The 1,153,433-nt window shown below is 46.8% G+C and overlaps 3 protein-coding genes across 7 annotated transcripts; 1 reads left to right on the top strand and 2 right to left on the bottom strand.

Annotated features, from left to right (window-relative positions):
• Positions 1–9,886: 9,886 nt before the first annotated feature.
• On the bottom strand, positions 9,887–190,549 carry LOC143768224 (lens fiber membrane intrinsic protein-like). Its single transcript, XM_077256920.1, has 5 exons — positions 190,305–190,549; positions 122,678–122,884; positions 119,801–119,941; positions 10,810–10,944; positions 9,887–10,229 (listed from the first exon to the last, which is right to left on the bottom strand). The coding sequence occupies exons 2-5, from the start codon at positions 122,850–122,852 to the stop codon at positions 10,162–10,164; spliced, it is 519 nt and encodes a 172-aa protein (XP_077113035.1). The 5' UTR covers positions 122,853–122,884; positions 190,305–190,549; the 3' UTR covers positions 9,887–10,161.
• Positions 190,550–256,343: 65,794 nt separating this feature from the next.
• Positions 256,344–821,464, bottom strand: LOC143768235 (V-type proton ATPase catalytic subunit A-like). Of its 4 annotated transcripts, XM_077256931.1 has the most exons (20): positions 821,449–821,464; positions 815,952–816,018; positions 708,990–709,134; positions 673,957–674,041; positions 651,167–651,316; positions 600,264–600,490; positions 406,876–406,967; positions 363,327–363,455; positions 362,110–362,324; positions 360,532–360,669; positions 360,300–360,451; positions 359,367–359,529; positions 309,803–309,911; positions 307,437–307,559; positions 293,361–293,475; positions 292,298–292,361; positions 286,370–286,573; positions 285,275–285,369; positions 273,492–273,663; positions 256,465–256,700 (listed from the first exon to the last, which is right to left on the bottom strand). In XM_077256931.1, the coding sequence occupies exons 2-20, from the start codon at positions 816,001–816,003 to the stop codon at positions 256,608–256,610; spliced, it is 2,523 nt and encodes an 840-aa protein (XP_077113046.1). In that variant the 5' UTR covers positions 816,004–816,018; positions 821,449–821,464; the 3' UTR covers positions 256,465–256,607. The 4 variants fall into 4 exon arrangements, with proteins under 4 accessions (XP_077113053.1, XP_077113046.1, XP_077113058.1 ...); XM_077256938.1 differs by lacking the exons at positions 600,264–600,490; positions 651,167–651,316; positions 673,957–674,041; ... (1 more) ...; positions 815,952–816,018; positions 821,449–821,464 and adding an exon at positions 425,326–425,402 and having other exon boundaries at positions 256,344–256,700; XM_077256943.1 differs by lacking the exons at positions 600,264–600,490; positions 651,167–651,316; positions 673,957–674,041; ... (1 more) ...; positions 815,952–816,018; positions 821,449–821,464 and adding an exon at positions 524,966–524,988.
• Positions 821,465–1,085,773: 264,309 nt separating this feature from the next.
• LOC143804650 (C-X-C chemokine receptor type 6-like) lies at positions 1,085,774–1,149,248 on the top strand. 2 transcript variants are annotated; one of them, XM_077282984.1, is made up of 2 exons: positions 1,085,774–1,086,099; positions 1,148,100–1,149,248. In XM_077282984.1, the coding sequence occupies exon 2, from the start codon at positions 1,148,100–1,148,102 to the stop codon at positions 1,149,114–1,149,116; it is 1,017 nt and encodes a 338-aa protein (XP_077139099.1). In that variant the 5' UTR covers positions 1,085,774–1,086,099; the 3' UTR covers positions 1,149,117–1,149,248. The 2 variants fall into 2 exon arrangements, with proteins under 2 accessions (XP_077139099.1, XP_077139183.1); XM_077283068.1 differs by lacking the exon at positions 1,085,774–1,086,099 and adding an exon at positions 1,141,730–1,141,799.
• Positions 1,149,249–1,153,433: the final 4,185 nt, after the last annotated feature.

Here is a 1,153,433-nt window from a genome sequence, read left to right on the forward strand (position 1 = left end):
ACAAGGGCGGCACGTTGAAGGCTGGTAAGATTATCACGACCCCATGTTTCAGATATGTGTCTGAAGTCCTCCATTACCAGCCTTGTGAAAATATCAACCGCTGGGCAGGCTGACAAAGGGGGAAATCGGGTGGAGCGCGGGTAGACTGACTGAGGGAACATACCTGTGCATGTGGGCTCTTGTTCGTTTAGTAATTCCTCAAGGGCGCGGAGAGCCTCCTCTTCTGCCCTATCATCCACAGACTGCTCTCCCCTCCCCTTTGTATGCAGTTTCTTAAGGATCAACTTTCTTGAGAATAGAAAGAGATCCTTTATGGCTGTGAACGAATTATAATTATTAGCAGGGGAAAATGTCAAACCCTTTGAGAGAACCTCAATTTGCGGCTGTGTAAGTATGTGAGTGGACAGGTTAATTACCTGCAAGTGAGTATTCCTATTCCGCTTATCCTGTTGATTGGGTTGCGTGATTTTTCGTTTGGTCACTGAGGCCTCTCTATTAGGGATCATATTGTGGGAATCCAACATAGGTTTTTGTGATTTAGAGGATTCCTCACTCGACACACAAGATGTCGCAGACATCGATGCTATTGACCTTCTCCTCTGCCCACGCATTGGCCGGCGTGATTTACGATTCCACTTATACACCGTATTGGTCTGTCTGTCTCCCACATCCCTCTGGAATTTTGTAGTTTTTGTCGTACATATTTCTTTCTCCCATTTTTGAAAGTCATTATCTATTTCCCGATTCAATGCCTAAAGTTCAGCATCAGACAAATCCTGCTTGAGATTATTTTGAGCTATTTCAATTTCTTTGTCCAGCTGATCTATGGTGTCCTTATTGAGTTGGGCCAATAGTTCCATATATCCTTTAGAGCATAAGTTTGCACATTCTTCCCATTTTTGCCGGAAGACTAGATCATCTATTTCGAATGAAGGGAACACCTGAACCCTTAGGCCCCTAGGTATCAGGCCTGTTTCTATATATTTAGATAGAAATGCTCTATTCCACCAAATTCTGGTGCGTCTATGTAGTAGATCTTTAAGTTTTTTAGTTGCCATGTGTGTGTCCCTGCCACCGCCTGCCACCGGTAACTTGGGCTTGTCACAAAAAACCTCATCAATACGTGTAAGCCACGACTGCTCACGTGCTTTATAGTCCATGGTTATTTTGGAGCCAGAAACTGTGAAAAACACAGATAACAGGAATAATATATAACCTCTCCAAGTCATCATTATAGATATGTAATACGATGTACAGATCTACATCTATATGCTAATTGCATATTATAGGTTAGCGACTCAACATTAACAATATATAGAAAAAGAGAACTGAGTCATAGCTAGTTATAGAAAATACAAATATATTTTTATTTATACCAAATAGTACATAGAACAGACAAATATAAAACGAGGCACATGTAGAGCAGTCAAATGGACTTAAAATAAACACTGGGTTAGTGAACTGGTCCCGGCTCCATTGCTCTACATCATGACGGGTAATGTACTTTGACTTAGATTTTTCACATTTTTGTCTTTTTGTGCCACCAATATCTACTGGTTTACTGGAACTATGAAGGCAGTGCAAGCGCTGGGATTCACCCAGGGGTAGCATTATGCACCTATAGTAATATACTGCTTTCCTGGTATCCAGTAATACCCGTCTTTTCTGACTACTACTCATATGGTGACACATCTAAACCGTTATATACCCATGATGCATAGCTCTGTAGCCGGCACCTTAGTAGCTTGGGATCTTTTATATCACTAACCCAGTGTTTATTTTAAGTCCATTTGACTGCTCTACATGTGCCTCGTTTTATATTTGTCTGTTCTATGTACTATTTGGTATAAATAAAAATATATTTGTATTTTCTATAACTAGCTATGACTCAGTTCTCTTTTTCTATATATTGTTAATGTTGAGTCGCTAACCTATAATATGCAATTAGCATATAGATGTAGATCTGTACATCGTATTACATATCTATAATGATGACTTGGAGAGGTTATATATTATTTATGAAATGGTTTGGTGTAGTCTGGTAGCCCTAACGCTGGAGCTGAAACAAGGGCATCTTTTAATTGTTGGAACGAAATCTGACCTTCTTTTGTCAACAAATAAGGTTCACTTTTTACACAGTCATACAGTGGTTGCATTAGTTGACTGGCATGTATAATCCATTGTCTACAATGAGACACTATTCCTAAAAATGCTCGTAGCTGTTTATGATTTTTAGGCTCATTCATCTGTCTTATTGCTTCAGTTCTTTGAGGTGTAAGATGCTTTTTACCTTGAGAAATGCAATGACCTAGAAAGACCACTTTGGTCTGACAAACTTGTAGCTTTTGTCTATTCACTTTACACCCTTCTTTTTCTAGAAAACATAGTAAACTCACAGTGGACCTTTCTGCAGTTTCTAGGTCTGGGCAGCAAAGTAGTATGTCATCCACATACTGTAAAATTACTACCTGTGGTTCAGGTTCAAACCTCTGAAGAACTGTTTGTAGAGCATTTGAATAAAGAGTAGGGGAGTGTATCATTCCCTGTGGAAGGCGTGTCCACGCCAACTGTTTGCCCTTAAATGTAAATGCAAACAAATGCCAACTATCTTGGTGTAAAGGAACCGAGAAAAATGCATTTGAAAGATCTATTACAGTAAACACTTGAGAACTGGCTGGTATCTGTGATAGTAACGTATGAGGATTGGGTACAACTGGGGTGATTGGATCTAGAACTTTGTTTATTTCTCTTAGATCATGTACCATACGATATTTGGGCATAGAACTCTTATCAAGAGTTCTCTTCTTGACTGGATACAGAGGAGTGTTAGCAGGTGATTGTATCTCTACCAAAACTCCTTTCTCTCTGTATTCCTCTATCTGTTTTGTAATTGCTAGTTCCTGCTGGGCACTCACAGGGTATTGTCTGAGCTGTGGGAGAACAGTTCCTGGTTGCACAGATAATTTTACAGGAGAAATATGCAATAATCCCACATCAGTGTCACCCTGTGCCCACAGTGTTTCTGGGATCATTGAGAGGTCTAGATCTGTGGTGTACTCTTTTTCTTCAGTATAATCCTCAAAAGCCTGAATTCTGACATATTGTTCTAATGATTCTGCATCATCAGGAATAGTCAACATAACTGTGCCATCTTCCCTAAAATTGATGTTAGCTTCTAATTTCTTTAGGACATCAGTTCCCAACAAACATGTTGGGGCACCTCTGGCATACAAAAATCTGGATGCAAAACATTTAGGTCCTAATGAGACCTCTAGGGGCACAGTATATGGCAATATTCGAATTACCCCATCATAACCCTCAGCAAAAGTTGTTTGTTGTGAAATATCTTCCGGATTCGGAAGAAAATCTTGATTCAAAATTGAGGAAGTTGCACCTGTATCTATCAAAAATGGAATCTCTCTCCCCCCCACATTCACCTGTATCATAGGTCTTCTAGCTGGTAGGGAGGTTTGTAACACATCGAGTCAATCTGAATCTGGTATGGGACCATCTACGATGGTAGATTTCTGCTGGTTGTCCATTTGGGGAGGTTATTTCTGGGAACAAATTTTCCTGACTTTATATCTGCCAACTTTTTCCTGCACTCTTTTTGGAAATGACCTGGCTTTTTGCAGTAATGACAAGGAAAATTGTGTCTTGCTCTCCCTCCTGTTGTGTTTGCTTGCGCTATTCTGACAGGCTTATGATTTTCTCTTAAATCTAACTCTATCCCTACGGCTTTTTGCCTAGCTAAGTGTGGGTCTTCCAAGGTTCTCCAATCAGGAGTTGCGGCCTTAAGTTTCTCCTTCACTTTTGGAGACAATCCATCTATGAAGGTTTTTGTAATTAACCTCATCATTCCTGGAGTGGTCAGATCTATTCCTTCATCTCTAAAGCTATTTTCTACCCCTAGATAATACTCATCTACTGATTGACCAGGTTTCTGAGCCACCACTCCCGTTGTTCCTCTCTGCCTCTGTTTCTGTCTCATGAAAATTATTAAGTGGTCTACAAACTGATTGCCTGATTCTACCGTTTGTAGGGCACCTTCTCCTGCTTGTCCTACTTGTCCTACCTGTCCTGCCTGTGGCCTATGTCCCTGTAGATATGCCAGTAATTCCTGGAAGAGACCAGGAGTCATTTTCATTCTACATAATTCCTCTCCATCCGCCCAGACTCCTGCGTGAGTCTGCATAATTTGCTGTATATATTGTGCAAATCTGACTGGAAACTGAGTGGGGTCTGGCGCGTTATGCAAGAGAGACATACCTTCAGCAGGGGACCAAGGGAAATATTGCCGAGTTTGATGATACCTAGTTCCCATTACCCCGTCAGCATTTGTTTCCCTAAAAGGTCTTGGTACTACCCTAACAGGAGCAAGTACAGTGTCATGTCTAAGCGCACCACAGGCTAGGCAATCATTCCTCCAATCTGGATTTTGTTGTCCACAGTGTGAACATACCCATCCTCCTACCCCACCAAGATTGGGATACAAGGCTGGAAATTGTTTTCCTCCCTCTGCTCCTCCAGATGGTACAAATGATTGGGCATTTGGATCTAGGTAAGAAGGTGGAATACATCCTTTCCTTCCTATAGACCATTTGAAAGTGTCTGGATCATATCTCCAATTTTCTTCTCTTGCTGTTTTTGAGACTTTTATCATGCAGTGCACAATATCTTCCCACCCATTATCTTTAACTATTCCTCCTCTTTCTTTATTTACTCTTTCCCATTCTGTGCTGAACATAAGTGCTTCTGAAATTCCCAATTTTTCTCTTACCCTTCTAATCTGCTTTCTGACTGTCTTTCCACATCTTTCCTGTATGATATCTGCTGCTTCCACTTGTCCTAAGACGGTTTTTGTCTGTTTATTTCCCATTTTTCTTTTCAATACTAGCTATGACTACCCTAGGTGACGTTTGGACAACCACTTCCTCTGTTGGTGGCGTCTCGTTGCCTTCTCTCCTAGGGAGCTAAAATATTGAAAGGCTCGTCTGCTCCGTTTCTTCTAATATGCAGGACGTACTTAAGTGCTATTATGCACGCAAACAGACTCAGCAACACCATACAGATCACAGAACTTTCTGTCTCAGTTAGCATACTTGTCCCAGGCTCATGAAACCGCGTCCTGGGCTCATTCTATCAAACCTTATCCAGAAATGAAGGAGGTTAAGCACTTATTGAGAGTCAAGCATGGGCGGAGGTCTCCTCGAAAGGACGCTACCACATGACCCAGTTAGGCTGACTTCCGTGTATAAGGCTTATACCCCAACTATTTCGGCTTATTTTCTACGTACTTTTGCTCTTCTTTCACAACATGCCACAACCTTCACACTGTTCACACACTGCCAGGGACAGGACTCATAAATCTATACAATATGGTAACCCGAGTTTTATAGGTATCTACTCACTACTAGACTAACCCAGCGTGACACGGCTCGTAGAGATCTTTCGGATAATACAGGGCAGATAAAAGAGAACTAATAATGTCTCTTACCTGGCCAGGTTTTTTTTTTCATTTGCCGTCCATTATCCCAGATCTCCGTTGTCCGTATCCGCAGGTGAATCTCGAGCAGATACTCTCGCCTCGGGTCCCTGTTCGGGCGGCCAAGAAATGTTGAGTCCTTCTCCGTCCCTGGCTTCCTGGATGGGATCCAAATAAATAACACGCAGCACAAAGGTTGTGTGTTCATAGACAGGGATAGCCCTGGAGCCCGCGCCTCTCCTCACTGGGCGCTCCCCCTTCTTTATATAGATAAAAAGTTTAGACATTTTACAGACATGCGCACAAGCGCTCATATTTCACAATCACTTACAAAGCAAATCTTATTCTAGTGAAAAAGTTACAATTATTTGGCATGTAGATAAAAAGCTACAATATCAAGGAGGAATGTGCGCGTGATTACTAACAAAACAAAGAAAATGTCAAGTTTGCAGAAATATTTCTTGTTGTATACCAGATTTCTCAGGAAGAACACAAAATGGATTCCCCGGTTCAGTCTGATCTCCACAATTTCAACCGCTACGGGTCTAGGGGACACTCGTTTAGGTGCGGCGGATGACACTCAGGAGACACATTTCCTTAAAAGTTCACAGGGTTTATTGTTCCATAAACCATATTGCAACAGGAACAACAGGTAAACAGTCTTACGTCAGACAGGTGATTCCCCAATGTCCATAGTAGAGCTCCGCTCTCTCACGTCTGTGGGCTCACAGACTGTGCTATGTCCAGCACGTAGGCTCTCCAGCCTAAAGATGGTCTCTGTGTGTTGTTCAGGACGTCTGTCCCCACGTGGAACCGTCCAACACACAGGCCACTCTGCAGTGTCCAGCCAAGACACCTGGAAGTATGTCCACCCTGACACACACCCACACACTCACTCCATGTGCTACACACACCTCTTTACATAAGTGTAACCACACCCAGGTACCTGTCACATGGCTAGTCAGGTGAGCGTGACATCACCACAGGTCCTTACACACCAAACCATCTTACGTGTTCAGACACGCCTCTTTGGGTGGGTTTGTAGGTGACTGAACCCACCCATCTCTCCAATCACCTGGAAGCCCTCCCAATGTAAACAAATCCCTCAGCAGTAGATCTGCTTGAGCAAAACATACCCAGGCTTCCTTCACAGGGCCCCCCACCTCTGCGATACCTACCGTCCATCAATCACATGACCAGTCGCTATGCCACACTGTGGACGTAAGTCTTGATGAGGCTGTGCAGGGTGTAGATGTGATCGGTGGTTCAGTATGAACCCATCTTGGCTTCTGCTGATGATGTCATGTTGGGTGAGGAAGGTGGTGACCCCTTTATTAATGATTCTGTTGAACAGTTTTAGAGGATTTTGGAAGTTCTTAATCATCTTTTCTCTAAGTTTTGTGCTTAGATGCTCCTGTTCTGGGGTAAGGTCCTCTTCTGGTATGTTCCTGTTGAGACCCTCAAAGTAGATGTGCCAGATTTTACAATTCTGGATGTCGAGGGTGCTCTGCTTGGGCTTTGTGCTGACATGACTCCAGGTCTCCCAGAATGAGTTGTTCTGGAGGGAGTTTTCAAGCTGCTGTAGTTTGTGGGAGATGTGCTTCTGTTTTTTCTCCTTGAGGATGCACTTGTATTGCTTCTGTAGGATATCCTTGGCCACGCTAAGGTCCCTGTTGGGGTCTCTGTGCTTTTGGTTTGAGGCTACCCTTAGGGAGGCGCGTTGCCTTGCATTCTTTGTCGTACCATTTTTGGCACTGTTTATTTGTAGGTCTCTTGGGGATGGTCCTCCTGAGGCCTGCTAGTTCTGCCATAGTATAAAGAGTGTTATTAAAGTTGTTCACTGCCCGGTTAACTCCTTGCTGGTTTGGTGTAAAGGGACTTGTGTTAAAGTTTACAAGTAGCTCTTAAATATCAGTTCTTTTGGTCATTGTGAAAACATGGGGGTCAGTGGGTGCTCTAGTTTGCTAGCTGAAACCGCATGAACCAGGGCACATCCCACTGAATGCCCACTCTCCTTTAACCATGGGCTTAATACTACTCAGACAACACAGGGTGAGGGTTAAACAGTGTGGCAATACTTTATCGAACAACAAAACAGGCAAATAATGCATAGAACAGTCCCAGCATAATACCCATGATGGTTCACATTACAGAGTCTCACCCTTCAGGTGACTTGCCGGGATAAAAGAAGCTGTGACTTCAGAGCTTCCAGGGCCAACTATCCCCAACTGTGGCATGCACAGAGAGGAAGTAACAAAAAGCTTGGGAAGGTGACATTCCATTGAGGTACTAGGCCATCTTGGCTTCTCCGAACATCTCCATGGAGCCAGGTGACCTGTGCGTGTCAATCTTGGCTTTCCCAAATGTATCCATGGAGCTCCGGTGATGGGTGCGTCAAAGTCCTGACTACTCCAAATGTATCCATCGTTCAGTGATGGTCAATGGATCAGGTCTGTATTCTCTCAGCCGGGGCTGTGGTCCCCTAAGCTAGCATCCTGTAGAATGTCAAATCTGTGTCCCTCGTGATGGAGCCTTGATCTGGCAGCTGTCCTGTAGAGTGTTCCTGGTAGTGGTTTTGTAAAGAGTCTCTGGTTCTTTAGATCTCTGGATCTCTTGGCTGTCTGGATGCATACTGTTAGAGACATATCCCACTAGTATAGCTCACAACTGTTGTCCTTCAAACCAGCATCCAGAGGTCAAAAGGAAGATGTGATGAGATTAACTCACATGGACTATTTAATCAATTTCCATAGATTTTACTCCTCTGTTTTGCAAGTCAACAAGTTAGCTGGCCTGGACAATGTGTCTTTGCCTGTACTGGTTGCTTTCTCTGCCTGTACAGGTTGCTTTCTCTTCCTGTACTGCTGCCTTTCTCTGCCTGTACTGGTGTACTGATGGCTTTCTCTGCCTGTACTAATGACTTTCTCTGCCTGTACTGGTGGCTCTCTCTACCTGTACTGGTGGCTTTATCTGACTGTGCTGGTGTCATGAACCGGGGGTGTTTAGTTGCCCCAGTTCTTTCTTCAGGGATTTATTTATATCCCACTTCCCAGTTCCGGTTTGGAACTTGCAGCCCTCAGGTCAGTCAGGGAACTACACCTAGGATAAGTAGTCGCCAGAAAGGTAGCCAGGTCGTGTATTGGCTATTAGGCACACTGCAACGAGGGCGATATAACTAATTCCGCACAAGCAGGAATTATAATTATCAAACGCTGTCTGTCACTGCCAGCTATACCCAACAAGCTCAGTACGATCTGCTGTCACCAGCTCCTATTCCTATGATTCCAATCACTAGCGTTGACTTAGGTCAAAGGACTTTGGGTACGTTTAGAGCAAGGAAAACGAAGCTAGTAAACATTATAATTTTTACTCCAAAAAGATTAGGCAGTGTTTGCAAAAGTATATAAAAAGATATTACCAAAATGAGACAATCATAGTATGTACAAGGCAATTACAAATAAAAAGGGATTAAAAGAAGAAAAAACACAGTTCTCTCATATCATGGCTGACCATGCGGCGTGGGGGAGGGGTGACATCAAAATGCATCCCAGAGCCTCTCTTAGCTGGCTCCCTGGGCAAAAAAAAATAAAAAATCTAGTGCAAAATGAGGTCCCACTATCTTATACCCCCTGCTTGTGACATCACTGAGTGGGTGGAGCTATGGGTGCAGTCTCCTCTTCCAAAGAGACTCAAAACTTTATTAAGACCTCATAATTGTCATAACTTGAGCTGGAAACCTCGTAGCAGGATGCCAAAACTATCATTCTCCCGAGCAGGAGATGGGTGTTAATTTGAGCCCAAACATGAAGTATCTGTATGACTCGGTTAAGTAGAAATCTATTTCTCGGCTTCCGCTTAAGCTCGAGTCTAGAAAACTAGAGGGTGGGTAGCTCTATTAATGCACATCCCAAATATGTAACTTTCACACCTATATCACTATTTGGGGTTGCGTTATTTCATCTTTAATATCTCTAGGATAGAACAAAGAGCACATGGCTAGTAGAACTGCTTTCAGACAGTTTCATAGCTGCCCAGAGGGAGGGGGGGATGAGTGGTTTAGAATTACACAGCCAGAGTGTGTAGTGAGAAGGAGCGGGGGGGGGGGGGGGGGTCAAAAAGCCCATAGCGTGTGTCTTACACAGACCTAATGGATGTAGCAGTGCTCAGTGTGCGTGATAATATAGAATCAAATACATCATATTTCCTGACAGCTGGTTGCTTTCTTTGACTGCTGGTTGCTTTCTCTGTCTGTGCTGGTTCCTTTCTCTGCCTATACTGGTGGCTTTCCCTACTTGTACTGGTTTCTTTCTCTACCTGTACTGTGGACTATGTTGTTTACATACAGTAACTGTGTTTATTGTGTTGAATGTTACAAACAGCAGAAATTCTGTTTTTATTTTTGCAGATAGTTTATTAGCAAAACTTAAATTACAGAGCATTAATAAGTATTGCCAGTTCCAGGAGAGGAAGTCAACAGTCAGTCACCAAGGGGGGAGGAGGGCACCGTTGCTCACATGAGGGGTCCGCCATCAGTCTCCGGGGGGAAGGTCCACCATCAGTCAGCGAGGCAGGTGACTCTTTCTAGAGGTGGCGCACTCTGGGTCACTGGAATACCTACGGACACTTAGGACAGATGTGAAGGGTCCTATGGACATGATTGGGGGATCATGACGACATCATCCACTGGAGACATTTCCGACATCCCGGGAACTGTTCCTGGCAAAAGCACAAATGTGGAAAATTCCTGAAAAGGAAGGAGAGATGTGGATAAGACTGACTGCTGAGAGAAATCACTACTCCCATCATCCCTGACCCCGGAGCTCACAATCTAATCTCCTATCACACAATGTATCACTACTCCCATCATCCCTGACCCTGGAGCTCACAATCTAATCTCCTATCACACAGTGTATCACTACTCCCATCATCCCTAACCCCGGAGCTCACAATCTAATCTATCAAACAGTGTATCACTACTCCCATCATCCCTGACCCCGGAACTCACAATCTAATCTCCTATCATACAGTGTATCACTACTCCCATCATCCCTGACCCCCCGAGCTCACTATCTAATCTCCTATCACAGTGTATCACTACTCCCATCATCCCTGACCCCAGAGCTCACACTCTAATCTCCTATCATACAGTGTATCACTACTCCCATCATCCCTCTCCATCAATATACTTTTACACACTGAGTACAACAGAAGAATTTCATGTCGTTCAGGAGGAGAGAACATGGCGGCATTGAGTGGGATGTGGGATCTGGGTACAGCATCCCTTTATGTACGGGTACGGATGATGAGAGTGATGAGCATGTTACCTGCAGACACCGTGAGGATGATTCCTATCCATCCTAGGATGTAGGACCACGAAAACCTCCAGTCCACATAGCGCTTCCCAAAAAAGTTCACCGTCACCCCAGTGTATACGGACAGGGCCAAGAGGGCGAAGAATCCTGTGCAAAACATACACAGCCTTGATACATCCACAGACCCCACCGCAACACATGATACCCCTTCTGCACCTAGCGGGGATGGATGGACGGACACGGGTCCAGGCATACTGGGGGTGGCACATACAGTCAGTTACAGAAATCTTTGGCCAGTGACGAATTCTTGTGATTTCAGCTATACAGTCCACTATATGCAATTGAAGTGGACACTTTGAGGGTTAATTAAAGGGGTTGTACAGAAATCTCCTGTATACACATTATTAATTGTAGCCATTTTCCTTTTGGTAGATATGCAACAGATACAGACTTATTTGTGTGCAGGAGGAGTTTATACTTTTCTGACTGTACATGGCAATGTTGTTAATGTTATCTGCTTAGTTGAATGTAATGCATATAGTTGTTGTACTTTCTGTCTAGATAAAAGTTGAATTACCCTATATAATCTACTATCACAAGTTTCTTCTGCGACCAAACTATGCAACAGGTTATGGGCCCAGCATAGAAGACAAAAAGGACTTGGTGAATGGAAAAGAATACTTCAGAGCAATTCTCTGTAAACAAGTAAGACAAATAAGTTAAAGATGAGCAGCAGTTCAGAACTGAGACTCACAGTAGCTAAGCTGAACAATGAGAACTATCAGTTATGGAAGTTCAAAGTGAAGATGCAATTGTCTAAAGATGATATATGGGAGGTAATCACTACAGACAGACCCAATGATAATAATCAGACATGGGATAAGAAAAACAGACAAGCAAGAGCTACTATCAGCTTATTAGTGGAGGATGATCAGTTAATCCACATAAGGAATGAGAATACAGCAAAGGGAATGTGGGAAGCATTGAGAAAGCTACATGAAAGATCCATCTTAAATCACAAACTATTCTTGCTAAGAAAACTGTACAAGATGAGATTAAGTGCAAGGAAAGACATGCAGGAGCATATAAAGTCCATGATGGAGGTGGTAACACAGCTGAGGTCAGTCGGTGAAGACATTAAGGAAAGCCATATAGCAGCAATAGGAATTACTGTAAAATTCAAAGATGATAATTGTACAATCCTAGAGGGAGATAAGGTAATAATTAATGTCAAAGCAGGTTAACAATTATATCATCTAGACACATTAACCCTTTTACCCCCAAGGGTGGTTTGCACGTTAATGACCGGGCCAATTTTAAAATTTCTGACCACTGTCCCTTTATGAGGTTATAACTCTGAAACGCTTCAACGGATCCTGGTGATTCTGACATAGTTGTCTCGTGACATATTATTCTTCATGATAATGGTAAAATTTCTTTGATATTACCTGCGTTTATTTGTGAAAAAAACAGAAATTTGGCGAATAATTTGAAAATTTAGCAATTTTCCAAATTTGAATTTTTATGCCCTTAAATCACAGCGATATGTCACACAAAATACTTAATAAGTAACATTACCCACATGTCTACTTTACATCAGCACAATTTTGGAACTGAAATTTTTTTTTGTTAGGGAGTTATAAGGGTTAAAAGTTGACCAGCAATTTCTCATTTTTACAGCACCATTTTATTTATTTATTTTTTTTTAGGGACCACATCACATTTGAAGTCACTTTGAGGGGTCTATATGATAGAAAATACCCAAGTGTGACACCATACTAAAAACTGCACCCCTCAAGGTGCTCAAAACCACATTCAAGAAGTTTATTAACCCTTCAGGTGTTTCACAGGAATTTTTGGAATGTTAAAAAAAAAAATGAACATTTTACTTTTTTTCACAAAAAATTTATTTCAAGTCCAATTTGTTTTATTTTACCAAGGGTAACAGGAGAAAATGGACCCCAAAAGTTGTTGTACAATTTGTCCTGAGTACGCTGATACCCCATATGTGGGGCAAACTACTGTTTGGGTGCATGGCAGAGCTCGGAAGGGAAGGAGCGCCATTTGACTTTTTCAATGCAAAATTGACTGGAATTGAGATGGGACGCCATGTTGCGTTTGGAGAGCCCCTGATGTGCCTAAACATTGAAACCCCCCACCAGTGACACCATTTTGGAAAGTAGACCCCTAAGGAACTTATCTAGGTGTGTGGTGAGCACTTTGACCCACCAAGTGCTTCACAGAAGTTTATAATGCAGAGCCGTAAAAATAAAAAATCATTTTTTCACAAAAATGATCTTTTCTCCCCAATTTTTTTTTCACAAGGGTAAGAGAAGAAAGTGGACCCTGAAAGTTGTTGTGCAATTTGTCCTGAGTACGCTGATACCCCATATGTGGGGGTAAGCCACTGTTTGGGCGCATGGCAGAGCTCGGAAGGGAAGGAGCGCCGCTTGACTTTTCAATGCAAAATTGACTGGAATTGAGATGGGACACCATGTTGCGTTTGGAGAGCCCCTGATGTGCCTAAACAGTGGAAACCCCCAATTCTAACTGAAACCCTAACCCAAACACACCCCTCACCCTAATCCCAACCACACCCCTAACCCCAACCCTAACCACACCCCTAACCCTAATCCCAACCATAGCCCTAACCACACCCCTAACCCCGACACACCCCTAACCCTAATTCCAAATTTAAATGTAATCCAAACCCTAAACCTAACCCTAGCCCCAACCCTAACCCTAGCCCGAACCATAACCATAGCCCTAGCCTAACCCTAACCGGAAAATGGAAATAAATAAATTTTTTTAAGTTTAATTTTTCCCTAACTAAAGGGGTGATGAAGGGGGGTTTGATTTACTATTTATAGCAGGTTTTCTAGTGGATTTTAATGATTGGCAGCCGTCACACCCTAAAAGACGCTTTTTATTGCAAAAAATATTTTTTGCATTACCACATTTTGAGAGCTATAATTTTTCCATATTTTGGTCCACAGAGTCATGTGAGGTCTTGTTTTTTGCGGGACGAGTTGACGTTTTTATTGGTAACATTTTCGGGCACGTGACATTTTTTGATCGCTTTTTATTCCAATTTTTGTGAGGCAGAATGACCAAAACCAGCTATTCATGAATTTCTTTTGGGGGGGAGTTTATACCGTTCCGCGTTTGGTAAAATGGATAAAGCAGTTTTATTATTCAGGTCAGTACATTTTTTCACTGATGATGATGCTATATGGCGGCTCGTTTTTTGCGGGACAAGATGACGTTTTCAGCGGTGCCATGGTTATTTATATCCGTCTTTTTGATCGCGTGTTATTCCACTTTTTGTTCGGCGTTATGATAATATAGCGTTGTTTTTTGCCTCTTTTTTTTTTTTTTTTTTACGGTGTTCACTGAATGGGTTAACTAGTGGGACAGTGTTATAAGTCGGGTCGTTACGGACGCAGCGATACTAAATATGTGTACTTTTATTTTGCTATATTTAGATACAGAAATGTATTTAAGGGACCAATTATATATATATATATATATATATATATATATATATATATATATATATATATATATATATATATATATATATATACTCACCGGCCACTTTATTAGGTACACCATGCTAGTAACGGGTTGGACCCCCTTTTGCCTTCAGAACTGCCTCAATTCTTCGTGGCATAGATTCAACAAGGTGCTGGAAGCATTCCTCAGAGATTTTGGTCCATATTGACATGATGGCATCACACAGTTGCCGCAGATTTGTCGGCTGCACATCCCAAAGATGCTCCATACAAGGCAGGATGGATCCATGCTTTCATGTTGTTTACGCCAAATTCTGACCCTACCATCCGAATGTCGCAGCAGAAATCGAGACTCATCAGACCAAGCAACGTTTTTCCAATCTTCTACTGTCCAATTTCGATGAGCTTGTACAAATTGTAGCCTCAGTTTCCTGTTCTTAGCTGAAAGGAGTGGTACCCGGTGTGGTCTTCTGCTGCTGTAGCCCATCTGCCTCAAAGTTCGACACACTGTGCGTTCAGAGATGCTCTTAGGCCTACCTTGGTTGTAACGGGTGGTGATTTGAGTCACTGTTGCCTTTCTATCAGCTCGAACCAGTCTGCCCATTCTCCTCTGACCTCTGGCATCAACAAGGCATTTCCGCCCACAGAACTGCCGCTCACTGGATTTTTTTTCTTTTTCGGACCATTCTCTGTAAACCCTAGAGATGGTTGTGCGTGAAAATCCCAGTAGATCAGCAGTTTCTGAAATACTCAGACCAGCCCTTCTGGCACCAACAACCATGCCACGTTCAAAGGCACTCAAATCACCTTTCTTCCCCATACTGATGCTCGGTTTGAACTGCAGGAGATTGTCTTGACCATGTCTACATGCCTAAATGCACTGAGTTGCCGCCATGTGATTGGCTGATTAGAAATTAAGTGTTAACAAGAAGTTGGACAGGTGTACCTAATGAAGTGGCCGGTGAGTGTATATAATATATATATATATATATATATATATATATATATATACACACACACACACACACACACACACACACACACACACACACACACACACACACACACACATATACACACACTTTTTTTATTTAGGAATTTTTTTTACATTTTTTTCTACACATCTGAGAATATATATATATATATATATATATATATATATATATATATATTTTTTTTACACTATAACATTGCCCCGGGGTGGGGGGGGGGGGAAGGGGAATCCTGTTATAGTATGAGATCGCTGATCTGACACTTTGCAGAGCACTGTGTCTGATCAGCGATCTGCCGTGTACTGCAGAGAGGCTTCCCGGCGCCTGCTCTGAGCAGGCGCTGGTAAGCCACCTCCCTGCAGGACCAGGATGCAGCCTCGCGGCCATTTTGGTTCTTGGGCCTGCAGGGAGGAGAGGGTCTCAGGGAAGCCCGCAGGAAGCCCCCTCCCTGCGCGATGCTTCCCTATGCCCCCAGAACACTGCGATCATGTTTGGTCGCAGTGTTTCGGGGGTTAATGGGCCAGGAGGGTCCGTGACCTCTCCTGGCACATAGTGCCGGATGTCAGCTGCGATAGTCAGCTGACACCTGGCCGTGTTCGGCCGCGCTCCCCCCGTGAACGCGGCAGATCGCTATGACATACTATCCCGTCGGTGGGCATACGGGCCCACCCCACCTCGACGGGATAGTACGTCACATGTCAGAAAGGGGTTAAAGGAACAGATGAAGTTATGTACACATGATCACAAGTATTCACATTTGGCATAGACATCTAGTACACAGACATCCTGAGAGTATAATGGTGTTGCAAAAGAAGAATTGGACAAAAGACCTATTGCTATCTGATTGCTCAATTACCGTAAAATGTGAATGTTGTATAAAATCTAAAGCTACCAGAGTATCTACATCTAAAGAGATTGAGACAAAAAGCACAAGACCACTTGACTTGGTTCACACTGATGTATGAGGACCCATGAAAGTGACCACATCAGGAGGTAATAGATATATGGGGACCTTCATAGATGTCAAATCAAGATACACAGTCACGTACTTGATAAAGAACAAAAGTTAAGTTTTTGAAAAATTAGAAGACTATGTGACGAAGTCAAACAACAAGTTTCAGAGGAAGCCAATCATCAGAAGTGATAATGGAGGTGAATTTACAGGACACTAAATAGAAAACTACTTGAGACAGAATGGAATAGAGCATCAAAAGACTGTTCCATACACACTTGAACAGAACGGGGTAGCACAAAGGAAAAACAGAACTCTGACTGAAATTATAAGATGTATGCTAAGGCTACTTTCACACTAGCGTCGTGTGACGTATGTCGCAATGTGTAGTTTTGGAGAAAAAACGCATACTGCAAAGTTGCCCGCAGGATACGTTTTTTGTCCATAGACTTGCATTAGCGACGCATTGCCACACGTCGCATCAGCCGTGCGACGGATGCGTCGTGTTTTGGGCGGACCGTCGGCACAAAAAAGTTCCATGTAACTTTTTTTTGTGTGTCGCGCCCGCCATTTTCGACTGCAGAATGGGCAGCGGATGTGTTGTAAAACTGCATCTGCTGCCCACGTCTTGCAGTTATTTCACAGCATCCGTCGGTATGTCGGCCCGATGCATTGCGACGGGCCCGTACCGACGGATTTCTGAAAGTAGCCGAACAGACTCCAAGCTACCAGAGAAATACTGGGGTGAAGCAACAATGACAGCTACTTATCTGCAAAACAGACTTTTTTCAAGAAAACTGAAAAAAAAAATATATGAACTGTGGCAAGGTAAGAATCCAAGTGTGAATCATTTAAGAGTTTTTGGTTGCTAAGTTTTTGTGTTTATTCCAGAAGAAAAATGCTCCAAACTTCAAAACAGAGCCATTGAAGGAATATTTGTCAGATATAGTGACAGTTGCAAAGGATACAGAATCCTAGATCCCAAGACAGACAGAATCACAGTGACTAACAGTGTAACATTCATTGAAGATCTAAATGACAACATAATGACAATGACAACATAATGACAATACTGGAAACGAAAGCTGAGAGAAACGACAGTGATATAACTGCAGGAACATCTGATGAGAAAGAAATGGAAATCGATGAAATTCAAAATACTGGAAGTCAAGAAATACAGCTCTATACAGTCACAGAACCAAGATTCTCAATAAGAGAAAACAAGGGAAGACCACCTCAATGTCTTTCATACAAGGCAAGTACAAATAAAATGTATGAACCAACATCTTGGGAGGACATCTCAACTTTCAGAAGAAGAGGCCAAGAAATGGATAAAGGCTGCAGAAACAGAAATAAAATCCATGCATGATTCAAAGATATGTTATTCCCCAGCCAGGGTGCCGGGGTGCTGTGTCCTCCAGGTCAGTTGTCCAGCCAGCTCTCAGGTAGTTTGGGGTGCACTCCACCAGAATCCCATTATTATGTTCCTTCCCTGGCCGTTTCTCTGCGCTGACTTCCACCTCTCCCGCCCTGCAACTTCATACAGTGTCCCAAGCCAGCAACCTCGGATCCTGTCGGGCGACATCCTTCTGGTCCTCTTGATCCAATGTGGCTGCCCTTTCAGCGAGTGTGTGTGGTTGTGGCTGTGGCACGTACAGATACCACAGCCTCGGGTTGGCTAGCTGAGCATTGTAGTTCTCCACTAGTCTGGGGGCCGGTTCCCACACTGTGACCTGGTCCCTCCACCCAACTACAGTTGGCATGGATACGGGCCCCACGGGTGGATTCCTCACTACCCATGCTCATAGGACTCCTTCTCTCTCTTCTTTCTGTCAGGAGTTTCTCTCTATCTTCATTCGTCTCTCTTTCTGTCCTCTTGTGCTGGGACGAGCTCCTCACTGCTCAAGTCCCCAGCTCCAACCCTCTCTCACATCTGCTCTGCTCTCTTCCTCCCCACAGACTGACTAACTTTCTAGACCTTTCCTGACTCCTACTGTTTCCATGACAACTCTTCTAACTGTCACTCTCTACACTTTTTCCACCCACACCCTCTACCTAGCTCCTCCCGGGCGGCCCTGAGCGGTCTGGTGTTGGATGTAAGTTTGTAGGTTTTGGATTATGCTCCCTCCTTACCCGAGAGCGGAGCACCACACCTCATCTGAGGTTCAGTATCTCTGTGGCGAATGGACCTCAGGAGTGCCACACTAGCTCACTAGGGCGCTTTGAATTTTTTGCAGAATGCAACAAACTGTAGGTTTGGCCACTCCTAACATTTCTGCTCTCTCTGATGGATTTCTTCTTTTCTCAAGCCTGATGATCTGTTTCTCTTCCATTGAGAGCTCCTTTGTCCACATGTAGGTTCACAGCATCACCTTCCAAATGCAAATGGTGAACCTGGAAACAGCTCCAGACCTTTTACCTGCTTAACTGATGCAGCCCATTGCAGAACATCTGAGATAATTGTCCAACTACCTTTTGGTTCTGTAATAAACCCTTCCTCCAATTAGGATGTGAATCCTCAAACTAAACCTGAGAGTTGGGACTTTACGCCTATATTGGTTATATTGTAGAACTGGATCGAAATATGTTTCGGTAAACGGCTAAAATGCCAAAACCTGTTTCGTTGTCCAAAGATTACTGGACCTAACTGTATATCTATAGAGGAACATACCGGTCACTATAACATATCAAGCTTCATATACTGTATATCTATACAGGTCCTTCTCAAAAAATTAGCATATAGTGTTAAATTTCATTATTTACCATAATGTAATGATTACAATTAAACTTTCATATACTATAGATTCATTATCCACCAACTGAAATTTGTCAGGTCTTTTATTGTTTTAATACTGATGATTTTGGCATACAACTCCTGATAACCCAAAAAACCTGTCTCAATAAATTAGCATATCAAGAAAAGGTTCTCTAAATGACCTATTACCCTAATCTTCTGAATCAACTAATTAACTCTAAACACATGCAAAAGATACCTGAGGCTTTTAAAAACTCCCTGCCTGGTTCATTACTCAAAACCCCATCATGGGTAAGACTAGCGACCTGACAGATGTCAAGAAGGCCATCATTGACACCCTCAAGCAAGAGGGTAAGACCCAGAAAGAAATTTCTCAACAAATAGGCTGTTCCCAGAGTGCTGTATCAAGGCACCTCAATGGTAAGTCTGTTGGAAGGAAACAATGTGGCAGAAAACGCTGTACAACGAGAAGAGGTGACCGGACCCTGAGGAAGATTGTGGAGAAGGACCGATTCCAGACCTTGGGGAACCTGAGGAAGCAGTGGACTGAGTCTGGTGTGGAAACATCCAGAGCCACCGTGCACAGGCGTGTGCAGGAAATGGGCTACAGGTGCCGCATTCCCCAGGTAAAGCCACTTTTGAACCATAAACAGCGGCAGAAGCGCCTGACCTGGGCTACAGAGAAGCAGCACTGGACTGTTGCTAAGTGGTCCCAAGTGCCAGAGTCTGGAGGAAGACTGGGGAGAAGGAAATGCCAAAATGCCTGATGTCCAGTGTCAAGTACCCACAGTCAGTGATGGTGTGGGGTGCCATGTCAGCTGCTGGTGTTGGTCCACTGTGTTTCATCAAGGGCAGGGTCAATGCAGCTAGCTATCAGGAGATTTTGGAGCACTTCATGCTTCCATCGGCTGAAATGCTTTATGGAGATGAAGATTTCATTTTTCAGCACGACCTGGCACCTGCTCACAGTGCCAAAACCACTGGTAAATGGTTTACTGACCATGGTATTACTGTGCTCAATTGGCCTGCCAACTCTCCTGACCTGAACCCCATAGAGAATCTGTGGGATATTGTGAAGAGAAAGTTGAGAGACGCAAGACCCAACACTCTGGATGAGCTTAAGGCCGCTATTGAAGCATCCTGGGCCTCCATAACATCTCAGCAGTGTCACAGGCTGATTGCCTCCATGCCACGCCGCATTGAAGCAGTCATTTCTGCCAAAGGATTCCCGACCAAGTATTGAGTGCATAACTGAACATTATTATTTGATGGTTTTTTTGTTTGGTATTAAAAACACTTTTATTTGATTGGTCGGGTGAAATATGCTAATTTATTGAGACAGGTTTTTTGGGTTATCAGGAGTTGTAGGCCAAAATCATCAGTATTAAAACAATAAAAGACCTGACAAATTTCAGTTGGTGGATAATGAATCTATAGTATATGAAAGTTTAATTGTAATCATTACATTATGGTAAATAATGAAATTTAACACTATATGCTAATTTTTTGAGAAGGACCTGTAGGTGAGCAGATCAGTCACTATTACATATCAAGATACATATATATCTGTAGGTGACCAGACCAGTCACTGAGATATTGGGATAGATATAGCCCTTCATTGTGAGCGGTCACGCCGAGACACGGCTTATTACAGCTGCCTCGGACTCTGAGAAGCCCTACTCTTTCCCCTGATGAACCCTGGTGTATTGCCCTAGGGGGAAACGCGTCAGGATGGGCGACAATATATGGATGAGTACATCCTATTTTTTCTGACCATTTTTAGGATGCTATAGTTACTATCTGCATTTATGCTTGTATAAAACAATGGAGGTGCATTTGTATGGCAGTGTTAACACTACCTTGTTGACGTATTGATATCCTGATACCATTCCCATATATGATTAAGGTAATTAGGTATACCATAGGTGTTTTGTCCTGTTATCATTGGTAGGACTTTTGTTGCTGATTATTGCAAAGGTTTAAGATTTATTTTGTCTTGAATATCAGACACCTATTGCACCTCCTATATACATGTATAAGGGTAACAACTCTTAGACCTTTTTTGTTGTGGAAATTGATCCACAAAAGATTTCAAAAGCTTTTATATTGCACCTTATAAGCACTATTGCACTTTAGATAAGGATTGGTGTGGTGGTAGTTTCATATGTTAAGTTCCTTTGAGGGTTACAAGGTAGAGCCGTCGATGAGTGGGGGCGCCATGTCGAACTTAGGGTGCCAACCTCCGCTGTGAGGTAGGGTGAGGAAGGGTAAGATCATCACCCCCCCACCATCTTAGTTTCTATCCTTTCTTATTAATGTTATGATAGATTAAGGTGTTACTGTCTCCTGACCTTTGTGTATGGGTAATTTTTACTCAAAATATTAAAAGTTATATTTTAGGGGTTTTTTAGTGCTCTTTTTGGTTATATTTAAATTTATACCCTACGTTTATTGGTGACTGATAGATATAGGTCAATAGGGGAGCATGCGGGTCACTGCTAGATATCAGTGTACATATAAAAATATAGGGGAGCAAATCAGTCACTGTTACATATTGGGATACATATAGATCCATAGGGGAGCAGACAGGTCACTGTTACATATTGGGGTACATATATGTCTATAGGAGCAGGCTGGTCACTATTGCACGCCAGGATACATATAGGTCTATAGGGGAACAGACTGGTCACCATGACATACTGAGATATGTATAAATCTATAGGGGAGCAGATCAGTCAGTATGACACATTGTGATACATACTGTATATGTTTTTAGGGGAGCAGGCCTGTTACTGTTACATGTCAGTGTACATAAAAATCTATAGGGGAGCAGATCAGTCACTATTACATATTAGGATACAAATACTGTACAACACAAAAGTGAGTACGCCCCTCACATTTTTGTATGTTATTCTATCTTCTCATGGGACAAACACTGAAAATTTGATCCTGTGATATAATGTACAGTAGTTAGTGCGCAGCTTGTATAACAGTGTAAATTTTGTGCACCCTCTAAATAGCTCAGCACACAGCCATTATTGTCTAAACTGCTGGCAACAAAAGTGAGTACACCCCTAAGTAAAAGTGGCCAAATTGTAAATATTTTGTGTGGCCACCATTATTTTATGCCTCATCTCTCTTGGACATGGAAGTCACTATAGCTTCTCAGGTTACCGCTGGAATCCTCTTTCACTCCTCTATGACGACATCAGAGAGCTGGTGGATGTTGGAGACCTTGTGCTCCTCCAGCTTCCGTTGGCCAAGTTTCTGAAGGAAGGGGGATCATGCTCTGATTCAGTATGTCACAGTGCATGTTGGCATTCATGGTTCCCTTAATGACATATAGCCTCCCACAGCCAGCAGCACTCACAGAGCCCCAAATCACGACACTCCCACCACCACTTCTCACTTGGTTGCCACCACACACATGTGATACCATCTGTACCAAATAAGTTTATCTTGGTCTCATCAAACCACAGGATGCGGTTCTAGTCATCCATGTCCTTAGTCTGCGTGTCTCCAGCACAGTGTTTGTGAATCACCTCTAGAAGAGGCTTATTCTGGGACAAAAGCCACAGAGACCAATGTGAGGTTGTGTGCGGCGTATGATCTGAACATTGACAGACGGACCCCCCACCCCTGTAACCTCAGCAGAAAGCTGTATGGTCTGAGCACTGACAGGCGGGCCTCCCACCCCTGTAACCTCTGCAGCAATGTGTATGGTCTGAGCACTGACAGGTGGAACACCCACCCTGTAACCTCTGCAGATATGTGTATGGGTAGAGCGCTGAAAGGCGCACCCCTCTCTTGTAAACTCTGTAGCAACGTGTATGGTCTGAGAGCTTACAGGCGGATCCCCCACCCCTGTAACCTCAGCAGAAAGGTGAATGGTCTGAGCACTGACAGGTGGACCCCACCCCTGTAACCTCAGGAGAAAGATGTATGGTCTGTATGTAGTACTGACAGGTGGACCCCTCACCCCTGTGACCTCAGCAGAAAGGTGTATGGTCTGACCTCTGGTGGGCAAACCCCCCACCCCTGTAACCTCTGCAGCAATGTGTATGGTTTGAGTACTGACAAGTGGAACCCCCACCACTGTAAACTCGGCAGCAATGTGTATGGTCTGAGCGCTGACAGGTGGACCCCCAACCCATGTAACCTCTGCAGCAATGTGTATGGTCTGAACACTGACAGGCTGACCCCCAACCCATGTAACCTCTGCAGCAATGTGTATGGTCTGAGCACTGACAGGCTGACCCCCAACCCATGTAACCTTTGCAGCAATGTGTATGGTCTGAGCACTGACAGGTGGAGGAGGTGTGAGGTACCCCTGTAACCTCATCATCTATCTAATCGTCTAAGGTCCACTTCCGTCTGTTTTGTCTGTCTGTCTGTCTGTCACGGAAATCCCGAGTCGCTGATTGGTCGCTGCCGGCTGGGCGCGACCAATCAGTGACAGGCACAGTCTGCCTGCGAATTGGCCCCTACCTACTCCCCTCCAGTCAGTTTCCCCTCCATACTCCCCTTCAGTCAGCACCCACATAGCGTTTTAAACGGACTGCGTTACACCGCGGCATAACGCAGTGTAACGCAGTCCGTTAACACTGCCTGTGTGACCAACTTTTTACTATTGATGCTGCCTATACAGCATCAATAGTAAAAACATATAATGTTAAAAATAATTAAAAAAAGAAAATCATTAGATTCTCACCTTCCAGCCTCCGCGGCAGCCTTTCCCGCTCCTCGCGACGCTCCGGTCCCAAGAATGCATTGCAGTAACAACCTGTGATGACATAGCTGTCTCGGGAGATGATCACGGGTTATTGCCGCAAGGCATTACTGGGAACAGAGCGTCGCGAGGAGCATCGCTAAAGGCCTGGGCTGGATCCGTGGCTGTGCAATATACTACGTGGGCTGTGCTATATACTATGTGGGCTGTGCTATAGACTATGTGGCTGTGCTATACACTACGTGGCTGTGCTATACACTACATGGGCTGTGCTATACACTACATGGGCTGTGCTATACACTACATGGGCTGTGCTATATACCATGTGGCTGTGTTATATACTATGTGGGCTGTGTTATATACTGCGTGGGCTGTACTATATACTACGTGGCTGGGCTATATACTACGTGGGCTGTGAGACTTTCGCCCGGGGCCCGCAAAACCTGCAGCTGGCCCTGGCTTCACTGATTGGTCGCGGCTGGCCGAATCCTGAGTATTCATTGCATTATTCGGAAATCTTCATAAATAAACTACATACATATTCTAGAATACCCGATGCGTTAGAATCGGGCCACCATCTAGTAGTAACATAGTTATTAAGGTTGAAGGAAGACTTTAAGTCCATCTAATTCAACCCATAGCCTAACCTAACATGCCTAACATGTTGATCCAGAGGAAGGCAAAATAAACCCATGTGGCAAACAGTAAGCTCCACATGGGGGAAAAAATTATTTCCCGACTCCACATACGGCAATCAGACTAGTTCCCTGGATCAACACCCTATCAAGGAAACTAGTGTATATAACCTGTAACATTATACTTTTCAAGAAAGGCATCCTCTGTATTGATTACCCTGCAGAGTTTAGTGTCATCTGCAAATATTGAAATTCTAGTCTGTATGCCCCTTACAAGGTCATTCATAAATATGTTAAAAAGAAGAGGGCCCAATACTGACCCCTGTGGTCAGAGGTGGATTAAGGGTAGCCAGAGCCCCGAGCTGTTCAGACACTGTGGGCCCCCCGGTCATGTGAAGGGGTCATGTGATGGGGTCATCATATACCTGAACCAGATTATTCCAGAAAAATAGTTGCTGTGTGAAACTATAACCTGTCAAATATCCATTGATCTAGTCAATTTACCCTTCAGTTCAGTATACAGTGTACAGTGTATAGTGTCAGTGTATAGGTAACACTGACTCACCAGTGACGTCTCTAGGTGAAGTCCTTCATCTTTCATCCAGCACAGACCGCCATCACTTCATCCAGCCAGGACTTGTCTCTGCAGGAAATAACAGTTATCTCGAGCTCCGCTTGCAGAACACATTACTTAATTTTTCCCCAACTTCTACATTACACCACATGAAGAAAAAGAGGCAACATAGTGTCACTCTACACAGTAACAGGACCGCCCCCCCACCCCCATTTAAAACAGTGTCCTCAAAAAATAAAATAAATACATCACTGCAGTAATAATATCTCTTAATTAGCCCCTATGGTAACAATAATATCCCCCATCCTGGCCCCATGTATCTCATTCCTTGCTCCAGTCATATGTTCTCCCATCCTGCCCTCATGAGTATCCATCCTGCCCCTTCAGTCTCCATCGTATCCATCCTGCCCCATCTGTCTTCAATCATGCCCCCAGTGTGCCCAGCGTTCCTGCCCCCAGTGTGCCCAGCGTCCCTGCCCCCAATGTATCCAGCATATTGCCCCAGTGTGCCCAGCATATTGCCCCAGTGTGCCCAGCATATTGCCCCAGTGTGCCCAGCATATTGCCCCAGTGTGCCCAGCATATTGCCCCAGTGTGCCCAGCATATTGCCCCAGTGTGCCCAGCATATTGCCCCAGTGTCTGACTCCAGCATATTGCCCCCAGTGTGTCCAGCAATCTGTCCCAGTGTCTCCAGCATTGCCCCCAGTGTGTCCAGCAATCTGTCCCAGTGTCTGACTCCAGCATGTTGCCCCCAGTGTGTCCAGCAATCTGTCCCAGTGTCTCCAGCATTGCCCCCAGTGTGTCCAGCAATCTGTCCCAGTGTGTCCAGCATATTACCCCCAGTGTGTCCAGCAATCTGCCCCAGTATGTCCAGCATATTGCCCCAGTGTGTCCAGCATCCTGGCCCGGGCCCCCAGGATCGCTGTTCGCAAAAAAAAATAAAGACGAGTTCTCCTCACCTGACCTGTGCTCCAGCGGCGAAGCTCCCTCCAGAAGCGCAGACTCGCCGGCGACTGACAATGACGTCAGACGCCGGCGATGTGTGCGCTGCGCCTGCAGCCGACTTCAGCTGCGAGCCTCCAATTGGCTGGCGGCTGTTGTTAACTATTGACGTGCGGGCGCGCGCCCGCACGTCAATAGGTGAAACTGCCGCAGCGCCGGTAGGGGCCCGGTGAGCAGATGAGACGGGCCCGATGCGGACCCCCTCTGCCCACCGGGCCCATACGCCTGTCAGGGCAATAATGCCCTGATGGCGGCAGGCAATCTGAGCGGTAGCCCAGGGCCCCCCCACACCACTGGGCCCTGGGCTACCGCCCAGATTGACCCTATTATAATCCGCCCCTGCCTCTGGTACCCCACTGCTAACTGTGACCCAGTCCGAGTGTGCTCCATTAATTACCACCCTTTGTTTCCTATCCCTGAGCCAGCTCTTTTTCCCCTATCCCCATTGTTCTCATTTTATGTATCGACTAGTGTTGAGCATTCCGATACCGCAAGTATCGGGTATCGGCCGATACTTGCGGTATCGGAATTCCGATACCGGGATTCCGATACTTGCCGCGTATCGGATACCGGAATCGGAAGTTCTAAGATTCAAAAAGCAGAAATTCAGCCAATGAGATTGATTCCAAGTGTGGGCACATCCTGTTTAGCATGGAGGGCATGAAACTACTGGCAAGGCTGTGATTGGCTGGTGTAATGATGTCATGATGCAGTTTAAAAGTCGCTGGCGCCATTTTGCGATCACTCTGCTGTGAATTCAGTTAGTGACAGGACGCTGTTTGCTGACTGAGGGACAGTTTAGAGATAGCGATTTGCTTCTTTGTGCTTTCCAAAGGCTAATTTAGCAACCGCTGTGTTCACCTACTATTCACCTTGCTTTTGCCTTGTAGCGCTGTTTTCACAGCGATCTGCAGGGTCTGTGTGTGTGTGTGTGTGAGTGCAGCCCAGTCTCCAGTCTGAGTGCAGCCACATAGGCCATCCATAGTTGGTTGTATTCAGTTCAGGGAGGGTGGTTCATTGCCTCATACTGTTCCTTTTTTTTTTTTTTTTCCCAAGTTGTGTAGTCTGCTGCTAATTTATTCAAAAAAATCCTATTAGTGTCTTTCCACCCGTCTCCAGCTAATTTGTGGAAAAACACTACATAGGATAAAGTAGAGGAGGGTTTTTGGGCCTTGCAGCGCCGTTTACGGCTGTCTGCACGGTCTCCGTGTGACTGCAGCTCGCCCTGTAATCTGTGAGCAGCTGTAGCCTGGTTGTCTCCAGCTCAGGGTTTTTCACTGCGTCATACCGCCAAATCAATTTTCTTTTTTTTCAAAGTAGTGTAGTCTGCTGCTAATTAATTTAAAAAAATCCTATTAGTGTCTTTCCACCCGTCTCCAGCTAATTTGTGGAAAAACACTACATAGGATAAAGTAGAGGAGGGTTTTTGGGCCTTGCAGCGCCGTTTACGGCTGTCTGCACGGTCTCCGTGTGACTGCAGCTCGCCCTGTAATCTGTGAGCAGCTGTAGCCTGGTTGTCTCCAGCTCAGGGTTTTTCACTGCGTCATACCGCCAAATCAATTTTCTTTTTTTTCAAAGTAGTGTAGTCTGCTGCTAATTAATTTAAAAAAATCCTGTTAGTGTCTTTCCACCCGTCTCCAGCTAATTTGTGGAAAAACACTACATAGGATAAAGTAGAGGAGGGTTTTTGGGCCTTGCAGCGCCGTTTACGGCTGTCTGCACGGTCTCCGTGTGACTGCAGCTCGCCCTGTAATCTGTGAGCAGCTATAGCCTGGTTGTCTCCAGCTCAGGGTTTTTCACTGCGTCATACCGCCAAATCAATTTTCTTTTTTTTCAAAGTAGTGTAGTCTGCTGCTAATTAATTTAAAAAAATCCTATTAGTGTCTTTCCACCCGTCTCCAGCTAATTTGTGGAAAAACACTACATAGGATAAAGTAGAGGAGGGTTTTTGGGCCTTGCAGCGCCGTTTACGGCTGTCTGCACGGTCTCCGTGTGACTGCAGCTCGCCCTGTAATCTGTGAGCAGCTATAGCCTGGTTGTCTCCAGCTCAGGGTTTTTCACTGCGTCATACCGCCAAATCAATTTTCTTTTTTTTCAAAATAGTGTAGTCTGCTGCTAATTTATTCAAAAAAATCCTATTAGTGTCTTTCCACCCGTCTCCAGCTAATTTGTGGAAAAACACTACATAGGATAAAGTAGAGGAGGGTTTTTGGGCCTTGTAGCGCCGTTTACGTCTGTCTGCACGGTCTCCGTGTGACTGCAGCTCTATCTGTTGTCAGTTCAGCCCCCAAAAAATAAATAAATAATAAAGTTCACCAAACACACCAGTTACACCACTTTACATTTCTGTAGGCCACATTAGCTCATATTTGTGTCTAGTCCACACTTTAGATAATTAGTGCTTCTTATACCTGTTAGGAGGAGTTGCTCAGGAATAAGCACACAAATCCGTTAGTACTTTTCTGCTTATCTTTATCAGTCAACCAAGATGAAGAAGGCAGTGAGTAAGGCACGGGGGCGTGGGAGCCGTCGCGGAGCAGGGAGGGGACGTGGGGATTCTGTGCCTGCTGCGGGCACCGGTGACTCATCAGCACCCACTTTCACCAGGCAACAGTCGTTCATGCGAAGCTTTGTGTCCGAGCGCCGTACACCGCTGCTGCGTGAAGAACAAATTGAAGCTGTTGTCGGATGGATGGCAGCTAATGCATCAACTTCCATTAGTGCCACATCCTCTCAGACACAGAGCACTGGAGAGCAGCCATCTGTCTCTTCACCACCTGCCAAATTGCCCAGGCAGACAGAGAGCCCAGGACAGGAGCCGTCTCTACTTCTGTTCTCTGAATCTCTTGGCTTGGAAACAGGGGGCCAGCCAAGCAGCATTGGAGAAATGGAAGAAGAGGCAGGGTGCAGTGATGCCCAACAGCTTTTTCTGTCTTCCTCTGAAGAGGCGGGTGGGCCAGTGGCTCCGGTCACCACATCGCAGGCCGCATCAGCTGATGATGACACTCAGGTGCCACTTACTGGTGCGTGCTCTGCTGCTGAGACTACCCAGGAGGAGCAGTTGGGGGCAGAGGGTAGTGTAGATGATGAGGTCCTCGACCCATCTTGGCGTGAGGGACAGGAAGGTGGTGGGAGCAGCTCTGAGGAAGAGATTCCCCGTACGGCCCAAAGAGGGAGAGGGAGGGGGAAGACTGCGGATCCTGCAGCCTCCGCTTTGGCACCCGTTAGGAGCATGTCTCTTCCAAAAGCCAAAAAGGGCGCTCCCAAGACTTGCAGTGCCTGGTCCTTTTTTGACACAGTTGCAGATGACATTTGCTATGTCAGATGCAACGTGTGTCATCAAAAAGTCAAAAGAGGTCGAAATGTCAGCAACCTCAATACCTCCAACATGTGGAAACATGTGCGCAACAGGCACCCGGCGGAGTTAGAAAAACACACTGAAGAGGTAGGCCAACCAACAGCGGCAGCTACCACCTCTTCAGCTCGTGTTGCCTCTTCCTCTACCTCACACGCAGCTGGTTCGGCGTCCTCCCAGGATCGCCGTGGAAGAACCTCTGCCCCTGTTGTCCAGAGACCCGCTGTAATTCCACCCGCAGCGCCACTTTCCCAGTCATCCACACACTCCCAGCCCAGTCTACAGCCATCGGTAGTACAGGCATGGGAGAAAAGGCGGCCTTTCTCGTCAAACCACCCACGAGCACAGGCTCTGACTGCAGGCATTGCCAAACTTCTGTCACTGGAAATGCTGTCATTCAGGCTGGTGGAGACTGACAGCTTCCGTGACTTCATGTCATTGGCAGTCCCACAGTACAAAGTGCCCAGCCGCTTTTACTTCAGCAGGCAAGCCGTCCCTGCCCTGCAGAAGCATGTGGAGGGACACATAAAACACGCGCTACTGAACGCCGTCAGTAGCAAGGTCCACCTCACCACCGATGCGTGGACCAGTCAACATGGACAGGGGCGATACCTTTCCCTCACTGCCCATTGGGTTAATGTCGTTGAGCCGGGTACAGACCGTGCGAGTGGCGCAGGACGTGTCCTGCCCACTCCAAGGATTGCAGGAATCCATTCTGTACGCATTGACTCCTCCTCTTACACCAGTTCCTCAGAATCATCGCTGCAGGAGCCGTCACAGTCCACCTCCACATGGACCCGTGATGAACGTGTACCTGTTACGACCGACATGAGCACAGCCGTGGCCAAACGTCAACAGGCCGTCTTGAAATTAATTTTCTTGGGGAATCGTAGCCACACAGCGCAGGAGCTCTGGAATGCCATCAAGCAGGAGAGCGATGTGTGGTTTGTGCCAGCGAATCTCCAGCCAGGCATGGTAGTGTGTGATAATGGCCGAAATCTGGTGGCAGCTCTGGGCCTCGGCAACCTCACTCACATCCCATGTCTGGCACATGTGCTCAATTTGGTCGTGCAGAGCTTTTTGAGGGACTATCCGGATCTTGATGCACTGCTGCACAAGGTCCGCCTAGAGTGTGCTCACTTGCGGCGTTCCAGCACGGCAAAAGCGCGCATTGCGGCTCTGCAGCGCCGACACCGCCTGCCGGAACATCGCATCATATGTGACCTACCTACCAGGTGGAATTCCACGTTACATATGTTGGAGCGGTTGTGTGAGCAGCAGCAAGCTGTAATGGAGTACCAGCTGCTTCAGGCGCAAAAAAGTCGCAGTCAGCGCCGTACAGACTTCACAACCACAGAGTGGGCCACTATGAATGACGTCTGCCAGGTTTTGCGTCCCTTTGATTATTCCACGCGGATGGCGAGTGCAGATGATGCACTAGTCAGCATGACTGTCCCCCTTATCTGCCTGCTTGAAAAATCACTGCAAGCGCTAAGGGATGATGTTGTGGAAGAGGTGGAGGATGAGGATTCACCATTTCCATCATCTTCTGGACAGTCAGCGCCACGTGGTTCCTCACAAACGCGTAGGCAGGGGACCGTTTGTGAGGAGGATGAGGAGGAGTCAATGGAGGAGGAAGACATCCGTCCAGAGGAGGGAGTTACACAATTGTCCAGTACTCAGTGTGTACAGCGAGGGTGGGGTGATGACGAGCGGGCAGAGATCACGCCTCCAGCAGGGGACAGCGTTTCTTGGGCAGTTGGCAGTCTGCAGCACATGGTGGATTACATGCTGCAGTGCCTGAGAAACGACCGCCGCATCGCCCACATTCTCAACATGTCTGATTATTGGGTGTTCACCCTCCTCGATCCTCGCTACCGGGACAACGTAGAAAGCCTCATCACACCGTTGAACCGGGAGCGAAAAATGCGGGAGTACCAAGACACACTGGTCAATTCCATCATCTTCTCCATTCCAACTGAGAGAAGTGCTGCTAGTGCATTCCAAAGCAGCTCAGTGCGTCCAGGCCGTGGTGGAGGCTCTGCACAAAGAGGGAGCAGAAGCAGTGCCTCTGCCCAAGGCAAGACCAGTATGGCCGAACTGTGGCACAGTTTTCTGTGCCCGCCACAAAAGTCTACACCATCACAGACGGCTCCAGTCAGCAGGAGGCAACGGTTCCGTCAGATGGTGACAGACTACATGTCTTGCCCTCTTGCTGTACTCCCAGACGGCTCTTCCCCTTTCAAGTTTTGGGTCTCAAAGCTGGATACATGGCCAGAGCTAAGCCAGTATGCATTGGAGGTGCTGTCTTGCCCTGCGGCCAGTGTATTATCGGAACGTGTCTTTAGTGCTGCAGGTGGTGTACTAACTGACCGTCGCATGCGACTATCCTCCGATAACGTTGACCGGCTTACTTTCCTGAAAATGAACAAGGCCTGGATCTCGCCGGAATTTGCCACTCCTCCTCCTGATTGAATAATTAGGTCACTGTATACGTTATCCAGGTCTCCTGTTGTGTTCATCTTTCTACCACCTGAACTTAAATTCCTGGGCTCCAACACCGCCAGTTGAGGCTCAGACGTGCCGTCTGCACAGTCAAAACATACGACCCAGTGTTATTGGGTTTCAGTAATGTCAGCTGATCCCCAGCTGTGTAGCCGGCAATGTGTCATGCGACCGCCACGCTGACACAACAACTGAAATGTAAGGGAATCTGTCCCCCCCCCCCCAAGGCGTTTGTTACTGAAAGAGCCACCTTGTGCAGCAGTAATGCTGCCCAAGGAAAAGGTAGCTATTTTTGTTTAGCTCCTTGCACACGCAGAACTTAACACTTATAAAATGTGTCCACTGATACCGTAAAACCGTCCCGGAGGTGGGACTTTACTTCGTAATGTGACGCAGCCCAGCCGTCATTCCTACCCCCCCGGCGCCGCGCACCGGCTCCTCAGCGTTGTTTTATTCCGTCCTGGAGCCTGCGCTGTTATGTTATCCCGTGGCCAGGCACACTTAGCGCTGCCCGTCTTCTGGCATCATTTGGTGTCTGGATGGCTGCGCCTGTGCGGCCGCGCTGGCAGAGAGCCCGCCTCGCAGTGTCTTCTGATTTAATCCCACTGGGGGCCTGGGATCCATGGACATGCGCAGTGCATATCTGAACCTCCACCTCTCACTCATTTCCCTATGGCTTCTTCAGACTGTTCGGTGTCAGCTGGTCCCTAACAGCATGCCACGGCCGTGACACCGCACAGTCTGAAGAAGCCATAGGGAGATGAGTGAGAGGTGGAGGTTCAGATATGCAGTGCGCATGTCCATGGATCCCAGGCCCCCAGTGGGATTAAATCAGAAGACACTGCGAGGCGGGCTCTCTGCCAGCGCGGCCGCACAGGCGCAGCCATCCAGACACCAAATGATGCCAGAAGACGGGCAGCGCTAAGTGTGCCTGGCCACGGGATAACATAACAGCGCAGGCTCCTTGACGGAATAAAACAACGCTGAGGAGCCGGTGCGCGGCGCCGGGGGGGTAGGAATGACGGCTGGGCTGCGTCACATTACGAAGGAAAGTCCCACCTCCGGGACGGTTTTACGGTTGCAGGGGACACATTTTATAAGTGTTTAGTTCTGTGTTTGCAAGGAGCATGATGAAAAGAGCCACCTTTTCCTTTTGCATCTTTTGTGCTGCACAAGCTGGCTCTTTCAGCTACAAACGCCTTGGGGGGGGGTTAAAGGTTCCCTTTCGACTTTCTCAGGCTTCGGCCTACATTGTGTTCCTCTGCTTTTCCACCTGTCCCTGGGCTCCAACACCGCCAGTTGCCGTCCAGAAGTGCTGTACGCACAGTCAACAGTCCCTCCTCTGTTATTGGGGTTCAGTAACGTCAGCTGTTCCCCTGCTGTGTGTGTGGCAATCCCTCCTACCTCCTCCAACCTCCTCCTCCTCCACCCGTCCCTGGGCTTCAACACCGCCAGTTGCCGTCCAGAAGTGCTGTACGCACAGTCAACAGTCCCTCCTCTGTTATTGGGGTTCAGTAACGTCAGCTGTTCCCCTGCTGTGTGTGTGGCAATCCCTCCTACCTCCTCCAACCTCCTCCAACCTCCTCCTCCTCCACCTGTCCCTGGGCTCCAACACCGCCAGTTGCCGTCCAGAAGTGCTGTACGCACAGTCAACAGTCCCTCCTCTGTTATTGGGGTTCAGTAACGTCAGCTGTTCCCCTGCTGTGTGTGTGGCAATCCCTCCTACCTCCTCCTACCTCCTCCAACCTCCTCCTCCTCCACCTGCCCCTGGGCTCCAACACCGCCAGTTGCCGTCCAGAAGTGCTGTACGCACAGAGCCAAACACCTCGCCAATGTGTTAGTGGGGTTCAGCACCGCCAGCTGTTCCCCTGCTGTGTATACGGCAACGTGTACTGCGACCGCCACGCAGGCACAACAAGTTAAATGTAAGGGAACCTGACCCCCCCCCCCCCCCAGGCGTTTGTTACTGAAGGAGCCACCTTGTGCAGCAGTAATGATGCAAAGGGAAAAAGTGCCTCTTTTCGTGATGCTCCTTGCACATGCTGAACCAAACACTTATGAAATGTGTCCCCACACAGCGTTAAACCGTCCGGTAGGTGGAACTTTCCTTTGTCGTGTGACGCAGCACAGCCATCATTTTTACCCCCTTGGCGCCGTGCGCCGCCTCCTCAGCGTTGTTTTAATCTGTCCCGGAGCCTGCGCTGTTAGGTTAGCCCTTGGCCATGCACACATGTTGCGCTGCCCGTCTTCTGACCTCATTTGGTGTCAGGCTGGCTGCGCCTGTGCGGGTGCGCTGGCCGAGATCCCGCCTCGCAGTGTCGTCTAATGTAATCCCACCGCGGGCCTGTGATCCGTGCCCGTGCGCAGTGCATATCCTCTCCTCTCACTCCCCTCCCTACGGCTTCTTCAGACTGTGCGATGTCAGCTGGTCCCTAATAGCATGCCACGGCCGTGACACCGCACAGTCTGAAAAAGCCGTAGGGAGGGGAGTGAGAGGAGAGGATATGCACTGCGCACGGGCACGGATCACAGGCCCGCGGTGGGATTACATTAGACGACACTGCGAGGCGGGATCTCGGCCAGCGCACCCGCACAGGCGCAGCCAGCCTGACACCAAATGATGTCAGAAGACGGGCAGCGCAAAATGTGTGCATGGCCAAGGGCTAACCTAACAGCGCAGGCTCCGGGACAGATTAAAACAACGCTGAGGAGGCGGCGCACGGCGCCAAGGGGGTAAAAATGATGGCTGTGCTGCGTCACACGACAAAGGAAAGTTCCACCTACCGGACGGTTTAACGCTGTGAGGGGACACATTTCATAACTGTTAGGTTCCGCATGTGCAAGGACCATAATTAAAAGAGCTAAGTTTACCTTTTCCAGCATTAGTGCTGTACACAATGGCTCTTTCAGCTACAAACGCCTGGGGGGGGGGGGGTTAAAGGTTTCCTTTCAACTTGCTCGAGTGCAGGCTTCGGCCTACACTCCGCTCCCCCTGCTCCTCCTGCTGACCCTGGGCTCCAACACCGCCAGTTGGGGCCCGGTACTGCTAGCTGCACAGAGAAAAACACCTCGCCAATGTGTCAGTGGGGTCCAGCACCGCCAGCTGTTCCCCTGCTGTGTAGCCGGCAACGTGTCCTGCAAAAGTCACGCAGACACAACACACCCAAAGCTGCCGCCTGTGCAGGCTTCGGCCTACACTCCCCTCCCCCTGCTCCTCCTCCTCCTGCTCCTCCTCCTGCTGTCCCTGGGCTCTAACACACCGCCAGTTTTTGCCCAGATGTGCTAGCTGCACAGAGAAAAACACCAGCCAATGTGTCAGTGGGGTCCAGCACCGCCAGCTGTTCCCCTGCTGTGCAGCCGGCAACGTGTCCTGCAAAAGCCACGCAGACACAAGAACTGAAATTGAAGGGAACCTGTCCCCCCTCCCCCAGGCGTTTTTACGTTATCCAGCCACCTTGTACAGCGGTAATGCTGCATGTGTGCAAGGTGGCTCAGAAACGTATTCTCCTCGCACATGTGGAACTGAAAACACGTCTGCAATGTGTCCTCTGTGTGACCATTTAACCGTCCCGGTGGTGTGACTTTCCTTTGTAATGACACGCTGCAACCCCCTTGGTAGCGCTGCCCATCTTCTGGCATCATGGTTTGGCTGCCTGCGCCTCTGCGGCCGCCCTGACCCACACAACGCCCCTCGGTGTCTTATTTATTGGGACTGCGAGGGTGTGATTGATGGGCAGGATCAGTGCATCAGTTCGCCTGTCCCTCCTCTCCTTCCGCCTTCTTCGGACTGTGCGGCTTCATGGCCGTGGCATGCGATAAGGGATCAGATGACGCCGCACAGTCTGAAGCGGGTGTAAGGACCCGAGTGTGAGAGGCGAACATATGTGCTGCGCCAGGCCCTGAATCCCAGCCCCGCAGTGTTTTAACAATGTTAAGACACTGCGGGGCTGGGATTCATGGGCATCGCGAACCGCACCGGCCGACATTACATGATGCCAGAAGATGGGCAGCGCTAACGGCGCTAGGCCAGGGGATAACACGACAGCGCAGACTCCTGTACAGCAAATAACAACGCTCGGGAGGCTGCACCCAGCACCAAGGTGGGATTCTTGACACCTGTGCTGCGTCTCATTACAAAGGGAACTCTCGCCTCCATTACACAGTTTGACTGTCTAAAGGGCTGAATGTTATACGTGTTCCATTCAGCGTGTGCAAGGAGAAAAATTACAAGAGCAACCTTTGACTTGCGCAGCACTGCTGCTGCATAAGCTGTGGCTCTTCTACTTTGTAACCCCTGAGGGGGGGTTAAAGGTGACTTTTGAAATCGGTTCAATTAGGCTTCGGCCTACACTCTGCTCCACCTGCAGAGCCCGGGCTCCAACAACGCTAGTTGCTGTCCGGAAGTGCTGGCTGCACAGAGCCAAACACCTCGCCAATGTGTCAGTGGGGTCCAGCACCGCCAGCTGTTCCCCTGCTGTGTAGCCGGCAACGTGTCCTGCAAAAGTCACGCAGACACAACACACCCAAAGCTGCCGCCTGTGCAGGCTTCGGCCTACACTCCCCTCCCCCTGCTCCTCCTCCTCCTGCTCCTCCTCCTGCTGTCCCTGGGCTCTAACACACCGCCAGTTTTTGCCCAGATGTGCTAGCTGCACAGAGAAAAACACCAGCCAATGTGTCAGTGGGGTCCAGCACCGCCAGCTGTTCCCCTGCTGTGCAGCCGGCAACGTGTCCTGCAAAAGCCACGCAGACACAAGAACTGAAATTGAAGGGAACCTGTCCCCCCTCCCCCAGGCGTTTTTACGTTATCCAGCCACCTTGTACAGCGGTAATGCTGCATGTGTGCAAGGTGGCTCAGAAACGTATTCTCCTCGCACATGTGGAACTGAAAACACGTCTGCAATGTGTCCTCTGTGTGACCATTTAACCGTCCCGGTGGTGTGACTTTCCTTTGTAATGACACGCTGCAACCCCCTTGGTAGCGCTGCCCGTCTTCTGGCATCATGGTTTGGCTGCCTGCGCCTCTACGGCCGCCCTGACCCACACAACGCCCCTCGGTGTCTTATTTATTGGGACTGCGAGGGTGTGATTGATGGGCAGGATCAGTGCATCAGTTCGCCTGTCCCTCCTCTCCTTCCGCCTTCTTCGGACTGTGCGGCTTCATGGCCGTGGCATGCGATAAGGGATCAGATGACGCCGCACAGTCTGAAGCGGGTGTAAGGACCCGAGTGTGAGAGGCGAACATATGTGCTGCGCCAGGCCCTGAATCCCAGCCCCGCAGTGTTTTAACAATGTTAAGACACTGCGGGGCTGGGATTCATGGGCATCGCGAACCGCACCGGCCGACATTACATGATGCCAGAAGATGGGCAGCGCTAACGGCGCTAGGCCAGGGGATAACACGACAGCGCAGACTCCTGTACAGCAAATAACAACGCTCAGGAGGCTGCACCCAGCACCAAGGTGGGATTCTTGACATCTGTGCTGCGTCTCATTACAAAGGGAACTCGCGCCTCCAACACAGTTTGACTGTATAAAGGGCTAAATGTTATACGTGTTTCATTCAGCGTGTGCAAGGAGCGAAATTAAAAGAGCAACCTTTGACTTGTGCAGCACTACTGCTGCATAAGCTGTGGCTCTTCTACTTTCTAACCCCTGAGGGGGGGTTAAAGGTTACCTTTGAAATTGGTTCAAGTAGGCTTCGGCCTACACTCTGCTCCCCCTGCAGAGCCCGGGCTACAACACCGCTCGTTGCTGTCCGGAAGTGCTGGCTGCACAGAGCCAAACACCTCGCCAATGTGTCAGTGGGGTCCAGCACCGCCAGCTGTTCCCCTGCTGTGCAGCCGGCAACGTGTCCTGCAAAAGCCACGCAGACACTTGCTCTTGTACCTTCTGCTCCACATCCTGGTTCCAGTACCGTCAGCTGGTTCCGGGCAGAGCCTTTGGCTTAGGTGCCTCCCTCTGGGTATCCGAGTTCCACCAACGTCAGGTGGTCCTTGGTAGTGCTTTCAGGCACGGGTACCTCCTGCTTAGTAACCGGGTTCCAGTAACGTCAGCTGGTCCTCGGTAGTTCCATTGGCTCTTGGACCTTCGGCTACCCATCCGGGTTCCAGCACCGTCAGCTGGTTCTCGGCAGTGTCTTTTGCTCTTGTACCTTCTGCTCCCCATCCTGGTTCCAGTACCGTCAGCTGGTTCCGGGCAGAGCCTTTGGCTTAGGTGCCTCCCTCTGGGTATCCGAGTTCCACCAACGTCAGGTGGTCCTTGGTAGTGCTTTCAGGCACGGGTACCTCCTGCTTAGTAACCGGGTTCCAGTAACGTCAGCTGGTCCTCGGTAGTTCCATTGGCTCTTGGACCTTCGGGTAGCCATCCGAGTTCCAGTTCCATCAGCTGGTTCTCGGCATTTTCTCAGCCTTCTTGTACCTTCTGCTACATTTCCAAGTTCAAGAGACTAAACACGATGACCCGGAAGAACACCCCTAAGATGACGACGACACCAGAGACGACAACCACCGTGATGACGACGACCCTGGAGACGATGACCCTGAAGACCACCCCGATGACGACGACCCCGGAGACCACCCCGATGACGACGACCCCGGAGACGACGACCCTGGAGACGACGACGACCTGGAAGACCGAGAAGCAGAAGAACAAGAGGCTGCAGAACAAAGAGCAGAAGGACATTAAGCATAACACAAAATATCAGAGCAAAAAAATATTATGTAAATTATAAGCAGAAGAAGACTAAGCAGTGTATGGGGGTGAGTCCGTTCCTCCTCGTGGTGCCCCTGGATAAAGCCTGATGCTGCAGGCCAAACTGAACGCGGACAAATGTAACTGGTTTGTGACAGGCAGAACGGAAGGTGTAATCTTCAAACTTTTATAGATAACAACTACGGGAATGCCTGTCACAAATAAGAATATGATGAAGAAGTTGAATATGATGAAGATAATAGTAAAATAAAAAGAATATGAACAATGTAACCCAAAAAATAATAGGTAGAAGATGAAGAAGAAGATGAATAAGGTGAAGAAGTTGATGTCAAAGAAGCTGATGATGAGGATAATTAAGAAGAAAGCGTGGGAGAAGTAAAAAAGAAGGTGAAGGGCGTGGAAGTAGTGAAACATCAATATCTGACATAAAAAAAAAAAAAAATAACATAGTCAAATTCTTTCTAACGCCGAACTTCATAAAAAAAAATTAAAAATCCTGCTATTCTATTACATTGGGCTAAACCTCTGTCCCTTTAATATCTCCGCCACGTCCCCCAATACATCCTACATTATTCTTAGTTGTTTTCCTTCATGTAGAATGAACCTACAAGTTTATAAAGGGTTTATTTTAATTCCGATATTTTCGTCCCATTGACTTGCATTGGGATCGGGTATCGGTATCGGATTGGATCCGATATTTTGACGGTATCGGCCGATACTTTCCGATACCGATACTTTCCGATATCGGAAAGTATCGCTCAACACTAGTATCGACCTTTTGTGTGGCAGCGTATCAAAAGCTTTTGAAAAGTCCATATACACTACGTCCACTGAGTTCCCTTAGTCCAGTCCGGAACTTACCTCTTCATAGAAACTGATCAGATTAGTCTGACAGGAACGGTCCCTAGTAAACCCATGCTGATATTGGGTCATGAGGTTATTCCTCTTCAGATACCCCAGCATAGCATCTCTTAGAAAACCCTCCAGGATTTTACCCACATTAGAGGTTAAGCTTACTGGCCTATAATTTCCGAGTTCAGTTTTTGTCCCCTTTTTGAATATTGGCACCACATTTGCTATACGCCAGTCCTGTGGTACAGACCCTGTTATTATAGAATCTTTAAAGATTAAAAATAATAGTATATCAATGACTGTACTTAATTCCTGCAGTACTTGGGGGTGCATCCCATCCAGGCCCGGAGATTTGTCAGTTTTAGTGATTTTTAGACACCGCCGTACTTCCTGCTCGGTTAAGCGAGTGACATTTAATGGGGAATTTTTGTTATCAATGATCATATTGTCTGCCATGGGATTTCATTGTGTAAATATTGTTGAAAAAAAGTCATTTAGCAGATTGGCTTTTTCCTCATCCTCATCCTCATCCACTCATCAACCTCTGCAGCAATGTGTATGGTCTGAGCACTGACAGGCGGACCCCCCACCTCTAACCTCCGCAGAAAGGTGTATGGTCTGAGCACTGACAGGCGGACCCCCCACTTCTAACCTCAGCAGAAAGGTGTATGGTCTGAGCACTGACAGGCGGACCCCCCACTTCTAACCTCAGCAGAAAGGTGTATGGTCTGAGCACTGACAAGTGGAACTCCCACCCCTGTAACCTCTGCAGTAATGTGCATGGTCTGAGCACTGACAGGTGTACCCCCACCATTGTAACCTCTGCAGCAGTGTGTATGGTCTGAGGACTGACAGGCAGACCTCCACCCGGGTAACTTTTTCAGCAATGTGTATGGTCTGACAACTGACTGGCGGACCCCCACCCCTGTAACCTCTGTAGCAGTGTTTATGGTCTGAGCGCTGACAGGCGGACCCCCCACCTGTCACAGGGCAGAAATAGGAAAGCAGGAGATGAGGAATCTGGGCCCCTGAACTGCCCATCAGGCTAGGGGAAGCCCTGTCTTTCCTTAACTTGGGGTACCCTTGAAGGTAGGGAGGCCCAAGTCACCGACCTGTCCCTGTCTCCTGTTAAACCCTGAACTAAAGCCCCACCCCAGGAGGTAAACAGTGTAAACAGCACCACAAAGCAAATAAACAGGAATAAACAATATGAGAGTGAGGGGAACACGATACCAAAAGGTGAATGCACAAACTACAAAGTAACAAAACTCAGAACTTAGCTTGTGCATGCCGCTGCAGACTCTACAACACAGATAGTACAGCAACTGAGCTCCAAACACCAGACTTGGCTGACACCAGGGAGCTGCTAGTGCAAGGTTAGTCTCCTAAAAGGAACTGTATAACCAACAGTCAGCTGATGCACCAGGTGACCTTATAAAGGATGGTGGGAGTGGTCACAAACATCAGCTGACCCAGCAGCAATGCAATAACACCAGCGGCCACCGGGGGGGGGGGGAACTGCATTAACCCCCAATGACCAGAAAGGAAAAAAAGGTTTAAATCAGAGAGAAACCAGATCTGCCACAAATCCAAACATGGATCGTGACAGTAACCCCCTTTCAGTGAGTGGCCTCTGGTCACTCAACATCAGACCTCACCAGACCTACCTACGGTGAGGACGCCTGAATCCACCAGAGTTCACCTCGTCAGGCACCTGACTCAGGTTTATGGCAAACGCGACCTGATGAAAATGCCAGCAACGTAGGCTCCGGAGGAGCCACAAATCTCCAGATCGCCGACCTGGGGAATAAGTTGTGTACATGCATAACTGGGGGTAACTCCAACTGAAAAGTCCCCGGGCTGAGAATGGCCGACACCCGATATGGCCCAATCACCCTGGAACTCCAGGTCCCAGTTGCACACTTCCACCTGATGTTTTTGGTGGATACCCATACATACTCATTCACACACAGGTCCGGACCTGAACGTTTATTGCCATGCAAACATTTGCCACAGGACGGAGAATTCTTTGAGGAATTGACAACAGAGGCGTCCCCCTGTGTCACTACACTCACACCCCCACAATGCTCCGAGGGAACCACCACCCTCATCTGACCCCTCCTCCTAAGAGGTCTCTGACCCACCGGGTTAACCTGTAGTGAGGGTAAAGTCTTGCCCCTAGTCCCTGGCAGCACCTCTGCTGCCCCCACTGAAGGGGAAGGGGTAGGTTTTAGAAGAGCAGCAGAGATTGTAGCTCCCGGGCAGCAGTCCTTACACGACTGACCCCAGCTGACTACTTCCCTGGACCACCAGTCTATGACCGGGTTATGTCTTTTCAACCAAGGGAGTCCTAAAACCATGGGAGTTGGTATGCCCTCCAAGACATAGCATGATAAAGGCTCTTCATGACAAGCCCCTATACGCAGATGTATATTGTCTACTACTTGTGTAATGCTCCCCTGGCTGAGCGAAGCAGAGTCAATGGCCTGGACGCTTAAGGGTTTCGCTAGCATCCTACTCATCAGGCCATTGGTCTGGACAAAATGAGCATCCACCAAATTGACTCCTGCTCCACTGTCCACAAGCACCGGAATATTCTCAGTTACCCCACCAATAACCACCTCAGCAGGTAAGGTACACTGAGATGAAAAAAATGGAGGAAATATACACACTCTGGTCGCCTCCCTCCACACGACCAGGAGGACGCGACTCTTTAGATGGTGCAGGTACTTTGGCACGTGCTGGGCAGACATTGATAAAATGACCGGTCTGCCCACAGTAGAAACATGCCCCCACTCCACGGCGAACCACAGGCAACCCAGTTTGGGAACCAACTCCTCCCACCTGCATGGGTTCGTCCGCCTGCCCAGGTGTGTCCTCCTCCCTAGCAAGGACTATAGGGGGCACATTTGGTGTATGCCTCTCCCTCAAGCATCTATCCACCCAGATGGCAAGGGACATGGCGGCCTCCAACGACCTGGGGGCTGCGTACTGCACCAGAGTATCTAGCAACCTAGGGGACAGATCCTGCACAAAATGGCTCCTAAGGGCAGGGTCATTCCACTGTGTGTCTGTGGCCCACCTCCTGAACTCTGAACAGTACTCCTCAGCCGGCCGACCCCCTGCTTGATTTTACGGAGTCGGGATTCCGCCAGGGAGACGCCATCTGGATCACCATACACCAGAGCCAGAGCCGTAAAAAACTCATCCACCGACCGTAGGTATGGTGAAACGGTCAGCAGGGAAAAGGCCCAGTATTGGGGATCAACCTTAAGAAGGGAAACGATGATACCCACCCGTTGTTCCTCACTCCCTGATGAACGAGGGCAGAGCCTGAGGTACAACTTGCAGGCCTCCTTAAAAACCAAAAATGTATCTCTCTCCAGAGAACTTGTCTGGGAGAGATATCTTGGGTTCTGGTTGAGCCTGTACCTGAGCCGAGGCCCAAAACCCCCAACAATTGCTGCAGCTGCTGCACCACCTCACCACGCAGCACCTTACACTCCTCGGTGAGAGTCTGTAGCAATTGGGCAAAGGCCTGCATTTGGGCCATGGCTCACCAGAAAAAAAAAAGGAACGGTTGGTTATAATGTCACGGGGCAGAAATAGGAAAGCAGGAGATGAGGAATCTGGGCCCCTGCACTGCCCATCAGGCTAGGGGAAGCCCTGTCTTTCCTTAACTTGGGGGTACCCTTGAAGGTAGGGAGGCCCAAGTCACCGACCTGTCCCTGTCTCCTGTTAAACCCTGAACTAAAGCCCCAACCCCCACCCAAGGAGGTGAACAGTGTAAACAGCACCACAAAGCAAATAAACAGGAATAAACAATATGAGAGTGAGGGGAACACAATACCAAAAGGTGAATGCACAAACTACAAAGTAACAAAACTCAGAACTTAAGGTACCTTCACACTAAACGATATCGCTAGCGATCCGTGACGTTGCAGCGTCCTGGCTAGCGATATCGTTGTGTTTGACACGCAGCAGCGATCAGGATCCTGCTGTGATATCGCTGGTCGTTTAGGAAAGTTCAGAACTTTATTTGGTCGTCAGATCGGCGTGTATAGTCGTGTTTGACACCAAAAGCAACGATACCAGCGATGTTTTACAATGGTAACCAGGGTAAATATCGGGTTACTAAGCGCAGGGCCGCTGGTTACCATCGTAAAAGTAAAAAAAACAAACAGTACATACTCACCCTCTGATGTCTGTCACGTCCCTCACCGTCCGCTTCCTGCACTGACTGAGGGCCGGCCGTAAAGTGAAAGCACAGCGGTGACGTCACCGCTCTGCTGTTAGGGCCGGCACTCAGTCCGTGCAGGAAGCAGACGCCGGGGGACGCGAATGTAAGTATGTACTGTTTGTTTTTTTACATTTTACACTGGTAACCAGGGTAAACATCGGGTTACTAAGCGCGGCCCTGCGCTTAGCAACCCGATGTTTACCCTGGTTACCCGGGGACCTCGGCATCGTTGGTCGCTGGAGAGCTGTCTGTGTGACAGCTCTCCAGCGACCACACAGTGACGCTGCAGCGATCGGCATCGTTGTCTGTATCGCTGCAGCGTCGCTAAATGTGAAGGTACCTTAAGCTTGTGCATGCCGCTGCAGACTCCACAACACAGATAGTACAACAACTGAGCTCCAAACACCAGACTTGTCTGATACTAGGGAGCTGCTTGTACGAGGTTGGTCTCCTAAAAGGAACTGTATAACCAACAGTCAGCTGATGCACCAGGTGACCTTATAAAGGATGGTGGGAGTGGTCACAAACATCAGCTGACCCAGCAGCAATGCAATGCAATAACACCAGCGGCCACCAGGGGGGGAACTGCATTAACCCCCAATGACCAGAAAGGAAAAAAGGTTTAAATCAGAGGGAAACCAGATCTGCCACAGATCCAAACATGGATCGTGCCACCACCTCTGTAACCTATGCTGCAATGTGTATTGTCTGAGCACTGACAGGTGGACCCCCCACCCCTGTAACTTCTGCAGCAATGTGTATGGTCTGAGCACTGACAGGCGGACCCCTCAACCCTGTAACCTCTGCCGCAATGTGTATGGTCTGAGCACTGACAGGTGGACCCCCACACCCCTGTAACCTCTGCAGCAATGTGTATGGTTTGAGCGCTGACAGGTGGACCCCCACCCCCATAACCTCTGCAGCAATGCATATGGTCTGAGCGCTAAAGGCAGACCCTCAACCACTGTAACCTCTGCAGTAATGTGTATGGTCCGAGCACTGAAAGGTGTTCCCCCCACCACTGTTAGATCTGCAGCAATCTGTATGGTCTAAGCACTGACAGGTGGACTCCCCCCTGTAACCTATGCAGAAATGTGTATGGTCTGAGCACTGACAGGTAGACCTCCACCCCTGTAACCTCTGTATCATGGACGTGATTTGTGGAACCACTGTGCCACGGACCGTGGAGAACCTGGTGGGGCGTGACTAAGCGAGCACTGAACTGTTCACTAGAGACTCTGATGGTGAGGATAGGCTTAGCTTCTGATGAATGCCAGGTGCCACTCCAGGACAGACCAACAGACGCGCAGCAGTTGGACCCAGTAGGACAGAGTGGATGGTGCAGCAGGCAGAGTTGGTATCAGAGTGCAGCAGGCAGAGCTTGAGTCACAGTGCAGCAGGCAGAGTTCGTATCAGAGTGAAGCAGGCAGGATCTGCACCAGAGTGCAGCAGACAGGATCTGCACCAGAGTGCAGCAGACAGGATCTGCACCAGAGTGAAGCAAGCAGGATCTGCACCAGAGTGCAGCAGGAACTGGTGCACCACCTTACGCAACTTAGATTGCAGAACAGGAAGGCACCTCCCCAGTGAGGAGGAAGCAATATATACATAATCCCCCAAAGCCATTGGATGGGGAGGAAATAGCAAGTGCACCCGCTGGCCTTTTTAGAGAGTGGGAACATACGTGTGTGAGCCCTAAGGACAGGGCTGGGAGCCCGGCTGGAAGCTCTGCTGGATCCATGCAGAGCATGGGTAAGGAAGGAACCGACCATAGCACGGGTGAGTGAAGTCACATACCTGAGACCCTGCCTGTCAGAGCAGGGATCCAGCATGGTGCTTACAGTGCCCCCCCTTTACGCCCTCTCCTCTTCAAGCCATCAAGGACGTTTTGGAGGAGAATCGGAGCATGAATGTTCTCCTACGGCTCCCATGTTCTCTTCGGGACCGAATTCTTTAATCCTTTCCAGTTGACAAGGAAGAAGGTCTTGCCTCTCACCTTCTTCATGGCCAAGATGTTCTCCAACTCAGACATCATCTGATGCAGTTGGCACAGGCGTGGTACTGGGATCCTTGAAGAAAGGGCTCAAAATGACTGGCTTCAGCAGAGACACTCGGAAAGAATTCAGAATCCGTAACGAAGGAGGCAACCTCAGTTTATAGGAGATCTCGCTGATCCAATTCAGCACTTCGAAAGGCCAGATAAAACGAGGACCCAACTTGTAAGAGGGAACCTTCAACAGGACGTACCTGGATAAGAGCAATACCTTGTCACTGGGGCGGAAGCACGGAGAGTCTAGGCACCTTTTGTCTGCATTTCTCTTCATACAGGTGGAGGATACTTCTAAAGTGGCTTTGCTGTCCTCCCACAATTTCACAAAATCCTTGGATAGGACATCTGTTGCAGGGACATCAGAAGGAACAGTAACTGGGAGGTGAACCTCGGGTTGCCGACCGAACACAATGTAGAAAGGAGACTCTCCCGAGGATTGTTGTAAGAGAACTCAGGCCAGGAAAGTAATTTCACCCAATCATTGTGGTGGACATTGACAAAGTGTCGCAGGTAGTTGCTCAGGACCTGGTTGACACGCTCCACTAGCCCATTGGACCGAGGGTGATAGGCCGAGGAGAAATCCAAGACAATATCCAGATGTTTACAGAGCACTCACCAGAATCTGGAAGTAAACTGTGAACCTCGATCGGACACAATGTGACGAGGAAATCTGTGCAGGTGGAAAATATGTTTGATGAAGCTGTCAGCCAGTTCAGGAGCAGATGGGAGAGGAGACCATGGGATAATATGCGCCATTTTGGAGAAGCGATCCACGACTTCCCAGGTGATGGTGCGACCCTCAGATACTGGAAAATCTGTAATGAAGTCCATTGTTATGTGCTGCAATGGACCAGATGGCACGGGTAACGGTAGAAAAGAACTGGTAGGAACTCGTCTGGGGACTTTATTTCGGGCACAAATCGGATAGGCAGCCATGTAAGCATAGATCTCCCTCCTCATGGATGGCCACCAGTAGTGGCGAGAAATTAATTGTAGTGTCTTCCTTTGTCCCGCGTGACTAGCCACCTTGGGCAAGTGGTCCCATGACAAAACTCGCTCCCTCTCGGATTCAGCCACAAGGGTTTTTCCTGGGGGAATTCGCCACAGGCTGACTCGAGCAACAGTAACCATCTTGGACGGTTCGATGATAAATTGAGAGTCCTCCTCTTGGTCTCCGGACAGAAATGAGCGAGAGAGGGCATCAGCTCTGACATTCTTGTCACTGGACCTGAAATGTAATAGAAAGTTAAAGCGGGCAAAAAACAAAGACCACCTAGCTTGGCATGGATTAAGTCTCTGGGCGGACTAGAGATATGCCAGGTTCTTATGGTCCATGTAGATGACCACCGGATAGACTGCTCCCTCCAGCAGATATCACCACTCCTCCAAAGCCATCTTAATGGTGAGTAACTCCTGGTCCCTGATGGAGTAGTTACGCTCTGGAGCGGAGAAGGCCTTAGAGAAGAAACTGCAGGACTCGCAGAGACCAGAGGATGATTTCTGAGTGCGCACAGCTCCAGCCCCGAATGAGGATGCATCCACCTCTAGGAAGAACTGTTTGTTCAAATCCAGATGATGCAGAATGGGAGTGGTGGAGAAGGACCGTTTAAGAGAGTGGAAGGCCTCTTCAGCCTCGGAGGACCAGTTCTTTGGATTGGCTCCCTTTCAGGTTATAGCAGAGATGGAAGCAGTCAGAGTGGATAAGTGAGAAATGAATTGTCAATAAGAGTTAGCAAAGCCAAGGAATCGCTGTATTGCTTTGACTCCCAAGGGCAGTGGCCATTTAAGGATGAAAGAGACTTTCTCAGGATCCATCCTGAGTCTGGTGTCTGAGATAATGTAACCCAAAAATGGAAGGGCAGACTGTTCAAAAACGCATTTCTCATACTTGGCGTAGAGTCGATTCTCCGTAAGACGCTGAAGAAGTTGCTAAACTGCTCATCTGTGGGAGGACAGATTCGGGGAAAATACCAAAATATCATCCAGATACACAACAACGCAGGAATAAAGCAGGTCCTGGAAGATATCATTGACAAACTCTTGAATAACTGCTGGTGCATTACTGAGACGGAATGGCATTACTCGGTATTCATAATGTCCATCCCTACTGTTGAAAGCCATTAGTCTCCCCGGCGAATGTGGATTAGATTGTAGGCACCTCTTAAATATAATTTAGTGAAGATCCTGGCACCTCTTAATCAGTCAAACAACTCAGGGATCAGTGGGATAGGGTATTTATTTTTACCGTGATCTGGTTGAGACTCCGATAGTCTATAAAGGGTCGGAGTGCTCAGTCTTTCTTTTTAACGAAGAAAAACCCGGCCCCAGCAGGAGAGGAGGACTTCTGAATGAACCCCCTGGCCAAATTCTCCTGAATGTAGTCCAACATAGCTTGAGTCTCAGCTGGGGACAGAGGGTAAATTCGGCCTCTAGGGGGTGTAGATCCCATAATCAAGTCGATGGGTCAGGCATACGGCCTGTGGGGTGGCAAAGTCTCTGCTTCCTTTTTGTCAAATACATCGGCAAAGGACCAATAGGCAGACGGCAAACCGGGCAGCGATGCCGGAGAAGATGGGGCCTTAGCCGGAAGTACTAGAGCCAGACACTTCTCAGGAGCACCTCTCCAGTTCTCCTGTCCAACACAGGTTCGTGCTTTCATAGCCATGGTAGGCCTAAGAGAAAGGCGTGAGACATGTGGGAAAGAACAAAGGCAACTATCCTCTCAGTATGAAGCATCCCAATATGGACTTCAAGCGGCTCAGTAGCCAGACGAACCATCTCCTTAAGAGTTCTCCCATCAACAGATGTTGTTGCCAGGGGGTTCTGGAGCAGATGAACTGGGATTTGGAACCGATCCACTACAGCCTGGAGGATAAAATTTCCGGCTGCCCCAGAATCCAAATACGCTGACTCATTAAACTGGGATTGACCGGTTGTCACTGCCACAGTAAGGGTCAGGGGTAGAGAGATTTTCCATCTAGGGAGGCCTCTTCTACCCACCCTAGAGCTTCTCCAGCTTCACCAGACAGACAAGAATGAAGTGACCCATGTCTTCACAATACAGGCACTGGCCTTAAGCGCAGCAATCCCTCTGTGGCTGTCTGGTCAATCTGCATGGGTTCAGGTGAGTCCTCGACAGGGGAGGGCAAAGGAACAAGCGGCATTTGAAAAGATGGAGCGAGACGCCAGGGTCTTCTTTCACGTGCCACCTCACAGGCATGCTCACGAAAACGAAGGTCTATACGGATAGTGAGGGAGATCAGGTTGTCAAAGGTAGTTGGTAGGTCTTGACTGGCTAGCTCATCCTTAATGTCTCCGGAAAGCCCTTCCCAGAATGTCGCCAACAATGCTTCATCATTCCATCGGAGTTCGGATGGCAGAATGTAGAAGCGCACCACATATTGTCCCACAAATGAGTTGGACTGACATAAATGGATAAAAGCGGAAGCTGAAGAGGTAGTTCATCCGGATTCATGGAACGCCTTGTGAAAAGCCTCCAAGAATGCAGGCAAATTGGAGATAATTGGGTCCTCTCTCTCCCATAATGGGTTCAACCAAGACAGGGCCTTGCCTCAAAGGTGCGACATAAGGAATGCCACCTTTGCTCGGTCCAACAGGAAGTGGTGAGGAAGGAGTTCAAAATGTAACTGGCACTGATTGATGAACCATTCAAAGCGTCGTGGTTCAGCAGGGTCCATGGCCTGAGAAAACTGTCACGGACGTGGTTTGTGGAACCATTGTGCCATGGACTGCAGAGAGCATGGAGGGGCATGACTAAGCGAGCACCGATCTGTTCACTAGAGCCTCTGATGGTGAGGCTAGGCTTCGCTCCCGATGAACACCAGGTGCCACTCCAGGACAGACGAATGGATGCGCAGCAGCTGGACCCAGTAGGACAGAGTGGATGGTGCAGCAGTCAGAGTTGGTATCAGAGTGCAGCAGGCAGAGTTCGTCTCAGAGTAATGCAGGCAGAACTTGAATCAGAGTGCAGCAGGTAGAGTTTGTATCAGAGGGCAGCAGGCAGGATCTGCACCTGAGTGCTGCAGGCAGGAACTGCACCAGAGTGCAGCAGGCAGAATCTGCACCAGAGTGCAGCAGGCAGGATCTGCACCAGAGTGCAGCAGGCAAGATCTGCACCAAAGTGCAGCAGGAACTGGAACGCAACCTTGCACAACTTAGACTGCAGAACAGGAAGGTTGCTCAGGCACCTCCCCAGTGAGGAGATATACATAATGCCCCACAGCCATTGGCTGGGGAGGAAATAGCAAGTGCAAGTGCTGGCCCTTCAAGAGGGCGGGAGCGTGCCTGCATGTGCCCTAAGGTCATGGCTGGTAGGCCAGCTGGAAGCTCTGATGGACACATGCAGATCATGGGGAAGGAAGGAAGCAGGGATCTGGCATGGTGCTAACACTCTGCAGCAATGTGTATGGTCTTAGCACTGACAGGCGGAGCCCCCACCCCTGTGACCTCTGTAGCAATGTGTATGGTCTGAATGATGACAGGAGGACCCCCCACCCCTGTAACATCTGAAGTAATGTGTATTGTCTGAGCGCTGACAGGTGGACCCCCCACCTCTGTAACCTCTGCATTAATGTGTATGGTCTGAGTACTGACAGGCGGACCCCCCACCCCTGTAACCTCAGCAGCAATGTGTATTGTCTGAGCACTGACAGGTGGACCCTCCACCCCTGTAACCTCTGCAGCAATTTGTATGGTCTGAGCACTGACAGGCGGACCCCCCAACCCTGTAACCTCTGCAGAAATGCGTATGGTCTCAGCACTAACAGGCAAACCCACCACCCCTGTAACTGTCAGAACTCTGAACATTTTTTACCTTTTGTGCATTATTGCCCTTTTCCAAGATGGCGTCTTTGGTCTCATGTGCACTGTGTCTTCCTGCTATAAAACACCACCAAAGCCTTCAGTCTGTGCTAGAGTATTCTGCCTTGCATCCAGCTCCTGACCTCTGATTACTCCCTGGCTATATACCTGCTCCTGTGAACCTGTGTGGTGATCCTGCTACTCTGCTCTGAGTTCTGCTGCATACACCAGTTCCAGTAATCCTCCTTCATCTGCTGCTCGTATTTACTTCCATCTGCATTTGCTGGACATGTAAGCGTTTGCTGCTCTGCAAAAACCTGAGACTATTAACCAGGCCTCCCTGGTTGAGCTAAGATATTATTTGAACTGCCTTATAAGCTTATCTATCTGTGTTTGGACTAAGACAAGGATTTATTTGTGTCAAGTATCCTCAAGAATAACTGTGCTTCATAGACTTTCTGCTTGATTGCATTTTCCTCTGAAGTTTCCTATATACTGCTAAGCTGCGTTTAATATTTACACCAAGTGTTGTGGACTTGAGTTTCTCTCTGCACCTGTTTGAATCACCATGTGATAATATAAACTTTACCACTTATAAAACTGTGTCCTGTAGTTGTCTTGTTCCATGCAAAGAGTCTCCTGAGTTATCCCCTATAATTATTACAGTAACCTTTGTAGCAATGTATATAGTCTGAGTGATGACAGGCCCGACCCCACCCCTGTAACATCTGCAGCAATGTGTATGATCTGAGCACTGACATTTGGATCCCCCACCCCTGTAACCTCTGCAGCAATGTGTATGGTTTGGGAGCTAACAGGTAGACCCCCCACCCCTGTAACCTCTGCAGCAATGTGTATAGTCTGAGTGCTGATAGGTGGACCCCCCACCACTGTAACCTCTGCAGCAATGTGTATGGTCTGAGCGCTGACAGGAGGACCCCCACCACTGTAACCTCTGCAGCAATGTGTATGGTCTTGACCCCCGTGCTGTGGCTCAGTGTCAGGGTGTCAGCGGTTTTCTTATAGTCTCGGCCATCTTCATCCAGAGTAACAATTCTTTCTGGCAGATCCACAGTGACCAGTGTGAGAGAGATGACCCTGAATGTTATACCCCCTCACCCGTTCACACCTGACACACTAATGAGTCACATGACACCGGGGAGGCAAGAGGGTTAATTAGGCACAATTTGGCCATTATCACTTAGGGGTGTACTCACATTTGTTGCCAGTGGTGTAGACATTAATGGCTGTGTGTTGCTATTTAAAGGCTGCACATTTACACTGTTATACAGGCTGTACACTGACTACTGTACATTGTATCACAGGGTCAGATCTCCAGTGTGGTGCCATGTGAAGATAGAATAACACATTCACAAAAATCTCAGGTGTGTACTCACTTGTGTGATATACTGTGTATCTACAGGGGAGCAGATCAGTCACTGTTAGGGTATGTGCACACGTTGCAGATTTGCCTGTGGAATTTTCTGATTAGATTCTGCATCTCTTGGCAGAAAACGCCGGTAAAAATCAGCGCAATTCTGGCACTTAGCCTCTCTGCTCCCACTGCCCTGTAGCGGTGGCATATGGGGTAATAATTTTGGGGGTTGATGCCAACTTTGAATTGTAAGGTGACATCAAGCTGGCTTAGTAATGGAGAGGCTTCAATAACACACCTATCCATTACTAACCCTATAGTTGTAAAAGGGTTAAATAAAGACACAGCCAGAATAAAGTATTTTAATGAAATAAAACACAACACAGTTTTGCCATCTTTATTGTTCAGCCAATCCATGCGACGTCCTCGATCTACTGCAAAAAAGAATAATAAACCAATACAATTACTCCCTGGTCTGACGCAGTCCATTTAATAACAAGTGTCCCACGACGATCTCTCCTATAGAGTTGTCACATCAAGAGATGATGCAATTCTGTGCGTCCAAAAACGCTGCGAATCCGCATCTAAATTCGCAACGTGTGCTTATAGCCTTACAAATTAGGTTACAAATGAGCAGATCAGCTTGTGATCCTCATTGAGATGGTTCTACTTCATTGGAGTCCAGCTGTGTTTAATTAAACTGATAGGACTTGATTTGGAAGTCACACACACCTTTCCATATAAGACCTCACAGCTCACAGTTATAAAGTATTCTAATTTACTGAAATAATGATTTTTGGGTTTTCATTGGCTGTAAGCCATAATCATCAACATTAACAGAAATAAACACCTGAAATAGATCACTCTGTTTGACTCTATATAATATATAAGTTTCACTTTTTGTATTGAAGTACTGAAATAAATTAGCTTTTTGATGATATTCTAATTTTATGAGAATCACCTGTACATATCGGGATACATATAAGTCTATAGGGGAGCAGATCAGTCACTATTACATATTGGGATACATATAAATCCATAGTGGAGCAGGCCGATCACTATTACATATTGGGATACATATAAATCTATAGGGGAGCAGGCCGATCACTATTACATTTCGAGATACATATAGATCTATAGGGGGCAGATCAGTCACTATTATATATTAAGATGCATATAGATCTATAGGGGAGCAGATCAGTCACTATTACATGTTGGGATACATATACAGGTCCTTCTCAAAAAATTAGCATATAGTGTTAAATTTCATTATTTACCATAATGTAATGATTACAATTAAACTTTCATATATTATAGATTCATTATCCACCAACTGAAATTTGTCAGGTCTTTTATTGTTTTAATACTGATGATTTTGGCCTACAACTCCTGATAACCCAAAAAACCTGTCTCAATAAATTAGCATATCAAGAAAAGGTTCTCTAAACGACCTATTACCCTAATCTTCTGAATCAACTAATTAACTCTAAACACATGCAAAAGATACCTGAGGCTTTTAAAAACTCCCTGCCTGGTTCATTACTCAAAACCCCCATCATGGGTAAGACTAGCGACCTGACAGATGTCAAGAAGGCCATCATTGACACCCTCAAGCAAGAGGGTAAGACCCAGAAAGAAATTTCTCAACAAATAGGCTGTTCCCAGAGTGCTGTATCAAGGCACCTCAATGGTAAGTCTGTTGGAAGGAAACAATGTGGCAGAAAATGCTGTACAACGAGAAGAGGTGACCGGACCCTGAGGAAGATTGTGGAGAAGGACCGATTCCAGACCTTGGGGAACCTGAGGAAGCAGTGGACTGAGTCTGGTGTGGAAACATCCAGAGCCACCGTGCACAGGCGTGTGCAGGAAATGGGCTACAGGTGCCGCATTCCCCAGGTAAAGCCACTTTTGAACCATAAACAGCGGCAGAAGCGCCTGACCTGGGCTACAGAGAAGCAGCACTGGACTGTTGCTAAGTGGTCCCAAGTACTTTTTTCTGATGAAAGCAAATTTTGCATGTCATTCGGAAATCAAGGTGCCAGAGTCTGGAGGAAGACTGGGGAGAAGGAAATGCCAAAATGCCTGAAGTCCAGTGTCAAGTACCCACAGTCAGTGATGGTGTGGGGTGCCATGTCAGCTGCTGGTGTTGGTCCACTGTGTTTCATCAAGGGCAGGGTCAATGCAGCTAGCTATCAGGAGATTTTGGAGCACTTCATGCTTCCATCGGCTGAAATGCTTTATGGAGATGAAGATTTCATTTTTCAGCACGACCTGGCACCTGCTCACAGTGCCAAAACCACTGGTAAATGGTTTACTGACCATGGTATTACTGTGCTCAATTGGCCTGCCAACTCTCCTGACCTGAACCCCATAGAGAATCTGTGGGATATTGTGAAGAGAAAGTTGAGAGACGCAAGACCCAACACTCTGGATGAGCTTAAGGCCGCTATTGAAGCATCCTGGGCCTCCATAACATCTCAGCAGTGTCACAGGCTGATTGCCTCCATGCCACGCCGCATTGAAGCAGTCATTTCTGCCAAAGGATTCCCGACCAAGTATTGAGTGCATAACTGAACATTATTATTTGATGGTTTTTTTGTTTGTTATTAAAAAACACTTTTATTTGATTGGACGGGTGAAATATGCTAATTTATTGAGACAGGTTTTTTGGGTTATCAGGAGTTGTAGGCCAAAATCATCAGTATTAAAACAATAAAAGACCTGACAAATTTCAGTTGGTGGATAATGAATCTATAATATATGAAAGTTTAATTGTAATCATTACATTATGGTAAATAATGAAATTTAACACTATATGCTAATTTTTTGAGAAGGACCTGTAGATCTATAGGGGAGCAGATCAGTCACTATTACATATTGAGATACATGTAGATGTATAGGGGAGCAGATCAGTCACTATTACATATAGGGAAACATATAGGTCTATAGGGGAGCAGGCCAATCTCTATTACATATCGGGATACATACAGTGCCTTGCGAAAGTATTCGGCCCCCTTGAACTTTTCAACCTTTTCCCACATATCATGCTTCAAACATAAAGATACCAAATGTAAATTTTTGGTGAAGACTCAACAAGTGGAACACAATTGTGAAATTGAACAAAATTTATTGGTTATTTTAAATTTTTGTGGAAAACTGAAAAGTGGGGCGTGCAATATTATTCGGCCCCTTTACTTTCAGAGCAGCAAACTCACTCTAGAAGTTCACTGTGGATCTCTAAATGATCCAATGTTGTCCTAAATGCCTAATGATGATAAATATAATACACATGTGTGTTATCAAGTCTCCGTATAAATGCACCTGCTCTGTGATAGTCTCAGGGTTCTGTTTGAAGCACAGAGAGCATCATGAAGACCAAGGAACACACCTGGCAAGGCCATGATACTATTGTGGAGAAGTTTAAAGCCGGATTTGGATACAAAATGATTTCCAAAACTTTAAACATCCCAAGGAGCACTGTGCAAGCGATCATATTGAAATGGAAGGAGTATCATACCACTGCAAATCTACCAAGATCCAGCCGTTCTTCTAAACTTTCATCTCAAGCAAGGAGAAGACTGATCAGAGATGCAGCCAAGAGGCCCATGATCACTCTGGATGAACTGCATAGATCTACAGCTGAGGTGGGACAGTCTGTCCATAGGACAACAATCAGTCGTACACTGCACAAATCTGGCCTTTATGGAAGAGTGGCAAGAAGAAAACCATTTCTCAAAGATTTCTATAAAAAGTGTTTAAAGTTTGCAAAAAGCCACCTGGGAGACACACCAAACATGTGGAAGAAGGTGCTCTGGACAGATGAAACCAAAATCGAACTTTTTGGCAACAATGCCAACCGATATGTTTGGCATAAAGGCAAAACAGCTCATCACCCTGAACTCACCATGCCCACTGTCAAACATGGTGGTGGCAGCATCATGGTTTGGGCCTGCTTTTCTTCAGCAGGGACAGGGAAGATGGTTAAAATTGATGGGGAGATGTATGGAGCCAAATACAGGACCATTCTTGTAGGAAACCTGAGGGAGTCTGCAAGAGACCTGAGACTGGGACAGAGATTTGTCTTCCAACAAGACAATGATCCCAAATATAAAGCAATATCTACAATGGAATAGTTCACAAATAAATGTATCCCGGTGTTAGAATGGCCAAGTCAAAGTCCAGACCTCAATCCAATCAAGAATCTGTGGAAAGAGCTGAAAACTGCTGTTCACTAACAATCTCCATCAAACCTCACTGAGCTCGAGCTGTTTGCCAAGGAAGAATGGGAAGAATTTCAGTCTCTCGATGTACAAAACTGATAGAGACATACCCCAACCGACTTGCAGCTGTAATCACAGCAAAAGGTGGCGCAACAAAGTATTAAGTTAAAGGGGCTGAATAATATTGTACGCCACACTTTTCAGTTTTTGAATTTCCACAACAATTTAAAATAACCAATAAATTTTGTTCAACTTCACAATTGTCTTCCACTTGTTGTTGAGAAAGGGAAGTTCCCCAACCACCCAGTGAGGTCAGCACAGTGGGAGTGCCTTAATTTAAGCACAGGTATAACACACGGAGGTGGGACTAGCGCTCTTTCTCTGTCTCTCTAGGCCTGGGAAGTCACCTAGCAGACATGGTGCCTGATGCATTGGGACATCTGCTCCTCCTCCTCCCTGCCGCATGGCTTAACATGGAATGACATAAGACAAATGTAAGTTTATTTTCCTCTTTAATCCCTTTTGTTTTGTAATCATTCTGTAATACTATAATTGTCTCATCTTGTAATATGTTTTTTTATACCTTTTGTAAACACTGCCTATTTCTTGTTGGAGTAAAACTTATAATATTTTCTAGCTTTGTTTTCCTTGCAGTCCAAAAAATTTGAGGCAGCACACAGTTATGGATAAAGTTTGTTTTCCTTGCTCTAAAACATACCCCCAATGTCCTCTGAAGTAAATTACACTACTGATTGGGTTGGCTCCTGACCCACTATTAATCTTAGGAATAGGAGCTGGTGGCAGCAGATCATACTGAGCTTGTTGAGTATAGCTGGCAGTTACAGGCGGTGTTTGTTAATTATAATTCCTGGCTATAAGGAAGTTATATCGCCCTCGCTGCAGCGTGCCCAATAGCCAGTACACGACCGGGCAGCCTTTCTGGTGACTACTTACCCTAGGTGTAGTTCCCTGACTGACTTGAGTGTAAGGGAGGCACGAGAGAACTACAAGTTCCAAACCAGAACTGGGAAGTGGGATATAAATAAATCCCTGAAGAAAGAACTGGGGCAACCAAACACACCCGGTTCATGACATATTGGTGGCAGCACGGTGGGATAATAGAGCATTATTGATCTGGTTTGAGCAATCATTTCTCTCACTAAAATCTTGCACGGTTCTTGCGAGGACCCTGTGCAAAAAGTTTTGGAGAATGAGCTCAATGTTTACTAGTCCTGAGACAATACAGTGTGTATAAGCGATTACCCCCTCCCTTTCTCTTTGTTTGTCTATCCTATCTTTTATTTGGCAATGATGGCCACAAAAGGAGAGCACTAGTACACCCAGCAGAATAAGGACACTCTTGTTGGAATATGCACATACCACGAACTGGACCCCCATGGAAAAACCAAGGCCCAAATGGTCACGGAAATGGCGCAATTTGAAGTGGACCAAGCCAGCCCTCAGAGCCCAGCGGATGCAGAAGCCAGCACCAGCACAGGTGCTGCTGCCAAGGTCCAGCCACTGAATGTCGGCCCTACTTGCAACCATGGTAGTGCGGACCTCCGCCTGCAGCTGGCTCTGCAACAATGCTCCGCAGATGACCCAGAGAGATGTCTGCTGCTGGTCCTGCAATTCCAAGAGGCGGAGAGAGCTGAGCGAGAGGCCGAGAGACAGTACCAGCTGGAGTTAGCCAGGGGCAGAGGTCTTCACAGCCCAGCAGTGACAGAGCAATGCTCCGTCCTCTAAACCCGGCCAGAGCACTTTCATGTGAAGGAAAATGACAGGGACTTGGACACATTTCTGAAGGCCTTTGAGAAAGCCTGCCGACAGTACTGGCTGCCTGTGGAAGAATGGGTTCGATACCTAACCCCCGGGCTCAAAAGCAAAGCTCTGGAGGCATTTGCTTCTCTCCTGTCAGATCAAGATGGAGACTATTAGGCCATCAAGCAGGCCCTGATAAAGAAGTACCAGCTCACTCCTGAGGTTTACCGCACAAAGTTCTGGAACCTATAGTGATGTGGTGCATGGAATCAGGACCCACTTTGACCAGTGGATCCAAGAACTGTCAGCGACCACCTTTGAGCAGCTGCAAGACCTGATCAAAGACCAGTTTCTACATGTTTGCCCAGCTGAGGTGATGGATGGACGTGATGGACCGACAGCCCAAAGACGCAGATAAAGCAGCGCAGAATGCCGACACCTATAAGGCCAACCATAAATCGGAATTGCGGAAGCCAGTCACTGCCAGCTGGAGAGGGGGTAAGCCTGGAACCAACCCCAGTGCCCCTGCCAGCTGAATCACCGGAGGCCCTGTACCCGTTGCCAGCACCAGACCTACCATCGACCTTCGCAAGTGTTTTGCCTGCAATAAGACTGATCATATCAGCGCCAACTGTCCGGAGAAGAAGAACCCCACAGCCAGGGCCCCAGGGCCTAATGCGGCAGTTCTTTTGGTGGGTGGGGTGGTTGGGAGGGTCTATGACAAGGTGCAGCATGTCACCTTGGGGGGCAATGTCGCTAGAGGCCTCAAGGACACCAGGGCTGAACGAACCCTCATCCGACTCAATCCGGCGACCCCTGAAGAGATTATTCCGGGGAAAGCCCTGACTGTCATCAGGATTGGGGACATCCACTGTCCCTTGCCCATGGCCTGGGTGTTTATAGATTGGGGTGCCGGGAGAGGGGTGAAGGAAGTGGGGTTGTCCGATAACTTGCCCACCGATGTTTTATTGGGGACAGATTTGGGGAGAATGCTTGCATATTACGTCCCTGATCCCCCTACTCAATCTGATGCTAAGGTTGATACTAATGCGGATGATAATGATGGGAAATTGCATGCGTCCCCTGAGAGTGAAATACCGGATAATGCTTTATCTCATACTGATGATGATGATGATGATGATGAAAATGTGCTACCTGCTAACCATTTATTTCCTAAGGATATGTGTCTACAGGTGCAGGAGTGCTCAGCCACATCTCTCTGCAGGGTGGGATGGCTGAGGAACGCCTAACAGGAGCAAGCGATGGTGCTAAGGGAAATGGGGAGATGCATGGGAACCGTGAGGAAGGTGATGCCGTGCAACTGACCAGTGCCACAGAGGAAGCTAACTGCCAAATATATAGCACTGCCCCTGAGGTAATGGGGTTGGATGGGGAGGTAGAACCCATAGCAGAGTCGGCTGATGGGTCTGTGAAAATCCCCAGGTAGACAGCCTACGTAGCTGCTGTCACCCGCAGTCAGAGTGCCTGGAACACAGATAACGTTCTGCCTTTCTGACCCTCCTCAATCACAAGGGTGACTGAACCAGAGATGAGCTCAGAGCAGGTCCCAGAAGGTTCCCGTGGGGAAGGGACCCTGACATCACTTCTGGCTGTCTCGAGCCAGGAATTCCATGCTGCTCTGCACTCAGATGCGAGCCTGGAGAATTTGAGACACCTCGCTGAGACACCCACCTCCATGACTGATAAAGAGAGGGTGTTCTGGGAACAAGGGAGCTTATACCGGGAGACAGTCCCCGGTCAATACCAAAAGGAATGGTTGAGGGAAAGACAGGTGGTCGTCCTGCACCAATTCAGGAGTGAGTTGTTGCGGATTGCCCATGAGATCCCACTCGCGGGACGCTTGGGGATCAGCAAATTTAAGGCCCAGTTGTCTCAACACTTCTATTGGCCAAAGATGGGGACAGATGTGACAAAATACTGCCGCTCCTTTTTCTCTTGCCAAAGAGTGGGGAAGTCAGGGCCTACTCTTAAGACTCCCCTGGTCCCTTTGCCAGTGATATAGGAGCCTTTACAAAGGATCATAGTGGACATTGTGGGCCTGCTGGCCATCCCCAGCAGCTCTGGAAAGCAATACGTCCTCACTGTGGTAGACTACGCTACCTGGCACCCAGAGGCAGAGGCTCTGTCCTCAACTAGGAACTAGGGTGGATAAGGTGGCGGATGCACTGTTGGCCATCTTTTCATGGGTAGGATTTCCAAAGGAGATGCTTACCGACCAAGGGACCCAAATCATGTCTCACCTAATTGAGGCTCTCTGTAAGAAAATGCAGGTGAAGCGTCTGGTATCGAATGCGTATAACCCCCAGACCAATGGTTTGTGTGAGCACTTCAACAGTACCCTCAAACAGATGCTATGTATGCTGGTTGAGACCCAAGGATGCGACTGGGAGCGGCACCCCCCACACCTGCTATTCGTTACCAAGAAGTTCCAAAGGCCTTGACAGGGTTTTCCCCCTTCGAGCTCCTGCATGGCAGGCAAGTCCAGGGACCCCTTCGGTTGGTAAGGGAATCCTGGGAAGAAGAGCCAAACCCTTCTGAAGTGTCCATAGTGGAGTATGTCATGCGCTTCCGTGACAAAATGCAGACCTTGTCACAGTTGGTGCATGACAACATGGTGCAGGTCCAGGCTGATCAGAAGCACTGGTACGACTAGAACGCCCGGGAATGGACCTACCAGGTGGGTGAGAAGGTGTGGGTGCTGGTCCCCTTCCCAGAGGATAAGCTTCAGGCAGCCTGGGAAGGCCCGTACGTCATCTACCAACAGCTCAATCCAGTCACCTACGTGGTCACGCTTGACCACACTCGGGGTAGATGAAAGGCCTTTCACGTCAATATGATGAAAGGTCATCACAAATGTGAAGCCTGCATCCTACCGGTCTGCAACCTGCCTGAAGACTGGGAGGAAGACCCCCTCCTGGACATGCTGGCCCAAGCCAAGACCAGTGGGTCCATCGAGGATGTGGAGGTAAGCACCTTGCTAGCCGAACCCCAGCGGTCACAGTTACAGACCACACTGGAACCCTTCTGGGTCATGTTCACCAATAGACCTGGAAGGACTGAGTTAGCGGTCCACGAGGTGGACACCGGGAATCATGCCCCACTACGACGAACACCCTAACGGATCTCCAACGTGGTGCCGCAGGCTATGCGCCCGGAGATTGATGGGATGTTACAGCTAGGGGTGATTCAACGGTCCACAAGTGCGTGGGCCTCACCTGTAGTCCTCGTGCCAAAGAAGGATTTGACCACCCGGTTCTGAGTGGACTGCAGGGGGCTCAACGCCATCACAGCCTTGGACGCGCATCCAATGCTGCGCATCGAGGAGCTGCTTGAACGGTTAGCTGGCACAAAATATCTGTCCAAATGGAAATGAGTCAGAGATATTGGCAGATTCCCCTGAGCCCAGAGGCGCAGGAGAAGTCTGCCTTTATCACCCTCTTCGGACTGTACGAGTCCACGGTCATGCCATTCGGCATGAAGAATGCCCCTGCCATTTTCCAGCAGATGGTCAACCACCTGCTTCAGGGACTGGAGAAGTACTTGGTGGCGTACCTGGATGACATGTTCAGTTCCTCCTGGGAGGAACACCTGCAGCATCTCCAGGGGGTGCTCAGGCGAATTCACCAAGCAGGCCTGACCATCAAGCCGGGAAAGTGCCAGATGGGCATGAGCGAGGTCCACTACCTGGGGCACCGGGTAGGCAGGGGCTCCATGAGGCTAGAGCCCAGGAAAGTGGATGCAATCGCATCCTGGCCCACCCACAGGACTAAGAAACAGGTGATGTCCTTCCTAGGCACTGCAGGGTACTATAGCCGATTCGTACAGAACTATAGCAGCCTTAAAAAACCCTTGACGGACCTCACCAGGAAGAAGCTACCCCAAACAGTCGACTGGACAGATGGCTGTGAGGTGGCTTTTCAGGCTTTGAAAGCAGCCCTGAGCAGTTCTCCGGTGCTAAAAGCCGTCGACAGTAGTCGTCCATTCCTGGTACAGACCGACGCCAGCTAATTTGGCCTCAGTGCTGTGCTCAGACAGGTGGACTCGGCGAACAAAGGGCACCCCATTTTGTACCTGAGCCAGAAGCTTCTGCCAAGGGAAGTGGCCTATTCCACCATCGAGAAGGAGTGTCTGGCCATGGTTTGGGCCCTGAAATGTTTGCAGCCCTACCTGTACGGACGCACCTTCACCATGGTGACCGACCACAACCCCCTGAGCTGGCTGCACACTGTGTCTGGTACCAATGGAAGGTTGCTACACTGGCGCCTTGTCCTCCAACAGTATGACTTTACCGTGAAACACAAAAAGGGCAGCAAGCATGGCAATGCAGATGGGTTGTCCTGCCGGGGCGAACCTGCCGAGGTGCACATGGAGGAGTACTGAGAGGTCCTGCCTCCATAGCACAGTCCAAAAGGGGGAGGTGTCACAATAATATAAATATGCCATATTCTGAGTATACTTCTGGAATGTTCCACAGCTTTACAGACACATGCTGTGGGCTTTTTGACCCTCCCTCCCAGCTCATTCTCACTACACACTCTGTGCAACGTGATACCAGTGTGCTTGCAGCCCCCACTGAGTAGTTTATGGCCCTAAGCTGGCTGAAGGCAGTTGTGGAAACATGTGCTCTTTTGTTCATTTAAAAACTTAATAGTAGGCAATAACTTAACCCCAATTAGTGATAGAGATATAAAAATTACATATTCCGAATCTCCACCAAGAGATCTATAACCCAGTGAAATCTCTAGGATCCAGGCCTAATGAAATCCAAGGATTGGATTTCTCCTTAAGCAGGTCATGTATCCACTTCGTGTTTATACTTAAATGAACCCCCATGTCATGCTGAGCATAATGATAATTTTGTCTTTCTTCTGCGAAGTTCACCCTAAGAGATAAGGGTAATAGAGTATTTCATAATTGTTCAGAAAGGGGAGTTCCCCAACCACCCAGTGAGGTCAGCACAGTGGGAGTGCCTTAAGTTTGAGCACAGGTATAAGACAGGGAGGCGGCACTAGAGCTCTCCCTCTGTCTCTCTTGGCCTGGAAGTCAACTAGCAGACACGGTGCCTGATGCATTGGGACATATGCTCCTCCTCCCTGTCGCATGGCTTACCATGGAATGACATAAGACAAATGTAAGTTTATTTTCATCTTTAATCCCTTTTGTTTTGTAATCATTTCATCTTTAATCCCTTTTGTTTTGTAATCGTGCTGTAATACTATAATTGTCTCATCTTGTAATATCATTTTTTATATCTTTTATAAACACTGCCAATTTCTTTTTGAAGTAAAAGTTATAATATTTACTAGCTTTGTTTTCCTTGCTCTAAAACATACCCCCAATGTCCTCTGAAGTAAATTATGCTACTGATGGGGTTGGCTCCTGACCCGCTATTAATCATAGGAATAGGAGCTGGTGGCAGATCGTACTGAGCTTGTTGGGTATAGCTGGCAGTGGCAGATGGTGTTTGATAATTATAATTTCTGCCTGTGCGAGAGTAGTTATATCGCCCTCGCTGCAGCGTGCCCAATAGCCAGTACACGACCGTGCAGCCTTTCTGGCGACTACTTATCCTAGGTGTAGTTCACTCACTGACCTGAGGGTAAGGGGAGCTGCAAATTCCAAACCGTAACTGGGAAGTGGGATATAAATAAATCCCTGAAGAAAGAATTGGGACAACAAAATACCCCTGGTTCATGACAGAAGGTTTTATCCCCAGTCCGTCTGCGGTATGGGAATGTATGTCCTACAGCCGGCCAGGGTGAGGGAAAAGTGTGTCTGTCTTTCAGGAGGATGGGAAAAAGGTACCAATAGCCTGTCAGACGGTGGAAAAATTGTACCCAGAGTTGGTCAAAGTGGTGGGCAGGTATTTCTCCAGCCTCTTGGACAAATGGAAAAGTGTTATTCCCCGGGAAGACAGCCTGTCCAGGCACTGTCACTTGCGGCCTGAGAGCCCAGAATGCAGGAAACGTCATGTCTTCTGGACTCTCATCATCAAGTGTAATAACATCACCAGTGATTGACCCAGAACAGATCCCAGAGGGTTCCTGTAAGTTTGGGGCCTTAGCGTCACTTTTGTCTACCCCTAGCCAGGAGTCCCAGACCTGTCGGAAGATGCTGAGTAACCCTCCAGAGAAGCCTATTTCCAAATCCCCAACGGAGATTGTATTATGGGATCCAGAAACGGTGGGCCGTAAGGTAGGCTTAAGGGGCAATCTGTTAATCGGCCCCTATGCTAACTCAAAAAGGGGGAGGTGTCATAGAAAATATTAAAAATCCTTGAGGTCCCCTCCCTTTTTTTTCTTTCATCTACCATTTGTCTTGAGAAGACAAATGGTGGATGCCTTTGTGTAAAATGGCAGTGACAGAGATCTGAAGCAGATTAATTAAAATGCAAGGATTCCTCTTTATGTCCAGGTGACTAAAGAGGAAGTGTATTGTCCACAGAAAGAGACAGGAAAACTCTTATTAGGGTATGTGCACACGTCAGGATTTCTTGCAGAAATTTCCTGAAGAAAACCGGAAATTTTCTGCAAGAAATCTGCATTTTTTTTTTTGCGTTTTTTCCCCATTTTTTTCGCGTTTTTTTAGCATTTTGCAAGCGTAATTAGCTTGCAGAATGCTAAAGTTTTCCAAGCGATCTGTAGCATCGCTTGGAAAACTGATTGATAGTGTTTGACAAGTGTGACCAACTTTTTACTATAGATGCAGCCTATGCAGCATCAATAGTAAAAGACAGAATGTTTAAAAATAATAATAAAAAAAAAAAAAATGGTTATACTCACCTGCAGACAGCCGATCTCCTCAGCGGCTTCCGTTCCTATAGCTGGTGTGTGTGTGCAGGACCTTCGATGACGTCGCGATCACGTGACCGCGACGTCATCGCGGTCATGTGACCGCGACGTCATCGCAGGTCCTTCACACACACCAGCTATAACGGAAGCGGCAGCGTGTACCTGAGAGGCGGGAAGACTACGGGGGCCATCGAAGGTGAGTATATCACTATTTTTTATTTTAATTATTTTTTATACCAATTATATGGTGCCCAGTCCGTGGAGGAGAGTCTCCTCTCCTCCACCCTGGGTACCAACCGCACATGATCTGCTTACTTCCCGCATGGTGGGCACAGCCACATGCGGAAAGTAAGTAGATCAATGCTTTCCTAGGTGTGCGGAATCCCCGCAATTCCGCAAATGTAATGAACATGTTGCTTTTTTTTTCACGGAAAAAAATGCAACATTTGCACAAGAAATGCTGAATACACTGAAAATAATGGGAGGCATATGTAAGCGGGTTTTTTTGTGTTTTTTTCGCGTTTTTATCACGTTTTTATAGCGAAAAAAACGCGAAAAATACTGAACGTGTACACATGGCCTTAGGGTCTGAAGTGAATTTGCAAATTGCCATGGTCACGGCAGTATAATGAGAGAGCAGACAGTATGTATATGGGAGAAAATATGGAATATTGGCATTTCTACACATGCAATATTAATGAGACGAACATTGTTGGCAATGGGATAACTAGGCAAAAAAACTCATATTTTTCTCAATTCTAACCCCCACCAAAAAACCTTAAATCCATAGAGGCCATATAACCACCAGCAGCTAGGCCATGTTTGGTCTCTACGAGTAGATAAAATCCCGATACATAAGATAACATCAGTCTTGACCTTCTGTTTTTGCACTATGAGGAGTTACTGCATAAAATGGGATTGCCTAAAATCATAAAGGGCCCTTATGAGGTCATCACAGAGGGGTGTGTGAGTGGGACTCAGGGTCTAATAAAAGATCAATCCCAATTATCATCAGCATTCATGGAGAGAGCTACATATCCTGTATGCAGGGGTCCTGCTTATCGACAGCAAATTGAAGCACTCTCCTTCAGCTAAACTGAATCGTCTCTGCGATCGGTGTAGTAAGTTCTCCAGTTAATTCCGTTTAATTTCTGTAACTGTTTATGCTGTATTGCTTTGTCCCCCTTTTAAAATCTTTTGTAAATTTTTCATAAACACTGCTTCAATTTCCCCTTCAAGTCGCGGCCCTTTTTCGTTTTTGCGTTTTCGTTTTTCACTCCCCTCCTTCCCAGAGCCATAACTTTTTTATTTTTCCGTCAATATGGCCATGTGAGGGCTTATTTTTTGCGGGACGAGTTGTACTTTTGAACGACACCATTGGTTTTACCATGTCTTTTACTAGAAAACGGGAAAAAAATTCCAAGTGCGGTGAAATTGCAAAAAAAGTGCAATCCCACACTTGTTTTTTGTTTGGCTTTTTTGCTAGGTTCACTAAATGCTAAAACTGACCTGCCACTGTGATTCTCTAGGTCATTACGAGTTCATAGACACCTAACATGACTAGGTTATTTTTTATCCAAGTGGTGAAAAAAAATTCAAAACTTTGCTTAAAAAAAAAAAAAAAAGTGCCATTTTCCGATACTCGTAGCGTCTCCATTTTTCATGATCTGGGGTCGGTTGAGGGCTTATTTTTTGCGTGCCGAGCTGACGTTTTTAATAATATCACTTTTGTGCAGATACGTTCTTTTGATCGCCCGTTATTGCATTTTAATGCAATGTTGCGGCGACCAAAAAAACGTAATTCTGGCGTTTTGAATTTTTTTCTCTCTACGCTGTTTAGCGATCAGGTTAATGCTTTTTTTTTCTATTGATAGATCGGGCGATTCTGAACGCGTCGATACCAAATACGTGTAGGTTTGATTTTTGTTTTATTGTTTTATTTAGGATGGGGCGAAAGGGGGGTGATTTAAACTTTTATGTTTTTTAAATTTTTTTCATATTTTTAAAAACATTTTTTTTTACCTGTGCCATTCTTCAATAGCCTCCATGGGAGGCTAGAAGCTGGCACAACTCGATTGGCTCAGCTACATAGCAGCGATCATCAGATCGCTGCTATGTAGCTGAAATGCAGGTGTGCTGTGAGTGCCGACCACAGGGTGGCGCTCACAGCAGGCCGGCATCAGTAACCATAGAGGTCTCAAGGACCTCGATGGTTACTGTCCTGTCGCATCACCGACAGCGGCATTTAACAGGTTAATAGCGGCAGGTGAATAGCGATTTCACCCGCCGCTATTGCGCGCACATGTCAGCTGTACAAAACAGCTGACATGTCGCGACTTTGATGTGGGCTCACTGCGGAGCCCACATCAAAGGGGGAGACACGGCATGCGCAGTACATGTACGGCGCATGTCGTGAAAGGGTTAAATATAAAATTTAATAGTTCTGTTCCTTCTGTTCTGTAAACTACATCTCAAAGCCATAAGCTACCGTACGGTGTCTATTCGACCAAAACAGAGTGGTGGTGGCGGCGGCGAGTAGTCTGGGGTTATCGGAAAGTTAGCTGTGACTGTACCGGGGTGTGTACACATATTCCATGTGTTGGAATCCGGAGGTATATATGCCGTACGCTCACCATACCGTGACATTCCTGGCCTGTGATATCAGGGATTTGTGGGATTAAGAAAGTCCTGACAAACATACTGTATCCCTGACAGAGAGCAGACCAGTCACTATTACATATTGGGATATATATATAAATCTATAGGCGAGCAGATCAGTCACTATTACATATTGGGACACATATAAATCTATAGGGGAGCAGGCCAAACACTATTACATATTGGAATACATATGAATCTATGGGGGAGAAGGCCAATCGCTATTATATATTGAGAATCATATAGATCTATAGGGGAGCAGATCAGTTATTATTGCATATTTGGATACATATAAATCTATAGGGGAGCAGAGTGATCACTATTACATATCAGGATACATATAAAGTATTAGGGGAGCAAACCGGTCACTATTACATATCGGCATACAGATAGGTCTATAGGGGAGCAAACAGATCACTATTACATATCAGGACACATATAGATCTATGGGTGAGCAAATCAGCCTCTATTAAACATAAGCATACATACTTTATCAATCTATAGTTGAGCAGACCGGTCATTATTACATATCAAGATGCATATACAGGTCCTTCTCAAAAAATTAGCATATAGTGTAAAATTTCATTATTTACCATAATGTAATGATTACAATTAAACTTTCATATATTATAGATTCATTATCCACCAACTGAAATTTGTCAGGTCTTTTATTGTTTTAATACTGATGATTTTGGCATACAACTCCTGATAACCCAAAAAACCTGTCTCAATAAATTAGCATATTTCACCCGTCCAATCAAATAAAAGTGTTTTTTAATAACAAACAAAAAAACCATCAAATAATAATGTTCAGTTATGCACTCAATACTTGGTCGGGAATCCTTTGGCAGAAATGACTGCTTCAATGCGGCGTGGCATGGAGGCAATCAGCCTGTGACACTGCTGAGATGTTATGGAGACCCAGGATGCTTCAATAGCGGCCTTAAGCTCATCCAGAGTGTTGGGTCTTGCGTCTCTCAACTTTCTCTTCACAATATCCCACAGATTCTCTATGGGGTTTAGGTCAGGAGAGTTGGCAGGCCAATTGAGCACAGTAATACCATGGTCAGTAAACCATTTACCAGTGGTTTTGGCACTGTGAGCAGGTGCCAGGTCGTGCTGAAAAATGAAATCTTCATCTCCATAAAGCATTTCAGCCGATGGAAGCATGAAGTGCTCCAAAATCTCCTGATAGCTAGCTGCATTGACCCTGCCCTTGATGAAACACAGTGCACCAACACCAGCAGCTGACATGGCACCCCACACCATCACTGACTGTGGGTACTTGACACTGGACTTCAGGCATTTTGGCATTTCCTTCTCCCCAGTCTTCCTCCAGACTCTGGCACCTTGATTTCCGAATGACATGCAAAATTTGCTTTCATCAGAAAAAAGTACTTGGGACCACTTAGCAACAGTCCAGTGCTGCTTCTCTGTAGCCCAGGTCAGGCGCTTCTGCCGCTGTTTATGGTTCAAAAGTGGCTTTACCTGGGGAATGCGGCACCTGTAGCCCATTTCCTGCACAAGTCCACTGCTTCCTCAGGTTCCCCAAGGTCTGGAATCGGTCCTTCTCCACAATCTTCCTCAGGGTCCGGTCACCTCTTCTCGTTGTACAGCGTTTTCTGCCACATTGTTTCCTTCCAACAGACTTACCATTGAGGTGCCTTGATACAGCACTCTGGGAACAGCCTATTTGTTGAGAAATTTCTTTCTGGGTCTTACCCTCTTGCTTGAGGGTGTCAATGATGGCCTTCTTGACATCTGTCAGGTCGCTAGTCTTACCTATGATGGGGGTTTTGAGTAATGAACCAGGCAGGGAGTTTTTAAAAGCCTCAGGTATCTTTTGCATGTGTTTAGAGTTAATTAGTTGATTCAGAAGATTAGGGTAATAGGTCGTTTAGAGAACCTTTTCTTGATATGCTAATTTATTGAGACAGGTTTTTTGGGTTATCAGGAGTTGTAGGCCAAAATCATCAGTATTAAAACAATAAAAGACCTGACAAATTTCAGTTGGTGGATAATGAATCTATAATATATGAAAGTTTAATTGTAATCATTACATTATGGTAAATAATGAAATTTAACACTATATGCTAATTTTTTGAGAAGGACCTGTAGATGTATAGGTGAGAACACAGGTCACTATTACATATTGGGATACATATAGATCTAAAGGTGAGCATACAGGTCACTACTACATTATGGAACAAGAAAAGGAACCATGCATATAAAGTGCACACTCTAATCATAGAAAAATTGTATATGTATAATAGGTACAAAATTCATTAATTGACAAAAATCCACAATAAAACCGTATTAAAAGAACAAACCACATCACCACTAGTCCCATGACATTATAATATACGGTATACAAAAAAAGTCACAATGGCACTATTAGTGCCTGAAATGACATTACACATAAACACAATAATTTGCTGATGACATGCAAATAACCAAGGCTAAAAAAACTCCACATAAATTCTGGGCGTCCCCAGACTTAATGGAAGATATATATATGCCTATATAAGTGTAGGTGCTGATGTTCCCAAGAGAGCTCCAATAAGCCCCATAGAGATTGCAAAGAAGCTAGTGAAGGCATTCCATTATAATGGAAAGTAGTATGGAGGGAAATCAGAGCCAGAAGTTAGAACTAAAAGGCGACCAACAGTGGTAATATCACCGTATGGACTTCCCCTGACGAAGCTGTGCTGAGCAGCAATACACGTGGGACTTCCCCCATACTCCTCTGGTCCCGGGACTATTCTCCCCCTGACGCTTTGACTGCTGACTCTACATGCTGGGCTGCCCCATATAGGCATATATATATCTTCCATTAAGTCTGGGGACGCCCAGAATTTATGTGGAGTTTTTTTTGCCTTGCTTATTTGCATGTCATCAGCAAATTAATGTCATGGGACTAGTGGTGATGTGGTTTGTTCTTTTAATACGGTTTTATTGTGTATTTTTGTCAATTAATAAATTTTGTACCTATTTTACATATACAATTTTTCTATTATTTGGTTGTGCGCTTTATATGCATGGTTCCTTTTCTCTTTTTTGATGCATTGTTCCCCCCTATGCAATAAGCTGCACCTCTATATGTCACTGATTGACCTTATGCCCATTAGTAGTGCTCCCCGGCCTTATTTTTTCTACATTATGGAATACATATAGATCTATAAGTGACCAGACCAGTCACTATTACATATTGGGATACATATATCTATAGGTGAGCAGATTAGCCTCTATTAAACATAGGTATATCTGTAGTATTGGCATCTCTGCCCTCTGTCCCTCTTCCCTAGCAGAGATGACAATTTACTCACCGCTGCAGCCTCCATTCCTCGCTTCCTGCTGTGGCTGCTGATGCCCGAGTTGCAAACATTGCACGCAGATCCCCAGGCACTGTGCTTAGGGCGCATTGTCCCGACCTCTTAAAGGGACAGCATGCGCCATCGTAAAGTATCCACAGCCAATGACTGGTAGACACTCATTATTTAAGGCACCTGCACCTGAAAGGGGGTGCCTGTACAATGTTGTAAGTTTGTTCATAAACACTCTTGTTAGTCCCTTTATACCTGCCTGTATACCAGCCATGCCCACCTTCCTGTCTACCAACTGTGCCCACCTGCCTGTCTATCAGCTGTGCCGGCCTGCCTGTATTTTAGCCGTCCAGCCAGCAGTGGCTAATTCTCATCTCTATGTCAACCGGTCCAGCTGCACCTGCCAGTGCTCATCTCTAATATAACAAAACCAGAACACGTTTGAAAAAAGGGGGCTGTTAACACTAAATAGTGAAAAGAGACCCAAAGCCTGAAACAAAGGCAACCCACTCCATACTAACAATTGTACAAAGAGAAAAAGGAGTATATCGGGTTTAAAAAGGTAATATTTTATTTAAATATACAAGAAATTCATTATTAATATCAATAAGTACAAAACATACAAAAAGATATAAGGTGCATAAAGATGATTTAAAGAAGCAGGTATCCCCCGGTGTGCAATGCATTGTCTATAAACCTGTCTGACAATGATCAGCTCCTGGTAGTAAATGACCGCTAGTAGCTACTGCAGATAGTAACCTAAAGTCCTAACACGAGATGTAAAGTATTATCAAAGTATTGAGCAGCGCTTACCGCTAGAGTGACGGGCAGAGAGACACACCGGGCTGAAACTGTAGCAAAAAGGGAAACCCCCGACGCGCGTTTTGCTTCTGGTGTTTGTGCTTTCTCCCCTTGAGGAGGTATCCATCCCCCGTGTGGATGGATACCATGTTTTGGCATAGGTGGTTTTCCTTTCTTGGATGCTGCCCTTCACGTGGTTGTTCCTTCCCGGTGAAAGACCTGGCTATTCATTGCTTGTGTTGAGAAACATGTGATGGTGTCTCTGCTGCTTTTCTACATGCATTTGCATATTTCCCTTTAGGGATTGGGGCAGTGTTCTGGATCACTGCGTTGAGAAACACGTGATGGTGTCTCCGCGGTGTTGGATGTTTTGATCTCCCCGAGGTCATTCATCCTTATGTTTATAGTCCTTTCACTAGGCACTGCTCCTAATAGCCAGTTTCCTACTCCACACTGATGAGGGGCAAATTCCCCCGAAACAGCTGTCTGTGGATGGATACCATGTTTTGGCATAGGTGGTTTTCCTTTCTTGGATGCTGCCCTTCCCGTGGTTGTTCCTTCCCGGTGAAAGACCTGGCTGTTCATTGCTTGCGTTGAGAAACACGTGATGGTGTCTCCGCGGCTTTTCTACATGCATTTGCATATTTCCCTTTAGGGATGGGGCAGTGTCCTGGATCACTGCGTTGAGAAACACGTGATGGTGTCTCCGCGGTGTTGGATGTTTTGATCTCCCCGAGGTCATTCATCCTTATGTTTATAGTCCTTTCACTAGGCACTGCTCCTAATAGCCAGTTTCCTACTCCACACTGATGAGGGGCAAATACCCCGAAACAGCTGTCTGTGGATGGATACCATGTTTTGGCATAGGTGGTTTTCCTTTCTTGGATGCTGCCCTTCCCATGGTTGTTCCTTCCCGGTGAAAGACCTGGCTATTCATTGCTTGCGTTGAGAAACACGTGATGGTGTCTCCGTGGCTTTTCTACATGCATTTGCATATTTCCCTTTAGGGATGGGGGCAGTGTTCTGGATCACTGCGTTGAGAAACACGTGATGGTGTCTCCGCGGTGTTGGATGTTTTGATCTCCCCGAGGTCATTCATCCTTATGTTTATAGTCCTTTCACTAGGCACTGCTCCTAATAGCCAGTTTCCTACTCCACACTGATGAGGGGCAAATACCCCGAAACAGCTGTCTGTGGATGGATACCATGTTTTGGCATAGGTGGTTTTCCTTTCTTGGATGCTGCCCTTCCTGGTGTTGTTCCTTCCCGGTGAAAGCCCTGGCTATTCATTGCTTGCGTTGAGAAACACGTGATGGTGTCTCCGTGGCTTTTCTACATGCATTTGCATATTTCCCTTTAGAGATGGGGGCAGTGTTCTGGATCACTGCGTTGAGAAACAAGTGATGGTGTCTCCGCGGTGTTGGATGTTTTGATCTCCCTGAGGTCATTCATCCTTATGTTTATAGTCCTTTCACTAGGCACTGCTCCTAATAGCCAGTTTCCTACTCCACACTGATGAGGGGCAAATACCCCGAAACAGCTGTCTGTGGATGGATACCATGTTTTGGCATAGGTGGTTTTCCTTTCTTGGATGCTGCCCTTCCCATGGTTGTTCCTTCCTGGTGAAAGACCTGGCTATTCATTGCTTGCGTTGAGAAACACGTGATGGTGTCTCCGCGGCTTTTCTACATGCATTTGCATATTTCCCTTTAGGGATGGGGCAGTGTTCTGGATCACTGCGCTGAGAAAAACGTGATGATGTCTCCGCGGTGTTGGATGTTTTGATCTCCCCGAGGTCATTCATCCTTATGTTTATAGTCCTTTCACTAGGCACTGCTCCTAAGAGCCAGTTTCCTACTCCACACTGATGAGGGGCAAATACCCCGAAACAGCTGTCTGTGGATGGATACCATGTTTTGGCATAGGTGGTTTTCCTTTCTTGGATGCTGCCCTTCCCGTGGTTGTTCCTTCCCGGTGAAAGACCTGGCTATTCATTGCTTGCGTTGAGAAACACGTGATGGTGTCTCCGCGGCTTTTCTACATGCATCTGCTCTAATGACTCGACATTTCATAAGCAAGCCAAAGATTTACATCATAGATTAAAAAATAGGGGTTACCCAAATAAAGATATAGTGAGAGGTTACTCTCATGCCCTATATGAAGACAGATCCACTCTTCTGTCAAAATCTAGTCAAAAGAAAACTGCACTTACGGATGCATCCCCTAGATTTATCACCAAATTTAACTCAAACTGGGCGGAGATTAATCAGATGTTCAAAAAACACTGGTCAGTACTGTTAACAGACAAAGACCTACAACGGCAGTTACACCTTACCCTTTCATCACTTGGCGTAAATTCCAGACCTTGGGTGATATGCTCTGTCAGAGTCATTATATACCTCCTAAAAGTAACCCTTTTTCGATAATTAGCAAATGCCCCCTGGGGATGCTTCCCTTGTGGAAATTGCTCGGCTTGTCTTCACATTATTAGAATAAAGGAATTTTCTCATTCAAAGGGAGTTAAAGTTTACAAAATTGTTCATTATATTACATGTAACACAGAGGCAGTTGTCTATCATGCTAGCTGCCCCTGTGGTTACATATACATTGGTATGACAACCAATTTAAAATCCTCGTACAGGAGCATATTAGGGATATCAAAAATGCAGCAGATTGTCTGGAACCACACCTTTTAAAAACCATCCTGAAACACTTCCTCGAGGTCCATCAATGTAACCCAATGGGATTTATTGTTCGGTGCATAGACCATGTCTATATGAGTATTCGTGGTGGTAATCTTAAACAAAAACTTCTGCAGAAAGAAACGCATAGGATGGTTACACTGGATACCCTAACACCTAACGGCCTCAATGAAGCCATCAGTTTCAAGTCTTTTCTCTAACTTCCATAAGTGCGCCATTTTTATATGGGTCATGGGTTTTAGTTTTTAGTTGTCTTTTTGTGTGATTAAATGATTTTTTTAAAATTTTCTAGCTATGCCCTATCTAACTATTTCCATGATGAACCATCATCGTACTGTAATTTGGGATCAATCATCAAAGCTAACCACAAACAATGAATAAATTCCAGGAAAACTGTCTGGGACCTCAATATTGCAACATATGCTGTGCTGACCTATGACAGATCTTGATATGTTCTCTGAACTGTAGAGTTATAATTAATATCATTATATTCATTTTTATTGTTTATAATTCTTATATATTAAGAGTTATATAATATTTGATATATGCATGCTGACTTTTGTCTATTTGTACATCGGAGGTACATTTTAAGAACAAACGGATCAATATTAATGTGTCTGCAACATTTCTGTTACTGGAATAACATTATAATATTTATCCTATGTACAAACCGACTGGCATTGATGCTTACACAATGTTTATCTGATACAGTAACATCATAATGATATTTATTTACTATGCACTTATTTATTGTGTTGCTGAAGGTTTATTTGATTATAATTATTTTTAATTTTTTTATTTTCTGTTATGATCATAATTTTTGTCGACTGATTTATATCTTATGCTGCTTTAGATGTCATTACTTTATTTCTTTTGGGTATTTATTATTATCTGTATTCTATTATCTAGAGTACATCTATCAGGAACCTATTGGCTATTGTATAGCCTTTTTGACAGTCTTAGGTACTCATCTATAAGCCTTTATAACCTATCTTAATATGACAGGCAACTTGATTTACTGCCATGGTAAACTGAGACACGTCTTCTCCCTCTGTGATATCAAGTACTCACTGGCAGGGCTGGTTTTAGACAAAGTGGGGCACTAGGCAAAAGTTTAAAGTGGGTCCCCAAATGCTAACATTGTAAAATCACACAAACATTTAGGTTACATTACATGAGCATGTGGATACAGTTGGTAGAGGGGCCTGGAGCCAGTGCTCGCACTGTGACCCCCATATTTAGGGGCCTTACATCGGCCAACGGGTCTGCCACTATTAGCTGTACGCAGGGGTGTTGCTAGGGTCAGAAAAGATTGGTGGCCCAAGCCCCAAGAGAAAGAGTTGCCCCCAATCCCCTCTTTTTTAAAAAACTGCAGAAAACACAGTGATAACTCTCTGAGTACAGATAATGTAGTAGCTGTCACCTGCAGTCCTATGTAACACCACATATATCACAGTGATAACTCTCTGAGTACAGATAATGTAGTAGATGTCGCCTGCAGTCCTATGTAACACCACAGATAACACAGTGATAACTCTCTGAGTACAGATAATGTTGTAGATGTCACCTGCAGTCCTAGGTAACACCAGCGATAACACAGTGATAACTCTCTGAGAACAGATAATGTAGTAGATGTCACCTGCAGTCCTATGTAACACCACAGATAACACAGGGATAAGGGTACTGTCACACAGTGCCATTTTGATCGCTACGACGGCACGATCCGTGACGTCGCAGCGTCGTATGATTATCGCTCCAGCGTCGTAGACTGCGGTCACACGTTGCAATCACGGCGCTGGAGCGATGCCGAAGTCCCCGGGTAACCAGGGTAAACATCGGGTTACTAAGCGCAGGGCCGCGCTTAGTAACCCGATGTTTACCCTGGTTACCAGCGTAAACGTAAAAAAACCAAACACTACATACTTACATTCCGGTGTCTGTCCCCCGGCGTCTCAGCTTCTCTGCACTGTGTAAGCGCAGCGGCCGGAAAGCACAGCGGTGACGTCAGACGTCACCGCTGTGCTCGCTTTCTGGCTGGCCGGCGCTCACAGTGCAGAGAAGCTGAGACGCCGGAGGACAGACACCGGAATGTAAGTATGTAGTGTTTGTTTTTTTTACGTTTACGCTGGTAACCAGGGTAAACATCGGGTTACTAAGCGCGGCCCTGCGCTTAGTTACCCGATGTTTACCCTGGTTACAAGCGAACACATCGCTGGATCGCTGTCACACACACCGATCCATCGATGTCAGCGGGTGATCAAGCGACGAAAGAAAGTTCCAAACGATCTGCTACGACGTACGATTCTCAGCAGGGTCCCTGATCGCTGCTGCGTGTCAGACACTGCGATATCGTAACGATATCGCTAGAACGTCACGAATCGTACCGTCGTAGCAATGAAAATTGCACTGTGTGACAGTACCCTTACTCTCTGAGAACAGATAATGTAGTAGATGTCACCTGCAGTCCTATGTAACACCAGAGATAACACAGTGATAACTCTCTGAGAGCAGATAATCTAGTAGATGTCACCTGCAGTCCTATGTAACACCACAGATAGCCATAGTGTTTCAGCGTAAGACTATGTTCACATGCAGCATTTTTTTTCAGTAGCCAAAACCTTTTCTATTGGCAGTAAAAATGTTGCGTTCATAGCCCCTGTTTTTCAGCTTGCTTTGTGGTGTTCTTCACACTTTTTTCAGCTATTTTTTAGAGTGAGGATGTTTGCTTTGTCTACAGTATGTTTAAGGCCACGTTCACACGTTGAGTATTTGGTCAGTATTTCACATCAGTATTTGTAGCCAAAACCAGGAGTGTGATAAATACCGAAGTGGTGACTTGTTTCTCATTACAAATACTGATGTGAAATACTGAACATGTGAACGAGACCTAATAGTTTAATTCACCAAAACCACTTAAAAAATTGCAGCAAAAAATGCCGTTGCAATATCTGCAGCTTTTTTATTCTTTCATTGCTTTCTACGGGTGAAAACACACTGAAAGAAGTGGCACGCTACAGATTTAAAAAGCGCTACAGTTCTGAAATCTAGTCAGAAAAAAACAAGCGCCTGCAGGAGATTTCGGAAATCTCCTATGTTGTTTTGCTGGCACTTTATAATGCAGCTTTTCGCCATGTTCATATGCAGAATTTTTGCAGCTTTTTCTTCTGCAAATAAGAAGTTTACAGCATTTTACAGCACAAGCAAAAACTGAGATTTTCAGAAATCTCCTGCACACCCTTTTATTTTCTCCTGACTGATTTTCACAACTGCAGCGTTTTTTAAATCTGTAGCGTGTCACTTCTTTCAGCAATTTTTTCCACCCGTAGAAAGCAATGAAAAAGTTTAAAAAATGCTGCAAATGTCGCAACATTGTTTTTCGCTGCGTTTTTGGTGACTAAAACTAACTTTATTAAACATGTACTGTAGACAGTAACTGTAAAACTGTAAAAAACAAACAAACAGCAAACGCTCTAAGGTTGTGTGTCCACACTCAGTAAAAGCTGCGGGTCGACTGCTGTTGTGCAGCGTCCAACCCGCAGCGGCCAGATGTTACAGTATAGTGGATGGGATTTCAAGAAATTCCATCTCTACTATGCGTGCACTGACACCCGCACCTCACCTGCGGAGACGGACATGCGCCGCGTTTCTCCAGACCGCAGCATGTCAATTAATCTTGCGTAGACGCTCAGTCTCCTCAAGAGAAATCTGACCCGTGTAATATATAGGATGCAGTGATTCCGCACGGTTTAATGAACACATGCGGAATCACCTGTGTTCAAAACATGGCAGCACTTTGGACACCACACATGTCCGCTGCATCCAAAGTGCTGCCATTTCCGGGTTGTCTGCACATACCCTAAAAAATGGGTGTTGTGAAAGCAATGTTTTTACTGCCAAGAGAGCAGGCTTTGGCTGCAAAAAAAATGCACCAAAAATGCTGATTCCTATGCATGCCGGTACTATGTATGTATGGTTTACCCTTATTATTTCACATGGGAATTCATTTATTTCTATATAATAAATACCCTGATTCAGCAGACAAAATTCCTGTCTTGTGTCATCCAGACAGTAGTGACAGGAGGTCGCCGTGTCAGAATAAAAGCAGTGATTTAATGACTGTGGTCAGAGCTCATGCTGATCCCTGCTGTATGTGACTGTAAAACCTGATCCTACAGCAATCAGCACAGTGCTCTGGGACCACAGTCAAGGGGGGTTGGCGAGAGACGCTCCGGGACTACAGAGCAATACACAGCATTATTCACTGCTGTACACCCTTTTCATAAAGGGGCTGCAAACGCAGGAGGCCCCCTTTATAGGTGGGGGCCCCAGACATCTGCCTGATCTGCCTGCCCCAAACACCGGTCCTTCTCACCGGCCCACTGCAGTTTAAAATGAAAGTATCAATCAATGCGCAGACACGCCTGACGCGTGAGCTGCACTCTCCCCGTGGTGTTGTGGACATGGACCCATTGCCATGGCAATGTGAAGTGATGACACACGTCCTCCTTCCCATCGTACATGTCGCATGTTGGCCTGCTTCACCGTGGGCCGGAGCATCACGTGAGGCTGCATGCCGATTCGCTGATTGACCCTCACCGTCCTATACATATACCCCTGACCTTTACCTTTTAACTACGCCTCCTGATAAAGCCGAAGGCAGTGAAACGCGCGTCGAGGCTCCTGCATGTCTTACTGGCACCCCAGCACACGGTGGTTACCATGTCTCAAGGTAAAAAACTTTATATGTGAACTTCATTTTCATCCCCTTACCATGGACAGATCAGCTCACCAACCATACATTGCTCATTGGGTCATGATTGAGCGCAATCAGGAACTATAGGTGCAGACTATATTTACTCGGCACACAGGCTCTCCAGTATTTAGATGTAGAATTATTCCAGGTACAGCTTCTACAGTATACCATCTTCTAACCTGACCTAGTGACTTGGCTAAAATGGTGCAATAGATCTACCTACTGTTTATTACTACCTTGTGTTGTAGTGCCATTTCAGACACGATTGTTTTTCTAATTGGTATCATACCTACCAACTTATCATGCTACCGATGATCTTTTAGCTGCTTCTTACATATGAATGCCTTTGTCTTTTTTATCTATGCAATAAAATTTATATTTTTCCCTTAAATTCTTTATTGAAATCTCTAGTTCACGTACTTACTTAAGGCATGGTCCGTTGATATAGTGCGATAATCATATAATAGAGACTCAAGTCTTTGTTTTTTGGTGGAACCTAGTCATAACCTTCCAGGCTTTCCTTGATCCACGGCACAGTGGTTCCACCACCCAGCCCTTTACAATTTGCACAGGTCATGAAATACGCTGGCTCCCAAACTCCCCATCTCTCTGATCTGTATCTGAAGGTCTCCCGAAAGAAGGAGCAGCAGGATAAAATGCTCTCCTACCTACAGACTGTAACCACCCATCTGGATCCATTGATAACTCCGGCTGCACCTGTACCCACCTTGGCCGTGATCCAACAACCTGCCAGCTGTGTGGCTGGTTCTGTTCCCTGCCTGTCTGTGCCCCCTGCACTATTGGGGAGATCCTGCCTTATGTCAGAGTTTATTAATCAGTGCACACTGCACTTTGAATTCCTGGCTCATCAGTTTGTCTCTGACTGATCCAAAGTAGCCTTCATCATCTCTCAGGTGAGGTTATGGCTTGGTTCAATCCTCTATGGGAGAAAGGGGATCCCCTTGTATCGAATTTCCAGTCCTTCCTAGAGGCCTTCGGGAAGGTTTTCGATGAGCCCACACATGGGTCTTCAGCGGCCTCTTCTTTCCTCCATCCGCGTCAGGGAAACCTCACAGTGGGCCAGTACGCTGTAAGTTTCCACACACTCTCGTCTGAACTCGCCTGGAATAACAAGGCTCTGGTGGCTACCTTCTGCAAGGACCTTTCTTGGCAGATCAAAGACAAAGCTGGCCGGTCGTGATATACCTTCATCATTGGATGACCTGTTGACTCTTGCTACATGGATCAACAACAGGTTCAAGGAACGGCGTTGAACACCCGCGGCGGCACTGTCCAGATGTTCTTAAGGCTATCCAGTGGTTTGTCGGGTTTGTGAATTACGATCACCAATTTATTCTGCATTTTTTGGACAGCTCCTATTTCAGTCCTGACCCTCAAGGGGGCCAATCCTAAGGAGTTGACTCCAGAAGCAGAAGACGCCTTTGTATTCCTCAAGCAGGCTTTCTCCTCGGCCCTGTGCTACATCATCCCAACCATAACAAACAATTCTTTCTGGAGGTGGATGCTTGTTCCTCAGGGGCCAGTGCCATTCTAAGGCTATGTGCACACATTGCGGATTGGTGTGCAGATTTTTCCGCACCGTTTTTGCAAAATCCACAGGTAAAAGGCACTGCGTTTTACCTGCAGATTTACCGTGGATTTCCTGTGGTTTTTGTGCGGATTCCACCTGTGGTTTTACACTTGCGGATTCCTATTGAGGAGCATGTGTAAACCGCTGCAGAATCCACACAAAGAATTGACATGCTGCGGAAAATACAACGCAGCGTTTCCGCGTGGTATTTTCAGCAGAATGTGCACTGCAGATTTGGTTTTCCATAGGTTTACATGGTACTGTAAACCGCATGGAAAACAGCTGCGAATCCGCAGCGGCTAATCCGCTGTGGATCCGCAGCCAAATCCACAACGTGTGCACATAGCCTTACTCAAAAGTCTTCATCTGGTCACATGGCTGCTTCTTCTCTAAGATCTTTTCTACACAGGAACGCAATTACTCTATTGGCGATAGAGAATTGCTTGTGATCAAGCTGGCTCTGGAGGAGTGGCGATACTTGTTTGAAGGAGTGATGTACCCTGTGGTTATATACACTGATCACAAGAATCTTGCCTATCTGCAATCCACACAGAGACTTAACCGTCTAGAAGCCAGGTAGTCTTTATTCTTTGCTCGCTTCCATATCACTCTCCATTTTCGGTTGGGTGATAATAATGTGAAGGAGGACGCTCTCTCCAGATCCTTCCAGGCCTCTGACCATGAGGAGCTTAAACACATCCATCCCTCCAAAATAATTGCAGTCGCTCCATTGGACATGTCTCGTCTTTCCTCCAGTAAGACTTTCATAGCTGAACCTGATAGGAAGTGAGTTCTTCTCTGGGGGCTACTCTTCTAAACTAGCTGGCCATGCCGGATAGGAGAAGATGGCTCTCCTCATTTCTCGACACTATTGCCGGCTGACCCTGCGCAATGACATTGCGGATTTCATATCTGCCTGTCCCTCGTGTGCCCAAAATGAAACCCCCAGGCAGCTTCCGAGTGGTTGGCTGTTTCCATTTCCCATGCCATTTGCTCCCTGGCCGGATATTCCTATGAATTTTATTACTGATCTGCCAGGAGCGGCTGGGAGTACTGTCATCTGGGTGGTTGTGGATCGCTTCTTCAAGATGGCCCACTTCATTCCGCTATCCGGTCTTCGATCTGCGCCAGTGCTGGCAAAATAATTAATTCTTCATATTTTCCGCATCCATGGTCTATCATTCGACATTGTCTCTGATAGAGACGTCCAGTTTACCTCTCGTTTCTGGAGGGCCACCTGTAAGCTACTGAATGTTACCTTAAATTTCTCATCTTCTTACCAGCCTCAGTCCAATGGTCAGTTGGAGCAGATAAATCAGATCCTGACCCATTTCCTCCGGCACTTTGTCAATGCTCACCAGAATAATTGGGCCGAACTCCTTGGGCCAAGTACTCGTACAATAACCATGTGAGCGAATCTTCTGCCAAATCTTTGTTTTTTGTGGTCTATAGTCAACATCCCAAAATTCTGTTTCCATTGTGTACACCACCTCTGATATTCCGGCTGCTGATTCCCTTGTCAAGAGTTTTTCAGAGATCAGGTAGAAAACCAAATAATCATTAATAAAATCCTCAGAGCAGATGAAGAGACATGCGCACAAGAGACGTCTGGATTCACCTATTTCATCCTGGACATAATATCTGGCTATAATCTAAGTACCGTATGTCTGTCTCAAGTGGGACTAACTACAAAAGTTAAAAAAAAAGTTTAAAAAATTTGTAAAATATTTTTTTTAAAAAAAATCACAAAATAATAATAAAATATATATATATATATATATATATATATATATATATATATATATATATATATTGTACTCATAAATAAATATTTTTCTGAAACAAAAATAAACAAAGTACTCATGTTTGCTAATGCCATGTCCGGAATGACCCGACTTTTAAAACTGTCCCACCAGTTAGCCCCTTCACTGAATACCGCAAAAAAAAAAACGAGGCAAAAAATGCTTAGAAGCGCATTTGCGCGAAACGGCCGTTGTCCTGTCCTCACTCCCCGGACCCCCTCTTTCGCCTGCCACCTCTCCACAAATGTCCACCTTTGTATGAAGATGAATAAAGGACATTGAATGCAGCATACTTTGGGTGAGTGCCACGTCTGCTTTCTCCAAAAAAATTGCTTTATCATCATGCCGCCGAACAAAAAGTGTAATGTAATGTAAATAAAAATGGTATTTCAGAAAACATCATCTGCAAAAACAAACCATCATACAACTCTGTCAGCGGAAAAATAAAAAAGAAATAGCTCTCAGAATAAACCGATGTAAAAATAACTTTTTTCTATAAAATCGTTTGTATTGTGTAAAAGCGCCAAAACACATAAAAAATGTGATATAAATGTGGTATCGCTGTAATCGTACTGACTAGTGATCAGCGAACTTGCTCGTCACTACACAGTACTCACCCGAGTATCACTATGCTCGGTGTACTCGGCGAGCACTGAGCATTTCCGGGATTATTCGGCTGGAGCTTGGGTCTCCTCCTTTTAATTTTGGCCCTTTTTAAAGCGCCAATCAACATGCAGAGATTGTCTCCCATGCACTGTAATACAACAGCCATCTTTGTTGTGGTATTACAGTGATTGGCTGGCTTGACCTGGCACCACCCTGCTCGCTGCATTCTGCTCAGGACTCAGCTAGTGTAGGGAGAGCTGCTGCTGAGATAGGGTCAGATTCGTTTTTGATCAGTTAGTGTGGGTCTACTAGTGTTCAATCCACAAATCCTGATAAACCAACAGTCCTTTTTGGTCCCCATACTCACTTGCGCGAAACTCGGATGAGTCTCGCATGGCACTACTCGGCACTGCACCTGGCACAGAGGAGCAGAGCGTGCAGCTGCATGTATTGCTATGTGGTCGCACACTCCGCTCCTGAGTGCCGGCAGCAGCGCCGGGTATTAACATGCGAGACTCATCTGAGTTTTGCGCAAGTGAGTATCAGCCCTTAGGGCTAATTTGGGGGTACATAGATTGCAGTGCTAGGTAGGCAGGGGAGTCTATGTGCGCATATCCACATCAGTGCAAGGCCTACATGCACTGTGAGTATATAGATCTCACTGCATACTGTCTGCTGCTGCGTATTTTATATATTTTTAGCCAGGGCCGGCTCCAGGTTTTTGAGGGCCCCGGGCGAAAGAGTCTCAGTGGGCCCCCCCCCCCTTTAACACATACCACGATTCATGATGCACAGATACAGCAGAGAAATATAGCACAGCCAAGTAGCGTATAACACAGCCCACGTAGTATATAACACAGGCCACGTAGTATATAGCAGCCACGTAGTATATTGCCCAGCCACATAGTATATTGCCCAGCCACGTAGTATATTGCCCAGCCACGTAGTATATTGCCCAGCCACGTAGTATATAGCACAGCCACGTAGTATATTGCCCAGCCACGTAGTATATTGAGAGCCACGTAGTATATAGCACAGAGACGTAGTATATAACACTGCCTATGCAGTATATAACACAGGCCATGTAGTATATTGCCCAGATACGTAATATATACCACAGCCACGTAGTATATAGCACAGTCCACATAGTATATAGCAATGTGGGCACCATATCCCTGTTAAAAAAAAGAATTAAAATAAAAAATAGTTATATACTCACCCTCCGTCGGCCCCTGGATCCAGCCCAGGCGTTTACCGATGCTCCTCGCTACGCTCCTGTCCAAAGAGTGCATTGCGGTCCCACGAGATGATGACATAGCGGTCTCGCGAGACCGCAATGCATAGACCGGTCACCGGAGCGTCGCGAGGAGCGGGAAAGGCCTGGGCTGGATCTGGGGGCCGACGAAGGGTGAGTATATAATGATTTTTTATTTTTTTTATTATTTTTAACATTAGATCTTTTTACTATTGATGCTATTGATAGGCAGCATCAATAGTAAAAAGTTGTTTACACAGGTGTTATGAAATTGGATTTTGGGCTCCCCCGGTGGCCACTGGTGGAATTGAACTTGTGTGCATCATCCCCTCTGTTCACCTGTTCCCATCAGGATGTGGGAGTCGCTATTTAATCTTGCTCCTCTGTCACTTCCATGCCGGTCAACATTGTAATCAGAAGCCTTTCTGTGCATGTTCCTGCTACCAGACAACTTCCAGCTAAGTCGGACTTTTGTCCTTGTTTGTTTTTTGCATTTTGTTCCAGTTCACAGCTGCAGTTTCGTTTCTGTGTCTGGAAAGCTCTTGTGATCTGAAATTGCCACTCTGATGTTATGAGTTAATACTAGAGTCTTAAAGTAATTTCAGGATGGTGTATTGATAGGGTTTTCAGCTGACCATGAAAGTACCCTTTCTGTCTTCCTGCTATCTAGTAAGCGGACCTCGATTTTGCTAAACCTATTTTCATACTACGTTTGTCATTTTCATCTTAAATCACCGCCAATATATGTGGGGGCCTCTGTCTGCCTTTCGGGGAAATTTCTCTAGAGGTGAGCCAGGACTATATTTTCCTCTGCCAGGATTAGTTAGTCCTCCGGCCGGCGCTGGGCGTCTAGGGATAAAACGCAGGCTACGCTACCCGGCTACTGTTAGTTGTGCGGCAGGTTTAGTTCATGGTCAGTTTAAGTTTCCATCCTTCCAAGAGCTAGTTCCTATGGATGCTGGGCTATGTTCTCTTGCCATTGAGAACCATAACAGTTTGACCGGACCACAAAGGGTTAAATTAATTGGCAGAGAAAGGAGAGAAAAAAGAAGTCTGCTGAAAAATTTTTTTTTTTTTTTTTTTTTTCCTTCAGTTCTGAGTGTGCTTTCAATTGAATCACTTGCAAGTCTGCCTATATTGCAGCCTTCCTCTCTCTCTCTCCTTCTAATCCTGGAATGGCTCTGTGTTCACCTGTTTAAAATGGATATTCAGAGTTTAGCTGCAGGTTTGAATAATCTCACCACGAAAGTTCAAAATTTACAAGATTTTGTTGTTCATGTTCCTATATCTGAACCTAGAATTCCTTTGCCTGAATTTTTCTCGGGGAATAGATCTTGCTTTCAAAATTTCAAAAATAATTGCAAGTTGTTTTTGTCCCTGAAATCTCGCTCTGCTGGAGATCCTGCTCAGCAGGTCAGGATTGTGATTTCCTTGCTCCGGGGCGACCCTCAAGATTGGGCTTTTGCATTGGCTCCAGGGGATCCTGCGTTGCTCAATGTGGATGCGTTTTTTCTGGCCTTGGGGTTGCTTTATGAGGAACCTCATTTAGAGCTTCAGGCGGAAAAAGCCTTGATGTCCCTATCTCAGGGGCAAGATGAAGTTGAAATATACTGCCAAAAATTCCGTAAATGGTCTGTGCTTACTCAGTGGAATGAGTGCGCCCTGGCGGCGAATTTCAGAGAGGGTCTCTCTGATGCCGTTAAGGATGTTATGGTGGGGTTCCCTGTGCCTGCGGGTCTGAATGAGGCCATGACAATGGCTATCCAGATCGATAGACGTCTGCGGGAGCGCAAACCTGTGCACCATTTGGCGGTGTCTACTGAGAAGACGCCAGAGAATATGCAATGTGATAGAATTCTGTCCAGAAGCGAACGGCAGAATTTTAGACGAAAAAATGGGTTGTGCTTTTATTGTGGTGATTCAACTCATGTTATATCAGCATGCTCTAAGCGTAATAAGAAGCTTGATAAGTCAGTTTCAATTGGCACTTTTCAGTCTAAGTTTATTCTATCTGTGACCCTGATTTGTTCTTTATCATCTATTACCGCGGATGCCTATGTCGACTCTGGCGCCGCTTTGAGTCTTATGGATTGGTCCTTTGCCAAACGCTGTGGGTATGATTTAGAGCCTCTTGAAACTCCTATACCTCTGAAGGGGATTGACTCCACCCCATTGGCTAGTAATAAACCACAATACTGGACACAAGTAACTATGCGAATTAATCCGGATCATCAGGAGATTATTCGCTTTCTTGTGCTGTATAATCTACATGATGTGTTGGTGCTTGGATTGCCATGGCTGCAATCTCATAACCCAGTCCTCGACTGGAACGCTATGTCTGTGTTAAGCTGGGGATGTAAGGGGATGCATGGGGACGTACCTTTGGTTTCCATTTCGTCATCTATTCCCTCTGAGATTCCTGAATTCTTGTCTGACTATCGTGACGTTTTTGAAGAACCTAAGCTTGGTTCATTACCTCCGCACCGGGAGTGCGATTGTGCCATAGATTTGATTCCGGGTAGTAAATACCCTAAGGGTCGTTTATTTAATCTGTCTGTGCCTGAACATGCTGCTATGCGAGAATATATAAAGGAGTCCTTGGAAAAGGGACATATTCGTCCTTCGTCATCTCCCTTAGGAGCCGGTTTTTTCTTTGTGTCTAAGAAAGATGGCTCTTTGAGGCCGTGTATTGATTATCGGCTTTTGAATAAAATCACGGTTAAATATCAATATCCGTTAGTGCAGCACCCCAGAGTCCTGGTTGTTGCAGTACTGCGGCTCCGCCACTATGGGGAGCTATGGTACGTCTGATTGCACTAAGGAGTTTCTCTGACCAGGTACATTCTCACGACACTTCACACTCCGGCCACCAGGGGGGGTGGTCCTATCTAGTAGGCCACTCCTCACAACTCTGGTAAAACTGGGGGTTGGACAGGAAGACAGGGAGAAGTAGCTGGGAAGAGCTAGTGAGAGGACCTGTCAGGGATGTGGATCCTGGCAGACTCCTCAGAGCAGAACTAACCAGCAAACAACGGGAATACAGAAAAGGAGAATACCAGCAGGGGTTTTGTTGAAAGAGGCAGCACCTTGCTGAGGCGCAAACAATCGGTGGCCGGAACGCCGAGCAAGTAAGAGACTTTAAGTACATTGCAAACCACGGCAGGACAGCTAATTACAGGTTGGCTGTCTCACTTAACACCTAAGCAGACAACGGAGGCAGCTGTGGGAGAGGGGCGACTCTAGAGTCCCGGAAGAACTCCAGGCCTACCCCGTCATACGGGTGCGTCCTACCATATCACCTGGAGGACGGAGAACGAACAGTAGAGACAGAAAGAAACAGTTGTGAGGACTATCCCGGGAGCTCAGCAGGGAAGAACTACAACACACAGCGCTAGAAGGTAGATACTGATTCCCACCTGTGAGGAGAACTCCTGATGTGTCGTTGGACCGGCCGGTCTCTGAAAACCCAGTTAACAGCGCTCTGGACTGAGGTCTCCAACATCTTCAGTAAAGAGGTAAAGAGACTGCAAACTGGTGTCCTCGTTATTTACCGCGACCTGCACCGTTACCACACCACTTATTGCACCGGACGTCCCCCATTGACAGACAGGGCCACGGACCGGGTCTAGCCACCGTGACAACCCCAGGACTGAGACCTAGAGGCCCGGCTCCGGGTACCCCTCGGCCCTGCGGCGGTGTGGGGGCGCTCCAACTTGGCGTCACGAACAGGATTTACTTAAGCCTGAAGAATCAGGTCATGTGTGCCTTGGAACTGTGAGTTATTGTGCTTGGACTGTACTTTATTGAAAAGACTGTGCTGTGCCATTTGCCGCCAAAATTCGCCATTGCCGCGCGCGGAGGGAGGAGCCTTAGCTACGTGGGCGGGATCAGCCAAAAGAAGCGCGGAACGGAAAGCGCGGTGAGGCGCCAATCCCGGAAGAGGAACTCCAACCTCCAGCAGGTTAGTGGGAGGAAGGGACGGCCATGTCCGAGTCGGGAGGAGAGGAGGTGGCGGTCGCAGCCGCGGACGCAGGGGCAGCTCCGGTCCCCGCAGCGGGCGAAGCCGCGGCCCTAATACCACCACTGACTGCCGCAGAACCCGCTGCCCCCATCAGCCAGTCGGACACTGCCGCTAATGCAAAAGCCATAATGCCCTTCTCCATGCCCTACCTGCCCGGAGCGGCCTGGCTCCCACGATACTCTGGGGAGGCGCATACGTTCACTGACTTTAAAGAAGGGCTCTGCAGCCTGCTCGAGTTCTATCCCCTAACCGAGCCCCAGAAGGTCCATATGATAACCGGCCAACTCTTTGGGGCGGCTCTGAGGGAATTGAAATCCTGGCCCGCTGAGGATAAAGGAACTGCACAACAGATTTTTGCCAAGCTTAAAGCCACCTTTGACACTCGCACTGCTACAGAGATTAAACTGACTTTTTATGGATGCAAACAAAAGTCACAGGATAGCTTGCGGGACTATGCCCTTAATCTCCAGGAAGCGATGCGGGCCATTAAGCAGAGTGACCCCGGCAGCATGCAGGATGAAGATAAAATCCTGAAGGAGCGGTTCATTGAGGGGCTCCTGTGCAGTCACCAGCGGGGCCAATTGCACTTTCTGGCCATGCAAAATCCAGACTTGACTTTTGCGCAGTTTAAAGATAAAGCTATCCAGGCATTGCAGGAGCGACAGCCCAGCCGCGCAGTACCACCCAGGCGCCCCGCTCTCACATACCACCAGGAGGTGGCATCGGATACCCCAGTTGCCGCGGAGGCCGACGCCCAGAGCTTCGAGGACGACTCCCCTGCAGGACTTCGTCTCCAGATGCAAGAGCTAACCAAGAGCGTTGCTGCCCTGGCCCGGACGGTGCAGTCCCTACAGGAGGCCCCCAAAGAGAAGATCCAGTTGGCTTCCAGCCCGGAGGATGTCCCTTGGATGCGACAGAGGAGGACTCCGCCGACCAGGAGCCGGCCCGACGATCGCTTCCACCAGGATGGACGACCCATCTGCCGCCGCTGTCACCAGGTGGGCCATCTTGCAAGGTACTGTCCTTTAAACGAGCAACCCCTGGGGCAAAGGGCCAACCCCCAGGAGTAGGACGGTCAGGCCCGCAGCATTGGAGAACCAAGTATATTGGAGGACGACCAGTTCTCCCTGTAGTGATTGATGGAATCCCCTTGAATGCTTTGCTGGACACCGGTTCTCAGGTGACGACTATACCTTACGTGCTCTACAAACGGTATTGGGAGGACGCTGATATTACTCGTGGCCCTGATGATGATTTCACCATAATCGCCAGTAATGGTCAGCCATTGCCACAAGTGGGGTATAAGGAGGTCACCATCAAAGTGGGGCGGGTGGAATTGAAAGCCCAAGGGATTGTGATTGTTGATATTGATCGTCGAGAATGTAATCCCATGATGACTCTTGGTACTAATGTTATAGAAAATTGTCTTGCAGAAGTGATTGTTTTGTTGCAACAGGTGGCAGAAAACGCTGGCCACAGTGAGCAACGTGCCCTGCAGAAGGAAATCAGAGCTCTGATGCAGAGACAGCAGGTAGAGCTGACTGGTGGTGAGATTGGTCGTGTCACTGTAAGTGATTCAAACCCCATCGCGATACCTCCCAAGAGTGAAATGTTAATATGGTGTCGAGCAGCCATAGGCCTCAGGGGTAAGGACTACCAGGCCTTGGTAGAACCTGTATATTCAGACAATAGGCCTACTGTTCTGACAGCCCGGGGGGTGGTAGACGTCCGACAGGGGAGAGTGCCTGTACGTGTCCTCAATTGTGGGGAGGAAGAGGTCCACCTAACCAAGTATACTACGCTCGCCAAACTGTTCACTGTCAATAATAGTGTAATACAGACACCTGAACCTTTGGGCCCGTCAAACGTGGCGGAGAACAAAGGTTCTGCAGAGCACTCGAAAGATTGGTGTCGGGAATTGCATGTGGGCACTGACTCTACCCCATCTCATCAAATACAGGGGGCTTACAGGGTGGTACACGAGTACGAACAGGTATTCAGCAAACACCCCTCAGATTTTGGACAGGTGAAAGGGATCCAACATCACATCCCCACGGGAGATCATCGACCCATAAAAGAGAGATATCGCCCTGTACCCCCAGCTCATTACCAGTGTGCCAAGGACATGTTGCGGGAAATGAAGGAGGCTGGGGTGGTGAGAGACAGCTGTAGCCCCTGGGCGGCTCCGTTAGTCCTTGTTAAAAAGAAAGATGGTACAATGAGGATGTGTGTTGATTACAGACAGTTGAATCGCATTACACATAAGGACGCATACCCACTGCCCAGGATAGAGGAGTCTCTGGCTGCTTTAAAATCTGCTAACTATTTCTCTACCTTAGATCTCACCAGTGGGTACTGGCAGGTTCCTGTGGCGGAGGCGGACAAGGAAAAGACGGCCTTCACGACGCCAATGGGCCTCTGTGAGTTCAACTACATGCCCTTCGGATTGTGCAATGCTCCCGGAACGTTCCAGAGGATGATGGAGAGCTGCCTGGGACACCTGAACTTTGAAACCGTGCTGCTATATCTGGATGACGTCATAGTCTTCTCTAAAACCTACGAAGACCATCTGAAGCACCTGGCCGAGGTGTTTGAAGCCTTGTCCAAATTCGGCCTAAAAGTGAAACCGTCCAAGTGTCATCTGCTGAAACCTAAAGTGCAGTACCTGGGCCATGTGGTGAGCGCTGAAGGAGTGGCCCCAGACCCCGACAAGGTCACAGTGATCCAGGACTGGCCAAAGCCTAGTGACCTCCACGAAGTCCGGCAGTTCCTCGGGTTGGTAGGTTACTACCGGAGATTCATTAAGGATTTCACCAAGAAGGCCGCACCCTTGCAAAATCTGCTGGTGGGCCAACCAAAGAAGACCAAGGGGAGGAAAACCCCCTTTGATTGGAACGAAGAGCTGGAGGAATCCTTCACCTGCTTGAAGTCGGCGCTGACGGGGGAAGAGGTACTGGCTTACCCCGAATACGACCAACCGTTTGTGCTGTACACAGATGCCAGTAATGTGGGACTAGGAGCCGTGCTGTCTCAGGTCCAGAACGGCAAGGAAAGAGTGATCGCTTACGCCAGCAGGAAACTCAAACTTCAAACTGGAATTCCTTGCCCTTGTCTGGGCAGTGACGGAGAGGTTTAAACACTACCTGGCTTCCGCGAAATTCACCGTCTTCACGGACAACAATCCGCTAACGCATCTGGATACCGCCAAACTCGGGGCCTTGGAACAGCGGTGGATGGCCCGGCTGTCCAACTATGATTTCACCATCAAATATCGGGCAGGGCACCAGAATGCCAATGCCGATGCTTTGTCCCGAATGCCCAATTTACCAGAAGTGGGAGAAGACCCGGAGGCACTTGAAGAGGTGGAGCTGCCTGCCTTCCATCGCCCCAAGGCCCCTCAGAGCTCTCACCATGTGAAGAACAGGCACAAGAACCAACCGGATGCCACGCTGAATCCCCTGCCCCACCACGGATGGGCAGAAACCCAGGATAGTGACCCCGCGGTCCGTCAGGTGAAGGAGCTCTTGACGCAGGCTGGGTTGCACCCTGGCCCAGATGATCCACAAGAAACCCAACAGCTGTGGAAGGGAAGAAGCAAGCTGTTTATCCATGATGGCAAGCTGTGCAGGAGGAGCATCGACCCACGTACTCATGAATTGGTGTGGCAGATAGTGGTGCCAAGGCGAGATGCGCCCATGGTTCTGGGAGCCTACCATGATGGAGCCGGACACTTCGGATGGAAGAAGCTGGAGAAGCTACTCCGAGGGAGGTTCTATTGGATTGGCATGAAGAGAACCATTGAGAAGTGGTGTCGGGAGTGTGGTCCATGTAGTCTGCGCAGAAAGGACCGTGACAGCCAACGGGCCCCCCTGCGGCCGATCATCACCAAACGGCCGCTTGAACTGGTCGCGCTGGATCATGTGAAGCTGACACCTAGCCGGTCGGGCTATATCTACGCCCTTACCATCGTGGACCACTACTCCAGGTTTCTGGTGGTTGTGCCTGTTAAAGATCTAACGGCCAGGACTGCCGCCAGGGCCTTCCAGCAGCACTTTTGTAGGCCCCATGGCTACCCAGAGAAGGTACTGACCGACCAGGGACCTGCCTTTGAAGCAGAAGTATTCCAAGAATTCTGCCAGTTGTACGGGTGTAAGAAGATCAGAACTACACCGTACCACCCTCAAACCAACGGGATGTGCGAGAAGATGAACCAGGTAGTAATCGATTTATTGAAGACCTTGCCTGTGGAGGAACGGAATCTGTGGCCGACAAAGTTGCCTGACTTGGTGGATATGTACAACCACATCCCAGTAAGTTCCACCAACTGTACTCCAGCGTACCTGATGCGAGGAAGGTCTAGTCGGTTACCCGTTGATCTGGACATGGGGGTCCTATTACCCGAAGATACCTCGCCGGATGCGGATTGGGATGCAGAAAGGCAGCGAAGGTACCGCGAAGTGCAAGAGTGTGTGGAGAGAAGTCTCGCCCAGGCTAGGCAGAGGCAAGAAAGGGACTACAACCAACACGCTCCTGCGATTCCCCTGTCACCTGGTGAGCAAGTGCTTAAACGAAAGAGGAGGTTACACAAGCTCGATGACCAATGGGAAGCGGAACCGTATACCATCTTGCCATCCGACTTCGACAACACTAAGGTCTGTCTCATCAGCAAGGACAAAGGGGAGACCTCGACAGCGGTATCCAGGGATCACCTTAAGGTCTGCCCCGATAAATTGAAAGAGAGGGGCACGGCCCCAGAAATCTCCCCGCCGGTGGAAAAGGAGAAAATGTTCCATACTGTCCTTGGTGACTTTCCCCAGTCCTGGACTCTGATAAACCAAGCCGTTGCGGTACCTGTTGTAATGTTTGAACAGCCGGACCCGCCAGAAACAATGGTGGAACCAGATCATCCGGCCCCGCAACCTCAACAAGCCTTGCCTGAAGAAGCCATGCCAACCGTTGAACCGGCAAATCCTCCCTCTGCTATCAGTGAGCCTGCCGTACCCACTGTTGATAGCAGCAGCTCTGAGAGCCCCAACCTGCCAGTGCTACCCAGACTCACTAGAAGTGTAGTTAGAAGACAGCGCACTACACCAGCGGTAGCAAGCATAGCGGGCCCTGTTAGGCCAATAGCAACCCCTGCGCTGCGAAGGTCCACACGCAGCACACAGAACCAAACTCCCCTCCGCTACAAAATGTGGAGGTATTGATAAGGGCTGCTATTTCATTAAAAATGTTTGTATGCATATCTTTTTGTTACAGGTTGTTAAAATGGACAATAGAGTAATGGACAGTGAATTGCTCAAAAACTTTCATAAGGGGGACCCCTTTGTTTACCCGGGGTCCCCGCTGTTTCAACCACTGAACTGAGAGTCATAAACTGTGCATGACCTAACTTTTGCAACGTTCAAGAATCCTCACCTCCCGTAAAGGGAAGCATTGTTATGTTCAATTGTTATGCTATTTCAAAAGTTTGTGTGTTTCCTGTTAACATGTATTATTGTTCTTGTTTTCCCAGTCCCGGAGTACTGGATTTAACCGGGGGGGAGTGCAGCACCCCAGAGTCCTGGTTGTTGCAGTACTGCGGCTCCGCCACTATGGGGAGCTATGGTACGTCTGATTGCACTAAGGAGTTTCTCTGACCAGGTACATTCTCACCACACTTCACACTCTGGCCACCAGGGGGGGTGGTCCTATCTAGTAGGCCACTCCTCACAACTCTGGTAAAACTGGGGGTTGGACAGGAAGACAGGGAGAAGTAGCTGGGAAGAGCTAGTGAGCGGACCTGTCAGGGATGGGGATCCTGGCAGACTCCTCAGAGCAGAACTAACCAGCAAACAACGGGAATACAGAAAAGGAGAATACCAGCAGGGGTTTTGTTGAAAGAGGCAGCACCTTGCTGAGGCGCAAACAATCGGTGGCCGGAACGCCGAGCAAGTAAGAGACTTTAAGTACATTGCAAACCACGGCAGGACAGCTAATTACAGGTTGGCTGTCTCACTTAACACCTAAGCAGACAACGGAGGCAGCTGTGGGAGAGGGGCGACTCTAGAGTCCCGGAAGAACTCCAGGCCTACCCCGTCATACGGGTGCGTCCTACCATATCACCTGGAGGACGGAGAACGAACAGTAGAGACAGAAAGAAACAGTTGTGAGGACTATCCCGGGAGCTCAGCAGGGAAGAACTACAACACACAGCGCTAGAAGGTAGATACTGATTCCCACCTGTGAGGAGAACTCCTGATGTGTCGTTGGACCGGCCGGTCTCTGAAAACCCAGTTAACAGCGCTCTGGACTGAGGTCTCCAACATCTTCAGTAAAGAGGTAAAGAGACTGCAAACTGGTGTCCTCGTTATTTACCGCGACCTGCACCGTTACCACACCACTTATTGCACCGGACGTCCCCCATTGACAGACAGGGCCACGGACCGGGTCTAGCCACCGTGACAACCCCAGGACTGAGACCTAGAGGCCCGGCTCCGGGTACCCCTCGGCCCTGCGGCGGTGTGGGGGCGCTCCATTGCCACTGCTGACTGATTTGTTTGCTCGCATAAAGGGGGCCAAGTGGTTCTCTAAGATAGATCTCCGTGGGGCGTATAATTTGGTGCGAATTAAGCAGGGGGATGAGTGGAAAACCGCATTTAATACGCCCGAGGGCCACTTTGAGTATTTGGTGATGCCTTTTGGCCTTTCAAATGCCCCTTCAGTCTTTCAGTCCTTTATGCATGACATTTTCCGTGATTATTTGGATAAATTTATGATCGTGTATCTGGATGATATTCTGATTTTTTCGGATGACTGGGACTCTCATGTCCAGCAGGTCAGGAGGGTTTTTCAGGTTTTGCGGTCTAATTCCTTGTGTGTGAAGGGTTCTAAGTTCGTTTTTGGGGTTCAAAAGATTTCCTTCTTGGGATACATTTTTTCCCCCTCTTCCATCGAGATGGATCCTGTCAAGGTTCAGGCTATTTGTGATTGGACGCAACCCTCTTCTCTTAAGAGTCTTCAGAAATTTTTGGGCTTTGCTAACTTTTATCGTCGATTTATTGCTGGTTTTTCTGATGTTGTTAAACCATTGACTGATTTGACTAAGAAGGGTGCTGATGTTGCTGATTGGTCCCCTGCTGCTGTGGAGGCCTTTCGGGAGCTTAAGCGCCGCTTTTCTTCCGCCCCTGTGTTGCGTCAGCCTGATGTTGCTCTTCCTTTTCAGGTTGAGGTCGACGCTTCTGAAATCGGAGCTGGGGCGGTTTTGTCGCAAAGAAGTTCCGACTGCTCCGTGATGAAACCTTGTGCTTTTTTTTCTCGTAAATTTTCGCCCGCCGAGCGGAATTATGATATTGGGAATCGGGAGCTTTTGGCCATGAAGTGGGCTTTTGAGGAGTGGCGTCATTGGCTTGAGGGGGCTAGACATCAGGTGGTGGTATTGACCGACCACAAAAATTTAATTTATCTTGAGTCCGCCAGACGCCTGAATCCTAGACAGGCGCGCTGGTCGTTGTTTTTCTCTCGGTTTAATTTTGTGGTGTCATACCTACCGGGTTCTAAGAATGTTAAGGCGGATGCCCTTTCTAGGAGTTTTGAGCCTGACTCCCCTGGTAATTCTGAACCTACAGGTATCCTTAAGGATGGAGTGATATTGTCTGCCGTTTCTCCAGACCTGCGGCGGGCCTTGCAGGATTTTCAGGCGGATAGACCTGATCGTTGCCCACCTGGTAGACTGTTTGTTCCTGATGATTGGACCAGTAAAGTCATTTCTGAGGTTCATTCTTCTGCGTTGGCAGGTCATCCTGGAATCTTTGGTACCAGGGATTTGGTGGCAAGGTCCTTCTGGTGGCCTTCCCTGTCACGAGATGTACGAGGCTTTGTGCAGTCTTGTGACGTTTGTGCTCGGGCCAAGCCTTGTTGTTCTCGGGCTAGTGGATTGTTGTTGCCCTTGCCTATCCCGAAGAGGCCTTGGACGCACATCTCGATGGATTTTATTTCGGATCTTCCTGTTTCTCAGAAGATGTCTGTCATCTGGGTGGTGTGTGACCGTTTCTCTAAGATGGTCCATTTGGTTCCCCTGCCTAAGTTGCCTTCTTCTTCCGAGTTGGTTCCTCTGTTTTTTCAAAATGTGGTTCGTTTGCATGGTATTCCGGAGAATATCGTTTCTGACAGAGGAACCCAATTCGTGTCTAGATTTTGGCGGGCATTCTGTGCTAGGATGGGCATAGATTTGTCTTTCTCGTCTGCTTTCCATCCTCAGACTAATGGCCAGACCGAGCGGACGAATCAGACTTTGGAGACATATTTGAGGTGTTTTGTGTCTGCAGATCAGGATGATTGGGTTGCTTTTTTGCCTTTAGCGGAGTTTGCCCTCAATAATCGGGCCAGCTCTGCCACCTTGGTGTCTCCTTTTTTCTGTAATTCGGGGTTTCATCCTCGATTTTCCTCCGGTCAGGTGGAATCTTCGGATTGTCCTGGAGTGGATGCTGTGGTGGAGAGGTTGCATCAGATTTGGGGGCAGGTGGTGGACAATTTGAAGTTGTCCCAGGAGAAGACTCAGCTTTTTGCCAACCGCCGGCGTCGGGTTGGTCCTCGGCTTTGTGTCGGGGACTTGGTGTGGTTGTCTTCTCGTTTTGTCCCTATGAGGGTTTCTTCTCCTAAGTTTAAGCCTCGGTTCATCGGCCCGTACAAGATATTGGAGATTCTTAACCCTGTGTCCTTCCGTTTGGACCTCCCTGCATCTTTTTCTATTCATAATGTTTTTCATCGGTCATTGTTGCGCAGGTATGAGGTACCGGTTGTGCCTTCCGTTGAGCCTCCTGCTCCGGTGTTGGTTGAGGGCGAGTTGGAGTACGTTGTGGGAAAAATCTTGGACTCCCGTGTTTCCAGACGGAAACTCCAGTATCTGGTCAAATGGAAGGGATACGGTCAGGAGGATAATTCTTGGGTGACTGCCTCTGATGTTCATGCCTCCGATCTGGTCCGTGCCTTTCATAGGGCTCATCCTGATCGCCCTGGTGGTTCTGGTGAGGGTTCGGTGCCCCCTCCTTGAGGGGGGGGTACTGTTGTGAAATTGGATTTTGGGCTCCCCCGGTGGCCACTGGTGGAATTGAACTTGTGTGCATCATCCCCTCTGTTCACCTGTTCCCATCAGGATGTGGGAGTCGCTATTTAATCTTGCTCCTCTGTCACTTCCATGCCGGTCAACATTGTAATCAGAAGCCTTTCTGTGCATGTTCCTGCTACCAGACAACTTCCAGCTAAGTCGGACTTTTGTCCTTGTTTGTTTTTTGCATTTTGTTCCAGTTCACAGCTGCAGTTTCGTTTCTGTGTCTGGAAAGCTCTTGTGATCTGAAATTGCCACTCTGATGTTATGAGTTAATACTAGAGTCTTAAAGTAATTTCAGGATGGTGTATTGATAGGGTTTTCAGCTGACCATGAAAGTACCCTTTCTGTCTTCCTGCTATCTAGTAAGCGGACCTCGATTTTGCTAAACCTATTTTCATACTACGTTTGTCATTTTCATCTTAAATCACCGCCAATATATGTGGGGGCCTCTGTCTGCCTTTCGGGGAAATTTCTCTAGAGGTGAGCCAGGACTATATTTTCCTCTGCCAGGATTAGTTAGTCCTCCGGCCGGCGCTGGGCGTCTAGGGATAAAACGCAGGCTACGCTACCCGGCTACTGTTAGTTGTGCGGCAGGTTTAGTTCATGGTCAGTTTAAGTTTCCATCCTTCCAAGAGCTAGTTCCTATGGATGCTGGGCTATGTTCTCTTGCCATTGAGAACCATAACACACAGGGTTAATAGCAGCGTTAACGGAGTGCGTTACACCGCGGCATAACGCGGTCTGTTACCGCTGCCATTAACCCTGTGTGAGCGCTGACTGGAGGGGAATATGGAGGGGGCACTGATGGCAGGGGAGTATGGAGCGGCCATTTCGCCACCGGACTGTGCCCATCGCTGATTGGTCGTGGCCGTTTTGCCGCGACCAATCAGCGACTTGGGATTTCCGTGACAGACAGATGGAAGTGACCCTTAGACAATTATATAGTAGATACAGTTAGGTCCATATATATTTGGACAGAGACAACATTTTTCTAATTTTGGTTATAGACATTACCACAATGAATTTTAAACAAAACAATTCAGATGCAGTTGAAGTTCAGACTTTCAGCTTTCATTTGAGGGTATCCACATTAAAATCGGATGAAGGGTTTAAGAGTTTCAGCTCCTTAACATGTGCGACCCTGTTTTTAAAGGGACCAAAAGTAATTGGACAATTGACTCCAAGGCTATTTCATGGACACGTGTGGGCAATCCCTTCGTTATGTCATTCTCAATTAAGCAGATAAAAGGCCTGGAGTTGATTTGAGATGTGGTGCTTGCATTTGGAAGGTTTTGCTGTGAAGTAAACATGCGGTCAAAGGAGCTCTCCATGCAAGTGAAACAAGCCATCCTTAAGCTGCGAAAACAGAAAAAAACAAGCCGAGAAATTGCTACAATATTAGGAGTGGCAAAATCTACAGTTTGGTACATCCTGAGAAAGAAAGAAAGCACTGGTGAACTCATCAATGCAAAAAGACCTGGGCGTCCACGGAAGACAACAGTGGTGGAGGATAGAAGAATAATCTCCATGGTGAAGAGAAACCCCTTCACAACAGCCAACCAAGTGAACAACACTCTCCAGGAGGTCGGCGTATCAATATCCAAATCTACCATAAAGAGAAGACTGCATGAAAGTAAATACAGAGGGTTCACTGCACGGTGCAAGCCACTCATAAGCATCAAGAATAAAAAGGCTAGACTGAACTTTGCTAAAAAACATCTAAAAAAGCCAGCACAGTTCTGGAAGAACATTCTTTGGACAGATGAAACCATGATCAACCTCTACCAGAATGATGGAAAGAGAAATGTATGGCGAAGGCGTGGTACAGCTCATGATCCAAAGCATACCACATCATCTGTAAAACACGGCGGAGGCAGTGTGATGGCTTGGGCATGCATGGCTGCCAGTGGCACTGGGTCACTAGTGTTTATTGATGATGTGACACAGGACAGAAGCCGAATGAATTCTGAGGTATTCAGAGCCACACTGTGTGCTCAGATCCAGCCAAATGCAGCCAAACTGATTGGTCGTCGTTTCATCCTACAGATGGACAATGACCCAAAACATGAAGCCAAAGCAACCCAGGAGTTAATTAAATCAAAGAAGTGGAATATTCTTGAATGGCCAAGTCAGTCACCTGATCTCAACCAGATTGAGCATGCATTTCACTTGTTAAAGACTAAACTTCAGACAGAAAGGCCCACAAACAAACAGCAACTGAAAACCACCGCAGTGAAGGCCTGACGGAGCATCAAAAAGGAGGAAACACAGCGTCTGGTGATGTCCATGAGTTCAAGACTTCAGGCAGTCATTGCCAGCCAAGGGTTTTCAACCAAGTACTAAAAATGAACATTTTATTTAAAATTATTGAATCTGTCCAATTACTTTTGGTCCTTTTAAAAACAGGGTGGCACATGTTAAGGAGCTGAAACTCTTAAACCCTTCATCCGATTTTAATGTGGATACCCTCAAATGAAAGCTGAAAGTCTGAACTTCAACTGCATCTGAATTGTTTTGTTTAAAATTCATTGTGGTATTGTCTATAACCAAAACTAGAAAAATGTTGTCTCTGTCCAAATATATATGGACCTAACTGTATATATATGTGTGTGTGGACATGTAATGTTACATAACATCTCTAGATGAGCCTGTTCAGCAGCTATAAATCCTGATGAGCCCCCTCCAGAGAACAGAGAAGGATAAGGCTTCTGTGCCCCATCTGCCCCCTGGCAGGACACCACAGCTCCATTCTGAAGACTGAGGTTTGGAGAAGTAAATGCAGGGAATCCTGAGAGGGGGCTGCTGCGTCCTGTCAGGGGGCAGGTTGGGCTCAGCACTCATGCTTCTCTGCAGGAGGTGAAGGGGGAAGGGGCACTCAGCTCTGCTCTTTTGAAGATACAGACGGGTCAGAGTGACTCAGGACATAGCAGCTGCTGTGCTGACTGACGCTGTCAATGAGCACAGTAGCGGACTCAGTGAGGATGGTCAACTGCAGGGACTGGACTAGAGCCTGTCAGGACACCATCCATACACCTAAACACAGGCTCAGACAACACTCACCGGGGGAGGGGGGGACTTCTCTGCTCCGTGACTCACTCCTGACTGTGACGGGAGAATACTGTAGTAAGGCGCTCAGCCGGGATTGGATGCTGGAAAGTCCCGCCCTCCTGTTGCTCAGCACTGGCTTCCTCTCCCAGCTGTCTGTCACAGTGACTCCTGCTGCTCCCTCCACACACACAGCGCTCTAGTTTATGAAAATTCTGACCGCACGCCCCTTACACCAGTGTGTGCGCTGTATCCCAGACAGCGTGAGTGGGCCCCCCGTCTTGCCAGGGCCCCGGCACTTGCCTGGGTGCACCGGGTGCTGACGCCGGCCCTGTACCTAGCTGCAGCCATGGCCGTGGCTAGGATTTTTTTGTTTTTGCACCTTATACCTACTAATATTATTACAAAGCAATACATAGCCCCATTTTTTCTACATTTACTTGCTTGGTTACACTGCAGACTATAGCCAGGTCATTTCAATAAAAGAGTGTTAAAATCTAACAATTTAAAAAGTTTTTTTTTGTCCCAGGCATCAGAGGCCTTTCTTTCTGGTACTATAGTATTTTTTTGAGTGTCTTACAACATTTTTGGACACCATTTTGCTGACCAAAAAATCTGTAGTTGGCCCAAAAATATATAGCTACAGTTCTTATTTTTATCACTGTGATTTGTACGCCACACGCATCACATATAATTGCGCTAAATATTTTAGTGTCATAGCCTAATTATTGATACAATTTTGGTGGACCAAAAAAAATCCAGGACATATATTGAAACTGTCTATTATCTCAGTCAGATGCCTGGTCTATCTGTGGTCTCCAAATACTCACTTTTCAGGCATACATTCCAATTTTTTGTCTCTCTGCTACCCTTGTTGTATCCAGTTTTTTGTGGTTAGTTTTTTTTTACAAAATCCAGGCCACATATTGAAACAGTCTGTTATCTCAGTCAGACGCCTGGTCTATCTGTGGTCTCCAAATACTTGCTTTTCAGGCATGCATTCCACTTTTTGGTCTGCTACCCTTGGTGTAGACAGTATTTTGTGGTTAATAAATTTTATTTATAAAATCCAGGCTACATATTGAAACAGACTGTTATCTCAGTCAGATGCCTGGTCTATCTGTGGTCTCCAAATACTTGCTTTTGAGGCATGCATTCCACTTTTTGGTCTGCTACCCTTGGTCTACACAGCATATTGTGGTTACAAAAATTTAACAACATCCAGGCCTACAGTATTTTGTGGTTAATAAATTTTATTTATAAAATCCAGGCTACATATTGAAACAGACTGCTATCTCAGTCAGATGCCTGGTCTATCTGTGGTCTCCAAATACTTGCTTTTCAGGCATACATTCCAGTTTTTGGTCTGTCTGCTACCCTTGTTCTATATAGTATTTAGTTGTTAAAAAAATGTAAATATATCCAGGCCACATATTGAAACAGTCTGTTATCTCAGTCAGATGCCTGGTCTATCTGTCTTCTCTGTTATGATCCGGTGACCTTGGAGCCGCATGAAACTTTCTCTGGAGTAGGTGGAAACTATACTGACCGCAGATCCTGAACTAACACCGCAACTAGAAGTAGCCGTGGGGTGTGCCTAAAAAACCCTAGACACCTCGACACAGCCGGAGGACTAAATACCCCTGTAGATGGAAATAGGAATACTACCTTGCCTCAGAGCTGAACCCCAAAGGATAGGCAGCCCCCACGAATATTGACTGTGAGTAGGAGAAGAAAAGACACACGCAGGCAGAAAACAAGATTTAGCAAAAGAGGCCACTCTAGCTAAATAGGAAAGGATAGGACAGAATAGTAGGCGGTCAGTATTAAAACCCTTCAAAAAATATCCACAGCAGATAATACAAAAAATTCCACAATCTAACTAAAGACGTGGAATGAATATCTGCAACTCCAGAGAATCCAACAAGACTTAGAAAATACTGACACAATCTAAGCTGGACAAGAAAACACAAAAGAATAGCACTGAATCATGAAGCACACAGCATGAGTGCCACAGAAAAAAAACCAGACACTTATCTTTGCTGATTTGGCAGAAAGGCAGGAGGAACCAGGCAGAGGTCCAACACCTCCCAACAACAATTGACAACTGGCAAGGACTAATGGATCCTGCACACCTAAATACCCCAGTCAGAACTGCAATCAGCAGAAACACCTGACTAGGACTGCAACTCAGGGACAACTGCATTACCACCTACCACCACCGGAGGGAACCCAAAAGCAGAATTCACAACAGTACCCCCCCCCCCTTGAGGAGGGGTCACCGAACCCTCACCAGCGCCCCCAGGCCGATCAGGACGAGCCAGATGAAAGGCACGGACCAAATCAGCAGCATGGACATCAGAAGCAAAAACCCAAGAATTATCCTCCTGGCCATAACCCTTCCATTTGACAAGGTACTGAAGCCTCCGCCTCGAAAAACGAGAATCCAAAATCTTCTCAACCACATACTCCAACTCCCCATCAACCAACACAGGGGCCGGAGGATCAACAAAGGGAACAATGGGCACCACATATTTCCGCAAAAAAGATCTATGGAAGACATTATGGATAGCAAAAGAGGCCGGAAGCGCCAATCGAAAAGACACCGGATTAATAATCCCAGAAATCCTATAAGGACCAATAAACCGAGGCTTAAACTTAGGGGAAGAAACCTTCATAGGAACATGACGGGAAGACAACCAAACCAGATCCCCAACCCGAAGCCGGGAACCAACACACCGACGACGGTTAGCAAAACGTTGAGCCTCCTCCTGAGACAACACCAAATTGTCCACCACATGAGCCCAAATCTGCTGCAACCTGTCAACCACAGAATCCACACCAGGACAGTCAGAAGGCTCAACCTGCCCAGAAGAAAAACGAGGATGAAAACCAAAATTACAAAAGAAAGGCGGAACCAAAGTAGCTGAACTAGCCCGATTATTAAGGGCAAACTCGGCCAATGGCAAAAAGGCCACCCAATCATCCTGATCAGCAGACACAAAGCATCTCAAATAGGTCTCCAAGGTCTGATTAGTTCGCTCGGTCTGGCCATTTGTCTGAGGATGAAATGCAGAAGAAAAAGACAAATCAATGCCCAGCCTAGCACAAAAGGCCCGCCAAAACCTAGAAACAAACTGGGAACCTCTGTCGGACACAATATTCTCCGGAATACCATGCAAACGAACCACATGCTGAAAAAACAACGGAACCAAATCTGAAGAGGAAGGCAATTTAGGCAAAGGCACCAAATGAACCATCTTAGAAAACCGGTCACAAACAACCCAGATAACCGACATCCTCTGGGAAACCGGAAGATCAGAAATAAAATCCATAGAAATATGCGTCCAGGGCCTCTCAGGGACCGGCAATGGCAAAAGTAACCCATTAGCACGGGAACAACAAGGCTTGGCCCGCGCACAAGTCCCACAGGACTGCACAAAAGAACGCACATCACGCGACAAGGACGGCCACCAAAAGGACCTACCAACCAAATCTCTGGTACCAAAAATACCAGGATGACCCGCCAACACGGAACAGTGAACCTCAGAAATCACTCTACTAGTCCATCTGTCAGGAACAAACAATTTCCCCACAGGACAGCGGTCAGGTCTGTCAGCCTGAAATTCCTGAAGAACCCGCCGTAAATCAGGGGAAATGGCAGAAAGGACAACCCCTTCTTTCAGAATGCCGACCGGTTCAAGGACCTCAGGAGAATCAGGCAAAAAACTCCTAGAAAGGGCATCAGCCTTAATATTCTTAGAACCCGGAAGATACAAAACCACGAAATCAAAACGGGGAAAAAAACAAGGACCATCGAGCCTGTCTAGGACTCAGCCGTTTGGCAGACTCGATGTAAATCAGATTCTTATGATCAGTCAGGACCACAATACGATGCTTAGCTCCCTCAAGCCAATGTCGCCACTCCTCAAATGCCCACTTCATAGCCAACAACTCCCGATTGCCGACATCATAATTGCGTTCAGCAAGCGAAAACTTGCGGGAGAAGAAGGCACACGGTTTCATCAAGGAACCCACAGAATCCCTCTGAGACAAAACGGCCCCTGCCCCAATCTCAGAGGCGTCAATCTCAACCTGAAACGGAAGGGAAACATCCGGTTGGCGCAACACCGGAGCAGAAGTAAATCGGCGTTTAAGCTCCTGAAAGGCAGAGACAGCCGCAGAGGACCAATTTGCCACATCAGCACCTTTCTTCGTCAAATCGGTCAAGGGTTTAACCACGCAGGAGAAATTAGCAATGAAACGGCGATAAAAATTTGCAAAACCCAAACATTTCTGAAGGCTCTTCACGGATGTGGGTTGAATCCAATCATAAATGGCCTGAACCTTAACCGGATCCATCTCCATAGATGAGGGAGAAAAAATGAAGCCCAAAAAAGAAACCTTCTGCACCCCAAAGAGGCACTTAGACCCCTTCAAAAACAAAGCATTGTCACGAAGGATCTGAAATACCATCCTGACCTGTTCCACATGAGACTCCCAATCATCGGAAAAAATCAAAATATCGTCCAAATATACAATCAAGAATTTATCAATATAAGTCCGGAAGATATCATGCATGAAGGATTGAAAAACCGATGGTGCATTAGTGAGCCCGAATGGCATCACAAGGTATTCAAAATGGCCTTCGGGCGTATTAAACTCAGTTTTCCATTCATCACCCTGTTTAATACGAACAAGATTATATGCCCCCCGAAGGTCAATCTTAGTAAACCAACTAGCCCCCTTAATCCTAGCAAACAAATCAGAAAGCAAAGGTAAAGGGTATTGAAACTTGACCGTGATCTTATTCAAGAGGCGATAATCAATACAAGGTCTCAAGGAGCCATCCTTCTTAGCAACAAAAAAAATCCCGCTCCCAACGGTGAAGAAGATGGCCGAATATGCCCTTTCTCCAAAGACTCCTTATCATAACTCCGCATGGCGGTATGTTCAGGCACAGACAGGTTGAAAAGTCGGCCCTTAGGAAACTTACTGCCTGGAATCAAGTCAATAGCACAATCACAGTCCCTGTGCGGTGGAAGGGAACTGGACTTGGGCTCATCGAATACATCCTGAAAATCAGACAAAAACTCTGGAATTTCAGAAGAGGAAGAAGAGGAGATTGACATCAAAGGAACATCATTATGAACCCCCTGACAACCCCAACTAGGCACAGACATAGACTTCCAATCCAACACAGGATTATGTACCTGCAACCACGGAAAACCCAGCACGATAACATCATGCAAATTATGCAACACCAGAAATCGACAATCTTCCTGATGGGCTGGCGCCATGTGCATGGTCACCTGTGTCCAAAACTGAGGCTTATTTTTAGCCAAAGGTGTAGCATCAATCCCCCTTAAAGGAATAGGGTTCTGCAAAGGCTGCAAGGGAAAACCACAACACCTGGCAAACTCAAAATCCATTAAGTTCAAGGCGGCGCCTGAATCCACAAACGCCATGACAGAAAATGATGACAATGAGCAGATCAAGGACACCGATAACAGAAATTTAGGTTGTACAGTACTGATGGTAAATGAACTAGCGATCCTTTTTGTCCGCTTAGGGCAGACTGAAATGACATGAGAAGCGTCGCCACAATAATAACACAACCTATTCTGACGTCTGAGTCCTTGTCGTTCTGTCCTAGACAGATTCCTATCACACTGCATTGGCTCAGGAATTGGCTCTGAGGACGACACCACAGCGCGCACAGTTCTACGCTCCCGCAAACGCCGATCAATCTGAATGGCCAGAGACATAGAATCACTCAGACCGGAAGGCGTGGGAAACCCCACCATAACATCTTTAACGGATTCAGAAAGACCCTTTCTGAAAATAGCCGCCAAAGCATCATCATTCCATTTAGTCAACACAGACCATTTTCTGAATTTCTGACAATACAATTCTGCCGCCTCTTGACCCTGAGACAGGGCCAACAAGGTCTTCTCCGCTTGATCCACAGAATTCGGTTCATCATATAATAAACCTAAAGCCTGAAAAAAGGAGTCTACATTAAGCAAAGCAGGATTCCCAGATTCCAGGGAAAATGCCCAATCCTGTGGATCACCACGCAGCAGGGAGATGACGATTTTAACCTGCTGAATGGAATCACCGGAGGATCGAGGTCTCAAAGCAAAAAACAGTTTACAATTGTTTTTAAAACTCAAAAATTTGGACCTGTCACCAAAAAACAAATCAGGAATAGGAATCTTCGGTTCTAAAACAGGAGTCTGAACAATATAATCAGAAATACCCTGTACCCTAGCAGCAAGCTGGTCTACACAAGAAGCTAATTCCTGAACATCCATGCTAGCACAAGACTCCTCAGCCACCCATAAATAAAGAGGGAAAAAAAGACAAAACAGACTGCAGAAAAAAAAATGGCTCAACACCTTTCTTCCCTTCTTCTGAGATGCATTTAGCTCATTATTGGCCAGTTGTACTGTTATGATCCGGTGACCTTGGAGCCGCATGAAACTTTCTCTGGAGTAGGTGGAAACTATACTGACCGCAGATCCTGAACTAACACCGCAACTAGAAGTAGCCGTGGGGTGTGCCTAAAAAACCCTAGACACCTCGACACAGCCGGAGGACTAAATACCCCTATAGATGGAAATAGGAATACTACCTTGCCTCAGAGCAGAACCTCAAAGGATAGGCAGCCCCCACGAATATTGACTGTGAGTAGGAGAAGAAAAGACACACGCAGGCAGAAAACAAGATTTAGCAAAAGAGGCCACTCTAGCTAAATTGGAAAGGATAGGAGAGAATACTAGGCGGTCAGTATTAAAACCCTTCAAAAAATATCCACAGCAGATAATACAAAAAATTCCACAATCTAACTAAAGACGTGGAATGAATATCTGCAACCCCAGAGAATCCAACAAGACTGAGAAAATACTGACACAATCTAAGCTGGACAAGAAAACACAAAAGAATAGCACTGAATCATGAAGCACACAGCATGTGTGCCACAGAAAAAAAACCAGACACTTATCTTTGCTGATTTGGCAGAAAGGCAGGAGGAACCAGGCAGAGGTCCAACACCTCCCAACAACAATTGACAACTGGCAAGGACTAATGGATCCTGCACACCTAAATACCCCAGTCAGAACGAACTGCAATCAGCAGAAACACCTGACCAGGACTGCAACTCAGGGACAACTGCATTACCACCTACCACCACCGGAGGGAACCCAAAAGCAGAATTCACAACACTTCTCCAAATACTTGCTTTTCAGGCATACATTCCACTTTTTTGTCTGCTACTCTTGATGTATACAGTATTTTGTGGTTAAATTTTTTTTACAAAATCTAGGCCACATATTGAAACAGTCTGTGATCTCAGTCAGACACCTGGTCTATTTGTGGTCTCCAAATACTTGCTTTTCAGGCATACATTCCACTTTTTTGTCTGCTACCCTTTGTCTATACAGTATTTTGTGATTACAAAAATTGAAATAAAATCCAGGTCACATATTGACATATTGGCGTTGTGTTTGCCTACTTCGTGACAGTAATTTTCTTTTCAAAAAATGAAAAAGCTATATATTGAACATTGTGTTTTTTCTGTCAAACGCCTCCTCTATCTGGGTTTTAAAAATTGCTGTATTTGAGTAATCCTTAGAACTGGTTTTGGTGTGTCCTACCCTAGTTATTAATACAATTTGTTAAAAACAAAATAAAAAAATTACCAACATTCCATTGAATTAAAAGTGTGTTTTTTCGGCACACTGATCACATAAAGGTTTTCTCAAAATGAATACATTTGTATTAAACTTTTTAAATATTTCAGAAGTCCATTTAAAATGGGCAAGGCAAGGGGAAAGGGACGGGGAAGTGGACGTGATGCTGATGGTGCATGCAGAGGACGAGGCCGTGGCCAAGCTGAAAGTGGGCCACAACAAAGACCCACATCTTCTCACTCGACCTTCCTGTTCCAGTTTCTAGGGGACCGCAGCACACCACTATTGAAGCCAGAGCAGTGTGAAATGGTTGTTGGTTGGATAGCGGATAATGCTTCCAGTCACTTAGCCACCACCAACACCTTGTCTTCCACACGGTCAAGTCTGAGTAGCCGTGAGTCGTCTGGATTGCATATTACTGACCCTGATCCTCCTTCCTCCCACCATGCCGAGTGCCCTGAGACAACTGATCCCACATTTGGACACTCCAAAGAGCTGTTTAGTTTTCCCTTTAAAGATACTGGACTCTCGGCCGGTCAACTTGAAGTGGGGCAAGATGAGATCGCATGTAGTGATGTCAAAAGATTTGAGCAGCCACGGTCACAAGAAGGCGATGGTGGGAAAGTTTCACAAGAAGTGGACGATGATGAGACACAATTGCCAGAGAGTCAAGAGATGGAGCAGGGTGCGAATGTGGAAGACGAGGTGGTGGATGACATAGTAACTGACCCAACTTGGCCGGAGGACATGCAGAGCGAGGACAGCAGCACAGATGGGGAATGAGGCATAGTACCCCAACAGGCAGGAAGAAGCAGTGTGGTGGCCACAGACAGAAGGTGTGCATCCGTTCCCCGTAACACCAACAGGACAGAAGTTGCCATTCCAACTGTTAGATCTTCCGCAGTCTGGTTATTTTTTAAAGACTCTGACGATAACCCCAAACAGGCCATTTGCAGCATCTGCCATGCCCGCATCATCAGGGGAAGCAAAACTACCAGCCTGATCACCCACAGCAAGATCAGGCACAAGGCAGCAAAGCACCCGACTTTGTGGGCCGAACGCCAGGCTCCAGGAACACTGTGTGCAGGTGACACCACAGTTTCTTCCACTGTTTTGCATAGAAGCCAATCCCCAGTCCACGGTACAAGCGAAGATGCCTCGTGCCCTGCACCTGTTGTTGCCCACAGTCAACCACCACCATCATCAAGCCCATCTGCATCCTTGTCCCAGCGCAGCCTTCAGTTGTCTATACCCCGGCATTGGAACGCAAGCGAAAATAGCCAGCCAACGCCCCACAGGCCACAGTACTAAATTCTCACATTTCTAGTCTGCTTGAGCTCGAAATGTTGCCTTCTAGTCTTGTTGAGACGGAAACTTTCCGTAACCTGATGGTGGCAGCGGCCGTCCCAAGGTACTCGGTTCCCAGTCGCCACTATTTCTCCCGATGTGCCTTACCGGCATTACATCAGCATGTGTCCCACATTACCAGTGCCCTCAACAATGCTGTTACTGGGAAAGTCCACCTTTGACAAGTGCTTGTGGGCAGGGAGGGTACATCTCACTGACAGCACACTGGGCTTACATAGTGGAAGCCGGGACCTAGTTGGACCTTGGGATGGAACACATCTTCCTGACTCCGAGGATTGCAGGCCCTAAGTCAATCAGGGTTGCCCCCACAGTCTACAGTTCCGGCACCTCCTCCTCTTTAGACTCCATCTCTGAAATGAGCACATCAGTCAGAAGCTGGAAACACTGCATCACTGCCTCAGCCAAGTGGCAACAGGCTGTGCTGAAGCTAATCTGCTTAGGTGACAAACCGCACAATGCTGAAGAGTTGTGGACAGCGCTGAAAGAGCAGTCAGATATTTGGATGACACCGCTGAATCTACAGCCAGGCATGGTCGTGTGTGACAATGACCAGAACCTGGTGGCGGCTCTGAGGCAAGGTGAGCTCACACAAGTACCTTGCCTGGCCCATGTGCTTAACCTCATCAAACAACATTTTCTCAAAAGCTACCCAGAGCTACCGGATCTGTTAGTGAAAGTATGCCGCCTGTCTGCCCATTTTAGAAAGTCAGCTACAGCTTCAGCCACGCTTGTCGTGCTTAAGCAGCGTTTGCAGCTTCCGGCTCACCGACTGGTGTGTGAACTTTACACTGCATATGTTGGAAAGGATTTGTGAGCAGAAGAGGGCAGTTGTTGACTATCAGCATCAAGAAGGCCGTCGCTATTCAGTTCAGACTACACACATAAGACCTCATGAGTGGACATGGATGTCAGACATATGTACCATCCTCAAAAACTTTGAGGACTGCACCAAGATGGTGAGCGGCAATAACGCCATAATTAGCGTCACTATCCCGCTTCTCTGCATTCTGAAAACCTCTCTGCTCACAATTAAAGAGGATGCATTGCAGGCAGAGCACAAGGACATGGAGCAGGGAACCATACAGGGTGATTACACTCAGACCAGCCTCATGTCATCCCAAAGTGGTTTTGTAGACAATGAAGAAGAGGAGGAGGAGGAAGAACAGGAGCTACTTTCATGTGCTATAGACGGTACTACAAGCACAGCTGTCATACTGTCTGTTCAGTGTGGATGGCCTGAGGACAGGGAGGAAGAGGAGGAGGATGAGTAGGAGGAGGACAGCATGGTCAGTTGTCCTGTTGGTGAGGACATGGAAGTCTTGCCTGTTAGCAGTCTGGCACGCATGGCTGACTTTATGTTGCGCTGCATTTCCCGTGACCCTCGCATTATTAAAATTTTCAGTGACACTCATTACTGGTTGGTGACACTTCTAGACCCACGCTACAAGAAGAACTTTCAATCTTTTTCCAGAGGCAGACAGGTGTACTAAAATAGTGCAGCACCAGAGGGCCCTTGTAGCAGAATTACTAAAAAAATTTCCATCTGAGAACGCTGGCAGCAGACGTCAGTTTGTTGTACAACCAAGGAGTACAAGCGAGAGAGACAGAAGTACAATACAGCACAGGCAGGAGAACAATGGAAAAGTTCTGGGACAGTTTTCTCAGACCCTCCCATCGTGCACAGAGGCAAGGGGTGCTGTCACAAGAAATGCAATGTTTGGGAAGATGCTGAGTGAGTACCTTGCTGATCGTACAAACATCCTCCGGGATTCCTCTGTGCCTTTTAATTATTGGGTATCCAAGCTGGACACGTGGCTTTCTGTTGTGAATTCCGCTCTTGGGCTCCCTCCGGTGGTTATAAGTAGCATTTTTGTGAGTTCTGCTCTTGGGCTCCCTCCTGTGGTTTTGAGTGGTATGGCTGCTTCTTGGATTTAGCATCAGCAGCTGTTTTCACTGATCGTCTTTCTGGCTCTGCTATATTAGTCTGGCCTTTTCCCTAATTCAATGCCAGTTGTCAATTGTTGAGCTTGGAGTCATGGCTCTCTGAGGATTTCCCTGTCACTCTGACCATTTCAGCAAAGCTAAGTCCTTGCTTGTCTTTTTGCAGTTCACTTGTTGTGGACTTTGTTGTTTAGCACTTTCTATGTTTTGCTCATTTGTCCAGCTTATCAGTATATATCTAGTCAGCTAAGCTGGAAGCTCTGGGCAGCAGAGTTTGCCCTCCACACCTTTAGTCAGGTGTGGAGATTTTTGCATTTCTCTGCGGTGGACTTTTTTCTAGTTTTTATTACTGACCGCACAGTGTTCTGCCCTGTACTAATTCTTTCTAGCTAGTAGTGGCCTCCTTTGCTAAATCTTGTTTCATACTACGTATGTCATTTCCTTCTCCTCTCACAGTCATTATTTGTGGGGGGCTGTCCTATCCTTTGGGGATTTTCTCTGAGGCAAGATAGCTTTCCTGCTTCTACCTTTAGGGGTAGCTAGATCTCCGGCTGTGACGAGGTGTCCAGGGAGTGACAGGAACATCCCACGGCTACTGCTAGTGTTTGTGTTAAGATCAGGAATTGCGGTCGGTATAGTTACCACCTGCTCAGAGCTAGTCGCATGTCGCTCCTTAATCACCAGACCATAACAGCTTTCTATGCCTTGGAGGTCCTGGCCTGCCCAGCTTCTAGCGTTCTGTCAGAGCGGGTTTTTAGTTCCGCTGGTGGAATTATAACTGATAAGCGCATCCGCCTGTCAACTGAAAATGCTGACAGGCTGACTCTTATAAAAATGAACAAGGGCTGGATTGGGCAAGACTTCTGTACACCACCGAATGAAAACAGCGAAACATAACTTCAAATACACTGTCTTCTTTGTGGAGGTGTATTCTAATGCACCTCTTCACAACCACACATGGGTATACGCTTCCTGATTTTGTCTATTTGGTGTTATCCTCTTCCTTATCCTCATCATCATCATCGACAACCACTAGAACACCAGGGTAAATGTATTCTGTGATGCAAAAGTCTCTCAATTTTTGTGCAAGGGCGTTTTTATGGTGCCTGTTACTAATTTGAAACCAGGGGGAAATGTTTGTCAGTCCATGCACTTAGTGTATGGGCATTACGAGTCTAGGAGACCCGCTCCATTAAATTGGGCCTAGTTTTTAATGAGACCTTTCTCCACGTCTCATCATTTTCCGCCACAAGATCACCAGGGTTAACGTGTTCCAAGCTGCTACAGCCAGTCAATTTGTTGGCAAGGGTGTCTATGATCCCCATAAAAAATTTCAAAAAAATCTACCTCATGGGGAAATGTTTGTCAGCCTATGCAATTAGTGTATGGGCTTTACGAGTCTAGGAGACCCGCTCCTTCAAATTGGGCCTAGTTTTTAATGAGGCCTTCTTCCACGTCTCATCATTCTCCACCACTGGAACACCAGGGTGAAGGTGTTCTTTGCTGCTACAGCCAGTCAATTTTTTGGCAAGCGTGTCTATGATCCCCATAAAGAAATAAAAAAAATGTACCCCCTATGGGTAAATGTTTGCCAGCCCATGCACTTAGTCTATGGGCATTACAAGTCTAGGAAATCCGCTCCTTCAAATTCAGCCTAGTTTTTAATGAGGCCATCCTCCACGTCTCATCATTCTCCACCACTAGATCATCAGGGTTAACGTGTTCCGTGCTGCTACAGCCAGTCAATTTTTTGGCAAGGGTGTCTATGATCCCCATAAAGAAATAAAAAAAATGTACCCCCCATGGGGAAATCTTTGTCAGCCCATGCACATAGTGAATGGGCATTACGAGTCTAGGATTCCCACTCCTTCAAATTGGGCCTAGTTTTTAATGAGGCCTTCCTCCATGTCTCATCATTCTCCGCCACTATATCACCAGGGTTAACGTGTTCCATGCTGCTACAGTCAGTCAATTTTTTGGCAAGGGTGTCTATGATCCAAATTAAAAAATTAACAAAAATATACCCTCCATGGGGAAATGTTTGTCAGCCCATGCACTTAGTGTATGGGCATTTCGAGTCTAAGAGACCCGCTCCTTCAAATTGGGCCTAGTTATTAATGAGACCTTCTTCCACGTCTCATCATTCTCCACCACTAGAACACCAGGGTTAATGTGTTCTGTGCTGCTACTGTAGCGCCCCCACTGCCGCAGAGCCGAGGGGTACCCGGTACCGGGCCTCTGAGTCTCTGCTCTGGGGTTGTCACGGTGGCTAGGCCCGGTCCGTGACCCTGCTGAGGGGCGTACAGTGATAGATATGATGGATCTGTATGGTGGTGGTGGTGCGGTGCAATAAATAACGAGGACACCAGGTTGCAGTCTCTTTACCTCTTTACTGAAGGTCTCTGGGTCCTCAGTCCGGAATACGGTTCACCAGGCTGCGCAAGTCCGGCCGGTCCAATGGCACCTCCAGAGTTCTCTTTGCAGGTGGAAATCTGTGCCTTCCTGCTAGCGCTATGTGTTGTGGTCCTCCCCTGCTGTGCTTACGGGATAGTCCCCACAACTGTTGTGTCTGTTTCTCGTGTTCCCTCACAACAACTCGATTAGATGATGTTCTGCTAATCCTCCGTCCCTCCCGGTGTTATGGTTGGGACGCACCCGTATGACGGGTAGGCTCGGAGCTCTTCCGGGACCCTAGAGTCGCCCCTCTCCACAGGTTGCCCCCCAAGTCTGCATAGGTGATTTAGGTGAGACAGCCCGCCTGTGACTGACTGTCCTGCCGTTGGTTTGAAGTATTGCTTGGAGCTAGATATATGAATACTTCCTCGGCGTTCCGGCCGCCGGTAGTGCGCCTCAGTAGGATGTTGCCTCGATCTTACAGCACGACTCCTACTGGTAATCTCCTTCTTGCTTTGATCTCGTTTCTCACTCAGCACAATATATCTCGCTTCTGATCCTTTCTTAGGGCACCGCCGCTATGCTGAGCAGGCACGGTCCCGTGACGTTCTTTCTTGTTGCCAGGCCTCTGTCAGGGTCCCAAACCTGACAGGGACCCTACCGAATCTTCCCCACAACACCCTCTGCCACAAGGTGTTGCCTGGTTCCAACCCAGTCAGCTTTCTGCCTAACTTCCTGCCTGACCCCCAGTTTACCCACACGGTGAGGAGTGGCCTAATAAATAGCACCCTTAGCTCCCCCTGGAGGCCCGACTGTGAAATGTATTGGTGTATGTGATACCTGGTCAGATGAACTCCTTCAGTGCCATCAGACGTACCATAGCCCCCCTTAGCGGCGGAGCCACAGTACTGCAACGACCAGGACTCTGGGGCGCTGCACTACAGTCAGTCAATTTTTTGGCAAGGGTGTCTATGATCCCCATAACATTTTTTTTAGAAATGTACCCCCCATGGGGAAATGTTTGTCAGCCCATGCACCTAGTGAATGGGCATTACGAGTCTAGGAGACCCGCTCCTTTAAATTGGGCCTAGTTTTTAATGATGCCTTCCTCCACGTGTCATCATTCTCCACCACTAGATCATCACAGTTAATGTGTTCCATGCTGCTACAGCCAGTCAATTTTTTGGCAAAGGTATCTATGATCCCCATAAAAAATGTTCAAAAAATGTACCCCCCATGGGGAAATGTTTGTCAGCCCATGCACTTAATGTATAGGTTTTACAAGTCTCAGAGACCTGCTCCTTTAAATTGGGCCTAGTCTTTAATGAGGCCTTCCACCACAACTCATCATCCATCACCACTAGATCACCAGGGTTAACGTGTTCCATGCTGCTATAGCCAGTCATTTTTTTTGGCAAGGGTGTCTATGATCCCCATAAAAAAAATTTAAAAATATGTACCCCCCATGGGGAAATGTTTGTCAGCCCATGCACTTAGTTTATGGGCATTACGAGTCTAGGAGACCCACTCCATTGTAATCGGACAGTTTTTTTTAGGAGGCCCTCTTCTATTTTTCTTCCAAAGGGGGTTTGGGGTGCGTGCAAATTTGGGTCAAGGCGGCCCTTGCATTCAATGCATAAGGAAACAGTATGGCAGGACCAACTGAAGAATGTGAAGTGGGTTTTCCTGTGGCCATCCAGTACCTGGGTTCAAAGGATTCTTGGGGTGCATATGACTTGATAGCAGGGCAAGCCTTGCATTCAATGCAACATTTTTTCAGGAAGCCTTCCTGTACCTCTTGTGAAAGGGGTATTGGGGTGCGTCGTAATTCTTGGCAGCCAAGCCACTCACTGCATAGGCAATAATAGCATTGGAGACCCTCTGTTTAATAATAGCCCTTTAAGAATATTAATGCCGCCTGTTGCCCCTCTAAAAATAGGCTTTGAGACTTTAAGACTAAGTCCCTCTTTCATAAATGAAACAAGATGTGTCTCCTTATGTGTCACGCACCACATGGCCAGCTAGGGTTGTTAAGGGAACCTGTCACCCCCCTCAGGCGTTTGTAACTAAAAGAGCCACCTTGTGCAGCACTAATGCTGCATTCTGACAAGGTGGTTCTTTTAGTTATGCTCACTGCACACGCTGAAATAAACGCTTATAAAATGGGCCCCCTCATACCGTGAAATGGTCCCGGGAGCGGGTCTTTCCCTCCTAATAAGACGCAGCACAGCCGTCACTCCGGGCCTGTGCCGCCTCCTCTTGCTTCATTAGCGTCCCTGGCGCCTGCACTGTAAGTTCGAAGGGCAGCGCAACTGCACATGCCCGGAAAAAATACTTACAGCGCAGGCGCCGGGAACGCTAGTGAAGCAAGAGGAGGCGGCGCCCGGCGCGCACAGGCCCGGAGTCACGGCTGTGCTGCGCCTGATTAGGGGGGAAAGACCCGCCCCCGGGACCATTTCACGGTATGAGTTGGCACATTTTATAAGTGTTTATTTCAGCGTGTGCAGGGAGCATAACTAAAAGAGCCACCTTGTCAGAATGCAGCACAAGGTGGCTCTTTTAGTTACAAACGCCTGAAGGGAGTGACAGGTTCCCTTTAAATGTTACAATGACATTTCCCAGTGAATGCATTTGTATTGGTTGAAAGCAATGCTAAAGTTGAAAAATGCATCAAAAACGCTGTGTGTGAACATAGCACAAGAGGTGGAGGAACATTTGTGTCTGGGGTTAATTATTTTGCCTTATATACAAGTCATTACCTTGGAAAGGATGTTCCTTAACATATTTCCCAGCTAAATCCATTTTGGTTTTGTTTTTGTATGTTTTTGGTGCACCTGTGAAAATGGCGTGAAACTCTGACAACATTGCTTACAGCTGTGACCTAGGAGTCAGAAATGCTTCCAGGGGCGATCCCCATGATGTTCACCTGTCATTTGAGCAGTGTTTCCATCATTTTCAGATGTTTTAGACCTTAAAAGCAGCCTCGGGGGTGATCGCGGTAAAAATACTCTGATCTCCCATAGACTTACATTGGGCATGTTGCTCTGGTTGAGTACCCAAGTATTCCAATTTGCTCGACCCAAGCAGCGAGCACCCAAGCATTTTAGTGCCCGCCCATCATTAGTACTCACCCGAAGAAAAAATGCTGCCTTATCAATTTTACCACAAAATACAAAAAAATTAATTGCTCGTTCTTGTTCATACTGCCTCACAAAAATCACAATAGAAATCAATCAAAAAATGTCATGTGCCGAAAAATGGTGTCAATAAAACACTCGTTCCACAAAAAACAAGCACTCATATGACTCTGTGGGCAAAAATATAGAAAAATTATAGCTGTCTTTGGCGATGTTAAAACTTTTTTTTTGCGTAAAATATTGTCTTTAAGTGTGTGACAGCATAAAAACCCGATGTAAATCTGGAATTGCTGTAATCGCACCGACCCAAAGAATAAAAGGCGCCTTATCACTTATACCACATGAGAAACGAAAAATGAATAAAACCAATTCTTCATCTGCTGTTGATTTGTTAATTCTGCCTCCCAAAGATCGCACTAAGGCTCGGCGCACATTTATCTTGCGCTCTACACTGAGCGCTTATACCGGGTTTTCCATGTAAATCACTGAAATACATGATTCAGAAGGAACCCCCTGACAGAAGATTTTTGCCCCCCGAAGAAGGAACCCCCTGACAGAAGATTGTTGCCTCCCGAAGAAGCAGGCCAAAACACGCCAGTTGGGGCCAGGAGGAAGATGCTTTCCACAATTTTCCCACACTGTAGATAACTCATAGGTATAGTATACAACTCTTTTCCCTTACATGGCTTAACACAGACATATACAATTCTACTAGAAAAATGTCTGGATAATAGTGGCCAGTTGTTCAACACATTTCTACACACTTCAGGCAGGGTGCTTTTCCCTATGCGCATGCATTTTAAGTATTATGGTATGTTGTAGCCATCTAGTGGCCACACACCCAATAACATACAGGGATATTATTGGATTATTTTTTGGCAGATTAATTTTGTAATTTATGAATAATAATTTTTGTTTTGAGTCTGAGAGGCACTAGCACTTTAACTTTGATTGTTGGATTTTCAAATTACTACATAATCATGTTATTGTGATCTTGATATTAGTGTAAAAAATCTTTATCTTACACCTTGTAAAATTTTGGAAGTAAAAATGTAGTTATTTTTTTCTCCACAGCCTAATGGTATAAAATTCTGTGACACACCTATGGTGTCAATATGATCATTGGGGTCTCCTATGGGGGGGTGGTTCTGCTGTTCTGGCACCTCAGGGGCTCTGCCAGTCAGTGCAACAAAATCTGAACTCCAATATGGAGATTTGCATTGCGCCTCAAAAGTAGTTTTTGACCACATCTGGGGTATCGGCGTACTCAGGAGAAATTGCACAACAAATTTTGGGGTCCATTTTCTCCTGCTATGCTTGTGAAAATGAAAAAAAATGGGGCTAAAACAACAATTTGGGGTGAAAAATATTTATTTTTTTCATTTTCACACATCAACGTTAAATTCTGTTAAGCACCTGTGGATTCAACGTGCTCACCACATGTCTATATAAATTCCTTGAAGGGTGTAGTTTTCTAAATGGGGTCCCTTGTAGGGGTTTCCAATGTTTAGGCACATCAGAAGCACAACAAATTTTGGGTCCTATTTTCTCCTATTATCATTGTGAAAATAAAAAATTTGGGGGTAAAAGAACATTTTTGTGGGAAAATTGTGAGTTATATATTTATACGACTCTATGATAAACTTCTATGAAGTACCTGGGTTTCAAGGTGCTCACCTTAAATCTAGATACATTCCTGGAGGGGTCTAGTATCCAAAACGCGGTCACTTGTGTTTTTTTTCACTGTTTAGGCACGCGAGGGGCTTTACAAACGTGACATGACACTCGCAGACCATTCCATCAAAATCTGCTGCCCAAAACGTCACTCCTTCCTTTCAGAGCCGTGCCGTGTGCCCAAACATTAGAATTCCCCCACATATGGGGTATTGGTGACTCAGGAGAAATTGCTCAACTAATTGTATGGTGCAATTTCTCCTTTTACCCTTAGAAAAATGCAAGGTTTGAAGCTAAAAAACATTTTTGTGGGAAAAATGTGTTGTTTTTTTTTAAATTTTCACAGCTCAACGTTATAAACTTCTATAAAGCACTTGGGGGCTCAAGGTGTTCACCATACATGTATATACATTCCTTGAGGGGTCTTGTTTCCAAAATAGTGTCACTTGTGTGGGTTTTCTACTATTTAGGCACACCAGCAGCAAAATGGCGTCCGCTAATTCTTCCAGCAAAGTTTGCTTCCAAAAAGTTAAATGGCGCTCCTTCCCTTCAAAGCCCTGCCGTGCACCCAAACAGTAGTTTTCCTCCACATATTGGATATCGGCGTACTCAGAAGAAATTGCACAACAAATTGTATGGTGCAATTTGTAACACTGTTGCAAGCTCCTCTGCATGGTTTCCCCTCTCCCTCCATGCAGCGACACTGGGATGCTCACTGCTCCAGGCCCGAAATGTGGTTCCCTCCTGCTGGCATGTCTGACGCACGCAGCACTTCCTGGCAGCGCACCTAGTGTTCGCGCAAGTGCACTTTCCCCCTTCTTATATGGGCAGTGCACATATAGTGATATGCCCTCAGCCTGCTGTTGAGAGACATTTAGTATAATTAGTTCATCTATAGGTGAGAAGATCAGTCACTACTACATATTGGCATACCTATACATATAGAGGAGCAGATCAGTCACTATTACACATCAGTATACACATAAATCTATAGGGGAGCAGATCGTTCACTATCTATAGTGGAGCAGACCGGTCGCCATTGCTTATCTGGGTTAGATATAGATCTATACAGGAGTGGAAAATTATATTTTATCCTCCACTTCTCTTGTCTGATGGCAGGGGCAATGGCCTCAATTCCTAATGACATATGGTGGTATGCTCTGAACCAATGCCATATGGCAGCCTCTCCCTCTGATCTCACACTATATACGGGAGACATGAGTGCAGAAATCGGAACCCTTTCCTAAATGACCAGTTTTGTATATGAGTCGTCCTTGCACACATGACACTTACCTGCAACTAAGAGTGTGATCCCAGCGGAACGCGTTCTGGCTGATTTTGCCCCACTGGAAAAGGCCGTAAGGCCCAAAATAATGCCAGCAAAGCACGAAAGGATGGAAAGCAGCATGAAGGCTCGAGTGGCGTCCCAGAAAGCTGAAAAATGAGGAGAAAGGCCAGTGAGCAGAGGGTGCCAGGCACGGTCGCACCATGCAAGGAAGGAACTGTATCGCTGTGTTTTCTGGTCACTGTGTGGCAGTTATCTTATCACTGTATGACAGTGTTATGCAGTCACAGTATGGTGGTATTATCTGGTCACTATATGTTGGTGTTATTTGTTCAGTGTATGGCAGTAATATATAATGATGGATGGATGGATGGCGCCATCCAGGAAACCGAGTGTGCAGTAATCTTTGTAAGTATTATTTTATTGTGGCCTTATATTTGCACTTTTGTTTTAGTTCCTCTCAGTTTTACCATATGTATGTTACACTGACACCTTGTGGTGTCTTAAGCACTTAGCACTTTACTTTTTGTACATACACTTTGTGCACAAATGGGCTTACCATTTTTTGACACTATTTATGCTCTTACTGACACCTTGTGGTGTCCCAAGCACTAAGCACTTTTATAAAACATAGTTTGTGCCCATAGTCATTACAATCACCTGATATAATAATACTTCTGGCTTGAGTGCCCCCCTTTTTTCATGGATATTTCTTCATGGATATTTTTAATTTTATATTGCATTGTCCTTTTGATTCTGTTGTAATGTACCTGATCTACTAATAAAATTGTGTATTATTTCACACGTATTTGTGTGGACTTCTGGCCGTTTTTTTTCTGGGAGTTCTTAGTCTTTGCTTTGTCTTTCCGACTGTCCACAGTAATTATTTAGTCCTCCTTTGGTTGGCAGATATATATTATATTAATATTTTTTCTTATTTTATTTGATGCACATTAGTATAATTTACCTTCTATTATATGTGATCTTTTATTATATGTAATCTACTACCATCAGGAATCCTTGGGGTGGTTTTTATACTGCAAGTCAGGGTTATAACATCATGGTATGGCTGTGTTATCTGGTCGGGGTCTAGTGGTGCTTTCCAATTATTTTATGGCAGTGTTATCCGGACATTGTAAGGTTGTATTATCTGGATAGGGTATAGCGGTATTAGCTGGTCAGAGTATAGTGGTGTTAAGCACAGTATAGCAATGTTATCTAGTTACATTTGGCAGCATCTTTCTAGCTCTCTAAGGTAATTCTAATCCTTAAACTGATATACCTACTAGCAGTCACCCTACTAGCGCTTACTATGCTATGTCTCTCCCAACTAGCGCTTACCCTGCTATCACTCACCCTGTTATCTCTCACCCTACTAGCGCTCACCCTGCTATCTCTCACCCTACTAGCACTTACCTTACTATCTCTAACCCTGCTAGCACTCACCCTACTAGCGCTTACCCTGCTATCTCTCTCCCTACTAGCGCTTACCCTGCTATCTCTCTCCCTACTATCTCTCTTCCTACTAGCACTTACCCTGCTATGTCTCTCCCAACTAGCGCTTACCCTGCTAGCACTCACCCTGTTATGTCTCACCCTACTAGCGCTCAACCTGCTGTCTCTCACCCTATTAGCATTCACACTGCTGTCTCTCACCCTACTAACGCTCACCCTGCTATCTCTCTGCCTACTAACACTTACCTTACTATCTCTAACCCTGCTAGCACTCACCCTACTAGCGCTTACCCTATCTCTCACCTTACTAGCACTTACCTTACTATCTCTAACCCTGCTAGCACTCACCCTACTAGCGCTCACCCGGCTATCTCTCTCCCTACTAGCACTTACCTTACTATCTCTAACCCTGCTAGCACTCACCCTACTAGCGCTTACCCTGCTATCTCTCACCCTACTAGCACTTACCTTACTATCTCTAACCCTGCTAGCGCTCACCCTACTAGCGCTTACCCTGCTATCTCTCACCTTACTAGCACTTACCTTACTATCTCTAACCCTGCTAGCACTCACCCTACTAGCGCTCACCCGGCTATCTCTCTCCCTACTAGCACTTACCTTACTATCTCTAACCCTGCTAGCACTCACCCTACTAGCGCTTACCCTGCTATCTCTCACCCTACTAGCACTTACCTTACTATCTCTAACCCTGCTAGCGCTCACCCTACTAGCGCTTACCCTGCTATCTCTCACCTTACTAGCACTTACCTTACTATCTCTAACCCTGCTAGCACTCACCCTACTAGCGCTCACCCGGCTATCTCTCTCCCTACTAGCACTTACCTTACTATCTCTAACCCTGCTAGCACTCACCCTACTAGCGCTCACCCGGCTATCTCTCTCCCTACTAGCACTTACCTTACTATCTCTAACCCTGCTAGCACTCACCCTACTAGCGCTTACCCTGCTATCTCTCACCCTACTAGCACTTACGTTACTATCTCTAACCCTGCTAGCACTCACCCTACTAGCGCTTACCCTGCTATCTCTCACCCTACTAGCGCACACCCTACTATCTCTCTTCCTACTAGCGCTTACCCTGCTATGTCTCTCCCAACTAGCGCTTACCCTGCTAGCACTCACCCTGTTATCTCTCACCCTACTAGCGCTCACTCTGCTGTCTCTCACCCTATTAGCACTCACACTGCTGTCTCTCACCCTACTAATGCTCACCCTGCTATCTCTCTGCCTACTATCGCTCACCCTGCTATCTCTCACCCTACTAGCGCTCACACTGCTGTATCTCACCCTATTGATCTAATATTTTACTTCTAGTAATCCTGATACTGCTACCAATAATGTTGAGAATCAGTTTTCTCATGTCGCCATTCTCTGACCTTTCCTCATGGTAGGCAAACACTTGCTCTTACCAACAGTAATGGTGTGAGCGTGACACTTTCCTGCCACACAGAATCGCCACAGCCCCTGATTGCTCAAATTCCCCGAGTAGCGATATTGCATCCAGAAGTCGGTCGCTGTGGCCACGATGAGAAGCACCAGTCCAGAGACTGCGCAGAGCAGACCTCCGCCCATCAGCGTGTACATCTCTGGTAGATGGCGGTCTCCAGATACCCCACCTGCGAGAGAAAAGAGAGAAGAGGTTAGGAGCCACTTTATGGGCAAAGGTGGGCAGCACCCACCAAACAATGAGGTCATTTTACTACTAATCACAATGTAACATATCGGAGGTGCCATAGCAAGCCACATCAGGGAGGGGGGAAGGCATAGTGAACCATATCGAGAGGCCACAGTGAGATTTATCAGGGGGAGGGCACACTAAGCCATATCGGGGTGGAAGCATAGTGAGCCATATTGAGAGGCCACAGTGAGCAATATCAGGGATGAGGCCACAGTGAGCCATATCGGGGGGAAGCATAGGGAGCCATATCGAGAGGCCACAGTGAGCCATATCAGGGGGGAGAGCATAATAAGCCATATTAGGGGCATAGTGAGCCATAGCGAGAGCCACAGTTAGCCATAGAGGGAGGGAGAGGGCTATATCGGGGGGGCACAGTGAGACATATCGAGGGGAGACTCTCTCTGTGATGCATTGGGACATATGCTCCCCTCCCCCCAGCCGCATGGTCAGCCATGATATGAGAGAACTGTAAGTCTATTTTCTTCCTTTAATCCCTTTTTATTTTGTAATTGTCTGTATCTACTATATAATTGTATAAGGGTCACTTCCGTCTTTCTGTCCTTCTGTCTGTCTGTCACGGATATTCATTGGTCGCGGCCTCTGTCTGTCATTGAAATCCAAGTCGCTGATTGGTCGCGTCAAAACGGCCACGACCAATCAGCGACAGTCCGGTGGCAAATGGCCGCTCCTTCCTCCCCGCAGTCAGTGCCCGCTCCATAATCCCCTCCAGTCAGCGCTCACGCAGGGTTAATGGCAGCGGTAACAGACCGCGTTATGCCGCGGGTAACGCACTCCGTTACCGCTGCCATTAACCCTGTGTGACCAACTTTTTACTATTGATGCTGCCTATGCGGCATCAATAGTTAAAAGATCTAATGTTAAAAATAATAAAAAAATAAAAAATTGTTATATACTCACCGTCCGTCGGCCTCTCGGATCCAGAACCGGCGTTCCACGCTCAGGTGACCGCTCCATGCATTGCGATCTCGCGAGATGATGACGTAGTGGTCTCGCGAGACTGCTACGTCATCATCTCGTGAAACCGCAATACACTCTTGGGACCGGTGCGCGCGAGGAGCTTCGGTAACCGCTTCGCCTGGATCCGGTGCGTATGTAACTATTTTTTATTTTAATTCTTTTTTTTTTTTAACAGGGATATGATGCCCACATTGCTATATACTGCGTGGGCAGTGCAATATACTACATGGGCTGTGCAATGTACTACGTGGGCTGTGCAAGGTACTACGTGGGCTGTGCAATATACTACATGGCTGTGCAATATACTATGTGGGCTGTGCAATATAATACGTGGGCTGTCCAATATAATATGTGGGCTGTGCTATATACTGCATGGGCTGTGCAATATACTATGTGGGCTGTGCAACATAATATGTGGGCTGTGCAATATAATATGTGGGCTGCGCTATATACTGTGTGGGCTGTGCAATATACTATATGGGCTGTGCAATATAATACGTGAGCTGTGCTATATAATACGTGGGCTGTGCAATATACTACGTGGGCTGTGCAATATAATACATGGGCTGTGCAATATACTAGGTGAGCTGTGCAATATACTACGTGGGCTGTGCAATAAACTACGTGGGCTGCGCAATATACTATGTGGGCTGTGCAATATAATACGTGGGCTGTGCAATATTTTACGTGGGCTGTGCAATATACTACGTGGGCTGTGCAATATACTACGTGGGCTGTGCAATATACTACGTGGGCTGTGCAGTATAATACTTGGGCTGTGCAGCATAATACGTGGGCTGTGCAATGTACTACATGGGCTGTGCAATATACTGCGTGGGCTGTGCAATATACTACATGGGCTGTGCAATATAATACGTGGACTGTGCAATATGATACGTGGGCTGTTCAATATATTACGTGGGCTGTGCAATATACTACTTGGGCTGTGCAATATACTACGTGGGCAGTGCAATATACTAAGTGGGCTGTGCAATATAAAATGTGGGCTGTGCAGTATACTACGTGGGCTGTGCAGTATAATACGTGGGTTGTGCAATGTACTACATGGGCTGTGCATTATAATATGTGGGCTGTGCAATATAATACGTGGGCTGTGCAATATAACACGTGGGCTGTGCAATGTACTACATGGGCTGTGCATTATAATACGTGGGCTGTGCAATATAATACGTGGGCTGTGCAATATAACACATGGGCTGTGCAATATAATATGTGGGCTGTGCAATATAATACGTGGGCTGTGCAATATACTACTTGGGCTGTGCAATATACTACGTGGGCAGTGCAATATACTAAGTGGGCTGTGCAATATAAAACGTGGGCTGTGCAGTATACTACGTGGGCTGTGCAGTATAATACGTGGGCTGTGCAATGTACTACATGGGCTGTGCATTATAATATGTGGGCTGTGCAATATAATACGTGGGCTGTGCAATATAACACGTGGGCTGTGCAATGTACTACATGGGCTGTGCATTATAATACGTGGGCTGTGCAATATAATACGTGGGCTGTGTAATATAACACATGGGCTGTGCAATATAATATGTGGGCTGTGCAATATAATACGTGGGCTGTGCAATATACTATGTGGGCTGTGCAATATAATACGTGGGCTGTGCAATGTACTACGTGGGCTGTGCAATGTACTACGTGGGCTGTGCAATGTACTACATGGGCTTTGCAATATACTACATGGCTGTGCAATATACTACATGCGCTGTGCAATATACTACGTGGGCTGTGCAATATAATACATGAGCTGTGCTATATACTGCATGGGCTGTGCAATATAATATGTGGGCTGTGCTATATACTGCTTGGGCTGTGCAATATAATACGTGAGCTGTGCTATATAATACATGGGCTGTGCAATATACTATGTGGGCTGTGCAATATAATACGTTGGCTGTGCAATATACTATGTGGGCTGTGCAATATACTACATGGGCTGCGCAATATACAACGTGGGCTGTGCAATATAATACATGGGCTGTGCAATATATTACATGGGCTGTGCAATATACTACATGGGCTGTGCAATATACTACGTGGGCTGTGCAATATACTACGTGGGCTGTGCAGTATAATATGTGGCTTGTGCAATGAACTACGTGGGCGGTGCAATATACTGCGTGGGCAGTGCAATATACTACGTGGGCAGTGCAATATACTACATGGGCAGTGCAATATACTACATGGGCTGTGCAATATAATACGTGGGCTGTGCAATATATTACGTGGGCTGTGCAATATACTATGTGGGCTGTGCAATATACTACGTGGGCTGTGCAATATAACACGTGGGCTGTGCAATATAACACGTGGGCTGTGCAATGTTCTACTTGGGCTGTGCAATATACTACATGGGCTGTGCAATATACTACGTGGGCTGTTCAGTAAAATACGTGGGCTGTTCAGTATAATACGTGGGCTGTGTAATGTACTACATGGGCTGTGCAATATAATAAGTGGGCTGTGCAATATAATATGTGGGCTGTGCAATATACTACGTGGGCTGTGCTTTATAATATGTGGGATGTGCAATGTACTACATGGGCTGTGCAATATAATACGTGGGCTGTGCAATATACTACGTGGGCTGTGCAATATACTACGTGGGCTGTGCAATATAATACGTGGGCTGTGAAATATACTATGTGGACTGTGCAATAAACTTTGTGGACTGTGCAATATAACATGTGGGCTGTGCAGTATACTACGTGGGCTATGCAGTATAATACGTGGGCTGTGCAATTCACTACGTGGGCTGTGCAATATACTATGTGGGCTGTGCAATATAATACATGGGCTGTGCAATATAATACGTGTGCTGTGCAATGTACTACATGGGTTGTGCAATATAATACGTGGGCTGTGCAACATACTACGTGGGCTGTGTTATACACTACGTGGGCTGTGTTATACACTAAGTGGGCTGTGTTATACACTATGTGGGCTGTGTTATACACTACGTGAGCTGTGTTATATGCTAATTGGGCTGTTATAAACTAGGTGGCTGTGTTATATGCTATGTGCGCTGTTATACACTCTGTGGGCTGTGCTATATACTACGTGGCTGTGCTATATACTCCGTGGGCTGTGTTATATACTATGTGGGCTGTTGTGAATTTGGATTCTGGGCTCCCCCGGTGGCCGCTTGTGGAATTGGACTTGTCATCCTCTTTCCTGTTTCACCTGGTTCCATCAGTAGTGGGTGTCGCTATTTAAGCTCATTTCTCTGGTGGTTTCTTGCCGGTCAACAATGTTATCTGATGCCTCTCAGTGCTTGTTCCTGCTTCTAGACTACTACTAGATAAGTTGGACTTTTGTCCATGTTTTGTTTTGCCTATTTGTTCCAGTTCACAGCTGAAGTTTTGTTACTGTGTCTGGAAAGCTCTCGTTGATCAGGGATTGCTACTCTGGCGTTATGAGTTAATGCCAGAGTTTAAGGTAATCTCTGGATGGTGTTTTGTTAGTGTTTTTCTGCTGACCATGAAAGTATACTATCTGTCTTCTGCTATCTAGTAAGCGGACCTCAAATTTGCTAAGACTATTTTCCTGCTGCGTTTGTTGTTTCATCTGAACTCACCGTCATTATATGTGGGGGGCTACTGTCTTCTTTGGAATATTTCTCTAGAGGTGAGCCAGGTCTTATATTTCCCTCTGCTAGCTATTTAGGTCTTAGGCCAGAGCTGGGCATCTAGCGATAATTAGGAAATGCTACCTGGCTATTTCTAGTTGCGCGGCAGGCTTAGTTCATGGTCAGTATAGTTCCATCTTCCGAGAGCTTGTCCCTCTATAGGCTTGCTATGATCTCTGCCTGCAGAGATCATGACAGTTTGACCGGCCCATAAAGTGTTAAAGACCCAGGTTGAGAAAGGAGAGTTATAAGAAGTCTGCTGGAATTTTTTTTTTTTTTTCCTCCAGTCTGCCTTGATGCAGTCTTTTTTCTCTCTCTCCTCCTAATCTCTGTATGGCTCTGTGTGCACCTGACAATAATGGATCTCCAGAGTGTAACTGCGGGTTTGAATAATCTCATCACGAAAGTACAAAATTTACAAGATTTTGTGGTACATGCTCCGGTATCTGAGCCGAGAATTCCTTTGCCGGAGTTCTTCACAGGGAATAGAGCTAGCTTCCAGAATTTCCGAAATAATTGTAAGCTTTATTTGTCCCTGAAGTCTCGTTCAGCTGGAGACCCTGCTCAGCAGGTTAGGATTGTGATTTCCTTGCTCAGGGGTGACCCTCAAGATTGGGCCTTCTCATTGCCAGCAGGGGATCCTGCGTTACGCGATGTGGATGCGTTTTTTCTGGCCTTGGGCTTGCTTTATGAGGAACCTCATTTGGAACTTCAGGCAGAAAAAACTTTGATGGCACTATCTCAGGGGCAAGACGAAGCTGAAGTTTTCTGCCAAAAATTCCGTAAATGGTCTGTGCTTACTCAGTGGAATGAGTGCGCCTTGGCGGCAACTTTCAGAGAAGGTCTCTCTGATGCCGTTAAGGATGTTATGGTGGGGTTCCCTGTGCCTGCAGGTCTGAATGAGTCCATGACAATGGCTATTCAGATTGATAGGCGTCTGCGGGAGCGCAAACCGGTGCACCATCTGGCGGTGTCTATGGAAAAGACGCCAGAAAGTATACAGTGTGATAGAATTCTGTCCAGGAGCGAGCGACAGAATTTTAGACGGAAGAATGGATTGTGTTTCTATTGTGGGGATTCTACTCATGTTATATCAGCATGCTCTAGGCGTACAAAGAAGCTTGATAAGTCTGTTTCCATTGGCACCATTCAGTCTAAGTTTATTTTGTCTGTAACCCTGATTTGCTCTTTGTCATCCATTGCCACGGACGCCTATGTTGACTCTGGCGCCGCTCTGAGTCTTATGGATTGGTCCTTTGCCAATCGTTGTGGTTTTGATTTAGAGCCTTTGGAGACTCTTATTCCTCTGAAGGGGATTGACTCCACCCCATTGGCTAATAATAAACCACAATACTGGACACAAGTAACCATGCGTATCAATCCGGATCACCAGGAGATTATTCGTTTCCTGGTGCTGTATAATTTACATGACGATTTGGTACTGGGATTGCCATGGTTGCAGTCTCACAACCCAGTCTTGGACTGGAGAGCAATGTCTGTGTTGAGCTGGGGATGTAAGGGTATTCATGGGGACTTACCTTTGGTTTCTATTTCGTCGTCCATTCCCTCTGAAGTCCCTGAGTTCCTCTCTGATTATCAAGATGTCTTTGACGAACCCAAGCTTGGGTCGTTACCTCCGCACCGTGAGTGCGATTGTGCCATAGATTTGATACCGGGTTGTAAATATCCCAAGGGTCGTTTGTTTAATCTGTCTGTGCCGGAACATGCTGCTATGCGGGAATATATAAAGGAGTCTTTGGAAAAGGGACATATTCGTCCATCTTCTTCTCCCTTGGGAGCTGGGTTTTTCTTTGTCTCAAAAAAAGACGGCTCTTTGAGACCATGTATTGATTATCGGCTTCTGAATAAGATCACTGTTAAGTATCAATACCCATTGCCATTGCTTACTGATTTGTTTGCTCGTATAGAGGGTGCTAAGTGGTTCTCTAAAATTGATCTTCGTGGGGCGTATAATTTGGTGCGGATCAGGCAGGGGGATGAGTGGAAGACCGCATTTAATACGCCCGAGGGCCACTTTGAGTATTTGGTCATGCCTTTTGGTCTTTCTAATGCCCCTTCAGTTTTCCAGTCTTTTATGCATGATATTTTCCGCGATTTTCTGGATAAATTTATGATAATATATCTGGATAATATTCTGATTTTTTCTGATGACTGGGACTCTCATGTCCAGCAGGTCAGGAGGGTTTTTCAGGTTCTGCGGTCTAATTCTTTATGTGTGAAGGGGTCTAAGTGCGTTTTTGGGGTCCAGAAAATTTCCTTTTTGGGGTATATTTTTTCTCCCTCTTCCATTGAGATGGATCCCGTCAAGGTGCAAGCTATTTGTGACTGGACTCAGCCCTCCTCTCTTAAGGGTCTTCAGAGATTTTTGGGCTTTGCCAACTTTTACCGCCGATTTATTGCTGGTTTTTCGGATGTCGTTAAACCACTGACTGATTTGACCAGACAAGGCGCTGATGTTGCTAATTGGTCCCCTCATGCTGTAGAGGCCTTTCAGGAGCTTAAGCGCCGTTTTGCCTCTGCCCCTGTGTTGCGTCAGCCTGATGTGAATCTGCCTTTTCAGGTTGAGGTTGACGCTTCGGAGATCGGAGCTGGGGCAGTGTTGTCGCAGAAAGGTTCCGACTGCTCCGTCATTAGGCCTTGTGCCTTCTTTTCTCGCAAATTTTCGCCCGCAGAGCGGAATTATGATGTTGGGAATCGGGAGCTTTTGGCCATGAAGTGGGCGTTTGAGGAGTGGCGCCATTGGCTCGAGGGGGCTAGGCATCAGGTGGTGGTATTGACTGACCACAAAAATTTGATTTATCTTGAGACTGCCAGACGCCTGAATCCTAGACAGGCGCGCTGGTCTTTATTTTTTTCTCGCTTTAATTTTGTGGTGTCATACCTACCGGGTTCTAAGAATGTTAAGGCAGATGCTCTTTCTAGGAGTTTTGACCCGGACTCTCCTGGTAATTCTGAACCCACAGGTATCCTTAGGGAGGGAGTAATTTTGTCGGCCGTTTCTCCTGATCTGCGGCGGTCCTTGCAAGAGTTTCAGGCGGATAGACCGGATCGTTGTCCGCCTGATAGACTGTTTGTTCCGGATGATTGGACCAGCAGAGTCATCTCTGAGGTACATTCTTCTGCATTGGCAGGTCATCCCGGAATTTTTGGTACCAGGGATTTGGTGGCAAGATCCTTCTGGTGGCCTTCCCTGTCACGAGATGTGCGAGTCTTTGTGCAGTCATGTGACGTTTGTGCTCGGGCCAAGTCTTGTAGTTCTCGGGCTAGCGGACTGCTGTTGCCCTTGCCTATTCCTAAGAGGCCTTGGACACACATCTCGATGGATTTTATTTCAGATCTGCCCGTTTCCCAGAAGATGTCTGTCATCTGGGTGGTCTGTGACCGTTTCTCTAAAATGGTCCATTTGGTTCCTCTGCCCAAGTTGCCTTCTTCTTCTGAGTTGGTTCCTCTGTTTTTTCAGAATGTTGTCCGATTGCACGGTATTCCTGAGAATATTGTTTCTGACAGAGGTACCCAATTTGTGTCTAGATTTTGGCGGGCATTCTGTGCTAGGATGGGCATAGATTTGTCTTTTTCATCTGCTTTTCACCCTCAGACTAATGGCCAGACCGAGCGGACTAATCAGACCCTGGAGACATATCTGAGGTGTTTTGTCTCTGCTGACCAGGATGATTGGGTTGCTTTTTTGCCATTGGCAGAGTTCGCCCTCAATAATCGGGCCAGCTCTTCCACCTTGGTGTCCCCGTTTTTCTGTAATTCGGGGTTTCACCCTCGATTTTCCTCCGGTCAGGTGGAATCCTCGGATTGTCCTGGAGTGGATGCGGTGGTGGAGAGATTGCATCACATCTGGGGGCAGGTTATGGACAATTTGAAGTTGTCCCAGGAGAAGACTCAGCGTTTTGCCAACCGTCATCGTCGTGTTGGTTCTCGGCTTTGTGTTGGAGATTTGGTGTGGTTGTCTTCTCGTTTTGTCCCTATGAGGGTCTCTTCTCCTAAGTTTAAACCTCGGTTCATCGGCCCTTATAGAATATTGGAGATTCTTAATCCTGTTTCTTTCCGTTTGGACCTCCCTGCGTCCTTTTCCATTCATAACGTTTTTCATCGGTCGTTATTGCGCAGGTATGAGGTACCTGTGGTACCTTCAGTTGAGCCTCCTGCTCCGGTGTTGGTTGAGGGTGAGTTGGAGTACGTTGTGGAGAAAATTTTGGACTCTCGTGTTTCCAGACGGAGACTCCAGTATCTGGTCAACTGGAAGGGTTACGGCCAGGAGGATAATTCTTGGGTCAATGCATCTGATGTTCATGCTTCTGATCTTGTTCGTGCCTTCCATAGGGCTCATCCTGGTCGCCCTGGTGGATCTGGTGAGGGTTCGGTGCCCCCTCCTTGAGGGGGGGGTACTGTTGTGAATTTGGATTCTGGGCTCCCCCGGTGGCCGCTTGTGGAATTGGACTTGTCATCCTCTTTCCTGTTTCACCTGGTTCCATCAGTAGTGGGTGTCGCTATTTAAGCTCATTTCTCTGGTGGTTTCTTGCCGGTCAACAATGTTATCTGATGCCTCTCAGTGCTTGTTCCTGCTTCTAGACTACTACTAGATAAGTTGGACTTTTGTCCATGTTTTGTTTTGCCTATTTGTTCCAGTTCACAGCTGAAGTTTTGTTACTGTGTCTGGAAAGCTCTCGTTGATCAGGGATTGCTACTCTGGCGTTATGAGTTAATGCCAGAGTTTAAGGTAATCTCTGGATGGTGTTTTGTTAGTGTTTTTCTGCTGACCATGAAAGTATACTATCTGTCTTCTGCTATCTAGTAAGCGGACCTCAAATTTGCTAAGACTATTTTCCTGCTGCGTTTGTTGTTTCATCTGAACTCACCGTCATTATATGTGGGGGGCTACTGTCTTCTTTGGAATATTTCTCTAGAGGTGAGCCAGGTCTTATATTTCCCTCTGCTAGCTATTTAGGTCTTAGGCCAGAGCTGGGCATCTAGCGATAATTAGGAAATGCTACCTGGCTATTTCTAGTTGCGCGGCAGGCTTAGTTCATGGTCAGTATAGTTCCATCTTCCGAGAGCTTGTCCCTCTATAGGCTTGCTATGATCTCTGCCTGCAGAGATCATGACAGTGGGCTGTGCAACATAACACATGGGCTGTGCAATATAATACGTGGGCTGTGCAATATAACACATGGGCTGTGCAATATAATACGTGGGCTGTGCAATGTACTATGTGGGCTGTGCAATGTACTACGTGGGCTGTGCAATATACTACATGGCTGTGCAATATACTACGTGGGCTGTGCAATATACTACGTGGGCTGTGCAATATAATACATGATCTGTGCTATATACTGCACGGGCTGTGCAATATACTACGTGGGCTGTGCAATATAATACGTTGGCTGTGCAATATAATGCGTGTGCTGTGCAATATAATTTGTGGGCTGTGCAATATAATTTGTGGGCTGTGCAATATAATACAAGGGCTGTGCAATATAATACGTGGGATGTGCAATGTACTACATGGGCTGTGCAATATAATACGTGGGCTGTGCAATATACTACGCGGGCTGTGCAATATACTCTGTGGACTGTGCAATAAACTATGTGGGCTGTGCAATATAACACGTGGGCTGTGCAGTATACTACGTGGGCTGTGCAGTATAATACGTGGGCTGTGCAATGTACTACATGAGCTGTGCAATATAATACATGGGCTGTACAATATAATACATGGGCTGTGCAATATAATACGTGGGCTGTGCAATATACTATGTGGGCTGTGCAATATAATACATGGGCTGTGTAATATACTACGTGGGCTGTGCAATATACTACGTGGGCTGTGCAATATAATACGTGGGCTGTGCAATGTACTACATGGGTTGTGCAATATAGTACGTGGGCTGTGCAACATACTACGTCGGCTGTGTTATTCGCTACGTGGACTGTGTTATACACTACGTGGGCTGTGCAATATACTACGTGGGCTGTGCAATGAACTACCAGGGTTGTGCAATATTATACGTGGGCTGTGCAACATACTACGTGGTCTGTGTTATACACTATGTGGCCTGTGCTATACACTATGTGGGCTGTGTTATACACGACGTAGCCTGTGTTATGCACTACATGGGCTGTGTTATACACTACGTGAGCTGCGTTATATGCTACGTGGGCTGTTATAAACTAGGTGGCTGTGTTATATGCTATGTGCGCTGTTATACACTCTGTGGGCTGTGCTATATACTACGTGGCTGTGCAATATACTCCGTGGGCTGTGTTATATACTACGTGGGCTGTGCAATATAACACATGGGCTGTGCAATATAATACGTGGGCTGTGAAATATAATACGTTGGCTGTGCAATATGCTAGGTGGGCTGTGCAATATAATACGTGGGCTGAGCAATGTACTACATGGGCTGTGCAATGTACTACATGGGCTGTGCAATATACTACATGGCTGTGCAATATACTACGTGGGCTGTGCAATATAATACATGAGCTGTGCTATATACTGCATGGGCTGTGCTATATACTGCATGGGCTGTGCAATATACTACGTGGGCTGAGCAATATAATACGTAGGCTGTGCAATATAATACGTGGGCTGTGCAATATAATATGTGGGCTGTGCAATATACTACGTGGGCTGTGCAATATAATATGTGGGCTGTGCAATATACTACGTGGGCTGTGCTTTATAATACGTGGGATGTGCAATGTACTACATGGGCTGTGCAATATAATACGTGGGCTGTGCAATATACTACGTGGGCTGTGCAATATACTACGTGGGCTGTGCAATATAATACGTGGGCTGTGAAATATACTACGTGGACTGTGCAATAAACTTTGTGGGCTGTGCAATATAACATGTGGGCTGTGCAGTATACTACGTGGGCTATGCAGTATAATACGTGGGCTGTGCAATATACTACGTGGGATGTGTAATATACTATGTGGGCTGTGCAATATAATACATGGGCTGTGCAATATACTACGTGGGCTGTGCAATATACTACGTGGGCTGTGCAATATACTACGTGGGCTGTGCAATATAATACGTGTGCTGTGCAATGTACTACATGGGTTGTGCAATATAATACGTGGGCTGTGCAACATACTACGTGGGCTGTGTTATACACTACGTGGGCTGTGTTATACACTAAGTGGGCTGTGTTATACACTATGTGGGCTGTGTTATACACTACGTGAGCTGTGTTATATGCTAAGTGGGCTGTTATAAACTAGGTGGCTGTGTTATATGCTATGTGCGCTGTTATACACTCTGTGGGCTGTGCTATATACTACGTGGCTGTGCTATATACTCCGTGGGCTGTGTTATATACTATGTGGGCTGTGCAATATAACACATGGGCTGTGCAATATAATACGTGGGCTGTGCAATATAACACGTAGGCTGTGCAATATACTACGTTGGCTGTGCAATATAATACGTGGGCTGTGCAATGTACTATGTGGGCTGTGCAATGTACTACGTGGGCTGTGCAATATACTACATGGCTGTGCAATATACTACGTGGGCTGTGCAATATTCTACGTGGGCTGTGCAATATAATACATGATCTGTGCTATATACTGCATGGGCTGTGCAATATACTACGTGGGCTGTGCAATATAATACGTGGGCTGTGCAATATAATACGGCGTGGCCTCCTTCCCGTGTAATATAGGATAGGCCCAATTCCTGTGTAATGTAGGAGAAGCCTCCTTTCATAGAGGCAACATTACATTGGGATCACAGGATTTTATCTCTTACTATACATCCTAAAATCTGCAATATAATACATGGGCTGTGCAATATACTACGTGGGCTGTGCAATATACTACGTGGGCTGTGCAATATAATACGTGTGCTGTGCAATGTACTACATGGGTTGTGCAATATAATACGTGGGCTGTGCAACATACTACGTGGGCTGTGTTATACACTACGTGGGCTGTGTTATACACTATGTGGGCTGTGTTATACACTATGTGGGCTGTGTTATATGCTATGTGCGCTGTTATACACTCTGTGGGCTGTGCTATATACTACGTGGCTGTGCTATATACTCCATGGGCTGTGTTATATACTACGGGGGCTGTGCAATATAACACATGGGCTGTGCAATATAATACGTGGGCTGTGCAATATAATACGTGTGCTGTGCAATATACTACATGGGCTGTGCAATATAATACATGGGCTGTGCAATATACTATATATTGCTAAGTGGGCTGTTATAAACTAGGTGGGCTGTGCAGTATAATACGTGGGCTGTGCAATGTACTACATGGGCTGTGCAATATACTGCTTGTGCTGTGCAATATAATACGTGGGCTGTGCAATATAATATGTGGGCTGTGCAAGATATTACGTGGGCTGTGCAGTATAATACGTGGGCTGTGCAATGTACTACATGAGCTGTGCAATATAATACATGGGCTGTACAATATAATACATGGGCTGTGCAATATAATACGTGGGCTGTGCAATTTACTATGTGGGCTGTGCAATATAATACATGGGCTGTGTAATATACTACGTGGGCTGTGCAATATACTACGTGGGCTGTGCAATATAATACGTGGGCTGTGCAATGTACTACATGGGTTGTGCAATATAGTACGTGGGCTGTGCAACATACTACGTCGGCTGTGTTATTCGCTACGTGGACTGTGTTATACACTACGTGGGCTGTGCAATATACTACGTGGGCTGTGCAATGAACTACCAGGGTTGTGCAATATAATACGTGGGCTGTGCAACATACTACGTGGTCTGTGTTATACACTATGTGGCCTGTGCTATACACTACGTGGGCTGTGTTATACACGACGTAGCCTGTGTTATGCACTACATGGGCTGTGTTATACACTACGTGAGCTGCGTTATATGCTACGTGGGCTGTTATAAACTAGGTGGCTGTGTTATATGCTATGTGCGCTGTTATACACTCTGTGGGCTGTGCTATATACTACGTGGCTGTGCTATATACTCCGTGGGCTGTGTTATATACTACGTGGGCTGTGCAATATAACACATGGGCTGTGCAATATAATACGTGGGCTGTGAAATATAATACGTTGGCTGTGCAATATGCTAGGTGGGCTGTGCAATATAATACGTGGGCTGTGCAATGTACTACATGGGCTGTGCAATGTACTACATGGGCTGTGCAATATACTACATGGCTGTGCAATATACTACGTGGGCTGTGCAATATACTACGTGGGCTGTGCAATATAATACATGAGCTGTGCTATATACTGCATGGGCTGTGCTATATACTGCATGGGCTGTGCAATATACTACGTGGGCTGAGCAATATAATACGTAGGCTGTGCAATATAATACGTGGGCTGTGCAATATAATATGTGGGCTGTGCAATATACTACGTGGGCTGTGCAATATAATATGTGGGCTGTGCAATATACTACGTGGGCTGTGCTTTATAATACGTGGGATGTGCAATGTACTACATGGGCTGTGCAATATAATACGTGGGCTGTGCAATATACTACGTGGGCTGTGCAATATACTACGTGGGCTGTGCAATATAATACGTGGGCTGTGAAATATACTACGTGGACTGTGCAATAAACTTTGTGGGCTGTGCAATATAACATGTGGGCTGTGCAGTATACTACGTGGGCTATGCAGTATAATACGTGGGCTGTGCAATATACTACGTGGGATGTGCAATATACTATGTGGGCTGTGCAATATAATACATGGGCTGTGCAATATACTACGTGGGCTGTGCAATATACTACATGGGCTGTGCAATATAATACGTGTGCTGTGCAATGTACTACATGGGTTGTGCAATATAATACGTGGGCTGTGCAACATACTACGTGGGCTGTGTTATACACTACGTGGGCTGTGTTATACACTAAGTGGGCTGTGTTATACACTATGTGGGCTGTGTTATACACTACGTGAGCTGTGTTTTATGCTAAGTGGGCTGTTATAAACTAGGTGGCTGTGTTATATGCTATGTGCGCTGTTATACACTCTGTGGGCTGTGCTATATACTACGTGGCTGTGCTATATACTCCGTGGGCTGTGTTATATACTATGTGGGCTGTGCAATATAACACATGGGCTGTGCAATATAATACGTGGGCTGTGCAATATAACACGTAGGCTGTGCAATATACTACGTTGGCTGTGCAATATAATACGTGGGCTGTGCAATGTACTATGTGGGCTGTGCAATGTACTACGTGGGCTGTGCAATTTACTACATGGCTGTGCAATATACTACGTGGGCTGTGCAATATACTACGTGGGCTGTGCAATATAATACATGATCTGTGCTATATACTGCATGGGCTGTGCAATATACTACGTGGGCTGTGCAATATAATACGTGGGCTGTGCAATATAATACGGCGTGGCCTCCTTCCCGTGTAATATAGGATAGGCCCAATTCCTGTGTAATGTAGGAGAAGCCTCCTTTCATGGAGGCAACATTACATTGGGATCACAGGATTTTATCTCTTACTATACATCCTAAAATCTGCAATATAATACATGGGCTGTGCAATATACTACGTGGGCTGTGCAATATACTACGTGGGCTGTGCAATATAATACGTGTGCTGTGCAATGTACTACATGGGTTGTGCAATATAATACGTGGGCTGTGCAACATACTACGTGGGCTGTGTTATACACTACGTGGGCTGTGTTATACACTACGTGGGCTGTGTTATACACTATGTGGGCTGTGTTATATGCTATGTGCGCTGTTATACACTCTGTGGGCTGTGCTATATACTACGTGGCTGTGCTATATACTCCATGGGCTGTGTTATATACTACGGGGGCTGTGCAATATAACACATGGGCTGTGCAATATAATACGTGGGCTGTGCAATATAATACGTGTGCTGTGCAATATACTACATGGGCTGTGCAATATAATACATGGGCTGTGCAATATACTATATATTGCTAAGTGGGCTGTTATAAACTAGGTGGGCTGTGCAGTATAATACGTGGGCTGTGCAATGTACTACATGGGCTGTGCAATATACTGCTTGTGCTGTGCAATATAATACGTGGGCTGTGCAATATAATATGTGGGCTGTGCAAGATATTACGTGGGCTGTGCAATATACTACATGGGCTGTGCAATACACTACGTGGGCTGTGCAATATACTACGTGGGCTGTTCAGTATAATACGTGGGCTGTGCAATGTACTCCATGGGCTGTACAATATAATAAGTGGGCTGTGCAATATAATACATGGGCTGTGCAATATAATATGTGGGCTGTGCAATATACTACGTGGGCTGTGCAATATGTTACATGGGATGTGCAATGTACTACATGGGCTGTGCAATATAATACATGGGCTGTGCAATATACTACGTGGGCTGTGCAATATAATACGTGGGCTGTGCAATATACTACGTGGACTGTGCAATAAACTATGTGGGCTGTTGCATATAACACGTGGGCTGTGCAGTATACTACGTGGGCTGTGCAGTATAATATGTGGGCTGTGCAATGTACTACATGGGCTGTGCAATATATTACGTGGGCTGTGCAATATAATACGTGGGCTGTCAATATAATACGTGGGCTGTGCAATATACTATGTGGGCTGTGCAATATAATACGTGGGCTGTGCAATATACTCCGTGGGCTGTGCAATATACTACGTGGGCTGTGCAATATAATACGTGGGCTGTGCAATGTACAACATGGGCTGTGCAATATAATTTGTGGGCTGTGCAATGTACTACGTGGGCTGTGTTATACACTACGTGGTCTGTGTTATACACTACGTGGGCTGTGCAATATACTACGTGGGCTGTGCAATGTACTATGTGGGCTGTGCAATATACTGGGTGGGCTGTGCTATATACTACATGGGCTGTGCAATATACTACGTGGGCTGTGCAATATACTACGTGGGCTGTGCAATGTACTACGTGAGCTGTGCTATACACTACGTGGACTGTGTTATACACCACGTGGGCTGTGCAATATACTACGTGGGCTGTGCAATGTACTACGTGGGCTGTGCAATATACTGGGTGGGCTGTGCAATATACTGCGTGGGCTGTGCAATATACTACGTGGGCTGTGTTATACACTATGTGGCCTGTGTTATACACTACGTGGGCTGTGTTATACACTACGTAGCCTGTGTTATACACTACGTGGGCTGTGTTATACACTACGTGGACTCTGTTGTACACTACTTGTGCTGTGTTATAGACTACGTGAGCTGTGTTATATGCTACGTGGGCTGGTATAAACTACGTGGCTGTGTTATATGCTATGTGCGCTGTTTTACACTCTGTGGGCTGTGCTATATACTACGTGGCTGTGCTATATACTCCGTGGGCTGTGTTATATACTATGTGGCTGTGCTATATACTCCGTGGGCTGTGCAATGTACTATGTGGGCTGTGCTTTATACTATGTGGCTGTGCTATATACTACATGGGCTGTGCAATATAATACGTGGGCTGTGCAATATGCTATGTGGGCTGTGCAATATACTACGTGGGCTGCGCAATATGCTACGTGGGCTGTGCAATATAATACATGGGCTGTGCAATATATTACATGGGCTGTGCAGTATACTACCTGGGCAGTGCAATATACTACGTGGGCTGTGCAATATACTATGTGGGCTGTGCAGTATAATATGTGGGCTGTGCAATGAACTACGTGGGTGGTGCAATATACTGCGTGGGCTGTGCAATATACTACATGGGCTGTGCAATATACTACATGGGCTGTGCAATATAATACGTGGGCTGTGCAATATATTACGTGGGCTGTGCAATATACTACATGGGTTGTGCAATATACTACGTGGGCTGTGCAATATAACACGTGGGCTGTGCAATGTACTACATGGGCTGTGCAATATACTACGTGGGCTGTGCAAGATACTACGTGGGCTGCGCAATATAATACGTAGGCTGTGCAATATAATATGTGGGCTGTGCAATATAATATGTGGGCTGTGCAAAATACTACGTGGGCTGTGCAATATAATTGTGGGCTGTGCAATATAATACATGGGCTGTGCAATATAATATGTGAGCTGTGCAATATTTTACGTGGGCTGTGCAATATACTACGTGGGCTGTGCAGTATAATACGTGGGCTGTGCAATGTACTACATGGGCTGGGCAATATACTACATGGGCTGTGCAATATACTATGTGGGCTGTGCAGTATAATATGTGGGCTGTGCAATGAACTATGTGGGCGGTGCAATATACTGCGTGGGCTGTGCAATATACTACGTGGGCTGTGCAATATACTACATGGGCTGTGCAATATAATACGTGGGCTGTGCAATATATTACGTGGGCTGTGCAATATACTACATGGGTTATGCAATATACTACGTGGGCTGTGCAATATAACACGTGGGCTGTGCAATGTACTACATGGGCTGTGCAATATACTACGTGGGCTGTGCAAGATACTACGTGGGCTGCGCAATATAATACGTGGGCTGTGCAATATAATATGTGGGCTGTGCAATATAATATGTGGGCTGTGCAATATACTACGTGGGCTGTGCAATATAATTGTGGGCTGTGCAATATAATACATGGGCTGTGCAATATAATACGTTAGCTGTGCAATATATTACGTGGGCTGTGCAATATACTACATGGGCTGTGCAGTATAATACGTGGGCTGTGCAATGTACTACATGGGCTATGCAATATAATACGTGGGCTGGGCAATATAATATGTGGGCTGTGCAAGATATTATGTGGGCTGTGCAATATACAACATGGGCTGTGCAATACACTACGTGGGCTGTGCAATATACTACGTGGGCTGTTCAGTATAATACGTGGGCTGTGCAATGTACTACATGGGCTGTACAATATAATAAGTGGGCTGTGCAATATAATACATGGGCTGTGCAATATAATACGTGGGATGTGCAGTGTAGTACATGGGCTGTGCAATATAATACGTGGGCTGTGCAATATACTACGTGAGCTGTGCAATATACTACGTGGGCTGTGCAATATACTACGTGGACTGTGCAATAAACTATGTGGGCTGTTGCATATAACACGTGGGCTGTGCATTATACTACGTGGGCTGTGCAGTATAATACGTGGGCTGTGCAGTATAATACGTGGGCTGTGCATTGTACTACAGGGGCTGTGCAATATATTACATGGGCTGTGCAATATAATACGTGGGCTGTGCAATATAATACATGAGCTGAGCAATATACTATGTGGGCTGTGCAATATAATACGTGGGCTGTGCAATATACTACGTGGGCTGTGCAATATACTATGTGGGCTAAGCAATATAATACGTGGGCTGTGCAATGTACTATATGGGCTGTGCAATATAATTTGTGGGCTGTGCAATATACTACGTGGGCTGTGTTATACACTACGTGGTCTGTGTTATACACTACGTGGGCTGTGTTATACACTACGTGGGCTGTGCAATATACTACGTGGGCTGTGCAATGTACTACATGGGCTGTGCAATATACTGGGTGGGCTGTGCTATATACTACATGGGCTGTGCAATATACTACGTGGGCTGTGTTATACACTATGTGGCCTGTGTTATACACTTCGTGGGCTGTGTTATACACTACGTGGCCTGTGTTATACACTACGTGGGCTGTGCAATATACTACGTGGGCTGTGCAATATGCTACGTGGGCTGTGCAATATACTGCGTGGGCTGTGCAATATACTACATGGGCTGTGTTATACACTATGTGGCCTGTGTTATACACTACGTGGGCTGTGTTATACATTACGTAGCTTGTGTTATACACTACGTGGGCTGTGTTATACACTACGTGGGCTCTGTTATACACTACTTGTGCTGTGTTATACACTATGTGAGCTGTGTTATATGCTACGTTTTCTGTTATAAACTACGTGGCTGTGTTATATGCTATGTGCGCTGTTATACACTCTGTGGGCTGTGCTATATACTCCGTGGCTGTGCTATATACTCTGTGGGCTGTGTTATATACTACGTGGCTGTGCTATATGCTCCGTGGGCTGTGCAATGTACTACGTGGGCTGTGCTATATACTACGTGGCTGTGCTATATACTACATGGGCTGTGCAATGTACTACGTGGGCTGTGCAATATACTGCGTGGGCTGTGCTATATACTACATGGGCTGTGCAATATGCTATGTGGGCTGTGCAATGTACTATGTGGGCTGTGCAATGTACTATGTGGGCTGTGCAATATACTGCGTGGGCTGTGCTATATACTACATGGGCTGTGCAATATACTACGTGGGCTGTGTTATACACTACGTGGCCTGTGTTATACCCTACGTGGGCTGTGTTATACACTACGTGGCCTGTGTTATACACTACGTGGGCTGTGCAATATACTACGTGTGCTGTGCAATGTACTACGTGGGCTGTGCAATATACTACGTGGGCTGTGCAATATACTACGTGGGCTGTGTTATACACTATGTGGCCTGTGTTATACACTACGTGGGCTGTGTTATACACTACGTGGGCTGTGTTATACACTACGTGGTCTATGTTATACACTATGTAGCATGTGTTATACACTACGTAGCATGTGTTATACACTACGTGGGCTGTGTTATACACTACGTGAGCTGTGCTATATGCTACATGGGCTGTTATAAACTACGTGGCTGTGTTATATGCTATGTGCGCTGTTATACACTCCGTGGGCTGTGCTATATACTACATGGCTGTGCTATATATTCCGTGGGCTGTGTAATGTACTACGTGGGCTGTGCTATATACTACGTGGCTGTGCTATATACTACGTGGCTGTACTATTTACTACGTGGGCTGTTATATACTACATGGCCGGCCGCAAACAATCAGGCAGCGAATTGGTGCGGGATTTGAACCACGCTTCGCTAATTGGTCGCGGCCGGCCGAATCCTGTGTATTCAATGTATTATTCTAAAATCTTCATAAATAAACTACATACATATTCTATAATACCCGATGCGTTAGAATCGGGCTACCATCTAGTATATTATACTTGTCTCATTTTATAATATCTTTTTACATTTTGGCAAACACTGCCTACCTTTTGGAGTAAAATATAAAAAAATACTAGCTTAGCTTCTCCTTGCTGTATAGTAAATTACGTTACTAATTGGGTTGGCTCCTGACCTATTATTAATTAAGGAACAGGAGCTGGTAGCCGCGGAAGTGCCCTGCGCTGGTGGGTAATGCTGGCAGTGACGGAACGAGGTTTATATAGTGCAGGGCTGGACTGGGACTAAAATTCAGCCCTGGCATTTGAAGGTACACAGGCCCACTTGTCACATGGTGACTGTATAATATCTTTGTACACTTGTAGGTTACAAGAAGTCAGGGGAGTGTAACACGACTATATCTATAATATAACGCTGGGAGCATCACTCTGTCCGAAGCCTTTAGAGACTGCGCAAGCGCAAGCGCCGGCGCAGTCTGGACCCCACAGAGTGACGCTCCCAGGAGATCGCGGTATGTGTAAGCACTGAACGCACACCGCGATCTCCAACGGAGAAGCAGGGACGAGCCAGGAGGGTGAGTATGCAATATTTACCTGTCCCCCGTTCCATCGATGCGCACTGCTCCATCCTCCACATCCTCTGCCTGTGACGTTCAGTTCAGAGGGCACAATGACACGCTTAATGCGCGTCGCCCTCTGACTGAACAGTCACAGCCAGAGGATGGAGCAGCGCGCATCGATGTAACGGGGGACAGGTAAATATAGCAAGTGCCGGGGGCCTGAGCTAGCGGCGACTCCGGCACCTGACCCCCACAGCACGCCGGTGTCCCCGCCTGCTCAGGCCCCCAGCACTCGGCGCCCAGCACAGCCGCCCGCACTCACCACAGCCACGCACATCCGTCCGCACTCACTACAGCCACGCACAGCCGTCCGCACTCACCACAGCCACGCACAGCCGTCCGCACTCACCACAGCCACGCACAGCCGCCCGCACTCACCACAGCCACGCAAAGCCGCCCGCACTCACTACAGCCACACACAGCCGCCCGCACTCAGCACCGCCACGCACAGCCGCCCGCACTCAGCACAGCTGCCCGCACTCATCACCGCCACGCACAGCCGCCCGCACTCAGCACAGCCGCCCGCACTCAGCACCGCCACACACAGCCGCCGCACTCACCACCGCCACGCACAGCCGCCGCACTCACCACAGCTGCCCGCACTCACCACAGCTGCCCGCACTCAGCACCGCCACGCACAGCCGCCCGCATTCAGCACCGCCACACACAGCCGCCCGCACTCAGCACAGTCACGCACAGGCGCCCGCACTCAGCACAGCCACGTACAGCCGCCCGCACTCAGCACAGCCACGCACAGCCGCCCGCACTCAGCACAGCCACGCACAGCCGCCTGCACTCAGCACAGCCACGTACAGCCATCCGCACTCAGCACAGCCACGCACAGCCGCCTGCACTCAGCACAGCCACGTACAGCTGCCCACACTCAGCACAGCCACGCACAGCCGCCCGCACTCAGCACAGCCACGCACAGCCTCCGCACTCACGACAGACACGCACAGCCGCCCGCACTCAGCACAGCCACGTACAGCTGCCCACACTCAGCACCGCAACGCACAGCTGCCGGCACTCAGCACCGCCATGCACAGCCGCCGGCACTCAGCATCGCCACGCACAGCCGCCCGCACTCAGCACCGCCACGCACAGCCGCCCGCACTCAGCACCACCATGCACAGCCGCCGGCTCTCAGCACCGCCACGCACAGCTGCCGGCACTCAGCACCGCCACGCACAGCCGCCGGCACTCAGCACCGCCACGCACAGCCGCCGGCACTCAGCACCGCCACGCACAGCCGCCGGCACTCAGCACCGCCACGCACAGCCTCCTGCACTCAGCACCGCCACGCACAGCCGCCTGCACTCAGCACCGCCACGCACAGCCGCCTGCACTCAGCACCGCCACGAACAGCCGCCCGCACTCACCACAGCCACGCACGGCCGCCCGCACTCAGCACCGCCCGCACTTAGCACAGCCGCCCGCACTCACCACAGCCACGCACAGCCGCCCGCACTCAGCACCGCCACGCACAGCCGCCTGCACTCAGCACCGCCACGCACAGCCGCCCGCATTCAGCACCGCCACGCACAGCCGCTCGCACTCAGCACCGCCACGCACAGCTGCCCGCACTGAGCACCGCCACGCACAGCCGCCCGCACTCAGCACCGCCACGCACAGCCGCCCGCACTCAGCACCGCCACGCACAGCCTCCCGCACTCAGCACCACCACGCACAGCCGCCCGCAGTCAGCACCGCCACGCACAGCCGCCCGCACTCAGCACCGCCACGCACAGCCACCCGCAGTCAGCACCGCCACGCACAGCCGCCCGCACTCAGCACAGCCACGCACAGCTTCCCGCACTCAGCACAGCCGCCCGCACTCAGCACAGCCGCCCGCACTCAGCACAGCCGCCCGCACTCAGCACAGCCGCACTCGGGCAGTAGAGCCGGAGAGAGAAAGATGGGAGCAACATATGGCAGAATGGAAACAGGAACAAGCAGAATGAATGCAGCACATTACAACAGAATGGGGGCGCAGGATGGGAGCAGCACATGATAGAATGGGGGCACGGGATGGGAGCAGCACATGACAGAATGGGGGGGCCAGTCCGGCCCTGATATAGTGTATTGCTCTGCTGCAGCTGGGAACAATTATATCACTCTCAATGCAGTGTTTTCCCCATAGCCAGTACATAGCAGGCAGCCTTTCTGGCGACTAATTATCCTAGGTGCAGTTCCCTGACTGACCTGAGGGTAAGGGGGAGTCAGAGAGCTGCGAGTGTCAAACCGGAAGTGGGATATAAATAAATCCCCTTCAGAAAAGAACCGGGGCTAACCAAACAACCCCGGTTAATGACAAAGGGCAATATCGGGGCATGTTGAACTATATACAAGGTGCTTAGTGACCCATATCAGAAGGGGCTTAGTGGGCTATATCGGAGGGGGAGGGCATAGTGGGCCATATCGAGAGGACACAGCGAGTCATAGCAGGGGGGAGGGCATAGTGAGCGATATCGGGGGTAGGGCATAGTGAGCCTTATTGGGGAGGGCATAGTGAGCTATATCGAGGGGGCATAGTGAGCTATACAGAGGGTGCTTAGTGACCCATATCAGGGGGGGCATAGTGAGCTATATTTGGGGAGGGCATAATGAGCTATATGGAGGGTTCTTTGTGATCCATATTGGAGCCACAGTGAGCCATACTGGGGGAGGGCACAGAGAGCCATATTGAGGAGCCACAACGAGCCATATGGAGGAAGGGCACAGTGAGCTATTTCAGGGGTGCTTAGTGAGCCATATTGGGGCCACAGTGAGCCATATCGGTGGGAGAACATAGTGAGCCAAATTGAGAGGCCACAGTGAGCCATAGCGGGGGGAGGGGCATAGTGTGCTATATCGGGGGGGGCATAGTGAGCTACAGTGAGAACAGAAAGTGTTCAGACCCCTTTAAATTTTTTGCTCTCTGTTTCATTGCAGCCATTTGGTACATTCAAAAGAGTTCATTTTTTCACATTAATGTTCACTCTGCACTCCATCTTGACTGAAAATGAAAAATAGAAATGTACATTTTTTTGCAGATTTAATAAAAAAGAAAAATTGAAATATCACAAGGTCATATGAATTCAGACCCTTTGCTCAGACACTCATATTTAAGTCATATGCTGTCCATTTCCTTGCGATCCTCCTTGAGATGGTTCTACTCCCTCATTGGCGTCCAGCTGTGTTTAATTAAACTGATAGGACTTGATTTGTAAAGGCACACACCTGTCTATGTAAGACCTCACAGCTCACAGTGCATGTCAGACCAAATGAGAATCACAAGGTCAAAGGAACTGGCCAAGGAGCTCAGACAGAATTGTGGTAAGACACAGATCTAGCCAAGGTTGCAACAGAATTTCTTCAGTAATCAAGGTTCCTAAGGGTACCGTCACACATTGAAATTTCCATCGCTACGACGTTACGATTCGTGACGTTCTAGCGATATCGTTACGATATCGCTGTGTCTGACACGCTACTGCGATCAGACACCCTGCTGAGAATCGTACGTCGTAGCAGATCGTTTGGAACTTTCTTTCGTCGCTTGATCACCCGCTGACATCGCTGGATCGTTGTGTGTGACAGCGATCCAGCGATGTCTTCGCTTGTAACCAGGGTAAACATCGGGTAACTAAGCGCAGGGCCGCGCTTAGTAACCCGATGTTTACCCTGGTTACAAGCGTAAACGTAAAAAAAACAAACCGTACATACTCACCCGTCGGTGTCCTTCAGGTCCCTTGCCGTCTGCTTCCTGCTCTGAGTGCCGGCCGGAAAGTGAGAGCAGAGAGCAGCGGTGCTGCGATCTGCTCTCACTGTACGGCTGCACTCAGAGCAGGAAGCAGACGGCAAGGGACCTGAAGGACACCGACGGGTGAGTATGTACTGTTTGTTTTTTTACGTTTACGCTGGTAACCAGGGTAAACATCGGGTTACTAAGCGCGGCCCTGCGCTTAGTTACCCGATGTTTAACCTGGTTACCCGGGGACTTCGGCATCGCTCCAGCGCCGTGATTGCAACGTGTGACCGCAGTCTACGACGCTGGAGCGATGATTATACGACGCTGCGACGTCACGAATCGTGCCGTCGCAGCGATGAAAATTTCAATGTGTGACGGTACCCTTAGAGTACAGTGGCCTCCATAATCCTTAAATTGCAGAAGTTTGGGACCACCAGAAGTCTTCCTAGACCTGGCTGTCCAGCCAAACTGAGCAATCGTGGGAGAAGAGCCTTGGTGAGAGAGATAAAGAAGAACCCCAAGGTCACTGTGGCTGAGCTACAGAGATGCAGTAGGGAGATGGGAGAAAGTTCCACAAAGTCAACTATCACTGCAGCCCTCCACCAGTCGGGCCTTTATGGCAGAGTGGCCCGATGGAAGCCTCCCCTCAGTGCAAGACATGAAAGCCCGCATACAGTTTGCTAAAAAACACATGAAGGATTCCCAGTCTATGAGAAATAAGATTCTCTGGTCTGATGAGATAAAGATAGACCTTTTTGGTGATAATTCTAAGCGGTATGTGTTTAGAAAACCAGGCACTGCTCATCACCTGCCCAATACAATCCCAACAGTGAAACATGGTGGTGGCATCATGGAGAGAATAATACTCGCCTACTTTTGTCCGAGGGTGAGGGCTTTTACTGACCCCCTACAGTTTGCGTACCAGCAGAAAATGGAGGTGGATGATGCTGTAGTGTCTCTGCTACATAAAGTACATTCATTTTTGGACAATGATGGAACTGTAGTGCGCTCCATGTTCTTTGACTTCTCAAGTGCTTTCAATACCTGACAGCCGCCCTTACTACAAAATAAGTTGACTGATATGGCAGTGGATGAAGGGATGGGGAATTGGATAAGCGACTATCTGACAGACAGGCCACAGTTTGTAAGGATGGGGGAGGTGGTATCTGGCAGTGTGCAGAGCAGTGTTGGAGCCCCTCAGGGTACAGTGCTGTCACCGTTACTCTTCACATTGTATACAGCTGACTTTCAGTACAAATCAGATTTGTGTCACCTCCAAAAGTTATCAGATGACTCAGTGATTGTAGGGGGCATTGTGGGGGACCGGGGGAGAAGGGATATAGAAAGGTGTGGCTCCCCAGGGTCCTGGTCGTCACAGTGACATTGCTTTCCTCAGGGGAGAGTGATGTTACGCTTGGAGGCAAGGAAGGATTACTTTCACCAGCTAAACACAAACATGCAACATGTTCACACTCCAGGCCACAAGGGAGAGATTTTGATCCTATTTCTAGGTGACTCCCCTATATATTGTGGTTTGGAGGGAAAGTGAGTCAGATAGTGCCAGAGAGCAAACTGGAGCAGTCTGAGGCAGGAAGAACGCATGAGGAGCCGTGCAGCCACGAGAAAGTGCTGCAGCTCCTGGACAGAGATAACACCGAAAGCAGAACAGATTGCAGCGAGCATGTAGGAAAGCGTAGCACATGAGAATGATATCAGGGGAGACCAGCTGCGAATGGGCTGCCTCCCTCTGAGGTGCAGATAACCGGTAGCCAGAACACTGAGGTTGTAAGGGACTCTACGACTTACAGCAGAGGCCGGCAGGACAGCTGAACTGCAAGTTACCTGTTTGCCTCAATACCCAGAAGGCACAGTGATGCATAGAGCCCAGGTCATGATAGAGATCCTGTAAAAAGGCTCGAGTCACCTGTCATAAGGGTTTGTGTCCTATCCTAAACGGCGGACAGAGAGAAGAACTGTGAGGACCTTATCAGAAGCCATAGGCAGTAAGGGACTACAACACCACCGCACTAGAGGAAGGCTTTTAACTCCACCTGGATAAGGGGACTCCCAACTTGCCTCCAAGCTGGCCGGACTCTGCCTATCCTGTGATCTGGTACCCTGGACTGTGGCTGCCTGAAGTCTTCAGTAAACCAGGTAAAGAGACTGCAAACCTGTGTCCTCGTTCTTTACTGCGCCATTCACCATCTTCCATCTACACACTGGGAGCCCTGGGGACATACTTCACCTGTGGGAAGTTATACCATCTAGCTGCCATAACATCACCCCAGAGAACCCTTTAAAGCAGCATCGGTCCCCACTGACCGAATACCAGTAGCGTCACGAACATAAACTCTATTCACCAAACCCCTTTAAAGACATTTCCCCTTTTACATGGGCGCTCAGGGCCACGGACCGGGTCGCTGCCACCGTGACATCTCCCTGTGAATACCGGACCCGGTATCGAGTACCCCACGGCCCTGGCAGGCGACTCAAGGGTGGTTTCTGACTTTGTGGATTGGTGCTGGACTAACTGTCTAGAGCTAAATATAAAGAAAACCGAGAGAGTTGGTGGTGAGTTATAGAAGGAAAAAGGAGGATTACTTACAGATCAATATTGCTGGCCAGGAGGTTGAGATTGTTGAGAGCTACAAATATTTGGGGGTTCACCTTGATAGTAAACTCGATTCGGGGTGTCATACAGAAAAGGTTTACAAGAAGGGAATGAGCAGACTGTACTTTCTTTGGAAGCTCAGGTCATTCAATGTGTGCAGTAAAATGCTGGAAATGTTCTACCAGACCATTGTTGCAAGCGCCATTTTTTTTGCTATCATATGCTGGGGCAGTAGTGTGCGAGTATCTGACGCTAATAAGCTTAACAAACTTAGCAAGAAGGCAAGCGCAGCTGTTGGCCTCCATCTGGACTCTTTTGAGGAGGTATTGGAGGTTAGGATTCAGAAGAAGTGAAGGGCTATAATGATCAATAATACACACCCACTATACGAGCTGTTCTTGAAGCAGAAGAGCACATTCCGCAGCCGTCTAATCCTTCCAAGGTGCAAGAAGGAGAAATTCAGGAAATCGTTTGTACCTACTGCTATGGGGATGTACAGTTATATGAAAAAGTTTGGGCACCCCTATTAATCTTAAGCTTAATGTTTTATAAAAATAGTTTTTTTTGCAACAGCTATTTCAGTTTCATATATCTAATAACTGTTGGACACAGTAATGTTTCTGCCTTGAAATGAGGTTTATTGTACTAACAGAAAATGTGCAATCTGCATTCAAACAAAATTTGACAGGTGCATAAGTATGGGCACCCTTATCATTTTCTTGTTTTAAATACTCCTACCTACCTTTTACTGACTTACTAAAGCACTTTTTTTGGTTTTGTAACCTCATTGAGCTTTGAACTTCATAGCCAGGTGTATGCAATCATGAGAAAAGCTACTTAAAGTGGCCACTTGCAAGTTGTTCTGCTGTTTGAATTTCCTCTGAAGAGTGGCATCATGGGCTCCTCAAAACAACTGTCAAATGATCTGAAAACAAAGATTATTCAACATAGTAGTTCAGGGGAAGGATACAAAAAGCTGTCTAAGAGATTTAACCTGTCAATTTCCACTGTGAGGAACATAGTAAGGAAATGGAAGAACACAGGTACAGTTCTTGTTAAGGCCAGAAGTGGCAGGCCAAGAAAAACATCAGAAAGGCAGAGAAGAAGAATGGCGAGATCAGTCAAGGACAATCCTCAGACCACCTCCAGAGAGCTGCAGCATCAACTTGCTGCAGATGGTGTCACTGTGCATCGGACAACTATACAACACACTTTGCACAAGGAGAAGCTGTATGGGAGAGTGATGCGAAAGAAGCCATTTCTGCAAGCACGCCACAAACAGAGTCGGCTGAGGTATGCAAAAGCACATTTGGAGAATCCAATTTCTTTTTGGAAGAGGGTCCTGTGGACTGATGAAACCAAGATTGAGTTGTTTGGTCATACAAAAAGGCATTACGCATGGCGGCAAAAAAACACAGCATTCCAAGAAAAACACTTGCTACCCACAGTAAAATTTGGTGGAGGTTCCATCATGCTTTGGGGCTGTGTGGCCAATGCCGGCACGGGGAATCTTGTTAAAGTTGAGGGACGCATGGATTCCTCTCAGTATCAGCAGATTCTTGACAATAATATTCATGAATCAGTGACAAAGTTGAAGTTACACAGGGGATGGATCATTCAGCAAGACAATGATCCAAAACACCGCTCCAAATCTACTCAGGCATTCATGCAGAGGAACAATTACACTGTTCTGGAATGGCCATCCCAGTCCCCAGACCTGAATATCCTTGAACATCTGTGGGATCATTTGAAGAGGGCTGTCCATGCTCGGCGACCATCAAACTTAACTGAACTGGAATTGTTTTGTAAAGAGGAATGGTCAAAAATACCTTCATCCAGGATTCAGGAACTCATTAAAAGCTACAGGAAGCGACTAGAGGCTGTTATTTTTGCAAAAGGAGGATCTACTAAATATTAATGTCACTTTTCTGGTGAGGTGCCCATACTTATGCACCTGTCAAATTTTGTTTGAATGCAGATTGCACATTTTCTGTTAGTACAATAAACCTCATTTCAAGGCAGAAACATTACTGTGTCCAACAGTTATTAGATATATGAAACTGAAATAGCTGTTGCAAAAAAAACTATTTTTATAAAACATTAAGCTTAAGATTAATAGGGGTGCCCAAACTTTTTCATATAACTGTATAATCATTTCCTAAGGGTGGTAGACAACAATCTCTGTTTGCAGGTGTACTAATGTCAATTAACAGTGACTTATATACCTTAACTACCCACATTTATTTGTTAAGTAATGTTGGTATACTTGTGCAAGATTTGTGTCCCAATATTTTATGTTCTGCTGTTTGTATTGCTGCTGTAGTACTGTAATTTCCCCCAGGATCAATAAAGTGTATCGTATCGTATCGTATGCTATGGGGGTGTTTTTCAGCTGCAGGGACAGGACGACTGGTTGTCATTGAAGGAAACATGAATGCGGCCAAGTACAGAGATATCCTGGATGAAAAGATCTTCCAGCATACCTCCCAACTTTTGAAGATGGGAAAGAGGGAAAAAGTTTGCGGCGCGCGAAGCGCGCCGCGGCAAATTTTAGGCCACGCCTCTGACCACACCCATTCATAATTAGTCACACCCATATCCACGTCCCAAGCACACCCATTTAGCACTGCTGATCACACTGTTTCATATACAATAGTTATAAACAAAAAAATATGGCCACACAGTGCTCCATACTGTATAATGACCACACATGATGCCCCATACTGTATAATGAACACACATGATGCTCCATACTGTATAATGACCGCATGCATACTGTATAATGGCCGCACATGATGCTCCATACTGTATAATGACCGCACATGATGCTCCATACTGTATAATGACCGCACATGATGCTCCATACTGTATAATGGCCGCACATGATGCTCCATACTGTATAATGGCCACACATGATGCTCCATACTGTATAATGACCGCATGCATACTGTATAATGGCCGCACATGATGCTCCATATTGTATAATGACCGCACATAATGCTCCATACTGTATAATGAATGCACATGATGCTCCATACTGTATAATGACCGCACATGATGCTCCATATTGTATAATGACCGCACATGATGCTCCATACTGTATACTGGCTGCACATGATGCTCCATACTGTATAATGACCGCACATGATGCTCCATATTGTATAATGACCGCACATGATGCTCCATACTGTATAATGACCGCACATGATGCTCCATATTGTATAATGACCGCACATGATGCTCCATACTGTATAATGACTGCACATGATGCTCCATATTGTATAATGACCACACATGATGCTCCATACTGTATACTGGCTGCACATGATGCTCCATATTGTATAATGACCGCACATGATGCTCCATACTGTATAATGACTGCACATGATGCTCCATACTGTATAATGACCCCACATGATGCTCCATACTGTATTATGGCCACAGTTCTCCATACTGTATAATGACATACAGGCACGCAGCTCACACACATGCAGCATCACACACACAGTATCACACATACACACGCAGCATCACAAACGCAGCTCACAAACACATGCAGCTTTGACACAAATGCATCACACATGCAGCCATCACACACACACACAGCCATCACACACACACGCAGTCATCACACACACACACGCAGCCATCACACACACATACACAGCCATCACACACACACGCAGTCATCACACACACACGCAGTCATCACACACACACGCAGTCATCACACACACGCAGCCATCACACACACACACCCAGCCATCACACACACACACACACCCAGCCATCACACACACACACCCAGCCATCACACACACACACCCAGCCATCACACACACACACCCATCACACACACACCCATCACACACACACCCAGCCATCACACACACCCAGCCATCACACACACCAGATACCTCATACACACATGACACACAAATGCAGCATCACACATCTCACACACACACACACATCACACACACACAATCTCCTCTGTGGTGCAGGGGCGGCTGATCTGTCCATGTGCACTGCAGCTCTTCAGTTTCTCCGGCTGCTCACAGCTCTGCACTATCCCGGCATCTCCCCCGTCTCTCCTTCTCTGCCGGGATAGCAGCTAAGAGCAGGAGACGCCAGAGCTCCGTGCACACACAGGAGGAAGTGAGTCGCTGACCTCTCATCTTGATCGCTGCTGGCTCTCTTCCTCAGCGTGGCAGCGCCGCACACACAGGGGGCGGGCGGGGGCGGGATCGGTCGGGAGGAGACCCAGCATGTATAAGAAAAAAAAAACAGCCACAAACCTAAGCTACTCAGGTGCCGCCCCCTGCATTGTCCCTGCCCTAGGCACGGGACATTAGTGTCTGGCTGTTAGCCGGGGCTGGCTGTCAAAATCAGGACAGTCCCGCGGGATCCGGGACGGTTGGGAGGTATGCGGGTACTAATCGGGCTCTCTCTACGTCCCGGAAGTGGGCGGGGCTTCACCGGCGGCCGCAAATTCGGGATTTTAAATGCCCGAAGCGGGACAGCGGGACCCCAGTGCCAAAGCGGGACTGTCACGCTGAAATCGGGACGGTTGGGAGGTATGCTTCCAGAGTGCTCTGGACCTCAGACTTGGCTGAAGGTTCACCTTCCAACAAGACAATGACCTTAAGCACACAGCTAAAATAACAAAGGAGTGGCTTCAGAACAACTATGTGACCATTCTTGACTGGCCCAGCCAGAATCCTGACCTAAACCCAATTGAGCATCTCTGGAGAGACCTGAAAATGGCTGTCCACCAAAGTTCACCATCCAACCTGATGGAAATGGAGAGGAAGAATGGCAGAGGATCCCCAAATCCAGGTGTGAAAAACTTGTTGCATCATTCCCAAGAAGACTCATGGCTGTTACTAGCTCAAAAGGGTGCTTCTACTCAATACTGAGCAAAGGGTCTGAATACTTATGACCATGTGATATTTCAGGTTTTCTTTTTCAAAACATTTGCTAAAATTACTACATCTCTGTTTTTTTTCAGTGAACATGGGGTGCAGAGTGTACATTAATGAGAAAAAAATGAACTTTTTTGAATTTTCCAAATGGCTGCAATGAAACAAAGAGTGAAACATTTAAAGGGATATGTATACTTTCTGTACCCACTGTATAACGGGGGGAGGGGGGGTGATTAGTGTGCCATATTGTACATATACTGTAAATATACAGATACTGGCTCATGAAGGATCATAGATATAAACATAGAGATCCTGGCTGATGGCGGATCATACATGTACATATACAGATACTGGCTGATGATCAGATCATACATATACATGTACATATACTGCCTGATGTCTGTGGAGCGGCCCCCAAACGCAGGGCAGCGGGGTACTCAGTCTCGGTTCTAGGGGTGTCACGGTGGCCCGACTCGGTCCGTGGCCCTGCTAAGGGGCGCCCAAATAAAGGTGTAGGTGAAAGTTTGTCAAGTGTTCGTGACGCCACCTGTGGTATTCGGTCAGGGTGACCGACGCTGCTAGGGGTCCGCTGGGGTGATGGAATGGCAGCTAGATGTTGTAACTTTCCACAGGTGAAGTATGCCCCCAGGGCTTCCCTTGATGAGTAGATGGTAATGGTGTAGGTCGCAGTAAATGACGAGGACACAGGGTTGCAATCTCTTTACCTCTTTACTGAAGGCTTCGGCATCCGCAATCCAGAGCACTGCTAACAGGGCTGGTTGAGACCGGCCGGTCCGAAGGCACATCCAGAGTTCCCTTTGCAGGTGGAAATCAGTAGCCTTCCTACTAGTGCCTGTGTGTTGTAGTACCTCCCTGCTGAGCACCACGGGATAGTCCTCACAACTGTCGTGTATGTTTCTGTTCTTTCTCTCCGTCCCCCAGATGGTTTGGATAGGACGAACCCGTATGATGGGGTAGGCCTGGAGTTATTTTATAGGGACCCTAGAGATGCCGCTCTCCCACAATTGCCTCCGTTGTCTTCATTAGGTGTAAAGGTGAGACAGCCAACCTAGAGTTAACTGCCCTGCCGTAGTTCAAAGTAATGCGTAGAGCCTATTACTTCCTCGGCGTTCCGGCCGCCGGCTACGCGCCTCAGAAGGATGTTGCCGATCTTAGGGCACGACTCCTCCTGGTTCTATCTCCTTTGTTCTGTGATCTCGTTTCTCACTTCTCCACAATATACTTCGCTTCGTGTCCTTTCTTAGGATGCCGCCGCAATGAGGTGCCGGCACGGCTCCGTAACGATCTGTCTCGTGCTAGGCCACTGCCAGGATCCCACCCCTGACAGGGACCTCCCTGAGTCTTCTCAAGCAACTCTCTCTCTCACTAGATGTTACCTGGGCAAAACCCAGTCAGCTTCTCCCTAACTTCCTATCCGACTCCCAGCTTTACCAGAGTGTGAGGAGTGGCCTAATACATAGAACCTTTTGCTCCCCCTGGTGGCCGGAGTGTGAAGTGTAGTGTGTGACTGTGATACTGGTCAGGTGAACTCCTTTAGTGCCGTCAGACATACCATCACTCCCCCTTGTGGAAGAGCGACAATACTGCAACGACCAGGACTCTGGGGTGCTGCATCTGGATCATATCTGAGCAGATAGGAAGATGCAGTAATGGGTCAGAGGCAGAGCAAGTGTTAACGTGGGGTTTAATTTAACAGGTATACTCCTCGCAGGGAGAAAACAGATAAAACAGTATAAAGGAACACAGGGGACTTAACTCAGGGAAAGCAGGTGTGAAGCATAGGGTAGGAAGTTCAAGGATAGCAAACTTATCAGTCTGACGACTCCAGAATGCGGTTAGTTTAGGATGTGGATGTTGGTGCCAAAGCAGTGGCGCATAAGGGGTCCAGTATGGTCTTGGAAAAGATGGCGTCCTGGATCCTGGTGGCGACGGTGATTCCTCATGGTCCAGTGTAGTCCTGGAAAAGATGACGTCTTGGCTCCTGAGGCGACGGTGATTCCTTGTGGTCCAGTTGGTGATCGGTGTCTCAGGAAACGATGAGCCGGACAGAGCACAGTCTTTCCCTCTGTCAGCATACAGGGACAATGAGCAACTCGATTCAGGTACAAATGAAAAACCCCTCACAGCGGGTGCCCCAATTCTCCCGTCGGTGCGTGCGCAGGCTTATGTCCTGACTGGGTGTCCTGTCACTCATGGTCAGCGATGTCAGCTGGAACCAGGTACCTCGTTGTCGGCAGTCTCTGTTAACAGCTTTTTGCCTCTGCTGGTTTTTGCCTGCTCTGGTAGTTGGCCCCCTCACAGAAGCCCTGACACTGCCCTCATGCGCGATGCACGTTCCCATGGCAACTAACTGATCTGACGCGCGCTGTGGCCCTTTTAACTTAGCCACGCCCCCTACTCCTAGGTGCAGAGGTCGGTCCAGGCCTTTAAGCCTTCCCCCGTGAAACCTGGGTGACAGCCCGACAGTTCTGGATCCGTCACGGAGTAGGTAGACCTGGTCTGGGTCTTCTCCTTACATTCCTGCACTCTTTGTGCTCGCCATTCCACGGACGAGAGTTCCTGCAGTAAGCGCTGACATTCTCCCATTCCTTGAACGATTTGTCGCTAAACAAAATGATCCTGATCAAAGTGGTTAGGGGGCTTTCCGGCTGTCGAACGTTCAGAACGTCATAAACTAGGAGTATCCATCGAATCCATTTGAGAAGTTGAATCAGGTTGAACTGACTGGGCGGGGATGCACCCAGTTCTGGTGAAGCAGCCATTTCAGGAATTTTAGACGTTCCAGGGTTCTCAGATATTAGCTCTCCTTTCGGCCTCCTTATCGGTAGCCTTAGATATTCTTCTCCTTCAAAGTCACTATGAACTAAGGGAGGGCTCTCGGCAACACTGGGTTTTTCTTCTTCTAAAACAGGATCCCTGGACACGCAGGGGCGGAGCATGTTTCGGTGTACTGTGCGAGTGGGGGCATCTTCTTCCCCATCAGGCTGGACTTCGTAGAAGGGTCCTTCAGAACTGACTCGCCGCTTTACCCGGTACGGTGTTTTCTCCCATCGATAGTCAAGTTTATCTCAAGGGCGCTTCTCTCATACCAACACCCAGTCTCCGGCCTGTAGAGCTGTCCCTCGTAGAGGAGTTTTCTCAGAATGCTCCAACTCCTGAAACCGGGTCTGTACCAGGCGATGTAGTGTTTGCAGCCGATGGCGATGTTTTCGTACCCAGATGGACACCTCCGTCCGTGGGTAGTCCTTCTCTGGGTCCAGCTCCAGCTCTGTGATCGCTTTGCCTGGTCTGCCGAAGAGCAGGGTGTAAGGGGTGTACCCTGTGGTGCGATGTACGTGGTTGTTGTATACCCACACCAGTTCTTGCTATTTATTCAGGCCAGCACATCTTACAATCTTTCTCCAGCGTTCTCAACATCTGAATGAGAGTCCGGTTGAATCATTCACATGCTCTATTACCCTGTGGATGATAGGGCGTTGTTAGAGACTTCCCAGTTTGGTACATACAATGTAGTTCCTCCATCAATAGTCCTAGAAAACTGGCTCCCTGGTCCGAGTGTATCCTCTTCTCACAGCCGTACACCTGGATAAAGTTTTTATAGATGGCATAGGCGGCGAACTCCGCAGTTTGGTCTCGGGTAGGAGTCACAACAGCAAATTTAGTGAAATGATCCGCTATTTCCAAGCAGTGTTCATTCCCTTGATGGGCTGGCCCAATTGTCACATAGTCAATCATAAAGACCTCCAGTGGGGTCGAGGTCACAATAGTTTGCGTGGGGGCCCTCTGTTCCGGGGGTTTGGACAATTCACAGCTTGTACAATGTGGACACACTTCTTCTACCTTAGCCCTCAGTAAGGGATGATAAACTAATTTCTGAAGCCAATTAATGAAACTTATCTTGGCCGAAATGTGCTCTTTTTTGTGTGCTTTCAAGGCCACTTTGGGCAACAGGGCCTCGGGAACCACCACCTGCCAAGTGATGGATAGGGCTCACTGTAGTTGAATTTTCCTGTACAACAGTCCATTCTTTAGGTGTAATCTTTCCCATTGTCGAAGAATTTGTAGGGCCCCAGGAGACAGGGCCTCCCTCTCATTCTTGCTAGGCAGATGTTTGTGGGTCACCCACTGTCGAATTTGTGCAAGCTCTCCATCTTCCTGTTGAATCTGCACCCACTCATCCCGAGGCTGTCCCATTAAATTTTCCTGGGACTCCGTTTGTACCAGTTCCTGCATGACTGCCAATGTCCTGACAGGACTCCGGAACCCAGGGACCTCTTCAGCCTCAAGTTCTTCGTCTCGGCTAGGACCAGGCTTGTCATATGTCACTCTGGACAACGCATCCGCGTGAGTGTTTTCAGCTCCCCTTCTGTAGGCGATCTTATACCGGTATTTAGTCATTCTTGCCACCCACTGTTGTTCCAAGGCCCTTAACTTGGCATTTTCTAGGTGGGCCAGTGGGTTGTTGTCGGTGCGCACTAGAACTTTTGCAAACTTCTCTGTCATAGACCACACTAACGCCAGCAGCTCCAACTTGAGCGAACTGTAGTTGTCCGGATTCCATTCGGATTCATGAAGACAATGACTGGCGTAAGTAATCACTCCCTCCTTCCCGTTCTGAACCTGCGACAACACAGCTCCTAGTCCATGCAAGCTTCCATCAGTAGAATGAAGGGCCGAGAGAAGTCAGCGTAGGCCAGGACGGGTGCTTCTGTTAAAGCCACTTTCAAGGCTTCAAATGCTTTCTCCTGCCATTCTCCCCACTGGATTTCCCGGTTTTTGGTTGCAGACGGAACTCCTCTCAGCAGCTCCAATAACGGATTCACGATGCGAGTGAAGTCTTTCACAAACCATCGATAGTACCCGGTTATTCCCAGGAAAGCCCGGACATCCTTGACAGTCTTCGGGGTGGGCCAATCTTGCACTGCTGCAATCTTTTGACGGGGCGGACATACTCCTTCCGCAGAGATCACATGTTCTAGGTATTCGATTTGAGAACAAATGGCACTTGGATGATTTTACCTTCAGTCCATGTCTCTGGAGTCGGCTCAGTACTTGCTCCAAACGCTGCAGGTGTTCTTCGAACATGGCAGCATAGACAATTATATCATCTAGATAGATCAAAGTGGATTCGAAATTTAGGTCACCCAAGTACCTCTCCATCGGTCGCTGTAAAGTTCCAGGAGCGTTGACCAGCCCAAACAACATTCTATTAAACTCAAACAGGCCCATAGGTAGTACGTAGGCCTTTTTTCGCTCAGTCGTGTTCGGACATCGGCACTTGCCAATAACCACTGGCCAGATCTAGGGTAGAGTAGTATCTCGCTTGTCCCAGGGCGGATAAGGATTCTTCAATCTGGGGTAGTGGGTACAAATTCCGCACAGTGCAGGCATTTAACTTGCAATAGTCTACACAAAATCTCAGAGTGCCGCCTTTTTTTCGTACTAGGAATATAGGAGCAGCCCATGGGCTTTGACTTTCCCGGATGACACTGTTCTGTAACATCTGTGAGAGCATTCCTTTCACCTCCTGATACAGCTGTGGAGGAATTTGATTGTAACGTTCTCTTATGGGTGCAGCATTACCCGTTGGGATCTCGTGAGCGATTGCAGTGGTACAGCCAAAATCACCCTCATGACGAGCAAATACGTCTTGATAGCGTCCGAGTACATCTTCCACCTGCTGCATCTGCTGCAGTGTGAGCTCTGTTAGTTCAGCCCGCATTTGTTCTAAGATTCTTTGCCCTTTTCTTTGCCGTGGGGGTTCTGACATTGAATAAGTTTCTACTGCTACAGTCCAAGGGTCTCCTTTATTGCTGTCATCTGTGTGGATTATGATGGTATCAGCACCTCCGGCATGCTGACTATTTGTGCTATTTCATGCCCGGGGAAAAGTGTCAGTGTGTCCTCTCTCAAATTTACACATCTCGCGGGCACTTTTCCATCTCGTACGGTAGCCAATGTTCGGGCAATTAGGAGTCCGGGTGGTAGATTCTCTATAGCAGCTGGTTCTAGTTCTACTTCCACTCCTTCCAGGGGGGTGCAGGCCCAGACAGGGACAGAGAGCACGGTCTGCCCCGAAGGTATTTCACGACTGTTTGTAGCCGGAATGACCACTCTGCCCGGCACTTTTCCATTGCAGGAGATTTCTTGTGCCTGAGCCGTCCAAATCAACTGTTGAAATATTTTCTTTTGAGGTGTTCAGGGGCTCCATTGTCACAGAAACAGGTCTGGGGACTCGTTGATAAGCAAACTTCCAAACTCCTTAAGCACATTCATCCCCAGGGTAACAGTATATCCACGTACAGTGTCACCTGAAGTCAGTACCACACCTCGGTGGCCCAAGTCTTTGCCGCAGACTTTAATTTGCATCCATGCCACCCCTGCGACCGGGATAGGGGGCTGATTTGCTGCCGTCAACTTTATCACCTGTCCCCACTCAGGCCTCATCACTTCAGGGAAATGGTTTCTGAAATACTTCTCTGGCATTGTGGTTACTTGGGAGCCGGTATCTACCAGACAGCATACGGCCCGTCCATCTATTTCGGCCCAGACTAATGGACACCTTGAAACTAAATTGGTGGGACTTCCGGTTTTTCTTACTGGCTGTTCTGGCTCTGGGCTGTGTCCCCCAGCTTCGGAGCCTCCTAGTTTAATGGGCGACGCTGGAGAGGCTGCCCACGTTGTGGGCACATCCGGGCCATGTGCCCCAGCTCTCCACAGAGGAAGCAGGTAGGAAGCTCCTCCTGTCTAGACACTCTTCCGCCCTGTCGCTGTTCTGAAAAGCTCTGCTCCCAGATGACCTCAGCGAGGTCACCTTTTTAGTTTCTGTCGAGTCTTCCCTCATCTCTTGGATTTCTCTTCGCAAATCTTCCACCCATCCGGGCGCAGCCAATGCATTCACGGCCACCTCTCCGCTCCGGACCTTCACCACCGGAACTGTTACCCCCCATGTTCTTGCTCACGCGCGCGTGCCTCACTTCCAACTTCTGCAAAAGTCATGTGTGTGTTCGCACGCAAGCGCTCCCGTAGGGTCTGTTTCAGCAGCGCATCTCTCAACCCAGTAACTAACTGGTCACGCAGCACCACGTCAATCAACCCTACCCCCACACTGTTTTGCCAGGATATGGCAGTGTGTATTTCGTGCAATACGTTCATGAACTGTGTCACTGTCTCCCCTTCCTTTTTGAATCCGGCTATACAGTCGCATGCACAGCTCTCCTACATCTGTGGGGTCCCCAGGTGTTTCCTCCAGTATATGTAACAACTTATCAAGCATATCCCGCTGTGTGGGGGGCCGTAGCATCACTGAATCCATCGCCTCCCCTTCCAGGGCCATCATGGTGACCTCCGCCTGTAGGGCAGGTATCATAGCTTGCATTCTCATCATCCCTTTAATATGTTCTGTCCAGCTCCACAACATGGTGTTACTCTCATTAAATTTAGGTAGGTTGGATAACATTGCCCCCAGGGAAATGCTGGACCTAGGGCTCTCCCCAGATGCTTGGTCTGCCCCCTCTGTGCCAGTAGACTGCATCCTGTCGACTATGCCAAGTGTGAGCAGGTAGGAAGATGTAGTAATGGGTCAGAGGCAGAGCAAGTGTTAACGTGGGGTTTAATTTAACAGGTATACTCCTCGCAGGGAGAAAAGAGATAAAACAGTATAAAGAAACATAGGGGACATAACTCAGGGGAAGCGGGTGTGAAGCATAGGGTAGGAAGTTCAAGGATAGCAAACTTATCAATGTGACGACTTCAGAATGCGGTTAGTTCAGGATATGGACGTTGGCGCCAAAGCAATGGCGCATAAGTGGTCCAGTATGGTCCTAGAAAAGGTGGCGTCCTGGATCCTGGTGGCGACGGTGATTCCTTGTGGTCCAGTGTAGTCCTGGAAAAGATGACGTCTTAGCTCCTGGCGGCGACGGTGATTCCTTGTGGTCCGGTCAGTGATCGGTGTGTCTTCTCCTTACACATACATGTACATATACAGATCCTGGCTGATGAAGTATCATACATGTAAATATACAGATCCTGGCTGATGACGGATCATACATGTAAATATACAGATCCTGGCTGATGATGGATCATACATGTACATATATAGATCCTGGCTGATGACTGTATCATGCAGCTTAATATGAAAACCTTCATGTATAATAATGATGGCTGGATCGTACATAACAAGCTCTTTCTACCTCTTGTGTGCCCCTATTTCCTTATAGATTGTAAGCTCGCGACCCTCCCTCCTCCTGCAACTGTTGAAATGTGATTCATTGTATTGTTTTTATTGTCTGTACATGTTCCTACTTAATTGTAAAGTGGTGCAGAATATGTTGGTGCTATATAAATAAAAATTATTATTATTTTATTATTATGATGAACAATTTCTTGGGAGCCATAGTGAGTCATATAGTGGGTGCTTAGTGAGCCATTTGGGGGTGGCATAGTGAGCCATACTGTGGCGCGTTAGTGCAGCGCCCCAGAGTCCTGGTCGTTGCAGTACTGTGGCTCCGCCGCTAAGGGGGGCTATGGTACGTCTGATGGCACTGAAGGAGTTCATCTGACCAGGTATCACATACATCAATACATTTCACAGTCTAGCCTCCAGGGGGAGCTAAGGGTACTATTCATTAGGCCACTCCTCACAGTCTGGTAAAACTGGGGGTTAGGCAGGAAGTTAGAGAGAACGCTGACTGGGTTGGAACCAGGCAACACCTTGTGGCAGAGGGTGTTGTAGGGGAAGATTCGGTAGGGTCCCTGTCAGGGGTGGGATCCTGACAGAGGCCTGGCAAACAGAGAGAAAGCTACGGGACCGCGCCTGCACTTCATAGCGGCGGTGCCCTAAGAAAGGACAAGAAGCGAGATTTATTGTGCTGAGTGAGAAACGAGATCAACGCAACAGGGAAAATACCAGTAGGAGTCGTGCTGTTAGACTGAGGCAACATCCTACTGAGGCGTAAATAACCGGTGGCCGGAACGCCGAGGAAGTACAGGGCTCTAAGCATTACTTCAAACCAACGGCAGGGCAGAGAGCTATAGGCTGGCTGTCTCACCTACATCACCTACGCAGACATAGGGGGCAACTTGTGGAGAGGGGCGACTCTAGGGTCCCGGAAGAGCTCCGAGCCTTCCCATCATACGGGTGCGTCCTACCATAAGATCTGGGGGACGAGAAGAAGAAGAAGAACATCAGAATCGAGTTGTGAGGGAACACGAGAAACAGACACAACAGTTGTGGGGACTATCCCGTAAGCACAGCAGGGGAGGACCACAACACATAAGCGCTAGAAGGAAGGCACAGATTTCCACCTGCGAAGGGAACTCTGGAGGTGCCATCGGACCGGCCGGACTTGCGCAGCCCGGCTAACCGTATTCCGGACTGAGGACCCAGAAGCTTTCAGTAAAGAGGTAAAGAGACTGCAACCTGGTGTCCTCGTTATTTACTGCACCGCACCACCACCACCATCCACATCTATCATTGTGCGCCCCTCAGCAGGGTCACGGACCGGGTCTAGCCACCGTGACAACCCCAGAGCAGAGACTCAGAGGCCCGGTACCGGGTACCTTTCGGCCCTGCGGCAGTGGGGGCGCTACAACTTGGCGTCACGAACAGGATCTACTTAAGCCTGAAGAATCGGGTCATGTGTGCCTTGGAACTGTGATTTATTATACTTGGACTGTGACTTATTGCAAAGACTGTGTGTTGCTACTTGCCGCCAAAAGTTCCCGCCAAAACCCGCCGCCATTGTAGCACCACAGGGAGCGCAGAGGGAGAAGGAGGGCGTGCCATGGGAGGAGACTACCAAAGCGGCGCCAGGAGTAGCGACCGCCCCCTCCGACTTCTGCTGCGGGATGACGACTTGCCCAGCAGCAGAGGAGAACCGCCCCCTGATTTGCAACGGCGGGAACGAGGTGAGGAAGGAGCTCAACCTCGGAGAAATGGCGGAGCCAGGAGCATGCGTTGCCGCCGAATGCCAGACAGCGACGATGAGCAGCAAGTGCCCGAACAACGGCGAGGTGATCCCGGCTTGCCCTCACCCATCAGAGACGGACTCGCGTCCACCACCCGTGAAGGACCTGAACTCCTGGGAGCCGCCAGTGGAGGAGCCGAGCCTACCTATCCCAGCCACGGCGCCTTGGAGGGCGGAGCCACGTCAAGAGGCCACTCCGGAAGAGCCGCGGTCCAGGCTGCAGCCGATTCCAGTGTCCTCGTCAACGGAACCGATCGACATCGGTGGAATCACCTCAGGCGCAGGTATGGACGGCACCCCTACTCCCCCGGCCGATTCTGCTCTCCCGACCGATCCGGCTCCCCTGACCGATCCCGCTCCTGTGACCGCTCCTCACGCCAGCAGCAATAACTGCGCCTTTACGGGGGAACGGGTGGTCCTCACCCCCGACGTGATGGGGAAGCTGGTACCTCCCCTACCGACCAAGATGGGGGAACCCATAGATGTGGGCCCAGATGGGGTGATCCTCCGGTGGGACACCCCCTGGAACGAGCCGTATGGAGCTCTGGGGGAGAGCCTCACCCTTGCTGTGCTCACTTGGGAACAGTATAAACAATGTCTGATCCAACACTGGAAAAACCGAGATGAAACAGAGCAATCTGATATGCCGAAGACGCAACGCAGGAAGCCTGCGCACAACAGGAACGACGTGGTAAAGCGGGGGACTGTGCTAGCCCTCCACCCAAAGAGGCTCCATACAGGAACCGGGACTACCAACTGACGTCTTCGTTACTAGCTACAACGTAAAAACTCCCTGCTGCAGTCGAGATGGTGACCCATTGCAAAGGGGGGATCAGGTGACCTACACTCTCCGCCAGAATGCACAAGGATGGTGCGCTCGGAACGTCCACCGGTGTGAGCCTGAGGGAGCGTCACCTGTTGCCGTGACCCCGATTGATCCGGATTTGACAGATCTAGTTACTATCACCACCATCCGCCTTGTAGCAGCCGCCGAGCTTGCAAGCAGGATTAGCCTTCAAATCCAGACACCGGCTGATCTGATGGCACCTGGGAGACCAACTACCAGCACAGGTGCTGCCTCGGCTGGGGACCAAAGACCACCCCCTGCACAGCCACCATCAGAGTAAGCAAAAATGCTTTATTGACTGTAAATAAGTTAATTGTTTTCATTGTTTTTCTCTGCTATTTTGCTGCTAAAGCCCGTCCAGGGTTAACTCTAAAAGGGATCCCTTTGTTGACCCGGGATCCCTATTGTTTTTGTTTGTTTTCTACGTTTTTGCACCAGTTATCAAGAACTGCTGAATCATGAACAATGCATTATACAAACTCCTTGTATATAGTTTGCTCCTTCTTAAAGATGCTCTCTACTGGTTTTACATAAAAGACGGACTCTTTGCGAAGATACGGTTCTTGGAACTTGCACTGGAGTCCTTGCTGCATACGGACTTGCGGCTTGAGAAGTTGCACTACCTCATAGAGACTTGGTCCCCTCTTAAAGGGGATGTTCACATCCTGCACTTATGAACAGTGTTGCCTTAAGATGGTTGAATGGCAATAATGTCTTGAAAAGAAAGTATTGATGATGTTGATATGTGAAAGTTAAATGTAACTAACTAGTTAATTGTAAGAAATGTTCAATAATGTTAATAGAAGAATGAGGACAGGAAGTGAACCCGTAGGGGTTAGTGGTGAGTCCTCTTAGGAGCCATATAGGGATGGCTCAGTGATCTTGAACTGAAAGAAAAATATGTTCTATACTGTGTATAGTAGTGGAAGGACAGTAGGCTCGGGCAGAAAGGAGCGGTCCTGTAACAGAAAGGGAAGGCAGTAGGTCTGGAGCAGTTAGGACAGGCGGTCCTGCAGACGTAAAGTAGGAGAATGCATAAAAGTTAATTAGCCTTATATGTGATATAAGAAGGTCTTTAGTGGATTTAGCGAGTACGTCCTTAAAGGCAAAGTTGGATTATTGTTCAGAATTTGGACTCAGTAGAATACCCGGTTGGGTAAGAAAAGTTATTTATAGTAAAGTTATTTAAAAGTATTTAACCATGTTTGTAACGTTCAAGTGTCCTCACCTCCCATAAAGGGAAGCTCTGTTAAAAAGTTGACTTGTACTTGTATTTTCAAAATTGTATGTCTTTTTGCTGATATGTATTGTTGATTTCTTCCCAGTCCAGGAGTACTGGATTTAACCGGGGGGGAGTGCAGCGCCCCAGAGTCCTGTTCGTTGCAGTACTGTGGCTCCGCCGCTAAGGGGGGCTATGGTACGTCTGATGGCACTGAAGGAGTTCATCTGACCAGGTATCACATACACCAATACATTTCACAGTCTGGCCTCCAGGGGGAGCTAAGGGTACTATTCATTAGGCCACTCCTCACAGTCTGGTAAAACTGGGGGTTAGGCAGGAAGTTAGAGAGAACGCTGACTGGGTTGGAACCAGGCAACACCTTGTGGCAGAGGGTGTTGTAGGGGAAGATTCGGTAGGGTCCCTGTCAGGGGTGGGATCCTGACAGAGGCCTGGCAAACAGAGAGAAAGCTACGGGACCGCGCCTGCACTTCATAGCGGCGGTGCCATAAGAAAGGACAAGAAGCGAGATTTATTGTGCTGAGTGAGAAACGAGATCAACGCAACAGGGAGAATACCAGTAGGAGTCGTGCTGTTAGACCGAGGCAACATCCTACTGAGGTGTAAATAACTGGTGGCCGGAACGCCGAGGAAGTACAGGGCTCTAAGCATTACTTCAAACCAACGGCAGGGCAGAGAGCTATAGGCTGGCTGTCTCACCTACATCACCTACGCAGACATAGGGGGCAACTTGTGGAGAGGGGCGACTCTAGGGTCCCGGAAGAGCCCCGAGCCTTCCCGTCATACGGGTGCGTCCTACCATAAGATCTGGGGGACGAGAAGAAGAAGAAGAACATCAGAATCGAGTTGTGAGGGAACACGAGAAACAGACACAACAGTTGTGGGGACTATCCTGTAAGCACAGCAGGGGAGGACCACAACACATAAGCGCTAGAAGGAAGGCACAGATTTCCACCTGCGAAGGGAACTCTGGAGGTGCCATCAGACCGGCCGGACTTGCGCAGCCCGGCTAACCGTATTCCAGACTGAGGACCCAGAAGCCTTCAGTAAAGAGGTAAAGAGACTGCAACCTGGTGTCCTCGTTATTTACTGCACCGCACCACCACCACCATCCACATCTATCATTGTGCGCCCCTCAGCAAGGTCACGGACCGGGTCTAGCCACCGTGACAACCCCAGAGCAGAGACTCAGAGGACCGGTACCGGGTACCCCTCGGCCCTGCGGCAGTGGGGGCGCTACATTAGGGCATAGTGAGCCAAATCATGGAGTGGGAGGGCATAATGAGCAATATCGTGAGGGCATACAAAGTGAGCCGCATCACAGGGGGCCATAGTTAGCATTACTGGGAGTTAGCAAACCTTACTGAGGGAGGAGGGAGGGTTCATCATGAAGCATATCAGCGTGAGGGCATAGTGAGCCATATTGGGGTGGGGGTTGGGGCATAGAAAGCCGTGGTGGGGTTTCCATAGTAAGGCTGCTTTCACACACACGGCCTGACATACCGACGCATGCTGTGAAAAAAATGCCTGACGTGGGCAGCAGAAGCAGTCTTACGACGCTTCCGCTGCCCCATTGCAAGGTCCGGGGAGGAGGGGGCGGAGTTTCGGCGGCGCATGCGCGGTCAAAAATGGACTCGACGCACAAAAAAAGTTACATGTAACTTTTTTTTGAGCCGGCGGTGCGCCAAAACACGACGCAACCGTCGCACGACGGTTGCGACGTGTGGCAGTGTGTCGGAATGTGTCGCTAATAAAAGTCTATGGAGAAAAAACGCATCCTGCGGGCAACTTTGCAGGATGAGTTTTTTCTCCACAACGACGCATTGCGACGTGCAGTGCCCGACGCTAGTGTGAAAGTAGCCTAAGCCATATCAAGGGAAGGGGGAGCATTAGAGACTTGAGTGCAAACCCCCACAGGGTGCTGTAGGAGATCCTGCTGGATGGAAAACCTCCACAAGGGAGACCCAAATGCTCCAATGCTGAGACGGATGAAAGCTGCAGTCAAGTGTCCACACAAACTGTGACTTATACACCCCCCCCTCCGTACAGTCGTGATCGAGCAGTGTACATTATACACCTGGAGTCCCCAGTACACAAAAATCACAAGTCCCACATGTCACATCCAGATCGTTCATGATACCCATGTGTGATAATCGATCACTGTCATGCATCGCTCCATGGCGAGGGCTTGTTCAGTGAAAAGAAATTATCACCTATCCGCAGGATAGGTGTGGCACTTTAATCCTCACTACAGTGCAGCGGCCGGGCTCACCAAGGTCTCTTAACACATCGAATTTTCAATTAAAGGGTTATTCTCAAGTGTGTGCTGGAAGTGGCCATCATACTGCTTGTGTGGTTGTGGGCCGGAGGTGTGTATATAGGGCATCATATTGTGCGTGTGTACGTGTGTGGGATGTTGGTGGCCATCATACAGCGTGCATTTGTTGAGGGCATCATATTTCCTGTATGTGGGGGGGAGGAAGTGGCCATCATACTGCTTGTGTGGTTGTGGGCCGGAGGTGGCCATTGTACTGCGTGTGTGTGGGCTTGATGTGGTCATCATACCGTGTGTGTGTATATAGGGCGTCATATTGTGCATGTGTACCTGTGTCTGTGTGGGATGTTGGTGGCCATCATATTTCCTGTATGTGGGGGGCAGGAAGTGGCCATTGTACTATGCATTGTGTGTGCTGAGGCCATCTTATGTGTATGAGGGGCTGCGATGGCCATCGTACTGCATGTTTGTGTGTGGAGGGGCAGGGCCGGACTGGCAAATGCCAGAACGGCCGATCCCTCTAATGGGCCGCTTGATCACCTCCACTCCCTCTTTAGCATGCATGTCGGGCAGCATTAGCTTGCCTTGCACACACAATCACGCTGCACTGATGAAATCAGCAGGACAAGGGGGCACGCTGTGCTGTTCTGTGCCACCCCTTGGTCCTGCTGATTTCTCGTGTACACAAGCAGGGGTGGGCTGTGCAGGTCCCTGTGCAGAAGTTTTAGGCCTCCCAACACGGTACTGTGCCATAGAGTTGTACAAGTGCCGGCCAGGCCATCCCAGTATTACAGACACGCATGATGTGAAGGTGGACGTCACCTGCGAGCTGGCCGGGCTGAGAGGAGCTTCTGTGATGAGGTCAGCCGAGCAGGGGGCAGGGGCAGGAGGTCTTTGGCAGGGTCGGATCTTGCTTTGTGGTGTCTGCAGTCACTCTGAGGCAGGTGAGATGATTTATTGCCCAACTTGAACCTTGACACAGATCGGGTCGAGCTGTCAGTGGGGTCATCGACTCCAGCATTGCCCGATCTACACTCACCGGCCACTTTATTAGGTACACCATGCTAGTAACGGGTTGGACCCCCTTTTGCCTTCAGAACTGCCTCAATTCTTCGTGGCATAGATTCAACAAGGTGCTGGAAGCATTCCTCAGAGATTTTGGTCCATATTGACATGATGGCATCACACAGTTGCCGCAGATTTGTCAGCTGCACATCCCAAAGATGCTCCATACAAGGCAGGATGGAGCCATGCTTTCATGTTGTTTACGCCAAATTCTGACCCTACCATCCGAATGTCGCAGCAGAAATCGAGACTCATCAGACCAAGCAACGTTTTTCCAATCTTCTACTGTCCAATTTCGATGAGCTTGTACAAATTGTAGCCTCAGTTTCCTGTTCTTAGCTGAAAGGAGTGGTACCCGGTGTGGTCTTCTGCTGCTGTAGCCCATCTGCCTCAAAGTTCGACGCACTGTGCGTTCAGAGATGCTCTTAGGCCTACCTTGGTTGTAACGGGTGGCGATTTGAGTCACTGTTGCCTTTCTATCAGCTCGAACCAGTCTGCCCATTCTCCTCTGACCTCTGGCATCAACAAGGCATTTCCGCCCACAGAACTGCCGCTCACTGGATTTTTTTTCTTTTTCGGACCATTCTCTGTAAACCCTAGAGATGGTTGTGCGTGAAAATCCCAGTAGATCAGCAGTTTCTGAAATACTCAGACCAGCCCTTCTGGCACCAACAACCATGCCACGTTCAAAGGCACTCAAATCACCTTTCTTCCCCATACTGATGCTTGGTTTGAACTGCAGGAGATTGTCTTGACCATGTCTACATGCCTAAATGCACTGAGTTGCCGCCATGTGATTGGCTGATTAGAAATTAAGTGTTAACAAGAAGTTGGACAGGTGTACCTAATAAAGTGGCCGGTGAGTGTATATGTACAATCAAGCTGGCGCAATAACTCACAGTCCCACAGCAGACAGCTGTATATAGGACCATAGGCTGACTGCTCCTGAGCCTGGCTCCAGGACATCATACACTGTATATATACTGTATATATATATATATATCCAATGCAGCAAAAAGAAAAAACATGAGCGGCACTGTCCCATTTACTGAAAAAACAGACAGACCATTCTGTGGGGGAAACCCAGATAGGAACCCCTTAATGCATAAACCAGTGTGACCACGGTGCTCCTCATGAGAAAATAAAGTCTGTATAAAAATGCTGAGGATAAGATGAAGGAGAGAGGGCACTCACCGGTCTTCTATAAAATCACTTCTTTATTATAAACTTGACATCCAGAGTAAAGGCAGCGGCCGGGGGAGAGAGAAGGAGCAGGGGTGGACGACGGCCGTTTCGCGCTTGTCCCGTACGGGTCCCGTAGAAGCGCAGGACAAGCGCGAAACGGCCGTCGTCCACCCCTGCTCCTTCTCTCTCCCCCGGCCGCTGCCTTTACTCTGGATGTCAAGTTTATAATAAAGAAGTGATTTTATAGAAGACCGGTGAGTGCCCTCTCTCCTTCATCTTATCCTCAGCATATATATATATATATATATGTATAGCCACCATATATTATATCATGTATGGCCTGTAGCCCGGTCAAGGAGTGATCAGACAGTGCACATATCATACATAGTATACACAGTGTACAGTAGAATATGTCACTCATATGTCTTATACTGTGTGCACAGCCATCTGATCTGATATACAGGATAATCTGTGATGATTTAAGACCTGATGCCTGTATACATAGTGTAATATACAACATGACATATAATCCTGTATATAACATCCAATGTCTGTACACAGTATAGGATATATTAGGGATATGATATAAGGTGTGCACAGACATTGGATGTTATATACAGGGAACTATGTGACTGGTGTAATATCTGATGTCTGTAGCCACAGTATACAGAAGGGTAGCTAGTGGGGGGCAGAGTGGACGGTTACCCTGGGCTCCCGCACTCAAGTGGGCCCACCCAGATCTACACTGCCCTTAATTAATCAGCATGTATAATGCGCAAATACAGTTGAGCCCTGCGGTAGATCTTCCTGCACTACCGCTCTCTGTTCTGTAGACTGCAGTTCGCTTTATTCTTCAGGTCTACAGAAAGGCGCTGATACATGCTGAGGACGTCAGAGTCCTGGCGCCTTGCCATCATCACACTGCCACGGGAGTCTGACATTTGGTGCGTGAGTCGGCACTGTTGCCACTGGACTGTCAGGATCCTGGGTTAGATGAGTATATGAATTTTTTTAAATTAAAACTTGTGGTGTGAAGTGAGGACCTCATAAACAATGGGGGACCCTTCTACATAGTGTGGAGCACCCTGAAACTGTGTGGGAGCCCTCATACATTTTAGGGACTAATTCAGCAGCCATTGCATAGCTTGTGGACTAATGCAGGGGCCATTCTACAGCTTGTGCACTAAGGCGTGGGCCATTCTACAGCTTGAGCATTAATGCGTTGGCCATTGTACAGCTTGCAGACATGCAGGGGCCATTATGCAGCTTGGGCACTAATGCGGGGACCATTCTACAGCTTGTGCACTAATGCAAGGGGCAATTCTACAGCTTGTGCACTAATGCAGGGTCCATTATACAGCTTGTGGACTAATGCAGGGGCCATTCTACAGCTTGAGCATTAATGCGTTGGCCATTGTACAGCTTGCAGACATGCAGGGGCCATTATGCAGCTTGGGCACTAATGCGGGGACCATTCTACAGCTTGTGCACTAATGCAAGGGGCAATTCTACAGCTTGTGCACTAATGCAGGGTCCATTATACAGCTTGTGGACTAATGCGGGGGGCTATCATACAGCTTGCGCACTAATGCGGGGGCCAATATACAGCTTGGGGACTAAGGCAGGGAGTCATTATACAGCTTGTGCACTAATGTGGGGACCATTATACTGTACAGCTTGGGGACTAATTCAGGGTCCATTATGCAGCTTGGGGACTAATGCAAGGACAATTCTACAGCTTTGGAACTACTGCAGGGGGCCATTATACAGGTATTGCACTAATGTGGGGGCCATTATACAGCTTGGAGACTAATGCAGGTGCCATTATACAGCTTGTAGACTAATGCAGGGCCATTATGCAGCTTGGGGAATAATGTGGGGACCATTTTACAGCTTGTAGACTAATGCTAGGTCATTATGCAGCTTGGGAACTAATGCAGGGACCAATCTACAGCTTGGGGACTAACCCAGGGGGCAATTATACAGCTTGTGCACTAATACGGACACCATTATACAGCTTGCAGACTAACTCAGGGTCCATTATATAGGTCGTAGACTAATGCAGGGCCGTTATGCAGCTTGGGGACTAATGTGAGGACCATTATACAGCTTGTAGACTAATGCAGGGCCATTATACAGCTTGGGGACTAATGTGGGGACCATTATACAGCTTGTAGACTAATGCAGTGTCATTATGCAGCTTGGGGACTAATGCAGGGGCCATCATACAGCTTGGGTACTAACACAGGCGGCCATTATACAGCTTGGGGACTAATCCAGGGACCATTATACAGCTTGGGGACTAATGCTGGGGCCATTATACAGCTTAGGGACTAATGCAAGGGGCCATTGTACAGCATGGGGACTAATGCGCGGGCCATTCTACAGCTTGTGCACTAATGCGGGGGCAATTTTACAGCTTGGGGATTAATGCAGGGTCCATTCTACAGCTTGTGGACTAGTACAGGGGCCATTATACAGCTTGGGGACTAATGCACAGTCCATTCTACAGCTTGTGGACTAATGCAGGGGCCATTATGCAGCTTCTGCACTAATGCAGGGTCCATTATACAGCTTGTGCACTAATACAGGGGCCATTATACAGCTTGTGCACTAATGCGGGGGCCATTATACAGCTTGTGCACTAATGCTGGGGCCATTATACAGCTTGTAGAATTATGCAGTGGCAATTATACAGCTTGTGGACTAATGCAGGGTCCATTCTACAGCTTGTGGACTAGTGCAGGGGCCATTATACAGCTTGGGGACTAATGCACAGTCCATTCTACAGCTTGTGGACTAATGCAGGGGCCATTATGCAGCTTCTGCACTAATGCAGGGTCCATTATACAGCTTGTGCACTAATACAGGGGCCATAATACAGCTTGTGCACTAATGCGGGGCCATTATACAGCTTGTGCACTAATGCTGGGGCCATTATACAGCTTGTAGAACAATGCAGGGGCCAATATTCAGCTTGTGGACTAATGCGGGGTCATTCTACAGCTTGTGGAGTAACACATGGATCATTATACAGCTTGTAGACTAATGCAGGGGCCATTATACAGCTTGTGCATTAATGCATGGGCCATTATACAGCTTGTAGACTAATGTGGGGGCCATTATACAGCTTGTGCACTAATGCAGGGGCCATTATACAGCTTGTGCACTAATACAGGAGGCCATTATACATCGTGCACTAATGCAGGGGCTATTATACAGCTTGTGGACTAATTCAGGGGCCATTGTACAGCTTGTGGACTAATGCAAGGGCAAGTATACAGCTTGTGGACTAATGCAGGGGCCATTATACAGCTTATGCACTAATGCAGGGGCCATTATACAGCTTGTGGACTAGTTCAGAGGCCATTATGCAGCTTGCGCACTAATGCTGAGGCCATTATACGGCTTATGGACTATTGCAGGGGCCATCATACAGCTTGTGCACTAATGCGGGGGCCATTATACAGCATGTGCAGTAATGTGGGGGCCTTTATACAGCTTGTGGACTAATGCACGGGCCATTATACAGCTTGGAGACTTATGCAGGGGCCATTATACAGCTTGTGCACTAATGCATGGGCCATTATACAGCTTGTAGACTAATGCGGGGGCTATTTACAGCTTGTGAACTAATGCAGTGGCCATTACACAGCTTGTGGACTAATGCGGGGGCCATTATACAGTTTGGGAACTAATGTGGGGATCATTACACTGTACAGTTTGGGAGCTAATGTGCGGGGGCCATTATACAGATTGGAAGCTTATTTGGGGGTCATTGTAGTTTGGTGACTAATGCGGGGGCCATTATACAATTTGGGAGCTAATGTGGGGGAACATTATACTGTACCGTTTGGGAGCTAATGTGCGGGAGCCATTATACAGTTTGGGGACTAATGCAGGAGCCATAATGCAGTTTGCGAGCTAATGTGGGGGAGCATTGTACAGTTTGGGGACTAATGTGGGGGCCATTATACAATTTAGGAGCTAATGTGGGGAAGGTGAGCATTATACTATACAGTTTGGGAGCTAATATGCGGGGTCATTATGCACTTTGGGGGCTAATTCAGGGGCCATTATATAGTTTGGGAACTAATGCGGGGGCTATTATACAGTCTGAGGGCTACTGTGGTATTAATTTTTCAGCATTTTGGGGGAGCAGTGGGGACATCCTGCTATGTGTAGGGAAGCTATGGGCCATTCATACTCTGTATAGCAGAGCTGTGGGCCCAATATATTGTGTATAGGGGAGCTGTGGGCCCAATATATTGTGTATAGTGGAGCTGTGGGATCACCATACTGTGTATAGTGGAGACTTGGGCCCATAATGCTGCGTAGAGGGCAGTTGTGGGAACATCATATTGTGTACAGTGGAGCTGTGGGCCCATTATGCTGTATAGAGGGCAGTTGTGAGAACATCATATTGTGTATAGAGGAACTGTGGGTGTATTATACTGTATATAGGGGAGCTGTTTGACCATCATAATGGATATAGAGGAGGTGTACATTGAGGACTCAGGGAACATTAGTAGATGTTGACTGGGCACTAAAGAAGTATAATTGTTATAGGGGCACTCAGAGTACTATGGCCGTCATATGTGCACATGGGGCATTTTTACTTTCTAGGGGAAAAATGTGGATACTGTTTTCCAGTGCATTTGCACAGTGCATTAATATTTTCTAGTGGGGGCAATTTTACCATCTAGATGGCACAAAGGAAGCATTATTACTATGTAAGGGACACAGTGGTGGCAGTAAGGGGAGCGCTGTTTTTGTACCACACAGTAGGTGTAGTAATAAGTGTGCTGTTCAGTTTATTTAGATAAGACTTTTAGCCATACATGAACATTTATGTAATGCTAATATACCTAGTTCTATCATTTATTGTATTTGTTATACTTTGCTGCCATCTACTGGCCATTGCTGTATTTCACTGTAATATTCGTTATGGTACTTTCCCACTATACCTTTCTTTCATAGCTCCTCCTATCTTCTTCCTTCTTTTCCTGTTTTGTACTCCGTGCCATCTTAGATCTCATATGTGCTGCAGAGCTGGAGAAAGGATTCTCTTGTTACCTCTAACCTGGAGCTTCTATTATCTCTATCTGGTGACTCTGTAACAGCTCTAACCTACAGTCCTCACTCTCACCTCATCTCAGCAAGGTACTGTTAATAAATCTGTTAAATGTATCACTGCATCATCCTTCCGGATCACCACGCGTAGCTGATAAGGACTAGGAGCACAGTTAGTGAGTAACGCTACCCGCCATTGTTTATATAGCGATTCGTGATCACATCCCTCAGATACATCATCAAGATATATCGGTGGCAGAATAATAAGGACACATACGGCAGCAGCGGCTCAGTATTGGTGTATCAGGTGCAGTAATAGGGACACATACGGCAGCAGCGGCTCAGTATCGGGGTATTAGGTGCAGTAATAGGGACACATACGGCAGCAGAGGCTCAGTATTGGGGTATCAGGTGCAGTAATAGGGACACATACGGCAGCAGTGGCTCATTATTGGGGTATCAGCAGGATGAGGAGTTTGCGCAGGTTGGGAATAGATGGTGATGGGGCTGGAATATGAGAAATGAAATGTGTCTTTGTAGTAATCTCTGCAGCCGAGTCCTGGCTGGAGAAGTCGTCATGTCGGTCTGGGATAGATGGAAAAGACAGGAAAAGTGAATGACTCCATCAGAAGGAATGCCAGCTGTAAGTCACTATCTATAACTGTGCTGTGATCTCTTATATGTTCTGCAGGACTAGTCTATACCACTATATGGTCACGATATGGCGGTAATACAGATCTAGGCCTTTACAGAAATTTTTTGTGGCTCAGTGGTTAGCAGCACTGTTGCTTTGCAGCGCTGGTGTCCTGAGTTCAAATCCTACTAAGGACAACATCTGCAAGGAGTTTGTATGTTCTCCCTGTGTTTGCGTGGGTTTCTTCTGGGTTCTCTGGTTTCCTCCCACACTCCAAAGACTCATAGGGAATGTAGATTGTGAGCCCCAATGAGGACAGTAATGATAGCGTCTGTAAAGTGCTGTGGAATTAATGGCGCTAAATCAGTGAGTAAAATAAATACATAAATATTAGCTCAGTGGGTATCTGACTCTGTATCACTGTCCATCAGCTATATGAAGAGGCTGCAGCAGCACTATGTAGCAGCATCATCTTCATTATCTATGAGACCCAGCTCTGTGTGTAAAATAGCAGCTTTGCCCAGTCCTGCACCTGAGAGCAATAAAAAGGACTGAGCTGTAATATTGGGCACAGCTGAGACTGTTATATAGTTGTGCAGCGCCCCAGAGTCCTGGTCGTTGCAGTACTGTGGCTCCGCCACTAAGGGGAGCTATGGTACGTCCGATGGCACTGAAGGAGTTCATCTGACCAGGTATCACAGACACCAATACATTTCACAGCCGGGCCACCAGGGGGAGCTAAGGGTTCTATTCACTAGGCCACTCCCCACCATTGAGGGTAAACTGGGGGTCAGGCAGGAAGTTAGACAGAAAGCTGACTGGGTTGGAACCAGGCAACACCTTGTGGCAGAGGGTGTTGTGGGAGAAGATTCGGTAGGGTCCCTGTCAGGGGTGGGATCCTGACAGAGGCTTGGCAACTTGAGCGAACGTAATGGCACCGTGCCTGCTCAGTATAGCGACGGTACCCAAGAAGGGACTGGAAGCGAGATAGATTGTGCTGAGTGAGAAACGAGATCAAAGCAACAAGGAGAATACCAGTAGGAGTCGTGCTGTAAGACCGAGGCAACATCCTACTGAGGCGCACAACCGGCGGCCGGAACGCCGAGGGAGTATTACAATATTCAGCTTCAAGCAATACTCCAAACCACGGCAGGACAGTCAGTCTAAGGCGGGCTGTCTCACCTAAATCACCTATGCAGTCTTGGGGGGCAACTTGTGGAGAGGGGCGACTCTAGGGTCCCGGAAGAGCTCCGAGCCTACCCGTCATACGGGTGCCGTTCCAACCGTAACATCAGGGAGGGACGGAGGATTAGCAGAACATCATCTAATCGAGTTGTGAGGGAACTTAAGAAACGGACACAACAGTTGTGGGGACTTTCCGTAAGCACAGCAGGGAAGGACCACAACACATAGCGCTAGCAGGAAGGCGCAGATTTCCACCTGTTAAGAGAACTCTGGAGGTGCCATTGGACCGGCCGGAGTTGCGCAGCCTGGTTATCCGGATTCCGGACTGAGGACCCAGAGATCTTCAGTAAAGAGGTAAAGAGACTGCAACTTGGTGTCCTCGTTATTTACTGCACCGCACCACTACAGCATCACCACCACCATCATCTACCCACATCTATTACTGTACGCCCCTCAGCAGGGTCACGGACCGGGTCTAGCCACCGTGACAACCCCAGAGCAGAGACTCGGAGGCCCGGTACCGGGTACCCCTCGGCCCTGCGGCAGTGGGGGCGCTACAACTTGGTGTCACGAACAGGATCTACTTAAGCCTGAAGAATCAGGTCATGTGTGCCTTGGAACTGTGATTTATCGTGCTTGGACTGTGCTTTATTACAAGGACTGTGTGTTACCACTTGCCGCCAAAAGTTACCGCCAAAACCGCCGCCATTACAGCACTAAGGAGAGCTCAGGAGAAGAAGAAGGGCGTGGAAGTGGGCATACACAAGCTGGAGGGCGCGAAAGACAATGGCCGCCCAGTCTAAGTATTTCTGCCCCTTGAGGGCGTGTCCATCAGCAGCCGAGATCCGCCTCCTCATCCTCAATGGAGGGCGGAGACAACGGAAGCGAAACCGCCCACGAAGGAGAGAGCGGGAAAAGGACCAGGAAGAAGAAGTCAGCGACATGGAGGACGCCATGGCCAGTCGCCCGGAGCCGGAGCGTGGGGTCAGAGCCGAGGACTCCCCCAGCTACCCGGAGAGGCACCGCAGCCAGACCTCCACAGCTGACGCTGACCTCCTGCAGACCGGAGCGGACGAGCTGATCCACCAACTCCTGCGGACGCAGCTGAGCACTGAGGCTGGGTGGAAGAAGACCATCAGCGGGAGCCTCAAGCGACATCTGTCGGCAGCCTCGTCTGGTCCGGAGCAAGAAGGAAGTTACAGCGCTACGAAGCCAGAAAGCAAGGCCCTGCCGGAAAGCGAGATGCTGCAAACGGAGATGACAACGCCGCAGCGCAAGGCCCCGCAACCAGCGTTCCAGACCCCAGCGGAGACAGAGCAGACCGGCACCGGAGGGACCGCATCTGAAGCAGGTATGAAGGACGACCCTGCCCTGACAACCGACTCCATTCCAGTGACTGATCTTGCAGCAACCGCTACCTCTGCTGCAGCAGATGCCCATACTCAAGCTGCGCAGACCTCCATCGCTGTGCATGATTTAACCGTACATGAAAGACGGATTAACGGCGTTTGTCCAGCACTGGGTGTAACCCTGGACCTCACTTTGCCCAGGCCAAGAAGGGTTAAGTGCCAGATGCAGCCCTGGAAGCCGTCCAACTAAACCTCGGAGACCTGAAACTGTACATAGTTAACTGTTTGTTTCCCTGCTTTTTGCTACTTTAAACCCGACCTGGGTTATTCTTAAAGGGATCCCTTTGTTTACCCGGGATCCCTTCTTCTGCTTTTTGTTTTGTTTCCTGTTTATTCATCACTGAAAGAACTGCCGCAATCATGAACAGTGCATGATACAAACTGTTTGTAAATAGTTGCACCTTCTTAAAGGTGCTCCCTACTGGTTTTGCTTAAAGAAGGACTCTTTGTGAAGATACCGCACCGGAGTCTTTGCTGAGTACGGACTGGTAGCTTGAGAAGATATGCTACCTCATGGAGACTTGGTCACCTTTTAAAGCGGACGTTCACCTGTTGCACTTAAAGGGTGATATTGCTTTAAGATAGAAAGTAATAATGTCTTGACAAAAGAAAATGATGAAGATGCTTATATGAAGAAGTTATGTGTATTTAACAAGTTAATTGTGAAAAATGTTTAATAATGTTGAAAGTAACATGAAGCAGACAGTGAACCCGTACGGGGTTAGTTAGTGAGTCCTCTTAGGAGCCATATAGAGATGGCTCATTGGTCCAAAACTGAAAGTAATGTTATGTTCTATACTGTGTATAGTAGTTGAAAAGGCAGTAGGCCCGGGCTGAACGGGGCGGTCCTGTAACAGAAAGGAGAGGCAGAAGGTCTGGTGCCGTTAGGACAGGCGGTCCTGCAGATTTAAAGAAGGAGAATGAAAAGTTAAAATTGCCTTATAATGTGATTATAAGAAGGTCTTTAGTGGATTCAGAGTGTACGTCCTTAAAGGCAAAGTTAAACTATTGTTTGAACCTTTGTACTAAGTAGAATACCCGGTTGGGTAAGAAAAGTTACTTATAGCATGTTGCTATGATATCTAACCATGTTTGTAATGTTCAAGTGTCCTCACCTCCCATAAAGGGAAGCTCTGTTCAAGTATGCTTATTGTTCTTGCACTCAACAAAATTGTATGTCTTTTTGCTAACCTGTATTGTTGTTTTCTTCCCAGTCTAGGAGTACTGGATTTAACCGGGGGGGAGTGCAGCGCCCCAGAGTCCTGGTCGTTGCAGTACTGTGGCTCCGCCACTAAGGGGAGCTATGGTACGTCCGATGGCACTGAAGGAGTTCATCTGACCAGGTATCACAGACACCAATACATTTCACAGCCGGGCCACCAGGGGGAGCTAAGGGTTCTATTCACTAGGCCACTCCCCACCATTGAGGGTAAACTGGGGGTCAGGCAGGAAGTTAGACAGAAAGCTGACTGGGTTGGAACCAGGCAACACCTTGTGGCAGAGGGTGTTGTGGGAGAAGATTCGGTAGGGTCCCTGTCAGGGGTGGGATCCTGACAGAGGCTTGGCAACTTGAGCGAACGTAACGGGACCGTGCCTGCTCAGTATAGCGGCGGTACCCAAGAAGGGACTGGAAGCGAGATAGATTGTGCTGAGTGAGAAACGAGATCAAAGCAACAAGGAGAATACCAGTAGGAGTCGTGCTGTAAGACCGAGGCAACATCCTACTGAGGCGCACAACTGGCGGCCGGAACGCCGAGGGAGTATTACAATATTCAGCTTCAAGCAATACTCCAAACCACGGCAGGACAGTCAGTCTAAGGCGGGCTGTCTCACCTAAATCACCTATGCAGTCTTGGGGGGCAACTTGTGGAGAGGGGCGACTCTAGGGTCCCGGAAGAGCTCCGAGCCTACCCGTCATACGGGTGCCGTTCCAACCGTAACATCAGGGAGGGACGGAGGATTAGCAGAACATCATCTAATCGAGTTGTGAGGGAACTTAAGAAACGGACACAACAGTTGTGGGGACTTTCCGTAAGCACAGCAGGGAAGGACCACAACACATAGCGCTAGCAGGAAGGCGCAGATTTCCACCTGTTAAGAGAACTCTGGAGGTGCCATTGGACCGGCCGGACTTGCGCAGCCTGGTTATCCGGATTCCGGACTGAGGACCCAGAGATCTTCAGTAAAGAGGTAAAGAGACTGCAACTTGGTGTCCTCGTTATTTACTGCACCGCACCACTACAGCATCACCACCACCATCATCTACCCACATCTATTACTGTACGCCCCTCAGCAGGGTTACGGACCGGGTCTAGCCACCGTGACAACCCCAGAGCAGAGACTCGGAGGCCCGGTACCGGGTACCACTCGGCCCTGCGGCAGTGGGGGCGCTACAACTGTTGTTACACGCACCTCAATTTTTGCAACATACAGGTGCACAAAGATATTACATATTCACCATGCAACAAGTGGGCCTGTGCACCTTCAAATGCCAGGGCTGAATTTTAGTCCCAGTCCTGCCCTGGTGGAGAACATCATATTGCGAGAGAGTGTGATTTGGGGGGGGAGGTGGCCATTGTACTACGTGTGTGGACTTGATTTCGTCATCATACTATGTGTTGATGTGTGTGGAGGGCATCATACTGCTTGTGTGTGAGGGGGTGTTCATGGCTATCATACTGCGTACGTTTGTGGAAAGACTCATACTGCGTTCATGTGTGTGTGCGAAAGGGTGAAAGTGGACATCATACTGTGTGCATGTGTGTGTGTGTAGGGCTTAATATTGTGCGCGCATGTGTGTGTCTTTGGGTGATGGCCATTGTACTGCATGTGTTTGCTTCTCTGTGGTGGGCACCATATTGCGTGCATGTGTATGGAGAGTGTTGGTGGCCATTGTTCTGCGTGTGTGTGTTTCTGTGTGGAGGGCATTATGCTGTGTGTGTGTGTATGGAGAGTGGCCATTGCACAGCGTGTGTATCTGTGCAAGGCCGGGGTCACACTAGCGTAGAATACGGACGACTGCTATGCGAGAAAACATCGCATAGCACTCAGACCATTGTTAATCTATGGGGCAGCTCACATCACTGGATTTTTCTCAGGCGTATTCGACGTGCATGTAAAGTCACAGCACGCTGTGATTTTACATGTGTATCGTCCGAGACTCGCCAATGGAAGCCTATGGGTGCGAGAAAAATATGTCACATGGATGTCATAAATACGAAAAAAGTTAATTCAGCTCACCCATTAGAAGTTAAATAACTGTGGTGGTATCATCCGAGCACGGAAATGACATCTCTGCCAGGACGTGGAAAATTTGAGAAAAAAAATGTAGGAATCCAGCTCCAGGATGAAAGATATCAAAAAATACTTTATTCAAACATTGAAAATTGGAACAAGGGCTTACAAATGACCAGCAAAATAGTTGGGGAGCAGCCATGGACGACTGAACGCATTTCGAACAACTGCTGTGTTCTTAGTCTTCAGTACTATGGATGTCATACAGATACATAGGTGCGAGAAAATCGCATCATCACATTGCAAACGCATTGCAAATGGATGACCATAAGGAGAACACTTGTGCGACTCTCGACAGGAAGACTCGGACCGATTTTAAATATGTTAAGTGTGACCCCAACCTTGCTGTGTGGAGAGCATTACGTTGCACGCATGTGTGTATGGAGAGTGTCAGTGTCCATCATACTGCGTGTGTGTATTTGTTTCTATGTGGAGGGCATTATATTGTGTGTATGGAGAGTGTCAGTGTCCATCGTACTGCGTGTGTATTTGTTTCTATGTGGAGTTCATTACGTTGAGTGCGTGGAAGTACAGCACCCCAGGTTACCAGTTGCTGCAGTGATGTTGCTTTTCCTTCGGGGAAGGTAATGTCATGCTCAGAGGCAAAGGCGTTCTCTTCACCAGCTAAGGCACACACATGCAACACATTCTGAATCCAGGCCAGGAGGGGGAGCTCAAGACCCGGATTCAGGGGAGCTTCCCTTTATAAAGATCCTGACCTGGAGGAGGAGCTAGTTAGTCTCCAGGAGGGAGAGATAGAAGAAGGAAGTCTGGAACTGAGTGCAGACAGAGAGGCCTGGCAGCCACGAGCAAGCTACAGTCTCTGGAAAGGAGTTACCTCACTTAGAAAGGCGCAAGTAGGAAAGGCTCATGGACCTCTATTAGGAAAGGAGAGCTGTAATTTGCTTCCAAGCCGGCCGGATCACCATCACTCGTGCCTGGTACCCTGGACTGTGGCCTGTCACCCACGAATAAACCAGGTAAAGACTTATCACTTGTCTCCTCCATTTATTCACCTGCTTTACCATCTACGCCACATACCATAGGACCCCTGGGGACCCCGCTTCGCCTGTGGGAAGTGTAACATCTGGGCTGCCGCAACATCCCCCAGGGGACCCCTCTAATGCAGCATCAGTCCCCTTATTGACCGAACTCTACAGGTGGCGTCACAACAAATTTTGAACATTTAACCCCCTTTAATGTTGATGCCCAGGGCCACGGACCAGGTCGCAGCCACCATGACATCCCCCTTTGCGACCAGACCCGGTACCGAGTATCCCACTGCCCTGTGGGTGCGTCAACTTTTGGGGTCACAAACAGGATTTTGTGCCCTGGCATCGCCGGATACTGTGCGCCATGGATTACAATGGACTCTGTTATACTGTGTGAGATTGAAATATGGCTGCAATTGCTGTACCACGAGGCGGATAACGCAGGAAGCAGATGTATTGCAATGGGTGGAGTTCAAGAACCGGTGCGAAAGCTGCGAAAGCTGGATCCACCCCCTACAGAGACTGTAATGAAAAACAAAGATGTCTGTCACCAGGACGGGTCTGCACCCAGAGGGAGCTGGCGGAAAAGTGCGTGAGACACAGAAAGAGGAAGCACATGGAACAGCACGGCAGCAGGATGGCTGCGTGTAACCTGGTCAAGACCCTGGTAAACAGCGAAGAAGCACTGCCAGAACTGGAAGAAACCATGAAAGATGTCCCCGGTCTGCAGCGGCATGAAACTTCGGACCTGCAACCTACACTGGACCCAGAGCTCCTTGCCACAGAGATGGAGGAGCTGGCCCAGCAACTGATGAAGACCCAGATGACAGTGATGGCCGCCTGGAAAGATTCCCTGGTTCAGAGAATGGAGACAGCCCAGCCGCCACGCCGACACTTACCAGCCGCGTTTTCAACCCTGGCGGAGACTGCACCGTCGACCTCGGAGGAGCCGGAGAACGACACACTGATGGAGGAGACGCCGCCGCTGACAGGAGATCCGGAGCATGCTAGTACAGCCCCGGCAGAGCCAGAAAGCAAGACCCTGCTGGAACGTGAGACTGCACCTCCAACGGAAAACTTGGACCCAACCGGAAAGCGAGATGCCGACAAGCGAGACGCCGAACTCAGAGGTGATCACGCCACAGCACCAGGCCCTGCAGCCTGCAGACCAAGCACAGCGACATCCAGACCCCAGCGGAGGAGACGGAACAGAACACTGGCACTGGTGAGACAGGTATGTTCACTGCCCCGGTAGCTGAAGACACCTTAGTGGCACCACTAGCACCCCAACCAACTTTAGTGCTCAAACAAGTAGCAACTGCCATGACTATGGACTGAGCTAATGACCCCAGTAGCATCGCCCCTAAAGGGATGTAGACCTAAAAAGACAGTTCATTGGAGACACCCTCAGACAGACCTTATGGGATTTTCTATAGAAGCCCAATCTGCAGCTAATAGCGTGACAATTACTGAAACAGAGGACTACTGCAAACAGCAGATTTTAAAACTGGCAACAGAAGGACAACAACGTAGAGCTAAATGGGAGGCTATGGAGCAACAGAAGTTAACAGCTAAAGCTCAATCCCGTTTAATTAAACCTGCCAGTAGATGGCCCACTAGAACTGGAACTGTAGTTTCCTTTAACTTGGACAGAGGTTGGGGATTTATAAGAGAGCAAATTGGCCAAAGATGACTGTTTGTAAACTGCAGGGATGTGGAATCACTCATGTTAAGAGGACACCCTGACCGTGATTTGTACTCTGTGACAGAGTCACTTATACCCGGCCTGACGGAGAAAGGGGATACTACGCCCTTCATGTAAAACTGTGCCATGGACATCCTGATCATACCCATGTAGCCACTGAAAGTGGAACTGAAAAGCAGATTCAGGCTACACAAACTGTGGAACTTGAACATTCTTCTAAGGAGTCACCTGCTGACCCCTGTGTTCATGAACTTCCCCAGTCAGGAAGCTGTGCACACCAGGACCTGCCCTGGAAAAAGCAGAAGTAAAAAGACATTCACATACGTGAAATAACTGTTGTATATATGTTGTTTTGATGCTTTTCTTTTGCAGTACTTATGGACAAAATGTTCTCTAGAAACTGATTTTATAAATAGCTTGGCACCCTCAAGGTACACCTTGGTTCTACGCACTTGCCGGCAGGGGTAGGACCTTGTTTGCCTTGATTACCTTGTTCTTTACAGACTCAAAGCAGAATTGTTTATGTACCTGTTTTGCTTTTCAGGACTGGAGCAAGACTACCTGGCGCAAAAGGGACCAGGAATGGTCAATGCGCCTTGTTCCTTTCTAAGTTTGCACTTTAACCTGTGTGAACTTCTAATAAAAATTTGTTTTATTGTTATGTTATGCAACGTTCAAGAAATCGTACCTCCCATAAAGGGATGCTAAAGTTTAACCTGTTTCACCTGTTGTAATGCATTTCCAAAAGTTGTCTTAACCTGTAATGCTTGTTTTCTTTTCCCAGTCCGGAAGTACTGGTGTTAACAGGGGGGGAGTGCAGCACCCCAGGTTACCAGGTACTGCAGTGATGTTGCTTTTCCTTAGGGGAAGGTAATGTCATGCTCAGAGGCAAAGGAGTTCTCTTCACCAGGTAAGGCACACACATGCAACACATTCTGAATCCAGGCCAGGAGGGGTAGCTCAAGACCCGGATTCAGGGGTGCTTCCCTGTATAGAGATCCTGACCTGGAGGAGGAGCTAGTTAGTCTCCAGGAAGGAGAGATAGAAGAAGGAAGTCTGGAACTGAGTGCAGACAGAGAGGCCTGGCAGACACCAGCGAGCTGCAGCCTCTGGGAAGGAGTTACCTGTTGGGTTGCATGTGCAGCAGCCAGAAGGGAAGGAGCACAGGAGAGAGACAGAGCTCAGAGGTGAATTGTGGCAGGGCACCCTTGGAGCTGAAGCACAATAATCCGGGAACCCAAGGCTTTCGTGGACTCTAAGACACGGAGCAGAACTGGAGGGCATAACACTGCACATCACCTGCCCACATCACGCCTGAGACGCAGCAGCACTGGAGGAGCCCGGGGCATCTGAGAGTCCCTGTAAAAAGGCTCAAGCTGCCAGTCGTGCAGGTACAGGTCCCAGGAGAGGGGGAAATTGGAGGGCATTGTAGGAAGCTTAAAGCAGCAGGGACCTCACTTAGAAAGGCGCAAGTAGGAAAGGCTCATGGACCTCTACTGGGAAAGGAGAACTCCAATTCCGGACCGGCCGGACCACCATCACCCGTGCCTGGTACCCTGGACTGTGGCCTGTCACTCACGAGTAAACCAGCTAAAGACTTATCACTTGTTTCCTCCATTTATTCACCGGACTTACCATCTACGCCACACACCATAGGACCCCTGGGGACCCTGCTTCACCTGTGGGAAGTGTAACATCTGGGCTGCCGCAACATCCCCCAGGGGACCCCTCTAATGCAGCGTTGGTCCCCTTATTGATTGAACTCCACAGGTGGCATCACAACAAACTTTGAACATTTAACCCCCTTTAAAGTTGATGTCCAAGGCCACGGACCGGGATGCAGCCACCGTAACATCCCCCTTTGCGACCGGCCCCGAGTATCCCACTGCCCTGTGGGCGTGTCATATGCATGGAGAGTGTCAGTGGCCATCATACTGCATGTGTGTATTAGTTTCTATGTGGAGGGCATTATATTGTTTATGTGTGTATGGAGAATGCCAGTGTCCGTCGTACTGTGTGTGTATTTGTTTATGTGGAGTTCATTACTGTGAGTGCGTGAATGCATGGAGAGTGTCAGTGGCCATTGTACTGCATGTGTGTATTTGTTTCTATGTGGAGGGCAATTATATTATGTGTATGGAGAGAGTCAGCGGCCATCGTACTGCGTGTGTATTAGTTTCTATGTGGAGGGCATTATATTGTGTATGTATGGAGAGTGTCAGTGACCATCGTACTGCATGAGTGTACTTGTTTCTATGTGGAGGGCATTATATTGTGTGCGTTTGTATGGAGAGTGTCAGTGGCCATCCTACTACTTGTGTGTATCTGTTTCTATGTGGAGGGCATTATATTGTGTGTGTATGAAGAGTGTCAGTGGCCATCGTACTGCGTGTGTATTTGTTTCTATGTGGAGGGCATTATATTGTGTGTGTATGGAGAGTGTCAGTGGCCATCGTACTGCATGTGTATTAGTTTCTATGTGGAGGGCATTATATTGCGTGTGTGTGTATGGAGAGTGTCAGTGGCCATCGTACTGCGTGTGTATTTGTTTTTATGTGGAGGGCATTATATTGTGTGTGTATGGAGAGTGTCAGTGGCCATCGTACTGCATGTTTGTATTTGTTTCTATGTGGAGGGCATTATATTGTGTGTGTGTGTATGGAGAGTGTCAGTGGCCATCGTACTGCATGTGTATTAGTTTCTATGTGGAGGGCATTATATTGTGTGTGTATGAAGAGTGTCAGTGGCCATCGTACTGCGTGTGTATTAGTTTCTATGTGGAGGGCATTATATTGTGTGTGTGTGTATGGAGAGTGTCAGTGGCCATTGTGCTGCATGTGTATTAGTTTCTATGTGGAGGGCATTATATTGTGTGTGTGTATGGAGAGTGTCAGTGGCCATCGTACTGCATGTGTATTAGTTTCTATGTGGAGGGCATTATATTGTGTGTGTATGAAGAGTGTCAGTGGCCATCGTACTGCGTGTGTATTAGTTTCTATGTGGAGGGCATTATATTGTGTGTGTGTGTATGGAGAGTGTCAGTGGCCATTGTGCTGCATGTGTATTAGTTTCTATGTGGAGGGCATTATATTGTGTGTGTGTATGGAGAGTGTCAGTGGCCATCGTACTGCGTGTGTATTTGTTTTTATGTGGAGGGCATTATATTGTGTGTGTATGAAGAGTGTCAGTGGCCATCGTACTGCGTGTGTATTTGTTTATATGTGGAGGGCATTATATTGTGTGTGTATGAAGAGTGTCAGTGGCCATCGTACTGCGTGTGTATTTGTTTTTATGTGGAGGGCATTATATTGTGTGTGTATGGAGAGTGTCAGTGGCCATTGTGCTGCATGTGTATTTGTTTATATGTGGAGGGCATTATAGTGTGTGTGTGTATGAAGAGTGTCAGTGGCCATCGTACTGCGTGTGTATTTGTCTCTATGTGGAGGGCATTATAGTGTGTGTGTGTATGGAGAGTGTCAGTGGCCATTGTGCTGCATGTGTATTAGTTTCTATGTGGAGGGCATTATATTGTGTGTGTATGAAGAGTGTCAGTGGCTATCGTACTGCATGTGGGTATTTGTTTCTATGTGGCCATCCTAAAATGTGCGGGAGAACAATCATACTATGCTTGTGTACACACTGCCCTCTGCACAGTATTAAGTTCTCTGTGGGACACTAATGGGCTTTATGAGGGTTAGGATTGGATTATTTCCCTGCTTGGGGCACATAAAGCAGGTTAAAGAAATTACAGCATAAAGTATACATGGCTGTGGCACACTGCTTACTATGTGACTCTTCTCCCTATCTTTCAAAGTTGTGAAGTGTGCACTGACAAGTGACAACATATTAACTCCTGAATAATGACCCCACTTTAAGACCATAATGACAACATACTGTAGTGCTGTCCATGCTGTGCTCTTACCTCACTGTCCGGCTGACATCTTCGGTCCTGCTACGATAAACGACAATGCCTCTATATTACACAGTGAAGCTGTAGGACTTGTTTTATATAGACCTTTCCCTATGACAATGCTGACGGTCAGTGGAAGCTTCTGGACAGCCCCGTCCATGGACAGCCTAATCTCTGCTGATCTCCAGCTCAGGAGACATTGTTCTGGGGATCTCTCTTTTGTCTGTTGGTATTGTCCTCCTAGCTGCTGAGTCCATGTGTGCACAGGCTGTGGTATAGTGTCATTCACCCACAGTTGAGCCATGGTCTCATGGCTGCAGGGAGAGAAGCACCTGGAGACTGTTAGTATCCCAGGGAATGGGAAAAGAAGAGAGGGCAATAAGGTACTGGAGGTCATGTAGGAAAGGCTGCCTTTGAAACCAAGGACGGGAAGGATGAGGATTGTCCCTTGCCCTATTTAAAGGGAACCTGTCACCCCCAAAATCGATGATGTGGTAAGCTCACCGTCATCAGGGGCTTATCTACAGCATTCTGTAATACTGTAGATAAGCCCCCCGATGTTACCTGAAAGAGGAGAAAAAGAGGTTAGATTATACTCACCCAGGGGCGGTCCCGCTGCGGTCCGGTCGGATTGGTGTCTCAGGTCCGCTCCGGCGCCTCCTATCTTCATTCCATGATGTCCTCTTCTGGTCTTCACGCCACAGCTCCGGCGCAGGTGTACTTTGTCTGCCCTGTTGAGGGCAGAGCAAAGTACTGCAGTGCGCAGGCACCGGGCCTCTCTGACCTTTCCGGCGCCTGCGCACTGCAGTACTTTGCTCTGCCCTCAATAGGGCAGACAAAGTACGTCTGCGCCGAAGCCGCGGCGTGAAGACCAGAAGAGGACATCATGGAATGAAGATGGGAGGCGCTGTACCGGACCTGAGACGCCCATCGGAGCGGGACCGCCCCTGGGTGAGTATAATCTAACTTCTTTTTCTCCTCTTTCAGGTAACCTCGGCGGCTTATCTACAGCATTTCAGAATGCTGTAGAATAGCTCTGATGACGGTGAGGTTGCCTCACCATCGATTTTGGGGGTGACAGGTTCCCTTTAAGGTTTGCCATATGAGATGTAAAGCAACGCTGGATAGGTTTCTCCCTTTCGAGATGCAGTATGGATGACGTGAAGCGCACATCCTACATACTGTCATGTATGATACAAATGCTGCTGTACCAATGACAGATAGACCAGGCCCAAGAAGTGAGCTCCGTCTACAACTGATCGGGCAGTGAGAGCACCTTTAGCCTGATCCAGTATTGGCACCAAAAGTAACATCTTACCTGATCGAGGACAGAGAACCAGGTACCTCCTGAAAGGCTATCCAGCATAACTTGGATCTTTGGTATCGGGTGTCGATCAGATACTGACTTTTGGTTTAGTTCCCGGTTATCACAGCAGAGTCTCAATGTACCATTCTTCTTCATAACACAGACAATAGGAGAGGAATAAGACTACTTCAACTTTTGGACTCAACCTCTGTTGATTAGATCTTGTAAATACTCTTTCACTTCACGGTGTAATGGTTTTGGCACCAACATGTAACTTTTGGTTACTGGGGTCGTGTCTTTCAAATTAATTTTCAACTGCAACGATGTAATACAGCCTATATCAGAGTCATCTTTAGAGAATGCATGACACTCTTCTCTCAGCATCTGTTTTGCTACCGCTAGATCTTCAGCACACAAGTGCTACAAGGGTACTGGGGGATCCCAGGATCCCGAGCTGGGTAGTGCAATTTCCTTCCCTGGGCTACTCCAGTTCCTTGGTGGGGGGACTGAATTCACAGAAGAACATTGGGTGGGTCTCACACTGGCTGGATAAACCACTTTGACGGTTTCAATGTGACCTAACACAGTCTTTGGATCCAGTCTAATTTCGTGTTTCGTGGTATTCATCACCGGCACTGTCACTCAGGCAAACCCACCATTAGGAATTGTAAGCACAGTCTCACCTTGAACTAGGCCTTCTGGAAGTTCAGAGGAGTCTTTTGTCACGAACGGTCTCTTCTGGAGTTTTCTTCCCGGTTCCAACCAGACTCCACACCTCACTCCCACCATTTGGTTTGCAGGGATGATGGTTGGATGCAGGCCTACCTTGACTTCTTTCAGGTCCATTGTATTCTGTGCATTCTTTATACTCCATTAATCAAGTTTTTGCCACAGCATTGGGTATACTATCAGTGTCCCTGACTTGTGTTTTGTGATGACCTCATTGATTACATTATAACCCATGATAGGATCCTCGGCCACGTTCTGATCACTGGTCACGAGAAAAGGTAGCAAAAGCTCAATGGCGTTGCTGTTCTTCGTGGCCCTGAGTTGGATAGTCACTTCCACCCAGCCTATGAAAGGAATTTGGGTCTGGTTGACGGCTTTGCCATGGAGGTCCACTGGTCCTAAGAGTTCCCTTAGCGACCGGAGGCAGGTATGTGACAGGTAGCACCTTCTCCATTCTTCATTTAAAAGGCTCGCTTGGGCTCCTGTATCCCATCGTGCTTTTACCAGGAGTCCCTCTAGCTGGCACTGTACTATTATTATTTTTATAGCACCATTTATTCCATGGCGCTTTACATGTGAGGAGGGGTATACATAGTAAAAACAAGTACAATAATCTTAAACAATACAAGTCACGACTGGTACAGTAGGAGAGAGGAACCTGCCCACGAGGGCTCACAATCTACAAGGGATGGGTGAGAATACAGTAAGTGAGGGTAGAGCTGGTCGTGCAGTGGTTTGGTCAATTAGTGCAGGTTGTAGGCTTGTCGGAAGAGGTAGGTCTTCAGGTTCTTTTTGAAGGTGCACATGTGAAGCATCGTGCCCCTTTGCTCAGGAAGCAGAGAGCCTGTTTTTGCTGTGGTAAAACTGGTCATTATGTTAATACTTGTCCTCTGCTATCTAAGAAAAGCGCAACGGCGGAAAAATTACTAAGCTCAGAGGGTGTGGATGAGGCCAATCTGAGCTTATGCATATCCTCCCTTGTGGTTTCTCAATGCATGTGCAGCACCCCAGAGTCCTGGTCGTTGCAGTAACGTCGCTCTGCCGCTAAGGGGAGTGATGTTACATCTGATTGCACTAAAGGAGTTCACCTGATCAGGTAACACTTACATTACACTTCACACTCCGGCCACCAGGGGGAGTGGTTCTGTTCTATCTAGTAGGCCACTCCTCACACTCTGGTAAAACTGGGGGTTGGACAGGAAGACAGAGAGAAGTAACTGGGAAGAGCCAGAGAGAGGACCTGTCAGGGATGGGATCCTGACAGAATCCTAAGAAAGGAAAAGAAGCGAAGTTTATTGTGCCGAGTGAGAAAAGCAGGAATACAGTAAAGAGGCAATAGGACCAGAAGGAGTTATGCTGTAAGACCGAGGCAACATCCTTCTGAGGCGCAAACAGTCGGTGGCCGGAACGCCGATAAAGTAAGAGACTTTAAGCAATACTTCAAACCACGGCAGGACAGCCAATTATAGGTTGGCTGCCTCACACATATCACCTCAGCAGACAACGGAGGCAGCTGCGGGAGAGGGGCGACTCTAGAGTCCCAGAATAACTCCAGGCCTACCCCGTCATACGGGTGCGTCCTGCCATATCATCTGGGGGACGGAGAGGACGAGCATCAGAGACAGACAGAAGCAGTTGTGAGGACTATCCCGGGGTGCTCAGCAGGGAAGGACTACAACACACAGGCGCTAGAAGGTAGACGCTGATTCCCACCTGTGAAGGGGACTCCTGATGTGCCATCGGACCGGCTGGACTTGCGCAGCCCTGTTAACCGTATTCCGGATTGAGGACTCAGAAGCCTTCAGTAAAGAGGTAAAGAGACTGCAACCTGGTGTCCTCGTTATTGACCGCGACCGGCACTACACCGCACCATAACATCAGCCCCATACCACCACCTTTCATTGTGCGCCCCTCAGCAGGGTCACGGGCCGGGTCTAGCCACCATGACAACCCCAGAGCAGAGACTCAGAGGCCCGGTACCGGGTACCCCTCGGCCCTGCGGCAGTGGGGGCGCTACATATGCTCCCTGCCAAAGTTATGGTCGCTGGCAGAGAGCTGCCTATCACTGTGTTTGTGGATAGTGGTTCTGCCACTAATCTCATTGATGAGGAGTTTGCATGTACAGCCGGTTTCAGGATCGAAAAACTGCCTCATCCTATCCGGGTGGTCACCATCAATGCCGCTCTTCTCCCACAGGGGGGAGGTTACTGAGTTTGTGGCTGAAGTTAAACTCCACATTGGGGTCCTACATGCGGAGCAAGTTACATGTAAGGTGCTCAGTAATCTTCCTGCTCAAATGGTTCTGGGTTTTCCATGGTTGGCTATGCACAACCCGGTGATTGACTGGAAAACTCAGGACATCATCCAGTGGAGCGGATTCTGCCAGGAGAATTGCCTGGCCACGTGTGTGTCCGCTGTGTCTCCTAGTATTCTTGAGTCTCTGCTGGATTTCGCAGATGTGTTTTCTGAGAAGGGTTTTTCAGAATTGCCACCACATCGTCCCTATGACTGCGCTGTTAGGCTAAAACCAAAGGCCAAATTGCCGAAAGCTAGGATGTTTAACATCTCTGGTCCTGAGAGGCAAGCTTTAAAAGACTACATCGCTGAGAGTCTGAGCAAAGGGCCCATCAGGCCTTCATCCTCGCCTGTGGCAGCGGGGTTTTTCTTCGTTAAGAAGAAAGATGGCGGATTACGCCCGTGTCTGGTTTTCAGGGAGTTAAACCAGATTACGGGTCGTGATCCATACCCTATGCCGCTGATACCTGATCTGTTCAATCAGGTGGCTGGTGCTAGGTGGTTCTCTAAGCTTGACCTCAGGGGGGCGTACAACCTCATAAGAGTCCGTCAAGGGGATGAGTGGAAAACGGCTTTTAATACTCCTGAGGGTCATTTTGAAAATCTGGTGATGCCATTTTGTTTGACAAACGCGCCTGCTGTTTTTCAGCATTTCATAAACGATGTGTTCTCTCATGTCATGGGAAAATTCGTTGTGTACCTTGATGACATTCTCATCTATTCATGCGACCGTGATACTCATTTAGAGCATGTTAGGCAGGTGTTACAGCTGCTCAGAGAGAATAAGCTCTATGCTAAACTGGAGAAATGTGTATTTACGGTTCAGGAGTTGCCTTTCTTGGGTTATATTGTGTCCGCTTCAGGGTTTAAAATGGACGCCGCTAAGGTGCAAGCGGTGCTGCGTTGGGAACGGCCTGATAACCTAAAAGCGCTCCAGCGGTTCCTGGGGTTTTCTAACTATTATAGAAAGTTTATTAAAAAAATTTCTATCATTGCTAAACCGCTCACTGACATGATAAAAAAAGGTACCGATTTCTCCGCCTGGTCTGAGGCTGCTGTGCGCGCATTCGAGTTTCTGAAAAACAGTTTTGCTTCTGCTCCCATTCTGGTGCAACCGGATGTATCGAAACCATTTACCATGGAAGTCGATGCATCTGAGGTTGGAGTGGGGGCGGTGCTGTCTCAAGGCTTATCCTTGAGCGACTTGCGTCCATGCGCCTATTTCTCCTATTTCTCCTAGAAACTGTCGCCCGCCGAACGTAACTACGATATCGGCAACAGGGAGTTGTTGGCTATCAAGTTGGCTTTTGAGGAATGGCGACACTTTTTGGAGGGGTCGGTTCACCAGGTTACTGTTATTACATAACATAAGAATCTGCTGTATTTGGAGTCAGCCAAGCGTCTGTCCCCCAGGCAGGCTCGCTGGGCATTGTTTTTCACGCGGTTCAACTTTTTTGTCACTTACCGACCTGGGTCTAAAAACACTAAGGCGGATGCTTTGTCCAGGTGTTTTCCGGGGGGAGAACCTCGGGAAGAACTGGTACCCATCCTCCAAAAGGGTGTAGTGGTCTCGGCTCTCACAACCGAGGTTGAGGCTGAGATTGCCGAGGCTCAGGAGGAGGTACCACCTGAGCTTCCCGTTAACAAATCGTTTGTACTGCTCCATCTTCACCTAAAGGTGTTGGCAGAACATCATGATGCTGTCCTGGATGGCCACCCAGGGGATAGGGGTACTTTGGAGTTGGTGTCGCGTCGGTTTTGATGGCCCAAAATCCGACAGGACGTGGTCTCATACGTGTCAGCATGCACCACGTGCGCTAGAGCTAAGACGCCCCGCTCCCGTCCTGCTGGCACACTACTTCCTCTCGAGGTACCCAGTAGGCCATGGACGGAGATCTCCATGGATTTTATCACAGACTTGCCCTCCTCAGCTGGGAACACGGTCATCTTGGTGATTGTTGATCGATTCTCAAAAATGTCGCACTTTGTGTCTTTGCCTTCATTGCCTAACGCTAAGACTCTGGCTCAGGTATTTGTGCAGGAGGTGGTCAGACTTCACGGGGTCCCGTCTGACATCGTGTCTGATAGGGGTACTCAGTTTGTGGCTAAATTTTGGAAAGCTTTTTGCTCACGGCTGGGGATCAAGTTGTCGCATTCTTCGGCATTTCATCCTCAGTCAAATGGTCAGACCAAGCCTTTGGCTGAGTTTGCCATAAATAATCACCGCCAGGAATCTTCTGGGGAGTCTCTGTTCTTTTGTGTTTACGGGCACCATCCTCAATTTTGTACTTTGAGTCAGGGGGGCTCTTCCGGCGTCCCGGAGGAGGACCTGTTAGGAGCACAACTGTCTTCCGTCTGGAGGAAAGTGAAACAGCATCTGTTGAGCGTGGGTGCAAGGTACAAACATGTGGCTGACAATAGACGTGTGCCAGGTCCGGACCTGAGTGTGGGTGACTGGGTGTGGTTGTCCACAAAAAACATACGACTCAAGATACCATCCTTTTAAGTTGGGTCCTAGGTTTATTGGTCCGTTTAGGGTCGCCGCCATCATTAACCCGGTTGCCTACCGATTGGAGCTCCCTACGGTGTATAGGATTCACAACGTGTTCCACAGATCGTTATTAAAAAAGGTGGTGGGTTCTGTGGATGCGGCGCCGATGCCTCCTCCAGTCTTGGTGGATGGCAGTTTGTAGTTTGAAGTCTCCAAGGTGGTTGACTCTCAAGTGGTGCGCTGCACGTTACAGTACCTGGTACACTGGTGTGGTTTTGGGCCGGAGGAGAGGTCTTGGGTACCAGCCTCGGATATACATGCGGACCGGCTAGTCAGTATGTTTCACCGCCGCCATCCGGACAAGCCGGGTCCTATAAGTCGTGAGGGCCCTGGGGTCCCTCGTAGAAGGCGGGGTACTGTCATGTCGGACGCTGTTCACACTAGGGCGTCCAACAGACAGCGGTAATTCCTCATTCGTCCACTATATGCTCAGTGGCGCCGGCTGGATTGATCCAGATTTTCCGGGGTTAATCTGGCTGGTACTCGGGTTGGAGGCTTAGTCACGCGCACTGCCTTTAAATAGTTTTGCTGGGCTTTGGGCGTCGCCGATTATAGCTTGTGTCTTGTGCCTGGTGATCTCGGTTCGGTGGTGGTCTTGGAGAGGAAATATCGTATCTGGTGGTGTATTATCCTTTGTCATATTTCTCCTTCCTATATTTGTGTTTTGTTTTGCCCTGTGCACATTATAGTGTCTTCCTTAGTGTGTATGCGGCGTGTTGACTTTTTAGTTTTCCCTGACTGTGCTTTCTGTAGGGGTTGGTGTGAGGGCTTATCACTGGGTGGTGGGTGGAGGTTTCAGCTTAGTTCTGAAGCAGGAATCAGGGAGAGGCCTGGCGGCCCAGACATGCACACCTTCAGTGTAAACTCTGGGAGAGGGACAGACAGGGTTTCCCTAGCCTGAGGGATATTGCAGGGGCCCGGGTAATCAGTTGTAGTCTACCCAGTATTCCCGTGACAGGATTACCCCGAGGCAGCGAGCTTGTGGGACTGGGGAGAGTGGGCAGCCGTTTACTGTAATGGATAGGTCCATTGGGGAGGTCGCGAGAGATGGGGAAAGATGATGAATTCTGTTTTGTCCATGCTAAGTTTTAGAAATCTAGCAGAGAAAAAGGATGAAATAGCGGACAGACATTAAGGGATTCTGATTAGTAGGGTGGTGATATCTGGTCCAGAGATGTAGTTCTGTGTGTCATCAGCATAGAGGCGATACTGAAAGCCGTGAGATTCTATGAGCTGTCCCAGGCCAAAGGTGTAAATGGAGAAGAGCAGGGGCCCTAGGACTGAACCTTACGGGACTCCAACAGATAGGGGGCAAGGTGAGGAGGTGGTGTGTGAGTAGGAGACACTGAATGTCTGTTCAGTTAGGTATGATGAGATCCAGGATAGGGACAAGTCTGTGATGCCAAGGGATGAGAGGGTCTGTAATAATAGGGAATGGTCCACTGTGTCAAAGGCAGAGCACAGGTCCAGAAGGAGTAGGACAAAGTAGTGTTGCTTGCTCTTGGCAGTTAATAGGTCATTGGTGACCTTAGTTTTGGAAGTTTCAGTGGAGTGGTGTGACCGGAAGCTAGATTGGAAGCGGTTGAAGAGGGAGCAGGAAGAGAGATGGGAGGACAGTTCAAGATGGACGTGTTGTTCCAGTAGTTTTGAGGCATAGGGGAGAAGTGATATAGGGCGATAGCTAGATACAGAGGATGGGTCAAGAGAGGGCTTTTTGAGGATAGGTGTGATTGAGGCATGTTTAAAGCTTGAGGGGAAAAGACCAGTTAGTGATAGGTTCAAGAGATAGGTAAGGGTTGGGATGAAGACTGTGGCGAGGTTTGGGAGGAAGTGGGATGGGATCGGGTCAAGTGCACAGGTGGTAAGATGCGATATTGAGAGTATAGTGGAGAGTTGATCTGTAATGGTGGAGAAGTTGGTTTTGGAGGTGGAGGGCTGGACAGTTGGGAGGAAGGGCTCTGGGGGTTGTCAACCAAAACTGTCTTTGATGTTATCAATCTTCTGCTTGAACAATGAGGCAAAGTCTTCAGCTGAGATGAATGGGGAGGGTGGAGATGCTGGGGGACAGAGGAGAGAATTGAAGGTGTTGAATAACTGTTTAGGGTTAAGAGACAAGGAGGATATGATACATGAGAAGTAGGTTTGCTTAGCTGTGGCGAGTGTGGCCTTGAAAGTAGTGAGGGACTGTTTGAATGCGATGAAGTGCCCGTTGGAGTGGGATCTTTTCCATCTTTGCTCAGCAGCCCTGGAAGCTCGCCTCAGTTCTTTGGTCAGGCTATTGTGCTTTGGTAAGTATGAGAGGGGCATCAGATTCCAAAGCTATTGTGGTGTTATATACTGTAGAGCAGCAGCGGCATCCGCATTGTGTAGGGAACTTATGTCTGTAAGAGGGAGGAGGGATTCAGAGAGTGAGTGTAGATCAAGATGTTTAAGATTTCTGCAAGGGTGTGCAAGTTTGTGGGTTGGGGATTGTAGACAAAGAGTGGAGAGGGAAGAGAATGTGAGTAGGTTGTGGTCAGATAGAGGAAGAGGGGAGTTAGAGAGGTTAGATAGGGAGCAGAGGTGGGTGAAGATGAGGACCAGTGTGTGGCCATCTTTGTGGGTGGCTGCAGAAGACCATTGAGTGAGGTCAAAGGAGGAAGTGAGAGATAGAAGTTTAGTGGCAGCTGAGAGGGAAGTGTCAATGGGGGTGTTGAAGTCGCCCAAGATGATAATAAGGATGTCAGTGGAGAGGAAATGAAGTAGCCAGGTGGTGAAGTGGTCAAAGAAGGTGGTGGCTGGCCCTGGGGGCGGTAAATGACAGCCAGTTGGAGGTTGGAGGGGGAGTAGATGTGCAGCGCCCCAGAGTCCTGGTCGTTGCAGTACTGTGGCTCCGCCACTATGGGGAGCTATGGTGCGTCTGATGGCACTGAAGGAGTTCATCTGACCAGGTATCACAGACACCAATACATTTCACAGCTGGGCCTCCGGGGGGAGCTAAGGGTTCTATTCATTAGGCCACTCCCCACCATAGTGGGTAAACTGGGGGTCAGGCAGGAAGTTAGATCAGAAAGCTGACTGGGTTGGAACCAGGCAACACCTTGTGGCAGAGGGTGTTGTGGGGGAAGATACAGTAGGGTCTCTGTCAGGGGTGGGATCCTGACAGAGGCTTGGCAACTTGAACGAACGTAACGGGACCGCGCCTGCTCCGGGTAGCGGCGGTGCCCAAGGAAGGACTAGAAGCGAGATAGATTGTGCTGAGTGAGAAACGAGATCAAGCGAAAGGAGAAATACCAGTAGGGGTCGTGCTGTAAGACCGGAGCAACACCCTACTGAGGCGCACTACCGGTGGCCGGAACGCCGAGGGAGTATCATAACATTCAGCTTCAAGCAATACTCTAAACAGCGGCAGGACAGTCAGTCTGAGGCGGGCTGTCTAACTTAAATCACCTATGCAGTCTTGGGGGGCAACTTGTGGAGAGGGGCGACTCTAGGGTCCCGGAAGAGCTCCGAGCCTACCCATCATACGGGTGCCGTCCCAACCAGAACAACAGGGAGGGACGGAGGATTAGAAGAACATAATTTAATCGAGTTGTGAGGGAACTTAAGAAACAGACACAACGGTTGTGGGGACTTTCCGTAAGCACAGCAGGGAAGGACCACAACACATAGCGCTAGAAGGAAGGCACCGATTTCCACCTGTGAGGAGAACTCCGGAGGTGCCATTGGACCGGCCGGACTTGCGCAGCCTGGTGAACCGTATTCCGGACTGAGGACCCAGAGATCTTCAGTAAAGAGGTAAAGAGACTGCAACCTGGTGTCCTCGTTATTTACTGCACCGCACCACTACAGCCTCACCCCCATCTACATCATCCGCTCCTAGTAATCCCTTCCGCGCCCCATGGCAGGGTCACGGACCGGGGCCTAGCCGCCGTGACAACCCCAGAGCAGAGACTCAGAGGCCCGGTACCGGGTACCCCTCGGCCCTGCGGCAGTGGGGGCGCTACAACTTGGCGTCACGAACAGGATCTACTTAAGCCTGAAGAATCAGGTCATGTGTGCCTTGGAACTGTGATTTGTTGTGCTTGGACTGTACTATATTGAGAGACTGTGTGCTGCGCCATTTGCCGCCAAAACCCGCCGCCATTGCAGCGCTGAGGAGAGCGCAGGAAGAGAAGAGGGGCGTGAAGTGGGCGTAGGGAAGCTGGAGAGCGCGAACAGTAATGGCCGCCCAGTCTAAGTATTTCTGCACCGTGAGGACGTGTCCGTCAGCAGCAGAGATCCGCCTCCTAATCCTCAATGGAGGGCGGAGACCGAGAAAACGACACCGCCCACGAAGGAGAGAGCGGGAAAAAGACCAGGAAGTGACCCACGTGGAGGACGCTATGGCCAGCAGCTCCGAACCCGACAGTGGGGTTGAAGTAGAAGTCTCCCCCAACTACCCGGATGAGCCCAGCAGCCCGTTCTCCGGGGACAGCACTGAACTTCTGCGGGTCGAGATGGAGAGCCTGATCGACCAACTCCTCCAACTGAACAGGAAGGCCCAGGCTCCGCACCAGGCAGCGCCGGAAGAAGGTCCTCAGGCGTCGGATCCTGCACCGTTACCGGAGCAACCGCTGGGATCCTCGCCGACACCGCCGGAAGAACCCGCCGCGGAGGAGGAACCTGCATCGGCTGGTGAGTCCGCCGACCCCGTCCCGCTGGCCGAGGGTTTGCTGGTGGGTCCCGTAGCAGCACCACCTCTCCTGGGAACCCATAGACTCCAGCGCTTGCTACCATGGGAGGAAGCCACGGGCATGGAACACCGTATGCGAGCCCCAATCACCCCTACTCCATTGCTGTGTGAGGTCCACGCGGAGCGCACAGTGTGCCGCTGGGTGAATCCCGGACCCAATCTTATGGGGTTCCCCGGGGTGGAGACCCAAGAGGGGGAGATGGTACAGGCCCTAAGCTGGGAGGAATATCGGGTCCAGCTAGAACAACAGTGGAAAGAGGAGGAGAAAACACACCAGGCCGGGCGGGAGGCCCACCATCAAAAAGACTTGGCGGTCAAGGACCGGGCCCGCAAGGACCCCACCACTCACCAGGCCCCGCGCAGGCAGGGCATTGTAGTAGATTTTAAGCTCCGTGGAGGCTGGGGCTTCATTAAAGAGCCGGGATTATACGCAGAAATCTTTGTCAACCGCCGGGATGTCGAGTCTCATCTTAGAGAGGGCCACCCTGACCGGGACCTCTACCCGGGGGACAGCGTTACCTACACCAGGCACCTTGGTGAGAAGGGGTGGTTTGCGTTAAACGTTTATAAGAGGAAGCCGACAGAATCCCCGACCAAGGTGCCAGCAAAACCGTCCCCTGTGGCCAAGGTGCTGCCTTGTGGTTGGCCCACGACCACAGCCCAGACCACCGTGGTCACTCCGGCTGGTACACTTGTGAAGACCACGACCTGCAGTATTACTACCACCACCGCTGTGGTGGCTAAGGAGGCGCCTTCCCAGGTGACCAGTGTTCCTGCTGTGCCAGAGCAGAAGACGGTGGGTACACAGACCCCCAGATGGGACAACACTCCCCCTTATGTAGTAGCAGGTGGTGCGCAATATCCTGCGGGGTTGCCTCCACCGGTGCTGCCGCCTGCGTGGTTCCAGTAAGAAAGACGAGTAAGCATAGTGCTTTAAAGATGTACATAGTTTTTAACTGTTGGTTCGTTGTTTTCTGATTTTTGCTACTGAACCCGTCCAGGGTTAACTCTTAAGGGGATCCTTCTGTGGACCTGGGATCCCTATTGTTTTGCTTTTGTTTGATTTTTCTAAAGTTTTATTTGCACAAGTTTCTAGAACTGCTGAAATCATGAACAGTGCATGATCCGAACTTCTTGTACATAGTTTGCACCTTATTAAAGGCGCTCCCTACTGGTTTTACTTAAAGAAGGACTCTTTGTGAAGATACCACACTGGAACCTTTGCTGAGTATGGACTGGTAGCTTGAGAAGGCGTGCTACCTCACAGAGACTTGGTCCCCTCTTAAAGGGGATGTTCATTTGTTGCGCTTAAACTGTGATATTGCTTTAAGACCGGAAGCAATAATGTCTTGACCAACGAACGTGATGATAATGTTTATATGAGAGAGTTATATGTATTTAATTAGTTAATTGTGAAGAAATACTGATGACATTCTCTGAGAAGAAAGAGGTGAAAGATAGAAGAAGGATGCAGTGGGCCGTAGGGATAGATGCGGTGTCCAGCATGTATGATAGAGAGAAAGATAATGAGAAGGCTTAATGTTCAATAGAAAATGTTTTAATAATGCTGATAGATAGTTAGGATAGAAGGTAAACCCTGAGTCCTCATAGGAGTCATGTAGAGATGGCTCAGTGCTCTTAAACTGAAAGTAATGTTATGTTCTATACTGTGTATAGTAGTGAAAAGGCAGTAGGCCCTGGCTGAACGGGGCGGTCCTGTAACCGAAAGGAGAGGCAGTAGGTCTGGTGCCGATAGGACAGGCGGTCCTGCAGATTTAAAGAAGGAGAATGAGAAAGTTAAATTACCTTATAATGTGATTATAGGAAGGTCTTTAGTGGATAAAGAGTGTATGTCCTTAAAGGCGATGTTAAATTATTGTCCAACAATTTTGCACTTAGTAGAATACCCGGTTGGGTAACAGGAGTTATTTATAGCCTGTAATTTATAATGTTAACCATGTTTGTAACGTTCAAGTGTCCTTACCTCCCATAAAGGGAAGCCTGTTCAAGTATACTTATTGTTATTGCACTCAACAAAACTGTATGTCTTTTTGCTAACTTGTATTGTTGTTTTCTTCCCAGTCCCGGAGTACTGTGTTTAACCAGGGGGGAGTGCAGCGCCCCAGAGTCCTGGTCGTTGCAGTACTGTGGCTCCGCCACTATGGGGAGCTATGGTGCGTCTGATGGCACTGAAGGAGTTCATCTGACCAGGTATCACAGACACCAATACATTTCACAGCTGGGCCTCCGGGGGGAGCTAAGGGTTCTATTCATTAGGCCACTCCCCGCCATAGTGGGTAAACTGGGGGTCAGGCAGTAAGTTAGATCAGAAAGCTGACTGGGTTGGAACCAGGCAACACCTTGTGGCAGAGGGTGTTGTGGGGGAAGATACAGTAGGGTCTCTGTCAGGGGTGGGATCCTGACAGAGGCTTGGCAACTTGAACGAACATAACGGGACCGCGCCTGCTCCGGGTAGCGGCGGTGCCCAAGGAAGGACTAGAAGCGAGATAGATTGTGCTGAGTGAGAAACGAGATCAAGCGAAAGGAGAAATACCAGTAGGGGTCGTGCTGTAAGACCGGAGCAACACCCTACTGAGGCGCACTACCGGTGACCGGAACGCCAAGGGAGTATCATAACATTCAGCTTCAAGCAATACTCTAAACAGCGGCAGGACAGTCAGTCTGAGGCGGGCTGTCTAACTTAAATCACCTATGCAGTCTTGGGGGGCAACTTGTGGAGAGGGGCGACTCTAGGGTCCCGGAAGAGCTCCGAGCCTACCCGTCATACGGGTGCCGTCCCAACCAGAACAACAGGGAGGGACGGAGGATTAGAAGAACATCATTTAATCGAGTTGTGAGGGAACTTAAGAAACAGACACAACGGTTGTGGGGACTTTCCGTAAGCACAGCAGGGAAGGACCACAACACATAGCGCTAGAAGGAAGGCACCGATTTCCACCTGTGAGGAGAACTCCGGAGGTGCCATTGGACCGGCCGGACTTGCGCAGCCTGGTGAACCGTATTCCGGACTGAGGACCCAGAGATCTTCAGTAAAGAGGTAAAGAGACTGCAACCTGGTGTCCTCGTTATTTACTGCACCGCACCACTACAGCCTCACCCCCATCTACATCATCCGCTCCTAGTAATCCCTTGCGCGCCCCACGGCAGGGTCACGGACCGGGGCCTAGCCGCCGTGACAACCCCAGATCAGAGACTTAGAGGCCCGGTACCGGGTACCCCTCGGCCCTGCAGCAGTGGGGGCGCTACAGATGCGCACAGTATGCACCTCAAAGGAAGGGAGAGTAGCAGAGGGTGGCAGTGGGATTGGGGTGAAGGAACAGTTATCTGACAGGAGAAAACCAACTCCTCCAGCATGGTTGCTGCTGGGGCGGGGCGTCTGGGAAAGGTGGAATCCACCATAGGAAATTGCAGCAGGGGAGGCTGTGTCAGAAGGGGTGAGCCAGGTTTCGGTGATGGCGAGGTAGGAAAGTTTGGTAGCAACAAAAAGATCATGAATGTAGGAAAGCTTGTTGCAGACAGAGCGAGCATTCCACAGACCTCTGTATATAGCACCTTTCACCAATTAGGCTGATGAGGCTATCTTTACTGATCGAGGAATCCTCCTAGATGTATGACGTTAGACCTCCGCACTGGGCATTAAGTAACTGATGCCCCTGTGTCTCTTGCAGCTGTTGTAGATGGGAACACACTTGAGGATAGTGCTGACACAGCTGTTTTTCCTCATGCGCCATTCTGGGGGTTGATGGGATTTGGATTTGCTTCTGGGGCCTCCTCTGTGTTGCGGTTACCAGTCGCCCTGCACTAGCAACCTCCTGTCTTTTAACCCAAACAACCGTGACCATTGGCATTCCTTGGCATAATGTCCTTCCTCACCACATCTTAAACAGTGGACTTATACCGCACTCTGATTTGATGAAGGGCATGCCTCACAAGCCGGGTATCTTCTTTTTTGGAACCCACTCCTGGGTTTGAGAGATACAGATTCTGGCATGGAACAAAGCAACTCTTTTACCTCCATCAGTTCAGCTCGCAGTTCTATTACTTCTTCCCAGTCAGCTCTGGCTGTCCTCCCTTTTGTTGATGGTTTAAGGTTCACTCTCAGCGGTGGTACTGGAGGGTCTTCATCATGATATTTGGACTGGCACCCGGAGGTCTCCAACTTCAGCTGACTCATTTTGGTTGTTTTAGGAGCTGAGTCCTTCTTTAACTTCTGTTCGCTCTCTGACTCCAAACTAGCTGCCTCATTCATTTTTTCGACTAGGACTTCGTCCAGAATGTCAGGATCTTCTAGGTACTGTTTCAGCTGTAACTTAATATCTTTGCTGATTAAGCCTGTTCCCAACGATCTCAAGATCTTCTTCTGGACTAGCCCAGCATCAAACTTCTCCTCCACCCCTACATCTCTGCATGCAAACACCATTCTATCCTTAAGTTTAAAATCCAGCGAAAAAGAAGTTAAACCGCACCCTATAAACATACAGCCTCTATGGGCATATGGGCAGTTTGATATGTTGTTCTAAGCTGGGATTTGGATATAAGAGCGATCAGGGTTAGTGGATCTATGTTAGATTAGATGATGTTACGATTGCTACTCTAATTGAAGTTTTTTATGTTGTTATATATGTATACTTGTTCTCATGTGTTTTTCTATTGTTGTGCTGTATCCCTATTGGTGTTTGGTTAATTAGGGGGTGGTACTAAAGGTATATAACGATGGTTGGAATGTTATGTACTGTGCTTGATAAAGGTCTTCTGACCGAAACGTCGCCGCAGGAGGCAGAATAAAATGTAAGCTATCTTTTTCACTGTCCATTGTGGCGCTGTCTTTTTGATTATCCTTAAGTTTAAGCGCTCTGAACAAGAAAATTTGGGGTGATTCATTTTTGTTCTGTGAGATGTTAATGAGTTGGTGGAACAATTCTGAAGGACTCTCTTCTTTATATTGTCCTTTTAAAATCATCTTCAACTGTGGTAGGTTCAATTGACTTTTAAGCTCTAGCATACTGCGGAGGTTCAGTCCTGGGCTGATCGCTCTCACCACCATGATTTCATCTGGCTGGTAGCCTTTCAATAATCATGCATCGATCTGGTGCAACAGGTTCATACAAGATAGTTACTCTTTCTGCTCACACTCTCCAATCTATCCCAGGATCTTGAACTCTCTCCTTATGGTGATTTGTGATGTTGGAGAGTACTGTTTTCCTAATTTATCAAACCCAAGCAAGTTAAAGGTTCTGTCAGAGTCTGTCACACGTTCAGAGGGTTGGGTAGATTTCTGCAGGGCTGTTGTTAAGGCTTTGAATTGTTCTTTCAATTCCTGTAGTTCTGTCTGCGGAAGGAAATTACCGTTCTTGGCAATTGGTGCCGCCCCTTCATCTTTCAATTTCACTATATCACATATGGGGTGTATCTATATATGATACCCCTAAGGTTCTCAAAATATAACACCTAAATCAGCCAGGAGACCTATTGATGTACTATATAACCTAAAACATAGCTTTTAATAAATAATGTTAAAATATGACATGGATAATAACAATAAAGTGCAAAAAAGTGCTCATGTGACCTGTGCCAAATTAAAAATTGGTTTGATCTCACCCAATAGTCCAATCTCTTTTTTTCTCCTTTTTTCCGGGAGCATCCAACAATATTTTCGGGGGAGGGGGGGATTAAAGTATTTCTATCCTACCCCAGTCGTGCCCCTGTGTAGCTCCCGCCCTGACAAGGGCAGTCCCCAAGTCAGTCTAAAGTTTTGTACCCACCAAAAATAATGTACCCTTCCCTACGCGTTTCCTCTCCCATAGGGGAGAATCATCAGGGGAACTAAAAAATATATGTGGGATATTATTGTCCAGAGAGAGTCCCTGCATCCGCTGGTAACTCCCGTGTCCAGAATTCCCAGTAGTGGGATCAGACCTGTAGTGGGGTGAGCTGCGGGGCCCAGTGCTTCCACTTAAATAGATTATCATGTGGACTCGGCGTCCTACCTCACTTCCGGTTACTCCTATGTTTCCATAACACCATTATCGTTTCCCACAGTCAAGGCAACATATAAACAAATCCGCCTCCCTCTGTTTGGGGGGTGTGTGTCACGCTGTATTTATTTCCACACTTTCATCACTTGCCCCATACCGGTATATTTTTATCCCTCCGGTTCATTCCGGGCGTCTGTGCACACAGTACTTCCGTTCCCCTGTGTCTCGCCGTTGATTTCCAAAGCGGCGAGGACTGTGTGTTGTTTTTCTCCTTCCCCCAACGCTACAGCGCTCTCTTTCTGCGCACGCGTCCATTTCTCATTTCCCCAACGCTGCAGCGCTCTCCTTCTGCGCACGCGTCTATTTCTCCCTCTCCTGACGCTACAGCGCTCTCCTTCTGCGCACGCGTCTGTTTCTCCTTCTCCTGACGCTACAGCGCTCTCTTCTGCGCACGCGTCTGTTTTTACCAATCATTCTCCCTGTGTTACCCATGCAAGCTATACGCTGCATGTGTCCCACTCCTTCACATCTAATGCCCATGCGAACGGACCAAATTATGGCGTGCAAACCAAATGTGGGTACCCCACTTCACGACATATTCTCTGTGGCTGCTGACATTACAAGGGGGAGGGAAGGGAGAAAAGGGGGAAAGAAGAGGAGGAGGGGGAAAGGAGGGGGGAGGGGAAAGGGAAATGAGGGGGGGAAAAAATCCCTACTCATATTGATTTTTTATATATTGCCATATTCACACTGGTTTTTTATATATATATAAAGAAGAGACGTACCAAGTGGTCCCTAACTATATGTAGCCCTATATCATCTAAGGTAGATAATAATAGTCTCATCCTTTTTTCTTTTTTTCTTTTTTTCACTGCAATGGGTATATAGAATATAATGGAAGAGGGTCCCCACTTGCTATTATCCATATATAAAATTTACAAGAAAATCTCTGTTTCAAACTACACATAATGTGAGCCAGAGACTAATATTACAAATGTAGCAATGGCCACTATTTGTTCCAAGGTCATAATAGACCAATTACACACTGTTTTCTTGGCCAGGATACCTCTCAAAGGACCAGAAACTCTACCTCCAACGTTTATTATTTCCTCCGAAAATATAGCCCCCTATGCCACCCAGGGTCAATTGGAGCCAAAACAAGAGAACAAAAACCCCAACTTGAGTAGGCAAAGGTAGATGAGTAGGAAACTAGGGGGGGGGGGGGGGGGTGTGGGGGGAGGGAAAAGGGGGTTCATAAAAAGCACTTGTAACTCAATTGCTCATTTAAGCCTCGGGGATGACAGGTATCCAAGCGAAAAATCCATCTCGCTTCCTTTTGTAGCAAGATCCTATCAAAGTCACCCCCTCTCCTTGGCCGTTTTACCTTTTCAATTCCCCTAAACTGTATAACCTTCAGGTCCCCATTATGTATTCCATTCACGTGTCGGGCAACAGATGTATCTCTCTTATTGCGAATGTCCCCCACGTGTTCACCTATTCTCCTCCTGAATTCTCTGATGGTTTTTCCAACGTAGCCCATGCCGCAGCTGCAAGTGATGTAATAAACAATGCCCTTAGTTTTGCAATTAATAAAATCTCTGATCTCAAAAGACCTATCTGGGCCCTCAAACCTCTTACATACCGATATATGCTCACAGGCTACACAATTGCCACATCTATAGCTTCCTTGTACTCTACCTGGTAACCACATGCTGTCCGTTGTGGGCGTAACAAAATGACTATGCACCAGGCGATCACCTATTGTTTTACTCTTCCTATAGGTGATTTGCGGTCTCTTCCCCACAAAATCTTTAATGTCCTCGTCCATTTGGAGTATACCCCAGTATTTTTCAATGATTTCTCTCACCATTGGGGCCCCGTTATCATAAGTACATATGAGTCTTGCCCTACCATCTAATTCCTCATCTTTTCTTTTTGGTATCATTAATTCTCTCCTCTCCTTTTGGTTGGCGTTTTTGAAGGCTTCTCTGAGTATTCTATCAGGATAACCCTTTGTCAAAAATCTCTGGCGAAGATCATCCGCCTTGATTTTAAAATCTTTATTGTTTGAGCAATTTCTTTTAAGCCTCAAATACTGTCCTTTAGGTATTCCCTTTTTCAAAGCGTAAGGATGGTGGCTCTCCCACCTTAATAATGAATTTGTAGACGTGGGTTTACGAAAGATGGTGGTTTCCAGGGTATCCCCCCTATCAGATTTTGTTATCATCACATCCAAAAACGCTATCTTTCTAGGGTCAATTTCGTATGTCACTCTCAGGTTCATTTCATTTAAATTCAATAAGTTGATGAACTCCCGGAACTCCACTACAGTCCCCCGCCATAAGATGAACACGTCATCAATAAATCTGACCCACAAATCAATATGATTGGTCAGATGTACATATTCATCCGAGAAGACGACGGTGTCCTCCCACCAGCCCAGGAACAAGTTAGCATAACTCGGCGCACATGGATTCCCCATGGCCGTGCCCCTGAGCTGGTGGAAGGCATGGCCATCAAAACTGAAATAATTTCCGTTTAATACAAACTGGAGGAGAGAAATAATCAAATCATTGTGTGGGGTATATTGACATCCCCTGGTTGCCAGAAAGTGCTTAACCCCTGCGATGCCAAACTTATGTGGGATGGATGAGTACAGAGACTCAATATCAATGCTGGCTAGATGTACCCCAGGTTCAATGTGAATATCATTCAGTTTGTTTAAAAGATCACTTGTGTCTCTAATATACGACGGTAGAGAGCTCACAAAAGGCCGAAGTATCTCGTCTAAATATACACCCACATGATGCCCCACACTTCCGATACCTGATACGATAGGTCTTCCTTTAAGGGGACAAGTCCCCTTATGCACTTTCGGCAGTGCATAAAAGGTCGCAGTCACTGGATGTGTGGGGAATAAATAGGAGTACTCCTCCCCGCTGATTAGTTTGTTACTTTTAGCTTCATCAAGTATACTTTTCAATTCTCTTTTTGTGGCCTCTATTGGATTATTGCTTACTCTCATGTATGTTGTTTGATCATCCAAAAGAGACAGGCACATATTTCTATATCCCTCGACAGTCATGATGACTATGTTTCCCCCTTTGTCAGAGGGTTTGACAATTATAGAGGTGTCCTCTTCCAATGTCCGGAGTGCCTCCACTTCAATTTTTGTTAGATTATGCCTACCATGTGCTGTTTCCCTCCCTTTGATCTCCTCAGTGGTTAGTTTAAGAAATACATCAATGGCCGAGACATCACTGCCTACTGGAGGCATTTTAGTACTTTTTTCTTTTAAAGATGAAAAAGGGCCATGTCCACTTACAGAAGGGGGGACCTGATCCAAATTAGCCAGAAGCTGAACATCCTCAAGTATATCTACTGGGATGTTCAGGTTAGCACATGTTTTTCTATTTTGTTGTTTAAAAAATTTATGCCATCTCAATTTCCTTATAAACAAATTAACGTCTTTGACACAATCAAAAGTGGAGAAATCACTCGTGGGAATAAAGGACAACCCCTTGCTTAGTACCGTCATCTCTGGTTCGCTTAGAACTTTCTCTGAAAGGTTTACTACCTGTAGTTCTAATCCCTGTGAAGGGTATTCCTGCTCCTGAGGGAGTACGTGCTGTCTAAAAAACCTGGTCTTGTAGACATGTGATAACCACCCCCTCTTGAGTACCCTCTATTCCTTCCTCTCTGTCGGCCTCGTGTATTCCTCTGTCTGCTCTCCGTATCAGAGGGGTCGGTTTCCGTTGAGGAGAGATCTGTCTCTCTCTCACCCCTATCCAACCGATCCCCAAGGACCTGATATATCTTATTGTCCTTGAAATCCTGGAGGTCCCTTAAGTACTGTTTGTGTTTTCTCTCCTTTAGTTTGTACTGGAATTTCTCAATGGAATTTTGTAACTGGGTTTCTTTGATACTAAAATCACTCTCGTCCTTGAACTTTTTGACAATCTCAATTTGCTCTTTAAGTTTTATATTTAGTTTTTCAAAATTGGTTTTTTCCTCATTCACCAGTAGGTTCATGAATCTAAGAGAGCTGTTTGTTGCCTCCTTTTCCCAACAGCTCATAAGCTGGGGACTCCGGCAACGAGGGGCTGGTAATAGAGTGATTCGTAACCCCCTAGGAACTATATTGTTCTTTAAGTACGTTTCCAAGCTCTGAATCTCCCACCATGAGCTTGTATGTTCCTTATACAGTTTATTAAGATCCTTAAACGCTGTTGTATATGTTGGAGTATATTTTTTCTGGGCGAAGGTTTTTTCAGAGAATATATCCCTGGCTTCTGTAAGCCAAGAGTCAGTATCCGGTCCTGTCGATAAGAACCCAGCCATAACAGTGAAACCAATATCACTATATCACATATGGGGTGTATCTATATATGATACCCCTAAGGTTCTCAAAATATAACACCTAAATCAGCCAGGAGACCTATTGATGTACTATATAACCTAAAACATAGCTTTTAATAAATAATGTTAAAATATGACATGGATAATAACAATAAAGTGCAAAAAAGTGCTCATGTGACCTGTGCCAAATTAAAAATTGGTTTGATCTCACCCAATAGTCCAATCTCTTTTTTTCTCCTTTTTTCCGGGAGCATCCAACAATATTTTCGGGGGAGGGGGGGATTAAAGTATTTCTATCCTACCCCAGTCGTGCCCCTGTGTAGCTCCCGCCCTGACAAGGGCAGTCCCCAAGTCAGTCTAAAGTTTTGTACCCACCAAAAATAATGTACCCTTCCCTACGCGTTTCCTCTCCCATAGGGGAGAATCATCAGGGGAACTAAAAAATATATGTGGGATATTATTGTCCAGAGAGAGTCCCTGCATCCGCTGGTAACTCCCGTGTCCAGAATTCCCAGTAGTGGGATCAGACCTGTAGTGGGGTGAGCTGCGGGGCCCAGTGCTTCCACTTAAATAGATTATCATGTGGACTCGGCGTCCTACCTCACTTCCGGTTACTCCTATGTTTCCATAACACCATTATCGTTTCCCACAGTCAAGGCAACATATAAACAAATCCGCCTCCCTCTGTTTGGGGGGTGTGTGTCACGCTGTATTTATTTCCACACTTTCATCACTTGCCCCATACCGGTATATTTTTATCCCTCCGGTTCATTCCGGGCGTCTGTGCACACAGTACTTCCGTTCCCCTGTGTCTCGCCGTTGATTTCCAAAGCGGCGAGGACTGTGTGTTGTTTTTCTCCTTCCCCCAACGCTACAGCGCTCTCTTTCTGCGCACGCGTCCATTTCTCATTTCCCCAACGCTGCAGCGCTCTCCTTCTGCGCACGCGTCTATTTCTCCCTCTCCTGACGCTACAGCGCTCTCCTTCTGCGCACGCGTCTGTTTCTCCTTCTCCTGACGCTACAGCGCTCTCTTCTGCGCACGCGTCTTTTTTTACCAATCATTCTCCCTGTGTTACCCATGCAAGCTATACGCTGCATGTGTCCCACTCCTTCACATCTAATGCCCATGCGAACGGACCAAATTATGGCGTGCAAACCAAATGTGGGTACCCCACTTCACGACATATTCTCTGTGGCTGCTGACATTACAAGGGGGAGGGAAGGGAGAAAAGGGGGAAAGAAGAGGAGGAGGGGGAAAGGAGGGGGGAGGGGAAAGGGAAATGAGGGGGGGAAAAAATCCCTACTCATATTGATTTTTTATATATTGCCATATTCACACTGGTTTTTTATATATATATAAAGAAGAGACGTACCAAGTGGTCCCTAACTATATGTAGCCCTATATCATCTAAGGTAGATAATAATAGTCTCATCCTTTTTTCTTTTTTTCTTTTTTTCACTGCAATGGGTATATAGAATATAATGGAAGAGGGTCCCCACTTGCTATTATCCATATATAAAATTTACAAGAAAATCTCTGTTTCAAACTACACATAATGTGAGCCAGAGACTAATATTACAAATGTAGCAATGGCCACTATTTGTTCCAAGGTCATAATAGACCAATTACACACTGTTTTCTTGGCCAGGATACCTCTCAAAGGACCAGAAACTCTACCTCCAACGTTTATTATTTCCTCCGAAAATTTTGGTGGGTACAAAACTTTAGACTGACTTGGGGACTGCCCTTGTCAGGGCGGGAGCTACACAGGGGCACGACTGGGGTAGGATAGAAATACTTTAATCCCCCCCTCCCCCGAAAATATTGTTGGATGCTCCCGGAAAAAAGGAGAAAAAAAGAGATTGGACTATTGGGTGAGATCAAACCAATTTTTAATTTGGCACAGGTCACATGAGCACTTTATTGTTATTATCCATGTCATATTTTAACATTATTTATTAAAAGCTATGTTTTAGGTTATATAGTACATCAATAGGTCTCCTGGCTGATTTAGGTGTTATATTTTGAGAACCCTAGGGGTATCATATATAGATACACCCCATATGTGATATAGTGATATTGGTTTCACTGTTATGGCTGGGTTCTTATCGACAGGACCGGATACTGACTCTTGGCTTACAGAAGCCAGGGATATATTCTCTGAAAAAACCTTCGCCCAGAAAAAATATACTCCAACATATACAACAGCGTTTAAGGATCTTAATAAACTGTATAAGGAACATACAAGCTCATGGTGGGAGATTCAGAGCTTGGAAACGTACTTAAAGAACAATATAGTTCCTAGGGGGTTACGAATCACTCTATTACCAGCCCCTCGTTGCCGGAGTCCCCAGCTTATGAGCTGTTGGGAAAAGGAGGCAACAAACAGCTCTCTTAGATTCATGAACCTACTGGTGAATGAGGAAAAAACCAATTTTGAAAAACTAAATATAAAACTTAAAGAGCAAATTGAGATTGTCAAAAAGTTCAAGGACGAGAGTGATTTTAGTATCAAAGAAACCCAGTTACAAAATTCCATTGAGAAATTCCAGTATAAACTAAAGGAGAGAAAACACAAACAGTACTTAAGGGACCTCCAGGATTTCAAGGACAATAAGATATATCAGGTCCTTGGGGATCGGTTGGATAGGGGTGAGAGAGAGACAGATCTCTCCTCAACGGAAACCGACCCCTCTGATACGGAGAGCAGACAGAGGAATACACGAGGCCGACAGAGAGGAAGGAATAGAGGGTACTCAAGAGGGGGTGGTTATCACATGTCTACAAGACCAGGTTTTTTAGACAGCACGTACTCCCTCAGGAGCAGGAATACCCTTCACAGGGATTAGAACTACAGGTAGTAAACCTTTCAGAGAAAGTTCTAAGCGAACCAGAGATGACGGTACTAAGCAAGGGGTTGTCCTTTATTCCCACGAGTGATTTCTCCACTTTTGATTGTGTCAAAGACGTTAATTTGTTTATAAGGAAATTGAGATGGCATAAATTTTTTAAACAACAAAATAGAAAAACATGTGCTAACCTGAACATCCCAGTAGATATACTTGAGGATGTTCAGCTTCTGGCTAATTTGGATCAGGTCCCCCCTTCTGTAAGTGGACATGGCCCTTTTTCATCTTTAAAAGAAAAAAGTACTAAAATGCCTCCAGTAGGCAGTGATGTCTCGGCCATTGATGTATTTCTTAAACTAACCACTGAGGAGATCAAAGGGAGGGAAACAGCACATGGTAGGCATAATCTAACAAAAATTGAAGTGGAGGCACTCCGGACATTGGAAGAGGACACCTCTATAATTGTCAAACCCTCTGACAAAGGGGGAAACATAGTCATCATGACTGTCGAGGGATATAGAAATATGTGCCTGTCTCTTTTGGATGATCAAACAACATACATGAGAGTAAGCAATAATCCAATAGAGGCCACAAAAAGAGAATTGAAAAGTATACTTGATGAAGCTAAAAGTAACAAACTAATCAGCGGGGAGGAGTACTCCTATTTATTCCCCACACATCCAGTGACTGCGACCTTTTATGCACTGCCGAAAGTGCATAAGGGGACTTGTCCCCTTAAAGGAAGACCTATCGTATCAGGTATCGGAAGTGTGGGGCATCATGTGGGTGTATATTTAGACGAGATACTTCGGCCTTTTGTGAGCTCTCTACCGTCGTATATTAGAGACACAAGTGATCTTTTAAACAAACTGAATGATATTCACATTGAACCTGGGGTACATCTAGCCAGCATTGATATTGAGTCTCTGTACTCATCCATCCCACATAAGTTTGGCATCGCAGGGGTTAAGCACTTTCTGGCAACCAGGGGATGTCAATATACCCCACACAATGATTTGATTATTTCTCTCCTCCAGTTTGTATTAAACGGAAATTATTTCAGTTTTGATGGCCATGCCTTCCACCAGCTCAGGGGCACGGCCATGGGGAATCCATGTGCGCCGAGTTATGCTAACTTGTTCCTGGGCTGGTGGGAGGACACCGTCGTCTTCTCGGATGAATATGTACATCTGACCAATCATATTGATTTGTGGGTCAGATTTATTGATGACGTGTTCATCTTATGGCGGGGGACTGTAGTGGAGTTCCGGGAGTTCATCAACTTATTGAATTTAAATGAAATGAACCTGAGAGTGACATACGAAATTGACCCTAGAAAGATAGCGTTTTTGGATGTGATGATAACAAAATCTGATAGGGGGGATACCCTGGAAACCACCATCTTTCGTAAACCCACGTCTACAAATTCATTATTAAGGTGGGAGAGCCACCATCCTTACGCTTTGAAAAAGGGAATACCTAAAGGACAGTATTTGAGGCTTAAAAGAAATTGCTCAAACAATAAAGATTTTAAAATCAAGGCGGATGATCTTCGCCAGAGATTTTTGACAAAGGGTTATCCTGATAGAATACTCAGAGAAGCCTTCAAAAACGCCAACCAAAAGGAGAGGAGAGAATTAATGATACCAAAAAGAAAAGATGAGGAATTAGATGGTAGGGCAAGACTCATATGTACTTATGATAACGGGGCCCCAATGGTGAGAGAAATCATTGAAAAATACTGGGGTATACTCCAAATGGACGAGGACATTAAAGATTTTGTGGGGAAGAGACCGCAAATCACCTATAGGAAGAGTAAAACAATAGGTGATCGCCTGGTGCATAGTCATTTTGTTACGCCCACAACGGACAGCATGTGGTTACCAGGTAGAGTACAAGGAAGCTATAGATGTGGCAATTGTGTAGCCTGTGAGCATATATCGGTATGTAAGAGGTTTGAGGGCCCAGATAGGTCTTTTGAGATCAGAGATTTTATTAATTGCAAAACTAAGGGCATTGTTTATTACATCACTTGCAGCTGCGGCATGGGCTACGTTGGAAAAACCATCAGAGAATTCAGGAGGAGAATAGGTGAACACGTGGGGGACATTCGCAATAAGAGAGATACATCTGTTGCCCGACACGTGAATGGAATACATAATGGGGACCTGAAGGTTATACAGTTTAGGGGAATTGAAAAGGTAAAACGGCCAAGGAGAGGGGGTGACTTTGATAGGATCTTGCTACAAAAGGAAGCGAGATGGATTTTTCGCTTGGATACCTGTCATCCCCGAGGCTTAAATGAGCAATTGAGTTACAAGTGCTTTTTATGAACCCCCTTTTCCCTCCCCCCCCCCCCCTAGTTTCCTACTCATCTACCTTTGCCTACTCAAGTTGGGGTTTTTGTTCTCTTGTTTTGGCTCCAATTGACCCTGGGTGGCATAGGGGGCTATATTTTCGGAGGAAATAATAAACGTTGGAGGTAGAGTTTCTGGTCCTTTGAGAGGTATCCTGGCCAAGAAAACAGTGTGTAATTGGTCTATTATGACCTTGGAACAAATAGTGGCCATTGCTACATTTGTAATATTAGTCTCTGGCTCACATTATGTGTAGTTTGAAACAGAGATTTTCTTGTAAATTTTATATATGGATAATAGCAAGTGGGGACCCTCTTCCATTATATTCTATATACCCATTGCAGTGAAAAAAAGAAAAAAAGAAAAAAGGATGAGACTATTATTATCTACCTTAGATGATATAGGGCTACATATAGTTAGGGACCACTTGGTACGTCTCTTCTTTATATATATATAAAAAACCAGTGTGAATATGGCAATATATAAAAAATCAATATGAGTAGGGATTTTTTCCCCCCCTCATTTCCCTTTCCCCTCCCCCCTCCTTTCCCCCTCCTCCTCTTCTTTCCCCCTTTTCTCCCTTCCCTCCCCCTTGTAATGTCAGCAGCCACAGAGAATATGTCGTGAAGTGGGGTACCCACATTTGGTTTGCACGCCATAATTTGGTCCGTTCGCATGGGCATTAGATGTGAAGGAGTGGGACACATGCAGCGTATAGCTTGCATGGGTAACACAGGGAGAATGATTGGTAAAAACAGACGCGTGCGCAGAAGAGAGCGCTGTAGCGTCAGGAGAAGGAGAAACAGACGCGTGCGCAGAAGGAGAGCGCTGTAGCGTCAGGAGAGGGAGAAATAGACGCGTGCGCAGAAGGAGAGCGCTGCAGCGTTGGGGAAATGAGAAATGGACGCGTGCGCAGAAAGAGAGCGCTGTAGCGTTGGGGGAAGGAGAAAAACAACACACAGTCCTCGCCGCTTTGGAAATCAACGGCGAGACACAGGGGAACGGAAGTACTGTGTGCACAGACGCCCGGAATGAACCGGAGGGATAAAAATATACCGGTATGGGGCAAGTGATGAAAGTGTGGAAATAAATACAGCGTGACACACACCCCCCAAACAGAGGGAGGCGGATTTGTTTATATGTTGCCTTGACTGTGGGAAACGATAATGGTGTTATGGAAACATAGGAGTAACCGGAAGTGAGGTAGGACGCCGAGTCCACATGATAATCTATTTAAGTGGAAGCACTGGGCCCCGCAGCTCACCCCACTACAGGTCTGATCCCACTACTGGGAATTCTGGACACGGGAGTTACCAGCGGATGCAGGGACTCTCTCTGGACAATAATATCCCACATATATTTTTTAGTTCCCCTGATGATTCTCCCCTATGGGAGAGGAAACGCGTAGGGAAGGGTACATTATTTTTGGTGGGTACAAAACTTTAGACTGACTTGGGGACTGCCCTTGTCAGGGCGGGAGCTACACAGGGGCACGACTGGGGTAGGATAGAAATACTTTAATCCCCCCCTCCCCCGAAAATATTGTTGGATGCTCCCGGAAAAAAGGAGAAAAAAAGAGATTGGACTATTGGGTGAGATCAAACCAATTTTTAATTTGGCACAGGTCACATGAGCACTTTTTTGCACTTTATTGTTATTATCCATGTCATATTTTAACATTATTTATTAAAAGCTATGTTTTAGGTTATATAGTACATCAATAGGTCTCCTGGCTGATTTAGGTAGATCTTTCAATTTCAACCTGGTTAGAAACTGTGTTAGCTCCTGGAGGAATGTCCTCATGACATCTTCAGTTTCTCTCTCCCCTAGCTCATCCATCTGTGTATTAATGGTGGCTACAAGTTGCCTGGGGGAGCGTGCTTTAGAGATCTGTTCTTATGACATCTTTATATGTTCTGCTAGTGTTCTCAATTCTTCACATGTTAACTGAAGAAGCAGTTCACTGATCTTGTCAATTTGTATTTCCACATCCATTGCTGCTAGTAAAGTTTCTTAAGGGATGGTCCCCTTTAACTGGTGTAGCAGAGTTGATTTGAGGTGCTGTGCTGCTATAGGGCTAGTCACCTTTAACTGGTGTAGCAGAGTTGAGCTGAGGTGCTGTGCTGCTGTATTTTCCAGTCACTTTTCCCTCTACACGCTAATTCCCACTCAGAATCCCCCATAAGGGCCACCAATGTTACATGTACTGTTATGATGACCTGGTGGTTAGGAGCACTAGGAATGACCTGATGAGCAAACTAGTAATACAGGACAAGCTCTGGGAAGTGGGAGCTCTGCTGACCGCAACCCCTAATCCTATCACAAACAACTAGAAATAGCCGTGGAGCGTACCTGACTCTGCCTAGACGCCTCTTCACAGCCTAAGAGCTAACTACCCCTAAAGATAGAAAATAAAGCCTAACTTGCCTCAGAGAAATTCCCCAAAGAAATAAGCAGCCCCCCACAAATATTGACTGTGAGTTAAGATTGAAGTCACAAACACAGGAATGAAATAGGTTTCAGCAAAGGAGGCCAGACTTAACTAAACAGACTGAGGATAGAAAAGGTATCTTTGCGGTCAGCATAAAAAACTACCAAAAAACCACGCAGAGTGTGCAAAAGAGACCCCCGCACCGACTCACGGCGTGGAGGTGCTACTCTGCATCCCAGAGCTTCCAGTTTGCCGGGCAAAATCATGATAGCAAGCTGGACAAGAAAAACAGTGGAAAACAAATAAGCTAGCAGGGACTTAGCTTTTGCTGGAGTAGACAGGTCATCTGAAAGATCCAAGAGAGAACTGAACCAGTACTAGAACATTGACAGCTGGCATCAAGTAACGATCTAAGTGGAGTTAAATAGAGCAGCAGCCTAGAACTAAATGAGGTCAGCTGAGGAAGGAACCTCAGAGCCAGCAGCTCCACTCACAGCCACCAGAGGGAGTCCATGGACAGAACTCACCGAAGTACCATTCATAACCACCGGAGGGAGTTCGAGAACAGAATTCACAACAGTACCCCCCCTTGAGGAGGGGTCACCGAACCCTCACCAGAGCCCCCAGGCCGATCAGGACAAGCCAAATGAAAGGCACGAACAAGATCGGCAGCATGAACATCAGAGGCAACCACGTAGGAATTATCCTCCTGACCATAACCTTTCCACTTGACTAGGTACTGAAGTTTCCGTCTCGAAATACGAGAATCCAAAATCTTCTCCACCACATACTCCAACTCCCCCTCAACACACACCGGGGCAGGATGGTCGACGGAGGGAACCATAGGAGCCACATATCTCCGCAACAACGACCTATGGAACACATTATGGATGGCGAAAGAAGCTGGAAGGTCCAAACGAAATGACACAGGATTAAGAATTTCCAAAATCTTATAAGGACCAATGAAACGAGGCTTAAACTTAGGAGACGAAACCTTCATAGGAACATAACGAGACGATAACCAAACCAAATCCCCAACACGAAGTCGGGGACCAACACAGTGACGGCGGTTAGCGAAACGCTGAGCCTTCTCCTGGGATAATGTCAAATTGTCCACCACATGAGTCCAAATCTGCTGCAACCTGTCCACCACAGAATCCACACCAGGACAGTCCGAAGGCTCAACCTGTCCTGAAGAAAACGAGGGTGGAAACCAGAATTACAGAAAAAAGGCGAAACCAAAGTGGCCGAGCTGGCCCGATTATTAAGGGCGAACTCAGCCAAAGGCAAGAAGGACACCCAATCATCCTGATCAGCAGAAACAAAGCATCTCAGATATGTCTCCAAAGTCTGATTGGTTCGTTCAGTTTGGCCATTTGTCTGAGGATGGAAAGCTGAAGAAAAAGACAAATCAATGCCCATCTTAGCACAAAAGGACCGCCAAAACCTCGAAACAAACTGGGAACCTCTGTCCGACACGATGTTCTCCGGAATGCCATGTAAACGAACCACCTGCTGGAAAAATAATGGAACCAAATCAGAGGAGGAAGGCAATTTAGGCAAAGGTACCAAATGGACCATCTTAGAGAAGCGATCACAAACCACCCAGACAACCGACATCCTCTGAGAGACAGGGAGATCTGAAATAAAATCCATGGAAATATGCGTCCAGGGCCTTTTCGGGACCGGCAAGGGCAAAAGCAACCCAATGGCACGAGAACAGCAGGGCTTAGCCCGAGCACAAGTCCCACAGGACTGCAAAAAAGAACGCACATCCCGTGACAAGGAAGGCCACCAAAAGGATCTATCCACCAAATCCCTGGTACCAAAGATTCCAGGATGACCAGCCAACACAGAACAATGAACCTCAGAGATAACTCTACTAGTCCATCTATCAGGTACAAACAGTTTCTCCGCTGGGCAACGGTCAGGTCTATCAGCCTGAAACTTCTGCAGCACCCGCCGCAAATCAGGGGAGATGGCAGACAAAATTACCCCTTCTTTGAGAATACCAGCCGACTCAGGAACTCCCGGAGAATCAGGCACAAAACTCCTTGAAAGGGCATCAGCCTTCACATTCTTAGAGCCCGGAAGGTACGAAACCACAAAATCGAAGGGGGAGAAAAACAGCGACCATCGAGCCTGTCTAGGATTCAACCGCTTGGCAGACTCGAGATAATTCAGATTCTTGTGATCCGTCAAGACCACCACGCGATGCTTGGCTCCTTCAAGCCAATGTCGCCACTCCTCGAACGCCCACTTCATGGCCAACAACTCTCGATTGCCCACATCATAATTGCGCTCAGCAGGCGAAAACTTTTCTAGAAAAGAAAGCACATGGTTTCATCACCGAGCCATCAGAACTTCTTTGAGATAGAACAGCCCCTGCTCCAATCTCAGAAGCATCCACCTCGACCTGAAACGGGAGCGAAACATCTGGCTGACACAACACAGGGGCAGAAGAAAAACGACGCTTCAACTCCTGAAAAGCCTCAACGGCCGCAGAGGACCAATTGACCACATCCGCACCTTTCTTGGTTAAATCAGTCAATGGTTTAACAACACTAGAAAAATTAGCGATGAAGCGACAGTAAAAATTAGCAAAGCCCAGAATTTCTGAAGGCTCTTCACAGAAGTAGGCTGAGTCCAATCATAAATGGCCTGAACTTTAACAGGGTCCATCTCGATAGTAGAAGGGGAAAAAATGAAGCCCAAAAATGAAACCTTCTGAACTCCAAAGAGACATTTAGACCCCTTCACAAACAAGGAATTAGCACGAAGGACCTGGAACACCATTCTGACCTGCTTCACATGAGACTCCCAATTGTCCGAAAAAAACAAAATATCATCCAAATATACAATCATGAATCTATCCAGGTACTTTCGGAAGATGTCATGCATAAAGGACTGAAACACAGATGGAGCATTAGAAAGCCCGAATGGCATCACCAGGTACTCAAAATGGCCCTCGGGCGTATTAAATGCTGTTTTCCATTCGTCGCCCTGTTTAATACGCACAAGATTATACGCCCCTCGAAGATCTATCTTGGTGAACCAGCTAGCCCCCTTAATCCGAGCAAACAAATCAGACAGTAACGGCAAGGGGTACTGAAATTTGACGGTGATTTTATTGAGAAGGCGGTAATCTATACAAGGTCTCAGAGAACCATCCTTCTTGGCCACAAAAAAAACCCCTGCTCCCAACAGTGACGACGACGGGCGAATATGCCCTTCCTCCAAGGACTCCTTTACATAACTCCGCATAGCGGCGTGTTCTGGCACAGATAAATTGAACAGTCGGCCCTTCGGAAACTTACTACCAGGAATCAAATTAATAGCACAATCGCAATCCCTATGAGGAGGTAGGGCACTGGATTTGGGCTCATCAAATACATCCCGGTAAGAACTCAGGGACTTCAGAAGGATGGGAAGACGAAATTGACAACAATGGGACATCCCCATGTACCCCTTGACAACCCCAACTGGATACAGACATTGATTTCCAATCCAATACTGGATTATGGACCTGTAGCCATGGCAAACCCAAAACGACCACATCATGCAGATTATGCAACACCAAAAAGCGAATATCCTCCTGATGTGCAGGAGCCATGCACATGGTCAATTGAGTCCAGTACTGAGGCTTATTCTTGGCCAAAGGCGTAGCATCAATTCCTCTCAATGGAACAGGATACTGTAAAGGCTCCAAGAAAAAAACACAGCGCCTGGCAAACTCCAAGTCCATCAAATTCAGGGCAGCGCCTGAATCCACAAATGCCATAACAGAATAAGACGACAAAGAGCAGATCAGAGTAACGGACAAAAGAAATTTTGGCTGTACCGTACCAATGGTGGCAGACCTAGCGAACCGCTTAGTGCGTTTAGGACAATCAGAGATAGCATGAGTGGAGTCACCACAGTAAAAACACAGCCCATTCTGACGTCTGTATTCTTGCCGTTCAGCTCTGGTCACGGTCCTATCACATTGCATAGGCTCAGGCCTCTGCTCAGAAGATAGCGCCAAATGGTGCACAGTTTTGCGCTCACGTAAGCGTCGATCGATCTGAATGGCCAAGGACATAGACTCATTCAGACCAGCAGGCGTGGGGAATCCCACCATAACATCCTTAAGGGCTTCAGAAAGACCCTTTCTGAAAACTGCCGCCAGGGCACACTCATTCCACTGAGTTAGCACAGACCACTTTCTAAACTTCTGACAATATACCTCCGCTTCATCCTGACTCTGACACAAAGCCAGCAAGATTTTCTCTGCCTGATCCACTGAATCTGGTTCATCATAAAGCAACCCAAGCGCCAGAAAAAACGCATCTACATTACGCAATGCAGGATCTCCTGGCGCAAGGGAAAATGCCCAGTCTTGAGGTTCGCCACGTAGCAAAGAAATAATGATTTTTACTTGCTGAATGGGATCACCAGAGGAGCGGGGTTTCAAAGCAAAAAACAGTCTACAATTATTTTTGAAATTCAGGAACTTAGATCTATCCCCAGAAAACAAATCAGGAATTGGAATTCTGGGTTCTAACATCGGGTTCTGAACTACATAATCTTGAATGCCTTGTACCCTTGCAGTGAGTTGATCCACACAAGAGGACAGACCTTGAATGTCCATATCTACACCTGTGTCCTGAACCACCCAGAGATTTAGGGGAAAAGAAAAACAAAACACGCTGCAGAGGAAAAAAAAAATTGGTCTCAGAACTTCTCTTATCCCTCTATTGAGATGCATTAACACTTTACGGGCCAGCTGTACTGTTATGATGACCTGGTGGTTAGGAGCACTAGGAATGACCTGATGAGCAAACTAGTAATACAGGACAAGCTCTGGGAAGTGGGAGCTCTGCTGACCGCAACCCCTAATCCTATCACAAACAACTAGAAATAGCCGTGGAGCGTACCTGACTCTGCCTAGACGCCTCTTCACAGCCTAAGAGCTAACTACCCCTAAAGATAGAAAATAAAGCCTAACTTGCCTCAGAGAAATTCCCCAAAGAAATAAGCAGCCCCCCACAAATATTGACTGTGAGTTAAGATGGAAGTCACAAACACAGGAATGAAATAGGTTTCAGCAAAGGAGGCCAGACTTAACTAAACAGACTGAGGATAGAAAAGGTATCTTTGCGGTCAGCTTAAAAAACTACCAAAAAACCACGCAGAGTGTGCAAAAGAGACCCCCGCACCGACTCACGGCGTGGAGGTGCCACTCTGCATCCCAGAGCTTCCAGCAAAATCATGATAGCAAGCTGGACAAGAAAAACAGTGGAAAACAAATAAGCTAGCAGGGACTTAGCTTTTGCTGGAGTAGACAGGTCATCTGAAAGATCCAAGAGAGAACTGAACCAGTACTAGAACATTGACAGCTGGCATCAAGTAACGATCTAAGTGGAGTTAAATAGAGCAGCAGCCTAGAACTAAACGAGGTCAGCTGAGGAAGGAACCTCAGAGCCAGCAGCTCCACTCACAGCCACCAGAGGGAGTCCATGGACAGAACTCACCGAAGTACCATTCATAACCACCGGAGGGAGTTCGAGAACAGAATTCACAACAATGTACGCCGTTAGATTCAGATAGGGGCAGAACAGGTCTCATGAATTCTTTGGAATTCTGGGGGAACCGTTACTCAGGGTGAACATGTACTGTAGTTTCCTTAGGCACAAGATGGATCCACTTGCTCAAAAAGATACAATGGATAGCGTTCTCATGAAAAGCTGAACAGTGTAGTTTAATGTCGCAGTACATTCAGTACAATTCAAGTCTCTTAAGCACAGGCTTCATAAACAGTACAGCTGCTTCTTAGAAGCACATTGATTAACAGTCTCTTTAGATAGCCCAGTTCAACACAGATCAAGCCTCTTTACAAAAGCACAGTATACAGCATTCCTTCCAGCACACTGTAATGGAGGAGGGACAGGGGTTTGCTGAGGAAGATTATCCCTGTACACAACTTCTTTCAGTCCTTATCTTTCCGCTCCTGTTACACTTTCTTAACTAGCAGTATAGAGGTAGCCCAACTCCACTCTGTACATGAATTCATTATCCCTATGGTTCACTTGCCTGAACTTCTGTGAGAGAGATCACAGAAACACACCACTCATTCCTTTGGCTGCTGCCAGAATGGTAAACAAGTTTCACACAATCCCCCTGGGGCTCTGCTAACCACTCCCTGTCTCCTGTGACTGTGCTAACCCCTCTAGATGCTGGATGCTTTTGAAGCAACAGCAGTTAGCACTATTTCTGCATGTCACACCATGACAGTGGTGAGCTCCCTGATAATATTACCCCAGAGATGCCAGTGTCAGTGGTGAACTTCCTGGTAATGTTACCCTAAAGGTGCCAGTGTCGGCGGGGAGCTTTCTGGTAATGTTACCGCAGAAGTGCCAGTGTCGGCAGGGAGCTTTCTGCTATTGTAACCCTGTAGGTGCATGAGTCGGTGGTGAGCTTTCTGGTAATGTTACTCTAGAGGTGCAAGTAACAGCGGTGAGCTTTCTGGTAATGTTACCCCAAAAGTGCCAGTGTCGACGATGAGCCTCCTGGTACTGCTACCATAAAGGTGCCAGTGTTGGCGGTGAACTTTCTGATAATGTTACCCCAGTAGTGCCAGTGTCGATGTTGAGATTCCTAGTAATGTTACCCTAGAGGTGCGAGTGTCGGGGGTGAGCTTTCTGGTAATGTTACCCCAGTAGTGCCTGTGTTGGCAGTGAACTTCTTGGTAATGTTACCCTTGAGGTGTGAGTGTTGGCGGTGAGTTTTGTTGCAATTTTACCCTAAAAGTGTCTTGGTCGGTGGTTAGCTCCGTGGTAATGTTACTCCAGAGGTGCCAGTGTCCGTGGTGAGCTTCCTAGTAAAGTTACCCCAGGGGTACGATTGTTGGCGGTGAGCTCCTTGATAATGCTACCTTCGGTAAAAAGTGTGGAAATATTTGCGTTGCCACTAAAGTATTTTCAGCACTTTGGCTGCGATAACTGTGGTGTATGATGAACGTGGGGAACATGTTTGATGAGGGTAGGGGGGTTTGCAGAGCTCAGAGGAGCGGCATGCTTGTAAACTGTAATTTTTTTTTCTTCTATCTTTATGTGTGCACATTGCAGCTAGTCAATCAGGGAGCAGGAAGCATCCACAAGGTCCTGACACAACGGCTTGAGTCAATGGCTGCTGAAATCACATGTCCCTCACCATATAAAGAGCGGACATTTGTTTTATCGCTATTTTGACACTGCAACAGCGCAGAGAGGCTGCTCCTGACGCTGACACTATTTGCAGCTAGATTTTAGGTAGTTAGATAACGGTTGTTTATTAGTCAGATAGTTTACCTAGCTAGTGTCCTTTGTGGCTGTGAAATCGACCTTCCAGCAGATTTTTCTTTTCTTTTTGTGCCACTATTAAGGTCCACAGATGAAGACAGCAGGGAACATTTCATACAAGTGTGTTGTGAACTGCTTCTATTGTGCTCCATGCACGAGTAAGACCGTTCTAAATCTTATTTTTTCACTTGCTAAATGTGAAACAGTATGCCATATTCCACCTTGTGATTTAATAGTGTGATGACATTCTTCGTTGATTTGAGCTGTTGTTCATGGAGAAAATTTTTGGGGGGCAGTTGCTACCATAATTCACCATACCAAATCTCACCTTGTTATTTATTGGTGGTGAAATCCCAGTCTGCATAGCTCATGCCCATTAAAAAATATATATATATTTTTCTGTTGCTAAACATATCCTTCGTTGTAATTTTGTTGTGGTGAAGTGAAGCTGTCTGTAGACCTCAAACATAAAAAAAAAAACTCTGTTGCTAAACGTTATACAGCCCGCCATATTCCCCATTGTAATTTTTTGGGGGTTAAAATTAAGCTGTCTGCAGACCTCACGCACATGAAAAAATTTATTTTTTCTGTTGCAAAACGTGATACAGCCCCCAATGTCCCAAGCTGTAATTTTGTGGTGGTGCAATTGTTGTGTGTGCAGGGCTGTTGCACATAAAAAATTTTGTGGGGGTTTACAAACGTGACACAGCAGGCTAAATCCGATTTTGAAATTGTTTGGAGCATATTTTCTAGGTTATACAGTCACCCCACTGAAAAAAAATGTGTTCCGTTACTAACGTTGTACCGTAAGGGACATCTCACTTTGAAATTGTTTGTAGAATCTAATCTAAGTTATACAGGCCTCATTCACAGGCCCCCAAAAAGTCGTCTGTTACTAACATCATACAGTAGGGGACATCTCACTTTGAAATTGTTTGTAGCATCTAGTCAATGCTATACAGACCTCATCCACAAGCCCCCCAAAAAATTCTTCTGTTACTAACATCATACAGTAGGGGACATCTCAATTTGAAATTGTTTATAGCATCTAGTCTATGTTATACACGCCTCATCCACAGGCCAAAACAAAATTCTTCTGTTACTAACATCATACAGTAGGGGATATCTCTCATTAAATTGTTTGTAGTATCTAGTCAATGCTCACAGACACAAAAAGAGGACTTTAAAAACCCTCCAGAAAATTGAAAAAAATCACAGAGAAAAAAAAAGCAGAGATGGTTACCTGCTGAAGCCTCCAAACAAATGCACCAGCAGGGCGCATCGGACCCGATTAATGATGGCAAAAACACAGGTGCAAAAAATACCGATGAAACAACCACTTTCAATCCAGTGTTGGCTGTTTGGCATTAGTGCACAAAGAGATAAGCGATAATAGTCTGTATGTGGCATTGTTCTCACAGGCAATACAAAGCATCTGGTTTACAGCCTATTAAACCAACGTCCACGAACTCCCTCTTACACGCATCCTCGGCCCATCATAATTCCACTATAAATGGAATACCCATTGGACAATTTTTGAGGATTCGCAAAATCTGTACAGAGGAAAAAGCATTTTTTGATCAAGCATGTGATCTTTCTCGACGTTTTGAAGAGAGGGGATACAGTAAAAGGCAAATCAAGAGAGGCTATACGAGAGCCCTCTCTAAATCACGTGAGGAATTGTTATATGCCCAAAATACAAGAGATATGGAGAAAAAGCAACCAATAAGAATGATAATGGATTATAACAAACAATGGAATGAGGTTTCTTCCATTTTAAGAAGACATTGGAATGTGCTGAAAACGGATCCCATTTTGAAAATAATCATACCAGATCAACCTTCTATGGTGGCGAGACGGTCAGATAATCTGAAGGACTTATTAGTCCGTAGCCATTTTTCGCAGCCAGTTAAACCAGTGTCTTCTACCAAAGGTTTCTTTCCGTGCGGTAGCTGTAAAGCTTGTGGTAATCTGGTAAAAAGCAAATCTTTTTCTAATTTCAATGGGACTAGAAAATATGAGATTCGGAAAACTCTCAATTGTTCATCTAAGGGCGTGATTTACCACGCAGAGTGTCCCTGTGGTAAGGTCTATATAGGCCTTACCACAAGGGAACTAAAAATCTGCACACGTGAACATGTATTAGACATTGAGAAGTCAATTACCAATGATGACATAAAAACCTTGAAAACTTTGCCAAGACATTTCAAGACCTTCCATAACAGTAATCCTAGAGGTTTAAAAATAAAGGCCATTGACCAAATTCTATTGGGGATAAGAGGTGGAGATTTGGGAAAGTCCCTAGCCCAATTAGAGAGTCGATGGATCTATAGACTAGGCACACTAACCCCCCAAGGCCTGAATGAAAACCTTGGTTTCAGTGCATTTCTTTAGTGTCATGTCTTTCTCGTATGTGTGTATATAAATGTGCACGTGAATATAATGTGCACATGTAGATATATACAGACATGTATATAATTGTCAGAGTTCTTATAATCTTAGTATACAATATTTCTAAATAATCAGTTATCCTGTTTTTATTGTGTTTTTACATGGTTTTATATTCACTAAATCTTTTTTGTTTTTGTTTTTGTTCTGTTTTTTCACTTATTTTATTTTTATTTGATAGTGTCTATTCGGAGATATTTATGTGGGTCCATGTGAAGGCATCTTCACTTCAATCAGGCAGCTCCTTTTGAAGAGAAAACGGAACTTCATCACTATTTGAAGAACTTTTATTGTTTCATTGTTTGTATCTAGATATAGTTCTGTGGCATATGTACGTTATATATATATATATATGTAGTCATAGTTATGGCCCTTCTTTGGGATTTTTGAAAAATGAAAGAATAGTATTCTAATTCTGATGAATTATCACCATTATTATTATTGTATTTATTATTATGTGGTATTATTTTTCATATTTATATTTAATGTATATTTATATTTATTAGTTATTATCCCATTACTTAACAATATATATATTTTTTTTTATTATTTATTTTTTATTTTCATTTATTTATCTATATATATAATTGTCTAAGGGTTTTTCCGTCTGTCTGTCTGTCTGTCTGTCTTTCTGTCTGTCTGTCTGTCTGTCTTTCTGTCTGTCTGTCTGTCTGTCCTGGAAATCCCGCCTCTCTGATTGGTCGAGGCCGCCGGGCCTCGACCAATCAGAGACGGGCACAGCATGGCGACGATGATGTCATAATGGAAATCCCGCGTCTCTGATTGGTCGAGGCCGCCAGGCCTCGACCAATCAGCGACGGGCACAGTATCGACGTAGATGTCATAATGGTTGCCATGGCGACGATGATGTCATAAAGGTTGCCTCGACCAATCAGCGACGGGCACAGTCTGCCGCGAATTCTGGAATCATCATTGTCCATATACTACGAGGACATGCATATTCTAGAATACCCGATGCGTTAGAATCGGGCCACAATCTAGTATTTATATATTTGTATTCTTAATTATTATTATTTTTATTTTTCTTTAGTAATTATTATTTATTATGTAATATTTATATTTATATTTATTTTATTTATTATTTTTTTGCATTCATTATTTTGTTACTATTCACTATATCAGTATTCTATCGATGGACACATTATATTTTATATATAAAGAAGTGCACATGACTAAAGTATATATAATGTATTCCTAGCGTTAAAAAATATTTCTGTGTACTATGAGTAATTTTATCACTATTAATATTTTAAGTAGTTTGTATCATTATTTATCAGTTTTTATCACATTTTTCACATATTTATTCACTCAGTTAATGTATATTTCGTTTCTCCTCTTTCTTTTCTTCTTTTTTTCATATGTAGTAGAGTTCCTTTCGTTTTTCTCATTGAAGGGAGGTGCGCTTCCATTGTATAAGTCAGCCTGGACTTCCGGTCCTGCGCAGAGGAGCCGTTATGCATTCCAGCATGCGCTCCAGCGCGGAGACCGGAAGTCATTTTTTCAGCCCGGCTCAGACTTTCACTACTATGGAAGGGCCCACTTCTGCCCACCAATGAGATCTGTAGTTTCAATTCACCTCCGGTATTTAGACATATCCTCTTGCCATGTAAAGCTACGCCCCCATAGAGGAAGCATTAGCGAAACGGCTCTGTCGGGGTGAGAGCACACGCATAATCTGGGACCGTGCTTATTTATAGCCAGGTATGGTTACATGTTTCTGCTACATTACGTGTTACGGGGTAAGCTGGATCCTTGCTGATATAATCTTGTAGTAGCACATTTGTGCGTTATATATTTGCACTGAGCACTCAGCACCTCAGATTGGATCCATATTGTGGTCTCTTTGCAAAGTCGCTGAGTGTGACGGTACCTTTAGTGAAGGTGCAAGATCCAAGGAATAAACAGAGGAGGAAGAGGTGATAGGTGAGCAACTGTCAGGAGATGAAGATGATAATCATCCTCTCTCTATTGTTCATGGCTGGCAGGACGGGACAGAAGAAACAAGCATCAGTGTTACCCAGCCATTTTGGAAATGTCAATACTCCTAGTCGGGTGTCCATGAGATGGTTTGGCTGTAGTGGATGAGATGTCAATCCCTATTATACTATTTCTAGTCTTGTGAAATTGATGCCACTTTGGTGGTGTCTGCCAAAATGTTTTGGAAATGTGGAGAGTCCTGATTGGGTCTCTCCATCTGCTGGTTTGGCTGGAGTGAAAGAGATATCGTTCTCTATTATACTATTTCTACTCTGTTGAAATTGATGCCACTTCAGTGGTATTAGGCCCTTATTTTTGGAAATGTGAACACTCCTGATTGGGTGTCCATGTGATGGGTTGGCTGTAGTGGAAGAGATGTTGATCCCTATTATACTATTTCTACTCTTGTGAAATTGATGCCACTTTTTTGGTGTCTACCCCTAATGTTTGTAAATGTGTAGACTCCTGCTTGGGTCTTCTTCATTCATGTTGCCTGCAGCAATAGGCCTCCGAGACCATCAGGCCTCCACTTCCTTGGAGTCAACTAGTCATGTTGCTGCTATCCATAGATCTTTCTGACATTAGTAGTCTGAGCATGAAAGCAAGTTGAGCTGTTGCATGTGGTATCAAGACTCACCCACCTCGTCTTACTTACAATTCAAAGCTGTAAATGCTGGTCCAGACTCAGATACCTCATACATGGCTGATTGCTGCCGTGCCATGCTACAATTTGTACTGTGGGTGAATAGAGGACACTTTCCAGGTGTTTGTCCCTCATCTGATGTGTTTTGGAAGCTTTTGGGCCTGTTTGAAGGTGTTGTACATGCATTTGTTTTGCCTCCCATTAACTTGAATGGAGTTCGGCTATGGCCAGCAAATATTCAACAAATAAATCAGCGAATATTGAAAAGTCGGCAATCCTAATTAGTGTTGAGCATTCCGATACCGCAAGTATCGGCCGATATTTGCGGTATCGGAATTCCGATACCGAGATCCGATACTTGCCGCATATCGGATACCGGAATCGGAAGTTCTCAATTCAAACAGCACGAATTCAGCCAATGAGGAATGATTACAAGTGTGGGCACATCCTGTTCAGCATGGTGGGCATGAAACTACTGGCAAGGCTGTGATTGGCTGCTGAAATGATGTCATGCTGCAGTTTAAAAGTCGCTGGCGCCATTTTGGGCTCACTCTGCTGTGAATTCAGTTAGGCATAGGACGCTGTGTTCTGACTGAGGGCCAGTTGAGATAGCGATTTGCTTCTTTGTGCTTTTCCCAGGCTAATTTAGCAACCGCTGTGTGCTCACCTTGCAGCGCTGTTTTCACAGCGATCTGCAAGGTCTCTGTGTGTGTGTGTGTGTGTGAGTGCAGCCCACTCTGTAGTCTGTGTGCAGCCATAGCCGGTTGTATCCAGCTCAGGGTGGTTCACTGACTCATACAGTTCTATCCATTCCATTGTCCTTTTTTGCAAATAGTGCAGGCTGCTGCACATTTTTTCAAATAATTCCTATTAGTGACTTTCCACCCGTATCCAGTTAAATTGTGGAAAAACACTACATAGGATAACGTAGAGGAGGTTTTTGGGGCCTTGCAGCGCCGTTTACGGCTGTCTGCACGGTCTCCGTGTGAGTACAGCTCGCCCTGTAGTCTGTGTGCAGCCACAGCCGGTGTGATCCAGATCAGGGTGGTTCACTGACTCATACAGTTCTATCCATTCCTTTGTCCTTTTTTGCAAATAGTGCAGCCCGCTGCACATTTTTTCAAATATTTCCTATTAGTGGCTTTCCACCCGTATCCAGCTAAATTGTGGAAAAACACTACATAGGATAACGTAGAGGAGGTTTTTGGGGCCTTGCAGCGCCATTTACGGCTGTCTGCACGGTCTCCGTGTGAGTGCAGCTCACCCTGTAGTCTGTGTGCAGCCACAGCCGGTTGTATCCAGCTCAGGGTGGTTCACTGACTCATACAGTTCTATCCATTCCATTGTCCTTTTTTGCAAATAGTGCAGGCTGCTGCACATTTTTTCAAATAATTCCTATTAGTGGCTTTCCACCCGTATCCAGCTAAATTGTGGAAAAACACTACATAGGATAACGTAGAGGAGGTTTTTGGGGCCTTGCAGCGCCGTTTACGGCTGTCTGCACGGTCTCCGTGTGAGTGCAGCTCACCCTGTAGTCTGTGTGCAGCCACAGCCGGTTGTATCCAGCTCAGGGTGGTTCACTGACTCATACAGTTCTATCCATTCCTTTGTCCTTTTTTGAAAAAAGAAAAAAAACAAGGCGCCCCCAATGTGTCACACTGTTTAAAAAACACACATACAGTCCTTTGTAGGGAATGTGCTCACCTATTGGTGTTGTGAAACTGGGTCACAACTCCCAAGAAGGCATAATCGTAGCAGCAGGTCTCCACAAGAATCCAAAGGGATGCTGGAGGTAATAGTCTTAGGCGAACTGAAGACCGCGCACACGAGGTAGATTTAAGGTGGTTTATTGAAGCCTACGCGTTTCAAGAGCCCTGAAGAAGAGAGCAAGATAGCTCTTGAAACGCGTAGGCTTCAATAAACCACCTTAAATCTACCTCGTGTGCGCGGTCTTCAGTTTGTCCTTTTTTGCAAATAGTGCAGCCTGCTGCACATTTTTTCAAATAATTCCTATTAGTGGCTTTCCACCCGTATCCAGCTAAATTGTGGAAAAACACTACATAGGATAACGTAGAGGAGGTTTTTGGGGCCTTGCAGCGCCGTTTACGGCTGTCTGCACGGTCTCCGTGTGAGTCCAGCTCGCCCTGTTGTCAGTTCAGCCCCCAAAAAATAAATAAATAATAAAGTTCACCAAACACACCACTTTACAGTTGTGTAGGCCACATTAGCTCATATTAAAGTCTAGTCCACACTTTAGAAAATTAGTGCTTCTTATACCTGTTAGGAGCTGTTCAGGAATAAGCACACTAAGCCGTTAGTACTTTTCTGCTTATCTTTATCAGTCAACCAAGATGAAGAAGGCAGGGAGTAAGGCACGTGGGCGTGGGCGCGGAGCAGGGAGAGGACGTGGGAATTCTGTGCCTGCTGCGGGCACCGGTGACTCATCATCACCCAGTTTCAGCAGGGAACAGTCCTTCATGCGCAGCTTTGTCGGAGAGCGCCGTACACTGCTGCTGCGTGAAGAACAAATTGAAGCCGTTGTCGGATGGATGGCAGCTAACGCATCGACTTCAATTAGTGCCACATCCTCTCAGACACAGAGCACTGGAGAGCACCCATCTGTCTCTTCACCACCTGCCAAATTGCCCAGGCAGACAGAGAGCCCAGGACAGGAGCCGTCTCTACTTCTGTTCTCTGAATCTCTTGGCTTGGAAACAGGGGGCCAGCCAAGCAGCATTGGAGAAATGGAAGAAGAGGCAGTGTGCAGTGATGCCCAACAGCTTTTTCTCTCTGAGTCTGAAGAGGCGGGTGGGCCAGTGCCTCCGGTCACCACACCGCAGAACGTATCCGCTGATGACACTCAGGTGCCACTTTCTGGTGCGTGCTGTGCTGCTGAGACTACCCAGGAGGAGCAGTTGGTGGCAGAGGGTAGTGTAGATGATGAGGTCCTTGACCCATCGTGGCGTGAGGGACAGGAAGGTCGTGGGAGCAGCTCTGAGGAAGAGATTCCCCGAACCAACCAAAGAGGGAGAGGGAGGGGGAAGACTGCGGATTCTGTAGCCTCCACTTTGGCACCCGTTAGGAGCATGTCTCTTCCAAAAGCCAAAAAGGGCGCTCCCAAGACTTGTAGTGCCTGGTGCTTTTTTGACACAGTTGCAGATGACATTTGCTATGTCAAATGCAAGGTGTGTCATCACAAAATCAAAAGAGGGAAAAATGTCAGCAACCTCAATACCTCCAACATCTGGAAACATGTGCGGACCAGGCACGCGGCGGAGTTACAAAAACACACTGAAGAGCTAGGCCAACCAACAGCGGCAGCTACCACCTCTTCAGCTCGTGTTGCCTCTTCCTCCAGCTCACACACAGCTGGTTCGGCTTCCTCCCAGGATCGCCATGGAAGAACCTCTGGCACTGTTGTCCAGAGACCCACTGTAATTCCACCCACAGCACCACGTTCCCAGTCATCCTCACACTCCCAGCCCAGTCTACAGCCATCGGTAGTACAGGCATGGGAGAAAAGGTGGCTTTTCTCGTCAAACCACCCACAAGCACAGGCTCTGACTGCAGGCATTGCCAAACTTCTGTCACTGGAAATGCTGTCATTCAGGCTGGTGGAGACTGACAGCTTCCGTGACTTGATGTCATTGGCAGTCCCACAGTACAATGTGCCCAGCCGGTTTTATTTCAGCAGGCAAGCCGTCCCTGCCCTGCACAAGCATGTAGAGGGACACATAAAACACGCGCTACTGAACGCCGTCAGTAGCAAGGTCCACCTCACCACCGATGCGTGGACCAGTCACCATGGACAGGGGCGATACCTTTCCCTCACTGCCCATTGGGTTAATGTTGTTGAGCCGGGTACAGATCGTGCGAGTGGCGCAGGACGTGTCCTTCCCACTCCAAGGATTGCAGGAACCCAGTCTGTACGCATTGACTCCTCCTCTTACACAAGTTCCTCAGAATCATCGCTGCAGGAGCCGTCACAGTCCACTCCACATGGACCCGTGAACGTTTACCTGTTATGACCGACATGAGCACAGCTGTGGCCAAACGTCAACAGGCCGTCTTGAAATTAATTTCTTTGGGGAATGGAAGCCACACAGTGCAGGATCTCTGGAATGCCATCAAGCAGGAGAGCGATGTGTGGTTTGTGGCAGCGAATCTCCAGCCAGGCATGGTAGTGTGTGATAATGGCCGAAATCTGGTGGCAGCTCTGGGCCTCGGCAACCTCACTCACATCCCATGTCTGGCACATGTGCTCAACTTGGTCGTGCAGAGTTTTTTGAGGGACTATCCGGATCTTGATGCACTGCTGCACAAGGTCCGTCTAGAGTGTGCTCACTTGCGGCGTTCCAGCACGGCAAAATCGCGCATTGCGGCTCTGCAGCGCCGATTCCGCCTTCCGGAACATCGCATCATATGTGACCTACATACCAGGTGGAATTCCACGTTACATATGTTGGAGCGGTTGTGTGAGCAGCAGCAAGCAGTAATGGAGTACCAGCTGCATCAGGCGCAAAGAAGTCGCACTCCACGCCGTTCAGACTTCACAACCACAGAGTGGGCCACTATGAAGGACGTCTGCCAGGTTTTGCATCCCTTCGATTATTCCACGCGGATGGCGAGTGCAGATGATGCACTAGTCAGCATGACTGTCCCCCTTATCTGCCTGCTTGAAAAATCACTGCAAGCGCTAAGGGATGATGTTGTGGAGGATGAGGATTCACCATTTCCATCATCTTCTGGACAGTTAGCGCCACGTGGTTCCTCACAAACGCGTAGGCAGGGGACACTTTGTGAGGAGGATGAGGAGGAGTCAATGGAGGAGGAAGACATCCGTCCAGAGGAGGGAGTTACACAATTGTCCAGTAGTCAGTGTGTACAGCGAGGGTGGGGTGATGACGAGCGGGCAGAGATCACGCCTCAAGCAGGGGACAGCGTTTCTTGGCCAGTTGGCAGTCTGCAGCACATGGTTGATTACATGTTGCAGTGCCTGAGAAACAACCGCCGCATCGCCCACATTCTCAACATGTCTGATTATTGAGTGTTCACCCTCCTCGATCCTCGCTACCGGGACAACGTACAAAGCCTCATCACACCGTTGAACCGGGAGCGTAAAATGCGGAAGTACCAAGACACACTGGTGAATTCCATCATCTTCTCCAGTCCAACTGAGAGAAGTGCTGCTAGTGCTTTACAAAGCAGCTCAGTGCGTCCAGGCAGTGGAGGAGGCTCTGCACAAAGAGGGAGCAGAAGCAGTGCCTCTGCCCAAGGCAAGACCAGTATGGCCAAACTGTGGCACAGTTTTGTGTGCCCGCCACAAATGTCTACACCATCACAGACGGCTCCAGTCAGCAGGAGGCAACGGTTCCGTCAGATGGTGACAGACTACATGTCTTGCCCTCTTGCTGTACTCCCAGACGGCTCTTCCCCTTTCAAGTTTTGGGTCTCTAAGCTGGATACATGGCCAGAGCTAAGCCAGTATGCATTGGAGGTGCTGGATTGCCCTGCGGCTAGTGTATTATCGGAACACGTCTTTAGTGCTGCAGGTGGTGTACTAACAGACCGTCGCATGCGACTATCCTCCGATAACGTTGGCCGGCTTACTTTCCTGAAAATGAACCAGGCCTGGATCTCGCAGGAATTTGCGACTCCTCTTCCTGATTAAATAATTGGGTGACTGTCTTCAGTATCCAGGTCTCCTGTTGTGTTCATCTTTCTACCACCTGAACTGTAATTCCTGGGCTCCAACACCGCCAGTTGAGGCTCAGAAGTGCCGTCTGCACAGTCAAAACATAAGACCCAGTGTTATTGGGTGTCAGTAACGTCAGCTGATCCCCAGCTGTGTAGCCGGCAATGTGTCCTGCGACCGCCAAGCTGACACAACAACTGAAATGTAAGGGAACCTGTCCCCCCCCCAGGCGTTTGTTACTGAAATAGCCACCTTGTGCAGCAGTAATGCTGCACAAGGAAAAGGTAACTATTTTTGTTTAGCTCCTTGCACACGCAGAACTTAACACTTTTAAAGTGTGTCCACTGATACCGTAAAACCATCCCGGAGGTGGGACTTTCCTTTGTAATGTGACGCAGCACACCCGTCGTTCCTACCCTCTTAGCGCCGTGCGCCGCCTCCTCTGCATTGTTTAATTCTGTCCCGGAGCCAGCGCTGTTATGTTATCCCTTGGCCAGGCACACTTTGCGGTGCCCGTCTTCTGACATCATTTGGTGTCAGGCTGGCTGCGCCTGTGCGGCCGCGCTGGCCAAGATCCTGCCTCGCAGTGTCTTCTGATTTAATCACACTGCGGGCCTGGGATCCATGGCCATGCGCAGTGCATATCTTCACCTCAGGCTGTCACTCATTTCCCTCCGCCTTCTTCAGACTGTGCGCCGTCAGCTGATCCCTAATAGCATGCCACGGCCGTGACACCGCACAGTCTGAAGAAGCCGGAGGGAGGGGAGTGAGAGACAAGGATATGCACTGCGCATGGCCTCGGATCCCAGGCCCGCGGTGGGATTACATTAGACGACACTGCGAGGCGGGATCTCGGCCAGCGCGGCGGCACAGGCGCAGCCAGCCTGATACAAAATGATGTCAGAAGACGGGCAGCGCTAAGTGCGCCTGGCCAAGGGATAACATAACAGCACTGGCTCCGGGACGGAATCAAACAACGCTGAGGAGGCAGTGCATGGCGCCAAGGGGGTAGGAATGACGGCTGTGCTGCGTCACATTACAAAGGAAAGTCCCACCTCCGGGACGGTCTCACGGTATCAGGGGACACATTTTATAAGTGTTTAGTTCTGTGTTTGCAAGGAGCATAATGAAAAGAGCCACCTTTTCCTTTGGCATCCTTTGTGATGCAAAAGCTGGCTCTTTCAGCTACAAACGCCTTTTGGGGGGGGTTAAAGGTTCCCTTTCGACTTGCTCCAATCAGGCTTCGGCCTAGACGGTGTTCCTCTGCTCCTCCTGCTGTCCCTGGGCTCTAACACCGCTAGTTGGTGCCTGGAAGTGCTGTCCGCACAGTCAACAGTCGCTCCTCTGTTATTGGGGTTCATTGGGGTTCAGTAACGTCAGCTGCTCCCCTGCTGTGTATGCTGCAATACCTCCTATCTGCTCCTCCTGCTGTCCCTGGGCTCTAACACCGCTAGCTGGTGCCTGGAAGTGCTGTCCGCACAGTCAACAGTCGCTCCTCTGTTATTGGGGTTCAGTAACGTCAGCTGCTCCCCTGCTGTGTGTGCTGCAATACCTCCTATCTGATCCTCCTGCTGTCCCTGGGCTCTAACACCGCTAGTTGGTGCCTGGAAGTGCTGTCCGCACAGTCAACAGTCGCTCCTCTGTTATTGGGGTTCAGTAACGTCAGCTGCTCCCCTGCTGTGTGTGCTGCAATACCTCCTATCTGCTCCTCCTGCTGTCCCTGGGCTCTAACACCGCTAGTTGGTGCCTGGAAGTGCTGTCCGCACAGTCAACAGTCGCTCCTCTGTTATTGGGGTTCAGTAACGTCAGCTGCTCCCCTGCTGTGTGTGCTGCAATACCTCCTATCTGATCCTCCTGCTGTCCCTGGGCTCTAACACCGCTAGTTGGTGCCTGAAAGTGCTGTCCACACAGTCAACAGTCGCTCCTCTGTTTTTGGGGTTCAGTAACGTCAGCTGCTCCCCTGCTGTGTGTGCTGCAATACCTCCTATCTGATCCTCCTGCTGTCCCTGGGCTCCAACACTGCTGGTTGCTGCCCGGAAGTGCTGTTTGCACAGAGCCAAACACCTCGCCTATGTGTTAGTGGGGTTCAGTAACGTCAGCTGCTCCCCTGCTGTGTATCCGGCAACGTGTCATGCGACCGCCACGCTGGCACAACTAAAACTTAAGGGTACCTGCCCACCCCCACCCCCCCAGGCGTTTGTTACTGAAAGAGCCACCTTGTGCAGCAGTAATGCTGCAGAAGGAAAAGGTGGCTCTTTTAATTATGCTCCTTTCAAAGGCTGAACTACACACTTATGAAATGTGTCTCCTCACACCGTTTAACCGTCCCGGAGGTGGGACTTCCCTTTGTAATGTGATGCAGCACAGCCGTCATTCCTACCCCCTTTGCGCCGTGCGCCGCCTCCTCAGCGTTGTTTGATTCTGTCCCGGAGCCTGCGCTGTTATGTTATCCCTTGGCCAGGCACACTTAGCGCTTCCCATCTTCTGACATCATTTGGTGTCAGGCTGGTTGCGCCTGTGCGGCCGCGGTGGCCTAGATCCCGCCTCGCAGTGTCTTCTGATTTAATCACACTGCGGGCCTGGGATCCATGGGCATGCGCAGTGCATATCTTCACCTCAGGCTGTCACTCATCTCCCTCCGCCTTCTTCAGACTGTGCGCCGTCAGCTGATCCCTAATAGCATGCCACGGCCGTGACACCGCACAGTCTGAAGAAGCCGGAGGGAGGGGAGTGAGAGGCGAGGATATGCACTGCGCATGGCCACGGATCCCAGGCCCGCGGTGGGATTACATTAGACGACACTGCGAGGCGGGATCTAGGCCAGCGCGGCCGCACAGGCGCAGCCAGCCTGACACCAAATGATGTCAGAAGATGGGCAGCGCTAAGTGTGCCTGGCCAAGGGATAACATAACAGCGCAGGCTCCGGGACAGAATCAAACAACACTGAGGAGGTGGCGCACGGCGCCAGAAGGTAGGAATGACGGCTGTGCTGCGTCACATTACAAAGGAAAGTCCCACCTCCGGGACGGTTTAACGGTGTGAGGGGACACATTTCATAAGTGTGTAGTTCAGCCTTTGAAAGGAGCATAATTAAAAGAGCCACCTTTTTCTTTTCCATCATTAGTGCTGTACAAGATGGCTCTTGCAGCAACAAACGCCTGGGGTGGGGGTTAAAGGTTCCCTTTCAACTTGCTCCAGTGCAGGCTTCGGCCTACACTCTGCTCCTCCTGCTGACCCCGGGCTTTAACACCGCCAGTTGGCGCCCGGAAGTGCTGGCTGCACAGAGCCAAACACCTCGCCAATGTGTCAGTGGGGTTCAGCAACTCCAGCTGTTCCCCTGCTGTGTAGCCGGCAACGTGTCCTGCAAACGCCACGCAGACACAAAGCTGCCGCCAGTGCAGGCTTCGGCCTACACTCTGCTCCCTCTCCTCCTGCTGTCCCTGGGCTCTAACACCGCCAGTTGGCGCCCGGAAGTGCTAGCTGCACAGAGAAAAACACCCACCAATGTGTCAGTGGGGTTCAGCGACGCCAGCTGTTCCCCTGCTGTGTAGCCGGCAATGTGTCCTGCAAACGCCACGCAGACACAAGAACTGAAATTGAAGGGAACCTGTCCCCCCCCCAGGTGTTTGTATGTATAACAGCCACCTTGTACAGCAGTAATGCTGCATTTGTACAAGGTGGCTCATTCAGTTATTGTCCTTGCACACGTCGAACTCAACACGTATAAAATGTGTCCTCTGAGACCATTAAACCGTCCCTGAGGTGTGACTTTCCTTTGTAATGACACGCTGCAACCCCCTTGGTAGCACTGCCCGTCTTCTGACATCATTGTGTGGCTGGCTGCGCCTCTGCGGCCGCCCTGCCCGACACAACGCCCCTTGGTGTCTTATTTATTTTGACTGCGAGGGTGTGATTGATGGGCATGAGCAGTGCATATCTTCGCCTGTCACTCATCTCCTTCCGTCTTCTTCAGACTGTACGGCTTCATGGCCGTGGCATGCGATAAGGGATCAGCTGACGCCGCACAGTCTGTAGCAGGTGTAAGGACACGAGTGAGAGGCGAACATATTGACTGCGCAAGGCCATGAATCCCAGCCCCGCAGTGTGAATTAATGAAAAGACACTGCAGGGCTGGGATTCATGGGCATCGCGAACCGCACCAGCCGACATGAAATGATGTCAGAAGACGGGCAGCACTAACAGCGCATGGCCAAGGGATAACACAACAGCGCAGACTCCTGTACAGCTAATAACGACGCTCAGGAGACTGTGCCCAGCACCAAGGTGGGATTTTTGACAGCTGTGCTGCTTCTCATTAAGAAGGAAAGTCACGCCTCCAAGACAGTTTGACTGTATAAGGGGCTAAATGTTATACGTGTTTCATTCAGCGTCTGCAAGATTCAAAACTTAAAGAGCAACCTTTGACTTGTGCAGCATTACAGCTCCACAAGGTGTGGCTCTTCTAGTTTGTAACACCTGAGGGGGGGTTAAAGGTTACCTTTAAAATTGGTTCAATTAGGCTTTGGCCTACACTCTGCTCCCTCTCCTCCTGCTGTCCCTGGGCTCTAACACCACCAGTTGGCGCCCGGAAGTGCTAGCTGCACAGAGAAAAACACCCGCCAATGTGTCAGTGGGGTTCAGCAACGCCAGCTGTTCCCCTGCTGTGTAGCCGGCAACGTGTCCTGCAAACGCCACGCAGACACAAAGCTGCCGCCAGTGCAGGCTTCGGCCTATGCTCTGCTCCCTCTCCTCTTGCTGACCCTGGGCTCTAACACTGCCAGTTGGCGCCCAGAAGTGCTAGCTGCACAGAGAAAAACACCCGCCAAGGTGTCAGTGGGGTTCAGCAACGCCAGCTGTTCCCCTGCTGTGTAGCCGGCAACGTGTCCTGCAAACGCCACGCAGACACAAAGCTGCCGCCAGTGCAGGCTTCGGCCTACACTCTGCTCCCTCTCCTCCTGCTGTTCCTGGGCTCTAACACCGCCAGTTGGCGCCCGGAAGTGCTAGCTGCACAGAGAAAAACACCAGCCAATGTGTCAGTGGGGTTCAGCAACGCCAGCTGTTCCCCTGCTGTGTAGCCGGCAACGTGTCCTGCAAACGCCACGCAGACACAAGAACTGAAATTAAAGGGAAGCTGTCCCCCCCCCCAGGCGTTGGCATGTATAACAGCCACCTTGTACTGCAGTAATGCTGCATTTGTACAAGGTGGCTCATTAAGTTACTCTCCTTGCACACGCCGAACGCAACACATCTAAAATGTGTCCCCTGAGACCATTAAACCGTCCCTGAGGTGTGACTTTCCTTTGTAATGACACGCTGCAACCCCCTTGGTAGCGCTGCCCGTCTTCTGACATCATTGTTTGGCTGGCTGCGCCTCTGCGGCCGCCCTGCCCGACACAACGCCCCTCGGTGTCTTATTTATTTTGACTGCGAGGGTGTGATTGACGGGCATGAGCAGTGCATATCTTCGCCTGTCACTCATCTCCTTCCGCCTTCTTCAGACTGTACGGCTTCATGGCCGTGGCATGCGATAAGGGATCAGCTGACGCCGCACAGTCTGTACCAGGTGTAAGGACACAAGTGAGAGGTGAACATATTGACTGCGCAAGGCCATGAATCCCAGCCCCGCAGTGTGACTTAATGAAAAGACACTGCGGGGCTGGGATTCATGGGCATCGCGAACCGCACCAGCCGACATGAAATGATGTCAGAAGACGGGCAGCACTAACAGCGCATGGCCAAGGGATAACACAACAGCGCAGACTCCTGTACAGCTAATAACGACGCTCAGGAGACTGCGCCCAGCACCAAGGTGGGATTTTTGACAGCTGTGCTGCGTCTCATTAAGAAGGAAAGTCACGCCTCCAAGACAGTTTGACTGTATAAGGGGCTAAATGTTATACGTGTTTCATTCAGCGTCTGCAAGATTCAAAACTTAAAGAGCAACCTTTGACTTGTGCAGCATTACAGCTGCACAAGGTGTGGCTCTTCTAGTTTGTAACACCTGAGGGGGGGTTAAAGGTTACCTTTAAAATTGGTTCAATTAGGCTTCGGACTACACTCTGCTCCATCTCCTCTTGCTGTCCCTGTGCTCTAACACCGCCAGTTGGCGCCCGGAAGTGCTAGCTGCACAGAGAAAAACACCCGCCAATGTGTCAGTGGGGTTCAGCAACGCCAGCTGTTCCCCTGCTGTGTAGCCGGCAATGTGTCCTGCAAACGCCACGCAGATACAAAGCTGCTGCCAGTGCAGGCTTCGGCCTACACTCTGCTCCCTCTCCTCCTGCTGACCCTGGGCTCTAACACTGCCAGTTGGTGCCCGGAAGTGCTACCTGCACAGAGAAAAACACCCGCCAATGTGTCAGTGGGGTTCAGCAACACCAGCTGTTCCTCTGCTGTGCAGCCGGCATCGTGTCCTGCAAATACCACGCAGACACAACAGACCTCCAAATGCCTCCAGTGCAGGCTTCGGCCTACACTCTGCTCCCCCTGCTGACCCTTTGCTCCAACCCCACTAGTTGGGGCTCTATGAAGACAAGCTTGAATAGGTCCCCATCCTGGTTCCAGTAACGTCAGCTGGTCCTCGGTAGTTCCATTGGCTCTTGGACCTTCGGCTACCCATCCGGGTTCCAGTACCGTCAACTGGTTCTCGGCAGTGTCTTTTGCTCTTGTACCTTCTGCTCCCCATCCTGGTTCCAGTACCGTCAGCTGGTTCCGGGCAGAGCCTTTGGCTTAGGTGCCTCCCTCTGGGTATCCAAGTTCCACCAACGTCAGGTGGTCCTTGGTAGTGCTTTCAGGCACGGTTACCTCCTGCTTAGTAACCGGGTTCCAGTAACGTCAGCTGGTCCTCGGTAGTTCCATTGGCTCTTGGACCTTCGGCTACCCATCCGGGTTCCAGTACCATCAGCTGGTTCTCGGCAGTGTATTTTGCTCTTGTACCTTCTGCTCCCCATCCTGGTTCCAGTACCGTCAGCTGGTTCCGGGCAGAGCCTTTGGCTTAGGTGCCTCCCTCTGGGTATCCGAGTTCCACCAACTTCAGGTGGTCCTTGGTAGTGCTTTCAGGCACGGGTACCTCCTGCTTAGTAACCGGGTTCCAGTAACGTCAGCTGGTCCTTGGTAGTTCCATTGGCTCTTGGACCTTCGGGTAGCCATCCAAGTTCCAGTTCCATCAGCTGTTTCTCGGCATTTTCTCAGCCTTCTTGTACCTTCTGCTACATTTCCAAGTTCAAGACCCTAAAGACGATGACCCGGAAGACCACCCCTAAGATGACGACGACACCAGAGACGACAACCACTGAGATGACGACGACCCTGGAGACGACGACGACATGGGAGACCGAGAAGCAGAAGAACAAGAGGCTGCAGAACAAAGAGCAGAAGAACATTAAGCATAACACTAAATATCAGAGCAAAAGATATTATCTAAATTATAAGCAGAAGAAGACTAAGCAGTGTATGGGGGTGAGTCCGTTCCTCCTCGTGGTGCCCCTGGATAAAGCCTGATGCTGCAGGCCAAACTGAACGTGGACAAATGTAACACTTTTGTGACAGGCAGAACGGAAGGTGTAATCTTCAAACTTTTATAGATAACAACTACGGGAATGCCTGTCACAAATAAGAATATGATGAAGAACTTGAATATGAAGAAGAATAATAGTTAAATAAAAAGAATATGAACAATGTAACAAAAAAAAAATATAGGTAGAAGATGAAGAAGAAGATGAATAAGGTGAAGAAGAACTTGATGTCAAAGATGCTGATGATGATGAAGAAGAAAGTGTGGGAGAAGTAAAAAAGAGGGTGAAGGGCATGGAAGTAGTCAAACATCTATATCTGACAAAATAAAAAAAATCTTAACATAGTCAATATCTTTGTAACTCCGAACGTCTTAAAAATGTTTTAAAATTCCTGCTATTCTATTTGATTGGGCTAAACCTCTATGCCTTTAATGTCTCCGCCACCTCCCCCAATACATCCTACATTATTCTTAGTTGTTTTCCTTCATGTAGAATGAACCTACAAGGAAAGAAAGGGTTTATTTTAATTCCGATATTTTCATCCCATTGACTTGCATTGGTATCGGGTATCGGTATCGGCGAGATCCGATATTTTGCCGGTATCGGCCGATACTTTCCGATACCGATACTTTCCGATATCGGAAGGTATCGCTCAACACTAATCATAATCCAAACCTAAGATTGAAGTATTTGCTCATCTCTAGTTATGTTACCCCCGGAGGTGTCAGTGTCAGTGTTGAGTTCCCTGGTGATGTTACCCTAGATGTGTCAGTGTCGACAGTGAGCTTTCTAGTACTGTTACTTCAGATGTTCCAGTTGCGGTGGTGAGCTTACTGAAAATGCTACTCCAGAGGTGCCAGTGTTGGCGATGATCTTCTTAGTAATGCTATCCAGAGGTGCCAGTGTCTTCAGTGAGCTTTCTGTTAATGTTACTCCTGATGTGCCAGTGTCAGCCGTGAGCTTTCGTGTAATGTTACTCCAGAGGTGCCAGTGTCGGCGGTGAAATTTCTTGTAATGTTACTCCAGTAGTGCCAGGCGGTGAGTTCTCTGGTAATATTATCCACAGAGGTGCCAGTGTCGTTGGTGAGTTCCCTGATAATGTTACCCAGAGATACCAGTGCCGGTAATGAGCTTCCTGGTAATGTTAGCCCATAGATGCAATGTCGGCGGTGACCTTTCTTGTAATGTTATTACAGTAGTGCGGTGAGCTCCGTGGTAATGTGATCCCATTATTCCAGATGTGGCAGTGCCAAAGTTCAGTTCCCTGATAATGTTACCTCAGAGGTGCCAGTGTTGGTGGTGAACTCTCTGTTTATGTTACCCCAGAGATACCAGTGTTGACGATGAGCTTGCTGATAATGTTAACCAAAAGGTGCCAATGTCAACGGTAACCTTTCTGATAATGTTACTCCAGATGTGCCAGTGTCGACCGTGAGCTTTCTGGTAATGTTACCCCAGCGGTGCACGTGTCGGCGGTGAGCTCCCTGGTAATGTTACCCGCAGAGGTGCTTGTGTCCGCAATGAGCTCTCTGGTAATGTTACCCCAGAGGTGCCAGTATCGGTGAGTTCCCTGGTTATGTTACCTCAGAAATACCAGTGCCGGTGGTGAGCTCCCTGGTAAGGCTTCCCCAGAGGTGCCAGTGTTGGCAGTGAGCTTTCCGGTATTGGTACCCTGGAGGTGCAAGTGTCGGTGGGGAGCTTTCTGGTAATGTTAATGCAGAAGTGCCATGTCGGCAGTGAACTTCCAGGTGATGTTAACCCAGAGGTGCCAGTGTCGGCAGTGAGCTTTCTGGTAATGTTTAACCAGAGGTGCCATTGGTGGTGTGCCCCCTGGTTATGTTACCTCCAGTGTTACCAGTCTTGGTGATGAGCTTTCTAATAATGTAACGCCAGATGTGCCAGTGTCGGTTGTGAGCTTCCTGGAAACGTTACCCCAAAAGTGTCAGTGTTGGTGGTGAACTCCCTTTTAATGTTACCCCAGAGATACGAGTGTTAGCAGTGAGCTTTCTGGTAATGTTACCCTAGAGGGGCGAGTGCCAATCGTGAGCTTTCTGGTAATGCTACTGCAGAAGAGCCAGTATCTGCATTGAGCTTCCTGGTGATGTTTGCACAGAGGTGCCAGTGTCGGCGGTGAGCTTTCTGCTAATGTTACCCCAGTAGTGCGAGTGCGACGGTGGTGAGCTCCCTGGTAATATTACCCCAGAGGTGCTATTGTTGGTGGTGAGCTCCCTGGTTATGCAACTCCCACAGATATTACTGTTGGCGGTGAGCTTCCTAGTAATGTTACCACCAGAGGTACTATTGTCAGCAGTGACCTTTCTAGGAATGTTACTCTGAATGTGCCAGTGTCTGTGGTGAGCTTCCTGGAAATGTTAATCCAGAGGTGCCAGTGTTGGCAATGGTCTTTATGATATTACACAAGAAGTGCCAGTGTCAGCAGTGAGCTTCCTGGTAACGTTAGCCCAGAGGTGTGAGTGTCAGCGGTGAGCTTTCTGGTAATGTTACCCCAGAGGTGCCAGTGTCAGCAGTGACCTTTCTTGTAATGTTACTCCAATAGTGCTGGTGTCAGCAATGAGCTCCCTGGTAATGTTACTCCAGAGGTGCCAGCGTTGGTGGTGAACTCCCTGGTTATGTTACCCCAGAGATACTAGTGTCAATGGTGAACTTGCTGGTAACGTTAGCTGAGAGGTGCCAATGTCGACAGTAACCTTTCTGGTAATGTTACTCCATTTGTCTCAGTGTCGGCGGTGAGCTTTCTGTTAGTGTTACCTCGTAGGTGCCAGTGTCGGCTGTGACCTTTCTTTTAATGTTACCTCAGTAGTGCCAGTGTTGACGGTGAGCTTCCTGGTAATGTTACTACAGAGTTGCTAGTGTCGACGGTGAGCACCCTGGTAATGTTACCACTGGAGGTGCCAGTGTTGGCTGTGATCTGTCTGGTATTATTACCTCAGAGGAGACAGTGTTGGCGGTGAGCTCCCTGGTAATGTTACCCCAGAGGTGACATTGTCAGTGGGGAGCCCCCAGTTAATGTTACCTTAGAGGCGCTTATAGCAAAGAACCTATCCAAAGTTCAGTTCCCATCATAGATATAATGTTACCCAGATGAGCAAAATGTAGTGACGACTGGAAAGGTCTTCTATCAAAAGTGCAAGGGGCACCGAATTTCCTCAGGATGGCATACCCTAAATAGTATAAATCAATTATGATGTCAAAAATATTGTGGTATCATAAATAAATATCAAAGATAATTGTAAAGTGCTGTGGAATATGTTGGAGCTATATAAATAAAAATTATTATTGTTTATTATTAAAGAGGTAGCCTCTCTATTATATTCCCCTTTGAAAACGAGGGCACTAAGGGACCACACAATCCACCACTCAACTAGGTAAAATGAAAAGTTATATTTTATTAATTCAACTTATCGAAATACACACATTTAGAATTTAAAATACAAAGAACCGGTGTAACAGGCCAGATTATACCCCCAGGCCAGACTATACCCGGGGTTAAAGTGGCCTAGGCTAGATTATACCCCGGGTATACTTTGGCCTAGGCCAAACTATACCCCGGGGTATAAAATAGCCTAGGCCAAAGTATACCCCTCCAGGCCAGATTATACCCCCCAGGGTAAGCTGAGGGAAAGCTGCTCATTCTTCTAGGTCACAGCTCCCCCTCCCATTGGGCACTGCTCCTTTTCAAGCTCCTCCACCTCTGGTGACGCCAGGGATCTCCCTTTCTAAGCCCCACCCCCTCCCTATAGTCACATGTGACATGAAATCTTCAGCCCTGCTCGTGCCAGCTCGTTGTCTTGGCGCCTTGGATATGCTTGGAAAAGGGCTTTGTATACCTAGGGGGCACTGACGAGCACTGAGGGGTGGGTGGGGAACCCCTTTACTGGTTGCTATGGGATATAGCATGATCACTCTATCCTAGCAACACCTTGGATACGCTTGGAAAAGGGGTTTATCTATCTTGGGGGCACCATTGCAGCACTGCGGGTGGGTGGGGAAACCTTTTACTGGTTGCTATGGGATTTTACATGATCACTCTATCCTAGCAACGCCTTGAATACGCTTGAAAAAGGGGTTTATCTACCTTGGGGGCACTCTCGCAGCACTTAAGGATAGGTGGTTAACCCCTTAGGTGGTTGCTATGGGATTTTACATGACCACTTTATCCTAGCAACGGCTTGTATACGCTTGGAAAAGGGGTTTATCTACCTTGGGGGCACCCTTGCAGCACTGTGGGGAAGCCGGGGAACCCTTTTACTGGTTGCTATGGGATTTTACATGACCAATTTATCCTAGCAACGCCTTGTATACGCTTGGAAAAGGGGTTAATCTACCTTGGGGGCACCCTCACAGCACTGCGGGGTGGGTGGGGAACCCTTTTACTGGTTGCTATGGGATTTTACATGGCCATTCTATCCTAGCAACGCCTTGGATACGCTTAAAAAATGGGTTTATCTACCATGGGGGCACCCTCGCAGCACTGCGGGGAAGCCGGGGAACCCTTTTACTGAGGAAGGAAACAGCACAAAAATTCAAAAGCTGACTTAGGCCATAGTATACCCCCGGGGGATAAACTTTATACCAGGGGGTATAAAATAGTTTTTATAGTATTTCTCTAGGCCATAATGTTATCACTTCACTGTTTTTCTCACCCTATTGCTTATTTGTTGAAAAGTGTGCAGATCTGAACTGACAGTAGATGGCGCTGTCCTGTCAGTGCATAGTTAATGATAACTTGTTTTGTATGTTCTCTATGACACCTCTCTGCTCTCTATGACACCAAATCTTTTCCAATTTTGACAACCATGGAAGATCAATTGTATGACCAGCTTTTGAGATTCTACACTGCAACAGAACAAAGGTACCCTCAGTATACCTACGATCTACCTCCTGAGAAACGTGCAAATGCCAAGTCCCAGTTTAGACAAACAGCAAAGCCATATCGAGCCCAAGGAGGAATTGTTTATCATAGGGAAAAGGAGGTTCTTACTAAAAGTCGACTGCCAAATATCCTGAAGGCCTGTCATGACAACCCAATATCTGGGGGCCATTTTGGCAGAGATAAAACTTTAGCCAAAATCTCTGACCGGTTTTACTGGAAGGGAATGAAAAATGACGTTCACCAGTATGTGAAAGCCTGTCAAAAATGTTTTGTTATAAATCCCAAAATCACAAAGGAAGCTCCACCACTCAACAGTATATCAGTGCCTGGAAAAGTATGGAGCTTAGTTGGGATTGATATGATTGGCCCTCTTCAGGAAACATCAAATGGCAACAAATATATAGTTGCTGCCACTGATCATTTCTCCAAATGGACTGAAGCAACAGCTGTCCCAGATAAGAGTGCCAAGTCAGTGGCAAATTTTTTGTACTCCGTTATCTGTCGCCTTGGCTGTATGGAGACTCTGATTAGCGACCAGGGACGAGAGTTTGTAAACTCGATCATTGACAACCTGATGGAACATTTTCAAACAGATCACCGTATTTCATCTGCATACCACCCACAAACAAATGGCCAGCGGGAATGTGATAATCGGACACTTAAAGAAGCTCTTAGTAAGCTTGTCAATGACCAAGGAAACAACTGGGATCAATTCATCCCTGGTGTTCTGTTTGCCTATCACACATCTGTGCATGCTTCAACCAAGGTTACTCCATTTGAGGTCATGTATGGACGGAAGGCCAAGCTTCCCATGGACCTTAATCCCTCAAAAGATGATACGGTGGATCCCATGCCCATTTCAGATCATGCCACCCCTGATGTGCTAAATACACTGTCAAGCATTCTTAAAAAGCTGCACTCAGACGTCAGTACCAACATCCACTCTGCTCAAGAACACCAGAAGTGTGCCTTTGATCGCCGACACAAAAGCAACAAAGAAATCACTGCTGGTACCATAGTTTATATCAAGAATCAGCGCCGTATTCAACGCATAGGTTCAAAGATGGAACCACGCTGGATTGGACCTTATTTAGTTGTGGAATCCTTGACCAAGGGACGAGTAAAACTTAAGAACAACAAAACTGGCAAGATATTAAGCAACACATACCACACCAGCAACCTAAAGATTTACCAGGATAAAGAGGCTTCTCCACCATCCGATGATGATTATTCCAGTGACTCTGCCACACAGAAAAATAAGCAAACTAAGGCTTTCAACCTACTACCAAGTTCAAGAAGGAAGTATCTTAGCACCACTCTTGGCCTTACGTTTAGTAAGGTTGTATACTGTGGATGCAGACGAGACCTTGAACAACCACGGCGTACATATAAAACCAAAGGTGATGGAAACTGCTTCTTCCGGGCCATCAGCTACATCTTGACAGGAACAGAGGACAACCATTCCCTTCTCAGAGATAAAGTCATCCACCATATGAAAACTGACTTGACAAAAAAACTACAGGACTACTTGAACCAAAATGTGAATGAATATGTGAACATCTCTGGAATCTCTCGTGATGGAGTCTGGGCAACTGATGCAGAGATCATGACCACGGCGAATCTGTTGAGTTGCGACATAATAATCTACACAAACGTCGGTGACTCCATGGATTGGTTGACATATCCTGCAAGCTTCAATCTGCAGTCAACAACTGAACATGCACTGTATCTTGAAAATAAGCACGATCATTTCAATGTTGTTATCAGTGTTTAGCTTTAAACGTTAATTTGGTAGCAAGGACATGCTAGACTAAATGTCATAATACACAGAATGACTGTTGGGCGATTTGTTGCCCCAGATAATTGCATTGCATGATAAGTGACTTATAGCTAATGAGAAATTATTGCCCCCCCTCCCACCGCTAGGTGGTGCTGGCTCTGCTTCTACAAGCTCCAACGGCACTAGCCAGGTGCCGCTCTCCTCTATGGCGCCTGGCTGTGACGTCGGCGCATGGAGAGGCAGCGCCACCTAGCGGCAGGAGGGGGACCCCGTCTACCAGGAGACGGGCAGCGGCGGTTAGCGAGGGGGGGTAATCGGGCAGCCCCCCTAAGGTAACTATAAAATGGGGGGGTATTTGTAATGCATATGCATTACAAATACCCCCCTTTACAACTACTTTTGCCATGGGCAAAAGTTTTGTATAGTGGGAGGTACTCTTTAAGAATTGTCAGTTTGGTTTCTCAATAAAATGTTGAAGCATTAAGTAATTCTTGTGTATATCACTCAATGCAAATGATTTCATTGGGGTATAATATGAGCTGAGAGGTATAAATTGGGCTAGGCAACTTTAACCCCAGATTAGTTACATAATCTGGCCTGGAGGGGTATAGTTTGGCCTAGGCTATTTTACACCCCGGGGTATAGTTTGGCCTAGGCCAGTTTATGCCCGGGTATACTCTGGCATAGACCAAATTATACCCGGGGTTAATCTGGGACAGGGTTACTTTGGCCTGTTACACCGAGGAACCCTTTTACTGGTTGCTATGGGATTTTACATGACCACTTTATCCTAGCAATGCCTTGTATATGCTTGGAAAAGGGGTTTATCTACCTTGGGGGCACCCTGCTTGCTATAGGGTTTTACATGGTGTAAGTACCTTAGATTGATCATTTGAAATCGCTTAGCAACCAGGAAAAGAGTTCCCCAGCCTCCATGCAATGCTGCGACAGTGCCCCCAAGGTAGATAAGCCCCTTTTCCAAGCGTATCCAAGGCGTTGCTAGGATAAAGTGGCCATGTAAAATCCCATAGCAACCAGTAAAAGGGTTCCCCGGCTTCCCCGCAGTGCTGTGAGGGTGCCCCCAAGGTAGATAAACCCCTTTTCCAACCGTATCCAGGGCGTTGCTAGGATAAAGTGGCCATGTAAAATCCCATAGCAACCAGTAAAAGGGATCCCCACCCACCCCGCAGTGCTGTGAGGGTGTCCTCCAAGGTAGATTAACCCCTTTTCCAAGCGTATACAAGGCGTTGCTAGGATAAATTGGTCATGTAAAATCCCATAGCAACCAGTAAAAGGGTTCCCCGGCTTCCCCGCAGTGCTGTGAGGGTGCCCCCAAGGTAGATAAACCCCTTTTCCAACCGTATCCAGGGCGTTGCTAGGATAAAGTGGCCATGTAAAATCCCATAGCAACCAGTAAAAGGGATCCCCACCCACCCCGCAGTGCTGTGAGGGTGTCCTCCAAGGTAGATTAACCCCTTTTCCAAGCGTATACAAGGCGTTGCTAGGATAAATTGGTCATGTAAAATCCCATAGCAACCAGTAAAAGGGTTCCCCGGCTTCCCCGCAGTGCTGTGAGGGTGCCCCCAAGGTAGATAAACCCCTTTTCCAACCGTATCCAGGGCGTTGCTAGGATAAAGTGGCCATGTAAAATCCCATAGCAACCAGTAAAAGGGATCCCCACCCACCCCGCAGTGCTGTGAGGGTGTCCTCCAAGGTAGATTAACCCCTTTTCCAAGCGTATACAAGGCGTTGCTAGGATAAATTGGTCATGTAAAATCCCATAGCAACCAGTAAAAGGGTTCCCCGGCTTCCCCGCAGTGCTGTGAGGGTGCCCCCAAGGTAGATAAACCCCTTTTCCAACCGTATCCAGGGCGTTGCTAGGATAAAGTGGCCATGTAAAATCCCATAGCAACCAGTAAAAGGGATCCCCACCCACCCCGCAGTGCTGTGAGGGTGCCCCCAAGGTAGATTAACCCCTTTTCCAAGCGTATACAAGGCGTTGCTAGGATAAATTGGTCATGTAAAATCCCATAGCAACCAGTAAAAGGGTTCCCCGGCTTCCCCGCAGTGCTGTGAGGGTGCCCCCCAAGGTAGATAAACCCCTTTTCCAACCGTATCCAGGGCGTTGCTAGGATAAAGTGGCCATGTAAAATCCCATAGCAACCAGTAAAAGGCTATAGTCTGGCCTGAGGGTATAGTGTGGCCTGTTATAGTTTGGCCTAGGCTGTTTTACATCCTTAGGTATAGTTTGGCCTAGGCCAAAATATACCCAGGGTTAAATGTAGCCTAGGCCACTTTAACCCTGGGGGGTATAATGTGGCCTGGAGGGGTATAGTTTGGCCTAGGCTATTTTACACCCCGGGGTATAGTTTGGCCTAGGCCATTTTATGCCTGGGTATAGTTTGGCCTAGGCCAGTTTATACCCCGGGGTATACTCTGGCCTAGGCCAAATTATACCCGGGGTTAATCTGGGACGGGGTTACTTTGGCCTGTTACACCGGTACCTCATGTGTGAGGGACCACACAGCAGGACAATAGCAAATGGATCTTATCCAGAAACACAGTTACATTAGTCTACTACAGGTCACAAGCCACCTAACAATTAATGTGTGAATGGACTATAGAAAGTGCATGTGCATACAGGCAGATATATTCTGCTCTATCGAAAGCCAAATGGCTCTGATGCAACATCTCTCAATGTGCATGAAAATGAATAGATGTAGATGAATTTTTTTTTACCTGTGGGTGTTAACGTTGTTACGTTTCCAGGGCTGTGTCCAGTGACCGGCTGTGCTGCCCTCAGCCCCAATGCACGTTTCGTATTATACTTCCTCAGGGGGCATGAGAAAGTAGAATACGAAATGTGCATTGGGGCCGAGGGCAGCACAGCCGGACGCTGGACACAGCCCTGGAAACGTAACAACGTTAGCACCCACAGGGAAAAAAAATTCACCTACATCTATTCAATCTTTCAATGGAGCAGAATATATCTGCCTCTATGCACATGCACTTTCTATAGTTCATTCATACATTAATTGCTAGGTGGCTTGTGACCTGTAGTAGACTAATTTACCGTAATTGTGTTTCTGGATAACAACTAATTGGAATTGTCCTGCTGTGTGGTCCCTCACATATGAGACACCAGTTCTTTATATTTTAAATTTTAAATGTGTGTATTTCAATAAGTGGAATTACCGTAATAAAATATAACTTTTTATATTACCTAGTTGAGTGGTGAATTGTGTGGTCCCTTAGTTCTCTCGTTTTCACAGGGAATATAATAGAGAGGCTACCTCTTTGATATTTATACCCTAAATAGTGTAGTTTGAGGCTTGAGTGAGAGAGTTATCCCATCTCTTGCTGTTACATAGCACAGATAATAACTTTAGTGGATAAGGTGGAGACCACCACAAAAGTGAGCAATTTTGGAAATCGTTGGTTAATATCTCGGGTTCATACCAAATTTTTCACCCATAGCTGCGCCCTTGGAAGATGTTACTAATATTTACTAAGGGAAACAAAATGCCATGGCGTTGGGGACTGCAGAGTCTATCCTCATTGTCCACCCATCTGGCTTATACCCGATTTCATGAAGGGGTTACTGGTCTAGGCTGACGCTTCCGATGTGGGATTGGATACAGTCCTTCCGCAGAAGGTTGGGGGAGAAGAATGCTCTCTCCTACATTTCAGCAGGAAACATACATTCCAAAAATAAATGATATCATTGTAGCAATCGGGTGTTCCTGGAATCACTCGGGAAAATTTGTTAGCAACATCTCAGGTTTGCTACAGCCCATTCCCCTCCTACGTGGATGAATATGGCCAAGGAGAAAGACACCAGAGTGAGGAGGTCTTTACTCCTGTCATGAAATGTTGAATTTTTGGTTTTGCAACTGAAAAGGAGATGCTGAGTGCAGGAGTCCTAATTTTTCTCTAAGTGGCCTGTGGACATGACTTCTGCTCAGTTGAAAACTTAGTTTAGTTTGCAGTTCAGATGTTCATTTTTCATGTGCTTATTTTGTCTGTGTTTTCACAGAACATGTAGTTATTATCATATATGTGGCTGTTCACATTTCTCAGTCTCCGACTGTGTTTTATCCCGATTTGTCTACCGGTTGTTGCTAATAACCCAGGGTATACATGTGTGGTATATATGAGCATATAGGGAACTCAGAGGATGTCCACCATTTTTATTTTGCTAGTAATTTCCATGATTCAGTCCTTTTTTGGTTGTAGGGGGCATGGTGTTCCTCAGATATTACCATATTGGTGGGGATGTCCTGGATTGGGCCCATGCCTTCCTGAGGTCTCCTCAGTTGCTTCTTTAGAGTTAGAGTGTCATCCGGTGGTCTCTACTGCTGTGTGGGTCCTGTATGTATGGAATAGACTTGTTTTAATGTCACTTGGAATCAGTTGTTACGTTTTCAGCAATGCCAAGCTCAGTCCTCTAGGCTGCGGAACGATGTCTGCATCTCCTCATACAGCTGGGCATAGTCGGCTTTGATCTTGGTCTCTCCATCTTTCACTGGATCCTAAGAAGATATAATGATAATGAAGATACTGATTAGGGAGGCGTTAGATAAAAGTTCACACCCCAGGGGCCACCTCCTAGTGGTGCTGCCATGCCCTCCACACATTGTAATTAGATATAAGCGAACCTTACAAGATTTTGTTTGGATTCAGCGAACAGACCAATGTTCACCAAACAGTTAATCAAACATATCCAAACCTTGTTGAATTCAAAGGGAGGCAAAAGTATAGACAACAAATTCAGGGGTGGCAAAAAGCTGCCCAAAAATCTCAAATTAGGGGCAGACACCAGGAAAAGTGGCATCAATTGACCCAAGTAGAAATTTTATAATGGTGTAGCAGTCAGGCATGGGCTATACATGCGACAGGGTCTGAGCCAGCATTTACAGCTTGGAATTGACCTGATACCTCATGCAACACGGTCACATTTTTTTTTTTATTCTAGCCACACTCAGATGGCAGAAACATCAATCTCATACAGTACTATTGGTAGAAAAATGTAAGCAAAGTAATACAGGTAGTTGACAGAAAATGATTGCAGGCCTGCAAGTCTGGGAGCCCTACTTAGCACAGGCAACCCACCAGATGGAGAACCAACTTGAAGTCTCCACATTTCAAAAAATAATTGTCACACAGCACTAAAGTGGCATCAGTTTCAAAGAGTAGAAACAGTATAATGGGCCTCTGACACACCTTCCACCACAGGCAACCCACCAGATGGAGACCCAACTTGGATTCTCCACAATTAAAAAATAATTGTCACACACCACTAAAGTGGCATCAATTACCACAGAGCAGAAACAGTATAATTGACCTCGGACATACCTTCCACAACAGGAAACCCACCAGATGAAGATCCAACTTGGAGAATACACATTTCAAAAAATAATTGTCACACAGCAGTAAAGTGGCATCAATTTCCACAGAGTAGAAACCGTATTATAGGCCTCTGACACACCTTCTACTACAGGAAACCCACCAGATGGAGACCCAACTTGGAGCCTCCACAATTAAAAAAAACTGTAACGTCAGCAGCAGTAGCAACAGCAGGCACAGAAGACACTACAAAGATGGCATAAACTGAAATATTGGAACAAAATAGAGCAAAGTGTATGCATAAGAAATGGGATCACCACAACAGTTTAAAATTTATACAAAAAACATCTTTATTTTAGGAAACAAACACAACAACATAAAAACATTTAAAAACATTTAAAAACCCCAAAATATGACCTGGGGTAAAGGGTCCATATAGATACCAGATAAATGCTATAATATTGCACACAACATTAAACAGCCTATGCACATTAATGTACAGATAACCAAACCACTATTCCCAGCATATGGGCGTTATATAATGCAGTATGATATTACACATCAAGTTATACACTCTTAAATGGAGGTTAACACTCCATACCATACCCCATGTATGAGGAACTAACAAGGAAAATGGTGAATGGAATACAAAATATACTAGACACCAAGCAGATCCCTAGACCCTGCTGTGCACTGTCCTAAGGGTACTGTCACACAGTGCCATTTTCATCGCTACGACGGTACGATTCGTGACGTTCTAGCGATATCCATACGATAGCGCTGTGTCTGACACGCAGCAGCGATCAGGGATCCTGCTGAGAATCGTACGTCGTAGCAGATCGTTTGGAACTTTCTTTCGTTGCTTGATCACCCGCTGTCATCGCTGGATCGTTGTGTGTGACAGCGATCCAGCGATGTGTTCGCTTGTAACCAGGGTAAACATCGGGTAACTAAGCGCAGGGCCGCGCTTAGTAACCCGATGTTTACCGTGGTTACCAGCGTAAACGTAAAAAAACCAAACAGTACATACTCACATTCCGGTGTCTGTCCTCCGGCGTCTCAGCTTCTCTGCACTGTGAGCGCCTGCCGGACGGAAAGCGAGCACAGCGGTGACGCGGTGACGTCACCGCTGTGCTTTCCGGCTATGGCGCTTACACAGTGGAGAGAAGCAGAACGCCGGGGGACAGACACCGGAATGTAAGTATGTACTGTTTGTTTTTTTTACGTTTACGCTGGTAACCACGGTAAACATCGGGTTACTAAGCGCGGCCCTGCGCTTAGTAACCCGATGTTTACCCTGGTTACCCGGGGACTTCGGCATCGCTCCAGCGCCGTGATTGCACAGTGTGACCGCAGTCTACGACGCTGGAGCGATAATCATACAACGCTGCGACGTCACGAATCGTGCCGTCGTAGCGATCAAAATTGCACTGTGTGACAGTACCCTAAGTCTTAAGACTTAATAGTGGTTTGGTTATCTGTACATTAATGTGCATAGGCTGTTTAATGTTGTGTGCAATATTATAGCATTTATCTGGTATCTATATGGACCCTTTACCCCAGGTCATATTTTGGGGTTTTTAAATGTTTTTAAATGTTTTTATGTTGTTGTGTTTGTTTCCTAAAATAAAGATGTTTTTTGTATAAATTTTAAACTGTTGTGGTGATCCCATTTCTTATGCATACACTTTGCTCTATTTTGTTCCATTGTTGTTTGGTATGCAGTTGGTGATCCCCTTAAATGGTAAATATTTGTAGATGGTGCCTGCTCAGCAGTGTTGTTTAAATAAACTGAAATATTGCAAGATCAATATATGACACTAAAAACGACACCATCGCCTAGTCTGCCCAGGCTGTGAGTGGGGTGCAAAAGTTATTGGAGATCCATGACTAGTTAGTTTTAATGAAAGATAGGAGGTCTACACTTTCAGGGGATAGCCGGATGCGCTTATCCGTCAGGACACCATCAGCAGCGCTGATGACACGTTCTGAAAAACCCTGGCTGCCAGGCATGAAAAAACTTCCAAGGCGTGTCAAGCAAGCTCAGGCCACTCTTCTATTGTTGAAGACCAAAATGCAAAAGGGTCCAACCCTCCCCTAATGGCATTGATATTGAGCCTCAGACACTCCTGCACCATCCTCTCCAGTCGTTCACAACATGTCAGACTTGTATTCTGCTCTGTTGGTGCACAGGCTGGTCTAAAAAATTTATTAAATGTCTCACAGAAATTGCTTATTCTATTTACACTGCTACTGCTGTTATTTTTTGCCAAGACACCTTCACGTTCCGGGGTTGGACATCTAGAACTGGGATGCACACTGTGTGCCTCAATACTGTCTTGGGGAAAACCACTCTTAAGATTTTCTACAAGAGTGTTTCGATGCTCCATGCACGCATCCCTTTCCAGGGGAAGAAGCATCTGGCTAAATTTACTATTGTACCATGGATCAAACAGAGTGGCAACCCAGTAGTCAGCACTATTTTTAACCCTAAGGATACGGGCATCGTATGAAACACAGTGCAGCAAGAAGGCGCTCATGTGTCGTGTGGTTTCATGAGGTCCAAGTCCATGCTGTGTTGGTGTCGGGGTAACACTCAAGGTTGCTTCCTCCATCCTCTCCCGCCAACCATGGACAACAGAGAGCAGATAATTATCCTCTTTATCTCCTGACTGTTGCATGTCCATCACCTCATCCTCCTCCATTTGTTCCTTGGATCCTGCTACTTCACTAACAGTTTGTCTGGTGCTGTGAGCTCCCCTTGATAGCTGTAAGCCACCCTCCCATGGCACCCTCCTGTGTGATGACGGACTGGAAATTTGAGATATTGTTATCCCTTCTGCATCCTCCTTTGCTTCCAACTCTTCCTCTGGAACCATCACCACCTCACGCACACTATTCAAAGCCAGCTTCAGCATGTAGACGACCGGAATAGTGATGCTGATGACAGCATTGTCAGCGCTATCTTAGTAGCTATTTCAAAACTGTGCAGAAGGGTGCAGAGTTCCTTCACCTGTGCCCACTCTGCAAGCGTGATTTGCACCATGTCTGGACTTCATTGGCCCAGGCTATGCAAAAGGACATTCTGCATCAGGGCTTGTTACTGCTGCCACAGCCGCTGCAATATGTGCAGAGTGGAATTCCACCGTGTCGGAACATCGCTAATCAAACGATTATCCGGTAGGCTGAAAGACCTCTGTAGTGATGCAAGTCAATGTCCTGTGGGGTGGGATCATCAAAAGGGAGCACTCTGCGACCGTGCTTTCTGCAGCAGGTCATCTACGCCGGGATAGTGACATAGAAATTGCTGTACCACTAGGTTGAGGACGTGAGCCATGCATGTGAAGTTGCCATGGCATAGGGCCGCCGCCCGGTTTGCTCCGGTATCACACATGGCCTTCCCTAGCTCCAGGTTTAGTGGAGACAGCCACTGTTCTAACTCGGCCTGGATTCCTGTCCAGAACTCTTGAGCTGTGTGATGGCGATCTCCAAGGAATATTAATTTAAACACTGCCTGATTGCGGTGAGCCATGGCTGCGCAGTACGGAGGTGGGAAAGATTCTATCTGCACTGTTGGAATGCATGTCTGATTAAGGGAGAGGTTTAGGGCACATATGGAGGCCCTAGTGGAGGTGGAATAGGCAGAAACAGTGGATGAAGTGTTAATTACAGAGATTTGTCCGGCAAGCTTTGGGGATTCCAAGACTTGTGGATCAGAAAAAAGAGCCTGCCCCACAGCCACCATAGTCACCCACTGCCCAGTCAGTGAGATGTAACGCCCCTGCCCAGGTGTCAGTGGTGAAATGCACCCTGGCAGACATAGATTTATTTCAGGGAATGGGTGATATTGTTGGTGACATGCTGGTGTAGAACAAGCACAGCTTTCTTAGAAAAGTAATGGCGACTGGGCAACTGGCACTGGGGAACTGTGACAGCCATCAAATTTCTGAAACTATCTGTATCCACCAGGCAAAAAGGCAGCATTTCTGTGGCCAACAGATTGGAGATGGTGGAGTTCAAGCTCTTAGCTTTGCCATGTATAGAATGAAACATTCTTTTACATGACCATAACTGCGGGACCGAGGGCTGGCTGCCTTGCTGAGAGAAGGTGGAGTACAGGGAGCAGGACATACTGCTGGACTTTGTTGGTTCTATGGACGGGCACCAAAGCTGAGTGTGAGGAGTTTATTGCAGCTCTTAATGACAATCCATCTAACATCTTCTTAACAGCCTCCATCTCTACAACATCGGTGGAGTTTTTGGATCTCGAAATCACCAAATCTGGGTGCTGCATACAAACCAAGATTCACCGCAAAATTACTGCAACAAACAATCTACTCCATTTTTCCAGCTTTCACCCTCATCATTTGCGAAGGAACTTGCCCAAAGGACAATTTCTGAGGGTAAGGAGAAATTGCAGTTCTGATGTTGATTTCCGGGAAGGAGCACGAGATCTGACGACCCGCTTGTCTGAGCGGGGATATCCACACAAAATTATATCCTGTGCCTTTGAGAATTCCCGTCACAGTGATAGACAAGATCTTCTCCAACCCAGGGTCAGGAATAAAATATCGTCGACCAATCTAATAACGGTGTATAATAATCAATGGCAGGATGTTTATGACATATTGAGGAGACATTGGGGCATTTTATTAAGTGAGACCAAGCTTAGACCCCATATATCTGATATGCCCAAAATCATAGCTAGGAGGGCTACAAATTTAAAAGACTGTCTTACTACCAGCCATTTTAGGAGACCCACGGTGAATTTGGGGACGGGGAGCCGTCCTAAGGGATCCTTTCCATGCGGCAGGTGCAATGTGTGCCCTTACATGGTTGCCACTAATATTATGATGCTTTCCGTTCCCTCAGGACCAATTGAGACGAGGATATATGCCAACTGTCGATCCAAGAATGTGGTATATCTGCTTGCCTGTTCGTGTCCAAAAATATACATCGGACAAACGAGCCAAGAAATCAGGCGGAGAATTCAGCAGCATATGTCGAATATAAACAGAGCAAGAGTGGACAAGGAGAAGGACAAACCTATTTCATCGGTAGCATCCCACTTTCTGGACTATCATGACAGTAGATATCACAACATACAGGTCATGGTTTTGGACCAGGTGTCGGGTAACATACGTGGGGGCGATCGGACGAAGGAACTATTGCATCGAGAATCCCGCTGGATTTTCAACTTGAAGAGCTTGTCACCTAATGGACTAAACGAAGAACTCCTTTTCTCTGGCTTCTATGGCTGATTTTATATATCTCTCAGACTGGACCATATGTACAACTTGGTCATATCTATGCTGCATCAATTGGTGATGGGCAGTCATGTATATATTCTTTTGTATGTTGTGCTGCATTTAAAATTGTTCTTTTTTCTTTATTGCAATACCATACATCTTGTCCATCTTTATGCTGCCTGCACATGTCAGACTGTACTTTAAGTAAATCTCATATAATCATATCTGAGTATTATGCTGTCCTTATTATATGTGCCCATATTATTTTGCTGCAATATTCGTACGTCATTAACACAATAGAATAATAGCATCCATCTTTTGAGTATTTGGTTATTTATATTTCTTTCCTATTTTTTGTCTTATTTCCAATTTTTTACCCCTCTTTTTCTTTTTTCTTTTTTCTTTTTGGAAATTTTGTATAGGTGCTATACGATGTATTCAGCATATACGTCGGTGCCACGTCAATGCGCGCACACTGCAAGATATACGACACCTGTATATGTACATATGCACGTGTATCATTATCACTAGTTTCATTTATTTTTATGTTTATTTTCATTATTATTTATTCATTTTTCTTTCCTAACAATTGGTTCTGTGGCTATTTTCTATGTATAATCGTATTGGCATATATGGGCTTCTTGTGGTTCTAGTAATTTTGTCTTTCCATCTGCATAATCCCCGTTACGTATGTGCATATATATGGGGGAGTTTAGGGATTGCGCTGCATATTCACTGCGCACGCATTGTCCATCTTTCCTGCAGTCACACAACAATTGTGCTGTTGCTGGGTCTGAGTTCTTGGTACGTACCTTCATGTGCGCGCGCATGCGCACTAGCTACCTTGTATAAACTTTATTGTCCTAAACTCAGGTTACAACAAAAACAAGATGGCCGCGGCCATGCGGCATCATACACTGAACCGCTCCATTCAGGTGAATATTGTCAGCACCATTAGGGATATGTATATATGTTGCCACATTCAATGCTTCACATCACAACTTTCTTTCCCTGAGGAAGCTGCTATTTTGGCGGCGATACGCGTGGGAGCCTATCCCACACTCATGCTTCCCCATTAACAATTCTCCTTGGCTTCAGACCGTGGGCGGTATTTATGGGGGTTGTGTTTCTGGGGTTGATGGTGTGAGCCTTCACATATCCAGCTCCCCCTCCCCCTCTTCCCCTCTCCGCAGGTTATATATATATTTTTTGTACCATTATTGAGACACTTATCTGTGTATATGTATTTGTTCATCTTTGTGATTTCTAGTGTCTCACTTATTATTTGGTACGCTTTTCTATGCTGGATACACCTTTCCTGCCATGCCATTTAAGCCTTCATGGATTTTGCTAGTTTTTGCACAGCTATTATGCACCTTATCAGGGGGATGTATGGTATTGCAATACTGCTCTGTGTGATTTCTATCTCTGCAGTCAGGTCATTATAATCATCTTATTGTGGGAAGCATCTGTTTTGTGGGCTGTCATTTTCCGTATCATGGGATATGACATACATATATATATATATATAGGCATTGTGTTTGCATATTTGCATTTTTTAAGTGTTTTTAAGCTCTTTTGTGTTGTGTTGTTTATGTGCACATGTGTGCGTATTTTGTGGTTTGTGTCAGTTTAATAAAAACCTTTTTATACCATCATTCACATAGAGGTGTTCCTACTTATATGGGCATGATCTTTTCTTCTCTTTTTCTCGGTGCTAATTCACAAGCCCATAGTGAACCCTCTGTTTTTTGCGGTGCCCTCCATTCATCCATCCATTCATAGGTTTGTTTTCAGGGGTCTTGTCCTCTGGTTTTTCTTGTGGAGTGTTGGCACGCACTATTTATTTATTTGATTATTTAAGTGATTTACCTATTCATTGTTTGTCACCATATTAGGTTAACATACATATGTGTATACATATATATATATATATATATATATTAGTAAGGTTTTTTACTGGCGCTTGTCCCACCTGTTGGTGCATGGTGTCTCGCCATGAATTTGGAGACAAGGGAGTTAGCATGGAGAGGTCAGGCGGAGGAGATTTTTGGGACTGTGAGCACAGAGACCGTACAGGAGGGGTCTGCCACTAGTCTCTGCACAGAAATTATCGGTCTCCATAAGCTCCTTACAAGGACATGGTGGAATGTCAGAAGTTTGGAGCAATATGACAAGCTAGGCATTGTCCCTAGAGGACTCAGAGTAAAAATCTTCCCAGCCTGGGAGGCTGATAGTGACTTTAAGAGTGTATGGGAGGCTGGCCTTCTCAAATGTTCATCTATTTTGATTAATCTCCTGATCGATCATGATCGCAACCTGATGAGTAAACTGAAGGACAAAATTAAAGCAAAGGAGGTGGAACTTAATGCATTTGATGCACAGACTGTAGTTGTACCCTTTCAACAACGTTTAAAGGAAATAATTGAGGTCTTTGAGAAGGATGTTATACAGAGAAAAAAGAAAAAATTTATACGGGACAAAGGCGACTTTGATAGTCAGCAAATTTTTAAATGGACACATCATGGCAATGCACGGTTTGGCAAGTTTGGTGGTTTGGATAGACAAAGACCCACTTCATCTGTTACAGTTGACGACTCCTCGATGAGTGATTTTTTATCTTCAGGCGCAAGCGACCAGGAAAGCGCCATAGAAGGGGTCGCCACAAATCAGCCCATTCAAAAGAAGAAAGGGCGACGTTATCAAACATGGTCTCCGGAACGCAGGTATCCACCGAGGAGCAACAGGAGAAAACAGTGATGGAAGTGGATGGTGATGTTACAGGTAATTTGCAAATTATTAACCTGTCAAATTACATACTATCTAATGAGGAGAAGCAGTTATTGATGAAGGGGCTGTCTTTCTCCCCGATGAAGAGATTAGACAAATTTACCCTTACTAAGGATGTATATTTATTTTGTCGACAGCTTGTATTTAAGTTGTTATATCACCAACCCTCACTTGCAGACTCACTGCCCCAGGATGAGAGACAGGTCTTTTATGATCTGATGCAATTGTTGGATGATAATGAGGAATCCGGTTCCAGGAGTACAGATAGAAGATGGCATCTACCCGCACAAGCTACGCCATCCTTTGCCGTTTCCCCCGCAATTCAAATTTTTTATGATTTGGTGAGTCAAGACATAGCATGTTTGAAATTAAGGAACCAGCCAGGGGAGAATTTGGGGCCCAGGGAGAGACAAGTTCTAGCGGGATTGAAGGGGAATCCGTCCTTTGTTATAAAAGAGGCGGACAAGGGTGGCAATATAGTACTGTGGCCCATTGAAATGTATACCAAAGAGGCCCAAAGACAACTCAAAGACTCTAAGTGCTATCAAATTTTGCCCTCTGACCCCACAGATACGTTCAAGAGGAAATTGGATCGTCTACTCGTGTCAGCTAAGTCCAACTGTATATTGGACAACAGAGAATTCAAATTTCTGTCGACAGCTTCTCCGATCGTCCCCACGCTATACCTGCTCCCAAAGGTACACAAGTCCTTACAAGAGCCTCCGGGCAGGCCCATAGTTGCGGGGATCGGCAGCCTTTATGAGAGACCTTGCATATACCTAGACCATTTTTTGCAACCTCTTGTCACCTGTCTAGGTTCGTATATTCAGGATACATCTCATCTCATTCGTCAACTACAGGACCTAAGGATCCCAGAGGACACCCTGCTTGTCACGATGGACGTAGCCTCGTTGTACACCTGTATTGGCCACACGTTGGGGATTGAAGCGGTCTCGTTCTTTCTGAACAAACAAATTACAGGTGACCGTAGACATCAGTCTTTTCTGTTAGACCTTCTATCCTTTGTACTGACCAACAGCTACTTTGTCTTTGACAGAGTTTTTTACAAACAAGTCTCTGGCACCGCGATGGGCGCCCGCTGTGCTCCTTCCTATGCCAACCTTTTCATGGGTTGGTGGGAGGAGACACAGGTGCGCCCATTGCGGGCCTTTAAGGCCAACGTATTTCGTTGGTTTCGTTATATCGACGATTTGTTGGTTCTATGGACGGGCACCAAAGCTGAGTGTGAGGAGTTTATTGCAGCTCTTAATGACAATCCATTTAACATCTTCTTAACAGCCTCCATCTCTACAACATCGGTGGAGTTTTTGGATCTCGAAATCACCAAATCTGGGTGCTGCATACAAACCAAGATTCACCGCAAAATTACTGCAACAAACAATCTACTCCATTTTTCCAGCTTTCACCCTCATCATTTGCGAAGGAACTTGCCCAAAGGACAATTTCTGAGGGTAAGGAGAAATTGCAGTTCTGATGTTGATTTCCGGGAAGGAGCACGAGATCTGACGACCCGCTTGTCTGAGCGGGGATATCCACACAAAATTATATCCTGTGCCTTTGAGAATTCCCGTCACAGTGATAGACAAGATCTTCTCCAACCCAGGGTCAGGAATAAAATATCGTCGACCAATCTAATAACGGTGTATAATAATCAATGGCAGGATGTTTATGACATATTGAGGAGACATTGGGGCATTTTATTAAGTGAGACCAAGCTTAGACCCCATATATCTGATATGCCCAAAATCATAGCTAGGAGGGCTACAAATTTAAAAGACTGTCTTACTACCAGCCATTTTAGGAGACCCACGGTGAATTTGGGGACGGGGAGCCGTCCTAAGGGATCCTTTCCATGCGGCAGGTGCAATGTGTGCCCTTACATGGTTGCCACTAATATTATGATGCTTTCCGTTCCCTCAGGACCAATTGAGACGAGGATATATGCCAACTGTCGATCCAAGAATGTGGTATATCTGCTTGCCTGTTCGTGTCCAAAAATATACATCGGACAAACGAGCCAAGAAATCAGGCGGAGAATTCAGCAGCATATGTCGAATATAAACAGAGCAAGAGTGGACAAGGAGAAGGACAAACCTATTTCATCGGTAGCATCCCACTTTCTGGACTATCATGACAGTAGATATCACAACATACAGGTCATGGTTTTGGACCAGGTGTCGGGTAACATACGTGGGGGCGATCGGACGAAGGAACTATTGCGTCGAGAATCCCGCTGGATTTTCAACTTGAAGAGCTTGTCACCTAATGGACTAAACGAAGAACTCCTTTTCTCTGGCTTCTATGGCTGATTTTATATATCTCTCAGACTGGACCATATGTACAACTTGGTCATATCTATGCTGCATCAATTGGTGATGGGCAGTCATGTATATATTCTTTTGTATGTTGTGCTGCATTTAAAATTGTTCTTTTTTCTTTATTGCAATACCATACATCTTGTCCATCTTTATGCTGCCTGCACATGTCAGACTGTACTTTAAGTAAATCTCATATAATCATATCTGAGTATTATGCTGTCCTTATTATATGTGCCCATATTATTTTGCTGCAATATTCGTACGTCATTAACACAATAGAATAATAGCATCCATCTTTTGAGTATTTGGTTATTTATATTTCTTTCCTATTTTTTGTCTTATTTCCAATTTTTTACCCCTCTTTTTCTTTTTTCTTTTTTCTTTTTTCTTTTTGGAAATTTTGTATAGGTGCTATACGATGTATTCAGCATATACGTCGGTGCCATGTCAATGCGCGCACACTGCAAGATATACGACACCTGTATATGTACATATGCACGTGTATCATTATCACTAGTTTCATTTATTTTTATGTTTATTTTCATTATTATTTATTCATTTTTCTTTCCTAACAATTGGTTCTGTGGCTATTTTCTATGTATAATCGTATTGGCATATATGGGCTTCTTGTGGTTCTAGTAATTTTGTCTTTCCATCTGCATAATCCCCGTTACGTATGTGCATATATATGGGGGAGTTTAGGGATTGCGCTGCATATTCACTGCGCACGCATTGTCCATCTTTCCTGCAGTCACACAACAATTGTGCTGTTGCTGGGTCTGAGTTCTTGGTACGTACCTTCATGTGCGCGCGCATGCGCACTAGCTACCTTGTATAAACTTTATTGTCCTAAACTCAGGTTACAACAAAAACAAGATGGCCGCGGCCATGCGGCATCATACACTGAACCGCTCCATTCAGGTGAATATTGTCAGCACCATTAGGGATATGTATATATGTTGCCACATTCAATGCTTCACATCACAACTTTCTTTCCCTGAGGAAGCCGCTATTTTGGCGGCGATACGCGTGGGAGCCTATCCCACACTCATGCTTCCCCATTAACAATTCTCCTTGGCTTCAGACCGTGGGCGGTATTTATGGGGGTTGTGTTTCTGGGGTTGATGGTGTGAGCCTTCACATATCCAGCTCCCCCTCCCCCTCTTCCCCTCTCCGCAGGTTATATATATATTTTTTGTACCATTATTGAGACACTTATCTGTGTATATGTATTTGTTCATCTTTGTGATTTCTAGTGTCTCACTTATTATTTGGTACGCTTTTCTATGCTGGATACACCTTTCCTGCCATGCCATTTAAGCCTTCATGGATTTTGCTAGTTTTTGCACAGCTATTATGCACCTTATCAGGGGGATGTATGGTATTGCAATACTGCTCTGTGTGATTTCTATCTCTGCAGTCAGGTCATTATAATCATCTTATTGTGGGAAGCATCTGTTTTGTGGGCTGTCATTTTCCGTATCATGGGATATGACATACATATATATATATATATATAGGCATTGTGTTTGCATATTTGCATTTTTTAAGTGTTTTTAAGCTCTTTTGTGTTGTGTTGTTTATGTGCACATGTGTGCGTATTTTGTGGTTTGTGTCAGTTTAATAAAAACCTTTTTATACCATCATTCACATAGAGGTGTTCCTACTTATATGGGCATGATCTTTTCTTCTCTTTTTCTCGATGCTGGTGTAGAGCAAGCACAGCTTTCTTAGAAAAGTAATGGCGACTGGGCAACTGGCACTGGGGAACTGTGACAGCCATCAAATTTCTGAAACTATCTGTATCCACCAGGCAAAAAGGCAGCATTTCTGTGGCCAACAGATTGGAGATGGTGGAGTTCAAGCTCTTAGCTTTGCCATGTATAGAATGAAACATTCTTTTACATGACCATAACTGCGGGACCGAGGGCTGGCTGCCTTGCTGAGAGAAGGTGGAGTACAGGGAGCAGGACATACTGCTGGACTGTGAGTGAGGTGCAGGTGGAGATGTTATGGTGGATTGAGAAAGATGTATTGTGCTAGGTGACACAAAAGCAGCAGTCATGTCTACTTCTGTAACAGCTGACCGGCTCCCTCCCCGAGTGTGGTGGGTAAATAATTGTAGTTTCTGTGGCCGGAGACCTGTGTGAGAAGACTTGAAATGGTGACAGAGGAGGAAGAAGCATCACATGGGGTTGATGGGACAGCCGCTGGTTGGTGAGGCCTGCTAGTCTGCATTTTAGCGCAGTGAGATTCCCATACTAAGGCATGTTGATCGTGCATGTGCCGGATCATGCATGTAGTTGTCAAATTATTGCAATTGTTGCCACTTTATTTTTGCAAATTTGACAGATAACGTGTGTTGGGTCAACTTTTGCGGTCTCAAAAAATGGCCAGGCTAGGCAACTGTTGCCGGAACTGCAACTGCACAGTTGTGACTGGTGCTGGCCACAGCCAGAGTTAGGGCTGAGGATGCAGTGATTATCGTGGTTGCATCGCTTCATGTCTTTGTGGGAAGCCACAATGTAACCTTCTTATCTTCCTCCTCCTCCACCTCCTCTCCTGAGCTACTCAGCTGCGTACCTCTGGGTTCACACCAAGTGGAATCTACAACCTCATCACCATCCTCTCTGTGCAGACCCTCGAACACTGATGGCCACTGATAGAGTTGGAGCTGAGGATGCATTGCTTGTCATGGTTGCATAATGCTGTGTCTGAGAGGCCCCAACATAACCTCATCTTCCTCCTCCTCTTCTGTTGAGCTACTCAAATGCATTGACTCTGGGTTTACATCAGATGTGATCTACTACCTCATCGTCATCCTCTCTGTTCTCCCACTCCTCACCCTGAGTCACCCTCCTTCTCTTCCTGCCCTGACACCACAGTACAGTCTGCGTGTGCCTCTGGTATCTGAGTCTCATCAGAATCACCTCCACCCTTGGTGGTAAATGTCTGGTGACGAGGATCTGGATTCTGCTCGGACCTTTCTTTGTCCAGCCCCGGATCCCACATCAAAAAATGTTGGACATCGGTGCAGATACTTTCCTCCACTGGATTCTGTGAATCTTCAGAGCAGATCTCTGATGCCCATGGAATAGAATGTGTTAACAGCACTGCAGAATAGCCCCTCTGTCGTTCCCCACAGTCAGTTTGGCGTTTGGAAATTTTTGACGTGGGGGGAATCAATGGTGATTGAGGTGCCACCTTTGAGGATTCTACTGTATGTGATGTTAAGGTGGAGGAAGAGAAGGAAAGGCCTCTTGATGCAGCACTTACCATCCACTGTAGCACATGCTCTTTCTGGCCCTCATCTACAAGATGTACCATTGTTCGGCTTCCCAAGAAAGGGGGTCGAGTAGCCTGGCCAGTAACAGATTTTGTCTGTTGTCTTTGGATAGGAGGAGACGGTGTTTGTTCAGTTGAGCTTTCATTAACATTAACACCTAACCCCTCGTACATGCCGAACATCAAGCCTATTCCCCCTTACACCACAACCTCGCTTTTTCGCACTCATGTTATAAGTAGCCTTCCCCTCTTGTAACCTGCTGTTTCACAGCCTTAGGCCCACAGCTGTCAGTCACCTGTCACTAAATGAACAATCGCTATCAATTTTCTTAAATAGTGTGCCTGAACAGTACTGTTATACCTAACAATTTTTAAGTGAAAATGTAGCCTTCTGATTTGCCACTGAAACACAGTTTTATCACAAATGATTTGGAGTAGCAAACGGTACCTCCTGAGACTGCAACATAGTTTTTGAACAGTCTACTTTAATACTGGAAGATCGATTTCACACAGGACAGGATCCTATCCATTTCACTGACAACTTCACTTTTAGCACCAGCACTAGCGCAGGAGTGACCTCTCTGCAGTGTGACACTGAACAAATGGCACCAGCAAAACAAGATATCCGCTTTTTATACAGCCAGGGACATGTGACTTTGGCAGCCAGTCACTCCTGTAGCCTCTTCACACGCTCCTCTAACCTCTCCACAACCCCTCCCGTCATCAAGCACGTCCCCCCCACCGTGACCCTCGCTCATCGTACAGCACCACTATCCTAGCTAAAGTAATTACAAGAGCATTAGTAGAAATGCGATGATTTACCGAACTGTGACCGAATTTTGTCGACTTTGAGTAAAAATGCTTGTGAAAGTGAACACAAATCCGAATGTGCTACTTTCGTGCCGAATTTGAGATTGGTGAATGTTTTCTGAACACGTTCACTCATCTCTAATTGTAAAGTCATGTGTTCCATCTTCACCACAACTGTTACAAATGCCCTAAAAATATTTGCAGAGAATTGGCCACAAATAATTTTCATCCCTATCATCTGTGGATTGTGTCTTAAGGAAGCAATAGACCTCTAGTGTAATCTATTTCAAGTAGCAATCCTAAAAGTCAGTGTATAATGAGCCTTTCCACATGACTTAGGATAAATGTCAAACCAGGATCTCAATTTGCTGACATAGGTTTTGGGGTGTTTCCCCTACCCAGTGCAAAGCAAGAGGTCTGAATTGGCTCTATGAGAGCCTTCTGACTGGGGTCTAAGGGGTAAGAGTTCAAGTCCCCTACCTCCAAGAAGAGGCAATTTGCATATTTAATTTCCAAGAAGAGCATTGCATGGCCTATAAGTTTATTTACCATCCCCCGTTTAGGCATGTCACTCTCAACAAGGAGAAGTAGTACGACTGTGGAAGATTGAGACCTCCAGAAGTGATTGGTCAACACTTTTGTCTTCCTTCAGCTCTGACCTTCATTTTATAATATGCAAATTGCCTTTTCAGAGAGAAAGAGGACTTAAACTTTATAGCGTCACCTGTTGGAAATAGCGATCCTACAAGTCACAATCAACCCTTTAACGAGTCATACAATATGACTTAGGATAGAAGCCAAATCAGTATCTCAATTCGCAGACACGGTGTTTCGGGCTGTTTGCTCTCGTCAGTGCGAAGCATGAGAACTAATTTGGCTAGGTGAGAGGCTCTGGACTGGGGTCTAAGGGGCAACGTTTCTCCTTATGGAGAGTGACATACCAGCTCTGGTTTGTCAAGGTAAGGAGGCTTATTCGCCGTGCAATGCTCCTCTGGGAAATATAATATGCAAATTGCCTCTTCAGAGAGAAAGAGTACTTAAACTCTATAACTCCACCTGTTGGAACTAGCGATCCTACAAGTCACAATCAACCCTCTAATGAGTCGTGCAATATGACTTAGGATAAAAGCCAAATCAGTATCTCAATTCGCAGACACGGTGTTTCGGACTGTTGGCCCTCGTCAGTGCGAAGCATGAGAACTAATTTGGCTAGATGAGAGGCTCTGGACTGGGATTTTTATATCTTCTGAGGTTTCCTAGCGGGGAGTGCAATAGTCAATGAATCATGGACCTTGCTAAGTCATTGTCAAACCAACGAAGGCTTGCTTAGCTGCTGACTATTTGTCCAGTAATAGAAAGTCAGAGTAGGTGCACTTCAAGTAGACTTTTGATTCAGAGAATAAATTCATTAAAAGTTGTTTATTTGTCATTTCAGAGTCAAATCCAACTCCTTCCTCAGGACTAACATATGTAAAAACTATTGGACTATTTGTCCAGCACTTACCTTGAACTTCATGGAGCTGAGCTTGTACAGAATATCTCCTAGGTTCTCTCGAATGAGGGCCCACGTGATTTTATTTTCCGCCTGGGCTGTGGCTTCTACAGCATGTCGGGCCATGTCATAGAAGGCAATCATATTCTGTAACATTCCTACCGTCTTGTAGAAGGGGCAAAACCTGCGGAGAATGGACATTCCAAACTTTATTAAAGGATAGCTTGCTGGGGGTTCTATGGTTGGTTCCCCAACATTCCTGAGATTGTAACTCTAAAGCCCTTTCCCTAAAGCAAGAGATGCATGCATTCTTGGCCTCCACTTGATTCATCATGCGTAGGACTGCCAAGAACTGTACTCGGCTAATTCCGTTAGTCCCAAAGACAATTATTGGATCGGAACCTGATAATGCAACCTCTGCTCTATTCAGGATCACTGGGAGCACCAGCAATCAGATTGTCCTGTGATCAACATGTTACCTCCTATCTTGTGGCAAGGAACATATTTATTTTTGGGGAATAATTCCTTAATATTGTGTGGAGGCACTATTGCCATGGTGGGGGCATAGAGTGTGTAATATTACCGTGTGGAGGCACAGGGGGCTCTACGGCACTTTGCGTGGGTGTAGCGCTATGTGGTTTGTGCTGGAAAAATGATAAACAGGTTTGTGTGATCAACAGACATGGGGCGAGGATTGAAGATGTTGTCATGGTGGTCTGAGCCACATGAAAAAGGAATGGAAAATGAATAACCCCAATCCAAGAGAACATCACCAGTGGATTTATCTTTGACTGCAGTTAACATCTACATTATTTGTACTTAGTTAGTAGTTTATTATCTGTGGTGTCACACATACCTCCCAACTTTTGAAGAAGAGAAAGAGGAAGAAATGATGTGGCGCACGTAGAGTGTCAGTGCAAATTTTGGCCACTCCCCTGGCCTCACACGGATCTATGCCCATTTACCATTGTTTTCTACTCTGGCAGGAATAGATGTCAGAAGGTCCGTGGCAGTGAGGGACATTCAGCAGATGCCTGAGAATGCATGGCGTAGATGCAAATACGGGACTGTTCACTGTATCCCGGACAGTTGGGACTAGAGATGAGCGGATGGATTCACAGGTCTCTGGTCCAGCATCCAGGTCAGTGCTAACTGGCGGTTGGATGGGACACAGTGAATCTCTTACTTTCTCTTGTCCCCAGCGACTTTTGTTTAGCTAGAGCAAAAAAATGCACCGAAACCACAGAGCTCAGCTGTGTCTTTAGACCACGGGGGTGCAGTTTTCATGAAATCACATCCACTTTGCTTGGACAGTTCAACACAGCAGAATTTCTGTGCAAAAAAAGCAGCAGGAAATACGCAGCATTTACGCTAAATGTGAATATGGTCTAAGGGTATGTGCACAAGGTGCAGATTTGCCTGCGGATTCGCAGAAGTTTTCCATGTGTTGTACAGTACCATGTAAACCTATGGAAAACCAAATCCGCTGTGCCCATGGTGAAAAATACCACGCGGAAACGCTGCGTTGTATTTTCCGTAGCATGTCAATTCTTTCTGTGGATTCCGCAGCGTTTTACACCTGCTCCTCAGTAGGAATCCGCTGTGCATTTTACCTGCGGATTTTTCAAAAGTGGTGCGGAAAAATCCGCACTCAAATCCACAACGTAGGCACAGCCTAAATGTCTAAGCGAAGTGGATGTGATTCCATGATATCTCCGTTCTCTGTGGTCTGAAAAGGCTGCTGAACTCTACGGTTTTGGTGCATTTCTCAATAGGCTTATTTTGGAAAAAAAAACGCATTAAAAACTCTGCTTCATATCTGCCCAAAAATCACAAAAAATAAGGTGGAAAATACATAAAAGAAACACAGCAACCACACAATAATCAGAGAAGATTGTTATTGCATTGTCTGGTGCGGGACCCTGCAGACAACATGAAGAACAAAAGCAGTAGAAAAAAAATGCAACATTTACACTACATGTGAACATGGCCTCAGCGTTACATTTTTATTACATTTTTTATGTGTTTAATAGAGAAAAATATCAATTGCGCCATTTTTTTACATCATTTACTGATCCCCATAAATAATCTGATCTCTATGCTGTGCGGGTTGTCACGATTACAGGGACACTAAATATGTCATTGTTATTTACTGATTTTTGATGATTATTATATTTTTTTAAACACATTAATAATGACATTGTTTTAAGTGTTTTTCATTATAGTTTTAATAATTTTATAGGAAGAAAAAATCTCTTTTATTCTCCCTCTAGAATCTAGGGACATCGAAATACACTGTATGTATTAGTACAATCTGCCTGTGCAGTCAAAGCCTACAGATCAAGTACACACAATTCTCCTCAAAACATCATCAGATTGTGTGCCTTAGTAGCTTCAACTCCTGCCTGTGATGCTGAAGGTTGTGAATTTGAGACATGGGGAGACTCACAAAAAATCTGAAAATGACATTTTTGTCATCGATCATTATTTATATTACTTTGATAGGAACGAAAAATCTTACTTTATATTCACCTTACTATATAGTTACAAAGAAATACACTGCTGTATACAATGTACATTTACAGATAGGTCCATATATATTTGGACAGAGACAACATTTTTCTAATTTTGGTTATGGAGATTACCACAATGAATTTTAAACAAAACAATTCAGATGCAGTTGAAGTTCAGACTTTCAGCTTTCATTTGAGGGTATCCACATTAACATTGGATGAATTTTACCTAACTGTAAAAACTGCTTCTAGGATCACTGGCTGCAATACAGGTCAAGATTACCAAAATCTCCTATGTTTATCATTATGAGATGTACCTCCTAAATTAAGCTGCCGCCTGCAAACATAGAAAAGTGAGTTTGTATTCTTGGGAGTCCTGATGGCAGGAGAAGTGAATAAATAAAATTAAATTGTATGCTCTGCAGAGAGAAGTGGCACCACCCCAGAGAAGGAGCTACAGGATGGAGAAGTGAGTATAGAAGTCAGGACAAAGCAATGATGTGGCGGGACAGTCTCACTGAATTCTGTAAGGTTGGGAGCTATGGTGTTACATTGGATTGCAGGGAGCATCTAATGCATTATCTGCAGTAATACATTTGCCGCTTTGTGGAGGGGCTTATCTCTAGGTGAATGATCAAAAAAGTGAATGGGCAAACATTTGTCAGATGAGGTTTAATGTTGAGAAATGTAGAGTAATTCACTGCTGCTGCAGATTTCTGCATACACATTAGAAAACTCAGGACTACAGAACAGGAGAAGGACGAGGTATTCTGGCTACAAGAAAGTTGAGCAGCAGTGCTCAATGTCAAGGCCATACTAAGGACTAGGGGGCATTCATTATGGGTGGAAGAAAGGCGATTCCGGCAGCTAAATTGGACAGGGTTCTTTACAGCTAGAGCAGTCAGACTGGCATGCCTGACCATTAGAGGCAGTAATGGCCGACAATTTAACAGCTTTTATACAAGGGCCGGATGATTTCCTCAATCCACAATAAATTGCAGATTATAGATAATTTAGTGTCAAAAATTGTATAACTGGTGGAGAAAGGAGCCTTTTTTCAACCTGTGGAAGATTTTAGGATGTATAGTAAGAGATAAAATCCTGTGATCCCAATGTAATGTTGCCTCCATGAAAGGAGGCTTCTCCTACATTACACAGGAATTGGGCCTCTCCTATATTACACGGGAAGGAGGCCTTTCCTATATTACACGGGAAGGACGCTTCTATATTACACGGGATGGAGGACTCTCCTATATTACACAGGATGGAGGCCTCTCCTACATTACACGGGAAGGAGGCCTCTCCTACATTACACAGGAAGGAGGCCTCTCCTATATTACACGGGAAGGAGGCCTCTCCTACATTACACGGGATGGAGGCCTCTTCTATATTACACAGGCTGGAGGCCTCTCCTAAATGACATGGTATGCAAGCTTTTTCTTTATTACATGGTATCAAAGATTGCAGCCTGGGAGGTCTCACAGATTTATCTGCTGTTATCTTTGGAGCAAACAGCTCTCTGCTGTCCCCTATCAGCTGGACAATTATGCGATTGACAGATGATTAACAGAGGGGGCCGCAGGCTGATTCCACTAACAGGCCGGTTATCGAGAAACTAACAGTGAGCGTATTATATATACAAATCCGATTACAATCCAAATATATGTATAGATCCCTGATAAAGTCACTGCGAATTCCACGATAACCCATGACTACCAGTCTTGTTTTATTACAAGTTCACTGGAGGTCTGGCTCTGATAGCGTATGGTCTTGGGGTGCGATTACAGAACAAAAGGAACAGAACTATTAAATTTTATATTTATTCCTTTTTTTGGGACCAGGACGACAGGCAAAACCCACGCACTTTTGGAACTTTGAATCATACCCAGGCATAACATTTCATATATCTCTGCCTTTATGTCTCTTTGCACCTCTACGGAGACATGGAAAGTGGATTGCCAGACTAAGGCTGGTTTCACATTTGCATTTTTTGCCACTGCGTTTTAGTGCAAAAAAAGCATGCGTTTTTTTTTTCTATATTTAACATTAAAAACGCATGCGTTTTTTTGTATGCGTTTTGCCGCATTTGACGACACATGCGTCTTTTCTATGCTTGCGTTTGGTTGCAGAAATGCAACATGTAGTAATTTCTAGGGGCGTTTTTTTGCCGCAAAAAAACGTATTGCTGTCTATGTAAACGCATGCGTTTTTAAGCACATGCGTTTGGTTGCGTTTTAATAGAAAAAAACAATAATACACACTGATAAGCCACCCCCCACCATCAAGGTGATAAAGGGATCCTAACCCTAACCCTGATAAGCCACCCCCCACCATCAAGGTGATAAAGGGATCCAAACCCTAACCCTACCCCTAACCCTGATAAGCCACCCCCACCATCAAGGTGATAAAGGGATCCAAACCCTAACCCTACCCCTAACCCTGATAAGCCACCCCCCACCTTCAAGGTGATAAAGTGATCCAAACTCTAACCCTAACCCTAACCCTGATAAGCCACCGCCCACCATCAAGGTGATAAAGGGATCCAAACCCTAACCCTTTCCCTACCCCTACCCCTAACCCTGATAAGCCACCCCCCACCATCAAGGTGATAAAGTGATCCAAACCCTAAAAATAAACCCTAACCCTAACCCTGATAAGCCACTCCCCACCATCAAGGTGATAAAGGGATCCAAACCCTAACCCTAACCCTGATAAGCCACTCCCCACCATCAAGGTGATAAAGGGATCCAAACCCTAACCCTAACCCTGATAAGCCACCCCCCACCATCAAGGTGATAAAGGGACCCTAACCCTAACCCTGATAAGCCACCCCCCACCATCAAGGTGATAAAGTGATCCAAACCCTAAAACTAAACCCTAACCCTAACCCTAACCCTGATAAGCCACCCCCCACCATCAAGGTGATAAAGGGATCCAAACCCTAACCCTAACCCTGATAAGCCACCCCCCACCATCAAGGTGATAAAGTGATCCAAACCCTAACCCTAACCCTGATAAGCCACCCCCCACCATCAAGGTGATAAAGGAATCCTAACCCTAACCCTAACCCTTCCCCTAACCCTAACCCTAGCTATTTCTATTTATAGTGGGTTTTCTAGATGATTTTGATGATTGGCAGCTGTCACACACTTCTCAGCAGGAAAAAACGCATGTAAACGCGTTAAAACGCCGCTTTTTTTTACCGCATGAGAAAACGCATGCGTCTAAAAAACGCAGCGTTTGCACGCGTTTACATGCGTTTTTTTCACCACCTGCGTTTGCATTTTAAACGCTGCGTTTTTAAACCCAAATGTGAAACTAGCCTAAGGGGTGACTTCCTATATTCACCTGGTGGATGGCTAGCTGTGTCCTCCCTGGTACAGTTTTGAAGATGGACAAGTAAGGCCGGAAAACCTCCCGCAGCTGGGACTTCTAGTCCATGGATAGCTCCAGGTTGAATTCTGTGTCCTCGATAGATCGTCTGTCCGGGCTACTGCCAGCAAATCCACTAGGACTTCTGTCTCGCCTTCGTCGGGAAAGCTACACACAGGAAGGGCACAAGGTTCCCTGTCATGATGAGCTTTCATCATTGTCACGATAATGTAAACTGCCATGGTCTGACAGATTTTTGCTCGTGTGACCATGGTCCTAGACAGTCGACCCCCCTTCTTTCTCCCCCCACTGCATTCGCTGGTATAGATAACCATGCAACTTGAGACTAGTGTGTGAGCAGGGTGTGGCTTTTAAACTGTAGACGACCAACCCTGTAGGGCCACTAATTCCCTCTTCCCTATATAATCTTCTATTTTAATCCTTATTTTATTTGTAGTTGCAATGTACATATGATCGTCTCCTGTATAATATCTTTTTAATATTTTTATAAATACTTGCCTACTCTTTTACGGAGTAAAATATATAATTTTACTAGCTTGTCCCTTCTGCTCTATACGAACTGTGTCCTCTGAGGTGAATTACACTACTGATTTGGGTTGGCTCCGGACCCGTTAACTTTTGGTGCAATTGGAGCAGGTGGAGGCATACCTTGTGCTGTGCAATCGGGCATCTCTGCAGCGACCGGCGGCATTGTTAATTATTGTTCCCGCCTGAGTGGGAGTAGTTATATCGCCCTCACTGCAGTGAACCCAATAGCCAGTTCATAGCAGGCAGCCTTTCTGGCGACTAATTACCCTAGATGCAGTACCTAATCTGACCTGAGGGTAAGGGGGCGCCAGAGAGCTGCAGGTTCCAAACCGGAACTGGGAAGTGGGAGATAGATAAATCCACTTCAGAAGGAACCGAGGGGCAATCAAACAACCCCGGTTCGTGACAAATTGGTGTGAGTAGTTGGGACGATAAAGATATCCTCCCCGGGATCCCTGACATACCGCTGAGATCCGTGACATAGTGTTGGCAGCACGGTGTGAACCGTGACAATCATGTTGACATGAAAGACTTTCTTCTTATGCCTCTTCCTGGTGTGGTCAATTTACATCATTGAGGCCCTGATGCACGAGGTACCTTCCCAGGCACCTGAAGCTTGTTCTGGGTCATTGGCACTAGGACCCACACCTTCTTACATACTGGGTCTGCACCATATTCTCTCTGCATCATTGCCTGCAGTTTTTCACAGAGCCGCATGTCATACTCTATGATGGACATTTCGGGGGTGCTCAGTTCCCCTTCCCAGGATTCTCTTACCAGACTCAGGGGCCCCCAGACTTGTCTGCCGAACAGGAGCTCAAAGAGGGAAAACCTCGTTGAGGCCTGTGGCACCTCTCTATAGACAAACAGCAGGTGTGGGAGGTACCACTCTCAGTCACGCCCCAGGGATTAAACCAGCATTTTAAAGATATGCTTAAGGGTAGTAAGGGTAGCATTAAATCATTTACACAAACCATTAGTCTGTGGGTGATACAGACTCGATTCCAAGTGCTGCACTCGCATTTTCTGACAGAGGGCTTCCATGGACCTAGACATGAACTGAGTCCCCTGGTTCGTAAGCAGCTCCTGGGAAATCCTTCTTACGAAAAAAGGGCCAAAAAGGCATCTGCCACCTTATCGGTTCTAATTGAGGACAGAGCTTCCTACTACCTCAGGGAACTGCGTAGCACAGTCTCCGACAGTAAGGATGAACTGTTTTCCAGAGCTGCTGGGGATGGCCAGCAGGCCAAAGATGTCCACAATAATCCTCTATCATCGGCAAAGGGATCAAGGGGAGCATTGGGCACAGGTCTGGACTTCCCTACTCTTTGACATCTGACACACGAGCCGCAGTAGTTGGCAACATCTGTCCCCATTTTGGATCAATAGATGTGGTGTGACAGCTGGACCTTGGTTTTACGGAGCTCCAAGTGTCCAGCTAGTGGAATCTCATTCACGACAAGCAACAACTCCTCATCCACTCCTGTTGAAGGTTACATGGAACCGTTTCCCAGTACAACCTCCCCTGGTCCGGAATATCCTTTACTTATCGGACTCGGAGATGGGCTTCTCTGTGAGGTCCCTTAATGTCTCTCGACTATGCAAATTGCCTCTTCAGAGACATGAACTCTATAGCACCATCTATTGGAAGTAGCGATACTACAAGTCACAATCAACCCTTTAACGCGTCTTGCAATATGACTTAAGATAAAAGAAAAATCAGTATCTCAATTCTAGACTGACATCTGAGCGCAGAGCCACCTTGGAACACCTGGCTAAAGAGAGCCAGAAACAAACTTTAAGGGAACCTGTCACCCCCAAATTTGACGGTGAGCTAAGCCCACCGTCATCAGGGGCTTATCTACAGCATTCCATTCTGTAATGTAGATAAGCCCCCGATGTATCCTAAAAGATGAGAAAAAGAGGTTATATTATACTCACCTGGGCGGGCGGTCTGATCCGATGGGCGTCGCGGTCCGGGGCCTCCCATCTTCATAGGATGCTGTCCTCTTCTGGTTTTCACGCTGCGGCTCCGGCGCAGGCGTACTTTGTCAGAGAAGCCCGGCGCCTGCGCACTGCAGTACTTTGCTCTGCCTTCAACAGGGCAGACAAGGCTGATGTGACCAATTCAATTGCATGTATAGCACCAGTGGGCATCAGATGCAGGCTGGGTGCAGAAAGAAGGCCCCTGAAGGCCGGCTGGCAGGGTCACTGGGGGTGGTTGTTGGCTTACCACCTTTTCAGCTAAAGACAGCTGACTTCTGCACTTCAGGTGTATGGTTGGCCTCATAGGTATCTGTGATCTACGCGGCCTTGGTGGGCTCCTGGTCCAGCACGAACTGATGCACCTCAACCAGGCAAAGATGAAAGAACTGAATTTTCACCTTCAGGTCCTTGAAGGTGGTGACTGACAGTCCTTGGATCCTCTGTTCAAAGTTAGTTCTGAGCCCGCTGAAGGGTCTGGAAATTTATGCGGTACACCTCTGGTGTTAGCTGGTACGTTTTTGTCAGGTCCACTTTAATGGCCTCATAGTCTCCATCTTGGTCTCAAGGGTGAGAAGCAAACACCTCCAGAGCTTTTGCTCTGAGCCCTGGGGTTAAATATCAGACCCACTGGTCCTCAGGCGGCAACTGGCATTGCCTGCAGGCTTTTTCAAACTCCCGCATAAAGATGCCCAAGTCCCCGTCCTTGTCCATTTCAGGAAAATGCTCATGACAGGGTTTAAAGAGGTTAGCATTGCTGGACTCACTGCTCGATGAGGAAGATCTCTGGATCTGGGCTATCTCTAGCTGGTACTGACCCTTGGCTTGGGCCTGTCGCTCTCACTCAGCTTGTTCCTGGAATGTCAGAATCATCTGCAGTCGTGCCTCGCGATCATCTGAGTTGAGTTTCTGAAAGGCCATCTGCAGGTGGTGGTCCACACTACCCTGGTTGCGGGTATGGCTGGCATTCACAAGCGTGACCTCTGCAGGAGCGTCACCTACAGCTTGGCTGGCCTGCCATTCATCAGGACTTAGGTGACTGACTGGTTCTGCATCACCTTGCAACAGTTCAGCCATCATTTGGTGCTTGGTTTTACCCTTGGGGGTCAATCTGTCTCATTGTACATATGGAAATATGAGTATCCTTGGTCTGCTGGTTATACCAGGGCAGAAGAGAGTTCTGGTTCTGGTAGCGTATGGCTTCAGGGTGTGGGTTACAGAACATATGGAACAGAACTATTAAATTTTTAAATCTGATTCCAACAAATGGAATATATGTATATACCACTGATACAAATACTGCAAACTCCACGATAGCCCAAGACCACTCGCTGCCACCACTACTCGTGTTTTATTACAGGCTGAATAGAGGCATGTTCTGGTAGCGTATGGCTTCAGGGTACAGAACATATGGAACAGAACTATTAAATTTATGTTTAATTCAAAACGATAGGCAGTGTTTATAAAAAAATATACAAATATTTTACAAAGGAGACAAAATAATACAGCATATACAATTACATAAAATAAAACAGGATTAACAAAATAACTTACTAGGAAGCCTACCCTGGTATGTATCTTTAGCATTGAACACAGATCATAATTTGTCTTAACCTGAGTTACACCCACACACCTCCCTGTTATGACCTCACATGGGCCTGGTTGTGGGATGTCATCGGACCTCCAGAATTTTATGAATTTCCCAACTTATGCCATATCTTCACTGCTGATGATCGCAAAAGTCCGACATCACCGCCACATTTTTTAATGAGATTTTACCTTCCGCAGAGACCAAATATGACATGGCTGTTGTCAGTGATCTGCCCACTATTGATTTGTGGCTTATAGGCAAGAGTCAGTTATGACAAAATATGCATCTTCTTCCCTGATTCGTCCTGAAGCTGAAAATGTATGTCCGATCACTATCGGATCTATACAATCACCAATATTCATAATTCTCTTTCAGAGACCCCGCGTCTGGGCAGGCTATTGTGGATATAATATAATATATAATATTTCCCCTGAGTGTCAAAGCTTCGCAGGATGTACTTTTTGGAAAGACACTAAATATCCTGCCTTAATTACCTGTCCAATCATCATTGTCACTGCTCTGGCACAGTCTGTTACTTCAAAAAGGAGGTGACTGCATTTTAATTAAGATTGTCTATATTCAACTATACCCAATTTCCTACTTTTTTATGTCCACTGTACCAGCCTATTTCTAAGTGACTCAAACTGTCAGCTATTTTTTTTCCTTACTGGAAATCTATGCGAGGGGAGGAGGGCAAAATGGTCAATGGGTCACAAGTGGCTTCAGAGATCTTAATATTTTCTATGATATCATATGGGATGAAGGCCACTCCTATATATTACACGGAATGGAGGCATCTTCTAGATTACACACAATGGAGGCCTATTGTACATTACAATGGATGGAGGCCTCTACTATATTACACATGATGGCGGACTCTCCTATATTACATCGGATTGAGGTCTCTCCTATACTAGACTGGATGGAGGCCTGTCCTTTATTACACAGGATTGAGGCTTCTCTAATTTCACTCATGATGGAATCCTCTCATATATTACACGGGATGGAGGCCTCTCCTATATTACATGGGATGGAGGCCTCTCCTATATTACATGGGATGGAGGCCTCTCCTATATTACACAGGATGGAGGCCTCTCCTATATTACATGGGATGGAGGCCTCTCCTATATGATACAGGATGGAGGCCTCTCCTATATTACACAGGATGGGGTCTCTGCTACATTACATGGGTTGGAGGCCTTTCCTACATTACACGGGGTAGAGTCCACCATTGAGGGGATGGATGCCTCTCCTGTATTAGACGGGATGGAGGCCTCTCCTATATTACACAGAATGGAGGCCTCTCACATTTTACTTATGATGGCGGCCTCTCCTTTCCTACATTACATGGGGTGTAGGCCTCTCCTATATTACAGGGGATAGAGGACTCTTTTATGTTACATGGGGTTGGAGGCCTTCCCTACACTATACAGGATGGATGTAGCCCTCGCGTATATTTCGTGGGATGGAGGTCTGTCTATATCACAAGCAGAATATTAAGCTGTTCTATTGTATCTAATACTTATTTCATGTAATAAAATGCAATTTAATTATGTAAAAAATCATACAATGTGATTTTCTGGATTTTATGTTTAGATTCTGTCTCTCACAGGTGAATTATATCTATGATAAAAATTACAGATCTCTTCATTCTCTGTAGGTGGGAAAACTTGCAAAATCGGCAGTGTATCAAATACTTTTTTCCCCATTGTATGTAACTCTGGTACTATAATCAGACAAAAAATGAAAAGCAGCAGTTGGTGAATCAGAAGCCATGGACACATTACCTGTCATAGGCAGAGTATCCGTTCTGCTGGAGAAAGTCATCCTTTATCAATTTGGCAACTTCCAATGTAATTTTATCGGCTTCTGCCAGAGAACCCTATGGGTTGGAATGAGGACAGAGGACATCAGTAACTTATCACATTGTACAGCCTTCACAATTATGGGAGAGGGTTAGGGTGAGCTGCTGGGTTTCTGCCATTTGTGGTAGTGTCAGCTTCTTAATCTTATCATGTGTCATAGTCATGTTTTACTCCAGATCATAGGTGATTCTTAAGATAGAGCACCCTGTAATCAAGACATTGGGCCTCATCCTAAAACTGCTGAGATTCAACAACAGAAAAATCTGGATTCAGATGAATGCAAAACAATTAAAGCACAGAAAGAGTCCAATATGTAGAAGTATCAGCCTTGAGCAACAACCTGCAAGACGCATACTGTTAGTATCAAGATTTTGCCATATTCAAGTTCATTATCAGGCCAGTCTGAACTTGAACACAATGTATGCCTTAAGATAATGTCTATACCGCCTCCATATGTCCCTCATGAAAGGGTCATACAGCAATCACATGATGGCATACCCCCTTTACACAATAGCTAAATAATCTATGTAGAACTTGGGCTCCATCCATAACTAACCCACCACAATCCTGTGGTCTGCTCACCTTTCCCATTAGTGGTTTGTAGACCTCAATTGGGCATCAGCCGTCACTAAGACACCATGAATCAGTGGTCTGCTCACTTTTTCCACCAGTGGTGTGTAGATCTCACCTGGGCTCCATCCATCACTAACCCACCACGAATCTGTGTTCTGCTCACCTTTCCCACCAGTAGTGTATAGCCATCGCCTAAGATCCATCCATAACTAACCTGGTACAAAAAAGCGGTCTGCTCACCTTTCCCATCAGTGGTATATAGACTTCACCTGGGCTCCATCCATCACTAACCCATTACAAACTAGCAGTCTGCTCAATTTTCCCACCAGTGTTGTGTAGACCTCACCTGGGCTCCAGCCATCACTAATGTAAAACGAGCAGTTATCTGCTTACCTTTCCCATTAGAAGTGTGTAGACCTCACCTGGACTTCATCCATCACTTACCTTTCCCACCAGCTGGACAATCTCTGCCAGGTCCTCTTCTTCTTGAAGAATTTCCTTGGCCTTTGTCCTGAGAGGTACAACTTCAGGAAAGTTCCGCTCGTAGTATTCGTCCAGTGCCCTCATGTATTTGCTGTAACTGATAAGCCAGTTCACCGAGGGAAAATGCTTCCGCTGTGCCAGCTTTTTGTCTAAACCCCAGAAAACCTATGAGGAGGCACAAAATCAGATGAGACTGCTATTACCTGTATTCTCCTGTGCCTGCCATGCCATCTTCCTAAGAAGTTTACAATAAATCATATTCATCACAGTGACCAGTGAATACCCCAAGAGACATGATGGCCTCATGTTGTGCTTCTGAAAGAGATATTAATAGGTCAGGTCTTTGGACACACAGGAGATGACAGTTGTCTGATCCCCACTGGTTATCATTCTGATGTAACACCGCTGTCTAGGGATTCTGATGAAGCCATTGGGTTTGTCTGGTGAACTTCCATTACCCTTAATAATAAAAAAAAATTCTGGAGTACTTTGAGTTGATAAGGGACTTCTGAAGAAGATGGTCATAATTTGGTAGAATTTGGATTTCTGTGCCGCCTAGGAGAGGCGAGCTTCCAAGAGTGGACCCTCTGGGTCGCGGCACTGAAGCTCCCCTAGGTGAGAGAATCAGGTAAAACCGACCCCTATACAGGGATCTTTAGGAGCAGGAGTCAGATACTGTGACAGCTAGTACCAAAAGGGGCGGCTCATAGAGAAGCAGAGGGTAAAAAGAGGTAGGAGCTAGCGGGAGAGCCGTAGGCAGGATAGCAAGGAGACAGGAACCAAGATAGCTGAGTGGGTACAGGGAGTTCAGAAAGAAGTACCCAAGACACCGGGGTATGGGATTGAGAGAGGGAAAAGGTCCACAGAGCAGGGGGCCAGGAGGCGGAGCACGGCCAGGACAGAGCAGGATCAGTGATTACAGAGGCAGGAAAAACCAGGGACTGCTGGGAAAACAAGCTGAGATAGGGTAAATCAGAGTTAGTGGACAGATACCAAAGCACACACAATTATCAGGTGTCTCTACTAAGGGAGGGCGGCCTGATATACCCAGTGGCAGCATCTGATAGGAACAGCCCTTGTTCTGGGTCAGATTCTGCAAGCTAAAGAGTCGGCAGAGCACGCGCCTACGGCCTAATGCGCATGCGGCCGAGAGACTGACAGCGCGGGAAAGAGACACCGGGACCCATGACCAGCTGGAAGCCGAGGCGCGGAACAGAGCGGTAAGTATTGGGAGGCAGGGCGAGTGCAGCCGAGGAAGCAGTGGCAGGAGCAGTGGCGGGTGCAAGCATGACAATTTATATGAACTTGGATTACACAAATACAATTTGTGAGGTTTGTTTGCAGGATTAACTCATGATTTGGAGGTGAAGTGATGACTGTAAAACAGGAGACAGGACCATGTAGAAGTTTTGAGGAACACACCACATGTAGAATGAAGTTTAGCTGGTGGTTCCTGTAAAAGGACAGGGTTCCCTACTACAAATTACTAAACTTATAGTATCAAAGGAGGATTTCTCCCTACACCTTTAATGAGGTCCGATATCAACTATTAAAGCCAAAATTGACTACTAATAAATAATTAATATTCACTTAATACCACAACGTTATCGTTACCTTATACTATACACTAACTGTTATCTATTCCTTATACTATATACTAACTGAGACAAAACCGTGTATCAATAAAGGGTATTTATTATACACACACAAGTCTGCAGTCTATAACATACATATATATTTATACCCAAGCTGGCGACTATAAATATATATATATATATATATATATATACACACACAATATACGGATATTACAACTCTATTACAGTAATATCACTACAGTATACAGTGATATCCCAACAATATCACCCACAATAACTAGTAATATCACAACAATCAATTAACTGCCCGATAACCCAAATCACACATACAATATCAGCCCTACCACCTATGGCTAGCTAACCCTAGTGAACAGTACTGGGCCTATTAAGAAAAGGGGATACAGAGTATATTTAAGCCATGTGGGTCCATCATCATTCCAGCATGCAAGCACAGCAAAAGAGCCAGGACCACCTGTGACTTGTGCCTTTTATGTCCAGCTAGAAGAGGTGTGTCCAGCCCCAGGTGTGTGGGGATGAGGTCACAAATCTATTGTCCACTGGCCTAAGTCCTAAATGAAACCTGATATACCAGCTTGGGGAGGGGGCTACTGAGCATATGTGGGGGAATTATATATCACTAAACACATCTCTATGTAAAGATGTACATTTTGAAGCACTTCCCTTCTACAGTTCCCATCAGATACCTTTAACCCCTTTCTGCCATTAGACGTACTATTCCGTCCATGTGGGGTGGGCCCTACTTCCCAAGGACGGAATAGTACGTCCAGAGCGATCGGCCACGCTCACGGGGGCAGCTGACTTCCGGCACTATGTGCCAGGAGTGGTCACGGACCGCCCCCGGCACATTAACCTCCGGCAAATCAAACATGATCGCAGTGTTCCGGCGGTATAGGGAAGCATCGCGCAGGGAGGGGGCTCACTGCGTGCTTCCCTGAGACCCTCGGAGCAAAGCGATGTGATCGCGTTGCTGCGAGGGTCTCTTACCTCCTCCTCCTGCCTGCTCAGAGCAGGCGCCTTGAAGCCTCCCTGCTGTGCATGTCAGATCGCTGATCTGACACAGTGCACTGCAAAGTGTCAGATCAGCGATCTGTCACTTTACTGTGATGTTCCCCCTGGGGCAAAGTAAAAAAGTAAAATAAAAAAAAAAATTACGTGTGTGAAAAAAAAAAAAATCCTAAATAAATAATAATAATAAAAATATATTGTTCCAATAAATACATTCCTTTTTCTAAATATAAAAAAGAACAATAAAAGTACACATATTTAGCATCGCCGTGTCCGTAACGACCCGACCTATAAAACTGTCCCACTAGTTAACCCCTTCAGTGAACACCGTTAAAAAAAAAAAAAAACAAGGCAAAAAACAACGCTTTATTATCATACCGCTGAACAAAAAGTGGAATAACATGCGATCAAAAAGAAGGATATAAATAACCATGGTACCGCTGAAAACGTCATCTTGTCCCACAAAAAACGAGCCGCCATACAGCATCATCAGCGATAAAATAAAAAAGTTATAGTCCTCAGAATAAAGCGATGCAAAATAATAATTTTTTCTATAAAATAGTTTTTATCGTATGAAAGCGCCAAAACATAAAAACATTATATAAATGAGGTATCGCTGTAATCGTACTGACCCGAAGAATAAAACTGCTTTATCCATTTTACCAAACGTTGAACGGTATAAACGCCCCCCCCCCCCAAAAGAAATTCATGAATAGCTGGTTTTTGGTCATTCTGCCTCACAAAAATCGGAATAAAAAGCGATAAAAAAATGTCACGTGCCCGAAAATGTTACCAATAAAAACGTCAACTTGTCCCGCAAAAAACAAGACCTCACATGACTCTGTGGACCAAAATATGGAAAAATTATAGCTCTCAAAATGTGGTAATGCAAAAATGTTTTTTGCAATAAAAAGCATCTTTTAGTGTGTGACGGCTGCCAATCATAAAAATCCGCTAAAAAACCCGCTATAAAAGTAAATCAAACCCCCCTTCATCACCCCCTTAGTTAGGGAAAAATTAAAAAATTAAAAAAATGTATTTATTTCCATTTTCCCAATAGGGTTAGGGCTAGGGCTAGGGTTAGAGTTAGGGCTAGGGTTAGGGTTAGGGTTTTGGCAAGGGTTAGGGCTACAGTTAGGGTTTGGGCTAAAGTTAGGGTTAGGGTTGGGGCTAAAGTTAGGGTTAGGGTTGGGGCTAAAGTTAGGGATAGGGTTTGGATTACATTTACGGTTGGAATAGGGTTGGGATTAGGGTTAGGGGTGTGTCAGGGTTAGGGGTGTTGTTAGGGTTACCGTTGAGATTAGCGTTAGGGGTATGTTTGGATTAGGGTTTCAGTTATAATTGGGGAATTTCCACTGTTTAGGCACATCAGGGGCTCTCCAAACGTGACATGGCATCCGATCTCAATTCCAGCCAATTCTGCGTTGAAAAAGTAAAACAGTGCTCCTTCCCTTCCGAGCTCTCCCGTGTGCCCAAACAGGGGTTTCCCCAACATATGGGGTATCAGCGTACTCAGGACACATTGGACAACAACTTTTTATCTCCTGTTACCCTTGGGAAAATACAAAACTGGGGGCTAAAAAATAATATTTGTGGAAAAAAAAGATTTTTTATTTTCACGGCTCTGCATTATAAACTGTAGTGAAACACTTGGAGGTTCAAAGTTCTCACAACACATCTAGATAAGTTCTTGGTGGGTCTAGTTTCCAATATGGGGTCACTTATGGGGGGTTTCTACTGTTTAGGTACATTAGGGGCTCTGTAAACGCAATGTGATGCCTGCAGACAATTCCATCTAAGTCTGCATTTTGAAATGGCGCTCCTTCCCTTCCGAGCTCTCCCATGCGCCCAAACGGTGGTTCCCCCCACATATGGGGTATCAGCGTACTCAGGACAAATTGTACAACAACTTTTGAGGTCCAATTTCTCCTGTTACCCTTGGGAAAATACAAAACTGGGGGCGAAAAGATCATTTTTGTGAAAAAATATGATTTTTTATTTTTACGGCTCTGCATTATAAACTTCTGTGAATCACTTAATGGGTCAAAGTGCTCACCACACATCTAGATAAGTTCCTTAGGGTGTCTACTTTCCAAAAGGGTGTCACTTGTGGGGGGTTTTAATGTTTAGGCACATCAGTAGCTCTCCAAATGCAACATGGCGTCCCATCTCAATTCCTGTCAATTTTGCATTGAAAAGTCAAATGGCACTCCTTCGCTTCCGAGCCCTGCCATGCGCCCAAACAGTGGTTTACCCCCACATATGGGGTATTCAGGACAAATTGTACAACAACTTTTGGGGTCCATTTTCTCCTGTTACCCTTGGTAAAATAAAACAAATTGGAGCTGAAGTAAATTTTTTGTGAAAAAAAGTTAAATGTTCATTTTTATTTAAACATTCCAAAAATTCCTGTGAAACACCTGAAGGGTTAATAAACTTCTTGAATGTGGTTTTGAGCACATTGAGGGGTGCAGTTTTTAGAATGGTGTCACACTTGGTTATTTTCTATCATATAGACCCCTAAAAATGACTTCAAATGAGATGTGGTCCCTAAAAAAAAAATGGTGTTGTAAAATGAGAAATTGACTTTTAACCCTTATAACTCCCTAACAAAAAAAAATTTGGTTCCAAAATTGTGCTGATGTAAAGTAGACATGTGGGAAATGTTACTTATAAAGTATTTTCTGTGACATATCTCTGTAATTTAATTGTATAAAAATTCAAAATTGGAAAATTGCAAAATTTTCAAAATTTTCGCCAAATTTCCATTTTTTTCACAAATAACGCAGGTAATATCAAAGAAATTTTACCACTGTCATGAAGTACAATATGTCTCGAGAAAACAGTGTCAGAATCACCGGGATCCATTGAAGCGTTCCAGAGTTATAACCTCATAAAGGGACAGTGGTCAGAATTGTAAAAATTGGCCGGTCATTAATGTGCAAACGACCCTTGGGGGTAAAGGGGTTAATGTAGTCATCTCTAGGTCACTTTCATTGGTTCACTAAGACTCCTTATTATGACCTCGGATCACTATGAGGTTTTTGCCTGCCACCCAATTTGTTGACTTTTTTTGGACAATTTATTCCATTGTCAGATCTTGGTCCTATCTGTTTCGGCAGTCCTGTGACATGATGGTAACTGTCAACTTTTACACCAGAGACTTGTGTGCACCATACCTAAACCTGCTCTCATTGACTAAGGGTCTCGCTCTTAGCTGCAAAATACAGCTACAATGACTGACAGAGTGATGCCCGATCCTCACCTGTACTATGCCCAGAGTAGCCGATGTGACCGGGTCGGAGAAGTCACCTCCAGGTGGAGATACTCTGAAACAACAGAGATAAGAGTAAAGCACTGACCACTGTAATAAAAAAAATCCTAATTTCTGATAAATGAAAAGTGTGGACAAACATGAGACCCAGGCAGAAGAGACTCTTATGATGCTCAATATGGAGCTCCTTCTGTTGCTTTATAGTTGAATTTTGTAGCTTGTAGGTTAGTTTAGTTTGTGCAGTGGAAAATTAACCCTGTTACTTCAGTAGTCTGTGCTATACATTGGTGTATGACCCACTGGTCCAAATCTTCATAGGTGGAGGCAGTGAGGTGTGAAGCATGTAGGGATTTTGTGCTGTATATCGGTATATGCCCCACTAGTCCAGATCTCCACAGGTGGCCATAGGTGGAGGCAGTGAGGTGTGAGGCATGTAGGGGGTCTGTATGTTACATCGGTGTATGACCCACTGGTCCAGATGTCCATAGGTGGAGGCAGTGAGGTGTGAGGCAAGTAGGGCGTCTGTGTTGTACATTGGTGTATGACTCACTAGTCCAGATTTTTATAGATGGAGGCAGTGATGTGTGGGAGCAATTAGGGGATCTGTGCTGCATATCAGTGTATCACACTTGTCCAGATCTCCATAGGTGGAGGAAGTGAGGTGTGTGGCATGAAGGGAGTTCGTGTTGTGCATCAGTGTATGACCCACTGGTCCAGATGCTAATAGATGGAGGCGCTGAGGTATGGGGCACGTTGGAGTCTCTGTTGTTCATCGGTGTATGACCCCCTGGTCCAGATGTCCATATGTGGTGGCATTGAGGTGTGGGGGCAATGTAGGGAGTCATTGTTGGACATCAGTGTGTGACCCACTGGTCTAGATTTCCATAGGTGAAGGCAGTGGGACATGTGGTGGTTAATATTGACATGACGTCTTCTGGATTATCAGGTTAAAATGAATAGAGATGGTGTTTGTGTATTGATAGCAACTGATTGGTGATGAAGACAATCAATATTTAGTCATAGAAAATATGTATTTGCTAAGAGCAGAACTCACGCTCCAACAATGCTGACACTTCCTTCTCTGCCAGGGCTCCCAAGACATCGTACTCTTCCAGCACGCTCATAGAAGGATGCCAGACGGGCACCAAGGTAGGCAGGATAGCCGCTGTCTGTAGAACATAAACAAGTCAGAATCATGCCCGCTGTAGGGGTTCAGCCTCTGCTAAGAGCTGAACTACACTGTGACTTTAAGAGACAATGCTCCCCTCTGATGTGTGTGCACTTGGTCTAGTTCTTTCTCCCATGCAGCTTGCTGTGTGTGGGTTTTGAGCAAGAACCAGGAAATGTCTTTCAGGAAGTGGAGAGGGAGCTTTGTGTCTGTGAGAGACAGGCAGGACTATAAATGTGCCCTAACAATGAGAGACTGGTAAGTGAACTAACTGCTCAAGGTTGATCAATAGGACCGTGTCAGAAGGAAAGAGTTGCATTGCACAGCCAAGTAGTTCTCCCTGAGCGCCTGCAATCTGAGAGAGGAAACAAAATACTGGTACCAGCAATCTCAACAGTGAAAGTGGGAACGAGACTTGCCAGGATCCAGAAGAAGATGGATCAGTTAACCTGAAGGAAGAGCTCAATTCAATCAACAAACTTGGCTCCACTACACCAGGACCAAGCAACAGCTAACAAACTTTCTCCTAAGCTCTACAAAACTGTGAGTGAGACACCGGTGTTCACCTATCTTGGGGTGAAGATTGCAGCTCAGTCTTTTAGACATGGACAATACAACAAGACTCGCTAGATTCACTATCGTCCATATAAGTCCATAATGAAATGCTCTATGGGGCCTTAGGAAGCAGCAATCATACATCAAAGGCCATCAGAGGTCATAGCTCTGCAGTTGCCATGTCCATTATCTTTGGCGCACTCGGTTCTGGGCTTCACAGCCTCATTAGAAAACAAATCATCCTATCAAAAAATTGGAGAACTCTATTAAAAATAATAATAGACAAATCTTTATTAAACACAATATTAATTCATTAAAACATGAGGGTTATAAGGTAGTACATGACTGGACAACACATGGTAGATTTTGGTAAGAAGTGGTATCATCTCATATAGTATCAAAAAGGATTTTATTACATAATTGTTCTCATAAAAGCCATCTTCAGTATATAGATGTGGAACTTCACATAGTATCTACCAACATAGATTCATTACAAAGATTGAAATAAAGGTCTGTTTATACCAAAATAGTTTTAATACAAGTGGAAAAAGACATTATATTTATATATCTCCATTGTTAATAAATTGCACAAAATTTGCTGAAAACTGCATTAGATGGTCATATACAGCTCTGGCAAAAGTTAAGAGACCATCTCATCAAATCCCTGCCATGGGCAGCCCAATCTCCAGACATGAACGCCATCGAAAACCTCTGGAATGGAATCAAGAGGATGATGGATAGTCACAAGCCATCAAACAAAGAAGAACTGCTTAAATGTATGCACCAGGAGCAATGTGAAAGACTGGTGGAAAGCATGCCAAGACGCATGAAAGCTGTGATTAAAAATCATAGTTATTCCACAGAATATTGATTTCTGAACTCTTCCTGAGTTAAAACATTAGTATTGTTGTTGCTAAATGATTATAAACTTGTGTTCTTTGCATTATTTGAGGTCTGAAAGCACTGGAGGTTTTTTTTTCATTTTGACCATTTTTCTTTGTCAGAAAAAACTATACTAAATACTAAATTTATTGCTCGGAAATTCAGAGACATGTTGTCAGTAGTTTATAAACTAAAAGAACAATTTACATTTTACTCAAAAATCTACCTATAAAGAGAAAAATCAGACAAACTGAACATTTTGCAGTGGTCTCTTAATTTTTGCCAGAGCTGTATGCTTATTGCACCGCCATCTAGTGGCAACAAACGAAATGGTATCCTATCAACACATCAGAGCAACTCCCACTTTTAAATCATGTAATCAAAATCCTTTTTGATGCTATATGAATTGATACCACTTCTTACCAAAATCTACCATGTGTTGTCCAGTCATGTACTACCTTATAACCCTCATGTTTTAATGAATAATGTGTTTAATAAAGATTTGTATATTATTATTTTTAATAGAGTTCTCCAATTTTTGCATAGGATAATTTAATTATTGGTTAGGAGATACAGTACTTTTTGCCCAATTAACAGATATTCATTGCAAAACAGTCTGATGGGTCGATCACAGCTGGAGTCATCTCTGGAATAGTAATCCACATTAATAGGAATTTAGTCACTGCTGGATGTCTGTAATGCTCAGGCACTTTGTACCGGTGGTTCTCTCCTGGGTTTGCTTATTGCAGACTATTGATTCTCGATTCTCGCCTGTGGTCACTTATAGCGGACTGTCAGTTCTCTTTTGCTGTCACTTATTGCGACTATCGGCTCTCGCCTGGGGTCATTTATTGGGGACTGTCAGCTTTCGCCAGCGGTCAGTTATTGCGGATTGTTGGTGCTCGCCTGCAGTCACTTATTGCAGAGCTTCAGCTCTCCCCTGTGGTCACTGTGGACTGTTGACTCTTACTTGCGGACACTTATTTTCATGATTCTAACCCAGCAGCTCTTGTGCATCAGGTGGCAGCTCTTCCCTCTGTGCAATTCAGCTCTCTGGACAGTCCCGTGCTAACCCAAATACCTGAACCTGTGTTCTTTCTGATTGTCTCCACCCTGAGTTCCTGTTTTTCTCCACCTTGAGTTCCTGATTGGCTCCACCCTGATTGAACACCCTACTTAAACCTGGCATTGCACTCCCTTCTTTACAAGATTATTGAGCTACCAGCCTCTAGTCAAGCTTCCTTTCACCTGCTGCTTATCCTCAATATTCTACTGCTGCTCCTTGTACCAACCCCTGCTCCTTAAAACTACAATGCTACTCCTGTGTATCGACTCCCTAGTTTTCCCTGACTATGCTACCTGCCGCTTCTGCTCCTAGTGGTTGCAATTCCACTATTCCAACCCAGGTCAGTCCATAACCCTTATTGTGGAGCTTCGGCTCTCGCCTGCGGTCACTTATTGCAGAGCTTTAACACTTGCCTGCTGTCACTTATTGCTGACTGTTGGCTCTCGCTAGCAGTCACTTATTGCGGGGCTTTGTTTCTCTCCTGCTGTCATTTATTGCGGACAGTCAGCTAATGAGGGTTATTACTACCTCTATTTTGCACAATATGGTGATAGATTAGTATTATACACAATATTCCAGAAGTACAGCAGCATGGTAATAGACTGTTACAGACATGGATGTCACGCAGTGTGGTGATGCTGTCACAAACACAGATATCAAAAGACTGACCATCACTTCTAAACAGAAAGACTAATGTTAATGTGAACAGGTGCAAGCTAAGATAGCCACTCTATATGTAACTAAGCAAATTGTCTCTTCAGAGAGGAAGAGGACTAGAACGCTAGAACCACCTATTTGAAATAGCAATCCTAACAGTCAATATCTACCCTCTAACGAGCCATGACTTAGGATAAAAGTCAAAACCAAAATCTTAATTTGCAGACAGCATATTTCTGGGTTCTGCCTCTAGTCAGTGTAAGATCTGGTTTGGCTGGGTGACAGAAGCCTGACAGGGAAACAAGAGGTACATTTTCTCCTTCCTTCAAAATTGAGATTTTGGTTCTGGCTTTTGTCATGTGGGAAGGCTCGTTAGATGGCCGATATTGACTTTTCAAATTGCTACTTCCAAGAGGTGGCACTAGAGTTTTACTCCTCTTTCTCTCTGAAGAGACAATTTGCAGATTTCCTTAAGGAGCATTGCAAGGCTTAAAAGTCTCCTCGCCTTGGCATGTCAGGCTTGATATGTCACTCACTGCAAGGAGAAACATTAGCCCTTGGATATACAGCAGAGGTGTACCTAGGGTTTCTGGCACCCGGGGCAAGAATTCAGATTGGCGCCCCCACAGGACATATGCGATTTGCACACTTAGTCATGTGCCCACAAGCTCCTCTCCCTAATGCTCTCAATATTCAGTGAAAAACAGAGAAGCAGAAGAGAAGCTCGTTGTCACAGGACCACAAGTATGAAAATCGCATATGAGTGAAGTGTCCATGTGATGACTACTGGAACCTGCAGAGCTGAATCCTGACATCGCAGGCTTCTGAATTCTCTCAACTCATGCACTGCACACTTTTAGGATTCTCCCTTGCAGGTGGACAGTCATGTCAGTGCAGCGCCCCAGAGTCCTGGTCGTTGCAGTACTGTGGCTCCGCCACTATGGGGAGCCATGGTGCGTCCGTTGGCACTGAAGGAGTTCATCTGATCAGGTATCACAGACACCAATACATTTCACAGCTGGGCCTCCGGGGGGAGCTAAGGGTTCTATTCATTAGGCCACTCCCCACCATAGTGGGTAAACTGGGGGTCAGGCAGGAAGTTGGAGGAGAAAGCTGACTGGATTGGACGAAGCAACACCTAGTGGCAGAGGGTGTTGTGGAGGAAGAGACAGTAGGGTCTCTGTCAGGGGTGGGATCCTGACAGAGGCTTGGCATTGAAAAGAACGTAACGGGTCCGCGCCAGCTCCAGGAAGCGGCGGGACCCAAGAAAGGACTAGAAGCGAGATAGATTGTGCTGAGTGAGAAACGAGATCAAGCGATAGGAGAATTCCAGTAGGGGTCGTGCTGTAAGACCGAAGCAACACCCTACTGAGGCGCACTACCGGTGGCCGGAACGCCGAGGGAGTATTATAACATTCAGCTTCAAGCAATACTCTAAACAGCGGCAGGACAGTCAGTCTCAGGCGGGCTGTCTCACCTAAATCACCTATGAAGTCTTGGGAGGCAATTGCGGGAGAGGGGCGTCTCTAGGGTCCCGGAAGAACTCCAGGCCTACCCGACAAACGGGTGCCGTTCTAGCTGTAACATCAGGAAGGGACGGAAGATTAGAAGAACATCATTTAATCGAGTTGTGAGGGAACTTAAGAAACAGACACAACGGTTGTGGGGTACTTTCCGTAAGCATAGCAGGGAAGGACTACAACACATAGCGCTAAGAAGGAAGGCACCGATTTCCACCTGTGAAGTGAACTCTGGAGGTGCCACTGGACCGGCCGGACTTGCGTAGCCTGGTGGACCTTACTCTGGACTGAGGACTCAGAGATCTCCAGTAAAGAGGTAAAGAGACTGCAACTTGGTGTCCTCGTTATTGACCACGACCTGCACCCCACAACTACACCTGTCATGATCTCCATGGCCAGAGAACTAGCATAAGCCTCAATAGGAACAAGCTCTTGGAAGATGTAACTATACTGACCATGAACTAAACCTACCGCATCATCTAGAAGTAGCCAGGTAGCATGTCCTACTTTTTATCCCTATATGCCCAGCGCCGGCCGGAGAACTAAATAATGCTAGCAGAGGGAAATATAAGACCTGACTCACCTCTAGAGAAATGCCCAAAAAGGAGACAGAAGCCCCCCACATATATTGGCGGTGATATGAGATGAAACAACAAACGCAGCAGGAAAATAGTTTTAGCAAATTTGAGGTCCGCTTTCTAGATAGCAGAAGACAGAAAGCATACTTTCATGGTCAGTAGAAAAACCTAACAAAACACATCCAGAAATTACTTTAGGACTCTGGCATTAACTCATAATACCAGAGTGGCAATTCCTGATCAACAAGAGCTTTCCAGACACAGTAACGAAACTGCAGCTGTGAACTGGAACCAAAATACAAAAACAAAACATGGACGAATGTCCAACTTATCTAGTAGATGTCTGGGAGCAGGAACAAGCACAGAGAGGCTTCTGATAACATTGTTGACCGGCAAGCATCTAACAGAGAAGCCAGGTTATATAGCGACACCCAGATCTAATCAGAACAGGTGAACAGGGAAGATGATGTCACAAGTTCAATTCCACCAGTAGCCACCGGGGGAGCCCAGAATCCAAATTCACAACAGTACCCCCCCCTCAAGGAGGGGGCACCGAACCCTCACCAGAACCACCAGGGCGATCAGGATGGGCCCTATGAAAGGCACGAACCAGATCAGAGGCATGAACATCAGATGCAGTGACCCAAGAATTATCCTCCTGGCCGTATCCCTTCCACTTGACCAGATACTGGAGTCTCCGTCTGGAAACACGGGAGTCTAGGATTTTTTCCACAACGTACTCCAACTCACCCTCAACCAACACCGGAGCAGGAGGCTCAACGGAAGGCACAACCGGTGCCTCATACCTGCGCAATAACGACCGATGAAAAACGTTATGAATAGAAAAGGATGCAGGGAGGTCCAAACGGAAGGAAACAGGGTTAAGAATCTCCAATATTTTATACGGACCGATGAACCGAGGCTTAAACTTAGGAGATGAGACCCTCATAGGGACAAAACGAGAAGACAACCACACCAAATCTCCAACACAAAGCCGAGGACCAACACGACGGTGACGGTTGGCAAAAAGCTGAGTCTTCTCCTGGGACAACTTTAAATTGTCCATCACCTGCCCCCAGATATGATGCAATCTCTCCACCACCGCATCCACTCCAGGACAATCCGAGGATTCCATCTGACCGGAGGAAAATCGAGGGTGGAACCCCGAATTACAGAAAAACGGGGACACCAAAGTGGCAGAGCTGGCCCGATTATTGAGGGCGAACTCCGCCAATGGCAAAAAAGCAACCCAATCATCCTGGTCAGCAGACACAAAACACCTCAGATATGTCTCCAGGGTCTGATTAGTCCGCTCGGTCTGGCCATTAGTCTGAGGGTGAAAAGCAGACGAAAAAGACAAATCTATGCCCATCCTAGCACAGAATGCCCGCCAAAATCTAGACACAAATTGGGTTCCTCTGTCAGAAACGATATTCTCAGGAATACCATGCAAACGAACAACATTTTGAAAAAACAGGGGCACCAACTCGGAAGAAGAAGGCAATTTGGGCAGGGGAACCAAATGGACCATCTTAGAAAAACGGTCACACACCACCCAGATGACAGACATCTTCTGAGAAACAGGCAGATCTGAAATAAAATCCATCGAGATGTGTGTCCAAGGCCTCTTAGGAATAGGCAAGGGCAACAATAATCCACTAGCCCGAGAACAACAAGGCTTGGCCCGAGCACAAACGTCACAAGACTGCACAAAGCCTCGCACATCTCGTGACAGGGAAGGCCACCAGAAGGATCTTGCCACCAAATCCCTGGTACCAAAAATTCCAGGATGACCTGCCAATGCAGAAGAATGTACCTCAGAGATGACTCTACTGGTCCAATCATCAGGAACAAACAACCTATCAGGCGGACAACGATCCGGTCTATCCGCCTGAAACTCCTGCAAGGCCCGCCGCAGGTCTGGAGAAACGGCTGACAAGATAACTCCCTCCTTAAGAATACCTGTGGGGTCAGAGTTGCCGGGTGAATCAGGCTCAAAACTCCTAGAAAGGGCATCCGCCTTAACATTCTTAGAACCCGGTAGGTACGATACCACAAAATTAAACCGAGAGAAAAATAATGACCAGCGCGCCTGTCTAGGATTCAGGCGCCTGGCGGTCTCAAGATAGATCAAATTTTTGTGGTCAGTCAATACCACCACCTGATGTCTGGCCCCCTCGAGCCAATGGCGCCACTCCTCAAACGCCCACTTCATGGCCAAAAGCTCCCGATTCCCAACATCATAATTCCGCTCAGCGGGCGAAAATTTACGGGAAAAGAAGGCACAAGGCCTCATCACGGCGCAGTCAGAACTTTTCTGCGACAACACTGCCCCAGCCCCGATCTCAGAAGCGTCGACCTCAACCTGAAAAGGAAGAGTCACATCAGGCTGACGCAACACAGGGGCAGAAGAAAAACGGCGCTTAAGCTCCTGAAAGGCCTCCACAGCATCAGGGGACCAATTAGCAACATCAGCACCCTGTCTAGTCAAATCGGTCAATGGCTTAACGACATCCGAAAAACCAGAAATAAATCGACGATAAAAGTTGGCAAAGCCCAAAAATTTCTGAAGACTTTTAAGAGAAGAGGGCTGCGTCCAATCACAAATAGCTTGAACCTTGACAGGATCCATCTCAATGGAAGAGGGAGAAAAAATATATCCCAAAAAGGAAATTCTCTGAACCCCAAAAACGCACTTAGAACCCTTGACACACAGAGAATTAGACCGCAAAACCTGAAAAACCCTCTTAACTTGCCGGACATGAGAGTCCCAATCATCCGAAAAAATCAGAATATCATCCAGATACACTATCATAAATTTATCCAAAAAATCGCGGAAAATATCATGCATAAAGGACTGGAAGACTGAAGGGGCATTAGAAAGACCAAAAGGCATCACCAAATACTCAAAGTGGCCCTCGGGCGTATTAAATGCGGTTTTCCACTCATCCCCCTGCCTGATCCGCACCAAATTATACGCCCCACGGAGATCAATCTTAGAGAACCACTTGGCCCCCTTTATGCGAGCAAACAAATCAGTCAGCAACGGCAATGGGTATTGATATTTAACCGTGATTTTATTCAAAAGCCGATAATCAATACATGGTCTCAAAGAGCCGTCTTTTTTTGACACAAAGAAAAAACCGGCTCCTAAGGGAGATGACGATGGACGAATATGTCCCTTTTCCAAGGACTCCTTTATATATTCTCGCATAGCAGTATGTTCAGGCACAGACAGATTAAATAAACGACCCTTTGGGTATTTACTACCCGGAATTAAATCTATAGCACAATCGCACTCACGGTGCGGAGGTAGTGAACCCAGCTTGGGTTCTTCAAAGACGTCACGATAATCAGACAGGAACTCAGGGATTTCAGAGGGAATAGATGATGAAATGGACACCAAAGGTACGTCCCCATGAGTCCCCTTACATCCCCAGCTCAACACAGACATAGCTCTCCAGTCAAGGACTGGGTTGTGAGACTGCAGCCATGGCAATCCCAGCACCAAATCATCATGTAGATTATACAGCACCAGAAAACGAATAGTCTCCTGGTGATCCGGATTAATACACATAGTCACTTGTGTCCAGTATTGTGGTTTATTATTAGCCAATGGGGTGGAGTCAATCCCCTTCAGAGGAATAAGAGTCTCCAAAGGCTCTAAATCATACCCACAACGATTGGCAAAGGACCAATCCATAAGACTCAAAGCGGCGCCAGAGTCGATATAGGCGTCCGTAGTAATAGATGACAAAGAGCAAATCAGGGTCACAGACAAAATAAACTTAGACTGTAAAGTGCCAATGGGAACGGATTTATCAAGCTTTTTAGTACGCTTAAAGCATGCTGATATAATATGAGTAGAATCCCCACAATAGAAACACAACCCATTTTTCCGTCTAAAATTCTGCCGCTCGCTTCTGGACAGAATTCTATCACACTGCATGTTTTCTGGCGTCTTCTCAGTGGACACCGCCAGATGGTGCACTGGTTTGCGCTCCCGCAGACGCCTATCGATCTGAATGGCCATTGTCATGGACTCATTCAGACCCGCAGGCACAGGGAACCCCACCATAACATCCTTAATGGCATCAGAGAGACCCTCTCTGAAAGTAGCCGCCAAGGCACACTCATTCCACTGAGTAAGCACAGACCATTTACGGAATTTTTGGCAGTAAATTTCAGCTTCATCTTGCCCCTGCGATAGGGACATCAAAGTTTTTTCTGCCTGAAGTTCCAAATGAGGTTCCTCATACAGCAAGCCCAAGGCCAGAAAAAACGCATCCACATTGAGCAACACAGGATCCCCTGGTGCCAATGCAAAAGCCCAATCTTGAGGGTCGCCGCGGAGCACGGAAATCACAATCCCAACCTGCTGTGCAGGGTCTCCAGCAGAACGAGATTTCAGGGACAAAAATAACTTACAATTATTTCTAAAATTCTGAAAGCTAGATCTATTCCCTGAGAAGAATTCCGGCAAAGGAATTCTCGGCTCTGATACCGGAGCATGAACAACAAAATCTTGCAAACTTTGTACTTTCGTGGCGAGATTATTCAAACCTGCAGTTACACTCTGTAGATCCATTATAGACAGGTGAACATAGAGCCATTCAAAGATTAGAAGGAGAGAGAAAAAAAAGAAAGACTGCAGCATAGACAGACTGGCAAGTGATCCAATTAAGAGCACACTAACTACTAGAGAAAAAAAAAAAAAAAAAATTTTCAGCAGACTTCTTATTTCTCTCCTTTCTCAGCCAAGGATTTTAACCCTTTAGTGGGCCGGTCAAACTGTCATGATCTCCATGGCCAGAGAACTAGCATAAGCCTCAATAGGAACAAGCTCTTGGAAGATGTAACTATACTGACCATGAACTAAACCTACCGCATCATCTAGAAGTAGCCAGGTAGCATGTCCTACTTTTTATCCCTATATGCCCAGCGCCGGCCGGAGAACTAAATAATGCTAGCAGAGGGAAATATAAGACCTGACTCACCTCTAGAGAAATGCCCAAAAAGGAGACAGAAGCCCCCCACATATATTGGCGGTGATATGAGATGAAACAACAAACGCAGCAGGAAAATAGTTTTAGCAAATTTGAGGTCCGCTTTCTAGATAGCAGAAGACAGAAAGCATACTTTCATGGTCAGTAGAAAAACCTAACAAAACACATCCAGAAATTACTTTAGGACTCTGGCATTAACTCATAATACCAGAGTGGCAATTCCTGATCAACAAGAGCTTTCCAGACACAGTAACGAAACTGCAGCTGTGAACTGGAACCAAAATACAAAAACAAAACATGGACGAATGTCCAACTTATCTAGTAGATGTCTGGGAGCAGGAACAAGCACAGAGAGGCTTCTGATAACATTGTTGACCGGCAAGCATCTAACAGAGAAGCCAGGTTATATAGCGACACCCAGATCTAATCAGAACAGGTGAACAGGGAAGATGATGTCACAAGTTCAATTCCACCAGTAGCCACCGGGGGAGCCCAGAATCCAAATTCACAACATACACCACCGACATCCACACCTATCATTCACTGTGCGCCCCACGGCAGGGTCACGGACCGGGGCCTAGCCGCCGTGACAACCCCAGAAGTAGAGACTTCGGAGGCCCGGTACCGGGTACCCCTCAGCCCTGCGGCAGTGGGGGCGCTACATCAGCACATGCATGTGATTTGTATACTTCTGACCACATTCCCCCTTTGCTCTTCATTTTGTGTCCTCAAATCTCCACCACACATTAAATCCCCCCATCTCCACTCCAATTCTCCCCACACACAAGAAATCCCCCATCCCCACTTGACAGCTTGGGGCCCCTGTGCAAGAACTGTGTCTGTGCCCCCCTCTTTTTATGGCGACAAAGCTATATATGAGCAGTGTCCTCAGATTTCTCCCCCATGCATTCTCCTCAGATTTCTCCCTTCCCATACTGTCCTCAGATTTCTACCCCATGCAGTGTCCTCAGATTTAATCCCCCCAGCCTGTCCTCAGATTTCTCCCCCAAGCAGTGTCCTCAAATTTAATCCCCCCATACTGTCCTCAGATTTAGTCCCCCCATACTGTCCTCAGATTTAATCCCCCCATACTGTCCTCAGATTTAATCCCCCCATACCACCATTCAGCTCCATTACCCCATCTGGAGCACTTACCACCAACCGCAGCGCTGTGCCCTGTGTTAACACCTCTGAAGAGTGAGTGACGTCAGCAGCGTGATCATGTGACCTGATCACGCTGCTGGCGTTTCACTGATCAGGAAGTGTCGGGGGCGGTCAGGGAAGTGTACTTGCATCTGAAGACGCTAGTACATATCCCTGGGAACCGATGTGCAGCACTTTCTCTGAGCCAGCTGTCAGTTTGACAGCCGGCTCAGAGAACAGCAGAATTTCAGTGTGGGGGCGGCAGAATGCTGCCGATGGGGAGCCTCCTTGGACTGTGCATCAGGCGGCCTGATGGCGCCCCCCTGTCGGCTGCGCCTGGGGCACATGCCCCGGCTGCCCCCCCCTAGATACGCCACTGATATACAGTATGTAACTAACAAATTAAAGCTGCCCACTGAAACGCTATAGTCTGCACGTATAGAATATATCGTATAGGAACTGTGTCACTGCTGGAGAAAATAAGTTAAAAAATGAAGGTGCTTGGTGCATAAATTGGCCAATTCATGTGAACAGAGCAGCCAGTGACAAGACGACCCTTTGTTGTTACATTGCCCTATCAAGGCATACACGACTATTGGGACCCTAACCTAACAAGGTGCACCCCTCTGTTGGGACCCTGACCTGACAAAGCAACAACTTTGCTGGGACCCTAACCTAACAAGGCGACCCCTCTGTTGGGACCTTGCCCTAACAAGGTGACCCCTCTGTTGGAACCCTTACCTAACATGGTAACCCCTCTGTTGGGATCTACCCATACCAATGGAACAACTCCTAAATCTCCCGCTTAAAGCTCTGGGTCACAATGCGACCAACGACTCCTGGATTCAGGCTGCTTGGGACTGGGTATTTGATTCCAGACTGCCACTGGATCCTTAATTTGGCTGGCAGTTCAATTCCTCTTGGTCAAACTCATCATCCTCCACAATGTTCTGGGCATCCCAAAAAAACAATTCCTGAATCCAATCCGACCGAGTGTCGATGGCCCAGTAATCGTTCCGTGGAAGCACAACTCCTGTAGTTGCCATTTCCTGTCCAGTCTTCTCAAGGCCGAGCTGGTGGGGTTGGGCATGGTAGCATCCAAAACTGCTGTGTAACCCTCACTTATGGTCTGCTGGGTCTGTCTATATGCCTCCCTGGTTGTGGAGCCCTTGGACGGTGTCTCCGAACATCAGTCCCCTGCAGCTCCCCCAGATCTGCTGGGCTGAGTAGTATTCCACTGCTGCCACCAAGTATGAAGACACAAAGGTCAGTGGGTGCTCTTGTTCGCTGGCCTGGCTGTCTTTAGAAAGACAGCATAGACCAGGGCTCATCCCACTGAACGCCCACACTCCTTTCACATGGGCAGAATACTACTCAGACAACACAGGGTGAGGGTAACACTGTGTGTCAATACTTTATTGAACCATCAATAGACAATAACATATAGCACAGTCGCAGCAAGTACATAAGATGGTGCAAATGACAGTCTCACCCTTCCACTGGCTCGCCAGGAATTAGAACATCTGCAACTTCAGGGCTTCCAGGACCAACTACCCCAACCAGTGGCACCCCGATTTTGGTGGGCACCCATGGAGAGAAGGTAGCGGCAGGCTTAGGAAGCTGACAGTCCATTGAGGTATGTGCCCAGGTGTCCTGATTGTCCAAATCTGGGTTCTCTAAATGTGTCTGTAAGTACAGTGATGGGCAGAGGATCAAATCTGTATTCCTCTGATTGAAGCCATGGTGCTTTGGCTACTATCATGTGGAGTCTCCAGAAACAGAGGCAGATCCCCCTTTTATAGTCCACAGCTCTTATTTAGGCCATTACCCACAGGTTTGGGGGACGAGAGGTGGTGAGTTCTCCTTAAATGGAAGTCTTAAAACAGAGGCTGGACAGACATCTGTCTGGGATGATTTAGTGAATCCTGCTTTGAGCAGGGGGTTGGATCTGATGACCTAGGAGGTCCCTTCCAACTCTAACATTCTATGATTCTATGGTGGGAGGAGGTTATCTCTCATTGTTCGAGTATTCAAATAACATGCATATTTTGTCCTTCAATGTTTCAAGAACAACAAGTTGCATGGATTGATACAATAGGTAGTCAGCAGGCATTAACCAAATTGACAAACATCAATTGTTCAATTAACCTGCACCTTTGTCCCTCAAGGACAGCAGAAACAATAAGCTGCCAGGATGGATACAATAAGAAGTCAACAGGCATTCAAAAAATCAACAAACATCAAGAGTCAAGATTCAATCTCATATGATAAATGGCTTATGTATCTAGACCTACTGAAAAATATGTTTAGCATAATTAAGAATAAATGCTGTGTCTACACAGATGCCTCTCCTAGGCTGAAAGCCTACCTTTATATGGGCACAAACGCAGGTGCCAGAACATGGCGACAGACCATCATGGGCCACTAACTTTCTGTAAGTTCCTTGTTTTTACTGCTACTTTAATTGATACAAGTGTGTAAGACCATTTAGAGTCATAGAAGTGTCATCATCCTTGTGTGTAAATTCTGGATCTTCTGCAATGAAAGGATCTTACCAGCGGGCATTTCTGCCAGGCGACCAGATATTTCCCTTAAAGCTTCAGCCCACCGAGATGTGGAGTCGGCCATCATACTGACATTGTACCCCATGTCTCGAAAGTACTCGGAAAGGGTGATACCTAAGGACAAAAAAAGTGTGGATTTTTAGCGGTTTTCATCTATTGACTTCAATTGAGTCAGTCAAATCCACAGTAAAAACACAGGTATAAAAATGTTTGCAGATTTGCTGAATTTTTGCTTGTGTTTTTCAAAACTTCCTATGATGTTTCCCATGCTCTCATCAGTGTGACAGCACGAGAAACACCGACGCAGTTTTTACCATTGGTCAGAGCTCTGTGTGGTCACACTGTCAGATGTCAGCGTGACCCCACAGACGTGACTGACCCATGGTAAAAAGTGTACCACAGGTCACCGGCATAGGCCGATGAGACACTACTATTCCCGTAGGCCTACGCCTGCTGTCACTGATAATAGTGATAGCAAGCGCCCCCGAAGGGAGAAGTAGTCTCTCTTGTCACTTGGCGCCTTTGTTCAAACGTAAAAAATAAATAAATACAAATAAAACATTTAAAATAATGACATACATATTCAAATAAAAATGCAAAAACACAAATCCCCGATGCTCTTGTCGCCTACAAAATAATCAAAATAAAAAAACAACATATATTCACCTTAATGCCCAATCCTGATATCCATGTCCCCTGTAAACAATCAAAAGGATTGTCAGCTCATGACAGCAAGCCCTAATCCCATTACTCTGATGCCACTGCATCAGAATGAAAAAGGAGGGGTTGAACGAGGAAATTCCATAACAAAACATTTTTTTTTCCAAATATTTTTATTTAGCTCAAAAATTACTTCATTGCTGTACAAAAACGCATGCAAAAACACGGGTTTCATGCAGAAATTCCTGCAAGCAAATACTCAATGTGCGCACATACCCTTACAGTGATTTTGCGATGGAGCAAGGTGCGTCCAATTGTTACCTTCATGAGTTTCTCGCTGGGGATCGGCTGCTAAGAGTGTTAAATTGTTTCTCATTTTGCTTTATTATTTTTCTCTATGACTAAGATGCATCTGTGATGCCTGATAGGTCCATAGGGGACTCGGAAACGGGTTGGACGATTCTTAAAGGGGTGGTCACGGCAGCAGTGACCCGGTCCATGGCCCTGGGCGTGCAATAAAAGTGACGAGGGAATGTTTGTAGGGGATTTCACGTGACGCCACCTGTGGTGTACGGCAATGGGTAGCCGATGCTGCTCAAGGGCACCACTGGGGCCGATGTTGTCACAGCTGAGATGGTTCTGCTCCCCACAGGTGGAGCAAGGCCCCAGGGCTACGAGTATGGTCTATCAGGGATCGTGGACATTGGGATGCAGGACTAAGGGTGCGGGAAAGGACAGAGGACACAAAGTCTGTAGTTTCTTTTACCTCTAATGGCAGATCCAGTCCAGGGCACCAGTGACAGGTGGTCTTGGAGAACCGGGCAGCCTGGAAGCATTTCAGGGTCCACCTAGCCAGGTGGATTTGGAGGCCTTCCCTCTGCACTGCTTCCTAGGTCCTTGGTGCTATAAGCTCCCCACAAGTACCTGTTACAGTCGGTCCATGAAGGGGAACATTTCCCCGCATGGCAGGCAGATTGAGCCTGTTCCAGGTGTCACTCCCTCGTGGTGACTCTCGTATGCTGCTGTGCCTCAGGCTGTCAGCTGGGGCCAGGACACCTGCAATTTCCTGCCCTCTTGTTTTAGTTGCTGGGCCTGCAGTCCCCACTCAACCACGAACCCCGGTGTCAGGTCTTTGGTGCTCAGTCCTGGGGTGAGCTCAATCGCAGCTCCAATCCTCCAGGTTCTCCTCACTTGCCTCTTCCTCCTTCACTGTCTGCTCCCCAGACTAACATTGACTCTCACACACTCTGACTCAGACTAACTAACCCAGCTTCCAGGCCAGAACTTATGGGGGAAGCTCCCCTGAAATCGGGTTTAGAGCTCCCCTTCTGGTCTGGAGTCAGGAAAGGTGTTGTATGCTGTGCTACCTGCTAAGGGGATCCCTCCTTGCTTCCAGGCATGACATCACCCCCTGTGAGGGAGGCAATGCCACTGTGGCAACCAGACTCCTGGGGTGCCACACATCTACACACCAGAAATGAGTCAGTCATTTCTATGGAATATGTGCAATAATACGACGTGCTGTTTTTTTTTTAAATCAAGATGGAATAAAGTTTGGATGTTCTTATACAAGAAATTTGGGATGTGGATTGTCCCTACCTTTTACAAGGATCACTTTTATCATGAAAGAAGCCAAAGTTGCACTTTGATGGATGGACAAAACAAAATGCTGCCTGACAGTAGACATGAGAACTCACCTGTGTAAATCGATGCCTCACGTGCGGCCACTGGCATGTTTGATGTATTAGCCACTAGGGTTGTCCTCTTCATAATTGACTCTGTTTTCCCATCTACCTCCATGGTAAGCTGAAGCAAAGATGCAGACAATAACTTCATCACTTCAGTGCAAACATTATTGGGAAGTCCTGTCTTCTGAGCTTTGTATCTCAATGATAATACACAACTGCCAAGCTGTGCATCTGATGTGTAATTGCCGAGCTCTGCGCCTCACCCCTGATATGTAACTGTCGAGCTCTGCATCTCAGCCCTGATGGGCAAATGCTGAGCTCTGCACCTCAGCCCAGATGGGTACCTGCTGAGCTCTGCGCCTCAGCCTTGATGCGCAACTGCAGAGCTCTTGGTCTCAGTATTTCTCTGCAACTGTTATGGTATGCATGACCAAAGTTGTGCACAATCACTTCATCTCTTCATTGCACACATTTTTTGGAAGTTATATCTTCCAAGCTCTGTGCATCAATGCTGATATCTAATCTATTAAGCTCTGTGCTTCAGAATAATCTGTTATTTCCTAGGTTTGACCTCAGTCCTGATGTGTAGCTGCTAAACTCTGAGCATTAGTTTTGATGTGTAACGTCCTAGAACTGGCCTCAGTTTTGAAATGTAACTACTAAGCCCTGTGTTTCAATTTTAAAGTGTAACTACTCGATGTCTCAGTTTTGATGTGTAACCTCCTAGATGTGGCCATAATTTTGAAGAGTAAATGATAAACTCTGTGCCGCAGTTTTAATGTGTAACCTCCTAGTTCCATTCTGAATCCCAATACATAACTGCTAAAATCAGTGCCTCACTTTTGATGTGCAACCTCCTTGTTCAGGCCTCAGTATTGATGCATAACTGCTAAGCTCTGTGCCTCAGTTTTGATGTGTAACCTCCTAGTTCAGGCCTCAGTACTGATGCTTAACTGCTAAGCTCTGTGCCTCAGTTTTGATGTGTAACCTTCGAGTTCAGGCTTCGTCTCTAATGTATGACTGCTAAGCTCTGTGCCTCAGTTTTGATGTGTAACCTCCTTGTTCAGGCCTCAGTATTAGGTGTAACTGCTAAGCTCTGTGCCTCAGTTTTGATATGCAACCTCCAATTTCAGGCCTTGTCCTTAATGTATGACTGCTAAGCTCTGTGCCTCAGTTTTGATGTGTAGCCTCCTAGTTCAGACCTAAGTACCGATGCATAACTGCTAAGCTCTGTGCCAAAGTTTTGATATGTAACTTCCTTGTTCCGGTCTGAGTCCCAATACATAACTGCTAAGGTCTGTGCCTCAGTTTTGATGTGTAGCCTCCTAGTTCGCGCTTCAGTACTGATTCACAACTGCTTAGTTCTGCTCCTAAGTTTTGATGTGTAACCTCCTAGTTCCGATCTAAGTCTCAATACATAACTGCAAAGCTCTGTGCCTAAGTTTTGATGTGTAACCTCCTAGATCTGGCACACTGAAATCCACGTGGAGAGGCGAATTGGGGTATATTGAAATCTCCAAAATAAATCTATTCTGATTTACAGACTCGAGTGGTCTTGTTAAATATTAATTAATTGAATGATTCTTAATCTCAATTCAGCACCGAGCACATTGCTTCTTGCTGACATTACAAAGAGCTATTTTTGTGTATGTATCTCAGAGTATAAGTCAACTCCATATAAAGGGCAACACGTGATCTGAGGACACATATATAAACACAGCTCTTAGGAGGGTTGAGGTCTTTTGTCACGTGGGACTGCCACCTCCTACTTCACCATCATTCTCCATGGACGTTTGACAAGGAAGGAACAGCTTTTAGCTGGTAGCCATCATGACCTTCAGACTTCACACCGACGTACGGCTTTTACCATTCAAACATTGGGAAAGATGAGTATCAAGTGCTGATATCTACACATGGACAATCTGTTTTATGTTTCACTGCAATGTGGTTATTCTGTGGACAATTCAATACACCACTACCTTTTTTATGAGAATATCATGACATTTTTTTTTAAGAGTAATGCACCTGGTGAATAGTCTATATTAAATAAATGTGCAAAATAAGCATATTTAACAGGTCTAGAGTGCGTTTTATTTCTGATGGACACCGGTGTATATTGGGTTAAGTTACGTTGAAAATGCTAGTGAAAGATCTACCCCATTTTGGTCGGTTGTCAGATTATACTCACCCAATACCAGTAGTTCATCAGGTTTCTGTTGTGTATCATTACTACATGTATCACCTAGGCTTGTTGTTAGACACTGATTAGTGTATATTTCCTCTGGTATATTGTCTCTTTGGAATTTCCTAATTTTCTTATTGAGGATATCCCTTTCTTTTTCCATGAGTCTGTGTAGAATATTGTCGGCCAATTCTTGCATATCCTTACTCAAGGTACAGGTATATAGCTGTTCAAATGTTTGTTCAATTAACTGGCTTGTTTTGTCGATATTAGACAACCGTTTGTCTATAACAAACCAAAGTATTTTGAGGGAAAAGGAGTGGAACATACTGTCCCACTCCTGTGATGTGGTGAGGTCCCCAAAATCACCCGCTAGTGTTTTATAAATCGTTAGGCCCTTCGGAACTATGTGGGCTTGGGCGTATTTTTCCAGCGAGGCCACCTCCCACATATCACGCATTTCAGAAAAGAGTAATTTCTCCAATGATTTAAGCAGGTCCCTGGCCCTAGTAGAGTCGGGTACTGCTGGGCCATTAAATGAGAATTTATCTTTGATAAGCGCCAAACGCTGGTCCCTGTCCACCCACAGTGCGTGAATGGCCATTGAGGAGCTGCTGGAGTGTATAGGCACCTAAAGCGTGAAAGTAGAATAAAATTTAACACTCGCACTACCTCATATTGAACAAAAAAGCTCCCTAAGCAGCAGGAAACAGGACAGGTAGGTGCCCCCACTGTCAATGGTAAAAGCCAATAAATCTAAATATAGCTGATTCCGCGCTAGAGGGATGCAGAATCGGAGAAATGAGAAATAAACTAGTGTGCCAGTGCAGGCCCAATCCACATCGGGACCCTAGGTGGACACTACAATGAAAAATGTGGTGAGGCTGTACAGACAGTATGCGTATTGGGTTGCTCAGCAGGACACAAGTTATGATGTGCCCCGTATGATCAGAGAAATAAAGGTGAGCACAAGACTGAAACAGACTATATAACCCCCAAAAAATGAACTATAATGCTATTGCAGGCATAGACCCAATCAAGAATGTGTGCAGGCACTATAGTGAGGAAATATAATGGGGCTGCAAAATATGAAATCGTATGCGTAATGGGCTGTCCTGCAGGACACAAATTATATTGTGCCCCGATTGGTAAGGGAAGTGGGGGCGAGCATGAACATATAAAAACAGTTATAATAATTAGTGCCCCAACGAGCCGAGACTCACCAAACTAGGATAACTGCTGAGATGAGTGAGATGGAGTCCGTCCTGGTTAAGATGGGAGGACAGCGTGGTGTGCCGAGAGGGAGTCCGTTCTGGTGGTGCGGTGAGAGATTCAGCGTGCAGAAGTGCAGTCAAAGGAACAGGCAGGCGAAAGCAGTCAACCGCCGCACAGCGACACAACAAAGTAGCTACGCAGAGGCAGGGAAAGCCCCGGCCAGTGGCGTCCCTGGATACGAGCAAAAGAGCAAGTTGCTGGTGCGAGGCACAGCGTGTGACGTCACACCTGCTACGGGACGGCACAGAGACCAGAAAGGAAACCGAGGCGTTTCGAAGGAGGTGCGTCCTTCTTCATCAGGGTTACCGGTCTCTAAATGCGCCCATACCTATATGCTCATGCATTTGTCAATCATATAAAAAGGGCACCGCCTAGACATTTAACTCCTTGCTGCAAAGACATATTTTCAGTTGTTTCACACTTTTTTGTTAAGTATATAATTCTACATGTGTTATTTCATAGTTTTTATGCCTTCAGTGTGAATTTATAATTTTCATAGTCATGAAAATACAGAAAAATCTTTAAATGAGAAGGTGTGTCCAAACTTTTGCTCTGTACTGTATATATGTCAGTGATACACACATATATGTATATCTTTATATTTTATAGACAGATAGATAGAAGAATAGCCGTTAATTCATTTGTCGGCTTCTTTAAAATCAATGCAGAAGCCGAAAGGATATACACATGGATTACACACAGTAAATCCATGCAGAATAGTTTAATAAAATAATCTTTTCGGGGAAAAAAATAGCGTGGGCTCCTGCGCAATTTTCCAAGCCAGAGAGGGAAAGCCAGCGACAGGGGACAGATATTCATAGCCTAGGAAGGGACTATGGCTATCCCCTTCCCTGGCTACAAACATCTGCCCCCAGCCACACCAGAAATGGCGCATCTCTAAGATGCGCCAATTCTGGGACTTAGCCTCTCTCTCCTCACTGCCCTGTAGCAGTGGCATAGGCATATGGGGTAATAGGGGGTTAATGTCACCTTAGTATTGTAAGGTGACATCAAGCCAGCTTAGTAATGGAGAGGTGTAAATAAAACACCTATCCATTACAAATCCTATAGTTGGTGTAAGATAGCGCTTACTGCATGTGTTGGGGGACATTCACTTAGCAACCGGATTCAGTCACACAGGCACAATTTCCTCTATTAAACAGTCCATGCGGTTTATTATGCAGTCATAAACCGGATCATGCACAGTTCATTATATACTTCATGGAACACAATAGGCACCAACAGATGACATTAAGTTGCAGCTTTAACTGAGATACTTCATATACGGTTTCAACTCACAGTTCAGACACTGCACCCGTCAGTCCTCCTTGACTAGTTAGGGGGGGGCATACGCCGTATCAATGTCTCTACTCATATAGCACACACGACATTAGTTCGCAATGTCTAAACACGCCAGACCTTACTTTTTGTCAGGACTCTGAACATTTTTTACCTTTTGTGCATTACTGCCCTTTTCCAACATGGCGTCTTTGGTCTCATGTGCACTTGTCTTCCTGCTATAAAACTCCACCCCAGCCTTCAGTCTGTGCTAGATTATTCTGCTTTGCATCCAGCTCCTGATTACTCCCTGGCCTTGCACCTGCACCTGCTCCTGTGAACCTGTGTTGGAGATCCTGCCACTCTGCTCTGAGTTCCTGCTGCATACACCAGTGTTCAGTAATCGTCCTTCATCTGCTGCTCGTGTTACTTCCATCTGCATTTGCTGGACATGTAAGCTGTTTCTGCTCTGCAAAACCTGAAACTATTAACCAGGCCTCCCTGGTTGAGCTAAGATATGATTTGAACTGCCTAATAGCATATCTATCTGTGTCTGGACTAAGTCAAGGATCTATTCGTGTCAAGTTTTCTCAAGAATAACTGTGCTTCATAGACTTTCTGTTTGTTTGCATCTACCTCTGAAGTTTCCTATAGACTGCTAAGCTGCATTTATTTTTTGCACCAAGTGTTGTGGACTTGAGTTTCTCTCTGCACCTGCTTGAATCACCATGTGATAATATAAACTTTACCACTTATAAAACTGTGTCCTGTTGTCTTGTTCCACGCAAAGAGTCTCCTGAATTATCCCCTATAGTTATTACAGGATAATCGAGCCATAAAAAAAAAAGGAGACTGCTGGAACAATGACTGCAGAGAGCAGATTAGAGCAGGTGTTTTCCATAATTAGATCACTGCAGAAAGATGTGGAAGGTCTGGAAAAGAAGTTTGGAAGTGTTTGGACAAACAACACAACAAGTGTTTGGACAAACTTTGCAGGACTTAAGCAATCGCATGGAAGCCCAGGAAAACAAACTTGCTGGCATAGAGTCCCAGTATGGACGGGCTTTTCAGGACATAAGCACGCAAATAGCTACACAAGTGACTTTACCCTCTGGGCAACCGCCACCAGCTAGCCCACCTAAGTTGCCCCCATTCAGATTTAATGGTGATCGCGACAAATTTCGTGGCTTTGTGAATCAATGTATGCTATATTTTGATGTGCATGCTGACCGTTTTCCTAATGATAGATCCAAAGTATTGTGTGTAATAATGCTACTGACCTCACGAGCGCTCGCCTGGGCGAATCCGACGATTGAGTCTCGTGACCCACGGTTAACTTGACTTGGATGATTTCTTGGCCGCTATGGCATTAATGTTTGATGACCCTAATCGCCGTGCAACCGCTGAATCTGCTTTGTTGTCTTTACGCCAGGCTAAACGTTCTGTTATTGAGTATGCCACTGAATTCAGGAGATTGGCGATAGATACCAATTGGGACAGTTATGCACAATTGCCTATTTTTAAAAGGGGTCTGTCTAGTATTATAAAAGATGAATTAGCTCGCTCAGAGTCACCACAAGAACTAGAGACATTTATACAGCATTGTGTGCGCATAGACATTCGCCTTACTGAGCGTAGGCAGGAGAAATTTGCTGCATATAACCGTATTTCTAACTTTTCCCTTCCTTCCAAAGAGCCTGCAGGTAAAACATCTCGGGAAGTGGAGGAGGTGTGTAGCGCCCCCACCGCCGCAGGGCCGAGGGGTGCCCGGTACCAGGCCTCTGAGTCTCTGCTCTGGGGTTGTCACGGTGGCTAGGCCCGGTCCGCGACCCTGCCGAGGGGCGTACAGTGATAGATATGATGGATGATGGTAGTGGTGGTGGTGCTGTAAATAACGAGGACACCAGGTTGCAGTCTCTTTACCTCTTTACTGAAGATCTCTGGGTCCTCAGTCCAGAATCTGGATAACCAGGCTGCGCAAGTCCAGCTGGTCCAATGGCACCTCCAGAGTTCTCTTAGCAGGTGGAAATCTGTGCCTTCCTTCTAGCGCTATGTGTTGCGGTCCTTCCCTGCTGTGCTTACGGAAAGTCCCCACAACTGCTGTGTCTGTTTCTTAAGTTCCCTCACAACTCGATTAGATGATGTTCTGCTAATCCTCCATCCCTCCCTGGTGTTATGGTTGGGACGGCACCCGTTTGACGGGTAGGCTCGGAGCTCTTCCGGGACCCTAGAGTCGCCCCTCTCCACAAGTTGCCCCCCAAGACTGCATAGGTGATTTGAGTTAGACAGCCCGCCTTAGACTGACTGTCCTGCCGCTGTTCAGAGTATTGCTTAAAGCTGGATGTTGTAATACTCCCTCGGCGTTCCGGCCACCGGTAGTGCGCCTCAGTAGGGTGTTGCCTCGGTCTTACGGCACGACCCCTACTGGTATTCTCCTTATTGCCTTGATCTCGTTTCTCACTCAGCACAATCTATCTCGCTTCTGATCCTTCCTTGGGCACCGCCGCTATCCTGAGCAGGCACGGTCCCGTTACGTTCGCTCAAGTTGCCAAGCCTCTGTCAGGATCCCACCCCTGACAGAGACCCTACTGTATCTTCCCCCACAACACCCTCTGCCACAAGGTGTTGCCTGGTTCCAACCCAGTCAGCTTTCTGTCTAACTTCCTGCCTGACCCCCAGTTTTACCCACAGTGGTGAGGAGTGGCCTAATAAATAGCACCCTTAGCTCCCCCTGGAGGCCCGACTGTGAAATGTATTGGTGTCTGTGATACCTGATCAGATGAACTCCTTCAGTGCCATCAAACGTACCATAGCTCCCCTTAGTGGCGGAGCCACAGTACTGCAACGACCAGGACTCTGGGGCGCTGCACTCCCCCCTGGTTAAACACAGTACTCCGGGACTGGGAAGAAAACAACAATACAGGTTAGCAAAAAGACATACAATTTTTGTGAGTGCAAGAACAGTAAGCATATTTAAACAGGCTTCCCTTTATGGGAGGTGAGGGCACTTGAACGTTACAAAACATGGTTAAATATTATAGCAACATGCTATAACTAACTTTCTTTTACCCAACCGGGTATTCTACTAAGTGCAAAATTGTTGAACAATAATTTAACATTGCCTTTAAGGATGTACACTCTAAATCCACTAAAGACCTTCTTATAACACATTATAAGGCAATTAACTTCATACTCCTTCTTTAAATCTGCAGGACCGCCTGTCCTAGATGCTCCAGACCTACTGCCTCTCCTTTCTTTACAGGACCGCCCCTTTCAGCCCGGGCCTACTGCCGTTTCAACTACTATACACAGTATAGAACATAACATTTACTTTCAGTTTGAAATCACTGAGCCATCCTTACATAGCTCCCAAGAGGACTCACTGACTAACCCCATATGGGTTCACTTTTCTGTCCTCATTCTTCTATCAACATTATCAAACATTTCTTACAATCAACTAGTTGAATACATATAACTTTTACATGTAAGCATCATCATCACTTTCCTTTTTGTCAAGACATTATTGCTATCTATCAGTCTTAAAGCAATACCATTCTTTAAGTGCAACAAGTGAACATCCCCTTTAAGAGGGGACCAAGTCTTTATGAGGTAGCACATCTTCTCAAGCTACCAGTCCATACTCAGCAAAGGCTCCGGTGCGGTATCTTCACAAAGAGTCCTTCTTTAAGTAAAACCAGTAGGGAGCACCTTTAAGAAGGTGCAACTATTTACAAGCAGTTTGTATCATGCACTGTTCATGATTGCGGCATTTCTTGGTAACGGAACAAAAGGTAGGAAAAACAAACCAAACAGCAGAAACAATAGGGATCCCGGGTCAACAAAGGGATCCCTTTAAGAATAACCCTAGTCGGGTTTAAATTAAAGCAGCAAAAAGCAGGGAAACAAACAGTTAACTATTTACATATTCAGGTTTCCGAGGTTTAGTTGGACGGCTTCCAGGGCTGCACCTGGCACTTAACCCTCCTTGGCCTGGGCAAAGTGAGGTCCAGGGTTACACCCAGTGCTGGACAAGCACCGTTAATCCGTCTTTCATGTATGGTTAAATCATGCGCAGCGATGGAGGTCTGCGCAGCTTGAGTATGGGCATTTGCTGCAGCAGAGGTAGCGGCTGCTGCAAGATCAGTCACGGGAATGGAGTCAGCAGTTGTGGCACTAGCAGTCACCGGAGTGGTGTCGGTCGTCAGGGCAGGGTCGTCCTTCATACCTGCTTCAGATGCGGTCTCTCCGGTGCCGGTCTGCTCTGCCTCCGCTGGGGTCTGGAACGTTGGTTGCGGGGCCTTGTGCTGCGGCGTTGTCATCTCTGCATGCAGCATACCGCTTTCCGGCAGGGCCTGGCTTTCCAGCTTCGGAGCACTGGAACTTCTTTCCTGCTCCGGACCAGACGAGGCTGCCGACAGGCGTCTGGCGAGGCTCCCGATGAAGATCTTCTTCCACCCGGCCTCAGTGCTCAGCTGCGTCCGCCGGGGTCGGTCGCTGAGCTCGTCCACTCCGGCCTGCAGGAATTCAGCATCAGCGGTGGAGGCCTGGTTGCGGTGCCACTCTGGGTGGCTGGGGGAGTCCTCTGCTCCGACCCCACGCTCCGGCTCCGGGCGGCTCGCCATGGCGTCCTCCATGTCGCTGACTTCTTCTTCCTGGTCCTTTTCCCGCTCTCTCATTCGTGGGCGGTTTCGCTTTCGTTGTCTCCGCCCCCCATTGAGGATCAGTAGGCGGATCTCGGCTGCCGACGGACACATCCTCAAGGGGCAGAAATATTTAGACTGGGCGGCCATTGTCTTTCGCGCTCTCCAGATTGTCTACGCCCACTCCACGCCCTTCTTCTTCTCCTGCGCTCTCCTTAGCGCTGTAATGGCGGCGGTTTTGGCGGGAACTTCTGGCGGCAATTGGCAACACACAATCTTTGCGATAAGTCACAGTCCAATCACAATAAATCACAATTCCAAGGCACACATGACCTGATTCTTCAGGCTTAAGTAGATCCTGTTCGGGGACGCCAAGTTGTAGCGCCCCCACCGCCGCAGGGCCGAGGGGTGCCCGGTACCAGGCCTCTGAGTCTCTGCTCTGGGGTTGTCACGGTGGCTAGGCCCGGTCCGCGACCCTGCCGAGGGGCGTACAGTGATAGATATGATGGATGATGGTAGTGGTGGTGGTGCTGTAAATAACGAGGACACCAGGTTGCAGTCTCTTTACCTCTTTACTGAAGATCTCTGGGTCCTCAGTCCAGAATCTGGATAACCAGGCTGCGCAAGTCCGGCCGGTCCAATGGCACCTCCAGAGTTCTCTTAGCAGGTGGAAATCTGTGCCTTCCTTCTAGTGCTATGTGTTGCGGTCCTTCCCTGCTGTGCTTATGGAAAGTCCCCACAACTGCTGTGTCTGTTTCTTAAGTTCCCTCACAACTCGATTAGATGATGTTCTGCTAATCCTCCGTCCCTCCCTGGTGTTATGGTTGGGACGGCACCCGTTTGACGGGTAGGCTCGGAGCTCTTCCGGGACCCTAGAGTCGCCCCTCTCCACAAGTTGCCCCCCAAGACTGCATAGGTGATTTGAGTTAGACAGCCCGCCTTAGACTGACTGTCCTGCCGCTGTTCAGAGTATTGCTTGAAGCTGGATGTTGTAATACTCCCTCGGCGTTCCGGCCACCGGTAGTGCACCTCAGTAGGGTGTTGCCTCGGTCTTACGGCACGACCCCTACTGGTATTCTCCTTATTGCCTTGATCTCGTTTCTCACTCAGCACAATCTATCTCGCTTCTGATCCTTCCTTGGGCACCGCCGCTATCCTGAGCAGGCACGGTCCCGTTACGTTCGCTCAAGTTGCCAAGCCTCTGTCAGGATCCCACCCCTGACAGAGACCCTACTGTATCTTCCCCCACAACACCCTCTGCCACAAGGTGTTGCCTGGTTCCAACCCAGTCAGCTTTCTGTCTAACTTCCTGCCTGACCCCCAGTTTTACCCACAGTGGTGAGGAGTGGCCTAATAAATAGCACCCTTAGCTCCCCCTGGAGGCCTGACTGTGAAATGTATTGGTGTCTGTGATACCTGATCAGATGAACTCCTTCAGTGCCATCAAACGTACCATAGCTCCCCTTAGTGGCGGAGCCACAGTACTGCAACGACCAGGACTCTGGGGCGCTGCAGGTGCCCATGCAAATTGATTCCGTTCAGAGACGCGAGATCAATGAGAGCCGGGAGCATCGCCTTCGTGAAAGTCTATGTTTCTACTGCTGCCAGTCTGACCACTTCTTGATCAATTGTCCTAAGTGTCCTAGACGGCCTAACAAGGTGCTAGCAGCAATAGGGGAGTATGATAACTGTGATGATGAATCTGACATCTCTGAATGTAGCCTGCCTTTAAACGCTGTATTCCATTCACTTTCTATGACTTCACCCCCCAAGGAGCTGAAGGAAAAGAACTCTCACTGTTCTCCCTATTAAGATCCTCTGTTCAGGAAAGTGGATTTCCAGTTCAGCTATGATTGACTCTGGTGCAGGTGGCAATTTCATGGATATCGCATTTGCCAAGGAACATGGTATTAAAATTCAGCAAAGAGCCTCTCCAATTACCATGGAAACAGTGGATGGGTCACCTTTAATCTCTGGGCCTGTGGATCAGGAGACCGTACCCCTTGAAATTTTGTTGGAGCCTAATCATCAGGAGCAACTTTCTTTCTTGCTAATTTCTTCTCCTCATTTTCCTGTGATTTTAGGCATTCCTTTGTTGCGTTCTCAGAACCCAATTATTAACTGGGAGACAAAGGAGATTATCTTTCCAACAAGGAGCAACTCAGCATTAACAGAAGCTGTCCCTGAGTCCACGGCTACGGAACCACATGTACAGGTATCTTCTTTACCTCCAGCATATAAAGAGTTCTCTGACCTCTGTGACAAGAAGAATGCAGATCAACTTCCTCCACACAGGCATTATGACTGTTCTATTGAGTTGCTTCCTGGGGCAGATATTCCTTTTGGTCACATATACCCTTTGGCGGCACCTGAGCTTCAAGCCTTAAAGGAGTATATTGATGAAAATCTGGCCAAAGGCTTCATACGTCCTTCTTCCTTACCAGCAGGGGCACCCATTTTTTTTGTAAAGAAGAAGGATGGGACCCTGAGACCCTGTGTTGACTATCGGGAACTCAATAAGGTAACCGTACAAAACCGTTACCCTTTGCCTCTGATTCCCGAATTACTGGAAAGAGTCCGCCATGCTAAGGTGTTCTCTAAGCTGGATCTTCGTGGGGCTTATAATTCGGTGCGTATTCGTCCAGGGGATGAGTGGAAGACAGCATTCAGATGCCGGTATGGACACTTTGAATTTCTTGTGATGCCCTTCGGGCTTTGTAACGCCCCTGCAGCATTTCAACACCTTGTTAATGACATCTTCAGACATTTGTTGGACCAGTTTGTGGTGATCTATTTGGACGATATACTAATCTTTTCTGACTCTCTACAGGAACATGAAGAACATGTCAAAACTGTTTTAAGACGTCTGAAAGAGAACCAACTGTATATCAAGCCAGAGAAATGCGAGTTCCATCGTTCTGAGATACAGCTCTTGGGTTATATCATCTCTCCCCAGGAGCTGAACATGGAATCTGGTAAAATTCAGGCTATCCTTGACTGGCCGGCACCCAAGAACGTTAAGGAGGTCCAACGTTTTATTGGTTTTGCAAATTTTTACAGACGCTTCATTCGAAATTTTTCTGATATTGTCCGTCCCATTACTTCCTTGACAAAGAAGGAAAAGCCCTTTAAGTGGTCATCACAGGCTCAAGAAGCTTTTAATCGGCTGAAGATCTGTTTCACATCAGCACCGCTGTTGATACACCCAGATCCAACACATCCTTTCATTGTGGAGGTGGACGCTTCTGATAATGCTTTGGGGGCTATTCTCTCCCAAAGAACTGGAGAGAAGGGTCTGCTACATCCTTGTGCTTTCTTTTCCCGTAGACTAACTTCAGCAGAGAAGAATTACGACGTGGGAGACAAGGAATTGCTGGCTATTATTGCGGCTTTCAAAGAATGGAGGCTTCATCTGCAAGGAGCTGCACAACAGATCATAGTGCTAACTGACCATCGCAATCTAGAGTTCCTTAAATCCGCTAGATGTCTTTCTCCTCGTCAGGCTCGTTGGAACTTATTCTTAAATCAATTTAACTTTGTTATCTCGTACCGTCCAGGTTCTCGTAATGGGAAGGCTGATGCTTTATCCCGAATCCATGCTGCGGATTCCGTACCTGGAGCCCCGTCCAAGACCATTCTATCTGATGCCAATTTCATCGGAGTTATCCACGATCAGGACTTGTGGAAGGAGTGCAGGGAGGCCTATGAAGGTGAGGTATTTCTGGCCAACCCACATGTGGATATTAATCTTGTCTTTAAGGGTGGCATGTGGTTCAGAGATCGACGTATCTACGTCCCAGAGGTCATCCGTCTGCAGATCCTCAAGTTGGTACATGACTCCAAGTTGGCTGGTCACAGGGGGGTACAGAAGACACAAGAGTTCCTGAGCCGATTCTTCTGGTGGCCAACTTGCCTGAAGGATACCAAGGACTATGTTCTCTCTTGCGAGGTATGTGCCTGTTACAAGACTCCTCATGTGGCACCTACGGGTCTTCTACAACCATTACCTGTTCCATCCAGCCCTTGGGGGTCTATATCAATGGACTTTATTGTGGAGCTGCCTACATCGGGGGGGGGGCATGAATACAATCATGGTGGTAGTTGATCGCCTGACTAAAGCTGCTCATTTTGTTCCGTGCACCGGCCTCCCCTCTGCTAAAGATACAGTGAACTTGGTTATACAGAATGTCTTTTGGTTGCACGGGGTTCTGGATGAGATCATCTCTGACCGTGGAGTACAGTTCACTTCAAGATTCTGGAAGGGATTTTGCTCTGCACTCAATATTAATGTCTGTCTCTCTTCTGCTTACCATCCCCAGACAAATGGTCAGACTGAGCGTACCAACCAGACGCTGGAACAATATCTAAGATGCTATGTCAGCCATCTCCAGGATGATTGGTTGGAGTTGTTGCCATTAGCCGAATTTTCATATAATAATTCTCAGAGCGCCTCCACTAAATGTACACATTTCTTTGCCAATCTGGGTTATCATCCGTGTATTTTACCTAGGTCTCCAATTAATTCTCCGGTTCCAGCAGTGGAGGAAAGGCTGACTGCGATGAGACAAAATCTGGAGGTTCTGAAGGAATCCCTGACCACGGCTCAAGAACGTTATAAGAGATCGGCTGATAGATTCCGTAAACCTGCACCCATGTTCAAGGTAAGAGATTCCGTGTGGTTAGCAACTAAGAATCTGAAGTTAAATGTTCCTTCACAAAAACTTAGACAGAAATTCATTGACCCTTTCAAGATCAACGGTATTGTGAGCTCTGTGGCCTGTCGGCTGAAGCTACCTAGGACAATGAAGGTACACCCAGTTTTTCATGTATCTTTACTAAAGCCTGTATTTCCTAATACCTTCCAGGGACGTGTTGTGCCACCTCCGCAGCCTGTGGTGATTGATGGGCAAGAACAATTCGTGGTGGAGGAAATTATTGATTCCAGGATTCGCAGGAATCGGCTCCAATATCTGATAAGATGGCAGGGATATCCCCCTGAGGAAGACTCTTGGGAACCTGTGGAAAACATCAATGCCCAACAGAACATTTCTCATTTTCATCAGAGATTCCCTGAGAAACCAGGTCCAGGATCATCCTGAGGCCGCTTCTAAGGAGGGAGTAATGTCAGCAATGACATTTTTTACCTTTTGTGCATTACTGCCCTTTTTCAACATGGCGTCTTTGGTCTCATGTGCACTTGTCTTCCTGCTATAAAACTCCACCCCAGCCTTCAGTCTGTGCTAGATTATTCTGCTTTGCATCCAGCTCCTGATTACTCCCTGGCCTTGCACCTGCACCTGCTCCTGTGAACCTGTGTTGGAGATCCTGCCACTCTGCTCTGAGTTCCAGCTGCATACACCAGTGTTCAGTAATCCTCCTTCATGTGCTGCTCGTGTTACTTCCATCTGCATTTGCTGGACATGTAAGCTGTTTCTGCTCTGCAAAACCTGAGACTATTAACCAGGCCTCTCTGGTTGAGCTAAGATATGATTTGAACTGCCTAATAGCATATCTATCTGTGTCTGGATTAAGTCAAGGATCTATTCGTGTCAAGTTTCCTCAAGAATAACTGTGCTTCATAGACTTTCTGTTTGTTTGCATCTACCTCTGAAGTTTCCTATTGACTGCTAAGCTGCGTTTATTATGTGCACCAAGTGTTGTGGACTTGAGTTTCTCTCTGCACCTGCTTGAATCACCGTGTGATAATATAAAATTTACCACTTATAAACTGTGTCCTGTTGTCTTGTTCCACGCAAAGAGTCTCCTGAATTATCCCCTATAATTATTACACTTTTGCCAGTTACCATGGGAGACCACACAGTTCATTAACTGATCCCCCTGTCAGTGCACACAGTTCCCCATACTCTGGGTTACGTTCCAGGAGCTCCTGCTCCACACGCTGACTCCCATCAGTACTCTCTCTCCCAGGGAAGCTGCCGAACTGGGATCACCATCCCAGGTGCCTTGCTCACCAAGCCACCTGACAGTCCAGATCCTTAGATGGGCTGTAGCTCCCCCAATGCAGTGCCATTGCAGACTCTGCATACATGGCCACTCCATGCGCTATTTAGGAAGTCCTACTCCCAGGATCTTCCAACACAGGATGTGCTATTCAGGAAGTCCTACTACCAGGAACTTCCAACACAGGCCTTCAGATCCAAGGCCTCACTATGTGCTCTTCAGGGATCCGATCTTACTCCCAGGATCTCCCAGGAACACATAGACCTTCCAGGATCTTACACACAGACCATTCAGGTCCATACACTCTCTACTACAGAGACCATGTGACCACACCATGGTCACATTATGTACCTGTATCCACTCCCATAGGTGGGAGGTGTGTGTGGTTAGCCAGACCTGCCCAGCACTCTGACTAACCCTACAAGCCTTCCTTTAAAACTACACAAATACTTGTGGGACTACATGTTCCAGAAAGACCTTTCTTCAGGCTTACAGCGCAGACTCCCTCTGCGATACATACTGGCCATTTACAATCCTGCTGGTCACTGTTTCATCATGATAATCACAGATATGCCTCCAATGGTATCCCAAAGAGCACCTACAGCGCCCCCTAGCTGTAACAGGGGTCACTGCATCACATTGGTAAAGGGTTAAATAAACACACAGCCTGAATAAAGTATTGTAATGAAATCAAACACAACACAGTTTCCCATTTTTATTGTTCTGCTAATCCATGTGATGCCATCGATCTCCTGTAATAAATAAAAAAATAACAAACCAACAATATACCATACCTGTCCGGTGTTCAGTCCCACGCCGTAATCCATATCTAGTGGATATACAGTTTACAACCGAAAGCGATGCTAATGCGACCGCCCTGGCTGTAAACTACTGGGGAATGAGTGAGATGCTGCTGGCGCTTGCTTCATAGACAAGCGCTGACATCACTGAGTCTGTGCTCCCTCACAGCTTTAACTCAGATGAACTCTTGAGCGTGGGAAAATGCCAGCTGATTTTCCCACTCTCAAGAGTTCAGTTCGGGTCAGGCTGTGAGGGAGCATCTCATTCACTCCCCAGTGGTTTACAGCCGGGGCGGTCGCATTAGCACCGCACCCGGTGTAAACTGTATATCCCCTAGATATGGATTACGGTATGGGACACAACGACGGACAGGTATGGGTATATTGCTGGTTTATTATTTTATGTTTATTACAGGAGATCGAGGGCTTTGGGGAATTAGCAGATGTAAGTATAGTTTAATTAAGAACAATAAAGGAGTCTGTGTGTTTATTTCAAATAAAGGATTTTTTAATAGGTGTCTTTGTTATATTTACTATTTCACTATATGGGGTAAGTAATGGGGGCGTCTTATTGACGCATCTTCATTACTAACCTCGGGGCTTGATGTCACAAAGGTGACATCAGCACCCCAACTATTACCCCATATGCTACCGCTACAGGGCAGTGGGAAGAGCAAGGCTATGTGCCAGAATTGGTTTTGTAGCTGGGAGGGCCACTATCCATGTCCCCTTCCTAGGCTACAAATATTAGCTCTCAGCTGTCTGCATAGTTATTGCTGGCTATAAATTATAGGGGGGCGCCACGCCATTTTTTCCCCATAAAATATCTTTTAATAATTACATACATGTCCAGTAATTTGCATACATACTATACAAATTGACAGCGTCATTTTACCAGATAAGAGCTGTGCGTGGATCGCGATTCCACTCGCGGTTGTTAGAGGCACATGTCAGCTGTTCAAAACAGCTGACATGTGCCGGGAAAGATGTGGGTTCAGCGCTGGAGCCCACATCAAAGGAAGAGAGTCTGACGTGGGCATATTATTACGCCCAATGTCGGAAAGGAGTTAAGGACAGAAATGCCCAGGAAGGATGGGAAATTTACAAAAATGAGATGCTCAAAGCACAATCGTTAACAATCCATAAAAGAGTTAAACTTTGGAAGCATTTAAGGAAATCAGGATGGATGAACACAGGACTCAATCACTTGTTAAAAAGGAAAAAAAGAAATGTATATTAAATGGAAAGAGGGGAGCATACCTAAACAAGAATATAATGGTGTCTGCAGGTAATGCAGGGTAAGAGTTAGAAGAGCTAAAGTCAGTAATGATTTGAGGCGTGCAAGGGAGACCAAAAAGATTAAAAAAGATTTTGGGGGTATGTCAAAAGCAAAAGAAATGTCAAAGATGCTATAGGATTTTTACTTATTGAAAGGGTGAAGTGGTCAAAAAAAATGTTGAGAAGGCCCAACATTTGTTTTCTTGCAAAAAGTAAATGTAACATCAACTGATTTTTATGGTGCTATCGAAGGAATAAAATAATCCACACTATCCATAAACAGAGAGATGATCAGGGAACACTTAGCTAACATAAGTGAATTCAAGTCTCCAGGTCCAGATGAATTACATCCTAGGGTACTTAAAGAGTTAGTAAAGGAAATTGCAGAACCACCCTCTTCAGGAGAAGTCCCAGAAGACTGGAGAAGGGAGAATGCTGTTCCTATATTCAAAAAAGGAAAGAAGACGGAGCTAGGAAATTACAGGCTAGTGAGCCTTACCTCTATACCAGAAAAGATCTTTTAACAAATTATTGAACAACATTTATGCAAGTACCTGGACGAGAATTAAGAGATTAACCAGAGCCAACATGAGTTTGTTACTAATAAGTCATGTCAGGCTAACTTAATTTCCTTCTATGACAGAATCATTGACTGGGTAGATCAGGGCAACGCGGTAGATATAGAATATCTTGACTTCAGCAAAGCATTTGACAGGGTATCTCATACTATCCTTATTGAAAAAATGAACATTTATGGAAAGGACAAAGCAACTGTTAGGTGGATTCATAACTGGCTTAGTGATCAGACTCAAAGACTGGTAATAAATGGCTGCACATTCAGTTGGAAGAATGTCTCAAGTGGGGTACCATAGGGCTCTCTCTTGGCCCCAGTGTTGTTCAACATCTTTATCAATGATTTAGATGAATGAATTGATGGTAAACTGATTCAATTTGCTGATAACACAAAGCTAGGAGGGATAGCTAATACTAGAGAAGAGATAGTGAGGAAAAGATCTACACAAACTTATATTGTGGGCAGTAACTAACAGAATGGATTTTAAAAGGGAAAAATGCAAAGTCCTACATCTGAGCAAGAAAAATGAAAAAAGCATATACAAAATGGGAGTAATAGAACTAGGCAAGAGCACGTGTGAAAAAGACTTGGCTATACTAATAGATCACAGGCAGCACGAGTCATCAGTGTGATGCAGCAGCAAAAAGGCAAACACAGTCCTGGGACATATTAAGAGAAGCACAGAGTCTAGTTCATGTGAAGCAATTATTCCCCTCTACTTCTCCTTGGTCAGACTGAATCTGGAATATTGTGTTCAGTTCTGGGCATCATATCTTACACAAGACATGAACAAACGGGAGCAAGTTCAGAGAAGAACGACCAGAACAGTGACGAGTCTGCACCAATGCCTATGAGAAATGATTAGGGGATTTAGGAATGTTTAGCTTGCAAAAAAAAAGTCTAAAGGTACCGTCACATTAAGCGACGCTGCAGCGATATCGACAACGATGCCGATCGCTGCAGCATCGCTGTGTGGTCGCTGGAGAGCTGTCACACAGACAGCTCTCCAGCGACCAACGATGCCGAAGTCCCCGGGTAACCAGGGTAAACATCGGGTTACTAAGCGCAGGGCCGCGCTTAGTAACCCGATGTTTACCCTGGTTACCAGTGTAAATGTAAAAAAAACCAAACACTACATACTTACATTGCCGTGTCTGTCGCGTCCCTCGCCTTCAGCTTCCCTGCACTGTGTAAGCGCCGGCCCTAAAGCACAGCGGTGACGTCACCGCTGTGCTCTGCTTTACGGCCGGCACTGACACATTCAGTGCAGGAAGCTCTGAGCAGCAGCGCGGACGCCGGGGGACGTGACAGACATCAGAGGGTGAGTATGTAGTGTTTTTCTTTTACTTTTACAATGGTAACCAGGTTAAATATCGGGTTACTAAGCGCGGCCCTGCGCTTAGTAACCCGATATTTACCCTGGTTACCATTGTAAAACATTGCTGGCATCGTTGCTTTTGCTGTCAAACTTGACGATACACGCCGATCTGACGACCAAATAACGTTCTGGACTTTCAGCAACGACCAGCGATATCACAGCAGGATCCAGATCGCTGCTGCGTGTCAAACACAACGATATCGCTATCCAGGAGGCTGCAACGTCACGGATCGTTGTCGTTCTCGTTGCAAAGTCGTTTAGTGTGAAGGTACCTTAAGAGCAGACTTAATACCTGTCTACAAATATCTGAAGGGATGTCACAGAGTAGAGGGATAATTTGCATTCTCTGCACAAGGAAAGACTAGAACAATGGAATGAATCTGAATTGGATGAGACACAGATTAGATATTAGAAAAAACTTTTTGATAGTAAGGGAGATCAATGAGTGGAACACACTGGAACAAGAGGTGGTGAGTTCTCTTTCAATGGAAGTCTTCAAACAGAGGCGGAACAGACATCTGGGATGATTTAGTGAATCCTACATTGAGCTTGGTCCATTTCAGCTCTAACATTCTATGCTTCTAAGCTCTGTGCCTCTGTTTTGATATTCAGCCTCCTTGTTCCAGTCTCAGTCATAATGCATAAATGATAAACTCCATGCATCAGTTTTGATGTGTAACCTCCTAGATCTGGCCTCTGTTCTAATGCATAGCTACTAAGCTCTGTGCCTCAGTTTTGAAGTTTAATCTGCTAATCTTGCTAATACATGACTGCTAAGCTCCGTGCCTCAGTTTTGATGTGTAACCTCATAACTCAGGTCTCAGTACTGATGCGTAACTGCTAAGCTTTGTGACAGTTTTGATGTATAACCTTCTTGCTCCGGTCTCAGTCCTAATGCATAACTGATAAGCTTTGTGCCTCAGTTTTGATGTGTAACATCCTAGTTTGGTCCTCGGTACTGATGTGCAACTGCTAAGCTCTGTGACTCAGTTGTGATGTGTTAGCCCATAGTTCAGGCCTCAGAACTCATGCGTAACTACTAAGCTCTGTGCCTCATTTTTGATGTGTAACCTCCTAGCTCGGGACTCAGTACTAATGTGCAACTGCTAAGCTCTGTGCTTCAGTTTTAATGTGTAACCTCCTTGTTCCAGTCTCAGTCCTATTGCATAACTGATAAACTCTGTGCTTCAGTTTTGATATGTAACATCCAAATTTATGACTCATTCCTAATGCATAACTGTTAAGCTCTGTGCATCAGTTTTGATGTGTAACCTTCTAGCTCAGGTCTCATTCCTAATGCATAACTGCTAATCTCGGTGACTCAGTTTTGATGTGTAACCTTCTAGCTCAGTTCTAACTACTGATGCGTAACTGCTAAGCTTTATGCCTCAATTTTGATGTGTAACCTCCTTGTTCTAGTCTCAGTACTAATACATAACTGATAAGCTCTGTGCCTCAGTTTTGATGTGTAACCTCCTAGTTCGGTCCTCAGTACTGATGTGTAACAGCTAAGCGCTATAACTCAGTTGTGATGTGTTAGCTCCTAGTTCAGGCCTCAGAACTCATGTGTAACTACTAAGCTCTGTGCCTCAGTTTTGATGTGTAACCTCCTAGATCTGTCTTCTGTCCTAATGCATAGCTACTAAGATCTGTTAAGTGTAATCTCCTAGATCAGGCCTCAGTACTGATGCACAACTGCTAAGCTTTGTGCATCAGTTTTGATATGTAACCTCTGAGTTGAGGCCTTATTTCTAATGCATAACTGTGAAGCTCTGTGTCTCAGTTTTGAGATTTAACCTCTGAATTCAGGCCTCATTCCTAATGCGTAACTGCTAAGCTCTGTTCCTCAGTTTTGATGTGTAATCTCCTAGTTCAGCGTAACTGCTAAGATCTGTGCCTCAGTTATGATGTGTAACCTCCTGGTTCAGGCCTCAGTACTGATGCATAACTACTAAGCTCTGTGCCTCAGTTTTGATGTGTAAGCTCCTTGTTCAGGCTTCATTCCTAATGAGTAACTGCTAAACTCTGTGCCTCAGTTTTGATGTGTAACCTCCTAGTTCTGGCCTCAATAGTAATGTGTAACCGCTAAGCTCTGTGTTGTGACCCCAATGGCAGAGGGTCTCAAAAGTGAATACCAAGTCTGCAAACACAAAAAACCAGCTCATAGGGCAGTGGTAACTGGGCTGACCGTATACTGTTATGACCCCAATGGCAGAGGGTCTCAAAAGTGAATATCAAGTCTGCAAACACAAAAAACCAGCTCATAGGGCAGTGGTAACTGGGCTGACCGTATATCTAATCCTAGCACCACAAATAGCAGCAGCCGGGGAACGTGCCTACGTTGGTTCTAGACGTCTCGCGCCAGCCGGAGAACTAACTAACCCTAGAAGGGAAAAGATAGACCTTTCTTGCCTCCAGAGAAAAGACCCCAAAAGTTGGATACAAGCCCCCAACAAATAATAACGGTGAGGTAAGAAGAAAAGACAAACGTAAGAATGAACTAGATATTTAGCAAAGAGAGGCCCACTGACTAATAGCAGAATATAGTAAGATGACTTATACGGTCAGCAAAAACCCTATCAAAATTTCCACTCTGGATATTCAAGAACCCCCGAACCGTCTAACGGCCCGGGGGGAGAATACCAGCCCCCTAGAGCTTCCAGCAAAAATCAGGAATCACATTTAGTACAAGCTGGACAAAAAATTAGAGCAATGCAAATAACCAAAAAACCAAGAAGCAGGACTTAGCTTAATTTTGCAAGATCCAGGACCAGCAGACAGGAGCAAACAGAAAGGAACTGATTACAACGATGCCAGGCACCAGACTGAGAATTCAGGAAGTTTATATAGCAACACCCCTGGACTAACGACCCAGGTGGGTGCCAAACTGAGGAAAGACAATCCCAGAGTCATATCACTAGTGACCACAAGAGGGAGCCAAAAAAGTCTAATTCACAACAGTACCCCCCCCTTTAAGGAGGGGTTACCGAACCCTCACCAAGACCACCAGGGCGATCAGGATGAGCAGCGTGAAAGGCACGAACTAAATCGGCCGCATGCACATCAGAGGCAACCACCCAGGAATTATCCTCCTGACCATAGCCCTTCCACTTGACCAGATACTGAAGCCTCCGCCTGGAGAGACGAGAATCCAAGATCTTCTCCACCACATACTCCAACTCGCCCTCAACCAACACCGGAGCAGGAGGCTCAACAGAAGGAACCACAGGCACAACGTACCGCCGCAACAAAGACCTATGGAACACGTTGTGAATGGCAAACGACACCGGAAGATCCAAGCGAAAGGACACAGGATTAAGGATTTCCAATATCTTGTAAGGACCGATGAAGCGAGGCTTAAATTTAGGAGAGGAGACCTTCATAGGAACAAATCGAGAAGACAGCCATACCAAATCCCCAACACGAAGTCGGGGACCCACACCGCGGCGGCGGTTGGCAAAACGCTGAGCCTTCTCCTGTGACAACTTTAAGTTGTCCACCACATGATTCCAAATCTGCTGCAACCTATCCACCACGGAATCTACCCCAGGACAGTCAGAAGGCTCCACATGTCCCGAGGAAAAACGAGGATGGAAACCAGAGTTGCAGAAAAATGGCGAAACCAAAGTAGCGGAACTAGCCCGATTATTAAGGGCAAACTCAGCCAACGGCAAGAAGGTCACCCAATCATCCTGATCAGCAGAAACAAAACACCTCAAATAAGCCTCCAGAGTCTGATTAGTTCGCTCCGTCTGTCCATTAGTCTGAGGATGAAAGGCAGACGAAAACGACAAATCAATGCCCATCTTAGCACAAAAGGATTGCCAGAACCTGGAAACAAACTGGGATCCTCTGTCAGACACAATATTTTCAGGAATGCCGTGTAAACGAACCACATTCTGAAAGAACAAAGGAACCAGATCGGAAGAGGAAGGCAGCTTAGGCAAAGATACCAAATGGACCATCTTGGAAAAGCGATCACATACCACCCAGATGACAGACATGCCCTGAGACACCGGAAGATCTGAAATGAAATCCATGGAAATGTGTGTCCAAGGCCTCTTCGGGACAGGCAAGGGCAAGAGCAACCCGCTGGCACGAGAACAGCAAGGCTTAGCTCGAGCACAAGTCCCACAGGACTGCACAAAAGACCGCACATCCCGCGACAAGGAAGGCCACCAAAAGGACCTAGCCACCAAATCTCTGGTGCCAAAAATTCCCGGATGCCCTGCCAACACCGAGGAATGAACCTCGGAAATGACTCTGCTGGTCCACTTATCAGGAACAAACAGTCTGTCAGGTGGACAAGAGTCAGGTCTACCAGCCTGAAATCTCTGCAACACACGTCGCAAATCCGGAGAAATGGCTGACAAAATAACTCCCTCTTTAAGAATACCAACTGGTTCTGCGACTCCAGGAGAGTCAGGCACAAAGCTCCTTGAAAGAGCATCAGCCTTCACATTCTTTGAACCTGGTAAATACGAAACCACAAAGTCAAAACGGGAGAAAAACAATGACCAACGGGCCTGTCTAGGATTCAGGCGTTTAGCAGACTCGAGATACATCAGATTTTTGTGATCAGTCAAGACCACCACACGATGCTTAGCACCCTCGAGCCAATGACGCCACTCCTCAAATGCCCACTTCATGGCCAACAACTCCCGATTGCCAACATCATAATTCCGCTCAGCAGGCGAAAACTTCCTAGAGAAAAAAGCACATGGTCTCATTACAGAGCAACCAAGGCCTCTCTGCGACAAAACAGCCCCTGCCCCAATCTCAGAAGCATCCACTTCAACCTGAAAGGGAAGTGAGACATCAGGCTGGCACAAGACAGGCGCCGAAGTAAACCGGCGCTTCAACTCTTGAAAGGCTTCCACGGCTGCAGGAGCCCAGTTAGAAACATCTGAACCTTTCTTGGTCATATCCGTCAAAGGTTTAACAACGCTAGAAAAGTTAGCGATAAAACGACGGTAGAAGTTAGCAAAACCCAAGAACTTCTGAAGACTCTTAACTGACGTAGGTTGAGTCCAATCATGAATAGCTCGGACCTTGACTGGGTCCATCTCCACCGCAGAAGGGGAAAAAATAAAACCCAAAAAGGGAACCTTCTGTACTCCAAAGAGACACTTTGAGCCCTTAACAAACAAAGCATTCTCACGCAAAACCTGAAACACCATCCTGACCTGCTCTACATGCGAGTCCCAATCATCAGAAAAAACCAGAATATCATCCAGATAAACAATCATAAATTTATCCAGATACTTCCGGAAAATATCATGCATAAAGGACTGAAACACTGAAGGAGCATTAGAGAGCCCAAAAGGCATCACCAAGTACTCAAAATGACCTTCGGGCGTATTAAATGCAGTTTTCCATTCATCTCCTTGCTTAATGCGCACAAGGTTGTACGCACCACGAAGATCTATCTTGGTGAACCACTTGGCACCTTTAATCCGGGCAAACAAGTCCGACAACAGAGGCAAAGGATACTGAAATTTAACAGTGATTTTATTCAGAAGCCGATAGTCAATACAAGGTCTCAAAGATCCGTCCTTCTTGGCCACAAAAAAGAATCCCGCACCAAGAGGGGAAGAGGATGGACGGATATGCCCCTTCTCCAGAGATTCCTTGATATACGAACGCATTGCGGTATGCTCAGGTACAGACAGATTAAATAATCTTCCCTTAGGAAATTTACTACCTGGAATCAAATCTATAGCGCAGTCACAGTCCCTATGAGGAGGCAGAGCACTGGACCTGGACTCGCTGAATACATCCTGATAATCAGACAAATACTCAGGAACTTCCGAAGGAGTAGAGGAAGCAATAGACACCGGCGGGGAATCACCATGAATTCCATGACAGCCCCAACTTGACACAGACATTGCCTTCCAATCCAAGACTGGATTATGGGTCTGTAACCATGGCAGACCCAAAACGACCAAATCATGCATTTTATGCAGAACAAGAAAACGAATCACCTCCCGATGTTCAGGAGTCATGCACATGGTTACCTGTGTCCAAAACTGCGGTTTATTTTCCGCCAATGGCGTAGCATCAATACCCCTAAGAGGGATAGGATCTACCAACGGCTCAAGAACAAAACCACAGCGCTTGGCAAACGACAGATCCATAAGACTCAGGGCAGCACCTGAATCCACAAACGCCATAACAGGGTAGGAGGACAATGAGCAAATTAAAGTCACAGACAAAATAAATTTAGGTTGCAAATTACCAATGGCGACAGGACTAACAACCCTTATTAGGCGTTTAGAGCATGCTGATATAACATGTGTAGAATCACCACAGTAAAAACACAACCCATTCTGACGTCTATGATTTTTCCGTTCATTTCTAGTCTGAATTCTACCACATTGCATTAAATCAGGTGTTTGTTCAGACAACACCACCAGAGGATTAGCGGCTTTGCGCTCCCGCAAACGCCGGTCAATTTGAATAGCCAGCGCCATGGAATCATTCAGACTTGTAGGAATGGGGAAACCCACCATCACATTCTTAATGGCTTCAGAAAGGCCATTTCTGAAATTTGCGGCCAGAGCACACTCATTCCACTGAGTAAGCACGGACCATTTCCGAAATTTTTGGCAATACACTTCAGCTTCATCCTGGCCCTGAGAAATAGCCAGCAAGGCTTTTTCTGCCTGAATTTCAAGATTGGGTTCCTCGTAAAGCAATCCGAGCGCCAGAAAAAACGCATCAATATTTGCCAATGCCGGATCTCCTGGCGCTAGCGAGAAAGCCCAATCCTGAGGGTCGCCCTGTAAGAAAGAGATAACAATTTTAACTTGCTGAGCTGAGTCTCTAGATGAACGGGGTCTCAGAGATAGAAACAATTTACAATTATTCCTGAAATTCCTAAACTTAAATCGGTCTCCAGAGAACAGTTCAGGAATAGGTATTTTAGGTTCAGACATTGGACTACTGGTAACAAAATCTTGTATGCCCTGCACACGAGCAGCAAGCTGATCTACACTTGTAATCAAGGTCTGGACATTCATGTCTGCAGCAAGCTCAAGCCACTCAGAGGTAAAGGGGAGGAAGAAAGAGAGGAAAAAAAAAAAAAAACTCAGAATTTCCTTTCTTATAATCCCACTTCTGCAATGCATTAAACATTCAACTTTGGCCTGGCATACTGTTGTGACCCCAATGGCAGAGGGTCTCAAAAGTGAATACCAAGTCTGCAAACACAAAAACCAGCTCATAGGGCAGTGGTAACTGGGCTGACCGTATACTGTTATGACCCCAATGGCAGAGGGTCTCAAAAGTGAATACCAAGTCTGCAAACACAAAAAACCAGCTCATAGGGCAGTGGTAACTGGGCTGACCGTATATCTAATCCTAGCACCACAAATAGCAGCAGCTGGGGAACGTGCCTACGTTGGTTCTAGACGTCTCGCGCCAGCCGGAGAACTAACTAACCCTAGAAGGGAAAAGATAGACCTTTCTTGCCTCCAGAGAAAAGACCCCAAAAGTTGGATACAAGCCCCCAACAAATAATAACAGTTAGGTAAGAAGAAAAGACAAACGTAAGAATGAACTAGATATTTAGCAAAGAGAGGCCCACTGACTAATAGCAGAATATAGTAAGATGACTTATACGGTCAGCAAAAACCCTATCAAAATTTCCACGCTGGATATTCAAGAACACCCGAACCGTCTAACGGCCCGGGGGGAGAATACCAGCCCCCTAGAGCTTCCAGCAAAAATCAGGAATCACATTTAGTACAAGCTGGACAAAAAATTAGAGCAATGCAAATAACCAAAAAACCAAGAAGCAGGACTTAGCTTAATTTTGCAAGATCCAGGACCAGCAGACAGGAGCAAACTGAAAGGAACTGATTACAACGATGCCAGGCACCAGACTGAGAATTCAGGAAGTTTATATAGCAACACCCCTGGACTAACGACCCAGGTGGGTGCCAAACTGAGGAAAGACAATCCCAGAGTCATATCACTAGTGACCACAAGAGGGAGCCAAAAAAGTCTAATTCACAACAGCTCTGTGCCTTAGTTTTGATGTGTAACCTTTTACTCCAGAACTCATTCCTAATGCAAAACTGCTATGCTCTGAGCCTCAGTTTTGATGTGTAACCTACTACTTTAGGCCTCATTCCTAATGCATGACTGTTAAGCTCTGTGCCCCAGTTTTGATGTGTAACCTCTGAATTTAGGTCTCTTTCCTAATGCATAACTGCTAAGCTCTGAGCCTCAGTTTTGATGTGTAACCTCCTAGTTCAGGTCTAAATACTGATGTGTAACTGCTAAGCTCTGTACCTGTCAGGACTCCGATTCTCTGTTCACCTGTGGTGCTTTATTGCCCTTTTTCAAGATGGCATCCGCTGCCTCGCTTCTGCTCATGTGATCCGCCTTCCCTGTCTTTGTAACCCTAGTTTTCCTTCCAGTCCATGCTTGTGTGTTCTGCTTGAATCCCTGGCTCTGTGCTGTAAGAGACTGCTCCTCTCCAAAAGATCTGGTCTAGCCCTTCCAGCAAACCTCTCCAGTTCGCAGTAGCAAGCTGTGTGTCTGTGTGTGTGTGTGTGTGTGTGTTGCTACGCACCTGCATATCTCTCCACCTGCCTGCTTTTGACACGTAAGCTCGGCCTGCTTCAGCCAACCTAGTTGGTGTGCAGTGGCAGTATTTGTGACTGTTCTGGACTTCCTAAGAGACTCACAGCCCTTCACTGTTTTCTGGGGTGACCAGAAAAATGCCCACAGGAAAAATGCCCACACGGAAAATTGCCCACAGGAAAAATGCCCACACGGAAAATTGCCCACACGGAAAATTGCCCACATGGAAAAAATGCCCACACGGAAAATTGCCCACATGGAAAATTGCCCACACGGAAAATTGCCCACACAGAAAATTGCCAATTGCAGCATCACAAAGTTTCAGATCCATGATATTTGAGGTGCAAGGTGAAGAATGTCCACAGAAAATTGCCCACAGGTTTAATTATAGGTTAAATGCTCTGTAGGACAGGGAGATAGTATATGCATGTATACATGAGATGCTCTGCAGAGCAGAAGAATAATATATAATTATAGGTGAGATGCTCTGCAGGACAGAGAATAGCAAAGACCTATAGGTTAAATGCTCTGCAGGACAGGGGAAGATTATGCAGGTATACGTGAGATGCTCTGCAGGGCAGAAGAATAATATAATATTGTAGGTGAGATGCTCCGCAGCACAGAGAATAGCAAAGATATATAGGATAAATGCTCTGCAGGACAGGGGAAGAGTATGCAGGTATACGTAAGATGCTCTGCAGGGCAGAAGAATAATATAGAATTATAGGTGAGATGCTCTGCAGGACAGAGAATAGCAAAGACCTATAGGTTAAATGCTCTGCAGGACAGGGGAAGAGTATGCAGGTATACGTGAGATGCTCTGCAGGGCAGAAGAATAATATAATATTGTAGGTGAGATGCTCCGCAGCACAGAGAATAGCAAAGATATATAGGTTAAATGCTCTGCAGGACAGGGGAAGAGTATGCAGGTATACGTAAGATGCTCTGCAGGGCAGAAGAATAATATAGAATTATAGGTGAGATGCTCTGCAGGACAGAGAACAGCAAAGAACTATAGGTTAAATGCTCTGCAGAACAGGGGAAGAGTATGCAGGTATACGTGAGACGCTCTGCAGAGCAGAAGAATAATATAGAATTATACGTGAGATGCTCTGCAGGATAGAGCATAGCAAAGAGATATAGGTTAAATGCTCTGCAGGACAGGGGGATAGTATATGCATGTATACATGAGATGCTCTGCAGGGCAGAAAAATAATATAATATTGTAGGTGAGATGCTCTGCAGGACAGAGAATAGAAAAGATATATAGGTTAAATGCTCTGCAGGACAGGGGGATATTATGCAGGTATACGTGAAATGCTCTGCAGGGCAGAAGAATAATATAGAATTATAGGTGAGATGCTATGCAGGGCAGGAGAATAATATAGAATTATAGGTGAGATGCTCTGCAGGACAGAGAATAGCAAAGAGATATAGGTTAAATGCTCTGCAGGTCAGGGGGATATTATGCAGGTATACGTGAGATGCTCTGCAGGGCAGAAGAATAATAAAGAATTATAGGTGAGTTGCTCTGCAGGACAGAGAATAGCAAAGATCATAGGTTAAATGCTCTGCAGGACAGGAGGATGGTATGCAGGTATACGTGAGATGCTCTACAAGAACAGAGAATAGTATAGAATTATAGGTGAGATGCTCTGCAGCACAGAAGAATGTCGGCAAAAATTGCCCACATAAAAAACTACCAACAAGTTTATTAAGAACAGTTTATTAAGGAGTTCTAATAACAACAATAACTTACGTTTATTAAACAATCATTGCACACCTGCAAATAATTAGCTGTTGGGTGATTGTGCTTGACTTCTATGGGCTCCATTGAAATACAATACAGCACAACACAGGCAGCAAAGAAAATGCAGAATGGATTTCAACAAAGGTCTCTGGGCCCAGTTTACTTCTCCAGGTTCTACAGGTTTGGATCACTCATCCCTAGTCCCAGAGTACGGATTCTGTTCTTGTCATTCCACTGTGCTAACAATAATTCTACTCTCATTGTGCTGTGTCTGGGCCTAGAGACCCTTAGGCTATGTTCACACGCTGCGGATTTTGCTGCGGATCCGAAGCGTTTCCGCAGCTGCGGGTCCGCAGCGGTTTCTCATGCGTTTACAGTACAATGCACATGCTGCGGAAAAAACGTGTGGAAACGCAGCGGTTTACATTCCGCAATTCTTTGTGCGGAATCCGCAGCGGTTTTACACCTGCTCCATAATAGAAAACCGCAGGTGTAAAACCGCGGTAAATCCGCAGTAAAGTAGCCATAAGTGGACAGGGAAGGACGTGCAGGCGCCAGATTCACTGCCACTGAAGTCAATGGGAGAGCGGCGCTGCTATGGCACTTCTGCTCCTCTGACAGATTCTGACAGAATCTCACCTTTCTGCGGTGCCTTCTGGGCTTCCAGGACCATCTATCTCAGCCAGCAGCACCTGCTTTTGGTGGGCACCCACTGCGATGATAATGTATTAGATCTGACCTGCAGTCCCATGTAACTCTACAGATAATACAGTGATTCTTTTGTGAGTCCTGATAGCAGCGATGGCTCCTCTGGATCACACTGCTGCTGGTTCTGCATGTGCTGCTGTTCTGTGCAGGTGGGAGGAGTAAGGCAGAATCAGTGAGAGAAGAGAGCAGACTAGATCTATCTATTGCTGAGAATGACAGACTGCTACAAACCACAGATCTTCAGCATGTTTGCAGTTTTGTACTAGCTCAGCTGTAAATCACGAGTTGATCACATATCATGTGAACATCCTCACCTTTCACCTCAAATATCATACATCTGAAACTTTGTGATGCTGCATTTGGCAATTTTCCATGTGGGCAATTTTCCGTGTGGGCAAATTTCCGTGTGGGCAATTTTCCATGTTGGCAATTTTCCATGTGGGCAATTTTCCGTGTGGGGAATTTTCCATGTGGGGAATTTTCCATGTGGGGAATTTTCCGTGTAGGCAATTTTCCATGTGGGGAATTTTCCGTGTGGGCAATTTTCCTGTGGGCAATTTTCTGTGTGGGCAATTTTCCTGTGGGCATTTTTCATGTGGGCATTTTTCATGTGGGCAATTTTCCTGTGGGCAATAATCCTGTGGGCATTTTTCAGGGAACCGTTTTCTGGACTTTTATTCAGAGACTGCCAGCCCTGTTGTGAACTGTGTCTTCTGAACAGCTTCCCCTAGTGTGTGCCTAGCCTAAGAGACTTTGCCTGCAGAACTGCTGCATATGAACTACTTCAGTATCTCCGTTTGCTGTGTTTTCTTGAACTGTTGCTCACTTGCTGCACCTGCGTTAATTTGTGTAAATACAGACTTGTTACCGTACTCCTGTTCAGTTTACTCATTGTTTCAAGCCAAGAGGTTCCTCAGTGTTCCACTATATGGCCGGAGACACGCTAGCGTATAATACGGACAAGTGCTATGCGAGAAAAAATGGCATAGCACTCAGACCACTGTTAATCTATGGGGCACCTCCAATCACCATTTTTTTTCTTGGCCGTTTTATACATGTGAGTGAAATTGCAGCATGCTGCGATTTGCAGCGTATATCGGCCGAGACTCGCCAATACAAATCTATGGGTGCGAGAAAAAAATCGCACACCACACGGACCATCAGTGTCATTTGAAAAGCTGGCAATTCATGTGCGGTGTACAGTAAAATCACACTGACAGGTTACAATAGAATAGATATATACAAATAGAATAGGTGTGTGTATATATATATACTGTATATATATATATATATATATATCTATATATATAAGAGGCATCATGATTACTCGCTAATCCCGCCCCCTGCACCGTAGCTCCACCCCCCACCACATCACCACACACAATCCCACCCCCCCACCACATTACCACACACAAATCCCGCCCCCCACCACATTACCACAGACAATCCCGCCCCCCCACCACATTACCACACAATCCCGACCCCCACCACTTTACCACACACAATCCCGCCCCCACCACATTACCACACATAATCCCACCCCCCACCACATTACCACACACAATCCCGCCCCCCCACCACATTACCTCACACAATCCCGCCCCCCACCACATTATCACACACAATCCCGCCCCCACCACATTACCAGTTATAATCCCGCCCCCCCACATTACCACACACAATCCCGCCCCCCCACCACATTACCACACACAATCCCGCCCCCCACCACATTACCACACACAATCCCACCCTCCACCACATTACCACACACAATCCCGCCCCCCACATTACCACTCATAACCCCACCCCCACCACATTACCACACACAATCCCGCCCCCCCACCACATTACCACACACAATCCCGCCCCCCCACCACATTACCACACAATCCCCCCCACCACATTGCCACACATAATCCCGCCCCCCACCACATTAGCACACACATAATCCCACCCCCCACCATATTACCACACATAATACCGCCCCAAACCACATTACCACACATAATCCCGCCCCCCCACCACATTACCACACATATTCCTGCCCCCCACCACCTTACCACACATAATCCCTCCCCCCACCACCTTACCACACATAATCCCGCTCCCCCACCACATTACCACACATAATCCCGCCCCCCACCACATTACCACACATAATCCCGCCCCCCACCACCTTACCATACATAATCCCGCCCCCCACCACCTTACCACACATAATCCCGCCCCCACCACATTACCACACATAATCCCGCCCCCCACCACCTTACCACACATAATCCCGCCCCCCACCACCTTACAACACATAATCCCGCTCCCCCACCACATTACCACACATAATCCCGCCCCCCCACCACATTACCACACATAATCCCGCCCCCCACCACATTACCACACATAATCCCGCCCCCCACCACATTACCACACATAATCCCGCCCCCCACCACCTTACCACACATAATCCCGCCCCCCACCACCTTACCACACATAATCGCGCCCCCCACCACCTTACCACACATAATCCCGCTCCACCACCACATTACCACACATAATCCCGCCCCCCACCACATTACCACACATAATCCCGCCCCCACCACATTACCACACATAATCCCGCCCCCCACCACATTGCCACACATAATTCTGCCCCCCACCACATTACCACACATAATCCCGCCCCCCCACCACATTACCACACATAATCCCGCCCCCCCACCACATTACCACAGATAATCCCGCCCCCCCACATTACCACACATAATCCCGCCCCCTCACCACATTACCACACATAATCCTGCCCCCCACCACATTACCACAGATAATCCTGCCCCCTGCACAGTAGCTACGCCCCCACCCATCACCACACGTAATCCATCCCCTTACCACATTACAACACTAAATCTTGCCACCTACCACATGACCACACATAATCCCGCCCCCCAACCACATTACCACACAATCCCGCCCCTAACCACATAACCACACATAATCCCGCCCCCACCACATTACCACACATAATCCCGCCCCCACATTACCACACATAATCCCGCCCCCACCACATTACCACACATAATCCCATCCCCCCACATTACCACACACAATCCCGCCCCCCACCACATTACCACACATAATCCTGCCCCCATCACATTATCACACATAATCCCACCCCCACCATATTACCACACACAATCCCGCCCCCCCACCACATTACCACACACAATTCCGCCCCACCACATTACCACACACAATCCCGCCCCTCCACCACATTACCACACACAATCCCGCCCCCCACCACATTACCACACACAATCCCGCCCCCACCACATTACCACTCATAATCCCGCCCCCCCCACCACATTACCACACACAATCCCACCCCCCACCACATTACCACACACCTTCCTGCCCCCCACCACATTACCACACACAATCCCACCCCCCACCACACTACCACACACAATCCCACCCCCCACCACATTACCACACACAATCCCGCCCCCCCACCACATTACCACACATAATCCCGCCCCCCCACCACATTACCACACATAATCCCGCCCCCCCACCACATTACCACACATAATCCCGCCCCCCACCACCTTACCAACATAATCCCGCCCCCCCACCACCTTACCACACATAATCCCGCTCCCCCACCACACTAACCTACATAATCCCGCCCCCCACATTACCACACATAATCCCGCCCCCCCACCCCATCACCACACATAATCCCGCCCCCACAACATTACCACAAATAATCCCACCCCCCCACCATATTACCACACATAATCCCGCCCCCCCACATTACCACACGAGGCTCCGTCCCCACACATTACCACACGAGGCTCTGTCCCCACACATTACCACATGAGGCTCTGTCCCCACACATTACCACATGAGGCTCTGTCCCCACACATTACCATACGAGGCTCCGTCCTCACACATTACCACACGAGGCTCCGTCCCCACACATTACCACACAAGGCTCTGTCCCCACACATTACCACACGAATCCAGTTTGCTTTTGATTTTACACTGTGAATAAAATGTATTAGTATTATTCTGATTTTTAATTATTATTGTTATTAACTTCATTTTAAGTTAATTTACCACCTGCGTAAGCGCTATTGAATGTAGTCATTATTTACTTTAGTTTAATCACTAGCAGCGTTACTTAGGCTACTTTCACACTAGCGTCGTACGGCGCACGACGAATTACGTCGTTGCGATGTACCGATGCAAGCAGTGAAAGCGTCGCACAACGGGGGCAGCGGATGCTGTTTTTCAATGCATCCACTGCCCCATTGTGAGGTGCGGGGGGGCGGAGTTCCGGCCGCGCATGCGCGGTCGGAAAAGACGGTTTCGACTCACCAAAAAACGTTACATGCAACTTTTTTGGTGGCGACGGACCGACGCAACACGACACAACCATCGCACGATGGTTGCGACGTGTGACAATGCGTCGCATTGCGTCGCTAATGCAAGTCTATGGAGAAAAAACGCATCCTGCAAGCACTTTTGCAGGATGCGTTTTTTCTACAAAACGACGCATAGCGACGTGCAGTGCACGATGCAAGTGTGAAAGTAGCCTTAGATAGCAATGAGCATGCCGAGCGTTAGCTGGCTGGAAATAGCTAGTATATATTTATATATATATATATATATATATATATATATATATATATATATATATATATACATACATACTGTACATGCATACAGTGGGTACGGAAAGTATTCAGACCCCTTTAAATATTTCACTCTTTGTTTCATTGCAGCCATTTGGTAAATTTAAAAAAGTTCATTTTTTTCTCATTAATGTACACCAGTGTTACCCAAACTCCAGTCCTCATGGACCCCAACAGGTCATGTTTTCAGGATTTCCTTAGTATTGCACAGGTGATGAAAGTATCAGGAGTTCTCTCACTTGTGCAGCACTATGGAAATCCTGAAAACATTGAAAACATGACCTGTTGGGGTCCGTGAGGGCTGGAGTTTGGGAAATACTGATGTACACTCTACATCCCATCTTGAATGAAAAACAACAGAAATGTAGAAATTTTTGCAAATTTAAAAAAAAAAGAAAAACTGAAATATCACATGGTCATAAGTATTCAGACCCTTTGCTCAGACACTCATATTTAAGTCACATGCTGTCCATTTCCTTGTGATCCTCCTTGAGATGGTTCTACTCCTTCATTGGAGTCCTGCTGTGTTTAATTAAACTGATAGGACTTGATTTATAAAGGCACACACCTGTCTATATAAGACCTCACAGGTCACAGTGCATGTCAGACCAAATGAGAATCATGAGGTCAAAGGAACTGGCCAAGGAGCTCAGAGACAGAATTGTGGCAAGGCACACATCTGGCCAAGGTTACAAAAGAATTTCTGCAGTACTGAAAGTTCCTAAGAGCATAGTGGCCTCCATTATTCTTAAATGGAAGAAGTTTGGGACCACCAGAAGTCTTCCTAGACCTGGTTGTCCGGCCAAACTGAGCAATCATGAGAGAAAGGTAAAAATGAACCCCAAGATCACTGTGGCTGAGCTCAAGAGATGCAGTAGGGAGATGGGAGAAAGTTCCACAAAGTCAACTATCACGTAGCCCTCCACCAGTTGGGACTTTATGGTAGAGTGGCTCGACGGAAGCCTCTTCTCAGTGCCAGACATGTGAAAACCTGCATAGAGTTTGCGAAAAAACACATGAAGGACTCCCAGACTATGAGAAATAAGATTCTCTGGTCTAATGAGACGAAGATAGAACCTTTTGGTGATAATTCTAAGTGGTATGTGTGGAGAAAACCAGGTACTGCTCATCACCTGCCCAATACAATCCCAACAGGGAAACATAGTGGTGGCAGCATCACGCTATGGGGGTGTTTTTCAGTTGCAGGGACAGAACGACTGGTTGCAATTGAAGGGAACATGAATGCGGCTAAGTACAGAGATATCCTGGATGACAACCTTTTCCACAGTGCTCTGGACCTTAGGGTACCGTTACACTAAACGATTTACCAACGATCACGACCAGCGATACGACCTGGCCGTGATCGTTGGTAAGTCGTTGTGTGGTCGCTGGAGAGCTGTCACACAGACAGCTCTCCAGCGACCAAGATGCCGAAGTCCCTGGGTAACCAGGGTAAACATCGGGTTACTAAGCGCAGGGTCGCGCTTAGTAACCCGATGTTTACCCTGGTTACCATTGTAAATGTAAAAAAAAAAAAAACACTACATACTCACATTCCGGAGTCTGTCACGTCCCTCGCCATCAGCTTCCCGCACTGACTGTGTCAGTGCCGGCCGGCCGTAAAGCACAGCACAGCGGTGACGTCACCGCTGTGCTCTGCTTTTACTTTACGGCTCACAGTGTCAGTCAGTGTGGGAAGCCGCCGGCGGGGGACGTGACAGACATCAGAAGGTGAGTATGTGGTGTTTTTTTTTTTTTTTACATTTACAATGGTAACCAGGGTAAACATCGGGTTACTAAGCGCGGCCCTGCGCTTAGTAACCCGATGTTTACCCTGGTTACAAGCGAACACATCGCTGGATCGGTGTCACACACACCGATCCAGCGATGACAGCGGATGATCCAGCGACGAAAGAAAGTTTCAAACGATCTGCTACGACGTACGATTCTCAGCGGGGTCCCTGATCGCAGTAGCGTGTCAGACACAGCGAGATCGTATGGATATCGCTGGAACGTCACGGATCGTGCCGTCGTAGCGATCAAAGTGTCACTGTGAGATGGTACCCTTAGATTTGGCCGAAAGTTCACATTCCAACAAGACAATGACCCTAAGCACACAGCTAAAATAACAAAGGAGTGGCTTCAGAACAACTCTGTGACCATTCTTGACTGTCCCAGCAAGGGCCCTGACCTAAACCCAATTGAGCATCTCTGGAGAGACCTGAAAATGGCTGTCCACTGATGTTCACCAACCAACCTGATGGAACTGGAAAGGATCTGCAAGAAAGAATGGCAGAGGATCCCCAAATCCAGGTGTAAAAACTTGTTGCATCATTCCAAAGAAGACTCATAGCTGCACTAGCTCAAAAGGGCGCTTCTACTCAACACTGAGCAAAGGGTCTGAATACTTATGACCATGTGATATTTCAGTTTTTCCTTTTTAATACATTTTCCAAAATTTCTACATTTCTGTTTTTTTTCAGTCAAGATGGGGTGCAGAGTGTACATTAATGAAAAAAAATGAACTTTTTTGAATTTACCAAATGGCTGCAACGAAACAAAGAGTGCAAAATGTAAAGGGGTCTGAATACTTTCCGTGCCCACGGTATATATATTATATATATATATATATATATATATATATATATATATATATATATATATATATATATATATATATATTGAGATGCAGTGACCCCTGTAACAGGTAGGGGGCGTTGCATGGTCTCCTCAGTATGCGCACGGAGGTGTATAGAGGCCGTGAGAGAGCATGACAGTTGTAGGCAGGGCCGGACTGGCCATAGGGCACTTCTGGCAAATGCCAGAAGGGCCGGTGCCAGTGGTGGGCCGCTCAATCCGCCGCCCCCGCCGTCGCATTCAACTATACCGGCGTATAGACGCCGGTACAGTTGAATGCAATGATGGAGGAGAGAGCGTCTACAGACGCTCCTCTCCCATCATTCCCCGCTCTGCCTCTGACACTGCGGGTGCGCGATGATGTCATATCATCGCGCACCTGCTGTGTCCCGGGCAGACTGCAGCTGCTGAGACAGGAGCAGGAACCAGGAAGCAACGCTGGGCACGAGGAGAGGTGAGGAGAGTTTTTTTTTTTTCTGGACTGTGGGGCCATTCTCGGAGGAGGTGAGGGGAGGAAGAGAAGAGATGTGGGCTGTATATAGTTCTCTGTGGGCTGTGCTCTGTGCTGTATACTGCTGTGGGCTGTATATAGTTCTCTGTGGGCTGTGCTCTGTGCTGTATACTGCTGTGGGCTGTATATAGTTCTCTGTGGGCTGTGCTCTGCTGTATACTACTGTGGGCTGTATATAGTTCTCTGTGGGCTGTGCTCTGTGCTGTATACTACTGTGGGCTGTATATAGTTCTCTGTGGGCTGTGCTCTGTGCTGTATACTACTGTGGGCTGTATATAGTTCTCTGTGGGCTGTGCTCTGTGCTGTATACTGCTGTGGGCTGTATATAGTTATCTGTGGGCTGTGCTCTGTGCTGTATACTGCTGTGGGCTGTATATAGTTCTCTGTGGGCTGTGCTCTGTGCTGTATACTACTGTGGGCTGTATATAGTTCTCTGTGGGCTGTGCTCTGTGCTGTATACTATTGTGGGCTGTATATAGTTCTCTGTGGGCTGTGCTCTGTGCTGTATACTACTGTGGGCTGTATATAGTTCTCTGTGGGCTGTGCTCTGTGCTGTATACTGCTGTGGGCTGTATATAGCTCTCTGTGGGCTGTGCTCTGTGCTGTATACTACTGTGGGCTGTATATAGTTCTCTGTGGGCTGTGCTCTGTGCTGTATACTACTGTGGGCTGTATATAGTTCTCTGTGGGCTGTGCTCTGTGCTGTATACTGCTGTGGGCTGTATATAGCTCTCTGTGGGCTGTGCTCTGTGCTGTATACTACTGTGTGCTCTGTGCTATATATAGTTCTCTGTGGGCTGTGCTCTGTGCTGTATACTGCTGTGGGCTGTATATAGTTCTCTGTGGGCTGTGCTCTGTGCTGTATACTGCTGTGGGCTGTATATAGTTCTCTGTGGGCTGTGCTCTGTGCTGTATACTGCTGTGGGCTGTATATAGTTCTCTGTGGGCTGTGCTGTATACTGCTGTGGGCTGTATATAGTTCTCTGTGGGCTGTGCTCTGTGCTGTATACTACTGTGGGCTGTATATAGTTCTCTGTGGGCTGTGCTCTGTGCTGTATACTGCTGTGGGCTGTATATAGCTCTCTGTGGGCTGTGCTCTGTGCTGTATACTACTGTGTGCTCTGTGCTATATATAGTTCTCTGTGGGCTGTGCTCTGTGCTGTATACTGCTGTGGGCTGTATATAGTTCTCTGTGGGCTGTGCTCTGTGCTGTATACTGCTGTGGGCTGTATATAGTTCTCTGTGGGCTGTGCTCTGTGCTGTATACTACTGTGGGCTGTATATAGCTCTCTGTGGGCTGTGCTCTGTGCTGTATACTACTGTGGGCTGTATATAGTTCTCTGTGGGCTGTGCTCTGTGCTGTATACTGCTGTGGGCTGTATATAGCTCTCTGTGGGCTGTGCTCTGTGCTGTATACTACTGTGTGCTCTGTGCTATATATAGTTCTCTGTGGGCTGTGCTCTGTGCTGTATACTGCTGTGGGCTGTATATAGCTCTCTGTGGGCTGTGCTCTGTGCTGTATACTACTGTGTGCTCTGTGCTATATATAGTTCTCTGTGGGCTGTGCTCTGTGCTGTATACTGCTGTGGGCTGTATATAGTTCTCTGTGGGCTGTGCTGTATACTGCTGTGGGCTGTATATAGCTCTCTGTGGGCTGTGCTCTGTGCTGTATACTACTGTGGGCTGTATATAGTTATCTGTGGGCTGTGCTCTGTGCTGTATGCTACTGTGGGCTGTATATAGTTCTCTGTGGGCTGTGCTCTGTGCTGTATATAGTTCTCTGTGGGCTGTGCTCTGTGCTGTATACTACTGTGGGCTGTATATAGTTATCTGTGGGCTGTGCTCTGTGCTGTACACTACTGTGGGCTGTATATAGCTCTCTGTGGGCTGTGCTCTGTGCTGTATACTACTGTGGGCTGTATATAGTTCTCTGTGGGCTGTGCTCTGTGCTGTATACTGCTGTGGGCTGTATATAGTTCTCTGTGGGCTGTGCTCTGTGCTGTATACTGCTGTGGGCTGTATATAGTTCTCTGTGGGCTGTGCTCTGTGCTGTATACTACTGTGGGCTGTATATAGTTCTCTGTGGGCTGTGCTCTGTGCTGTATACTGCTGTGGGCTGTATATAGCTCTCTGTGGGCTGTGCTCTGTGCTGTATACTACTGTGTGCTCTGTGCTATATATAGTTCTCTGTGGGCTGTGCTCTGTGCTGTATACTGCTGTGGGCTGTATATAGTTCTCTGTGGGCTGTGCTCTGTGCTGTATACTGCTGTGGGCTGTATATAGCTCTCTGTGGGCTGTGCTCTGTGCTGTATACTACTGTGTGCTCTGTGCTATATATAGTTCTCTGTAGGCTGTGCTCTGTGCTGTATACTGCTGTGGGCTGTATATAGTTCTCTGTGGGCTGTGCTCTGTGCTGTATACTGCTGTGGGCTGTATATAGTTCTCTGTGGGCTGTGCTCTGTGCTGTATACTACTGTGGGCTGTATATAGCTCTCTGTGGGCTGTGCTCTGTGCTGTATACTACTGTGGGCTGTATATAGTTATCTGTGGGCTGTGCTCTGTGCTGTATGCTACTGTGGGCTGTATATAGTTCTCTGTGGGCTGTGCTCTGTGCTGTATATAGTTCTCTGTGGGCTGTGCTCTGTGCTGTATACTACTGTGGGCTGTATATAGTTATCTGTGGGCTGTGCTCTGTGCTGTATGCTACTGTGGGCTGTATATAGTTCTCTGTGGGCTGTGCTCTGTGCTGTATATAGTTCTCTGTGGGCTGTGCTCTGTGCTGTATACTACTGTGGGCTGTATATAGTTCTCTGTGGGCTGTGCTCTGTGCTGTATACTACTGTGTGCTGTATATAGTTCTCTGTGGGCTGTGCTGTATATAGTACTCTGTGGGCTGTGCTGTATATAGTACTCTGTGGGCTGTGCTGTATATAGTACTCTGTGGGCTGTGCTGTATATAGTACTCTGTGGGCTGTGCTGTGTATAGTACTCTGTGGGCTGTGCTGTATATAGTACTCTGTGGGCTGTGCTGTATATAGTACTCTGTGGGCTGTGCTGTATATAGTACTCTCTGGGCTGTGCTGTATATAGTACTCTCTGGGCTGTGCTGTATATAGTACTCTCTGGGCTGTGCTTTATATAGTTCTCTGTGGGCTGTGCTGTATATATTACTTTGTGGGCTGTGCTGTATATATTACTTTGTGGGCTGTGCTGTATATATTACTCTGTGGGCTGTGCTGTATACTACTGTGTGGACTGTGCTGTATACTTCTACGTGGGCTGTGCTGTATACTACTGTGTGGTCTGTGCTGTATACTACTATGTGGTCTGTGCTGAATACTGCTGTGTGGGCTGTGTTATCTACTACGCGAGCTGTGTTATAGTATGCAGGCTGTGCTGTATACTATGCGGTTTGTGCTATATAATATGCGGGCTTTGCTATATACTATGGGGAGTATATTATATTCTATGGGGGAGGCCATGTTATGTACTATGTGGCTGTGTTATATACTATTGTGGGGGTATATTATATTCTATGGGGGAGGCTGCGTTATATACTATGGGGGGCTGCATTATATTCTATGGGGGGCTACATTATATATTATGGGGAGGTGGGCTGTATTATATTCTATGGGGGTTACATACTCTGGGGTGGCTGCATTATACTCTGTGGGGTGGCTGCATTATACTCTGGGGTGGCTGCATTATACTCTGGGGTGGCTGCATTATACTCTGGGGTGGCTGCATTATACTCTGGGGTGGCTGCATTATACTATATGTGGGCTGCATTATACTGTATCGAGGACTATGGGGAATACGTTATACTATATGAAGAACTATGGGGTGCATTATACTATGGGAAGTGAATTGTACTACATGGATGACTGTGGCGGTGCATTATACTATATGGAGGACTATGAGGATTGTATTATGCTATATGGAGGACTATGAGGAGTGTATTATACTATGTGGAGGACTGAGCAGTGTATTTTAATATATGGAGGACTATAGGGAGTGTATTATACTATATGGAGGACTATGGAGCACATTATAATATATGGAGGACTATGGGGTGTATTTTACTAAACAAGTAAAATGCTGCATATTCAGATTGTTTTTGCTGGAACAAAAAGCCTTGTTGTCAGCAGCACATTGCCAGTGTAAACTGTAGATGTGCTGCTGAAAACATGATACTGTATGGTGATCTATTAGTGATCGTTCTGTCTCATCATTATTCCTCAGCTGGTGGAAAGAGGCCGGGAAACAAGCGTTGAACAACTTCAGTATTGTCGATCAAACTCGTTTAGCGGCCTGAACTCAGCGCACGTAAATACAACAGAAAGGCTTCTGTGTGATGTGCAATATGTTAGCATTTGGGGACCCATTTTAAACTTTGCCTAGGGCCCCACTTTGCCTAAAACCGGCCCTGCCTACAAGTGTACAAAGATATTATACAGTCACCATGTGACAAGTGGGCCTGTGTAACTTCAAATGCCAGGGCTGAATTTTAGTCCCAGTCCGGCCCTGGTTGTAGGCATGGACGTGATAGTGAGACAGTGTCCGGCATTGTGGTTAATGGGAGGTATGTGTCACAGGGATGGATGCTCCCTGCGATGCAACCCGGAGTATCTTGTCTTTAGAGCACGTAAGCACTGAAGATGCTGTTTAGTGAATCTGGGTCCGGGTTGCGGGTAGCTATGAGAGATGGGAGGGTCTAGCTTCCCACATACCTCCCCTCTGAGTGGGGGCACTCACTGTACCTTTTTCCCTGCAGGAGTATGAGGACCTGCAGTGATGTCATGATCACGTGACCAGCCCATGGGATCCATACCTCACCTATGGGGTGTGGTTACAAGGTACATAATGTGACCAGGGTGTGGGTCACATGGTCCCTGTGTATGTTCCTGTTTGGTTCCTGTAGGTCTGTGTGTAGACCTGAATGGTACAGGTGCAAGGTCCTGAGAGAAACCTCGGTGTTGGGTGTGCTAGCCCTGAAGAGCACGTGGTGGGACTTTGCTACTGTTGGCCTGGGTATTGGATGGTCCCAGCTGGGGATGGACGTCCTGAATAGTACCCGGACAGGCCATCTGTGTGATCCTGAGTAACCTGGGTGTTGGGAGGTCCTGGGAGGAGGACTGGATCCCTGAACAGCACGAGGTGAGGACAGGGATCTGCAGAGCCAGAAACAGGTCCTGTGTGTTACTGCCAGTGGAAAGCCTGCAGCACGGACAAGCTACCAGACTGTGTGTTTGGCTCCAGAGCGAGCCTGAATATTGGACTTGACCAAGAGTGTATGGTCACAGTCCTGATAGAACAGAGTCACGCTGTGAACATTGTTACTTTGTTTTGCCGTGATATGAAGATTGTTGTTTTGTGTTTTCTGCCACTGGGGTTTATGGAGCAATAAACCCAGTTGAACTTTTGGAAGAAAATACGGTCTTGTGTGTTAATACGCCGCCAAGCGAATATTTCCCAAACCCGTAAGTAAGTGCAATCTTACTAATATATATATATATATATATATATATATATATATATATATATATATATATATATATATATATATATATATATATATATATATATATATATATATATATATATATACATATATATGTGCCTTGCAAAAGTAATCGGCTCCCTGGAACTTTTCAACCTTTTCCCACATATCATGCCTAATGATGATAATAAATATAATCCACCTGTGTGTAATCAAGTCTCCGTATAAATGCACCTGCTCTGTGATGAAGATCAAGGAACACAACAGGCAGGTCCGTGATACAGTGTGAAGAATTTTAAAGCCGGATTTGGATACAAAATAATTTCCAGAGACTTTATTCTCTCTGTCTTTATTTATCCCTTTACCAACTCTAGGATTAGTAATGAATAGGTGTCTTATTGACACCTTTCCATTACTAAGCCGGCTTGATGTCATCTTACAATACAAAGATGACATTAACCCCCTATTACCCCATATGCAACCACTACAGGGCAGTGGGAAGAGAGAGGCTAAGTGCCAGAATTGGCGCATGTTAGAGATGTGCCATTTCTGGGGTGGCTGTGAGCTGGTGTTTTTAGCCAGGGGGGGCAATAACCATGGTCCCTTCCTAGGCTATGAATTTGAACCCACAGCTGTCTGCATAGCCTTTTCTGGCTAATAACTATAGGGGGACCCCACATATTTCTTTTTTTTTTGGGGGGGGGGGCTATTTTAATAGCCATTAAAGGCTAAATATACAGCTGCGGGCTAATGTTCATAACCTGGGAAGATCCATGAGTATTACCCCCTTCCTAAGCTATAAACATCGGCCCCCAGTCGCTGGCTTTCCCTCTCTGGAGCTGAAAATTGCACGGGAGCCCACACCATTTTTTTCCCCCGAAAATAATCTTTTATTAAATATATACATGTCCCCTAATTTGCACACACACTATTCTAATTGTATTGATCACATACATCTATATATTAAACTATTCTGCATGGATTTACTGTATGTAAACCATGTCTCCTATCCTGTCGGCTCCTGCATTGATTTTACAGAAGCTGACAAATGAATTAACGGCTATTCTTCTATGTATCTCTCTATGCAACATAAAGATATATATATATATATATATATATATATATATATATATACATTTTATAAAACATTTTTACATTTTTTAACTTTCCTTATACTATATGCGGTCTTGATTCAGTACTCATTTGGACCTGGAGGAAGACACGTGGTATCGAAACCTGTCATCCATAAGGGATTGAATGTATGCAATACTGTTATTGAAGAAATCTGGAACTTTTAATGGATAAATAAAAGGTATATTTTACTCTACCATTGGACTGATCGCTGCAGAAACAAAAAGTTTTTTCTTTACATGTGTGGATTTATCCCAATCCGTTTTCCATGCGAACTGTAACCACAGGTTGAATGTATTCCTGTTTCTTCAAAGAGGTGAGCCTCAGGTTTGATGTGTAACCTCTGAATTTAGGCCTCATTCCTAATGCATAACTTCTAAGCTTTGTGCTTGAGTTTTGGTGTATATCATACTACTTCAGGCCTCATTCCTAAGGTATAGCTGATAACTGCTAAGCTTTGTGCCTCAGTTTTGATATGTAACCTTCTAGCTTAGGTCTGATTCCTAATACCTGACTGCTCAGCTCTGTGCCTCAGTTTTGATGTGTAACCTCTTACTTCAGGCCTCATTCCTAATGCATGACTGCTAAGCTCTGTGCCTCAGTTTTGATGTGTAACCTCCTAGTTCAGGCATCAGTACTGATGTGTAACTGCTAAGCTCTGTGCCTCAGTTTTGATGTGTAACCTTCTAGCTTAGGTCTGATTCCTAATACCTGACTTCTAAGCTCTGTGCCTCAGTTTTGATGTGTAACCTCTTACTTCAGGCCTCATTCCTAATGCATGACTGCTAAGCTCTGTGCCTCAGTTTTGATGTGTAACCTCCTAGTTCAGGCATCAGTACTGATGTGTAACTGCTAAGCTCTGTGCCTCAGTTTTGATGTGTAACCTCCGAGTTTAGGTCTTATTCCTAATGCATAACTGCCAAGCTCTGTGCCTCAGTTTTGATGTGTAACATCTTACTTCAGGCCTCATTCCTAATGCATGACTGCTAAGCTCTGTGCCTCAGTTTTGATGTGTAACCTCCTAGTTCAGGCATCAGTACTGATGTGTAACTGCTAAGCTCCGTGCCTCAGTTTTGATGTGTAACCTTCTAGCTTAGGTCTGATTCCTAATACCTGACTGCTAAGCTCTGTGCCTCAGTTTTGATGTGTAACCTCTTACTTCAGGCCTCATTCCTAATGCATGACTGCTAAGCTCTGTGCCTCAGTTTTGATGTGTAACCTCCTAGTTCAGGCATCAGTACTGATGTGTAACTGCTAAGCCCTGTGCCTCAGTTTTGATGTGTAACCTCCGAGTTTAGGTCTTATTCCTAATGCATAACTGCCAAGCTCTGTGCCTCAGTTTTGATGTGTAACATCTTACTTCAGGCCTCATTCCTAATGCATGACTGCTAAGCTCTGTGCCTCAGTTTTGATGTGTAACCTCCTAGTTCAGGCATCAGTACTGATGTGTAACTGCTAAGCTCTGTGCCTCAGTTTTGATGTGTAACCTTCTAGCTTAGGTCTGATTCCTAATACCTGACTGCTAAACTCTGTGCCTCAGTTTTGATGTGTAACCTCTTACTTCAGGCCTCATTCCTAATGCATGACTGCTAAGCTCTGTGCCTCAGTTTTGATGTGTAACCTCCTAGTTCAGGCATCAGTACTGATGTGTAACTGCTAAGCCGTGTGCCTCAGTTTTGATGTGTAACCTCCGAGTTTAGGTCTTATTCCTAATGCATAACTGCCAAGCTCTGTGCCTCAGTTTTGATGTGTAACATCTTACTTCAGGCCTCATTCCTAATGCATGACTGCTAAGCTCTGTGCCTCAGTTTTGATGTGTAACCTCCTAGTTCAGGCATCTGTACTGATGTGTAACTGCTAAGCTCTGTGCCTCAGTTTTGTTGTGTAACCTTCTAGCTTAGGTCTGATTCCTAATACCTGACTGCTAAGCTCTGTGCCTCAGTTTTGATGTGTAACCTCTTACTTCAGGCCTCATTCCTAATGCATGACTGCTAAGCTCTGTGCCTCAGTTTTGATGTGTAACCTCCTAGTTCAGGCACCAGTACTGATGTGTAACTGCTAAGCTCTGTGCCTCAGTTTTGATGTGTAACCTCCGAGTTTAGGTCTTATTCCTAATGCATAACTGCCAAGCTCTGGGCCTCAGTTTTGATGTGTAACATCTTACTTCAGGCCTCATTCCTAATGCATGACTGCTAAGCTCTGTGCCTCAGTTTTGATGTGTAACCTCCTAGTTCAGGCATCAGTACTGATGTGTAACTGCTAAGCCCTGTGCCTCAGTTTTGATGTGTAACCTCCGAGTTTAGGTCTTATTCCTAATGCATAACTGCCAAGCTCTGTGCCTCAGTTTTGATGTGTAACATCTTACTTCAGGCCTCATTCCTAATGCATGACTGCTAAGCTCTGTGCCTCAGTTTTGATGTGTAACCTCCTAGTTCAGGCATCAGTACTGATGTGTAACTGCTAAGCTCTGTGCCTCAGTTTTGTTGTGTAACCTTCTAGCTTAGGTCTGATTCCTAATACCTGACTGCTAAGCTCTGTGCCTCAGTTTTGATGTGTAACCTCTTACTTCAGGCCTCATTCCTAATGCATGACTGCTAAGCTCTGTGCCTCAGTTTTGATGTGTAACCTCCTAGTTCAGGCATCAGTACTGATGTGTAACTGCTAAGCTCTGTGCCTCAGTTTTGATGTGTAACCTCCGAGTTTAGGTCTTATTCCTAATGCATAACTGCCAAGCTCTGGGCCTCAGTTTTGATGTGTAACATCTTACTTCAGGCCTCATTCCTAATGCATGACTGCTAAGCTCTGTGCCTCAGTTTTGATGTGTAACCTCCTAGTTCAGGCATCAGTACTGATGTGTAACTGCTAAGCTCTGTGCCTCAGTTTTGATGTGTAACCTCCGAGTTTAGGTCTTATTCCTAATGCATAACTGCCAAGCTCTGTGCCTCAGTTTTGATGTGTAACATCTTACTTCAGGCCTCATTCCTAATGCATGACTGCTACGCTCTGTGCCTCAGTTTTGATGTGTAACATCTTACTTCAGGCCTCATTCCTAATGCATGACTGCTAAGCTCTGTGCCTCAGTTTTGATGTGTAACCTCCTAGTTCAGGCATCAGTACTGATGTGTAACTGCTAAGCTCTGTGCCTCAGTTTTGTTGTGTAACCTTCTAGCTTAGGTCTGATTCCTAATACCTGACTGCTAAGCTCTGTGCCTCAGTTTTGATGTGTAACCTCTTACTTCAGGCCTCATTCCTAATGCATGACTGCTAAGCTCTGTGCCTCAGTTTTGATGTGTAACCTCCTAGTTCAGGCATCAGTACTGATGTGTAACTGCTAAGCTCTGTGCCTCAGTTTTGATGTGTAACCTCCGAGTTTAGGTCTTATTCTTAATGCATAACTGCCAAGCTATGGGCCTCAGTTTTGATGTGTAACATCTTACTTCAGGCCTCATTCCTAATGCATGACTGCTAAGCTCTGTGCCTCAGTTTTGATGTGTAACCTCCTAGTTCAGGCATCAGTACTGATGTGTAACTGCTAAGCTCTGTGCCTCAGTTTTGATGTGTAACCTCCGAGTTTAGGTCTTATTCCTAATGCATAACTGCCAAGCTCTGTGCCTCAGTTTTGATGTGTAACATCTTACTTCAGGCCTCATTCCTAATGCATGACTGCTACGCTCTGTGCCTCAGTTTTGATGTGTAACCTCCTAGTTCAGGCATCAGTACTGATGTGTTACTGCTAAGCTATGTGCCTCAATTTTGATATGTAACCTTCTAGCTCAGGTCTCATTCCTAATGCATAACTGCTAAGCTCTGTGCCTCAGTTTTGATATGTAACCTCCTAGCTCAGGTCTCAGTACTGATGTTTAACTGCTAAGCTCTGTGACTCAGTTGTGATATGTTAGCTCCTAGTTCAGGACTCAGAACTCATGTGTACTTGCTAAGCTCTGTGCCTCTGTTTTGAAGTGTAACCTTCTATTTCTGGCCTAAGTACTGATGCATAACTGCTAAGCTTTGTGCATCAGTTTTGATATGTAACCTCTGAGTTCAGGCCTCATTCCTAATGCATAACTGCTAATCTCTGTGCCTCCGTTTTGAGGTGTAACTTCCGAGTTTAGGTCTCAGTACTGATGTGTAACTGCTAAGCTCTGTACCTCAGTTTTGGTGTGTAACCTTCTAGCTCAGGTCTCATTGCTAATTCATAACTGCTAAGCTCTGTGCCTCAGTGTTGATGTGTAACCTCCTAGTTCAGGTATCATTCCTAATGCATAACTGCTAAACTCTGTGCCTCAGTTTTGATGCGTAACCTCCTAGCTCATATCTGAGTACTGATGCGTAACTGCTAAACTCTGTGCCTCAGTTTTGATGTGTAACCTCCTTGTTCAGGCCTCAGTACTGATGCGTAACTGCTAGGCTCTGTGCCCCAGTTTTGATATGTAACCTCCTACTTCAGGCCTTATTCTTAATGCATGACTTCTAAGCTCTGTGCCTCAGTTTTGATGTGTAACCTCCTTGCTCAGTCATCAGTACTGATGCATGACTGCTAAGCTCCGTGAAAGACTGCAACTGATACATACCACATTAAGTAAAAGCTGTTTGTGGCCAGGTGCCGTACACAAGTGACCCTCTTACAGATTGATGGCAGCCATTTCTGGTCTTTCAGTAAATTCTGGTAGGACATTTATGGCCTTACCTCAGGGAAATCTCTCAGCACCTCAGACATTTCATTGCCACGCTCTCCACAGCCCACATAGACAATCACATCACTATTAGAGTATTTGGAGAGGGCTTGAGAGATGACTGTTTTCCCACAACCGAAAGCTCCAGGAATTGCTGTGGTTCCACCTAAGACACATCTAGAAAATACAAATATGATCTGTCTTATATACTGAAAAGGGCCATACATGCCTCAATTTTTTTCACAAAATGCTCTGGAATAAATCTGCTTATACTTGCAGATCTATAGATTAAAGGAGCAGATACTGCAGCCCAGCTTAAAATATGGTTCTCCTCTGGAGCCATAACTCTAGCAAGCAGTTCCCTATGGAACACTACTCCCAAAGACTAAAGAAAGGATTCAGGGTCAATGAGATGGCACATGAGGTGCCCATGGTCACATCTATAGCTCTAGGAAAGACTAGATCAATATGTTAAAGGAAGTCTGTCAGCAGAAACTGGCTGGTCAAACCAAACACAGGACCTTGTAGGGGAATTAAGCCTAATAAAACCGTAATGACTAAATCGTTGCTGCCAGAATTTTTTCTTTTCATTCAGTTGTGCTAATTAAATGCTCGATGCACCTTTGGTGAGGGCAGACAGTTTGTGCACCTTCCCGGTTCTTGTTTTGCATGCTTGATGGTTCTAGATCCACATGAGACGTAGAAGGGTGGAGAAAGATGGAAAACCAATAGCTGGAAAGTTGTGCTGAAAAGCTTGGCCAAACCAAGGTTGTACCCAGCACCTTTCTCAATAAAGAAGAACATCTGGCAAATGGATCAGTGGCTGGACATGAATGCACAATTTATTGTCAGACCATGTTCTTCATACAAAGCGCTGTGCTTGATTTAAACAGTGATTTTGTTTTGCTGACTGACCCTGAAATACAAATAGAGCATGAAAGACTTACGGAAAGAGGGCGTCCAGGACTCTCTGCCCAGTCAGCAGGGGGTTGTTTGCTGGGAGTTTTTCTGTGGTTGGACGAATCTGACGGACTGGCCATACTTGGACCATGGTCAGCTTCTCCTTGATGCCTTCAAAATCTAATTCCATGACCACATCCTGACAAGAGAATAACAGGGATTGATTGGCCATTGTGTATATGTCTGCGCATCACGCTACTGAATGGTTGGGTACCATACCGACACATCATAGTTCCCCGGGGGTGCAATGTATGTGACTGTGCCGCAGCTGCGTGGAGGAACCATTATTTTCTGTTTGATGAGCGAGTTTTCGTTGACTATTCCATAAATATCTCCTCCAGTGACGTGACTCCCGGCCTGCGAGAAAAGACAAACTGTAGGGTTAGGGCTTCTACCTGGAAAGTCTTGCTCTAAGTTACTAAAATTCAATCGAGGGTCAGTAATAAATCTTTCCCCTTTAGGAATTCCTATAAAGCATGAAGTAATATGTGGTCATGACTAGCTGAAGTCATCACCACATATTAGAATTTGTTTGTTTTTCTGCAGTTGGATATACGGTTGTGTGAAAAAGTGTTTGCCCCTTCCTGATTTCCAGTCCTTTTGCATGTTTGTCACATTTAAATGTTTCAGATCACCAAACAAATGTAAATTTTAGACAAAGATAACATAAGTAATCACAAAATGCAGTTTATAAATGAAGGTCTTTATTATTAAGAGGAAAAGAAATCCAAACCTATAGGGCCCTGTGTGAAAATATGACTGTCCCCTTAGCCTAATAACTGGTTGGGCCGCCCTTAGAAAGAACAACTGCAATCAAGCGTTTACGATAACTGGCAGTGAGTCTTGACAACGCTCTGGAGGAATTTTGGCCCACTCATCTATGCAGAATTGTTATAATTCAGCCACATTGGAAGTTTCAGAGAATGAACCATATTTTTAAGGTCATACCATAGCATTTCAATTAGATTAAGGTCAGGACTTTGACTAGACCACTTCGAAGTCATATTTTTTTAAGTCATTCATAGGTGGACTTACTGGTGTGTTTTGGATTATTGTCCTGCTGCATAAACCAAGTGTGCTTCAGCTTGAAGTCACAAACAGATGACCGGACATTCTCTTTCAGGATTTTTGGTAGACAGCAAGTCTTTCAGTTCCTGAAACAGCAAAATAGCCACAGACCATCACACTACCACCACCATATTTTACTGTTGGTATGATGTTTCTTTTCTGAAATTCTGTGTTACTTCTGCTCCAGATGTAATGGGACATACACCTTTCAAAAAGTTCAAGTTTTGTCTTGTCAGTCCACAGAGTATTCTCCCAAATGTCTTGGGGATCATCAAGATGTTTTCTGGCAAAACTGAGATGAGCTTTTATGTTCTTATTCTCAGCAGTGGTTTTCATCTTGGAACTCTGCCATGCAGGCCATTTTTGCCCAGTCTCTTTCTTGAGGTGGAGTCATGAACACTGACCTTAACTGACTGATTTGTGATACATTATGTGTCACTCCAGCCTAATAAAGACCTTCATTTATAAACTGCATTTTGTGATTACTTGTGTTATCTTTGTCTAAGATTAAAATTTGATTGGTGAACGAAACATTGAAGTGTGACAAACATTCAAAATAGTAGAAAATCAGGAAGGAGGCAAACACTTTTTCACACAACTGTAATATATAAAGAGAGTAAAAAATGAAATAATCACCATGTCTCTGCTGGTGGATATTACCACAGGAGTAATCATTCTTTTGAAGATGTGTGTAAATTTATGCTCATTGCCTATTATGCGGTTACTCACCCTGATGTTCTTATCTGGAATAAATTCCCATTTAATATCGCGTGATAAAGCATTCACATTGATTCCGCGAGGGATGTAGATGCTTTTCGTCAGTTCTGCAATATCTTTCAAAGGTCGTTGGATCCCATCAAAGATGTTCCCCATAATTCCAGGGCCGAGCTCTACGGACAGAGGCTTTCCAGTCCTCAGGACTGGGTCACCAACAGACACTCCAGCTGAAGGTCTCAGATTAAGGAAAGATTTTCATATGCCCCCTGAGAACCCCCTGAGAACCACGTGTTTGTTGTGCTTTCATGCACATGGGTGGCTGCGGACTGCTATTTTTAAGGCGCAATATCCATGGCCCACTCACTGCCAAAGAATACCAGCCCCCAGCTGTCTGCTATAGCTTGGCTGTTTGTCAAAAATGGGGTTGACTGTTTTTTTTAAATTATTTATTTAAATAATGTAAAAAATCGGCATGGGGACCCCTCTATTCTTGATAACCAGCCTTGTTGAAGCTGAGAGTTGCAGCCTGCAGCTGTGGGTTTTGCCTGGCTGGTTATCAAAAATACAGGGAACCCATGCCATTTTTTTTTTTTTATTATTTACAGTGCGGGAGCCGGGTGATGAATACTCCCATCGGCTGCTTCTGGTCGCACTGTTATTAGCGGCAGTATATGTCAGCTGATGGGAACACTAGTCCCATCCCCTGATCCAGTGACCGGATGTAAACTTTATACCTTCGATCACAGCTGTGTGCTCACACTATCTTTTGACAGCGTTGGAACTGTGGTTGTCTGACCGGCGGTGATTTTACCGCCGATTAGAAGCGGTGTTTGCCAATCTATCATGCATATGACAGTGTGACAAAAACTGATTTTTGGGCCCCTCATTCAAGTGAATGGGGTCCAGGTTCGGGTCCGGGTACAGTTCTTGTACCTGAATCCGAACTTTTTGTAACTGTTAGGCCGAACCCGCTGGACCCAAACATACATCCAGGTGTCTGCCCATCTCTACCATTGAGAATTCAGGAAATCCATGGATCCTCATTTAATACTAGAAGATTTTTATTATCTTCAAAAATCTCCATAGAATAACACAATGTCCCCATAAATTGCTCTTTTCTCTGTCAGCCCTGGAAGCTTTCTTGTCTGCAGTGCGGAAGGGCAGGCTTCTTCATTGACTTGAGTGGGGAGAACAGTACCACCCTAAAGACTGCATTCTGGAAAGGATACAGGTCTCCTCGTACACCTGAATAGTAGCCAAGTCGCCTTCTAGACGGATGATCTCACCCACCAGCTCAGAGTGACCCACACGTACCAGCTCGTACATGGCTGCCCCTGCCATCTGCGCTGCAGTCACCACTGTGGGAGATGGAACACAAGGTGTGAGATAAACCAGGGACATTGCACAATAAATACCTCTCTGGAAAAAATGGCAGCCAAAGGAAGGTGTCAAAATAGTCAGGCAGACGGTGTAGTCAGGAGGAAAAGCTGAGGGGTCTGGAGGGGACAGAGGGCTATAGGTATGTGCAGACGATCAGTAAACGCTGTGGGTTGGACCCTGCGTACTTGTGCAGCATCCAACATGCAGTGTCCAGATGTTACAGTATAGTGGATGGGATTTCAAGAAAAACAGAAGCTTGTGACTCACACACGGAGACGGACTTGCGGCGCAGCTCTCCAGAACACAGCATGTCTATTTATCTTGCGGAGACACGAGTCTGTGCTACAATAATTACATCCATACAATGTATTGGACGCGGTGAATCCGCATGGTTTAGTGATTACAGAGGAGTCACCTGCGTTCAGTAGATGGCAGCAAACATGTGCTGTGTCCAAAGCGATGCTAAGTCCGGATCGTGGGCACCGGCCTACAGAAAGGTAAGAACATTCTGAAGGTGATCGTGAAGTGTGGAGGTGACAAAGAGTATGGGCTACAGTTGTCTGGAGGGACCAGACTTAAGATGAAGATAAGGGCACGGAGAAAGCAAAGTACTGGAGGAGACAGACGTCTGTCTGTTGTGAAGATTTCTGGAGGGATCAGAAGTTTATACAGTAGATGTATCAAAAATGGCAGGAGTGGTGTAGAAGGTGACCAATGTTTCTTAAGAGGACAGAGTTCTGCAGTAATGGGTTTGAAGGGAACAATGTGTTGCATGGTACCCTTTGAAGGAAGCAAAAAGGTCTGGAGTAGGGATGAGCAAATCCAAACTGGAAACAGAGCATGGACAATTTACTGCCAAGTTTCCTGTTCGGGTTGGCCAGTCTAATAAAGCTTGTTGAAAGCTGCAGTGCAGCCAATAAACATGCTTTCAGACTGTGGGAACATCCGGCGCCATCACATCGGGCGCCATCACATCCTTGACAAGTATTGGTCAGGACAGCATGTGACCGGCCTCCATTATACTCCCATTAGTGTAGGGATAGGATGCAGCTGGAGTGAATTTTGATTGCTCACTCTGGAAAAGAAATGCTGTGTGTGCTCTGCAACCCCTATATGTGGTAGAATTGTGGTAGTGCAGAGCTAAAAGCCACAGTATGTACTCTGCACCCCCGTCTGTGGGAGTACTCTCCTTTAACCCCTTCACACCGTAGGCCTTTTTCATTTTTGCGTGTCTGTTATTCGCTTTCCTTTTTTTCCCAAAGCCATAACTTTTTTATTTTTCAGTCAAAATGGCCATATGAAGGCTTGTTTTTTGCAGGACGAGTTGTACTTTTGAACAACACCATTGGTTTTAACATGTTGTGTACTAGAAAACGGGAAAACATTCCAAGTGTGGTGAAATTGCAAAAAAAAGTGCAATTCCACAAGTGTTTTTTGGTATTTTTTTACGATGTTCACTAAATGCTAAAACTGACAAGCCATTATGATTCTCCAGGTCATTATGAGTTCATAGACATCAAACATGTGTAGGTTATTTTCTATTTATGTGGTGAAAAAAACATCCAAATTTTGTTAAAAAAAACAAAATTGTGCAATTTTCTGACACCCGTAGCGTCTCCGTTTTTCGTGATCTCAGTTTGGTTGAGGGCTTATTTTTTGCGTGCCAAGCTGATATCAGACGTACTATTCCATCCATGTGACCCGAGCCAATGGACGGAAGAGTACGTCTAAGCGATTGGCCGCGATCACGGGGGAAGCGTGGCTGATTGCCGCCGCGTGTCACCTGATTCTGACAGACTGTCCCGGCACTTTAACCCCTGAAATACTGCACTCGAAAACGATTGCAGCATTCCGGAAGCCCCTCTGCCTTTGCATCGGAGACCCTGCGGTGTGATGCGGGGTCCCCATCGTTGCCATGGTGACCCAATGTCGTCATGACGACATCCGGGTCACCAGAGATAGGAAACTTGGTGATCATGCGCAGTGCATGCTCACCAAGTCTCCCTGTCAGTGCATGCTGACAGCTTATATGGCTAGCAGATGCTGCTTCATCTGCATGCTATAGAAACAATCAGACTGCAAAAAATGATAATCCCATAGTGGGGCAAAGTAAAAAAAAAGTTAGAAAAAAGTAAAAAAAAATGTTTTAAATAATTGTAAAAATATTTAAAAAATCAAAAATAATAATAAAAAAACAATATTTATTCTATCTCTAAATAAATAATTTAATGGAAAAAAAATCGAAACAATAAAAGTGCAGATATTTGGTATCACTGCGTCCGCAAGGACCCAACCTATAAAACTATACCATTAGTTAACCCCTTTAGTAAACACCATAAAAAGAACAAGGCAAAAAACAATGCTTTATCATCATGCCGCCGAACAAAAAGTGGAAAAACACGCGATCAAAAAGATGGATATAAATAAACAGGGTACATGTGAAAACCTCATCTTATCCAGCAAAAAACAAGCCCCCATACAGCTCCATCAGTGGAAAAGTTAAAAAGTTATAGCTCTTAGAATAAAGGGATGCAAACATAATTATTTTTTTCTATAAAATAGTTTTTATTGTATAAAAGCACCAAAACATAAACAAAAGATATAAATGAGGTATCGCTGACATCGTATTGACCCGAAGAATAAAACTGCCTTATCAATTTTACCACACGTGGAGCGGTATAAATGCCCCCCCTAAAGAAATTCCTGAATTGCTGGATTTTGTTCATTCTGATTCCCGAAAATCGGAATAGAAAGCGATCAAAATATGGCATGTGCCCGAAAATGGTACCAATAAAAACGTCAACTCGACCCGCAAAAAAATGAGACCTCACATAACTGTCGGCCGAAATATGAAAAAATTATATCTCTCAAAATGTGGTGATGCAAAAACTATTTTTTGCAATAAAAAATGTCTTTTAGGCTGGTTTCACATTCGCGTTTTTTGCCGCTGCGTTTTACCGCGTTTGACAACGCATGCGTTTTTCCATGCTTGCGTTTTGTTGCGGAAATGCAACATGTAGTAATTTCTAGAGGCGTTTTTTTGCGGCAAAAAAAATATTGCTGTCTATGTAAACGCATGCGTTTTTAAGCACATGCGTTTGTTTGCGTTAAAAACGCATGCGTTTTTATAGAAAAAAACAAGAATACACACTGATAAGCCACCCCCCACCATCAAGGTGATAAAGGGATCCAAACCCTACCCCTAAAGCCGGTAAATCAATTGCCGGCTTTTCATTTCTCCTGCCTAAACCCGACATGATATGAGACATGGTTTACATACAGTAAACCATGTCATATCCCCTTTTTTTTGCATATTCCACACTACTAATGTTAGTAGTGTGTATGTGCAAAATTTCGGCACTGTAGCTATTAATTTTAAGGGTTAAATCGCGGAAAAAATTGGCGTGGGCTCCCGTGCAATTTTCTCCGCCAGAGTGGTAAAGCCAGTGACTGAGGGCAGATATTAATAGCCTGGAGAGGGTCCACGGTTATTGGCGCCCCCCTGGCTAAAAACATCTGCCCCCAGCCACCCCAGAAAAGGCACATCTGTAAAATGCGCCTATTCTGGCACTTGGCCACTCTCTTCCCATTCCCCTGTAGCGGTGGGATATGGGGTAATGAAGGGTTAATGTCACCTTGCTATTGTAAGATGACATTAAGCCAGATTAATAATGGAGAGGCGTCAATTATGACACCTATCCATTATTAATCCAATTGTATGAAATGGTTAAAAAAAACACACACACAATATTGCAAAGTATTTTAATGAAATAAACACACAGGTTGTTGTAATATTTTATTGCTCTCTCAATCCACCTGAAGACCCTCGCTCTGTAACAAATTAAAAATAATAAACCAACAATATACATACCTTCCGTAGATCTGTAACGTCCCACGATGTAAATCCATCTGAAGGGGTTAAAATATTTTACAGGCAGGAGCTCTGCTATAATGCAGCTGTGCTCCTGCCTGTAAACCCCAGGGAATGAAGGTAATGTAGGTCAATGACCTGTAGTTACCTTCAGTTGCGGTGATGCGCCCTCTGCTGGATGTCCTCATATGACCTCGAGCCTGGGAACTTTTTCCCACGCTCAACGTCAAAAAGGGGGATATGACATGGTTTACTTTATGTAAACCATGTCTCATATCATGTCGGGTTTAGGCAGGAGAAATGAAAAGCCAGCAATCGGCTTTTCTGCTATATCGCGCTGAAGTAAATATAAATATAAATATATATATATATATATATATATATATATATATATATGTGTGTCTCAAATATATATATATATATATATATATATATATATATATATATACAGTGGGGCTAAAAAGTATTTAGTCAGTCAGCAATAGTGCAAGTTCCACCACTTAAAAAGATGAGAGGCGTCTGTAATTTACATCATATGTAGACCTCAACTATGGCAGACAAACTGAGAAAAAAAAATCCAGAAAATCACATTGTCTGTTTTTTTATCATTTTATTTGCATATTATGGTGGAAAATAAGTATTTGGTCAGAAACAAACAATCAAGATTTCTGGCTCTCACAGACCTGTAACTTCTTCTTTAAGAGTCTCCTCTTTCCTCCACTCATTACCTGTAGTAATGGCACCTGTTTAAACTTGTTATCAGTATAAAAAGACACCTGTGCACACCCTCAAACAGTCTGACTCCAAACTCCACTATGGTGAAGACCAAAGAGCTGTCAAAGGACAGAGAAACAAAATTGTAGCCCTGCACCAGGCTGGGAAGACTGAATCTGCAATAGCCAACCAGCTTGGAGTGAAGAAATCAACAGTGGGAGCAATAATTAGAAAATGGAAGACATTCAAGACCACTGATAATCTCCCTCGATCTGGGGCTCCACGCAAAATCCCACCCCGTGGGGTCAGAATGATCACAAGAACGGTGAGCAAAAATCCCAGAACCACGCGGGGGGACCTAGTGAATGAACTGCAGAGAGCTGGGACCAATGTAACAAGGCCTACCATAAGTAACACACTACGCCACCATGGACTCAGATCCGGCAGTGACAGACGTGTCCCACTGCTTAAGCCAGTACATGTCCGGGCCCGTCTGAAGTTTGCTAGAGAGCATTTGGATGATCCAGAGGAGTTTTGGGAGAATGTCCTATGGTCTGATGAAACCAAACTGGAACTGTTTGGTAGAAACACAACTTGTCGTGTTTGGAGGAAAAAGAATACTGAGTTGCATCCATCAAACACCATACCTACTGTAAAGCATGGTGGTGGAAACATCATGCTTTGGGGCTGTTTCTCTGCAAAGGGGCCAGGACGACTGATCCGGGTACATGAAAGAATGAATGGGGCCATGTATTGTGAGATTTTGAGTGCAAGCCTCCTTCCATCAGCAAGGGCATTGAAGATGAAACGTGGCTGGGTCTTTCAACATGACAATGATCCAAAGCACACCGCCAGGGCAACGAAGGAGTGGCTTCGTAAGAAGCATTTCAAGGTCCTGGAGTGGCCTAGCCAGTCTCCAGATCTCAACCCTATAGAAAACCTTTGGAGGGAGTTGCAAGTCTGTGTTGCCAAGCGAAAAGCCAAAAACATCACTGCTCTAGAGGAGATCTGCATGGAGGAATGGGCCAACATACCAACAACAGTGTGTGGCAACCTTGTGAAGACTTACAGAAAACGTTTGACCTCTGTCATTGCCAACAAAGGATATATTACAAAGTATTGAGATGAAATTTTGTTTCTGACCAAATACTTATTTTCCACCAGAATATGCAAATAAAATGATAAAAAAACAGACAATGTGATTTTCTGGATTTTTTTTTCTCAGTTTGTCTCCCATAGTTGAGGTCTACCTATGATGTAAATTACAGACGCCTCTCATCTTTTTAAGTGGTGGAACTTGCACTATTGCTGACTGACCAAATACTTTTTTGCCCCACTGTATATATATATATGTATATATATATATATATATATATATATACACTCACCGGACACTTTATTAGGTACACCATGCTAGTAACGGGTTGGACCCCCTTTTGCCTTCAGAACTGCCTCAATTCTTCGTGGCATAGATTCAACAAGGTGCTGGAAGCATTCCTCAGAGATTTTGGTCCATATTGACATGATGGCATCACACAGTTGCCGCAGATTTGTCGGCTGCACATCCCAAAGATGCTCCATACAAGGCAGGATGGATCCATGCTTTCATGTTGTTTACGCCAAATTCTGACCCTACCATCCGAATGTCGCAGCAGAAATCGAGACTCATCAGACCAAGCAACGTTTTTCCAATCTTCTACTGTCCAATTTCGATGAGCTTGTACAAATTGTAGCCTCAGTTTCCTGTTCTTAGCTGAAAGGAGTGGTACCCGGTGTGGTCTTCTGCTGCTGTAGCCCATCTGCCTCAAAGTTCGAAGCACTGTGCGTTCAGAGATGCTCTTAGGCCTACCTTGGTTGTAACGGGTGGCGATTTGAGTCACTGTTGCCTTTCTATCAGCTCGAACCAGTCTGCCCATTCTCCTCTGACCTCTGGCATCAACAAGGCATTTCCGCCCACAGAACTGCCGCTCACTGGATTTTTTTTCTTTTTCGGACCATTCTCTGTAAACCCTAGAGATGGTTGTGCGTGAAAATCCCAGTAGATCAGCAGTTTCTGAAATACTCAGACCAGCCCTTCTGGCACCAACAACCATGCCACGTTCAAAGGCACTCAAATCACCTTTCTTCCCCATACTGATGCTCGGTTTGAACTGCAGGAGATTGTCTTGACCATGTCTACATGCCTAAATGCACTGAGTTGCCGCCATGTGATTATCTGATTAGAAATTAAGTGTTAACAAGAAGTTGGACAGGTGTACCTAATAAAGTGGCCGGTGAGTGTATACACCGTATATACTCGAGTATAAGCCGAGATTTTCAGCCCAAATTTTTGGGCTGAAAGTGCCCCTCTCGGCTTATACTCGAGTCACGGTCTGTGGCAGGGTCGGCGGGTGAGGGGGAGAGGGAGCTGAGGCATACTTACCTAGTCCCGGCGATCCTGGCGCTCCCCCTGCCCGTCATACTGTCTTCGGGTGCCGCAGCTCTTCCCCTGTACAGTGGTCACGTGGGACCGCTCATTAGAGAAATGAATATGGACTCCACTCCCATAGGGGTGGAGCCGCCTATTCATCTCTCTAATCAGCGGTGCCGGTGACCGCTGATAGAGGAAGAGGCTGCGGCACCCGGAGACCAGCTGTCCGGGGGAAGGAGTGGGATGCCGGGAGCAGGTAAGTATCGCATATTTACCTGTCCACGATCCACACGGCGGGCGCCGCTCCGTCTTCCCGGCGTCTCTCCGCTCCGACTGTTCAGGTCAGAGGGCGCGATGATGCATATAGTGTGCGCGCCGCCCTCTGCCTGATCAGTCAGTGCGGAGAGACGCCGGGACCGGACGCTGAGGAGCTGCAAGCAAGAGAGGTGAGTATGTGTTTTGTTTTTTTTTATTGCAGCAGCAGCAGCAGCATTATATATGGCACAGATTTATGTGGAGCATCTATGGGGCCAAACTGAACGCTGCAGAGCATTCCATATGGGGCAGCTTTATAATGAGCTTCTATAGGGCCAAACTGAACGCTGCAGAGCATTCCATATAGGGCACAGCTTTATAATGAGCATCTATGGGGCCAAACTGAACGCTGCAGAGCATTCCATATAGGGCACAGCTTTATAATGAGCATCTATGGGGCCAAACTGAACGCTGCAGAGCATTCCATATATGGCAAAGCTTTATAATGAGCATCTATGGGGCCAAACTGAACGCTGCAGAGCATTCCATATGGGGCAGCTTTATAATGAGCTTCTATAGGGCCAAACTGAACGCTGCAGAGCATTCCATATAGGGCACAGCTTTATAATGAGCATCTATGGGGCCAAACTGAACGCTGCAGAGCATTCCATATAGGGCACAGCTTTATAATGAGCATCTAAGGGGCCAAACTGAACGCTGCAGAGCATTCCATATATGGCACAGCTTTATAATGAGCATCTATGGGGCCAAACTGAACGCTGCAGAGCATTCCATATGGGGCAGCTTTATAATGAGCATCTATGGGGCCAAACTGAACGCTGCAGAGCATTCCATATGGGGCAGCTTTATAATGAGCATCTATGGGGCCAAACTGAACGCTGCATAGCATTCCATATGGGGCAGCTTTATAATGAGCATCTATGGGGCCAAACTGAACGCTGCAGAGCATTCCATATGGGGCAGCTTTATAATGAGCATCTATGGGCCAAACTGAACAGTGCAGAGCATATAGGGCACAGCTTTATAATGAGCATCTATGGGGCCAAACTGAACGGTGCAGAGCATATATGGCACAGCTTTATAAGGAGCATCTATGGGGCCAAACTGAACGGTGCAGAGCATATAGGGCACCGCTTTATAATGAGCATCTATGGGGCCAAACTGAACGGTGCAGAGCATATATGGCACAGCTTTATATGGAGCATCTATAGGGCCATAATGAACGGTGCAGAGAATTGTATATGGGGCACAGCTTTATGTGGAGCATCTATGGGGCCATAATGAACGGTGCAGAGCATTCTATATGGCACAGCTATATATAGATAATATATGGAGCAATAATCAATGGTATGGAGCATTATATATGGCACAGCTTTATATGGAGCATCTATGGGGCAATAATGAATGGTATGGAGCATCTATTTTTATTTTTGAAATTCACCGGTAGCTGCTGCATTTTCCACCCTAGGCTTATACTCGAGTCAATAAGTTTTCCCAGTTTTTTGTGGCAAAATTAGGGGGGTCGGCTTATACTCGGGTCGGCTTATACTCGAGTATATACGGTATATACCGTATTTTATGGTGTATAAGACGACTGGGCGTATAAGACGACCCCCAACTTTTCCATATAAAATATGGAATTTGGGATATGCCCGCTGTATAAGACGGGGGTCATCTTATACGCCCAGTCATCTTATATGGCGTGTGGTTCCCAGGGTCTGAAGGAGAGGAGACTCTCCTTCAGGCCCTGGGATCCATATTCATGTTAAAAATAAAGAATAAAAATAAAAAATATGTATATACTCACCCCTCCGAGAAGCCTGGCTGTCACTGCTGCAAGCGTCTGCCTCCGTTCCTAAGAATTGCAGAGCATGAAGGACCATCGATGACAGTCCTGTGATTGGTCCGTGACCGCTCATGTGACCGGTCACCTGACCGTGACGTCATCGAAGGTCCTTCACGCTCTGCAATTCTTAGGAACGGAGGCAGACGCTTGCAGCGGTGACAGCCAGGCTTCTCGGAGGGGTGAGTATATACATATTTTTTATTTTTATTCTTTATTTTTTACATGAATATGGATCCCAGGGCCTGAAGGAGAGTTTCCTCTCCTTCAGACCCTGGGAACATCCAGGATCGCTCCCTGCACATGCCGTACCTGGCGTATAAGACGACCCCCGACTTTTGGGACAATTTTTAGGGGTTAAAAAGTCGTCTTATACGCCGGAAAATACGGTATATATATATATAAAACGAAACCCGACTCGGCGACTTTTGAAATTGGCCGATCTGTTTCGCTCAACCCTAATTTTGATGATTGGCAGCTGTCACACACTTCTCAGCATGCGTTTCAAAAACGCAAACGCAGGAAAAAACGCATGTAAACGCGGCAAAACGCCGCTTTTTTACCGCATGCAAAAACGCATGCGTCTAAAAAACGCGTTTGCACGCGTTTACATGCGTTTTTTCACCACCTGCTTTTGTGTTAAAAACGCTGCGTTTTTAAACGCAAAAGTGAAACTAGCCTTAGTGTGTGACAGCAGCCAAATAGAAAAACCTGCTATAAGGTCTCTTTCACACGCCCTGATATTTCCGATACCGGAGATGTCAGTGTCCGTGTGTGTAATACTTGCGGCACACGTGTGGCATCTGTGTGCCGCATCAGTACCACAAGGACGGGCACCAGGGAAGAAGCGTTACAGCAAGCGCTGTTCCCGTCACCGGGTGCTGAACACGATCTGGCGATCCGCACGAGCAGGGGAGAATGATGAGAGTTACATTTAAGTGATAAAAGAGACAACAAGCGGCGGCTTATGGGACTATTACTCCCATCAGCCTACCCCTGCTGCTGCTAATAACAGTGACAGAAGGAGCGGCGGATGGGAGTATTCATCTGCCGCTCCTGCACTGTAAATAATTACGGTAATTTAAAAAAAATGGCGTGGGTTCCCCCCCATTATTGACAACCAGCCCTGCTAAAGCTCACAGCTTGGGTCTGGTATTCTCAGGTTGGTAAAGCGCCATGGATATTGACCCCCCCCAGCCTAAAAATAGCAGGCTGCAGCTGCCCCAAAAAGGCACATCTATTAGATGCGCCAAATCTGGCGCTTTTCCTGGCTCTTCCCACTTGCCCTGTAGCGGTGGCAAGTGGGGTAATATTTGTGGGGTTGATGTCACTGGTGACCTCAAGCCCACGGCTTAGTAATGGAGAAGCTTCTATAAGACACCTATCCATTACCTATTCATGACATCCATGTGTGTTATGCGTATGCACGTGTGCGGGACGTTTTATGGCCCGTGCTGACATTAAAAAATGGACATGTCAGCGTGTTTTGCCCACAGGCACGTGGTCCGTGAAAATACACTGACGTGCACAGACCCATTCACTTGGGTAGGCAGATAGCGCCCTGATCCTCCTGAGTCTCTCCACATGGCTAAGTAGCTCTGTACAGCCACATATGGGGTATTGCCACGTTCAGTAGAAATTGTGGGACAAATTTTATTGCCGTTTTTACCTACTTCTTGTGTGAAAATATAAAATCTTTGGCTAAAACAAAATTTTGGCTGTAAAAATGTAGTTATTTTGTCCTCACTGCCCAATGGTATAAAATTATGTGACACACTGATGGTGTCAATATGATCACTGCACCCCTAGATGAATTCATTGAGAGGTGTATTTTGTAAAATGGGGTCACTTACGGACTCTCCCAGGAGGTCGTGGCACCTGCAAGTGCAGCACCCCAGAGTCCTGGTTGTTGCAGTACTGTGGCTCCGCCACTATGGGGAGCTATGGTACGTCTGATTGCACTAAAGGAGTTTCTCTGACCAGGTAACACCTCACTACACTTCACACTCCGGCCACCAGGGGGGGTGGTCCTATCTAGTAGGCCACTCCTCACACTATGGTAAAACTGGGGGTTGGACAGGAAGACAGGGAGAAGTAGCTGGGAAGAGCTAGTGAGAGGACCTGTCAGGGATGGGATCCTGGCAGACTCCTCAGAACAGAACTAACCAGTGCACAACGGGAATACAGTAAAGAAGTATTGGGACCAGAAGGAGTCGTGCTGTTAGACCGAGGCAACATCCTTCTGAGGCGCAAACAGTCGGTGGCCGGAACGCCGAGCAAGTAAGAGACTTTAAGTACACTGCAAACCACGGCCGGACAGCTAATTATAGGTTGGCTGTCTCACTTAACACCTAAGCAGACAACGGAGGCAGCTGTGGGAGAGGGGCGACTCTAGGGTCCCGGAAGAACTCCAGGCCTACCCCGTCATACGGGTGCGTCCTACCATATCATCTGGGGGACGGAGAGAACGAACATCAGAGACAGACAGAAACAGTTGTGAGGACTATCCCGGGAGCTCAGCAGGGAAGAACTACAACATCCAGCGCTAGAAGGTAGACACTGATTCCCACCTGTAAAGAGAACTCCTGATGTGCCTTTGGACCGGCCGGTCTCTGACAACCCAGTTAACAGCGCTCTGGACTGAGGTCTCCAAAACCTTCAGTAAAGAGGTAAAGAGACTGCAACCTGGTGTCTTCGTTATTTACCGCGACTTGCACCCCACAACTGCACCATCATCATCACTTATTGCACCGGACGTCCCCCACTGACAGACAGGGCCACGGACCGGGTCTAGCCACCGTGACAACCCCAGGACTGAGACCCAGAGGCCCGGCTCCGGGTACCCCTCGGCCCTGCGGCGGTGTGGGGGCGCTCCAACTTGGCGTCACGAACAGGATCTACTTAAGCCTGAAGAATCAGGTCATGTGTGCCTTGGAACTGTGATTTATTGTGCTTGGACTGTACTTTATTGAAAAGACTGTGTGCTGTGCCATTTACCGCCAAAAATTCGCCATTGCCGCGCACGGAGGGAGGAGCCCTAGCTACGTGGGAGGAACCAGCCAAAAGAAGCGCGGAACGGAAAGCGCGGTAAGGCGCCAATCCCGGAAGAGGAACCCCGACCTCCAGCAGGTTAGTGGGAGGAAGGGACAGCCATGTCTGAGTCGGGAGGAGAGGAGGTGGCGGTCGCAGCCGCGGACGTAGGGGCAGCTCCGGTCCACGCAGCGGGCGAAGCCGCGGCCCTAATACCACCACCGGTTGCCGCAGAACCCGCTGTTCCCCTCAGCCAGCCAGACACTGCCGCTAACACAAAAGCCATAATGCCCTTTTCTATGCCGTACCTGCCTGGAGCGGCCTGGCTCCCACGATACTCTGGGGAGTCGCATACATTCACTGACTTTAAGGAAGGGCTCTGCAGCCTGCTCGAGTTCTATCCCCTGACAGAGCCCCAGAAGGTTCATATGATAACCAGCCAACTCTTTGGGGCGGCTCTGAGAGAATTGAAATCCTGGCCCGCTGAGGATAAAGGAACTGCACAACAGATTTTTGCCAAGCTTAAAGCCACCTTTGATACTCGCACTGCTACAGAAATTAAACTGACTTTTTATGGATGCAAACAGAGGCCACAGGATAGCTTACGGGACTATGCCCTTAATCTCCAGGAGGCTATGCGGGCCATTAAGCAGAGTGACCCCGGCAGCATGCAGGATGAGGATAAACTTCTGAAGGAGCGGTTCATTGAAGGGCTCCTGTGCAGTCACCAGCGGGGCCAATTGCACTTCCTGGCCATGCAAAATCCAGACTTGACTTTTGCGCAGTTCAAAGATAAAGCTATCCATGCATTGCAGGAGCGACAGCCCAGCTGCGCAATACCACCCAGGCGCCCCGCTCTCACATACCACCAGGAGGTGGCATCGGATACCCCAGTTGCCGCGGAGGCCGACGCCCAGAGCTTCGAGGACGACTCCCCTGCAGGACTCCGTCTTCAGATGCAGGAGCTGACCAAGAACGTTGCTGCCCTAGCCCGGACGGTGCAGTCCCTACAGGAGGCCCCCAAGAAAAAGATCCAGCTAGCCTCCGGACCAGAGGATGTTCCCTGGACGCGACAGAAGAGGACCCCACCGACCAGAGGCCGGGACAGCGATCGTTTCCATCAGGACGGACGACCCATCTGCCGCCGATGTCACCAGGTGGGCCATCTTGCAAGGTACTGTCCTTTAAACGAGCAACCCCTGGGGCAAAGGGCCAACCCCCAGGAGTAGGACGGTCAGGCCCGCAGCATTGGAGAACCAAGTATATTGGAGGACGACCAGTTCTCCCTGTAGTGATTGATGGAATCCCCTTGAATGCTTTGCTGGACACCGGTTCTAAGGTGACGACTATACCTTACGTGCTCTACAAACGGTATTGGGAGGACGCTGATATTACTCGTGGCCCTGACGATGATTTCACCATAATCGCCAGTAATGGTCAGCCGTTGCCACAAGTGGGGTATAAGGAGGTCACCATCAAAGTGGGGCGGGTGGAATTGAAAGCCCAAGGGATTGTGATTGTTGATATTGATCGTCGAGAATGTAATCCCATGATGACTCTTGGTACTAATGTTATAGAAAATTGTCTTGCAGAAGTGATTGTTTTGTTGCAACAGGTGGCAGAAACCGCTGGCCACAGTGAGCAACGTGCCCTGCAGAAGGAAATCAGAGCTCTGATGCAGAGACAGCAGGTAGAGCTGACTGGTGGTGAGATTGGTCGTGTCACTGTGAGTGATTCAAACCCCATCGCGATACCCCCCAAGAGTGAAATGTTAATATGGTGTCGAGCAGCCATAGGCCTCAGGGGTAAGGACTACCAGGCCTTGGTAGAACCCGTATATTCAGACAATAGGCCTACTGTTCTGACAGCCCGGGGGGTGGTCGACGTCCATCAGGGGAGAGTGCCCGTACGTGTCCTCAATTGTGGGGAGGAAGAGGTTCACCTCACCAAGTATACCACGCTCGCCAAATTGTTCACTGTCAATAATAATGTGATACAGACACCTGAACCCTTGGTCCCGTCAAACTTGGCGGAGAACAAAGGTTCTGCAGAGCCCTCGAAGGACTGGTGTCGGGAATTGCATGTGGGCACTGACTCTACCCCATCCCATCAAAAACAGGGGGCCTACAGGGTGGTACACGAGTACGAGCAGATATTCAGCAAACACCCCTCAGATTTTGGGCAGGTGAAAGGGATCCAACATCACATCCCCACGGGAGATCACTGACCCATAAAAGAAAGATATCGCCCTGTACCCCCAGCTCATTACCAGTGTGCCAAGGACATGTTGCGGGAAATGAAGGAGGCTGGGGTGGTGAGAGACAGCTGTAGCCCCTGGGCAGATCCGTTAGTCCTTGTTAAAAAGAAAGATGGTACAATGAGGATGTGTGTTGATTACAGGCAGTTGAATCGCATTACACATAAGGACGCATACCCACTGCCTAGGATAGAGGAGTCTCTGGCTGCCTTAAAATCTGCTAACTACTTCTCTACCTTAGATCTCACAAGTGGGTACTGGCAGGTTCCTGTAGCGGAGGCGGACAAAGAGAAGACGGCCTTCACGACGCCAATGGGTCTCTGTGAGTTCAACTACATGCCCTTCGGATTGTGCAATGCTCCCGGAACGTTCCAGAGGATGATGGAGTGCTGCCTGGGACACCTGAACTTTGAAACCGTGCTGCTATATTTGGATGATGTCATTGTCTTCTCTAAGACCTACGAAGACCACCTGAAGCACCTGGCCGAGGTGTTTGAAGCCCTATCCAACTTTGGCTTAAAGGTGAAACCGTCCAAGTGTCATCTGCTGAAACCTAAAGTGCAGTACCTGGGCCATGTGGTGAGCGCTGAAGGAGTGGCCCCAGACCCCGACAAGGTCACAGTGATTAAGGACTGGCCAAAGCCCAGTGACCTCCACGAAGTCCGGCAGTTCCTCGGGCTGGTAGGCTATTACCGGAGGTTCATTAAGGACTTCACCAAGAAGGCCGCACCCTTGCAAAACCTGTTGGTGGGCCAACCAAAGAAGACCAAGGGGAGGAACACCCCCTTTGATTGGAATGAAGAGCTGGAGGAATCCTTCACCTGTTTGAAGTCGGCACTGACGGGAGAAGAGGTACTGGCTTACCCCGAATACAACCAACCGTTTGTGCTGTACACAGATGCCAGTAATGTGGGACTAGGAGCCGTGCTGTCTCAAGTCCAGAAAGGCAAGGAAAGAGTGATCGCTTACGCCAGCAGGAAACTCCGTCCCACGGAAAGGAACCCTGACAACTACAGTTCCTTCAAACTGGAATTCCTTGCCCTTGTCTGGGCAGTGACAGAGAGGTTTAAGCACTACCTGGCCTCCGCGAAATTCACCGTCTTTACGGACAACAATCCGCTAACGCATCTGGGTACTGCCAAACTCGGGGCTTTGGAACAGCGGTGGATGGCCCGGCTGTCCAACTATGATTTCACCATCAAATATTGGGCAGGACACCAGAATGCCAATGCCGATGCTCTGTCCCGAATGCCCAATTTACCAGAAGTGGGGGAAGACCCGGAGGCACTTGAAGAGGTGGAGCTGCCTGCATTCCATCACCCCAAAGCCACCCAAAACTCTCATCAGGTGAAGAATAGGCACAAGAACCAACCGGATGCCACGCTCAATCCCCTGCCCCACCACGGATGGGCAGAAACCCAGGATAGTGACCCCGCGGTCCGTCAGGTGAAGGAGCTCTTGACGCAGGCTGGGTTGCACCCTGGCCCAGATGATCCACAAGAAACCCAACAGCTGTGGAAGGGGAGAAGCAAACTGTTTATCCATGATGGCAAGTTGTGCAGGAGGAGCATCGACCCACGTACTCATGAATTGGTGTGGCAGATAGTGGTGTCAAGGCGAGATGCGCCCATGGTTCTGGGAGCCTACCATGATGGAGCCGGACACTTCGGATGGAGGAAGCTAGAGAAGCTGCTCCGAGGGAGGTTCTATTGGATTGGCATGAAGAGAACCATTGAGAAGTGGTGTCGGGAGTGTGGTCCATGTAGTCTGCGCAGGAAGGACCGTGACAGTCAACGGGCTCCCCTGCGGCCTATCATCACCAAACGGCCGCTCGAATTGGTCGCGCTGGATCATGTGAAGCTGACACCTAGCCGGTCGGGCTATGTCTACGCCCTTACCATCGTGGACCACTACTCCAGGTTTTTGGTGGTTGTGCCTGTCAAGGATCTAACGGCTAGGACTGCCGCCAGGGCCTTCCAGCAGCACTTTTGTAGGCCCCATGGCTACCCAGAGAAAGTACTGACCGATCAGGGGCCTGCATTCGAAGCGGAAGTGTTCCAAGAATTCTGCCAGCTGTACGGGTGTAAGAAGATCAGAACCACCCCGTACCACCCTCAAACCAACGGGATGTGCGAGAAGATGAACTAGGTAGTAATCGATTTATTGAAGACCTTGCCTGTGGAGGAACGGAACCTGTGGCCGACAAAATTGCCTGACCTGGTGGATATGTACAACCACATCCCAGTAAGTTCCACCAACTGTACTCCAGCGTACCTGATGCGAGGAAGGTCTAGTCGGTTACCCGTTGATCTGGACATGGGGGTCCTAGTACCCGAAGATACCTCGCCGGAGGCAGATTGGGATACAGAAAGGCAGCGAAGATACTGCAAAGTACAGGAGTGTGTAGAGAGAAGTCTCGCCCAGGCTAGGCAGAAACAAGAAAGGGACTACAATCAACACGCTCCTGCGATTCCCCTGTCACCTGGTGAGCAAGTGCTTAAACGAAAGAGGAGGTTACACAAGCTCGATGACCAATGGGAAGCGGAACCGTATACCATCTTGCCATCCGACTTCGACAACACTAAGGTCTGTCTCATCAGCAAGGACAGAGGGGAGACCTCGACAGCGGTATCCAGGGATCACCTTAAGGTCTGCCCTGATAAGTTGAAAGAGAGGGGCACGGCCCCAGAAATCTCCCCGCCGGTGGAAAAGGAGAAAATGTTCCATACTGTCCTTGGTGACTTTCCCCAGTCCTGGACTCAGATAAACCAAGCCGTTGTGGTACCTGTCGTAATGTTTCAACAGCCGGACCCGCCAGAAACAATGGTGGTACCAGATCATCTGGCTCCACTACCTCAACAAGCCTTACCTGATGAAGCCCTGCCAACCGTTGAACCGGCAAGTCCTCCCTCTGCTATCAGTGAATCTGCTGTACCCACTGTTGATAACTGCAGCTCTGAGAGCCCCAACCTGCCAGTGCTACCCAGACTCACTAGAAGTGTAGTTAGAAGACAGCGCACTACACCAGCGGTAGCAAGCATAGCGGGCCCTGTTAGGCCAATAGCAACCCCTGCGCTGCGAAGGTCCACACGCAGCACTCAAAATCAAACCCCCCTCCGCTACAAAACTTGGAGGTATTAATAAGGGCTGCTATTTAATTGTAAATGGTTGTATATATATCTTTTTGTTACAGTTTTTTAAATGGACACTAGAGTAATGGACGGTGAATTGCTCAAAAACTTTCATAAGGGGGACCCCTTTGTTTACCCGGGGTCCCCGCTGTTTCAACCACTGAACTGAGAGTCATAAACTGTGCATGACCTAACCTTTGCAACGTTCAAGAATCCTCACCTCCCATAAAGGGAAGCATTGTTATGTTCAATTGTTATGCTATTTCAAAAATTTGTGTGTTTTCTGTTAACGTGTATTATTGTTCTTGTTTTCCCAGTCCCGGAGTACTGGATTTAACCGGGGGGGAGTGCAGCACCCCAGAGTCCTGGTTGTTGCAGTACTGTGGCTCCGCCACTATGGGGAGCTATGGTACGTCTGATTGCACTAAAGGAGTTTCTCTGACCAGGTAACACCTCACTACACTTCACACTCCGGCCACCAGGGGGGGTGGTCCTATCTAGTAGGCCACTCCTCACACTATGGTAAAACTGGGGGTTGGACAGGAAGACAGGGAGAAGTAGCTGGGAAGAGCTAGTGAGAGGACCTGTCAGGGATGGGATCCTGGCAGACTCCTCAGAACAGAACTAACCAGTGCACAACGGGAATACAGTAAAGAAGTATTGGGACCAGAAGGAGTCGTGCTGTTAGACCGAGGCACCATCCTTCTGAGGCGCAAACAGTCGGTGGCCGGAACGCCGAGCAAGTAAGAGACTTTAAGTACACTGCAAACCACGGCCGGACAGCTAATTATAGGTTGGCTGTCTCACTTAACACCTAAGCAGACAACGGAGGCAGTTGTGGGAGAGGGGCGACTCTAGGGTCCCGGAAGAACTCCAGGCCTACCCCGTCATACGGGTGCGTCCTACCATATCATCTGGGGGACGGAGAGAACGAACATCAGAGACAGACAGAAACAGTTGTGAGGACTATCCCGGGAGCTCAGCAGGGAAGAACTACAACATCCAGCGCTAGAAGGTAGACACTGATTCCCACCTGTAAAGAGAACTCCTGATGTGCCTTTGGACCGGCCGGTCTCTGACAACCCAGTTAACAGCGCTCTGGACTGAGGTCTCCAAAACCTTCAGTAAAGAGGTAAAGAGACTGCAACCTGGTGTCTTCGTTATTTACCACGACTTGCACCCCACAACTGCACCATCATCATCACTTATTGCACCGGACGTCCCCCACTGACAGACAGGGCCACGGACCGGGTCTAGCCACCGTGACAACCCCAGGACTGAGACCCAGAGGCCCGGCTCCGGGTACCCCTCGGCCCTGCGGCGGTGTGGGGGCGCTCCACAAACCATAAGCGTAAAATCTGGCGCTTCTTCCCTTCTGAACTCTGCCATTCACCCAAAGAGTGGTTTACCCCACATATGGGATATCAGCGTACTGAGGACAAATTGCACAATAACTTTTGGGTTCCAATTTCTTCTGTTACCTTTAGGAAAATAAAAAATTTGGGCGGAAAGATAATTTTTGTGAAAAAAAATATGATTTTTTATTTTTACGGCTCTATGTTATAAACGGCTGTGAAGCACTTAGGGGTTCAAAGTGCTCACCACACATCTAGATAAGTTCCTTAGGGGGTCTACTTTCCAAAATGGTGTCACTTGTGGCGGGTTTCCACTGTTTAGGCACATCAGGGGCTCTTCAAACGCGATATGGCGTCTGATCTCAATTCCAGCCAATTTTGCATTGAAAAGTCAAACGGCGCTCCTTCCCTTCTGAGCTCTGCCATGCGCCCAAACAGGGGTTTACCTGCACATGTTGGGTATCAGCGTACTCAGGATAAATTGCACAACAACTTTTGGGGTCCAATTTCTCCTGTTACTATTGGTAAAATAAAAAAAATGTTGTGAAAAAAGTTAAATGTTCATTTTTTTTTTTTTAAACATTCCAAAAATTCCTGTGAAGCACCTGAAGGGTTAATAAACATCTTGAATGTGGTTTTGAACAACTTGAGGGGTGCAGTTTTTAGAATGTTGTCACTTTTGGGTATTTTATATCATATAGACCCCTCAAAGTGACTTCAAATGTGAGGTGGTCCCTAAAAAATAATAGTGTAGTAAAAATGAGAAATCGCTGTTTAACCCCTTTCTGACCTTGGACGGGATAGTATGTCCGAGGTCAGAAGCCCCGCTTTGATGCGGGCTCCGGCGGTGAGCCCGCATCAAAGCCGGGACATGTCAGCTGTTTTAAACAGCTGACATGTGCCCGTAATAGGCACGGGCGATCTGCCCGCGCCTATTAACTAGTTAAATGCCGCTGTCAAACGCAGACAGCGGCATTTAACTACCGCTTCCGGCCGGGCGACCGGAAATGATCGCATCGCCGACCCCCGTCACATGATCGGAGGTCGGCGATGCTTCAGAATAGTAACCATAGAGGTCCTTGAGACCTCTATTGTTACTGATCCCCGGCAGCTGTGAGCGCCACCCTGTGGTCGGCGCTCACAGCACACCTGCAATTCTGCTACATCTGATGTTCGCTGCTATGTAGCAGAGCCGATCACGTTGTGCCAACTTCTAGCCTCCTATGGAGGCTATTGAAGCATGGCAAAAGTTAAAAATAAAAGTAAAAAAAATGTGAAAAAAATAAAAAAAATATAAAAGTTTAAATCACCCCCCTTTCGCCCCAATCAAAATAAATCAATAAAAAAAAATCAAACCTACACATATTTGGTATAGACGTGTTCAGAATCGCCCGATCTATCAATAAAAAAAAGCATTAACCTGATCGCTAAACGGCGTAGCAGGAAAAAAATTCGCAACACCAGAATTATGTTTTTTTGGCCGCCGCGACATTGCATTAAAATACAATAACGGGCGATCAAAAGAACGTATCTGCACCAATATGCTATCATTAAAAATGCCAGCTCGGCACGCAAATAATAAGCCCTCAACCGACCCCAGATCATGAAAAATGGAGACGCTACGAGTATCGGAAAATGGCACAATTTTTTATTATTTTTTTTTTAGCAAAGTTTGGAATTTTTTTTCACCACTTAAATAAAAAATAACCTAGACATGTTAGGTGTCTATGAACTCGTACTGACCTGAAGAATCATAATGGCTGGTCAGTTTTAGCATTTAGTGAACCTAGCAAAAAAAGCCAAGCAAAAAACAAGTGTGGGATTGCACTTTTTTTGCAATTTCACCGCACTTGGATTTTTTTTCCTGTTTTCTAGTACACGACATGGTAAAACCAATGATGTCGTTCAAAAGTACAACTCGTCCCGCAAAAAATAAGCCCTCACATGGCCAAATTGACAGAAAAATAAAAAAGTTATGGCTCTGGGAAGGAGGGGAGCGAAAAACGAATACGGAAAAACTGAAAATCCCAAGGTCATGAAGGGGTTAAATTTAACCCTTATAACTTCCTAACAAAAAAACATTTTTGTTGCAAAATAGTGCTGATGTAAAGTAGACGTGTAGGAAATGTTACTTATTTATTATGTATTTTGTGTGACATATCTCTGTGATTTAAAGGGAACCTGTCACCACGTTTTTGGAAGATGGGATAAAAATAGCGTTAAATAGGGGCAGAGGTGGGCGTTACATTAGTGTGTTTGTTATGCGTTTATTACCCACCTAAGTTGCCGAAATACCTTTGCAAAGTCTCCGTTTTCGCCTGTCAATCAGGCTGGTCTGGTCAAAAGGGCGTGTTGTCTTCTCCCAGATTTTACGTAGTTTTCCGTTGGTGGCGTAGTGGTGTGCGCATGCCCAAGGTCCCGAATCCTCTGCCAGGGGATTTAAAAGAGCGCGCTGTTCGTTATTTCATTGGTGATCGGTGGGCGCGGCCATCTTCCTTTGGCCGCGCGTGCGCAGAAGCGGCGCTCTGCTGGCCGCGGCTTCAGGAAAATGGCCGCGGGATGCCGCGCGTGCGCAGATGGAGATCGCGGCGGCCATTTTCCTGAAGCCGCGGCCAGCAGAGCGCCGCTTCTGCGCACGCGCGGCCAAAGGAAGATGGCCGCGCCCACCGATCACCAATGAAATAACGAACAGCGCGCTCTTTTAAATCCCCTGGCAGAGGATTCGGGACCTTGGGCATGCGCACACCACTACGCCACCAACGGAAAACTACGCAAAATCTGGGGGAAGACAACACGCCCTTTTGACCAGACCAGCCTGATTGACAGGCGAAAACGGAGACTTTGCAAAGGTATTTCGGCAACTTAGGTGGGTAATAAACGCATAACAAACACACTAATGTAACGCCCACCTCTGCCCCTATTTAACGCTATTTTTATCCCATCTTCCAAAAACGTGGTGACAGGTTCCCTTTAAGGGCATGAAAAATCAAAGTTTGGAAATTGCGAAATTTTCAAAATTTTTGCCAAATTTTTGCTTTTTTTCACAAATAATCGCAAGTCACATCAAAGAAATGTTACCACTATCATGAAGTACAATATGTCACGAAAAAAGAATCACAGGGATCCATGGAAGCGTTCCAGAGTTATAACCCTATAAAGGGAAAGTGGTCACAATTGTAGTAAAAATTGGCTTGGTCATTAACATGAAAAACACCCTCGGGGGGTAAAAGGGTTAAGGTAATGTTGCGGTGACGAAAAAAAAACATAATTCTGGCATTTTTACTTTTTTTCGCTACACTGTTTACCAATTGGATTAATTCGTTTTATAGCTTGATAGATTGGGCAATTCTGAATGTGGTGATACCAAATATGTGTATGTTTGATTTTTTTTTATTGTTTTATTTTTAATGGGGCGAAAGGGGGGTGATTTGAACTTAAATATTTTTTTTAAAATTTTTTAAGAAACTTTTTTTTTACTTTTGGCATGCTTCAATAGTCTCCATGGGATACTAGAAGCTGAAGTTTTCCGATCGCCTCTGCTACACAGGCAATGATCAGATCGCCTGTGTGTAGCAGAAATGCTCACTTATTATGAGTACTGACCACCGGGGGTGCTCATAGCAATCTGGCTAAGACAACCATAGAGGTCTGCTGGAGACCACTGGTTGTCATGCCAACCCATCGGTGACCCACAATCACGTGATGAGGTCGGGATTTCCGGTGCACGTCTGGTAAGTGCAAGATAAATGCCGCTGTCAATCTGTCAATTTTAACAGGTTAACAGCCGTGGGTGGATCGCGAGTCCACCGGCGGCTGTTATAGGCACATATCAGCTGTTTAAAAGGGGAAATATGTGGGCTAAGTGCTGGATCCCACATCAAAGGGAGAGACACAACATGTACATGTACATGTACGGCGCATATCGTGAAGGGGTCAAGATTCTATGTGTACTCTGCACCTCCCGTCTGTGAGAGAACTGTCCTTGAAGCCACTGTGTGTTTTCCAATAGTAGTGGACCACGAGGTGTTGCCCAACTCTTCCACACCCTCTGAAGAAGCATGGCGAAAAGCACTTGATGCGGAATCTCTCCTGCATGCTCTGAAACAGCGGCTGCATTGAATTGAGGTATATCACTCTCATATATGGGTATCTATCTTTACAATGTGACGGACATTTCTTTGGCTATAGTAGGTCACCTAAGGCTACTTTCACACTAGCGTTTTTTGCAATACGTCGCAATGCATCGTTTTGGCGAAAAAACGCATCCTGCAAAGTTGTCTGCAGGATGTGTTTTTTCCCCATTGACTAACATTAGTGCAGCGCCCCAGAGTCCTGGTCGTTGCAGTACTGTGGCTCCGCCACTAAGGGGAGCTATGGTACGTCCGATGGCACTGAAGGAGTTCATCTGACCAGGTATCACAGACACCAATACATTTCACAGCCGGGCCACCAGGGGGAGCTAAGGGTTCTATTCATTAGGCCACTCCCCACCATTGTGGGTAAACTGGGGGTCAGGCAGGAAGTTAGACAGAAAGCTGACTGGGTTGGAACCAGGCAACACCTTGTGGCAGAGGGTGTTGTGGGAGAAGATTCGGTGGGGTCCCTGTCAGGGGTGGGATCCTGACAGAGGCTTGGCAACTTGAGCGAACGTAACGGGACCGTGCCTGCTCAGCATAGCGGCGGTACCCAAGGAGGGATTGGAAGCTAGATAGATTGTGCTGAGTGAGAAACGAGATCAAAGCAACAAGGAGAATACCAGTAGGAGTCGTGCTGTAAGACCGAGGCAACATCCTACTGAGGCGCACAACCGGCGGCCGGAACGCCGAGGGAGTATTACAATATTCAGCTTCAAGCAATACTCTAAACCAACGGCAGGACAGTCAGTCTAAGGCGGGCTCTCTCACCTAAATCACCTATGCAGTCTTGGGGGGCAACTTGTGGAGAGGGGCGACTCTAGGGTCCCGGAAGAGCTCCGAGCCTACCCGTCATACGGGTGCCATCCTAACCGTAACATCAGGGAGGGACGGAGGATTAGCAGAACATCATCTAATCGAGTTGTGAGGGAACTTGAGAAACGGACACAACAGTTGTGGGGACTTTCCGTAAGTACGGCAGGGAAGGACCACAACACATAGCGCTAGCAGGAAGGCGCAGATTTCCACCTGTTAAGAGAACTCTGGAGGTGCCATTGGACCGGCCGGACTTGCGCAGCCTGGTTATCTGGATTCCGGACTGAGGACCCAGAGATCTTCAGTAAAGAGGTAAAGAGACTGCAACCTGGTGTCCTCGTTATTTACTGCACCGCACCACTACAGCATCACACCACCATCATCTACCCACATCTATTACTGTACGCCCCTCAGCAGGGTCACGGACCGGGTCTAGCCACCGTGACAACCCCAGAGCAGAGACTCGGAGGCCCGGTACCGGGTACCCCTCGGCCCTGCGGCAGTGGGGGCGCTACAACTTGGCGTCACGAACAGGATTTACTTAAGCCTGAAGAATCAGGTCATGTGTGCCTTGGAACTGTGATTTATTGTGCTTAGGACTGTACTTTATTGCAAAGACTGTGCTGTGCCACTTGCCGCCAAAATCCGCCGCCATTACAGAGCTGAGGAGAGCACAGGAGAAGAAGAGGGGCGTGGAGTGGGCGTAGGCAAGCTGGAGAGCGCGAAAGACAATGGCCTCCCAGTCTAAATATTTCTGCACTGTGAGGACGTGTCCGTCAGCAGCGGAGATCCGCCTCCTGATCCTCAATGGAGGGCAGAGATCGAGAAAACGACACCGCCCACGAAGGAGAGAGCGGGAAAAAGACCAGGAAGTGACCCACGTGGAGGACGCCATGGCCAGCAGCTCCGAACCTGACAGTGGGGTTGAAGTGGAAGTTTCCCCCAACTACCCGGATGAGCACAGCAGCCCGTTCTCCGTGGACAGCACCGAACTCCTGCGAGTCGAGATGGAGAGCTTGCTCGACCAGCTCCTTCAGCTGAACATGAAGGCCCAGGCTCCGCACTAGGCAGTGCCGGAAGAAGGTCCTCAGGCATCGGATCCTGCACCGTTACTGGAGCGACCGCTGAGATCCTCGCTGACACCGCCGGAGGAACCCGCCGCAGAGGAGGAACCTGCATCGGCTGGTGAGTCCGCCGACCCCGTCCCGCTGGCCGAGGGTTTGCTGGTGGGTCCAGTAGCAGCACCACCTCTCCCGGGAACCCATAAACTCCAACGCCTGCTACCATGGGAGGAAGCCACGGGCATGGAACACCGTATGCGAGCCCCAATCGCCCCCACTCCCCTGCTGTGTGAGGTCCACGCGGAGCGCACCGTGTGCCGCTGGGTGAACCCCGAATCCAATCTTATGGGGTTCCCCGGGGTGGAGACCCAGGAGGGAGAGATGGTGCAGGCCCTAAGCTGGGAAGAATATCAGGTCCAGCTAGAGCAGCAGTGGAAGGAAAAGGAAAAAAAGTACCAGGCCGGGCTGGAGGCCTACCATCGGAAAGACTTGGCGGTCAAGGACCGGGCCCGCAAAGACCCCACTGCTCACCAGGCCCTGCGCAGGCAGGGCATCATCACCACCTTCAAGCTCCGTGGAGGCTGGGGCTTTATCAAAGAGCCGGGTCTGTATGCGGAGGTGTTTGTGAACCGGAGGGATGTTGAGTCGCACCTCAGGGAGGGCCACCCAGGCCGGGATCTCTATCCGGGGGATGAAGTCTCATACACCAGGCACTTTGGGGAAAAAGGGTGGTTTGCCCTGAATGTCCGCAAGGAGCCAAACCCTGCGATGCCTCCGATTAGGGTGCCAGTGAAGCTAACCCCTGTAGCAAAGGTGTCCCCTTGCGGTCAGCCCGTGGTCGTTGCCAGGACCACCGAAGACACCCCCACGTGCACTATGGTCAAGACCACGACATGCAGCATTGTCACCTCCACCACCCTCGTGGCCAAGGAGGCACCTCTCTCGGTGGGTGGTGCCCGTGCTGCTGCGGAGCTGAAGACTGTGGGTACACAGACCCTCAGATGGGACGACAGACCCCCTTATGCAGTACCAGACGGCTCGCAATACCCAAAGGGGTTGCCTCCGCCGGTGCTGCCTCCTGGGTGGTTTGAGTAAATGTCTCAGTATTCTGCACATGTAAATAGTTCCTTAACTGTTTGTTCGTTTCCTGATTTTTGCTGCTAAACCCGTCCAGGGTTAACTCTTAAAGGGATCCCCTTGTTGACCCAGGATCCCTATTGTTTTGTTTGCTTTTTCCAAGTTTTGCACAAGTTTCCAGAACTGCCGCAATCATGAACAGTGCATGATACAAACTTTTTGTAAATAGTTTGCACCTTCTTAAAGGTGCTCCCTACTGGTTTTACTTAACAAGAGACTCTTTGCGAAGATACCGCACCGGAGCCTTTGCTGAGTACGGACTGGTAGCTTGAGAAGATATGCTACCTCATGGAGACTTGGTCACCTTTTAAAGAGGACGTTCACCTGTTGCACTTAAAGGGTGATATTGCTTTAAGACAAATAGTAATAATGTCTTAACAGAAGGAAATGATGATGATGTTTATATGAAGAAGTTATGTGTATTTAACAAGTTAATTGTGAGAAATGTTTAATAATGATGATAGAAACCTGGGGACAGACAGTGAACCCGTACGGGGTTAGTTAGTGAGTCCTCTTAGGAGCCATATAGAGATGGCTCATGGATCTAAAACTGAAAGTAATGTTATGTTCTATACTGTGTATAGTAGTTGAAAAGGCAGTAGGCCCGGGCTGAACGGGGCGGTCCTGTAACAGAAAGGAGAGGCAGAAGGTCTGGTGCCGTTAGGACAGGCGGTCCTGCAGATTTAAAGAAGGAGAATGAAAAGTTAAAATTGCCTTATAATGTGATTATAAGAAGGTCTTTAGTGGATTCAGAGTGTACGTCCTTAAAGGCAAAGTTAAACTATTGTTTGAACCTTTGTACTAAGTAGAATACCCGGTTGGGTAAGAAAAGTTACTTATAGCATGTTGCTATGATATTTAACCATATTTGTAACGTTCAAGTGTCCTCACCTCCCATAAAGGGAAGCTCTGTTCAAGTAGGCTTATTGTTATTGCACTCAACAAAATTGTATGTCTTTTTGCTAACCTGTATTGTTGTTTTCTTCCCAGTCCAGGAGTACTGGATTTAACCGGGGGGGAGTGCAGCGCCCCAGAGTCCTGGTCGTTGCAGTACTGTGGCTCCGCCACTAAGGGGAGCTATGGTACGTCCGATGGCACTGAAGGAGTTCATCTGACCAGGTATCACAGACACCAATACATTTCACAGCCGGGCCACCAGGGGGAGCTAAGGGTTCTATTCATTAGGCCACTCCCCACCATTGTGGGTAAACTGGGGGTCAGGCAGGAAGTTAGACAGAAAGCTGACTGGGTTGGAACCAGGCAACACCTTGTGGCAGAGGGTGTTGTGGGAGAAGATTCGGTGGGGTCCCTGTCAGGGGTGGGATCCTGACAGAGGCTTGGCAACTTGAGCGAACGTAACGGGACCGTGCCTGCTCAGCATAGCGGCGGTACCCAAGGAGGGATTGGAAGCGAGATAGATTGTGCTGAGTGAGAAACGAGATCAAAGCAACAAGGAGAATACCAGTAGGAGTCGTGCTGTAAGACCGAGGCAACATCCTACTGAGGCGCACAACCGGCGGCCGGAACGCCGAGGGAGTATTACAATATTCAGCTTCAAGCAATACTCTAAACCAACGGCAGGACAGTCAGTCTAAGGTGGGCTGTCTCACCTAAATCACCTATGCAGTCTTGGGGGGCAACTTGTGGAGAGGGGCGACTCTAGGGTCCCGGAAGAGCTCCGAGCCTACCCGTCATACGGGTGCCGTCCTAACCGTAACATCAGGGAGGGACGGAGGATTAGCAGAACATCATCTAATCGAGTTGTGAGGGAACTTGAGAAACGGACACAACAGTTGTGGGGACTTTCCGTAAGCACGGCAGGGAAGGACCACAACACATAGCGCTAGCAGGAAGGCGCAGATTTCCACCTGTTAAGAGAACTCTGGAGGTGCCATTGGACCGGCCGGACTTGAGGCAGCCTGGTTATCCGGATTCCGGACTGAGGACCCAGAGATCTTCAGTAAAGAGGTAAAGAGACTGCAACCTGGTGTCCTCGTTATTTACTGCACCGCACCACTACAGCATCACACCACCATCATCTACCCACATCTATTACTGTACGCCCCTCAGCAGGGTCACGGACCGGGTCTAGCCACCGTGACAACCCCAGAGCAGAGACTCGGAGGCCCGGTACCGGGTACCCCTCGGCCCTGCGGCAGTGGGGGCGCTACATTAGCAACGCATTGCGACTCATTGACACACGTCGCAACCGTCGTGCGGCGGTTGCATCGTGTTGTGGCGGACCGTCGGCAGCAAAAAAAGTTGCTTGCAACGTTTTTTGCTGCGTCGAGAACGTCTTTTCCGACCACCCATGCGCGGCCGGAACTCCGTCCCCTCCTCCCCGCACCTCACAATGGGGCAGCGGATGCGCTGAAAATCAGCATCCGCTGCACCCGTTGTGCAGCGCAAACAACGCTAGCGTCGGTACGTCGGCCCGACGCATTGCGACGGGCCGAGTACGACGCTAGTGTGAAAGTAGCCTAACCTCAACACACATATTAACAATTGGGATAGCGTTCTTTCCTCTTCTAAGCAAGAGCACTTTAATTATGTTAGCTGCACACCACATTGTGGTCCACTATGAATACTACACCTGAATAATTTAAAAATTGCTTTTCTCTTTAGTTGCTTTCTGAGCTGGGGATTTCTTTTTTCACTGTTCAGGCACCACAGGCTTTATTTATTCATATATATATTGGTAAGATTTCATTGTTATACCTGATTCTCGTTGCCAACAGTGATAAATGATCTTTGATATAAATGGTGATATATAGTTGAAGCACTTTAGAATCTCTCAATAAAGTGTTATTTAATGGTTTAATATAAATTGATATCCTCACTGCTACTCATATATACATTGAGAGTTTTTCCAGCCTCCCCTTTTGTCTAGCACCTATTCCTGTTTTTACTTATGTCATTATTTTAGTCATGTATAAATATAAGGTAATAACTTTTATTCAAGCTTATTTGTCACTTCTAATTTTTACACATATGTACCTAGAAGTTCGGGTCCCCATGGCAAATACCTTTGTTTATGTATCTTAGACCACATAGAAGTGCCACTCATCGGTATGAGTTTTTGTTGATTAGGGACAACTAATTTATATCTAGTGATTATTATTCTGTAGCAAACTGTGAAGCAATATGTTGTAAAGCAAGGCCCGGAACTGCGACCCAAAGGGTCTTAAAGGGAGGGACCCATGTTTGGGGATGAATGCCAGAGCACTCAGTTTAGTGGGTCAGTTTATGTCAGGAGGAACAAGTTTCCAAGATGATGTTGTCTTGTGTTATAGGGGCACGAATGGATTTAAAATAGGAGTTGGGCCACACATGGAGGAGATGTACTTCAGGGGTCACTGTTTCCTGGGTATATAGGACTATATAGGCGGTCCTAGGCCAGTCTGTTTTGCCATAATGCAACGTTTCGACCTATTGTCTTGAAAAAGACCTACAATTGGTCAAAATGTTACATTATGGCAAAATAAAGAGGTATTTTTGCTTTTTCACCCAGATTGAATGCTGTTCTTCTAGATTTTCTGTTGGAATATCAGTGTATGTATAGGGTCAGTGTAGCATCTTCTGATTTTCTTGCTATGGAAGCCCCTATGGAGAACGTCAGGGCTTTAGATCAGGAAAAAGGTCTGACCTAGCTGCAGGAGCAGCTGCGGACATCAGTGCTGGGGTTGGGGTGGTGGCTGTGGCACCAGCGCCTTCAAAACGCTCTAGGAGGCCCCGGCTTCCTGAAAGGATGAGTCCAGAGGTGATTGCAGTGGAATCAGAAGAACCCCACCTGGGACCCTTTAGCAGCTGAGGACCGCACACACCAGCCAGCTTCTCGGTGGGCTGGGAAGAATCAACACCAGTGCGCTGCACCGTTGGTGAGTAGACGCGGGGCAGCACTCACCTCTCTGCACCCTGAGCCATGACATCACTAGGTCGGGACACATCTGTGGCAACCCAGGAGTTCGGGTACCACAGTAGTGCTGTCTTCCTCACGGGGAGGATAGTGCTATGTCTGGAGACAAGTGGGATTTCCTTTGGTAGGTTTACACACACACAACACCTTCGAATTCCAGGCCAGGAGCGGGAGCTCCAAGCCCCGTTTTAGAGCAGCTTCCCTGAATAAAGATCTTGGTTTGGAGGCGGAGAGAGCTCAAGTTTGTAGCAGGAGTCTGAGTGCGAGGACAGACAGGAGTGGAGCACAGAGGAAAGAGAGAGCTCCAGGAGGACATGAGCAGGCCTCTGAAGAGTATCAGCGCAAGAATCCAGGTACCGGGAGCCCGAGGCTTTTTTGGATTATAAAACACAGAGCAGAACTGGAGGGTATTGTTCTACAAGGACTTTGCCCATAATTACCTGTGGCACAGCAGCACCTAGGAGCCTGGAGTCACTGAGAACAGACCCCAGTTCACACGGCCTGAGCTGCCTGCCATACAGGTACCTGTCCTAGGACAGCAGAACGATTAAAGACCTTGTTTAGACACTTAGTGGCAGCAGGGACTTAGAGACAGAAAGCGCAGAGTGGTAGGCTCCCACCTGACTTACCCAAGGGAACTTGCTTATCTCTGGACTGCCCGGACTTCTCTGCCTGCCCTGTGATCTGGTGCCCTGGACTGTGGATGCTGAAGTCTTCAGTAAAGGTAAAGAGACTGCAACCTTGTGTCCTCATTCTTCTCTGCACCTCTCACTATATCACTATCTACACACCGGGAGCCCTGGGGATATATTTCACTTGTAGGAAGATATACTATCTAGCTGCCCTAACATCCCCCAGTGGACCCCTAAAGCAGCGTCGGTCATCCTGACCAAATACCACAGGTGGCGTCACGAACATAAACTCTATCCCTTTAAAGACCTTTCCCTTTTACATGGGTGCCCTAGGCCACGGACCGGGTCACAGCCACCGTGACATCCCCCTGTGAATCGCAGGGCCCGGTACCGAGTGACCCCTAGCCTCGGGGCAACTTACATCTACATCACCACCGCGTGCAGCCAGGTCTTTCAGCCGCATCTCAGCACAGGAAATTCAAAAGTTTATGGACATCGATAACGTCCTAGATGGGCATAGCAGCGATGGTGGCGGAGGGAGCAGGCATACTACAGCTCCCATGGCACCTGCACCAGTAGCGGGTGGTAGGCAGGGAACTGGCACATGGGCCCCTGCACCTGTCACAGGTGGCAGGCAGGGAACCAGCACCAGGGTGCCGGCACCAGTTGCAGGTGGCAGGCAGAGAACCAGCAGGAGAACAGCAGCTGGACCAGGGCAAACCAGGGTAGGGGAAGAGCATGGCCGCAAAGGATTTGCTGGATGCAGTTGTGCAGCTGAAGAAACATGCACATCCACAGGGCATCTTAGTGACAGCACAACAGCAGCTGGAGGGTTCCAGGCTGCTGGTGACAGAGATGACAGCGAGGAAGAAGAGGGAGAGGCAACTTCTGATGAAGAGACAGGCGGAGATCATCAGGGGATGCGCATAACTGCTGTACCGAGTGGACCTCGCAGTCAGCCTGGTAAGAAACATGGTCACTGTATGGCTGGGTGTTATAGGGAGAATGTGGATGTGAGACGTCAGGTTGCAGCTGATGGTTTGGCAGTGAGGCATCAGGCTGAAGATGATGGAAATGAAGGTCGGGTGGTAGAGAGTGCCATGTCGCGGGTTACGAGGGAACTGATTGTTCCAGTTGCGATAAGCCCAGCGTCTGTATGGCAGGGCAGTGGGCCTGGGCACGCTACAGAGCCAGTACCGGATGTGGTAATGGGCTCCAGTGCTGCCCAGGCTGCGGTGGTGCCAGCAGAGAGTACTCCTGCAGCGTCGCCCTCTACAAATGTGGATATTGCATGTAAGGACAATAGAGGCAAGGAAAGGTGAATATTTGGTTTAATAATAATAATCTTTATTTTAATATAGCGCTAACATATTCCACAGCACTTTACATACACTATCACCACTGTCCCCGAAGGGGCTCACAATGTAAATTCCCTATCAGTATGTCTTTGTGGTTTGATGGGCATTGAAGGCCCATTTGAAGCAGGAGACAAAAGAAAAGATCTGGAAGGATGAGTATGAAGAGATTTTTTCATTACTGCATCTGGAGAAGTTTAATTTAGAGTAAGAAGTATGAGGAGGAATGGCAGAGGTTTTGTTTGATCCCTTAGACGTTCACCAATTGGTTGCAGGCCTTCACCCTCCTGGCCAGTGTAATTGAGGAGAAGGCCAGAGAATTGATCGGGCCTTTCTGTTACCTGGATGGGATTGGTGAAGCTTATGTCATATACGGAGGCTTAGGTTGGTTACGATATGATGAGCAATTTAGACAGAGAAAGGCGGTAAGGCCTTCTCTGTGATGGAAGCATAAGGAAATCAGTTCATGAATGCGGTTGTTTATGGTGCCGAGAGCTGGGTTATAGTCCTTTCTCGTGGTTGCTGGAGATGCCGCTAACATAGGGGGATCTTTGGCAAATACCCGAAAGGGGATATGTTGGTGTTTTAATGAAGAGAGTGTAGTGTTAGAACGTCATGCCGGTTTAAGCACAAGTGTTCCCAATGTGGGTGATCCCATAGTCATGCCAAATTTCTTCAAAAGAGGAAATGGAAAGTTTGAATAAACTGCAAGTAAGAGGGATGCCGCCGGTGAAAGTACAGGGGATGGAACCATATTTAAATAGGTATTTTGATAAGGAAGTTGCAGTTTTCTTGGGGGACGGTTTTCGTTATGGTTTCAAGATTCCCTCGGTTGTTCAGCATGTTTCTACCCTGCCCATAATTTAAAATTCGCATTAGTTCGTCCGGCTGTGATTAAGGAGAAGTGTGCATAGAAAGTGGAGTTAGGAAGGGTGGCAAGGCCATTCACAGGGTGCCCAATGCACAATTTGAGGATTTCCCCGTTAGGTCTGGTGCCAAAAAGGGAGCTCAATAAGTTCCACAAAATCCATCATTTGTCATACTAGAGAGGGTCGTCGGTGAATGACAGGATTAACCCCAATTTGGTTTCGGTGTCCTATGTTTCCTTTGACAAGGCGATTGAATAGGTCAGGTGGTTTTTCAAAGGGACCTTGTTAGCAAAGACAGATATCAAAGCAGAGTTTCATTTGTTACCAGTTCACATGGAGAGTTTTATCTTGTTAGGCTGTTGTTGGGAAGGGAAATTTCTAGCTGACTGTTGTTTGCCTATGGAATGTTCTATCTCATGCGCGCACTTTGGAAAATTTAGTTAGCTCATGGAATGGGTTGTGAAATAGGAGTCAGGCGTGGAATCGGTCATGTATTATTTGGATTACTTTCTATGTATCAGTCTGTAAGGAGGAAGACCAGGCTGCAAGTACCTGTATTGAGCCCAGTCCAGAACTGTTGAGGCTGCATCCCCTGTTTTCTGCGGGAAGGAAAAGGGGACCGGACAGGCTCCATGACCCAGGAAGAGGGGGCGTTTAGAGAGGGAACCCAGCTGGAAGCTGGGAGAGAAAGCAGGTGAAGCTATAGAGAAGCCCCCACCGTCAGCGTGCTAGCAGCAGGGCAGGCAGCACGCTCCACACCTGAACTGCTGGTACTGTGACGGACTGCAGCAGACAGACCCAGTGGTCTAGAGAGAGATCAGGTGCAGGACAGCCATCTGTGCCCCGATTTACCAGGGTATATCGGCCGGACCATGTCGGGCTCAGACATTGCCGGAGCCCACCGCAGTAATAAGGAAAGAACCGAGAGCCCTGTTCAGCTAAGCGCCGCACGCCAGCCTAAGAGCCAGGGCAGAGTTCAGGACTGTTCGCTGCTGCCCTCGTCATCGGACCGTGGTCTGCAGTATCCTGCTGGAGAAGCAGCATGCCAGTGGTTGTTGGCGCTTCAGTCTTGGCAGGAACAGGCAGCATGCAGCATAGAGAGAAAAGTGCAGCACACTGTTATGGACCTGGTGGTTAGGAGCACCCGGAATGACCTGATGAGTAAACTCAAAATCGGAACTAGCTCTGAGGAAGTGGGAACTCTGCTGACCGCAAACCCTACTCCTATCACACACACTAGAAATAGCCGTGGAGCGTACCTAACTCTCCCTAGACGCCTCTTCACAGCCTAAGAGCTAACTACACCTAAAGATAGAAATAGAAGCCTTACCTTGCCTCAGAGAAATTCCCCAAAGGTAAAGGCAGACCCCCACATATATTGACTGTGAGATAAGATGAAAGTCACAAACACAGGAATGAAACAGGTTTTAGAAAAGGAGGCCAGATTTCACTAAATAGTCAGAGGATAGAAAAGGGAACTATGCGGTCAGCACAAAAGACTACAAAAAACCACACAGAGTAAGCAAAAAGACTCCCCACACCGACTCATGGTGTGGAGGTGCCACTCTGCACCCCCAGAACTTCCAGCTAGCAAGGGAATATCAGATAGCAAGCTGGACTAGAAATTAGCAGTACTAAGAAATATATTCAGGAAGCAGTAACAACAAATGAACTAGCAAAGACTTAGCTTCTGCTGGAGTAGACAGGTCCTCAGAGAAGTCCAAGAGAGATCTGAACCAATACTGAAACATTGACAGCTGGCATGAAGTAACGATCTGAGTGGAGTTAAATAGGGAAGCCAGCATAGCAATAACGAGAGCAGCTGATAAAGCCAACCTCAGTGACCAGCAGTTCCGCTCGAAGCCACCAGAGGGAGTCCAAGAGCAGAACTAACCAAAGTACCATTCATGACCACAGGAGGGAGTCCGAGAACGGAATTCACAACAGTACCCCCCCCTTGAGGAGGGGTCACCGAACCCTCACCAGGGCCCCCAGGCCGATCAGGACGAGCCAAATGAAAGGCACGAACTAAATCAGCAGCATGGACATCGGAGGCAACAACCCAGGAATTATCCTCCTGACCATAGCCCTTCCACTTAACCAGGTACTGAAGCTTCCGTCTCGAAATACGAGAATCCAAAATTTTTTCCACCACATACTCCAACTCCCCCTCAACCAACACCGGAGCAGGAGGATTAACGGAGGGAACCATAGGCGCCACGTACCTCCGCAACAACGACCTATGGAACACATTATGGATGGCAAAAGAAGCTGGAAGGACCAAACGAAATGACACAGGGTTGAGAATTTCAGAAATCTTATAAGGACCAATGAAACGAGGCTTAAACTTAGGAGAAGAAACCTTCATAGGAACATAACGAGAAGACAACCAAACCAAATCCCCAACACGAAGTCGGGGACCAACACAACGACGGCGGTTAGCGAAACGTTGAGCCTTCTCCTGGGACAACGTCAGATTGTCCACTACGTGAGTCCAAATTTGCTGCAACCTGTCCACCACAGAATCCACACCAGGACAGTCAGAAGGCTCAACTTGCCCCGAAGAAAAACGAGGATGAAAACCAGAATTGCAAAAAAAAGGCAAAACCAAAGTAGCCGAACTAGCCCGATTATTAAGGGCGAACTCAGCCGATGGCAAGAAGGTCACCCAATCATCCTGATCAGCAGAAACAAAGCATCTCAGATAGGTTTCCAAAGTCTGGTTGGTTCGTTCGGTTTGGCCATTTGTTTGAGGATGGAAAGCCGAAGAAAAAGACAAATCAATGCCCATCTTAGCACAAAAGGACCGCCAAAGCCTAGAGACAAACTGGGAACCTTTGTCCGACACAATGTTCTCCGGAATGCCATGCAAATGAACCACATGTTGAAAAAATAATGGCACCAAATCAGAGGAGGAAGGTAATTTAGGCAAGGGTACCAAATGGACCATCTTAGAAAAGCGATCACAAACCACCCAGATGACAGACATCCTTTGAGAGACAGGAAGATCTGAAATAAAATCCATGGAAACATGCGTCCAAGGCCTTTTCGGGACTGGCAAGGGCAAAAGCAACCCACTGGCACGAGAACAGCAGGGCTTAGCCCGAGCACAAGTCCCACAGGACTGCACAAAAGAACGCACATCCCGTGACAAGGAAGGCCACCAAAAGGACCTAGCCACCAAATCTCTGGTACCAAAAATCCCAGGATGACCAGCCAACACCGAGCAATGAACCTCAGAAATAACTCTGCTAGTCCATCTATCAGGGACAAACAGTTTCTCCGCTGGACTACGGTCAGGTCTATCAGCCTGAAAATCCTGCAGCACCCGCCGCAAATCAGGGGAGATGGCAGACAGAATTACCCCCTCTTTGAGAATACCACCCGGCTCAGGGACTCCCGGAGAATCAGGCACAAAACTCCTAGAAAGGGCGTCCGCCTTCACATTCTTAGAACCTGGAAGGTATGAGACCACAAAATCGAAACGGGAGAAAAACAGCGACCATCGAGCCTGTCTAGAATTCAACCGCTTGGCAGACTCGAGATAAGTCAAATTTTTGTGATCCGTCAAGACCACCACGCGGTGCTTGGCTCCCTCAAGCCAATGTCGCCACTCCTCGAATGCCCACTTCATAGCTAGCAGCTCCCGATTGCCAACATCATAATTACGCTCAGCAGGTGAAACCTTTCTAGAAAAGAAGGCACATGGCTTCATCACAGAGCCATCAGAACTTCTTTGAGACAAAACAGCCCCTGCTCCAATCTCAGAAGCATCCACCTCGACCTGAAAAGGGAGTGAAACATCTGGCTGACGCAACACAGGGGCCGAAGAAAAACGACGTTTCAGCTCCTGAAAAGCCTCAACGGCCGCAGAGGACCAATTCACCACATCAGCACCTTTCTTTGTCAAATCAGTCAAAGGTTTAACCACACTAGAAAAATTAGCGATGAAGCGACGGTAAAAATTAGCAAAGCCCAGGAATTTCTGGAGGCTCTTCACAGATATAGGTTGAGTCCAATCATAAATGGCCTGAACTTTAACAGGATCCATCTCGATAGTAGAAGGGGAAAAAATGAAGCCCAAAAAGGAAACCTTCTGAACTCCGAAGAGACATTTAGACCCCTTCACAAACAAGGAATTAGCACTAAGGACCTGGAATACCATTCTGACCTGTTTCACATGAGACTCCCAATCATCCGAAAAGACCAAAATATCATCCAAATATACAAACATGAATCTATCCAGATACTTTCGGAAGATGTCATGCATAAAGGACTGAAACACAGATGGAGCATTTGAAAGCCCGAATGGCATTACCAGGTACTCAAAATGGCCCTCGGGCGTATTAAATGCTGTTTTCCATTCATCGCCCTGTTTAATACGCACAAGGTTATACGCCCCTCGAAGATCTATCTTTGTGAACCAACTAGCCCCCTTAATCCGAGCAAACAAATCAGACAGCAGAGGCAAAGGGTACTGAAATTTGACCGTGATTTTATTGAGAAGGCGGTAATCTATACAGGGTCTCGGAGAACCATCCTTCTTGGCCACAAAAAAGAACCCTGCTCCCAACGGTGATGAAGACGGGCGAATATGCCCTTTCTCCAAGGACTCCTTTATATAACTCCGCATAGCAGCGTACTCTGGCACAGATAAATTGAAAAGTCGGCCCTTAGGAAACTTACTACCAGGAATCAAATTTATAGCACAATCACAATCCCTATGAGGGGGTAGGACACTGGATTTGGGCTCATCAAATACATCCTGGTAATCCGACAGAAACTCAGGGACTTCAGAAGGAGTGGAAGCAGAAATTGACACCAACTGAACATCACCATGTACCCCTTGACAACCCCAACTAGACACAGACATTGATTTCCAATCCAATACTGGATTATGAACCTGTAGCCATGGCAAACCCAACACGACCACATCATGCAAATTATGCAACACCAAAAAGCGAATATCTTCCTGATGTGCAGGAGCCATGCACATGGTCAACTGAGTCCAGTACTGAGGTTTATTCTTGGCCAACGGCGTGGCATCAATTCCCCTTAATGGAATAGGATACTGCAAAGGCTCCAAGAAAAAACCACAGCGCCTGGCAAACTCCAAGTCCATCAAATTCAGGGCAGCGCCTGAATCCACAAATGCCATAACCGAGTAGGATGACCAAGAGCAAATCAGAGTAACAGACAAAAGAAATTTAGGCTGTACAGTACCAATGGTGACAGACCTAGCGAACCGCTTAGTGCGCTTAGGACAATCAGAGATAGCATGAGTGGGGTCACCACAGTAAAAACACAGCCCATTCTGACGTCTGTGTTCTTGCCGTTCAGTTCTGGTCAAAGTTCTATCACATTGCATAAGTTCAGGCCTCTGCTCAGAGGACACCGCCAAACGGTGCACAATTTTGCGCTCGCGCAAACGCCGATCAATTTGGATGGCCAAGGACATTGATTCATTCAGACCAGCAGGCGTGGGGAATCCCACCATAACATCCTTAAGGGCTTCAGAAAGACCCTTTCTAAAAATTGTTGCCAGGGCACACTCATTCCATTGAGTAAGCACAGACCATTTTCTAAACTTCTGACAATATATCTCCGCTTCATCCTGACCCTGACACAAAGCTAGCAAGATTTTCTCTGCCTGATCCACTGAATTCGGTTCGTCATAAAGCAATCCAAGCGCCAGAAAAAACGCATCTACATTAAGCAATGCAGGATCTCCTGGCGCAAGGGAGAATGCCCAGTCTTGAGGGTCGCCACGCAACAAAGAAATAATAATTTTTACTTGCTGAATGGGGTCACCAGAGGAGCGGGGTTTCAAAGCAAGAAACAGTTTACAATTATTTTTGAAATTCAGAAACTTAGATCTATCCCCAGAAAACAAATCAGGAATTGGAATTCTAGGCTCTAACATCGGATTCTGAACTACATAATCTTGAATACTTTGTACTCTAGCAGTGAGATGATCCACACAAGAGGACAGACCTTGAATATCCATATCTACACCTGAGTCCTGAACCACCCAGAGGTTAAGGGGAAAAGAGAGACAAAAGACACTGCAAAGAAAAAAAAATGGGTTCAGAACTTCTCTTATCCCTCTTTTGAGATGCATTAACACTTTAGGGCCAGCTGTACTGTTATGGACCTGGTGGTTAGGAGCACTCGGAATGACCTGATGAGTAAACTCAAAATCGGAACTAGCTCTGGGGAAGTGGGAACTCTGCTGACCACAAACCCTACTCCTATCACACACACTAGAAATAGCCGTGGAGCGTACCTAACTCTCCCTAGACGCCTCTTCACAGCCTAAGAGCTAACTACACCTAAAGATAGAAATAGAAGCCTTACCTTGCCTCAGAGAAATTCCCCAAAGGTAAAGGCAGACCCCCACATATATTGACTGTGAGTTAAGATGAAAGTCACAAACACAGGAATGAAACAGGTTTTAGCAAAGGCGGCCAGATTTCACTAAATAGTCAGAGGATAGAAAAGGGAACTATGCGGTCAGCACAAAAGACTACAAAAAACCACGCAGAGTAAGCAAAAAGAATCCCCACACCGACTCACGGTGTGGAGGTGCCACTCTGCACCCCCAGAACTTCCAGCTAGCAAGGGAATATCAGATAGCAAGCTGGACTAGAAATTAGCAGTACTAAGAAATATATTCAGGAAGCAGTAACAACAAATGAACTAGCAAAGACTTAGCTTCTGCTGGAGTAGACAGGTCCTCAGAGAAGTCCAAGAGAGATCTGAACCAATACTGAAACATTGACAGCTGGCATGAAGTAACGATCTGAGTGGAGTTAAATAGGGAAGCCAGCATAGCAATAACGAGAGCAGCTGATAAAGCCAACCTCAGTGACCAGCAGTTCCGCTCGAAGCCACCAGAGGGAGTCCAAGAGCAGAACTAACCAAAGTACCATTCATGACCACAGGAGGGAGTCCGAGAACGGAATTCACAACAGCACGCCCAGTAGCTGTCAGAGATCGAAGTGCCGTGTGCTTCGTGACCGTGAGTACAGCGCATGTGCTGCAAAGAGAGAACCGAGTACTGGATAGACTTTTGTAACCCACCTTACCAGCATATACTTTCCCGCCCATGGGAGACCCTGATTGTGCTGTTGCTTTGTTTGCTCCGGCCGCATATGTTCATGGACTAGGGGCTCAGTGGAAGGTACCAGACACCGACCACTGCCGCCAGAAGATGGACCATTGTTTGCAGGACCCCAATTGAACAGCACCGCGCCAAGCGTTGTTGGCGTCATCGCCTGCTTCGTAAATGCCGGCCTGGAAGATGACTGACAGGCTAAGTTGATCTAACAAGAACTGCCACTATCTTTATCCCTTGTTTTCATTCACTCTGCACACCTTTTTGCATCTGAACTGTTTTTGTTCTCCCTTTAACTGTTTGCCTCCCAGCATGGAGTATTCCCCTGTTAAGTAAACTTGTTAACCCTTGCTCTGCCTCCTGTCCGTCACTGCATCCTGAACACCTGCTTACAGGTTCACCGCAGTCTCCACTTTGTGCTGTACTGCTGCAAACAGTGGAGCAGGTCACCAGGAATTTCCGCATTCCTCCGGCTTTGGAAAAAACAGTTGGCCCAAAATCTGTTTTAATTTTTTTAGGAATTGAGTTGGACTCATGCTGATGGAGTCCCGTCTTCCAAGGGATAAGCTGGATGATTTGCCGAGTTGTATTCTGCAGGCTATTAGGTCTAAGAAAATCTGCCTGCATCAGTTACAATCATTGTTAGGCAAATTGAACTTTGCATGTAGGGTTTTACCGATGGGATGGATTTTTTCTAGAAGATTGGCATGGGCGACTGCTTCAGTTACCCGCCCAATGCATTTTATCCACTTAAATGTGTGCCAAAAAGTTGATTTGCGCTTGTGAGAGCAATTTTTGGTAAATTACAATGGTCGTTTGGTGTGGTTGGACAAGGTGATCTCCAACGTTGACTTGGAATTGGTAACAGATGCGGCAGGTTCACGTTGTTTTGGAGCATATTTTGGAGGAAAATGATGCACGGGAGAATAGCCTGAGGCTTGGAGACTGAATGGGTTATCTAGAAATGTGACCGTGTTGGAATTGTTTCCTGTAGGGGTAGCAGTCAAGATTTGGGGACAATGTCTGAGAAATAAGAAGGTGAGGTTTCTATGTGATAACATGGCGATTATTAACAATCTGTCATCTCAATTGACCCCCATGGTGAGCCTGATTCAGCATTTGGGATTGTGCTGTCTGGAGCTGATTGTGTGGTTGCTTGCGGTTCATGTGCCTGAGATCACTAATTCCATTGCGGACGCACTCTCTTTTTTAAGTGGGAGTAGTTCTGAGAGCTGGCACCTGGCGTGATTCAGCACGGAGCCTCCTGGCCTTGGGAACTATTGGATCTGGTCTTGGATCAGCAGTGAGATTAGTCACCGAGTTGGTGTCTCCTGACACATGGGCTAAGTATTCAGTAGTGTAGGAATTTTGGCAGCGTTTGGAGGTGGAGAATGGTTTATGTCAGTCAGATGAAGAGAGAGTGGGTTTGTTGTTGCATATGATATGTCAGGCGCGCGAGGACAGGATATCGTTGTCGGTGTTGAATGGTCGCATGTCTGCCTTAGCATTTTTGTTTAAATTGACCATGAAGAAGGATGCTACTAAGGATTTTATAGTCAGGCAGGGACTTAAGGGTTAAGGAAAAGGCCGAGTGGTCTGGGACTGGAGGAAGCCGATCTCTTTTGAGTTATTAAGGAAACTTATCGCCATCCTGGTGGGGGCTTGTTCTTCGCAATACAAAGTTGTATTGTTTTGTTTAGCTTTTACATTAGCTTTTTGGGGGGGCTTTCAGACTTAGTGAGTTAGTAAGTAACAGCGGGCATAGTCAGGGCAGACTACAATATGGAGATGTTTTTGCAGAGGAGGGGGCACTTTGTGGTTTATTGAGAAAATCCAAGACAGATTGCAGCAGGGTAGAGGCCGGGTAATTCAATTGAGTGCGGTAGAAGGCCTTAATGAATGCCCAGTGAAGTGCATGAGGGAATTTTTGTGAATGAGAGAGACTAATCCGAGGTCTTTATTGGTACACGAGAACGGCTTAGCATTTTTGTGATTCCAGTTTATGGCTATTTTCAAGAGCTGTCTGACGTATAATGGGGTAGACGTGTCGCATTATGGGTCACATTCATTCAGAATACAGGTGGCCACTGAGACATCTAGATGGGGTTTACCTCTGGACATGGTAAAGAGAATTGGACGATGGGAGTCAGAGCGATTCCATTTGTATGTGCATCCAATTATGTTATAAAAAAAATATGCAGAGTTTATTTTGGGATGGTACTGTTGGCAGCAATTTGTATTCATCCTTCTTCTTTTCCAGATTGCCCACTGCTGGCTTGGATTCTTGGCCTCTCTTTTGTGCTTTGAGGAGCACTAATGGCTGATGTCAGGCTTGATGACCATCAGCTCCGACTCCATGGAGAAGAAGCGATGGTTCGGTGGATTGGTGTCAGTGGGATGCTAAGGACTAGACTTATGCCCGAGTTTTACTTTCATGCCAGTTTGGACATTGGGAACAACTTGGACGTTCGGACCTCTAGAGATTTGATCCAGGACATCACATTTGACTGCGTACACATGATGTCTTCCCACCCGCATCTAGTGTTAGTTTTGTCGGACATTGTCGCCCAACTGACATAGAAACATGGCCGCTCCACTGAGCGTTTGAATAAAGCTTGGGCAAAGGTCAATAAAGAGATATCCCATTTTCTTACTAGCAATGGGGCCATTGTATTTAAGGCATCAGGATTTAGAGGTTCCTTCCAGGGACATTTGCGTCGGAATGGGGTACATAGGTATCGATATATAGGCTCTAGATTTAAGAGTGGGCCTGGAAAAGGCTGTTCGGGTGTGGAGGGTCATGCACTCATGAGGTGGTCACTCATGCATGTTGTGGCAGGATCGGGTCTTTGGAAAGCTAAGGTGGTATGGTAAAGGGGAGGGGGAGATGCTATTTTGGGAGGGTCAGCTCCCTCCTTTGCCTGATGTTAAGCAATATTCAGGACCCCTACTGGGCAAAGATCTCAAAGGGAAATGGATAGGGCACCATTCGGCAGGAGAGCCCCCGAATTGGCGTGTTTGCGGTTGGGGGCAATAGAGGAGTACCTGGTGGTGACTGCTTTTCAATGTAGTTGCTGCCAAAGACCCTTTCTTAGATTCATAATTTATATGTTAATTTATATGTTAATTTAGTATGTTAAGGTTGTTTAATAAAGGCAGCTTTGGCCATTTTATCCAAGTCACCATGTCTATCTTTATTGTGAGAAAAATGGGTAAGTGGAGTTAACTGGAAAGGGATGTGGAGGGTATAGGGGTGGGGTATTCGGGCAAAGGCCAGACATTCTGCAGTCATGATAATTTACACTCAGGATGACCATTTTCCTGCCAATTAGTGCCATTAGTGGCAAAAGTGCCATTGTTTCATGTCCCACCAAATAAACCACACTGAATCTGGCCAAGTTAATGTATCCCCTTACAGCGCTTAACTTTCCCACTGTAAACTCCACTGCAAGACTGCTAGAATGAGCCTCATTACCTGGTCCAGAGACGCCATGGACAAATCCCAGCATGCTCTCCTGCTCCAAGTCACTGATCCGCGGCAGCTTGGAAAAGTCCATTGTTGTGGAGCTGTAATAGAAATATCAGTTAACTTCGCAAAGCGCCCATATCCATATGACAAGAGCTCAGTATTTTGATACATCTACATAGTGCACAGCACTTATATGTCTACCCAGTGCACAGTACTGATACCTATACACATTGCACAGTTTCGATAGCTCTACCCAGTGCACAGTACTGATATCCCTACAGAGTGCACAGTACCATACCTCCCAACTTAGCCAAGAAGGCGAAGAGGGACAAAGGTAGCAGCGTGCTCAGCGCACCGCGGCAAATTTTAGTCCGCGCCCCTGACCACACCCATTTCACAACTAGTTACACCCATATCCACGCCCCAACCAAACGCATTTAGCATTGCTGATCACACTTTCATAAAAAATAATTATAAACAGAAAAAAATATGGCCACACAGTGCTCCATACTGTATAATGGCCACACATGATGCTCAATACTGTATAATGGCCACAGATGATGCTCAATACTGTATCATGGCCACAGAGTGCTCCATACTGTATAATGGTCACATAGTGCTCCATACTGTATAATGTCCCCACATGATGCTCCATACTGTATAATGACCACACAGTGCTCCATACTGCATAATGGCCACACATGATGCTCCATACTGTATAATGGCCAAACATGATGCACCATACGGTATAATGGCCACACATGCTTCATACTGTATAATGGTCACACATGATTCTCCATACTGTATAATGGCCTCACATGATGTTCAATACTGTATAATGGCCACACATGATGCTCCATACTGTATACTGTCCCCACATGATGCTCCATACTGTATACTGTCCCCACATGATGCTCCATACTGTATAATGGCCCCACATGATGCTTAATACTGTATAATGGCCACACATGATGCTCAATACTATACAATGGCCACACAGTGCTCCATACTGTATAATGGCTACACATGGTGCTCAATACTGTGTAATAGCCACACAGTGCTCCATACTCTATAATGGCCCCACATGATGATGCATACAGTATAATAGCCCCACATGATGCTCCATACTGTATAATGGCCACACATGATGCTTCATACTGTATAATGGCCCCACATGATTCTCCATACTGTATAATGGTGTTGAATACTGTATAATGACCACACATGATGCTCCATACTGTATACTGGCCCCACATGATGCTCCATACTGTATAATGGCCCCACATGATGCTTAATACTGTATAATAGCCACACATGATGCTCAATACTGTACAATGGCCACACAGTGCTCCATACCGTATAATGGCTACACATGGTGCTCAATACTGTGTAATAGCCATACAGTGCTCCATACTCTATAATGGCCCCACATGATGCTGCATACAGTATAATATCCCCACATGATGATCCATACTGTATAATGGCCACACATGATGCTCCATATTGTATAATGGCCACACATGATGCTCCATACTGTATAATGGCCACACAGTGCTCCACATACTGTATAATGGCCACACATGATTCTCAATACTGTAGAATGGCCACACATGATGCTACATACTGTATAATAGCCACACAGTGCTCCATACCGTATAATAGCCACACAGTGCTCCATACTGTATAATGGCCCCATATGATGCTCAATACTGTATAATTGCCACACATGACGCTCAATACTGTATAATAGCCACACAGTGCTCCATACTGTATAATGGCCCCACATGATGCTCAATGCTGTATAATGGCCACACATGATGCTCAATACTGTAGAATGGCCACACATGATGCTCCATGCTGTATAATGGACACACAGTGCTCCATACTGTATAATGGCCCCACATGATGCTCCATACTGTATAATGTCCCCACATGATGCTCCATACTGTATAATGGCCACAGTGCTCCATACTGTATAATGGCCACACATGATGTTCCGTACTGTATAATGAACTCACAGTGCTCCATACTGTATAATGGCCTCATATGATGTTTAATACTGTAGAATGGCCACACATGATGGTCCATACTGTATAATGGACACACAGTGCTCCATACTGTATAATGGCCCCACATGATGCTCCATACTGTAAAATGGCCCCACATGATGCTGCGTACAATATAATGGCCCCACGTGATGCTCCATACTTTATAATGGCCACCCATGATGCTCCATACTGTATAATGGCCCCACATGATGCTCAATACTATATAATGGCCACACAGTTCTCCATACTGTATAATGGCCCCACATGATGCTCCATACTGTATAATAGCCACACAGTTCTCCATACTGTATAATGACCACACATGACGATGCTAGTGTACAGTCGGGGCTGTAGATGTGTCCCAGCAGCTCTGCTTACAATGCAGGCAAAGATTTCACCACCTCACAGATCCTGCACATTGCAATGTAGCCAAGCTCTGCGAACTCTGCATGCACTCGGACAACACCACTATCTACTGGCTCCACTCCATAACTGCTGTAGTATATAAAAGATACATATATATATATACGTGCCTATGACTAACAGGCTGCAGTGGATTGCTCTGGCTAACAGGCTACAGTGGATTCCTCTGGCTAACAGGCTGCAGTGGATTGCTCTGGCTAACAGGCTGCATAGGATTGCTCTGGCTAACAGGCTGCATCGGATTGCTCTGGCTAACAAGCTGCAGTGGATTGCTCTGGCTAACAGGCTGCAGCGGATTGCTCTGGCTAACAGGCTGCACTGGATTGCTCTGGCTAACAGGCTACAGCGGATTGCTCTGGCTAACAGGCTGCACTAGATTGCTTTGGCTAATAGGCTGCAGCGGATTGCTCTAACACCACACAGTAACCATGACAGACACACACACCTCAGAATGTCCTCTCTCTCCCTCTCTGAACCACCAGGGAAGATTCGGAGTGGCATGGCCTAATCAAGAGGGGCTTGTCGGCTGCTTCTCCTGCTGGCTGTGCGGGAGAAGCAGAGTCTGTGCGGAACTGCGGGGCACAGCCTCAAAATCGGGACAGTCCCGCAGTATGAGGGATGGTGGGGAGCTGTGCAGTACTGATACCTCTACACAATACTGATACATCTACACAGTGCACAGTACTGATATCATTAGACAGTGTACAGTTATGATATCTCTACACAGTGCACAGTACTGATACCCCTACATAGTGCACAATACTGATACCTCTACACAGTTCACAGTATTAATATCTCTACACAGTGCACAGTACTGATATCATTAGACAGTGTACAATTATGATACCTCTACACAGTGCACAGTACTGATACCTCTACACCATGCACAGTATTGATATCTCTATATAGTGCTCAGTACTGATACCTCTACACAGTGCACAGTTCTGATATCTGTACACAGTGCACATCACTAATACCTCTACACAGTGCAGAGTACTGATACCTCTACACCAGGGTTGGGGAACCTCAGGCCCCAGGGCCATTTATGGCCCTTGATGACCTTTTATCAGGCCCCCGAGCAGATTCTCAGGGACCACATTTTTGTGCAGGGAGTAGTGATGAGCGAGTATGCTCGTTACTCGGGTTTCCCCGAGCATGCTCAGGTGGTCTCCGAGTACTTTGGTATGCTCCGAGATTTGGTTTTCATTGCCGCAGCTGCATGATTTGCGGCTGCTAGACAGGCTGAATACATGTGGGAATTCACTTACAAACAGGCAACCCCCACGTGTTCAGGCTCTCTAGCAGTCAGAAATCATGCAGCTGCGGCGACGAAAGCTAAATCTCCGAGCACGCCAAAATGCTCGGAGACAGGTACGGACTGGGGCCAAAATTCAGCCCTGGCATTTAAAGTCACACAGGCCTGTGCTGTCCCCAAGCACCAGATGGGATATATTACTAATAATATTACCCTGGATGGAGAAAAGCAAGGTTTACTACAAGACCAATATTTCTAATGATACCCGTGGCCTAAGTGATGGAGTCAGCGAATTTGTACTCTGTCACAACTCTTAACAGTATGGATGTCTTGAGAACACCAATTCTGTTAACAACGTAACAAACAAGGTAGCCCATGACCAGACAGGTCCTTCTGGCATTTGCCAGAATTGCCAGATGGCCAGTCCGGCCCTGCTCGGAGACCATCCGAGCGTGCTCGGGGAAAACCGAGTAATGAGTCTACTTGCTCATCACTAGCAGGGAGGTGTATTTTGATTACAACCAGCTCATTAATTTTTTCTTGCTCTGTTAGCACACACACGCAGTGTTCACTACAGAACACTGAAGGGCCTGCAATGAAAGATCACGTCCTGAAACCAGTGCCAGAGTCAGGATGTACTTTGTGGGCAGAGTTTGTACGGCCCCCGAAGGATGGTATAAATATCCAAATGGCCCTTGGCAGAAAAAAAGATTCCCCTCCCCTGCTCTACAGTGTGCACAATACTGATACCTCTACACAGTACGCAGTACTGATATCTCTAAACAGTGCACAGTACTGATACCTCTACACAATGCACAATACTGATATCTCTGCACAGTGCACAGCACTGATATCTCTACACAGTGCACAGCACTAATACCTCTACACAGTGCACAGTACTGATACCTCTACACAATGCAGAGCACTGGTATCGCTACACAGTGCACAGCACTGATACCTCTACACAATGCACAGTACTGATACCTCTACACAGTGCACAGCACTGATACCTCTACACAATGCACAGCACTAATACCTCTACACAGTGCACAGTACTGATACCTCTACACAATGCAGAGCACTGGTATCTCTACACAGTGCACAGCACTGATACCTCTACACAATGCACAGTACTGATACCTCTACACAGTGCACAGCACTGATACCTCTACACAGTGCACAGCACTGATACCTCTACACAGTGCACAGTACTGATACCTCTACACAGTGCACAGCACTGATATCTGTACACAGTGCACAGTACTAATACCTCTTCACAATGCACAGTACTGATAACTCTACACAATGCACAGTACTGATAACTCTACACAATGCACAGTACTGATACTTCTACACAGTGCACAGCACTGATACCTCTACATAATGCACAGTACTGATACCTCTTCACAATGCACAGTACTGATACCTCTACACAATGCACAGTACTGATACCTCTACACAATGCACAGTACTGATACCTCTACACAATGCACAGTACTGATACTTCTACACAGTGCACAGTACTGATACCTCTACATAATGCACAGTACTGATATCTGTACACAGTGCACAGCACTGATGCCTCTACACAGTGCACAGTACTGATACCTCTACACAGTGCACAGTACTGATACCTCTACACAGTGCATAGCACTGATACCTCTACACAATGCACAGTACTGATACCTCTACACAATGCACAGCACTGATACCTCTACACAGTGCACAGTACTGATACCTCTACCCAGTGCACAGTACTGATACCTCTACACAATGCACAGCACTGATACCTCTACACAGTGCACAGCACTGATACCTCTTCACAGTGCACAGTACTGATACCTCTACACAGTGCACAATACTGATACCTCTACACAGTGCACAGCACTGATACCTCTACACAATGCATAGTGCTGATACCTCTACACAATGCACAGTACTGATATCTGTACACAGTGTACAGTACTGATACCTCTACACAGTACACAGCACTGATACCTCTACACAATGCACAGTACTGATATCTGTACACAGAGCACAGCACTGATACCTCTACACAGTGCACAGCACCGATACCTCTACACAATACCTCTACACAAAGGGGAGGGAATTATGAATAGTTCTTAATTTCAGATAAATTTGCAACAAACACTTTAGGCCTCTGCTAAGAAGCAAAAGATCAAGAGAAATTTCACATTTCAGCAGACAACAATAAGTGACCTTCAAGTCACCAGAATAATGTCTTCTCCAGTAGATGGCCGTTATGTGTCTGCTGAGCTCGAACCTGAACCCAAGGGGCAATCTGTAGTTACAGGTGTCGACCTGCTGCAAGGAGGAGCCAGAAAAGATTGCCAATTAGATGTGCCACACTGTGAGACTCCGACCTAAAACACTGAACACTGCCAGAAATTCACAGGGAGCTGGACTAAAGTATTTGTGGAGGGTGTGAATATTTATGCAACCACATTATGTTACTACTTTGAAATCTTTTCTGGTGGAAAAAGAAACTTTTTTTCTCATTAATGTACACTCTGCACCCCATCTTGTCTGAAAAAAACAAATGTAGTAATTTTCGCAAATGCAATAAAAAAGAAAACCTGAAATATCACATGGTCATAAGTATTCAGACCCTTTGCTCAGTATTGAGTAGAAGCACCCTTTTGAGCTAGTACAGCCATGAGTCTTGTTGGGAATGATGCAACAAGTTTTTCACACCTGGATTCGGGGATCCTCTGCCATTCTTCCTTGCAGATCCTCTCCAGTTCCATCAGGTTGGATGGTGAACGTTGGTGGACAGACATTTTCAGGTCTCTCCAGAGATGCTCCATTGGGTTTAGGTCAGAGTTCTGGTTGGGCCAGTCAAGAATGGTCACAGAGTTGTTCTAGATCCACTCCTTTGTGATTTTAACTGTGTGTTTAGAGTCATTGTCTTGTTGGTAGGTGAACCTTCGGCCAAGTCTGAGGTCCAGAGTAGTGATGAGCGAGTATACTCGTTGCTCTGGTTTTCCCGAGCAACCTCGGGTGATCTCCGAATATTTGTTAGTGCTCGGAGATTTAGTTTTCATTGCCTCAGCTGCATGATTTACAGCTGATAGACAGCTTGAATACATATAGGGATTCCCTAGCAACCAGGAAACCCCATATGTACTCAGGCTGGCTAGCAGCCATAAATCATGCAGTTGCGTCAACAAAAACTAAATCTCCAATCAGTTACAAATACTCGGAGACCACCAGAGCGTGCTCGGGAAAACCCGAGCAACGAGTACACTCGCTCATCACTAGTCCAGAGCACTCTGGAAGAGGTTTTCATCCAGGATATCTCTGTATTTGGCCGCATTCATGTTTCCTTCAATGACAAACAGTCGTCCTGTCCCTGCTGCTGAAAACCACCCCCATAGCATGATGCTGCCACCACCATGTTTCACTGCTGGGATTGTATTGGGCAGGTGATGAGCAGTGCCTGGTTTTCTCCACACATACCACTTAGAATTATCACGAAAAAAGTCTATCTTCGTCTCAACAGGCCAGAGAATTTTGTTTCTCATAGTCTGGGAGTCCTTCATGTCTTTTCTAGCAAACTCTATGAGGGCTTTCATATGCCTTGCACTGAGGAGAGGCTTCCATCCGGCCACTCTGCCATAAAGGCCCAATGGTGGAGGGCTGCAATGATAGTTGACTTTGTGGAACTTTCTCCCATCTCCCTACTGCATCTCTGTAGCTCAGCCACAGTGATCTTGGGATTCTTCTTTACCTCTCTCTCCAAGGCTCCTCTCCCACAATTGCTTAGTTTGGCTGGATTGCCAGGTCTAGAAAGACTTCTGGTGGTCCCAAACTTCTTCCATTTAAGGATTATGGAGGCCTCTGTACTCTTAGGAACCTTGAGTACTGCAGAAATTCTGTTGTAACCTTAGCCAGATCTGTATCTTTCAACAATTCTGTCTCTGAGCTCCTTGCCCAGTTCCTTTGACCTCATGATTCTCATTTGGTTTGACATGCACTGTGAGCTTTGAGGTCTTATATAGACAGGTGTGTGCCTTTCTAAATCAAGTCCTATCAGTTTAATTAAACACAGCTGGACTCCAATGAAGGAGTAAAACCATCTCAAGGAGGGTCACAAGGAAATGGACAGCATGTGACGTAAATATGAGTGTCTGAGCAAAGAGTCTGAATACTTATGACCATGTGATATTTCAGTTTTTCTTTTTTATTAAATTTGAAAAAAATGTACATTTGTTTTTTTCAGTCAAGATGGGGTGCAGAGTGTACATTAATGAGAAAAAAAAGAACTTTTTTGAATTTACTAAATAGCTGCAATGAAACAAAGAGTGAAAAGTTTAAAGGAGTCTGAATGATTCCGCACCCACTGTACATACAGTATATATATATATATATATATATATATATATATATAATGTGCTTCTCACAAAATTAGAATATCATCAAAAAGTTAATTTATTTAATTTCTTCAATGCAAAAAGTGAATCTCACATATTACATAGAGTCATTACAAACAGTGATCTATTTCTGTTAATGTTGATGATTATTAGTGATGAGCGAGTATGCTTGTTACTTGAGCTTCTCAGAGCATGCTCGGGTGTTCTCCGAGTATTTCAGCGTGCTCGGACATTTAGTTTATGTCAACGCAGCTGCATGATTTGTGGCTGCTAGACAGCTTGAATACATGTGGGGATTGCCTATTTGAGGATGCAGCTGCTTCGACACAAACTAAATCTCCGAGCACGCCGAAATACTCAGAGACCACCCAAGCATGCTCGGAGAAACTCGAGTAATTAGCATACTCGCTTATCACTAATGATTATGGCTTACAGCCATTGACAACCCAAAAGTCATTATCTCAGTAAATTAGAATATTTCCTAACACCAGCTTGAAAAATTATTTTAAAATCTGAAATGTTGACCTACTGAAATGTATGTTCAGTAAATGCACTCAATACTTGGTCGGGCTCCTTTTCCATCAATTACTGCATCAATGCGGCGTGGCATGGAGGCACTCAGCCTGTGGCACTGCTGAGGTTTTGTGGAACCCCATGAATTCTCTATGGGGTTAAGATCAGGCGGTTTTGCTGGCCTATCAAGCACAGTGATACTGTTGTTTGTAAACCAGGTATTGGTACTTTTGGGAGTCTGGACAGGTGCCAAGTCCTGCTGGAGAATTACATTTCCATCTCCAAAAAGCTTGTCGGCAGAGGGAAGCATTAAGTGCTCTAAAATGTCCTGATAGACAGCTGCACTGACTTAGGTCTTGAAGAAACACAGTGGACCTACATCAGCAGATGACATGGCTCCCCAAACCATCACTGATTGTAGAAACTTCACACTAGATCTCATGCAGCTTGGATTGTGTGCACCTCCAGTCTTCCTTCAGATTCTAGGACCTTGATTTACAAATGAAATGCAAAATTTGCTTTCATCTGAAAACAACACCTTCGACCACTGAGCAACAGTCCAGTTCTTTTTCTCCTTGGCCCAGGTAAGACACTTCTGGCATTGTCTATTGGTCATGGGTGGTTTGACACACGGAATGTAGCCCATATCCTGGATACCTCTGTGTGTGGTGGCTCTTGAAGCAGTGACTCCAGCAGCAGTCCATTCCGTCTGAATCTCCCCTAAATTTTTGAATATCCTTTTCCTATCAATCCTTTCAAGGCTGTGGTTATCCTGGTTCATTGTGCACCTTTTTCTACCACACTTTTTCCTTCCACTCAACTTTCCATTAATATGCTTGGATACAGCACTCTGTGAACAGCCATCTTCTTAAGCAATTACCTTTTGTGGCTTACTCTCCTTGTGGAGTGTGTCAATGACTGCCTTCTGGACATCTACCAAGTCAGCAGACTTCCCCATGATTGTGGAGCCTACTGAAACAGACTAAGGAACCTTCTTAAACGCTTAGGAAGCCTTTTTTCAGGTTTTATTTGAGAATTGTTCTAATTTTCTAAGATAATTACTTTTGGGTTTTCATTGTCTATGAGCCATAATCATCAACATTAACAGAAATAAACACTTGAATTAGATCACTCTGTTTGTAATGACTCTATATACTGTATGAGATTCACTTTTTTGTATTGAAGAACTGAAAGAAATTAACTTTTTGATGATATTCTAATTTTTTGAGGAATATATATATATATAAATAAATAGATACAGTGGGGCAAAAAAGTATTTAGTCAGTCAGCAATAGTGCAAGTTCCACCACTTAAAAAGATGACAGGCGTCTGTAATTTACATCATAGGTAGACCTCAACTATGGGAGACAAACTGAGAAAAAAAAATCCAGAGAATAACATTGTCTGTTTTTTTATCATTTTATTTGCATTTTATGGTGGAAAATAAGTATTTGGTCAGAAACAAACAATCAAGATTTCTGGCTCTCACAGACCTGTAACTTCTTCTTTAAGAGTCTCCTCTTTCCTCCACTCATTACCTGTAGTAATGGCACCTGTTTAAACTTGTTATCAGTATAAAAAGACACCTGTGCACACCCTCAAACAGTCTGACTCCAAACTCCACTATGGTGAAGACCAAAGAGCTGTCAAAGGACACCAGAAACAAAATTGTAGCCCTGCACCAGGCTGGGAAGACTGAATCTGCAATAGCCAACCAGCTTGGAGTGAAGAAATCAACAGTGGGAGCACAAATTAGAAAATGGAAGACATACAAAACCACTGATAATCTCCCTCGATCTGGGGCTCCACGCAAAATCCCACCCCGTGGGGTCAGAATGATCACAAGAACGGTGAGCAAAAATCCCAGAACCACACCGGGGGACCTAGTGAATGAACTGCAGAGAGCTGGGACCAATGTAACAAGGCCTACCATAAGTAACACACTACGCCACCATGGACTCAGATCCTGCAGTGCCAGACGTGTCCCACTGCTTAAGCCAGTACATTTCCGGGCTCGTCTGAAGTTTGCTAGAGAGCATTTGGATGATCCAGAGGAGTTTTGGGAGAATGTCCTATGGTCTGATGAAACCAAACTGGAACTGTTTGGTAGAAACACAACTTGTCGTGTTTGGAGGAAAAAGAATACTGAGTTGCATCCATCAAACACCATACCTACTGTAAAGCATGGTGGTGGAAACATCATGCTTTGGGGCTGTTTCTCAGCAAAGGGGCCAGGACGACTGATCCGGGTACATGAAAGAATGAATGGGGCCATGTATCGTGAGATTTTGAGTGCAAACCTCCTTCCATCAGCAAGGGCATTGAAGATGAAACGTGGCTGGGTCTTTCAACATGACAGTGATCCAAAGAACACTGCCAGGGCAACGAAGGAGTAGCTTCGTAAGAAGCATTTCAAGGTCCTGGAGTGGCCTAGCCAGTCTCCAGATCTCAACCCTATAGAAAACCTTTGGAGGGAGTTGAAAGTCAGTGTTGCCAAGCGAAAACCAAAAACATCACTGCTCTAGAGGAGATCTGCATGGAGGAAAGGGCCAACATACCAACAACAGTGTGTGGCAACCTTGTGAAGACTTACAGAAAACGTTTGACCTCTGTCATTGCCAACAGAGGATATATTACAAAGTATTGAGATGAAATTTTGTTTCTGACCAAATACTTATTTTCCACCATAAAATGCAAATAAAATGATAAAAAAACAGACAATGTGATTTTCTGGATTTTTTTTTCTCAGTTTGTCTCCCATAGTTGAGGTCTACCTATGATGTAAATTACAGACGCCTCTCATCTTTTTAAGTGGTGGAACTTGCACTATTGCTGACTGACTAAATACTTTTTTGCCCCACTGTAGATAGATAGATAGATAGATAGATAGATAGATAGATAGATAATCTCCATGTGTGCAATATACAGGTCCTTCTCAAAAAATTAGCATATAGTGTTAAATTTCATTATTTACCATAATGTAATGATTACAATTAAACTTTCATATATTATAGATTCATTATCCACCAACTGAAATTTGTCAGGTCTTTTATTGTTTTAATACTGATGATTTTGGCCTACAACTCCTGATAACCCAAAAAACCTGTCTCAATAAATTAGCATATCAAGAAAAGGTTCTCTAAATGACCTATTACCCTAATCTTCTGAATCAACTAATTAACTCTAAACACATGCAAAAGATACCTGAGGCTTTTAAAAACTCCCTGCCTGGTTCATTACTCAAAACCCCCATCATGGGTAAGACTAGCGACCTGACAGATGTCAAGAAGGCCATCATTGACACCCTCAAGCAAGAGGGTAAGACCCAGAAAGAAATTTCTCAACAAATAGGCTGTTCCCAGAGTGCTGTATCAAGGCACCTCAATGGTAAGTCTGTTGGAAGGAAACAATGTGGCAGAAAACGCTGTACAACGAGAAGAGGTGACCGGACCCTGAGGAAGATTGTGGAGAAGGACTGATTCCAGACCTTGGGGAACCTGAGGAAGCAGTGGACTGAGTCTGGTGTGGAAACATCCAGAGCCACCGTGCACAGGCGTGTGCAGGAAATGGGCTACAGCTGCCGCATTCCCCAGGTAAAGCCACTTTTGAACCATAAACAGCGGCAGAAGCGCCTGACCTGGGCTACAGAGAAGCAGCACTGGACTGTTGCTAAGTGGTCCCAAGTACTTTTTTCTGATGAAAGCAAATTTTGCATGTCATTCGGAAATCAAGGTGCCAGAGTCTGGAGGAAGACTGGGGAGAAGGAAATGCCAAAATGCCTGAAGTCCAGTGTCAAGTACCCAGTCAGTGATGGTGTGGGGTGCCATGTCAGCTGCTGGTGTTGGTCCACTGTGTTTCATCAAGGGCAGGGTCAATGCAGCTAGCTATCAGGAGATTTTGGAGCACTTCATGCTTCCATCGGCTGAAATGCTTTATGGAGATGAAGATTTCATTTTTCAGCACGACCTGGCACCTGCTCACAGTGCCAAAACCACTAGTAAATGGTTTACTGACCATGGTATTACTGTGCTCAATTGGCCTGCCAACTCTCCTGACCTGAACCCCATAGAGAATCTGTGGGATATTGTGAAGAGAAAGTTGAGAGACGCAAGACCCAACACTCTGGATGAGCTTAAGGCCGCTATTGAAGCATCCTGGGCCTCCATAACATCTCAGCAGTGTCACAGGCTGATTGCCTCCATGCCACACCGCATTGAAGCAGTCATTTCTGCCAAAGGATTCCCGACCAAGTATTGAGTGCATAACTGAACATTATTATTTGATGGTTTTTTTGTTTGTTATTAAAAAACACTTTTATTTGATTGGACGGGTGAAATATGCTAATTTATTGAGACAGGTTTTTTGGGTTATCAGGAGTTGTAGGCCAAAATCATCAGTATTAAAACAATAAAAGACCTGACAAATTTCAGTTGGTGGATAATGAATCTATAATATATGAAAGTTTAATTGTAATCATTACATTATGGTAAATAATGAAATTTAACACTATATGCTAATTTTTTGAGAAGGACCTGTACATCCTTTGGTCAGACACTGGTTTTGTTTTATCTAGGCTGAGTGTATCCTGGTCACATGACCTCAGAGTGACACTGCAGGAAGCACAACCACAGCACTGCTGACTGTAAACATGGAGGTGGCTCAGCTGTGTGTTTGTTTTGGGTGCAAACACATTAGACTTGTTCTAGCTGCCTGTGACTCACTTCATGTGGACCAGGTTCACAGGTTAATAGCAGCAGATACCGACAGCTACAATACTGTATCCAGGACAGGGAAGGGGGTACTGCGTAGTGTATGCGTAGTGTATATATACAGAGGAGATGTGGTACTGTGCAGTGTATATATGCACAGGAGGAGTAGTATTGTGCAGTGTATATACACAAGAGGAGTGGTACTGTGCAGTGTATATATACAGGAGTGGTAATGTGCAGTGTATATATATATAGGAGGGGTGGGACTGTGCAGTATATATATATATATATATATATATATATATATATATATGTATATATATATATATACAGGACAGGAGAGGTGGTACTGTGCAGTGTATATATACAGGACATGAGTGGTACTGTGCAGTGTAAATATACAGGACAGGAGAGGTGGTACTGTGCAGTGTATATATACAGGGGAGAGGTACTGTGCAGTGTATATATACTGGACAGGAGGAGTGGTACTATGCAGTGTATATATACAGGACAGGAGGAGTGGTACTGTGCAGTGTATATATACAGGACATGAGGAGTGGTACTGTGCAGTGTATATATACAGGACAGGAGGAGTGGTACTGTGCAGTGTATATATACAGGACAGGAGAGGTGGTACTGTGCAGTGTATATATACAGGACAGGAGAGGTGGTACTGTGCAGTGTATATATACAGGACGGGAGGAGTGGTACTGTGCAGTGTAAATATACAGGACAGGAGAGGTGGTACTGTGCAGTGTATATATACAGTACAGGAGGAGCGGTACTGTGCAGTGTATATATACAGGACAGGAGGAGTGGTAATGTGCAGTGTATATATACAGGACAGGAGAAGTGGTACTGTGCAGTGTATATATACAGGACAGGAGGAGTGGTACTGTGCAGTGTATATATACAGGACAGGAGGAGTGGTACTGTGCAGTGTATATATACAGGACAGGAGGAGCGGTACTGTGCAGTGTATATATACAGGACAGGAGGAGCGGTACTGTGCAGTGTCTATATACAGGACAGGAGGAGTGGTACTGTGCAGTGTATATATACAGGACAGGAGGAATGGTACTGTGCAGTGTAAATATACAGGACAGGAGGAGAGGTACTGTGCAGTGTAAATATACAGGACAGGAGAGGTGGTACTGTGCAGTGTATATATACAGGACAGGAGAGGTGGTACTGTGCAGTGTATATATACAGGACAGGAGAGGTGGTACTGTGCAGTGTATATATACAGGACAGGAGAGGTGGTACTGTGCAGTGTAAATATACAGGACAGGAGAGGTGGTACTGTGCAGTGTATATATACAGGACAGGAGGAGAGGTACTGTGCAGTGTATATATACAGGACAGGAGGAATGGTACTGTGCAGTGTAAATATACAGGACAGGAGGAGTGGTACTGTGCAGTGTATATATACAGGATAGGAGGGGTGGTACTGTGCAGTGTATATATACAGGATAGGAGGAGTGGTACTGTGCAGTGTATATATACAGGATAGGAGGAGTGGTACTGTGCAGTGTATATACACAGGACATGAGAAGTGGTACTGTGCAGTGTATATATACAGGACAGGAGGAGTGGTACTGTGCAGTGTATATATACAGGATAGGAGGAGTGGTACTGTGCAGTGTATATATACAGGACAGGAGGAGTGGTACTGTGCAGTGTATATATACAGGATAGGAGGAGTGGTACTGTGCAGTGTATATATACAGGATAGGAGGAGTGGTACTGTGCAGTGTATATATACAGGATAGGAGGAGTGGTACTGTGCAGTGTATATATACAGGACAGGAGGAATGGTGCTGTGCAGTGTATACAGGATAGGAGGAGTGGTTCTGTGCAGTGTATATATACAGGACAGGAGGAGTGGTATTGGGCAGTGTATATATACAGGACAGGAGGAGAGGTACTGTGCAGTGTATATATACAGGACAGGAGGAATGGTACTGTGCAGTGTATATATACAGGACAGGAGGAGTGGTACTGTGCAGTGTATATATACAGGAGGAGTGGTACTGTGCAGTGTATATATAGGACAGGAGGAGTGGTACTGTGCAGTGTATATATACAGGACAGGAGAAGTGGTACTGTGCAGTGTATATATACAGGACAGGAGAAGTGGTACTGTGCAGTGTATATATACAGGACAGGAGGAGAGGTATTGTACGGTGTATATATATAAATATACCGGTCAGAAGAAGTGGTATTGTACAGTATTTATTCAGGACAGGAGTAGTGGTAAAGTACAGTGTGTATATATACAGAAAAGGAAAAGTGGTACTGTGCAGTGTATATATACAGAACAGGAAGAGTGGTACTGTGCAGTGTATATATACGGAACAGAAAAAGTGGTACTGTGCAGTGTATATATACAGGACAGGAGGAGTGGTACTGTGCAGTGTATATATACACTCACTGGCCATTTTATTAGGTACACCTGTCCAACTTCTTGTTAACACTTAATTTCTAATCAGCCAATCACATGGCGGCAACTCAGTGCATTTAGGCATGTAGACATGGTCAAGACAATCTCCTGCAGTTCAAACCGAGCATCAGTATGGGGAAGAAAGGTGATTTGAGTGCCTTTGAACGTGGCATGGTTGTTGGTGCCAGAAGGGCTGGTCTGAGTATTTCAGAAACTGCTGATCTACTGGGATTTTCACGCACAACCATCTCTAGGGTTTACAGAGAATGGTCCGAAAAAGAAAAAAAATCCAGTGAGCGGCAGTTCTGTGGGCGGAAATGCCTTGTTGATGCCAGAGGTCAGAGGAGAATGGGCAGACTGGTTCGAGCTGATAGAAAGGCAACAGTGACTCAAATCGCCACCCGTTACAACCAAGGTAGGCCTAAGAGCATCTCTGAACGCACAGTGCGTCGAACTTTGAGGCAGATGGGCTACAGCAGCAGAAGACCACACCGGGTACCACTCCTTTCAGCTAAGAACAGGAAACTGAGGCTACAATTTGTACAAGCTCATCGAAATTGGACAGTAAAAGATTGGAAAAACGTTGCTTGGTCTGATGAGTCTCGATTTCTGCTGCGACATTCGGATGGTAGGGTCAGAATTTGGCGTAAACAACATGAAAGCATGGATCCATCCTGCCTTGTATGGAACATCTTTGGGATGTGCAGCCGACAAATCTGCGGCAACTGTGTGATGCCATCATGTCAATATGGACCAAAATCTCTGAGGAATGCTTCCAGCACCTTGTTGAATCTATGCCACGAAGAATTGAGGCAGTTCTGAAGGCAAAAGGGGGTCCAACCCGTTACTAGCATGGTGTACCTAATAAAGTGGCCGGTGAGTGTACAGGACAGGGGAAGTGGTACTGTGCAGTGTATATATACAGGACAGGGGAAGTGGTACTGTGCAGTGTATATATACTGGACAGGAGGAGTGGTACTGTGCAGTGTATATATACAGGACAGGAGAAGTGGTACTGTGCAGTGTATATACAGGACAGGAGGAGAGGTGTTGTACAGTATATATATAAATATACCGGACAGAAGGAGTGGTATTGTGCAGTATTTATACAGGACAGGAGGAGTGGTACTGTTCAGTGTATATATACAGAACAGGAAAAGTGGTACTGTGCAGTGTATATATACAGGACAGGAGGAGTGGTACTGTGCAGTGTATATATACAGGTTTGAAGTGGTACTGTGCAGTGTGTATATACAGGACAGGAGAAGTGGTACTGCGCAGTGTATATATAAGAGGACAGGAGGAGTGGTACTGTGCAGTGTATATATACAGGTTTGAAGTGGTACTGTGCAGTGTATATATACAGGACAGAAGAAGTGGTACTGTGCAGTGTATATACAGGACAGGAGGAGAGGTATTGTACAGTATATATATAAATATACCGGACAGAAGAAGTGGTATTGTACAGTATTTATACAGGACAGGAGGAGTGGTAAAGTACAGTGTGTATATACACAGAAAAGGAAAAGTGGTACTGTGCAGTGTATATATACGGAACAGGAAAAGTGGTACTGTGCAGTGTGTACATACAGGACAGGAGGAGTGGTACTGTGCAGTGTATATATACAGGCTAGAAGTGGTACTGTGCAGTGTGTATATACAGGACAGGAGAAGTGGTACTGTACAGTGTATACTGTATATACAGAACAGGAAAAGTGACACTGTGCAGTGTATATATACGGAACAGGAAAAGTGATACTGTGCAGTGTATATATACAGGACAGGGGAAGTGGTACTGTGCAGTGTGTATATATACAGGACAGGAGGAGTGGTACTGTGCAGTGTATATACAGGACAGGAGGAGTGGTACTGTACAGTGTATATATACAGGACAGGAGGAGTGGTACTGTGCAGTGTATATATACAGGACAGGAGAAGTGGTACTGTACAGTGTATATACAGGACAGGAGGAGAGGTATTGTACAGTATATATATATATAAATATACCAGACAGAAGGAGTGGTATTGTGCAGTATTTATACAGGACAGGAGGAGTGGTACTGTGCAGTGTATACATACAGGTTAGAAGTGGTACTGTGCAGTGTGTACTGTATATACAGGACAGGAGAAGTGGTACTGTGCAGTGTATATATACAGGACAGGAGGAGTGGTACTGTGCAGTGTATATATACAGGACAGAAGAAGTGGTACTGTGCAGTGTATATACAGGACAGTAGGAGAGGTATTGTACAGTATATATATAGAAATATACCGGACAGAAGAAGTGGTATTATACAGTATTTATACAGGACAGGAAAAGTGGTACTGTGCAGTGCATATATACAGGACAGGAGGAGTGGTACTGTGCAGTGTATATACAGGACAGGAGAAGTGGTACTGTACAGTGTATATATGCAGAACAGCAAAAGTGGTACTGTGCAGTGTATATATACAGGACAGGAGGAGTGGTTCTGTGCAGTGTATATATACGGGTTAGAAGTGGTACTGTGCAGTGTATATATACTGGACAGGACATGTGGTACTGTGCAGTGTATATGTACAGGACATGAGAAGTGGTACTGTGCAGTATATATATACTATATACAGGACAGGAGCAGTGGTACTGTGCAGTGTGTATATACAGGACAGAAGTGGTAGTGTGAGGACTTACCTTTGTGTTCCTCAGTTGTCACTGTGCAGGGTTTGGCTTCATGTTGGCCTTTTTATGTGATATGTGGAGGCAGTGATGGCACAGACTAGTCATATCTGACAACTTTTGCTCCCTGCTGAATGTGAACATAACAACGTGGTGTTGACTGTAAACAGGTTTATTTTTGTTCTGGGAGTCTCAGTAAATTTGGTGCATCTGGCTGTAGACAGTATGTGTCCTGACTCCTGGCTTTTCTTATTATTTGTCTTTGTTTAGCCAGGCCACATGCAGCAGATGTCATCTGTATATACCTTATGGCCACCAATAATCTCATTTGTATGGTATTGGCCAATATTACGCCAAACGTCACTCATTAGAAGAATGACAGGTTTGCCTTGTCCTGACATACCTGACAGACCCTTAACTCCTTTTGATCTGTACTTGGCCGAATGTACATATTGATATGGGGCATTCATGTTTGGCCACCATTGCACGTAAAAGACTTAGAAGTAGTAATGGACGAGCGTGCATGGCATTGCGGTAGTTGATTGAGGATCCCTAGTGCTCATGTACATGCTCGAGTACCCTGATTTTCAGCCAATAAACATGCTGGGATTGCTTGCCAATTATGGTATTGCCATAGCCATGTTGGCTATTGGAATTGCTATGATTGGCTGGCCACATCACGTCATTGGGTCTATATAAAACCCTAGCTGTACTGCTTAGGGTAGGGATAGCTGCAGGAGAAGGGCTAGTAGTGTATTACAGGCCTTGTTGCAGAAGCCAAAAACCAAAACTCCTTGTCAGGCTTATATGTATGGTATTCAATATAAATATTGCTGTTAGCTGTACTCATTGTAGGCATAGCTACTGGAGAAGGGCTAGTAGTGCATTGCAGGCTTATAGGCAGGGTTTATAGCCTTACAGTCCTTGCTGCTGCAACCTAAAACCAAAGCTCCTTATCAGGCCTATATGTATGGTCTCAAAAAATTTGAATATCATCAAAAAGGTAAGTAATTTCAGTTCTTCAATACAAAAAGTGAAACTCATTGTCATGGGGTTATCGCGTCAGTGTGGAGTCAGAAGACCACAGCGTTTGATTGCTCCTACTCCGGTGCTGAGAAGAAGCATTTCTCTGGCAAAACAGGGGTTAATCGGCCATGTTGGAAATCCCTGTGTTCACAGCTGTGCTCGGTTAGCCACTCCCTCTTTATAATCTGGGCTCTGTTACAAATCCCTGTCAGAGCTAGCATTTGCCGCATACCTAATGGTGGGAGAAGAGTACATATGAGAAGTAGAGTTGAATGAGTTATTAGTGGCTGTTGCTTGTTTTGTATGCATGGTAAAACCTTATCCTTCGGTTTTGGTTTATTCCCCTACCTTTACATCCCAATGCATTCCTCTGTTACATGGGAGTGATTATTTTGTATGCCTAGAGTTTTCTGTTTGTGTTGCCTTGTTTGTCGGGTTGGTGTACTACCGTGCACAGTAGCACCCCCTCTTCCCTGGGTGGGGGAAGAGGGTGGAGGCCCGGTATCTTTTCCATCTGAAGTATCTCGGGGAGCCGGGCGAACTAGGTTGCCCCTAGTGTTAGAGACAGGGAAGGAGCCACTGGTCCCAGGTCACCCGGCAGCTGTGTTATGACACTCATATTATATAGAGTCATTACAAACAGAGTGATTTATTTCAAGTGTTTATTTCTTGGTCTAGGCTTCTTTTGCATCAATAAGTACATCAATGAGGCGTGGCATGGAGGTGATCAGCCTGTGGCACTGCTGAGGTGTTATGGAAGCCCAGGTTGCTTTGATAGCAGCCTTCAGCTCGTCTGCATTGTTGGGTCTGGTGTCTCTCATCATAGATTCTCTATGGAGTTAGGGTCAGACAAGTTTGCTGGCCAATCAAGCACAGTGACACTGTTGTTTGTAAACCAGGTATTGGTACTTTTGGCAGTGTGGACAGGTGCCAATTCCTCCTGGAGTATGAAATTTCCATCTCCAAAAAGCTTGTCGGCAGAGGGAAACATGAAGTGCTCTAAAATATCCTGGTAGATGGCTGCGCTAACTTTAGTCTTGATAAAACACAGTGGACATATACCAGCAGATGACATGGCTCCCCAACCATCACTGATTGTGGAAACTTCACACTAGACCTCAAGCAGCTTGGATTGTGTGCCTCTCCACTCTTCTGTCAGACTCTGGGACCTTGATTTCCAAATTAAATGCTAAATTTACTTTCATCTGAAAACGACACATTGGACCACTGAGCAACAGTCCAGTTCTTTTTCTCCTTGGCCCAGGTAAGAGGCTTCTGGCGTTGTCTATTGGTCATGAGTGGCTTGACACAAGGTATGCGACACTTGAAGCCCATGTCCTAGATACATCTGTCTGTGGTGGCTCTTGAAGCTAATTTACTGAGATAATGACTTTTGGGTTTTCATTGGCTGTAAGCCATAATCATCAAAATTAACAGAAATAAAGATTTGAAATAGATCTCTCTGTATGTAATGACTCTATATAATATATGAGTTTCACTTTTTCTATTGAAGAACTGAAATAAATTAACTTTTTGATGATATTCTAATTTTGTGAGAAGCACCTGTAAGTACTTATGGTAGCTGTATTTAGTGTGGGGATTGCTGCTGGAGAAGGTATAATAGTGCAATAATGGCTTACAGTCAGAGTTTATTATAGCCTTAGGGTATGTGCACACGTAGATGAAACCTCTGCGAATTTTTCCGCACCTGTTTTGAGAAATCCGCAGGTAAAAAGTGCTGCGTTTTACCTGCGGATTTACTGCGGATTTACCATGGATTTTATTCGGTTTTTGTGTGGATTCCACCTGCGGTTTAACACCTGCGGATTCCTATTATCGAGCAGGTGTAAATTGCTGCGGAATCCGCACAAAGAATGAACATGCTGCAGAATAAACAACACAGCGTTTCCGCGTGTTTCTTTCCACAGCATGTGCACTGCGGATTTTGTTTTCCATAGGTTTACATGGTACTGTAAACTCATGTTAGCCCCCCCGCGTAAACCTGAAAGAAATATAGCGGGGGTCTCATGGCCTCATGGACCCTGTCATTTAATATGGCTTTCTGTCAGAAGAAAGGTCAAATAAAGGTCAGGTCAGTCATCTCTGAAAGTGTGAAACTGGTTTTATCCAGTTTTTTCTGGTATGTTTGGTGCCTATTGTAACGGTTTTCTATTGGCTGTAAGCAGCTTTGCCGCTCTTTTTTTGAATATATAAACACCTGTTTTGTGGTATCTGGTCATTCTGTCAGCGGAAGAAGATAAAGAAGACACATACCCCAGGATGGAGAATCTCCTGCAACAGCTCCTGACTAGAGCCGACGGCGAGGATGGAGCGGACTGGCTGAGGCAGTGCCTGGCTATGAAACCTATCTTAGCGCCTGCCGATGCTGTCCCTCATCATCCAGAAGATACCCTTCGGTCGCCGTGTCAAGCCTCTCCGGTCCTGCCAACACCCACCGCTTCAGGGAGGCGCAGGAGGCAAAGGACCCCATACTCTCCGAAGTCGCTGTCTGCTTCCAGCCGCAGTGTCCAAGAAGGAAAAAGAAAGTCACGGCGCCGCCCTCCTCATAAGTCTCGCAGCCCAGCGCGAGACTTCCACCGCCAGCGTCATGACAGAGCGCCGACCGCCTCATCTGAAGTGGCCGGGATGTCTTCAACACACCGCAGCCGTAAAAGCGCTGCGGTGTCATTGGATTATACAACAGCGGTGGCTTCTGCAGCTGCAGTCCAGACCACCGGGAGGACCCCCTGTCGTCACACTCAGAAGAGGATGAAGAAACGCCGCTTACAGCAGCTTCCCATATGAGCTTGCCCAACATGGAGGGCTTGAGCTCCAGCTGCTGTATGGAGCAGAGAAACGACCAGCATTCATCGAGGGGTGAGACTTTCAATGTTCCTTTGTCTGTCCAACACTCACATTTAAAAGACATCATAAAGAAAGTGTTAGCTGAAACGTTAAAAGAAGCTATTCCCCCCCCTTGCTGTCACATCAGCTGTACACATCAGCTGTACACATCAGCTGTACACAGTGCTGCAATTTCTGACATTTCATCAGCTAGCACTGCCCCTGTTAACCCTTTTAAAGAAGCTCTGACATGCGAGCTGTCTCCCTTAGCATTCCATTTAAGCCCTTCTGTTAAAGAGCTTATTTGGAATAATCATTATGTTGATATTTTTTCTTTACTGCCTAGAAAGGACCAGCTTTTCAAAATTCGAAAAGAAGGATGAGAAAGCTGATTCAGATGAATTTAAATGCACCAACTTTAAATCTTTCAACAACTGGGTGCAAGCTTTTTCTATTTTTGCTGCAGTTTTGGGTGAAAAATCTCCCCATCTCTGCAACAAGTTATTTCAGCCCCCTTCTAGTTCAAGTAAACGCGGTGTTTGTTTCGCTTTCAACGATTCCTTTTGTAAGTGGAACAACAACTGTAGATTCCGCCATGAATGCTCGTTCTGTGGTAACTCACACCCTATGTCTAAATGTTTTAAGTAACAAGCAGGTCAACAGTCCTCAGGTAAGGAGCCTAATTCAAAAAGCACAGACGCCAGTGATTCTGGCAAACATGTCAGTACGGCTAAGCAAATATCCCGACCAGGGGACTAGTGAGCTGCTTTTTAATGGTTTTTCTGAATGATTTTTTATCCCACAATTTAAAGGGGACGGTTGTTCTGTTGTTCCTAATTTACCCTCTTTAAAGGCTCACCCTGAGGCAGCTAGGGATAAAATTATTAATGAAATTCAATTAGGCAGAGTTTCAGGCCCTTTTTTAACCCCGCCGTTTGTTAATTTCCGTGTATCACCATTGGGTATTGTGCCAAAAAAAAAAAAAAAAAAAAAAAAAAAAAGATGAGGGCTCTTTCCGGCTAATTCACCACTTATCATATCCTCTGGGTTCATCCATGAACGATGAAGTGGACAAGGCTTTATGCTCCGTGTCCTATTCATCTTTTGATTCTGCATTAGAAATCCTCAAGAAATTTGGTTTTAATGCTTTATTGTCCAAGTCAGATATTAAGTCTGCTTTTATACTCCTTCCTGTTCACCCGTGCGGTTTTAATTCTTTAGGTTTTTATTTTGATGACTGCTTCTTTTTTTTTTTTTTTTTTTTTTTTTTTTTTTTTTTTTTTTGATAAGTGCCTGCCAATGGGCTTTTCTTTGTCATGTTCGTATTTTGAAAGTTTTTCTTCCTTTCTTCATTGGGTTTTATAAACTTATTGTAAGGATGCAGGTATCCTCCATTACTTAGATGATTTTTTGTTTATCGGTCCTTATGGTTCCTCAATATGCGAAGATCCCCTCAATAAATTTATCCAAATGTGTGAGCACTTCGGTGTTCCTATTGCTCATAGAAAAACAGTTGGTCCGTCTAGATCCCTCGAGTTTCTGGGAATCACTCTTGATTATCAAAAAATGGAATCTGACTTCCTGATGAGGAACTTTTTAAACTGCGCATTGCGTTATCAAATTTTTTAGCCAAGAACAAGGTCACTCTTAAGGAAATTCAATCATTGTTAGGTCTATTGAATTTTGCGGTTTGTGTCATTCCTATAGGTCGGGCTTTTTGCACAAGTTTATAGGATGCCACTTAAGGTGTATCTTCACCTCATTCGCATGTTAGTATCCGTTCTGATCTAAAGGAAGACGCTAGAATTTGGCTCTCCTTTTTGTCAGAGCATAACGGCAGATCTTTGTGGCAGTCATTTTTTGTCTCTGGCGATTCTTTTCCCTTTCTTTTCGCAGCGGATACCCAGTGTGGCTAAAGTATTTTATTTGACTCCCATTGGATGTCCATCCTGTGGCCAAAAAGTTGGGTGTCTAAGAAAGTAACTTCAAACGTAATGATGTTGGAACTTTTTTTCTATTTTTGCAGGAATATTAATTTGGGGATCACTAATGCAGAATTCCAGGATTTTACTCCTTTCCACTAACCAGGCAGTAGTTGTTTTTTTTTGTTTTTTTTTTTTCTATCAACACGTTATCTTCTAAAAATACTTTTGCTGACAGAATTTTGAGACAATTGGTCTTACAATGCCTGAAAGCAAAGTTGGGAAAGAGCAAATTTTTTTTCCATAACTGACTCTTTACAAAATCGTCAGTGGTCGAATTTTTTCCTGCAGGTTCCCAACGTGGGTTCGGAAGGACCCTCTTTCAATTTGGGACATGATTGCACTCTGATACAGTATTTTATAAAAAAAATGGTTATCTAATAGATCATGGGCTGACTATTCCGCTGCATTGCTGAATTGGAACAATTTTTGCAACCTACATTATTTTGACCCAACAGTTTCTAATCCGGTAGCAGCACTAAAGTTTGCTGAATCTATAGTACAAAACGGTTTGTCTTACTATGCAATAGCGAAATGCCAAGCAGGAGTTTAATTTTTCCTTAAACTTTCTGGCAGTATTGCTTTAACTAATCTTTTTCCAGTAAAGCAGTTTTTAAAAAGCTTTAGGAAAACCAATTTTATACCTGACTCGAGACGACCTATTTCCCTGTCTTTATTGAAAGAATTGTGCTCCTGTCTCATCCACGTTTGTGTAAATTTTAAGGAAGCTTTATTATTTAGCTCTATTTTTTCCCTGTCCTTTTTTGGAGCACTTCGCGTTGGTGAGGTGGTTTCTGTTAAGAAATCGGAGCCTTCGGGACTCATGATTTCGGATGTCCAGATTCATGAGTAGTTTTTTTTTTAATTTTATTTATAAGAAAATGAAAGACAGATTAATTAGGCAGGGGATCTAGGTTGAAAATTAACGCGATCCATGTCTCTATCATTTGCCCTGTTGATAACATGGCAAATTGGATTAAGGTCAGACCTATGGGACAGGGCTCATTATTCATTCATAGGGATTTTTCTCCGGTTACTGTCTTCCAATTTAATTTTGTCCTAAAGAAATGTTTAAGCTTTTTGGGTAAAAAACACCTTAAAATCACATCTCATTCGTTTAGAATCGGAGCAGCTACGGAGGCCTCTAGGGCCAGGCTTTACAATTCAGGGATAAAGGACATGATCTGTATGACTATTAATTATTGGTTTTCTTTCAGGTCCGCTAGTCATTTGGATAGTCGGACATTCTTTTATCTTCTGGGCCAGGAAGAGGGCCAGCCAACGATCTTATACTGAAAATTTATCCTTTAATCCTTCTGATATTCAGGTCTGGTGGCATGGAGTTCGCGGCTTGAAATGGCATTGCCTGGTTGCTGAAGTGAAGAAATGGCTAATTAAATTTCCTTCCCCTGATTTAATTATATTTCATGTAGCTGGGAATGATCTGGGAATGATCTCGGGAAAATCAGGACTCTTGACTTATTATCGGCCATTCGATCCGATATTATTTATCTTAAGCAAATTCTGCCTGATTCAAACTTCGTTTTTTCAAGATTATTCCCAGACTTTTGTGGCACGACAATCAATTTTCTTTTTTAGATAATATCCGGAGAAGGGTCAATAAATCCATGGAAAAAAATTTTTTTCTTTTAATTTCAGGGTTTTCATTCCGGCATTTGGATTTGGAGGGTTTTTTACCGGGCCTTTATAGGCTTGATTTGGATCATTTATCTGATATTGGCCTTGATATTTTTAATTTGGACTTACAAACTATCATTAAAAAAATGGCTGTGTGGTTTGGGGGGGGCCATGTCTCGCTGAGTCATGGCCTTGTGGGAAAATCACCCATGTCTGGGTGGATTGGTTTATTGGAAAAGTTTGGTACTTTGGTTTTATAATTTATGGAGTTTATTTATTGGTGATTAATTAATTTATGTAACCCTAAATAAACTACACGGCCATTTTTATCCACAATTAAAGCGTTTTGTGTTTTTATTGTATGAATGGGTTCTATGAGGCCATGTTAGCCCCCCCGCGTAAACCTGAAAGAAATATAGCGGGGGTCTCATGGCCTCATGGACCCTGTCATTTAATATGGCTTTCTGTCAGAAGAAAGGTCAAATAAAGGTCAGGTCAGTCATCTCTGAAAGTGTGAAACTGGTTTTATCCAGTTTTTTCTGGTATGTTTGGTGCCTATTGTAACGGTTTTCTATTGGCTGTAAGCAGCTTTGCCGCTCTTTTTTTTAATATATAAACACCTGTTTTGTGGTATCTGGTCATTCTGTCAGCGGAAGAAGATAAAGAAGACCCCACCCTCCCTCCCCTGAATTCTTGTAATTTTACTGTCGTGTAGTTTACTTGTGGGAAAATCACCCATGTCTGGGTGGATTGGTTTATTGGAAAAGTTTGGTACTTTGGTTTTATAATTTATGGAGTTTATTTATTGGTGATTAATTAATTTATGTAACCCTAAATAAACTACACGGCCATTTTTATCCACAATTAAAGCGTTTTGTGTTTTTATTGTATGAATGGGTTCTATGAGGCCATGGAAAACAGCTGCGAATCCGCAGCAAAATCCACAACGTGTGCACATACCCTTACAGTCCTTGCTGCTGAAACCTGGAAACCAAAACTCCTCAGGGCAACACATATTCTATTCTAGTACCTATTAATACTGCTCTTAACTGCATAACTAATTTAAAGGGAACCTGTCACCCCCAAAATCGATGGTGAGGTAAGCTCACCGTTATCAGGGGCTTATCTACAGCATTCTGTAATGCTGTAGATAAACCCCCGATGTTACCTGAAAGAGGAGAAAAAGAGGTTATAATATACTCACCTGGGCAGTCCCGTTGTGGTCCGTGGTCAAATGGGCGTCTCACGTCCGCTCCCTCTTCATTCCATGACGTCCTCTTCTGGTCTCCACGCCGTGGCTTCGGCGCAGGCGTACTTTGTCTGCCCTGTTGAGCAAAGTACTGCAGTGCTCAGGCGCCGAGCCTCTCTGACCTTACCGGCGCCTGCGCACTGCAGTACTTTACTCTGCCCTCAACAGGGCAGACAAAGTACGCCTGCGCCGAAGCAGCGGCGTGAAGAACAGAAGAGAACGTCATGGAATGAAGATGGGAGGCGCTGTACCGGACCTGAGACGCCCATCGGAGCGGGACCGCCCCTGGGTGAGTATAATCTAACGTCTTTTTTTCCCTCTTTCAGGTAACATCGGCGGCTTATCTACAGCATTACAGAATGCTGTAGATAAGCCCCTGACGACGGTGAGCTTACCTCACCATCAATTTTGGGGGTGACAGGTTCGCTTTAATATGTGCAAAGCGTGCTTGAAGGCACAAGAAATTGGATGTGCTGATGATGATGCAATCCGAGGCGGTGGGCCAGTTGATACTGTGCCTGATGCGGGAGCACAACAAACATGCACGAGACCTAGCTTTCTGTCCCACTTTGCAGGCGGGAGTGGGACACCACTCTTGAAGCCAGAACAGTGCAAACAGGTGGTCATTTAAATAACAGATAATGCTTTCAGTATGGTTCCCTTCACCACCCTGTCTTATACATGGTCCAGTCTCACTGTAATGCTATTGCCCACACCCCTGCATGGTTCCATTTTCCCCTCCATGCAGGTACGCAGGCATATGTAGCGCCCTCTAGGACCGTGGGGTACACGGGCTGGGTCGGACAGGTCTTCAGGGGGATTGTCACGGCAGCAGCGACCCAGTCCGTGGCCTTGGGCGTCCAATAACATTAATGAAATGGAGGGGAAATAAAGTATATAGGGGGTTAGTTCGTGACGCCACCTGTGGTGTTCGGCAATGGATGGCCAATGTTGCTTAAGGGGACTGCTGGGGCCGCTGGTGACAGAGCTGGGATGTACTGGCCCCAGTACAGTTGGTAAGGATTGTAGATGATGGGGTGCAGGACTGAGGGTGTGGGAGATGACTGGAGGACTCAAGGATTGCAGTTTTCTTTACCTTTACTTGGTGTCATGAACCAGGGGTGTTTGGTTGCCCCAGTTCTCTCTTCAGGGATATATTTAAATCCAACTTCCCAATTCTGGTTTGGAACTTGCAGCTCTCTGGCGCCCCCTTTCCCTCAGGTCAGTCAGGAAACTGCACCTAGGATAATTAGTCGCCAGAAAGGCTGCCTGCTATGTACTGGCTATTGGGCACACACTGCAGTGAGGGCAATATAATTATTCCCAGCCACAGCCGAGCAATACACTTATAAACCCCAATCCGTCACTGCCAGCGTTACCCAACAAGCTCAGTATGATCTGCTGCCACTGTAGCGCCCCCACTGCCGCAGGGCCGAGGGGTACCCGGTACCGGGCCTCTGAGTCTCTGCTTCTGGGGTTGTCACGGCGGCTAGGCCCCGGTCCATGACCCTGCCGTGGGGCGCACAGTGAATGATCGGTGTGGATGTCGGTGCAGTTGTGGGGTGCAGGTCGCGGTAAATAACGAGGACACCAGGTTGCAGTCTCTTTACCTCTTTACTGGAGATCTCTGAGTCCTCAGTCCAGAATACGGTTCACCAGGCTGCGCAAGTCCGGCCGGTCCAATGGCACTTCCAGAGTTCTCTTCACAGGTGGAAATCGGTGCCTTCCTTCTTAGCGCTATGTGTTGTAGTCCTCCCCTGCTGTGCTTACGGAAAGTACCCCACAACTGTTGTGTCTGTTTCTTAAGTTCCCTCACAACTCGATTAAATGATGTTCTTCTAATCGTCCGTCCCTCCCTGATGTTACGGTTAGAACGGCACCCGTTTGTCGGGTAGGCCTGGAGTTCTTCCGGGACCCTAGAGACGCCCCTCTCCCGCAATTGCCTCCCAAGACTTCATAGGTGATATGTGTTAGACAGCCCGCCTTAAACTGACTGTCCTGCCGCTGTTTGGAGTATTGCTTGAAGCTGAATGTTATTCTACTCCCTCGGCGTTCCGGCCACCGGTAGTGCGCCTCAGTAGGGTGTTGCTTCGGTCTTACAGCACGACCCCTACTGGAATTCTCCTATTGCTTGATCTCGTTTCTCACTCAGCACAATCTATCTCGCTTCTAGTCCTTTCTTAGGGCACCGCCGCTATTCTGAGCAGGCACGGTCCCGTTACGTTCTTTCCAATGCCAAGCCTCTGCCAGGATCCCACCCCTGGCAGAGACCCTACTGTCTCTTCCTCCACAACACCCTCTGCCACAAGGTGTTGCTTCGTTCAATCCAGTCAGCTTTCTGATCTAACTTCCTGCCTGACCCCCGGTTTACCCACTATGGTGGGGAGTGGCCTAATGAATAGCACCCTTAGCTCCCCCCGGAGGCCCTGCGGTGAAATGTATTGGTGTCTGTGATACCTGATCAGATGAACTCCTTCAGTGCCATCGAACGCACCATGGCTCCCCATAGTGGCGGAGCCACAGTACTGCAACGACCAGGACTCTGGGGCGCTGCACTCCCCCCTGGTTAAACACAGTACTCCGGGACTGGGAAGAAAACAACAATACAAGTTAGCAAAAAGACATACAATTTTGTTGAGTGCAAAACAATAAGTATACTTGAACAGGCTTCCCTTTATGGGAGGTGAGGACACTTTAACGTTACAAACATAATTAAATATCATAGCAACATGCTATAATTAGCTTTTCTTACCCAACCGGGTATTCTACTAAGTGCAAACATTATTGACCAATAATTTAACTTTGCCTTTAAGGATATACACTCTTAATCCACTAAAGACCTTCTTATAATCACATTATAAGGTATTTTAACTTTTACATTCTCCTACTTTGAATCTGCAGGACCGCCTGTCCCTATGGCACCAGACCTACTGCCTCTCCTTTCTTTTACAGGACCGCCCCGTTCAGCCAGGGCCTACTGCCTTTCTCTACTATACATGGTATAGACATAACATTCCTTTCAATTAGAGAACATGGAGCCGGCTCTACTTGGCTCCTATTAGGACTCACTCACTAACCCCTACGGGTCCACTTTCTGTCCTTAGTAACACATTTCTAACTTTCTATGGGGACTCAGGGTTTACCTTCTATCCTCACCTTCATTATTACTTTCTTACTTTCACTTAAGCAGAACTCTAAATCTACCCCTACGGGCTTTCTGCATCTTTCCTTTTAAAGAACATTATCTAGGTTTCACATCTTAAACAAATTGAACACACATAACTTTCCTATATGCAAAGCAGTTACATTTCTTCCAGAGCATCATCATCAGCATTTCTTCACATTTAACTAGTTAAAACACATACAACTTTTCTCATTCCAACATTACCATGGCATTACTGTTCTTAAAACAGTATCTCTCGTAAGTACGCTGTTGGACATCCCCTTTAAAAGAGGATCAAGTCTTTCTGAGGTAGCTCGTCTTCTCAGCCTACCAGTCTTTGTTCAGCAAAGGTTCCAGAACGGTATCTTCGCAAAGAGTCTTTAAATAAAACCAGTAGGAAGCGCCTTTAATAAGGTGCAAACTATTTACAAGAAAGTTTGGATCATGCACTGTTCATGATTTCTCAGTTTGTAAAACTTGTAGAAAAACAAACAATAAGGATCCCGGGTCAACTAAGGGATCCATAAAAAGTTAACCCTGGACGGGTTTAGCAACAACAATCAGGAACAGTAACTATTTACACTTTCAGAAGCATTAAAATCTCAGAATCCCCCACGAGGCGCCACCTGGCGGGGGAACCCCTGCAATACAGGCAGTTCAGGTCCCAGGTTCACTCCCGCGGCCAGGTACACCCCATGGGTGCGGGTCTGTTGCACAACCAGATCGTGTGCGGTGATGAGGGTCTGCGTTCCTACTTCCTTCTGCGCTGGTACATCAGGAGCATCAGTTACTTGAAAAGACACTTCTTTGGCCGCTGCGGTGGTTGCGGGGGTCATGTGGCAGATCGCAGGTTCCGTGATCAGACAGGTGGGGGTGACCAGGGTGGTTGCAGATCGGTCACACGGGGGCACTTTGGCTACAGGGGCTGGTTTCTCTTTCTTGTAGACGTTCAGAGCGAACCACCCCTTTTCCCCAAAATGCCGGGTGTAAGTAACGCTGTCCCCCGGGTAGAGGTCTCGATCGGGGTGGCCCTCTCTGAGGTGCGACTCGACATCCCGTCGGTTAACAAAGACCTCCGCGTACAGCCCCGGTTCTTTAATAAAGCCCCAGCCTCCTCGGAGTTTAAAGGTGGTGACGATGCCCTGCCTGCGCGGGGCCTGGTGAGTGGTGGGGTCCTTACGGGCCCGGTCCTTAACCGCCAAATCCTTTTGATGGTGGGCCTCCCGCCCAGCCTGATGTATTTTCTCTTCCTCTCGCCACCGTTGTTCTAGCTGGACCCGGTATTCTTCCCAGCTTAGGGCCTGTACCATCTCCCCCTTCTGGGTCTCCACCCCGGGGAACCCCATAAGATTGGATCCGGGGTTCACCCAGCGGCACACCGTGCGCTCCGCATGGACCTCACACAGCAAGGGAGTAGGGGTGATTGGGGCTCGCATACGGTGTTCCATGCCCGTGGCTTCCTCCCATGGTAGTAGGCGCTGGAGTCTATGGGTTCCCAGGAGAGGTGGTGCCGCTACGGGACCCACTAACACACCCTCGGCTGGCGGGGCAGGATCGGCGGACTCACCAACTGGTACAAGTTCACTTTCTGCAGCAGGTCCTGCTGGTTCTTCCGGTGAGAACTCCGATGTCCGGGAACCCTCTGCCGGCACCACCGGGTGCGGAGCCTGGACTCTCACATTCAGTTGGAGGAGCTGGTTATATAAGTCCTCCATCTCGGCTCTCAGGAATCTGGTGTTATCCACGGAGGACGGGTTGCTGGGCTCATCCAGGTAGTCGGGGGAGACTTCCACTTCAACCCCACTGTCGGGTTCGGAGCTGCTGGCCATAGCGTCCTCCACGTGGGTCACTTCCTGGTCTTTTTCCCGCTCTCTCCTTCGGGAGCGGTTTCGTTTTCTCTGCCTCCGCCCCCCATTAAGGATTAGGAGGCGGATCTCTGCTGCTGACGGACACGTCCTCACCGTGCAGAAATATTTAGACTGGGCGGCCATTGCTGTTCGCGCTCTCCAGCTTGCCTACGCCCCCTTCACGCCCCTCTTCTCTTCCTGCGCTCTCCTCAGCGCTACAATGGCGGCGGATTTTGGCGGCAAATGGCACAACACACAGTCCTCTTAATAAAGTACAGTCCAAGCACAACAAATCACAGTCTCCAGGCACACATGACCTGATTCTTCAGGCTTAAGTAGATCCTGTTCGTGACGCCAAGTTTGTAGCGCCCCCACTGCCGCAGGGCCGAGGGGTACCCGGTACCGGGCCTCTGAGTCTCTGCTTCTGGGGTTGTCACGGCGGCTAGGCCCTGGTCCGTGACCCTGCCGTGGGGCGCACAGTGAATGATCGGTGTGGATGTCGGTGCAGTTGTGGGGTGCAGGTCGCGGTAAATAACGAGGACACCAGGTTGCAGTCTCTTTACCTCTTTACTGGAGATCTCTGAGTCCTCAGTCCAGAATACGGTTCACCAGGCTGCGCAAGTCCGGCCGGTCCAATGGCACTTCCAGAGTTCTCTTCACAGGTGGAAATCGGTGCCTTCCTTCTTAGCGCTATGTGTTGTAGTCCTCCCCTGCTGTGCTTACGGAAAGTACCCCACAACTGTTGTGTCTGTTTCTTAAGTTCCCTCACAACTCGATTAAATGATGTTCTTCTAATCGTCCGTCCCTCCCTGATGTTACGATTAGAACGGCACCCGTTTGTCGGGTAGGCCTGGAGTTCTTCCGGGACCCTAGAGACGCCCCTCTCCCGCAATTGCCTCCCAAGACTTCATAGGTGATATGTGTTAGACAGCCCGCCTTAAACTGACTGTCCTGCCGCTGTTTGGAGTATTGCTTGAAGCTGAATGTTATTCTACTCCCTCGGCGTTCCGGCCACCGGTAGTGCGCCTCAGTAGGGTGTTGCTTCGGTCTTACAGCACGACCCCTACTGGAATTCTCCTATTGCTTGATCTCGTTTCTCACTCAGCACAATCTATCTCGCTTCTAGTCCTTTCTTAGGGCACCGCCGCTATTCTGAGCAGGCACGGTCCCGTTACGTTCTTTCCAATGCCAAGCCTCTGCCAGGATCCCACCCCTGGCAGAGACCCTACTGTCTCTTCCTCCACAACACCCTCTGCCACAAGGTGTTGCTTCGTTCAATCCAGTCAGCTTTCTGATCTAACTTCCTGCCTGACCCCCGGTTTACCCACTATGGTGGGGAGTGGCCTAATGAATAGCACCCTTAGCTCCCCCCGGAGGCCCTGCGGTGAAATGTATTGGTGTCTGTGATACCTGATCAGATGAACTCCTTCAGTGCCATCGAACGCACCATGGCTCCCCATAGTGGCGGAGCCACAGTACTGCAACGACCAGGACTCTGGGGCGCTGCACTACCAGCTCCTGTTCCTATGACTAATAGTGGGTCAGGAGCTGACCCAATCAGTAGCGTAACTTACTTCAGAGGACATTGGAGGTACATTTGGAGCAAGGAGGATGAGACTAGTAAATATTATAGCTTTTTCTCCAAATAGATTAGGCAGTGTTTACAAAAGGTATAAAAACGATATTACAAGATGAGACAATTATAGTATGTACAGACAATTACAAAATAAAAGGGATTAAAGGTGAAAAAACACTTACAGTCATCTCAGATAGTGATACGCCGTGTGGTTGTGTGGGGGAGAGGACCTTCCCAAATTATCCGGTCAGAATGCACAGCCTGTTGTAGCTGAATCCCCCGGCAAAAGACAATTCCTAAAATGAGGTTGAACCTCTTTTACCCTCTGCTAGTGACATCACTGAGGGGCTGGATTCTCCCCCTTTGGAAAGGTATGGAAAGCCTTCTATGTAACATGTCTTGGGGTATGAACCTTGTAGAAGGACGACGAACATATTATATGACTTCTCACAAAATTAGCTTACAGATAAGTCTAAACATGGCTTGGCTATGGACTCGGGTAAGCAGTAATGCGTTTCTCAGATCCTGCCAGGCTCTGAGCTTAGAAAAGCCACTGTGTGATGGCACTATTAATGCACATTCCAAATATGTAACTTTCACACCTATGTCACTACTTGGGGCTGAGTTATTTCATCTTGAATAACTATATCCTACAACAAAGAAAGCACATGGCTAGTAGAACTGCTTTCAGCCAGTTTTACAGCTGCACAGGAGGGAGGGGGAATGAGTGGTTTAGAATTACAGAGGCAGACTGAAGGGCTGTGCAGCTGTGCTTTTGGACAAGCAAACCTAAGAGATGTAGCAGAGCTCTGTATGAGTCATGGCACAATGAGGATTACGTCATATTTCATGACACCTCCCCTTTTAGACTGCTTTACGGAGGCAGGACCTCTCAGTACTCCTCCATGCACACCTCGGCAGGCTCGCCCCACCCGCTGGAAAGTGGCAGGGGCATTCTTCATTCTGAATGGCATGACGTGCACTCATACAGTCCGAAGGGGGTGATAAAGGCAGACTACTCTTGCACCTCGGGGCTCAGGGGAATCTGCCAATATTCCCAACTCAAATCCATTATGGATTAATATTTCGCGACAGCTAACTGCTCAAGCAGCTCCTCGATGCGCGGTATTGGGTGCGCGTCTGAGGCTGTGATGGCGTTGAGCCCCCTGTAGGCCACACAGAACCGGGTGGTCCGATCCTTCTTTGGCACAAGTACTATAGGTGAGGCCCACATGTTTTTGGACCATTGAATCACCCCCAGCTATAACATCTCTTCGATCTCCTGGCGCATAACCTGCTGCACCTTGTCAGAGATCTGAAAGGGTGTTCGCCGTAGTGGGGCATGGTTCCCGGTGTCCACCTCGTGGAGTGCTAACTCAGTCCTTCCAGGTCTGTTGGTGAACATGGCCCGGAAGAGTTCCAGCCTGGTTCGCAGCTGTGACTGCTGGGGTTCGGTTAGCAAGGTGCTCACCTCCACATCCTCAATGGACCCACCGGCCATGGCTTGGGCCAGCATGTCCAGGAGGGGGTCTTCCTCCCCTACTTTGGGCAGGTTGCAGACCAGTAGGATGCGGGCTTCACATTTGTGATGAGCCTTCATCATAATGATGTGAAAGGCCTTTCGCCTACCACGAGCGTGGTCAAGCATGACCACATAGGTGACTGGGTTGAGCTGTTGGTGGATGCTGTACGGGCCTTCCCAGGCTGCCTGAAGCTTATCCTTCAGTATGGGGACCAGCATCCACACCTGAACCACCTGGTAGGTCCACTGCCGGGCGTTCTGGTCGTACAAGTGCTTCTGATCAGCCTGGGCCTGGGCCATGTTGTCAAGCACCAACTGCGTCAAGGTCTGCATTTTATTGCAAGATGAGACAATTATAGTATGTACAGACAATTACAAAATAAAAGGGATTAAAGGTGAAAAAACACAGTCATCTCAGATAGTGATACGCCAAGTGGTTGTGTGGGGGAGGGGACCTACCCAAATTATCTGGTCAGATTGCACAGCCTGTCGTAGCTGAATCCCCGGCAAAAGACAATTCCTAAAATGAGGTTGAACCTCTTACACCCTCTACTAGTGACATCACTGAGGGGCTGGATACTCCCCATTTGGAAAGGTATGGAAACCATCTATTAAAAATATCTTGGGGTATGAACCTCGTAGAAGGACTACGGACGTATTATATGACTTCTCACAAAATAAGCTTACATATAAGTCTAAACATGGCTTGGCTATGTGACTCGGGTAAGCAGTAATGCGTTTCTTAGATCCTGCCAGGCGCTGAGCTTAGAAAAGCCACTGTGTGATGGCACTATTAATGCACATTCCAAATATGTAACTTTCACACCTATGACACTACTTGGGGCCGAGACGTTTCATCTTGAATAAATATATCCTACAACAAAGAAAGCACATGGCTAGTAGAACTGCTTTCAGCCAGTTTCACAGCTGCACAGGAGGGAGGAGAAATGAGTGGTTTAGAATTACAGAGGCAGACTAAGGGGTCAATGCAGCTGTGCATTTGGACCAGCAAACCTAAAAGAGCAGAGCTGTATGAGTTATGGCACAACGAGGCTTATGTCATATTTCATGACACTTGGTGGTAGAAAGTGCAGTCTGGGGCACGGGTAACAGGTGATGATAGGGGTCCGGGCAGCCTGTAAGCAATTTAGGATCCACCTAGCCAGGTGGGTTCAGAGGCCTTCCTTCTGCTCTGTTTTCTCAGGTACTGGCTGCCTGAAGCTCTGAACAAGTTCCTCTCACTGTCTGTTGCTCCTAACCTGTATGGCAGACAGCGTGAGCCTATTATGAGCACTGCCTGTTCACTGGCAGCCCCAGGATCTTGGCCTGCTGTGGTGCCTCCAGGTGTTTGTTGTGGCCAGGGAGCTTGCAGCTCCCTGTCCTCCAGATTCGGCTCTTGGGGCATATAGCACTCACACAGCCAAGGACTCTGGCATCCTCTTTGTCAGCGGTCTGTCCTGGGGTGAGCTTGACTACAGCTCCACTCCCCAGTTTCTCCTCGACTTCTTTCCTCTCAGACTTATAGGGAAGCTCCCCTGAAACTGGGTGTTAGAGCTCCTCCATCTGGTCTGGAGTAGGAAAAGTGTTGGATGCTGGTGTTACCTGGTAAGGGGACACCTCCTTGCTTCTAGGCGTGACATCACCCTCTGCGAGGAAGGCAATGACACTGTGGCAACCGGACTCCTGGGATGCCACATTCCTTCCTAGTGCAATTCAGTACTCCCAGACTGAGGAAACATAAAACATTTATAAATGTACAATTAATAACAACAATTAATGAAATTTTGCAAAGTCATGAAAAATATTACAAAAACCCAAAACGAAAAACAATGATACAGTTACTGTAGTGAATAGTCCTTACGCTGCCATCCAGGAATTGTCTGTACCTGGAGTTTGGTTGGTGGGAACCGCCTTAACCCACTTTGTGTCATCCCTGGGCATGGCAACAGGGTAATCTGTTGGTGGACTTGGTTTTCGGTCACGCCGGTGGATTATTTTCAAAGCCAAATCGGGGGAATTATGTACAAGTAAGGTCCTGGCCACACATAGTCCTGTGGTCCAATTGTCCCTCAACAGGTTATTATGCATATTTTTAAAAGTTCATACAGCAAGCCTCTGTAGGCTCTCATGCTTAACGGTTACAATTTTACACACTATTAACTTATTTACAGTATCAACACATTTATATTTTAGTCCCTATTCCTGGCTGGGACTTGACCTCTGGTGCTATGGGTGGATCTACGCTGTACTAGTACTGGTAGTGACCTGACCAGATTCACTGTGCTTGCTACCACTGGTGTAGTGCACTCTTTATTGGTTACGATATGGGTGACTCTACGTAGCACAGGTATTTCTAGGACCACTCCTGCTTACTGTGGGCATGACAGATTCAGATGGATACTCTTGCTCCACTGCTGGTGTGGCATCTGCTGCTTGAGCCCGCTGGTCTTCAGGCTGGTCTTGAGTCACATCTCTTTCTGGCACTACTAGCTGGGGAAAGGTCAAAACAGGTGCGACTATGGCCTGGTTCACTCTTGTCCAATTTGGAGGGAACTCGCCGAGTACTCTGCTGATCTTTTCCTCCACTTCTTCTATTGGCTGAGAGATGTCTTGATCTTCAATTCTCTCCTTCAGTTGGTCAGGGCATGGTTTTAGATGATCTCTCGACACTGCCGCTGAGGTTTCTCCTCCATCTTTACTGATGAGGCATACCTTGGTGTTATCAAAGTTCGAAGGCATTACGGTGTATGGTCCAACCTCCCACTGATCATCTAGTTTGTGAACTCATCTCTTCGTTTTGAGTACCTATTCTCTGAGTGACAAGGTAACTGCAGGGGCATGCTAATTTTAGTTTCTTTCCTGCCTCTGTCTTGCTTGGGACAATCTCTTCTCTACGCATTCTTGCACTGTGCGGTATTGCTGCTCTGTATCCCAGTCTGCATCTGGTGATGTCATCTCAGGTGTTAAGACGCCCATGTCGAAGTCAACGGGTAACTTGCCAGGTCTCGCTCTCATCAGGTAGGCCGGAGTGCAGTTGGTGGAGTTTACCGGGATATGGTTGTATAGATTTACCAGGTCCGGCAACTTCTCTGGCCACCAGTTTCGCTCTTCCAGGGGCAAGGTCTTCAACAGGTCAATTATCACCTGGTTCATTTTCTCGCACATGCCATTTGTCTGCGGATGGTAAGGCATCTTCCTGATTTTCTTTTAGCCGTACAAGTTACAGAACTCCTGGAACACTTCTGTCTCAAAGGCTGGGCCTTGGTCGGTGAGCACTTGTTCAGGGTAACCATGCAATTGACAAAAATGTTCTTGAAACGCTTTGGCTGCCGTCTTCGCTGTTTGGTCTTTAACAGGCACGACTACCAGGAACCTTGAGTAATGGTCCACTCTGGAGTCCCACTCGGAGTCAACTTCACGTGATCCAAAGCTACCAGTTCAAGCGGCTGTTTCGTGATGATCAGCTGTATTGGGGCTCGTTGGCTGTTACGGTCTTTCCTGCACAGGTTGCATGGGCCACACTCTCGGCACCACCTCTCAATGGCTTTCCTCATGCCAATCCAGTAGAATGTCTCACGAAGTAAGACCTCCAGCTTCTTCCACCCGAAGTGTCCAGCTCCATCGTGGTATGCCTCCAAGACCATTGGCACATCCCGCTTCAGGACTACCACCTGCCAGACCAGTTCATGTGTGCACAACTTGATATTCCTCCCACACAGCTTACCCTCATAGATGAACAGCTTGCCCTTCTCCTTCCACAACTGTTGCGTTCCTGTGGAGCATCTGGGCCAGGGTGTGCGTCAGCTTGTGTCAACAACTCCTTTACTGGGCAGACTGCTGGGTCGCTAACCTGCGTCTCTGCTCATCCATGGTGGGGCAACGGGTTAAACGTGGCCTCTTGCACGACATAGCGCTTGTTCCTCACGCAGTGGAAGCACTGGGCTGCCTCATGATGGTGGAAGGCTGGTAACTCAATTTCTTCTAGCGCTTCCGGGTTTTCTCCCATGTCTGGTAAATTGGGCATCCTGGACAGAGCATCAGCATTAGCGTTCTTATGCCCCGCTTGGTATTTGATGGTAAACTCGTAGTTGGACAGCCAGGCCATCCATCGCTGTTCCAATGCACCTAGCTTTGCGGTTTCCAAGTGAGTCAGCGGATTATTGTCCTTGAAGACGGTAAACTTTGCTGAAGCAGGTAGTGTTTGAATCGCTTGGTCACAGCCCAGACTATGGCAAGAAACTCCAACTTGAGGGAACTATAGTTGTCGGGGTTCCTTTCAGGGGGACGAAGCTTCCTGCTGGCGTAGGCAATCACTCTCTCTGCCTTTCTGCACTTGTGACAGCATTGCTCCCAATCCCACATTGCTGACATCAGTGTAAAGTATAAATTGTTAGTCGTAGTCAGGTTAGGCCAGGACTTCATCTCCAGTGAGAACCAATTTCAAGGGGGTGAAGAATTCTTCTAGCCTGCTTTTTCACTCGAACGGAGTACCCTTGTTCTTGGCCTTCTTGGGTTGGCCCATTAGAAGGTCTTGCAGGGGTGCGGCTATCTTGGTGAAGCCCTTGATGAATCTCCGGTAGTAGCCTACCAACCTGAGAAACTGCCATACTTCATGAATGGTGTTGGGTTTTGGCCAGTCCCTGATAACGGTGATTTTGTCAGGGTCTGGTGCCACACCTTTGGCGCTTACCACGTGACCTAGGTACTGCACCTTGGGCTTTAATAGGTGGCACTTGGATAGCTTCACTTTCAGGCCAAAGTTGGACAGGGCTTCAAACACCTTGGCCAGGTGCTTCAAGTGGTCTTCGTAAGTTTTGGATTAGACGATGATGTCATCCAGGTACAACACAACGGTTTCACATTTTTTATGTCCTAGGCAACATTCCATTAACCGCTGGAACGTTCATGGCGCTTTGCAGAGCACGAATGACATGCAGTTGAACTCGCAGAGGCCCATTGGTGTTGTAAACTCTGTCTTCTCTCTATCCGCCTCTGCCACAGGAACCTGCCAATACCCACTGGTGAGATCTAAGGTGGAGAAATAGTTAGCGGATTTCAGTGCAGCTAATGATTCCTCAATTCTGGGTAACAGGTAGGCGTCCTTTTGTGTAATGCGGTTAATCTGCCTGTAGTCAACAAACATCCTCATTGTACCATCTTTAACTGAGCTGCCCAGGGGCTACAACTCTCTCTGATCACTCCAGCCTCCTTCATCTCCTGTAACATACCCTTGGAACATTTATAGTGAGCTGGAGGTACAGGCTGGTACCTCTCTTTAATGGGTGGATTATTTCCGGTGCAGATATGGTGTTGGACCCCTTTTACCTGCCCAAAGTCTAGAGATTGTTTGCTAAAGACCCGTTCATATTCTTGGACCACCCGGTAAGCCCCATGCTTTTGGTGCAAAGGGGTGGTGTCAATGTCTATGTGCAGCTTCTGACACCAATCCTCCAGCTGTTCTGCACAGCCATTGTTCTCCACCTGGTCGGACGGGACCAAGGGTTCTACTGCCTGTATTGCGTTGTTACTGACGATGAACAGCTTAGCAAGTGTGGTGTATCTGCCTAAATGGACCTCTTTTTTCCCACAATTTAAGATTCGTATCAGTACCTTCCTCTTGCAGACATCTACTACCCCTTTGGCTGTCAGGATAGTGGGCCTACTATCAGAGTACACGGGTTCTATCAAGGCCTGGTAGTCTTGACCCCTGAGGCCTATTGCTGCTCGACACCAGATTAACATTTCACTCCTAGGGGGTATTGCAGTGGGGATTGGATCACTCACTCTGACACTGCCAACTCCTCAACAAGACAGCTCTACCTGTTGTCTCTGTATCAGGGCTTTGATCTCTTTTTGCAGGACATCGGAACTGGCAGTTTCGCCTACCTGCTGCAATAAAGCAATAACCTCGCCAAGACAATTTTCTATCACATTGGTACCTAGGGTCATCATTGGGTTACATTCTCGCCGGTCAATATCTACAATTATCAGACCTTGGGCTTTCAACGCTACTCACCCAACCTTAATGGTCACCTCCTTATATGCCACTTGTGGCAAGGACTGACCATTGCTAGCAACTATTGTCAGATCATTATCTGGTCCGCAGGTAATATCAGAGTGAGCCTAGTACCATTTGTAAAGAATATATGGCAAAGTGGTCACCTGGGAGCCGGTGTCCAGTAAAGTGTTCATCAGGATGCCATCAATCACGATGGGCAGGACCGGCTGTCCTCCCATGTACTTGTCTTGTCAGTTATGTGGGCCTGGTCATCTTACTCCTGTGGGTTGGCCCTCTCCACCATGGGTTGCTCGTTTAAATTGCAGAATCTTGCGATGTGCCCCACCTTGTTGCAGCAGCGACAGATGGGTCGTCTGTCCTCATCGTAGCGATCGCTGTCTCTCCGTCTGGTCAGTGGATTCTCTTCTGCCATCACCACGGGACGTCATCTGGACTGGAGGCCAGCTGGATCTTCTCCTTTGGGGACACTTGCATGGACCGCACGGTTTTGGCTAGTGCAGCCACACTTTTGGTCAACACCTGGAGATGTAGTTCTGCAGAAGGGTCATTATCTAGGGTCTGGGTGTCAGCTTCCACGAGGGTCTGGGGAAAGGATGCTGCTTCCTGGTGGTATGTAATTGCTGGGCGCCTAGGTGGCGCGATGCCACTGGAATTTGATTCACGCAGCACCCGGATGGCCCTCTCTTTAAAATGTACAAAGTCCGGGTCAGGGTTTTGTAGGGCCATGATGTGCAGCTGTGTCCTGTGGGTGTTGGACAGGAGTCCCTCAATAAACTGCTCCTTAAGCAATCTATCCTCATCTTGCACGCTGTCGGGGTCAAACTGCTTAATGGCCTACAGCGCCTCCTGAAGATTAAGGGTATAGTCCTGTATGCTGTCCTGCACCCTTTGTTTACACCCAAAGAATCTCATTTTTATCTCTGCTGCAGTGCGGGTGTCAAAGGTGTCCTTCAGCTTGGCCAAGATTTGTTTAAGGCTATGTGCACACATCAGGATTTCTAGCAGAAATTTTCCTGACAAAAACCGGACATTTCTGCCAGAAATCCGCATGCGTTTTTTCATGCATTTTTGATGCATGTTTGACGCGTTTTTTGTGCGTTTTTTTGTGCGTTTTTTCCAAATGCATAGAATTGCGGGAAAAACGCAGAAAATCCACAAAATTAATGAACTTGCTGCTTTTTTTACCGCAATGCGTTTTTTTCGCGGAAAAAAATGCACCATGTGCACAAAACATGCAGAATGCATTCTAAATGATAGGATGCATAATGTATGCATTTTTAATGAGTTTTTATAGCGTTTTTATAGCGAAAAAACCTGAACGTGTGCACATACCCTTACAGTTCTTTTATCATTGTCCTGCCAGGATTTTACCTCCCTCTGGGCCGCACCAGTTAACTGGCCAGTAGGAATGCTGACTTTTTGACTCTCAGACAGGGGCTACACTTCAAAGAAACTGGATAGTCTCTTCTTGACATCGCTCAGGGTGTGCGACTCCCCTGAGTTTTGCCGTAACCAGGCCACTCCCAGTATGTACAGCATTGGTAGTGGCATTATGGGGACTGTGGCTGCAGCCGCCGCTGGACCTCCAACCGGGTTGGACATTTTCCTCCCCCCTAGTGGACCTTAGCCAGGTTTTGGGTATCATTACCATAGTAAGCGGCTGCTCCACAGGTGGAATGGATTGAGCTCCTGAGGGTGTCCAAGTTGGCGCCTCATGCTTCCCATCGGCTCATGTCTGAGCGCCTGGCTGGTCCTCTCTTCGCGACCTTTCTCGGGCTCCGCCCATGACAACATGTCCCTTCTGCTTCTCGCACGCCGTGTGGTGTGATAATGGCGGCTGCCACACAGTTCAATAAAGTCTATGGCATACAGGACCCGGTGGCACCGGGTTTACGAAATCCTGTTCGTGATGCCAAAATGGAGCACCTGCCAGGACCGTGGGGTACTCCGGCCGGGTCAGACAAGTTTTCAGGAGGATTGTCACTGCAGCAGTGACCCGGTCCGTGGCGCTGGGTGTCCAATAAAATTAATGAGTGGTGAAGTGGTGAAAAAAAATTCCAAACTTTGCTAAAAAAAAATGCGGGCTTATGTTTTGCATGCCGAGCTGACGTTTTTAATGATACCACTTTTGTGCAGATACGTTTTTTTGTTCGCCCGTTATTGCATTTCAATGCAATGTCACATCGACCAAAAAAGCATAATTCTGGTGTTTTGAATTTTTTTTCTCACTACGCCGTTTAGCGATCAGGTTAATCCTTTGTTTTAATTGATAGATTGGGCGATTCTGAATGCAGCAATACCAAATATGTGTATTTTTTATTTACTTTATTGTTTTTTTTTGAATGGGGCGAAAGGGGGGTGATTTAAACTTTTATATTTTTTTATTTTTTCCATATTTTTTAAAACATTTTTTTAGCTTTTGCCATGCTTCAATAGCCTCCATGGGAGGCTAGAAGCTGGCACAACTGGATCGGCTCAGCTACATAGGAGCGATCATCAGATCGCACGTATGCAGCTGAATTACAGGGTGGTGCTCACAGCAAGCCGGCATCAACAACCATAGAGGTCTCAAGGAGACCTCTGGTTGTTATGCCGATGCATCGCTGACCCCCGATCACATGAAGGGGGTCGGCGATGCGTGCGTTTCTGGCCCGATGGCCGGAAGCGGTAGTTAAATACCGCTGTCAGCGTTTGAGAGTGGCATATAACTAGTTAATAGCGGCGGGTGCCCACATCAAAGGGGGAGACACGACATGCACCGTACTAGTACGGCGCATGTCGTGAAGGGGTTAAGAGGTCCGCTGGTCCCAATGGTGACGCAGCTGGGATGGTTCTGCTCCCCACAGGTGGAGCGGGGCCCCAGGGCTACCGGTTGAATTGGTATGGTATTGTAGACGATGGGGTGCAGGACTGAGAGTGTGGGAAATGAGTGGAGGACACAAGAATTGCAGTTTTCTTTACCTTTACTTAGTGGTAGAAAGTGCAGTCCGGGGCATGGGTAACAGGTGATGATGGGTACAGGCAGCCAGGAAGCAATTTAGGATCCACCTAGCCAGGTGGGTTCGAAGGCCTTCCTTCTGCGCTGTTTTCTCAGGTATTTGCTGCCTGAAGCTCTGCACAAGTTCCTCTCACTGTCTGTTGCTACTAACCTGTATGGCAGACAGCGTGAGCCTATTATGAGAACTGCCTGTTCACTGGCAGCCCCAGGCTCTTTGCCTGCTGTGGTGCCTCCAGGTGTTCGGGGTGGAAAGGGAGCTTGCAGTTCCCTGTCCTCCAGAGTCGACTGTTGGGGCGTACAGCAGCCACACAGCCAAGGACTCTGGCATCCTCTTTGTCAGCGCTCTGTCCTGGGCTAAGCTTGGCTACAACTCCACTCCCCAGGCTCTCCTTGACTTCTCTCCTCTCCTCTCAGACTACTCACTAGACTAACTAACTCCGCCTCCAGGCCAGAACTTATAGGGAAGCTCCCCTGAAACCGGGTGTTAGAGCTCCCCCTTCTGGTCTGGAGTAGGAAAAGTGTTGGATGCTGGTGTTACCTGTATAGGGGACCACTCCTTGCTCCCAGGTGTGACATCACCCCCTGTGAGGGAGGCAATGCAACTGTGGCAACTGGACTCCTGGGGTGCCACAAATACTCACTGAGCCAGCCATGAAGTGTGGTCCCCAGAATGCTCCCTGCTTCCTTCCTAGTTCATACTGCGGTGGCGCGCTCCCCTGCTCTTAAAGGGGCCACACATACACATAGTAAAATTCTCCAACCAATGGCTGGGAGGCTGTTGTGAATTCTGCTCTTGGGCTCCCTCCGGTGGTTGTTAGTGGTAGTGCAGTGGTCTCTGGATTATAGGCCAGGGCAGGTGTTTCTGCTTATTGCAGCTCTATTAGGTATTTAGGTTTGTAGGATCCATCAATCCCTGCCAGTTGTCCATTGTATCTTGGAGGGATTGCATCTCTGTCTGGCTCCACTGCCCTGCTGTCATTTCAGCTAAGATAAGTGCCTTGTTTTGGTTCTCTTTAGCACGCATGCAGTGTGCTTTTATGTGCAATGCAATCTATTGTGTTTTTGTCCAGCTTGACTTGTTTTGGATTTTTCTGTCATGCTGGTTTCTCTGGAGATGCAGATATACATCCTATGTCTTTAGTTAGATGTAGTATATAGTATTTTCTGCTGTGGAATTTTCTAGTGTTTTAATACTGACCGCTTAGAACTCTGTCCTATCCTTTCTATCTAGCTAGAAGGGCCTCTTTTGCTAAACTCTGTTTTTTCTGTCTGTGTACGTATTTCCTCTTAGTCTCACAGTCAATATTTGTGGGGGGCTGCCTATCCTTTGGGGCTCTGCTCTGAGGCAAGATAGGATTTCCCATTTCCATCTTTAGGGGTATTTAGTACTCCGGCTGTGTCGAGGTGTGTCGAGGTGTCTAGGCCTGGTTAGGTACATCCCACGGCTACTTCTAGTTGCGGTGTCAGTATTAGGATTGCGGTCAGTACAGGTACCACCTACTCCAGAGATAGTCTCATGCGGCTCCAGGGTCACCGGATCATAACAGTACAACTGGACTACAATGAGTTAAATGAATCTCAGAAGAAGGGAAGAAAAGTCCTGAGCCATTTTTTTTTCTGCAGTCTGTTTTGTCTTTCCTTCCCTCTTTTCCTCTGGGTGACTGAGGAGCTGTGTGCTAGCATGGATGTTCAGGGATTAGCTTCTCGTGTAGACCAACTATCTGCTAGGGTACAGGGTATTTCCGATTATATTGTTCAGACTCCGGTTTTAGAGCCTAAGATTCCTACTCCTGAGTTATTTTTTGGGGACAGGTCTAAATTTTTGAGTTTTAAAAATAACTGTAAACTGTTTTTTGCTCTGAAACCTCGTTCTTCTGGTGATCCCATTCAGCAGGTTAAAATAGTCATCTCCCTGCTGCGTGGCGATTCTCAGGATTGGGCATTTTCCCTGGAATCTGGGAATCCTGCCTTGCTTAATGTAGAAGCCTTCTTTCAGGCTCTAGGGTTATTATATGATGAACCAAATTCTGTGGATCATGCTGAGAAGACCTTGTTGACCCTGTTTCAGGGTCAAGAAGCGGCAGAATTGTATTGTCAGAAATTTAGAAAATGGTCTGTGCTGACTAAGTGGAATGAGGATGCTTTGGCAGCAATTTTCAGAAAGGGTCTTTCTGAATCTGTTAAAGATGTTATGGTGGGGTTTCCCACGCCTATTGGTCTGAGCGATTCTATGTCTCTGGCCATTCAGATTGATCGGCGCCTGCGTGAGCGCAGAGTTGTGCGCGCTGTGGCGTTGTCCTCAGAGCAGATACCTGAGCCTATGCAGTGCGATAGGATTCTGTCTGGAGCTGAACGACGGGGATTCAGATGTCAGAATGGGTTGTGTTTTTACTGTGGAGATGCTTCTCATGTCATTTCGGTTTGCCCTAAGCGTATTAAGAGAATCGCTAGTTCAGTTACCATTGGTACCGTACAACCTAAATTTCTGTTATCTGTGACATTGATCTGCTCATTGTCGTCATTTTCTGTCATGGCGTTTGTAGATTCTGGCGCCGCTTTGAATTTAATGGACTTTGAATTCGCTAGACGTTGTGGTTTCCCCTTGCTGTCTTTGGAGAACCCTATTCCTTTAAGGGGCATTGATGCTACACCTTTGGCTAAAAATAAACCCCAGTTTTGGACACAGGTGACCATGTGCATGGTGCCAACCCATCGGGAGGATTGTCGCTTTTTGGTGTTGCATAATTTGCATGATGCTATTGTGCTGGGTTTTCCATGGTTGCAGGTACATAATCCAGTGTTGGATTGGAAATCTATGTCTGTGACTAGTTGGGGTTATCAGGGAGTTCATGGTGACGTTCCTTTGATGTCAATCTCTTCTTCCCCCCCTTCTGAAATTCCAGAGTTCTTGTCTGATTTTCAGGATGTGTTCAATGAGCCCAAGTCCAGTTCCCTTCCACCGCATAGGGACTGTGATTGTGCTATTGACTTGATTCCAGGTTGTAAGTTTCCTAAGGGCCGACTTTTCAACCTGTCGGTGCCTGAACATACCGCTATGCGGAGTTATATTAAGGAGTCTTTGGAGAAAGGGCATATTCGGCCATCTTCTTCACCATTGGGAGCGGGATTTTTTCTTGTTGCCAAGAAGGATGGCTCCTTGAGACCTTGTATTGATTATCGCCTCTTGAATAAGATCACGGTCAAATTTCAATACCCTTTGCCTTTGCTTTCTGATTTGTTTGCTAGGATTAAGGGGGCTAGTTGGTTTACTAAGATTGACCTTCGAGGGGCATATAATCTTATTCGTATTAAGCAGGGTGACGAATGGAAAACTGCGTTTAATACGCCCGAGGGCCATTTTGAATACCTTGTGATGCCCTTCGGGCTCTCTAATGCTCCATCTGTTTTTCAGTCCTTCATGCATGATATCTTCCGGAATTATCTTGATAAATTCATGATTGTATATTTGGATGACATTTTGATTTTTTCCGATGATTGGGAGTCTCATGTGAAACAGGTCAGGATGGTTTTTCAGATCCTTCGTGACAATGCTTTGTTTGTGAAGGGGTCTAAGTGTCTTTTTGGAGTGCAGAAGGTTTCTTGTTTGGGCTTTATTTTTTCTCCCTCATCTATAGAGATGGATCCGGTTAAGGTTCAGACCATTCATGATTGGATTCAGCCCACGTCCGTGAAGAGTCTTCAGAAATTTTTGGGCTTTGCTAATTATCGCCGTTTCATTGCTAACTTCTCCAGTGTGGTTAAACCCCTGACCGCTTTGACGAAAAAGGGCGCTGATGTGACGAATTGGTCCTCTGCGGCTGTCTCTGCCTTTCAGGAGCTTAAACGCCGATTTACTTCTGCTCCGGTGTTGCGTCAGCCAGATGTTTCTCTTCCATTTCAGGTTGAGGTTGACGCTTCTGAGATTGGGGCAGGGGCCGTTTTGTCTCAGAGGAATTCTGATGGTTCCTTGATGAAACCATGTGCCTTCTTTTCCCGAAAGTTTTCGCCTGCTGAACGTAATTATGATGTCGGCAATCGGGAGTTGTTGGCTATGAAGTGGGCGTTCGAGGAATGGCGACATTGGCTTGAGGGAGCCAAGCATCGCATTGTGGTTTTGACCGATCATAAAAATCTGATTTACCTCGAGTCTGTTTAATTATAAATAGCTAAAATGCCACCAACCTGTGGCTGCACCAAAAAGAAAAACCAAAACACACAGTGAAAAAAATAGTGTTGGGGGACGAGAATACCCCTATACCAATGGCTGCACTGATGGCTACCTGTCAGTGGGGGTTGGCGCCCTAGGGGAAACGTTGCGGCGCCCCCACTCCTCGTAGGCTTGCCCTATAATCCTGTTAGGCCCTGACGGTGGCCCTGGGTCCCCTACCCACACAGTATAGATATCTAAAGGTGCCCCTGTACAGCTAGACAGAGATAATCCTACAAATAGGGAATCCTAGACCCCAACACTGTGCAATATAAAAACAATGGAGTACATGTAGTGGACTTATGATGGCTAAATGTACAGTAATTTCCCAAAGAGGCTATTTTTTGCCTGGGAGAATGTGTACAGCACCTATTTATGTATACACAGCCTGCAGTATGTATATAGGACCATTGATATCCGTCCTATGTGGGGTCAACTGCCCGAAGAACATGCAGTGAAAAAAGAGCACAATAGTGCTGTAACAAGAGAGCAATCAGTTAATACAGCACACACTAATATACAACGTTGTTATGACTGTATTAGAGAAATGAAAGTGCCATAGTGCATTTATAGCTATAGTCCAATAAGCACATATGGAATGCCGATTTTCCCACCAAGACCTGTGTTTGCCTGGGGTGATACTGGCAGCACTTATCTCTATATTTGCAGCCCACAGGGTATCAATGCCACATTGTTATAGTTGAAACTGATCATTTTAAAGTGACATTGTGCGTGTTATTGCTGTGTCTCGATGCTCAAAACCGGAGTACAGTGTGTGTACAGATCTGTATAGCTCAGTGATTTTCAACCTTTTTTGAGCCGCGGCACACTTTTTATACTTAAAACATCCCGAGGCACACCACCAACCAAAATGGCACAAAATGGTGCGTCCAGGTTTGAGATGAATGTCTGCAGTCATTCTATGTGACTGCAGGCTTCTGAATTCTCACAGCGCAAGCACTGCACACTTTCAGGATTCTCCCTTGCCGGTGGCCAGAGTGGATACTTCTGGTCACATTCTAACTAGACGTGTCCGGCCTCAGTCAATTCATTTTCATTGAATGAGGCCACACATGTCTAGTCAGCACGTGACCGCATGTATGTAAATCACCAACATCAGAGAATTATGATAGCAGTGTGCACTGTGAGAATTCAGAAGTCTGCAGTCACATAGTATGACTGCAGACTCATCACAACCTTGGACATCCCCTTTAATGTTCCTAACAAATAAAAATGAGAATTAGTATCACAAAAAAAACACATTTACATCCATGTACCTGATAGATGACGTTGTTTGTGGAGTCGCCTCTTTCTTTTCATCTTCACCTTGTCCAGATGCCATGATGACTCTTCTCATCCACCGGCAGAGCTCGTTTCTGCAGACTTCCATCTTCTCCTGTCTTCTGCAGCACATCCCGACACAACACCCTTAAAGATAGCAGTGTTATTATAATGCTCCAGATTAAAAATATCTGCCCTAGGCTGAGCCCCTGAGTAAATAATTGCCCCTCACTTTATTCCCAGCACATAATATGACCCTCACTGTCCCTCTTATGGTACATGCCATCCACACTACCCTCTCTCTCTTTTCCATACTTCACACTGCCTTCTCATACGGTGTCCCTCATAGAGAGCCCAGTCTCTCTACTGTGCCCCTTCATTACACTCCTCCTACTTGGCATACTGTCTCCTCCTGGCTGTTACCCTCACACTACTCAGTATCTATTATGTGTCCACTCACACTTTCATCCCCCCATACTGTCTGCACACATTTCTAATAGCCTCCTCCTGTACATCCCCCCCCCCTGCTAACATACCCCTTTGCTCTCTCCATATTTCCTCCTCACACATTCCCCCCTCACACATTCCCCCGACTCCACATACTGTCCTCACACATCCCATCACCGTTGCTCCCAGTACTGTCAGCACACATTTTTCCCCTCGCTACTGTATCCACCCCCATCTCCCCACTCACCCCCACAGAATATATCCACTGCCCTTCCGATAGAATAAATCCATCCCCTTCCACAGAATAAATGCACCCTGCCCCACACATGCTAAATAAATTCCAGCCCCCCCCCCACGTACACACTGAATAAATCCCCCACACACACTGAATAAATCCCCCCACACACTGAATAAATCCCCCCACACACTGAATAAATCCCCCCCCCACACTGAATAAATCCCCCCCACACTGAATAAATCCCCCCCCCACACTGAATAAATCCCCCCACACTTAATAAATCCCCCCACATACTCCCCATAAACCCACCCCACGCTGAATCTTCGGTGTCTTCAGCTCCACAGCACAGGAGCACTTACCACCAAGTCTCTTCTTTCTCCTGCGCGCCGGATAGTGACGTCAGCAGCGTGATCACATGACTTGATCACGCTGCTGGCGTCGCTCTGACCCGGCAGTCAGAGCCTCAATTGTACTCGCAGCTGGTAGATGTCTGCGAGTACAATTGATCTCCGGGAGCCGGCGCGCTGCAGCTTCTCTGTGCCGGCTGTCAGCTTGACAGTCGGCACAGAGAACAGCTGACTCCCGTTCCCCGCGGCACACCCGACCATGTGTCGCGGCACACTAGTGTGCCGCGGCACACTGGTTGAAAAACACTGGTATAGCTGATACTCATCGTGTTCTAGGTGCCACGCCGTCTGCCACCTAACATAAATCGCCTCGACGCGTTTCGCCCCTCTGGCTCATCAGGAGGCCCGATTCTGGTGTCATGTATCTCGATAATATAGGATAAAGGTGAGTTCAGATGTATATTACCTCAATTTATCTAGTGGAACGCCAGAAACCTTCCGCGTGCCGGTACTTCCGGTTTGCAAAACCCGGAAGTAATCAGACGATCCCGAGCACATGAAATATTTCTACACCGCATGCGCGGTTTGGAACGCACGTCAGGCTCTGCACACTGCGTGTCAACTATGCTAGTTCTGACAACGCAGTAGCTGCGCCTGCGTGAATCGTGCCCCCGGGATGCACTGGTTACACGCACTCAGGATGAAGTGTAAGATGCAATAGTGCCACTAATAAAATACTTATGTGGCACTTATAGCTTTTAGTCCGTATATCTCGTAGAGAGTCATAACCTCTTAACAGTGGCTTATTTTTATAGCATATTGAAGCACTGCCCCCAGGGGGCGCTAGTTCAGTAAAATTATTGATCCCAGCCTGTGCCCGTTATAAGGCAAGGCTCTAGGCAATGCTAGGACATGGATGAATATACATATACAATGTCAAAAGTCAATTACATGGCAAATGGGTACATAATTATAACTGAGTTCAGATTAAGTAACCAGCGTTTTAGAATTGAGGAGTATTTGATAATTAAAAAATGAGGGGCACAACTATCTGTGCACAGTTCCCCACCACCGGGGAGATGACTGAAAAAGAGGAACATCGACCCTGTTTAATTCATTTGGTCACAGAAATCTATGCTATTATTAATATTTCGTCCAATCTAGTTTCTAAAGCCAGGTATGACAGCCAGGCTTATTCACGCTAGGGATGCTATCACATAGAGATTCACAGGAAGCACATATATGATTGTTGCTCATTAATGCCCTTAGGGGTCACTGAGTCCATTCTGAAAATCCATTCACACTCCCTTTGGAGCACAGTTCTATCGAAATTCCCTCCTCTGGGATTCGGTTTTACTACTTCAATCACCGTGAAGGTTACATCAGTTGAATTGTCCGGATGTTGTAATCTCATGTGCCTGGCCAGGGGGGTATCTCTATTGTGTCTTATATCCCCTAAATGCTCGCTGACTCTTCTGCGGAGCTCTCTGACCGTCTTTCCTATATAATCTTTAGGACATGAGCAAGAGGCCACATATACAACTCCCGTTGATTTACAATTCGAGAAATCACGCTGAAATAACACTTTACCCGTTGAGGAGCTCGTGAAGGATTTATTCGGTCTCATGTACCTACATAGTTGACATCCTCCACATCTAAAAAAACCACACGTTTTCCTATCCAGCCAGGTGTGGCTCCCCTTGGGTCGCATGTAGTGGCTATGGACCAATGAGTCCCTAAGGGACCTCCCTCGCCTGAAAGTAATGTCGGGATATGACCCCAAGAGGTCCGTAAGGTCTGGGTCCATCTTGAGTATATCCCAATGTTTATTGATCACTTCTCTGACCTTATTATGTTGGGAATCAAACGTGCCTATAATCCTGATCTTATTCTCCGCTGTTTTGGGCTCGTTATTATGCAACAGCTGTTGTCTATCTGAATTAGTAGCATTATTATACGCTGACTTGAGGATGTGGGAAGGATAATTTTTCTCTCTGAATCTGTTACACATATCGGTCGCCTGACTATGGAACATTTTAATATCAGAGCAATTTCTTCTCAGTCTTAAGAATGGGCCCTTCGGGATTCCTTTTTTAAGTGGGACCGGGTGATGACTATGCCAGTTAAGTAGGCCATTTGTGCTTGTAGGTTTACGATAAATTCTTGTTGTGAGGCCCCCCCCTGGAGTCTTACTTATCATGACATCTAGAAAGGCCAGTTCTTCTTTCTGAATTTCTGAGGTGAATCTTAGACTAAGGTTATTGACATTCAGCTCCGCAATGAATCTTTTAAACTGATCCTCAGTGCCCAGCCAGATGACGAAAACGTCATCGATGAACCTGAGCCAGATGGCTAAGAACTCATTCCACCAATTGGTATCCTGCCCAAACACTGTTGTTTCTTCCCACCAGCCCAGGAACAGATTTGCATACGATGGGGCACATGGACACCCCATCGCAGTGCCCCTGAGCTGGTGGTAGTGCTTGCCGTTAAACTTAAACGAATTATGGGTGAGTATGAAGTCTGGCAACGATATTACAAAAGAGTTATGTTCCCTGCATGCTATTGACCTTTGTTGGAGGTAATGATGTACTCCCCTTATGCCCGCCTCGTGTGGTATGCTGCTATAAAGGGCCTCCACATCAATTGATGCCAAAAAAGAATCCTTCTCCAACTGTATGCCTTCTATTTTCTGCAATAAATCTGTGGTATCTCTAAGATATGACGGGATGGACATCACAAAAGGCCTGAGGATCTCCTCGACATATAAGCCACAATTTTGTGTAAGGGAATCGACCCCTGACACAATGGGTCTCCCCTTCAATGGGTGCAGACCCTTGTGTATCTTGGGTAGTGTATAGAAGGTAGCCTGTAGTGGAAAGGTGGGAAGCATAAACTCATTCAGATTTAGATATAAGCCCCCTTAGTAGTGCTTCCTCCAGTATTCCTCTAAGTTGAGTCTTATATGCCTCAGAGGGATCCAGGCCGAGGGTTTCATACATACTCCGATCCAGCAGTATGTCATTGCACATGTCACAATAAACCTTATGGTCCATTAAGACCAGGTTACCACCCTTATCGGATGCCTTAATGACCAATTGGTCATTCTTTTTAAGCATATCCAAGGCCACCCTTTCTTTATCACTAAGATTGTAAACAGTATCCGCATCCATATACTTGATCTTTTTAAGGTCTCTCTCTACAAGTTGAAGAAAAATATCAATATTTTTTGTATCGCCTTGAGGTGGCATTTTGGTGCTCCTATTTCTAAGGTTGGTAAATGGGCCCCTCTCAGGACTAACGTGCCGTTCATTTTCATCCAATAAACCCACTAGAGCTTCAAAGCTCTCCAAGTCTTCCTCTTGTAGCCCCTGTTGCAGGCAATCCTCCCTATTGTTATTCAAATAGAACTTTTTCCACTTTAATTTCCTGCAAAACCGGTTCAAATCCTTTATCCAGTTAAAACAATTAAAACCATCAGTAGGTACGAAGTTCAGTCCCCTTTGCAGGACTTGATATTCATCAATGGACAGTGTATGAGTCGACAGGTTGATAATTTGCCCTCTATCTAACTGTTTTTTGGTCTGAGGAAATATCCCGTTCTCATCCCTTGTTCTAAAAAAGAAGAGGATGATGGTACAGAGGAGGAGGCCTGTGCCTGCAAATCTCTTGTATTCAGTGGAGGGGTGTTGGACATTCCTTCTCCGGCCCTGTGGCCCCCCCTTCCCCTCCTCCCATGTCTGGCCCTTTGGTACTGCCATTTTTTATATCTAAATGGCTGTTCCCTATTGTTAAAGCCTCCTCTCCCAGAAACCTCAGTTCTTTCTGTGTCTGAAGTATCGATGTCTGACGATGATACTTCACCTGCTCTGCCTGTTTGGAAATTAAAGGCTTGGTTATCAGCGAAATTTCTGAGGTCCTTTTGGAACTGTACCTGCTTTCTTTCCTTCAATAGAGCCTGACATTTCTCAACAGAGGTCTGTAGTAGACCCTCCCGTCTATTGAAATCTGGATCTGATTTGAATTTAAGCACTTTTTCTATCAAGCAATTCAGATCACTTGTCGATTTCTCTAATAATTTCTTCTCCTCAATTAGCAGGAGTTGCATAAAGCGTATTGATGAATCGATTGATTCTTTGAGCCACAGATCTAAAAGTGCCGGGGAGGATGTACGAGGGGAAGGAGAAATATTGATCCTAAGGCCTCGAGGAATGATTCTATTTTTTATATAATTTTCTAGAGTTCGGATCTCCCACCAAGATTTAAGGAAGGCTTTGTATCCGATATATACTTCATTAAAGGTATTTTTGAGTGTTATAACCTCAGTGTTCTTATCCTGTGACCCGTCTATGTTGAAGGCCTGAATAGCATCCTCTAACCAGAAATCTAAATTGACCGGACCTGACAAAAAACTGGCCATGCTCCGTCTATCTTTGGCTAAATTTGAACGTATAAGAAAAATTGGGATAACTAAATGCAGTAATCATATAAAACCCAAACTGTTTAATTATAAATAGCTAAAATGCCACCAACCTGTGGCTGCACCAAAAAGAAAAACCAAAACACACAGTGAAAAAAATGCTACTAATTCAGATAGACAACAGCTGTTGCATAATAACGAGCCCAAAACAGCGGAGAATAAGATCAGGATTATAGGCACGTTTGATTCCCAACATAATAAGGTCAGAGAAGTGATCAATAAACATTGGGATATACTCAAGATGGACCCAGATCTTACGGACCTCTTGGGGTCATATCCCGACATTACTTTCAGGCGAGGGAGGTCCCTTAGGGACTCATTGGTCCATAGCCACTACATGCGACCCAAGGGGAGCCACACCTGGCTGGATAGGAAAACGTGTGGTTTTTTAGATGTGGCGGATGTCAACTATGTAGGTACATGAGACCGAATAAATCCTTCACGAGCTCCTCAACGGGTAAAGTGTTCTTTCAGCGTGATTTCTCGAATTGTAAATCAACGGGAGTTGTATATGTGGCCTCTTGCTCATGTCCTAAAGATTATATAGGAAAGAAGGTCAGAGAGCTCCGCAGAAGAGTCGGCGAGCATTTAGGGGATATAAGACACAATAGAGATACCCCCCTGGCCAGGCACATGAGATTACAACATCCGGACAATACAACTGATGTAACCTTCACGGTGATTGAAGTAGTAAAACCGAATCCCAGAGGAGGGAATTTCTATAGAACTGTGCTCCAAAGGGAGTGTGAATGGATTTTCAGAATGGACTCAGTGACCCCTAAGGGCATTAATGAGCAACAATCATATATGTGCTTCCTGTGAATCTCTATGTGATAGCATCCCTAGCGTGAATAAGCCTGGCTGTCATACCTGGCTTTAGAAACTAGATTGGACGAAATATTAATAATAGCATAGATTTCTGTGACCAAATGAATTAAACAGGGTCGATGTTCCTCTTTTTCAGTCATCTCCCCGGTGGTGGGGAACTGTGCACAGATAGTTGTGCCCCTCATTTTTTAATTATCAAATACTCCTCAATTCTAAAACGCTGGTTACTTAATCTGAACTCAGTTATAATTATGTACCCATTTGCCATGTAATTGACTTTTGACATTGTATATGTATATTCATCCATGTCCTAGCATTGCCTAGAGCCTTGCCTTATAACGGGCACAGGCTGGGATCAATAATTTTACTGAACTAGCGCCCCCTGGGGGCAGTGCTTCAATATGCTATAAAAATAAGCCACTGTTAAGAGGTTATGACTCTCTACGAGATATACGGACTAAAAGCTATAAGTGCCACATAAGTATTTTATTAGTGGCACTATTGCATCTTACACTTCATCCTGAGTGCGTGTAACCAGTGCATCCCGGGGGCACGATTCACGCAGGCGCAGCTACTGCGTTGTCAGAACTAGCATAGTTGACACGCAGTGTGCAGAGCCTGACGTGCGTTCCAAACCGCGCATGCGGTGTAGAAATATTTCATGTGCTCGGGATCGTCTGATTACTTCCGGGTTTTGCAAACCGGAAGTACCGGCACGCGGAAGGTTTCTGGCGTTCCACTAGATAAATTGAGGTAATATACATCTGAACTCACCTTTATCCTATATTATCGAGATACATGACACCAGAATCGGGCCTCCTGATGAGCCAGAGGGGCGAAACGCGTCGAGGCGATTTATGTTAGGTGGCAGACGGCGCGGCACCTAGAACACGATGAGTATCAGCTATACAGATCTGTACACACACTGTACTCCGGTTTTGAGCATTGAGACACAGCAATAACACGCACAATGTCACTTTAAAATGATCAGTTTCAACTATAACAATGTGGCATTGATACCCTGTGGGCTGCAAATATAGAGATAAGTGCTGCCAGTATCACCCCAGGCAAACACAGGTCTTGGTGGGAAAATCGGCATTCCATATGTGCTTATTGGACTATAGCTATAAATGCACTATGGCACTTTAATTTCTCTAATACAGTCATAACAACGTTGTATATTAGTGTGTGCTGTATTAACTGATTGCTCTCTTGTTACAGCACTGTTGTGCTCTTTTTTCACTGCATGTTCTTCGGGCAGTTGGCCCCACATAGGACGGATATCAATGGTCCTATATACATACTGCAGGCTGTGTATACATAAATAGGTGCTGTACACATTCTCCCAGGCAAAAAATAGCCTCTTTGGGAAATTACTGTACATTTAGCCATCATAAGTCCACTACATGTACTCCATTGTTTTTATATTGCACAGTGTTGGGGTCTAGGATTCCCTATTTGTAGGATTATCTCTGTCTAGCTGTACAGGGGCACCTTTAGATATCTATACTGTGTGGGTAGGGGACCCAGGGCCACCGTCAGGGCCTAACAGGATTATAGGGCAAGCCTACGAGGAGTGGGGGCGCCGCAACGTTTCCCCTAGGGCGCCAACCCCCACTGACAGGTAGCTGTTGTGATTTTGCTTTTTGCTCCCTCTAGTGGTCATTAGTGATTTGACTCTGGAGCGTCTGTCTTTTCCTATATCCTCACCTGGGCCGTTAGTTCAGGGGCGTTGCTATATAAGCTCCCTGGACCTTCAGTTCAATGCCTGGCATCGTTGAAATCAGAGCTAATCTGTTGTGCTCTTGTCCTATGATCCTGGTTCCTGTATTTCAAGCTAAGTCTGCTTCCTTGCTTTTTGCTTTTGTTTTGTTTGGTATTTTTGTCCAGCTTGTTCCAATCTGTATCCTGACCTTTGCTGGAAGCTCTAGGGGGCTGGTGTTCTCCCCCCGGACCGTAAGACGGTTCGGGGGTTCTTGGATCTCCAGCGTGGATTTTTATAGGGTTTTTGTTGACCAGATAAGTTATCTTGCTATATTCTGCTATTAGTAAGCTGGCCTCTCTTTGCTGAACCTGGTTCATTTCTGTGTTTGTCATTTCCTCTTACCTCACCGTTATTATTTGTGGGGGGCTTGTATCTTGCTTTGGGGTCCCTTTCTCTGGAGGCAAGAGAGGTCTTCGTTTTCTTCTCCTAGGGGTAGTTAGATTCTCCGGCTGGCGCGAGTCATCTAGCGATCACCGTAGGCATGATCCCCGGCTACTTCTAGTGTTGGCGTTAGGAGTAGCTATTTGGTCAACCCAGTTACCACAGCCCTATGAGCTGGATTTTTGTATCTCGCAGACTTACACGTTCCTCTGAGACCCTGTCCACTGGGGTCATAACAGTATGCCAGGCCAGTATTAAATGTTTAATGCATTGCAGAAGTGGGATTATAAGAAAGAAAATTTTGAGTTTTTTTTTTTCCTCTCTCATTTTTTTTTTTTTCTTTTCCCCTTTACCTCAGAGTGGCTTAAGCTTGCTGCAGACATGAATGTCCAGACCTTGATTACAAGTGTGGACCAGCTTGCCGCTCGTGTGCAGGGTATACAAGATTATGTTATCAGAAATCCTAGGTCTGAACCCAAGATTCCGATTCCTGAACTGTTTTCAGGAGACCGATTTAAGTTTAGGAATTTCAGGAATAATTGTAAATTGTTTTTGTCCCTGAAACCTTGTTCGTCTGGAGACTCTGCTCAACAAGTAAGAATTGTTATTTCATTCTTACGGGGTGACCCTCAAGATTGGGCTTTTTCGTTGGCGCCAGGAGATCCGGCATTGGCTGATATTGATGCGTTTTTTCTGGCGCTCGGTTTACTTTATGAGGAACCCAATCTTGAGATTCAGGCAGAGAAAGCCTTGCTGGCTATGTCTCAGGGCCAGGACGAGGCTGAGGTGTATTGCCAAAAATTTCGGAAATGGTCCGTGCTGACACATTGGAACGAGTGTGCACTGGCCGCTAATTGTAGAAATGGCCTTTCTGAGGCCATTAAGAATGTTATGGTGGGTTTTCCCATTCCCACAGGTCTGAATGATACCATGTCCCTGGCTATTCAAATTGACCGGCGGTTGCGGGAGCGCAAAACCGCAAATTCCCTCATGGTGTTGTCTGAACGGACACCTGATTTGATGCAATGTGATAGAATCCTGACTAGAAATGAGAGGAAAATTTATAGACGCCGGAATGGCTTGTGCTACTACTGTGGTGATTCTACACATGTTATCTCAGCATGCTCTAAACGTATATCTAAGGTTGTTAGTCCTGTCACCGTTGGTAATTTGCATCCTAAGTTTATTCTGTCTGTAACTTTGATTTGCTCACTGTCATCTTATCCTGTCATGGCGTTTGTAGATTCAGGTGCTGCCCTGAGTCTTATGGATCTCTCATTTGCTAAGCGCTGTGGTTTTATTCTTGAACCATTAGAAAATCCTATCCCTCTTAGGGGTATTGATGCTACGCCATTGGCAGAAAATAAGCCGCAGTATTGGACACAGGTTACCATGTGCATGACTCCTGAACACCGCGAGGTGATACGTTTTCTCGTTCTACATAAAATGCATGATTTGGTTGTTTTGGGGCTGCCATGGTTACAGACCCATAATCCAGTCCTTGACTGGAAGGCTATGTCAGTGTCTAGTTGGGGCTGTCGTGGTATTCATGAGGATTCCCTTCCTGTGTCTATTGCTTCTTCTACGCCTTCGGAAGTTCCGGAGTATTTGTCTGATTATCAGGATGTCTTTAGCGAGTCCAGGTCCAGTGCATTGCCTCCTCATAGGCAATGTGACTGTGCAATAGATTTGATTCCAGGCAGTAAATTTCCTAAGGGAAGACTGTTTAATCTGTCGATACCTGAACATACCGCTATGCGTTCATATATCAAGGAGTCTCTGGAGAAAGGACACATCCGTCCGTCTTCTTCCCCTCTTGGTGCGGGATTCTTTTTTGTGGCTAAAAAGGACGGATCTTTGAGGCCTTGTATTGACTATCGGCTTTTAAATAAGATCACTGTCAAATTTCAGTATCCTTTGCCGCTGTTGTCTGACTTGTTTGCCCGGATTAAAGGTGCCAAGTGGTTTACCAAGATAGACCTTCGTGGTGCGTACAACCTTGTGCGCATTAAGCAAGGGGATGAATGGAAAACCGCATTCAATACGCCCGAAGGTCATTTTGAGTACTTGGTGATGCCTTTTGGGCTCTCTAATGCCCCTTCAGTTTTTCAGTCCTTTATGCATGACATTTTCCGGAACTATCTGGATAAATTTTTGATCGTTTATCTGGATGATATTCTGGTTTTTTCTGATAATTGGGACTCGCATGTGGAGCAGGTCAGGATGGTCTTTAAAATTTTGCGTGAAAATTCTTTGTTTGTCAAGGGCTCAAAGTGTCTTTTTGGTGTACAGAAGGTTCCCTTTTTGGGGTTCATTTTTTCCCCTTCTGCTGTGGAGATGGACCCAGTCAAGGTCCGAGCTATTCTTGATTGGACTCAGCCCTCGTCAGTTAAGAGTCTTCAGAAGTTCTTGGGTTTCGCTAACTTCTACCGTCGTTTTATCGCTAACTTTTCTAGCATTGTGAAACCTTTGACGGATATGACCAAGAAGGGCTCCGATGTGGATAATTGGGCTCCTGCTGCCGTGGAGGCTTTCCAGGAGTTGAAACGTCGGTTTACTTCGGCGCCTGTTTTGTGCCAGCCTGATGTCTCGCTTCCCTTTCAAGTTGAGGTGGATGCTTCAGAGATTGGAGCAGGGGCCGTTTTGTCGCAGAGAGGCCCTGGTTGCTCTGTTATGAGACCTTGCGCCTTTTTCTCTAGGAAGTTTTCGCCTGCGGAGCGAAATTATGATGTGGGCAATCGGGAGTTGTTGGCCATGAAATGGGCATTTGAGGAGTGGCGTCATTGGCTCGAGGGTGCTAAGCATCGTGTGGTGGTCTTGACTGATCACAAAAATCTGATGTATCTCGAGTCTGCTAAACGCCTGAATCCTAGACAGGCCCGCTGGTCATTGTTTTTCTCCCGTTTTGACTTTGTTGTCTCGTATTTACCAGGTTCAAAGAATGTGAAGGCCGATGCTCTTTCCAGGAGCTTTGTGCCTGATGCTCCTGGAGTCGTTGAACCTGTTGGTATTCTTAAGGATGGAATTATCTTGTCAGCTATTTCTCCAGATCTGCGACGTGTGTTGCAGAGATTTCAGGCTGATAGGCCTGATTCTTGTCCACCTGACAGACTGTTTGTGCCTGATAAGTGGACCAGCAGAGTCATTTCCGAGGTTCATTCCTCGGTGTTGGCAGGTCACCCAGGAATTTTTGGCACCAGAGATCTGGTGGCCAGATCCTTTTGGTGGCCTTCCTTGTCTAGGGATGTGCGGTCATTTGTACAGTCCTGTGGGACTTGTGCTCGAGCTAAGCCTTGCTGTTCTCGTGCCAGCGGGTTGCTCTTGCCCTTGCCTGTCCCTAAGAGACCTTGGACACATATCTCCATGGATTTCATTTCTGATCTTCCGGTGTCTCAAGGCATGTCTGTTATCTGGGTGATATGTGATCGCTTCTCCAAGATGGTCCATTTGGTTCCTTTGCCTAAGCTGCCTTCCTCTTCCGATCTGGTTCCTGTGTTTTTCCAGAACATGGTTCGTTTGCACGGCATCCCTGAGAATATTGTGTCAGACAGAGGATCCCAGTTAGTTTCCAGATTCTGGCGATCCTTTTGTAGTAGGATGGGCATTGACTTGTCGTTTTCGTCTGCTTTCCATCCTCAGACTAATGGACAGACGGAGCGAACTAATCAGACTTTGGAGGCTTATTTGAGGTGTTTTGTCTCTGCTGATCAGGACGATTGGGTGACCTTCTTGCCGTTAGCTGAGTTTGCCCTTAATAATCGGGCTAGTTCCGCCACCTTGGTTTCGCCATTTTTCTGCAACTCTGGTTTCCACCCTCGTTTTTCTTCGGGTCATGTGGAACCTTCTGACTGCCCTGGGGTGGATTCTGTGGTGGATAGGTTGCAGCGGATCTGGAATCTTGTGGTGGACAACTTGAAGTTGTCACAGGAGAGGGCTCAGCGCTTTGCCAACCGCCGCCGCGGTGTGGGTCCCTGACTACGTGTTGGGGATTTGGTGTGGCTTTCTTCCCGCTTTGTTCCTATGAAGGTTTCCTCTCCCAAATTTAAACCTCGTTTTATTGGTCCTTACAAGATATTGGAAATTCTTAATCCTGTATCCTTTCGCCTGGATCTTCCTGTGTCGTTTGCTATCCACAACGTGTTTCATAGGTCCTTGTTGCGGCGGTACGTTGTGCCTGTGGTTCCTTCTGCTGAGCCTCCTGCTCCGGTGTTGGTTGAGGGCGAGTTGGAGTACGTGGTGGAGAAGATCTTGGATTCTCGTCTCTCCAGGCGGAGGCTTCAGTACCTGGTCAAGTGGAAGGGCTATGGTCAGGAAGATAATTCCTGGGTGGTCGCCTCTGATGTTCATGCAGCCGATTTAGTTCGTGCCTTTCACGCCGCTCATCCTGATCGCCCTGGTGGTCGTGGTGAGGGTTCGGTGACCCCTCACTAAGGGGGGGGGGTACTGTTGTGATTTTGCTTTTTGCTCCCTCTAGTGGTCATTAGTGATTTGACTCTGGAGCGTCTGTCTTTTCCTATATCCTCACCTGGGCCGTTAGTTCAGGGGCGTTGCTATATAAGCTCCCTGGACCTTCAGTTCAATGCCTGGCATCGTTGAAATCAGAGCTAATCTGTTGTGCTCTTGTCCTATGATCCTGGTTCCTGTATTTCAAGCTAAGTCTGCTTCCTTGCTTTTTGCTTTTGTTTTGTTTGGTATTTTTGTCCAGCTTGTTCCAATCTGTATCCTGACCTTTGCTGGAAGCTCTAGGGGGCTGGTGTTCTCCCCCCGGACCGTTAGACGGTTCGGGGGTTCTTGAATCTCCAGCGTGGATTTTTATAGGGTTTCTGTTGACCAGATAAGTTATCTTGCTATATTCTGCTATTAGTAAGCTGGCCTCTCTTTGCTGAACCTGGTTCATTTCTGTGTTTGTCATTTCCTCTTACCTCACCGTTATTATTTGTGGGGGGCTTGTATCTTGCTTTGGGGTCCCTTTCTCTGGAGGCAAGAGAGGTCTTCGTTTTCTTCTCCTAGGGGTAGTTAGATTCTCCGGCTGGCGCGAGTCATCTAGCGATCACCGTAGGCATGATCCCCGGCTACTTCTAGTGTTGGCGTTAGGAGTAGCTATTTGGTCAACCCAGTTACCACAGCCCTATGAGCTGGATTTTTGTATCTCGCAGACTTACACGTTCCTCTGAGACCCTGTCCACTGGGGTCATAACAGGTAGCCATCAGTGCAGCCATTGGTATAGGGGTATTCTCGTCCCCCAACACTAGTTTTTTCACTGTGTGTTTTGGTTTTTCTTTTTGGTGCAGCCACAGGTTGGTGGCATTTTAGCTATTTATAATTAAACAGTTTGGGTTTTATATGATTACTGCATTTAGTTATCCCAATTTTTCTTATACGTTCAAATTTACCTCGAGTCTGCCAAGCGGCTGAATCCTAGACAGGCTCGATGGTCTTTGTTTTTCTCCCGTTTTGATTTCGTGGTCTCGTATCTTCCGGGTTCTAAGAATATTAAAGCTGATGCCCTCTCTAGGAGCTTTTTGCCTGATTCTCCGGAGGTCCTTGAACCGGTCGGCATTCTAAAGGAAGGGGTGGTTCTTTCTGCCATCTCCCCTGATCTACGACGGGTCCTTCAGGAATTTCAGGCTGACAAACCTGACCGCTGTCCAGTGGGGAAACTGTTCGTTCCTGATAAATGGACTAGTAGAGTGATTTCGGAGGTTCATTGTTCTGTGTTGGCTGGTCATCCTGGTATTTTTGGTACCAGAGATTTGGTTGGTAGGTCTTTTTGGTGGCCTTCTTTGTCGCGGGATGTGCGTTCTTTTGTGCAGTCCTGTGGCACTTGTGCATGGGCTAAGCCTTGTTGTTCCCACACTAGTGGGTTGCTTTTGCCTTTGCCGGTCCCTAAGAGGCCTTGGACGCATATTTCTATGGATTTTATTTCAGACCTTCCGGTTTCCCAGAGGATGTCAGTTATCTGGGTGGTTTGTGACCGGTTTTCTAAGATGGTTCATTTGGTGCCTTTGCCTAAGTTGCCTTCCTCTTCTGATTTGGTTCCATTGTCTTTTCAGCATGTGGTTCGTTTGCACGGTATTCCGGAGAATATTGTGTCCGACAGAGGTTCCCAGTTTGTTTCTAGGTTTTGGCGGGCCTTTTGTGCTAGGCTGGGCATTGATTTGTCTTTTTCTTCCGCATTTCATCAACAGACAAATGGCCAAACCGAGCGAACCAACCAGACTTTGGAAACTTATTTGAGATGCTTCGTGGCTGCTGATCAGGATGATTGGGTGGCTTTCTTGCCATTGACCGAGTTTGCCCTTAATAATCGGGCTAGTTCGGCTACCTTGGTTTCGCCTTTTTTTGTAATTTTGGTTTTCATCCTCTTTTTTCTTCAGGGGAGGTTGAGCCTTCTGATTGTCCTGGTGTGGATTCTGTGGTGGACAGGTTGCAGCAAATTTGGGCTCATGTGGTGGACAATTTGGTGTTGTCTCAGGAGGAGGCGCAACGTTTTGCTAATCGTCGTCGATGTGTTGGTTCCCGGCTTCGGGTTGGGGATTTGGTCTGGTTGTCTTCCCGTCATGTTCCTATGAAGGTTTCTTCCCCTAAGTTTAAGCCTCGGTTTATTGGTCCTTATAGGATTTCTGAGATTATCAATCCGGTGTCTTTTCGTTTGGCCCTTCCGGCATCTTTTGCTATCCATAATGTTTTCCATAGATCTTTATTGCGGAAATATGTGGTGCCCGTTCTTCCCTCTGTTGATCCTCCGGCTCCTGTGTTGGTTGATGGGGAGTTGGAGTATGTGGTTGAGAAGATTTTGGATTCTCGTTTTTCGAGACGGAAGCTTCAGTACCTTGTCAAATGGAAAGGTTACAGCCAGGAGGATAATTCTTGGGTTTTTGCCTCTGATGTCCATGCTGCTGATTTGGTTCGGGCCTTTCATCTGGCTCGTCCTGATCGGCCTGGGGGCTCTGGTGAGGGTTCGGTGACCCCTCTTTACCATAATAGTGATTCCGTGGGATTCAAGGTGATTGGCATTGATACGATTAAATCTGGTGAACGTGGTGGACCAATCACTATACCATTGGCAAAAATGGAAACAAAATGGATATGGGTTTTAAATACTGTTTCACCAAGGGGTTTGAACGAAAATATAAGTTTTGCCCCTTTCTTATAATTTTGGGTCTTATGTAAACCTTTTTATATATATTTTTTATAATTTTAATTATATTTTAACTGTTTTATAAAATTCTTGTATGGTCGGTTTTTAAAAAAATTGTTTTATTTATTTTAGTTTCACACTTACCTGATATCCGGGGTGGATGTGGGTGCTCTGATGAAATGGATACATCTGGATCAGTATTGGAACCTTGGCAGTGAGATAGGCCTGTGTAAAGAACGTCAGACTCTGGAAAGAAATAAATGAAAATGATGAAGGATCAGAGTATTCCAATACTGTTATTCATATATATTAGGGTTTTAGACACCGATTGGTTTTACATTGTTTACTGTATAATCTAAATGTTACTTCAATGTGTGCCTTCTGTAAAAATTCTTGAACAAGTATGTTATGCTTGTTAGAATGCAGGAATATTAGTATAAAATGTTTGTTATATATGACTTTTTGTAGAGCTATGATGTTGAAGGTGGATAGATATAATTATAAAGCGTGTATAGCATATTGTAATGATTTTTTGCTATTATGGTATCTTTGATTACAAAATGTATGGCCCTGTAGTTTTTTAGATTCATAATAGACATAGGGGAGACACATAGATGTGGGATATAGAGGTCGGTGTTTATTAGTATTGAGCATTCACCTGATATATGCAAGTAGGTTGCACCATTGAGGGATTGCTAGTGTGGAATCCGCCTATACTTCCTCCTGGTGGTGCGCATGCGCAGTCTGTGGTCCGGGGCCCGTGATTCGGCGTCCCAGTGGCCTTGGCAACGTCGGGACTTTGTCCTGTGCGTCCGGTCACGTGGGGCGGGATCGCGGACTTCCGGGTTCTCCTGACTGCGCATACGCCGGTGTAGCCAGGGGGGATAGTGAAAGGTTGGAGGTTATTATAAAAAGAATCTTTTTGGACCATTTACTTGACCCCCTGACGAAGGAAACAGTCCAAAACGCGCGTTGGGGTGCGGCAACACAGGACGCGGCCACTTCAAGGTATATACCTGCATATTATTTATAGTCCCTTCCAGTTTTGCACATAGTGTGTTTTAAGTACGGAGTAGGCTGGTCTGTACAGCCTCAGCACATTGCACTTTTTGGTACATATATCTTTTGAGCACTACTGCACTTTCAGCAATTGTGGCTGAGTGCGGTCCTAGCACATTGCACGGTGCCTTATTATTTTCTTGTGATATAGAATATTGTTTAGCACTTTTTGCACTTTATATAGAAAATCTACATTTTTCTAAAAAAAAGTTTTTTTTACACAAATTTTTTTATATGAGCAGTGAGGGTAATATAGCCTATTCCTGGAAGGGTTCTATTATGCAATAGTGGGGTGGCCGGCATAATATATTATATTTATTAATCGTCCTGTGTCGGGTACAGTTATTGATTTTAATATGATATAATTTTAAAGACATAAAGTACTGTATATTGTCGTTGCTGTATATATTGAATAAAGTATATCTTCGATACAATTCCTTGTTATGGTACTCTTTGGTGATCTATAGGAAGGTGATTGGGTTTCTGTCTCCACTAGGTGGCGGTTGTCACCAATTTACACAGCATACCAAAAATTGGTGAATTTTAGTATCGGGAAGAATATAGATATATTACCATATTCTCTATAATTGTGGTATTGCTGTGTTCTAATTTTATATATTAATTGCTGTGTTTCGCACAGGTTTTTTTCCCTCTCACCTGTAATATGGATTTCAAGACCAGGGAGCTTTCCTGGCAAGGACAGATTAATGAGGTTTTTTCAAACAGTGATGTGGCAACTACAATAATTGGTGGTTTACAATATGATGAATTTTTCAAAAATATTAAAAACCTAACATATAAGAGAACCCGTTCGTGGTGGAACAGGGCATTCTTAGAAAACTATGTCCAGCATCATCTGATTCCGAGGGGTTTAAGAATACATGTGACCCCTGCATTCCCTGTGAATGATGAAGAATTCATTAAAAGTTGGGAAGGAGTATGTAACATAGCATCAAAACAACTCATGGAATTATTAATTAAATACCATTCCAAGAACCTATTAGAGGTTGATAAGCTATTAGATGAAATATTCATTAAAGCTAAGTCCTGTTTACCAGATGATCAGTTTTCCTCTATAAATGGTCAGCTTGAGAAGGAAATGGACCAATGGATAAAGGAGATCCGAGTAAATCAAACAAACAAATTGGTAAGAGATCAGAAAGACTTTTCCCACAGAAGAATTTACAGATGGCGGAAGGATAATGTGAATGGTGATGTTCGGAATCGGAATTTTTCTGCCTCCTCTAGTACAGCTGTGGGTGATGTATCTGGTGCCTCCTCTTCCGCCTCTGGGCTTACAGCAATGGCTTCAACCCCAAAGCACAAACGTGAGCCGCGCTATGCACCAGCAAAGTGGAATTATGGACAATCTCCGGAGAAATTTGGGAATAACCTTAAGGTGATTAATCTTAGTACTCATGTATTATCTAAAAATGAAATTGACGTGCTTCAGAGAGGTTTAATGTTTTGTCCAATGGCTAAATTTAATAAATTTGAGGCGATAAAGGACTTGCATTTATTTGCAAGAAAGCTTATGTTTAAAAAACATTTCCATAATGAAGATACATTGCGGTTATTCCCTACAGAGGCGGAACAGGAGGCACTAGCAACCCTGAATGAGTTGGCCCAGGAACATGATGAACCCATAGGAGGTAAGATTCCGACATCAATTCGTCCAAAATCACGGAGATTCCCACCTTTGTCAGCTTGCTCCATAATTGATGTATTTGTCAAAACGGTGAGCAAGGCATTTGATGGTATTCCAAGATTCCCTCAACATGACAATCTAAATATGGGGGAAAAAAATGCCTTGAAAAAATTACAAAACCTTAAGGATGTGATATTTAAGCCGGCTGACAAGGGTGGGAATGTGGTTGTGTGGCCCAAAAATCTATATGAAAGTGAAGCCCTTCGCCAATTAAGAGATAAAGTATGTTATAAGAAAATGACGTTCACCCCGTTGACAAAATTTCAGGGTGAACTTTCATGCATACTTCGGGAGGCCCTTGAAGGAGAAGTGATCTCTAAGGATCTATATGTGGCTCTTCAGGTAGTGGAACCCACAATACCAACCCTGTATCTATTACCAAAGGTACATAAAGATCAGACCAACCCGCCAGGGAGACCAATAATCTCAGGGTGTGGTAATTATTTAGAAAAAATTAATAAATTTGTGGATGCTAAATTAAAACCATTGGTTGAAGAACTACCATCGTTTATAAAGGACACTAATGAGTTTTTAAAAAAAGTGGATGGTTTATATATTGGTGATGATACTTTATTAGTGTCTTGTGATGTGGAAAGCCTATATACAAATGTAATGGAGTTTTTGGATGTGAGTATACACAGGAATGAGGAGAATTGCTTACATACTAAGGTCTTTAGGAAGACCACAGCGGTAAATTCGCTGTTGCATGCAACGTCATCACATCCCCCTACAATGATTAACTCCATCCCCACAGGCCAATTTTTGCGGTTGCGGAGAATCTGCTCAGAGGATACTGAATTTGAAAGACAGGCCTCTGAGCTAAAGGAGAGATTCTTTGAGAGGGAATATAGTCATAGATCAGTAAAAAAAGGCTGTAATCAGGCAAAGAATATTTCTAGGCATCAAGCACTTTATGGAAATAAACCATGTAAAACAAACCAAGTTGTTAGATATATAACACGATACCATGGGCAAAGTGAGATGGTGAGATCCCAACTTAATAAGTTTTGGGGAATCTTAAGAGCAGATCCTATCCTGTCTAACTATGTAGGTGAAAAACCTAGTATGACATATAGGAGGTCAAGAAATCTCAGGGATCACCTAGTGAAAAGTCACTATACGCATGATTTGGCTCTTCCGTCGTTTTTGGACAAATGTAAACGTACCTTGGGCTGTAGACTTTGTGGGAAATGTGTGGCATGCCCAAATATAGCAAGGGAGCATACATTCTGTGATTCAAATGGCACTAATACCTTCCAAATTAGGCATAACATAACGTGTACAACTAAGGCAGTGATTTATTACGCCATATGCCCTTGCTCCCTGATATATGTGGGCATGACAACAAGACAGCTCAAGGTAAGGGTCCGAGAACATGTGCTTGGGATAGAAGCTGCGAAAGAAGTGCAAGACATCTCAGCTTTGAAAACAATTCCCAAGCACTTCAGGCTTTACCATAATAGTGATTCTGTGGGATTCAAGGTGATTGGCATTGATACTGTTAAATCTGGTGAACGTGGTGGACCAATCACTATACCATTGGCAAAAATGGAAACAAAATGGATATGGGTTTTAAATACTGTTTCACCAAGGGGTTTGAACGAAAATATAAGTTTTGCCCCTTTCTTATAATTTTGGGTCTTATGTAAACCTTTTTATATATATTTTTTACATTTTTAATTATATTTTAACTGTTTTATAAAATTCTTGTATGGTCGGTTTTTTAAAAAATTGTTTTATTTATTTTAGTTTCACACTTACCTGATATCCGGGGTGGATGTGGGTGCTCTGATGAAATGGATACATCTGGATCAGTATTGGAACCTTGGCAGTGAGATAGGCCTGTGTAAAGAACGTCAGACTCTGGAAAGAAATAAATGAAAATGATGAAGGATCAGAGTATTCCAATACTGTTATCCATATATATTAGGGTTTTAGACACCGATTGGTTTTACATTGTTTACTGTATAATCTAAATGTTACTTCAATGTGTGCCTTCTGTAAAAATTCTTGAACAAGTATGTTATGCTTGTTAGAATGCAGGAATATTAGTATAAAATGTTTGTTATATATGACTTTTTGTAGAGCTATGATGTTGAAGGTGGATAGATATAATTATAAAGCGTGTATAGCATATTGTAATGATTTTTTGCTATTATGGTATCTTTGATTACAAAATGTATGGCCCTGTAGTTTTTTAGATTCATAATAGACATAGGGGAGACACATAGATGTGGGATATAGAGGTCGGTGTTTATTAGTATTGAGCATTCACCTGATATATGCAAGTAGGTTGCACCATTGAGGGATTGCTAGTGTGGAATCCGCCTATACTTCCTCCTGGTGGTGCGCATGCGCAGTCTGTGGTCCGGGGCCTGTGATTCGGCGTCCCAGTGGCCTTGGCAACGTCGGGACTTTGTCCTGTGCGTCCGGTCACGTTGGGCGGGATCGCGGACTTCCGGGTCCTCCTGACTGCGCATGCGCCGGCGTAGCAAGGGGCGATAGTGATAGGTTGGCGGTTATTATAAAAAGAATCTTTCTGGACCATTTAGTTGACCCCCTGACGAAGGAAACAGTCCGAAACGCGCGTTGGGGTGCGGCAACACAGGACGCGGCCACTTCAAGGTATATACCTGCATATTATTTATAGTCCCTTCCAGCTTTGCACATAGTGTGTTTTAAGTACGGAGTAGGCTGGTCTGTACAGCCTCAGCACATTGCACTTTTTGGCACATATATCTTTTGAGCACTACTGCACTTTCAGCAATTGTGGCTGAGTGCGGTCCTAGCACATTGCACGGTGCCTTATTATTTTCTTGTGATATAGAATATTGTTTAGCACTTTTTGCACTTTATATAGAAAATCTACATTTTTCTAAAAAAAAGTTTTTTTTACACAAATTTTTTTATATGAGCAGTGAGGGTAATATAGCCTATTCCTGGAAGGGTTCTATTATGCAATAGTGGGGTGGCCGGCATAATATATTATATTTATTAATCGTCCTGTGTCGGGTACAGTTATTGATTTTAATATTATATAATTTTAAAGACATAAAGTACTGTATATTGTCGTTGCTGTATATATTGAATAAAGTATATCTTCAATACAATTCCTTGTTATGGTACTCTTTGGTGATCTATAGGAAGGTGATTAGGTTTCTGTCTCCAAAGGGGGGGGGGGGGGTACTGTTGTGAATTCTGCTCTTGGGCTCCCTCCGGTGGTTGTTAGTGGTAGTGCAGTGGTCTCTGGATTATAGGCCAGGGCAGGTGTTTCTGCTTATTGCAGCTCTATTAGGTATTTAGGTTTGTAGGATCCATCAATCCCTGCCAGTTGTCCATTCTATCTTGGAGGGATTGCATCTCTGTCTGGCTCCACTGCCCTGCTGTCATTTCAGCTAAGATAAGTGCCTTGTTTTGGTTCTCTGTAGCACGCATGCAGTGTGCTTTTATGTGCAGTGCAATCTATTGTGTTTTTGTCCAGCTTGACTTGTTTTGGATTTTTCTGTCATGCTGGTTTCTCTGGAGATGCAGATATACATCCTATGTCTTTAGTTAGATGTAGTATATAGTATTTTCTGCTGTGGAATTTTCTAGTGTTTTAATACTGACCGCTTAGAACTCTGTCCTATCCTTTCTATCTAGCTAGAAGGGCCTCTTTTGCTAAACTCTGTTTTTTTCTGCCTGTGTACGTATTTCCTCTTAAACTCACAGTCAATATTTGTGGGGGCTGCCTATCCTTTGGGGCTCTGCTCTGAGGCAAGATAGGATTTCCCATTTCCATCTTTAGGGGTATTTAGTCCTCCGGCTGTGTCGAGGTGTCTAAGCCTGGTTAGGTACATCCCACGGCTACTTCTAGTTGCGGTGTCAGTATTAGGATTGCGGTCAGTACAGGTACCACCTACTCCAGAGATAGTCTCATGCGGCTCCAGGGTCACCGGATTATAACAGGAGGCATTTAGTATAAGAGTGTACCTGCAAGATGGCTCTCAGCCAATAGCTGAGAGGCAACTTGTTTAAAAGGCACCCTCCGAAATAGGGAGGTGACAAGCAACAAAGTTTCCTTAGCTAGTGTGTACCCTACTACTGAGTTGTGAGGACCCCTGATCCTGGTGTGGCCAGTCTCCTGAACCTGAAATCCTTGGTCCTTGTGTGGCCAGTCCTGAATCCAAAGACCCTGGTTCTGGTGCAGCCAGTCCTGAACTCTGAGGCCGCTCTGGTGGTAACTGAACCAGTATCCGAGACTTGCGTGTCTGAATGTGTGCCCATTAGTGATGAGCGAGTATATTCGTTACTCGGGTTTCCCCAAGCATGCTCGGGTGGTCTCCGAGTATTTTGGCGTGCTCAGAGATTTCGTTTTTGTCATCGCAACTGCATGATTTGTGGCTGCTAGACAGCCTGAATACATGTGGGGGTTGCCTGTTTGTTAGGGAATTCCCACATGTATTCAGCCTGTCTAGCAAATCATGCAGCTGCGGTGACGAAAACTAAATGTCTGAGCACTCCAAAATACTCTGAGAACACCCGAGCATGCTCAGGGAAACCCGAGTAATGAGTATACTCGCTCTTCCTGATCCTCCTTCCTCTCACTATGGCGACTCCCAGGAGACAAGTGATCCCACACTCGGACACTCCGAGGAGCTCTTTACATGTTCATTTATTGATCCTGGCCTCTTGCCCTGAACGTTTTAAGAGGAACATGAGGAGCTTGTGTATAGTGATGCCCACGTATTTGAGCACCCACGGTCAGTAGATGCAGTGGCGGACACTGACAGCTTTGGGCCCCTGTGCAAGAAATGTGTCTGGGCCCCCCTCCCTGCCCAGCATCATACCTCCCAACTTTTGAAGATGGGAAAGAGGGATAAAGTTTGCGGCGCACAACGCGCGCCGCGGCAAATTTTAGGCCACGCCTCTGGCCACACCCATTCATAACTAGTCACACCCATATCCACGTCCCAACCACACCCATTTAGCACTGCTGATCACACTGTTTCATAAAGAATAATTATAAACAAAAAAATATGGCCACACAGTGCTCCATACTGTATAATGGCCCCATATGATGCTCAATACTGTATAATAGCCACACAGTGCTCCATACTGTATAATGGCCCCACATGATGCTCCATACTGTATAATAACTGCACATGATGCTCCATACTGTATAATGACCGCACATGATGCTCCATACTGTATAATAACTGCACATGATGCTCCATACTGTATAGTGACCGCACATGATGCTCCATACTGTATAATAACTGCACATGATGCTCCATACTGTATAATGACCGCACATGATGCTCCATACTGTATAATGACCGCACATGATGCTCCATACTGTATAATGACTGCACATGATGCTTCATACTGTATATTCGCCGCACATGATGCTCCATACTGTATAATGACCGCACATGATGCTCCATACTGTATATTGGCCGCACATGATGCTCCATACTGTATAATGACTGCACATGATGCTCCATACTGTATATTGGCCACACATGATGCTCCATACTGTATAATGACTGCACATGATGCTCCATACTGTATAATGACTGCACATGATGCTCCATACTGTATAATAACTGCACGTGATGCTCCATGCTGTATAATGACCGCACATGATGCTCCATACTGTATATTGGCTGCACATGATGCTCCATTCTGTATAATGACCGCACATGATGCTCCATACTGTATAATGACCGCACATGATGCTCCATACTGTATATTGGCACCACTGTACTATGTGCACATATATAGTGTTACATGCACTGAGCACTAACGAGGCTGCAGGACCTCACATTATAATATATATCTGATATATAATGTGGGATGTCCTGAAGTCGGGCTCAGGGTCACACAGTGCAGGGTGAGGATCACTGTGACTTATTGCTGCAGCTTCAGCTTACATGCAGATCGGGTGACGCTGGAGCCGGGACCTTATCTGTCTGTAAGTTTAAGCTGGTGCAATAAATCTCACAGTACAGCGAGATCTACAGAAAGCAGATAAGAAAGCAGGAATGAGATGAAGCCCATCACATGCCTCCTGCCCGGGACCCCATGGCTTTCTACTAACTTCATCTCTCCTCTCTGGCAGAGTGAAACAGGTGCACAGGTGACGTCAGATCAGCAGACACAGCCTGCTGTCTGCAATAGGGGGATGCCGGCCGGCACTTGTAAACTGCTAATACAGTGCGGGGGCGGCTGCAACGATCTATAGCAGCAGCAGAAAGCCGGTGCCCTGTATGCCCTTGCCTGCAAGGGCCCCCCTCCACCTCCGGGCCCCGATGCGGCTGCACCGGTTGAACTGGCGGTAGGTCCGTCCCTGAGTAGATGATGATGGTTGGGAACGGCAATTATTGTCTCGAGTAGAGATGAGGGAACTTGTTCGGAAAACATTCGCCAATCTCAAATTTGGCACGAACGTAGCACATTCAGATTCGTGTTCAGTTTCCTGACCATTTTTCCTCAAAGTAAAATTCAGTCACAGTTCGGTAAATGATTGCGTTTCCACTAACACCTATGTTAGGACTTTGGCTAGGATAGTGGTTCTGTATGGTGAGTGGGGGAGATGTTTTATGAGGTGAGGGGGTGTGTATAGGTAAACGGAGCGGAGGAGTGTATATACAGTACAGCCCAAAAGTTTGGACACACCTTCTCATTTAAAGATTTTTCTATATTTTCATGACTATAAAAACTGTAAATTCACACTGAAGGCATCAAAACTATGAATTAACACATGTGGAATTATATACTTTACAAAAAAAAGTGTGAAACAACGGAAAATATGTCTTATATTCTAGGTTCTTCAAAGTAGCCAACTTTTGCTTTGATGACTGCTTTGCACACTCTTGGCATTCTCTTGATGAGCTTCAAGAGGTAGTCACCGGAAATGGTTTTCACTTCACAGGTGTGCCCTGTCAGGTTTAATAATTGGGATTTCTTGCCTTATAAATGGGGTTGGGACCATCAGTTGTGTTGAGCAGAAGTCTGGTGGATACACAGCTGATAGTCCTACTGAATAGACTGTTAGCTGCTTTTTTCTTGCCATAATACAAATTCTAAGTAAAGAAAAATGAGTGGCCATCATTACTTTAAGAAATGAAGGTCAGTCAGTCCAAAAAATTAGGAAAACTTTGAAAGTGTCCCCAAGTGCAGTTGCAAAACCATCAAGCACTACAAAGAAACTGGCTCACATGAGGACCGTCCCAGGAAAGGAAGACCAAGAGTCACCTCTGCTTCTGAGGATAAGTTTATCCGAGTCACCAGCCTCAGAAATCGCAGGTTAACAGCAGCTCAGATTAGAGACCAGGTCAATGCCACACAGAGTTCTAGCAGCAGACACATCTCTACAACAACTGTTAAGAGGAGACTTTGTGCAGCAGGCCTTCATGGTAAAATAGCTGCTAGGAAACCACTGCTAAGGACAGACAACAAGCAGAAGAGACTTGTTTGGGCTAAAGAACACAAGGAATGGACATTAGACCAGTAGAAATCTGTGCTTTGGTCTGATGAGTCCAAATTTGAGATCTTTGGTTCCAACCACTGTGTCTTTATGCGACGCAGAAAAGGTGAACGGATGGACTCTACATGCCTGGTTCCCACTGTGAAGCATGGAGGAGGAGGTGTGCTGTGTGGGGTGCTTTGCTGGTGACACTGTTGGGGATTTATTAAAAATTGAAGGCATACTGAACCAGCATGGCTACCACAGGATCTTGCAGTGGCTTGTTATTCCATCCGGTTTGAGTTTAGTTGGACCATCATTTATTTTTCAACAGGACAATGACTCCAAACACACCTCCAGGCTGTGTAAGGGCTATTTGACCAAGAAGGAGAGTGATGGCGTGCTTCACCAGACCTGAACCCAATCGAGATGGTTTGGGGTGAGCTGGATCGCAGAGTGAAGGCAAAAGGGCCAACAACTGCTAAGCATCTCTGGGAACTCCTTCAAGATTGTTGGAAGATCATTTCCGGCGACTACCTCTTGAAGCTCATCAAGAGAATGTCAAGAGTGTGCAAAGCAGTCATCAAAGCAAAAGGTGGCTACTTTGAAGAACCTAGAATATAAGACATAATTTCAGTTGTTTCACACTTTTTTGTTAGGTTTATTATACCACATGTGTTAATTTATAGTTTTGATGCCTTCAGTGTGAATTTACAATTTTCATAGTAATAAAAATACAGAAAAATCTTTAAATGAGAAGGTGTGTCCAAACTTTTGGTCTGTACTGTATATGTTTTTAACCCCTTTACCCCCAAGGGTGGTTTGCACGTTAATGACTGGGCCAATTTTTACAATTCTGATCACTGTCCCTTTATGAGGTTATAACTTTGGAATGCTTCAACGGATCCCGGTGATTATGACATTGTTTTCTCGTGACATATTGTACTTCATGATAGTGATAAAATTTCTTTGATATTACCTGCGTTTATTTGTGAAAAAAACGGAAATTTGGTGAAAATTTTGAAAATTTCGCAATTTTCCAACTTTGAATTTTTATGCAATGAAATCACAGAGATATGTCACACAAAATACTTAATAAGTAACATTTCCCACATGTCTACTTTACATCAGCACAATTTTGGAACCAAAATTTTTTTTTGTTAGGGAGTTATAAGGGTTAAAAGTTGACCAGCAATTTCTCATTTTTACAACACCATTTTTTTTAGGGACCACATCTCATTTGAAGTCATTTTGGGGGGTCTATATGATAGAAAATAACCAAGTGTGACACCATTCTAAAAACTGCACCCCTCAAGGTGCTCAAAACCACATACAAGAAGTTTATTAACCCTTCAGGTGTTTCACAGGAATTTTTGGAATGTTTAAATAAAAATGAACATTTAACTTTTTTTCACAAAAAATTTACTTCAGCTCCAATTTGTTTTATTTTACCAAGGGTAACAGGAGAAAATGGACACCAAAAGTTGTTGTACAATTTGTCCTGAGTACGGCGATACCCCATATGTGGGATTAAACCACTGTTTGGGCGCATGGTAGAGCTCGGAAGCGAAGGAGCACCATTTGACTTTTCAATGCAAAATTGACTGGAATTGAGATGGGACGCCATGTTGCGTTTGGAGAGCCCCTGATGTGCCTAAACATTGAAACCCCCCACAAGTGACACCATTTTGCAAAGTAGACCCCCTAAGGAACTTATCTAGATGTGTGGTGAGCACTTTGACCCATTAAGTGATTCACAGAAGTTTATAATGCAGAGCCGAAAAAATAAAAAATCATATTTTTTCACAAAAATGATATTTTCGCCCCCAATTTTTTATTTTCCCAAGGGTAAGAGAAGAAATTGGACCCCAAAAGTTGTACAATTTGTCCTGAGTACGCTGATACCCCATATGTGGGGGTAAACCACTGTTTGGGCGCATGGGAGAGCTCAGAAGGGAAGGAGCGCCGTTTGACTTTTCAATGCAAAATTGACAGGAATTGAGATGGGACGCCATGTTGCGTTTGGAGAGCCACTGATGTGCCTAAACATTGAAACCCCCCACAAGTGACACCATTTTGGAAAGTAGACCCCCTAAGGATCTCATCTAGATGTGTTGTGAGAGCTTTGACCCCCAAGTGTTTCACTACAGTTCATAACGCAGAGCCATGAAAATAAATAAAAAAAAAATTTCCACAAAAATTATTTTTAGCCCCCCGTTTTGTATTTTTCCAAGGGTAACAGTTGAAATTAGAGGCCAAAAGTTGTTGTACAAATTGTCCTGAGTATGCTGATACCCCATATGTGGGGGGGGAACCACCGTTTGAGCGCTTGGCAGAGCTCGGAAGGGAAGGAGCATCATTTGGAATGCAGACTTAGATGGATTGGTCTGCAGGTGTCACATTGCGTTTGCAGAGCACCTAATGTACCTAAACAGTAGAAACCCCCCACAAGTGACCCCATATTGGAAACTAGATCCCCCAAGGAACTTATCTAGATGTGTGGTGAGAACTTTGAACCCCCAAGTGTTTCACTACAGTTTATAACGCAGAGCCGTGAAAATAAAAAATCTTTTTTTTCCACAAGAATTATTTTTTAGCCCCCACTTTTGTATTTTTCCAAGGGTAACAGGAGAAATTGGACCCCAAAAGTTGTTGTCCAATGTGTCCTGAGTACGCTGATACTCCATATGTTGGAGAGCCCCTGATGTGCCTAAACAGTGAAAACCCCCCAATTATAACGGAAACCCTAATCCAAACACATCCCTAACCCTAATCCCAACGGTAACCCTAACCACACCCCTAACCCTGACACACCCCTAACCCTAATCCCAACCCTATTCCCAACCGTAAATGTAATCCAAACTCTAACCCTAACTTTAGCCCCAACCCTAACCCTAACTTTAGCCCCAACCCTAACTGTAGCCTGAACCCTAGCCCCAACCCCAACCCTAACCCTAACCCTAGCCCTAACCCTAGCCCTAACCCTAGCCCTAGCCCTAACCCTAGCCCTAACCCTATCCCTAGCCCTATCCCTAGCTCTATCCCTAGCCCTATCCCTAGCCCTAACCCTAACCCTAGCCCTAACCCTAGCCCTAATGGGAAAATGGAAATAAATACTTTTTTAAATTTTTTTATTTTTCGCTAACTAAGGGGGTGATGAACGGGGGTTTGATTTACTTTTATAGCTGGTTTTTTAGCAGATTTTTATGATTGGCAGCCGTCACACACTGAAAGACGCTTTTTATTGCAAAAAATATTTTTTGCCTTACCACATTTTGAGAGCTATAATTTTTCCATATTTTGGTCCACAGAGTCATGTGAGGTCTTGTTTTTTGCGGGACGAGTTGACATTTTTATTAGTAACATTTTCAGGCACGTGTCATTTTTTGATCGCTTTTTATTCCGATTTTTGTGAGGCAGAATGACCAAAAACCAGCTATTCATGAACTTCTTTTGGGGGAGGCGTTTATACCGTTCCGCGTTTGGTAAAATGGATAAAGCAGTTTTATTCTTCGGGTCAGTACGATTACAGCGATGCCTCATTTATATCATTTTTTTATGTTTTGGCGCTTTTATACTATAAAAACTATTTTATAGAAAAAATAATTATTTTTGCATCGCTTTATTCTGAGGACTATAACTTTTTTTAATTTTTTCTTTGACGCTGTATAGCATCTCGTTTTTTGCGGGACAAGATGATGGTACCATGGATATTTATATCGTTCTTTTTGATCGCGTGTTATTCCACTTTTGATTTGGTGGTATGATAATAAAGTGTTGTTTTTTGCCTCGTTTTTTTTTTTTTAACGGTGTTAACTGAAGGGGTTAACTAGTGGAACTGTTTTATAGGTCGGGTCGCTACGGACGCGGCGATACTAAATATGTGTACTTTTATTGTTTGTTTGTTTTTTTATTTAGATAAAGAAATGTATTTATAGGAACAATATATATATATTTTTTTTTTGCATTTTTTTTTTTTGCCATTTTTTTTTTTTTACACATTTTTTTTTTACAGTATAACATTGCCCCGGGGGGGGGCATGATGTTATAGTGTAAGATCGCCGATCTGACACTTTGCTGTGCACTGTGTCAGATCAGCGATCTGAAATGCACAGATCCTGCAGGCTTCCCGGTGCCTGCTTTAAGCAGGCGCAGTGAAGCCACCTCCCTGCAGGACCCGGATGCCGCGGCCATCTTGGATCCGGGTCTGCCACAGGGAGGAAGAGGTAAGAGACCCTCGGAGCAACACGATCCCATCGCGTTGCTTTGGGTGTCTCAGGGAAGCACGCAGGGAGCCCCCTCCCTGCGCTATGCTTCCCTATAGTGCCGACACACTGCGATCATGTTTGATCGTAGTGTGCCAGGGGTTAATGTGCCAGGGGTGGTCCGTGACCGCTCCTGGCACATAGTGCCAGATGTCAGCTGCGATAGTCAGCTGATACCCGGCCGCGATCAGCCGCGCTCCCCCCGTGAGCGCGGCCGATCGTGCTGGACATACTATCCCGTCGGTGGTCATACGGGCCCACCCCACCTCGACGGGATAGTACGTCCAATGTCAGAAAGGGGTTAATAACCTAATGTGTGTATATTCCAGCAGCCAATCAGGGCGTATAAACTATCCACAACATAATTATACAAGGGCTTCTGTCATTGGCTGCCGAAGTCACATGTCCCTCTCTGTATAAAAAGCAGACATGTTGTTTTGCTGGCGCCATTTTGTCAGTGTAACAGCACTGAGAGGCCATTCTGCTGTAAGTTGTCATATAGTTAGACAGAATCCTGTCCTGTGTGAAATCGACCTTCCAGCATCTATCCAGATTGTGTTAATAGTGTTAAGGCCCCATCACACATAGCGACGCTGCAGCGATACAGACAACGATGCCGCTCGCTGCAGCGTCGCTGTTTAGTCGCTGTGTGGTCGCTGGAGAGCTGTCACACAGACCGCTCTCCAGCGACCAACGATGCCGAGGTCCCCGGGTAACCAGGGTAAACATCGGGTTGCTAAGCGCAGGGCCGCGCTTAGTAACCCGATGTTTACCCTGGTTACCAGTGTAAAATGTAAAATAACAAACAGTACATACTCACCTTCGCGTCCCCCGGCGTCCGCTTCCTGCACTGACTGAGCGCCGGCCCTAACAGCAGTGACGTCACCGCTGTGCTGTACTTTCACTTTACGGCCAGCAGTCAGTCAGTGTGGGAAGCGGACGGCAAGGGACCTGACGGACACCGGAATGTGAGTATGTACTGTTTTTTTTTTTTTACATTTACGATGGTAACCAGGGTAAACATCGGGTTACTAAGCGCGGCCCTGCGCTTATGTAATAGAGTGCAGGGTTGCGTATGTCACCACGGAACAGACAGACCAACTGTTGAAGGGGATTTATTAACAGGGGTAAAATTCTCCTCGCAGGGAGTAAACGGGGTTAATAGTCAAGTAAAACAGTAAACAGTTAAGCGGAATCAAAGGGTTAACGAGTGTTCTTGTAACTTATCAGCCCAGGGAGGTCCTGACTGGAGGGTCCTTTTCCCAATGTGGATACAGTCACCAGCAGGGCTTGGGATCCTGAAGTCTCTTCTGTGTCTCCTGGAAGGTCCGGGATTAAGTCTCTCTGCAATCTGTTCTTCGCAAAGTGAAAGTGAAACCAGGAAATAGCACAGTCTCGTTGCTTCTGCAAGAGCCTCTATGCACCAGGCTGACAGTCTCCCTGTATTAACGCTGTCACACACACTCTGGGTAGTTACTTATCACACTCAGGGATTCTTTGCTTGTCACTGCGGTCACCAGGGATTCTTTGCTTGTCACTGCGGTCACCAGGGCTGCACAGTCACTGTCTCTGATTCTGGAGGCTTCCAAATCTACACCCTCACATCCAGCCGTCACTCTGGTGGGTATCTCAGCCTCAATGCCCTCACGGGGAGCACTCTGTCATGGGGAGCGCGGCGCTGCAGCCTGCTTTCTCTCTGGCACGCTGTCCCCTCTCTGGCGCGCTCTCTCTCCCGCACTTTTCTGACCACTCCCCTCTCTTTTCCCAGCAGTCAACCTGTCCCCTCTGTCCAGGGCAGAAAGTCTTCCCCCCAACAACCCAGCTGTCTGGCTAAGTGGTTCCAGGCAAGGAGCAGGGAAAGCAACCTCCTTACATTCCCCCTCTCTTAAAGCTCGCCATTCCACGGGCGAGGACTCTTCGTGCTTCTCTTTGTTCTTCGGAGGGGAGTCAGATACCTGCGATTCTCGCATCTCCTTCTGCCTTTCTTCTTGTAGATACTCCAAGACTAAATGGTTTAGGAGCTGCTCATCAGTCAGGTTGAGATATGCTTTCTCTGCGTCATCAACAACTGCTGTCTTCTTCTTTTTCTTCTTCTTCTTCTTAGCTTTGCCGCTAGCAGATGTCTGCGTAGATGATTCATCCTCCTCCTTGTCGTTATCGGAAACTTTAGGGACTTCTTGTTCAGGCTCCTCAGTTTGGGGGCTTAGTACACGCAATTCTTCATAGCTCCCCCTCTCTTTGACAGGAGCATTCTTGTCAAACCTTGAGTCAGATGAATTAAGACCATGCAGGCCGGACTCTTTGTCATCTGCGCCGGGCTCTGCGGGCATCACTTCCCAGGTATTCTCAGCCACACGCCCTGTCTCACACAGCTGCTCCATTTCCCTTGTCCGATCAGGAACTGGTGAGCTGACAGCCAGCACATTCTTCACCTCAGGGGACGACATCAGTGGTTCCTCCTCCTCATCGGCTCGGACATTGAAAACGAGTGTCGCAGGAACACTTGGCACTTTCTCTCCCTCTTCAGGAACTCGTGCTGGACAGGGTAATAAAGCACTTTGGTGGTTTTCTCGAGAGAACGTCACTTTCTTCCTGCCGGTCTGAGTCTCACCAGAGATGCTTGACACCTTCTCCACCTCTCCTTGGCGTCCGACATTGTGGTACTGTCTTGTCCTAGGTGGAACTCTTCTCTTCCTGCCGTACCATTCCCTCCAGGGGCGACATTCTCTCCAGTTAGCAGGACCCTCAGAGGGGTGAGCGGATCTCTGCCACCGCTCTTCTCGGGTAGGGCAATTTCTGGACATGTGTCCCACCTTTCTGCACGTCCAGCACTCACGTCTGCGTCTGTCTGGAGGGCGCTTCAGTTTGGATCGTCGACCTCGGCAGGGGACATCTCTCATCTGTGGTTGCTCTTCATCCCAGGATACGGAGTTACACTCTGGGGCCGCCACCGAAGCCTTCTTTATGTGGCGCACCTCTCCTATATCTCTTTCTGGCGGCTTCCGCACGTTACCTCGGGATATGCCGCTGGTCCCCAAAACAGCAGTAAGGGCTTTCCCCAGACTCTCAATCTTCTCCCAGATTCTTCTTATCTTCAGCTGGGAATCCCGGGTCCACATTGCCTCCTCTTCATTTTGACTGGATGCTCCGCAGTTGTAGCATCTAAACAGTCTTCTTCGCCGAACGGCACTAGTCTCACTTTGGAGGGCGGTTTCTGCAGCAGGGATCTTCTTATATTCAGCCACCTCCTCACGGACTCGCTTAAGCTCCTTCTTCAAGTCTTCTACCCATTGAGGGGCTGTTACCTCCCTGCTCCATACCTTTCCCACTGGCACTACCACCCCTTGCTCTTGCTCGCGTGTGCGTGCCTCACTCCCGACCTCAGAGAAAGTCATATCTAGCTTTACACGCATGCGCTCTCGCAGGGCCTGTTTCATCAATACATCTTGCAAGCCTGTCACCAGTTGGTCTCGCAGTACAACGTCAATTGACCCCACACCTATGCCGTCCTTCCGTATAATGGCAGTATGAAGCTCCTGCAGTGCGTTCATATATTGCGTCACGGTCTCCCCCTCTCTTTGTACCCGGCGGAACAGTCGCATGCGCAGCTCCCCTACGTCAGTGGGGTCCCCATGCGTCTCCTCAAGTATACGTAATACTTTGTCCAGGGTATCTCTCGCCTGGGGGGGTCTTAGCATAACAGAGTCCCGTGCATCCCCCTCTAGGGCCATCACAGCTATTTCCGCCTGCAGTGCCGGTGTCATAGGATGTATCCGCATCATCCCTCGGATGCGCTCCGTCCAACCCCACAACATGACATTACTCCCTGAAAATTTTGGTAGGTTAGCTAACATGGCTCCCAGGGAGATATTAGACCTGGGGCCTCCCTCAACTGCTTGGTCTGCCCCTTCCGTGCTACCGTGTGACATCCTGCCGACTACGCCAAGTGTAATAGAGTGCAGGGTTGCGTATGTCACCACGGAACAGACAGACCAACTGTTGAAGGGGATTTATTAACAGGGGTAAAATTCTCCTCACAGGGAGTAAACGGGGTTAATAGTCAAGTAAAACAGTAAACAGTTAAGCGGAATCAAAGGGTTAACGAGTGTTCTTGTAACTTATCAGCCCAGGGAGGTCCTGACTGGAGGGTCCTTTTCCCAATGTGGATACAGTCACCAGCAGGGCTTGGGATCCTGAAGTCTCTTCTGTGTCTCCTGGAAGGTCCGGGGTTAAGTCTCTCTGCAATCTGTTCTTCGCAAAGTGAAAGTGAAACCAGGAAATAGCACAGTCTTCTGCAAGAGCCTCTATGCACCAGGCTGACAGTCTCCCTGTATTAACGCTGTCACACACACTCTGGGTAGTTACTTATCACACTCAGGGATTCTTTGCTTGTCACTGCGGTCACCAGGGATTCTTTGCTTGTCACTGCGGTCACCAGGGCTGCACAGTCACTGTCTCTGATTCTGGAGGCTTCCAAATCTACACCCTCACATCCAGCCGTCACTCTGGTGGGTATCTCAGCCTCAATGCCCTCACGGGGAGCACTCTGTCATGGGGAGCGCGGCGCTGCAGCCTGCTTTCTCTCTGGCACGCTGTCCCCTCTCTGGCGCGCTCTCTCTCCCGCACTTTTCTGACCACTCCCCTCTCTTTTCCCAGCAGTCAACCTGTCCCCTCTGTCCAGGGCAGAAAGTCTTCCCCCCAACAACCCAGCTGTCTGGCTAAGTGGTTCCAGGCAAGGAGCAGGGAAAGCAACCTCCTTACATTCCCCCTCTCTTAAAGCTCGCCATTCCACGGGCGAGGACTCTTCGTGCTTCTCTTTGTTCTTCGGAGGGGAGTCAGATACCTGCGATTCTCGCATCTCCTTCTGCCTTTCTTCTTGTAGATACTCCAAGACTAAATGGTTTAGGAGCTGCTCATCAGTCAGGTTGAGATATGCTTTCTCTGCGTCATCAACAACTGCTGTCTTCTTCTTTTTCTTCTTCTTCTTCTTAGCTTTGCCGCTAGCAGATGTCTGCGTAGATGATTCATCCTCCTCCTTGTCGTTATCGGAAACTTTAGGGACTTCTTGTTCAGGCTCCTCAGTTTGGGGGCTTAGTACACGCAATTCTTCATAGCTCCCCCTCTCTTTGACAGGAGCATTCTTGTCAAACCTTGAGTCAGATGAATTAAGACCATGCAGGCCGGACTCTTTGTCATCTGCGCCGGGCTCTGCGGGCATCACTTCCCAGGTATTCTCAGCCACACGCCCTGTCTCACACAGCTGCTCCATTTCCCTTGTCCGATCAGGAACTGGTGAGCTGACAGCCAGCACATTCTTCACCTCAGGGGACGACATCAGTGGTTCCTCCTCCTCATCGGCTCGGACATTGAAAACGAGTGTCGCAGGAACACTTGGCACTTTCTCTCCCTCTTCAGGAACTCGTGCTGGACAGGGTAATAAAGCACTTTGGTGGTTTTCTCGAGAGAACGTCACTTTCTTCCTGCCGGTCTGAGTCTCACCAGAGATGCTTGACACCTTCTCCACCTCTCCTTGGCGTCCGACATTGTGGTACTGTCTTGTCCTAGGTGGAACTCTTCTCTTCCTGCCGTACCATTCCCTCCAGGGGCGACATTCTCTCCAGTTAGCAGGACCCTCAGAGGGGTGAGCGGATCTCTGCCACCGCTCTTCTCGGGTAGGGCAATTTCTGGACATGTGTCCCACCTTTCTGCACGTCCAGCACTCACGTCTGCGTCTGTCTGGAGGGCGCTTCAGTTTGGATCGTCGACCTCGGCAGGGGACATCTCTCATCTGCGGTTGCTCTTCATCCCAGGATACGGAGTTACACTCTGGGGCCGCCACCGAAGCCTTCTTTATGTGGCGCACCTCTCCTATATCTCTTTCTGGCGGCTTCCGCACGTTACCTCGGGATATGCCGCTGGTCCCCAAAACAGCAGTAAGGGCTTTCCCCAGACTCTCAATCTTCTCCCAGATTCTTCTTATCTTCAGCTGGGAATCCCGGGTCCACATTGCCTCCTCTTCATTTTGACTGGATGCTCCGCAGTTGTAGCATCTAAACAGTCTTCTTCGCCGAACGGCACTAGTCTCACTTTGGAGGGCGGTTTCTGCAGCAGGGATCTTCTTATATTCAGCCACCTCCTCACGGACTCGCTTAAGCTCCTTCTTCAAGTCTTCTACCCATTGAGGGGCTGTTACCTCCCTGCTCCATACCTTTCCCACTGGCACTACCACCCCTTGCTCTTGCTCGCGTGTGCGTGCCTCACTCCCGACCTCAGAGAAAGTCATATCTAGCTTTACATGCATGCGCTCTCGCAGGGCCTGTTTCATCAATACATCTTGCAAGCCTGTCACCAGTTGGTCTCGCAGTACAACGTCAATTGACCCCACACCTATGCCGTCCTTCCGTATAATGGCAGTATGAAGCTCCTGCAGTGCGTTCATATATTGCGTCACGGTCTCCCCCTCTCTTTGTACCCGGCGGAACAGTCGCATGCGCAGCTCCCCTACGTCAGTGGGGTCCCCATGCGTCTCCTCAAGTATACGTAATACTTTGTCCAGGGTATCTCTCGCCTGGGGGGGTCTTAGCATAACAGAGTCCCGTGCATCCCCCTCTAGGGCCATCACAGCTATTTCCGCCTGCAGTGCCGGTGTCATAGGATGTATCCGCATCATCCCTCGGATGCGCTCCGTCCAACCCCACAACATGACATTACTCCCTGAAAATTTTGGTAGGTTAGCTAACATGGCTCCCAGGGAGATATTAGACCTGGGGCCTCCCTCAACTGCTTGGTCTGCCCCTTCCGTGCTACCGTGTGACATCCTGCCGACTACGCCAAGTGTAATAGAGTGCAGGGTTGCGTATGTCACCACGGAACAGACAGACCAACTGTTGAAGGGGATTTATTAACAGGGGTAAAATTCTCCTCACAGGGAGTAAACGGGGTTAATAGTCAAGTAAAACAGTAAACAGTTAAGCGGAATCAAAGGGTTAACGAGTGTTCTTGTAACTTATCAGCCCAGGGAGGTCCTGACTGGAGGGTCCTTTTCCCAATGTGGATACAGTCACCAGCAGGGCTTGGGATCCTGAAGTCTCTTCTGTGTCTCCTGGAAGGTCCGGGGTTAAGTCTCTCTGCAATCTGTTCTTCGCAAAGTGAAAGTGAAACCAGGAAATAGCACAGTCTTCTGCAAGAGCCTCTATGCACCAGGCTGACAGTCTCCCTGTATTAACGCTGTCACACACACTCTGGGTAGTTACTTATCACACTCAGGGATTCTTTGCTTGTCACTGCGGTCACCAGGGATTCTTTGCTTGTCACTGCGGTCACCAGGGCTGCACAGTCACTGTCTCTGATTCTGGAGGCTTCCAAATCTACACCCTCACATCCAGCCGTCACTCTGGTGGGTATCTCAGCCTCAGTGCCCTCACGGGGAGCACTCTGTCATGGGGAGCGCGGCGCTGCAGCCTGCTTTCTCTCTGGCACGCTGTCCCCTCTCTGGCGCGCTCTCTCTCCCGCACTTTTCTGACCACTCCCCTCTCTTTTCCCAGCAGTCAACCTGTCCCCTCTGTCAAGGGCAGAAAGTCTTCCCCCCAACAACCCAGCTGTCTGGCTAAGTGGTTCCAGGCAAGGAGCAGGGAAAGCAACCTCCTTACACTTAGTAACCCGATGTTTACCCTGGTTACCAGTGAAGACATCGCTGAATCCGTGTCACTCACACCGATTCAGCGATGTCAGCGGGTCCTCAACGACCAAAAAAAGGTCCAGGCCATTCCGACACGACCAGCGATCTCACAGCAGGGGCCGGGTCGCTGGTACGTGTCAAACATAGCGAGATCGCTACTGAGGTCGCTGTTGCGTCACAAAACTTGTGACTCAGCAGCGATCTCGCTAGCGATCTAGCTATGTGAGACGGGGCCTTTATGCAGGCAGGAGTCCACATTCCCTACTAAAAATAATTTTGGCTAATACTTTATTGTAGTCAGGACTCAGGAGGCCCCATTTGCTTATCAAAATCGTTAAGGCTAGGTGATGGCACAGCATTGTATCTTAATTAACCAGGTGTGTATTTTCAGCAAGCCAAGAAGAATAGACTGTTATCTATATGTTCAGGAAAAATTAGAGCAGCGTCCAATCCAGGTGTAGAAATGATAAAGAATCTTTATTCTGCCATATGAAGCACATAACGTTTAAATCTCCTGTAGGTCTTTATCAAGTGTACAATACATTTCAAGTGGCAGGCTTAAGTAGTGTGGAAGCACAATCTGATCCAATCACAATTCAAGCCCAGCCTACAAACACATTAAAAAAATAACATAAATTATACACAAACATCACAAATAATACGAAAAAAACCCCTCCATAATCCACAATGTGTATATACCCTATGTCTTCACTGTAATATCCTGTCATAGATGTTTTTTGATGCAAAATATAAACGGAATTCACCAGCAAAGAAAAAACCCCATTAGCATAGGAGCAGAGAACCAATAAGAACAAAGTAAGGGGAAGAAGAGGAGGGAATCACACATACTGTTACGGTTGGCTGATTGAGCTAAATAAAAATAAATAATAAAGTGCAATTGCAACCCGGGGTCCACCATGCAGAGATGGATAACTGCTAGTGAACAATGGCGGGACTAAACAGCGAGCGATCACTGTAAACGCACTGTGTTAACGCCACATAGTGTGAACCGAACTCAGAGCACCCAGCACAGTTACTGCACAGGAAGGTACTGCTGAAAGTAATCTAGATGCTAAACCCTGTTAAACGTTACAGGGGAAATAGCACGTGGGTAGTGCTCGCTCTGCAAGTAAACTGTGCTAACTGCACAATTGTAATAAAGCAGATACCGAGTCAAAGGAAAGATGCTAGGTGCAATGCCCTGACGTTTTCCCTGAGAGGTGTAGCCTGAGGGTTGGACTTGCTCTGTATCTCAACTGTGCTAACCGCACACATGAAGGAAACAGATGCTAAGCCAAGGGGTAGTTACCCAGTCCTAACCCTATCTGCCAACGTAAGAACTCTCACTGTATAGAGCGACACGTGCAAACAGAGTGGTAGAGTATCCACTCACAAACACCATACATAAGTGATACTAGTGCACCACTGGGGGCCTTTTATACACAAGGCTCCATCCCAAACACTCACGTCCATTTGCCTAGACATCGCTCACGGACCAATCCGGAGCTGCCACCCTGACCAGAGCAGAAAACATCTGACCACCAATGAGCAGATGCCGCATCACGGACAAGCTCAGTTGGGTGAACTTAGACTCCCAAGCGTCAGGCTGCACCTGCTTCTCTCAGACTACATAAGACTTGGCTGGAGAGCCAGCAGTAACCACACAAATATCACGAGCCTGAGCAAAACGCTGGGACCGATGTCTGTGCTGAGCAGCACTCGCAGGAGCTGGGCCAGAATGGGAGACCACAGCACCAGGCAATGCCTGGGATCTATTGCGCACAGCGGGAGAAGCCCGACCTCTAACACATACGTTCCAATATTATTATCACAATCCAATCAGAAACGTCCATCAAAAAAGCGCCTAAATGATAATGAATCATATATAAGCCTATCACAAGCATCTAAACAATATTATTCTGGTCATTCCATACCCCAGGACCAACCAGATGCTGTGTCTCATCCCAATGCCATCCTGATGCTGCGTGCATTTACACCCCACCTCACCGGGGGGAGGGTAGAACAGAGGGCGGTCGCATAAAAAGTATGCTAACAAATGCGTTTTCTATTCACGATGTCATACTGGTGCCGCGCGCATCCTCGTCTGACACCACTGGAGACAGGTCACATGACAAAACATGTGACGAAGCTCATCATGACCCATGAACCCAGAGTGCACGCGCAGTTAGCGCGCTGGGATTACAAACAACTAGAAGCGTCCAAAAGCCATATCCATGGCAACTATGAACGCCCATGTTAAAGATGAATCATTCAAAGTGGCGCACTGATCCGATCGTCTGAAAAGCTACCTTTATGCATAAGCTCCATATATAGGATGTCCTACTGCAGCAGGGAATAACATTTAGGGCATATCAATAGTATTGAAAACCACTCCATAACTAAATAAAGTATCCCAAAGCTAGTCACAAATACAAGTAACTGTTACCTCATGACATATGATATATGACCATACAGTATGTATAAAGCTATCCTACTCCTAAAAACAGGGGGAGAGTCCGGAAGGCGCCGGGACTCTCACTCAGGCCAGGGTAGGCCAGCGGCACAACGGCGGAGGGCGCATGAGGTGTCGGCGGCAACGGAGTTGACGGGTTCGGAGGATTCGCATGCAGCAGGTACCTTTGGCGACGTGCCAGTCAGGGTGCCTGCCAGAAAGAGCGCCAGACAGCAAGTTTCAACGGGCAGGCAGCGGCAATGGGAAGACTTGCTGCCTGGCCCCGGTGGTCATCAAGGGGAAGGAGGAGCGGTCTGGCAGCAGTGTCAGGCTGTCTGGCAGTCCTCGGGAGTGCGATGCAGACCGGGCTGGCGGGTCCGGGTCTGGCGATCCAGCTTGGTCCCGATCGACGATGAGGTCGGTGGTATGGCGATCTTCACATGTTCGGGTTTCCCCTGGTGACAAGGAGGCCAGGGGCGGGGGCCTGGGGCAGCAGAGTGGAGCAGAGAAATCGGAATCCGGCAGCGAGCATCATGGAGAAAGGGAGCAACAGGAAGGTCCGGCTGGCGGGGACACAGCACCCACGCAACTGAGTGAGTATAACTCCATGTCTTGTTTGTCACCCGCAGGGGCCGTGTTGCCACAGGCTGGGGGAAGCCAGGCGGTAAGGTGTGAGGAACGAAGGTTGGGAGGGCTTAGTGGGGTAGAGGTTCTGGGCCTTCGGAATATTTTGCACAGTATGTCGTAAATTTTGAGGAGATTGGAGGTTGGGGCAACGAGTGGAGTCGGTACATCAAAGGTGGGAGCATGGCTGCAGGGGCAGGGGTTCGGGTCCCAGTCTGGGAGTGAGTTGTTGAGACCCGTTGGGGGTGTTGAGGTGGTATCTTCGGGTGTCTCAGTGTCGGTTCAGACGGAAAAGGAAAAAGGGGATGCGGTAAAACTGGATGATAGGGCGAAGGGGGAAGTTTACGTGTGCTTTGAGGGGCCTTTGGGGGCGCATTTGAAAAAAGAGGTGAAAGAGAAGATTTGGCGGGATGAGTATGTGGAGATATTTTCCCTAATCCCCTTGGAAAAGTTTACTTTGGATGAGGGGAAGAAGGACGATAGTAAAAAGGAGGAGGAGGAGGAGGACAAGCGGTGGTGGCGGTTGATTCCGCAGACATTTGTTAACTGGTTGCAGGCATTTGAGGTATTGGCAAGCATCATAGGGGAAAAGTTTCCTGAGAATTGCTCGGGATTGTTTTGCTATCTAGATGCAATAGGGGAAGCGCACCGTACCTATGGGGGTCAGACATGGCTGCGTTATGATGAGCAGTTTAGGCAGAGGAAGGCAGTGTGGGCAGAGATTAAGTGGGACCAGAAGGACATTGGGCTTTGGCTGAAGGTCATGGCTCCAGCCAGGTATGGGCAGTACTTAGACACGAGCGGAGGTGGCGTCAACCGGCAGGCTGGACACGGAAGCGGTATTCTGGGGACACAGGGAGCAAAGGAAAAATCTGGAATGTGCTGGCAGTTTAACGACGGCCAGTGCAAATGCGGGAACAGCTGTAAGTTTAAGCACGTATGTTCCCATTGTAACGGAAGCTCACATGGAGCTTCAAAATGTTTAAAAAAGGGAAGGGAAAGCCCTCTGTGGGTGCCGGACAAGGGGGGGAAACCGGTGGTAGGTCCGTTTTTGAGTTTGCCGACTGAAGGGGTGATTATTTCCCCTTTGGGGGTGGTGCCGAAAAAAGAGCCGAATAAATTTCGGTTGATTGAGCATTTATAATACCCAAAAGGGCTGTTAGTTAATGACAGCATCGCCCAGGAATTGTGTTCTTTGGAATATACATCGTTTGATGTGGCGGTACAGTGGGTGCGGAGGTACGGATCAGGGGCTTTGTTAGCTAAAACTGACATTGAATCTGCCTTCAGATTGCTACCGGTTCACCCGGACAGTATTCCTTTGTTGGGTTGTTTTTGGAACAGAGGTTATTATCTGGATAGATGTTTGCCAATGGGTTGCGCAATTTCTTGTTCATTGTTGGAGACGTTGCCGGCGTTCAGTCCGTCATTCATTACTTGGACAACTTTTTGTTTATTGGTCCTCCGGATTCATTGTCGTGTAGGAATGCATTAGCGGCCATGGTGTGGGTTGCAGAGCGTTTTGGTGTGCCGTTGGCAAAAGAAAAAACTGAAGGTACTAGTACTGTTTTAAGTTACCTGAGTATACTAATTGATTCGGAGAGGATGGAGGGTCGGTTACCTGAGGACAAATTGTCATTACTGAGGCAAGAAGTGAATAGAACTAGGAAGCTGCGGAAGGTGACATTGAAGGAGTTGCAGTCATTGTTGGGCAGGTTGAATTTTGTGTGCAGGATTATGCCCATGGGCAGAATTTTTTGTTGCAGGTTGTCTGGCGTGACAGCAGGGGCGAAGGTGGCACACCATTTAATTTGTTTGAATAAGGAGCACAGGGATGATTTGATGGTGTGGCAGCATTTTTTGGAGAATTACAATGGTCGTCATTAATACAGCAGGAGATATTGAACAATTTTTTTAAATAAATTCTTTATTTAAAGTAAAGATTAGAAACGTTACAAGCATTTTATATTAGAGTAAGTAAACCATTACCGTTTCAATGACATTGAGCAAAACCAGAATAACATCATTAGAGAATGGTAGGAGAGGAAGGGGTGAAAAGGGTTGGAAAGGGGGGGGGGGGGAGGAAAGACAAGAGAAAGGGAGGGTGGTCTGAGGAATAAAATCAAGGGGGGGAAAGATTAGGAGAAAAAGGGGGGGGACAATGAACATAACAGTTCAAGTACACGTGAATATATCACTCAAAAACAAACAGTACGGTAGCAGAAATTCTCAAAATAATAACGACATGAAAGTAACAATATCAAGACGCATTGGATTGAAACGTTCTCCAGGGGAGCCAATCCAATATAAAACGTTCATGGACATGCGCTTCCCAGCTTGAGAGTTCCTCTAGTCTATAGATATGGTCAATTTTGTTGAACCACTCACCTAAGTTTGGAGGAGACTCGCTTCTCCAATGAATGGCTATCAAGTGCTTTGCCGCACTAAGCATCAAGGGGAGAAGACCATGTCTGAAGGGTTTGAAGTTGTTTGTTGGGCACGAGAGAACGGCCTCAACGGCCAACAAGTTGGTTTTGATTAGTTTTAGCTTTTTAAACATTGAGTTCACTCCCTCCCAGAAATTTCTGATCATAGAACATTCCCAGAAAATGTGTGCATGGCTCCCCTGGGCGACCCGGCACCGCCAACACAAGTCAGAATCCGACAATCCAAGATGATGAAGCTTGACCGGTGTCATATGCCATCTAGTTAGTATCTTATATGAGTTTTCCTGCAGCAGGATACATCGGGAGAAACCCAGGGCAAACCTCAACATCTTTGAGATCTGATCATCTGAAAAAGTTAAATTAAATTCAGATTCCCAAGAGTAAATAAAGGAGGGCTTAGAGAGTTGAGAGGGGGTAATGAGTCGTGAGTACATGCGGGATATAGTTTTATATCTAGCTGTACCCATTTTAAGCATAAGATCTAGCCATTACCAATTGGACCTATGTGGGAACCGCTCTCTGAATTGCGTTAGAAGAATGCGTTTAGTATGGTGTTCTTGTAAAAAATTTCTTGCGGACGTCAAGGCATTACTGGGCCAGATAATGTTTTTAAGAGTTTACCATCATAAAGATTAGAAAGAGAATCCATGGGGAGCTTCGACCATAAATTATATGAGTCCTCGAAGTTAGGGTTGACTAAGTAAGGAATGGCTGCGATAGGAGTTAGGGATGATGGGAATGATTCTGGTGGTAGTTCGTTCAAAACAGAACGTCTAGTATGTAGGGTGGCTAAAGTTATTTCATCTAGTCCCAACGAAGCCGGTGGTTTTGAACGCGACCATAAGAATGGAATTCCCCCACTGTCCAACAGAGCCACATCTATCATTTCCAATAAACCTCTCTCGAGGCCAATTGTAATTCTCAACCATCTACTTAAATGTATAGCTTTATAATAGGTATAAGGGTCAGGTACTCCAAACCACCACACGAGGTGGGGTATGTCAACAATTTGAAAGGTAGCCTAGCTGGTTTATTTTTCCATATAAATTTAGAAATTAAAGGACCTTATATTTTTGAAAAAAGTGAGGGGAAGACGAATAGGTACCATACTCATACAGTACAATAATATAGGCATGAGGTAAGCTTTAAATACGTTGATACGTCCTATCCACGATAAAGTGGGTAAATTATATGATTTCATTAACATATCTAGTTTCTTTAGTAAGGGTGAAAAATTAGAACCGAATAAGTCCATGGGGTCCCTAGTAATCCAGACGCCGAAATATTTTATAGAGGATGTGGACCAAGAGAACGGGGTTAGTTTACGCAAACTAGATAGTTGAAAGTCCGATAAGGTAATATTGAGGGCTTCCGATTTAGAATTATTGATTTTAAAATGTGATAATTTACCGAAATGATTAAGTATATTGAGGATAATGGGAAATGCTTTAAAAGGATTAGAAATAAAGGCCCCATCACACATAGCGACGCTGCAGCGATACAGACAACGATGCCGATCGCTGCAGCGTCGCTGTTTAGTCGCTGTGTGGTCGCTGGAGAGCTGTCACACAGACCGCTCTCCAGCGACCAACGATGCCGAGGTCCCCAGGTAACCAGGGTAAACATCGGGTTGCTAAGCGCAGGGCCGCGCTTAGTAACCTGATGTTTACCCTGGTTACCAGTGTAAAATGTAAAATAACAAACAGTACATACTCACCTTCGCGTCCCCCGGTGTCCGCTTCCTGCACTGACTGAGCGCCGGCCCTAACAGCAGAGCGGTGACGTCACCGCTGTGCTGTACTTTCACTTTACGGCCGGCAGTCAGTCAGTGCGGGAAGCGGACGGCAAGGGACCTGACGGACACCGGAATGTGAGTATGTACTGTTTGGTTTTTTTTACATTTACGATGGTAACCAGGGTAAACATCGGGTTACTAAGCGCGGCCCTGCGCTTAGTAACCCGATGTTTACCCTGGTTACCAGTGAAGACATCGCTGAATCCGTGTCACACACACCGATTCAGCGATGTCAGCGGGACCTCAACGACCAAAAAAAGGTCCAGGCCATTCCGACACGACCAGCGATCTCACAGCAGGGGCCGGGTCGCTGGTACGTGTCAAACATAGCGAGATCGCTACTGAGGTCGCTGTTGCGTCACAAAACTTGTGACTCAGCAGCGATCTCGCTAGCGATCTCGCTATGTGAGACGGGGCCTTAAGGAAAAGCAGGTCATCTGCAAATGCCAATGTTTTTATTACTAATCTACCTATCTGTAAACCTTGAACTTGGTCCTCCTGTCTAATTCTTTGTATTAGCGTTTCGATAACCAGTATAAACAAAGAAGGGGATAAGGGGCATCCCTGCCTGGTACTGTTACTAATATTAAAAACATCAGACAAAACACCATTCACCCGGACTCTGGCAGTGGGAAAGGAGTACAAGGAAAAGACCGCTGTAATGAACTGAGAAGGAAAACCAAACCTATACAAGGTTCTCTCCATGTATCTCCAGCTCACTCTCTCAAACGCCTTCTCGGCATCAGTAGATAGGAGAGTCAACGGTAAATTCCGCTTTCTAGCATACATTATAGATTGAAGAACTTTAGTTGAATTATCCTTGCCCTCTCTTCCTCGCACGAAACCCGCCTGGTCCAAGTGAATCAGTCTGGGGAGTATGTTGCTTAGTCTAGTCGCCAAGAGTTTTGCCCACAGCTTCGTATCTGTGTTGAGGAGAGATATAGGCCTATAGCTAGAGCAAAGATTGGGATCTTTACCCTCTTTTGGCAGCACTGTGATAAAGGCTTCTAAGGCTTGTTTCGGGAGGGGTTCCCCTGCCAGAAAAGAATTAAATAATGTTACTATATGGGGTAGAAGGGATTTTATTAATTTTTTATAATAAATGATGGGGAGGCCATCAGGACCCGGGGCTTTCCCGTTGGGAATACTAGATAAAATTTCCAATACCTCTTCAGGAGCAATTGGGGCCGTTAATGATGAAATGTCATCAGAAGACAATGAGGGAAGTCTCAAAGAGGAGAGGAAGGCATCTATTGTTTCCAAGGCTGTCCCAGGCTCTACCATGTCCTCCGGTACATCTAGATTGTAAAGAGTCTCATAAAAATGTTTGAACTCTTTAGCAATGTCCTTCGTCTCAGAAACCATTGGACCATCTGCACCCTTCAATTGCGTGATGAAAGTACGCCCACTACGCTTTGTCAGGAGAGAAGTCATGAGTTTGCTCCCTCTATTGCCATGAAGGTAAATCTGCTGTTGGCTTCTCATATAAATCTTAGCTGAATGTATGTGTAGCGCCCCCACTGCCGCAGGGCCGAGGGGTACCCGGTACCGGGCCTCTGAGTCTCTGCTCTGGGGTTTTCACGGTGGCTAGACCCGGTCCGTGACCCTGCTGAGGGGCGCCCAATGAAAGGTGTGGATGGTGGTGGTAGTGCCGGTCGCGGTCAATAACGAGGACACCAGGTTGCAGTCTCTTTACCTCTTTACTGAAGGCTTCAGGATCCTCAATCCGGAATACGGTTAACCAGGCTGCGCAAGTCCGGCCGGTCCGATGGCACCTCCAGAGTTCCCTTTGCAGGTGGAAATCTGTGCCTACCTTCTAGCGCTTGTGTGTTGTGGTCCTCCCCTGCTGTGCTTACGGGATAGTCCCCACAACTGTTGTGTCTGTTTCTCGTGTTCCCTCACAACTGGATTCTGATGTTCTTCTTCTTCGTCCCCCAGATGATATGGCTAGGACGCACCCGTATGACGGGTAGGCTCGGAGCTCTTCCTGGACCCTAGTGTCGCCCTTCTCCTAGTGTGCCCCCCATGTCTTCATAGGTGATTGGTGTGAGACAGCCCGCCTATAGCTGACTGTCCTGCCGTAGGTTTGAAGTATTGCTTGGAGCCTAATACCTCCTCGGCGTTCCGGCCACCGGCTACGCGCCTCAGTAGAATGTTGCCTCGATCTTACAGCACGACTCCTACTGGTATTTCTCCTTGTTGCATTGATCTCGTTTCTCACTCAGCACAATATACCTCGCTTCTTGTCCTTTCTTAGGGCACCGCCGCGATCAAGTGCAGGCGCGGTCCCGTAACGTTCTCTCTGGTTGCTAGGCCTCTGTCAGGATCCCACCCCTGACAGGGACCCCTCTGAATCTTCCCCTACAACACCCTCTGCCACAAGGTGTTGCCTGGTTCCAACCCAGTCAGCTTTCTGATCTCACTTCCTATCCAACTCCCAGTTTTACCAGACTGTGAGGAGTGGCCTAATGCATAGTGCCCTTAGCTCCCCCTGGAGGCCAGACTGTGAAATGTATTGGTGTCTGTGATACCTGGTCAGATGAGCTCCTTCAGTGCCATCAGACGTACCATAGCCCCCCTTAGCGGCGGAGCAACAGTACTGCAACGACCAGGACTCTGGGGCGCTGCATATGTTTAGAAGATCTTTCAGGGATCTTCTAAGTGAAATGAGCTCTGTCTGAGCTTTATCTGTCTGAGAGCGTTTGTGCATCTTTTCCACACAATTAATCTGGTGCAAAATAGCCATTATTTCCTTGGACCTTTCTTTTTTCAAATATGAGCCCAAGGCTATAAATTCTCCTCTCAGGACAGCTTTATGTGTCTCCCAAACCAAAGGCATGGGAGTGCCTGGAAGACAATTCTTAGTCACTAAGAAAACTTAGTCACATAGGAACTAGATCCTAGCAGAGTTTTGTTTAACGTCCAAGTATATGGAGTAAGGGGGAGTGATTTAATGTTCATCTCTAAGAAAATCGGGGCGTGGTCTGAAAGGGATTATAACATCTATTTTTGCAGATTTCACCAGATGGATATGACAAGTTTGAGTTAAGAAGTAGTCTAGTCTATGATAATTATTATGAGGTGGAGAAAAGAAAGTGAAGTCCTTAGTCGTCGGGTATAGCGATCTCCATGGGTCAATTAATTTTAAAGATTGTAGGGTGATATGTAATTTCCTTAGTGCTTTTTGTGAAATATAAGATTTCCCTGAGGAGGAATCTATCGCTGGATTGAAAGTAACATTGAAATCCCCTCCTAGTATTATGATCCCTTCTTTGAATAGTCTAAGGGTATTCAATACTTGGCATAACCAACTGATTTGATTATGATTTGGGGCGTAAATGTTACAAAGGGTAACTTTTGTATTGGCTAAAAGCCCTTTTATCATTATATATCTCCCATCAGCATCTGACAAGGTATCTTTCAAGGTAAAAGGAACATTTCTTTTGAATGCTATACTGACTCCTCTTGAGGCAGTGGTACCGGTATTATGATACCATATAGGGAATTGCGTTCTTGACATATCAGGGGTCCTATCTTTCTTAAAATGGGTTTCCTGAAAAAATGCAATACTAGAATTTTTAGATTGTAGAAATCTCATCAGTTGCCCTCTCTTCCGTGGCGAGCGCATGCCCTTCACATTATATGAAGCCACCACTAAGGTGGCTGATTTTGGAATACTACGGGTCATGAGTTATAAAAGAAAGCAAGAGGACATCTGCACACGTGTACTGAACGAACAAAATAGTCATAACTGTAATAAAAACATTCTGGGGAAAAAGGTGTAACATATAAACATCAAAAATCCCGTCCATGGCGGAGGCTAGGGCCAAGAACATCCTCCTAGAACAGACAGGACAGTCCATTGCAGGCGCACAAGTGGTTAACAGGATATCAACATTTACTACAAATATAATCTAAAATAAAGACAATGAAAAAGAAAAAATTTCCATTGACCGATCGAATCTTCATCTATACCCGATCTGGTCACAGCAGAGAGATCGGGTCTATCCGTCGATCGAAGATAAGGGGCAAAGGTGGAACATAAGCATCTCAAGGTGGCGGTTTCTTTTTATTTCCAGCCTTGTTTCGGAGACGGAAGTCTCTTGGCTGGAGACCATTCGCCATGATCCAACAAAGGGCGGAGATTGGAGGGAACATTTAGCGTCATGTCCAGAGGCAACCAGGAAGGAACATCCACTGCTTCAATGTTGAATGTAGACCAGACATTGGTGAGGTCATCTGGGTGGCAGATTACGACTTGCTTTCCTCCGCCATGTATAGCCAGGCCAAAGGGGAATAGCCATTTGTATAATATCTTGTTCGTACGTAGTGTGTCAAGAAGAGGTTTCAGAACCCTTCGTTTAGCAAGAGTCGATGGTGCCAGGTCCTGATATAGCTGGATGGGTGATCCTTCGTAGGATAAATTTTTATTGTCTCTGGAAGCATTTAGGATTGCCGAGGTATCCAGGTAGTTCAGAAGACCACATATCACATCCCTTGAGGTGTCTGTGGGTTTAGGCTTAGGCCTGAGCGAGCGATGAATCCTTTCAATGACCATTTGATCACATCGTTCCTGAGGCAGTAGAGAAGTAAAAATTTCCTTAGCTGATTTTTCAAGTATCTCGTTAAAGACACTTTCAGGTATCCCTTTAATTCTGATATTTTTTCTGCGACTCCGGTTTTCTTGGTCCTCTATAGATAGGGACACTATGTTTAATTGAGATTTGTGGAAGTCCAGATGGTCTTTAATTTTGTTAGAATGACTTATAAGAGAAGACTGAGTGGCTTCTAGGGATTCAACTCTATTGCCAATTTGTTGAATATCTTCTCGTAGGCCTGAGACTTCAACAATCAGTGGTTTCATTGCTTGAATTAATGCCTTTTTAAGGAAAGATTTTGAAATTCCTCCAGATTCCATCTGTGTGGTGTCACTGCCTGAAGCCTCATCACTTGAATCTAAGTCGTCGACAGGGTCATCCATTTTGGTATTGGAGTGGGAGATCCTATGAGCAGACCGGGTCAGCGAAGGTTTATGTTTCAAGAATTTCTCCATAGCACTTTGTTTGTCTTGTTTAGTAGCAGAAAGAGAAGATTTGCGGCGCTCCTTATGAATTCTAACCATTCTATCTAAATATAGCGCTCGCTTTGAAGATCACCACCTGTGCGCCAGAATCACGTTTAGGTCATTATATCTGAAATTGTAGTTGAATAAAGCTGAACATTGTCGCAGTTTGAATAAAGAAAAAGATTGACACTAGGTCGTCTATAGTGACCAGTTAGGACAGGGGTCGGGAACCTATGGCTCGCGAGCCAGATATGGCTCTTTTGATGGCCGTATCTGGCTCGCAGACAGGGCTCCTACCTGTCTATGGGAAGGATCAGTGGCGTAGGAAGGGGGGTGCGGGGGGGGGGCGGTCCGCCCCGGGCGGCACAATGCGGGGGGCGGCACAATGCGGCGGTGAGTCAGTGGCGTATCTAGGGGGGCGCAGCCGGCAGGGGGGCGCAGCCGGGCCGCCTAAAGCGGCGGTCCGCAGTGTCTCCCCAGGCGGCTGCATTCTGTCACCCCCCGCACTGGGAGTCAGCTGTTCTCTGTGCCGACTGTCAAGCTGACAGCCGGCACAGAGAAGCTGCGGCGCGCCGGCTCCCAGTGTTCAATTGTACTCGTATCTGTGATGCGAGTACAATTGAAGCTCTGACTGCCGGGTCAGAGCGACGCCAGCAGCGTGATCAGGTCATGTGATCACGCTGCTGACGTCACTCACCTGCGCGGCAGAGCAGGAGCTGCAGATCGACCAGGAGACACAGAGCGGTGGAAAGTGCTCCAGTGGAGCTGAAGACACCGAAGGTGCAGGGGGGGATTTACTGTGAGTGGGGATGGGGGGCATATAATATTGTGGGGGGATTTACTGTGAGTGGGGATGGGGGGCATATAATATTGTGGGGGGATTTACTGTGAGTGGGGATGGGGGCATATATTGTGGGGGGGGGATGGGGGCATATATTGTGGGGGGGATTTCATGTGAGTGGGGATAGTGGGATATATTATTGGATTGGGGATATTTAATATGAGTGGAGATGGGGGGATTTATTGTGGGGGGAAATTTAATGTGAGTGGAGATGGGGTATTTATTGTGTGTGGGGGGAGATTTGTCATGGGGATGGGGGGATTTAATGTGTGGGGGAGATCTGAGGACACAAAATGAAGAGCAAAGGGGGAGATGGGGGGGCATATATGAGGAAACAGTATGGGGGATGGGTGCAGACAGCTTGGGGTCAAACGGGGGAATGTATGCGGACACAGTATGAGTAGCGATGTGAAAAACGTATGTGGACAGAGTACGGGGAGTGAGGGTGTTGGGATGTGTGCATGCGTAGCATGGGGGACAGTGTAAGGGCACAGCCAGGAGGGGACAGTATACAAAGGAGGGGGAGTGTGATGAGAGAGTACAGTATAAATACTGGGCCCTATAGGGGGGACACAGTGTGAGAGGTCAGTGTGAAGAGGGGTCCGGTATAGAAAGGGGAGGTCAGTGTGAAGAGCATGTACCATAAGACAGACAGTGTGGGGGTCATATTTTATGCAGACAATATAGTGAGGGGAAATTTTTTATTCAGGAGCATTATAATGACACTTGTATCTTTAAGGGCGTCATGTGGAGATTTTCTGCAAAAGAGCGGAGAAGATGGAAGTCTGCAGAGACAGCTGTGGATGAGAAAACTCAACATGGGGAGAACGGCTCCAGAGGAGACGTCATCTATCAGGTACCTGGATGTAAATGTTATTTGTGATACTAACTCTCATGTTTTTATTTATGTTAGGAGCATTAAAGGGGATGTCCAGGTTTGTGATGAGTCTGCAGTCATTCTTTGTGACTGCAGACTTCTGACTTCTCACAGTGCGCCCTGCACACTGTCAGGATTCTCTGGTGCTGGCGATTTACATACATGCGGTCACGTGCTGACTAGACATGTGTGGCCTCACTCTATGAAAATGAACTGAGTGAGGCCGGGCACGTCTAGTCGGAATGTGGTCAGAAGTATACAAATCACATGCTTGTGCTGACATGACTGTCCACCGGCAAGGGAGAATCCTAAAAGTGTGCAGTGCATGCGTTGTGAGAATTCAGAAGCGTGCGATGTCAGGATTCAGCTCCGCAGGTTCCAGTCGTCGACACATGGAAACTTCACTCATATGCGATTTTCATACTCATGGTCCTGTGACAACGAGCTTCTCTTCTGCTTCTCTCAGTTTTTCACTGAACATTGGGAGCTTAAGGGAGAGGAGCTCGTCGGTACATGACTAAGTGTGAAAATCGCATACGTTCTGGGGGGGGCGCCAAACTCGGGAACAGCCCCGGGCGGCAAAAGGTCTAGCTACGCCCCTGGGAAGGATGCATGCACCGCGCTCCATCAGGCCGCGGTGCACGCTGATATTGGTAGTTCTTTGATGGCCTGATAAGCATTGGCGGCAGTGGTGAGCGGCAGGGAGCATGGACTACATTTCCCATAACTCCCTGCATAGCCGCGCCGTCTGCAAGCACGTACGGCTCTCACGGAATTATATTTCAAAATATGTGGCGTTTACGGCTCTCTTAGCCAAAAAGGTTCCTGACCCCTGAGTTAGGAGGAAGATTAGATTGTAGATCCTTTATGCCACCATTAGATGGCAGAGTAGAACCAAAAATTAGTTTCTTTGTTATTGGCTACTATGAGCTGTATTCATGGAGGAGGCTTTCATCCCCACCCATGTGTGAAGTGATATATAGTAGTTCAAGCAGTAGGTGTCGCTCTTGCTCTAGATTAAGTCTATATTGTGCATCCAATAAAAAAGAAATAAAAGAAGGAAAAAAGAAAAGAGAAAAACTAAAAAAAAAAGAAAAAAAAAATTGTGAAAGATGACTTCAGCGCAGGGGTCCAAAGCAAAGGACAGTAAGTCTCAGTAGATTTAGATGTGACTGATTCAGTTGTTCAATGATGGACAGTTCAGTCAAACGTGGCTGGGCTTATTGCAGAGAAAAGTTCTTAATTTAATTTATGGGACACCTGTGTGTGGAGGGAGGAAACGCTCTCCAAGGTGCCCCCCTCTTCCCTACAAGATGATATTGTTGTTGTTGTTATTATTATTAAGGGGGTCCGACTTGTTGAGTCCCCTCCTGGCTATTGCGCAGCAGCCCAGTGTTCCAGCAGCTGCAGGAGGGGAGGGGAAGATAGCGCCGACCCCACAGAAGGACCGAGGAGATGACCGGAATGTGGAGAGAGCCGCGCCGATCCCCAAGTATCAGCAGGAGGGGAGGCCCAATAGAGAGCGGTGGATGGAAGCGGTATTAGTCAGTCTAATAGGGACCTCTCTCTGCGCCCTGTGAGGGATCCAAGATGGCGCCGCACTCAGCGGGAATTCCCCAGTACCGTCTCCTCCCCCTCCAAGATGCGCCGCCACACCGAGACAATTGCTGGGCCAAGAGGGGCTCAGAGCGCCGCTATGGATGGTGAGCCCACTCAGCGGTTTTGTTAGCAGGCGCTTCTGGTCTCTTTGGCAGGCGCCCCTGGCAGGGAGCAGTGGACGGGCCGCAGCAGCGACGGGTCCGCACACCGCAGCGGGCCGCAGGCAGCGCCGGACCCCAGGGGACTCCAATGTAGGTAGGTGGTGAGTTGTATAGGTGGTAGGCTGGAGTGAGGGAGTGTGTCCGGGGAAGGGGCAGCTCGTACCTCCCCGAAGCCACTGTGTCCCGGGTCTGCAAGCCGTCCAAGATGGCGGTTTCTCTATCCCCTCTCTCCCTCACCTCCGAGGCCCTCGGGTCCCACGCTGAGATGGGGTGCACCACTTGTTGCCAATTCCTTCTGGGGTCAGTCGCGGTGTTATCCTCCGTCTGTGAAGCTATTAGAGACTCTGTGGGGCCAATAAATTCGGTGAGAATCTAGAGCCAGGCAGGAGCTCCTAAGAAGTGCGACTGTTCCCTCTTGCAGCTAGGCCATGCCCCCATATTGAACAATTTTGATTGCAAGATTTATACGAATGCAGCAGGCGGGGCTGGTTATGGGACCCATTGTAAGGGAAGGTGGAGTGTTGGAAGATGGCTGGAGCTGTGGCAAAAGATGGCCCTTACAAAAAACCTTGCTTTGCTAGAATTGTTCCCAATTGTTGTGGCGGTTTCAGTTTGGGGAGGAATGTTTGCGAACAAGAGAGTTCCTTTTCATTGCGACAATATGAGCGTGGTGTCAGTGATTAACAGCTTGTCAGCTTCATCCCCCCAGTGATTAAGTTGGTTAGAGAACTGGTTCTCTGGTGTCTCGAACTGAAAGCTTGGATTTCTGCTGTACATGTGCCAGGTGTGCAAAATTCAATAGCAGATGCATTGTCTCGTTTCCAGTGGGAGCGTTTTTGGGAGTTGGCGCCAGATGCGGAGGTCTCGGGAGTGGAATGCCCTTTGCATTTGTGGCACGTGATTGTGGACAAGCAGGAACGTTGATTTGGGAGTCGGTTACGAGCCAGACCTGGTCGTCATATGAATCATCATGGCGGGTATGGCAAAGCTGGGTGTCGCGTTGGGCTGTGTTGGAGTCTGAGGAAGACAAGACATTGGCAGTGTTATTTTTAGTTGGTAAGGTGGCGGAAATAGGTTGGTCAATTTCTAAAGTGTTGTTGCAGCGCCCCAGAGTCCTGGTCGTTGCAGTACCATTGTTCTGCCACTAAGGGGGGCTATGGTACGTCTGATGGCACTGAAGGAGTTCACCTGACCAGGTATCACAGACACCAATACACTTCATAGTCTGGCCTCTAGGGGGAGCAAAGGGCACTATGCATTAGGCCACTCCTCACAATCTGGTAAAACTGGGTTAGATAGAAAGTTAGACAGAAAGCTGACTGGGTTGGAACCAGGCAACATCCTGTGGCAGAGGGTGTTGCAGGGGAAGATTCAGGGGGGTCCCTGTCAGGGGTGGGATCCTGACAGAGGCCTAGCGAACAGGAAGAATGTTACGGGACCGCGTCTGCACTTCATCGCGGCGGTACCCCAAGAAAGGACAAGAAGCGAGGTTTATTGTGAAGAGTGAGAAACGAGATCAACGCAACAAGGAGAAAACACCAGTAGGAGTCGTGCTGTAAGATCGAGGCAACATCCTACTGAGGCGTGTAGCCGGTGGCCAGAAACGCCGAGGAAGTACTGGCTCCAAGCCTTACTTCAAACCAACGGCAGGACAGTCAGTCATAGGCGGGCTGTCTCACCTAAATCACCTAAGCAGACATAGGGGGGCAACAGTGGGAGAGGGACGACTCTAGGGTCCCGGAAGAACTCCACGCCTACCCGTCATACGGGTGCGTCCTAGCCATATCATCTGGGGGACAGTTGTGTATAGGAATATTCAACGGGCATTACTATATGTTTTTTCAGCGTAATCAGTACGTTGTTTTTTTAGAACTATACGTGCATATCCATATTACCATTCTTTTGACTGCAATCTTACCAATTGTGATGCGGACGTGGCACCATGACGTCACTATACCCTGTCTTTTTTTGTATTTACCTGTTTTTATGATTAAAGTATTGTCAGAATTTCAAATAAAACTTTCTTTCGTTTAATGTTGACTGTTTTGTGGATGAGCTTATAATTTATAGCCCTTATTTTTGGAAATATATTATATACAGCACTATTTAGCATTTGAAAAAATACAGGCCACATATTGGGTAATGTGGTATTTCCATGACAGGCCTCATTTATCTGCGTGCTCCAAGTTTGGACATTTTAGGCCGGTTTTCCACTGTTTTTTCTGTCTGTTACTCTACTTATATATATATATATATATATATATATATATATATATATACACTCACCGGCCACTTTATTAGGTACACCATGCTAGTAATGGGTTGGACCCCCTTTTGCCTTCCGAACTGCCTCAATTCTTCGTGGCATAGATTCAACAAGGTGCTGGAAGCATTCCTCAGAGATTTTGGTCCATTTTGACATGATGGCATCACACAGTTGCCGCAGATTTGTCGGCTGCACATCCCAAAGATGCTCCATACAAGGCAGGATGGATCCATGCTTTCATGTTGTTTACGCCAAATTCTGACCCTACCATCCGAATGTCGCAGCAGAAATCGAGACTCATCAGACCAAGCAACGTTTTTCCAATCTTCTACTGTCCAATTTCGATGAGCTTGTACAAATTGTAGCCTCAGTTTCCTGTTCTTAGCTGAAAGGAGTGGTACCCGGTGTGGTCTTCTGCTGCTGTAGCCCATCTGCCTCAAAGTTCGACGCACTGTGCGTTCAGAGATGCTCTTAGGCCTACCTTGGTTGTAACGGGTGGCGATTTGAGTCACTGTTGCCTTTCTATCAGCTCGAACCAGTCTGCCCATTCTCCTCTGACCTCTGGCATCAACAAGGCATTTCCGCCCACAGAACTGCCGCTCACTGGATTTTTTTTCTTTTTCGGACCATTCTCTGTAAACCCTAGAGATGGTTGTGCGTGAAAATCCCAGTAGATCAGCAGTTTCTGAAATACTCAGACCAGCCCTTCTGGCACCAACAACCATGCCACGTTCAAAGGCGCTCAAATCACCTTTCTTCCCCATACTGATGCTCGGTTTGAACTGCAGGAGATTGTCTTGACCATGTCTACATGCCTAAATGCACTGAGTTGCCGCCATGTGATTGGCTGATTAGAAATTAAGTGTTAACAAGAAGTTGGACAGGTGTACCTAATAAAGTGGCCGGTGAGTGTATATATATATACAGCACTAGTTTGCATTTTAAAAAATTCAACAAAAGCCCCCCAAAAATGTAAGACAGTCTGTTATGTCAGACTGAGGCCTGTTGTATCTGTGGTGGAAAAATTGTAGCTTGACAGGCATAAGTTTCATAGATCTGTCTGCTAGCCTTGTTCTTTTTTTTAAATTATGCAAAACCCTAAACAAAAATACCGTCTGTTATGTCAGGCTGAGTTCTGCATCTGGTATGGAAAAATCATATTTCAGCAGGCATATGTAGCAAAGTTCTGTGTGCTAGCCTTGTGCCACTCTTTTTTTGGGGGGGTTTAAATTCACTAAAAAGCCATAATAAATGTAATACAGTCTGTTATGTCAGGCTGAGGCCTGGTGTTTGTGTATGAAAAATCGTAGCTTTGCAGGCATACTGATCAGATATCATTTAGCTCCAAATAAATACATTTGAGTTGAGCTTTTGAAATAGTGCAGTAGTCCAATTAAAATAGGCAAGGCAAGGGACGGGGAAGTGGACGTGATGCTGATGGTGCATGCAGAGGACGAGGCCGTGGCCAAGGTGATAGTGGGCCACAACAAAGAACCACATCTTCTCGCTTGATCTTCCTGTCCCAGTTTCTAGGGGATCGCAGCACACCACTGTTGAAGCCAGAGCAGTATGAAATGGTTGTTGGTTGGATAGTGGATAATGTTTCCAGTCACTTAGCCACCACCACCACCATGTCTTCCACACGGTCAAGTCTGAGTAGCCGTGAGTGTGGCCCAGATATTCCCCACCCTGTGTCACGATCCATGTTTGGATCTGTGGCAGATCTGGTTTCTTTCAGATTAAAACCTTTTTTCCTTTCAGGTCATTGGGGGTTAATGCAGTTTTTCCCCCGGTGGTCGCGGGTGTAATTGCATTGCAGCTTCTTCTGCTGATGTGGGTGGTGACCACTCCCACCTTCCTTTAAAAGGTCACCTGGTGCATCAGCTGACTGTTGGTTATACAGGTCCTTTGGATACCAACCTTGCTGGAATAGGAGCTTGCTGAGTGCTTTTGTTCTACAGCTGAATACTCTTTCCTGGTGCCTTAGGGTACTGTCACACAGTCACACTTTGGACGCTACGACGGCACGATCCGTGACGTCGCAGCGTCGTATGAGTATCGCTCCAGCGTCGTAGACTGCGGTCACACGTTGCAATCACGGCGCTGGAGCGATGCCGAAGTCCCCGGGTAACTAGGGTAAACATCGGGTTACTAAGCGCAGGGCCGCGCTTAGTAACCCGATGTTTACCCTGGTTACCAGCGTAAACGTAAAAAAAACAAACAGTACATACTTACATTCCGGTGTCTGTCCCCCGGCGTTCTGCTTCTCTCCACTGTGTAAGCAGCAGAGCCGGAAAGCACAGCGGTGACGTCACCGCGTCACCGCTGTGCTCGCTTTCCGGCTGGCAGGCGCTCACAGTGCAGAGAAGCTGAGACGCCGGGGGACAGACACCGGAATGTGAGTATGTACTGTTTTTTTTTTTTTACTTTTACGCTGGTAACCACGGTAAACATCGGGTTACTAAGCGCGGCCCTGCGCTTAGTTACCCGATGTTTACCCTGGTTACAAGGGAACACATCGCTGGATCGCTGTCACACACAACGATCCAGCGATGTCAGCGGGAGATCCAGCGACGAAAGAAAGTTCCATACGATCTGCTACGACGTACGATTCTCAGCAGGATCCCTGATCGCTGCTGCGTGTCAGACACAGCGATATCGTATGGATATCGCTGGAACGTCACGGATCGTACGGTCGTAGCGATCAAAGTGTGACTGTGTGACAGTACCCTTACTCTGCTGTTCTGTGCATTGCAGCAGAGAAAGCTAAGTGTGGTGTTATTGTTTCTTTGTCCCTTTGTTGTTTGTTACTTGGTAGTTTGTGCATTCTCCTTTTGGTATCGTGTTCCCCTCACTCTCATATTGTTTATTCCTGTTTATTTGCTTTGTGGTGCTGTTTACATAGTTCACCCCCTGGGGTGGGGGTTGGGGGTTTAGTTCAGGGTTTAACAGGAGACAGGGACAGGTCGGTGACTTGGGCCTCCCTACCTTCAAGGGTACCCCCAAGTTAAGGAAAGACAGGGCTCCCCCTAGCCTGAGGGGCAGTTCAGGGGCCCAGATTCCTCATCTCCTGTTTACCAATTTCTGCCCCGTGACACCCTGATCCTCCTTCCTCCCACCATGTCGAGTGCCCTGAGACAACTAATCCCACACTTGGACACTCTGAAGAGCTGTTCAGTTTTCCATTTCAAGATTCTGGACTCTCGGCCGGTCAACTTGAAGTGGGGACAGATGAGATCGCATGTAGAGCTGCCCAAAGTTTTGACCAGCCCCGGTCACATGAAGGTGATAGAGAGAAAGTGTCACAAGAGGTGAACGATGATGAGACACAATTGCCAGAAAGTCAGGAGGAGGAGCAGGGTGTAGATATGGAAGATGAGGTGATGGATGACTACAGTGGGGCAAAAAAGTATTTAGTCAGTCAGCAATAGTGCAAGTTCCACCACTTAAAAAGATGAGAGGCGTCTGTAATTTACATCATAGGTAGACCTCAACTATGGGAGACAAACTGAGAAAAAAAAATCCAGAAAATCACATTGTCTGTTTTTTTTATCATTTTATTTGCATATTATGGTGGAAAATAAGTATTTGGTCAGAAACAAAATTTCATCTCAATACTTTGTAATATATCCTTTGTTGGCAATGACAGAGGTCAAACGTTTTCTGTAAGTCTTCACAAGGTTGCCACACACTGTTGTTGGTATGTTGGCCCATTCCTCCATGCAGATCTCCTCTAGATCAGTGATGTTTTTGGCTTTTTGCTTGGCAACACGGACTTTCAAATCCCTCCAAAGGTTTTCTATAGGGTTGAGATCTGGAGACTGGCTAGGCCACTCCAGGACCTTGAAATGCTTCTTACAAAGCCACTCCTTCGTTGCCCTGGTGGTGTGCTTTGGATCATTGTCATGTTGAAAGACCCAGCCACGTTTCATCTTCAATGCCCTTGCTGATGGAAGGAGGTTTGCACTCAAAATCTCACGATACATGGCCCCATTCATTCTTTCATGTACCCGGATCAGTCGTCCTGGCTCCTTTGCAGAGAAACAGACCCAAAGCATGATGTTTCTACCACCATTCTTTACAGTAGGTATGGTGTTTGATGGATGCTAATCAGTATTCTTTTTCCTCCAAACACGACAAGTTGTGTTTCTACCAAACAGTTCCAGTTTGGTTTCATCAGACCATAGGACATTCTCCCAAAACTCCTCTGGATCATCCAAATGCTCTCTAGCAAACTTCAGACGGGCCCGGACATGTACTGGCTTAAGCAGTGGGACACGTCTGGCACTGCAGGATCTGAGTCCATGGTGGCGTAGTGTGTTACTTATGGTAGGCCTTGTTACATTGGTCCCAGCTCTCTGCAGTTCATTCACTAGGTCCCCCCACGTGGTTCTGGGATTTTTGCTCACCGTTCTTGTGATCATTCTGACCCCACGGGGTGGGATTTTGCGTGGAGCCCCAGATCGAGGGAGATTATCAGTGGTCTTGAATGTCTTCCATTTTCTAATTATTGCTCCCACTGTTGATTTCTTCACTCCAAGCTGGTTGGCTATTGCAGATTCAGTCTTCCCAGCCTGGTGCAGGGCTACAATTTTGTTTCTGGTGTCCTTTGACAGCTCTTTGGTCTTCACCATAGTGGAGTTTGGAGTCAGACTGTTTGAGGGTGTGCACAGGGGTCTTTTTATACTGATAACAAGTTTAAACAGGTGCCATTACTACAGGTAATGAGTGGAGGACAGAGGAGACTCTTAAAGAAGAAGTTACAGGTCTGTGAGAGCCAGAAATCTTGATTGTTTGTTTCTGACCAAATACTTATTTTCCACCATAATATGCAAATAAAATGATAAAAAAAACAGACAATGTGATTTTCTGAATTTTTTGTTCTCAGTTTGTCTCCCATAGTTGAGGTCTACCTATGATGTAAATTACAGACGCCTCTCATCTTTTTAAGTGGTGGAACTTGCACTATTGCTGACTGACTAAATACTTTTTTGCCCCACTGTATGTGACTGACCCAACCTGGCAGGAGGACATGCAGAGTGAGGACAGCAGCACACATGGGGAAGGAGGCATATCCCTCCAACAGGCAGGAAGAAGCAGTGTGTTGGCCACAGACAGAAGGCGTGCATTCATTCCCCATAACACTAACATGAGTGAAGTTGCCATTCCAACTGTTAGATCTTCCCGAGTTTGGTTATATTTTAAAGACTCTGCCGATAACCCCAAACAGGCCATTTGCAGCACCTGCCATGCCCGCATCAGCAGGGGTAGCAAAACAACCAGCCTGAACACCACCAGCATGATCAGGCACATGGCAGCAAAGCACCCGACATTGTGGGCTGAACTCCAGGCTTCAGGAACACTGTCTGCAGGTGACATCACTGCTTCTTCCACTGTTTTGTGTAGAATCCAATCCCTAGTCCACCGTGCATGTGAAGATGCCTCTAGCCCTGCACCTGCCTGTTGTTGCCCACAGTCAAGCAGCACCATCATCAAGGCCGTCCACGTCCTTGTCCCAGCACAGCCTTCAGTTGTCTATTCCCCAGTCTTTGAAATGCAAGCGGAAATACCCAGCCAACGCCCCACAGGCCACAGTCCTAAATTGTAACATTTCTCTTCTGCTTGCGCTCCAAATGTTGCCATTTAGGCTTGTTGAGATTGAAGCTTTCCGCAACCTGATGGTGATGGCCGTCCGAAGGTACTCAGTCCCCAGTCACCACTCTTTCTCCCAGTATGCTGTACCGGCATTACACCAGCATGTGTCCCACAACATTACCCGTGCCCTCACCAATGCTGTTACAGGGAAAGTCCACCTAACCACGGACACATGGCAAGTGCTTGTGGGCAGGCACAGCACATCTCACTAACGGCACACTGGGTTACATAGTGGAAGCCGGGACCCGGTCAGACCTTGGGATGGAACACATCCTCCCCACACTAAGGATTGCTGGCACTACGTCAATCAGGGTTGCCCCCACAGTCTACAGCTCCTGCACCTCCTCCTCTTCCTCTTCATTCTCCATCTCTGAAATCAACACATCAGTCAGAAGCTGGAAGAACTGCAGCACTGCCTCAGCCAAGCAGCAACAGGCTGTGCTGAAGCTAATCTGCATAGATGACAAACCGCACAATGCAGAAGAGTTGTGGACAGTGCTGAAAGAGCAGTCAGATATTTGGATGACACCGCTGAACCTACAGCCAGGCATGGTTGTGTGTCACAATGGCCGTAACCTGGAGGCTGCTCTGAGGCAAGGTGAGCTCACACACGTACCTTGCTTGGCCCATGTGCTTAATCTCGTGGTTCAACGTTTTCTGAAAAGCTACCCGGAGCTGCCGGATCTGCTAGTGAAAGTACGCTGTCTGTCTGCCCATTTTAGAAAGTCAGCTACAGCTTCAACCTCCCTTGCCGTGCTTCAGCAGCGTTTGCAGCTTCCAGCTCACCAACTGGTGTGTGATGTACCCACACGCTGGAACTCTACGCTGCATATGTTGGAAAGGATTTGTGAGCAGAAGAGGGCAGTTGTTGACTACCAACATCAACAAGGCCGTCGATATTCAGTTCAGACTCCACACATAAGACCTCAGGAGTGGACATGGATGTCAGACATATGTACCATCCACCAAAACTTTGAGGACTGCACCAAGATGGTGAGCCGCGATGATGCCATAATTAGCATCACCATCCCGCTTCTCAGCATTCTGAAAACCTCTCTGCTCACAATGAAAGAGAATGCATTGCAGGCAGAGCACGAGGACATGGAGCAAGGAACCATACAGGGGGATTACACTCAGCCCAGCCTCATGTCTTCTCAACGTGGATTGGTAGGCAATGAGGAGGAGGAAGAACAGGAGCTACTTTCATGCGTTCTAGATGGTACTGCAAGCACAGCTGTCATACCATCTGTTCAGCAGGGAAGGCCCGAGGACAGGGAGGAGGACAGTATGGTCAGCCATCCTGTTGGTTGAGGACACGGAAGTCTTGACTGTTAGCAGTCTAGCACACATGGCTGACTTTATATTGTGCTGCATTTCACGTGACCCTCATATTATAAACATTTTGGGTGACAATCATTACTGGTTGGTGACACTTCTAGACCCACGCTACCAGTGGCGTATCTAGGGAGGTAGCCGGGGCATGTGCCCCAGGGGCAGATGGCAGGGGGTGCAGTCAGGCCACCTAATGTGGCGGTCCGCAGTGTCTCGCCCAGCGGCTGCATTCTGCCGCCCCCAGTCTGGGAGTCAGCTGTTCTCTGTGCTGACTGTCAAGCTGACAGCTGGCACAGAGATGATGCAGAGCGCCGGCTCCCAACATGTGCGGAGATGGAGGGGGGCCCCTGCAGGGTGGCTGCAGCCGGCAGGGAGAAATCCCCGCAGCTCCGCTGCCTACAAGAGAAAATAGCAGTGGAGCTGCAGTGATCTGTCTTCCTGCTTCCTGCCCGCGCTTCCTCTCACACAGACGCGCCGCTGGATGACGTCATCATTCAGTGGCCAGCCGTGTCAGAGAAAGGCAATGGAGATGCTGCGTCAGAGCGCGAGGAGAGGTGAGAGGGGTGTGTGTGCGTGGGTGTGTGTGTGGCACTCTGCAGGGGAATGTGCAGAGAAGTAAATGGTGTGTGTATAGGGGAGGAGAGGGCAATGATGGGGCTGACAGGGAGAGGGCAATGATCAGGATGGCGGTGGAGGAGAGGGCAATGATGGGGCTGACGGGGAGAGGGAAATGATGGGGATGGTGGGGGAGGAGAGGGCTATGATGGGGCTGACGGGGAGAGGGCAATCATGGGGATGGTGGGGGAGGAGAGGGCAATGATGGGGCTGATGGGGAGAAGGCAATGATGGGGATGGTTGGGGAGGAGAGGGCAATGATGGGGCTGACGGGGAGAGGGCAATGATGGGGATGGTGGGGGAGGAGAGGGCAATGATGGGGCTGACGGGGAGAGGGCAATGATGGGGATGGTCGGGGAGGAGAAGGCAATGATGGGGCTGATGGGAAGAGGGCAATGATGGGCATGGTGGGAAATTTGAGGGCAATGATGGGGCTGATGGGGAGAGGGCAATGATGGGGATGGTGGTGGAGGAGGAAATGATGGAAGTGGTGGAATGGGCAAGGATGGGGATGGTGGGGGAGGAGGAAATGCTGGAGGTGGTGAAATGGGCAATGATGGGCGTGACGGAGAAGGCAATGATGGAGGTGGTGAAGAGAGCAATGACAGGGTGGGGTAGAGGACAATAATATATGTGTGGACAATTTGAGTGAGTATAGGGGGATTTATTATGTGTGGGGAGAATTTGGGGATGGGGAATTTATTATGTGTGGGGTGAGGTTTGTAGTGTGGATGGGGGATTTAATGTGTGGGGGAGATTTGAGGACACAAAATAAAGAGCAAAAGGGGAGATGGGGCATATATGAGGAAACAGTACAGGGGAATGGGGGCATGTATGAGGAAACAGTATGGGGGAATTAGGGGCATGTATGGGGAAACAGTATGGGGGAATTGGGGGCATGTTTGAGGAAATAGTATGGGGGAATTGGGACCATATATGAGGAAACAGTACGGGGAATGGGGGGCATGTATGAGGAAAAAGAATGGGGGAATGGGGGCATGCATGAGGAAACAGTATAGGGGAATTGGGGGCATGTTTGTGGAAACAGTATGGGGGAATTGGGGGCATGTATGAGGAAACAGTATGAGGGAATGGGGGGCATGTATGAGGAAACAATATGGGAGAATGAGGGCACAGTATGAGGAGCGATGTGAAAAATGTATGTGGAAAGAGTACAGAGAGTGAGGGTGATGGGATGTGTGCAGAAACAGTATGGGGAGTTAGGTGAGCAGGTAGTATAGAAAGTGAGGGGGTAAATATATGAGGAGACAGTATGGTGAACAAGGGGATGTAAGAGGAGACAGTATGAGGAGGGAGAGGAATAGTGTGAGGAGACAGTATGGGGGGGGGACAAAAGTGAGTGGGCACAGAATAGAAACTGAATAGTGGGGGTGTAGCATGGAGGGACAGTGCGAGGGCACAGCCAGGAGGGGACAGTATACCAAGGAGGGGGAGTGTGATGATAGAGTACAGTATAAATACTGGGCCATATAGGGGGGACACAGTATGAGAGGACAGTGTGAAGAGGGGGCCGGTATGGAAAGGAGAGGTCTTTGTGAAGAACATCTATATATATAATTGTCTAAGGGTCACTTCCGTCTGTCCTTCTGTCTGTCACCGTTATTCATTCGCTGATTGGTCTCGGCAGCTGCCTGTCATGGCTGCCGCGACCAATCAGCGACGCGCACAGTCCAGAAAAAAATGGCCGCTTACTCCCCGCACTCACTGCCGGCGCCCGCATACACCGCTCACACAGGGTTAAAGCCGGCGGTAACGGACCGCGTTATGCCGCGGGTAACGCACTCCGTTACCGCTGCTATTAACCCTGTGTGTCCCCAACTTTGTACTATTGACGCTGCCTATGCGGCATCAATAGTACAAAATGTAATGTTAAAAATAATAAATAAAAAAAAAAAACCTGCTATACTCACCCTCCGCCGCCTTTCTCGCTCCTCGCCACGCTCCCCGGACCGCTCCATTACAAGCGTCAGCTTGTGGTCCGGTCCCGTCCCAGGGCTGGTGTGCGGCAAGGACCTGCCGTGACGGGTCATGTGACCGCGACGTCTTCATAGGTCCTGCTCCCACCAGCCCTGGCACTTGCAATGGAACTCGGCTTCAGGAAAATGGCTGCCGCGATCTCGATCTGCGCACGCGCTGCATCCAGCGGCCATTTTCCTGAAGCCGAGCACTACCATCTGCACAGGATCCCAGGAAGAGAAGAGGCAGGACGCAGAGGAGCAGCGGCAAGAATGGTGAGTATGATACACTACAAGGGGCCCTCGGATCGTTAGGTGAGTATGTTTATTTTTTATTTTTTGGCCCTATACGTGCCTCGGTAATATACTACGTCACTGGGCAATATCCTACGTGGCTCTGCTGTATACTACAAGGCTGGGCAATATACTACGTGGCTGGGCAACATAATACGTGGCTGGGCAATATACTACAAGGCTGGGCAATATACTACAAGGCTGGGCAATATCCTACGTCGCTGTGCTGTATACTATGTAGCTGGGCAATATACTACGTAGCTGTGCTGTATACTATGTAGCTGGGCAATATACTATGTCGCTGGGCAATATACTACATGACTGGGCAATATACTACGTAAATGGGCAATATACTACATGGACATGCATACTCTAGAATACCCGATGCGTTAGAATCGGGCCACCATCTAGTGTACCATAACAGGGACAGTGTGGGGGTCATATTTTGTGCAGACAATATAGTGAGGGGCAATTTTTTATTCAGGAGCATTTTGATGACACTTGTTTCTTTAAGGGCATCATGTGGAGATTTTCTGCAAAAGAGCGGAGAAGATGGAAGTCTGCAGAGACGAGCTGTGGATGAGAAAACGCATCATGGGATCTGGACAAGATGAAGAAAAAGAAGGAGAATGACTCCAGAGACGACATCATCTATAGGGTACCTTGATGTAAATGTTATGTGTGATGCTAACTAACTCTCATGTTTTTATTTATGTTAGGAGCTTTAACCTCTTTCTGACCTTGGACGGGATAGTACGTGCGAGGTCAGATACCGCGCTTTGATGCAGGGCTCCGGCGGTGAGCCGGAGCCGGGACATGTCAGCTGTTTTGATTCATGAGCGCATCACTGACCCCCGACACATGATCAGGGGTCAGCGATGCTTCCGCATTGTAGCCATAGAGGTCCTTGAGACCTCTATGGTTACTGATGCCGGCCTGCTGTGAACGCCACCCTGTGGTCGGCGCTCACAGCACACCTGCATTTCAGCTGCATAGCATCGATCTGATGATCACTGCTATGTAGCAGAGCCGATCGTGCTGTGCCTGCTTCTAGCCTCCTATGGAGGCTATTGAAGCATGGCAAAAGTAAAAAAAAAATGTAAAAAAAAATGTGAAAAAAATAAAAAAAATATAAAAGTTTAAATCACCCCCCTTTCGCCCCATTCAAAATAAATCAATTAAAAAAATCAAACCTACTCATATTTGGTATCGCCGAGTTCAGAATCGCCCGATCTATCAATAAAAAAAAGCACTAACGCGATCGCTAAACGGCGTAGCGAGAAAAAAAATTTGAACCGCCAGAATTACGTTTTTTGGTCGCCGCAACATTGCATTAAAATGCAATAACGGGCGATCAAAAGAACGTATCTGCACCAAAATGCTATCATTAAAAACGCCAGCTCAGCACGCAAAACATAAGCCCTCACCCAACCCCAGATCATGAAAACTGGAGACGCTACAAGTATCGGAAAATGGCACAATTTTTTTTTTTTTTTTAGCAAAGTTTGGAATTTTTTTTCACCACTTAGCTAAAAAATAACCTAGTCATGTTAGGTGTCTATGAACTCATAATGACCTGGAGAATCATAGTGGCAGGTCAGTTTTAGCATTTAGTGAACCTATTAAAAGCCAATCAAAAAACAAGTGTGGGATTGCACTTTTTTTGCAATTTCACCGCACTTGGAATTTTTTTCCCATTTTCTAGGTACACGACAGGCTAAAACCAATGATGTCGTTCAAAAGTACAGCTTGTCCCGTAAAAAATAAGCCCTCACATGGCCATATTGATGGAAAAATAAAAAAGTTATGCCTCTGGGAAGGAGGGGAGCGAAAAACGAACACGGAAAAACGGAAAATCCCAAGGTCATGAAGGGGTTAAAGGGGATGTCCAGGTTTCTAATGAAAAGAAAGATTTTGGCGTGCACTCAGTCTACAAAAAGCGAGGTGCTGGTGTAATGGACCAATAGGTCCTAAACTAGTAATGAATATTGTAACTCACCCCACACTCTAATTGAATTTCGTACAATAGGTCATGCAAACTAAAGTATAAATTTATTTATAAATCTGGGAGCGTAACAGAATAAAGCAGCTCATGTGTTCTTACACAACGTTTCGGCTCCACCGGAGCCTTTTTTACGTAATCGCTGTAAATAAAAAACATATATACATCAAATAAATAAGACCTAAAGGGAAAAAACATATATACAAGGGAAAAACACATATAATGAAATGCATCATCCTGGTGCCAACATAATCTGATCACTTCTGCTAATACATCAGTGTCTCTGGGAGTTCAAATTGGAAATACAATATAGGAGGCACACGGACTGTCCCAAGGATCAATATGGGGAGCAAAATAATGCGTAAGCAAAAAGGTTCTCGAGGCAGGGGCCTTATCCAAAGTAGCATTAATGAAGAAAGTAGTGTGCACCAAGGGATACAACTCAAATGACAATAATGGATACACTCTCTATGTTCAATATAGAAAACATGTTTTCAAATTACTGGTATATTACCTTATTCCAATGTGAGAGAAACATGTGGAAGAGAGGGTAGAGAAAAGGGATCCCAGTGGTGACACATATACTGTAAGGAATAGTGAGACAAAATTAGCATACAGCTAATGAGTAATAGAAATGCCCATTTACACAGACCAAAAAAGTACCTAATTAGAATGCAACTGCCCGTATGTAGTTGGTAGAGGCCAGGCGTAGTAACTCTGTGAAATGAATGGTATATATGTACATCTGTGGTAATTATATGCGGTGGTAATCAGAGGGCAGTGCAGGACCCTTGGTGGTTACCTGTCAGTTTCGCTGTGCTGAGCAGCGCTCCCGCGCCCTGCTTGTGCTTGGCGTGTGCAGATCATGATAGGGGTTAAATGCAGTTCCGCACCGCCGCACCGGAAGTGCGTGGTGCGGACCGGATGTGACGTATCGCTACTGATACGTGTGTAGTGCGCATGCGCTAATGGTGTTATGGTAACCTGGTAAACATTGTGACTGACCGCCACTATTGCGTGTGTAGTGCGCAAGCGCTCACATCGCTGGGTTACTTATAAGCACTGTCTTGTCTGCAATGCTGTTCTGGGCAATAGGTGTAATATGGTATCTGACAAGGGGGCTATGAAGGTCAAGGATATGTTGTGCTGTAAAGTAGAGTGGCCTAAATAGAAAACCATTAGCGTAGCAGGGAAAGTATAAAGGGGGTTATAAGTGGAATAATGGATCTTATGGCCGGGAAGGGTTATATAAAGTACAAGTAGGGGGTTAGGGCAAACTCACCTAGTGCCATAACATACTAACGGGTCTGCAAGGTAAGAGAGAAGAAAATTATTAGTAAAATGCTCATTATAACCAATCAATCTCCCTGTTGAGCCCTTTAGGGGTAAGGGTGTCTAATTTGTGTATCCAAAAGCTCTCACGCGATTTTAGTAGTTTGATATGGTCCCCCCCTCTTCTGGGGCGCGGGGACATGCTCGATGACCTGGAACTTAAGTTGGGCCACTGTATGTCTGTATCTCGCAAAATGGTCTGGCAGGGGAAGCCATGTCTTGCCACACCTGATTGTGGACTTATGGCTGGCGATGCGGTCCTTAATATGCTGCGTGGTTTCTCCCACATAGAGGAGTCCACACGGGCATTTCACCAAATAAACAACAAAATTAGAGTTGCATGTATAGAAACCACGTATTGGGTAGGTCTTCCCAGTCCTGGGATGGGTTATGTTATCCGCTTTAATGATATTGGAACAGGCTGCGCAGTTTAAGCAAGGAAAGGTACCGTTGTGTCGGGTCGTAAGAAGCCTTTGCGCGTAGTGTTGGGACGTGCACTGCCGATGTCTGCTCTGACCAACTTGTCTTTAATATTGGAGGGTCTTTTTCTACACATTAAAGCTTGTTCACCAAAAGGGACAATTTTAGGATAGGCTTTTGCTAGAAGGGGCCAGTGTCTCTTAATAATAGAATACACTTTTGGCATGAGTGTCTGGAATGTATGCACAAAAGGGATCCTTTCTTTTAGACTTACTCGAGGAGAAGGAGATCAAGGTGCTAGAGTTCGTATTTTCTCCTGATTGAGGAGTCTAGGAGGATAGCATCTTGACCGGACTTTTTGTGCCATTGTGTCCAATCTGTCATTTAGGGTATTGAAGTCTGAGACAATGCGTGCCACTCTATTAAATTGAGACCGTGGCAAGCTATTTTTCAAGGTTCGTGAATGGCAGCTGGTGTAGTGTAGGAGACTATTGCAGTCTGAGGGTTTGCAATAGATGTCGGTAGAGAGGCGTCCCTCACTATCCTTCAGAACCATGGTATCCAAAAACGGTACGGATTCAGTGCTATGGTGGATGGTGAACTGGATTTCAGGAAAAATGGAATTAAGATGAGAATGAAAAGATCCAAGAGCGTCAGGGGTGCCTGTCCAAATCAAAAAGATATCATCAATATAACGATGATATCCTGGGACATATTGTAGGAACAAGTTGTTGTTAAGTACATAAGTGGTTTCAAAGTGATTCATGAAGGCATTAGCGTAGGCTGGCACGACATTCAAGCCCATCGCTGTGCCACACTTCTGAATGTAAAACGTGTCTTCACATAGGAAATAGTTCTCATAAAGTACCAGATGGAGCAGGTCAAGGCAAAATTGAATGGCTTCTCCTGATAAAGAAGATTGATGTAACAGATAACTTGTGGCCTCAATACCCTTTGTATGTTGGATTGAGGTGTAAAGGCTATTGACATCCATGGTGACAAGGGTACTGTCTGGTGGTACTGTGCCTAGTTGGTTTATTACTTTAAGGAAATGTCCAGTGTCAAGGAGGAAAGATCGGGTCAATCTAATCAATGGTGTCATAATTCTCTCCAGGAATACAGAAAGGGGAGACAGGATCGAGTCCGTAGAGGCGACTATAGGTCTACCCAGGTGATTTTGTAGTGATTTATGAATCTTTGGTAGAACGTAAAAAACCGGTGTGACCGGATGAGGATTTATCAAATAGGTTGCCGTTTTCTGATCAATGATGTGGCGTGTAAGATATATGTCAATCACTCTACGAATTTTGTTACTGATGGTGGCAACCGGGTCTCTGGGTATAATGCCGTAAGTGTCAATGTCAGACAGTTGGCGGGTTATTTCCTGCATGTATTGGGAACGGTTCATCACCACAATGGCTCCCCCTTTGTCTGCTGGTTTTAGAATGATAGATTTATTGGTGTGCAGAGAAGAAAGAGCTTGTTTCTCAGTGAGAGAAAGATTAGAATGTATAGGGAATAGACCAAGTTGTTGTTGGTGAGAGAGAGAATTTACCTCCTGGTCCACCAATGAGATGAAAGTTTCCGTGGCGTGGTACGTGCGAGGAGGACAAAAGTTGCTACGGTTGTGAAGGCCGAGAGTAGTGATAGATAATTCAGGTACAGGATCACTCCCCAGCGGGGGTGAGAGACTCTGAGTGGTGTTGGTATTTAGTCCAAAATGAGTCTTGAGTCTGACCGTCCGATAAAATCGCTCAAGATCCTTTTTCAGTTGGAAAGCGTCCCAGGTTGGTGTAGGGCAAAAGGATAGTCCCTACTGTAGGACCATGAATTCCGCTGGGGAGAGCAGATGGTCCGAGATATTGATCACTAGGTTCGAATTCTCACCTGTGATCGCGTGATCATTCTTTCGCCAGGATCGCCTTGTGGCTCTCCTTGATGATGTCCCCCTCTGCGGTTTCTGGATAAAAACGTTGACGACCGGACTGTGTTGAAGAGTCGCTTTCCAAACAGTAGGATCCATTTCTGCGTGGGTATCTTGGTCGGCGCCAGGTAGTGGTAGAGGAATCGGTCCATTTGTAAACCCGGTTGTTGATATAGTCGTCAGAGTCTCTCTGGAATTTCTGTCGCTTGCGTTCTTGTAGAACTTTCTGATGTTCCGCGAGGGCTTTGTCTGTCTTGGTTTTCAAGGTAGTCCACTTGGCCGAGGAGAGGGTAGTTGACAGTTGTGCCTCTATGGACTGAATATTCTGTTTGGTCTCAGTTATGGCCTTCTGGAAATATTCTATGGTAAGTATTATGATATCAAGGGAGCATTATGATATCAGTAACCTTTTGCCCTACACCAACCTGGGACTCTTTCCAACTGAAAAAGGATCTTGAGCGATTTTATCGGACGGTCAGACTCAAGACTCATTTTGGACTAAATACCAACACCACTCAGAGTCTCTCACCCCCGCTGGGGAGTGTGTTATGATCTGGTGGCCTAGGAGCAGCATGGACGAGCTCTGGAGTAGGTGGCCTCTATACTGACCGCAGACCCTGAACTTAACACCACAACTATAAGTAGCCGTGGGATGTTCCTGTCACTCCCTCGACACCTCGTCACAGCCGGAGGACTAATTACCCCTAAAGAAAGAAACAGGAAAACTATCTTGCCTCAGAGAAAATCCCCAAAGGAAAGACAGCCCCCCATAAATATTGACTGTGAGAGGAGAGGGAAATTACAAACGCAGACTGAAAACAGAATTTAGCAAAGGAGGCCACGCTACCTAGAAAGAAAAGACAGGACAGAGTACTGTGCGGTCAGTATTAAAATACTACAAAAATCCACCACAGAGAATACAAAAATCTCCACACCTAACTAAAGGCATGGAGGGTAACTCTGCGACTCCAGAGCTTCCAGCTTGGCTGAATAAATCCTTACACAGACAAAGCTGGACAAGAAAAAACATAGCAATTCACTGAACTATAAAGTCCACCGCATGTGGACTGCAAAAACAAAGCCAGGACTTATCTTTGAGGATTTGGACAATCCAGCAGGAGAAACCAAGCAGAGATGTGAATCCTCCAGAAAACAATGGACAACTGGCACTCACTAAAGGGTGAAGCCAGACTAAATAGCCCCGTCCAAAGTGGAAGCACCTGATGACTGCTGTGAAGGACAAACAGCAGCACTACCACTTATAACCACCGGAGGGAGCCCAAGAGCAGAACCCACAACAGAATTCACAACAGTACCCCCCCTTGAGGAGGGGTCACCGAACCCTCACCAGAGCCCCCAGGCCGATCCGGACGAGCCAAATGGAAGGCATGAACCAAATCGTCAGCATGAACATCGGAGGCAACAACCCAAGAATTATCCTCCAGGCCATAACCCTTCCACTTGACAAGATACTGAAGCCTCCGTCTTGAAAAACGAGAATCCAAGATCTTCTCCACAACATACTCCAACTCCCCATCAATCAACACCGGGGCAGGAGGATCAACAAAGGGAACCACGGGCACCACATATTTCCGCAACAAAGATCTATGAAAAACATTATGGATGGAAAAAGAGGCTGGAAGGGCCAAACGAAAAGACACTGGATTGATAATCTCAGAAATCCTATAAGGACCAATAAACCGAGGCTTGAACTTCGGGGAAGAAACCTTCATAGGAGCATGATGAGAAGACAACCAGACCAAATCCCCAACCCGAAGCCGGGAACCCACACGCCGACGACGGTTGGCAAAACGCTGAGCCTCCTCCTGAGACAACACCAAATTGTCCACAACATGAGCCCAAATCTGCTGCAACCTGTCAACCACAGAGTCCACCCAGGACAATCAGAAGACTCAACCTGCCCTGAAGAAAAACGAGGATGAAACCCAGAATTACAAAAGAATGGTGAAACCAAGGTAGCAGAACTAGCCCGATTATTAAGGGCAAACTCGGCCAATGGCAAGAAAGCCACCCAATCATCCTGATTGGCAGACACAAAGCATCTCAAATAAGTTTCCAAAGTCTGGTTAGTTCGCTCGGTTTGGCCGTTTGTCTGAGGATGAAATGCGGAAGAAAAAGACAAATCAATGCCCAGCTTAGCACAAAAGGACCGCCAAAACCTAGAAACAAACTGGGAACCTCTATCGGACACAATATTCTCCGGAATGCCAAGCAAACGAACCACATGCTGAAAAAACAACGGAACCAACTCAGAAGAGGAAGGCAATTTAGGCAAAGGTACCAAATGAACCATCTTAGAAAACCGGTCACAGACCACCCAGATAACAGACATCCTCTGGGAAACAGGAAGATCTGAAATAAAATCCATAGAAATATGCGTCCAAGGCCTCTCAGGGACCGGCAAAGGCAAAAGCAACCCACTGGCGCGGGAGCAGCAAGGTTTGGCCCCCGCACAAGTCCCACAGGACTGCACAAAAGAACGCACATCCTGTGACAAAGAAGGCCACCAAAAGGACCTACTAACTAAATCTCTGGTACTAAAAATCCCAGGATGGCCAGACAACACAGAACAGTGAACCTCAGAAATCACTTTACTAGTCCATCTGTCAGGAACAAACAGTTTCCCCGCTGGACAGCGATCAGGTTTATCAGCCTGAAACTCCTGAAGAACCCGTCGCAAATCAGGGGAGATGGCAGAAAGAATCACCCCCTCCTTCAGAATACTAACCGGCTCAAGAATCCCAGGGGAATCAGGCAAAAAACTCCTAGAGAGGGCATCAGCCTTAACATTCTTAGAACCCGGAAGATACGAGACAACAAAATCAAAACGGGAGAAAAACAGGGACCATCGGGCCTGTCTAGGATTCAGCCGTTTGGCAGACTCGAGGTAAATCAGATTCTTATGATCGTTCAAGACCACAATACGGTGCTTGGCCCCCTCAAGCCAATGTCGCCACTCCTCAAATGCCCACTTCATAGCCAACAACTCACGATTGCCGACATCATAATTGCGTTCCGCAGGCGAAAACTTTCGAGAAAAGAAGGCACACGGTTTCATCAAGGAACCATCAGAATTCCTCTGAGACAAAACGGCCCCTGCCCCAATCTCAGAAGCATCAACCTCAACCTGAAAAGGAAGAGAAACATCCGGCTGACGCAACACAGGGGCAGAAGTAAATCGGCGCTTAAGCTCCTGAAAGGCAGAAACAGCCTCAGAGGACCAATTCGCTACATCAGCGCCCTTCCTCGTCAAATCGGTCAGGGGTTTAACCACACTGGAGAAGTTGGCAATGAAACGGCGATAAAAATTAGCAAAGCCCAAAAATTTCTGAAGGCTCTTCACGGATGTGGGCTGGATCCAATCATGAATGGCCTGAACCTTAACCGGATCCATTTCTATAGATGATGTAGAAAAAATCAAGCCCAAAAAAGAAACCTTCTGTACTCCAAAGAGGCACTTAGACCCCTTCACAAACAAGGCATTATCATGAAGGACCTGAAATACCATCCTGACTTGTTTCACATGAGACTCCCAATCATCTGAAAAAATCAAAATATCATCCAAATATACAATCATGAATTTATCAAGATAATTCCGAAAAATATCATGCATGAAGGACTGAAACACAGATGGGGCATTAGAGAGTCCGAATGGCATCACAAGATATTCAAAATGGCCCTCGGGCGTATTAAACGCAGTTTTCCATTCGTCACCCTGCTTAATACGAACAAGATTATATGCCCCTCGAAGGTCAATCTTAGTAAACCAACTAGCCCCCTTAATCCTGGCAAACAAATCAGAAAGCAAAGGCAAAGGGTATTGGAATTTGACCGTGATCTTATTCAAGAGGCGATAATCAATACAGGGTCTCAAGGAGCCATCATTCTTGGCAACAAAAAAAAAACCTGCTCCCAATGGAGAAGAAGATGGCCGAATATGCCCCTTCTCCAAAGACTCCTTTACATAGCTCCGCATGGCGGCATGTTCAGGCACAGACAGGTTGAAAAGTCGGCCCTTAGGAAACTTACAGCCTGGAATCAAGTCAATAGCACAATCACAGTCCCTATGCGGTGGAAGGGAACTGGACTTGGGCTCATCGAAAACATCCTGGAAATCTGACAGAAACTCAGGAATTTCAGAACAGGGGGAGGAGGAAATTGACATCAGAGGAACGTCATCATGAACCCCCTGACAACCCCAACTAGTCACAGACATAGATTTCCAATCCAACACCGGATTATGTACCTGTAACCATGGAAACCCCAGCACAATAGCATCATGCAAATTATGCAACACCAGGAAACGACAATCTTCCTGATGGGTTGGCGCCATGCACATGGTTAACTGTGTCCAAAACTGAGGTTTATTTTTAGCCAATGGTGTAGCATCAATACCCCTCAAAGGGATAGGACTCCGCAAAGGCTGTAAGGGAAAACCACAACGTCTGGCAAAATCTAAGTCCATCAAATTTAAAGTGGCGCCTGAATCCACAAATGCCATGACAGACAATGACGATAATGAGCAGATCAGGGTCACAGATTACAGAAATTTAGGTTGTACAGTACTGATGGTAACGGAATTAGCGATTCTCTTGGCACGCTTAGGGCAATCAGAAATAACATGAGCAGAATCGCCGCAGTAAAAGCACAACCTATTCTGACATCTGAATCCTTGGCGTTCAGCTCTAGACACAATCCTAGCACACTGCATTGGCTCAGGACTCCGCTCGGAAGACAATGCCATAGTGTGCACAACTCTGCGCTCACGCAAGCGCCGATCAATTTGAATGGCCAGAGACATAGAATCACTCAGACCTGCAGGCGTGGGGAAGCCCACCATAACATCTTTAACAGATTCAGAAAGACCCTTTCTGAAAATTGCCGCCAAAGCTTCCTCATTCCACTTAGTAAGCACAGACTATTTCCTAAATTTCTGGCAATATGATTCTGCCGCTTCTTGACCCTGACATAGGGCCAACAAGGTTTTCTCAGCATGATCCACAGAATTAGGTTCATCATACAATAACCCAAGCGCCTGAAAAAAGGTGTCTACATTAAGCAAGGCCGGATTCCCAGATTCCAGGGAAAATGCCCAATCCTGCGGGTCGCCACGCAACAGAGAAATGACAATTTTTACCTGCTGGATGGGATCACCAGAGGAATGGGGCTTCAGAGCAAAAAACAGTTTACAGTTATTTTTAAAGCTTAAAAATTTGGACCTGTCCCCAAAAAACAGATCGGGGGTAGGAATTCTAGGCTCTAAAACAGAAGTCTGCACGATATAATCAGAAATACCCTGTACTCTAGCAGCAAGTTGATCCACCCGAGAAGCAAGTCCCTGAACATCCATGTCAGCGCCTAACTCCGGAGCCACCCAGAGGTGAAGAGGGGAAAAAAAACACAACAGAGTACAGAAAAAAAAATGGCTCAGCACTTTCTTTCCCTTCTTTTGAGATGCAGTTAACTCATTGTAGGCCAGTTGTACAGTTATGATCTGGTGGCCTAGGAGCAGCATGGACGAGCTCTGGAGTAGGTGGCCTCTATACTGACCGCAGACCCTGAACTTAACACCGCAACTATAAGTAGCCGTGGGATGTTCCTGTCACTCCCTCGACACCTCGTCACAGCCGGAGGACTAATTACCCCTAAAGAAAGAAACAGGAAAACTATCTTGCCTCAGAGAAAATCCCCAAAGGAAAGAGAGCCCCCCACAAATATTGACTGTGAGAGGAGAGGGAAATTACAAACGCAGACTGAAAACAGAATTTAGCAAAGGAGGCCACGCTACCTAGAAAGAAAAGATAGGACAGAGTACTGTGCGGTCAGTATTAAAATACTACAAAAATCCACCACAGAGAATACAAAAATCTCCACACCTAAATAAAGGCATGGAGGGTAACTCTGCGACTCCAGAGCTTCCAGCTTGGCTGAATAAATCCTTACACAGACAAAGCTGGACAAGAAAAAACATAGCAATTCACTGAACTATAAAGTCCACCGCATGTGGACTGCAAAAACAAAGCCAGGACTTATCTTTGATGATTTGGACAATCCAGCAGGAGAAACCAAGCAGAGATGTGAATCCTCCAGAAAACAATGGACAACTGGCACTCACTAAAGGGTGAAGCCAGACTAAATAGCCCCGTCCAAAGTGGAAGCACCTGATGACTGCTGTGAAGGACAAACAGCAGCACTACCACTTATAACCACCGGAGGGAGCCCAAGGGCAGAACCCACAACAGAATTCACAACAGGAGTGACCCTGTACCTGAATTATCTATCACTACTCTCCGCCTTCACAACCGTAGCAACTTTTGTCCTCCTTGCACGTACCACGCCATAGAAACTTTCATCTCTTTGGTGGACCAGGAGGTAAATTCTCTCTCACCAACAACAACTTGGTCTATTTCCTATACATTCTATTCTTTCTCTCACTGAGAAACAAGCTCTTTCTTCTCTGCACACCAATAAGTCTATCATTCTAAAACCAGCAGACAAACGGGGAGCCATTGTGGTGATGAACCGTTCCCAATACATGCAGGAAATAACCCGCCAACTGTCTGACATTGACACTTACGGCATTATACCCAGAGACCCGGTTGCCACCATCAGTAACAAAATTTGTAGAGTGATTGACATATATCTTACACGCCACATCATTGATCAGAAAACGGCAACCTATTTGATAAATCCTCATCCGGTCACACCGTTTTTTTCCGTTCTACCAAAGATTCATAAATCACTACAAAATCCCCTGGGTAGACCTATAGTCGCCTCTACGGACTCGATCCTGTCTCCCCTCTCTGTATTCCTGGAGAGAATTATGACACCATTGATTAGATTGACCCGATCTTTCCTCCTTGACACTGGACATTTCTTTAAATTAATAAACCAACTAGGCACAGTACCACCAGACAGTACCCTTGTCACCATGGATGTCAATAGCCTTTACACCTCAATCCAACATACAAAGGGTATTGAGGCCACAAGGTATCTGTTACATCAATCTTCTTTATCAGGAGAAGCCATTCAATTTTGCCTTGACCTGCTCCATCTGGTACTTTATGAGAACTATTTCCTATATGAAGACACGTTTTACATTCAGAAGTGTGGCACAGCGATGGGCTCGAATGTCGCGCCAGCCTACGCTAATGTCTTCATGAATCACTTTGAAACCACTTACGTATTTAACAACAACTTGTTCCTACAATATGTCTCAGGATATCATCGTTATATTGATGATATCTTTTTGATTTGGACAGGCACCCCTGACGCTCTTGGATCTTTTCATTCTCATCTTAATTCCATTTTTCCTGAACTCCAGTTCACCATCCAGCACTGAATCCATACCGTTTTTGGATACCATGGTTCTGAAGGATAGTGAGGGACGCCTCTCTTCCGACATCTATTGCAAACCCACAGACTGCAATTGTCTCCTACACTACACCAGCTGCCTTCCACGACCCTTGAAAAATAGCTTGTAACGGTCTCAATTTAATAGAGTGGCATGCATTGTCTCAGACTTCAATACCCTAAATGACAGATTGGACACAATGGCACAAAAATTCCAGTCAAGATGCTATCCTCCTAGACTCCTCAATCAGGAGAAAAGACACACTCTAGCACCTCCATCTCCTTCTCCTCGAGTAAGTCCAAAAGAAAGGATCCCTTTTGTGCATACATTCCAGACACTCATGCCAAAAGTGTATTCTATTATTAAGAGACACTGGCCCCTTCTAGCAAAAGCCTATCCTAAAATTGCCCCTTTTGATGAACCAGCTTTAATGTGTAGAAAAATACCCTCCAATATTAAAGACAAGTTGGTCAGAGCGGACATCGGCAGTGCACGTCCCAACACTACGCAAAGGCTTCTTACGACCCGACGCAACAGTACCTTTCCTTGTTTAAACTGCTCAGCCTGTTCCAATATCATTAAAGCGGATAACATAACCCATCCCAGGACTGGGAAGACCTACCCAATACGTGGTTGAAACCACGCAGCATATTAAGGACCGCATCGCCAGCCATAAGTCCACAATCAGGTGTGGCAAGACATGGCTTCCACTGCCAGATCATTTTGCGAGATACAGACATACAGTGGCCCAACTTAAGTTCCAGGTCATCGAGCATGTCCCCGCGCCCCAGAAGAGGGGGGGACCATATTAAACTACTAAAATCGCGTGAGAGCTTTTGGATACACAAATTAGACACCCTTACCCCTAAAGGGCTCAACAGGGAGATTGATTGGTTATAATGAGCATTTTACTAATAATTTTCTTCTCTCTTACCTTGCAGACCCGTTAGTATGTTATGGCACTAGGTGAGTTTGCCCTAACCCCCTACTTGTACTTTATATAACCCTTCCCGGCCATAAGATCCATTATTCCACTTATAACCCCCTTTATACTTTCCCTGCTACGCTAATGGTTTTCTATTTAGGCCACTCTACTTTACAGCACAACATATCCTTGACCTTCATAGCCCCCTTGTCAGATACCATATTACACCTATTGCCCAGAACAGCATTGCAGACAAGACAGTGCTTATAAGTAACCCAGCGATGTGAGCGCTTGCGCACTACACACGCAATAGTGGCGGTCAGTCACAATGTTTACCAGGTTACCATAACACCATTAGCGCATGCGCACTACACACGTATCAGTAGCGATACGTCACATCCGGTCCGCACCACGCACTTCCGGTGCGGCGGTGCGGAACTGCATTTAACCCCTATCATGATCTGCACACGCCAAGCACAAGCAGGGCGCGGGAGCGCTGCTCAGCACAGCGAAACTGACAGGTAACCACCAAGGGTCCTGCACTGCCCTCTGATTACCACCGCATATAATTACCACAGATGTACATATATACCATTCATTTCACAGAGTTACTACGCCTGGCCTCTACCAACTACATACGGGCAGTTGCATTCTAATTAGGTACTTTTTTGGTCTGTGTAAATGGGCATTTCTATTACTCATTAGCTGTATGCTAATTTTGTCTCACTATTCCTTACAGTATATGTGTCACCACTGGGATCCCTTTTCTCTACCCTCTCTTCCACATGTTTCTCTCACATTGGAATAAGGTAATATACCAGTAATTTGAAAACATGTTTTCTATATTGAACATAGAGAGTGTATCCATTATTGTCATTTGAGTTGTATCCCTTGGTGCACACTACTTTCTTCATTAATGCTACTTTGGATAAGGCCCCTGCCTCGAGAACCTTTTTGCTTACGCATTATTTTGCTCCCCATATTGATCCTTGGGACAGTCCGTGTGCCTCCTATATTGTATTTCCAATTTGAACTCCCAGAGACACTGATGTATTAGCAGAAGTGATCAGATTATGTTGGCACCAGGATGATGCATTTCATTATATGTGTTTTTCCCTTGTATATATGTTTTTTCCTTTAGGTTTTTTTTCCCTTTAGGTCTTATTTATTTGATGTATATATGTTTTTATTTACAGCGATTACGTGAAAAAGGCTCCGGTGGAGCCGAAACGTTGTGTAAGATCACCTGAGCTGCTTTATTCTGTTACGCTCCCAGATTTATAAATAAATTTATACTTTAGTTTGCATGACCTATTGTACGAAATTCAGTTAGAGTGTGCGGTGAATTACAATATTCATTGCAGGTTTGTAATGAGTCTGCAGTTATTCTTTGTGACTGCTGACTTCTGACTTCTCACAGTGCGCATTGCACGCTGTCAGGGTTCTCTCGTGCTGGTGATTTAGATACATGTGGTCACATGCTGACTAGACATGTGTGGCCTCACTCAATGAAAATGAACTGAGTGTGGCCGGGCACATCTAGTCGGATTGTGGCCAGAGGTATACAAATCACATGCTTGTGCTGACATGACTGTCCGACACAGGCAAGGGAGAATCCTAAAAGTGTGCAGTGCATTCGTTGTGGGAATTCAGAAGCCTGCGATGTCAGGATTCAGCTCTGCAGGTTCCAGTAGTCTTCACATGGACACTTCACTCATATGCGACTTTCATACTTGTGGTCCTGTGACAACGAGCTTTTCTTCCTGCTTCTCTCTGTTTTTCACTGATCATTGAGAGCATTAGGGAGAGAAGCTCGTCGGTACATGACTAAGTGTGAAAATCGCATATGTAGTTGGTGGGGGGCGCCAAAATGAATTCTTGCCTCAGGTGCCAGAAACCCTAGATACACTTCTGCATGCTACAAGGAGAACCTTCAATCTCTTCTGCCAGAGAGGTGTACTAAAATGTTGCAGTACCAGAGGGCCCTTGTGAGAACGCTGGCAGCAGACATCACAGTTTGTTGTATAACCAAGAAGTCCAAGCGAGAGAGTCAGAAGTGCAATCCAGCTCAGGCAGGGGAACAATGGCAAAATTCTGGGACAGTTTTCTCAGACTCTCCCATCATGATGGTACAGAGGCAAGGGGTGCTGTCACAAGAAGTGCAATGTTTGGGAAGATGGTGAGGGAGTACCTTGCAGATCGTACAAATGTCCTCCGTGATTCCTCTGTGCCTTTTAATTATTGGGCATCCAAGCTGGACACGTGGCAAGAACTGGCTCTCTACGCCTTGGAGGTCCTTGCCTGCCCTGCTGCTAACGTTCTGTCAGAGCGGGTTTTTAGTGCCACTGGTGGTGGTGGAATTATAACGGATAAGCGCATCCGCCTGTCAACTGAAAATTCTGACAGTCTGACTCATAAAAATGAACAAGGGCTGGATTGGGAAAGACTTCTGTACACCACCAAGTGAAAACAGCGAAACATAACCTAAAATACATTCTGTGTTTTGGGTAGGTGTATTCTCATGCACCTCTTCAAAACCACACATGGGTATACGCTTCCAGATTTGGTCTGTTTGTTCTTATCCTCCTCCTTATGCTCATCCTCATCTAGAACCAATAGATGACCAGGGTGAACGTGCTCTGTACTGTTATAGGCTCGTGAATTTTGGGCAAGGGGGCCGTGATGGCACTATTTTATTTATTAAAAAAAGGACCCCCCATTGGGGAATTGTTTTTCAGCTCATGCCCTCCATTACAAGTCTCAAAGACCCACACCACTACATTGGGCCTACTTCTTAACGTTATCTCCTGCAATGTCTCTTCTTTAACTGCCACTAGATGACCAGGGTGAATATGCTCTGTACTGTTATAGGCCGGTGAATTTTGGGCAAGGAGGCTGTGATGGCACTATTCTATTTTTTTTTAAAAAGGACCCCCATTGGGGAAATGTTTTTCAGCTCATGCCCTCCATTACAAGTCTCAGAGACCCACACCCCTATATTGGACCTACTTATTAACTACTCTGTCTCCTGCAATGTCTCTTCTTTAACTGCCACTAGATGACCAGGGTGAACATGCTCTGTACTGTTATAGGCCAGTGAATTTTGGGCAAGGGGGAGGTGATGGCACTATTTTATTTATTAGAAAAAGGACCCCCCATTGGGGAATTGTTGTTCAGCTCATGCCCTCCATTACAAGTCTCAGACCCACACCTCTACATTGGACCAACTTCTTAACTCGGTTTCCTGCAATGTATCACTATATAAGACCAGAGACACATTACTAAGACAGATGCCAAAACTGGGGTACCTGTACATGTACAGTGTGCTCATACCCACATAATTGGAGACGCCCATGCAGTGTAGGTAATCTCCCAGGGGTTCTCTGTCATGGTGTTGCTTCTCAGATATTCCAGATGGATGATGTTTAACCCCTTAACGACCGCCGATACGCCTTTTAACGGCGGCCGCTAAGGGTACTTAATCCACAGCGCCGTTAATTAACGGCGCTGTGGTAAAAGTGAATAGCGCCCCCCAGAGTCGGATTTTCTCTGGGGTCTCGGTTGCCGAGGGTAGCCGAGACCCCAGAGAACATGATTCGGGGGGTTTTTACCGACCCCCGAGTTGCGATCGCCGGTAATTAACCGTTTACCGGCGGTCGCAACAAAAAACAAACAAACCGCGATTTGCCGTTTAATTTCTCTGTCCTCCGATGTGATCGCACATCGGAGGACAGAGAAATGTGGTCCCCGATGGCCCCCAATAGCCCCCCAATACTTACCTACCTCCCCCGGTGCTCCTCGTGTCTCCCCATGGGCGCCGCCATCTTTCTTCCGGGAAAAAATGGCGGGCGCACGCGCAGTGCACCCGCCGCCCGGCACCCGGATGTTCTTTGGGGTCTCGGCTGCCGGGGGTAGCCGAGACCCCAAAGAACATGATCGGGGTCGGTTTGCACCGACCCCTGCTTTGCGATCGCCGGTAATTAACAGTTTACCGGCGACCGCAAAAAAAAAAAAAAAAAAAAAAAGCGATCAGTTATTTCTCTGTCCTCTGATGTGATCGCACATCAGAGGACAGAGAAATAGGGGGATTCGGGGACCCTATCATACTCACCCGGGCTCCCTGGGTCCTCTTCTGTCTTCTCCTGCCAGCCGGCTTTTTCATCATGGCGGGCGCATGCGCAGTGCGCCCGCCATCTGCTGCCATCTGCCGGCCGGCAGGAGAAGACAAGTTGGGGCTAAAATTAGGGTTAGGGTTAGGGTTAGGGTTAGGGTTAGAGTTAGGGTTAGAGTTAGGGTTAGGGTTGGGGCTAAATTTAGGGTTAGGGTTAGGGCTAGGGTTAGGGTTAGGCTACTTTCACACTAGCGTTTTTTGGCTTCCGTCGCAATGCGTCGTTGGAGAAAAAACGCATCCTGCAAAAGTGCTTGCAGGATGCGTTTTTTCTCCATTGGCTTGCATTAGCGACGCATTGCGACGGATTGCCACATGTCGCATCCGTCGTGCGACGGATGCGTCGTGCTTCGGCGGACCGTCGACACAAAAAAACTACATGTAACTTTTTTGTGCGACGTGTCCGCCATTTCCGACCGCGCATGCGTGGCCGGAACTCCGCCCCCGCCTCCCCGCACCTCACAATGGGGCAGCGGATGCGTTGAAAAAACAGCATCCGCTGCACCCGTTGTGCGGCGCTTACAACGCTAGCGTCGGTACGTCGGCCCGACACACTGCGATGGGCCGAGTACGACGCTAGTGTGAAAGTAGCCTTAGGCTTCTTTCACACTTGCGTCGGTACGGGGCGGTCGCAATGCGTCGGCCCGATGTACCGACGCACGTTGTGAAAATTGTGCACAACGTGGGCAGCGGATGCAGTTTTTCAACGCATCCGCTGCCCAGTCTATGTCCTGGGGAGGAGGGGGCAGAGTTACGGCCACGTATCCGCGGAAATGGCGGACGCGACGTACAAAAAAAAGGTTACATTGAACTTTTTTTGTGACGACGGGGGCTAAAGTTATGGTTAGGGTTGGGGCTAAAGTTAGGGTTGGGGCTAAAGTTAGGGTTAGAGTTGGGATTAGGGTTAGGGTTTGGATTAGGGTTGGGATTAGTGTTACGTTTGGGATTAGGGTTGGGATTAGGGTTAGGGTTGGGATTAGGGTTAGGGGTGTGTTGGATTTAGGGTTTTGATTAGGGTTATGGTTAGGGTTGAGATTAGGGCTGTTTTGGGGTTAGGGTTGTGATTATCGTTAGGGTTGTGATTAGGATTATGGATCGGGTTGAGATTAGGGTTAGGGCTGTGTTGGGGTTAGGGTTGGAGTTAGAATTGGGGGGTTTCCACTGTTTAGGTACATCAGGGGGTCTCCAAACACGACAGCCAATTTTGCGCTAAAAAAGTCAAATGGTACTCCCTCCCTTCTGAGCTCTGCCGTGCGCCCAAACAGTGGTTTACCCCCACATATGGGGCATCAGCGTACTCGGGATAAATTGGACAACAACTTTTGGGGTCCAATTTCTCCTGTTACCCTTGTGAAAATAAAAACTTGGGGGCTAAAAATCTTTTTTGTTGGAAAAAAATATATTTTTTTTATTTTCACTACTCTGCATTATAAATTTCTGTGAAGCACTTGAGCTTTCAAAGTTCTCACCACATATCTAGATAAGTTCCTTAGGGGGTCTAGTTTCCAAAATGTGGTCACTTGTGGGGGTTTCTACTGTTTAGGTACATTAGGGGTCTGCAAACGCAACATAACGCCCGCAGACAATTCTATCAAAGTCTGCATTCCAAAATGGCGCTCCTTCCCTTCCGAGCTCTGCCGTGCGCCCAAACAGTGGTTTACCCCCACATATGGGGTACCAGCATACTCAGGACAAATTGGACAACAACTTTTGGGGTCCAATTTCTCTTGTTACCCTTGTGAAAATAAAAACTTGGGGGCTAAAAATCTTTTTTGTTGGAAAAAAATATATTTTTTTATTTTCACTACTCTGCATTATAAATTTCTGTGAAGCACTTGAGCTTTCAAAGTTCTCACCACATATCTAGATAAGTTCCTTAGGGGGTCTAGTTTCCAAAATTTGGTCACTTGTGGGGGTTTCTACTGTTTAGGTACATTAGGGGTCTGCAAACGCAACATAACGCCCGCAGACAATTCTATCAAAGTCTGCATTCCAAAATGGCACTCCTTCCCTTCCGAGCTCTGCCGTGCGCCCAAACAGTGGTTTACCCCCACATATGGGGTACCAGCATACTCAGGACAAATTGGACAACAACTTTTGGGGTCCAATTTCTCTTGTTACCCTTGTGAAAATAAAAACTTGGGGGCTAAAAAATCTTTATTGTTAAAAAATATATATTTTTTATTTTCACGACTCTGCACTATAAACTTCTGTGATGCACTTGGGCATTCAAAGTTCTCACTACACATCTAGATAAGTTCCATGGGGGGTCTAGTTTCCAAAATGGGGTCACTTTTGGGGGGTTTCTGCTGTTTAGGCACATCAGGGGCTCTCCAAACGCGACATGGCGTCCGATCTCAATTCCAGTCAATTTTGCATTGAAAAGTCAAATGGCGCTCCTTTGCTTCCGAGCTCAGCCATGCGCCCAAACAGTGGTTTACCCCCACATATGGGGTGTCGGCGTACTCAAGACAAATTGTACAACAGCTTCTGGGGTCCATTTTCTCCTGTTACCCTTGGTAAAATAAAAATTTGGAGGCAAAAAGATCATTTTTGTAGAAAAAATGCGATTTTTTTATTTTCACGGCTCTACGTTATAAACTTCTGTGAAGCACCTGGGGGTTTAAAGTGCTCACCACACATCTAGATAAGTTCCTTAAGGGGTCTAGTTTCCAAAATGGTGTCATATGTGGGGGGTCTCTACTGTTTAGGCACATCAGCGGCTCTCCAAACGTGACATGGCGTCCGATCTCAATTCCAGCCAATTCTACATTGAAAAAGTAAAACGACACTCCTTCTCTTCCAAGCTCTGCGGTGCGCCCAAACAGTGGTTTACCCCCATATATGGGGTATCGACGTACTCAGGAGAAATTGCACAACAACTTTTGTGGCCTAATTTCTCCTGTTACCCTTGTGAAAATAAAAATTTGGGGGCAAAAAGATCATTTTTGTAGAAAAAATGAGATTTTTTATTTTCACGGCTCTACGTTATAAACTTCTGTGAAGCACTTGGGGGTTCAAAGTGCTCACCACACATCTAGATAAGTTCCTTAAGGGGTCTAGTTTCCAAAATGGTATCACTTGTGGGGGGTTTCCACTGTTTAGGCACATCATGGACTCTCCAAACGCGACATGGCATCCGATCTCAATTCCAGCCAATTCTGCATTGAAAAAGTCAAACGGTGCTCCTTCACTTCCAAGCTCTGCGGTGCGCCCAAACAGTGGTTTACCTCCACATATGGGGTATCGACGTACTCAGGAGAAATTGCACAACAACTTTTGTGGTCTAATTTCTCCTGTTACCCTTGTGAAAATAAGAATTTGTGGGCGAAAAAATCATTTTTGTGAAAACAAATGCGATTTTTTATTTTCACGGCTCTACGTTATAAACTTCTGTGAAGCACTTGGGGGTTCAAAGTGCTCACCACACATCTAGATAAGTTCCTTGGGGGGTCTAGTTTCCAAAATGGTGTCACTTGTGGGGGGTTTCCACTGTTTAGGCACATTAGGGGCTCTCCAAACGTGACATGGCGTCCGATCTCAATTCCAGCCAATTCTGCATTGAAACAGTCAAACGGTGCTCCTTCACTTCCAAGCTCTGCGGTGCGCCCAAACAGTGGTTTACCTCCACATATGGGGTATCGGTGTACTCCGGAAAAATTGCACAACAAAATTTGTGGTTAAATTTCTGTTTTTACACTTGTGAAAATTAAAAAAAATGGTTCTGAAGTAAAATGTTTGCAAAAAAAAGTAAAATGTTCATTTTTTTCTTCCACATTGTTTTAGTTCCTGTGAAGTACGTAAAGGGTTAATAAACTTCTTGAATGTGGTTTTGAGCAGCTTGAGGGGTGCAGCTTTTAGAATGGTGTCACACTTGGTTATTTTCTATCATATAGACCCCTCAAAATCACTTCAAAGGTGATGTGGTCCCTAAAAAAAACATGGTGTTGTAAAAATGAGAAATTGCTGGTCAACTTTTAACCCTTATAACTCCCTAACAAAAAAAAAAATTGTTTCCAAAATTGTGCTGATGTAAAGTAGACATGTGAGAAATGTTATTTATTAACTATTTTTTGTGACATATCTCTCTGATTTAAGGGCATAAAAATACAAAGTTTGAAAATTGCAAAATTTTAAAAATTTTCGCCATACTTCCATTTTTTTCATAAATAATCGCAAGTAATATCGAAGAAATGTTACCACTAACTTGAAGTACAACATGTCACGAAAAAACAATCTCAGAATCAGCGGGATCCGATAAAGCGTTCCAGAGTTATAACCTCATAAAGTGACACTGGTCAGAATTGTAAAAATTGGCTCGGTCATTAAGTACCAAATTGGCTCTGTCACTAAGGGGTTAAAAGCCTCTTGTTGATAATGCAAGTATACTGTATGTAGTTAATCTTTATATATACGTAATCATTATATGTATTTAATCCTTATATGTACTTATTAACCTTTGTATGTTAAGTGTATATACAAAAGTGTACGCACTCATACTATTCCATCATACTATTCCTTGAATTTTGTACTTTGCAATAAAATTGCGTTGTATTGCAAGTAATAGCCTTCTTTAGAGCTGTATCTAAACCTTAGTGTTAAAAACATGGCAAATAAAATTGCCAAATTCTCCTGTGAATAATTGTGCAAAGAGGGAACCATCATACCATTAAAAAATACAAGTGGATTTTCATGGGCCCATCCAGTATGTGGGTTCAAAGGCTTATTGAGGTGCATATGAATTGGTAGCAGGGCTGGCCTTGAATTCAATGCAACACTTTTTCAGGAGTCCCTCCTGGACATCTTATGAAAAGGGTATTGTGGGGCTACGTAATTCTTGGCAGCCCATCCACTCACAGCATAGGCTACAACAGTTTAGGAGACCCACTGTTTAATAATGGCCCTTTAAGAAGATTAATCATACCTCCCAACTTTTGAAGACGGGAAAGAGGGACAAAGTTTGCGGCGCCTCTGACCACACCCATTCATAATTAGTCACACCCATATCCACGTCCCAACCACACCCATTTAGCACTGCCGATCACACTATTTCATATACAATAATTATAAACAAAAAAATATGGCCACACAGTGCTCCATACTGTATAATGACCACACATGATGCCCCATACTGTATAATGGCCTCATATGACGCTCCATACTGTATAATGAACACACATGACGCTCCATACTGTATAATGACCGCATGCATACTGTATAATGGCCGCACATGATGCTCCATACTGTATAATGACCGCACATGATGCTCCATACTGTATAATGACCGCACATGATGCTCCATACTGTATAATGACCGCACATGATGCTCCATACTGTATAATGGCCCCACATGATTCTCCATACTGTATAATGACCACACATGATTCTCCATACTGTCTAATGACCGCACATGATGCTCAATACTGTATAATGACCGCACATGATGCTCAATACTGTATAATGGCCCCACGATTCTCCATACTGTATAATGACCACACATGATGCTCCATACTGTATAATTACCGCACATGATGCTGCATACTGTATAATGACCGCACATGATGCTCAATACTGTATACTGGCTGCACATGATGCTCCATACTGTCTAATGACCGCACATGATTCTCCATACTGTCTAATGACCGCACATGATGCTCCATACTGTCTAATGACCGCACATGATGCTCAATACTGTATAATGACCGCACATGATGCTCAATACTGTATAATGGCCCCACGATTCTCCATACTGTATAATGACCACACATGATGCTCCATACTGTCTAATGACTGCACATGATGCTCCATACTGTATAATGACTGCACATGATGCTCCATACTGTATAATGACTGCACATGATGCTCCATACGTTATAATGACCGCACATGATGCTGCATACTGTATAATGACCGCACATGATGCTCCATACTGTATACTGGCTGCACATGATGCTCCATACTGTCTAATGACCGCACATGATGCTCCATACTGTATAATGACTGCACATGATGCTCCATACTGTATAATGACCGCACATGATGCTCCATTCTGTATAATGACCGCACATGGTGCTGCATACTGTATAATGACCGCACATGATGCTCCATACTGTATACTGGCTGCACATGATGCTCCATACTGTATAATGACTGCACATGATGCTCCATACTGTATAATGGCCACAGGTCTCCATACTGTATAATGACATACAGGCAAGCAGCTCACACACACGCTCACACACACGGCTCACACACACGGCTCACACGCACGCAGCTCACACACATGCAGCATCACACACACACGCAGTATCAAACATACACACGCAGCATCACAAACGCAGCTCACAAACACATGCAGCTTTGACACAAATGCATCACACACGCAGCCATCACACACACACACGCAGCCATCACACACACACATGCAGCCATCACACACACACGCAGCCATCACACACACACATGCAGCCATCACACACACACACACACACCCAGCCATCACACACACCCATCCATCACACACACACACCCAGCCATCACACACACACAGCCATCACACACACACACCCAGCCATCACACACACGCAGCCATCACACACACGCAGCCATCACACACACACACGCAGCCATCACACACACGCAGCCATCACACACACGCAGCCATCACACACACACGCAGCCATCACACACACACACCCAGCCATCACACACACGCCCAGCCATCACACACACACACACAGCCATCACACACACACACCCAGCCATCACACACACACCCAGCCATCACACACACACACCCAGCCATCACACACACACACAGCCATCACACACACACACGCAGCCATCACACACACGCAGCCATCACACACATGCAGCCATCACACACATGCAGCCATCACACACACGCAGCCATCACACACACGCAGCCATCACATACACACCAGATACCTCATACACACATGACACACACAGACATGCAGCATCTCACACACACAGACATGCAGCATCACACACACACACACACACATGCAGCATCACACACACACACACACACATGCAGCATCACACACACATGCAGCATCAGACACACACACACACACATGCAGCATCTCACACACACACACATGCAGCATCACACACATCACACACACACACACACATGCAGCATCACACACACACAATCTCCTCTGTGGTGCAGGGGAGGCTGATGTCCACGTGCAGCTCTTCAGTTACTCCGGCTGCTCACAGCTCTGCACTGTCCCGGCACCTCTCCCGTCTCGCCTTCTCTGCCGGGATACCAGATAAGAGCAGGAGAAGCCGGAGCTCCGTGCACACACAGGAGGTAGTGAGTCGCTGACCTTTCATCTTGATCGCTGCTGGCTCTCTCCCTCAGTGTGGCAGGCAGCGCAGCGCCGCACAGGGGGCGGGGTCGGTGGGGAGGTGACCCAGCTTTTATAAAAAAAAAAAAAACAGCCACAAACCTAAGTTAATCAGGTGCCGCCCCCTGCATTGTCCCCGCCCTAGGCACGTAGTGCGGGACAAGTAATGTTCCACCCGGGATCCCGGGGCTGACTGTCAAAATCAGGACAGTCCCGCGGGATGCTTGACGGTTTGGAGGTATGGATTAAAGCCGCCTGATGCACCAGTAAAAATAGGCTCTGTGACTATAAGAGTCCCTCCTTCATAAATGAAACAAGATGGGTCTGCTTATGTGTCACACACCACATGGCCACCTAAGGTTGTTAAATGTTACAATGACATTTCCCAGTGAATGCATTTGTAATGGTTGAAAGCAATGTTAAAGTTGAAAAACACTTCAAAAACGCTGCGTCTGAACTAAGGGGTTAATTATTTGGCCTTACAGGCAAGTCATTAACCTGCAAAGGATGTGCCTTAACATATTTCCCAGCAAAATCCGTTTTGGTTTCATTTTAGTGTGTTTTTTGTGGCATCGGGGAAAATGGCATGAATCTCAGAATAAATTGATTAAAGCTGTGAAAATAGGAGTCAGGAGTGCTTCCAGGGGCGATCCCCATGATGTCCCTGTGTAATATGAGCAGTGTTTCCATCATTTTCAGACATTTTTAGATTTTAAAAGGACTCCCGGGGGTGGTTGCGGTAAAAATAGTCGGGTCTCCCATAGACTTACATTGGGCTCGTTGCTCGGGTCGAGTATTCCAATGTGCTCAACCCAAGCAACGAGCACCCGATTATTTTAGTGCTCGCTCATCACTACTTCTGACCAATAGCATGTTAGTGATTACTATTTCTAGTCCCTCCACCATAGGGAGGGCAACAAGTATCTTCTGTTGCTAGCTTCCGGTTTCCGCTAGTGTGTGCTTAGGCTACTGAAGTGTTCTGTCAGTGTTCCGCTTACACTGTTTGTCTCTGCAGACTGTCAGCTACCTGCTCTTCTGTCTATGCCAGTTCTGTCACGACCCGCCATTCAGCCATCCGTACCTCTGGACAGCACCAATACCACCTGTGCTAGCTCCAACCTGTACACCCGTAACCTACCGGTCAGCTCCATAACATCTGATCTCTGTTGTGAATTCCGCTCTTTGGCTCCCTCCGGTGGTTGTAAGTGGCACTTTTGTGAGTTCTGCTCTTGGGCTCCCTCCGGTGGATTTAAGTGGAACTGCTGCTCCTTGGATTTAGCAGTCAGCAGCTGCTTCCACTGATCGTTTATTCTGGCTCAGCTATTTATCCTGGCTCTATCCTTCAGCCAGTGCCAGTTGTCAATGGTTCCTGGTTGGATTCACATCTCTGCTTGGATTTCCCTGATATTCTGACCAGTTCAGCAAAGATAAGTCCTTGCTTTGTTCTTTTGCAGTCCACTTGTTGTGGACTTAATCTTTCTGCACTTTCTATGTTTTTTCTAGTCCAGCTTGTCACTATGGATTTATTCAGTTAAGCTGGAAGCTCTGGGAAGCAGATTTACCCTCCACACCTTTAGTCAGGTGTGGAGATTTTTGTAATCTCTGTGGTGGATTTTTTCTAGTTTTTAATACTGACCGCACAGTGTTCTGTCCTGTTCTATCTATCTAGCTAGACTGGCCTCCTTTGCTACATCCTGGTTTCATTCTGCGTATGTCATTTCCCTCTCCACTCACAGTCAATATTTGTGGGGGCTGTCCTATCCTTTGGGGATTTTCTCTGAGGCAAGATAGCTTTCCTGTTTCTATCTTTAGGGGCAGTTAGTCCTCCGGCTGTGACGAGATGTCTAGGGAGTGACAGGAACATCCCACGGCTACTTCTAGTGTTGTGTTAAGCTCAGGAACTGCGGTCAGTACAGGTACCACCTCCTCCAGAGCACGTCCCATGTTGCTCCTAAACCACCAGTTCATAACAGATCTCCATGCTTGTCCATCTGTCCCGCTGAGACAGCTGCCACGAGTCTAACTGGAGGTAGCACCCGTGTCCCCCAGGCATTTCATTCTGACCCTGTTCAAGGGAACTTACCATGGGTGCCTGGGGCTCATGTAGTCACACCCCCTTCGGAGCCCCCCGGACCATGGTCATGAGGTTTCATAGAAATATCAATAAAAAACAAATGTGAACTTCTCCACCTGTGTCTCCACTTCCAATCGTTACACTGACTGTACCAACGTCTTCCATGATTCCTCTGTGCCTTATAATTATTGGGTATCCAAACTGAACATGTGGCATGAACTGGCTCTCTATGCCTTGGAGGTCCTGGCCTTCCCTGCCACTAGTGTTTTGTCAGAGCGGGTTTTAAGTGCCGCTGGTGGACTTATAACTGATAAGCGCATCCGCCTGTCAACTGAAAATGCTGACAGGCTGACTCTTATAAAAATGAACAAGGGCTGGATTGGGCCAGATTTCTCAACATCACCGAACGATAGCAGTAACATAAACTCAAATCCAGTGTCTTTTTTTGGGAGGTCTATTTCCATGCACCTTTTCACACCCACACAGGGATATACACTTCCTGATTTGGGGAATTTGCTGTTGTCCTCCTCCTTCTCCTCATCCTCCATCACCAAATCACCAGTGTGATCGTGGTCCATGATGCAACACCCACATACTTTTTTTAAAGGGAAATAGGAATAATTTCTTATTGTTCCAATTACACTTCCGGAACTTTCCACTGCATTCACTGGCACACACAAAAAGCCCTTTGCAGGCACATGCCTGCGTTTAATTCTGTCTCCCTGTCAGGAAATAGGAAAGTTCTGTTTACTTCACTTACATATATAGAGTTCTCAGCTGCAGTTTCCTCTGCCTACCAACACAAGGCTGGAATTCTAAACCCAACGAGTACAAGGAGCGGGTTTCTCCATAAGCGGGTCATGTGTCATGTAACTACACCATGTTTACACTTAAAAGAATCCCCCTGATATGGTGCCCATCCTCATCATTGTGTATTTCATAGAAGAGGTTCATAGGGTAAGCTAGGTATAAAAATGGTTGCCATAACTCTAAGAAAAGGGGAGGATTCAGCCTCTAAGTGAGGTCACCACAGGAGAAGTGCCTTTGGTTTAGGCTGGAAAATAAGTGAGTGAAGCAGCAGTTGTTTTTTTTCCAGGGTCTAGCTGCTATACAGATGTCTGATATGCATCTAGATGTGAGCCCATCCCCCACAGCACACGGTCAGCCAGAATCTGAAATGATCTGAATGAAATGTAAGTGTTTTTTCAACTTTAATCCCATTTTGTTTGTAATTGTACTGTACATACGATACTTGTCTTCTTTATAATATATTTTTATACCTCTGTAAACACTGCCTACCTGTTTTGGAGTAAAATATAAAATTACTAGCTTTGTCTCTCCTTGCTCTATAATGTACAGAGGTTGTGCATATCTTCCCTGATGCATTGGGACGGCTATCCTCCCCCCAACCACATGGCTTACCATTGTCTGAGATAACTGTTAGTTAGTTAACATGCTATAATTGTCTCAGTTTGTAACATCTTTTTATACTTTTGTAAACACTGCCTATTTCTTTTTGTAGTAAAACCTATAATATTTTCTAGTTTCATTTTCCTTGCTCTAAAACGTACCCCTAAGTCCTCCAAATTAAGTCAACGCTACTGATTGGGTTGGCTCCTGACCTGCTATTAATCATAAGTAATAGGAGTTGGCGGCAGCGAAGTGTCCTGAGCTTTTGGGGAGATTGGCAGCGACGGACGGCGTTTGATAATTGTGTTTCTTGCCTGAGACTGTGAGTAATTTTGTCTCCCATACACACCAAGGCAGCCTTTCTGGTGTCTATTTATTCTAAGTGCAGTTTCCCAACTGACCTGAGGGTAAAGGTGGCGCCAGAGACCTGCAAGTTCCAAACCGGAACCTGAAAGTGGGATATAATAAATTCCTGACGAACTGGGGGCTACCAAACACCTCAGTTCATGACAGACTGTAAAAAAAAATTGTTATACAGTATATTCATATATACCCCCAGCAGTAAAAGTTTGTCAGCTCATACACTTAGTGCATGGACATTACAAGTATAGGAGACCAGCTCCTTTATAATGGGAAAAAAAGTTTATAAGGCCCTCCTTCACGTCTCTTCCAAGGGGCATTGGAGTGCCTCCAAATTTTTGGCAGCCCTTGCATTCACTGAATAGGCAAACACTATGGGAGACCCACTTCCTAATAATGGGAACATTGTTTTCAGGAGGCCCTACTGTACGTTTCTTCAAAGGGGTATTGGGGTGTGTCCAAATTCTGGGCAGCCCTGTCACTCACTGCCTACGCAATAACAGTATAGGAGACCCAGTGTTTAATAATGGGAACAACAAAGCATAGCTGGCTGATGGCTCTCCAAGAATAGTGAAGGCTGACTGCTGGGCCTTTAAGAATAGTAAAGGCCACCTGGTGGCCCTATAAAAATAGGCTTTGTGACTTTCAGAGTCCCTAGTTCATAAATGAAGCAGGATGTCTCTGATGATGTGTTACACAGCACATGGCCAGATAAGGTTGTAAAATGTTAAAATGAGATTTCCAAGTGAATGCATTTGTCTTGGTTGAAAGCAATGCTAAAGTAAAAAAAATGCATCAAAAAGCTACATGTGAACAAAGCCCAAAGTGTGGAGGAGCATTTTTATTTTTGGTTATTTAGTTTGCCTTATATACAAGCCATTACCCTGGAAAGGATGTTCCTTAACATATTTCCCAGTAAAATCCATTTTGCTTTCTTTTTTGCATGTTTTATTGTGAGTCTGTAAGTGGCAGATTAATAACATCAACCCTGAGTCCTGGGCTCTCTCTGCTGTTTGTGAAAATTATGCAGGAGCCCACTCCAATTTTTAAAATTAATTCTTTATTCTTGACGTAAGGGGTAGGGTTGAGCGAAACGGATCGTTCATTTTCATAAGTCGCCGACTTTTGGCAAAGTCGGCGTCTCATGAAACCGACCCGATCCCTGTGTGGGGTCGGCCATGCGGTACGCGACTTTCGCGCCAAAATCGCGTTTCAATGACGCTAAAAGCGCCATTTCTCAGCCAATGAAGGTGGACGCAGAGTGTGGGCAGCGTGATGACATAGATCTCAGTCCCCACCATCTTAGAAAAGGGCATTGCAGTGATTGGCTTGCTTTCTGCTGCGTCACAGGGGCTATAAAGGGGCGTTCCCGCCGATCACCATCTTACTGCTGCTGATCTGAGCGTAGGGAGAGGTTGCTGCCGCTTCTTCAGAAGCAGGGATAGTGATAGGCAGGGTACATAAAGCCACAAACCGCTTGTGCTGTAGCGATTTCCACTGTCCAACACCACCTTTTGTTTGCAGGGACAGTGGAAGCTACATTTTTTTTTCCTCAGCGCTGTAGCTCATTGGGCTGCCCTAGAAGGCTCCCTGATAGCTGCGTTGCTGTGTGTGTACGCCGCTGTGCAAACCAACTGCTTTTTTCAAAGCACAAATCCTGTTGTTCCTTCCTTTCTGCACAGCTATCTTGTGTGTTTATCCCCACTTTTGTGTGCAGCAGTCCTTTTTATAGCTGCCTGCCATACTTTCCTGAGATTACTGCAGGGAGATAAAGATTGGCAAGTCTGCCTCTGTGCCAGTCCTGTGTGTGGCATCTGTCTCTCATTGTGTGCCACCGAAAACCACTGTGTAATACTGGGCCTTTTTTTTTTTTTTTTTCTAAATTCTCCCTTTTAAAAAAAAAAATAATTAGTGGGAGATAAAGATTGGCAAGTCTGCCTCTGTGCCAGTCCTGTGTGTGGCATCTGTCTCTCATTGTGTGCCACCGAAAACCACTGTGTAATACTTGGCCATTTATTTTTTTGGGGTAAATTCTCCCTGTAAAAAAAAAAATAATTAGTGGGAGATAAAGATTGGCAAGTCTGCCTCTGTGCCAGTCCTGTGTGTGGCATCTGTCTCTCATTGTGTGCCACCGAAAACCACTGTGTAATACTTGGCCATTTATTTTTTGGGGTAAATTCTCCCTGTAAAAAAAAAAAATAATTAGTGGGAGATAAAGATTGGCAAGTCTGCCTCTGTGCCAGTCCTGTGTGTGGCATCTGTCTCTCATTGTGTGCCACCGAAAACCACTGTGTAATACTGGGCCTTTTTTTTTTTCTAAATTCTCCCTTTAAAAAAAAAAAATAATTAGTGGGAGATAAAGATTGGCAAGTCTGCCTCTGTGCCAGTCCTGTGTGTGGCATCTGTCTCTCATTGTGTGCCACCGAAAACCACTGTGTAATACTAGGCCTTTTTTTTTTTTTTTTTTTTCTAAATTCTCCCTTTAAAAAAAAAAATAATTAGTGGGAGATAAAGATTGGCAAGTCTGCCTCTGTGCCAGTCACGTGTGTGGCATCTGTCTCTCATTGTGTGCCACAGAAAACCTAGTGTGTAAGTGTTTTGTTTTTTTTCTAAATTCTCCCTTTAAAAAAAAAAATAATTAGTGGGAGATAAAGATTGGCAAGTCTGCCTCTGTGCCAGTCCTGTGTGTGGCATCTGTCTCTCATTGTGTGCCACCGAAAACCACTGTGTCATACTTGGCCATTTATTTTTTTTGGGTAAATTCTCCCTGTAAAAAAAAAAATAATTAGTGGGAGATAAAGATTGGCAAGTCTGCCTCTGTGCCAGTCCTGTGTGTGGCATCTGTCTCTCATTGTGTGCCACCGAAAACCACTGTGTAATACTTGGCCATTTATTTTTTGGGGTAAATTCTCCCTGTAAAAAAAAAATAATTAGTGGGAGATAAAGATTGGCAAGTCTGCCTCTGTGCCAGTCCTGTGTGTGGCATCTGTCTCTCATTGTGTGCCACCGAAAACCACTGTGTAATACTGGGCCTTTTTTTTTTTCTAAATTCTCCCTTTTAAAAAAAAAATAATTAGTGGGAGATAAAGATTGGCAAGTCTGCCTCTGTGCCAGTCCTGTGTGTGGCATCTGTCTCTCATTGTGTGCCACCGAAAACCACTGTGTAATACTAGGCATTTTTTTTTTTTTTTTTCTAAATTCTCCCTTTAAAAAAAAAAATAATTAGTGGGAGATAAAGATTGGCAAGTCTGCCTCTGTGCCAGTCACGTGTGTGGCATCTGTCTCTCATTGTGTGCCACAGAAAACCTAGTGTGTAAGTTTTTTGTTTTTTTTCTAAATTCTCCCAGAAAAAAAAAATAAAATAGTGGGAGATTAAGATTGGCATTTCTGCTTGAGTGCTGGTCCTGTGTGTGCCATCTGTCTCAAATTATTGGGGCACAGAAAACCTAGAGTGTAACATTGGGCCTGATTTTCCTTTCAGTGTCAGGCACCTATAAAGGTATCTCTTGGTCTCCTTCGCCTGTCCAGGACCTCTCCTGCGCATGCGCTGTGATGCCTGACGCTCTTGTTGCTATGCCGGGTTCTGCGGTACGCACTGCGCATGCGCCATTAGTGCCGCTACGCGATTGGCCTAAAAACACCATGTGACACGTTGTCATGGCTTTTTAAGGTCCTTTCCCACATACGCCTAAATATACCCCTTGAGGAAGTGTCCAGTTGCGGACACGAAACGCGCGTCGGGTCATCCACCGTCCTACACGGGTCTGCTGTGCACACTGCGGTAAGCTCTGCTATATTTGGTTTCTATCAGACATCACACGTGGGGTGCATTTGCAGCAGTATATGAGCCTATGCTGCATTTATTAGAGCCACTCCGGCTATCTGGTTTACCTTATATGCTACCTCTGTTTGTGCTGAATTACTTTATAGCACTGCTCACCTGCTATATAATTATAGAGGCGTACTACCTAAATGCCTCTTCTACCCAGTACTTTCATTTGTGTGCACATCACCCCATACTGTCTATCCTGAATATTATTGATGTTCTATTTTGTATGTTTTTAATTGTCTTTAAATAAAATTTGTACTTTGTTATTCTAAAATTCGAGTAAACTCTTTTTTCTCCTCATTTTGAAGTATCTATGGAGTTCGAATTAATATATATACGGTGGATTGCTACTTAGCATTTCCTCCGCATATTACTCATGATGTATTTGTTTTTTTTTGTTTGCATATTGATTTTTTCTGTATTTCTTACAGCGTTTCCCAATCTTTATATGGATTTCCGGGCACGCGATCGCACATGGCGTGCCTAACTTAATGATACCTTTCAGGATAGCAGCTCGATGAGTATTGATGGGCACAATAGTAATCTACAAGAGACTATATATAAATTTAAAGATCTTTTAAAAAAAAGAACCCGCATCTGGTGGAACCACGCATATTTAGAGAAATATCTGCAAAAGGATCTCATTCCTCGCGGTTTGCGAGTTCAGGTGTTCCCAGCCTTCCCTATACATGATGACGTCTTTAAAGATAAATGGGAAGAACTGGCTAACACCTGTTCAAAAGGGTTCCTAGAGCTTTTGAAAAATACTAACCAAAGCTCATTAGAATCCCTTGAAGCAGATATCGACGGTTTACAAACCACACTAAATAAGGAGATGACGGGTGATTCTTTAAAAAAATTAAATGAAGATATTGATGTGGAGCTTCAAAAATGGGTTAGTGATATCCAAATCACTAAAAACAAAAAATTCCAAAGAGACACGCAGGACAAACTTACGGGCAGAGTGTACAGGTGGCGTAATCCAAATGAGCATTCCCGCCAACAATTTAGAAATCAATCTCGATCTAGATCAAGATCCGCCTCAATAAAATCTAATAGATCATATGATGATGATATCCAGCCACAGACGTCCGTATCTGGTGGACAGCCCCCTTTGGAGCAATCTAGTATACGAGTGACCACAAGACAAACTACGAAAACAAGAAATAAAGATGTCGGAGCGAGATTCGCCTCTGGTGGAACCCGGGGTGGACTTCAGGTATTAAATCTTTCCACCCATATTCTTACTGATATACAGCTTCAGGTGCTTGAGAAGGGATTAACATTTTCCCCCACTAATTCCTTTGATTATTTTTCAGCACTAAAAGACCTCAATTTATTTTCCCGTAAGTTGTTACTGAGAAAACTACATAATAAGAATCAACTGGCGGAGCCGCTGGACGAAATCGAGAGGGAGGTACTTCATAACTTGGAGGATCTCCTTGACGAACAGGCCCCCTCTGATCGAGGTAGGTTTCCATCTACCATTCGCCCCAGATCACAGAAGTTCCCTCCCTTGTCTCTGAGTCCAGCGATAGAAATATTTACCAAACTAGTCAGCGAAGACTTCAAAAAACTGTCTTCCAGACGTAGATCGGTTAATCTGACTTCGGCACAACGCCGTGCTATCGCTGAACTACAATCACTCCCTGATGTGATTTTTAAAAGAGCAGACAAGGGAGGGAACAATGTGGTCTGGCCTACCACACTATATGAAAAAGAAGCCTTTTGCCAATTGAGAGATCCTTCAACTTATAGTAAACTATCACATAACCCCACTACCTCCTTCTCGCTTGAACTCCAGCGCATTTTACTTTCCGCCCTAGAAAAGGATATAATCACAAAGGACATTTTTGAGGGCCTTATGACAAAATATCCCAAAACACCCACCTTTTATCTTCTTCCCAAAGTCCACAAGGATGCCCTCAACCCACCTGGACGCCCCATAGTGTCAGGGATTGAAGGTCTATGTGACCCAATTTGTAAATTTATAGAGTTTTATTTAAAACCACTTGTAACATCGTTACCATCATTTGTCCGTGACACGACGGACGTCCTGGCACGGGTTGACGGTATCCTTGTGGACGAAAATACTATTCTAGTTACAGCAGACATAGAATCACTCTACACCTGTATCAATCACGACAACGGAATAGATGCGGTCCGTTACTTCCTGGGGACCTCCGACCTGGACGGCGCAATGGTGGAACTTATCCTCAAGTTGCTGCGTTTCGTCCTGACCCACAACTTCTTCGTCTTCAAAGATCATTTTTACCTTCAGAGCCGTGGCACGGCCATGGGCGCGGCCTGTGCGCCTTCGTATGCTAATCTCTTCCTAGGTCACTGGGAGAGATCTTTGTTTGGCGACGGGGGCGCGCAGGCCGCCTCCCATGTGCTGTGCTGGCTCCGTTATATCGACGATGTTATATTCTTGTGGGACGGGACGACGCAGGAACTCGAGGACTTCATGTTAATCTTGAATGACAATTTATTGAATATCAAACTTACCTACATTTATGATAATGCTGCTGTTGACTTTCTGGACATTTCACTTTCAATCGATACTAATAGATTGGTACAGACTGATGTGTACAGAAAGCCAACATCAGTTAATTCACTTATACATGCTAGTTCTTCCCATAATTCTTCCACCATTAGTGCCGTCCCGGTCGGACAGTTCCTCAGGATGAAAAGGATTTGTTCTACCAGTGACCGTTTTGAAAAACAAGCAGCGGACCTTAAAATCCGTTTTCAAAATCGTGGATACAGCAATAGGTGTATTAGGAAGGGATATAATAGAGCTAAAAGTACTCCACGCAGCGATTTGTTATACCCTCGAGCAGATATGACTAAAAAAGATACTCAAAAGATTCGCTTTATTACAACATTTAATCATGAATGGAAAAATATGCGTGATATTTTAGCAAAACACTGGGCTATTTTGGGTGCTGAACCCTCTTTGGGTCCATCTATTGGCGACTTTCCCTCCATGACATCAAGAAGATCAAAAAACCTTAACGATTTACTTGTTAACAGTCATTATGCTCCAAGGGTGGCTAATCCATTCAGTAATCGTGGACCGATTCTAGGTTGTTTTTCTTGCGGTCACTGTCTTGCCTGCGCAAATGTCCTGCGCTGCTCCACTTTTCAATCATCAGACGGTTTAAAACAATATACAATACGACAACGTATATCATGCGGTAGCACTAACGTGGTTTATTATGCCACGTGTGGCTGCCCCATGATATACGTTGGTCTTACATCTAGAGAACTACGCGTCAGAGTACGCGAGCATGTGCGGGACATTTGCGCGGCCAAGACAGTGATTGATCTATCCGAACTAAAGTCTATTCCTCGCCATTTTAAAATTCATCATAACTGTGACCCAACAACATTTAAGGTAAGAGGGATTGAAGCTATCCATCTTGGGATACGTGGCGGAAACTATAAAAAGATTCTAGCTCAAAAAGAATCCAGATGGATTGTGGTCCTCGACACTCTGACCCCTAAGGGGCTTAATGAATCTCTTAGCTTTGCCCCATTTTTGTAAAAAAATTCTTTTTTTTTTTTTTCTCATCATTATCTTACTTTCTTTTTGTGCCCCTATACTCTATCACAGAAGTTTCTAACGGTGTATTATGCGTTTTTTTTCTTTGTTTTTAACTTGTTTTTAATTTATTTCTTATTCAGTGACATTTCATGTGGCCAAGAACCTTATGCCGGACTTATCATCATCGCTTCGTTACGGAGTCCTTGTAATGTTTCAGCTGTATATTGTGTCACGTTATTTTCATCTACCTAATTATATAATGCTTTGTCCACACTATGTACATATTACTATTATATTACAGTCTCTGTTGCTTCATATTTATATAGGTATGGTTTATATACGTTGTACTTACAATACGGCTGCTACTTGGTATATTTTATGCATGAATACACATTACATTCTTTCTACCCCATGTGCGACCGTGCGCTTGCGTGGTGTTGCCCCCAGGCTCAGCATGGCAACGGGCGTCTCTTGGTCTCCTTCGCCTGTCCAGGACCTCTCCTGCGCATGCGCTGTGATGCCTGACGCTCTTGTTGCTATGCCGGGTTCTGCGGTACGCACTGCGCATGCGCCATTAGTGCCGCTACGCGATTGGCCTAAAAACACCATGTGACACGTTGTCATGGCTTTTTAAGGTCCTTTCCCACATACGCCTAAATATACCCCTTGAGGAAGTGTCCAGTTGCGGACACGAAACGCGCGTCGGGTCATCCACCGTCCTACACGGGTCTGCTGTGCACACTGCGGTAAGCTCTGCTATATTTGGTTTCTATCAGACATCACACGTGGGGTGCATTTGCAGCAGTATATGAGCCTATGCTGCATTTATTAGAGCCACTCCGGCTATCTGGTTTACCTTATATGCTACCTCTGTTTGTGCTGAATTACTTTATAGCACTGCTCACCTGCTATATAATTATAGAGGCGTACTACCTAAATGCCTCTTCTACCCAGTACTTTCATTTGTGTGCACATCACCCCATACTGTCTATCCTGAATATTATTGATGTTCTATTTTGTATGTTTTTAATTGTCTTTAAATAAAATTTGTACTTTGTTATTCTAAAATTCGAGTAAACTCTTTTTTCTCCTCATTTTGAAGTATCTATGGAGTTCGAATTAATATATATACGGTGGATTGCTACTTAGCATTTCCTCCGCATATTACTCATGATGTATTTGGGTTTTTTTGTTTGCACCTATAAAGGTATATATAAATCCTACAGAAGTTTGAGTTCACCTTATAAGTTGTTTTACAGTAACAAATACCGTTACTTTGGTTACGTTTTGCAAACAATGAGGAAGTCTAGTGGAAGAGGTCGTGGCCGTGGGCGGTCATTGTCAGCTGGTAATGATGGTAGTGGTGGTGGAGCATCAGGTGGTCGTGGTAAAAGCAGTACAGCACCTAAGTCTCGAGTTGTTGAGCCAGGTTCGTTGTCTGGCTACACAAGGCCTCGAACGCTCTCTTTTCTGGGAGTAGGAAAACCACTTTTGAAGCCGGAGCAGGAGGAACAAGTATTGGCTTTCATTGCTGACTCTGCCTCTAGCTCTTTCGCCTCCTCCTCGGAAAGTGCCAAATGTCAGAGCAGTGCATCGTCAGTGGATGCTCCCGGTCAGGAACAAGTCGCTTCCTTGTGTCCTTCACCCAGAACAACAGTGAAGGATGCGTCAGTCGACAGAACAGGTTACTCCATGGAGCTCTTTACACATACCGTTCCTGGGTTAGACAGTGAAACAGTTAACAGGCCATGCCCATTCGAAGTTGAATCGGACATGGAGTGTACAGATGCACAGCCACAGCCAGATTACTATGCTGTTCCTTTGACTCAGACCAGAACATTGCCCTCGCAGTGTACTGAGGCAGAATCAAACCCAGCGGAGACTATGGTGCCCCGTCACGAACGCAATACCACCGGCTTACACGGTGACACAGACGAAGTTGCACACGACATAGAAGAGGAGGTCATAGATGACCCAGTTGTTTGTTATGATCCTGGTGGCAAGGATCACAAACTGACCTGCTAAGTAACAGAAATCCTTAGGACAAGCTCTGGGGATGTGGGAGCTATACTGACCGCAACCCTGATTCTATCAATACACACTATAGGCAGCCGTGGAGCGTTACCTAAAATCCTAGACGCCTCGTCACAGCCTGAGAAACTAGCTACCCCTAGAGAGAAAGCAAAGCCTCACTTGCCTCAGAGAAATCACCCCAAAGTTTTAGACAGCCCCCCACAAATAATAACGGTGAGTTAAGGGGAAAACACAAACGTAGAAATGAAAACAGGTTTTTAGCAAATGAGGCCCGCTAACACTAAATAGTCAGAAGACAGCAAGGGATCTGTGCGGTCAGTATAAAATGCTATCAAAAATAATCCACGCAGAGATTACAAGAACCCCCACACCGACTCACGATGTGAGGGGCGCAACTCTGCACCCCAGAACTTCCAGCAAGCGAGAATATTACATATAAGCAAGCTGGACAGAACTCATCATATACAGAGAAACATTTTCAAGGAAATAATGAGCAAACATGAACTAGCAAGACTTAGCTTCTCAGGAGGAGACAGGTCACAAGGAAAGTCCAGAGCGATCAGAACCAGTACTGAATACAACGACAGCAGGCAAAAAGTGAAGGTCCAGGTGGAGTTAAATAGAGGCCAGACTAGCAGAAAACGAGGCAGCTGGATTCCAGCTACAGACCCGCAGTAAGCACTAAAGGCCACCAGAGGGAGCCCAAGAACAGAACTCACACAATACCACTCATGACCACAGGAGGGAGCCCGAGAACGGAATTCACAACAGTACCCCCCCTTTTGAGGAGGGGTCACCGAACACTCACCAGAGCCCCCAGGCTGATCCGCACGAGCCAGATGAAAGGCACGAACCAAATCAGCCGCATGGACATCAGAGGCGACAACTCAGGAATTATCCTCCTGACCACAGCCCTTCCACTTAACCAAGTACTGAAGCTTCCATCTTGAAATATGAGAATCCAAGATCTTCTCCACCACATACTCCAATTCTCCCTCAACCAACACCGGAGCAGGAGGATCAACAGAAGGAACCACAGGCACCACATACCTCCGCAATAATGACCTATGGAACACATTATGAATGGCAAACAATGATGGGAGGTCCAAACGAAATGACACAGGGTTAAGGATTTCTAAAATCTTATAAGGACCGATGAAACGAGGCTTGAACTTAGGAGAGGAAACCTTCATAGGAATGAAACGAGAAGACAGCCATACCAAATCCCCCACATGAAGTCGGGGACCCACACAGCGACGGCGGTTAGCAAAGCGCTGAGCCTTCTCTTGTGACAACGTCAAATTGTCCACTACGTGGTTCCAAATCTGTTGCAACCTATCCACCACAGAATCCACCCCAGGACTGTCCGAAGGCTCAACCTGACCTGAGGAAAAACGAGGATGAAAACCAGAATTGCAAAAAAAAAGGTGAAACCAAAGTAGCAGAACTAGCCCGATTATTGAGGGCGAACTCAGCCAATGGCAAAAAGGACACCCAATCATCCTGATCAGCCGAAACAAAACATCTCAGATAAGTTTCCAAGGTCTGATTAGTTCGTTCAGTTTGGCCATTCGTCTGAGGATGGAAGGCCGACGAAAACGACAAATCAATGCCCATCTTAGCACAAAAGGACCGCCAAAATCTGGACACAAACTGGGATCCTCTGTCAGACACAATGTTCTCCGGAATCCCATGCAAACGAACCACATTCTGAAAAAACAGCGGCACCAAATCGGAGGAGGAAGGCAGCTTAGGCAAGGGCACCAAATGGACCGTTTTAGAAAAACGATCACAAACCACCCAGATGACAGACATCCTCTGAGAGACTGGAAGATCCGAAATAAAATCCATGGAAATATGCGTCCAAGGCCTCTTTGGGACAGGCAAAGGCAAAAGCAAACCACTGGCACGAGAACAGCAAGGCTTGGCCCGAGCACAAATCCCACAGGACTGCACAAAGGAACGCACATCCCGCGACAAGGACGGCCACCAAAAGGACCTAGCCACCAAATCCCTGGTACCAAAAATTCCAGGGTGACCCGCCAACACCGAAGAATGAACCTCGGAAATAACTCTACTGGTCCATCTATCCAGGACAAACAGTCTCTCCGGTGGACAACGGTCAGGTTTATTGGCCTGAAATTCCTGCAGCACCCGCCGCAAATCAGGGGAGATGGCAGACAGAATCACCCCCTCTCTGAGGATACCAGCCGGTTCAGAAACTCCCGGAGAGTCAGGCACAAAACTCCTAGAAAGGGCATCAGCCTTCACGTTCTTTGAACCCGGAAGGTATGAAACCACGAAATTGAAACGGGAGAAAAGCAGCGACCATCGAGCCTGTCTAGGATTTAACCGTTTGGCAGACTCGAGATAAGTCAAATTCTTGTGATCCGTCAAGACCACCACACGATGTTTGGCTCCCTCAAGCCAATGTCGCCACTCCTCAAATGCCCACTTCATTGCCAACAACTCCCGATTACCAACATCATAATTCCGCTCGGCAGGCGAAAACTTTCTTGAAAAGAAAGCACATGGCCTCATCATAGAGCCATCAGAGTTTTTCTGCGACAAGACAGCCCCTGCTCCTATCTCAGAGGCATCAACCTCGACCTGGAAAGGGAGAGAGACATCCGGCTGACGCAAGACAGGAGCCGAAGAAAACTGACGTTTCAGCTCCTGAAAGGCCTCCACGGCCGCAGGAGACCAATTGGTCACATCAGAACCCTTCTTGGTCAAATCCGTCAAAGGCTTAACCACACTAGAGAAATTAGTGATGAAGCAACAGTAAAAATTAGCAAAGCCCAAGAACTTCTGAAGACTCTTCACTGATGTAGGTTGAGTCCAGTCATAAATAGCCTGGACCTTAACTGGATCCATCTCAATAGTGGAAGGAGAAAAAATAAAGCCCAAAAAGGAAACCTTCTGGACTCCGAAGAGACATTTAGAGCCCTTCACAAATAAGGCATTGGCACGCAGGACCTGAAATACCATCCTGACCTGCTTCACATGGGATTCCCAATCGTCAGAAAATACCAAAATATCATCCAGGTACACAATCATAAATCTATCCAGATACTCTCGGAAGATGTCGTGCATGAAGGACTGAAACACGGGAGGTGCATTAGAGAGCCCAAAAGGCATCACCAAGTACTCAAAATGGCCTTCGGGCGTATTAAATGCTGTTTTCCATTCATCGCCCTGTTTTATACGCACAAGATTATACGCTCCTCGAAGATCTATCTTGGTGAACCAACTAGCCCCCTTAATCCGAGCAAACAGATCAGACAGCAATGGCAAAGGATACTGAAATTTGACCGTGATGTTATTTAGAAGGCGATAATCTATACAAGGTCTCAAAGAACCATCCTTCTTGGCCACAAAAAAGAACCCCGCACCCAAAGGGGACGAGGACGGGCGAATATGCCCCTTCTCCAGAGACTCCTTTATATAACTCCGCATAGCGGTATGTTCTGGTACAGATAAATTGAAAAGTCGTCCCTTAGGGAACTTACTACCAGGAATCAAATTTATAGCACAATCACAATCCCTATGAGGAGGTAGGGCACTGGATTTGGGCTCATCAAATACATCCTGGTAGTCCGACAGAAACTCAGGGACTTCAGAAGGAGTAGAAGCAGCAATTGACACCAAAGGAGCATCGCCATGAATCCCCTGGCAACCCCAACTTGACACAGAGATTGCTTTCCAATCCAGGACTGGATTATGAGCCTGCAGCCATGGCAGACCCAACACGACAACGTCATGCAAATTATGTAACACAAGAAAACGAATCACCTCCTGATGTGCAGGAGTCATGCACATAGTCACTTGAGTCCAGTACTGAGGCTTATTCTTGGCCAATGGCGTAGCATCAATTCCCTTTAGTGGAATAGGAAATTGCAAAGGCTCCAAGATAAAACCACAGCGCCTGGCAAATGACAAATCCATCAAGTTCAGGGCAGCACCTGAATCCACAAAAGCCATAACTGAGTAGGATGACAGGGAGCAAATCAAAGTAACAGACAAAATGAATTTGGGCTGTACAGTACCAATGGTGACAGATTTAGTGAACCTATTTGTGCGCTTAGAACAATCAGAGATAACATGAGTAGAATCACCACAGTAAAAGCACAACCCATTCTGACGTCTGTGATTCTGACGTCTGTGATTCTGCCGTTCAGTTCTGGTCAGAATCCTGTCACATTGCATAGACTCAGGCTTCTGCTCAGAAAATACCGCCAGATGGTGCACAGGTTTGCGCTCCCACAAACGCCGATCAATCTGAATGGCCAACGACATAGACTCATTCAGACCCGCAGGCGTGGGGAACCCCACCATAACATCCTTAACGGCTTCAGAAAGACCTTTTCTGAAAATTGCTGCCAGGGCACACTCATTCCACTGAGTGAGCACAGACCATTTCCTAAACTTCTGACAGTAAACCTCTGCTTCATCCAGACCCTGAGAGAGAGCCAGCAAAACCTTTTCTGCCTGGTCTATTAGATTAGGTTCCTCATAAAGCAATCCAAGCGCCAGAAAAAACGCATCCACATTTAGTAATGCAGGATCTCCTGGCGGCAGAGAGAATGCCCAATCTTGAGGGTCACCACGTAACAAAGAAATAATAATTTTAACTTGCTGAACAGGGTCACCAGAGGAACGAGGTCTCAGAGAAAGGAATAATTTACAATTATTTTTGAAATTCAAAAACCTAGATCTATCTCCAGAGAATAACTCAGGAATTGGTATTTTAGGCTCTGACATAGGACTGTGAACTACATAATCCTGGATACCTTGTACCCTTGCAGTGAGATGATCCAGACTAGAGGACAGACTCTGAATGTCCATGTCTGCAGCTGAATTCTGAACCACCCAGAGATTAAGGGGAAGAGAGAGGCTAAACACACTGCAGAGGAAAAAAAAAAAAATGAACTCAGGATCTCTCTTATCCCTCTTTTGCGATGCATTAACTCTTTTATGGCCTGCTGTACTGTTATGATCCTGGTGGCAAGGATCGCAAACTGACCTGCTAAGTAACAGAAATCCTTAGGACAAGCTCTGGGGATGTGGGAGCTATACTGACCGCAACCCTGATTCTATCAATACACACTATAGGCAGCCGTGGAGCGTTACCTAAAATCCTAGACGCCTCGTCACAGCCTGAGAAACTAGCTACCCCTAGAGAGAAAGCAAAGCCTCACTTGCCTCAGAGAAATCACCCCAAAGTTTTAGACAGCCCCCCACAAATAATAACGGTGAGTTAAGGGGAAAACACAAACATAGAAATGAAAACAGGTTTTTAGCGAATGAGGCCCGCTAACACTAAATAGTCAGAAGACAGCAAGGGATCTGTGCGGTCAGTATAAAATGCTATCAAAAATAATCCATGCAGAGATTACAAGAACCCCCACACCGACTCACGATGTGAGGGGCGCAACTCTGCACCCCAGAACTACCAGCAAGCGAGAATATTACATATAAGCAAGCTGGACAGAACTCATCATATACAGAGAAACATTTTCAAGGAAATAATGAGCAAACATGAACTAGCAAGACTCAGCTTCTCAGGAGGAGACACGTCACAAGGAAAGTCCAGAGAGATCAGAACCAGTACTGAATACAACGACAGCAGGCAAAAAGTGAAGGTCCAGGTGGAGTTAAATAGAGGCCAGACTAGCAGAAAACGAGGCAGCTGGATTCCAGCTACAGACCTGCAGTAAGCACTAAAGGCCACCAGAGGGAGCCCAAGAACAGAACTCACACAATACCACTCATGACCACAGGAGGGAGCCCGAGAACGGAATTCACAACAGTTGTTGACCCCGATTGGCAGCCATTGGGGGAACAGGGTGCAGGCGGCAGTAGTTCTGAAGCGGAGGAGGAGGAGCCGCAGCAGGTATCAACATCACAACAGGTTCCATCTGCCAGGCCCGTGTCTGGCCAAAAACGCATGTCAAAACCAAAACCAGTTGGAGGACAGCGTGGCCATCCGGTTAAAGAAGCTCAGTCTGCAATGCCTGAAAAGGTATGCGATAGTAGAAAGAGTGCAGTCTGGCATTTTTTTAAACAACATCCAAATGATCAGCGCAAAGTCATCTGTCAAAAATGTTCAACTACCTTAAGCAGAGGTCAGAATCTTAAAAGTCTAAATACAAGTTGCATGCATAGACATTTATCCACCATGCATTTGCAAGCCTGGACTAACTACCAAACATCCCTAAAGGTTGCAGCACCCTCGGCCAATGAAGCTAGTCAGCAACGCTACATCCCTTTCCTCCCTGTAAGCCCACCATTTCCCGCGCCACCTGCAGTATCTGTGCAGCTTTCGTCGCCAGGCCAAAGCAGTCAGGGAATCACCAGGTTAGTAGTAGGAAACATTGCATGTAGGGCACCGGCAAGAATATCATCTCCAACCCTCTCTCAGTCACCCATGTCCACCGGCACCACCGCTAGTTCCACGATCTCCAGCTCTCCAGTCCAGCTCACCCTACATGAGACTCTTGTTAGGAAAAGGAAGTACTCATCCTCGCATCCGCGTACACAGGGTTTGAACGCCCACATTGCTAGACTAATCTCATTAGAGATGATGCCCTACCGGTTAGTTGAAAGCGAAGCTTTCAAAGCGCTGATGGACTACGCTGTACCACGCTACGAGCTACCCAGTCGGCACTTCTTTTCTAGAAACGCCATCCCAGCCCTCCAACAGCATGTTAAAGACCGCATCGTCCATGCACTCAGGCAGTCTGTGACTACAAAGGTGCACCTGACAACAGATGCATGGACCAGTAGGCATGGCCAGGGACGTTACGTGTCCATCACGGCACACTGGGTGAACGTGGTGGATGCAGGGTCCACAGGGGACAGCAATATTGGGACAGTTCTGCCTAGCCCACGGTCAAGGAAAGAGTTGGCTGTAGACGTTTGCCCCCCCTCCTCCTCTTCCTCCTCCTCCTGCAGAAGCGAGAGCTCGTCCACAGACCGCAGTCACACATCCACTCCATCCGCAGCTGCCACTGTTGCACACCAGGTGTGCCATTATTGGACAGCTAGTGGCAAGCGTCAGCAGGCTGTATTGGCAATGAAGTGTTTGGGCGACAACAGACACACCGCGGAAGTTCTGTCCGAGTTCTTGCAGAAAGAAACTCAGTCATGGCTGGGCACTGTACATCTTGAGGCAGGCAAGGTAGTGAGTGATAACGGAAGGAATTTCATGGCTGCCATAGCCCTTTCCCAACTGAAACACATTCCTTGCCTGGCTCACACCTTAAACCTGGTGCAGTGCTTCCTGAAAAGTTATCCGGGGTTACCCGACCTGCTCCTCAAAGTGCACAGACTTTGCTCGCATATCCGCCGTTTGCCCGTACACTCCAGCCGTATGCAGAACTATCAGCGTTCTTTGAACCTTCCTCAGCATCGCCTAATCATCGACGTTGCAACAAGGTGGAACTCCACACTGCACATGCTTCAGAGAGTGTGCGAACAGAGGCGTGCTGTTATGTATTTGTTGGAGGATACACGGGCAGGCAGTTGGATGGCAGACATGGAGTTGTCAGGTGTGCAGTGGTCGAAGCTACAAGACCTGTGTCAAGTCCTTCAGTGTTTTGAGGAATGCACACGGCTGGTTAGTGCAGACAGCGCCACAATAAGCATGAGCATCCCCCTAATGCGTCTGCTGATGCAAAGTTTGACGCACATAAAGGAGCAGGCGTCTGCAGCCGAGGAAGAGGAAAGCCTTGATGACAGTCAGCCATTGTCTGGTCAGGGTCGTGTAGAGGACGCGGTAGCGGGCGAAGAGGAGGAGGAGGACGAGGAGGATGATGGGGATGAGTACTTTTTTAATGAGGAAGCTTCTCCTGGGCCAACAGAAATTAGTGGCGTTGCAAGGCCGGGTTGTTTTTTTAAGGGAGACAAGTGACGTAGATTTGCCTGTAACTGCCCCTCAAACCAGCACAACCGCAGATTTGACAACTGGAACTTTGGCCCACATGGCGGATTATGCCTTACGTATCCTCAAAAGGGACCCACGCATTATTAAAATGATGAGCGATGACGATTACTGGTTGGCCTGCATCCTTGACCCTCGCTATAAAGGCAAATTGCAAAATATTATGCCACATGAGAACCTCGAACAAATATTAGCAACCAAACAAGCTACTCTTGTAGACCGTTTGATTCAGGCATTCCCAGCACACAGCGCCGGTGATGGTTCTCACACAAGCTGCAGGGGGCTACAGGGCAGAGGTGTTAGAGGTGCACAGATCAGAAGTGGCGTTGGACAGAGGGGTTTTCTGACCAGGTTGTGGAGTGATTTCGCAATGACCGCAGACAGGACAGGTACTGCAGCATCTATTCAAAGTGACAGGAGACAACATTTGTCCAGTATGGTTACTAACTATTTTTCATCCCTTATCGATGTTCTCCCTCAACCGTCATTCCCATTTGATTACTGGGCATCCAAATTAGACACCTGGTCTGAATTGGCAGAATATGCATTGCAGGAGCTTGCTTGCCCAGCAGCTAGTGTGCTATCAGAAAGAGTATTCAGTGCTGCTGGTTCAATATTAACAGAAAAAAGGACTCGTCTGGCTACCCAAAATGTGGATGATCTCACCTTCATTAAAATGAACCACTCCTGGATTTCAAATTATTTTGCCCCACCTTTCCCGGCTGACACCTAGCTTTCCTATAAAAAGGTCTTGCTTGTGGACTGGTCTTACTGAGTGTTCCAATCTCTTAATTTGCAGCAGCTGTTTGTCCAGCATACGACATGTTTACACCTCCCTCAATGGGAAAATTCCCCCCACGGGGCCGTGGTCTCGCCACTTGGCGCAAGCACCCGTTACAGTGCTGTTTGTCTGAAGAGGTGGGTGTGCCCGCTTTTGGTCGACGGCACTGCCACTGGGTCCCTCATAGTACAATGAAGTGTCTCTGGTGGTGGTGGTGCGCACCCAACGTCAGACACACCGTTGTAACATGAGGGGCCCTGGGACGGTACCGCCGGCCACAAGAGAGTCCCCCCCCCAGCTCAAACTGTGCTCTACCACGTGCAAAATTATCTCGCACAGCTCCACCAATGTTTAGTCTATGCGCTGACATCATTCAATGCCTGGCACTGACAATACCAATTTGTTGACATCTATGATGCTAGTTAAAGTAGTCTGGGTCAGTGTCCTATATTGACACCAGTAAATACTTACTGCCAAATTACTTTGTCAGAAACTCAGCAGATGAGCCCACCCCTGTACCTAAGTATGCCACACTTTTTTTTTTGTTGTTTTGCGAGACATTAACATCTATTTATTTTTTGTGAGTACTAACTGTGTCAGACACTCCTTGCAATCCTCCTCTGCTGACCACAATGCTGCCTGTGTATCCATGTAACCGATTTAAAACTGCCTTGAGCCTATTTTTATTTATTTTAAGCCTTCATTAGCCTGTCTGCGGTCCCTCCTTGCAATACTCCTCCACTGACCACAATGCTGCCTGTGTATCCATGTAACCGATTTAAAACTCCCTTGAGCCTATTTTTTGTTATTTTAGGCCTTCGTTAGCCTGTCTGCGGTCCCTCCTTGCAATACTCCTCCACTGACCACAATGCTGCCTGTGTATCCATGTAACCGATTTAAAACTGCCTTGAGCCTATTTTTATTTATTTTAGGCCTTCATTAGCCTGTCTGCGGTCCCTCCTTGCAATACTCCTCCACTGACCACAATGCTGCCTGTGTATCCATGTAACCGATTTAAAACTGCCTTGAGCCTATTTTTTGTTATTTTAGGCCTTCGTTAGCCTGTCTGCGGTCCCTCCTTGCAAAACTCCTCCACTGACCACAATGCTGCCTGTGTATCCATGTAACCGATTTAAAACTGCCTTGAGACTATTTTTATTTATTTTAGGCCTTCATTAGCCTGTCTGCGGTCCCTCCTTGCAATATTCCTCCACTGACCACAATGCTGCCTGTGTATCCATGTAACCGATTTAAAACTGCCTTGAGCCTATTTTTTATTATTTTAGGCCTTCGTTAGCCTGTCTGCGGTCCCCCTCCTTGCAATACTCCTCCACTGACCACAATGCTGCCTGTGTATCCATGTAACCGATTTAAAACTGCCTTGAGCCTATTTTTATTTATTTTAGGCCTTCATTAGCCTGTCTGCGGTCCCTCCTTGCAATACTCCTCCACTGACCACAATGCTGCCTGTGTATCCATGTAACCGATTTAAAACTGCCTTGAGCCTATTTTTTGTTATTTTAGGCCTTCGTTAGCCTGTCTGCGGTCCCTCCTTGCAATATTCCTCCACTGACCACAATGCTGCCTGTGTATCCATGTAACCGTAACCGATTTAAAACTGCCTTGAGCCTATTTTTTATTATTTTAGGCCTTCGTTAGCCTGTCTGCGGTCCCCCTCCTTGCAATACTCCTCCACTGACCACAATGCTGCCTGTGTATCCATGTAACCGATTTAAAACTGCCTTGAGCCTATTTTTATTTATTTTAGGCCTTCATTAGCCTGTCTGCGGTCCCTCCTTGCAATACTCCTCCACTGACCACAATGCTGCCTGTGTATCCATGTAACCGATTTAAAACTGCCTTGAGCCTATTTTTTGTTATTTTAGGCCTTCGTTAGCCTGTCTGTGGTCCCTCCTTGCAATACTCCTCCACTGACCACAATGCTGCCTGTGTATCCATGTAACCGATTTAAAACTGCCTTGAGCCTATTTTTTGTTATTTTAGGCCTTCGTTAGCCTGTCTGCGGTCCCTCCTTGCAATACTCCTCCACTGACCACAATGCTGCCTGTGTATCCATGTAACCGATTTAAAACTGCCATGAGCCTATTTTTTGTTATTTTAGGCCTTCGTTAGCCTGTCTGCGGTCCCTCCTTGCAATCCTCCTCCGCTGACCACACCAATGCTGCCCATGTACCCCTGGAACCTATTTAAAAGTTCATAGAGCCTATTTATATATTTTATTTAATATTAATAAAGCCATGATGGACTACGCTGTACCACGCTACAAGCTAACCAGTCGACACTTCTTTTGCGAGAAAAGCCATCCCAACCCTCCACCAGCATGTAAAAGACCGCATTGTCCATGCACTCTGGCAATCTGTGAGTACACCTGTGAGGTGCACCTGACAACAGACGCATGGACCTGTAGGCATGGCCATGGAAGGTTACGTGTCCATTACGGCGCAATGGGTTAATGTGGTGGATGCATGGTCCACAGGGGACAGCCTACTAAGTCTGTCTGCAGTCCCTAATTCAAATTGTCCTCCACTGTGTAAATCTGAGCTTCAACCTTCTGGCTCTCCTTAAGTGCTTTTTTAAAAAAAATTGGTGTTTGGGGCCTAATACCTCTGTTTGCCGCTCCCTGTTGTTTGTCCTCAACTGTATAAAGCTGAGCTTCAACCTTAAGGCTTTCGGCCTATAGTATCAGATATTAAACAGCATTTGGCCTTCAACTTTAGTTGCGGCCTACTAACGGTGTCTGCATTTGGCCTTCAACTTTGGTTACGGCCTACTAACGGTGTCTGCCGCTCCCTGGTGTTTGTCCTCAACTGTATAAAGCTGAGCTTCAACCTTCTGGCTCTCATTAAGTGCTGTTTTTTTAAAAATTGGTGGTTAGGGCCTACTAACGGTGTCTGCCGCTCCCTGATGTTTGTCCTCAACTGTATAAAGCTGAGCTTCAACCTTCTGGCTCTCATTAAGTGTTTTTTTTTTTTAAATTGGTGTTTGGGGCCTAATACCTCTGTTTGCCGCTCCCTGGTGTTCTCCTCAACTGAATAAATCTGAGCTTTAACCTTCTGGCTCTCATTAAGTGCTTTTTTTAAAAAAAATTGGTGTTTGGGGCCTAATACCTCTGTTTGCCGCTCACTGGTGTTCTCCTCAACTGAATAAATCTGAGCTTTAACCTTCTGGCTCTCATTAAGTGCTTTTTTTTAAAAAAATTGGTGTTTGGGGCCTAATACCTCTGTTTGCCGCTCACTGGTGTTCTCCTCAACTGAATAAATCTGAGCTTTAACCTTCTGGCTCTCATTAAGTGCTTTTTTTAAAAAAAATTGGTGTTTGGGGCCTAATACCTCTGTTTGCTGCTCACTGGTGTTCTCCTCAACTGAATAAATCTGAGCTTTAACCTTCTGGCTCTCATTAAGTGCTTTTTTTTAAAAAAAATTGGTGTTTGGGGCCTAATACCTCTGTTTGCCGCTCACTGGTGTTCTCCTCAACTGAATAAATCTGAGCTTTAACCTTCTGGCTCTCATTAAGTGCTTTTTTAAAAAAAAATTGGTGTTTGGGGCCTAATAACTCTGTTTGCCGCTCACTGGTGTTCTCCTCAACTGAATAAATCTGAGCTTTAACCTTCTGGCTCTCATTAAGTGCTTTTTTTTAAAAAAATTGGTGTTTGGGGCCTAATACCTCTGTTTGCCGCTCACTGGTGTTCTCCTCAACTGAATAAATCTGAGCTTTAACCTTCTGGCTCTCATTAAGTGCTTTTTTTAAAAAAAATTGGTGTTTGGGGCCTAATACCTCTGTTTGCCGCTCCCTGTTGTTTGTCCTCAACTGTATAAAGCTGAGCTTAAACCTTCTGGCTTTCGGCCTATAGTATCAGATATTAAACAGCATTTGGCCTTCAACTTTGGTTGCGGCCTACTAACGGTGTCTGCCGCTCCCTGGTGTTTGTCCTCAACTGTATAAAGCTGAGCTTCAACCTTCTGGCTCTCATTAAGTGCTGTTTTTAAAAAAATTGGTGGTTAGGGCCTACTAACGGTGTCTGCCGCTCCCTGGTGTTTGTCCTCAGCTGTATAAAGCTGAGCTTCAACCTTCTAGCTCTCATCAAGTGCTGTTTTTTAAAAAATTGGTGGTTAGGGCCTACTAACGGTGTCTGCCGCTCCCTGGTGTTGTCCTCCTCCTGAGTGTTCTCCTCCTCCTTGGTGTTCTCCTCCAGGTTAGCTTGTCTGAGCTTCAACCTTCTGGCTCTCATTAAGTGCTTTTTTAACAAAAAATTGGTGGTTAGGGCCTACTAACGGTGTCTGCCGCTCCATGGTGTTGTCCTCCACTGTATAAAGCTGAGCTTCAGTCTTTAGGCCTATAGTAGCAGATATTAAACTGCATTTGGCCTAATAGTATGGTTGGGCCTTTAAAACAGTGTCTGCTGCTCCTGGGTTTGCTACTCCACTGAACAAAGCAATGCCGCCTGTTTAGTCCTGTTACCAATTTTGAACTGCATTTAGCCTACTTTATTCTTTGGCCCTATATCTGTGTTTCCTCCTCATCCTGCCCATTGCCCAGCCACTGCTAGATGAGTCTGCTGGTACATTGACCTAGACCACTACATTCCCCTTGCACTCTACACAGCCAGAATCTGACCCTGCTGAAAGTAAGGTTCCCCTTCCCGCATGTTATACCACCTTACACAGGGACAAAAGAGGAAGGTGCAGATGAAAGTGCAGGTTCCTTCATCAGGTGGGGGGCATACTCGTTGGCGACGTCACTGGCACAGGGCCCCTCAGAGTACGCAAAAGTGTCGCTGCTGGTGGGAGGCGCCCCCGCCGTGCAAACACACCACTGTACTTTGAGGGGCCCTGTGCCAGTGCCAATGCCAACGAGTGGGCCCCCCCCTGCTTGCTTAGGATCACAGCACTTGCAAACTTGACATACTTACCTCTCACTGCTCCACCGCCATGATGTAGTCCACGTTTCCTGGGCCCACTAAAACCTTGAACCAGCCCTACCCCCCACAACTTTTGCCAAATGACCCCCAATTTCCAATGCCCAACTATTATTATAAAGTTAATAAAGATTGACAAGCTTCAGAAACAAGAATGGATGTTTTTGGCATTAAAATGGGCACTGTAGGTGTTTTCCTGGCCCCACTCACTGTCGACTATGCTTCCCCATTGACTTGCATTGGGTTTCGTGTTTCGGTCGATCCCCGACTTTTAGCGATAATCGGCCGACTGCACTCGACTCGACTCTGGACAAAGTCGGGTTTCGCAAAACCTGACTTGATCTTAAAAAAATGAAAGTCGCTCAACCCTAGTAAGGGGTACACGTGACTCATGACCGCCTTTACTGACTTAAATGCCTAACCTTAATTACTTACTGCATCGGATCTCTCTTGTAAACTGCCTTATCGTAAGATCCCCTCCTGAATAATGACATTACACCAGATTTGGATTAAATGGCCTCAGCGGCCTTTTATTAAACATAAATACAACATGTAAACAATATCCCCCCAGGGAGTGGTGGTCCTCGAAGCCTCAAAAATAACCTTGCAGAAATTCAAATTGTGTACCTTGGCCTCCAGGCTTAGTCTTGCCTCCAGCCGCTAAGCACCAGCTCGGAGGCAGATAATGACCAACCCGGCCAAACCAACCGATTACCAAATCCTTTAATCAGCCCCTCCACGGGCTGATCTACCACATCCACTCGCAATCCACTCCGGGGGAGTCCAGGACCACTAGAGGTCCCCCCCCCTTAGAATCCGCCATTCCCCTCTTTCCACCAACTTCGAGGACCTCCTTCCCCCGCCTAACTGCTATGACAAAAATTTCTCCTTTCGAGAAATCTGTTTTACATGTATTCAAATCTTGGTTATAACAGCATGTTATGCTACATTACATTGATTAATTAATGATCTACAAACGCGGTACCTTACCTATAAACAAAAACATAACCGTAAAATAAACGCGATTAAACAAAAACAAAACAAGAAAAAAAGGGAGGGTGGGTGGGGATTTCAGCCACCGCCGGACCAGCAGGTGAGCATGGCAGTTGCTAAGGTGAAATTGTCAGTTTCTTATCCAAATCACCCCCTCAGTAAGCTCCCCCTGCTTGCTCCTCTCTGACTCATCCAAACCCCACCCCCCCCTCTGTCCAAATTCAAAAGCACACAGCCCAAGCAAACTAATTAACCCCGACTTGCCCTTGCTCACCCTGAGGCTCTGCCATTCCCCGTGACCCCGTCATGCTGGCCTCCCTTGAGGGCCAGGGGCCCAGGACGGCCTTTCCTAGACATGATAAACACAACAAGTGCTGAATACAACTCCCATCAATGTTTCCTGGTCACGCTGATCGCAAGGAAACCAGGAGACAATGATGCCTTCAGCCAGCAGCACCTAGGAACAGCGCTCACATATTCAGTCTCTTTATACAATCTTTTTAAAATTCTAAGAAAATATATTCTGAGGCCTCCTTTACATGTCTTCCATGGTGTATTGCACTCACTCATTTATATTTCTGCTAGGCCTTGCACTTAGTGCATTGGTTTTATGAGTCTAGGAGACAAATACATTGTTACGGCTAGCGGAACGCACCGAATAAATAAAGATGTTTTTATTGATATTGGTGCGTTCGCAGCCTGGGGTCCACCGTGCAGGAGTACCTGCTGCTAGCAACGGCGGCACGATATGGCGGTATGGACTAACTCAGTTACTTCACCGAGTAGTCGTGAAAGAAAAGCACTGTGCCCTGTTAGGCTTCACAGAGGCACAGGCTAACTGCCCACACAGAGAGCAGTCAGTGGTCATGCATGCACACAAAACTCCTCGCCGGAGGTGCCAGCATTCTAGGGGCTTATTTCAGCCGGGTCCCTGAACACATTCAAACACAAACTCCTCGCCGGAGGTGCCAGCATTCTAGGGGCTTATTTCAGCTGGGTCCCTGAACACATACTCTCGTGACCACACTGGCACAAAGCACTTAACAAAGAACAATACTAGCGCATGGCCGTGCGGTCATGCGAACCTTAAATAGCTGCAGCACGTACAGGACCTTCCTAGAAGGACCAATGAGAAGCTACACAAGAGCGTGAGCACCTACAGGACCATCCTGAAGGAGCCAATGACCTTAGCTGCAGTATCAGATCATGTGACCCTCGATCTCCACTGAGAGATCTTACTCTGGGCATGCTCAGAACGAGCAAAGCAGGACTTAGACCCAGAAGCGTCTGCTCGCCGCTGCCCAGCACCGACTTCAATGGCAGAAGCAGGAAAGGCAGCAGTAACTCTTAGCACAGAGTCAGACTGAGCGAGACGCCGGGACTGATGTCTCTGCTGAGCAGGCTCCACTGCGGCAGGAGAATAATGGGAGACCGCAGCGGAGATGGACTGAGATTCCCCCTGTGCAGAGGAGGGAACTCGACCCCTAACATACATAAGAATGTGAACAGAATGTGTATGAGGCCTCCTTTATGTTTAATAAAGGGTGTGAAGAAACTGGAAGTAGCCTCACCTCAATACCCTGGTGTAAGGTTTCCTCACTTGTATCTACGTGATGTTCCTCACTCCATATGTACACGGAATATCAGCTTGTCACAGTTTTGCACAGACCCACCCCTGTCCACACAGGCCCAGGCAGGTACGGGGAGAGAGAGAAGGTGGCCCACGCAATCACGGATATGGCACCACCCTCGCTCACAATCCTGAGAGGCCCCTTTCACTAGCACCAGTGAAAGTAAGCCTTATCAACCCGATAGCACTGCCACCAGTTCCTAGTTCGATATAATGTACGTCTGGTCCGTTAACAGTGTTATAGCGGGCCAGAAACCAGGCCCAGTGGAGTGTGATTAGGCTGAGAAACGAACGTGTGGATTTGTGGATCGAGATAAAAGAGCATTTAAATTATTAATCGCCTTAAGGGCACACTAGACAATACACTATATATATACAATGGTTATACATATACTAGATGGTGGCCCGATTCTAACGCATCAGGTATTCTATGATATGTATGTAGTTTATGTATGAAGATTTAAGAATAATGCAATGAATACACAGGATTTTCCGGGTAAAATATATACATTATCATTAAATTTTATTGCTCATAGAACTTAATACAACTGAATGAAATTATTAAACAGATCATCAAAATATATAAACCATTACATGAATATCTACCTGTATTTAAATAAATCATCGGACGAAAGAAGTACATCGACACTATAATATATTTGTGCGTGGCACTGTGACTGACAGAACTTGTTCAGTAAACGTGAGTGAACTATGTGGCACTGTGACTGACAGAACTTGTTCAGTAAACATAACTGAACTACGTGGCACTGTGACTGACAGAACTTGTTCAGTAAACGTGAGTGAACTATGTGGCACTGTGACTGACAGAACTTGTTCAGTAAACGTAACTGAACTACGTGGCACTGTGACTGACAGAATTTATTCAGTAAACGTGAATGAACTATGTGGCACTGTGACTGACAGAACTTGTTCAGTAAACGTGACTGAACTACGTGGCACTGTGATTGACAGAACTTATTCAGTAAACGTGACTGAACTACATGGCACTGTGAGTGACAGAGCTTGTTCAGTAAACGTGACTGAACTACGTGGCACTGTGACTGACAGAACTGCCCCTGTCGCTGATTGGTTGCGGGTGGCTGGCGCGACCAATCAGCGACGCTGGATTTCTGTTACAGACAAACAGACAGAATTAGACGATTATATAGTAGATAATGGTCAGATATACAAAGGGTATAAGCAGAACATATAGTCAGTTACCAGTTAGATGAAAGGCCTGTCTTGTGGGAGAGGGGCTGCCACATGGGAGGCTTGTGTTCCCATCTGTGTGACTTCTCATTACACGATGTCCTCATAACATACCAGAGAAAAAGCAAGGGGAAATGCTGCACACAAGCATTTAACCCACTTGGTAACTCCCATCCTGCCCTCTGGGCTGAACCTAAATCTCCTCCCCTGGAGGTTTGGAGATGAATCTCCCAAAACCTATGAAAGATCACAACTCCTTTCTTGGCAGTCCTAGGACAGTGGTTCTGGCGCCACCAGATCTGACCAGGCCCCTGCTACTCATAGAAACTAAATACAATTTTGCTACCTAGCTGCTAGTGGCTGTTCTATGTGTTTCCCTACCCGTGCATGTTAGAATGACTCGAGACCCAGACAGGCATTTGCCCTGGTCTGGTGATCTCGGAAATATATACGATATACAGCTAGGATGTATAGTATTTCCATAACTCCTTTATTAAATCCTAGATGGCTGAGCAAAGGACTCAGGCCGCATGGCTTGGATCCTCAGGGGCTCTTCCTATAGAAGGTTGCATACCTTCTCTAGAAGGAGTGAGAATCCTTTTGTTTGAGCTGGCCAGGTGTCATGTTTCCACAGCATGTGCTGAAGGATTTTTTATAACTCCATATCCAATAGTATGCAGATGATTGACATGGAATTATGGCGTATCGAAGGGTGTATAGAAGTCCCTTATTTTTAGCAATTCTTGCATTGTCCTCATAGGCTTTGTAAGTCTAGGACACAATACATAACAATGAGAACAAAATGTGTATGAAGCCTCCTTTACGTCTAATACAGTGTGTATCGGAGTCCCTCTTCCTTCTAATGTTTGGCAGTCCTTGCATTGTCCACAGAAGCTTTGTGACTTTCAGTGTCCCTCCTTCATAAATTAACCCCTTCACCCCCAAGGGTGGTTTGCACGTTAATGACCGGGCCAATTTTTACAATTCTGACCACTGTCCCTTTATGAGGTTATAACTCTGGAACGCTTCAACGGATCTTGGCGATTCTGACATTGTTTTCTCGTGACATATTGTACTTCATGATAGTGGTAAAATTTCTACGATATAACTTGCGTTTATTTGTGAAAAAAACGAATATTTGGCGAAAATTTTGAAAATTTCGCAATTTTCCAACTTTGAATTTTTATGCCCTTAAATCACAGACATATGTCACACAAAATACTTAATAAGTAACATTTCCCACATGTCTACTTTACATCAGCACAATTTTGGAACCAAAATTTTTTTGTGTGACGGAGTTATAAGGGTTAAAAGTTGACCAGCAATTTCTCATTTTTACAACACCATTTTTTTTTAGGGACCACATCTCATTTGAAGTCATTTTGAGGGGTCTATATGATAGAAAATACCCAAGTGTGACACCATTCTAAAAACTGCACCCCTCAAGGTACTCAAAACCACTTTCAAGAAGTTTATTAACCCTTTAGGTGTTTCACAGGAATTTTTGGAATGTTTAAATAAAAATGAACATTTAACTTTTTTTCACAGAAAATTTATTTCAGCTCCAATTTGTTTTATTTTACCAAGGGTAACAGGAGAAAATAGACCCCAAAATTTGTTGTACAATTTGTCCTGAGTACGCTGGTACCCCACATGTGGGGGTAAACCACTGTTTGGGCGCATGGCAGAGCTCGGAAGGAAAGGAGCGCCATTTGACTTTTCAATGCAAAATTGACTGGAATTGAGATGGGACGCCATGTTGCATTTGGAGAGCCCCTGATGTGCCTAAACATTGAAATCCCCCACAAGTGACACCATTTTGGAAAATAGACCCCCTAAGGATCTTATCTAGATGTGTGGTGAGCACTTTGACCCAACAAGTGCTTCACAGAAGTTTATAATGCAGAGCCGTAAAAATAAAAAATCATATTTTTTCACAAAAACGATCTTTTCGCCCCCAATTTTTTATTTTCCCAAGGGTAAGAGAAGAAATTGGACCCCAAAAATTGTTGTGCAATTTGTCCTGAGTACGCTGATACCCCATATGTGGGTGTAAACCATTGTTTGGGTGCAGGGCAGAGCTCGGAAGGGAAGGAGCGCCATTTGACTTTTCAATGCAAAATTGACTGGAATTGAGATGGGACGCCATGTTGCATTTGGAGAGCTCCTGATGTGCCTAAACATTGAAACCCCCCACAAGTGACACCATTTTGGAAAGTAGACCCCTTAAGGAACTTATCTAGATGTGTGTTGAGCACTTTGACCCAACAAGTGCTTCACAGAAGTTTATAATGCAGAGCCGTAAAAGTAAAAAATCATATTTTTTCACAAAAATGATCTTTTCGCCCCCAATTTTTTATTTTCCCAAGGGTAAGAGAAGAAATTGGACCCCAAAAATTGTTGTGCAATTTGTCCTGAGTACGCTGATACCCCATATGTGGGTGTAAACCACTGTTTGGGCGCAGGGCAGAGCTCGGAAGGGAAGGAGCGCCATTTGACTTTTCAATGCAAAATTGACTGGAATTGAGATGGGACACCATGTTGCGTTTGGAGAGCCCCTGATGTGCCTAAACATTGAAACTCCCCACAAGTGACACCATTTTGGAAAGTAGACCCCTTAAGGAACTTATCTAGATGTGTGTTGAGCACTTTGACCAACAAGTGCTTCACAGAAGTTTATAATGCAGAGCCGTAAAAATAAAAAATCATATTTTTTCACAAAAATGATCTTTTCGCCCCCATTTTTTTATTTCCCCAAGGGTAAGAGAAGAAATTAGACCACAAAAGTTGTTGTGCAATTTGTCCTGAGTACGACGATACCCCATATGTGGGGGTAAACCACTGTTTGGGCGCATAGCAGAGCTCGGAAGGGAAGGAGCGCTATTTTACTTTTCAATGCAAAATTGACTGGAATTAAGATGGGATGCCATGTTGCGTTTGGAGAGCCCCTGATGTGCCTAAACATTAAAAACCCCCACAAGTGACACCATTTTGGAAAGTAGACCCCCTAAGGAACTTATCTAGATGTGTTTTGAGAGCTTTGAACCCCCAAGTGTTTCACTACAGTTTATAACGCAGAGCCGTGAAAATAAAAATTCTTTTTTTTTTTCACAAAAATGATTTTTTTAGCCCCCAGTTTTGTATTTTTACAAGGGTATCAGGATAAATTGGACCACAAACGTTGTTGTCCAATTTGTCCTGAGTACGCTGATACCCCATATGTGGGGGGGAACCACTGTTTGGGCGCATGACAGAGCTCGGAAGGGAAGGAGCGCCATTTGGAATGCAGACTTAAATGGATTGGTCTGCAGGCGTCACGTTGCATTTGCAGAGCCCCTGATGTACCCAAACAGTACAAACCCCCCACAAGTGACCCCATATTGGAAACTAGACCCCCCAAGGAACTTATCTAGATGTGTTGTGAGAGCTTTGAACCCCCAAAGTGTTTCACTACAGTTTATAACGCAGAGCCATGAAAATAAAAATTCTTTTTTTTTTCACAAAAATGATTTTTTAGCCCCCAGTTTTGTATTTTCACAAGGGTATCAGGATAAATTGGACTGCAAACGTTGTTGTCCAATTTGTCCTGAGTACGCTGATACCCCATATGTGGGGGGGAACCACTGTTTGGGCGCATGACAGAGCTCGGAAGGGAAGGAGCGCCATTTGGAATGCAGACTTAAATGGATTGGTCTGCAGGCGTCACGTTGCATTTGCAGAGCCGCTGATGTACCCAAACAGTACAAACCCCCCACAAGTGACCCCATATTGGAAACTAGATCCCCCAAGGAACTTATCTAGATGTGTTGAGAGCTTTGAACCCCCAAGTGTTTCACTACAGTTTATAACGCAGAGCCGTGAAAATAAAAATTCTTTTTTTTTCACAAAAATGATTTTTTAGCCCCCAGTTTTGTATTTTCACAAGGGTATCAGGATAAATTGGACCCCAAAAGTTGTTGTCCAATTTGTCCTGAGTACGCTGATACTCCATATGTGGGGGGGAACCACTGTTTGGGCGCATGACAGAGCTCGGAAGGGAAGGAGCGCCATTTGGAATGCAGACTTAAATGGATTGGTCTGCAGGCATCACGTTGCATTTGCAGAGCCCCTGATGTACCCAAACAGTACAAACCCCCCACAAGTGACCCCATATTGGAAACTAGACCCCCCAAGGAACTTATCTAGATGTGTTGTGAGAACATTGAACCCCCAAGTGTTTCACTACAGTTTATAACGCAGAGCCGTGAAAATAAAAATTCTTTTTTTTTTCACAAAAATGATTTTTTAGCCCCCAGTTTTGTATTTTCATAAGGGTATCAGGATAAATTGGACCCCAAAAGTTGTTGTCCAATTTGTCCTGAGTACGCTGATACCCCATATGTGGGGGGGAACCACTGTTTGGGCGCATGACAGAGCTCGGAAGGGAAGGAGCGCCATTTGGAATGCAGACTTAAATGGATTGGTCTGCAGGCGTCACGTTGCATTTGCAGAGCCCCTGATGTACCCAAACAGTACAAACCCCCCACAAGTGACCCCATATCGGAAACTAGACCCCCCAAGGAACTTACCTAGATGTGTTGTGAGAACTTTGAACCCCCAAGTGTTTCACTACAGTTTACAACGCAGAGCCGTGAAAATAAAAAATCCTTTTTTTCCCACAAAACTTATTTTTTGGCCCCCAGTTTTGTATTTTCCCAAGGGTAGCAGGAGAAATTGGATGCCAAAAGATGATGTACAATTTGTCCTGAGTACGCTGATACCCCATATGTTGGGGTAAACCCCTGTTTGGGCACACGGGAGAGCTCTGAAGGGAAGGAGCACTGTTTTCCTTTTTCAACGCAGAATTGGCTGGAATTCAGATCGGATGCCATGTCCCATTTGGAGAGCCCCTGATGTGCCTAAACAGTGGAAACCCCCCAATTATAACTGAAACCCTAATCCAAACACACCCCTTACCCTAATCCCAACAGTAACCCTAACCACTCCTCTAACCCAGACACACCCAACCCTATTCTCAACCGTAAATGTAATCCAAACCCTAACCCTATCTTTAGCCCCAACCCTAACTGTAGCCCCAACCCTAACCCTAGCCCTAACCCTAGCAATAACCCTAGCCCTATCACTAGCCCTAACACTAGCCGTAACACTAGCCCTAACCCTAGCCCTAACCCTAGCCCTAACCCTAGCCCCAACTCTAGCCCTAACCCTAACTCTAGCCCCAACCCTAGCCCTAACCCTAGCCCTAACCCTAGCCCTAACCCTAGCCCCAACTCTAGCCCTAACCCTAACCCTAGCCCCAACCCTAGCCCCAACCCTAGCCCTAACCCTAGCCCTAACCCTAATCCTAGTCCTAACCCTTGCCCTAACCGTAACCCTAACCCTAGCCCTAACTCTAGTCCTAACTCTAGCCCTAACCCTAACCCTAATGGGAAAATGGAAATAAATACATTTTTAAATTTTTTTATTTTTCCCAAACTAAGGGGGTGATGAAGGGGGGTTTGATTTACTTTTATAGCAGGTTTTTTAGCGGATTTTTATGATTGGCAGCTGTCACACACTGAAAGACGCTTTTCATTGCAAAAAATATATTTTGCGTTACCACATTTTGAGAGCTGTAATTTTTCCATATTTGAGTCCACAGAGTCATGTGAGATCTTGTTTTTTGCGGGACGAGTTGACGTTTTTATTGGTAACATTTTTGGACACGTGGCATTTTTTGATCGCTTTTTATTCCGATTTTTGTGAGGCAGAGTGATCAAAAACCAGCTATTCAAGAATTTCTTTTGGGGGAGGCGTTTATACCGTTCCGCGTTTGGTAAAATTGATAAAGCAGTTTTATTCGTCAAGTCAGTACGATTACAGCGATATCTCATTTATATCTTTTTTTTATGTTTTGGCGCTTTTATACGATAAAAACTATTTTATAGAAAAAATAATTATTTTGGTATCGCTTTATTCTCAGGACTATAACTTTTTTATTTTTTTGCTGATGATGCTGTATTGTGGCTCGTTTTTTGCGGGACAAGATGACGTTTTCAGCGGTACCATGGTTTTTTATATGCGTCTTTTTGATCGCGTGTTATTCCACTTTTTGTTCGGCGGTATGATAATAAAGCGTTGTTTTTTGCCTCGTTTTTTTTTTTTTTTTCTTACGGTGTTTACTGAAGGGGTTAACTAGTGGGGCAGTATTATAGGTTGGGTCGTTACGGACGCGGCGATACTAAATATGTGTACTTTTATTGTTTTTTTATTTTATTTAGCTAAAGAAATGTATTTATGGGAATAATATATATATTTATTTTCTTTATTTAGGATATTTTTTTTATTTTTTTTTTACACACATGTGGGGAATTTTTTTTTAACTTTTTTACTTTGTCCCAGGGGGGGACATTACAGATCATTGATCTGACAGTGTGCACAGCACTCTGTCAGATCGACGATCTGCTGTGCAGGGCTGCAGGCTTACCAAGTGTCTGCTCTGAGCAGGCACTCGGTAAGCCACCTCCCTCCCTGCAGGACCCGGATGCCGCGGCCATCTTGGATCCGGGACCTGCGGCGAGGAGGGAGGTAGGAGACCCTCGGAGCAACGCGATCAAATCGCGTTGCTCCGGGGGTCTCAGGGAAGCCTGCAGGGAGCCCCCTCCCTGCGCGATGCTTCCCTATACCGCCGGTACACCGCGATCATGTTTGATCGCGGTGTGCCGGGGCTTAATGTGCCGGGGGCGGTCCGTGACCGCTCCTGGCACATAGTGCCGGATGTCAGCTGAGATATGCAGAGAGATCGCGTATGACGTACTATCCCGTCGGTGGTCATACGGGCCCACCCCACCTCGACGGGATAGTACGTCTGATGTCAGGAAGGGGTTAAACAGGATGTTTCTGATCATGTCACACACCCTATATGCCCAGATAAAGTAGTAAAATGTTACAATTACATTTATAGTGCATGTTTTTTAAACCATTGAAATCAATGAGAAAGTGCACAAACGCTACGTTGTGAAGATTGCCTAAGAGGTGGTCGAGGTTTTTTTTTCTCTTTTTAATTTTCCCTTGTATACAAGTCATTATTAGAGATGGGTGGAACCCTGGATGTCCAGGTCCGGCAGGTTCTGCAGAACAGTTACAAAAAGTTTGTGTTTGGGACCCACAACAGTACCCGGACCGCATTCACTTGAATGACAGCACGGCAAACACTGCTTCTGATAAGCGGTAAAATCATTACCGCTGGTCAGACAGTCACGGGTCCACGCTGTCAAATGGCAGCGTGAACCCGCAGCTGTGATCAGAGGTAAAAAGTTTACCTCCAGTCACTGTTGTCGGATGATGGGACTACTTTTTACCTCGATAACAGCTGTCATTTGATTTTACCGCCGATCTGAAGCAGTGTTTGCCGGGTTATAGGATGTCTCGCCCCCAGCAGTTTGACCCCAGCAGTTTGCCCACAGCAGTTCACCCATGGGTACATTTCACCCCCGCACATTTCGTCCCCAGAATTTGGCCCCCAGGATGTTTCGCACCTGCACATTTCACCCCCGCACATTTTGCCCCCAGCAATTCGCCCCCAGCAGTTCGCCCCTGGGTACATTTCGCCCCCGCACATTTCGTCCCCAGCATTTGGCCCCCAGGACGGATCACCCACGCATATTTCACCCCCGCACATTTCGCCTCCAGCAGTTCGCCCCCAGCAGTTCGCCCCGGGGTACATTTCGCCCCCGCACATTTTGTCCGCAGCATTTGGCCCCCAGGATGTTTCACTCCTGCACATTTCACCCCACATGTTTTGCCCCCAGCAGTTCGCCCCCAGCAGTTCGACCCCAGCAGTTTGCCCCCAGCAGTTCACCCCTGGGTACATTTCGCCCCCGCACATTTTGTCCCTAGAATTTGGCCCCCAGGATGTTTCGCGCCGCACATTTCACCCCCGCACATTTCGATCCCAGCAGTTCACCCATTTTACCCCCGGCAGTTCGCCCCCAGATAGTTTGCACCCGGTACTTCGCCCCGGCAGTTCGCCCCTGGATGTTTGTACCCTTGTGGTTCATGAAGTCCCATCCGTCATCAATGTTTGGCCCCCAGCAGTTTGCCCCCAGCAGTTCGCCCACGGATGTTTGTACCCTTGTGGTTCATGAATTCCCGTCCGTCATCAATGTTTCGCCCCCCCCCCAGTTCACCCCCAGCAGTTTGCCCATTTCACCCCCGACAGTTCGCCCCCAGGTGTTTCGCACCCGGCAGTTCGCCCCCGGATGTTTGTACCCTTGTGGTTTATGAATTCCCTTCCATCATAAATGTTTGGCCCCCAGCATTTCACCCATGGATCTTTGCACCCTTGTGGTTCATGAGTTCCCGTCCGTCATCAATGTTTCGCCCCCAGCAGTTCACCACCAACAGTTTGCCCATTTCACCCCCGACAGTTCGCCCCCAGGTGTTTCGCACCCAGCAGTTCGCCCCCGGCAGTTCACCCCCGGATGTTTGTACCCTTGTGGTTCATGACTTCCCGTCCGTCATCAATGTTTCGCCCCCAGAAGTTCGCCCCCAGCAGTTCGCCCATGGATGTTTGTACCCTTGTGGTTCATGAATTCTCGTCCATCATCAATGTTTTGCCCCCAGCAGTTAGCCCCCAGCAGTTTGCCCATTTCACCCCCAGATGTTTTGCACCCGGCAGTTCACCCCTGGATGTTTATACCCTTGTGGTTCATGAATTCCCATCCGTCATCAATGTTTCGCCCCCAGCAGTTCGCCCATTTCACCTCTGGATGTTTCGCACCCGGCATTTCGCCTCTGGATGTTTGTACCCTTGTGGTTCATGACTTCCCGTCCGTCATCAATGTTTCGCCCCCAGAAGTTTGCCCCCAGCAGTTCGCCCATGGATGTTTGTACCCTTGTGGTTCATGAATTCTCGTCCATCATCAATGTTTTGCCCCCAGCAGTTCGCCCATTTCACCCCCAGATGTTTCGCACCCGGCAGTTCACCCCCGGATGTTTGTACCCTTGTGGTTCATGAATTCCCGTCCGTCATCAATAGTGTTGAGCGATACCGTCCGATACTTGAAAGTATCGGTATTGGAAAGTATCGGCCGATACCGGCAAAGTATCGGATCTAATCCGATACCGATACCCGATACCAATACAAGTCAATGGGACTCAAGTATCGGACGGTATCCCTGATGGTTCCCAGGGTCTGAAGGAGAGGAAACTCTCCTTCAGGCCCTGGGAACCATATTAATGTGTAAAATAAAGAATTAAAATAAAAAATATTGCTATACTCACCTCTCCGACGCAGCCTGGACCTCACCGAGGGAACCGGCAGCGTTCTTTGCTTAAAATGCGCGCTTTTCCTTCCTTCCTTGACGTCACGGCTTCTGATTGGTCGCGTGCCGCCCATGTGGCCGCGACGCGACCAATCACAGCAAGCCGTGACGTAATTTTCAGGTCCTTCTAGGCATTCAGTATTTTAAAATTACGTTCCGGCTTTGTGATTGGTCGCGTCGCGGTCACATGGGCGACGCGACCAATCACAAGCCGTGACGTCACGGGAGGCAGGAGACGCGCGCATTTTAAAATGCGCGCGTGTCCAGCCTCCCGTGACGTCACGGCTTGTGATTGGTCGCGTCGCCCATGTGGCCGCGACGCAACCAATCACAGCAAGCCGTGACGTAATTTCAGGTCCTTCAGGATTTTAAAATTACGTTCTGGCTTGTGATTGGTCGCGTCGCGGTCACATGGGCGACGCGACCAATCACAAGCCGTGACGTCACAGGAGGCTGGACACGCGCGCATTTTAAAATGCGCGCGTCTCCTGCCTCCCGTGACGTCACGGCTTGTGATTGGTCGCGTCGCCCATGTAACCGCGACGCGACCAATCACAAAGCCGGAACGTAATTTTAAAATACTGAATGCCTAGAAGGATCTGAAAATTACGTCACGGCTTGCTGTGATTGGTCGCACATGGGCGGCACGCGACCAATCAGAAGCCGTGACATCACGGAAGGAAGGAAAAGCGCGCATTTTAAGCAAAGAATGCTGCCGGTTCCCTTGGTGAGGTCCAGGCTGCGTCGGAGAGGTGAGTATAGCAATATTTTTTATTTTAATTCTTTCTTTTACACATTAATGTTGTTTCGATACCGATACCCGATACCACAAAAGTATCGGATCTCGGTATCGGAATTCCGATACAGCAAATATCGGCCGATACCCGATACTTGCGGTATCGGAATGCTCAACACTAGTCATCAATGTTTTGCCCCCAGCAGTTCGCCCATTTCAACCCCAGATGTTTCGCACCCGGCAGTTCGCCCCTGGATGTTTGTACCCTTGTGGTTCATGAATTCCCGTCCGTCATCAATGTTTCACCCCCAGCAGTTCGCACCCAGCAGTCCGCCCCGGCAGTTTATACATCTTAGACCCGGTCATTTCAGTTCGGGCAGTTCCGTCCCAAACACGCAAGAAAATCCGGGTTCGGATTCAGCAACCCCAAACTATCATCTCCATTAAACTCAATGGGTATGGAGACTCAGAGGAGTGGAGGATCTGTCCACCACATCCTCATCACTGACCAGATAGTAAAATAAAAATATATATATTGCTACTTACCCGTTTGCTCAGGTATCGGCAGACGCGAAGGGTCCTCTTCAGTCCTCTTCCATGCACTTCCACATTGTGTGAATATGTCATAGTACATGAGAGAATCCCTTTCAGGATTCCTAACTAGGGATTCCCTTGGTCAAGAAGACTCTCCGGCTGCAGCAGGGCGCGGCAGCGCCGCTAACCAAGACGCACTTCACAGGTCCCACACATATAGCAACAAATCACTATGGGCTTTACATTACCTCACCACCAACTAGCACTACCCATGTTTCTAAAAAACTAAAGATTTGCTTCATTTAGGCATTCTTATCTACATACCAAGCGATGGTATGATTAAGACTCGGGAGAGTCGAAACATCATATTCTGTTACTAGATTTGATCGCTTTTCCTTATGTTTGTAGAAATTGCCCACATGTGTTACATATAATGAGTTATGTTGAATAAACTCACACTATTTTGCATAATTAACCACTAGAGTGTGCAGTGTCTCTCAAATAATAAAAGAAGACTCTCCACACAGGTCGGGACCTCAGCAAAGGAGTGATTTTTATTTTCTGATGAGCAAACTCTGAACATTGCCTGTTTGGGGTCGGTGTGGTTGAACCCGATCAGGCAATGTTCGATACGAACCCTGAGCTTTCCAGATTTGGCTTGCTCATCACTAGATAAAGTATGATATGTAATGGATGACAAAAAGAAGCCATTAAGTGTATCACCACTAGTACATGACAGTAAAATGATGTATTCAAATTGCCTCTTCTGAGAAAAAGAGGACTTAAACTCTATAGCGCCACCTGTTGGAAGTAGCGATCCTACAAGTCATAATCAACCCTTTAACGAGTCGTGCAATATGACTTAGGATAAAAGCCAAATCAGTATCTTAATTCGCAGACACAGTGTTTCGGGCTGTTGGCCCTCGTCAGTGAGAAGCATGAGAACTGATTTGGCTAGGTGAGAGGATGGTCACTTGTCTTAGATCAGAGGTGTCAAACTCATATTCACCAAGGGCCACACCAATTTAATGGTTGTCCCCAAAGGGTCATTTGTTCCTGAAAGACCTGATGCACACAACCGAGTCCCGTCCAGAACATGCATTTCTCTGCACAGAGCAGTGCATGCCCCTGTATAAGGCATGTTACGGTGGATCAGCTCTTTACCAGGTGCTGTCACATCTTCCCTGGATCTCACTGAAATCATGGAGAGCTATGGCTGCAGCTTCCACTCACTTGTCATTGTCATCAGGGCCGTATTTAGAGTTTCTGCTGCCCTAGGCACTTTTAGTGCTGCCTGCCCCATTGGTGAGTATGACACTATCGGCAGTGACTTTGGCAAGAATCGCTGATTTGAAAATCGCCTTTTGCAGCAGATCCGGTAGTTTTTCTGCATCTGCCGTGTAACGGATCACTTACGGCAACACTGCATTCGGCCTTATTCATTCCCTATGGGATTTGCAGCACTTGCCATGATCTGGCAAATGCGGTACCATACCTCCCAACTTTTGAAGAAGGGAAAGAGGTATAAAGTTTGCAGCGCGCGTAGTGCGCCGCGGCAAATTTTAGGCCATGCCTCTGACCACACCCATTTCACAACTAGTCACACCCATATCCACGTCCCAACCACAGCCATTTAGCACTGCTGATCACACTGTTTTATATACAATAATTATAAACAAAAAAAAATATGGCCACACAGTGCTCCATACTGTATAATGGCCACACATGATGCTCAATACTGTATAACGGACACCACACATGATGCTCCATACTGTATAATGGCCACACACAGTTCTCCATACTGTATAATGGCCACACAGTGCTCCATACTGTATAATGGCCACACATGATGCTCAATACTGTATAATGGCCACACATGATGCTCCATAGTGTATAATGGCCACACATGATGCTCCATAATGTATAATGGCCACACAGTGCTCCATACTGTATAATGGCCACACAGTGCTCCATACTGTATAACGGCCACACACAGTTCCCATACTGTATAATGATCCCACATGATGCTCAATACTGTAGAATGGCCACACATGATGCTCCATACTGTATAATGACCACACATGATGCTCCATACTGTATAATGGCCATTGGCCACACACGATGCTCCATACTGTATAACGGCTACACATGATGCTCCATACCGTATAACGGCCACACATGATGCTCAATACTGTATAATGATCCCACATGATGCTCAATACTGTATAATGACCCCCCCTCCTGTATGCATGGCTCATCTCCCTCCCATCCCATATACATGGCTCATATCCCCCCTCCTGTTTGCATGGCTCATATTCCCCCTCCTGTATGCATGGCTCATATTCCCCCTCCTGTATGCATGGCACATATTCCCCCCCTGTATGCATGGCTCATATTCCCCCCCCCTGTATGCATGGCTCATTTCCCCCCTCCTGTATGCATGACTCATATTCCCCCTCCTGTATGCATGGTTCATATTCCCCCCCCTCCTGTATGCATGGCTCATATTCCCCCCTGAATGCATGGCTCATATTCCCCCCCTCCTGTATGCATGGCTCATATCCCCCCCCCTCCTGTATGCATGGCTCATATTCCCCCCTGAATGCATGGCTCATATTCCTCCCCCCCTGAATGCATGGCTCATATTCTCCCCTGAATGCATGGCTCATATTCCCCCCCTGAATGCATGGCTCATATTCCCCACCTGAATGCATGGCTCATATTCCCCCTCCTGAATGCATGGCTCATATTCCCCCCTGAATGCATGGCTCATATTCCCCTCCCCCTGAATGCATGGCTCATATTCCTGCCTGAATGCATGGCTCATATCCCCCCCCCCCGAATGCATGGCTCATATTCCCCTCCTGAATGCATGGCTCATATTTCCCCCCCTGAATGCATGGCTCATATTCCCCCCTGAATGCATGGCTCATATTCCACCCCTGAATGCATGGCTCATATTCCCCACCTGAATGCATGGCTCATATTCCCCCTCCTGAATGCATGGCTCATATTCCCCCCTGAAAGCATGGCTCATATTCCCCTCCCCCTGAATGCATGGCTCATATTCCTGCCTGAATGCATGGCTCATATCCCCCCCCCCCGAATGCATGGCTCATATTCCCCTCCTGAATGCATGGCTCATATTTCCCCCCCTGAATGCATGGCTCATATTCCCCCCTGAATGCATGGCTCATATTCCACCCCTGAATGCATGGCTCTTATTCCCCCCCCTGAATGCATGGCTCTTATTCCCCCCCCCTGAATGCATGGCTCATATTCCCTCCCTGAATGCATGGCTCATATTTCCCCCCCCTGTATGCATGGCTCTTATTCCCCCTCTGAATGCATGGCTCATATTCCCCCCCCCCTGAATGCATGGCTCATATTCTCCCCTGAATGCATGGCTCATATTCCCCCCCTGAATGCATGGCTCATATTCCCCACCTGAATGCATGGCTCATATTCCCCCTCCTGAATGCATGGCTCATATTCCCCCCCCGAATGCATGGCTCATATTCCCCTCCTGAATGCATGGCTCATATTTCCCCCCCTGAATGCATGGCTCATATTCCCCCCATGAATGCATGGCTCATATTCCACCCCTGAATGCATGGCTCTTATTCCCCCCCCCCCCTGAATGCATGGCTCTTACCCCCCCCCCCCCTGAATGCATGGCTCATATTCCTCCCCCCCTGAATGCATGGCTCATATTCTCCCCTGAATGCATGGCTCATATTCCCCCCCTGAATGCATGGCTCATATTCCCCACCTGAATGCATGGCTCATATTCCCCCTCCTGAATGCATGGCTCATATTCCCCCCTGAATGCATGGCTCATATTCCCCTCCCCCTGAATGCATGGCTCATATTCCTGCCTGAATGCATGGCTCATATCCCCCCCCCCCCCCCCCGAATGCATGGCTCATATTCCCCTCCTGAATGCATGGCTCATATTTCCCCCCCTGAATGCATGGCTCATATTCCCCCCTGAATGCATGGCTCATATTCCACCCCTGAATGCATGGCTCTTATTCCCCCCCCCCTGAATGCATGGCTCTTATTCCCCCCCCCCCCCCTGAATGCATGGCTCATATTCCCCCCCTGAATGCATGGCTAATATTCCCCCCCTGAATGCATGGCTCATATTCCCCCCCTGAATGCATGGCTCATATCCCCCCCCCCTGTATGCATGGCTCTTATTCCCCCTCTGAATGCATGGCTCATATTCCCCCCTCCCAGAATGCATGGCTCATATTCCCCTCCTGAATGCATGGCTCATATTTCCCCCCCTGAATGCATGACTCATATTCCCCCCTGAATGCATGGCTCATATTCCGCCCCTGAATGCATGGCTCTTATTCCCCCCCTGAATGCATGGCTCTTATTCCCCCCCTGAATGCATGGCTCATATTCCCCCCCTGAATGCATGGTTCATATTCCCCCCCTGAATGCATGGCTCATATTCCCTCCCTGAATGCATGGCTCATATTTCCCCCCCCTGTATGCATGGCTCTTATTCCCCCTCTGAATGCATGGCTCATATTCCCCCCCCCCGAATGCATGACTTATCTCTCCACCCCCCCCGCTCCCGCTCCTGCTCCCATCTTGCATGGCGCCCCAGCTTATGTCCTCCTTCATCCCCCCGTCCCCCCGTCCCTCATACTCACCTGTCCCACATCCCGCAGACGCGCCGACATCCCTCTCGCTCTGTCCCGACTCCTAGCACAGCACCTCCTTCCTGCGTGAGCGGTCATGTGATACCGCTCATTAAGGTCATGAATATGACCGCTCATTCAGGACGAGCTGTGTACGCCGAGACCAGGCATCGCTGGAGCAGGGTGAGTATCGTCTTCAAGGAAGGTGGGTGGGAGGTGGGCAGGCGGATCAGGGGGGGCGAGGGGGGGCGGTCTTTAGGTGACCCAGGACTTATAAAAAGAAAAAAAAAAAAAACCTTGCTCAGGTGCCGCCCCCTGCATTGTCCCCGCCGTAGACACGTGCCCTAAAGTGCCTAGTAGCAAATATGGCCCTGATTGTCATTGACAAGTTGCTGATAAACAGCTGGTTCAATGCAGAATACAACTGGACCCTATTCTTGGCCTAATCTGAGGAATGGGCATCAATAGAAAAAGGGATCCTGAAGTGAGAATATCACTTTTATCTGCTGCTCCATTCTTTGGTATACTGGCAGAGTATTCTGTGAGGGCTAATCCCAAAACCCCCCTTCTGAAGACCTGATAGAGGTTCTGTAGAAGCTGGTTAAACACCACCTTAGTTCAGCAAAGCCAATACCTCAGTTCTGCAGAGATGGTTGGTGGGATTAACCCTGTAGTCAGTCAACAATCCCCCTGCTTCCATACATAGCCTGCATTAAAGGGGTATTCTCATGCCAAACAGCAAAATAAGGCAGCATGCTTTCAGCAATCATGTTGCGGTAAGCATGCTGCCGATCTTCCCCTACTAGTACTTACCTAGAGGTCTTCTGCTCATCTTTGTCTGATCTTCTCCTGGCTGTGTAGGCTGGCGATCGCCATGCTGGATCCGCAGGCCACCACGAGTCCTCTCCTTCTTCCCAGCGTCCTCTTCTTCTGCCTGATCTCATTGTGGCACTGCGCATGCGCAGCAGTGCCTTGATGATAGGAGAGGCATCCTTCCCTCTGGATTGACTGATGAATGGGGCAGGAGTGACGTCATGTCAGTGAGCGGCCTGAGACATTCAGCCTCACTGCCACGGCATTCATCATGCTTCATGGATCAGTGATCCAGGCAAGATGAAAAGACAGCCAGAAGCAGCAGAAGGCATCACAAGGAACCGCTAGACTGCAGTCCATGACCCAAGGAGCTGCAGCTGCGACAGGTAAGTATGTCAGTTTTTTTTTGTTCTAGGGTGATAATACTCCTTTAAGGCCAGCTAGAAGAGACACCGAGTGAGCTGCTGAAAAGGCATCCATAGGAATCCCCAGCAATTGGGGTCCTGTATATTTTACCCCCAGGTATGTTCAGCCCTGGATGTTTTGTTCCCTGCATGTTGACCCCAAAATTTGAGGTTGAAACATCTGGGGTCAAAATGTTAGGGGCAAAACATCAGATGGAGACACATCCAGGGACCAAATGCTGTAGGAGAAACATTTGGGGGCAAACTGCTGGGGGCGAACTGCTGGGGGCAAAACATTGATGATGGACGGGAATTCATGAACCACAAGGGTACAAACATTCGGGGGCGAACTGTCAGGGGCGAACTGCCAGGGGTGAAATGGGCGAACTGCTGGGGCGAAATGTGCGGGGGTGAAATGTGTGGGGAACTGCCGGGAGCAAACTGCTGGGAGCGAAACATTGATGACGGACTGGAATTCATGAACCACAAGGGTACAAACATCCGGGGGTGAATTGCCCGGGGTGAAATGGGACGAACTGCTGGGAGCAAAATGTGTGGGGGTGAAATGTGCAGGGAACTGCCGGGGGTGAAATGTGCAGGGTTGAAATGTGCAGGGGCGAAACATCCTGGGGGCCAAATGTTGGGGATGAAATGTGCGGAGGTGAAACGTACCCAGGGGCGAACTGCTGGGGGTGAAATGTGCGGGGGCGAAATGTACCAAGGGGCAAACTGCTGGGGGCGAAATGTGCGGGAGTGAAATGTGCAGGGGTGAAATGTACCCAGGGGCTAACTGCTGGGGGCGAAATGTGCGGGGGCGAAATGTACCCAGGGGCGAACTGCTGGGGGTGAAATGTGCGGGGGCGAAATGTACCCAGGGGCGAACTGCTGGGGGCGAAATGTGCGGGGGCGAAATGAACCCAGGGGCGAACTGCCGGGGGCGAAATATGCGGGGGCAAAATGTACCCAGGGGCGAACTGCTGGGGGCGAACTGCTGGGGGGAAACATTCAAATCCCGTTTGCCATGATGTCATGCACATGACAACGAGACAAACACCCGGTGTTCGGGGACTAAACATAAAGAGTAACATGAACTTCCTGGTGAAGTTCATGTTCAGTATCCGTGCCCGAACAGCATGTGTTCGGTATGGACGTCAAACTTCACTGTTCAGGTTCTCCCATCTCTTGTCATTGTACAGGATAGAATGTTTCCTAACATTTTTTTCCTGTAAAATCCATTTCATCTTTGGTTTTGTATGGTTTATTATCAGTCCGTAAAAGTGGGGTAATACTCTGATAACATTGTTCCCAGCAGCGACCTGGAAGTCAGAGATGCTTCCAGGAGTTTCCCCATGCTGTTCCGATGCCTTTTCAGCACTGTTTATATCCATTTCAGCAATTTTCATGCCTCCCAGACATCCTGGGAGGGTCTGCGGGAAAAAAGCTTGAGTTTTCCGTTGACTTACATTATACTTGTTACTCAAGTCGAGCCCATCTGAGTGTCCTACCTGCTTGGTTCGAGTAACAAGCATTCAAGCATTTAAGTGCTCGCTTATCACTACACATAACTTTTTGCATTAATTTGAGACAATATGACTAAATTTTGGAATTTTATGCATTACATGGGGCTTTGTGTAAGCAGAAACGTTCTGAGGGAGCTGCTTACACGTTGGGGTCTCCTCAGAAAGTCCCTGGTGTCTGTACGAGGTATCCTAATTATATGGTAAGTCTCAGAGATCCCAGTTATCACACCCGGGATTTGGATGTTTCGCCCCCAGCAGATCACCCCCAGCAGTTCGCCCCCAGCAATTCGCCCCCAGCAGTTCACCCCCGGGTACATTTACTTCACCTGTGGGAAGTTATACCATCCAGCTGCCATACCATCACCCCAGAGGACCCCTTTAAGCAGCGTCGGTCCCTACTGACCGAATGCTACAGGTCGCATCACGAACACAAACTTTATTCACCAAACTCTTAAAAGACTTTTCCCTTTTATGTGAGTGCCCAGGGCCACGTACCGGGTCGCAGCCACCGTGACGTCCCCTTCAAGTACCGGCTCTGGTACCGAGTACCCCACTGCCCTGGCCGGCGACTCAACTTGGCGTCACGAACAGGATGTACCCGGGGTGAACTGCTGGGGGCGAACTGCTAGGAGCGAACTGTTGGGGGCGAACTGCTGGGGTGAAACATCCTATAACCATCACACCCAGGAGTGGACAAGTCCATAGAGAGAAAAAAGATGAAAGACTTGCGGTGTTCAAAAGCAGCAAACACATAAGTCTGTGCACAGATTTTATGTCACCAGGGACCAGAAAGACACATTTTTGACAATATATAATCTTTATTAATGTAGGTGATATAACCAGGCCTGAAACTGTGTAAGACTATGAAGCATCCCTCGCATAGAGGTAGACCTGGCTGTGCAGACATGCACTTGTTCGGACGTTGTATTATTATGACTATAAATGAATAATTTTTTCTCTGAACCTGAAGATCAGTGATGAGAAAATTCCTGAGATTTCGACATTATTCACCTGAAGTGACTGCAGTAGAAGAGTTTGAAGATGCAAGGGACTAAGTTCATGGACATGTTGGGGATATCCCTTGGGCAATCATGTTGGTAGCCGGTACAATGATAATCACAGGGATCAATGTTATTTTATGCTGAATATTTGCTCTAACAAGATCCTGAATTTCTTCTTCCACGGTTGTTTGCTGCAAATCATGTGGGCAACTTAACTAGCAGAAAAATACCCGTCCTCCATGACCTTTGCAAACTGCAATATAAATAAATGCAAATGAACTATAAATCATGAAAATACTTCCTAATATCTAGGAGATGGTTTCATCACCGTTAATGTCCAATTGCAAGTTCTTAGATCATGAGAATACTTCCTAAGATCTAATTGTTCTACTCACCCCTAATATCAGACTGCAAGTGCCCACAACATGATAATACTTCCCAACATCTAAGAGATGTTCTCCTCACCCCTAAAGTTAGACGGCAAGTGCTTAGACAATGAGAATTCTTCCTAACATTCAGGAAATGGTTCATCATCCCTAAAGTCTGATCACAAGTGCCCAGCCCATAATAATACCTCCTAAGATCTAGGAAATAATCCCCTCACCCCTAATATTTGACCAGAAGTGCTTAGATCATGAGAGTACTTCCCTCCTGATATTCTCCTCACCCCTGATGTTTGACCGCAAGTGTCCAGACCATGAGAATACTTTGTAACATCTAAGAGATGTTCTCCTCACCCCTAATGTTTGATCATGAGTGCCCAGACAATGAGAATTATTCCTAACATTTAGGAGAGTCTTTCTTCACCCTTAAAGGGAACCTGTCACCCCGTTTTTTCCGTATGAGATAAAAATACCGTTAAATAGGGCCTGAGCTGTGCATTACAATAGTGTATTTTGTGGACCCTGATTCCCCACCTATGCTGCCGAAATACGTTACCAAAGTCGCCGTTTTCGCCTGTCAATCAGGCTGGTCTGGTCAAATGGGCGTGGTGACATCGCTGTACCTTCCCCCAGATCTTGCTTATTTTTCCGTTGGTTGCGTAGTGGTTTGCGCATGCCCAAGGCCCGAATCCACTTCATAGGTGTGGAAAAAGAGCACAATCTGCGCTATTCCCCTGGTGATCGGTGGGGGCGACCATCTTCCTGTGGCCGCGCGTGCGCAGATGGAGCGCTCTGCTGCCCGGGGCTTCAGGAAAATGGCCGCGGGATGCCGCGCGTGCACAGATGGAGATCGCGGTGGCCATTTTCCTGAAGCAGAGTTCGCATCTCGGCTTCAGGAAAATGGCCGCCGCGATCTCCATCTGCGCACGCGCGGCATCCCGCGGCCATTTTCCTGAAGCCCCGGGCAGCAGAGCGCTCCATCTGCACACGCGCGGCCACAGGAAGATGGCCGCCCCCACCGATCACCAGGGGAATAGCGCAGATCGCGCTCTTTTTCCACACCTATGAAGTGGATTCGGGCCTTGGGCATGCGCAAACCACTACGCCACCAACGGAAAAATAAGCAAGATCTGGGGGAAGGAACAGCGATGTCACCACACCCATCCGACCAGACCAGCCTGATTGACAGGCGAAAACGGCGACTTTGGTAACGTATTTCGGCAGCATAGGTGGGGAATCAGGGTCCACAAAATACACTATTGTAATGCACAGCTCAGGCCCTATTTAACGGTATTTTTATCTCATACGGAAAAAACGGGGTGATAGGTTCCCTTTAATGTCTGATCACAAGTGCCCAGACCATGAGAATATATTTTAACATCTAGGAGATGTTCTCCTCACCCCTTATGTTTGACCACAAGGTCCCAGACCATGAAAATACTTCCTAACATCTGGAGGATGGTCTCATCACACTTTCATGTCCCCATTCAAGTGACCCAGGCACAACTGGGTTCTTTAGGACAAGAAATATAGTTTGAAGTTGAATAGAAGAAGCTCACCCAGGATGCTGCTCCAGAATGACACAAAGGTGGCAGCTCCAGTCACAGCTCCTGGTGCTGCTGGGTTTCGGCGACTTGTTCTAACAGTAAACACTTGACCTGTTGTCTCATTTGTTGCTCCTGTCACCTCAATGTCCACTATATGCCAGTCTGGGATGCTGGGAAGAAGAAAAATATGGCGAACGTTGGGATCATCTCATGGTTTAAGTGTCCTTGTTTGCGCTCAGCATTCTATGATATAGTTATAATTCCGGGTAAGTTATCAGGGTCATGCATACAACAGGTGAGGTGGTTTTCAGTAGTTTCGATCTTTTGCTTGTTTCATATATAATTTGTCAGCTCAGAAAGGGGCTATGATTTCCTCCTACCCTTAGGAATGCTGTGTCCCAAGCCAGAATGTAGAGCATGCTTTTATTAATCTCTCTGTGGAGAGCTTACCAGATTGAGGTTCACTGTCCTGAGTGACTGAGGATTCTGTAATGTAATTTATAGTAACTGTCACCCAGGAGTGGAATAGTGTATTATAGCTATATAATAGAATGCTGCGTGCAAACAAGGACACTTAAACCAAATATTGAGGAGTAATCACTTGTAAGGATGAGTAAACATGAGAGTGTAATCTTACCTGGGATCTGCTACTAATACCCCAATAACCTCATCGAAACCCAGTGTGTGGGCAGCTAGTGAGGCAGCTGCCATTGTGTTGACATTATTGGGAGCCATTGGGCACAGTTGTCGAATGGGTCCTTCATATAGTATGGTGCGATCTTGGATGGCTGACAGATCTTTTTCTGACAACTTGCCTTCCAGCTTAAAACTCTTTGGATGTTTGGTCATTGTGATTTTCAGGCCCTGAAAGAGAAGCAGAAGTCTGAGTTTTTCAAATGATTGATGCACCCTGACATGACGCTGAGGATGCAATCAGTTCTCATGGCGATAAAAAAGGACAGTCACCAGTGTCACATTGTATGCAACAGAATATGCAAGGCCACTGAGCAGCGTGAAAGTCCAGTCAGCACCTGTAACATGGATGTGCATGTCGTACAATTTTTTTTTTTTTTGCTCATTTTTTCTACAGCATTTCCCGAGTCATCCATTGGAGCCCCAATTCTGAAGAAAACAGCCTGCTGTTGTGCCAGATGTCAATGGCAGAGTTGATCTGGATCTACTAGGGTCTATGCATCTATGCTTTTTAGCAGAGACCTGGTGACCAACAAACCCCCGGACCGAAGACTAGATGGAGGACATGACTTGTGGATTAGCGGAACTTTAAGGCCACGTTCACACTTTGCGGCGTCCCCCTGCAGGTTCTCCCGCAGCGGAATTGATAAATCTGCAGGGCAAAACCGCTGCGGTTATCCCTGCAGATTTATCGCGGTTTGTTCCGCGGTTTCCGCTGCGGGATTACTCCTATACTATTGATGCTGCATATGCAGCAATATGCAGCATCAAAAGTAATGTTAAAAATAATAAAAATTGGTTATACTCACCCTCCGATGTCCGGATCTCCTCGGCGCTGCACGCGGCGCTCCGGTTCCAAAGATGCTGTGCCGAGAAGGACCTTCATGACATCATGTGACCCGGGCGTCATCACGGTCATGTGACCGCGACGTCACCGCAGGTCCTGTTCGCACAGCAACTGACCGGCTGGCCGCGTGCAGCGCTGAGAGGTGAGTATAACATGATTTTTTATTTTTATTCTTTTTTTACCCCAAATATGGTTCCCAGGGCCTGGAGGAGAGTCTCCTCTCCTCCACCCCGGGTACCACCCGCACATTAACCGCTTACTTCCCGCAACGTGGGCACAGCCCCATGCGGGAAGTAAGCGGTTCAATGCATTCCTATGGGTGCAGAATCGCAGCGATTCTGCACAAAGAAGTGACATGTTGCGGGTTTTAAACCGCTGCGTTTCTGCGCGGTTTTTCCCGCAGCATGTGCACAGCGGTTTGCGGTTTCCATAGGGTTTCCATGTAAATGGAAACGCTATGGAAACTGCTGCGGACCCGCAGCATCAAAATCGCCGCGGTTCCGCGGTAAAAACCGCAAAGTTTGAACATGGCCTAACTCCTGCAGCTTTGTTTGTATTGCTGTGTAGATTTTAAACAAGAGTGATTTTGCTTTAAGAGGAAGGAGTTTAGTATGTGCCTGGTGTATTACTGTGAGGAGGGTGGGGCCCTGTTTATAATCTCTGTCCTAAAATGTTTTAATTATTGCTTGCATAATGATGAATGTGTTGGCCTAATGCATATTGATCTGTATGTATTGCAACAACTATTGTTTGTTTAATATGATGTGATTTTTATGTCTGCATGCATATTGTTCACATGTCAACAAAGTTAAAAAAAAAAAAAGGAGTCCTCATTTACAGACAGGATGTTCCTCCTCCTTCTTCCCTGTGAGCACATTTTCTAGTGTGTGGAGCTGAAACTGAAAGTCACAGCAGATCTCTCTCAGAAACCAGATTGATCCTGTTCTCATGTTGTATGCTGAATGTTCTTAATTCTCAATAAATGAACATTCTCTGTTGCTCGTTGTGGACATCACGCTGATTAACCCGCTGCTAACAGGTTATCGGCCCAGGAGTCAAAGCAATCCCAAACCTGCAGAGCACAGAGATAGAAAGACAACAGCAAACTGAGAAGAAGTAAAATGGCCGCCAGCAGCAACTCAACAAAGTTTACAGTGCCAAGCCTGAATAACCAGAACTACCAATCCTGGAAATTCAAGGTGAAGATGCTGCTAATAAGAGAAGGTACGTGGAAATACACTCATGACCCTAAGCCTGACCCAGTACCACAGGAATGGCTAGAAATGGATCAGAAAGCACAGAGCACCATATCACTCAGTATAGAGGATGATCAGATTGTGCATGTGTGCAAGTGTGAATCTGCAAAGGAAATGTGGGAGCAGTTGCAGAAAGTACATGAGAGAATAAATTTAAGTAATAAACTCTATCTAATGAGAAAGCTGTATCAGTCTAAGCTGCACAATGACCAGGACATGCAGGACTACATTAGAAATACTCTAGAGACTGTAGAGCACCTGCGAGGCATTGGGGAAGATATGAAGGACTTCCATGTGGCAGCACTATTACTTAGTGGTCTCCCAGAAAGCTATGACATTCTTGTAACTGCACTGGATGCACGCCCTGATGATGAGCTTACATTGGAGTACGTCAGAGGAAAGCTTGTAGATGAATATAAGAGAAAGGCAGAAAATGTGAGCAGCAAGATATGTAACAAGGAAATTGCTTTACAAACACATGATGTGCCCACCAGCAGAATCCACCCTAAAGAGACACGTGAATGTTTTGTATGCAAGAAGCCAGGTCATTTAAAAGCTGAATGCAGAGTCTGGAAAGCTAAAATGAATCAGCTGAAAAGGCAAAACAGTCAACAGAGAGTTAAGAGTGCTGTATCTGGAAACAATGATTCGGCAAATACTGAAGCTGCATTCACATCAGTCAATGCATTTAAATCAAAGCATGCGTGGTGTATAGATTCTGGTGCAACCAGTCACATGACCAATGACAGAGACTTCTTTACTAAGCTTAATCAAAGTAAGTCAGAGAAAGTGATAATGGCGAACGGTCAGTGCATGAACTCAGAAGGCATAGGAGACGGTTATATTGATTGAAACATGTCTGCAACACAAAGTAGAAGGATCCATGTAAAAGATGAACTATATGTGCCTAGTCTTGAAAGTAATCTATTATCTGTGAAAAAGCTCACAAAACAAGGTAATGAAGTTACATTTAAGGAAGATAGCTGCATCATCTCAAAAGATGGTCACACATTAGCAAAAGGAAAAATCAGAGATGAACTGTATCAGTTGAAATGTAAAGAGTGTGTATGCACAGGTAAGCAAGAACTGCACAAGAACTGTATTCATGTATGGCACAGGCGGCTTGCGCATAGAGACCCAGAAGCAATAAGAAAGTTATTTCAAGAACAATTAGCTGACAATATTACAATTGATTCATGTAATCAGACAATGAGGTGTTCCAGCTGTATCAAAGGGAAAATGTCCAGAAAGGCCTTTTCTAAGAAAAGTACTACAAGAACAGAACAACCACTAGATTTAGTACACACGGATGTCTGTGGTCCAATGCGTACTCAGACCCCTGGAAAGAAGAGATATTTTCTTACATTTATTGATGACAATTCAAGATATACAGTTGTCTATTTACTTCACAGCAAAAATGAAGTTACAGAGAAACTTGGAATATATCTAGCTGAAGTACATAACAAGTTTGGAAGAATGCCAAAAACTTTACGTGCAGATAATGGAACTGAGTATACAAGTAATGAAACACAGAGCATTTTAAAGAAAAATGGAATCATATTTCAAACTACTGTACCATACAACCCTGAGCAAAATGGTATAGCAGAAAGAAGAAACCGGACACTCTGTGAAAGCGCAAGGAGTATGTTATTTGATGCAAATTTGCCTACAGTATATTGGGGCGAAGCTATTATGACGGCTTGTTATCTTCAGAACAGACTACCAAGTAAAGCGACAGAGAAAACTCCATTTGAGCAATGGAATGGTACAAAGCCAAAACTACAACACATAAGGATTTTCGGAAGTAAAGCATTTGCACATGTTCCCAAAGAAAAACGAACTAAGTGGGAATCTCATGCCAAGGAAGGCATCCTGGTAGGCTACAGTGAAACCCAGAAAGGTTATAGAATTCTACACCCAGAGACAAACAAGGTCACAATAAGTAAAGATGTAGTGTTTGATGAAAACTTCGTGTCACCCAAGTTTTATGACATTATGCCAGTAGTCCAGATGAAGCAACAACAACAATCTCAATCACAATTACAAGACAACGAAGAAAAGAATGTAGAAGTCTGGCTGGACTCTTCAACCACTGAAGGAACAACAAAAGGCCTAAGTGAACCTGAAATCAGACGGTCTTCAAGATCAAACAAAGGAATACCAGCTAAACGTTTATCCTACGTTGTGAAGACACTGCCTGAGTCAGAACCACAGTCATGGGATGAAATGCAGAAATTACCCACCCATGAAAGAACAAAGTGGATCAATGCCGCGAATGAAGAAATGAACTCGCTTCATCAACTTCAAACTTGGAAACTCACTGAGTTACCACAAGGTAAAAAGGCAATTAAGTGCAAATGGGTATTTAAAACCAAGTATGATTCTGAAGGTAAAGTCCACAGATTTAAAGCGAGGTTGGTCGCAAAAGGATATTCTCAAAAATATGGCGAAGACTATGATGCTTCTTTTTCCCCGGTCGCTAAGCAGAGAACATTTAGAGCATTGTTGGCGGTAGCTGCAGTACAAAGGATGTTTGTCAGACATTTGGATATCAAAACTGCATTTTTAAATGGTGACATTGAGGAGGACTTATACATGACTCAACCTGAAGGTTATTTAAAGGAAGGTGAACAGAATCTTGTTTGCAAACTACAAAAATCTCTTTATGGTCGGTCTTAAGCAATCGGCGAGAGCATGGAACACTAAAATGAACAAAGTCTTGTTAGAAGAAGGATTTAAAAGAGGTCAAGCGGATCCATGCCTGTACACGAGATATACAGATGGAAAATGGATGTATATTCTCTTATATGTGGACGATGTAATTGTAGTTCATCAAGAAGAAGCTGAAATTGGAAAAATTACTAAAATGTTGAACCAGCATTTTGAAACGAAAGACCTAGGAAATGTGACATATTATCTAGGAGTCCACATCCAGAGAGAGGAAGATGGAAGTTTTCTTTTAAATCAAAGTGCAAAGATTAATTCAATTTTGGATCAGTTCGGAATGACGGAGGCCAAAGGTGTATCAACGCCAATGGAATCATCCTACCTGAAACTGGAAGAAGATGACCTGTTGCCTAACAATGAGAAATATCGACAGGCAGTGGGGGCACTTCTATATATATCAACTATGACTTGACCGGATATTACAACAGCAGTTGGAATATTGTGCAGATATGTGGAGAAACCGCGCCAAAAGGACTGGAATGCCATTAAAAGAGTTCTCCAATATTTGAAAGGGACACAAGGTGTAAATTTAAAAATATCTGCAGCAGGAAATCTAAAACTCACTGGCTATGTTGACTTGGATTGGGCTGGTGATTCGCAAGATCGTAAATCCACAAGCGGATACGTATTTAAACTTGGAGAAACTTCAATCTCCTGGTCTAGTAGAAAACAAGTATCTCTTGCTTTGTCATCTACAGAAGCTGAGTATGTATCCACAGCCTATGCAAGTCAGGAGATCATTTGGCTAAGACAACTGATGGATGATCTTGGTAAACCGTTAACTCAGCCAACGGTGATATATGAGGACAACCAAGGATGAATTAAACTTGCATGCAGTGAAAAGATCAGTGCTAGAACAAAGCACATCGACGTCAGATGTCATCATCTACGTGATTTAATAGATCGTGGCGTAATTCAGTTTGTTTATTGTGAAACTGATAAAATGTTAGCTGATATTTTGACCAAGCCATTGCCACGACCTAGGTTCCAAGAATTGAGAACCACTATGGGACTCACAGAATAAGTAGTTGTTGAGTGGGGGTGTTGGCCTAATGCATATTGATCTGTATGTATTGCAACAACTATTGTTTGTTTAATATGATGTGATTTTTATGTCTGCATGCATATTGTTCACATGTCAACAAAGTTAAAAGAAAAAAAAAGGAGTCGTCATTTACAGACAGGATGTTCCTCCTCCTCCTTCCCTGTGAGCACATTTTCTAGTGTGTGGAGCTGAAACTGAAAGTCACAGCAGATCTCTCTCAGAAACCAGATTGATCCTGTTCTCATGTTGTATGCTGAATGTTCTTAATTCTCAATAAATGAACATTCTCTGTTGCTCATTGTGGACATCACGCTGATTAACCCGCTGCTAACAGAATGCTTTATTGTATTTTTGTATTTGCTATTGTATACCTTGTACCAGGTTCAATTTTATATTGGCTATAAAGAGTTATCATTTGCATTAACCTTCTAAGCTCAAGGGCAATCCTCCAGCCAAGGTTCTCTACTGGTTTCCTCCACAGGGTTTTTTTCCTCTCCTGAGCGCTGTAGGATGACTCTTTGTGAGTCAGAGGTTTGCCAAGTTTAGTCCCCTTAATTCTTTTGCAGGGACTTCTAGTTTGTAAGTTTACAAAAGTGATTTAATTTTAAAAAAAGTGTCAAATGTGACTTGGAATTTATAACCTGTCACGGCTTTAGGAGTCAGGTGGAAGTTGCGGAAAAGTAAAGGTGGACTCATTTTAACTAATAGAGGATGAAAAACCTCAAGGTAGTGAGCAGGCTTAGCTTTGGTGGCCAGCCTCTAGGACATTGTAATGGTAATGTTAATAAGGGGTCGGCACAGTGGTTAAGCCCAGGAGTGAGGATACCTACTGTATCCTCACCCATCCCTTGTAGATTGTGAGCCCTCGCGGGCAGGGTCCTCTCTCCTCCTGTACCAGTTGTGACTTGTATTGTTCAAGATTATTGTACCTGTTTTTATTATGTATACCCCTCCTCACATGTAAAGCGCCATGGAATAAATGGCGCTATAATAATAAATAATAATAATAATAGGGTGAATGGAAAAAAAGCTACATTTAAATCATAGTGGAGCCAGAGCTGCCAAGCATCCAAAAACAGAAATAGAAATAGATCATGACATTCTCATTTTGTGGTGGTGAAATTCAGCTGCAATGTAATATAGCAATGCAAGATCTGAGTTTGAAATTGAGTTTGAAATTGTTTAAAGCATATAGTCTATTGTATACAGGCCTCAATAACAGTAAAAAAAAATATTTTCTTCTGTTAGTAACATTATACAGCAGGCTAAATGTCAGTTTGAAATTTTTGGGTGCTGATATTGTTCTCCGTACAGGGTGTAAGGAGGCTATTGGCCGTGTAGTCAATGGGAGATATATGTCGCAGAGATGGCTGCTCCCTGCAATGCAACCCAGAGTATTTTGCTTTAGTGCACATGGACACTAAAATGTCGTTTAGTGCACCTGGGTCCCTGCTGCGGGTAGCTATGAGAGATGGGCGGGTCTAGCTACCCATATACCTGACCTCTGGGTGTGGTTAACCATAGCTCCCAACCGTCCCTCATTGTGCAGGACTGTCCCGGTTTTGATGCTTTTCCCCGCTGTCCTGCACGGGACACTCTGCTTCCCACAGACAACAGGAGAAGCAGCCGTCACATACCCCCTTGTGTTAGGCCACGCCCCTTCCCCTTCCGTATGTTTCTGAGTCTTCCAGTGTGCGTGTGCGGTACAGTTCAGAGAGGGAGAGAAAGGGGACACTTCTTTGAGGTACGTAACACAGTCACCACCTTACCAGGGCTTACCTGCCGAACACAGCCTGGGTGCCGCAATGTAAGCAGCAGACCAGTGGACTGGAGCTAATGCCTGGCTAGTAATCGTGCGTGGAATGAGTGGGGCTGAGCAGGGTGGGATGGACACTCACATTCTCCTCTGTTTGCCTCGGCTGCTCAGTGCTGTGTGATTGCAGAGCGACAGATGATCGCCAGTAGTCGATGTCACAGACGACTCCAGTGCATTGCGGAGGAGGAGCAGCTGCAGCTCCCTGGGAGAGGGCGATGACGCTAGGCTAATCAATTGTGGCTGATATTTTTCCCCACGCATAAAGGGCTAAGCCTGTGACACTGTATCACCATGTGCTTATAATGAGACAGCAAATCATGGCACAATTCAATTGCAAACAGCTCCGCTCGGTACACACACACGCGGCTCCGCTCGGTACACTTCATAAACACACGCGGCTCCGCTCGGTACACCTTGTACACACACATGCGCCGCTCTGCTCGGTACACCTCGTACACACACACACGCGGCTCTGCTCGGAGGTGTATGGAGCGGAGCCATGTGTGTATGAGGTGTATGGAGCGGAGCTGAATGTGTATGAGGTGTATGGAGTGGAGCCGTGTGTGTACAAGGTGTATGGAGCGGAGCTGAATGTGTACGAGGTGCACGGAGCGGAGCCGTGTGTGTATGAATTGTATGGAGCAGAGCCGTGTGTGTATGAGGTGTATAGAGCGGAGAGCGTGTGTACGGAGCAAAGCCGTGTGTGCAAAGTGTACGGAGCGCAGCCACGTGTGTAGGAATAGCTATGTGTGACCATTATACGGTACGAAGTATCATGTGTGGCCAATGTACAGTATGGAGCATCATGTGCGGTCCTTATACAGTATGGAGCATCATGTGCGGTCATTATACACTATGGAGCATCATGTGCAGGCAATATACAGTATGGAGCATCATGTGCGGTCATTATACAGTATGGAGCATCATGTGCAATCATTATACAGTATGGAGCATCATGTGCAGTCATTATACAGTATGGAGCATCATGTGCAGCCAATATACAGTATGGAGCATCATGTGCAGTCATTATACAGTATGGAGCATCATGTGCGGCCATTATACAGTATGGAGCATCATGTGTGGCCATTGTACAGTATGGAGCATCATGTGGGGCCATTATACAGTATGGAGCATCATGTGTGGTCATTATACAGTATGGAGCATCATGTGGGGCCATTATACCGTATGGAGCATTGTGGGGCCATTATACAGTATTGAGCATCATGTGTGGCCATTATACAGTATGGAGCACTGTGTGGCCATATTTTTTTGTTTATAATTATTCTTTATGAAACAGTGTGATCAGCAGTGCTAAATGGGTGTGGTTGGGACGTGGATATGGGTGTGACTAGTTATGAATGGGTGTGGTCAGAGGCGTGGTCTAAAATTTGCCCCTCTTTCCCATCTTCAAAAGTTGGGAGGTATGGTTAACAGCCTATATAATAGAGCTTGCTGTTTCGCACACGGCACGGTCTGTGTGCATGTGCAGGAAGGGAAAAGCCTTCCTGTATGTGTGGCTCCAGACCAAGCCTGCGTGCTGGACATTGCCACAGCCAGTGTGTCCACTGGCCCGAGGGAGCAGAACCCAGCTAAGGACATGTTGGTATTGTTTGCCTGCTCTGAAGGATGATTACCTTTTGCTTGTTGGGTTATGGAGTAAATAAATCCGCACAGACTTTGTCAAGAAGCACGCCTCCTGGTAGGCCTGGAGCTTATTTATAGGGACCCTAGAGACGCCCCTCTCCCACAATTTGCCTCCGTGTCTTCTTAGGTATTTAGGTTGGGCAGCTAACTTGGAAACAACTGTCCTGCCGGTCTCTGAAGTAATACGTAGAGTCAATTACTCCCTCGGTGTTCCGGCCACTGGCTACGCACCTCAGAAGGAGGCTGCCGATCTCGGGGCAGAACTCCTCCCGGTATTATCTCCTTGTGCTGTGACTTCGATGCTCACTCTCCACAATATACTTCGCTTCGTGTCCTTTCTTAGGATGCTGCCACAATGGAGTGCAGGCGCAGCTCCATAACGTTCTATCTCGTGCTTGACCTCTGTCTGCAGCTCAGATGTTCCTCCTCCTTCCCCTGTCTGCCTGACAGGTTCTCTCTGGGTCAAACCCAGGTAGCTTCTGCCTCGATGTTATCGGGTCGAAGCCCAGTCTGTTCCTCCCTGACTTCCTATCCAACCCACCAGTTTTACCCGTGTGTGAGGAGTGCCCTAAAAGATAGAAGCAATGCTCCCCCTGGTGGACTGGAGTCTGAAGTGTAGTGTGTGACTGTGATACCTGGCAAGGTGAACTCCTTTAGTACCATCAGACGTAATATCACTCCCCCTGGTGGAAGAGCGACATTACTACATTACAGGACTCTGGGGTGCTGCAGGGGTGGTGGCCAAAAAAAGGGCGGCGGCGAATGCGCTGAGAGACTGTTGGCAGGATCAGTGTTCAAACAGCTCATGCCTGTGATTATGTACTGACTTTCCATCTGACAAGATGTAGCAGAGCTGTACTGTGGAAAGTCAATGGAGAGTGCATGACTGAACTTCTAGACTTAGGGAGCCCGGTGACCCTGGTGAGGGCCACACTCCCTGTCTATCTGATTCCCAAAAGGAAGATGGATGTCCACTGCATCCACAGGGTCATTGAGACACCCACGATTCTTACCAGCCTTGACGTGCCTGTAGTCATGGACTTGCCGTACCCTATTGTAATCGGTCAGGACCTTCAATTGTTTTAAGACTTGTGGGAGGAAAGGGGAGTGTCTGATTGTTTAGAGGGGAGCTGGAATGACCTTAAGGGAGCCCCACCACAGCAGCAGTTCCGGTTAATGCGATGCATAAAGATGAGGAGGTAGCGCCCCTTAAGGTCGATAGTCCAGAGTTAGGAATGAACGGAAGAAAGTGTGGGTCTGACCAACGCTGGGACTTAGCAGAGGTGACCAACAGTGTGACCAATGTATAATAATAATAATAATCTTTATTTTTATATAGCGCTAACATATTCTGCAGCTTTTTAAAGACATTATCATCACTGTCCCCAATGGGGCTCACAATCTAAATTCCCTATCAGTATGTCTTTGGAATGTGGGAGGGAACCAGAGTGCCCGGAGGAAACCACCGCAAACACGGAGAGAACATACAAACCTTTTGCAGATGTTGTCCTTGGTGGGATTTGAACACAGGACTCCAACGCTGCAGAGCTAACCACTAAGCCACCGTGTTGCCAATTGAAAACGAGGTAGGGGTCCGACACCTGTTTAAGTGGGCACTTGTTGTGCCAGGGTGACAGGGTGAGTAGTGGTGACTCCCATTCAGACTGTAACTCTAACGCAAGGGATAGAGTATGAAAAGGAGGACCTGAGTAAAAATGGCAAGTCTTCCCCTCGCCACCAGGGACACGGTGGCCACAGAAAGGCAGGTCAGGCTAAACCATCTGAAGAAGAGATGGGGTCAGGTGCGAACAAACTTAATGTCCTTGATAAGGAGGTCTCATTGCTGCTGACAAACCCCAGCACAGAGGTAGTTGCTGATAAGTGGAAAATAAACCTGACATATTATGACGCTGAGGGTCCATCAGGAAAGATCGCGGTAGGAGGAGAAATCCCAAAGAGCAGGTAGAGGGAAAGCCCACAAAGGTCACAGAGAGCAGACTGGTGGTTCGTTTACCTCTGAGGTGGCGGAAGAGGACAACTGTGCCAAAACTCCAGAAGGAGAAGGGAACTATGTTGAGGTGTGTAACACCAGTACAGTAGGTGGTGAGAACTCCAGGGAACCCGAGGCTAGGGAGATGGAGTCGGGGAACAAGGACATTGAATCTTCAGAGAGCCCAGCAGAGGCCCTAGAGGGGGTCGAAGGTAATAGAGTGAAACTCTGAAGCAACAGAGAGTGGGTGGGCAAGCTGCCCCATCAGAAAATATAATTAAATAAGTTATGGTGCGACACGTACTAGCGAAAAGGGAACAGGATCACGAAATAGAGATGCTTAAAGAGAAAGTAAGAGACCACGTCGAGCGAGAAAAGGACCTGAGACAAGAAGCTGAGTACAGAGTGGATGAGCTGGAGAAGGAAGTCTCTGAGCTCAGAGGTCACCTGTCAACATGTCAATCCGTGAACAAAGCCGTATTGGAAAATATGGAGGTGCTCAGAGAAGCATTAAAAGGACTTCTACAGTAGAAGGAGATGGTGGTCACAGACTTACAATGGCTGTGCCAGAGTGGTAAAGAGGCGAGCTGCAAATACCCATCTTGGCAAGGGGTCTGGAAGAGTGTGAAGCTTAGGGAGAGCTTGCGATAAAAGCTGAACAAGACGATTGCCTTGTCGTGGCCGAGGACTTGATGGAAACGTCCAAGGCAAAGCAGGAGCCGTCCATTCATGAAGAGGATGAGACTTTGCCTGGTAGAGGTACCCGAGGACGTGCGAGAAGCATGTGCCAGTGAGGCTGTGCATGAGGCATTTAGAAAGGCGATGGAGGCGTGTAGTGTGAACTGGGCACCAGAGACTCAGCAGTTGGTTATACTGTCGACTAGGGAAGTCACACTGAAGCGGGTGGCTATCCTGAGAGACATGCACCTACACTGTCTCCGTATGAAACAGATGATCCTGTTGAGGAGTAAGGAAGCCACTCGAAGTCTGGAGCATACAAGGAAAGCTCAAAATCGGCTGGGGTTTGTGGAAGACATCATTCAAGTGCCCAGAAATCTGGTGAGGAAAGTCATTGGGAGACTTGGACAAGTGATGCAAGAAATTGTGAATAAGTCCAGTGTGGCAAGTAGCTCAGATAGCTGGTGAAGATGGGATTGTTCCATTCTTCGTTGTTGGGATATTCAAATACTCCTTGAATATCGGCTAGCATAGCAGCTGAGATGGGACAGACTGCAGATTAAGGTACAGCTACAGGAACTGGAAAGAAGGTGGCGACCACTTCCATTTCCAACCCAGGGTATAGAGAGATGAAGGGGTTCGCTAAAAACTAATAGTATGCAATCTGAAGCTAAAAGAATTAGAAGTAGTGACTCCTCTGTTAACTCAGTGCTGAGTAACAGGCACGAGACCCTGTAGCGGACATAGTGACAAAGGGTCAGACTCAGACCAGACAGTAAGCTCGACTGTAAGGGAGTCTCGCGGCAGCACAAACCAGTGGAGGTGGTCAGGGAGAGAATGGTCTGGAAAAGGAGCAACTCTACCAGAGGACGTGATTGAGTCAGATGATACATTGTTCCAAAAAGGTTCACTGACAGGGCCCGATTTTGACAGACGGGTGTACTATCAAAGGCGACCGAGAAGGGTCTCTGATCAGGTAATGAAAGGTGCCAAGCCCCATGACTTTAGGCAGAGGGGGGAGGTATGTAAGGAGGCTAATTGCCATGTAGTCAATGGGAGGTATGTCGCAGAGATGGCTGCTCCATGCAATGCAACACAGAGTATTTTGCTTTAGTGCACATGAGCACTAAAATGTAGTTTAGTGCACCTGGGTCTGGGTTGCGGGTAGCTATGAGAGATGGGTGGGTCTGGCTACACACATACTTCACCTGTGGGTGTGGTTACAGCCTACATAATGGAGGCTGTTGTTTGGCACATGGTCTGTGTGCAGGGAGGGAAAAGCCTTCCTGTATGTGTGACTCCAGACCGAGCCTGCATGCTGGATATTGCCACAGCCTGTGCGCCCACAGGCCTGAGGGAGCAGAACCCGGCTAAGGACATGTTGGTATTGTTTTGCCTGCTCTGAAGGACGATTACCTGTAACAACTCTGCTGGCATCACGACATGGCCTCTCATCTCTCACACTATCTTACCCACTGCTCCAGGTCATGTTGCGGTTTCTGTTTCTCACCAGCTCCATATTCTGTGTCTCTGCTCTCTGCATGCTTCCTTGCTGTGTGCATAGGGGGGTGGCGCCTGAACTCTGTTTCTTGTCTTGTTCCATTTCCTTGTCTGAACTTAGTCTTATCTCGGTCTCCTTGTCTGTGGCTTCCTTCCCTGCTGTGTCTTTCCTCGTGTTCTCAGTCTGCTTACACTCCGCACTCTTGCAGCTCTGCCTGCTCTGTACCTTTGTGGCTTTACCTCTGCTCCGCCCTCCTGCGGTTCTGCTCCTTTCTACTCTTCTTATCTTCTGCTGCTGCAGTAATCTCTTGCTGCAGCTCCTCTGCATTCCTTGCGGTTCTGCTCTGCTTTGCTGCTGCAGATACCTCTTGCTGCAGCTCCTCTCCACATTCCTTGTGGCTCCGCTCTGCTTAGCTTCTGCAGCTGCAGTAATCTCTTGCTGCAGCTCCTCTCCACATTCCTTGTGGCTCCGCTCTGCTTAGCTTTTATTGCTGCGCTATCTCTTGCTGCTCTACCGCTCCTATCCGCAGCCTTGCGGTTCTCTTCCAGTCTGAACAGGTCCCAACCTGTTCCTTCTTTCTCCTTTCCTTCTGGCTTGTTTCCGTACCTGCATCTCCTGTGTGAACAGGTCCCAACCTGTTGCTTCATACCTCATTCCTTACTGCTTGTTTCCTTTCCTGCACCTCCTGTGTGAACAGGTCCCTACCTGTTCCTCCATACTACATACCGTACCTGCACCTCCAATGTGAACAGGTCCCTACCTGTTCCTTCATACACCACATCAACCAGCCTGTGTTCTCTGCCGTGTCTCTGCCAGCCCTGTGTCTCAGCTGTGCCAGCCTACTCATCTGAGTTTCAGCCGTGCTCTTTTGCCAGTTCTGCCTGATGCCTGCACCAATCCTGGTGTTCCTGTCTCCCAAGTGGGATCCGCAGCCACAGCCAGACACCACCCTGGAGTAGCACCTCGCAGCAGCCTGCTGCACAAGCCTGACCTCACCATTAGAGGCTCCAGTGAAAACCCAGGCAGCTATCATAGTCATGCCCTTTCCAGGGTAGTCTGGTTTGTGGCACAGTGGGGCCACAAACCCCTCGAGCTCACGCCCACCAGTCAGGGTGTGAGCGTGACAGTTTTGCACAGGCCATGGCCTTCGCTGTATCCCATGTCCTACCGCTCGCAGAGCATGATGAACTTTTTTCCTGCCCGTATGTGCAACCTGAAAAATTTGTTCCACCAAGAGTGGTTCAGATTGAGGAGACTTCTGACCCAATCATAGTCTCAAATGCTCTCTTCAAGCAACTTCAGGCCTATGAGGAGGAGGAGCATGACCCAGCAGACCCGCCTATGTTCTATGGGTATCCAGAAGAATGCCACAGCTTCCTGGAACAGTGCTTGTGCTACATCCTGCAGAATGCAGCTTGTTTCCCCTCTGACTGGGTTAAGGTGGGTTACATTATGTGGGGATCCTATCGTCATGAACCTAGGGGCCTTCCTGGTGGCCTTCCATAGAGTCTTTGACATACCTCGTCCTGTTGCTCCTGTGAAGTCTTCCCCATCTAGATTCGAGAGGCGCTCCAGATGGGTGAAACCCGTGAAGAAACCTCCACGTCAAGCCATGATCGTCTGTGATCCTCCAGTTTCTCTACCCGTTAAAGCAGCTATTTAAATAGAACCCAAAAAGACTGTCAAGAGTGGACTGGCAAAGCACCAGTCTAAGACCAGTCGTAAGAAGGGCTTACTATGTTGCTGCTGTTGTGAGGAACACCTGGATAGCCTCGGTCCAGGGGATCTAAAGCTCCAAAACCTCGGGCCAGTAGGAGAGACTGCCCTTGGTGAGAATAACTCCCTTCCGCTAAAGTCTGTGTCTGTTCCGGTGCCTAGTGGGAGCTTCGGTCCCGCAGATGTGTTCAAGCTGCAAACCAGACGGAGTCTAAGTGTGGTTCCTGTTCCACTGCTCCAGAATCCTATGAAGGTGTTTGGTGATTGCCGAGTCCTACTTATGAACAGTCCAGTGACGAAGGGACAACTACAGCTCCAAATCGGAGCATTATATGTAAAGAAATTTGTTTTTCACTTGCTGACCAGTTTGCCCATCTGTCGTTCTGAGCCGGGTACTCTACTGTCCAGTCTGGTCTGAAGACCCAGCATGGTGCTGCATTTGAACTACCTAGTCTCCAGAGGTCTCTAGTTCCTATAATTCAAGGTCAGTCTACAGTGTTAACATCCTCTCCATCTGATCTGCTGGCTATTGAATCACGGTGTGCTGACCTCACTGAAGTAAAGGAAGCAGTGGGGTCCTCTCCGCACACCTCCAGTGTCAATACCAGTGACCAGTTCCCAGGAACATCCCTGTCACTTAAAAGTTTTTCTCTGAACTATGGGCAGACGATGCTTCCTGTAAAGATGCCTTCAGACTCCATGTGGCAGGTGGATGAAGAAGTTGAAGCAGAAGCTCTTGTATCTCTGTTCTTCACCAATCCGGAGGAAGAGATGGTCCAGTTTTTTCAGATTAACAGGCTGATGGGGCTTCCTGAATGTATGCCTTCTGCTTCCAAGTGGCTACTTGATACTAAGACAGAGACTTACTCATCCTCTAATCCAGAAGAGGAGGTCCAGTTTTTTCAGGGTTCCAGGCTGAAGATGTTTCCTGTATGTATGCCTCCAGCTTCCATCTGGCTATTGGGTGAAGATCCCAAGACAGAAGTGTTCTCATCTCTGCTTTTCACCAGTCTAAAGGAGGAGGTTCAATTTTCTTGTGATGATGGGCTTAAGTTGGATCCAGTGAAGGTGTCTTCAGTTTCCAAAGAATCAGATTATGTTGAGGTCAAATCAGAAGCTTCCAAGTCCCTGCTTTCAGTCAATCAGGTGAAAGACGTCCTGTCCCTTGTATCTTCTGTGTGGGAAGCTGATCTTATTGGACTCAGAGACTGGGCAACCTGAGATCTCCAATGTCTCATCTACCTCATTCTACCAGAGGAATGTTGTGATGGCTCTGACTATGTGTGCTCCTATCCTTCTTCTACAAGTTATACTGGCGGGCTTGAAGAAGAGGGGCCATAAAGGGGGGGTACTCTGCTGGCATCACGACATGGCCTCTCATCTCTCACACTATCTTACCCACTGTTCCAGGTCATGTTGCGGTTTCTGTTTCTCGCCAGCTCCATATTCTGTGTCTCTGCTCTCTGCATGCTTCCTGGCTGTGTGCATAGGGGGGCGGCGCCTGAACTCTCTGGTTCTTATAGAAATAAGGTGCATCTGTCTAATCTGTTCCTGACCAATTGCCAGGAGGCCTCCAGTATTTAGTGCAGCTCCACCCAATGGACGGGGCCTGTGCTATGTGTTAGCTCAGTTTGTGTTTTGCTTCTGAGTTTGCCAGGCCTTGCTCTGAGTTACTCCCTCTCTGGAGGCTTTTCTCTGTCTTATTGCCTTGATCTTGTTGTCCGCCCTCCAGGAGGCAGTAAATCCTGGTCCCTGTGTCTTTGTCCTTGTTTCTTATCTTGTTCCATTTCCTTGTCTGAACTTAGTCCTATCTCGGTCTCCTTGTCTGTGGCTTCCTTCCCTGCTGTGTTTCCTCGTGTTCTCAGTCTGCTTACACTCCGCACTCTTGCGGCTCTGCCTGCTCTGTACCTTTGTGGCTTTACCTCTACTCCGCACTCCTGCGGTTCTGCTCCTTCCTACTCTGCTTATCTTCTGCTGCTGCAGTAATCTCTTGCTGCAGCTCCTCTCCGCACTCCTGCGGTTCTGCTCCTTTCTACTCTGCTTATCTTCTGCTGCTGCAGTAATCTCTTGCTGCAGCTCCTCTGCATTCCTTGCGGTTCTGCTCTGCTTTGCTGCTGCAGATCCCTCTTGCTGCAGCTCCTCTCCACATTCCTTGTGGCTCTGCTCTGCTTAGCTTCTGCAGCTGCAGTAATCTCTTGCTGCAGCTCCTCTCCACATTCCTTGTTGCTCCGCTCTGCTTAGCTTTTATTGCTGCGCTATCTCTTGCTGCTCTACCGCTCCTATCCGCAGCCTTGCGGTTCTCTTCCAGTCTGAACAGGTCCCAACCTGTTCCTTCTTTCTCCTTTCCTTCTGGCTTGTTTCCGTACCTGCATCTCCTGTGTGAACAGGTCCCAACCTGTTGCTTCATACCTCATTCCTTACTGCTTGTTTCCTTTCCTGCACCTCCTGTGTGAACAGGTCCCTACCTGTTCCTCCATACTACATACCGTACCTGCACCTCCAATGTGAACAGGTCCCTACCTGTTCCTTCATACACCACATCAACCAGCCTGTGTTCTCTGCCGTGTCTCTGCCAGCCCTGTGTCTCAGCTGTGCCAGCCTACTCATCTGAGTTTCAGCCGTGCTCTTTTGCCAGTTCTGCCTGATGCCTGCACCAATCCTGGTGTTCCTGTCTCCCAAGTGGGATCCGCAGCCACAGCCAGACACCACCCTGGAGTAGCACCTCGCAGCAGCCTGCTGCACAAGCCTGACCTCACCATTAGAGGCTCCAGTGAAAACCCAGGCAGCTATCATAGTCATGCCCTTTCCAGGGTAGTCTGGTTTGTGGCACAGTGGGGCCACAAACCCCTCGAGCTCACGCCCACCAGTCAGGGTGTGAGCGTGACAGTTTTGCACAGGCCATGGCCTTCGCTGTATCCCATGTCCTACCGCTCGCAGAGCATGATGAACTTTTTTCCTGCCCGTATGTGCAACCTGAAAAATTTGTTCCACCAAGAGTGGTTCAGATTGAGGAGACTTCTGACCCAATCATAGTCTCAAATGCTCTCTTCAAGCAACTTCAGGCCTATGAGGAGGAGGAGCATGACCCAGCAGACCCGCCTATGTTCTATGGGTATCCAGAAGAATGCCACAGCTTCCTGGAACAGTGCTTGTGCTACATCCTGCAGAATGCAGCTTGTTTCCCCTCTGACTGGGTTAAGGTGGGTTACATTATGTGGGGATCCTATCGTCATGAACCTAGGGGCCTTCCTGGTGGCCTTCCATAGAGTCTTTGACATACCTCGTCCTGTTGCTCCTGTGAAGTCTTCCCCATCTAGATTCGAGAGGCGCTCCAGATGGGTGAAACCCGTGAAGAAACCTCCACGTCAAGCCATGATCGTCTGTGATCCTCCAGTTTCTCTACCCGTTAAAGCAGCTATTTAAATAGAACCCAAAAAGACTGTCAAGAGTGGACTGGCAAAGCACCAGTCTAAGACCAGTCGTAAGAAGGGCTTACTATGTTGCTGCTGTTGTGAGGAACACCTGGATAGCCTCGGTCCAGGGGATCTAAAGCTCCAAAACCTCGGGCCAGTAGGAGAGACTGCCCTTGGTGAGAATAACTCCCTTCCGCTAAAGTCTGTGTCTGTTCCGGTGCCTAGTGGGAGCTTCGGTCCCGCAGATGTGTTCAAGCTGCAAACCAGACGGAGTCTAAGTGTGGTTCCTGTTCCACTGCTCCAGAATCCTATGAAGGTGTTTGGTGATTGCCGAGTCCTACTTATGAACAGTCCAGTGACGAAGGGACAACTACAGCTCCAAATCGGAGCATTATATGTAAAGAAATTTGTTTTTCACTTGCTGACCAGTTTGCCCATCTGTCGTTCTGAGCCGGGTACTCTACTGTCCAGTCTGGTCTGAAGACCCAGCATGGTGCTGCATTTGAACTACCTAGTCTCCAGAGGTCTCTAGTTCCTATAATTCAAGGTCAGTCTACAGTGTTAACATCCTCTCCATCTGATCTGCTGGCTATTGAATCACGGTGTGCTGACCTCACTGAAGTAAAGGAAGCAGTGGGGTCCTCTCCGCACACCTCCAGTGTCAATACCAGTGACCAGTTCCCAGGAACATCCCTGTCACTTAAAAGTTTTTCTCTGAACTATGGGCAGACGATGCTTCCTGTAAAGATGCCTTCAGACTCCATGTGGCAGGTGGATGAAGAAGTTGAAGCAGAAGCTCTTGTATCTCTGTTCTTCACCAATCCGGAGGAAGAGATGGTCCAGTTTTTTCAGATTAACAGGCTGATGGGGCTTCCTGAATGTATGCCTTCTGCTTCCAAGTGGCTACTTGATACTAAGACAGAGACTTACTCATCCTCTAATCCAGAAGAGGAGGTCCAGTTTTTTCAGGGTTCCAGGCTGAAGATGTTTCCTGTATGTATGCCTCCAGCTTCCATCTGGCTATTGGGTGAAGATCCCAAGACAGAAGTGTTCTCATCTCTGCTTTTCACCAGTCTAAAGGAGGAGGTTCAATTTTCTTGTGATGATGGGCTTAAGTTGGATCCAGTGAAGGTGTCTTCAGTTTCCAAAGAATCAGATTATGTTGAGGTCAAATCAGAAGCTTCCAAGTCCCTGCTTTCAGTCAATCAGGTGAAAGACGTCCTGTCCCTTGTATCTTCTGTGTGGGAAGCTGATCTTATTGGACTCAGAGACTGGGCAACCTGAGATCTCCAATGTCTCATCTACCTCATTCTACCAGAGGAATGTTGTGATGGCTCTGACTATGTGTGCTCCTATCCTTCTTCTACAAGTTATACTGGCGGGCTTGAAGAAGAGGGGCCATAAAGGGGGGGTACTCTGCTGGCATCACGACATGGCCTCTCATCTCTCACACTATCTTACCCACTGTTCCAGGTCATGTTGCGGTTTCTGTTTCTCGCCAGCTCCATATTCTGTGTCTCTGCTCTCTGCATGCTTCCTGGCTGTGTGCATAGGGGGGCGGCGCCTGAACTCTCTGGTTCTTATAGAAATAAGGTGCATCTGTCTAATCTGTTCCTGACCAATTGCCAGGAGGCCTCCAGTATTTAGTGCAGCTCCACCCAATGGACGGGGCCTGTGCTATGTGTTAGCTCAGTTTGTGTTTTGCTTCTGAGTTTGCCAGGCCTTGCTCTGAGTTACTCCCTCTCTGGAGGCTTTTCTCTGTCTTATTGCCTTGATCTTGTTGTCCGCCCTCCAGGAGGCAGTAAATCCTGGTCCCTGTGTCTTTGTCCTTGTTTCTTATCTTGTTCCATTTCCTTGTCTGAACTTAGTCCTATCTCGGTCTCCTTGTCTGTGGCTTCCTTCCCTGCTGTGTTTCCTCGTGTTCTCAGTCTGCTTACACTCCGCACTCTTGCGGCTCTGCCTGCTCTGTACCTTTGTGGCTTTACCTCTACTCCGCACTCCTGCGGTTCTGCTCCTTCCTACTCTGCTTATCTTCTGCTGCTGCAGTAATCTCTTGCTGCAGCTCCTCTCCGCACTCCTGCGGTTCTGCTCCTTTCTACTCTGCTTATCTTCTGCTGCTGCAGTAATCTCTTGCTGCAGCTCCTCTGCATTCCTTGCGGTTCTGCTCTGCTTTGCTGCTGCAGATACCTCTTGCTGCAGCTCCTCTCCACATTCCTTGTGGCTCTGCTCTGCTTAGCTTCTGCAGCTGCAGTAATCTCTTGCTGCAGCTCCTCTCCACATTCCTTGTTGCTCCGCTCTGCTTAGCTTTTATTGCTGCGCTATCTCTTGCTGCTCTACCGCTCCTATCCGCAGCCTTGCGGTTCTCTTCCAGTCTGAACAGGTCCCAACCTGTTCCTTCTTTCTCCTTTCCTTCTGGCTTGTTTCCGTACCTGCATCTCCTGTGTGAACAGGTCCCAACCTGTTGCTTCATACCTCATTCCTTACTGCTTGTTTCCTTTCCTGCACCTCCTGTGTGAACAGGTCCCTACCTGTTCCTCCATACTACATACCGTACCTGCACCTCCAATGTGAACAGGTCCCTACCTGTTCCTTCATACACCACATCAACCAGCCTGTGTTCTCTGCCGTGTCTCTGCCAGCCCTGTGTCTCAGCTGTGCCAGCCTACTCATCTGAGTTTCAGCCGTGCTCTTTTGCCAGTTCTGCCTGATGCCTGCACCAATCCTGGTGTTCCTGTCTCCCAAGTGGGATCCGCAGCCACAGCCAGACACCACCCTGGAGTAGCACCTCGCAGCAGCCTGCTGCACAAGCCTGACCTCACCATTAGAGGCTCCAGTGAAAACCCAGGCAGCTATCATAGTCATGCCCTTTCCAGGGTAGTCTGGTTTGTGGCACAGTGGGGCCACAAACCCCTCGAGCTCACGCCCACCAGTCAGGGTGTGAGCGTGACAGTTTTGCACAGGCCATGGCCTTCGCTGTATCCCATGTCCTACCGCTCGCAGAGCATGATGAACTTTTTTCCTGCCCGTATGTGCAACCTGAAAAATTTGTTCCACCAAGAGTGGTTCAGATTGAGGAGACTTCTGACCCAATCATAGTCTCAAATGCTCTCTTCAAGCAACTTCAGGCCTATGAGGAGGAGGAGCATGACCCAGCAGACCCGCCTATGTTCTATGGGTATCCAGAAGAATGCCACAGCTTCCTGGAACAGTGCTTGTGCTACATCCTGCAGAATGCAGCTTGTTTCCCCTCTGACTGGGTTAAGGTGGGTTACATTATGTGGGGATCCTATCGTCATGAACCTAGGGGCCTTCCTGGTGGCCTTCCATAGAGTCTTTGACATACCTCGTCCTGTTGCTCCTGTGAAGTCTTCCCCATCTAGATTCGAGAGGCGCTCCAGATGGGTGAAACCCGTGAAGAAACCTCCACGTCAAGCCATGATCGTCTGTGATCCTCCAGTTTCTCTACCCGTTAAAGCAGCTATTTAAATAGAACCCAAAAAGACTGTCAAGAGTGGACTGGCAAAGCACCAGTCTAAGACCAGTCGTAAGAAGGGCTTACTATGTTGCTGCTGTTGTGAGGAACACCTGGATAGCCTCGGTCCAGGGGATCTAAAGCTCCAAAACCTCGGGCCAGTAGGAGAGACTGCCCTTGGTGAGAATAACTCCCTTCCGCTAAAGTCTGTGTCTGTTCCGGTGCCTAGTGGGAGCTTCGGTCCCGCAGATGTGTTCAAGCTGCAAACCAGACGGAGTCTAAGTGTGGTTCCTGTTCCACTGCTCCAGAATCCTATGAAGGTGTTTGGTGATTGCCGAGTCCTACTTATGAACAGTCCAGTGACGAAGGGACAACTACAGCTCCAAATCGGAGCATTATATGTAAAGAAATTTGTTTTTCACTTGCTGACCAGTTTGCCCATCTGTCGTTCTGAGCCGGGTACTCTACTGTCCAGTCTGGTCTGAAGACCCAGCATGGTGCTGCATTTGAACTACCTAGTCTCCAGAGGTCTCTAGTTCCTATAATTCAAGGTCAGTCTACAGTGTTAACATCCTCTCCATCTGATCTGCTGGCTATTGAATCACGGTGTGCTGACCTCACTGAAGTAAAGGAAGCAGTGGGGTCCTCTCCGCACACCTCCAGTGTCAATACCAGTGACCAGTTCCCAGGAACATCCCTGTCACTTAAAAGTTTTTCTCTGAACTATGGGCAGACGATGCTTCCTGTAAAGATGCCTTCAGACTCCATGTGGCAGGTGGATGAAGAAGTTGAAGCAGAAGCTCTTGTATCTCTGTTCTTCACCAATCCGGAGGAAGAGATGGTCCAGTTTTTTCAGATTAACAGGCTGATGGGGCTTCCTGAATGTATGCCTTCTGCTTCCAAGTGGCTACTTGATACTAAGACAGAGACTTACTCATCCTCTAATCCAGAAGAGGAGGTCCAGTTTTTTCAGGGTTCCAGGCTGAAGATGTTTCCTGTATGTATGCCTCCAGCTTCCATCTGGCTATTGGGTGAAGATCCCAAGACAGAAGTGTTCTCATCTCTGCTTTTCACCAGTCTAAAGGAGGAGGTTCAATTTTCTTGTGATGATGGGCTTAAGTTGGATCCAGTGAAGGTGTCTTCAGTTTCCAAAGAATCAGATTATGTTGAGGTCAAATCAGAAGCTTCCAAGTCCCTGCTTTCAGTCAATCAGGTGAAAGACGTCCTGTCCCTTGTATCTTCTGTGTGGGAAGCTGATCTTATTGGACTCAGAGACTGGGCAACCTGAGATCTCCAATATCTCATCTACCTCATTCTACCAGAGGAATGTTGTGATGGCTCTGACTATGTGTGCTCCTATCCTTCTTCTACAAGTTATACTGGCGGGCTTGAAGAAGAGGGGCCATAAAGGGGGGGTACTCTGCTGGCATCACGACATGGCCTCTCATCTCTCACACTATCTTACCCACTGTTCCAGGTCATGTTGCGGTTTCTGTTTCTCGCCAGCTCCATATTCTGTGTCTCTGCTCTCTGCATGCTTCCTGGCTGTGTGCATAGGGGGGCGGCGCCTGAACTCTCTGGTTCTTATAGAAATAAGGTGCATCTGTCTAATCTGTTCCTGACCAATTGCCAGGAGGCCTCCAGTATTTAGTGCAGCTCCACCCAATGGACGGGGCCTGTGCTATGTGTTAGCTCAGTTTGTGTTTTGCTTCTGAGTTTGCCAGGCCTTGCTCTGAGTTACTCCCTCTCTGGAGGCTTTTCTCTGTCTTATTGCCTTGATCTTGTTGTCCGCCCTCCAGGAGGCAGTAAATCCTGGTCCCTGTGTCTTTGTCCTTGTTTCTTATCTTGTTCCATTTCCTTGTCTGAACTTAGTCCTATCTCGGTCTCCTTGTCTGTGGCTTCCTTCCCTGCTGTGTCTTTCCTCGTGTTCTCAGTCTGCTTACACTCCGCACTCTTGCGGCTCTGCCTGCTCTGTACCTTTGTGGCTTTACCTCTACTCCGCACTCCTGCGGTTCTGCTCCTTCCTACTCTGCTTATCTTCTGCTGCTGCAGTAATCTCTTGCTGCAGCTCCTCTCCGCACTCCTGCGGTTCTGCTCCTTTCTACTCTGCTTATCTTCTGCTGCTGCAGTAATCTCTTGCTGCAGCTCCTCTCCGCATTCCTTGCGGTTCTGCTCTGCTTTGCTGCTGCAGATACCTCTTGCTGCAGCTCCTCTCCACATTCTTTGTGGCTCCGCTCTGCTTAGCTTCTGCAGCTGCAGTAATCTCATGCTGCAGCTCCTCTCCACATTCGTTGTCGCTCCGCTCTGCTTAGCTTTTATTGCTGCGCTATCTCTTGCTGCTCTACCGCTCCTATCTGCAGCCTTGTGGTACTCTTCCAGTCTGAACAGGTCCCAACCTGTTCCTTCTTTCTCCTTTCCTTCTGGCTTGTTTCCGTACCTGCATCTCCTGTGTGAACATGTCCCAACCTGTTCCTTCATACCTCATATCCGTTCCTGCACCTCCTGTGTGAACAGGTCCCTACCTGTTCCTCCATACTACATATCCGTACCTGCACCTCCAGTGTGAACAGGTCCCCACCTGTTCCTTCATACACCACATAAACCAGCCCTGTGTTCTCTGCCGTGCCTGCCAGCTCTGTGTTCTCTGCTGTGCCTGCCAGCTCTGTGTTCTCTGCCGTGTGTCTGCCAGCCCTGTGTCTCAGCCGTGTCAGCCTACTCATCTGAGTTTCAGCCGTGCTCTTCTGCCAGTTCTGCCTGATGCCCACACCAATCCTGGTGTTCCTGTTTCCCAAGTGGGATCAGCAGCCACAGCCAGACACCACCCTGGAGTAGCACCTGGCAGCTGCCTGCTGCACAAGCCTGACCTCACCATCAGAGGCTCCAGTGAAAACCCAGGCAGCTGTCATAGTCATGCCCCTTCCAGGGTAGTCTGGTTTGTGGCGCAGTGGGGCCACAAACCCCCCGAGCTCACGCCCACCAGTCAGGGCATGAGCGTGACATTACCTTTTGCTTGTTGGGTTATGGAGTAAATAAACCCGCACACACTTTGTCAAGAAGCATGCCTCCTGTTTTCCTCTAGCTCACCTGAGTGAGTACAAATCCTTACAAGGGGTACACATCAGAAAAAAACAAAATTGCTTTTCTTATTATCATGCTACCTAAAGCAGACTACATTTCATCTGTTCATTCTTTGGTGCAGATATTGTTCTCCATACAGGGGTACACATATTTAAATATAACCTTGCTCCTTGGTCACATCTGAGGTTGTCATTCTTTTATGTTCAGGTTCTGCTGAATCCAAGGCTTGTCCACAGTAACAAATCTAATATTTTCTGTTACTACCATGCTACATAAAGCACGCCACATTTTATCTTTTAATTACTGTATCTTGGGCTGGTATTGTGCTCCAGCTAGGAGTCCACATTTCACAATATAAATTCTTTGTGCTAATAGCCTGGTCCTTAACCAATGCCACTCTTAAGCATTGGACAGGGCTTATAGCAGTATTTCTTCCTTAACGTTTGATCAGTTACTGGTGGATGAGTGACAGGTGTAGGCCTTGTGCACAAATGAATGAGACCCAACTTGGAGACCAAACATTTTCAAAAATCATGGGCAGCTACTGTGGTGCCCCTGGGGGTCCAGTCGCCACAGAGGTACTGCACCTCATCCAGAGGTGTGGTATCCCAATGTCAGGTAAGGAGGGGGGCACTACCCAGGACTCTAACACTCACATCCAACACACACCAGTTCATTCGATGCACCTAGGTGTACCCTTAGGGAGGAAGTCCTCATCCCAGGCTGAATAGGACAGGGTGGTGGGAGTGGGTGGGGTAGTAGGAAAAAGGGGAGGAGTTTAGAAGGGAAAAAGAACAGTGCAGAGAAGAGTCTGTGAGGAGAAGTGGAGCTGAGCAGACGTGAGGGTCTGCAGCTCCTGACAGCCTGAAGAGAGAATTGAGAGGGAGAGACAGAAGGAAGCTCCTGGGAGGACAGAAGGGGTCCTAGGGGTACGGGAAGTGCAGAAGCCACCCATAGGGCTCATATCCATGTCGACCATAGTCAAGTGGAGGGACCAGGTCGCAGTTATGGGAACAGCCCCAAATTAGTGGAAATCTTCAAGTTCAGCTAAGAAACCGGAGGTTGTGGCTTTTGCAAGAGTCACAGCCACATCCACCCATACTTTGCCAAAAAGGCAGCCGTATAGAATCCAGGGGACTGAAAGGACATCGCCTGACCAAGTTCATGACTGCTGTCCTGGGACACTGTGGGTAAGGCGCTGGGCAGGAGAAGTGGAAGCCAGTGTAGTAGGACGGCCAGAGAAAGGCATATGAAAGGAGTCCTTGAAAGGTGCATCCCAATTTAGCTGGATCACTGACCCGGAGAACACAGCATCTGGCTGGCATTTGTGGACTGGAGAACTGTGAGTAAAAGTGGAAACTGCACCTTACTGTGTCCTTGCATCATTCCTACAACAACTGCCCGGCCTACCACAGCCACCATCATCTCATTACTTATACATACAGTTGCCCTGGGGTCTAGCTCTCCTGTGGAGAGCTGTACCAACTCTGCTGCATCACCAACAGCCCCAGCAGACTCTGAAACAGCATTGGCTAACACCTTTATTGCCGAGTACCACAGGTGGTGTCACAATCAAATCTCCCATAAACTTTATTTTTCCCTTTAATTACATTTTCTCTTTTATTGGACGCCCAGGGCCACGGACCAGGTCACTGCTGCCGTGACACATCCCCTTAAAGAACTTTACGACCCAGCCCGGGTATCCCACAGCCCTTGGGGGCGCTACAATACCACTAAATAGTGGCATCAATTTCAAATTATTTATTTTATTACTCACTTAATTAGCACCAATAATTCCACAGTGCTTTACAGACATTTGCAGACAATAGTGGCACTGTCCCCATTGGGACTCACAATCTAAATTTCCTATGAGTATGTCTTTGGAGTGTTGGAAGAAAAATGAGAACTGGGAGTAAGCCCTAGCAAACACGAGGAGAACATACAAACTCTTTGCAGACGCTGTTCTTGGTGGGGTTGGAATCCACGACTCCAGCGCTGCAAGGGTACTAATGTTTTTACATTGACGACTCAGCATTCCCGGGTTTGGAAGCCTATCACTATGATGCACACTGTGTCCCTCACTGCTGTCTTGGGAAACCCATTCTCAAGATTTTCTTCAAGCATGTTTTGATACTGCAGCATGGGCAGTATCAGTTTCCAGTGGGTGAAGCAACTGAAAAAATTTACTTTTATATCGTGGATCAAACCTCCTAGTTCTTCTCCCCACCCTTCTCAATTTATTCCTCCCAAGGCAACCGCATGTGAGACGACAGACCGGAACTTAGAGATATTCTTAACCCTTCCGCATCCTTCTCTGCTTCCTCCTCTTCCCCCAGGACCGCCACCACCTTCTCTTGCAGACTATTCAAAGTGTGCGTCATCATATAGATGACTGGAATAGTGATGCTGATGACAGCATTGTCAGCGCTAACTATCTTAGTAGCCATTTCAAAAACATGCAGAAGGGTGCAGAGGTCCTTCATCTGTGTCCACTCTGCAAGGGTGAATAGCACCATGTCTGTACTGCGTTGGGCCAGGCAATGCAAAATGTCGTACTGCACCAGGTCTTGGCACTGCTGCCACAGCCACTAGAACATGTGCAGAGTTGAATTTCACTGTGTCGTCACAACTTAAATGGAATGGTGGAAGTGAGCAGACAACGACAGTGGAGCTATGCAAGGCACATGTGTGAGGTTGCCCCAGTGTAGGGCTGTTACCAGGTTTGCTCCGTTATCGCACATGACCTTCCCTGGCTCCATGTTCAGTGGAGACAGCCAATGCTCAAACTTCACATGGCTAGCTGTCCACAACTCTTGATCTGTATGACTGAGATCTTCAAGGCATATTAATTTAAACACTGCCTGATTGTGGTGAGCTCTGGCTGTGCAGTACGGAGGTGGGGGAAGGATTCTCTCTGCAGTGTTGAAACACGTGTCTCATTAAGGCAGGGTTTGAGGACGCCGGTGGAGGCCCTAGAGGAGGTGGATGAGGCAGAAACACTGGAGGAAGTGTTAGAGGCCCTTCCCCCACTCGACTTTGCCCTCTCCAGTCCATCCTTGCAGTATGCAGGGTCATCTATCTGGCTAATTGTTACTCAGACGCCTCTGCTCTGTGCCAGTCTTTGCACTGGCTGCCCATACATTATAGGATCCAATTTAAACTGCATATTCTCACCCACAAAGATCTCCGCATTGCGGCACACCCCTACATCTCCTCCTTCATTTCTCTTTATCAACTTACCCACTCGTTTTGCTACGCAAGCGACTTTCGACTAACCTCCACACTAATCAATACCTCCCACTGCCAATTCCAAGACTTCTCAGGAGTTGCACCAATCCTCTGGAATGCTCTACCCCAAGAAATTAGGACTAACAACAACTTACACAGTTTTAGGCGCTTCCTAAAAACACATCTGTTTAGGGCGGCCTATTGCGTTCCCTAATCAAATTCCTTTTATATAGCGACAGTATTTTTCGAACTATATGACACACTTCTGTTCCCCCAAATTTTTGGGGAAAGTGGGGGTTGCGTCTTAGAATCCGAATCTGTGTGATGTGCTGTAGAGGAGGGGGTGGCTCTGGAGTGGTCTCACGGGCCTGGAGTGGGCTGGCTGCAGGCTGCAGAGACAGCGGGAGGTTACATGCTCCTCATGTAATATTCACTGCACCCGCTGTCCATCACCTTGGTGCTGAAGCTGCGCCGAGTTGGTTAACAAGGGAGTGGCGCATATTGCATATGCCTGCACTCTCCCCACCTCCCATCATGGATATGCCCCCCCAATCACTCTATATGCCCCTTGCTGTCACGCACATGAACCCCCAGTCACCATATGCCACCCTGCTGGCACGCACATGGCCCCCCTCTCTCTATATGTCCCCCCAGCTGGCACGCACATGGCCTCCCAGTCACTATATGCCCTCCCTGCTGGCACGCACATGATAAAATAACAAACACTTAACTCACCTGCTGATGATGACTCTGTGCTCCCAGTTTCCCCATGGCTCTTCCTGTGTCTGTGCCGACATCCGATCATGTGATCGGCACAGCACAGTGATGTCATCACTGTGTGCCCAGGTCACATGATCTGATGCCCAGGAAAAAGGAAGCGCAACCGAGGAGCTGGGAGCATGGAGCCGTCATCAGAAGGTGAGTTAAGTGTTTGTTATTTTATAATGTGCGTGCCAGCAGGGGGGCATATAGTGACTAGGGGGGCCATATCCAGGATGGGATGGAGGGGCAGTTTGCCAGCAGCACAGGGGGGAAATGCGCCAGTGGAGCGCCCCCACCGCCGCAGGGCCGAGGGGTACCCGGTACCGGGCCTCTGAGTCTCTGCTCTGGGGTTGTCACGGTGGCTAGGCCCGGTCCGTGGCCCTGCCTGTCAGGGGGGGACGTCCGGTGAAAGAGTGGTGAATGATGGTGGTGGTGAGGCTGTGGTGCGATGCAGTAAATAACGAGGACACCAGGTTGCAGTCTCTTTACCTCTTTACTGAAGATCTCTGGGTCCTCAGTCCGGAATCCGGATAACCAGGCTACGCAAGTCCGGCCGGTCCAATGGCACCTCCAGAGTTCTCTTAGCAGGTGGAAATCTGTGCCTTCCTTCTAGCGCTATGTGTTGCGGTCCTTCCCTGCTGTGCTTACAGAAAGTCCCCACAACTGTTGTGTCTGTTTCTTAAGTTCCCTCACAACTCGATTAGATGATGTTCTGCTAATCCTCCGTCCCTCCCTGGTGTTCTGGTTGGGACGGCACCCGTTTGACGGGTAGGCTCGGAGCTCTTCCGGGACCCTAGAGTCGCCCCTCTCCACAAGTTGCCCCCCAAGACTGCATAGGTGATTTAAGTTAGACAGCCCGCCTTAGACTGACTGCCCTGCCGCTGTTTAGAGTATTGCTTGAAGCTGGATGTTGAAATACCCTCTCGGCGTTCCGGCCACCGGTAGTGCGCCTCAGTAGGGTGTTGCTTCGGTCTTACAGCACGACCCCTACTGGTATTCTCCTATTGCTTGATCTCGTTTCTCACTCAGCACAATCTATCTCGCTTCTGGTCCTTCCTTGGGCACCGCCGCTATCCTGAGCAGGCACGGTCCCGTTACGTTCGTTCAAGTTGCCAAGCCTCTGTCAGGATCCCACCCCTGACAGAGACCCTACTGTATCTTCCCCCACAACACCCTCTGCCACAAGGTGTTGCCTGGTTCCAACCCAGTCAGCTTTCTGATCTAACTTCCTGCCTGACCCCCAGTTTACCCACTATGGTGGGGAGTGGCCTAGTGAATAGAACCCTTAGCTCCCCCCGGAGGCCCGACTGTGAAATGTATTGGTGTCTGTGATACCTGATCAGATGAACTCCTTCAGTGCCATCAGACGCACCATAGCTCCCCTTAGTGGCGGAGCCACAGTACTGCAACGACCAGGACTCTGGGGCGCTGCACCAGCACAAGGGGCAATGTATCAGTGTGCCAACAGCACAGTGGGGCAATGTAACCAGTGTGCCAGCACAAGGGTGCAATGTGCCAGTGTGCCAACACAAGGGGGCAATGTACCAGGATGGGGGTTATATAGATACCAGGATGAGGGACATATAAATGATTTGTAAGACGGACACTTGCATTATAAGACAGACCCAGATTTAACATAAAAATTATTTTTTCTATTTTTCGTTGGCCCCTATCGCCAGACAATGACATGATTGGGCGACAAATCATCCGAGGAGGCTGCAGGCTGTTCACCATAATTAGTTCTCAGAAAACTAATAGTGAGTGTACCGCATAAACACCTCCGGATAACAACGCATGGAATATGTGTCTATCCCGCCGTACGATCACTAGTAACTCCACGAAAACCCTACACTCCTCGCTGCCAACAACAATCCTGTTTAAAAAATAAAGAAATGCAGGCTGATTGGATGCCATTCTTCTTTTAAAGTTCACAATATCACAATGTTCCATCCCCTCTCCCTCAGTGTAGCGGTCATATACCGGCCCCCAGGCTCACCCACCCACTTCCTTGACCACAGTTCATGTCCTCAAAATTGACAACCCTTAGGCTGTGTTTCCACGATCAGGATTGCCTGTGCCTTGGACGCAGTGGAGCAAGCTAAATAGACATGCTGCGGTCTGGAAACATGTGCTGCATGTCAGGTTACGCAGGGCCGCCGGATGCGGCCCTGCACGCATAGTGGAGACGGGATTTCATAAAATACCCTCCACTATGCTATAACATCGGGACGCTGCGGATTGGGTGCTGCGGCTGTACGCAGCGTTCAATCTGCAACAAATATTGAAGGTTTCCTGAAAGTGGAAACATACCCTTATCCTGGGAGACTTCAACAGCTTCACCTCCCCAGCTGCATCCTAGTTTCTATCTCTAGCCAATTCTTGTGGCCTCTCTCAACTTTCAAACTCTGAGACACACAAATATGGTAACACCTCTGATCTGGACTTTGTCCAGGTCAGATCAATTGCCTACCTAGATGACTCACCTTTGTCCCCCATGAAATTAGGAGTATAACCACAACTTAGATATTTTTAGGTGCTCCCTAAAAACACATCTGTTTAGGGTGGCCTATCACGTTCGCTAGCTCCTTTTTACATATATAACTTATTCTCTATTTCTCTGAACATAATTTGTCATCAAACTCAACCGTACCCAAAAGGCTCATGCAGCCTTTATCTACCCCCCATTTCCTCAAGATGGTTGAACCATCATCTATATATATAATTGTCTAAGGGTTTTTCCGTCTGTCTGTCTGTCTGTCTGTCTTTCTGTCTGTCTGTCTGTCTTTCTGTCTGTCTGTCTGTCTGTCCTGGAAATCCCGTGTCTCTGATTGGTCGAGGCCGCCAGGCCTTGACCAATCAGCGACAGGCACAGTATCGACGTAGATAAGCACCTGTAATTTGTGTCACCTCCACCTCATTGTAGATTGTAAGCTCTGAAGAGCAGGGTCGTCGTTATTTTTGCTTTAATTGTTTCATTATTGTAAACTTTGTAACTTTTGACTGTTTTATATGAACTGCTGACTCGTAAAGCTATGCATAATATGTTTGCGATATATAAATAAAGGATATTATTATTAGTAGATTGAAGATGGTGAAGTTCAAGCTATTAGCTTTGCCATGTGTAGGAGCAGATTTTTTTTTTTATGTGAGCACAACTGCATAAACGAGGGCTTGCTGCTGTGCTGACAGAGGGTGGAGAAGGGTGGACACGACAAGCTGCTGATCTGTGAGTGAGGTGCAAGCGATGATGTTATGGTGGATCGAGAAAGATGGGGTGTGCTTGGTATGTAAGATCAGTCAAAAACAGCAGGCATGTCCACTCCTTTATCAGCTGACAGGCTCTCACTTACACCGACTGTAGAGGGTAAACAAGTGGAGGTTCTGCGGCTGGAGACCTGTGTGACAACACTTGCCAAGGTGAGGGAGGAGGAAGAATCAGAAGATGCAGTTGAAGAGGTGGATGGTGGTTAGCGATGCCCACTAGTCTGCAATTTAACACCGCGAGATTCCCAGTTAACACATGTTGATTGCGCATGTGCCAGTTCATGCAGGTAGTAGTCAATTTATTACATTTTTTAACCCCTTTCTGTCATTAGACGTACTATTCCATCCATGTGGGGTGGGCCCTACTTCCCAAGGACGGAATAGTACGTCATGCCCTTTAATGTGACACTGTGACTTAAGTCGCAGTGATCACATTAAAATTCCAATGCCATCTTACCTGGAGGAAGATGGTGTCAGCATCCTAGGGCCTGTCGCCGCCCCCCGGCCTCCCGATCGCTGTGATTGGCTGCTCAATTCTGAGCAGCCAATCGCAGCCTTTCTCATTGTTTCAGCCAATCAATTTGGCTGAAACAGTGAGGTCCCAGGCTAGGATCGAGTACCGATGTACTCGATCTTAGGCCAGTGCCTGGCAACGCCAGGCATCGGCCAAAACACCCCAGATTGGCGCGATTGACAAACACATCGATCGCGCCAATCGCAGGGCACAGCGGCGGTGTTACCGCGCTGTGCCCTGCCTGTAACTACGTGCTCCGCACCCCCCTCTGCCCTGCCTCCTGTGCCCTGCCTCCTGTGCCATGGCTCCGGATCCTGCAGGTCTGATTGGCGTGATCGATGTGATCGTCGATCGCGCCAATCACAGGGCACAGCAGCGGTCTGACCGCGCTGTGCCCTGATGGTGACCTGCCGGTGACCTGCCGGTGACCTGCTGGTGACCTGCCTATGATCAGAGCTGTGAGCTCCGATCATAGGCTGGTGCCTAGCAACACCGGCGTCACCAGGGCCTTCTCTGATTGGTGGGATCGATGTGATCATCGATCCCACCAATCACAGGTCACAGCAGCGGTGTGACCGCTCTGTGACCTGTCTCACCTGCCCCTGACCTGTCTAACTGCTCTGAAGGAATCCTCACACTTGGTGAGGATTCCTTCAGAGCGGTCACGCTGAGAGATCCCCTTCTGTGCTGACACTTGTGGTGCCACAGTAGCCTGTGACACCACAATTCTTGCTAAAGAAAAAAGAAAGAAGAGAGAAGAAAAAAGAGAGAAGAAAGAAGAGAGACTACAACCGTAAGTGTTGATACCCCTATCCCGGCCCAATCTCTCTTCATCCCTCCATCCCCCCCATCCCCACCTTGCGCCGTATCCGTGCCCAAATTTAGCAGCCGCCGAGCGTTGATTGGTGACGCAGTTCACCTATCAACACTCGTGCTCGCTTTTTTTCCCCATCCCCTTGCGCTCCCCCAGCCGCTGCGTCTAATCTGTGCCTTCCCTTTTCTTTTTTTTTTCCCCCATCCCCGTGCGCTCCCCCAGCCGCTGCATCTAATCCGTGCCTTTTCTTTTTTTTTCCCCCATCCCCGTGCGCTCCCTCAGCCGCCGCATCTAATCCGTGCCTTTTCTTTTTTTTTCCCCCATCCCCGTGCGCTCCCTCAGCCGCCGCGTCTAATCTGTGCCTTCCCTTTTCTTTTTTTTTCACATCCCTGTTTGCACACCCAGCAGCCGCCGAACTCTGATAAGTGACACGGTTCACTTATCAGAGCTCTCGTGCCTGCCGTTTTTTTCACATCCCCGTTCGCACACCCAGCAGGCGTCGAAATTTGATGAGTGACGCGGTTCACTTATCAGAGCTAGGGCCTGCTGTTTTAGACTTTTCCTTTCACAGGTATTTTTTTCTCCCCATTTGCTTTTTTTTTCCTTTAGCTTTTTTTTCAGAATAGTTTGCACCAAACACTATTCCCCCACACGTACACATAGTTACCAATACAGTACACAAAAGCACCATACTCACCAAAAAATGTCCCGCTCGTCCCGTTCGTCCCAACAGCGTTATTCAGCGGAGGAGGCATTTTCTTTCCTTGCCTCCGACACTGATAGCGAGGGAGAGGATCCCACTTTTCTTTATTTTTCTGATTCTTCCTCATCCTCTTCCTCATCCTCTTCCCCCTCCTCATCTTCCTCCTCCGGCCCTGCGGAACTGCCACACAGATGCCGCAGGACAGAAGCAGTGCCCATCATTCATGAAGATGAACATGAGGCAGGGCCCACTCCTGAAGATGAACCAGCGCGCCCCTCTTCGAACCCCGTATAGACCTCGCCCCCCGAAAATTACGAGCCACTGATTCCTGATTTTGTGGTAGAATCAGGAATCAGGTTTGACACCATCGGCTTCACAGAAATAGACTTTTTCAAAGTCTTTTTCTCTGAGGATTTTGTTAACCTCATGGTGGAGCAAACTAATTTGTACGCTCGTCAATTTTTGGAGCAAAACACCGGTTCATCATATTCTAACTGGTCTTCTGTAGATGCAGTTGAAATGATGCAGTTTGGGGGCCTGATGCTTCATATGGGGCTCCTGAAGAAGCCAGAAATTCGGCAATATTGGAGTGTTGATATTTTATACAACATTCCAGTGTTCCGAATGGTCATGGTCCGAACGCGTTTTGAGGCCATCCATAAGTTCCTGAATTATTCCGATAATGCACAGTGTCCCGCACGAGATGACCCCAACATTGACAATCTGTTCAAAGTTCGGCCTGTCATCGAACACTTCAACAAAAAGTTTGGTGAAGTGTACGTGCCCAAAAGGGACATCTGCGTGGATGAGTCCTTGGTTCACAAGGACACCATTTATCAATGCGACACCTGCCCCGAAAAACCTGGCCTGTGTATGAAGGATTGCTTCAAATTGTACCACACCTCCATGCACTACTAATTTACTTTACAGGAAACAGTAGATTAGTTCCAAAAAGGGGGCACATCTATGTAAGTTCATTGAGGGTCTAGTTTACAAAATGTCACTTGTTTTTTTTTTTTACTGTTTGGGCACATCAGGGGCTCTGCAAACGGAACATGACGCCTGCAGACCATTCCATCAAAGTCTGCTTTCCAAAACGTCACCACATCCCTTCCGAGCCCCGACGTGTGCCCAAACAGTATTTTTTCCCACATGTGGGGTATCAGCGTACTCAGGACAAATTGGACAACAACTTTTGGGGTCCAATTTCTCCTTACACTTGTGAAAATTAAAAATTGGGAACTAAATGATCATTTTTGTAGGAAAAAATAGGATATTTTATTTTCACGCCCGGGCGTTATAAATTTAAGTGAAACACTTGGGGGTTCAAAATTCTCACCACACACCTAGATAAGTTCCCAATTAGGTCTAGTTTCCAAAATGGGGTCACTTGTGGGGGATTTCTACTTTTCAGGCACATCAGGGGCTCTGCAAACGGAACATGATGTCCGCGTACCATTCCATCAAAGTCTGCTTTTCAAAATGTCACTACTTCCCTTTCTGAGCCCCGAAGTGTACCCAAACAGTAGTTTTCTCCCACATGTGGGGTATCAGCATACTCAGGACAAATTGGACAACAACTTTTGGGGTCCAATTTCTCTTGTTACCCTTGAGAAAAAAAAAATTGGGGACTAAACGATCATGTTTGTGGAAAAAGTAGGATTTTTTTTTCACGCCCGGGCATTATAAACTTTTCTGAAGCACTTGGGGGATAAAAATGCTCATGACACATCTAGATAAGTTCCTTATGGGGTCTAGTTTCCAAAATGGGGTTACTTGTGGGGGGTTTCCACTGTTTAGGCACATCAGGGGCTCGCCAAACGCGACATGGCGTCCGATCTCAATTCCAGCCAATTTTAGATTGAAAATGTCAAATGGTGCTCCTTTCCTTCTGAGCCCTGCCATGCGCCCAAACAGTGGTTTACCCCCACATATGTGGTATCAGCGTACTCAGGACAAATTGGACAACAACTTTTGGGGTCCAATTTCTCTTGTTACCCTTGAAAAAATAAAAAATTGGGGACTAAACGATCATGTTTGTGGAAAAAATTTGATTTTTTTTTCACGCCCGGGCGTTATAATCTTTTGTGAAGCACTTGGGGGATAAAAGTGCTCACGACACATCTAGATAAGTTCCTTTGGGGGTCTAGTTTCCAAAATGGGGTCACTTGTGGGGGGTTTCCACTGTTTAGGCAGATCAGGGGCTCACCAAATGCAACATGGCGTCCGATCTCAATTCCAGCCAATTTTAGCTTGAAAATGTCAAACGACGCTCCTTTCCTTCTGAACCCTGCCATGTGCCCAAAAAGTGGTTCCCCCTCACATATGGGTTATCAGCATACTCAGGACAAATTGGACAACAACTTTTGAGGTCCATTTTCTCTTTTTACCCTTGGGAAATTAAAAACATTATTGCTGAAAGATCATTTTTGTGACTAAAAAGTAAAATGATAATTTTTTCCTTCCATGTTGCTTCTGCGAAAAACCTGAAGGGTTAATAAACTTCTTGAATGTATGTGGTTTTGAGCACCTTGAGTGGTGCAGTTTTCAGAATGGTGTCACTTTTGGGTATTTTCTGCCATATAGACCCCTCAAAGTGACTTCAAATGTGAGGTGGTCCCTAAAAAAAATGGTTTTGTAAATTTTGTTGTAAAAATGAGAAATTGCTGGTCAAATTTATACCTTATAACTTCCTAGAAAAAAAAAATTTTGTTTCCAAAATTGTGCTGATGTAAAGTAGACATGTGGGAAATGTTATTTATTAACTATTTTGTGTCACATAACTCTCTGGTTTAACAGAATAAAAATTCAAAATTTGAAAATTGTGAAATTTTCAAAATTTTCGCCACATTTCCGTTTCGTTCACAAATAAACGCAAGTTATAGCAAAGAAATTATACCACTATCATGAAGTACAATATGTCTTGAGAAAACAGTGTCAGAATCGCCAAGATCCGCTGAAGCGTTTCGGAGTTATAACCTCATAAAGGGACAGTGGTCAGAAATGTAAAAATTGGCCCGGTCATTAACGTGCAAACCACCCTTGGGGGTAAAGGGGTTAAGCACTACTGTGTCATTTTTAACAAAGTTGGCAGGTAACGTAATTTGTGTAATTTTTGGCACTCTGAAAAAAAGACCATAGATAAGCAGCTGTAGATCTGTGAACACTGCTGGCCACTGATGGGGCTGAGGATGCAGTGCTTGTCATGATTGCATAACTCTGTGCCTGGGCAGGAAGCTGCAACGTTACCTCATTGTCTTCCTACTCTGCTGAGCTACTCAGCTGCATGCCTCTGGGTTTACACCAAGTGGGGTCTACTACCTCATCATCATCCTGTCTGTCCTCCCACTCCTCGCCCTGAGAGTCACCTTCCACCTCTTCCTGCTCTGACAGCACAGTACAGTCAGCATGCGGCTCATCAGGATTACCTCCACCCCCGGGGTTAATGTCTGTTGATGATGATTGGAGTTTGTATAGATCTGACATTGAAGGGACATACATCTTCCCCCAGGGATAATGCCTGTTGACGAGGGTTGGAGTTTGTATAGATCCGACATTGATAGGACATACATTTTCAACTTTAGAACCAATCGGGAAGGAATGTCATATTTTACCATAACTGTGACATCTGCCTATAAGCCCCAAATCAATAGTGGCCAGATCGCTGTTATCAACCATGCCATGTTTCCTATCTATGGAAAGTTAAAATCCCGATGTTACCACTATCCGTGCTCCAGTCTCCCGGCAGTCAGCTGGGGTCGGGGCGTGCTGCGCTGTCACTGCACTCCTGGTCCGGGTCCCCTGTTGTCTGCACATGCGCGCTTTCAGGCATCTGCCTCACGCTGCTCGGATGCACTAAGGTGGCCTCCTGATTCCTGACCCGGAAGTGATCTCACCAGGCGGCCAGCGTCAGGTATATCAAAAGGCTTTGGCCGTCCCTCAGTGCCTGATTATTGCTTCCTACACTTGTCAGTGTAGGTACTCTCCCAGGTTCCTGTACACTTCCAGTGTGTGCATGCTCTGCTCTGTGCCTGTATGCCTTTTAGTGAATACTCTGCTCTGTCCGGGATCTAGCATCCTGAGAACTTCGCCTGGTCCAGGACCCAGTGTCTCTCTGTGGTTACTCAGCTCCATCCCTCTCTTGGTGAGTCCACAATCTCTTCTTATAGCTTACGAGGCATCCTCCTAGCACTAGCTATTGCGGTTTACCTTCCTCCCGGGTCTGCCGCTAACGGTCCCTGTATAGGGGTCGGTTCCACCAGGTCAGCTGCCTGGGGTAGGTTGGCTCCGCGATCCAGTGGGTCCACTCTAGGTTTCATAACAGAATAATCAGGCCATGGACTCCTCTGGAGTTTCAGATGCTACTCAAAAGGAGTTAGTGTATTGGCGGGAGAATCAGACATGTATAATGTCTTTCAAGAGGTCCATGGAATCTTGGTTGTCTGCCTTACAGGCCTCAGCTCCTGGGAATGCTTCCCAGCTTGCCAGTCTCCAACAGGAGAGGAGAATCTATCCTCTTTCTCTAGCAGAGACACAAGCCATGTCAGTGTATATTCAGGAGAATCTGACTAAAGGCTTTATCCGCAAGTCCTCTTCACCCACAGGAGCTGGATTATTTTTTGTCGAAATGAAAGACGGTTTTCTCCATCATTGTATTGACTACAGAGGCCTCAATGAGATTACCGTCAAGAACAAGTACCCGCTGCCACTCATCCCTGAGCTCTTTGCAAGGAGCAAGAATCTTCACTAAGCTTGATCTTCGTGGGGCCTACATTCTGGTGTGGGTGTCATGTCGGACGCTGTTCAGACCAGGTCGTCCGACAGACAGCGGTAATTCCGCTTTTGACCACTATTTGCTCATTGGCGTCTGCTAGATTTTATCTAGCTGTTCCGGGGTTAAGTTACCTAATCCTCGGATTGGAAGCTGGGCCATTCCCATTGCCTTTAAATAGTTCTCCTGATCATTGGGCGTCGCCGATTATAGCTTCTGTCTTGTGCGTTGTTATCTCGGTCTGGAGAGGAGAGGTGGTGGTTGGAGTATCGTTGCTGGTGGTGTATTTTCCTTTTTCTTATTTACTCCTTCCTATATTTGTATTTATTTTGCCCTGCACATTTATAGTGTATTCCTGAGTGTCTGCGGCGTGGTGTGTATTTTCTTTTATCCTTGTCTGTGCTAACTGTGGGTATTGGAGTATTACCTCTTCACTGGGTGGTGGGCGGAGGTTTCAGCCTAGGGCTGAGCTCAGGAGACAGGGTGAGGTTCGAGGCCTGGACATGCACACCTTCAGTGTAAACTCCAGGTAGAGGGTCAGTCAGGATTTCCCTAGTCTGAGGGAAATTGCAGGGGCCCGGGTTATTAGCTCTCGTTCTCCTAGTCTCCCCGTGACAGTGGGTTCGCCCCGTGGGACGAGTGGAAGACCGCATTTAACACCAAGGATGGTCATTATGAGTATTTAGTTATGCCCTTCGGTCTCTGCAATGATTCCGCGTTTTTTCAAGAGTTGGTTAATGACATCTTCCGTGATCTGTTATAATCCTGCGTGGTGATGTACCTAGATGACATTCTGTTTTTTTCCCCAGACTTGCCCACCCACAGAAAGAATGTTCGCCAGGTATTGCTGCGACTACGAGAGAATCAGCTTTAAGCCAAGTTCGAAAAGTGCATTTTTGAACAGACTTCCTTACCATTTCTTGGTTATATTATCTCCGACTCTGGTCTCAAGATGGATCCCGAGAAGGTTTCTGCCATTTTCAACTGGCCACAACCTCTGGGAATTAAGGTCATTCAGCGCTTTCTTGGCTTTGTAAACTGTTATCAACAATTTATTCCTCATTTCTCGTCGCTGACTAAACCAATCTCTTCTCTCACCCGCAAGGGATCCAATCCCAAGGTCTGGTCCTCTGAGGCGGAGGAGGTTTTCCTAACCTTGAAGCAGAGGTTTGCTGAAGCTTCTATACTGCATCGTCCTGTGGCCAGCAAGCCTTTTATTCTCGAGGTGGATGCTTCGTTAGAGGGAGTCAGTGGTGTTCTCTCCCAGAAGTCTTCTTCGGGTAGATTTGTCACCTGAGGTTTCTTCTCCAAAGCATTCCCCACTCCTGAACACAATTATTCCATCGGAGACAGGGAGTTACCTCAAAGACATCCCCGGAGTTAGGGGAAGGAGAAGAGTGTCTGGATGTGGTATGGAAGCGATTGAAAACCACAGGTTTGAGGAGCGATACATGGAAGGAGTTGGGAATACGGAGCGAGGCAGGCAACCCCAGTTTGTAAGTAACATCATTGATTTGCTTCAAGACTTCAAAGAGGCCAATATAGCGGGGGCCCAATTTATAAGATGAAATCTTGAGCCACGCAGCGCGCCCCAACCGCAGCAGACCGCCGGGAGACCGGAGCGTGGACGGGGCTAACAGTACCCCTTCCCTTTTGCCCCTCCTTCTTACATCTGGAGAGGAACTCTTTAAGAATACAGGGGGCATGAATGTTCCCTTGGGGTTCCCAAGACCTCTCCTCAGGTCCGAAACCCTTCCAGTCAATCAAAAAGAAAGTTCTCCCTCGAATCCTTTTTGAGGTCAGTATATCATAGATTTCATAGAATGATAGAGTTGGAAGGGACCTCCTGGGTCATCTGGTTCAACCCCCTGCTCAAAGCAGGATTCATTCATATTACTTTTTATGAAGAGAATTATACTTCATCTTTACTTTGGTAAAAACTCACTTGTAGGTAATTTTTCATGGATTATAATTGTATATTCTGTGTATTTTTTTGTCCCCTTTGTAAAATCTTTTGTATATTTTTATCAACACTGCCTTTGCCATTGTTTTGGATTAAATATACAATGTAACAGTTCTGTTCGGTAAACAACACCCTTGTAGTGCTGGAGTCCTGGGTTCAAATCCCACCAAGGACAACATCTGCAAGAAGTTTGTATGTTCTCCCCGTGTTTGCGTTGGTTTCCTCCGGGTACTCTGGTTTCCTCCCACATTCCAAAGACATACTCATAGGGAATCTATGTTGTGAGCCCCATTGGGGACAGCGATGATAATGTGCACAAACTGTAAGGCGCTGTGTAGGGTTGAGCGAAACTGATCGGACAAATTCAAAAATCGCCGACTTTCGGCAAAGTCGGGTTTCATGAAACCCGACCCGATCCCAGTGTGGGATCGGCCATGAGGTCAGCGATCTGCGCTCAAAAGTCGCATTTCGTATGACGCTTTCAGCACCATTTTTCAGCCAATGAAGGAGGACGCAGAGTGTGGGCAGCGTGATTACATAGGTCTCGGTCCCCATCTTAGAGAAGGGCATGACAGTGATTGGCTTGCTTTCTGCGGTGTCACAGGGGCTATAAAGGGGCGTGCACGCCAACCGCCATCTTACTTCTGCTGATCTTAGCATAGGGAGAGGTTGCTGCAGCTTCATAGAAGAAGGGATATAATTAGGGACGGAAGATTAACCCCCAAACTGCTTGTGCTGTAGCGATTTCCACTGTCCAACACCACTTTTTTTTGCAGGGACAGTGGAGGCTATATTTTTGTGCATCAGCTCTGTAGCTTATTAGGCTGCCTTATAAGGCTCCCTGATAGCTGCATTGCTGTTTGCACGCTGCTGTGCAAACCAACTGCTTTTTTAAAAGCAAAAATCCTGTTGCTCCTTTCTGCACAGTTATCTTGTTTATTTGTCCACACTTTTGTGTGCAGCAGTCCTTTTTACTGCTGCCATACTTGTCCTGACATCATTGTAGGGAGATTGAAATTGTACTACAGTCCTTGTATTTTTTCATATATCTTCCAGCCACTTTCTGCCACTTACATTGTGTTGTTTTATACACTGAGCCTGAGTTTTGGTTCAGTCTCCCAAAAAAAAAGTGAGATTCAAATTCTCACAAAGTGGATATACTTCAGTCCTGTTAGTTTGTCGTATGTCAGCCAGCCACTTTCTGCCACTTAGATTGCGTTGTTATATACACTGGGCCTGAGTTTTGGTTCAGTCTCCCAAAAAAAAAGGGAGATTTAAATTCTCAACAAGTTTATATACACCTTCTACCTTGTTTTACAGTACCTTATAACGGTTGTTATTTTGGTTAGATTTTCCAAAAAATGAGGAAGTCTGGTGGAAGAGCCCGTGGGCGGTGGTTGCCAGCTGGTACTGATGGTGGTGGTGGTGCATCTGGTGGTAGTGGCAAAAGCACTATAGCACCTAAGGCTGGAGGTGTTGAGCCAGCGTCATCGTCTGGCTACACAAGGCCTCGAAGGCTCCCTTATCTGGGAGTAGGAAAACAGCTTTTAAAGCCGGAGCAGCAGGAAAAAGTTTTGGGTTTCTTTGCTGACTCAGCCTCTAGCTCTTTCGCCTCCTCTTCAGAAAGTTCCAAATATAAAAGCAGCGAGTCGTCAGTGGATGCTCCCGGTCAGGACGTTTTCTTGTGTCCTTCACCCAAGCCAAAAGTGAAGGATGCGTCAGGTGACACTACAGGTTACTCCATGGAGCTCTTTACACATACTGTGCCTGGGTTAGAAAGGGAAATTGTTAACTGCCCATTACAAGATGAATCGGACATGGAGTGCACTGATGCACAGCCACAGCTAGATTATTATGCTGTTCCATTGACTCAGATCACTACATTGCCCTCGCAGTGTACTGAGCCAGAATCTGACCCTGATGAGACTACGGTACCCCGTCCCGAACGCTATAGCACCTTCCCCTGCTGACACGTAGCTTGCCTGAAAAATGTCTTGCTTTTGGCCTCCTCTTACTGACTTCTCCAATTCCTCCATTTGCAGCTGCTGAATGTCCACCATAGGCCATTTTTATACCTCCCTAAATGGGCTGACTCCCCCCACAGGGCCGTGGTCACCACCTGGCGCACACACCCGTGCGAGTGCCGTTTGCCTGGACAGGTGGGTGGGCCCACTCTTGGGAGACGGCACTGGCACAGGGTCCCTCATAGTACAATGAAGTGTCTCTGACGGTGGTGGTGCACAACCAACGTCAGACACACCGTCGTAATATGAGGGGCCCTGTGCCAGTACCGCCGCCCACGAGAGAGTGTTCCCCCCAGCTCGAACAGTGCTCTACCACTTGCAATACTTACCTCTCCCTGCTCCACCACTGTGTAGTCTGTGCTGTTAAATCCTTCAATGGCACTGCCAATACAAATTTGTTGAAATGATAGATGATAGTTAAAACATACAGGGGCCCTGGCCTCCATTTAGACCAGTTAATACTTTGCGCCTACTACCACTGTCTTCTACTCAGCAGTGGAGCCCACCCCTGTACCTAGCTATGCCACCTGTTTATTTATGAACAATTTTTTGGCAGACATTTAGCCCCTCTTTATTATTTGGGCCTACTAACTGTGTCTGCCACTCTTTACAGTTTTCCTCCACTGAACAAAGCAATGCCGCCTGTTTAGTCCTGTTACCACATTTGAACTACATTTAGCCTACTTTATTTTTTGGGCCTACTAACTGTGTCTGCCACTCATTACAGTTTTCCTCCACTGACCAAAGCAATGCCGCCTGTTTAGTCCTGTTACCAATTTTGAACTGCATTTAGCCTACTTTATTATTTGGGCCTATATCTGTTTTTCCTTCTCATCCTGCCCATTGCCCAGCCACTGCTAGATGAGTCTGCTGGTACATTGATCCAGACCACTACATTCACCTTGCACTCTACACAGCCAGAATCTGACCCTGCTGAAAGTCAGGTTCCCCTTCCCACATACTATACCACCTTACACGGGGACAAAGAGGTAGGTGCAGATGAAAGTGCAGGTTCCTTCATGAGGTGGGGGGTATACTCGTTGGCGACGTCACTGGCACAGGGCCCCTCATAGTACGCAAAAGTGTCTCTGCCAGTGGGAGGCACCACCCGCCGTCAAACACACCGCTGTACTATAAGGGGCCCTGTGCCAGTGCCAACGAGTGGGCCCCCCTGCTTGCTCAGGATCACAGCACTTGCAAAGTTGAAATACTTACCTCTCCCTGCTCCACTGCCGTGACGTATTCCGCGTTTCCTGGACCCATGAAAATCTTGAGCCAGCCCTACCCCCCCCAAAATTTAGCCAAATGACCCCCAGTTTTCAATGCCTAACTATTATTATAAAGTAAATTAAGATTGACAAGCTTAAGTAATAAGAATTGATGTTTTTGTCATTAAAATGGGCACTGTAGGTGTTTTCCTGTCCTCCACTCACTGCCGACTTTGATTCCCCATTGATTTGCATTGGGTTTCGTGTTTCAGTCGGCCCCCGACTTTTCGCAATGATCGGCCGATTTCACCCGACCCGACTTTTGACAAAGTTGGGTTTCGCGAAACCTGACTCGATCCGAAAAAAGTAAAAGTCGCTCAACTCTAGCACTGTGCACTGTGGAATAAGATAGCGCTATATAAAAATAAAGATTATTATTATTATTATTACTCCTGAAAGACATACACTACCTGTCAGGTGTCCAATAGGCCTATAAACGGTTGGTGGTGGCAGTTAATAATCTTTCTTGGGTTATCGTGGAGTTATCAGTGACTGTACTGGGGTATGAATGTATTCCATGCGTTGGAATAGGAAGCGTATATAACATGCGCTCACTGTTAGTTCTCCAATAACCAGCCTATTACTGGTAACAGCTGCAGCCTCGTCTGTTAATCCTTGGCCATTTGCATAATTATCCTGACAATAGGGGTTGTTTGTGACAAAAAAGCAACAGCCAGGGTGGTTCAGCGCGACCCCATTGCCACAATATTTGACAGATAGGAAAGTCATATATTCGGAAATGTGATGAAAAAGCGAACACAAAGCATGGTTTTGCATTGCAGGACAATGGCCGGTGAACGCCAAATGGATATCAGCCAGACAGATGAAAATATCTATGCATGTCTCCTGTCAATGCATAGATAAAATCGTGATAAGCAAGATGACAGTGAGATCTACCACCAGGGACCTTCAGGGTATGTGCACACGTCCGGATTTCTTGCAGAAATTTCCTGAAGAAAACCGGAAATTTTCTGCAAGAAATCCGCATTTTTTTTTTCCGTTTTTTTTCAGTTTTTTTCGCGGGTTTTTTTAGCATTCTGCAAGCGTAATTAGCTTGCAGAATGCTAAAGTTTTCCAAGCGATCTGTAGCATCGCTTGGAAAACTGACTGACAAGTTGGTCACACTTGTCAAACATACTGTTTGACAAGTGTGACCAACTTTTTACTATAGATGCTGCTTATGCAGCATCTATAGTAAAAGATAGAAGGTTTAAAAATAATAAAAAAAATAAAAAAATGGTTATACTCACCCTCTGCAGACAGCCGATCTTAGCGGCGTCCGTTCCTATAGATGCCGGTGTGGTTCAGGCCCTTCGATGACGTCGCGGCTTGTGATTGGTCGCGTGAGTCACATGAGCGGTCACGCGACCAATCACAAGACAGCGACGTCATCACAGGTCCTGAACCACACCGGCATCTATAGGAACGGAAGAGAAAGCATGCACCGGAGAGGCTGGAACACTTCGGGGGTCATCAGAGGGTGAGTATATCACTATTTTTTATTTTAATTCTTTTTTTTTTTACCAATTATATGGTGCCCAGTCCGTGGAGGAGAGTCTCCTCTCCTCCACCCTGGGTACCAACCGCACATAATCTGCTTACTTCCCGCATGGTGGGCATAGCCCTGTGCGGGAAGTAAGCAGATCAATGCACTCCTAGGTGTGCGGAATCCCCGCAATTCCACATTTTTAATGAACATGTTGCTTTTTTTTCCGCGATGCGATTTTTTCGCGGAAAAAAATGCAACATTTGCACAAAAAATGCGGAATACCCTGTAAATAATAGGAGGCATATGTTAGCGTTTTTTTCGCGTTTTTATCACGTTTTTATAGCGAAAAAACGCGAAAAAAAACGCAAAAAAAATCCTGAACGTGTGCACATGGCCTTAGGGACAAAGATTTGTGAATCTCATAATTTTTAAGACAATTACACATCCTATAGTTCTCTGAAGTCCTTCCCTGTTATGAGTCACCAGAAGGGAGGTGTGTGGGTGTAAATTGTGCTAGTGAAAATCCAATGCCAGGAAGATACATAGTTATCTAGGATTAATTCACATGTGCGCGGGAGTTCCTCGTTTAATAAAACTGAGCCATTTCCATGACTGAGGTTTAGTACGGTTTATTTGCTCTTTCCCCGTACCCCGGCTGTGTATTCTTTGGCAGTCTTTTAGTTCAGTTACTGTGAAGTAAGATGAAAAACAATCCAATTTGGCAAAATCTTTCATGTTTTGTTGTCAATGGCACTCTGGCGGCATTCGTCTTGCAGTTGTTAGAAATGTGAAGATATCAAATATGTCATTTTTCCGGGATTATTTTTTGTTTTTTATTTCTACTTGGAAATACATTTTTAAAATGTTCATAATATTTATTAGTCCCAAAAGGACATAGGATGGAAAGTGCACTGCACTACATGAGTAATGCAGTGCATTATCAGTCAGTGAGAGACTGACCGCCTATTAGACCCCATCCCCAATTTGTTTAGACTGTGGATTTTAATTAAGGTTGCCATGGCAACAATTTGCCACAAGTGCAAGGGTACTGAATAATTGACAGATGTGGGATTGTTCGCCCTGTCAAATCTGTCACACTCAACAGTCGCTATAGACAGAAGCATCAGAATTAGTTGAGATGCTGGGATGGGAAGTGGGTACAGACTTGGTGCTAACAGCAAGAGCTCAGCCATACATTACAACAGGCTCCCCGTACTGGTGGCATGGGCACAACTCTTGTGCTTACCCCGTCCTGGGGACATAAATGTACATCCTCACCCGGTACCACCATATAAACACTTATATCTTATAGTATCCTAAGTTACATATTCTAGACACCCACTGATCAATAATAATGGATAGGTGATAACTTATTTTTACCAGAGAACACCTTTAATATTCATACTTTATAATAGTAAGAGTGATCTTTTTGTGGGAATCTGGCAGATCTTAATAGGGTTTCCATTGAGAGACTTTGCATAAGCCACTCTGTTTAGCAAATCACAGAGAGATCCTGACCTTCACCCTTTAACTTCCTATACAGGGATCCGAGCATACAAAAAAGGGTCCCCTAGGCTGCGTCCATGGAGTAGCTGCTGTCTGAAACAGTGGGATGGAAGAGGGAGAGAAAAGAAACCAGTTCAAAACTAGAGCTGATAGATACAGGACAAATGAGGTCGTATAGGTCAGTAAGGTAGCCAAAGACAGAATCAGGAGGGCAGACTCGGAAGCAGAATAGTCAGGAAGTCTGGAGGTAAAGATAGTCTGGAATCAGCAATGCAAATCAAGTAAGCTGAGTCACATTGCAGAGCAATTGCAGAAACCATCGGGGTTAATATAGAACTTATAACTGCCAATTCGCAGCAGTATGGGGGAATAAATAAGGTGTGGTGCTGCCGATTTATAATACACACGAGGTCAAAATTGTTGGTACCCCTCGTTTAATGACAGAAAAAGCCATAATGGTCCCAGAAATAACTTGAATCTGACACAAGTAATAATAAATAAAAAAATTATGAAAATGAACAAATGAAAGTCAGACATTGCTTTTCAACCATGCTTCCACAGAATTTAAAAAAAAAATGAAACTCATGAAATAGGCCTGGACAGAAATGATGGTACCTTTAACTTAATATTTTGTTGTACAACCTTTGGAGATAATCACTGCAATCAAACAATTCCTGTAACTGTCAATGAGACTTCTGCACCTCCGACAGGTATTTTGGCCCACTCCTCAAGAGCAAACTGCTCCAGTTGTCTCGTGTTTGAAGGTTGCCTTTTCCAGACGGCATGTTTCAGCTCTTTCCAAAGATGCTCAATAGGATTTAGGTCAGGGCTCATAGAAGGCCACTTCAGAATAGTCCAATGTTTTCCTCTTAGCCATTCTTGGGTGTTTTTAGCTGTGTGTTTTGGGTCATTATCCTGTTGCAAGATTCATGACCTGCGACTGACACCAGGCTTTCTGACACTGGGCAACACATTTCTCTGTAGAATCGCTTGATAGTCTTGAGATTTCATTGTACCCTACACAGATTCTAGACATCCTGTGCCCGATGCTGCAAAGCAGCCCCAGAACATAACAGAGCTTCCTCCATGTTTCACAGTAGGGACAGTGTTCTTTTCTTGATATGCTTCATTTTTCCATCTTTGAACATAGAACTGATGTGCCTTGGCAAAAATTTCCATTTTTGTCTATCTATCCATAGGACATTCTCCTAGAAGCTTTGTGGCTTGTCAACATTTAGTTTGTCTAATTCTAGTCTGGCCTTTTTTCTTATTTTTTGTTCAACAATGGTGTCCTACTTGGTCTTCTCCCATGAAGTCCACTTTGGCTCATACAATGATGAATAGTGAGATCTGACACTGATATTCCTTGAGCGTGAAGTTCACCTTTAATTTGTTTAGAAGTTTTTCTGGTGTCTTTTGTTATTATTTGTATTATCCGTCTCTTTGATTTGTCATCAATTTTCCTCCTGCAACCACGTCCAGGGAGGTTGGATACAGTCTCATGGATCTTAAATTTCTGAATAATATGTGCAACTGTAGTCACAGGAACATCAAGCTGCTTGGAGATGGTCTGATAACTTTTACCTTTAACATGTTTGCCTATAATTTTCTTTCTAATCTTCTGAGACAACTCTTTCCTTCGCTTCCACTGGTCCATGTTGAGTGTGATACACACTATGTCACCAAACAGCACAGTGGCACTGATTCCAAGATTGTAGACATCTGTGATGCTAGTTAGTGGACACACCTTGATTGTCCCTTTTGTCACATTATTTTCAAGGGTACCATCATTTCTGTCCAGGCCTATTTCCTATTTTTTTTCAATTCTGTGGAAGCATGGTTAAAAAACAATGTCTGACTTTCATTTGTTCATTTCCATAGATCTTTTATTTATTATTAATTTTGTCAGATTCAAGTTATTTCTGTGACCATTTTGGGTTTTTCTGTCATTAAACGAGGGGTACCAACAATTTTGACCAAGTGTGCAGCAGGTACTGGACAGCACAAACACATTCTGTTCGACACCACAGGTTCCAGAAACACCAGGATCACTGGTGCCTTTGCCACTCAGAGCGACTGCCCAAGATATCACTCCTCTCACTAGTGCTGCCTGCAGGAAAAATATACTTGTGCTTGTTGACAGAACTAAACATTGCTGGAGCAGAGGCTGAGAAGAAGCAGCCTCACTGGCCAGCCCTGCCAGCTGCTTTTGGGTCCCTATTAGTGATAAGCGAGTATACTCGTTAGTCAAGATTTCCCGAGCACACTCGGGTGACCTCCGAGTATTTATGACCTCGGAGATTTCGTTTTTCCTCACCTCAGCTGAATTATTTACAGCTATTAGCCAGCTTGATTACATGTGGGGATTCCCTAGCAACCAGGCAACCCCCACATATACTCAGCCTGGCTAATAGCTGTAAATCATTCAGCTGCCAGGATGAAAACTAAATCTCCGAGCAGTCATAAATACTCAGAGGTCACCCGAGCATGCTCAGGAAAACCCGAGCAACGAGTACACTCGCTCATCACTAGTCCCTATGTTTAGGCCCACTACTTATCACTAACCCCCCAAAAAATTACATAGGCTGATATAATCAAAATAGACATTTATATATACAGTATATGCAAATGACAATGTGAGTAACATAAGCGATTAACATTAACAGAAATAAACACTTGAAGTAGATCACTCCGTTTGTAATGACTCTATATAATATATGAGTTTTACTTTTTGTATTGAAGAATTGAAATAAATTATCTTTTTGATGCTATTCTAATTTTGTGAGAAGCACCTGTATATAGTGATAACTAGAACGTCTGTGGCATCAAGTGACTGAGGAGTGACATACTCGCAAATAGTACCTAGAAGTGGCCACCAGAGGGCAGCTGAATATCAGTGCTGGAGCAAAAAGGGCTAGACAGGGCAAATGGCATATTATTAAGATTCCTAGGCAGATTGTCATGCAAATTCATGCTCGGCCCATAGTCCTGAACAGTTTATCGGAATAAGATATCTGATCACATTTTATTTAGCTTCTTTTGATCTGTGTGCACATATAGAGGGCGATATTGAAATTCCCTTTAACTACTCCCTACCAGGCAGGATTTACTCGGTCCCTTAAATGGATGATCATACAGTCCTGGCCCATCTCTTTGTTTCCGTCTCATGGGCCCCTGGCATAACAGACTTTTACCCCCGTACAGAGCATTTTTTCAGCTCATAGGTGCTATGAAACTTCCATGTGCACCATTCATGTCTGTGCCAGGAGTGACCCAAGCAACCTGCAGGTTCTCTCTGCCTGAGTACAATCTTTCCACAGGAATGTTAACACAGTCTATACTTCTATCCAAAACTTACTGTGAGGACTCCTCTATCTGCCATCTTCATGATATCTTCTCCACCCCAAAGTGCCCCACTGGGAATATACAAGGTGTGACCAGAAATCTTGGCTTGTCCTCTTAGTCTTCTCTCAGTGCCTTCATCAGCTAGGGCTGTGGGGGATCCAACCTTGAAAGATGAGGGGACAACAATTTAATGGTTCAGTCCATATTTAGAAGAAAGATGAGGATCTGCTCACTTTTTGTTGATCAGCCATGGCTATCTGTATGGGTATGTTGTGCCTGCAGCTGGTTGGTGACTACTCTGCATTCTATAGAGACAGGTGTAAGACTCTGCTTAGTCTCCACTGACAGGAGGACCTACAAGAAGCAACAACTTCACCATTAGTGGGCATCCTGGGCGCATACTACATATTTATGGCTCAAGATCACCAGGCAACTCCACATTATTGGACATGAGAAAAGGATTAAATTTGGGTACATTTAGACTGCGCTTCCATTGGATGTTGGAGAAACATGTCAGAAGCAGGGTTTCCATCACTACCCTTACTAGTGTATGGGGCTCAGTGAGCAGAAGCAAAAAGGGGGGCCCCAGACTGAGTGAGACATGCCACATTGACACTATATACAGAACTCCTATGCATAATGTCACCATTGATCACTGTCTGTATTATGTTAAAGAAATGATTAATCTTCACTTTTAAATAACAGAAAAATAACAGAATTACAGAAAAACAAGTATTGTGCAAGATGTTATCATATTATCTGGGTCTCCTTGTGGACAATTTCCTGAACATTCCACATAGTAATGGTCAGAATTTCTCAGAATTGGTCAAGGACATGTAGTTTATTTGTAGACTAACGATATATGTCTGTTTTTGTCTTTATCCACCCCAAAATCCTGAATATTCAGCAAAAATCTCATAAAACACAGATATGTGCAAAGCACCCCCCACATTCTTCTCATGTGATCTATCTTGTATCACAGGAAATCTTGTATAATCTATATTCTTGCCAATTTATTATGTAACTCTATAGTTCCTTTTGATCTTTGGGCTTTAAAAGCCCAGCCCTAAAAATAAAGAACAGAGACTATTTGGACAAACAACGAGCGTGTGTCTCTCTGATTATTATTTCATCGCTTAGGTACCTAAGACAGACAACACCTGAGTAGGTTAGAATTCCCGTCTCTAACAACTTGGAGGCCCCAGCGAGATATTATTTCTCCTTCGACATTCATCTTAGACTGAACAATTGACTGCCTCCCTCCTGAACAGAAAACCAGATCCCGGGTGAGTAGATTTATTACTCACACAGTTTTCTCTCTGGGAAAGGAGGCTTTCTAAAGTCAGTCTTTGGGGATTTCTAACGGGAAAGCCCTCAGGTAAAAGAAAGTATCTGTTATTTGTTGTCTCTTGCTTTTCTGTTTTGTATGTTGTTTGTTTAAGTGCTGTTAACAATTGTTTTTGTTTCATTATGAAGTACGATGATTTTCCATAATTTGTTTTGTCTGTATCTATAATAAGGGTTCCTGTCTGTCTGTTTGTAACGATGTCAATGTTTGTTGATACTGTAAGTATTGTAGTTACATTGTCTTGATCCTGCTCTGCCATGCTCTGCTATACTTGTACTATGTTTGTTCTATTGTTTCTTTCCTTCTTTATCACTCTTATTCTGCTTTTGGTTAGCTAATTATATTAGTTGAGTTAATTGGTGCCTTGTCAGTTGTTAATTGATAAGTAGTACTGATAGAGCTGTGCTGAACTGTTCTGATTATACTGCGTTCCTGATATATTGCTGAATCTGTGTTGTGGGGTACGGAGCAGCGCTCATGATATGGTGTATGGAGACTAAATGATGTGTGCTCAATGTATAAATAGCCTTCTCATTAAAAGCAGCGAGTAAGAAAACTCTCTGGTTAGTTGCTACTTGAAAAAACTTACAGGAAGGTCCTAGGTGGGAGTTTGTAGTGAAATGGGAAAGGGCACATGAAGACAATCTATGTGAACATAAATGCTCATTTTTGTATGCAACCCCCACACTCAGATAGGAAATGAATTAGAAGATATAGTGAACCAAGTAAGAGATTCCACAGATAGATGTGATTTATGTTTTTGTCCATTGGCACTAGAAGGCAAGGAAGTACAGAAGTACTGTGTGTATAGATGTGATTGAAATATCAGACAAATGCTTCCCATGTGTGCACCACATGCTGTGTGAAAAGTGTCTATGTTCAGTTCACCAGTTTAGGCGCAGAGAGTACTCTTGTCACATAGCAACTCATCCTCATGGATTGATCTGAAGCTGGGTAGATATATTAGACTCTAGATGGTATATGCCAAGGTGGAAAGATAATGTCACACACGAATATTATCTTATTGAACCCGGAGTGGATTCAGGAATAGACCTTGCATATTCTGAGTCTAGTGAGGACTCAGATCCAGATGTGTGAGGAGTATATAGCGCTTGTGGTTGGAACTGTGTTGTTCATAGTGATCTACTTTTTCAGGACAGTGTGCATCAGCATCAGGACAGAACAGAGAGTTGTGGTTCAGCTTATTGCTTTGGAAGCAGGATTGCTGGCTATGATAGTAGACCAGTGGGATCCAGCTTGTACATAACAGGGCTGAAGATAGGGGTCGCTACCTTTGACAGCTGTTATGGGTGATAGATTAACCAGGTCAGGACAGATTATGGATCGGAGATATAAGATAAAGGACCTGGTGGGAAATAAAGCAGATAAGGATACCGCTAATACTAGAAAAGGCAGGATGCTGAGAGATGGAAGCATTTAAGTAAGAAGCATGCCGCATGGATTGATAAATATGACTATGGGATGCAAGTTTCAGTATGGATCAGAACCTCTGAACGACATGGTCCGTTTTAAAATACTGAGAATGAGGAACGTGATGAAGTTACAATGTGAGAATGTATGGGAGGCGATCTGCAGCATTCCCCCCGCAGGCACAAGCAGCCCCCCCTTACCGAGTCAGTCTGTGTCTTCGCAGCTCCCTCCGCCCCTGTAACAGGGGGATGAGATCAGCCCCCCTTCCAGCAGCAGCCCAGTAAAGAGTGAGGCTGCATGTGAAAAGGAAGGTTGATTCCAGCATTAGGAAGCCCTTATCTAAAGGCCCCATCTCACATAGCGAGATCGCTAGCGAGATCGCTGCTGAGTCACAAGTTTTGTGACGCAACAGCGACCTCCATAGCGATCTCGCTATGTGTGACACGTACCAGCGATCAGGCCCCTGCTGCGAGATCGCTGGTCGTGTCAGAATGGCCTGGACCTTTTTTTGGTCGTTGAGGCCCCGCTGACATCGCTGAATCGGTGTGTGTGACACCGATCCAGCGATGTCTTCACTGGTAACCAGGGTAAACATCGGGTTACTAAGCGCAGGGCCGCGCTTAGTAACCCGATGTTTACCCTGGTTACCAGCGTAAATGTAAAAAAAAACAAACAGTACATACTCGCCTTCTGATGTCCGTCAGGTCCCTTGCCGTCTGCTTCCTGCTCTCACTGACTCCCGGCCGTACAGTGAGAAGTGAGAGCACAGCAGTGACGTCACCGCTGCGCTCTGCTCTCACTGTACGGCGGCTCAGTCAGAGCAGGAAGCAGACGGCAAGGGACCTGGACACCGAAAGGCGAGTATGTAGTGTTTGTTTTTTTTGGTAACCAGGGTAAACATCGGGTTACTAAGCGCGGCCCTGCGCTTAGTAACCCGATGTTTACCCTGGTTACCCGGGTGCTGCAGGGGGACTTCGGCATCGTTGAAAACAGTTTCAACGATGCCGAAGTCGTTCCCCTGATCGTTGGTCGCTGGAGAGAGCGGTCTGTGTGACAGCTCCCCAGCGACCACACAGCGACTTACCAACGATCACGGCCAGGTCATATCGCTGGTCGTGATCGTTGGTAAATCGCTTAGTGAGACGGGGCCTTAAGGAAGTGAGGACAGTCACTTACAGACTACCCCTACACCTCCTCCGGGTGATCAAAAAAAAAGTTGGTCCTAAGCAGAGTAGACAGCGAATGGAGGTGTATAGGAGATGACCAGTCCAGTGAAGGGTTGGTGGGGGCTACAGAAAGTAGTCCCACACACTCACAACCCCCAGTGCATGCAGGCAATCAACAGGATAGGCAGAGGGATAAAAGAGCCATGGGATCCACTACCTGGACCAGTAATAAATATAACAAGCCACAAGATAAAGGAAAAACCCAATGTGACTTCTGTGCTATGACTGAGAGGGGTGACACTGCAATAGCCCTCCCTGTAATATCACAGATGACCAGCAGACCACAGGAGGTTGGAGAGGAAAACGCAAAGATAGATACCACTGATTAGTATAAACCATGGAGCCGATCTGAGCAACTTGCCATGGCAAATAGCTTCCCAGACCCATATAAAAATCCCCTTGGGTTTTATAAAGCCATGGAGGGTACTGGTACAGCTGACAACTATGATCCTGCGTGGAATGATTTGGAACTATTATGCCGCATCTCTGATGGGGTGCCGCTAGCTGAGAAAAGCAGTTCAGGTGAATGCCATAATACAGGAGATACCAACAGACACGAAAACTAGGGAGTCAGGACGGCAATTTCTAGCCAGGTTACTTGTGGTTGCCAAAAAGCAGACAGAGGACTTAGCTTCAGAATTACCAGAAGTATTTCAGGGTTCAGAGGAGCCTATTGACAGATTTTATGCTAGATGTACAGCAGTGTTCACAGATCATGATTATGACCTGAAAAATCGTAGGGAAGTTAGGTTCCTTAAAAATATGTTCCTGACAGGATTAAAAGAAGATTTAAGAACGTAAGTGGTGAGGGTACGGCCAGAATGTGTATACAATATTTCCCATGTTTAGGGGGATAGAAGACCAGATTAACAATAAGAGAGCAAAGAAGCAGCGAAACCAACTCATGTTATGGTGAATATACCTCCGGATGTATTTAATAATTCTGAGAAAACTGCGGTGCAGGTGGCAGGTATATATCACAGGGGAACAGGGGGAGAGAAGAAAAGGAAAGATGGGATAGTTCACCCAGAGAAGAGTAAACAAAAATAGTGGTCCCCCAGGATGGCTATAACTTTCACACAATTAAAACGCCTGATTGATACATGGGCGAGTCGTACTGATATAAGAAAATGGATATGCCACAACGATCCATGATAATCCATGATAGGGAAAACAGTCCAGGGTGTAGGTGATGGGGCAGTCCGTCCCTTGCATGAAACAGAACTCAAGAATGTGTGAATAGCACGTACCACAGACTTGTGTGCCCAATTGCTAGTCTCAGATCAATGTCCTAAGCTTGATAGGTGCTGATATCCTGAGTGCAATGAATGCAGTTATAAATTGTTTGGAAGAAAAGTATTACTGTTACAGGCCCATTGTCTGGAGCAACCCTCTCCACTATGATGTTGCTAATTTAGCTAGGTGACGAAAAACTGCAAATTGACAAAGATGAGGACATTCAGCAAATGATCGAGCAAATATCAGCTGCAGTATGGGTTAAGGATAAGAGAGATGTTGGTTTGTTAAGGATAACACAAGTATCCATCAAATTGAAGCCAGGTACTGTACCGGTGTGTATTAGACAATATCCCCCGAGCAGAGAGCAACCAGGTATGTCTAATCGAAACAGATTCTTTGCTAATCTTTTTGTACCGCGAAGGATGTAAGGTTTCAAGAGATAAACAGCGAAGTAAAAAAAAAAAAAAAAAAAGAGGAAAAAGTTGTTTTCTTCGGTCGCTGCATTTCACCTCAGCTGAAACACATAACACCAGAAAGGGTAAAAGGCCGTAAGCTAAGCAATTGTGCCCGCTTCCATAAGTACACTGAGAACATCCCTAGGGCTGATCGACTACTGTAGAGAATGGATTCCCTCTGCATCACAAATCATGCACCCTCTATTTGATGTGTTGTCAATGTGAAACAAGGGTCAGCCATACCAACTGACCACAGAAGCAAAAGAGGGGTTTAAGGACCGGAAGGAAGCCATTCCCTCAGCCCCAGCACTAGGAATCCCAAGTTATGACCTCCCTTTCCGTTTGTACTGTCATAAATCTGGGGGGACATGTTATGGGTGTACTGTTTTAACACAAATACTTGCCAATATGCAAGAGACACCAATCTCTAATGTAAATCTAGAGCTTTATGTAAATGAGTCACAGTTTTTACAAAGATAGATTTACATAGAGGTTGTGCAATAGTTGATCAACATGAGGTGGTAAAAAGTGAAGCTATACCTTCTAGGATGTCTGCTCGGGAAGCTGAATTGAAAGCACTCGCTGAGGCATGTATAATGGCAGAGCATTTACTGATAGTGCCACGCATTCAGCATTTTCCATGATTGTGGTCCCATATGGAAGAGCGGGAAGTTTATTGGTTCTTCTGGTAAACCTGTTAAAAATGTAGACTTGGTGGCTCAACTTCAAGTTGCTATAGTCAAGGTGCAAGCTCACACTAAAGAGTGCACTAGAGAAGCTGAAGGCATACCTCCCAACTTTGGAGGAAGGGAAAGAGGGATAAAGTTAGCGGCGCGCTCTGGCAAATTTTAGGCCACACCTCTGACCACACCCATTTCACAATTAGTCACGCCCCAACCACACCCATTTAGCACTTCTGATCACAATGTTTCGTAAACAATAATTATAAACAAAAAAATATATAGCCACACAGTGCTCTATACTGTATAATGGCCACACATGATGCTCCATACTGTATAATGGCCCCAAATGATGCTGCGTACAGTGTACTGGCCCCACGTGATGCTCCATACTGTATAATGGCCACACATGATGCTCCATACTGTATAATGGCCACACATGATGCTCCATACTGTAAAATGGCCACACATGATGCTCCATACTGTACAATGGCCCCAAATGATGCTGCGTACAGTGTACTGGCCCCACGTGATGCTCCATACAGTATAATGGGCCCACATGATGCTGCATACTGTATATTGGCCACACAGTGCTCCATACTGTATAATGGCCACACAGTGCTCCATACTGTATAATGGCCACACATGATGCTCTATACTGTATAATGGCCACACATGACGCTCCGTACTGTATAATGGCCACATGATGCTCCATACTGTATAATGGCTACACATGATGCTCTATACTGTATAATAGCCCCACATGATGCTGCGTACTGTATAATGGCCACATGATGCTGCATACTGTATAATGGCAACACATGATGCTCCGTACTGCATAATGGCCACACATGATGCTCCATACTGTATACTGGCCACACATGTTGCTTCATACTGTATATTGGCCACACAGCGCTCCATACTGTATAATGGCCACACATGATGCTCCATACTGTATAATGGCCACATGATGCTCCATACTTTATAATGGCCACACATGATGCTCCATACTGTATAATGGCCACATTATGCTCCATGCTGTATAATAACCCCACATGATGCTTCGTACTGTATAATGGCCCCACACGATGCTGGGTACAGTATAATGGCCACACATAATGCTGGGTACAGTATAATGGCCCCACATGATGCTCCATACAGTATAATGGCCCCACACAATGCTGGGTACAGTATAATGACCACACATGGTTACCCCACCCCCATCATTGCCTTCTCCATCACTACACACACACCTTTCACCCTGCACCCTCGCAGCAGCCGGCAGCTTCCATTTCCACAGTGCTGAATGGTGTCATCCAGCTGCGCCGCTGACTGCTCACGTCGCTGCAGCTGTGATACGCCACTGATAAAGACCTCTCCGAGTCTCCTGTGCCAGTCAGTGTCAGAGCGAGGAGCAATATCTGCTCCGATCCGACACAACCAGCTTCCGCTCCATACACCTCGTGCACACACGACTCCGCTCCATACAACTTGCACATGCGGCTCCGCTCCGTACACCTTGTACATACACGGCTCCACTCCGTACACCTCATACACACATGGCTCCTCCCCATACACCTCATACACACACGGCTCCGCTCCGTACACCTCGTACACACACGGCTCCACTCCGTACACCTCATACACACACGGCTCCGCTCCGTACACCTTGTACACACACGGCTCCGCTCCGCACACCTCATACACACGGCTCCTCTCCATACATCTCGTACACACACGGCTCCTCTCCGTACACCTCGTACACACACGGCTCTGCTCCATACACCTTGTACACACACGACTGTGCTCCATGCACCTTGCACATGCGGCTCCACTCCGTACACCTCGTACACACACGGCTCCATTCCATACACATTGCACACGCTGCTCCACTCCATATACCTTGCACACACACGGCTCCGCTCCGTACACTTCATACACATACGGCTCCTCTCCATACATCTCATGCACACACGGCACCACTCCGTGCACCTCGTACACACACGGCTTCGCTCCATACACATTGCACACGCTGCTCCGCTCCGTATACCTTGTACACACATGGCTCTGCTCCGCACACCTCGTACACACGTGGCTCTGCTCTGTACACCTCGTACACACACGGCTCCTCTCCGTACACCTCGTACACATGCGGCTCCGCTCCATACACCTTTCACACTCTGCTCCGATCCGCACACCTCTTACACACATGGCTCCGCTCCATACACCTTTCACACGCTGCTCCGCTCCGTACACCTCGAACACACGTGGCTGTGCTCCGTACACCTCATACACAGGGCTCCGTACACCTCTTACACACATGGCTCCGCTCCATACACCTTTCACACGCTGCTCCGCTCCGTACACCTCGAACACACGTGGCTGTGCTCCGTACACCTCATACACAGGGCTCCGTACACCTCTTACATACACGACTCCACTCCATACACCTTTCACACGCTGCTCCGATCCATACACCTCGTACACACATGGCTATGCTTCATCCACACTGTAAACACCTCCTGATCTCACACATACGCTTACCCTCGTCCAGGGTCATGACAACCAGCAGAGTCCTGTACACGGAGGTCCTCCCATCATGTGACCCCCTGACTCCTCCCATCCTGTGACTTCATCACAGGTCATGTGCACACAGAGCAGCCAATATGTGGTGTGCTGCTCTGCGGGTGCAGGGACTCAGGGAGCTGACCGGGTGATATTACACACCTCCAAACGAGTGCCAGACAACTAATGTCCCGCCCGGGATCGCGGGGCTGACTGTCAAAATCGGGACAGTCCCGCTGGATCCGGGATGGTTGGGAGGTATGGCTGAAGGTAATAACCGAGCTGACATTGCAGCAAAAGCTGCTGGTTTGCTTCCTCTCCCCACAGAGATATACACGGTGCAGGTGTCTGGGGGGATGGACCTACAACTACTCCAGAGCCCGCAAGATCAGGCCTCTGCGCCAAAAAAGAGGGATGGCAAAGGCACTAATGTGCGAAGGAAGAAGATGGACTGAGGAGAGCGGACAGTAAGTACTGCCTTCCTAGGGCTCTGTTCCCCATGATGTGCGCTCTCTCTCATGGACTATCCCATCAGTCCAAAGACGCAATGGTAAGTTAGGTAAAAGCAAATTGGGTGACCCCAGAATTCCACTGTGCTGCTGCTATATTCGTATAGGGATGCGTAGTCTGTGTATGCCTAAATGTGGGAAAAGTGCACCGCCTGATCATTGTACCTGCTCCAGCTACCTCAAGTTAATTTCATACAGCTTCTAGAGGTAGGCATCTATGAATATGTGTTGGTATGTATCGACTAGGTGACATTTTTGATAGTATAACTGATTATTTATTTGATGCTCTAAATGTTGAAGCAGCCTACATGAAACAGCTTATAGTTATTATTAATCATCATTCTATCTACTATATAATTGTCTAAGGGTCACTTCTGCCTTTCTGTCTGTCCTTCTGTCTGTCTGCCTGTCACAGATATTCATTGGTCGCGGCCTCTGTCTGTCATGGAAATCCAAGTCGCTGATTGGTCGCGGCAAAACGGCCACGACCAATCAGCGACGGGCACAGTCCAGCGGCAAAATGGCCACTCCTTACTCCCCGCAATCAGTGCCCGCTCCATACTCCCCCCCCAGTCAGCGCTAACACAGGGTTAATGGCAGCGGTAACGGACCGCATTATGCCGCGGTGTAACGCACTTCGTTACCGCTGCTATTAACCCTGTGTGACCAACTTTTTACTATTGATGCTGCCTATGCGGCATCATTAGTAAAAAGATCTAATGTTAAAAATAATTTAAAAAAAACCTAAAAAATAGTTATATACTCACCGTCCGTTGGATCCAGAACAGGCCTTTCCCACTCCTTGCGACGCTCCGGTGACCGCTCCATGCATTGCGGTCTCGCGAGATGATGACGTAGCGGTTTCGCGATTCCGCTACATCATCATCTCGCGAGACCGCAATGCACTCTTGGGACCGGAGCGCGCGAAGAGCATCAGTAAACGCTTCGCCTGGATCCGGGGCCAACGGAAGGTGAGTATATAACTATTTTTTATTTTAATTCTTTTTTTAACAGGGATATGATGCCCACATTGCTATATACTGCGTGGGCTGTGCAATATACTATGTGGGCTGTGCAATGTACTATGTGGGCTGTGCAATGTACTATGTGGGCTGTGCAATATACTGCGTGGGCTGTGCAATATACTGTGTGGGCTGTGCAATATACTACTTGGGCTGTACAATATACTACGTGGGCTGTGCAATGTACTACGTGGGCTGTGCAATATACTACGTGGCTGTGCAATATACTACGTGCCTGTGCTATTTACTATGTGGGCTGTTATATACTACGTGGCTGTACTATATACTACGTGGCCGGCCGCGAACAATTAGTGACAGGCGCAGTCTGTGTATCCTGTGTATCCTGTGTATTCAATGTATTATTCTAAAATCTTCATAAATAAACTACATACATATTCTAGAATACCCGATGCGTTAGAATCGGGCTACCATCTAGTAGTCCATAATTATCTCACAGCTTCTCAAGGAGGATTCTGTCAGGTGGTAGGACCTGCCTGTTGTCGCTATATAGATCCTTCCGGACTAATGAGAGTTACTCATGATATAGAATAACTTGAAATGATAAAGGGAAGGGGTGCGAAAAGCTAATTCACTGGATGATTTACCCCTCCCTGAATGGCTCTTATGGTTAAACCCCTTGAACCTGTTCAAAGAAATAGATGGATGGATATCAGGTGTAATTCATTTCCTAATTCAAGCAGCTTTAGTGATACTAATCATTGCAGTGATGATAAAGTTATTTGTTATGCAATAAAGAAAATTCTCAGTTCTAATTGTAAATGTTTTACAGGTAAACTAATTAAAGCTAAAATGGATACTGACTCTGAGATAAGGCAAACTCAAGTGATCACTACCTTGATAATAAAGCAAACCCAAGTGATGACTACCTCAATAACTGCACTCCAACCTGAATGCATATTCTGCAACAAGCAAACTTCAGTAGACTTGGCGGATTGTATTTCAGAAGACCAAAAGTCTTATAAAAGACAAAGAGCCCGCAGAGAACTTACAAAGACTCATTGACAATATGGACTCTATGAATTATATTAACAAACAAAAACTATATTCCATTTTCTAACACATATTTTAATATATTAATATAAATGTCTATATTTCTATGTCATAAAAATGTATCTATATCATCCCCTTATAATAATACCTTGATAGAAATAGGGTTAGAAGGAACAAAATGTCTGACCCACAAGTATAATTTGAATGGATACACAGCATGCCGGTATGCCATGATATACACTGGAAACCATAGTTACAGAAAAATGGAGAAGTGCCAGTGGACTGATTAACCCGATTATTAAATGCGAACTCAGCCACGGGCAATGAAGAACACCAATCATCCTGCTGAGACATGGCAAGACACCGCAAAATCTGTTCAAGTGACTGATTGGTCCTCTCCGTCTGACCATTGGTCTCAGCATGGTAGGCCGAGGAGAAAGTCAAGCTAATAACCGATCTCTTACAAAACGCCCTCCAAAATTTGGACACAAATTGCACCCCTCTGTCAGACAACAAATTTAGAGGCATGCCATGCAACCGCAAAACGTGCTCAATAAACAACTTAGATTATATTTCAGTGTTAGGTAGTCCTGCCTAAGGTATAAAATGCACCTGTTTCCGAAATCTGTCAACCACTACCCAGACCATAGTCTTGCCATTGGAAGGAGGGAAATCGTTGATAAAATCCATGGACAAATGAGACATAAAACATTTTTTCAATGTAGAAAAGGCTACAACTGCCGGGGGTAACTAGTTTTAAAGATCAGCCCCATTATGAGTGTGATCAGTGAGAGGCTTGACCACCTGAGAAAACCCCTTAATAAATTTGCAATAGTAATTGGCAAAACCCAAAAAACTCTGAAGACCCTTGAGGTCTCTGGGTTGCACCCAATCAACAATGGCCTGTACCTTTTCAGGGTCCATACGAAACCCCTTGGTTGAAAGGATGAACCCCAGAAAGGACAGCTCTTGGACACAAAATTAACACTTCTCAGGTTTAACGAATAGGGAGTTCTCCCGCAACCTCTGAAGAACTGCACATAAATGACCCATGTGAGATTCTTTTTCAGATGAAAATACAAGAATGTCATCTAGATATACCACCATAAAGCACCCAATGAAGCCAGAAAATATATAATTAATGAAATTTTGAAAAACCGTTGGTGCGTTCGTGAGACTAAAGGGCATGACCAAATTTTCTAACAAACCCACAGAGGTGAGAAATACCGTTTTCCACTCATCCACCTCCCGAATGCAGATAAGATTATACGCTCCTCTAAAGTCCAACTTGGAAAACCACTAAGCCCCAAATAATTGGTTGTAAAGATCAGAAATAAGCTGGAGGGGATAGGTATTTCTCACCGTAATTGTATTTAGCTCCCGAAAATCGAGGCAAGGATGTAAACCACCATGATTTTTTTTACAAAAAATAATCCAGCAGCCACCAGAGAGACAGAGGGATGGATGTGACCTTTACATAAACTTTCTGAGATATAATCTTTAATAGCGGTACATTCCCGGCTGGAAAGATTGTACAGATGGGCCTTGGGCAATTTAGCACCCAGAATGAGATCAATAGCAAAATCATAGGGGTGATGTGGTGGCTAGACCTCAGCTTCTTTATAGGAAAACACGTTCTTAAAATCTATCAGGTACTCCAGAATACCCTCTAGATTAATGGACGACACCAGAACAGCAGAAAGACAACCATTTGAACAATTAGGACCCCATTTCACAATATCCTGAACTTCCCAGTCAATAACTGGATTATGTAACTGTAACCAGGGAAACTCCAACACCAGTCTCGCTGGAAGATTATCCAGAACATAACATGAAATGCATTCCTGATGCAAGGAACCCACCTTGGGGAGAAACTCCTCCGAGACAAGCTTAATAATATTCTTAACCAGCGGTGTTTTATAAATGGCAATGATCTGAATTGGAGTTTCAAGCCTAACTGTCCCTATCTTACTCTTGGACACTGAGCTTGAGTCAATGAAGTTCATGGATGACCCACAGTCCACGAAAGCTGAAGTGGGTGTGTAACCATCCCCACAACAAAGTTCCACCTCCAACAAAATCTTTTGAAATGAGGAAAAGGTACCTGAGAGTCTGGGTGAGCTCCTCAGCAATCACCAAGACTTAGGTGTTTCACAAGAACTTGTTAGTCAGTGGGCAAGAGGGGCAGTCCTTTTTCCAATGTCCAGGACTTCCACGATAAAAACAATCTCCCTTCACGTCGTCGCTTCCTCTCCTTCTTCTTAAGGTTGGTGGTCCCTACCTTGGCACCATATCAGAATTAGCAGATGTAAAGGAACCTCTCACTGCATTACACCTCTCTCCCACAACCTCCGATCCATACAAATGGCCTGAGTCATGGCCTCCTCCAAGAAGCTAGGGGGGCGGATGGAGAGCCAGAGCATCCTTAAGATGATCTGACAGTCCTCTCCCGAACTGACATCTTAGTGCAGAGTCATTCCAGGACACTTTGGTGGACCACCATATAAATTCTGAACAATACCATTCAACAGTGAGTTTACGCTGGCAGAGATCCATGATCGTGTCCTCTGCCACTCTGGCCCTGTCTGGTTGGTCAAAAATCAGTCCTAAAGCCTCAAAGAACCTATCCACAGACACATGTTCAGGGGCAGTAGCAGGTAAATAAAAAGCCCAAGTTTGAGGACCCTCCTGGATTAAAGAAATGATTATCCCCACCCATTGACTCTCGTCACCTAACTGTCCCTCAATGTACGGAGCTTCTTTTTTTCTCTGGAGAAAGTATCTGGGAGACTGACCGTTGGTTCAGGAGAATGTAACAAGACATCCATGGGGTCTGAGTGCTTACAGGCTGATTGTGTAGTAGAACCCTGAAAAGACTTAACCGTCTCAGTAAGTTCCCTCTGCAGTTGATTATGGGAAGTGGCCAGGGCTCTATGCTCCACAGACAATTCCTGCATCATTTGAGTCAGATTAGACTTCTGATCTGCCAGGGTACGAAGCAAATCCATGAAGAGAGGAACAAAGGAAAAAATCTGTCTAAGGTTCAGTTATAATGTCATGCTGCAGCTCTGCAGGTAAACGCAAACTCCAATAGATGGCAGCAGAGTGGAGAGAGGGCTGAAATCCTGCTCAGAGCAGACCAGCAGAACTGCAGCAAGGCTAACACTAGATGGCAGCAGAATAGTCAACCAAGCCGGATCGATACCAGAGAGTAGCGTAGTACAAAGGGGAATACCGAACACAGAGTCAGAGGAGCGCCAAAAGGTCAGTACCGGTCCAAAGCAGAAGTACCAGAAGGAAGATACAGAATCAGGTTGGAGTCAAAGCAGAGTTGAGTACCGCTGAATCCAAACACAAAGGGAAAAACAGAGTCGGGCGGGAAGAGAGGAATAAACAGACACGGGAAAAGACAGCTAAACACAGCAGGACAAATCAGGGTATCACCAGAGTCAGCTACACATACCGTAGGCAGGAAATATAAATAACACTGCCTGCAGGATGCAGAGCAGAGAAACAGCAGACCTGACACCGGAACGAGGCAGAGAAAGTTAACCTCTGACATGACCAGACTGGGGAAAGGAGAGACAAGACCCAAAACCCGGTCTGGATCATGACAGCTCCTGTTGATCACTGTATTACCTGTACACTTACATAATATACAGAACTCTTGTGAATACTGTCACTGGTGATTACTGAATTACCTGTACCCAGACACTATATACAGAACTCCTGTGTATAATGTCACTGGAGATCACTGTATTACCTGTACGCTATACACTATACAGTATACAGAGCTCTGGAGTATAATGTCAGTGGTAATCACTGTATTATCTGTACGCCGACAGTATACACTGTATACTATGTGCAGAGCTCCTGTGTGTAATGTCACTTATAGTAGTATTAGTCTTGTGGGGTTTTTTTATTGTTGATCAGTATTGTAGTATTTGGTAACTATGTGATTGTAACATATAGTCTGGTCACAGCATAGTGGTATTTGTTCCTTGTATGTGCTATTTTTCAGTCACTATGTGGCGGTAGTATGTGTTCAAGTCACAGTGTGGCGGCATTTGTTCCTTGTATGTGATAGTATTCAGTCACTATGTGGTTGTAATATGTGGTCAGGCTATGGTGTGGCAATATTTGTCCCCGGTATATGGTATTCTTCAGCCACTATGTTGTGGTAATATGTGGTCTGGTCATGGGGTGGCAGTATTTGTTCCTTGTTTTGAACACCATAATCCATTGAAGCAATAAAGATTAGCTGTTAGATATGAAGAGATTCTAATTAAGTTTAAAATTAAGGGAATGTTATTAATTATTCATGAAAAATAAGTACATTTAAAAAAGACAGGGTAAAAAGTTGTCTCTTGTTTGTGGTATGATTTGGTCACTATGTGGTGGTGACATGCTGTCTGGTCACAGCATGGCAATATTTGTTCCTTGTACAGTATGTGGTAATATTCGGTCACTATTTGGTGGAAATATGTGGTATGGTCATGGTGTGGTGATATTTGTCCCTCTATGTGTTATTCTGTCACTAAATGGTGGTACTATGTGGTCCGGCTATGGTGTGGTGACATTTGCCCTCTGTATGTGGAATTATTAGGTCACTACGTGGTATCAATATGTGGTCTGGTCACAGTGTGGCAACTTTTTTCCCTCTCCATATTATAATTTGTCCTCTATGTGGTGGCAATATGTGGTCTGGTCATGGTGTGGCTGTATTTGTTTCTTGTATGTGGTATTTTTCGGTCACTATGTAGCGATAATATGTGGTCTGGTTATGGGGTGACAGTATTTGTCCCCTGTATGTGTTATTTTTCAGTCACTATATGGTAGTGGTATGTGATCTGGTCATGGTATGTCAATATTTGTACCTTTCCTTTTGCTATTATTTGGTCTTTATGTTGTGGTAAAATGTGATCTGGTCACAGTGTGATAGTATTTGTTCCTTATATAAGGTTTTATTAGAACACTATGTGGTGTAATATGTTGTCTGGTCATGTTGTGGCGGTATTTGTCCTTACTGTATGGTATTATTCTGTCACAATGTGGTGATAATTAAAAATTAGTGAATTTGTATGGAAAACGTTCACTAATCTCAAATTCAGCATGAACATAGCACATTCGGATTCTTGTTCGATTTCACGAACATTTTTACTCAGTCGATAAAATTCGGTCACAGTTCAGTAAATCATTACGTTTCCATTAATGCTTCCATTATTACTTTGGCTAGAATAGTGTTGCTGTATGATGAACAGGGGGACGTGTTTGATGAGGAGAGATGATGTGTCTAGGTAGACGAGTGGCGGAGTGTATTTTTTTCTTTTTCTTTCTTTAATTACTTAATGTGTGTACATTCTGGCAACCAATCAGGACGGAGAAACCATCCACATCATCATGACAAAAAGTCTTCTGTGATTGGTTGCCGAAGTCACATGTCCCTAACATATAAAAAGTGGACATCTTGTTTTGCTGGCGCCATTTTCTCAGTGTCACAGAGCAGAGAAACCGCTCCTGATAGTGCTGCAAGTGAACTTTTTTCAGTTTGCTAGATAGGATCCTGTTGTTTTGTGTGAAATCGATCTTCCAGCATCTAATTAGATTGTGCAAAAACTGTGGTGCAATCTCAGGAGGCCCCATTTGCTAATCCAAATGATTTGTGATAAAACTATGTTTCAGTGAGTAATCAGAATGCCCGATTTCCACTTAATAATCATTAGGCCTAATATTGGGGAGTAGCCAGAAGACCCAATTTGCTGATTCAAAATGTTTGTGATAAAACTGTGTTTCAGTGACAAATCAGAAGGGTTTATTTCCACTTAATAATTGTTAGGCCTAATATTTGGGTGCAGCCAGGAGGCCCAATTTGCTAATTCAAATAGTTTGACATAAAACTGTGCTGCAGTGAGAAATCAGAAGGCCACATTTCCTCTTAAAAATCGTAGGAAAATAAATAGTAATTTTTAATTTAGTGACAGGTGACTAACAACTGTGGGTCTAAGGTTGTGGAATAGCAGGTTACAAGAGGGAAAGGGTATATACAACATGAATGGGAAAAAGCAAATTTGCGGTGGAAGGGGGAAAAGGCTTGGGGCTCGACATTTACGTGGGTTAGGTGTTAATGTTAATGAAAGCTAATCTGCACAAACACTGTCTCACCCTAGTTAAAGATCGCTGACAACATCTATTACTGGACAGGCTTCTCCACTTAATTTCTTTGGCATTCGCACTGCAGTACGTCTTTGTAGATGAGGGTCAGAAAGAACATGTGTTCCAGTGGATGGCAAGCACTGCATCCTGCACTGCAGTGACCTCTTTTTCTCATCCTCCACTTTAACATAACTCACAGTACAATCCTTAGAGGTGGCACCCCAATCACCATTGTTTCTCAACCGCATCAAAAATTTCCAAATGCCCAACTGACTGTGGGAAACCACAGATGAGCCATCCTGTAGAGCTGTTCACGCATTCTATTTCATGTGCATCAGAGGTCTCTTCCAAAGATTAACATAATCCAGAGGAGGAAAGCATCTGCACCAATGCCCCAAATTTTTTCATGTTGGATCCCAGGGTCGGCAAAGTAGGGTCTGAGCAGAATTCAAACCCTTGTCACCAGATGTTAACCACTGGGGGTGGAGATAATCCTGATGAAACTCAGATACCAGAGGTGCACACAGACTCTACTATGGTGTCAGGGCAGGAAAAGGAGGAGAGTGACTCTCAGGGAGAGGAGTGTAAGAACAGAAGAACAGAGAGGATGATGATGAGGTTTTAGATCCCAGGGTGCATTTCACCACTGACATCTGGACGAGCAAACATGGGCATGGGCGTTATACCTCACTGGCCGGGCATTCGGTGACTTGGGTGGCTGTGGAGGCAGGCAATTCAAGTCTTTGAATCCCCAAGGCTTGGGGGACAAAGTTCTGTATCTAACAGTTCATCCACCTCCTCAACCTCACTCTTATTTAGACATGCATTCCAACGGTGCAGATAGAATCCCCCCACCTCTGTACTGTTCAGTCAAGGCTCACCGCAATCAGGCAGAGTTCAAATTAATATGCAGAGGAGATCGCAGTCACATGGCTGAATAGTTGTGAACAGCTTTCCAGGCTGAGCTTGAGCAATGGCTGTCTCCACTGAACCTGGAAGGCTGTGTACGATAATGGTGCAAACCTGGTGGCAGCCCTACACTGGGGCAACCTCACACACGTGCCTTGCATGGCTCACATCCTTAACCTTGTGGTACAGCAATTTCTCCAACACTATTCTGAACTGGATGTGCTACTGTGTGCACACTTCTGATGAATGCACCCCGCAGGTGTGCAATCATTACAGAGGTCTTTCGGCCTACCGGTTAACCGTTTGATTTGCGATGTTCCAACACGGTGAAATTCCACTCTGCACATAATGCAGCAACTGTGGCAACAGCGATGAGCCCTGGTGCAGTATGTCCTTTTGCATAACTTAGACCAACGCAGTACGGACATGGTGCAAATCACTCTTGCTGAGTGGGCACAAAAGAAGGGCTTCTGCACCTTTCTGTACCATTTTGAAAAGGTTAGTGCTGACGATGCTGTCATCACTATCACTATTCCGGTCATCTACAGGCTGTGCTGGAGCACACGTTGAAAAGTCTGCGTGATAAGGTGGTGGTCCCAGAGGAAGGAGTGGAAGCATGCCACCCCGGCCGAGCCGATGCAGTCATAGTAGGGGTGCACAGCGGTCTGAGTTCTGGTATGGCCCGACCGAGGGCGAGCGCCAGTCTTTGTTAATTGTAGGGGTTAATAATAAAATAATAAAAAGGTTTATGACGCCAGTTGGGATGTTCAGCCTGTTATGGCTGGGCACTGATGAGGGTCCCTGGGAGTTAGGTGGTGATGGACAGTGCCAGGTGATTAACCCCTTCCTAACTAGGGCTGGCTCCCAGGGGAGTTGGAACAGGAATGGTTCAGCAGAGAATAATCAGCCTTAAACAGGGTAAGGATCAGTTGGTACCTTTTATTGAAGTTCTGCAAATAGTTCCAGAAGCTTCCATACAATTCACATACAGAGTTTTGGTCAGGCCTGCATGGTGAGAGTTCGGTTTCTCTGACGTGAGGTTGTGTAGCCTCCCTGCTGCTAATTATACATCTGGTAAACGATTCCTTGGATACCCAGGGGTCAAGGTAAACAGTTACTGGATCCGTTATCCCTTCCAGAAAGCAGGTAGCTTGAATCCTATGGAAAACACGCTCTCTTGCAGCAGTGTCCCTGATTCAATGCGCAGCTGAACTCCTGGGCAATAACACACTACTGCTCGTTATATGAAATCTGAGCAGTCTTTCAGTTTAGCATGAACCCTGAAAATCTTTGAGCCCTAGGGACTGATACCCTGCCTCTTGCAGCTTGTCCTGGCACAGGGTGCATGCTCCTCTCCTCTGCCTGCGAACCTCCTTTTTGCTACATCTTCCTACATCTTCACTGCTCCGCACATGGCAACCTATCAGAAAGACCTCTTCTCCTCTCAGTGATGGTGCACATTTCCTGGTTCAAGCAAAAATACACAAGTTGACTCTAAGTTGGTTCGCCATCTGATGGGTTGCCCTGTAATGGAAGGTGTGTCAGAGGCCTATTATACTGTTTCGAATCTGTGGAAATTTATGCCACTTTAGTGGTGTGTACCAATAATATTTTGAAATGTGGAACTCCAAGTTTGGTCTCCATCTAGTGTGTTGCCTTTGTAAGTAGGGCTCTCAGACAGGCAGGCCTGCACCTACTTTCAGTCAACTACCTGTGTTACTTTACTTACATTTTTCTACCAATAGTACTATATGAAACTGATGTTAGTGTCATCTGAATGTGGCAGGAAAAAAAAATTGAAGGTGTTGCATGAAGTATCGGGGCTCCCAGCTAAGAAGGCTCACACTGCTCACTTAACCACCAGGTCCTCATTGAAACTTCAATTCAAAGCTGTAAATGATGGCCCAGAGCCTGAAACCTCATTCATGGCACATAGCTGCCTTCTGCTGATCCATTTGAAAATTTGTACTATGGGTCATTTGATGCCACTTTTCATGGTGTCTTGCCCTAATTTTAGCTGTTTGGGAAGCTTTTTGTTACCCCTCAAGGTATAGGTTTGGTTTGGCATCCCATTGAATTTAATGGGTTTCTGGTACGGTTGTCTAACTGTTCGGCGAACGTCTAAACGTTCATCAAATTGAACCAAACCAAACCTTGAAAGGTTCAGTTTGATTCACCAAATGTTTTGATGTTCGCTGAATTGAATGAATGTACCTGAACCCCATTAGATTCAATGGGATGCCAAACCAAACCTATACACAACAACTTAATGGGTGACAAAAAGCTTCACAACAGTTAAAATTAGGGACAGACATAATGAAAAGTGGCATCAATTGACACAGTAGAAATTTGCAAATGGCACAGCAGCAGTTAGCCATGGGTCATGCATTGGTATTGAAGCTTCAATGAGGACTTGGTGGTTAAGGGAGCAGTGTAAGCCTTCATGGCTGGAAGACCTGATACCTCATGCAACACCTCCTTTTTTTATTCCAGCCACACACAGATGGCAAACATTTGGTTCATACAGTACTATTGGTTGAAAACTGTAAGGAAAGTAACACAGGTAGTTGACTGAAAATGTGTCAAATGACTCACATTGCTTATGCCACTTACACTGCTGCTGCTGCTGCTAATGTTTTTGTGATGACGCCTTGACGTTCCTGGGGCTCTCATTCACGATTGTAGGAGGTAAACAAGTGGAGTTTTTGCAGCTGGAGACCTATATGAGAAGACTTACATGATGGGAAAGGAGGAAGAAGCAGCAGATGTGGTCTGTATTCTGCCTGGACCCTACTTCATCTGGCCCCAAGTCCAACATGAAAAAATGTTGTTCATCGGTGCAGATGCTTTCCTCCTCTGGATTCTGTGAATCTTCAGAGCAGACCTCTCAAGCCCATTGAATAGAATGTGTGAACAGCTCTGCAGGATGGCCCATCTGTGGTACCCCACAGTCAGTTGGGCATTTGGAAATTTGTGAGGCGGGGGAAACAAGGGTGATTGAGGTGCCACCTCTGAGGATTGTACTGTGTGTGATGTTAAGGTGGAGGAAAAGGAGAGGTCACTTGATGCAGCACTTGCCATCCAATGGAGCACATTGCCTGTCTGGCCCTCATCTAAAAGGCTGCTGTGCAGCTGCCAAAGAAAGGTAGAGGAGTAGCCCATCCAGTAACAGATGTTGTCAGTGGTCTTTGGATAGGACAAGACGGTGTTTGTTCAGTTGAGCTTTCAATAACATTAGCACATATTCCACGTACACGTTGAACATCAAGCCTATTCCCCCTTCCACCTCAACTTTGCTTTTTCCCACTCATGTTGTAATTAGCCTTCCCCTCTTGAACCTGCTGTTTCACAAACTTAGGCCCACAGCTGTCAGTCACCTGCCACTAAATGAACAATCACTATTTATTTTCTTAGATAGTGTGCCTGAAAAACACTGTTATACCTACTAATTTTTAAGTGGAAAACTGGCCTTCTGATTTCTCACTGAAACACAGTTTTTTCACAAACTATTTGGATTAGCTAATTGGGCCTCGTGGCTGCACCCCAATATTAGGCCTAATGATTTTTAAGTGGAAATGTCATCTTCTGATTTGTCTCTGAAACACGATTTTAGCACAAACGATTTGGATTAGCAAATGGGGCCTCTGGAGACTACCACACGGTTTTTGCACAATCTAGTTAGATGCTGGAAGACTAATTTCGCTCAGGACATGATCCTATCTAGCTAACTGACAAGTTCACTTGCGGCACTATCAGGAGCAGCTTCTCTGCACTGTGACACTAAGAAAATGGCACCAGCAAAACAAGATGTCCGCTTTTTATATGGCCAGTGACATGTGACTTCAGAAGCCAATCACAGAAGGGTGATGGGACTGTGGAAGGTTCGAGTGGTGGAGGCAGAGCTGGGGTGGTGCCTCGACAGAGTGTCAAGGGAGCCCAAAAATGTTGCCAGTATGGGGTCCTGACATTGCTTTTGGCAGCCCTGGTACTAAGTGACCAATGTAAACTTTCAATGAATGCCATGTTATAATGTTAGGCATATAGACACCATTGGCATTCATTGTCTAAGGGCTCCATCTTATATAATAGAAGTATAGATTTTTTTATTGGATTTGTACAGTAGAATAGTTGTCTGCTATAAAGCATCCTAGCAGAAGCTAAATGTCCCTTCTTATTGCCCCCACTGAATAAGTGGCCATAGATTTGAATCCCAGCATCTACGCAGGACTCCTAAAGAAGCATAAGAGGGATTTACCAGAAGATTTGCTGCAGATAAGAAGCGTTCTCCAAATCTTCTGGTTATAGATGGATGCGCCACCTCCACGATCAGATCAGCCGCTCTGCACAGACATACAATGGAGAAATTATGAAGGTATTTCCAACAATTTTTTTGTCTTCCAAAAGTGACAATTTGTCACAATACACTGTATATTTTCACCGAAAACATAAAAATCTTGTCTTAGGCTGGAGTCACACTTGGCGTAAGACAATACGCCACGTATTATACGTCCGTACTACGGCCGTAATACGGAGAAATGTTCCCAAAATAGTGATCCGTAGTCAGGGTGTGTCAGCGTATTTTGCGCATGGCATCCTCCGTATGTAATCCGTATGGCATCCGTACTGCGAGATTTTCTCGCAGGCTTGCAAAACCGACATCTAATGGATTTATGTGCTCAAATGTTCATTAAAACATATATACAGTATATATATATATATATATATATATATATATATGTCATTGAGACACATATATATATATTCTGTATTTAGATTTCATTCAGCGCGATATCTGTGAACAGCCGGTAATTCAATTGCCGGCTTTTCATTTCTCCTGCACAAACCCGACAGGATATGAGACATGGTTTTCATACAGTAAACCATCTCATATCCCCATTTTTTTTTGCATATTCCACACTACCAATGTTAGTAGTGTGTATGTGCAAAATTTCAGCGCTGTAGCTGTTGAAATAAAGGGTTAAATGGCGGAAAAAATTGGCGTGGGCTCCCGCGCAATTTTCTCCGCCAGAATGGTAAAGCCAGTGACTGAGGGCAGATATTAATAGCCAGGAGAGGGTCCATGGTTATTGGCCCCCCGTGGCTAAAAACATCTGCCCCCAGCCACCCCAGAAAAGGCACATCTGGAAGATGTGCCTATTCTGGCACTTGGCCACTCTCTTCCCACTCCCTGTAGCGGTGGGATATGGGGTAATGAAGGGTTAATGCCACCTTGCTATTGTAAGGTGACATTAAGCCAGATTAATAATGGAGAGGCGTCAATTATGACACCTATCCATTATTAATCCAATTGTTGGAAAGGGTTAAAAAACACACACACACATTATTAAAAAGGATTTTAATGAAATAAACACAGCGGTTGTTGTAATAATTTATTGTTCTCGCAATCCATTTCCAGGCCCTCGCTTGGCAAAAAAATAAACGCACAAGATACATACCTTCTGATGTCAGATCACGTCCCACGAAGTAATCCATCTGAAGGGGTTAACTAATATTACAGGCACGAGCTGCGATAAACCACTCGCTCGTGCCTGTAATCCCCGGGTGCTGAAAGGAAAGCAGTGATCTATACTTATATTGAGTCGCGGTGAGGCGCCCTCTGGTGGATGTCCTCATGAACTGCAGCCTGGGAACTTTTTCCCACGCTCCAGGTCATATGAGGACATCCACCAGGGGGCGCATCACCGCGACTGAAGGAAATGTAGGTCAATGACCTACATTTCATTCATTCGCCGGGGATTACAGACACGAGCACACCGCTGCATTTAGCAGGGCTCCTGCCTGTAATATTAGTTAACCCCTTCAGATGGATTACATCGTGGGACGTGATCTGACATCAGAAGGTATGTATATTGTGCGTTTATTATTTTGCCAAGTGAGGGTTTGCAAATGGATTGCGAGAACAATAAATTATTACAACAACCGCTGTGTTTATTTCATTAAAATCCTTTTTAATCATGTGTGTGTGTGTTTTTTAACCCTTTCCTACAATTGAATTAATAATGGATAGGTGTCATAATTGACGCCTCTCCATTATTAATCTGGCTTAATGTCACCTTACAATAGCAAGGTGGCATTAACCCTTCATTACCCCATATCCCACCGCTACAGGGAGTGGGAAGAGAGTGGCCAAGTGCCAGAATAGGCGCATCTTCCAGATGTGCCTTTTCTGGGGTGGCTGGGGGCAGATGTTTTTAGCCACGGGGGGGCCAATAACCATGGACCCTCTCCTGGCTATTAATATCTGCCCTCAGTCACTGGCTTTACCACTCTGGCGGAGAAAATTGCGCGGGAGCCCACGCCAATTTTTTCCGCCATTTAACCCTTTATTTTAGCAGCTACAGTGCACAAATTTTGCACATACACACTACTAACATTAGTAGTGTGGAATATGCAAAAAAAATGGGGATATGAGATGGTTTACTGTATGAAAACCATGTCTCATATCCTGTCGGGTTTGTGAAGGAGAAGGAAAAAGCCGGCAATTGAATTACCGACTTTTCACTAACACCGCTGCGTATTTCTCGCAAGTCACACTGCAGGTCCGTGTGGAATCCGTATTTTTCTCACCCCCATAGACTTTCATTGGCATATTATTTGCGCAATACGCTGACAAACGCAGCATGCTGCGATTTTGTACGGCCATAGAAAGCCGTATAATACTGAACCGTAATATACGGCTAATAGGAGCAGCCCCATTGAGAAGCATTGTGCCGTATGTAATGCGAGTTTTACGTACGTAGTTTTTGCGCTCTTACGTACGTAAAACACGCATGTGTGACCCCGGCCTTACAAAGGGAGTGGAGGAAGAAAACATCATAAATCTTATTCATTGCAGCTGGTCAGCTCATCTATGAGTTTTTCTCAGCTCGGATCGGACTAAGAAAAAAATCACAGCATGCAGTAATTCTCTGAGAGGATCGAATCTCACTTGCCAATGTAAGTCAATGGGTGGGAGTAAAAAAATCTCACGGCACACAGACCAAGCATATGCCTTACAATTTTTGCGCACATATTTCAAGGCAATCCCGACATTTCATCAGTCAAGTAAAGTAAATTCACATCTTCAACCATCAGAATAGAATAGATATATACAATAGATATTATAGATAGATAGAAATATGTCAGTGAGATATATAATTAGTGCTATGTTGTCTGAAGCTTACTGTAAATGTACTTAGTTAATAAATATAAAGATAAATGAAAAAATTGGGGTAAGGTCCCCCTTATTTTTAACCCCTTTACCCTAGAGGGTGGTTTGCATGTTAATGACAGGGCCAATTTTTACAATTCTGACCACTGTCCCTTTATGAGGTAATGACTCTGGAATGCTTCCATGGATCCCGGTGATTCTGACACTGTTTTCTCGTGACATATTGTACTTCATGATAGTGGTAAAATTTATTTTATATGACTTGCGTTTATTTGTGAAAAAAGGGAAATTTGGTGAAAATTTCGCAATTTTCCAACTTCCAATTTTCATGCCCTTAAATCACAAAGATATGTCACACAAAATACTTAATAATAATAATTATTATTATTATTTATTATTATAGCGCCATATATTCCATGGTGCTTTACATGTGAGGAGGGGTATACATAATAAAAACAGGCACAACAGTCTTGAACAATACAAGTCGCAACTGGTACAGGAGGAGAGAGGACCCTGCCCGCAAGGGCTCACAATCTACTAAGGGATGGGTGAGGATACAGTAGGTGAGGATAGAGCTGGTTGTGCAGTGGTTTGGTCGATCGGTGGTTACTGCAGGTTGTAGGCTTGCCGGAAGAGGTAGGTCTTCAGGTTCTTTTTGAAGGTTTCGATGGTAGGTGAGAGTCTAATATGTTGTGGTAGAGAGTTCCAGAGTAGGGGTGATGCGCGAGAGAAATCTTGTATACGATTGTGGGAAGAGGAGATAAGAGGGGAGTAGAGAAGGAGATCTTGTGAGGATCAGAGGTTGCGTGCAGGAAAGTACCGGGAGACGAGGTCACAGATGTATGGAGGAGACAGGTTGTGGATGGCTTTGTATGTCATGGTTAGGCTTTTGTACTGGAGTCTGTGGGTAATGGGGAGCCAGTGAAGGGATTGACAGAGGGGAGAGGCCGGGGAGTAGCGGGGGGACAGGTGGATTAGTCGGGCAGCAAAGTTTAGAATAGATTGGAGGGGTGTGAGAGTGTTAGAGGGGAGGCCACAGAGCAGGAGGTTACAGTAGTCGAGGCGGGAGATGATGAGGGCATGGACTAGGGTTTTTGCAGATTCTTGGTTTAGGAATTAGTAACATTTCCCACATGTCTACTTTACATCAGTAAAATTTTGGAACAAAATTTTTTTTTGTTACGAAGTTATAACGGTTAAAACACCATTTTTTAGGGACCACATCACATCTGAAGTCATTTTGAGGGGTCTATATGATAGAAAATACCCAAGTGTGACACCATTCTAAAAACTGCACATCTCAGGGTGCGCAAAACCACATTCAAGACGTTTAGTAACCTTTCAGGTGCTTCACAGGAATTTTTGGAATGTTTAAAAAAAATTGAACATTAACTTTTTTTTCACAAAAAATTTACTTCAGATCCAAGTTTTTTTATTTTACCAAGGGTAACAGGAGGAAATGTTGTTGAGCAATTTGTCCTGAGTACGCTGATACCCCATATGTGCAGGTAAACCACTGTTTTGGCGCATGGCAGAGCTCAGAAGGAAAGGAGCACCGTTTGACTTTTCAATTCAAAATTGGCTGGAATTGAGATTGGAAACCATGTCGCGTTTGGACAGCCCCTGATGTGCCTAAACAGTAGAAACCCCATACAAGTGACACCATTTTGGAAACTAGACGCCCCAAGGAACTTATCTAGATGTGTGGTGAGCACTTTGAATTCCCAAGTGCTTCACAGAAGTTTATAATGTAGAGCTGTAATAATAAAAAGTCATACTTTATCCACAAAAATGAACTTTTTGCCCCCATTCTTTATTTTACCAAGGGTAACAGGAGAAATTCAACAACAAAAGTTGTTGTGCAATTTTTTCCTGAGTACGCTGATACCCCATATGTGGGGGTAAACCACTGTTTGGGCGCATGGCAGAGCTCGGAAGGGAAGGAGTGCTGTTTGACTTTTTCAACCCTAAATTGGCTGGAAATGAAATCGGACACCATGTCACATTTGGAGAGCCCCTGATGTGCCTAAACAGTGGAAACCTCTTACAAGAGACACCATTTTGAATACTAGACCCCCCAGTCAACTTATCTATATATGTGGTGAGCACTTTGAACTCCCAAGTGCTTCACAGAAGAGCCGTAAAAATAAAAAATCATATTTTTTTCACAAAAATAATTTTTCGCCCCCAATTTTTTATTTTACCAAGGGTAACAGGAGAAATTGGACCCCAAACATTTTTGAGCAATTTTTCTTGAGTACGTTGATACCCCACAGTGCTAAGCTCAGAAGGGAAGATGCGCCATATTGGAGTTCAGATTTTGTTGCAATAGTTTGAGGGTGCCATGTGACATTGGCAGAGCCTCTGAGGTGCCATAAAAACAAAAACCTCATATATGAACTCATTTTACAAACTACACTCCCCAATGAACTCATCTAGTGGTGCAGTGATCATATTGACACCACATGTGCCTCACAGAGTTTTATATCACTGAGCGGTGAAGAAAGAATAAATTACATTTTTACCACTAAAATGTTGTTTTAGGCTACTTTCACACTTGCGCCATTTGCTGTCCGTCGCAATGCATCGTTTTGGGAAAAAAATGCATCCTGTAAATGACCGCAGGATGCGTTTTTTTTTTTCCATACACTTGTATTGCCGATGGATCGCAACGTATGGCCATACGTCGCGTCCGTCGTGCACTGGATGCGTCTTGTTTTGGCGGACCGTCGTCACGAAAAAACGTTCAAGGGAACGTTTTTTCGTACGTCGCGTCCACCATTTCCTACCGCGCATGCGCGGCCGGAACTCCGCCCCTTTTTCCCCAGGACTTTACAATTGGGCAGCGGATGCGTTGAAAAACTGCATCCACCGCCCACAATGTCCGTCGGTACGTCGCGCCGACGCTTAGCGACGGCCGCGTACCAGCGCAAGTGTGAAAGAAGCCTTATCCCCAAGTTTTTAATTTTTCCAAGGGCTAATAGGAAATTTTTTTACAACAAACTGAGGTTCATTTTTTCCTGAGTGTGACAATACCCTACATGTAATCAAGAAATATTTTTCAGGCACAGTGCAAAGCTCAGAAGGCAAGGAACACCAGATTTTACTGTTATGATTTGCGGGTGAGATGACCCACTGGGAGAGCCCATGAGGTTCCAGAACAGCAGAACCCCCATAAGTGACTGCATTTTGAGAACTACACCTCTCACCGCATTCATCTAGGGGTGCGGTGATCATATTGACACTATGGGTGTGTAAAGAGGTGGCGGGGATCCTCAATTACCTTCTCTCTCCTATACACCAAGCGCTTGTGTCATATGCGACACCCTGACTTTTCACTTGTGTGGTTTATAGTGTTGAGCATTCCGATGCTGCAAGTATCGGGTATCGGCCGATACTTGCTGTATCGGAATTCCGATACCGGGATTCCGATACTCTTGTGGTATCGGGTATCGGGTATCGGAACAACATTAATGTTAAAATGTGTAAAATAGAGAATTAAAATAAAAAATATCGCTATACTCACCTGTCCGACGCAGCCGGGACCTCAGCGCAGGAACCGGCAGCGTTGTTTGTTTAAAATTCCCGCTTTTACATGGTTACGCGAAGTCCCGGCTTGTGATTGGTCAGGGCGGCCATGTTGCCGGGCCGCGGACCAATCACAGCAAGCCGTGACGAAAATACGTCACGGCTTGCTGTGATTGGTCCGCGTCCCGGCAACATGGCCGCCATTAACCAATCACAAGCCGTGACGTCACGGGAGGCTGGAAACGCGCTCATTTTAAAAAGGGCGCGTGTCCAGCCTCCCGTGACGTCACGGCTTGTGATTGGTTGCGTCGCGGTCAACCAATCACAAGCCGGGAGGCTGGACACGCGCCCATTTCAAAATGAGCGCGTCCAGCCTCCCGGCTTGTGATTGGTTGATCGCGGCGCAACCAATCACAAGCCGTGACGTCACGGGAGGCTGGACACGCGCCCATTTCAAAATGAGCGCGTCCAGCCTCCCGGCTTGTGATTGGTTGATCGCGGCGCAACCAATCACAAGCCGTGACGTCACGGGAGGCTGGACACGCGCCCATTTTAAAATGAGCGCGTGTCCAGCCTCCCGTGACGTCCCGGCTTGTGATTGGTCAGGGCGGCCATATTGCCGGGACGCGGACCAATCACAGCAAGCCGTGACGTAATTTCGTCACGGCTTGCTGTGATTGGTCCGCGTCCCGGCAACATGGCCGACCTGACCAATCACAAGCCGGGAATTCACGTAACCAAGTAATAGCGCGATTTTTAAACAAACAACGCTGCCGGTTCCCTCGCTGAAGTCCCGGCTGCGTCGGAGAGGTGAGTATAGCGATATTTTTTATTTTAATTCTTTCTTTTACACATTTATATGGTTCCCAGGGCCTGAAGGAGAGTTTCCTCTCCTTCAGACCCTGGGAACCATCAGGGATACCGTCCGATACATGAGTCCCATTGACTTGTATTGGTATCGGGTATCGGTATCGGATTGGATTCCGATACTGTGACGGTATCGGCCGATACTTTCCGATACCGATACTTTCAAGTATCGGACGGTATCGCTCAACACTAGTGGTTTATGTTAATGTCATTGTCCTATGTTGTATCCTAAATGTGCAGTTTACTAATGTTCTTCTAACGTGTTGTATGTGTTCTCTTAATGTTTTGCGCTGTAATGTAAATCATTTGTGCATGTTTAGCTTAGGGATAGAGAGCTAAGTAACCCTTAGTTGGGAGGAGTTAAAAGTGGGATGGTGCAAAGCCTATGGACTTATTATGGAAGGCACTTCCTGCTCTTGACTCAGAGGCCCGGGCACTTTGCCCAGGGCAGGATATGCATCGTAGTGATGACAGAGGATTTCCTGGTCATGGGGATAAAAGCTGCCCTAGCTTGACGGGTAGTGTGGATGGACACTGGCTCAGCGGGACCGACCCTAGGAGAAATACGGGGTTCAAGACCAGGACAGGAGCTGCTTTCGTACAGTCTATTGAAACCGCAGGGAAAGACCAGGAAGCATTGTCTTGTTTGCACTGTGTTCAGTAAAGTTTTGCTGTTGGAACAGAACTTTGGACTGTGGTGTTTTCCTGAGATTTCGTCCCCTGCATCCTGAGTGACTGTGAGCTGAAAGTAACTGACTGTACCGCAGGACTGGGATTTCACCTGTCGTTTCATGTGCAAGGGGCCGGGGTGCTCACTGACTGTGACTTAGTAGACTCACCCACAACTTCCAACTTCCATCCTGGGCAACCTTGTTACAGGTATGTCACAGAATTTTATACCATTGGGCAGTGAAGACAAAATAACTACATTTTTACCACCAAAATTTAGTTTTAGCTAAAGATTTTACCCAATAAGTGGGTAAAAATGGCACCAAAATTTGTCCCACAATTTCTATTGAATGTGGCAATACCCAATATGTGGCAGTACAGTGCTACTTAGCCATGTGGAGAGACTCGGGAGGAACGGAGCGCTATTTGCCTATTCAAGTGAATGGGTCTGTGCACATGTCAGTGTATTTCCACTGACATACACTGACGTGTCCATTTTTTAATGTCAGTACGGGCCACAATACCCGCACACGTGCATACGCATAACACACATGGATGTCATCCATGTGACATGAATCGGCGCCAGGTGCTGAACATGGCTCTGCCAGCGATCGGTGTGAGCAGAGGAGAATGGTGAGAGTACTCACTTATACTTAAGTGATAAAAGAGACAGCAGGTGGCGGCTGATGGTACTATTACTCCCATCAGCCTACCCCTGCTGCTGTGTCATTTTTTTAAATGAAAAGACTTTATTCTGGCTGTATATTTATTTACCATGTAACTATAGGATTAGTAATGGATAGGTGTCTAATAGATGTTTCTCCATTACTAAGCCGTGGGCTTGATGTCACCTGACAATGCAAAGGTGACATCAACCCCACAAATATGAACCCCACTTGCCACCGCTACAGGACAAGTGGGAAGAGCCGGGCAAAGCGCCAGAATTGGCACATCTAATAGATATGCCTTTTCTGGGCAGCTGCAGGCTGCTATTTTTAGACTGGGGGGTTCAATATCCATGGCCCCTTACCAGCCTGAGAATACTAGCCCCCAGCTGTGAGCTTTAGCAAGGCTGGTTGTCAAAAATGGGGGACACCCCAAGCTGTTTTTTAAAATTATCTATCCTTGATAACCAGCCTTGCTGAAGATGACAGCTGAGGATTGCAGCGCCCAGCTGTGAGTTTTGCCTGGCTGGTTATAGAAAATACAGGGAACCCACGCTGTTTTTTTCATTTATTTATTTCTTTATAGCGAAGTTGGCAGCTGATGAATACCCCCATCAGCTTCTCCTGCTCTCACTGTTATTAGCAGCAGGGGTAGGCTGATGGGAGTAATAGTCCCATCAGCCACCACCTGTTGTCTCTTTTAGTAATTAAGTATAACTCTCATCATTCTCCCCTGCTCGCACTGATCGCCGGCAGAACAGGGGTGAATGATAAGAGCCGGGTTCAGCACCTGTCGCTGGGGAGCAGAGCTTACTGTAACGCTTCTTCCTTGGCGCCTGTCTGTGTGGTACTGGTGCGGCACACGGTTACCACACGTGTGTCACACGTATTACAAACATTGACATGGATTTCCTGTACCGGAAATATCAGGACATGTGAAAGATAACTTAAAGCGGGTTTTTATGGTTTTTAGTGTGTGACAACAGCCAGATGCTTTTTATTGCAAAAAGTAATTTTTGCATCACCACATTTTGAGAGCTATAAAATAATAATTTTTCCATATTTTGGCCCACAGAGTCATGTGATGACTTGTTTTTTGTGGGACAAGTTGACATTTTTATTGCTATAATTTTCGGGCACATAACATTTTTTAATCTTTCTATTCTGATTTTTGGGAGGCGGAACAAAAACGAGCAATTCATGAATTCCTTTTTTTTTTTTTGGGGGGGGGGGAGTTTATGCCATGTGTGGTAAAATTAATCAGGAAGCTTTATTCTTCGGGTCAGTACGATTACAGGGATACCTCATTTATATTGTTTTTTTATGTTTTGGCACTTTTATACAATAAAAACATAGTTGTTTTGGATTAGAAAAAATAATTATTTTTGCATCACTTTATTCTGAGAGCTATAACTTTTTTATTTTTCCACTGATATAGCTGTATAGCAGCTTGTTTTTTGCAGGATAAGACATTTTTAGCAGTATCATGTTTATTTATATCCATCTTTTTGATCGCGTGTTATTCCACTTTTTGTTCGGCAGTATGATGATAAAGCATTGGTTTTTTGCCTTGTTTTTTATATTTATGGTGTTCACTAAAGGGGTTAACTAGTGGGACAGTTTTATAGTTCGGGTCGTTGCGGACACAGCAATGCCAAATATGTGCACTTTTATTGTTTTTGGGTTTTTTTTCGTTAAAATATTTATTTAGCGATAGAACATATATTGATTTTTTATTATTTTTGATTTTTAAAAAAAATATTTTTACAATTATTTAAAAAAAATTTTACTTTTTGTTTTACTTTTTTTATTTTGTCCCACTATGGGACAATAATTTTTTGCAGTCTGATCATTTCTATAGCATGCAGATGAAGCAGCATCTGCATGCCATAGAAGCTGTCAGCGCTGCACTGACAGAGAGACTTGCTGATCATGCACTGCCCATGATCAAAAAGTTTCCTTGCTCTGGTGACCCGGATGTCGCCATGATGACATCGGCTCACTATGGCAACAATCGGGACCCAGCGTTACGCCGCGGGGTCTCCAATCCAAAGGCAGAGAGGCTGTCAGTCATGTGCCAGTTTCCGGAATGCTGCAATCGTGTTCGATCACAGTATTTCCTTGGTTAAAGTGCTGGGAGAGGTCTGTGACTGCTCCTGACAACTAGTGCCGGGTGTCAGCTGCCAGAATCAGCTGACACCCGGCATCGATCGCCTGCGCACCCCCCTTCCCCGTGAGCGGGGGCGATCGCAATGACGTAATATTCCGTCCATGGTCAAATAGGCCCAGGTCACCTGGACGGAATATTACGTCTTATGTCAGAAAGGGGTTAATAGCCAGCTGAAGGAAAACAGACAGCTGTGAGCCGTAGTTAATTTTCTGGGAAAGGGCCAATATCCATGGATATTCCCAGACTATTAATATCAGCTCACTACTGTCTGCGTAGCCTTTACTGGTTATTTAAAAGAGGGGACCCAAAAATGACATGGGGTTCCCATTATTTCCAACAACCAGCAAAGGCTAAGTAGACATCTACAGGCTGTTATTAATAGGTTAAAAAGGGAACATGGTTACTGACCCCTTCCCAGACTAATAACACCAGCCCTCAGCTGCCCAAAAAATGGTGCATCCATTAGATGTGCCAATTCTGGCTCGTAGCCTTGTACGGTAATGGTTTGTGGGTTGATGTCAGCTTTGTAATGTCCACTGACATAAAGCCCTGGGGTTAGTAATGGAGAGGCATCTGACAGCCACCGCCATTGCTAACCCCGCAGCCGAAAGAAACACACACACAGAAAAGTAATTTATTTGTAAGAAGCACTTCCCAACAATTACCCTCTTTTATTCATAAAAGAAGTAAACTAAGGGGTTCGCCGTAATCCATCATATGGATGTCCCAAACGATTCCTTAAGGTACCGTCACACTAAGCGACGCTGCAGCGATAGCGACAGCAATGCCGATCGCTGCAGCGTCGCTGTGTGGTCGCTGGAGAGCTGTCACACAGACCGCTCTCCAGCGACCAGCGATGCCGAGGTCCCCGGGTAACCAGGGTAAACATCGGGTTGCTAAGCGCAGGGCCGCGCTTAGTAACCCGATGTTTACCCTGGTTACCAGCGTAAAAGTTAAAAAAACAAACAGTACATGCTCACCTGCGCGTCCCCCAGCCTCTGCATCCTGACGCTGACTGAGCTCCGGCCCTAACAGCAGAGCGGTGACGTCACCGCTGTTGCTTTCACTTTCAGTTTAGGGCCGGCGCTTTAGTGTCAGGAAGCAGAGGCTGGGGGACGCGCAGGTGAGTATGTACTGTTTGTTTTTTTAACTTTTACGCTGGTAACCAGGGTAAACATCGGGTTACTAAGCGCGGCCCTGCGCTTAGTAACCCGATGTTTACCCTGGTTACCAGTGTAAAATATCGCTGGTATCGTCGCTTTTGCTGTCAAACACGGCGATACACGGCGACCTAGCGACCAAATAATGTGCAGACCTTCTAGCAGCGACCCGCAATTTCACAGCGGGATCCAGATCGCTGCTGCGTGTCAAATACAGCGATATCGCCATCCAGGTCGCTGCAACGTCACGGATTGCTGGCGATATCGCCTAGTGTGACGGTACCTTTACTCTGCTACATCCAGAGGCAGTGATGAGTGATAACATCAATAAAGTTACAGCTCACCATGGCTGCTAGAAGACAATGAGAGTAATGTGTGTATCTGTCTACTGTGATGAGCGCTGACATCAGATAAGTTACCGCAGGTCACAGCCGATGAACTGTAATAACCTTACTGACATCACCTCTCATCCCAGCAGCTGAGTTCTCACCCTATGCAGAGATCTTCAGAGAATGAAGCTCCATAGACAAGGAGAAGAAGACGACAACGGGGATCATTGTGAGACGTCATTATTTGGGTTAGTAATGGAGGAGTCTGACAGATGCTTCTCCATTTTTAACCCCTAGGTTTGATGTCAGCGGACATTACACAGCTGACATCGACCACAAAAACATAATCCCGATTGCCAACGCACCAGGGCAATTGGGAAAAGCCAAGGTTAAGCTCCAGAATTTGCACATCTAATGGATGCACCATTTGTAGGGTGACTAATGGCTGGTGTTTTTAGTCTGGGAACGGGCCAATATCCATGGCCCTTCCCAGCCTGTTAATATCAACTAGCAGATATCTGTTTAGTCTTTGATGGTTATTAAAAAAGGGGTGGCTGCAAATCATTTTTTTGGGGTCCCCCCATTTTAATAACCAGTAAAGGCTACACAAACAGCTGTGAGCTGATATTAATAGACTGCAAAGCTCCAGGATTTTTGGAACCTTCCCAGCCTAATAATATTAGCCCACTTCTGTCTGCTTTTACTTGGCTGGTTATTAAAAATTGGGTGGACTTCACGCAATGATTTCTAAATTGTTTATTTATTTAATATGTTTCATAAGGCTAAACATCCTTTAGTGCCATATGAAAGGTACTAAAGGTTGCTAGTTTATTATTGGGCTTGTGACATATCTATAGGACATTTGGCTATTCTATCTATCTATCTAGCAATCATCTATATATATAATTGTCTAAGGGTTTTTCTGTCTGTCTGTCTGTCTGTCCCGTTTATTCATTCGCTGATTGGTCGAGGCCGCCTGGGCCTCGACCAATCAGCGACGGGCACAGTATCGACGTAGATGTCATAATGGTTGCCATGGCGATGATGATGTCAATCAGCGACCGGCACAGTCGGAATCATCATTGTCCATATACTACGGGGACATGCATATTCTAGAATACCCGATGCGTTAGAATCGGGCCACAATCTAGTTCTATATATTTAGCTATCTATCTATTGTGACTATGTCACTGGTGGAGTAATGGAGGGGAGATATGTGTTATGTGAAACCAGAGTAGTTTCTTCTAGCACACTACGTGTTGGGAGGGTAAAATTAAACTTATATTATAGGCTGTTTTGTGTGAACATTCATAGAGAGGATTGGAGAATGTCCGCCTTATTTCCACCTACAGAGCCGAGCACTGCCATATGCTGACAGGACCTTGGTGATGTCACAAGAAGCCTCCTCCATTGCGGACGGATAGTAAGGGCTTCATCTGCCAGGGCTGCAGCTCTATCCACGGTACACGCCATGCGCTCCCGGACCCATTCCCATACCTCTGCGGGGAACTTGGCAAGAAATTGCTCTATAAGGAACACCTGTATAACATCTTCCACAGTAAAGGCGTTTTTTGCTTCCAGCCATCTCTGACATGCCTGGGACATCTTATGTGCATACATCCTAAATGATCCCCTGTAGTGCATGGGAGGTCTCAGAACTTGGCCATATATGAGTCTGAGGTGATAGCATGGTAATCAAGGATAGTCTGCTTTACAATGTTATAATCCCGATTCCGCTGTGAGTCAATGGTTCGGTAAGCCTCTGCCAGGCTACCATTCAGGAGTCCCACTAACAAACGCATCCAGCCAGAGTGGGGCACCTCCATCACAGCACACTGCTGCTCAAAGTCCTTGAAGAACCCCGCCACATCTCCGGAAGCTTTATCAAATGGCTTAAACTCTGTCCAGGTGATCTGTACAGGCTCCCGGATCATTGGGTTTACATTCCACATTGCATTACTCCCTCTTTCAAGCTTCATTGCTTCTTGTCTCTGCTGTGCCCGGCGGGCAGCCTCCTCCTTGTACTCCTGAGAGATGCCTGGGCCCAGAACCGCCATCTCTTTTTCATACCACACCACCCACTGGCTTTTTTGGGTGGGGATCCCTGTCTCCAGTTCTCGTCCTTCAGACATCTGGAAGGAGGTGGCCGGGTTCGCACCCACCAGTAGGTCAATTAAGGCTTCTTTAGTCAGTCCCTGATAGTTCAGGCCCAGGTCTCTGGCTTTCTCCTGTAAACTGGATACAGTCCAATTTCTGTGCTCACTCTTTGGGTGGTTCTCCATTGGGTTACACTCTGTTGATACCGCTGCTTGCCACCAGTTGTCACAGGGGTCCTTCTCCGATACCACACAATCAACAGAACAAGAGAAATATGAACAATCCCAAGACCTTTATTTAGGCAAAATACGAAAGGTCCATATACAATCCACCTCACAAAAGATAAAATAGTCCTGAACCTGAATGCAGTTCAGTAACAGGATAAAAGTCCAATAATCCAGCAGAGGATAGCATAGTCCATATACTCTTCCTTCTCTCTGATATGCTGTGTCCACATCATCACTCCACACAGGATTGATTTCTCAGCTCATGTCCTCCCCAGCCCCCTCCTTATGTCCAGGCATAGTCAGACAGGTTGGGGTGGTTTTTGGGCCTCCTAGACCTGACAAAGGTGCCTCGGGGAATAAGGCACTACAGGGGGTCATTGTTTCAACAAGCTAGTTCAATATGTTATTAGCATATTAGCAAACAACATTATTCACTGACCCTGTGGGGAGATAACAGTGCAGGACTGTGGGGGCTGATATCAGATGGCAAATAACAACTCATCCTACAGGAGAACACCATGATAATCAGTAAAATTTAAATATACACAAAATGATACCCACATAACATATCGCACCATCACAGGGTGTTTTTCAGCTGCAGGGACAGGATGTCTGGTTGTCATTGAGGGAAACATGAATGCGGCCAAGAACAGAGATATCCTGGATAAAAACCTCTTCCAGAGTGCTCTGGACCTTAGACTCGGCCGAAGGTCCACCTTCCAACAAGACAATGACCCTAAGCACACAGCTAAAATAACAAAGGAGTGGCTTCAGAACAACTCTGTGACCATTCTTGACTGGCCCAGCCAGAGTGCTGACCTAAATCCAATTGAGCATCTCTGGAGAGACCTGAAAATGGCTTTCCACCAACGTTCACCATCCAACCTGATGGAACTAGAGAGGATTTGCAAGGTAGAATGGCAGAGGATCCCCAAATCCAGGTGTGAAAAACTTGTTGCATCATTCCCAAGAAGACTCATGACAGTACTAGCTCAAAAGGGTGCTTCTACTCAATACTGAGCAAAGGGTCTGAATACTTATGACCATGTGATATTTCAGTTATTTTATAATTTGCAAAAATTTCTACATTTCTGTTTTTTTTCAGTCAAGACAGGGTGCAGAGTGTACATTAACCCCTTTCTGACATCTGACGTACTATCCCGTCGAGGTGGGGTGGGCCCGTATGATAGTACGTCATACGCGATTGGCCGTGCTCACGGGGGGAGCGCGGCCGATCGTGGCCGGGTGTCGGCTGCATATCGCAGCTGACATCCGGCACTATGTGCCAGGAGCGGTCACGGACCGCCCCCGGCACATTAACCCCCGGCACACCGCGATCAAACATGATCGCGGTGTACCGGCGGTATAGGGAAGCATCGCGCAGGGAGGGGGCTCCCTGCGGGCTTCCCTGAGACCCCCGGAGCAACGCGATGTGATCGCGTTGCTCCGAGGGTCTCCTACCTCCCTCCTCGCCGCAGGTCCCGGATCCAAGATGGCTGCGGCATCCGGGTCCTGCAGGGAGGGAGGTGGCTTACCGAGTGTTTGCTCAGAGCAGACACTTGGTAAGCCTGCAGCCCTGCACAGCAGATCGCAGATCTGGCAGAGTGCTGTGCACACTGCCAGATCAATGATCTGTGATGTCCCCCCCTGGGACAAAGTAAAAAAGTAAAAAAAAAAATCCCCACATGTGTGTAAAAAAAAAATAAAAAAAATATCCTAAATAAAGAAAAAAAAAATATTATTCCCATAAATACATTTCTTTAGCTAAATAAAATTAAAAAAACAATAAAAGTACACATATTTAGTATCACCGCGTCCGTAACGACCCAACCTATAAAACTGCCCCACTAGTTAACCCCTTCAGTAAACACCGTAAGAAAAAAAAAAAAAACGAGGCAAAAAACAACGCTTTATTATCATACCGCCGAACAAAAAGTGGAATAACACGCAATCAAAAAGACTGATATAAATAACCATGGTACCGCTGAAAACGTCATCTTGTCCCGCAAAAAACGAGCTGCCATACAGCATCATCAGCAAAAAAATAAAAAAATTATAGTCCTGAGAATAAAGCGATACCAAAATAATTATTTTTTCTATAAAATAGTTTTTATCGTATAAAAGCGCCAAAACATAAAAAAAATGATATAAATGAGATATCGCTGTAATCGTACTGACCCGACGAATAAAACTGCTTTATCAATTTTACCAAACGCGGAACGGTATAAACGCCTCCCCCAAAAGAAATTCATGAATAGCTGGTTTTTGATCACTCTGCCTCACAAAAATCGGAATAAAAAGCGATCAAAAAAGTCACGTGTCCGAAAATGTTACCAATAAAAACGTCAACTCGTCCCACAAAAAACAAGATCTCACATGACTCTGTGGACTCAAATATGGAAAAATTACAGCTCTCAAAATGTGGTAACGCAAAAAATATTTTTTGCAATGAAAAGCGTCTTTCAGTGTGTGACGGCTGCCAATCATAAAAATCCGCTAAAAAAACCGCTATAAAAGTAAATCAAACCCCCCTTCATCACCCCCTTAGTTAGGGAAAAATAAAAAAAATAAAAAATGTATTTATTTCCATTTTCCCATTAGGGTTAGGGTTAGGGTTAGGGCTAGAGTTAGGACTAGAGTTAGGGCTAGGGTTAGGGTTAGGGCAAGGGTTAGGGCTAGGGTTAGGGCTAGGGTTAGGGCTAGGGCTAGGGTTGGGGCTAGGGTTAGGGTTAGGGCTAGGGTTAGGGCTAGTGTTACGGCTAGTGTTAGGGCTAGTGATAGGGCTAGGGTTATTGCTAGGGTTAGGGCTAGGGTTAGGGCTAGGGTTGGGGCTACGGTTAGGGTTGGGGCTAAAGATAGGGTTAGGGTTTGGATTACATTTACGGTTGGGAATAGGGTTGGGTGTGTCTGAGTTAGAGGAGTGGTTAGGGTTACTGTTGGGATTAGGGTAAGGGGTGTGTTTGGATTAGGGTTTCAGTTATAATTGGGGGGTTTCCACTGTTTAGGCACATCAGGGGCTCTCCAAATGGGACATGGCATCCGATCTGAATTCCAGCCAATTCTGCGTTGAAAAAGGAAAACAGTGCTCCTTCCCTTCAGAGCTCTCCCGTGTGCCCAAACAGGAAAATACAAAACTGAGGGCTAAAAAATCATTTTTGTGAAAGAAAAAAGAATTTTTATTTTCATGGCTCTGCGTTATAAACTGTGTGTTTCACACACTTGGGCGTTCAAAGCTATCAAAACACATCTAGATAAGTTCCTTAGGGGGTCTACTTTCCAAAATGGTGTCACTTGTGGGGGTTTTTAATGTTTAGGCACATCAGGGGCTCTCCAAACGCAACATGGCATCCCATCTTAATTCCAGTCAATTTTGCATTGAAAAGTAAAATAGCGCTCCTTCCCTTCCGAGCTCTGCTATGCGCCCAAACAGTGGTTTACCCCCACATATGGGGTATCATCGTACTCAGGACAAATTGCACAACAACTTTTGTGGTCTAATTTCTTCTCTTACCCTTGGGGAAATAAAAAAATGGGGGCGAAAAGATCATTTTTGTGAAAAAATATGATTTTTTATTTTTACGGCTCTGCATTAAACTTCTGTGAAGCACTTGTTGGGTCAAAGTGCTCAACACACATCTAGATAAGTTCCTTAAGGGGTCTACTTTCTAAAATGGTGTCACTTGTGGGGGGTTTCAATGTTTAGGCACATCAGGGGCTCTCCAAACGCAACATGGCGTCCCATCTCAATTCCAGTCAATTTTGCATTGAAAAGTCAAATGGCGCTCCTTCCCTTCCGAGCTCTGCCCTGCGCCCAAACAATGGTTTACACCCACATATGGGGTATCAGCGTACTCAGGACAAATTGCACAACAATTTTTGGGGTCCAATTTCTTCTCTTACCCTTGGAAAAATAAAAAATTGGGGGCGAAAAGATCATTTTTGTGAAAAAAATATGATTTTTTTATTTTTACGGCTCTGCATTATAAACTTCTGTGAAGCACTTGTTGGGTCAAAGTGCTCACCACACATCTAGATAAGATCCTTAGGGGGTCTACTTTCCAAAATGGTGTCACTTGTGGGGGGTTTCAATGTTTAGGCACATCAGGGGCTCTCCAAATGCAACATGGCGTCCCATCTCAATTCCAGTCAATTTTGCATTGAAAAGTCAAATGGCGCTCCTTCCCTTCCGAGCTCTGCCCTGCGCCCAATCAATGGTTTACACCCACATATGGGGTATCAGCGTACTCAGGACAAATTGCACAACAATTTTTGGGGTCCAATTTCTTCTCTTACCCTTGGGAAAAAAAAATTTGGGGCGAAAAGATCATTTTTGTGAAAAAATATGATTTTTTATTTTTACGGCTCTGCATTATAAACTTCTGTGAAGCACTTGTTGGGTCAAAGTGCTCACCACACATCTAGATAAGATCCTTAGGGGGTCTACTTTCCAAAATGGTGTCACTTGTGGGGGGTTTTAATGTTTAGGCACATCAGGGGCTCTCCAAATGCAACATGGCGTCCCATCTCAATTCCAGTCAATTTTGCATTGAAAAGTCAAATGGCGCTCCTTCCCTTCCGAGCTCTGCCCTGCGCCCAAACAATGGTTTACACCCACATATGGGGTATCAGCGTACTCAGGACAAATTGCACAACAATTTTTGGGGTCCAATTTCTTCTCTTACCCTTGGGAAAATAAAAAATTGGGGGCGAAAAGATCATTTTTGTGAAAAAATATGATTTTTTATTTTTACGGCTCTGCATTATAAACTTCTGTGAAGCACTTGTTGGGTCAAAGTGCTCACCACACATCTAGATAAGATCCTTAGGGGGTCTACTTTCCAAAATGGTGTCACTTGTGGGGGGTTTCAATGTTTAGGCATATCAGGGGCTCTCCAAATGCAACATGGCGTCCCATCTCAATTCCAGTCAATTTTGCATTGAAAAGTCAAATGGCGCTCCTTTCCTTCCGAGCTCTGCCATGCGCCCAAACAGTGGTTTACCCCCACATATCGGGTATCAGCGTACTCAGGACAAATTGTACAACAAATTTTGGGGTCTATTTTCTCCTGTTACCCTTGTTAAAATAAAACAAATTGGAGCTGAAATAAATTTTGTGTGAAAAAAAGTTAAATGTTTATTTTTATTTAAACATTCCAAAAATTCCTGTGAAACACCTGAAGGGTTAATAAACTTCTTGAAAGTGGTTTTGAGTACCTTGAGGGGTGCAGTTTTTAGAATGGTGTCACACTTGGGTATTTTCTATCATATAGACCCCTCAAAATGACTTCAAATGAGATGTGGTCCCTAAAAAAAAATGGTGTTGTAAAAATGAGAAATTGCTGGTCAACTTTTAACCCTTATAACTCCGTCACAAAAAAAAATTTTGGTTCCAAAATTGTGCTGATGTAAAGTAGACATGTGGGAAATGTTACTTATTAAGTATTTTGTGTGACATATGTCTGTGATTTAAGGGCATAAAAATTCAAAGTTGGAAAATTGCAAAATTTTCAAAATTTTCGCCAAATATTCGTTTTTTTCACAAATAAACGCAAGTTATATCGAAGAAGTTTTACCACTATCATGAAGTACAATATGTCACGAGAAAACATTGTCAGAATCGCCAAGATCCGTTAAAGCGTTCCAGAGTTATAACCTCATAAAGGGACAGTGGTCAGAATTGTAAAAATTGGCCCGGTCATTAACGTGCAAACCACCCTTGGGGGTGAAGGGGTTAATGAGAAAAAATTAACTTTTTTGAAATTACCAAATGGCTGCAATAAAACAAAGAGTGAAAAATGTTAAGGGGTATGAATAATTTCCGTTTAAACTATAGGGTTAGTGTAGGATATGTGTGAGATTACAAATATAGGGTTAGTGTAGGATATGTGTGAGATTACAGATATAGGGTCAGTGTAGGATATGTAAAATTCATAGAATGGTGGAGTTGGAGGGGATCTCCTGGGTCATCTGGTCCAAAGCAGGATTCACTAAATCATCCCAGACAGATGTCTGTCCAATCTCTATTTGAAGACTTCAATTGAAGGAGAACTCACCACCTCTCATAGCAGCCTGCTCCACTCATTCATCACCCTCACTCTCAAAAAGTTTTTTCTAATATCTAATCTGTCTCCTCCCTTTTAGTTTCATCCCATTGCTTCTAGTCTTTCCTTGTGCAAATTAGAATAAAGATGATCCTTCTACAATGTGACAGCCTTTGAGATATTTGCAGACAGCTATTAAGTCTCCTCTCAGTCTTCTTTTTTGCAAGCTAAACATTCCCAGATCCTGTAACCATTACTCATAGGACATGGTTTGCAGACCGGTCACCATTCTGGATGTTCTTCTCTGAATTTGCTCCAGTATGTTGATGCCTTTTTTAATATGTGGTGCTCAAAACTGGATACAGTATTCCAGATGAGGTCTGACCAAAGAGGAGTAGAGGGCAACAGTGACTTCACGTGATCTAGACTGTATGTTTCTGTTAATACATCCCAGAATTGCATTTGCCATTTTTGCTGCTGCATCACACTGTTGACTCATGTTCAGTTTATGATTTATTAGTATACCCAAGTCTTTTTCACATTTGCTGTTGCTTAGCCCTATTCCTCCCATTCTGTAAATGCTTTTTTCATTTTTATTGCCCAGATGTAGTACTTTGCATTTTTCCTTGTTAAAAACCATTCTGCTAGTTGCTCCCCACTGCTCCAGTTTATTTATATATTTTTGAATCCTCTCTCTCTTTTCTAGTATTAGCTATCCCTCTTAGCTTTGTGTCATCAGCAAGTTTAATCAGTGTACCCTCAATTCCATCATCTAAATCATTGACAAAGATGTTGAACAATACAGGGCCCAGGACAGAACCCTGTGGTACCCCACGGGAGACATTTTTCCAACTGGATGTGCAGCCATTTACAACCACTCAACCACTCTTTGGGTCCGATCACTAAGCCAGTTATGAATCCACCTAACAGTTGCCTTGTCCATTCCATACTTAGTCGTTTTTTCAATAAGGATGGTGTGAGATACTTTGTCAAATGCTTTGCTGAAGTCAATATATACTATATCTACAGTGTTTTCCTGATCCACTCAGGCAGTAATTCTGTCATAGAAGGAAATTAAGTTAGTCTGACATGACTTATTAGTTACAAACTAAACCATGCTGAATCTGGTTAATCAATTCATTCTTATCCGGGTACTTACATACAGTACATGTTGTTTAATAATTTGTTGAAAGATCTTTCCTGGTATGGAAGACAGACTCACCGGCTTATAGTTCCCTGGTTCCACCTTCTTCCCCTTTATGAAGATAGGAACAACATTTGCTCTTCTCCAATCTTCTGGGACTTCTCCTGTTCTCCAAAAATTTGCAAAGATTATGGAGATTGGTTCAAAAATTTATTCTATCTCCTTCAGTACTCTGGGGTGTAATTCATCTGGACCTGGAGACTTGAATTAATTTATGTTAGCTAAGTGTTTCCTCACTATCTTTCTGTTAATAGATATCCTGGATTCTTCTATTCCTTTAAAAGGACAGTAAAGATCAGTTGATGTTATATTTCCTTTCTGAGAGAAAACAGATGCAAAATAGGAATTTAAAAGTTTGGCCTTCTCAACATCCTTTCTTACCATTTCATCATTTTCATCCTGCAAAAATCTTATAGCATCTTTGATTTTTCTTTTACTTTTGACATATCCCCCAAATCCTTTTTATAGCTTTTGTCGTCTCTTGCAAGCCTTACTTCATTGTCAGCTTTAGATAATCTGACTCGTGTCCTGCAGGTTCTGCAGACAGCATTATATTCTTCTTTAGATATGCCTCCCTCTTTCCATTTGATAAACATTTTTTCTTCCTTTTTAGCATGTGTTTAAGTTCTTTGTTCATCCATCCTGATTTCCTTAAATGCTTTGAATTCTTCCCTCTTTTTGGAATTGTTAACGATTGTGCTTTGAGAATATCATTTTTCAAGATTTCCCATTCTTCCTGGACATTTTTGTCCTTAAGGATATCCTGCCATTGGATCCTTCCAATTCTCTTTCTGAGTCCCTTAAAATCTGCCTTTCTGAAATCTAACTTTGTAGTATGAGTCTTCACAGGTCTTCCTCCTCTAATTACCCAAAATTCTAAAATAGCATGGTCGCTACCTCCTAGGGTCCCAGCCACTCTTACCTCCTCAACCATTTCCTCCCTTTTTTATAAGGATTAGATCCTAGGTAGCAGATCACCTTGTTTTCTCCCCTACCTTTTGGAAGATAAAGTTGTCAGCAAGAGAGGATAAGAATTTGCTTGACCTGTTAGTTTTGCATGAGAGAGATTCCCAACAAATGTCTGGGTAGTTGAAATCTCCCATGACCACTATGTCATATTTTTTTTGAGAACTTGGCCATTTGATGCTTAAAGAGTTCATCCATATCTTCAGCTTGCACAGGCGGCCTGTACTAAATGCCTAGAATGGTGACTTTTCCGTTGTTCTCTCCTTGTATTTTTAACCAAACAATTTCCACAGAACTCCCAGTCTCTGAAGCTTGGATCTCTGTGCAGATATTTACTTTTCTAATATACAATGCAACACCTCCTCATTTTTCAAGTCTGTTTCTTGCAAATAAGTTGTATCCTTCTAGCCTTGTATTCAAATCCTGTGTATCGTCCCACCAAGTTTCAGTGATTCCAATGACATCATATTTCTTCTCCTGTGTTAGTAGTTCCAATTCTCCTTGTTTGTTGCCCATGCTTTGTGCATTTATATAGAACCATTTTAGTTTGAGATTGGTTTCTCTTCCTCCAATACTTTTATTATTTAGATTTTTTTTGTCTTTGTTCTTCCCTTCCACTTCTAATAGCAGAGTTCTCAATAGTATTTGTCATGTGTATGGCTTTTTCTGGCATTTTGCTTCCCTTCCCACATTGTTCTAGTTTAAATTTCTCCTGATGAGTGTAGCAAGGCAACTTCCAAACACATGTTTTCCAGTCTTTGCAAGGTACACCCCATCTCTAGCAAGCACTCCATCGTATAGGTAATTCACTCCGTGATCCAGAAATCCAAATCCTAGCTGATGGCACTATCGACATAGCCAGTTGTTCACCTGCAGAATCTTATTCCACCTCCTTGTTCCATGGCCAGCCACTGGGAGGATGGAAGAGAAGAGCACCTGCACTCCCAGTTCTTTTACTTTCTTACCTAAGTTTTCAAAGTCACTGCAGATTGTTTCCAGGTCCTTTCTTGTGGTGACGTCTTTAATTTTTGCACCTGGAAAACAGCACATTTCTCTTGAGGTTATATCCGGTCTGCAGATAGCGAACTCTGTTCCTCGCAACAGGGAATCCCCCATGACTACAACTCTCCGTTTCTTCTTAACAACATTTTTCTTTCTCCATCCAGGAGGACTCTGAGGGCGTCCAAGGTTGCTCTTTGTGGGTAAAGTCTTATCTTCATGTATTTTTCCCTGCATGAGAGCCTTGTACTGGTTCCTGAGCAGTATGGGTGCTGACTGCCTCCCGATCCTCCTTCTTCTCTGTGTCACATGCTTCCATTTCTCTGTTTCTTCAGGTGCACTTCGAATTTATTCTCTTTCTGTAACATGAAGAGTAGTGTTGAGCGATACCTTCCGATATTTGAAAGTATCGGTATCGGATTGGATCGGCCGATATCCAAAAAATATCGGATATCGCCGATACCGATACCCGATACCAATACAAGTCAATGGGACACAAATATCGGAACGTAATAGGGAGCGATCCTGGATGGTTCCCAGGGTCTGAAGGAGAGGAAACTCTCCTTCAGGCCCTGGGATCCATATTCATGTAAAAAATAAAGAATAAAAATAAAAAATATGGATATACTCACCCTCGGACGGCCCCTGGCTGTCACCGCTGCAAGCGTCTGCCTCCGTTCCTAAGAATGCAGAGAGTGAAGGACCTTCAATGATGTCGCGGTCACATGAGCGGTCATGCGACCAATCACAAGACCGCGACGTCATCGCAGGTCCTACACTCACTGCATTCTTAGGAACGGAGGCTGCCGGTTGCACCGCTGAGAGCCAGGGGCCGTCGGTGGGTGAGTATATCCATATTTTTTATTTTTATTCTTTATTTTTTACATGAATATGGATCCCGATTCCGATTTCCGATAACGCAAAAATATCGGAACTCGGTATCGGAATTCAGATACAGCGAATATCGGCTGATACCCGATATTTGCAGTATCGGAATACTCAACACTAATGAAGAGATAATTCTGCTCTTTCTAAGAACTCTTAACCTTCCTTAATGGTTTTCAATGTAGCTAACCTCTCTTCTAGATTTTGCAACTTTTTCTCCAACAGGGACACAAGCTTGCATTTCTGGCATGTGAAGTTAGGCTTTTCCACTGGTAAGTCTGTGAACATATAGCAAGAAATGCAGCTCACCAAATGGTTCCTGGCCTCTTCCATGTTCTTACTGTTAAAGAGATATTAAAGCGGCAAAAAAGTGTCAAAAAAGTTTACCGATGTCCTCCTTTCAGCTGAAAAGGCCAAAATCCAGTGTTCTTTGAGCTCGCGGAGACTCTTCACTTATCCCAGAATGTACTGGGAATATGCAAATTCTCTCCTTAGGACTCCTACCCTGGTGTGGGATTACAGATATTGGGTTAGTGTAGGATATGTGTGAGATTACAGATGTAGGGTTAAGGTACCGTCACATTAAGCGACGCTGCAGCGATAGCGACAACGATGCCGATCGCTGCAGCGTCGCTGTTTGATCGCTGGAGAGCTGTCATACAGACCGCTCTCCAGCGACCAACGATGCCGAGGTCCCCGGGTAACCAGGGTAAACATCGGGTTGCTAAGCGCAGGGCCGCGCTTAGTAACCCGATGTTTACCCTGGTTGCCAGCGTAAAAGTAAAAAAAACAAACACTACATACTCACCCAGCGTCCCCCAGCTTCTGCTTCCTGACACTGACTGAGCTCCGGCCCTAACAGCACAGCGGCTTTCACTTTCACTTTAGGGCCGGCGCTCAGTGTCAGGAAGCAGACGCTGGGGGAGGTATGACGCTGGGTGAGTATGTACTGTTTGTTTTTTTTACTTTTACGCTGGTAACCAGGGTAAACATCGGGTTACTAAGCGCGGCCCTGCGCTTGGTAACCCGATGTTTACCCTGGTTACCAGTGTAAAACATCGCTGGTATCGTTGCTTTTGGTGTCAAACACAACGATACACGGCGATCGGACGACCAAATAAAGTTCTGGACTTTATTCAGCGACCAGCGATATCACAGCAGGATCCTGATCGCTGCTGCGTGTCAAACGAAACGATATCGCTAGCGAGGACGCTGCAACGTCACGGATCGCTAGCGATGTCGTTTAGTGTGACGGTACCTTTAGTGTAGGATATGTGTGAGATTACAGATGTAGGGTTAGTGTAGGATATGTGTGAGATTACAGATATTGGGTTAGTGTAGGATATGTGTGAGATTACAGATATTGGGTTAGTGTAGGATATGTGTGCGTTTACAGATATTAGGTCAGTGTAGGATACGTGTGCGATTACAGATATTGGGTTAGTGTAGGATATGTGTGAGATTACAGAGGTAGGGTTAGTGTAGGATATGTGTGAGATTACAGATGTAGGGTTAGTGTAGGATATGTGTGAGATTACAGAGGTAGGGTTAGGGTACTGTCACACTCTGCAACTTTCCAACGATCACGACCAGCGATACGACCTGGCCGTGATCGTTGGAAAGTCGTTGTGTGGTCGCTGTGGAGCTGTCACACAGACAGCTCTCCAGCGACCAACGATGCCGAAGGCCCCGGGTAATCAGGGTAAACATCGGGTTACTAAGCGCAGGGCCGCGCTTAGTAACCCGATGTTTACCCTGGTTACCAGCGTAAAAGTAAAAAACAAACAAACAGTACATACTCACATTCCGGTGTCCTTCAGGTCCCTTGCCGTCTGCTTCCCGCACTGACTGAGTGCCGCCGTAAAGTGAAAGCAGATCACAGCGGTGACGTCACCACTGTGCTCTGTACTGCCTTACGGCCGGCACTCAGTCAGAGCGGGAAGCAGACGGCAAGGGACCTGAAGGACACCGGAATGTGAGTATGTACGGTTTGTTTGTTTTTTACTTTTACGCTGGTAACCAGGGTAAACATCGGGTTACTAAGCGCGGCCCTGCGCTTAGTAACCCGATGTTTACCCTGGTTACAAGCGAACGCATCGCTGGATCGCTGTCACACACAACGATCCAGCGATGACAGCGAGAGATCCAGCGACGAAATAAAGTTCCAAACGATCTGCTACGACGTGCGATTCTCAGCAGGGTCCCTGATCGCTGCTGCGTGTCAGACACAGCGATATCGTATGGATATCGCTGGAACGTCACGGATCGTACCGTCGTAGCGATCAAAGTGCCACTGTGAGACAGTACCCTTAGTGTAGGATATGTGTGCGATTACAGAGGTAGGGTTAGTGTAGGATATGTGTGAGATTACAGAGGTAGGGTTAGTGTAGGATATGTGTGAGATTACAGATGTAGGGTTAAGGCCCCGTCTCACTAAGCGATTTACCAACGATCACGACCAGCGATACTACCTGGCCGTGATCGTTGGTAAGTCGCTGTGTGGTCGCTGGGGAGCTGTCACACAGACCGCTCTCCCCAGCGACCAACGATCAGGGGAACGACTTCGGCATCGTTGAAACTGTCATCAACGATGCCGAAGTCCCCCTGCAGCACCCGGTAACCAGGGTAAACATCGGGTTACTAAGCGCAGGGCCGCACTTAGTAACCCGATGTTTACCCTGGTTACCAAAAAAAACAAACACTACATACTCGCCTTTCGGTGTCCAGGTCCCTTGCCGTCTGCTTCCTGCTCTGGCTGAGATCCGGCCGTACAGTGAGAGCGCAGCGGTGACGTCACTGCTGTGCTCTCACTTCTCACTGTACGGCGGCTCAGTCAGAGCAGGAAGCAGACGCCAAGGGACCTGACGGACATCAGAAGGCGAGTATGTACTGTTTGTTTTTTTTTACATTTACGCTGGTAACCAGGGTAAACATCGGGTTACTAAGCGCGGCCCTGCGCTTAGTAACCCGATGTTTACCCTGGTTACCAGTGAAGACATCGCTGGATCGGTGTCACACACACCGATTCAGCAATGTCAGCGGGGCCTCAACGACCAAAAAAAGGTCCAGGCCATTCCGACACGACCAGCGATCTCACAGCAGGGGCCTGATCGCTGGTACGTGTCACACATAGCGAGATCGCTATGGAGGTCGCTGTTGCGTCACAAAACTTGTGACTCAGCAGCGATCTCGCTAGCGATCTCGCTATGTGAGACGGGGCCTTTAGTGTAGGATATGTGTGAGATTACAGATGTAGGGTTAGTGTAGGATATGTGTGCGATTACAGAGGTAGGGTTAGTGTAGGATATGTGTGAGATTACAGAGGTAGGGTTAGTGTAGGATATGTGTGAGATTACAGATGTAGGGTTAGTGTAGGATATGTGTGAGATTACAGATATTGGGTTAGTGTAGGATATGTGTGAGATTACAGATGTAGGGTAAGGGTACCGTCTCACAGTGGCACTTTGGTCGCTACGACGGCACGATCCGTGACGTTCCAGCGATATAGTTACGATCTCGCTGTGTCTGACACGCTACTGCGATCAGGGACCCCGCTGAGAATCGTACGTCATAGCAGATCGTTTGAAACTTTATTTCGTCGCTGGATCACCCGCTGACATCGCTGCATCGGCGTGTGTGACGCCGATGCAGCGATGTCTTCACTGGTAACCAGGGTAAATATCGGGTTACTAAGCGCAGGGCCGCGCTTAGTAACCCGATGTTTACCCTGGTTACCATTGTAAATGTAAAAAGAAAAAAACACTACATACTTACATTCCGGTGCCTGTCACGTCCCCGGGCGTTCGCTTCCCCGCACTCCTCCTGTATCCTGTGTCAGCGCCGGCCGGCCGTACATCAGAGCACAGCGGTGACGTCACCGCTCTGCTTTAAGGCCGCGCTTACACAGGATGCAGGAGGAGTGCAGGGAAGCGGACGCCGGGGGACGTGACAGGCACCGGAATGTGAGTATGTGTGGGTTTTTTTTACATTTACAATGGTAACCAGGGTAAACATCGGGTTACTAAGCGCGGCCTTGCGCTTAGTAACCCGATGTTTACCCTGGTTACCCGGGGACTTCGGCATCGTTGGTCGCTGGAGAGCTGTCTGTGTGACAGCTCTCCAGCGACCACACAAGGACTTTCCAACGATCACGGCCAGGTCGTATCGCTGGTCGTGATCGTTGGAAACTTGCTGAGTGTGACGGTACCCTTAGTGTAGGAAAAGTGTGCGATTACAGATATTGGGTTAGTGTAGGATATGTGTGAGATTACAGATGTAGGGTTAGTGTAGGATATGTGTGAGATTACAGACATAGGGTTAGTGTAGGATATGTGTGAGATTACAGATGTAGGGTTAGTGTGGGATATGTGTGCGATTACAGATATTGGGTTAGCGTAGGATATGTGTGAGATTACAGAGGTAGGGTTAGTGTAGGATATGTGTGAGATTACAGAGGTAGGGTTAGTGTAGGATATGTGTGAGATTACAGACATAGGGTTAGTGTAGGATATGTGTGAGATTACAGATGTAGAATTAGTGTGGGATACGTGTGAGATTACAGAGGTAGGGTTAGTGTAGGATATGTGTGAGATTACAGATGTAGGGTTAGTGTAGGATATGTGTGAGATTACAGATATTGGGTTAGTGTGGGATATGTGTGAGATTACAGATGTAGGGTTAGTGTAGGATGTGTGTGAGATTACAGATGTAGGGTTAGTGTAGGATATGTGTGAGATTACAGATGTAGGGTTAGTGTAGGATATGTGTGAGATTACAGATGTAGGGTTAGTGTAGGATATGTGTGAGATTACAGATGTAGGGTTAGTGTGGGATATGTGTGAGATTACAGATGTAGGGTTAGTGTAGGATTTGTGTAAGATTACAGAGGTAGGGTTAGTGTGGGATATGTGTGAGATTACAGATGTAGGGTTAGTGTAGGATACGTGTGCGATTACAGATATTGGGTTAGTGTAGGATATGTGTGAGATTACAGATGTAGGGTTAGGGTACCGTCTCACTATACGATTTACCAACGATCACGACCTGCGATACGACCTGGCCGTGATCGTTGGTAAGTCGTTGTGTGGTCGCTGGGGAGCTGTCACACAGACCGCTCTCCAGCGACCAACGATGCCGAGGTTCGCTGGTAACCAGGGTAAACCTCGGGTTACTAAGCGCAGGGCCGCGCTTAGTAACCCGATGTTTACGGTGGTTACCAGCGTAAAAGTAAAAAACAAACAAACCGTACATACTCACCATCTGATGTCCGTCAGGTCCCCCGCCGTCCGCTTCCCGCTCTGACTGAGTGCCGCCGTACAGTGAGAGCAGAGCGCAGCGGTGACGTCACCGCTGTGATCTGCTCTCACTTTCCGGCCGGCAGTCAGTCAGAGCGGGAAGCAGACGGCAAGGGACCTGACGGACACCGGAATGTGAGTATGTACGGTTTGTTTTTTTTTACTTTTACGCTGGTAACCACGGTAAACATCGGGTTACTAAGCGCGGCCCTGCGCTTAGTTACCCGATGTTTACCCTGGTTACCAGCGAACGCATCGCTGGATCGCTGTCACACACAACGATCCAGCGATGACAGCGGGAGATCCAGCGACGAAAGAAAGTTTCAAACGATCTGCTACGACGTACGATTCTCAGCAGGGTCCCTGATCGCAGTAGCGTGTCAGACACTGCGAGATCGTAACTATATCGCTAGAACGTCACGGATCGTGCCGTCGTAGCGATGAAAATGCCACTGTGTGACGGTACCCTTAGTGTAGGATATGTGTGCGATTACAGAGGTAGGGTTAGTGTAGGATATGTGTGAGATTACAGAGGTAGGGTTAGTGTAGGATATGTGTGAGATTACAGATGTAGGGTAAGGGTACCGTCTCACAGTGGCACTTTGGTCGCTACGACGGCACGATCCGTGACGTTCCAGCGATATAGTTACGATCTCGCTGTGTCTCACACGCTACTGCGATCAGGGACCCCGCTGAGAATCGTATGTCATAGCAGATCGTTTGAAACTTTATTTTGTCGCTGGATCACCCGCTGACATCGCTGCATCGGCGTGTGTGACGCCGATGCAGCGATGTCTTCACTGGTAACCAGGGTAAATATCGGGTTACTAAGCGCAGGGCCGCACTTAGTAACCCGATGTTTACCCTAGTTACCATTGTAAATGTAAAAAAAAAAAAAAAACACTACATACTTACATTCCGGTGCCTGTCACGTCCCCGGGCGTTCGCTTCCCTGCACTCCTCCTGTATCCTGTGTCAGCGCCGGCCGGCCGTACATCAGAGCACAGCGGTGACGTCACCGCTCTGCTTTACGGCCGCGCTTACACAGGATGCAGGAGGAGTGCAGGGAAGCGGACGCCGGGGGACGTGACAGGCACCAGAATGTGAGTATGTGTTTTTTTTTTTTACATTTACAATGGTAACCAGGGTAAACATCGGGTTACTAAGCGCGGCCTTGCGCTTAGTAACCCGATGTTTACCCTGGTTACCCGGGGACTTCGGCATCGTTGGTCGCTGGAGAGCTGTCTGTGTGACAGCTCTCCAGCGACCACACAAGGACTTTCCAACGATCACGGCAAGGTCGTATCGCTTGTCGTGATCGTTGGAAAGTTGCTGAGTGTGACGGTACCCTTAGTGTAGGATACGTGTGCGATTACAGATATTGGGTTAGTGTAGGATATGTGTGAGATTACAGAGGTAGGGTTAGTGTAGGATATGTGTGACATTACAGAGGTAGGGTTAGTGTAGGATATGTGTGAGATTACAGATGTAGGGTTAGTGTAGGATATGTGTGAGATTACAGACATAGGGTTAGTGTAGGATATGTGTGAGATTACAGATGTAGGGTTAGTGTAGGATATGTGTGAGATTACAGAGGTAGGGTTAGTGTAGGATATGTGTGAGATTACAGATGTAGGGTTAGTGTAGGATATGTGTGAGATTACAGATATTGGGTTAGTGTAGGATATGTGTGAGATTACAGATATTGGGTTAGTGTAGGATATGTGTGAGATTACAGATGTAGGGTTAGTGTAGGATATGTGTGAGATTACAGAGGTAGGGTTAGTGTAGGATATGTGTGAGATTACAGATGTAGGGTTAGTGTAAGATATGTGTGAGATTACAGAGGTAGGGTTAGTGTAGGATATGTGTGAGATTACAGATGTAGGGTTAGTGTAGGATATGTGTGAGATTACAGAGGTAGGGTTAGTGTAGGATATGTGTGAGATTACAGATATTGGGTTAGTGTAGGATATGTGTGAGATTACAGAGGTAGGGTTAGGGTACCGTCACACAGTGCAATTTTGATCGCTACGACGGTACGATTCGTGACGTTCTAGCGATATCGTTACGATATCGCAGTGTCTGACACGCAGCAGCGATCAGGGATCCTGCTGAGAATCGTACGTCGTAGCAGATCGTATGGAACTTTCTTTTGTCGCTTGATCACCCGCTGACATCGCTGGATCATTGTGTGTGACAGCGATCCAGCGATGCGTTCGCTGGTAACCAGGGTAAACATCGGGTAACTAAGCGCAGGGCCGCGCTTAGTAACCCGATGTTTACCCTGGTTACCAGCGTAAAAGTAAAAAAAAACAAACCGTACATGCTCACCATCTGATGTCCGTCCGGTCCCTTGCCGTCCGCTTCCCGCTCTCTGACTGTCTGCCGGCTGGAAAGTGAGAGCAGATCACAGCGGTGACGTCACCGCTGCACTCTGCTCTCACTGTACGGCCGGATCTGTCAGAGCAGGAAGCGGACGGCAAGGGACCGGACGGACATCAGATGGTGAGCATGTACGGTTTGTTTTTTTTTACTTTTACGCTGGTAACCACGGTAAACATCGGGTTACTAAGCGCGGCCCTGCGCTTAGTAACCCGATGTTTACCCTGGTTACCCGGGGACTTCGGCATCGCTCCAGCGCCGTGATTGCAACGTGTGACCGCAGTCTACGACGCTGGAGCGATAATCATACGATCGCTGCGACGTCACGGATCGTGCCGTCGTAGCGATCAAAATTGCACTGTGTGACGGTACCCTTAGTGTAGGATATGTGTGAGATTACAGAGGTAGGGTTAGTGTAGGATATGTGTGAGATTACAGATGTAGGGTTAGTGTAAGATATGTGTGAGATTACAGATGTAGGGTTAGTGTAGGATATGTGTGAGATTACAGATATTGGGTTAGTGTAGGATATGTGTGAGATTACAGAGGTAGGGTTAGTGTAGGATATGTGTGAGATTACAGATGTAGGGTTAGTGTGGGATATGTGTGAGATTACAGATGTAGGGTTAGTGTAGGATATGTGTGAGATTACAGATATTGGGTTAGTGTAGGATATGTGTGAGATTACAGATGTAGGGTTAGTGTAGGATATGTGTGAGATTACAGAGGTAGGGTTAGTGTAGGATATGTGTGAGATTACAGACGTAGGGTTAGTGTAAGATATGTGTGAGATTACAGATGTAGGGTTAGTGTAGGATATGTGTGAGATTACAGATGTAGGGTTAGTGTAGGATATGTGTGAGATTACAGAGGTAGGGTTAGTGTAGGATATGTGTGAGATTACAGATATTGGGTTAGTGTAGGATATGTGTGAGATTACAGAGGTAGGGTTAGTGTAGGATATGTGTGACATTACAGAGGTAGGGTTAGTGTAGGATATGTGTGAGATTACAGATGTAGGGTTAGTGTAAGATATGTGTGAGATTACAGATGTAGGGTTAGTGTAGGATATGTGTGAGATTACAGATATTGGGTTAGTGTAGGATATGTGTGAGATTACAGAGGTAGGGTTAGTGTAGGATATGTGTGAGATTACAGATATTGGGTTAGTGTAGGATATGTGTGAGATTACAGAGGTAGGGTTAGTGTAGGATATGTGTGAGATTACAGAGGTAGGGTTAGTGTAGGATATGTGTGAGATTACAGATGTAGGGTTAGTGTAAGATATGTGTGAGATTACAGATGTAGGGTTAGTGTAGGATATGTGTGAGATTACAGATATTGGGTTAGTGTAGGATATGTGTGAGATTACAGAGGTAGGGTTAGTGTAGGATATGTGTGAGATTACAGATGTAGGGTTAGGGTACTGTCACACTAAACGATTTACCAACGATCATGACCAGCGATACGACCTGGCCGTGATCGTTGGTAAGTGGTTGTGTGGTCGCTGGGGAGCTGTCACACAGTCAGCTCTCCAGCGACCAACGATGCCGAAGGCCCCGGGTAACCAGGGTAAACATCGGGTTACTAAGCGCAGGGCCGCGCTTAGTAACCCGATGTTTACCGTGGTTACCAGCGTAAAAGTAAAAAAAAACAAACAGTACATACTCACATTCCGGTGTCTGTCCCCCGGCGTTCTGCTTCTCTGCACTGTGTCTGCCAGCCGGAAAGCACAGCGGTGACGTCACCGCTGTGCTCGCTTTCCGGCCGGCCGGCGCTCACAGTGCAGAGAAGCAGAACGCCGGGGGACAGACACCGGAATGTAAGTATGTACTGTTTGTTTTTTTTACTTTTACGCTGGTAACCACGGTAAACATCGGGTTACTAAGCGCGGCCCTGCGCTTAGTAACCCGATGTTTACCCTGGTTACAAGCGAACGCATCACTGAATCGCTGTCACACACAACGATCCAGCGATGACAGCGGGAGATCCAGCGACGAAAGAAAGTTCCAAACGATCTGCTACGACGTACGATTCTCAGCAGGATCCCTGATCGCTGCTGCGTGTCAGACACAGCGATATCGTATGGATATCGCTGGAACGTCACGGATCGTACCGTCATAGCGATCAAAGTGCCAATGTGTGACAGTACCCTTAGTGTAGGATATGTGTGAGATTACAGATATTGGGTTAGTGTAGGATATGTGTGAGATTACAGAGGTAGGGTTAGTGTAGGATATGTGTGAGATTACAGATATTGGGTTAGTGTAGGATATGTGTGAGATTACAGATGTAGGGTTAGTGTAAGATATGTGTGAGATTACAGATATTGGGTTAGTGTAGGATATGTGTGAGATTACAGATATTGGGTTAGTGTAGGATATGTGTGAGATTACAGAGGTAGGGTTAGTGTAGGATATGTGTGAGATTACAGATATTGGGTTAGTGTAGGATATGTGTGAGATTACAGATGTAGGGTTAGTGTAGGATATGTGTGAGATTACAGATATAGCATTAGTGTAGGATATGTGTGAGATTACAGATACAAAGTTAGGGGAACAGAGGTCCTTCTGTTCCTCCTATGTCACCTTAGAGATACAATCATATATTTAGAAGTAACTTATAACTTACCGTTCCTTAAATTCATCCAGATTATGGAGCTGTAGATGTGGCTCGATGCTCGCCTCCATTTTTCCCATTGTCCTATTCCAAACAAATGCTAATTCCATGCCACATTTGTCCCCATCTCGTTGAATTTGTTTCACCAGGTAATTACCTACGGCCAAAAAACATACAGTTACTTGTAGAATACCCGCGGCTTCGTTCGCGGAAAATATGTTAAATTGTTGGTTACGGTAGCTAAAGTAAAATCTCCAGTGTCATCCTGAAATTGACATTTTCAGAGTGCTTCAGTAAATTTTGTCCACTTTAAATTTTTATTATTTGGGCATTTTATTAATTTGTCGTAACATTGATGTGAACAACAACTTTTTTTTAATTTCAACATTTTTATTGATTTTACATATTCAATACATATTATGAAGTATAAACTATTACAACTATTTTTTTAACTACACTGTGTTCCAAACTATTATGCAAATTGGATTTAAGTGTCATAAAGATTTAATCATTTTGTTTTTCAAATAAACTCATGGATGGTATTGTGTCTCAGGGCTCAATGGATCACTGAAATCAATCTTAAATACATGTGATAATTAGTTTTCCAGGTGATTCTAATTAAAGGAAAACAACTTAAAAATGATGTTCCACATTATTAAGCAGGCCACAGGTTTCAAGCAATATGGGAAATAAAAAGGATCTCTCTGCTGCTGAAAAGTGTTAAATAGTGCAATGCCTTGGACAAGGTTTGAAAACATTAGATATTTCATGAAAACAAAGGAGTGATCATCATACTATGAAGAGATTTATGACTGAAACAGAGTTCATGCAGATAAAGGCATATTGAGGAAGGTTTCTGCCAGACAAATTCATTGAATTAAGAGAGCAGCTGCCAAAATACCATTACAAAGCAGCAAAAAGTTATTTGAAGTTGCTGGTGCCTCTGGAGTCCCTCAAACCTCAAGGTGTAGGATCCTTCAAAGGCTTGCTTTGGTGCATAAACCTACTATTCGGCCACCCCTAAACAGTGATCACAAGCAAAAATGGTTGCAGTGGGCCCAGACATACATGAAGACTATTTTTCAAGCAGTCTTGTTTACTGATGAGTGTCGAGCAACCCTGGATGGTCCAGATGGAAGGAGTAGTGGATGGTTGGTGGATGGCCACCATGTCCCAACAAGGCTGCGACATCAGCAAAGAGGTTGAGGAGTCATGTTTTGGTCCAGAACAGCTGGTGGGGCCCTTTAAGGTTCCTGAAGGTGTGAAAATGACCTCTGCAAAGTGTATAGAGTTTCTGACTGACAACTTTCTTCCATGGTATAAAAAGCAGAAACATGCCTTCAGGAGCAGAAGCATCTTCATGCATGACAATGCACCATCTCATGCTGTCATGCTGCAAAGAATCCCTCTGAGTCATTGGCTGCTATGGGCATAAAAGGAGTTAAACTCATGGTGTGGCCACCATCTTCCCCTGACCTCAACCCTATAGAGAACCTTTGGAGTATCATCAAGCAAAAGATCTATGAGGGTGGGAGGCAGTTCACATCAAAACAGCAGCTCTGGGAGGCTATTCTGACTTTATGCAAAGAAATACAAGCAGAAACTCTCCAAAAACTCACAAGTTCAATGGATGTAAGAATTGTGAGGATGATATCAAAGAAGGGTCCTATGTTAACATGTAACTTGGCCTGTTGGGATGTTTTGGAGTTAAATAGCTTTTTTGCTCAGTGAATGTGACCTCCTAATGCTGCAAATTCCACAAATGAGCATTTTCAGTTCTTTAAAACATATCAAATGTTTAGAAATACTACTGTGCCTAATAATTTAGAACAGTGCATTTTGAGTTTTTATTCATTTTAGAGATTATACTGTTATTATTGGGAGGTTTCTTCAATAAAATTCGATGTATACTCTAAAGGGTGATGACTAGTGTTGAGCATTCCGATACTGCAAGTATCGGGTATCGTCCGATACTGCAAGTATCGGGTATCGGCCGATACTTGCTGTATCGGAATTCCGATACCGAGATCCGATATTTTTGTGATATCGGGTATCGGTATCGAAACAACATTAATGTAAAAATGTGTAAAAGAGAGAATTAAAATAAAAAATATTGCTATACTCACCTCTCCGACGCAGCCTGCACCTTACCGAGGGAAGCGGCAGCGTTCTTTGTTTAAAATTCGCGCTTTTCTTTCCTTTACGTGAGTCCCGGCTTGTGATTGGTTGCGTGCCGCCCATGTGACCGGGACGCAACCAATCACAGCAAGCCGTGACGTAATTTCAGGTCCTTCAGGATTTTAAAATTACGTTCCGGCGTTGTGATTGGTTGCGTCGCAGTCACATGGGCGACGCAACCAATCACAGCAAGCCGTGACGTAATTTCAGGTCCTTCAGGATTTTAAAATTACGTCCCGGCTTTGTGATTGGTTGCGTCGCAGTCACATGGGAGACGCAACCAATCACAAGCCGTGACGTCACGGGAGGCTGGACACGCGCGCATTTTAAAAAGCGCGCGTGTCCAGCCTCCCGTGACGTCACGGCTTGTGATTGGTTAATGGCGGCCATGTTGCCGGGACGCGGACCAATCACAGCAAGCCGTGACATAATTTCGTCACGGCTTGCTGTGATTGGTCCGCGTCCCGGCAACATGGCCGCCCTGACCAATCACAAGCCGGGACTTCACGTAACCAAGTAAAAGCGCGAATTTTAAACAAACAACGCTGCCGGTTCCCTCGCTGAGGTCCAGGCTGCGTCGGACAGGTGAGTATAGCAATATTTTTTATTTTAATTCTTTCTTTTACACATTAATATGGTTCCCAGGGCCTGAAGGAGAGTTTCCTCTCCTTCAGACCCTGGGAACCATCAGGAATACCGTCCGATACATGAGTCCCATTGACTTGTATTGGTATCGGGTATCGGTATCGGATTGGATCCGATACTTTGCCGGTATCGGCCGATACTTTCCGATACCGATACTTTCAAGTATCGGACGGTATCGCTCAACACTAGTGATGACTTTTATTAGACTGACTGTCATTTGCACCAACCATTTAGGAAAATCAGAGAAAAATGTCATTTGCATAATAATTTGGAACATAGTGTATTTTATCAAAAATGAAAATTTTGCACCTTACACAAACATATAAAACATTTACACCCAATTTACAACATCGTGCAACCCTTCCCCCCTCCCTCCAGAGTAATCTATAAGTAGTTCACGGACAATGAGTAAAATTGGTTAAACAACTATCTATTGTAGTGCTTTTTGGTAAACAATGTTTCTGGTTTTACCTTCAGGTGCATATATGAAAAGGTTTTTGGGGTTACCTACTCTAGAATAAGCAACGTACAACTGTCCATGTGAAAAACACGGGTTCTCCAAATTAACGCCGGCTACTTTAAGTGATTGACCTTGTGCTTTGTTTGTAGTCATAGCAAATGCAAGTCAGGTTGGGAACTGCAAACACTTAAGATTGAAGGGCATGTCGCTTGGTGGCAAAGGAATACGCGGAATGAAAACATTTGCTCCCTTGGAGTTTCCAAGAAGAATAGTGGCTTCAATAACATTGGGCATGAGACTCTCAATGCACAATCTTGTGCCGTTACACATATTTGGTGGGTCAAGGTTCCGAAGCAAAATTATTGTGGCTCCTATTTTTAAAGTGAGCTTATGCGATGGCATTCCAGGAGGCTCCAAAGAATTCAGGAACTATAATGGATACAGTACGGCTTCTTCACTCTCCATGACTGAATCACTGGACATGTATGGGGTCACTAGACCAGGCAGCCTTCCCTGAATTAGTAGATTTATGAAGATGACACTATCATTTTTAGGCCATAGGATTGCACGTAACCACTGATGGTTGTTAAAATTGTTGCAAATATCAGGGAAAACGTGGTCAATAAGTTCCATTACCGAAGATGTCATTTCACAAAAATCTTCCGGAAAAGAAATGAGACCAGTAGTGGAATCAGTAGGGAACCTGTCATTTCCAAGGCAGGAATCAGCTGGTGTGTAAATTTGTCCGCAGTTGTATTTCCCATCAAATGAACCGGCACATTAGTAGTAAGAGTTTGCTTCTGAACATGTATCCACAGATAAAAAGATTGCATAGGATAGTTATACATACTATATTATTGTTATACTGCCCTCTAGTGGGATGGAAAGAATTACACCTTATTGAAGAGTTAACACATATAGCCCACTGCAGTCTTCCCTACAGTTCCTTATATGTATTTTGCAGAGTATACCAAGCACCGATCAATATTTATGTATATCTCTCTTTATAAGGCAGCCATCACACTAGCAGTATTTGATCAGTATTTTACATCAGTATTTGTAAGCCAAGACCAGGAGTGGAACAAATAGAGGAAAAGTATAATAGAAACATATGCACCACTTCTGGATTTATCACCCACTTCTGGTTTTGGCTTACAAATACTGAGGTAAAATACCGACCAAATACTGCTAGTGTGACGGCAGCCTAAATCTGTATCATAGATACATAAGATGTAATTCTTTCCATCCCACTAGAGGGCAGTATAACAATAAAATAATATGTATAACTACCCCATGCATTCTTTTCCTTGATTTTGTATAAATTATTTATGGAAATTTGTAACTGTAGTCTTTTTTGATAATGAGATGATTATGATCTATGTGGATATATATTGAATATAGTTTCATAATCCCAGATAATGAGAATGGCTTTTGTCTGAGAACAATCATGTCTTTTTTTAAAAATTGTTTAATATTAATGCCACTTCGTACTTGAGTGTACCATGTATTGTCCAATCATGTGGTACCTTATAATTTATATGTTTTATTATTTATTGTGTTTAATAAAGATTTATTGATTTTAAGAAGAGTTCTCCAAGCTTTTTTGATAGGATAGTACAATGTTGTATTGGGTGGTCGAGCAGCTCTTTCCTCTGTTTTGTTAGGGTATGTGCACACACTGAGGATTTTGCTGTGGATCCGCAGCGGATTTGACCCTGCGGATCCGCAGCAGTTTTCCCTAAGTTTACAGTACCATGTAAACCTATGGGAAAAAAAAACGCTGTGCACATGCTGCAGAAAATTCCACGCGGAAACGCAGCGGATTATTTTCCGTAGCATGTCAATTCTTTCTGCGGATTCCGCAGCTGTTTTCAACAAGCACCAATAGGAAAGTGCAGTTGAAAACCCACAGAGGAATCCGCAAAAGAAACCGCGAGAAAATCAGCAGTGAAAAGCGCAGTGGTTTTGCACTGCGGATTTTCCAAATCCGCTGTGGAAAAATCGGCAGCAGAATCCGCAACGTGTGCAGATACCCTTAGGAGTAAAATAAACTCGGCCATTTTCAAGATGGACACTGAGATGAACTACAGTCGGACGTCTTTCATGGATGGGAAAATGTAGTAATCGCCACACGGCTTCATTACTACTTAGATACCTTCCCACCTGATACAGCATAATCTCATCAGATGTACATTTTAGATTCTCTAGCTGGAAAACTGCCATATCACTGCCCTTGTTAACATATTTGCAAATGTATTTCATTGACATAACAGTTACAATATTCTATGTTTCAAACATTTTTGAAAGCAGCGGAGAGTAAGGTACAACCCATCGATTATCTATTTCAATATCTGTGTTTTGTTTAACCCTTTTTAATCTGATTGCTGCAGTATATCCTCCCTGTTCAGGTTTTCGTCTTCTGTAAAGAGGATAACCATCATCTCCTGTTTGTGTTTCTACAATCAAGTTGTGAGGATACTTTTCAGTACATTTTCCTTCCTTCTTTCATACATGGCGGATCTTGGGTTAAGTGACCCACATGGGCCATGGATCATATTTTTAGAAATAGTTTCAAAAAGTACCAGATACTCTTCTGGATTTGGAAGCTCAGCAGAAGTAACACTGTCAATTTGATCAGGGCGTATCTTATCCTTTAGCCATATCAGTAAATGAGCATGTGGAAGACCTCTTTTTTGCCACTCAATTGAATACATCCAACACTGACTTTCCCAAAAAATGTAACACTTTAATTATGTCCATGAGCTTGATCAGTTATGTTTAAAAACCCTTGCTGTTAAATCATGTCGATCAGAGGGGCCCTGACCATTCAGAAGCTCTTCCCTTATCTCTGGCCAAGTTGGATTACAAGTAACTGTAATAAAGAAATCAGGGCGACCATGTATCCGAACATATGTCATGGCGTCCTGAGCATACTCATGCATATGTCTGGAACTTCCAGTAAATGTAGCTGGTAAAATAAACATACGCCCAATGTAAGCCATGTTGCCATCATTAGCAACCGAATCCCTTAAATGAACGTATTCATCCACTATACGTTTTTGTTGGTTCAATCGTATGTACAAAAGACTTTCACTTTCCACCTTGGCATACATATCAACTATAAATTGATGAAAAAGTTGCCTACATTGTAAAATGTGGTTAGAAGACCCATGTCTGATCATTATTTGGTAGGCATAAAAGTCCATAGCTGCCATTTTTTTATTGGTTGGCCTAGCAGTCTTGGGATCAGTCTGTGCTAGATTAAAGTGATCGCCATCTTGGCCATTCCAGTATATTATCGGATATTGCAGAGCTTCATATGATCTATGTGTTTCTACAATACGTTGAAGATTGTCGCTTCGTCACTGAATAATGATATCTCGGCGGAAAGTCCTGTCCAACTATTACAATAGCTACTTCGTTAACAGTGGGAGAATTAAATGGCCTTTCATGCTCGCCAACCGGTGTCTTGTCTGCTCTCATTCCAACATGCTATTCATCACTTGGTATTCTTTCTAAGGATATTTTGAAAAGGTTTACTAACTGATTGTGCTGATGGAAAAATCTTTGCAAATTCAACCCAATATCTTTTTTTGTCTCAAGTATAGCTTCATAACGTCTACCAGCTTGCATTTGTTCGTCTCCCAAAAAATACATTTGTAAAAAATTTGGATCTTCGTTTCCTACAGGAAGCATTGAAGCGATTTTGTGATATATTTGGCCCTGGACTTTAAAAGTTGGCATAAATCCTGCTTCCTGGAGTACAGCTGTCGTACCAAAGGATGTCATCTGAAAAGATTAATTGTATCTCCTAATATTTTGCAGAAAATGCTTGGACTCGGGAGTTGTTCCTGACATGAATGAAAGAAATATTTCAGGAGGTAGATCTAAATGTGGCAACTGACTGCCATTTGAGCAGCACATACCAGGCAATTCCAAGTTAAACTTCTTTGCTTGACAATGTTTGCATATTATGTCCATTTTTCCAATTATGACTTTCTGATGTGACCTATAGTCTTGAATTGGGCTGTAGTGAAATGCTTTCAAACTCAAATCAGCCTGCCTACATCTTTGCACACGTTGCATATGTCGTATGCGGTTATTTTCACAACGTTCATCCTTTTGTTCAGATGTTTCCATATTCCTTGCTTCAGCCTGCCTTATCAGATTCTTGAAGATGACATTCCCTTTCCTCTGATATCTCAGCTGCCTTACATTTAGCCTGTCGCATCCATTTAATTTCAAGCCACGAGTCACGTTGTTCACTTGTCTCAGCTCTTTGACACAATTTTGCTTTCTTAGCTTTTGGATGAACTTGCCCAATAGATGGTTGTTTTTTGGGCGGCATTTAAAAAAAAAAAACAGTCCTTAGGAAGGATTATGACCCTTTAGTATTCACCTGACACTGATAAGAGATGCAATAGGATGAACAGTAAATACAGAGCAGCCCTCACACAGTATTACTATGACCTGAAGGAGCTCACATCTTAGTAATGAAAACCGCTTCACAGGCAGACTTGCCTAGTTGCCCATAGCAACAAATCAGAGCCCAGCTTTCACTTTACCTCAGCAGCTTCAGTGATGAAAGCTCCCTGTACAGTAAGCAATAATGACAATCTTACTAAGGCCGGTTTCACACGTCCAGATAATTCCGGTACCGGAGAAAAATGTACCGGAGTTATCCGTGTCCGTGTGCTCACGTGGCACATCAGTGTGGCACACGTGCGGCAGCCGTGTGCCGCCCGTGTGCTGCCTGGGGACCACACGGACCGTGCAGGAGAGACAGCGCTACAGTAAGCGCTGTCCCCCCTGCGTGTGGTGCTGAAGGCTGCATTCATCTCTTCTCCCCTGCAGCGCTCGCAGGAGAGAAGGATTAAAAATCAAGTGGTTTTTTTTGTTAAAAATAAAGTTTGGGGTCACCTCCCGCCTCCCACCCCCCATGCGCATATTCATCACTGTAATGAGCGGTACCATGTGACCGCTCACACAGCACAAGCTGCCGGCACTGAGAGGAGGTATCGCGTGAGCTAGGTGAGTATTTCTCTGCAAGCGGGCGGGAGCGTGGGGGGTGGGAGGCAGGCTGGGACCCCAAACTTTATTTTTAACAAAAAAAACCACTTGATGTTTAATCCTTCTCTCCTGCGAGTGCTGCAGGGGATAAGAGATGAATGCAGCCTTCAGCACCACACGCAGGGGGGACAGCGCTTACTGTAGCGCTGTCTCTCCTGTGGGCATACGTTCACACAGAGGAGAGTGCACACTGTTCTCTGTGTGCACGTGTGTGGAACGTTTTGCGGACCGTGCTGCCGGAGATAAACGGACATGTCTACGTGTTTTCAACACGGACACATGGTCCATGAAAACATGCAGGCATGTGCATAGACCCATTCATTTGACGACGTGTGTCAGTGTCTCCGGTACGTGAGAAAACTGTCACTACACGTGCCGGAGACACTGACGTGTGAAAGAGGCCTAAGAGGCATTTTTCGCCTGACCAATATTGCTGCTCAGCAATATTTGTCCGTGTGCTTAGGGTGCATCCATCTGAGTGTGTTTGAATGCTTGTGTGGTCCTTGCGTGTGTGTGTAAGTGTGTGTGTGGTGTGCATGTGGTATTTATGGGGTGGTTTAATATTTGTGGGGGTGGTGTTGGGAGTTGTGTGTGTCTCGAGTGGTCTGGTGTTTGTGTGGTGTGTTGTGGCATTTGTGTCATGATTCTCAATGGCGAGAGAACATAGCCCAGCATATATGAGAACTAGCTCTTGGAAGATGGAAACTATACTGACCATGAACTAAACCTGCCGCACAACTAGAAGTGGCCGGGTAGCATGCCTACGTTTTTTAACCCTAGATGCCCAGCGCCAGCCGGAGAACTACCTAATCCTAGCAGAGGAAAAGACAGTCCTGGCTCACCTCTAGAGAAATTTTCCCAAAAGGCAGACAGAGGCCCCCACATATATTGGCGGTGATTTTAGATGAAATGACAAACGTAGTATGAAAATAGGTTTAGCAAAATCGAGGTCCGCTTTCTAGATAGCAGGAAGACAGAAAGGACACTTTCATGGTCAGCAGAAAACCCTAACAAAACACCATCCAGAAATTCCTTTAAGACTCTAGCATTAACTCATAACACCAGAGTGGCAATTTCCGATCACAAGAGCTTTCCAGACACAGTAACGAAACAGCAGCTGTGAACAGGAACAAAATGCAAAAACACACAAGGACAAAAGTCCAACTTAGCTGGGAGTTGTCTAGTAGCAGGAACAAGCACAGAAGGCTTCTGATTACATTGTTGACCGGCAAGAAACTGACAGAGGAGCAAGGTTATATAGCGACTCCCACATCCTGATAGGAGCAGGTGAACAGAGGGGATGATGCACACAAGTTCAATTCCACAAGTGGCCACCGGGGGAGCCCAGAATCCAATTTCACAACAGTACCCCCCCCTCAAGGAGGGGGCACCGAACCCTCACCAGAACCACCAGGGCGATCAGGATGAGCCCTATGAAAGGCACGGACAAGATCGGAGGCATGAACATCAGAGGCAGTGACCCAAGAATTATCCTCCTGACCGTATCCCTTCCATTTGACCAGATACTGGAGTCTCCGTCTGGAAACACGAGAGTCTAAGATCTTTTCCACAACGTACTCCAACTCACCCTCAACCAACACCGGAGCAGGAGGCTCAACGGAAGGCACAACCGGTACCTCATACCTGCGCAACAATGACCGATGAAAAACATTATGAATCGAAAAGGATGCAGGGAGGTCCAAACGGAAGGACACAGGGTTAAGAATCTCCAATATCTTGTACGGGCCGATGAACCGAGGCTTAAACTTAGGAGAAGAAACCCTCATAGGGACAAAACGAGAAGACAACCACACCAAGTCCCCAACACAAAGCCGAGGACCAACACGACGACGGCGGTTGGCAAAAAGCTGAGTCTTCTCCTGGGACAACTTCAAATTGTCCACCACCTGCCCCCAAATCTGATGCAACCTCTCCACCACAGCATCCACTCCAGGACAATCCGAAGATTCCACTTGACCGGAGGAAAATCGAGGATGAAACCCCAAATTACAGAAAAACGGGGACACCAAGGTGGCAGAGCTGGCCCGATTATTGAGGGCGAACTCCGCCAAAGGCAAAAAAGCAACCCAATCATCCTGATCCGCAGACACAAAACACCTCAAATATGTCTCCAAGGTCTGATTAGTCCGCTCGGTCTGGCCATTAGTCTGAGGATGGAAAGCAGACGAAAAAGACAAATCTATGCCCATCCTAGCACAGAATGCCCGCCAAAATCTAGACACGAATTGGGTCCCTCTGTCAGAAACGATATTCTCAGGAATACCATGCAAAAGAACAACATTTTGAAAAAACAGAGGAACCAACTCGGAAGAAGAAGGCAACTTAGGCAAGGGAACCAGATGGACCATCTTAGAGAAACGGTCACACACCACCCAGATGACAGACATCTTCTGAGAAACAGGCAGATCCGAAATAAAATCCATCGAGATGTGCGTCCAAGGCCTCTTCGGGATAGGCAAGGGCAACAACAATCCACTAGCCCGAGAACAACAAGGCTTGGCCCGAGCACAAACGTCACAAGACTGCACAAAGCCTCGCACATCTCGTGACAGGGAAGGCCACCAGAAGGACCTTGCCACCAAATCCCTGGTACCAAAGATTCCAGGATGACCTGCCAACGCAGAAGAATGAACCTCAGAGATGACTCTACTGGTCCAATCATCAGGAACAAACAGTCTTCCAGGTGGGCAACGATCAGGTCTATCCGCCTGAAACTCCTGCAAGGCCCGCCGCAGGTCTGGAGAAACGGCAGACAATATCACTCCATCTTTAAGGATACCTGTGGGCTCAGAATTACCAGGGGAGTCAGGCTCAAAACTCCTAGAAAGGGCATCCGCCTTAACATTCTTAGAACCCGGTAGGTACGACACCACAAAATTAAACCGAGAGAAAAACAACGACCAGCGCGCCTGTCTAGGATTCAGGCGCCTGGCAGACTCAAGGTAAATTAAATTTTTGTGGTCAGTCAATACCACCACCTGATGTCTGGCCCCCTCAAGCCAGTGACGCCACTCCTCAAAAGCCCACTTCATGGCCAAAAGCTCCCGATTCCCAATATCATAATTCCGCTCGGCGGGCGAAAATTTACGGGGAAAAAAAGCACAAGGTCTCATCACGGAGCAGTCGGAACTTCTCTGCGACAACACCGCCCCAGCTCCGATTTCAGAAGCGTCGACCTCAACCTGAAAAGGAAGAGCAACATCAGGCTGACGCAACACTGGGGCGGAAGAAAAGCGGCGCTTGAGCTCCCGAAAGGCCTCCACAGCATCAGGGGACCAATCAGCAACATCAGCACCCTTCTTAGTCAAATCAGTCAATGGTTTTACAACATCAGAAAAACCAGCAATAAATCGACGATAAAAGTTAGCAAAGCCCAAAAATTTCTGAAGACTCTTAAGAGAAGAGGGTTGCGTCCAATCACCAATAGCCTGAACCTTGACAGGATCCATCTCGATGGAAGAGGGGGAAAAAATGTATCCCAAGAAAGAAATCTTTTGAACCCCAAAAACACACTTAGAACCCTTCACACACAAGGAATTAGACCGCAAAACCTGAAAAACCCTCCTGACCTGCTGGACATGAGAGTCCCAGTCATCCGAAAAAATCAGAATATCATCCAGATACACAATCATAAATTTATCCAAATAATCGCGGAAAATGTCATGCATAAAGGACTGGAAGACTGAAGGGGCATTTGAAAGACCAAAAGGCATCACCAAATACACAAAATGGCCCTCGGGCGTATTAAATGCGGTTTTCCACTCATCCCCCTGCTTGATTCGCACCAAATTATACGCACCACGGAGATCAATCTTAGAGAACCACTTGGCCCCCTTTATACGAGCAAACAAATCAGTAAGCAGTGGTAACGGATATTGATATTTAACAGTGATTTTATTCAAAAGTCGATAATCAATACACGGCCTCAAAGAGCCGTCTTTCTTAGACACAAAGAAAAAACCGGCTCCTAAGGGAGATGACGAAGGACGAATATGTCCCTTTTCCAAGGACTCCTTTATATATTCTCGCATAGCAGCGTGTTCAGGCACAGACAGATTAAATAAACGACCCTTAGGGTATTTACTACCCGGAATCAAGTCTATGGCACAATCGCACTCCCGGTGCGGAGGTAGTGAACCAACCTTGGGTTCTTCAAAAACGTCACGAAAGTCAGACAAGAATTCAGGAATCTCAGAGGGAATAGATGATGAAATGGAAACCAAAGGTACGTCCCCATGAGTTCCTTTACATCCCCAGCTTAACACAGACATAGCTCTCCAGTCGAGGACTGGGTTATGAGATTGCAGCCATGGCAATCCCAGCACCAAAACATCATGTAGATTATACAGCACCAGAAAGCGAATAACCTCCTGGTGATCCGGATTAACACGCATAGTCACTTGTGTCCAGTATTGTGGTTTATTACTAGCCAATGGGGTGGAGTCAATCCCTTTCAGAGGTATCGGAGCCTCCAGTGGCTCCAAATCATACCCACAGTGTTTGGCAAAGGACCAATCCATAAGACTCAAAGCAGCGCCAGAGTCGACATAGGCGTCCGCGGTAATAGATGACAAAGAACAAATCAGGGTCACAGATAGAATAAACTTAGACTGTAAAGTGCTAATTGAAACAGACTTGTCAGGCTTCTTAGTACGCTTAAAGCATGCTGATATAACATGAGTTGAATCACCACAATAGAAGCACAACCCATTTTTTCGTCTAAAATTCTGCCGCTCGCTTCTGGACAGAATTCTATCACATTGCATATTTTCTGGCGTTTTCTCAGTAGACACCGCCAAATGGTGCACAGGTTTGCGCTCCCGCAGACGCCTATCGATCTGAATAGCCATCGTCATGGACTCATTCAGACTCGCAGGCACAGGGAACCCCACCATAACATCCTTAATGGCATCAGAGAGACCTTCTCTGAAAATCGCCGCCAGGGCGCACTCATTCCACTGAGTAAGCACAGACCATTTGCGGAATTTTTGGCAGTATATTTCAGCTTCATCTTGCCCCTGAGACAAGGACATCAAGGCCTTTTCCGCCTGAAGCTCTAAATGAGGTTCCTCATAAAGCAACCCCAAGGCCAGAAAAAACGCATCCACATTGAGCAACGCAGGATCCCCTGGTGCCAATGCAAAAGCCCAGTCTTGAGGGTCGCCCCGGAGCAAGGAAATTACAATCCTGACCTGCTGTGCAGGGTCTCCGGCAGAGCGAGACTTCAGGGACAAAAACAATTTGCAATTATTTTTAAAATTTTGAAAGTGAGATCTATTCCCCGAGAAGAATTCAGGCAAAGGAATTCTAGGCTCAGACATAGGTGCATGAACAACAAAATCTTGCAAATTTTGTACCTTTGTGGCGAGATTATTCAAACCTGTAGCTACACTCTGAAGATCCATTTGAAACAGGTGAACACAGAGCCATTCAAGGATTAGAAGGAGAGAAAGAGAGGAAGGCTGCAGTATAGGCAGACTAGCAAGTGATTCAATTAAGAGCACATTCAGAACTAGAGGAAAAAAAAAAAAAAATTGTAGCAGACTTCTTTTTTCTCTCCTTTCTCAGCCAGTAATTTAACCCTTTTTTTGTCCGGTCAAACTGTCATGATTCTCAATGGCGAGAGAACATAGCCCAGCATATATGAGAACTAGCTCTTGGAAGATGGAAACTATACTGACCATGAACTAAACCTGCCGCACAACTAGAAGTGGCCGGGTAGCATGCCTACGTTTTTTAACCCTAGATGCCCAGCGCCAGCCGGAGAACTACCTAATCCTAGCAGAGGAAAAGACAGTCCTGGCTCACCTCTAGAGAAATTTTCCCAAAAGGCAGACAGAGGCCCCCACATATATTGGCGGTGATTTTAGATGAAATGACAAACGTAGTATGAAAATAGGTTTAGCAAAATCGAGGTCCGCTTTCTAGATAGCAGGAAGACAGAAAGGACACTTTCATGGTCAGCAGAAAACCCTAACAAAACACCATCCAGAAATTCCTTTAAGACTCTAGCATTAACTCATAACACCAGAGTGGCAATTTCCGATCACAAGAGCTTTCCAGACACAGTAACGAAACAGCAGCTGTGAACAGGAACAAAATGCAAAAACACACAAGGACAAAAGTCCAACTTAGCTGGGAGTTGTCTAGTAGCAGGAACAAGCACAGAAGGCTTCTGATTACATTGTTGACCGGCAAGAAACTGACAGAGGAGCAAGGTTATATAGCGACTCCCACATCCTGATAGGAGCAGGTGAACAGAGGGGATGATGCACACAAGTTCAATTCCACAAGTGGCCACCGGGGGAGCCCAGAATCCAATTTCACAACACATTTGTGTGGTCTTGTGCTTGTTTGTTGGTGTGTGTGCTGTCTGTGTGATGTTTGTATGGTGTTTGTGAAATGTTTGTGTGTTGTGGTGCGGCCCCTTTAGCAGCGACTCTTTGGCACCGTCGCTATAATCCATCCCTGTCAGTCACAACTGCTGTTTTCCCCTCAGCACTTTTACTTTCATCTTCACATTTCTCCATTATATGTATAGAGCCTAACTTCGGGGATCCCAATCTCATGACGGGGGGACGCTAGCGAGATTTCACTTGCGCAGTATTCTGCTCCTGTGGGTGGAGAGGGGGCGTGCCAAATTTCACCCAATCCGGGCGAGAACTGTGGATTTGTATAGAGCGGGCTACTACAGATTTCACATTTCCCATTATATGTATAAGGCCTAAATTCGGGGGCCCCAATCTCATGATGGTAGGACACTAGCGAGATGTAAAGTGCGCAGTATTCTGCTCCTGTGGGTAGAGAGGGGGCGTGCCAAATTTCACCCGAATCGGGCAAGAACTGTGGATTTGTGTAGAGCGGACTAGTACACATTTTGAGTTTTATATATATAGATACTTGTACTCATTGCATACATGCCCTCGGTTGGGTTATGTTTCTTGTTATCAGGGACCATTATTATTATAGTGATTGAGGAAATAACGAGTCCAGCTATGTTTTACTGAAGTTTCATGGTTTTTAAGATAGAATGTAAACATAAGTGCATCAAGTTAAACCTATACCCTAATATTATGATCCAGAGAAAGGCAAAAACCCCATGAGGCAGATGCTAATTGCCCCATATTAGGGGAAGAATTCACTCTCGGCCCTCATCACTGTTAAATAATCAGCTTTTCTGTCAATGTACTTGTGGATTACCTGCAGTGAATTGCTTAAAAGCTTTAGGTCATTCTAGTCAAATGGAAACTACTTCTCTAGTTTGGCCAGGAACGTCTATCCGTTTCTTTGGAGCTGCTTATATAATATACATAACTATCCGAACCCCTCATCACTTCAACCACCAAGACTGGAAGTCATGCCACTGAGGCTACTGACTAACTGTAGGGTCAGGTGACTGAACAATTAACTTGGAGTCCTGCTAGTAAACCACCAGAGTAGCAGTGCTGAAGCTATAGAGGTTCAGAATGGAAAATAACAGTTCTTACGGATTACAAAGCTGTTTTCTCTCAGGTTAGATGGAGAAAAAATGTAGAGCATTGCCCCCTTTAAGAGATGACACTGTTTATGCAGCTGTAATAAGTAATACTGAAAGGTGCTGGTACCCTGGGAGAAAGTCAAAATGCCCCAAGGAGGCTTGGAGGAAGCTTCAAGGTGAGATGTGGACATGGGTTCTAGATGGTAGAGTTCACAAGTCTTAGGATTCAGTCTAGGATTGGCAAATGTATTAACGTACATATAGAAAAATATTTGTCATAGGTACCCAAACTTTTATGTACATATTCATAAAAAATTAGAAATGACAAATTAAATCAAATTAAAATTAATATATTAAAATTAATACATTTTATTTATACATGATTAAAATTATGACATACAGTTTTTACTAGGAAAAAGGGAAGGCTGGAAAAACTCTCAATATATACAGTGGGTACGGAAAGTATTCAGACCCCTTTAAATTTTTCACTCTTTGCTTCATTGCAGCCATTTAGTAAATTTAAAAAAAGTTCATTTTTTCTCATTAATGTACTCTCTGCACCCCATCTTGACTGAAAAAAACAGAAAAATAGAAATTCTTGCAAATTTATAAAAAAAACCCTGAAATATCACATGGTCATAAGTATTCAGACCCTTTACTCAGTATTGAGTAGAAGCACCTTTTCAGCTAGTACAGCCATGAGTCTTCTTGGGAATGATGCAACAAGTTTTTTATACCTGGATCTGGGGATCCTCTGCCATTCTTCCTTGCAGATCTTCTCCAGTTCCGTCAGGTTGGATGGTGAACATTGGTGGACAGCCATTTTCAGGTCTCTCCCGAGATGCTCAATCAGGTTTAGGTCAGGCTCTGGCTGGGCCATTCAAGAATGGTCACAGAGTTGTTCTGAAGCCACTCCTTTGTTATTTTAGCTGAGTGCTAAGGGTCATTGTCTTGTTGGAAGGTGAACCTTCGGCCAAGTCTGAGGTCCAGAGCTCTCTGGAAGAGGTTTTCATCCAGGATATCTCTGTACTTGGCCGCATTCATGTTTCTTTCAATGGAAAACAGTCGTCCTGTCCCTACTGCTGAAAAACACCCCCACAGAATGATGCTGCCACCACGTTTCACTGTTTGGATTGTATTTGGCAGGTGATGAGCAGTGCCTGGTTTTCTACACACATACCGCTTAGAATTATCACCAAAAAAGCCTATCTTTATTTCATCATACCAGAGAATCTTATTTCTCATAGTCTGGGAGTCTTTCATGTATTTTTTTTTAGCAAACTCTATGTGGGTTTTCTTATGTCTTGCACTGAGGAGAGGCTTCTGTCGGGCTACTCTGCCATAAAGGCCTGACTGGTGGAGGGCTGCAGTGATAGTTGACTTTGTGGAACTTTCTCCCATCTCCCTAGTGCATCTCTGGAGCTCAGCCACAGTGATGGGCCTCTCTCACCAAGGCTCTTCTCCCACCATTGCTCAGTTTGGCTGGACAGCCTGGTCTAGGAAGACTTCTGGTGGTCCCAAATTTCTTCCATTTAAGGATTATGGAGGCCACTGTGCTCTTAGTAAGCTTGAGTACTGCAAAAATTATTTTGTAACCTTTGCCAGACCTGTGCCTTGCCACAATTCTGTCTCTGAGCTCCTTGGCCAGTTCCTTTGACCTCATGATTCTCATTTGGTCTGACATGCACTGTGAGCTGTGAGGTCTTATACAGACAGGTGTGTGCCTTTCCAAGTCAAGTCCGATCAGTTTAATTAAACACAGCTGGCCTCACCATTAAGTATGGGATTGGAAGGCAGGACTCTTCAAGAAATGGGGATCACATTACCATACTATAACAAGGTGGCCCGGAAAGGTAGTCCCAGCCGAGCCAACCAAGCCACAGTCAGTATACACCCCGGGACCTTGTACAGAAATAGGCAGGATGGACACAGCTTCCCTCACAGATTACCTTTTCTTCCCAGTCACTGTAGTCCAGGCAATGAAAATCCAAGGTCACGGCTGTGATCCAATAGGGATAAACTTTAATAAAACAGTGATGAGAAAAAGGGATACAACACTGGCTTTCTGCTCTCTCCCTGGCACTGTTCACGGCCGTACCCACCACAGCCACCGTAGCCGAAATCAAGCAGTAGTCCACTCGGATCTGGATACTTTTAGTCCCTTTCAAAGTCCTGGGGCCGTGTTGCGGTTTATAAGTCTATAGTCCAGGGCAGCAGATTCTGTTCCCTTCTGAGATCTGGCAATGCGCAGCTGCTCCTATACATCTGGCCAGGGCAAACATGCGCGGGCAACTGACTGGAAGCAGGAGCTTCCTGCTCCCTAGAGGCTGCTAGTCCAGCCCATAAAGTTAACCTCTACCTTCCCTAACTCTAGCAGACATGTAATTAAAGGGGAACTTCCCATAATGCATAATATAGAGTAGTATAACATATATTACAAATTCAACAATACACATTAAGAGCACACACATTATTGTAATATACACATTTATCATAACAGGGGACACATAGATCCTGTGTGGGGATGGAGCAAACAAGGGTCGCCGGCACCTCTTTACACCCCTTCCTTCCTAAATGCAGTCATCCTTGACCGCTAGGGCCCAAAGCAACATAGTCTGTAAAACCTATGGTCCATAGAATAAAATGTTTTGCAGTCCATGAAATTCAAGTCTTTTACAGTGGCCCGATGGCCCTTTAACGCGAATGTGTCCCGTTCAGACCCGGCAGCTTCTTCCTCCCTGCTTTCAGTAGACCATGGGCCCTCAAACTGTGGTTATCTGCATTTCAACATGGGACTAGTCCAGGGATAAAAAATGGGGGCACAGTCCAGGGACAGCACAGTTCAGTTTTTATACCAGCAGCACCCAATGTCCACCAAAGTTAACCTCTGTGGGGTTTTGCGTCCCGTGATCGATCCAGTAATGGAAGCACCAACTGGTGCAAACAAAAGCTGGGAGGGGAAAACAAACAAGCATGACCGCCAACTGGTGGCCACGTCAGACGCCATAGTCCTGCAGTGCCGTTCTGGGCTCACTTGAAACCTACAGTAAAGAGATAAAGAAAAGAATGTGGTGTTTTCTTTGGGTGCAACCGGCACCAATTAAACATCGGTCCTTAAAGGGGCCGCATTAGTCTGCACACGGCCACTGATTTGCGCAGTGGGCCGCATTCGGAGCCTGCACTACCATATAAAAGTGAGATGAGGACCCACTGGAGGAGAAGTCTCCACTGTTCCTCTGGCTCTGCAGTCCCTCCAATGGTGGTCCCGCACTTCCTAGAGCCTCCGGCTCCGTTGACACATTGGCGGTCACCTCGCTGCTCTGAGGCGCCGCTCTCTCCTGTATTGTTGGGGCAACTGTGGCTGCGGCAACTGGCCATTCCACACACGGGGCCTCTGGTGGTTGGCTGGTCTCTTAGTCAGAGACCATTTTTATGGCCACTGTGTAGGGCCCCCGGGGTCCTTGATCATTAGTGAAGTCCACATAGTCCCCCTCTCGGAGAGGACCACGGAATATAAGGGACCCTGAATTGACATAGACCTTGGCTCCGGTCTCCAGCTCCTACAGAAATCCGTAGCCCCTTCTGTTGAGGTACCGGACCAATCCACGGGTCATCCGGCATGCCGCAGTTCCCCTGCCAGGGGGCTGCATTTCTTCAACGATGCGGCGCTCCCGGCGCGTTTTCTCTCGAATCACCTCATGCTCCTCTGTACGCTGTCTGCAGATGTCAGCTGGAACAGGTACAACCGATGGAAGTGCGGGCGACGTTGCTGCTAGTGCCGATGGTGGAGTCGGCAGCTGTGACGCCTCCGGAGGTGACAGCGGAGGCACGGGAGGCAAGGGGATAGAGGGCAAGGCAGCGGGGTGGCAAAGCAGGGGTTCTTTATTCACCACTGCGCCTGATGAATGTCCTCTAGCACGGACGCCGGTGCTGAAGACTGCCACTGTCATGATTCCCCACAGAACATCCCCCAGGGTCTTCTGGACTCCCGCAAGTTCCCACTGGGGCATCACTGGGTCCTCATAATCATCGCAGTCCTCAGCTTCCACCGACTCGGCTGCCGTAACGGGGGTTGCTCCTCTGACCACCAGGCCTCGAACCGCAGGCCTGCCTCCTCCCAAGCCTTGGATCATCCCCAATGCTGCCGTGGTATGACATACTGCGCCTCTCCATGTCAGCAGGTAATGGCATCTCATGCATTGTCAGATAGTCCATCTTTTTGGGTTCCACCCAGTCGTGGGTGAGGTCATTCCTTGCTGCTCCACCCCTTTCTCCTGATCAGGCTGTAAGGGCAGCAGCTCCTTTTTCACCAGCACCCACTTAGGGTGAGCACGCTTCGCAAAGAGTTGTGGCTTTCTTCCTTTTGGCACCAAACTGCTTCTTTGACGCCAACGATAGACAGCCTCATCCTTACTCATCCAACGGCCACCATTTTTTCGGCAGCAGTCACCACCATCTTGCAATCCCTGTCAGTCACCATCCGCAATTCTCTCACGACGTGCAACAAGACACTAGTCCCAGGTTCAAAATCACAGAGCTCAGGCACTTCTTCATCACAAGTCCCAAGTTCAAATTCACAAGTCTCAAGCATTTCTTCCATTACTCTCAAGGTTGCAGGGTTGCGGGGATCCATCCTGCCGTACTACGCCAAGTATAACAAGGTGGCCAGGGGCGATAGTCCCAGCCGAGCCAACTAAGCCACAGTCAGTATACACCCTGGGACCTTGTAAAGAAACAGACAGGATGGACACAGATTCCTTCACAGATTACCTTTTCTTCCCAGTCACTGTAGTCCAGGCAATTAAAATCTAAGGTCACGGCTGTGATCCAGCAGGGATAAACTTTAATAAAACAGTGATGAGAAAAAGGGATACAACACTGGCTTCCTGTTCTCTCCCTGACAATGTCTACGGCCGTACCCACCACAGCCACTGTACCCGAAATCAAGCATTAGTCCACTCGCTGGGATCTGGATGCTTTTAGTCCCTTTCAGCGGGGACCCTTCCAAAGTTCTGGGGCCATGTTGCGGTCTATAAGTTTTTAGTCCAGGGCAGCAGATTTTGTTCCCTCCTGGGATCTGGCAATACCGCGGCTGCTCCTATATTTCTGCCCAGTGCAAACGTGCCCGGGCTACTGACTAGAAGCAGGAGCTTCCTGCTCTCTAGAGGCTGCTAGTCCAGCCCACAAAGTTAACCTCCACTTTCCCTAACTCTAGCAGACATGGCAATTAAAAGGGAACTCCCCATAATACACAATATAGAGTAGTATAACATATATTACAAGTTCCACAATACACATTAAGAACATATACATTACTGTAAGTCAATATACACATCATAATAGGGGTCGCATATATCCCATTTGGGGAAGGGCAAACGAGGATCTCCACCACCTCCTTACAATACCGTAAATCTAATACATAAGATGTGTCAGAAAATCAAGAAGATTAGGGGAAGAATTCACTTCACTAGGTTTTCAACTACTTGGGATAACACCTATTTTCAGGAGTTCAGTAATATGAAGGGATTTGGTGAGTGGAAATAAATGGGTATTGGTCTGATCTATCAGTTGATTTACCAAGGGAAGCTTAAATCATATGAAATGTTGCAGGAAAAATTTTAATTCCCAAGGCTACATCTTTTTCAATATAGAAGGGTTCAGCACGCAATGTCATCCTTTTGGATTGCAGTGTTTAACCATATTGGAATGGTGTATGGGTGCATTGTCCCTACGGAACCACTGACATGTACAGTATATTAGGGTACGTGGAGGAAATAAAAAAAGACAACATGACCAAAATAGCGATTCCGAGGTTATTGTATATTGCCAGGAAATTGATTGCAAAATATTGGATTAGAGAGGAGCCCGCATCCAGTCGTGAATATATTGCCCAAACGAACTATGTAATTCAACTTGAAAGAAATATTTACACCAAGAGAAATAAACAGGAATACTTCTATAAATTATGGCAACCATGGTTGGATAGGATTATTTAGAGTAACTCCGGTATATACTATTGTAGCGTAATACTCATGGTAAACTGTATTGTGGAGTGGGGGGGGGGGGAATGGACGAAGTGTTGATTGCACTGGGAAAGGTCCCCATGGGGTGGGGGTTAAGGGAAAGGGGGTGGAAATGTACTGTAATATTGTAAAACGAGTATTGTCATGTAAAATCTGTTCTAAGTTTTGTTATGGTCAATAAAAACCTATCTGATTAAAAAAACACAGCTGGCCTCCAATGAAGGAGTAGAACCATCTCAAGGAGGATCATGAGGAAATGGACAGCATGTGAGTTAAACATGAGTGTCTGAGCAAAAGGTCTGAATACTTATGACCATGTGATATTTCAGTTTTTCTTTTTTATTAAATTTGCAAAAATTTCTACATTTCTGTTTTTGTTAAGATAGGGTGTAGACTGTACATTAATGAGAAAAAAAGTTAACTTTTTTGAATTTACCAAATGGCTGCAATGAAACAAAGAGTTACAAATTTAAATAGGTCTGAATACTTTCCATACCCACTGTATATATGTATATTCCATATGATGGAATCGTAGGTGTATATACCATACGCTGCCTGTAAGGGGCGTCCAGTTGGCCTGTATACACGATTGGTGGTGGCAGCTAGTTCCTTTTGTTATTGTGGAGCTGGCAGTGAATGTATCGGGAATATATATATACAGGTCCTTCTCAAAAAATTAGCATATAGTGTTAAATTTCATTATTTACCATAATGTAATGATTACAATTAAACTTTCATATATTATAGATTCATTATCCACCAACTGAAATTTGTCAGGTCTTTTATTGTTTTAATACTGATGATTTTGGCATACAACTCCTGATAACCCAAAAAACCTGTCTCAATAAATTAGCATATCAAGAAAAGGTTCTCTAAACGACCTATTACCCTAATCTTCTGAATCAACTAATTAACTCTAAACACATGCAAAAGATACCTGAGGCTTTTAAAAACTCCCTGCCTGGTTCATTACTCAAAACCCCCATCATGGGTAAGACTAGCGACCTGACAGATGTCAAGAAGGCCATCATTGACACCCTCAAGCAAGAGGGTAAGACCCAAAAAGAAATTTCTCAACAAATAGGCTGTTCCCAGAGTGCTGTATCAAGGCACCTCAATAGTAAGTCTGTTGGAAGGAAAAAATGTGGCAGAAAACGCTGTACAACGAGAAGAGGTGACCGGACCCTGAGGAAGATTGTGGAGAAGGACCGATTCCAGACCTTGGGGAACCTGAGGAAGCAGTGGACTGAGTCTGGTGTGGAAACATCCAGAGCCACCGTGCACAGGCGTGTGCAGGAAATGGGCTACAGAGAAGCAGCACTGGACTGTTGCTAAGTGGTCCCAAGTACTTTTTTCTGATGAAAGCAAATTTTGCATGTCATTCGGAAATCAAGGTGCCAGAGTCTGGAGGAAGACTGGGGAGAAGGAAATGCCAAAATGCCTGAAGTCCAGTGTCAAGTACCCACAGTCAGTGATGGTGTGGGGTGCCATGTCAGCTGCTGGTGTTGGTCCACTGTGTTTCATCAAGGGCAGGGTCAATGCAGCTAGCTATCAGGAGATTTTGGAGCACTTCATGCTTCCATCGGCTGAAATGTTTTATGGAGATGAAGATTTCATTTTTCAGCACGACCTGGCACCTGCTCACAGTGCCAAAACCACTGGTAAATGGTTTACTGACCATGGTATTACTGTGCTCAATTGGCCTGCCAACTCTCCTGACCTGAACCCCATAGAGAATCTGTGGGATATTGTGAAGAGAAAGTTGAGAGACGCAAGACCCAACACTCTGGATGAGCTTAAGGCCGCTATTGAAGCATCCTGGGCCTCCATAACATCTCAGCAGTGTCACAGGCTGATTGCCTCCATGCCACGCCGCATTGAAGCAGTCATTTCTGCCAAAGGATTCCCGACCAAGTATTGAGTGCATAACTGAACATTATTATTTGATTGTTTTTTTGTTTGTTAGTAAAAAACACTTTTATTTGATTGGACGGGTGAAATATGCTAATTTATTGAGACAGGTTTTTTGGGTTATCAGGAGTTGTATGCCAAAATCATCAGTATTAAAACAATAAAAGACCTGACAAATTTCAGTTGGTGGATAATGAATCTATAATATATGAAAGTTTAATTGTAATCATTACATTATGGTAAATAATGAAATTTAACACTATATGCTAATTTTTTGAGAAGGACCTGTATATGTATAATTTTGGCGTCGTTTGACGTGGTTTCCCTCTACACATCAATAGATCATGATTGTGGTATATGGGCAGTGGAAAAAAGTTGAATTCGGTGGAATTTTCTGTGGAGGGGAAGACGTTCATATTGTGACTGTTAGAAATAATTTTGAGGTGGTTTTACTTCCTGTTTGGGGATGTCTTTTATTCACAACAATGAGGTACAGCTATTGGGGCCAATATGGATCCCGCTTATGCAAATTTGGTCATGAGTGTCTTGGAGGAGGACCTTGTCTATGTGTCTTCCTCCTATGGACAGGCACTCAGGAGCAACTGGATGAATTTCACCAATTTTTGAATGAGGTTGACCAAACAATCAAGTTCACTTTGATATCGTCTAGGACAGACATACAATTTTTGGACGTTTTTGTTAAACAGAAAGATGGTGAGTTGACAACAACCTTGTTTGTTAAGAAAACAGATTGGTATATGATAGCCAGCATCCGCGCAACATGGAGAGATCAATTCCTCTTAGTCAAATATTGAGAGTGCGACAAATTGTGAAAGAGGCAGATGAGATAAAAGGTGTTATGGATTCTTTGGTTAAGAAATTTTACAGAGAAGATATCCAAAAGAATTATTGAATATACCTAAAAAAGAAGTCCTGGGATGGGAAAGGATGGATCTAGCAAGAAGGGACTGACTAGAATACCTTTTGTAACGACCTATACAGAAAAAAGTCGAGATATAGCAAGTACCATTGAAAAACATTGGGGGATGTTAATGAGTTATTTACGTGGAGTAAAGGAATTTAAAGAGTTACCACTTTTTTCTTACTGGAAGAATAGGAACATTGGTGCTCGTTTGGTTGAATCGGATATTGTCTCTTTAAAGAAAGTTTATCAAACCACACTAACTGGGGTGGGGAAAAAAAGTTGTTTCCCATGTCTGTTGTGTGTTAACTGTGTACTTATGATAAACGGTTAAATTTTTGAACACCCTGATACTCATAAGGTTTACACTTTTAAACACTATCTAACTTGTAATTCTGACCACGTTATATATCTCCTCCAATGTCCCTGTAACCTATGGTATGTTGGTGAGAAATTTGACTTGAAAATGTGAATGAATGATCACCGACATACCATTAGGAAAAAAAGATTGGATCTCCCAGTCTCCAAACATTTTGTTGAAACAGAAACATACAGAAAAAGATCTTAGGTTTAGAATAATAGATGCAATCCCGATTCAAAGAAGAGGGGGCGATAGAGTACGTCTTCTGAAAAAACGGGAACTTAAGTGGATATATGAGCTAGACACCCTTTAACCGAAGGGATTGAATGTGGATTTTAAGATTCACTCCATTAGTTAACTCTTCTTGTCCTTGTAGCCGTTCTCTCATGATTAGGATTGTATGAGCCCCGGAATCCTTTAGGATATAGTGCTTTTAGAAATATCTGTTAATATGTCCTAATTTTAGTATATAATTTTTATCTATTTTTCTAGATAATATGTTTATTGTCACAAGTCACTTGCCACCGTGTACTCACCTGGGATGAAGTATTGCCATATGGAAGACAAAATATTTTTTGTTATAATTATAATTTTTTTGCATCAATATTTTTGCATTTTTTTTCATATTTCTTCTCATTACAATGTGTAGGACGGTTGGCCAATAATAATATTTATTTGACCATAAAGGACATTTGTATTTTCTAGAACTCAACGTACATGAAGTTAGCCTATGGAATAAAACTGGACCCTCGGGAGTGAATATACTTACCCAAATAGATTCCGTGGTTGAGACGCTATGGTCTGGAAGGATCATTTGTCTCTCCAGGGTGCTATGAGGTGACTGGAGGTAACCCAGATAAGGTGCCGTCCGGTACACCAGGGTGAGTTGAAATACCATTAAGAACCTTAAAGCGTTCAGATTCCTATTGTATATATTGCTGGTAAATAGCAGCTCGAAAAAAATATATATATATATATCCACCAATCCAAAGTAATAAATGTAATAAATCAAAGCATGGTGTGACTATGAACTAAAATTTAACTTTTAATATATAATTCTAAAATGGTATGAATAACCAACATGAAAAACACACATAAAGGACTCACAGACAAATCACATTCAAAGGAATGTATAACCACAGAATCCCCGAGATTTTATAAGCCACAATACATTTTGGGAATCTCTTAGGGGAAAAAGAGATTCTCCTCACATGAGAATCACCTAGCAAAAGCAATCAGAGGTGTATCTAGGTTTTCTGGCACCCGGGGCAAGAATTCAGTTTGGCGCCCCCCCCCCCCCCCTCAGCACATACATGATTTGTACACTTAGGCACGCGCCAACGAGCTGCTCTCCCTAATTCTCTCAATGTTCAGTGAAAAACTGAGACAAGCAGGAAGAACACCTCATTGTCACATGACAGCAAATATGGAAATCACATATGAGTGAAGTGGCCATGTGATGACTGCTGGAACCTGAAAGCAGAGCTTAATCTTGACAGTTAGGATATTACAGGTTGTTAGGACTGGCTAGAGGGCTTCATTTTATAATTAAAGGGTGGTCCAGGTTTGAGATGAAAGTCTGCAGTCATTCTATGTGACTGCAGGCTTCTGAATTCTCACAGCGCAAGCACTGCACTTTTAGGATTCTCGGGTGGCCAGAGTTGACTGTCATGACAGCACAAGTATGTGATTTGGATACTTCCGGCCACATTCTAACTAGACGTGTCCGGCCTCAGTAAATTCATTTTCATTGAATGAGGCCACACATGTCTAGTCAGCAAGTGACCGCATGTATGTAAATCACCAACATCAGAGAATTATGATAGCAGTGTGCACTGTGAGAATTCAGAAGTCTGCAGTCACATAGTATGACTGCAGACTCATCACAACCTTGGACATCCCCTTTAATGTTCCTAACATAAATAAAAATATGAGAATTAGTATCACAAATAACATTTACATCCAGGTACCTGATAGATGACGTTTCTGGAGTCGCCTCTTTCTTTTCATCTTCATCTTGTCCAGATGCCATGATGACTCTTCTCATCCACCGGCAGAGCTCATTTCTGCAGACTTCCATCTTCTCCTGTCTTCTGCAGCACATCCCGACACAACACCCTTAAAGATAGCAGTGTTATTATAATGCTCCAGATTAAAAATATCTGCCCTAGGCTGAGCCCCTGAGTAAATAATTGCCCCTCACTTTATTCCCAGCACATAATATGACCCTCACTGTCCCTCTTATGGTACATGCCATCCACACTGCCCTCTCTCTTTTCCATACTTCACACTGCCTTCTCATACTGTGTCCCTCCTAGAGAGCCCAGTCTCTCTACTGTGCCCCTTCATTACACTCCTCCTACTTGGCATACTGTCTTCTCCTGGCTGTAACCCTCACACTACTCAGTATCTATTCTGTGCCCACTCACACTTTCCTCCCCCCATACTGTCTGCACACATTTCTAATAGCCTCCTCATGTACATCCCCCCCTGCTAACTATACTATCTCCTCACTTATTTACCCCTTTGCTCTCCATATTTCCTCCTCACACATTCCCCCGACTCCCATACTGTGTCCTCACACATCCCATCACCCTCGCTCCCAATACACATTTTTCCCTTCGCTACTGTGTCCACCCCCATCTCCCCACTCACCCCCACAGAATATATCCACTCCCCTTCCGACAGAATAAATCCATCCCCCTCCACACAGAATAAATGCACCCTGCCCCACACATGCTAAATAAATTCCCGCCCCCCCACATACACACTGAATAAATCCCCACACACAATCAATAAATCCCACCCACACACACTGACTAAATCCCCCCCACACACACACTGACTAAATCCCCCCACACACTGTATAAATCCCCCCCCACACACACACACACAGAATAAATCCCCCCCACACACAGAATAAATCCCCCCACACACTGAATAAATCCCCAGACACACTGAATAAATCCCCCCCACACACAGAATAAATCCCCCACACACACAGAACAAAACCCCCACACACAGAATAAATCCCACACACACACAGAATAAATCCCCCACACACACAGAATAAATCCCCCACACACACAAAATAAACCCCTCCCACACACACAGAATAAATCCCCCACACACACAGAATAAAACCCCACACACAGAATAAAACCCCACACACAGAATAAAACCCCACACACAGAATAAATCCCCACACACAGAATAAATCCCACACACACACAGAATAATTCCCCCACACACAGAATAAATCCCCCCACACAGAATAAATCCCCCCACACACAGAATAAATCCCACACACACAGAATAAATCCCCTCACACACACAGAATAAATCCCCCCCACACAGAGAATAAATCCCCTCACACAGAATAAATCCCCCACACACAGAATAAATCCCCCCACACACACAGAATAAATCCCCCCACACACACAGAATAAATCCCCCCCACACACAGAATAAATCCCCCCCACACACAGAATAAATCCCCCACACACACAGAATAAATCCCCCACACACAGAATAAATCCCCCACACACAGAGTAAATCCCCCACATACAGAATAAATCCCCCCACACACAGAATAAATCACCACACACACAGAATAAATCCCACACACACAGAATAAATCCCCCACACACAGAATAAATCCCCCCACACACAGAATAAATCCCACACACACAGAATAAATCCCCCCACACACACAGAATAAATCCCCCCACACACACAAAATAAATCCCCCCACACACAGAATAAATCCCCCCACACACAGAATAAATCCACCCCCACACACAGAATAAATCCCCCCCACACACACACAGAATAAATCCCCCCCCCACACAAAATAAATCCCCCCCACACACCGAATAAATCCCCCCCACACACAGAATAAATCCCCCACACACACACAGAATAAATCCCCCTACACAGAATAAATCCCCCCCACACACCAAATAAATCCCCCCACACACAGAATAAATCCCCCCCACACACACAGAATAAATCCCCCCACACACAGAATAAATCCCCCCCCACACACACAGAATAAATCCCCCCACACACAGAATAAATCCCCCACACACACCGAATAAATCCCCCCCCACACAGAATAAATCCCCCCCACACACAGAATAAATCCCCCCCCACAGAATAAATCCCCCACACACACAGAATAAATCCCCCCCACACAGAATAAATCCCCCACACACACAGAATAAATCCCCACACACACACAGAATAAATCCCACACAGAATAAATCCCCACACACACACAGAATAAATCCCCCCACACACAGAATAAATCCCCCCACACAGAATAAATCCCCCACACACACAGAATAAATCCCCCCACACACAGAATCCCCCCACACACACAGAATAAATCTCCCCACACACATAATAAATCCGCCACACACACAGAATAAATCCCCCCCCACACACACAGAATAAATCCCCCCCACAGAATAAATCCCCCCCACACAGAATAAATACCCCACACACACAGAATAAATCCCCCCCCACACACAGAATAAATCCCCCACACACACACACTGAATAAATCCCCCCCACACACACACTGAATAAATCCCCCCCACACACACACTGAATAAATCCCCCCCCACACACACACAGAATAAATCCCCCCCACACACACACAGAATAAATCCCCCACACACACACACTGAATAAATCCCCCACACACACACACAGAATAAATCCCCCCCACACACACACAGAATAAATCCCCCACACACAGAATAAATCCCCCCACACACACAGAATAAATCCCCCCACACACAGAATAAATCCCCCCACACACAGAATAAATCCCCCCCACACACACACACAGAATAAATCCCCCCACACACAGAATAAATCCCCCCCACAGAGAATAAATCCCCCCACACAGAATAAATCCCCCCCCACACACAGAATAAATCCCCCCACACACAGAATAAATCCCCCCACATACACAGAATAAATCCCCCCACACACACAGAATAAATCCCTAACCCCCCAACACACTGATTAACTCCTGACTCCCCAACACACACACTAAATAAATCTCCCCCCCAAACACTGAATAAATAAACACACACACACACTGAGTAAATATTCCCCATAAACCCACCCCACGCGGAATCTTCGGTGTCTTCAGCTCCACAACTACAGGAGCACTTACCACCGAGTCTGTTCTTTCTCCTGCGCGCCGGATAGTGACATCAGCAGTGTGATCACATGACTTGATCACGCTGCGGGCGTCGCTGTAACCCAGCGGTCAGAGCCTCAATTGTACTCGCAGCTGTTAGACGTGAGTACAATTGATCTCTGGGAGCCGGCACGCTGTAGCTTCTCTGTGCTGGCTGTCAGCTTGACAGTCGGCACAGAGAACAGCTGACTCCCAGTCCGGGGGGCGGCAGAATCCAGCTGCCAGGGGAGACACTGCGGACCGCCGCATTAGGCGGCCTGACTGCGCCCCCCTGCCGGCTGCGCCCGGGGCACATGCCCCGGCTGCCCCCCTTAGATACGCCACTGAAAGCAATCACAAACCATATGTCTCATATTCCGAATACCTCCTCATGGAATGAAAAAGAAATAGCAGTGATTGACATATATAATTGGAACGATCTCACCTCAAAGGTCTTTTACTTTGATATGGATAGGACCGCTCACTATTGGCGCTGCATCCGGGAGGGGGGGCACATTCTGGCCACACATCCATCCACCCACGCTGCCAAAAGGATATTTGCTCAACCCCAAAATAAAGAAACCATTTCCCTATGCGTTTCGTTATGTAAACTCATCAGGGGAAAATTGTAAACTGTCCCTCCAACTCCATGGTGGGCACTCCACGCTGGGGTAATAAGGCAATCATTGGAGAGCAGTATCCGCTGCTCTTAAATAGCCCGCCCGGTTCTCACCCAGGCACACAAGCTGATGTCATATCCTACGTGCCCAGACTGGAGCGCATCGTTGAACCGCACGCGTCACTTCCGGTGACGCGTGTGAGTATGTTTCCATAGCAACGCGCCGCCAGACCGTATCCTCAGGTTGGAGCGTCCCAGTTGCTACGTGACTTCTGGAGTCCAGGTACCACGCTGCCTTGGACATGTATATTAAGCTCTCAAGAGCCGCGCTAGAATAAGAGAAGTATATTAACCCCTACATCTTTATCATAGCTCTAATTAGAGCATGTTATGCTGTCTATTACTACGGGGGCACTTATTCAGTTAAACCATATAGATCCTACCAGACCTCCTAATAGGAAGGAGGATCATTACCGTAGGTATATGCCGGCTGTACCCCAATAAAGAGGAAAGAAACACTAAGTCGGAGGGCCGATGATCTAAAAAATCCAGTCATAGCCAAGGACATCTAGCCAAAAAGAACATGACAACGGGTATCCGTGACTCCTGTGAGCTTCTAGTATTAAAACCTTCACCTTACCTCATATTACCCCTGACAAAAACAGCCGCCACCCCCATTGTCTAATAAGAAACAGAAAACGCCATTAAACACAAACAATTGGGTTGGATTAATTGGCCACAGCAGCCGTTTATTAACATTTAAACATACAAAATCATGAAACAATAAACCCCGGAAGTGGGTGACCCTCGAAGCCCGAAACATATGTCCAACATTTTTCCGCCAAACGTCCCGCCTATTTTGGCCTTATATCCGCCTTACCCCCAGCCGCTATGCACCAGCTCAGGGGCAAACTCCACCCGCCAGGCCAAACCCGTACACCTGTTTTTGTTCCCCTACTAATCCCTTCCTGGGATTATCTGTCCCCCTTTGACCAATTTAAAATCACCCCGGGGAGTCCAGGACCTATTGAGATCCCCCCCCCCATCCATCCGCCATTTTCCACTTCCACCAACTTCGAGGATCACCACCCCATGCCACAAACATAAATGCCCTAAAACCTTAGACATTTATGTCCCGCCAAACCTTCAAAGCTGTTTCGATGCCCTCCTGGATCGCCAAACACCACATATCGGTACCAACCGCGTTCAGAGGCACCCCATCCAATCTCCAATAACCTCCCGTACCGGACTCCAAGTTGACGTGCCGCACCACTACTGCTCCGTTCCTTGCCATGAAACGCGAAACAGCTTTGTTCACCTTAATCCGTGCTTTGTTTATCCCCTCCAATGACCTAGCACCCCGCCAAACCTTCCTCGGGACGATGTCGGACCACACTACCAAAACCTTAGGAAACATTGCCCACAACCTTAACAAATCGAACTTAATGTCTTTTATAAGTTCTCTACAAGGCCTCTTCCCCAAGTCATTTCCTCCCAAATGAATAACCAAAATTTGCGGAAACTGATCCCAGCGCACAAAACGGTGAAACTCAGGTAAAAATTGGCTCCACGTCATTCCCCTTTTTCCAATCCATCGTAATGTTGCCACGTCCCGTGAAAAACCCAACTGCCGACCATCAGGACGAACCGCTGCCCTCTCTGCCGCCCAGAACACGAATGAATGTCCCATAATCCAAACTAGCCTTGTGCCGTGTTCTGTAAGAGAATAAAGGAGAACATCTATCAAACTCAATACAAAAAAGACCCCGAAACATTGGAACCATGCGGTTATATCAAACTCGGGCGAACATAAGATCGGAATCTCTCCGATTCCCACCGCCCGATTCGTTTAACCACCTCATCCCCCAAACCTCTCCTGGCCGCCTCCGTCGCAGCCCCAATACGAAATGAATGCCCGCTGTATTTCGCCGGTGAAATTCCCCCCAACTCCAAACACTTCCGAAATATTGAAACAAACTGGAAACGAGATAAGAAAGAACCATCCGCATGAACCAACAATGGGTCAGATAGAACCCCTTCTCTTCTCAGTAAGTTACTCACACAGATTACCGGGCACAACGGACAACTCGGAACTTCAAATAACACTATTTTACAACCTTTACCGGTAACGTCCGTTTTTGATGACCGAATAAACACAACCACCCTATCTGACGAAACATCCACGTCTTCTCTCCTCAAACCCCCTCCCCTGTATCTGGAAGGGCTAACCAACTCCCCCAAACGAAATGCTCCGAAAAAGGCTAACGAAAAAGCCGCATGGAACAACGATACTTCCCATTCTGAGAAACAAACAGAACTCAGGTGCCTACCAATTATTAACAACACTTCAAAGGAAACAGGTCGTCTGTCGTCCAACGACTTCTGCCCTTTCTTCCAACCTCTTACTAACTGCGCAACCAAAAAGGATTTCGTCTCATCCCGCAAACCTCTGGCCTTGAAGCCAAATGCTAGACCGGCTAGGAACTTACTCATCTTGGACACCGACCAACCCGACTCCCATACATGCCCTACCAACAACAACAGCTTATACTCATCGTCCATACCAGCCCCACATGACCCCTTCCAATTCTCCCAAGTGCTCCAAGCTTGATTGTATTGCAACCAAGACCTATCCGAAAGTGATCTAGCAAATAACTCCCCTACAGCCCGAAGGGCAGGTTCCACAGTTCCGCTGGACAATCCTGGCCCGCCGAATCCAAGCAAGGTCTCAGCCCTTGAGACTGATGCCACTGTGGATGGAAAAAGACATTATCAGCGTTAGTAGGCATGGTTGCCTTGCCATCTGCTACTATCCACAAATTAAACTTGAGGCCCAGGAACACCAGATGCTGCAGTACCCTGACCACTTCCGTAGATGCTGCCGATAGTGTATTGATGGCTTCCACAACGCCCACATGTTCGCAAGAAAAACGGATTTTTTTGTTCATCACCATTCTGCCCCAAACTGACAATGCCACTACTCGAGGAAACAATTGTAGCAAAACCCGATTTTGCAACAAGCCGTGCTCACGCCACCTAGGTGGCCACTCCGCTACTACGCTCTGACCGCAATATTGCACATTGAATCCACACATTTCACTCACGTTAATGCAAAAACCTAAATCCACCGCATTCTCAACTGTTTGAATCCAGATGGATCTGCCATTATAGTCCTCCAAGAACAGGGCCCATATCTTCAAGTCCTGCTTCAAATCTCTCGTCAATCTGATGAAGTGCAGAGGAGATTTCACTCCCACCGTAGCCAAAGACAAACGCCGACAAAATGGACGGCCCATCGGCATAATCCTGCAAGCAAAGTTCAGCTTGCCCAGCAAAGATTGTAAATCATGCAGCGTTATCTTACGCCGTGTACACGCTTTCTGAACTTCTTCCCGAAACGCAACTACCTTGTCCTCAGGCAATCTGCATTCCATCGCTATGGTGTCAATTTCTATGCCTAGAAAACTCAGCGTGGTCATTGGCCCAACAGTCTTTTCCGCCGCCAAAGGAACTCCGAATCCCCGAGCTACTCTCTCCATTGTGTGTAGTAAAATCGAGCAAATTGCAGACTGCGGTGGGCCCACAAACATGAAATCATCAAGGTAATGTAAGCAATAGCTCAAACCAGATACATCCTTAACGACCCATTCTAAGAATGTACTAAAAGCCTCAAAGTAAGCACATGATAGTGAACATCCCATGGGGAGACACCGATCAATGAAGAAACCTCCGTCCCAAAAACACCCCAACAAATGCATACTCTCCGGGTGTACTGGCAACAGGCGGAAAGCCGCTTCAATATCCGTCTTCGCCATCAGAGCCCCCCTACCGCATAGCCGCACCAAATTCATTGCTGCGTCGAACGACATGTAAGAAACCGCACACAGTTGAGGGTCAATCCCATCATTCACCAACAGACCTTTCGGGAATGACAAATGATGAATAAGCCTGAATTTGTTAGGTTCCTTTTTTGGAACCACTCCAAGCGGTGACACTCTCAGATTGCTGATCGGAGCCACTGAAAAAGGTCCTGCCATCCGTCCTAAATCAACCTCTTTTTTTAACTTCTCCGAAACTACATTAGGAAACTGCAATGCCGACTTTAAATTCTTTTTTGACAAACAAACAACTTGCTCAATAAACGGAATTTTGAAGCCGTAACCAAAACCCTCCCTCAACAGTGACGCTGCCGCTCTATCAGGGTATCTATTTAGATACGCCTCCATCGCGTCCAGTCGCACCGGCGTCTCCCCTTTTTTCAGCAACCTCCCCGCCTCTTGTTTTCCCACCTCTAAAACATCTGGTTGCCCCATGTGTGCCCCCACAAGTTGAACATTCGTGCTTGAACTTACACTTGCTCCCAAACCTACAGGTCCCCTCATTGAAGGAAAAACACAGTCCCTTCTGTATTGCGACCGAGTGTCCTGACTGCCCTGAACTCCCGGCGCCCCCATGAAATGGCTGATTTCCCTGGCTTGTTCTAGCCGGTGCCATAACCCTCATCCATAACGCAATGTCCTTATGGTCCCAACGTATGCTCGAGCGGACTGCTTTACGCTGCCTAAATTGCTCATCATATCGCAGCCAGCCTTGCCCTCCATACACCCTGTAAGCCTCACCAATTGCATCCATGTAGCAAAAGAGACCGGAACAATTTTCCGGTGCCTTTTCCCCTATGACGCTCGCCAATATAGCAAAAGCTTGTAACCAATTCGAAAAAGAACGAGGGATCAGACGATACCTCTTCTTTTCCTCGTCCTCTTTTTTTGAATCATCTCTCCGTAACCTATCAAGATTGAATCTCTCTAACGGTAGCAATGAAAAGATATCCACGTAGTCCCCTTTCCAAATCTTTTCTTTCACCTCCCCCTTTAAATGTGACCCCAGAGGCCCCTCAAAGCACACGTATACCTCGCTCCTTGCTGAATCGTCCAAACGCACTGCCTCCTCGTTTTCCTTCTCTTTGCTAGCCCCTGCGCTCTGAGCCCCGCTTCCCAAATCAGCTGACCCAGACCCCCTTTCCGCATCATTGCTGCCTCCCCCCGACGCAGCTGAGCCTGTCGTACCCCGGCCTCCACCCTGTGAAAGCGCTTCAGTGTCCAAAAGCAGACCCACACCCGTCGCCCTTTCTGCGCTCCCTAGCCAAGCCGCTGTAGGTGACCCCACCCCAATAGGACCCCCGTACCAAATTCTAGCCAAATCTCTAAGGCCATGTAAAATTAAATTCATCCCCCCACTAGCCCCCCCCATAAATGCCTCCCGGTCCCTAACCTCATTAGGAGCTAAGCAGGGGTTAAATAAAGAAAATTGCTGGCTCTCACCTGGCTGCCTGGGTGCTGTGAACCCAGCAGCCGCAGATCCTGGATCCTGATGAATGAGTGCTGGCTCCATGCTGGGTCTGGATACCGCTGGCTCCGCAGCTCCCGGGTCAACCTGCCTCACCAGCTGCCCACCGCCAGAAGCAGGCAAACCGGCGATAGTGGCAGGGCCCCTCGGAGCTGCCGCCGCTGTCCACAGGGCGCCGCCATCATGGGGAGGTCCTGAGTCCTGGATTATAGATGCAGAGCTCCAGGATGCGGCGCCATCTTGGTGAAGATCCTGGTCACGTGACGCCGAGCTCCCTGCTGCGGCGCCATCTTGCCTGAGACTCCGGCCGTGTAACGATGCTGGAGCACCGCTGACAGAGGCAGCCGGCTGCTGCCCGCCTCTCACCGGAGCCGCTGCCGCTGTGTCCGGTCCCTGGTGTCCGTCCTGCGCCACTCTCCTCTGCGCACCTGAAGACAAGCCGACCGATTGCCGGCCGCTGGATCTCCTCCGCATGGGGGCCCGTCCCCTGGCTCCTCGCGCTCCTCCACGCCGAGCAGAGCCAGCCGGGCTGCTCGCACCTGCCGCTCCCGGTCCTGAATCCCGACGCCTCTGTGCTGCGGGGGGGGAGGAACCCGGCCCCTGTTGTGGGTCCCGCCTGGAGGAAGGATTCCTCCCAGCCTGTGGGCGCGGGGCAGGGGGAGTGCGCCCGCCGGCCCTGGCTGGAGGGTCCCTGGAGGGGCTCCTAACGCGGCGCCGGACCCGGGGGGTAGCCTCAGGGCTTAAGCGCGCCGGAGGACGGGACCTCCGCGGCCGGCGTCCTGCTGGAGGAGCGATGGAGGCTCCGGCTACCGTCCCCTGGAGCAGGCTGGAAACCGAAGCCTGCAGCCAATCAGCGCCCTGAGTGCCCGCTGCGTCCCTCAACTGCTGCAGTAAGGCCTCCACATCCATCGTGGTGAGTACTCTGGAGCTTTCGTCTGTGGCCGGTGAGTACCCAAAATGGTTGCCCCACTCACGTGGCTGCCCCTTTTTATAAGGTCCCCCCCCCTGACCATAACCCCTCCTCCATTTTCAAATTCAAAAAACTCTTCCCCTCCCCTCAGATCCTTTAACCTTGTCACCCCCAGCAGTCCTAAGAAGCTCACTTACGTCGCACGTTCCCCTGTCATGGCGGCCTCCCCTAATTGCCAGGGGCCCAGTACGGCCTTTCTGGACTGCCAAAGTGGTCCATATTAGGACCCCAATATGAGGAAAAAATTTTGGAGAGATGGAGGGGGAAGATAATACAAGGTTTTAAATACAGAGATTGGTGCATGAAAAAATATAGCTGGAGGGATAGTCTCATGTGTAAACCCCCTTCTTTCCCTAAATGAGCTCCTGATGTTTGTCACCTACCTAACAATGGAGGTTGGCACCCTAGGACAGAAAAAACGCAAGATTGGCGCCCCCATTCCACGGCGGCTAACCCTATTGACCGCCCTGTTAGGCCCTAATGAAGGGAAGAGAAAGGGGGGAAGGAAGAATAGAGAAATGTTATGTTCTCCAGTTGCTTAACCTAGCTTTCAAGGAAGCAACTGTATGTCAGAATTTCATTTAGGCCTCTTGGTGCTTGTGTCTTGAGGCGGAAGATCCACTTAGCTTCACATTGTAATAACATCTGATCCCAATTACCTCCCCTCTTGGGTGCACCAATCCTGTCAATCCCCATAAATTTTAACTCCCGACTGTCACCATTATGTTCATTGTTTATATGTCTAGCCAGGGGTGTATCCCTTTTCAGGGCAATGTCTCTTAAGTGTTCGCCAACGCGCCTTCTGAATTCGCGTATCGTTTTGCCTATATACTCCAATCCACAAGGGCAAACAGCTCTATATATCACTCCTTTTGATCTACAATTTATGAAGTGGTAAATTTGGTATTCTCTCCCTGTCACTCCACTCAAAAATTTGGATCCCACTGCAATTACCGGGCATGCTACACAGCCACTACATTTATGGCACCCCTTCGGTAGATTTGAGAGCCATGTATCATTTACCGGTGGTGAGTAGTGGCTATGTACGAGTGTATCCCCCACCGATTTGCCTTTTTTGAAAGTGATTTTTGGGAAATCCCCCACCATCTCTCCAACATCCTCGTCCATGTTCAAAATGGGCCAATGCTTTTGCAATATTGTCCGTATTTTCTGAGCCCCATTGTTATAGGTAGTGATGTATCTGCAAATAGGCACTTCTTCCCTTCTTAGAGCTGGCACCAGTAAGCTGTTCCTATTTACCCCTTTCACCTCATTGTAAGCTTTCCTTAGAATACCCTCCGGGTATCCCCTGGCCAGGAATTGCTTCTGTAAGTCATCTGCTTGTACTTTATACTCCTCATCCGAGGAGCAATTGCGCCTTACTCGCAGATACTGACCTTTCGGTATTGCCCCTCCTCAGAGGTACCGGATGATGGCTATCCCATCTGAGGAGGGCATTCGTTGAGGTCGGTTTCCTGTAAGTCTTGGTATCCAGATGTCCATCTGGCCATTTTTTAATATATAGGTCCAAAAATGGTAATTGGTCCTTATGGTATTCAAAGGTAAAAGACAGTCCCAACTGATTGTTATTCAATTTCGATACAAAATTGGTCAAAGCCATTGCATCCCCATTCCAAATTAGTAGCACATCATCAATATAGCGGGACCAAAATACTATATTGACCTGTTCCTCCATGAATGAGTCCCCAAAAATTACGGTTTCCTCCCACCAGCCCAGGAGCAAATTTGCGTACGCGGGCGCACAAGAATTGCCCATAGCGGTGACCCTGAGCTGGTGGAAGATAGAGCAGTTAAACTGAAAAAAATTCTTGGTCAGACAGAACTCAAGTAGGTCCAAGATCAGTTTGTTGTGTCCCGCATACTGTTGGCCTCTGCTTCTAATGAAGTACTCTACTGCCCGCAGGCCGTCATTGTGTCTTATAGACGAGTAGAGTGCCTCTACATCAATACTGCAGAGCAGGGCCCCTGGTTCCAAAATTAGGCCATCTATTTTTCTCAGTAAATCCATTGAATCCCTTGTATATGAGTTCAACGATGTTACAAACGTTTTTAGAACTTCATCAAGGTAGATTCCAATGTGATGACAAAGACTATTGACCCCTGAGACTATAGGTCTCCCCCTAAGGGGGACCAGGCCTTTGTGGACCTTTGGGAGGCAATAGAAAGTTGCCACCACTGGGTGCTGTGGAAGCAGGTAATCGAATTCGTTTTTATCAATCAAGCAGTCAGTTAGACCTCTATCCAGAATCACTTTTAGTTGTTTTTTATAAAGTGAGGTAGGGTTTGAAGAGATTTTTTCATAATTTTCTGGGTCTTTGAGGATCTTTTCGCACATGTCAACATAATCCTCATGGCTCATGATCACTGTATTCCCCCCCTTATCTGAGGGCTTAATTACGATCTTGGGGTCCTTCTCTAGACCCTTTAAAGTCTCCATCTCCAATTTGGACAGATTGTACTTTCCTTCCATTGGTTTACTCTCCAATTTCTCCAAATCTCTGGTGACCAGCTCCTCGAAGATGTCTATTGCAGATCGATCACTTTGTATAGGGGGCATTTTATTGCTCTTATTTTTAAATTTGGTAAAGGGACCCTTACCCGTGTTTTCCGGGGTAGAATCTGCCAAATCGTACAAAAATCTAACATCTGCTAGCAAAGAATCTGGTATATCCATATCTCTGCACGTCCGTTTATCCTCTCTGATGAAAAACTTTCTCCACTTAAGTTTTCTCGTGAAAAGGTGTAGGTCTTTAATACTCTCAAAGGATTGAAAATTGGAGGTGGGTATAAAATTGAGACCCTTATTCAGAATCCCAATCTCTAGATCATTAAGACTTCTTTATGAGAGGTTGATCACTTGGGGGGCCAGGGGTTGTGCTAGTTCCCGTTGGGGTTGGACCTGTTCCTTAAGAAGTATTCTCGGTCTAAAAAATGAGCCCCTCCTGACCTGTCGTTAGAGTGCCCTCTTTGGTTCCCCCTTCCTCTCCGTTTTCCTCTAGTGTTTCTCGGACGTGTATCAGAGTCGGAGATATCAGTATCTGTAGATGAAATATCCGTTTCAAATATCCTATTGGGCATACCTCCCAACTTTTGAAGACAGGAAAGAGGGACGAAGGTTGCGGCGCGCTAAGCGCGCCGCGGCAAATTTTAGGCCACGCCTCTGACCACACCCATTCATAATTAGTCACACCCATATCCACGTCCCAACCACACCCATTTAGCACTGCTGATCACACTATTTCATATACAATAATTATAAACAAAAAAATATGGCCACACAGTGCTCCATACTGTATAATGACCACACATGATGCCCCATACTGTATAATGGCCACACATGACGCTCCATACTGTATAATGAACACACATGACGCTCCATACTGTATAATGACCGCATGCATACTGTATAATGGCCGCACATGATGCTCCATACTGTATAATGACCGCACATGATGCTCCATACTATATAATGACCGCACATGATGCTCCATACTATATAATGACCGCACATGATGCTCCATATACTGGCTGCACATGATGCTCCATACTGTATAATGGCCACACAGTGCTCCATACTGTATAATGACCACACATGATGCCCCATACTGTATAATGGCCACACATGATGCTCCATACTGTATAATGAACACACATGACGCTCCATACTGTATAATGACCGCATGCATACTGTATAATGGCCGCACATGATGCTCCATACTGTATAATCACCGCACATGATGCTCCATACTATATAATGACCGCACATGATGCTCCATACTATATAATGACCGCACATGATGCTCCATACTGTATAATGACTGCACATGATGCTCCATACTATATAATGACTGCACATGATGCTCCATACTGTATACTGGCTGCACATGATGCTCCATACTGTATAATGGCCACATAGTGCTCCATACTGTATAATGACCACACATGATGCCCCATACTGTATAATGGCCACACATGACGCTCCATACTGTATAATGAACACACATGACGCTCCATACTGTATAATGACCGCATGCATACTGTATAATGACCGCACATGATGCTCCATACTGTATAATGACCGCACATGATGCTCCATACTGTATACTGGCTGCACATGATGCTCCATACTGTATACTGGCTGCACATGATGCTCCATACTGTATAATGACTGCACATGATGCTCCATACTGTATAATGACCGCACATGATACTCCATACTGTATAATGACCACACATGATGCTCCATACTGTATAATGACCGCACATGATGCTCCATACTGTATACTGGCTGCACATGATGCTCCATACTGTATAATGACCGCACATGATGCTCCATACTGTATAATGACCACACATGATGCTGCATACTGTATAATGACCGCACATGATGCTGCATACTGTATACTGGCTGCACATGATGCTCCATACTGTATACTGGCTGCACATGATGCTCCATACTGTCTAATGACCGCACATGATGCTCCATACTGTATAATGACTGCACATGATGCTCCATACTGTATAATGACTGCACATGATGCTCCATACTGTATAATGACCGCACATGATGCTCCATACTGTATAATGACCGCACGTGATGCTGCATACTGTATAATGACCGCACATGATGCTGCATACTGTATACTGGCTGCACATGATGCTCCATACTGTATACTGGCTGCACATGATGCTCCATACTGTATAATGACTGCATATGATGCTCCATACTGTATAATGGCCACAGTTCTCCATACTGTATAATGACTTACAGGCACGCAGCTCACACACACGCTCACACACACAGCTCACACACACGGCTCACACGCACACAGCTCACACACATGCAGCATCACACACACACAGCAACACACACACACACGCAGTATCAAACATACACACGAAGCATCACAAACGCAGCTCACAAACACATGCAGCTTTGACACAAATGCATCACACATGCAGCCATCACACACACCCAGCCATCACACACACACACACAGCCATCACACACACACACACACACACAGCCATCACACACACACACACAGCCATCACACACACACACACAGCCATCACACACACACCCAGCCATCACACACGCAGCCATCACACACACACACCCAGCCATCACACACGCAGCCATCACACACACGCAGCCATCACACACGCAGCCATCACATACACACCAGATACCTCATACACACATGACACACACACACATGCAGCATCTCACACACACACATGCAGCATCACACGCGCACACACACATGCAGCATCACACACACACATGCAGCATCAGACACACACACAGACACATGCAGCATCAGACACACACACACACACATGCAGCATCAGACACACACACACACACACATGCAGCATCACACACACACACATGCAGCATCACACACACATGCAGCATCACACACACACACATGCAGCATCAGACACACACACACATGCAGCATCAGACACACACACACATGCAGCATCAGACACACACACACACATGCAGCATCACACACACACACACATGCAGCATCACACATACACACATGCAGCATCTCACACACACACAAATGCAGCATCACACACACACACATGCAGCATCTCACACACACACATGCAGCATCACACACACACACATGCAGCATCACACACATCACACACACACACACACAATCTCCTCTGTGTTGCAGGGGCGGCTGATCTGTCCATGTGCAGCTCTTCAGTTTCTCCGGCTGCTCACAGCTCTGCACTGTCCCGGCACCTCCCCCATCTCTTCTCTGCCGGGATAGCAGATAAGAGCAGGAGAAGCCGGAGCTCCTTGCACACACAGGAGGTAGTGAGTCGCTGACCTTTCATCTTGATCGCTGCTGGCTCTCTCCCTCAGCGTGGCAGGCAGCGCAGCGCCGCACAGGGGGTGGGGTCGGTGGGGAGGTGACCCAGCTTTTATAAAAAAAAAACAAAAAACAGCCACAAACCTAAGTTACTCAGGTGCCGCCCCCTGCATTGTCCCTGCCCTAGGCACGTAGTGCGGGACAATTAATGTCCCTCCCGGGATCCCGGGGCTGACTGTCAAAATCAGGACAGTCCCGCGGGATCCGGGACGGTTGGGAGGTATGCAGTATTGGGTTGTCTATTTTGTGGGAGTTGGTAAGCCTTGTTATCTTTAAATTCCTGTAAGTCCCTTATAAAATTACGGTGCTTTCTCTCTTTTAGATGGAACTGATATTTTTCCACAGAGTTCTGCAGAACCGTTTCCTTGGAAGAAAAGTCAGGTTCCGCAGAAAACTTCTTTGTTATTTCTATTTGTTCTCTGAGACTCTCATTCAGATTTGTCAGAGTTTTTTTTCTCTTCCTCCAAAAGAAGGTTCATAAACCTTAGGGAACTAAGGGTAGCCTCTTTTTCCCACTGTTCGTTTAGACTGGAATTTCTATATCTAAATCCCGGTTGTAATGTGATCCTTAAGTGGCGGGGAACTATGCCCGCCTTAATATAATTATCTAGGCTTTGCACCTCCCACCAGCTGCAGATCTGATTTTTGTAGACTTTAGTCAATTCTTTAAAGGCATTGTTATATGTTGGCATATATTTAGGCTGTACAAAATTCCGGTCCGAAAAGACCTCTTTTGCCTCAACCGCCCAAGACTCAGTGTCAATCCCCTTTGTTAGGAAGCCAGCCATACCCCTCAATGCAAAATTAGAAAAAAAAATTATATATCCACCAATCCAAAGTAATAAATCAAAGCAGGGTGTGACTATGAACTAAAATTTAACTTTTCTAATATATAATTGCCTAGAATACTACTTCCTGCAATTTGTGCCAACTTCCGTGGCTTTGTCCGGAGCTAATGTCCGGAGATAATGTCCGGAGATAATGTCCGGAGCTAATGTCCGGAGCTAATGTCCGGAGATAAGTGACGTCACCAGTGTCCTACACCCAGGCAGAGCACAGGGGCCCCAGGCAGCATATGGGGCCCCAGGCAGAGCACAGTGGCCCCAGGCAGAGCACAGGGGCCCCAGGCAGCTTATGGGGCCCCAGGCAGAGCACAGTGGTCCCAGGCAGAGCACAGGGGCCCCAGGCAGCCTATGGGGCCCCAGGCAGAACACAGTGGCCCCAGGCAGAGCACAGGGGCCCCAGGCAGCATATGGGGCCCCAGGCAGAGCACAGGGGCCCCAGGCAGCATATGGGGCCCCAGGCAGAGCACAGTGGCCCCAGGCAGAGCACAGGGGCCCCAGGCAGAACATGGGGCCCCAGGCAGAGCACAGGGGCCCCAGGCAGAGCACAGGGGCCCCAGGCAGCATATGGGGCCCCAGGCAGAGCACAGGGGCCCCAGGCAGCATATGGGGCCCCAGGCAGAGCACAGGGGCCCCAGGCAGCATATGGGGCCCCAGGCAGAGCACAGTGGCCCCAGGCAGAGCACAGGGGCCCCAGGCAGAACATGGGGCCCCAGGCAGAGCACAGGGGCCCCAGGCAGAGCACAGGGGCCCCAGGCAGCATATGGGGCCCCAGGCAGAGCACAGGGGCCCCAGGCAGCATATGGGGCCCCAGGCAGAGCACAGGGGCCCCAGGCAGCATATGGGGCCCCAGGCAAAACACAGGGGCCCCAGGCAGAGCACAGGGGCCCCAGGCAGAACACAGGGGCCCCAGGCAGCATATGGGGCCCCAGGCAGAGCACAGGGGCCCCAGGCAGCATATGGGGCCCCAGGCAGAGCACAGTGGCCCCAGGCAGAGCACAGTGGCCCCAGGCAGAGCACAGGGGCCCCAGGCAGCATATGGGGCCCCAGGCAGAGCACAGTGGTCCCAGGCAGAGCACAGGGGCCCCAGGCAGAACATGGGGCCCCAGGCAGAGCACAGGGGCCCCAGGCAGAGCACAGGGGCCCCAGGCAGAGCACAGGGGCCCCAGGCAGCATATGGGGCCCCAGGCAGAGCACAGGGGCCCCAGGCAGCATATGGGGCCCCAGGCAGAGCACAGTGGCCCCAGGCAGAGCACAGGGGCCCCAGGCAGAACATGGGGCCCCAGGCAGAGCACAGGGGCCCCAGGCAGAGCACAGGGGCCCCAGGCAGCATATGGGGCCCCAGGCAGAGCACAGGGGCCCCAGGCAGCATATGGGGCCCCAGGCAGAGCACAGGGGCCCCAGGCAGCATATGGGGCCCCAGGCAAAACACAGGGGCCCCAGGCAGAGCACAGGGGCCCCAGGCAGAACACAGGGGCCCCAGGCAGCATATGGGGCCCCAGGCAGAGCACAGGGGCCCCAGGCAGCATATGGGGCCCCAGGCAGAGCACAGTGGCCCCAGGCAGAGCACAGTGGCCCCAGGCAGAGCACAGGGGCCCCAGGCAGCATATGGGGCCCCAGGCAGAGCACAGTGGTCCCAGGCAGAGCACAGGGGCCCCAGGCAGAACATGGGGCCCCAGGCAGAGCACAGTGGACCCAGGCAGAGCACAGGGGCCCCAGGCAGAACATGGGGCCCCAGGCAGAGCACAGGGGCCCCAGGCAGAGCACAGGGGCCCCAGGCAGCATATGGGGCCCCAGACAGAGCACAGGGGCCCCAGGCAGCATATGGGGCCCCAGGCAGAGCACAGTGGCCCCAGGCAGAGCACAGGGGCCCCAGGCAGCATATGGGGCCCCAGGCAGAGCACAGTGGTCCCAGGCAGAGCACAGGGGCCCCAGGCAGCCTATGGGGCCCCAGGCAGAGCACAGTGGCCCCAGGCAGAACATGGGGCCCCAGGCAGAGCACAGGGGCCCCAGGCAGAGCACAGGGGCCCCAGGCAGCATATGGGGCCCCAGGCAGAGCACAGTGGTCCCAGGTAGAGCACAGGGGCCCCAGGCAGCCTATGGGGCCCCAGGCAGAGCACAGGGGCCCCAGGCAGCATATGGGGCCCCAGGCAGAGCACAGGGGCCCCAGGCAGCATATGGGGCCCCAGGCAGAGCACAGTGGCCCCAGGCAGAGCACAGGGGCCCCAGGCAGAACATGGGGCCCCAGGCAGAGCACAGGGGCCCCAGGCAGAGCACAGGGGCCCCAGGCAGCATATGGGGCCCCAGGCAGAGCACAGGGGCCCCAGGCAGCATATGGGGCCCCAGGCAGAGCACAGCGATATTTTGGACCACTGTGCGGTGTTTCAGACCCCCTGTGTGATGTCTGGGGCCCTGTTCTTAAGTATATTAAAGATTAAAGTAACGTATATTAAAGTATATTATAGATCAAATTTGACACGTTTATGAGCACCATTGAGTGATATACTCAAGAATGACATAATTTTTCAACATTTTATGGTTTCAAACTGTAAACACTCAGAGTTTTTTTTACTTCAACCAGAAAACCTTAACGGTTCATAAAAAACTTGACTGTTCAGGATATGATAAAAGTCATAGTATTCTGAATCTTTAACTTATAAAGATACCTTTACATGGGGTGATTATTGGTTCCAGAGAGGCTTTCGGCCGATAATCGTACACATGGCTGGTGACAGGACAATACAATATAAACGTTCAAAGGTAAACACTGATAACATTAAAATCTAATATATAATTGCCTAGAATACTACTTCCGGCAATTTGTGCCAACTTCCGTGGCTTTGTCCGGAGATAATGTCCGGAGATAAGTGACGTCACCAGCGTCCTACACCGGCTCAGGGTGGACAAAGATATATGCCTTCGTGGTGCGCGGCACTTTTCTGATTGGTTGCCGCCTGCCGCGAGCGACCAATCAGAAATGTGCCGTACTGTCAAGAATTGTCAAGAGCTGGTGAGTGCAGCCATTTTTTGTTCTTTCTTACTATTATTTATTAATTGTATTATTGTATAATTGTATTGTATAATTGTATTATTCTTACATTTGAATAAATAAAGTATATATGGATTCTAGACTCCCGATTCTTTAGAATCGGGCTGCCATCTAGTAATATATAATTCTAAAATGGTATGAATAACCAACATGAAAAACACACATAAAGGACTCACAGACAAATCACATTCAAAGGAATGTATAACCACAGAATCCCCGAGATTTTATAAGCCACAATACATTTTGGGAATCTCTTAGGGGAAAAAGAGATTCTCCTCACATGAGAATCACCTAGCAAAAGCAATCACAAACCATATGTCTCATATTCCGAATACCACCTCATGGAATGAAAAAGAAATAGCAGTGATTGACATATATAATTGGAACGATCTCACCTCAAAGGTCTTTTACTTTGATATGGATAGGACCGCTGACTACTGGCGCTGCATCCGGGAGGGGGGGCACATTCCGGCCACACATCCATCCACCCACGCTGCCAAAAGGATATTTGCTCAACCCCAAAATAAAGAAACCATTTCCCTACGCGTTTCGTTATGTAAACTCATCAGGGGAAAATTGTAAACTGTCCCTCCAACTCCGTGGTGGGCACTCCACGCGGGGGTAATAAGGCAATCATTGGAGAGCAGTATCCGCTGCTCTTAAATAGCCCGCCCGGTTCTCACCCAGGCACACAAGCTGATGTCATATCCTACGTGCCCAGACTGGAGCGCATCGTTGAACCGCACGCGTCACTTCCGGTGACGCGTGTGAGTATGTTTCCATAGCAACGCGCCGCCAGACCGTATCCTCTGGTTGGAGCGTCCCAGTTGCTACGTGACTTCTGGAGTCCAGGTACCACGCCGCCTTGGACATTTTTTTTTCTAATTTTGCATTGAGGGGTATGGATGGCTTCCTAACGAAGGGGATTGTGTTGTGAACTGTGTTTCTGGGCTCCCTCTGGTGATCACTAACGGTATTGTGTTAGGTATGTCTTGTTGCAGGCCTGAGCTCCAGCTGTGTCGTTAAGCAGTGGGTGTTTCCTATTTGAGTCTCCTCTGGACTCAGTCTCTTGCCTGGCATCGTTGTATCCAGACCTATTTGGTCTCCTCCGGATTCCTTTCAGTCTGCCTCATGCAAGAAAAGCTAAGTCTGTTTTGTACAATTTGGATCGTTTGCATTATTCAGTGTTTTTGTCCAGCTTGCTTTACATTTGATTTTTGACTCGCTGGAAGCTCTAGGGGGCTGATATTCTCCCTCCACACCGTCAGTCGGTGTGGGGGTTCTTGAATGTTCAGCGTGGATGTTTTGTAGGGTTTTCTGCTAACCGCATAGTCCACTATCTATTTTCTGCTATCTAGACTATTGGGCCTCACTTTGCTGAATCTAGTTCATCTCTACGTTTGTGTTTTCCTCTTGCCTCACCGTTATTATTTGTTGGGGGCTTTCTATATCTTTGGGGTTCAATTTCTCTGGAGGCAAGCGAGGTCTTATTTTTTCCCTCTAGGGGTAGTCAGTTCTCCGGCTGGCTCGAGACGTCTAGAACCAACGTAGGCACGTTCACCGGCTACTTTTAGTTGTTTGTGTCAGGATCAGGTATGCGGTTAGCCCAGTTTCCACCTCCCTAGAGCAGTATTTATATTTTTGCTATCTTGCCGGAATATCAGAGATCCTCTGCCATTGGGATCATAACAGAATGCCAGGCCCAAAGAAAATGTTTAATGCATCGCAGAAGCGGGATTAATTCTGAGTTTTTTTGTTGTTTTTTTTGCTGCAGTTTGCCTAGCTTCTTCCATCCCCTTTTTCTCTGAGTGGCTGAAACTCTGCTGCAGATATGAATGTCCAGACTCTGACTTCTAGTGTGGATCAGCTTGCTGCTAGGGTGCAAAGCATTCAGGATTTTGTTATCCATAGCCCTATGTCTGAACCAAAAATACCTATTCCTGAGCCGTTTTTTGGAGATAGATCTAAATTCCTGAATTTTAGGAATAATTGTAAATTGTTTCTGTCTCTGAAACCTCGTTCCTCTGGTGATTCCGCTCAGCAAGTTAAGATTGTTATTTCCTTCTTGCGCGGCGACCCTCAGGATTGGGCCTTCTCTCTGGCGCCAGGAGATCCTGCATTGGTGAATGTTGATGCGTTTTTTCTGGCACTTGGTTTGCTTTATGAGGAGCCTAATCTTGAAAATCAGGCTGAAAAAATGTTGCTGGTTATCTCTCAGGGTCAGGACGAAGCTGAGGTATATTGCCAAAAATTTCGGAAATGGTCCGTGCTTACTCAATGGAATGAGTGTGCACTGGCCGCAAATTTCAGAAATGGTCTTTCTGAAGCCATTAAAGATGTGATGGTGGGGTTTCCTATCCCTACAGGTCTAAATGATTCAATGGCTCTAGCCATTCAAATTGATCGACGTTTGCGGGAGCGCAAATCTGATAATCCTTTGGCGTTGCTGTCTGAACGGTCACCTGATTCTATGCAATGTGACAGAATTCTGACCAGAGCTGAGCAACAAAATCATAGACGTCAAAATGGGTTGTGTTTAGTGTTGAGCATTCCGATACCGCAAGTATCGGGTATCGGCCGATACTTGCGGTATCGGAATTCCGATACCGGGATTCCGATACTTGCCGCGTATCGGATACCGGAATCGGAAGTTCCAAGATTCAAAATGCAGAAATTCAGCCAATGAGAATGATTCCAAGTGTGGGCACATCCTGTTTAGCATGGAGGGCATGAAACTACTGGCAAGGCTGTGATTGGCTGCTGAAATGATGTCATGATGCAGTTTAAAAGTCGCTGGCGCCATTTTGCGATCACTCTGCTGTGAATTCAGTTAGTGACAGGACGCTGTTTGCTGACTGAGGGACAGTTTAGAGATAGCGATTTGCTTCTTTGTGCTTTCCAAAGGCTAATTTAGCAACCGCTGTGTTCACCTACTATTCGCCTTGCTTTTGCCTTGTAGCGCTGTTTTCACAGCGATCTGCAAGGTCTGTGTGTGTGTGTGTGTGAGTGCAGCCCACTCTCTAGTCTGAGTGCAGCCACATAGGCCATCCATAGCTGGTTGTATTCAGTTCAGGGAGGGTGGTTCATTGCCTCATACTGTTCTTTTTTTTTTTTTCAAGTAGTGTAGTCTGCTGCTAATTTATTCAAAAAAATCCTATTAGTGTCTTTCCACCCGTCTCCAGCTAATTTGTGGAAAAACACTACATAGGATAACGTAGAGGAGGGTTTTTGGGCCTTGCAGCGCCGTTTACGGCTGTCTGCACGGTCTCCGTGTGACTGCAGCTCGCCCTGTAGTCTGTGAGCAGCCGTAGCCTGGTTGTCTCCAGCTCAGGGTTGTTCACTGCGTCATACCGCCAAATCAATTTTCATTTTGTTTTAAGTAGTGCAGGCTGCTGCACATTTTTTCAAAAAATTCCTATTAGTGTCTTTCCACCCGTCTCCAGCTAATTTGTGGAAAAACACTACATAGGATAACGTAGAGGAGGGTTTTTGGGCCTTGCAGCGCCGTTTACGGCTGTCTGCACGGTCTCCGTGTGACTGCAGCTCGCCCTGTAGTCTGTGAGCAGCCGTAGCCTGGTTGTCTCCAGCTCAGGGTTGTTCACTGCGTCATACCGCCAAATCAATTTTCATTTTGTTTTAAGTAGTGCAGGCTGCTGCACATTTTTTCAAAAAATTCCTATTAGTGTCTTTCCACCCGTCTCCAGCTAATTTGTGGAAAAACACTACATAGGATAACGTAGAGGAGGGTTTTTGGGCCTTGCAGCGCCGTTTACGGCTGTCTGCACGGTCTCCGTGTGACTGCAGCTCGCCCTGTAGTCTGTGAGCAGCCGTAGCCTGGTTGTCTCCAGCTCAGGGTTGTTCACTGCGTCATACCGCCAAATCAATTTTCATTTTGTTTTAAGTAGTGCAGGCTGCTGCACATTTTTTCAAAAAATTCCTATTAGTGTCTTTCCACCCGTCTCCAGCTAACTTGTGGAAAAACACTACATAGGATAACGTAGAGGAGGGTTTTTGGGCCTTGCAGCGCCGTTTACGGCTGTCTGCACGGTCTCCGTGTGACTGCAGCTCTATCCGTTGTCAGTTCAGCCCCCAAAAAATAAATAAATAAATAATAAAGTTCACCAAACACACCAGTTACACCACTTTACATTTGTGTAGGCCACATTAGCTCATATTAAAGTCTAGTCCACACTTTAGAAAATTAGTGTTTCTTATACCTGTTAGGAGGAGTTGCTCAGGAATAAGCACACAAAGCCGTTAGTACTTTTCTGCTTATCTTTATCAGTCAACCAAGATGAAGAAGGCAGTGAGTAAGGCACGTGGGCGTGGGCGCGGAGCAGGGAGGGGACGTGGGGATTCTGTGCCTGCTGCGGGCACCGGTGACTCATCAGCACCCACATTCACCAGGCAACAGTCGTTCATGCGCAGCTTTGTGTCAGAGCGCCGTACACCGCTGCTGCGTGAAGAACAAATTGAAGCCGTTGTCGGATGGATGGCAGCTAATGCATCAACTTCAATTAGTGCCACATCCTCTCAGACACAGAGCACTGGAGAGCAGCCATCTGTCTCTTCACCACCTGCCAAATTGCCCAGGCAGACAGAGAGCCCAGGACAGGAGCCGTCTCTACTTCTGTTCTCTGAATCTCTTGGCTTGGAAACAGGGGGCCAGCCAAGCAGCATTGGAGAAATGGAAGAAGAGGCAGGGTGCAGTGATGCCCAACAGCTTTTTCTCTCTTCCTCTGAAGAGGCGGGTGGGCCAGTGGCTCCGGTCACCACATCGCAGGCCGCATCAGCTGATGATGACACTCAGGTGCCACTTACTGGTGCGTGCTCTGCTGCTGAGACTACCCAGGAGGAGCAGTTGGGGGCAGAGGGTAGTGTAGATGATGAGGTCCTTGACCCATCTTGGCGTGAGGGACAGGAAGGTGGTGGGAGCAGCTCTGAGGAAGAGATTCCCCGTACGGCCCAAAGAGGGAGAGGGAGGGGGAAGACTGCGGATCCTGCAGCCTCCGCTTTGGCACCCGTTAGGAGCATGTCTCTTCCAAAAGCCAAAAAGGGCGCTCCCAAGATTTGCAGTGCCTGGTCCTTTTTTGACACAGTTGCAGATGACATTTGCTATGTCAGATGCAAGGTGTGTCATCAAAAAGTCAAAAGGGAAAAATGTCAGCAACCTCAATACCTCCAACATGTGGAAACATGTGCGCAACAGGCACCCAGCGGAGTTAGAAAAACACACTGAAGAGCTAGGCCAACCAACAGCGGCAGCTACCACCTCTTCAGCTCGTGTTGCCTCTTCCTCTAGCTCACACGCAGCTGGTTCGGCTTCCTCCCAGGATCGCCGTGGAAGAACCTCTGGCCCTGTTGTCCAGAGACCCGCTGTAATTCCACCCGCAGCACCACTTTCCCAGTCATCCACACACTCCCAGCCCACTCTACAGCCATCGGTAGTACAGGCATGGGAGAAAAGGCGGCCTTTCTCGTCAAACCACCCACGAGCACAGGCTCTGACTGCAGGCATTGCCAAACTTCTTTCACTGGAAATGCTGTCATTCAGGCTGGTGGAGACTGACAGCTTCCGTGACTTGATGTCATTGGCAGTCCCACAGTACAATGTGCCCAGCCGCTTTTACTTCAGCAGGCAAGCCGTCCCTGCCCTGCACAAGCATGTGGAGGGACACATAAAACACGCGCTACTGAACGCCGTCAGTAGCAAGGTCCACCTCACCACCGATGCGTGGACCAGTCAACATGGACAGGGGCGATACCTTTCCCTCACTGCCCATTGGGTTAATGTCGTTGAGCCGGGTACAGACCGTGCGAGTGGCGCAGGACGTGTCCTGCCCACTCCAAGGATTGCAGGAATCCATTCTGTACGCATTGACTCCTCCTCTTACACCAGTTCCTCAGAATCATCGCTGCAGGAGCCGTCACAGTCCACCTCCACATGGACCCGTGATGAACGTGTACCTGTTACGACCGACATGAGCACAGCCGTGGCCAAACATCAACAGGCCGTGTTGAAATTAATTTTTTTGGGGAATCGTAGCCACACAGCGCAGGAGCTCTGGAATGCCATCAAGCAGGAGAGCGATGTGTGGTTTGTGCCAGCGAATCTCCAGCCAGGCATGGTAGTGTGTGATAATGGCCGAAATCTGGTGGCAGCTCTGGGCCTCGGCAACCTCACTCACATCCCATGTCTGGCACATGTGCTCAATTTGGTCGTGCAGAGCTTTTTGAGGGACTATCCGGATCTTGATGCACTGCTGCACAAGGTCCGCCTAGAGTGTGCTCACTTGCGGCGTTCCAGCACGGCAAAAGCGCGCATTGCGGCTCTGCAGCGCCGACACCGCCTGCCGGAACATCGCATCATATGTGACCTACCTACCAGGTGGAATTCCACGTTACATATGTTGGAGCGGTTGTGTGAGCAGCAGCAAGCTGTAATGGAGTACCATCTGCTTCAGGCGCAAAGAAGTCGCAGTCAGCGCCGTACAGACTTCACAACCACAGAGTGGGCCACTATGAATGACGTCTGCCAGGTTTTGCGTCCCTTTGATTATTCCACGCGGATGGCGAGTGCAGATGATGCACTAGTCAGCATGACTGTCCCCTTTATCTGCCTGCTTGAAAAATCACTGCAAGCGCTAAGGGATGATGTTGTGGAAGAGGTGGAGGATGAGGATTCACCATTTCCATCATCTTCTGGACAGTCAGCGCCACGTGGTTCCTCACAAACGCGTAGGCAGGGGACAGTTTGTGAGGAGGATGAGGAGGAGTCAATGGAGGAGGAAGACATCCGTCCAGAGGAGGGAGTTACCGAATTGTCCAGTACTCAGTGTGTACAGCGAGGGTGGGGTGATGACGAGCGGGCAGAGACCACGCCTCCAGCAGGGGACAGCGTTTCTTGGGCAGTTGGCAGTCTGCAGCACATGGTGGATTACATGCTGCAGTGCCTGAGAAACGACCGCCGCATCGCCCACATTCTCAACATGTCTGATTATTGGGTGTTCACCCTCCTCGATCCTCGCTACCGGGACAACGTAGAAAGCCTCATCACACCGTTGAACCGGGAGCGAAAAATGCGGGAGTACCAAGACACACTGGTCAATTCCATCATCTTCTCCATTCCAACTGAGAGAAGTGCTGCTAGTGCATTCCAAAGCAGCTCAGTGCGTCCAGGCAGTGGTGGAGGCTCTGCACAAAGAGGGAGCAGAAGCAGTGCCTCTGCCCAAGGCAAGACCAGTATGGCCCAACTGTGGCACAGTTTTCTGTGCCCCCCACAAAAGTCTACACCATCACAGACGGCTCCAGTCAGCAGGAGGCAACGGTTCCGTCAGATGGTGACAGACTACATGTCTTGCCCTCTTGCTGTACTCCCAGACGGCTCTTCCCCTTTCAAGTTTTGGGTCTCAAAGCTGGATACATGGCCAGAGCTAAGCCAGTATGCATTGGAGGTGCTGTCTTGCCCTGCGGCCAGTGTATTATCGGAACGTGTCTTTAGTGCTGCAGGTGGTGTACTAACTGACCGTCGCATGCGACTATCCTCCGATAACGTTGACCGGCTTACTTTCCTGAAAATGAACAAGGCCTGGATCTCGCAGGAATTTGCCACTCCTCCTCCTGATTAAATAATTAGGTCACTGTATACGTTATCCAGGTCTCCTGTTGTGTTCATCTTTCTACCACCTGAACTTAAATTCCTGGGCTCCAACACCGCCAGTTGAGGCTCAGAAGTGCCGTCTGCACAGTCAAAACATACGACCCAGTGTTATTGGGTTTCAGTAACGTCAGCTGATCCCCAGCTGTGTAGCCGGCAATGTGTCATGCGACCGCCACGCTGACACAACAACTGAAATGTAAGGGAATCTGTCCCCCCCCCCCAAGGCGTTTGTTACTGAAAGAGCCACCTTGTGCAGCAGTAATGCTGCACAAGGAAAAGGTAGCTATTTTGGTTTAGCTCCTTGCACACGCAGAACTTAACACTTATAAAATGTGTCCACTGATACCGTAAAACCGTCCCGGAGGTGGGACTTTCCTTCGTAATATGACGCAGCACAGCCGTCATTCCTACCCCCCCGGCGCTGCGCCCCGGCTTCTCAGCGTTGTTTGATTCCGTCCCGGAGCCTGCGCTGTTATGTTATCCCGTGGCCAGGCACACTTAGCGCTGCCCGTCTTCTGGCATCATTTGGTGTCAGGATGGCTGCGCCTGTGCGGCCGCGCTGGCCGAGAGCCCGCCTCGCAGTGTCTTCTGATTTAATCCCACTGGGGGCCTGGGATCCATGGACATGCGCATTGCATATCTGAACCTCCACCTCTCACTCATCTCCCTATGGCTTCTTCAGACTGTTCGGTGTCAGCTGGTCCCTAATAGCATGCCACGGTCGTGACACCGCACAGTCTTAAGAAGCCGTAGGGAGGGGAGTGAGAGGCGAGGATATGCACTGCACATGGCCATGGATCCCAGGCCCCCAGTGGGATAAAATCAGAAGACACTGCGAGGCGGGCTCTCGTCCAGCGCGGCCGCACAGGCGCAGCCAGCCTGACACCAAATGATGTCAGAAGATGGGCAGCGCTAAGTGTGCCTGGCCAAGGGATAACTTAACGGCGCCGGGGGGGTAGGAATGACGGCTGTGCTGCGTCATATTACGAAGGAAAGTCCCACCTCCGGGACGGTTTCACGGTTTCAGGGGACACATTTTATAAGTGTTTAGTTCTGTGTTTGCAAGGAGCGTGATGAAAAGAGCCACCTTTTCCTTTTGCATCTTTTGTGCTGCACAAGCTGGCTCTTTCAGCTACAAACGCCTTGGGGGGGGGTTAAAGGTTCCCTTTCGACTTTCTCAGGCTTCGGCCTACATTGTGTTCCTCTGCTTTTCCACCTGTCCCTGGGCTCCAACACCGCTAGTTGCCGTCCAGAAGTGCTGTCCGCACAGTCCCAACAGTCGCTCCTCTGTTATTGGGGTTCAGTAACGTCAGCTGTTCCCCTGCTGTGTGTGTGGCAATCCCTCCTACCTCCTCCTACCTCCTCCTCCTCCACCTGTCCCTGGGCTCCAACACCGCCAGTTGCCGTCCAGAAGTGCTGTACGCACAGTCAACAGTCCCTCCTCTGTTATTGGGGTTCAGTAACGTCAGCTGTTCCCCTGCTGTGTGTGTGGCAATCCCTCCTACCTCCTCCACCTCCTCCTCCTCCACCTGTCCCTGGGCTCCAACACCGCCAGTTGCCGTCCAGAAGTGCTGTACGCACAGTCAACAGTCCCTCCTCTGTTATTGGGGTTCAGTAACGTCAGCTGTTCCCCTGCTGTGTGTGTGGCAATCCCTCCTACCTCCTCCTACCTCCTCCTCCTCCACCTGTCCCTGGGCTCCAACACCGCCAGTTGCCGTCCAGAAGTGCTGTACGCACAGTCAACAGTCCCTCCTCTGTTATTGGGGTTCAGTAACGTCAGCTGTTCCCCTGCTGTGTGTGTGGCAATCCCTCCTACCTCCTCCTACCTCCTCCACCTCCACCTGTCCCTGGGCTCCAACACCGCCAGTTGCCATCCAGAAGTGCTGTACGCACAGTCAACAGTCCCTCCTCTGTTATTGGGGTTCAGTAACGTCAGCTGTTCCCCTGCTGTGTGTGTGGCAATCCCTCCTACCTCCTCCTACCTCCTCCTCCTCCACCTGTCCCTGGGCTCCAACACCGCCAGTTGCCGTCCAGAAGTGCTGTACGCACAGTCAACAGTCCCTCCTCTGTTATTGGGGTTCAGTAACGTCAGCTGTTCCCCTGCTGTGTGTGTGGCAATCCCTCCTACCTCCTCCACCTCCTCCTCCTCCACCTGACCCTGGGCTCCAACACCGCCAGTTGCCGTCCAGAAGTGCTGTACGCACAGTCAACAGTCCCTCCTCTGTTATTGGGGTTCAGTAACGTCAGCTGTTCCCCTGCTGTGTGTGTGGCAATCCCTCCTACCTCCTCCTACCTCCTCCTCCTCCACCTGTCCCTGGGCTCCAACACCGCCAGTTGCCGTCCAGAAGTGCTGTACGCACAGTCAACAGTCCCTCCTCTGTTATTGGGGTTCAGTAACGTCAGCTGTTCCCCTGCTGTGTGTGTGGCAATCCCTCCTACCTCCTCCACCTCCTCCTCCTCCACCTGACCCTGGGCTCCAACACCGCCAGTTGCCGTCCAGAAGTGCTGTACGCACAGTCAACAGTCCCTCCTCTGTTATTGGGGTTCAGTAACGTCAGCTGTTCCCCTGCTGTGTGTGTGGCAATCCCTCCTACCTCCTCCTACCTCCTCCTCCTCCACCTGTCCCTGGGCTCCAACACCGCCAGTTGCCGTCCAGAAGTGCTGTACGCACAGTCAACAGTCCCTCCTCTGTTATTGGGGTTCAGTAACGTCAGCTGTTCCCCTGCTGTGTGTGTGGCAATCCCTCCTACCTCCTCCACCTCCTCCTCCTCCACCTGACCCTGGGCTCCAACACCGCCAGTTGCCGTCCAGAAGTGCTGTACGCACAGTCAACAGTCCCTCCTCTGTTATTGGGGTTCAGTAACGTCAGCTGTTCCCCTGCTGTGTGTGTGGCAATCCCTCCTACCTCCTCCTACCTCCTCCTCCTCCACCTGTCCCTGGGCTCCAACACCGCCAGTTGCCGTCCAGAAGTGCTGTACGCACAGTCAACAGTCCCTCCTCTGTTATTGGGGTTCAGTAACGTCAGCTGTTCCCCTGCTGTGTGTGTGGCAATCCCTCCTACCTCCTCCACCTCCTCCTCCTCCACCTGACCCTGGGCTCCAACACCGCCAGTTGCCGTCCAGAAGTGCTGTACGCACAGTCAACAGTCCCTCCTCTGTTATTGGGGTTCAGTAACGTCAGCTGTTCCCCTGCTGTGTGTGTGGCAATCCCTCCTACCTCCTCCTACCTCCTCCACCTCCACCTGTCCCTGGGCTCCAACACCGCCAGTTGCCGTCCAGAAGTGCTGTACGCACAGTCAACAGTCCCTCCTCTGTTATTGGGGTTCAGTAACGTCAGCTGTTCCCCTGCTGTGTGTGTGGCAATCCCTCCTACCTCCTCCTACCTCCTCCTCCTCCACCTGTCCCTGGGCTCCAACACCGCCAGTTGCCGTCCAGAAGTGCTGTACGCACAGTCAACAGTCCCTCCTCTGTTATTGGGGTTCAGTAACGTCAGCTGTTCCCCTGCTGTGTGTGTGGCAATCCCTCCTACCTCCTCCACCTCCTCCTCCTCCACCTGACCCTGGGCTCCAACACCGCCAGTTGCCGTCCAGAAGTGCTGTACGCACAGTCAACAGTCCCTCCTCTGTTATTGGGGTTCAGTAACGTCAGCTGTTCCCCTGCTGTGTGTGTGGCAATCCCTCCTACCTCCTCCTACCTCCTCCTCCTCCACCTGTCCCTGGGCTCCAACACTGCCAGTTGCCGTCCAGAAGTGCTGTACGCACAGTCAACAGTCCCTCCTCTGTTATTGGGGTTCAGTAACGTCAGCTGTTCCCCTGCTGTGTGTGTGGCAATCCCTCCTACCTCCTCCACCTCCTCCTCCTCCACCTGACCCTGGGCTCCAACACCGCCAGTTGCCGTCCAGAAGTGCTGTACGCACAGTCAACAGTCCCTCCTCTGTTATTGGGGTTCAGTAACGTCAGCTGTTCCCCTGCTGTGTGTGTGGCAATCCCTCCTGCCTCCTCCTACCTCCTCCTCCTCCACCTGTCCCTGGGCTCCAACACCGCCAGTTGCCGTCCAGAAGTGCTGTACGCACAGTCAACAGTCCCTCCTCTGTTATTGGGGTTCAGTAACGTCAGCTGTTCCCCTGCTGTGTGTGTGGCAATCCCTCCTACCTCCTCCACCTCCTCCTCCTCCACCTGACCCTGGGCTCCAACACCGCCAGTTGCCGTCCAGAAGTGCTGTACGCACAGTCAACAGTCCCTCCTCTGTTATTGGGGTTCAGTAACGTCAGCTGTTCCCCTGCTGTGTGTGTGGCAATGCCTCCTACCTCCTCCTACCTCCTCCTCCTCCACCTGTCCCTGGGCTCCAACACCGCCAGTTGCCGTCCAGAAGTGCTGTACGCACAGTCAACAGTCCCTCCTCTGTTATTGGGGTTCAGTAACGTCAGCTGTTCCCCTGCTGTGTGTGTGGCAATCCCTCCTACCTCCTCCTACCTCCTCCTCCTCCACCTGTCCCTGGGCTCCAACACCGCCAGTTGCCGTCCAGAAGTGCTGTACGCACAGTCAACAGTCCCTCCTCTGTTATTGGGGTTCAGTAACGTCAGCTGTTCCCCTGCTGTGTGTGTGGCAATCCCTCCTACCTCCTCCTACCTCCTCCTCCTCCACCTGTCCCTGGGCTCCAACACCGCCAGTTGCCGTCCAGAAGTGCTGTCCGCACAGAGCCAAACACCTCGCCAATGTGTTAGTGGGGTTCAGCACCGCCAGCTGTTCCCCTGCTGTGCAGCCGGCAACGTGTATTGCGACCGCCACGCAGGCACAACAAGTTAAATTTAAGGGAACCTGTCCCCCCCCCCCAGGCGTTTGTTACTGAAGGAGCCACCTTGTGCAGCAGTAATGATGCAAAGGTAAAAAGTGCCTCTTTTCGTGGTGCTCCTTGCACATGCTGATCCTAACACTTATGAAAAGTGTCCCCTCCTACCGTGATACCGTCCGGTAGGTGGAACTTTCCTTTGTGATGTGACGCAGCACAGCCGTCATTCTTACCCCCTTGGCGCCGTGCGCCACCTCCTCAGCGTTGTTTGAATCAGTCCCGGAGCCTGCGCTGTTAGGTTAGCCCTTGGCCATGCACACATTTTGCGCTGCCCGTCTTCTGACATCATTTGGTGTCAGGCTGGCTGCGCCTGTGCGGCCGCGCTGGCCTAGAGCCCGCCTCGTACTGTCTTCTGATTTAATCCCACTGGGGGCCAGAGATCCATGGACATGCGCAGTGCATATCTGAACCTCCACCTCTCACTCATCTCCCTACGGCTTATTCAAACTGTGCGGTGTCAGCTGGTCCCTAATAGCATGCCACGGCCATGACACCGCACAGTCAGAAGAAGCCGTAGGGAGATGAGTGAGAGGTGGAGGTTCAGATATGCACTGCGCATGTCCATGGATCTCTGGCCCCCAGTGGGATTAAATCAGAAGACAGTACGAGGCGGGCTCTCGGCCAGCGCGGCCGCACAGGCGCAGCCAGCCTGACACCAAATGATGTCAGAAGACGGGCAGCGCAAAATGTGTGCATGGCCAAGGGCTAACCTAACAGCGCAGGCTCTGGGACTGATTCAAACAACGCTGAGGAGGCGGCGCACGGCGCCAAGGGGGTAAGAATGACGGCTGTGCTGCGTCACATCACAAAGGAAAGTTCCACCTACCGGACGGTATCACGGTAGGAGGGGACACTTTTTATAAGTGTTAGGTTCAGCATGTGCAAGGACCATAATTAAAAGAGCTAAGTTTACCTTTTCCAGCATTAGTGCTGTACACGATGGCTCTTTCAGCTACAAACGCCTGGGGGGGGGGGTTAAAGTTTCCCTTTCAACTTGCTCCAGTGCAGGCTTCGGCCTACACTCTGCTCCCTCTCCTCCTCCTGCTGACCCTGGGCTCTAACACCGCCAGTTGGGGCCCAGATGTGCTAGCTGCACAGAGCCAAACACCAGCCAATGTGTCAGTGGGGTTCAGCACCGCCAGCTGTTCCCCTGCTGTGTAGCCAGCAACGTGTCCTGCAACAGCCACGCAGACACAAGAACTGAAATTGAAGGAAACCTGTCCCCCCTCCCCCAGGCGTTTTTACGTTTTACAGCCACCTTGTACGACAGTAATGCTGCATGTGTGCAAGGTGGCTCAGAAACTTAATCTCCTTGCCCATGTTGAAGTGAACACGTCTAAAAATGAGTCCTCTGCGACCATTAAAAAGTCCCTCAGGTGTGATTTTCCTTTGTATTGACACGCAACAAGCTCCTTGGTAGCGCTGCCCGTCTTCTGGCATCATTGTTTGGCTGCCTGCGCCTCTGCGGCCGCCTTGCCCCACACAACGCCCCTCGTTGTCTTATTTATTTGGACTGCGAGGGTGTGATTGATGGGCATGAACGGTGCATTTCTTCGCCTGTCCCTCATCTCCTTCCGCCTTCCTCAGACTGTGCGGCTTCATGGCCGTGGCATGCGATAAGGGATCAGCTGACGCCGCACAGTCTGCAGCGGGTGTAAGGACCCGAGTGCGAGAGGCGAACATATGTGCTGCGCCAGGCCATGAATCACAGCCCCGCAGTGTTTTAACAATGTTAAGACACCGCGGGGCTGGGATTCATGGTCATCGCGAACCGCAGCGGCCGACATTAAATGAGGTCAGAAGATGGGCAGCGCTAACAGCGCTAGGCCAGGGGATAACACGACAGCGCAGACTCCTGTACAGCAAATAACAACGCTCAGGAGGCTGCACCCAGCACCAAGGTGGGATTCTTGACATCTGTGCTGCGTCTCATTACAAAGGGAACTCGCGCCTCCAACACAGTTTGACTGTATAAAGGGCTAAATGTTATACGTGTTTCATTCAGCGTGTGCAAGGAGCAAAATTAAAAGAGCAACCTTTGACTTGTGCAGCACTACTGCTGCATAAGCTGTGGCTCTTCTACTTTGTAACCCCTGAGGGGGGGTTAAAGGTTACCTTTGAAATTGGTTCAAGTAGGCTTCGGCCTACACTCTGCTCCCCCTGCAGAGCCCGGGCTCCAACACCGCCAGTTGGGGCCCGGTACTGCTAGCTGCACAGAGCCAAACACCAGCCAATGTGTCAGTGGGGTTCAGCACCGCCAGCTGTTCCCCTGCTGTGCAGCCGGCAACGTGTCCTGCAACAGCCACGCAGGCACAACAGACCCAAAGCTGCCGCCAGTGCAGGCTTCGGCCTACACTCTGCTCCATCTCCTCCTCCTGCTGACCCCGGGCTCTAACACCGCCAGTTGGGGCCCGGTACTGCTAGCTGCACAGAGAAAAACACCAGCCAATGTGTCAGTGGGGTTCAGCACCGCCAGCTGTTCCCCTGCTGTGCAGCCGGCATCGTGTCCTGCAAAAGCCACGCAGACACAAGAACTGAAATTGAAGGGAACCTGTCCCCCCTCCCCCAGGCGTTTGTACGTTTTTAAGGCCACCTTGTACAGCGGTAATGCTGCATGTGTGCAAGGTGGCTCATAAACGTATTCTCCTCGCACATGTGGAACTGAAAACACGTCTGAAATGTGTCCTCTGTGTGACCATTTAACCGTCCCGGGGGTGTGACTTTCCTTTGTAATGACACGCTGCAACCCCCTTGGTAGCGCTGCCCGTCTTCTGGCATCATTGTTTGGCTGCCTGCGCCTCTGTGGCCGCCCTGACCCACACAACGCCCCTCGGTGTCTTATTTCTTGGGACTGCGAGGGTGTGATTGATGGGCATGAGCAGTGCATCAGTTCGCCTGTCCCTCATCTCCTTCCGCCTTCTTCAGACTGTGCGGCTTCATGGCCGTGGCATGCGATAAGGGATCAGCTGACGCCGCACAGTCTGCAGCGGGTGTAAGGACCCGAGTGCGAGAGGCGAACATATGTGCTGCGCCAGGCCATGAATCACAGCCCCGCAGTGTTTTAACAATGTTAAGACACCGCGGGGCTGGGATTCACAGTCATCGCGAACCGCAGCGGCCAACATTAAATGAGGTCAGAAGATGGGCAGCGCTAACAGCGCTAGGCCAGGGGATAACACGACAGCGCAGACTCCTGTACAGCAAATAACAACGCTCAGGAGGCTGCACCCAGCACCAAGGTGGGATTCTTGACATCTGTGCTGCGTCTCATTACAAAGGGAACTCGCGCCTCCAACACAGTTTGACTGTATAAAGGGCTAAATGTTATACGTGTTTCATTCAGCATGTGCAAGGAGCAAAATTAAAAGAGCAACCTTTGACTTGTGCAGCACTACTGCTGCATAAGCTGTGGCTCTTCTACTTTGTAACCCCTGAGGGGGGGTTAAAGGTTACCTTTGAAATTGGTTCAAGTAGGCTTCGGCCTACACTCTGCTCCCCCTGCAGAGCCCGGGCTCCAACACCGCCAGTTGGGGCCCGGTACTGCTAGCTGCACAGAGCCAAACACCAGCCAATGTGTCAGTGGGGTTCAGCACCGCCAGCTGTTCCCCTGCTGTGCAGCCGGCAACGTGTCCTGCAACAGCCACGCAGGCACAACAGACCCAAAGCTGCCGCCAGTGCAGGCTTCGGCCTACACTCTGCTCCATCTCCTCCTCCTGCTGACCCCGGGCTCTAACACCGCCAGTTGGGGCCCGGTACTGCTAGCTGCACAGAGAAAAACACCAGCCAATGTGTCAGTGGGGTTCAGCACCGCCAGCTGTTCCCCTGCTGTGCAGCCGGCATCGTGTCCTGCAAAAGCCACGCAGACACAAGAACTGAAATTGAAGGGAACCTGTCCCCCCTCCCCCAGGCGTTTGTACGTTTTTAAGGCCACCTTGTACAGCGGTAATGCTGCATGTGTGCAAGGTGGCTCATAAACGTATTCTCCTCGCACATGTGGAACTGAAAACACGTCTGAAATGTGTCCTCTGTGTGACCATTTAACCGTCCCGGGGGTGTGACTTTCCTTTGTAATGACACGCTGCAACCCCCTTGGTAGCGCTGCCCGTCTTCTGGCATCATTGTTTGGCTGCCTGCGCCTCTGCGGCCGCCCTGACCCACACAACGCCCCTCGGTGTCTTATTTCTTGGGACTGCGAGGGTGTGATTGATGGGCATGAGCAGTGCATCAGTTCGCCTGTCCCTCATCTCCTTCCGCCTTCTTCAGACTGTGCGGCTTCATGGCCGTGGCATGCGATAAGGGATCAGCTGACGCCGCACAGTCTGCAGCGGGTGTAAGGACCCGAGTGCGAGAGGCGAACATATGTGCTGCGCCAGGCCATGAATCACAGCCCCGCAGTGTTTTAACAATGTTAAGACACCGCGGGGCTGGGATTCATGGTCATCGCGAACCGCAGCGGCCGACATTAAATGAGGTCAGAAGATGGGCAGCGCTAACAGCGCTAGGCCAGGGGATAACACGACAGCGCAGACTCCTGTACAGCAAATAACAACGCTCAGGAGGCTGCACCCAGCACCAAGGTGGGATTCTTGACATCTGTGCTGCGTCTCATTACAAAGGGAACTCGCGCCTCCAACACAGTTTGACTGTATAAAGGGCTAAATGTTATACGTGTTTCATTCAGCGTGTGCAAGGAGCAAAATTAAAAGAGCAACCTTTGACTTGTGCAGCACTACTGCTGCATAAGCTGTGGCTCTTCTACTTTGTAACCCCTGAGGGGGGGTTAAAGGTTACCTTTGAAATTGGTTCAAGTAGGCTTCGGCCTACACTCTGCTCCCCCTGCAGAGCCCGGGCTCCAACACCGCCAGTTGGGGCCCGGTACTGCTAGCTGCACAGAGCCAAACACCAGCCAATGTGTCAGTGGGGTTCAGCACCGCCAGCTGTTCCCCTGCTGTGCAGCCGGCAACGTGTCCTGCAACAGCCACGCAGGCACAACAGACCCAAAGCTGCCGCCAGTGCAGGCTTCGGCCTACACTCTGCTCCATCTCCTCCTCCTGCTGACCCCGGGCTCTAACACCGCCAGTTGGGGCCCGGTACTGCTAGCTGCACAGAGAAAAACACCAGCCAATGTGTCAGTGGGGTTCAGCACCGCCAGCTGTTCCCCTGCTGTGCAGCCGGCATCGTGTCCTGCAAAAGCCACGCAGACACAAGAACTGAAATTGAAGGGAACCTGTCCCCCCTCCCCCAGGCGTTTGTACGTTTTTAAGGCCACCTTGTACAGCGGTAATGCTGCATGTGTGCAAGGTGGCTCATAAACGTATTCTCCTCGCACATGTGGAACTGAAAACACGTCTGAAATGTGTCCTCTGTGTGACCATTTAACCGTCCCGGGGGTGTGACTTTCCTTTGTAATGACACGCTGCAACCCCCTTGGTAGCGCTGCCCGTCTTCTGGCATCATTGTTTGGCTGCCTGCGCCTCTGCGGCCGCCCTGACCCACACAACGCCCCTCGGTGTCTTATTTCTTGGGACTGCGAGGGTGTGATTGATGGGCATGAGCAGTGCATCAGTTCGCCTGTCCCTCATCTCCTTCCGCCTTCTTCAGACTGTGCGGCTTCATGGCCGTGGCATGCGATAAGGGATCAGCTGACGCCGCACAGTCTGCAGCGGGTGTAAGGACCCGAGTGCGAGAGGCGAACATATGTGCTGCGCCAGGCCATGAATCACAGCCCCGCAGTGTTTTAACAATGTTAAGACACCGCGGGGCTGGGATTCATGGTCATCGCGAACCGCAGCGGCCGACATTAAATGAGGTCAGAAGATGGGCAGCGCTAACAGCGCTAGGCCAGGGGATAACACGACAGCGCAGACTCCTGTACAGCAAATAACAACGCTCAGGAGGCTGCACCCAGCACCAAGGTGGGATTCTTGACATCTGTGCTGCGTCTCATTACAAAGGGAACTCGCGCCTCCAACACAGTTTGACTGTATAAAGGGCTAAATGTTATACGTGTTTCATTCAGCGTGTGCAAGGAGCAAAATTAAAAGAGCAACCTTTGACTTGTGCAGCACTACTGCTGCATAAGCTGTGGCTCTTCTACTTTGTAACCCCTGAGGGGGGGTTAAAGGTTACCTTTGAAATTGGTTCAAGTAGGCTTCGGCCTACACTCTGCTCCCCCTGCAGAGCCCGGGCTCCAACACCGCCAGTTGGGGCCCGGTACTGCTAGCTGCACAGAGCCAAACACCAGCCAATGTGTCAGTGGGGTTCAGCACCGCCAGCTGTTCCCCTGCTGTGCAGCCGGCAACGTGTCCTGCAACAGCCACGCAGGCACAACAGACCCAAAGCTGCCGCCAGTGCAGGCTTCGGCCTACACTCTGCTCCATCTCCTCCTCCTGCTGACCCCGGGCTCTAACACCGCCAGTTGGGGCCCGGTACTGCTAGCTGCACAGAGAAAAACACCAGCCAATGTGTCAGTGGGGTTCAGCACCGCCAGCTGTTCCCCTGCTGTGCAGCCGGCATCGTGTCCTGCAAAAGCCACGCAGACACTTGCTCTTGTACCTTCTGCTCCCCATCCTGGTTCCAGTACCGTCAGCTGGTTCCGGGCAGAGCCTTTGGCTTAGGTGCCTCCCTCTGGGTATCCGAGTTCCACCAACGTCAGGTGGTCCTTGGTAGTGCTTTCAGGCACGGGTACCTCCTGCTTAGTAACCGGGTTCCAGTAACGTCAGCTGGTCTTCGGTAGTTCCATTGGCTCTTGGACCTTCGGCTACCCATCCGGGTTCCAGCACCGTCAGCTGGTTCTCGGCAGTGTCTTTTGCTCTTGTACCTTCTGCTCCCCATCTTGGTTCCAGTACCGTCAGCTGGTTCCGGGCAGAGCCTTTGGCTTAGGTGCCTCCCTCTGGGTATCCGAGTTCCACCAACGTCAGGTGGTCCTTGGTAGTGCTTTCAGGCACGGGTACCTCCTGCTTAGTAACTGGGTTCCAGTAACGTCAGCTGGTCCTCGGTAGTTCCATTGGCTCTTGGACCTTCGGGTAGCCATCCGAGTTCCAGTTCCATCAGCTGGTTCTCGGCATTTTCTCAGCCTTCTTGTACCTTCTGCTACATTTCCAAGTTCAAGAGACTAAACACGATGACCCGGAAGACCACCCCTAAGATGACGACGACACCAGAGACGACAACCACCGTGATGACGACGACCCTGGAGACGATGACCCCGAAGACCACCCCGATGACGACGACCCCGGAGACGACGACCCTGAAGACCACCCCGATGACGACGACCCCGGAGACGACGACCCTGGAGACGACGACGACCTGGAAGACCGAGAAGCAGAAGAACAAGAGGCTGCAGAACAAAGAGCAGAAGAACATTACGCATAACACTAAATATCAGAGCAAAAAATATTATCTAAATTATAAGCAGAAGAAGACTAAGCAGTGTATGGGGGTGAGTCCGTTCCTCCTCGTGGTGCCCCTGGATAAAGCCTGATGCTGCAGGCCAAACTGAACGCGGACAAATGTAACTCTTTTGTGACAGGCAGAACGGAAGGTGTAATCTTCAAACTTTTATAGATAACAACTACGGGAATGCCTGTCACAAATAAGAATATGATGAAGAAGTAGAATATGATGAAGATAATAGTAAAATAAAAAGAATATGAACAATGTAAGAAAAAAAATAATAGGTAGAAGATGAAGAAGAAGATGAATAAGGTGAAGAAGTTGATGTCAAAGAAGCTGATGATGAGGATAATGAAGAAGAAAGTGTGGGAGAAGTAAAAAAGAAGGTGAAGGGCGTGGAAGTAGTGAAACATCAATATCTGACAAAATAAAAAAAAATTAACATAGTCAAAATCTTTCTACCGCCGAACGTCATAAAAAAAAAAAAAAACTGCTATTCTATTACATTGGGCTAAACCTCTGTGCCTTTAATGTCTCCGCCACGTCCCCCAATACATCCTACATTATTCTTAGTTGTTTTCCTTCATGTAGAATGAACCTACAAGGAAAGAAAGGGTTTATTTTAATTCCGATATTTTCGTCCCATTGACTTGCATTGGGATCGGGTATCGGTATCGGATTAGATCCGATATTTTGATGGTATCGGCCGATACTTTCTGATACCGATACTTTCCGATATCGGAAAGTATCGCTCAACACTAGTTGTGTTTCTACTGTGGTGATTCAACACATGTTATCTCAGCATGCTCTAAACGTTTAAAGAAAAAAGTTAATCCTGTCGCCATTGGTACTTTTCAGCCTAAGTTTATTTTGTCTGTGACTTTAATTTGTTCATTATCTTCTTACTCAGTTATGGCTTTTGTGGATTCTGGTGCTGCTTTAAGTCTGATGAATTTTTCGTTTGCCAAGCGCTGCGGTTTTGTCCTGGAGCCTTTGGAAAATCCTATTCCTCTTAGAGGAATTGATTCTACGCCATTGGCAGAGAATAAACCTCAGTATTGGACGCAGGTGACCATGTGCATGACTCCTGTACATCAGGAGGTGATTCATTTTCTGGTACTGCATAAAATGCATGATGTTGTCGTTTTGGGTCTGCCATGGTTACAGGCCCTTAATCCAGTTTTAGATTGGAAAGCTATGACTGTGTCTAGTTGGGGGTGTCAGGGGATTCATGGCGATTCTCCATTGGTGTCTATTGCTTCTTCTACTCCTTCTGAGATCCCTGAGTTTTTGTCTGACTTTCAGGATGTATTTAATGAGGCCAGGTGCAGTGCCCTTCCTCCTCATAGGGACTGTGATTGTGCTATAGATTTGATTCCTGGTAGTAAGTTTCCTAAGGGACGACTCTTTAATTTATCTGTGCCAGAGCATGCCGCGATGCGGAGTTATATAAAGGAGTCTTTGGAGAAGGGACATATTCGCCCATCCTCGTCCCCTCTTGGTGCAGGATTTTTTTTTGTGGGCAAGAAAGACGGGTCTCTGAGACCTTGTATTGATTATCGTCTTCTGAATAAGATCACTGTTAAATTTCAGTATCCTTTGCCATTGTTGTCTGATTTGTTTGCTCGGATTAAGGGATCCAGTTGGTTCACCAAGATAGATCTTCATGGTGCGTATAACCTTGTGCGCATAAAGCAGGGAGATGAATGGAAAACGGCATTTAATACGCCTGAGGGTCATTTTGAGTACCTGGTGATGCCTTTCGGATTATCTAATGCTCCTTCTGTGTTTCAGTCCTTCATGCATGACATCTTCCGGAAATATCTGGATAAATTTATGATTATTTATCTGGATGATATTTTGGTTTTTTCTGATGATTGGGAGTCCCATGTGAACCAGGTCAGGATGGTGTTTCAGGTTTTGCGGGAGAATGCTCTATTTGTGAAGGGCTCAAAATGTATCTTTGGGGTACAGAAGGTTTCTTTTTTGGGTTTTATTTTTTCCCCTTCTACTGTGGAGATGGACCCAGTTAAGGTCCGTGCCATGCATGACTGGACTCAGCCCACGTCTGTTAAGAGCCTGCAGAAGTTCTTGGGCTTTGCTAATTTTTACCGTCGTTTTATCGCTAATTTCTCCAGCGTGGTTAAACCTTTGACGGATATGACCAAGAAGGGTTCTGATGTTGCGAATTGGTCTCCTGCGGCCGTGGAGGCCTTTCGGGAGCTGAAGCGTCGGTTTACTTCAGCGCCAGTCTTGTGCCAGCCGGATGTCTCTCTTCCCTTCCAGGTTGAAGTTGATGCTTCTGAAATTGGTGCAGGGGCTGTTTTGTCGCAAAAAAGTTCTGATGGCTCCGTGATGAAGCCATGCGCCTTCTTTTCAAGGAAATTTTCGCCTGCTGAGCGGAACTACGATGTTGGTAATCGGGAGTTGTTGGCCATGAAGTGGGCATTTGAGGAGTGGCGACATTGGCTCGAGGGAGCTAGACATCGTGTGGTGGTCTTGACTGATCATAAAAATCTGATTTACCTCGAGTCTGCCAAGCGCCTGAATCCTAGACAGGCCCGTTGGTCGTTGTTTTTCTCCCGTTTTGACTTTGTGGTCTCGTACCTGCCTGGTTCGAAGAACGTGAAGGCTGATGCACTTTCTAGGAGTTTTGTGCCTGATTCTCCGGGAGTCTCTGAGCCGGCTGGTATTCTCAGAGAGGGAGTAATTTTGTCTGCCATTTCCCCAGATTTGCGACGAGGGCTGCAAAAATTTCAGGCTGATAGGCCTGATCGTTGTCCACCAGAGAGATTGTTTGTCCCTGATGGATGGACCAACAGAGTTATTTCTGAGGTTCATTCTTCGGTGTTGGCGGGACATCCTGGGATTTTTGGTACCAGAGATTTGATGGCCAGGTCCTTTTGGTGGCCTTCCTTGTTGCGGGATGTGCGTTCTTTTGTGCAGTCCTGTGGGATTTGTGCTCGGGCTAAGCCTTGCTGTTCTCGTGCCAGCGGGTTGCTTTTGCCCTTGCCTATCCCAAAGAGGCCTTGGACGCACATTTCCATGGATTTCATTTCGGATCTTCCGGTGTCTCGGAAGATGTCTGTCATCTGGGTGGTGTGCGATCGTTTTTCTAAAATGGTCCATTTGGTGCCCTTGCCTAAGTTGCCTTCCTCCTCTGATTTGGTTCCTTTGTTCTTTCAGAATGTGGTTCGTTTGCATGGCATCCCTGAGAATATTGTATCTGACAGAGGATCCCAGTTTGTGTCCAGATTCTGGCGATCCTTTTGTGCTAAGATGGGTATTGATTTGTCTTTTTCGTCGGCTTTTCATCCTCAGACTAATGGCCATACCGAGCGAACTAATCAGACGTTAGAGACTTATTTGAGATGTTTTGTTTCTGCTGATCAGGACGACTGGGTTACCTTTTTGCCACTGGCCGAGTTTGCCCTTAATAAGCGGGCTAGTTCTGCCACCTTGGTTTCACCCTTTTTCTGCAACTCTGGTTTTCATCCTCGTTTCTCCTCGGGTCAGGTTGAACCTTCTGACTGTCCTGGGGTTGATTCTGTGGTGGATAGGTTGCAGCGGATTTGGAACCATGTGGTGGACAATTTGAAATTGTCACAAGACAAGGCCCAGCGGTTTGCCAACCGCCGCCGAGGTGTGGGTCCCCGACTTCGTGTTGGGGATTTGGTTTGGTTGTCTTCTCGGCATGTTCCTTTGAAAGTCTCCTCTCCTAAGTTCAAGCCTCGCTTTATCGGTCCTTATAAGATTTTGGAAATCCTTAACCCGGTGTCTTTTCGCTTGGACCTTCCAGCGTCTTTTGCTATTCATAATGTGTTCCATAGGTCCTTGTTGCGGCGGTACGTGGTGCCTATGGTTCCTGCTGTTGAGCCTCCTGCCCCGGTTTTGGTTGAGGGCGAGTTGGAGTACGTGGTGGAGAAGATTCTGGATTCTCGTATCTCCAGACGGAAACTCCAGTATTTAGTTAAGTGGAAAGGCTATGGTCAGGAGGATAATTCCTGGGTTGTCGCCTCTGATGTTCATGTGGCTGATTTGGTTCATGCCTTTCACGCTGCTCATCCTGATCGCCCTGGGGGTCTTGGTGAGGGTTCGGTGACCCCTCCTCAAGGGGGGGGTACTGTTTTGAACTGTGTTTCTGGGCTCCCTCTGGTGGTCACTAACGGTATTGTGTTAGGTATGTCTTGTTGCAGGCCTGAGCTCCAGCTGTGTCGTTAAGCAGCGGGTGTTTCCTATTTGAGTCTCCTCTGGACTCAGTCTCTTGCCTGGCATCGTTGTATCCAGACCTATTTGGTCTCCTCCGGATTCCTTTCAGTCTGCCTCATGCAAGAAAAGCTAAGTCTGTTTTGTACAATTTGGATCGTTTGCATTATTCAGTGTTTTTGTCCAGCTTGCTTTACATTTGATTTTTGACTCGCTGGAAGCTCTAGGGGGCTGATATTCTCCCTCCACACCGTCAGTCGGTGTGGGGGTTCTTGAATGTTCAGTGTGGATGTTTTGTAGGGTTTTCTGCTAACCGCATAGTCCACTATCTATTTTCTGCTGTCTAGACTATTGGGCCTCACTTTGCTGAATCTAGTTCATCTCTACGTTTGTGTTTTCCTCTTGCCTCACCGTTATTATTTGTTGGGGGCTTTCTATATCTTTGGGGTTCAATTTCTCTGGAGGCAAGCGAGGTCTTATTTTTTCCCTCTAGGGGTAGTCAGTTCTCCGGCTGGCTCGAGACGTCTAGAACCAACGTAGGCACGTTCACCGGCTACTTTTAGTTGTTTGTGTCAGGATCAGGTATGCGGTTAGCCCAGTTTCCACCTCCCTAGAGCAGTATTTATATTTTTGCTATCTTGCCGGAATATCAGAGATCCTCTGCCATTGGGATCATAACAGGATTGACACTGAGTCTTGGGCAGTTGAGGCAAAAGAGGTCTTTTCGGACCGGAATTTTGTACAGCCTAAATATACGCCAACATATAACAATGCCTTTAAAGAATTGACTAAAGTCTACAAAAATCAGATCTGCAGCTGGTGGGAGGTGCAAAGCCTAAATAATTATATTATGGCGAGCATAGTTCCCCGCCACTTAAGGATCACATTACAACCGGGATTTAGATATAGAAATTCCAGTCTAAACGAACAGTGGGAAAAAGAGGCTACCCTTAGTTCCCTAAGGTTTATGAACCTTCTTTTGGAGGAAGAGAAAAAAAACTCTGACAAATCTGAATGAGAGTCTCAGAGAACAAATAGAAATAACAAAGAAGTTTTCTGCGGAACCTGACTTTTCTTCCAAGGAAACGGTTCTGCAGAACTCTGTGGAAAGATATCAGTTCCATCTAAAAGAGAGAAAGCACCGTAATTTTGTAAGGGACTTACAGGAATTTAAAGATAACAAGGCTTACCAACTCCCACAAAATAGACAACCCAATAGGATATTTGAAACGGATATTTCATCTACAGATACTGATATCTCCGACTCTGATACACGTCCGAGAAACACTAGAGGAAAACGGAGAGGAAGGGGGAACCAAAAAGGGCGCTCTAACGACAGGTCAGGAGGGGCTCGTTTTTTAGACCGAGAATATTTCTTAAGGAACAGGTCCAACCCCAACGGGAACTAGCACATCCTCTGGCCCCCCAAGTGATCAACCTCTCATCAAGAAGTCTTAATGATCTAGAGATTGGGATTCTGAATAAGGGTCTCAATTTTATACCCACCTCTAATTTTCAATCCTTTGAGAGTATTAAAGACCTACACCTTTTCACGATAAAACTTAAGTGGCAGGGCCGGCGTCAGCACCCGGCGCACCCGGGCAAGTGTCGGGGCCCTGACAAGACAGGGGGGCCCACTCACGCAGTCATACATCCATCTGGCCGCTTTAACCCTTTCTACCCTTTCAATTTGCCCTGCCTGGCACAAGCATCTTCTCAGTCAGTGCAGGGCCAGGCACATAGGGGTTAAGGACACAGCCAGCGTGACATTGTGGGCGGAGAGTTCTCCTGCTCTGCTCTCCTGGCTGTGTGCACTGTGCAGTGCTGAACTAATCAGGCACAGGCAGATTCCGGACTGGAGGAGCTGCTACCGGCACCTGAGTGAGTGCCATGCTATATCGCTGTATATTCTGACAGTCTGGGTGACCTGGGGCGGCCATGGGCTGGGCGGCTGCAGCTGACATATATATATATATATATATATATATATATATATATATATATATATATATATATACACTATAGCAGCCGCCCAGCCCAGGCCCCCAGCACAGCCTGTATAGATACAGTGTATATAATATATATACAGGACAGGTGCTGGGGGCCTGGGCTGGGCGGCTGTTGAAGTATATACACCGAACAGTACCTCTCCCCTGTATATATACACCGCACAGTACCTCTCCCCTGTATATATACACTGCACAGTACCTCTCCCCTGTATATATACACCGCACAGTACCTCTCTCCTGTATATATACACCGCACAGTACCTCTCCCCTGTATATATACACTGCACAGTACCACTCCTCCTGTCCTGTATATATACACCGCACAGTACCTCTCCCCTGTATATATACAGTGCACAGTACCATTCCTCCTGTCCTGTATATATACACTGCACAGTACCTCTCCCCTGTGTATATACACTGCACAGTACCTCTCCCCTGTATATATACTCCGCACAGTACCTCTCCCCTGTATATATACACCGCACAGTACCACTCCTCCTGTATATATACAGTGCACAGTACCACTCCTCCTGTCCTGTATATATACACCGCACAGTACCTCTCCCCTGTATATATACACTGCACAGTACCTCTCCCCTGTATATATACTCCGCACAGTACCTCTCCCCTGTATATATACACCGCACAGTACCACTCCTCCTGTATATATACAGTGCACAGTACCACTCCTCCTGTCCTGTATATATACACCGCACAGTACCTCTCCCCTGTATATATACACTGCACAGTACCTCTCCCCTGTATATATACACCGCACAGTACCTCTCCCCTGTATATATACACTGCACAGTACCTCTCCCCTGTATATATACTCCGCACAGTACCTCTCCCCTGTATATATACACCGCACAGTACCACTCCTCCTGTATATATACACTGCACAGTACCACTCCTCCTGTCCTGTATATATACACCGCACAGCACCACTCCTCCTCTCCTGTATATATACACTGCACAGTACCACTTCTCCTGTCCTGTATATATACACTGCACAGTACCACTCCTTCTGTCCTGTATATATACACTGCACAGTACCACTCCTCCTGTCCTGTATATATACACCGCACAGTACCTCTCCCCTGTATATATACACTGCACAGTACCTCTCCCCTGTATATATACACCGCACAGTACCTCTCCCCTGTATATATACACTGCACAGTACCACTCCCCTCTATATATACTCCGCACAGTACCTCTCCCCTGTATATATACACTGCACAGTACCTCTCCCCTGTATATATACACTGCACAGTACCACTCCCCTCTATATATACTCCGCACAGTACCTCTCCCCTGTATATATACACCGCACAGTACCACTCCTCCTGTCCTGTATATATACACTGCAGAATTTACAATAGCTATCACTCATATAAGAAGTGAAATCTGGCATTGTACTCTACCTATATTTCTCTGCTGTATCTGGGCACCATGAATCGTGGTACGTGTTAAAGGGGGGGCCCACTGAGACTCTTTCGCCCAGGGCCCTCAAAAACCTGGAGCCGGCCCCGTTTTGATGAATTGGTATATAAAATGGCGCTATGTGAATGATATTAGATCTTTTGTATATTTGAGGTAATATCATGTCAATGCACTTTAATATTTGCTTATGAATATTTAAATAATGATTAATTATGTGTATAAAAACAGCCACCCACTGCTTGAGAAAGTCTCAGTGTAAGCCGAAACGTCGCCAAGACATGTGGGTCTGAATAAACTTCACCACTTTTTTCACTTTGGATAACTATGGAGTGCTGCCTTCATGTTTTCCCTTGTGTCTGAATTGGGCAAGCGTTGGACTTTGTTGCCTGGGAGGCCTGGCACCCACTGGTGAGCATTGTGCTGTTCCAATTATATATATATATATATATATATATATATATATATATATATATATATATATATATATATATATATATATATATATATATATATATATATATATATATATATACAGGGCCGTATTTGCCACTAGGCACTTGAGGGAATGTGCCTAGGGTGGAACGATGCAGGGGGGGGCGGCACCTGTGCAAGTTTTTTGTTCTGTTTTTTTTTTCTTTTTAAATTAAAGTCTGGGGTCACCTCCCACGCTCCCGCGCCCACCGCCCGCTTGAAGACGTCATACTCACCCTACTCCAGCGATGCCTGGTCTCAGCGCCGGCAGCTCGTCCTGTGTGAGCGGTCACGTGGTACCGCTCATTAAGGTGATGAGTATGGACACATATTCATCACCTTAATGAGCGGTACTACGTGATCGCTCACGCAGGAAGAACCCGCAGCGCCGGGACAGAGATGGAGGGATGTTCGGCGCAGTGTGGGAAAGGTGAGTATGACAGCCAGTGAGGACAGGGGGGAGGATGAAGGAGGGTGGAGGTAGGACGGGAGGAGGATGGGGAGCCAAACACGCAAGATGGGAGTGGGGAGGGGAGGAATCGGAGCCATACATACAAGATGGGGGGGAAGCTGCGCCATACATGCAAGATGGGAGGGGGGGAAGCTGAGTCATACATACAAGAAGGGAGGGGTGGGAAGCTGAGCCAAACATACAAGATGGGAGGGGGGGAAGCTGAGCCATACATACAAAATGGGAGGGGGGGAAGCTGAGCCATACATACAAGATGGGAGGGGGAGAAGCTGAGCCATACATAAAAGATGGGAGGGGGGAAGCTGAGCCATTCATACAAGATGGGAGGGGGGGAAGCTGAGCCATTCATACAAGGATGGGGGAGCCATGTATACAACAGGGGGAGTCACACAGAGCAGGACAGGATGGGGGAACCACACATACCGAGATAGGAGTGAGGGGACAGTACATACCCAGCTTATACTCGAGTTGATAAGCTTACCCAGTTTTTTGGGGCAAAATTAGGTGCCTCGGCTTATACTCGGGTTGGCTTATACTCGAGTATATACGGTATGTAATATATACACATGCATGTGTGTGTGGCTATATATATAGCTTTGTTGCCATAAAAGGAGGGGGGTCCAGACACAGTTCTTGCACAGGGGCCCCAAGCTGTCAGTGTCCACCCCTGCCCAGGGATCAATTGTACTCGCATCTTACAGAAGTGAGTACAATTGAGGCTCTGACTGCTGGGCCAGAGCGACGTGAGCAGCGTGATCAGATCATGTGATCACACTGCTGACGTCGCTCACTCGCGCTGCAGAGGCGAACACTGGTGGTAAGTGCTCCAGTGGAGCTGAAGACACTGAAGATTAAGTGCACAGGGGAAGGACAATTTGGGGATGGGGGATTTATTATGTGTGTGGAGAATATGAGTGGGGATGAGAGGATTTAATATGTGTGGGGACAATTGGAGTGGGGATGGAGGGATTTATTGTGTGTGGGGACAATTTGAGTTAGGATAGGGGGATTTATTATGTGTGGGGACAATTGGAGTGGGGATTGAGGGATTTATTGTGTGTGTGGACAATTTGAGTGAGGATAGGGGGATTTATTATGTGTGGGGACAATTGGAGTGGGGATGGAGGGATTTATTGTGTGTGGGGAGAATTGGAGTGGGGATGGGGGATTTAATGTGCGGGGGGATATTTAAGGACACAAAATGAAGAGCAAATTAGGAGATGGGGAAACAGTACAGGGGAATGGGGGGCATGTATGAGGAAACAGTATGGGGGAATGGGGGGCATGTATAAGGAAACAGTATGGGCTATGTTGGCATGTATGAGGAAACAGTACTGGGGAATGGGGGGCATGTATGAGGAAACAGTACTGGGGAATGGGGGGCATGTATGAGGAAACAGTACTGGGGAATAGGGGGCATATATGAGGAAACAGTATGGAGGTGCAGACAGTATGGGGAGCGAATGGAGGAATGTATTCGGACACAGTACGAGTAACGATGTGAAAAATGGATGTGGACAGAGTACAGGGAGTGAGGGTGATGGGATATGTGCAGACACAGTATGGGGAGTCAGGTGAGCAGGCAGTATAGAAAGTGAGGGGGTAAATATATGAGGAGACAGTATGGTGAACAGGAGGGATGTGAGAGGAGACAGTATGAGGAGGGAGGGGAATAGTTTGATGAGACAGTATGGGGGAGAAAAGTGAGTGAGCAGTGTAAGGGCACAGCCAGGAGCGGACAGTATACCAAGGAGGAGGAGTGTGATGAGAGAGTATAGTATAAATACTGGGCCCTATAGAGGGACACAGTGTGAGAGGACAGTGTGAAGAGGGGGGCCGGTATGGAAAGGAGAGGTCAGTGTGAAGGGCATGTACCATAAGAGGGACAGTGTGGGGGTCACATTTTGTGCAGACAATATAGAGAGGGGCAATTTTTTATTCAGGAGCATTATAATGACACTTGTATCTTTAAGGGTGTCATGTGGAGATTTTCTGCAAAAGAGCGGAGAAGATGGAAGTCTGCAGAGATGGCTGTGCATGAGAAAACTCATCATGGGGTCTGGACAAGATGAAGAAAAGAAGAACGGCTCCAGAGGCAACGTCATCTATAAGGTACCTGGATGTAAATGTTATTTGAGATACTGACTAACTCTCATGTTTTTATTTATGTTAGGAGCATTAAAGGGGATGTCAAGGTTTGTAATGAGTCTGCAGTCATTCTATGTGACTGCAGACTTCTGAATTCTCATAGTATTACCAATTAGACACACAACGCACAGGAATATCAATCAATAAATCCTGTGCCCATTAGGGAAGATATAAAAACTAGTTCCGTGTGCAAAACACACATATATAACCTATAAAAAATTGCACATACTAGAACTTAGCGTACAAAAATTCCATAAATTTTATTGCTGTCAGGATTTTCTCGTGCTGGCGTTTTACATACATGAGGCAAGTGCTGACTAGACATGTGTGGCCTCACTCAATGAAAATGAACTGAGCGAGGCCGGGCACGTCTAGTCGGAATGTGGTCAGAAGTATACAAATCACATGCTTGTGCTGACATGACTGTCCACCTGCAAGGGAGAATCCTAAAAGTGTGCAGTGCATGAGTTGAGAGAATTCAGAAGCCTGCGATGTCAGGATTCAGCTCTGCAGGTTCCAGTAGTCATCACATGGACACTTCACTCACATGCAACTTTTATACTTGTGGTCCAGTGACAACGAGCTTCTCTTCCTGCGTCTCTCTGTTTTTCACTGATCATTGAGAGCATTAGGGAGAGTGTTGTGAATTCCGTTCTTGGGCTCCCTCCTGTGGTTATGAATGGTACTTTTGTGAGTTCTGCCCTTGGGCTCCCTCTGGTGGTTTCGAGTGGAACTGCTGCTCCTTGAGTTTCGCCGCAGCAGCTGCTTTCACTAATCGGCTCCCCTGGCCTTGCTATTTAACTTGGCTCTGGTCTGTAGTCCATGCCAGCTGTCAATGTTCTCTGGGTTGGATTCAGATCTCTCCTTGGATTTCTCTGATGGCCTGTCCATTTCAGCATAAGATAAGTTCTTGCTAGTTCTTTGGTTGTCCATTTGCTTTGGACTTACTGCTCAGTTTAAGTTATGTTCCTTTTGTCCAGCTTGTCATTATGAATTATTCAGGCTAGCTGGAAGCTCTGGGGAAGCAGATTTGCCCCTCCACACCGTGAGTCGGTGTGGAGATCATTTTTGTAAACTCTGCGTGGATTTTTAGTTTTTAATACTGACCGCACAGTATCCTTTTCTATTTCTGTCTATCTAGATTAGAAATTGGCCTCCTTTGCTAAAATCTGTTTTCATCTCTGTGTATGTCATTTCCCTCTCTACTCACAGTTAATATTTGTGGGGGGGCTATCTTTCCTTTTGGGAATTTCTCTGAGGCAAGATAGTTTTCTGTTTCCATCTTTAGGGGTAGTTAGTTCTTAGGCTGTGACGAGGTGTCTAGGGAGAGTCAGGAACACTCCACGGCTATTTCTAGTGTTTGTGTTAGGATTAGGAACTGCGGTCAGTAAAGCTACCACCTCCTCAGAGCTTGTCCATGATTCATTTTACCCACCAGGTCATATCAGTGCTTCTCCGTAACCACCAGGTTATAACAGTACAGCTGGCCCACAATGTGTTGAATGCATCTCAAAAGAGGGAAAAGAAAATTCTGAGCCATTTTTTTTTCCTTTGTAGCTTGTTTTGTCTTTTTTTTCCCCTTAATCTTTGGGTGGTTCAGGATTCTGGTGCTGATATGGAGGTTCAGGGTCTGTCCTCGCGTGTTGATCATCTCGCTGCAAGGGTACAGAGTATCCAAGATTATGTCGTTCAGACTCCTGTTTCTGAGCCTAGAATTCCTATTCCTGATTTGTTTTCTGGGGATAGATCTAAATTTCTGAACTTTAAAAATAATTGCAGATTGTATTTTGCTCTGAAACCCCGTTCCTCTGGTGACCCCATTCAGCAGGTGAAGATTGTCATTTCTCTGCTGTGTGGAGACCCGCAGGATTGGGCATTCTCCCTTGAGCCAGGGAATCCTGCATTGCTCAATGTGGACGCATTTTTTCAAGCACTCGGACTGCTGTATGACAAACCTAATTCTGTGGATCAGGCAGAAAAAATCTTGCTGGCTCTGTGTCAGGGTCAGGAAGCGTCAGAAGTATACTGCCAGAAATTTAGAAAGTGGTCTGTGCTCACAAAATGGAATGAGGATGCCCTAGCAGCTATTTTCAGAAAGGGTCTTTCTGAAGCCCTTAAGGATGTTATGGTGGGGTTCCCCACACCTGCTGGTTTGAACGAATCGATGTCTCTGGCCATTCAGATTGATCGGCGCCTGCGTGAGCGTAAGGTGGTGCACCATATGGCGGTGTCCTCTGGGCTGAGTCCTGAGCCTATGCAATGTGATAGGATTTTGACTAGAGCAGAACGGCAGGAATTCAGACGTCTGAATGGGCTGTGTTTTTACTGTGGTAACTCTACTCATGCTATTTCTGATTGCCCGAAGCGTGCTAAGAGGGTCGCTAGGCCTGTTACCATTAGTACTGTACAGCATAAATTTCTCTTGTCTGTTACCCTGATTTGCTCATTGTCGTCCTTTTCTGTAATGGCATTTGTGGATTCTGGCGCTGCCCTGAACTTAATGGACTTAGAATTTGCCAAACGCTGTGGTTTTTCCTTGGAGCCTTTGCAGAGCCCTATTCCCTTGAGGGGGATAGATGCTACGCCATTGGCCAAGAATAAACCTCAGTACTGGACACAGTTGACCATGTACATGGCCCCAGCACATCAGGAAAATATTCGCTTTTTGGTGTTGCATAATTTGCATGATGTTGTTGTGCTGGGTTTTCCATGGTTACAGCTACATAATCCGGTGCTGGATTGGAAATCCATGTCTGTGACTAGTTGGGGTTGCCAAGGGATACATTGTGATATTCCTTTGATGTCAATTTCCTCTTCCCCATCTTCTGAAGTTCCTGAGTTTTTGTCGGATTTCCAGGATATATTTGATGAGCCCAAGTCCAGTTCCCTACCTCCTCATAGGGACTGTGATTGTGCTATTAACTTGATTCCTGGCTGTAAGTTCCCTAAGGGTCGACTCTTCAATCTGTCTGTGCCAGAGCATGCCACTATGCGGAGTTATGTAAAGGAGTCCTTAGAGAAGGGGCATATTCGCCCATCTTCGTCACCGTTGGGAGCAGGGTTCTTTTTTGTTGCCAAGAAGGATGGCTCCTTGAGGCCCTGTATAGATTATCGCCTTCTCAATAAGATCACGGTCATATTCCAGTACCCTTTACCTTTGCTTTCTGATTTGTTTGCTCGGATTAAGGGGGCTAGCTGGTTTACCAAGATCGACCTTCGAGGGGCGTATAATCTTGTTCGTATTAAACAGGGTGATGAATGGAAAACAGCATTTAATACGCCCGAAGGCCATTTTGAATATCTTGTGATGCCTTTCGGGCTCTCTAATGCTCCATCTGTGTTTCAGTCCTTTATGCATGATATTTTCCGGGATTATCTGGATAAATTCATGATTGTATATTTGGATGATATTTTGATTTTTTCCGATGATTGGGAGTCTCATGTGAAGCAGGTCAGAATGGTATTTCAGATCCCTCGTGCTAATGCATTGTTTGTGAAGGGGTCTAAGTGCCTTTTTGGAGTTCAGAAGGTTTCTTTTTTGGGTTTCATTTTTTCTCCCTCGGCTATTGAAATGGACCCTGTTAAGGTCCAGGCCATTCATGATTGGACTCAACCCACATCTGTGAAGAGTCTTCAGAAATTTTTGGGCTTTGCTAATTTTTATCGCCGCTTCATTGCTAATTTTTCTAGTGTGGTTAAACCTCTGACCGATTTGACGAAGAAAGGCGCTGATGTGATGAATTGGTCCTCTGCGGCAGTTGAGGCCTTTCAAGAGCTTAAACGTCGTTTTACTTCTGCCCCTGTGCTGCATCAGCCAGATGTTTCTCTCCCTTTTCAGGTTGAGGTTGACACTTCTGAGATTGGGGCAGGGGCCGTTTTGTCTCAGAGAAGTTCTGATGGCTCTTTGATGAAACCGTGTGCTTTTTTCTCCAGAAAGTTTTCGCCTGCTGAGCGTAATTATGATGTCGGCAATCGGGAATTGTTGGCTATGAAGTGGGCATTTGAGGAGTGGCGAAATTGGCTTGAGGGAGCTAAGCATCGTGTTGTGGTCTTGACCGACCATAAGAATCTGATTTACCTCGAGTCTGCCAAGCGGTTAAATCCTAGACAAGCTCGATGGTCTCTGTTTTTCTCCCGTTTTGATTTTGTGGTCTCGTATCTTCCGGGATCTAAGAATGTGAAGGCTGATGCCCTTTCTAGGAGTTTTTTGCCTGATTCTCCGGGAGTCCTTGAGCCGGCTGGTATTCTCAAGGAGGGGGTGATTCTTTCTGCCATCTCCCCTGATTTGCGGCGGGTGCTTCAGGAGTTTCAGGCTGATAAACCTGACCGCTGTCCAGTGGGGAAACTGTTTGTTCCTGATAGATGGACTAATAAGGTAATTTCTGAGATTCATTGTTCTGTATTGGCTGGTCATCCTGGGATTTTTGGTACCAGAGATTTGGTTGCCAGGTCCTTTTGGTGGCCTTCCTTGTCGCGGGATGTGCGTTCTTTCGTGCAGTCCTGTGGGACCTGTGCCCGGGCCAAGCCCTGCTGTTCCCGTGCTAGTGGGTTGCTTTTGCCTTTGCCGGTCCCTGGGAGGCCCTGGACGCATATTTCCATGGATTTTATTTCTGATCTTCCTGTTTCTCAGAAGATGTCTGTCATCTGGGTGGTTTGTGACCGGTTTTCTAAGATGGTCCTTTTGGTACCTTTGCCTAAGTTGCCTTCCTCCTCTGATTTGGTTCCATTATTCTTTCAGCATCTGGTTCGTTTGCATGGCATTCCGGAGAATATTGTGTCTGACAGAGGTTCCCAGTTTGTTTCTAGGTTTTGGCGGTCCTTTTGTGCTAGAATGGGCATTGATTTGTCTTTTTCGTCAGCATTTCATCGTCAGACAAATGTCCAAATGGAGCGAACCAATCAGACCTTGGAAACCTATTTGAGATGCTTTGTGTCTGCTGATCAGGATGATTGGGTGACCTTCTTGCTGTTGGCCGAGTTTGCCCTTAATAATCGGGCTAGTTCGGCTACTTTGGTTTCGCCTTTCTTTTGTAACCGGTTTTCATCCTCGTTTTTCCTCGGGGCAGGTTGAGCCTTCGGACTGTCCTGATGTGGATTCTGTGGTGGACAGGTTGCAGCGGATTTGGACTCATGTGGTGGACAATTTAACATTGTCTCAGGAAAAGGCTCAACGTTTTGCTAACCGTCGTCGGTGCGTTGGTCCCCGACTTCGTGTTGGGGATTTGGTCTGGTTGTCTTCTCGTAATGTTCCTATGAAGGTTTCTTCCCCTAAGTTCAAGCCTCGCTTTATTGGTCCTTATAAGATTTCTGAAATTATCAATCCGGTGTCTTTTCGTTTGGCCCTTCCAGCTTCTTTTTCCATTCAGAATGTGTTCCATAGATCTTTGTTGCAGAGATATGTGGTGCCCATGGTCCCCTCCGTTGACCCTCCTGCTCTGGTGTTGGTTGAGGGGGAGTTGGAATATGTGGTGGAGAAGATTTTGGATTCTCATCTTTTGAGGCGGAAGCTTCAGTATCTGGTCAAGTGGAAGGGTTATGGCCAGGAGGATAATTCTTGGGTTTTTGCCTCCGATGTCCATGCTGCCAATTTGGTTCGTGCTTTTCATTTGGCTCGTCCTGATCGGCCTGGGGGCTCTGGTGAGGGTTCGGTGACCCCTCCTCAAGGGGGGGTACTGTTGTGAATTCCGTTCTTGGGCTCCCTCCTGTGGTTATGAATGGTACTTTTGTGAGTTCTGCCCTTGGGCTCCCTCTGGTGGTTTCGAGTGGAACTGCTGCTCCTTGAGTTTCATCGCAGCAGCTGCTTTCACTAATCGGCTCCCCTGGCCTTGCTATTTAACTTGGCTCTGGTCTGTAGTCCATGCCAGCTGTCAATGTTCTCTGGGTTGGATTCAGATCTCTCCTTGGATTTCTCTGATGGCCTGTCCATTTCAGCATAAGATAAGTTCTTGCTAGTTCTTTGGTTGTCCATTTGCTTTGGACTTACTGCTCAGTTTAAGTTATGTTCCTTTTGTCCAGCTTGTCATTATGAATTATTCAGGCTAGCTGGAAGCTCTGGGGAAGCAGATTTGCCCCTCCACACCGTGAGTCGGTGTGGAGATCATTTTTGTAAACTCTGCGTGGATTTTTAGTTTTTAATACTGACCGCACAGTATCCTTTTCTATTTCTGTCTATCTAGATTAGAAATTGGCCTCCTTTGCTAAAATCTGTTTTCATCTCTGTGTATGTCATTTCCCTCTCTACTCACAGTTAATATTTGTGGGGGGGCTATCTTTCCCTTTGGGAATTTCTCTGAGGCAAGATAGTTTTCTGTTTCCATCTTTAGGGGTAGTTAGTTCTTAGGCTGTGACGAGGTGTCTAGGGAGAGTCAGGAACACTCCACGGCTATTTCTAGTGTTTGTGTTAGGATTAGGAACTGCGGTCAGTAAAGCTACCACCTCCTCAGAGCTTGTCCATGATTCCTTTTACCCACCAGGTAATATCAGTGCTTCTCCGTAACCACCAGGTCATAACAGGAGAGCAGCTAGTCGGTACATGACTAAGTGTGCAAATCGCATATGTCCCGAGTGCCAGAAAACCTAGATACACCTCTGCCGGTATGCTACTGCGAGCGGTGATTACCGGGTCCAGTGGAGGGATGTCTGTGCACAGTGCAGCACAGGCAGTGAGGCAGGGACTGAGGGTGTGCACAGAGACACAATGGAGACCTGGAGATTGCCCCTCCTAGTCTACGCCGAAGCCTGGAGCCCTCATTATCATAGAAATATGTCAGTTAATACATTGTTTTTCTAAAGCTTTATAGTGTAGTTTTAGGTCAGGGAGGGATGGTTAGGGATGAGCTAGCAAGGTGCAGAGACAGGTAGTGATGGCTACTTGCGTATATGTGCTGCACTTGCGGTTTTGCACTTGCGGTGAGACAAAAAAAATCAGTGCTAGCAGTGTTTTTTTCCCATTGCTGCAAGTACCGCATTTACCGGATCGCATCAAAACCGCAAGTGCCGAACATGTCCGCAAGTCCCATAGGGAATGAATGAAGCCGAACGCAGTGTTGCCGTAAGTGATCCGTTATGCGGCAGATGCAGAAAAACTGCCGGATCTGCTGAAAAAGGCTACTTTCACATCACCGATTTTTGCCAAAGTCACTGCCGATAGTGTCATACTCACCAAAGGGGGAGGCAGCACTAAAAGTGCCTATGGCAGCAGGAACTCTAAATACGGCCCTGTGTGTATATATATATATATATATATATATATATATATATATATATATATATATATATATATATATATATATATACATATACATATATGTACACAGTACAGACCAAAAGTTTGGACATACCTTCTCATTTAAAGATTTTTCTGTATTTTCATGACTATGAAAATTGTACATTCACACTGAAGGCATCAAAACTATGAATTAACATATGTGGAATTATATGCTTAACAAAAAAGTGTGAAACAACTGAAATTATGTCTTATATTCTAGGTTCTTCAAAGTAGCCACCTTTTGCTTTGATGACTGCTTTGCATACTCTTGGCATTCTCTTGATGAGCTTCAAGAGGTAGTCACCGGGAATGGTTTTCACTTCACAGGTTTAATAAGTGGGATTTCTTGCCTTATAAATGGTGTTGGGACCATCAGTTGTGTTGTGCAGAAGTCTGGTGGATACACAGCTGATATTCCTACTGAATAGACTGTTTGTATTATGGCAAGAAAAAAGCAGCTAAGTAAAGAAAACCGAGTGGCCATCATTACTTTAAGAAATGAAGGCCAGTCAGTCCGAAAAATTGGGAAAACTTTGAAAGTGTCCCCAAGTGCAGTGGCAAAAAACATCAAGCGCTACAAAGAAACTGGCTCACATGAGGACCGCCCCAGGAAAGGAAGACCAAGAGTCACCTTTGCTTCTGAGGATATGTTTTGTCCGAGTCACCAGCCTCAGAAATCGCAGTCAGACATCTCTACAACAACTGTTAAGAGGAGACTTTGTGCAGCAGGCCTTCATGGTAAAATAGCTGCTAGGAAACCACTGCTATGGACAGGCAACAAGCAGAAGAGACTTGTTTGGGCTAAAGAACACAATGCATGGACATTAGACCAGTGGAAATCTGTGCTTTGGTCTGATGAGTCCAAATTTGAGATCTTTGGTTCAAACCACCGTGTCTTTGTGCGACGCAGAAAAGGTGAACGGATGGACTCTACATGCCTGGTTCCCACTGTGAATCATGGAGGAGGAGGTGTGGGGGTGCTTTGTGGAGCGCCCCAGTAGGGCTATGGGGTACTCGGTAAGGTCCTCACAACTGATGTTGATGTTCTAGATGTTATTTCTCTTTCTCTCTGTCCCCCTGATGGAATGGATAGGACAAACCCGTATGACTGGTGGCCTGAGGCTTTTTGCAGGGACTCTAGCACGCCCCGGCCCACACAAGTTGCCACCGTGCCTCCTGGATATGGGTCGGACAATTAATATGGAATTAGCTGTCCTGCTGGTCTCTGGAGCAAAGCTTGGAGACGATACTCCCTCGGTATTCCGGCTACCGGATCCTGCGCCTCAGAAAGGAGTCAGCCTTTTGCAGGGCAGAACTCCTTCTGGTTTCCTCTCCTCTTGCTATGACTTAGTTTCTCACCCTCTGCAATACAATTCTCTTCTAATGTCTATTTCTTAGGATGCTGCAGCACCTCGGGCTGGCGCAGCTCCGTGGCCTTCTGTCTAGGCCTCTGACAGGATCCCACCCCTGTCAGGGACCCAGTCTATCTGCAGCTCTTAGATGTTCCTCCTCCCTCTCTGTCTGCCTGACAGGTGCTGCCTGGGTGAAGCCCAGTCAGCTTCTGCCTAACTTCCTATCCAGACCACCAGTTTTACCTAATTGTGAGGAGTGCCCTAGTAAATAGGAGTGTAAAGCGTGTTGTGTGGTTTGTGATACCTGGTAAAGAGATCTCCTTTATTGCTGTCAGACGTAACATCACTCCCCCTGGTGGAAGAACGACATTACTGCAATGACCAGGACCCTGGGGTGCTGCACTCCTACCCTGATAAATCCAGTACTCCCGGACTGGGAAAAGAAAGCAACAATACATTAGCAACAAGACATGCACATTTTTAAAATGCTATAAAATTTAACTATGCTTCCCTTTATGGGTGGAGAGGACACTTGAACGTTGCAAAACATGAACATATTTACATTGTGCGTACGACTTTAAGTCAAGTAGAAAACAATAATTATCTAGCTATGGAACACAATTACCCTTACAGGTATACTACTAAGTGCATAAGCAAACATCTTATCTTTATTCAAGTGCTAAAGTTATTAACTAACCCCCACAGGCTTACTTCATTTAAATGCAGGACAATCTATTAACCCCCACGGGCCCACTGCATTTTATTCAAAAGTACATCATATACATTTTATTCTCAACTTTTACCAGGAGCTACAGACTCCCACATCTGCTCAGCTATTCTCCTTACGTACCAGCTCCGCCTAGCTGATGATCCTAGACAAGCCCCGTTTAGTACATTATCAACTAACTTTCCGGCTACATACTATTAACTATGTAAACATTATTAGCAATTCTCTTTATTGCATTAACTCACTACCCATTATATTAACTTTGTAATACATTAACTTTTTGGTACACTGCAACAAGTAAACCATCCCTTTAAGGGCGAACTCAAGTCTCTCAATGAGGTAGTGCAAAGTAATCACATCAAGATTCAAGTCAATTTAAAGGTGACGTGATGCGAGGGACCCGTGACGAACCCCCAACGTTGTTCTTCGGTGGGCTACAAGACGAGCATCCTGACCAGAATTCTGCCACACCAACGGGTTTTTCTTCAGGTCTGAAAAGCAAAGTTATTTTTACAGCAAGGTTAACAGCAGTTTCTGTTATGAGGTAGTATCTGCAAAAGCCTCCTTTGTAAAACCAGTAGGGAGCACCTTTAAGAAGGTGCCATCTATGTACAATGGACAGTTTGTGATCATGCACAGTTCATGATTCTGCAGTTCATGGAAACAATAAAATTTGTGCAAAACATGGGATCCTCCTTAAACTGAGGACCCCTTTAAGGAATAACCCTGGACGGGTTTAAAGGCAGGAAAAGGAAATGTTTTAAGAACTATTTACTATCTTTTCAGTGTTTGGTTACTGGAACAGTTCTGGCGGTAGCACTGGTGGAGGTAGTCCTCTTTGATACTGACAACTACCTGGTACTACGTAGAGTGCATCCGCACTCCTGATGGGGGTCTGCATACTTACAGTTCTCCACGCCACCATAGTTTGGGTGCACTTGGAACGCATGGTGACCGGTGCAGGGGTCACCTGTTCGGGTGGAGATCGTAGTGTTCCTTTTGGGGCTAGGTCGGGGCCGTGAGGTGGCGAGGCGGTGGTTTCAAGCTTGTACTTGTAGACATGGAAGGCGTACCATCCTTTGTCCCCCCAATGTCACGTGTATGTGACACGGGTCACCAGGGTACAGATCCCGGCCTGGGTGTCCCTCCATTAGGTACGCCTCCACATCAAACCGGTTCACAAAAACCTCAGGATAGAGACCTGGTTCTTTAATAAAACCCCAGCCTCCTTATAGGCGGAATGTCACGACAGTCCCATAACGCTGTGGGCCCAAGTCCTCCTGACTTATCTGTCTGGTCTGGGCTTTGACCTGTAGATCCTTTTCACGGTCGGCCTGGCATCTGAGTTGTTTCTTTCTTTCCCACTCCTCACGCTGCAGGGCCAGCTGTTGGTGATATTCCTGCTGGGAAAAGACCTCGATGCTCTCTCCCTCCTTTTGAGCCTCCCCAGGGAACCCGATCAGGTCGGTGGTGGTATGGGTCCATCTGAATGTCACCCACTCTCCCTGGACGTCCACAGTCTGCTAATTGGGCTGCAAGGGAACGTCGAAGGTCCTCAAGGTCTCCCAGGGCCTTTCACACTCAATGCGGCTACACGCCCGGCCTGGTGGTGGTGGTGGGGGCGAGTCTATGGCCACTAGCTGGGGTTCCTCGGCTACCGGGGCAAGGTTGACATCATTACCTGCCTCCGCGGTGTCCCCAGTGCCGGTCTCCTCCTCCTCGGGTTGTGGCTCAGACGGCTGGCTGGGTCGCTGCTCCTTGTTGCTGGCGGTCGCGCGATGCCACAAGCTCCAGAGCTGACAACACAGCTCCTCCACCTCTGCTCCAAGGGCCTCTTTGAACAGCCTGGCAGGGTCCTGCTTTGCTCCCATTGGTTGGGACAGCTGCGGGTTTTCTCCCCCTCTTCCGGGTAACCTCCACTCGCCATATTGCCAACCAGGTTCTGCCTAATGGCTTCCTGCTGTTCTTGCTCCTCCCCTCCTGGAGGGCGGCCCCTTCTTCTTCCTCCACCATCCCAGACCAGGAGGCGGACCTTCTTTGTTGATGGGCATATCTCCTGGACATAGTAGTATCTGTGAGGGGCTGGCTCCACTTTCGCGCCATTCTTCCAGGCTACGCCCACGATGACATGCCCCACTCCTCCTGCACGCCACATGGCGCTATAATGGCGGCAGTTTTGGCGGGAATTTTTGGCAGTCTTTTGCAACACACAGTCCTTCAGCACAAACAGTTCAAATACATTTCTGGCACAGTTCTTAGGTGCACATGACCCGATTTTCAGGCTTAAATAGATCCTGTTCGTGATGCCAAAATATTGGAGCGCCCCTAGTAGGGCTATGGGGTACTCGGTAAGGTCCTCACAACTGATGTTGGTGTTCTAGATGTTATGTATCTTTCTCTCTGTCCCCCTGATGGAATGGATAGGACTAACCCTTATGACTGGTGGCCTGAGGCTTTTTACAGGGACTCTAGCACGCCCTGGCCCTCACAAGTTGCCACCGTGCCTCCTTGGTATGGGTCGGGTAACTAATATGGAATTAGCTGTCCTGCCGGTCTCTGGAGCAAAGCTTGGAGACGATACTCCCTCGGTGTTCCGGCTACCGAATCCTGCACCTCAGAAAGGAGTCAGCCTTTTGCAGGGAAGAACTTCTGGTTTCCTCTCCTCTTGCTATGACTTCGTTTCTCACCCTTTGCAATACAATTCTCTTCTAATGTGTCTTTCTTAGGATGCTGCCGCACGTCGGGCATGCGCAGCTCCGTGGCCTTCGGTCTAGGCCTCTGACAGGATCCCACCCCTGTCAGGGACCCACTCTGTCTGCAGCTCTTAGATGTTCCTCCTCCCTCTCTGTCTGTCTGACAGGTGCTGCCTGGGTGAAGCCCAGTCAGCTTCTGCCTAACTTCCTATCCAGACCACCAGTTTTACCTAATTGTGAGGAGTGCCCTAGTAAATAGGAGCGTAGCTCCCCCTGGTGGGCTGGAGTGTGAAGTGTGTTGTGTGGTTTGTGATACCTGGTAAAGAGATCTCTTTTATTGCCGTCAGACGTAACATCACTCCCCCTGGTGGAAGAACGACATTACTGCAATGACCAGGACCCTGGGGCGCTGCATTTGCTGGTGACACTGTTGGGGATTTATTCAAAATTGAAGGCATACTGAACCAGCATGGCTACCACAGCATCCTGCAGCGGCATCATTTATTTTTCAACAGGACAATCACCCCAAACACACCTCCAGGCTGTATAAGGGCTATTTGACCAAGAAGGAGAGTGATGGGGTGCTACGCCAGATGACCTGGCCTCCACAGTCACCAGACCTGAACCCAATCGAGATGTTTTGGGGTGAGCTGGACCGCAGAGTGAAGGCAAAAGGGCCAACAAGTGCTAAGCATCTCTGGGAACTCCTTCAAGATTGTTGGAAGACCATTCCCAGTGACTACCTCTTGAAGCTCATCAAGAGAATGCCAACAGTGTGCAAAGCAGTCATCAAAGCAAAAGGTGACTACTTTGAAGAACCTAGAATATAAGACATAATTTTAGTTGTTTCACACTTTTTTTGTTAAGTATATAATTCTACATGTGTTAATTCATAGTTTTGATGCCTTCAGTGTGAATGTACAATTTTCATAGTCATGAAAATACAGAAACATCTTCAAATGAGAAGGTGTGTCCAAATTTTTGGTCTGTACTGTATATTCCATGTGTTGAAATCGGAGGTGTATGTACCATACGCTGCCTGTAAAGGGTGTCCAGTCAGCCTGTATACATGATTGGTGGTAGCAGCTAGTTCTTTTTGTTATTGTAGAGTTGGCAGTGACAGTACTGGGGATATACAAGTGCTTCTCAGAAAATTAGAATATCATCAAAAAGTTAATTTATTTCAGTTCTTCAATACAAAAAGTGAAACGAAACTAATATATTATATATAGTCATTACAGAGTGATCTATTTCAAGTGTTTATTTCTGTTAATGTTGATGATTATGGCTTATAGAAAATGAAAACCCAAAAGTCATTATCTCAGTAAATTAGAATAATTAACAAAAAACAACACCTGCAAAGGCTTCCTAAGCGTTTAAATAGGTCCCTTAGTCTGTTTCAGTAGGCTCCACAATAATGGAGAAGACTGCTGACATGACAGTTGTCCAGAAGGCAGCCATTGACACACTCCACAAGGAGGGTAAGCCAGAAAAAGTCATTGCTAAAGATGCTGGCTGTTCACAGAGTGCTGTATCCAAGCATATTACTGGAAAGTTGAGTGTAAGGAACAAGTGTGGTAGAAAAATGTGCACAAGCAGCTGGGATAACCGCAGCTGGGATAACCGCAGCCTTGAAAGGATTGTTAAGAAAAGGCCATTCAAAAATTTGGGGGGAAATTCACAAGGAGTGGACTGCTGCTGGAGTCAGTGCTTCAAGAGACAACCCACACAGACGTATACAGGACATGGGTTACAAGTATCGCATTCCTTGTGTCCAGCCACTCATGAGCAATAGACAATGCCAGAAACGTCTTACCTGGGCCAAGGAGAAAAAGAACTGGAGAACTGGACTGTTGCTCAGTGGTCCAAAATGTTGTTTTCAGATGAAAGTAAATTTTGCATTTCATTTGGAGATCAAGGTCCCAGAGTCTGGAGGAAGAGTGGAGAGGTGTCACGGAGTTACCACGACATAGCAAAACCAGAAGACAGTAGCATCTGATGGCTCTTGCTTCACCGCTGAGAAGAAGCACTTCTCCAGTATATTAAGGGTATGTGAACACTTGCGGAATGTTGTGCGGATTTTTCCACACTGATTTTGATAAATCTGCAGGTAAACCGCACTGCGGAATTACCGCTGATTTACCGCGGTTTTTCTGCGGATTCCACCTGCGGTTTTACACCTGCGGACTCCTATTGAGGAGTAGGTGGAAACCGCTGCGGAATCCGCACAAATAATTGACATGCTGCGGAATAAACTACGCAGCGTTTCCGCGTGTTTTTTTTTCTGCAGTATGTGCACTGCGGATTTTGTTTTCCATAGGTTTGCATGGTACTGTAAACGCATGGAAAACTGCTGCGAATCCGCAGGGGCCAATCCGCTGCGGATCCGCAGCAAAATTCACAGCATGTGCACAAAGCCTTTGTCTTTTGTTCCCCTGTCTATCGGGTTGGTGTACTGGTGTACTGCGGTACACGGTAGAGCCTCTCCTCTCTTCCCCGGGTGACAGACGCAGGGCTGAAGTTAGGAGACAGGGCAAGGGTGGAGGCCCAGGCATCCTCACCATCTGAGGTATCCCGGGGAACAGGGTGAGTTAGGGCGCCCCCTAATGCTAGGGCCTGGAAAGGTGCTCCTGGTCCCAGCTTACTCGCCAGTCCAATCGTGACATTATCTCAGACCAAAAGCCTTACTTGATCCATGATGGATCCTACCACAGCGCTGACAGGGCAGTTGCAGCAGCTCAGTTTGGAAGTGGCGGAATTACGCACGGTGGTTTCACAGCACTCTGTTACATCTGGTGTGGGGATCTCGCCCTCCAGGCAAACCATTGTGGAGCCCAAGGTCACGCTGCCAGACAAGTTCTCTGGCGGGCGGGACAGGTTTGTTGCGTGCCGTGTGGCCTGTAAACTTTCTTTCCGGCTGTGTCCGGTATCCTCTGGTACAGAGGAGCAACGGGTGGGGATTGTTAGCTCGCTCCTGCAGGGGGACCCACAAGCATGGGCATTTTCTCTCCCATCTGACTCACAGACACTCCAGACAGTAGGGGGCTTCTATCAGGCTTTGGGCCTGGTGCAGGGGCTGGCTGGGCCAGGTGGCAGGGAGGCAAATGCCCCCCGGGCCGCTACCCCAGCAGCTGTGCAGGGCCGGCTGCCTGATGGCTGCGCACAGCAAACTGCGGGTGGCCGTGTCTGCTGTGATGCCGGCAGCAGACACAGCCACGCGCATCAATCTGTCTCATAAGCTGCAGACAGGGGCTTGTGAGACCTTAGCATGCTCATGCAGGGGGTGCGATGACGTCATTGTCTCGCGCCGCTCTACAGGCCAGAAGAGAAGACGGAGGCTGCGGTGACAGGTATCAGGATGAGTATAAACATCATTATTTGTTATATTAAAGGGCTGTGGGGCCATCCTTCTATATATATGTGGGCTGGGGGCATCATACTGTATATATGGGGGCTGTGGCCATCATACTGTATATATGGGAGCTGGGGCCATCTCACTGTAATACTGTATAAATGGGGCTGGGGCCATCATACTTTATATATGGGAGGAACAGGGGTCATCATACTGTAATATTGTATATATGGGGGCTGGGGCCATCACACTTTATATGTGGAGGAACTGGGGCCATCACACTATCTATGGGGGGACTGTGGCCATCATACTTTATATATAAAGGAACTAGGGCCATCATACTATATATTTGGAGGAACTGGGGCCATCATACTATATATATGAAGGAACTGGGGCCATCATACTATCTATATATATAATTGTCTAAGGGTTTTTCCGTCTGTCTGTCTGTCTGTCTGTCCTGGAAATCCCGCGTCTCTGATTGGTCGAGGCCGCCAGGCGACGATGATGTCATAACGGTTGCCTGGACCAATCAGCGACGGGCACAGTCTGCCGTGAATTCTGGAATCATCATTGTCCATATACTACGGGGACATGCATATTCTAGAATACCCGATGCGTTAGAATCGGGCCACAATCTAGTATATATATATGGGGGAACTGGGGCCATCATATTATACATGGGGGAATTTGATGCGTGAGACTCGCGTGAGTTTCTCGTATCACACTCGCAAGGCCTAAGGCAGGGATCACACATGCGAGAAATACGGCCGAGTCTCGAATGTTAATACCCGGCATAGCCGCCGTTACTCAGGAGTGGAGCATGCGGCCGCATGTATTGCTGGGGCCATCTTAGTATATACATGGGGGAACTGGGGCAATCCTACTATATATATGAGGAACTGGGACCATCCTACTATATATGGGGGAACTGGGACCATCCTACTATATATATGGGGGAACTGGGGCCATCCTACTATATATATATGGGGGAACTGGGGCCATCCTAACATATATATGGGGGAACTGGGGCCATCTTACTATATATATGGGGGAACTGGGGCCATCCTACTATATATATGGGGGAACTGGGACCATCCTACTATATATATGGGGGAACTGGGACCATCCTAACATATATATGGGGGAACTGGGGCCATCTTACTATATATATGGGGGAACTGGGGCCATCCTACTATATATATGGGGGAACTGGGACCATCCTACTATATATATGGGGGAACTGGGACCATCCTACTATATATATGGGGGAACTGGGACCATCCTACTATATATATGGGGGAACTGGGGCCATCCTACTATATATATATGGGGGAACTGGGGCCATCCTAACATATATATGGGGGAACTGGGGCCATCTTACTATATATATGGGGGAACTGGGGCCATCCTACTATATATATAGGGGAACTGGGACCATCCTACTATATATATGGGGGAACTGGGACCATCTTACTATACACAGTATATGGGGGAACTGGGGCCATCCTACTACATATAAGGGGGAACTGGGGCCATCCTACTATATATATGGGGGAACTGGGGCCATCCTACTATATATATGGGAGGACTGGGAGAACTAGGGCCATCATACTATATATGTGGTGAAAACTGGGGCCATATAGAGGGCAGTGGGGACAATGATACTATATACAGGAGGCAGTGGGGCCCATCATACTATATAAAGAGGGCAGTGGGGACATCACATTGTATATAGGGGCTATGTAGCCATTTTACTATATGGGGAGCTATGAGGTCCTCAATGTATAATAAAGGGCTTTAGGGACCACCATATTGTGTATTGGGGGCTGTAAGACCATCATTCTGTATAGGCCGAGCTGTGTGGGCACTCAGGACATTATTTGTTATAAATGGGGACATTAATAGTTTTGATAGGGGCACTCAGGTGCCAGTATTTTTTTTTGGGTGGGGACATGGTTAACTTGAAATGGACACTCAAGGGAATTTGTTGCTGGAAGGGGGCACATGGGATATTATATCCTTCAAAGAAGCATACAGGCCTTTGCACAGTGGGGGTATTAATACTATCTATGAGACACTTTAATTTTTTGGGGAGGGAGTAATCATAGTAATGTCTTTTTTTTCTTTTTTTATTAAGTAACAGCTACATTTGTTTCAGTCATTATGTAGTAGAAGGTGTATGGTCGTGTCATTGGTCTCTGTATAGTGTTTTGGTATGTAGAGGTAATGGTCCTATTATATTATATTAAGTATTCTCTGTGTAGTGGTGATGGTGGTGGACATTGAGTAGTTTTATTGTTTTGGCCTTTTATAGTAGTAATTTTGATAATATTGGTCTTTGCATTGTATGTTTTTGGTTAGCAACAGTGGTATACTGTAATTATATATGTATAGATCCTCTTTTAAATGGCTATAGGGGGTTAGATGGGGAGACATGCAATTTGGGGCTTGGAGTCCTGATCTTTTAGAACCTTAGCAATGTCCCTGCCATACTGTGTGTTTACTTGTCAGTGTTTCTAGAGATATATGTATGTTTGTAAGTAATCTCAGTTATGGTACCATATCTTAGCAATAAGCTTGGTTCTGGTACTGTATCGATGTAGTAATCTAGATTCTGGTACCATATGCATATGCGTTCTGCTCCATTATCTCTGTAGTAAGCTCAGTTCTGCTCCCTTATCTCTGTAGTATTAAGCTCAGTTCCTCTCCATTATAACTGTAGTAAGCTCGGTTCTGCTCCCATGTCTCTGTAGTAAGCTCGGTTCTGCTCCCATGTCTCTGTAGTAAGCTCGGTTCTGCTCCCATAGCTCTGTAGTAAGCTCGGTTCTGCTCCCATAGCTCTGTAGTAAGTTGGTTCTGCTCCCATAGCTTTGTAGTAAGCTCGGTTCTGCTCCCATATCTCTGTAGTAAGCTTGGTTCTGCTTCTATATCTCTCTAGTAAGGTCGGTTCTGCTCCCTTATCTACATAGCAATCTATCCTCGTGTCTTTGTAGTCAGCTCGCTTCTCTTACAGTATCTATGTATGCAGTAAGCTTGCTTCTGCTCCCATATCTATGCAGCAAGCTCCATTCTATTTATATATCTATGTACAAGCCTGTTTTTAAAGCCTGTTATCTCTGTTGCTTTAATGCAGCAGCCAGTGATAAGTAGGGCAAAGGTGGGCGACTGCAACTCGAGGGCCACTGCCTTGTGATTGCCCCCCAGGCTGAAAAGTGTCAGCTAGCCCCTGGCTTGGTGTATGATGACCCTGATCGTGTCTCCTTGGCTGAGTCATCCCTGTGCCAGCTTCAGCAAGGAGACCATCTGGCGAAAGAATACTGCTCCGAGTTCCAGCAGTGGGCCACTGACACTAGGTGGAATGACCCGGCCCTCTGTAGTCAGTCCTGCGAGGGTCTCTCTGTGAGAGTAAGGGATGCGTTGGCTGTCTATGAGACTCCTGACTCCCTTGAGGCAGCCATGTCTCTGGCAATCAGGGTTGATCGCTGTCTTCGCCAGAGACATAGGGAGACACCTCGGGGGGCAGGAAGTCCAAGTTTGAGCATAACCAGTACTGTTTCCACTGTGGAACCCATGCAAGTGGGTGCGGCGTCCCAACCTAGTAAACTTGCATTTATCCGGCGTAAGGGGGGAGTGTGTTTCTGTTGTGGCAAGATGGGTCATTTTATGAGCACATGTCCTACCTGTCAATTGTTTAAACAACCACCGAAAAACTAGAGGGCCTGAGTTGCGGGGAAGTTGGCAACTCGAGTGTACCAATAACCTCTGTGGGAAAGACTTGTTTTTTCCTTACAGCTATTTTATGCGCGGGTGAAAATAAGGTGGATGTTTCCACCTTCTTGGACGGTGGGGTGGGGTTTAATTTGGTCGACGCTGGTTTCGTTCGGGACCAAGGCCTTGTCTCACATACCTTGTCCAGACCGATACCCATTATAGCAATCAATTCCAGCCCTCTAAAACAGGGGCATTTCACGCAGGTGGTCCGTGACTTATGGCTACAGGTGGGGGCCATACACTCTGAGGTGTTAAACTGCTATGTGCTTGAGGGCCTGCCCTCACCTGTGGTGCTGGGACTTCCTTGGCTCGCTCTGCACAATCTGGTGATTGATTGGCAGGCACAGGAAGTGGTAAAGTGGAGTACGTACTGTCAAGGACACTGTTTAGGTACCCAGTTGGCAAGGGTGGATACTCAGTCTGTGCCACATTACCTGTCAGACTTCGAGGATGTGTTTTCTTAGCAGAGGAGCCAAGGGCTTCCTCCTCATCGTCCTTATGATTGCGCCATCAATCTGGTTCCTGGTGCCAAGCTGCCCAAGAGCAGACTCTGTAACATCTCAGGTCCAGAAAGGCAGGCCATGAAGGACTATATTACGGAAAGTCTGGCTAAGGGTCACATCCGACCATCCTCTTCTCCCCTTGCTGCGGGGTTCTTTTTGTCAAGAAGAAGGATAGCGGGTTACATCTTTGCCCGGATTTCTGGGAACTAAATGCGATCACTGTCCGTGATCCGTATTTGTTACCTCTTATCCCTGACCTTTTTATCAAATTGTTGGGGAAAAATGGTTCTCTAAGATGGACCTCAGGGTGGCGTACAACCTCATCCGTATTAAGGAGGGGGAGGAGTGTAAGACTGCGTTCAATACTCCAGAAGGACATTACAAGAATCTGGTCATGCCTTTTTGGTTGACGAACACGCCCACCATCTTCCAGCACTTTATTAATTACATCTTTAGTCACCTTGTAGGCAGGTTTGTTGTTATCTACCTGGATGACATTCTTGTTTATTCAATGACCTTGAGTCACACCACTGACATTTCAGGCAAGTCCTACACATATTATGTGACAATGGATTATATGTCAAACCCAAGAAGTATATGTTTTCGGTTGAGGAGATCCCTTTCCTTGGATATGTATTATCTGCCATCAGTTTTCGCATGGATCCGGCAAAAGTCCGGGCGATATTTGGAGTGGGATCGTCCTGAGGATCTGAAGGCCTTACAAAGCTTTTTGGGTTTTGCCAATTACTACCGTAAATTTATAAAAAACTTTTTGGTAGTAGCCAAACCACTCACTGATTTGACTGAAAAGGGGATGGACTTTTCCAAGTGGTCCAGTCCTGCCAGGTAGGAATTTGACACGTTGAAAAGGTGTTTTGCTTCTGCGACGATTCTTATTCAGCCTGATGTCACTCAACCTTTCATTGTGGAGGTGGATGCATCTAAGGTGGGAGTGGGGGCTGTATTGTCGCAGGGTGCATCTCCTGGTAAATGGCAACCATGCGCATACTTTTCTAAAAACCTGTCGCCAGCTGAGAGAAACTATGATATTGGTAATAGGCAACTCTTAGCTATCAAATGGGCATTTGAGGAGTGGCGTCATTTTTTGGAGGGAGTGGTTCACCCAGTGATGGTGATCACTGACCATAAGAATCTGTTTACTTGGAGTCGGCAACATGTCTTACACCTCGTCAGGCAAGATGGGCATTATTCTTTACCAGGTTTAACTTTTGTGTTACTTTTAAGCCAGGGAGCAAAAATGTTAAGGCAGATGCTTTGTCCCATTGCTTTCCTGGGGGAGGCGATAAGTGTACCTATTTTACAAAAAGGGGTAGTGATGGCGTCTATATGCTCCAATCTTGAAAGAGAGGTTGCTGATGCTTAGGGGGACGCCCCTGCTACCACCCCACTTGGTAAACTGTTTGTACCGGTCAATCTCCGTCTTAGAATCCTCAGTGAACATCATGATACGGTGCTGGCTGGACAACCGGGGAATAAGGCCACCGCGGATCTACTTACTCGGCCTTTTTGGTGGCCAGGTGCTTATAAGGATGTTCAGGAGTATGTGGCCACCTGCAATATCTGTGCGCGTTCTAAGACCTCACATACTCGTCTGTCAGGGACTCTCCTACCATTGGAGATTCCCAGCAGACCTGGGACTCATTTGTCAATCGATTTTATTACGGATCTACCTGTGTCTACATTGAACACTGTAATCCTGGTGGTGGTGGACAGGTTCAGTAAAATGTCTCATTTTATTGCTTTGCCTAACGCCAAAACTCTGGAGCAAATCTTCATCAGGGAAATAATCAGAATGCATGGGATTCCTACGGATATTGTTTCAGATTGGGGGGTGCACTTTATCTCCAAATTCTTGAAGGCGTTTTGCTCTCGTCTGGGGATCCATTTGTCTTTTTCTTCAGCTTTTCACCCGCAGTCTAAAGGGCAGATTGAACGGGTTAATCGGAATTTAGAGACATATCTTAGATGTTTTGTGTCTGAAAATCAGGAGGACTGGGTGGCCTACTTACCACTGGCTGAATTTGCAGTTAATAATCGCTGTCAGGAATCAACTGGCAAGTCCCCATTTTTCGGGGCATATGGGTTCCATCCCCAGTTTAATTCGTTCAATGGTGATCGCCCTTTTGGTTTACCGGAGGAGGAACGGTTCTGTCCTTCTATTTCTACTGTATGGCAGGGGGCGATTAATAATTTGCAAAAGATGAGTTCCAAATATAAGAGTGTGGCTGATCGGAGACGTTTGGTGGGTCCGGACCTGTGTGTTGGTGACTTGGTGTGGTGTCCCAGGTTTATTGGTCCTTATAAGATCTTAGCCGAAGTCAATCCGGTAGCATTCCGCATTGCTCTGCCACCTACTTTTAAAATCCATAATGTTTTTCACCGTTCACTTTTCAAGAAGTACGTGGCATCTGCAGGACCGTCACCTCTGCCACCTTTTCCTGCTGTTGTCGATGGTAATCTGGAGTTTCAGATAGCAAAGGTCTTAGACTCTCGTCTTGTTTGTCGGACACTTCAATACATGGTACATTGGAAGGGGTACGGTCCTGAGGAGAGGATGTGGGTTCCAGCTTCTGACATCCATGCGACCAGACTGGTTCGTGCCTTTCATGTGGCCCACCCAGATAAACCAGGCCCTGAGGTTCCAGAGGTTCCTCGTAGAAGGGGGTAATGTCACGGAGTTACCGCGACAGAGCAATACCAGAAGACCACAGCATCTGATGTCTCCTGCTTCACCGCTGAGAAGAAGCAGCTCTCCAGTATATTAAATGTGTTTGTTTTCTTTCAGCAGGACAAGGGATAATTGCGGATTTCTTGCAGAAATTTCCTGAAGAAAACCGGAAATTTTCTGCAAGAAATCCGCATTTTTTTTTTGCGTTTTTTTTCCGTTTTTTTCGCGTTTTTTTAGCATTCTGCAAGCGTAATTAGCTTGCAGAATGCTAAAGTTTTCCAAGCGATCTGTAGCATCGCTTGGAAAACTGACTGACAGGTTGGTCACACTTGTCAAACATAGCGTTTGACAAGTGTGACCAACTTTTTACTATAGATGCAGCTTATGCAGCATCTATAGTAAAAGATAGAATGTTTAAAAATAATTAAAAAAAAAAAAAATGCTTATACTCACCCAGACATCTCCCCAGCGGCGTCCGTTCCTCTTCGTATAGCTGGTCTGTGCGCACAGGACCTTCCGTGACGTCACGGTCACGTGAGCGGTCACATGACCGCTCACGACCAATCACAGGACAGTGACGTCATCGGCAGGTCTTTCACCGCACACCAGCTACAGGAACCGAAGCGACAGCGTGCAGTGGAGGCGGGAAGACATCGAGGGTGAGTATAGGACTATTTTTTATTTTAATTCTTATTTTTTGACCACTTGTATGGTGCCCAGTGCGTGGAGGAGAGTCTCCTCTCCTCCACCCTGGGTACCAACTGCACATAATCTGCTTACTTCCCGCATCGTGGGCACAGCCCCGTGCGGGAAGTAAGCAGATCAATGGACCCCTAGGTGTGCGGAATCCCCTGCAATTCCGCATTTTAATGAACATGTTGCTTTTTTTTCTGCGATGCGATTTTTTCGCGGAAAAAAAGGCTACATTTGCACAAAAAATGCGGAATACACTTAAAATAATAGGAGGCATATGTAAGCGTTTTTTTCGCGTTTTTATCACGTTTTTATAGCGAAAAAACGCGAAAAAAACGCGAAAAATACTTAACGTGTGCACATGGCCTAAAAGCTAGACTTTCAGGCTAGATACCTGTCTGAGATAGCACCTGCTAGATAGACCTGAAGAGTGAAGAGCTGATGTCTGGAGAGCTGGAAGAGTTAATTGTGCGACCTTTGCTTGATTTGTACGCTTGGAAATTCTTCATCCTTACCCGCTTTATTTTCTTCCCCTGTCCTTCACACCCTGGTGAATACCTCTGTTATTTGTGAGAATATATTTGTGTGAGTGGAATTTTCTTTTACCCTTGTCTTTTGTTCCCCTGTCTGTCCGGTTGGTGTACTGCAGTACACGGAAGCGCCTGTCTTCCCCAGGTGGGGGAAGGGGACAGACACAGGGCTGAAGTTAGGAGACAGGGCAATGGCGGAGGCCCCGGCATCCTCACCATCTGAGGTCTCCCAGGGAACAGGGCGAGTTAGGGCGCCCCCTAGTGCTAGTGCAGCGCCCCAGAGTCCTGGTTGCTCCAGTACTGACGCTCCGCCGCTATGGGGAGCTATGGTACGTCTGATGGCACTGAAGGAGTTCTTCTGACCAGGTATCACAGACACCAATACACTTCACAGTCTGGCCTCCAGGGGGAGCTAAGGGTGCTATGTATTAGGCCACTCCTCACAGTCTGGTAAAACTGGGGGTTGGATAGGAAGTGAGAGAGAAGCTGACTGGGAATCGAACAGGCAACATCCTGTGGCAGAGGGTGTTGCGGGGAGAGACTCAGGGGGGTCCCTGTCAGGGGTGGGATCCTGACAGAGGCCTAGCGAACAGAGAGAACGTTACGGGACCGCGCCTGCACCTGATCGCGGCGGTACCCTAAGAAAGGATAAGAAGCGAGGTTTATTGTGCTGAGTGAGAAACGAGATCGACGCAACAAGGAGAAACACCATTAGGAGTCATGCTGTAAGACGAGGCAACATCCTACTGAGGCGCGCAGCCGGTGGCCGGAATGCCGAGGAAGTATAGAGCTCCAGGCCTAACTTCAAACCTACGGCAGGACAGTCAGCTATAGGCGGGCTGTCTCACACAAATCACCTATGAAGACACAGGGGGCAACAACAGGAGAAGGGTGACACTAGGGTCCAGGAAGAGCTCCGAGCCTACCCGTCATATGGGTGCGTCCTAGCCATATCATCTGGGGGACGAAGAAGAACATCAGAATCGAGTTGTGAGGGAACTTCAGAAACAGACACAACAGTTGTGGGGACTATCCCGTAAGCACAGCAGGGGAGGACCACAACACACAAGCGCTAGAAGGTAGGCACAGATTTCCACCTGCAAAGGGAACTCTGGAGGTGCCATCGGACCGGCCAGACTTGCGCAGCCCGGTTAACCGTATTCCGGACTGAGGATCCTGAAGCCTTCAGTAAAGAGGTAAAGAGACTGCAACCTGGTGTCCTCGTTATTTACTGCGACCTGCACCGCACCATAACATCACCCCCAAACCTCCACATTCATTGTACGCCCCTCAGCAGGGTCACGGGCCGGGTCTAGCCACCGTGACAACCCCAGAGCAGAGACTCAGAGGCCCGTTACCGGGTACCCCTTGGCGTCACGAACAGGATCTACTTAAGCCTGAAGAATCAGGTCATGTGTGCCTTGGAACTGTGATTTATTATACTTGGACTGTGACTTATTGCAAAGACTGTGCATTGCCACTTGCCGCCAAAAGTTCCCGCCAAAGCCGCCGCCATTACAGCGCTAAGGAGAGCCCAGGAGAAGAGGGGTGTGAAGTGGGCGTAAACAAGCTGAAGAGCGCGAAAGACAATGGCCGCCCAGTCTAAGTATTTCTGTACCTTGAGGACGTGTCCGTCAGCGGCCGAGATCCGCCTCCTGATTCTCAATGGCGGGCGGAGACAGAGAAAACGGAACCGCCCACAAAGGAGAGAGCGGGAAAAGGACGAGGAAGAAGAAGCAGAACACGTGGAGGACGCCATGGCGAGCTGCCCAGAACCGGAGCGTCTGGTCGGAGCAGAGGACTGCCCCAGCTACCCGGAGGGACACCGTGACCAGGCCTCCACCGCTGATACCGACTTCCTGCAGGCCGGAGTGGATGAGCTCAGCGACCAACTCCTGCGGACGCAGCTGAGCACTGAGGCCGGGTGGAAGAAGACCTTCATCGGGAGCCTCATCAGACGTCTGTTGGCAGCCTCGTCTGGTCCGGAGCAGGAAAGAAGTTCCAGCGCTCCGAAGCCAGAAAGCAAGGCCCTTCCGGAAAGCGAGATGCTGCAAACGGAGATGACAACGCCGCAGCGCAAGGCCCTGCAACTAGCATTCCAGACCCCAGCGGAGACGGAGCAGATCGGCACCGGAGGGACCGCATCTGAAGCAGGTATGAAGAACAACCCTGCCCCACCAGCAGAGGCCCTGCTGATAGGCCCCGTTGCGGCACCCCCTCTCCCTGGGACCTATAAACTCCAGCGCCTTACACCCTGGGATCAGGCCCCGGGTATGGAGCACTTCTTAAAGGCCCCGAGCTCGCCGATCACCTTGCCGGGCGAGGTCTATGCGGAGCTACGGCCGCCAGAGCGAGAGTAAACCTCAATGCCATGGATATGTAAATAGTTAGCTGTTTGTTTCCCTGCTCTTTGCTGCTTTAAACCCGACTAGGGTTATTCTTAAAGGGATCCCTTTGTTTACCCGGGATCCCTATTGCTTTTATTTTTGTTTTTGTTTTCCCTTTATGCTCCTTTTAACCCCCTATTTGGAAAAGACTGCTGGATCGTGAACACTGCATGATTACAAACTTATTGTAAATAGTTTGCACCTTCTTAAAGGTGCCCTCTACTGGTTTTATAAAAGAAAGGACTCTTTGCGAAGAAACTGTTCCTGGAAGCAGTACCGGAGTCCTTGCTGCACACGGACTTGCAGCTTGAGAAGTTGCACTACCTCATAGAGACTTGGTTCTCTCTTAAAGGGGACGTTCATCAATAGCACTTAGAGAATGATGATACTTTAACAGAAGAAGTAATAATGCTGACATGTAGCAGTTATCTGTAGTTAGCTAGTTAATTGTAAGGAATGCTTAATAACGTGTTAGAGAATGAGGACAGGAAGTGAACCCATACGGGGTTAGTCGGTGAGTCCTCCTAGGAGCCATACAGAGATGGCTCGGTGATCCTGAACTGAGAGATGGATGATATGTTCTATACTGTGTATAGTAGCAGAAAGGCAGAAGGCCCGGGAGGAAAGGGGCGGTCCTGCAACAGAACGAGAGGCAGTAGGCCTGGGGCAGATAGGCGGTCCTGCAAATGTAAAGAAGGAAAATGAAGAAAAAGTTGATTAGCCTTATAGTGTTTTATAAGAAGGTCTTTAGTGGATTCAGTGTGTACGTCCTTAAAGGCAATGTTAAATTATTGTTCAGAAATTGCACTAAGTAGAATACCTGGTTGGGTAAGAGAAGTTATTTATAGCCTGTTATTTAAAATATTTAACTATGTTTGTAACGTTCAAGTGTTCTCACCTCCCATAAAGGGAAGCTCTGTTCAAAATTTACTTGTTTTTGCATTTCAAAAATTGTATGTCTTTTTGCTGACATGTATTGTTGTTTTCTTCCCAGTCCAGGAGTACTGAGTTTAACCGGGGGGGAGTGCAGCGCCCCAGAGTCCTGGTTGCTGCAGTACTGATGCTCCGCCGCTATGGGGAGCTATGGTACGTCTGATGGCACTGAAGGAGTTCTTCTGACCAGGTATCACAGACACCAATACACTTCACAGTCTGGCCTCCAGGGGGAGCTAAGGGTGCTATGTATTAGGCCACTCCTCACAGTCTGGTAAAACTGGGGGTTGGATAGGAAGTGAGAGAGAAGCTGACTGGGAATCGAACAGGCAACATCCTGTAGCAGAGGGTGTTGTGGGGAGAGACTCAGGGGGGTCCCTGTCAGGGGTGGGATCCTGACAGAGGCCTAGCGAACAGAGAGAATGTTACGGGACCGCGCCTGCACCTGATCGCGGCGGTACCCTAAAAAAGGATAAGAAGCGAGGTTTATTGTGCTGAGTGAGAAACGCGATCGACGCAACAAGGAGAAACACCAGTAGGAGTCGTGCTGTAAGACGAGGCAACATCCTACTGAGGCTCGCAGCCGGTGGCCGGAACGCCGAGGAAGTATAGAGCTCCAGGCCTAACTTCAAACCTACGGCAGGACAGTCAGCTATAGGCGGGCTGTCTCACACAAATCACCTATGAAGACACAGGGGGCAACAACAGGAGAAGGGCGACACTAGGGTCCAGGAAGAGCTCCGAGCCTACCCGTCATACGGGTGCGTCCTAGCCATATCATCTGGGGGACGAAGAAGAACATCAGAATCGAGTTGTGAGGGAACTTCAGAAACAGACACAACAGTTGTGGGGACTATCCCGTAAGCACAGCAGGGGAGGACCACAACACACAAGCGCTAGAAGGTAGGCACAGATTTCCACCTGCAAAGGGAACTCTGGAGGTGCCATCGGACCGGCCGGACTTGCGCAGCCCGGTTAACCGTATTCCGGACTGAGGATCCTGAAGCCTTCAGTAAAGAGGTAAAGAGACTGCAACCTGGTGTCCTCGTTATTTACTGCGACCTGCACCGCACCATAACATCACCCCCAAACCTCCACATTCATTGTACGCCCCTCAGCAGGGTCACGGGCCGGGTCTAGCCACCGTGACAACCCCAGAGCAGAGACTCAGAGGCCCGGTACCGGGTACCCCTCGGCCCTGCGGCAGTGGGGGCGCTACACTAGGGCCTGGAAAGGAGCCCCTGGTCCCAGTTTACTCACCAGTACTATCATCGCAAGAGGCTCATAATCCAAGCTACTTAAGGTCTAGTGTGAAGTTTCCACAATCAATGATGGTTTGGGGAGCCATGTCATCTGCTGGTGTAGGTCCACTGTGTTGTATCAAGACCAAAGTCAGCGCAGCCGTCTACCAGGAAATGTTAGAGCACTTCATGCTTTCCTCTGCGGACAAGCTTTTTGGAGATGGAAATTTTATTCTCCAGCAGGACTTGGCACCTCTCCACACTGCCAAAAGTACCAATACCTGGTTTAAAAACAACAGTATCACTGTGCTTGATTGGCCAGCAAACTCGCCTGACCTTAACCCCATAGAGAATCTATGGGGTATTGTCAAGAGGAAGATGAGAGACACTAGATCCAACAATGCAGACAAGCTGAAGGCTGCTATCAAAGCAACCTGGGCTTTCATAACACCTCAGCAGTGCCACAGGCTGATCGCCTCCATGCCAGGCTGCATTCATGCAGTAATTGATGCAAAAGGAGCCCCGACCAAGTATTGAGTGAATTTACTGAACATACATTTCAGTAGGACAACATTTCAGATATTAAAATAATTTTTTAAGCTGTTTTTATGAAGTATTCTAATTTACTGAGATAATGACTTTTGGGTTTTCATTGGCTGTAAGCCATAATCATCAACATTAACAGAAATAAACACTTGAAATAGATCACTCTGTTTGTAATGACTCTATATAATATATGAGTTTCACATTTTGTATTGAAGAACTGAAATAAATTAACTTTTTGATGAAATTCTAATTTTGTGAGAAGCACCTGTATATTATCATCCACCTTTTTGGTCGTCATTGTTTGCCATCTCAACCCACTAGGTGGCGACACTGTGTTGTGTTTTGCTGTTAAATGAAGAGGAGGTATACAGATATCTTCTATGTATCTCCTCTGACTTCTTATTAATGTAAAGCACAGTTTCTTAATATCTTATTGATTTCCATGTATCTTATGTCACATCTAGTGAATGCTTCTGTAACGTTTCTCTTTTGGCTATATGATTCATTTACCTCCCGTATAACTTATAGGACCTTTTTAGGGTGGTAATATTTTCAGGGCAATTAGAAGCTTTTTATTATTATTTCAATCTTCAGTGAATTTGCACATCTTACATCACATACCAACATGACCGTAGCCCACAATACCGATCCGCCATCTCCTCTCTTCAGACATTTTCTATCATTGGCTCTGAAAAAAACAAACAAGTGTGAATTCAAGACAAATGTGAAAGACCCTGTAATTGTCGCTTCTCTCGTGGTGGGAAAAGACTTGGCAGAGAAGGGTGGAGATAGATGGAAAACGAGCAGGTGGGAAGGTGGGTATAAATGATTGGACCCGCCATGATGCACCGATCGAATGTGACTCCTATTATAGGATCGCACTGGTATCAGTGAGCTTTTCATTGTGTGCCATTCTGTCACATGTTAGTAAGGGCAGATGGCATGGTCGGGGGCCGTAAGTTATACACTGGGGTTGGGGAGGGGACAGCACGGTAGGGACGACTCACATGATTGTTATACATTAGGGCAAAGGGACTTTTCTCTATGTAGTTTGAATGTAAGGTAATACATTTATAGGTGTAGATGCCTACCCGAGCCACACAACTCAGCACTGGGAGCAAGCAGGGCTGTATTTGCCATTTGGCACCATGAGCCCGTTGTCTAGGGTTATGGTCATGGTGTAAGATTGCGAGGGGTTGATGCCAGCAAGACAGTATACAGGAGGGAAATTATGGGGGTACAGTGTACAGGGCAGTATACAGAGAGAGTCCACAGTGGGTTTCAGTATCCAGGCAGAGGGATAATATGAGGGCACAGTATGGGGGACAGTGTACACAAGGAGGGACAGTGCGAGGGCAGAGTATGGGGTCAGTGTAGATCAGGAGGGACAATGCGAGGGCAGAGTATGGGGGCATTGCACAGAAGGAGGGACAGTGCAAGGGCAGAGTATGGAGATCAGTTTACACAAGAGGGGACAGGGCGAGGGCAGAGTATGGGGGAAGTGTACAGAAGGAGGGACAGTGCGAGGGCAGAGTATGGGGATCAAGGAACAGAAGGAAGGACAGTGTAAGGGCAGAATATGGGGTCAGTGTGGAGCAGGAAGGACAGTGAAAGGGCAGAGTATGGGGGTCAGTGTACACAAGGAGGGGCAGTGCGAGGGCAGAGTATGGAGGTCAGTTTACACAAGAGGGAACAGTGCGAGGGCAGAGTATGGGGGAAGTGTACAGAAGGAGGGACAGTGCGAGGGCAGAGTATGGGGATCAGGGAACAGAAGGAAGGACAGTGCAAGGGCAGAATATGAGGTCAGTATAGAGCAGGAGGGACAGTGAAAGGGCAGAGTATGGTGGTCAGTGTACACAAGGAGGGACTGTGCGAAGGCAGAGTATGGGGATTAGTTTACACAAGAAGGGACAGTGCGAGGGCAGAGCATGGGGGAAGTGTACCGAAAGGACAGTGCGAGGGCAGAGTATCAGAGTATGGGGGTCAGTGTACAAAAGGAGGGACAGTGCAAGGGCAGAGTATGGGGGTCAGTGTATAGAAGGAGGGACAGTGCAAGGGCAGAATATGGGGGTCAGAGAACAGAAGGCGTGACAGTGCAAGGGCAGCATATGGGGGTCAGTGTAGAACAGGAGGGACAGTGCGATGGCAGAGTATACGAGTCAGTGTACAAAAGGAAGGACAGTGCGAGGGCACAGAATGGAGGTCAGTATAGAGAAGGAGGGACAGTGCGAGGGCAGAGTATGGAGGTCAGTGTACAGAAGGAGGTACAGTGCGAGGGCACAGTATGGAAGTCAGTGTAGAGCAGGAGGGACAGTGCGAGGGCACAGTATAGTGTGGTGGTATACAGAAAAAGTGAGTGCGAGGGCACAGTATAGTGTAGCAGTATACAGAAACAGTGACAGTGCAATGGCAAATTATGGTGGGACAGTATTCAGAAAGAGGGATAGCATGATAGCACAGTATGGAGTCAGTGTATTAAAGGAAAGACTATATGAAGGCAGAATATGGGGGTCAGCGAACAGAAGGAGGGACAGTGCAAGGGCAGCGTATGGGGGTTAGTGTAGAGCAGGAGGGACAGTGCGAGGGCACAGTATAGTGTGGTAGTATATAGAAAAAGTGAGTGCGAGGGCACAGTATAGTGTGGCAGTATACAGAAAAAGTGACAGAGCGAGGGCACAGTAGAGTGGGACATTATCCAGAAAGAGGGATAATATGATGGCACAATATGGGGTCAGTGTATTAAAGGAAAGACACTGTGAAGGCAGAATATTGGGATCAGCAAACAGAAGGAGGGACAGTGCAAGGGCAGCGTCTGGGGGGTCAGTGTAGAACAGAAGGGACAGTGCGAGGGCAGAGAATGCGGGTTAGTGTACAGAAGGAGGGACAGTGTGAGGACACAATATGGAGGTCAGTGTAAAGAAGGAGGGACAGTGCGAGGGCACAGTATAGTGTGGTAGTATACAGAAAAAGGGAGTGCGAGAGCACAGTATAGTGTGGCAGTATACAGAAAAAGTGACAGAATGAGGGCACAGTATAGTGTGGTAGTATACAGAAAAAGGGAGTGCGAGAGCACAGTATAGTGTGGCAGTATACAGAAAAAGTGACAGAACGAGGGCACAGTAGAGTGTGGTAGTATATAGAAAAAGTGAGTGCGAGGCCACAGCAAAGTGCGGTAGTAAACAGAAAAAGTGAGTGCGAGGGCACAGTATGGTGGGGCAGTATAAAGAAAAAGTGACAGTGTAAGGGCACAGTATGTTGGGGTGCAGCGCCCCAGAGTCCTGGTCGTTGCAGTACTGATGCTCCGCCGCTAAGGGGAGTGATGGTACGTCTGATGGCACTGAAGGAGTTCATCTGACCAGGTATCACAGACACCAATACACTTCATAGTCTGGCCTCCAGGGGGAGCAAAGGGCGCTATGTATTAGGCCACTCCTCACAATCTGGTAAAACTGGGGGTTAGATAGAAAGTTAGAAGAGAAGCTGACTGGGTTGGAACCAGGCAACATCCTGTGGCAGAGGGTGTTGCAGGGGAAGATTCAGGGGGGTCCCTGTCAGGGGTGGGATCCTGACAGAGGCCTAGCGAACAGGAAAGAACGTTAAGGAACCTGCACTACATCGCGGCGGTATCTCAAGAAAGGACAAGAAGCGAGGTTTATTGTGGAGAGTGAGAAACGAGATCAAAGCAAAAAGGAGATAACACCAGTAGGAGTCGTGCTGTAAGATCGAGGCAACATCCTACTGAGGCGCGTAGCCGGTGGCCGGAACGCCGAGGAAGTATTAAGTTCCAAGCATTACTTCAAACCAACGGCAGGACAGTTAATTATAGGTTGGCTGTCTCACCTAAATCACCTACGCAGACATAGGGGGCAACTGTGGGAGAGGGGCGTCACTAGGGTCCTGGAAGAACTCCAGGCCTACCCGTCATACGGGTGCGTCCTATCCATATCATCTGGGGGACGGAGAAGAACATCAGAATAGACATAAGTTGTGGGAAAGAACATCAGAAACAGACACAACAGTTGTGAGGACTATCCCGTGGTGCTCAGCAGGGAAGTACTACAACACACAGGCGCTAGAAGGTAGGCACAGATTTCCACCTGCAAAGGGAACTCTGGAGGTGCCATCGGACCGGCCGGTCTCAGACAGCCCTGTTAACCGTACTCTGGATTGAGGACCTTGAAGCCTTCAGTAAAGAGGTAAAGAGACTGCAACCCCGTGTCCTCGTTATTCATCGCGACCTGCACCACGCACCACCACTCGAGGTAAAGAGACTGCAACCCTGTGTCCGCGTTATTCATCGCGACCTGCACCACGCACCACCACTTACAACTTTCATTGGACAACCCCTTAGCAGGGTCACGGACTGGGTCTAGCCACCGTGACATCCCCAGCACCGAGACAGAGAGGCTCGGTACCGAGTACCCCGCGGCCCTGCGTCTGGGGGCGCTCCAGGGGCAGTATACAGAAAAGATGACAGTGCAAGGGCACAGTATGGTGGGGCAGTATCCAGAAAGAGGTATAGTAGGATGGCACAGTATGGGGTCAGTATACAGAAGGAGGGACAGTGCAATGGCACAGTATAAGGGGGTTCAGCACTCAACGTGAAAAGATTGGAAAGTTTAAGGCACAACCATTTGGTAATTAAAATGAAAATATTTATTGGAAAAGGTTTAAAAACCAAGTGGATCCATCAATAAAAACCTGAGGCGTTTCTGCCTTTAGTCATAGTGTGAAATAAAATAATCCTCCACATTCTCAGCATCATGGTTATTGACTGAGGGACGCACTGCACCCGAGTAGGAAACCTTTCTTGTTGGCATTATTAATAATGTGCTCAGCAATGCGTTTTTGTCATTTACGGGTTGCATGTCCTATGTAATGATTGTTGCAAACATCATGACGTCACCGCTGTGCTTTGCTTTCCGGTCGGCACTGACACATTCAGTGCAGGAAGCTCTGAGCAGCAGCGCGGACGCCGGGGGACGTGACAGACATCAGAGGGTGAGTATGTACTGGTTTTTTTTAACTTTTACAATGGTAACCAGGGTAAATATCGGGTTACTAAGCGCGGCCCTGCGCTTAGTAACCCGATATTTACCCTGGTTACCATTGTAAAACATCGCTGGCATCGTTGCTTTTGCTGTAAAACACAACGATACACGCCGATCTGACGACCAAATAAAGTTCTGAACTTTCAGCAACGACCAGCGATATCACAGCGGGATCCAGATCGCTGCTGCGTGTCAAACACAACGATATCGCTATCCAGGACGCTGCAACGTCACAGATCGCTATCGTTATCGTTACAAAGTCGTTTAGTGTGAAGGTACCTTTAGCTATACATAAGATCCAGCCTGCTGTTCTTCCTCTGCTTTCTGTCACTGAATGGAAACATTGATTCCTGAGGATGAATTGACGAGCAAGCAAATCACTAATAAAACACAACAATATCGATGCAACCGGTGCTCTGTGCTGGAAGAGTCTGCATCTCGTAAAGCTGTGGACCCCACTCTGCAGTCATTGGCCCAATAGTCTTTAATCTATGGCCAGCTCTTCACAGGAACATTATGGGGGGATCGGTATACAAGAGGCATAGAGGAAGGGCACAGTGTAGTGGATCAGTACAGAGAAGGTGGGCACAATATGAGGGGCAGTATACAGAAAGAGACAGTACAAGGGCACATTATGGTGTAGCAATAAACAGGAGGGGGACAGTGCAAGGGCACATTATGGGTGGATCGGTACACAAAAGGAACAGTGCACGGGCACAGTATGGTGAGATAGTAAAGATGAAAATGGATAGTGCAAAGGCTCAGTATGACTGGAAAGAAAGAAGGATAGTGTGATAGCATAGTATGGGGGGCAGTTTACAGAAGGAGGGTAAACTGACTTTACAATTGACTGCTGTACTAAGTTTGGTGCTGTATTACGTACTCATATACTGATGATGGTGTGGTTTTCATGTACTAATGAAGGTTTGAGTGATGAGTTTATGTATTAATGGTAGTTTTGTAGATGTACAGTGGTTCTGGTGACGTATTCATGTAATTATGGTGGTTCTGCTGACATGTTCAGGTTTTGATGGTGATTCTGAGATAATGTGTGTGTATATACATACCTCCCCAGGACACACTGTTCAGGTTGGCTGAATATGCGTGTATTCTTACCTTCCAGGACATACCACTCAGGTCGGCTGCAGGACTTTGAGCTCGCACTGCATTACGGGAGTGTTTAGTGTGGAGTCAGCAATTTTTTTGTGACCTGATGCTTCTGTGTCCTGTATGCTTTTGTTACCAGCATTGCGAGCGCTGCAGTTATACACCAAACTGACTGCTGCATTAAGATATAAAAATAATGCAACAAGAAAAATTCTGGTACCGCATACAGAGTCCAGAGAATATAGCACGAGATCAAACAATGCAATGTATGTAGTGAGGGTTACAATCACATCCAAGGTGAGGCACACACTGTGTTTTGCAATCTTTTAAAGTCTTCAATCTGAATCCCTTAAATATGGTTGATGTCCCTGACTGAGTCATTCACTAGAAAAACTGAGATTAAATTGCCTCTAATTTGTTTCTGTGTCTGTGTTATTCTTTTCAGATAACTTTGTTGTTGGGTCCTCTGTAAGGATGGCAGCACCAAAAGTAGCCAAACAAAGGCCATTTAAGCTACTCATGTTTCATTTCAGTAACCAGTAGTGGAGGAGTCACAAGTAGTGGAGTAATGGACAGCGAAGGAGTGTGAGGTGGCATTACAAGTAGTTGAATAATCAGTGGTGGAGTATGCGGTGGAGTTACAAGTAGTAAAGACTCAAAGGTTGATGGAGCGGCCCCCAGGCGCAGGGCAGCGAGGTACTCAGTACCGGGCCCCTCGGTCTCGGTTCTAGGGGTGTCACGGTGGCCCGACCCGGTCCGTGGCCCTGCTAAGGGGCGCCCAAATAAAGGTGTAGGTGAGAGTTTGTCAAGTGTTCGTGACGCCACCTGTGGTATTCGGTCAGGGTGACCGACGCTGCTAGGGGTCCGCCGGGTGATGGAATGGCAGCTAGATGTTGTACCTTCCCACAGGTGAAGTATGTCCCCAGGGCTTCCCTTGATGAGTTGATGGTAATGGTGTAGGTCACAGTAAATGACGAGGACACAGGGTTGCAGTCTCTTTACCTCTTTACTGAAGGCTTCGGCATCCGCAATCCAGAGCACTGCTAACAGGGCTGGCTGAGACCGGCCGGTCCGAAGGCACATCCAGAGTTACCTTTGCAGGTGGAAATCAGTAGCCTTCCTACTAGCACCTGTGTGTTGTAGTACCTCCCTGCTGAGCACCACGGGATAGTCCTCACAACTGTCGTGTATGTTTCTGTTCTTTCTCTCCGTCCCCCAGATGGTTTGGATAGGACGCACCCGTATGATGGGGTAGGCCTGGAGTTATTTTATAGGGACCCTAGAGACGCCCCTCTCCCACAATTGCCTCCGTTGTCTTAATTAGGTGTAAAGGTGAGACAGCCAACCTAGAGTTAACTGCCCTGCCGCAGTTCAAAGTAATGCGTAGAGTCTATTACTTCCTCGGCGTTCCGGACACCGGCTACGCGCCTTAGAAGGATGTTGCCGATCTTGGGGCACGACTCCTCCTGGTTCTATCCCCTTTGTGCTGTTATCTCGTTTCTCACTTCTCCACAATATACTTTGCTTCGTGTCCTTTCTTAGGATGCCGCTGCAATGAGGAGCAGGCACGGCTCCGTAACGATCTGTCTCGTGCTAGGCCACTGCCAGGATCCCACCCCTGACAGGGACCTCCCTGAATCTTCCCAAGCAACTCTCTCACTAGATGTTACCTGGGCAAAACCCAGTCAGCTTCTCCCTAACTTCCTATCCGAGTGGCCGGAGTGTGAAGTGTAGTGTGTGACTGTGATACCTGGTCAGGTGAACTCCTTTAGTGCCATCCCATCAGACGTACCATCACTCCCCCTTGTGGCAGGGCGACAAAACTGCAACGACCAGGACTCTGGGGCGCTGCACTCCCCCCTCCCCCCCCCCCCCCCCCGCTAAATCCAGTACTCCCGGACTGGGAAAAGAAGAACAACAATACATGTTAGCAGAAGACATACAACATTTTGGAATGCTGTAAACAAGTAAATTTAACAGTGCTTCCCTTTATGGGAGGTGAGGACCCTTGAACGTTACAAACAGAAACATATTTACATTGTGTTGAAGATTTTAAATAACACTTATTAAATAACTAGCTATAAATAACTACTATTCCCCAGCCGGGCATACTATCTACTATCTACTAAGTGCAAACTTTTCCTGAACAATAATTTAACTTTTCCTTTAAGGGCGTAAGGGCAGGTACCCACTAAAGGTACATTATAAGACTAAAAGTGCAAATCAACGTTTTTCTTTAGTTCTCTTCCTCATATGCAGGACTTTCTTGTCTACCCCCACGGGCCTACTGCATCTTTCCTTGGCTTTCTATCATCAGTTCTAGTAATCACTTTAACTTCAGTTTTATTCAAACAACATTATCAACATTTCTATTCCTTGTCACTATCTTTCTAACTAGATACTACTACTATGTAAAACATTATTACTGTCTAACTATTTAAGGCACATTATGATTTAAGCTAAGTGCAACAACTAGACATACCCTTTAAGAGGGAAACTAAGTCTCTTCTGAGGTAGTGCAAACTCTCAAGTTGCAAGTCTGTTTGATGCAAGAACTTCTGCACTGTAATCAGGAACAGTCTCTTCAAAAAGCTCTTCTTTTTGTAAAACCAGTAGGGGGCACCCTTAAGAAGGTGCAAACTATATACAGCAACAGTTTGTGAATCATTCACCGTCCATGATTCGGCAGTCTTTTAGAACAATGATGAACTTGTGCAAAAACATAAAACAATAGGGATCCCGGGTCAACAAAGGGATCCCTTTAAGAATTAACCCTGGTTGGGTTTAAAGCAGCAAAACAGCAGGAAGACAAACAGATAACTATATACATGGCTCAGGGTTCCAAGATTTATTCTTGTTCTGGCAATAGCAAAGGTCTTACCCTGCACACCATCCTCCCTGGCCGGGAAAGGGTGGAGTCCAAGTTCCGCGCAGGGGTCTGCACAGCTTGGTCAGGAACAGCGGTCGCTGCAGGCCCAGTCTCCTGGGCTTCCGGCGTCGCTAGGAGAGCGGCACACCGCTGAACATTCCGAGCCCAGCAGCTAGCCCCTTCTGATACCGATCATAGGTCACGGCATCTCCAGGGCGCAGATCGCGGTCAGCGTCATCCTGTCCGTAGCACGGTTCCACCTCGTCTCCATCGACGTGGACTCTCACGGGCAATCCAATCTCCTGCATCAATCCTTTTCCTTCCCGGGGATTGAAGGCCACAACGACTCCCTATTTCGGTGAGGGGTCGTCCAAGTCGCCCTTCAGATCAATCGTGGCCGCGGGTCGGGTCTCTACAACCACGCAGCCACCAGGCACCGCCGGTGTTCCATCCAGGGCAGAATCTTCAGATCCCGTTCCCGTGGCTCACGACCCGGCGGTGGGGTCCTTGGGTCCTCCGCGGTCGGAGCGGCTGAAGAGGGGAACGCTGGGGACAGGCGGATCTCCGCAGGGCGGCCAAGCCGGGAACCCACATGAGGGTGGGCTTCTCGACAGCGCGCCAGCTGTCGGGCTTCAGCCACAGCTACCCAGTCATCTGGCGACTGGCTGCTGGGCCTCTCCATGGGCAGCTCTGCGGCGGTCAATCCCCTCAGCCATGGTGGATCTGGGCTCGCTTCCGGTGATGAGGCCCTGCGCCGGGCCGGGATGTCTCCACGTGGCTGCCTGGAAGTCGCCATGTTTGTCCCCTCCTCTGGATCTTCTTCCCACGCTCTCTTTCGGGGGCGGCCCCGTCTCCAAGGTCTCCACCCTCCATAGAGGATTAGGAGGCGGATCTCAGCTGCTGACGGAGATGTCCTCAGGATACAGAAATATTTAGAATGGGTGGCCATTGTTCTTCGCGCTTCTCAGTTTGTTCACGCCCACAAATCCACGCCCTTCTTCTTCTCCTGCGCTCCTTGTGGCACTGTAATGGCGGCGGTTTTGGTGGGAATTTTTGGCGGCAAATAGCAATACACAGTCTTTGCAATAAATCACGATTCATGCACAATTCAGTCACAGTTCCAAGGCACACATGACCTGATTCTCAGGCTTAATTAGATCCTGTTCGTGACGCCAAGTTTGGAGCGGCCCCCAGGCACAGGGCAGCGGGATACTCGGTACCGGGTCCCTCGGTCTCGGTTCTAGGGGTGTCACGGTGGCCCGACCCGGTCCGTGGCCCAGCTAAGGGGCGCCCAAATAAAGGTGTAGGTGAGAGTTTGTCAAGTGTTCGTGACGCCACCTGTGGTATTTGGTCAGGGTGACCGACGCTGCTAGGGGTCCGCTAGGGTGATGGGATGGCAGCTAGATATTGTAACTTCCCACAGGTGAAGTATGTCCCCAGGGCTTCCCTTGATGAGTAGATGGTAATGGTGTAGGTCGCAGTAAATGACGAGGACACAGGGTTGCCTGTCTTTTTACCTCTTTACTGAAGGCTTCGGCATCCGCAATCCAGAGCACTGCTAACAGGGCTGGCTGAGACCGGCCGGTCCGAAGGCACATCCAGAGTTCCCTTTGCAGGTGGAAATCAGTAGCCTTCCTACTAGCGCCTGTGTGTTGTTGTACCTCCCTGCTGAGCACCACGGGATAGTCCTCACAACTGTCGTGTATGTTTCTGTTCTTTCTCTCCGTCCCCCAGATGGTTTGGATAGGACGCACCCGTATGATGGGGTAGGCCTGGGGTTATTTTATAGGGACCCTAGAGACGCCCCTCTCCCACAATTGCCTCCGTTGTCTTCATTAGGTGTAAAGGTGAGACAGCCAACCTAGAGTTAACTGCCCTGCCTGTTGTGTATTAGACTTTTTTGGCTCCCTCTTGTGGTCACTAGTGATATTACTCTGGGATTGTCTTTCCTCAGTTTGGCACCCACCTGGGTCGTTAGTCCAGGGGTGTAGCTATATAAACTTCCTGGTTTCTCAGTCCAGTGCCTGGCATCGTTGTAATCAGTTCCTTTCTGTTTGCTCCTGTCTGCTGGTCTTGGATCTTGCAAAATTAAGCTAAGTCCTGCTTCCTTGTTTTTTGGATATTTGCTTTGCTCATATTTTTTGTCCAGCTTGTACTAAATGTGATTCCTGATTTTGCTGGAAGCTCTAGGGGGCTGGTGTTCTCCCCCCGGGCCGTTAGACGGTTCGGGGGTTCTTGAATATCCAGCGTGGAAATTTTGATAGGGTTTTTGCTGACCATATAAGTCATCTTACTATATTCTGCTATTAGTCAGTGGGCCTCTCTTTGCTAAATATCTAGTTCATTCTTACGTTTGTCTTTTCTCCTTACCTCACCGTTATTATTTGTTGGGGGCTTGTATCCAACTTTTGGGGTCTTTTCTCTGGAGGCAAGAAAGGTCTATCTTTTCCCTTCTAGGGTTAGTTAGTTCTCCGGCTGGCGCAAGACGTCTAGAACCAACGTAGGCACGTTCCCCGGCTGCTGCTATTTGTGGTGCTAGGATTAGATATATGGTCAGCCCAGTTACCACTGCCCTATGAGCTGGTTTTTGTGTTTACAGACTTGGTATGTATTTTTGAGACCCTCTGCCATTGGGGTCATAACAGTATGCCAGGACCAGGTTGAATGTTTTTTTTTTTCTTTCCTCTCTTTTTTCCTCCCCTTTACCTCTGAGTGGCTTGTGCTTGCTGCAGACATGAATGTCCAGACTTTGATTACAAGTGTGGATCAACTTGCTGCTCGTGTGCAGGGCATACAAGATTTTGTTACCAGTAGTCCAATGTCTGAACCTAAAATACCTATTCCTGAACTGTTCTCTGGAGACCGATTTAAGTTTAGGAATTTCAGGAATAATTGTAAATTGTTTCTATCTCTGAGACCCCGTTCATCTGGAGACTCAGCTCAGCAAGTAAAAATTGTTATCTCTTTCTTACGGGGCGACCCTCAGGATTGGGCCTTCTCGCTAGGGCCAGGAGATCCGGCATTGGCAAATATTGATGCATTTTTTCTGGCGCTCGGATTGCTTTACGAGGAACCCAATCTTGAAATTCAGGCAGAAAAAGCCTTGCTGGCTATTTCTCAGGGTCAGGATGAAGCTGAAGTGTATTGCCAAAAATTTCGGAAATGGTCCGTGCTTACTCAGTGGAATGAGTGTGCTCTGGCCGCAAATTTCAGAAATGGCCTTTCTGAAGCCATTAAGAATGTGATGGTAGGTTTCTCCATTCCTACAGGTCTGAATGATTCCATGGCGCTGGCTATTCAAATTGACCGGCGTTTGCGGGAGCGCAAAGCCGCGAATCCTCTGGTGGTGTTGTCTGAACAAACACCTGATTTAATGCAATGTGGTAGAATTCAGACTAGAAATGAACGGAAAAATCATAGACGTCAGAATGGGTTGTGTTTTTACTGTGGTGATTCTACACGTTATATCAGCATGCTCTAAACGCCTAACTAGGGTTGTTAGTCCTGTCGCCATTGGTAATTTGCAACCAAAATTTATTTTGTCTGTGACTTTAATTTGCTCATTGTCCTCCTACCCTGTTATGGCGTTTGTGGATTCAGGTGCTGCCCTGAGTCTTATGGATCTGTCGTTTGCCAAGCGCTGTGGTTTTGTTCTTGAGCCGTTGGTAAATCCTATCCCTCTTAGAGGTATTGATGCTACGCCATTGGCGGAAAATAAACCGCAGTTTTGGACACAGGTAACCATGTGCATGACTCCTGAACATCGGGAGGTGATTCGTTTTCTTGTTCTGCATAAAATGCATGATTTGGTCGTTTTGGGTCTGCCATGGTTACAGACCCATAATCCAGTCTTGGATTGGAAGGCAATGTCTGTGTCAAGTTGGGGCTGTCAGGGAATTCATGGTGATTCCCCGCCGGTGTCTATTGCTTCCTCTACTCCTTCGGAAGTTCCTGAGTATTTGTCTGATTACCAGGATGTATTCAGCGAGTCCAGGTCCAGTGCTCTTCCTCCTCATAGGGACTGTGACTGCGCTATAGATTTGATTCCAGGTAGTAAATTTCCTAAGGGAAGATTATTTAATCTGTCTGTACCTGAGCATACCGCAATGCGTTCGTATATCAAGGAATCTCTGGAGAAGGGGCATATCCGTCCATCCTCTTCCCCTCTTGGTGCGGGATTCTTTTTTGTGGCCAAGAAGGACGGATCTTTGAGACCTTGTATTGACTATCGGCTTCTGAATAAAATCACTGTTAAATTTCAGTATCCTTTGCCTCTGTTGTCGGACTTGTTTGCCCGGATTAAAGGTGCCAAGTGGTTCACCAAGATGGATCTTCGTGGTGCGTACAACCTTGTGCGCATTAAGCAAGGAGATGAATGGAAAACTGCATTTAATACGCCCGAAGGTCATTTTGAGTACTTGGTGATGCCTTTCGGGCTCTCTAATGCTCCTTCAGTGTTTCAGTCCTTTATGCATGATATTTTCCGGAAGTATCTGGATAAATTTATGATTGTTTATCTGGATGATATTCTGTTTTTTTCTGATGATTGGGACTCGCATGTAGAGCAGGTCAGGATGGTGTTTCAGGTTTTGCGTGAGAATGCTTTGTTTGTTAAGGGTTCAAAGTGTCTCTTTGGAGTACAGAAGGTTCCCTTTTTGGGTTTTATTTTTTCCCCTTCTGCGGTGGAGATGGACCCAGTCAAGGTCCGAGCTATTCATGATTGGACTCAACCCACGTCAGTTAAGAGTCTTCAGAAGTTCTTGGGTTTTGCTAACTTCTACCGTCGTTTTATCGCTAATTTTTCTAGCGTTGTTAAACCTTTGACAGATATGACCAAGAAAGGTTCTGATGTTGCTAACTGGGCTCCTGCAGCCGTGGAAGCCTTTCAAGAGTTGAAGCGCCGGTTTACTTCGGCGCCTGTCTTGTGCCAGCCTGATGTCTCACTTCCCTTTCAGGTTGAAGTGGATGCTTCTGAGATTGGGGCAGGGGCTGTTTTGTCGCAGAGAGGCCTTGGTTGCTCTGTAATGAGACCATGTGCTTTTTTCTCTAGGAAGTTTTCGCCTGCTGAGCGGAATTATGATGTTGGCAATCGGGAGTTGTTAGCCATGAAGTGGGCATTTGAGGAGTGGCGTCATTGGCACGAGGGTGCTAAGCATCGTGTGGTGGTCTTGACTGATCACAAAAATCTGATGTATCTCGAGTCTGCTAAACGCCTGAATCCTAGACAGGCCCGCTGGTCATTGTTTTTCTCCCGTTTTGACTTTGTGGTCTCGTATTTACCAGGTTCAAAGAATGTGAAGGCTGATGCTCTTTCAAGGAGCTTTGTGCCTGACTCTCCTGGAGTCGCAGAACCAGTTGGTATTCTCAAAGAGGGAGTTATCCTGTCAGCCATTTCTCCGGATTTGCGACGTGTGTTGCAGAGATTTCAGGCTGTTAGACCTGACTCTTGTCCACCTGACAGACTGTTTGTTCCTGATAAGTGGACCAGCAGTCATTTCCGAGGTTCATTCCTCGGTGTTGGCAGGGCATCCGGGAATTTTTGGCACCAGAGATCTGGTGGCTAGGTCCTTTTGGTGACCTTCTTGCCGTTGGCGGAGTTTGCCCTTAATAATCGGGCTAGTTCCGCTACTTTGGTTTCGCCATTTTTTTGCAACTCTGGTTTCCATCCTCATTTTTCCTCGGGACATGTGGAGCCTTCTGACTGTCCTGGGGTAGATTCCGTGGTGGATAGGTTGCAGCGGATCTGGAATCATGTGGTGGACAACTTAAAGTTGTCACAGGAGAAGGCTCAGCGTTTTGCCAACCGCCGCCGCGGTGTGGGTCCCCGACTTCGTGTTGGGGATTTGGTATGGCTGTCTTCTCGATTTGATCCTATGAAGGTCTCCTCTCCTAAATTTAAGCCTCGCTTCATCGGTCCTTACAAGATATTGGAAATCCTTAATCCTGTGTCCTTTCGCTTGGATCTTCCGGTGTCGTTTGCCATTCACAACGTGTTCCATAGGTCTTTGTTGCGGCGGTACGTTGTACCTGTGGTTCCTTCTGTTGAGCCTCCTGCTCCGGTGTTGGTTGAGGGCGAGTTGGAGTACGTGGTGGAGAAGATCTTGGATTCTCGTCTCTCCAGGCGGAGGCTTCAGTATCTGGTCAAGTGGAAGGGCTATGGTCAGGAGGATAATTCCTGGGTGGTTGCCTCTGATGTGCATGCGGCCGATTTAGTTCGTGCCTTTCACGCTGCTCATCCTGATCGCCCTGGTGGTCTTGGTGAGGGTTCGGTGACCCCTCCTTAAAGGGGGGGTACTGTTGTGTACTCTGGGATTGTCTTTCCTCAGTTTGGCACCCACCTGGGTCGTTAGTCCAGGGGTGTAGCTATATAAACTTCCTGGTTTCTCAGTCCAGTGCCTGGCATCGTTGTAATCAGTTCCTTTCTGTTTGCTCCTGTCTGCTGGTCTTGGATCTTGCAAAATTAAGCTAAGTCCTGCTTCCTTGTTTTTTGGATATTTGCTTTGCTCATATTTTTTGTCCAGCTTGTACTAAATGTGATTCCTGATTTTGCTGGAAGCTCTAGGGGGCTGGTGTTCTCCCCCCGGGCCGTTAGACGGTTCGGGGGTTCTTGAATATCCAGCGTGGAAATTTTGATAGGGTTTTTGCTGACCATATAAGTCATCTTACTATATTCTGCTATTAGTCAGTGGGCCTCTCTTTGCTAAATATCTAGTTCATTCTTACGTTTGTCTTTTCTCCTTACCTCACCGTTATTATTTGTTGGGGGCTTGTATCCAACTTTTGGGGTCTTTTCTCTGGAGGCAAGAAAGGTCTATCTTTTCCCTTCTAGGGTTAGTTAGTTCTCCGGCTGGCGCAAGACGTCTAGAACCAACGTAGGCACGTTCCCCGGCTGCTGCTATTTGTGGTGCTAGGATTAGATATATGGTCAGCCCAGTTACCACTGCCCTATGAGCTGGTTTTTGTGTTTACAGACTTGGTATGTATTTTTGAGACCCTCTGCCATTGGGGTCATAACAGTATGCCAGGACCAGGTTGAATGTTTTTTTTTTTCTTTCCTCTCTTTTTTCCTCCCCTTTACCTCTGAGTGGCTTGTGCTTGCTGCAGACATGAATGTCCAGACTTTGATTACAAGTGTGGATCAACTTGCTGCTCGTGTGCAGGGCATACAAGATTTTGTTACCAGTAGTCCAATGTCTGAACCTAAAATACCTATTCCTGAACTGTTCTCTGGAGACCGATTTAAGTTTAGGAATTTCAGGAATAATTGTAAATTGTTTCTATCTCTGAGACCCCGTTCATCTGGAGACTCAGCTCAGCAAGTAAAAATTGTTATCTCTTTCTTACGGGGCGACCCTCAGGATTGGGCCTTCTCGCTAGGGCCAGGAGATCCGGCATTGGCAAATATTGATGCATTTTTTCTGGCGCTCGGATTGCTTTACGAGGAACCCAATCTTGAAATTCAGGCAGAAAAAGCCTTGCTGGCTATTTCTCAGGGTCAGGATGAAGCTGAAGTGTATTGCCAAAAATTTCGGAAATGGTCCGTGCTTACTCAGTGGAATGAGTGTGCTCTGGCCGCAAATTTCAGAAATGGCCTTTCTGAAGCCATTAAGAATGTGATGGTAGGTTTCTCCATTCCTACAGGTCTGAATGATTCCATGGCGCTGGCTATTCAAATTGACCGGCGTTTGCGGGAGCGCAAAGCCGCGAATCCTCTGGTGGTGTTGTCTGAACAAACACCTGATTTAATGCAATGTGGTAGAATTCAGACTAGAAATGAACGGAAAAATCATAGACGTCAGAATGGGTTGTGTTTTTACTGTGGTGATTCTACACGTTATATCAGCATGCTCTAAACGCCTAACTAGGGTTGTTAGTCCTGTCGCCATTGGTAATTTGCAACCAAAATTTATTTTGTCTGTGACTTTAATTTGCTCATTGTCCTCCTACCCTGTTATGGCGTTTGTGGATTCAGGTGCTGCCCTGAGTCTTATGGATCTGTCATTTGCCAAGCGCTGTGGTTTTGTTCTTGAGCCGTTGGTAAATCCTATCCCTCTTAGAGGTATTGATGCTACGCCATTGGCGGAAAATAAACCGCAGTTTTGGACACAGGTAACCATGTGCATGACTCCTGAACATCGGGAGGTGATTCGTTTTCTTGTTCTGCATAAAATGCATGATTTGGTCGTTTTGGGTCTGCCATGGTTACAGACCCATAATCCAGTCTTGGATTGGAAGGCAATGTCTGTGTCAAGTTGGGGCTGTCAGGGAATTCATGGTGATTCCCCGCCGGTGTCTATTGCTTCCTCTACTCCTTCGGAAGTTCCTGAGTATTTGTCTGATTACCAGGATGTATTCAGCGAGTCCAGGTCCAGTGCTCTTCCTCCTCATAGGGACTGTGACTGCGCTATAGATTTGATTCCAGGTAGTAAATTTCCTAAGGGAAGATTATTTAATCTGTCTGTACCTGAGCATACCGCAATGCGTTCGTATATCAAGGAATCTCTGGAGAAGGGGCATATCCGTCCATCCTCTTCCCCTCTTGGTGCGGGATTCTTTTTTGTGGCCAAGAAGGACGGATCTTTGAGACCTTGTATTGACTATCGGCTTCTGAATAAAATCACTGTTAAATTTCAGTATCCTTTGCCTCTGTTGTCGGACTTGTTTGCCCGGATTAAAGGTGCCAAGTGGTTCACCAAGATGGATCTTCGTGGTGCGTACAACCTTGTGCGCATTAAGCAAGGAGATGAATGGAAAACTGCATTTAATACGCCCGAAGGTCATTTTGAGTACTTGGTGATGCCTTTCGGGCTCTCTAATGCTCCTTCAGTGTTTCAGTCCTTTATGCATGATATTTTCCGGAAGTATCTGGATAAATTTATGATTGTTTATCTGGATGATATTCTGTTTTTTTCTGATGATTGGGACTCGCATGTAGAGCAGGTCAGGATGGTGTTTCAGGTTTTGCGTGAGAATGCTTTGTTTGTTAAGGGTTCAAAGTGTCTCTTTGGAGTACAGAAGGTTCCCTTTTTGGGTTTTATTTTTTCCCCTTCTGCGGTGGAGATGGACCCAGTCAAGGTCCGAGCTATTCATGATTGGACTCAACCCACGTCAGTTAAGAGTCTTCAGAAGTTCTTGGGTTTTGCTAACTTCTACCGTCGTTTTATCGCTAATTTTTCTAGCGTTGTTAAACCTTTGACAGATATGACCAAGAAAGGTTCTGATGTTGCTAACTGGGCTCCTGCAGCCGTGGAAGCCTTTCAAGAGTTGAAGCGCCGGTTTACTTCGGCGCCTGTCTTGTGCCAGCCTGATGTCTCACTTCCCTTTCAGGTTGAAGTGGATGCTTCTGAGATTGGGGCAGGGGCTGTTTTGTCGCAGAGAGGCCTTGGTTGCTCTGTAATGAGACCATGTGCTTTTTTCTCTAGGAAGTTTTCGCCTGCTGAGCGGAATTATGATGTTGGCAATCGGGAGTTGTTAGCCATGAAGTGGGCATTTGAGGAGTGGCGTCATTGGCACGAGGGTGCTAAGCATCGTGTGGTGGTCTTGACTGATCACAAAAATCTGATGTATCTCGAGTCTGCTAAACGCCTGAATCCTAGACAGGCCCGCTGGTCATTGTTTTTCTCCCGTTTTGACTTTGTGGTCTCGTATTTACCAGGTTCAAAGAATGTGAAGGCTGATGCTCTTTCAAGGAGCTTTGTGCCTGACTCTCCTGGAGTCGCAGAACCAGTTGGTATTCTCAAAGAGGGAGTTATCCTGTCAGCCATTTCTCCGGATTTGCGACGTGTGTTGCAGAGATTTCAGGCTGTTAGACCTGACTCTTGTCCACCTGACAGACTGTTTGTTCCTGATAAGTGGACCAGCAGTCATTTCCGAGGTTCATTCCTCGGTGTTGGCAGGGCATCCGGGAATTTTTGGCACCAGAGATCTGGTGGCTAGGTCCTTTTGGTGACCTTCTTGCCGTTGGCGGAGTTTGCCCTTAATAATCGGGCTAGTTCCGCTACTTTGGTTTCGCCATTTTTTTGCAACTCTGGTTTCCATCCTCATTTTTCCTCGGGACATGTGGAGCCTTCTGACTGTCCTGGGGTAGATTCCGTGGTGGATAGGTTGCAGCGGATCTGGAATCATGTGGTGGACAACTTAAAGTTGTCACAGGAGAAGGCTCAGCGTTTTGCCAACCGCCGCCGCGGTGTGGGTCCCCGACTTCGTGTTGGGGATTTGGTATGGCTGTCTTCTCGATTTGATCCTATGAAGGTCTCCTCTCCTAAATTTAAGCCTCGCTTCATCGGTCCTTACAAGATATTGGAAATCCTTAATCCTGTGTCCTTTCGCTTGGATCTTCCGGTGTCGTTTGCCATTCACAACGTGTTCCATAGGTCTTTGTTGCGGCGGTACGTTGTACCTGTGGTTCCTTCTGTTGAGCCTCCTGCTCCGGTGTTGGTTGAGGGCGAGTTGGAGTACGTGGTGGAGAAGATCTTGGATTCTCGTCTCTCCAGGCGGAGGCTTCAGTATCTGGTCAAGTGGAAGGGCTATGGTCAGGAGGATAATTCCTGGGTGGTTGCCTCTGATGTGCATGCGGCCGATTTAGTTCGTGCCTTTCACGCTGCTCATCCTGATCGCCCTGGTGGTCTTGGTGAGGGTTCGGTGACCCCTCCTTAAAGGGGGGGTACTGTTGTGTACTCTGGGATTGTCTTTCCTCAGTTTGGCACCCACCTGGGTCGTTAGTCCAGGGGTGTAGCTATATAAACTTCCTGGTTTCTCAGTCCAGTGCCTGGCATCGTTGTAATCAGTTCCTTTCTGTTTGCTCCTGTCTGCTGGTCTTGGATCTTGCAAAATTAAGCTAAGTCCTGCTTCCTTGTTTTTTGGATATTTGCTTTGCTCATATTTTTTGTCCAGCTTGTACTAAATGTGATTCCTGATTTTGCTGGAAGCTCTAGGGGGCTGGTGTTCTCCCCCCGGGCCGTTAGACGGTTCGGGGGTTCTTGAATATCCAGCGTGGAAATTTTGATAGGGTTTTTGCTGACCATATAAGTCATCTTACTATATTCTGCTATTAGTCAGTGGGCCTCTCTTTGCTAAATATCTAGTTCATTCTTACGTTTGTCTTTTCTCCTTACCTCACCGTTATTATTTGTTGGGGGCTTGTATCCAACTTTTGGGGTCTTTTCTCTGGAGGCAAGAAAGGTCTATCTTTTCCCTTCTAGGGTTAGTTAGTTCTCCGGCTGGCGCGAGACGTCTAGAACCAACGTAGGCACGTTCCCCGGCTGCTGCTATTTGTGGTGCTAGGATTAGATATATGGTCAGCCCAGTTACCACTGCCCTATGAGCTGGTTTTTGTGTTTGCAGACTTGGTATGTATTTTTGAGACCCTCTGCCATTGGGGTCATAACACCTGCCGTAGTTCAAAGTAATACGTAGAGTCTATTACTTCCTCGGCGTTCCGGCCGCCGGCTACGTGCCTCAGAAGGATGTTGCCGATCTTGGGGCACAACTCCTCCTGGTTCTATCTCCTTTGTGCTGTGATCTCGTTTCTCACTTCTCCACAATATACTTCGCTTCATGTCCTTTCTTAGGATGCTGCTGCAATGAGGTGCAGGCACGGCTCCGTAACGATCTGTCTCGTGCTAGGCCACTGCCAGGATCCCACCCCTGACAGGGACATCTCTGAATCTTCCCAAGCAACTCCCTCTCTCACTAGATGTTACCTGGGCAAAACCCAGTCAGCTTCTCCCTAACTTCCTATCCGACTCCCAGTTTTACCAGAGTGTGAGGAGTGGCCTAATACATAGAACCTTTTGCTCCCCCTGGTGGCTGGAGTGTGAAGTGTAGTGTGTGACTGTGATACCTGGTCAGGTGAACTCCTTTAGTGCCATCAGACGTACCATCACTCCCCCTTGTGGCAGAGCGACAATACTGCAATGACCAGGACTCTGGGGCGCTGCATTGACACCAGAGATACAACGCAAAACCCCATCGCTACCACCAATTGTCAAGGGATGACACCGCGGAAACTGTTAGAAGGGAGGGCAAAAAGCAGGAGCTTGCAGTAGTCGAGGCGGGAGATGATGAGTGCAAGTACTAGAGATTTTGTAAATTCTTGATTAAGGAATGTACGGATCCAGGAAATATATTTGAGTTGTAGTCGACAGGAAGTGGACAATGGCACGGATATGTGTGTTTGAAGGAGAGATCAGTGTCCAGGGTTACCCCAAGGCAAAGAGCTTGCAGGACACTTTCATCTACGCCTTGTAGATGAGGGCCAGAAAGAGCATGTGCTCTAGTGCTTGGCATGCGCTGCATGAAGTGGCCTCTGCTCCTCTTCACCTAAACATCACACACAGTACAGTCCTCAGAGGTGGCACCCAGGGCCATATTTGCCACTAGGCACTTGAGGGCATGTGCCTAGGGCGCCAGGATGCGGGGGGGGGGGGGGTGGCACCTGAGCATGGTTTTGATTCTTTTTTTCTTTTTTTAAGTCCGGGGTCGGCCGCCTTATTCCTTATCATAGGAATATTGTCAGTTAATAAATTGTTTTTCTAAAGCTTTATAGTGTAGTTTTAGGTCAGAGAAGGATGGCTAGGGATGAGTTAGCAAGGTGCAGGGACAGATAGTGCTGGCTACTTGTGAACATGTGCGGCACTTGTGGTTTTGCACTTGCGGTGAGACAAAAAAACACTACTAGCAGCGTTTTTTTTCCATTGCTGCAAGTACCGCATTTGCCGGATCTCGGCAAAATCGTAAGTGCCGCACATCAGGGGCTGGCTGGCAATTTTCAGCCTGGGGGGCAATCACAAGGCAGTGGCCCTCGAGTTGCGGTGGCCCTCCTTTTCCCTGCTTATATCTGGCCACTGCATTAAAGTAGTAGAGAAAACAGGCTTTAAAAACAGGCTGGTACAGAGATATGGGAACTGAACGGAGCTTGCTGCATAGATATGGGAGCAGAATCGAGCTTACTCCAGAGATATGGGAACAGAATGGAGCTTACTACAGAGATATGTGAGCAGAACAGAGCTTACTACAGAAATATGGGAGCAGAAAAGAGCTTATTATAGAGATATGGGAGCAGAACCGAACTTACTAGATTCAGAGATATGGGAGCCGAACCGAGCTTACTGCAAAGATATGGGAGCAGAACCAAGCTTACTACAGAGATATGGGAGCAGAACCGAGCTAACAGCAAGGATATGGGAGCAGAACCAAGCTTACTGCAGAGATATGGGAGCAGAACGGGGCTTACTACAGAGATATGTCAGCAGAAACGAGCTTACTACAGAGATAAGGGAGCAGAACTAAGCATACTACAGAGATAGGGGAACAGAACCGAGCTTACTACAGAGATATGGGAGCAGAAACGAGCTTACTACAGAGATAAGGAAGCAGAAACGAGCTTACTACAGAGATATGGGACAGGACCGAGCTTACTACAGAGATATGGACGCAGAACCAAGCTTACTGCAAAGATATGGGAGCAGAACCAAGCTTACTACAGAGATATGGGAGCAGAACCAAGCTTAGTGCTGAGAAATGGGAGCAGAACCGAGCTTACTGCAGAGATATGGGAACAGAATCGACCTTACTACAGAGATATGGGAGCAGAACCAAACTTACTACAGAGATATGGGAGCAGAACCTAGCATACTACAGAGATAAGGGAGGAGAACTGAGCTTACTAGAGAGATAAGGGAGCAGAACCGAGCTTACTACAGAGATATGGGACCAGAACCAAGCTTACTGCTTAGATATGGTGCCATAACGGAGCTTACTTACAAACATACACACAACAATACAGCTATACAGTGCCTAGTACTATCTCCACTACACAGAGAATACATAATATTATAATATCACCATTACCTCTGCATGAAACTACATTCTATACAAAGACCAATGATGCCACCATACACTCCCTGACAGAAGTTATGTCGCTTATCCGTGTTATGTAAATAAAAGCTTATAACCTGATGTTAAATTCATCCATTGGTTGCATAAGTTATTCTTTTGAAAGCTGGAACCCTCCAAAATGTGATTTAGGTTAAGAAAATAAATGATCAAAGCAGAAATATTGATCAGGTAATGGACACAGAATGGTCAGATTTTGGCAAGACAAAATTTTTGTTGCCCACAGACAAATAATTAACTTGAAATACAAATATATGTTGCATAACATTGGTGAATGAAGTTGTGGTGCTCATTTAGATTCTCTGGTTTTGTCTTCCAAGCTTCCTCTTTCATCCTTCCCCAAACATGCTCAATGATGTTCATGTCTGGTGACTGGGCTGGCCAGTCCTTGAGCACCTTGATCTTTTTTGCCTGCAGGAACTTTGTTGTAGAGATGGATGTATGAGATGGGGCACCATCCTGCTGCAGAATTTGACCTCTTTTATGATTTGGAATATAAGCGGTAGCTAATACTTCTTGATATTTTAGGCTATTGATATTGCCTTCCACCTTGCAAATGTTTCGCACACCCCCATACTGAATGTAACCCCAGACCATGATCTTTCAACCACCAAATTTAACTGTCTTCTGGGTGTATTTTGGATCCATACTGGCTCCAGTAAGTCTCCTGCAGTGTTTGTGGCAGCTGTGGTGTAATTCTACTGAAGAGAAATCCATCTTCTGCTACTTTTCCAGTGTCCATCTATTTAGCAGGCTGTGGGAGTTTGCAAATGCCACACGGTTTTTTATTTGCCTTTTGTTTAGTGCTGGCTTCTGGGCACTGATTCGACCATGGAGGCCATTTTGAGACAGAATCCTACAAACTGTTCTGGTTGACACAGGTAAAGGTTTTGTGTGCACTCAGCCTTATTCTGGACCAATGGCCCAGAATAACAGTAAAAGTTAAATTCACTGCACTCTCTCTAGGTTTCTTATGCAAAGTCTGGTATAAATTTATTATACATAAACTGGGAGCGTAACAGAATATTACAGCATCTGTGATTTTTTATATACAACGTTTCGGCTCAACCAGAGCCTTTGTCACGCAATCGCTTGTTCCAGCTAAGATAGTGATATACAGAGAAGGCGGAAAGTCCCAGCGGTGCAATATAAGCTCTATTGTAATCTAAATGTCCGCCTATGGAAGATCCTGTCCAGTAGTGTGGACCTGCAGTGTCTATTATGACAAGCGGCGCTCCCGCGCCTTGCTAACGATCGGCGTGTCATGTGCGGTGAATTTAACCTTTACTAGTTGACACAGGGACTTGAGGTGACCAGACCTGTTGGAGCTCTGCTGCTGTGGAAGAGGGGCTTGCTTTGGATTTTCTAACCAACAAACATTCCTCCTGAGCAGTTGTGTTGCGGGGTCTGCCGGATCTGGGCTTGACAAACACATCTCCAGTCTCTTAAAATCTTTTTTTTTAATTCTTTGTACTTGACGCTGAGACACATTAAAGGTGCCCGCCACCTCTGCAGTGGATCTGGTCTTCAGCCTCTTGATAATCCAGGCTTTGGTCGCAGGGTGGATTTTTGGCATGTTGTCAAGAGCTCAAGTTGCAGTTCAAGTGAAGGTCTGGGGTGCTAGGTTTCTTTTTATACACACACACTAAATAACCGATCATTTACTGAGCACAGGTAAGGATGTAAACTAGGATTGGGTGCATTATATGACCAGGCGACAAAACTTTTGTCTTGCTAAAATCTGACCATTCTCTGTCCATTAACTGATCAATATTTCTGCATTGATGTCAATTTATTTTCTTAACCTAAACCACATTTTGGAAGGTTTCAGCTTTCAAAAGAATAATTTATACAACCAATGGATGAATTTAACATCAGGTTATAAGCTTTTATTTACATAACATGGATAAGCGACATTACTTCTGTCAGGGAGTGTACAACTTTTACTACTAGTATACTACAATACTGATCATTAATTTTAAAAAAAGCACAACACTAAGTGCCATTGTATACAGGAACTCTGTATTTACGGTCAGTGTAAAGATACTACAGTGATCACTGGTGACCTTATACACAGGAGATCTGTATAAGGTGTCAGTGTACAGGTAATACAGTGATCACCACTGCCAGTGACATTATACACAGGAGCTTTGTGTATAGTATACAGTGTATAGTGTCAGTGTACAGGTAATACACTGACTCACTAGTGATGTCTCTAGCTGAAGTCCTTCATCTTTGCTTTTCATTTTCATCCAGCACAGACTGCCATCACTTCTTCCAGTCAGCACTCGTCTCTGCATAAAATAACACAGTTGCCTAGAGCACGGCTTCCAGACCACATTCCCCACTTTTTCCCTTTCTTCTACACCATGTTCCAAATTATTATGCAAATTATATTTTTCTCGGATTTTCCTAAATGGTCAGTGCAAATGACAGTCAGTCTAATAAAAGTCATCACCCGTTAGAGTATACATCAAATTTTATTGGAGAAACCTCCCAATGATAACAGTATAATCTCCAAAATGAATAAAAACTCAAAATGCACTGTTCCAAATTATTAGGCACAGTAGAATTTCTAAACATTTGATCTGTTTTAAAGAACTGAAAATGCTCATTTGTGGAATTTGCAGCATTAAGAGGTCACATTCACTGAACAAAAAAGCTATTTACCTCCAAAACATCCTAACAGGCCAAGTCACATGTTACCATAGGAACCCTTCTTTGTTATCACCTTCACAATTCTCGCCTCCATTGAACTTGTGAGTTTTTGGAGAGTTTCTGCTTGTATTTCTTTGCATGAAGTCAGAATAGCCTCCCAGAGCTGCTGTTTTGATGTGAACTGCCTCCCACCCTCATACATCTTTTGCTTGATGATACTCCAAAGGTTCTCTATAGGCTTGAGGTCAGGGGAAGATGCTGACCACACCATGAGTTTATCTCCTTTTATGCCCATAACAGCCAATGACTCAGAGATATTCTTTGCAGCATGAGATGGTGCATTGACATGCATGAAGATGATTTTGCTCCTGAAGGTACAATTCTGATTTTTATACCATGGAAGAAAGTTGTCAGTCAGAAACTCTATATACTTTGCCGAGGTCATTTTCACACCTTCAGGTACCTTAAAGGGCCCTTCCAGCTGTTTCCCCATGATTCCAGCCCAAAACATTACTCCTCCATCTCCTTGCTGACGTTACAGCCTTGTTGGGACATGGTGGCCATCCACCAACCATCCACTACTCCATCCATCTGGACCATCCAGGGTTGCTCGACACTCATCAGTAAACAAGACTGTTTGGAAATCAGTCTTCATGCATGTCTGGGCCCACTGCAACCGTTTCTGCTTGTGAACACTCTTTAGGGGTGGCCGAATAGTAGGTTTATGCACCACAGCAAGCCTTTGAAGGATCCTACACCTTGAGGTTCGAGGGACTCCAGAGGCACCAACAGCTTCAAATAACTGTTTGCTGCTTTGTAATGGTATTTTGGCAGCTGCTCTCTTTATCCAATGAATTTGTCTGGCAGAAATCTTCCTCATTATGCCTTTATCTGCATGAACTCAGTCTGTGCTCTGTTTCAGTCGCAAATCTAATCTCTTCACAGTATGATGATCACTCTTAAGTTTTCGTGAAATATCTAATGTTTTCATGCTTTTGACCAAGGCATTGCACTATTTAATGCTTTTCAGCAGCAGAGAGATCCTTTTTATTTCCCATGTTGCTTGAAACCTGTGGTCTGCTTTATAATGTGGAACATCATTTTTAAGTAGTTTTTCTTTAATTAGAATCACCTGGAAAACTAACGATCACATGTGTTTAAGATTGATTTCAGTGATCCATTGAGCCCTGAGACACAATACCATCCACGAGTTTATTTGAAAAACAAAACAATTAAATCTTTATGACACTTAAATCCAATTTGCATAATAATTTGGAACATGGTGTACACTAGACATCTGAATACAGAGGTGCACCCACAAACAATATATAATTGGTTATTATGCAACCTCATAGATTGTAAGCTTGCGAGCAGGGCCCTCATTCCTTTTGGTATCTGTTGATCTATGTGTTTATTGTTATGCTTAATGTCCATTGTCTGTACAAGTCCCCTCTAAAATGTAAAGTGTTGGCACTATAGAAATAAAATTATCATTATTATTATTAACCGACCATTCCAAATATAAATTATAACCCACCACTGTGCACCCACTAACTATAAATAGCCACTTTCCCCATTTAATATATAAATTAATTAGCACCTGTACTCTTTCCCCCAATTCATTGCCAGTCACTTCATCCTCAACGCCCCCCACTATGTACCTACCACTCTAACCCTAACCCCGATTCATTATAGTTACATGCCCCTCCCGCCCCAATTCATTGTCATGTCTTTCTCTCTCACCCTCTATTAATTATCAACTTCTCTACCCCACATTCAATACATCATTTACTCCCCCACCCTTAAAATTCATTATTTGTTCTTCCCCTAGATCATCATTTGCTCTCCCCACCCCCTCTTCAATTGATCATTTTCTCTCCCCACCCCCACCTTCAATTAAATTGCTGTCCCCTGTCCCTCACACTGAATTTATCATTTTGCAGTTCCCCCACTTTAATTTGAAGTCCCCTTACTTCATTCATTGCAGTCCCCTATCACCCCCTCACTTCATGTGCAGTGCCCCTTCATCATTTGCAGCCCCCTATCCGCCTTCCATTTAATCATGAGCAGTCCCCCATCAGACACACTTCATCATGTGCAGTCCCGCAGTCCCCTTCTCCCACTTCATCACGTGCAGTCCCCTTACCCCCTTCATCATGTGCTGTCCCCTTACCCCCCACTTCATCATGTTCAGTCACCCTTACCCCCCACTTCATGTGCAGTCCATCTTACACTCCACTTTATCATGTGCAGTCCCCATTACTCCCCACTTCATGTGCAGATCACCTTACCCCCCACTTCATCATGTGCAGTCCCCTTAAAACCCCAAATTCATCATGTGCAGTCCCCCTTACCCCCCACTTCATCATGTGCAGTCCCCCTTACCCCCACTTCATGTGCAGCCCCGCTCCCCCTTCATCATGCGCAATCCCCCTTACCCCCACATCATCATGTGCTGCCCCATTCCATCATGTACAGCCCCACTCTCCCCACTTCATCATGTGCAGTCTCCTTTATCCACTAAACTATCATGTGCAGCCCCACTTCCCCTTCATCGTGTGCAGTCCCACTCCATCATGTACAGCCCCACTCAACCTTCATCATGTGCAGCCCCACTTACCCCCTCACTCCATCATGTGCAGTCTCCTTTAACCCCCAAATTCCATCATGTGCAGCCTCCTTACACCCCCACTTCATAACTTGCAGTTACACACCATTAAATTTATTTTATAAAGAAAACAAAAAAGTTCTTCATACTTACCTCACCAGTCGCTCCCCTGCAGTGCCTCTGCTTCTAGCATCCGGGTCATGTCGGCGTGTGCGTGAGGACACCATCGCTCATGCCCAACACCTAACCTGGAAGTATAGAGAACATGAAGGGAGCAGTAGCTGCGCAGCCGTCAAGGTGACAGCCAAGCATAGCTCCTGGCCCCAGCACAGACGTGTGCGCTAACTGTGATGCGGCTGTGTCTGCTGCCAGCCGCATCACAGTACAGCAGACATGGCTGCGCACAATTTGCTGTGTGGCTGTAGCCACCACCAGGCAGCCGGCCCTGAACAGCTGCTGGGGGAGCGGCCCGGGGGGCATTTGCCTCTTTGCCACCTGGGTCAGTCAGCCCCTGCCGCACATGTCCGCAAGTCCCATAGGGAATGAATGAGGCTGAACGCAGTGTTGCCGTAAGTGATCCGTTAAGCGGCAGATGAAGAAAAACTGCCGGATCTGCTGCAAAAGGCTATTTTCACATCAGCGACTTCTGCCAAAGTCACTGCTGATAGTGTCATACTCACCAATGGGGGAGGCAGCACTAAAAGTGCCAAGGGCAGCAGAAACTCTAAATACGGCCCTGGTGGCACCCCAAACACCCTTGTTTCTCCCCAGGTAAAAACTCTCCAACCGCCCAACTGACTGTGGGGAGCCACAGATGGGCCATTCTGCAGAGCTCTTCATACATTCTATTTCATGGGCATCTAAGGCTTCTTTCACACTAGCGTCGGCCCGACGTGCCGACGCGCGTTGTGAAAGTGATGCCCGACGTGGGCAGCGGAAGCAGTCTTACGACGCTTCCGCTGCCCCATTGTAATGTCTGGGGAGGAGGGGGCGGAGTTTCGGCCGCGCATGCATGGTCGAAAATGGCGGACATGACGCGCCAAAAAAATGTTATATGTAACGTTTTTTGTGCCGACGGTCAGCCAAAACACGACGCATCCGTCGCATGACGGTTGTGACGTGTGGCCATACGTCACAATGCGTCGCTAATGTAAATCTATGGGGAAAAAACGCATCCTGCGGACAACTTTCCAGGATGCGTTTTTTCTACTAAACGACGCATTGCGACGTATGCAATACGACGCTAGTGTGAAAGTAGCCTAACACAGGTACACAGATGCAGTAACACAGATGCACAGAGCAAGGGTTAAACGATTTTTCACTTTATCTAAACAGGAATAACCTCCTCGAAGGGAGAAAGCAAGGGAATACAGTTAAAGGGCTGAGGGTTAAACAGGGTAACAGTTATTCAGAATAGCAGTCTATCAGTTTGACGTATCGTCTGTTTCTCTCTCAGAGTCCAAGGGATATTTGGCTGGCAGTTGAGGCTGGTGCTGAGTCCTCAGGCTTCCCACCTAACAAATAGTCCTTCTTCTGGCGGCAGTAGGCGGACATAGGTTTTGCCCGCTGAGCCCCTAGTCCATTAAACTGCAGAGCTGAAGTGTGAAGTGTGACACCCACTAGTGCTAGTACTTGGAATAGGGTCGTGTAGCGCCCCCACTGCCGCAGGGCCGAGGGGTACCCGGTACCGGGCCTCTGAGTCTCTGCTCTGGGGTTGTCACGGTGGCTAGACCCAGTCCGTGACCCTGCTGAGGGGCGCCCAATGAAAGGTGTGGATGGTGGTGGTAGTGCGCTGCAGTGCTGGTCACAGTAAATAACGAGGACACCAGGTTGCAGTCTCTTTACCTTTTTACTGAAGGTTTGGAGGTGCCCAATCCAGAGTACTGTCAACAGGGCTGGCTGAGACCGGCTGGTCCAATGGCACATCCGGAGTTCCCTTTGCAGGTGGGAATCAGTGTCTACCTTCTAGCGCCTGTGTGTTGTAGTCCTTCCCTGCTGAACACCCCAGGATAGTCCTCACAACTGATTCTGTCTGTCTCTGATGTTCGTTCTCTCCCTCCCCCAGATGATATGGTTAAGACGCACCCGTATGACTGGGTAGGCCTGGAGTTCTTCCAGGACTCTAGAGTCGCCCCTCTCCCACAGCTGCCTCCGTTGTCTGCTTAGGTGATTTTGGTGAGACAGCCAACCTATAATTGGCTGTCCTGCCGTGGTTTAAAGTGATGCTTAAAGTCTCTTACTTTCTCGGCGTTCCGGCCACCGACTGTTTGTGCCTCAGAAGGATGTTGCCTCGATCTTTCAGCACGACTCCTTCTGGTCCTATCGCCTCTTTGCTGTATTCCCGTTTTCTCACTCAGCACAATAAACCTCGCTTCTTGTCCTTTCTTAGGAATCTGTCAGGATCCCATCCCTGACAGGTCCTCTCTCTAGCTCTTCCCAGTTACTTCTCCCTGTCTTCCTGTCCAACCCCCAGTTTTACCAGAGTGTGAGGAGTGGCCTACTAGATAGAACCACCCCCCCTGGTGGCCAGAGTGTGAAGTGTAGTGTGAGTGTTACCTGGTCAGGTGAACTCCTTTAGTGCAATCAGACGTAACATCACTCCCCTAAGTGGCAGAGCGACATTACTGCAACGACCAGGACTCTGGGGCACTGCACTCCCCCCTGGTTAAATCCAGTACTCCCGGACTGGGAAAACAAGAACAACAATACATGTTAACAGAAAACACACAAAATTTTTGAAATATCATAAACAATAAAACATAACAGTGCTTCCCTTTATGGGAGGTGAGGATTAGGGTTGAGCGACTTTCATTTTTTTAAGATCGAGTAGGGTTTTGGGAAACCCGATTTTGTCCAGAGTCGAGTCGAGTGCAGTCGGCCGATTATCGCTAAAAGTCGGGGATCGACCGAAACACGAAACCCAATGCAAGTCAATGGGGAAGCATAGTCGGCAGTGAGTGGAGGCCAGGAAAACACCTACAGTGCCCATTTTAATGCCAAAAACATCCATTCTTGTTTCTGAAGCTTGCCAATCTTAATTAACTGTATAATAATAGTTGGGCATAGGGAATTGGGGGAAAGTTGTGGGGGGAGTAGGGCTGGCTCAAGTTTTTCGTGGGCCCAGGAAATGCGGACTACGTCACGGCGGTGTTGCAGGGAAAGGTAAGTATTTAAAAGTTGCAAGTGCTGTGATCCTGAGCAAGCAGGGGGGGGCCCACTCGTTCGCATTGCCACTGGCACAGGGCCCCTCAAAGTACGGCGGTGTGTTTGCATGGCGGGGGCGCCTCCCACCAGCAGCGACACTTTTGCGTACTCTGAGGGGCCCTGTGCCAGTGACGTCGCCAACGAGTATGCCCCCCCACCTGATGAAGGTACCTGCACTTTCATCTGCACCTTCCTCTTTGTCCCTGTGTAAGGTGGTATAACATGCGGGAAGGGGAACCTTACTTTCAGCAGGGACAGATTCTGGCTGTGTAGAGTACAAGGGGAATGTAGTGGTCTAGGTCAATGTACCAGCAGACTCATTTAGCAGTGGCTGGGCAATGGGCAGGATGAGGAGGAAACAGATATAGGGCCAAAGAATAAAGTAGGCTACATGCAGTTCAAAATTGGTAACAGGACTAAACAGGCGGCATTGCTTTGTTCAGTGGAGTAGCAAACCCAAGAGCAGCAGACACTGTTTCAAGGGCCTAACCACACTAGTAGGCCAAATGCAGTTTAATATCTGATAGTATAGGGCGAAAGCCAGAATGTGGAAGCTCAGCTTTGTTCAGTTGAGGACAACACCAGGGAGGGGCAGACACCTTTAGTAGGCCGGAAAAGCCTATTGCATTTTTTAAAATGGTAATTTGGAGCAGAAGGTTGAAGCTCAGCTTTATTTAGTTGAGGGCAACACCAGGGAGGGGCAGAAGCCGTTAGTAGGCCCTAACCACCATTTTTTTTTTTAAAACCACTTAATGAGAGCCGGAAGGTTGAAGCTCAGCTTTATTTAGTTGAGGACAACACCAGGGAGGGGCAGAAGCCGTTAGTAGGCCCTAACCACCATTTTTTTTTTTAAAACCACTTAATGAGAGCCGGAAGGTTGAAGCTCAGCTTTATTTAGTTGAGGACAACACCAGGCAGGGGCACACAGACAGACACCTTTAGTAGGCCGGAAAAGCCTATTGCATTTTTCAAAATGGTAATTTGGAGCAGAAGGTTGAAGCTCAGCTTTATTTAGTTGAGGGCAACACCAGGCAGGGGCACACAGACAGACACCTTTAGTAGGCCGGAAAAGCCTATTGCATTTTTCAAAATGGTAATTTGGAGCAGAAGGTTGAAGCTCAGCTTTATTTAGTTGAGGGCAACACCAGGGAGGGGCAGAAGCCGTTAGTAGGCCCTAACCACCATTTTTTTTTTTTAAAACCACTTAATGAGAGCCGGAAGGTTGAAGCTCAGCTTTATTTAGTTGAGGACAACACCAGGGAGGGGCAGAAGCCGTTAGTAGGCCCTAACCACCATTTTTTTTTTTAAAACCACTTAATGAGAGCCGGAAGGTTGAAGCTCAGCTTTATTTAGTTGAGGACAACACCAGGGAGGGGCAGAAGCCGTTAGTAGGCCCTAACCACCATTTTTTTTTTTAAAACCACTTAATGAGAGCCGGAAGGTTGAAGCTCAGCTTTATTTAGTTGAGGACAACACCAGGCAGGGGCACACAGACAGACACCTTTAGTAGGCCGGAAAAGCCTATTGCATTTTTCAAAATGGTAATTTGGAGCAGAAGGTTGAAGCTCAGCTTTATTTAGTTGAGGGCAACACCAGGCAGGGGCACACAGACAGACACCTTTAGTAGGCCGGAAAAGCCTATTGCATTTTTCAAAATGGTAATTTGGAGCAGAAGGTTGAAGCTCAGCTTTATTTAGTTGAGGGCAACACCAGGGAGGGGCAGAAGCCGTTAGTAGGCCCTAACCACCATTTTTTTTTTTTAAAACCACTTAATGAGAGCCGGAAGGTTGAAGCTCAGCTTTATTTAGTTGAGGACAACACCAGGGAGGGGCAGAAGCCGTTAGTAGGCCCTAACCACCATTTTTTTTTTAAAACCACTTAATGAGAGCCGGAAGGTTGAAGCTCAGCTTTATTTAGTTGAGGACAACACCAGGGAGGGGCAGAAGCCGTTAGTAGGCCCTAACCACCATTTTTTTTTTTAAAACCACTTAATGAGAGCCGGAAGGTTGAAGCTCAGCTTTATTTAGTTGAGGACAACACCAGGCAGGGGCACACAGACAGACACCTTTAGTAGGCCGGAAAAGCCTATTGCATTTTTCAAAATGGTAATTTGGAGCAGAAGGTTGAAGCTCAGCTTTATTTAGTTGAGGGCAACACCAGGCAGGGGCACACAGACAGACACCTTTAGTAGGCCGGAAAAGCCTATTGCATTTTTTAAAATGGTAATTTGGAGCAGAAGGTTGAAGCTCAGCTTTATTTAGTTGAGGACAACACCAGGCAGGGGCACACAGACAGACACCTTTAGTAGGCCGGAAAAGCCTATTGCATTTTTCAAAATGGTAATTTGGAGCAGAAGGTTGAAGCTCAGCTTTATTTAGTTGAGGGCAACACCAGGCAGGGGCACACAGACAGACACCTTTAGTAGGCCGGAAAAGCCTATTGCATTTTTTAAAATGGTAATTTGGAGCAGAAGGTTGAAGCTCAGCTTTATTTAGTTGAGGACAACACCAGGCAGGGGCACACAGACAGACACCTTTAGTAGGCCGGAAAAGCCTATTGCATTTTTCAAAATGGTAATTTGGAGCAGAAGGTTGAAGCTCAGCTTTATTTAGTTGAGGGCAACACCAGGGAGGGGCAGAAGCCGTTAGTAGGCCCTAACCACCATTTTTTTTTTTTAAAACCACTTAATGAGAGCCGGAAGGTTGAAGCTCAGCTTTATTTAGTTGAGGACAACACCAGGGAGGGGCAGAAGCCGTTAGTAGGCCCTAACCACCATTTTTTTTTTTAAAACCACTTAATGAGAGCCGGAAGGTTGAAGCTCAGCTTTATTTAGTTGAGGACAACACCAGGGAGGGGCAGAAGCCGTTAGTAGGCCCTAACCACCATTTTTTTTTTTAAAACCACTTAATGAGAGCCGGAAGGTTGAAGCTCAGCTTTATTTAGTTGAGGACAACACCAGGCAGGGGCACACAGACAGACACCTTTAGTAGGCCGGAAAAGCCTATTGCATTTTTTAAAATGGTAATTTGGAGCAGAAGGTTGAAGCTCAGCTTTATTTAGTTGAGGACAACACCAGGCAGGGGCACACAGACAGACACCTTTAGTAGGCCGGAAAAGCCTATTGCATTTTTTAAAATGGTAATTTGGAGCAGAAGGTTGAAGCTCAGCTTTATTTAGTTTAGGGCAACACCAGGGAGGGGCAGAAGCCGTTAGTAGGCCCTAACCACCCTTTTTTTTTTTTAAAACCACTTAATGAGAGCCGGAAGGTTGAAGCTCAGCTTTATTTAGTTGAGGGCAACACCAGGGAGGGGCAGAAGCCGTTAGTAGGCCCTAACCAAAGTTGAAGGCCAAATGCAGTTTAATTTCTGATACTATAGGCCGAAAGCCAGAAGGTGGAAGCTCCGATTTAGACAGTGGAGGACAATTTGAATTAGGGACTGCAGACAGACTTAGTAGGCTGTCCCCTGTGGACCATGCATCCACCACATTAACCCATTGCGCCGTAATGGACACGTAATCTTCCGTGGCCATGCCTACAGGTCCATGCGTCTGTTGTCAGGTGCACCTTTGTACTCACAGATTGCCAGAGTGCATGGACAATGCGGTCTTCTACATGCTGGTGGAGGGTTGGGATGGCTTTTCTCGCAAAAGAAGTGTCGACTGGTTAGCTTGTAGCGTGGTACAGCGTAGTCCATCATGGCCTTATTAATAGTAAATAAAATATATAACTAGGCTCTATGAACTTTTAAATAGGTTCCAGGGGTACACGGGCAGCATTGGTGTGGTCAGTGGAGGAGTATTGCAAGTAGGGGCTGCAGACAGGCTATCAAAGGCCTAAAATAACAAACAGTAGGCAGTCATGGCAGTTTTACATCGGTTACATGGATACACAGGCAGGCACTCCAGGCAGCATTGTGGTCAGTGGAGGAGTATTGCAAGTAGGGGCCGCAGACAGGCTATCAAAGGCCTAAAATAACAAACAATAGGCTCATTGCAGTTTTACAGCGGTTACATGGATAGACGGGCAGGCAGCTTGGTGGTGAGTGGAGGAGTATTTAAAGTAGGGACCGCAGACAGGCTGTCAAAGGCCTAACATAACAAACAATAGGCTCATGGCAGTTTTACAGCGGTTACATGGATACACGGGCAGGCAGCTTGGTGGTCAGTGGAGGAGTATTTAAAGTAGGGACCGCAGACAGGCTTCAAAGGCCTAACATAAGAAAATGGGCTGGCTGTAGGCACTTTATAATTGGTTCCAGAGGTACACGGGCAGCAGTGGTCTGGCCAGTGGAGGACTAGTGGAAGGAGGGACCGCAGACAGGCTTCAAAGGCCTAACATAAGAAAATGGGCTGGCTGTAGGCACTTTATAATTGGTTCCAGGGGTACACGGGCAGCAGTGGTCTGGTCAGTGGAGGACTAGTGGAAGGAGGGACCGCAGACAGGCTTCAAAGGCCTAACATTAAAAAATGGGCTGGCTGTAGGCACTTTATAATTGGTTCCAGGGGTACACGGGCAGCAGTGGTCTGGCCAGTGGAGGACTAGTGGAAGGAGGGACCGCAGACAGGCTTCAAAGGCCTAACATAAAAAAATGGGCTGGCTGTAGGCACTTTATAATTGGTTCCAGGGGTACACGGGCAGCAGTGGTCTGGTCAGTGGAGGACTAGTGGAAGGAGGGACCGCAGACAGGCTTCAAAGGCCTAAAATAACAAACAATAGGCTCATGGCAGTTTTACAGCGGTTACATGGATACACGGGCAGGCAGCTTGGTGGTCAGTGGAGGAGTATTTAAAGTAGGGACCGCAGACAGGCTTCAAAGGCCTAACATAAGAAAATGGGCTGGCTGTAGGCACTTTATAATTGGTTCCAGGGGTACACGGGCAGCAGTGGTCTGGTCAGTGGAGGACTAGTGGAAGGAGGGACCGCAGACAGGCTTCAAAGGCCTAACATAAAAAAATGGGCTGGCTGTAGGCACTTTATAATTGGTTCCAGGGGTACACGGGCAGCAGTGGTCTGGCCAGTGGAGGACTAGTGGAAGGAGGGACCGCAGACAGGCTTCAAAGGCCTAACATAAAAAAATGGGCTGGCTGTAGGCACTTTATAATTGGTTCCAGGGGTACACGGGCAGCAGTGGTCTGGCCAGTGGAGGACTAGTGGAAGGAGGGACCGCAGACAGGCTTCAAAGGCCTAAAATAACAAACAATAGGCTCATGGCAGTTTTACAGCGGTTACATGGATACACGGGCAGCTTGGTGGTGAGTGGAGGAGTAGTGCAAGGAGTGTCTGTCCCAGTACTCCCAAAATATAAATAGATGTTAATGTCTCGCAAAACAACCAAAACAAAAAAAAAGGTGGCATACTTAGGTACAGGGGTGGGCTCATCTGCTGAGTTTCTGACATAGTAATTTGGCAGTAACTATTTAATGGTGCCAATATAGGACACAGACACAGACTACTTTAAGTTGCATCGTAGATGTCTACAAATTAGTATTGTCAGTGCCAGACATTGAATGATGTCAGCGAATAGACTAAAGATTGGTGGAGCTGTGCGACATAATTTTGCATGTGGTAGAGCACATTTTGAGCTGGGGTAGGGGGGAACTCTCTAGAGGCCGGCGGGACCGCCCCAGGGCCCCTCATGTTACAACGGTGTGTCTGACGTTGGGTGTGCACCACCACCGCCAGAGACACTACATTGTACTATGAGGGACCCAGTAGCAATGCCGTCAACCAAAAGCGAGCACACCCACCTCTTCAGACAAACAGCAGTCTCACGGGTGCTTGCGCCAAGTCGCGATACCACGGCCCCGTGTGGGGAGTTTGGCCATTTAGGGAGGTGTAAACATGTCGTATGCTGTACAATCAGCTGCAGCAAATTAGACATTAGAAAAGTAATTCACAGGCAAGAGCCTTTCATAGGAAAGCTATGTGTCGGCCGGGCAAGGTGGGGCAAAAGATTTCGAAATCCAGTTGTGGTTCATTTTAATGAATGTTAGATCGTCAACATTTTGGGTAGCCAGACGAGTCCTTTTTTCGGTTAATATTGAACCTGCAGCACTGAATACTCTTTCTGATAGGACACTTGCTGCCGGGCAAGCAAGCTCCTGCAATGCATATTCTGCCAATTCTGGCCAGGTGTCTAATTTGGAGGCCCAGTAATCAAATGGGAATGACGGTTGAGGGAGAACATCGATAAGGGATGAAAAATAGTTAGTAACCATACTGGACAAATGTTGTCTCCTGTCACTTTCAATTGATGCAGCAGTACCTGTCCTGTCTGCGGTCATAGCAAAATCACTCCACAACCTGGTCAGAAAACCCCTCTGTCCAACGCCACTTCTGATGTGTGCACCCCTAACACTCCTAGTCTGCTGCCCCCTGGAGCTCGTGTGAGAACGATCACGTGCGCTGTGTGCTGGGAATGCCTGAAGCAAACGGTCAACAAGAGTTGATTGTTTGGTTGCTAATATTAGTTCCAAGTTCTCATGTGGCATAATATTTTGCAATTTGCCTTTATAGCGTGGATCAAGGAGGCAGGCCAACCAGTAATCGTCATCGTTCATCATTTTCGTAATGCGTGTGTCCCTTTTTAGGATACGTAAGGCATAATCCGCCATGTGGGCCAAAGTTCCAGTTGTCAAATCTCCGGTTGTGATTGGTTGAGGGGCAGTTGCAGGCAAATCTACGTCACTTGTGTCCCTCAAAAAACCAGAACCCGGCCGTGACACGCAACCAATTTCCTGTGCCCCGGGAAAGGTTCGGCATTAAAAATATACTCATCCCCATCATCCTCCTCGTCCTCCACCTCCTCTTCGCCCGCTACCTCGTCCTGTACACTGCCCTGACCAGACAATGGCTGACTGTCATCAAGGCTTTCCTCTTCCTCTGGTGCAGATGCCTGCTCCTTTATGTGCGTCAAACTTTGCATCAGCAGACGCATTAGGGGGATGCTCATGCTTATTACGGCGTTGTCTGCACTAACCAGCCGTGTGCATTCCTCAAAACACTGAAGGACTTGACACATGTCTTGTATCTTAGACCACTGCACACCTGACAACTCCATGTCTGCCATCCTACTGCCTGCCCGTGTATCCTCCCACAAATAAATAACAGCACGCCTCTGTTCGCACAGTCTCTGAAGCATGTGCAGTGTTGAGTTCCACCTTGTTGCAACGTCTATGATTAGGCGATGCTGGGGAAGGTTCAAAGACCGCTGATAGGTCTGCATACGGCTGGCGTGTACAGGCGAACGTCGGATATGTGAGCAAAGTGCACGCACTTTGAGGAGCAGGTCGGAGAACCCAGGATAAGTTTTCAATAAGCACTGCACCACCAGGTTTAAGGTGTGAGCCAGGCAAGGAATGTGTTTCAGTTGGGAAAGGGAGATGGCAGCCATGAAATTCCTTCCGTTATCACTCACTACCTTGCCTGCCTCAAGATCTACTGTGCCCAGCCACGACTGTGTTTCTTGTTGCAAGAACTCGGACAGAACTTCCGCGGTGTGTCTGTTGTCGCCCAAGCACTTCATAGCCAATACAGCCTGCTGACGCTTGGCAGTAGCTGGCCCATAATGGGACAACTGGTGTGCAACAGTGTCATCTGCCGATGGAGTGGTTGGCAGACTGCGTTCTGTGGAAGAGCTGTAGCTTCTGCAGGAGGACGAGGAGGAGGAGGGGGTGCGAACGCCTACAGCCAACTGTTTCCTAGACCGTGGGCTAGGCACAACTGTCCCTAAATTGATGTCGCCTGTGGACCCTGCATCCACCACATTCACCCAGTGTGCCGTGATGGACACATAACGTCCCTGGCCATGCCTACTGGTCCATGCATCTGTAGTCAGGTGCACCTTTGTACTCACAGATTGCCTGAGTGCATGGACGATGCGCTGTTTAACATGCTGGTGCAGGGCTGGGATGGCTTTTCTGGAAAAAAAGTGTTGACTGGGTAGCTCGTATCGTGGTTCAGCGTACTCCATCAGGGCTTTGAAAGCTTCGCTTTCAACTAACCGGTAGGGCATCATCTCTAACGAGATTAGTCTAGCTATGTGGGCGTTAAAACCCTGTGTACGCGGATGCGAGGATAAGTACTTCCTTTTTCTAACCAGAGTCTCATGTAGGGTGAGCTGGACTGGAGAGCTGGAGATCGTGGAACTTTCGGGTGTGCCGGTGTACATGGCAGACTGAGAGACGGTTGGAGACGGTATTGTTTCCGCCGGTGCCCTAGATGCAATATTTCCTCCTACAAAACTGGTGATTCCCTGACCCTGACTGCTTTTGGCTGGCAAAGAAACCTGCACAGATACTGCCGGTGGTGCAGAAAATGGTGGCCTTACAGTGACGGAAGGGATGTTGCGTTGCTGACTAGCTTCATTGGCCGAGGGTGCTACAACCTTGAGGGACGTTTGGTAGTTAGTCCAGGCTTGAAAATGCATGGTGGTTAAGTGTCTATGCATGCAACTAGTATTTAGACTTTTCAGATTCTGACCTCTGCTTAAGCTAGTTGAACATTTTTGACAGATGACTTTGCGCTGATCAGTTGGATGTTGTTTAAAAAAATGCCAGACTGCACTCTTCCTAGACTCGGATCCCTTTTCAGGGATTGCAGACTGAGCTTTAACCGGATGGCAACGCTGTGCTCCAACAGGTTTTGGCTTTGACACGCGTTTTGGGCCAGATACGGGCCCGGCAGATGGAACCTGTTGCGATGTTGATGCCTGCTGCGGCCCCTCCTCCACCTCCGCTTCTGAACTACTGCCGCCTGCACCCTGTTCCCCCAATGGCTGCCAATCGGGGTCAATAACTGGGTCATCTATTACCTCCTCTTCGAGCTCGTGTACAACTTCGTCTGTGTCACTGTGTCGGTCAGTGGTATAGCGTTCGTGGCGGGGCAACATAGTCTCATCAGGGTCTGATTGTGGATCTGTACCCTGAGAGGGCAATGTGGTGGTCTGAGTCAAAGGAGCAGCATAGTACTCTGGCTGTGGCTGTGCATCAGTGCACTCCATGTCAGAATATACTTGTAATGGGCATGGCCTGTTAAATGTTTCACTTTCTAAGCCAGGGACGGTATGTGTAAAGAGCTCCATGGAGTGACCCGTTGTGTCGCCTGCTGCATCCTTCTCTCTTGTTGTAGTTTTTGCTGAGGAGGACAAGGAAGCGACTTGTCCCTGACCGTGAACATCCACAAGCGACGCGCTGCTTTTACATTTACCAGTTTCGGAAGAGGAGGCAAAAGAGCTAGAGGCTGAGTCTGCAATGTAAGCCAAAACTTGCTGTTGCTGCTCCGCCTTTAAAAGCGGTTTTCCTACTCCCAGAAAAGAGAGCGTTCGAGGCCTTGTGTAGCCTGACGACGAAACTGGCTCCACAGCTCCAGACTTAGGTGGAATATTTTTATCCCCACGACCACCTGATGCTCCACTACCACTACCATCATTACCAGCTGACAATGAACGCCCACGACGACCTCTTGCACCAGACTTCCTCATTGTTTTAAAATCTTAACCAAAGTAACTTTATTTGTTGCTGTCAAACAACTTACACGGTGAGCTATAACTTCAGTATGATTTCAATATCCCTTAACAGGTTGGTGAGACCACAAGGAAAATCAGGCACAATGTTACACACTCTGTTTTCTGTGGCACAAAATCACAGAGATGACACACACGCAGGACTGTCACTCAAGCACTAATGTCAATATTAATCTCCCACCTAATTTATGTATTTTTTTTTTTCAGGGAGACTTTAGAAACCAAATAATAAGAAAAAAAATAAATAAATAAATAGGCTTTCTATAGCCCACTGAATGAGAGATAGCACACACAGCAGTGGCACACAAGCCCTGACTGAGGCCAATATTTTTCTCCCACTGATTGATGTAGTGTTTTTGTGTTGAGGTAGAATTTAGAACACAAATCACGGAAAAAATAAATAGGCTTTCTATGGCCCACTGAATGAAAGGGAGAGAGGTGGCACACCCAGGAGTCAAGACTGGCACACAAGCTGAAAGGGCAATATTACTCTCCCACTGTTTTTTGTATGTTTTTTGTTTTTTTTCAGGGAGACTTTAGAAACCAAATAATATTAAAAAAACCAAAAAAAAAATAGCCTTTCTATGGCCCACTGAATGAGAGAGAGAGGTGGCACACCCAGGAGTCAAGACTGGCACACAAGCTGAAAGGGCAATATTACTCTCCCACTGTTTTTTTATGTATTTTTTGTTTTTTAAGGGAGACTTTAGAAACCCAATAATATTTAAAAAAAAAAATAAATAGGCTTTCTATGGCCCACTGAATGAAAGGGAGAGAGGTGGCACACCCAGGAGTCAAGACTGGCACACAAGCTGAAAGGGCAATATTACTCTCCCACTGTTTTTTGTATGTTTTTTTTTTTTTTTTCAGGGAGACTTTAGAAACCAAATAATATTAAAAAAACCAAAACAAAAATAGCCTTTCTATGGCCCACTGAATGAGAGAGAGAGGTGGCACACCCAGGAGTCAAGACTGGCACACAAGCTGAAAGGGCAATATTACTCTCCCACTGTTTTTTTATGTATTTTTTTTTTTCAGGGAGACTTTAGAAACCAAATAATATTAAAAAAACCAAAAAAATAAATAGCCTTTCTATGGCCCACTGAATGAGAGAGAGAGGTGGCACACCCAGGAGTCAAGACTGGCACACAAGCTGAAAGGGCAATATTACTCTCCCACTGTTTTTTGTATGTTTTTTTTTTTTTTCAGGGAGACTTTAGAAACCAAATAATATTAAAAAAACCAAAAAAATAAATAGCCTTTCTATGGCCCACTGAATGAAAGGGAGAGAGGTGGCACACCCAGGAGTCAAGACTGGCACACAAGCTGAAAGGGCAATATTACTCTCCCACTGTTTTTTGTATGTTTTTTTTTTTTTTTTCAGGGAGACTTTAGAAACCAAATAATATTAAAAAAACCAAAACAAAAATAGCCTTTCTATGGCCCACTGAATGAGAGAGAGAGGTGGCACACCCAGGAGTCAAGACTGGCACACAAGCTGAAAGGGCAATATTACTCTCCCACTGTTTTTTTATGTATTTTTTTTTTTCAGGGAGACTTTAGAAACCAAATAATATTAAAAAAACCAAAAAAATAAATAGCCTTTCTATGGCCCACTGAATGAGAGAGAGAGGTGGCACACCCAGGAGTCAAGACTGGCACACAAGCTGAAAGGGCAATATTACTCTCCCACTGTTTTTTGTATGTTTTTTTTTTTTTTCAGGGAGACTTTAGAAACCAAATAATATTAAAAAAACCAAAAAAATAAATAGCCTTTCTATGGCCCACTGAATGAGAGAGAGAGGTGGCACACCCAGGAGTCAAGACTGGCACACAAGCTGAAAGGGCAATATTACTCTCCCACTGTTTTTTTATGTATTTTTTTTTTTTTCAGGGAGACTTTAGAAACCAAATAATATTAAAAAAACCAAAAAAATAAATAGCCTTTCTATGGCCCACTGAATGAGAGAGAGAGGTGGCACACCCAGGAGTCAAGACTGGCACACAAGCTGAAAGGGCAATATTACTCTCCCACTGTTTTTTTATGTATTTTTTGTTTTTTAAGGGAGACTTTAGAAACCCAATAATATTTAAAAAAATAAATAAATAGGCTTTCTATGGCCCACTGAATGAAAGGGAGAGAGGTGGCACACCCAGGAGTCAAGACTGGCACACAAGCTGAAAGGGCAATATTACTCTCCCACTGTTTTTTGTATGTTTTTTTTTTTTTTTTCAGGGAGACTTTAGAAACCAAATAATATTAAAAAAACCAAAACAAAAATAGCCTTTCTATGGCCCACTGAATGAGAGAGAGAGGTGGCACACCCAGGAGTCAAGACTGGCACACAAGCTGAAAGGGCAATATTACTCTCCCACTGTTTTTTTATGTATTTTTTTTTTTCAGGGAGACTTTAGAAACCAAATAATATTAAAAAACCCAAAAAAATAAATAGCCTTTCTATGGCCCACTGAATGAGAGAGAGAGGTGGCACACCCAGGAGTCAAGACTGGCACACAAGCTGAAAGGGCAATATTACTCTCCCACTGTTTTTTGTATGTTTTTTTTTTTTTTCAGGGAGACTTTAGAAACCAAATAATATTAAAAAAACCAAAAAAATAAATAGCCTTTCTATGGCCCACTGAATGAGAGAGAGAGGTGGCACACCCAGGAGTCAAGACTGGCACACAAGCTGAAAGGGCAATATTACTCTCCCACTGTTTTTTTATGTATTTTTTTTTTCAGGGAGACTTTAGAAACCAAATAATATTAAAAAAAACCAAAAAAATAAATAGCCTTTCTATGGCCCACTGAATGAGAGAGAGAGGTGGCACACCCAGGAGTCAAGACTGGCACACAAGCTGAAAGGGCAATATTACTCTCCCACTGTTTTTTTATGTATTTTTTGTTTTTTAAGGGAGACTTTAGAAACCCAATAATATTTAAAAAAAAAAATAAATAGGCTTTCTATGGCCCACTGAATGAAAGGGAGAGAGGTGGCACACCCAGGAGTCAAGACTGGCACACAAGCTGAAAGGGCAATATTACTCTCCCACTGTTTTTTGTATGTTTTTTTTTTTTTTTTCAGGGAGACTTTAGAAACCAAATAATATTAAAAAAACCAAAAAAATAAATAGCCTTTCTATGGCCCACTGAATGAGAGAGAGAGGTGGCACACCCAGGAGTCAAGACTGGCACACAAGCTGAAAGGGCAATATTACTCTCCCACTGTTTTTTTATGTATTTTTTGTTTTTTAAGGGAGACTTTAGAAACCCAATAATATTTAAAAAAAAAAATAAATAGGCTTTCTATGGCCCACTGAATGAAAGGGAGAGAGGTGGCACACCCAGGAGTCAAGACTGGCACACAAGCTGAAAGGGCAATATTACTCTCCCACTGTTTTTTTATGTATTTTTTGTTTTTTAAGGGAGACTTTAGAAACCCAATAATATTTAAAAAAATAAATAAATAGGCTTTCTATGGCCCACTGAATGAGAGGGAGAGAGGTGGCACACCCAGGAGTCAAGACTGGCACACAAGCTGAAAGGGCAATATTACTCTCCCACTGTTTTTTTAGGTTTTTTTTTTTTTTTCAGGGAGACTTTAGAAACCAAATAATATTAAAAAAAAAAAAAAAAAATAGGCTTGCTATAGCCCACTGAATGAGAGATAGCACACACAGCAGTGGCACACAAGCCCTGACTGAGGCCAATATTTTTCTCCCACTGATTGATGTAGTGTTTTTGTGTTGAGGTAGAATTTAGAACACAAATCACGGAAAAAATAAATAGGCTTTCTATGGCCCACTGAATGAAAGGGAGAGAGGTGGCACACCCAGGAGTCAAGACTGGCACACAAGCTGAAAGGGCAATATTACTCTCCCACTGTTTTTTTATGTATTTTTTGTTTTTTAAGGGAGACTTTAGAAACCCAATAATATTTAAAAAAATAAATAAATAGGCTTTCTATGGCCCACTGAATGAGAGGGAGAGAGGTGGCACACCCAGGAGTCAAGACTGGCACACAAGCTGAAAGGGCAATATTACTCTCCCACTGTTTTTTTAGGTTTTTTTTTTTTTTTCAGGGAGACTTTAGAAACCAAATAATATTAAAAAAAAAAAAAAAAAAAATAGGCTTGCTATAGCCCACTGAATGAGAGATAGCACACACAGCAGTGGCACACAAGCCCTGACTGAGGCCAATATTTTTCTCCCACTGATTGATGTAGTGTTTTTGTGTTGAGGTAGATTTTAGAACACAAATCACGGAAAAAATAAATAGGCTTTCTATGGCCCACTCAGTGAGAGATGGCACACACAGGGATGGCACTGTAGCAGAAATGCCAATCTTAATCTCCCACAAAAAAAACCAAAAAAAAAAAAAAAACTGTCCTACAATTACTATCTCCCTGCAGTAATGTAAGCCAGGTATGGCAGGCAGCAATAGGAGTGGACTGATGCACAAATTAAATAAAAAGTGTGGACAAACAAAAAAGATAGCTGTGCAGAAAGGAAGGAACAAGAGGATATGTGCTTTGAAAAAAGCAGTTGGTTTCCACAGTGGCGTACACACAGCAATACAGCTATCACGGAGCCTTCTAGGGCAGCCCAATGAGCTACAGCGCTGAGGGGAAAAAAAAAAAAAAATAGCTTCCACAGTCCCTGCACACCGAAGGTGGTGTTGGACAGTGGAAATCGCTGCAGCACAAGCGGTTTGGTGGTTAGTGGACCCTGCCTAACGCTCTCCCTGCTTCTGACGAAGCGGCAGCAACCTGTCCCTAAGCTCAGATCAGCAGCAGTGAGATGGCGGTCGGCGGGAACGCCCCTTTATAGCCCCTGTGACGCCGCAGACAGCAAGCCAATCACTGCAATGCCCTTCTCTAAGATGGTGGGGACCAGGATCTATGTCATCACGCTGCCCACACTCTGCGTTCACCTTCATTGGCTGGGAAATGGCGCTTTTCGCGTCATTGAAACGCGACTTTGGCGCGAAAGTCGCGTACCGCATGGCCGACAAGCACAGGGGTCGGATCGGGTTTCATGAGACGCCGACTTAGCCAAAAGTCGGCGACTTTTGAAAATGATCGACCCGTTTCGCTCAACCCTAGTGAGGATTCTTGAACGTTGCAAAGGTTAGGTCATGCACAGTTTATGACTCTCAGTTCGGTGGTTGAAACAGCAGGGACCCCGGGTAAACAAAGGGGTCCCCTTTTAGAAGTTTTTGGAGTAATTCACTGTCCATTACTCCGTTGTCCATTTTAAAACCTGCAACCAAAGATATGCACACAAACAATTGTTAACTAAATAGCAGCCCTCACTAATACCTCCAAGTTTTGTAGCGGAGGGGAGTTTGATTCTGAGTGCTGCGCGTAGACCTTCGCAGCGCAGGGGTTGCTACTGGCCTAACAGGGCCCACTATGCTTGCTACTGCTGGTGTAGTGCACTGCCTTCTAGCTACACTTCTAGTGAGTCTGGGTAGCACTGGCAGGCTGGGGTTCTCAGGGCTGCTGCTAGCAACAGTGGGTACGGCAGGCACGCTGATAGCGGAGGGAGGATTTGCCAGTTCAACGATCGGCACGGCATCTTCAGGTAGGGCTTGTTGAGGTTGCGGGGCCGGATGATCTGGTACCACCATTGGTTCTGGTGGGTTCGGCTGTGGGAACGTTAGAACAGGTACCACGATGGCCTGATTTATCTGAGTCCAGGACTGGGGAAAGTCACCAAGGACAGTGTGGATCATCTTCTCCTTTTCTACAGTTGGGGAGGTTCCTGGATCCATTTCCTTCACTCTCAGTTTATCAGGGCAGGCTTTAAGGTGGTCCCTGGATATCACCATCGAGGTCTCCCCTCCATCCTTGCTGATGAGGCAAACCTTCGTGTTGTCGAAATCGGATGGCAGGACAGTATACGGTTCCGTTTCCCATTGGTCGTCGAGTTTGTGTAGCCTCCTCTTTCGTTTGAGTACGTGCTCACCAGGTGGCAAGGGAATTGCAGGGGCATGCTGGTTGTAGTCCCTTTCCTGTTTTTGCCTGGCCTGAGCAAGGCTTCTTTCCACGCACTCCTGTACCTTGCGGTACCTTTGCCGCCTCTCGGCATCCCAATCGGCATCCGGCGAGGTATCTTCGGGGGTTAGGACCCCCATGTCCAGATCAACGGGTAACTTGCTAGACCTTCCTCGCATCAGGTACGCTGGAGTGCAGTTGGTGGAATTTACTGGGATGTGATTATATATGTCCACCAAGTCAGGCAACTTCGTTGGCCACAGGCTCCGTTCCTCTACGGGCAAGGTCTTTAGTAAGTCGATCACCACCTGGTTCATCTTTTCGCACATCCCATTGGTTTGGGGATGGTACGGTGTGGTTCTGATCTTCTTACACCCGTACAATTGGCAGAACTCCTGGAACACTTCCGCTTTGAAGGCTGGTCCCTGATCGGTCAGTACCTTCTCCGGGTAGCCATGGGGCCTACAAAAGTACTGCTGGAAAGCCTTGGCGGCCGTCCTGGCCGTTAGGTCCTTGACAGGCACAACCACCAAAAATCTGGAGTAGTGATCCACGATGGTAAGAGCGTAGACATAGCCTGACCGGCTAGGTGTCAGCTTCACATGATCCAGCGCGACCAGTTCGAGCGGCCGCTTGGTAATGATAGGCTGCAAGGGAGCCCGTTGGCTGCCACGGTCCCTCCTGCGTAGGCTACATGGACCGCACTCTCGACACTACTTCTCAATGGCTCTCTTCATGCCAATCCAATAGAACCTCCCTCGGAGTAGCCTCTCCAGCTTCTTCCATCCGAAGTGTCCGGCTCCATCGTGGTAGGCTCCCAGAACCATGGGCGCATCTCGCCTTGGCACTACTATCTGCCATACCAATTCGTGAGTACGTGGGTCGATGCTTCTCCGGCACAGCTTGCCATCATGGAGAAATAGTTTACTTCTCCCCTTCCACAGCTGTTGGGTCTCCTGTGGATCATCTGGGCCGGGATGCAACCCTGCCTGCGTCAAGAGCTCTTTCACCCGACGGACCGCGGGGTCACCATCCTGGGTCTCCGCCCATCCGTGGTGGGGCAGGGGATTCAGCATGGCATCCGGTTGGTTCTTGTGCCTGTTCTTCACATGATGGGAGTTCTGAGTGGCTTTGGGGCGATGGAATGCAGGCAGCTCCACCTCTTCAAGTGCCTCCGGGTCTTCTCCCGTTTCTGGTAAATTGGGCATTTGTGACAGGGCATCGGCATTTGCATTCTTGCGTCCTGCCCGGTAATTGATGGTGAAGTCGTAGTTGGACAGTCGGGCCATCCACCGCTGTTCCAAGGCCCCGAGTTTGGCGGTATCCAGATGCGTTAGCGGATTGTTATCCGTGAAGACGGTGAATTTCGCTGAGGCCAGATAGTGTTTGAACCTCTCTGTCACTGCCCAGATGATGGCAAGGAATTCCAGCTTAAAGGAACTGTAGTTGTCAGGGTTCCTTTCCGTGGGACGAAGCTTCCTGCTGGCGTAAGCGATTACCCTCTCCTGGCCTTTCTGGACCTGGGACAGCACGGCCCCCAATCCTACATTGCTGGCATCCGTGTACAGCACAAATGGTTGGTCATATTCAGGGTAGGCCAGTACCTCCTCTCCCGTCAGTGCCGACTTTAAACAAGTGAAGGATCCCTCCAGCCCCTCGTTCCAATCAAATGGGGTGTTCCTCCCCTTAGTCTTCTTCGATTGGCCCACCAACAGGTCTTGTAAGGGCGCGGCCTTCTTGGTGAAGTCCTTAATGAACATCCGGTAATAGCCTACCAGCCCGAGGAACTGCCGGACTTCGTGGAGGTTGCTGGGCTTTGGCCAGTCCTGGATCACCGTGACCTTGTCGGGATCTGGGGCCACTCCTTCGGCGCTCACCACATGGCCCAGGTACTGCACTTTAGGTTTCAGCAGATGACATTTGGACGGTTTCACCTTTAAGCCAAAGTTGGACAGGGCTTCAAACACCTCAGCCAGGTGCTTCAGATGGTCTTCGTAGGTCTTAGAGAAGACAATGACATCATCCAAATACAGCAGTACGGTTTCAAAGTTCTTGTGCCCCAGGCAGCACTCCATCATCCTCTGGAACGTCCCCGGGGCATTGCACAATCCGAAGGGCATGTAGTTAAATTCGCAGAGACCCATCGGTGTCGTGAAGGCCGTCTTCTCTTTGTCCGCCTCCGCCACGGGAACCTGCCAGTACCCACTGGTGAGATCTAAGGTAGATAAGTAGTTAGCAGATTTTAAGGTAGCCAGAGTCTCCTCTATCCTGGGCAGTGGGTATGCGTCCTTATGTGTAATGCGATTCAACTGCCTGTAATCAACACACATCCTCATTGTACCATCCTTCTTTTTAACAAGGACTAATGGAGCTGCCCAGGGGCTACAACTGTCTCTCACCACCCCAGCCTCCTTCATTTCTCGCAACATGTCCTTGGCACACTGGTAATGAGCTGGGGGTACAGGGCGATGTCTCTCTTTTCTGGGTCGGTGATCTCCCGTGGGGATGTGATGTTGGATCCCTTTCACCTGTCCAAAATCTAAGGGGTGTTTGCTGAATACCTGCTCGTACTCGTGAACCACCCTGTAGGCCCCCTGTTTCTGATGGGCTGGGGTGGAGTCAGTGCCCACATGCAATTCCTGACACCAATCTTTCGAGTGCCCTGCAGAACCGTTGTCCTCCGCCACGTTTGACGGGACCAAGGGTTCAGGTGTCTGTATCACACTATTATTGACAACGAACAGTTTGGCGAGCGTGGCATACTTGGTGAGGTGAACCTCTTCCTCCCCACAATTGAGGACACGTACGGGCACCCTCCCCTGGCGGACGTCGACCACCCCCCGGGCTGTCAGGATAGTAGGCCTATTGTCTGAATATACGGGTTCTACCAAGGCCTGGTAGTCCTTACCCCTGAGGCCTATGGCTGCCCGACACCATATTAACATCTCACTCCTGGGGGGTATCGCGATGGGGTTTGAATCACTCACAGTGACACGACCAATCTCACCACCAGTCAGCTCTACCTGCTGTCTCTGCATCAGAGCTCTGATTTCTTTTTGCAGGGCGCGTTGTTCACTGTGGCCAGCGGTTTCTGCGACCTGTTGTAATAGGACAATAACTTCTGCAAGACAATTTTCTATCACATTAGTACCGATAGTCATCATGGGATTATATTCTCGTCGATCAATATCAACAATCACCGTCCTACTCCTGGGGGTTGGCCCTTTGCCCCAGGGGTTGCTCGTTTAAAGGACAGTACCTTGCAAGGTGGCCCACCTGGTGACAGCGGCGGCAGATGGGTCGTCCGTCCTGATGGAAGCGATCGCTGTCCCGGCCTCTGGTCGGTGGAGTCCTCCTCTGTCGCATCCAGGGAACATCTTCTGGTCTGGAGGCCAGCTGGATCTTCTCCTTGGGGGCCTCCTGTAGGGACTGCACCATCCGGGCCAGGGCAGCAACGCTCTTGGTCAGCTCCTGCATCTGGAGGCGGAGTCCTGCAGGGGAGTCGTCCTCTAGGCTCTGGGCGTCGGCCTCGGCGGCAACTGGGGCATCCGACGCCACCTCCTGGGTGGTATTGTGCGGCTGGGTTGTCGCTCCTGCAGCGCCTGGATAGCTTTATCCTTGAATTGCGCAAAAGTCAAGTCTGGATTCTGCATGGCCAGGAAGTGTAATTGGCTCCTTTGGTGACTGCACAGGAGCCCCTCAATGAACCGCTTTTTCAGGAGTTTATCCTCATCTTGCATGCTGCCGGGGTCACTCTGCTTAATGGCCCGCAGCGCCTCCTGGATATTAAGGGCATAGTCCCGTAAGCTATCCTGCGGTCTCTGTTTGCATCCATAGAAAGTCAGTTTAATTTCTGTAGCAGTGCGGGTATCAAAGGTGGCTTTGAGCTTTGTAAAAACCTGCTGCGCAGTTCCCTTATCCGCGGCGGGCGAGGACTTCACTTCCCTCAAAGCCGCCCCGAAGAGATGGCCGATTATCATATGAACCTTCTGTGGCTCCGTCAGGGGATAGAACTCGAGCAGGCTGCAGATTCCCTCTTTAAAGTCAGTTAATGTGTGCGACTCCCCGGAGTATCGCGGGACCCAGGCCGCTCTGGGCAGGTATGGCATAGAGAAGGGCATTATGGCCTTTGTGGTAGCGGCAGTGTCCGACTGGTTGATGGGGGCAGCGGGCTCTGCGGCCACCGGTGGTGATATTAGGGCCGCGGCTACATCCGCTAAGGGGACCGGAGCTGCCTCTGCGTTCACGGCTGCGACCGCCGCCTCCGCTTCCCCTGACTCGGACATGGCTGTCCCTTCCTCCCACTAACCTGCTGGAGGTCGGAGTTCCTCTTCCGGGGCTGGCAATTTACCGCGCTTTCTCGTTCCGCGCTTCTTTTTGACCAGTTCCGCCCACGAAACTAAGGCTCCTCCCTCCGTGCGCAGCGATGGCGAATTGTGGCGGGAACTCTTGGCGGCAATAACAATGCACAGTCTGCAATAAGTCACAGTCCAAGCACAATAAATCACAGTTCCAAGGCACACATGACCTGATTCTTCAGGCTTAAGTAGATCCTGTTTGTGACGCCAAGTTGTAGCGCCCCCACTGCCGCAGGGCCGAGGGGTACCCGGTACCGGGCCTCAGTCTCTGCTCTGGGGCTGTTACGGTGGCTAGACCCGGTCCGTGACCCTGCTGAGGAGCGCCCAATGAAAGGTGTGGATGGTGGTGGTAGTGCGGTGCAGTGCTGGTCACAGTAAATAACGAGGACACCAGGTTGCAGTCTCTTTACCTTTTTACTGAAGGTTTGGAGGTGCCCAATCCAGAGTACTGTCAACAGGGCTGGCTGAGACCGGCCGGTCCAATGGCACATCCGGAGTTCCCTTTGCAGGTGGGAATCAGTGTCTACCTTCTAGCGCCTGTGTGTTGTAGTCCTTCCCTGCTGAACACCCCAGGATAGTCCTCACAACTGATTCTGTCTGTCTCTGATGTTCGTTCTCTCCCTCCCCCAGATGATATGGTTAAGACGCACCCGTATGACTGGGTAGGCCTGGAGTTCTTCCAGGACTCTAGAGTCGCCCCTCTCCCACAGCTGCCTCCGTTGTCTGCTTAGGTGATTTTGGTGAGACAGCCAACCTATAATTGGCTGTCCTGCCGTGGTTTAAAGTGATGCTTAAAGTCTCTTACTTTCTCGGCGTTCCGGCCACCGACTGTTTGCGCCTCAGAAGGATGTTGCCTCGATCTTTCAGCACAACTCCTTCTGGTCCTATCGCCTCTTTGCTGTATTCCCGTTTTCTCACTCAGCACAATAAACCTCGCTTCTTGTCCTTTCTTAGGAATCTGTCAGGATCCCATCCCTGACAGGTCCTCTCTCTAGCTCTTCCCAGTTACTTCTCCCTGTCTTCCTGTCCAACCCCCAGTTTTACCAGAGTGTGAGGAGTGGCCTACTAGATAGAACCACCCCCCCTGGTGGCCGGAGTTTGAAGTGTAGTGTGAGTGTTACCTGGTCAGGTGAACTCCTTTAGTGCAATCAGACGTAACATCACTTCCCTAAGTGGCAGAGCGACATTACTGCAACGACCAGGACTCTGGGGCGCTGCAGTCGCATGGCTCTTAAAGGGGTGGTCACAGCAGCGGTGACCCGGTCTGTGGCCATGGGCACGCAATAAAAATAAGAAAGGGTAAGTTCACAAGGGATTGTACGTGAAGCCACCTGTGGTGTTCAGCTATAAATGGCCAACGCTGCTTAAGGGGACTGCTGGGGCCAATGGTGATGCAGATGGAATGGTTCTGCTCCCCACAGGTGGAGCAGGGCCCCAGGGCTACCGGTACAGTCTTGTAAGGGACTTGTGGACTTTAGGGTGCAGGACTGAGGGTGCAAGAATAACTAGAGGACTCAAGGGCTGCAGTTTCCTTTATCTTTAATCCCAGGTTGCAGGTCCAGTCTGGGGCACAAGTCACAGCTGCTGATGGAGATCCGGGCAGCCTGGAAGCAATTCAGAGTCCACCTAGCCAGGTGGGATTGGTACTTTTTGTTCTCCTCAAGTCCCTCTCTCAGTCTGTCCACTAAGTGAAAACAGAATCCACATGGCAGGCAGTTTGAGCCTATTCCAGGTGTCACTCCATCGTGGTGACTCCGGTCTCTCGTATGCTGCTGTGCCTCCGGGCGTCCAAAGGGGCCAGGAGACCTGCAGTCTCCTATCCTCCGGATTTGGTTGCGGGTCCCAAAGTTCCCACACAACCATGGACTCCGGTGTCCTATCTTTGGTCCTCAGTCCTGGGGTGAGCTCATTCGCAGCTCCAATCCCTCAGGTTCTCCTCACTTCTTGTCTCTTCCTCCTTCTCTGTCTGCTCCCTCACACACACTGTCTCAGACTCAGACTAACTAACAGACCAGAACTTATAGGGAAGTTCACCTGAAACCCGGGTTAGAGCTCTCCCTTCTGGTTTGGAGTCAGGAAAGGTGTTGGATGCGGACATCAACTGGTAAGGGGACCCCTCTTTGCTTCCAGGCATGGCATCACCTCCCCTAAGGAAGGTATTGCCACTGTGGTAACCAGACTCCTGGGGTGCCACAGAAGCTCTGCACAAGTCTCTACTTGGCATGTGCTCCCCTGCGCACCTGCCGATAACTGAATGTACGCACCACAAGGTTTCACTTGGCGCTCATCCCTCGGTATCCCCGCTGGTACCTGGATACCCGCACTGCGCTGCTTCATTTCGCGCCCGTCTCTCTGTGCACCCACTGGTACTTGTGAGTCATTACTGCGCACGTCCTGGATCTGTGCTCTACGGCTGGGAGCCTTAAACTCCCGCTCAGCGTGCTCTGACCTGCATGCTCGGCAACGCTCCCCGTGTTCTTACTGCACTCGACCTTTACCACTGCCGCGCTGCCTAGCGCTGATCATGGTTCGGTGCAGGTCCTCTATCACTCAGACCTCCTTATACTCTCCTGACTCACCACACCCCCTCTCTGCAGGTCATGGGTCTCCTCCGTTCTCAATTTCTTTCCCCCCTGCAACAGGAGGTTCGGCTCTAGCAGTTCCAGACCCGGCGCTTCAGCAGCACTTGTAGCCTGGTTCTCTCCTCTACAGGTATCAGAGATTTGCTCCAAAAGTTTGCAGACTCAAGAGCAGGAAAGCTTCTTCACCGATGCCCACATTTTTTTCAGTTGGATCCTGACGCGTTTATGGCGCAAAAGTGCACTCTTAGTTGTAGGATATAGTGAGAACATACAGACAGATATAAATAAGGAACAAGCACCAATCAGAGCAAAGAGAAATAATTGATTAATGAAATGCAGCACCTGTAGCACAAACAAATGAGGACTGGACGTTAAATGGTTAACAGAATCAATAGATATAGAACAAATCGTTTTTATGATTCATTCCCTTGCGCTATTTCGTATCTACTGTAGGTGCAATATCCAATAAGCTTCCATCATCAATAAAAGGTTTATGCCGGTCCCCTCCTCGTCTGGGAAAACTGGCCTTTTCCATGGCAAAATATGTAAATTTAGTGAGGTCACCCTTATGGATAGAAACAAAATGTTTAGTTGCTCCAGAGTAGGAACAATTGTTGGCGTTGATATTAGCGATATGTTTGGCAATCCTCTTTGTGAATTTACGGATCGTGCAGCCGATGTATTTGGTATCACAATTAATAAAAGTGGATATCTGATTATTTATTGGGGTGGATATTGGAAATGTTTTTTCCAGAACCTGGCGAAAGTATTTGGAGTCAAATATAAAAAAATTGTGGCATAGCAAATACTGGGGAACCATAATGATAAATTCCTTTACATTAAAAGAATAGTTGCTGTACTTGTCCAAATGGTGTCTAATGGGTGAAATAGCCAGATTGTGGGGGATGGTAAAGGTTCACCACGACATTTGACTCTAAATACTTTCTCCAGGTTCTGGGCGCAATGTTGGGCTTGAGATTCTCTTCATATTTAGCTATACTTTATTTATCCTGGAGGGAAGAAACTTTCATATTTTCCACTAACAACTAGAGATGGGCGGACATCTGGATGTACGGGTCCTGCGGATTCGGCTGAACAATTACAAAAAGTTCGGGTTCGGGTACCAGAACAGTACTCAGACCCGAACACGAACCCCAAACACTTGATCGGGGAGCCCAAACATTCAGTGTTTGCTGCTCTGTAATGTGCAAGACAGTGCGGCAAACACCGCTTCTGATTGGTGGTGAGAGAGCTGCGGTTCCCATGCTGTCAGAAGACAGCGGAGAGCGCTCAGCTGTGATCGGAGGTATAAAGTTTACCTCCGGTCACTGGTGTCAACTGGTGGGACTACTGCTTCCATCATCCAACACCTGCTGCCACTAATAACAGCAAGAGCATGAGCAGCGGATGAGAGTATTCGTCAGCCGCTCCTGCGCTGTAAATAAATAATTAAAAAAACAAATGACATGAGTTCCCCTGTATTGTTTATAACCAGCCAGACAAAACTCACAGCTGGAGGCTACAACTCTTAGTTGTCAGCTTCAGCAAGGCTAGTTATCAAGAATAGAGGGGTCCCCACACCATATTTTTTAATTAAATAAATAGTTTAAAAAAACGGAGTGGGTTCTCAGCATTTTTGGCAACCAACCTTGCTAAAGCAGACAGCTAGGGGCTGGTATTCTCAAGCTGGTAAGGGGCCATGGATATTGGCCCCCCAGCCTAAAAATAGCAGCCCGCAGCTGCCCCGAAAAGGCTCAACTATTAGATACACCAATTCTGGTGCTTTGCCCGGTTCTTCCCACTTGCCCTGTAACGGTGGCAAGTGGGGTTCATGGAGTGCCCGCTAGAGCCGTGGGGCAATCGGGCCGGGTCGGACAGGTCTTCAGGGGGGTTGTCACAGCAGCAGTGACCCGGTCCGTGGCCCTGGGCATCCAATAAAATTAATGAAATGAAAGGGAAATAAAGTCTATAGGGAGTTAGTTCATGACGCCACCTGTGTTGTTCGGCAATGGATGGCCGGCGCTGCTTAAGGGGACCGCCGGGGCCGATGGTGACAAAGCTGGGATGGTTCTGCTCCCCACAGGTGGAGCGGGGCCCTAGGACTACTGGTACCATTGGTAAGGGATTGTAGATGATGGGGTGCAGGACTGATGGTGCGGGAAATGACTAGAGGACACAAGAATTGCAGTTTTCTTTACCTTTACTTGGTGGTAGAAAGTGCAGTCCAGGGCACAGGTAACAGCTGATGATGGGGGTTCCAGGCAGCCTGGAAGCAATTTAGGATATATCTAGCCAGGTGGGTTCAGAGGCCTTCCTTCTGCGCTGTTTTCTTAGGTCCTTGCTGCCTGAAGCTCTGCACAAGTTCCTCTCACTGTCTGTTGCTCCTAACCTGTATGGCAGACAGAGTGATCCTATCACGAGCACTGCTTGTTCACTGGCAGCCCCGAGCTCTTGGCCTGCTGTGGTGCCTCTGGGTGTTCGGTGTGGCCAGGGAGCTTGCAGTTCCCTGTCCTCCAGATTTGGCTGTTGGGGCATACAGCACCCACACAGCCAAGGACGCTGGCATTCTCTTTGTCAGCACTTGCTTTTGGGGTGAGCTTGGCTACAGATCCACTCTGTTAGGGCTGGCGGAACGCACCGAGTAAATATAGAGATAATATAGGTGCGTTCGCAGCCCAGGGACCACCGTGCAGGAGTGGAACTGCTGCTAGTAATGGCAGGACTATATGGCGGTATAACGCCTGAATAGACACGGGTTACCTCACTCGGTCTGTATAGGAGCGAACTCTGTTGCTTCACAGAGTCGCCAGGATTAGGATAACGCTGTGCCCTGTTAACTTCACAGAGGATCACAGCTCACTAACAGAGCAGATAGCATACAGTGGTCTTACAGTCAGCGTCAGCACACAAACAACTCCTCTCCGGAAGTGTCGGAATTCTAGTGGCTATACGCCAGCCCTAAATTCACATACATGAACTCCTCTCTGGAGGTGCCGGAATTCTAGTGGCTATACAGCCGATTCTGAGCACATGCAGACACAGACCACAAGGTAGCTAAGCTCATATGCATAAGTTGATACTAGCGTATGGCCGTGCGGCCATGCGAACCTTTCATAGAGAAAGCATTCCAGGACCTTCCTAGTGGTGCAATAGGAACTGCTTCAGGACCTAAGCATGTGACCAACGACCTCCAATGAGAGGTCGTCCCTTGGGCATGCTCAGTAGTGGAAAAGCAGGACTTAGTCCCAGGAGCATCTGCTCGCCGCAGAACAGTGCTGGTTACAATGGCTGAGCCTGGAAGATCAGCAGTAACCAAGCGCACAGAGTCTGCCTGAGCCAGACACTGGGACCGACATCTCTGCTGAGCAGGCTCCACTGCGGCTAAAGAAGAATGGGAGACTGCAGCGGAGGTGGTTCAAGATTCCCCCTGTGCAGCGGTGGGAACTTGACACCTAACATGGCCTCGCTCCGCTCAAAAGGCAGCAATGAGCTGCGGAGCCTGAATGTGCTCAGCAGGCTCCCAGGACCTGTCCTCTGGGCCATAGTCCTTCCAATCCACCGAATAAAATTTTTTACCACGTACCACCTTACACCCCAAGATAGCGTTCACTTCATAATCATCCATAGATGAACCCGATGTCCCGGCAGATGACTCAGAAAACCGGGACATGTGAACGGGCTTTAGAAGAGACACATAAAAGGTGCTGGTGATACCTATGCGTGGAGGAAGGGCCAGACGGAAGACAACAGGGTTAACCTGCTCCAGGACCTTGAAGGGACCCAAGTAGTGAGGTGCAAACTTAGTGGACTCAACTCGCAGCCTGATGTTACGGGCGGAGAGCCACACTAAGTCGCCAGGAGCAAAGGTCAGAGTGGGGTGCCGATAAGCATCAGCGGAGGACCTCATTCTCTCCTTGGAAGCCCGGATGACATCCTGAGTGCGGTCCCAAATGTCACGTGCCTCCACAGCCCAGTCTCCCACCCTGGAGTCGGTGGAAGACATGGGCATAGGCACAGGAACCCGCAGATGCTGGCCGTAATTAAGGAGGAATGGGGTCTGTCCAGTTCAGTCGGCTACGGTGTTGTTTAGCGCAAACTCCGCCCACGGTAGCAAGGATGCCCAGTCATCCTGTCTAGCAGAGACAAAATGTCGCAGATATGTGACCAAGGTCTGGTTGGCCCTCTCTACCAACCCATTCATCTCGGGATGGTATGTTGAAGAGAGATTCAACTCGATACTGAGTAGACGACAAAGCTCTCTCCAGAACCGAGACGCAAACTGGAGACCCCGGTCACTGACAATTTTGTCCAGCATACCGTGTAGATGGAAAATTTGTTTTTATTCCATTTTAGAAAAATGGTCGGTGATTACCCAAATGATGGTGCAGCCATGGGACTTGGATAAGCCCACCACAAAGTCCATCCCGACCATCTCCCAGGGCCTGTCTACAATCGGCAGGGGATAAAGTAACCCAGCTGGCCGTTGTCCAGGAGACTTATTCTTGACGCAGGAGACACACGCCCGAATATAGTCCCTGACGTCACGGGCCATATGCGGCCACCAGTACGTCCTCGCCAGAAGCTCAGATGTCCTTTTGGTCCCAAAGTGTCCACCCACCCTGGACGAGTGAGCCCAAGAGAGAACCTCCAGTCGCAAATTTGATGGCACAAAAGTCTTGCCCGGGGGCACAAATTCTAGCGAAACCGGAGCCACAGTCCTCAGGCTCTCAGAAGGGACAATAAGCCGAGGTTCCTCCTCCTTCGCTGATGACACTACAGAGCGGGAGAGAGCGTCAGCACGAATGTTCTTCTCCCCGGAGAGAAAATGAAGGGTGAAATGGAACCGGGAGAAAAACAGGGACCATCTGGCCTGGCAAGAATTTAGCTGCTGGGCCATCTGTATATAGACCAAATTCTTGTGGTCGGTGTAAACTTGGAAGGGAAAGCGAGCCCCCTCCAGGAGGAGTCTCTACTCCGAGAAAGCCAACTTCATGGCTAGCAACTCCCTGTCGCCGATAGAATAATTCCTCTCCGCTGGTGTGAAGGTCTTGGAGAAGAAGAAGCAAGGATGCTTCTGACCTTGAGCATCCTTCTGGAAGAGGACTGCTCCAGCACCGACGGAAGAGGCATCCACCTCCATAATAAAAGATTTATCAACATCGGGGTGATGTAAAATGGGAGCACTAGCGAAGTGTGACTTAATTGAGAGAAAGGCTCTGGAAACCTCCTCCAACCACAATTTGGGATTTGCTCCCTTTTTGGTGAGGGCAATCAAGGGAGCTACCAAAGTTGAAAAGTGGGGAATGAACTGGCGATAGTAATTAATTTACCCCATAAAGCGCTGCCCTGCTTTGAGAGAATGGGGTTCCTGTCAGTCCATCACAGCCTGTAGCTTGGCAGGATCCATAGCCAATCCCTGGGCGGAGATGATATAGCCAAGGAAAGGCAAGGAATCCTGCTCAAACACACACTTTTCCAATTTGGCGTAGAGGGAGTTTGCTCGTAGGAGGTCGAAGATTTTGCAAACATCTCTCAGGCAGGAGTCTATATCTGGAGACTAGATGAGAATATCATCCAGATAAACTATGACCGAGGTGGAGAGCATATCCCGGAAGATAACATTCACAAAGTCTTGGAAAACGGCAGGGGCATTACAGAGCCCGAAGGGCATCACCAGGTATTCATAGTGCTCGTTCCTGGTGCTAAATGCAGTCTTCCATTCGTCCCCCTCACGGATGCAAATCAGGTTGTAAGCACCTCGCAGATCTAGTTTAGTAAATACCCTCGCTCCCCACAACCTGTCGACTAGCTCTGAAATCAAAGGCAAAGGGTATTTATTCTTAACGGTGATGGCGTTAAGACCAGGGGCTGGCTGGCACTTTTCAGCCTGGGGGGCAATCACAAGGCAGTGGCCCTCGAGTTGCGGTGGCCCTCCTTTTCCCTGCTTACCTCTGACCATTGCATTAAAGCAGCAGACATAACAGGCTTTAAAAACAGGCTGGTACAGAGATATGGGAACAGAACTGAGCTTGCTGCATAGATATGGGAGCAGAACCGAGCTTACTACAGAGATATGGGAGCAGAACCGAGCTTACTACAGAGATATGGGAGCAGAACCGAGCTTACTACAGAGATATTGGAGCAGAACAGAGCTTCCTATAGAGATATAGGAGCAGAACAGAGCTTACTGCAGAGATATGGGAGCAGAACGGAGCTTACTACAGACATATGGGAGCAGAACGGAGCTTACTACAGACATATGGGCGCAGAACGGAGCTTACTACAGACATATGGGCGCAGAACGGAGCTTACTACAGAGCAGTATAATATAGTAAAATATATAGATGAATTAGAAATGGCGACACACGCAAACGTCATCTGCATTAGTAATACATGCACCATTACATAATTAGTTGTAGGCTGGGTTCACAAGAGTGAAGTTTACATTCTGTATACGCACCACAACCTCCAGCCTCGCGGAGGGTATCCCTCCTGTAAACCCAGCCTGACGGGGACAACCCCTTATAAATGGAAGTGTGCTCCTCTAAACCATGCAATCACTGCCAATCCTCCAACCGTAAGTGGTGAATTTCCAGAGCTGGGAAATGGAATTTCAATATTAGAACACGTCAACTTTGGTTCCCGTCCCTCCTCAAGGAAGTAAGGCAGACAGGTGTGATAAGACTATTAGAAAAACTACTGCCACACACACGGCAGTACATACTGGCAGAAGTGTGAGGGCATTAGTGCCTGTGTATGGACATGTCAGAGGCTAGAGAGAAGAAAGTTTGGTCCCTCTTAGCTTCTGGCAATGTTTTACCTCAGCTCACATTTGGGCCATACCATTGTAAAACAGGTAGACACATTTACCCACTGACCCTACTATTCATAAGGAACTGCTGTCTACCCCTTAGTTGCCCACTGTATATAGTCAGTGTGGGGATGTGGGCTACAGAACAACACAGGGCGATGACACTGCTACCTGAACCCTTCAGCTGCCCCACAATATGCAGGGAGTAAAACCAGTACAAAGTATGGCAGCCTCCCTGCAGAGCTGTCCAGGGCCGGACTGGGACAAAAAAGGAGCAATGCCACACAAACCCCACCAGCCCACAGACTATAAAGGTACCTTCACACTCAGCAACTTTACAACGATATCGCTAGCGATCTGTGACGTTGCAGCGTCCTGGATAGCGATCTCGTCGTGTTTGACACGCAGCAGCGATCTGGATCCTGCTGTGATATCGCTGGTCGGAGCTAGAAGTCCAGAACTTTATTTGGTCGTCAGGTCGGCGTGTATCGTCGTGTTTGACAGCAAAAGCAACGATGTCAGCAATGTTTTACATGGAGCTAACGACCTGTGAGAACGATAAATGAGTCGCCGTTAGGTCACAGGATCGCTCCTGCATCGTTCTGGAGCTGCTGTGTTTGACGTCTCTACAGCGACCTAAACAGCGACGCTGCAGCGATCGGCTCGTTGTCTATATCGCTGCAGCGTCGCTGAGTGTGACGGTACCTTAACACTCCCCCCACACCCGATCAGTGGATTTTCCTATACTGTGTTGTGCCCTTCAACGCTCCTCTTAAAGGCGTTATTTGAAGAGCTATGTGTGAATGTCGCCACAGTGCCCACGATTGATCGCTTCTTTAGAGCGCCGGTTCTCGAGATCATGGGGGTCCCAGCGGTCGGACCCCAGCAACTACAAAGTTCTCGGGAAAGGGGATTACTTGGTATAATCCATTTAAATGTGTTTTCCAATATATATATATTTTATTTTCCCATAGTATTCCTGAAAATAATAAACCAATATTAACCCTCCCAAAGACCAATGTCGCCTATCCGAGAACAGGACAGGAACAGGATTGGCAGGAGGAATGGTACTGTGCAGTGTATATATACAGGACAGGAGGAGTGGTACTGTGCAGTGTATATATACAGGACAGGAGGAGTGGTACTGTGCAGTGTATATATACAGGACAGGAGGAGTGGTACTGTGCAGTGTATATATACAGGACAGGAGGAGTGGTACTGTGCAGTGTATATATACAGGACAGGAGGAGTGGTACTGTGCAGTGTATATATACAGGACAGGTGGAGGGTACTGTGCAGTGTATATACAGGAGGAGTGGTACTGTGCAGTGTATATATACAGGAGGAGTGGTACTGTGCAGTGTATATATACAGGAGGAGTGGTACTGTGCAGTGTATATATACAGGACAGGAGGAATGGTACTGTGCAGTGTATATATACAGGACAGGAGGAGTGGTACTGTGCAGTGTATATATACAGGACAGGTGGAGGGTACTGTGCAGTGTATATACAGGAGGAGTGGTACTGTGCAGTGTATATATACAGGAGGAGTGGTACTGTGCAGTGTATATATACAGGAGGAGTGGTACTGTGCAGTGTATATATACAGGACAGGAGGAGTGGTACTGTGCAGTGTATATATACAGGACAGGTGGAGGGTACTGTGCAGTGTATATATACAGGACAGGAGGAGTGGTACTGTGCAGTGTATATATACAGGACAGGTGGAGGGTACTGTGCAGTGTATATACAGGAGGAGTGGTACTGTGCAGTGTATATATACAGGAGGAGTGGTACTGTGCAGTGTATATATACAGGAGGAGTGGTACTGTGCAGTGTATATATACAGGACAGGAGGAGTGGTACTGTGCAGTGTATATATACAGGACAGGTGGAGGGTACTGTGCAGTGTATATATACAGGACAGGTGGAGGGTACTGTGCAGTGTATATATACAGGAGGAGTGGTACTGTGCAGTGTATATATACAGGACAGGAGGAGTGGTACTGTGCAGTGTATATATACAGGACAGGTGGAGGGTACTGTGCAGTGTATATACAGGAGGAGTGGTACTGTGCAGTGTATATACACAGATACTTAGATTTACACCACGCAAGCAATATATATATATATATATATATAACTGAGCAGCACCAAATATTTAAGGGCTTGTCCACTACTAGGACAACCCCTAAATGTTCGGCCCCGATAAATTAATAAAGCCTATACTCACCTCCTGTGCTGCGCCATTCCCACAGTGGCTGTGATGTGATGTTATGACATGTGATGCCCGGAACCAATCAGTGCTGGTGTCACTGTCTCAATCTTTGCACAAACTGAACATGAAGAGGACGTCCGGGATCAAGCAGCTCATCCTGCACTTCCTCTTCATGTTCAGTTTGTCTGAAGGCGGGGACAGTGACACCAGCACTGATTGGTTCCAGGCAACATGTGGCATAACACCACATAACAGCCACTGTGGGAACGGCGCGGCACGGCAGGTGAGTATAGGCTTTATTAATGTATCGGGGCCGAACATTCAGTTTAAGACGAGGTTGTCCTAGTGGGAGACAATCCCTTTAAGCAATGGACTCATTAGCCCATATTCTTGGCCATATTCTCGGAGTCCACTGCACACACACAGGGAACCGTGGAATTTCCGGGGCTCTGGCCTGTCGCAAAATGGCAGCGCCGGACACCCACGCAGCACTGCTGGGCCCCGGAGACACCCGCAGCACCGGCCAGCAACCGCCAGGCACCCAGAGACACCCGGCAGCAGCATCGGACATGCACCAGCACAAGACCCCCCCACACCATCACGTCGCTCATCAGAGCCCCCCTCATCCTGGCCTGCAGCATCACCCCACTCCTGCCTCCTCCAGCAACGACCCTGAGACCCCGCTTCACTGCACCCACTACTCCCAGTAAGCAATAAGACGCATGGATTATAAGAAGCACCACCATTTTATTAATATATATACACACACACACACACATGTATATACAACATAGACACGCATAATTACACACACACACACACACACACACACATACACACATAGACAGACACACACATATATATATGTATATACACACAAACACATACATACATAGACACACACACACATATCGGAGGTGCGGAGGATGTGGAGCAGATGCAGGCCGGGGATTGGTGAGGAGAGCACTGTTCTCTGACGCTGGTTCTGACCAGGGTCAGACACATTGAGGCTCAGGCATCTCTGCGCGCGGTGGCGGCCTTTTCAAACCTTTGCACAGGCCCTGGTGCGTGCGCTCTCCTGTTTTCCCTCACTGACAAAGGCGGCAGCCATGTACGCAAGCAAGAACGAGGGCTGTGCTCATGTGGGCCGCCACGGCCTTGGACAGCGCGTTCACCAAGAGAGCACGCACCAGGGCCTGTGCAGAGGATTTAGAGGGCCGGCGGCCCATTTTGTAGCTCAGCGTGCTTAGGGGCCCCTTAGCACTCTGGGCCCCGCTGCAACCTCTGTAGTTACGCCCGATAGGGGTATACCATAGGCACAGGTACACAATGTTATATACACTGGACGGATCAATCCTGCACCTGGCCCAGGACATACATGCACTGTATATATACAGGGCCATGTATATAGCATGTGATGTCCAGTCACCAGGTTCAGGCGTGATCACTCCAGTGCTGGGTTCTGCAGACAGTCTCTGCTCACTATCAGTATAGGGAGATTTATTGCAGGAGACTGAACTTTCCTGCAGTCTGGTGACCCTGGAGCCGATGACCTGGCACTGACAGGGTGAAAGTTCAGACTCCTGCAATAAATCTGTGAGCATCAGCAGAGCGGCCACTGATACTATAGGGACCGGCCCCGGACTAATCGGGAGGTGAGCAGCCGCGTCCATCTCCTCTCCACACACAGAGCTGAAGGTACTCACTGATGTGTGAGCCGGCCACATGCAGATCTCCAGCAGTTACATGCAGCAGTGTTCCCTCTACCTCAGCAGCCGGCCGCACACAGGGGGCAGGGGCGTGTCTGCTCCACTGTGAGGCAGCTGCCAGGACACAGAGAACACAGCGCCGGCCACCAGCAGCCCGAATCAGCTGCTTGGTGACCGGCCCGGGGGGCACATGCCCCTTTGCAACCCGGCCCAGTCCGCGCCTGGTTAAGACCCCTGTAATCAATGCATGGACGTAGTTCTCCGTTCTTCTCCTGCACGAAGAAGAACCCTGCCCCTGCAGGTGACACTGACTTCCTAATGATTCTCCTGGATGTATTGGGACATTGCCTCCGTCTCCGGGAGAGACAGGGGGTAAACTCAACCCCGGGGAGGCTCTGCACCAGGCAAGAGGTCAATAGAACAGTCATAGTGGTGGTGGGGCAGAAGGGTCTCCGCAGCCCTCTTGGAGAATACATCCGCATAGGACCAGTAGTATTTGGGGAGAGAGGAAAGATCTGCGGGTACTTCAGTAGTAGCAACCTGAACATACTCGCTCAGACATCTGCCCTCACAAGATCCACTCCACCCCAAAATTATCCCTGAGGACCACTCTATATGAGGGGAGTGATAACGTAACCAAGGTATCCCTAGCAAGATCTTGTCTATTCCGTCGATGGAATGGAGATATAGACAATGTAAATGGGATGGTTTGGTGTGTTATTTGTGAGGGCAGTGTTGACCCATTCACCTCTCGCACAGTCACCGGCTTGGCGAGCATCACCAGGGGTATTGCATGGCGTTGGGCGAAGGCTGAGGACATAAAATTTCCCTCCAACCCAGAATCCACACAAAGCTCGACCGTAAGAGTGGTTGGGCCTAAAGTGATTGTCCCCTTGAATGACAGTTTGGAAGAAAACGTCGCCGTGTCTAGTGAACCACTGGCTCGAGGTGGGATAAGTTAGGAACAGAGGTGGCAGTGGACAAACTAGCTGCAGCCACGCTAGCAGCCTGAACAGCTACGGTGGTAACATCCACAGCTGAGGTTGTGCGCTCGAGAGCCGCCAACCTGCCCTCCAGCTGCTGGATGTACCGCTGCAGTCGCTTTTCGTCCGCCATTACTAGCCAGACCCTGGTGCTAGTATAATGTTAGGGCTGGTGGAACGCACCGAGTAAATGCAGCGCCCCAGAGTCCTGGTCATTGCAGTACTGTTGCTCCGCCGCTAAGGGGAGTGATGGTATGTCTGATGGCACTAAAGGAGTTCACCTGACCAGGTATCACAGACACACATTACTTCACACTCCGGCCACCAGCGGGAGTGGGTCTATCTAGTAGGCCACTCCTCACACTTTGGTAAAACTGGGGGTTGGACAGGAAGTTAGGGAGAAAGTAGCTGGGAAGAGCTCGAGAGAGGACCTGTCAGGGGTGGGATCCTGGCAGAGTCCTGGAAAGGGATAAATCGTTACGGAGTTGTGCCTGTGCATTACAGCGGCAGACTCCTAAGAAAGGACAAGAAGCGAGGTTTATTGTGAAGAGTGAGAAACGGGAATACAGCAGAAAAGAGATAAAACCAGAAGGGGTCGTGCCTCAATAATAGCAACATCCTTCTGAGGCGCGTAGCCAGTGGCCGGAACGCCGAGAAAGTAAGAGACTCCACGCATTACTTTAAACTACGGCCGGGCAGTTAACTATAGGTTGGCTGTCTCACCATTACACCTAACGAAGACAACGGAGGCAAACTGTGGGAGAGGGGCGTCACTAGGGTCCCTATAAAATAGCTCCAGGCCTACCCCGTCATACGGGTGCGTCCTAGCCATATCATCTGGGGGACGAAGAGAGAGAAAGAACAGAAACATACACGACAGTTGTGAGGACTATCCCGTGGTGCTCAGCAGGGAAGTACTACAACACACAGGCGCTAGAAGGTAGACACTGATTTCCACCTGCAAAGGGAACTCTGGATGTGCCTTCGGACCGGCCGGTCTCAGCCAGCCCTGTTAAGAGTGCTCTGGAGTGCGGATCCTGAATTCTTCAGTAAAAAGGTAAAAGAGACTGCAACCCTGTGTCCTCGTTATTCATCGTGACCTGCACCTCGCACCACCACCTACACCTTTCGTTGGACACCCCTTAGCAGGGTCACGGACCGGGTCTAGCCACCGTGACAACCCCAGAACTGAGACAGAGAAGCCCGGTGCCGAGTACCCCGCGGCCCTGCGTCTGGGGCGCTCCAAACTTGGCGTCACGAACAGGATCTACTTAAGCCTGAAGAATCAGGTCATGTGTGCCTTGGAACTGTGATTTATTGCAAAGACTGAGTGTTGCTATTTGCCGCCAAAATCCGCCATCGCCGCGCTCGAAGGGAGGAGCCATAGCTTCGTGGGCGGAGCCGGTCAAAAAGAGTGCGGAACCAGAAGACGCGGTAAAGCGACGATCCCGGAAGAGGAACACCACCTTCCAGCAGGTCAGCAGGGGGAAGGAGCGACCATGTCTGAGTCGGGGGGAGCAGAGGCGGCGGTCGCAGCCATAGACCCAGAGGCATCTCCAGCCCCCGCAGTAGATGCAGCCGTGGGCCTTGCACCACCGCCGGTTGCCGCGGAGCTCGCCGCCCCTATCCGTCAGCCGGAGGCTGCTGCGGCTACAACAGCCATAATGCCCTTCTCCATGCCGTACCTACCTGGAGCAGCCTGGCTCCCGCGATACTCTGGAGAGTCCCATACATTAACTGACTTTAGAGAGGGGATCTGCAGCCTGCTCGAGTTCTATCCCCTGACAGAGCCTCAGAAAGTTCATATGATAACGAACCAACTCTTTGGGGCGGCTCTGAGAGAAGTGAAGTCCTGGCCCGCCGCGGATAAGGGAACAGCACAGCAGGTCTTTGCAAAGCTTAACCCCTTCCCGACCTGTGACACAGCGTATGCGTCATGAAAGTCGGTGCCAATCCGACCTGTGACGCATATGCTGTGTCACAGAATGATCGCGTCCCTGCAGATCGGGTGAAGGGGTTAACTCCCATTTTACCCGATCTGCAGAGACAGGGGGAGTGGTACTTCAGCCCAGGGGGGGTGGCTTCACCCCCCCCCCCCCCGTGGCTACGATCGCTCTGATTGGCTGTTGAAAGTGAAACTGCCAATCAGAGCGATTTGTAATATTTCACCTATGAAAATGGTGAAATATTACAATCCAGCCATGGCCGATGCTGCAATAGCATCTGCCATGGCTGGAGACCCCGATCTGCCCCCACCCCACCCCACCGATCACCTCCCCAGTCGTCCTTTTTGCCCCGATCTCCGTTCCGCTCCCCTCCTCCCTCCTGTCGGCTCCCCCGGTCCTCCTGTCCGCTCCCCAGGTCCTCCGATCCCCCCCCCCCGTGTTCCAATCCCACCCCCCCATACTTACCTAACTCCGATGTCCCTCCCGGTGTCCGGCCGTCTTCTTCATGGGCGCCGCCATCTTGGAAAATGGCGGGCGCATGCGCAGTGCGCCCGCCGAATCTGCCAGCCGGCAGATTCGTTCCTGCACATTTTGATCGCTGTGATAAGTTCTATCACAGCGATCAAAATAAAAAAAATAGTAAATAAATCCCCCCCCTTTATCACCCCCATAATAAAATATAGAAAATATAATTATTTTTATTGTTTTTCCATTAGGGTTAGGGGTAGGGTTAGGGTTAGGGTTAGCGGTAGGGTTAGGGTTGCACTTAAGGTTGCACTTAGGGTTGCACTTAGGGTTGCACTTAGGGTTGCACTTAGGGCTAGGGTTGCACTTAGGGTTGCACTTAGGGTTGCACTTAGGGTTGCACTTAGGGCTAGGGTTGCACTTAGGGTTGCACTTAGGACTAGGGTTGCACTTAGGGTTGCACTTAGGGTTGCACTTAGGGCTAGGGTTGCACTTAGGGTTGCACTTAGGGTTGCACTTAGGGCTAGGGTTGCACTTAGGGCTAGGGTTGCACTTAGGGCTAGGGTTAGAATTAGGGTTAGAATTAGGGTTAGAATTAGGGTTAGAATTAGGGTTAGGGTTGGAATTAGGGTTAGAATTAGGCTATGTGCACAAGGTGCGGATTTGGCTGCGGATCTGCAGCGGATTGGTCGCTGCGGATTCGTATCAGTTTTCCATCACGTTTACAGTACCACGTAAACCTATGGAAAACCAATTCCGCTGTGCCCATGGTGCGGAAAATACAGCGCGGAAACGCTGCGTTGTATTTTCCGCAGCATGTCAATTCTTTGTGCAATTCCGCAGCGTTTTACACCTGCTCCATAATAGGAATCCGCAGGTGAAATCCACACAAAAAACACTGGAAATCCGCGGTAAATCAGCAGGTAAAGCGCAGTGCGTTTTACCTGCAGATTTTTCAAAAACTGCGGAAAAATCCACACAAATCCGCAACGTGAGCACATAGCCTTAGGGTTAGGGTTGGAATTAGGGGTAAGACTAGGGTTAGGGGTGTGTTGGGGTTAGGGTTGTGGTTAGGGTTGGGATTAGAGTTAGGGGTGTGTTGGGGTTAGTGTTGGAGTTAGAATTGAGGGATTTCCACTTTTTAGGCACATCAGGGGGTCTCCAAACGCGACACGGCGCCACCATTGATTCCAGCCAATCTTGCGTTGAAAAAGTAAAATGGTGCTCTCTCCCTTCCGAGCCCCGACGTGTGCCCAAACAGTGGTTTACCCCCACATATGGGGTACCAGCGTACTCAGGAGAAACTGATCAACAACTTTTGGGGTCCAATTTCTCCTGTAACCCTTGGGAAAATAAAAAATTGCGGGCTAAAAAATTATTTTTGAGGAAAGAAAAATGATTTTTTATTTTCACGGCTCTGCGTTATAAACTTCTGTGAAGCACTTGGGGGTTCAAAGTGCTCACCACACATCTAGATAAGTTCCCTTGTGGGTTTAGTTTCCAAAATGGGGTCACTTGTGGGGGGTTTCTACTGTTTAGGCACATCAGGGGCTCTGCAAACGCAACGTGACGCCCGCAGAGCATTCCATCAAAGTCTGCATTTCAAAACATCACTACTTCACTTCCGAACCCCGACGTGTGCCCAAACAGTGGTTTACCCCCACATATGGGGTATCAGCGTACTCAGGAGAAACTGGACAACAACTCTTGGGGTCAAATTTCTCCTGTTACCCTTGGGAAAATAAAAAAATCAGGACTAAAAAAAATTTTTTTGAGGAAAGAAAACGTATTTATTATTTTCACGGCTCTGCGTTATAAACTTCTGTGAAGCACTTAGTGGTTCAAAGTGCTCACCACACATCTAGATAAGTTTCTTTGGGGGTCTAGTTTCCAAAATGGGGTCACTTGTGGGGGGTTTCTACTGTTTAGGCACATCAGGGGCTCTGCAAATGCAACGTGACACCCGCAGAGCATTCCATCAAAGTCTGCATTTCAAAACGTCACTACTTCCCTTCCGAACCCCGACGTGTGCCCAAACAGTGATTTACCCCCACATATCGGGTATCAGCGTACTCAGGAGAAACTGGACAACAACTATTGTTGTCAATTTTCCCCTGTTACCCTTTGGAAAATAAAAAATTCAGGGCTAAAAAAATTTTTTTGAGAAAAGAAAATTTTTTTTTTATTTTCATGGCTCTGCGTTATAAACTTCTGTGAAGCACTTGGGGGTTCAAAGTGCTCACCACACATCTAGATTAGTTCCTTGGGAGGTCTAGTTTCCAAAATGGGGGCACTTATGGGGAAGCTCCAATGTTTAGGCACACAGGGGCTCTCCAAACGCGACATGGTGTCCGCTAATGATTGGAGCTAATTTTCCATTCAAAAAGCCAAATGGCATGCCTTCCCTTCCAAGCCCTGCCGTGCACCCAAACAGTGGTTTACCCCCACATATGGGGTATCATCGTACTCAGGACAAACTGGACAACAACATTTGGGGTCCAATTTCTCCTGTTACCCTTGGGAAAATAAAAAATTCTGGGCTAAAAATCATTTTTGAGGAAAGAAAAATTATTTTTTATTTTCACGGCTCTGCGTTATAAACTTCTGTGAAGCACTTGTTGGTTTAAAGTGCTCACTATGCATCTAGATAAGTTCCTTGGGGGGTCTAGTTTCCAAAATGGGGTCACTTGTGGGGGAGCTCCAATGTTTAGGCACACAGGGGCTCTCCAAACGCGACATGGTGTCCGCTAACGATTGGAGCTAATTTTCCATTCAAAAAGTCAAATGGCGCGCCTTCCCTTCCGAGCCTTGCCATGCGCCCAAACAGTGGTTTACCCCCACATATGAGGTATCGGCGTACTCAGGAGAAATTGCCCAACAAATTTTAGGATCCATTTTATCCTGTCGCCCATGTGAAAGTTAAAAAATTGAGGCTAAAAGAATTTTTTTGTGAAAAAAAAGTACTTTTTCATTTTTACGGATCAATTTGTGAAGCACCTGAGGGTTCAAAGTGCTCACTATGCATCTAGATAAGATCCTTGGGGGGTCTCCTTTCCAAAATGGGGTCACTTGTGGGGAAGCTCCAATGTTTAGGCACACAGGGGCTCTCCAAACGCGACATGGTGTCCGCTAACGATGGAGATAATTTTTCATTCAAAAAGTCAAATGGCGCTCCTTCCCTTCCGAGCCTTACCTTGTGCCCAAACAGTGGTTTACCCCCACATGTGAGGTATCAGTGTACTCAGGAGAAATTGCCCAACAAATTTTAGGATCCATTTTATCCTGTTGCCCATGTGAAAATTAAAAAATTGAGGCTAAAATAATTTTTTTGTGAAAAAAAAGTACTTTTTCATTTTTACGGATCAATTTGTGAAGCACCTGGGGGTTTAAAGTGCTCACTATGCATCTAGATAAGTTTCTTGGGGCGTCTAGTTTCCAAAATGGGGTCACTTGTGGGGGAGCTCCAATGTTTAGGCACACGGGGGCTCTCCAAACGCGACATGGTGTCCGCTAAAGATTGGAGCCAATTTTTCATTCAAAAAGTCAAATGGCGCTCCTTCCCTTCCGAGTTCTGCCGTGCGCCCAAACAGTGGTTTACCCCCACATATGAGGTATCAGCGTACTCAGAACAAATTGGACAACAACTTTCGTGGTCCAGTTTCTCCTTTTACCCTTGGGAAAATAAAAAAATTGTTGCTAAAAGATCATTTTTGTGACTAAAAAGTTAAATGTTCATTTTTTCCTTCCATGTTGCTTCTGCTGCTGTGAAACACCTGAAGGGTTAATAAACTTCTTGAATGTGGTTTTGAGCACCTTGAGGGGTGCAGTTTTTAGAATGGTGTCACTTTTGGGTATTTTCAGCCATATAGAACCCTCAAATTGACTTCAAATGTGAGGTGGTCCCTAAAAAAAATGGTTTTGTAAATTTTGTTGTAAAAATGAGAAATCACTGGTCAAATTTTAACCCTTATAACTTCCTAGCAAAAAAAAATGTTGTTTCCAAAATTGTGCTGATGTAAAGTAGACATGTGGGAAATGTTATTTATTAACTATTTTGTGTCACATAACTCTCTGGTTTAACAGAATAAAAATTCAAAATGTGAAAATTGCTAAATTTTCTAAATTTTCGCCAAATTTCCATTTTTTTCACAAATAAACGCAGAAATTATCGACCTAAATTTACCACTAACATGAAGCCCAATATGTCACGAAAAAACAATCTCAGAATCGCTAGGATCCGTTGAAGCGTTCCCGAGTTATTACATCATAAAGGGACACTGGTCAGAATTGCAAAAAACGGCAAGGTCATTAAGGCCAAAATAGGCTGGGTCATGAAGGGGTTAAAGCCACCTTTGACACCCGCACCGCTACAGAAATTAAGTTGACTTTCTATGGGTGTAAGCAGAGGCCGCAGGATAGCTTATGGGACTATGCCCTTAACCTCCAGGAGGCGCTGCGGGCCATCAAGCAGAATGACCCCGGCAGCATGCAAGATGAGGATAAACTCCTGAAGGAGCAGTTCATTGAGGGGCTCCTGTGCAGCCACCAAAGGGGTCAACTGCACTTCCTGGCCATGCAGAATCCAGACCTGACTTTTGCGCAATTCAAGGATAAAGCCATCCAGGCGCTACAAGAGCGACAGCCCAGCCGTGCAGTGCCTCCCAGGCTTCCCGCTCTCACATACCACCAGGAGGTGGCGTCGGATGGCCCAGTTGCCGCCGAGGCCTAGAGGACAACTCCCCCGCAGGACTCCGCCTCCAGATGCAGGAGCTGACCAAGAGCATTGCTGCCCTACAGGAGGCCCCCAAGGAGAAGATCCAGCTGGCCTCCAGACCAGAGGATGTCCCCTGGATGCGACAGAGGAGGACTCCGCCGACCAGAGGCCGGGACGATGATCGCTTCCATCGGGACGGACGACCTATCTGCTGCCGCTGCCACCAGGTGGGCCACCTTGCAAGGTACTGTCCTTTAAACAAGCAACCCCTGGGGCAAAGGGCCAACCCCCAGGAGTAGGACGATCAGGCCCGCAGCATTGGAGAGCCAAATACGTTGGAGGGCGACCAGTCCTTCCTGTTGTGATCGACGGTATCCCCATGAACGCTCTGCTGGACACCGGTTCTCAGGTGACGACTATGCCTTACGTGCTTTATAAACGTTATTGGGAGGACACCGATATTACTCGTGGCCCTGATGACGATTTCACCATAATAGCCAGTAATGGTCAGCCATTGCCACAAGTGGGGTATAAAGAGGTCACCTTCAAAGTGGGGCGGGTGGAATTGAAGGCCCAAGGGATTGTAATTGTTGATATTGACCGCCGTGATTGTAATCCCATGATGACTATTGGTACTAATGTTATAGAAAATTGTCTTGCAGAAGTTATTGTCCTATTACAACAGGTCGCAGAAACAGCTGGCTACAGTGAACAACGTGTCCTGCAAAAAGAAATCAGGGCCCTAATGCAAAGACAGCAGGTAGAGCTGACTGGTGGTGAAATTGGTCGTGTCACAGTGAGTGATTCAAACCCCATTGTGATACCCCCCAGGAGTGAAATGTTAATATGGTGTCAGGCAGCCATAGGCCTCAGGGGTAAAGACTATCAGGCCCTGGTAGAACCTGTATATTCAGATATAATAGGCCTACCCTCCTGACAGCCAGAGGGGTGGTTGACGTCCGCAAGGGGAGGGTGCCAGTACGTGTTCTCAATTGTGGGGAGGAAGAAGTCCAGCTAACCAAATATGCCACACTTGCCAAACTGTTTACTGTTAATAGTAGTGTGATACAGGCACCTGGGCCCTTGGTCCCGTCCAATCCGGCAGAGAACAACGGTTCTGCAGGGCAACCGAAAGATTGGTGTCGGGAATTACACGTGGGCACTGACTCTACCCCATCTCACCAGAAACAGGGGGCCTACAGGGTGGTTCATGAGTACGAACGGGTCTTTAGCAAACACCCCCTAGATTTTGGGCAAGGGAAAGGGATCCAACATCATATCCCCACAGGGGATCATCGACCCATAAAAGAGAGATACCGTCCTGTACCCCCAGCTCATTATCAGTGTGCCAAGGACATGTTGCAAGAGATGAAGGAGGCTGGGGTAGTGAGAGACAGTTGTAGCCCCTGGGCAGCTCCATTAGTCCTCGTTAAGAAGAAAGATGGCACAATGAGAATGTGTGTGGATTATAGGCTGTTAAATCGCATTACACATAAAGATGCATACCCACTGCCCAGGATAGAGGAGTCACTGGCTGCGTTTAAATCTGCTAACTACTTCTTTACCTTGGATCTCACCAGTGGGTACTGGCAGGTTCCCATAGCGGAGGCGGACAAGGAGAAGATGGCCTTCACGACGCCGATGGGTCTCTGTGAATTCAACTACATGCCCTTCGGACTGTGCAATGCCCCGGGGACGTTCCAGAGGATGATGGAGTGCTGTCTGGGGCACAAGAACTTTGAAACCATACTGCTGTATCTGGACGATGTTATTGTCTTCTCCAAGACCTATGAAGACATCTGAAGCACCTGGCTGAGGTGTTTGAAGCCCTGACCAACTTTGGCTTGAAGGTGAAACCATCCAAATGCCACCTGCTGAAACCCAAAGGGCAGTATCTCGGCCATGTGGTGAGTGCTGAAGGAGTGGCCCCAGACCCCGACAAGGTTACGGTGATTAGGGACTGGCCGAAACCCAGCAATCTCCATGAAGTCCGGCAGTTCCTCGGGTTGGTAGGCTATTACAGGAGGTTCATCAAGGACTTCACCAAGAAGGCCGCGCCATTGCAAGATCTGTTGGTGGGCCAATCCAAGAAGACCAAGGGGAAGAGCACCCCATTTGATTGGAATGAAGGACTGGAAGGGTCATTCACTTGCTTGAAGATGGTGCTGAAGGGAGACGAGGTACTGGCCTACCCTGAGTATGATGAACCGTTTGTACTGTATATGGATGCCAGCAACGTAGCACTGGGAGCTGTGTTGTCCCAGGTCCAGAAAGGCAAGGAGAGGGTAATCGCTTACTCCAGCAGGAAACTTCGTCCCACGGAAAGGAACCCTGACAACTACAGTTCCTTCAAGCTGGAATTCCTCGCCATTTTTTGGGCAGTGACGGAGAGGTTCAAGCACTACCTGGCCTCAGCGAAATTCACCGTCTTCATGGATAACAATCCACTAACGCACTTGGACACAGCAAAACTCGGGGCCTTGGAACAGCGGTGGATGGTCCGGCTGTCCAATTACGATTTCACCATCAAGTACCAGGCAGGACGCAAGAATGCGAATGCCGATGCCTTGTCCCGGATGCCCAATTTGCCAGAAACGGGGGAGGACCCCGAGGCACTTGAAGAAGTAGAACTGCCCGCTTTTCATCGCCCCAAAGCCACTAAATGCTCCCATCATGTGAAGAACAGGCACAAAAACAACCAGGATGCCACGCTGAATCCCCTGCCCCACCACGGGTGGGCAGAGACCCAGGATGGTGACCCTGCGGTCCGTCGGGTGAAAGAGCTCCTGACGCAGGCAGGTTTGCATACCAGCCCGGATGATCCACAAGAAACCCAACAGCTGTGGAAGGGGAGAAGCAAACTGTTTATTCACGATGGTAAGCTGTGCCAAAGGAGTATCAACCCCCGCACCCATGAATTGGTATGGCAGATAGTGGTTCCAAGGCAAGATGCGCCTATGGTTTAGGGAGCGTAACACGATGGGGCTGGACACTTCGGGTGGAGGAAGTTGGAGAGACTACTCTGAGGGAGGTTCTATTGGATTGGCATGAAAACAGCCATTGAGCAGTGGTGTCGGAAGTGTGGCCCGTGCAGCCTACGCCGGAAGGACCGTGACAGCCAACGGGCTCCCTTGCAGCCCATCATCACCAAATGGCTGCTAGAACTGGTCGCGCTAGACCACGTGAAGCTGACGCCTAGCCGGTCGGGCTATATCTATGCTTTCACCATAGTGGATCACTACTCCAGGTTCCTGGTGGTTGTACCTGTCAAGGATCTAACGGCCAGGACGGCCGCCAAAACCTTCCAGCAGTACTTCTGTAGGCCCCATGGGTATCCGGAGAAGGTACTGACCGATCAGGGACCAGCATTTGAGGCGGAGGTGTTCCAGGAGCTCTGCCATCTGTACGGGTGTAAGAAGATCAGAACCACACCGTACCATCCACAAACCAATGGGATGTGTGAAAAGATGAACCAAGTGGCGATCGACTTACTGAAGACCTTGCCTGTAGAAGAACGGAACTTGTGGCCAATGAAATTGCCCGACCTGGTAGACATGTACAACCACATCCCAGTGAACTCTACTAACTGCACTCCGGCTGTTGTGAATTCCGCTCTTGGGCTCCCTCCGGTGGTTGTAAGTAGCACTTTTGTGAATTCTGCTCTTGGGCTCCCTCCTGTGGTTTTGAGTGGTATAGCTGCTTCTTGGATTTAGCATCAGGAGCTGCTTCCACTGATCGTCTTTCTCGCTCGGCTATTTTAGTCTGGCCTTATCCCTCAATCAATGCCAGATGTCAATTGTTCCTGCTTGGAGCCACTGCTCTTTTGGATTTCCCTGACACTCTGTCCAGTTCAGCAAAGATAAGTCCTTGCTTGTCCTTTTGCAGTCCACTTGTTGTGGACTTTATTGTTCAGTACATTCTATGTTTTGCTCATTTGTCCAGCTTATCAGTATGGATCTATTCAGCTAAGCTGGAAGCTCTGGGCTGCAGATTTTGCCCTCCACACCTTTAGTCAGGTGTGGAGCTTTTTGCATATCTCTGCGGTGGACTTTTTCTAGTTTTTATTACTGACCGCGCAGTGTCCTTTCCTTACTATCTATATAGCAAGAAGTGGCCTCCTTGCTAAATCTTGTTTCATACTACGTATGTCATTTCCTTCTCCTCTCACAGTCAATATTTGTGGGGGGCTGTCCTATCCTTTGGGGATTTTCTCTGAGGCAAGATAGCTTTCCTGTTGTGAATTTACCTTTTGGCTCCCTCTAGTGGTTACTAGTGATTTGACTCTGGGTATGTCATTCATCCCTTGTATGCTCACCTGGGTCATTAGGTCAGGGGTGTTGCTATATAAGCTCCCTGGACCTTCAGTTCAATGCCTGGCAACGTTGTAATCAGAGCTAATCTGTTGTGCTCTTGTCTACTGATCCTGGTTCCTGCTAAATTAAGCTAAGTCTGCTTTCCTGCTTTTTGCTATTTGTTTTTGTTTGCATTTTTGTCCAGCTTGTACATAATCTGTATCCTAACCTTGCTGGAAGCTCTAGGGAGGCTGGAGTTCTCCCCCCGGGCCGTTAGATGGTTCGGGGGTTCTTGTATCTCCAGTGTGGAATTTTGTTAGGGTTTTTGTTGACCATATAAGTTATCTTACTACATTCTGCTATTAGTAAGTGGGCCTCTCTTTGCTAAACCTAGTTCATCTCTGTGTTTGTCATTTCCTCTTACCTCACCGTTATTATTTGTGGGGGGCTTGTATCCGACTTTTGGGGTCTATTCTCTGGAGGCAAGAGAGGTCTTTGTTTTCCTCTTCTAGGGGTAGTTAGTCCTCCGGCTGGCGCGAGACATCTAGCGACCAACGTAGGCATGTTCCCCGGCTACTTCTAGTGTTGGCGTTAGGAGTAGTTATATGGTCAACCCAGTTACCACTGCCCTATGAGCTGGATTTTTGTACGTCGCAGTCTTACTTGTTCCTCTGAGACCCTCGCCATTGGGGTCATAACAGTTTGCCAGGCCAGTATTAAATGTTAAATGCATTGCAGAAGTTGGATTATAAGAAAGAAAGTTCTGAGTTTTTTTTTCTCTCTCTCATTTTTTTTTCTTTTCCCCTTTACCTCTGAGTGGCTTGTGTTTGCTGCAGACATGAATGTCCAGACCTTGATTACAAGTGTGGACCAGCTTGCTGCTCGTGTGCAGGGCATACAAGAGTATGTTATCAGAAATCCTGTGTCAGAACCTAAGATACCGATTCCTGAACCGTTTTCCGGAGAGCGATTTAAATTTAGAAATTTCAGGAATAATTGTAAATTGTTTTTGTCCCTGAAACCCTGTTCATCTGGAGACTCCGCTCAGCAAGTAAAAATTGTTATTTCTTTTTTACGGGGCGACCCTCAGGATTGGGCTTTCTCGCTGGCGCCAGGAGATCCGGCATTGGCTGACATTGATGCGTTTTTTCTGGCGCTTGGTTTGCTTTATGAGGAACCCAATCTTGAGATTCAGGCAGAAAAAGCCTTGCTGGCGATGTCTCAGGGCCAGGACGAGGCTGAAGTGTATTGCCAAAAATTTCGGAAATGGTCCGTGCTGACCCAGTGGAACGAGTGTGCATTGGCTGCAAATTTTAGAAATGGCCTTTCTGAAGCCATTAAGAATGTGATGGTGGGTTTTCCCATTCCCACAGGTCTGAATGATTCTATGGCCCTGGCTATTCAAATCGACCGGCGGTTGCGGGAGCGCAAGACCGCAAATTCCCTCATGGTGTTGTCTGAACAGGCACCTGATTTAATGCAATGTGATAGAATCCTGACTAGAAATGAGCGGAAAATTCATAGACGCCAGAATGGCTTGTGTTACTACTGTGGTGATTCTACACATGTTATCTCAGCATGCTCTAAACGTCTTACTAAGGTTGTTAGTCCGGTCGCCATTGGTAATTTGCAACCTAAGTTTATTCTATCTGTAACTTTGATTTGCTCACTGTCATCGTATCCTGTCATGGCGTTTGTGGACTCAGGTGCTGCCCTGAGCCTTATGGATCTGTCATTTGCCAAGCGCTGCGGATTTGTTCTTGAGCCATTGGAAAATCCTATCCCTCTTAGGGGTATTGATTCTACGCCATTGGCAAAAAATAAACCGCAGTTTTGGACACAGGTTACCATGTGCATGACTCCCGAACATCGGGAGGTCATACGTTTTCTTGTTCTGCATAAAATGCATGATTTGGTTGTTTTGGGTTTGCCATGATTGCAGACCCATAATCCAGTCTTGGACTGGAAGGCTATGTCAGTGTCAAGTTGGGGCTGACTAAGTCTAAGCGAGTCTAAGTCCAGTGCACTGCCTCCTCATAGGGAATGTGACTGTGCAATAGATTTGATTCCTGGCAGTAAGTTTCCTAAGGGGAGACTGTTTAATCTGTCGGTACCTGAACATACCGCGATGCGTTCATATATCAAGGAGTCTCTTGAGAAGGGGCATATCCGTCCTTCTTCTTCCCCTCTTGGTGCGGGATTCTTTTTTGTGGCCAAAAAGGACGGATCTTTGAGGCCTTGTATTGACTATCGGCTTTTAAATAAGATCACTGTCAAATTTCAGTATCCTTTGCCGCTGTTGTCAGATTTGTTTGCCCGGATTAAAGGTGCCAAGTGGTTCACCAAGATAGACCTTCGTGGTGCGTACAACCTTGTGCGCATTAGGCAGGGCGATGAATGGAAAACCGCATTCAATACGCCCGAAGGTCATTTTGAGTACTTGGTGATGCCATTTGGGCTCTCTAATGCCCCTTCAGTTTTTCAGTCCTTCATGCATGACATTTTCCGGAAGTATCTGGATAAATTTTTGATTGTTTATCTGGATGATATTCTGTTTTTTTCTGATGATTGGGACTCGCATGTGGAGCAGGTCAGGATGGTTTTTGAGATTCTGCGTGAAAATTCTTTGTTTGTAAAAGGCTCAAAGTGTCTCTTTGGTGTACAGAAGGTGCCCTTTTTGGGGTTCATTTTTTCCCCTTCTGCTGTGGAGATGGATCCAGTCAAGGTCCGAGCTATTCATGATTGGACTCAACCCTCGTCAGTTAAGAGTCTTCAGAAGTTCTTGGGTTTTGCTAACTTCTACCGTCGTTTTATCGCAAATTTCTCTAGCGTTGTTAAACCGCTGACGGATATGACCAAGAAAGGCTCTGATGTAGCTAACTGGGCTCCTGCTGCCGTGGAGGCTTTCCAGGAGTTGAAACGCCGATTTACTTCGGCGCCTGTTTTGTGCCAGCCTGACGTCTCACTTCCCTTTCAGGTTGAGGTGGATGCTTCGGAGATTGGGGCAGGGGCCGTTTTGTCGCAGAGAGGCCCTGGTTGCTCTACTATGAGGCCTTGTGCCTTTTTCTCTAGGAAGTTTTCGCCGGCAGAGCGAAATTATGATGTGGGCAATCGGGAGTTGTTGGCCATGAAGTGGGCATTTGAGGAGTGGCGTCATTGGCTCGAGGGTGCTAAGCATCGTGTGGTGGTCTTGACTGATCACAAAAATCTGATGTATCTCGAGTCTGCTAAACGCCTGAATCCTAGACAGGCCCGCTGGTCATTGTTTTTCTCCCGTTTTGACTTTGTGGTCTCGTATTTACCAGGTTCTAAGAATGTGAAGGCCGATGCTCTGTCTAGGAGCTTTGTGCCTGATGCTCCTGGAGTCGCTGAACCTGTGGGTATTCTTAAGGAAGGAGTTATCGTGTCTGCTATTTCTCCAGATCTGCGACGTGTGTTGCAGAGATTTCAGGCTGGTAGGCCTGACTCTTGTCCACCTGACAGATTGTTTGTGCCTGCTAGATGGACCAGCAGAGTCATTTCCGAGGTTCATTCCTCGGTGTTGGCAGGGCACCCGGGAATTTTTGGCACCAGAGATCTGGTGGCCAGGTCCTTTTGGTGGCCTTCCTTGTCAAGGGATGTGCGGTCATTTGTGCAGTCCTGTGGTACTTGTGCCCGAGCTAAGCCTTGTTGCTCTCGTGCCAGCGGGTTGCTCTTGCCCTTGCCTGTCCCGAAGAGACCTTGGACACACATCTCTATGGATTTCATTTCGGATCTTCCGGTGTCTCAGGGCATGTCTGTCATCTGGGTGATATGTGATCGTTTCTCCAAGATGGTCCATCTGGTTCCTTTGCCTAAGCTGCCTTCCTCTTCTGATCTGGTTCCTGTGTTCTTCCAGAACGTGGTTCGTTTGCACGGCATTCCTGAGAATATTGTGTCGGACAGAGGATCCCAGTTTGTTTCCAGGTTCTGGCGATCCTTTTGTGGTAGGATGGGCATTGATTTGTCGTTTTCGTCCGCTTTCCATCCCCAGACTAACGGACAAACGGAGCGAACTAATCAGACTCTGGAGGCTTATTTGAGGTGTTTTGTCTCTTCTGATCAGGATGATTGGGTGACCTTCTTGCCGTTGGCTGAATTTGCCCTTAATAATCGGGCTAGTTCCGCCACCTTGGTTTCGCCATTTTTCTGCAACTCTGGTTTCCATCCTCGTTTTTCCTCGGGACATGTGGAGCCTTCTGACTGTCCTGGGGTGGATTCCGTGGTGGATAGGTTGCAGCGGATCTGGAGTCATGTGGTGGACAACTTGAAGTTGTCACAGGAGAAGGCTCAGCGTTTTGCCAACCGCCGCCGCGGTGTGGGTCCCCGACTTCGCGTTGGGGATTTGGTATGGCTGTCTTCTCGATTTGTTCCTATGAAGGTCTCCTCTCCCAAATTTAAGCCTCGCTTCATTGGTCCTTACAGGATATTGGAAATCATTAATCCTGTATCCTTTCGCCTGGATCTTCCGGTGTCGTTTGCCATTCACAACGTATTTCATAGGTCCTTGTTGCGGCGGTACGTTGTGCCTGTGGTTCCTTCTGCTGAGCCTCCTGCTCCGGTGTTGGTTGAGGGCGAGTTGGAGTACGTGGTGGAGAAGATCTTGGATTCTCGTCTCTCCAGGCGGAGGCTTCAGTACCTGGTCAAGTGGAAGGGCTATGGTCAGGAGGATAATTCCTGGGTGGTCGCCTCTGATGTGCATGCGGCCGATTTAGTTCGTGCCTTTCACGCCGCTCATCCTGATCGCCCTGGTGGTCTTGGTGAGGGTTCGGTGACCCCTCACTAAGGGGGGGGTACTGTTGTGAATTTACCTTTTGGCTCCCTCTAGTGGTTACTAGTGATTTGACTCTGGGTATGTCATTCATCCCTTGTATGCTCACCTGGGTCATTAGGTCAGGGGTGTTGCTATATAAGCTCCCTGGACCTTCAGTTCAATGCCTGGCAACGTTGTAATCAGAGCTAATCTGTTGTGCTCTTGTCTACTGATCCTGGTTCCTGCTAAATTAAGCTAAGTCTGCTTTCTTGCTTTTTGCTATTTGTTTTTGTTTGCATTTTTGTCCAGCTTGTACATAATCTGTATCCTAACCTTGCTGGAAGCTCTAGGGAGGCTGGAGTTCTCCCCCCGGGCCGTTAGACGGTTCGGGGGTTCTTGTATCTCCAGTGTGGAATTTTGTTAGGGTTTTTGTTGACCATATAAGTTATCTTACTACATTCTGCTATTAGTAAGTGGGCCTCTCTTTGCTAAACCTAGTTCATCTCTGTGTTTGTCATTTCCTCTTACCTCACCGTTATTATTTGTGGGGGGCTTGTATCCGACTTTTGGGGTCTATTCTCTGGAGGCAAGAGAGGTCTTTGTTTTCCTCTTCTAGGGGTAGTTAGTCCTCCGGCTGGCGCGAGACATCTAGCGACCAACGTAGGCATGTTCCCCGGCTACTTCTAGTGTTGGCGTTAGGAGTAGTTATATGGTCAATCCAGTTACCACTGCCCTATGAGCTGGATTTTTGTACGTCGCAGTCTTACTTGTTCCTCTGAGACCCTCGCCATTGGGGTCATAACACTTTCCTGTTTCTACCTTTAGGGGTAGCTAGTTCTCCGGCTGTGACGAGGTGTCCAGGGAGTGACAGGAACATCCCACGGCTACTGCTAGTGTTGTGTTAAGATCAGGAACTGCGGTCTGTATAGTTACCACCTGCTCAGAGCTAGTCGCATGTCGCTCCTAAATTACCAGTCCATAACATCCGGCGTACCTGATGCGAGGGAGGCCTAGCAAGTTGCCCGTTGATCTGGACATGGGGGTTCTAACCCCCGAAGATACCTCGCCGGATGCCGATTGGGATACAGAGAGGCAGCAAAGGTACCGCAAAGTACAGGAGTGCGTGGAAAGAAGTCTCGCTCAGGCCAGGCAAAAACAGGAAAGGGACTACAACCAGCATGCTCCTGCGATTCCCTTGCCACCTGGTGAGCAAGCACTCAAGCGGAAGAGAAGGCTACACAAGCTTGACGACCAATGGGAAGCGGAACCGTATACCATCCTGCCGTCCGATTTCAACAATACTAAAGTCTGTCTCATCAGCAAAGATGGGGGAAAACCTCAATGGCAATATCCAGAGACCACCTTAAGGTATGCCCTGACAAGTTGAGAGAGAAGGAAACAGATCCAAGAACTTATCCACCTGTAGAAGAGGAGAAGATGATACACACTGTACTTGGCGATTTCCCCCAGTCGTGGACTCAGATAAATCAGGCCATCGTGGTACCTGTATTAACATTTCATCAACCGAACCCGCCTGAACTAAACGTGTTGCCAGATCCCCCGGACCCACCATCACCACAGACCCCGCCAGACGATGCCATGCCCACCGTCGGGCCAGTGGAGCCTCCCTCTGCTATCGGCGAATCTGCCATACCCACTGTTGGTAGCAGCAGCTCTGAGAGATCCAGCATGCCAGTGCTACCCAGACTCACTAGAAGCGTAGCTAGAAGGCAGTGCACTACACCAGTGGTAGCAAGCATAGCGAGCCCTGCTAGGCCAATAGCAACCCCTGCACTACAGAGGTCTACACGTAGCACCAAGAATCAAACTCCCCTTCGCTACAAAACTTGGAGGTATTAACAAAAGTTGCTAATTGTGTTTGTGTAAATATCTTTGTTACAAGTTTAAAAATGGACAACGGGGCAATGGACAGTGAATTGCTCCAAAACTTTCAAAAGGGACCCCTTTGTTTACCCGGGGTCCCTGCTGTTTTAAAGTTACAACCACTGGACTGAGAGTCATAAACTGTGCATGACCAAACTTTCGCAACGTTCAAGAGTCCTCACCTCCCATAAAGGGAAGCACTGTTATTATTACTTGTTTATTGCATTTAAAAATTTGGTATGTTTGTTGTTAACATGTATTGTTGTTTTTCTTTTCCCAGTCCGGGAGTACTGGATTTAACCAGGGGGGAGTGCAGTGCCCCAGAGTCCTGGTCGTTGCAGTACTGTCGCTCCACCGCTAAGGGGAGTGATGGTATGTCTGATGGCAATAAAGGAGTTCACCTGACCAGGTATCACAGACACACATTACACTTCACACTCCGGCCACCAGGGGGAGTGGGTCTATCTAGTAGGCCACTCCTCACACTTTGGTAAAACTGGGGGTTGGACAGGAAGTTAGGGAGAAAGTAGCTGGGAAGAGCTCGAGAGAGGACCTGTCAGTGGTGGGATCCTGGCAGAGTCCTGGAAAGGGACAAATCGTTACGGAGTTGTGCCTGTGCATTACAGCAGCAGACTCCTAAGAAAGGACATGAAGTGAGGTTTATTGTGAAGAGTGAGAAACGGGAATACAGCATAAAGGAGATAAAACCAGAAGGGGTCATGCCTCAAGAATAGCAACATCCTTCTGAGGCGCGTAGCCGGTGTCCGGAACGCCGAGAAAGTAAGAGACTCCACGCATTACTTTAAACTACGGCCGGGCAGTTAACTATAGGTTGGCTGTCTCACCATTACACCTAACGAAGACAACGGAGGCAAACTGTGGGAGAGGGGTGTCCCTAGGGTCCCTATAAAATAGCTCCAGGCCTACCCCGTCATATGGGTGCATCCTAGCCATATCATCTGGGGGATGAAGAGAGAGAAAGAACAGAAACATACACGACAGTTGTGAGGACTATCCCGTGGTGCTCAGCAGGGAAGTACTACAACACACAGGCGCTAGAAGGTAGACACTGATTTCCACCTGCAAAGGGAACTCTGGATGTGCCTTCGGACCAGCCGGGTCTCAGCCAGCCCTGTTAACAGTGCTCTGGAGTGCGGATCCTGAAGCCTTCAGTAAAAAGGTAAAAGAGACTGCAACCCTGTGTCCTCGTTATTCATCGCGACCTGCACCTCGCACCACCACCTACACCTTTCATTGGACGCCCCTTAGCAGGGTCACGGACCAGGTCTAGCCACCGTGACAACCCCAGAACTGAGACAGAGAAGCCCGGTACCGAGTACCCCGCGGCCCTGCGTCTGGGGGCGCTCCATAAATATTGAGATAATATAGGTGCATTCACAGCCCGGGGTCCACTGTGCAGGAGTGGAATCTGCTGCTAGTAATGGCAGGACTATATGGCGGTATAATGTCTGAATAGACACAGTTACCTCACCCGGTCTGTATAGGAGCGAACTCTGTTGCTTCACAGAGTCGCTGGGATTAGGATAACGCTGTGCTCTGTTAACTTCACAGAGGATCACAGCTCACTAACAGAGCAGATAGCCTACAGTCGTCTTACAGTTAGCATCAGCACACAAACAACTCCTCTCCGGAGGTGCCGGAATTCTAGTGGCTATACGCCAGCCCTCAATTCACACACACAAACTCCTCTCTGGAGGTGCTGGAATTCTAGTGGCTATACAGCTGACCCTGAGCACACGCAGACACAGACCACAAGGTAGTTAAGCTCATAAACATAGGTTGATACTAGCGCATGGCCGTGTGGTTATGCGAAAATTTTATAGTGAAAGCACTCCTGGACCTTCCTAGTTGTCCAATAGGAACTTCTTCAGGACCTGAGCATGTGACCCCTGACCTCCAATGAGAGGTCGCCCCTTGGGCATGCTCAGAAGCGGAAAAGCAGGACTTAGTCCCAGGAGCATCTGCTCGCCGCAGAACAGTGCTGGTTACAATGGCTGAGGCTGGAAGATCAGCAGTAACCAAGCGCACAGTGTCTGCCTGAGCCACACGCTGGGACGACATCTCCGCTGAGCAGGCTCCACTGCGGCTGAAGAATGGGAGACCGCAGTGGAGGTGGTTCGAGATTCTCCCTGTGCAGTGGCAGGAACTCGACACCAAACACACTCCCCAGGCTCTCTTCCACTTCTCTCCTCTCAGACTCAGACTACTCACTAGACTATCTAACTCCGCCTCCAGGCCAGCTCTACTCCCCAGGTTCTCCTCAACTTCTCTCCTCTCCCTCACTCAGACTAGACTGACTCACTCCACCTCCAGGCCACAACTTATAAGGAAGCTCCACTGAAACTGGGTGTTAGAGCTCTCCCTTCTGGTCTGGAGTAGGAAAGTGTTGGATGCTGGTATTACCTGGTAAGGGGATCCCTCCTTGCTTCCAGGCATGACATCACCCCCTGTGAGGGAGGAAATGCCACTGTGACAACCGGACTCCAGGGGTGCCACATTTCCCCCTAGTGCAATTCAGTACTCCCGGACTGAGGAAACATAAACATTAATAAGTGAACAATTAATAACAACAATTAATGAAAATTTTACAAAGCCTTAAAAAAATGAAAAATATTACAAAAACCCCAAAAAGAAAAACAATGATGCTGTCCGCGCTGCTGTGGGTGAGGGCGGCGTTGACAATCCAAGCACAGAGGGAGCATCCTCCCGTGGATGAAAATCCCCTGCACGCTTGTGACTGGAGTAGTCAGCGGGCAGCCTCGGCTGATGGTGCCGCCGTGCAGTAGTGTAACGAGCGGGGGCATGGTTTAGCGGTGATGTCCTGTCTGTATTGACAGACACTCGCAGGGGCCAATCCCTACGTGTTTCGAGGGATCCGTCCCTCTTTCTCAAGGTATAGCGTGGACGGCATCATTGCAACATGAGCAACTTTATCAGTGTCTGGATACATCAGCTACAACATTAGAGGTATCTAACACTCATTTTTCAGCTCCATTCTTTTCAACCTATGATCTAGCGCTGCTTCCTAATTTTGACTATTTGTGACTATAATTTGGTTGGCAGGGTTGCACACGTTACCTGCCTAGGTGTCAGCAGCTTTTAGATCAGGTATATAGTTCAGCTCCAGTGTGCTTTTTGTATTTCAAAAACAATGATACTGTTACTACAGCGCCTAGTCCTTACGCTGCCATCCAGGAATTGTCTTTATCCGTGTACCTGGAGTTTGGTTGGTGGAAACCGCCTTAACCGACTTTATGTGTCGTCCCTGGGCGTAGCTACAGGGCACTCCATCAGTGGGCCTGGTTTTCGCCCACGCCGGCAGCTTATTTTCTAGGCCAAGTTGGGGTAATTATGTACAAATTAGGTCCTGGCCACACATAGTGTGCCCAATTGTCCTTTAACAGGTTATTATGAATATCTAATAGTTCATACAGTAAGTCTCTATAGGCTCTCATGCTTAACGGTTGCAGTTTTACACACTATTAACTTATTTACATTATCAACACATTCATATTTTAGTCCCTATCCCGGGATGGGACCTGACCTCTGGTGCTACAGGTGGATCTACGCTGTACTGGAACTGGTAGTGATCTGACCAGATTCACTGTGCTTGCTACCACTGGTGTAGTGCACTCTTTATTGGTTACGGGTGACTCTACATAGCACAGGTATACCTGGTTTTCTAGGACTACTCCTGCTCACCATGGGCATGACAGATTCACCGCTGGCAGGGGGTGGATTCTCTTGCTCCGCTGCTGGTGTGTCATCTGCCGATTGAGCCCACTGGTCTTCAGGCTGGTCTTGAGTCGCATCTCTTTCTGGCACTCGTAGCTGGGGAAAGGTCAAAATGGGCATGACTATGGCTTGGTTCACGCTTGTCCAATTTGGAGGGAACTCGCCGAGTACCATGCTGACCTTTTCCTCCACTTCTATTAGCTGAGGGATGTCTTGATCTTCAATCCTCTTCTTCAGTTGGTCAGGGCATGGTTTTAGATGATCCCTTGACACTGATTCTGAGGTTTCTCCTCCATCTCTACTGATGAGGCACACCTTGGTGTTATCAAAGTTTGATGGCATGACGGCGTATGGTCCAACCTCCCACTGATCATCTAGTTTGTGAACTCGCCTCTTCCTTTTGAGTACCTATTCTCTGGGTGACAAGGTAACTGCAGGGGCATGCTGATTATAGTTTCTTTCCTGCCTCTGTCTTGCTTGGGACAAACTTTCTCTACGCATTCTTGCACTTTGCGGTATTGCTGCTGCCGCTCTCTGTCCCAGTGTGCATCTGGTGATGTCTGTTATGACCCCAATGGCGAGGGTCTCAGAGGAACAAGTAAGTCTGCGAAGTACAAAAATCCAGCTCATAGGGCAGTGGTAACTGGGTTGACCATATATCTACTCCTAACGCCAACACTAGAAGTAGCCGGGGAACATGCCTACGTTGGTCGCTAGATGTCTCGCGCCAGCCGGAGGACTAACTACCCCTAGAAGAGGAAAACAAAGACCTCTCTTGCCTCCAGATAATAGACCCCAAAAGTTGGATACAAGCCCCCCACAAATAATAACGGTGAGGTAAGAGGAAATGACAAACACAGAGATGAACTAGGTTTAGCAAAGAGAGGCCCACTTACTAATAGCAGAATGTAGTAAGATAACTTATATGGTCAACAAAAACCCTATCAAAATTCCACACTGGAAATTCAAGAACCCCTGAACCGTCTAACGGCCCAGGGGGAGAACTCCAGCCTCCCTAGAGCTTCCAGCAAGGTTAGGATACAGATTATGTACAAGCTGGACAAAAATGCAAACAAAAACAAATAGCAAAAAGCAAGAAAGCAGACTTAGCTTAATCTAGCAGGAACCAGGATCAGTAGACAAGAGCACAACAGATTAGCTCTGATTTCAACGTTGCCAGGCATTGAACTGAAGGTCCAGGGAGCTTATATAGCAACACCCCTGAACTAACGGCCCAGGTGAGCATACAAGGGATGACTGACATACCCAGAGTCAAATCACTAGTAACCACTAGATGGAGCCAAAAAGCAAATTCACAACAGTACCCCCCCCCTTAGTGAGGGGTCACCGAACCCTCACCAAGACCACCAGGGCGATCAGGATGAGCGGCGTGAAAGGCACGAACCAAATCGGCCGCATGCACATCAGAGGCGACCACCCAGGAATTATCCTCCTGACCATAGCCCTTCCACTTGACCAGGTACTGAAGCCTCCGCCTGGAGAGACGAGAATCTAAGATCTTCTCCACCACGTACTCCAACTCGCCCTCAACCAACACCGGAGCAGGAGGCTCCGCAGAAGGGACCACAGGCACAACGTACCGCCGCAACAAGGACCTATGAAATACGTTGTGAATGGCAAACGACACCGGAAGATCCAGGCGAAAGGATACAGGATTAAGGATTTCCAATATCTTGTAAGGACCAATGAAGCGAGGCTTAAATTTGGGAGAGGAGACCTTCATAGGAACAAATCGAGAAGACAGCCATACCAAATCCCCAACGCGAAGTCGGGGACCCACACCGCGGCGGCGGTTGGCAAAACGCTGAGCCTTCTCCTGTGACAACTTCAAGTTGTCCACCACATGACTCCAGATCCGCTGCAACCTATCCACCACAGAATCCACCCCAGGACAGTCAGAAGGCTCCACATGTCCCGAGGAAAAACGAGGATGGAAACCAAAGTTGCAGAAAAATGGCGAAACCAAGGTGGCGGAACTAGCCCGATTATTAAGGGCAAATTCAGCCAACGGTAAGAAGGTCACCCAATCATCCTGATCAGAAGAGACAAAACACCTCAAATAAGCCTCCAGAGTCTGATTAGTTCGCTCCGTTTGTCCGTTAGTCTGGGGATGAAAAGCGGACGAAAACGACAAATCAATGCCCATCCTACCACAAAAGGATCGCCAGAACCTGGAAACAAACTGGGATCCTCTGTCCGACACAATATTCTCAGGAATGCCGTGCAAACGAACCACGTTCTGGAAGAACACAGGAACCAGATCAGAAGAGGAGGGCAGCTTAGGTAAAGGAACCAAATGGACCATCTTGGAGAAACGATCACATATCACCCAGATGACAGACATGCCCTGAGACACCGGAAGATCAGAAATGAAATCCATAGAGATGTGTGTCCAAGGTCTCTTCGGGACAGGCAAGGGCAAGAGCAACCCGCTGGCACGAGAACAGCAAGGCTTAGCTCGAGCACAAGTTCCACAGGACTGCACAAATGACCGCACATCCCTTGACAAGGAAGGCCACCAAAAGGACCTGGCCACCAGATCTCTGGTGCCAAAAATTCCCGGGTGCCCTGCCAACACTGAGGAATGAACCTCGGAAATGACTCTGCTGGTCCATTTAGCAGGCACAAACAATCTGTCAGATGGACAAGAGTCAGGCCTACCAGCCTGAAATCTCTGCAACACACGCCGCAGATCAGGAGAAATAGCTGACAAGATAACTCCTTCCTTAAGAATACCCACAGGTTCAGCGACTCCAGGAGCATCAGGCACAAAGCTCCTAGACAGAGCATCGGCCTTCACATTCTTAGAACCTGGTAAATACGAGACCACAAAGTCAAAAAGGGAGAAAAACAATGACCAGCGGGCCTGTCTAGGATTCAGGCGTTTAGCAGACTCGAGATACATCAGATTTTTGTGATCAGTCAAGACCACCACACGATGCTTAGCACCCTCGAGCCAATGACGCCACTCCTCAAATGCCCACTTCATGGCCAACAACTCCCGATTGCCCACATCATAATTTCGCTCTGCCGGCGAAAACTTCCTGGAGAAAAAGGCACAAGGTCTCATAGTAGAGCAACCAGGGCCTCTCTGCGACAAAACGGCCCCTGCCCCAATCTCCGAAGCATCCACCTCCACCTGAAAGGGAAGTGAGGTGTCAGGTTGGCACAAAACAGGCGCCGAAGTAAACCGGCGTTTCAACTCCTGGAAAGCCTCCACGGCAGCAGGAGCCCAGTTAGCTACATCAGAGCCTTTCTTGGTCATATCCGTCAATGGTTTAACAACGCTAGAAAAATTTGCGATAAAACAACGGTAGAAGTTAGCAAAACCCAAGAACTTCTGAAGACTCTTAACTGACGAGGGTTGAGTCCAATCATGAATAGCTCGGACCTTGACTGGGTCCATCTCCACAGCAGAAGGGGAAAAAATGAACCCCAAAAAGGGAACCCTCTGTACACCAAAGAGACACTTTGAGCCTTTAACAAACAAAGAATTTTCACGCAAAATCTTAAAAACCATCCTGACCTGCTCCACATGCGAGTCCCAATCATCAGAAAAAAACAGAATATCATCCAGATAAACAATCAAAAATCTATCCAGATACTTCCGGAAAATGTCATGCATGAAGGACTGAAAAACTGAAGGTGCATTAGAGAGCCCAAATGGCATCACCAAGTACTCAAAATGACCTTCGGGCGTATTGAATGCGGTTTTCCATTCATCGCCTTGCTTAATGCGCACAAGGTTGTACGCACCACGAAGGTCTATCTTGGTGAACCACTTGGCACCTTTAATCCGGGCAAACAAGTCTGACAACAGCGGCAAAGGATACTGAAATTTGACAGTGATCTTGTTTAAAAGCCGATAGTCAATACAAGGCCTCAAAGATCCGTCCTTTTTGGCCACAAAAAAGAATCCCGCACCAAGAGGGGAAGAAGAAGGACGGATATGCCCCTTCTCAAGAGACTCCTTGATATATGAACGCATCGCGGTATGTTCAGGTACCGACAAATTAAACAGTCTCCCCTTAGGAAACTTACTGCCAGGAATCAAATCTATTGCACAGTCACATTCCCTATGAGGAGGCAGTGCACTGGACTTAGACTCGCTGAAGACATCCTGATAATCAGACAAATACGCCGGAACTTCCGAAGGCGTTGAAGAAGCAATAGACAAGGGCAGGGAATCTCCATGAATTCCATGGCAGCCCCAACTTGACACCGACATTGCCTTCCAGTCCAAGACTGGATTATGGGTCTGTAACCATGGCAAACCCAAAACAACCAAATCATGCATCTTATGCAGAACAAGAAAACGTATCACCTCCCGATGTTCGGGAGTCATGCACATGGTAACCTGTGTCCAAAACTGCGGTTTATTTTTTGCCAAAGGCGTAGCATCAATACCCCTAAGAGGGATAGGATTTTCTAATGGCTCCAGAACAAAACCGCAGCGCTTGGCAAATGACAGATCCATCAGACTCAGGGCAGCACCTGAGTCTACAAACGCCATGACAGGATACGATGACAGTGAGCAAATCAAAGTTACAGATAGAATAAATTTAGGTTGCAAATTACCAATGGCGACAGGACTAACAACCCTAGTAAGACGTTTAGAGCATGCTGAGATAACATGTGTAGAATCACCACAGTAGTAACACAAGCCATTCTGGCGTCTATGAATTTTCCGCTCATTTCTAGTCAGGATTCTATCACATTGCATTAAATCAGGTGCCTGTTCAGACAACACCATGAGGGAATTTGCGGTTTTGCGCTCCCGCAACCGCCGGTCGATTTGAATTGCCAGGGCCATGGAATCATTCAGACCTGTGGGAATGGGAAAACCCACCATCACATTCTTAATGGCTTCAGAAAGGCCATTTCTGAAATTTGCAGCCAATGCACACTCATTCCACTGGGTCAGCACGGACCATTTCCGAAATTTTTGGCAATACACTTCAGCCTCGTCCTGGCCCTGAGACATAGCCAGCAAGGCTTTTTCTGCCTGAATCTCAAGATTGGGTTCCTCATAAAGCAAACCGAGCGCCAGAAAAAACGCATCAATATCAGCCAATGCCGGATCTCCTGGCGCCAGCGAGAAGGCCCAATCCTGAGGGTCGCCCCGTAAAAAAGAAATAACAATTTTCACTTGCTGAGCGGAGTCTCCAGATGAACAGGGTCTCAGGGACAAAAACAATTTACAATTATTCCTGAAATTTCTAAATTTAAATCGGTCTCCGGAAAACAGTTCAGGAATCGGTATCTTAGGTTCTGACATAGGATTTCTGATAACATAATCTTGTATGCCCTGCACACGAGCAGTAAGCTGGTCCACACCTGTAATCAAGGTCTGGACATTCATGTCTGCAGCAAACACAAGCCACTCAGAGGTAAAGGGGAAAAGAAAAAAAAAAATGAGAAAAAGAAAAAAAAACTCAGAATTTTCTTTCTTATAATCCCGCTTCTGCAATGCATTTAACATTTAATACTGGCCTGGCAAACTGTTATGACCCCAATGGCGAGGGTCTCAGAGGAACAAGTAAGTCTGCAAAGTACAAAAATCCAGCTCATAGGGCAGTGGTAACTGGGTTGACTGTTGTGAATTTGGATTCTGGGCTCCCCCGGTGGCTACTGGTGGAATTGAACTTGTGACATCATCTTCCCTGTTCACCTGTTCTGATTAGATCTGGGTGTCGCTATATAACCTGGCTTCTCTGTTAGATGCTTGCCGGTCAACAATGTTATCAGAAGCCTCTCTGTACTTGTTCCTGCTCCCAGACATCTACTAGATAAGTTGGACATTCGTCCATGTTTTGTTTTTGTATTTTGGTTCCAGTTCACAGCTGCAGTTTCGTTACTGTGTCTGGAAAGCTCTTGTTGATCAGGAATTGCCACTCTGGTATTATGAGTTAATGCCAGAGTCCTAAAGTAATTTCTGGATGTGTTTTGTTAGGGTTTTCTACTGACCATGAAAGTATGCTTTCTGTCTTCTGCTATCTAGAAAGCGGACCTCAAATTTGCTAAAACTATTTTCCTGCTGCGTTTGTTGTTTCATCTCATATCACCGCCAATATATGTGGGGGGCTTCTGTCTCCTTTTTTTTTGGGCATTTCTCTAGAGGTGAGTCAGGTCTTATATTTCCCTCTGCTAGCATTATTTAGTTCTCCGGCCGGCGCTGGGCATATAGGGATAAAAAGTAGGACATGCTACCTGGCTACTTCTAGATGATGCAGTAGGTTTAGTTCATGGTCAGTATAGTTACATCTTCCAAGAGCTTGTTCCTATAGAGGCTTATGCTAGTTCTCTGGCCATGGAGATCATGACAGTTTGACCGGCCCACTAAAGGGTTAAAATCCTTGGCTGAGAAAGGAGAGAAATAAGAAGTCTGCTGAGAGTTTTTTTTTTTTTTTTTTTCCTGTGCTCTTAATTGGATCACTTGCCAGTCTGTCTATGCTGCAGTCTTTCTTTTTTTTCTCTCTCCTTATAATCTTTGAATGGCTTTGTGTTCACCTGTTAATAATGGATCTTCAGAGTGTAACTGCAGGTTTGAATAATCTCACCACGAAAGTACAAAATTTGCAAGATTTTATTATTCATGCTCCGGTATCTGAGCCGAGAATTCCTTTGCCGGAATTCTTCTCAGGGAATAGATCTAGCTTTCAGAATTTTAGAAATAATTGTAAGCTATTTTTGTCCCTGAAATCTCGTTCTGCTGGAGACCCTGCACAGCAGGTTGGGATTGTGATTTCCTTGCTCCGCGGCGACCCTCAAGACTGGGCTTTTGCATTGGCACCAGGGGATCCTGCGTTGCGCAATGTGGATGCGTTTTTTTTGGCCTTGGGCTTGCTGTATGAGGAACCTCATTTGGAACTTCAGGCAGAAAAAACTTTGATGTCCCTATCGCAGGGGCAAGATGAAGCTGAAATTTACTGCCAAAGATTCCGTAAATGGTCTGTGCTTACTCAGTGGAATGAGTGTGCCTTGGCGGCTACTTTCAGAGAGGGTCTCTCTGATGCCATTAAGGATGTTATGGTGGGGTTCCCTGTGCCTGCGGGTCTGAATGAGTCCATGACAATGGCCATTCAGATCGATAGGCGTCTGCGGGAGCGCAAACCAGTGCACCATCTGGCGGTGTCCACTGAGAAGACGCCAGAAAGCATGCAGTGTGATAGAATTCTGTCCAGAAGCGAGCGGCAGAATTTTAGACGGAAAAATGGGTTGTGTTTCTATTGTGGGGATTCTACTCATGTTATATCAGCATGCTCTAAACGTACTAAAAAGCTTGATAAATCTGTTTCCATTGGCACTTTACAGTCTAAATTTATTTTGTCTGTGACCCTGATTTGCTCTTTGTCATCTATTACTACTGACGCCTATATCGACTCTGGCGCCGCTTTGAGTCTTATGGATTGGTCCTTTGCCAATCGTTGTGGGTATGATTTAGAGCCTTTGGAAACTCTTATTCCTCTGAAGGGGATTGACTCCACCCCATTGGCTAATAATAAACCACAATACTGGACACAAGTGACTATGTGTATTAATCCGGATCACCAGGAGACTATTCGTTTTCTAGTGCTGTATAATCTACATGAGGATTTGGTGCTGGGATTGCCATGGCTGCAGTCTCACAACCCAGTCCTTGACTGGAGAGCTATGTCTGTGTTGAGCTGGGGATGTAAGGGGACTCATGGGGACGTACCTTTGGTGTCCATTTCATCATCTATCCCCTCTGAAATCCCTGAGTTCCTGTCTGACTATCGTGACGTCTTTGAAGAACCCAAGCTTGGTTCACTACCTCCGCACCGTGAGTGCGATTGTGCTATAGATTTAATTCCGGGTAGTAAATACCCAAAGGGTCGTTTATTTAATCTGTCTGTGCCTGAACATACTGCTATGCGAGAATATATAAAGGAGTCCTTGGAAAAGGGACATATTCGTCCATCGTCATCTCCCTTAGGAGCCGGTTTTTTCTTTGTGTCAAAAAAAGACGGCTCTTTGAGACCATGTATTGATTATCGGCTTTTGAATAAAATCACGGTTAAATATCAATACCCATTGCCGTTGCTGACTGATTTGTTTGCTCGCATAAAGGGGGCCAAGTGGTTCTCTAAGATTGATCTCCGTGGGGCGTATAATTTGGTGCGGATCAGGCAGGGGGATGAGTGGAAAACCGCATTTAATACGCCCGAGGGCCACTTTGAGTATTTGGTGATGCCTTTTGGTCTTTCTAATGCCCCTTCAGTCTTCCAGTCCTTTATGCATGATATTTTCCGCGATTTTTTGGATAAATTTATGATAGTGTATCTGGATGATATTCTGATTTTTTCGGATGACTGGGACTCTCATGTCCGGCAAGTTAAGAGGGTTTTTCAGGTTTTGCGGTCTAATTCTCTGTGTGTCAAGGGTTCTAAGTGCGTTTTTGGGGTTCAGAGAATTTCCTTTTTGGGATATATTTTTTCTCCCTCTTCCATTGAGATGGATCCTGTCAAGGTTCAAGCTATTTGTGATTGGACGCAGCCCTCTTCTCTTAAAAGTCTTCAGAAATTTTTGGGCTTTGCCAACTTTTATCGTCGATTTATTTCTGGTTTTTCGGATGTCGTTAAGCCATTGACCGATTTGACTAGACAGGGTGCTGATGTTGCTAATTGGTCCCCTGATGCTGTGGAGGCCTTTCAGGAGCTTAAGCGCTGTTTTTCTTCTGCCCCTGTGTTGCGTCAGCCTGATGTGACTCTTCCTTTTCAGGTTGAGGTCGACGCTTCTGAGATCGGAGCTGGGGCAGTGTTGTCGCAGAAAAGTTCTGACTGCGCCGTGATGAGGCCTTGTGCCTTCTTTTCCCGTAAATTTTCGCCCGCTGAGCGGAATTATGATGTTGGGAATCGGGAGCTTTTGGCCATGAAGTGGGCTTTTGAGGAGTGGCGCCATTGGCTCGAGGGGGCCAGACATCAGGTGGTGGTATTGACTGACCACAAAAATTTGATTTATCTTGAGACCGCCAGGCGCCTGAATCCTAGACAGGCGCGCTGGTCATTATTTTTTTCTCGGTTTAATTTTGTGGTATCGTACCTACCAGGTTCTAAGAATGTTAAGGCGGATGCCCTTTCTAGGAGTTTTGAGCCTGATTCACCTGGCAACTCTGACCCCACAGGTATTCTTAAGGAGGGAGTTATCTTGTCAGCCGTTTCTCCAGACCTGCGGCGGGCCTTGCAGGAGTTTCAGGCGGATAGACCGGATCGTTGTCCGCCTGATAGGCTGTTTGTTCCTGATGATTGGACCAGTAAAGTCATCTCTGAGGTGCATTCTTCTGCGTTGGCAGGTCATCCTGGAATTTTTGGTACCAGGGATTTGGTGGCAAGATCCTTCTGGTGGCCTTCCCTGTCACGAGATGTGCGAGGCTTTGTGCAGTCTTGTGACGTTTGTGCTCGGGCCAAGCCTTGTTGTTCTCGGGCTAGTGGATTATTGTTGCCCTTGCCTATTCCTAAGAGGCCTTGGACACACATCTCGATGGATTTTATTTCAGATCTGCCTGTTTCTCAGAAGATGTCTGTCATCTGGGTGGTGTGTGACCGTTTTTCTAAGATGGTTCATTTGGTTCCCCTGCCCAAATTGCCTTCTTCTTCCGAGTTGGTGCCCCTGTTTTTTCAAAATGTTGTTCGTTTGCATGGTATTCCTGAGAATATCGTTTCTGACAGAGGAACCCAATTTGTGTCTAGATTTTGGCGGGCATTTTGTGCTAGGATGGGCATAGATTTGTCTTTTTCGTCTGCTTTTCACCCTCAGACTAATGGCCAGACCGAGCGGACTAATCAGACCCTGGAGACATATCTGAGGTGTTTTGTGTCTGCTGACCAGGATGATTGGGTTGCTTTTTTGCCATTGGCGGAGTTCGCCCTCAATAATCGGGCCAGCTCTGCCACCTTGGTTTCCCCGTTTTTCTGTAATTCGGGGTTCCATCCTCGATTTTCCTCCGGTCAGATGGAACCCTCGGATTGTCCTGGAGTGGATGCGGTGGTGGAGAGATTGCATCATATCTGGGGGCAGGTGATGGACAATTTAAAGTTGTCCCAGGAGAAGACTCAGCTTTTTGCCAACCGTCACCGTCGTGTTGGTCCTCGGCTTTGTGTTGGAGATTTGGTGTGGTTGTCTTCTCGTTTTGTCCGTATGAGGGTCTCATCTCCTAAGTTTAAGCCTCGGTTCATCGGTCCGTATAAAATATTGGAGATTCTTAACCCTGTTTCCTTCCGTTTGGACCTCCCTGCATCCTTTTCTATTCATAACGTTTTTCATCGGTCGTTATTGCGCAGGTATGAGGCACCGGTTGTGCCTTCCGTTGAGCCTCCTGCTCCGGTGTTGGTTGAGGGTGAGTTGGAGTACGTTGTGGAAAAAATCCTAGACTCCCGTGTTTCCAGACGGAGACTCCAGTATCTGGTCAAGTGGAAGGGATATGGCCAGGAGGATAATTCTTGGGTCACTGCATCTGATGTTCATGCCTCTGATCTGGTTCGTGCCTTTCATAGGGCCCATCCTGATCGCCCTGGTGGTTCTGGTGAGGGTTCGGTGCCCCCTCCTTGAGGGGGGGGTACTGTTGTGAATTTGGATTCTGGGCTCCCCCGGTGGCTACTGGTGGAATTGAACTTGTGACATCATCTTCCCTGTTCACCTGTTCTGATTAGATCTGGGTGTCGCTATATAACCTGGCTTCTCTGTTAGATGCTTGCCGGTCAACAATGTTATCAGAAGCCTCTCTGTACTTGTTCCTGCTCCCAGACATCTACTAGATAAGTTGGACATTCGTCCATGTTTTGTTTTTGTATTTTGGTTCCAGTTCACAGCTGCAGTTTCGTTACTGTGTCTGGAAAGCTCTTGTTGATCAGGAATTGCCACTCTGGTATTATGAGTTAATGCCAGAGTCCTAAAGTAATTTCTGGATGTGTTTTGTTAGGGTTTTCTACTGACCATGAAAGTATGCTTTCTGTCTTCTGCTATCTAGAAAGCGGACCTCAAATTTGCTAAAACTATTTTCCTGCTGCGTTTGTTGTTTCATCTCATATCACCGCCAATATATGTGGGGGGCTTCTGTCTCCTTTTTTTTTGGGCATTTCTCTAGAGGTGAGTCAGGTCTTATATTTCCCTCTGCTAGCATTATTTAGTTCTCCGGCCGGCGCTGGGCATATAGGGATAAAAAGTAGGACATGCTACCTGGCTACTTCTAGATGATGCAGTAGGTTTAGTTCATGGTCAGTATAGTTACATCTTCCAAGAGCTTGTTCCTATAGAGGCTTATGCTAGTTCTCTGGCCATGGAGATCATGACAGTTGACCATATATCTACTCCTAACGCCAACACTAGAAGTAGCCGGGGAACATGCCTACGTTGGTCGCTAGATGTCTCGCGCCAGCCGGAGGACTAACTACCCCTAGAAGAGGAAAACAAAGACCTCTCTTGCCTCCAGATAATAGACCCCAAAAGTTGGATACAAGCCCCCCACAAATAATAACGGTGAGGTAAGAGGAAATGACAAACACAGAGATGAACTAGGTTTAGCAAAGAGAGGCCCACTTACTAATAGCAGAATGTAGTAAGATAACTTATATGGTCAACAAAAACCCTATCAAAATTCCACACTGGAAATTCAAGAACCCCCGAACCGTCTAACGGCCCGGGGGGAGAACTCCAGCCTCCCTAGAGCTTCCAGCAAGGTTAAGATACAGATTATGTACAAGCTGGACAAAAATGCAAACAAAAACAAATAGCAAAAAGCAAGAAAGCAGACTTAGCTTAATCTAGCAGGAACCAGGATCAGTAGACAAGAGCACAACAGATTAGCTCTGATTACAACGTTGCCAGGCATTGAACTGAAGGTCCAGGGAGCTTATATAGCAACACCCCTGAACTAACGGCCCAGGTGAGCATACAAGGGATGACTGACATACCCAGAGTCAAATCACTAGTAACCACTAGATGGAGCCAAAAAGCAAATTCACAACAGATGTCATCTCAGGTGTTAAGACTTCCATGTCGAAATCAATGGGTAACTTGTCAGGTCTTGCTCTCATCAGGTAGGCTGGAGTGCAGTTGGTGGAGTTCACTGGGATATGATTGTATAGATCTACCAAATTCGGCAACTTCTCTGGCCTCTGGTTTTGCTCTTCCGGGGGCAACAGGTTAAGCGTGGCCTCTTGCATGACATAGCGCTTGTACCTCAAACAATGGGAGCACTGGGCCGCCTCAGGGCGGTGGAAGGCTGGTAACTCAATTTCTTCTAGGTCTTCTGGGTCTTCTCCCTTGTCTGGTAAATTGGGCATCCTGGACAACGCATCAGCATTAGCATTCTTGTGCCCCGCTCGGTACTTGATGGTAAACTCATAGTTGAAACTGTAGTTGTCGGGGTTCTTTTCTGTGGGACGAAGCTTCCTGCTGGTGTAGGCAGTCACTCTCTTTCAGCACTTGTGACAGCACTGCTCCCAATCCCACATTGCTGGTGTCAGTGTAAAGTATGAATGGTTGGTCATAGTCAGGATAGGCCAGGACTTAATCTCCCATGAGAGCCAACTTCATCCCGGTGAAGGATTCTTTTAGCCTGGTGTTCCACTTGAACGGAGGACTCTTGTTCTTGGCCTTCTTGGATTGGCCCACTAGAAGGTCTTGCAGGGGTGCAGCTATCTTGGTGAAGCCCTTGATGAATCTCCGGTAGTAACCTACCAACCCGAGGAACAGCCGTATTTCATGAATGATGTTGGGTTTTGGCCGGTCCCTGATAATGATGACTTTGTCAGGATCTGGTGCCATGCCTTCCATGCTTACTACATGGCCTAGGTACTGCACCTTGGGCTTCTACAGGTGGCACTTGGACGGGATGACCTGGAGATGACTGGGTGTGGCTTCAACAAGAAGACAGAGAACTCGCTCAGTTGAGACAATGGGTGGCCCTAAAACAACTTCCCAGCCAGATTGAGCGAGATGCCTTTTCTCCAGGAATGCTGCATATTCTTCGACAATAGGAGAGTCTCCAACTGGAAGACGGCTTGCTGTATCTTAAGGTGCAGTTGGTACGGGAATTGGGAGTCACCTGACAAGTAGTACTCCCTGCTACGTGATCAGTGAGGTGGCAATGGAAGCTAATGTAAGAGAGGCTCACTTTGGTCCTGGGAAGACATTTCAGTGGTTGCAGAAGCTGGTCTTTCATCCTCGTTTGAAGTCTGCAGTGGAAGAGGCCTGTCGACAGTGTCGGAGTTGCAAACTGGCTAATCCTCCAGAAAAGAGAGCTTCTAACACAGACTATTATGACCTCCCCTCCCTTGGAACTGCTAATGATCCACTACTTGACCGTGGGTCCTGCTCATCTCAGATATGAACTTTGTCTTGTAATGACCAATAATTTCACTAAGTTCGCTGTGGTGACTCCGACTCGGGATCAGACACCTGAGTCAGCTGCACAGGCCATTTGTCGAGATTTCATCCAGGTGTATCTGTGCCCAAAAAGGATCCATTCTGATTAAGGGCCTGCTTTCAAGGTTGAGTGATGCAGGAACTCCACCGCCTGTATCGAATTGAAAACCCCAGGATGACACCTTACCCTCCGCAGGGGTATGGAGCCTGTGAATGTTTTAACCAGATGCGGATTCAAATATTGAGAACATTGGAGGAAGACAGGAAAGTCCGTTGGTCCAAGTATAGAGGCTTAGTTAGTCTGGGTGTACAATAACCGAGTGCACAGTACAACCGGATACACGCCATGCACCCTGCTGTTCAGCTAAAAAGGACAAAAGATTACCGAGCTGGAGATGGATCCAGAGGAGGACTACCCACGGATGGGGGTGTTCACCTGGGTCCGTGAACATCGACATCATTTGCAGACTCTACATCGACTAGTACAGACCGAGTTTCGGGAACTTGAGCACCATGACACGATGCCCCTGCGAGGGATAGCTCTCAAGGTGGGGGACTGAGTATTGGTCCTAAACAAGCGACCTCGAGGCAAGCTAGAGCATCGATGGAAACAAACTCCGTATCGGATAAAACGCCGAATTGGGACTGATGGACCCATCCACGAAGTCCAGCCTGAGGGGGAAGAAGGGGGCCCCTACCCAAGTAGTCCAGTGAAGCATGCTACGTCTTTGCCTGTCACAAGATCCTGAAAAAGAAGGGAGAGCACCAAGTGTTCCCGAAGTGTCCACTCCAGCGACCTTTGATGGTGATGAAGAAGAAGAAGTTGCATGACCCTCTGATCTGCATGGTCCGCTACCCACTGGCCCAGGGGAAGTGCAAGAACCTGAAACTCCTGATTTTGCTGCTCCATTGGACCCGGACACGTCCCCGTCCTTAACTGCCCAACCTGACTCGACCATCCAACCTGACCGCACAGAATGAACAACAGCTGGAATACCTCAAACATTATGAACAAGACCAATTTATTTGGCAGCGGATCATTCAAGAGATGGAGGAGTGTCAACGCCTGCTGCAAGAACTCTCGCCCTAGGAATGGCGAGCTAAAAGAAAGAGGGGTAGTGTAAGTAGGATGACTGGGCTGCAGGTACTTGTACCGAGCCGGGTCCCGAACTGTTGAGGCTGCCTCCCTTATTGCCTGGGGGAAAGAATGAGGAGCTGGACCATCCTCATGACCCGGGTAGGAGGGGCAAGATAAAAGCAAAAGTGAGCGCAGCAGCCAGCAGTTTGGGGCGAACTAGCAGCAGCATGCAGCTGGGTGAGTAGCGTGCTTTGTCCCCTGAGTTTTGGAGCCGCAACCAGCTGTGTTGTTTGGGCCCTGCCATATCCAGTGGGACCGCTGAGGAGAGAGGTACCGTGCGCTCAGAGACTGAGAGTACCGCGCACGAGCAGAGGAGAGAGAGATGAGCACCGGACAGAATCATGCGGCCTTCCCTACCAGTGACTTTGCGCCCATTCCCATTTGGCACTGGAAGTGCCGCAGGCTTGTTTGCTTCGGCCACGTGTGTTTATGGACTAAGGGCTCAGCGGAAGGCACCAGAGACCAACCGCTGCCGCCAGAAGATGGACCATCATTTATAGGACCCCATCTGAGGACATCTTCCCGGATGCTCATGGTGCTACAACCCTACTGGCTTCACTTTCAGGCCAAAGGGCTTTGAACACCTCGGCCAGGAGCTTCAAGTGGTCTTCATAGGTTTTGGAGAAAATGATGGCATCATCCAGATACAACACAATGGTTTTGAAGTTTTAATGTCCTAGGCAGCATTCCATTAACAGCTGGAATATTCTCGGTGCATTGCAGAGCCCGAATGGCATGCAGTTGAACTCACAGAGGTTCATTGGTGTCGTAAACGCTGTCTTCTCTCTACCCGCCTCTGCCACGGGAACCTACCAATACCCACTGGTGAGATCTAAGGTGGAGAAATAGTTAGCAGATTTCAGTGCAGCTAATGATTCCTCAATTCTGGGTAACGGGTAGGCGTTAGTGATGAGCCAACGTGCTCCTCACTGCTCGTTACTCGCCCGAGTATCACTATGCTCGATGTACTCGGCGAGCACCGAGCATTTCCGGGATTATTCAGCAGTAACTGGTGTCTCCACCTAGCGTTTTTGGCGGACTTTAGAGACACCATCACAGTGCAGGGATTGTCTGCCAGGCCATGAAATGCCGCAGCCATCTTTGTTGTGGTCGTGCAGTGATTGGCTTGGCCGCACAGCATCATTCCGAGTATAAGAGACCTGTCTCGCCGCAATCTGTTCCTGATTCAGCGAGAGTAGGGAGAGCTGGTGCCGAGATAGGGTCAGAATCGTGGTTTTTAGAGTTAGTGTAGGTCAGCAACTCTTAAATCCACAGCTCCTCAGAAACAAAAAGTCCTTTTTAGGGCTAATTCATGGTAGGTAGAGCACAGCATATCCACATCAGTGCAAGACCTGCAGGCACTCTATGTGCATCCATTGCACCCACTGCATCCCTCCCAAAAGCTCCATAACTGTCTGCTGCTGCTGCAGCTTCTTTACTAAATACCTAGTTGCATTTTTTTTTCAAAAATTCACCCCAAAAAACAAAAATATACAGTCTGTTCTGTCAGTCTGAGGTCTGTTGAAAAATCATAGTTTGTCAGGCATACGTAGCATAGTTGTGTGTGCGACCCTTGTGCCACTTTTTTTTTTGTATTGTGTTTTAAATTCACAGAAAAAGGCCTCATATATCTGCGTGCTCCAAGTTTTTGCATTTTAGGCCGTTTTGCCACTGTTTTTGCTGTCTGTTACTCTAATTATATCAGTGGGGTATCTAGGGGGGAGGGGGGCAGCCGGCAGGGGGGCGCAGTCGGGCCGCCTAAAGCGGCGGTCCGCAGTGTCTCCCCCGGCAGCTGCATTCTGCCGCCCCCCGCACTGGGAGTCAGCTGTTCTCTGTGCCTACTGTCAAGCTGACAGCCGGCACAGAGAAGCTGTGGCGCGCCGACTTCCAGTGTTCCATTGTACTGCATCTGAGATGCGAGTACAATTGAAGCTTTGACTGCCGGATCAGAGCGACGCCAGCAGCGTGATCAGGTCATGTGATCACGCTACTGACGTCACTCACCTGCGCGGCAGAGCAGAGGCAGAACAGGAGATGCAGATCGGTGGTAAGTGCTCCTGTGGAGCTGAAGACACCGAAGGTGCAGGGGGGATTTAATGTGAGTGGGAATGGGGGGGATATATTGTGGGGGGATTTAATGTGAGTGGGGATGGGGGGGATATATTGTGGGGGGATATAATATGAGTGGGGATGGGGGTATATATTGTGGGGGGATTTAATGTGAGTGGGGGTGGGGGGGATCTAATGTGAGTGGGGATGGTGGGATATATTATTGGATGGGGGATATTTAATATGAGTGGAGATGGGGGGAGATTTAATGTGAGTGGGGATTTATTGTGGGGGGGAGATTTAATGTGAGTGGAGATGGGGGGTTTATTGGGGGGGAGATTTAATGTCAGTGGGGATTTATTGTGGGGGGGATTTAATGTGAGTAAAGATGGGGGGATTTATTGTTGGGGGGAGATTTAATGTGAGTAGGGAGGGGGGATTTATTGTGTGTGGGGAGAATTGGAGTGGAGATGGGGGATTGAATGTGTGTGGGGGGAGATTTGTCATGGGGATGGGGGGATTTAATGTGTGGGGGAGATCTGAGGACACAAAATGAAGAGCAAAGGGGGAGATGGGGGGCACGTATGAGAAAACAGTATGGGGGATGGGTGCAGACAGTTTGGGGAGCAAACGGGGGAATGTATGCAAACACAGTATGAGTAGCGATGTGAAAAACATATGTGGACAGAGTACGGGGAGCGAGGGTGATGGGATGTGTGCATGCGTAGCATGGACAGTGTAAGGGCACAGCCAGGAGGGGATAGTATACCAAGGAGGGGGAGTGTGATGAGAGAGTACATTATAAATACTGGGCCCTATAGAGGGGGACACAGTGTGAGAGGACAGTGTGAAAATGGGGGCCGGTATGGAAAGGGGAGGTCCGTGTAAAGAGCATGTACCATAAGAGGGACAGTGTGGGGTCATATTTTATGCAGACAATATAGTGAGGGGCAATTTTTTATTCAGGAGCATTTTATTGACACTTGTATCTTTAGGGCATCATGTGGAGATTTTCTGCAAAAGAGCGGAGAAGATGGAAGTCTGCAGAGACGGCTGTGGATGAGAAAACTCATCATGGGGCCTAGACAAGATGAAGAAATGAAGGAGAACGACTCCAGAGGCGACGTCATCTATAAGGTACCTCGATGTAAATGTTATTTGTGATACTGACTAACTCATGTTTTTATTTATGTTAGGAGCATTAAAGGGGATGTCCAGGTTTGTGATAAGTCTGCAGTCATTCTTTGTGACTGCAGACTTCTGAGTTCTCACAGTGCGCCCTGCACGCTGTCAGGATTCTCTCGTGCTGGTGATTTACATACATGCGGTCACATGCCGACTAGACAATGAAAATGAAAATTAACTGAGTGAGGCTGGGCACGTCTAGTCGGAATGTGGTCAGAAGTATACAAATCATATGCTTGTGCTGACATGACCGTCCACTGGCAAGGGAGAATCCTAAAAGTGTGCAGTGCATTAGTTGTGAGAATTCAGAAGCTGCGATGTCAGGATTCAGCTCTGCAGGTTCCAGTAGTCATCACATGGACACTTCACTCATATGCGACTTTCGCACTTGTGGTCCTGTGACAACGAGCTTCTCTTCTGCTTCTCTCAGTTTTTCAATGAACATTGAGAGCATTAGGGAGAGGAGCTTGTGGGCACATGACTAAGTGTGAAAATCGCATACGTTCTGGGGGGGGGGGGGGGGGGGGGGCGCCAAACTGAATCCTTGCCCCGGATGCCAGAAACCCTAGTTACACCTCTGAATTATATACAGCACTATTTGGCATTTTAAAAAGAACAGGCCACATATTTGCCAGTGTGGTATTTTCGTGACAGCCCTCATATATCTGCGTGGTCCAAGTTTGGTCATTGTAGGCCGGTGTACCCTTTTTTGCTGTCTGATAATCTACTTCTATACAGCACTATTTCACTTCAAAAGATATAAAAAGGCCACATATTTGCCAGTGTGGTATTTCCGTGACAGCCCTCATATATCTGCGTGGTCCAAGTTTGGTCATTCTAGGCCGGTGTACCCCTTTTTTTGGTGTCTGATACTCTAATTCTATACAGCACTATTTAGCTTCAAAAAATATAAAAAGGACACATATTTGCCAGTGTGATATTTTCGTGACAGCCCTCATTTATCTGCGTGTGCCAAGTGTGGTCATTGTAGGCCGGTGTACCCCTTTTTTTGCTGTGTGAGACTCTAATTCTATACAGCATTATTTTGCTTCAAAAAATATAAAAAGGCCACATATTTGCCAGTGTGGTATTTCCATGACAGCCCGCATATATCTGCGTGGTCCAAGTTTGGTCATTGTAGGCCGGTGTACCCCTTTTTTGGTGTCTGATACTCTAATTCTATACAGCACTATTTAGCTTCAAAAAATATAAAAAAGGCCACATATTTGCCAGTGTGTTATTTCCGTGACAGCCAGCATATATCTGCAATCTCCAAGTTTGGTAATTGTAGGCCGGAGGACCCCTTTTTTTGCTGTCTGATACTCTAATTCTATACAGCACTATTTTGCATAAATTTACTTCACAAAAAAGCTCCCAAAAATTGAATACAGTCTGTTATATCAGTCTGAGGCCTGCCTGGTGTTTGGGTTTTAAAAATCATAGATTTACAGGCATACTGATCAGATATTATTTCGCTACTAATAAATATATTTGTGTTGAGCATTTGAAATAGGGCAGTAGTCAATTTAAAATGGGCAAGGCAAGGGGCAGGGGATGGGGAATTGGACGTGATGATGATGGTGAATTCAGAGGACGGGGCCGTAGCCAAGGTGAAAGTGGGCAACAACAAAGACCCACATCTTCTCGCTCGACCTTCCTGTCTCAGTTTCTATGTGACCGTAACACACCACTATTGAAGCCAGAGCAGTGTGAAACAGTTGTTGGTTGGATAGCGGATAATACTTCCAGTCACTTAGCCACCACCAACACCACCACCACCATGTCTTCCACACAGTCAAGTCTGAGTAGCCGTGAGTGTGGCCTGAATATTCCTCACCCTGATCCTCCTTCCTCCCAATATGCCGAGTGCCCCGAGACAACTGATCTCACACTTTGACACTCTGAAGAGCTGTTCAGTTTTCCATTTCAAGATTCTGAACTCTCTGCCGGTCAACTTGATGTGGGGACAGATGAGATCGCATGTACAGATGCCCAAAGCTTTGACCAGCCCCGGTCACACGAAGGCGATGGTGGGAAAGTGTCAGAAGAGGTGGACGATGATGAGACACAATAACCAGAAAGGCAGGAGGAGGAGCAGGGTGCGGATGTGGAAGACGAGGTGGTGGATGACTATGTGACTGACCCAACCTGGCAGAAGGACATGCAGAGCACACATGAGGAAGGAGGCATATCACCACAACAGGCAGGAAGAAGCAGTGTGGTGGCCACAGACAAAAGGAGTGCATCCTTTCCACTTAACACCAACATGAGAGAAGTAGCCATTCCATCTGTTAGATCTTCCCGAGTCTTGTTATTTTTTAAAGACTCTGCCGATAACCCCACACAGGCCATTTGCAGCACCTGCCATGCGCGCATCAGCAGGGGTAGCAAAACAACCAGCCTGACCACCACCAGCATAATCAGGCACATGGCAGTAAAGCACCGGACTTTGTGGGCCGAACCCCAGGCTGCAGGACCACTGCCTGCAGGTCACACCACTGCCTCTTCTACTGTTTTGCGGAGAAGCCAATCCCCAGTACACAGTGCATGTGAAGATGCCTCTAGCCCTGCACCTGTTGTGGCCCATAGTCAAGCAGCACCATCATCAAGCCCATCCACGTCCTTGTCCCAGCACAGCCTTCAGTTGTCTATAACCCAGTCTTTGGAACATAAGTGGAAATACCCCGCAATGCCCCACAGGCCACAGTCCTAAATTCTAATATTTCTCTTCTGCTTGCACTAGAAATGCTGCCTTTTAGGCTCGTTGAGATGGAAGCTTTCCGCAACCTCAAGGCAGTGGCCGTCCCAAGGTACTCGGTCCCCAGTCGCCACTATTTCTTCCGCTGTGCCATACCGGCATTACACTAGCATGTGTCCCACAACATTACCTGGGCCCTCATCAATGCTGTTACAGGGAAAGTGCACCTAACCACGGACACGTGGACAAGTGCTTGTGGGCAGGGATGGTACACCTCAGTGACGACACACTGGGTTAACATAGTGGAAGCCGGGACCCAGTCGGGCCTTGGGATGGAACACATCCTCCCCACACCGAGGATTGCAGGCTCTACATCAATCAGGGTTGCCCCACAGTCTACAGCTCCTGCACCTCCTCCTCTTCATCCTCCATCTCTGAAATCAACACATCAGTCAGAAGCTGGAAGCACTGCAGCACTGCCACAGCCAAGCGGCAACAGGCTGTGCTGAAGCTAATCTGCATAGGTGACAAACCGCACAATGCAGAAGAGTTGTGGACAGCACTGAAAGAGCAGTCAGATGTTTGGATGACACTGCTGAACCTACAACCAGGCATGGTTGTGTGTGACAATGGCCGTAACCTGGTGGCGGCTCTGAGGCAAGGTGAGCTCACACACATACCTTGCTTGGCCCATGTGCTTAACCTCGTGGTTCAACGGTTTCTGAAAAGCTACCCGTAGCTGCCGGATCTGCTAGTGAAAGTACGCCGTCTGTCTGTCCATTTTAGAAAGACAGCTTCAGCCGCCCTTGCCGTGCTTCAGCAGAGATTGCAGATCCGTCTCATCGACTGGTGTGTGATGTCCCCACGACCTGGAACTCTACGCTGCTTATGTTGGAAAGGCTTTGTCAGCAGAAAAGGGCAATTGTTGACTACCAACATCAACAAGACCGTCCATATTCAGTTCAGACTCCACACATAAGACCTCAGGAGTGGACATGGATGTCCGACATATGTACCATCCTCCAAAACTTTGAGGACTGCACCAAGATGGTGAGCGGCGATGACGCCATAATTAGTGTCACCACCCCGCTTCTCAGCATTCTGAAAACCTCTCTGCTCACAATTAAAGAGGATGCATTGCAGGCAGAGTACGGGGACATGGAGCAAGGAACCATACAGGGGGATTACATTCAGCCCAGCCTCATGTTTTTTCATTGTGGATTGGTAGTCAATGAGGAGGAGGAGGAGAAGGAAGAACAGGAGCTACTTTCATGAGCTATAGACAGTAATACAAACACAGCTGTCATACCGTCTGTTCAGTGGGGATTGCCTTAGGACAGGGAGGAGGAGGAGGAGTAGGAGGACAGCATGGTCAGTCGTCCTGTTGGTGAGGACATGGAAGTCTTGCCTGTTAGCAGTCTGGCATGCATGGCTGACTTTATGTTGCACTGCGTTTCACGTGACCCTCGAATTATAAAAATTTTAGGTACACTCATTACTGGTTGGTGACACTTTTAGACCCACTGTACAAGGAGAACTTTCAATCTCTTCCACCAGAGGCAGAGAGATGTACTAAAATGTTGCAGTACCAGAGGGCCCTTGTAGCGGAATTACTTAGAAAATTCCCATGTGAGAACGCTGGCAGCAGACGTCAGAATTTGTTGGACAACCAAGGAGTCCAAGCGAGAGAGACAGAAGCGCAATCCAGCTCAGGCAGGGGAACAATGGCAAAGTTCTGGGACAGTTTTCTCAGACGCTCCCATCATGACAGCACAGAGGCAAGGGGTGCTGTCACAAGAAGTGCAACGTTTGTAATGATGGTGAGGGAGTACCTTGCAGATCGTACAAATGTCCTCCATGTTTCCTCTGTGCCTTTTAATTATTGGGTATCCAAGCTGGAAACGTGGCATGAACTGTCTCTCTATGCCTTGGAGGTCCTGGCCTGCCATGCTTCTAGCGTTCTGTCAGAGCGGGTTTATAGTGCCGCTGGTGGAATTATAACAGATAAGCGCATCCGCCTGTCAACTGAGAATGCTGACAGGCTGACTCTTATAAAAATGCACAAGGGCTGGATTGGGAAAGACTTCTGTACACCACCAAGTGAAAACAGCGAAACATAACCTCAAATACATTTTCTCTTTTGGGGAGGTGTATTCTCATGCACCTCTTCACAACCACACATGGGTATACGCTTCCACATTTAGTCTGTTTGTTGTTATCCTCCTCCTTATCCACATCCTCATCATCCAGAACCACTAGACGACCAGGGTGAACGTGATCTGTACTGTTATAGGCCAGTCAATTTTGGGCATGGGGGCTGTTAAAGCACTATTTTATTTATTAAAAACAGGACCCCACATTGGGGAATTGGGCATTACATTACATTGGGCCTACTTCTTAAGTCTGTCTCCTGCAATATGTCCTTTAACTGCCACTAGATGACCAGGGTGAACGTGCTCAGTACTGTTATAGGCTGGTGAATTTTGGGCAAGGGGCCTGCGATGGCACTAGTCTTTTTAAAAAAGGTACCCCCATTGGGGAATTGTTTGGCATCTCATGAACTCCATTTTAAGTCTCAGTGACCCACACCCCTACATTGGGCTTACTTCTTAACTCTGTCTCCTGCAATGTCTCTTGTTTACCTGCCACTAGATCACCAGGGTGAACGTGCTTTGTACTGTTATAGGCCGGTGAAGTTTGGGCAAGGGGCCTGCAATTGCACTAGTCTGTTTTTAAAAAAGGTACCCCCATTGGGGAATTGTTTTTCAGCTCATGCACTCCATTTTAAGTCTCAGTGACGCACACCACTACATTGGGCCTACTTCATAACTCTGTCTCCTGCATTGTGTCATTTACCTGCCAGTAGATCACCAGGGTGGACGTGCTCTGTACGGTGCATTTTGGGCAAGAGGGCTGTGATGGCACTATTTTAATGTGTAAAGAAAGGACCCCACATTGGGGAATTGGGCATTACATTACATTGGGCCTACTTCTTAAGTCTGTCTCCTGCAATGTGTCCTTTAACTGCCACTAGATGACAGGGTGAACATGCTCAGTACTGTTATAGGCCGGTGAATATTGGGCAAGGGGGCTGTAATGGCACTAGTCTATTTTTAAAAAAAGTACCTCCATTGGGAAATTGGCAGCTCATGCACTGCATTACAAGTCTCAGAGACACACACCACTACATTGGGCCTACTTCTTAACTCTGTCTCCTGCATTGTGTCCTTTACCTGCCACTAGATCACCAGGGTGAATGTGCTCTGTACGGTGCATTTTGGGCAAGGGGGCTGTGAAGGCACTAGTCTATTTTTTAAAAAAGGTACCCCCATTGGGGAATTGTTTGGCAGCTCATGCACTGAATTATAAGTTTCAGAGACACACACCACTACATTGGGCCTAATTCTTAACTCTGTCTCCTGCAATGTCTCTTGTTTATTTGCCACTAGAACACCAGGGTGAAAGTGCTTTGTACTGTTATAGGCCGGTGAAGTTTGGGCAAGGGAACTGCTATGGCACTAGTCTATTTTTAAAAAGGTACCCCCATTGGGGAATTATTTGGCAGCTCATGCACTGCATTACAAGTCTCAGTGACGCACACCACTACATTGGGCTTACTTATTATCTCTGTCTCCTGCAATGTCTCTTGTTTAACTGCCACTAGATCACCAGGGTGAATGTGCTTTGTACTGTTATAGGCCAGTGAATTTTGGGCAAGGGGCCTGCGATGGCACTAGTATATTTAAAAAAATTTTTTTAAAGACTTCATAACATTTGTGTACCTTAAAGAGCCCCCTTAAAAAGCTCCTTTTTGTGTTGCCTGGTTGCTCACATTGGACACAATACACTTCATATAAATTTGATAAAGCAATGCTGTTAGTTTGACTCAGTAGTTCATTAAAAATAGAGCTTTGTCACTATATTAGTTTCTCTCCTTGAGAGCCATAACTTTGGCTGCCTCAAATGTACAAATGGTGAATATACAAATGGCGATTTGTAACCAAGATTTAAATACTGTATATCCAATGCATTCAGACAATCACATAGCTGCATTAGTTGTAAAACATTTACAGATGTGACAGACAATGCTCATAGTGACACAATCTTGATAAATGTTTGTTTATTCACTTCACAAACAGTTCTATATGTTTGCTGTTTGTCATTGTAAAACATTAAGGTTTACTGAAACTATGCCGGTGGTGATTTGATCTAAATCCTTGTGGCTTTTATATTCTAGGGGTTAATGGCCCCTAGTCTGATGACTCCATGATATCTCAGTTTCATCCAACCTCGAAAAGTGGCCACTTGAAGGTCTGGGTGAAACTAGAGTTACTACATAGTGTAAATCACTATATAAGACAAGAGAAACATGACTAAGACAGATGCCAAAACTGGGGTACCTGTACATGTACCGTGTGCTGATACCTGCATAATTGGGGACACCCATGCAGTGTAGGTAATCTCCCAGGGGTTCTCTGCCTTGGTGTTGGCTCTCTGATATTCCAGACAGATGATGTTTAAAAGCCCCTTGGTGATGATCTAAATATACTGTATGTAGTTAATCTTCATATATACGTAATCACTATTTATTTAATCCTTATATGTACTTATTAACCTGTGTATGTTAACATATACAAAAGTGTACACACTCACACTATTCAGTCATACTATTCCTTGAATTTTGTAGTTTGCAATAAAACTGCGTTGTATTGCAAGCATTAGTCTTTTTTAAAGCCGTATCTGAACCTTAGTGTTAAAAACATGGCAAATAAAATTGCCAAATTCTCCTGTAAATAATTGTGCAAAGAGGGAACCATCATACCATTAAAAAATACGAGTGGATTTTCATGGGCCCATCCAGTATGTGGTTTCAAAGGCGTAATGGGGTGCATATGACAAATGACTGACTATGCAGCAAGGCTGGCCTTGCTGCCAATGTGTAAAACAAAGGAGTACAAAATGCATATTGTGAAGTAGATTCTCATGGGCCCATCCAGTATGTGGGTTCCAAGGCGTAATGGGGTGCATATGACTGACTATGCAGCAGGGCTGGCCTTGCTGCCAATGTGTAAAACAAAGGAGTACGGAAGTACAAAATGCATATTGTGAAGTGGATTTTCATGGGCCCATCCACTATGTGGGTTCCAAGGCCTAATGGGGTGCATATGACTGACTATGCAGCAGGGCTGGCCTTGCCGCCAATGTGTAAAATAAAGGAGTGAGGAGCACAAAATGCATATTTTGAAGTGGATTTTCATGGGCCCATCCAGTATGTGTGTTCAAAGGCTTATTGGGGTGCATATGAATTGGTAGGAAGGTAGGCCTTGCATTCAATGCAACACTTTTTCAGGAGTCCCCCCTGGACATCTTAAGAAAGGGATATTGTGGTGCGTCGCAATTCTTGGCAGCCCATCCACTCACAGCATAGGCTACAACAGCTTAGGAGACCCACTGTTTTATAATGGCCCTTTAAGAAGATTAATGCCGCCTGATGCATCAGTAAAAATAGGCTCTGTGACTTCAAGAGTCCCACCTTCATAAATGAAACAAGATGGGCCAGCCAGGGTTGTTAAATGTTACAATGACATTTCCCAGTGAATGCATTTGTAGTGGTTGGAAGCAATGTTAAAGTTGAAAAACGCTTCAAAAATGCTGCGTCTGAACTATGCCTAAGTGGGGGAGGAAATTTTCGGTCTGAGCTTAAATATTTGGCCTTACAGGCAAGTCATTAACCTGCAAAGGATGTACCTTGACATACTTCCAAGCAAAACCGGTTTTGTTTTCATTTTAGTGTGTTTTTTGTGGCACCAGGAAAAATGGCATGAATCTCGGAAAAAAATGATTAAAGCTGTGAACTAGGAGTCAGGAATGCTTCCAAGGGCGATCCCCATGATGTTCCCATGTCATTTGAGCAGTGTTTCCATCATTTTCAGTTGTTTTTAGACCTTAAAAGGACCCCCAGGGGGGATCGCGGTAAAAATACTCGGGTCTCCCATAGACTTACATTGGGCTCCTTGTTCTAGCCGAGTACCCGAGTATTCCAATCTGCTCGACCCGAGCAACGAGCACCCGAGCATTTTAGTGCTCGCTCATCACTATTGATACCATGATACCAGACAAATTATTTAGGAATCAATGGTATCAGGATCTGACTGCCATTAGCACTTCACTGTAGAGGTGAGAATGGCGGGGGCGCATTTTAAAACCAATGCTACATGTACCAAGAGATTTTGTCTTGTGTCATACATGATTGAGAGATTGCTGTCTGAGTGATCTGAAACCTGCATCTCTCTATAGTGGAGAAGAGGGAGATATTGCCCAAGGTTTGTGGTTTCCCAGCGTGTTCTCGGCTTCTCTCATTTTTACCTTTCAAGGCTGCTGTGTGGTGAAGAATTTGCAGTAACGACTCTGATGATTAATTTTGTGGTTGGCCATTAGCATATGCTGGTTGCTTCTTCTCTTAAAAGTCAGGAAGTCAAGTAAGTAGAGTTCTTATCAAACAGGAAGGTATCATCTGCAAACCATAATGTGACAGGTCCAACATGAAGTCAGCTCCATCTGTGACCTCAATAAGCTGTCAGTTTTCATGGGTCTGTCAGAGGTGCAGCATAGCATGGGGTTCAGCTCATACACACAAGGTCAAAATTGTTGTTACCCCTCGTTTAATGACAGAAAAAAACACAATGGTCACAGAAATAACTTGAATTTGACAAAAGTAATAATAAATAACAAATCTATGAAAATAAACAAATGAAAGTCAGACATTGCTTTTCAACCATGCTTCCACAGAATTTTAAAGAAAATAAGTCATGAAATAGGCCTGGACAGAAATGATGGTACTCCTGAAAATAATGTGACAAAAGGGACATGTTAAATCAAGGTGTGTCCACTAACTAGCTTTCAAACTTTTCATTTTTATGCACTTAAACAAGAGGTGTTTCACACAAAATAGTTTATAACATTTCCCACATGTCTACTTTACGTCAAAACAATTTTAGAAACATTTTTTTTTGGTTAGGAAGTTAGAATGGTTAAACATTTCTCATTTTTCCAGCAACATTTACAAAACCCCTTTTTTTAGGGACCACATCACATTTGAAGAAAGTTTGAGGGGCCTATATGATATAAGATACTCCAAATTGACACCATTATCATAACTGCACCCATCAAGGTGCTCAAAACCACATTCAAGAAATTTATTAGCCCTTCAGGTGCTTCACTTTACTGAAGTAATGTGAAAGAAAAAAAATTAACATTTAACTTTTTTCCACAAAAATGTTTTTTAGCCTAAATTTTTTCATTTTCACAAGGGTAACAGGAGAAACTGGATCCCACACATACAGGTGCTTCTCACAAAATTACAATACCATCAAAAAGTTAACTTATTTCAGTTCTTCAATACACAAAATGAAACTCATATATTATATCATTATCTCAGTAAATTAGAATACTTTATAAACACCAGCTTGAAAAATTATTTTAAAATCCAAAATGTTGGTCTAATGAAATGTATGTTCAGTAAATGCACTCAATACTTGGTCAGGGCTCCTTTTGCATCAATTACTGCATCAATCCGGCGTGGCATGGAGGCAATCAGCCTGTGGAACTGCTGAGTTGTTATGGAAGCCCAGGTTGCTTTGATAGCAGCCTTCAGCTAGTCTGCATTTTTGGGTCTGGTGTCTCTCATCTTCCTCTTGACAATAACCCATAGATTTTTTATGGGGTTAAGGTGAGGCGAGTTTGTTTGCCAATCAAGCACAGTGATACTGTTGTTTTAAAACCAAGTATTGGTACTTTTGGCAGTCTGGACAGGTGCCAAGTCCTGCTGGAGAATGAAATTTCCATCTGCAATAAGCTTGCCGGCAGAGGGAAGCATGAAGTGGACTAAAATTTCCTGGTAGACGGCTACGCTCACTTTGGTCTTGAAAAAACAGAGTGGTCCAACACTGTCAGATGACATGGCTCTCCAAACCATCACTGATTGTGGAAACTTCACACTAGACCTCACGCAGCTTGGATTGTGGCCTCTCCACTCTTCCTCCAGACTCTGGGACCTTGATTTCCAAATGAAATGCAAAATTTATTTTCCTTGTGGAGTGTGTCAATGACTGCCTTCTGGACATCTGTCAAGTCAGCAGTCTTCCCCAAGATTGTGGAGCCTACTGAAACAGACTAAGGAGCCTTTTTAAATGCTTAGGAAACCTTTGCAGGAGTTTTTTGTTAATTTTTCTAATTTATTGAGATAATGACTTTTGGGTTTTCATTGGCTGTAAGCCATAATCATCAACATTAACAGAAATAAACACTTGAAAGAGATCACTCTGTAATGACTATATAATATATGAGTTTCACTTTTTGTATTGAAGAACTGAAATAAATTAAGTTTTTGATGATATTCTAATTTTGTGAGAAGCACCTGTAGTTGTACAATTTCTTCTGGGTATGCCAATATCCCATATGTGGGGGAAAACTAAGGCAGGGCTTGGAAAGGAAGGAGCACCGTTTGACTGGAATCGAGAGCAGATGCCATGTCACATTTGGAGAGCCCCTGATGTGCCTAAACAGTGGAAACCCCCCACAAGTAACACCATTTTGGAAACTAGACCTCTCAAGGAAGGAACTTATCTAGATTTGTGGTGAGCACCTTGAACCCCCAGGTGCTTCAAAGAAGTTTGCAACATAGAACCGTGAAAATGAAAAAACAAAATAAAAAAAACACACCTTTTTTCCAAAACAATTATCTTTTAGCTTGAATTTTTTTTATTTTCACAAGGGTAACAGGAGAAAATAGACAATAAACGTTGTAGAGCAATTTCTCCTGAGCATGCTGATACCTTATATGTGGAGGAAAACCACTGAGTGAGCGCACGATAGGGCAGTTTGGAGCAGAGAGTTTGATGGAATGGTCTGCACATGCGCTGCGGCAAATTTTAGGCCACACCTCTGACCACACCCATTTTCACAACTAGTCACACCCATATCCACACCCCAACCACACCCATTTAGTACTGCTGATCACACTGTTTCATAAACAATAATTAGAAAAAAAATATGCCACACAGTGCTCCATACTGTATAATTGCCACAGTGCTCCATACCGTATAATTGCCACACAGTGCTCCATACTGTATAATGGCCACACATAGTGCTCCATACTGTATAATGGCCACACAGTGCTCCATACTGTATAATGGCCACACATAATGCTCCATAATGTATAATGGCCACACATGCTGCTCCATAATGTATAATGGCCACACATGATGCCCCATACTGTATAATGGCCACAGTGCTTTATACTGTCTAATGGCCACACATTATGCTCTATACTGTATAATGGCCACACATGATGCTCAATACTGTATAATGGCCACACATAATGCTCAATACTGTATAATGGCCACACATTATGCTCTATGCTGTATAATGGCCACACATGATGCTCAATACTGTATAATGGCCACACATTATGCTCTATGCTGTATAATGGCCACACATGATGCTCAATATTGTATAATGGCCACACATAGTGCTCCATACTGTATGATGGCCACCCATGATGCTCAATACTGTATAATGGCCACACAGTGCTCTATACTGTATAATGGCCACACATGATGCTCCATACTGTATAATCGCCACATATAGTGCTCCATATTGTATAATGACCACACATGATGCTCCATACTGTATAATGGCCACACATAGTTCTCCATACTGTATAATGGCCACACATGATACTCAATACTGTATAATGGCTACACAGTGCTCCATACTGTATAATGGCCCGACATGATGCTGCGTACAGTATAATGGCCCCACATGATGCTGTGTACGGTATACTGGCCCCACGTGATGCTCCATACAGTATAATGGGCCCACATGATGCTTTATACAGTATAAAAGCCCCACATGATGCTGCGTACAATATACTGGCCCCACATGATGCTGCATACTGTATAATGGCATCACATGATGCTTTGTACAGTATAATGGCCCCACATGATGCTGGGTACAGTATAATGGCCCAACATGATACTAGGTAAAGTATAATGGCCACACATGGTTACCCCACCCTCATCATTGCCTTCACACCCCAATCATTGCCTTCTACATCACTACACACACACACACACATGCACACACCTTTCAACGCACTCCCTCGCAGCAGCCGGCAGCTTCCACTCCCGCGGCGCTGAATGATGTCATCCAGCCAAGCCGCTGACTGCTCATGTCGCTGCAGCTCTGGTACGCCACTGATAAAGACCTCACTGTGTCTCCTATGCCAGTCAGTGTCAGAGCGAGGAGCAATATCTGCTGCGATCTGACACACCTAGCATCCGCTCCGTACACCTCATACACATGCGGATGCGCTCCGTACACCTTGTACGCACGTGGCTGCGCTCCGTACATCGGCTGCACCCCATACACCTTGTACACATTCGGATCCGCTCCATACACCTCTTACACACGTGGCTGCGGTCCGTACACACGCAGCTCTGCTCCGTACACCTCATACACACACACGATTCCGCTCCATACACCTTGCACACGCAGTTCTGCTCCATACACCTTGTACACACGCGGCTCCACTCCGTACACCTCATACACACGACTCCTCTTCGTCCACACACAGCTCTGCTCCGTACACCTCGTACACACACTGCTGTGCTACATCCACACTGTAAGCCCCTCCAGACCCCACACATAAACTTACCCTCATCCAGCACCATGACAACCAGCAGAGTCCTGCATGCATACACGGAGGCCCCGATAATGTGACCCCTGACTTCTCCACTCCTGTGACCTCATCACAGCTCCTGTGTGCACAGAGCAGCCATATATGTGGAGTGCTGCTCTGCAGGTGGAGAGATGAGCAGACCTCTTAACCATCCCGGATCCAGCGTGGCAGTCCCGATGAGGCTGAGGCCAACATTGCAGTGCAGGAAAACTAATGTCCCGCCCGTGACCGCAGGGGAGACTGTCAAAATCGGGACTGCCCGCTGGATCCGGGATGGTTGGGAGTTCTGTTTAATCGCTGAAAGGCGCACTAGAAATATACAGGTATATATATACAAAAGCAGATATATAGGTATATACAGCTCTGACAAAAATTAAGAGACCACTGCAAAATGTTCATTTTGTCTGATTTTTCTCTTTATTTGTATATTTTTTAGTAAAATGTAAATTGTTCATTTAGTTTATAAACTTCTGACAACATGTCTCCGAATTTCCAAGCAATAAATTTTGTATTTTTTTCTGACAAAGAAAAATGGTCAAAATAAAAAAAAACAGTGCTTTCAGACCTCAAATAATGCAAAGAAAACAAGTTCATATTCATTTAGAAACAACAATACTAATGTTTTAAGTAAGGAAGAGTTCAGAAATCAATATTTTGTGGAATATCCATGATTTTTAATCACAGCTTTCATGTGTCTTGGCATGCTTTCCACCTGTCTTTCACACGGCTTCTGATGCAAAAATTTAAGCAGTTCTTCTTTGTTGGATTGCTTGTGACTATCGATCATTCTCTTGATTACATTCCAGAGGTTTTCAATGGGGTTCAGGTCTGGAGATTGGGCTGCCCATGACAGGGTTTTGATGTGGTGGTCTCTTAATTTTTGCCAGAGATGTAGTTAGGAGGGTAGTACAAGGGAAGGGTACAGAAAGGTTACAATTACCGTGTTATGTAGCATGTGACCACAGGGAGGCGCTGATGGATCACAGGTCCAAATATTAGTTACATGATTCCCTGGCTGCGTCAGGTGACAGGCCTCCTGCCAGTAGAAGAACTCAGTCCAAAATGAAGAGCTGCCAATTATCTCCTAGGCTGCTCCCTCCCACACGCTGCACCCACCCCTGGTCTGGGCTGCTTTACTCCTCCCATATCTGAGAGTATGATTTTCCAGGCAGAACCATGGATGGCCCATAACTTTCCGCCCGAAGGTCAAAATGGAACAGCGGCAGTGCCAATGGGTTCTGCTAGATTTTATCTGTGCAGGGAGACCAAATACGGCTACTGTATTTAATTCCTGGTAGATATGCTCAGTAACTGAATAACACAGTGTGCTAGGGGTGGCTGTCTGGTATGGGCTCGTGGGGAAAAGAATGCAGATTCTAATTATGTGCTCAGCTAGGCTTGGAAATATTGTACTTTGTTATTATAGGTAGTGTTGAGCATTCCGATACCACAAGTATCGGGTATCGGCCGATACTTGCGGGTATCGGAATTCCGATACCGAGATCCGATACTTTTGTGGTATCGGGAATCGGTATCGGGATTAATATCAATGTGTAAAAGAAAGAAATAAAATAAAAAATAGGGATATACTCACCTCTCCGACGCAGCCTGGACTTTACCGCCGTAACCGGGAGCCGTTGTACCTAAAAATGCGCGCTTGAAGGGCCTTAGATGACGTCACGGCGCTCTGATTGGTCCGTAGCGGTCGCATGACCGCTACGCGACCAATCACAAAGCAGTGACGTCACCTAAGGTCTTTCAAGCACTTGAAAGACCTTAGGTGACGTCACTGCTTTGTGATTGGTCGCGTAGCGGTCACGCGACCGCTACGCGACCAATCAGAAGCTGCGGACGTCTTCTAAGGTATTTCAAGCGCTTGAAAGACCTTAGGTGACGTCACTGCTTTGTGATTGGTCGCGTAGCGGTCACGCGACCACTACGGACCAATCAGAGCGCCGTGACGTCATCTAAGGCCCTTCAAGCGCACATTCTTAGGTACAACGGCTCCCGGTTACGGCGGTAAAGTCCCTATTTTTTATTTTAATTCTTTCTTTTACACATTGATATGGATCCCAGGGCATGAAGGAGAGTTTCCTCTCCTTCAGACCCTGGGAACCATACAGGATACCGTCCGATACTTGGTGTCCCATTGACTTGTATTGGTATCAGGTATCGGTATCGGATTAGATCCGATACTTTGCCGGTATCGGCCGATACTTTCCGATACCGATACTTTCAAGTATCGGACGGTATCGCTCAACACTAATTATAGGTAATTTTCCAGATTCAATATCTCAGAGCCTTGCTGGGATCTGTGGTGCCGCAAAGTCAGCATGTGGTTGAGACAGACAAGGGAATCCAGTTTGGCTGGTCCAGCACATGAATTCACACCCCAGTAATAATTGCTGGGGACACATGGTCTATGCTTCTCGGCCCCTTGGAGAGAGCTTCAAAGGCCTTGTTGCTTGGTTTAATTAAAGAAAAACATTGATTGGCTCTCTCCAAGGAAGTGCCTTTGCTGGATAATGAGTTCCCATTGACTGAGGTGTATTTGACTTCCCTTTATGGCCTGGGGAATGCAAGGGTGGGGGGCTAGGTTTGGAGTAAGTATTTTGGGCCAAACTGAATCTAACATTTTCCCATATCTCACACTTCCCCCTTTTAGAGGGTGCTAGAGGGCATCACATTCTTGTGTTACTCCAAGCGCACTCTCGCAATCTCTCCTTGCTGGGATAGCCCATCAGCATTGCCATGGTCACAGCCCCTTTTGTGGCGAATGGAGAAGTGGTACTGCTGGAGCGCCAGGCTCCAACCCAGCAGCTTCCCATTCATCCTAGAGACCGTGTGCAACAGCTGAGGGGGTTGTGGTCCATCTCTTCGATAATGGGATGCCTGTACAAGTATGGCTGCAGACGCTGCAGGGCCCACATGATTGCCAGGCACTCCTTTTCCATCGTGGAATAGGCCACCTCTCTCGGCAATAGCTTCCTGCTCAGGTACAGGATGGGACCAGGCTGAGCACAGCACCGAGGCCAAAGTCACCGGCATCAGTCTGTACTACAAACGGCCGTGCAAAGTCAGCAGCTTCTAGTACTGAGGAGCTGGAGAGAGCGGTCTTTAGCGCCTGAAAAGCAGTCTCAGATGACTGGCCAGTCTACCGCAAGCGGCAGCTTTTTCTTGGTGAGGTCCTTCAGGGGCTTGGCCAGGGTACTATAGCATGGAAAAAAAACCTACAGTACTCAGCAGTCCCCAGGAAGGGCATCACCTGTTTCTTGGTCCTAGGGGTGGGCCAGAATGTGATGGCATCCACTTTCCCGGATTCTGGCTTCAGAACCCCCCGCCTACCCGATGACTCAGGTAGAGGACCTTACCCATGCCCATCTGGCAGTTTTTCAACTCGATGGTCAGACCTGCCCAATGGATTCTCCTACACACCTGCGTCAGATGCTCTAGGTGATCCTCCCATGTGGGACTGAAGATGGCAATATCATCCAGGTACGCAGCCACATACCCTCCAAGCCCTGGAGCAGCATGTTGACCATCCGCTGAAAAGTGGCAGGTGCATTCTTCATGCTGAATGGCATCACAGTGGACTCGTACAGTCCAAACGGGGTGATAAAGGAAGAGCACTCTCAGACCTCATGAGTCAGAGGGATCTACCAATATCCCTGGCTCAGATCCATGATGGTCAGGTATTTAGCCCCAGCCAACTGATCGAGCAGGTCAACAATGTGTGGCATAGGGAATGCATCGGTGACAGTGACAGCGTTGAGCCCCCGGTAGATCACGCAGAATCGGGTTTTTCGGTCCTTTTTGGGGATGAGAACTACGGGTGACACCCTCGCATTGTTGGATGCCTGGATCACCCCCAGCTTCAGCATCTCGTCAATCTCCTGGCGCATCTGCTGCTGCACCGCGAGAGAGACCCGATATGCTGACTGCCGGATTGGGGGTGATCCCCAAGTGTCCACGTGATGGATAGCCAACTCGGTCCTTCTGGGAAGGCTGCTGAACAGCTACTGGAAGGGGCGTAGAGTAGCCACCAGCTGGAACCGTTGGTCCTTGGAGAGCTGGTGACCAACCTTTACGTCCTCAATGGATCCATCTGCCTTGGCTTGGGTGAGTAGATCCAGGAGGGTTTCTGCCTCTCCTTCCTCGGGAAGGTTGCACACAGGGAGGGCGCAGGCCTCCCGCTCATGATGGGCCTTCATCATATTCATGTGAAAGGCCTTCCTCCTTCCATGGGCGTGGTCTAGGGTGACTAGGTACATAACGTCATTGAGCTGCTGGTGCAAAAGGTATGGCCCATCTTAGGCTTCCTGAAGCTTGTCCTGTGGTACAGGGACCAGTACCCACACTTTCTGACCCACCTTGTAGGTCCTTTCACAAGCATTCGGTCATACCAGCACTTCTGGTCAGCCTGGGCTTGGGTCATATTGTTCTTCAACAGCTGCGACAAGGCTGTCATTTTGTCCCAGAAGCATACAACGTACTCAATGACCGACACTCCAGGGGTGGCCAGGTCTCCTTCCCATGCCTCTTTCACCAGAGCAAGGAGCCCTCGTACACAGGAGCTCGAAGGGGGTGAACCAAGTTGAGACCTGTGGAGCCTCCCAGTAGGAAAATAGTAGGTGTGGGAGGTACCACTCCCAGTCACTCCCGTGGGAGTCAAACAACATCTTAAGCATCTGCTTGAGGGTGCCATTGAACTTCTCACACAAACCATTAGTCTGCAGATGGTACGGGCTGGCCACCAGATTTTGCACTTGTATTTGCTTACAAAGGGACTTCAACAGCTGCAACATGAACTGGGTCTCTCGGTTGGTGAGCATTTCCTGGGGAAATCCCACTTGGAAGAAAATCTCCAGCAAAGCGGTGGCCACCTTGTCGGCCTGAATGGATGACAAGGCTACCGCTTCCGGGTATCGGGTGGCATAGTCTACTACCGTTAGTATGAAGCATTTCCCGGAACAGCTGGGAATGGACAGCGATCGAATGAGATCCACAGCCACCCTCCAGAAAGGCTCTTCAATGATGGGCAATGGCACCAGTGGGGCTTTGTGGTGCCGCCCCGCCTTCCCCACTCTCTGACAGGTGTCAGACAAACGGCAGTAGGCAGTCACATCGGCCCCCATTTTAGGCCAGTAGAAATGCTGGGCTAGCCTGGACTTTGTCTTAGCGATCCCTATGTGTCTGGCCACAGAAACCTCATATGTGATCCGCAATAACTCTACCCGGAACGGATAGGGTACCACTGTCGGTCCCTAAGCCACACCTCTAGTGACTCTTGCTGGACCGACACCTGGTACAGCCGTCCCTGGTCCCAGACCACCTTCTCAAGGTCTGAGTCCATGAAAGGCTGTGCCGCCTGCTCCTTAAGAGCTTTCAGACTGTCGTCGGCTTCCAATGCTGCCTGAAACCCCTGACTAGACATGGCCAGAATAGATGGAACTGCCATGTCTTCTGTCACTTCCCCGGAGTCCGTCTCCTGGTCTTCTTTTGGCTCAGCAGCCATTTGGTCGTAAGGGGGAAGGCTGTCGGACCTCAGTGAGGCTCCTTGGGCTCCACCACTCCCACTCCTGGTGACAGGATGACCGCTGTGACGCTGGGTAGCGCCTGCCTCCCCACGGCTTCCACACAAGTCACTGAGTCAGGTGGACCAACCTGGTCTCCTGGCATCCCAGGTGTGGGAACATCCTGCACTGGGACCTTACCTGGAAGCTCTACCTCTCCTGTGTCAGCCCCAACACCATTGGCATATTCCCCTTCCTGCAGCTGCGCAGCACCCAGCAGTCTGAACTCATCTACATGCCTTACAATCCCTGCGACAGCCCCTCCCACCAATTCTGGTTCTGGCCTTGCAGCTCCCTTCCCCCCACCTCTCCCTCCAGAGCACACTGTCTCATCACACCTTGGGGCATTCTCATACCTTCCTGTGTCCTCTGGCTTTGTCTCATCTGCACGCGCTGCATGTATCCTGTCAGCACAGGAGTGACTCTCAGATCCCACCTTCCCCTTAACGCAGGAGGCACAGGCAAGACATTTACAACATTACTAGCAGTAGACAAATCAGGACACAGTGGAGGACACTAGCCGCCCAAAATCTGCCCCAATTAAAACATTTGCAGGAATATTCGTCAACACTCCCACCTCCCTCATTCCCCTCCCGGCGCCCCAGTCCAAACAAACCTTGGCGACGGGCAGCGCCGGTTAGGCACCACCAATCCTGGAGACGGCTAGGGCTTTTCTGGATATTAAGTCCTGGGGGGACACCATCTCAGGCTGCACAAGGGTTATCTCAGCACCAATGTCCCGCAGTCCCATAGCAGTGTAGTAGTTTACGGTGACGGTCTGGAACCTGTCATGGGACCTCACACTACCCCCACCCACACACATGACAGGGGATGGTTTTGGGGATGAGGCTAGTGCCTTGTGGCGCTGGGGATACATGGCCCTGAAGTGTCCAGGTTGGTTGCAGAGGTGACAGTTCCTGGGTTCTACCCGTTGTCAGAAGAGGGGAGCAGAGGGGGGCACCCCTTGCATTCTAGGGGCAGGGGAAACAGTGGCAGGATGAGTCTTATCCCCTCTCCAGGTGTTGTTGGCGGCCCGCTAGACTTCAGGAGCCCGCTTATTGTCATAGTCATCTGCCAGGGAGACTGTAGTAGCGGTCCCCTTTGGTTTCCGGTCACAGAGGCACTGCTGGAGGTCCTGTGGGCAGTTCCACAAGCATTGCTCCATGACAAACGCCTCCTGGATCTCCTGGCCAGTGGTGAGCTCTAGACCCTTGGTCCAGTGCTCTGCAAAGGCCTCTCATGTGATTGGCCCAAGTGTCTTTGGGGTCTTTTTGCAGGCCCCGGAACTTCCTGCGGTAAGACTCCCGAGTAAGGTTGAACTGCTGTATCAGGGCCTGTTTGATGCTCTCATAGTCCTGCTCCTCCCCAGCAGATAAGTGCCCTAAAATTTCCAGGGACTTGCCCCTCAAACAGGGGGTCAGGTACTTGGCCCACTGATCCGAAGCCAGAAGGTGTTGGCGGCAGGTCCGCTCAAAGGCCCGCGGAAAGTAGTCCAGGTCTATGTCCTTCTTCAGCAAGGGGAAGTCCTTGGCTCAGACCTTGGCTGTCTTGGGCTCCAGAGGTGCTGTGGTGGGCGGAAGTAGACCCTGCCGAGCCAACTCCAGCTCATGTTGACCGAAGGACATAACCAAATTTTCAAACAACCCCTCGGTTGTCAGAAACGTTGTTTTCCATTCATCCCGCTCTCAGATCCTTATAAGGTTATAAGCCTCTCGTAAGTCAAACTTAGAAAACCATTTGGCCCCAGTGAGTTGATTACATAAATCAAGAATCAGAGGAAGAGGATATGTGTTCTTCACAGTAATCTTATTCAGTTTTCCCTAAAGTCGAGGCATGGTCGCAAACCACCGTCTTTTTTCTTCACAAAGAAAAACTCACAGAGACAGAGTGCCGAATATGCCCCTTGCAGAGACTCTCTGTGATGCACTCTTTCATGGCTTGGCGCTCAGGCCCAGACAAATTGTACAGACAAGCCTTAGGTAATTTGGCTCCTGGGACTAAATCAATAGCACAATCAAGGGGTCAATGTGGTGGAAGCGCCTCAGCCTCGCTTTCAGAAAACACTTCTTCAAAGTCTTTCAGGTGCTCCGAAATACCCTCCAGACCGACAGACGACACAGATACAGACTTTACCGGGTTAACAAAAGGTCCTAGGTTACAACACGGACCATTACTCTTACATCCTCATTGAGTGACCTTCCCTGTCACCCAATCAATGATAGGATTGTGGCATTGCAGCCAGGGCAATCCCAGTACCAGTCCTGCATGTAGGTTATTCATAACAAAACAACTTAATTTTTGCACGTGAATGGAACCCACTTTCAGAGAAAAGACAACAGTCCTGAAACAAATTCCATCCCGGGTAAGAGGGGATGAATCAACAGCCACAATCTTTACAGGGTCTTTCAGCCTGACTGTCCCTATCTTATTACGAGTCAAAACTTGGGCATCAGTCAAATTAATGGAAGAACCACAGTCAACAAAGGCTGTGGTCACCACAGGACCGCCAGCAAGTTCCAATTCCACCTGGAGCACAATTTTTGCAAGCGAGAAGAAATGTACCTGGGAGTCTGGACAACATCCTCGATTGTCGCCCAGACTCAGTCGTTTCTCTGACAGTTTCACAGAAGAAGGGCAGGAGGGAATGTTCCTTTTCCAATGTCCAGAGGCTCCACAGTAAAAGCATAGTTGGTGGTCTCTACGGTACCTTCTCTCTTTCTCCATAACCGAGACTGACCCACTCTCCATAGGCTCAGATACAGGTGCAGAGTCACACAATTTGGAGTACAAAGAAAGTCTCTTGTTGCACCACTCCTCTAGCACGGAGTGTCCGGTCCATTCGGACCACCTGTGTCATGGCATCCTCCAGGATATCAGGAGGAGGATGAAGTGCTAGAGCGTCCTTCAGATGGTCAGACAGACCCTTGCGGAACAAGCCCCTCAGGGCTGCATCTTTCCAAGAAACTTCGGCAGCCCAACGCCTAAACTCTGAGCAGAACCATTCAGCTGAGTGCCTCCCCTGTGTCACAGTCATCACCATATCCTCTGCCAGCTGCACTCTATCAGGTTCATCATAAATGTGCCCCACAGCCTCAAAGAACAGGTTCACAGACATGCATTCAGGAGCAGAGGGAGAGAGAGAGAAAGCCCATGCCTGTGGAGCCCCCCTTAACAAGGACATTTCTACCCCCACCCTCTGCCTTTCATTTCCAGAGGCCCGGGGATGCAACTCAAAGAATAACTTGCATCCCTCCTTAAAGACCCTAAACAATTTTTTATCTCTGGAAAAACTGTCGGGTAACTTTACTGGTGGTTCAGGGTCCACTAGAGATACAACAATGGGGCCCCGCTCTCAGAACCCCAATGAAGCAGACCCCTGTAGAGCACCTGCCACATCTCTCTGCACCTGTTTTTGTCAGTGGACCAGGGCTTGCTGCTGCATGGACAGCTTCAGCATAAGCTGGGAGAGTTCATTACTCTGCCCCGTGAGAGCCTGTACCAGATCTATGGCATACCAACACCCCCCCACCAGGGAAAAGACTGTAAGGTCCGCTATAATGTCACGACTCCCGGGTAATACTGCAGTGGGAAACGCTGCACACCGCAGCAAGGGAGCTTAACAAAATGCTAAGTTACTAACCTGGTTGCAAACAGGACCTGAAACATATGACAGAGTGGGAGGTGGTCAGGGGCGGAGCCAGACACTGGGGTGCACAGAAAGGATAAGCACAAGAGAGTTGTCAAACAAAGATCGGAGCCAGGAGATCACAAAGTACCAAAGGGGAGAGACAGGGGATTGTCAGAAGTGAAGCCAGTGGTCTGTAATCCAGAAGAACAAACAGAGTAACGCGCGGAGAGCAAGGGAAACACTATGCAAACCGAGCACACATTCCAGGGGTCAGGCACACAGACTAAAGTCAGTATAAAAACTCCTCCCATATTGAAAGAGAGGCCAACAACACTAACCCTGAGAGAACACGACATTAACCATGTCCTAACCATGACATCAGAAAGCTTGGCCTCAGTCGCAGGTCATGGGTCTTGCAACAGGATAATGACCCAAAACAAACAGCTAAAAACACCCAAGAATGGCTAAGAGGAAAACATTGGACTATTCTGAAGTGGCCTTCTGTGAGCCCTGACCTAAATCCTATTGAGCATATTTGGAAAGAGCTGAAACATGCCATTTGGAAAAGGCAACCTTCGAACACAAGACAACTGGAGCAGTTTGCTCTTGAGGAGTAGGACAAAATATCTGTTGAGAGGTGCAGAAGTCTCATTGACAGTTACAGGAATCATTTGATTGCAGCGATAGCCTCAAAGGGTTGTGCAACAAAATATTATGTTAAAGGTACCATCATTTCTGTCCTGGCCTATTTCATGAGTTTTCTTTTTTTTTTATTCTGTGGAAGCATGGTTGAAAAGCAATGTCTGACTTTCATTTGTTCATTTTCATAGATTATTTATTTATTATTACCTTTGTCAGATTCAAGTTATTTCTGTGAATATTGTGGGGGTTTTTTTGTCATTAAACGAGGGGTACCAACAATTTTGACCATGTGTGTAATGATGGAAATAAATAGTGAACAGAATCTGTTACCGAATAATGAACAATACAGAAAGGCAATGGGAAAATTATTATATCTTGCGACTGTTACAAGGCCAGACATTACAGCAGTGTGAATTTTGAGCAAGAAGGTGTCAAAGTCAAACTAAATGGTTAGGAATGCAGTGAAGAGAGTAATACGTTATTTGAAAGGGATTAGCAGCGTTAAACTTAAACTACCTGCAAGTGAGAAATGCATTTTAACTGGATACGTTGATGTAGACTGGGCTGGAGATCCAAATGACAGGAAGTCTACCAGTGGTTATCTTTTCTTGCTTTCAGGCGGACCAACTAGTTGGACTAGTAAGAAAGAATCTATAGTAACACTGTTGTCAAGAGAAGCAGAATATGTCACCGCAGCACATGCCAGTCAAGAAGTTCTATGACAACTGCTAACAGACTTAGGACAACAACAATTGGGACCAACAAAGATGTATGAGGAAAATCAAGAATGTCTAGTTCTTGCTTAGATGGAAAGAGTTAATCCAAGAACAAAACACATTGATGTGAAGTTTCACTTCTTGAGAGATCACCTGGAACAAGGAATCCTAAACTTAGAGTACTGCCCAACTGAAGATATGACAGCAGATATTTTCACAAAGGCATTGAATGCTGAAAGACATCAGAGACTGATGAAGAAATTAGGCTTAACTGAATAAGTTCTTACTGTTGAGAAAGGATGTTGGCAAATATGCAACAGATACAGACTTATTTGGGTGCAGGAGGACTTTACACTTTTCTGACAGTAGATGGCGATGTTGTTATTGTTATATGCTTAGTTGAATGCAAAGCATATCCTTGTTGTACTTTGGTTTCACTTTCTCTCTGTTATGCTGTATTAAGAAGCGGAATCATGTACCTCATGTTCTGTGTAGATAAAAGTTGAATTACCCTATATAATCTACTCCCACAAGTTTCTTCTGTGACCAAACTATGCAACAATCCCTCCCACACGCTGCGCCGCACCTCTGGGCTGGCCATCTTCCTTCTCCCATATCTGAGAATATGATTTTCCAGGCAGAACTGTGGATGACCCATAACTTTGTACCCGAAAGTCAAAATGGAACGGTGGCAGCGCCAATGGGTTCTGCTGGATTTTATCTGTTCAAGGAGACCAAATACTGCTAGTGTATTTAATTCCTGGTAGCTATGCTCTGTAACTCAATAACACAGAGTGCTAGGGGTGGCTGCCTGGTATGGGCTCGTGGTGAAAAGAATACAGATTCCAATTATGTGCTCGGCTAGGCTCAAAGATATTGCATTCTGTTATTTTAGGTCATTTTCCAGATTCAATATCTCAGAGCTGGAATCTGTGGTCCTGCAAACGCTGCATGTGGCTTGAGTCAGACAAAGGAATCCAGCTTGGCTGGTCCGACACATGAATTCACACACAAGTGATAATTGATGGGGACACAGGGTCTTTGCTTCTCGGCCTCCCCTGGAGAGGGCTTCAAAGGTCTTAATGCTTGGGTTAATTAAAGAAAAACATTGATCGGCTCTCTCCAAGGAAGTGCCTTTGCTGGATAATGATGTTTCATTGACTGAGGTGTTTTTGACTTCCCTGGGGGAATGCAAGGATGGGGGCTGAGTTTGGAGTAATTATTTTGGACTAAACTGAATCTACCAGGAGATTCGATTAGATAGGAAAATATCAAGTAGATATCATTTTTCCATATCTCACACATCCTCAGTGCTGACAGGAGCAGGAGTAGTACCAGGATCCTTGAAGAAAGAACTGAGGGTAACAAGTTTAAGGCGAGACACATGGAAGGAATTGGGGATTTGCAAAGAGACCGGTAGTTTGAGTTTGTAGGCTACTGGATTAATTTGTTTCAACACATCGAAGGGACCAATGAAACAAGGACCCAATTTTTAAGACAGTATCTTGAGACCGACGTAATTAGATGATAGGCAAACCTTATTTCCTGGATGTGCATTTATGTTTTATCCGCTATGAGGATTTCATTACGGATGCCATGGTGTCTTCTCAGATTTCTGAAAAGTTCCTGACGAGGGAATCGGCAGCAGGAATATTGGAGGTGATAGCCACAAGAAATGGGACAATTGGGTGTTGACCGTAGACCAGAATAAATGGAAATTTGTCAGAAGATTTGCGCACGTGGTTATTGTATGAAAATTTGGCCCAAAGCAGTTGTTAAGCCCAGTAATTGTGGTAGGCATAGACAAGGTGCCGGAGGAATATTAGTCAAGATTTGATTGACTCGTTTCACTTATCCATTGGACTGAGGATGGTAGTATGAAGAGAAATCCAAGGTAACATTCAGTAGTTTACAGGTTGCCCTCCAGAAACGAGTGGTAAACTGAACCTCTATTGGAGCCTGTGTGAAGCGGTTGGCCATGGAGGAGAAAAATTTAAAGAATAAATTCTTTTGCCAGTACTGGCGCACGGGATAGCGGAGTGAAGTGGGCCATCTTGGACATGCGATCCACAAGCATCCTGAAGACAGTACTCCTGGAGTATACAGGCAGATGGGTAATAAAATCCATGGAAATATGCTGCCATGGAACAGATGGTATGGGCAAGGAAAGCAACCGACCGGTCAGAAGCTGTTTGGGAGTCTTGTTTTGGGCACACGAAGGACATGCAGAGACAAAATTTACAATATTTTGCACAGTCAGCCACCAATAGTGTTGATAAATGAGGAGAGCTGTCTTCCTCTGTCCGGCATGGCCTGCTACCTTAGACGTATGTGCCCCAGAGAAAAACCCGCTTCCTATCAGGTTCAACCACGTAAGTCTTACCGGAGGGAAGATGACACAAGTCCAATGGAGCAAACGTGAGTATTTTCGAGTGCTCGATTATGTGTTTAAGCTCCTCCACCTCCTGGTCAGAGGCCTGGTAGGACCTAGAGAGAGAGCATCTGCCTTGACGTTTTTCTCAGCTGGCCAAATATGGAGAGTAAAGTTGAAGCGAGCGAAGAACAAAGACCATCTGGCTTGTCAAGGGTTAAGCTGTTGTGCAGATTGCAGATAGGCAAGATCATTGTGGTCTGTGTACATAACCACAGGGTGCAACGCTTCTTCCAGCAAGTATCGCCAGTCCTCCAGAGCCAGCGTGATCGCGAGCACTAGTTATGAGTGAGCACTAAAAAGCTTGGGTGCTCATTGCTTGGGTTCAGCAAATTGGAATACTCGGTTACTCGGACAGAACAACGAGCCCAATGTAAGTCTATGGGAGACCCGGGCATTTTTACCGCAATCCCCTGGGGGTCATTTTAAGGTCTAAAAATGTCTGAAAATGATGGAAACACTGCTCAAATGACACAGGAACATCATGGGGATCGCCCCTGGAAGCATTTCTGACTCCTAGGTCACAGCTGTAAACAATGTTGTCAGAGTTTCATGCCATTTTTACAGGTGTACCAAAAAACATACAAAAACGAAACCAAAATAGATTTTGCTGGGAAATATGTTAATGTACTGTATATCCTTTCCAGGGTAATGACTTGTATATAAGGCAAAATAATTAACCCCAGACCAAAATGTTCCTCCAGCACTTGGGCTATGTTCACACGCAGCATTTTTGATGCGTTTTTCAAGTTTAACATTGCTTTCAACCAATACAAATGCATTCACTGAGAAATGTCATTGTAACATTTAACAACCCTAGCTGGCCATGTGGTGTGTGACACATAAGCAGACACATCTTGTTTCATTTATGAAGGAGGGACTCTTAAAGTCACAAAGCCTATTTTTAGAGGGGTATCAGGAATTAATATTCTTAAAGGGCCATTATTAAACAGAGGGTCTCCTATGCTGTTATTGCCTATGCAGTGAGTGGCTGGGCTGCCAAGAATTAGGACGCACCCCAATACCCCTTTCATGAGAGGTACAGGAGGGCTTCCTGAAAAAATGTTGCATTGAATGCAAGGCCTGCCCGGCATTCAAGTCATATGCACCCTAAGAAGCCTTTGAACCCAGGTACTGGATGGCCACAGGAAAGCCCTCTTCACATTATTAATTTTGTACTCCCATACTGTTTTCTTATGCATTGACTGCAAGGCCTGCCCTGCTACCAAGTCATATGCACCCCAATAAGCCTTTGAACCCAGGTACTGGATGGACACAGGAAAATCCACTTCACATTATTAATTTTGTACTCCCATACTGTTTTCTTATGCTTTGACTGCAAGGCCTGCCCTGCTACCAAGTCATATGCACCCCAAGAAGCCTTTGAACCAAGGAACCGCATGGCCACAGGAAAACCCAGTTCACATTCTTCAGTTTGTCTTACCATACTGTTTCCTTATTAATTGAATGCAAGGGCCGCCATGACCCAAATTTGCATGCACCCCAATACCCCCTTGGAAGAAACATGGAGGAGGGCCTCATAAAAAAAACTGTCCCATTACAAAGGAGCGGGTCTCCTAGACTCATAATGATCATACACTAAGTATATGGGCTGACAAACATTTTCTCCTGGGGGTACACATCAACATACTGTGTAAAATTTTTTATTACGGGCATCATAAACACCCTTGCAAAAAACTTGGGTGGCTGTAGCAGCACGGAACACACGCAGTGGATGATGAGACATGGACGAAGGCCTCATTAAAAAATAGGCCCAATTTAAAGGAGCGGGTCTCCTAGACTTGGAATGCCCATACACTAAGTGCATGGGCTGACAAACATTCCCCATGGGGGGTACATTTTTTAAAAATATTTTACGGGAATCATAGTCACCCTTGCCAAAAAATTGACTGGCTGTACCAGCATAGAACCCGTTCACCCTGGTGTTCTTGTGGTGGTGGATGATGAGGATGAGGACAAGGAGGAGGAGTACACCAAACAGCCAAAATCAGGAAGCATATACCCATGTATGGGTGTGAAAAGGTGCATGGGAATACACCTCCCAAAAAGACACTGTATTGGAGGTTATGTTTCACTGTCATTTGGTGGTGTAGAGAAGTCTGGCCCAATCCATCCCTTATTTATTTTTATAAGAGTCAGCCTGTCTGCATTTTCTATTGACAGGCGAATGCGCTTATCTGTGATAATTCCACCAGCGGCACTAAAAAACCGTTCTGATAAAACGCTAGTGGCAGGGCAGGCCAAGACATCCAAGGCATAGAGAGACAGTTCATGCCACATGTCCAGCTTGGATACCCAATAATTAAAAAGCACAGAGGAATCACGGAGGACGTTGGTAAGTTCAGCAAGTTACTTCCTCGGCATTTTAGAAACCATTCCATTCCTTGTGACATTACCCTGCGCCACAGGGCCAGGGCGATGGAAGCATCTGAGAAAACTGTCCCAGAACTTTGCCAGTGTTCCACTGCCTCTGCTGGATTGGAGTTGTGTCTCTCTCACCTGTACTCCTTGGTTATCCAATGAACTGTTATGTCTGCCACCAGCGTTTTGAGATGGGAATTTTTTTTACTAATTCTGCTACAATGGCCCTCTGGTAATGCAGCATTTTAGTATACCTATCTGCCTCTGGAAGAAGAGATTGAAAGTTCTCTTTGTAGCGTGGGTCTAAAAGTGTCACTACCAAGTAATGACTGTCACCCAAAAATTTTACAATACGAGAGTCACGGGAAAGGCAGCACAACATAAAGTCAGCCATGCATGCCAGACTGATAACAGGCAAGCCTTCTGTGTCCCCATCAACAGGACGACTGACCAAGGTGTCCTCCTCCTCCTCCTCTACCTCCCTGTCCTCAGGCCATCCACGCTGAACAGATGGTATGACAGTTGTGCTTGTAATACCGTCTACAGTGCATGAAAGGAGCTCCTGTTCTTACTCCTCCTCCTCTTCCTCATTGTCAAACAATCCACGTTGGGATGACATGAGGCTGGGCTGTGTGTAATCACCCTGTATGGTTCCTTGCTCCATGTCCTCCTGCTCCGCCTGCAATGCATCCTCTTTCATTGTGAGCAGAAAGCTTTTCAGAATGCAGAGAAGTGGGATGGTGATGCTAATTATGGCATCATTGCTGCTCACCATCTTGGTGGACTCCTCAAAGTTTTGGAGGATGTTACATATGTCTGACATCCATGTCCACTCCTGAGGTCTTATGTGTGGATTCTGACCTGAATAACGACAGCCTTGTTGATGCAGGTATTCAACAACTGCCCTCTTCTACTCACAAATCCTTTCCAGCATCTGCAGTGTAGAGTTCCAACTCATGGGGACATCACACACAAGTCGGTGAGACGGATCTGCAATCGCTTCTGAAGCATGGCAAGGGTGGCTGAAGCTGTAGCTGACTTTCTAAAATGGGCACCCAGGTGGCGTACTTTCACAGGTAGCTTTTTAGAAACCGTTGAACAACGAGGTTAAGCACATGGGCCAGGCATGGTACGTGTGTCAGTTCGCCTCGCCTCAGAGCCGCCACCAGGTTCCTGCCATTGTCACACACAACCATGCCAGGCTGGAGGTTCAGCGGTGTCAGCCACAGATCTGCCTGCTCTTTCAGAGCTGTCCACAACACTTCAGCATTGTGCTGTTTGTCACCTAAGCAGATAAGCTTAAGCCCAATCTGTTGCCGCTTGGATTTGGCAGTGCTGCAGTGCTTCCAGCTTGGGACTGAGAGGAGAGGAGGAGGAGGTGCAGGAGCTGTAGACTGTGGTGGCAGACCTGATTGATGTAGGGCCTGCAATCCTTGGCATTGGTTCCATCCCAAAGTCTGACTGGGTCCCGACTTCCACTATGTTAACTCAGTGTGCTGTCAGCGAGATGTACTGTCCCTGCCCACAAGCACTTGTCCTCGAGTCCATTGGTTAGGTGTAGAGTTGAGCGACTTTTACTTTTTTAGGATCGAGTCGCGAAACCCGACTTTGTGAAAAGTCGGGTCGGGTGAAATCGGCCGATTATTGCGAAAATTCGGGGGCCGACTGAAACACAAAACCCAATGCAAGTCAATGGGGAATCAAAGTCGGCAGTGAGTGGAGGACAGGAAAACACCTACAGTGCCCATTTTAATGCCAAAAACATCAATTCTTATTACTGAAGCTTGTCAATCTTAATTTACTTTATAATAATAGTTAGGCATTGAAAACTGGGGGTCATTTGGCTAAAGTTGTCGGGGGGGTAGGTCTGGCTCAAGATTTTCGTGGGCCCAGGAAAACGCAGAATACGTCACGGCGGTGGAGCAGGGAGAGGTAAGTATTTCAACTTTGGAAGTGCTGTGATCCTGAGCAAGCAGTGGGGGCTCACTCATTGGCATTGGCACTGGCACAGGGCCCCTCAAAGTACAGCGGTGTGTTTGACGGCGGGGGCGTCTCCCACCGGCAGAGACACTTTTGCGTACTATGAGGGGCCCTGTGCCAGTGACGTCGCCAATGAGTGTGCCCCCCCACCTGATGAAGGAACCTGCACTTTCATCTGCACCTTCCTCTTTGTCCCCGTGTAAGGTGGTATAGTATGCGGGAAGGGGAACCTGACTTTCAGCAGGGTCAGATTCTGGCTGTGTAGAGTGCAAGGGGAATGTAGTGGTCTGGGTCAATGTACCAGCAGACTCATCTAGCAGTGGCTGGGCAATGGGCAGGATGGGAAGGAAACACAGTTAGTAGGCCCAAATAATAAAGTAGGCTAAATGCAGTTCAAATGTGGTAACAGGACTAAACAGGCGGCATTGCTTTGTTCAGTGGAGGACAATTGTAATGAGTGGCAGACACAGTTAGTAGGCCCAAGTAATAAAGTGGGCCAAATGCAGTTCAAAATTGGTAACATGAGTAAACAGGCAGCACTGCTTTGTTCAGTGGAGGAGAACAACAAGCAGCCGCAGACACCGTTAGTAGGCCCAACAAACAAGTAGACCAAATTCAGTTTAATATCCGAAACAGGATGAAAATTGAGGCTCAGCTTTGTTCAGTGGAGGAGAAAAGCAAGGAGCGGCAGACACCGTTAGTAGGCCCAACCAAACAAGTAGGCCAAATTCAGTTTAATATCCGAAACAGGATGAAAATTGAGGCTCAGCTTTGTTCAGTGGAGGAGAAAAGCAAGGAACGGCAGACACCGATAGTAGTCCCAACCAAACAAGTAGGCCAAATGCAGTTTAATATTTGATATAGGTTGAAAATTGAAGCTCAGCCTTGTTCAGTGGAAAACAACAAGCAGCGGCAGACACCGTTAGTAGGCCCAACCAAACAAGTAGGCCAAATGCAGTTTAATATTTGATATAGGCTGAAAATTGAAGCTCAGCTTTGTTCAGTGGAGGAGAAAAGCAAGGAGCGGCAGACATCTTTAGTAGGCCCAACCAAATAAGTAGGCCAAATGCAGTTTAATATTTGATATAGGCTGAAAATTAAAGCTCAGCTTTGTTCAGTGGAGGGGAACAACAAGCAGCGGCAGACACCGTTAGTAGGCGCAACCAAACAAGTAGGCCAAATGCAGTTTAATATTTGATATAGGCTGAAAATTGAAGCTCAGCCTTGTTCAGTGGAAAACAACAAGCAGCGGCAGACACCGTTAGTAGGCCCAACCAAACAAGTAGGCCAAATGCAGTTTAATATTCGAAACAGGAGTAAACAGGCGGCATAGCTTTGTGCAGTGGAGGACAACTGTAATGGGAGGCTGACACAGTTAGTAGGCCCCAAAAAGTAAGTAGGCTAAATGCAGTTCAAAATTGGTAACAGGAGTAAACAGGCGGCATAGCTTTGTGCAGTGGAGGACAGCTGAAATGAGTGGCGCAGACACAGTTTGTAGGCCGACATTAAAAAGTTGGCTCCAAGCAGTTAAAAAATGGAAACAGGAGTAAACTGGCGTCATAGGTTTGTTCAGCGGAGGACGATTGTAATGAGTGGCGCAGACAGACTTAGTAGGCCTAAAATAAAAAAGTAGGCTCAATGCAGTTTAAAATTGGTTACAGGGGTACACAGGCGGCATAGTGTTGTTCAGCGGAGGACGATTCTAATGAGTGGCGCAGACAGACTTAGTAGGCCTAAAATAAAAAAGTAGGCTCAATGCAGTTTAAAATTGGTTACCGGGGTACACAGGCAGCATAGCATTGTTCAGTGGAGGACAACTGTAAGGAGTGGCTGATACAGTTGGTAGGCCAAAATAATAAAGTGAGGTAAATGTCTGCCAAAAAAATTTTCATTAACAAACAGGTGGCATAGCTAGGTACAGGGGTGGGCTCCTCTGCTGAGTAGCAGACAGTGGTAGTTGGCGCAAAGTATTAACTGGTCTAAATGGAGGCCAGGGCCCCTTATATTACGACGGTGTGTCTGACGTTGGTTGTGCACCACCACCATCAGAGACACTTCATTGTACTATGAGGGACCCTGTGCCAGTGCTGTCGCCCAAAAGTGGGCACACCCTCCTGTCCAGGCAAACGGCACTACCTCGGGTGCTTGCGCTAGATGGTTGTTATGGACCTGGTGGTTAGGTGCACCTGGAATGACCTGATGGTTAAACTAAAAGACAGGACAAGCTCTGGGAAATGGGAACTCTGCTGACCGCAATCCTAATCCTATAACACACACACTAGAAATAGCTGTGGAGCGTACCTAACTCTCCCTAGACGCCTCTTCACAGCCTAAGAGCTAACTACCCCTAAAGATAGGAAAATAAGCCTTTCCTTGCCTCAGAGAAATTCCCCAAAGGTAAAGGCAGCCCCCCCACATATATTAACTGTGAGTTAAGAGGAAAGTCACAAACACAGGGATGAAACAGGTTTCAGCAAAGGAGGCCAGACTTACTAAATAGACTGAGGATAGGAAAGGGATCTATGCGGTCAGCACAAAAATCTACAAAAAGCCACGCAGAGTGTGCAAAAAGACCCCCGCACCGACTCACGGTGCGGAGGTGCCACTCTGCAACCCAGAGCTTCCAGCTAGCAAGGCAATATCATGTTAGCAAGCTGGACTAGAACTTAGCAAGTACTAAGAAATATATTCAGTACACAATGAACAACAAATGAACTAGCAGGGACTTAGCTTCTGCTGGAGTAGACAGGTCATCAGAAAGATCCGAGAGAGATCTGAACCAGTACAGATACATTGACAGCTGGCATGGAGTAACGATCTGAGTGGAGTTAAATAGAGAAACCAGCCTAGCCGCAAACGAGGGCAGCTGAGGAAGCAACCTCAGAACCAGCAGTTCCACTCACAGCCACCCGAGGGAGTCCACGGACAGAACTCGTCGAAGTACCATTCATGACCACAGGAGGGAGTTCGAGAATGGAATTCACAACAGGTGGTGACCATGGCCCTGTGGGGGGAGTCAGCCCATTTAGGGAGGTAAAAAAATGGCCTATGGTGGACATTCAGCAGCTGCAAATGGTGGAATTGGAGCAGTCAGTAACAGGAGGCCAAAAGCAAGACATTTTTCAGGCAAGCTACGTGTCAGCAGGGGAAGGTGGGGCAAAATAATTTAAAATCCATGATTGGTTCATTTTAATGAAGGTTAGATCATCAACATTTTGGGTAGCCAGACGAGTCCTTTTTTCGGTCAGTATTGAACCAGCAGCACTGAAGACTTTTTCTGATAGCACACTAGCAGCAGGGCAAGCGAGCTCCTGTAATGCATATTCTGCCAATTCAGGCCAGGTGTCTATTTTAGATGCCCAGTAATCAAAGGGGAATGACGTGTGAGGGAGAACATCGATAAGGGAGGAAAAATAGTACGTAGCCATACTGGACAAATGCTGTCTTCTGTCACTTTGAATCGATGCAGTAGTACCTTTCGTGTCTGCGGTCATTGCGAAATCACTCCACAACATGGTCATAAAACCCCTCTGTCCAACGCCACTTCTGATTTGTGCACCTCTAACACCTCTGCCATGTTGCCCCCTACAGCTCGTGTGAGAACCATCACCGCCGCTGTGTGCTGGGAATGCCTGAACTAAATGGTCTACAAGAGTTGCTTGTTTGGTAGCCAATATTTGCTCAAGGTTCTCATGTGGCATGATATTTTGTAATTTCCCTTTATATCATGGATCCAGGAGGCAGGCCAACCAGTAATCGTCATTGGTCATCATTTTTATAATGCAGGGGTCCCTTTTTAGGATACGCAAGGCAAAATCAGCCATGTGGGCCAATGTTCCAGGTGTCAATTCACTGCTTGTGCTGGGTTGAGGAGCACTTTTTTGCAAATCAACATCACTTGTCTCCCGCAAAAACCCTGTACCTGACCTTGCAACGCCACCAGTTTCTATTGCCCCCTGAGAAGCATCCTCCTCCCATAAATATTCATCCCCATCATCCTCCTCCTCCCCCTCCTCTTCGTCCGCCACCTCATCCAGGAGAGTTCTCAGAGCAGACAATGGCTGACTGTCATCAAGGCTTCCCTCATCCTCGGCTGCAGATGCCTGCTCCTTAATGTGCGTCAAACTTTGCATCAGCAGACGCATTAGTGGGATGCTCATGCTTATGATGGCGTCGTCTGCACCTACCAGCCGTGTGCATTCCTCAAAACACTGAAGGACTTGACAGAGGTCTTGTAGCTTCGACCACTGCACAACTGACAACTCCATGTCTGCCATCCAACTGCATGCCCGTGTATGTGTATCCTCCCACAAATACATTACAGCACGCCTCTGTTCGCACAGCCTCTGAAGCATGTGCAGTGTGGAGTTCCACCTTGCTGCAACATCGATTATTAGGCCCTGCTGGGGAAGCTTCAGCGATCGCTGATGGTTCTGCATACGGCTGGAGTGTACGGGCGACCGGCGGATGTGCGCGCAAAGTCTTCGCACCTTCAGGAGCAGGGCTGGTAACCCCGGAAAACTTTTCAGGAAGCAGTGCACCACCAGGTTCAAGGTGTGAGCCAGGCAAGGTATGTGTTTCAGTTCTGAAAGGGCTATGGCAGCCATAAAATTTCTTCCGTTATCACTGACTACCTTGCCTGCCTCAAGATGTACACTGCCCAGCCATGACTGAGTTTCTTGCTGCAAGTACTTGGCCAGTACTTCCGCGGTATGTCTGTTGTCACCCAAACACTTAATTTCCAACACAGCCTGCTGACGCTTACCACTAGCTGTTCCATAATGTGACACCTCGTGTGCAACACTGGCAGCTGCGGATGGAGTAGTAGGGCGGCTGCGCTCTGTGGATGAGCTTTCGCTTCTGGAGGAGGAGGAGGGGTGTCGAATGCCTACTGCCAACTGTTTCTTAGACCGTGGGCTAGGCAGAACTGTCCCACTATGGCTGTCCCCTGTGGACCCTGCATCCACCACATTAACCCAGTGCACCGTGATGGACACGTAACGTCCCTGGCCATGCCTACTGGCCCATGCATCTGTTGTGAGATGCACCTTTCTACTGACTGATTGCCTAAGTGCATGGACAATGCGGTCTTTGACATGCTGGTGGAGGGCTGGGATGGCTTTTCTCGCAAAGAAGTGTCGCCTGGGTAGGTCATAGCGTAGTACTGCGTAGGCCATCAGGGCTTTGAAAGCTTTGCTTTCAACCAACCGGTAGGGCATCATCTCTCACGAGATTAGTCTAGCAATGTGGGCGTTCAAACCCTGTGTACGCGGATGAGAGGATGAGTACTTCCTTTTCCTAACGAGAGTCTCTTGTAGGGTGAGCTGGACTGGAGAGCTGCATATGGTGGAACTAGCGGTGGTGGCGGTGGTGGACATGGCGGATTGAGAGAGGGTTGGTGATGGTATTCTCGATGTTGGCCTACATACAGTGTTTACTACCAATAACCTTGTGATTCCCTGACTGCTTTGGCCTTGCGACGATACCTCCACATTTGCTGCTGGTGGTGTCCTAACTGGTGGGCTTACAGTGAGGGAAGCAATGTAGCGTTGCTGACTACCTTCATTCTGAGCGGGTGCACCAACGGTACGGGACGTTTGGTAGTTAGTCCAGGCTTGCAAGTACATGCTGGTTAAATATCTACGCATGCACGTTGTATTTAAATTTTGGACATTCTTCCCTCTGCTAAAGGTCTTAGAGCATTTCTTACAGATAACTTTGCACTGATCATTCGGATCTTGGTTAAAAAACTCACACACTGCACTCTTCCTACTATTGAATACCTTTTCAGGCATTGCACGCTGTGCTACTTTAACCGGATGGCCACGCTGTCCTAAAAGTGTTTTTGGTTTTGTCAAACGTTTTTGGCCAGATACGGGCCTGCCAGATGAAAGTTGTTGCGATGTAGATGCCTGCTGCGGATCATCCTCCTCCGCTTCAGAGCTACTGCCAGCGGCACTCTGTTCCCCCAATGGCTGCCAATCTGGGTCAACAACTGGGTCATCTATCACCTCCTCTTCAATGTCATGTGCACCTTCCTCTGTGTCACCTTGTAAGGTACTATAGCCTTCGGGACGGGGCACCATAGTCTCATCAGGGTCACATTCTGGTTCAGTACACTGCGAGGGCAATGTAGTGATCTGAGTCAGTGGAACAGCATAATAATCTAGCTGTGGCTGTGCATCTGTGCACTCCATGTCCGATTCATCTTGTAATGGACTGTTAACTATTTCCCTTTCTAACCCTGGCACGGTATGTGTAAAGAGCTCCATGGAGTAAACTGTAGTGTCGCCTGCCGCATCCTTCACTTTTGCTTTGGGTGAAGAACACAAGGAAGCGACTTGTTCCTGACCGGGAACATCCACTGACGACTCGCTGCTTTTAAATTTGGAACTTTCGGAAGAGGAGGCGAAAGACCTAGAGGCTGAGTCAGCAAGGAAAGCCAAAACTTTTTCCTGCTGCTCCGGCTTTAAAAGCGGTTTTCCAACTCCCAGATAAGGGAGCCTTTGAGGCCTTGTGTAGCCAGAAGATGACGCTGGCTAAACAACTCGAGCCTTAGGTGCTATTTTGCTTTTCCCATTACCACCAGATGCTCCACCTCCACCACCACCATCATTACCAGCTGGCAACGACCGCCCACGGCCTCTTCCACCAGACTTCCTCATTTTTGGGAAAATGTAACCAAACTAACAACCGTTATATGGTACTGTAAAACAAGGTATAAGGTGTATATAAAGTTGTTGGCAATGTAAATCTCCCTTTTATTGGGGGGGAGACTGGAGCAAAAAACAGGCCCTGTGTATTACACTACACAATGTAAGTGGCAGAACGTGACTGGAAGATATACGACAAACAGAACTGACGTATATAAACTTGTTGGCAATTAAAATCTCCCTTTTTGGGGAGGGGGAGACTGGAGCAAAAAACAGGCCCTGTGTATTACACTAAACAATGTAAGTGGCAGAACGTGACTGGAAGATATACGACAAACAGAACTGACGTATATAAACTTGTTGGCAATTTAAATCTCCCTTTTTTTTTGGGGGGGAGACTGGAGCAAAAAACTGGCCCTGTGTATTACACTATATGATGTAAATGGCAGAACGTGGCTGGAAGATTTACGACAAACAGAACTGACGTATATGAACTTGTTTGCAATTTAAATCTCCCTTTTTTGGGGGGGGAGACTGGAGCAAAAAACAGGCCCTGTGTATTACACTATACAATGTAAGTGGCAGAACGTGGCTGGAAGATATACGACAAACAGAACTGACGTATATGAACTTGTTGGCAATTTAAATGTCCCTTTTTTTTTGGGGGGGGGGAGACTGGAGCAAAAAACAGGCCCTGTGTATTACACTACACAATGTAAGTGGCAGAACGTGACTGGAAGATATACGACAAACAGAACTGACGTATATAAACTTGTTGGCAATTTAAATCTCCCTTTTTTTGGGGGGGGGAGACTGGAGCAAAAAACTGGCCCTGTGTATTACACTATATGATGTAAATGGCAGAACGTGGCTGGAAGATTTACGACAAACAGAACTGACGTATATGAACTTGTTGCAATTTAAATCTCCCTTTTTTTGGGGGGGAGACTGGAGCAAAAAACAGGCCCTGTGTATTACACTATACAATGTAAGTGGCAGAACGTGGCTGGAAGATATACGACAAACAGAACTGACGTATATGAACTTGTTGGCAATTTAAATGTCCCTTTTTTTTTTGGGGGGGGGAGACTGGAGCAAAAAACAGGCCCTGTGTATTACACTACACAATGTAAAAGGCAGAACATGGCTGGCAGATATATGACAAACAGAACTGACGTATATAAGCTTGTTGGCAATTTAAATCTCCCTTTTTTTGGGGGGGAGACTGGAGCAAAAAACAGGCCCTGTGTATTACACTATACAATGTAAGTGGCAGAACGTGGCTGGCAGATATACGACAAACAGAACTGACGTATATGAATTTGTTGGCAATATAAATCTCCCTTTTTTGGGGGGGAGACTGGAGCAAAAAACAGGCCCTGTGTATTACACTATACAATGTAAGTGGCAGAACGTGGCTGGCAGATATACGACAAACAGAACTGACGTATATAAACTTGTTGGCAATTAAAATATCCCTTTTTTTGGGGGGGAGACTGGAGCAAAAAAGAGGCCCTGTGTATTACACTACACAATGTAAGTGGCAGAACGTGACTGGAAGATATACGACAAACAGAACTGACGTATATAAACTTGTTGGCAATTTAAATCTCCCTTTTTTTTGGGGGGGGAGACTGGAGCAAAAAACTGGCCCTGTGTATTACACTATATGATGTAAATGGCAGAACGTGGCTGGAAGATTTACGACAAACAGAACTGACGTATATGAACTTGTTTGCAATTTAAATCTCCCTTTTTTTGGGGGGGAGACTGGAGCAAAAAACAGGCCCTGTGTATTACACTATACAATGTAAGTGGCAGAACGTGGCTGGAAGATATACGACAAACAGAACTGACGTATATGAACTTGTTGGCAATTTAAATGTCCCTTTTTTTTGGGGGGGGGGGGAGACTGGAGCAAAAAACAGGCCCTGTGTATTACACTACACAATGTAAAAGGCAGAACATGGCTGGCAGATATATGACAAACAGAACTGACGTATATAAGCTTGTTGGCAATTTAAATCTCCCTTTTTTTGGGGGGGAGACTGGAGCAAAAAACAGGCCCTGTGTATTACACTATACAATGTAAGTGGCAGAACGTGGCTGGCAGATATACGACAAACAGAACTGACGTATATGAATTTGTTGGCAATATAAATCTCCCTTTTTTGGGGGGGAGACTGGAGCAAAAAACAGGCCCTGTGTATTACACTATACAATGTAAGTGGCAGAACGTGGCTGGCAGATATACGACAAACAGAACTGACGTATATAAACTTGTTGGCAATTAAAATATCCCTTTTTTTGGGGGGGAGACTGGAGCAAAAAAGAGGCCCTGTGTATTACACTATACAATGTAAGTGGCAGAACGTGGCTGGAAGATATACGACAAACAGAACTGACGTATATGAACTTATTGGCAATTTAAATCTCCCTTTTTTGGGGGGGAGACTGGAGCAAAAAACAGGCCCTGTGTATTACACTATACAATATAAGTGGCAGAACGTGGCTGGCAGATATACGACAAACAGAACTGACGTATATGAACTTGTTGGCAATTTAAATCTCCCTTTTTTGGGGGGCAGACTGGAGCAAAAAACAGGCCCTGTGTATTACACTATACAATGTAAGTGGCAGAACGTGGCTGGCAGATATACGACAAACAGAACTGACGCATATAAACTTGTTGGCAATTTAAATCTCCCTTTTTTGGGGGGGAGACTGGAGCAAAAAACAGGCCCTGTGTATTACACTATACAATATAAGTGGCAGAACGTGGCTGGCAGATATACGACAAACAGAACTGACGTATATGAACTTGTTGGCAATTTAAATCTCCCTTTTTTGGGGGGCAGACTGGAGCAAAAAACAGGCCCTGTGTATTACACTATACAATGTAAGTGGCAGAACGTGGCTGGCAGATATACGACAAACAGAACTGACGCATATAAACTTGTTGGCAATTTAAATCTCCCTTTTTTGGGGGGGAGACTGGAGCAAAAAACAGGCCCTGTGTATTACACTATACAATATAAGTGGCAGAACGTGGCTGGCAGATATAGATATACAACAAACAGAACTGACGTATATGAACTTGTTGGCAATTTAAATCTCCCTTTTTTGGGGGGCAGACTGGAGCAAAAAACAGGCCCTGTGTATTACACTATACAATGTAAGTGGCAGAACGTGGCTGGAAGATATACGACAAACAGAACTGACGTATATGAACTTGTTGGCAATTTAAATCTCCCTTTTTTGGGGGGCAGACTGGAGCAAAAAACAGGCCCTGTGTATTACACTATACAATGTAAGTGGCAGAACGTGGCTGGAAGATATACGACAAACAGAACTGACGTACATAAACTTGTTGGCAATTTAAATCTCCCTTTTTTTTGGGGGGGGGGGAGACTGGAGCAAAAAACAGGCCCTGTGTATTACACTATACAATGTAAGTAGCAGAACGTGGCTGGCAGATATACGACAAACAGAACTGACGTATATAAACTTGTTGGCAATTAAAATCTCCCTTTTTTTGGGGGGGGGGACTGGAGCAAAAAACAGGCCCTGTGTATTACACTATACAATGTAAGTGGCAGAACGTGGCTGGCAGATATACGACAAACAGAACTGACGCATATAAACTTGTTGGCAATTTAAATCTCCCTTTTTTGGGGGGGAGACTGGAGCAAAAAACAGGCCCTGTGTATTACACTATACAATATAAGTGGCAGAACGTGGCTGGCAGATATACGACAAACAGAACTGACGTATATGAACTTGTTGGCAATTTAAATCTCCCTTTTTTGGGGGGCAGACTGGAGCAAAAAACAGGCCCTGTGTATTACACTATACAATGTAAGTGGCAGAACGTGGCTGGCAGATATACGACAAACAGAACTGACGCATATAAACTTGTTGGCAATTTAAATCTCCCTTTATTGGGGGGGAGACTGGAGCAAAAAACAGGCCCTGTGTATTACACTATACAATATAAGTGGCAGAACGTGGCTGGCAGATATAGATATACGACAAACAGAACTGACGTATATGAACTTGTTGGCAATTTAAATCTCCCTTTTTTGGGGGGCAGACTGGAGCAAAAAACAGGCCCTGTGTATTACACTATACAATGTAAGTGGCAGAACGTGGCTGGCAGATATACGACAAACAGAACTGACGTATATGAACTTGTTGGCAATTTAAATCTCCCTTTTTTGGGGGGGAGACTGGAGCAAAAAACAGGCCCTGTATATTACACTACACAATGTAAGTGGCAGAACGTGGCTGGAAGATATATATATAAAAAAAAAGGACTGTACTACAATTTCAATCTCCCTACAATGATCTCTGGACAAGTATGGCAGCCAGCAGTAAAAAGGACTGCTGCACACAAAAGTGTGGACAAATAAACAATAGAACTGTGCAGAAAGGAGCAACAGGATTTTTGCTTTTAAAAAAGCAGTTGGTTTGCACAGCGACGTACAAACAGCAATGCAGCTATCATGGAGCCTTACAAGGCAGCCTAATAAGCTACAGAGCTGATGCACAAAAATCTAGCCTCCACTGTCCCTGCGAAGTAAAGGTGGTGTTAGACAGTGGAAAACGCTACAGCACAAGCAGTTTGGGGGTTAATCTTCCCTCCCTAAGTTTATCCCTGCTTCTGACGAAGCTGCAGCAGCCTCTCCCTATGCTCAGATCGGCAGAAGTAAGATGGCGGTCGGCGTGCACGCCCCTTTATAGCCTCTGTGACGCCGCAGAAAGCAAGCCAATCACTGTCATGCCCTTCTCTAAGATGGTGGGGACGGAGACCTATGTCATCACACTGCCCACACTCTGCGTCCTCCTTCATTGGCTGAGAAATGGCGCTGAACGCGTCATATGAACTTTGGCGCAAAGATCGCCGACCTCATGGCCGATCCCACACTAGGATCGGGTCGGGTTTCATGAAACCCGACTTTGCCGAAAGTCGGCGATTTTTTAATTTGTCCGATCCGTTTCGCTCAACCCTAGTTAGGTGTACTTTCCCAATAACTGCATTGTTGAGGGCACGGGTAATGTTGTGGGACATGTCTTTGTGTAATGTCGGGATGGCACAGCGGGAGAAATAGTGGCGGCTGGGGACCAAGTACCTTGTGACGGCCGCCGCCATCAGGATGCGGAAACATTCCGTCTCCACAAGCCTGAAAGGCAACATTTCCAGTGCAAATAGATGAGAAATGTGTGAATTTAGTACTATGGCCTGTGGAGTGTTGGCTGCATATTTCCGCTTGCGTTCCAATGACTGGGGTATGGACAACTGAAGGCTTGGCTGGGAAAAGGATGTGGATGTGCTTGACGATGGTGCTATTTGAGTGTGGGCAATGGCAAGTGCAGGTAGGAGGCATCTTCGCATGCACCGTGGACAGGGGATTGGCTTGCATGCACAATAGTGGAAGAAGCAGTGGTGTCACCCGCAGACATTTTTCCTGGAGCTTGGGGTTGGGCCCACAAAGTCGGATGTTTGGCTGCCATGTGCCTGATCATGTCGGTGGTGGTAAGGCTGATAGTTTTGCTATCCCTGCGGATACTGGCATGACAGGTGTTGCAAATGGCCTGTTTGGGGTTATCGGCAGAGTCTTTAAAAAATAACTAGACTCGGGAAGACCTAACAGTTGGACTGGCAACTTCTGTCATGTTGGTGTTACATGGAACGGCTGTCCACCTTCTATCTGCAGCCACCACACTGCTTCATCCTGCCTGAAGGGGTGCTATGCCTCCCTCCCCTTGTGTGCTGCTGTGCTCGCTCTGCATGTCCTCCTGCCAGGTTAGGTTAGTTACTATATCATCCACCACCTCATCTTCCACTTCCGCACCTTGGTCCTCCTCCTGACTTTCTGGCAATTGTGTCTCATCATCGTCCACCTCTTGTGACCATGGCTGCTCAAATATTTGGTCATTACTACATGGAATCTCATATTGCCCCGCTTCAAGTGGACCGGGGCGAGACGGCCGAATCTAGAAATGGAAAAGTGAATAGCTCTTCCGAGTGTCTGAGTGTGGGATCAGTTGTCTCAGGGCACTCAGCATGGTGGGAGGAAGGAGGATCAGGGTGAGCAATATGCAGTCCAGATTCACGGCTACTCTGACTTGACTGTGTGGAAGTCAGGGTGCTGGTGGTGGTAGCCAAGTAACTGGAAGTATTACCTGCTATCCAACAAAAAACCTTTTCACACTGTCTGGTGTTGTGAACTCTGTTTTCAGGCTCCCTCTTGTGGTCACAGGTGGTATTGTGTGACTTTTGTTTTGGGCTCCCCCTGGTGGCTTTGTTTGTTATCCTGCGGGTCTGTGGCTGATCAGCTGCCTCGTTATTCACTTGGGAGTTTCCTATTTAGCTCTGTTTCACTTCCACTTGTTGCCGGCTGTCAATGTACTCAGTGCTATTCTGATTACTCCTGATTATCTTCGGTTTCAGTCTCTTCAGGAGAAGCTAAGTTCTGTTTAATTATTTTTTGCTCATCAGTCTGCAATATGATTTCTGTGTATGATGAGTTTAGTCCAGCTTGCTAATATGTGATTTCTTCTGCTGGTTTGCTCTGGGGTACAGAGTTGCTTCCCCCGCACCGTTAGTTGGTGCGGGGGCTCGAGCGATCTCTGCGTGGATATTTTGAATAATTTGAATAGGGTTTTTAATTGACCGCACATTTCCCTTTCTATTTTCTGCTTTCAAGTGTTAGCGGGCCTCATTTGCTAAATCTAATTTCATCTCTGCGTTTGTGCTTTCCCCTTAACTCACCGTTAATATTTGTGGGGGGCTATTCTATATCTTTGGGGTCATTTCACTGAGGCAAGTGAGGACTTTCGTTCCCTCTAGGAATAGTCAGTTTCTCAGGCCGTGAAGAGACGTCTAGGATTTTCAGGTAACGTTCCACGGCTGCCTATAGTTGTTTGCGGATAGGATCAGGTTGCGGTCAATTCAGTTACCACTTCCCCAGAGTTTGTAGTCGGTTTAGTTACTTAGCTAGTCCTACTTGCGATCCTTGCCACTAGGATCATAACAGTACAGCCGGCCGGTAAAGTGTTAATTGCATGGCAGAAGCAGGAGAAAAGAAGCCTTGAGAATTTTTTTTTTTTTGCCGTGTGTCTAGCTGCTGTGTGTCTAGCTTCTCTCCTCTTAATCTTGGTGTGGCTCTGAACTCAGCTGCTGATATGGATATTCAGAGTTTGGCCTCCAGTGTAGATCATCTTGCTGCAAGGGTACAAAGTATTCAGGATTTTGTTGTTCACAGTCCTATGTCAGAGCCTAGAATACCTATTCCGGAGTTGTTTTCTGGAGATAGATCTAGGTTCCTGAATTTTAAGAACAATTGTAAATTGTTTCTTTCTTTGAAACCTCGTTCCTCTGGTGATTCCGTTCAGCAAGTTAAAATTATAATTTCTTTCTTGCGTGGTGACCCTCAAGATTGGGCCTTCGCATTGGCGCCAGGGGATCCGTCATTGCTCAGTGTTGATGCGTTTTTTCTGGCCCTTGGATTGCTCTATGAGGAACCTAATCTTGAGAACCAGGCTGAAAAAGCGTTGTTGGCCCTCTCCCAGGGGCAAGATGAAGCAGAGGTGTACTGCCAGAAATTTCGGAAATGGTCGGTGCTTACTCAGTGGAATGAGTGTGCCCTGGCTGCAAATTTCAGAAAAGGTCTTTCTGAGGCCATTAAGAATGTCATGGTGGGGTTCCCTACGCCTGCAGGTCTGAATGAGTCAATGACTCTGGCCATTCAGATTGATCGGCGTTTGCGGGAGCGCAAACCTGCGCACTATTTGGCGGTGTCTTCTGAACAGACACCTGAGTCTATGCAATGTGATAGAATTCTGACCAGAAGTGAACGGCAAAATTATAGACGGCAAAATGGGTTGTGCTTTTACTGTGGTGACTCAGCTCATGTTATCTCAGCATGCTCTAAGCGCAAAAAAAAAGGTTGATAAATCTGTCACCATTGGTACTTTACAGCCTAAGTTCATTTTGTCTGTTACCCTGATTTGTTCCTTGTCATCTTACCCGGTTATGGCTTTTGTAGATTCAGGTGCTGCCCTGAGTCTGATGGACTTGTCATTTGCCAGGCGCTGTGGTTTTGTTTTGGAGCCTTTAAAATTCCCTATTCCACTAAGGGGAATTGATGCTACGCCATTGGCTACGAATAAACCTCAGTACTGGACACAAGTGACCATGTGCATGACTCCTGTTCATCAGGAGGTGATTCGCTTTCTTGTGCTGCATAATTAGCATGATGTTGTCGTGTTGGGTCTGCCATGGTTGCAGACTCATAATCCAGTCCTGGATTGGAAAGCAATGTCTGTGTCAAGTTGGGGTTGTCAGGGAATTCATGGCGACGCTCCTGTGGTGTCAATTGCTTCATCCACTCCTTCTGAAGTCCCTGCGTTTTTGTCAGACTACCAGGATGTATTTGATGAGCCCAAACTCAGTTCTCTACCTCCTCATAGGGATTGTGATTGTGCTATAAATTTGATTCCTGGTAGTAAGTTTCCTAAGGGACGACTTTTCAATTTGTCAGTGCCGGAGCATGCTGCCATGCGGAGTTATATAAAGGAGTCTTTGGAGAAAGGACTTATTCGCCCCTCCTCCTCCCCTCTTGGTGCGGGGTTCTTTTTTGTGGCTAAGAAGGATGGTTCTCTGAGACCTTGTATTGATTATCGCCTTCTAAATAAAATCACGGTCAAATTTCAGTATCCTTTGCCATTGTTATCTGATCTGTTTGCTCGCATTAAGGGGTCTAGTTGGTTCACCAAGATAGATCTTCGTGGTGCGTATAACCTTGTGCGTATTAAGCAGGGTGATGAATGGAAAACTGCATTTAATACGCCCGAAGGCCATTTTGAGTACTTGGTGATGCCTTTTGGACTTTCTAAGGCTCCTTCTGTCTTTCAGTCTTTTATGCACGACATCTTCCGCGAATATCTGGATAAATTTATGATTGTGTATCTGGATGATATTCTGTTTTTTTTCTGATGATTGGGAGTCCCATGTTAAGCAGGTCAGGATGGTGTTTCAGGTCCTGCGTGCCAATGCTTTATTTGTGAAGGGCTCAAAATGTCTTTTTGGAGTCCAGAAGGTTTCTTTTTTGGGTTTCATTTTTTCTCCTTCTACTATTGAGATGGACCCAGTCAAGGTTCAGGCTATTCATGACTGGACGCAGCCTACATCTGTTAAGAGTCTTCAGAAGTTCTTGGGTTTTGCTAATTTTTACCGTCGCTTCATCGCTAATTTTTCTGGTGTTGTTAAGCCTTTGACGGATTTGACCAAGAAAGGTTCTGATGTTACTAACTGGTCTCCTGCGGCTGTGGAGGCCTTTCGGGAGCTGAAGCGCCGGTTTTCTTCGGCTCCGGTCTTATGTCAGCCAGATGTCTCTCTTCCTTTCCAGGTCGAGGTTGATGCTTCCAAGATTGGAGCGGGGGCTGTTTTGTCGCAGAGAAGCGCCGATGGCTCTGTGATGAAGCCATGTGCTTTCTTTTCAAGAAAGTTTTCGCCTGCCGAGCGGAATTATGATGTCGGTAATCGGGAGTTGTTGGCTATGAAGTGAGCATTTGAGGAGTGGCGACATTGGCTCGAGGGAGCTAAGCATCGTGTGGTGGTCTTGACTGATCACAAGAATCTGATTTATCTCGAGTCGGCCAAGCGGCTGAATCCTAGACAGGCTCGTTGGTCGTTGTTTTTCTCTCGTTTTGATTTTGTGGTCTCGTACCTGCCTGGTTCGAAGAATGTAAAGGCTGATGCTCTTTCTAGGACTTTTGTGCCTGACTCTCCTGGAGATTCAGAGCCGGCTGGTATTCTCAGAGAAGGGGTGATTTTGTCTGCCATCTCCCCAGATTTGCGACGAGTGCTGCAGGAGTTTCAGGCAGATAGACCTGACCGTTGTCCACCGGAGAGACTGTTTGTCCCGGATAGATGGACCAGCAGAGTTATTTCCGAGGTTCATTCTTCGGTGTTGGCGGGCCATCCTGGAATATTTGGTACCAGAGATTTGGTGGCCAGGTCTTTTGGTGGCCTTCCTTGTCGCGGGATGTGCATTCCTTTGTGCAGTCTTGTGGAATTTGTGCTCGGGCTAAGCCTTGCTGTTCTCGTGCCAGTGGATTGCTGTTACCTTTGCCTGTCCCGAAGAGGCCTTGGACGCACATTTCCATGGATTTTATTTCGGATCTCCCTGTCTCTCAGAGAATGTCTGTCATCTGGGTGGTGTGTGCAGAACTGGGCCGACTTCTCAGTTGGCTACAGGCTCTACGCTAGGGACGGGCTGCACCTCAATGGGGAAGGTGCAGCTGTGCTGGGGGAGAAAATGGTTAGAAGGTTGGAGGAGTGTTTAAACTAGGGATTGGGGGGGAGGGTATTCATTTTATAGGAGGGGAAGATAGTGCAGATAGAGACCTGGGCACAAATAAGGAAGTTGGGGGTGGCGGTGGCATGGGGGGTGGGGTTAGAACAGTTAGTAATTTAAGAAAGAATAGAGGTACAGAGAGTAACATCAAGTGCATGTATACTAATGCCAGAAGCCTCGCCAACAAAATGGATGAATTAGAACTAATGTTGTTGGAGCATAATTATGACATGGTGGGGATATCTGAGACGTGGCTGGATGAGAGCCATGACTGGGCTGTTAACTTGCAGGGCTATAGCCTTTTCAGAAATGACCGTACAGATAAGCGAGGGAGTGGGGTGTGTCTGTATGTAAAATCGACCTTAAAACCCATCCTGCGTGATAATATAGGTGAATCTAATGAAAATGTAGAGTCTCTGTGGGTGGAGATAAGGGGAGGGGGAAGAAATAATAAATTACTGATAGGGGTTTGTTATAAATCTCCAAAACTAATGGAAGCAATGGAGAATATCCTCGTAAAGCAAATAGATGAAGCTGCGACTCAAGGAGAAGTCATTATTATGGGGGACTTCAACTACCCTGAAATAGATTGGGGAACAGAAACCTGCAGTTCCAGCAAAGGTAATCGGTTTTTGACAACTATGAGAGACAATTACCTTTCACAACTGGTTCAGGACCCAACAAGAAGGGGGGCACTGCTAGACCTAATATTAACCAACAGGCCAGACCGCATATCAAATATAAGTGTTGGGGGTCACTTGGGGAATAGTGATCACAAAATAATAAGTTTTCATGTAACCTTTAATAAGATGGGTAGTAGGGGGGTGACAAGGACACTAAACTTCAGGAGGGCAAATTTCCAACGGATGAGAGAGGATCTTGGTGCAATTAACTGGGACGATATCCTGAGACACAAAAATACACAAAGAAAATGGGAGACATTTATTAGCATCCTGGATAGGACCTGTGCACAGTATATACCGTATGGGAATAAACATACTAGAAATAGGAGGAAACCAATATGGCTAAATAGAGCTGTAAGGGGCGCAATAAGGGACAAAAAGAAAGCATTTAGAGAATTAAAGGAAGTAGGTAGTGAGGAGGCATTAAATAAATACAGAAAATTAAATACATTCTGTAAAAAGCAAATCAAGGCAGCAAAGATTGAGACAGAGAGACTCATTGCCAGAGAGAGTAAAAATAATCCCAAAATATTCTTTAACTATATAAATAGTAAGAAACTAAAAAATGACAGTGTTGGCCCCCTTAAAAATAGTCTGGGTGAAATGGTGGATGAGGATGAGGAAAAAGCCAATATGCTAAATGACTTTTTTTCATCAGTATTTACAAAAGAAAATCCCATGGCAGACAAAATGACTAGTGATAAAAATTCCCCATTAAATGTCACCTGCTTAACCCAGCAGGAAGTACAGCGGCGTCTAAAAATAACTAAAATTGACAAATCTCCGGGCCCGGATGGGATACACCCCCGAGTACTGCAGGAACTAAGTACAGTCATTGATAGACCATTATTTTTAATCTTTAAAGACTCCATAATAACAGGGTCTGTACCACAGGACTGGCGTATAGCAAATGTGGTGCCAATATTCAAAAAAGGGGCAAAAACTGAACTCGGTAATTATAGGCCAGTAAGTTTAACCTCTACTGTGGGTAAAATCCTGGAGGGCATTCTAAGGGATGCTATGCTGGAGTATCTGAAGAGGAATAACCTCATGACCCAGTATCAGCACGGGTTTACTAGGGACCGTTCATGTCAGACTAATTTGATCAGCTTCTATGAAGAGGTAAGTTCAGGACTGGACCAAGGGAACCCAGTGGACGTAGTATATATGGACTTTTCCAAAGCTTTTGATACGGTGCCACACAAAAGGTTGTTACATAAAATGAGAGTAATGGGGATAGGGGAAAATATGTGTAAGTGGGTTGAGAGCTGGCTCAGGGATAGGAAACAAAGGGTGGTTATTAATGGAGCACACTCGGACTGGGTCGCGGTTAGCAGTGGGGTACCACAGGGGTCAGTATTGGGCCCTCTTCTTTTTAACATATTTATTAATGACCTTGTAGGGGGCATTCAGAGTAGAATTTCAATATTTGCAGATGACACTAAACTCTGCAGGGTAATCAATACAGGGGAGGACAATTTTATATTACAGGATGATTTATGTAAACTAGAAGCTTGGGCTGATAAATGGCAAATGAGCTTTAATGGGGATAAATGTAAGGTCATGCACTTGGGTAGAAGTAATAAGATGTATAACTATGTGCTTAATTCTAAAACTCTGGGCAAAACCGTCAATGAAAAAGACCTGGGTGTATGGGTGGATGACAAACTCATATTCAGTGGCCAGTGTCAGGCAGCTGCTACAAAGGCAAATAAAATAATGGGATGTATTAAAAGAGGCATAGATGCTCATGAGGAGAACATAATTTTACCTCTATACAAGTCACTAGTTCGACCACACTTAGAATACTGTGCACAGTTCTGGTCTCCGGTGTATAAGAAAGACATAGCTGAACTAGAGCGGGTGCAGAGAAGAGCGACCAAGGTTATTAGAGGACTGAGGGGTCTGCAATACCAAGATAGGTTATTACACTTGGGGCTATTTAGTTTGGAAAAACGAAGACTAAGGGGTGATCTTATGTTAATGTATAAATATATGAGGGGACAGTACAAAGACCTTTCTGATGATCTTTTTAATCATAGACCTGAGACAGGGACAAGGGGGCATCCTCTACGTCTGGAGGAAAGAAGGTTTAAGCATAATAACAGACGCGGATTCTTTACTGTAAGAGCAGTGAGACTATGGAACTCTCTGCCGTATGATGTTGTAATGAGTGATTCATTAATTAAATTTAAGAGGGGACTGGATACCTTTCTGGAAAAGTATAATGTTACAGGGTATATACACTAGATTCCTTGATAAGGCGTTGATCCAGGGAACTAGTCTGATTGCCGTATGTGGAGTCGGGAAGGAATTTTTTTCCCCATGGTGGAGTTACTCTTTGCCACATGGGGTTTTTTTGCCTTCCCCTGGATCAACATGTTAGGGCATGTTAGGTTAGGCTATGGGTTGAACTAGATGGACTTACAGTCTTCTTTCAACCTTAATAACTATGTAACTATGTAACTATGTGTGATCGTTTTTCTAAGATGGTCCATTTGGTGCCCTTGCCTAAGTTGCTTTCCTCCTCCGAGTTGGTTCCGCTGTTTTTTCAAAATGTGGTTCGTTTGCATGGGATCCCTGAAAATATTGTTTCCGACAGAGGATCCCAGTTTGTGTCTAGATTTTGGCGGACCTTTTGCGCTAAGATGGGCATTGATTTGTCTTTTTCGTCGGCCTTCCATCCTCAGACGAATGGCCAAACCGAACGAACTAATCAGACCTTGGAAACCTATTTGAGATGTTTTGTTTCTGCTGATCAGGACGACTGGGTGACTTTTTTGCCATTGGCCGAGTTTGCCCTTAATAATCGGGCTAGTTCTGCTACTTTGGTTTCTCCTATTTTTTGTAATTCGGGGTTTCATCCTCGTTTTTCCTCGGGTCAGGTGGAGCCTTCTGACTGTCCTGGAGTGGATGTTGTGGTGGATAAGTTGCATCAGATTTGGAATCATGTTGTGGACAATTTGAAGCTGTCACAAGAGAAGGCTCAGCGCTTTGCCAACCGCCGTCGCTGTGTGGGTCCCCGACTTCGCGTTGGGGACTTGGTGTGGTTGTCTTCTCGCTTTGTTCCTATGAAGGTCTCCTCTCCTAAGTTCAAGCCTCGGTTTATCGGTCCTTCTAAGATTTTGGAAGTCCTTAACCCTGTGTCATTTCGTTTGGACCTCCCAGCATCGTTTGCTATTCATAATGTGTTTCATCGGTCGTTGTTGCGGAGGTATGTGGTGCCTGTGGGTCCTCCGGTTGAGCCTCCTGCCCCTGTGCTGGTTGAGGGAGAATTGGAATACGTGGTGGAGAAGATCTTGGATTCTCGTATTTCTAGACGGAGGCTTCAGTATTTGGTTAAATGGAAGGGCTATGGTCAGGAGGATAATTCCTGGGTTGTCGCCTCTGATGTTCATGCGGCCGATTTGGTTCGTGCCTTCCATATGGCTCACCCTGATCGCCCTGGGGGTTTAGAGGAGGGTTCGGTGACCCCTCCTCAAGGGGGGGTACTGTTGTGAACTCTGTTTTCAGGCTCCCTATTGTGGTCACAGGTGGTATTGTGTGACTTTTGTTTTGGGCTCCCCCTGGTGGCTTTGTTTGTTATCCTGCGGGTCTGTGGCTGATCAGCTGCCTCGTTATTCACTTGGGAGTTTCCTATTTAGCTCTGTTTCACTTCCACTTGTTGCCGGCTGTCAATGTACTCAGTGCTATTCTGATTACTCCTGATTATCTTTGGTTTCTGTCTCTTCAGGAGAAGCTAAGTTCTGTTTAATTATTTTTTGCTCATCAGTCTGCAATATGATTTCTGTGTATGATGAGTTTAGTCCAGCTTGCTAATATGTGATTTCTTCTGCTGGTTTGCTCTGGGGTACAGAGTTGCTTCCCCCGCACCGTTAGTTGGTGCGGTGGCTCGAGCGATCTCTGCGTGGATATTTTGAATAGGGTTTTTAATTGACCGCACAGTTCCCTTTCTATTTTCTGCTTTCTAGTGTTAGCGGGCCTCATTTGCTAAATCTAATTTAATCTCTGCGTTTGTGCTTTCCCCTTAACTCACCGTTAATATTTGTGGGGGGCTATTCTATATCTTTGGGGTCATTTCACTGAGGCAAGTGAGGACTTTCGGTCCCTCTAGGAATAGTCAGTTTCTCAGGCCGTGAAGAGACGTCTAGGATTTTCAGGTAACGTTCCACGGCTGCCTATAGTTGTTTGCGGATAGGATCAGGTTGCGGTCAATTCAGTTACCACTTCCCCAGAGTTTGTAGTCGGTTTAGTTACTTAGCTAGTCCTACTTGCGATACTTGCCACTAGGATCATAACAGTCTGGCTTCAATAGTGCTGTCTTGCTGCGGTCCCCTAGAACTTCGGACACTAAGGTCCAGCGAGAAGATGTGGGTGTTTTTTGTGGGCCAATTTCAACTTGCCCTCGGCCTCGGTATGCACCATCACATCACGTCCACTTCCCCACCCCTTGCCACGCGCCGTGCCCGTTGTAAATGGACTAGAATATTTTACACATTCACTACAAATGGCTGAATTGGGAGCGAACTTGCATGTGATATGTGTGTGGGAAAACCACACTTTAAACTATCTGGACTTTAGTTAAAAATGTTCTTTTGGTTATCAAATTGGTGTCAATAATTAGGGTAACAGACAGCAAAAACACTAGACTATGTAGGCCTAAAATGGCCAAATTTTTAGCACAGATAGATGAAGCCTGTCATGGAGATACCACACTGTCAAATATGTAGCCTGTATTTTTTTGGAGGTTTTGCTAAATAGTGTTGTATATAAGTAGAGTAACAGACAGGAAAAACACTGGAATACCGGCCTAAAATGCCCAAACTTGGAGCACGCAGATATATGAGGCCTGTCACGGAAATACCTCACTGCCAAATATGTGGCCTGTATTTTTAATTTTTTTAAATGCAAAATAGTGCTGTATATAAGTGGAGTAACACATAGGAAAAACACTGTAATACCGGCCTAAAATGCCCAAACTTGGAGCACGCAGATATATGAGGCCTGTCACGGAAATACCACACTGCCAAATATGTGGCCTGTATTTTTGGGGGGGTCTGCAAAATAGTGCTGTATATAACTAGAGTAACAGACAGCAAAAAAATGGAGTTTAGGCCTAAAATGCCCAAATTTTTAGCACACGGATATATGAGGCGTGTCACAGATATACCACACTGTAAAATATGAAATATGTGGCCTGTATGTATTTTTGGGGGGGTTCAGCAACATGGTGTCAAGAAATTGTGTAAGGCTAGTTTCACACTAGCATTTTGCTGAGCTGCGAAGGGCTGCGGACTTCCTCCGTGAAGTCCCGTCCATGGCCGCACCTCCGCCGCTCAGCTCTGCCTATATCTGCATGCAGCCTGCGTACCTGTCTTTAATATTAGGTACGCAGGTCGTGCGAATGTACTGTATGCGGATGCCTCCGCATGCGTCGTTTTGACGATGCAGAGAAAAAAAGTAATTCCAACCAGCTGCGTTCGACGCGGGTCGCCGCTTCACGGAGGAAGTCCACAGCCCTCCGCAGCTCAGCAAAATGCTAGTGTGAAACTAGCCTAAGACACTCAAAAAAATTCTACTCTACCATACCACAAAAAAATGAAAGATTTTTCTTCGCACTCAAAAGTGATTTTTGTGACCACTTTAAAATTGCTGGATTTTCACGCTGGGCTAGGAAAAGGATTTGGCTGTATTGTGCAGTGTCAAAAAGCAAATGGAGAAAAAAAAAGGGCTCTGGATTGCTTTGCAATAAAAAAACTCTATTAACCTCGCAAACCTGGCTGACGTAGAGACGAGCACTGGCAAGTGTAGTGGGACCAGCTGATGTGGAGATGAGCTCTGGCAGGTGGAGTGTGACTGGCTGACGTAGAGATGAGTCGTGGTAGGTGCAAAGGGAACATGTGATGTAGAGATGACCACTGGCAATTGCAGCAAAACCAGCTGACATACAAATGAGTTCTGGCAGGTGCAACAGGACCGGCTAACGTAGAGATGAGCTCCAGCAGGTGCAGCTTATGGGGATACGAGAACTGGGACCTGAGAACTAACAAGAGTGTTTAGGAAACAAAATTGCAACATTGCAGTGCTTTCAATATTAAATGTCCTCCAGCTATTGGCTGGGGACACTTTTAGGGAATGTGCACGGCCCCTTTAAGAAAGCAGCAGTGTGCGCACGCATGCCCTAAGCACAGTGCCTGGGCGCCTGCATGCGGTGCACGCACCTCCGGGAGCTGCAGACCCAGAAAAGGAGATGAAGCAGGATTGGGGTCGGGCGGTGAGTACGCTGGCATTTCTGCAAGACAAAAGATCCGCATGCAGAGATGCCGGTGCTACAGATGACTACCTCCTGAAATTGAAGGAACATCCCCGTATTGCCTGCAGATCAAAACAATACAAAAGCATTGCACAATGTGCACAACCAATTTTTTGTACCATAATTTAGCTTTTCACATGGCACTGTATGGCTTGAGGCCTGGAACTGAGAGATCTACACCCCCCATGTACTTATAATAATCCAAGAAACAATATGACCATTGGACTTGCGTTGTGGTACCTTGGACAGTGACAAAGGAGCTGTTGTCATGGTGTGTGGTGGTCAAGATAAGGAAATCCCTTTTGTCCTTATACTTCACCATCAGCATATAGTTGCTGCATTGGGCTCTACTTTCACCCATTCTCAGGAGTTACCCTATTAGCTTCTCTGATTTTTTTTTTGCTTTGTGCAAATGTACCTCCAACAGAGAGGATCTTGAAGAGTGGGATGCTAGTGTAAAAGTTGTCTATGTAGAGGTGATGCAGCAATTCCCACATAATTATCCCACTCACCCCCAGGACGGGGAAGGGGGGGCCTTCAGAGGGGTCAATATTGGTGTCCTTCCCTTCATATACCCTAAAGTTTCATCCAGGAGCAGCTGAGTGCGGCCCCTCGGTCCCTCCACAAGTGGTGACGATGTCTCCTGCCCTCGCATCATGCACCCGGTGGTCTCGGCCACCGAAGTGCTATACACCACAGAGAACGAGGTACCGAGCAAAACCCTAAGAGCCCCTTCGGGGACCCTCCAGGACTGGGGGAGCAAAACAGTTGTTTTGCTCCTCTTCCAGTTCTCAGGAGGAATTTTCTGCAAAGACGCAGCATGCCGGAAGTGGGTGAAGCCAAGATGAGGCCTACTTAAGGTTTGCGACTTTACAAAGTTTGGAGTTGTGCTGGTGTGTCTCCGGGTGGAGGGTCTGCCGGGGGTTGATCGTGGCTTTGTGGAGGAAAGGAATTGCTCTCCTGCAGTTCGGGTGGATGAGTTCTGTGCTAGATGTGGGAGAGATGTCTTCAAAGGCAGCAGTCCAAGGCTTAGCCTGTAGAACTCCCCCTGCTGGTGGTTCCTCCATACAGACCACAGAAAAAAGACATGTAGAGGCTGGGATACAGGACGCGGTGACCAGGGAGGTCAACCATTGGTGACATCAGTCCGTTCCTTTTGCGGTAGACCCGGACCTGTCAGCAATAGAAAGAGCCCAGTATACAGCAGAGAAGATGTGAGCTGTCTCCAGGAGCATTCGGCAGATGAGGAACATTGAGCAAGCATCATAGCAGCTGATTTGAGGACTCCTCTGAGGCAGCCTGGTGATCATGATATAAATGTCATTATTTTGCTTGCTGTGGGTAATATATCTAGCAGTACTGGAGTTAGTAATGTGGAAGGGTTCAGGCTCACCAGATTTGTGGGATCAACTGTTTCGTGTGTTGCAGGGTTTATTAGCAGAGCGGTGAAGGTCTGGTAACATGCAGTCTCCAGTGGGTGCTTGGGTACCTCTGGTGCAGATGGGAGTGGAATCAGAGCAGGCCACATTTGTGACTCAGGAGGTTCCCAGTGTGGAACAGGAAGGGGGTACGTCAGGGACAATGACGAATACTTCAAACCTCGTTTCTATCACAATCATCTAACCACAGTACCTCATCCTCCTTATCCTTCTCCTTAGTACTCTTGTTCGTCATTGTGGACTCTCATTCACTGTTATGACCCCAATGGCGAGGGTCTCAGAGGAACAAGTAAGTCTGCGAAGTACAAAAATCCAGCTCATAGGGCAGTGGTAACTGGGTTGACCATATATCTACTCCTAACGCCAACACTAGAAGTAGCCGGGGAACATGCCTATGTTGGTCGCTAGATGTCTCGCGCCAGCCGGAGGACTAACTACCCCTAGAAGAGGAAAACAAAGACCTCTCTTGCCTCCAGAGAATAGACCCCAAAAGTTGGATACAAGCCCCCCACAAATAATAACGGTGAGGTAAGAGGAAATGACAAACACAGAGATGAACTAGGTTTAGCAAAGAGAGGCCCACTTACTAATAGCAGAATGAGTAAGATAACTTATATGGTCAACAAAAACCCTATCAAAAATCCACACTGGAAATTCAAGAACCCCCGAACCGTCTAACGGCCCGGGGGGAGAACTCCAGCCTCCCTAGAGCTTCCAGCAAGGTAAGGATACAGATTATGTACAAGCTGGACAAAAATGCAAACAAAAACAAATAGCAAAAAGCAAGAAAGCAGACTTAGCTTAATCTAGCAGGAACCAGGATCAGTAGACAAGAGCACAACAGATTAGCTCTGATTACAACGTTGCCAGGTATTGAACTGAAGGTCCAGGGAGCTTATATAGCAACACCCCTGACCTAACGACCCAGGTGAGCATACAAGGGATGGCAGACATTCCCAGAGTCAAATCACTAGTAACCACTAGAGGGAGCCAAAAAGGTAAATTCACAACATTCACAATCCTTTCCACTTCGAACTCACTCTGGCCATCCACCGAGACAGGTGGCGGAGGAGATGGAAACTCCTCTGAGGAAGACCCCAACGGTTTCAAAAGAGCTTCAACGAACACGTTAGGGATCCGTAGAGATGGAGGAAGGCGCAAACGGAAGGCCACAGGATTGACCATTTGCATAATCTCATAGGGGTCCAATGAACTTGGGCCCCAACTTAGCAGAAGGAACTTTAAGCTTAATATTTTTGGTGGACAACCAAACCTTATCTCCCACCCGGAATACTGGCCCCACGGATCGTGTTTTATCAGCAAAGAATTTATACCTACCCTGAGCCTTTCCATTGTTCCTCTGAACCTCCTGCCCCACCTCCCCCAATAGCCAAGCCATTAAATCAGCTCCAGGACACCCCGAATCTAGTCGGGAAAATTCCCCAAAATGAGGGTGGAACCAATAATTGCAAAAAAAGGGGAGGTGCCTGTGGATTGATTAATGTGATTATTAAAAGGAAATTGTGCCAAGGAAAACACCAATCGTCCTTTGAAGCAGTGGCCATACATTGCAAAATCCATTCTAGAGACTGATTGGTCCTCTCCGTCTGACCATTGGTCTCAGGAAGATCTGCAGAAGAAAAGGTCAGAAGGATACCCAACCTTTTGCAAAAAGCTCTCCAGAACTTGGGCACAAACTGCACCCCCCTGTCAGAAACCACACACAAAGGCACACCATGCAGCCGCATCACATGTTCAACAAACAATTTAGCTAGCGTCTCTGCATTAGACAGACCCGTCAGTGGAACAAAATGTGCCTGCTTACTAAATCTGGCCACCACCACCAAAATGAATGTTTTCCTATTAGAAGGAGGGAGATCGGTGATAAAATCCATGGACAAATGCATCCATGGTCTATTATGATTATTATTATTATTTATTGTTATAGCGCCATTTATTCCATGGCGCTTTAGATGCAAGGAGTATACATAATAAAAACAAGTCCAATAATCTTAAACAGTACAAGTCATAACTGGTACAGGAGGAGAGAGGACCCTTCCCGCGAAGGCTCACAATCTACAAGGGATGGGTGAGAATACAATAGGCGAGGATAGAGCTGGTAATGCAGCGGTTTGGTCAGGAATTGGTAATGGCACCAATTCCCCCGCTGGCCGATTATGAGAGTGCAGCACCCCAGAGTCCTGGTCGTTGCAGTACTGTGGCTCCGCCGCTAAGGGGGGCTATGGTACGTCTGATGGCACTGAAGGAGTTCATCTGACCAGGTATCACAGACACCAATACATTTCACAGTCTGGCCTCCAGGGGGAGCTAAGGGTTCTATTTATTAGGCCACTCCTCACAATCTGGTAAAACTGGGGGTTAGGCAGGAAGTTAGAAAAGAAAGCTGACTGGGTTGGAACCAGGCAACACCTTGTGGCAGAGGGTGTTGTAGGGGAAGATTCGGAGGGGTCCCTGTCAGGGGTGGGATCCTGACAGAGGCCTAGCAAACAGAGAGAACGTAACGGGACCGCGCCTGCACGATATAGCGGCGGTACCCCAAGAAAGGACAAGAAGCGAGGTTTATTGTGCTGAGTGAGAAACGAGATCAACGCAACAAGGAGAATACCAGTAGGAGTCGTGCTCTAAGACGAGGCAACATCCTTTTGAGGCGCATAACCGGTGGCCGGAACGCCGAGGAAGTATAGAGCTCCAAGCCAAACTTCAAACCTATGGCAGGACAGTCAGTTACAGGCGGGCTGTCTCACCCAGACCCAGGAAGACACAGGGGGGTAACAACAGGAGTAGGGCGACGCTGGAGTCCCGGAAGAGCTCCGAGCCTCCCCGTCATACGGGTGCGTTCTAACCGTAAGATCAGGGGGACGTAGAGGGAGAACATCAGAATCGAGTTGTGAGGGAACACGAGAAACAGACACAACAGTTGTGGGTACTATCCCGTAAGCACAGCAGGGGAGGACCACAACACACAAGCGCAGGAAGGTAGGCACAGATTTCCACCTGCAAAGGGAACTCTGGAGGTGCCATCGGACCGGCCGGACTTGCGCAGCCCGGTTAACCGTATTCCGGATTGAGGACTCAGAAGCCTTCAGTAAAGAGGTAAAGAGACTGCAACCTGGTGTCCTCGTTATTTACCGCGACCGGCACTTCACCGCACCATAACATCATCATCTTACCACCACCTTTCATTGTGCGCCCCTCAGCAGGGTCACGGACCGGGTCTAGCCACCGTGACAACCCCAGAGCAGAGACTCAGAGGCCCGGTACCGGGTACCCCTCGGCCCTGCGGCAGTGGGGGCGCTGCATTTTTGGCTTCACGAACAGGATCTACTTAAGCTTGAAGAATCAGGTCATGTGTGCCTTGGAACTGTGATCTATTATACTTGGAACTGTGACTTATTGCAAAGACTGTGCCGCGCCATTCGCCGCCAAAATCCGCCATTACAGCGCTGAGGAGAGCGCAGGAGAAGAAGAGGGGCGTGGAGTGGGCGTAAACAGGCTGGAGAGCGCGAAAGACAATGGCCGCCCAGTCTAAATATTTCTGCACCGTGAGGACGTGTCCGTCAGCAGCCGAGATCCGCCTCCTGATTCTCAATGGTGGGCGGAGACAGAGAAAACGAAACCGCCCACGAAGGAGAGAGCGGGAAAAGGATTAGGAAGCGACCCACGTGGAGGACGCCATGGCCAGCAGCTCGGAACCCGAACGTGGGGTGGAAGCAGAAGACTCCCCCAATTACCCGGACGAGCACCGCAGCCAATTCTCCACGGACAGCGCTGATCTCTTGCAGGCTGAGATGGGAGACTTGATCCACCAGCTCCTTCAGCTGAATGTGAAGACCCAGGCTCCGCACCAGGTAGCGCCGGAAAGAAGTTCTCTGGCATCGGATCTTGCACCACTAACGGAGTTGCTGCTGAGACCCTCGCCGACACCGCCAGCGGAACCCGTCGCGGAGGAGGAGCCTGCCCTGGCCGGTGAGTCCGCCGATCCCGACCCGCTGGCAGAGGGTTTGCTAGTAGGCCCCGTTGCAGCACCCCCTCTCCCTGGGACCCATAGACTCCAACGCCTGTTACCATGGGAGTAGGCCACAGGCATGGAACACCTCCTGAAAGCCCCGATCACACCAACTACCCTGCTGTGTGAGACCCATGCGGAACGCACGGTCTGCCGCTGGGTGAACCCAGGATCTAACCTCATGGGGTTCCCCGGGGTGAAGACACGGGAAGGGGAGATGGTGCAGGCCCTGAGCTGGGAGGAATACCAGACCCAGCTGGAACAGCAGTGGGAGGAAAAGGAAAAGGCGTACCAGGCCGGGCTGGAGGCTCACCATCAAAAAGACCTGGCGGTCAAGGACCGGGCCCGCAAGGACCCCGCCGCTCACCAGGCCCCGCGCAGGCAGGGCACCATCACCACCTTCAAGCTCCGCGGAGGCTGGGGCTTCATTAAAGAGCCAGGCCTGTATGCGGAGGTGTTTGTCAACAGAAGGGATGTGGAGTCTCATCTCAGAGAGGGCCACCCAGACCGGGATCTCTACCCGGGGGACGAAGTCAGTTACACCAGGCACTTTGGGGAAAAGGGGTGGTTTGCCCTGAATGTCCACAAGAGGCAGAACCCTGTGACACCCCCGATTAGGGTGCCCGTGAAGCTGACCCCTGTAGCGAAGGTGCCCCCTTGTGGTCAGCCCATGATCGTGACCAGGACCACCGAGGTCACTCCAACGTGCACTATGGTCAAGACCACGACATGCAGCATTGTCACCTCAACCACCCTCGTGGCCAAGGAGGCACCTCTTCCGGTGGGTGGTGCTCGTGCTGCTCCAGAACTGAAGACAGTGGGTACGCAGACTCCCAGATGGGACAACACCTCCCCTTATGCAGTACCAGGCGGTGCGCAATACCCTAAGGGGTTGCCTCCGCCGGTGCTGCCTCCTGAATGGTTCAAGTAACTATTCTAACACACTACAAGAAGACTGAGTAAGCAGGAGTGCTTTATAGAATGTACATAGTTAATTGTTTTCACTGTTTTGCTGCTAAAACCCGTCCAGGGTTAACTCTTAAAGGGATCCCTTTGTTGACCCGGGATCCCTATTGTTTCTCGTTTGTTTCCTACTTTTGCACAGTTATCAAAGGACTGCCGAATCATGGACGGTGAATGATTCAAAAACTGATTTTGTAAATAGTTTGCACCTTCTTAAAGGTGCTCTCTACTGGTTTTACATAAAGAAAGGACACTTTGCGAAGATACTGTTTTTTTGAAAACATTACTGGAGTCCTTATTGCGAACGGACTTGCAGCTTGAGAAGTTGCACTACCTCATAGAGACTTGGTCCCCTCTTAAAGGGGATGTTCATTGATAGTACTTAGGGAATGATGATGCTCTAAAAGAGAAAGTACTAATGCTGATATGTGAAAGTTGAATGTAACTAACTAGTTGATTGTAAGAAATGTTTAATAATGTTGATAGAAGAACGAGGACAGGAAGTGAACCCGTACGGGGTTAGTTAGTGAGTCCTCCTAGGAACCATACAGAGATGGCTCAGTGATCTCGAACTGAAAGAAAAAATGATATGTTCTATACTGTGTATAGTTGTGGAAGGACAGTAGGCCCGGGCGGAAAGGGGCGGTCCTGTACAGAAAGGAGAGGCAGTAGGTCTGGAGCAGTTAGGACAGGCGGTCCTGCAGACGTAAAGTAGGAGAATGCATAAAAGTTAATTAGCCTTATATGTGATATAAGAAGGTCTTTGGTGGATTTAGCGAGTACGTCCTTAAAGGCAATGTTAAATTATTGTTCAAAGATTTTGCACTTAGTAGAATACCCGGTTGGGTAAAAGAAGTTATTTATAGTCTGTTATTGAAAGTATTTAACTATGTTTGTAACGTTCAAGTGTCCTCACCTCCCATAAAGGGAAGCTCTGTTAAAAAGTTTACTTGTACTTGCATCTTCAAAATTGTATGTCTTTTTGCTGACATGTATTGTTGTTTTCTTCCCAGTCCAGGAGTACTGGATTTAACCGGGGGGGAGTGCAGCGCCCCAGAGTCCTGGTCGTTGCAGTACTGTGGCTCCGCCGCTAAGGGGGGCTATGGTACGTCTGATGGCACTGAAGGAGTTCATCTGACCAGGTATCACAGACACCAATACATTTCACAGTCTGGCCTCCAGGGGGAGCTAAGGGTTCTATTTATTAGGCCACTTCTCACAATCTGGTAAAACTGGGGGTTAGGCAGGAAGTTAGAAAAGAAAGCTGACTGGGTTGGAACCAGGCAACACCTTGTGGCAGAGGGTGTTGTAGGGGAAGATTCGGAGGGGTCCCTGTCAGGGGTGGGATCCTGACAGAGGCCTAGTGAACAGAGAGAACGTAACGGGACCGCGCCTGCACGATATAGCGGCGGTACCCCAAGAAAGGACAAGAAGCGAGGTTTATTGTGCTGAGTGAGAAACGAGATCAACGCAACAAGGAGAATACCAGTAGGAGTCGTGCTGTAAGACGAGGCAACATCCTATTGAGGCGCATAACCGGTGGCCCGAACGCCGAGGAAGTATAGAGCTCCAAGCCAAACTTCAAACCTACGGCAGGACAGTCAGTTACAGGCGGGCTTTCTCACCCAGACCCAGGAAGACACAGAGGGGTAACAACAGGAGTGGGGCGACGCTGGAGTCCCGGAAGAGCTCCGAGCCTCCCCGTCATACGGGTGCGTCCTAACCGTAAGATCAAGGGGATTTAGAGGGAGAACATCAGAATCGAGTTGTGAGGGAACACGAGAAACAGACACAACAGTTGTGGGTACTATCCCGTAAGCACAGCAGGGGAGGACCACAACACACAAGCGCAGGAAGGTAGGCACAGATTTCCACCTGCAAAGGGAACTCTGGAGGTGCCATCGGACCGGCCGGACTTGCGCAGCCCGGTTAACCGTATTCCGGATTGAGGACTCAGAAGCCTTCAGTAAAGAGGTAAAGAGACTGCAACCTGGTGTCCTCGTTATTTACCGCGACCGGCACTTCACCGCACCATAACATCATCATCTTACCACCACCTTTCATTGTGCGCCTTTCAGCAGGGTCACGGACCGGGTCTAGCCACCGTGACAACCCCAGAGCAGAGACTCAGAGGCCTGGTACCGGGTACCCCTCGGCCCTGCGGCAGTGGGGGCGCTGCAAGAGTTTTTAGCATGAGCATGTACCTCACAGGACACGAACTTCACCACATCCGAGGCCAATGAAGACCACCAAAACAACCTAGAGATAGCTCTACGTGTAGCCGAGATCCCAGGATGCCCACTCAGGGCTGGGTCAATACTCTCAGAGTATTCTGAGACGCAAATGAATAGCCATAAAAAGTTTATTAACAGACAAAGACGGAGGCGCCAGGGACTGAGCCTCACGCACCTTTCCGCTCCAATACTGAAGAAAGCCCAGCCACTACCACACCGTGCTGAAGAATGGAGGAAGGAGGTTTGGGAGGAGATATTGAGTCCAGACTACGAGACAAGGCATTGGCCTTGACATTTTTAGAACCGGCCCGAAAAGTAATAGAGAACTGAAACGTGAGAAAAAAAGCAACCATCTCGCCTGTCTCGGTGTCAACTTTTTAGAAGACTCGATGATGTACAATAACAAATTGTATTGTGGTACCATGTTAGCCAGAAAAATCGATGTGAATACTTTTCTGCCCAATGATGACAAAAGTATTCTAGGAGTGATACCTTTATTGGCTAACCAGTATTTTCTGGTTAGCCAATAAAGGTGTCAATCCTAGAATACTTTTGTCATCATTTGGCAGAAAAGTATTCACATAGAAGACTCGATGTAAGCCAGATTTTTGTGTTCTGTAACCACAGTGATATGATGGACTGCCCCCCCCAAAAAAATGCCTCCATTCTTCAAACACTAATTTAATGGCTAGTAACTCCCTGTTACCCACATCATAGTTCTTTAGCCTAAGAGAACTTTTTTGAAAAGAAAGCACAAGGTCTTAAATTGGTTAAAGTGACCGATTCCTGAGACAATACTGCCCCCATCCCCACCTCCGAAGCATCAACCTCCACAATAAATGGTTCAGACAGGTCAGGTTGAATTAATACGGGGAGGACATGAAACATATTTTCAACGTACAAAATGCTGCTATGGCTAAAGCTGGCCAATTCTTGGTATCCGACCCCTTTCGAGACGTCAGTGAGAGGTATAACAATCTGAGAAAACCCCCTTATAAATTTCCTAGGGCTGAAGACCCTTAAGATCTTTAGGTTGTACACAGTCCACAATGGCCTGAACTTTTCTGGGGTCCATGCGAAACCCTTCAGCCGACAAGATAAACCCCTGAAAGGACAATTCCTGAACCAAAAACAAACATTTCTCCATTTCTCTGGTTTAGCAATGAGACAGTTCTCCCGGAGTCTCTGGAGAACCGCACGGAGATTACCTATGTGGGCCTGCTTCTCCAAAGAGTACACCAGAATATCATCAAGATACACAACCATGAAGCGCCCAGTAAAGTCAGAAAAGACATGATTGATAAAATTTTGGAAAACAGCCGGCGCAAGAGTCAGACCGAAAAGCATAACCAAATTTTTGAAAAGCCCCCTCAGAGGTGAGGAACGCAGTGTTCTACTCATCCCCCTCGCATTTACGGATAAGGTTGTATGCCCCTCGCAGATGCAATTTAGAAAATCACTTAGCTCCAATTGGTTATTTAAATCAGGCAAAAGTGGGGTACGTATTTCTCACAGGGATCTTATTAAGTTCTTGGAAATCGAGACATGGGCGCAAAGCACCATCTTTTTTTTTACAAAAAATAACCCAGCCACCACAGGGGAAACAGAGGGGCGAATTTGCCCTTTACAAAGACTCTCAGAGATCTATTCTTTCATGGCAGTTCACTCAGGGCCGGATAAATTGTATAACTGGGCCTTAGGCAATTTAGCATCAGGAACAAGATCAATAGTACAATCAAATAAACAGTGTAGTGGTAAAACCTCAGCCTCTTTCTAGGAGAACACATCCGCAAAGTCCTTCAGGTACTCTGGAATACCCTCCAAACTAATGGATGATAGAGACATAGTAGCAAAACAACCCTCAGAACAATTAGATCCCCACTTCACAATGTCTCGGCACCCCCAGTCAATAACCAGGTTATGAAGCTGTAACCAAGGAAACCCTAACACCAGGCCAGCAGGGAAACTATCCAAGAGAAAACATGAAATACTCTCCTGGTGTAGAGCCCTCACCTTGAGGTTGAACTCTTCAGAGATGAAATTAACACCACCCATGGTGAGAGGTGTAGAGTCAATGGCCACGATTTTAATGGGAGTCCCCAACCTAACTGTCCTTAACTTACAGCTGGCCACCAGCTTAGAGTCATATAGGTTTATATGTGACCCACAGTCCACAAAGGCCAAACTGGGGGTGAAGCAGTTTGCAATACCAAGTTCCACTTTTAACAGTACTTTAAGTAATGAGGAAAAAGGTACCTGTGAGTCTGGGCAACCTCCTCGGTAGTTACTCAGATTTAGTGTTTCCCGACACCTTGGGAGTGGGAGGACAGGAGGGACAGTCCTCCTTCCAATGTCCTGGAGCACCACAGTAAAAGCAAAGTTTGCCTTCCCGTTGATGTCTCCTCTCCTTTTCCTTAAAGGTGATGGCTGGCCCCAACTTCCATTGACTCAGCAGCTTGTGAGGATTCCAGCTTAATCAGAAGGAAAAGAGTCTCCCGTTGCATGACTCCTCTCTCCTGTAACCTCTGATCCATGCGGATGGCCTGAGTCATGGCCTCTTCCAGAGAGCTGGGCGGAGAATGAAGAGCCAGAGCATCCTTCAAATGATCAGACAGTCCCCACCAGAACTGACACCTGATTGCCGAGTTGTTCAAGGACACTTCTGGGGACCATCGCCGAAATTCCAAACAGTACCATTTGGCAGAGAGCTTTCCTTGAGATAGATCCATAATAGTGTCCTCTGATAATCTGACTCGGTCTGGTTCGTCATAGATGGGGCCCAGAGCCTCAAAGAAATTATCCATGGACATTCTTTCAGGAGCAGCCGGGGGTAAGGAAAAAGCCCAAGACAGCTTACACTCCCTCAGTAAAGATATAATTATCCCCACCCACTGACTCTCATCCTCTGAAGATCGGGGTCTAAGGGAAAACATAGTCTGCAACCCTCCCTGAGCTGCAAAACTTATCCTTCTGGCCAGAGAAAGTGTCAGGGAGTTTCACTGAAGGCTCAGGAGAGTGCAGAGACATGTCAGTCACCTCACCAGCCTTACTGACAGAAAGAGTCCCCTGGGCTATTTTAACTGTCTCAGCCAGCTCCCTCTGCATCTGCTTCTGAGACCTAGCCAAAACCCTGTGATCTACAGATAATTCCTGCATCATATGAATAAGGTTTTTCACTTGGTCTTCCAGAGTACAGAGGGGATCCATACCACAACTGTTATGACCCCAATGGCGAGGGTCTCAGAGGAACAAGTAAGTCTGCGAAGTACAAAAATCCAGCTCATAGGGCAGTGGTAACTGGGTTGACCATATATCTACTCCTAACGCCAACACTAGAAGTAGCCGGGGAACATGCCTATGTTGGTCGCTAGATGTCTCGCGCCAGCCGGAGGACTAACTACCCCTAGAAGAGGAAAACAAAGACCTCTCTTGCCTCCAGATAATAGACCCCAAAAGTTGGATACAAGTCCCCAACAAATAATAACGGTGAGGTAAGAGGAAATGACAAACACAGAGATGAACTAGGTTTAGCAAAGAGAGGCCCACTTACTAATAGCAGAAAGTAGTAAGATAACTTATATGGTCAACAAAAACCCTATCAAAATTCCACACTGGAAATTCAAGAACCCCCGAACCGTCTAACGGCCCGGGTGGAGAACTCCAGCCTCCCTAGAGCTTCCAGCAAGGTTAGGATACAGATTATGTACAAGCTGGACAAAAATGCAAACAAAAACAAATAGCAAAAAGCAAGAAAGCAGACTTAGCTTAATCTAGCAGGAACCAGGATCAGTAGACAAGAGCACAACAGATTAGCTCTGATTACAACGTTGCCAGGCATTGAACTGAAGGTCCAGGGAGCTTATATAGCAACACCCCTGAACTAACGGCCCAGGTGAGCATACAAGAGATGACTGACATACCCAGAGTCAAATCACTAGTAACCACTAGAGGGAGCCAAAAAGCAAATTCACAACACACAACACAGTGAAGGGAAGAAGAAGGGATCTCCCAAAATTAGAAAGGTCAGCGATAATGTTGTGTTGCCTAAGGTACAGTACCATCGGATCACTAGAGAATAACAGGTCAGCTGCTCAAGCCGAGGACCAGAACTATCGCTGACAAAGGCTGCCAGCAACAACACCAATAAATAGCAACCCAAAAATCAAAGAGAGGCACGAAAAGTTAACCCCACCATGACCAGACCAGAGAAGGGAAGGCAGAAAGTAATCCCGGCCTGGATCATGACACTAAGAAATTAAATAGTGATTGTTCATTTAGTGACAGGTGACTGACAGCTGTGGACCTACAGTTGTGAAACAGCAGGTTACAAAAGGGAAAGGGTACATGCAACATGAATGGGAAAAAGCATGGTTGTGGTCAAAGAGGGAATAGGCTTGGTGTTTGACTTGAACATAGGTTAGGTGTTACAGTTAACGAAAGTTCAACTGAACAAACACCATCTCGCCCTATCCAAAGACCAGTGACAACATCTGTTACTGGACGGCCTACTTCATGCCTGTCAAGATCCGTTCCAGGGTTTAATCCTATCTGCCCTTTTTCCAGGCGGATCATGTTAAGGGTTAACTTTGCTCTGCCTCATTCTGGGTTCATGTTTGCTATTTAGTTCCGATGCATCCTGCTGGCGGTGTCAGCTATAGTTCTGCCTTCGGCGTGTGAACCTGACTCTGGTAGCTCTTGATCTGTCCTGCTGTGATCCCTGACTTGCCCCTTGTCTGTTGACTCCCTCTGTATGCCCTTTTCCCAGTGTTTCTGTGTTTGTTGGTTTGATTCTCTGGTTTTTGACTTGGCATGTATTTGGACTCGCTTCTGCTTCTGTCTTTGTCTTATCAATTTCTCACCGTTGCTGAACCTCCTGGCTTGTTCCTGACCACGTGTACTTCTGATCCCTTTGGTACTTCTGCTTCTAACAGTTTGTTTAACTCGGCTTGTCTGACCACTCTCTCGCCACTTGGTGGCATCTGCGCTGCTGCTCTGTGTGTGCAGTCTCACTTGCCTCTCAAGCTCCCCCTGGTGGAGGCTGTGCTATACTGCACTGTAGCAGCATGACAATGCCCTTTCTTTGGCAGCCACACAGCCGTATACCATGTTCCAAATTTTATGCAAATGATATTTTTCTCGGATTTTCTTAAATGGTCGGTGCAAATGACAGTCAGTCTAATAAAAGTCATCACCCGTTAGAGTATACATCGAATTTTATTTAAGAAACCTCCCAATGATATCAGTATAATCTCCAAAATGAATAAAACCTCAAAATGCACTGTTCCAACTTATTAGGCACAGTAGAATTTCTAAACATTTGATATGTTTTAAAGAACTGAAAATGCTCATTTGTTGAATTTGCAGCATTAGGAGGTCACATTCACTGAACAAAAAAGCTTTTTAACTCCAAAACATCCTAACAGGCCAAGTTATATGATAACATAGAAACCCTTCTTTGATATAACCTTCATAATTCTTGCATCCATTGAACTTTGAGTTTTTGGAGAGTTTCTGCTTGTATTTCTTTGCATGAAGTCAGAATAGCCTTCCAGAGCTGCTGTTTTGATGTGAACTGCCTCCCACCCTCATAGATCTTTTGCTTGATGATACTCCAAAGGTTCTCTATAGGGTTGAGGTCAGGGGAAGATGGTGGCCACACCATGAGCTTATCTCCTTTTATGCCCATAGCAGCCAATGACTCAGAGGTATTCTTTGCAGCATGAGATGGTGCATTGTCATGCATGAAGATGATTTTGCTCCTGAAGGCACATTTCTGCTTTTTATACCATGGAAGAAAGTTGTCAGTCAGAAACTCTATATACTTTGCAGAGGTCATTTTCACACCTTCAAGAACCTTAAAGGACCCTACCAGCTGTTTCCCCATGATTTTGGCTCAAAACATGACTCCTCCGCCTCCTTACTGACGTTGCAGCCTTGTTGGGACATAGTGGCCATCCACCAACCATCCACTACTCCATCCACCTGGACCATCCAGGGTTGCTCAACACTCATCAGTAAACAAGACTGTTTGAAAATTAGTCTTCATGTATCTCTGGGCCCACTGCAACCGTTCCTCATTATGAACACTGTTTAGGGTTGGCCAAATAGTAGGTTTATGAACCAAAGCAAGCCTTTGAAGTAACCTACACCTTGAGGTTCGAGGAACTCCAGAGGCACCAGCAGATTCAAATATCTGTTTGCTGGTGTGTAATGGCTTTTTAGCAGCTGCTCTCTTAATCCGATGAACTTGCCTGGCAGAAACCTTCCTCATTATGCCTTTAACAGCATGAACACGTCTGTGCTCAGACTCAGCCACAAATCTCTTAACAGTATGATGATCACGCTTAAGTTTTCAGGAAATATCTAATGTTTTCATCCCTTGACCAAGCAATTGCAGTGTTTGATGCTTTTTGGCAGCAGAGAGATCCTTTTTCTTTCCCATGTTACTTGAAAACTGTTGCCTGCTTAATAATGTGGAACATCATTTTTTCCTTTAATTAGAATGACCTGAACAACTAATTATCACGTGTTTAAGATTGATTTCAGTGATCCATTGAGCCCTGAGACACAAAACCATCCATGAGTTTATTTGAAAAACAAAACAATTAAATCTTTATGACACATAAATCCAATTAAAAATAAAGGTAAACTGACTGAACAGCAATCTAGTCTGAACTGGTGCATAACCAAAAAAGACTTACATAGCAAATAGATCAATGGCTGCACTCAACTGTACTAAAGCAAGGAAATGTGCGATACATGAAATGTGAATAGCATAATGGCTTGTGAAATCTTTGAAAAAACACATGAGATGCTTAGCACAAGATTTGGCCAAAAAATGTGAGCCCATCCACCAAAAGTCAAGGTAATCTCAGATCGGATGGGTCCCTGACCTGACTGCCTAGTGTAAACACTTACCTATGGCTAATAACATGGTAAAGCCTGCATTTATAGGAAGGTCGGAACCAACTGTGTTTGGATGTAATTAAAATCACAGCATGGTGAAGGGCGGGGCGTTCAAGTCAGAAAAAATAGTACATAGTAAATATAGGTAAACTGACTGAACAGCAATCTAGTCTGAACTGGTGCATAACCAAAAAAGCATACATAGCAAATAGATCAATGGCTGCACTCAACTGTACTAAAGCAAGTAAATGTGCGATACAGTCAGTCAGGTCAGGCAGGTCAGGGACCCATCCGATCTGAGATTACCTTGACGTTTGGTGGATGGGCTCACAATTTTCGGCCCATTCTTGTGCTAAGCATCTCATGTGTTTTTTCATAGATTTCACAAGCCATTATGCTATTCACATTCCATGTATCGCACATTTCCTTGCTTTAGTACAGTTGAGTGCAGCCATTGATCTATTTGCTATGTAAGTCTTTTTTGGCTATGCACCAGTCTAGACTAGATTGCTGTTCAGTCAGTTTACCTATATTTACTATGTGTTACGGAACCCCCCAGCACCCAGAATATGTTGTGCAGTTATATGTATGTATAATAGGTTCCATGTGAGATGCATGTCCCTAATGCATCAGCCCACAGGCTGTGCCCCTGGGCAGAGGGGACAAGATATCCCCCTTCTGACCTACCCCACCTTTGTAATTTCCACAGTAAATATTGGCAGGCTCCGGCCACCTGCGGCTATTTTAATATATGTCTGGCCTGCCGCTTTTCAATTGGCCTGCCCTCTGTATCTGTGTGATATATTCTGTGTCCTGTGAGTAAAGTGTTGTCACACTGGAAATACGTGGAGAAGCAGTGATCTTTTATATGCGCCAATGTAACCAAGCAATTCGAGCCAGCGTCCTTCATTCAGACTCCAGCCAAAGCAGAGTGGACCTCCTGAAACACGGGGTGGTACTGAAAGAGGTACTCCAGCATGGTAGAACTCGTTACACTATGTACTATTTTTTCTGACTTGAACGCCCTGCCCTTCACCATGCTGTAATTTTAATTACATCCAAACACAGTTGGTTCCGACCTTCCTATAAATGCAGGCTTTACCATGTTATTAGCCATAGGTAAGTGTTCACACTAGGCAGTCAGGTCAGGGACCCATCCGATCTGAGATTACCTTGACGTTTGGTGGATGGGCTCACATTTTTTGGCCAAATCTTGTGCTAAGCATCTCATGTGTTTTTTCATAGATTTCACAAGCCATTATGCTATTCACATTTCATGTATCGCACATTTCCTTGCTTTAGTACGGTTGAGTGCAGCCATTGATCTATTTGCTATGTAAGTCTTTTTTGGTTATGCACCAGTTCAGACTAGATTGCTGTTCAGTCAGTTTACCTATATTTACTATGCACTATTTTTTCTGACTTGAACGCCCCGCCCTTCACCATGCTATCATTTTAACCCCTTCACCCCCAAGGGTGGTTTGCACGTTAATGACCAGGCCAATTTTTACAATTTTGACCACTGTCAAAGGTTATAACTCTGGAACGCTTCAACGGATCCTGGTGATGCTGACACTGTTTTCTCCTGACATATTGTACTTCATGATAGTGGTAACAATTCTTTGATATTACCTGCGTTTCTTTGTGAAAAAAATGGAAATTTGGCGAAAATTTTGAAAAGTTTGCAATTTTCCAACTTTGAATTTTTATGCAATTAAATCACAGTGATATGTCACACAAAATACTTAATAAGTAACATTTCCCACATGTCTACTTTACATCAGCACAATTTTGGAACCAAAATTTTTTTTTTGTTAGGGAGTTATAAGAGTTAAAAGTTGACCAGCAATTTCTCATTTTTACAACACCATTTTTTTTTAGGGACCACATCTCATTTGAAGTCATTTTGAGAGGTCTATATGATAGAAAATACCCAAGTGTGACACCATTCTAAGAACTGCACCCCTCAAGGTGCTCAAAACCACATTCAAGAAGTTTATTAACCCTTCAGGTGTTTCACAGGAATTTTTGGAATGTTTAAATAAAAATGAACATTTAACTTTTTTTCACACAAAATTTACTTCAGCTCCAATTTGTTTTATTTTACCAAGGGTAACAGGAGAAAATGGACCCCAAAAGATGTTGTACAATTTGTCTTGAGTATGCTGATACCCCATATGTGGGGGTAAACCACTGTTTGGGCGCATGACAGAGCTCGGAATCAAAGGAGCGCCATTTGACTTTTCAATGCAAAATTGACTGGAATTGAGATGGGACACCATGTTGCATTTGGAGAGCCCCTGATGTGCCTAAACATTGAAACCCCCCACAAGTAACACTATTTTGGAAAGTAGACCCCCTAAGGAACTTATCTAGAGGTGTAGTGAGCACTTTGACCCACCAAGTGCTTCACAGAAGTTTATAATGCAGAACCGTAAAAATAAAAAATCATATTTTTTCACAAAAATTATCTTTTCGTCCCCAATTTTTTATTTTCCCAAGGGTAAAAGAAGAAACTGGACCCCAAAAGTTGTTGTACAATTTGTCCTGAGTACGCTGATACCCCATATGTGGGGGTAAACCACTGTTTGGGCGCATGGGAGAGCTCGGAAAGGAAGGAGCGCCGTTTGACTTTTCACTGCAAAATTGACAGGAATTGAGATGGGATGCCATTTTGCGTTTGGAGAGCCACTGATGTGCCTAAACATTGAAACCTCCCCACAAGTGACACCATTTTGGAAAGCAGACCCCCTAAGGAACTTATCTAGAGGTGTGGTGAGCACTTTGACCCACCAAGTGCTTCACAGAAGTTTATAATGCAGAACCGTAAAAATAAACAATCATATTTTTTCACAAAAATTATCTTTTCGCCCCCAATTTTTTATTTTCCAAGGGTAAGAGAAGAAATTGGACTGCAAAAGTTGTTGTACAATTTGTCCTGAGTATGCTGATACCCCATATGTGGGGGTAAACCACTGTTTGGGCGCATAGGAGAGCTCGGAAAGGAAGGAGCGCCGTTTGACTTTTCACTGCAAAATTTACAGGAATTGAGATGGGACGCCATGTTGCGTTTGGAGAGCCACTGATGTGCCTAAACATTGAAACCCCCCCACAAGTGACACCATTTTGGAAAGTTGACCCCCTAAGGAACTTATCTAGAGGTGTGGTGAGCACTTTGACTCACCAAGTGCTTCACAGAAGTTTATAATGCAGAGCCGTAAAAATAAAACAAAAATTTTTTCCCACAAAAATTATTTTTTAGCCCCCAGTTTTGTTTTTTCCTGAGGGTAACAGGAGAAATTGGACCCCAAAAGTTGTTGTCCAATTTGTCCTGAGTATGCTTATACCCCATATGTGGGGGGGAACCAATGTTTGGGCGCATGGGAGGGCTCGGAAGGGATGGAGCGCCATTTGGAATGCAGACTTAGATGGAATTGTCTGCAGGCGTCACATTGCGTTTGCAGAGCCCCTAATGTACCTAAACAGTAAAAAAACCCCACAAGTGACACCATTTTGGAAAGTAGACCCCCTAAGGAACTCATCTAGATGTGTTGTGAGAGCTTTGAACCCTCAAGTGTTTCACTACAGTTTATAACGCAGAGCCGTGAAAATAAAATAAAAAATTTTTCCCAAAAAAAATATTTTTTAGCCCCCAGTTTTGTATTTTCCCAAGGGTAACAGGAGAAATTGGACCCCAAAAGTTGTTCTCCAATGTGTTCCGAGTACGCTGATACCCCATATGTTGGGGTAAACCACTGTTTGGGCGCACGGGAGAGCTCGGAAGGGAAGGAGCACTGTTTTACTTTTTCAAAGCAGAATTGGCTGAAATTGAGATCGGACGCCATGTCGCGTTTGGAGAGCCCCTGATGTGCCTAAACAGTGGAAATGCCCCAATTATAACTGAAACCCTAATCCAAACACACCCCTAACCCTAATCCCAATGGTAACCCTAACCACACCTCTAACCCAGACACACCCTTAACCCTAATCCCAACCCTATTCCCAACTGTAAATGTAATCCAAACCCTAACCCTAACTTTAGCCCCAACCCTAACCCTAACTTTAGCCCCAACCCTAACTGTAGCCTTAACCCTAGCCCCAACCCTAGCCCCAACCCTAACACTAGCCCTAACCCTAGCCCTAACCCTAGCCCTAACACTAGCCCTAATGGGAAAATGGAAATAAATACATTTTTTAAATTTTTTAATTTTTCCCTAATTAAGCAGGTGATGAAGGGGGGTTTACTTTTATAGCGGGTTTTTTAGCGGATTTGTATGATTGGCAGCTGTCACACACTGAAAGACGCTTTTTATTGCAAAAAATATTTTTTGCGTTACCACATTTTGAGAGCTATAATTTTTCCATATTTGAGTCCACAGAGTCATGTGATGTCTTGTTTTTTGCGGGACGAGTTGACGTTTTTATTGGTAACATGTTCGGGCACGGGAGATTTTTTGATCGCTTTTTATTCCGATTTTTGTGAGGCAGAATGACCAAAAACCAGCTATTCATGAATTTCTTTTGGGGGAGGCGTTTATACCGTTCCGCGTTTGGTAAAATTGATAAAGCAGTTTTATTCTTCGGGTCAGTACGATTACAGCGATACCTCATTTATATCTTTTTTTATGTTTTGGCGCTTTTATACGATAAAAACTATTTTATAGAAAAAATAATTATTTTGGCATCGCTTTATTCTGAGGACTGTAACTTTTTTATTTTTTCGCTTATGATGCTGTATGGCGGCTCGTTTTTTGTGGGACAAGATGTTGTTTGCAGCGGTACCATGGTTATTTATATCCGCCTTTAAAGCGTTTTTTGCCTCATTTTTTTTTTTTTATACGGTGTTCACTGAAGGGGTTAACTAGTGATATAGTTTTATAGGTGGGGTCGTTACGGATGCGGCGATACTAAATATGTGTACTTTTATTGTTTGATTTTTTTTATTTAGATATAGAAATGTATTTATGGGAATAATATATATATATTTTTCTTTATTTAGGAATTTTTTTGTTCTTTTTTTTTTTTACACATGTGGGAATTTTTTTTTTCACTTTTTTACTTTGTCCCAGGGGGAACATCACAGATCGCTGATCTGACAGTTTGCACAGCACTCTGTCAGATCACCGATCTGAGTTCCAGTGCTGCAGGCTTACCAGAGCCTGGTCTGCACCCGGAAGTAATCCCTGCAGGACCCGGATGCAGCCCCGCGGTCATTTTGGATTCGGGGCCTGCAGGGATAGGAGGTAAGAGACCCTCGCAGCAACGCGATCACATCTCGTTGCTCCGTGGGTCTCAGGGAAGCCCGCAGGGAGCCCCCTCCCTGCGTGATTCTTCCCTGTACCGCTGGCACACTGCGATCATGTTTGATCACGGTGTGCCGGGGCTTAATGTGCCGGGGGCGGTCCGTGACCGCTCCTGGCACATAGTTCCGGATGTCAGCTGCGATAGGCAGCTGAAACCCAGCCGCGATCGGCCGCGCTCCCCCCGTGAGCGCAGCCGATCGTGCTGGACATACTATTCCGTCCTTGGGAATTAGGGCCCACCCCATATGGACGGAATAGTACGTCCAATGGCAGAAAGGGGTTAATTATATTCAAATACAGTTGGTTCTGTGTTATGATCTGGTGGCCTAGGAGCAGCATGAGACGTACTCTGGAGAAGGTGGTACCTGTACTGACCGCAGACCCTGAACTTCACACCACAACTAGAAGTAGCCGTGGAATGTACCTAACACTCCCTAGACATCTCGACACAGCCGGAGGACTAATTATTCCTAAAGATAGAAAAGGGAAAACTATCTTGCCTCAGAGAAAATCCCCAAAGGATAGACAGCCCCCCACAAATATTGACTGTGAGAGGAGAGGGAAATAACATACGCAGACTGAAAATAGAATTTAGCAAAGGAGGCCACTCTAGCTAAATAGAAAGGATAGGACAGAGTACTATGCGGTCAGTATTAAAACACTAGAAAATATCCACCACAGAAAATACAAAAATCTCCACATCTAACTAAAGACATGGCAGGTATATCTACATCTCCAGAGATACCAGCTTGGCTGAGCAAATCCTTATACAGACCAAGCTGGACAAGACAAAACATGGAAAAGCACTGAACGATCAGGCCCACAGCATGTGGACTGCAAAAAACAAAGCCAGAACTTATCTTTGATGAACTGAACAGCAAAGCAAGAGAGACCAGGCAGGGAAGTGAATCCTCCAGGAAACAATGGACAACTGGCACTGACTAAAGGGAAAAGCAAGACTAAATAGCCCAGTCAGAATTGCACTAAGTGGACACACCTGATGAATGCTGCGATCCAAAGACAGCAGCGCTACCACTTATAACCACCGGAGGGAGCCCAAGAGCAGAATTCACAACAGTACCCCCCCCCTTGAGGAGGGGTCACCGAACCCTCACCAGAGCCCCCAGGCCAATCAGGAAGAGCCAAATGAAAGGCACGAACCAAATCGTCAGCATGAACATCGGACGCAACAGCCCAAGAATTATCCTCCTGGCCATAACCCTTCCATTTGACAAGATACTGAAGCTTCCGCCTCGAAAAACGAGAATCCAAAATCTTCTCAACCACATACTCCAACTCCCCCTCAACCAACACCGGGGCAGGAGGATCAACAGAGGGAACAACAGGCACCACATATTTCTGCAACAAAGATCTATGAAAAACATTATGTATGGAAAAAGAGGCCGGAAGTGCCAAACGAAAAGACACCGGATTGATAATCTCAGGAATCCTATAAGGACCAATAAACCGAGGCTTGAACTTAGGGGAAGAAACCTTCATAGGAACATGACGGGAAGACAACCAGACCAAATCCCCGACCCGAAGCCGGGAACCAACACACCGACGACGGTTAGAAAAGCGCTGAGCCTCCTCCTGAGACAACACCAAATTGTCCACAACATGAGCCCAAATCTGCTGCAACCTGTCAACCACAGAGTCCACCCCAGGACAATCAGAAGGCTCAACCTGCCCTGAAGAAAAACGAGGATGAAAACCAGAATTACAAAAGAAGGGTGAAACCAAGGTAGCAGAACTAGCCCGGTTATTAAGGGCAAACTCAGCCAATGGCAAGAAAGCCACCCAATCATCCTGATCAGCAGACACAAAGCATCTCAAATAAGTTTCCAAAGTCTGATTAGTTCGCTCGATTTGGCCATTTGTCTGAGGATGAAATGCGGAAGAAAAAGACAAATCAATGCCCAGCCTAGCGCAAAAGGCTCGCCAAAACCTAGAAACGAACTGAGAACCTCTGTCGGACACAATATTCTCCGGAATGCCATGCAAACGAACCACATGCTGAAAAAACAACAGAACCAAATCAGAAGAGGAAGGCAATTTAGGCAAAGGTACCAAATGAACCATCTTAGAAAACCGGTCACAAACCACCCAGATAACTGACATTCTCTGGGAAACCGGAAGATCTGAAATAAAATCCATAAAAATATGCGTCCAAGGCCTCTCAGGGACCGGCAAAGGCAAAAGCAACCCACTAGCACGGGAACAGCAAGGTTTGGCCCGCGCACAAGTCCCACAGGACTGCACAAAAGAACGCACATCCCGCGACAAAGAAGGCCACCAAAAGGACCTACCAACCAAATCTCTGGTACCAAAAATCCCAGGATGGCCAGCCAACACAGAACAATGAACCTCAGAAATCACTTAACTAGTCCATCTGTCAGGAACAAACAGTTTCCCCACTGGACAGCGGTCAGGTTTATCAGCCTGAAACTCCTGAAGAGCCCGTCGTAAATCAGGGGAGATGGCAGAAAGAATCACCCCTTCCTTCAGAATGCCGACCGGCTCAAGGACCCCAGGAGAATCAGGCAAAAAGCTCCTAGGGAGGGCATCCGCCTTAACATTCTTAGAACCCGGGAGGTACGAGACCACAAAATCAAAACGGGAGAAAAACAGGGACCATCGGGCCTGTCTAGGATTCAGCCGTTTAGCAGACTCGAGGTAAATCAGATTCTTATGATCAGTCAAAACCACAATACGGTGCTTGGCCCCCTCAAGCCAATGTCGCCACTCCTCAAATGCCCACTTCATAGCCAACAGCTCACGATTGCTGACATCATAATTGCGTTCCGCAGGCGAAAACTTTCGAGAAAAGAAGGCACACGGTTTCATCAAGGAACCATCAGAATTCCTCTGAGACAAGACGGCCCCTGCCCCAATCTCAGAAGCGTCAACCTCAACCTGAAATGGAAGAGAAACATCCGGCTGACGCAACACAGGGGCAGAAGTAAATCGGCGTTTAAGCTCCTGAAAGGCAGAAACAGCCGCAGAGGACCAACTCGTACCATCAGCGCCCTTCTTCGTCAAATCGGTCAGGGGTTTAACCACACTGGAGAAGTTGGCAATGAAACGGCGATAAAAATTAGCAAAGCCCAAAAATTTCTGAAGGCTCTTCACAGAAGTGGGCTGGATCCAATCATGAATGGCCTGAACCTTAACCGGATCCATTTCTATAGATGAGGGAGAAAAAATGAAGCCCAAAAAAGAAACCTTCTGTACTCCAAAGAGGCACTTAGACCCCTTCAAAAACAAAGCATTATCACGAAGGATCTGAAATACCATCCTGACCTGTTTCACGTGAGACTCCCAATCATCTGAAAAAATCAAAATATCATCCAAATATACAATCATGAATTTATCAAGATAATTCCGAAATATATCATGCATGAAGGACTGAAACACAGATGGAGCATTAGAGAGACCGAATGGCATCACAAGGTATTCAAAATGGCCTTCGGGCGTATTAAACGCAGTTTTCCATTCGTCACCCTGCTTAATACGAACAAGATTATATGCCCCTCGAAAGTTAATCTTAGTAAACCAACTAGCCCCCTTAATCCTAGCAAACAAATCAGAAAGCAAAGGCAAAGGGTATTGGAATTTGACCGTGATCTAATTCAAGAGGCGATAATCAATACATGGTCTCAAAGAGCCATCCTTCTTGGCAACAAAAAAAAAACCTGCTCTCAATGGTGAAGAAGATGGCCGAATATGCCCCTTCTCCAAAGACTCCTTAACATAACTCCGTATGGCAGCATGTTCAGGCACAGACAGGTTAAAAAGTCGGCCCTTAGGGAACTTACAACCTGGAATCAAGTCGATAGCACAGTCACTGTCCCTATGCGGTGGAAGGGAACTGGACTTGGGCTCATCAAATACATCCTGGAAATCTGACAAAAACTCAGGAATTTCAGAAGAGGGGGAGGAGGAAATTGACATCAAAGGAACGTCACCATGAACCCCCTGACAACCCCAACAAGTCACAGACATAGATTTCCAATCTAATACCGGATTGTGCACCTGTAACCATGGAAAACCCAGCACAATAGCATCATGCAAATTATGTAACACCAGAAAATGACAATTTTCCTGATGAGCTGGCGCCATACACATGGTCAGCTGTGTCCAAAACTGAGGTTTATTTTTTGCCAGCGGTGTAGCATCAATGCCCCTCAAAGGAATATGACTCTGCAAAGGCTGCAAGGGGAACCCACAACGTCTGGCAAATTCTAAGTCCATTAAGTTTAAAACGGCGCCTGAATCCACAAATGCCATGACAGAAAATGACGATAACGAGCAGATCAGGGTCACAGATAACAGAAATTTAGGTTGTACAGTACTGATGGTAACAGAACTAGCGATTCTCTTAGTACGCTTAGGGCAATCAGAAATAACATGAGCAGAATCGCCGCAGTAAAAACACAACCTATTCTGACGTCTGAATCCTTGTCGTTCAGCTCTAGAAACAATCCTATCACACTGCATGGGCTCAGGACTCCGCTCGGAAGACAACGCCACAGTGTGCACAACTCTGCGCTCGCGCAAGCGCCGATCAATCTGAATGGCCAGAGACATAGAATCACTCAGACCAGCAGGCGTGGGGAACCCCACCATAACATCTTTAACGGATTCCGAAAGACCCTTTCTGAAAATTGCAGCCAAGGCATCCTCATTCCATTTAGTCAGCACAGACCATTTTCTAAATTTCTGGCAATACAATTCTGCCGCTTCTTGACCCTGAGACAGGGCCAACAAGGTCTTCTCAGCATGATCCACTGAATTAGGTTCATCATACAATAACCCTAGCGCTTGAAAAAATGTGTCTACATTAAGCAAAGCAGGATTTCCAGCTTCCAGGGAGAACGCCCAATCCTGAGGGTCACCGCGCAGCAGAGAGATGACTATTTTAACCTGCTGGATGGGATCACCAGAGGAACGTTGTTTCAGAGCAAAAAACAGTTTACAGTTATTTTTAAAGCTCAAAAATTTGGACCTGTCCCCAAAAAACAAATCAGGAGTTGGAATTCTAGGCTCTAAAACCGGAGTCTGAACGATATAATCGGAAATACCCTGTACTCTAGCAGCAAGCTGATCCATACGAGAAGCCAATCCCTGAATATCCATGCCAGCGCCGAACTCCTGAGCCACCCAGAGGCAAAGAGGGAAGAAAAGGCACAACAGACTACAGAAAAAAAAATAGCTCAGCACTTTCCTTCCCTTCTTCTGAGATGCAATTAACTCAACTGGCATGACTAAAAGGAAAAGCAAGACTAAATAGCCCAGTCAGAATTGCACTAAGTGGACACACCTGATGAATGATGCATCCAAAGACAGCAGCGCTACCACTTATAACCACCGGAGGGAGCCCAAGAGCAGAATTCACAACAGTTCTGACCTTCCTATAAATGCAGGCTTTACCATGTTATTAGCCATAGGTAAGTGTTTACACTAGGCAGTCAGGTCAGAGACCCATCCGATCTGAGATTACCTTGACGTTTGGTGGATGGGCTCACATTTTTTGGCCAAATCTTGTGCTAAGCATCTCATGTGTTTTTTCATAGATTTCACAAGCTATTATGATATTCACATTTCATGTATCGCACATTTCCTTGCTTTAGTACAGTTGAGTGCAGCCATTGATCTATTTGCTATGTAAGTCTTTTTTGGTTATGCACCAGTTCAGACTAGATTGCTGTTCAGTCAGTTTACCTATATTTACTATGTACTATTTTTTCTGACTTGAACGCCCTGCCCTTCACCATGCTGTGATTTTAACTACATCCAAACACAGTTGGTTCCGACCTTCCTATAAATGCAGGCTTTACCATGTTATTAGCCATAGGTAAGTGTTTACACTAGGCAGTCAGGTCAGAGACCCATCCGATCTGAGATTACCTTGACGTTGGTGGATGAGCTCATATTTTTTGGCCAAATCTTGTGCTAAGCATCTCATGTGTGTTTTCATAGATTTCACAAGCCATTATGCTATTCACATTTCATGTATCGCACATTTCCTTGCTTTAGTACAGTTGAGTGCAGCCATTGATCTATTTGCTATGTAAGTCTTTTTTGGTTATGCACCAGTTCAGACTAGATTGCTGTTCAGTCAGATTACCTATATTTACTATGTACTATTTTTTCTGACTTGAACGCCCTGCCCTTCACCATGCTGTGATTTTAATTACATCTAAACACAGTTGGTTCCAACCTTCCTATAAATGCAGGCTTTACCATGTTATTAGCCGTAGATAAGTGTTCACACTAGGCAGTCAGGTCAGGGACCCATCCGATCAGAGATTACCTTGACGTTTGGTGGATGGGCTCACATTTTTTGGCCAAATCTTGTGCTAAGCATCTCATGTGTTTTTTCATAGATTTCACAAGCCATTATGCTATTCACATTTCATGTATCGCACATTTCCTTGCTTTAGTACAGTTGAGTGCAGCCATTGATCTATTTGCTACTTAAATCCAATTTGCATAATAATTAGGAACATGGTGTAGATGAGGTTCATAAAGAGCATATGCTACATTGGATGGCAAGCGCTTCATCAAAAGGTCTCTCCTCCTCTTCCTCCACCTTAACATCACACGTAATACATTCCTCAGAGGTAGTACCCCAATCACTCTTGTTTCCCCTCTGCGTCATAAATTACCAAATGCCCAACTGACTGTGGGGATCCACAGATGGGCCATTTTGCAAAGCTATTTACCCATTCTATTCCATGAGCATCAGATGTCTGCTCCAAAGATTCACAGAATCCAGAGAAGGAAAGCATCTTCACCAATGCCCAAAATTTTTTGATATTGGATCTGGGGCCGGATGAAGTAGAGTCCGAGCAGAATCCAGACCCTAGCCATCAGACGTTAACCACCGAGGGTGGAGGTGATCCTGATGAGACTCCGATACCAGAGGCGCACAAGGACTGTACTGTGGTGTCAGGACAAGAAACGGAGGAGTGTGAGAACAGAGAGGATGATGATGAGGTTTTAGATCCCTCTTGGTGTGAACCCAGATGTATGTAGCTGATTAGCTCAGCAGAGGAGGTGGAGGAGAAGGAAGACGAGGTGTCACAACTCAGCTGTCAGGTGAACAAGAACCAGGAGCTCCTTCGCTGACCCTAACACTAGGGGGCGCCCTAGCTCGCACTATTCACTGGGATACTTCTGAAGGTGAAAATGTCAAGGCTTCCACCCTTGCCTTATCTCCTGAATCAGCCTTTCCTCTATCTGTTCTCTTCCCCCACCCAGGGAAGAGGGGAGCTGTCCTGAACAGAAGTACACCAACACAATGAACAAGGCAATACGAACAAGGGTAAATTAAAATACCAGGCATACAAATAGTCACTCACATATAACAGAGGAATGATGGGGAAAAAACAAAGTAAGAGGAGGGAAGGGAATTATCACACTTACAAACCCACACAAGAGTCACAGATAACTCCTCCAAACTCGTTCTCATAACCACCAAAACACCTCTCCTTCAAGCCATGCAGCATAAGCAAGCTCTAAAGGTACCGTCACACTAAACGATATCGCTAGCGATCCGTGACGTTGCAGCGTCCTCGCTAGCGATATCGTTTAGTTTGACACGCAGCAGCGATCAGGATCCTGCTGTGATGTCGCTGGTCGCTGAATAAAGTCCAGAACTTTATTTGGTCGTCCGATCGCCGTGTATCGTTGTGTTTGACACCAAAAGCAACGATACCAGCGATGTTTTACACTGGTAACCAGGGTAAACATCGGGTTACTAAGCGCAGGGCCGCGCTTAGTAACCCGATGTTTACCCTGGTTACCAGCGTAAAAGGAAAAAAAACAAACAGTACATACTCACCTGCGCGTCCCCCAGCGTCTGCTTCCTGACACTGACTGAGATCCGGCCCTAAAGTGAAAGTGAAAGCACAGCGGTGACGTCACCGCTCTGCTGTTAGGGCCGGAGCTCAGTCAGTGTCAGGAAGCAGAGGCTGGGGGACGCGCAGGTGAGTATGTACTGTTTGTTTTTTTTACTTTTACGCTGGTAACCAGGGTAAACATCGGGTTACTAAGCGCGGCCCTGCGCTTAGCAACCCGATGTTTACCCTGGTTACCCGGGGACCTCGGCATCGTTGGTCGCTGGAGAGCGGTCTGTGTGACAGCTCTCCAGCGATCAAACAGCGACGCTGCAGCGATCGGCATCGTTGTCGCTATCGCTGCAGCGTCGCTTAATGTGACGGTACCTTAACAGTGTGTTTCAGGACCCAGATTATTAAGGCGCTAAGAGTGGCTAACTGAGCTCATATGAGAGCTCAGATTCCCAGAGCTCCCAACATTGCCAATTAACCCCTTTTCTGCCAAAAGAAATTAACACCATTTAAAAAGAAGGTGAGTGCTTCTTTTCAGTGCAGGAGAAGGAGCAAACAGATGCTGTGGTCTTCTGGCTCCTCTCTGTTTTGGTAACCCCGTGACAGTGCCCCCACTTCTACGAGAGACCTCCGGAACCTCAGGACCAGGTTTATCAGGGTGTGCCACGTGAAAAGACCAGATCAGTCTGGTCACATGGATGTCAGATGCTGGTACCCACATCCTACCTACCCGGTGCCCCAGGTGGTGGACTTCTCTCATGCCCATCTGGCACTTTCCCGGCTGGATGGTCAGGCCTGCTCTGTGAATTTGCCGGAGCACCTCCTCGAGATGCTGCAGGTGTTCCTCTCAGGAGAGACTGAAGATGGCAATGTCATCCAGGTATGCCATGACGTACTTCTCCAGTCCCTGAAGCAGTTGGTTAACCATCCGCTGAAAAGAGGCAGGGGCATTCATATAATAATAATAATAATCTTTATTTTTATATAGCGCTAATATATTCCGCAGCGCTTTACAGACATTATCATCCATCATGCCGAATGGCATGACCGTGGACTTGTACAGCCTGAAAGGGGTGATAAAGGTGGACTTCTCCTGCGTCTCGGGGCTCAGGGGAATCTGCCAGTATCCCCAACTCAAATCCATTAAGGACAAATATTTTGCGCCAGCTAACCGCTCAAGCAGCTCCTCAATGCGCGGCATTGGGTGCGCGTCCGAGGCTGTGATGGCTTGAACCCGCTGTAGTCCACGCAGAACCGGGTGATCTGATCCTTCTTTGGCACGAGGACTACAGGTGAGGCCCACGCACTTTTGGACCGTTGAATCACCCCCAGCTGTAACATCTCATCGATTTCCTGGTGCATAACCTGCTGCACCTCGTCGGAGATCCGATAGGGTGTTCGCCGTAGTGGGGCATGATTCCCAGTGTCCACCTCCTAAACCGCTAACTCAGGCTTTCCAGGTCTGTTGGTGAACACGGCCCGGAAGGGTTCCAGACTGGTTCGCAGCTGCGACCGCTGGGGTTCGGTTAGCAGGGCGTTTACCTCCACGTCCTCGATGGGCCCACCAACCTTGGCTTGGGCCAGCATGTCCAGGAGGGCGTCTTCCTTGCCGTCTTCCGGCAGGTTGCAGACCGATAGGACGCAGGCTTCACGTTCGTAATGAGCCTTCATCATATTGATGTGAAAGGCCTTTCGTCTACACCGAGCGTGGTCAAGAGTGACCACGTTGGTGACTGGGTTGAGCTGTTGGTGGATGACGTTCGGGCCTTCCCAGGCTGCCTGAAGCTTATCCTTTGGTACGGGGACCAGCATGTGTACATGTATTCCCTTAAAAACAATTTTTATTAATATCAATATATATATAAAACCCAACCCATTAACGAAAAAAGACAAAAAGATAAATAAGTCACCAAATATCCTAATGACCTATTGAGATCCTAGGTACAGCTACCACTGACATCTGCCTTGCTGCGGGGGTTGGCACCCTAAGAGGCGATTTTTTGGCGCCCCCGCTCAACGTAGGCTATCCCTTGCTCCCCTACACTTTCCCTTTAGATAAAACGTGGGAAAACAATATAGGTGGGGAGTAGTGGTGAAACATTTATAGAAAAAACCTAGAACCCCAAAAACATCTCCATATATACATATAAATAATCCCAGCACATCGCATATATTGCATATGTCAGTATCCCCCTGGGCTCAAAACTAAGCCTTAATGACCAGTGTTAGAATAGTCCCATATCTATAGAGCATCCCTCATCTCAAAATAAGAGGGGGTATATATACTTTGCAAATAGATAATTCCTTATCATAGGATAACTTAGCGTGTGCCGGTTTCATTTGTCTTTCCAACCCACCGCATATATTGCATATGTCAACAAAGGGGTATAAGGCATGCTAATAGATGATTTCTTATCAGAAGGGTGACTGTCACCCTTCTGATAAGAAATCATCTATTAGCATGCCTTATACCCCTTTGTTGACAGGGGGGAGACAGTGTTAAATACGGGATTATTATAATATCATCTTTAAAGTCATATTGCTTTTGATCAAGAGTATATAGTATAAACTACATGCAATATATGCGGTGGGTTGGAAAGACAAATGAAACCGGCACAAGCTAAGTTATCCTATGATAAGGAATTATCTATTTGATAAGCGGGGGCGCCAAAAAATCGCCTCTTAGGGTGCCAACCCCCGCAGCAAGGCAGATGTCAGTGGTAGCTGTACCTAGGATCTCAATAGGTCATTAGGATATTTGGTGACTTATTTATCATTTTGTCTTTTTTCGTTAATGGGTTGGGTTTTATATATATATTGATATTAATAAAAATTGTTTTTAAGGGAATACATGTACACACGTTAATTATTATTCCTCTACATAATTGGTTTTTGAACATTTGGTACGGGGACCAGCACCCACACCTTCTGACCCACCTAGTTGGTCCGCTCCTGGCCTTTCTGGTCATATCAGTGCTTCTGATCAGCCTGGGTCTGCGCCATGTTGTCATACACCAACTGCGCCAAGGTCTGCATTTTGTCATGGAAGCGCATGACATACTCAACTATGGACACTTCAGAAGTGTTCGGCTCTTCTTCCCAGGATTTCCTTACAAACCCAAGGGGTCCCGACTCACCTGCCATACAGGAGCTCGAAGGGGGAGAATCCTGTCGAGGCTTGCGGAACCTCTCGGTAAGGGAATAGCAGGTGTGGGAGGTACCGCTCACAGTCGTGTCCTTGGGTCTCAACCATCATGCGTAGCATCTGTTTGAGGGTACCTTTGAAGCGCTCACACAAACCATTGGTCTGAGGGTGATACACGCTCAATACCAGACGCTTCATCTGTATTTTCTTACAGAGAGCCTCCATTAGGCGAGACATGAATTGGGTCCCTTGGTCGGTAAGCATCTCCTTGGGAAATCCTACCCGTGAAAAGATGGCCAACAGTGCATCCGTCACCTTATCTGCCCTAGTTGAGGACAGAGCCACTGCCTCTGGATACCGGGTAGCGTAGTCTACCACAGTGAGGACGTATTGCTTTCCAGAGCTGCTGGAGACAGCCAGCGGGCCTACAATGACCATCACGATCCCCTGGAAAGGCTCCTCTATCACTGGAAAAGGGATTAGGGGAGCCTTAAGACCAGGCCCCACCTTCCCCGTTCTTTGGCAGGTGATACAGGAGCGGCAGTAGTTTGTCACATCTGTCCCCATCTTGGGCCAAAAGGAGTGTTGAGACACCGGGCCTTAGTTTTGCTAATCCCCAAGTGTCCAGCGAGTGGGCTCTCATGGGTAATCCGCAGCAACTCACCCCTAAATTGGTACAGGATGACCAGCTGTCTTTCCCTCAACCACTACTTTTGGGATTGACCGGGAACTGTCTCCCGGTATAACCTTCCTCATTCCCAGAACAACCTCTCCTTATCAGTCACAGAGGTGCGTGCCTCAGCGAGGTGTCTCAAGTTCTCTAGGCTCGCATCTGAGTGCAGAGCAGCCTGGAACTCCTGGCAGCCAAAAGTGATGTCAGGGACCCTTCCCCACAGGGACCCTCTGGAACCTGCTCTGGGTCCATCTCTGGTTCAGTCACCCCTGTGACTGAGGAGGGTCCAGAAGGCAGAACGTTATCTGTGTTCCGGGCACTCTGACTGTGGGTGACAGCAGCTATGTAGGCTGTTTCCCTGGGGATTTCCACAGACCCATCAGCCAGCGCTGCTGTGGGTTCTACAGGTTCTATGGGTTCTACCTCCCCATCCAACCCCATCACCTCAGGAGCAGTGCTATATATAGGGCAGTTACCTTCCTCTGTGGCACTGGTCAGTTATTCGGCATCACCTTCCTCACGGTTCCCATGCATCTTCTCATTTCCCTCAGCACCATCACTTGCTCCTGTGAAGGGTTTCTCATCCATTTCACACCGCAGAGTGACGTGGCTGAGCACTCCTGCATCAGTAGACACATCATTAGTAGAAGATAAATGGTTAGCAGGTAGTGTTGAGCAATACCTTCCGATATTTGAAAGTATCGGTATCGGATGGTATCGGCCGATATCCGAAAAATATCGGATATCGCCGATACCGATACCCGATACCAATACAAGTCAATGGGACACAAGTATCGGATGGTATCCTGGATGGTTCCCAGGGTCTGAATGAGAGGAAACTCTCCTTCAGGCCCTGGGATCCATATTAATGTGTAAAATAAAGAATAAAAATAAAAAATAGGGATATACTCACCCTCTGACGCGCCCTGGTAGTTACCGCTGTAACCGGCAGCCTCCGTTTCTAAGAATGAGCGAGTGAAAGACCTGCGATGACGTCGCGGCTTGTGATTGGTCGCGTGACCGCTCATGTGACCGCTCACGCGACCAATCACAAGCCGCGACGTCATCGCAGGTCCTAAACTCCTCATTCTTAGGAACGGAGGCTCCCGGTTACATCGGTAAGGTCCAGGGGCCGTCGGAGAGGTGAGTATATCCAGATTTTTTATTTGAATTCTTTATTTTTTACATGAATATGGATCCCAGGGCCTGAAGGAGAGTCTCCTCTCCTCCAGACCCTGGGAACCATACACTGGGAACTTCCGATTCCGATTTCCGATATCACAAAAATATCGGAACTTCTGATACCGCAAGTATCAGACGATACCCGATACTTGCGGTATCGGAATGCTCAACACTATTAGCAGGTAAAACATGCACATTTTCATCATCATCATCATCATCCTTAACATCACCCTTGGCATTTTCAGAAAAATGGTTATCAGGTACATCATTAATCGGTAAAGCATTGTGAGGTAACACATTCAATTTTCCATCATTATCGTCAGCATTAGATTGGGGCAGCACGGTGGTGCAGTGGATAGCACAGCAGCCTTGCAGTGCTGGAGTCCTGGGTTCAAACCCAACCAAGGACTTCTGCAAAGAGTTTGTATTTTCTCTCCATGCTTGCATGGGTTTCCTCCGGGTACTCTGGTTTCCTCCCACATTCCAAGACATACTGATAGGGAATTTAGATTGTGAGCCCCACCGGGGACAGTGATGATAATGTGTGCAACCTGTAAAGCGCTGCACTAAATAAATATTATTATTATTATAATTGGGGAATGGGAGGTCAGGGACATAATATGCAACCATTCTCCCCAAATTAGTCCCCAATAAAACGTCGGTGGGCAAGTTTTCAGTCAACCCTGCTCCCGAATGCCGCCAATCCCAGTGACAGGGTTTTCCCTGGAATAATCTCTTCAGGGGCCACCAGTTCGGGTCGGATGAGGGTTTGTTCAGCCCCGGTGTCCTTGAAGCCTCTAGCAACATGCCCCCCTGGTGACGTGCTTCACGTTGTCATAGAACCGCCCCACCCATCAAAAGAACTGTTGCATTAGGCCCTTGAGCCTTGGCTCGAGGGGTTCTTCTGCTTCTCCGGACAATTGGCGCTGATATGACCAGGCTTATTGCAGGCAAAATATTTGCAAAGATCGGTGGTAGGTCTGGTGCTGGCAATGGGGACAGGGCCTCAGGTGATTCGGCTGGCAGCGGCACTGGGGTTGGTTGCAGGCTTACCCCCTCTCCAGCTGGCGGTGACTGGCTTCCGCACTTCCGGTTTACGGTTGGCCTCATAGGCGTCGGCAATCTGAGCTGCTTTATCCTCATCTTTGGGCTCTCGGTCCATCACGAACTGTCGCACCTCAGCTGGGCAGAGATGTAGAAACTGGTCTTTGATCATCAGGTCTCGCAGCTATGCGAAGATGGTCACTGACAGTTCTTGGGTCCACTGGTTAAAGTGGGTCCCAAGTCCATGCGCTACATCGCTGTAACTGTCGTATGGGCCACGTTGGAGGTTCCGGAACTTTCTATGGTAAACCTCAGGTATAAGTTGGTACTTCATTATCAGGGCCTGCTTGATGGCCTCATAGTCACATCCATCTTGCTCTGACAGGAGAGAAGCAAACGCCCCTAGAGCTTTGTCTTTGAGCCTTGGGGTCAAATATCGGGCCCATTGGTCCTCAGGCAGCCGGTACTGTCTGCAGGCTTTCTCAAATGCTCGCAGAAAGGTGTTCAAATCCCCATCATTTTTCATCACAGGAAAGTGCTCTGGCCGGGGTTTAGAGGACTGAGCGCTGCTGGGCTCACTGCTCCGGGTGGTGGATAGTACTGCTCCAAGTTGGCCCATCTGCACTTCATGGTCCCTCCGAGCTTGGGCCTTCCGCTCAGCTCTCTCCACCTCCCGCTCAGCTCTCTCAGCCTCTTGGAATTGCAGGATAAGCTGCAGATGTCTGTCCTGATCGTCTGAGGAGCAGTGTTGCAGAGCCAACTCCATGCGGCGATCCACGCTACCCTGGTTGCAAGTAGGGCCGGCATTCAGCGGTTGGACCTCAGTCGCAGCATCACCTGCGCTGGTGCTGGCTTCTGTGTCCTTTGGGCTCTGAGGACGGGCTTGGTCCACTTGAAATCGCTCCAGTTCTGTGACCATTTGGGCCTTGGTTTTGTATTGGGGGTCCAGGCCATGGTACGTGCATATTCCAACAAGAGTGTTCTTATTCTGCTGGGTGTACCAGTGCTCTCCTTTTGCAGCCATAATTGCCAAATAAAAGATAGGATAGAAAAACAAAGAGAAAGGGAGGGGTAACCGCCTATACACTCTAATTGTCTCAGGACTATTAAACACTGAGTTTGTTCTCCAAAACGTTTTACTGAGAGGAATGACTGCTCAAACTAGATCACTAATGCTCTATTATCCCACCGCTGCCACCAATATGTCATGAACCGGGGGTGCTTGGTTGCCCCCAGTTCGTTCTGCAGGGACTTATTTATCCCACTTCCCAGTTCCAGTTTGGAACTTGCATCTCTCTGGTGCCCCCCTTACCCTCAGGTCAGTCAAGGAACTGCACCTAGGATAATTAGTTGCCAGAAAGGCTGCCCAGTCATGCACTGGCTATTGGGCACACTGCCGTGAGGGTGATATAATTATTCCCAGCCACAGCCGAGCAATACACTTATAAATCCGTTCCATCACTGCCAGCGTTACCCACCAGCGCAGGACACTTCGCTGCCTCCAGTTCCTAATACTTAAGATTAATAACGGATCAGGAGCCAATCCACTTAGTAGCGTAATTTACTTCAGAGGACTTAGGGAACGTTTTAGACCAAGGAGGTCGAGACTAGTAAATATTATAGCTTTTACTCCAAAAAGATTAGGCAGTGTTTACAAAAGTATATAAAAAGATATTACTAAAATGAGACAATTATGATATGTACAGACAATTACGTAATAAAAGGGATTAAAGGTGAAAATAAACTTACATTTGTCTTATATCATGGCTGACGATGCGGCTTGAGGGAGGGGTGACATCAAAATGCATCACAGAGTCTCTTTAGTTGGCTCCCTGGGCAAGAACTAGTGCAAAATGAGCTCCCACTATCTTATACCCCCCGGTTCGTGACATCACTGAGTGGGCTGAGTTATGAAAGCACTCCTCTTTTCTAAGCACCAAAAACTTCCTTAATTTCATAACTCAGTGGGGCAATCTCGTGGCATGATGACACGACCACCATTGATCTTGGTTCGAGAGTAGCATTCTATTAAGTCTAAACATGACTTGCCTATGTATCTCGGGTAAGCAGTAATGTGTTTCTCAGTTTCTGCTGGTACAGGACATTAGAAAAACACTGTGCGTGTCGCTCTGCCCTGGCACATTCCAAATATGTAACTTTCACACCTATCTCCCTACCTGAGGTCGCATTATTCCATCTTGGATAACTCTCTGATACACAAAGAAGCACATGGTTTCAGACAAAGAGCTGCGTGCTGCTCACTCGCATTCTTGAGGGAGGGGGGATGGAGTATAGGATTACACAAGCAGGCAGAGTGAGCAGAAGAGCTTTCTAGGCAGTGAGAAGAAGGAGGGGCGGGAACCACAGCTGCAGCCTATCTCACACAGACCTAATGGAAGTAGCAGAGCTCAGTGTGCGTGATAATATAGAATCAACTACATCATATTCCTGACAAAGATCTACTGGGAATCTCTAATGATTTGAGAGCCCTCGAAAGTGCACAGACACTGGAGGCAGCTATATACTTCAGGACATCCTGATGAACCCCTAGGTACTAAAAACACAGAGTAAGAAGGTCAGTGGTGGCTTTATTACCTGGATGTTCGGCCAAGACCGAATCGTGATTTTCACTAAGGACTCTTAGCAGAGGCGTAGCTAGGGTTTTGGTTCAGGGGGGGCGAAGCGTCTGAGTGGGCCCCTAACCAGGTAACCTTGATTACAACTCGGTGACGCGCCCTAATAGTGGAGAACCTCAGCAGATGACAGCGATGTTGCTGAAAATAATCTCTATATAACGACCAACGTGGATATTACCGCCATATGGTCAGTGGTAGATACCAGCCCTACAGAACATATAACAGATCACTGCATAGTTACAGATAATGTCTTACCGCTGACATTCTTTATGATGGAGTCATCACTTTTCCCGTCTTTTCCATCTGGCCCAGACCGACATGACAACTTCTTCCAGCCAGAACTCGTCTGCAGAGAATACAACAGACACATTTCACTTCTCTTACTCCAGCCCCATCACCATCTATTCCCGACCTGCACAAACTCCTCATCCTACTGATACCCCAATACTGAGCCGCTGCTGCCTTATGTGTCTCTATTACTGCACCTGATACCCCAATACTGACCTGCTGCTGCCGTATGTGTCCCTATTACTGCACCTGATACCCCAATACTGAGCCACTGCTGCCATATGTGTCCCTATTACTGCCACCGATACCCCAATACTGAGCCGCTGCTGCCGGATGTGTCCCTATTACTGCACCTGATACCCCATTACTGAGCCGCTGCTGCGGTATGTGTCCCTATTACTGCTCCTGATACCCCAATACTGAGCCGCTGCTGCCGTATGTGTCCCTATTACTGCACCTGATACCCCAATACTGAGCTGCTGCTACCATATGTGTCCCTATTACTCCACCTGATATCCCAATACTGAGCCGCTGCTGCGGTATGTGTCCCTATTACTGCTCCTGATACCCCAATACTGAGCCGCTGCTGCCGTATGTGTCCCTATTACTGCACCCGATACCCCAATACTGAGCTGCTGCTGCTGTGTGTGTCCCTATTACTGCCCCTGCTGTGTGGTTCTGTGTGCCCTCTAAATTCTAAAGCACCCCTCTATAATATAGCAATGCCAAGTGCAAGTGCCCTAGAAAACAGTGCCCATATTTTGCCCCTAGAAAGTAATATTGCCCTGTGTGCCCCTTTGATAGTCACAGTAACCTGAGTTCCCCTATAACAGTAAGTGCCCACTTTACATTTAATAATGTCCTGAGTCTGCCCCCTGTACAGCTCCCCTATACACATTATGATGCTCCCTTATACACAGTATACTGACTCCTTAGTAGCCTCCAAACTGTTTGATGGCTCCAACACTGTAATCCCCACACTGTACGATGCCCCTATAGATAGCCTCCATATAGTATAATGCACCAGATCATCCTCAATATAATATAATGCACCAAATAGTCCTCTATATATTATAATGCACTCCCCATAGGCCTACTCTATATTGTATAATGCACCCCCCATAGGCAGACTCTATAGCAAAAAGCAGCACCCATAGTCAGACTCTGTAGTATAAGGTAGCACCCCGCAGGCAGACCCTGTAGTATAAAGCAGCACCCCTATAGGCAGACCCTGTAGTATATGGTAGCACCCCTATAGACAGACCCTGTACTATAAGGCAGCACCCCCATAGGCAGACCCTGTACTATAAGGCAGCACCCCCTATAGGCAGACCAGACCTGTACTATAAGGCAGCACCCCTATAGGCAGACCATGCAGTATAAGACAGTACCCCCATAGGCAGACACTGTAGTATAAGGCAGCACCCCCATAGGCAGACCTGTACTACAAGGCAGTACCCCCATAGGCAGACCCTGTACTATAAGGCAGCACCCCTATAGGCAGACCCTGCAGTATAAGACAATACCCCCATAGGCAGATCCTGTAGTATAAGACAGCACCCCCCATAGGCAGACCCTGTAGTATAAGGCAGACCCCCCATAGGCAGAACCCCCATAGGCAGACCCTGTAATATAAGGCAGACCCCCCCACAGGCAGACCCTGTAGTATTAGGCAGACCCCCCTATAGGCAGACCCTGTAGTATTAGGAAGACCCCCCATAGGCAGACCCTGTAGTATTAGGCAGACCCCCCATAGACAGACCCTGTAGTATTAGGCAGACCCCCCATAGGCAGATTCTGTAGTATAAGGCAGCACCCCTTAAAAAAATAAACAAATACTCACTTCTCTTCTTCCTGGTTCCTGAGCTGCTCTGATCTCCCGCTCATCTCCTGACAGCGGGTGCTGGGCAGTGACTCATCGTGCCCACTGTCAGCGTAGCCCACGTCAGACGCTGACAGGGGGATGATGGGGGAAGGAGAGCAGCGCTCCTTCCCTCATCATTGTGGTCAGCTGTATCAGATAAATGACGGCACAGCTGACCCTACGATGACAGGCGGGGGTCCACTGCTGGCACCGGGCACCTCCCGCCTGCTCAGGGACCCCACAGCGGCCGGCGGCAGAGCAGGGAGATCAATTCTGATCAATTTTCTGCCGCAGAAGGTAACTGTATCAGCATGCTGTGCGCGCCGATACAGTTACAGTAGCGTAGCTCTGGGTGGGCCCCCTCTGAGCAGCGGGCCCAGGGCGCCCGCACCCTCTCCCCCCTGGTAGCTATGCTACTGACTCTTAGACAAAGATTAACAGGAACAAACAGTTTACCTAATGGACAGGCAACAGGAGCGTCCCCCTGAGCATCAACAACCTCTCTTTCAAGATTGGAGCATATAAACGCTATAACCAACCCTTTTTGTAGAATATGTACCGGATCACAATTATTTCCTACTCCAGGAAAACAACGAGATAAGGCATCTGCTTTAATGTTTTTGTTTCACGGCCTATATGTGACAAAAAGTCAAACCTGGTAAAGTACAATGCCCATCTTGCCTGTCGAGGAATTAGACTTTTCACCGATTCCAAATATACAAGATCCGTGATCAACATAACCAGATGAACTGCTGCCTCCAAAAAATGATGCCACTCTTCAAAAGCCCACTTGATTGACAAGAGTTCCCTGATACCAAAGTCATAATTTTTCTCTGCAGACAAGTTTTTTCAAAACATATGCACATGGACGCCATTTACAAAGAGACGCACCCTGCGACAATACAGTCCTCACTCCCACCTCAGACGCGTCAACTTCGACGATAAAAGGCTGACAGATGTCGGGCTGTATGAGGATCGGTGCAGATGAAAAACACCTCTTCAAAGTATCAATTGCCTCCCTGGCCGGACTGGACGACTTGGAAAAGTCCATCCCCTTCCTAGTCATATCCGTCAGATTTGGCTATTACCGAAAAGTTTTTGATGAACTTACGGTGGTAGTTGACGACACTTAAAAACCTTTGTAATTCCATCAAATCCTCAGGATGATCCAAATCTGGTACCGGCTGAATTTTCACAGGATCTATGCGAAAACCGGTGGATGACAACTCATTTCCTAGGAAAGGGATCTTCTCAACCAAGAACATACATTTATTTGATTTGACAAATAATTTATTGTCTGAGTATATGTAAGACCTGCCTGACATGTACCTGATGTGACTCAAGGTCAGGTGATTAAACTAATGTCATCCAGATAGATAACCACAATCATTTACAAAGTGCTGAAAGATGGCGGGCGTGTTCCTCAGCCCAAATGACATCACCAGGTTCTCATAGTGTCCCTCGGGTATATTGAATGCTGTTTTCCACTCATCCCCCTCTTTAATGGTCTGGGATGAGAGGGAGGGTTGATATGAATTCTGGACCGTAATCATATTGAGTTAGTGGAAATCAAGGCATGGTTATAACCCCTATCTATTTTCTTTGCAAAAAATAGCCTTCCCGGCAATGGGAAATGAGGATGATCTAATATGACTCTTTGCAAAACTTTCCGCAATATAGTCCTTCATGGTTTGCCTCTCTGGACCGGAGATATTACACAGTCTGCTCTTAGGCAGCTTGGCACCAGGAACAAGATTAACAGTGCAGTCATAAAGATGATGGGGAGGAAGTTCTTGGCACTCCTGATCTGAGAACACATCCCCAAAGTCAGTCAGGTATTTTGGCACAGACTAGGTATCCACTCTAGCAAGCCGGGTACCCAAGCAATGTCCTTGACAATTCTCACTACACTTTACCACTTCCTGAGTCTGCCAATCTACCACAGGATTATGCAGAGTGAGACAAGGAAGTCCAAGAACCACAGGTGAGGGCAGACCCTCTGGCACATAACAGTCCATTACCTCAGAGTGCATGGCCCCTACCTGAAGATGAAAACATCAGACAAATAGAGTAAAATACCCCTGTCTCAAAGGGGTGCAGTCGATGGCGATTATGGGTCTGGACAGAGTATGTGGATTGAGGCCTCGGACCTGGACGAACCTAGTGTCGATCAAGTTTAACTTTGTCCCACTGTCCAGAAATGCACACACATCAACCTTAATTTCACCCAGGTGAATTTTAGCTGGCAGAAAAAAATTGTGTCCTACCCACAGAGGTGATGAGTACACCTGGAGCGGCCCTCAGACGCAGGACAACGGGGTACTCGGTACCGGGTCTCTCGGTTCTGAGGATGTCACGGTGGCCCGACCCAGTCCGTGGTCCTGCTAAGGGGCGCCCAATAAAAGGTGTAGGTGGTGGTGCAGGTCGCAGTTAATAATGAGGACACAGGGTTGCAGTCTCTTTACCTCTTTACTGAAGGCTTCAGCATCCGCAATCCAGAGCACTGCTAACAGGGCTGGCTGAGACCGGCCGGTCCAAAGGCACATCCAGAGTTCCCTTTACAGGTGGAAATCAGTATCCTTCCTACCAGTGCCTGTGTGTTGTAGTACCTCCCTGCTGAGCACCACGGGATAGTCCTCACAATTGTCGTGTATGTTTCTGTTCTTTCCCTCCATCCCCCAGATGATATGGATAGGACGCACCCGTATGACGGGGTAGGCCTGGAGTTATTTTATAGGGACCCTAGTGATGCCCCTCTCCCACAATTGCCTCCGTTGTCTTCATTAGGTGATTTAGGTGAGACAGCCAACCTAAAGTTAACTGCCCGGCCGTAGTTCAAAGTAATGCGTAGAGTCTCTTACTTCCTCGGCGTTCCGGCCGCCAGCTACGCGCCTCAGAAGGATGTTGCTGATCTTGAGGCACGACTCCTTCTGGTTCTATCTCCTTTGTGCTGTGATTCCGTTTCTCACTTCTCCACAATATGCTTCGCTTTGTGTCCTTTCTTAAGAGTCTGCCGCTATAAGGCACAGGCACGGCTCCGTAACGATCTGTCCTTTCCTAGGCCTCTGTCAGGATCCCACCCCTGACAGGTCCTCTCTCGAGCTCTTCCCAGCTACTTTCTCCCTAACTTCCTATCCAACCCCCAGTTTTACCCAACTGTGAGGAGTGACCTAGTAGATAGGACCTTTTGCTCCCCCTGGTGGCCGGAGTGTGACGTGTACTGCGTGTCTGTGATACCTGCAAGATGAGCTCTTTCAGTGCCATCAGACGTACCATCACTCCCCCTGGCGGAAGAGCGACGTTACTGCAATGACCAGACTTTGGGGCGCTGCACACCCAGGTTGCTAACCTCCTAACAACCAGGGCCTCTTAGTGTTTCAGCAGCTGTTTACTGTGAGGTTGGGAAGGACACATGCCCACAAAATGGCCCTTTTTACCTCAGTAAAAACACACTCCCCTTTTTGCTGAACAACAGACAATTTTCCAGAGTGAGTTGCCGCACCCACCTGCATGGGTTCCTCGGATGACTCAGTCCCAGTCTCCCATGGTCCTATACCTCCCACATACAGGGGTTTCTCCCTATATCTCTGGCAAAGATGGCGATCAACCCAGTTTTCCAGAGACATGGCCACCTCAAGGGAGACTGGAGTCTCATACAGGGCTAAGGCATCCTTCATCCTTACCGTATACCCCTCACAGAAGTGGCTACGGAGTGCGGGGTCTTTTCACTTAGTGTCCGTGGCCCACCTCCAAAATTCACAGCAGTACTCCTCCGCCAGCCAGTCTCCTTGCTGAAGTTGGAACAGTGTGGACTCAGCCAAGGAGATGCGGTCAGGGTCATCGTACATGAGGCCTACCTCCAGAAAAAATTCTTCCACCTTCTGAAGCAACTGGGAGTCAGACGGGAGGGAAAACGCAAATGCCTCGGGTCCCCTTGAAGGACCAAGATTATTATCCCCACACTTTGCTCCTCTGTACCTGAGGAAACAGGACATAACCTAAAGTACAGTTTACATGCCTCTCTGAAAACAACAAACTTGTCATGGCCCCCCAGAGAATCTGTCAGGCAAAGCAATCTTGGACTCCGCTACGGTTTGCCTGAGAAACATCATTCCTACACCAGTCTCCCTTGGCCCCATACCTTCCGCATGCAGGGGTGTCTCCCTTTGTCTCTGGCAAAGATGGCGATCAACCCAGTTTTCCAGAGACATCGCCACCTCAAGGGAGACTGGAGTCTCATACAGGGCTAAGGCATCCTTCATCCTTACTGTAAGCCCCTCACAGAAGTGGTTACGGAGTGCGGGGTCATTTCACTTAGTGTCCGTGGCCCACCTCCAAAACTCAGAGCAGTACTCCTCGCCAGCCAGTCTCCTTGCTGAAGTTGGAACAGAAAAAATTATTCCACCTTCTGAAGCGACGGGATGGAAAACGCCCATGCTTGGGGGTCTCCTTGAAGGACCAAGATTATTATTCCCACACTCTGTCAGGGAAAGCGATCTTGGACTCCGCTACGGTTTGCCTGAGAAGCATGATTCCTACACCAGATGTATTAGGGTGCTGCAAAACAACCATGCGTAGATCTGCCACCTCCAGACTGAGCTGCTGCAGCTGCACTGTCAGAGCAGTAGTAGGATCCATAATAGATCAAATGGTTATGGTCAGAGCTAATGTTACGACTCAGCTGTCGGGTGAACCAGGGGCTCCTTCCCTGTCCCTAACACTAGGGGGCACCCTAGTTCGCCCTATTCCCCGGGATACTTCTGAAGGTGAAGATGTCGGGGCTTTCACCCTTGCCTTATCTCCTGAATCAGCTCTCCGTCTGTTCTCTTCCCCCAACCAGGAAAGACGGGTGCTGCCGTGCACCAAAGTACACCAACCCAATGAACAAGGCAACACGAACAAGGGTAACTGAAAATACCAGGCATACAAATATTCACTCACATAAAACAGGAATGCAGGATGAGGAAAAACCAAAGTTAAAGGAGGGAAAGGAATTATCACACTTACAAACCACGTAACAGTCACAGATAACTCCTCCAAACTCCTTCTCATACTACCACCAACACACCATTTAAGAAGAAGGTAAAGTGCTTCTTTTCAGGGCAGGAGTAGGAGCAATCAGACGCTGCGGTCTTCTGGCTCCTCTCTATTGTGGTAACCCCGTGACATGAGGATGTTACATTATAGCTTCCCACACAAACACGAAGTGATGCAACCACGACAAGCACTGCATCCATAGCCCCAACTCTGCTGTGGCCAGCACCGTTTGTGAGTGTGCAGTTTGCAGAGGCGGCAAGGCTTACCTAGCCTAGGCCTTTTTTGAGAGAGCAAAGGATGATCCAACACGTTATCTGTGAAATTTGCAAAAAAAAAATCAATAGAGTCAAAAATTGCAATAATTTGACAACTACATGCATGAACCGGCACGTGCGCGATCAACATGCCTAAGTGTCGGAATTTCACTGCGCTAAAATACAAACTAGAAGGCATCGTCAACCACCAGACATTCCATCCACCACATCTGCTTCTTCTTCCTCCTCCATCACCATGCCAAGTCTTCTCACACAGGTCTTTGACAGCAGAAACTCCACTTGTTTACCACCTACATTCGAGGTGAGTGAGAGCCTGTCAGCTGTTACAAAAGTGGACATGACTGCTGCTTTTTTGCTACCTAGCACAACACATCTCTCTCAATCCACCATAACATCTCCGCCTGCACCTCACTCACAGTCCAGCAGTTTTTCCTGTTCTCCATACTCCTCCCTCTGTCAGCACAGGAGCCAGCCTCGGTCCTGCAGTTGTGGTCACGTAAAAGAATGTTTCCTCCTACACATACCAAATCTAAGAGCTTGAACTCCACCATCTCCAATCTGTTGGCCACAGAAATGCTGCCTCTCCGCCCAGTGGATACAGACGGTTTCAGAAAGTTGATGGCCGTCACAGTCCCCCAGTACCAGTTGCCTAGTCGCCATTACTTCTCTAAGACAGCTGTGCAGGGTTACACCAGCATGTTGCCTATATCATCACCCATTCCCTGCTAAAATCTATGTCTGACAGGATACATTTCACCACTGACACCTGGACGAGGAAACATGGGCAGAAGCATTACATTTCACTGACTGGGCACTGGGTGACTCTGGTGGCTGTGGGGGGCAGGCGGCCAAGAAGCTGCTCCACAAGTCTTTGAATTCCCAAAGCTTGCAGGACAAACCTCTTTATCTAACACTTCCTTCACTGCTTCTAGCTCCTCCACCTCCTCTAGGGCCTCCACTAGTGTTGAGCATTCCGATACCGCAAGTATCGGGTATCGGCCGATATTTGCGGTATCGGAATTCCGATACCGAGTTCCGATATTTACCGCATATCGGATACCGGAATCGGAAGTTCCCAGAATTCAAACTGCACAAATTCAGCCAATGAGGAATGATTACCAGTGTGGGCACATCCTGTTCTGCATGGTGGGCATGTAACTACTGGCAAGGCTGTGATTGGCTGCTGAAATGATGTCATGATGCACTATAAAAATCACTGCCACCATTTCGGGCTCACTCTGCTGTGAATTCAGTTAGGGACAGGACGCTGTGTTCTGACTGAGGGCCAGTTGAGATAGTGATTTGCTTCATTGTGCTTTACCCAGGCTAATTTAGCAACTGCTGTGTGAGAACCTTGCTTTTGCCTTGCAGCGCTGTTTTCACAGCTGTCTGCAAGGTCTCTCTGTGTGTGTGTGTGTGTGTGTGAGTGCAGCTCACTCTGTAGTCTGTGTGCAGCCACAGCCGGTTGTATTCAGCTCAGGGTGCTTCACTGCCTTATACTGTTCTATCCATTGTCCTTTTTTGCTATTAGTGCAGCCTGCTGCACTGTTTTTTCAAATATTTCCTATTAGAGGCTTTCTACCTGTATCCATCTAAATTGTGGAAAAACACTACATAGGATAACATAGAGGAGGTTTTTTGGGCCTTGCAGCGCCGTTTACGGCTGTCTGCACGGTCTCCGTGTGAGTGCAGCTTGCTCTGTAGTCTGTGTGCAGCCACAGCCGGTTGTATTCAGCTCAGGGTGCATCACTGCCTCATACCATAAAGTACATTGTCCTTTTTTGCTAATAGTGCAGCCTGCTGCACATTTTTTCAAATATTTCCTATTAGTGGCTTTCCACCCGTATCCAGCTAAATTGTGGAAAAACACTACATAGGATAACATAGAGGATTTTTTTGGGGCCTTGCAGCGCCGTTTACGGTAGTCTGCACGGTCTCCGTGTGAGTGCAGCTTGCTCTGTAGTCTGTGTGCAGCCACAGCCGGTTGTATTCAGCTCAGGGTGCGTCACTGCCTCATACCGTAAAATACGTTGTCCTTTTTTGCTAATAGTGCAGCCTGCTGCACATTTTTTCAAATATTTCCTATTAGTGGCTTTCCACCCGTATCCAGCTAAATTGTGGAAAAACACTACATAGGATAACATAGAGGAGGTTTTTTGGGCCTTGCAGCGCCGTTTACGGCTGTCTGCACGGTCTCCGTGTAAGTGCAGCTCGCTCTGTAGTCAGTTCTGCCCAAAAAAAATAAAATAAATAAAGTTCAACAAACACACCACTTTACAGTTGTGTAGGCCACATTAGCTCATATTAAAGTCTAGTCATCACTTTAGAAAATTAGTGTTTCTTATACCTGTTAGGAGCTGCTCAGGAATAAGCACACTAAGCCCTTAGTACTTTTCTGCTTATCTTTATCAGTCAACCAAGATGAAGAGGGCAGGGAGTAAGGCACGTGGGCGTGGGCGCGGAGCAGGGAGAGGATGTGGGGATTCAATGCCTGCTGCGGGCACCGGTGACTCATCATCACCCAGTTTCAGCAGGGAACAGTCCTTCATGCGCAGCTTTGTAGGAGAGCGCTGTACACCTCTGCTGCGTGAAGACCAAATTGAAGCCGTTGTCGGATGGATGGCAGATAACGCATCAACTTCAATTAGCGCCACTTCCTCTCAGGCACAGAGCACTGGAGAGCACCCATCTGTCTCTTCACCACCTGTCAAATTGCCCAGGCACTCAGAGAGCCCAGGACAGGAGCCATCTCTACTTCTGTTCTCTGAATCTCTTGGCTTGGAAACAGGGGGCCAACCAAGCAGCATTGGAGAAATGGAAGAAGAGGCAGTGTGCAGTGATGCCCAACAGCTTTGTCTCTCTGACTCTGAAGAGGCGGGTGGGCCAGTGGCTCCGTTCACCACACCGCAGTACGCATCTGATGATGACACTCAGGTGCCACTTTCTGGTGCGTGCTGTGCTGCCGAGACTACCCAGGAGGAGCAGTTGGTGGCAGAGGGTAGTGTAGATGATGAGGTCCTTGACCCATCGTGGCGTGAGGAACAGGAAGGTGGTGGGAGCAGCTCTGAGGAAGAGATTCCCTGAACAGGCCAAAGAGGGAGAGGGAGGGGGAAGACTGCAGAGCCTGTAGCCTCCACTTCGGCACCCGTTAGGAGCATGCCTCTTCCAAAAGCCAAAAAGGGCGCTCCCAAGACTTGCAGTGCCTGGTCCTTTTTTGACACAGTTGCGGATGACATTTGCTTTGTCAAATGCAAGGTGTGTCATCAGAAAGTCAAAAGAGGGAGAAATGTCAGCAACCTCAATACCTCAAATATGTGGAAACATGTGCGGACCAGGCAGGTGGAGTTACAAAAACACACTGAAGACCTAGGCCAACCAACAGCGGCAGCTACCACCTCTTCAGCTCGTGTTGCCTCTTCCTCCAGCTCACACACAGCTGGTTCGGCTTCCTCACAGGATCGCCATGGAAGAACCTCTGGCACTGTTGTCCAGAGACCCACTGTAATTCCACCCACAGCACCACGTTCCCAGTCATCCTCACACTCCCAGCCCAGTCTACAGCCATCGGTAGTACAGGCATGGGAGAATAGGCGGCCATTCTCGGCAAACCACCCCCGAGCACAGGCTCTGAATGCTGGCATTGCAAAATTACAGTCCCTTGAAATGCTCTCATTCAGGCTGGTGCAGACTGACAGCTTCCGTGACTTGATGGCATTGGCAGTCCCACAGTACAATGTGCCCAGCCGCTTTTATTTCAGCAGGCAAGCCGTCCCTGCCCTGCACAAGCATGTGGAGGGACACATAAAACACGCGCTACTGAACACCATCAGTAGCAAGGTCCACCTCACCACCGATGCGTGGACCAGTCACCATGGACAGAGGCGATACCTTTCCTTCACTGCCCATTGGGTTAATGTTGTTGAGCCGGGTACAGATCATGCGAGTGGCGCAGGACGTGTCCTGCCCACTCCAAGGATTGCAGGAATCAAGTCTGTACGCATTGACTCCTCCTCATACACAAGTGCCTCAGAATCATCGCTGCAGGAGCCGTCACAGTCCACCTCCACATAGACCCGTGAACGTTTATCTGTTACAACCGACATGAGCACAGCCGTGGCCAAACGTCAACAGGCCGTCTTGAAATTAATTTCTTTGGGGAATCGAAGCCACACAGCGCAGGAGCTCTGGAATGCCATCAAGCAGGAGAGCGATGTGTGGTTTGTGCCAGCGAATCTCCAGCCAGGCATGGTAGTGTGTGACTATGGCCGAAATCTGGTGGCAGCTCTGGGCCTCGGCAACCTCACTCACATCCCATGTCTGGCACATGTGCTCAACTTGGTCGTGCAGAGTTTTTTGAGGGACTATCCGGATCTTGATGCACTGCTACACAAGGTCTGCCTAGAGTGTGCTCACTTGCAGCGTTCCAGCACGGCAAGATCGCGCATTGCAGCTTTGCAGCGCCGATTCCGCCTTCTGGAACATCGCATCATATGTGACCTACCAACCAGGTGGAATTCCACGTTACATATGTTGGAGCGGTTGTGTGAGCAGCAGCAAGCAGTAATGGAGTACCAGCTGCATCAGGCGCAAAGAAGTCGCACTCCGCGCCATTCAGACTTCACAACTACAGAGTGGGCCACTATGAAGGACGTCTGCCAGGTTTTGCGTCCCCTCGATTATTCCACGCGGATGGCGAGTGCAGATGTTGCACTAGTCAGCATGACTGTCCCCCTTATCTGCCTGCTTCAACAAACACTGCAAGCGCTAAGGGATGATGTTGTGGAAGAGTTGGAGGATGAGGTGTCACCATTTCCATCAGCTTCTGGACAGTCTGCACTACGTGGTTCCTCACAAAGGCATAGGCAGGGAACACTTTGTGAGGAGGATGAGAAGGAGTCAATGGAGGAGGAAGACATCCGTCAAGAGGAGGGAGTTACACAATTGTCCAGTAGTCAGTGTGTACAGCGAGGGTGGGGTGATGAAGAGCAAGCAGAGATCACGCCTCAAGCAGGGGACAGCGTTTCTTGGCCAGTTGGCAGTCTGCAGCACATGGTTGATTACATGCTGCAGTGCCTGACAAACGACCGCTGCAGTGCCTGAGAAACGACCGCCGCATCGCCCACATTCTCAACATGGCTGATTATTGGGTTTACACCCTCCTAGATCCTCGCTACCGGGACAACTTACAAAGCCTCATCACACCATTGAAGCGGGAGCGTAAAATGCGGGAGTACCAAGACACACTGGTGAATTCCATCATCTTCTCCAGTCCAAGTGAGAGCAGTGCTGCTAGTGCTTTACAAAGCAGCTCAGTGCGTCGAGGCAGTGGAGGAGGCTCTGCACAAAGAGGGAGCAGAAGCAGTGCCTCTGCCCAAGGCAAGACCAGTATGGCCCAACTGTGGCACAGTTTTGTGTGCCCGCCACAAATGTCTACACCATCACAGGCGGCTCCAGTCAGCAGGAGGCAACGGTTCCGTCAGATGGTGACAGACTACATGTCTTGCCCTCTTACTGTACTCCCAGACGGCTCTTCCCCTTTCAAGTTTTGGGTCTCTAAGCTGGATACATGGCCAGAGCTAAGCCACTATGCATTGGACGTGCTGGCTTGCCCTGCTGCTAGTGTATTATCGGAACGCGTCTTTAGTGCTGCAGGTGGTGTACTAACAGACCGTCGCATGCGACTATCCTCCGATAACGTTGACCGGCTTACTTTTCTGAAAATGAACCAGGCCTGGATCTCGCAGGAATTTGCCACTCCTCTTCCTGATTAAATAATTGGGTGTCTACAGTATCCAGGTCTCCTGTTGTGTTCATCTTTCTACCACCTGAACTGTAATTCCTGGGCTCCAGCACCGCCAGTTGAGGCTCAGAAGTGCAGTCTGCACAGTCAAAACATACGACCCAGTGTTATTGGGTTTCAGTAACGTCAGCTGATCCCCAGCTGTGTAGCCGGCAATGTGTCCTGCGACCGCCACGCTGACACAACTGAAATTTAAGGGAACCTGTCCCCCCCCAGGCATTTGTTACTGAAAGAGCCACCTTGTGCAGCTGCACAAGGAAGAGGTAGCTCTTTTAGTTTAGCTCCTTGCACATGCAGAACTTAACACTTATAAAATGTGTCCACTGATTGTTATGTTTGGCTGGTGGTTAGGAGCACTAGAAATGACCAGATGAGCAAACTAGCAATACAGGACGAGCTCTGGGAAGTGGGAGCTCTGCTGACCGCAAGCCCTAATCCTATCACAACAACTAGAAATAGCCGTGGAGCGTTCCTGACTCTGCCTAGACGCCTCTTCACAGCCTAAGAGCTAACTACCCCTAAAGATACCTTGCCTACCTTGCCTCAGAGAAATTCCCCAAAGAAATAGGCAGCCCCCACATATATTGACTGTGAGTTAAGATGGAAGTCACAAACACATGAATGAAATAGGTTTCAGCATAGGAGGCCAGACTAACTAAACAGACAGAGGATAGAAAAGGTATCTTTGCGGTCAGCATAAAAAACTAACAAAAAACCACGCAGAGTGTGCAAAAGAAACCACCGCACCGACTCACGGCACGGTGGTGCCACTCTGCATCCCAGAGCTTCCAGCTAACAAGATTAAGTCATAATAGCAAGCTGGACAAAAACACAGTGGTAACAAATAAACTAGCAGGAACTTAGCTTTTCCTGAAATAGACAGGTCATCTGAAAGATCCAAGAGAACTGAACCAGTACTAGGACATTGACAGCTGGCATCAAGTAAAGATCTGAGTGGAGTTAAATAGAGCAGCCATCCAAGGCCTGAACGAGATCAGCTGGAGAAGGAATCTCAGAACCAGCAGCTCCACTCACAGCCACCAGAGGGAGTCCATGAACAGAACTCACAGAAGTACCATTCATAACCACAGGAGGGAGCTCGAGAACAGAATTCACAACAGTACCCCCCCCTTGAGGAGGGGTCACCAAACCCTCACCAGAGCCTCCAGGCCGCTCCGGACGAGCCAAATGAAAGGCACGAACAAGATCGGCAGCATGAACATCAGAGGCAACTACCCAGGAATTATCCTCCTGACCATAACCTTTCCACTTGACTAGGTACTGAAGTTTCCGTCTCGAAATACGAGAATCCAAAATCTTCTCCACCACATACTCCAACTCCCCCTCAACCAACACCGGGGCAGGAGGATCAACGGAGGGAACCATAGGAGCCACATATCTCCGCAACAACGACCTATGGAACACATTATGGATGGCGAAAGAAGCTGGAAGGTCCAAACGAAACGACACAGGATTAATAATTTCAGAAATCCTATAAGGACCAATGAAACGAGACTTAAACTTAGGAGACGAAACCTTCATAGGAACAAAACGAGACGACAACCAAACCAAATCCCCAACACGAAGTCGGGGACCAACACAGCGACGGCGGTTAGCAAAACGTTGAGCCTTCTCCTGGGACAATGTCAAATTGTCCACTACGTGAGTCCAAATTTGCTGCAACCTGTCCACCACGGAATCCACACCAGGACAGTCCGAAGGCTCAACCTGCCCTGAAGAAAAACGACGCTTCAGCTCCTGAAAAGCCTCAACGGCCGCAGAGGACCAATTGACCACAGCAGCACCTTTCTTGGTCAAATCAGTCAATGGTTTAACAACACTAGAAAAATTAGCGATGAAGCGACGGTAAAAATTAGCAAAGCCCAGAAATTTCTGAAGGCTCTTCACAGAAGTAGGCTGAGTCCAATCATAAATGGCCTGAACTTTAACAGGGTCCATCTCAATAGTAGAAGGGGAAAAAATGAAGCCCAAAAATGAAACCTTCTGAACACCAAAGAGACATTTAGACCCCTTCACAAACAAGGAATGAGCACGAAGGACCTGGAACACCATTCTGACCTGCTTCACATGAGACCCCCAATCGTCCGAAAAGACCAAAATATCATCCAAATATACAATCATGAATCTATCCAGGTACTTTCGGAAGATGTCATGCATAAAGGACTGAAACACAGATGCAGCATTAGAAAGCCCGAATGGCATCACCAGGTACTCAAAATGGCCCTCGGGTGTATTAAATGCTGTTTTCCATTCATCGCCCTGTTTAATACGCACAAGGTTATACGCCCCTCGAAGATCTATCTTGGTGAACCAGCTAGCCCCCTTAATCCGAGCAAACAAATCAGACAGTAGCAGCAAAGGGTACTGAAATTTGACGGTGATTTTATTAAGAAGGCGGTAATCTATACAAGGTCTCAGAGAACCATCCTTCTTGGCCACAAAAAAGAACCCTGCTCCCAACGGTGACGACGACGGGCGAATATGCCCTTTCTCCAAGGACTCCTTTATATAACTCCGCATTGCAGCGTGTTCTGGCACAGATAAATTGAACAGTCGGCCCTACGGAAACTTATTACCAGGAATCAAATTAATAGCACAATCGCAATCCCTATGAGGAGGTAGGACACTGGATTTGGGCTCATCAAATACATCCCGGTAATCTGACAAGAACTCAGGGACTTCAGAAGGATGGGAAGACGAAATAGACAACAATGGGACATCCCCATGTACCCCTTGACAACCCCAACTGGATACAGACATTGATTTCCAATCCAATACAGGATTATGGACCTGTAGCCATGGCAAGCCCAAAACGACCACATCATGCAGATTATGCAACACCAAAAAGCGAATATCCTCCTGATGTGCAGGAGCCATGCACATGGTCAATTGAGTCCAGTACTGAGGCTTATTCTTGGCCAAAGGTGTAGCATCAATTCCTCTCAATGGAATAGGATACTGCAAGGGCTCCAAGAAAAAACCACAGCGCCTGGCAAACTCCAAGTCCATCAAATTCAGGGCAGTGCCTGAATCCACAAATGCCATAACAGAATAGGACGACAAAGAGCAAATCAGAGTAACGGACAAAAGAAATTTTGGCTGTACAGTACCAATGGTGGCAGACCAAGCGAACCGTTTAGTACGCTTAGGACAATCAGGGATAGCATGAGTGGAGTCACCACAGTAAAAACAAAGCCCATTCTGACGTCTGTATTCTTGCCGTTCAGCTCTGGTCAAGGTCCTATCACATTGCATAGGCTCAAGCTTCTGCTCAGAAAACACCGCCCAATGGTGCACATTTTTGCGCTCACGTAAGCGTCGATCGATCTGAATGGCCAAGGACATAGACTCATTCAGACCAGCAGGCGTGGGGAATCCCACCATAACATCCTTAAGGGCTTCAGAAAGACCCTTTCTGAAAATTGCCGCCAGGGCACACTCATTCCACTGAGTAAGCACAGACCACTTTCTGAACTTCTGACAATACACCTCCGCTTCATCCTGACCCTGACACAAAGCCAGCAAAATTTTCTCTGCCTGATCCACTGAATCTGGTTCATCATAAAGCAATCCAAGCGCCAGAAAAAACGCATCTACATTACGCAATGCAGGATCTCCTGGCGCAAGGGAAAATGCCCAGTCTTGAGGGTCGCCATGTAGCAAAGAAATAATGATTTTTACTTGCTGAATGGGGTCACCAGAGGAGCGGGGTTTCAAAGCAAAAAACAGTCTACAATTATTTTTGAAATTCAGGAACTTAGATCTATCCCCAGAAAACAAATCAGGAATTGGAATTCTGGGTTCTAACATCGGGTTCTGAACTACATAATCTTGAATGCTTTGTACCCTTGCAGTGAGTTGATCCACACAAGAGGACAGACCTTGAATGTCCATATCTACACCTGTGTCCTGAACCACCCAGAGGTTAAGGGGAAAAGAAATACAAAACACACTGCAGAGAAAAAAAAATGGTCTCAGAACTTCTCTTATCCCTCTATTGAGATGCATTAACACTTTGTCGGCCAGCTGTACTGTTATGTTTGGCTGGTGGTTAGGAGCACTAGAAATGACCAGATGAGCAAACTAGCAATACAGGACGAGCTCTGGGAAGTGGGAGCTCTGCTGACCGCAAGCCCTAATCCTATCACAACAACTAGAAATAGCCGTGGAGCGTTCCTGACTCTGCTTGGACGCCTCTTCACAGCCTAAGAGCTAACTACCCCTAAAGATAGAAAATACAGCCTACCTTGCCTCAGAGAAATTCCCCAAAGAAATAGGCAGCCCCCACATATATTGACTGTGAGTTAAGATGGAAGTCACAAACACAGGAATGAAATAGGTTTCAGCATAGGAGGCCAGACTAACTAAACAGACAGAGGATAGAAAAGGTATCTTTGCGGTCAGCATAAAAAACTAACAAAAAACCACGCAGAGTGTGCAAAAGAAACCGCACCGACTCACGGCGCAGTGGTGCCACTCTGCATCCCAGAGCTTCCAGCTAACAAGATTAAATCATAATAGCAAGCTGGACAAAAACACAGTGGTAACAAATAAACTAGCAGGAACTTAGCTTTTGCTGAAATAGACATGTCATCTGAAAGATCCAAGAGAACTGAACCAGTACTAGGACATTGACAGCTGGCATCAAGTAAAGATCTGAGTGGAGTTAAATAGAGCAGCCAGCCAAGGGCTGAACGAGATCAGCTGGAGAAGGAATCTCAGAACCAGCAGCTCCCCTCACAGCCACCAGAGGGAGTCCATGAACAGAACTCACAGAAGTACCATTCATAACCACAGGAGGGAGCTCGAGAACAGAATTCACAACACTGATACCGTAAAACCGTCCTGGAGGTGGGACTTTCCTTCATAATGGGACGTAGCACAGCCGTCATTCCTACCCCCTTGGTGCCATGCGCCGCCTCCTCAGCGTTGTTTTAATCTGTCCCAGAGCCTGCGCTGTTATATTATCCCTTGGCCATGCACACTTAGCGCTGCCCGTCTTCTGACATCATTTGGTGTTAGGCTGGCTGCGCCTGTGCGGCCGCGCTGGCCGAGATCCCGCCTCGCAGTGTCTTCTGATTTAGTCACACTACGTGCCTGGGATCCATGGGCATGCGCAGTGCATATCTTCACCTCAGGCTCTCACTCATCTCCCTCCGCCTTCTTCAGACTGTGCGCTGTCAGCTGATCCCTAATAGCATGCCACGGCCGTGACGCCGCACAGTCTGAAAAAGCTGGAAGGAGGGGAGTGAGAGGCAAGGATATGCACTGCGCATGCCCAAGGATCCAAGGCCCGCAGTGGGATTACATTAGATGACACTGCGAGGTGGGATCTCGGGCAGCGTGGCCGCACAGGCGCTGCCAGCCTGACGCCTAAATTATGTCAGAAGACGGGCAGCGCTAAGTGTGCATGGCCAAGGGATAACATAACAGCGCAGGCTCCGGGACAGATTCAAACAACGCTGAGGAGGCGGCGCACAGCACCAAGGGGGTAGGAATGACGGCTGTGCTGCGTCCCATTACGAAGGAAAGTCCCACCTCCAGGACGGTCTCACGGTATCAGGGGACACATTTTATAAGTGTTTAGTTCTGTGTTTGCAAGGAGCATAATTAAAAGAGCCACCTTTTCCTTTTGCATCCTTAGTGCTGCACAAGATGGCTCTTTCATCTGCAAACGCCTTGGGGGGGGTTAAAGGTTCCCTTTCAACTTGCTCCAATCAGGTTTCGGCCTACACTCTGCTCCTCCTGCTGTCCCTGGGCTCTAACACCGCCAGTTGGTGCCCGGAAGTGCTGGCTGCACAGAGAAAAACACCCGTCAATGTGTCAGTGGGGTTCAGTAACGCCAGCTGTTCCCCTGCTGTGTAGCCGGCAACGTGTCCTGCAAACGCCACGCAGACACAAAGCTGCCTCCAGTGCAGGCTTCGGCCTACACTCTGCTCCTCTGCTCCTCCTGCTGACCCTGGGCTCTAACACTGCCAGTTGGTGCTCGGAAGTGCTGGCTGCACAGAGAAAAACACCCGTCAATGTGTCAGTGGGGTTCAGTAACGCCAGCTGTTCCCCTGCTGTGTAGCCGGCATTGTGTCCTGCAAACGCCACGCAGACACAACAGACCTCCAAATGCCTCCAGTACAGGCTTCGGCCTACACTCTGCTCCCCCTGCTGACCCTTTGCTCCAACACCGCTAGTTGGGGCTTTAGGAAGACAATCTTGAATAGGTCCCCATCCTGGTTCCAGTACCGTCAGCTGGTTCCGGGTAGAGCCTTTGGCTTAGGTGCCTCCTTCTGGGTATCCGAGTTCCACCAACGTCAGGTGGTCCTTGGTAGTGCTTTCAGGCACGGGTACCTCCTGCTTAGTAACCGGGTTCCAGTAATGTCAGCTGGTCCTTTGTAGTTCCATTGGCTCTTGGACCTTCGGCTACCCATCCGGGTTCCTGTACCGTCAGCTGGTTCTTGGCAGTGTCTTTTGCTCTTGTACCTTCTGCTCCCCATCCTGGTTCCAGTACCATCAGCTGGTTCTGGGCAGAGCCTTTGGCTTAGGTGCCTCCTTCTGGGTATCCGAGTTCCACCAACGTCAGGTGGTGCTTGTAGTGCTTTCTGGCACGGGTACCTCCTGCTTAGTAACCGGGTTCCAGTAACGTCAGCTGGTCCTCGGTAGTTCCATTGGCTCTTGGACCTTCGGGTAGCCATCCGAGTTCCATTTCCATCAGCTGGTTCTCGGCATTTTCTCAGCCTTCTTGTACCTTCTGCTACATTTCCAAGTTCAAGACCCTAAAGACGACGACCCGGAAGACCACCCCTAAGATGACAACGACACCAGAGACGACAACCACTGAGATGACGACCCTGGAGACAATGACCCTGAAGACCACCCCGATGACGACGACGACGACCCCGGAGACGACGACCCTGGAGACGACGACATGGAAGACCGAGAAGCAGAAGAACAAGAGGCTGCAGAACAAAGAGCAGAAGAACATTAAGCATAAGACTAAACATCAGAGCAAAAGATATTATCTAAATTATAAGCAGAAGAAGACTAAGCAGTGTATGGGGGTGAGTCCGTTCCTCCGCGTGGTGCCCCTGGATAAAGCCTGCTGCTGCAGGCCAACCTGAACGCGGACAAATCCTGTTGTAACTCTTTTGTGACAGGCAGAACGGAAGGTGTAATCTTCAAACTTTTATAGATAACAACTACAGAAATGCCTGTCACAAATAAGAATATGATGAAGAAGTAGAATATGAAGAAGAATAATAGTTGAATAAAAAGAATATGAAGAATGTAACAAAAAAAATAATAGGTAGAAGATGAAGAAGAAGATGAATAAGGTGAAGAAAAAGTTGATGTCAAAGATGCTGCTGCTGAGGATGATGAAGAAGAAAGTGTGGGAGAAGTAAAAAAGAAGGTGAAGGGCGTGGAAGTAGTCAAACATCAATATCTGACAAAATTAAAAAATCTTAACATAGTCAATATCTTTGTAACTCCGAACGTCTTAAAAAAATAAAATAAAATTCCTGCTATTCTATTTGATTGGGCTAAACCTCTATGCCTTTAATGTCTCCGCCACCTCCCCCAATACATCCTACATTATTCTTAGTTGTTTTCCTTCATGTAGAAGGAAAGGAAAGAAAGGGTTTATTTTAATTCCGATATTTTCGTCCCATTGACTTGCATTGGTATCGGGTATCGGTATCGGCAATATCCGATATTTTTTGAATATCGGCCGATCCAATCCGATACCGATACTTTCCGATATCGGAAGGTATTGCTCAACACTAGCCTCCACCTGTGCCCTCATCCTCTCCCTTGATCTGACACACATTCCAGCAGTGCAAATAGAATCCCATCACCTCTGACTGCGCAGCCATGGCTCACCGCAATCAGGCAGTGTTCAAATTAATATGCCTTGGGGATCGCAGTCACACAGCTCAGGATTTGTGGGCAATTATCCAGGCCAAGTTAGAGCAATGGCTGTCTCCACTGAACCTGGAGCCAGGGAAGGCTGTGTGCGATAAGGGTACGTGTCCACGTTCAGGATGGCCGGCGGTTTGGACAGAGCGGCAAACCCGCTCTGCCCTAAGCCCCGCACCCTTCTGTGACGCGATGATGCCGCATGTGTTCATTTCACACATCCAACATCATCGCACCACACACATAGGGCCCTGTGATATACCTTGCGGCGACGCAAGGTACACGGACATGCTGCGATCTAAAAAGACGTGCAGCATGTCCGGAATCGCAGGGCCGACGGGTGCGTGTTACCACGCATAGTGGAGACGGGATTTCATAAAATCCCCTCCACTATGCTGTAACATCTGTACGCTACGTGTTTATCGCTGCGGCTCTGTGCAGCGTCAAACACGCAGCGTTTCCTGCACGTGGACACATATCCTAATGGTGCAAAACTGGTGGTCGCCCTACGCTGGGGCAACCTCAGACATGTGCCTTGAATGGCTCACATCCTCAACCTGGAAGTACAGAAATTTCTCCGCCACCATACTGGCCTTGATACACTGCTGCAGAAAGCATGGGCGCTGTGTGCTCACTTCCAAAGATTTCACTCCACCGGTCATCAACTTGCATCACTACAGAGGTCTTTCAGCTTACCGGTAACCGTTTCATTTGCAATGTTCCGACATGGTGGTATTCCATTCTGCACATGTTGCAGCAACTGTGACAGCAGCAATGAACCCTGGTACAGTATGTTCTTTTGCATAGCCTGGGCCAACGCACTACATGGTGCAAATTATGCTTAAGGAGTGGGCACAGATGACGGATCCTCTGCACTCTTCTGCGCAGTTTTGAAATGGCTACTAAGATGGTTAATATTGACGATGTTGTCATCAGCATTATTATTCCAGTCATCTACATGCTGGAGCACACTTTGAATAGTCTTCATGAGAAAGTAGTGGTCCCAGAGGAAGAGGAGGAAGCAAAGGAGGAAGTGCATTGAACAGCAGGGTGGATTGCTACTGAGGGGGAAAAAACAAAACAAAAACCTTTAAATCTTCTGCTTAGCAAGTGTGAACGAGCTGAGTGTGACCCGAGCGTAAGTGCGAACGGCGGTAAGTGTGTGACTTGTGATTCAGTGAAGAGGTATTTGGAAAACCCTTAACAAATTTCTGTGTGAATTGGTGTGAGTTGATGAATTGTTTATTGCTGAGTGCTTTTCTTCCTGTTAAATTTTTTGGGGGGCTTTCTTAGGCCGGTTTCACACTGGCGTTTGGAGCAGCTGCGGAGGGCTGCGGACTTCCTCCGTGAAGCCCCGCCCTCCGCCGCTAGCTCCGCCTACTTCTGCATGCGGCTGGCATGCGGCCTGTGTACCTATATTTAACATTAGGTACGCAGGTCGTGCGGCTGTATGCGGAGGCTGCCGCGTGCGTCGTTTTGACGCTGCAGATAAAAAGAAAAAATGCTACAGGCTGCATCCTATGCTGGTCGCCGCAGCGTCAAAACGACGCATGCGGCAGCCTCCGCATACAGCCGCATGACCTGCGTACCTAATGTTAAATATAGGTACACAGGCCGCATGCCGGCCGCATGCAGAAGTAGGCGGAGCTAGCGGCGGAGGGCAGGGATTCACGGAGGAAGTCCGCAGTCCTCCGCAGCTGCTCCAAACGCCAGTGTGAAACCGGCCATAACCTATTTTTTCTCTCTACAGGATTAATCTTTTATTTTAAATCTTGAGATGTAGCTATATTCACAAGGGGTTAATTTAGGGTGGGGGCTCATAATTAAGGGTTTATAAGGGGCAGCTTGTTGGGGCTCAAGTCCTTTTGGAAGTGCATTGAACATCAGGGCGGATTGCTGCTGAGGGAAAAAAAAAGAAAAAAAATCTCTTTAAATCTTCTGCTTAGCGAGCGTGAACGAGCTGAGTGTGACCGGAGCATAAGTGTGAACGGCGGTAAGTGTGTGACTTGTGATTCAGAGACTTTGGATTCAGGGAGTTTCCAAGAGAGGAATTACTGAATTGCTATCTGTATTTTATTAATACTTTGCATTTATTTTTATTGAACATTTCTGTCTGGTGCAATCCCATTAGAAAATGTGCTCCACTATTGATAATGCCATCCAGTGTACATATGTACATCTTGCCACATATATGCAATCCTTGAGCAGCCGGTCGAGGTTGCATACTGCTGTGCGAGATATGAGCACGTTGTGCATTTGGAAGCCCAGATACTGGACCTAAATGTGTAGCTGGCAACACTGAGATCCATTGACAATATGGAAAGGAGTCTTCTGCTCACTGAGCAGACGCTCAATGGGATAGATGAGGGGGGATGGTAGGATGGAGCTGCAGGACAGTGAAGCAGCAAGCTGGGTAACAGAAAGCAGGCTAGAGGGAAGAGTGCCAGGGAGGCTAGTTTGCTAAGTTGGCAGATGAGGGGGGTGCCAGTAAGGGTAGCAGTTCTGCAGCAAGGCATGTCCTCTGAAAGCTGGGGGGGTGTCTGCTCCAGTAAGGGGCGAAATAGGAGAGTAGGGCAGGCCAGACAGGTGCTGATAGTGGGGGATTCAATTATTAGGGGAACAGATAGGGCAATCTGTCACAAAGGCAGGGATCGTCGAATGGTGTGCTGCCTACCTGGCGCTCGAGTCCAACACATCGCTGATCCAGTTGACAGATTACTGGGAGGGACTGGAGAGGACCCAGGGGTCATGGTGCACATTGGCACAAATGACAAAGTTAGAGGTAGGTGGGAGGTTCTTAACCCCTTAAGCCCCGAGGGTGGTTTGCACGTTAATGACTGGGCCAATTTTTACAATTCTGACCAGTCCCTTTATGAGGTTATATCTCGGGAACGCTTCTACGGATCTTGGCGATTCTGACAATGTTTTCTCATGAGATAATGTACTTCATGATAGTCATAAAATTTATTTGATATTACCTGCGTTTATTTGTGAAAAAAATGGAAATTTGGCGAAAATTTTGAAAATTTCGCAATTTTCCAAGTTTGAATTTTTATGTCCTTAAATCACAGAGATATGTCACACAAAATACTTAATAAGTAACATTTCCCACATGTCTACTTTTCATCAGCACAATTTTGGAACCAAAATTTTTTTTTGTTAGGGAGTTATAAGGGTTAAAAGTTGACCAGCAATTTCTCATTTTTACAACACCATTTTTTTTTAGGGACCACATCTCATTTGAAGTCATTTTGAGGGGTCTATATGATAGAAAATACCCAAGTGTGACACCATTCTAAAAACTGCACACCTCAAGGTGCTCAAAACCACATTCAAGAAGTTTATTAACCCTTCAGGTGTTTCACAAGAATTTTTGGAATGTTTAAATAAAAATGAACATTTAACTTTTTTTCACACAAAATTTATTTCAGCTCCAATTTGTTTTATTTTACCAAGGGTAACAGGAGAAAATGGACCCCAAAAGTTGTTGTACAATTTGTCCTTAGTACGCTGATACCCCATATGTGGGGGTAAACCACTGTTTGGGCACATGGCAGAGCTCGGAACGGAAGGAGCGCCATTTGACTTTTCAATGCAAAATTGACTGGAATTGAGATGGGATGCCATGTTGCTTTTGGAGAGCCCCTGATGTGCCTAAACATTGAAACCCCCCAACAAGTGACACCATTTTGGAAAGTAGACCCCTTAAGGAACTTATCTAGATGTGTGGTGAGCACTTTGACCCAACAAGTGCTTCAAAGAAGTTTATAATGCAGAGCCGTAAAAATAAAAAATCCTTTTTTTTAACAAAAATTATCTTTTCACCCCCAATTTTTTATTTTCCCAAGGGTAAGAGAAGAAATTGGACCCCAAAAGTTGTTGTGCAATTTGTCCTGAGTACGCCGATACCCCACATGTGGAGGTAAACCATTGTTTGGGCACATGGTAGAGCTCGGAAGAGAAAGCGCCATTTGACTTTTCAATGCAAAATTGACTGGAATTGAGATGGGACGCCATGTTGAGTTTGGAGAACCCGCGATGTGCCTAAACAATGAAACCGCCCACAAGTGACACCATTTTGGAAAGTAGACCCCATAAGAACCTTATCTAGATGTGTGGTGAGCACTTTGACCCACCAAGTGCTTCACAGAAGTCTATAATGCAGAGCCGTAAAAATAAAAAATCATATTTTTTCACAAAAATGCTCTTTTTCGCCCCCAATTTTTTATTTTCCCAAGGGTAAGAGAAGAAATTGGACCACAAAAATTGTTGTGCAATTTGTCCTGAGTACGCAGATACCCCACATGTGGGGGTAAACCACTGTTTGGGCGCATGGCAGAGCTCGGAAGGGAAGGAGCGCCATTTGACTTTTCAATGCAAAATTGACTGGAATTAAAATGGGACAACATGTTGCATTTGGAGAGCCCCTGATGTGCCTAAACATTGAAACCCCCCACAAGTGACAACATTTTGGAAAGTAGGCCCCATAAGGAACTTATCTAGATGTGTGGTGAGCACTTTGACCCACCAAGTGCTTCATAGAACTTTATAATGCAGAGCCGTAAAAATAAAAAATCATATTTTTTCACAAAAATGATTTTTCGCCCCCAATTTTTCATTTTCCCAAGGGTAAGAGAAGAAATTGGACCACAAAAGTTGTTGTGCAATTTGTCCTGAGTACGCTGATAACTGATATGTGAAGGTAAATGACTGTTTGGGCGCATGGCAGAGCTCGGAAGGGAAGGAGCGCCGTTTGACTTTTCAATGCAAAATTGACTGGAATTGAGATGGGACACCATGTCGTATTTGGAGACCCCTGATGTGCCTAAACATTAAAAACCCCCACAAGTGACACCATTTTGGAAAGTAGACCCCCTAAGGAACTTATCTAGATGTGTTTTGAGAGCTTTGTACCCCCAAGTGTTTCACTACAGTTTATAACGCAGAGCCGTGAAAATAAAAATTCCTTTTTTTTCATAAAAATGATTATTTAGCCCCCAGTTTTGTATTTTCACAAGGGTAACAAGATAAATTGGACCCCAAAAGTTGTTGTACATTTTGTCCTGAGTACGCTGATACCTGATATGTGGGGGGGAACCACCGTTTGGGCGCATGACAGAGGTTGGAAGGGAAGGAGCGCCATTTGGAATGCAGACTTAGATAGATTGGTCTGCAGGCGTCACGTTGCATTTGCGGAGCCCCTGATGTACCCAAACAGTAGAAACCCCCAACAGGTGACCCCATATTAGAAACTAGACCTCCCAAGGAACTTATCTAGATGTGTTGTGATAACTTTGAACCCCCAAGTGTTTCACTACAGTTTATAACGCAGAGCCGTGAAAAACAAAATTTCCACAAAAATTATTTTTTAGCCCCCAGTTTTGTATTTTTACAAGGGTAACAGGAGAAAATGGACCACAAAAGTTATTGTCCAATTTGTCCTGAGTACGCTGATACCCAATATGTGGGGGGAACCACCGTTTGGGCGCATGACAGAGCTCGGAAGGGAAGGAGCGCCATTTGGAATGCAGACTTAGATTGATTGGTCTGCAGGTGTCACGTTGCATTTGCAGAGCCCCTGATGTACCCAAACAGTAGAAACCCCCATAAGTGACCCCATATTGGAAACTAGACCTCTCAAGGAACTTATCTAGATGTGTTGTGAGAACTTTGAACCCCCAAGTGTTTCACTACAGTTTACAACGCAGAGCTGTGAAAATAAAAAATCTTCTTTTTCCCACAAAAATGATTTTTAGCACCCCAAATTTTTAATTTCCCAAAGGTAACAAGAGAACTTGGAACCCAAAAGTTGTTGTCCAATTTGTCCCGAGTACGCTGATACCCCATATGTTGGTGTAAACCCCTGTTTGGGCGCACGGGAGAGCTTGGAAAAGAAGGAGCACTGTTTTACTTTTTTAACGCAGAATTGGCTGGAATTGAGATCGCATTTGGAGAGCCCCTGATGTGCCTAAACAGTGGAAACTCCCCAATTCTAACTGAAACCCTAATCCAAACATGCCCCTAATCCTAATCCCAACGGTAACCCTGACACACCCCTAACTCTAATCCCAACCCTAATCCCAACCGTAAATGTAATCCAAACCCTAACCCTATCTTTAGCCCTAACCCTAACTTTAGCCCTAACCTTAACTTTAGCCCCAACCCTAACTTTAGCCCCAACCTAACCCTAACTCTAGCCCCAACCCTAGCCCTAACCCTAACCCTAGCTCTAACCCTAACCCTATCCCTAACCCTAGCCCTAACCTTAACCCTAACCCTAGCTCTAACCCTAGCCCTAACCCTAGCCCTAACCCTAGCCCTAACCCTAACGGGAAAATGGAAATAAATACATTTCTTTAATTTTATTATTTTTCCCTAACTAAGGGGGTGATGAAGGGGGGTTTGATTTACTTTTATGGCGTTTTTATAGCGGACTTTTATGATTGGCAGCTGTCACACACTAAAAGACGCTTTTTATAGCAAAAAAGTTTTCGCGTCTCCACATTTTGAGACCTATAATTTTTCCATATGTTGGTTCACAGAGTCAAATGAGGTCTTGTTTTTTGCGGGACGAGTTGATGTTTTTATTGGTAACATTTTCGGGCACGTGACATTTTTTGATCGCTTTTTATTCCGATTTTTGTGAGGCAGAATGACTAAAAACCAGCTATTCATGAATTTCTTTGGGGGGGGTGTTTATACTGTTCCACGTTTGGTAAAATTGATAAAGCAGTTTTATTCTTTGGGTCAGTACGATTACAGCGATACCTCATTTATATAATTTTTTTATGTTTTGGCGCTTCTTTACGATAAAAACTATTTTATAGAAAAAATAATTATTTTGGCATCGCTTTATTCTGAGGACTATAACTTTTTATTTTTTCACTGATAATGCTGTATGGCAGCTCGTTTTTTACGGGACAAGATGACATTTTCAGCGGTACCATGGTTATTTATATCCATCTTTTTGATTGCGTGTTATTCCACTTTTTGTTCGGCAGTATGATAATAAAGCGTTGTTTTTTGCCTCGTTTTTTTTTTTTTTTACGGTGTTCACTGAAGGGGTTAACTAGGGGTGGAACAGTTTTATAGGTCGGATCATTATGGACGCGGCAATACTAAATATGTGTACTTTTATTGTTTTTTTAATTTTATTTAGATAAAGAAATTTATTTATGGGAATAATATATTTTTTTTTTCTTTATTTAGGATTTTTTTTTTTTTTTTTTTTTACACATGTGGAATTTTTTTTTTACTTTTTTACTTTGTCCCGGGGGGACATCTCAGATCGCTGATCTGACAGTTTGCACAGCACTCTGTCAGATCACCGATCTGACTTCCAGCGCTGCAGGCTTACCAGCATCTGCTCTGAGCAGGCGCTTGGTAAGCTACCTCCTTGCAGGAACCGGATGCAGCCCCGTTGCCATTTGGGATCCGGGGCCTGCAGGGAGAGGAGGTAAGAGCCCCTTCCCTGCGCGATGCTTCCCTATACCGCCGGAACACTGCGATCATGTTTGATCGCAGTGTGCCGGGGGTTAATGTGCCGGGGGCGGTCTGTGACCGCTCCTGGCACATAGTGTCGGATGTCAGCTGCTATAGTCAGCTGACACCCGGCCGCGATCGGCTGCGCTCCCCCCGTGAGCGCGGCCGATCGCATATGATGTGCTATCCCGTCACTGGGAATTAAGTTCCAGGTCACCATGACGGGATAGTATGTCATATGGGATTAAGGGGTTAAAGATGATTTCAGGGAATTAGGCTGCAAGCTTAAAGCAAGGACCTCCAAGGTGGTATTTTCTGAAATACTGCCTGTACCATGTGCCATGCCAGAGAGGCAACGGGAGATTAGGAAGGTTAATAAGTGGCTCATGAATTGGTGTAGGAAGGAGGATTTTGGGTACCTGGAAAACTGGGCCGACTTCTCAGTTGGCTACAGGTTCTACGCTAGGGATGGGCTGCACCTCAATGGGGAAGGTGCAGCTGTGCTGGAGGAGAAAATGGCTAGAAGGTTGGAGGAGTGTTTAAACTAGGGATTGGGGGGAGGATATTCATTTTATAGGAGAGGAAGATAGTGCAGATAGAGAGCTGGGCACAAATAAGGAAGTTGGGGGTGGGTGTGGCATGGGGGGTGGGGTTAGAACAGTTAATAATTTATGAAAGAATAGAGGTACAGAGAGATACATAAAGTGCATGTATACTAATGCCAGAAGCCTCGCCAACAAAATGGAACAATTAGAATTAATCTTCTTGGAGCATAATTATGATATGTTGGGGATATCTGAGACATGGCTGGATGAGAACCATGACTGGGCTGTTAACTTGCAAGGCTACAGTTTGTTCAGAAATGACCGGACAGATAAGCGAGGGGGAGGGGTGTGTTTATATGTAAAATCATCCTTAAAACCCATCCTGCGTGATAATATAGGTGAATCTAATGAAAATGTAGAGTCCCTGTGGGTGGAGATAAGGGGAGGGGGAAAAAATAATAAATTACTGATAGGGGTTTGTTATAAGTCTCCAAAAATAATGGAAGCAATGGAGAATATCCTCGTAAAGCAAATAGATGAAGCTGCGACTCAAGGAGAAGTCATTATTATGGGGGACTTCAACTACCCTGAAATAGATTGGGGAACAGAAACCTGCAGTTCCAGCAAAGGTAATCGGTTTTTGACAACTATGAGAGACAATTACCTTTCACAACTGGTTCAGGACCCAACAAGAAGGGGGGCACTGCTAGACCTAATATTAACCAACAGGCCAGACCGCACATCAAATATAAGGGTTGGGGGTCACTTGGGGAATAGTGATCACAAAATAATACATTTTCATGTATCCTTTAAGGAGTTACAAGGACACTAAACTTCAGGAGGGCAAATTTCCAACAGTTGAGAGATGATTTTGATGCAATTAACTGGGACGATATCCTGAGACATAAAAATACACAAAGAAAATGGGAGACATTTATTAGCATCCTGGATAGGACCTGTGCACAGTATATACCGTATGGGAATAAACATACTAGAAATAGGAGGAAACAATATGGCTAAATAGAGATGTAAGGGGCGCAAAGTGACAAAAAGAAAGCATTTAGAGAATTAAAGCAAGTAGGTAGTGAGGAGGCATTAAATAAATATAGAAAATTAAATACATTCTGTAAAAAGCAAATCAAGGCAGCAAAGATTGAGACAGAGAGACTCATTGCCAGAGAGAGTAAAAATAACCCCAAAATATTCTTAAACTACATAAATAGTGAGAAACTAAAAAATGAGAGTGTTGGCCCCCTTAAAAATAGTCTGGGTGAAATGGTGGATGAGGATGAGGAAAAAGCCAATATGCTAAATGACTGTTTTCAACAGCATTTACATAAGAAAATCCCATGGCAGACAATATGATCAGTGATAACAAAAATTCCCCATTAAATATCACCTGCTTAACCCAGCAGGAAGTACGGCGTCGTCGAAAAATCACTAAAATTGACAAATCTCCGGGCTCAGATGGGATACATCCCCGAGTACTGCAGGAATTAAGTACAGTCATTGATAGACCATTATTTTAAATCTTTAAAGATTCCATAATAACAGCGTCTGTACCACAGGACTGGCGTATAGCAAATGTGGTGCCAATATTCAAAAAGGGGACAAAAACTGAACTCGGAAATTATAAGCCAGTAAGCTTAACCTCTACTGTGGGTAAAATCCTGGAGGGCATTCTAAGAGATGCTATACTGGAGTATCTGAAGAGGAATAACCTCATGACCCAGTATCAGCATGGGTTTACTAGGGACCGATCATGTCAGACTAATTTGATCAGTTTCTATGAAGAGGTAAGTTCTGGACTGGACCAAGGGAACTCAGTGGACGTAGTGTATATGGACTTTTCAAAAGCTTTTGATATGGTGCCACACAAAAGGTTGATACATAAAATGAGAACAATGGGGATAGGGGAAAATGTGTGTAAGGGGGTTAAGATCTGGCTCAGAAATAGGAAACAAAGGGTGGTAATTAATGGAGCATACTCGGACTGGGTCACAGTTAGCAGTGGGATACCACAGGGGTCAGTATTGGGCCCGCTTCTTTTTAACATATTTATTAATGACCTTGCATACAGAGCATAATTTAAATATTTGCAGATGACACTAAACTCTGCAGGGTAATCAATACAGAGGAGGACAATTGTATATTACTGTCATGTCGGACGCTGTTCAGACCAGGTCGTTCGACGGACAGCGGTAATTCCGCTTTTGACCACTATTTGCTCATTGGTGTCGGCTAGATTCTATATAGCTGTTCCGGGGTTAATTTACCTGATCCTCGGATTGGAAGCTGGGCCATGTCCATTGCCTTTCAATAGCTCTCCTGATCATTGGGCGTCGCCGATTATAGCTTCTGTCTTGTGCGTTGTTATCTCGGTCTGGAGTGGAGAGCTGGTTGCTGGAGAGTCGTTGCTGGTGGTGTATTTTCCTTTGTATTATTTACTCCTTCCTATATTTGTATTTATTTTGCCCTGCACATTTATAGTGTATTCCTGAGTGTCTGCGGCGTGGTGTATATTTTCCTTTATCCTTGTCTGTGCTAACTGTGGGTATTGGTGAATTACATCTTCACTGGGTGGTGGGCGAAGGTTTTCAGCCTAGGGTTGAAACAGGAGACAGGGCGAGGGTCGAGGCCTGGACATGCACACCATCATTGTAAACTCCAGGTAGAGGGTCAGTCAGGATTTCCCTAGTCTGAGGGAAATTGCAGGGGCCCGGGTTATTAGCTCTCGCTCACCTAGTCTCCCCGTGACATTATAATCGGCCCAACAAAAAAAAAAAAGGGGTTTCTTTTTTTTGTGTTTGTCATGGATCCCATGACTTCCATAACCCGCCAGTTGGAGGCGCTGTCCCTACAGGTCACTGAGTTGAGGGGGGCAGTACAGCAACAGGGACTAGCAGTATCTAATGTGCAAGCTGGAGCGACAGGAAGAGTTGCTGAGCCTAAATTTCCTTTGCCTGAAAAATTTGCTGGGGAACGCAGTAAATTTGTTTCTTTTCGTGAAGCTTGCAAACTATATTTCCGTATGTGCCCGATCTCCTCGGGTAATGAGGCTCAGCGTGTGGGCCTGGTGTTGTCATTGTTAAGCGGGGATCCCCAAGCATGGGTGTTTTCTTTGCCATCTGATTCTGCTGCATTTGACTCTGTGGAGAGTTTCTTTTCCTCTCTTGGAAAAATCTTCGATGAACCTGACAGAATGGCTCTAGCAGAGTCTAAGATACGCTCTATTCGCCAGGGGGAGAGAGTTGCAGAGGATTACTGTTCTGAATTTCGTCGCTGGGCGATCGATACACAATGGAATGATCCAGCATTGCGGAGTCAGTTTATACATGGGATTTCTGGAAGGGTTAAAATAGCCCTTCTGATGTACGAGACTCCTACTTCTCTAGATTCCGCTATGAGTCTGGTTGTCCGCATTGATCGCCGTTTGCGTCAGGGGGAGCTTGAGACACCGCCTATGGGAGAGGGTTTAGGTTCACGTGAGGTTGCTGCAGGTGAGCCCACGGAGCCTATGCAAATCGCAGGGGTGTCACATGTGAAGCGTCCAGTCCCTGAGCTCAGGAAGCAGGGAGCCTGTTTTTACTGTGGTAAAACTGGTCATTTTATTAACATCTGTCCTCTGCTGTCTAAGAAAAACGCAACGGCGGAAAACTTCTAAGCTCAGAGGGTGTGGAGGAAACCAATCTGAGCTTATGTATATCCTCCATGGTGGTTTCTCAATGCATGCTCCCTGCTAAGGTTTTTATCGCTGGCAGTGAGCTGCCAATTACTGTTTTTGTGGATAGTGGTTCAGCCACAAATCTCATTGATGAGGAGTTTGCGCGCACAGCAGGTTTTAGGATTGAAAAACTGTCTCATCCTATCCGCGTGGTCACCATCAATGCTGCTCCTCTCTCTCAGGGGGAGATTACTGAATTTGTGGCTGAGGTGAAACTCCACATTGGAGTTCTACATTCCGAGCGGGTTACATGTAAGGTGCTCAGGAATCTTCCTGCTTAGGTGGTTTTGGGTTTTCCTTGGTTGTCTATGCACAACCCGGTAATTGACTGGAAAACTCAGGACATAATTCAGTGGAGCAAGTTTTGCCAAGAGAATTGCCTGGCCACATGTGTTGCTGCGGTGACTTCAAGCGTTCTGGAGTCACTTCTGGATTTTGTGGATGTGTTCTCTGAGAAGGGTTGTTCAGAGTTGCCGCCACATCGTCCCTATGACTGTTCTATCAGGTTTAAACCAGGGGCCAAATTGCCTAAAGCAAGGATGTTTAACATCTCCAGTCTGGAGAGACAAGCGTTAAAAGATTACATTGCTGAAAGCTTGAGCAAAGGGCACATCAGGCCGTCATCCTCGCCGGTGGCAGCAGGGTTCTTCTTCGTGAAGAAGAAAGATGGCGGATTACGCCCGTGTTTGGATTTCAGGGAGTTGAACCAGATTACGGTTCGTGATCCATACCCTATGCCTCTGATACCAGATTTGTTCAACCAGGTGGCAGGTGCTAAGTGGTTTACCAAGCTTGACCTCAGGGGGGCGTACAACCTCATAAGAGTCCGTCAAGGTGATGAGTGGAAGACGGCTTTTAATACCCCTGAGGGTCATTTTGAAAATTTGGTGATGCCATTTGGGTTGACTAACGCACCTGCAGTGTTCCAACATTTCATCAATGATGTATTCTCGCATGTTTTGGGGAAATTCGTTATCGTGTACCTAGATGACATTCTCATATATTCTTGCGACCGTGATGCTCATTTAGAACATGTCAGGCAGGTGTTAAAGCTTCTCAGAGAGAATAAGCTGTATGCTAAACTTGAGAAATTTATATTTTCTGTTCAAGAGTTGCCTTTCTTGGGTTATATTGTGTCTGCTTCTGGTTTTAAAATGGACACCGCTAAGGTGCAAGCGGTGCTGCATTGGGAACGTCCTGATAACCTGAAAGCACTTCAGCGGTTCCTTGGGTTTTCTAACTACTATAGGAAATTTATCAAGGATTTTTCCATCATTGCTAAACCGCTAACTGACATGACTAAAAAGGGTACCAATTTCTCCATTTGGTCTGAGGCTGCTGTGCGTGCATTTGAATTTCTTAAGAACAGTTTTGTTTCAGCCCCCATTCTTGTGCAGCCAGACGTATCAAAACCATTTGTTGTGGAAGTCGATGCGTCTGAGGTTGGTGTGGGGGCGGTACTATCTCAAGGCTCATCTTTGAGTGGTTGCGTCCGTGCGCCTATTTCTCCAAGAATCCAAGAAACTGTCGTCCGCTGAACGTAACTACGATATCAGCAACAGGGAGTTGTCGGCAATTAAGTTGGCCTTTGAGGAATGGCGACACTTCTTGGAGGGGTCGGTACATCATGTAACTGTTATTACCGATCATAAGAATCTGCTGTATTTGGAGTCAGCCAAGCTTCTGTCCCCCAGGCAGACTCGCTGGGCATTGTTTTTCACGCGGTTCAATTTTGTTGTCACTTATAGACCGGGGTCTAAAAACACTAAGGCGGATGCTCTGTCCAGGTGTTTTCCGGGGGGAGAACCTTGGGAGGATCCAGTACCCATCCTCCAAAAGGGTATTGTGGTTTCGGCTCTCACTACCGAGGTTGAGGCTGAGATTGCCGAGGCTCAGGAGGAGGTACCATCTGAGCTTCCCATCAACAAATCTTTTGTACCGCTTCATCTCCGCTTAAAGGTTTTGGCGGAGCATCATGATGCTGTCCTGGCTGGCCACCCAGGGGTTAGAGGTACCTTGGAGTTGGTGTCACGTCGGTTTTGGTGGCCCAAGATCCGACAGGACGTGGTCTCATACGTGTCAGCTTGTACCACGTGCGCTAGGGCTAAGACGCCCCTCTCCCGTCCTGTTGGCACACTACTTCCTCTTGAGGTACCTAGTAAGCCGTGGACGGAAATCTCCATGGATTTCATCACTGATTTGCCCTCATCAGCTGGGAACACAGTCATCTTGGTGATTGTTGATCGGTTTTCTAAAATGTCGCACTTTGTGTCTTTGCCTTCGTTGCCTAACGCTAAGACTCTGGCTCAGGTATTTGTGCAGGAGCTGGTCAGACTTCATGGGGTTCCATCTGACATCGTGTCTGATAGGGGGTCTCAGTTTGTGGCAAAATTTTGGAAGGCATTTTGCTCATGGCTGGGGATCAAGTTGTCTCATTCTTCGGCGTTTCATCCTCAGTCAAATGGTCAGACGGAGCGTATGAACCAAAATTTGGAACAGTACTTACGCTGCTTTGTCTCTGATAACCAGGAGGAGTGGTCTACCTTTCTTCCTTTGGCTGAGTTTGCCATCAATAATCACCACCAGGAGTCGTCTGGGGAGTCTCTGTTTTTTTGTGTTTACGGGCTACATCCTCAATTTTGTACTTTGAGTCAGAGGGGCTCTTCCGGCGTTCCGGAGGAGGACCAGTTAGGAGCACAATTTTCATCAGTCTGGAGGAGTTAAACAGCGCCTGTTGAGTGTGGGTGCTAGGTACAAACTTGTGGCTGACAGTAGGCGTGTGCCAGGTCCGGACCTGAGTGTGGATGACTGGGTGTGGTTATCCACAAAAAACATAAGACTCAAAATACCGTCCCTTAACCCCTTCATGACCGTGGGATTTTCCGTTTTTCCGTATTCGTTTTTCACTCCCCTCCTTCCCAGAGCCATAACTTTTTTATTTTTCCGTCAATTTGGCAATGTGAGGGCTTTTTTTTGCGGGACGAGTTGTACTTTTGAACGACATCATTGGTTTTACCATGTCGTGTACTAGAAAATGGGAAAAAAATTCCAAGTGCGGTAAAATTGCAAAAAAAGTGCAATCCCACACTTGTTTTTTGCTTGGCTTTTTTGCTAGGTTCACTAAATGCTAAAACTGACCATTATGATTCTCCAAGTCATTACGAGTTCATAGACACCTAACATCACTAGGTTATTTTTTACCTAAGTGGTGAAAAAAAATTCCAAACTTTGCTAAAAAAAAAAAAAAATGGCGCCATTTTCAGATACTCGTAGCGTCTCCATTTTTCATGATCTGGGGTCGGTTGAGGGCTTATTTTTTGCGTGCCGAGCTGCCGTTTTTAATGTTACCATTTCGGTGCAGATACGTTCTTTTGATCGCCCGTTATTGCATTTTAATGCAATGTCACGGCGACCAAAAAAACGTAATTCTGGCGTTTCGGATTTTTTTCTCATTACGCCGTTTAGCGATCAGGTTAATGCTTTTTTTTATTGATAGATCGGGCGATTCTGAACGCGGTGATACCAAATATGTGTAGGTTTGATTTTTTTTCTATTGATTTATTTTGATTGGGGCGAAAGGGGGGTGATTTAAACTTTTATTTTTTTTTTATTTTTTTCACATTTTTTTTTACTTTTTTTTTTTACTTTTGCCATGCTTCAATAGCCTCCATGGGAGGCTAGAAGCAGGCACAACTCGATCGCCTCTGCTACATAACAGCAATCATTAGATTGCTGCTATGCAGCAGAAAATCAGGTGTGCTGTGAGCGCCGACCACAGGGTGGCGCTCACAGCTACCGGCGCTCAGTAACCATAGAGGTCTCAAGGACCTCTATGGTTACAATACTGAAGCATCGCCGACCCCCGATCATGTGACGGGGGTCGGCGATGATGTCATTTCCGGCCTCCCGGCCGGATACGGTAGTTAAATGCCGCTGTCTGTATTTGACAGCGGCATTTAACTAGTTAATAGCGGCGGGTGAATCGCGATTTCACCCGCCGCTATTGCGGGCACATGTCAGCTGTTCAAAACAGCTGACATGTCCCGGCTTTGATGCGGGCACACCGCGGAGCCCTGCATCAAAGCAGAGGACCTGACGTCGGACGTACTATCCCGTCCGACGTCAGGAAGGGGTTAAATTGGGTCCACGGTTTATTGGTCCATTTAGGGTCACCGCCGTCATTAACCCAGTAGCGTACCGATTGGAGCTCCCTACGGTGTATAAGATACACAACGTGTTCCACAGGTCTCTTCTAAAGAAGGTGGTGGGTTCTGTGGACGTGGCGCCTATGCCACCTCCTGTCTTAGTGGATGGTAATTTGGAGTTTGAAGTCTCCAAGGTGGTTGACTCTCATGTAGTGCGCCGCACTTTACAGTACTTGGTACACTGGCGTGGTTATGGGCCTGAGGAGAGGTCCTGGGTACCAGCCTCGGTCATTCATGCGGCTCGGCTGGTCAGGTTTTTTCATCGTCGCCATCCAGACAAGCCGGGTCCTATAAGCCGTGAGGGCCCTGGGGTCCCTCGTAGAAGGCGGGGTACTGTTGTGAATTCTGTTCTCGAGCTCCCTCCTGTGGTTATGAATGGTACTTCGGTGAGTTCTGCTCATGGACTCCCTCTGGTGGCTGTGAGTGGAGCTGCTGGTTCTGAGATTCCTTCTCCAGCTGATCTCGTTCAGGCCTTGGCTGGCTGCTCTATTTAACTCCACTCAGATCTTTACTTGATGCCAGCTGTCAATGTCCTAGTACTGGTTCAGTTCTCTTGGATCTTTCAGATGACCTGTCTATTTCAGCAAAAGCTAAGTTCCTGCTAGTTTATTTGTTACCACTGTGTTTTTGTCCAGCTTGCTATTATGATTTAATCTTGTTAGCTGGAAGCTCTGGGATGCAGAGTGGCACCACCGCGCCGTGAGTCGGTGCGGTGGTTTCTTTTGCACACTCTGCGTGGTTTTTTGTTAGTTTTTTATGCTGACCGCAAAGATACCTTTTCTATCCTCTGTCTGTTTAGTTAGTCTGGCCTCCTATGCTGAAACCTACTTCATTCCTGTGTTTGTGACTTCCATCTTAACTCACAGTTAATATATGTGGGGGCTGCCTATTTCTTTGGGGAATTTCTCTGAGGCAAGGTAGGCTGTATTTTCTATCTTTAGGGGTAGTTAGCTCTTAGGCTGTGAAGAGGCGTCTAGGCAGAGTCAGGAACGCTCCACGGCTATTTCTAGTTGTTGTGATAGGATTAGGGGTTGCGGTCAGCAGAGCTCCCACTTCCCAGAGCTCGTCCTGTATTGCTAGTTTGCTCATCTGGTCATTTCTAGTGCTCCTAACCACCATCCAAACATAACAGTACAGCTGGCCAGCAAAGTGTTAATGCATCTCAATAGAGGGATAAGAGAAGTTCTGAGACCATTTTTTTTTCTCTGCAGTGTGTTTTGTATTTCTTTTCCCCTTAACCTCTGGGTGGTTCACGACACAGGTGTAGATATGGACATTCAAGGTCTGTCCTCTTGTGTGGATCAACTCACTGCAAGGGTACAAAGCATTCAAGATTATGTAGTTCAGAACCCGATGTTAGAACCCAGAATTCCAATTCCTGATTTGTTTTCTGGGGATAGATCTAAGTTCCTGAATTTCAAAAATAATTGTAGACTGTTTTTTGCTTTGAAACCCCGCTCCTCTGGTGACCCCATTCAGCAAGTAAAAATCATTATTTCTTTGCTACGTGGTGACCCTCAAGACTGGGCATTTTCCCTTGCGCCAGGAGATCCTGCATTGCGTAATGTAGATGCGTTTTTTCTGGCGCTTGGATTGCTTTATGATAAACCAGATTCAGTGGATCAGGCAGAAAAAAATTTGCTGGCTTTGTGTCAGGGTCAGGATGAAGCGGAGGTATATTGTCAGAAGTTCAGAAAGTGGTCTGTGCTTACTCGGTGGAATGAGTGTGCCCTGGCGGCAATTTTCAGAAAGGGTCTTTCTGAAGCCCTTAAGGATGTTATGGTGGGATTCCCCACGCCTGCTGGTCTGAATGAGTCTATGTCCTTGGCCATTCAGATCGATCGACGCTTACGTGAGCGCAAAAATGTGCACCATTGGGCGGTGTTTTCTGAGCAGAAGCCTGAGCCTATGCAATGTGATAGGACCTTGACCAGAGCTGAACGGCAAAAATACAGACGTCAGAATAGGCTGTGTTTTTACTGTGGTGACTTCACTCATGCTATCTCTGATTGTCCTAAGCGCACTAAACGGTTCGCTAGGTCTGCCACCATTGCTAATGTACAGCCAAAATTTCTTTTGTCCATTACTCTGATTTGCTCTTTGTCATCCTATTCTGTTATGGCATTTGTGGATTCAGGCGCTGCCCTGAATTTGATGGACTTGGAGTTTGCCAGGCGCTGTGGTTTTTTCTTGGAGCCCTTGCAGTATCCTATTCCATTGAGAGGAATTGATGCTACACCTTTGGCCAAGAATAAGCCTCAGTACTGGACTCAATTGACCATGTGCATGGCTCCTGCACATCAGGAGGATATTCGCTTTTTGGTGTTGCATAATCTGCATGATGTGGTCGTTTTGGGTTTGCCATGGCTACAGGTCCATAATCCAGTATTGGATTGGAAATCAATGTCTGTATCCAGTTGGGGTTGTCAAGGGGTACATGGGGATGTCCCATTGTTGTCTATTTCGTCTTCCCATCCTTCTGAAGTCCCTGAGTTCTTGTCAGATTACCGGGATGTATTTGATGAGCCCAAATCCAGTGCCCTACCTCCTCATAGGGATTGCGATTGTGCTATTAATTTGATTCCTGGTAGTAAGTTTCCGAAGGGCCGACTGTTCAATTTATCTGTGCCAGAGCACGCTGCAATGCGGAGTTATATAAAGGAGTCCTTGGAGAAAGGGCATATTTGCCCGTCGTCATCACCGTTGGGAGCAGAGTTCTTTTTTTGTGGCCAAGAAGGATGGTTCTCTGAGACCTTGTATAGATTACCGCCTTCTTAATAAAATCACCGTCAAATTTCAGTACCCTTTGCCGCTACTGTCTGATTTGTTTGCTCGGATTAAGGGGGCTAGCTGGTTCACCAAGATAGATCTTCGAGGGGCGTATAACCTTGTGCGTATTAAACAGGGTGATGAATGGAAAACAGCATTTAATACGCCCGAGGGCCATTTTGAGTACTTGGTGATGCCATTCGGGCTTTCTAATGCTCCATCTGTGTTTCAGTCCTTTATGCATGACATCTTCCGAAAGTACCTGGATAGATTCATGATTGTATATTTGGATGATATTTTGGTCTTTTCGGACGATTGGGAGTCTCATGTGAAGCAGGTCAGAATGGTGTTCCAGGTCCTTCGTGCTCATTCCTTGTTTGTGAAGGGGTCTAAATGTCTCTTGGGAGTTCAGAAGGTTTCATTTTTGGGCTTCATTTTTTCCCCTTCTACTATCAAGATGGACCCTGTTAAAGTTCAGGCCATTTATGATTGGACTCAGCCTACTTCTGTGAAAAGCCTTCAGAAATTTCTGGGCTTTGCTAATTTTTACCGTCGCTTCATCGCTAATTTTTCTAGTGTTGTTAAACCATTGACTGATTTGACCAAGAAAGGTGCTGATGTGGTCAATTGGTCCTCTGCAGCCGTTGAGGCTTTTCAGGAGCTGAAGCGTCGTTTTTCTTCTGCCCCTGTGTTGTGTCAGCCAGATGTTTCGCTCCCATTTCAGGTCGAGGTGGATGCTTCTGAGATTGGAGCAGGGGCTGTTTTGTCTCAAAGAGGTTCTGATGGCTCTGTGATGAAACCATGTGCTTTCTTTTCTAGAAAGTTTTCGCCTGCTGAGCGCAATTATGATGTGGGTAATCGAGAGTTGTTGGCTATGAAGTGGGCGTTTGAGGAGTGGCGACATTGGCTTGAAGGAGCCAAACATCACGTGGTGGTCTTGACGGATCACAAGAATCTGACTTATCTCGAGTCTGCCAAGCGGTTGAATCCTAGACAGGCTCGATGGTCGCTGTTTTTCTCCCGCTTCAATTTTGTGGTTTCGTACCTTCCGGGTTCTAAGAATGTGAAGGCTGATGCCCTTTCAAGGAGTTTTGTGCCTGATTCTCCGGGAGTTCCTGAGCCGGCTGGTATTCTCAAAGAGGGGGTAATTTTGTCAGCCATCTCCCCTGATTTGCGGCGGGTGCTGCAGGAGTTTCAGGCTGATAGACCTGACCGTTGCCCAGCGGAGAAGCTGTTTGTCCCTGATAGATGGACTAGGAGAGTTATCTCTGAGGTTCATTGTTCGGTGTTGGCTGGTCATCCTGGAATCTTTGGTACCAGAGATTTGGTGGCTAGATCCTTTTGGTGGCCTTCCTTGTCACGAGATGTGCGTTCTTTTGTGCAGTCCTGTGGGACTTGTGCTCGGGCTAAGCCCTGCTGTTCTCGTGCCAGTGGGTTGCTTTTGCCCTTGCCGGTCCCGAAAAGGCCCTGGACGCATATTTCCATGGATTTTATTTCGGATCTCCCTGTCTCTCAGAGGATGTCAGTTATCTGGGTGGTTTGTGATCGCTTCTCTAAGATGGTCCATTTGGTACCTTTGCCTAAATTGCCTTCCTCCTCTGATTTGGTTCCATTGTTTTTCCAGTATGTGGTTCGTTTACATGGCATTCCGGAGAACATCGTGTCGGACAGAGGTTCCCAGTTTGTTTCAAGATTTTGGCGGTCCTTTTGTGCTAAGATGGGCATTGATTTGGCTTTTTCTTCAGCGTTCCATCCTCAGACAAATGGCCAAACCGAACGAACCAATCATACTTTGGAAACATATCTGAGATGCTTTGTTTCTGCTGATCAGGACGATTGGGTGTCCTTCTTGCCTTTGGCTGAGTTCGCCCTTAATAATCGGGCCAGCTCGGCCACTTTGGTTTCGCCTTTTTTCTGCAATTCTGGTTTCCACCCTCGTTTTTCTTCAGGGCAGGTTGAGCCTTCGGACTGTCCTGGTGTGGATTCCGTGGTGGACAGGTTGCAGCAAATTTGGACTCACGTAGTGGACAATTTGACATTGTCCCAGGAGAAGGCTCAACGTTTTGCTAACCGCCGTCGCTGTGTTGGTCCCCGACTTCGTGTTGGGGATTTGGTTTGGTTGTCGTCTCGTTTTGTTCCTATGAAGGTTTCGTCTCCTGAGTTTAAGCCTCGTTTCATTGGTCCTTATAAGATTTCTGAAATTATTAATCCTGTGTCATTTCGTTTGGACCTTCCAGCTTCTTTCGCCATCCATAATGTGTTCCATAGGCCGTTGTTGCGGAGATATGTGGCTCCTATGGTTCCCTCCGTTGATCCTCCTGCCCCGGTGTTGGTTGAGGGGGAGTTGGAGTATGTGGTGGAGAAGCTTTTGGATTCTCATATTTCGAGACGGAAACTTCAGTACCTAGTCAAGTGGAAAGGTTATGGTCAGGAGGATAATTCCTGGGTAGTTGCCTCTGATGTTCATGCTGCCGATCTTGTTCGTGCCTTTCATTTGGCTCATCCGGAGCGGCCTGGAAGCTCTGGTGAGGGTTCGGTGACCCCTCCTCAAGGGGGGGGTACTGTTGTGAATTCTGTTCTCGAGCTCCCTCCTGTGGTTATGAATGGTACTTTGGTGAGTTCTGCTCATGGACTCCCTCTGGTGGCTGTGAGTGGAGCTGCTGGTTCTGAGATTCCTTTTCCAGCTGATCTCGTTCAGGCCTTGGCTGGCTGCTCTATTTAACTCCACTCAGATCTTTACTTGATGCCAGCTGTCAATGTCCTAGTACTGGTTCAGTTCTCTTGGATCTTTCAGATGACCTGTCTATTTCAGCAAAAGCTAAGTCCCTGCTAGCTTATTTGTTACCACTGTGTTTTTGTCCAGCTTGCTATTATGATTTAATCTTGTTAGCTGGAAGCTCTGGGATGCAGAGTGGCACCACCGCGCCGTGAGTCGGTGCGGTGGTTTCTTTTGCACACTCTGCGTGGTTTTTTGTTAGTTTTTTATGCTGACCACAAAGATACCTTTTCTATCCTCTGTCTGTTTAGTTAGTCTGGCCTCCTATGCTGAAACCTATTTCATTCCTGTGTTTGTGACTTCCATCTTAACTCACAGTTAATATATGTGGGGGCTGCCTATTTCTTTGGGGAATTTCTCTGAGGCAAGGTAGGCTGTATTTTCTATCTTTAGGGGTAGTTAGCTCTTAGGCTGTGAAGAGGCGTCTAGGCAGAGTCAGGAACGCTCCACGGCTATTTCTAGTTGTTGTGATAGGATTAGGGGTTGCGGTAAGCAGAGCTCCCACTTCCCAGAGCTCGTCCTGTATTGCTAGTTTGCTCATCTGGTCATTTCTAGTGCTCCTAACCACCAGCCAAACATAACAGGGTACTGTCATGTCAGACGCTGTTCAGACCAGGTCGTTCGACAGACAGCGGTAATTCCGCTTTTGACCACTATTTGCTCATTGGCGTCGGCTAGATTCTATCTAGCTGTTCCGGGGTTAATTTACCTGATCCTCGGATTGGAAGCTGGGCCATGCCCATTGCCTTTAAATAGCTCTCCTGATCATTGGGCGTCGCCGATTATAGCTTCTGTCTTGTGTGTTGTTATCTCGGTCTGGAGTGGAGAGCTGGTTGCTGGAGAGTCGTTGCTGGTGGTGTATTTTCCTTTGTCTTATTTACTCCTTCCTATATTTGTATTTATTTTGCCCTGCACATTTATAGTGTATTCCTGAGTGTCTGCGGCGTGGTGTATATTTTCCTTTATCCTTGTCTGTGCTAACTGTGGGTATTGGTGAATTACATCTTCACTGGGTGGTGGGCGGAGGTTTTCAGCCTAGGGTTGAAACAGGAGACAGGGCGAGGGTCGAGGCCTGGACATGCACACCATCAGGGTAAACTCCAGGTAGAGGGTCAGTCAGGATTTCCCTAGTCTGAGGGAAATTGCAGGGGCCCGGGTTATTAGCTCTCGCTCACCTAGTCTCCTCGTGACAATTACAGGAGGATTTATGTAAACTAGAAGCTTGGGCTGATAAATGGCAATGAGCTTTAATGGGGATAAATGTAAGGTCATGCACTTGGGTAGAAGTAATAAGATGTATAACTATGTACTTAATTTTAAAACTCTGGGCAAAACCGTCAATGAAAAAGGCCTGAGAGTATGGGTGGATGACAAACTCACATTTAGTGGCCAGTGCCAGGCAGCTTCTACAAAAGCAAATAAAATAATGGGATGCGTTAAAAGAGGCATAGACGCTCATGAGGAGAACATAATTTTACCTCTATACATGTCACTTGTGCGACCACACTTAGAATACTGAGTACAGTTCTGGTCTACAGTGTACAAGAAAGACATACAGTTAGGTCCATATATATTTGGACAGAGACAACATTTTTCTAATTTTGGTTATAGACATTACCAAAATGAATTTTAAACAAAACAATTCAGATGCAGTTGAAGTTCAGACTTTCAGCTTTTATTTGAGGGTATCCACATTAAAATTGGATGAAGGGTTTAGGAGTTTCAGCTCCTTAACATGTGCCACCCTGTTTTTAAAGGAACCAAAAGTAATTGGACAGATTCAATAATTTTAAATAAAATGTTCATTTTTAGTACTTGGTTGAAAACCCTTTGTTGACAATGACTGCCTGAAGTCTTGAACTCATGGACATCACCAGACGCTGTGTTTCCTCCTTTTTGATGCTCTGCCAGGCCTTCACTGCAGTGGTTTTCAGTTGCTGTTTGTTTGTGGGCCTTTCTGTCTGAAGTTTAGTCTTTAACAAGTGAAATGCATGCTCAATTGGGTTGAGATCAGGTGACTGACTTGGCCATTCAAGAATATTCCACTTCTTTGCTTCAATAAACTCCTGGGTTGCTTTGGCTTTATGTTTTGGGTCATTGTCTATCTGTAGTATGAAACGACGACCAATCAGTTTTGTTGCTTTTGGCTGGATCTGAGCGCACAGGATGGCTCTGAATACCTCAGAATTCATTCGGCTGCTTCTGTCTTGTGTCACATCATCAATAAACACTAGTGACCCAGTGCCACTGGCAGCCATGCATGCCCAAGCCATCACATTGCCTCTGCAGTGTTTTACAGATGATGTGGTATGCTTTGGATCATGAGCTGTACCACGCCTTCACCATACTTTTCTCTTTCCATCATTCTGGTAGAGGTTGATCTTGGTTTCATCTGTCCAAAGAATGTTCTTCCAGAACTGTGCTGCCTTTTTTAGATGTTTTTTAGCAAAGTCCAGTCTAGCCTTTTTATTCTTGATGCTTATTTACTTTCATGCACTCTTTATCGTAGATTTGGATATTGATATGCCGACCTCCTGGAGAGTGTTGTTCACTTGGTTGGCAGTTGTGAAGGGGTTTCTCTTCACCATGGGGATTATTCTGCGATCATCCACCACTGTTGTCTTCTGTGGGCGCCCAGGTCTTTCTGCATTGATGAGTTCACCAGTGCTTTTTTTCTTTCTCAGGATGTACCAAACTGTAGATTTTGCCACTCCTAATATTGTAGCAATTTCTCAGATGGGTTTTTTCTGTTTTCGCAGCTTAAGGATGGCTTGTTTCACCTGCATGAAGAGCTCCTTTGACCGCATGTTTACTTCACAGCAAAACCTTCCAAATGCAAGCACCACACCTCAAATCAACTCCTGGCCTTTAATCTGCTTAATTGAGAATGACATAACGAAGGGATTGCCCACACCTGTCCATGAAATAGCCTTGGAGTCAATTACTTTTGGTCCCTTTAAAAACAGGGTGGCACAGGTTAAGGAGCTGAAACTCCTAAACCCTTCATCCAATTTTAATGTGGATACCCTCAAATGAAAGCTGAAAGTCTGAACTTCATTGTGGTAATCAACCAAAATAAGAAAAATGTTGTCTTTGTCCAAATATATATGGACCTAACTGTAGGTGAACTAGAGCGGGTGCACAGAAGAGTGACCAAGGTTATTAGAGGACTGCGGGTATGCAATACCAAGACAGGTCATTACACTTGGGGTTATTTAGTTTGGAAAAACAAAAGCTAAGTTGTGATCTTATTTTAAAGTATAAATATAAGAGGGGACAGTACAAAGTCCTTTCTGATGATCTTTTTACTCGTAGACCTGAGAGGGGGCAAAGGGAGCATCATGTACGTCTGGAGGAAAGAAGGTTTAAGCATAATCACAAACGCGGATTCTTTACTGTAAGAGCAGCGAGACTTTGGAACTCTCTGCCATATGATGTTTTAATGAGTGATTCATTACTAAAATTTAAGAGGGGACTGGATGCCTTTCTTGAAAAGCATAATGTTACAGGGTATATACACTAGTATCCCTGATAGGGCGTTGATCCAGGGAACTAGTCTGATTGCCGTATGTGGAGTCGGGAAGGATTTTTTTTCTCCAATGTGGAGCTTACTGTTTGCCACAAGGGTTTTTTTTTGCCTTCCTCTGGATCAACATGTTAGGGCAGGGGTCCCCAAACTTTTTACACAGGGGGCCAGTTCACTGTCCCTCAGACCGTTGGAGGGCCGGACTATAAAAAAACTGTGAAAATCACTATGTACACTACACATATCTCATTTTAAAGTAAAAAAACATACAGGGAACAAATACAATATTCAAAATAAAGAACTAGTAAATTTAAATCAACAAACTCGCCATTATACACAGTATGATGGGCCCGCAGCTCCCTTATACACAGCATGATGGACTCACAGCTCCCTTATACACAGCATGATGGACTCACAGCTCCCGTATACACAGTATGATGGGCCCGCAGCTCCCGTATACACAGTATGATGGGCCCGCAGCTCCCGTATACTCAGTATGATGGGCCCGCAGCTCCCGTATACACAGTATGATGGGCCCGCAGCTCCCTAAAGGCCCCGTCACACACAGCGACGCTGCAGCGATACAGACAACGATGCTGATCGCTGCAGCGTCGCTGTTTTGTCGCTGTGTGGTCGCTGGGGAGCTGTCACACAGACAGCTCTCTCCAGCGACCAACGATCAGGGGAACGACTTCGGCATCGTTGAAACTGTCTTCAACGATGCCGAAGTCCCCCTGCAGCACCCGGGTAACCAGGGTAAACATCGGGTTACTAAGCGCAGGGCCGCGCTTAGTAACCCGATGTTTACCCTGGTTACCAGCGTAAATGTAAAAAAAACCAAACAGTACATACTCACCATCTGATGTCCGTCAGGTCCCTTGCCGTCTGCTTCCTGCTCTGACTGAGTGCCGCCGTACAGTGAGAGCAGAGCGCAGCGGTGACGTCACCGCTGTGCTGTACTCTCACTTTCACTTTGTGGCGCTCAGTCAGAGCAGGAAGCAGACGGCAAGGGACCTGACGGACATCAGATGGTGAGTATGTACTGTTTGTTTTTTTTTACATTTACGATGGTAACCAGGGTAAACATCGGGTTACTAAGCGCGGCCCTGCGCTTAGTAACCCGATGTTTACCCTGGTTACCAGTGAAGACATCGCTGGATCGGTGTCACACACACCGATTCAGCGATGTCAGCGGGACCTCAACGATCAAAAAACGGCCCAGGCCATTCCGACACGACCAGCGATCTCACGTGAATTCCCGGCTTGTGATTGGTCGCGCGCCGCCCATGTGGCCGCGACGCGACCAATCACAGCAAGCCGTGACGTAATTTCAGGTCCTTCAGGATTTTAAAATTACGTTCCGGCTTTGTGATTGGTCGCGTCGCGGTCACATGGGCGACGCGACCAATCACAAGCCGTGACGTCACGGGAGGCTGGACACGCGCGCATTTTAAAATGCGCGCGTGTCCAGCCTCCCGTGACGTCACGGCTTGTGATTGGTCGCGTCGCCCATGTGACCGCGACGCGACCAATCACAAAGCCGGAACGTAATTTTAAAATCCTGAAGGACCTGAAATTACGTCACGGCTTGCTGTGATTGGTCGCGTCGCGGCCACATGGGCGGCGCGCGACCAATCACAAGCCGGGACTTCACGTAAGGAAGTTAAAGCGCGAATTTTAAGCAAACAACGCTGCCGGTTCCCTCGGTGAGGTCCAGGCTGCGTCGGAGAGGTGAGTATAGCAATATTTTTTATTTTAATTCTTTATTTTACACATTAATGTTGTTTCGATACCGATACCCGATACCACAAAAGTATCGGATCTCGGTATCGGAATTCCGATACAGCAAATATCGTCCGATACCCGATACTTGCGGTATCGGAATGCTCAACACTAACAGTGACACGTAGAGCCCGGGGTGTGCTAGAATCCCTGTAAAAAGGCTCGATTTACCTGTCATACAGGTATTGTCCTATCCTATATGGGGGACAGAGAGAAGAACTGTGAGGACCTTATCTGAAGCCATAGACAGTAAGGGATTACAACACCACCGTGCTAGAGGAAGGTTTTTAACTCCACCTGGTAAAGGAGACTCTGGATTCGATTCCAAGATGGCCGGACCCTGCCTGTACCTGTGATCTGATACCCTGGACTGTGGCTGCCTGAAGTCTTCAGTAAACCAGGTAAAGAGACTGCTAACCTGTGTCCTCGTTCTTTACTGCACCGGGGATATACTTCACCTGTGGGAAGTTATACCATCTTGCTGCCATAACATCACCCCAGAGGACCCCTTAAAGCAGCGTCGGTCCCCACTGACCGAATACCACAGGTGGCGTCACAAACATAAACTCTATTCACCAAATCCCTTTAAAGACTTTCCCCTATTACATGGGTGCCCAGGGCCACGGACCAGGTCGCCACCGTGACATCCCCCTGTGAACACCAGACCCAGTAGCGGGTACCCCACGGCCCTGGCGAGCGACTCATCTTGGCGTTACGAACAGGATGGACTGACCCAGCAAATCGGATCATGTGCGCCTAAGAGACTGTGCCTAACCGTGATTTATTGAGAAACTGTGTTTTGTGAATTGCCACCAAAACTGCTGCCATTGCCGCACCGCGTGGAGCACGAGGAGGAGAAGACATACCTTTGTGTGCAGAGCCAGCCGGAAAGAGCGCGAAGAAGTAAACGGGTGCCGCGCTGCCTGGAACACCAGAAGTGAAGACGCCGTTCAGCGGAGCCAGAAGCGAGGACACTGCAAAGTGCCGAGCGACACACCGGAAGAACCACTACAAACTCCGGAGGAGAGACGCCGGCCCCTATAAGGTTAGCAAGGGGGAGAAGCTATGTCAGACCAGGGGGAAGTAATGGCGGTGGACGCAGCCGCAGCCCCGGTGATACCCCAAGACCCTGTGGGGGATGCAGCCGCCGAACTCCTGGCACCCCCGGGCCCCACCGCAGATGCACTTGCAGGCCCCATATTGCCACCAGGCCCCGCAGCTTCTACCAGCAGGCCGGGCTGCAGCTACAGTGCCCATTATGCCGCTGTCCATGCCCTATATTCCTGGAGCGGCCGGGCTTCCACAATATTCCAGGGAGTCCCATACATTAAGTGAATTTAAGGAAAGACTCTGCAGCCTATTTAAAGGGCACCTGTCACCCCGTTTTTTCAGTATGAGATAAAAAAATACTGTTAAATAGGGCCTGAGCTGTGCATTACAACAGTGTATTTTGTGGACCCCGATTCCCCACCTATGCTGCCAAAATACGTTACCAAAGTAGCCGTTTTCGCCTGTCAATCAGGCTGGTCTGGTCAAAAGGGCATGGTGTCTTCCCCCAGATCTTGCTTAGTTTTCCGTTGGTGGCGTAGTGGTTTGCGCATGCCCAAGGTCCCGAATCCACTGCACAGGGGAGTTAAAAGAGCGCGATGTGCACTATTTCATTGGTGATCGGTGGGGGCGGCCATCTTCCTTTGGCCACGCGTGCGCAGAAGCGGCGCTCTGCTGGCCGCGGCTTCAGGAAAATGGCCGCGGGATGCCGCGCGTGCGCAGATGGAGATCGCGGCGGCCATTTTCCTGAAGCAGAGTTCGCATCTCGGCTTCAGGAAAATGGCCGCCGCGATCTCCATCTGCGCACGTGCGGCATCCCGCGGCCATTTTCCTGAAGCCGCGGCCAGCAGAGCGCCGCTTCTGCACACGCGCGGCCAAAGGAAGATGGCCGCCCCCACCGATCACCAATGAAATAGTGCACATCGCGCTCTTTTAACTCCCCTGTGCAGTGGATTCGGGACCTTGGGCATGCGCAAACCACTACGCCACCAACGGAAAACTAAGCAAGATCTGGGGGAAGACACCACGCCCTTTTGACCAGACCAGCCTGATTGACAGGCGAAAACGACTACTTTGGTAACGTATTTTGGCAGCATAGGTGGGGAATCGGGGTCCACAAAATACACTGTTGCAATGCACAGCTCAGGCCCTATTTAACAGTATTTTTATCTCATACTGAAAAAACGGGGTGACAGGTTCCCTTTAAGGTATATCCCCTGACCGAGCATCAAAAGGTCAGCATCTTAATTGGACAATTGATAGGCGCAGCCCTAAGAGAAGGGAAATCCTGGCCAAATATGGAATAAGGAACTGTGCGGCAGATATTTGCTAAACTTAAAACCACCTTTGACACCCGCACCACTACAGAAATCAAAATGAAGTTCCTTGGGTGCAGACAGAGAGCACAGGTTAGCATACGGGACTATGCCCTTAATCTCCAGGAGGCACTGCGGGCTGTCAGACAGGTTGACCCTAAAAGCATGCAGGATGGAGACAAGCTCTTAAAGGAACAGTTCATTGAAGGTCTCCTGTCCAGTAACGACAGGACACAGCTGCGCATCCTGGCCTTGCAAAACCCTGACCTGGACTTTGCGCAATTTAAGGGCAGGGCCATCTGGGTGCTACATGAACCTCAGCTCAGCCGCACAGTGCCCCATAGGCATCCAGCTCTCACGTACCACCAGGTGGTGGCATCATATCATCAGGTCCCAGTTGAGGCTGACGCACAGATCCTGGATGATGATTCTTCCACAGGACTACGCCTCCAGGTCCAGGAACTGACTAAAAGCGTAGCTGCACTAGCTAAAACCGTACAGTCCCTGCAAGAATCGCCGAAAGAAAAGATAAAGCTGGCTTCCAGACCGGAGGACGCTCCCTGGCGACGACAGAAGAGGATCCCGCTGACCACAGGGAGAGACGACGATCGCTATCATCAGGACGGACGACCCATCTGCCGCCGCTGCGACCAGGCAGGACACATCGCAAGGTACTGGAATATTATATATTTAGCACACTCCAATAGATGTGATGGAAAGGGGATATTTAATATAATACATACAGTAGTCACATACATTAGTCACAAACATTTTGGTCTGCAAGGACCTTCATCAGTGTGCTAATGATAGCAAGATTGGTGCATATGGTAAAACCCCTAGAAAGACTGTTTGCATCAGTATTAAAGATAAAGTAAGAATGATGGTAATATTATGAATGGCCGTGAAAATGGCCAATCAAGCCGCAACAGGGCTGCGGGAGAGAGAGGAAAATGCGGTATCAGCCGCAAGTCAAAAGATGCAGTCTTTCTAAGGGTTTTACCATATTTACCAATCTTGCTATCATTAGCACACTGATGAAGGTCCTTGCAGACCGAAACGTTTGTGACTACTGTATGTATTATATTAACCCCTTCACCCCGAAGCCTGTTTTCACCTAAGTGACAGGGCCAATTTTTACAATTCTGACCACTGTCAATTTATGAGGTCATAACTCTGAAACGCTTCAACGGATCCTGGTGATTCTGACATAGTTTTCTCGTGACATATTGTACTTCATGATAGTGGTAAAACTTCTTCGATATGACTTGCATTTATTTGTGAAAAAAACAGAAATTTGTCGAAAATTATGAAAATGTAGCAATTTTTAAATTTTTCGTTTTTATGCCCTTAAATTAGAGAGTTATATCTCATAATATAGTTAATAAACAACATTTCCCACATGTCTGCTTTACATCAGCACAATTTTGGAAACATATTTTTTTTTTGTTAGGGAGTTATAAGGGTTAAAAGTTGACCAGCGATTTCTCATTTTTGCAACAAAATTTGAAAAACCATTTTTTTTACAGACCACCTCACACTTGAAGTGACTTTAAGGGGTCTATATGACAGAAAATACCCAAAAGTGACACCATTCTGAAAACTGCACCCCTCAAGGTACTCAAAACCACATTCAAAAATTTTATTAACCCTTCAGGTGCTTCACAGGAATTTTTGGAATGTTTAAAAAAAATTGAACATTTAACTTTTTTTTAACAAAATTTTTACTTCAGATCCAATTTGTTTTATCTTACCAAGGGTAACAGGAGAAATTGGACCACAAAAGTCATTGTACAATTTGTCCTGAGTACGCTGATACCCCAAATATTGGGGTAAACCAATGTTTGGGCACCTGGCAGAGCTCGGAAGGGAAGGATTTGACTTTTCAATGCAAGATTTGCTGGAATTGAGATCGGAACCCATGTCCCGATTAGAGAGCCCCTGACGTGCCTAAACAGTGGAAACCCCCACAAGTGACACCATTTTGGAAAGTAGACCCCCTAAGGAACTTATCTAGATGTGTGGTGAGCACTTTGAACCTCCAAGTGCTTCACAGAAGTTTACAATGTAGAGCCGTAAAAAAAATTTCATATTAATTTTCACAAAAAATGATCTTTTCGCCCCAATTTTTTTATTTTCCCAAGGGTAACAGGATAAATTGGACCCCAAAAGTTGTTGTGCAATTTGTCCTGAGTAAGCTGATACTTCATATATGGGGATAAACCACTGTTTGAGCGCATGGCAGAGCTCGGAAGGGAAGGAGCGCCGTTTGACTTTTCAATGCAAGATTGGCTGGAATTGAGATCGGAACCCATGTCGCGTTTGGAGAGCCCCTGACGTGCCTAAACAGTAGAAACCCCCCACAAGTGATGCCATTTTGGAAAGAAGACCCCCTAAGGAACTTATCTAGATGCGTGGTGAGCACTTTTAACCCCCAATTGTTTCACTAAAGTTTAGAATGTAGCGCCGTGAAAATTAAAAAATAATTTTTTCTTTCCACAAAATGAAGTTTTAGCCCGCAATTTTTTTTTCCCAAGGGTAACAGGAGAAATTGGACCACAAAAGTTATTGTCCAATTTGTCCTGAGTACGCTGATACCCCACACATGGGGGGAAACCACTGTTTGGGCGCACGGCAGAGCTCAGAAGGGAAGGAGCGCCGTTTGAAATGCAGACTTAGATGGATTGGTCTGCAGGCGTCATGTTGCATTTGCAGAGTCCCTGATGTACCTAAACAGTAGAAACCCCCCAAAAGTGACCCCATATTGGAAACTAGACCCCCCAAGGAACTTATCTAGATGTGTTGTGAGAACTTTGAACCAACAAGTGTTTCACTACAGTTTATAACGCAGAGCCGTGAAAATAAAAAATATTTTTTTTTCCACGAAAATGATATTTTAGCCTCCACATTTTTTTTCAAGGGTAACAGGAGAAATTGGACCACAAAAGTTGTTGTCCAATTTGTGCTGCGTACGCTGATACCCCACACATGGGGGGAAACCACTGTTTGGGCGCACGGCAGAGCTCGGAAGGGAAGGAGCGCCGTTTGAAATGCAGACTTAGATGGATTGGTCTGCAGGCGTCATTTTGCATTTGCAGAGTCCCTGATGTACCTAAACAGTAGAAACCCCCCACAAGTGACCCCATATTGGAAACTAGACCCCCCAAGGAACTTATCTAGATGTGTTGTGAGAACTTTGAACCAACAAGTGTTTCACTACAGTTTATAACGCAGAGCCGTGAAAATAAAAAATATTTTTTTTTTCACGAAAATGATATTTTAGCCCCCACATTTTTTTTCCCAAGGGTAACAGGAGAAATTGGACCACAAAAGTTGTTGTCCAATTTGTGCTGAGTACGCTGATACCCCGTATATGGGGGGGAACCACTGTTTGGCGCATGGCAGAGCTCGGAAGGGAAGGAGCACTGTTTTACTTGTTCAAAGCAGAATTGGCTGGAATTGAGATCGGACGCCATGTCACGTTTGGAGAGCCGTACCCCTTGAAAAAGGCAGGAGCCGAAACGCGCGTCGGGGGGGGACAGGGGTGAGGTGCCGGTCCACAATTGTCATATTTACAACTAATTGGTATGTATGTACTTTTATCACTGTGTCAGGCTTTTCTAGGTACCTTTTTGTATTGTTCTCTATGATGTGTAGCTACATTACATAGTCTGCCACAATCTGTGACTAGCATGGGCCCCCTGCCCATATTTGGTGCATGCTGAGGGTGGCACGGGGATTGTTTCCTTTTGTCATGTTTCTATCTGGTTTTATTATCAATAAAGTTTTTTGTATATTTATATATTTGGACTATTTGCTGCTTTATTTCTCTAGTTACGTTTGGAGAGCCCCTGATGTGCCTAAACAGTGGAAACCCCCCAATTCTAACTGAAACCCCAACCCTAACCCCAGCCCTAACCCTAGCCCTAACCCCAACTCTAACCCTAACCCCAACCCTAACCCTAGCCCTAACCCTAGCCCTAACCCTAATGAGAAAATGGAAATAAATACATTTTTTAAAATTTTATTATTTTTCCCTAACTAAGGAGGTGATGAAGGGGGGTTTGATTTACTTTTATAGCGATTTTTTTGCCGGATTTTTATGATTGGCAGCCGTCACACACTAAAAGATGCTTTTTATTGGAAAAAATAGTTTTTGCATCACCACATTTTGAGAGCTATAATTTTTCCATATTTTGGTCCACAGAGTCATGTGAGATCTTCTTTTTTGCGGGACGAGTTGTCACTTTTATTGGTAACATTTTCGGGCACATGACATTTTTTGATCGCTTTTTATTCCAATTTTTGGGAGGCGGAATGAACAAAAACCAGCAATTCCTGAAATTCTTTTAGGGGGGGGCGTTTATAGCGTTCCACGTGTGGTAGAATTGATAAAGCAGCTTTATTCTTCAGGTCAGTATGATTACAGCGACACCTCATTTATATAATTTTTTTATGTTTTTTTACACAATAAAAACTATTTTATACAAAAAAATAATTGTTTTTGCATCGCTTTATTCTGAAAGCTATAACCTTTTTATATTTCTGCTGATTATGCTGTATGGCGGCTTTTTTTTTGCGGGACAAGATGATGTTTTCAGCGGTACCATGGTTATTTATATGCGTCTTTTCGATCGCGTGTTATTCCACTTTTTGTTCGCCTGTATGATAATAGTTCATAATAATAATTCAGGAGGCTTTCCGGCGCCTGCTCTCAGCAGCTCTTGCAGGCGTCGGCAAGCCAGGTCATTTTATGACCCGGAAGGAGTCCCGCGGCCATCTTGGATCCGGGGACTCCTTCTGGATCACCGGAGCAATGCGATCTCATCGCGTTGCTCCGGTGGGAGAGCGCAGGGAGCCCCCGTCCCTGCGCGATCCCCCTCTATGCCGCTGTCACTACTGACAGCGGCATCAGAGGGGTTAAATGCCCGCGATCAGCGCTAGCGCCGATCGTGGGCATTGCTGCGGGGTGTCAGCTGTCATATACAGCTGACACCCGCACCTGATCACCGCGGCGCTCAGCGTGAGACCGCGGTGATCGGTGCGCCGTACTAGTACTGCTGCTGGCACAAATGCAGTGCCGGCAGCGCAGTACTAGTACGGCGCGTGGCGCGAAGGGGTTAAATATCCCCTTTGCATCACATCTATTGGAGTGTGCTAAATATATAATATTCCACTTATTAAGGTTTGGGAACCTATTTTTAAGCACCTCCCATTCAGGCTGTGCTGAACATTTTCTTTACTACATCGCAAGGTACTGTCATTTAAACGAGCGACCCCTGGGGCAGAGGGCCAACCCCCAGGAATAGGATGACCAGGCCCACAAAATTGGCGAGCCAAGTACGTCGGAGGACAACCTGTCCTCCCCATTGTGATTGACGGCATCCCAATGAACGCTTTATTGGACACCGATTTTCAGGTGACAACTATGCCTTACATTCTTTTTAAGCGTTATTGGGTTAACAGACATTAATCATGGCCCAGATGATGATTTGACAATAGTAGCCATTAACAGGCAGCCATTGCCACAGGTGGGATACAAAGAGGTCACCATTAAGGTGGGGCGGGTAGGATTGAAGACCCAAGGAATGGTGATTGTTTATATTGACCGACGTGAACGTAACCCCATGATGACCATTGGTACTAATGTCATAGAAAATTGGCTTGCAGAGGTTATTGTCTTATTACAACAGGTGGCCGAAACTGCTGTTTCCAGTGAACAACGTGTCCTGCAGAAAGAAATCAGAGTTCTGGTGCAGAGACAGCAGGTAGAACTCTCTGATGGAGAAATTGGCCATGCCACAGTGAGTGATTCGATCCCCATCGCAATACCTCCCAGGAGTGAAATGTTAATATGGTGTCGGGCAGCAATAGGCCTCAGAGGTAAAGACTACCAAGCCCTGGTAGAACCTGTGTATTCAGATAGTAGGCCCACAATCCTGACAGCCAGAGGGGTGGTTGAAGTCCGCAAGGGGAGGGTACCAGTACATGTCCTTAACTGTGGAGAGAAAGAGATCCACCTAACCAGATATGCCACACTTGCCAAACTGTTTACTGTTGATAATAATGTAATACAGGCTACAGGACCCTTTGTTCCCGTCCAACCAGGCGGAGGACAATGGCTCTGCAGGACAAATGGAGGATTGGTGTCAGAAATTACACGTGGGCACTGACTCTACACCATCACACCAAAAACAAGGGGCTTACCGAGTGGTCCATGAGTATGAGCGAGTATTCAGCAAACACCCACTAGATTTAAGGCAGGTAAAAGGGATTCAACATCATATCCCCATGGGAAATCATCCACCCATTAAGGAGAGATGCCGGCCAGTACCTCCAGCTCATTATCAGTGTGCCAAAGACATGTTACGAGAGATGAGAGGCTGGGGTAATCAGAGATAGTTGTAGCCCCTGGGCAGCTCTATTAGTCCTCGTCAGGAAAAAGGACGGCACCATGAGAATGTATGTAGATTATAGGCAGATAAACCGCATTACACACAAGGATGCATACCAATTGCCTAGGACAGAAGAGTCATTAGCTGCTTTAAAATCTGCTAACTACTTCTCTACCTTGGATCTCACCAGTGTGTACTGGCAGGTTCCCATGGCAGAGGCAGATGCGGAAAAGACGGCCTTCACCACACCGATGGGTCTCTGTGAATTCAAATACATGCCGTTTGGACTGTGCAACACCCCAGGAACATTTCAGAGAATGATGGAGTGCTGTCTCGGGCACAAGAACATCGAGACCGTCTTGTTGTACCTGGACGATGTCATCGTCTTCTCCAAGACTTATGATGACCACCTGAAGCACCTAGCCGAGGTGTTCGAAGCTCTGTCCAACTTTGGCTTAAAGGTAAAACCATCTAAATGTCACCTGTTGAAACCCAAAGTGCAGTACCTGGGCCATGTGGTGAGGAGTGGCACCAGACCCTGACAAGATCACCGTGATTAGAGACTGGCCAAAGCTCAGCAACCTCCATGAAGTCCGGCAGTTCCTCAGGTTGGTAGGCTACTACAGAAGGTTTGTCAAAGACTTCACCAAGATAGTTGCACCACTACAAGACCTGTTAGTGGGCCAATCCAAGAAAACCAAGGGTAAGAATACCCCATTTAACAGGGACGATGGGCTGGAGAGATCCTTCACTCAATTGAACTTGGCTCTGATGGGAGATGAGGTACTGGCTTACCCCGAATATGACTGCAGCGCCCCAGAGTCCTGGTCGTTGCAGTACTGACGCTCCGCCACTAAGGGGAGTGATGGTACGTCTGATGGCACTAAAGGAGCTCACCTGACCAGGTATCACAGTCACACATTACACTTCACACTCTGGCCACCAGGGGGAGCAAAGGGTTCTATGTGTTAGGCCACTCCTCACAATCTGGTAAAACTGGGGGCTGGATAGGAAGTTAGCCAGAAGCTGACTGGGTTGGATCCAGGCAACATCCTGTGGCAGAGGGTGTTGCGGGAGAAGATTCAGGGGGGTCCCTGTCAGGGGTGGGATCCTGGCAGTGACCTAGCGAACAGGACAGAACGTTACGGAGCCGCGCCTGCACTCGAATGTGGCGGCATCTTAAGAAAGGAAACAAAGCGAGGTTAATTGTGGAGAAGTGAGAAACTAGATCGCAGCAAAAAGGAGATAAACCCGTAGGAGTCGTGCCTTAAGATCGTGGCAACATCCTACTGAGGCACGTAGCCAGTGGCCAGAACGCCGAGGAAGTATTGGGCTCCAAGCAGTACTTCAAACAGCGGCAGGGCAGTTGACTTTAGGTTGGCTGTCTCACCTAAATCACCCAAGCAGACATAGGAGGCAATTGTGGGAGAGGGGCGACGCTAGGGTCCCGGAAGAACTCCAGGCCTACCCGTCATACGGGTGCATCCTAGCCATATCATCTGGGGGACGGAGAAGAACATCAGAACAGATACAAGTTGTGAGAAAGAACATCAGAAACAGACACAACAGTTGCGAGGACTATCCCGTGGTGCTCAGCAGGGAGGTACTACAACACACAGGCGCTAGAAGGTAGGCACTGATTTCCACCTGCAAAGGGAACTCTGGATGTGGAGCGCCCCCACTACCGCAGGGCCGAGGGGCACCCGGTACCGGGCCTCTGTGTCTCGGTTCTGGGGTTGTCACGGTGGCTGGGCCCGGTCCGTGACCCTGGTGAGGGGCGTCCAGTGAAAGTTGAGAATGTGATGAGGTTGTGGTGCGGTGCAGGTCGCAGTAAATAACGAGGACACCAGATTGCAGTCTCTTTACCTCTTTACTGAAGGCTTCAGGATCCTCAGTCCGGAATACGGTTAACCGGGCTGCGTGAGTCCGGCCGGTCCGATGGCACCTCCAGAGTTCCCTTTGCAGGTGGAAATCTGTGCCTACCTTCTAGCGCTTGTGTGTTGTGGTCCTCCCCTGCTGTGCTTACGGGATAGTCCCCACAACTGTTGTGTCTGTTTCTGAAGTTCCCTCACAACTCGATTTTGATGTTCTTCTTCGTCCCCCCAGATGATATGGCTAGGACACACCCGTATGACGGGTAGGCTCGGAGCTCTTCCGGGACCCTAGTGTCGCCCCTCTCCTACTGACTGTCCTGCCGTAGGTTTGAAGTAAGGCCTGGAGCTTAATACTTCCTCGGCATTTCCGGCCACCGGCTACGCGCCTCAGTAGGATGTTGCCTCGCCTTACAGCACGACTCCTACTGGTGTTTCTCCTTGTTGCGTTGATCTCGTTTCTCACTCAGCACAATAAACCTCGCTTCTTGTCCTTTCTTGGGGTACCGCCGCGATGAAGTGCAGGCGCGGTCCCGTAACGTTCTTTCCTGTTCGCTAGGCCTCTGTCAGGATCCCACCCCTGACAGGGCCCCCCCTGAATCTTCCCCTGCAACACTGTTGTGAACTCTGTTTTCGGGCTCCCTCTTGTGGTCACACGTGGTATTGTGTGAGTTTTGTTTTTGGGCTCCCCCTGGTGGCTTTGTTTGTTATCCTGCGGATCTGTGGCTGAATCAGCTGCCTCGTTATGCACTAGGGAGTTTCCTATTTAGCTCTGCTTCACCTCCACTTGTTGCCGGCTGTCGATGTATTCAGTGCTATTCTGATCTCCCCTGATTATCTTCGTTTTCGGTCTCTTCTGGAGAAGCTAAGTTTCTGTTTGATTATTTTTTCCTCATCAGTCTGCAATATGATTTCAGTGTATGATGAGTTTAGTCCAGCTTGCTAATATGTGAGTTCTTGCGGCTGGTAAGCTCTGGGGTACGGAGTTGCTTCCCCCGCACCGTTAGTTGGTGCGGGGGCTCGAGCAATCTCTGCGTGGATATTTTGCTTAGGGTTTTCTATTGACCGCACAGCTCCCTTCCTATTTTCTGCTATCTAGTGTTAGCGGGCCTCATTTGCTAAATCTATTTCATCTCTGCGTTTGTGCTTTCCCCTTAACTCACCGTTAATATTTGGGGGGGGCTTTTCTATATCTTTGGGGTCATTTCTCTGAGGCAAGTAAGGACTTTACTTTCCCTCTAGGAATAGGTAGTTTCTCAGGCCGTGAAGAGACGTCTAGGATTTTCAGGTAACGTTCCACGGCTGCCTATAGTTGTTTGCGGATAGGATCAGGTTGCGGTCAATCCAGATACCACTTCCCAGAGCTGGTCGTCGGTTTAGTTACTTAGCTAGTCAAACTTGCGATCCTTGCCACTAGGATCATAACAGTACAGCCGGCCTATAAAGTGTTAATTGCATGGCAGAAGCAGGAGAAGAGAAGCCTTGAGGATTTTTTTTTTTTTTTTTTTTTGCTGCCGTGTGTCTAACTGCTGTGTGTCTAGCTTCTCTCCTCCTCTTAATCTTGGTGTGGCTCTGAGTTCAGCTGCTGACATGGATATCCAGAGTTTGGCCTCCAGTGTAGATCATCTTGCTGCAAGGGTACAAAGTATTCAGGATTTTGTTGTTCACAGTCCTATTTCAGAGCCTAGAATACCTATTCCGGAGTTGTTTTCTGGAGATAGATCTAGGTTCCTGAATTTTAAGAACAATTGTAAATTGTTTCTTTCTTTGAAACCTCGTTCCTCTGGTGATTCCGTTCAGCAAGTTAAGATTATTATTTCTTTCTTGCGCGGCGACCCTCAAGATTGGGCCTTCGCATTGGCGCCAGGGGATCCTGCATTGCTCAGTGTGGATGCGTTTTTTCTGGCCCTTGGATTGCTCTATGAGGAACCTAATCTTGAGAACCAGGCTGAAAAAGCTTTGTTGGCCCTCTCTCAGGGGCAAGATGAAGCAGAGGTGTATTGCCAGAAATTTCGGAAATGGTCGGTGCTTACTCAGTGGAATGAGTGTGCCCTGGCTGCAAATTTCAGAAAGGGTCTTTCTGAAGCCATTAAGAATGTCATGGTGGGGTTCCCTATGCCTGCAGGTCTGAATGAGTCAATGACTCTGGCCATTCAGATTGATCGGCGTTTGCAGGAGCGCAAACCTGCGCACCATTTGGCGGTGTCTTCTGAACAGACACCTAAGTCTATGCGATGTGATAGAATTCTGACCAGAAGTGAACGGCAAAATTATAGACGGCAAAATGGGTTGTGCTTTTATTGTGGTGACTCAGCTCATGTTATCTCAGCATGCTCTAAGCGCACAAAAAAGATTGATAAATCTGTCACCATCGGTACTTTACAGTCTAAGTTCATTTTGTCTGTTACCCTGATTTGTTCCCTGTCATCTTACCCGGTTATGGCTTTTGTAGATTCAGGTGCTGCCCTGAGCCTGATGGATTTGTCATTTGCCCGGCGCTGTGGTTTTGTTTTGGAGCCTTTAAAATTCCCTATTCCACTAAGGGGTATTGATGCTACACCATTGGCTATGAATAAACCTCAGTACTGGACGCAAGTGACCATGTGCATGACTCCTGTTCATCAGGAGGTGATTCGCTTTCTCGTTCTGCATAATTTGCATGATGTTGTCGTGTTGGGTCTGCCATGGTTGCAGACTCATAATCCAGTCCTGGATTGGAAAGCAATGTCTGTGTCAAGTTGGGGTTGCCAGGGAATTCATGGTGACGCTCCTGTGGTGTCAATTGCTTCATCCACTCCTTCTGAAGTCCCTGCGTTTTTGTCGGACTACCAGGATGTATTTGATGAGCCCAAACTCAGTTCTCTACCTCCTCATAGGGATTGTGATTGTGCTAGCACAGCTCCCTTCCTATTTTCTGCTATCTAGTGTTAGCGGGCCTCATTTGCTAAATCTATTTCATCTCTGCGTTTGTGCTTTCCCCTTAACTCACCGTTAATATTTGTGGGGGGCTTTTCTATATCTTTGGGGCCATTTCTCTGAGGCAAGTAAGGACTTTACTTTCCCTCTAGGAATAGGTAGTTTCTCAGGCCGTGAAGAGACGTCTAGGATTTTCAGGTAACGTTCCACGGCTGCCTATAGTTGTTTGCGGATAGGATCAGGTTGCGGTCAATCCAGATACCACTTCCCAGAGCTGGTCGTCGGTTTAGTTACTTAGCTAGTCAAACTTGCGATCCTTGCCACTAGGATCATAACACAACACCCTCTGCCACAGGATGTTGCCTGGTTCCAACCCAGTCAGCTTCTGACTAACTTCCTACCTAACCCCTAGTTTTACCAGATTGTGAGGAGTGGCCTAATACATAGCACCCTTAGCTCCCCCTGGAGGCCAGACTGTGAAGTGTATTGGTGTCTGTGATACCTGGTCAGGTGAACTCCTTCAGTGCCATCAGACGTACCATAGCCCCCCTTAGCGGCGGAGCATCAGTACTGCAACGACCAGGACTCTGGGGCTCTGCACTCCCCCCCGGTTAAATCCAGTACTCCTGGACTGGGAAGAAAACAACAATACATGTCAGCAAAAAGACATACAATTTTGAAATGCAATAACAATAAGCAAATTTGAACAGAGCTTCCCTTTATGGGAGGTGAGGACACTTGAACGTTACAAACATGGTTAAATACTTTAAATAACATACTATAAATAACTTTTCTTACCCAACCGGGTATTCTACTAAGTGCAAATTTTTGAACAATAATTTAACGTTGCCTTTAAGGACGTACACACTGAATCCACTAAAGACCTTCTTATAAAACACTATAAGGCTAATCAACTTTTTCTTCATTTTCCATCCTTACATCTGCAGGACCGCCTGTCTATCTGCCCCAGGCCTACTGCCTCTCATTTTGTTGCAGGACTGCCCCTTTCCGCCCAGGCCTACTGCCTTTCTGCTACTATACACAGTATAGAACTTATCAACCTTCTCTCAGTTCAAGATCACTGAGCCATCTCTGTATGGCTCCTAGGAGGACTCACCGACTAACCCCGTACGGGTTCACTTCCTGTCTTCATTTTCGAACACATTATTAAACATTTCTTACAATTAACTAGCTAACTACATATAACTTTTACATGTAAGCATTATTCGACTTTAAGTGCTACCGTTGAATGTCCCCTTTAAGAAGGGACCAAGTCTCTCGGAGGTAGTGCAACTTCTCAAGCTGCAAGTTCGTGTACAGCAAGGACTCCGATACTGCTTCCAGGAACAGTTTCTTCGCAAAGAGTCCTTTTCTTTATAAAACCAGTAGAGGGCACCTTTAAGAAGGTGCAAACTATTTACAATAAGTTTGTAATCATGCAGTGTTCATGATCCAGCAGTTCTTTTCAACAGTGACGAACGAGAAACAAAAGCAAAAAGGCAAAAATAGGGACCCCGGGTAAACTAAGGGATCCCTTTAAGAATAACCCTAGTCGGGTATTAGCAGCAAAAAGCAGGGAAACAAGCAGTTAACTATTTACATATCCATGGCATCGAGGTTTACTCTCGCTCTGGCGGCCTTAGCTCCGCATAGACCTCGCCCGGCAAGGTGATCGGCGATCTCGGGGCCTTTAAGAAGTGCTCCATACCCGGGGCCTGATCCCAGGGTGTAAGGCGCTGGAGTTTATAGGTCACAGGGAGAGGGGGTGCCGCGACAGGGCCTATCAGCAGGGCCTCTGCTGGCGGGGCAGGGTCGTTCTTCATACCTGCTTAAGATGCGGTCCCTCCGGTGCCGATCTGCTCCGTCTCAGCTGGAGTCTGGAACGCTAGTTGCAGGGCCTTGCGCTGCGGCGTTGTCATCTCCGTTTGCAGCATCTCGCTTTCCGGCAGGGCCTTGCTTTCTGGCTTCGGAGTGTGGAACTTCTTTCTTGCACCGGACCAGAGGAGGCTGCCGACAGACGTCTGATGAGGCTCCCGATGAATGTCTTCTTCCACCCGGCCTCAGTGCTCAGCTGCGTCCGCAGGAGTTGGTCGCTGAGCTCGTCCACTCCGGCATGCAGGAAGTCAGAGCCAACAGGTGATGCCTAGCCGCGGTATCTCTCCGGGTAGCTGGGGGAGTCCTCTACTCCGACCCCACGCTCCGGCTCCGGGCGGCTGGCCATGGCGTCTCCCACGCGGCTCACTTCTTCTTCCTCGTCCTTTTCCCGCTCTCTCCTTCGTGGGCGGTTTCGCTTTCTTTGTCTCTGCCCACCATTGAGGATCAGGAGGTGGATCTCGGCTGCTGACGGACACGTCCTCAAGGGGCCGAAATATTTAGACTGGGCAGCCATTGTCTTTCGTGCTCTTCAGCTTGTTCACACCCACTTCCATGCCCTTCTTCTTCTCCTGCGCTCTGCTTAGCGCTGTAATGGCGGCGGTTTTGGCGGGAACTTTTGGCGGCTAGTGGCAATCCACAGTCTTTGCAATAAGTCACAGTCCAAGCACAATAAATCACAGTTCCAAGGCACACATGACCTGATTCTTCAGTCTTAAGTAGATCCTGTTCGTGACGCCAAGTTGGAGCGCCCCCGCTGCCGCAGGGCCGAGGGGCACCCGGTACCGGGCCTCTGTGTCTCGGTTCTGGGGTTGTCACAGTGGCTGGGCCCGGTCCGTGACCCTGCTGAGGGGCGTCCAGTGAAAGTTGAGAATATGATGAGGTTGTGGTGCGGTGCAGGTTGCAGTAAATAACGAGGACACCAGGTGGCAGTCTCTTTACCTCTTTACTGAAGGCTTCAGGATCCTCAGTCCGGAATACGGTTAACCGGGCTGCATGAGTCCGGCCGGTCCGATGGCACCTCCAGAGTTCCCTTTGCAGGTGGAAATCTGTGCCTACCTTCTAGCGCTTGTGTGTTGTGGTCCTCCCCTGCTGTGCTTACGAGATAGTCCCCACAACTGTTGTGTCTGTTTCTGAAGTTCCCTCACAACTCGATTTTGATGTTCTTCTTCGTCCCCCCAGATGATATGGCTAGGATGCACCCGTATGACGGGTAGGCTCGGAGCTCTTCCGGGACCCTAGTGTCGCCCCTCTCCAACTGTTGCCCCCTATGTCTTCTTAGGTGATTTGAGTGAGACAGCCCGCCTATAACTGACTGTACTGCCGTAGGCTTGAAGTAAGGCCTGGAGCTCAATACTTCCTCGGCGTTTCCGGCCACCGGCTACGCGCCTCAGTAGGATGTTGCCTCGTCTTACAGCACGACTCCTACTGGTGTTTCTCCTTGTTGTGTTGATCTCGTTTCTCACTCAGCACAATAAACCTCGCTTCTTGTCCTTTCTTGGGGTACCGCCGCGATGAAGTGCAGGCGCGGTCCCGTAACGTTCTTTCCTGTTCGCTAGGCCTCTGTCAGGATCCCACCCCTGACAGGGACCCCCCTGAATCTTCCCCTGCAACACCCTCTGCCACAGGATGTTGCCTGGTTCCAACCCAGTCAGCTTCTGTCTAACTTCCTACCTAACCCCCAGTTTTACCAGATTGTGAGGAGTGGCCTAATACATAGCACCCTTAGCTCCCCCTGGAGGCCAGACTGTGAAGTGTATTGGTGTCTGTGATACCTGGTCAGGTGAACTCCTTCAGTGCCATCAGACGTACCATAGCCCCCCTTAGCGGCGGAGCATCTGTACTGCAACGACCAGGACTCTGGGGCGCTGCACAAACCTCCTTCCATCAGCAAGGGCATTGAAGATGAAACGTGGATGGGTCTTTCAGCATGATAACGATCCCAAGCACGCCACCAGGGCAACGAAGGAGTGGCTTTGTAAGAAGCATATGAAGGTCCTGGAGTGGCCTAGCCAGTCTCCAGATCTCAACGCCATAGAAAACCTTTGGAGGGAGTTGAAAGTCTGTGTTGCCCAGCGACAGGCTCAAAACATCACTGCTCTAGATTAAATCTGCATGGAGGTATGGGCCAACATACCACCAACAGTGTGTGCCAACCTTGTGAAGACTTACAGAAAACATTTGATCTCTGTCATTGCCAACAAAAGATGTATAACAAAATATTGAGATTAACTTTTGTTAATGACCAAATACTTATTTTCCACCATAATTTACAAAATAAATCTTGCCAAATCAGATGAGGTGAATTTCTGGATTTGTTTTCTCATTTTGACTTTCATAGTTGTGGTCTACCTATGATGTCAGTTACAGGCCTCTCTCATCTTTTTAAGTGGGAGAACTTGCACAATTGGTGGATGACTAAATACTTTTTTCCCCACTGTATACTCCACTGCACCTCATGCTTGGAATTCAGATGACTCATCATGCAGGTGATGCTCGGCTTCAAAACATTTACGCCTAGCCTGAGGGTCTGATTGCAGATATTGCAAACCACCTGTCACTTGTTGGCAGAATATTCCTTGAAGAAATGCCATGCCAGGGAACTCTTTTGAGCTGTCTTGTTTTGATTTCAGTGTTGCAGTGGACAGTAGAAGCCGCCGTACCAACTAAGGGCCGCCCTCTGTGCCTTTGCACCCTGCTCCTTCTTTTGCTTTCCTGCTGTGGCAGCATGGTCCCCTCCTCTTGCTCTGAACTGCACTATGCCCTAGGAAAATGTCCAATATCTGTGGGGTCTAGGACCTCATCATACCCTGCATCATTTTCCACCTACTCTTCAATCATGCCCTCTTTGCCGGTCTACAAACTGCAGAAAGACGATGAAGTTGGCAACTGATTTTCATCATTATCTGGCATGTCCTGTTATAGTCCACTGACTGTGTACTCTAGCCTTCCCACATATTAATTCTCTAACATAACATGTGGTTTGGCATCAGTGCACTCAGTCTCTTCCACTTCCTGGACAGGGCTAGGTCAATGGGCCAAAGAACTAGAGCCAGCGGAGTCATCAAAAAGCAGAGACTGCTGCATGACTTGGGGATCAGAATGTTTTGCCGATTTGCAAGGGGATGAGGCGGAAGACAGATGACCTTGGTCATCAGGTGCCAAGGTGTTTCATTTGGGCATGTAGCAGGCACAGAATGACTATGTCCTCTCCTTGCATCAGCTACATCGCCACCACCATCAGCAGCTACACCAGCACCACCGTGGCCACGTCCATGTCCCCTATTGGATGGTCTCCTCATTGTTTAAAGTGTTTTTTCTAAATGCTACTCACAAACAGATGTCGGAAGACTAGATTTATTTGCAGCAGTCCTAGAAAACACATTGCTGTCCTGATAAATTATTTGTTTGGCTTACAAATAGCAACTAGAAGGCTGATGTCAATTATTTATTTCAAAGACTACTAAAAACACACTCCTGTCTTGAAAAAATATTTATTTGGCCTAGAAATGGCAACTACATGGCTGATGCCAATAATTTATTTTCCAGAGTATAAAAAAACACACACTAGCCCAGAAAAAATATTTTTCGAAACTAGAAATGGGAAAGAGATGGCTGATGTGATATATTCATTTGCAAAACTACTAAAAAACATACAGCAATCCTGAAAAATTATTTCTGTGGCCTAGAAATAGAACTAGACCGCTGATGCAAAATTTTTTATTTCTCCGACTACTGGAAAGTACAGGAAAAAAGGAGAAGATCCAGCTCAACGATATAGTGAAAAGTCCATAGTTTTATTTCACCTCGAAAATAGCATGGTGTAAGGACAAAACATCAGCATACAAAAGGGTTAAAAACCAAGATCAACGCGTTTCCGGTGACTAAGCACCCTTAATCATGATCAGGGGTGCTTAGTCACCGGAAACGCGTTGATCTTGGTTTTTAACCCTTTTGTATGCTGATGTTTTGTCCTTACACCATGCTATTTTCGAGGTGAAATAAAACTATGGACTTTTCACTATATCGTTGAGCTGGATCTTCTCCTTTTTTCCTGTTTGTTCACGCCCTGACACAGCGGTTCCGTGCTCCGAGACCTGGGGAATGTCGGTATGGTGAGCTGGACTTTGTTCCTTTACTGGAAAGTACACAGAGGCTTAAAAGGACAGTACTCCCACAGGCAGGAGGGGGTCAACAAGGCCTCTACAGAGGCATGTAAAAGTGTCAAAATTAGTGTTATTGTAAACAGTTAAGCAAGTTGAACATTAAATAATCTCTAAAAGGCCTAAAGTTAGGGATGACACATTTCCTTTGTATTTTAGGCAAAAGTAAAATGTGTTGTCATTTTTTACATTTTGAAAATTACAAAAAGGAAAATGGGCAAATGCAAAAGTTTGAGCACCTTCATGGTTAGCAACTAGTAGTACCCCCTTTTGAAAGTTTCCCAGCTTGTTAATACTTTTTGGAGCCAGACAAAAGTCTTTCCATTTTTTTTTAGGGATTTTCATCCATTCTTCCTTGGAAAATTCTTCCAGTTCTGTGAGATTCATGGGTCGTCTTGCATGCACTGCTTTTCTGAGGTTTAGCCACAGATTTTCAATGATGTTCAGATCAGGGGACTGTGAGGGCCATTGTAAAACCTTCAGTTTGCACCTTTTGAGGTAGTCTATTGTGGGTTTTGACGGATGTTTAGGATCATTATTATTATAGAAGCATCCTCTTTTCAACTTCAGGTTTTTTTTTACAGATGGTGTTATGTTTGCATGAATAATTTGTTGAAATTTCACTGAATCGATTCTTTCCTTATCCTGTGAAATGTTCCTCATGCCACTGGCTGCAACAAAACCCCAACCACACCTAACTTTAATCATTGTGGCCAAAGAGTTCTATTTCAACCTCATAAGTGCACAGGAATTGTTTCCAAAATGCATCAGGCTTGTTTAGATGTTCTTTTGCATACTTATGATGCTGAATTTATGGTGAGGATGCAGGAGAGGCTTTCTTCTGATCATTCTTTCATGAAGACGATATTTCTGCAGGTGTCTCTGTACATTAAAACAATGTACCGCAACTCTGCTAAATCTTTCTAAAGGTCCTTTGCAGTCAAGCAGGGGTAATGATTTGCCTCTATAGCAATCCTAAGGGCAGCTCTCACTTAAATTTTTTTTGGTCTTCCAGACCTTATCTTGACCTCGACTATTCCTGCTAACTGACATTTCTTAATTACATTTTGAACTGAGGAAAGGGCAACTTGAAAATGCTTTGATATCTTCTAATAGCCTTCTCTGCTTTGTTGGCCTCTACAATTTTCATTTTCAGGGTGCTAGGCAGCTGAGAAGATCCCCTAGTTGCTGTTTTTTGGCACGAGGTTAAAGGAGGCTGGATTTTTATAAAGCTGGGAAATTATAAAGCCATAAACCCTAGCAGGTTAAATAAGGTCTGAAACCTTGGTCAATGTTATCTGAGCCCACAAATCTCCAAAGGTGCTCAAACTTTTGCATTGGCCTATTTTCCTTTTTGTAGTTTTTAAAATGTTAAAGATGAATATATATATATATATATATATATATATATATATATATATATGTAGCCTAAAATACAAAGGAAATGTGTCATCTTAACTTTACCTTTAGGCCTTTTAGAGATTACCGTATTTTTCGCTTTGTAAGAAGCTCCGGAATAGAAGATGCACCCCAAATTTTGAGGAGAAAAATAGGAAAAAAGCTTTTTTTTAATAAAATGGTGCTCTTCTTATAATCCATGCGTCTTATTGTTTACCGGGGGCCGTGGCTGCAGTGAAGCGGGGTCCCAGGGTCGCTGCTGGAGGAGGAAGGAGTGGAGCGTTGCTGCAGGCAGCAGGCTGGGATGAGGGGGTGTGCAGCTGTCCTGTGCTGCGGGGTCTCCTGTGCTGCAGTGTGCTCCTGTGCTGCGGGGTGGCTCTTGTGCTGCGGGGGGGCTCCTTTGCTGCTGGGGTGTCTCCAGTGATGCTGGCATCTCTGCTGCTGTGAGGGGGGGCTCTGCTGACATTTTGTGAAAGGGCAGAGCTCCCTGGCAGTTCGTCCATGCTTGTGCTGTGGACTTCGGGAAAATGGCCGCCGGGAGGCGGCGCATGCGCAGATGGAGCTCTCGGCACCAAGATCTTGGGAGATCGCTGAGCGCTGAGATCTCATCTCTCGAGATCTTGGTCCCGAGATCTCCATCTGCGTATGCGCTGTCTCCCGGTGGCCATTTTCCTGAAGTCCACTGCACAGGAAAGCATGGACGAACTGCTGGGGGGCTCTGGCCTTTCACAAAATGTAGGCAGAGCCCCCCACAGCAGCGGATACCCTGGGCAGCGGTGGACACTCTGGGCAGCGGCAGCGGCAGCGGACACCCCCTCATCCTAGCCTGCAACGGTACAGGTAAGCGGTATATCCGCATTTTAAGACACACCCCCTTCCCACCCCAGATTTTGGGGAAAAAAGTGCGTCTTACAAAGTGAAAAATATGTTATTTAATCTTCAATTGCTTAACTGTTCACAATAACAGTAATTTTGACCAGGTGTTACAGGTATGTCAGAAGCTGCAGACAGTAGCACTACATCTAGCTGCAGAAGGTCTCTGTGTTTGGCTTTGCAGACACCTTCTTAATCCTTCTGACTCTTTGACTCAGTGGCAACCTTTCTCCAGCTCTAATTGACACACCTTGACCTGGGTGTTTATAGACTCTCAGCCTGCTGCTGGAAGTTGCTGGTGATATTTCCATTTCCCCTGTTGAGACTTGTAGCTATAGCAGTCGGCTATCTTTCTCTTTGGTGCTGTTTGAGGAAGTCTGCGTTATCTCTCTGAGTCTACTCAAGATAAGTGTCCCCCTTGTTTGTCTATCACATTTGTCTTTAGTTGTAGTGGTAATTGACTAGTGCCATTCCCATCTTTCTCTAAGCAGGGCTTATTTCCAGGGTCAGGCAGGGATTGGGTTCCTGCTCGGTGATAGGTGCAGAACCTATATAGGGATGTTTAGGGCAGACAGAGTGACTTTAGATCTGCCTTGTGGTCCCCATTCCCCTTCTCCCAAGTGTTGGGCTCTCTTCCCCTCATCCCTTCATGTTGCACACCAGGGGTGCACACACTTTTACATGCCATTGTAAGTCATCTCCTTCAGTCATTTTCTGCAGGGCTCGCCTTTTCGCCTTCTGCATGGAAAAATCATCAGCTAACCCTGGAGTCAGAGCTGCCACTGTGCCATTAACCACCTCTGTGAATAAGTTAAACTGCTGCTGCTGTTGATGGTGCTGCTGCTGGGTCTATTCCATAAGCATCTTATTCGTCTCCTGATGTGCCAGCTGTTGTTGTTAGTGTTGCGGCAGTTGTTACTGGTGCTGCTGGTGGGCTTGCATCAGGTGTTTATCCAGGTTCTCCATACTGAATAACGTTGCTTGCTGACTTATGGCCGCCTTCACCAATGACATACAGTACCTCTGTAACAGTCACACGTGGTCCCTGGGAACACTGCCCGCACTTCTAACACCAATTGCGGGAATGCTACTAACATGGATGCATGGTGAGTTAACACATAAACCATATGCATTTAAATGTAAAGACTGGTTTACTGGTGCTTCATAAACAATGCCACAAGCAAAGGAAAATAAACCACCTTTCAGTGCAGACAAAACAAATTAAACAGTTCCAACAAAAGTCACCTTAGAGCCAGTTCAAAGTACAATGCCTGGATAGAATCCAGCACACTGGGTCAGTCTGGAGACACCACACAGATGGTTTTCGTACCTCCACATCCACAAGCCATGAGTCAAACAAACAGACTCCTTTTTATCATGTGAGCCACACTCAGAGGTGGGGTTTGTGAGCTACCAGACCCGCCCATCTGTTAGGCTGCCCGTAAACCTGGCCCATATGCACAAAACAAGCCTCTTAGAACTATGTGCACAAGAGCATTACTCAAGGTTTACATCACAGAGGATAACCTCCTCTGTGATACATACCTCCCATCAATTATGTGCCCGTTAGCCAACCTACAGGAGGTATTATTTAGGTGCTTAGTTGGAGAAATTATTTAGGTGTCCAGTATGGTGGCACTATTTTGGTTCCAGTATGTACTATTGAGGCATTATTTTGGTGTCCAGTATTTATGCATTATTTAGGCTTCCATTATGGAAGCATTGTTTAGGTGCCCAGTGTGGAGGCATTATTTAGGTGCCCAGTGTGGAGGCATTATTTAGCTGTCCAGTATGGAAGCATTATTTAGGTGCCCAGTATGGAGGCATTATTTAGGTGCCCAGTGTGGAGGAATTATTTAGGTGTCCAGTATGGAGGCATTATTTTGGTGTCCAGTATGGAGGCATTATGTAGCTGTCCAGTATGGAGGCATTATTTAGGTGTTCAGTATGGAAGCATTATTTAGGTGCCCAGTATGGATGCATTATATAGGTGTCCAGTATGGAGGCATTATTTAGCTGCCCAGTATGGAGGCATTATTTAGGTGCCCAGTATGGATACAATCTTGAGGTGCACAGTGTAGCAGCACTATTTGTGTTCAGTATGGAGGTATTATTTAAGTGTCCAGTATGGAGGCATTATTTAGCTGTCCAGTATGGAAGCATTATTTAGGTGCCCAGTATGGGGGCATTATTTAGGTGTCCAGTAAGGAAACAATATTTATGTGCCCAATATAGAGGCATTATTTAGGTGCCTAGTATGGATGCAATGTTGAGGTGCACAGTATAGCAGCACTATTTGTGTTCAGTATGAAAGCATTATTCAGGTGCCCAGTATGGAGGCATCTTTTAGGTGTCCATTATGGAGGCATTATTTAGGTGCCCAGTATGGAGGCAATATTTAGGTGCCCAGTATAGATGCAGTGCTGAGGTGCATAGTATAGCAGCACTATTTGTGTTCAGTATGTAAGCATTATTTAGGTGCCCTGTCACGATCAATTTTTGGATTTGTGGCAGTTCTGGTTCCACTCAGTTTAAAACTTTTTTCCTTTTGGACCATCGGGGGTTAATGTCAGTTTCTTTTCCCTGCTGGCAATCTGATCTTACTGCAGTGCTGCTGGGTCAGCTAATGCAGGTGGTGACCACTCCCACCATCCTTTAAAAGGTCACCTCATGCATCAGCTGACTGTTGGTGATACAGTTTCTTTCTGGAGACCAGCCTAGCAGGAGCAGCTATCTGGTGTCAGCCACGACTGGTGATTGGACTCCAGATGCTGTTGTTATCTGCGGTGTGGAGCTTAGTATCGGTGTTCATAAGCTAAGTGTGGTGGTTTTTTACCTTGTCCCTTTGGTGTTTGTCACTTCCCCCGTGTGTATTATCTGCAGAGGTGAGGCTAGTGCTCCTTGCCAGCCAGTGCACTAGCCTGGGCAGTAATTGGTGACTACTAGGGACGAGGTATCCTGACAGCGGTGGGGAAAGACCCGCATAGGGCATTAGGGGAGTGCTGGGACAGGCTCAGATTTAAGCTCAGGTGGTGACCATCCCACATTCCCTACACGTAGGGCCTTCCGCTCACTTTTTCCATCCTGTTGTTTGCGAATTGTGCCATCCGTTGACTGACCACCCGTTCGGTCGAGTGACACGTGACATGCCCAGAATGGAGGCATTATTTAGGTGCTCATTATGGAGGCATTAGTTAGGTGTCCAGTATGGAGGCATTAGTTAGGTGTCCAGTATGGATGCATTATTTAGGTGTCCAGTAGGAAGGCATTATTTAGTTGCCCAGAATGGAGGCATTGTTTAGGTGCCCAGAATGGAGGCATTATTTACAGCTACAGAACTCTAGAACACATCGTGTTTTTTGTCCTATGACTTTTTTTTGCTAGTGGTGCTTTTCTAGGTGCAGGAAGTTGCTCATCATGGGTTCACGTAAATAGGTGCTGAGAAGTGTAAAACACATCTAGACTTCAGATAAGCAGAAATACAGCTGAAGCGTCTGACTCGGCTCAAAAACAAAGCAGCGGTAAGTGGCAAATCATGATCCTTACATATTTCCTTCACCCCTAGGTGCTAATTCCCAATTGAACCTATCATGCATCATTACTCTAAGCTTTCTAGCCTGAAGTCTGTATCACAACTAATCTACATGGATGGGCTACTGCTGAACAGGTGTACATATGCATCTTGTGAGTGACACTGCTCGCTATAGTCTGTGTACCTAGATATTTCCCTAGATGGCTCTTAAATAGTGATGAGTGAGTATACTTGTTGCTCTGGTGGTCTCCGAGTATTTGTTAGTGCTCGGAGATTTAGTTTTCGTCCCCTCAGCAGCATGATTTACGGCTGCTAGACTAAACTAAATGTCTGAGCACTAACAAATACTCGGAGATCACCCGAGCGTGCTCGGGAGACACGAGCAACAATGCTATTCGCTCATCACTACTCTTTAAATCTAAGCTCTAGCCAATCATTTTACTACTGGAGATGACTTCAATAGCCAAGGACCTGGATGCAGAAATGTAGCAAACCAAAAGGCAAAGTGACACTAGTGATAATGAGCCAATCAGTGTACACAATCTGTTTTATCTATTCATGTCTCAAAAGGCGAGTAGATGAATAAGTGGAGTCATGGATCTGGCTGTAATTTAGCTATTGCCTGAGAGGAACCACCAAGACTCACATAATTTGGTGCAATATCAAAATGTATCCAAATGAAAATGCAAAGTTATCCAAATTATTATGAAAATGTATCTGTCTATCATTAGTTTGTTTCTTCTAATTTTTAAACATAAATACGTATAAGCATTTCAATTTTAATCTACATGTAGTGATGGGCGAGCACTAAAATGCTTGGATGCTTGTTGCTCCGGTAGAGCAAATTGTATTGCTCGCGTGCTTGACCTGAGCAATCAGTCCAATGTAAGTCTATAGGAAACCTGAGCATTTTGCCGCTTCCCCAGGGGTCTTTTTAGGGTCTAAAAATGTCTGAAATGGATGGGAACAGTGCTCAAATGTCATGGAAACATCATGGGGATCGCCCCTGGAAGCATTTCTGACTCCCAGGTCAGAACAAGGTTGTCAGAGTTTTACGCCATTTTTCCGAGCGCACAATAAAACATAACAAAAACGAAACCAAACTTGATTTTTCTGGGAAATATGTTAAGGAGCATCCTTTCTAGGGTAATGACTTGTATATAAGGCAAAATAAATAACCCAAAACAAAAATGCTCCTCCACACCTTGGGCTATGTTCACATGTAGCGTTTTTGATGCGTTTTTCAACTTTAAGGCTAAGTTCACACGTTGCAGAATTGCCGCGGAAATTTCCGTGGCAATTCTGCGCCTCCTGCCGCGGGTGTATCGCATGCAGAATTAGCATGCATATACCCGCAGAAAACTAGCGTTTTGCAAGCATAATTAGCTTGCAGAATGCTAGAGTTTTCCAAGCGATCTGTAGCATCGCTTGGAAAACTGACTGACAGGTTGGTCACACTTGTCAAACATAGTGTTTGACAAGTGTGACCAACTTTTTACTATAGATGCAGCTTATGCCGCATCTATAGTAAAAGATAGAATGTTTAAAAATAATGAAAAAATGGTTATACTCACCTGCAGACCTCAGCGGCGTCCGTTCCTATAGCTGTTGTGCGGTGAAGGGCCTGAGATGACGTCATTGGTCGCGTGAGCGGTCATATGCGGTCTCGCGACCAATCACAAGACACTGACGTCATCACAGGTCCTTCACCGCCCAGCAGCTATAGGAACCGAAGCGGCAGCGTGCAGCGGAGAGGCCGGAAGACTGCGGGGGACATCGAGGGTGAGTATATCGCTATTTTTTATTTTAATTCTTTTTTTTTGACCAATTATATGGTGCCCAGTCCGTGGAGGAGAGTCTCCTCTCCTCCACCCTGGGTACCAACCGCACATGATCTGCTTGCTTCCCGCATGGTGTGCACAGCCCCGTGCAGGAAGTAAGCAGATCAATGCACTCCTATGGGTGCAGAATTGCCGCGATTCCGCAATTTTAATGAACATGCTGCGTTTTTTTCTGGAATGCGATTCCGCTCAGGAAAAAAATGCAGCATGTGCACAAAAAATGCGGAATGCATTCTATTACATAGGATGCTTAATATTAGTGTTTTTTTCGCGGTTTTATAGCGTTTTTATAGCGAAAAACCGCAAAAAAACGCGAAAAATATGCTACGTGTGCACACAGCCTAACATTGCTTTCAACCAAGACAAATGCATTCACTGGGAAATGTCATTGTAACATTTTACAACCTTATCTGGCCATGTGGTGTGTGACACATCACCAGACACATCCTGTTTCATTTATGAAGGAGGGACTGTTAAAGGAGGAGGGCCATCAGGCAGACTTTAATATTCTTAAAGTGACAGCAGTTGGACCTCACTATTCTTAGAGAGCCATCAGCCGGCTATGCTTGGTTGTTCCCATTATTAAACACTGTGTCTCCTATAATGTTATTGCCTATGCATTGAATGAAAGGACTGCCCCAAATTTGGACACACCCCAATAACCCATTGAACAGACGTCCTGGATGGCCACATGACACCAAAGTTCGCATTCTTATTTATTTGGTAGTGCCATACTGTTAGCCTATGCATTGAATGCAAGGCCTGACCTGTCCCAAAGTTACACAGACCCAAATAACCGTTTAAACCAAAGTACTGGATGGCCTCATGAAACCAAAGTTCCCATTATTATGAATTTTTTTTACTCCCAGAAAGTTTGCCCATGAAGTGAATGCAAGGTCCGCTCAAAATTTGGATGCACCCCAATGTCCCTTGGAAGAGACGTGGAGGAGGGACTCCTAAAAATCTTTTCTCAATTTAAAGGAGCGGGTCTCCTATACTTGTAATGACCATACACTAAGTGCAGGGCTGGCTCCAGGTTTTTGTGGGCCCCGAGCAAAAGAGTCTCAGTGGGCCCACATACCACGATTCATGGTGCACAGATACGGTGGAGAAAAAAAGATATACTACACAGGGCCTAGCCTTCCCCCTCATCTTTCACATAGGCAGATATGCACACACACAATATGCAGACATACTCACACATCTACAGTACGCAGACATACTCACACATCTACAGTACGCAGACATACTCACACATCTACAGTACATGCAGTCATGCACACACATGCAGTACGCAGACATGCACACGCATACAATACGCTGACATGCGCACACACACAATACGCAGACATGCACACACTTCTAAAGTACACAGACATGCGCACACACACATACAGTACGCAGACATGCACACGCATACAATACGCAGACATGCGCACACACACAATACGCAGACATACACACACATCTACAGTACGCAGACATGCACACACATCTACAGTACGCCGACATGCACGTGCACACACACATACAGTACGCAGACATGCACAAGCGCACAATACGCAGACATGCACACACATACAATATGCAGACATGCACACACATACAATATGCAGACATGCACACACATACAATATGCAGACATGCACACACATACAATATGCAGACATGCACACACATGCAGTGCGCAGACATGCACAAGCATACAATACGCAGACATGCACACACATACAATATGCAGTCATGCACACACATACAATATGCAGACATGCACACACATGCAGTACGCAGACATGCACACGCACACAATACGCAGACATGCACACACATACAATATGCAGACATGCCCATGCAGCGCCCCAGAGTCCTGGTCGTTGCAGTACTGTGGCTCCGCCACTAAGGGGAGCTATGGTACGTCTGATGGCACTGAAGGAGTTCATCTGATCAGGTATCACAGACACCAATACATTTCACAGTCGGGCCTCCGGTGGGAGCTAAGGGTTCTATTCACTAGGCCACTCCCCACCATAGTGGGTAAACTGGGGGTCAGGCAGGAAGTTAGATCAGAAAGCTGACTGGGTTGGAACCAGGCAACACCTTGTGGCAGAGGGTGTTGTAGGGGAAGATACAGTAGGGTCTCTGTCAGGGGTGGGATCCTGACAGAGGCTTGGCAACTTGAACGAACGTAACGGGACCGCGCCTGCTCCGGGTAGCGGCGGTGCCCAAGGAAGGATTAGAAGCGAGATAGATTGTGCTGAGTGAGAAACGAGATCACGCAAAGGAGAAATACCAGTAGGAGTCATGCTGTAAGACCGAAGCAACATCCTACTGAGGCGCACTACCGGTGGCCGGAACGCCGAGGGAGTATCATAACATTCAGCTTCAAGCAATACTCCAAACAGCGGCAGGACAGTCAGTTTAAGGCGGGCTGTCTAACCTAAATCACCTATGCAGTCTTGGGGGGCAACTTGTGGAGAGGGGCGACTCTAGGGTCCCGGAAGAGCTCCGAGCCTACCCGTCAAACGGGTGCCGTCCCAACCAGAACATCAGGGAGGGACGGAGGATTAGCAGAACATCATCTAATCGAGTTATGAGGGAACTTAAGAAACAGACACAACAGTTGTGGGGGACTTTCCGTAAGCACAGCAGGGAAGGACCACAACACATAGCGCTAGAAGGAAGGCACCGATTTCCACCTGTGAAGAGAACTCTGGAGGTGTCATTGGACCGGCCGGACTTGCGCAGCCTGGTGAACCGTGTTCCGGACTGAGGACCCAGAGATCTTCAGTAAAGAGGTAAAGAGACTGCAACCTGGTGTCCTCGTTATTTACTGCACAGCATCACTACCACCACCATTATCCATCATATCTTTCACTGTGCGCCCCACGGCAGGGTCACGGACCGGGGCCTAGCCGCCGTGACAACCCCAGATCAGAGACTCACAGGCCCGGTACCGGGTACCCCTCGGCCCTGCGGCAGTGGGGGCGCTACACCCACACATACAATATGCAGACATGCACACACATGCAGTATGCAGACATGCACACGCATACAATACGCAGACATGCGCACACACAATACGCAGACATGCACACGCATACAATATGCAGACATGCACACACATACATTATGCAGCCATGCACACGCACACAATATGCAGACATGCACACACACATGCAATATGCAGACATGCACACACATACAATATGCAGACATGCACACACATACAATATGCAGTCATGCACACATGCAGTACGCAGACATGCACAAGCATACAATACGCAGACATGCACACACATACAATATGCAGTCATGCACACACATACTATATGCAGTCATGCACACACATGCAGTACGCAGACATGCACACGCATACAATATGCAGACATGCGCACACATACAATATGCAGACATGCGCACACATACAATATGCAGACATGCACACACATACAATATGCAGACATGCGCACACATACAATATGCAGACATGCACACACATACAATATGCAGACATGCACACACCTACAATACGCAGACATGCACACACATACAATGCGCAGACATGCACGCATACAATACGCAGATATTTACATGCATATATTTGAAGACAAATTCCCAAAAATATATAAATATATACAGTCATACACACTGATATACACAGATATGCACATCATACATGCATACACAGACATACAGACATAAGCCTCACTCACGTCCCCCTGGCTTGTCGCCCATCAGGCTCCTCTGGCATGTGGCTATGGAGGGCACGCTGCTTGATGGCTGTCACTTAAACAGACACGGCAGCGCACAGTGCACTCTGCAGCTGTGTCTGCTACTAATGATGCGGTCAGGCCGGCACTGTGCCTTTAACTTTGCTTGTGTGTCGGCCCGGCCGCTTCATTACTAGCAGACATCGCTGCACAGTTCACTGTCCGCGACCATGTTTGTTTACGTGACGGCTGAGCTCAAGTAGCGCCGAAGCTGCTGGGGTAGCGGCCCGGGCCCCCTGGTGTCCCGGCCACGAGTGGGCCCCCATTTGTTCAGGGCCCCGGCACTTGCCCGGGTACGCCGGGTGCTGACGCCGGCCCTGACTAAGTATGGGCTGAGAAACATTTCCCCCTAGGTGGTACACCTCAACGTACTGTGTAAACTTTTTTTACGGGCATCATAAACACCCTTGAAAACAATAACATGGCTGTTGCATCATGGAACACATTCACCCTGGTGATCTAGTGGTGGTGTCTGAAGAGACGTGGAGGATGGCCTCCTAAAAATGTTTTCCCAATTTAAAGGAGCAGATCTCCTATACTTGTAATGCCCATACACTAAGTGTATGGGCTGACAAGCATTTCCCCCTGGGGGGTACACATCAACGAACTGTGCAAACTTTTTTTTAACTTCCGTCAAAAACACCCTTTAACACAATAACGTGGCTGTTGCATCATGGACGATGGTCACCATGGTGATCTAGTGATGGTGGATGATGAGGATGAGGAGAATGCGGAGGATAACAGCAAACAGCCAAAATCAGAAAGCGTATACCTATGTGTGGGTGTGAAGAGGTGCATGGGAATAGACCTCCCAAAAAAAGACACTGGATTTGAGTTTATGTTACGCTGCTATCATTCGGTGGTGTTGAGAAGTCTGGCCCAATCCAGCCCTTGTTCATTTTATAAGAGTCAACCTGTCAGCATTTTCAGTTGACAGGCAGATGCGCTTATCAGTTATAATTCTACCAGCAGCACTAAAAACCCGCTCTGACAAAATGCTAGAGGCAGGGCAGGCCAGGACCTCCAATGCGTAGAGAGCCAGTTCATGCCATATGTCCAGCTTGGATACCCAATAATTATAAGGCACAGAGGAATCACGGAGGATGTTGGTTTGGTCAGCAAGGTACTCCCTCAGCATCTTCCAAAACTTTGCACTCCTTGAGACAGTACTCTACGCCTCAGGGCCACTGCGATGGGAGGGTCTGTCAAAACTCTCCCAGAACTTTGCCAGTGTTCCCCTGACTATGCTGGATTGGAGTTATGTCTCTCGCCTGTACTCATTGGTTGCCCAAGTAACTGTGACCTCTGCCGCCAGCGTTTTCAGATGGGAATTTTTTTAATAATTCCGCAACAAGGGCCTTCTGGTACTCCACCATTTTAGTACACCTGTCTGCCCCTGGAAGAAGAGATGGAAAGTTCTCCTTGTAGCGTGGGTCTAGAAGTGTCATCAAGCAGTAATGACTGTCAGCCAAAATTTTGAGAATACGAGGGTCACGGGATAGGCAGTGCAACATAAAGTCAGTCATGCATGCCAGACTGCTAACAGGCAAGACTTCCATGTCCTCACCAAGAGGACGACTGACCATGCTCTCATAGAATCATAGAATGGTAGCGTTGCATGGGACCTCCTGGGTCATCTGGTCTAACCCCCTGCTCAAAGCAGGATTCACTAAATCATTCCAGTCAGATGTCTGTCTAGCCTCTGTTTGAAAACTTCCATGGAAGTAGAAGTTGGAGCGGCCCCCAGACGCAGGACAGCGGGGTACTCGGATCCGGGTCTCTCGGTTCTGAGGATGTCACGGTGGCCTGACCCGGTCCGTGGTCCTGCTAAGGGGTGCCCAAAAAAGGTGTAGGTGGTGGTGTAGGTCGCAGTAAATAATGAGGACACAGGGTTGCAGTCTCTTTACCTCTTTACTGAAGGCTTCGGCATCGGCAATCCAGAGCACTGTTAACAGAGCTGGCTGAGACCGGCCGGTCCTAAGGCACATCCAGAGTTCCCTTTGCAGGTGGAAATCAGTGCCTACTTACTAGCGCCTGGGTGTTGTAGTACTTCCCTGCTGAGCAACACGGGATAGTCCTCACAACTGTCGTGTATGTTTCTGTTCTTTCTCTCCGTCCCCCAGATGATATGGATAGGACGCACACGTATGACGGGGTAGGCCTGGAGTTATTTTATAGGGACCCTAGAGACGCCCCCCTCCCACAATTGCCTCTGTTGTCTTCATTAGGTGATGTAGGTGAGGCAGCCAACCTAATATTAACTGCCCTGCCGTTGGTTTGAAGTAATGCGTAGAGCCCAATACTTCCTCGGCGTTCCGGCCACCGGCTACGCGCCTCAGTAGGATGTTGCCGATCTCGGGGCACGACTCCTACTGGTTCTATCGCCTTTGTGCTGTGATCTCGTTTCTCACTTCTCCACAATATACTTCGCTTCGTGTCCTTTCTTAAGATGCTGCCGCAATGAAGTGCAGGCGCGGCTCCGTAATGATCTGTCCTTTTCGCTAGGCCTCTGCCAGGATCCCACCCCTGACAGGGACCTCCCTGGATCTTCCCAAGCAACGCTCTTCTCTCACTAGATGTTACCTGGGCAAAACCCAGTCAGCTTCTCCCTAACTTCCTATCCAGCCCCCAGTTTTACCAAAGTGTGAGGAGTGGCCTAATACATAGAACCCTTTGCTCCCCCTGGTGGCCGGAGTGTGAAGTGTAATGTGTGACTGTGATACCTGGTCAGGTGAACTCCTTTAGTGCCATCAGACGTACCATCACTCCCCTAAGTGGCGGAGCGTCAGTACTTCAACGACCAGGACTCTGGGGCACTGCAAACTCACCACCTCTTGTGGCACCCTGTTCCACTCCTTGATCACCATAACTGTCAGAAAGTTTTTTCTAATATCTAATCTGTGTCTCCTCCCATCCCATTGCTTCTAGTCTTTCCTTGTGCAGATGAGAATAAAGATGATCCCTCTATAGAATCCCTCCCTATGATCCCTCCCTGTCCTCAGGCCATCCACTCTGAACAGACAGTATGACAGTTGTGCTTGTAGTACCATCTTTACTGCATGAAAGCAGCTCCTGTTCTTCCTCCTCCTCCTCTTCCTCATTGTCAACCAATCCACATTGGGATGACATGAGGCTGGGCTGTGTGTAGTCAGCCTGTATGGTTCCTTGCTCCTTCTCACCATGCTCCACCTGCAATGCATCCTCTTTGATTGTGGATTCCTCAAAGTTTTGTATAGGATGGTACATATGTCTGACATCCATGTCCACTCCTGAGGTCTTATGTGTGGAGTCTGAACTGAATACCGATTGCCTTGTTGATGCTGGTAGTCAACAACTGCCCTCTTCTGCTCACAAATCCTTTCCAACATATGCAGTGTCCAACACGTGGGGATATCACACACCAGTCGGTGAGATGGAAGCTGCAAACACTGCTGAAGCACGGCAAGGGCGGCGGAAGCTGTAGCTGACTTTCTAAAATGGGCACATAGGTGGCATAATTTCACAAGCAGATCCCGCAGCCCCGGGTGGCTTTTGAGAAACTGTTGAATAACGAGGTTAAGCACATGGACCAGGCATGGTACTTGTGTGAGCTCACCTCGCCTCAGATCTGCCACCAGGTTCCAGCCATTGTCACACACGACCATGCCTGGCTGTAAGTTCAGCGGTGTCAGCCACAGATCTGCCTGCTCTTTCAGAGCTGTCCACAACTCTTCAGCATTGTGCAGTTTGTCACCTTAGCATATTAGCTTCAGCTCAGCCTGTTGCCGCTTGGCTGAGGCAGTGCTGCATTGCTTCCAGCTTGTGACTGATGTGCTCATTTCGGAGATGTAAACTGAAGAGGAGGAGGAGGTGCAGGAGCTGTAGACTGGGGGCAACCCTGATTGGCGTAGGACGCACAACCCTCGGCATCGGGAGGACGTGTTCTATCCCAAGGCCCGACTGGGTCCCGGTTTCCACTATGTTAACCCAGTGTGCCGTCAGCAAAATGTACCATCCCTGCCCTCAAGCACTTATCCATGTGTCTGTGGTTCGGTGGACTTTCCCATTGACAGCATTGTTGAGGGCACGGCTAATGTTGTGGGAAACATGCTTGTGTAATGCGGTCCGGGAGAAATAGTGGTGGCTGAAGACCGAGTAACTTGGGACGGCCACCACCATCATGTTGCAGAAAGCTTCTGTCTCCACAAGCCTAAAAGGCAACATTTTGAGCGCAAGCAGATGATAAATGGGTGAATTTAGTAGGGTGGCCTGTGGGGCGTTGGCAGCGTTTTTACTGCTTGCGTTCCAAGGACTGGGCTATGGACAACTGAATGCTGCACTGGGACAAGGACGTGGACGTGCTTGCTGATGGCGCTAGTTGAGTGTGTGCAATGGTAGGTGCAAGGCAGGAGGCATCTTCGCCAACACCATGGACAGGGGATTGGCTTCCATGCACAACAACGGAAGAAGCAGTGGTGTCACCTGCAGACAGTGTTCCTGGACCCTGGGGTTCGGCCCACAAAGTCCGGTGCTTTGCTGCCATGTGCCTTATCATGCTGGTGGTCAGGCTGGTAGTTTTGCTACCCCTGCTGATGCAGGCATGGCAGATGGTGCAAATGCCCTTTTCGGGGTTATCGGCACAGTCTTTAAAAAACAACCAGAATCGGGAAGAGCTAACACTTGTACTGGCAGCTTCCATCGTCTTGGTGTTACGGCAAACAGTTGCCCGTCTTCTGTCAGCGGCCACCACACTGCTTCTTCCTGCCAGTTGGGGTGGTACGCCTCCCTCCCCCTGTGTGCTGCTGTCCTCGCTCTGCATGTCCTCCTGCAAGCTCGGGGCAGTTACTATATCATCCACCACCTCCTCTTCCACTTCCGCACCCTGGTCCTCCTCCTCCCACTACATGCGATCTCCTCTTGCCCGGTTTCAAGTGCACTGGGAGAGAGGCCTGAATCTCTAAATGGAAAAGTGAACAGCTCTTCGGAGTGTCCAAGTGTGGGATCAGTTGTCTCCAGGTGATCTGCATGGTGAGAGGAAGGAGGATCAGTGTGAGGAATATGTGGTCCAGACTCACGGCTACTGAGACTTGACTGTGTGGAAGACAGTCTGAAGACACCCTGAAGAAGACACCCTGGTGGAAGTGGTGGCGGCAAAGTGACTGGAAGCATTATCCGCTATCCAACTAATAACCTTTTGACACTGCTCTGGGTTCAATGGTGGTGTGCTGCTGCTGTCCCCTAGTAATTGTGACAGGAAGGTTGAGCAAGAAGATGTGTGTGTTTGTTGTTGCCCAATTTCAGCTTGCCCATGTCCTCGACCTTGCCCTCTGCATGCACCATCACCATCACGTCCACTTCCCCGCCCCTTGGCACGCACCTTGCCCATTTTAAATGGACTACAATATTTTGCACGTTCACTAAAAATGACTGACTTTGGAGCAAACTTATATGTGATCCATGTGCGGGAAAACCACAGTTTAAAATATCTGGCCTGTAGGTGACACCTTTTTTTTGTAAGCAAAAGTTTTATCCCACAGATAGGTGAGGCTTGTGACAGAGATCCCACACTTTTAATTATCTGGCCTGGATTTTTTTTAACAGCAAAATTGTGTCAATAACTAGTCTAATACACAGCAACAACAGTTCAATTGAGCCCCAAAAATGCCCCAGTTTTTAGCCCACAGATAGGTGAGGCCTGTGACGGAGATCCCCCACTTTTAATTATCTGGCCTGGATTTTCTTTTTAACAGCAAAATTGTGTCAATAATGTAAGGTACTAGCAGGAACGCAGGATTCAGTGACGAGCAGGAGGCAGAGCAAGAGTTAACAGACTTTATATAGGAATATGTCTCAACAGTAAATACTCCACGCAGGGAGTAAGGGGGTGTAAGCATACAGGCCCTCAATGTGGATATAGCAATTAGGTAACGATAACGAATGAAATAACAGATTGACTTATCAGTCTCTGGTTCCTGGATGATGGTGGCTGGAAAATCCCACAATGCGCCGTAGGTGGCGCGTGACGTCTCTGAGCCGGTCCTGCAGAAAGGTGAAGCACTGTCTGTCTCTGTAGAGCGGCGAAGTATCCTGATCTTTTTACACTTGGTCTTTTAATCCTGGAATGAGGTGCAGAACAGGGAAAGGTCTGCTGCACAGCCAAAGAAGAACAAAATCCCGGAGTCTCAAAGCTGGAAACCCGGTTGACACCTGATCAGCGTTACGAAGAGTCGGCAGGTGTACGATGCACCGACCGGGTAGTGCTGTTAGGGTCGGGGATTAATGTGGAGTTAGTCTCTGGAACTGCACAGTCTGTATGCGTGAGGGATGAAATGCTGCAAAGCGGGCCTGTCAGTTGGTGTCAGTCTGCGGAGAGGGAGTCAACCTCATGTTGCTCACGCTGGGCCCCTGCCAAAAGCCCTGTTTCCGCCCACGCAGTCCCTTTTATATCACACCCGCCCACAGCAGTCCAGTGCAAAGGTCTATTCTGGTCAGCAAGTGCTTCCCCCAGCAACAATGGTGACAGTCCCGACTGTTCCGGCCCAGACACGCAAGAGAGACTACTATTCTGGTCTATCTTCCTACATAACCCCACTCCTTTAGCTCTCTATTCCAAGGGTGAGGGTTCTTGCTAAACACATTGCCATCTTCTTTTCTTTGATACATTTTGATGCTAAATACAATGTTCCTGATCAAAACGATTGGGGGGTTTGCCTGCCGTTGTTCTTTCGGAGCGTCGTAAATTGGAAGGAGTAGTGGAGTCCCCTTGAGTGGTAATATCAGGTTGTACAGAAGAGGGCACTGGTACATCTGTATTCCCAGGACCAGATTCTTCCTGAGCCCCAAGTCTTGGCCACTCAATTTCTTCATCTTCTTCTTCCTCTACCATCACGGGAACTGGCTCAGGAGTCTCTGGGGATTCCTCTGCCCTTGCTGGGTCTTTTGACAGACAAGGCTGAAGCATGTTCCAATGAACTATCTGAATGGAAGAGCTCTGTTCTCCTTCAGGCTGAATATCGTACACAAGTCCCTCAGAACTGACTCGCTGCTTCAAGTGGTACGGGTCATTTTCCCACCGATTTTCTAGATTGTCTCGAGGGCAACTTTCTTGCACACTGTGTCCGACCTGAAGATCTGTGGCCCACGATGGGGTCCTCTCAGCATGTTCTGACTCCCAAAGCCTGGTCTATACCAACCAATGCAAAGTCTACAGGCGATGACGATGTTCTTGAACCCAGGAGGACACCCCTGTCCGTTGGTAGTCCTCTTTTGGATCCAATTCTAACTCGGTAATTCCCTTTCCTGCCCTACTGAACAGGAGAGAATAGGGGGTGTGGCCCGTGGTTCGGTGCACTTGATTATTGTATATCCACACCAAGTCTGATACGTACTCAGGCCACCGGGCTTTCTGATCTTCTTTCAGGGTTCTCAACATTTGAATTAACGTTCGATTGAATTGCTCACAGGCTGAGGGTGATACGGTGTGGTGCGGGACTTCTGAATCCGGTACATACAATGTAATTCTTCCATTACTTTTCCTAAGAAACAGGCACTCTTGCCAGAATGGATCCTTGATGGACATCCGTAGAGTTTAATGAAATTTTTAAAAATTGCATGTGCAGCTGATTTCGCAGTTTGGTCCCTGGTTGGAGTCACAACAGCAAATTTCGTGAAATGATCCACCATTACTAGGCAATGTTCATACCCCTGGTGGACCGGCCCGATGGTTAGATAGTCTATCATTAACAGCTCCAGGGGGGCGGATGTCACAATGGACTGTATGGGAGCTCTCTATTCCAGTGGCTTATCCAATTCACATGTCCGTCATGCCCTACAAGCCTCTGCCACGACGGTCTTTAACCGAGGATGAAAAATGAACCATTGTAACAACTGAAAAGTCTTCTCCTGACCGAAGTGCGCCCCTTTTTCATGTGCTTCGGTGGCTATCTCAGACAACAATGTTTCTGGAACCAAGACTTGCCAGGTGGCATCCAGCTCTGCCTGAAGTTGCACTTTCCGATATAGTAAACCATTCTTCATCTGTAGGCGTTCCCACTGTCGAAGAATCCGCAGAGTCCTGTGGGACAGGGTACTTCTCTCCAATGAACTGGGAAGTCTATTTGAGGTCACACACTGTCTAAGGCTGGTTTCACATTTGCGGTTGTGTCCACAGCGTTTCTGATGCATACATCCTCATGCGTCTTGATTTCCTATCTTTAACATTGTAAACGCAGGTGCATGCGTTTGCATGCGTTCGCCAGCGTTTGCTTACGCATGCGTTTTTTTACGGTGTGCGGCGGTGCACGGCTAATGCACCACATTGCAATTTATGAGACTCGGAATTTCCATCAAATATGCTCAGGCATGCGCATGTGGATGACTGCATTTAAAAAAATGCATTACTGTTTATGGGAACACATGCGTACGCATGTCTTTGCGTACGCATGCGTTCAATGCGCTTGCATACTTTGGACTATGCATGTCCAGGAACTGATTTAGACACGCCCATTGAAACATGCCCTCCTGGAAATATCAAACGCATGCGCATAAAAAGCGCAAACGCATGTAAAAACGCATGCAAATGCTGCTTTTTTTTGCCATCATGCATAAGCTGATGCGGAAAAAACTCTGCGTTATCATGCGTTTGCGGTTGCAGACGATACACTGCGGACTCAACCACAAATGTGAACCTAGCCTAAGCAAAGCAAGCTCACTATCTTCTTGTTGTAACCGGACCCACTCATCCTGAGATTGGCCCAAGACGCCCCCCTGAATAGGGATTTATACCAGGTCCATCGATGTCACCACCATCCTGGTGTAAGGGGTGGCAGAAACTGGTGTACTCCCCACCCCTTGATGATAGGGGCCAAGGATAGGGGAGCAGTGTGGCCAAGTACGGTCATACGGACTTTTTTTTGTGTGTATGTTTTGACCTAGAGGACTGCAAGCCTGGTGTTTTATATTTGGAGCCTATGGACTCTTTTTGTTTTGTTGCGCTCATTACGCCCCTTCCTTCTTTGAAAGCTTGTTTGGGTACTGTAGTACCATATTCAAAGGAAGGGGGCCGACTTCATTTAGAGACTTATGGACTTGGCTCACATTAAGTCCAGTGCTTCTACCTCTGTTTTATCGTATTCCTCCCTGAATGGAGTATTGCTCGTATATATTAAAAATTCCATGGTTGGGGACAACCATTTTAAAAGGAAGGGGGAATGTAAGGGGTGGCAAAAACTGGTGTACTTCCCACCCCTTTAAATATTTTCTGGGTAACTGTTTGTATATTGTTGTGTGTACTGTGCCATTGCAAGTGGTTCTGTGTGTGTATATATATATATACAGTTATGTCCATATATATTTGGACAGAGACAACATTTTTCTAATTTTGGTTATAGACATTACCACAATGAATTTTAAACAAAACAATTCAGATGCAGTTGAAGTTCAGACTTTCAGCTTTCATTTGAGGGTATCCACATTAAAATTGGATGAAGGGTTTAGGAGTTTCAGCTCCTTAACATGTGCCACCCTGTTTTTAAAGGGACCAAAAGTAGTTGGACAATTGACTCCAATGCTATTTCATGGACAAGTGTGGGCAATCCCTTCGTTATGTCATTCTCAATTAAGCAGATAAAAGGCCTGGAGTTGATTTGAGGTGTGTTGCTTGCATTTGGAAGGTTTTGCTGTGAAGTAAACATGCGGTCAAAGGAGCTCTCCATGCAGGTCAATCACATGGCAGTGACATCATCGCAGGTCCTACAGCTATTTGCTGTGCAGCAGATCCATCCTGGTGTTCTGTGGATGTCTTTTGTTCTCTGGTATCAGCCATTACATCAGACGGCCAGAGCTTACTGCGTCTGCGCAGGACACCAGTACACAGCGCAGGCGCTGGATTTGAAACGATAACAGCGCTGAGGGGGCGGCGCCGAAAGCGCAAGAAGATGTGAGTGACGGCAGACGCCTACGTGGCTAGAGACAGGAATTGTGGCTAAGTATAAAAACGTTTTATTTGGGGTATGCTTGAACCTAAAACTAAAAGAGCCACCTTGTTAGAATGCAGCATTACTGCTGCACAAGGTGGCTCTTTTAGTTTAGAACGGCTAGAGGGGGGTGACAGTGGCCCTTTAAGCTGCGAAAAGAGAAAAAACCCATCCGAGAAATTGCTACAATATTAGGAGTGGCAAAATCTACAGTTTGGTACAATCCTAAGAAAGAAAGAAAGCACTGGTGAATTCATCAATGCAAAAAGACTTGGGCGCCCACGGAAGACAACAGTGGTGGATGACCGCAGAATAATCTCCATGGTGAAGAGAAACCTCTTCACAACAGCCAACCAAGTGAACAGCACTCTCCAGGAGGTAGGGGTATCAATATCCAAATCTACCATAAAGAGAAGACTGCATGAAAGTAAATACAGAGGGTTCACTGCACGGTGCAAACCACTCATAAGCATCAAGAATAAAAAGGCTAGACTGGACTTCTAAAACATCTAAGGCTACTTTCACACTAGCGTTAACTGCAATACGTCGCAAATGCGTCGTTTTGCCGAAAATACGCATCCAGCAAAAGTTCTTGCTGGATACGTTTTTTCGTCATAGACTAACATTAGCGACGCATTTGCGACGCATTGCCAAACGTCGCGTCCGTTTTGCGACGCTTCGGCGTGTGGTAGCGGACCGTCGGGAGAAAAAAACGTTACATGTAACGTTTTTTGCTCCCGACGGTCCGCTTTTTCCGACCGCGCATGCGCGGCCGGAACTCCGCCCCCACCTCCCCGCACTTCCCCGCACCTCACAATGGGGCAGCGGATGCATGGGAAAAATGCATCCGCTGCCCCCGTTGTGCGGCGGAGACCACGCTAGCGTCGGGAACCTCGGCCCGACGCACAGCAACGGGTTGTTCCCGACGCTAGTGTGAAAGTAGCCTAAAAAAGCCAGCGCAGTTCTGGAAGAACATTCTTTGGACAGATGAAACCAAGATCATCCTCTACCAGAATGATGGAAAGAGAAAAGTATGGCGAAGGTGTGGTACAGCTCATGATCCAAAGCATACCACATCATCTGTAAAACACGGCGGAGGCAGTGAGATGGCTTGGGCATGCATGGCTGCCAGTGGCACTGGGTCACTAGTGTTTATTGATGATGTGACACAGGACAGAAGCAGCTGAATGAATTCTGAGGTATTTAGAGACATACTGTGTGCTCAGATCCAGCCAAATGCAGCCAAACTGATTGGTCGTCATTTCATACTACAGATAGACAATGACCCAAAACATAAAGCCAAAGCAACCCAGGAGTTTATTAAAGCAAAGAAGTGGAATATTCTTGAATGGCCAAGTCAGTCACCTGATCTCAACCCAATTGACGATGCATTTCACGTGTTAAAGACTAAACTTCAGACAGAAAGGCCCACAAACAAACAGCAACTGAAAACCACCACAGTGAAGGCCTGGCAGAGCATCAAAAAGGAGGAAACACAGTGTCTGGTGATGTCCATGAGTTCAAGACTTCAGGCAGTCATTGCCAACAAAGGGTTTTCAACTAAGTACTAAAAATGAACATTTTATTTAAAATTATTGAATCTGTCCAATTACTTTTGGTTCCTTTAAAAACAGGGTGGCACATGTTAAGGAGCTGAAACTCCTAAACCCTTCATCCAATTTTAATGGGGTAACCTCAAATGAAAGCTGAAAATCTGAACTTCAACTGCATTTGAATTGCTTAGTTTAAAACTCATTGTGGTAATGTCTATAACCAAAATTAGAATAATGTTGTGTCTGTCCAAATATGTATGAACCTAACTGTATATATATATTATATTACCTTCATGTATATGATGTTGTAGAGAAAGCACAGTGCTAAATATAGCCACTAGATGGGGGCACAGAGATTATTACACTGTAGTCATAGCATTGTGCATAGTCATGATAGGAGGGGCCACTGTGGGATAAGATAGAGAGCTTCCTGTTTTTCAGTTCCAACAGTGTAGCCTGGGAGCTGAACTGCTCAGGAGGGCCAAAGTGCCCTCACAGTCCAGACGGCCTTAATGCCCAGGAAACCACAGTGGCCACATAACGTTGCCAAGGGAGAAACCCAGCCATCCAGGACCAGCAGCAGTGACAGCGTTTAGTGAGAATTGGAGCTGCAGGAAAAGTTCACAGCAGCAGGCTACAGCAGTGTTGGAACAGAGACTGAAGGTCCTAGGAAGAACAGCAGGAAAAGTTTCACCAGCATAGATGGGCAGGTCGCTCACCATTTTGCAGCCGACTTCGGGGGCTGAAGTTCTTGTGTCTGGTGCGAAACAGACTGCAGGACGCCTGACTGTGACAGAGCTGAAAGGGGAGGACGCTGAGGGATCTAAAGGTACTGTCCGTCCCATATACGTGCTGTGTGACAGAAAGAATAGTACAGGGCACAGATTGTCCAATATGTGGCAGGTCATTGCGTGGGCTGATATCCTTCATTCCAGGGCGAAATGGCAGAGTAGAACCCCCAAAACAGTGAGTCTGGATATGGAGGATGCTGTGGTACCGCCAAAGGCGCTATTACCCCATAATGTATTGAAGGACGTGGCAAGTAGTGCAGGGAAAGGTGAAGATACATGTGCTGTGCAACCTGTGTTTAATGCTGTGAAATACTTGGATATGCTGAGAAATGGAAACAGTAAAGATGTTCTGTTTAAATGGACTGTGTCTCGATTCTTGTGAAATTATCTGCAGACAGCCTTCAGTGGCACAGAAGAGAACCTCATGATGCTGGACCTGAAGATGCTGACTAAGGAGCACCGTGTTTATGTGAGGGGAGGCCAGGGTGCGATGGAGCGGGAGTCCTCAGCCATGACTACTGCCCGTGCTGAACCTTACATTGGCGAGGCCTAGGAACCTGGGGACATCCTCACTTTGCAGTTCTTCATCTCTATTCCGCTCGGCTTTCACTTGTTTCAACCTAGATAGGGCATCTGCATGAGTGTTCTCTGCTCCTCTTTTGTAAGCAAATTTTTCCAGAGCTCCCAGTCTCGCATTTTCCGGGTGAGCCAATGGGTTGTTGTCGGTGCGCACCAGTACTTTGGAACCAGACAAATATTCTGTGAACCTTTCCGTCATAGCCCCCACCAACGCCAGCAGCTCCAACTTAAAAGAACTGTAATTGTCCAGATTATGTTCGGAATCGTGAAGGGACCGGCTTGAGTAAGCGATCACCCTCTCTCTCCTGTCCTGTATCTGTGACAAGACAGCCCCAAGTCCCAGCAAACTCCCGTCAGTGTGGAGAATAAACGGTTGAAAAAAGTTCAGATCTTGAAAAGCTTCCTCCTGATGTTCCTTCCAACAAATGCTCCAGTTCTTTGCGCCCGAAGACCCCCTTTAAGCAGCTCCTGCAGCGGTCTTGCTCGGCAGGAAAAAATTTTCACAAAACAGCGGTAATATACTGCAAAGACCAGATAAATAGTGGGATATAAGTGAATCTAAAGAGCCCAATTGACTACCAAGAAAGACCTGAACTCACCCTGAATACTGGGTAAGAGAAATCAATGCTAGGGTGTGTTCCTGCGACATTAGTGGCCGAGCTGGGAGACAAACAGTGCAGACCAGACGGGAGGAGGACGAACGCCATCTTCTTGAGATGGAGGGCTGCAGCTGCCAGAAGATCGGCTTGTGGTGTAAACCACGGAGGTAACATAAAGCGGGACTGTCCGGCCCTCTCTTCACTCTTGCCCCTGAGGGCCCGGGCTGGAGCTGCCCCTCCACTCCATCCCTCCACTAGTCCCTGGCACCGGCACACCGAGCGGTGCAGAACCCTGCCACAAACTCCCCAGGCATTTCTCACAAGCTCCTCTAAACCAGCAGGGAGGACGCCAAAAACAGGCAGCAAACAGCAATCACTCACCGCTGAGGAGCTCTGCCGGATTCTTCTGCTCTCCCCACCATACGTGACCGGTTGTCGGCAGGTCGGACTCGGGGCTGCGGTGGCGCTGGGAGTTTTCCCACCACAAACTGGCACCATATTGAAAGACGACACAGATCGCTGAGGACCTGTGGATTCTAACCGCAGTTAGAAGTGTAGTAGCACCTCATAGCGGTCCCTGCCACTCAAGAGGGGACATTTGAAGGAGGAAGAAGAGGAAAGTAATAATATAAAATAAGAAGGCGAGGGGGACAGTACGCAATTGGGAGAAGAGAGCGAGGAGGAAGTGGAGGAGGAAAATAAAAGAGGTCAGAGAGGATAATAAGGACAAGGGAGAAAATCGTTTAATCCTCATCGTTTAATTGGCCATTATCTCCAGAATACACTGACTTTAAGATCTCTCTATAAGTTTCCCTAAAAAACATTATCTCTGGATTCAGGGCCGTATTTAGAGTTTCTGCTGCCCTAGGCACTTTTAGTGCTGCCCCCCCCCCCCCCATCGGTGAGTATGACACTAATGGCAGGGACTTTGGCAAGAATCGCTGATGTGAAAGTCGCCTTTTGCAGCAGATGGGGCAGTTTTTCTGCATCTGCCACGTAATGGATCACTTACGGCAACACTGCGGTCGGCCTCATTCATTCCCTATGGTATCTGCGGCACTTGCCATGATCTGGCAAATGTGGTACCATACCTCCCAACTTTTGAAGAAGGGAAGGAGGCACAAAGTGTGCGGCGCGCGTAGCGCGTCGCGGCAAATTTTAGGCCACGCCTCTGACCACACCCATTTCACAACTAGTCACACCCATATCCACGTCCCAACTACAGCCATATTAGCACTGCTGATCACAATGTTTTATATACAATAATTATAAACGAAAAAATATGGCCACACAGTGCTCCATACTGTATAATGGCCACACATGATGCTCCATACTGTATAATGATCCCACATGATGCTCAATACTGTATAACGGCCACACATGATGCTCCATACTGTATAACGGCCACACACAGTTCTCCATACTGTATAACGGCCACACATGATGCTCAATACTGTATAATGGCCACACACAGTTCTCCATGATACTGTATAATGACCCCCCTCCTGTATGCATGGCTCACACTCCCCCCTGTATGCATGGCTCATATTCACACACCCCCCTGTATGCATGGCTCATATTCACACACCCCCCTGTATGCATGGCTCATATTCACCCCCCCCCTGTATGCATGGCTCATTCACCCCCCCCCTGTATGCATGGCTCATATTCACCCCCCCCTGTATGCATGGCTCATATTCACCCCCCCCCCTGTATGCATGGCTCATATTCACCCCCCCCCCTGTATGCATGGCTCATATTCACACACCCCCTGTATGCATGGCTCATATTCACACACACCCCCCCCCCTGTATGCATGGCTCATATTCACCCCCCCCTGTATGCATGGCTCATATTCACCCCCCCCTGTATGCATGGCTCATATTCACCCCCCCCCTGTATGCATGGCTCATATTCACCCCCCCCCTGTATGCATGGCTCATATTCACCCCCCCCTGTATGCATGGCTCATTCACCCCCCCTGTATGCATGGCTCATATTCACCCCCCCCCTGTATGCATGGCTCATATTCACCCCCCCCCCCCTGTATGCATGGCTCATATTCACCCCCCCCCCTGTATGCATGGCTCATATTCACCCCCCCCTGTATGCATGGCTCATATTCACCCCCCCCCTGTATGCATGGCTCATATTCACCCCCCCCCCTGTATGCATGGCTCATATTCACCCCCCCCCTGTATGCATGGCCCATATTCACCCCCCCCCTGTATGCATGGCTCATATTCACCCCCCCCTGTATGCATGGCTCATATTCACCCCCCCCCCTGTATGCATGGCTCATATTCACCCCCCCCTGTATGCATGGCTCATATTCACCCCCCCCTGTATGCATGGCCCATATTCACCCCCCCCCCTGTATGCATGGCTCATATTCACCCCCCCCTGTATGCATGGCTCATATTCTCCCCCCCCCTGTATGCATGGCTCATATTCACCCCCCCCCCTGTATGCATGGCTCATATTCACCCCCCCCCTGTATGCATGGCTCATATTCACCCCCCCCCCTGTATGCATGGCTGATGCCTGATGGCCCATCAGCCATGCATACGGGGGGGGGGGGGTGGAATATGAGCCATGCATATGGCTCATATATTCCCCCGTAGGACCAGGTATATACCATGCCTGCAGCCCTGGCATACACAGGGGTGCCAGAGCAGGACTTGGATGGCGTGTGGGGAGTTTGCCAGTTAGCCAGACCGGGACCGCTCGGCTCTGCTACATCTGCGCAGCACTCACCTTCAGGTGCCCGTTCAAGTCGTGCGGGTCCCGGTCCGGCGTCAGCATCGGGGCAGAGGAGCGGCTGAACTCGTCCATGAAGATGCGAGCGTCAGCCTCCTCCTTCTCTAGCCCCATGCCTCCTCCGAGCTGCAGCGCGAGAAGACACTTCCTGGATGGTGCAGCTGCTCTCCACGCCCCCCCCCCCCTCCTATCCGCCCGGTGTGAGTTGTGAGTATTGTCTTCAAGGAGGGCAGGTGGGACTCGGAGGAGGGGGGCGGGAGGCGGGGGGGCGGGGCGGTCGGTCGCTTGTGACTTGGGGCTAAAAAAAAAACAAAAAAAAAAAAAAAAAAAAAACCTTGCTCAGGTGCCGCCCCCCGCAATGTCGCCGCCCTAGGCACGTGCCCTCGAGTGCCTAGTGGCAAATACGGCCCTGTCTGGATTACAACACAAACCACATTGTTGGAGATAAAGACTATTTACAAGTATTGAACTGTCACTGAAACAACAGAGGCATCTAGTGGCTAACTTTAGAACTGCACTTAATAATAAAACATTAGCCACACACCGTCTAGCACTACTAGAGACTTTCTGCATTACAAGATTATACTGAAAATTTTCTTTGCACATACTCCAACTATTAAGACTAATATTACCAACTTCAATGTTACAACATCTATTAAAACATCCATAGACCAAACTGACTTCTCACCCCCCTGAAGCTCATCAAGGAGGGCATGGGCAGCCTTGGTGGGTTGTGACTATGACGCACTAGGGCTGACACCTTGGGCACTAATATGCACTCAAAAATATAGTCAATCCCCATGTTTATAGATGTTAGATACATTAAGTCTTTAATTGATGCGCCCTAAAAAGCCCATTGCACCTGAATCTAGCACCAGATCAATAACATAGTTGTTATGGTTCTCAATGGCAAGAGAACATAGCCCAGCAAACATAAGAACTAGCTCTTGGAAGGATGGAAACTAAACTGACCATGAACTAAACCTGCCGCACAACTAACAGTAGCCGGGTAGCGTAGCCTGCGTTTTATCCCTAGATGCCCAGCGCCGGCCGGAGGACTAACTAATCCTGGCAGAGGAAAATATAGTCCTGGCTCACCTCTAGAGAAATTTCCCCGAAAGGCAGACAGAGGCCCCCACAAATATTGGCGGTGATTTTAGATGAAATGACAAACGTAGTATGAAAATAGGTTTAGCAAAATTGAGGTCCGCTTACTAGATAGCAGGAAGACAGAAAGGGCACTTTCATGGTCAGCTGAAAACCCTATCAAAACACCATCCTGAAATTACTTTAAGACTCTAGTATTAACTCATAACATCAGAGTGGCAATTTCAGATCACAAGAGCTTTCCAGACACAGAAACGAAACTACAGCTGTGAACTGGAACAAAATGCAAAAACAAACAAGGACAAAAGTCCAACTTAGCTGGGAGTTGTCTAGCAGCAGGAACATGCACAGAAAGGCTTCTGATTACAATGTTGACCGGCATGGAAGTGACAGAGGAGCAAGGCTAAATAGCGACTCCCACATCCTGATGGAAACAGGTGAACAGAGAGGATGAAGCACACCAGTTCAATTCCACCAGTGGCCACCGGGGGAGCCCAAAATCCAATTTCACAACAGTACCCCCCCTCAAGGAGGGGGCACCGAACCCTCACCAGAACCACCAGGGCGATCAGGATGAGCCCTATGAAAGGCACGGACCAAATCGGAGGCATGAACATCAGAGGCCGTCACCCAAGAATTATCCTCCTGACCGTATCCCTTCCATTTGACCAGATACTGGAGTTTCCGTCTGGAAACACGGGAGTCCAAGATTTTTTCCACAACATACTCCAACTCGCCCTCAACCAACACCGGAGCAGGAGGCTCAACGGAAGGCACAACCGGTACCTCATACCTGCGCAATAATGACCGATGAAAAACATTATGAATAGAAAAAGATGCAGGGAGGTCCAAACGGAAGGACACAGGGTTAAGAATCTCCAATATCTTGTACGGGCCGATGAACCGAGGCTTAAACTTGGGAGAAGAAACCCTCATAGGGACAAAACGAGAAGACAACCACACCAAGTCCCCAACACAAAGCCGAGGACCAACCCGACGCCGGCGGTTGGCAAAAAGCTGAGTCTTCTCCTGGGACAACTTCAAATTGTCCACTACCTGCCCCCAAATCTGATGCAACCTCTCCACCACAGCATCCACTCCAGGACAATCCGAAGACTCCACCTGACCAGAAGAAAATCGAGGATGAAACCCCGAATTACAGAAAAAGGGAGACACCAAAGTGGCAGAGCTGGCCCGATTATTGAGGGCAAACTCCGCTAAAGGCAAAAAAGCAACCCAATCATCCTGATCTGCAGACACAAAACACCTCAAATATGTCTCCAAGGTCTGATTCGTCCGCTCGGTCTGGCCATTAGTCTGAGGATGGAAAGCAGACGAGAAAGACAAATCTATGCCCATCCTAGCACAGAATGCTCGCCAAAATCTAGACACGAATTGGGTACCTCTGTCAGAAACGATATTCTCCGGAATACCATGCAAACGGACCACATTTTGAAAAAACAGAGGAACCAACTCGGAAGAAGAAGGCAACTTAGGCAGGGGAACCAAATGGACCATCTTAGAGAAACGATCACACACCACCCAGATGACAGACATCTTCTGAGAAACAGGAAGATCCGAAATAAAATCCATCGAGATGTGCGTCCAGGGCCTCTTCGGGATAGGCAAGGGCAACAACAATCCACTAGCCCGAGAACAACAAGGCTTGGCCCGAGCACAAACGTCACAAGACTGCACGAAGCCTCGCACATCTCGAGACAGGGAAGGCCACCAGAAGGACCTTGCCACCAAATCCCTGGTACCAAAAATTCCAGGATGACCTGCCAACGCAGAAGAATGAACCTCAGAAATGACTTTACTGGTCCAATCATCAGGAACAAACCATCTACCAGGTGGGCAACGATCAGGTCTATCCGCCTGAAACTCCTGCAAGGCCCGCCGCAGGTCTGGAGAAACGGCAGACAATATCACTCCATCCTTAAGGATACCTGTAGGTTCAGAATTACCAGGGGAGTCAGGCTCAAAACTCCTAGAAAGGGCATCCGCCTTAACATTCTTAGAACCCGGCAGGTAGGACACCACAAAATTAAACCGAGAGAAAAACAACGACCAGCGCGCCTGTCTAGGATTCAGGCGTCTGGCGGACTCAAGATAAATTAGATTTTTGTGGTCAGTCAATACCACCACCTGATGTCTAGCCCCCTCAAGCCAATGACGCCACTCCTCAAAAGCCCACTTCATGGCCAAAAGCTCCCGATTCCCAACATCATAATTCCGCTCGGCGGGCGAAAATTTACGCGAGAAAAAAGCACAAGGTCTCATCACGGAGCAATCGGAACTTCTCTGTGACAAAACCGCCCCAGCTCCGATTTCAGAAGCGTCGACCTCAACCTGAAAAGGAAGAGCAACATCAGGCTGACGCAACACAGGGGCGGAAGAAAAGCGGCGCTTAAGCTCCCGAAAGGCCTCCACAGCAGCAGGGGACCAATCAGCAACATCAGCACCCTTCTTAGTCAAATCAGTCAATGGTTTAACAACATCAGAAAAACCAGCAATAAATCGACGATAAAAGTTAGCAAAGCCCAAAAATTTCTGAAGACTCTTAAGAGAAGAGGGTTGCGTCCAATCACAAATAGCCTGAACCTTGACAGGATCCATCTCGATGGAAGAGGGGGAAAAAATATATCCCAAAAAGGAAATCTTTTGAACCCCAAAAACGCACTTAGAACCCTTCACACACAAGGAATTAGACCGCAAAACCTGAAAAACCCTCCTGACCTGCTGGACATGAGAGTCCCAGTCATCCGAAAAAATCAAAATATCATCCAGATACACAATCATAAATTTATCCAAATAATCACGGAAAATGTCATGCATAAAGGACTGAAAGACTGAAGGGGCATTTGAAAGACCAAAAGGCATCACCAAATACTCAAAGTGGCCCTCGGGCGTATTAAATGCGGTTTTCCACTCATCCCCCTGCTTAATTCGCACCAAATTATACGCCCCACGGAGATCTATCTTAGAGAACCACTTGGCCCCCTTTATGCGAGCAAACAAATCAGTCAGCAGTGGCAACGGATATTGATATTTAACCGTGATTTTATTCAAAAGCCGATAATCAATGCACGGCCTCAAAGAGCCATCTTTCTTAGCCACAAAGAAAAAACCGGCTCCTAAGGGAGATGACGAAGGACGAATATGTCCCTTTTCCAAGGACTCCTTTATATATTCTCGCATAGCAGCATGTTCAGGCACAGACAGATTAAATAAACGACCCTTAGGGTATTTACTACCCGGAATCAAATCTATGGCACAATCGCACTCCCGGTGCGGAGGTAATGAACCAAGCTTAGGTTCTTCAAAAACGTCACGATATTCAGTCAAGAATTCAGGAATCTCAGAGGGAATAGATGATGAAATGGAAACCACAGGTACGTCCCCATGCGTCCCCTTACATCCCCAGCTTAACACAGACATAGCTTTCCAGTCAAGGACTGGGTTATGAGATTGCAGCCATGGCAATCCAAGCACCAACACATCATGTAGGTTATACAGCACAAGAAAGCGAATAATCTCCTGGTGATCCGGATTAATCCGCATAGTTACTTGTGTCCAGTATTGTGGTTTATTGCTAGCCAATGGGGTGGAGTCAATCCCCTTCAGGGGTATAGGGGTTTCAAGAGGCTCCAAATCATACCCACAGCGTTTGGCAAAGGACCAATCCATAAGACTCAAAGCGGCGCCAGAGTCGACATAGGCATCCGCGGTAATAGATGATAAAGAACAAATCAGGGTCACAGATAGAATAAACTTAGACTGTAAAGTGCCAATTGAAACAGACTTATCAAGCTTCTTAGTACGCTTAGAGCATGCCGATATAACATGAGTTGAATCACCGCAATAGAAGCACAACCCATTTTTTCGTCTAAAATTCTGCCGTTCACTTCTGGACAGAATTCTATCACATTGCATATTCTCTGGCGTCTTCTCAGTAGACACCGCCAAATGGTGCACAGGTTTGCGTTCCCGCAGACGCCTATCGATCTGGATAGCCATTGTCATGGACTCATTCAGACCCGCAGGCACAGAGAACCCCACCATAACATCCCTAATGGCATCAGAGAGACCCTCTCTGAAATTCGCCGCCAGGGCGCACTCATTCCACTGAGTAAGCACAGCCCATTTACGGAACTTCTGGCAGTATATTTCAGCCTCGTCTTGCCCCTGAGACAGGGACATCAAGGCCTTTTCCGCCTGAAGTTCTAACTGAGGTTCCTCATAAAGCAACCCCAAGGCCAGAAAAAACGCATCCACATTGAGCAACGCAGGATCCCCTGGAGCCAATGCAAAAGCCCAATCCTGAGGGTCGCCCCGGAGCAAGGAAATCACAATCCTGACCTGCTGAGCAGGATCTCCAGCAGAGCGAGATTTCAGGGACAAAAACAACTTGCAATTATTTTTAAAATTTTGAAAGCAAGATCTATTCCCCGAGAAAAATTCAGGCAAAGGAATTCTAGGTTCAGATATAGGAACATGAACAACAAAATCTTGTAAATTTTGAACTTTCGTGGTGAGATTATTCAAACCTGCAGCTAAACTCTGAATATCCATTTTAAACAGGTGAACACAGAGCCATTCCAGGATTAGAAGGAGAGAGAGAGAGAAAGGCTGCAATATAGGCAGACTTGCAAGAGATTCAATTACAAGCACACTCAGAACTGAAGGAAAAAAAAAAAAAAAAATCTTCAGCAGACTTCTCTTTTCTCTCCTTTCTCTGTAAATTAATTTAACCCTTTTTGGCCGGTCAAACTGTTACGGTTCTCAATGGCAAGAGAACATAGCCCAGCAAACATAAGAACTAGCTCTTGGAAGGATGGAAACTAAACTGACCATGAACTAAACCTGCCGCACAACTAACAGTAGCCGGGTAGCGTAGCCTGCGTTTTATCCCTAGACGCCCAGCGCCGGCCGGAGGACTAACTAATCCTGGCAGAGGAAAATATAGTCCTGGCTCACCTCTAGAGAAATTTCCCCGAAAGGCAGACAGAGGCCCCCACAAATATTGGCGGTGATTTTAGATGAAATGACAAACGTAGTATGAAAATAGGTTTAGCAAAATTGAGGTCCGCTTACTAGATAGCAGGAAGACAGAAAGGGCACTTTCATGGTCAGCTGAAAACCCTATCAAAACACCATCCTGAAATTACTTTAAGACTCTAGTATTAACTCATAACATCAGAGTGGCAATTTCAGATCACAAGAGCTTTCCAGACACAGAAACGAAACTACAGCTGTGAACTGGAACAAAATGCAAAAACAAACAAGGACAAAAGTCCAACTTAGCTGGGAGTTGTCTAGCAGCAGGAACATGCACAGAAAGGCTTCTGATTACAATGTTGACCGGCATGGAAGTGACAGAGGAGCAAGGCTAAATAGCGACTCCCACATCCTGATGGAAACAGGTGAACAGAGAGGATGAAGCACACCAGTTCAATTCCACCAGTGGCCACCGGGGGAGCCCAAAATCCAATTTCACAACACATAGTTATCTCAAAGTCCAAAAGCTACAAGTCCCAGCATGTCAGCCTAACAATCATCCTCAACAAATTCTAACAGTCCTCCTCAGAAGTCTCAACAGGCCGACATAACTATAATACCTATGACGATGAAAGAGCTTTTAAAAACCATCCAGGATACTTTTAAAGCTGAGCTGACAACGGCTGTAGACAATTTTACACAACAAATCAAAGAACCAATGATCTGGAGAAAAGAATGGATGATACTGCTGATTGTAACAACTCTGCTGGCATCACGACATGGCCTCTCATCTCTCACACTACCTTACCCACTGCTCCAGGTCATGTTGCGATTTCTGTTTCTCGCCAGCTCCATATTCTGTGCCTCTGCTCTCTGCATGCTTCCTGGCTGTGTGCATAGGGGGGCGGCGCCTGAACTCTCTGGTTCTTATAGAAATCAGGTGCATCTGTCTAATCTGTTCCTGACCAATTGCCAGGAGGCCTCCAGTATTTAGTGCAGCTCCACCCAGTGGACTGGGCCTGTGCAATGTGTTAGCTCAGTTTGTGTTTAGCTTCTAAGTTTGCCAGGCCTAGCTCTGTGTTATTCCTACTCTAGAGGCTCCTTGCCTTGCCTTGATCTTGTTGTCCGCCCTCCAGGAGGCAGAATATCCTGGTCCCTGTGTCTTTTTCCTTGTGTCTTGTTCCATTTCCTTGTCTGTACTTTGTCTTATCTCGGTCTCCTTGTCTGTGGCTCCCTTCCCTGTTGTCTTTCCTTGTGTTCTCAGTCTGCTTATGCTCTGCACTCTTGCAGCTCTGCCTGCTCTGTACCTTTGTGGCTTTACCTCTGCTCTGCACTCCTGCGGTTCCGCTCTGTTCTACTCTGCTTAGCTTCTGCTGCTGCAGTAATCCCTTGCTGCAGCTCCTCTCCGCATTCCTTGCAGTTCCTCTCTGCTCAGCTTCTGCAGCTGCAGTAATCTCTTGCTGCAGCTCCTCTCCACATTCCTTGTGGTTCTGCTCTGCTTAGCTTCTGCTGCTGCAGTAATCTCTTACTGCAGATCCTCTCCGCATTCCTTGTGGCTCCGCTCTGCTTAGCTTCTGCAGCTGCAGTAATCTCTTGCTGCAGCTCCTCCATATTCCTTGTGGTTCTGCTCTGTTTAGGTTTTATTGCTGCGCTATCTCTTGCTGCTCTACCGCTCTTATCTGCAGCCTTGCGGTTCTCTTCCAGTCTGAACAGGTCCCAACCTGTTCCTTCTTTCTCCTTTCCTTCTGGCTTGTTTCCATACCTGCATCTCCTGTGTGAACAGGTCCCAACCTGTTACTCCATACTTCATATCCGTACCTGCACCTCCAGTGTGAACAGTTCCCTACCTGTTCCTTCATACACCACATCAATCAGCCCTGTGTTCTATGCCGTGTCTCTGCCAGCCCTGTGTTCTCTGCCATGTCTCTGCCAGCTCTGTGTTCTCTGCTGTGCCTGCCAGCTCTGTGTTCTCTGCTGTGCCTGCCAGCCCTGTGTTCTCTGCCGTGTCTCTGCCAGCCCTGTGTCTCAGCCGTGCCAGCCTACTCATCTGAGTTTCAGCCGTGCTCTTCTGCCAGTCCTGCCTGATGCCCGCACCAATCCTGGTGTTCCTGTCTCCCAAGTGGGATCAGCAGCCACAGCCAGACATCACCCTGGAGTAGCACCTGGCAGCTGCCTGCTGCACAAGCCTGACCTCACCATCAGAGGCTCCAGTGAAAACCCAGGCAGCTGTCATAGTCACACCCCTTCCAGGGTAGTCTGGTTTGTGGCACAGTGGGGCCACAAACCCCCCAAGCTCACGCCCACCAGTCAGGGCGTGAGCGTGACACTGATACTATTGAAAATGACAGAGAACAACTACAAGAGCAAGATGCTAGAATTGAGTTCCTAGAACTTAAATGTGAAGATCTGGAGAACTATTCACAACGAGAAAATCTTAGAATTAAAGGACTACCAGAAAATGACACCAATCTCATGGAAATGACCTCGAAACTCTTCAGTGCTCTCTTACCACAAACTGACTCTAATAAATTACGGATTACAAGGATTCACAGATGCCTCCCCAAGAGACATCATTCTTAAACTACACCATGAAGAAACAAAAGACTTGATACTAAAAGCAGCACGCAATAAAACTAACTTGCCAGTTGTCCCAGACACTGTCTCCATATTCCCTGACATCTGCCCAGCGACATTAATGAGGAGAAGAGCTATGAAGGACACAACAATGGCTCTAATCAAACCAAATATCAAGTACAGGTGGGGATTCCCACATGCATTAATCATCTCGCATGGTAACTCCACCTATTCACCAAAAAATCAGGAAGAGGGTAAAAAAGCATTGGAAAAAGCTGGAATCCCAGTATTCGACTCAGGTGCATTACCACAGAGACAAAGACCACGCAGAGAATGGACGGAGGTTCGACTTACCAAGTCCAAAAAACCATAACTCCACAGACAAACTGTTCACTGAGGACAAGCCCGCTAAAGACTTTAAGGCGGGTCTGGACGACAGTTGATTGTTTAAAGAACTCAATTATATTGTTTTTTTCTTTCTTTTTAAAAAAATGATACACTCCATAAGGTGTTAAATATTGGGCTGTTTAATACTTGTTACATTTACAGAGTGCGGTGCCCCTAGAGCAAATATGCCACTCCACTTTGGGATATTACAGTTATTGGTCCCACTTTTTTTCTCCATTCCCTTTCCTACCAGAGTGTTGGCGAAAATAGAACTTTTAAATGTACCAGAAGCTGACGTAACACAGTCCATCATATGCACTGTTACATCAGGTGACTTAGCCAGACTGCCTCACATGTTAATTGTATATGATTTTATCACATAACGTACGGGGATTTAATTCCCCAGTAAAAAGAAAACGCGCTTTTATTGATTATTCAAAAAAACTCCCCTGATGTAATATTCTTACAGGAAACCCACTTTTCAAATACCTCATCCCCAAATATTTTCACAAGTCTTATTCAAGATTCTATTTAGCCACGCATGACAAAAAACGAGAGGAGTTGCTATTTTTCTACATAATTCCCTACCATTTATACAGGAGGATATAATAGTAGATAAAGATGGCAGATTTATAATACTTTGGGGAACCATACAGGAAAAGCAAATCTGCCTCGTTAGTTGCTATGCACCTTCGACGTTGCAAATGAAGACTATTAAATTGATTGCGAGATCCTTACACTCTGTTAGGCCTGCCGGAAAAATCGGTACCGGAGTTATCCGTGTCCGTGTGTCCGTGAGCTCACGTAGGCCATCCGTGTGGCACACGTGCGGCACACATGCGGCAGCCGTGTGCCGCCCGGGTACCACACGGACCGTGCAGGAGAGACAGCGCTACAGTAAGCGCTGTCCCCCCTGTTTGGTGCTGAAGGCTTAATTCATCTCTTTTCCCCGCAGCGTTCGCTGGAGAGAAGAGATGAAAGATCAATTTTTTCTATTTTTTTGTTAAAAATAAACTTTGCTGGTGTCCTCCCATCCCCAGTGCGCTGCCTGGCCCCTTGCAGATGCAGAGAAATACTCACCTAGCTCCTGCGATGTCTCCTCTCTCCTCTCCGCGCCGCAGCTTCTTCCTGTATGAGCGGTCACGTGGTGCCGCTCATTACAGTTGATGAATATGTGGCTCCACCCCTATGGGAGGCTTACCATCTTTATTATATTCTGGACATATCCCCTCATCATGGTCAGATCATGCATGCATTGTCTACCAACGCACCAAATCCAAAACCCACAAGCTTTGAACTAAAATGTCTATATGACCCTTTGGGAAATGGCCTCATCACATTTCACGTTTTTTCGGTTTTTGCTCCCCTCCTTCCCAGAGCCATAACTTTTTTATTTTTCTGTCAATATGGCCATGTGAGGGCTTATTTTTTGCGGGACGAGATGTACTTTTGAACGATACCATTGGTTTTACCATGCCGTGTAACAGAAAACGGGAAAAAAATTCCAAGTGTGATGAAATTGCAAAAAAAGTGCAATCTCACACTTGTTTTTTGTTTTGCATTTTTGCTAGGTTCACCAAATGCTAAAACTAACCTGCCATTATGATTCTCCAGGTCATTACGAGCTCATAGACATCTAACATGTCTAGGTTATTTTTTATCTAAGTGGTGAAAAAAAATTCCAAAGTTTGCTAAAAAAAAGAAAAAAAAATTGCGTGATTTTCCGATACCTGTAGCGTCTCCAATTTTCGTGATCTGGGGTGAAGTGAGGGCTTATTTTTTGCATGTCGAGCTGGTGTTTTTAATTATACCATTTTGGTGCAGATACGTTTTTTTGATCGCCCGTTATTACATTTTAATGCAATGTCATAATGACCAAAAAAACGTAATTTTGGCGTTTTGATTTTTTTTCTCGCTACGCCATTTAGCGATCAGGTTAATCCTTTGTTTTTATTGATAGATCGGGCGATTCTGAACGCGGGGATACCAAATATGTGTAGGTTTGATTTTTTTTATTGTTTTATTTTGATTGGGGCGAAAGGGGGGTGATTTGAACTTTTTATATATATTTTTTTTTTTTTATATTTTTAAACACTTTTTTTTTTAAATTTTGGCATGCTTCAATAGCCTCCATAGGAGGCTAGAAGCATGCACTACACGATCGCCTCTGCTACATAGAGGTGAAGCACAGATCACCTCTATGTAGCAGAAATGCAGGGTTGCTTTGAACGCCGACCACAGGGTGGCGCTCAAAGCAATCGGCCATCAACAACCATAGAGGTCTCAAGGAGACCTCTGGTTGTTATGGCAATGCACCGCTGACCCCCGATCATGTGACGAGGGTCAGCGGTGCGAGCACTTCCGGCCGCGCGGCTGGGAGCGCTAGTTAAATGCCGCTGTCAGCGCTTGACGGCGGCATTTAACTAGTTAATGGGCGCGGGCGAATCGCGATTCCGCTTGCGCTCATTTCGCGCACATGTCAGCTGTACAAAACAGCTGACATGTCGCGGCTTAGCGGGGGATCTGCCAGCTGACGTACTATTCCATCAGCTGGCAGAAAGGGGTTAACCAACCAAGAGATGATTCGAAATTGAAGGCTATGGAACTGTGGGAGGAAGACCTACGAATAACTCTCACACCTCAAAGATGGTTTAAATGTTATGAAAATGTATTAAAGGGAAGCAACCAAATTTCATTAACTGAGACATCTCTAAAAAATTATTTAATAGAATACACTATTTCCCCAGCTTTTTACATAATATATATCATACAATGACTAATAAATGTTTTAGAGGATGCACTGATGTGGGAGATACACTCCACATCTGGTAGACATGTCCAATAGTGAAGTCTCTCTGGAAGGATGTGATAAAGTTAATTAACACAGTTCTAAAAAAAGAATTGCCTCTTCCTCCGTCAGTACTACTTTTAGGAGACAGACCAGTTCATGCTAACAATAAAACTTGTCGTTTAATTGATTTCATCACTATGGCTACCAGAAACCATATAGCAGGTCAATGGAAAAAAAATGTTATCAATAATTCAGGTGAGGACAAGAATTGATCTAATAAGGCTATATGAGAAAATTGAGGCTACTAAATCAGATACTATTGATTTGTTCCAGAGCATATGGGACCCTTGGATCCAAGCAGAGGATGCTGAAGATTTTTTTAGAACAATGTCTCTAGCCATATAACTCATAGCAATACCTTTACTGCCTGATATCTAAAAATTCTGGTCCATATAACCTGATTATTTACGCCAACCTATTTCCCGACGCCAACACTCAAAATCTCTGGTCTTTCCCCTCCCTCCCCCCCTTTTTTTTCCCCTTCACCCCCATTAATCTGAATTTAACTAAATTAAAACTGTTATGCATTGGATACTTCCAATCATTATTGTATTATTAAGGATACTGGTTCTTTTTTGTTTTGTTTTTTAAATTTCGGTCTGTTAAATATTTCCCCCTGCGAAGGGATCCTTGAACTTTGTAGTCCATGAGTCCTATGATGCATTGGACGCTTGCAATCAATATCATATTACCAAGGATACTGCTTCTTTTTTGTTTTCTTATGAATCTCAGTCTGTTAAATATTTCCCCCTGCGAGGGGAAAAAGTTTGAAACCCATGAGTCCTATGTTAAAATTATGTTTTCTTTAAAATAAAAACTTTTGAAACTAAAATTCAAGTCGCCCAGACATCTTTCCATGAGACGTTGAAAAGTTCCAGGAGCCAGGCTGAACGGCATTCGGTTAAATTCAAACAGGTCAATGGGTAGAATGAAAGTGGTCTTTGCTCGATCCTGTTCAGACATTGGCACTTGCCAATAGCTGCTGGAGAGGTCCATTGTAGAAAAGAATTTGGCTTTTCCTAGAGCAGACAGGGATTCCTCAATCCAGGGCAAAGGGTATGAGTCTCTCAAGGTACAAGCATTGAGTTTCCGGTAATCCACACAAAAACGCAGAGTCCCATCTTTCTTCTGCACCAGCACTATCGGAGCAGCCCAGGGACTCTGACTATCTCTGATGACACCTTTCTGCAGCATCTGTCCCAACATGCTCTTCTCCTCCTGGTAAAGCTGAGGTGGAATTTGACGATAGCGTTCTCTAATGGGCACGGTATTCCCGGTAGGTATCTTATGTGTGATAGCTGTGGTGCAGCCAAAATCGTCTTCATGGTGTGCGAACACATCCCTAAATTGCCCTATCAGAGCTTCCACCTATTGCACCTGAGTCTGAGTGAGTCAGCCAATTCAGCCCTCATTTGTTCCAGAACAAGCCGTCCATCCTGAATGTATTGGACCTTTGGTGACCAAGATGAAATCGCCGCCACAGTCCCTTGTTGCACCTCCAGCTGTACAGACTTTGATAGTACTATCTCTTCAGGCATACTCACAATCTGGGCTACTTAGAATTTGGGGCGGACTGTGATGTCCTGATCCTCTAAATTGACGCAGCAAGCAGGAACAGTCCCATCGTGTACAATGGCTAACGTACGGGCCACCAAGAATCCCGAGGGAAGTTGATCCGAGAAGGAAGGCTCAATTTGAATTTCAACTCCTTCTAAAGGTATGCGAGCCAAGACGGGCAGAATGAGTACTGTTTGTCCAGGTGGTAGAATGAGTTTGGAAGAAGCAGGAACAATCACTTTGCCTAACACTCCTCCTTCACGGCAAGTTTTTTGAGCTTGAGCAGCACGCACTAACTGTTGGAATACTCTTCTTTGAGGTGTATGTGGACTCCATTGCTTCAGAGTCTCATTGGAGGGTTCATTGATGAGGAGACTTCCAAATTCCTTCAAAACGTTCATCCCTAAAGTGACTATATGTCCGCTGCTCACTTCTCCCTGAGTTTGCACCACACCCTTTCATTCCAGATCTTTTCCACAAATGGAGATTTGCATCCACGTAACCCCTGTGACCGGGATGGGCAGTTGGTTGGCAGTCATCAACTTTATCACTGGTCCCCACTTGGGCTGCCTTGCTTCAGGAAAATGTTACCGGAAGTAAGTTTCTGGCATCGTTGTTACTTGTGAACCCGTGTCCACCAGGCAGTGCACTGCACGACCATCAAATTTGGCCCTGACTAGAGGGCACACTGACGCTAGACTTGTGGGACTTCCACTACTCCTCTGCATCTGTTTTGGCTCCGGGCGGCGACCCCCCCGGCTCAGAGCCTTCTAGTTTAAAGGATGACAAGGTGGAACTCTTTCACGATGTGTACTCTCCCATGCTATATATCCACTCTCACCACAAATAAAGCAAGTGTGAGGCCTCTGTTGACAAGGCATTCTAGTGTCACGGTGGGACTCTGGGCCTTCCCTGTTCCTGGAAGCATTTGCGGCAGTCTCTGACTTCTTTTTAATGTTAGCCAATTCTCCTTTAATATTCTGAAGTTCTCTCTTCAATTCTTCCACCCAATGGGGTTTGGTGATTGCATTCACAGCCACCTCCCCGCTCCGGACCTTTCCCACTGGGACTGTCACCCCCTGCTCTTGTTCACGCGTGCGTGCTTCACTTCCTATCTCAGCAAAAGTCACCCGAGGGTTTCCCGCACACTCTCTCGCAGGATCTGTTTCGTCATCACTAGAAGGGCTTGCAGCATTATGTCTGTAGGGCCTATACCAACGCCATCTTTCCGGACAATCAGAGTATGTAATTCCTGCAGTGGTTCATGTACTAATTCACGGTCTCCCCCTCCCTCTGCATGCGACTAAAGAGACGTGTCCTCAGTTCCCCTACGTCTGTGGAATCCCCATGGGTTTTTTCTAGAATATGCAGCACTTTATTAAAAGTGTCTCACTCCCTGGGGGTCCCTTCCAATGCAGGGGTCACGGGGTGCATCCTCATCATACCCCTTATATGCTCAGTTCAGCTCCACAACATAGTGCTGCTCCCCGTAAACTTTGGTAAATTATTCAACATTGCCCCCAGCGAGATACTGGACCTAGGGCCTCCCCCAACTGCTTGATCTGCTGCCTCCATGCTGTTAGACTGCATCCTGCTGACTACACCAAATGTAAGGTACTATCAGGAACAAAGGATGCAGTGACGGGCAGTAGGCGGAGCAAGAGTTAACAGACTTTATATAGGAATATGTCTCAACAGTAAATACTCCACGCAGGGAGTAAGGGGGTGTAAGCATACAGGCTCTCAATGTGGATATAGCAATTAGGTACGACAATGAATGAAATAACAGATTAACTTATCAGTCTCTGGTTCCTGGATGATGATGGCTGGAAAATCCCACGATGGCGCCGTAGGTGGCACGTGACGTCTCTGAGCTGGTCCCGCAGCATACCTCCCAACTTTTGAAGGGAAAGAGGGACAAATTTTAGGTCACACCCCTGACCACACCCATTTCACAACTAGCCACACTCATATCCATGCCCCAATCACACCCATTTAGCACTGCTGATCACTCTGTTTCATAAACAATAATTATAAACAGAAAAAAATATGGCCAAACAGTGCTCCATACTGTACAATGTATAATGGCCCCACATGATGCTCAATACTGTATAATGGCCACACCTAATGCTCCATACTGTATAATAGCCCCACATGATGCTCCATACTGTATAATGGCCACACATGATGCTCAATACTGTATAATGGCCACACAGTGCTACATACTGTATAATGGCCACACCTGATGCTCCATACTGTATAATGGTCCCACGTGATTCTCCATAATGTATAATGGCACCACCTGATGCTGCATACAGTATAATGGCCCCACATGATGCTCCATACAGTATAATGGCCCCACATGATGCTGCATACAGTATAATAGCCACACATGACAATGCCAGTGTACAGTCGGGGCTGTAGATGTGTCCCAGCAGCTCTGCTTACAATGCAGGCAAAGATTTCTGCACCTGTCGCTGTCCGCACTGCTGCCTCACAAATCCTGCACATTGCAATGTAGCCCAGCTCTGCAAACTCTGCATGCACTCAGACAACACCACTATCTACTGGCTCTACTCCATAACTGCTGTAGTATATAAAGAATCCATATATACATACTGGGCCTATGACTAACAAGCTGCACTGGATTGCTCTAACTGTTGCCACTACTCCTGGTTATAATGCCTTGTACTGTAAGCACAGCAGAGCAGGGCCAGCTGCATGTATGTGTGCAATACATGCACAAACACACTCACGCACCTCAGAATGTCCTCTCTCCCTCTCTGAACCACCGGAGAAGAAGATACGGCGGGGGCGGGGCCTAATAAAAGGGGTGTGTCTGCTGCTTCTCCTGCTGGCTGTGCGGGAGAAGCAGAGTTCCGTACAGGACTGCGGGGCACAGCCTCAAAATCGGGACAGTTGGGAGCTATGCTGCAGAAGGGTGAAGCACTGTCTCTGTACGGCGGCGGCAAAGTATCCTGATCTTTTTACACGTGGTCTTCTGATCCTGGAACGAGGTGCAGAATGGGGAAAGGTCTGCTGCACAGCCAAAGAAGAACAAAGTCACAGAGTGAAGGCCGCAGTCTCAAAGCTGCGAACTGCATGTGACACCGGATTAGCGTTACAAAAAGAGTCAGCAGGTGTATGATGCACTGACCAGTTAGTGCTGTTAGGGTCGGGGATTAATGTGGAGTTAGTCTCTGGAGCTGCACAGTCTGTATGCGCGGGGGATGCAATGCTGCAAAGCAGGCCCATCACCTTCTCCTGTTGTGCCTGCTGGGTCCCTGCCAAAAGCCCTGTTTCCATGCGCGCAGTCCTCTTTATATCACACCCGCTCCCAACAGTCCGGTGCAAAGGTCTGAAAGACGCAAGAACCGCCAAAAATCAGGGACTTAGATACACCCTGTAATAGGGTCTGTGCACATGTTGCGGATTTGGCTGCGGATCCACAGTGGATTGGACGCTGCGGATTCGCAGCAGTTTTCCATGTGTTGTACAGTAGCATGTAAACCTATGAAAAACCAAATCTGCAGTGCACATGCTGCGGAAAATTCAGAGCGGAAACGCCGCGGTTTATTTTCCGCAGCATGTCAATTCTTTGTGCGGATTCTGCAACGTTTTACACCTGATCCATAATTGGATTCTGCAGGTGTAAAAACGCAGGCGAAGTCCACACAAAATCTGCAGTAAATACACTGTATTTCACAGGTAATCCGCAGGTAAAACCCAGGGCATTTTACCAGCGGATTTTTCAGAATCTGCTCTGAAAAATCCGCAGTGGAATCCGCAACGTGTGCACATACCCTTACACATAGAGGCGGTCTCATACACAGTCCTGTCACATTGTCATGTATTGGTCTTCTAAATTCATAAAGGTTATGCATTTCTGATGGTTATATAACAAGGAAATGTCCTCCAGACCACGGAATAGTCCATGGGTGAGCAATATAATATTGTAAGGGTATGTAGAAAAGCCTAGGGTCACATTGCGTTAGGGCAGTCCGTTTAGAGCATAGCGCTACAGACTGCGCTAACGCAATGTTCCAAAAGGGATCGCGTTAGCCGATCCCGCTAGCGCAGATCCCCGATCTGCGCTAGCGAGGAACGGACCGCGAACGCTGCAAGCAGCGTTCGCGGGCCATCACTCAAATGACGGCACATCGCTAGCGCACGCCCAATGTGGGCAGGCACTAGCGATGCGTTCGCCATTACAGGCAATGGCGGCGTTAACGGACTACGTTACACCGCGTTATGCCGCGGTGTAACGTAGTCCGTTAAACGCGGTCACATAACGCAATGTGACCCTAGCCTTACAGTAAGCAAACTAACAATTACAGACTGATACAGAGGGGCGAGGACCCTGCCCTTGCGGGCTTACATTCTACAGGATTATGCGGAAGGAGACAGTAGGTTGAGGGTTGCAGTATCTCCGGCGTTGGTGAGGTGGTAGCTTCAGTAGTGATGAGGAGACAGCGGGGTCAGTGCAGGCTGTAGGCTTTCCTGAAGAGATGGGTTTTCAGGTTCCATCTGAAGGATCTGAATGTGGTTGATAGTCGGACGTGTTGGGGCGCAGAATTCCAGAGGATGAGGTGATTAGGTGAGGAGCGAATAAGTGTGGAGGAGGGAAGGAGGTCTTGGGAGGACCGGAGATTATGTGAGGGAAGATATCGGGAGATTAGTTCAGTGATATATGGAGGAGACAGGTTTGGTGTCTAACTCGTAATTACCTAGAGAATCACAATGACAGGTCAGTTTTAGCATTTAGTGAACATGGTAAAAAATTTTTGCAATTTCATCGAATTTTTTTTCCCATTTTCCAGTACACTATATGGCAAAACAAATGGTGTTGTTGGAAAAATAAAAAGGTTATACAGTACAGTATCTCTGAGAAGAAGGGGAGCAAAAAACAGGGACACAAAAATGGAAATACCCTTGGTCCTTAAGGGGTTTATATAATTGGTGTATAAATATCTCAAACTGGAATATATGCACAGGTTTTTCCAATTAAACTATAAGTATCAGGAGTATATTATGTACAGGGGAATAAATAATATTATAGTCAATAGAGTAGAAAAAATCTATATATTAAAAGCCTTGTAGAACGATATTAGAATGTCAGACATCACCATAAAAAATACAAGGGATCAGGGTAAATAGTCATGTACTCATCTTGGTTGTCTTAGTGGGTTTCATCAGCTCAGTGGCAGGAATTATCTTGTCAGATTCAAGCCTTATTCAGGCACAACCCATGGTGAGGTAGCATGTAGCAGCATCCCAAAGTAATACCTGACGTGTTTCCGCCCAAGAAATTCTTAGGGGTTCATCAGGGGATTAGAAGGCTGCATCAAGATAAAGTTGACTGTAAAAAGTTTGCTTACCGCTTCTATTTAAGCATTATAAGTGATAATTAGTCCGGTGTGATGGAGGCTTAGAACACACTCTGCGTTCCACCACTCAACGTGCCAAAAGTGACATAACCGGTTGTGCAGTAGCTGTCAAAAGGACTGAGCGTGAGGCTTGCCCCAAGGATTTTCTTGGTAAAACCAAACGCGAATTGCATATACACATCGGGGAACACTTTGGGAACATTAGGCACAGCAGAGATACACCACTGGCACGCCATGTCAATTCAGCACATAGGGACAACTTGGGGTTCATATTGTTCTCTGTTATAGAGGTAGTTCTACCATTAGTAAGACTGGGAGATGGGGACAGAAAAATTATCCAACGTGAAGCCAGATGGATTTACTAGCTCGAGTCCATGAGCCCAATAGGTCTCAACAAACAATAAAGCTTCACTAGCTTTATCTAAGTTGCCATTTTTTTCTATATATTTGGTCTTAGAAACTTATCAGCTGAGTATATTTGTCCTTTTAACTAATACTGTAATATGATCTGTTATCCATTTGATGACTACTCTGTCGCTATGTTATACATGTTTCTAGTACTGTTGTCTCTTTACTAAGTCGCCCACTATGAGGAGACACTGTGCTATTAAAATACTATCATGTTAGTTACATTTTTCATGTTGGCTTTTTTGCTGAGTTTTTGCTTTCTCTATTTTGACTGCTTACGGTGTGTTATTTCCAGATAATTTTCTAGTAATCCGCATCCTGTGTCCAGACTACATTAATTCCAGCACTGGAGAGGTTACGCATCATCCTGACATATAGAACGCATATGTAGCGCCCCCACTGCCGCAGGGCCGAGGGGTACCCGGTACCAGGCCTCTGAGTCTCTGCTCTGGGGTTGTCACGGTGGCTAGACCCGGTCCGTGACCCTGCTGAGGGGCGTACAGTAATAGATGTGGATAGTGGTGGTGGTGCGGTGCAGTAAATAACGAGGATACCAGGTTGCAGTCTCTTTACCTCTTTACTGAAGATCTCTGGGTCCTCAATCTGGAATACGGTTAACCAGGCTGCGCAAGTCCGGCCGGTCCAATGGCACCTCCAGAGTTCTCTTTGCAGGTGGAAATCTGTGCCTTCCTGCCAGCGCTATGTGTTGTGGTCCTTCCCTGCTGTGCTTACGGAAAGTCCCCACAACTGTTGTGTCTGTTTCTTAAGTTCCCTCACAACTCGATTAGATGATGTTCTGCTAATCTTCCGTCCCTCCCTGATGTTACGGTTAGGACGGCACCCGTATGACGGGTAGGCTCGGAGCTCTTCCGGGACCCTAGAGTCGCCCCTCTCCACAAGTTGCCCCCTATGTCTTCGTAGGTGATTTAGGTGAGACAGCCCGCCTATGACTGACTGTCCTGCCGTTGGTTTAAAGTATTGCTTGAAGCTAGATTTATAAATACTTCCTCGGCGTTCCGGCCGCCGGTTGTGCGCCTCAGTAGGATGTTGCCTCGGTCTCACAGCACGACTCCTGCTGGTATTCTCCTTGTCACTTTGATCTCGTTTCTCACTCAGCACAATCTATCTCGCTTCTAATCCTTCCTTGGGCACCGCCGCTATGCTGAGCAGGCACGGTCCCGTGACGTTCTCTCAAGTTGCCAGGCCTCTGTCAGGATCCCACCCCTGACAGGGGCCCTACCGAATCTTCCCCCGCAACACCCTCTGCCACAAGGTGTTGCCTGGTTCTAACCCAGTCAGCTTTCTCTCCAACTTCCTGCCTGACCCCCAGTTTTACCAGTATGTGAGGAGTGGCCTAATGAATAGAACCCTTAGCTCCCCCTGGAGGCCCGACTGTGAAATGTATTGGTGTCTGTGATACCTGGTCAGATGAACTCCTTCAGTGCCATCAGACGTACCATAGCTCCCCTTAGTGGCGGAGCCACAGTACTGCAACGACCAGGACTCTGGGGCGCTGCACTCCCCCCCGGTTAAATCCAGTACTCCTGGACTGGGAAGAAAACAACAATACAGGTTAGCAAAAAGACATACAATTTTGAAAATGCAATAACAATAAGTAAGCTTGAACAGAGCTTCCCTTTATGGGAGGTGAGGACACTTGAATGTTACAAACATGGTTAAACATTATAAATTACAGGCTGTAAACAACTCCTGTTACCCAACCGGGTATTCTACTCAGTGCAAACTTCTGAATAATAAGTTAACATTGTCCTTAAGGACATACACTTCCTATCCACTAAAGATGTTACTTATAAAACATTATGAAACTGACTTCTTCTTCAAGGGCGTACAGACTAAACCCACTAAAGAATTATTCTGAACTCTTTCTCTTTCATTCTCCTTCATTAAATCTGCAGGACCGCCTGTCCTAACTGCTCCAGGCCTACTGCCTCTCCTTTCTTTACAGGACCGCCCCTTTCAGCCCGGGCCTACTGCCTTTTCAACTACTATACACAGTATAGAACATAACATTTACACTTCGGTTTGAAATCACTGAGCCATCCTTACATGGCTCCTAAGGGGACTCACTGACTAACCACGTACGGGTTCACTCTCTGTCCTCATTTTTCTATCAACGTTACCAATCATTTCTTACAATCAACTAGTTGGATACATATAACTTTTACATGTAAGCATCATCATCACTTTCTTTTTGTCAAGACATTATTGCTATCTATCTGTCTTAAAGCAATACCATTCTTTAAGTGCAACAAGTGAACATCCCCTTTAAGAGGGGACCAAGTCTCTATGAGGTAGCGCAACTTCTCAAGCTGCAAGTCTGTTCGCAGTAAGGACTCCAATGCTGTTTCCAGGAACAGTTTCTTCGCAAAGAGTCCGTCTTTTATGTAAAACCAGTAGGGAGCACCTTTAAGAAGGTGCAAACTATGTACAAGGAGTTTGTATCATGCATTGTTCATGATTCAGCAGTTCTTTAATAACTTGTGCAACATGTAGAAAACAAACAAAAAGCAATAGGGATCCCGGGTCAACAAAGGGATCCCTTTAAGAGTTAACCCTGGACAGGTTTTAGCAGCAAAACAGTGAAACAAACAGTTAACTATGTACAGTTTCAGGTTTCCGAGGTTTAGTTGGACGGCTTCCAGGGCTGCACCTGGCACTTAACCCTTCTTGGCCTGGGAAAAGTGAGGTCCAGGGTTATACCCAGTGCTGGACAAACACCGTTAATCCGTCTTGCATGTACGGTTAAATCAGGCGCAGCGATGGAGGTCTGCGCAGCTTGAGTAGGGGCATTTGCTGCAGCAGAGGTAGCGGCTGCTGCAAGACCAGTCACTACAACGGAGTCAGCAGCTGTGGCACTAGCAGTCACTGGAGTGATGTCGGTTGTCAGGGCAGGGTCGTCCTTCATACCTGCTTCAGATGCGGTCCCTCCGGTGCCGGTCTGCTCCGTCTCCACTGGGGTCTGGAACGCTGGTTGCGGGGCCTTGTGCTGCGACGTTATCATCTCCGTTTGCAGCACCTCGCTTTCCGGCAGGGCCTTGCTTTCTGGCTTCGGAGCGCTGGAACTTCTTTCTTGCTCCGGACCAGATGAGGCTGCCGACAGACGTCTGGCGAGGCTCCCGACGATGGTCTTCTTCCACCCGGCCTCAGTGCTCAGCTGCATCTGCAGGAGTTGGTGGGTCAGCTCATCCGCTCCGGCCTGCAGGAGGTCAGCATCAACTGCGGAGGTCTGGCTGCGGTGCCTCTCCGGGTAGCTGGGGGAGTCCTCGGCTCCGACCCCACGCTCCGGCTCCAGGCGGCTGGCCATGGCGTCCTCCATGTCGCTGACTTCTTCCTGGTCCTTTTCCCGCTCTCTCCTTCGTGGGCGGTTTTGTTTTCTCTGTCTCCGCTCTCCATTGAGGATTAGGAGGCGGATCTCGGCTGCTGACGGACACGTCCTCAAGGGGCCGAGATATTTAGACTGGGCGGCCATTGTCTTTTGCACTCTTCAGCTTGTTCACGCCCACTTCCACGCCCTTCTTCTTCTCCTGCGCTCTCCTTAGCGCTGTAATGGTGGCGGTTTTGGCACAAACTTTTGGCGGCAAGTGACAATCCACAGTCTTTGCAATAAAGTACAGTCCAAGCACAGCAAATCACAGTTCCAAGGCACACATGACCTGATTCTTCAGGCCTAAGTAGATCCTGTTCGTGACGCCAAGTTGTAGCGCCCCCACTGCCGCAGGGCCGAAGGGTACCCGGTACTGGGCCTCTGAGTCTCTGCTCTGGGGTTGTCACGGTGGCTAGACCCGGTCCGTGACCCTGCTGAGGGGCGTACAGTAATAGATGTGGATAGTGGTGGTGGTGCGGTGCAGTAAATAACGAGGACACCAGGTTGCAGTCTCTTTACCTCTTTACTGAAGATCTCTGGGTCCTCAATCCGGAATACGGTTAACCAGGCTGCGCAAGTCCGGCCGGTCCAATGGCACCTCCAGAGTTCTCTTTGCAGGTGGAAATCTGTGCCTTCCTGCCAGCGCTATGTGTTGTGGTCCTTCCCTGCTGTGCTTACGGAAAGTCCCCACAACTGTTGTGTCTGTTTCTTAAGTTCCCTCACAACTCGATTAGATGATGTTCTGCTAATCTTCCGTCCCTCCCTGATGTTACGGTTAGGATGGCACCCGTATGACGGGTAGGCTCGGAGCTCTTCCGGGACCCTAGAGTCGCCCCTCTCCACAAGTTGCCCCCTATGTCTTCGTAGGTGATTTAGGTGAGACAGCCCGCCTATGACTGACTGTCCTGCCGTTGGTTTAAAGTATTGCTTGAAGCTAGATTTATAAATACTTCCTCGGCGTTCCGGCCGCCGGTTGTGCGCCTCAGTAGGATGTTGCCTCGGTCTCACAGCACGACTCCTACTGGTATTCTCCTTGTCGCTTTGATCTCGTTTCTCACTCAGCACAATCTATCTCGCTTCTAATCCTTCCTTGGGCACCGCCGCTATGCTGAGCAGGCACGGTCCCGTGACGTTCTCTCAAGTTGCCAGGCCTCTGTCAGGATCCCACCCCTGACAGGGGCCCTACCGAATCTTCCCCCGCAACACCCTCTGCCACAAGGTGTTGCCTGGTTCTAACCCAGTCAGCTTTCTCTCCAACTTCCTGCCTGACCCCCAGTTTTACCAGTATGTGAGGAGTGGCCTAATGAATAGAACCCTTAGCTCCCCCTGGAGGCCCGACTGTGAAATGTATTGGTGTCTGTGATACCTGGTCAGATGAACTCCTTCAGTGCCATCAGACGTACCATAGCTCCCCTTAGTGGCGGAGCCACAGTACTGCAACGACCAGGACTCTGGGGCGCTGCACATACCTCCTGTGATGTCCCGGGAGGGGCGCGGGTGGTATGCATCTCCTCCCACCTGTGGAAGGCATACCGCACTGCTGGGGACATCAGAGGATCCCTCAGGGAGAGCCGCAGACAAGTGGGGGAGCTATACCGCAGTAATTAAGGGTGCAACCCTCCACTGCCAGGCAGGACACAGTATAGAAATTTGCTTAGGGCTCACTAGACTACATATTATTGTAATTTTTCACTGATTAAGACTCACTTCCTATTAAATGTTTTTTACTTATCTACTTGAAGCATGAACATGATTTTAGCTTTGAAAAATTAAAAGTTATATTTTAGGAGTCCATTTTGTTGTAGTTTTCTTTTTCAGATGGCCAAAATACAATGTTTCCAACCTGAGATCAGTAGATCCAATGCCCCCGTACCAGGAGATACCCACTGTCTCCCAACTTTTGGTTGGCCCACAGATTTTCATATCTCCAGCCGGTATAGTGTGCAGTCACAGCCTTTATTCCTCCAGAACATGGATATCACAACCGTAGCTCATGGATACCCCTCCAGCCAACAACCGATCTCCAAACTCCATACACCTTCCATCCATGTCCTCCAGAACCCCATCCTCGAGCCTCTCCCTTCAAAGTCACTCTCCCTTCAACGTCACTCCAATAACAACAACAACATTTCCTAGTCAGTCCTCAATACCCCAAGCTGTCCCCGGGATTGAGCCTGGTCCTCGAGAAACTCTCCCCTCCCAAAGCTAACTTTGAGACACCTCCACTAATGCAATCAGGCTGAGCTCCATCACCTGGGACTTCATATGAGACCTCCTGTAGTGACAGTTCCCCTGGGCCTAGTATCCCAATCCACACAATGCGCCTAGTTGCGGGGAGCACAATGGCTTGAGACCTTGAGATACAGATGAGATTAATAGAATAATTGTTTTATATTTACCTGTATCAATCTCATGTCTGGCCTTAAGTATACATAAGATCCAGCCGGCTCACCTTCCCCTGCTCGCTGTCACTGAATGGAAACATTGATTCCTGAGGATGAACTGACGAGCAAGCAAATCACTAATAAAACACAATATCGATGCAAATGGTGCTCCGTGCTGCAAAAAAAATTCTTAGGGGTTTATTAGGGGATAAAAGGTCACATCAAGATAAGGTCTGCAGAACCCCTGATGAACCACTAAGGTATGCAGGTGCCACATTTCTAAAATTTTTGTACTCAATTGACCCATTAATTGTGCTATAAATACTGTAAAAAATTGACGTTGGTCCCCTGTATTTTTGATAACCAGCCAGGTAAAACTGACAGCTGTGGGCTGCAACCCTCAGCTGTCAGCGTTAGCAAAGCTGGTTATCAAGATTAGAGGAGACCTCACGCTGTTTGTTTTTTTTCAATTATTTAAATAAATAATTTTTAAAAAATGGTGTGAGGTTCCTTCATTTTTGACAACCAGCCAAGCTAAAGCTGACAGCTGGGGTTTGGTATTCCCAGACTGGTAAGGGGCCATGGATATTTCCCCCCCCCCAGCCTAACAAGCCTGCAGCCGCACCAGAAAAGGTGTGTTTCATTACAATATAACTATAGGATTAGTAATGGAGAGATGTGTGGTAGTATACCTAGATGACATCTTGGTATTCTCTTCCGATCTTCTAACATACAGGAGGGACCAGGGCCGGCTCCAGGTTTTTGAGGGCCCCGGGCGAAAGAGTCTCAGTGGGCTCCCCTTTTACACATACCACGATTCATGATCGCATATAAACACAGCCATGTAGTATATAACACAGCCCATGTAGTATATGGCACAGCCACGTAGCATATAACACAGCCATGTAGTATATAACAGTCCACTTAGCATATAACACAGCCACATAGTATATAGCACAGCCCATGTAGCATATAACAGCCCACGTAGTATATAACACGGCCCACGAAGTATATAGAACAGCCATGTAGTAAATAACACAGCCCACGTAGTATATAACACGGCCCACGTAGTATTTAGCACAGCCATGTAGTATATACAACAGCCATGTAGTATACAGCACAGCCCCCCTCCCCCCAAGAAAGGCCACATAGTCCAGTACTCATTGTTAGTTACAAAAAAAAAAAACACTCCTCACCTCTCAATGTTCTCGCGCCGCGCTGCTCCCTCCCTGCTCCCTCCCTGCTCCGGTCTCGGCAGCTGCCGCTGCACTGCCTGACACTCAGCGAGTGCGCGATGACATCATCGCGCACCCACAGCGGCAGTGTCAGAGGCAGAGTGGGGAATGATGGGAGAGGGAGCGTCAGGTGACGCTCTCTCCTCCATCATTTGCTTTGAACTTTACCGGCAGACGCCAGTAAAGTTCAAAGCGGCGGCAGGGGAGTTAGCACTTGCGACAGACGGCCCCCCTGCCTTACAGGGGCCCCATAGCAGCTGCATGATGTGCCGCTAGCTGAGGGCCCCTGGGGGAGCGGGGGCCCGAGGGACTGGCAGCTGCCCTGAATGGGCTCCCCTGTCTCGCCAGGGCCCCGGCACTTGCCTGGGTACGCCGGGTGCTGACGCCGGCCCTGGGAGGGACGTTCACCAGGTTCTGCTAAGGTTAAGAACTAACAGTCTCTATGCCAAATATGAAAAGTGCGTCTTCGAACAGTCCTCCCTTCCGTTTCTTGGATACATCGTTTCTGAAACAGGTGAAAGAAGGAATCCGTCATCCTGAAGTGGTCTCGTCCAGGCGGTCTTAAGGTTATCCAGCGGTTTCTCGGATTTGCTAATTATTATTGCCAATTTATTCTGCATTTTTCATCCCGGACTGCTCCTATTTCTGTAATCATCAAAAAATACAATACATCAAAACAAAGCAACAGGAAAGCTATGTGCCATAAAAAGTATTCAAATTTAATTAATGATATGAATAAAACAATGAAAGACTATATTAAAATCAAGATGAAGGGGACATCAGTGCAATGATAGCGACCATCCAAGAATCTATAATACCACAACAAAGTGACATGAATGAAATATGAAAAGTATAAGAACGATATTACTATTACAGCGAGGAGGACTTTGTATCAAATTCATTCAATGAGCAAAACTGCTTCAATAAGATATGCCTCGGATCCAAGGTAAATGGGTTATCTAAAAAGCTAAACGCGAAACGCTCGTCGGGGTGTCAGCACGATCTCAAGGTACAGTACCCACTGATTACCAATGATTTTTTAGCCTGTATAACTTACATTGTGTGGGACTTCTCCAAAACTAGTCCCCTTACCTTTAAGGATATGCACTTAAATTGCTGCTTGGGTATATGTACATTTGCACTTTCTATAACCTGGATATGAATTGATAACTCATGTCCTCCTCACTTTAATAGTAATATCGTTGTTATACTTTTCAGATTTCATTCATGTCACTTTGTTGTGGTATTATAGATTCTTGGATGATCGCTATCATTGCACTGATGTCCCCTTCATCTTGATTTTAATATAGTCTTTTATTGTTTTATTCATATCATTAATAAAATTTGAATACTTTTTATGGCACATAGCTTCCCTGTTGCTTTGTTTTGATGCATTGCTCCTATTTCTGCCCTGACCAGCAAAGGGGCCAATCCTAAGGAATGGACTCCAGAAGTAGAAGACACCTTTGTGTCCCTCAAGCCATAATTCTCGTCAGCTACTGTGCTGCATTGCACAAACCATAACAATCAGTTCTTCCTGGAGGTGGATGCATCTTCCACAGGGGCCAGTGCCGTTCTCATTCAGAAGTCTTTATCCGGTCGCATGGTGTCCTGCAGCTTCTTCTCTAAGCTTTTCTCTGCACCAGAACACAAACACTCTATTGGCGATAGAGAATGGGTTGTGATCAAGCTGGCTCTGGAGGATTGGCGATACTTGCTGGAAGGAGCATTGCACCCTGTGGTTATATACATTGACCACAAGAATCTTGCTTATCTGTAGTCCACACAGCGGCTTAACCCTCGCCAAGCCAGGTGGTCTTTGTTCTTTGCTCGCTTCAACTTCACTCTACATTTTCGGACGGCTGATAAAAACGTTAAGGCGGACACGCTCTCCGGGACCTTTCAGGCCTCCGACCAGGAGGAGGAGCTTAAGCACATCATCGAGCCCTCCAAAATAATCACTGGACTTATCTCGTACTCCCTCTGGTAAGACTTACGTGGATGAACCTGACAGAAAGCAGGTTCTTCTCTGGGGTCATTCATCTAAGGTGGTCCAACCTGCGCAAAGATATTGTGAATTTCATCCCTGCTTGTCCCTCGTGTGCCCAAAATAAGACTCCCAAACAGGTTCTGACCGGTGTCTTGCTTCCCTTGCCTGTGCCGTCTTCCCACTGGCAGCATTTCTCCATGGATTTCAGCATGGATCTGCCAGTTTTGGCTGGGAGTACTGTCATCTGGGTGATGGTGGATTGTTTCTCCAAAATGGCTCACTTCATCCCAGTATCCAGTCTTCCATCTGCGCCAGTATTGGCAAAATAATTTATTCTTCAGATTTTTCGCCTCAATGGTCTACTGCTTCACATAGTCTCCGGTAAAGGTGTTCACTTCACCTCTCATTTCTGGAGGGCCACCTGTAAGCTACTGGAAGGTACTTTGGATTTCTCATCTTTGTCACGGCGCCACCTGCCGCAGCTCCTGCCGCCGTGCCTGCCGCTCACTGTGTGCGCCGACATACTCACCTGTCCCGGCGCGTCCCTTCCGGTCTCTTCTCCTGACTCGCCGCCGGTCCCTGGCTCTCGTCAGGTGCTCGTGCGTGCCTCTCATTGCGCACGCGCACTTCCTCTCTCTGGTCTGCAGACGCTCCTGCAGTGTTCCAGGAGTTTGTGAATGATGTTTTCCGGGATCTACTCTACTCCTGTGTGGTGGTATACTTGGACGACATTCTTGTGTTTTCCTCGGATCTTGCTTCCCACAGAAGAGACGTCCGCCAAGTCTTGTCTCGTCTTAGGGAGAACCACCTTTATGCCAAACTCGAGAAGTGCATCTTTGAGCAATCTTCGTTACCATTTCTTGGTTATATTATTTCTGACTCAGGCTTGTGAATGGATCCAGATAAAGTGTCTGCTGTGCTTGATTGGCCACATCCCCAGGGGATTAAGGCAATTCAACGCTTCCTTGGCTTCGCTAACTACTACCGGCAGTTTATCCCACATTTCTCCACTCTGGCTGCTTCTATTTCCACCTTGACTCACAAAGGGTTCAACCCTTACGTCTGGTCCTCTGAAGCTGAAGACGCTTTTCGGTCCTTGAAACAAGCATTTGCCTCGGCTCCCGTGCTTCGTCGTCCAGAGATCAACAAGCCTTTCGTTCTTGAGGTAGATGCCTCTGCCATAGGCGCTAGTGCAGTTCTTTCCAAGAGATCTTCTTCCGGACAATTGGCTGCTTGCGGTTTCTTTTCCAAGATGTTTTCTGTCTCGGAGAGGAATTACGCCATTGGTGACAAGGAACTATTGGCCATTAAATTGGCGCTAGAGGAGTGGCGGTATTTGTTGGAGGGAGCCGTTCATCCTATCAAATGTTGTGAATTAGACTTTTTTGGCTCCCTCTTGTGGTCACTAGTGATATGACTCTGGGTTTGTCTTTCCTCAGTTTGGCACCCACCTGGGTCGTTAGTCCAGGGGTGTTGCTATATGAACTTCCTGAATTCTTAGTCTGGTGCCTGGCATCGTTGTAATCAGTCCTTTCTGTTTGCTCCTGTCTGCTGGTCCGGGTTCTTGCAAAATTAAGCTAAGTCTTTATTCCTTGTTTTTTGGTTATTTGCATTGCTCTTATTTTTTGTCCAGCTTGTACTAAATGTGATTCCTGATTTTGCTGGAAGCTCTAGGGGGCTGGTATTCTCCCCCCAGGCCGTTAGACGGTTCGGGGGTTCTTGAATATCCAGCGTGGAAATTTTGATAGGGTTTTTGCTGACCGTATAAGTCATCTTACTATATTCTGCTATTAGTCAGTGGGCCTCTCTTTGCTAAATACCTAGTTCATTCTTACGTTTGTCTTTTCTTCTTACCTCACCGTTATTATTTGTTGGGGGCTTGTATCCAACTTTTGGGGTCTTTTCTCTGGAGGCAAGAAAGGTCTATCTTTTCCCTTCTAGGGTTAGTTAGTTCTCCGGCTGGCGCGAGACGTCTAGAACCAACGTAGGCACGTTCCCTGGCTGCTGCTATTTGTGGTGCTAGGATTAGATATACGGTCAGCCCAGTTACCACTGCCCTATGAGCTGGTTTTTTGTGTTTGCAGACTTGGTATTTATTTCTGAGACCCCCTGCCATTGGGGTCATAACAATCAAAGTCTACACTGACCACAAAAATCTGGACTATATCCGCTCTGCGCAAAGACTTAATCCTCGCCAAGCCAGGTGGTCTTTATTCTTTGCCCGTTTTGACTTTGAGCTACATTTTCGTCCTGGTAATAAGAACTGCAAAGCTGATGCCTTGTCCAGATCCTTTCTCGTAACCGACATTGTGGAGGAACCTTCACACATCGTGGATCCCAGCAAGATCATTCCAGTAGCTCCTATCAGCATGACTTCCTTACCTCCGGGTAAAACCTTTGTGCAGGAGAACAAGAGGAGTTGAGTTTACATTGGGGGTCACACCTCTAAGCTGGCAGGCCATGTGGGATTCAAGAAAACACTCTCTCTTACCTCGCGCTATTATTGGTGGCCGTCCCTTCTACATGATATCCAAAGTTTTGTGGTATCCTGTCCTTCCTGTGCAAAGAACAAGGTTCCTAGACATCTGCCCTCTAGTCTTCTGCATCCGCTGCCTGTTCCCTCGGTCCCCTGGCAACACATTGCTATGGATTTTATTACTGATCTGCCTCGGTCTTCTGGTCATACGGTCATTTTTGTAGTAGTGGATCGATTCTCCAAGATGGCTCATTTCGTCTCTTTGCCTGGATTACCTTCGGCTCCTGAATTGGCAAGAATATTCATTGCTCATATTTTTCGGATTCACGGGTTTCCTCTTCACATAGTTTCTGATAGAGGAGTTCAATTTACCTCTCGGTTCTGGCGAGCTCTTTGCAAACTGATGAATGTAACTTTGGATTTCTCCTCAGCCTACCATCCCCAAACTAACGGACAAGCGGAGCGCACAAACCAGATTCTAATGACCTATCTCCATCATTTTTCTAATGTCCATCACAACGATTGGTCTGATTTGCTTCCTTGGGCCGAGTTTGCGTACAATAACCACATTAATAATTCTTCTACCAAATTATGCTTCTTCATCGTTTATGGGCAACATCCTGGTGTTCCTCTGCCAGTACTTCCTGCCACGGGTGTGCCGGCTGCTGATCTTCTGTCTGAGAAGTTCTCCAGGGTTTGGAAGGAGACCAAAGTCGTGTTAGAACAGGCACAGAACAGGATTAAAAGACATGCCGACAAAAGACGCCTGGACCCTCCGTTATACTAAAGAATTGTAGAAAGCATAAATGGCTTCTAACAAGATGAAAGAGCATAATAGCATGTATAGAAGCCAAAAAATGGAAAGAAGTGTGCAGGACACACCAGGTTAATACATTACCACAACAGAACGGTGTACGAGTCCCAATGGTAGAAAAAGACAACTTTATTGAAATTATAACAAATGAGACAGGTCAAACAATAGCAGTGGAGGGTTAAAACCGGCTCATAGGCCGTAACTGCAATAGGGGGAACAGAGCGGTGCCCGCAATACAAATGGTAAAAATATAGGTAAAACCCACATGTAGTCCATAAATCAACCTAATCACAAGCATTTAGTATAATCCAATAGTGGAGGTATAAGAGGGAAATATGGAAGGGCCCACATGGGAGATGTAACATACCAATCAGATGTAAGTATCGCGTCGGCACCACGATGTCCCCCTCCTCCCGACGCGCGTTTCGGGTGTCCCTTCCTCAAGGGAGGCATACCCGTGAGGTAATCCCCCATCCATAAGTACAGGCGCACCCGGAAATCTCCGTTATACTAGCCTGGAGCTAAAGTGTGGTTGTCCTCCAGGTTCATCTGTCAAAGGTTCCTTTGTATAAATTAGGTCCATGGTACATTCGTCCATTTGGGGTTTTGGCTCGTATACACGATGTTGTCTACAAACTGAAACTACCTCCTTCACTTCGCATTCCCAATTCTTTTCTTGTCTCCCTTTTGAAACCTGTCATTTTCAATCAATTCCATGCTCCTCCTGGTCAATCACCTCTGCCAGTTTCCACTCAAGATGTCTTTGAAGTTAAAGATATTCTTGCCATGAAAAAGTCTAGAGGTAAGACTTTCTTTTTGGTCGATTGGAAGGGTTTTGGTCCAGAGGAGAGGTCTTGGGAACCCCGTGCAAACATACAGGCTCCTCAGACTTTGGCCAAATTTCTTTCTTAGAAGGAGGGGGTGTAAGGGGAGGAGTACTGTCACGGCGCCACCTGCCGCCGCTCGTTCTACTGCGCCTGCCGCTCACTCTGCGCGCTGACATACTCACCCATCCCGGCGTGCTCCAGCGGTGTGCGTGCGCCTTCCGGTCTCTTCTCCTGACTCGCCGCCGGTCCCTGGCTCTCGTCGGGTGCGCGTACACACCTTTCACTGCACATGCGCACTTCCTCTCTCTGGTCTGCAGATGCTCCGTTCCTCCACTCTATAACTCTGGAGCATCTTGACCCGGAAGTTCTGCAGCACTCGGTCTATTTAAGGTAACTCTTTCCTCTGCTCCATGCCTGATTGTCATTTGTCGTCATTTGACCCAGGTCCCTCTGTACCTTGCTCTGTACTGTGCGTCCGCCATACCTTGCTCTGTCTTGTGCATCCATCATACCCTGCCTGTCCTGTGATTCCACCATACCCCGCCTGTCCTGTGTTTCCGCCATATCCAGTCTGTCCTGGGCGTCCGCCATATCCTGCCTATTCTTAGACTCATTCATTGCCAGGCTGTCCTGTGTCTCCGTTATAGCCAGTTCTGCGTCTTTTCTGCTCCTACTTCCTGTCCCTGGGTATCAGCTTCTGTGGCAAAAGTCTCCCTCGGGCCTGCCCCTAACACTCCCTGTATTGGGGGTGATCCACCAGGCCAGCTCACCCTTGGGAGGTTCGTTGTCATGGTTCTGCAGGTTCACTTTAGGAGTTCCAAAAGATCTGACAATCTTCCTACCATACCCAGTCCAATGGCCAAGTGGAACGAGTCAATCAGATCCTAACTAATTTTCGCCGACACTTTGTCAATGCTCACCACAGTGACTGGGTTTGGGCTTCTGCCTTAGGCCGAGTTCTCTTAACAATAACCACGTGAGTGTTTTTTTTCTGGTCTACGGCCAACACTCCAAAGTCCCATTTCCTGTGGCTCTCTCCTCCAGTGTTCCTGCTGCCGATTTCCTCTTCAGGAACTTTTTCTGAAATCTGGGAGGACACCAAAGCGTCCTTAGTGAAATCCTCCAAGCAGTTGAAAAGACATGCGGATAAAAAAAAGTCTGGATTCACCTCAGTTTCATCCTGTAGATAAGGTTTGACTATCATCTAAGTATATCCATCTCAAGATACCGTCCTATAAATTGGGTCCTCGGTTCATCGGTCACTTCAAGGTGTTGAAACAGATTAATCCAGTGGCCTACAAACTCAAATTCCCAGCCTCATTGTGAATCCCCAATTCCTTCCATGTGTCTCTTCTCAAACCTGTTGTCCTTACTTCTTTCTTCAAGGTTGCTGGTACCACTCTGGCTCCTGTCAGCACTGAGGACTTTTTCGAGTAGAGAACATTTTGGCCAACAAGAGGGTAAGTGGAAAAACCTTTCTTGTGGATTGGAAGGGGTTTAGTCCTGAGGAGAAGTCCTGGGAGTCCAGGGAGAACATCCAAGCCACTCTCCTTCCAGAAAAATTTCTGGCAGGCTTGAAAAAGAGGGGGCATAAGAGGGTGGTATTGTAGTACCCACGTCTCTGCCTGCAGTTCCTCTCTCCCTGCAGAGACACCAGCGTACTCACCACCGCGGCCCCCGTCCTGCTCTTTACGGGTGTGCTACTGCTCAGGATGCATGCACCGCATGCAGGTCCCCAGGCACTGTGCTTAAGGTGCACATGCACGCGCATGCACACGCTTCCTCTTTCTTAAAAGGGTTGCGTGCGTTCCTCTATAGTGTCCCCAGCCAATAGCAGGAGGACGCTTACTATTTAAAGCACCTCCTCCAGCATGGAGGTGCCTGTGCAAAGCTGTGAGTGTGTTTTCCTAACACTCTTGTGAGTTCTCAGGACCCAGTGCTTGTATCTCAGCCTGCTGCATCCACCAGTGCTCATCTCAATGGCAGCCTGTCCCGCTGCATCAACCAGAGCTCATCTCAATGGCAGCCGGTCCAGATGCAACCGCCGGGGCTCATCTCAATGGCAGCTGGTCCTGTTGCTCCTGCCAGAGCACATCTCTATGGCAGCCAGTCCCGCTGCACCCGCCAGTGCTCATCTCAATGGCAGCCTGTCCAGTTGCACCTGCCAGTGGTCACCTCAACGGCAGCCGGTCCTGTTGTTCCTGCCAGTGGTCATCTCAACGGGAGTCGGTCCAGTTGCACCTGCCAGTGTTCATTTCTCCGTCAGCCGGTCCTGTAACCATCTGCAGTTCCTGTCATCTTTCTGCATGCCTACATCTGTTGGATGTTAAATCGGGCCGCCCCAGCTACCCATTCCTAGGGGTCTAGTGCCATCTACCCATGGTCAGTCCTGGAGTAGCACCTGGACCTCCTTCCTTGTCGCTCCTTGGATCTCGGTGTCGTAAGCTGCTGGGGCTTCAGCACAGTAGCTCCACCACCTAGCCTTTTACACACTCCATAGAGGTGGCCATTATGGAAGAGTTGGTAGAAAAAAACTTTTAGCTACACATAAAAATTGTAAGGCTCATTTTGAATTTGCCAAGAGACATGTGTCAGACACTCAAATGTATGGACGATGGTGCAATGGTCAGATGAGAACAAAATTTAACTTTTTGGCTACCAAGGTAAACGCTATGTCTCACGCTAAACCAACATAGCTGATCACCTCAAGAACACTGTGAGGATCTGATGTTGTGGGTTATAATTATCCCCTAGGCAGGTTAACAATGCAACTATTTTTATTCCATACATCCATGATTGTACAACAAATCCATGTAGAAGGCCAAAATACAAAGTCTTCAGTTCACAAGTTTCCAATCTGAGATAGGTAGTTCCACTAACCCCATTCCAGGCGATACCTACTGTCTCCCAAATTTTGGTTGGCCCACAGCTTTTGGTATCTCCAGCCAGTATAGTGTGCAGTCACAGCCTATGTTCCTTCAGACGATGGATATCACGACCGTAGCTCATGGATACCCCTCCAGCCAGCAACCGATCTCCAAAACTCCAAAGACCATCCGTCCATTCCAGCTTGGATCCTCTCATTTCGAAGTCCCCCCAACAACTGCCTAATTCAACTTTATCTCTTTTTCTACCTCCCCCTTAAACATTTTCCTTTAGCTCACTGAACAAAGCATATTCCATCAGCTGGAAGTGTATGGGTGACAAGTCCCCTGGGTCTACTATCCCCAACCACACAATGGGCCTAGGTTTGGGAGTACAATGGAAGTGAAACCTTGATACAGATGAGATTGATAGTGTCTGGCCTTAAGGTACCTTCACACTAAATGACTTTGCAACGATAACGATAGTGATCCGTGACGTTGCAGCGTCCTGGATAGCGATATCGTTGTGTTTGACACGCAGCAGCGATCTGGATCCTGCTGTGATATCGCTGGTCGTTGCTGAAAGTCCAGAACTTTATTTGGTCGTCAGATCGGCGTGTATCGTCGTGTTTTACAGCAAAAGCAACGATGCCAGCAATGTTTTACAATGGTAACCAGGGTAAATATCGGGTTACTAAGCACAGGGCCGCGCTTAGTAACCCGATATTTACCCTGGTTACCATTGTAAATGTAAAAAAAAAAAACAGTACATACTCACCTTCTGATGTCCGTCAGGTCCCTGGCCGTCTGCTTCCCGCACTGACTGTGAGCACCGGCCGGCCGTAAAGCACAGCACAGCGGTGACGTCACCGCTGTGCTCTGCTTTTACTTTACGGCCGGCCGGCGCTCACAGTCAGTGCGGGAAGCAGACGGCCAGGGACCCGACGGACATCAGAAGGTGAGTATGTACTGGGGTTTTTTTACATTTACAATGGTAACCAGGGTAAACATCGGGTTACTAAGCGCGGCCCTGCGCTTAGTAACCCGATGTTTACCCTGGTTACCCAGGGACTTTGGCATCGTTGGTCGCTGGAGAGCTGTCTGTGTGACAGCTCTCCAGCGACCACACAGCGACGCTGCAGCGATCGGCATCGTTGTCGATATCGCTGCAGCGTCGCTTAATGTGACGGTACCTTTAGGTTTACATAAGATCTACAATACTCAAAAATGAACTGTGATTCTCAATTAAAATTAGAAGTCCAGTTCCAAGAAGAGATCCCTGATAAAATGTATATTTATTAATTCAAAAAAATTAAAAACAAATATACCAACAAAATGTCATGTAGGTGATGCTGTTAGAAAGGACTCTTGAACGTCCATAGTATAATTGCTGATATACAAAAAAAACAATAAAGCATATACCTGAGTTGACTTGTCAACAATAATATAATTCCTCCCTATCTAAATGTGCAATACTATAACAGATAACAAACGTAGCATATCATACGGTAATAGCCCACATAGCAGTCCTGCCAATAGGGGACCGAATCTCAATTATGGGTAAATAAAGTACTCTAGTGCCAAATAAACTACTGTAGTGATATAATTACCCATGGGGGAAGCAATAAGTCCTATACTTGTATTAAACTTCCAACAACATTATAATTCCTCCCCATCCATATAATAGAATGCTCCAAAGGTGAAAGGTATATGATATATTATACAATAATAAAATGCATAGTAGCGCTGCCAGTTGGAAGATAGGATCCCAAATTATAAATATGTGAAGTGCTCTAGTGCCAAGTTATCCAAAAGATAGAAGGGACCTACCCCGACGGTCAGAGACAACGTTTGTCCAATGTCACATTACCTTGAATGGATATTTGCAGTGGTCACAGTGTCCAATACAGCATCCCTTCACCCCTATGCACGTTTCGCCACCAGCTTCTTCCACGCTTCTTACACGCCCCCATAAGATGCTGGCGGCGAAACGCGCATCGGGGTGAGGGGACGCTGTATTGGACACTGTGACCACTGCAAACATCCATTCAAGGCAATATGACATTTGGAAAAAGTTTGCTATCATGTTACTATAATATGTTGCCGTGTCTTTCTTGGGAGATCCGGATATGGGACCGTATTGCTGTTGTTATTCTTTTAATTGTTTGTGTGTGTGTCAGCTTTAGTAAAAATTGAAAATTGTTATTTTCTTTTGTATATTGGAGTGTGCACATCTATGGGGTAGTCCTTTTCTCCTAGCTTGTACAGGGTTAGGTCTGTAAACAGAGATAATATAGGTTCGGCATCCCCATGGTGAGATAGGCCTGTGACAGGTTAGGGAAGCAACCCCAGTCATATTTGCTAGGTTTTAGGAGTAATTCCATCAACTCCCTGATTCAATATGAGAATTTAAGGTTCAGGCAATGCAAACTGCAGCCCAGTAATACCCAATAGTAAATGTTAAAGGGGTTGTCTACTACTGCACAACCACTTATTAAATGTTAAAGTGCCTCATGTAAGATAATAAAAACGTATGTTCACCTCCTGGACTGGCACCACACTGTAAATGTTGGCGCTGTGTCTGCAAGCACTCACGTGACATTGTTAGGCTTCTTTCACACTTCAGTTGTTTGGCGTCAGTCTGCTCCGACATCGTGACGGATCGACGGATCCGTCAAAATTGTTGAGAACACGGTTCTAACGGATCCGTTTTTTGACGGATCCGTTACATGGATGCGTCAAAAAAACGGATCCGTTAGAACCGTTGCGACCGTTTTTTACATCCGTTGGAACTGTTTTTTGAAGGATCCGTTTTTTAAAAACCGAGAATCTCAATGTGATTGGCTAATACAAAGTACTGGGAAATGTGACTGGCTACTGGAAACACACATCACACAGCATTTATACACACACACACCACACACATGTCACAGCACAGCCGTTCAAAATACCAGCACAGTATGAAAAATGAAAATATGCAGGGTGGACACACACACACACACACACACACACACACACACACACTGGCAGAACTCATGCTGGATGGCAGTACTCACATGACAGTCTCAGGCAGGGTCTTGCTGGCTGCTGGCAGGGTCTGTCTTGCTGGCTGCTGGCAGGGTCTGTCTTGCTGGCTGCTGGCAGGGTCTGTCTTGCTGGCTGCTGGTAGGGTCTGTCTTGCTGGCTGGCACTGTGTTCTCTCTCTGCTTCTTCTCTGCTTGATGGCTAGTGTTGAGCATTCCGATACCGCAAGTATCGGGTATCGGCCGATACTTGCGGGTATCGGAATTCCGATACCGAGATCCGATACTTTTGTGATATCGGGAATCGGTATCAGGATTAATAGCAATGTGTAAAATAAAGAATTAAAATAAAAAATATTGCTATACTCACCTCTCCGACGCAGCCTGCACCTCACCGAGGGAACCGGCAGCCTTCTTTGCTTAAAATGCGCGCGTTTACTGCCTTCCGTGACGTCACGGCTTCTGATTGGTCGCGTGCCGCCCATGTGACCGCGACACGACCAATCACAACAAGCTGTGACGTAATTTCAGGTCCTGAATGCCTAATTCTAGGCATTCAGGATTTGAAAATTACGTCACGGCTTGTGATTGGTCGCGTGCCGCCCATGTGACCGCGACGCGACCAATCACAAGCCGTGACGTAATTTTCAAATCCTGATTGCCTAGAATTAGGCATTCAGGACCTAAAAATTACGTCACGGCTTGTTGTGATTGGTCGCGTCGCGGTCACATGGGCGGCACGCGACCAATCACAAGCCGTGACGTAATTTTCAAATCCTGAATGCCTAGAATTAGGCATTCAGGACCTGAAATTACGTCACAGCTTGTTGTGATTGGTCGTGTCGCGGTCACATGGGCGGCACGCGACCAATCAGAAGCCGTGACGTCACGGAAGGCAGTAAACGCGCGCATTTTAAGCAAAGAAGGCTGCCGGTTCCCTCGGTAAGGTGCAGGCTGCGTCGGAGAGGTGAGTATAGCAATATTTTTTATTTTAATTCTTTATTTTACACAGTAATATGGATCCCAGGGCCTGAAGGAGAGTTTCCTCTCCTTCAGACCCTGGGAACCATCAGGGATACCGTCCGATACTTGAGTCCCATTGACTTGTATTGGTATCGGGTATCGGTATCGGATTAGATCCGATACTTTGCCGGTATCGGCCGATACTTTCCGATACCGATACTTTCAAGTATCGGACGGTATCGCTCAACACTATTGATGGCACATTAAAGAATAAAGCCCACCTGTCCTGTTTATATAGTTTTGGGGTTGTCTGGGAAAAGTATCTACTTTTTGGAGCATGCTCAATTGAAAAAGCGGATTGGGGCGACGGATCCGCCAAATGGCGGATCGCGACGGATCCATCGCCCATAGGCGGCCATTCTATTGGAACGGTGGACGCGACAGATCCATTACGAACCGCCATTTCGGCGCAGACAAAAAACGTTATAATGTCCGTCAATATCTAGACGACGTCCGCCAAATCTCGACGTCACATGGCGGATGGAACGGACGACCATCCGCCACAATCCGTCACTAATGCAAGTATATGGGAAAATAGCGGATCCGCCAAAAAAATGGCGTATCCGCTATTTGACGAAAACGGCGGATTCAAACTGACGCCAAAAGACTGAAGTGTGAAAGAGGCCTAACAGGGTGTCAGTGCTATGACAGAACAATGGCAGACACCTCGTCATTCCAGGAGGCGAGTATATATACACTGTATATTTTTGATTTCACATTTGCCACTATAATATCTAAGAAGGCTTGTCCACTTGACTTTCTGAGCCTGCTCTCCTGACAGAGTATAACTGCAGGGTCTTACTACTGTATTACAACTAACAACTAATACCTTCTTTCCAATTACTTACAGATGGGTGCTGAAGACTACCCAGAAGGCTTCAATAATATTAATAATGAGCATCATACAGTTGTTGCTGCCCACCCATGGCTCCACAGCCTGTTCTCACCCATTGCCTATTCTGTGACTTGTGTCCTCGGACTTATTGGAAATGTGCTGGTTATACTTGTGTTTGTGTTCTATGAGAAGATAAAGACTCTGACCGACACCTTTTTGGTTAATTTGGCCATTGCAGACATTCTGTTTCTACTCACCCTTCCATTCTTGGCATATGAATCAGCACATGCCTGGGTTTTCGGAGACTTCCTGTGTAAAATCATAAGGGTCACATACAGAGTGAATTTATTTACGTCCATGCTGACGCTCACCTCCATCACATTTGACAGGTTTATTTCTATCACCAAAGTCACTAAGGCAGCTAAATACCAGGTGACTAAACACAAGTGGCGGTACGGGGTGTGTGCCCTCCTCTGGACCCTGGCTCTGCTCCTTTCCATTCCTCAGTTCATATATAGCAACAGCCATAACCGGGAGCAATGTTTTGAGGAATACAACCCTCCCATCATGGAAATTGTGGTGGTTTCATTCCAGATGACAGTGGGATTTCTAATTCCCTTGACCTCAATGGTGTTTTGTTACAGCTTTATTCTCCGGACTTTGGTTAATGCCAGAGGTGTCCAGAAGAGGAAGTCAATGAAGATAATCGTGGCCATAGTAGTTGTGTTTATAGCCACACAGTTGCCTCATAATGCTCTTGTCCTGGCTCTAGCTCTCAATAAGGGATTCACATCTGGTTCAACCTTTGCAATCACGAGCGTTGTAATGGAGGCCATAGCTTACATCCATGCTTGTCTCAACCCAGTTCTGTACTTTTTTGTGGGTACAAAATTTAGAAAGAATTTCTGGAAAATGCTGAAAGGTTTAGGTCTCAACTGGATGCAAGATGAAACCACAGATCATTTGCGGACAACTGATGGAGACTCCAGAAACGTTTCTGCCTCAACAAATATATGTGCAACAAGTGTGTAAAGCTTTTCTCGGGACAAGCAGACACCATTATGGCTAAAGAGTGAAGCAGTTAAAGAGTTATTTCTATTATTGGATAGTGCTTGTAAAAAATAATCGCTTTCTAAATGTTATTAAAAGGCAAACTTCAAGCCATTCTTGCGATATTAACACTTTTGTTGACAATTTGTTGCCTTGGAGACCGACCACCGCTGCTATCTACCGTAATTTGTAAGTACTGCAGTGAACCTGGCTGGGATTAGGAGTTAGGGCTTGCACTCCTCAGCCTAAATAAAATTGCTCCAATGTTGTCTCTTAAAAATAAGATGAATGTCATGCGAGTGTCAAGTGATTCCAATGTGATTTGTATCAAGTAGCATTAGTATAACATACATATGACATGCATATGCAATCCGTAGTGAATGCGGTTTTTTAACATCAACTTTTATATACTGTCATTCTTTATGTCATTAAAAGCTAATTTTCTAAGTAATAAAAAAATCTTATAGACAGATAGATAGATAGATAGATAGATAGATAGATAGATAGATAGATAGATAGATAGATATCAATAGTAAAAAATGGAACAGCACACTTAAAAAGTACAATATGGGTGCAAAAGCGTCCCAACCAAAACATCCAAATTTTGTGAGAGCATATAGAAGTAAAAAAGGTAAGCAGCAGTCCAATAGTTATCAAAATAAGCGGACTTTATTTTGCCCATATGGCATGGCGACGCTTAAGTTCAAATGAACTTAGCTTGAGAAAAGCTCATTTGAACAGAAATATTGCCATGCCATATGGTCTAAATAAAGTCCACTTATTTTGGTAACTGTTGGAGTGCTGCCTACCTTTTTTACTGATAGATAGATGCATAGATAAAATAAATAGGATAAATGTCCTGTAGATATTTAATGATACAAGCCCCGTAAATATAATAAACTAGTACCCTATATTGGCTTTCATGTGTCACTAAAGGGTGTTAAGCCTTTTTAAACATATTAAATAAATTATTTATTTAAAAAATTTGGAGTGGGGTCCCCCTTATTTGTACTAACCAGCTGAGGGAAAACAGACAGCTGGTGGCTGGTGTTATTGTTCTGGCAAGGGGCCACTATCGATGGATCTTCCGAGCTTATTAATAACAGCTCACAGCTGTCTTCATAGGGTTTACTGGTTATTAAAAAGAGGGGACTCCCCAAAAAATAGAAGTGGCACCCCTCTATTTTTAATAACCAGCAAAGGATAAACAGACAGCTGTAGGCTGATCTTAATAGGCTGAGAAGGGCCATGGATATTGGCCCCTCCTAGACTAATAACACCAGACCTCAACTGCCCCAGAAATGGCGTATTAATTACATGCACCAATTCTGGCACTTAGCCTTGGCTCTTCCCACTTGCTCTGGTGCTTTGGCAAGTGGGGTAAGGGTTTTGGTGTTGATGTCAGCGGTTTTATGTCCGTTGACTTCAAGACCAGGGGTTATGGAGAGGTGGTTGTCGAACACCCCAATTACTAACCCCATATTCAAAATTAATAAAGAAACACACATAGAAAAGTCCTTTAATTGAAATAAAAGCACTTCCCAACCCTCTTTTACCTATTTATTAACCTAAAAATAAAAAATAAAAATAATCCTCACCTGTGCACCATTAATCCATAATGATGAGGTCCCATCACAATCCACTTCATCTAGATGGTTTGGTGAGAGGTGACATCAGTAATGTGACCACTCACCACGCCAGCTGCAACATACTGAGCTTAGCGTGAGAACGCGACTGCAGTGATGAGCGAAGATGTAATTAAGGTTACTGCAGATCACAGGAGGTAATCTTAATTACATTACCGCCTGTCTGTTTAGATTTTGATGGTTATTAAAAATAGAGGGACCCCAAGACATTTTTTTTGGGGGGGTCCTACCTTTTTAATAACCACTAAAGGTTAAGCAAACAACTATCAGCTGTTATTAATAGGCTGAAAACTTTTATGGATATTGGCCCTTTCCCAGAATAATAACACCGGTTAACAGCTGTCTGCTTTCCCTCAGCTGGTTAATAAAACGAAGGGGGATCCCATGTCATTTTTTAAATTTAATTTTAAATTTATTAGCAAAATACATGTATATTAAACTACACACGCACTGCACTAATTATATATCTCCCTGACATTTTTCTCTCTACAGGTGCTGTTCACTAAATTAGAATATCATCAAAAAGTTAATTTATTTCAGTTCTTCAATACAAAAAGTGAAACTCATATATTATATAGAGTCATTACAAACAGAGGGATCTATTTCAAGTGTTTATTTCAGTTAATGTTGATGATTATGGCTTACAGCCAATGAAAACCCAAAAGTTATTATCTCAGTAAATTAGAATAACTTATAACACCAGCTTGAAGAATGATTGTAAAATCCAAAATGTTGGCCTACTGAAATGTATGTTCAGTAAATGCACTCAATACTTGGTCAGGGCTCCTTTGGCATCAATTACTGCATCAATGCGGCGTGGCATGGAGGCAATCAGCCTGGCTGAGGTGTTATGGAAGCCCAAGGTGCTTTGATAGCAGCCTTCAGCTCGTCTGCATTGTTGGGTCTGGTGTCTCTCATCTTCCTCTTGGCAATACACCATAGATTCTCTATGGGTTAAGGTCAGGCAAGTTTGCTGACCAATCAAGCATAGTGATACTGTTGTTTTTAAACCAGGTATTGGTACTTTTGGCAGAGTGAACAGATGTCAATTCCTGCTGGAGAATTAAATATCCATCTCCAAAAAGCTTTTCGGCAGAGGTAAGCATGAAGTGCTCTAAAATTTCCTGGTAGACGCCTGTGCTGGTCTTGATAAAACACAGTGGACCTACATCAGCAGATGACATGGCTCCCCAAACCATCACTGATTGTGGAAACTTCACACTAGACCTCAAACAGCATCAATTGTGTGCCTCTCCACTCTTCCTCCATACTCTGGGACCTTGATTTCCAAATGAAATGCAAAATTTACTTTCATCTGAAAACAACACCTTGGACCACTGAGCAACAGTCCAGTTCTTTTTCTCTTTGGCACAAGTAAGATGCTTCTGGCATTGTCTATTGGTCATGAGTCACTTGCCACAAGGAATGCGACACTTGTAGCCCATGTCCTGGATACTTCTCTGTATGGTGGCTCTTGAAGCAATGACTCCAGCAGCCATCCACTCCTTGTGAATCTCCCCCAAATTTTTGAATGGCCTTTTCTTAGCAATCCTTTCAAGGCTGCGGTTATCCCGCTGCTTGTGCACCTTTTTCTTCCACAGTTTTTCCTTACACTCAACTTTCCATTAATATGCTTGGAAACAGCACTCTGTGAGCAGCCAACTTCCTTAGCAATGACCTTTTGTGGCTTACCCTCCTTGTGGAGTGTGTCAATGACTGCCTTCTGGACATCTGTCAAGTCAGCAGTCTTCCCCATGATTGTGGAGCCTACTGAAACAGACTAAGAGACCTTTTTAAAAGCTTAGGAAGCCTTTGCAAGGTGTTTTTTGTTAATTATTCTAATTTACTGAGATAATGACTTTTGAGTTTTCATTGGCTGTAAGCCATAGTCATCAACATTAACAGAAATAAATACTTGAAATAGATCCCTCTGTTTGTAATGACTCTATATAATATACGAGTTTCAATTTTTGTATTGAAGAACTGAAATAAATTAACTTGTAGACGATATTCTAATTTAGTGATAAGGCCTCAATTCACCCACAGTATAAATTTTAGAATGGCACAGCAGCAATCAGCCATGCAAAAGGTATCAGGGTATAAGCCAGCATTTACAGCTTTGCATTGAACCTGGGTGAGACATCAGTATAGGCCTGCTGTACTGGGAGCCCTGATACCACATGCAACAGCTCAACCTGCTTGCCACACTCAGGTGGCAAAAATATCAGTTTCATAGACTATTATTGTTAGAAAAATGTAAGGATAGTAATACAGGCAGTTAACTCAAAGGTGTTGGAGGCCTGCCGGTCCGGATGCCTACTGCTGTAGGCAATACACATGAAGGAGAATCAACTAGGAGTCTAAACATTTCCAAAAATTAGTGGCAGACACTACCAAAGTGGCATCAATTTCACCAGTGTAGAACTAGTATAATGGGAACAGACACCTCTTCCACTACAGCCAACCCAGCAGATGCAGACCCAACAAGGAGTGTTCACATTTCCAACAAATAGTGGCAGACACCAACAAAGTGGTATCAATTTCACAAGAGTAAAAATAGTATAATAGTGACAGACATGTCTTCCACTACAGCCAATCCATCAGATGAACACCCAACCAGGAGTCTTCAAATTTCAAAAAATAAGGGCCTGAC

Source organism: Ranitomeya variabilis, chromosome 1 (assembly GCF_051348905.1).
Source record: "Ranitomeya variabilis isolate aRanVar5 chromosome 1, aRanVar5.hap1, whole genome shotgun sequence".
In the NCBI taxonomy this organism is placed as follows: Eukaryota; Metazoa; Chordata; class Amphibia; order Anura; family Dendrobatidae; genus Ranitomeya; species Ranitomeya variabilis.

Coding starts and splice junctions, on each gene's coding strand:
- LOC143768224 (XM_077256920.1), bottom strand. CDS start 122,852: ATGTACACGCTGATGGGCGGAGGTCTGCTCTGCGCAGTCTCTGGACTG. Junction 119,942..122,677: donor CGCTCACACCATTACTGTTG/GTAAGAGCAAGT, acceptor CTCATTTTTCAG/CTTTCTGGGACGCCACTCGA. Junction 10,230..10,809: donor CATCCTCACGGTGTCTGCAG/GTAACATGCTCA, acceptor CTTCCTTTTCAG/GAATTTTCCACATTTGTGCT.
- LOC143768235 (XM_077256931.1), bottom strand. CDS start 816,003: ATGTCTGAAGAGAGGAGATGGCGGATCGGTATTGTGGGCTACGGTCAT. Junction 651,317..673,956: donor TATCTGCAGCAAATCTTCTG/GTAAATCCCTCT, acceptor TCATCTTTCAAG/GTTGGATCCCCCACAGCCCT. Junction 360,452..360,531: donor CGGGGAACTATGATGTGTCG/GTATGGTACCCA, acceptor TTCTCTTGTCAG/GATGTGGTCATGGAATTAGA.
- LOC143804650 (XM_077282984.1), top strand. CDS start 1,148,100: ATGGGTGCTGAAGACTACCCAGAAGGCTTCAATAATATTAATAATGAG.